The 1,153,433-nt window shown below is 38.1% G+C and overlaps 3 protein-coding genes and 1 pseudogene across 4 annotated transcripts; 1 reads left to right on the forward strand and 3 right to left on the reverse strand.

Annotated features, from left to right (window-relative positions):
• Nucleotides 1-30,956: 30,956 nt before the first annotated feature.
• LOC138081788 (phosphorylated adapter RNA export protein pseudogene) lies at nt 30,957-31,949 on the reverse strand (annotated as a pseudogene).
• A 68,578-nt stretch (nt 31,950-100,527) lies between these two features.
• Nucleotides 100,528-101,703, reverse strand: PDHA2 (pyruvate dehydrogenase E1 subunit alpha 2). 2 transcript variants are annotated; one of them, XM_068975670.1, is made up of 2 exons: nt 101,175-101,703; nt 100,528-101,081 (listed from the first exon to the last, which is right to left on the reverse strand). In XM_068975670.1, exons 1-2 carry the CDS (start codon nt 101,701-101,703, stop codon nt 100,528-100,530), a joined length of 1,083 nt encoding a protein of 360 aa, XP_068831771.1. The 2 variants fall into 2 exon arrangements, with proteins under 2 accessions (XP_068831771.1, XP_068831770.1); XM_068975669.1 differs by having other exon boundaries at nt 100,528-101,703.
• A 297,448-nt stretch (nt 101,704-399,151) lies between these two features.
• On the forward strand, nt 399,152-820,198 carry UNC5C (unc-5 netrin receptor C). The gene is made up of 16 exons (XM_068975344.1): nt 399,152-399,275; nt 632,482-632,703; nt 673,745-673,888; nt 697,955-698,058; nt 747,264-747,444; nt 751,171-751,338; nt 754,365-754,529; nt 773,513-773,704; nt 774,381-774,725; nt 777,536-777,623; nt 787,923-788,091; nt 792,456-792,689; nt 811,279-811,428; nt 813,327-813,491; nt 819,090-819,268; nt 820,036-820,198. The coding sequence occupies exons 1-16, from the start codon at nt 399,152-399,154 to the stop codon at nt 820,196-820,198; spliced, it is 2,793 nt and encodes a 930-aa protein (XP_068831445.1).
• Nucleotides 820,199-834,897: 14,699 nt separating this feature from the next.
• BMPR1B (bone morphogenetic protein receptor type 1B) lies at nt 834,898-939,445 on the reverse strand. The gene is made up of 11 exons (XM_068975715.1): nt 939,373-939,445; nt 884,783-884,942; nt 872,239-872,341; nt 871,626-871,728; nt 861,203-861,299; nt 859,739-859,877; nt 853,186-853,378; nt 851,882-852,179; nt 840,405-840,580; nt 836,538-836,668; nt 834,898-835,023 (listed from the first exon to the last, which is right to left on the reverse strand). Exons 1-11 carry the CDS (start codon nt 939,443-939,445, stop codon nt 834,898-834,900), a joined length of 1,599 nt encoding a protein of 532 aa, XP_068831816.1.
• Nucleotides 939,446-1,153,433: the final 213,988 nt, after the last annotated feature.

The following is a 1,153,433-nucleotide window of genomic DNA, read 5'->3' on the forward strand; positions in this document are numbered from 1 at the left end:
AATATGGGGAGAAAAATGCTGACCAAGATGGTAGAGTTGGTCAATCACCACTAGGTTGTGTTTATGCTCTACAAGGATAAAGAGATAAGGAAAGTTGCCAGCTAGCAGTTAATTGCTAAGTTTGAGAAGCAGAAGGCCCAGTAGTGGTGTTTATCTCTCAGTCCTGTCCGACTCTTTGTGACCCTGTGGACTGTAGCCCACCAGGCTCCTCTGTCCATGGGATTCTCCAGGCAAAAATACTGGAGTGGGTTGCCATACCCTTCTCCAGGGGATTTTCCCAACCCATGGTTCAAACCTGGGTCTCCTGGATGCAGGTGGATTCTTCACCATCTGAGCTACAGGGAAGCCCCTAAAGAGATTCTTATCAGCTTATTTAAAGGGGAGACATAATGGAAGGTAGTCTGAAGATCTAATTTTGAGAGTCGCAGAGCAGCACTGATAACTGACCTCTCAAAGCAGGTCTCTTATGCCAGTTGTCAGTACCCTCCTAGGGAAAACCTAGGATTTTAGAAATAGGAATGGACCCCTCTGGAAGGACGTACCTGAAGATGTTGACTCTACAATCTCTCCAGATCCCCAGGCCACCAGAGGCAGGCCACCATTTTTCAAATAAGAGTTAGCACACCCATTATGATAAATAGTGTGGTGGAAGCTTCTCCACAAAGCAACAAGGGCTCCCATCAGAAACTTCCCACCCCCTTTCCCAGCTTCCATGTTAATAAACAGGATTGTTTCTTTTCTTCAATTTCTAATAGAAATATTTGTTTAATTTTGAGCAAAACCGTGTCTCCTTAGTTTTCCCCTGTTGTATTTTATGTATTTCTTTTAGTCTTTGCTGTAGACATAAAATCAGACATTGCTATAACCAGAAACATTCACTCTCACCAAATCAACATGACTCCCTAAATTCCCATAGGGTACTGGCTCTACTAATGAAAATTATTTTGTTCCAGTACACTATTTGTAATACAGTAGCTGTATAATAAGCTATAATCCCCCTATACATTGTTAACACACAGCACCCACCATTTTAAACTATTCTTAGCTGTTACAGCAAATAAGATGTTCAAATATGAAATAGACCATCAGCAAATGGATTGGATTTATATTAAATCTGTATCAATTTATGAAGGTTTATGAAGATTTTAAGACCTTACCTTTAAGACATTACATATTCTAGAGATATGCCTTATCTCTCTTGTTGAAGTTCTACTTATTTCCTGCTATGGGAATTTATAATTTCTCTGCCCTTTTTTTGGCCATGCAGTATAGGGAATCTAACCACTAAGGCGATCAGGGATTGAACCCATGTACCCTGCAGTGGAAGAACAGAGTCTTAACCACTGGACCACCAGGTAAGTTCTGTATAAATTTATGTTTTTTTTCTTAGCTCACCTAATCCAAATGTTTAAAAAAAAAAACTATTGTGAATGAGTACCTTTTTTGTTTCTATTTCTAAGTTATTAATACTAGTAGAGAAAATAGTTACTGATGTTTGTGTATAGAAATAAATATATTTTTATAGAGGAAATGTAGCTATTCTAATTCCAAAATATTTTAGTAGAATCTCTTTTGGTGGAAGCAAATAATTATATAATTTAGAACTAAAATTATGCTATCTGTTGATCTAATACTTTTACGATTTGTTTTACTTTTATACTTTAAATAAGATCTCCACTAAAATAATGATGAATAATATTAGTCACAAGGGTGTTACTTTCATATTCTTAATTTTAATAGAAGTAGTTTTCAGTTCAGTTAAGTTCAATCACTCAGTCATGTCCTACTCTTTGTGACCCCATAAACCACAGCACGCCAGGCCTCCCTGTCTATCACCAACTCCCAGAGTCCACCCAAATTCATGTCCATTGTGTCGATGATGCCATCCAACCATCTCATCCTCTTATCCCCTTCTCCTCCGGCCCTCAATCTTTCCCAGCATCAGGGTCTTTTCAAATGAGTCAGCTCTTTGTATCAGGTGGCCAAAGTATTGGAGTTTCAGCTTCAGCATAAGTCCTACCAATGAACACGCAGAACTGATCTCCTTTAGGATAGACTGAAGTCGTTTTAGCATTTCACAATTTAATATATTTTGCTGCTGTTGTTGATTGTTAGAAAATCTTTAAGTAATTTTCTTCTATTCTTACTTTATGTATAGTTTCAATTACAAATGGTAATTGACAAACAAAATGAAAAAACAATCTACTGAGTAGGAGAAAATATTTGCAAATGATATGACCAATAAAGGATTAATATCCCACATATACAAACTGTACAACTGACATTAAAAAAAATAGTAAAAAACTAGATGGAAGAAATAAATAGGAATTTTTCCAAAGAGGAAATGCAGATAGCCAACAAGCACATGAAAAGATACTCAACATCATTAATCATCATGGAAATGAAAATCAAAACCACAGTGAGTATTACCTCACACCTATAATCAAAAAGAACACAACTAACAAATGTTGGTGAAGATGTAGAAAAAAGGGAACACTCATACACTGTTGGTGGGAATGTAAATTGGTGTAGCCACTGTGGAAAATGGTATGGAGGTTTCTCAAAACACTAAAAATAGAGCTACCACATGATCGAACAATTCCACTCTTAGGTCTATATCCAAAAAAGTAAAAACATTAATTTGAAAAGATACATACACCGCAATGTTCACGGTAGCATTGTTTACAATTGCCAAGATATGGAAGAAACCTAAGTGTCCATTTATGGATGAATTGATAAAGAGGATATGATGTATACACACACAGTAGAGCAAAACTCAGCCATAAGAAAACAGACTTTTGCCATTTGCAGCAACACGTATGGACTTGGAGGGCATGCTAAGTGAAAAAGTCAGACAGAGAAAGACAAATACTCTATGATATTGCTTATATTTGGGATCTAAAAATACAACCAGCTTGTGAATATAGCAAAACAGAAGCAGTCTCACAGATAGAGAACACAAACTAGTGGTTACCAGTGAGGGTGTGGGGCAGGCAATGAGGGAGCTTCAAACTATTGGATATACAGTACACTCGAGGGTATACTGGACAACATGGGGAATATAGCCAATATTTTTTTAAAAACTATAAATGGAAAGTAACCTTTAAAAATTATATAACAAATTTTAATAAAACATTTTTAACTTTAAAAATTTAATAAGAAATGGCAGTTGAATTTTACCAGCATCTTCTCAGTATCTATTAATATACCCATTTTTTTTTCTTCTTTAATACATTGATATCATGAGTTATTCTGATATTCTACACAATGATGACCCATACTTATAGTTTAATACTTGGTTACTGTGTCTTAATTTCCTTAACATATTTGTGGATTTACTTTGTGCTTGTGTTATAAAGAACATTTGCTCTAACTCTATTAAGATTTTATATATAATCCATTACACTTTGGTATTAAAGTTATCTAGGAATTCTAACATAAGGCATTTTTTCACATTTTTCTATAACCTAGACTAGCTAAATAATATAGAGAGTATTATTTTTAAAGATTTAAATAGAATTTAGCTTTAAAATCCTGTTTCACTTTATTTTCTCTTTTCATAGTTTTTATTCTCTCAGTTTTTTCCTTTTCTCACATAAATTCATGTTTATTTTACCAAAAAATATCCATTTCTCACTCTAAAACAAAAACTAGAAAGTATTAAGCTAGTGACAAAGGCATGTCAAAAATCAAGACAGGCTGAAAGCAAACCCTCTTGCACAAAACAGTTAGCCAAGTATGAATGTGAAGGCAAAGTTCCTGAAGGAAATTAAAAGTACTACCCCAGAGAACACACAGATGATAAGAAAGGGAAAAAGTCTTATCATCAATATGGGAAATTTTTAATGGTCTGAATAGAAGATTAAAACAGCCCCAACATTCCCTTAAGCCAAACCCTAGTCTAGAGAAAAGCCCTAACTCACTTCAGTTCTGTGAAGGCTGAGAGAGGTGAGGAAGCTGAATAAGAAAAGTTTGAAGTTAGCTGTGGTTGATTCATGAGGTTTATCATCATAACATAGGAAGGCAAGGTGAAGCAGCAAGTACTTATATAGAAGCTTCAGGAACTTATCCAGAAAATATAGCTATGATAATTTATGAAGGTGGCTACACTGGACAACAGATTTTCTATGTAGGTGAAACAGCTTTCTATTAGAAGAAGGCATCACTAGAACTTTCATAGCTAGAGAGTAAAAGTTAATACCTGGCTTCAAAACTTCAAAGGATAGTCTGACTCTCTGGTTCAGAGCTCACACAGTTGGTAACTTGAAGTCAATGCTCATTTACCATTCCAAAATCCCTAGGGCCTTTAAGAATTATGCTAAATTTACTCAGCCTTGTGCTCTATAAATGGAACAACAAATTCTAAATGATAGCACATTTGTTTACAAAATGTTCACAGCTAATTTTAAGCCTACTGTTACAAACTATGGCTCAGGAAAAGAGATTCCTTTCAAAATATCATTGCTTATTGACAAAGAAACTGGTCATCCACAAGCTCTGATGGAGATGTCCAATGAGATTAATGTTGTTCAATGAGATTAATGATGTTGTGTTAGCAGGTCATGTCTGCTACCACAACACTGTTCTGCAGTCCATGGATATAGGAGTCATTTTAACTTTCAAGTCTTATTACTTAAGTATATTTTGTAAGGCTATAGTTGTCATAAATAGTAAAAAGATCAGTGGTTGTCAGGGGTTGAGTGGAGGGAGGGATGACTAGGCAAACTATAGAGGATTTTTAGGGCAATGAAACTACTCTCTCAGTTCAGTTCAGTCTCTCAGTCGTGTCCGACTCTCTAGGGTACTTTAAAGGTGTGGGTACATGTCATTATAAATTTTTCCAAACCAATAGAATGTAAAACACTGAGAGCAAATTCTAAGGTAAACTATAGATTCTAGGTGATAATGATGTGTCAACACAGGTCCATCAGCTGTAACAATGTGTATCCCTATGGTGAGGGATAATTATGCGAGAGGATATGCATGTGTAAGAGCAGACAGTATATGGGAAATCTTTATACCTTCTGTTCAGTCTTGCTTTGAATGTGAAACTTGTCTAACAAATAAAGTATGCATATTTCTAAAGGTGGTAAAACACATTGCTCAGCTTTGCTCTCAGACTGCAATGATGCAAGGATCAAAGCAATGAGAGAAGAGAAGACAGTGTTATTAAGCTCAAGGTAAGGAAGGAAATTTCTTTAGAAGAAAAACTAACTTACTAGGATAAAAACTTAGATAGTATGAAAAGGAAATTTGGAAGTTTTTATCTTAGAAGTCAAGATAGATATGTAGAAAGATATAAGGAATACTCAGTTCTGCTGCTGCTGCTGCTGCTGCTGCTGCTGCTGCTGCTGCTGCTGCTGCTGCTGCTGCTAAGTCGCTTCAGTCGTGTCCGACTCTGTGCGACCCCATAGACAGCAGCCCACCAGGCTCCCCCGTCCCTGGGATTCTCCAGGCAAGAACACTGGAGTGGGTTGCCATTTCCTTCTCCAATGCATGAAAGTGAAAAGTGAAACTGAAGTTGCTCAGTCGTGTCCGACTTAGCGACCCCATGGACTGCAGCCTACCAGGCTCCTCCGTTCATGGGGTTTTCCAGGCAAGAGTACTGGAGTGGGTTGCCATTGCCTTCTCCGACTCAGTTCTAGCTTCTCTTAAAACAAGATATCCATAAAGGACAGGGGAGTTTAGTCCCCATTAAATCAGTGAAATTAATAGGAAACTAGAAAAATTCAACACAGAGAAACCAAATCAGAGATAATTTTTCAGAGCATGCCAGAAGGTAAGAAAATATTCATGGGTAGCCTCAGACACAAAAGGAGAATTTAGAGTCAGAACACTTGAGGGATTATATCATATACATTTATCTCTACGAAGTGGTTACAGAAAACCAAGCAAGATTTTAAATAGGAAAGAGTAGTAAGTCAGTGGAGAAGGAAAAGAAAAAATAACAAAGTATTATTATTTGAGTTCCAAAGTAATACAACCATAGTAAAGTGAGGGTACTGATATTTATTCTACCTTAAAATTTTCTGAAATTAAGACCTTGCAGCATGATATAGAAAGAAGAGATCTGGGATAAGAGAACGACAGGGATAATGACAGATTATTCCATTCCTGGGTTGAATGTTTCTCATGGCAGAATATCTCCTATAGGGATTATTCAATTCAAAAGACAGAGCACAAGATGTGATTAAACTATGGATTCTTTTATCAGACCCAGAACTTTTTCATACCACCCTTTCTTAATAAATGAGAGTACAAAAAAAAAAAAAAATTAGAGAACTATATTAGAAAAATCAAGCATCTGGGCCATAAAGCAAAGGAAGGAAAAGACTCACAATGCCGGCAAACTGTACTGCAACTACATGTAACAGAGGAAAGAGAAAGATTGATTTAAAAAGCTGTTTAAGAGATATTAAAAACCCTATGGAATCTTCTTGCAAGTTATATAGAAATAGTAGAGTTAAATGGAACAATGTATCCACTAATGCAGGAAAAGAAATATCAGAAAGAAATCTAACAGGTAGCATGTTCAAAGTCTATGGAAAGCCCTTGTCTTGAGGAACAAACACCAGTGGAATGGGTCTTTGCTAGTTTCCAGGAACATCAACTCAATTGAGGAACCCGAAGAGGGTGATTCTTCAACTGAAATATAATGGTGAGTGAAAATACCTCTATAGAGGCAGGTTTCGTATAAGTCGGTCTCAATCCTGACAGAACTCTGGAGTTCTAAGAGCCTTTTAAAGCCAGTACCATCACAGACATCCTCCCAGAGGTTCTAATTTAATTAATTTGAGGTAGAGCTTAATCACCAGCGTGTTGGAAAAACTCTCCAGATGATTCCAATGTGCAGTGACAGAACTTCTGTTTTACAGGCATAAACAAGCAATTCTCAACCCCAGAGGTACATTAGAACCCACAGAAAGCTTTTAAAACATATCTATGAGTGAACCCAAAGCCAGAGGATGGAATCTGAACATGAGGGTATTTGCACAGCTTCCTCAGTGATTCTAAACCACAGCCAGACTTGAGAAACAAGGGTCAAGCAATCCATAAGAGGTGTTGGTAGCAATCACTGGCCACGGGCTTTAAAAAAAAAAGAAAGAAAGAAAATAATGCCTGCTCACAAAATCTTGTGTCTGTTTATCCATGTTAACTATGAGATGCCAGAAACACAGGGAAAAAATGTGAATTGGAAAGCCAAAAGTTTTAAATAAGCAAGAAAGACAGATGCTTCAATTAAGACCTAGACAATTGAGGATGCCAAGATTGTAAATGTCTAACCTTCAGAAAAATTCTGCAATATTCCAAATGCCATTCTTTGAGGGGGGGGGGGTGGGAAGGATAGTTTAAAGTAGAATTCCCCCTGAATATAATAAATATTTGATGCCTGAAAAGATTTTTCAAATGGTATGTTTTCATCCATTTCCTGATTATTGCTAGTATATAGAAATACAATTAATTTTTGTATTAATACAATATCCTTGAATTCAGTGAGCATGCTAAGTACATCTGTTAATTGTTGAATCTGTATTCAAAATCATTGTCTATGAAAAATGACACTTTTTTATATTTCCATAAATTTATTTAAGATAACCTGCCTCATTAGAATGACTGAGACCTTCAGCAAAAATGTTAATTAAAAGTAGTGATAATGAATGTTTTAGTCTAGGTCCTAATTTCAAACTATTTCACCTTTAATTGTGATGTATACTATAGGGTTTTTTGTTTAGTCACTTGAGGGGAGCACAGTTGATCAGACCAGATGTATTTGTTTTCTACTGATATATAACAAGTTATCACAAACTTAGTGGCTCAAAACACCACCCATTTATTAACTGACAGTCTGTAGGTCAGACGTCCAGGAGGCTTCAATGAGGTTCTCTGTTGAGGGTCTCACAAGCTCAAAAATCAAGGCATTAAAAAGTGGGTTAACTGGAGACTCTAAAAAAGAATCCACTTCTAGGCTCAGTAAGATTGTTGGTATCATTCGATTCACTGTGATTGAAAAGCCAAGGCTGCTATTTGTTTGCTCAGTGCCAACCACAGTTAGTAGCAAAGGTGCCTTTGATTGTCTCTGACTTCTCTTGCTGCTATGAACTGGAGAAAATTTTGTTTTCTAACAGCTGCTTGTGATTAAATGTGTCCCCTTCTTTTTGCTCTATAATCTAATAGAATCACTGGAGTGACCGCTCATTAAATTCACAAATTCCACCCACATTCAAAAAGGAGTGTATTATACAAAAGCCAGTGTCCGTAATGGCCACATTTAAAATTCTGCCTATGGAACTATGGAAGTTTTTTTATCTTTCTACTTTGCCTTCATTTTTATCCTTCTATCAGATGTTTTTTCTGAACTTTTGAGATAAGCATATGCATTTGTTACTTAATGTAATGAATTGCATTTACTGATTCAAATTTTAAACTCACATTCCTGGACCAAATATAATTTGGTCAGATGTTATGGTTATTTCTTTTTCCTCTTTTAATGCAAGAGTCCAGTATAGTCTTGGAAGGAAAGGACAGAAGTGACATCCTTGCCTTCTTCCTAATCTTAGGGGAAAGCAGCCAGTTCTTCACCATTAGGTATTAATTTAGCTGCAGTTTTCTGGTAGATGTTTTTTATGAATTTGAGGAATTCCCTTTTCCTAGTTTGCCAAGTGTTTATCATGAATGGGTGTTTCATTTTTGTCAGTTTTTTTTCTGCATCAATTGATCTGACTATGATTTTCTTCTCTAGCCTACTGATGTGAGGAGTTACATTATTTGATTTTCAAATGTTGAGCCAGCCTTGCATAGCTGGGATAATTCTCACTTGGTTGTGGTATGTTGTTATTTTTATGCATTGTTGAATTCAATTTGCTAGTATTCTGTTAGAATTTTTGTATTTATGATCATGAGTGATATCAGTCTGTAGTTTTCCTTTATATACTATCCTTATCTGGTTTTTGATTATAGGATAATGCTAGTCACATTTAATGAGTAAGGAAGTGTTCCTTCTGCTTCTATTTTTCTGACATAGATGGCAGATAATTGTCATTTCATTCATAAATGTTCAATGGAATTCACAAATGAAGCCTTTGCCTGACACTTTTTCTTTTGGAAAGTTATTAATTATTAATCCAATTCTTAAATAGATATTAGCCAATCCAAAATAACTATTTCTTCTTGTGAGAATTTTATAATTTAGATCTTCATTTGGTCCATGACATCTGAGTTACCAAATTTCTTGCCATAGAGCTGTACAGAGTATGCCTTTAGTATCCTTTTAATTCTGCATTCTTTCATTTCTGATACTAATAATCTGTCTCTTCTCTCTCTGTTTCTTGCTCAGAGTGCCTAGAAGTCTACCAGTTTTGTCACTCTCTTCAAAGAATCAGCTTCTGGTTTTGTTGTTTTCCTCTATTGTCTCCTTGATTTTAATTACATTGATTTGTGTTCTGTATTTAGATTATTTTCAATTAATTGCTTTATGTTTATCTTTCTTTTCTCAAATTTATCTAGAAAATTCTTTGCCCAAAGAGTTATTTATAAGTGCTTTTAATCTCTAAACATTTGGGGGGTTTTTTGGCTATCTTCATGCTCTTGATTTCTAATTTAATTCCACAGTGCTCTGAGAGAACTCATATAGTTTTTAAACTTCCTCCAACTTATCATAGTATTTTTTATGGAGCAGAATATAGTCCATTCCTTTGAATGTCCCTGTGATCTTGAGAAGAATGTACATTCTGCTCTGGTTGGATGGAATAATCTATAAATGTTAATTAGATCAAGTTGATTGATAGCACTGTTCAGGTAAACTATATCCTTACTGATTTTCTGCCTGCTTTACCCGGCAATTACCGATAGATGAGTGTTGAAGTCTCTAACTTTAATATGGTTTGTCTAGTTCTCCTTATAATTCTATCAGTTTTTACTTCACACATTTTGTCCCTGTGTTGTTAGGTACATGTTATAGATTTTTATGTCTTCTTAGGGAATTGACTGCTTTGTCATTATATAATGACCCTCTTTATCCCTGTTTTTATTTGAAGTCTTCTCTGTCTGAAATTAATATAAGTACTTTAGCCTTTTTTAAATTAGTGTTAACATAGATCCCCTGGAGAAGGAAATGGCAATCCACACCAGTACTATTGCCTGGAAGATCCCACGGACAGAGGAGCCTGGTAGGGTACAGTCCATGGGGTCACAAAGAGTTGGACACGACTGAGCGACTTCACTTAACATAGTATATTTTTTTAATTTCTCAAATTTTTTAATTTTTAAAGTAGGTTCTTGTAACCTACTCAGAATATATGGTTGGGTCTTTCTGTTGTTAGCTGGATTAACATTGACTATGTTTGTAAGTGCTTTTTATTTGTTGTTCTTAATCTTTTTACTCCTTTTCCTGCCTTCTTTAATTTTAAATAAGCATTTTATATTATTTATATCTTTCTTCTCTTAGGTATTCAAATACAGCTAAAATTTATTTTGAGTTGTAGCCTTAGAATTTGCAATACACATTTACAACTAACTAATCTATCCTTACGGTCAAATGGCACTGCACCACTTTGCGTGTAATGCAGGTATTCCATAACCAAGTGTTACAGGCTGAATTTTGTCCATCCAAAAATATTTGCTGACAGTCCTAACCCTCTTCTCTTTTTAAAACAATTATATCACTTTTCTCTTTACATTCATTTTGCAAAATTTCTATTGATGTCTCCAAGCTCACTGAGTCTATCTTTGTTGTGACCAGTGTCCCGATGAGCCCATCACAGACATTCTTCATTTTCTTTACAGCATTTTTTAATTTTTAGCATTATAATTCTTCCTTAGAGTTTCCATCTCTCTGCTTACATTATCCATCTCTTCGTACATGTTGCCTGTTTTTTCCTTAAAATATATAATCTGACTATTTATTAAATTTAACTACTCAACCTTGACATAGGGTGTTTAATATGTCAATTATTCTTGTTGTTGCTGCTGTTCAATTGCTAAGTCGTGTCCAACGCTTTGCAAACCCATGGACTGCAACACACCAGGCTTCCCAGTCCTTCACTATCTACCAGAGTTTGTTCAAACTCATGTCCATTGAGTTAGTGATGCCATTCAACCATTTCATCCTCTGTCAGTTCCCTTTTCCTCCTGCCCTCAATCTTTCCCAACAACATGGTCTTTTCCATGAATCAACTCTTTGCATCAGGTGGCCAAAGTATTGGAGCTTCAGTATCAGCTCTTCCAGTGAATATTCAGGGTTGATTTTCTTTAGGATTGACTGGTTTGATTCCTTTGTTGTCCAAGGGACTCTCAAGAGTCTTCCCCGTCCAGCACCACAAATCAAAAGCATCAATTCTTTGGTGCTCAGCCTTCTTTATGGTCCAATTCTCACATCCAAAAATGACTATTGGAAAAACCACAGCTTTGACTACCCAGACCTTTGTTGGCAAGTGATGCCCCTGCTTTTTAATACACTGTCTAGCTTTTCTTCCAAGGGGCAAGAATCTTCTAATTTCATAGCTGCAGTCACCGTCTGCAGCCTCTTTGCTTTCTGCCACTTTAGTTCCTCTTCACTTTCTGCCATTAGAGTGGTATCATTGCATATCTGAAGTTGTTAATATTTCTCCCATATCAATTACAGTTGTTTTAAATTCCTGATCTGATAATTCCAAAATCTGTTTAATAATTGAGTTTAGTTCTGATGCTTGCTTTGCCTCTTCAGACTGTTCTCATTTCTTAGGATGTTTTACAGCTTTCTGTTAAAATCTGGATATATCAGATAATAGGAACTTAGGTTAAAAACTCTTTAGTGTGAAACTTTATGTTCATCTAGCTATGAGTTGGGCATCTTTCTATGAGTTGGGCATCTTTAGACTTTATTTTTTGGGGCTCCAAAAATCACTGCAGATGGTGATTGCAGCCATGAAATTAAAAGATGCTTATTCCTTGGAAGGAAAGTTACGACCAATCTAGATAGCATATTAAAAAGCAGAGACATTACTTTGTCCGTCTAGTCAAGGCTATGGTTTTTCCAGTGGTCATGTATGGATGTGAGAGTCGGACGGTGAAGAAAGCTGAGCACCAAAGAATTGATGCTTTTGAACTGTGGTGTTGGAGAAGACTCTTAAGAGTGCCTTGGACTGCAAGGAGGTCCAACCAGTCCATCATAAAGGAGATCAGTCCTGGGTGTTCATTGGAAAAACTGATGCTGAAGCTGAAACTCCAATACTTTGGCCACCTGATTCAAAGAACTGACTCATTGGAAAAGACTTTGATGCTGGGAGGGATTGGGGGCAGGAGGAGAAGGGGATGACAGAGGATGAAATGGCTGGATGGCATCACTGATTCGATGCACATGAGTTTGGGTAAACTCTGGGAGTTGTTGATGGACAAGGAGGCCTGGCATGCTGCAATTCATGGGGTTGCAAAGAGTCAGACATGACTGAGTGACTGAACTGAACTGAATGTTTGCTCTAACTACAAGTGCCCAAGGCTTTAAATTTGTGTTTTTAATGTCACAGTGTCTTTTTCTCTCTCCTTTTGTCTTTATGTTTTCTTATTCTTCAAATAGAGCCTGTATTTTAGAACTCTTTCAGCTATAATCTGCTGCTATTATACTGACATCCTGTTGATATGATGGTAAGGTGTTGGAAGGGAGAAAGATTTTTTAGTCTTATAATTACATCTCAGTCTTTTTGTGTCCTATAACCCTGGGTCTTGACAAGTGTTTCTTGGGTCTTTTCCACATTTTCATGGTACAAGAAGCATGGAGAGGGCTAGAACTTAATAAATGAACTTCCATCGAGGTGAAGTAATGCCTGGTAGTCTTTGCCTCTGATTAGTAATCCTTTGTTATGAGAAGCACTCTGGGTATATTTTAAAATGTTATGTTCCCCTGTAGGACCTGTTAGAGCCAGGAGGAGATTTTTCTTGGCTCTGAAGCAGGAGAAACTTCTGGGGTTCTTGGAGAAAAATTCTATCAGTTTGCCTCACATATTTTGAAAGTACTGGATATCCCTACCCCTAAGTTCCCCCTCAGTAGTTTCCCACTATCATGCTTGCCTTCAGCTCCAGGAAACTATCAAAATGACCATTTAACTGTCCCTCTCAGTTTGTGGCTCCTGCAGCTTCTCCTCCAGATCTTAAAAGCACATCTTGGCTGTGATTCTTTAGATTCACCTATCTCTCCAGATTAGGTATGGTGGTTTCCCCTGCAACCTGAGTTCTCTGATGGGTCCAAGAAAAGCAGTTGATTTTAGTTTGTTCCACTTTTTTTCTTCCTATAAGGACAAAAGTGACAACTTTTAAGTTCTCTGCAAATCAGATCTGAAATTTGAAGTCTTTGATTCTACCTACCTTTTAAAGAAAGGACTTATTTCTACTTCAAAAACGGGGACATATCACCAAGCCCAATCAGAAATTGACACATCAGTCCTGTAAAGGATGATTTATTCCACTTCGTACTTATTCTTAGGATGTAGCATTCTAAGAGGTCTCAGGCAGAAGTCTGAAATACTTGCAAGCTTCCCTTACTCTCAAAATTGAAATTGGGCAACTTTGAATTTTCGCTTTTGTCAATGTATTCCTGTGAAACTGCTAGAAACCATTTAACCTTTCACCCTGCCACCTCAACTTTTACTTTATTGGAAATCTCAATAGAAAAGTAGCATTAAGTAATAGGCCCACTTCTTTGGCTTTCTCCTTTTCTCTTTCTTTCCTAGCAGATTCTTACTGCCTAATAACAAACACTCTTTTTGACCAAATTCTAGACAAGCTCCTCTGAACCCTCTTTTGAGTAGGCTTTGTTCTTCCTCAGCCTGACTAAGCCAGTCTTAGCAAAGAATCTTTCTAAGTCAGCCCCTTACCCTTGATATCTGATCACTTTTTTTATCTGATTTAAGTTCCTTATCCCCATTCTTTAATGTACAAGTCCTAAGCCTGCCTTTAGCAAGAATCCCTCTATCCTTGGTGTCTCCCTTAGTAATTTTCCTTTCACTGATGCCGTCACTCTTCTCTGTTGATTATAAATTTCTGCTTAGCTTTGTTGTATTTGGAGTTGAGGGCACTCTCTCTCCCCCATTGCAATGATCTTAACCCTTATTGCAATAGTCTTGAATAAAGACTCCCTTACCTTTTTAACAAGTGGCAGGATATTTTTTCTTTAACACTGGTAGTTTTCTAATATCTTCAAATAGATTTTTAAAAATATATTTAGTTCATCTTTTAAAATTCTTGAATGTAGGAGGGTGGATTAAAAACAACCTAAACAGTCATTTCTCAAGAGCAATAATTTTGAGGGCATAAGCAACTATACTAAGCACTGAACTAGGTTACATAAGGTATCTCCTTATATAACAGTGGTTGTTTTTTTTTTTTAATATAAACTGACATGTATTGAACCTTTTTTGAGTTTATTTGAGCAGAAATATATTCTAATCAGGCAGCATCCAATCTAGCATATAGAAAGAGCTCTGAGGAGTTGTACCGAATGGAAGATTTTTTTATAGGCAAAAGGGAGTAAGAACAAGGAAGTTATCTAGACAAAAAAGCAGGCTGGCTGTTGCAAAGTTACTTTCCTTTAAAGTGTAAGTGCTGGCCAAGCAATTCTTGAAGGTTTCATTCTAGGAGACTTGAAACTATAATGAACTTAATCTGATTGGCAACATGAAGCTTAATATAAATAATTCTATTTCAGATCTGATGTCTTATTTGTAACAGCCTTATAAGAATATCATATCTATTCTACAGATGAAGAAATGGAAGATTAAAATGTATATGTAATTTTTCCATTTTTTCACAAGTATTAAAGAATGGAAAGTTAAACTTAATCTCAGACTGGTCTGATTGCAAAGATAATACTTCTCAGTACAACTTCCCATAATCCACCTAAACATCTTGATTTTATGAAATTATGGAATGAGTTACTACCTTTTGGTTCATTTTAGATTTTATGATTTGGTCCTAGTAGATGCCTGTACTTTACTTGTGGACATTTTTACTGTAACCAAATTTTATACAGACCTATGCATCAAGCACAGGTCTTTTTATCATATTATTATTTTATCATATTATAAAATTTTATCATATTATTTTTCAGTCTTCATAATCCTTTAGGTAGAGCCTATCAATATTTCATTCTACCTATGAGAAAATAGAGGTTAAAAGTGATAAGTAATATTCCAATGTGTACACACAGAAAATTAATATCACTAAGACAAACAGTGTTGCTTACTACCCAGTTCAACAAAGGGTTTAGTTATAACCCAGTGCAGTTGACAACCAACAGTGCACCCTGGGAGCAGTGAAAATCAAGATCAGGTACTCTGTGCTTTGGACAAGAAAGCCCCTTAGATAGTTAGAATTATATCGTGAGAAGAATTTCAGTGATGCCAGATTCTTGATCATCCCATACAGAGAAAAGCACTAAAATCATTAACTTGAGATATATGTTCTTTGTAATTCGGTAATCTTTTACCAAGTGGCTCAGTGGTAAAGAATCTGCCTGCAATGCAGGAGACACAGGTTCAATCCCTGGGTCAGGAAGATCCTTTGGAGAAGGAAATAGCGATCCACTCCAGTATTCTTGCCTGGGAAATCTCAAGGACAGAGGAGCCTAGCAGGTTATGGTCCATGGGGTCGTAAAAGAGTTGGATACAGCAATTAAATAGCAACAGTGCTTATAGTCCCTGGCCAAAAGTCATATATAAACTGGCTTCTCTCCCCTTGCTTCAGAGTAATTTCCTCAGAGCAAACTGAATGGCTATCTCCCAGACTAGAGCCCTCAGAAGGACCTTCAATAAAACTTAAAAAATCACAACTCTTGCACTGTATGTGTTTCTTTAAGTGGACACCAAAGCTCAAAATTCTGTGTGAAGGAACCTGTATTTGAATCACAGCCATTTCACCTTGAAATTCATACACTTAACCTCAGCGTTAAGTTATCTTACTTGATAGGTAGCTCCACTGAAGCTTATTTTGACATATTAATGATACAGTAATGTTTTCTCCACTGATAAATTCAACCATTCATTTCAATCTCTTTTTTAATGACGATTAATATATAATAAATTCTAAGTTATTATAATCATAGCTAACCTATTTATTCATATAAATAAAAATTATTAAAATTTATTTTGCTACATTGCACACTTACTGCTCACAATCAGCTGAGAAACTCTACTTCCATATCCATCGACACTGTCCTCCCACCTTCAGCCTTAATCATCATCAGTCCTCTGCTCAGAATGACATCACTGATACGTGTAAGTTCCATGTGACAGCTGTCACCATATCCTGGAAAAATCCCAACATTTCCTTCAGTTACACTACTGAATATAGGCAATATTTCACATTTATATTATATTTCTACTCCAATCTGAGATAGTTGTCTCTTTTAGACTGTATATTGTAATAAATGAAAACTTGTGTCCATGGAATTAATGGAATGACATTTCTGGAAATGCAAATATATGTTGATCAATTAAAATCTATGTCCATTTTCAGGCACATCAAAAAATATCTTTGACTGCTATTCACATATAAAAATTTTCAAATGTGTATTAAAAAGTTTGTATTTGTGCAATATCAACTTTATGGACACAAACTTGTAGCAGGTAGAGATACTAATGGAAGTTAGTTATTTGCTCTCTCCTCATTTTTGACATCTTGTGCAAATTTCCAAAATGCTAACTAAACACTAAGAAGGATCTAACTGGAAATTTTCAGAGAAAAATTCACTCTTGAAAGATATTGATGATAACATCTGAAAATGTTTACTTCTAAATTCACTGTCCTCTGCACAATTTAGATTAGCACAGATTGGACACACAGGCCTATTATAAAGTCACACAGTCCCCATTAATATTTGAGATTTGCCCATGCTAATTACGAAGCACTGGATACCTTACTAAGGAAAAAGTGTCATTGTCCTTATTCTGGAAATCTTTCAGTTCTTGAGAAAATAACAAATGCACACACATCAAATGATTTGGGGAAGAAGTAACAGCACAACGAATACAGAGGGACACTTGAACTGCTACTCATACAATTCTAGTTCCCATATTGTCTAAATAAAATTATTTAAAATATATTCTAAAATATGGTCATTGAGGATGTATCTATATTTTCATTAATAAAAATGAGGGAATCTATTTTTAATATAAATTTATTTCAAATATAAATGTGTTCATATGTTGAAATGGGAAAATGGAGTGAAATAAGGTATAATGTTAATAACACATTGCAGATAAACCTCTATCATATAAAAACTAATAAAGGAATAAAACATTTTTATCACATCTTCAGTATCATAGAGAGATCATATGGGGTATGGTAAGGAAATACAGAGGGAAATTAACATTTATTGAGTTAGGCGCCTACCTCTGAGCTGCACACATACACATATATAATTTTGAGGTATGATCGCAATATCGTGAACTTCTTGGAGGCAAGAGCTGTCCTTTTTAGAGTTATAAATGCTTAGTGTTTCCCTTGTGGCTCTGCTGGTAAAGAATCTGCCTGCAATGTGGGAGACCTGAGTTCAATCCCTGGGTTGGGAAGATCCCCTAGAGAAGCGAAAAGCTACCCACTCCAGTATTCTGGCCTGGAGAATTCCATGGACTGTATAGTCCATGGGGTCGCAAAGAGTTGGACATAACTGAGTGACTTTCACAGTGTCCTTAAGCATTATTGCTCAGTGAATGTTGATTAAATCAATGATTACATAAATGAGTGAACTAATGAATAAATAAATGTGCTTTGAACAGAAAGTTTTTGGAATATGGCAGCCAAGTCATTCTTTAAAATAGGAAAGATTTATTATTCCTAATTTTGTTTTTTTGAACTAGTCTGCCACCATTTTTTCCCATCTGTACCTTTTATTTTAAGATTATTGGATCTCATGTATATTCATGTCATTTATAATTTATTTCTCTTTTATATTTTCCAGTGCATTCTTGAAGAAATTCCCTATTTCTTCATCTAATTTTAAATGCCGTGTGTTCAACTCTAACCATTTTTTTACAGTTCTACCTCTCTCTTGAGATTTGTTCATTTCCAAAAATCATATTTTGAGAGTTTTGTGGGATTTTTTTAATACTTAAGAACTATCTCCTTTACAGTTTTACATTTTTTATTGCAGCATCCTTTTATTAATGCTCAAATCTCATTGGAAATGCTAATGAGAACTTTAAAAATTCTCTTCTGCATGTATTGTGTTTCAATAGGAGCCATTTGCTCCAAGTGCTGATTTCCCTCTAAAAGGAAAAGTGAGTTTCTCTTAATTTTTTATGTTAACAAATGTAGATGCATCATAATGCCTCAGTTGTGCTGAAAACCAAAAAGCTTTGCCTCCCCTGAGTTCCTTTCACTTGCTAAAGGCTATATCCCTCTTCTAGTTCTCTTCACTTTCATAGCCTCTTAAGATAGAAATTCCCTCATTTCTCTGAGTCAGCTGTCTTCATATCAAATATAATTCTCTCAGCAAAACAAGGGCTTCATAATTTACCCAAGCAGTAGCTCCCTGAAACCTGCCCCCCAAAATCCTCCATCCAGCCCCATCACATGCTAGGGGCTTCTGAGTAAGAGCAAAAATATTCTGCTGCTAAAGCAAGTTTGACAAACACTCATCTAAGTTAAGATCCTTCCAGGAAGAACGTCAGGTGGACACAGTAATGGGGCTGGGCCAGCACCATAAAGTGGCAGGGGTTTCCTTGGATTCTGACTTGCCTGCCATGGATCTTGCTGATTTCCAGAAATGTATCTCTTGGGTATTCAGCAGATCAAGTTCAAAGACTGTGGAGCACCTGTACCTGCCTTCTTTCTCAAGAAGAAAGGTTGTTTTTTTTTTTTTGCAGGAGGCAAAAAGCTAGGGATTTTGCAAAGTAATCCCAAACAAACACAACCCAACAAAACTCATGGAAATAAAAATAACAAGGAAGAGAGACACTGAGAGTGAGCCTTGTGGGACTCTCCATCTCTGAGCTGGCATCTCTTGGCATTGCCCTTCCCTCCATGTTGATATTTCTGCCCCTGATCCTGGGGAGCACAAAGGCTCCTCCCTCTGTGCTCTTCTTACCAACAGAGCTGTAGCTGACCGTGGCCTTACCATGGCCTACCCCCAAACACTCTACCTCCCACCCCCAAATCCTACTGCCTACAGCAGAGTGCATGTTTGAACCAAGGTTCTCTTTTAATCATCGTTTACCTTGTTTTCTTCCATGATGTTCAGATGTCTTCCCTAACCAATGAAGACTTTAATATTGTCTTAAGATTAAATGGCTGTAAAGTCAGTGTTTAACTGATAAATTTCCCTCTCTTCCTCTTTCAAAAAATAAAAGTAAAACAGGAATTAAGGAGTCATAGCATAAAGGTTGGTGTGAATTACCCAGTTGGGATAGAAAATACTAACAGTAGTGATTCTCATTTCCACTCTATGAAAGAATGGGCATTATAGTATGAAGACAGAAAAAAAAATGTACTACTGAAATTGTAATTTATGTAATGAAGATTTTTTAACTAAATTAGATCAGAAAAGCTATGGGACATATCCAAAATTTCATTCTGGACCATGGGAAGAAATTAGAGAACAATGGAGAAAAAGCAGTTTACACCCTACTGTGTTCAGATCATTAAAAAATAATCTGTAATTTGATTAACATGAATAGGTTATTTTAAAAGTAGTGACTTTTTTCTTGTTTTTTTTTTTTTTTAATTTTAATTTTCCCTTCCCTTCCTTCTCTTTTTTTCTCCTTTCCACTTTTGTCCTCATTTTTTTCTTTTCTATACTGGATAGACTTAGCTCTTGCTGCTGATGCAAATATCTTCTAAAGTGTGCCCTTGATGAAGCCTTCTCACTTAGCATGTTTTGTGCTCCAACTCAGAGCTAAGAGGTAAAGCATTCAGCCTACTGCACAGTGTGATGGCTTTTTAGCATCCCTTAAGACATGTTACCTCTTTGTCCCTCTCTTCAAGAGTTCTCCCAAGAGGTTCCAGGATAAAAAGAAAGAAGGAAGACCTTGCCCAGGTAAAAGTTTTACCTTCCAGCCTTTCTGTCTAAGATGCCTAGGGCCAAATCACCCTTCAAGTTACCTTGTCTCTACTACAATCAATGGTTCTGAGATAAACCTGGGGCATGGCACACAAAGATTTTTTGACATTCTGTGAACTGATCAAAAAGTGCATAAGATTTGGGGGAGAACAACTTCCACAAAGTTTTAAAAATATTCATTTCTATATCTAAAATTATATTTTCTATAATTATACATGCATCAACATTTGATTTCAGCCTGTTTTGCCCAAAATCTTCTCTTAAGTTTTGAAATCAGCTTAGAAATTTTTGCAGCATGTAATTTTCACTTTTACTTTGTTACCCTATATTTTGCTCATTATGTTTATTTAAAATGTTTATATAGTCTGTTGAAAGTTTTCTTCATGTTGGTCTTGCACATTTCCCTTTTAATTTTTCAAGCTATTTATTTTCCCATGTTACAGCACAGCATCTCCTTGAATTTCATATTATATTATAGCTTCCAGTAGTTTCTCACTTTCCTTTGGGTGTAAAAGTATGAAAAAAATATTTCTAAGTAGTAATGTATTTGTTTCATACTTCATTCCACATGCATAATTTACATAATTCTTGCAACTGAACCCTCTGAGTCTTCTCATTATCACCACCATCTGCCCAGTAATAAACATCAGATATGCACTGGGGAAATAGGCTTGAATTTGGGGAATACTGAGATAAAGAGATCAAGAGGCACATTGAAGAGGGATTCCTCCAATTGCAAAAACTAGATAAAGTGCAAACTGAAGAAGAGGAAAATTAGGGGCAATGGAAAATGGCCTGGAGGAAAAGGTGTGGAAACACAGTGTTCTGAAAACTTCTGCGCAGTGGCTTTGAGATGAAAGGCCTGGAAACCATAATGTCACATGAGGAATGAGGAGAAACCTGTGACTCTGATAGCTCGCGGTAAGTGATGCAGGATTCATGATCTCTGAAGAAGATTTAACTTCAGGACCAAGGACCAGGCTTGATCACTCAAGAGCTTTTCTGCAGCAGAGTTTTCTTAAAGGAAGGGAAGGGGCAGAGAAAGCTTCTGACGTAGACATCAGAAGGGGGACAGTGAGTACTCCCCTCACTAGTGTTTACAAGGTAGTTATATACTTTCTAAAAAATTAGTTATTACAATAAATCAAAAGAATGTCTCAAGCTTATGAAAATTTTACCAGACCCACTCCCACAATTTACATTTTAGGATAACAGGATTAGAATTTAACAATAGAAAGATCCTACCAGACCCAGTCCCGGAATATACATTCTAAGATACCAGGATTAGTCAGAAGGTTTTCAGGAAGGAGATACTATCCTCAAGCAGGATACATTGTTGTTATATAATTCTTAGTACAGAGTTTAAACTGAGTTGTTTGCTGTGTAATTATCAGTTTCAGAGTTAAAAGAAAAAAAACATTTTATGTGACTAAGACTAAGGAATGCAGAGAAGGAAAAAAAAAAAAAAAGATGTTCGTCTTTTCCTCCTAGGAATTCCAGACCCCCATCTCCACCTCGGGAGACCCAGACCCCTTTTTTCTCCTTGGGGACCCTGGACTTCTTATCAATCTGCCTAGGAATTGACTCTCTCGACTCCATACCCTGTCCAAAAAAATGTTCAATGAATCTTCTCTTGAGTGAGTAAATGATGTTCAGTAAGATGATGCAAAGAAGGGCTTGATAAAGGACAGAAATGGTATGGACCTAACAGAAGCAGAAGATATTAAGAAGAGATAGCAAGAATACACAGAAGAACTGTACAAAAACGATCTCCATGACCAAGATAATCACGAAGGTATGATCACTCACCTAGAGCCAGACACCCTGAAATGTGAAGTCAAGTGGGCCTTAGAAAGCATCACTATGAACAAAGCTAGTGGGGGTGATGGAATTCCAATTGAGCTATTTCAAATCCTCAAAGATGATGCTGTGAAAGTACTGCACTCAATATGCCAGCAAATTTGGAAAACTCAGCAGTGGCCACAGGACTGGAAAAGGTCAGTTTTCATTCCAATTCCAAAGAAAGGCAATGCAAAAGAATGCTCAAACTACCACACTCATCTCACAAGCTAGTAAAGTAATGCTCAAAATTCTCCAAGCCAGGCTTCAATAGTACGTGAACCATGAACTTCCAGATGTTCAAGCTGGTTTTAGAAAAGGCAGAGAAACCAGAGATCAACTTGCCAACATCCGCTGGATCATCAAAAAAGCAAGAGAGTTCCAGAAAAATATCTATTTCTGTTTTATTGACTATGCCATAGCCTTTGACTGTGTGGATCACAATAAACTATGGAAAATTTTGAAAGAGAGGGGAATACCATACCTCCTGCCCTGCCTATTGAGAAACCTGTATGCAGGTCAGGAAGCAACAGTTAGAACTGGACATGGAACAACAGACTGGTTCCAGATAGCAAAAGGAGTACGTCAAGGCTATATATCGTCACCCTGCTTATTTAACTTATGCCCAAAGTACATCATGAGAAACCCTGGGCTGGAAGAAGCACAAGATGGAATCAAGATTGCCGAGAGAAATATCAATAACCTCAGATATGCAGATGACACCACCCTTATGGAAGAAAGTGAAGAGGAGCTAAAAAGCCGCTTGATGAAAGTCAAAGAGGAAAGTGAAAAAGTTGGCTTAAAGTTCAACATTCAGAAAACAAAGATCATGGCATCTGGTCCCATCACCTCATGGGAAATAGATGGGGAAACAGTGGAAACAGTGTCAGACTTTATTTTTTATCCACATCCATACATGACTACTGGAAAAACCATAGCCTTGACTAGATGGACCTTAGTTGGCAAAGTAATGTCTCTGCTTTTGAATATACTATCTAGATTGGTCATAACTTTTCTTCCAAGGAGTAAGCATCTTTTACTTTCATGGCTGCAGTCACCATTTATTTTTTGGAGCCCAAAAAATAAAGTCTGACACCGTTTCCACTGTTTCCCCATTTATTTCCCATGAAGTGATGGGACCGGATGCCATGATCTTCGTTTTCTGAATGTTGAGCTTTAAGCCAAGTTTTTCACTCTCCTCTTTCACTTTCATCAAGAGGCTTTTTAGCTCCTCTTCACTTTCTGCCATAAGGGTGGTGTCATCTGCATATCTGAGGTGATTGATATTTCTCCCGGCAATCTTGATTCCAGCTTGTGTTTCTTCCAGTCCAGCGTTTCTCATGATGTACTCTGCATAGAAGTTAAATAAGCAGGGTGAGAATATACAGTCTTGACGTACTCCTTTTCCTATTTGGAACCAGTCTGTTGTTCCATGTCCAGTTCTAACTGTTGCTTCCTGACCTGCATACAGATTTCTCAAGAGGCAGGTTAGGTGGTCTGGTATTCCCATCTCTCTCAGAATTTTCCACAGTTGCATAGTCAATAAAGCAGAAATAGATGTTTTTCTGGGACTCTCTTGCTTTTTCCATGATCCAGTGGATGTTGGCAATTTGATCTCTGGTTCCTCTGCCTTTTCTAAAACCAGCTTGAACATCAGGGAGTTTGTGGTTCACATATTGCTGAAGCCTGGCTTGGAGATTTTTGAGCATTACTTTACTAGCATGTGAGATGAGTGCAATTGTGCAGTAGTTTGAGCATTCTTTCGCATTGCCTTTCTTTGGAATTGGAATGAAAACTGAGCTTTTCCAGTTTTGTGGCCACTGCTGAGTTTTCCAAATTTGCTGGCATATTGAGTTCAGCACTTTCACAGCATCATCTTTCAGTATTTGAAACAGCTCAACCTTGAGAACCCCATGAACAGTATGAAAAGGCAAAATGATAGGATACCAAAAGAGGAACTCCCCTGGTCGGGATTCTCCAGGCAAGAATACTGGAGTGGATTGCCATTTCCTTCTCCAGGGGATCTTCCCGACCCAGGGATCAAACCCGGGTCTCCCACATTGGAGGCAGACGCTTTAATCTCTGAGCCACCAGGGAAGCCCGCCCAGGTCATTAGGTGCCCAATATGCTACTGGAGATCAGTGGAGAAATAACTCCAGAAAGAATGAAGGGATGAAGCCAAAGCAAAAACAATAAACAGCTGTGGATGTGACTGGTGATAGAAGCAAGATCCGATGCTTTAAAGAGCAATATTGCATAGGAACCTGGAATGTCAGGTCCATGAGTCAAGGCAAATTGGAAGTGGTCAAACAAGAAATGGCAAGGGTGAATGTCGACATTCTAAGAATCAGCAAACTAAAATGGACTGGAATGGGTGAATTTAACTCCAATGACCATTATATCTACTACTGCAGGCAGGAATCCCTCAGAAGAAATGGAGTAGCCATCATGGTCAATAAAAGAGTCTGAAATGCAGTACTTGGATGCAATCTCAAAAAGGACAGAATGATCTCTGTTCATCTCCAAGGCAAACCATTCAATATCACAGTTATCCAAGTCTATGCCCCAACCAGTAACACTGAAGAAACTGAAGTTGAACGGTTTTATGAAGACCTACAAGATCTTTTAGAAGTAACACCCCCAAAAAATGTCCTTTTCATTATAGGGGACTGGAATGCAAAAATAGGAAGTCAAGAAACACCTGGAGTAATAGGCAAATTTGGCCTTGGAATACAGAATGAAGCAGGGCAAAGACTAATAGAGTTTTGCCAAGAAAATGCACTGGTCATAGCAAACACCTTCTTCCAACAACACAAGCGAAGACTCTACACATGGACATCACCAGATGGTCAACACCGAAATCAGATTCATTCTATTCTTTGCAGCCAAAGGTGGAGAAGCTCTATACAGTCAACAAAAACAAGACCGGGAACTGACTGTGGCTCAGATCATGAACTCCTTACTGCCAAATTCAGACTTAAATTGAAGAAAGTAGGGAACACTGCTAGACCATTCAGGTATGACCCAAATCAAATCCCTTATGATTATACAGTGGAAGTGAGAAATAGATTTAAGGGTCTAGATCTGATAGATAGAATGCCTGATGAACTATGGAATGAGGTTCATGATATTGTACAGGAGACAGGGATCAAGACCATCCCCATGGGAAAGAAATGCAAAAAAGCAAAATGGCTGTCTGGGGAGGCCTTACAAATAGCTGTGACAAATCTAGACAGCATATTAAAAAGCAGAGACATTACTTTGTCAACAAAGGTCCATCTAATCAAGGCTATGGTCTTTTCAGTAGTCATGTATGGACATGACAGTTGGACCATAAAGAAAGCTGAGCCCCAAAGAATTGATGCTTTTGAAGTGTGTTGTTGGAGAAGACTCTTGAGAGTCCCATGGACTGCAAGGAGATCCAACCAGTCCATCCTAAAGGAGATCAGGCCTGGGTGTTCATTGGAAGGATTGATGCTGAAGTTGAAACTTCAATACTTTGGCCACCTGATGTGAAGAGCTGACTCATTTGAAAAGACTCTGATGCTGGGAAAGATTGAGGGCCAGAGGAGAAGCTGCCAACAGAGGATGAGATGGTTGGATGGCATCACTAACTGAATGGACATGAATTTGGGTGGACTCTGGGAGTTGGTGATGGACAGGGAGGCCTGGCGTGCTGCGGTTCATGAGGTCACAAAGAGTCGGACATGACTAAGCAACTGAACTGAACTGAACTGAAACTTAATTAACTTTATTTTAAACTTAGTCCTAACCATATTCAAAACCCTCTCCTCAGGGTTTACTTTTCACAAACCTTATCACTTTCTGTACCTATTGCTGTGTTCTTCCACCCTAAAAAGCCACTTGTAAGTCAAGCTTACTCCCTTTTCCTTTCACAAAATGCAATTTCATTCCTCATACCCTTGTTACCAAAAATACACTTCCTGCTTCCCTTAAGCAACCAAGAATTGACTTTTATATTAGCATTTTATAGATTGGTGAGCATAAAGACCAGTGACAGTTTATAAAACGATTGTTTTCTTAGAGAGAACATTTTAGGATGACACCGAACATCAGTTAATTTAAGTCCGAAATCTCCTTAGTTTCTCTGTAAGAGGTAATCAGTGTTTAGTAGTAAATGTTTCAAATTCTTGTTTTATTTGGAAATGATTTAGCTATTCAATAGACTTCCAACACTTAATTTAGCAAAACCCTTAGAAGTTCAGATTACCCCAGTCTGGATAAACTATTTTAGATAGACATTCCTAAAGCATGATTATTCTTAGTAGAGTGTATCTTAAGGCTCATATCTCATTTACATTTTTTAGAAGTTTCTTCACTTGAGGTAATTTCCTTGCTGACAAACTGGTAACAGATATAATAATATTTAACTTATGTTAAACCTAGGTACAATGAGAATATTCTGCTTAATGTTAATTACTCTTAGACATGCCTACATTATTTAGATCAACAAACAAACTTAATATCAGGTATTTAATACTGAATATTTCCCAGTTCACATGAACCTGAAATTCATTTAGGTTACTTTCTCTTGTATTTAGAATTATTTGATTTGTAAGTGCTTACTTTTTTATTTTTTAAGGCCAATTAGATTAGAGCTCATTTACAAACTGATCTCAGCAATCAACAATATTATTAAAATTTTAAAAAGGCACACACTGAGACATACATACCTCCAAATAGACACAAGAGATCCTATAGCTTTGTTTTCTAAACTTAGTTATGAATTTTAAAAAATGGTTGGAGTAAGATTTTAAACGGTTTTGTTTCCCTTTTTGTTCCTTTTGGTTTCAAGAATTAGATATGGTCTAGATAAATGATCCAGACAGCTCTGGTTTAAGGGTATAGGAGAAGTTATTTCCTCAGGGCAAGAATTCTTAAAGAGAGTTTTTCTTCACGTTTTTCTCTGGAGTCTAACGATTGTGACCACATTGTTAAAAATTGTATTTTGTGTGTGTGTGTGACCATAGTTTTATAACCAAAGTTTAGACCAGATAGTACTCAACTTGGCCCTGATAACAAAGGCAGATTGGCCCCAGCAGGGAATTTCCCTCTGGGGAAGTAGGGGTCTTAGATTGATCAGCCCCAGGCTATTGATTATAGGAAGAAGTCCTGGATATAAGGGAACTTCAGTTCATTTTCCTATGCTATGTCAATAAAGATATAATATTTTTACACCACTTTTCTTGTCATTGGATCATAGCTATAGATTGACCAGTCATTTGAAAAATTTTCCCAAGGGGTTCCTAGGTGGGGTGTGGAAACTTAGAGTGAGCAATTCACATATTAGCTCAAACAGTTTGTACCAGATATCTGTGCTCTCAAACCAAACCAACAAAACAAACCAAACCAGAATTTCACCAGCCAGGAGTCACACTCCAAATGAAACAAAAGGCAAAGATATGCCCAGAAATCAAGAGCCAAGTGGCAAGAGTGCCCCCAAAAGATGGTAAAGTGATGCCCAAAAGTCAAAAGCCAAATGGCATAAATGCCAAATGTGACTTCTCAGTTCCACTAGACCTGTGACCTGGCAAATTCAGTGCTAGCAGCCTTCTTAGTTCTGATAGTTTTAAGCTTGTTGATTTTCTGTGAAGAAGTTACTCTATCATTTACTGTTTTAGAAGCTTCTAGATATCAGTCAAAGCATGGCCAGCCTTTTCTAATTGTTCACACAAAACATATCAATTTTAGAATATCAAAAGAACCCGACTTTGGCCATTTTAGGTTGAGATCTCTTTTAGTATAATAATTAGGTACTTGCAAGTATGAGCTCCATATGTATCGTACATAAATCTGGCTAGAGTATTATTCTGACACCCCTTTATTTCTGTTGAAATATTCTGTCTCCCATTTTAAGCTGAATTTGTCAGGGATAAAAATCACTAGTGAACTTGTGTAGTGGGCCCATGTGCTGCTTGTGAGGTAAGCTCCTCCAGGTGTCACCCCAGAGTCATTTAAGCTCATCTTACCTGTCTCGAATTCTGCCTCCGACAATCTAAGACCACCGTGGCTGCTCAGGTCACTGAATGGCCAGTTCTTATATGTGACCCCCAGACAAGCAAGTATTTTAATTAATGAGTGGGTTTTCCTATGGGACCACTGCATGGTATGAGGACTAGGCCTCCACCACTCCCATAAATTTCTCCAGCCAAGAGGAGTCTTGTCCCTTTTCTTCAGAGCAAAGCTCTCATGTATTTTCCTCACTTTTATACTGACAAATTCTATAAAGGCAACCAAACTGAGGAAAAGTGTCAGATCAGCCTCTTACTTAACAACTCAGCCAAGACCATTCAGTCCCCTACAATGGAGCAACCACGGCATCTTTCAGTCGGGACCCGGGTATTTCTCAATTTTTTTTCCCAGTCGAGCCCCCCCCTACCCAGTACCTTTCCCCTGGGTGGGCAATTCTTCTGGCATCTTTCAGCCAGCCCCCCACCCAGTATCTCTGGACTGGGTGGGAATTCCTCAGCATCTTTCAACCGAGCCCCACTCAGTGTCTAGACCATAAGTGGGCATGCCCCAGATGTTTCACCCGCCCCCCACACCCACCCAGTATCTTTCCTACTAGGAGGGGGCAGGTAACCTGCCCCACCTCCAAATAAAACTCAGAATCTCAACCAATATGGGAGATTCAAGAGCCAGGAGAGGCTCACCCAAATTCGTCTGCACTCCCTGAGGAGACTGATGAGTGCAAGGGGCCGCTGCTGGTACCAAACCTCCAGTTCCTCGTGGAGTCCAGTCAAAGGAAGGAAGTCCACTCTGGGTCCTTTCATGGTCGCCACAACTGCCAACTAAAAAAAGATGTACAACTTGAGAGTAGTGAGTTAAATTTCATGTGGGGCAAAATGAGGACTGAAGCCCGGGAGGCAGCGCTCAAGCTGTACATCTTTTTTTAGTCCTTTTTTTAGTCGACATTTGTTTTCTTTTGGGAGAAGAATAGCTTTATAAAAACAAGGGTGCCCAGTAATGGAAAACATTCATTCACCAAATATGCCTCTGATAACAAACATGATGGTTAAGGTCTGGGTTATTAATGGTGACCAATATTTATCTTGAATATAGTAAGATGGAGAGAGTTGGGAAGAAGGGCGATAAATGCTGGGTAGCTAATTACACTATAACTGAATTAAATTCTAATTATTATTATGAAGGAGAACTACATAATGCTCTGAAGATTTTTAAGTGTAACACCTTACCTAGTTTGGAGAATTAAGGAGACAGTCCCTAGGGGAATGACATCATGGGAAATTCCAAATAAGGGAAGGGTGGGGACGGAAGGGGATTCCCTGGTGGCTCAGTCAGTAAAGAATCCGCCTGTAATTCGGGAGACCTGTGTTCAGTCCCTGGGTTGGGAAGATCCCCCGGGGGAAAGCATAGAAACCCATTCCAGTATTCTTGTCTGAAGAATCCCCATGGAGAGACGGGCCTGGGAAGCTATAGCCCATGGGGTCACAAAGAGTCGGACAGGAATGAGCCACTTGAGCACAGCACAGGGGAGAGACAATGGAAAGATTGTATAAAAGCTCCAGGCAGCAGAGAGAAGATTCAGTGATGAGCATAGCAAGAGAGGTGACTGAGAGTGCATGGTGCCTGACACAGATTAGAGAAAATTAAGTTTAGTGGTGAACACCAGGGAGCTGGATATACACTGACATGGTGATCTCGAACCTGGAAAGCTTTCTTGCTGACCTCCAGAGAACTCTCTGTCCATTGACCTCACTGAATGTGTGGGGTAAAGTGAACTCCTCCCATCCCAAGACTGTCTTGTCATACTCTGTCATACTCTGTCACTCCACTACTTGACCCTTTATTATGGTTGCAATTTAACCCCCAGGATAGTGTGAGAATTGGACCTCTTGAAGGATGATTCTTTTGTAAAGGAAAATCGTTGCAATTATATAACCTGTATAAAAATAAGATTTTCCTTCTCTTGGTAATTTATACATTATTTCTTTTTCTTTTCTAATTTCAGTATCGTGTCATTTTAGTATTTCCTGTATGATAAATAATTGTTGGTATTAGATATTTTATATTTCTCCTGACTTTTAATGTGTTCAGTGTCTCTTCATTAAATATTATGCTGGTCTTTGTCTTAAAACACGTTTTTTTTCAATTGCATTCACATGTAATTATTGAATTATAGGCCATTAAAAGTTACTGTATTTTAAAACAGAAGTGCATGTTTAATTTTTATTTTTTTATTTTTTTTTGACTTCCAGAATTCCAATTTTATTTCTGCATTCTTTACGAATAAAATGTAACCAATAACCATTTTCCTCTTCCTTCCCTGCTTTGATCCAACTTCAATGATTCTGTGTTTCAAAAATTACTGAAAGACTTCAAGTACATTATTGCAAAGAACAGATAATAACTGCTTCCTACATATTTTTGCTTACTCTGTAAACTGTGGTCAACTCTTGGGACACCTTAAGTAAACTACCTTTATTTTCTTAAATAAAAATGAATAATTTTAAACATCATGCAGAAGAAACATTTTTAATACCTAACTTCCTTAACATAAGGTAAAACTGTCTTAGGCAGGCCCACTGGGAATTTCTTAAATGTCATTGTAATTATGCACATATGGATTACATTCAGTATTTAAATATATGACCAAAGTAACTAATAAGTCAAAAACAAAGTTAAAGTTATGAACCGATACTTCTTTGAAAAGCTTCTGATGTTTATTTACTTCGGAACACACACATAAGTGGGAAGAGCCACTAGTATAAACCTATTTTTAGTTTCTATCATTAAAAGCCTAAGAGTTCTTAAAACACAGAAAAACTAAATTTGAATGCATTTGTAATAGCTTAACAATTTATGTCTTAATAGGATCTTCTAATGGAATGTTTTGAAACCAATCATAGTTCATTGCAAAGATAAATCAGAAAAACTTTTGAACGGCATGTTATAATGACCTGGACAAAATTGATTATCAACTAGTAATAATTAGCACATGCAACAGATTAAGAAATTAAATCTTCCACTATATACTTTTAAATACTTTGTCAGACATGAGAAAGTTGTAAATGTTCTTATCACATTCATCTCCTACATATTCAATTTTATTTAAAACAAGGTAACAGTTCTCTCCAGATTTTTGTGTTTATCAGTGCAAAGTAAAATAATCTCAGTAGAAATGGTTTATTACAATGTTATCTTAGAAAGGTTTATTCCTCAAAATGTACTAAAACATGTCCAAATCGTGAGAATGATCAACCTCAATGGCTTCCTCTGCATCCAACTTCGTTTCTCCATGTCCTTCCTGTGATTCATCAAGAGAGGCCAGGGCCTCATTAGTGTCACTTGCAAAAGTCTCTCGTGATGTATCATCATCTTCTTGAAAATTTAGGTTTTTAATGGCTTGTTTCATCTTTTTCCCCATCACTTGCATTCTTCTCTTTCTAGCAGCTTTTTTATTTTCATATTCCTTTTGATTTTCAAGGTAGAAAATGTCCTTGATTTGTTCCTCACTGATACTAGGTGTGTTTTTCAGGAGATTCAGGAAAACTCCACCTGGTGTTCTTCTTCGACTACCATTCATTATAAAAAGACCACCGTTTTGTTCGACTTCAGCAGTTTCCATCAGAAGTTCAATTGCCTTTTTGTTCCCAATTATTCTCACTACTCGGGCTATTAGATCTTTCTTTGGTTCCTGCAACCTGAAAGAAATTTCATCAGCCACCCTCTCCTGAGAATCGTCCTCTGTGATCTCATACCGGCCTTTATAGTTCATTTCTAGTCTGTCTCCTACTCTCTCTTTGACAGGTCATTTCCTTTTGGGATGACCTTGCCCATTTTCCTCCTCCTTTGGTCCCATATTTTTGCCACCATGCATATATTCTTCTAGCTCTTTGTCTAATTCTTTTGTATGTTCTTGAGATTCTCTTTTAAGTTTCTTAGCAAGTAAATAATTGTAGGTCTCAGACTGTCGGCTTCTGTCAATAGCGCCCTCCATTCCCAAGATACCAAGTTCAGTGGCCACTGCATCTTGGTTCTGTTCTTGCAGCACAGCACTCCATATGTTGTTCACCTTCTTCCTTCCAGCTATAGGTCGCATGTTTAATTTTTAATTTTTTTCCCACTGTGCTATATAACTTCTCTGAATTGTGACACAATTTTCTATTTCAAGAATGAAAAACTGTCTGATAGAGTTGAGGGTGGTATAAACTATAATGTAGTATGGGGGAAGGCAGGCAGACGCTGTGGCACTTTTAACAAGTATCTGCACACTTGTCTTTCTCAGTGTAATACTATTTCATATATCACATCTCAAAATACATGCCAGAACTATTCAGACTCTTATATAAGATATTCCACATCTGATTCCTTAAGATTCCTCATGATGATAAGAACAGTCTAGATCACAGATATAGACTTGTTCCATCAGGCACACTATAAAGCATCCCACAGATATATCTAGTCCTGCAAGTTATACCTCTTAAAGCTAACAGTTCTAATTTCTTCTTCTGACTCATCTCTGGTTCCCCAGCTCCACCAAGATTCAAACTGTCCAGGTGATGATGTGTTTGGCCATGAAGAAAGATACCTTGTCATCCAGTGTGAGTATTAAGTAGAGGAGAAAATAAGAAACATTCTCCACTTAGTTTGTTCTGCCTTATTTGCTAAACCCATAGACTCTCCTGAAGCAGGGCAGGCAATCAAAGGCACAGGCTCGGAGCTGCTGTAGGATACGTGTTTTCTTCTCAGAGCAAAGTTAAAGCCAGAGCCACTTGTCGTAGTGTCACTGTCTATGTCGCAGAGATGCCATCACTTGTCTTAAGCAGACCTTTCTCCCAATATATAATCCCCCCCGCTGGAGGCCCTACCAACGTGACATAATTTGAAAGAAGAGAGGGAGAGTTATAAATTATACAACATTATAATTAAATGTGAAAGTGTCACTCATCAGGTGGCCTTACCATTCATAAAGACCTTCCCAGCTCATTGCACTGGACTTCTTAATTTGGTTCTTAGAGGCAGTTAATTTTCTCCATAATTGAAAGAATATCCATTGTGAAGGATTTCTAGGGGCAAATGAACATGATGATGATCTGCTCAACTGGTCAGTGGGTGTTGAATTATTTTCTTTTATTAACTTACAATGATTTCTTCATGTCCTCTGAATTTCTAACTTGATTTCAGAAAAGGTCATTCCTTCAAAAAGGGGTGTTGTAGCTGGCTGTAATCAGTCATCTTGCTGTCAGTTTTAAGGGGGAAAAAAAGACTAGCAGATCAGGTGCACAAAGAGGAAAATTAACCTAACATAACCTTAGGTTTGTGAGACTGAAAAGCTAGTTAAGTGGGCTGTGGACTGTGCACTGTAGTAAAACACCTCTGTGATTTGTAAAGTAAAATAAAACTCTCCGTGGAAATACTTCAATTGTGCCTAAAGCAAGCTATTTTACATTTTCTCCTGTGGGAAAATGATTGTGATTAGGTTTATAAGACACTTAACCCAGCACAAGAATCATTGTTTGATGATGCTTGCCAAGGCTACTGACAACAGTAATGTTTCTCATTTAGAACTGGACTTCAATTCTTTCAAAATTTCAATAAATACTTCAATCACTATAAGTTAAAGTTAAGTTTCCCAGTCCTTCAAACAATTACCTGACTCAATATAAGGACTCCTTATATTGTTTTCTTAAATGTGCACAGTACCTCTCTAAGGAGCACAGAGTGGTTTCCAGATCATATCTCATTAATTTTTGTAAAAGCACTGCCAGGGGAGAAGGTCAAGAGAAATTAGAAAATAGTTTTTCTACGTAAAAGGAAACATATCTTCCATCCATGTGTATCGTCTCTGTATATGTGACCATACCTCCTATTGTTAAGAAAGCAGAGATTCCTCCAATGATAATATTTAAGCTTACTTTTTATTCATGATTATAATTTAAAATAAAAAAATTTCCTTCTGACACATTCTTTAAAGTAACAAGAAATTGAAAGTAGCCTTGCTTATATTGAGTAAAATAAAGAACATGTGACAGAACATGTCAACTGTTCTGAACATGTGTAGGACTTGTTCAAGCTAGTGTAAGAAAGGAAAAAAAAATGCAGAAAAGAAGTGGATCATTTTTACGGGAATGTGAAGTTTCTGGCGAGTTATCATTGTTGCAAATACCAGTGCAGTTTCAGTTAGCTTAGTAAGGGACATATGGAGCAAGTGGACAGTTTCTAAAGCAGTTAGTGATGCAGCATGACAGTGAGATGCTATCAAAGGCAATCTCTCCCAGCACACTGAAAAGAAATGAGGTGTAAGCAGGAGTTTTCCATTTTTTTTAATGCCAATATTTATTTATGAGAAGAGATGGAGGCTTGAGAACAAACTCTTGATAGCCTGCCATCCACTTCTCATCAATTCTATATGGAAACAAGTTCCAAGAGCCATTGAAGTGCCAGAAATTTTGTGGGACAGCCAGTCCTCAGAAGAAGTACTGGGGATAACTCTGGATTCCAGGAACACACTGAGTTTGGAGGATCAAGGGGTGGAAAGCAACAGAAAAAGATAAACAAGAACAACATCAACAAGAGCCACAGGATAAGAGCCTTTTGAAATTCCTTTGATATTGATTAGACAGGACTCAGGCAATGTTAACAAGGTGCTGAAATAAGCAGAAAACAGGCAGACTGACTGCAGTAGCAAAGTTCTTACACAGTTCCCAGCTCCTCCTCCTGGCAGTAGCAGGAAGGCAAGGATTTAAGGCCTCAGTCAACCTAGAGGAGCAGGATGGTGAACGGGTCCTCAAGGAGGTGAACAGCTCTTGTCTAGGGAAATTAGCCTATGAGAACCACTGGGAGTAGCCTCCATGCTTAGACACTAGCCATGGGTACCACAGTGGCACTGGGAGAGGCCGACGGCAGGCCAGCATCTGGGGAAGTGGTTCAACAGAGAAACTCATTCTGCATTGAAAGACAGCTGGCAAAGCTCCCCTCCTCCCCCCAAAGAGAAGTACAGGTCCTCCTCCACTGAGACCGATGCCCAGCAGTATGCGGCTGGCACCCAGCTCAGCAACTTCACCAAAACCAAGGAGGAACCATGCAGAAAACAGATTTCCTGTCAAGACTGCCCATGGGCCAGTGCCCTCAAGGAAACACAAATTAAAATTGTAACTCAAATGTCACAGATGTGGAAAGAGCATAGAACTGAAAATTAGAAGACCTTTCTAAAAAAAGCTCAACGCTTTTCATATGTAGAACGTCATTTATTTTAAATATCCTATGGAATGGATCAAAGGAAGTCTTAACCACTGTTGTTAGGTGAAGAGAACAACCTGGAAAAATGTTCCAGGCATTCAATTCCCTTTTAGAAATCCAGTCTCTTGTTATTTGTCAAGGAGGGAAATTCATGCTTTTTTATACAGAACTTTAATCTCACTTATTTAAAGATGCAATGATATCATGTATTATAATATTGGCTCCATGCTTACCCTTTTTTTATAAGCATTTAACATCCCTGTAAACAAGTTAGTAGATCCGAATCCTACATCACTACAATGTATAAAGTATATTAAAATGAATATATAAAAATTATATTCACATTTAATTTAGACTTCTAATTAATGTGGTTGTGACTAGACAAATTTTAGCCTTATTCTTCTAAATATTCTTCCTCAAATATTCCTTATCTAATCTCCTTCCACCCACTAGGGGCCATGCTGTACACTGGGCTACAAAGATGAATAGGAGAAAGTTGACTGCTTTAGGAATTCTCTAGAAGGGGAGAAAAAGAGATTAAACAATGTGCTAAAGGACACCTAGACCTAGATGCAATGTGTTATAGGGTGGTAGGGGTTTAGTCACTAAGTCATGTCCAATTCTGTGACTCCATGGATTGTAGCCTGCCAGGCTCCTCTGTCCATGGGATTTCCTTTTAGGATCAGATAAAGGAAAGGAGATATTAGAAGTTCAAATTTACTGGCTTGTTTACTTAGCTGATGACTATTTCTTGGATATAAAACATTCTTTGTCATGAAAAGTATTCTAGCAGGTTCTTCACAGCCCAGAGGATGGGTGGGGGCACCTCACTGTACAGTTGGCTCCCTGTTGTAGGGGACGTGGTCTAGTTACTTCCCTAGACTACACCATAGCTGCTGACTTTCAAGCCCAGCCCCCCTCACCCAGGGCAAGGCTCTTGTGTGCAGTTTTTCAGGTGATTCAAAACTGTTCACCTCTTTAGCCCCTCTCCTCCTCTCAGCCCTCATTCATCCTTGTCCAATAAAATGGTGGATGCATACAAAAAAATTCTGTTTTTCCTGCCCTCTTTGCTCATGCTTTCCTTAGTGCCTCAGTCCACCCCCTTATCATGTGTCAAGTTCTTTCATGTGAGGTGCTAGTCTCCTATTTTCATGTCTTCCTCCTTCTAGAGTCTCTTGCTGACCAAATTGACTTGGAAGAAAATGTACTCTGACAAATCCTATTAAAGAACCCTCCTCCCCAAAACCCCCCTAGCATCTTCTTTGATGAGGTAGCAACAAATGATGGAGAAGCTCTATACAGTCAGCAAAAACAAGATTGGGAGCTGATTGTGGCTCAGATCATGAACTCCTTATTGCCAAATTCAGACTTAAATTGAAGAAAGTAAGGAAAACCATTAGGCCATGCAGGTATGACCTAAATAAAATCCCTTACAATTACACAGCGGAAGTGACAAATAGATTCAAGGGATTAGATCTGATAGAGTGCCTGAAGAACTATGAATGGAGGTTTGTAACTTGTACCAGAGTCAGTGATCAAAACTATCCCCAAGAAAAAGAAATGCAGAAAAGCAAAATGATTGTCTGAGGAGGCCTTACAAATAGATGAGAAAAGAAGAGAAGTGAAAGGCAAAGGAGAAAAGGAAAGATATATCCATCTGAATGCAGAGTTCCAAAGAAGACTTCCTAAGTGAACAGTGCAAAGAAACAGAGGAAAACAATTGAATGGGAAAGACTAGAGATCTCTTCAAGAAAATCAGAGGTATCAAGGGAACATTTCATGCAAAGATGAGCACAATAAAGGACAGAAACAGTGTGAATCTAACATAAGCAGAAGATATTAAGAAGAGGTGGCAAGAATATACAGAAGAACTATACAAAAATGATCTTAATAACCCAGATAACCAGGATGGTGTGATCACTCACCAAGAGCCAGAGATCCTGGAGTGAAAGGTCAAGGGGGCCTTAGGAAGCATCACTATGTACAAAGTTAGTGGAAGTGACAGAATTCCAGCTGAGCTATTTCAAATCCTAAAAGATGATGCTTTGCAAATATTGCACTCAATATACTAGCAAATTTGGAAAACTCAGCAGTGACCATAGGTCAGTTTTCATTCCAATTCCAAAGAAAGGCAATGCCAAAGAATGTTCAAACTACAACACAATTGCACTCATTTCATAAGCTAGCAAAGTAATGCTCAAAACTCTCTAAGCTAGGCTTCAACAGCATGTGAACCAAGAACTTCCAGATGTACAAGCTGGATTTAGAAAAGGCAGGGGAACCAGAGATAAAATTGCCAGCATCCCTTGGATCATAGATAAAGCAAGAGAGTTCCAGAAAGACACCTACTTCTCTTCATTGACTGCATTGAAGCTTCTGACTGTGTGGATCACAACAAACTGTGGAAAATTTTTAAAGAGATGGGAATGCCAGACCACCTTACCTGCCTCCTCAGAAATCTGTATGCAGGTCAAGAAGAAACATTTAGAACCAGATGTGGAACAATGGACTGGTTCCCAACTGGGAAAGGAGTACGTCAAGGCTGTATATTGTCACTGACACCATGCTTATTTAACTTCTATGCAGAGTACATCATGCAAAATGCTGGGCTGGATGAAGCACAAACTGGAATTAAGATTGCTGGGAGAAATATCAATAATCTCAGATACTCAGATGACACCACCCTTGTGGCAGAAAGTGAAGAGGAACTGAAGAGCCTCTTGATAAAAGTGAAAGAGGAGAGTGAAAAAACTGGCTTGAAACTCAGCATTCAGAAAACTAAGATCATGGCATCCACTCCCATCACTTCATGGCAAATAGAAGGGGAAACAATGGAAATGATGACAAACTTTATTTTCTTGGGCTCCAAAATCACTGCAGATGGTGTTTGCAGCCATAAAATTAAGATGCTTGCTCCTTGGAAGAAAAACTATGACCAATATAGACAGCACATTAAAAAGCACAGATATTACTTTGCCAACAAAGGTCTGTATAGTCAAAGCTATGATTTTTCCAGTATTCATGTATGGATGTGAGAGTTGGACCATAAAGAAGGCTGAGTGTTGAAGGATTGATGCTTTTGAACTTTGGTGTTAGAGAAGACTCTTATGAGTTCCTTGGATTGCAAGGAAATCAAAGTAGTCAATCCTAAAGGAAATCGGTCCTGAATATTCATTGGAAGGACTAATGTTGAAGCTGAAGCTCCAATACTTTGACCATGTGATGTGAAGAGCTAACTTATTGGAAAAGACCCTGATGCTTGGAAATACTGAAGGCAGGAGGAGAAGGGGATGACAGAGGATGAGATGGTTGGATGGCATCACCGACTCAATGAACATGAGTTTGAGCCAGCTCCGGGAGATGGTGAAGGACAGGGATGCCTGGAGTGCTGGAGTCCATGTGGCTGCGAAGAGTCGGACACAACTGAGTGACTGAACAACAGCAACTACCCTACTGACGTGGTATGTCTAGAACCCTACTTTAAAATATGCATGCATATATACCCCATTTTCTCAGCTTTGTGGTTTAACTTAGAGACCTGAAGGAAGCAGTAAATGATGGACAAATGTAGTTAAAGCCATAATTTATGGCAGAGCACTGAAGATAAAATGATTACTTGTTTACTGTATATCTTATACTGTTAGTGAACTCACTAGCGCACATCTACAAAGTGAAACGATTCGTATCAGGCGGAGGAGAGATTACAGCCTTTCCTGAAAAAGCATGAAATATCATGGATTATGAGTTTCTGGTTGTGGGCATTCCTGTCTTCTCAGGTTTGGAGCATTGATGGCTGCTGACTTGTAACCAGACATGACCTCAGAAAGGCTGACTTGTATATGAATAGACAGTATCACCAGGAAATGGAACTCCTCCGTAGCCATCCCTCTAATATTTTATAGCACCGTATTGGAAATAACAGTTTTATCTTAATAAAATATTAATATGTACCTAGGTGGACATCTCATTCCCCATGAAATCACCTTTTATTCAACTGGATATAGATGGATGTTTAGAAATACTTATTGTCTATAAAACTGCCAAATTTCAAAGTTTACAAAGTAGAACTCCGTTCAAAAGGATACTGTATATTTTAAGTAAAAAAAAAAAACAAAAAACTCTTGATTCTTTTCTCCATGAATATTTTTATGAAGTAATATTTTTAAACTATAATTTTAATTACTTTCCTCATTCTATTATATGAATCTATTAGAATTTGTTTAAAAAATCTTGACTTTTAGGCATCACATCTACATTCTTTTAATTATACATTATTATAAAAGATGCTTTAGTAAATATTATCATAAAATTTTTACAAACCATAACTATTTTCTCAGCATAAATTTTAGATATGAAATTTATCAGTAAATATGTGTGCATAGTATAAGGATTTTAGTACTTATCCTTAAATATACTTTAGAAATGTATCAATTTATAACTGATAGTTTATGTTAGGGGAATATAATAAGCATATCTCATTATAGTATATGGGAAAGAAAGAGCAACATATGAGTATATAATATTTGAGAATACAGATTCAAAGGATAAGAATTATCCTCTCCCCCTATGAGATTTCAAAATCTTCTTTATTGAAATCTCATTCAGGCAAAGTTAAGACATTACATTTTTTAGCAAATTAAACAATATCCTAACTCTTATAAATGGGGTTATAATTTCTCCTGGAAAAATAAGTGAAAGTGATAGTCGCTCAGTCATGTCCAACTCTTTGCTAGCCTTTGGACCATAGCCCCCCAGGCTCCTTTGTCCATGGAATTCTCCAGGTAAGAATACTGGAGTGGGCATCCATTCCCTTCTCCAGGGGATCTTCCCAACCCAGGGACTGAAACTGGGTCTCCTGCAGTGAAGGCAGATTCTTTACCATCTGAGCTACCAGGGGAGCCCTAATTTCTTCTAGGCTGGTTATATTAAATAATTTAATTATGTTTTATTTTAGTTTAGGAGTAAAAGCAGAGTTATTCCTCTCCTTGGATTGTATTAAAGTATTGATAAAGATCATTCTCAAGGAATAAACTTAAGAGGTATTTTATTTTCTTCTTTATAAATTCATGAATGTTTTAATTTTTATCTTTAAACAGGCATATATGCTTCTCCAGTCATAAAAAATAGCATCTATTACCTTTGAATTAAATAGAAATAGGTTTATACTCTTAAAAACTGAGACATGCCAACAAAATTTCATTATTAAGAAAGAAGAAAAATATTGTATAGACTATTTCTTCTCAGGTTTGATGTGCAAGGCATCACCTGGAAAATTGCTAAAATACAGACTCTCATGAAATATATTTCAGGTGAACCTTGAGATTCTGTGTTTTTAACGTTTCCAAGTGATGCTGCAGATCCGAAGGCCATGATTTGTATAGCAAACGTATAGAAATAATTATTTATTTTGGCAACAGGCAGAGTTAGACCTGCTTCTGTTGGAATTTATTTTGTGTGGGAATTCTGTTTTGCTTTGTTTATTGCTTTTTAATCTGCCAAAGTCTTTGACAATTAAATGAGTGACTATAAAATCCTTAGCTGAATGCCTGGTCGTGGCAAGACTCATTTAGCTTGTGATGTTTAAATTACTTTGTACTATCAAACAATAAGAAAAAGTTTATTCTTCAACTATAATTAGGCAGAAGAGCCAAAGGATTAATTAAATGGAGATGAGATAATTATTCACTAATTTGCCAAACATTTTTTTTTAAGCCAATAAAATCTTCTGCAAGATTGAAGGACAAAATTAGGATATTGATATTTTAATTTTTAATTCCCCTTTCTTGATGATTCCACTGATTGGTTCTGAGAAGCTTTGAAAGAGTAATGTTCTTTATGTAATAAAATTCCATTCTCTTTTAGAAGCCCCAAGGGCAGCAGCAACAGCAAAATATGAAGTAAAAGAAAATTCCAACTACAGTACACAATGTTGATGACTTTTTGTTCTTGAAATGGAGTGAGGAGAAATGCAAGAACAAGCAAGATGCCTTATGGTGAGCCCCACTGATCTTGCAAGGTTGTCAATAGTTTTTAAAAGACAGTGTCTTCCCTCGTGTTTGGCAAAGCTTCAGATGAGCAGTTAAATGTTGAAATGGATATCTGAATTGAACCTCTGAACTTTTAGAGGTTCACCTGTCATCTGTGAATGCATATAATCAGATCCTCTCTTTCTCTCTCTGCTTTCCCTCTGGCAAAATCTCCAGCATTAATTCCTGCCATTCTCTCATCTTTCAGAATTTTCCCTACTGTAGGCAAGGCAGTGACAGGCCAATCAGGAGCTCATTTCCACTGAGAGTTCAGGGACACATGGCATCCTACGTTAATACTTAAAATCAAAATAGACTACTCATCACCGACCTCTTAGAAATAAAACAACTCTGCTATTCTTTCTGTGAAAATTAACATCTCTAAAGGGTTGAGCTTGGCTGGCAAAGCTTCTTGGCCAGCTCTTAACATCTTATTATCTTCTCCCTGTAGAGTTGTTAGGCATCCTGTTTTAATAGAACAGAACTGATTCCAACTCCCTTCTGCTAATAAGTCTGATTTTCCTTCCCTAATGAATGGGAAATAAGATAAGGGACAAAGAGGTTTTCAGGGGTTTTTTTGTTTTTGTTTTGCTATTTTGGTCCGTGTGTGTATGTGTACGTGTGTACGTGTGTGTATGTCTTTTTATCAGGATCTCTAAATGTATGTTAATTTAGCAATTCCATCTTTGGATAAATTGATAAAGTCTTCATAACCTCAAAGCCTGCCAGCTTCTTCTTAGATATTGGTCTTGATAGTTTCATTGAGAAAATGCATGCAAGCCTCTTTCCTCCTGCTAAGAATTCTTCATTCTTCAGCTACATGGAGTTGGACAGCCTGATTTTCATCTGTAGACTTAGGAAATACTGAAAATCCTATTTTATACAGTGTGAATAAGTAGAGGAAAAGCTATGAGTTTAATACTGGCTTTTAAAATAGTTTCACAATTTGATTACTAAATTCATAACTTTTTCTACAGCCAAAAAAACTTATGCAGTAACTCTCTTGAATGCATTGTAAAAGGGGACCCTTGATAGAGTGCCTAATATTTGAAAAATCTGCAATGCAGATATTCAGGGGCCATGCTATTTTAATTGCCCTGCAACATGCTTTGGAAACTTTTTACCAGGGTTCCTCAAGGGCAAATCCTTTACTCACTGTATCTCAGCACTGAGCCTAATACATATGAATCTCATCTCAAAATTTACTTTTTCCATGAAATAATTACTTTGGGGAATTATGAAACCCTGAACAATGTGTTGGTAGTGAAGTAGGGAAGGGAGAGACAGTTACAGAAGCTCTTGATTGAGATAACTAAAGAAGTGCTGTGAAACACCAGCTTCCTCACAGTAGTAGCAGCTCTAACCATACATGCTCTTAAACTCAAAACCAGCATGAGAGAGTGCACTGCTCTTCAATTCATCATCACTTTAGCAAGTCTTGATTCCAATGTGATTGGTTCTTAGTGACATGGCTTGAGTCACATGTTCATACTTGACAGGGGAGAAAGTTACATCCTAATTCCAAGTGCAAGTTACATTCTGATTCCAGCATTTCATCATTGAAGAAATGCTCCATGTTAGAGATGATGGGTGGAGCCCTCCTCAAGCCACCTGGGTTGAGAATGAAGAAAAACAATTTTTGTCCCCATAATATTTTGAGGGTTATTACTGGATGTGGGATTGTTATTATTGTTCAGTCTCTCTAAGTTGTTTCCAACTCTTTGTGACCCCCTGGACTGCAGCATGCCAGGCTCCTCTGTCCTCCAGTATCTCCCAGAGCTTGCTCAAATTCATGCCCATTGAGTTGGTGATGCTATCTAACCATCGAATCCTCTGCAAACGCCTTCTCCTTTTGCCTTCAATCTTTCCCAGCATCAGGGTATTTTCCAATGAGTCAGTTCTTTGCATCAGGTGGCCAAAGTATTGGAGCTTCAGCTTCAGCAACCATCCTTCCAATGAATATTCAGGACTGATTTCTCTTAAAATTGACTGGTTTGATCTTCTTGCTGTCCAAGGGACTCTCAAGAGTCTTCTCCAGCACCACAATTTGAAAGCATCATTCTTTGGCACTAAGCCTTCTTTGTGATACAACTCACACATCTGTACATGACTACTGAAAAAACCATGGCTTTGATGATACGAACCTTTGTTGGCAAAGTGATGTTCCTGCTTTTTAATATGCTGTCTAGGTTTGTCATAGTTTTCCCATGTATGCACACACACTTACTCAAATACATTCATACACAAATGTCCAGTATGATCAGTTACTCCAGTCAGACTAACGTTTATCTTCATGCTCTTTCCATGTAAGAGACTGTGTGATGTCTTAAGAGAAGTTAGATGCTGAGAGAGAGAATTCTAGTGCTTACTAGTTTCTATCTCAATTTGATTGCCTGATTTAAAATTAAGGAGAATTTCTTATGTATCTAAAAATAGTGAGCTATATTTGATTTTAAGATGAATGTGAAAGATCTGAGCTACGAAATTTTGTATGTCTGAGTGTTTGTATTTAGATACTCTTGTGGCAGCATTCTCCCAGTTATATTAAAAATAAATAAGTTGCTATTTACTATTCTCAGCACTGTGTCAAGCATTTGAATCTTATTTAATCCTTACAGAAACCCCATAAGAAAGTGTATTTATTTTAGCTGTAATTTATTCCCCCAAAATACTACCTCAACTGACATAAATAACAAACCCATTTATTATCTGAAGGAGTAAAACATACAAAGGTGTGTTGTCAGATATTCTATCAACAGGGCTCAAGGGATTTTCTTAATTTGTCATGGGATTCTCCAGGCAAGAATACTGGAGTGGGTTGCCATTTCCTTCTCCAGGGGGAATCTTACCGACCCAGGGATCAAACCCAGGTCTCCTGCATTGCAGGCAGACGTTTTAACCTCTGAGCCACCAGGGAAGCCTGGTAATTTGCCTCTGGGTCATCTTTAACTTAAGCTACCTGCCCTCATGCTTGCAAATTCAGTTCAGTTCAGTCGCTCAGTTGTGTCCGACTCTTTGCAACCCCATGAATCGCAGCACGCCAGGCCTCCCTGTCCATCACCAACTCCGGAGTTCACTCAGACTCATGTCCTTCGAGTCAGTGATGCCATCCAGCCATCTCATCCTCTGTCGTCCCCTTCTCCTGCTGCCCCCAATCCTTCCCAGCATCAAAGTCTTTTCCAATGAGTCAACTCTTTGCATAAGGTGGCCAAAGTACTGGAGCTTCAGCTTTAGCATCATTCCTTCCAAAGAACTCCCAAGGTTGATCTCCTTCAGAATGGACTGTTTGGATCTCCATGCAGTCCAAGGGACTCTCAAGAGTCTTCTCCAACACCACAGTTCTAAAGCATCAATTCTTTGGCGCTCAGCCTTCTTCACAGTCCAACTCTCACATCCATACATGACTACTGGAAAAACCATAGCCTTGACTAGACGGACTTTAGTCACAAAATAATGCCTCTGCTTTTGAATATACTATCTAGGTTGCTCATAAATTTTCTTCCAAGGAGTAAGCGTCTTTTAATTTCATGGCTGCAGTCACTATCTGCAGTGATTTTGGAGCCCAAAAAATAAAGTCTGACACTGTTTCCACTGTTTCCCCATCTATTTCCAATGAAGTGATGGGACCGGATGCCATGATCTTCGTTTTCTGAATGTTGAGCTTTAAGCCAACTTTTTCACTCTCCTCTTTCACTTTCATCAAGAGGCTTTTTAGTTCCTCTTCACTTTCTGCCATAAGGGTGGTGTCATGTGCATATCTGAGGTTATTGAGATTTCTTCCGGCAATCTTGATACCAGCTTGTGTTTCTTCCAGTCCAGAGTTTCTCATGATGTACTCTGAATATAAGTTAAATAAGCAGGGTAACAGTATACAGCCTTGACGCACTCCTTTTCCTATTTGGAACCAGTCTGTTGTTCCATGTCCAGTTCTAACTGTTGCTTCCTGGCCTGCATACAGATTTCTCAAGAGGCAGGTCAGGTGGTCTGGTATTCCTATCTCTTTCAGAATTTTTCACAGTTTTTTGGGATCCACACAGTCAAAGGCTTTGGCATAGTCAATAAAGCAGAAATGGATGTTTTTCTGGAACTCTCTTGCTTTTTTGATGATCCAGCGGATGTTGGCAAGTTGATCTCTGGTTCCTCTGTCTTTTCTAAAACCAGCTTGAACATCAGTCAGGAAGTTCATGGTTCACATATTGCTGAAGCCTGGCTTGGAGAATTTTGAGCATTACTTTACTAGCGTGTGAGATGAGTGCGATTGTGTGGTAGTTTGAGCATTCTTTGGCATTGCCTTTCTTTGGGATTGGAATGAAAAAGGACCTTTTCCAGTCCTGTGGCCACTGCTGAGTTTTCCAAATTTGCTGGCATATTGAATGCAGCACTTTCACAGCATCATCGTTCAGGATTTGAAATAGCTCTGCTGGAATTCCATCACCACCTCTAGCTTTGTTTGTAGTGATGCTTTCTAAGGCCCACTTGACCTCACATTCCAGGATGTCTGGCTCTAGATGAGTGATCCCACCATCGTGATTATCTGGGTCATAAAGATATTTTTTGTACAGTTCTTCTGTGTATTCTTGCCATCTCTTAATATCTTCCACTTCTGTTAGGTCCATACCATTTCTGTCCTTTATCAAGCCCATCTTTGCATGAAATGTTCCCTTGGTGTTTCTAATTTTCTTGAAGAGAGCTCTAGTCTTTCCCATTCTGTTCTTTTCCTCTATTTCTTTTCATTGATCGCTGAAGAAGGCTTTCTTATCTCTTCTTGCTATTCTTTGGAACTCTGCATTCAGATGCTTACATCTTTCCTTTTCTCCTTGGCTTTTCACTTCTCTTCTTTTCACAGCTATTTGTAAGACTTCGCCAGACAGCCATTTTGCTTTTTTGCATTTCTTTTCCATGGGGATGGTCTTGATCCCTGTCTCCTGTAAAATGTCACAAACCTCAATCCATAGTTCATCAGGCACTCTATCTATCAGATCTAGGCCCTTAAATCTATTTCTCACTTCCACTGTATAATCATAAGGGATTTGATTTAGGTCATACCTGAATGGTCAAGCAGTTTTCCCTACTTTCTTCAATTTAAGTCTGAATTTGGTAATAAGGAGTTCAGGATCAAGAAAACTGCCATTAACTATTGAAACAATATCCATCTGTATTTACTTTCAAAGGAGAAATCTTCCTCCCTTCCAGAATGGTGAAAGAAATAAATCTTTCCTTTTATTTTGAACCATATAACTCAGATTCCATACCCACAATTGGGTTTAAAGTGTCTCAGGAGAATGTATATGCTGATTAGACAAAGCCTAGCATAAGTCCATAAGTCAATCACAGGGCTAGACAAATCAGGACCCAGTCCTGGAGATGGAGGTGGAATCACCTTTCCCCAAGTCCTCTGAGTTGCTTGGGGACAGGGTAGGACCTGAAAAAAATCAATAGAAGGCTTAAGAACTGTGGCAACATGTTATTTGTCATCAACACTGGGATACTTTTGAGAGTGACAAATGCTAAACTGAACAGAATGCATTATAACAGACATAAACTGAAGCTATCCCATGCAAACAAGGACATATGATTACCCTACTTTTTGTACTGAGTTAACAATAAACATTTTCTACTACAGAGAGTAGTATTATCATAGCCACCTTAGTAATCGAGGCAAAAACTGTAGAATGGTCAAGCATTTGCTTGTAATTACCAAGTATTGACCTGGGATTAAAATTATCACAAGTATTTCATATTCACTTCTAGATGACTCCATTGACCACAGAGCAGTTTTTTAGCTTCTCATCTGAGAAGAGTAGATAAGCAGCACTTTTCAAATGATGTTTCTCAGACTGACTTATTTTCATTTACTGTCTTCTCTGCTAATACTTCTCTGCTATTAAGTATTTTACTTCTAATATTGAATAATTTAATCTGCATTGTGATCCTTTCTTCTCTAGAGAAGAAATATAGCTTAGTGAGAGTCAAACAAAAGCAAACCAAACTGTAGATTGGTGGCCTCATAAATAGCAGCACTGTGATACTGTACCAGCAGTCTTCAGCTTCTAAGTGCATCAGATATAAACTGACAAGTGTATATGTCCTGAAATGACACACACACCCAATGCTAATAAAGTGCTTACCTTAGAAATCCAATTAGAAGTGAAATCATACTCCTTTTAATTATTTGCAGGGAATGGGTCAGCCAAATATTCTCTCCTGTGGAATATAAGAAATTATTATAAGATCCACAGTGTGATTTTTTTACTTTAATAACATGTACTGCTTCCTTGCTTGAGGTTAGCAAGAGAAATTTAAAAGTTTACTTTCAAATAGTTACTCTAAAATCTGTACCTATAGAACAGCTATTTCCTATCAAATACAAATTGCAAAATTTCTATAGTTGAGAGATATTCTAAACATCTCAGGACATTTCCAGTTCTCCTCTGAGCTGGAAAAACTGTTATTTGAAAACACTTTAAAGCATAACATGTATTTCTCCAAATATCGTGGATGTCTCTTAGGTCAGCTGGTTTTTTACAAGCCATTGAACACACAATAGATGCAGTTGCCCTTTCCAGTGTAGTATATATGATGGGTTACAAGTGATACTTGAAACTCCAAATATACTTAAATCAGTACAAATAGGATGAAATAAGTCTCTGAATATTTTCAAATGGACTGTCTGCAACAATTAGAACTGTTGCCAGTCAGTGTTTCTTCTCTGTCTCTGGGACTTCATCTAGAATGATGTGAATTTTTGAGATATTTGTGTATGCCAGTATAGCAAAATTTGCATGTCCATTACAGGAAGAAAGGGGGACGGAAAGAGAGGGAAGGAAAAAAGAAACGCGCACGCGCACACACACACAGAAGAATATATATTGACAAGGGGGGAAATCCTACTGCTCACTACCCTGTTTGGTGACACCTGGTTTATTAACTGATCTCTCGACGTCATTCTTGATTCTCCACTAAATTTTCTTTCTGTGCTACCACTTCTCTGTACAGTATAAATTAGATCACGACTCTTTCTTAAATTCCATTCAGTTCAGTCACTCAGCCGTGTCCGACTCTTTGCGACCCCATGAATCGCATAGTGCTCTGCTATTACGTCCCGATGTTTAGGCCACACGGCTGAGGAAGGCTCCAGTCTACTCATTTCACCTTGTCACCTCCCACTCCTCTTTCCACCTGGGTCTTTTCCCCCTCCTTTGCCATGCTCCACATATTTTGGTCTTCACTTTCTCCTTCAATTATTACCATATCCGTTCCCAACCCATGTCTTTTGCATTTGGTGATTGCTGTTTTTTTTTCCCCCGTTTCTTTTTCCACTGCATAATTTCTAAATCTTCATGATGTTTATGCCAGCCTGCTCCTCATATCCAGGTTTGAACTTATGTATTTCTGTTTCAGAGTCTCTGATCCTGACCAATCAATACAAGACAACCAACATCTTTAAAGCACACAAATTATTTTATCTTCTTTGTAGCACTTCTCAGTTCATGAAATTATCTTAGTTCTGCTTGTGTTATTATCCCTCACCCATGAAAATGTAATTAACTTCATAGTAAGAAATTGTTCACTGTTATACCTCAGTCCTAGAATATGTTGTCATTTAGTCACTAAGTCATGTCTGACTATTTTGTGACCCCATGGACTGTAACCCACCATATTTTCTGTCCATAGCATTTCCCAGGCAAGAATACTGGAGTGGGTTGCCATTTCCTTCTGCAGGGGATCTTTCCAACCCAGGGATTGAACCTGTGTCTCCCGAATTGCAAGCAGATTCTGTATCATCATGCCACCCAATGAAGCTTAAAAGGTTTCCCTGACCTAGAGAGGAACCTGGACCATGTGATGAAAGCATTGAATCCTAGCCACTAGGCCACCAGGGAACTCTAGAATATTACCTGGCACAAACTAAGATTTTGGAGCCCCCCAAAATTAAAGTATGCTACTGTTTCCACTGTTTTGCCATTTATTTCCCATGAAGTGATGGGACCAGATGCCATGATCTTCGTTTTTTGAATGTTGATTTTAAGCCAGCTTTTTCACTCTCCTCTTTCACTTTCATCCGGAGGCTCTTCAGTTCCTCTTCACTTTCTGCCATAAGGGTGGTGTCATCTGCATATCTGAGGTTATTGATATTTCTCCTGGCAATCTTGATTCCAGCTTGTGCTTCATCCAGTCCAGCATTTCACATGATATACTCTGCATAGAAGTTAAATAAGCAGGATGATAATATACAGCCTTGACGTACTCCTTTTCCAATTTGGAACCAGTCCATTTTTCCATGGCCATTTCTGTTTCTTCTTGACCTGCACACAGATTTCTCAGGAGGCAGGGAAGGTGGTCTGGTGTTCCCATCTCTTTAAGAATTTTCCACGGTTTGTTGTGATCCACACAAAGGCTTTGGCATAGTCAATAAAGCAGAAGTAGATGTTTTCCTGCAACTGTCTTGCTTTTTCTGTGATCCAGCGAATGTTGGCAATTTCATCTCTGGCTCCTCTGCCTTTTCTAAATCCAGCTTAAATATCCGGAAGTTCACGGTTCATGTACTGTTGAAGCCTGGCTTGGAGAATTTTGAGCATTACTTTGCTAGTGTGTGAGATGAGTGCAACTGAGCATTTAGGTAGTTTCTAATATTTTAATACTATAAAAATTTATTCTGCAAACAATATTGGTCACCTACTTTGTTTTGGTCATTATTCTAAGTATTGAGGAAACTCAATAAAAAGAAACATCTACCTTTGTGAAGCTTATATTCCCATGAAGACAGGTATATAATAAACATTTTATAGTATGTAAGAAGGTAATAAGTTCTATGAAAAAATAAAATAAGGAAAGGAATAATGAGCATTTGAGTCTTATAAATTTAAAAGTTTTGCTTACTTATTTTTTACCTCTAAATTAATAACTATTCACAGTAAAAATGGGCTTCCCAGGTGGTGTTATTGGTAAAGAATCTGCCTGCTGATGCAGGAGTCTTATGAGCTGCAGTTTGATCCCTGGGTCAGGAAGATCCCCTGAAAGGGGGCATGGCAACCCACTCCAGTATTCTTGCCTTGAGAATTCCTGCTAACAGAGGAGCCTGGAGGGCTACAGTCCATGAGGTTCCAAACAGTTAGATACAACTGAAGTGTTTTAGCACATATGCAGAGTAAAAATAAGGATAAATGTAGGAGGCTAGTTTTTTTCAAAATCTTTTGGGGAGAGCCCCTGTAAAGCTTTGAATTTGCTGCTTGTAAATTAGTTATTTTTTGTTTTTGTTTCATTTTTATTCTGTATTCTTTTAAGACTTTCTTTTTCTTTGAGTTATAACATTTTATAAGGCTATTATAAGTCTATCTTTCAGGGTTCTTGCATGGCTCTCAATCTGAAGACACTTTGTTTTGTTTTGTTTATTCTACTGGCTCAGAGTTTTTTTCTATCATTCTTTATTTTACCACTTCCATTCTCCATATTTTGTCTGATTAGAAAACTTTTGGAAATCTTTAACAAAATTTGGAATTCTTTGCTGTATTCTTCATCTTTTTCATCACTTTGTCCATTTAGTTCATATTCTACAAGAGACTCTCAGTTCAGTTTTTCAGGTCATTGGAGGGACTGATGTGAAGCTGAAACTCCAATATTTTGGCCACCTGATATGAAGAGCTGACTCATTTGAAAAGACCCTGAAGCTGGGAAAGATTGAGGGCAGGAGGAGAAGGGGACAACAGAGGATGAGATGGTTGGATGGCATCACCGACTCAATGGACATGGGTTTGGGTGGACTCCAGGAGTTGGTGATGGACAGGGAGGCCTGGTGTGCTGCAGTTCATGGGGTCGCAAAGAGCTGGACACGACTGAGCGACTGAACTGATCTGATCTGCCATGTACCCTCCTGTTATTTGACCCACGTATTGAGAGATTATTCTTCACACAATTGCTTCTCACTTTTCAAATGAGATTGCAGAGTCACTTTCTGTGTAGCCTTGGGAACAGATTTTTTCATTTATAAATGGGAGTAGGATTTATACCTATACCTATGGCTGTTACTCCTTGGAAGAAAAGTTATGACCAATCTAGAGAGCATATTCAAAAGCAGAGACATAATTTGCTGACTAAGGTCAGTCTAGTCAAGGCTATGGTTTTTCCTGTGGTCATGTATGGATGTGAGAGTTGGACTGTGAAGAAGGCTGAGCACCAAAGAATTGATGCTTTTGAACTGTGGTGTTGGAGAAAACTCTTGAGAGTCCCTTGGACTGCAAGGAGATCCAAGCAGTCCATTCTGAAGGAGATCAGCCCTGGGATTTCTTTGGAAGGAATGATGCTAAAGCTGAAACTCCAGTCCTTTGGCTACCTCATGCAAAGAGTTGACTCATTGGAAAAGACTTTGATGCTGGGAGGGATTGGGGGCAGGAAGAGAAGGGGACGACAGAGGATGAGATGGCTGGATGGCATCACTGACTCGATGGACGTGAGTCTGAGTGAACTCCGGGAGATGGTGATGGACAGGGAGGCCTGGCGTTCTGCGATTCATGGGGTCGCAAAAAGTCAGACACGACTGAGCAACTGAACTGAACTGATGGCTATTAATGTTAACACTCAGCAACCTATAAATGTTAGATTTCTTTTAAAAGGATGAAAATTAGAGCCCATCAACAACTATCAAAAATAATAAATTTTCTTTTGATATTAAACAAAGTACACTAATTTCAGATTTCCCTAATGTAGCAATGAATACCAGAACATGCACTGGGGCAATGCCTTTATAATCCTTAAAGAAAATGTGACTCAATGATTTTTATCCCCAGCCATTCAAGTATAAAGACAAGATAAAAAAATGTTGAGCATTTAACACCTCAGTTCCTATGAGTCTTCATGAATAAGCTATTAAGGAATAAGTGTCAGTCAACTAAGAGATTAACGGTAAAAGTAGCAAAAGACTGTAAATTTCTAAGACTAAAAGAAATGCAAGTACTAGTATGATTAATATTACAATGAAAAACACTGACAGTGTATTATTCCTGTGACTAGCAGTATGAGAATACAAAAGTGACAAGAATTTTTGCAGTAGTGTAGATATGCCAAACTCCTCATTTTATAAACAAAGATATTCATTTAAATATGATAAATCAAATAATAAAAAGGGTCTTACAGATGCTAATAAGAGCAATTAAGAATATCAACAAAAAACGGAGAAAAGCACAAAAGATCTAGCTATTTCAATGAAGTAATTGGTTTTTTTTTTTCCTAAAAAGGAGTTACTGCAAATGACTTAAAAAATTCTTCAGATGTTATCTAGAATGGGATAAATAAAACAGACATTTACGTGATTAAAACAAGATTTGATATAGCTTCACTACTTAAAGTTGGCTTCCCTCGTGGCTCAGACTGTAAAAATTCTGCCTGCCAATGCAGGAGACGCACATTCAATTCCTGGGTCAGAAAGATCCCCTGGAGAAGAGAATGGTAACCCACTCCAGTATTCTTGCTTGGAGAAATCCAAGGACAGAGAAGCCTGGCAGGCTAGAGCCCATGGGGTCACAAAGAGTTGGATATGACTGAGTGAATAACCAAGTAGAAAAAGGAGTACATCAAGGCTGTATATTGTCACCCTGCTTATTTAACTTATATGCAGAGTACATCATGAGAAATGCTGGACTGGAAGAAACACAAGCTGGAAGCAAGATTGCCAGGAGAAATATCAATAACCTCAGATATGCAGATGACACCTCCCTTATGGCAGAAAGTGAAGAGGAACTAAAAAGCCTCTTGATGAAAGTGAAAGAGGAGAGTGAAAAAGTTGGCTTAAAGCTCAATTTTCAGAAAACAAAGATAATGGCATCCGGTCCCATCACTTCATGGGAAATAGATGGGGAAACAGTGTCAGACTTTATTTTGGGGGGCTCCAAAATCACTGCAGATGGTGACTGCATCCATAAAATTAAAAGATGCTTACTCCTTGGAAGAAAAGTTATGACCAACCTAGATAGCATATTCAAAAGCAGAGACGTTACTTTGCCAACAAAGGTCCATCTAGTCAAAGCTATGGTTTTTCCAGTGGCCATGTATGGATGTGAGATTTAGACTATAAAGAAAGCTGAGAGCTGAAAAATTGATGTTTTTAAACTGTGGTGTTGGAGAAGACTCTTGAGAGTCCCTTGGACTCCAAGGAGATCCAAGCAGTCCATTTTAAAGGAGATCAGTCCTGGGTGTTCATTGGAAGGAATGATGCTAAAGCTGAAATTCGAATACTTTGGCCACCTCATTCGAAGAGTTGATTCATTGGAAAAGACTCTGATACTGGGAGGGGTTGGGGGCAGGAGGAGAAGGGGACGACAGAGGATGAGATGGCTGGATGGCATCACCAACTCGATGGACATGAGTTTGAGTAAACTCTGGGAGTTGGTGATGGACAGGGAAGCCTGGCATGCTGTGATTCATGTGATTGCAAAGAGTCGGACATGACTGAGCAACTGAACTGAACTGAACTGAGTGAATAACACATAATAATTATAATTAAGTTATAGAAATGATAAAGTAATATAAATAAAATTAATATAATCTAATAAAACTGAATAGTGAAGGGAAGAAAAGGAGGAACAAGAAGTAGAAGCATACAGAGTCAGAATTTACTCATGGTACAGAAACAATAAATGCTATAAATAAAGAGATTTATACACACGTTTATTCCTCTGCCATAGCAGATGGGCTATAGTTCCTAAGTCAGCTAAAGTCCTCTGTACTCTACTTAGTTACAGAGCATTAGTTAAAGATGTGTGAATTACAAATGTATGGAAATTAATAGTTTTTAAAAAGACATAATCAAGTTTCTGTGGGGCAGGATTTTAAGAGCAGTGCAGTGGGCAGCAGTTTCGGGGTTTCTCATGAGGTTGTATTCAGGCATGACCTGTAGCTGCAGTTGTCTTTAGGCTGACTGGGTCTTAAGAATCTTTTCTCAAGGGAATTCAGCCTCATGGTTGTCAAGCTGATGATGGCAAGTTGGTTTCTTTCAACGGTGAACTCTCCATAAGCCTACCTGAGTGTCCTTATTACGATGACTGGTTTACCCACTTCAGTACTCCCAACTGTTCAAGGCAGGAGCTAGAACACCCTGATGTAGTATAGGTCAGACACATTCACTTCCACTGTGCTGTGCTGAATACACAGGTCAGACCTTTTTTTTTTTTAATAAGGAAAGGGCTGAGGTGAGGGTCACTGAGACCCACTTCAGAGAGTGAAAAACCTCTTGAGATTTGTTCAAACTGAGCACATGGTGAATTCTGTTGAATTCAGATCATAAGGCCAGCCCAGATTCAAACTGTGGGGGAACAGGCTCCACATTCTAATGGAAGGATATCCAAGATCACCTTGTACAGAATGTAGATATCAGGAGTGTAATAGTTATGGCCATTTTTTGCCAAAAAAAATCTATCAAAATTTCCCTCATAACCTAAATGTAAACAAACTTAAGATGATACTTATAACTCAGCTGATAATTATGAGAATTAAGAGAAGAGAGATCCAACTGTTAGTTTGCACAACTGTGAGGTTTCTCTTGTGTGACTTATGTTGTGCTCCTTAATGTACTTTCATTTTTCAAAAGTTTACAATAAATTGGTGCTTTCATTATCTTCCACACAATGCTAGAGAAATTCCCAATTTGCCTCTTTGTGGAGATTAAGTTCCTGATCACAAATTTTAAGGTCTTTCACTAATTGGAAAATTGACAGCTCATCACTTCCCAACGGCCACTTAATTGACATATTGTCATTTTACTGTTTTGAAAGTCACAGAAAATAAAACACATTGAAAGTGAAAGTGTTAGCTGCTCAGTCATGTCTGACTCCCACCAGGCTACCCTGTCCATGGAATTCTCCAGGCAAGAATACTGGAGTAGGGGGCCATTCTATTCTCCAGGGGATCTTCCCTACCCAGGGATTGAACTCAGGTCTCCTACATTGCAGGCAGATTCTTTACTGTCTGAGCCACCAGAGAAGCACATACTACATACTACTGAAACATAATCCAATATAAATATCAATCCTCCCTGACATATAATAAAACTCAAGCCTTTACTGCTAATATCCTGTTCCAATGAATGTATATACATGTGCACACATGCACATGCATCTCTGTATATAGCCATATTTTGTTATCTGCGAGTTTATGAATTCTAGTTATTTTTAGTTTCATTTTGTTTTTCCTCCTATTTGATTTTTAGGTGAAGGGTGTGACTATTTTAAGCTTCCTAAGATGGATCAAATGGACCTTATGAATAAAAGTCTCCTAACAAATATCCAGATATCTTGGATGGTGAAGTCAAGTGGGCCTTAGGAAGCATCAATACAAACAAAACTAGTGATGATGGAATTTCAGCTGAGCTATTTCAAATCCTAAAAGATGATGCTGTGAAAATGCTGCACTCAATATGCCAGCGAATTTGGAAAACTCAGCAGTGGCCACAGGACTGGAAAAAGCCAGTTTTCATTCCAATCCCAGCAAAAGGCATTTGCAAAGAATGTTCAAAGTACCATAGAATTGGCTCATTTTATGTGCTATTAAGGTAATGGTCAAAATCCTCCAAGCTAGCCTTCAACACTAAATGAACCAAGAACTTTCAATGTTCAAGCTGGATTTAGAAAAGGCAGAGGAACCAGCGATCAAATTGTCAACATCTGCTGTATTATAGAAAAAGCAAGGGAATTACAAAAAAAAAAACCATATACTTCTGCTTCATTGACTATGTAAAAGCCTTTGACAATGTGGATCACAATAAACTGTGGAAAATACTTAAAGAGATGGGAATATACCAGACCATCTTATCTGCTTCCTGAGAAACTTGTATGCAATTCAGGAAGCAACAATTAGAAATAGGCATGGAACAACAGACTGCTTCAGAATTGGGAAAGGAGTATGTCAAGGCTGTATAATGTCACCCTGTTTACTTAACTTATAGGTAGGGTACATCATGCAAAGTGCCAGGCTGGATGAATCACAAGCTGAAATCAAGATTGCAGGGAGAAATATCAACAAGCTCAGATATGCAGAAGATACAACACTAATGTCAGAAAGTGAAGAGGAACTAAAGAGCCTCTTGGTCAAGGTGAAAGAAGAGAGTGAAAAAGCTGGCTTAAAACTCAACATTCAAAAAATCAGGGCATCTGGTCCTATCACTTCATGGCAAATAGTTGGGGAAAAAGTGGAAACGGTGATAGATTTTTATTTTCTTGGGCTCCAGAATCACTGTGAATGGTGACTGCAGCCATGAAATTAAAAGACTTGCTCTTTGGAAGGAAAGCTATCACAAACCTAGACAGCAATATTATAAAGCAGAGACATCACTTTGCTGACAAAGGTCCATTTAGTCAAAGCTATAGTTTTTCTGGTAGTCATGTATCGATGTGAGAGCTGGACTCTAAAGAAGGCTGAGTGCCAAAGAATTGATGCTTTTGAATTGTGCTGGAGAAGACTTTTGGGCTGCAAGGAGATGCCCTTGGACTACAAGGAGACCCAGTCTGTCCATCTTAAAGGTAATCATCCCTGAAAATTCATTGGAAGGACTGATGCTGAAGCTGAAGCTCCAATACTTATGGCCACCTGATACAAAGAACTGACTCATTGGAAAAGACCCTGATCCTGGGAAAGACTGAGGGGAGCAGGAGAAGGGAGTGACAGAGGATGGTTGTATGACATCAACATGTTCAGTTCAATTCAGTTGCTCATTTGTGTCTGACTCTTTGAGACCCCATGGAGTGCAGCACACACCAGGCCTCCCTGTCCATCACCAACTCCCAGAGTTTACTCAAACTCATGATCAACGTGTTAGGTAGTTAGAATAGGAAAAAGGAGTCCAGAATGGCGGTGGCTAAAAGACAAAGAAGGGAAGAGCCCAAGAAAATAGAACACAGGAAGGTCCGAGGACTGGAGTGAGAACCTCAGGTAAAACAAACAGCCCTCCCTTCTAGCCCAATTTACATAGGGTAGGCTCGGGGGAGAAGAAAAATCATATTAAAAAGAGGAGCCAAAATTGAGCCAGAGGCTTCTCTTCTCTTCGTGTCTTTTGGGTAGGCCTGACCTCACGCTCCAGGATGTATTGTAGCTCAGCTGGTAAAGAATCCGCTCTTGCAATGGGGGAGACCTGGGTTCGATCCCTGGGTTTGGAAGATCCCCTGGAGAAGCCAAAGGCTAACCACTCCAGTATTCTGGCCTGGAGAATTCCATGGACTGTGTAGTCCATGGGGTCACAAAAAGTCGGACACAACTGAGTGACTTTCACTTCACTTGCCAAATGAAACAGAGCTGTAACACGGAGCTGTAACAGTGGTCCATCCATCACTTCAAACTTTTGCCGAAGCAAGACAGACCTGAGGAAATTACAAACTCCCTCACCCCCACCCCCACCCCCCACCCCAACAAATGGATATGAGTTTGAGCAAACTCCGGAAGACAGAAAAGACAGGGAAGTCTGACATGCTATAGTCCATGGGGTCATAAAAAGTTGGGCACAGCCTGGCAACTGATCAACAACAATAACAAATGTAGACTGATTTTTTTTATTAGGCTCCATCTCTTATAATTAAGATGACAAAGATTGAAACATTGGAAAAACTGAACAAATTAATAAAAATATGACTACTACTGGGTTTAGCACTCTGTCTTTATTCAACAGACTATCGCTTGAGACAATTCCACTATTTAAATGAACCAAGTTAACTTTTGTCATTTTGATTCATGAAGAATTCTAGAAGAAAACAAAGTAATTAAACATTTTTATCATCATCCTTGTTAGACAAACTAAGATTTTTTTCCTATCAAAATCCTCATGAGTGATAAATACATATACCTGGAAAAGACTTAAGAGGTCATTAAGTCCAGGATTGACAAACATTTTTTTTAAAGGTGCAGAGAGTAAATGCATAGGCATACAGGCTATATGAGCTCTGTCATAGCTACTCAAATTAACTGTGAATTAAGTTGTAGACCACATATAAATGAATGAGAATGGATGTGATTCAGTAAAACCTCACTTACCACACCAGGTCCAAGGGCCTTACTCTGTTAACCTATGACCTAGTCCAACAGTTTTTCAAATGTGGAAGCTCTCATACAATAGTGAAATGAGTTGCCTAAGGGCACATAGTACTTATAAAAGAACTAGAAAAAGAACAGGTCTTTTGTACTCCTACCTAGGAAGGTGTCAAAGTTAAATGCCAAAATTTATAGTTTAAAAATGTATGTTGTACATGCCTATATTTGTACATGCCTATATGATTCAGGTGAGTATATATGAGTGCCTGCTCAGTGGCGCCAGCAGCAATGGTAGTCTTAGCAGTAGCAGTAGTAGAAGAAGAAGTAGAAATAGTAGGTTACATCTAGCAAAAGCAAACCATAAGAGTAAAATATAAATAGTGTAACTACACAAGCTGAGAATTCATTTTCCTTGTATGGCAGTTCTTTTGAAGTGATATTAGAACTTGTCCCTGGAGATTAATATAGATACTCACTTCTTTATGTTGGCTTATTTGATATTATTTTGGAAAGTACTAATTTGTTCTGCACACTAGAGTGAAAGAGTGAATGGCTCCTCCACCGCTTCCATAGCTGCCAGCAGACTAATCCTGAGCCTTGGAGAAGTGTATTTTTTTTTTTCTTTAGAATAAATGTTCAGATTAAAACCCTTTTAGCTCTAGATATGGTAAAGAGAAAAAGAGAAAAAGAGAGAGAAAATCTTCTTGACAGAGTTAAATATATCAGAATCAAAGATGAAGAGATTTTAGATTGAATACCTACTACTGATAAATCAAAGGGAAAATGCAAAGGATAGCAATTTAAAATTGGTGGATAATATATTAGGTGATTGATCCAGAGTCATATAATTTGATTAAAGTTTGATCTGAGCAATTCATGTTTCAGTTATTCAGTGAGTCTGTTTACATGAAGAAAAATTTATTAGCAGTAGTAGTTTCCACTTTTCTCCACAATTTGCCAGTGGAAACCAGGCCACATAAATGAAAGTGACTTCTCATAGAAAAGTTATAACTAAATGTTGCCTTCCTAATCAATGTCCTAGCAACAAATAAATTACATAGATGCCCAGAAGTGTCATAAAACTAGAGCTAGTACATTTACAGTCAGTTCAGTCGCTCAGTCGTGTCCAACTCTTTGCGACCTCATGAATCGCAGCACGCCAGGCCTCCTTGTCCATCACCAACTCCCAGAGTTCACTTAGATTCACGTCCATCGAGTCAGTGATGCCATCCAGCAATTTCATCCTCTGTCGTCCCCTTTTCCTCCTGCCCCCAATCCTTCCCAGCATCTTTTCCAGTGAGTCAACTCTTTTCATGAGGTGGCCAAAGTACTGGAGTTTCAGCTTTAGCATCATTCCTTCCAAAGAAATCCCAGGGCTAATCTCCTTCAGAATGGACTGCTTGGATCTCCTTGCAGTCCAAGGGACTCTCAAGAGTCTTCTCCAACACCACAGTTCAAAAGCATCAATTCTTTGGTGCTCAGCCTTCTTCACAGTCCAACTCTCACATCCATACATGACCACAGGAAAAACCATAGCCTTGACTAGATGGACCTTAGTTGGCAAATTATGTCTCTGCTTTTGAATATGCTCTCTAGGTTGGTCATAACTTTTCTTCCAAGGAGTAAGCGTCTTTTAATTTTGTGGCTGCAGTCACCATCTGCAGTGATTTTGGAGCCCAAAAAAATAAAGTCTGACACTGTTTCCCCATCTATTTCCCATGAAGTGATGGGACCGGATGCCATGATCTTCCTTTTCTGAATGTTGAGCTTTAAGCCAACTTTTTCACTCTCCTCTTTCACTTTCATCAAGAGGCTTTTTAGTTCCTCTTCACTTTCTGCCATAAGGGTGGTGTCATCTGCATATCTGAGGTTATTGAGATTTCTCCCAGCAATCTTGATTCCAGCTTGTGTTTCCTCAAGTCCAGCGTTTCTCATGATGTACTTTGCATAGAAGTTAAAGAAGCAGGGTGACAATATACAGCCTTGAAGGACTCCTTTCCATATTTGGAACCATTCTGTTGTTCCATGTCCTGTTCTAACTGTTGCTTCCTGGCCTGCATACAGATTTCTCAAGAGGCAGGTCAGGTGGTCTGGTAGTCCCATCTCTTTCAGAATTTTCCACAGTTTATTGTGATCCACACAGTCAAAGGTTTGGCATCATCATTAAGCAGAAATAGATGTTTTTCTGGAACTCTCTTGCTTTTTCCATGATCCAGCATATGTTGGCAATTTGATCTCTGGTTCCTCTGCCTTTTCTAAAACCAGCTTGAACATCAGGGAGTTCACGGTTCATGTATTGTTGAAGCCTGGCTTGGAGAATTTTGAGCATTACTTTACTAGCGTGTGAGATGAGTGCAATTGTGTGGTAGTTTGAGCATTCTTTGGCATTGCCTTTCTTTGGGATTAGAATGAAAACTGACCTTTTCCAGTCCTGTGGCCACTGCTGAGTTTTCCAAATTTGCTGGCATATTGAGTGCAGCACTTTGACAGCATCATCTTTCAGGATTTGAAATAGCTCTGCTGGAATTCCATCACCTCCACTAGCTTTGTTCATAGTGATGCTTTCTAAGGCCCACTTGACCTCACATTCCAGGATGCCTGGCTCTAGATTAGTGATCACACCATCGTGATTATCCGGGTCATGAAGATCTTTTTTGTACAGTTCTTCTGTGTATTCTTGCCACCTCTTCTTAATATCTTCTGCTTCCGTTAGGTCCATACCATTTCTGTCCTTTATAGAGCCCATCTTTGCATGAAATGTTCCCTTGGTATCTCTGATTTTCTTGAAGAGAGCTCTAGTCTTTCCCATTCTGTTCCTTTCCTCTATTTCTTTGCATTGATCGCTGAAGAAGGCTTTCTTATCTCTTCTTGCTATTCTTTGGAACTCTGCATTCAATGCTTATATCTTTCCTTTTCTCCTTGGCTTTTCACTTCTCTTCTTTTCACAGCTATTTGTAAGGCCTCCCCAGACAGCCATTTTGCTTTTTTGCATTTCTTTTCCATGGGGATGGTCTTGATTCCTGTCTCATTCCATAGTTCATCAGGCACTCTATTGATCAGATCTAGGCCCTTAAATCTATTTCTCACTTCCACTGTATAATCATACGGGATTTAATTTAGGTCATACCTGAATGGTCTACCGGTTTTCCCTACTTTCTTCAATTTAAGTCTGAATTTGGCAATAAGGAGTTCATGATCTGAGCCACAGTCAGCTCCTGGTCTTGTTTTTGTTGACTGTATAGAGCTTCTCCATCTTTGGCTTCAAAGAATATAATCAATCTGATATTGGTGTTGACCATCTGGTGATGTTCATGTGTAGAGTCTTCTCTTGTGTTGTTGGAAGAGGGTGTTTGCTATGACCAGTGCATTTTCTTGGCAAAACTCTATTAGCCTTTGCCCTGCTTCATTCCACATTCCAAGGCCAAATTTGCCTGTTACTCCAGGTGTTTCTTGACTTCCTACTTTTGCATTCCAGTCCCCTATAATGAAAAGGGCATCTTTTTTGGGTGTTAGTTCTAAAAGGTCTTGTAGGTCTTCATAGACCCGTTCTCCTTCAGCTTCTTCAGCATTACTGGTTGGAGCATAGACTTGGATTACCGTGATATTGAATGGTTTGCCTTGGAAACGAACAGAGATAATTCTGTCGTATTTGAGATTGCATCCAAGTCCTGCATTTTGGACTCTTTTGTTGACCATGATGGCTACTCCATTTCTTCTGAGGGATTCCTGCCCACAGTAGTAGATATAATAGTCATCTAAGTTAAATTCACCCATTCCAGTCCATTTTAGTTCACTGATTCCTAGAATGTCAACGTTTACTCTTGCCATCTCTTGTTTGACCACTTCCAATTTGCCTTGATTCATGGACCTGACATTCCAGGTTCCTATGAAATATTGCTGTTTACAGCATTGGACCTTGTTTCTATCACCAGTCACATCCACAGCTGGAAATTGTTTTTGCTTTCATTCCATCCCTTCATTCTTTATGGAGTTATTTCTCCACTGATCTCCAGTAGCATACTGGGCACCTACTGACCTGGGGAGTTCTTCATTCAGTATCCTATCATTTTGCCTTTTCATACTGTTCATGGGGTTCTCAAGGCAAGAATACTGATATAAATCTTAATATTTTACTGAGTAAAATTATGCAACAAATATAAAATGGACATATGTTCAATGCACACATGTTCAGTGGTTTCTAATTTAAAGTTTGGATAACAGCCCATAAATACACGACTTGGCTACATTGGACAGGTAACCCCAAGCTATTATGTTTCTCATAAATAACATTAAACATTTGATTAACAATTCTTTTTGCCCTCATAGAGCTTAGAACTTTGTTGGAAAATTACTTATTAGAGGTATATCTCTCCAAATAAAATCTATACTTTATTCCCAATCTACGTGTAATTAGGAAATGGCAACCCATTCCAGTGTTCTTGCCTGAAGAATCCCATGGACAGAGGAGCCTGGTGTGGCTGCTGTCTATGGGGTTGCAAAGAGTCAGACATGACTAAGCAACTAACACTCATACACACATATGTAATTACTAAAAGATACATCCACAATAATTTCAACATCTTCAGGTTTTCTGTCATTATTTTTAATATATCTCCATAAAAGTATGTTTTAAAATATAAGTAATAATCTAATTTATATTCTCTTTACCTTTTCCTAACTCTTCATTTTATCCAAAACTGACCAATCTCATTTAAATAGAAGGCCCCAGTGAATAATAAGGGGTGTAAATCCTTGGTTTGTTGAGCTATCATAAAACTTCACTCGAGCAACAGAAGCAAAGATCAGATCATCATCAGAGGATTTTCAAACCTGAAATTAATCTTAGAGAGTTGCTAGTAGAGGATTAATATATTGTCATAGAATTGCAACCATGCTTTAAAACTTGGTATTAGAGAAAACGTAAATGAAAATTCAAATATTTAACAGATGGATGCTAGGCATTAAGTGTAGTTGTTGCATAGCTATTAAAATCAAATCATGAAAAGTATATCTAATGGGACTTCTGTCCACAAGAATGCATAGGTCTACTTCTCCTAGCTCTTTCCTGCTAAGCATAGCTGTAAAGCCAGAAATAATTTACCTGACAACAAAAGGAGAATTCTGAAAGGTAATGAAAATGCAAACTGGTTTTGGACCCTAGGATTGGAGGAGAAACACAGCAGCAGCAGCAGCAGGGTGTCTTATGCTACTTCCACCAAACAGAAGAACCCTTACACTCAGCATTTGCCAACCCCAACCTAGCAATGGAAGGCAGTGCAACTAGGCCCATTTTTCTTCTGAGATCAAATAAGAGTCCTCTGAGAATACTAGACAAGACTGACATCACAGAAAAGGGATCAATAAATAACCCTACCAACAGAAAGCATCCAGGGGAAGCACTATCCTCCACCAGGCTACAACTCTCGTCTTCCACTAACCATACTGGGGACAGTGGGCAGAACCAGCAGGAGGGACTCTGTTACAATAAGAAGCCTGGCTTGGGAAGCATCTTTAATCCTGAGATACTGCTTTTATTCCCAGCAGTACTGGGTGGTCAAGAGAAGCCAGTAGAATCAACAAGAGGGACCAAGCCATAGCCAGGAGTTTTCCCAGAATGTCTCTTTTACCAGATTGCCACTGCCTCTCCCCTACAGGAGAAATAAGGTCAGGTGGGCAAGAGGCAGAAAGGACTTCTATGAATTGAATGTTTGTGCCCCTTCAAAATTCTCTGGTGAATCCCTTATCCCCAGTGTGGTGATATTTAGAGGTAGAACATTTGGGAGGTAATTAGGTTAAATAGGGCCATGAAGGTGGAGCCTCCAGGATGGGATTGGTGTCCTGACAAGGAGATAAAAGGACCAGAGCTCGCTTGCTCTCTCTCTCGCCCTCTCTCTCTCTATCCCCCTCCCTCCCTCTCTCTGTCCCTCCCTCTCTCTCCCCTGTGAGGAGACTGAAAGAAAACTGCCATTAATTAACCAGGAAGAAGGCCCTCACCAAAAACCAGACATGCTGGCTCTGACTGTAGAACTTTCAGTTTCCAGAACTGTGAGAAATAAATATTTGTTGTTTAAGTCACTAAGTTTATGGTATTTTGTTATAGCAATCAGAAAAGAATAAGACAAAGGACCCAACCACAGTAATCAGCTGCCCAGGAAACCCCTCCCTGTCCTGAGGCATTAGGTCTACCTGGCAGGGTGAGCAAGATTCACCCAGTTACAACAAGTTGTCAGACCTGTGAAGTCTCTGTTACACTGTAGGCCTATAAATCCCTTTCCTTTCCCAGAAAAACTGGGAAGTAGGAGGCATGAGTAGGGGAACCCCTGCCAACCTTGTCTATTTTGAGGCACCCAACAAGTGGGATGAGAATACCATTCTACACCCTCAAGCAGTGTCAGCAGAGACAGTTGGGAACCCCAGTAGCACCAATAAACCAAGTAGACCAAATTAACACCACAAAGGCTCTGAAATTTAAACTGCCATTAGAAGTATAGCTCAGAAGAGTAGGCCAAAACTTAAATGGGGCAACTACTTATTTAATCACCTGACCTCACCCCACCACCTGTGAGCCAATCAGATCCCAGATCAGGATCTCCTGACTTTACATTCAGGACTTATGACCTGCCCAGGAAATTCGAATTAAGCCTGGGAAATGGGAATCAATCAATACCCGTGGCCAGCCCAGGAAATGAAAACCAATCAGAACCCAACACCTAACCCTTCCACAGAAGGTAACCAATTCGACGTCTCCCAACCCGGAAACTCCCGTTTTTCGAATTTTTAGCGTGAGAATACCCTATATAAGCAATGTAACCCAGAGTTCGGGGCTCCTCTCCTTAGCCGCTGCGTCAGTAACGGTGGGAGCCCCAGCTCGAGCTTGGTAATAAAAACTCTCTTGCTTTTGCATCGGATATCGGCTCCCTGGTGGTCATTGGGAGATTTCTCGACTTGGGCATAACAATATCAATAACCTCAGATATGCAGATGACACCACCCTTATGGCAGAAAGTGAAGAGGAACTAAAAAGCCTCTTGATGAAAGTGAAAGAAGAGAGTGAAAAAGTTGGCTTAAAGCTCAATATTCAGAAAACAAAGATCATGGCATCTGGTCCCATCACTGCATGGGAAATAGAGGGGAAACAGTGGAAACAGTGTCAGACTTTATTTTGGGGGGCTCCAAAATCACTGCAGATGGTGATTGCAGCCATTAAATTAAAAGACGCTTATTCCTTGGAAGGAAAGTTATGACCAACCTAGAGAGCATATTCAAAAGCCGAGATATTACTTTGCCAACAAAGGTCCATCTAGTCCAGGCTATGGTTTTTCCAGTAGTCATGTATGGATGTGAGAGTTGGACTGCGAAAAAAGCTGAGCGCTGAAGAATTGATGCTTTTGAACGGTGGAGTTGGAAAAGACTCTTGAGAGTCCCTTGGACTGCAAGGACTCAGCCATAAAAAGGAATGCATTTGAGTCAGTTCTAAAGAGGTGGATGAATCTAGAGCCTATTATACAGAGTGAAGTAAGTCAAAAAGAAGAAAACAAATATTGTATATGAATGCATATATATGGAAACTGGAAAGATGGTACTGATGAACCTATTTTTAGGGTAGTAGTGGAGATGCAGACTAGAACGGACTTATGGACACAGACAGGGAAGGAGAGGTTGGAACTAATTGAGAGAGTAGCATTGAATCATATACATTACCATATGTCAATTAGATAGCCAGATGGAATTTACTGTATGGCACAGGGAACTCAAATCAGGTGCTCTGTGACAACCTGGAGGGGTGGAATGGGGTGGGAGATGGGAGGGAGGTTAAGGAGAGAGGGGACATATGTATACCTATGGTTGATCATGTTGATATATGGCAGAAGTGAACACATAATTGTAAAGCAATTATCCTCCAATTAAAATAAATAAATTTAAATTAAAAAATTAAATAGAACTCAGAATTTCCTAACATAACAGGTAAATTTTTCAGGATACAATCAAGAAATCCTGTGTTGCACCAAGAAATAAGACAATCACAACTTGAATGAAAAAGAATGATCTGATGTAAACGTTAAGATCAGTAAGATGCTGAGATTATCTGATAAGGATTTTCAGTCAGCCATGGTTAATTATCCTTCAACAGTCAATGACAAACTATTTTAAACCAAATAAAAAATGAAGTATCATAGCAAAAGAGAGAGATAGACCATGCACATGAGAGTTTTTTTTTTTTAATGAAAACTATAGAAATAAAAAACATCGTGTTAAAAAAAAAAAAAAAACCCTCACTGGATGGGTACAGTAGTAGAGCAGAGATTATTGAGGACAGATCATAGAATTCTCCCAATCTGAACAACAAAGAAAAAAATCGACTAAAAAAGTTGAGCAGAGATTCAGGGCCTGTGTGACAATTCAAAAGATGCAATATTCATATCATCAGAGTTCTAGAAGAAAAGAAAGAGAGGGAGTCTAAAAGAGTACTTGAAAAAGCAATGACTAAAAGCCTCCCAGATCTGGCAAAAGATGCAAACCTACAGATCCAAGAAGTTGAGCAAACTCCAACAAAACAAATCCAAAGAAATTCATGCCAAGACATATCTTAAACTTAAAAAAAAAAAAAAAAAAAAGACAAAAACATTGCAAGCAAAGAGAAAGATATGCAACATTAACTATACAGGAATATCAATTTAGATGATGGTAAATTTTTTATCTGAAATTTTGGAGGCCAACGGGAGTACATTTTTTTTAGTACTAAAAGAAAAAGCTGTAAACCACAAATTCTATATATGGCAAAATTACCCTGCAAGAATAAAAAAGAAATAAAGATATTCTCAAATGAAAGAAAACTAAAGAATTTATCACTAGCAAATCTGCCCTTAAAGACTGGCCAAAAGTTCTTCAAGGAAAAATAAAATAACAAAATAAAGAATTTTAGAACATCAAGAAGGAAGAAAGGTCAATGCAAAGAAAAGAAAGATGCACACATAGATAATCCTTTCCTCATAAGTTTTATAATCATATTTTCTAATTTTTAAAAATTATATCTGAAACTCAAGGCATTGATATTTAACACTGGGAAATAAAGGCACTTAATTGGAAAAAATATTTCCACCCTTCACTAGAAGTAGTTACAAGTTTATAACAGTAGATTATAAGTCATGCCTGTGTATATGTGTGCATAGTAATGCTTAGAGCAACTCCAATAAAAGCTGTACAAAGAGATACACTTAAAAAAACTACAGATAAATCAAAATTCAAGTAATCAACAGGAAGGCAGGAAAGGAGATATGAGAAAATGAATGAGAACCAAACAAGATACCTAGAAAACAAATATTAAAGCAGTGACATATCAATAATTATTTTACAAGTAAATAGATTAGGACACTAATCTAAACACAGAGATTGTCACAGTGGATAAATAAACACAATTCAATCTTATGCTGCTTGTAAAAACTCTTCAAATTTAACATATGTAAAAAGACAAAAAATATATGTTTATGGATAAACACCAATCAACAAAAGGCAATAGGGGCTGTATTAATATCAGATACAGTAAACTTAAGAGCAAAGAGAATTACTGGGGACAAATATGGACTTATATATATAAGCATATAAATATAAAAATATAATGAATAATATCAAAATATCAATCTACTAGAATGAATCAAACAAAAGAGTCTGAAAATACAGGAAGCAAAAACTAATATTGCTGAAAGAAGAAACTAACCCACAGTTATAGTTACGGACTTACACAGCTCTCTATCTCAAGAATAGACAAAATTACCAAACAGAAAATCAGTAAGAAAAAAGGATTCAAATCATGTAATCAATCATAGAACAATTCATTTAATAATAGTAAAATACACTTTTTTCAGGCACTCATGAGACAAACACTCACCAGTACAGACCATATCCTGAGCCATAAAACAAACCTCAGCAAATTTAAAAGAAAAGCAAGCATGCAGAATATGATCATAATAGAATAAAATTAGAATTCATAACAGAAAGAAAACAGACACCTGGAAATTAAACAATGCAATCACTTCTAAATAATACATAGATCAAAGAGGAAGTTGCAAAGGAAATTAAAAATATGTAGAATAAAATAAAAACAAAAATACTACTTATTATACAACTTATTATATTATATATAGCTAAAGCAGTACTGAAAGAGAAATTTACAGCAAAACATACATGAAAAATTTTAAAAGATCCTAAATCAGAAACCTATGTTTCTGCCTTAGGAAACTAGAAAAATAAAAAGCAAAATAAACCCAAAACAAGTAGAAACAAGAAAACAAAAAAAGACAGTAGCAGAAATCAAAGAAAATGAAGATAACAATACAGTAGAAAAAGTCATTGCAGAGGAAAAAGTGTTTTGCTTTGTTTTTTAATCTAAGAAATCAAGAAAACCCTTAACAACAAAGACAAAAATAAAAAGAAGACACAAATCTCCCAAATCAGGAATGAAATAGGGGCTATCACTGCAAGGAGATCCAACCAGTCCATTCTGAAGGAGATCAGCCCTGAGTGTTCTCTGGAAGGAATGATGCTAAAGCTGAAACTCCAGTACTTTGGCCACCTCATGCGAAGAGCTGACTCATTGGAAAAGACTCTGATGCTGGGAGGGATTGGGGGCAGGAGGAGAAGGGGACGACAGAGGATGAGATGGCTGGATGGCATCACTGACTCAATGGATGTGAATTTGAGTGAGTCCGGGAGTTGGTGATGGACAGGGAGGCCTGGCGTGCTGCGATTCATGGGGCTGCAAAGAGTTGGACACGACTGAGCGACTGAACTGAACTGAACTGAACTGTACATTCTGCAATCATTAAAGTGATAATAAAGTAATACTTTGAATGGTTTTTGCTCACAATTTTGACAATCTTGAAGAAGAAGAACAATATTGTTATTCTTACTACAGATACCATCCAGATTTTTGTGGAATTTTCATCAGTAAATACCTGACAGGTCCATTTCCTTCTCCCCTTCCCTTCTGCCATTAGCTGGATCTACATGTCCATGCCTTTCTACCTGCATTACTGCAGTAATCTTCTACATAGTTCTCTTGTCTTTAGTCTTGACCTCCTTCCCTTGGTTCCCTCTGCTTCCAAATTACACTTTCTGAACAAGTAATAATCATTCCTTACCTTTCTTGATACTCTTCAGTGGCTTCCTTTCTCCCTTGGGATGAAATAAACAATATTCAAAATGTTATAAAATGCTACTCATGGATCTTCCCTTAATTTACTTTTCTAGCCTCATTTCGTGCTACCTTTGAAAATCTAGTCTGCCTTCTTTTTGTTGTTCAGTCACTCAGTCGTGTCTGACTCTTTGAGACTCCAAGCACTGCAGCACACCAGGCGGCCCTGTCCTTCACCATCTCCTGGAGCTTGCTCAAACTCATGCCCATTGAGTCAGTGATGCCATCCAACCATCTCATCCTCTGTCGTCCTGTCCCCTTCTCCTCCTGCCTTCAATCTTTCCCAGCATCTGCCTTCTTATCCAAAATAAAAATACTCTATTTCAGTTTCTTGAACATATCATGCTTACTCTTCATTAGAGAGTCTTCTGTGTGGAATAATTCTCTCTTCATATATTTCTTGGTTAGCTTCAATTCAATGCTTAAACATTATGAGTGAGTGAAGTCACTCAGTCATGTCCAACTCTTTGCGACCCCATGGACTGCAGCGTATCAGGCTCCTCCATCCATGGGATTTTCCAGGCAAGAGTGCTGGAGTGGATTGCCATTTCCTTCTCCAGGGGATCTTCCTGACCCAGGAATAGAACCCTGGTCTCCTGCATTGCAGGCAGATGCTTTATTTAATGTTAGTATTTAAATATTATTTCTCCAATACGAAACATGGGCTCCCATAGCCACATGTACACATCCCATTAGAATACATATGGCAAGGCAGGTGCCTGTTTGCTGGTCTTTCATTGCCACTAAACTGGAGACCCTGTGAAAGCAGGGTCTCCTAACCTCACACATTTGAAAAAATAATTTTATTTATGTATTTGTTTATTTTGGTTGTGTGGGTCTTCATCGCTGTTCAGGCTTTTCTCAAGTGGTGAACAGGGGCTACACTCTAGATGAGGTGCACGGGCTTCTCATCACAGTGGCTTCTCTTGTGGAACATAGGTGCTAGGCTCTCAGGCTTCAGGAGTTATGGAACATGGGGTCGGTTGTTGCAGCTCCAGGGTTCTAGAACACAGGCTCATTAGTTGTGGCACATGGGCTTAGTTACCCCATGGCATGTGGGATCTTCCCAGATCAGGGATAGAACCTGTGTCCCTGGCATTGGTAGGCAAATTCTTTACCATTGAGCCACCCGGGAAGCCCTCTCACACATGTTTTGATCACAGCTCCTAGTGCAATAACTGGCACCTAGTGCAATAACTGGTGTGTTTGGTATGAACTGACCAATTGAATGAATCCCCCACACACTAGGGAAAAATTTCACCTCAGGCTGCAATGAATCTGAAATACAACAAATCAAAGGAAGCATTAAGTTAATCATCGGAAGTGTGCTTATATAATTTACTCTTCTGGGTAAGAAGTGGATCAGGCTGAAAAATAAAGAAAGGAAAACAGGTGGATAAAATAAGTTCTTGGAAAACCGTAACAATTTATTGAAGGAATGATATAATTTGAGGGGTATATTGGGATTTTCCAGAGAAATAGCACCAATAGGCTATACACAGAAATATATATATGCGCGTGTGTATACATATATATACATATGCATACATAAAATAAAATTAATAATGACAAAAGTAAATAATTATGGTAGTTTCATTTTATAAATGCTGATTTGTTTAGGGCTTGTGCTTAACATTTTTTTTCCTCACAACAACCCAAAAACAGTTTCACTATTATCACATCCCTTTCAGAGACATGAAGACTAAAACACAAGGCTATTGAGTAGGGGGACTTGGACATAAACCCAGCTTTGGTCAGTTGCAATTTCTACACCTTGAACCTCCATGCTGTGAGACACACTAGTGCCTGGTTCATTCCTCACAAAAGCAGCTGAGTACAGCTAGCAAATATTCTGAAGCCAATTAGGTTGGAAAACTGGAGATGCTCCCCATTCAACACATTGACATCTCCCAATCCTAATTCTCTTCTATGCAAAATGTATGCAAAACAGAGAGGATGGATGGAATAACAGGAAACTCTACTTGTCACTTAATTATTAACCATAATAAAAAAAGAAAATTTCCTCAAAAAGTTAGTCATGAAAATTTTCCCACGTTTCAACAAAAAATTCAAGTCTGTCTATTCCAAAAATTGTTTACTTTCTTAAGAGCTTGGTAATCGCACCATAGAGTTCTTAGCCCCACCATCAAAATTTACAATCAGGTATTACATAAATATATATGTATCCAAAACATGGGGGAAAAAATCCATTGCATAATGCAGATTCATTTAACTTTTCTAGTGACTGCTTTATGACAGTGACCTACATGGTCTGAAAATATAATGTGACAAAGAATATATCTGCTTTCCATCCCAAGGACATTTTTGAAAATGAGCTGTAATATTTCAAGAGTTTTATCCTTGTGAGTAAAATGTTAATAAATAGATAAATCTTTAACACTTGCCAAGTCATGAGCTTGTATTCAGTATAGCTAAAAGAACATGTCTTAGGGGACAGGACTAGAATATAACATTTTTTAATATTGTCGCCACTATAGACTTTTCCCCAATCTAGGAAGTTATTCTTGGCCAAGTGTTGAAGGACATCACAATTCGAATAATTTATTGGTACGGATCTATTTAGAAAGAGTCAGACCAAATAAACCACTCATACCAAAGATGCCATGTGATATTCACAATGGAATTCTCTCTAGTTTGACCTGGAGAAATATGGTGACTGGCTATGAGCCATTTTTCTGCTCATACTACATGACAGAGAATATCAATTAGGCTAAAGAGAATATCTCAGAAAAGAAAGAAATGCTCTTCAGTAGGCTTACTGATGAATTATTTAAGACAAATTATTTGATTAATATTGTATAGTTGGTTTTGAAAATACATTGTCTAAAAAATGCGTTAGTATTTATATTCATCTTCATGTGAGATTTTAAAATGTTTTTGAAGTATCTAAAGTGTGTTTACTTGGTAATAATTATAGTAAGATAGCATAATATTTATTTAGATATTGCTATATACACTAAGTGGGTTTCCTGGTGGCTCAGACCATAAAGAATTTTCCTTCAATGTGGGTGAACCAGGTTCAATCCCTGGTTCAGAAAGATCCCCTGGAGAATGTGCACACTAAGTACTTTTTCTATATTTAATCCTCTCAATAACTTTATGAGGTAGGTGCTATTATCATAACCATAAGATCTTTACGCACATGAAATCCTGTAATAATCCCATGACCTGATCTTATTTTCATAGCCAGTGTTTTAAAGCTAATGAAAGTAGATTAAGAATGAATAAGAAAGTTGCAACAAGACTCATAGTAAACGCCGAGGTATGACTCCAAACCAGGATCTCCTGAACTCAGAACTCCTGCTCCTAACTATGCTGCTTTCCATCTCTTTATCCTATATATTGTTTAAATGGCGACATTTTCCAGGAAAATACTGACCATAAGAAAAACTAAGGGGCTGGACTATAGACACAGCATTCTTCAGACAAATGAATATTTACATACTTCTCCTGAATTGCTTATAGGAAACACCATTCACCATACACACTCACAACACATACACACACAATCCACATACTCTCTCAAAGGAACCACCGTATTATTTAATTATTTCTAGGACAATAGTCATTCAGTCATAAAACAAGCCCCTTCAAGTTAAATTCTTATTTCCCATAGTCACAATATTATATATTAAAGTTGCATTACTCCAAACCCACTTTGAAACATAAAATATGTTTAAATTGTCTCTCCAAAATAAATGAGTATGATCACACACAAATACCTGTTTTTAAAAACATTTTAGAGCAAACACCTCATATATTTACTATAGTAGAATATTTTAGCTTAGACTTTAGTGATTCAGATTTCTTAAAATAGTATAGTTCATTGAAGTTTGTTCTGATGACACAACCATTTCTGATAAATCATATAGTAACTGTAAATCTCTGTTGTTCCAAGAAGCAAAAATTTTGTTTAGAATAAGCATCACCAGCTTCAAATTTCCTTTGTTTCTGATTCAGTAAATGTTGATGTATTTCTCTGCATTTCTTTGAATGCTAAGCATAAGAGTATAAGTTATTTCTGCAAAGACGTAGAGAATAATTTCCTCTGAAAGTCAGTTGATTATCCACTGACTTACACCAGTTTCTCCTTATTTCCAGACTCTTAATTCACTTCACTATTCAAGTGTTTGTTTTACTGAGCATCTACTGGATGCCAGGCACTATCCTTATACTGGGAATACAGGAAATATAAGGTGTCTCCTTCTCCTTATAAATGCAATGTTGTTCATGGTTAGAGACCTGTAAATATTTGCTATGAGGAGTTTTTAAGTGTCATCATTTCATGACATTTTCCCCAATGCAAAGATTACAATCACTACAGAAGCATGTGTGTGCGTGTGGGTGTGTGTTAGTCGTTCAGCTGTGTTTAACTCTTTGTAACCCCATGGACTATAGCTCACCAGGCTCCTCTGTCTGTGGAATTCTCCAGGCAAGAATTCTGGTGTGGGGACCATTCCCTTCTCCAGGGGATCTTCCCAACCCAAGGACTGAACCTAGGTCTCCCGCCTTGCAGGCAGATCCTTTACTATTTGAGACACCAGGGAAGCCCTTAACAACTCTTTTATTTAAGGTAGCCACCCAGAATCTAGCACAAGAAAGCAAGCAAGAGTGCGTGCTCAATCGTTTCTGATTCTTTGCAACCTCATGGACTGTAGCCCACTGGGCTCCTCTGTCCATGAAATTCTCTAGGCAAGAACACTGAAGGGAGTTGCCATTTCCTACTCCAGAAGATCACCCAGACTCAGGGACTGAACCCGATCTCTTGCATCTCCTGCATTGGCAAATGGATTCTTTACCACTAGTGCACAGTAAGATGTAAAATACAAAGAAACATATCTGAGTAGAGAATGAGGCACCCTTAATATTTAGAAAAAAATCACTATATTTCTTTTTACACTAACAGTTTAATGAAAATCTGAGTTCAGAGACATATTTATCGTTATCTTTTAACTTCTGTTTTAGACAGTCTGTGCTTTAGTAATCACATATATCATCTTCATGTCATTGCAAAAGGTAAGGGGGGAAACATATATTCATCAGCAATAATTATTAGAGCAAAGATTAATTGCCAACAATAATAATTAGTCAAGTTGATAATTAATGACCATGGTATACCTACCACAGCATTAAAAAGGCAATTATGTTACTCATTGCTACATCTCATCTGTACCATCTAGCAAATTACAATTGTAAATGATAATACATACTGAGGATTTTATTGCTGCATAATTAATTGTAGAAGTGTTCTTAGGCCATGATTCGCCCACTAATTGTTTGCAAAAGATATAAGGTAAATAAAGGATGTAATGTAAACTTACTGCAGTAAATTTACTCTAATAAAATTCAATAATCCTATCTTGTTTAAGGAAATTTATATAAATAGACTTTATAAAATTAATAGATGTAGCTCTTATTCCATCTGTAATTCATAATCACAGAAATGAGCAAGGGTATAATTCCATGGAATTTTTTGTAAAGCTAAATATGGAAGCAAGTAGCATTTGAAAGTTAATAACATTGAGAAAAGTTATATTAATTAAATATAAAAATAATATAAATTTTTTAAATCTCATAAAATATGTCAAAGTCAGCATAAAAATAATAAAATATTTAATATATCTCTTATCACTTCCAAATACATATTTTACCAAGAAGAGGGAAAAAGAGTCATAATAGACTTCAAAATGGAAAGAGCATGATAAATATAAATTTTATTTGAAAATACAGATATGAAGAAAATAAGTAATGACAAATAGAAAATTCTACTATCAAAAAAGTGAGAAAAAAACTCAGAGTGGGAGAAAACATTTGTAAATCATATATTTGACAAGGAACCTGTATCAAGAATATAAAGAGAATTTTTACAGCTTAATTATAAAAGACAACCCAATTAAAAAATGAAAACATATTTGGATAAACATTTCTCGCAAAAAAGATAACCAAAAACCACATGAAAATATCCCCAACATCACTGGTTATAGATTCAAATTAAACCCACAATAATAGATTATTTCATACTCACTACAATTGCTGGAAGAATTTGGAGAAATGGAGCCCTGCTACAATCCTGATAGGAATACAAAATGGCCCAACTGCTTTGGAAAACTCTGGCAGTTTCTCGAAGAGTTATCTAAGGAGTTACAAAGAACTTTGCAATTCTACTCACTCTAGGCATATACCCAAGAGAGCTAAAATCATATACTTACAACACGCTAGTACATGAATGCTCCTGGTAGCAATAGCCAAAATGGATACAACTTAATGTCAATTGGGAATGGACAAATATAATATGGTATAGTCATACAATGGAATATTATTAAGCAATAAAAAGGAATGTGTTCTCAATGCATGTTATACATGGATGAGCCTTGAAAATATCCTAATTGAAAGAATCTAGTCACAAAGATCACATATTTATATGATTACATTTATATGAAAAGCCCCAAACTGGCAAATCTATATCTAGAGATCAAATTAGTTCTTGCCTAGAACTGAGGGTTGAAGGAGAGAATGAGGATGGGAGTGACACTAAAACATGAGGGATTTCTTTTTGGCATGAAGTAAATGTCCTAAAATTAACTTGTATTTATGATTGTGCAACTCTGTGCATATACTGAAAATCAGCGAAATACATACTTTAAATTGGTTCATTTTACAGTATATGAACTATATCTTAATAATGCTGTTTTAAAAAGAACTCCCCAAACAATAAGAAATTATAATGTAAAGACTCAGAGATATAATTTTAAAATACTGAATGTGTTTTTAAAAATGGACTAAATAAGTAATGAATCGTGTGTCATAAACCCTTCCTCAGCATTGAAAACATAGTCATCCACTAGTATAACTGAGCAAACTGTGTCCCTTAAATTACTTAGAATGAGAATATTTAGAAATTCAGAAAGTATGCAACTGAGAGAGAGAAGGATTTTCTATTTTGTGTTTGGTGTCTTTAGAAAAGAATTTCATGTAAGAAAACTCTGATTGTTTCTGTGTCCTGCATGTTGCTAAAACGCTGAATGGTGAGGTTTTTGTACCCATGGCTCTTTCTTTTCAGAAATAAATAGACCCAAATTCCCATTTCCATCGTCCTTGTGATGGGAGGTAGCCCTCTGACAGTTTGATTGAGTTCAGGACCGTAAAGGACAAAGGGAAGAAAATCTGAAAAATGAAAGCCTCCTGCAAATTTTTTTCTATCTAAGTTTAGCACTGAGTGTCAAAAAATAGTGATAAGCCACCAGTGATCCATTTAGAATGGGCAGGCATTGGCCTTAGTATGCACAGATCATTTCCAGTTCAATTTGGTTTCCAGGCTACATTAGAATACTGCATATCTAACCTTATGATAAATCCCTTCAGCTGTTGTAGTGTTTCCAGAATAGTTTTCAAAGAACAAAGAACATCAAGGTCAAGTTGATAGTGGCCTCACAATGAGAAATACAAGCAGGACGAAAGAGAGGGCATGTAAATATAACCTGAATTTGAAATCAACTGATTTGTATCCCTTGTTTGTCATTTACTCTCTCTTCACTCTCACATGAATTTTGGAACTATGTTCTGCAAGTTCTTCCACATACAAAAAGTTACAATAATAAATTCATTCAATTTCCATTATGCTAAATGACTCTAAATCCTTTCAGCAACGTCTTACTGCCAGTATACATCTGGGATTCATTTATCATGCTATTTAATACATTATGAAAATAACTGAGTTACAGACTTTGTATAGAAATCAATTCTATACGCAGATCATTTCTGTGGTGGAAACAGAGCAAGATAAGACATGCTTGTAATCCACAGTGCAACAATACACAAAAGAAAAGACTGTTATTGGTCACCAAAAGTGTTCCCACCTACAAAAGGATGATGAAAATGATAATTTACTGTACGCCATGCCTTATCATAAGCTCTTTATAAGTATGAGCTAATCTAAAAAAACCTTAGAAACTAGGATGATACATAAATCAGGAACTGAGACACAAAGTTTCAGTAAATTGGTCAGATTACTCAGTATGTTACAAAGCCAGAATTCCAGTTGGAGCAGTTGGGCAAGAGAGCCTGAGTTCTTCACCATGATATCTAGTCCTGTGTAATAAGAACAGATGGTGTCTATTTCAAAAGAATAATGTTAATCTATTTTTAAAAGTCTATCAGTTGCACATAGCTAAAGGTCATTCTGTGTCATTTGAATTTTCATGGAGTAGTTACAGAGTGATATATATGTATATATATATGACATATATTTAAATTTATACACAGTTTAAAACAAATCAGATCAGGGTAACTTAGTTACTTAGTAGAAACAAATGAATAAATAACATAATTTTTAAAGCATTTAGTGGAGAGAAAAAAGATTTAATGTTTATTATCTTTCTAGACTGAAATTTCCTCATCTATAAATGAGAGAATTGGAATATTTGACTAACTATTAGCTATAAAGTTGTTTATGATTTACTTCAAGATCCTATATTCATAGCCTCTACTTATTTTTCTAAGAGCCTGTTTATTTCTTCTTACATGTTTATAATTAACTTAATATATTTAAAAGTAGAATTAGTTATTAATAGCATGTGTTAAATATATTTATGCCTCATTTGTTATTTTTCTCATAATTTATTTTGTGCTCTTTTGCCATTTAAAAATTTAAATAATTTTACATAATCATGTATATCATTTATTTCCCTTATTCTGGTTTTCCTGTATTATATTTTCACAGATGTTTCAAACATAAAATAAAAAATAAGTTTTGCCCAGTCTTCTACTTTATAAGTTGAATATGTGAAGCATTTGATTTTTATTCATTCAGAATTTTTGATACAAAATGAAAATCAATTATAAATCAACTTCTCTTTCAAGGAGTCAGTCAGTTATCCCAATATCATTTATTAAAGCTTCTACCACTTTCCCAGCTGATAATCTTCTAAGGAAATCCAAATTTGGTCATAAATTACATTCCCAAAAGAGCTGAGGTCACTTTATAAAGTCTTTATTCTGTCTCATGGAACTGTCAATCTATTCGTGCACCAGTAATACACTGACCAGTAAAAATATGGATATATTTTTACCTTCAGTTATGGTAAAAAGGTAATAAATTAAGATAAATATACTACCGCACAATTGCAGTCATCTCACACGCTAGTAAAGTAATGCTCAAAATTCTCCAAGCCAGGCTTCAGCAATACGTGAACCGTGAACTTCCAGATGTTCAAGCTGGTTTTAGAAAAGGAAAAGGAACCAGAGATCAAATTGCCAACATCTGCTGGATCATCGAAAAAGCAAGAGAGTTCCAGAAAAACATCTATTTCTGCTTTATTGACTATACCAAAGCCTTTGACTCTGTGGATCACAATAAACTGTGGAAAATTCTGAAAGAGAGGGGAATACCAGACCACCTGACCGGCCTACTGACAAACCTGTATGCAGTTCAGAAGCAACAGTTAGAACTGGATATGGAACAACAGACTGGTTCCAAATAGGGAAAGGAGTTCATCAAGGCTGTATATTGTTACCCTGCTTATTTAACTTATATGCAGAATACATCATGAGAAACGCTGGGCTGGAAGAAACACAAGCTGGAATCAAGATTGCTGGGAGAAATTTCAATAACCTCAGATATGCAGATGACACCACCCTTATGGCAGAAAGTGAAGAAGAACTAAAGAGGCTTCTGATGAAAGTGAAGGAGGAGAGTGAAAAAATTGGCTTAAAGCTCAGCATTCAGAAAACTAAGATCATGGCATCCGGTCTAGGTGGGGAAACAGTGGAAACAGTGGCTGACTTTATTTTTCTGGGTTCCAAAATCACTGCAGATGGTGACTGCAGCCATGAAATGAAAAGACGCTTACTCCTTGGAAGGAAAGTTATGACCAACCATGACAGTATATTTAAAAGCAGAGACATTACTTTGCCGACTAAGGTCCATCTAGTCAAGGCTATGGTTTTTCCAGTAGTCATGTATGGATGTGAGAGTTGAACTATAAAGAAAGCTGAGCACTGAAGAATTGATGCTTTTGAACTGTGGTGTTGGAGAAGACTCTTGAGAGTCCCTTGGACTGCAAGGAGATCCAACCAGTCCATCCTAAAGGAGATCAGTCCTGGGTGTTCTTTGGAAGGACTGATGTTGAAGCTGAAACTCCAATACTTTGGCCACCTGATGCGAAGAGCTGACTCATTGGAAAAGACCCTGATTCTGGGAAAGATTGAGGGCAGGAGGAGAAGGGGACGACAGAGGATGAGATGATTGGATGGCATCACTGACTCAGTGGACATGGGTTTGGGTCGACTCCGGGAGTTGGTGATGGACAGGGAGGCCTGGCATTCTGCAGTTCATGGGGTCACAAAGAGTCAGACATGACTGAGAGACTGAACTGAACTGATGAACTTTTATCTCTCAGATAGACAAAAATTTATACTTTTAATACTAATATTGGTCAGAATGTCAAAACCAGACACACCAAAAATTTGGGTAGAAATAAAAATTGTTCAGCCAGTCAGCATCTGTAAATATTTTAAATGTATGTGCTCTTTAACTTCACAGAGTGATTCTCCAATATGTGGTTTGAGGTTCCCTAAGGGACCCCAAGGATATTTTCAAGGGATTTGTTACATCAAACACTTTTTATAATACTAAGATATCATTTGCCCTTTTTCACTGTGTAAACATATGCATTTATAGTTTAAGAGCAATGATGGGCAAAAATGCTGTCACTTTAGCCAGAATAAAGGCAGTAGCAACAAATGTTACTAATAGTCATTTTATTTTTCTCCATCATGCACACAGTTACACACACACACAGAGTTTCACTCATAATGTCCTGATAAAGCACTAAAAATGATTAATTTTATTAAAACTTTACTGAATATGTTTGTTAAGATACTTTATACAATGAAATATGAGGTACACACTAAGCACTTCTGTTGCCTAGTGAAGTATGATGGTTGACTTAAGGGAAAAGTTCTTATATTAGTTGAACCAGCTCCTTATTTCATGGAACATCATTTTTACTAGAAAGAATGACTAACAGATGAACTATAGCTATTCAGACTTGAATATTGGGGAGATTTTTTTTTTTTTCTAAAATGAACAACAGGAATCTCTCACTTCAAGAAAAACAACTGACACTATTTGTTGCCAATGATAGAATTTGAGCTTTCAAGCAAAAATCAGAATTTTGGAAAATTATATCCATCACCAAAACAACAGCTTCTGCATACTTAAAGACTTTTGTGTGGTGATTTTAACAAATGTGGTTTTTTTCATATTATATATATAAATGTAAATTGTGAAACCTTAATAACTCAAGGGATCAATATTTTCAAAACAACTCATGCATGGGTAAAAGTGTCATTCAAAATGCAAAACACAAGACAGATTTTACAGTTACAGTATGAACAATTATTTGGTTTCAGATTCTACACTGCAACTAATCTTTAAGAAACTTCCACTTGTCAAGTTTTGGTATAGCATCAAAAAAGAATATCCAAAATTTTCTGTAAAGGCTACTAAAATATTCTTCTTTTCCAACTTTCTATCTGGGTGGAGCCAAATTTTCTTCATCTACTTCACCAAACTTTCAGTACACTGATGTCATAATTCAGCTGTCTTATGCTGTCAGACCTTAAAAGATTCACAATATTTAAATAATGCCATTCTCACTAATTTTTGTTTTGGAAAATATAGTTATTTTTAATAAAAACATGTTATGTTGACATCAGGTTTGTTATTATTTTAAGTCAACAAATCAATAAGGATTTTGAAAATTTTTCAGTTTTAATTTCTAAAGCAACAAATATTGATAGACATACCCTACATTTTAAAAAGTTCTTTGCTCTCCTCAGTAATTGGAAACCACTGACACTGAAAATCCAGTAATAGAAAGTCACCTTGGATAAGTACATAAAATTACTAATGAATTAGTAACTGCTAGATAGTTCACATTTCTTTTTTCCTTTTCTCACTAGAATTTTTAAATTGAGATTATTGTGACTAGAACAGTAAAATATCTACCTACAATGCAAGAGACCCGGGTTCAGTCCCTGGGTTGAGAAGATACCCTGGAGAAGGGGATGGCAATCCACTCCAATATTCTTGCCTAGAAAATTCCATGGACAGAGGAGCCTAGCCGGCTACAATCTATGGGGTCACAAAGAGTCAGACGTGACTGCGCAACCAACACGCATACTCACATCTTAATCCTACTCCGTACTGGTGCTGGGAGAAGATATTTTGTTTTTAATCCTACTCCGTACTGGTGCTGGGAGAAGACATTTTGTTTTTTGGTCCATGGTTAACTTTAGAAGATAGTTAGAATGGGAGATCAGGGTATTACACGTGCAGGAACGTTTTACTAAAGGGTAGACTAGTGGTAAACGCTACCAGCTATCTTCCTATCTGTTCTCACTTTCTTCTCAGAAATAGGCCCCATGAACTTAAGCTGGGTAATGAGGTTGCCAAAAATACATTCTTTGCTAGCTTTTTTTTTTTTTTTACAGTTAGATATGACCAGTGAAATGCAAGCAAAATGTAAGCAAATTGTTAAATGATTTTTTGCAGTTATATGTAACCAGTGAAATGTAACACAACTTCTATGAAGATATGTATGTGAATACAGTATATAGAATTGTAATAGATCTCTTGCACAGCAAGGTAGAAGTCACATGCAAAAGATGGTAGTATACAAAAGAAGCTTCATTTCCTAAGGAGAACAGGGCCATCTTATTAGTCATGGTCTGCTGGTATTTATTTGAGTGAAACAAATTTCTCTGTTGAGTAGGCAGCTATAATTTGAGATTTTCTGTTACTCATAATTGAACCTAATTTTAACTCAGAATGACTCAGCAGTGCTATTAAAGAAACAGGACTCTATTTTGTCTATTGATTTGTTATCTTTTCCTAGGATAAGTGATTTTCTATTAGCACTACCCATGAAGTTTCTCAAGATAGTTAATTACTACTGAAGTGAGGGTAGTAACTCAAATTTTCTTGGGATATTTGGTAATCTTATTTCTAAATCACATGTCCATGCAAAGCTACTGATATTTTTTAACTGACGGGAATATTTCAGAACTAACTCACACTCTTATTGGCATGCATTCACAATTACTCAATCACTTCAGTTGTGTCTGACTCTTTAAGACCCTGTGGACTGTAGCCCACCAGGCTTCTCTGTCCATGGGGTTTCCAGGCAAGAATACTGGAGTGGATTGCCATGCCCTCCTCCAGGGGATCTTCCAGATGCAGAGACTGAACCCAAGTCTTTTTATGTCTCTCACGTTGCATTGGCAAGTGGGTTCTTTGCCACTCAGCCCATCTGGGAAGCTCTTCATTTGCATATACATGCACAATACCTTATTTTGCCTGGTTCAGTGAGCAAAATACTTTCTATTTTTTAAGTTAATAATGATTCTAGTAGTAACTAAACTAAGATTCCTAGCACAGGAAATGAGCTAGGTATCACCCTCTCTATTATAGACCTATAAAATGTTTGAATTAGAAGATATCTAGGCAAACATCTAGTTCAACTTATTCTTATTTTCAGATGAAGATCCTTAGAGCCACAAGATAAACATTACAAGATCACAAAAGTATTTATAAAGCAGTAATTTAAAAAAAGCATCAATTATTCTCCAGCACACTTATTGTAACTAGTAGGAAGCACTGTATCAGCTTGGAATACTAAATGAATAACATTTCCTTGCTTTTTAATTTAATTACTGAAGATCCTACTAAATCATCAGCCTTTTTTCCAGATTGCTATAAAATTCCATGATTGGGGCTTCCCTGGTGGTTCAGATGGTAAAGAATCTGCCTGCAATGCAGGAGACCCAGATTCCATCCCTGTGTCAGGAAGATCCTGGGCAGAATGAAATGGCAACCCACTTCAGTATGCCTGCCTGGAGAATTCCATGGACAGAGAAGCCTGGCAGGTTACAGTCCGTGGGGTTGCAAAGAATCAGAAACGACTGAGTGACTAACACTTTCGCTTTTCCATGATCATAGTCTGCTGTCAGATTTTACTTAGCTCTCAGTGCAGGGAGATTAGAGAACCTGATTAATTCATCCACCAGTTTCACATTCTCTCTTTAACACATGGGTTCTTGATTTTACATATAGCTTTTATACTGTGATAAGGATTTCAATGATAATCAGTTTATCTAATAACACTGTTAACATTAGTGGCAAATTACATTTGAAAATGTAAAATGCATAAGATGTAAGAAAAAATTCCACTTGTGTTTCTTTAATCCAAGCATAATTCTTGGATTCCTCCTTAAAAGTAAGATAGAAAGTAATTTAGATGATATTTTTAGACTGACTCTAGGAATTTTAGGAAACTTCTGGGATCTATCTTTTCTAACTTCCCTAAAGGACATCTCTCTAAGAGATTGCTTTACCAAAAAAATCTGCTTGTGCACACAATCCTTTAAGTAGATGGAAGTTATACTTTAATTCATTATACCACTACTCACTGCATTGATCTTTTGTCTGTGTCTGTTTCTTATTTTGATATTTTATGTCATGAATCACTATAGGAATTTAATTAAATTGATAAATTAACTGTGCTGTAATTGCCACTAAAATATTGTAAATGTCATTCTGCTCTCATCCCAGATCATGACTGGAAATAAAATGCTGCAACTCGGATTCTGTTCAAGAGAATCTCTTGTACATATCAAGTGAAGTCACTCAGTCATGTCCAACTCTTTTCAACCCCATGGACTGTAGCTTACCAGGCTCCTCCGTCCATAGAATTTTCCAGTCAAGAGTATTGGCGTGGGTTGCCATTTCCTTCTCCAGGGGATCTTCCTGATCCAGGGATCAAACCCAGGTCTCTCACATTGCAGGCAGTCGCTTTACGGTCTGAGCCACCTGGGAAGCCCAATATCAAAAGATGTGTATGAAAAGAAATAACCTAGAGATATCCAGTTTTACCCAAGACCTGGAATTTGAATTCTACCTCTCACAAATAAATGATAAATATCTCCACAGACTATTTGATAATTTATCTATACTTTTTTCATTTTTTTCTAATGTTCCAATGTTTAATCCTCTCCTATGTTCATGATCCAATCATTGGTAAATTGCCTGTCGGAAGGCAAACTACTCACTTTTTAAAATTCTAATTTATTCACCACTTTTTCAAACAGAAGTTAATTTCATTTCTGTTTTCACTGTGGGTATATTCAAAACCTCTCCTGATAATTTACTTTTAAAAGTTTCATCCTACATATTATCAATATAAAATTCATATAAAAATGAAATATATCATTTAGAAAATTCATCATCTGAACACACAGAAGCTCTGATTGTACATCCTGAGACATTTATCAATGTGGCAGCATAGATACTAAATGGTGGAATTAACTAGCCAGAGTGTTTATGATAAATAAACTTGCAGTTAATAAGAGAGAGCACTTCATAAGCTACTGATAAATAGTTAGACTGAAACAGTAACATGTTACTTTTTATAATAAATGTTTAAATACTTCAAATGTTTAATATTTTGCTTATTTAAAACTTATACTATTGTATGCAATTAGAAACAAAAGTCAAATCATATTAGTCTGAATCAACCACCTATACCAAAGGTCCTATTTACTTAAACTATATGCAAAATTAACTTAATTCCTTCCCAAAATAGATGAATTATAGGCAAGCATTATATATAGTTCTATTTAATACTTCAATATCAAAAACTATTTAATATCCTAAATTTCTATTTAGTTGGCATTTTCTTCCTCACTCTTTGTAACAGGCCTTATAAATCTGAAAATGAAATGGCTAGATAGCATCACCAACTCAATGGACAAGAGTTTGAGCAAACTCCAGGAAATAGTGAAGGACAGGGAAGCCTGGTGTGCTGCAGTCCATGGGGTTACAAAGAGTTGGACACGACTGAGCAACTGAACAACAATAAATCTGACAATGTTTCCTCTACTTTAACAACCCTCAAAAGTGTAGTATACAACATCATAAATGAATATTTGGGAGAGAATTAATTCAATACTAGGATAAACACTAAAATACATTTTTGGATTTAAAGTTCAATAAAAAGGTTGATTTCTTAAATGTAGAAATCAATTATTTTATTCATTCTAAAAGATTTTTGGTTATTTTTATACACTTCATTGTTTACAACAGTGTTAGATTTCTAGAAAAGATCTGTAGTATGTAAAGTTCTTATATACCTCACTCAAATTCCCCCATTGGTAATATTTTCCATTAATATGGTATACTATTAATGAATCAATACTGATCTATTAGTATGTATTCTTAACTTGCATTAGTGTGGTCACAATTAATGAACCAGTATTGAAACAGTATTATTAACTTGCTTTTGTGCTTTATTATGATTTCCTTATTTTTTATCTAATGTCATATTTCTTTTCCAGGTTTCCATTCAGGATATCATGTTACAAGTCATTCTGTCTCTGTATTCAACTCTTGGCTATTATCAGATATTCCTTGTTTTGAATGACTTTAATAGGTTTGAGTAATACTGACCAGGCATTTTGCATAATGTCCTTCAAAAGGAATTTGATGTTTTTCTCATGATCAGACTAGTGTTGCAAGTTTTGGGAAGAAGACCACAGGATGAAAGTGCCATTTCCATCACATTGTATGAAGGGTAAACACTATCAACATGATTAATCCTTGTGGATGTTGACCTTGATCACCTTAGTTTCTCTAGTGTAAAGTTATGATGCTTCCCTTTTATAATCCTATACTTTTTGAAGTGAAATCACTATGTATAGCCTACATTTACAAAATTGGGAATTATAGTCTACCCACTTGAGTGTAGAGTAGCTACAGAAATTATTTGGAGTTTTTCTGCTCTGAAACTTACCTATTCTTCTTGTTTGCCTGTTTATTTGTTTGTTCAATTTTGCATTCAAATCAGAATGGAAGAAAGCTTAATTTAAATTGATAGCATCTAGTACCAATGATTGGAGAAAGGCAATGGCACCCCACTCCAGTACTCTTGCCTGGAAAATCCCATGGACGGAGGAGCCTAGTAGGCTGCAGTCCATGGGGTCGTGAAGAGTCGGACATGACTGAGCGACTTCACTTTCACTTTTCACTTTCGTCCATTGGAGAAGGAAGTGGCAACCCACTCCAGTGTTCTTGCCTGGAGAATCCCAGGGACCTAGGAGCCTGGTGGGCTGCCGTCTATGGGGTCGCACAGAGTTGGACACGACTGAAGTGACTTAGCAGCAGCAGCAGCAGTACCGATGACAACCATTGAAATGAAGGGATCATTCAAAAATCTTTGTTTAAAAAGAAAATGTGACTTTCTATATGTTAGGTAGTTAGAATAAGAAAAAGGAGTCCAGAATGGCAGTGGTTAAAAGACAAGGAAGGGAAAAGCCCACGAAAATAAAACAAAGGAAGGTCCAAGGACCAGAGTGAGGACTTCAGGTAAATCAAACAGCACTCCCGCTGGCCCAGTTTACATAGGGCAGGCCCAGGGCGGGGGAGAAAAAAACATACGAAAAATGGAGCCAAAGAGCCAGGGATCTCTCTCCCTCTCTCTCTTCCCTTCGTGTCTTTTGGGTCAGCACGCCCGCACACCTTGAGGATGTATTTTCCTTTACTTTCTAAATAAAACTGAGCTGTAACATGGAGCTATAACACTAGTCCACCGAGGGCTGTAACACTGGTCCATTGCTTCAAATTTTTGTTGTGACAAGACAGAAGCAAGAAAATTACACACTCCCCTGACACATATATGCTTTTCTAGCATATGGTTTGCCAAGTTGCCTCTGGTACTATTACGTACTGCATGAGTGAATGCTCAGTCAGTTCAGTTCAGTTCAGTTCAGTTCAGTTCAGTTCATTTCAGCCGCCCAGTCGTGTCCGACTCTTTGCGACCCCATGAATCGCAGCACACCAGGCCTCTCTGTCCATCACCAACTCCTGGAGTTCACTCAAACTCCCATCCATCGAGTCAGTGATGCTATCCAGCCATCTCATCCTCTGTAACCCCCTTCTCCTCCTGCCCACTTCAGTCATGTCCAGCTCTTTGCCACTACTATGGACTATAGCCTGCCAGGCTCCTCTGTCCATGGGATTCTCCAGGCAAGAATATTGGAGTGGGTTGCCATTTCCTTCTTCAGGGTATCTTCCTGACCCAGGGATCAAACCCACATCTCTTTAATGATGGTTAAAATAAAATAGTCTTAGGAACTTTTTTGATTCTCTCTTCATCTTTAAAAAATATACACCTTTACCAGTATAGGAAGAAAATAAAAATCTATTCTCAATTCTTCTTTAGAACTCTTTAGGAAAAGCCAGATGGAGAAAGCCAGTTTCACTTGAGTCATTTTTTTTTTTAATTTTCTCCTTTTCTAACCTACATATTCAGTTTTCCTCCCTTTTTAGTAAAACTATATATTTTCTTTATTTACTCTTTATTTATGGAGCACATACCATGTGTTCTGTGCTGAGGATAATGAGCAAGTTTGCTATATTTTGTTCTCACATAACATCTATTATAATTAACTTTGGTTCATTTGCAGTTAAATTGAGGAAAGCAATGATTACATATAATCAAACCACTGCATTTTTTAAACTATGTGGCCACTCTGAAAGTATTTCATGTTCCTTGTTACTTTATATAATTAAGTTGGGTACCTTGGTTCAAATATTGTGCACCTTCTAAGAAACCTTAGAAATCTTCAGTTCAGTACCCTAGAAGGCCAAGGAAATCATAATTGGCCAGTCACAAGATAAAAACCAAGAGAATTTTTTCTACAGAGATACAGATATTTCAATTCTCTGCAAGTGTAAGAGAGTTGTATTGACCCCGCTTTCTGTATTATTTGCACATATAAAAGATTAACATGTGTATTAAATGTAAGCTAAGGCAACATTCTGATTAGTTTCTACTGTGTATATATTTGCTATCCTCAAAAAAAAAAAAAAAGAGAGAGAGAGAAAGAAACCATAACCATGATTGCACACATTCACATCAGAGACCCTGTTTTTACATAACAGTTCAATCCAAATTTATTATAGTTTAAGAAAAAAAAAATTCTTTTAAAAAATGAATTGAGGCTACTGAATCCTAGCCAAAGAAACTGGTTTTACATCAAGAACTAATGTTCACTATTATTTAACTGTGTTTACAAAACCATGCTGTGACATATGGTCATTAGTGTCAATTTACACTTCCATGAATCCTCATCCAAAATTGTTATGAAGTTGAAAAAAAAATGCAATGAATTTTGCCTACACATTGAAACCAACTCTTTTGCCCCTTTCCGTTTCTCCCATTTCTGTCCCCCTCTGACCCCGAAAGAACCTAATTATAGAAATGAGATCACTAGGAAGTTTAAACTAACTCCTCACTTACTCACTCCTGAAAGCACACCATGCTTTGCCTAACCTTCTGGTTCTTTTCCTAGATGAAAAGAATGAAAATGAAGAACAATGTAGTTAAAGAGGGGCTTGCTGCCTACCCCCACAACCCCTTTAGCAATCCTGAATGCAGATCACTTGGGCAAGATAACATCTGAAGAGAGAGCCAAGACAGAGCCAGTCAATCCATATGCAATGGAAAACTATGCAGACCCCATTCTACCAGGATGATTCACTGAGATTCTCCACCCCACCTCATTTTCCCCTTTAAAAACTGTCATGGCTGGGCAAAACTTTTGGAGCTGGTCTTAGAACATCATGAGTCCATCTTCTCCCCAGATTCCTGGCTTTTCTGAGTAAAGCACCTATTCTTTTTATTGACATTTTCCTTTTGAATTATTGGCTTTTGGACATTGAGCAGTCATACCTGAGTTCAGTGACAACTTCAATGCAGTGAAGTTTGCCTATGTTTCAGTGTTCAAAAACTAGTCATCAATCATTGGGTTGACCAACCTACAGCAAATTGAAAGAACAGAGAAAATTCCACATATAATGAAACTCCAGAAATAGCCTGCTTGAGCAAAATATTTGTGAATCAAATTTTTTTTGCATATATTGAAGCCAAAAATACTGCTTCCTAAAATACTACTGTAGATAAATATATTGACCAGAATTTTCTCCCAGTTCTACTATATTTGATCATCTTTCAAATCCTGTGTGATTCAAACGTGTTTCTTTTAACTGTAGTACAAGGCCTTTGTATATCACTTTCTTCTGAAAAATATTTTCTTAGGAATTTAGGTAAAGAAAATGAAAAAACAATTACTAAAAACATTTGATATTTGATGAATTAGGCTGAATTGCATAGAATATCAAATGCGCAAAGAAAAACTTTACCTGAATACCCATGTAATCATTGAGAAACTATTATGTGTGGCTACAAAAACCATAGTTTCTCATTTCTATTACCAGATTCTATAAGTAAATAGTGATATACTTCCTTTTACAATAGCGTGTTTTTAAAGGTGAATGAGGTGACAAAAACGAATGCTTACATATCCTCAAGCCATCTATGTATAAATAAAACTATCCTAAATACACATACTGTTTTGCTAGCATGCACATAGGTTAATTTATAAAAGAAAAGGCAGTCTTGAATCAGAATATGATTAAAAATGTAATGTCTGTCTCTTTATCTATCAAAATGCTGAAAGTTATTTCATCTTACAACTTTTATAGTGTTTCCCTAAGTATAGCTGCAGAGAGATAATTTACTCAACAAACAAAGACTATAATTCTATGGGACAGAATAGAGTCAGCAGGTTGACATCTGTGAATTATGTAAATAGAGTAGAAAACAATCAGATCCTAACAGGCAACTCCTATTCAGATGGAAAAGGAGAGTGGGAGAAAGACTCTTCTCAGATAATTATTAAGGTTGGGAGGGCACTTATTCCCAGGGTGCATCTCAGGGAGGACTAGTTTGTTTTGGCTTGCCTCCTCAAGTGGAAATTTAAGTGTGAATTAAAAAAAGGCATGCTGAGTCTGAGGATCAGCTCCTTCTCTTTGCCAAAGAACAGCACTGGATAGAGGGCAACATGTCATTGATTTTGAAGCTCCAATGTGTGTTTTATATCCTTATGGTGAATAGTAAGTAGTTTAAGGATAGAAACTGTGAATAATGTTAATAAATAGAGTGTTTGCACTGCTGCTCCTTTAACTTGACAGAATGTTGCCACTTGCTCTTTAATATTTTTGATGAACATGAAAATAAATCCTTAATAAGGAATAAAAAGAACAAATTTATTCTCTAAGGAAACACTGACATATATGTAAAGCTTATTGTGCATATGACAAATTTATTTCTAAATTAGCTAATATATGTAAGGTTCACAGCATTTTAAAGATTTGAAAGGTCTCATGCTAACAAAATCTTTATGACAAGTGCTATGTTTCATACTGAAATCTGACAAAATAAAATGCAATAAGGTTATAAGAAAACAGAACAGTTCAAAGAGAATAAGTAGTCTAGATAATAAGTATAGGCAAGCCACACTCTTAGCAGCACATGTTTACACACATTATGCAATAAACTCAATTTAGAGACCAGATAACATTTAAATTTTCCACTGATAACCTGTATAATGCAATAAGAGCAATGCTTAGTGAATTTCTGGAATCACTGGATAAAAATCATGACTAAACTTTTGGAATGACACATTCAAAATCTAAATGACATGTGTGAAAGAGAAGAGACAAACAATGTGTGTATGTATATGTGTGTGTTTACAAAGGTGTGTGATAAAAATCAAGCTTTTAACATAAGACAAGAGAAGAAGGAGAAGAAAAAGGAAAAGAGAAGGGAAAATGTAAAAGACCATTTGGAGCACTTAATACATGGCAAGGATTATAAAGACTTTATGATGTTATTTCCAATCTTCACAACAACACTACAGAGCAAGAGTGATACTTCCCTTTCCCACAGAGTAGTAAAGAGTGTCTGAGAGACGAACATAACTCAACCAAGGTGACACAGCCAGAAACATCAAGAGTTAACCTCAGTTGGGTCTGACCTCAGATATATTTGAGAGTTTTTGGTTGAAATCTCAATGATTCAGAAAGATATAGGAAAATACATGAAGGATCAAGAAGAATATCAAAAGATATTGTGAAGACTGACAAAGGATTTTTGAAGATAAATTTAAATTACTATAAAAGTCACCTCTACAGGAACTGAGTTCATAATGTGTTTTCATACTGGTAGTAAACTCTGGTGATTTGGTTCCAAATTATGTGATACTCCACATGATTTCTACAGCCTTCTGTGTAAGGGAAGCTGCAGGTTTTTAGAAAATATCAGTGAAGTAAATCTCTCCAGTTCTTGGAACCCAGGTATAGCCCCAACGAAGTAATGAGGTGCTCACCCAGCAGCACAACAGTCCATGTGGATGGTGAAGGAGAAATTCTCTGAGTATGATTGGAAAGCTACTCAAAGTCTCTAATGGAAGCAAATTATACACTTTCTAGAGTGACAGTATCACTCTAGCAATGTGCAGAACACTTTATGTGTTCCAGTGAAATCTAATCGCTCAAACTCACCAGAAACATTATTCAAATAATTGCTTCCTCCTACTTTTTTTTTTTTTGGCAAAGTGCTGCTTTGTATGGCAGTAAGTTTTTAAAGAGAAGGTAACATAAACTATAACAGGACACAGAAACTACATAAGCAATGTTCTCCCTCTTTAATAATTCTAACATATGACTGCTGAAATAACACTGCAGCCTGGAAAGCTGCCTTCTAATAGAACATTTGTGGATAATTGAACTCCTGCTCATTGTTCAAAAGGTCAGGAGGTTTGAGTGGGCTCTTTTTCTTTTGGTAAATTATTCAGCTTGAGTATTTATTGGCCTGTCAAAAGGAAAGTATTGTATGAACTCTCTTTGTTGCTCTTCACCATTTCCTAATTTGATTGTGTTCTATTCTGTGCATAAAACTTGGCAGAAAATTTCCATCTCTCTTTCTCAAATTCCAGTACAGAGACCTCTCATCTTTGCTCTTTGCTATACAGATCAGCCACATGGATCAAATAGACATGAATTAAGTCAATGAGATAGAATTATAATGCTGATTGAGAATTTTGGTTGGATTTTGTTTCGAGCCTGATGAGATCACTGTTTTCATTAATATCTGGGAGCATTCTTAAAAGGAATCTATGCTAGAAAGAGTGGAGGTAGTTTTAAAGGAATCACTAGTATTAGATAGGTGGTGGTTTAGTTGCTAAGACAATACCCAACTCTTGCGCCCCACAGACTGTAGCCTGCCATACTCCTCTGTCCATGGGATTTTCCAGGAAGGAATACTTGAGTGGGTTGCCCTTTCTTTCTCAAGGGAATCTTCCTGACCCAGGGATCTAACCTAGGTCTCCTGCATTGCAGGTAGATTCTTGACCAACTGAGCCACCAGGGAAGCCCTCGGTAGTCATTTATATAACAGAGTGGCAAAATCTGTATTCCCCATGCCTGATTCTACCAAAGTAGTATCTTCATAAGTAGTTCAGTTGCTTAGTCATGCCCGACTCTTTGTGACCTCATGGACTGCAGCAAACCAGGCTTCCCTGTCCATCACCAACACCAAGAGCTTGCTCAAATTCATGTCCATTGAGTCGGTGATTCCATCCAATCATCTCATCCTCTGTAGGCCCCTTCTCCTTCTGTCTGCAATCTTTCCCAGCATCAAGGTCTTTTCAATGAGTCACTTCTTCACATCAGGTGGCCAAAGTATTGGAGCTTCAGCTTCAACATCAGTCTTGCCAATGAATATTCAGGCTTGACTTCTTTTAGGATGGACTGGTTTGATCTTCTTGCTGTTCAAGGGACTCTTGAAAGTCTTCTCCAACATCATAGTTCAAAAGTATCAGCTCTTCAGTGCTCAGTTGTTTTTTTATGTTTCAACTCTCACATCCAAACATGACTACTGGAAAAGCCATATCTTTGACTATATGGACCTGTTTTACTATAATTAATAGAGTAATAGACTGCAATTCTGAAGACAGTTTGGGTGCAAACTGAGTAGTTCCATTACTCCTACACGATCTTACTGTCCAAACTCTCTGGACCTTCATCACTATTTTCTATATCTACTGCTGGCTGAACCGGTAGCTCAGTGGTAAAAGAATCTGCCTGCAGTGCAGGAGACAGGGAACACGGGTTTGATCCCTGGGTCGTGAAGATCCCCTGAAGTAGGAAATAGCACCCACTCCAGTATTCTTGCCTGGAGAATCTGATGTCAGAGGAGCCTGGCAGGCTACCTCCATGGGTCGCAAAGAGTCAGATTTGGCTGAAACAACTGAGAACACACGCATGTCCTGCTGGCTGAAGGAGAATGTTTGTCAAATGGGGGAGGGTCATGATGTAACAAAGAGTGGCTAAAATTTCAAAAATATACTCCACATGCAGCTCTAGTTTTCTTCTAATCACTGCAATTCTTATAACTAGCTATCTGCATAAAACTGCAGATTTAAAGTTTGTTTCAGATGAGGTCGAGTGACTCAACTTTTTGTCTTTTTTCTCAGGGAACATTTTTCTGTTTCTATGGACCAGAAATTTCCATTTGTTGATCATCTTGGGTATAACTGGAATCATGTTAGATGCTACTTTGCTTCTTTAACTTTTACAACAGTCATATGAGTCAGCCTCATTACAGATGAAGAAGTGGACGTACAGAGTTAAGTCATTTTCTTGAGGCAGCATTTTTCATAGGTGACAGTGCCGTGACTTGAACCCAGATGTAAATGACACTGAAGTCCAGACTTTATTTCCATGTCACTTAAAGACAGGGTTGCCTTAAGACCAGGTGATACTGATCAGACAGCATTAAGTTCTAAATGGCCTGTCATTACATGAAAGGCTACTGACTCAGTTCATCCAATGGATATTGACTTCCATGAAAACACAAGGTCACCAATGTGCAAACCTACTACTTACAGTTCCCTTTCACTTATTTGTTACATATTCTACCTCCTTTTGCTGGCCTCTGGTTTAGTCTAATGTCTCTCTCCTTGTCTGTACCTACCAATCTGATTCAGGTCCTGACTTTATTGCAGCTTTGCCTCTTAGGCTCTGTTCATCTTGAGCCCATAGCTTCCTGGATTCTTCTAATTGGTTAGACTCATCATGAATAGCTGTGAACTCATAACAACTAGCTCACATATTGCTTTGGCATTTCAAGTGCTGGCTTTGACTCATCAAGGCCTAATACTCACAAATCAACAGAAAACTTCCTTCTGAACTCAAGACAACCTCAGTCGAAGAAATTTCAGGTTCAGTGCAGTGTGTTTATTGAACAAAGATTGACAATATTTTACTGTAAAATCTTCAAAACCCAATGTTACACTTTAGTTCATCTGAAAATCATCCTTGACAGTGGAAATATATGTTGAGCAGTTGTATTAATAATTTTGTTCCTAGGCTTTATTTCTATTGAAGACTCATACCATTTCCTTTGCTACTTCCAAATTGTGAAACTTTGCACTAATATATTCTATGGAATTTTATTCTGATTTGGTTTACTAATCCTTACATGTTCTCAGACACACCTGAATTGGACTAAGCAATATAATAATAATAATAAGCAAACTACTGCACAAATGCACTCTTCTTACACGCTAGAAAAGTAATGGTCAAAATTCTCCAAGCCAGGCTTCAACAGTACATGAACCGTGAACTTCTAGATGTTCAAGATAGATTTAGAAAAGGCAGAGGAACCAGAGATCAAATTGCCAACATCCACTGGATCATCAAAAAAGCAAGAGAGTTCCAGAAAAACCTTTATTTCTGCTTTATTGACTGTGCAAAAGCCTTTGACTGTGTGGATCACAACAAACTGTGGAAAATTCTTAAAGAGACGGGAATACCAGACTACCTGACCTGCTTCCTGAGAAATTTGTATGCAGGTCAAAAAGCAACAGTTAGAACTGGACATGGAACAACAGACTGGTTCCAAATCAGGAAAGGAGTACGTCAAGGCTGTATATTGTCACCCTGCTTATTTAACTTATATGCAGAGTACATCATGAGAAACGCTGGGCTGGAGGGAGCACAAGCTGGAATTAAGATTGCTGGGAGAAATATCAATAACCTCAGATATGCAGATGACATCACCCTTATGGCAGAAAGTGAAGAAGAACTAAAGAGCCTCTTGATGAAAGTGAAAGAAGAGAGTGAAAAAGTTGGCTTAAAGCTCAGCATTCAGAAAATGAAGATCATGGCATCTGGTCCCATTACTTCAGGGCAAATAGATGGGGAAACAATGGAAACAGTGAAAGACTTTATTCTTTGGACTCCAAAATCACTGCAGATGGTGACTACAGCCATTAAATTAAAAGATGCTTGCTTCTTGGAAGAAAAGTTATGGCCAACCTAGACAGCATATTAAAAAGCAGATATACTACTTTGCCAACAAAGTCCGTCTGGTCAAAGCTATGGTTTTTTCCAGTCATGTATGGATATGAGAGTTAGACTAGAAAGAAAGCTGAGCCTGAAGAATTTATGCCTTTTAACTGTGGTGTTGGAGGAGACTCTTAAGAGTCCCTTGGACTGCAAGGAGATCCAACCAGTTCATCCTAAAGGAAATAAGTCCTGAATATTCATTGGAAGGGCTGAAACTCCAATACTTTGGCCACCTGATGTGAAGAACTGACTTATTGGAAAAGACTCTGATGCTGGGAAAGACTAAAGGTGGAAGGAGAAGCGGATGGCAGAGGATAAGATGGTTGGATGGCATCACTGACTCATGGGGACATGAATTTGAGTAAACTCAGGGAGTTGGTGATGGACAGGGAGGCCTGGTGTGCTGCAGTCCATGGGGTCACAAAGAGTTGGATACAACTGAGTGACTGAACTGAATGCAATTTTCATTTCTGCTGATTCTATTGCTGTGTAACAGAGTACCTCAACAGTTAAACTATTTAATGGAACCATGTTGTTTTTCTTGTGCTTCTGTACATTAAGAATCTGGGCAGAGTTTGACTAGTGATCCCAGTGTTCCCCAAGACATTGTGATCTTTCAGCTGGCAAATGGGCTATCTGGAGGGACCAAGATGACCTTCACTCTCATATCTGTTGTCTTTGCAGGTTGGGCTGAAGGCTGAGCTCAGCTGGGACTAGCAATCAGTCTCTAGCAGGAAGTTCTCAGTGTATTTGAACTTCTTAAATGGAGAATCATAACTCCTGGATAGAAGTTCCAAGAGACATGAAGCAAAACCTGCTTGATTCTTATGTCTTGGGCCCTGACATGGCACAGCATCATTACTGCTGCTATTAAGCAGAGCATCCATAAGCCTGCCACACTCAAGAGGAAGGAACACAGATCCCACTTCTCAGTGGGAGGAATATATTATAGTACTGATATATGCTATAGCATAATGTAAACATTATGCTAAGTGGAAGAAGAAAAAGAAAATAGAACACATGTGGTATGATTTATAGGAAATGTCCAAAAGAGGCAAATCCAGAGACAGAAAGTAGACTTGGACTTTCCAGAGGATGAATAGAAATTGGAAATGACTGATAATAGGTGTGGGTTATCTCATTGGGGTGATAAAATGTTCTGGAGTTAGACAGCGGTAATGGTTGCACAACTCTGTGAATGTTCTAAAAGCCACTGACTTGTACACTTTTAAAAGGATCAATTTTATGGCATATGACTTATATTTCACATTCTATAAAACTAGCTTTCTCACAAAATATCAGATTAAATTTCAGTAACATCTACTCTGTTCTTTGTATACTAGATTGTCAGACATACCAATTGAAAAAAAAATTCTAAGGTTCTAAGTATTTCTTTTATCCACTTAACCTCCTTCCTTTCTCATCCTATCCCACAGATATGCATACTGTCCCTTAGCTTTACAGAGCATCACTAGGAAATCTTCCTTCTCTCAGATATTCCACATTGTTGTGACTGTTTAAGTTTTATGGCCATCATGGGGTATATCTCCTAATAAATGAATAAAATAGTCTAAGGGGCATAATACTTTAGACAGGAAATAGAATCCAACTGCTGCATTTCTACACCCCTTTGATTAACATCTTGATAAATAAACTGTTATTATGAATTTATTGCTTGACCTAAATCAAAACAACGGGATTTTTTGTTTGTACTTTTTTTTTATCCTTACAGAATTATGTGCAACCAGTGATATGATTAAATTACAATCATGACTATACACACAAATGTCTGTAGATTTTTTAATATAGAAAACATTCAAAACTCTTTGCCTTAATGGACTTTGATAATGTATATTGTGATAAATGTATCTTTTTATTCTGCTATAGTAAGATCGGACTTTTTTTTCTAGCACTATACTTGTTATCATTTCAGTCTGGAGATGCGTAAGACTTCCATGGGGTCATGACTCATAAACTTAGCAAGTCTCACCTTGCAGCTAGATGGGGAGAAATGTGATCATTTCCTGATGTTCATAGTTCATTTACTCCAGGATATTTCTTCAGATTGTGTTACTCTGAGTGCTAGTGCTTAGTCGCAGAGTCGCATCCAATTCTGTGACCCCATGGACTAAGCAATCTGTCCATGGGATTCTCCAGGTAAGAATACTGGAGTGGGTTGCCATTTCCTCCTCCAGAGGATCTTCCTGACCCAAGGATTGAACCCAAGTCTGTCATATCTACTGCATTGAGAGGCAGGTTCTTTACTACTAGCACCACCTGGGAAACCCGTGTTGCTCTGAACCATTTTGTTTATTTACCAAAGTACAGTATTAGGCTATTGGCAGTGTTTCCAAAACCAAATGCTTCTTTTTTTTTTTGTTTTTAATCTTTAATATTCAGTGCAATATTAGTTGCAAAAAATGTGCCATTTTATCTACAAAATGGAGTTTTGTATACCAATAAATTCTAGTTTAAAGACAAAAAGAAAATAGTTTTGAGCATTTTATCTTCCACTTGCAAGTTTATGGAATTATAAGATGTTAAAATAAATAAAAGGTATAAGAATTCTTTTTCATTCAAAGGATGTGATTATTTTGACCATCTAATGAATTACTTTTTTAATGGAAGGGATTCAGACAAGATATATGTGGACTGAAACAAAACACACTACCTAGCAATATCACTGACTTATAAACAAATCAATGCTTATCTCTGATTTCTGAACGTAGAATGTTTAGGCTTACTTTTTAAAACTTGTTTAATTGAAGGTTTGGAGATTAAGCCACCACATGTGTGTTCAGATGCTCATGTACTCTCAGGCTGCTAAAATTTTGGTTTTCTGTTAGAGTTCTTAGAAAGTATCTACACTTTTCTTTGTAGAAGTAGAAGCTGTAAACAAAAGGTTTTAACCTTTCTGAAAAAAATTGAGATTATAATTGGCATATAATAGGATATTATTTTCAGGTATACAACATAATGTTCAACACCTGCATATATTATGAAATGATAAGCACAGTAAATCTAGTTAAACATCCATTATCATACACAGTTACAATTATTTTTTTCTTGTGATGGATTTTGACCTTTCACAACTGATTATTTTGGCATTGTCTACAAACCAGCTTAAATCACAGGCAAATTCTGATTTCAGTGAATCTATCTCAAAGGAGTAACATATGCCAAACATCATGCTCAATAGGATTCTAGGACATTAGTTAAATATAACCAAGTAATGATGTTTTCACTGTCATCACCTGCTAACTGACACAGTAGTGGACTATTGTAGAGAAAACCAAACCTGTATGATCCAAGTTCGATTTTCTCTTGGTAAAATTACCTGTGAATGTTCAGTACTGGCCAAGGCCAATTTTACTTGCAATTTTTTATTAATATCACCTTTTCTGCCTAATTTCTTTGGTGCCACCATATCTTTTCATTATTTTCATTCTGAAATTTACTGAGAGTTCTTTAAAATACAGAATAATAGTATAAGTGAACTGTAACATTAACTTGAAGGGTACAGCAAAATGCAGTTTTCCCTTAGATTTTAACTTTGCTTACATTTTTACTTTAAATTGATACACTAAAAATACTGCAATTAAGTACATGAAAAAATTACTTTGACATATTTCCCCTGCTCTGTTAAACGTCATGTTTTATTTGGAAAAATAGTCATTCTAACTGGTTCTAGCATCAATATTAAATATTTATGCATATGTATTTGCAGATGCATACTATTTAGTAGGATATGTTATTGGTTAATTTAGATAAACTATTTTAAATGGCAATGCAGTAGGGGTCCCGCTATTTGACATGGTTTGAAATTACCTCTCTACTTCAGAATAGCAACTTTACACTCAAACCTCTGGCAGGGTGGAACAGGAATAGAACTATTTTTCCTTTAAATCAGACTATTTACTAAAATTATATAATATAAAGCTAAAAGCAAAACTATTATAGGAAATAACATGGGAAGTTAAATAATCCTTTCTCTGTTTTTCCTATTTTACACTTGTGTAAATTTAAAATAATCCTTAAGATATCTACAACGTCTAAATAATTAAAGAGGCAATCAGACTAAGGTGGTCCTAAGGCCTGCATGGCCTATGTAAGCAAACCAAAAGGTAACCCAGAGTCAATGCCCTCAAATCTAAGTAAATGAAACTTAAGAACCACCAATCACTAACAGGCTTTCCCAAATAAGGCAACTGACTAAGCTGCTGCTGCTGCTGCTAAGTCGCTTTAGTCGTGTCCGACTCTGTGCGACCCCATAGACGGCAGCCCACCGGGCTCCCCCGTCCCTGGGATTCTCTAGGCAAGAATACTGGAGTGAGTTGCCATTTCCTTCTCCAGTGCATGAAAGTGAAAAGTCAAAGTGAAGTCTCTCAGTCGTGTCCGACTCTTCGCGACCCCATGGACTGCAGCCTACCAGGCTCCTCCGTCCATGGGATTTTCCAGGTAAGAGTACTGGAGTGGGGTGCCATTGTCTTCTCCAACTGACTAAGCTATCACCAATCAAATAATTTCCTTGCTCTGCTTCTCTATAAACCTGTCCCCCAGCTCCTATTGGTGGAACACACTACCTTTGGCCTAATTCTGATTGATGTATGCTCAAATAAACTCTCGAAAAATGTAATGTGCCTCAGTTTATCTTTTAACAATACTGAATGATTAAATAGTATCTTTTAGTGCAATACAATTGAATGTAATATCCATTTTAGTCAAATGTATATCCTTCTATGATCTCTTTTAATCTCTTTCCATAACCTCTTAATCATCTCAAGTCCCTTTAATAAAAGTTTAAAAGACTTTTGTTTTATGGGTTTATTCCTCAACAAAATTGGGTACATAGCTTCTTAACTTTGACCAGGAGTATATTCTCCTTTTAACTGATTGACTGAAACTTGATCCACTGACTTGCACCACGAATATCGAAAGGTGGATTACTGCTGTAGATGTGATTGCCTAATTCTTCCAAAGGTGGTTCTGGATCAGTCATAGCAAACTGAGCTGCATCATCAATTTCTTTCCTCACTTCAGCATCAATTTCCTTCAATTCTTCAACACTAGCAAGCTTGTTGTTTACCATTTTATCTTTGAGAAGCATAATAGGATCACTCTTACTTCTTACACTCTGAATTTCTTCTTGTGTACGGTAACTGATTCCAGGATCACTCATACTGTGTCCGTGATAACGGTATGTCAGCAGCTCCATCAGCATGGGCCCCTTTCCAGATCTACAATAGTCAGCTGCAAACTTAGTTGCCTCCCGAACACATAGAATATCCATTCCATCTACTCTTAGTCCAGGGATAAAATTGCCTCTCTTGTAGTAATCAGTGCTGGCTGCAGCTCTCTCCACACATGTTCCCATTCCATAGCGGTTATTCTCACAGATGAAAATGCAAGGTAAATTCCACAAAGCCGCCATATTGTAAGCTTCAGATATCTGACCCTGATTAGCAGCGCCATCACCATACAGAGTCAAACACACCTCGTTGTTCCCCTTGTATTTACAGGCAAGAGCAATACCAGCTCCCAGTGGTCCCTGAGCGCCGACAATGCCATTGCCCCCATAGAAGTTCTTGGCATACATATGCATGGACCCTCCTTTTCCTTTAGCACAACCACCTCTTCGTCCTGTCAGCTCTGAAAGAATTGATCGGACAGTAAGTCCCCGCGTATAACATAAGCCGTGAGCCCGATAGGATGTAATGACGTGATCGGTGGGATTTATCCCAGCCTCAAGACCCACACAACAAGCTTCCTGACCATCACACAAGTGACAGAAACCACGAATAAATTTCTGTTTATACAACTGATCTGCCTTCAGTTCCATTCGACGAATAGTCTGCATCATCTTGTAGTATTTGAGTCCATCCTCCCGGGTGAGCACGGTGGTGACAGGGGGGCCCTCTTCCAACCGATAAAGATCACATTTCTTAATCTCGAAGGTAGCATTGTTTGAATATTTACAGGAGGCAACAAGCACTCTGCTAGCGGGCTTCTGGGTGACACCAGAGAGCACGCGAGAGACAGCAGCAGTCAGCATTTTCTTCATGGAGCGCGGTCAGGGCATTTACGAGTCTCCAGCTACCAGTACCGCCTGTGCCCCCAGTCTCCAGCCGAGCCCCCTGCTCACTGAACGGACGTCGGACGCACGTGGCGCCACAATGACCGCTCGCTGGCCACAGAGGCGAAGTCATGCTGCGCGTGGCCGCAGCCTGCATCAACTGATTTACAGTGCCTTCCAACTGTAAAATTAAGAACACAGGTTGTTTCTTTTCCTGGAAGACGTGGCTGAAGTAAACCATGCTTCTAGTTAACGCCATCGCTGCATCATAATCTGAGTCTCTTTTCCCTGCTAAACGCTTAAGTAACGCCTTCTTGAACATGGTATTAAATGGAAGAGACAAAATATAATCTCTAAAGCACACAAGAGTTCTGATAGGTTAAACCAGCGATCTTCTTACCAATATTTCTTTAAAATCTTTTTAAAAATATCTAAGTATATATGAATATTGTATCCTATTCCACAATACATCATACTTAAAGTAAAAGATGTAAATCATGTGTGGCTTAATAAAAAAAAAAAAAGTACTTTTCTGGAGTAGGAAATGGCAACCCACTCCAGTATGCTTGCCTGGAAGATTCCATGGACAGAGGAGCCTGGTGGGCTATATAGTCCAAGGGGTCACAAAGAGTTGGATGTGACTGAGCACACATATGGGGCCTATTAGGACAAAATGTGTGTGGAAGGAAAGTAGATGATGTTTCTTTAAGAATTCAAATTACAGAGTATTTTGAAAATAAAGTTTCAAATTATTTTTAAAAATTACTTTTAAGAAATAATTGGTGCACCAGAAGAATATGCACACTTATCCTACGGATTTAACCCCTGTATCACTTGATTGGTGGTCGGGAGGATAGGGGATGGAACACAAACACTTACCTGAGATTAGAAGTTTAAACACACTAGCAAGCTCTGTCTGTTGTGAGAAAATTGAAATCAAGGTTGAGATGGCCTAAAGGGGGGTGGAATGGATGGTCTGTGTGTTCCAGAGGCAATCTGGGTTGAAGCAGCAACTAACAAGTTTTGCTGTGGCACTTTTCTTGCCCTTTATTGTAATCCTGAATCCTGTTCAGTTTTATCCCTATTTCCTGACTAAATTTTTTATGGGGGAAGCAGTCTGTTCCTATCATGTCTCCAACAGGTTTTCTCAGGAAAAAAAAAAAAAAAACATCAAGATTCAGATGGCTTTGTTTCTTGCTTTCATATCAATCTAAACTGAACCAGTCTTAGTCTGGGAAATCAAGAAGTGTATTCTTATAACATCTCCTTATATAGTAAACATTAGAAAGTGTAACTTCTCATAAAGTGACCATTGCCTTCTCCCATAAAGTGACCCACTGAACAGTATATAGCTTGGACTGAAGAGCAACAGAGTTTGCTTAAGCAGTTGGTTTAAACATAGGTGAAAAGAAGTCTTAGGCCTAGTGTTAGAAAGATCACATATCATTTTCCTCTTTTGTGCTTTTATTAGGAAGGTAATTTTGTACTCCAATAAGCCAACCATACAGAGGGATCCTGTTCTATTTAGACTATTAAAAAACTCACCTTAATACATGCTCTGTTTCGTATCTACCCAGGGATCAAACCCTGGTCTCTTGCATTGCAGGCAGATTGTTTACCAACTGAGCCACCAGGGAAGCCTTCCCCTTCATATCTACCACCTGCTTGCAAATAAATAAAATACAAAAACCCCCATTTGTAAATAAATTCTCACTCAAATCTCTATGACATGTTCAAAGCAGCTGCCTTCTCCAATCTAGTTATAAGTATTACTGTGGATACTTTTAGTATTCAGGCAGGAAGAAGAAAATAGCTTGTTAAAAAGTTATCTCTTAAAACTCAACCCTTCTCCCACTTTTCCAACCAAGCCTTCATAAATGGGCTTCATCTGTTCACTTAATTTAAAATTCTGCTTTTGGAATTCATGGTCTTGCTGTGCTGTTTGCTCCTTCTTTGATAGTTAGTCTGTCTCTGCTGTTCTCTTTCATTCCTGCAGGTACTGGAGATCTCCAGGGAGCATTATCTCCATGAGAATGAGAAAAATGACACTGCATGATGGAACAGTACTGTTAATGGGTCACTGAATGACAGCTGAGCCTTCTCTCAGAGGTATCAACCAGGCTAGCACTGCCAGAAACACAAGAGTTATACAGTAAAGTGTACCAATTTAATCTTGTCACGTGTAACCTGGGCTGCAAAGATAGAGCTCCCTTTAAAAGCCCAGTGTGACAAGGCTAAACCTGACTCATGCCAGAGGAAAACCTGCAAAGGTTCTAACTGCAAAATACCCATGCTACAGGTTGCCGTGGAAGACAGACCTTTTACTGCAACAGGCTTTGGATAATGAACAATTAAATGTGAAACTTGTAGGGATCTTTTGGACATCAGTTACACTGTGCAACCTAAATTCAGCTTAAAGATAGATGAAATCATATTTGCAGAACATGATGTCAAAGTATTTCCATTAAACTTTTTAAACCTGATGATTTTTCTTTAATTTTTATCTTTAGTGTTCCTAAAACTCATCCACATTTTCAAATTAAAAGTAACATTTCCAGACAGGGTAAAAATTTAAAATCCCTAAGGAAATCCTGAGCTGCTGAGCCTCTCCTCTTACCTGCCCCTGACTAGACAGGACTTAACACATATGGACAATAGAGTCAGAGGCTGTACTTTTCTGTGAATGATGTATTTTTTATCTTGTAATTGTTTGATACCATATTTATTAACAAACAGAAGTAAGTCATCTACATGGTCACCACTGAAATGTTTGCAATTAAAATCCTCATAAATTCAAAGTTTTTAATTAACATGAAATCTCACTTTTAATCTATTTGAAATTAAAGGAAAACAGATGAGCACTTTTATAAGGCCAATGGTAGATTTTACATTAATTAATTAAAATACTAATAAAAGGGGAGTCAATGATTATAGTAGCAGTCATTAATGTCACTGTGACAGAATTTCACATTCCATGTGTAATAGTTGTTTCTCCAGGAGGATTTATGAATTTATATCAAATGTGTCACCTCCATTGCATCAACAGCATATAAAATTTTTTTAATAAGCAACAAGAAATATTAAAAAAGAGCAACATATCTGAAGGATATTTAAATTGCTCCAGTAATAATTATACACTTTCACCAAATGTTAAATAAAGCAAGCTGTTAAAGAATGTTCTACATAAATAATATCAGATCTCATTATATGATTAATGGCAATGTATTTTTTTTCATAGCTCTAAGATTTGGCAATTAAGAGTGATGAATAAGAGAATTTGGTTAAAAAATTAATAGTTATATATAACTCAGAGGAGGATTTTATCCATTGGTCTATTTATTTCCCTTGGAGAAAAGGGAAAATGTCAGTACCATATATTCTGAAAAATAATGATAATCAAGCAAAGTCCCTCATTAATGTTATAATATGTGAGTTTATGTCAGAACAGTTCAGAGCCCTGAGCAGACAACAGTATTTTGTTCTCCTCACTCTCATCATAATTCTAAACTATCATTAAATAAAAATTCGAGGTGAATTATCATGAAGGAAGACTTAATTGAAAATTAGAGGTAAAGTGAAGGTGTTCCTAATTCCCCTCAAATAATGATGGTATAAAGAAAGAAAAGACCTTATGAGCTAATTTTTAGTAGCAACTATTTGGAGCCACCTTCTTCTGCTGGATGAGCAGTTATCTGAGTCATCATGCCCACAACACCCAACACTTATCCCTTGAGTTTATGACCAAGGTCTAAAAGATAATGATAAAAGGTGTCATTACACAAAACTGTAAAAATTTCCAAACATTTTAACAAGCTGAATTTGACCTGGGCTAACTGACATAAGAAATAAAAATTCATGTGTAATTTTTTGTCAAAATTTACTATGGCCTAGTGTCTCAACTAGTAGAGAACTAGTACAGAGGTCAAGAGCTGTAAAGTGATTTCTGTTCAGTACTTGGAGTTGTTTTGTAAAATCATAAACCCCATTCAAAGTAAAAATCATAAGTTCAATATCTGCTTCTGACAAGTCAAAGCTATCAAGAAGCCCAAGTCAGGCTTCCAAAAATTATTATTTACACTTTTTAGAAAAAATTTTTTTGTTCAGAAGATTTTAATTCTCAGATACTTAAAAAGCCATATTTCATATTTTTGTTCTATAAATAAATATATATATTTATCTTTAGTAGCTTTAATAGCAATAAAGTATACATTAAACATAAGTAAAAATAAACTTTACATATATTTAATAGTGAAATAATGGCTTCTTTCCTCTGAAAAGTCTTTTGTAAAATATTAATTTCTTAACTGTACCATTTCATAATGTTTTCTGTATTAATGCCCTCCAACAACACTTTCCTGTAACAACTTTGGTAGGCTATTACCTTTTCCTAATATCACTGTGATAACATAATTAGCACATTCATTTCCTTTGACTTTGCTTCTTTGAAGATCTGAGCCACTGAATTAAGGTTTAAAGAAACAAAGGATGTTGGCAAAACTCCAGGACACTGCTGCCCCCTAGAAGAAAGTTTGAGCAGCACAACTTTCTGACTGTTAAAGACAAATCTTGAGAAAAGGAGTCTGAGATCTCACACCCCATTTTAACAACCTAGTGTTGGCTGGACCGCTGCTTTTCTGTGCCCTCTTCTTATCTAAGCTTATGCACAGGGCTACCCATCACCTGCTCAGCTTAGCTCATAACACATTCCATGGCTCTGTCCAGAGATCCCTGTGACTATATACAGTCATAAAAACAAAAATTTTCTCAGCTCAATAATATTTTTAAAAATAATGAAGATGAAATTTGCAGCTGTAAAATGCATTAATTTGAAATTTAATGAACTACTATAAACATTGCCCAGGTTTATGATAAGCTTGCATATCTTTGCTGGGGATTCAAAGTTTGCTCATTTGATTTTTACAAAGACATCAAGGCAATTTCTTATCATACTCAATTTCTATAAGAGGAAACTAAGCCTGGAGAGTTTAGGTGAAAGGCAAAAATTACAAAGTTAGTAAAAAGTATAGTATTAATTCTTTACTTATTCAGCAAATATAATGAAGTGCTTTCCTTTTATATGTCCCTTTTCTGTACTAAGCAACAGAAATAAAAAGATGAAACACAGTAAGATTTCCCTCTACTTAATCCAGTTTATATGGAGGTGTTCTGCTATGAGCTCTTTCTGGCATTGCACATAGAAAAGGACACATCGTCACTGAATGACAGAGGAAGCGACGCATGGACAGCTGTTATAGAGGCAATAAAACTAATATATTGCATTCTGGGCAATGGTTACAATGACAGTTTGTCTTTATTAGGATCAACGATGAACAAATTAAAAATAGAGTACTGTCAAACAGTAACACAAAACAGAATGCTCTAATTTTGTAAAGTTGTGTTATCTCCTTTAATTTGGTAATACAGCAGAGCTGAAAAGGCACACTGGGAAATATGAAAATCAGGATCTCATAATTATGCAATACATTATGAATATGAATGCAGTTTCTCCAAGCAACCTAAGACAATGCTGTAGATGTTTTATGGAGCTTCTTGTGCGTGAGAATCTCTCTGTTCCCACAGACCCACTGTGCCTCTAGATTCTAAGATATTTCCATAGTACCCGGTACTGTATGTCTAAAAGGCTACCATTAGAGAAGATTCAGATAGTTTTTAAATGAGACGTCTAATAAACACCATCCACATTGCTAAATGAAGATAGTGTGTAAGAAGAGTTTTTAAATGCAGACATATTAAGCACTCATCAAAAGTATCATATTCAGAAAGCAAGACTGTTGGAGGATTGTCAGAGGAATTTAACAAGCTTCTGTCAGGGCTACTAGCTCTTCTGTTCTCTTAGGCTATGAGCACTACATTAAAATTTATGATGAATTTCTTCAAAAACTCTTAATCTCTGTCTGCCTTCATCTAGTCCTCTTCTACCTTATTTCCTGATAAATTCCTCTACTGATTCTGCATTACAACTTTTTAAGGGATTTCCCATATTTTATAGAATTTTTCCCATTCAAATGGAAAATTATATGGAATGCATAATATCCCCATTGGTTTAAGGAGAAGCAGACTCAACAAGGTTAATAAGTCCAGCAAACATTAGGTCTCAAATCATACATCTCATTCATGGAGATCCAGGCTCATTTGATCCAGTGCTCCTTGCCTTCACATACTACACAGCTCCTCCCACCCTAGCTGTTTATCTTCTGATGAAGTTTTACATCTATCAGAACTTCCTTCCCACTAATCTTAGTGGAAGAAGAGTTTTCTTCTTATCTGGAAATCTAACCCCCTGAGCCCCTGCTACAGAATCTACTCCTGGCTCATAATGAGACACTGCTCTTACTTGTCTATTCCCCACCCCGCCGCTCCACCAGATAAGCATCAATTTTTGTCTTCTCCTTTGGAATTCTTTCATGCTCATATTTCCTCAACTCTGAAAGAAGACACCCAAGTCTCCATTGCCTCTTTTAGATCTCATCCTATATGGTTCCTTTTATCTAGTCAAGCTCCACAAACATGTAGCCTATACCCACAGTCTCCATTTACTTTCCTCTAATTGCTTCCATATGCTTCTGCAATCTGCGTCGTCAACAATGAGCTGAAATTTCTCACATCAAGGACTTGGCTAAATTTAATGACAACTTCAGTATCATTCTCTGGAACGCTCTACCACATAACTTAAGTGTTTCTCCATGGATATTCCCTTACCCTAACTTGAAAAAACATGTTCTTATGCTGCTTATACTGCAGACTTCATTTCCTGATATGTCAACCTTGACCCAAAAAGTAAATGTAGGTCTAAAGTTTAATATCATACACTCTTTTTCTTGCCAGTTAAATGATTATCCACAGAGTTGTATGTGATTTATTGGTTTAATTCTCACCAGTCGAGTACTGCCAATTACATTTTCAACATTAACGCTCCTTCATTCTTTCTAATCTACCAGGGGGGAAAAATGTATCTGAAATCCCTGTACTTATTTAAATTCAAAAAAATTCTAAAATGAAAGAGTTCTTACTTTTTACCCATTCGAATAAAAATATCTTCCTTCCCAATTTTATTGTGTTCATTAGAGTCCTGTTGCTGGCTTATAAATTTATCATATACTTTGACAATTTTGTCTTTTTAAAAATTCTGTCCTGTATATGCAGAAAAGTGCAAATAGAAAACATGTAAATCATCTCAAGATAATTGTTGTCAAATTTTGATTTACTTTATTATTTTCTATTTCTGATATAATCAGGATCACACTGTGCATTTTATATCTATAGTTTTTTCTTAGCACCATAGTGTAATGATTTTCAAAATAATCAAAAACTATTTAAAAAGACAATTTCAGTGGCTGCCAAAAAAATCTCCATCATATGGATGAACCATAACTAACTAAAATGTTCCCCTAAGACTGAACACTTGTGTTATTACTGAGCTTATTCTACTTTCTTGGCACTGTGTATTAAGGAAAGTACTGCTTTTAAAACTTAGTTCATAAAATTTTTAACACAAAAATGTAAGATATTCAATGAATTAATCTTTGTTATAGTTTCACTCTTTGCACATCATAATGAGTTTATTATTACTTATTATTTAGTCTTTGAGTAAGTAACTACTTATTTTATTATTTAGAGTTTGAGACATCTGGATGTTACCAGACAATACAGAGAGGTGATATTCCAATTTTATTTTGTCCACTCCATTCTTCCACAGTGATACATTTAATAGCCTATATTTTTATTATTTGGGGATGCTGACTTCATATCTATCTATAGATCTATATGTATAGCTACATCTCTGTTAGCTAAAAATTTTATTTCTAAACTCTTCAGCTTTATTATCACTTGGTTGATTCTCATGTGAACACTTCCCTGTTTTAATTAGAGCATAATATAATTACCTTCTTGATACAACAATCCTTAATCATTACACATTTTTTTCAAAATCCATTAAGATTTTATAGCCTACATACTATTTCATATGAATATTAGGTTAATTATATTAAATTAAAATAATTTGGTATTTGAATAGAATTCCATAAACATTTTAAATGAATAGGAGAGAGCTCTATCTTTACAATATTTAGTTTTGCCATTCAAGTCTATGCATCTCTCAACTTAGAATTTAACAGACTGAATCATGTGGTTTTCCTTATGAATATTCTATCCATTGTGTGTAAAGTTGTTTCTCAGCTTGGGTGACGGTGTTTTTAATAGACAATTACTTATTGACTTCTTAGTATGTCCAGGCACTTTGCTAAGTGTATTGCAAACAATATTTTACTTCACTGTCACAACAATCCTGTGACATAGATAAGATTGCCTTACTTAATTTAACTGATAAGAAAACTTAGACTTTAATAGTAAATATTTTCAGGAACCAAAATGCAATAAGTGATAGAAACTGGACTCAAATCCAGATCGTCTAACTCCAAAGTTTCTAATGTTTTTGTCAAAAAATATGATGATAACTCTGAGATGGAAACAGATATTTAGTTAAGGAAACAATCTAAATTCAACTTTTACTATGTTTTTAACAAATAAGCTACTTAAAATTTTTTTAATATATTTTCATATTATTTGAAATAGTAACGTCATATCTTTTTATTTGACTTATTGGTATATTGTCATTCAAGGCCACCCCTGTGGTGTGTGGGATCCCAGAAAAATATACTTTTGCAGATTTCCAAAATGCACTACAAAATTCATGGGTCCATGCAGGATAGTGATTTATAAATGATCATTTAGAATAATGGGTAGAGAAGAGGTAATTCCATATTTATTGTCTAATCAGAGCTTGTGAAGATTCTTGATAGAGTTAAAAAGGCACCAAGAATCATTTCTTCCTGTTCTTTACTGCCAAGTGTATCATTTCTAGCTAATTCCTTATATGGTTCTTTAAGAAAGAGGTAGCACCTGTTGTTAATCACAAAGCAGTGGTTCTCCAGAATCTGTTTGTATTGAAATAATATAGATCTTCTTGGTCTTATGGTTCCTTAATACCATTTAATTAATTCTGGTTACATCATTACTTGTGATGCTGGAGCATATACCCTGCCAACTACTAACATAAACACTAGCTTCTCAAAAGTTGTTACTGTACTTTATTGGTGATTACCACAAATACAAGTCTTACCCAAAGTATGCAGGTAAAGGTAAATGAGGATTTATTTCTGCTATTGCCACTGCTAAGTCACTATAGTCATGTCTGGCTCTGTGCGACCCTATGGACAGCAGCCCGCCAGGCTCCTCTGTCCACAGGATTCTCTAGGCAAGAATACTGGAGTGGGTTGCCATTTCCTTCTCCAGATTTATTTCTAGTCATGGTATCTTCCAACCACGTCCTCTCTTGAGTAGTTTAGGCTGTTATTACTGCATTTCTAGAATGTGATTTCTTTCCATGTAGATTACATTCCTGTCACCTACTCATTGCCAGGAGCAAGAGGGGCCATGGAAGAAGTGAGATGAGCCATCATATTCATGCAAAGAATGGCTGTGCTGTCTGTGGCACAGCTTAAGACCAACCAAGGAGAACACAATGTTACATCAACTCAAAACAAAAGAGGAAGTGTGTAAGAAGGGTCTGATGGCATTGTAGAGCAACTGCTGCAAAGTCCAAGGAAGAGATAGGAGCATCCACCCCAGGAAGGCTGCCTGACCGGTGGAGTGGAGTTTCCAGAGTGAGTGAGTGACTGGATACAAATGATGACTAGTTCTAGAAGAAAATGCCTATTTCTATCCTCACCACTTTGGGATGCTGTAGACTGGAGGTAGCACCATGGTCATAATACTGATGTACAAGAGCCAATGCCTGCTCAATGCTCATACCCAAGGATTGGTGCTGAACTATGGGCTGTGAATTTGTCCTGTGTCCCATGTGAGTGAAAGTCACACAAAATCAGCATGTCAGTACAATTCTGACAACACAGTCTTGTTTGGTTCACATCATGCCAGTCAGCAGAGTGGTCTACTTGCCAAGTCATTCAGATGGCTCTGATGCCCAGGCACAGGGACCAGGGATGACCTCATAGGCAGATGATCTATAGTTCCTCTGGGAATATGATCAACCACATAGATGGGTCAGAGGGCACTCATGAGACTATATGGATGGATGGATAGATAGATATACCATATATGAGATATATATACACACACATATATATACCATATACACACAAACATATATATAAAATATCTTGTTTCATTATATATATATATATATATATATATATATATATATGAAAGTCACTCACTTGTGTCTGACTCTTTGAAACCTCATGGACTATACAGTCTATGGAATTCTTCCAGGTCAGACTATTGGAGTGGGTAGCTTTTCCCTTTTCCAGGGGGTCTTCCCAACCTAGGGATCAAACCCAGGTCTCCTGCATTGCAGGTGGATTCTTTACCAGCTGAGTCACAATTCTTATGTATATTATATTTATATTTATAGATTTCCTAATAACCAACTCTCCTTGAATAACCTAATTTTCACAAAAATCTCTTTTCTATTAGAGAAATTTCTTTTTTGGAAGATTATGTTTGTCCTTGCACAAATCTGGATTCCAGAGTTCAAGTTTCCTAATGACTAGTCCATTTTTGTTCTTGATAGATTTCATTCATTTAAGGTATATTTATTTTTTACCACCTATATGTCATAATAATAATCGTCAACTTTTATTGAGCACTTAACATGTAATGCTCATTGTCTAAACTTTATCATAGGTTAGCCAGTTTAATTTTGAAGCAGGCTTTTATTACTGTGCATATATTATTATATAATAATAGTATTATTAGATATTATATAATTAACCATATTTCTCATGGTTAAAATGAGATTATTGAAGATGTGTATCACACATAATAGAGTTTGTAAATAGTGTAACCAGATAGTGAAACCAATTTAGTCTGAGTCCAGAATTCTGGAACCACTCTTAACCACTGTACACTGGAGAGAGAATGACACTAAAAGAAATAGGATCTCTGCCCTCAGGGAGCTTAAATTCTTGTCCAAGTCTCAAGAGGCCCAATAAAATTATACTTTTTTCCTGCCTGGATTCTAAATAAATTGGCATATAAACAAAGGATTCCAAAATGGAGGCCGAAAACATCATCATTTTTGTAAAGTTTCCATTGGAAGATATCTCAATTTGAAAATAAATTTGGTCTCCCAACCCAGGAATAAGCAGACTTACCCCCTCAGAAACAGGCAATCCTGGACCCAGATGTTGGGGTCATGGGATGAGAAGAGCAGAGAGGAAGTTCTGCTGCTTGTGGGATATTCATTCCCAGTAGGAAGAGAGAGGAATTGAGTCTAGTCTAATTTGTATTTCCCAATTTTGCCATCTAGATAAGTCACTGATTGAAAGGAGGAAGAAAACCAAGAACTGTTCCATTCAATTACAAGTACCAATTCTCTTCCTCTCCTTGCCCTCTTATCCTAACTGCTCCTTCTTGGCCACCCTCGTGTTGATTTATTTTTTGCAACTGGGAAATTATGCATCCTGCTCCTTTTGTTACATTGTTTCTCTTTTCTTCCATTTCCTCATTGGATGACTGGATTCCTTCAGTGTGGGCAGGTAATGCTGATGATGAACTCTGTGAATTGTGGATGTGGGAATAGAAGAAATACATTGATACTTGAAAATATTATAACCTCAGATATGCAGATGACACTTCCCTTATTGGCAGAAAGTGAAGAGGAACTAAAGAGCCTCTTGATGAAAGTGAAAGAGGAGACTGAAAAAGCTGGCTTAAAGCTTAACATTCAGAAAACTAAGATCATGGCATCTGGTCCCATCATTTCATGGCAAATAGATGGGGAAACAGTAGAAACAATGGCAGACTTTATTATTTTGGGCTCCAAAATCACTGCAGATGGTGACTGCAGCCATGAAATTAAAAGATGCTTACTCCTTGGAAGGAAAGTTATGACCAAGCTAGACAGCATATTAAAAAGCAGAGACATTACTTTGCCAACAAATGTCCATCTAGTCAAGGCTATGGTTTTTCCAGTGGTCATGTATGGATGTGAGAGTTGGACTATAGAGAAAGCTGAGCACAGAAGAATTGATGCTTTTGAACGGTAGTGTTGGAGAAGACTCTTGAGAGTCCCTTGCACTGCAAGATCAAACCAGTTAATCCTAAAGGAAGTCAATTCTGAATATTCACTGGAAGGATTGGTGCGGAAGCTGAAACTCCAATATTTTGGCCACCTGATTCGAAGAACTGACTCATTGGGAAAGACCTTGATGCTGGGAAACATTGAGGGCAGGAGGAGAAGGGAATGACAGAGGATGGGATGGTTGGATGGCATCACCAACTCAATAGACATGAGTTTGAGTAAACTCCAGGAGTTGGTGATGGACAGGGAGGCCTGGCATGCTGCGGTTCATGGGGTTGCAGAGTAAGATTCAACTGAGTGAATGAACTGAACTGAACTGAACTGAATGTTTTGTGCCTGAAAGACACAAAAGAGTGAATCAAATAATTTTTGAGAAAAGTAAAATGAATTCAAATATTAGTCATGAAATGAGCTTATAATGCATAATAGCTTTTACATGGTATTTTATTTAAAAATATAAAGGAAGAAAGGATACCTTTTATAATAGTAACAAAATAAACCAGCTTGGAAAATTTTTAGTGAGAAATATTCTTTTATGTAGACTCCTAAACTTCCAACAAAAGAACCTAAAATGTATGAAAAATGGAAATATATATCTGGTTTTTGGGTAATCACAAATATTATTTTGGCTATATCAGTTCTAAATTTAATAAATGTTATCTAAAACAAAATAACTTGACTTTCTTGGGGGGGTTAAGAAGGTAGATAAGAAAATAGAAGTGAAGCTTAAAAATTAAACTAAAAAATTAAACAAAGGAAAATTTCCAGGTATGTCTTGAGAAAGATTATTAATGAGGGATTACCTCTGATCTACATTTTAAATATTTTAAAATGACAAGTAACCAAAGTGTTTGGTCTTTATTGACTGAAAGATCAATTGTTGATAGGGTAAAAAAATAGATGTTCATATATATGTATTTACATCTATACACATATATATGGAGATTAGTACATGAAAGATATAAAATATTATTTGTAAAGAAATAAGGATACTGGAACATGTTGGGCAAATGACTATACATTAAGTCAAAGAAGAGTTAAATTAAAAAATAAATTTGTCAATTGAACATGCTATTTATATAAAAACAACTTCAGAGTGATACAAATATTTAATTACCAAAAATAATAATATAAAAATTCTAGAAGAAACTGTGATAAGTGGGGAAGAAAGTTGACATGAAACCTAAAAATAACAAAGAAGGTGGAAAAACTAATAAACTTTACCAAATAATTATTTTAAGTTCAGGAAAATTATGGTGAGGTGAAAAATTGCAAAGTATGTACAATTCATGGGATTTAAAGAGCTAATTAGAATACAAAGAACCAGTTAAAAATAAGACAAATAATGAAAGGGAATATAGTAAAGGATTCATACATAAGCAATACATATAAAAAGGAAATGACAAGAAACATTTTAAAAATTGGCTTTCCTCCAGTGAGGAGTCGACCTGCCTGACTTCAGGCTCTACTACAAAGCCACAGTCATCAAGACAGTATGGTACTGGCACAAAGACAGAAATATTGGCTTTCCAAAAAAAATAAAATAAAAATTGGCTTTCCTGGTTATGCAAGTGACAGAGAGCAGATAGTGGGACTTCTCAGTTTCTATAACCCTGGACCCACTCCTGTAATAAATCTCATTGTTTTGATATCCATATCTATCCTAATGGTTCCTTCTCTCTAGAGTACCCTAATATCCTTGTATATAAAAACTTCTGTTCTCTCAAGTAGAAGCTTCATCAGCAACCCTGTGTTGCTTCTTTTAGGTCTCTGCTTCCACCTCTTTAGAATGTAGCCCTTGTTTTTATATTCCAAGTTGGCTGCTAGATCTCCAGCCATCACATCTACTTTTCAAGGAACAGTATGGAGGGAGAGGAAGAAAGAACAAAAAATAGGTAAAGGGGACATGCCAGGCACCACCTAAGGAATTTTCCTTGAAATTACACACTTTTATACTTACATTCATTGGCCCTTAATTAATGACAAGGCTATATTTAATGAATAGCAGGAAACTGGAAAATAGTCTTTTCATTAGGTACACAAAATACAGGATGCAATTACTAAAGAAGAAGAGAAGAATGGATTTTGGAATATGTAACTATTATTTTGTCACTGAATAAATTAAATTAAGACTAAAGACTATTCTGTTACAAAGGCTAAAATTCCATTGTCCCAAATTATGTTCAGGCACTTTTCTAGTATACCATATCAGAGATTTTTGCAAGAGACTGTAAACAGATAATAAGAAATTCTGGTAATAAAAGCTCAAACAAATTTGAGGACAAAGTAAAAAATCTTGCTCTCAATTTTAGCTAAAAAATATGAAAGTACTTTAAGATAATTTAAGAAATGGAGTAAGTATAAAAAATGTATTTAGGTTTAGCCTCATCAGAATGCAGTAACTTTTACAGAATTAAGATCTGTGACCCAGGGACTTCCCTGGTGGTGCAGTGTTTGGGACTTTGCCTCCCAATGCAGGGTAGGGAGGGGGTGTGCTTGTTACATCCCTAGTTGGGAAGCTAGGATCCCACGTGCCTTGCTGCAGCCAAAAAGCCAAGACAAGGAACAGAAATAGTGTTGTAACAAATTCAATACAGACAGGAAAAGAAGAAAAAAAAAAAAAGACCCATGAACCTGAACTAATAGGGAAACCTCTAGGAAGAGTGAGTTTTAGTACTGTACATTTAACATATCAGGGGAGGAGGACGGTAGAAGGTTCCTATGTCTACCATATCCTCTCTCAGAAACTGGCTCTGGAGAGTTTCAAAGCAGTGATAGACACAGTTGCCCAACCTTACATTTGCTTTTCTTTCTAAGTTGACTTATTCCAGACTCTTTTAATGTCTTCCCCACCCACCCCTCCAGCGCTGAGTCCCTAGCATTTGGTTCAGCATTCAGGTGAGATTTGTCTAGTAATACAGCTATAACCATTTCTTCTGAAAAGACAGTTTAAGTTCTGTGCCCAGTTGCTGCTGCCAGTGACTCCCTTTCCAAACTGAAGTTGCTATTGAAGGTTTTGAAGTCTGGGCCCCTGGGATTGGGAAGGAACAATTCCACAAGCTTGTGCTTCTGCTGAGTTGGCCATTTGTCCATTTTTGACATCCGTAAAGTTTGGGGGAATATTCTATTAGAGCAAGGGGAAAATCTGCAGACCGAGTTACAGTGACCAGATCACCTTGACTCACACCCAGTAATGAGTGGTTTCCAATGCTCCTCCAGATTTTCTTTCGTGATTCTGAATTCAGAATAGAATCTGGGCAGTGGACATCATGCTACTTACCTGGATTTCTGTCTAATGACTTGAATCTAGAGATTCCCTGGGGCTTTCTGGCACATAAAAAGCTTATCCACTTTTGAGATTTGAGAAAGCATAGTTCCTTCCTCTGATGTTCAAGAGACCCACAACAGGACAGACTCTCTTTTTCAAAGGCAACCTCTCCTCACTTGTACCTGATCAGGAAAGCTCTGCTTGCCAAATCTTGAAGCTTGAAGCCATCTACATCAGGAAGACACAGTAGTTTTGTGAGGCTCACGCTCTGCCTCATTCTCTAATCTTCTACTTGCCAGCCTACCTGTGTCTGCTCACTAGCCAACATTCAAGCACTGCTTTGCAAGATCACATGACTGGGTGAAAGCATTTTGTACAGGCAACAGAAATTGAAATTCAACCACACAACTGGAAAAACCCAAGTCAAAATATTCTGTTTGTCCATAACCAAAGGCATGGCCATACGAAAAACCTTGTTTCTTTGTTTATACTTGATTCTATTTTGATTTCTAAAATTTTACTCCATATAACTTCTTTCTTAAAAGGAAGTCTGGCCTAAGAAGGAAATGATGGATTTTGTCCAGTTAAGTTCAGTCGCTCAGTCGTTTCTGACTCCTTTCAATCCCATGAATCACAGCACGCCAGGCCTCCCTGTCCATCACCAACTCCCGGAGTTCACTCAGATTCATGTCCATCGAGGCAGTGATGCCATCCAGCCATCTCATCCTCTGTCGCCCCCTTCTCCTCCTGCCCCCATTCCCTCCCAGCATCAGAGTCTTTTCCAATGAGTCACCTCTTCGCATGAGGTAGCCAAAGTACTGGAGTTTCAGCTTTAGCATCATTCCTTCCAAAGAAATCCCAGGGCTGATCTCCTTCAGAATGGACTGCTTGGATCTCCTTGCAGTCCAAGGGACTCTCAAGAGTCTTCTCCAACACCACACTTCAAAAGCATCAATTCTTCAGCCTCAGCCTTCTTCACAGTCCAACTCTCACATCCATACATGACCACAGGAAAAACCATAGCCTTGACTAGACAGACCTTAGTAAGGGGGGTCTAACAAGTCAAAAGTATGGAAAGGTATCAGATGGAAGTTAATATCATTCTTATTGGTAGAAGATGTAGTTTCATGACAAAAGTAAGTGGGTTTACGGACTGTATTTCACAATTAGTCAGACTTACTCACCAACACACGAGCAATGCTGTGAAGTTTCCCTAGGGAGGAGCAGTGTTGTACGCAGCCCATTCCCAAGGGAGGAAATAAACTGAACAAGATACTTGGGTTATATTTTCCAGATTTACAAATCAAAGACTCCTTTCATCTCCCATAAGGGAGAATGAGTCAAGGAGCATTCTGAGTGCTGACTCACAGGTCAGGAAGTCATATTTCTTTAATTCTCTATACTCAGAAGAACACATCAGAAATAAAGACTCCTGCCCTTCACCCAGTAATTTTATTTGGCCAAATATTAAATAACCAATAAAGTTATTTACTTAAAATTCTAGAGAGCTAATATAAATTTTAATAAAGGACTTGATCTATTTCTCCATCAGTGTTTCTCAATGGGGACAATATTTGCATTTTGAGAGGGACAATATTTCAATGTGCAAAACTGATCTCACATTGTGGATCATTTAGCATCCTGGTCCTTGAGCACCAAAAGACAGTAGTGCTCAGTGCAAAACTCACTAGTACAATAAAAAATGCTTCTACATGTTCTTAAATATATTCTAAGTGGGGACTCTCCCCCACCTGCACCCCACCTGCTACAGGTGATGTATAAAAATTCTCAGAGTAGAAGACTCCACTATGAGTCCTAAAATATGAGTAAAAATTGAATTACTGGAGAAAAGTAATTATTTTCCAAGCAGAGGAAACATGTTGGATGCCCCTGAGGCTTAGAGAAGCACGGGCATACCAAAGAACTCAAAGAACACCTCTGTGCTTGGAGTTGAGACAGTGTGGGAAGTGCTGCAAAGAAGGCTGGTGATACATGCAGGGACCCATGTCTTTATTGAGTCTTCATTAGTGTAAAATACATGCAGTGGTTTAATAAGGGAATGGCATGTAGAGATTTTTGTTTTAAAGTCATTTTATTGTATAATTTTCATTCACAATAAGTTCATTTTAAGTTAATACTCACTGTTTGCACTAACTTGAATACCTTTCTAATTCACAGGACTTTTTTCTTCTGTGTATATATATGACTTTTTGTTTATTTGTTGATGGGATTTTCTTTTGCACAAAGAATAAAAGCATTTTATATAAAATGAAGACAAAGCATCTTTTAATTACCCATGCCTTCATTCTTCATTGATTTTCACACCATGTTATTGCACATGAGATGTAAATAAATTCAATTGTTCCATAACACATACCACATAAGAACCTCATTCTCACATTGCTTAGTCTTTAAAACTTCAGGAGAGAAAGCTTCATAGATCTGCTGATGAAGGTGTTCAGTTAATTAACAAACAGAGTGAAGGGAGGTTTCCTTTTGTTAAGGACATCTCTTCTTTACTGGGAGCTTGAAATTGGCATCAGTGGCTTTCCTCCCGTGTCCCTGCTTAGTTCCTGCTTAATGACTTTATTTGATCTAGCCTAAACTCCCCTCCCCCTCCTGGAAAAGGAAATGGCAACCCACTCCAGTATTCTTGCCTGGAGAATCCCCATGGGCAGAGGAGCCTGATAAGCTACAGTCCATGGGGTGGCAAAGAGTTGGACACGACTGAGTGACTTCAATTCTTCACTTCTTCACTTCTTCAAAGTAATACAGACTTGTCTTAATGGTGCATTTCTACAATCCCACCCTATAGACAGGTCCTTTAAAGTGCTGACAAAAAGAGAAAAAAGAAATCATAGAAGACATGCTGCTGCTGTTGCTAAGTCACTTCAGTCGTGTCCAACTCTGTGCGACCCCACAGATGGCAGCCCACCAGGCTCCGCCGTCCCTGAGATTCTCCAGGCAAGAACACTGGAGTGGGTTGCCATTTCCTTCTCCAAAGCATGAAAGTGAAAAGTGAAAGTGAAGTCTCTCAGTCGTGTCTGACTCTTCGAGACCCCATGGACTGCAGTCCACCAGGCTCCTCTGTCCAGGGGATTTTCCAGGCAAGAGTACTGGAGTGGGTTGCCATTGCCTTCTCCATAGAAGACATAATTGCTCCCAAAACTATGATGAAATAGACTGAACATTTTACATTTCTTCATTTAAACATTTAGTGGTAAAAAATCCAGTTCATTTTTAAGACAAGAGAAGGTGATTAACCAAGTAACAATATACAACTTTATACACTATGCATGTGGAGAAGAAAATGGAAACCCACTCCAGTACTCTTGCTTAGAAAATTCCATGGATGGAGGAACCTGGTGGGCTACAGTCCATGGGGTCACAAAGAGTCGGACACGACTGAGAGACTTCTCTCACACTATGCATGGAAAAGTCCTACTTAATGCTGCTTGTAGAAGTAAGTCATTATGTTCAATGGAGGGACTATAATTTCAGTATACCTGGTATATCATAACTAGTTCAAGGTTACTTTTTTTCCCTCTATTTAACTTAACTCATTCTAATTATCCATAATACCTTTATACTTTCAGAGTCCTCCTTTTACTCCTAAGTCATGAATTAGAATAAAGAATTTCCCAAAATGTACAAAGCTGTTTTCAAATAAATACCTGACATAGCCTTCAGTGTTCATTATATCAGTTTCTAAGAAACCAAACACATAATTTTGCAGTAAATTTAGGGTCTAAGCTTAAAGTATTTTAATTCTCAACATATGCTTTCTACATAGTAATTATACAGCATGTAAAAACATAACAAAACATGCACTTTGGATTTCTTATTTTAAGATGGTTTTACATTGTAAAGGAAATATCTAAAACTGCCTCGTGCTAAATAGATGGCTAAAACCATCAGCAAATGAGATTCATGGAAAATATAAGCAATTATTTTGTCTGAGGAATGCTTCAATGCAATTCCATACACTGTTTTCCTGAGAATGCTGAAAATATAACATATTCAACAGCTTGTTCACTCAATAATATTAATTGAGAGGATATATATGGAAGAAGATGTAACCAGAGAGAGATTCTAGACTGCAAAGTCTTTGGATTTTACTTGCAATAAATGGGGGCTACTAGAAAGTTTCAGGAGAGTGACCACAGAGCAAATGCTGTGAAGCAATTATCCTTCATTAAAAAATAAATTTCAAAAGAAGTACATCTTAAGTATATTTAAATTGTTACTTATAGTGAACTGTAAATATAAAAGGTAAATTAATAACAATTGAATGACAATTAATCATAGTACTTATATATTTTCATTTTGTGCTGAAAATATGCTGAGAACTATACTCTGTTCCTATTTAACAGAGGAAATTCGACAAAAATATTTTTTTTAATCTTTTTTTTTCCAATAGAGTAACAAACACCTAACTTTGATTTGTGACAGCTACATTTTAAGGATGGATTTTTAAATAAGTGCTCCGCATATTATTTATTAATTAAAACTACCATCTGAACACTTTCTATGTGCCAAGAACTATTCTATGAACAAGGACTTTTCAGTTTAGAAAAAGAATAAAAAATGACTATTTAGATGTAATGTAAAAAGACTTTAAAAGAGGTACTCATCAGAGCATGTGGGAGCTTAATATTTTGAGTGGTTTTGTCATGGGAAAACCTTCTCCAAGATTCAGGCTGATTTTGACAAAAAAAAAAAAAACCTATTTATCCAAATGCAGTATGTGTGTTTGTGTGAGTGGGTGTTAAGCAGGGTAAGAAGGAGCAGGAGAGAGAAAGTTAGTGGAAGTGAGAAAGGAAAAGTGTCTTAGAGTGAACAATGTACACAAAGACACGGAGGACTATAAGTGTATAATGTAACGTTTACTTGGGCTTCCCTGGGGGCTCAGAGTTTCAAGAACTGAGTGTCAGGAAAACAGGCAAAAGTTGCAAATTATATGTGAGGAAATTTCTATTATATACCAGGGAATTTGGAATATTCTAATCTTAAATGATTTGATGAGTGATATAGTACTAAAAGGTCTTCCCTGGTAGCTCAGCTGGTAAAGAATCCACCTGCAATTCAGGAGACCCAGTTCAATTCCTGGGTTGGGAAGATCCCCTGGAGAAGGGATAGGCTACCCACTCCAGTATTCTTGGGCTTCCCTGGTGGCTCAGATGGTAAAGAATCTGCCTGCAAGTGGAAGACCTGGGTTTGATCGCTGGGTTGGAAAGCTCCTCTGGAGCAGGGCTTGGTGACACACTCCAGTATTCTTGCCTGGAGAATCCCCGTGGACAGAGGAGCCTGGTGGGCTACAGTCTATGGGGTCACAAAGAGTTGGATATAGCTGAGCAACTATGCACAGCAGCTGCATGGTACTAAGTAAAAATGACATGATAATATTTTCACTTTGGGGAGCTCATCTTGGCCTTATTATGTCTTTGATAGGACAGCTAAGAAGGTGAAAGATCAGTTAGAATATTCAATCAGGCACATAAGAAACAGTATGGACTTTAATTAAGACAGCCTGGTAAAAGTGATAGAAAATGATGGACACTGCTGAGAAATGTCAAAGAGACAAAACTGACAAGACAATGTGCCAAAATGGGTGGTGGTGGGGGCAGGAGATGTCAAACTGGACATCTCGATTTCCAACTTATTCAACCAGGTATGTGGTGGTGTCATTAAGTGAGATAGGAAACAAGAAGGGCAGAGAAAGTTTCAAGCTATAAGGTCAGAAAAATTAAGGATTTGATTTTAGATATGTTAAATCTGAAGTGCTGTGAAGCAGTTAGGTTGTTTGGTGTGCTTCATGTCTCAGGATAAAGATCTGAGCCGGAAATACAGATTTGAGTTATAACACTGTGGGCATGTCAATGACTTGAGCAGGAAATATAAACAAGGGTTTAACAGCATAGGCATTGACACTATAAGAAAGATTAGATCACTTACTAAAAGTGTGTTCCATAAGCAAGAGAAGAAGTCTGAAGCTAAAAACCTGAAATAATGGGATAACCAGTATTAAAAGGGCAGGAAAGGGAAGAGGAATCCTGAAGAAAAGACAAAAAAACAAAATGAGGGATGAAAAATGTTGAAGAATATGTTGCTCTACAAACTAAAGAAGATAGTATCAAAAAAGGGAGAAGAATGGACACAGTCCCATGCAATAGGGAGGACAGGCAGGACAGGGTCAATTTTTCTTGAGGGAGAATTTGTATTTACAATTCCATCTTCTCTTACAGTTTTGTTCTGTCTCACAGAATGCCTAGGACATTATGTATCATCACCACTTTGAATGATGATAAGTATAGTATAGTCTGCATCACTTTAAGGCAAGCATTTTTAAACACCTTAATGATATACACTTTACATATGTGGCATAAATGTATTAAAATAATTTCTGACTTTTAAACCTGCATATATATATAATTATATAATATTATAAACTATAATATCATATAAATATAATATATATATTAGTTCTGACCCTTGAGTGAAGTCGCTCAGTCATGTCCAACTCTCTGTGACCCCATGGACTGTAACCTATCAGGCTCCTCTGTCCATGGGGTTTTCCAGGCAAGAGTACTAGAATGAGTTGCCATTTCCTTCTCCAGGAGATCTTCCCTTGAACCTGGAAAAATATACACAGTATATCCATGACAGGGTAGGCTAGTTACATTAAATGTTTCTTATTACACGTGATTCTCCTCATTGCTATACTATGATTTTTCACATTTACTCCTTATATTCATCTATGTGAGTATCCTTTAATTTTATGGTACAAATAAGGTAATTTTAGAAACTGAATATTCCCTATTTACTTATTAAATAAACATTAACTACAAATTGCTAATTGTTTGATCAGACTTCCCTGCAGATAATCAGGAATTTCTGACTCACTTGATAATATAAAATAGAATGTCAGCTAATATGTTTAGTGTAAACTTCATTAGCATTTTAAACTAAGTACTTGCATTTTGCTTTTTATAAGATATTTAAACCTGCAGGGGTTATTCCTAAAAGTATTGTTAGTAGGATTGCAAGTGACTGTTTCCTTTTTGATCTTATTTGGTTCTCAACACTGTTACTCTAGATTTGGGTGAAGGAGCTACAAAAGACATTTTAAGATGGGGTTGCAATCAAAGTTTGTAACTTCTGATGTCAAAATGACTGGTTACAAGAGCAAAACAGGCTGGGTGTAACTTAACAGGCTCTGGATGAAACCAGTGTACCAGAACTATGTCCAGCTGAAGAAGAAGAAGGAGCTACTCTTTAAATGCAGGAAACATTTGCTTTCTGCATGCTATGCTTTAAAAATAATGTACATGAAATACAGTCACTGATGGTTACCCCTGAGAATAGGAATATAATTCATGTTCATACATAATGCCAAGTATTAGACATGGGGTTTTTGTCTTTAACATCAACTTCGATCGTCTGTACTTATGTCATGCTTGGTTTTTCTCATGGATTTTGGCATTTGGTATTTTAATTAAATAATGCCTTTCTTCATTCAACATGAAAAAAAGTTTGACTATGTAATTGTAGGTTTCCATTTTATTTTCATTGTTTAGATTACCACTTCATTCTAATTGTATATCTTGCAGAAAGAATTATAGGAATAGGTCTGAAATGGTTATAATTATAGTGGCATTTAGGTTAAATAGTGGAGAACATATTTTCCAAGTTTAAAAGCACATTCAGTTCTCCAGAGATTGGAGATACAGAGTATTGGACTAAAATGGGTGTCACGCTTTCTGGTTTGCTATTGTTATTACTATATTTTTCCTCAAAAATTTTAAAAGGACCAAATTAGATATATTCCTGAAAGAAAACATTTTATACATAATTTTAAAACATTCTAAATATGCAAAGACAAAATTTGGAATATAGGTAGCCTTTAAGACATGCATGTCTGATTTCAAAATGCCTGATACTTATCCTGGGCTCATTTCTATAAAGGGTCCTTATAAAGGCTGTGGGTGAAGGATAAAGAATGAGAAAGCATTTGTCTACTTCAGTCAATCTACTTCTGAGTCTAATTGTGAAGAAATAGGAAAAGGTCTGTTTTTTAGTTCCCAGGATGGGGTGTGTTATCATCTACTGTTGATATTTAAGTCCCTTTCTGAGACTAGAGTTAAGAATGAGAATTTGTTGATGCATTTAGGGATTTCTTCCCTAGAGCATTTCAAAGTTCAATGTTTAATATTTGGGTTTAGGATTTGTGTGGACTGGGCTTCTTTTCCTTGCCTTCCATCATAAAGTATAGGGAACATGTCCTTGGATTTTTCCCACTTTCTTTTTCATTCCACCCTTCTTTACCCTGTATCATCCAGCTTTTTCTAGACTGTCTCAACTCTAGGTATTGGAGAATTTCACTACTCAAACTTGTCCAACTCAAGCCTCTGTCCATCTCAATTTTCAAAGGCAAACATATTCATGCTTAGGACATCAGCGGGTGGATGGAATTGACACTCTAACAAGCCCAGGCTACTCCAAACCCAGCAAGCTGCAGAGGTCTATTATCTATCCTCCCTTCTCCCAGCCTCCCAGTCATGAGGACTTGCCAGAGGAGTGGATTTCTCTCCCATTCACTGATCTCCTGCCGCAGTAAGACCCATCCTATGAAGCTTAGACTTTTGGCTATGGTTTTTACAGCCTAACTCTTGTCCCAGTTTTTCTATAGGGATTATTTCCTGTATATATAGCCAATGCCTATGGGTCTGCTTTGAACAGTAGAGTTCCTGGAATAAAAAAAGGTTCTGGCTTCCTGCTTCCTCAGAATGAGACACTGTTGTTAGGAGATTCCTGTCAAAAAGTCCCATATTCCAACTTCCAAGATTGAAGGCAATGGTTAATAACATAACCCTGGATGATCCCTAGTCCACTTTGCTTTATTAGCCATTATTTAACTTGGTAGAACCCTCACACCTTTGCCAGTACTCTAGGTGAGGTAGCCCTCCACCACTACCCCATGTGCACTGCTAGTTTATTGCCTACATGTATACCAGAATATATTCCCTGGTGGCTCAGATTGCAAAGAATCTGCCTGCTATGCAGGAGACCCAGGTTTAATCTCTCAATAGGGACGATCCCCAGGAGAAGGGAATGACAATCCACTCTAGTATTCTGGCCTGGAGAGTTCCATGAACAGAAGCACCTGGAAGGCTTATAGTCCATGGGTTTGCAAAGAGTCAGACAGGTCTGAGTGACTAACACTTTCACTGGCTATGCCATTGTCAGCCACTGGAGTTTTTAATAAGAGATTAGGAACTAGCTAAAAGAGCCAACTAACAGGACACATAAACATGGTTACTCCATTGACAGCCTGAAGTCATACCTACTAAAAATACATATCATTTAAGATTATGAGCTCTTAATATAGCAGTAAAAGAATGCCCTTCTTCAAAATTTATCTCCATCTTCCCTCATTTCAGCCCCCAGACAATTCCTCACAATCTTCTCCCATCAAAAATATGAAGACTTTTCATTTCTTCACACTTCAGCACACATCATCATTGTTTTTCTCCTATCACCAAGTTCTACTCCATAAACATTGGGCGTGATAAAGTCTAGAATCTTCTCCAGAGAGTCTACCTTTTAAAAATAGGCTTGGGAGAAGGAGCATAAAGACGGCGGAGGAATAGGACGGGAAGACCACTTTCTCCCTCACAAATTCCTCAAAAGAACATTTCAACGCTGAGCAAACTCCACAAAACAACTTCTGTAGGCTGGCAGAGGACATCAGGCAACCAGAAAAGCAGACCATTGTCTTCAAAAACAGGCAGGAAAAAATATAAAAGACGAAAAAGGAGACAAAGGAGGTGGGGAGGGAGCTCCGTCCTGGGAAGGGAAGCCCGTCCCGGGAAGGGAATTTTAAGAAGAGAGGTTTCCAAACACCAGGAAACACTCTCCCTGCCGAGTCTGTGGCGAGTCTTGGAAACACAGAGGGCAACATAACAGGAAGGAAAAATAAAGAAATAATTAAAACCAAGAGATTACAAGCCCAACAGTAACTCCCCCAGCGGAAAAGCAGCACAGACGCCTGCATCCGCCATTGGGAAGTGGGGGCAGGGCAGGGACGCGCGGGAGGCGCGGGCTGCAGTGCTTTGTAAGAATCGGGCAGGAACGCCCCACGCGCAACCAGAACGATCTAACTTGCGCTAGCAAACCAGACTGTGGGATAGCTACTGCACGAAAAGCTCGGACATAAGACACCGCCAGGACCGAGCACAGAACAAAGGACGGAACGGAAAAAGCCGGCTGCAGACCATCCCCCGCCGGGGACAGGCAGCCAGAGCCGTAAGGACTGGAAAGGGGCAGTTGCAGACCCGGAGAGACTTTACTTACCTAACTGCAAGCGGGCTTCTTTGCCAAGACTTCTGGGGGTGCTGGACAGTCACAATCTGCCTCACGGGGGATGCCAGCGGTCCACCCAGAAAGCTGAGCAGCAGCGACAGAAAAGGTGACAAGCCGCGGCGATCACGCTCACCAAACTCCTGAGCTACTCGGACCTGGGAAGGGCACAAAGCGCAGTCCCAGCCGAATCTGTGCCTCTGAGGGCTGCCTGAGCGCCAAACCTGAGCAGCTTGGACCGGGAAGTGCACGCAGCCTAGGGCCGGCCCCAGACGGTTCCCGGCTGTGCATCGTAGAGCCGGAGCGGTTTGTGCACCACGAGAAGGGACAGGTCAAGCGGGGCAGAGACACTGTGAGCACACGACAGTGCTATTTGTTTGCAGCATCCCCCCTCCCCACAGCGCGACTGAACTAGTGAGCCTGAAAAACCAGCAAACGGAAGAAGTTAAACAGAGGGAACCACCTTGGAAGTGATCCCACACGGCCCAAAACATCAGAGAAGGGCCAGATATATTTTTACTATTTTTAAAATCATTCCTTTTTTTTTCTTTTTCTTTTTTTTTCTAACTTTTTTTTAAATTGTTAAGTCTTCTATTTCTCCTCTAATTTTTATTACTATAACCTATTATTACTATTAAAAAAAAAGACTTTTTTTTTTTTTTTAAGGCAAACATCATATATAGCCTTTGGATGGTTGTTGGTGGGTTTTTTTTGTTTGTTTGTTTTGTTTGTTTGTTTGTTTTTTTAATAATTCTTGTTTTTTTTTTCTTTCTTTCTTTCCTCCTTTTTCCTTCTGCTTCTTTTCTTTAATATTGTATTTTTGAAAATCCAACCTCTACTCTAGATTTTTAACCTTTGCTCTTAGGTTTTTGTTGTCAATTTTGTTCATTTAAAAACCCAAACTTCACTACCCAAGTTTACCTGAGAGCGAGATTACTGGCTTGACCACTCTCTTCTCCTATGGACTCTCCTTTTTCTCCACCAGGTGGCCTCTGTCTCTTTTCTCCCCCATCTCTTCTCTATCCAACTCTGTGAATCTCTGTGTGTTCCAGACGGTGGAGAACACCTAACGAACTGGTTACTGGCAGGATTTGTCTCTCTCCTTCTCATTCCTCTCTCTTATCCCCCTGGTCACCTCTGTCTACTTCCTCCCTCTCCTCTTCCCTGTATAACTCCGTAAATACCTCTGAGCGGGCCAGACTATAGATCGCACATAAGGAAGTGACTACCGCCTAGCTTGCTCTCTCCTCTTTTGATCTCACCGCATCTCATTCCAGTTACCTCTAACTACCCCCTCCATCTTCTCTTCTCCTTGTAACTCAGTGAACCTCTCTGAGTGTCCCTCAATGTGGAGAAACTTTTCATCTTTAACCTAGATGTTTTATCATCGGTGCTGTATAGATGGAGAAGTCTAGAGGCTACTGTAAAAACAAAACTGAAGACCAGAAGCAGGAGGCTTAAATCCAAAGCCTGAAAACATTAGAGAACTCTTGAATTCAGGGAACATTAAGCAATAGGAGCTCATCAAATGCCTTCATACCTACACTGAAACCAAGCTCCACCCAAGGGCCAACAAGTTCCAAAACAAGACATATCACTCAGATTCTCCAGCAACACAGGAACACTCCCCTGAGCTTGAATATACAGGCAGCTCAAAATTATTCCAAAACTTTTGATGTCTCATAACCCATCACTGGTCACTCCACTGCACTCCAGAGAGAAGAAACCCAGCTCCACCCACCAGAACTCCAACATAAGCCTCCCTAACCAGGAAACCTTGACAAGCCACTGATAGAACCCCACCCACAGTGAGGAAGCTCCATAATAAAGAGAACTCCACAAATTACCAGAATATAAAAAGGCCACCCCAAACGCAGCAATATAACCAAGATGAAGAGACAGAGGAATACTCAGCAGGTAAAGGAACAGGAGAGTTGCCCACCAAACCAAACAAAAGAGGAAGAAGTAGGGAATCTACCTGAGAAGGAATTCCGAATATTGATAGTGAAAATGATCCAAAATCTTGAAATCAAAATGGAATCACAGATAAATAGCCTAGAGACAAGGATTGAGAAGATGCAAGAAAGGTTTAACAAGGACCTAGAAGAAATAAAAAAGAGTCAAAATATAATGAATAACGCAATAAATGAGATCAGAAACACTCTGGAGGCAACAAATAGTAGAATAACAGAGGCAGAAGATAGGATTAGTGAAATAGAAGATAGAATGGTAGAAATTAATGAATCAGAGAGGAAACAAGAAAAACGAATTAAAAGAAATGAGGACAACCTCAGAGACCTCCAGGACAATATGAAACGCTCCAACATTTGAATTATAGGAGTCCCAGAAGAAGAAGACAGAAAGAAAGATCATGAGAAAATCCTTGAGGAGATAATAGTTGAAAACTTCCCTAAAATGGGGAAGGAAATAATCACCCAAGTCCAAGAAACACAGAGAGTTCCAAATAGGATAAACCCAAGGCGAAACACCCCAAGACACATATTAATTAAATTAACAAAGATCAAACACAAAGAACAAATATTAAAAGCAGCAAGGGAAAAACAACAAATAACACACAAGGGGATTCCCATAAGGATAACAGCTGATCTTTCAATAGAAACTCTTCAGGCCAGGAGGGAATGGCAAGACATACTTAAAGTGATGAAAGACAATAACCTACAGCCCAGATTACTGTACCCAGCAAGGATCTCATTCAAATACGAAGGAGAAATCAAAAGCTTTACAGACAAGCAAAAGCTGAGAGAATTCAGCACCACCAAACCAGCTCTCCAACAAATTCTAAAGGATATTCTCTAGACAGGAAACACGAAAAGGGTGTATAAACCCAAACCCAAAACATTAAAGTAAATGGTAACTGGATCATACTTATCAATAATTACCTTAAACGTAAATGGGTTGAACGCCCCAACCAAAAGGCAAAGACTGGCCGAATGGATACAAAAACAAGACCCCTCTATATGCTGCTTACAAGAGACCCACCTCAAAACAAGGGACACATACAGACTGAAAGTGAAGGGCTGGAAAAAGATATACCACGCAAATAGAGACCAAAAGAAAGCAGGAGTGGCAATACTCATATCTGATAAAATAGACTTTAAAACAAAGGCTGTGAAAAGAGACAAAGAAGGCCATTACATAATGATCAAAGGATCAATCCAAGAAGAAGATATAACAATTATAAATATATATGCACCCAATATAGGAGCACCGCAATATGTAAGACAAATGCTAACAAGTATGAAAGGGGAAATCAACAATAACACAATAATAGTGGGAGACTTTAATACCCCACTCACACCTATGGACAGATCAACTAAACAGAAAATTAACAAAGAAACGCAAACTTTAAATGATACATTAGATCAATTAGACCTAATTGATATCTATAGGACATTTCACCCCAAAACAATGAATTTCACCTTTTTTTCAAGTGCTCATGGAACCTTCTCCAGGATAGATCACATCCTGGGCCATAAATCTAAACTTGATAAATTCAAAAAAATCGAAATCATTCCAAGCATCTTTTCTCACCATAATGCAGTAAGATTAGATCTCAATTACAGGAGAAAAACTATTAAAAATTCCAACATATGGAGGTTGAACAACACACTTCTGAATAACCAACAAATCACAGAAGAAATCAAAAAAGAAATCAAAATATGCATAGAAACTAATGAAAATGAAAACACAACAACCCAAAACCTGTGGGACACTATAAAAGCAGTGCTAAGAGGAAAGTTCATAGCAATACAGGCATACCTCAAGAAACAAGAAAAAAGTCAAATAAATAACCTAACTCTACAACTAAAGCAACTAGAAAAAGAAGAATTGGAGAACCCCAGAGTTAGTAGAAGGAAAGAAATCTTAAAAATTAGGGCAGAAATAAATGGAAAAGAAACAAAAGAGACCATAGCAAAAATCAACAAGGCCAAAAGCTGGTTCTTTGAAAGGATAAATAAAATTGACAAACCACTAGCCAGACTCATCAAGAAGCAAAGAGAGAAAAATCAAATCAATAAAATTAGAAATGAAAATGGAGAGATCACAACAGACAACACAGAAATACAAAGGATCATAAGAGACTACTATCAGCAGTTGTATGCCAATAAAATGGACAACGTGGAAGAAATGGACAAATTCTTAGAAAAGTACAATTTTCCAAAACTGAACCAGGAAGAAATAGAAAATCTTAACAGACCCATCACAAGCATGGAAATTGAAACTGTAATCAGAAATCTTCCAGCAAACAAAAGCCCAGGTCCAGACGGCTTCACAGCTGAATTCTACCAAAAATTTAGAGAAGAGCTAACACCTATCCTACTCAAACTCTTCCAGAAAATTGCAGAGGAAGGTAAACTTCCAAACTCATTCTATGAGGCCACCATCACCCTAATACCAAAACCTGACAAAGATGTCACAAAAAAAGAAAACTACAGGCCAATATCACTGATGAACATAGATGCAAAAATCCTCAACAAAATTCTAGCAATCAGAATCCAACAACATATTAAAAAGATCATACACCATGACCAAGTGGGCTTTATCCCAGGGATGCAAGGATTCTTCAATATCCACAAATCAATCAATGTAATTCACCACATTAACAAATTGAAAAATAAAAACCATATGATTATCTCAATAGATGCAGAGAAGGCCTTTGACAAAATTCAACATCCATTTATGATAAAAACTCTCCAGAAAGCAGGAATAGAAGGAACATACCTCAACATAATAAAAGCTATATATGACAAACCCACAGCAAACATTATCCTCAATGGTGAAAAATTGAAAGCATTTCCCCTAAAGTCAGGAAAAAGACAAGGGTGTCCACTTTCACCGCTACTATTCAACATAGTTCTGGAAGTTTTGGCCACAGCAATCAGAGCAGAAAAAGAAATAAAAGGAATCCAAATTGGAAAAGAAGAAGTAAAACTCTCACTGTTTGCAGATGACATGATCCTCTACATGGAAAACCCTAAAGACTCCACCAGAAAATTACTAGAGCTCATCAATGAATATAGTAAAGTTGCAGGATATAAAATCAACACTCAGAAATCCCTTGCATTCCTATACACTAATAATGAGAAAGTAGAAAAAGAAATTAAGGAAACAATTCCATTCACCATTCCAACGAAAAGAATAAAATACTTAGGAATATATCTACCCAAAGAAACTAAAGACCTATATATAGAAAACTATAAAACACTGATGAAAGAAATCAAAGAGGACACTAATAGATGGAGAAATATACCATGTTCATGGGTCAGAAGAATCAATATAGTGAAAATGAGTATACTACCCAAAGCAATTTACAAATTCAATGCAATCCCTATCAAGCTACCAGCCATATTTTTCACAGAACTAGAACAAATAATTTCAAGATTTGTACGGAAATACAAAAAACCTCGAATTGCCAAAGCAATCTTGAGAAAGAAGAATGGAACTGGAGGAATCAACTTGCCTGACTTCAGGCTCTACTACAAAGCCACAGTCATCAAAACAGTATGGTACTGGCACAAAGACAGACATATAGATCAATGGAACAAAATAGAAAGCCCAGAGATAAATCCACACACATATGGACACCTTATCTTTGACAAAGGAGGCAAGAATATACAATGGAGTAAAGACAATCTCTTTAACAAATGGTGCTGGGAAAACTGGTCAACCACTTGTAAAAGAATGAAACTAGATCACTTTCTAACACCGCACACAAAAATAAACTCAAAATGGATTAAAGATCTAAATGTAAGACCAGAAACTATAAAACTCCTAGAGGAGAACATAGGCAAAACACTCTCCGACATAAATCACAGCAGGATCCTCTATGATCCACCTCCCAGAATTCTGGAAATAAAAGCAAAAATAAACAAATGGGATCTAATTAAAATTAAAAGCTTCTGCACAACAAAGGAAAATACAAGCAAGGTGAAAAGACAGCCTTCTGAATGGGAGAAAATAATAGCAAATGAAGCAACTGACAAACAACTAATCTCAAAAATATACAAGCAACTTATGCAGCTCAATTCCAGAAAAATAAACGACCCAATCAAAAAATGGGCCAAAGAACTAAATAGACATTTCTCCAAAGAAGACATACGGATGGCTAACAAACACATGAAAAGATGCTCAACATCACTCATTATCAGAGAAATGCAAATCAAAACCACAATGAGGTACCACTTCACACCAGTCAGAATGGCTGCGATCCAAAAATCTGCAAGCAATAAATGCTGGAGAGGGTGTGGAGAAAAGGGAACCCTCCTACACTGTTGGTGGGAATGCAAACTAGTACGGCCACTATGGAGAACAGTGTGGAGATTCCTTAAAAAATTGCAAATAGAACTACCTTATGACCCAGCAATCCCACTGCTGGGCATACACACCCAGGAAACCAGAATTGAAAGAGACACATGTACCCCAATGTTCATCGCAGCACTGTTTATAATAGCCAGGACATGGAAACAACCTAGATGTCCATCAGCAGATGAATGGATAAGAAAGCTGTGGTACATGTACACAATGGAGTATTACTCAGCCGTTAAAAAGAATTCATTTGAATCAGTTCTGATGAGATGGATGAAACTGGAGCCGATTATACAGAGTGAAGTAAGCCAGAAAGAAAAACACCAATACAGTATACTAACACATATATATGGAATTTAGAAAGATGGCAATGACGACCCTGTATGCAAGACAGGAAAAAAGACACAGCAGTGTATAACGGACTTTTGGACTCAGAGGGAGAGGGAGAGGGTGGGATGATTTGGGAGAATGGCATTCTATCATGTATACTATCATGTAAGAATTGAATCGCCAGTCTATGTCTGACGCAGGATACAGCATGCTTGGGGCTGGTGCATGGGGATGACCCACAGAGATGTTATGGGGAGGGAGATGGGAGGGGGTTTCATGTTTGGGAACACATGTAAGAATTAAAGATTTTAAAATTAAATAAAAAAAATTAATTAAAAAAAATTAAAAAAAAGGAAACACAAAAAAATAAAAAATAAATAAAAAAAAAATAAAAATAGGCTTGGGCTCAGAGAAATTGATTGGTCAGCTTAGGTGATTGCTAGCCAAAGCACTAACCACATTTTATTCATCTATGCTGTTTTCTTATGGCAGCACCTTTACAAACTCACTGGTGAACAGAATTGAAATGAATACTGCTTTATACAGTAGAGAAAATATAAATAAAATGAATTCCTTAGAAATATATATCTATGTGTCTATCTGCATTTATATATCACTATATCTCCATTTATATGTATGTATGTATTTATGTATCTACACTCATATAGATAAAGCTATATTTCAAAAAATTGGGAAGAATATGTATTAATAGTTACTGCTTATTAGCAGAAATAACAATCTTATCCATCAGGTGATCACTGCCAAACTCACAATCCAAAGGACCGTGCAAAATAATGTTATTGATCACAGGTTAGAATCTGGACTAAATTCAACTAGAAAGGGTGCCTAGAAGCAATTTCTCCCTTGGTCTCTATTCCACTTTCTTTGGCAACTCCTCTGCTCTGGCCTCTGCCATAATTCCATACTGCTGCAATCCCTTGAAATCAAGGCTAGAGTGATAAACTTATGGATTCAACCTGATGCAATGGTGGATTCCTACATTCTTCAAGCTGGAACAAACACAAGGTTTTCTCAGCTGGCACAGCACTAAATAATCTGCCTGCAATAGAGGAGACAAGGGTTCAATCCCTGGGTGAGGGAGATCCTCTAGAGAAGGAAATGGCAGCCCACACTAGTATTCCTGCCAGGGAAATCCCATGGAAAGCGGAGCGTGGAGGACTACAGCCCTTGGAGTCACAAAAGAATGGGACGTGATTGAGCACAGGGAAACTAATATACCAAAAACAAAACAAAACATCCCAACACACAAAGGAAAAAGCACCACCAAACACAATGGCAAGAGAGCTTCTCCGTCGTTCATGCTGGTCACTTGTCTCTGATAACATCAGATTAACTTGATAACATATTGTTCTAAAAGTCTTCAGTGGATAGAGGGGACAGAATATGGAAAAAAGAGTGAATAAGACAGTAGGGCAGAGGACTCTCCAATCATGTTTCTCTCTCTCATCCTTCTATCTCTTTCTCTATGTTTACAGTGAGAAAGCATGAAATACAAATAACATTAAAGTTGCGTTTTATGTTTGTCTTTCACTGTCCTTTTCTATTCAGTGGGGTAGTCTTGCCCTTCCTTCTGATGACAATTTGTGTGTCAAATTACCTTTTGTCTCACAGACCATTATATAATCACGCTTAGTCAAGAACAGGGTTCTAATTCGGAAATTATAAAGTCCATGATATGAATAAAAATTTTACCTTAGTTTACCATTAATCTACTTTTCAGGCTCTCTGTTAGTCAGTATGGTATCTCTGTGAAATCAGTAAAAAATACCCTTTTCTCTTAGCATACCAGAATCCCCTGCCAGGGCTTGGCCAATGGAACACTGGCTCAGTTTCAGCTTCATCTCACCCACTTAGTGGATTTATAGTACACTATGATCAAAGTTGAGAGTAAGCTCTGAACAGTCATATAATCACATAGCTGAGCCCTGTGTCCTTCCCATAGCAGGAAGATGGAGGCAGAGTGCTTTTGCTATGCACTTTCTTCCTAGTCTTCTCTTCCCTCAACAAACTAGCAGCTGTTTCTCTTAAAGGTCAAAAATATGGAGAAAGGAAAAACAGTAAAGAGTAAAACAGTTCTTATTTATCTGGGCAACTCTTCACTCCAACCACAATAATGGTTAAAAGATGGCTCATCTTCTTGTGAGGTTTCCAGGGGCCTTAATAGGTTCCATCCTGAGCCCCTTTCTCCTGAAGTTCATTTAATCTTGCCAGATGTTTTCTATTCTGTGTGGCCATTTGAATGCCAGGGTCTCCACCCTTTTTCTGCTAAGGTCTTCTTGCCCCTCCATGAAGCCCTCCTAGGCGGGATGCACAATGGTTCCCCCATGCTTCTTCTTCCAGGCGGCTCTCTCTTATGGTCCAGAAAAATATATGCATCTCTTGCCTAGACAAACTGTAGGACTTTCAGACCACCAGATCCCAGGGAAGCAGCACCCTCCTCACTTAGCTATCAAGCACTTACTTTTCTTGCCCTCTAGATTTCCCAGGCAAAAGTCAGATCCCAATCTACAGTCCATTTCAACTTTCAGAGTCAGGATTCATGCTCCAAACCTCTGTGCCTGCCAACTTCAAGGAATACATTTCAAAGTTCTCTAAGCATCCCTTTCTGAATCCTTCTAGCTAGCCTTAGCACTAGAAGATAGCTAAATCTCCCTCCTCTCACCCAAAAATGCACAAGAATAGTGAGGAAGCACAGAAGTGCAACCACTGTCTCCAAATAAATCTCTTCATTGATCACTTCACAAAATAATTATTTTGTGATAATGATCTTTTAGATTTTCCAGATGGATATAGGATTCAAAAGCATGAAGCTCTTGAATGCCTTAATCACCACCAAGAGCATCGAGAGCTTCAGGGGCAGAGGGAACACTGAACATGGCACTGCATATACTAGTCTCATTATCCTGCAGAAAAAAGTGATGTGGATGCACTTGAGTTGAACAGGTAGAGAAGCATAATTCTCCTGCAAGAAGGACACAGGTGAGAATTTCGTTTTATACTGTCTCAGCACTTTAGCCACTCTAGTCTTGAAGGGAAACTAAAGAGGAGTTCAGTCACTGGTTGTGACAGAATATATCTAGTCCCTGGTCATATGACAGAATAGCAAATGGTCAGATATGAATCAGGAAAGAAAACTTCACTCATCAATTCTGTCTTGGGGCTTACATATCTGATGGAGCAGATACTTTAAGGTCCTTTTGCAAAAGTTCCTTGCTTTTATATATTATAAACATACTTATTTCAATGATGGTGCTGCCTGAGTACCTAATAAGGTTAGGGAAAAACATATAGGCTAGAGGGAAAAAATAAGGTTAGGGGGAAATGTATAGGCCAGAGGAAAAAAATAATTATTACACACCTACTATGAGAAAGACATGGTCATAGTCACTTTACAAAGTTAGCATGGCTAATTCTTCCAAAAAATCTTGTGAAATAGCCATTACCATCCTGTTTACATATTAAGAAGCTGAGGTTCATAGAGATTAGATGATTGCTAAAGACTGATCATTAAGACAGAGCTAGAATTCAAGTATTTGGTCCTCCCATTAGACCACCAATGGTTGTTTTCCTGGCCTATACTCTCTTTTTTGATATCCTAATATTGCCCTGAGAAGACTCCTGAGAGTCTCTTCGATGGCAAGGAGATCAAACTAGTCAATCCTAAAGGAAATCAACCCTGAATATTCATTGGAAGGACTGATACTGAAGCTGAAGCTCCAATATTTTGGCCACCTGATGTGAAGAGCCAACTCAGTGGAAAAAACCCTGATGCTGGGAAAGATTGAAGACAGGAGAATGAGGTGACAGACATGAGATGGTTGGATTGCATCACTGACTCAATGGACATGAGTTTGAGCAAGCTCTGGGAGATGGTGAAGGAGAGGGAAGCCTGGCATGCTTCAGTCCATGGGGTTGCTAAGAGTCGGACATGACCGAGTGACTGAACAAGAACAATATTGTTCCTAGAGGATTCCTTAGACTGTGCTTCCTAATCACGATTCAGCAAATCAACTTGTATATGGCAGGGAGATTTTTGCTTTGGTGGGAGTGGTTATTTTGTTTTTAAACATGGCCAAGTCTACTTTATTAACCAGCTGATCAGCATTTTACTATTCGAAAAACTACTTGTTTCAATTTGGAATATGCAGAGCCATCATATACCCTATTTTTTTAAGAGAAGAATTATTGAACAGAACTGGGTAGGAAGCTAGGAAACAAGAATCCAGCTGACTAAACCTGCTCTCCTTCATATGCTTTGAGAGCCATAGGCCTAGGTGAAGAATAAAATCATGAAATTTTAGAATTAGAAGGGAACTTGAGCTCATATGATAAAATCTCCATATTTAACAGGTAAGATAATGAAAAGTTAAGTTCAAAGACCATTAATGATTAGGGTAGTTATCCTACAAGATGGCCATGAATGATCCTTATCTTCTAGCATTTATGCCATTGTTTAATCCCCTCTCATACTGAATCAAAGCTTACCTCTAAAGCCAAGATAATATGGTAGATGTGATGATATATAATATTCAAAGCTGGGTTATAAAGGCATTGAAGGTTTTAGTTTGATCTCTTAGGTCACTTTCTGCACATAAACCCAGTCACCATGTTGTAAGAACACCCAAGAAACTCCGTAGAAAGCATCCATTCTGTCAGAACCAATTAGCCCTCTGTGTGCACGAACCACTTTAGAAAAGATTTCTCCAGCCCACTCCAAACTTCAGATGAGTGCTAGCCCAGTTGACATCTGAGTACCTCTTATAAAAGACCTTGAGCCAGAGCTACCCAAATCAGCTACTGGCAAATTCCTAGCCTACTATCCCAATCTTATGAGATAGCAAATGATTGCTGTTGTTTTAAGTCATAAGTTTTAGGATGATTTGTTATGCAGCAGCAGATAACTAATATAGAGACTTACTCTAGGACAGACAGGTCTTTGCAGGGGGATATATAAATAATTTCCAGTCATCTCATCAACTCCAACACTCTGAGATTTGATGGTAGACTGCTGTGGGGTTTGCCATGACCAATAGCACTATCTTTACATACTTATGTGCTCTATTTCATCCTCTCTCCAGAATATTTCTCAGAGCATAAATTATACTATCACTTTTTCTACTTAAAAAATGCCTATTTTTCCTTTTACCCAACGTTCTTCTCCAGCTATCAATCCTTTTCTAAGATCCACTTTATAGAAAAACTCTTTAATAGTGTTATCTATATTAGCTATATCTGTTTCCTCATTCCCAGTTTTAAAACCCTCCCCATTCATTTTATTATCCACACTTCTATGAAAACATTTACAATAAGAGTACCAGTGACCTCCATATTGCTAAACCTGATGAACAATTCTGCAGACACAATTAACTCAACTTTTCCACAGTGTTAGAAAGAGCTGATGACTGACTTCCTCTTGAAATACTTTCTTAACTCGGATCCCCAGACACCATACATTCCTGACTTTGTTCCTTCTTTATTATCTCATTTTATTTTCCTTACCTTTCTTCCTACCACAGATTTTTAAATGTCAGAGTGCCCAGAACTCAGTTTGGATTTTTCTATCAACATTTACTCCCTTGGTGCTCTCAGTCAGGCCCATGACTGACCACTCTCAAATACAGATTTCTTATGTTCCACTTCCCTCTGAGCTCCAGTGCAATATACCCAACAACCCACTAAATAGCTGCATCAGATACCTAGTATACCTGATATATTTAATACGAACAAACCCAAATTCTTGGTTTCCTACCCTAAACCTGTTTGTTCTTAGTCTTTTTACTTTAGCAAATAGAATGAGTAAATCTGGTCTTTCTCAGTCTTCTTCACTCACTTCTGAATGTTGAGCTTTAAGCCAACTTTTTCACTCTCCTCTTTTACTTTCATTGAGGCTTTTTAGTTCCTCTTCATTTTCTGCCATAAGGGTGGTGTCATCTGCATATCTGAGGTTATTGATATTTCTCAGTTTTCATTCCAATTCCAAAGAAAGGCAATGCCAAAGAATGCTCAAACTACTGCACAATTGCACTCATCTCACATGCTAGTAAAGTAATGCTCAAAAATCTCCAAGCCAGGCTTCAGCAGTATGTGAACCACGAAGTCCCTGATGTTCAAGCTGGTTTTAGAAAAGGCAGAGGAATGAGCGATCAAATTGCCAACATCCGCTGGATCATGGAAAAAGCAACAGAGTTCCAGAAAAACATCTATTTCTTCTCTATTGACTATGCCAAAGCCTTTGACTGTGTGGATCACAATAAACTGTGGAAAATTCTTCAAGAGATGGGAATACCAGACCACCTAACCTGCCTCTTGAGAAATCTGTATGCAGGTCAGGAAGCAACAGTTAGAAATGGACATGGAACAACAGACTGGATCCAAATAGGAAAAGGAGTACGTCAAGGCTGTATATTGTCACCCTGCTTATTTAACTTATATGCAGAGTACATCATCAGGGATGTTTGGCCATTCTAATTTGCCTCATCCTTTTATTATGTATAAAACACAAACCAATAGTGATAAATAAGAATTACTAAAGAAGGATTTTTCAGTCTTTTTAGAAGCTCTCAATGCTAAGCAATACCTTTAACATATAGGAAACATTAGTTTTTGATATGTAGTTTATGTGTCTTTTATGAACTACAATACTTTAGAAACGTTTACTATTTCTTCCAATACCTCCTCAATATTAATAATATCTCCCAAAAGATAACTAAGTTGAAGATAGTTTTCTTATGTTAGTCCTTGATGATATATATTAATCTTATATTATAAAACAACTCAAATCTACTTACATAAATGTTTAGATGAAGATGTTTTTAGATAAAGTGCTTTTTTCCCCCTTATTAAATGTCTAGGTAGATGTCTCAGAGGGTTATTTGCATGCTAGTTGATATTTGATCATTTTGTAGAAATGGAATTGCTTATCCTCAAAATTTCACTATTTCGTATATTCTTTAGTCAAGTAGGAACTACCACCTCATATTACAAATGGAGCAGCTGAGATGAAGTGAGTGGCCCAAAGACACACAGCTGGCAAGAGGCGAAGACAAGAATCCGACCTCAACTTCTGACTATGGATCCAGAATATTTCACACAGCATCCTAATCGTTTCATGATGATCTAACAGTGAGATTCTGCCTCACTGGGAGTAACAGAAAAATATGTAATATTAATGGCTTAAGATAGAAGAAAAGTCTGTTCATGACAGTCCTTGCCTAGAAGGGCCACTGGTTTCAGTTTTAGAAGCAGTAGCAAGTTTTCATTTACTCTTCTGGCTGTGCATAGAGACAAGTCATTTATATTTTGCATAACTGTGTGCCAGGCTAAAGATATATAAAGAAAGGGCACCAGGAAAGAAAATCTGTGGTTTCTGATGCAAAGAAATATGGGGACAAATATAGATAGATAAATATAGATAAAAATACAGTTTTTCTTTTGTGTTATGTATATTATAGATAATATATATAATGTTATAGGTGCATGTGTGTTTATATATCCACACACATATATACATATATGCACACATGTATACATACAAGCATTTGGGGCTACCCTCATGGCTCAGACAGTAGTGTATATATATATAGCTATACAGATAACTTGGAAGCTATATAACTTCAGGATTTAAAATTGGACATTATTTCATAATTTGGGTTATAATGAAATAAGCTGTTATTAAGATTCAACTACTTTTTCTTTGAAACAAATGAAAGTCTCCAACTTGTTTTAAAATACTTTATATTGTTTTCAATTATCTGCCTGTCTCGGCAGAATATATGAACAATAATGTTATCATCTATGCTATGCAGATAAGCTGCCTGCAGTGAGAAGGCTCAGTGAGAGGCTCAAAAAGACCATCCTTCCTCTTCCTACCCTTGCCTTCTTTGAGCTGTCTAGAGAGTCTGTGGGCAGAACCTCTAAAACAGCCAGTTACTCCTAGCAGCTGACATAATATGCGCTGCTGCTCTGCTTGCCCAGTGATTCAAGATGGCCCCAAATTCTTCTAAATACTTTCTCTTTTGGAGATATTTATTGCTTATTGCGATTTGCTTGTTAGACTTAAGAAAGCAGACAAGTCAGTTCCAGATATCAGGGTCCATTTTATTACAGCCCTGTAGGGAACATGTAAGGATGAGAGATTAGCAATCATCATGCTTAAAAGACAACATGGTTTTCCAACTCCATGAGACATTTTTCCTTCCCAGTACCAGTTGCTTTTTCTTCTTTACACTGTGGAACTCACATGCCATTCCTGATATAGTCTGAAAAACTTCTATGAGACAGGATTGTACTGACTTTTTCCAACACAATTTTTTATATTAAAAACTAGCCCTTAAAATATTACTACTGACAACGGGAAATGGATTAAAACAATCTGGAAATAATATAGATTATATTTAATACTAGATCACGGACTTTGCTAGGCATTCTAATAAAGGACTCATTCTATGCAGTCAGAAAATAATATGGTCAAGCAAATTTTGTGCTAACTTCCATGTGCCACATGGAAGCTTTAATTAACCTGTCTTGTGAGTCACTGAGCCTTTATGAATTTCATTTATATTGCATTGTGGGAACATGACATTTACTTCTTCACACCATTTTTACTTTTTTCAATTATTACCATGAAAAACTTTATTGAGCAAATGTCACTGCCAAAGAAGCCATGGCCCAATAGTGGCCATTCCTCCAGGTGACGTATTGGCTGCTAAAACCCAGCAATATAAAGAAAAGGCTTGGAGTTTCTTAATGTGACCTTTAACACCCAGAACTGGTATCCTGATCTTGTTAAGTAACTTGAAAACATACACAGAGAACCCAAAGGAAAAAGCCAGCTTGGTCATTTATGAAAAACAGAATTTTTTGCCTTTGAATTCTCTTAAGGAACACAGAGTTATTTTCATGATTAAAGACCAAATCTATGCTTTCTTTATTTCAATATTCATAGCACAAAAGATGTCACGCTTATGCTTGATCTCTCTTAGTTACAATAATAAATGTCACTGACCAGTAAAGCTACTGTGTCAAAGCCATCTGCACAGTTCCAATTCCCTCAGTACCTGATAAGAGAAGGTTATTCTTTGTATATAGAGAACCTGACAATCTTTTAGTAATTAGGGTAGTTTTTCACTGCTCTGTGGGTGCTGAGAAAAGAAAAAATATTATGAGTGTTTAATGAAATGCACCATAACCTTGCAGTAAGATAATCTTATTTTTCAAACCAGATTAAAAGACAAGGCAAATAGATTTTAAAGAGGTGAAATAAGGGCACATCTTAAAGCAATGTGCAAAGTAAACATCAGGTAAAATACAAAGGCTGGAAGAATTGATTATGCCACTTGGTTGCTCTCCTGTGGAATATAAAAGAAGCAGGGACATGCTCTGTTACTCCCTGCATGTAGAAGTCGAGCTTGGAAGCAATATACTGACATCTCTGCCATACAGATAATGCCAACAAGCTAATATGCTGAATCAACAATTATCATTTAGAAACTTTCTGGGTCCACTGATGGACAGGTACAGAGTGTACCTTAATGGTCTTCTCTTTACATGCCAATTTTAATAAAAAGAAATAAAACTACATGAGAGAGAATGAACATCAAGGGCTGAAAGGAAAATGCAGCAAAACCAAAAAGATAAAATAAAAAATGCTTCATCAAACATAAAAAAATAGCAAGAGGATTACTCCATTAGTCATTAGAAGATTAAAGAAACCTGTAACCACCATCATGCGGTTAGACACTACAACACAAATACTGGCAGATTACATGTGATATTAGATGTTTAGCACATTGTTTCTGACAGTGTCTATTAATACATTTTTATCATTACTCTATCTTAATTATCACAATCATTCTTACTGGCCATGATCTAAACACCATAGACTAGAAAAGCACAAGCTCACAGAAATCTGACTGAATGATTAGTAATTCTCAGTATAAAGATCAAAAGGGGAGGAGTTAGCACTTGTATTTTTATGTATAGGGATTATTGCTACTATTTCAAACTCATAAGCTATTCAGCTCCAAAGAAAAAGAAAATACTCTTTCAAGCACATTCTGTTCTAGACTTCATGGAAGTTTCTTGACTCAGCCCAGAACAAGGACCAATATCTTTTAAAACTCTGTTAAAAGTTAAAATATTGGGACATCCCTGGAAGTCTAGTAGTTAAAACCACACGCTTCCAATGGAGGAAGTGGAGGTTCAAACACTAATTGGGGAATGAAGATCATTCATGCCACAAAGGGGTAGCCAAAAAAAATCAGTCAGTTCAGTTACTCAGTTGTGTACAACTATTTGCAATCCCAAGGACTGCAGCACACCAGGCTTCTCTGTCCATCACCAACTTCTGGAGCTAGCTCAGACTCTTGTCCACTGAGTTGGTGATGCTATCCAGCCATCTCATTGTCTGTTGTCCCCTTTCCCTCCCGCCTTCAATCTTTCCCAGCATTCAGGGTCTTATCCAGTGAGTCAGTTCTTCACATCAGGTGGCCAAAACACTGGAGTTTCAGCTTCAGCATCAGTCCTTCCAATGAATATCTGGGACTGATTTCCTTTAGGACTGACTGGTTTGATCTCCTTGCAGTTCAAGGGACTCTCAAGAATCTTATTCAACACCACTTCAAAAGCATCAATTCTTTGGCACTCAGCTTTCTTTGTAGTCCAGCTCTCACATCCATACATGATTACTGCAAGAACCATAGCTTTGACTAGATTGACCTTTGTTGGCAAAGTAATGTCTCTGGTTTTCAATATGGTGTCTAGGTTGGTCATAGCTTTTTTTCCAAGGAGCAAGCATCTTTTAATTTCATAGATGCAGTCACCATATGCTGTGATTTTGGAGCCCAAGAAAATAAACTCTGTCACTGTTTCCATTGTTTTTCCATCTATTTGCCATGGAGTGATGGGACCAGATGCCATGATCTTAGTTTTCTGAATGTTGAGTTTTAAGCCAAGTTTTTTACTCTCCTCTTTCACTTTCATCAAGAGGCTCTTTAGTTTCTCTTCACTTTCTGCCATAATGGTGGTGTTATTTGCATATCTGAGGTTATTGATAGTTTTCCTGGCAATCTTGATTTCAGCTTGAGCTTCATCCAGTCCAACATTTCATATGATGTACTCTGCATAGAAGTTAAAAAAGCAGGGTGACAGTATACAGTCTCGACATGCTCCTTTCTTGTTTTGGAACCAGTCTGCTGACTTCCTCAGTGATCAATGCAAAGAAATAGAAAAAACAATACAATGGGAAAGACTAGAGATCTTGTCAAGAAAATTAGAGATACCAAGGGAACTTTTCATGCAAAGATGGGCACAATAAAGGATAGAAATGGCATGGGCCTAACAAAAGTGGAAGATATTAAGAAAAAGTGGCAAGAATACACAGAAGAACCATATGAAAAATATCTTCATGTCCTAGATAACCGCAATGGTGTGATCACTCACCTAGAGCCAGACATCCTGGAATGTGAAGCCAAGCAGGCTTTAGGAAGCATCACTATGAACAAAGCTAGTGGAGGTGATGGAATTCCAGTTGAGCTATTTCAAATCCTAAAAGATGATGCTGTGAAAGTGCTACACTCAATATGCCAGCAAATCTGGAAAACTCAGCAGTGGCCACAGGACTGGAAAAGGTCAGTTTTCATTCCAGTCCCAAAGAAAGGAAATGCCAAAGAAGGTTCAAACTACTACACAATTGCACTCATCTCACACGCTATCAAAGTAATGCTCAAAATTCTCCAAGCCAGGCTTCAAACAGTACATGAAACATGAACTTCCACATGTTTAACCTGGCTTTAGAAAAGGCAGAGGAACCAGAGATCAAATTGCCAGCATCCGCTGGATCATGGATAAAGCAAGAGAGTTCCAGAATAACATCTACACCTGCTTTATTGATTATACCAAAGCCTTTGACAGTGTAGATCACAACAAACTGTGAAAAATTCTGAAAGAGATGGGAATACCAGACCACTTGACCTGCCTCTTGAGAAATCTGCATACAGGTCAAGTAGTAACAATTAGAACCAGACATGGAGCCAAAAAATAAAAAATTCAATAAAATAAAGTCATAGATATTCACATATTCTAAGGAAAGAGTCAGGAACATCAGAAAAAGTAAGAGAGTAATCAGATTTTCTGGAAATGCTTTATTTGTTAATACTTCTCCTTTAATAGCTCAAATATTAATTGTAATCACAGCACAATGCATTTGTGGGAGTCTTGAATGAAGGAGGAGTCGATGGATTTACTTTCATGATATTCTATTATCTGTAAAGAAAATCAATATAAAATTGATAAATTATCAATTTATAATTCATGTATCATCCACTTCTACTAATAATTTAAGGTGCTCTCAAGAGATTGAGTCAATGGTAGTATTTACAATAACAAAATTTATGTCAGAAGACAACAGATCCAGACTGAGAAATGAACACTTGGGAAAGGCTAGTAATTTAACCTGTCTTGAAAATGGTTTTCTTTAAATATTTATTAAACATTTATCTAAAGGAAAACATGGGTACTACATGAGAAAAAAGTATTAATTGCAATGCCTACCAGTCTATTAGAAAAGAGCTGTCTCTTTGGAAAAGTCCCTGATACTGGGAAAGATTGAAAACCGAAGGAGAAGAGGGTGACAGAGGATGCGATGGTTGGATGATATCACTGATTCAATGTTCAGGAACTTGGGCAAACTCTGAGAGATGGAGAGGGACAGGGAAGCCTGGCATGCTGCAGTCCATGGGTTTGCAAAGAGTCAGACACGACTTGGTGACTAAACAACAGGAAAAACCATTGTATTGTTGATTTAGGCCCAAACTCATATAGTCACTACAAGCAAAATAAAAACCCAGGATTTAACTGGACTTATTATCTTAGAAGGCAGCTAATCATCTACGACATGATAGAAAACATGTATCAGTTCAGTTCAGTCGCTCAGTCGTGTCCGACTCTTTGCGACCCCATGAATCGCAGCATGCCAGGCCTCCCTGTCTATCACCAGCTGCCAGAGTTCTCTCAAACTCACATCCATCGAGTCAGTGATGCCATCCAGCCATCTCATCCTCTGTCATCCCCTTCTCCTCCTGCCCCCAATCCCTCCCAGCATCGGAGTCTTTTCCAATGAGTCAACTCTTCGCATGAGGTGGTCAAAGTACTGGAGTTTCAGCTTCAACATCAGTCCTTCCAATGAACATCCAGGACTGATCTCCTTTAGGATGGACTGGTTGGATCTCCTTGAAGTCCAAGGGACTCTCAAGAGTCTTCTCCAACATCACAGTTCAAAAGCATCAATTCTTCGGCTCTCAGCTTTCTTCACAGTCCAACTCTCACATCCATCCATGACCACTGGAAAAATCATAGCCTTGACTAGATGGACCTTTGTTGGCAAAGTAATGCCACTGCTTTTGAATATGCTCTCTAGGTTGGTCATAACTTTCCTTCCAAGGAGTAAGCATGTGTATGTGTATATATATATATATATATCCCAAGTTCCTGATCCAGGGCTCTTAAAACCCTTGTAAATTTCTATGTGATAAGAGCAGTAGGATCATCTTTTGCCTATGAGATGACTCTGGGTGGGCTCTGGGATGGATGGAGTCTACCACTGAAAGAGCAAGCTATGATAAGAACATGAAATCTGCAGCCTCATTCCCAGCCCCCCAACTTTTCCAGGGGGGGAGAGGGGATGGAAATGGAGTTTATAATTGATCACACCTATATTAGGAAGCTTTCCTAAAACCTGCATAGTACAGGGTTTGAGCACTTTCAGGTTGCAGAACATATCCATACCTGGAGGATGATGCACCCCAAGTCCTCATGAACAGAAGTCCCTGAATTTGGGCTCTCCCAGACCTCAGCCTATGTATATTTTCACCTAGTTGTTCATCTGTATCATTTATCTTATACTTTAATAAGCTGTCAATCACCTTTATTTCTTGCAAACATATTTTATCAATACTCATTTGGCTCACATTAGGTGAATTATTGCTACCTTATTTTTCCACCCAAGAGATGCTTTGGCATGATAGATTGTTTCCCTGGGAAATTTGCCTTTACTGACTTCTTTAATACAAGTCTAAGCTCCAGAGTATGGGATAGCCACCCATAAAGAGAGAACTGGTCCTCAAAAAGAATGTAGAGCAAAATCTTCACTTGTGACTTTACTCTTTAGTGAATTTTCAACCCAGGCTCCCTATCACTTGCATTTATTTTTAGGTAAACTTTCTGTCTAGCCTAGTACTCCCATAATTTATTTCTCACTTTAAACAATCATTGCTGCTGCTACTGCTGCTAAGTCTCTTCAGTCGTGTCCACCTCTGTGCAACCCCATAGATGGCAGCCCACCAGGCTCCCCCATCCCTGGGATTCTCCAGGCAAGAACACTGGAGTGGGTTTCCATTTCCTTCTCCAGCTGCTAATATTTGCTATGGGTCTCATCCAGAACAGCCTTAAAGAGGGGACAGGTCCTGAGTTGAGAAAGATGGCACAGACTGAATTTATTTGACCACCATGACCCTGAAGACAAATACACATGGTGACTGAGCATGGCCACTGAGGTGTGTGAGGAAAGGAAAAGATAGAAGCATTCATTTCCCACAGAGCATCAGGTTGGGTAGCAGGGAAGGCAGTGAACCTGGAAAAATTATCAGCTTGATCTTTTGTATCACTTTTAAGTTGGGTGTGTTTTTCAGGGCCACTTTAGCCTGAATGAAAACATAAAAAGAGAATTCTAGTAATACATCCTAACAAAGCAAAATACACTCAAAGAAGAAACTCATTAACAAAGAGATTCCAAATGATGAAGAATAAGAAAGTGTTGCACAAGGAGAAACATTTTTGCCAATCCACAGAGGGAGAAATATTAAGAAAACATATATTTTAAAATGTCAATGATGGAAAATAAGGAATACAATGTCTAAAGTTAAGAGAGGACAGAAAGAATGTTAATGTGCTTTTCGACTAACAAAGTAAAAAAGTGATACTAAAGTGATGGTTATTTTTTAAAAATCATGTAGATAAATTAAACTAAGACATTGAAATTAACCAAGTCATAGTAGAATGTCCAATGTCTGTGCTTTCTCCAAGAAGAAGCATACTCTGAGATAAGGATTCAGAACCCGTGGTTTCATTGGAAAGCTGAAGAGAACACCCATAGGAGAACATGGATGTGAAACAAGGAAAGAACAGCACCAGTGAGAGACTTTATTATCCAACCAGTCACCACTGCAGACAACTGAAGCTTAATCTTCATAAAGACACCTGGGAGCCAATGTAAAGCACATAACCTCAGAGTTAAACTCTCAAAGGAATCATGAAGACAGGATAATTGTTTATCAGTTCTCAGTCTTCCCTGGTGGCTCAGAGGTTAAAGTGTCTGCCTCCAATGCGGGAGACCTGGGTTCGATCCCTGGGTCAGGACGATCCCCTGGAGATGGAAATGATAACCCACTCCAGTATTCTTGCCTGGAAAATCCCATGGACAGAGAAGCCTGGTGGGCTACAGTCCACAGGGTGACAAAGAGATGGACATGACTGAGCGACTTCACTTTCACTTTTCTTCTCAGTCACTGATTGAAACTTGGCCCTAGGGCCACTCATTCCTCTGCACTTTTAGCAAGCCAAAAAAGAGATACCACAGGCTATAGTTGCAAGAGAAATTCACAGCAAAGCAGTGTTGCCTGACCAAGTGGCAAGGGCATGGAATATTGGTGAGACACTCAAGACAACTTCCACAGAGGCCTTACAGGGCCTGATGAATGCATCTGCTGCTGCTGAGTCTCTTCAGTCGTGTCCAACTCTGTGCGACCCCAGAAACGGCAGCCCACCAGGCTCCCCCGTCCCTGGGATTCTCCAGGCAAGAATACTGGAGTGGGTTGCCATTTCCTTCTCCAATGCATGAAAGTGAAAAGTGAAAGTAAAGTCACTCAGTCCTGTCCGACTCTTTGCGACCCCATGGACTGCAGCCTTCCAGGCTCCTCCGTCCATGGGATTTTTCAGGCAAGAGTACTGGAGTGGGTTGCCATTATCAAACAGAGTTAAATGCTGGAATTGTATCAAATGCTGGAATGTGAGTCTGTAAAAAGAAAAGATTAATTAGCCACATCCCCACCAGGATATGATACTACTCTAAGCCATCAAAAACATATTATTTATTTTTAAAAAATACCTTTAATATTTAATGACATAAAAATATGACTCATCAGAAAACATATAACACATGCTTTACACCCTAAGTAAAGGAAATGAGGTCTTTAGTAGCTCAAGAAGACAGGAGATTTCTCAACTTAAATTCCTCCATCACAATTAGGTAAAGAAAATGAATGTAGGGAAGTTAGTCACTTGCTCCTAAGTCCTTGAGCATATAAGTGCATATAAAAATGAACTGGGGGCTTAACTTCATTTCTTAGGGGATCAGAAGCCCTTCAATGCTAAAAGTAATGCCTATTCTTGGAAGCCTCAGTGGAAAGCCGACCGTGGGGGAATCCCCCAGAGCAGAGCAGTTGCACAGGATGTTCAACACATGGGGCAGCATGGAGAAGAGTGAGTCACACCTTCAGCGCTGCATCTGCTCTCAGCCTAAAAACAGAACTGCACCTACCCCTTCTGTCCATCTGGTTTCCAAAGTAGGATTTGACTCATTTCAAAATGAGATGTACAGACTTACATTATGAAGCAATTAGGAAACTAATCACAGAAAAACAATGTTTTCAATATGATTACAAATTTCTGAAAGAGACTTTTGGAGGTTAATAAGATAAAGATATCAAGCTAAAAGATCAAGGGAGCCTGGCATGCTGCAGGTCTTGGGGTTGCAAAGAGTCAGACACGCCTGAGCGACTGAAAACAACAACAAAAGATCAGATGATATGTTCAGTGAAATTATTTGACAAAAGAAAATTTTGTGTTGAATCTATGATTATATTGTCTATATTTCCAACAATTTCCATTACACTTCTTTAAAATGATATTCTCAGAACATTCTGGAGGAGGAAATGACAGCCCACTCCAGGATTCTTGCATGGAAAATTCCATGGACAGAGGAACCTGGCAGGCTACAGTCCATGGGGTTACAAAGAGTCAGACATAACTGAGCAAAACATGTATTCCAAGCAATCTAATGATTAGTTTATTTGGCTTCTGTGTTTAGGAAGCTACAACTTTTTGAAAGTTTATTGTTTGGGCACTATCAGAACAGAATTATCCGTGTTACTCTTAAGGCAGAAGATAAACTGAAGGGCTCTGAAAATATATTGGTAGCCAAGGTTAGTAGCCATGGGTACCCAGTTACCTCATACATTACTTAGCAATTACTATCTATCAAACTACCAAATAATTTAGTTATAATAGCAGTAATCAGTTATTATCTGTCATAATTTTTTAATTGTTATCATCTCTTTCCATCCCTTGTATTCTTTGTTTTTTAAAGTCTTTATTGAATTTGTTATAATATTGCTTCTGTTTTATGTTTTGGATTTTTGGTCTCAAGGTACGTGGGATCTCAGCTTCCTGACCAGAAATTGAACCTGCACCCCTTGCATTGGAAGGTGAAGTATTAACCACTGGCTCACCGGGGAAGTCCCAGTCTCTCATAATTTCTTTAGGTCAGATCGGAAGTTGGGGAAAGCAGAATGTCTAGGGCTTTAGCTGAAAGAATCAAAGCCCAGGGACTGGAATCATCTAATTTTTTTTTTTTTTTCACTTACAAGTTTGATAGTTGATGCTGGCTCTCAGCTGAAGACCTAGCTGACACTGCCATCAAGAACCCCCACATGTAGCTTGTCTGGGCCTCTTTACAATATGGTAGCAAGAGTTCTGATAAAAAAGCAAGCCAGGTGGGAGCTCTGTTGCCATTAAGATACAGCTTTGGAAGTCATGCAGCATCATTTCTATCACATTCTGTTGGCTGAAGAAGTTACTAAGGCCTGCATAGGTTCAAGGGGAGGAGACATAGGCATCTTCTCTCAGTAGAGGATCATCCAAGCCATACTTAAAGAAAAGGATGAAACAGTTATATATTGAAGCAACTATTGGGGGGAAATGCAATTTGCAATATGGTCCATTGGTCCTATACCAGAATGATCTTTATCCCAGTAGACAGACTATCTTTTATAATGACTGGTTATTAAACCGAATGAGTTGTGATGCCTTTGAAGGATTTTCACTGAACTTGTTCCACGTGGTCAAAGGCTTTAGCATAATCAACGAAGCAGAAGTTGATGCTTTTCTGGAATTCCCTTGCTTTCTCTATGATCCAACCGATGTTGGCAATTTAATTTCTGGTTCCACTGCCTTTTCTAAATCCAGCTTGTACATATGGAAGTTCCCATTTCACGTCCTGTTGAAGCCTAGCTTGAAGGATTTTGAGCATTATCTTGCTATCTACTTCTGCTTCATTGACTACACTAAAGCCTTTGATTGTGATAGAAAGTGAAAGTGTTACTTGCTCAGTCATGTCTGACTCTTTGGGACTCCATGGACAGTAACCTGCCAGGCTCCTCTGTCCATGGAAATGTCCAGGCAAGAATATTAGAGTAGGTTCCCATGCCCCCTCCAGGGGATCTTCCCAACACAGGGACTGAACCTGGGTCTCCTGCATTGCAGGCAGATACTTTACTGTATGAGTCATGAGGGAAGCCTGATGGATCACAACAAGCTATGGAAAATTCTTAAAGAGATAAGAATAGCAGACCACCTCACCCGTCTCCTGCAAAACCTGTACGAAGGTCAAAAACCAACAGTTAGATCCAGACATGGAACAATGGACTGGTTCAAAACTGGAAAAGGAGTATGGCAAGGCTGTGTATTGGCCCCTTGCTTATTTAACTTATATGCAGAGTACATCATACGAATTGCCAGACTGGATGAATCCCAAGCTGGAATCAAGATTGCTGGGAGAAGTATCAACAACCTCAAATATGCAAATGATACCACCATAATGGCAGAAAGTGAAGAGGAACTAAAGAGTATATTGGTGAGGGTGAAAGAGGAGATTGAAAAAGCTGCCTTAAACTCAACATTCAAAAAACAAAGATCATGGCATCCAGTCAGGATTTAGTTCATGGCAAATAGATGGGGAAACGGTGGACCCAGTGGCAGATTTTATTTTCTTGGACTCGAAAATCACTACAGACAGTGACAGTAGCCATGAAATTAAAAGATGCTTGCTCCTTGGAAGAAAAGCTATGACAACCCCACACAAAACATTGAAAAGCAGAGACATCATTTTGCCAACAATGCTCTGATAGTCAAAGCTATGGTTTTTCCAGTAGTCATGTACAGTTGTGAGAGTTGGACCATGAAGAAGGTTGAGCACTGAAGAATTAATGCTTTCGGACTCTGGTGCTGGAGAAGACTCTTGAGAGTCCCTAGGACAGCAAGGAGATCAAACCGGTCAATCCTAAAGGAAATCAACCCTGAATATTCACTGGAAGCATTGATGCTGAAGCTGAGGCTCTAATACTTTGGCCACCTAATGCAAAGAGCCGACTCATTGGAAAAGACCCTGATGCTGGAAAGATTGAGGGCAGGAGGAGAGGGGGTGAAAGAGGATGAGGTGATCGGATGGCATCACTGACTCAATGGATACGAGTTTGGGCAAACTCTGGGAGATGGTTGAACGAAAAGGAAGCCTGGAGTGCTGCAGTCAATGGGGTTCCAAAAAGTCAGACGTTACTTAGTGACTGAACAACAACAACATTTAAGCTGGTATCTTCCAAACACTGGAGGGCAAAAGAAAGCAAAGAAACAAAACAAATGAGAAGTAGTAATTTTAATTATTCATTTTACCATATTTACCTCCCCAGATTATTATAGCATTTCTGAAAACATTTCATCTCTTTAAAATTATTGTAGCTCTCAAACAATTGAGAGTTACCTATGTTTCATATATGACTTCCCTGGTGGCTCAGACGGTAAAGCGTCTGTCTACAAGGCAGGAGACCTGGGTTTGATCCCTGGGTGGGGAAGATCTCCTGGAGAAGGAAATGGTAACCCACTCCAGTACTCTTGCCTGGAAAATCCCATGTATTATATATGTTTTATTTAAGTTGTAATGGAAACTACACTGCAAATAGTAGCACAAGTCTTTGAAAAACAAACTTTTATTCTCTGAATTTCCATGAGTAAATTCCTTCTCCTGAGGGAATACCTAATCTACCTGTATTGCTCGTCATCCTGTTGGTGATGTCAGTGTCTTGCTGTTCACACTGCACTGTTCACTGAACCCAGGGTAGGCAAGGCATGAGCTAAGAGTCTGGAAGAAGACTCCAGGAGCTGTAGGTACTGCAGACACACTTATTCTCTTCTGGCTGACACAGCGGCCACAGCATGACCTAACACGACACAGCCGCTCTCCTGGCTGATGCAGCAGCCAAAGCAGTAGACATGCTATAATCTCTCCTCTCGTGGCTGACCCAATAGACACAGCTGTGATGCAGCAGTAATGCCCTCGCGTTCTAGGTGGAGCCCATATATCCGGTCAGCACAGGGTAGCTCATGACCAAGCAAGTACCTCATGATGCGCATGCCCAGTGCTACAAATGATCTCAGTGTTACAGTCATCATTTACAAAACATGGGATGAGAGAGCCTGAACACACCACCTTGGTTAATTTCCTGTCTCCCCATACTACCCATACCTGTTCAACATGAATTAGGGTCTATTATGACAAGTCTTTTTTTTTTTTTTCCTTTTGAGTGATTCCTCTTCGTTCCAAAATAAGTTTTAAGGAATTTTATGACTTAGATCCCAACCTTGTTTTTGATTCTTGAGTGAATTTAATGGTACTGGATTATACCTGATATAAGGCCTAGAAAACTAACAAATTGAGCTCAGTTTATGATTCTTATTGTTTGTAATGATGCTAAATATGGTTGTTTGATTTTTAACATTTTCTTACTTGTATTTCAAAATGATACTCAGTCTCCCTAAAATACAATCAATTAAATGAAAGACAACTGCATACTAAAAAAACAATAAAATACTGAATACTGAAGAGTGAGCTTCTTTAAAAATATAATAGAAGTTTTAAGCCATTGAAAACAAGGCAGTTGTTAATATTCATGTAAAAAGAAAATAGTTAACCAAATTATTAATAAGTAAGATAATGAACAATTAGCACGTTCATTAAAATTATTATATCTAAGTGGAATACAAATAAATTATACTTGTGATGGAAGCAGAAACAGTGTAACACACTCAGAGAAAAATGAGTTCTATAGAAAATTTTCTGATTTTTATCACACCTAATCCTTTTTCTGAAACTGCACTCTAACTATTCCCAATTGCTTATAATTTTGCTAAGCAGATGCTCCCCAGAAACTTCAGACTCTACATTTCACCTTCATTCCTTAAGCTAAAATTGTTTTGGATGGTTCAAATTGCTCCTTGAACCATCTTTCACCCATCCATAGTGAAACTACCAATTATTCTTGCTAATCATGAATCTCCCCAAACCCTGGATTCCTTTCCTCCTTGTATAAAATTAGTAAACCTGCTCAAACCATTTCTGTGATCCTTGAAAGGTTATTAAGTGTTTTCTGTTTAATATTGATTTTCCTTACTTTCAGTTGAGTCTTAGAACATAGGCCTCTGTGTTAGTCTGGATAGAGGTTAGGCTGATCTTAGAGACCCAAAAATACAATGTTCATAAGTCTAAGTGGCAACTTGATGGTGATAAAAACCCTGATATCTTCTGACTTATTGCTCTGCATCCTAAACATGTAACATTGATCCTGAGGTTCAAAAGAGCTGTGATGGCTTAGCTCCCTCCTTCGTAGAGTTATTCTGGCTGGGCACAAAAAATAAAACAATATAAGAGAATGCATTCTCTTTATGATCGTAACTCAGAAGTTGTGCTGCCATGTCCCATAAGTAGAACCCAGTCACATGACTTATCCTTGCTTCAAAGAAAGCTGTTATTTTGTTGCCCTACAAACCTTCCATTGATACAGAGAAGGTGGCATGAGTGACAAAGAATCTGCCTGCCAATGCAGAAGATGCAGGAGACATGGGTTTAATTCCTGGGTGGGAAAGGTTCCTTGGAGGAGGGAATGGCAACCCACTCCATGAATTCTTGCCTGTGAAATCCCATGGACAGAGGAGTCTGGTGGGCTACAGTCCATGGGTTTGCAGAGTTGGAGACAGCTGAGTGCACACACACACACACACGAGAAAAGGGGAGGTCTGAAAGTGGGGAGCAACCAGTAGTCTCTGCCAAAACTTTAGAATCAAATGGATTTGGGCTTTAATCCCAGTTGTAATTTATTGACTACTAGTGTTCATGAAACTCTAAAAGGTTTGGTATCCTTAACTGACTTATTTCAAAGAGGTGTTAAGCAGATTGCATCCAAAATTAATATAAAGCTTTTAGCCCTGTGTTTGGAATATAATATGTGCTCAATAAATGAGCACTAGTATTCCCAGAAAATGACTACTAACAAAGAGATACAACATTGAGGATTCTATAGGCAGGAACTATGTTTAAGAGAATAGGTTGGAGAAATAAAAGCAAGAAGGATCTTGGTTATTTAGGATATAGGAGAATATGCCAAAAACATAAAGACAGGGTAAGGCAGATGAATGAAATTTTGGGAGCTAATTCAGGATTGAAGTATATCCTTAATTTTGTCATTGATTTTTATTTTCTCCTTGTTATTGTAACCAGTCATCAGAGGTAAACATTTTTTTTCTTCCTCTTATACATATTGAATACAATGCTCTGCATTAATCATGATTTTCTTACACTGACTGAATGTGGCCATTTGCCAGACACATTCAGCAAGTTCAGTGAAGAGCTAAAACTCAGGCCATTCTCCTTCTCCTGTAGCTACTAACTTGTCTTGAAAACTGATCTCTCAAGGTGTAATATAGAAACACATCACATGTCCAGTGTTGGTGGCAAATAGATGTTTTCCAGAGAGTTCTAAGCAGGTGGCCCCAGGAAATATTATAGGTAAAAGGGGAAGGCCAAGTAATCAAGTCAAGTCAACCCTTTCACACAGAGTCATTTGATTTAACATATTGGAGTCTTCCCTTTATTTTGTTGAGTTAAAGGCTTTATCTTCCTTTTACAAAAAAATATGAAACATTTTCTTTCACAAGACTCAGTTTCTAAGTGCTACACAGACTCTATTAATAATTTCTTAGATTTTTACTCATGAACTATTCATCTGCATTAGTTACAAAGGGTAGTTTCCTCTACAGAAACTTTCAGCCTCCAAGTGAAAGTTGCTTAGTCATGTCTGACTCTTTGTGACCCCATAGATTATACAGTCCATGGAATTCTCCAGGTGAGAATACTGGAGTGGGTAGCTTTCCCTTCTCCAGGGGATCTTTCTGACCCAAGAATTGAACCGGGGTCTCCTGCACTGCAGGCAGATTCTTTACCAACTGAGCTATCAAGGAAGCCCCTTGGCCTCCATGAATTCACTCATTTCTCCAAATTTTGCACCTCCTCCTTTGTTACATCCATGGTTCTTAACATACTACCTTGCCTATAAAAATATCACTATATTTTGCTGAACAATTAAATCCAAAAATGGATGAATATTAACTTTTACTCACTGAACAAGTCATTATAAGAGGAGTCTCATTAAAGATCATGTCATCATTAAAATTATTTAGCATTATAGAGTAGGAAGAACTCTGAGCTTGAAGTTAAAAAAATCTTCATTAAATTTCTTCTAAAACTTCTGAGTTCTGTGATTACAAATTTCTGGCAAAACTTTAAACAACAGAAAGCTTCACTGTCTTTTTCTGTAAAATGGAAATTCAACTAAGATAATATTCATAAGAAGACTTGGTAAATTGTAAATCACACACCAAAATTAAGACATTGTTATTAATCCAAACTGGAATCATTTTCTCATGTAGTTGCACACATCTTATGCTGATGTAGTACAGTAAATAAGTTTTCCTTTATAAAAAGCCCATGTGTAAGCTTGGTGCTAGAACAAGCATGTGATAATATTTCCATCCCAGATAATTTTTTTTAAGTGTCCACACAGATTCTTATTTGTGAGAAACAACTAGATATATGTTTTGAGCCAATAAAACCAACTGAAGAATGGGAGGAATTATCCTACACTTGAGTCATTGTTTCGCATTTCTGAAGCTCCCAGTAAACTCTAAATATGAGCTGTTTGTTCCTCTCTGCATTCCCCATTGTTCTTTCCCATAAGGTGATCCTTTTGATATCAGCATAGAGTATATAAAATGCTTTAGGGGTAAAAGTTGGTCTTTCTTTTATAGTAATTTTTTACTATCCAATTCAATTCTAAGCAAAAACAATAAAACCAATAGGGTCATAAAAAACTGTTTTAACTCTACTGATAAGATCTCAATTATTTTTGTTTATGGAATGTAGAGAAACACGCCTTTCCCAACACATTCCTGCTGTGGCCTGTTTCTTTCCATACATGTAATGGGGATCCCTGCGGCTCTGGAGGTCCAACAGACATCTGGACTCTATCACATACTACTTTTGTGACCTGGAGTATGTTGGCTAATTTCAGAACTTAAGTTTTCTCATTTGGTCAATGATGGTAATCATCTCTATGCCATGATATCTTAGCCACAAGACTGAATAAAAATTTTAGCACATAAAAAAGCTGATCAATATAAAGTAGCAACTACAATTATGCTCTGTAATAGCAGGAACAAGAGCGAAAGTAAAACCTACATGGCAACAAAACTGTGGCATTACAGCAAGAGTCCGTAGGGACCCCAAACATTGCTTAATTTGAACAACTTTATCAGGATGATCATATCACTGGTTAAGAATTCTCAGACCAGAAGACAATAATATTGGATATTTGTGGTTCTATTATAAATGCTATTGTCCAGGATATAGCATTACTTTATGTCTACAGAAACTTTTATACAATGGGTGTCATATATCATTATTCCATTTATTCGTACATTTATCTAGCTTAATTTGGTCAGAGCTCTTATATTGAATCCCTCATTAAATTTTCTTCTCTTATTCAGAGATAATATTAACCAATTTATAAATCTTTTTATGACTGTTGAAAGTCATGAACCATAAATATAATAATTATATATATTTTAAGCACAAATACAAGGGATAAATATGATTGAAGTGCCTCAGATTCATTTGCACTTTTGTAAACTCAGAAGACTTGCACAGCCAAAGTATATTTCATCTTTTCTTTCAACAGATAACTTGATATTTGTTGTAGGCTATTATCTATTAGACCTTATAATAAATCCTAACATTCCTCAAATTTGAATAGCTTATTGCTGTTACTTTAATTTCTACTTCTTGGTTTATTTAGTATTAATTAAGATTAAAGTTATTTTTAAAAATCACTCAATCACACCTAAGAATGTCATATCCAAAATGCTGGAAAAAGTCATTCTGGTTTTGTAGATAAAGGACAGGGAAGAGCGGTGTGCTGCAGTCCATGGGGTCACAAAGAGACGGACACGACTGAGTGACTGAACGGAACTGAACTGATTTGCACGTTAAAAGAGCACTATTTTTCTTCTCCCAAGATTCAGAAAAACTTCTTCAACAGCAAACTTCATCCTTCTATACAGGCACAGGCTAAAATCCCTTTTTAGAATGGAAATATATCTTAACCTTTGAAAGTAGGATATTCTGTGCTGTTAAGAACTTTACTCCTGATTATTAATCTCAAGTTTTAACTAGACACATTATTGTATGTGACTTAGATAGTGGCAGAGTCTCAGCTCTAATCTCAGAACTTAGCTGACATATACACAATGCATGCCCTATTCCAAATACGTGAGTGATTTGATAGATGAAACAATAAATCTGTATGTAAAGTACAAAGTGATGTTCTGTATATTCCCAATAAATATATATACCAAATAGTTTTTCTTGATATCAGGTTCCCTCTATTGTGGAGTGAGTGAGGTGAAATAAAATGGAGGCATAAAATGCATAAAATAAGATTTATTTTCTGACGTAGAGGAAAACAGACTCCATTTGAAGAATTTACTATCATCAGCAAATTTGGTAGCAAATCCTCAAATACTTAATATTAAATCACTGTTCAAAGACAGTATAAGCAGAAGACATCCTGCTTTTAAAGGCAAAACTAAATAGTCTCTACAATGGGAAACAAATTATAGCATCTAATGATTTTATTTATTGAAGAACAGAAGATTTAGTTTGCTGGTAGAGGAATTCTCTTTGCCTACAATGACTCTTAAAACCTCTTTTTATTTGTACCATGTTAAATTTGCTTCTTGAACATAGGCCAAACAAATGTCAGCCCTTCATAAAACACATTAGTTGAAAGATCACTTGTAGGAGCAGGAAAGAAAAGATTTTCAAGTAAGAATGGACCACGGAGCATGTTGAAAACTGCTGAACGTGTCTTCACTTAGCAGAGTCACTTATAGCTGTATTCCACAATAGACATTAACTACCATGTGTTTATTGATTTTTTTTAGCTGTAAGAAGAGAACAGCCATATAACAATTTAGGTCAGTTGAAAAAGGCTGAATTTTACCAATTTTATGATGACTGATCAGTTATCAAAGAAACACTACCAAAGTTCTGTTTTTCATATAATGACATAACTACCAACAATGAAAACAAGTTAATATTGTCTAAACAAGTTCTTTTGATTTAAAATATTGTTCTTGAGAAATTAGATAACTCACCAACCTCTTCCCTCTACTGGGTGGTTTTGAGTACAGAGAAAGAAATGCTTGTAAATTGTTCTGGACTTTGTTTCCAACACAATGAAACAGTTTATTATTAATACTATGTTTTCCACAAAGAGTGCTTTGTAATCTTAGAATACAATAAACATTATATTTTTGTAGTTGTTATTGTTCAGTCACTAAGTCGTGTCTGACTCTACAACCCCACGGACTGAAGCATACCAGGTTTTCCTGTCCTTTGATACCTACCAGAGTTCGCTCAACTCATGCCCACTGAGTAGGTGATGCCATCTGATCATCTCACCCTCTGTTGGCCCTTTCTCCTCTTGCCCTCAATTTTTCCCAGCATCAGGGTCTTTTCTAGTGAGTTGGCTCTTCACATCAGGTGGTTTCAGCATCAGCCCCTCCAATGAATTTTCAAGGTTGATTTCCTTTAGAATTGACTGGTTTGATCTCCTTGCTGTCCAAAAGACTCTCAAGAGTCTTTGCCAGCACCACAATAGCTGAGTAGGTATCTAAAGCCAAACTGCACACATAGCTACACACAATGAGAAAAGTAAAGCCAACTAATGTCTCTCCTTTACTCCTTCCTCTGTGCTCACAAAATAGGCCTATTTTACCTGATTCTCGTGATTTTCCTCTTCCACCTTGTTCCCTAGAGTGATTTTTCCTAGTACAGGTTAGGAACTGGCCAGACTAACAAGTGGGCCTACTATAATTAGAAATTCAGTAACAGAAATCCCTTTTCAAGTCATTGGAAATGTCCTGTTACTCTTGATATCACTGGAGACCCTGGAGTCTTGGCACAGAAGAGTGAACGGAAAGAGAGGAATGTGTGAAATACTTTCTGGGTTTGGTAACTGTCATTTTTGCCTAAACCAAACTTCTCCACAGGTGTTTGCTGCTGCTGCAGCTAAGTTGCTTCAGTCGTGTCTGACTCTGTGCCACCCCATAGACGGCAGCCCATCAGGCTCCCCTGTCCCTGGGATTCTCCAGGCAAGAACACTGGAGTGGGTTGCCATTTTCTTCTCCAATGCACGAAACTGGAAAGTGAAAGTGAAGTCACTCAGCCGTGTCCAACTCCCAGCGACCCCATGGACTGCAGCCTACCAGGCTCCTCCATCATGGGATTTTCCAGGCAAGAGTATTGGAGTGGGGTGCCATTGCCTTCTCTGCCACAGGTGTTTAATATCAATTTATCTATTTAACAGCTATTTATGGACTTCAAATCTTCATAAAATGTAAAACATATAAGTTATAGTCACAAGATTTAAAAAGTAGTATATAAATTGTTTGCTTTCTTTAGTATCATTAAGCTTACATGGGAGAACACACAAACATATGGAATCTTATGTCTAACATTAAACTAAATTACTGATTTCATTTCACTCATGAAATAAGCTCTCATCTTTAGTTCAGTTCAGTTCAGTCACTCAGTCATGTCCAACTCTTTGCAACCCCATGAATGGCAGCAACCAGGCCTTCCTGTCCATCACCAACTCCCGGAGTTCATACAGATTCATGTCCATCGAGTTAGTGATACCATCCAGCCATCTCATCCTCTGTCGTCCCCTTCTCCTCCTGCCCCCAATCCCTCCCAGCATCAGTCTTTTCCAATGAGACAACTCTTCACATGAGGTGGCCAAACTACTGGAGATTCAGCTTTAGCATCATTCCTTCCAAAGAAATCCCAGGGATGATCTCCTTCAGAATAGACAGGCTGGATCTCCTTGCAGTCCAAGGGACTCTCAAGACTCTTCTCCAACACCACAGTTCAAAAGCATCAATTCTTCAGTGCTCAACTTTCTTCACAGTTCAACTCTCACATCCATACATGACCACTGGAAAAACGATAGCCTTGACAGGACGGACCTTTGTTGGCAAAGTAAAGTCTCTGCTTTTCAATATGCTATCTAGATTGCTCGTAACTTTTCTTCCTAGGAGTAAGCGTCTTTTAATTTCATGGCTGCAGTCACCATCTGCAGTGATTTTGGAGCCCTGAAAAATAAAGTCTGAGACTGTTTCTACTGCTTCCCCATCTATTTCCCATGAAGTGATGGGACCAGATGCCATGATCTTTGTTTTCTGAATGTTGAGCTGTAAGCCAACTTTTTCACTCTCCTCTTTCACTTTCATCAAGAGGCTTTTTAGTTCCTCTTCACTTTCTGCCATAAGGCTGGTGTCATCTGCATATCTGAGGTTATTGATATTTCTCCCAGCAATCTTGATTCCAGCTTGTGCTTCTTCCAGCCCAGCGTTCCTCATGATATACTCTGCATAGAAGTTGAATAAGCAGGGTGACAATATATAGCCTTGATGTACTCCTTTTCCTATTAGGAACCAGTCTGTTGTTCCATGTCCAGTTCTAACTGTTGCTTCCTGACCTGCATATAAGTTTCTCAAGAGGCAGGTCAGGTGCTCTGGTATTCCCATCTCTTGAGGAATTTTCCACAGTTTATTGTGATCCACACAGTCAAAGGCTTTGGTATAATCAATAAGGCAGAAATAGATGTTTTTCTGGAACTCTCTTGCTTTTTCCATGATCCAGCAGATGTTGGTAAGTTGATCTCTGGTTCCTCTGCCTTTTCTAAAACCAGTTTGAACATGTGGAATTTCATGGTTCACATATTGCTAAAGCCTGGCTTGGAGAATTTTGAGCATTACTTTACTAGCATGTGAGATGAGTGCAATTGTGCACTAGTTTGAGCATTCTTTGTCATTGCCTTTCTTTGGAATAGGAGTGAAAATGGACCTTTTCCAGTCCTGTGGCCACTGCTGAGTTTTCCACATTTGCGGGCATACTGAGTGCAGCACTTTCACAGCATCATCTTTCAGGATTTAAAATAGCTCAATTGGAATTTCATCACCTCCTCTAGCTTTGTTCGTAGTGATGCTTTCTAAGGCCCACTTGACTTCACCTTCCAGGATGCCTGGCTCCAGGTGAGTGATCACACCATCATGATTATCTGGGTCATGAAGATCTTTTTGTACAGTTATTCTGTGTATTCTTGCCACCTCTTCTTAATATCTTCTGCTTCTGTTAGGTCCAGACCATTTCTGTCCTTTATCAAGCCCATCTTTGCATGAAATGTTCCTTTGGTATCTCTCATTTTCTTGAAGAGATCTCTATTCTTTTCCATTTAATTGTTTTCCTCTATTTCTTTGCACTGATCACTGAGGAAGACTTTCTTATATCTCCTTGCTATTCTTTGGAACTCTGCATTCAGATGCTTATATCTTTCCTTTTCTCCTTTGCTTTTCACTTCTCTTCTTTTCACAACTATTTGTAAGGCCTCCCTAGAAAGCCATTTTGCTTTTTTGCATTTCTTTTCCATGGGGATGGTCTTGATCCCTGTCTCCTGTAAAATGTCACTAACCTCAGTCCATAGTTCATCAGGCACTCGATCTATGAAATCTAGTCCCTTAAATCTAATTCTCACTTCTGCTGTATAATCATAAGGGATTTGATTTAGGTAATACCTGAATGGTCTAGTGGTTTTCCCTACTTCCTTCAATGTAAGTCTGAATTTAGCAATAAGAAGTTCATGATCTGAGCCACAGTCAGCTCCTGGTCTTGTTTTTTTGACTGTATAGAGCTTCTCCATCTTTGGCTGCAAAGAATATAATCAATCTGATTTTGGTGTTGACCATCTGGTGATGTCCATGTGTAGAGTCTTCTCTTGTGTTGTTGGAAGAGGGTGTTTGCTATGACCAGTGCATGTTCTTGGCAAAACTCTATTAGCCTTTGCCCTGCTTCATTCCGCATTCCAAGGCCAAATTTGCCTGTTACTCCAGGTGTTTCTTGACTTCCTACTTTTGCACTCAGTCCCTTATACTGAAAAGGACATCTTTTTTGGGTGTTAGTTCTAAAAGGTCTTGTAGGTCTTCACAGAACCGTTCAGCTTCTTCAGTGTTACTGGTTGGGGCATAGATTTGGAATACTGTGATTTTGAATAGTTTGCCTTGGAGATGAACAGAGATCATTCTGTCGTTTTTGAGATTGCATCCAAATAACTGCATTTCAGACTCTTTTGTTGGCCATGATGGCTATTTCATTTCTTCTGAGGGATTCCTGCCTGCAATAGTAGATATAATGGTTATCTGAGTTAAATTCACCCATTCCAGTCCATTTTAGTTTGCTGATTCCTAGAATGTCAATGTTCACTCTTGCCATCTCTTGTTTGACCACTTCCAATTGGCCTTGATTCATGGACCTGACATTCCAGGTTCCTATGCAGTATTGCTCTTTACAGCATCGGACATTGCTTCTATCACCAGTCACATCCACAACTGGGTATTGTTTTTGCTTTGGCTTCATCCCTTCATTCTTCCTGGAGTTATTTCTCCACTGATCTCCAGTAGCATATTGGGCACCTACTGACCTGGGGAGTTCCTCTTTCAGTATCCTATCATTCTGCCTTTTCATACTGTTCATGGGGTTCTCAAGGCAAGAACAATGAAGTAGTTTGCCATTCCCTTCTCCAGTGGACCACATTCTTTCAGACCTCTCCACCATGACACGCCCAGCTTGGGTGGCCTCACGGGAATGGCTTAGTTTCATTGAGTTAGACAAGGTCCTAGTGGATTAGATAGACCAGTTTTCTGTGAGTATGGTTTCAGTGTGTCTGCCCTCTGATGCCCCATCTTCAAGGCACCATAAACCTCATGATTAGTAATATAATTAAACTTGTGACAAAAAATACTTCATATTTTTATTATTTTAAATGTTAAACTTCATTTATAGCTATTTTAAAATATTGACTATCATCCCCATGTACAATATATCCTTATAGCTTAGTTTATAGCCAATGGTTTATTCCTCTTACTCCCATACCCTTATACTGCTTCTCTCCATTTTTTTCTCTCTGCAGGTAACCATTAGTTTTTAACCACATATTTAAAACAAACAAACCAAAAAAAGTATCATGATTTTTCTTCTCATTTTATTTGCTACATTAAGAGTGAACTTTCCTGAAGGGTTCTTTTAAGAATACTGATATTAAAACAAACAGAAAAAAGACAAATCAATAGTAAGGTAATATACAGGCATAATATTGATTAGAACTAAGATTTTAATAATGGGAAATTATCAGCCTTTCAGATGGCCTCTAGACTCATGTTTCAATCTGTGGACTAATATATAAATATTAAAAGTCCTAAATATTTTATCATGAATTTTAAGAGAAAGCAAACCACATACTACAATAAAATGCATACATAAGACCATTATGCCTACAGTTCAGGTTCATTTACAAAATTGTAACTAGAATTAAGACTCCCCTAGTTTTCAACAAATGCTTCTAAATTCTTGTCTCCTTGGTAAGATTAAATGAAGCCTTTGGTATGAGATACTGAGTCCTGTGCTAATTCTAAGCTCCCACTTTGCCTTACATTGTGCTAAACAAAAGAAATGACATCAGCAGTTATTTGTCAAGCACCTATTATTACTTTTGTTAGGTCATATTTTGTCGGCTAGAAAGTTACAATGTCTCAGGGATGTTAGTTGATTTTTTAATTTTTTCTAAGCTGATCAGTTTACAGAAAGTCAGGGACTGACCTGTCCAAAAAGAGATAAATTGAAGCAAGCTTAGGTTTTATGTTGCCACTATCTAGCCTGGCTTAGGACATCCAAGCTGTACTTCCTGTAATTCATCAATCAGAGAATATTCTTGTTTAACAAAATCACAAAAGTATATAACATATATTATATCATTAATATGACAGCTCTCATTCTCTAGGCCTCTAAGTTGTAGAATTGTGTTCCTGATTTCTAAACCTTCATTGCTTTTTTGATGTCACTCAAAAACAGCAGTGTTTTCCTTTTCCTAATAGCAATGAAAATATTTTTCTTGATCTGTGAAATCCTGCATAATTCACATTTCTGGTCTTCTCCTTACTTCCTAAGATTATAGACATATAGAAGAGTTATAGTATCTTAACCTGGAATCTCTCTTTAAATTTTGACTGATTGAATTCTCCATTGGCATGTGAATTTTTTACCACTAAATCATCAGGGAATTCCCGTATTTCAGTATGGGTTAACAAGCATTTCTTTATTGAAAATAACTTGCATTTTAGTGTATATTTTTACTATTTATCAAATCAAAGGCATTCTTCCTATTTCTGATATACTAAACCTCTTTTCAAACACTGCATATCTTTTAAAAGTAGATTTTCTAGTCTATTAGACTAGACTCTATTAGAGTCTCAACTCTGAGTTAAGTGGGCGGGGGGGGCAGTTGGTAATACAGATTTTTAAAAAGATACTGTGAAAACTGCATCAGCTCAATCTAATTATATTAATATATTTCTTTAGATAACTGTTTTCACTGTGTAATCAGGAGAAGGTTAAAAGATTCTTTCCCTTAAAATTCCTTTATTTTTTTGATAGGGTAGAGTAATAATTCTAATAGCCATAAAGATTTCAAAGGCCTAAAAATTCTTAATCTTCCCCTTCTTGGAAAATGACATTTTGTTATTTTTTTTGTGAAAATAGAAATGTTAATAAGAAATGATAACGTGCACAATAATATAAAATATAGAAAGTTTTTTATTCATTATGTATAAAGTGCGAGACAAGAAATGTGAAGTTAAAGAATAAAAAGTTACACAGGAAAATATACAGTCAGCAGCATTAAGAGATACTTCTCATAGCACAGTACCTTTATTAAGAATTCTAGATTCATTCAACCAGGGGGCAATGGAAATGTTTCTTGAAGTAAATAACATTCTTACTCACTTTACAATTCAAAAGTCACAAAATTACTATGAGTTCTAGCTGTGTCACAAAATGAGACTATATTCTTTTCCTCTTCTCTTTTATAATATTACAGTTCCAGTACTTACAAAGAGTCTGGATGCCCAGTTCTCAGAATGAAGAGTTTTGTATTATGTCTACAAAGCCAAGCCCCAGAAGATGCAGCCTCCTCCCATCTTGTGTTCTACTATTTTCAGAGCTTCTTTCTTTTTCCTTTTAGCTACTATTTTTTGTTTAGCTGATATGTGATGGGCATTTTACAAATATTATTAATGTACTGTTCAACTCATTTTATAGGTATGTAATTGAAGGTGCAGAAATTCCACAGAATGTATTCAAAGTCATACAGGTAATACATAGATTTCTATGGCTCAATGTTCTATTCCTTCTGCATGAACAGAGGGAAATTATTTGCATGATTGTTTCCACTGGCTTATTGTTGGATTGGGGTTAGGGTGAACATTTAATTCCAAATAAGCCAGTCTGGTGTATTTTCCCTAGGGTATGTTTTGTAAATTTTGAAAACAGAAGCACGTATCAGACTTCACAGAAATATCAGGATTGCAAATATTGACACCAACCAAAGCAAATCTCAGAAAATTAATCCAATCCAGAGAGTTATCAGTGAGGTTAAGCTGATAGAGCTTGAGTCTGACATTCATAAAATGTTTATTGAAAGAAAAACCACCTCATACATAGGAGGATTCTGACAAATGACAACAAAAAATTAGACTGAGTACAATTGCTATGCATCTAGAAACTGCTTTCTATGCAAATTGACTAAACTCTCTGAACTAAAGTCTTTTGTAATTAAAACACTGGTTATTTGAAAATGCAGAGTACATTGTTTAGTTTACATGACATATTCTAAAACTATGTTACTGTAAATGTTGATTAGCAGGCACAACACTTGATCATGATATTGTACTTTTTTTTTACCTACTAAGTTAAGTTATAACTTTAAGATTCTGGGAAGGCATGAACATGGAGAACAAAATCTGTCAGCACAGTGGTTAAGAAATGCTCTCTCTTAATATGTAAAGCAAAACCGAGTTCTCAGATAGTAGGGTGTATAAGAATTACCTGTGAAACTTGCAAAAGCTACAAATTCCTGGATTCCCCTTAGGGACATTCTGGTCCAATAGAATGTCTTTGAGGCCAAAGGATGTGTAATTTAACAAATGCCCCACTTGATTCTGATGAAACTAGTCCTGGAACATATCCTCTAGAACGCTGCTTTATACAACTGCTTCATGACATATTAACTTAAGTGGATCTTTCTTCCACATTCTTGGCACCTTTAGCAGTCTTTCAATGTCATACTAATCTTTGCAGTGAAAGTTTCATGTAGTGGCCAAATTTTCAATTAAATACAATTTTACTCAAATTTAAATCACACACACCATTTATCACAGCTGCTCAATCTGATGACTAAATAATTTTTATGTTCCACTCCAGAGCTGCCTCATTTTGGTGATAAATTAAGAGATCCTTATAAAGTAGCCTATCTACCTGTTACTAGCTGCTGTGAGGTGTGCATATGATCCTCAGGGGCTGGTGTTGAGAGTGAGAGAAGAAGCAAGGGAATGGAGGGAAACCAATCCACTGCTTAGGCAGGTCAGCAAGAGAATGAATCGTCCATTATCTAATTCTCAGATTTTCAGGTTAAAGGATTCAATTTTGTCAGAATGGCTCAAATTCAAGATGGAGAAAGACAGTGATTCAACAACAACCAAACAATTATAATACAAACAGCAAGGTATGCATTTTGTCACTTATTTTCATTTCAAAACTAGTACATAAGGTGGGTAATAACATTACATGTATTTGCCAAAAATAAACAAAAACTAGGTTAACCAAATGCCTAAGAAATTGGTGAGTAAACCAGGATGCAAATCTATGAATTTACCATGAGAGCTATAACTAGCAAAGTGACCCTAGAGTATTTTCTTTCTACTGAAAAATCTACAAGGGAAATAAAATTAATTAGAGCAAGGAGAGTTAGCTGAATGAACCTAATAGTTAATGACATCAAGCTATGATAGCCTGAGGCATTGTGAAGAGTATTGGGGAAATGCTGACAAGTTATCCTTCTCAGAGTCCATTTTCTTCACACTTTGAGTAACTATGCTATCCTCAGGAATGTTAATGTCATTGATCCACCTTTTTTTCTTTCATAATAATTCTAGTACAGTTATGCACTCCTGAGCCTACTTCCCAATCACCTTGATTGGGTAGACCTTTCTCACATCTCCTCAAGATAAACTGGGAGACCATTTCACCAGATGAGCTACTTCATTGGATGACTAACCTACTGTATTATTTATTGATTCTTATTAACGTGGTTTGGGGGGATTAATACTTCCCTATTTTTTTAAAAGGCCTCTCACTTATATCCATCTACTTATTAAATAAGAAACCAGAATAAAGTAATAAGTATTCAAGACCTTAGTCCAGGATGAAAATTAATTTGCAATTCTATTCAATCCGTTGATAAATACTTGAGGATTTACCTTATACAAGGCAATGTGTTGAGTGCTGTTTCACCTACTGCATTCTATAAACATTCTTTTCTAATACTAGATGTGCTGAACAGTGTAAACTAGGATTACATTTTAAAAAGTATAATAAAAAATTTGATTAGGACAGCAGAGACCTCTAGTAAACTCTGGTTTTTTACATAAACTTTAAATTTTAGATTGGTTTCATCTTTACAGAAATGTTTCAGAGATAGTACAGAGAGATCCTATATGCTCTTCATTCAGATACCCCTATTACTAATATCTTATACTACTACAAAACATTTTTTTAACTAAGGAGCCAGTATTGGTATGTAATTATCACCTAAACTACACTTTATTTCAAACCCACCAGTTTTTTCCTCATATCCTTTTCTGTTCAGGATCCCATTTAAGATACATTGCATTTAGTCATTCTGTGTCTTACAGTGTGTGACAGTTTGTCATTTTTTTTCTTGCTTTTGAGAAGACAAAAGACAAGTCAAGACAAACTGTCAAGACAAACCTTGACAGTTTTGAGAAGTACTGGTCAGATATTTTGAAGAATGTTCCTCAATGGGTTTATGTGATGCTTTTCTCATTTTTAGATGAGGGTTATAGATATTTTTAGAGGAAGACCATGGAAGTGAAGTGCCATTCTTATCACATAATATCAAGGATACATTACTTTATCATTCATGACATTTACCTTGATCACCTGGTCAAGGTGGTATTTGCCAACTTACTCCACTGTAAAGTCATTCTGTTTCTCAACTATTTTCATACTGTTCTTTTTGGCAGCAAGTCAGTAAGCACAGTACACACTGTAGCAGGAAAGGGAGGTATGAGGTGTCAATTTCCATCTCCTGAAGATGGCGGAGGAATAGGACGGGGAGACCACTGTCTCCCCCACAAATTCTTCAAAAGATCATTTGAATGCTGAGCAACTTCCACAAAACAACTTCTGAATGCTGGCAGAGAACACCAGGAACCCAGAAAGGCAGCCGATTCTCTTCAAAAGGAGGTAGGACAAAATATAAAAGACAAAAAGTGAGACAAAAGAGCTGGGGATGGGGATCCGTCCCAGGAAGGGAGTCATGAAGGAGAAGTTTCCAAACACCAGGAAACCTTCTCACCAGCGGGTCTGTGGAGAGTTTTGGAATCTCAGAGGGGAACATAACTGGGAGGGGGAAAAACACACACACACACACAGAATACGTGCCTAAACACAACTCCCAGTGGAGAAGTAGCCCAGATGCTCACACCTGCCACCAGCGAGCAGGGGCTGAACAGGAAGGCATGAGTTGCATGCTTAGGGTAAGGACCAGGCCTGAATGCCCTGAGAACAATCTGAGAGAACTAACATGACATAGCAACACAAACTGTGGGATAGCCAGAGAGAGAGAAAAAAAGAGAGAGAGAGAACTTTCCTGTGAAAAGGTCTAACCTAAAGCACAGCCAGGCCTGCTCACAGAATAAGGATTGAGCAAATACCAAGGAGAGCTAGCTGGCTGTGGACTGGCCCATCACCAACCAGACACTGAGAGGCAGGCAGGCGAAAGCCAGAGCCTGAAGGCAAGAGGCAATCTCGGCCCCAGAGTCGGCATCCTCCACCAAACTGTGTGCAGGATTCCAGTTGCTAACCAAGTCTTCCTGGGATCGTGGATGGTCAACATCTGCCAGGAGGGTCGCAACCAGAGATCAGCTCCCCAGAGGAGACATGTGGCAAACCTGAGATGCGGCTCTCACAGTGCACCCAGGAAACCGAGCGGCTGGGACCAGGGAAGTGATTAAGATGCACCACCCACCTGGGAGAGTGGGCTTACCAAACACCTTTTTGCCTGAGCTGCTCAGACCTGGGAAGGGCACAAATATCATGCCCAAATTAGTCTGTGTCTTTGAGGAGCACCCAAGAACCCAAACCTGAGCAGTTTAGACCTGGAAAGTGCACAAAACCCAGGGCCGGCTTTGGACAGTTCCCTGTAGAGCAACCTGGAGCCTGAGCAGTGTAGACCAGGAAAGCACACGCTCCATGAGCTGGGGCAAACCCAGTGTGGTCCATACACTGCGAGCACTCCCCACACACACCAGTGATATTTGTTTGCAGTGTTCCTCCGTCCCCACAGCACAACTGAACAAGTGAGCCTAAATAAGTGACCACCTTCGCCCTCTTGTGTCAGGGCAGATATTAGACACTGAAGAGACTTGCAAAGAGAGGAAGCCAAAATAAACAAAGAGGGAACAGCTTTGGAAGAGACAGGGGCAACAGATTAAAACCCTTCACATTGACTAAGCATTGGAAGGGGGCTATAGACCTTGAGAAGAAGTATAAGCTGGAACAAGGAAGTACTGAAATTGAACTGACCCCACACTGCCCTCAACAACTCCAGAGAAATTCCTACATTTTACTATTATCATTTTTTAATTAAATTGTTTTTATTTTTAAGTTATTTTTACTCCTTTAATTTTCACTTTTATAACCTACTATTACCTTGCAAAAAATCCTATTTTTAAAGCAAATTTCATTTATATATATTTTTATAATTTTTGTTATTTTGTTTTATATTTTTAATATTGTATTTTTGAGAGTATAACCTATACTCTAGATTTTTAATCTTTGCTTTTTGGTATTTGTTATCAATTTTTTACCTGTTAGAATCTAATCTTCAGGACCCATTTTTATTTAGGGGTGTGATTGCTGGCCTGATTGCTCTCTCTCATTTTGACTCTTCTTTTTCTCCCCATGGCACCTTAATCTCCTTCCTCCCTCTTCTCTTCTCTATGTAACTCCATGAACCTCTCTGGGTGTTCCAGACTGTGACGTGTACATCAGTTCAGTTCAGCTGCTCAGTCATGTCTGACTCTTTGCGACCCCATGAATCGCAGCACGCCAGGCCTCCTGGTCCATCACCAATTCCCGGAGTTCACTCAGACTCATGTCCATCGAGTTAGTGATGCCATCCAGCCATCTCATCCTCTGTTGTCCCCTTCTCCTCCTGCCCCCAATCCCTCCCAGCATCAGAGTCTTTTCCAGAGTCAACTCTTCGCATGAGGTGGCCAAAGTGCTGGAGTTTCAGCTTTAGCATCATTCCTTCCAAAGAAATCCCAGGGCTGATCTCCTTCAGAATGGACTGCTTGGATCTCCTTGCAGTCCAAGGGACTCTCAGTCTTCTCCAACACCACAGTTCAAAAGCATCAATTCTTTGGCGCTGCCTTCTTCACAGTCCAACTCTCACATCCATACGTGACCATGGGAAAAACCATAGCCTTGACTAGATGGACCTTAGTTGGCAAAGTAATGTCTCTGCTTTTGAATATGCTATCTAGGTTGGTCATAACTTTTCTTCCAAGGAGTAAGCATCTTTTAATTTCATGGCTGCAGTCACCATCTGCAGTGATTTTGGAGCCCCCCAAAATAAAGTCTGACACTGTTTCTATTGTTTCTCCAGCTATTTCCCATGAAGTGATGGGACCAGATGCCATGATCTTCATTTTCTGAATGTTAAGCTAAAGCCAACTTTTTCACTCTCCTCTTTCACTTTCATCAAGAGGCTTTTTAGTTCCTCTGCACTTTCTGCCATAAGGGTGGTGTCATCTGCATATCTGAGGTTATTGATATTTCTCCTGGCAATCTTGATTCCAGCTTGTGTTTCTTCCAGTCCAGCGTTTCTCATGATGTACTCTGCATAGAAGTTAAATAAGCAGGGTGACAATATACAGCCTTGACGTACTCCTTTTTCTATTTGGAACCAGTCTGTTGTTCCATGTCTAGTTCTAACTGTTGCTTCCTGATCTTCATACAGATTTCTCAAGAGGCAGGTCAGGTGGTCTGGTATTCCCATCTCTTTCAGAATTTTCCACAGTTTATTGTGATCCACACAGTCAAAAGCTTTGGCATAGTCAATAGAGCAGAAATAGATGTTTTTCTGGAACTCTCTTGCTTTTTCCATGATCCAGTGGATGTTGGCAATTTGATCTCTGGTTCCTCTGCCTTTTCTAAAGCCAGGTTGAACATGTGGAAGTTCATGTTTCATGTACTGTTGAAGCCTGGCTTGGAGAATTTTGAGCATTACTTTACTAGCGTGTGAGATGAGTGCAATTGTGTAATAGTTTGAACCTTCTTTGGCATTGCCTTTCTTTGGGATTGGAATGAAAACTGACCTTTGCCAGTCCTGTGCCCACTGCTGAGTTTTCCAAACTTGCTGGCATATTGAGTGAAGCATTTTCACAGCATCATCATTCAGGATTTGAAACAGCTCAACTGGAATGCCATCACCTCCACTAGCTTTCTTCGTAGTGATGCTTTCTAAGGCCCACTTGACCTCACATTCCAGGATGTCTGGCTCTAGATTAGTGATCACACCATCATGATTATCTGGGTCGTGAAGATCTTTTTTGTACAGTTCTTCTGTGTATTCTTGCCACCTCTTCTTAATATCTTCTGCTTCTGTTAGGTCCATACCATTTCTGTCCTTTATTGAGCCCATCTTTGCATGAAATGTTCCCTTGGTATCTCTAATTTTGTTGAAGAGATCTCTAGTCTTTCCCATTCTGTTGTTTTCCTCTATTTCTTTGCACTGATCACTGAGGAAGGCTTTCTTATCTCTTCTTGCTATTCTCTGGAACTCTACATTCAGATTCTTATATCTTTCCTTTTCTCCTTTGCTTTTCACCTCTCTTCTTTTCACAATTACTGGCTAGATTGCTCTCGCCCCTTTTGATTCCCCCTCTTCTCCTTCTGGTCACCTCTATCTCCCTCCTCCCTCTTCTCTTCTCCATTTATTCTGTGAACCTCTCTGAGTTTACCTCACTGTGGAGAATCTTTTCACAATTTACTTAGACATTTTATCATCAGTGCTGTATGGATGTAGAAGTCTTGAGGCTACTGTAAGAACAAGACTAAAAGCCAGAGGCAGGAGGCTTAAATCCAAAACTTGAGAATACCAGAAAACTCCTGACTCCAGGGAACATTAATTGACAAGAGTTCATCCAAAAGCCTCCACACCTACACTGAAACCCAGCTCCATCCAAAAGCCAACAAGTTTCAGAACAAGACATATCACACTAATTCTCCAGCAATGCAGGAACATAACCCTGAGCATTAATATACAGGCAGCCAAAAGTCACACCAAACCCATAGACACCTCAAAACTCACTACTGGACACTTCATTGCACTCCAGAGAGAAGAGATCCAGCTCCACCCACCACAACTTCTCTAAGCAGGAAACCTTAACAAGTCACTCATCCAACCCCACCCACAGGGACAACCTCCACAATAAAGAGGAACCACAAACTCCCAGCATACAGAAAGGCAACCCCAAACACAGCAATCTAAACAAAATGAAAAGGCAGAAAAATATTCATCAGGTAAGGAAACATTATAAATGCCCACCAAAACAAACAAAAGAGGAGGAGACAGTGAGTCTACCTGAAAAAGAATTCAGAATAATGATAGTAAAGATGATCCAAAATCTTGAAAACAAAATGGAGTTACAGATAAATATACTAGAGACAAGGATTAAGAAGATGCGAGAAATATTTAACAAGGACCTAGAAGAAATAAAAAGAGTCAATCAATAATGAATAATGAGAGAGTCTATGGAGAGAGGGGTCTGGAATTCTCAAGGAGGAAAAAAGGACAAACTTTTTGTCCTCTACATTCCTTAGGATTATATAACAATAATGTATCCTGCCTGAGGACAACCTCTGGATTAAACCTTCTGGCTAATCCTGTTATCTTAAAATGTAAATTATGGGAGTAGGTCTGGTGAGGTCTTTACAACCTCCAGACATCCTTTGGATTCACTGGAGAGTATATAACTCCATTGCTAACACTAGCAAGGGGGTACTCTTTCTGCTCCCTTCTGATGGCTATGTCAGAAGCTTCCTCTATCTCCTTTATACTTTAATAAAACTTTATTACACAAAAGCTCTGAGTAATCAAGCCTTGTCTCTGGCCCCAGATTGAATTATTCTCCTCTGGAGGCCAAGAATCCTGGTGTCTTTTCATGGTTCAGCAACAACCTTTCAATAATGCAATAACTGAGATCAAAAGCACTCTGGATGGAACCAACAGTAGAATAACTGAAGCAGAAGATAGGATAAGTGAGGTAGAAGAATGGTGGAAATATGAAGCAGAGAGGAAAAAAGAAAAAAGAATTAACAGAAATGAGGACAACCTCAGAGACCTCTGGGAAAACTTCCCTAAAATGGGGAAGGAAATAGCCACCCAATCCACAAAACCCAGAGAGTTCCAAACAGGATAAATCCAAGGTGAAATACTCCAAGACTCATATTAATCAAATGAACAAAGAACAAACACAAGAACAAATATTAAAAGCAGCAAGAGAAAAACAACAAATAACACACAAGGGGATTCCCATTAGGATAACAGCTGATCTTTCAATAGAAAATCTTCAGGCCAGAGGGAATGGCAGGACATACTTAAAGTGATGAAAGAGAAAAATCTACAACCCAGATTACTGTACCCATCAACGATCTCAGTCAAATATGAAGGAGAAAACAAAAGCTTTACAGACAAGCAAAAGCTGAGAGAATTCAGCACCACCAAACCAGCTCTTCAACAAATGCTAAAGGACCTTCTCCAGACAGGAAACACAGAAAAGGTTTATAAACTCGAATGCAAAACAACAAAGTAAATGGCAATGGGATCATACTCATCAATAATTACCTTAAATGTAAATGGGTTGAATGTTCGAACCAAAAGACAAATACTGGCTGAATAGATACAAAAACAAGACCCTTATATATGCTGTCTACAAGAGACCCACCTCAAAACAAGGGACACATACAGACTGAAAGTGAAGGGCTGGAAAAAGATATTTCACACAAATGGAGACCAAAAGAAAGCAGGAGTAGCAATACTCATACCAGATAAAGTGAAAATGAAGTCGCTCAGTCGTGTCCGACTCTTTGTGATACCATGGACTGTAGTCTACCAGGCTCTCCAACCATGGGATTTTCCAGGCAAGAATACTGGAGTGGGTTGCCATTTCCTTCTCCAGGAGATCTTCCAAACCCAGGGATTGAACCCCTGTCTCCCGCATTGTAGGCAGACGCTTTACCACCTGAGCCAGCAGGGAAGTCACCAGATAAAAGAGACTTTGAAATAAAAGCCGTGAAAAGAGACAAAAAAGGACACTATATAATGATCAAAGGATCAATCCAAGAAGAAGATGTAACAATTATAAATATATATTCACCCAACATAGGAGCACCACAATATGTAAGGCAAATGCTAACTATTATCAAAGGGGAAATTAACAGTAACACAATAATAGTGGGAGACTTTAATACCCCACTCACGCCTATGGATAGGTCAACTAAACAGAAAATTAGCAAGGAAGCACAAGTTCTAAATGGTACAATGGACCAGTTAGACATAATTAATATCCATAGAACATTTCACCCTAAAACAATGAACTGAACCTTTTTCTCAAGTGCATGCGGAACCTTCTCCAGGGTAGATCACATTCTGGGCCATAAATCTAACCTTGGTAAATTCAAAAAAATTGATATCCTTTCAAGCATCTTTTCAGATCTTACCACCACGTGGTAAGATTAGATGTCAACTATGGGGGGTAAACTATTAAAAATACAAACATATGGAGGCTAAACAACATGCTTCAAAATAACCAACAAATCACAGAAGAAATCAAAAAGGAAATAAAAATATGCACAGAAACAAATGGAAATGAAAACACAACAACCCAAAACCTGTGGGATTCAGTAAAGGCAGTGCTAAGGGGAAGGTTCATAGAAATACAGGCTTACCTCAAGAAACAAGAGAAAAAACAAATAAATTACCTAACTTTACACCTAAAGCAACTAGAAAATGAAGAAGTCAAGAACCCCAGGGTTAGCAGAAGGAAAGAAATCATAAACAATAGGGCAGTAATAAATGAAAAATAAACAAAGGAGGCTATAGAAGAAATGAAAAAAAACTAAAAGCTGGCTCTTTGAGAAGATAAATAAAATAGACAACCATTAACTGAACACATCAAGAAAAAAAAAGGGAGAAAAATCAAAACAACAAAATTAGAAATGAAAATGGAGAAACCATGACAAAAATGACAGAAATAAAAAGGATCATAAGAGACTACTATCAGCAATTGTATGCCAATAAAATGGACAATGTAGAAGGAATGGACAAATTCTTAGAAAAGTACAACTTTCCAAAACTGAACCAGGAAGAAATATACAATCTTAACAGACCCATCACAAGCACAGTAATCGAAACTGTAATAAAATATCTTCCAACAAACAAAAGCCCAGGTCTAGATGGCTTCACAGCTGAATTCTACCAAAAATTTAGGGAAGAGCTAACACCTATCCTAATCAAACTCTTCCAGAAAATTGCAGAGAAAGGTAAACTTCCAAACTCATTTTATGAAGCCACCATCACCCTAATACCAAAACCTGACAAAGATGCCACAAAAAAAGAAAACTATAGCCCAATATCACTGATGAACATATACGCAAAAATCCTTAACAAAATTCTAGCAAACAGAGTCAAACAACATATTTAAAAGATCATACTTCATGACCAAGTGGGCTTTATCCCAGGGATGCAAGGATTCTTCAATATTTGCCTATCAATCAATGTGATACACCATATTAACAAATTGAAAGATTAAAAGCACATGATTATCTCAATAGATGCAGAGAAAGCCTTTGACAAAATTCAACATCCATTTATATAAAAATCCCTCCAGAAAGCAGGCATAGGAGGAACATACCTCAACAAAATAAAAGCCATATATGATAAACCCACAGCAAACATTACCTCAATGGTGAAAAACTGAAAGCATTTCCCCTAAAGTCAGGAACAAGACAAAGATGCCCACTCTCACCACTACTATTCAACATAGTTTTGGAAGTTTTAGCCACAGCAATCAGAGCAGAAAAAGAAATAACAGGAATCCAGCCTGGAAAAGGAGTAACTCTCATGTTTGCAGATGACATGATCTTCTACATAGAAAACCCTAAAGACACCACCAGAAAATTACTAGAGCTAATCAATGAATATAGTGAAGTTGCAGGATATAAAATTAACACGTGGAAATCCCTTGCATTCCTATACACTAACAATGAGAAACAGAAAGAGAAATTAAGGAAACAATTCCATTCATCATTGCAATGAAAAGAATAAAATACTTAGGAATAAATCTACCTAGAGAAACAAGAGACCTATATATAGACAATGATAAAATAATGATGAAAGAAATCAAAGATGATACTAATAGATGGAGAAATATATTATGTTCATAGATCAGAAGAATCAATATAGTGAAAATGAGTATACTACCCAAAGCAATCTATAGATTCAATGCAATCCCTATCAAGCTATCAATGGTATTTTTTAGAGAACAAAAACAAATAATTTCAAAATTTGTATGGAAACACAAAAAACCTCAAATAGCCAAAGCAATCTTGAGAAAGAAGAATGAAACTGGGGGAATCAACCTGCTTGACTTCAGGCTCTACTACAAAGCCACAGTCATAAAGACAGTATTGTACTGGTACAAAGACAGAAATATAGATCAATGGAACAAAATAGAAAGCCTAGAGATAAATCCTTGCACCTATGAACACCTTATCTTTGACAAAAGAGGCAAGACTATACAAAGGAGAAAAGACAGTCTGGGAAACAGTGGTGCTGGGAAAACCGGTCAACCACTTGTAAAAGAATGAAACTAGAACACTTTCTAACACCATACACAAAAATAAACTCAAAATGTATTAAAGATCAAACGTAAGACCAGAAACTATAAAACTCCTAGAGGAGAACATAGGCAAAACACTCTCTGACATAAATCACAGCAGGATCCTCTATGATCCACCTCCCAGAGTAATGGAAATAAAAGCAAAAATAAACAAATGGGGCCAAATTAAACTTAAAAGCTTTTGCACAATGAAGGAAACTATAAACAAGGTGAAAAAAACAGCCTTCAGAATGGGAGAAAATAATAGCAAATGAAGAAACTGACAAAGAATTAATCTCAAAAATATACAAGCAACTCCTGCAGCTCAATTCCAGAAAAATAAATGACCCATTCAAAAAATGTCCCAAAGAATTAAACAGACATTTTTTCAAAGAAGACATACAGGTGGCTAACAAACACATTAAAAGATGCTCAACATCATTCATTATAAGAGAAATGCAAATCAAAACCACAATGAGGTACCATTTCTCACCAGTCAGCATGGCTGCGATCCAAAAGTCTACAAACAGTAAATGCTGCAGAGCATGTGGACAAAAGGGAGCCCTCTTACACTGTTGGTGGGAATGCAAACTGGTACAGCCACTATGGAGAACAGTCTGGAGATTTCTTTAAAAAATGGAAATAGAACTCCCATACTACCCAGCAATCCCACTGGTGGGCATACACACCGAGGAAACCAGAATTGAAAGAGACCTGTGTACAATCTTCATCACAGCACTGTTTACAATAGCTTGGACATGGAAACAACCTAGATGTCCATCAGCAGACGAATGGATAAGAAAGCTATGGTACATATACACAATGGACTATTACTCAGCTATTAAAAAGAATGCATTTGAATCAGTTCTAATGAGGTGGATAAAACTGGAGCCTATTATACAGAATGAAGTAAGTCAGAAAGAAAAACACCAATACAGTATAATGATGCATATATATGGAATTTAGAAAGATGGTAACGGTGATCCCATATGTGAGGCAGCAAAAGAGACACAGATATAAAGAATAGACTTTTGGACTCTGTGGGAGAAGGCAAGGGTGGGATGATTTGAGAGAATAGCATTGAAACAAGTACATTAACATATGTGAAACAGATCACAAGTCCAGGTTCGACGCATGAGACAGGGTGCTCGGGGCTGGTGAACTGGGATGACCCTGAGAGATGGGATGGGGCGGGAGGTGGGAGGGCTGTTCAGGTTGGGGAACACATGCACACCCATGGTTTAATCATGTCAATGTATGGCAAAAAACCACTACAATATTGTAAAGTAATTAGCCTCCAATTAAAATAAATAAATAAAATTTTTTAAATTCCATCTCCTGGAGAATGTGGGTAATAAATGTACATAAATTATTTGGAATTCTTCTGTATAGGAAATCTGTACGTTCTTCCTCATTTAGTTATTTGTTTAATCCTTTGTTAGAATTATAATAGGTATTAATTTTATGGATATTCATTTTCTATTGTGGGGTATAATATAAAAGTATGTTTTTTATTTAGTTGCTTAAATTATTCCCGCCCTAGAGAGTATTTCACATTGTCTCCCACATTTCTTTAACATGCCTCCATCCTTTTGAGTATTTCCTTACTTTCTGCAGTTTCCTTGATTTTGTTTCTCAGTTGCTTTCTAACTTGGAACAAGTCACTTTACCCCTACATGCATTGACATAAATCTGTAAATTCTTGTTTTTTATATTAATGGAAATCACAATGTAGTAAATCTTAAGGGGGAAAAAATGCTGAATTCAAACTTTTGCTCAAAGAAACTGCACACAGTAATACAACTTCTTTCTTAAAAATAAAGTGGCAAGATTATATATTGATGAAATGGAAGAAGAGAAAGGTAGAATTTAAATTTAAGTAAAGTAATACAAAGCTAATTGTTCATTAATGGGTCCTCTGATTAAAGAGGCTTGCTGACTGTGGGGTACTCAAACCAAATTGACTGTTCTGCAGCTTCTTATGTAAATGTCATTCATATCCTTCAGGATGTAATTTAATCCACCACCCTGGTGGAAACAAGTACCCAGGTCTTCTGGAAAAAATGAACATTTTATTGTCACTTCCCCCATTTGATCCTCTGCTCAGGTCCAAGAAACTAAAGACATGGTCCAGATCTCTACAAGGTCATATTACTCCTTAGGAAATGAGATGGCTTGGTGATTTTATTCTTCTACTCATGATCAGCTATTGTATCATGTGATGAGACAGTAGTTATGGGATAGCTTTTAAGACTCTGTATACCTAACAATTATTACTGTATTACAAATGAACATAATAGTCAACAGGAGGGCCCTGGAAATAGTTTGGAATCATGACACTAGTTTCCCACATTAAACCAGAAAAATAGGTCTTATTCTTCTTCAGAATTTGTAGAGCCAGATGGTGAGATTCCAAAAATATCTTATGTCTTTAAAATCGCATTGGTTTTTTCTCTATTTTTAGTGGTGATATTAAAAAATTCTAAGCGCTCACAAGAAGTAGGTATGATCCATTTCTTCCAATATAGGAAAATTCCTTTTGTGAAGTAGGTATACTAATGAAGTGGCTGTAAATGCTACCTGTTCAATTTCAGTGAATCAGCGGTGATAATTTGGAGACAATATGTCAACTTCTGTGCATCACCTACATTGTGTGACAAATTGAAGGCCAAGATTATGTGTTCAAAAACAATGGAATCAGAATTTCTTGCATACTTGCTGAGTATATCATGCAGAAAAGAGTGGAATTTTTTTTTTTTAACAGTAGCAGTTAGTGTTATTTGCTCGGTCATGTCCAAGTCTTTGAGACCCCCATGGACTGTAGCCCACCAGGCTCCTCTGTCCATGAAATTCTCTAGGCAAGAATACTGGAGTAAGCAGCCATTCCCTTATCCAGGGGATCTTCCTGACTGATGGACTGAACCCGAGTCTCTCAAATTACAGGCAGATTCTTTACTGTCTGAGCCATTAAGGAAGCCCTTATTTACAATACCTAACTCAAAATTAGTAACAAGAAAATGATGGATTCTTATTATGCATGGTGACATATTATTACAAACAGATCTAGGCAAAAATTCCTATGCCACTACTTAGTTTTTTTCACCTTACTCAGTACCCTTCTTGAGTCTCTTCTCTTGTTAACCTTTTTAGGTTTCAGTTTGGTTCGGTTCAGTTCAGTCGCTCAGTCGTGTCCGACTCTTTGCGACCCCACGAATCCCACCACGCCAGGACTCCCTGTCCATCATCAATTCCTGGAGTTCACTCAGACCCACGTCCATCGAGTCAGTGATGCCATCCAGCCATCTCATCCTCTGTTGTCCCCTTCTCCTCCTGCCCCCAATCCCTCCCAGCATCAGAGTCTTTTCCAATGAGTCAACTCTTCGCATGAGGTGGCCAAAGTGCTGGAGTTTCAGCTTTAGCATCATTTCATGGCTGCAATCACTATATAACATAGGACTAAAGTGAAATAAATGTTTAATGCCTGGCATAGTTTCTGCTGGATAATTCAAGCTGAATACATGGTGGTTGTTATGATAATTATCCGTCAACAAATATTCATTGACTGTCTTACAAATATCCATTTCAGTATTAGGTTAAGATGAGACAAAGATAGGTAGATAATCAATAGATGACATGTAGAAAGAAAGAAAGACATACTCTCTGGATCTTAGTCTTGAACAAAACAGATTTCCACTCAGATGGTTCAACCAAAAAGACTTCATTGAAAAAATATTTAAAGGGATCGATTTAATGGAATCAACAAAAAATGACCAGACATCCAGGTGAGCCAGTTCCTTAAAACAAAGCTGTCTCTTCTGGATAGGTATCCTTTTGGCTCTGTTGTTTTGGAGACTCCTGACAAATACAACTTGAATTTTCCTGGAGTTTATTTTTAACCCCTGGCAAACATGTGTCTAAGGCATCTAGGATACTTACTAATTTCTGATACCCAGGTCTCATAAGCATAACTGCATTAACATAAGGATCAGTGTGATGATTTTTGGATTATTAGGATCATCAGGATTACTGCAGACTCTATTATGACCGATTTCAGAATATTGCTGCCACTGCTAGATGAAGGGAAATGACTGCTATTGTTTTTAAAATGAAACTGAGTGTCTGCCAAGTCAATCTTACGTACTAGGTGTCAGGAATTGAGTTGATTTTCTCCAAAAAATAATACCTTAGAATTGAGATTGTTATTACCATCTGTCCATGGCATTTTCTAGGCAATAGTACTGGAGTGGATTGCCATTTCCTTCTCCAGGGGATCTTCCCAACCCAGGGATCAAACCCGGGTCTCCCACATTGTAGACAGACCCTTTACTGTCTGAGCCACAAGGGAAGTCCTGTGATTATCCAGTCTTTCTCAAAATCTCATTTATTTTTTTCTTAGATCAATCAGATACATTCAGAGGTGATAGAATAGGAATCACCAGCTCTGTGTCTTCAAAGTTTTTATAGTGAAACTCACCTCTAAAATTCCCCACTTCCTGGAAGACAGGATTAATACTGGTTCACTAAACTGGTAAATTTGTGAGAGGAGGCAACTCTAAGCACTTGTCTCTTCCTTCCATTATAATCATTACTTCATTGGTCAGAGAACCAATGTGAAGATCCTGTTGCTAAACTGTCTATTCTAATATGTATAAGGAATTAGAAAAGCAATGACAGGATATCTGTGGGTCTGCTAGACCTATTTTATAATACAATAATCCTGGGTCAAGACTCCATTTATCTCCATAAGACCATAATCTACAATGGGCTATGGTGAAGTTTTGAATCCCTAGACATTAGCATCACTTCAGAACCATGTTTCTACCAAATCCTGGAATATCTGGGTATTTACTTAAACCATCACATTAATAAATGACCTTTCTCGTGAGGTACTGGAGGAAGAGTTACAACATACACATGGCTAAGTTGCAGGATCTTTCTGAAAAGGGATTCAACTCTTCCTCAGTTGAGGGCCTCTGCACGTGTAAATACCCTTAGTTCTGGAAACATGAGATACTACCTTGAATTTCCACATTAAGGGACTCATTAGGATGCTATCCACCAGACTCCAGACCTAGATTTTTATCCCCTTCTTGAAATATCAAGAAATACTGTGATGGCCAGTTTTATGAGTTAACTTGTCTAAGCTCTAATACCAAGTTTTTAAATCAAACATTAATTTAGGTGTGGCTGTGGAGGTGTTTTGTAGATATGGATAATATCTGCCATATGGCTAATGATTTATAATCCTTCAGGCAAAAGAGATTACCTTTGATAATGGGGGTGTGCCTCACCCAATTAGCTGAGGGCTATAAAAGCAAAAATAGGTTTCCCTGAGAACAAAACCTGACTCCAGACTGCAGCATCATCTCCTTCCTGAGGGTCCAGCCTGCTAACCTGCCCTACAAATGTCAAATTTACCATCCTGCAATTGCGTGAGCCAGTTCCCTACAACCTCTCTCCCCCTCCTCTCTGCTTTTGTCTTTCTGTACATATCTCTCATTGACCAGATTCCCAACCCTAGGCTAAGTATGGGACCCATCATCCCTAAGGTCTCTGCCAGATAACTGAAAAAAAAATGGAATAGAGATCTGTTAGTATAGGTTAAGGTGGGAATGGCCTTTTCAAGTAGCCTATGTAAAGACACAGTTAATAAACATATTATAAAATAAATTCATTGTTAAAAACTACTAGCCTCTCTAGTCCTGTGAAAAACTAGGTTTTTTTTTAATTTAAAAAAGTTAAATGTAACAAGCTTTGAAAATATCCAGTGGGAAAAAATTTTTGATGTTAGTGCTTTATTTAAAAATATACATAAAGTCTGTAAATAATACCCAAGAGACTTTCCTTTCTCAAGCTTTAGATAATTTAATTTATTTTCAAAAGTTTTATATATATATACATATTATCACAGATCAAAATTTGACCATTTCATAGTAGTTACTAAATTTGCTATACTATTTATTTTTATAAAAACAATGTTTATTTTCTTGTCTCTTAAAAGAGCATATTAAAGTTTTGGAAGTAAAAGTAAAAAGGCAAGTTTTTAAGAGATATTTGTTAGGATTTTAGACTATTTTAAGAATACTGTAAATTCCCTGGGGAAAAAAATCTCTGAAGTCGGAACTTTCATCAAATATGTTTGGGAAAAATGTTTCAGGGAAGTGTTATTCTTACAAATATACAAAATCACATTATTTGTTCCTGGAATAGATTTGATATCCCTCCATAGACTGTTCCATCTCAGTCAAAAATGTAGATAGTCTTACATTATCACATTACTAAGAGCTCCACTCATCTTTTGCTGTATAACCAGGAGCCTTCTTAGACATCTGGTGATATTTGGCAGACCCTCACAAGCAGCCCTATCAACATCATTACCATCTATGCCTTTCAAGATAATTTATCTCCTATATTCAACGCTTTGCTCAAAGAAGTTACTCAATAAATATTTGGGGATAGAGAGGAAAAGGAAGAGATGGAGAAAAGATGTAATATTTAGCAACATTTCCAGGAATGTTAGCCCACAAACTTGATGGGACTAAGTAAGCTGTTATGCTCTTTCTCTTCATTAGTCCTCCTTCACAGGGGTCAGGTTTGGGGCAAAACATATTTACAACACCTACATATGCTTAAGTACATATTTCTTTCCCTCATGATTAACAGGCAGTGGTTGGAACAGTTTGGGTGCATCACTACAGGAAACATTCATTAATTCATCACTGATAGTTTTCACAGAGGAATGATGACATCTTTAAAAGGCAGAATTGCACAAACACTTTATGGAGATGCTCATGTAAGATGTTTTTGTTCAAAGACATGAAAACGTGGCAGCTATTATTGAGCAACTTGGTGAAGGAGGGAGCCACTGCTTAAATGTACCTATCCGTTTTTATAGGCCGTCCTGACCTTGCCTAATAGTTCCCTAATGAGCCTACTGATAAAACTGCAGTACAGTTTTTCAAGTGTGCCAAAGCTCCTAACAGCCTCCTCAGTTCTAAAATGCATGATTCTCCAGTTTGTCTTCTTGGTTTCCTTCACTCTGGCTTCTGTCCTCTTAAATAACCCTGCCTAACTAACCTTGAGAAAAGTAATTATGCCCTCACTATTGATTAAGAAGGATCCATATTTAATTATGTGTAACATGTTCCTCTATCAAACTTTCAGCTTGATTCTCCAATGCCTACTAGTAAGTCCTATCGCCATGTGCTATATCAGCCATTTGGTTAATGAGCTTCCTAGGAAGATGTTGAATTTTCCTCAACCCCTGTATTTTGTGAAAAATCTCTTATCTTAAGGTCATGGTTAGACCCTTTCATGCAGCCTGCCTTGAAGAATGTTTCTTTAATGCAAACAAAATCATTATTAAGCACATTGTCTATGTTTCTACTAAAGTCCTGAGTGATTCATAAGTGACCTTTAGTAAAATTTTGAGATCACAGTGCTTAAAAGGCTTCCCTGGTGGCTCAGATAATAAAGAATCCACCTGCCAATGCAAGCGATGTAAGAGACAGGGGTTTGATCCCTGGGTCAGAAAGATCCCCTGGAGCAGGGCATGGCAACCCATTTCAGTATTGTTGCCTGGAGAATCCCAAGGGGCAGAGGAGCCTGGGGTGCTACAGTCCATAGGGTCAGAAAGAGTTGGTCATGACTGAAGCGACTGAGCACAAATGCAAAGTTCAAATGTTAACTGTAGTCAGAATTTGTTGTAAAGTAACTGATTCTGCTAAATCAGTTATAGTCAATTTATATAGAAGTCTATACATAAATTAGTCAATTTATATAGAAGACAACTGCTTCTTACACACTTTTTGTATGAAAATAATAATATGCCTTCACTTCCAACAACCGAATTGAAATTTCAGTTTTCTTTACCTCTAGAATCTATGTCTAAATGTTATTAGTCTCTTTTAATGAAAGCTTGCAATTAGTTTAGTTACAATTAATACATAAACATGTTCAAAACATAAAATGTCACACTTTTACAGAGTTTGTATATTAAAAGCATCACATCTTTATTCTTGCCAAAAAATAAATTTCCACTGATGCTTATTAAATTGTTTTCAAATAGTAGACATTAAAGATGTCCAAAATCACTGTGGATGGTCAGGTGACTGCAGCCGTGAAATTAAAAGACACCTGCTGCTTGGAAGGAAAGCTATGATGAACCTAGACAATGTATTAAAATGCAGAGACATTACTTTGCCAACAAAGATCTGCATAGTCAAAGTTATGGTTTTTCCAGTAGTCATGTACAGATGTGAGAGTTGGAGCATGAAGAAGGCTGAGAGCCGAAGAATTGATGCTTTTGACTTGTGGTGCTGGATGAGGAAGACTCTTGAGAGTCCCTTGGACTGCAAGGAGATCCAACCAGTCCATCCTAAAGGAAATCAACCCTGAATATTCATTGAAAGTACTGATGCTGAAGCTGAAAATCCAATACTTGGACCACCTGATGCAAAGAGCCAACTCATTGAAAAACACCCTGATGCTGGGAAACATTGAAGGCAAAAGGAGAAGGGAGTGGCAGAGGATGAGATGGTTAGATAGTATCATCAACTCAATGGACTTGACTTTGAACAAACTCCAGGAGTAGTGGACAGAGAAAACTGGCATATTACAGTTCATGATGTCACGAAAAGTTGGGCATGACTTAGCAACTGAATAGCAACAACACTCATCTAATCTGACATACATTTGTCAAATATGAGTGGACCACCATAAACACACAATGAAACTTGCTGCTCAAATTTAGGAAGTTCAACTGTCAAAGCCAGGAGGATACCATTTAATACCATCTCTCACTATCAGCAAGTTTCACAAAACTTTAAAACATAAAACTTATCTTTTGATCTTCAGACATCATAATATTTCCTTCTCTAATTCTCCCCCTTGTGTATCCATCTGTGATTTTGCTGGCTTCTGAGAATTGCAACATTCAGCTTCTTATCAAAAAAGTACAGAAAGATGAAAAGGTCTTTGAACTCTCCAAGGACTAAGAATGCTGTGCTCAGTACTCCATGGTATTGCTGCAATGCACAGGCTTGAGCCACCATAGTCCTGAATTGCTGATTCTTCCATTGCCACTGTGAATACTGTTTGTTTCTCAAGAATTAAAATCCCCAATCAAAGCATCCAATTGGCTAAGTCATATGCCCTTGCCTTGGCTGCCAGGGTGCAAAGAGAGATACAATCTGTCCCATTTCAGCCACCATGGTTGGAGTTAAAATCCAGGCATACTATTTGGGACCTATCCAAATGTGTCAGTTCTGTAGTGACAAAAAACCAAACATCCACTACAGACTCTCCTCTCTGCTTAAAGCTCTTTTAATATCCTTCATCTTTTACTTCAATTAATCCCCAATAATGTAGGTATGGCATTCAAAGCTACAAATACCTGAGATGTGATAATTTTCCACCCTTATTTCCTACTTTCCAATTTTCCCTAATTTCCAATCCTACAGTTTGGTCTAATTAGTTGTCTGCAGTTTTCCCCAATATTTGTGGGTTTGAATGTCAATTTCTATGCCTAGAGTGTTTGTTCAACTCATTCCTGCCCATTTCTTCTTTTACCTCCTATTCTACCACAGCAAACCTACTTGAAAGAACACTTCAGGGACTTCCCTGGTGTCCAGGGGTTAAGACTCTGCTTCCACTGCAGGGAGCATGAATTCAATCCTGATTTGGGGAACTAAGAGCCCACATGCCATGGGCCGTTAATAAAGATGCTGACATTTTCCATATATTTCCTAGTTCTTCATCTTACCAGATTATAGTATAATATGACATAATGTTATTAATAGTTACAACTTAATTTCAAAGCAGGATTGTGCTTTTCTCTTTTCTCATCACCCTTATTCCTAATACCATTGTTAAGCCTTCACCATCTTACATATAAAAGATTCACTCATTAACAAATATTCTTTGTCTGCCTTCTATCTACTACTTGGATTTTTTTGAACCTGGTGCTTAAGAAAAAGTAAATAAGATAAAGTATTTGTTTTTAAGAAGTTTATATTCCCTGTGGAAGAGCAAAATATATAAGCTGCTAACACCTATCTGATACAATTTTAAATGTGATAATGCTGTGATAAAAATAAAGTGTGGTAAGGAAGTATAGAGTAACATAGAGAAGAGAAAACTGTTTAAATAAGGTGCTCATAAAATGACCTTCAAAAGAGCTTATATATGAACAGAGATCTGGATAAAATGAGGAATAAAGACATGCTGGTATGTGGGAGAAAAGCATCCCAAGCAGAGGAAGCCATGATGCTAACCTCTGAAGAAAAACAAGCTTGGTGCAAAACAGCGAGAAAGTCTACCACAGTTGAAGCAGTAGAAACAAAGAATGATTATAGAGTATGTTGGCAAGAGAGAGAGAAGATCCTTGTGAGCCTTGGTAAAGTCTTTGGGTTTTAAGTAAGATAGCCATTGGGGGATTTTGAGCAGGCAGGTGGCATTTTTATGTTCTTAAAGGTTGCTCAGGATCACTATGAAAAATTTATCATACGGGGCAAGAATAGAGGCAGGCAGATCAAGTAAGAGTCTATTACTATTGTCTAGGCAATAGGTGATGCTAGCAGCTTGAACAAGAAAGGATTCATGGAGTTCATGAGATGTAAGATTCAGGATATAGTTTAAGGAAAGTTCCACCGTGGCTGCCGATGGATCAGTCATGAAATGTAAAAGAAGAGACAGAGAGAGATTAAGGAAGGAAGGAGGGAAGATAGGAAGTATGATTACTAGGTATTTGGCCTGATGAAATGAGGTACCATTGCCCAAGATGAATAAAACTAGAGAAGGAGCAAGTTTGGAGCTAGAGGGATCTCCTATAAAATATAAATATTTGAAACTCCATCTAAACATTAAAGCAGATATTTTGAGTAGATAGTTGAACACATAAAGAAAAAGGGTCTGGAGATGCATATTTGGGGTCTAATTATGGAATATTTAAAGCTACTATTTCAAAGAACAATTATTGAAAGAGAAAAAATTAGGTCAAGATTCTGGAGGATCCAGGAAAGTAGAATTAGAAAGAGAGGCCTACAAGAAAAAGAAAATGAATACCAGGAGCTTTCTTCTCACCATGAAAATTCACTGTTTTTGAGTAGATAATCAATTTTTTCAAATGCTGCTGAGATGTAGGTTGAGAATTCGCCCTTTGGAAAGCTAAAGGTTCTTGTTAACTTTGACAAGAGTTTAGGAACTAAAATCTGATTAAAGCATACTGAAAAGGGGAAGGTAGGTAAGATTAGTGCATCAGTCTTTTAACAGATCATTTTCCTTCATTATTAAACTTCTCTCACTATTCAAAAGCCATCATTATATTTTTTGTAAGAGTAAAACAGATTGTGAAATTGTTGCCTGAGTCCAGATGCTTCTACAATTCTCAAATCTTAATGCTTAAAAAAACAACCTGGGCTTGCCTATTAAAATATAAATTCTTGCCTTCTGCTATCACTTAGTATGATTGATGTGGCATGGGACAAGACACTGTAACCTCATTTTTAACAAACACTCAAGTGATTACACTACAGCTGATTTAAGAACCTCATGGATTGGATCCTTCATTATTTCTCTGCCCTTTTCCCCTGTTCTTTCTTCTGCCTAGGATTCTGATACATATTTCTGGAAAACTCCTATTGATTCTTCAAAACTTTAGAGTCACTCCCTCTTTGAAGTCACCCTCATATTGCCAATCATACAACTCAGTAAATACTTGAGAAATAAATGGAATATCTATAGCTAATTTTTTTTGTTAAAACCTTAAATACTTTATAAAATGTTGCCAATCTCAAGCATTTCCATAATTCAATAAACTGAACTCCATTTATATGTACCATGCTAGTAAATTTCCTCAAATGAACATGATTAACATTTTTCGCACAGCCAAGACAGACCCACCATTTTTAAAGAGAGTGTTTCTGAATAATTCTAAATATCTTTCCACATTGAAGGAAATGTCAAATGAGTTTGCTCTGGAGTTCATTGATAATTACAGCATCTGATCAGATAGGTGTCATGAGAAATCTAGGGACACTTTTTTGATACTGACCTATTTTAAAAATGATTTCCCTCTATTCTCATTTAAGAACCTAAAAGAAATCCTCCATCCAAAAGCTGGCTTCCTTTGGGATATTTAAAAAGGAGAAAATTACCTAGCTTATATTTAGCTTTACTCCTGTAAAGCAAGTTTTTTCTCCCTCAGTCTCTCTTTTGTTTTTATTCTTTCAGATCAAAACTTCAAAGAAAAGGACTGATGGATCAGCCATTCATTTATTGGAGTTGAATTTTTGCTTGCCTCTAGATTTTCTACTCTGATGTTTCTTTGATTTCCATTCTATCTGCATCTTTTATGTCTTTAGTTTATGCATGTGAAGAAAATTATAGTGTAGGCTTTGCTCAAAAAATTATATATCATCATATTCCTAAACCTTAGAAAATTTAAAACACTTTTCCAAGTCTGAAAATGACTTTAGACAGAAGCCTCCAGCACAGAACTTAATAAATATGTCCTTATTGTATTCTAAATAATTGAACTTTTCAGAAGCTAGCCTTCAGAACAGACAGGAATCAATTTCACCAGGGATATCTCAAACTAAACATCAAGGTAATGCACAGTTCCATGTATCTCTTGCCTGACTTAGACAAATACTCATTAAAAAATAACAAAGTAAAGACAGGTTGGGCAGGAGGCAATGCAATAGTAACCAAGTTCTTTGGATTTGTTAATAGATAGACCTGACCCTGTTTCTGCCACTTCTAGCTACAAACCTTGTGTCAAGTTAATATCTTTTTTCTTCTGTAAAATGAGAATAACAAGGCCCATTTTCTGTATGTTTATACTGATATTATATATGAGCATTTGAATAGTGTAGCAGTCCTTAACTCATAATAATTAACAAAATATTAAATTTTATTTTTGTTACTAGAAGTTGTTTGCTGAAATTGTGTGTGACCTTGTTGGTCCCACTTCAGGACCACTGTAAAGCCAGTAGCTGCTGCCATGGTCCTCAAAAATGTTCACTAAGCAGGCACTAGATTCCAACACATGAATTTAAAAGGACTGAAAAAAAATGATATTACTCTTATCATATCTTCACTGAGCCAGTAGATCACAAAGTACCCAACACTGTTATTCTCCAAACTATGATTCAAAGGGAAATGTCATATGTTATATATGTCTATGGTATACATGACATACATTACTGAGTTCTTAAGCTCCTGCTGTGAATTCCACTTGATAATCTCGGACTATGTCTCTCTGAACTGGAAATAAGCCCTGCAAGGAAGTTGTCATTCTGTGATTATTCTCATATTTCCCTTATGGCATCTTCCTCCTAAGACATATCTGAGGATATATCTTATCCTCAGAACAGTAAAATTGAATTTATGCAGAACTCCACCTTTCTATATTCATAACTGACAGTTATTACTAAGAATAATACACAATAGTAATTATTTTTAAAACCAAAAGTCTCAGTCTCATTGGAGAGTATGGTTCTAACAGTGGGAATGATCATAAATTAGATATGGGTTTTAGCAGCTATTAACAACTATTTTTTACTCCAGAATACATACAGTTCCACAGCAGGCATACATTCTGCATATTTATCAATACTGATGGAATAAAGACATAATGAGAGGCCACCAAATTCATGAAGGACTAGAAATGTAAATAGCAAAATGACCTTTGAGGTAAATGTATAAGATGAAGTTAATACACCAAATGATTAGAGAATAATTCAGGAAATGTAAAAGAATAGATATAAACAAGTAACTTCTACATCTTATGATCTTCTCTATACTTCAAATAATAGGTCTTCTCAGATGACCAATTATTGAGCCACAACTATGAACCAGGCACTCCATTTGCTTTACAATCTCTAATTCTCAAATATCTAGTGATCCTCATTTTAGAAAATTATATGTTTAGTATACGAATCCTCAGGAATGTAAGGCTCTTCTTGGTCAAGATATTATGGCTTAATGGGCAGAGCCTGAAAATGATCCATTGCTACCTATATCCAGAAATCCATGTTAGAAGCTTCAATAGTATACATGTAATTGTAAGAATTAATGTACTTATGACAGATGGTTTGCATTGCTGGATGGCCTATATTCAGTTCACAAAAAGCAGACTTTTTTTTTGGTCTCTCTTAACTTCAGGTTGTTTTCCTTTCTTCCCTCACTTGTCCAATAAAGGGATTAGACTCAGTTGAAGCTTCTTTTAGTGTGAAATTGATGTCATCATTGATGGCTGACTTCTTCAAATGGAATGGTTGGTATAAGAAGAGCAATAAGGGGATATCTGTTGTTTTATCTCGTATAAGGTATTTAGGTTTGTCATCATTTCACACTTCTTTCAGTTAATCTGCCATTAATTATGTTAACCAATGTACATGAGGAATGAAAATATTTGCATGAAAAATTTATGCTTTATTTTGAATTATTGAAGAGTAGTTCATTCCTTCCTAATTTAAAATTTTGAATAAAATGGCATTATTTAAAATGTTTCCTTCAACCCTCCCTATGTTCATAAATTTCATCCTTAGAAATACTAAGCATAAACTTAGCCTACATCTTTTGACTCCAGCATAAGGCAGGTTTTCTTGTACATTAGTTTAAAAGCTGGAATATGTGAAGGCTATATGTGCATTATATTTCCTTTCAAAGACACTGACTTAAAAACTTTAATTCAAAATTGATAGTGAATTTGGGTATCCCTTTGGCTATTTACATCATAAAGACTAGATTTATTACAAATTTTTATAACAGATTATCACTCATAAAGAAACTTTACAGATTAAAACGATATCAGTAAACAGCTCTACCACAATTGCAAAGACAAAAATATGTACAAAGGACAATAATTCTGGTCTAGGTGTTTTTAGTGTAATTTTAGGTCAAAGTAAAAGAGTAACAGAAAAAAAAGTACAGAAGAAAAATACTATATTCGTACATTTATATGTCAAGATTTAGCTAAGAAAATAAAGTACTATAATGCAAATAAGCCATATATTTACCTACAAGTTTAAAATTAATGTCCAATGATAATATGATACCAGGTATGAAGTTAATTTCAAAATCTCCTAAATATTATTCAATAATCAAAATAACCAAGGTTGCCAAAGTTTAGCTTTTGTAGTCCTATTAAACTATAGCTATAGAATAGAAAACTTTGGGAAAATTTTCAGTAGAAAGCACCAAGTATTTACATATGATAAAAGCATATAATGAGTATTAAAATAAATTTTAAAAACCTAAAATGTTTGGTAATTTATCTGCCCAGCTACTCAAATTAATTATTTTACCCCTACTGAATTTTGTGTTATTTAGAGACACAGTCATGCCTTTAAAACATTGTAAAATAGACAACTGTGATGGTAATTAGTAGAAAATTCTTTTTAATATATGCATTTGCTTGCTTTTTCCCTCACATGACTGCAATTAAACAGAATAATTTAACTTATTCATATAATTTTATATTGTTGAGAATGTTACCAAATATAAATGCTGAGTATAAAAAATGTTATAAAAACAATATGTGCTAACAACATTATATATAAAAGGTTAATATTTGTCTCGGTCAATGATAGTTTCAGGTCACAGTGGGTTTTGTACAGTCATTTCAATGGCAAAAACATTGTTTCTATCAACTGGATGATGGTTACAAATGGTAGTGTTTTCCATTTAAATATACTCTGAGCTGCCAATTTTCAAATTATAAAAAGAATGTCAAGTGTCAGACTCAATGCAGGAAGGATCATTTTCTCCTATAAAGCAGTTTAATGGCACACAGCTTGCATGAGTCATACATATCCAGACCTTGAACTCACTGGTGCATTCAGAAAAAGCCAAAGATCAATGTCTAATAAAAAGTGAGTCAGCTCTGGCCATTGCAGAGCAATGGTTTGTGATTATTTGGTGCCTTGGGTCACTGTGGAATTCTTGCCTATTCTACAAAAGAAATCAATACTGCTTTTCTAAACTTTTCTGATAATCAGTAGTAGAGGACTAGATTTTAGCCAGATTAGAAATTATTGTTTATTCATTACAAATGTCATGCCATACATTTATAAATGTTTCTTTTCAATGAATATTTTTCAAAGTTCACAAATTGTACCATAAGCCCCAGGAGCAATCACTGTATCTTGTTTTGTGTTTTCAAAGTGATTAAAAACAATACTGAATCCATGTGACCAATAATAATAGCTAGTTGTTATTGAGCGAGTACTATATGCCAGTAATTGTTCTAGCAACTTTAATATTTATTAGTTTATTTAATCTTCAGAACACTTTTTGAGGTTGATAGGACCAACATTCTTATCCTATCAATGAGAAAGTTGAGCACAGGTTAGTAACTAATTTGCCTGAGTAAAAACAGGTACACTCAGGATTCAAATCCAGGTCTTCTGACTTTAGCGTCTACATTTCTCATACATGCTATGCATTAGATATGTGACCATAAGCAAATTACTTATTCTTACTCATCCTGCCTTTCTTTTCTATAAAAATGTGGAGAATAAAGTTGAAAGATGGCAGAGGAATAGGACAGAGAGACCACTCTCTCCCCTACAAATTCATCAAAAGAACATTTAAACGCTGAGTAAATTCCACAAAACAACTTCTGAATGTTGGCAGAGGACATCAGGCACCCAGAAAAGCAGCCCATTGTCTTCAAAAGGAGATAGGAAAAAATATAAAAGACAAAAAAAGAGACAAAAGAGGGAGGGATGGAGCTCCATCCCGGGAAGGGAGTCTTAAAAAGAGAGAAGTTTCAAAACACCAGGAAACACTCTCACTGCCAAGTCTGTGGCGAGACTTGGAAGCACAGAGGGCAACATAAGAGGGAGGAAAAATAAATAAATAATTAAAACCCACAGATTATGAGCCCAACGGTAACTCCCTCAGTGGAGAAGCAGCACAGATGCCTGCACCCAACACTAGCAAGCGGGGGCTGGGCAGGGAGGCACGGGCTGCATTGCTTAGAGTAAGGATCTGGCCTGAATGCCCCGAGGGCAATCTGAGCAAACTAACTTGGGCTAGCCAACCAGACGGTGGGATAGCTACCACGCGAAAAGCCCTAACACTGCCAGGCCCACACACAGAACAAAGGACTGAACAGAACTAGCCAGCTGCAGACCATCCCCCTTAGGTGACAGGCAGCCAGAGCCAGAAGGGGGCAACTGCAAACCCAGAGAGACATTATCTACCAAACTGCAAGTAGGCTTCTTTGCTAACTAAGACTTCTTGGGGTTCTGGACAGTCAACAACTGCCTGAGAAGGTGCGCTGGTTGTACATCCAGAAAACCGAGTGGCAGGGACAGGGGAGGTGATAAGTCACAGCGACCATGCTTGCCAAACACCTCATCACCTGAGCTGCTCGGACCTGGGAAGGGCACAAAAAGCAGGCCTAACCACGTCTGCACCTCTGAGGACTACCCGAGTGCCTGAACCTGAGTGGCTTAGATCTGGGAGGTGCATGCAGCCCAGGGCCGGCCTCAGATGGTTCCCAGTGGAGCAACCTAGAGCCTGAGCAGTGTGGGCAGGGAGGGCACATGCGAGGTGAGTGGGGGGCAGGCCCAGTGTGGCCGAGACACTGCAAGCACACGCCAGTGTTATTTGTTTGCAGTGTCCCTCCCTCCCCACAGTGTGACTGAACAAGTGAGCCTAAAAAAAGTGTCCACCACCGCCTCCCTTGTGTCAGGGCGGAAATCAGACACTGAAGAGACCAGCAAACAGAAGAAGCTAAAACAGAGGGAACCGTACTGGAAGTGACAGGTGCAATAGACTAAAACCCTGTCATTAGTACTGACTACATAGGAAGGGGCCTATAGATCTTGAGAAATATAAGCCGGACCAAGGAAATATCTGAAAATGAACTGACCCCACAATACCCACAACAACACCAGAGAAAGTCCTAGATATATTTTTACTATTTTTACTATAATTCTTTTTTTTTAAGTCCTCTATTACTCCTTTAATTTTCACTTTTATAACCTACTATTACTTTGCAAAAAAAACCAAAAACCCTATTTTTTAAAGCAAATTTCATATATATATTTTTTATAATTTTTGTGACTTTGTTTTTTTTTTCTTTTTTTTCCTTCTTTTCTTTAATATTGTATTTTTGAAATTCCAACCTCTACTCTAGATTTTTAATCTTTGCTTTTTGGTATCTGTTATCAATTTTGTACCTTTAAGAACCCAATCTTCAGTACCCATTTTTACTTGGGAGCGAGATTACTGGCTTGACTGCTCTCTCCCCCTTTGGACTCTCCTTTTTCTCCACCAGGTTGCCTCTGTCTCCTCCCTCCCACTTCTCTTCCCTACCGAACTATGTGAATCTCTGGATGTTCCAGACAGTGGAGAACACTTAAGGAACTGATTACTGACTGGATCTCTCTCCTTTTGATTCCCCCCTTTTATCCTGCTGGCCACCTCTGTCTCCTTCCTCCCTCTTCTCTTCTCTGTATAATTCCATGAACATCTCTGAGCAGTCCAGTTGTGGAGTGCACATAAGGAAGTGATTACTGGCTAGTTTGCTCTCTCCTCTTTTGATTCCACCTCATCTTATTCAGGTCACCTCTAACTCCCTCCTCCCTCTTCTCTTCTCCATGTAACTCTGTGAACCTCTCTGGGTGTTCCTCACTGTGGAGAAATTTTCATCTTTAACCTAGATGCTTTATCAATGGTGCTGTATAGAAGGAGAAGTCTTGAGACTATTGTAAAAAAAAGACTGAAAACCAGAAGCAGGAGGCTTAAGTCCAAATCCTGAGAACACCAGAGAACTCCTGACTCCAGGGAACATTAATTGATAAGAGCTCATCAAACGCCTCCATACCTACACTGAAACCAAGACCACCCAAGGGCCAACAAGTTCCAGAGCAAGACATACCACACAAATTCTCCGGCAACACAAGAACACAGCCCTGAGCTTCAATATACTGGCTGCCCCAAGCTACTACAAAACCACTGACATCTCATAACTCATTACTGGACACTTCATTGCACTCCAGAGAGAAGAAATCCAGCTCAACCCACCAAACACTGACACAAGCTTCCCTAACCAAGAAACCTTGACAAGCCACTGATACAACCCCACCCACAGTGAGGAAATTCCACAATAAAGAGAACTCCACAAATTGCCAGAATACAGAAAGGCCACTCCAAACTCAGCAATATAAACAAGATGAAGAGATAGAGGAATACCCAGAAGGTAAAGGAACAGTATAAATGCCACCAAACCAAACAGAAGAGAAAGAGATAGGGAATCTACTTGATAAAGAATTCCAAATAATGATAGTGAAAATGATCCAAAATCTTGAAATTAAAATGGAATCACAGATAAATAGCCTGGAGACAAAGATTCAGATGAGCAGTTCAGTTCAGTTCAGTCACTCAGTCGTGTCTGACTCTGCGACCCAATGAATTGCAGCACGCCAGGCCTCCCTGTCCATCACCATCTCCTGGAGCTCACTCAGACTCACATCCATCGAGTCAGTGATGCCATCCAGCCATTTCATCCTGGGTCATCCCCTTCTCCTCCTGCCCCCAATCTCTCCCAGCATCAGAGTCTTTTCCAATGAGCCAACTCTTCTCACTTCAGTTCAGTTCAGTTCTCATGAGGTGTCCAAAGTACTGGAGCTTCAGCTTTAGCATCATTCCTTCCAAAGAAATCCCAGGGCTGATCTCCTTCAGAATGGACTGGTTGGATCTCCTTGCAGTCCAAGGGACTCTCAGGAGTCTTCTCCAACACCACACTTCAAAAGCATCAATTCTTCAGCGCTCTGCCTTCTTCACAGTCCAAATCTCACATCCATACATGACCACAGGAAAAACCATAGGCTTGACTAGGCGGACCTTAGTTGGCAAAGTAATGTCTTTGCTTTTGAATATACTATCTAGGTTGGTCAATACTTTTCTTCCAAGGAGTAAGCATCTTTTAATTTCATGGCTGCAATCACCATCTGCAGTGATTCTGGAACCCCCAAAAATAAAGTCTGACACTGTTTCCACTGTTTCCCCATCTATTTCCCATGAAGTAATGGGACCAGATGCCATGATCTTAGTTTTCTGAATGTTGAGCTTTAAGCCCACTGTTTCACTCTCCTCTTTCACTCTCATCAAGAGGCATTTTAGCTCCTCTTCACTTTCTGCCATAAGGGTGGTGTCATCTGCATATCTGAGGTTATTGATAATTCTCCCAGCAATCTTGATTCCAGCTTGTGCTTCTTCCAGTCCAGCATTTCTCATGATGTACCCTGCATATAAGTTAAATAAGCAGGGTGACAAAATACAGCCTTGACGTACTCCTTTTCCTATTTGGAACCAGTCTGTTGTTCCATGTTCAGTCCTAACTGTTGCTTCCTGACCTGCATAAGATTTCTTAAGAGGCAGGTTAAGTGGTCTGGTATTCCCATCTCTCTCAGAACTGTCCACAGTTTACTGTGATCCACAGAGTCAAAAGCTTTGACATAGTCAATAAAGCAGAAATAGATGTTTTCTGGAACTCTCTTGCTTTTCCATGATCCAGCAGATGTTGGCAATTTGATCTCTGGTTCCTCTGCCTTTTCTAAAACCAGCTTGAACATCAGGGAGTTCACGGTTCATGTATTGCTGAAGCCTGGCTTGGAGAATTTTGAGCATTACTTTATTAGCATGTGAGATGAGTGCAATTGTGTGGTAGTTTGAGCATTATTTGGCATTGCCTTTCTTTGGGATTGGCATGAAAACTGACCATTTCCAGTCCTGTGGCCACTGCTGAGTTTTCCAAACTTGCTGGCATATTGAGTGCAGCACTTTCACAGCATCATCTTTCAGGATTTGAAACAGCTCAACTGGAATTCCATCACCTCCACTAGCTTTGTTCATAGTGATGCTTTCTAAGGCCCACTTGACTTCACAATCCAAGATGTCTGGCTCTAGATTAGTGATCACATCATTATGATTATCTGGGTCATGAAGATCTTTTTTTGTACAGTTCTTCCGTGTATTCTTGCCACTTCTTCTTTATATCTTCTGCTTCTGTTAGGTCCAGACCATTTCTGTCCTTTATCAAGCCCATCTTTGCATGAAATATTCCCTTGGTATCTCTAAATTTCTTGAAGAGATCTCTAGTCTTTCCCATTCTGTTCTTTTCCTCTATTTTTTGGCATTGATCACTGAAGAAGTCTTTCTTATCTCTTCTTGCTATTCTTTGGAACTCTGCATTCAGATGCTTACAACTTTCCTTTTCTCCTTTGCTTTTCACCTCTCTTCTTTTCATAGCTATTTGTAAGGCCTCCCCAGACAGCCATTTTGCTTTTTTGCATTTCCTTTCCATGGGGATGGTCTTGATCCCTGGCTCCTGTACAATGTCACAAACCTCATTCCATAGTTCATCAGGCACTCTATCTATCAGATCTAGTCCCTTAAATCTATTTCTCACTTTCACTGTATAATCATAAAGGATTTGATTTAGGTCATACCTGAATGGTCTAGTGGTTTTCCCTACTTCCTTCAATTTAAGTCTGAATTTGGCAATAAGGAGTTCACGATCTGAGCCACAGTCAGCTCCCGGTCTTGTTTTTCTTGACTGTATAGAGATTTCCAACTTTGGCTGCAAAGAATATAATTAGTCTGATTTCGGTGTTGACCATCGGGTGATGTCCATATGTAGAGTCTTCCGGCTCCCTGCGAGCTGGCTCACTAAGCACCGGTGGCTGCGGCTGCGAGCCGGCTCACTAAGTGCAGCCGAGACGAGCTACCCCATGTCCGAGGTCAGGGGCGGCGGCCAAGAGGAGCTACCCCACGTCAGAGGTCAGGGGTGGCTGCCAAGAGGAGCTACCCTGCGTCCAAGGCCAGGGGCGGCGGCCGGGAGGAGACACCCCGTGTCCGAGGTCAGGGTGGTGGTCAGAAGGAGCCACACCGCATCCGAGGCCAGTGGCGGCCGGGAGGAGACACCCCGCGTCTGAGATCAGGGGTGGCCAGGAGAAGCCACCTCGCACCTGAGGCCTGGGGCGGTGACCTTGAGGAGCCACCCCGAGCCCGAGGCCAGGGACGGCAGCTGGGATGAGCCACCCACGCCCAAGGCCAGGGCTGGCGACCGGGAGGAGCAACCCGAGGAGTGGTGGCTGCGCAGGCACAGGAGGGCCTAGAGGAGCTATCCCACGTTGAAGGTCAGGAACGGCGACGGTAAGGAGATACCCCTCATTCAAGGTAAGGAACAGTGGCTGTGCTTTGCTGGAGCAGCCGTGAAGAGATAACCCACGCCAAGGTAAGAGAAACCCAAGTAAGATGGTAAGTGTCGCAAGAGGGCATCAGAGGGAAGACACACTGAAACCATACTCAGAGAAAACTAGTCAATCTAATCACACTAGGACCACAGCCTTGTCTAACTCAATAAAACCAAGCCATGCCTGTGGGGCAACCCAAGACGGGTGGGTCATGGTGGAGAGGTCTGACAGAATGTGGTCCACTGGAGAAGGGAATGGCAAGCCACTTCAGTATTCTTGCCTTGAGAACCCCATGAACAGTAGGAAAAGGCAAAATGATAGGATACCAAAAGAGGAACTCTCCAGGTCATTAGGTGCCCAATATGCTACTGGAGATCAGTTGAAAAATAACTCCAGAAAGAATGAGGGGATGGAGCCAAAGCAAAAACAATACCCAGTTCTGGATGTGACTGGTGATAGAAGCAAGATCCGATGCTATAAAGAGCAATATTGCATAGGAACCTGGAATGTCAGGCCCATGAATCAAGGCAAATTGGAAGTGGTCAAACAAGAGATGGCAAGGGTGAATGTCAACATTCTAGGAATCAGCGAACTAAAATGGACTACAATGGGTGAATTTAACTCAGATGACCATTACATCTACTACTGTGGGCAGGAATCCCTCATAAGAAATGGAGTAGCTATCATGGTCAACAAGAATCTGAAATGCAGTACTTGGATGCAATCTCAAAAATGACAGAATGATCTCTATTCATCTCCAAGGCAAACCATTCAATATCACAGTTTTCCAAGTCTATGCCCCAACCAGTAATGCTGAAGAAACTGAAGTTGAATGGTTTTATGAAGACCTACAAGATCTTTTAGGACAAACACCCAAAAAAGATGTCCTTTTCATTACAGGGGACTGAAATGCAAAAGTAGGAAGTCAAGAAACACCTGGAGTAACAGACAAATTTGGTCATGGAATGCAGAATGAACCAGGGCAAAGACTAATAGAGTTTTGCCAAGAAAATGCACTGGGCATAGCAGAAGATGCAAGAAAGGTTTAACAAAGACCTGGAAGAAATAAAAAAATCAATCAATGTAAGACACCACATTAACAAATTGAAAAGTAAAAGCTGTATGATTATCTCAATAGATGCAAAGAAAGCCTTTGACAAAATTCAGCATCAATTTATGATAAAAACTCTCCAGAAAGCAGGAATAGAAGGAACATACCTCAACATAATAAAAGCAATATATGACAAACCCAAAGCAAACATTATCTTCAATAGTAAAAAATTGAAAGCATTTCCCCTAAGGTCAGGAATAAGTCAAGGGTGCTCACTTTCACCACTACTATTCAACATAGTTCTGGAAGTTTTGGCCACAGCAATCAAAGCAGAAAAAGAAATAAAAGGAATCCAAATTGGAAAAGAAGTAACACTCTCACTGTTTGCAGATGACATGATCCTCTACATAGAAAACCCTAAAGACACCACCAGAAAATTACTAGAGCTAATCAATGAATATAGTAAAGCTGTAGAATATAAAATCAACACACAGAAATCCCTTGCATTCCTATATACTAATAATGAGAAAATAGAAAGAGAAATTAAGGAAACAATTCCATTCATCATTGCAATGAAAAGAATAAAATACTTAGGAATATATCTACCTAAAGAAATGAAAGACCTATATATAGAAAACTATAAAACAGTGTTGAAAGAAATCAAAGAGGACACTAATAGATGGAGAAATATACCATGTTCATGGATCGGATGAGTCAATATAGTGAAAATGAGTATACTACCCAAAGCAATCTATAGATTCAATGCAATCCCTATCAAGCTACCAAACTATTTTTCACAGAGCTAAAACAAATAATTTCACAATTTGTATGGAAATACAAAAAACCTCGAATAGCCAAAGCAATCTTGAGAAAGAAGAATGGACCTGGAGGAATCAACCTGCCTGACTTCAGGCTCTACTACAAAGCCACAGTCATCAAGACAGTATGGTACTGGCACAAAGACAGAAATATAGATCAATGGAACAAAATAGAAAGCCTAGAGATAAATCCACGCACCTATGGACACCTTATCTTTGACAAAGGAGGAAAGAATACACAACGGATTAAAGACAATCTTTTTAACAAGTGGTGCTGGGAAAACTGGTCAACCACTTGTAAAAGAATGAAACTAGAACACTTTCTAACACCATACATAAAAATAAACTCAAAATGGATTAAAGATCTAAATGTAAGACCAGAAACCATAAAACTCCTAGAGGAGAACATAGGCAAAACATTTTCGGACATAAATCACAGCAGGATCCTCTGTGACCCACCTCCCAGGATATTGGAAATAAAAGCAAAAATAAACAAATGGGATCTAATTAAAATTAAAAGCTTCTGCACAATAAAGGAAACTATAAGCAAGGTGAAAAGACAGCCTTCAGAATGGGAGAAAATAATAGCAAATAAAGCAACTGACAAACAACTAATCTCAAAAATATACAAGCAACTCCTGCAGCTCAATTCCAGAAAAATAAACGACCCTATCAAAAAATGGGCCAAAGAACTAAATAGACATTTCTCCAAAGAAGACATGCAGATAGCTAACAAACACATGAAAAGATGCTCAACATCACCCATTATCAGAGAAATGCAAATCAAAACCACAATGAGGTACCATTTCATGCCAATCAGAATGGCTGCGATCCAAAAGTCTACAGGCAATAAATGCTGGAGGGGGTGTGGAGAATAGGGAACCCTCTCACACTGTTGGTGGGAATGCAAATTATTACAGATACTATGGAGAACAGTGTGGAGTTTCCTTAAAACCTGGAAATAGAACTGCCTTATGACCCAGCAACACCACTACTGGGCATACACACCGAGGAAACCAGAACTGAAAGAGACACGTGTACCTCAATGTTCATCGCAGCACTGTTTATAATAGCCAGGACATGGAAGCAACCTAAATGTCCATCAGCAGATGAATGGATAAGAAAACTGTGGTACGTATACACAATGGAGTATTACTCAGCCATTAAAAAGAATACATTTGAATCTGTTCCAATGAGGTGGATGAAACTGGAGCCGATTATACAGGGTGAAGTAAGCCAGAAAGAAAAACACTAATATGGTATACTAAGGCATATATATGGAATTTAGAAAGATGGTAATGATAACCCTGTATGCAAGATAGCAAAAGAGACACAGATGTGTAGAACAGTCTTTTGGACTCTGAGGGAGAGGGCGAGGGTGGGATGATTTGGGAGAATGGCACTGAAACATGTATAATATCATATATGAAATGAATTGCCAGTCCAGGTTCAATGCATGATACTGGATGCTTGGGGCTGGTGCACTGGGATGACCCAGAGGGATGGTACAGGGAGGGAGGAGAGAGGGGGCTTCAGGATAGGGAACATGTGTATACCCGTGGCAGATTCATGTTGATGTATGGCAAAACCAATACAATATTGTAAAGTAATTAACCTCCAAATAAAATAAATAAATTTATATTTTTTTAAATGTGGATAATAACATCACATTAGGTTATTTTGGGGACTAATTTTTTTTTCTTAATGGTGTAAAATATTTGTATTTGAGAATTTTTATAATAAACAGGAGTATAGTTTAGGGAGTTCTGATCATTCAAATATAACTATAAACCATCCTATGCATTTAAATCAGATGGAAATACAGTAAAGCCTTTACTGCCTAAGTAATAAAAAAGTGCCAAAAAGCCAAGGGGAGTGGTGGCGCCAACCAAAATTTGACAACATAGAGTAGACTCTTGTTCAGGCTGGCAAGACTCAGGGGGCTGGCTGTGCTGCCTGAGCCTGGTCAAAGCTGGAGGCACAGAGAAGAAGCTCTTGCTGAATACACCACCCAATACAGAGAGGAGGACTCTAGTCATCATAATACAGTGACTGCATCAATATTCACAAAGAACTTATAACTACATATACATGGATGCCACAAATTCTGAATACCCAGAAGCTTTGAAAGGATCCTCCAAAATGGGCAAGAAATTAATAATACAAAAAAAAACCTAACAACTCAAACTAATGCAGCAGGGTAATACCTTCCATTATAAACAGATATTTTCTGAAAATTATATTGTTTCATTCCACCTTACATGAAACTTAAGTACAATAATTAATTCAATTAAATATCAAATCCCAACATAATTCATGTCTTAAATACAGAGAAAGAAAAAAATCTAGAAAACTAACACATATGACTATGGATTCATCTTATTTCTGCTTAGCAAGAAGGTCTTTTAAAAAATTTTTTTGGTATGACCCACAATTTTTTCTTTGGTTCCCCCCTTTAATCACACTGCTGAAAACTCTCAAAATCTTTCAATGAGCACTGATGTAGGAAAAAGGAATGCTAAAATAGTGAACATGAACAGAAATTATAGAGCTATCCAATACAAGAAGCAGTGAAGTAATGTTGGGAGACAATGTTATATTCTACTAATAGAATATAACAGAAGAGCCATTTTTTCAGGAAAGAACAGGTTTGATGTCTAAACTTCAAATAACATACACTGTATTTTCAGTAGGACCTCACCCTGAGAGGACAAGGTTTTGATTTCACTTAATAACTGTCTCACTAAGTACCTCATTCCCACATTTGCTAATGTAAGGGATACAGATCTGTGCAAGATTGAGATCCCACCTCCTAAGCCACAACCACCAAACCTTATAGGGATTTCCAAATGTCAAGAACTGAAAGATTTCCAAAATAAGGCTCAGTTTTAAAGTACAACAAGAGCAAATTATTTGACTAATTATTGTCAGCAGTAATGAGATTGCACACCCAAATAACAAAGCACAACTAAGGGGCAAGCAGAGTGTATTAAAATGAAAAAAACCACAAACAACTTCATAGGTATAACAAGCAAAATGATAATCAACTAGGATGTGCTTATAATTATAGTTTTTCTTGATTGATATAAAGGAAATGATCATCTTACAAATGATTGTAAGGTAGTAAAAATAAAGCAGGACATAAAAATGAGTAACAACATAAAATATGAGTAAAAGAGAGTTGAGGTTGAAACTCTTGGAACATCTCTGTACACTAATATATCAGTCTACGTGATGCTTTTACAAAGGAAATCCTCATAGTTCCTGTAACTGAGTGACTTAAACATGAAGTGCACAAAGGGTTGGAAAATATACCATGAACAGCAGTTGAACTGAACTGATTGCCATTTTAATTGTTTGGAGTTGATTTTATAGATTTTTTTCTTCTCTTCTATTTCTCGACTATATAAGTCCCTTTAACATTTGCTGTAAAGCTGGTTTGGTGGTACTGAATTCTTAACACTTGCCTGTCTCAAAAGCTTTTTATTTCTCCATCAATTTTGAATGAGATCCCTGCTGGGTACAGTAATCTTGGTTGTAGATTGTTCCCTTTCAATACTTTAAATATATCCTTCCACTCCCTTCTGGCCTGCAGAGTTTCTGCTGAAAGATCAGCTGTTAAATGTATGGCATTTCACTTGTATGTTACTTGTTGCTTTTCCCTTGCTGTTTTTAATGTTCTTTCTTTGTGTTTAGTCTCTGTTAGCCTGATTAGTATGTATCTTGGCATGTTTCTCCTTGGGTTCAAGCTGTGTGGGACTCTTTGCACCTCTTGGACTTGATTGACTATTTCTTTTTCCATGTTGGGGAAATTTTCAACTTGAAGAAAACTTCAATTTCAAAAATTATTTCATATCCTTTCTTTTTCTCTTCCACTTATGGGAGCCCTGTAATTATAATGTTGGTGTGTTTGATATTGTCCCAGAAGTCTCTGAGACTATCCCAAGTTCTTTTCATTCTTTTTACTTTATTCTGTTCTTCATAAGTTATTTCCACCATTTTATCTTCCAGCTCACTGGTTCGTTCTGTTTCAGCTATTCTGCTATTGATTCCTTCTGGAGTATTTTTAATTTCAGAAATTGTGTTGTTTGTCTCTGTATGTTTATTCTTTAATTCTTCCAGGTCTTTGTTAATTGATTCCTGCATTTTCTCCATTCTGTTTTCATGCTTTTTGATCACCCTACTATCATTATTCTGAACTCTCTTTCAGGTAGTTTGCCTATTTTCTCTTCATTTATTTGGACTTCAGTGTTTCTATATTGTTCCTTCATTTGTGTAGTATTTCTCTGACTTTACATTATTATTATTTTTAACTTATTGTGTTTGAGGTCTCTTTTTCCCATGCTTCAAGGTTGAATTCTTTCTTCCTTTTGGTTTCTGCCCTCCTAAGGTTGGTCCAGTGGTTTGTGTAAGCTTTGTATAGGGTGCATTTGAATGCAGAGTTCTAAAGAAAAGCAAGGAGAAATATGAGAGCCTTCCTCAGCAAACAAAGCAAAGAAATAGAGGGAAACAATAGAATGGGAAAGACTAGAGATCTCTTCAAGAAAAATAGAGATACCAATGGAACATTTCATGCAAAGATGGGCTCAATAAAGGACAGAAATGGTATGGAACTAACAGAAGCAGAAGATATTAAGAAGAAGTGGCAAGAATACACAGAAGCACTGTACGAAAAAGACCTTCACAACCCAGATAATCATGATGATGTGATCAGTCATACTCACCTAGAGCCAGATACCCTGGAATGTGAAGTCAAGTGAGCCTTAGGAAGAATCACTATGAACAAAGCTAGTGGAAGTGATGAAATTCCAGTTAAGCTATTTCAAATCTTGAAAGATGATGCTGTGAAAGTGCTGCACTCAATATGCCAGCAAATTTGCAAAACTCACCAGTGGCCACAGGACTGGAAAATGTCAGTTTTCATTCCAATCCCAAAGAAAGGCAATGCCAAAGAATGCTCAAACTACCACACAATTGCACTTATCTCACACGCTAGGAAAGTAATGGTTAAAATTCTCCAAGCCAGGCTTCAGCAAACGTGAACCGTGAACTTCAGATGTTCAAGCTGGTTTTAGAAAAGGCAGAGGAACTAGAGATCAAATTGCCAACATCTGCTGATCATGGAAAAAGCAAGAGAGTTCCAGAAGAACATCTATTTCTGCTTTATTGACTATGTCAAAGCCTTTGACTGTGTGGATCACAATAAACTGTGGAAAATTCTGAAAGAGATGGGAATACCAGACCACCTGATCTGCCTCTTGAGAAACATGTATGCAGGTCAGGAAGCAACAGTTAGAACAGGACATGGAACAACAGACTGGGTCCATGGAAACTGGTTCCAATAGGAAAAGGAGTATGTCAAGGCTGTATATTGTCACCCTGTTTATTTAACGTCTATGCAGAGTACATCATGAAAAATACTGGGTTGGAAAAGCACAAGCTGGAATCAAGATTGCTGGGAGAAATATCAATAACCCCAGATATGCAGATGACTCCAACCTTACGACATAAAGTGAAGAAGAACTAAAGAGCCTCTTGATGAAAGTGAAAGAGGAGAGTGAAAAAGTTGACTTAAAGCTCAACATTCAGAAAACTAAGATCATGGCATCTGGTCCCATCACTTCATGGGAAATAGATGGGGAAACAGTAGAAACAGTGTCAGACTTTATTTTGGGGGGCTCCAAAATCGCTGCAGATGGTGACTGCAGCCATGAAATTAAAAGACACTTACTCCTTGGAAGGAAAGTTATGACCAACCGAGACAGCATATTTAAAAGCAGAGACATTACTTTGTCAACAGAGGTCTATCTAGTCAGATCTTTGGTTTTTCCAGTGGTCATGTATGGATGTGAGAGTTGGACTATAAAGAAAGCTGAATGCTGAAGAATTGATGCTTTTGAACTGGGGTTTTGGAGAATACTCTTGAGATTCCCTTGGATTACAAGGAGATCCAACCAGTCCATCCTAAAGGGTGTTCTTTGGAAGGAATGGTGCTATAGCTGAAACTCCAGTACTATGGCCACCTCATGTGAAGAGTTAACTCATTGGAAAAGACTCTGATGCTGGGAGAGATTGAAGGTGGGAGGAGAAGGGGATGTCAGAATATGAGATGGTTGGATGGCATCACCAACTCAATGGACCTGAGTTTGGGTAAACTCCGGGAGTTGGTGATGGATAGGGAGGCCTGCTGTGCTGCATTTCATGGGGTCCGTGCAAAGAGTCGGACATGACTGAGCGACTAAACTGAACTTTATAGGGTGAGATTTGTGCTGATTTATTTTTTCCCCCGCTTATGGGCAAGGGTGAGTGGGGGCGGGGGGGTAATCCTGTCTGCTCCTGATTGGGTTTATATTTATGTTTTGTTTGTTGTTTAGATGAGATGTCCTGTACAGGCTCCTATTGGTGGTTGGGTGATGCCAGGTCTTGTATTGAAGTCATTTCCTTTGTTGAATTCTCACTATTTGATACTCGCTTGGGTTAGTTCTCTGGTAATCTAGGGTCTTGGAGTCAGTGCTCCCACTCCAAAGGCTCAGGGCTTGATCTCTTCATCTTGGAACAAATGAGAAGAAAATGACCACTTTTTTTTTTTTTTCAAATCTCCTGTTATAGTTATTTCCAAAATCTTCAGTTTCTCTGCATCCAGCATTCCTCAGGAGCTCTATCGAAAGATTAGTATTTTAAGGGAAACATTTTATGAGTGTAAGGTGCTTTTTAGTGTTTTTTCCCCTGATGAATTTAAAGGGAAATATATTCTAATTTCCTTGTCTGCCTTCCTAAACATCACTAAGTACTGGCATAGCTAATTTAAGTCACTAACTTAAAGAGTTTTATTTTCCATTTGTTTCATTTTAAATTATAAAAAGAAGTAAATGGTACTTCCTGTAATTTCTCTTTAAAAAGTCTTAAAAACTTTAGTAAGAGTTCATCCTGAAGTGAAGACAAGGATGCCCAGAGGCAGAGAGTCACATAAGATTCAACTGTAGGTCTAAATCTAGACAGGAGCAAATGCAGAAGCTAATAGGGCCTTTCTCAGTGTTAAACACAACCTTAGCTGATCTTTAGGGCTTAGGCTAAACTGTTCCTTTTCTCTTTCCTTCACATACTTCAAGCTGAAAGCTGTGTGGTAGAAACGCAGTGCAAGAGGTGAAATCATTAATAGATATGCAATGTCACTTGCTTCCCAAATGTGTCAGTGGTTAGTGTCAACTGTGGTACCCTTTCTTCCTGGACCTAACAATGAATTTTAACTTTGTAAGTTAAAAGAGATGAGCCAAAGGCCATCCTTGTTTAATCTTATCTCTTTAACAACTATGAATAATTAGAAAACAATTATAGCACATGAGAACAGCTGTCTGCCAGTTCTAAAGAGGAAAAAAAAAAGAGGAAAAGAGTACAGGAGAGATCCTATGCTATTATTTATATCATTGAATCAATATATATACATATGTATTTCATATATATGTGTGTGTGTATAATCTCGTTGGTATAAAAATTCATATAAATGCACTTAACTTATATATGAGAACTGGAAAAATAATATACTATTCTTATGTCAGAACTTAACATGTGATGCCACTAATGTTTAAATTTAAACATTAAATATTGAAATATTACCTTATTTTTTAAATAAATATTACCTTATTTTTCTAAGAATAATGTTCATCAAATCAAAATAATCAGTGAATATCAGAACTTTGTTTTTGTTGGTTTTCTCCAATGTGAATTTTTTTAAACTAACAAATGTAATATGGCAAATTAAGACTATGAGTTATTCTTAGATAGCAAAAATACAGACTTTAATAGCTTTGGAATTTTGTGGACAACTATTTCCAGCTGGAAAGTTTTTAAGTAGCTGGGGTTTTATCTTTTAGTTTTTGATGTCATCATTAAACATATTTAATTATTAATCATATTTAATTCTAAAAATAACTAATCCTTTTAAAATAACCAAGACTAGATCCCATTTAAGATCATCTCAGTCCTAATTTGTTGATACACTCAACAATTATTATTCTTTAAAATTAGTGAGCACATTTGCTTCAGTATAATGAGTCACCTAGGATTCTCTAATAGTCGGGAACTTTTTCTTTCATTGTTCTTTTCTTAATGCTTAGAGAGAAATTCATGGGCTTCCCTGGTGGCTCAGATGGTAAAGAGACTGCCTGTAATGCAGGAAACCAGGGTTCGATTCCTGAGTCAGGAAGACCCCCTGGAGAAGGAAATGGCAACCCATTCCAAAATCCTTGCCTGGAAAATCCTATGGTCTAAGGAGCCTGGCAGTCTACAGTACAGAGAGAAATTCATAAAAGGGTTTCTGTCACATGTTCATAAGTGACAGTCCAGGAAATGAACTGGCTTTCTAGACACTTACAGGACTCTTCTTTCCACTAGAGCTTCGCAGTGGTATTACATCACTTCCAGGATAAGAACCAGGGGTTTGCACTGCTCCACTGTGCCAAAATGGCTAGAGAGGAAGTGCACTGGAAACAGAATCCTACTTTGCTATTTTCTTCCCAAATCACAAAGTAGAAAAACGGTAGTGATATGGAGGAAGAAGAGCCATGCAGCAGAGCAGTAGAATTAGTGAAAGACTCACTGCTTGCTCCCATCTCTCCCATTCCCTATATAACATGTTCTGTATATCCTGGATTCCACTGCAAACAGGGGTAAAGTAAGTTGTTTAGGATGGGTTTGAAAAATAGTAATAATTGATTTCCTTACTGGCCACTCTATTCCTTCATCTAGAGAATAGTGAACATGGCACAGACAGATGTCTTAGTGAAAGAACAAATCGTATCACAAATGAAATATATTCCACATAAAGATAGCTATTTTATCTTCATAGACTCCTAGAGTATATGAGCTCTGAAAATATGGGTAGCTTCTGTCTTCTTTATTGAATACAACATCCAATATAATATCCAAGCACATGCTAGAGAAATGAAAAAAATGGTCAGAGGAAAGAATTGATCCTGACATGATGCAAAAAGTATTTGCATAAGACAGCAAAGAAAAAAATTTTTCCTTAAATTAAGATGTGAGCAGTTTTAAGGTGGAATGATATTAAAATAAATAATATATAAAAGAACAAATGTGTTCTTATTTTAAAATATGTATAACACATTTTGCGGGGAACTTAAAAGGAAAATTCCATGTTATTTTTGCTTTTCCAACTCAAAATTTATCAAAACTTATATCAGTTATAATATAATCTTATTATATACTGTAACCATTAGAGCATGAGTTAAAAAAAAAGGCATGATTTTATTACCATTTATCCTATGAATTCAGTCTCACAGATGAGATGTTACTAAATCTGATATATAGATTTTTAATAACAAAGTATAGAAAGTTACTGCTAGAAAAATTATATTGATAATACAATAATAAAACATTCTAGTAATATGTGTAGTAAAAGATACAAATAATTTATATTTAAATTTGATGCCTTTTACAAAAACGTGAAAGAAGGCCAAGCTACATGGAAAACACTAAAGTAGTAATTCAGAACACTCTAAGGGCAGAAACAGTAACCCAAGAAAGGATTTTAAATCAAAGCGTTGTTCCAAAGTTGGGCCTTAGTCGCTCTAGGGCATTAGCAGCCTTTGCTGAGATGCAAATTTGGTCTGACAGGAAGCAATTTGGTTAAGTACTGGGACTAATGGTAAAATAAGAAGAAGTGCTTGGACTTAGTATGGACTCCAGAAACAGTTTCACAAAAATGTATTTGAAGAGCAGGTGCCATCTGGCTTTCAGATATCAGAGGACCAAACCTAGGAGGCCCCTGTGCAATCTATGCCTTCCCAAAAACTAAAGAGAGGGATCAATATCTTACAGTGTTATTTAGGGGCTTGCATATGGTAATATAGATGAAACACTAGGCAGTCAGTTGAATTTTCAAACATTTCATCCCAAACTGAGAATTGTTTTCTAGACACAACTAACAGTGGAATAAAATGTTTAAAAAAATCATGAAGTGAAGTGAAGTGAAGTTGCTCAGTCATGTCCAACTCTTTGCAACCCTGTGGACTTGTAGTCTACCAGGCTCCTCAATCCATGGGATTCTCCAGGCAAGAATACTGGAGTGGGTTGCCATTTCCTTCTCCAGGGGATCTTCCCGACCTAGGGATCGAACCTGGGTCTCCCACATTGCAGGCAGACACTTTAACCTCTGAGCCATAAAAATCATATATATATGTATGTATGTATGTATGTATGTATGTATCTGAATATATATCATGTATATGTGTGTGTGTGTATGTGTGTGCGTTTGTGTGTGTGTATCTGATTTCCTGAATACTCATTGGAAGGACTGATGTTGAAGCTCCAGTATTTTGGTCATCTGATGTGAACAGCTGACTCATTGGAAAAGTCCCTGATGCTGGGAAAGATTGAGGGCAAAAGAAGAGGACCTCAAAGGATGAGATGGCTGGATGGTATCACCGATGCAATGGGCATGAACTTGGGCAAACTCCTGGAGATGATGAGGGACAAGGAGGCCTGGCATGCTGCAGTCCATGCAGGTGCAAACAGTTGGACACAACTGGGCAACTGTACAACTATGTGTATATATAGTTGTTTAGTCACTAAATCAAGTCCAACTCTTTTACAACCCCATGGACTGTGGCTCTCCAGGCTCCTCTCTTCCTGGATTTCCCAGGCTAGAATACTGGAGTGGGTTGCCATTTCCTTTTCCAAGGGATCTTTCCAACCCAGGGATTGAACCCATGTCTCCTGCACTGGCAGGCAAATTCTTTACCACTGAGCAACCAGGGAAGTCCATATGTATGTATATATATAATTTAAGTGTATATTATATTAATATATAATATACATATAAAATATGCATATAATACTAATCATAATAGAAATAACTGATAATATGATTGAACAGAAACCATGTGTCAGATTCATCATGGCCACTATACATAGATTATCTCATTTAGTCCTTACAACAATTTTATGAGGAGCTATTGCCATTCTCATTTTATATTACATAAAAAATTTTAGGTATAGAGAGTTTGAGGAACTTGCAAACTCCCAAGGTCCATTTATATACTTAGTACAGCTGGCTTTCTAATTTGGATCCACCTGAAAATATGCACCACACTAATATTTGTTAGGCTTTATTGTTTTCAGAGCTACTGGGAAAAAGCAGAGTTGTCTACAGGCAGCAGAATACTCACTGAACACAGTAGACCAAGGTTGGGGTACGGACTGAGGATAAGTAGACATCCACACACTTCTGAACTTTGAGACTTGTTCAGATTTGATTAATACTGCTTTTCTACAAAGATTATATTACTAATAATTAGTCCTCACTTATTCTTAATTGTCTTTTTACTGTTTTGTTACTAAAAATATAATCTGGACTCCTTTAGTCCTCTGTAACTTCGTATTAAAAGCCTATGGATGCATACACACCAAGAATACAGATAGTCCAAAACATGATGAGCCTCAAAATGCACTCTTAAAAATTTGTAAAACAAAACTGAAGAGAAATGTATTTATAAGACTGATTCAGCATGTCAGGTTTATCCACCTCCATACATTTTCACTTGAACCATCTGTAATTCTATTTCTAGGATACTTAATTCCATTTTTATTTGTTAAAATGGGAGAAAATTATTAAATTGTGAAGCATGGAATTGTAATAATCCTTTTAGTGTGTGCTTAATTTATTTATTTATGGATAGTAATGTGTCTCCAAATATTGTAGGTACCTTTAATCTTAACAGCATTAGTCAGTGTCTATTTTCTGTATTTGCCTAATGCCTAACAGTTGGATAAAACCTGAAAATTTCAATCTTTTGGAATCTTTTTTTACTTGGTGTCACAAATAGTGACATTTGATCTTTATGAAGTGTGGTCGAGTTGCTCAGATGCATACCAGTATACTTTTTCTCTTTTCCTGGGCATGTAGTTCATACATATTTAATTGGCTAGTCTACTTTGCAATTGGGTTGGGTCTAGTGACAGTTTTAGCCAATGGGAAGTGAGTGGCAAAGCATGTGCCATTTCAAGGCCTTGATCATCAAAATCGCTTGCATATATTTCCTTATATTTATTCTCTGCTGATTAACTCAGGTGGTGACTACAATTGCCACCCCAGAGTAAACTGGGAAGCCACATATTTAATACAGTAGAGTTACTGTGTGGCTTTTCCAGTGGTCATGTATGGATGTGAGAGTTGGATTGTGAAGAAGGCTGAGAGCTGAAGAATTGATGTTTTTGAACTGTGATATTGGAGAAGACTCTTGAGAATCACTTGGACTGCAAGGAGATCCAACCAGTCCCTCCTAAAGGAAATCAGTCCTGAATATTCATTGGAAGGACTGATGCTGATGCTGAAACTCCAATACTTTGGCCACCTGATGCCAAGAGCTGACTCATTTGAAAAGACCTTGATGCTGGGAAAGATTGAGGGCAGGAGGAGAAGGGGACAACAGAGGATGAGATGGTTGAATGGCATCACCGACTCAATGAACATGGGTTTGGGTGGACTCCGTGAGTTGTTGTTGCACAGGGAAGCCTGGCGTGCTACAGTCCATGGGGTCACAAAGAGTTGGACACGACTGAGCGACTGAACTGAACGGAACTGTTTCTTGTGTCTCTCACTGTTGGTAAGGAGGAGAGAGCAACTTTCTCACTCCCACTGCCAAGTTCCCTATTGTTAAAATGCCTTGTCAGCAACAAAAGTTTCCATCATGTTGATCCTTTATTTTCACAGCCTGGTCTACCCTAACTTATATCTTAGATGACTGATTTTTTTTTTTTCTATTCTTATACAGACATCTACATTTGATTCCTTTTCTTTCAAGGACTTAATTCTGTATCAGTTTCCAGTCACTTAAGAAGCATCTTTGAGGGCCATGAGAATGTTCCTCACAGACCTTCTTCCTCAGGGAGTTAAATTAACCAAGGGCCCCATACTGCATTTGGAAATCCATCATCTCATTTGAGATGACATATCACCTGCCACAGTTACTCAGTTAGTGAATGAGTATGGCGGTACTAAACCAGTATGTTCCTGGGAAACCCAAGATGCCCCTGACAGTTTAATTTGACTAGAAGACAGTACACTAGGTTTACCAACCTAGCTTGCAGGGCTAGCTTGCAGATATACCAAGAATATATCTGTCTATGGTCTTCTGCATCTTCCTTTCATCCAGTGTCAGACTTGAATGGTGATCTGATGACTCTCCTAGCCTTCCCCAGCTGGTCTAGCCTTACCTGACTCCTCACTCTTTTCTTTCACATTGGTATTTTCTTCTGCAAAAAGATCATGCCCATTCAATCTCTTTTTGGTGTCTGTTTCTCAGAAGACCAGAATAAATGTAGATGCTCTCTATGAACAGATGATATGTTGGGTTACTTGGGATACCTTTTTTTATGCTTTCCAAGGGCTGCTATACCAAAATATCACAGGCTGGATGGAATGCATTGTCTCACAGTTATGGAAGCTAGACGTCCATGATGTAAGTATTGGCGAGGTGGGTTCCTTCTGAGCATTGTGGTGATGCGTCAGTTTCTTTGCTTTCCTAGTTCTTGGCAGTTTTCTGGTATCTTTAGTGTTTCTTGGCTTATACCTGCATCACTCCAATCTCTGTCTTCATCTTCAAATGACATTCTCCTGGGTGCACTTCTGTGTCCAAATTTCTGCTTTTTATAAGGATACCAGTCAAATTGGACTAAGCCCCTATCTAACGACCTCATATTGACTTGATTACCACTGGCAAAACCATATTCCAAATAATGTATACTGGTTATTAGACCTCCAATATATCTTTTCTCTGGTGGGTGGAGGGAGTACAAAATTGAACCTATAATACAACTTCAACCAACCACAGGATGTTTTCCATATACTTAGGAATTAGCAGATGATATACTCATGGAATTGACTTTTTTCTACCCGATATCTCAGCTTGATACAATCCTTGGATTATCGTAAAAGTAAATATAACACATTGTGTTTTATCTTTCAAAATACCTTAAAATCCTGTGGGAATATGATGAAACAGTTCATCAAGCCAATAAAATTCTTTTCATGATACATACAATTTTTACTACAACACAATCCAGACCAACTTGCTAAAGATGTACCTAGGAGATAACAATTTTTAACTTGATTTGAATTGCTTATTATAGATTTTTCTTTGATGCAGTATGGTGACAGACCTCTAGTGGAAATTTGATGTTCTAAAAGTTATTTATTGTCTACTTTTCACAATGAAAACATACTATGCACAAGATGCTGACACATCCCTGTCCCTTTCCCTTAGGGTTTAATCATCTGAAACACAAAACAAATGGCCAAGTGTGCATTGTTTCTTTTCATAATGAAACAAAAACATGTAAGCATACCATAAATCATCACATTATTTCAAGCAAGCTGGGAATTCTACTCATTTATTCAAAAATACCTTGGGATATCTTTTAAATCCCAGTTTCTGGGCCAGGATCTAAAGATAAAAAGACTAAAGAAACGTGTTCTCTCAGGGATCTCACAATTCCCATAGAAAATAAAGACATTAACTGTGTTACCCTGGTAAATGCAATACTACAGGATTGTACCAGAATCCCACAGGGACAATTAAACAAAAGGAAGAAAATCACAGTATCAAGTTTCTGCTATTTTAAAATTGCATTTGATTGCTGTCTCTCTATAATCTGTTCAAATTTTCCACTAAAAGACAATGAAATAAACACAAAAAAGCTCACATGAATATTTCATACTAAGACCAGTCACTCATATGCCTCAAGAAATGGTGGAGAATATTGATAAATTTTGATAAATTTCAAAGTAGTTTCAGATGGCCCATCAGAGTTCTACAGCTATGAACACAAGCTCCATGTCTATTTGTTGCTTTTATTTCAATAGAGTTTACCATATTTGTGTGTATTTGTGTGTTTTCTTTATAGGTGCTTTATTTCAAGGGTTATTAATTTTTATGTAGTTATATTGATATTTTATTTTATGCTTCAACAACTATTTAAACTTGTGAGTACCTCTAAAAGAACAGACATTTTTTACCTAATAGTCAAATATATTTAAAAGTACCATGTTTATTAAACATTCATTGTGTTCCAACTGTGCTTCAGCTGTTGAATTAGAATATTTGCAGAACATAATCCTAGCCCTGAGAAAATTCAGAGTCATGTGTTTGAAACAGATAAAGAAACCAACAATAGCAATATAGAGTCATAAAGCCTTCAAAAATGATAGACTCATAGAGAAATAGAGTAATTTAGAAGAGAGTCCCAAAACTTTGAGGAGTGATACTGGTGTTATGGAAATATCACTCTGGCTGTGGGAAATAAAATACTTTACTGAATTCAGATGGCATGATAAGTATCAATTTAGGAATTAAGCTTGTGAGGATTGAGAACAAGGGCTATTAGCAGAAGGGAGATAATTTTCACAAGGAAGGAGAAAAAGAGAGAGAGAAAGAAAGGGATGGGGTTGGGGTAGGGAGAAGAAAGGGAAGGAGGGGAGCAAGTGAGGCAAGGAGGAGAAGAGAAGAAGAGGACATGTGGTACAATCAGAGAACTGTACCTGGACAATGGTGGACAACGTGTGGAGCGTGCAGAAGGGACCTATGATGAACCTAGAGAAAGTCTAAGGCTCAGTCATGAAGGGGTTTGGACACCACGCTAAGGAATATTGTGTTACTCACAAAGATAACAGGTAGCCATGGACTGCTTTAAGGCCATAAAATAATATTGATGTTTTATAAATATCTCCCTGGTAAATGACTCAAGTGCAGAAGTATAGAAGTAGGAAGATCAGGAAGGAACGATTGCCAAAATAAGCTAAGTAGAAACAGAAGCACAGCCTGAACCAAGTCAGTGACAGACAGTAGAGAAGGAAGACCTAGATTATGGAGTATTAAAAATAGAAAACTGGCTTTTATGACTGATTAAATACATGTGGATTTAAGGGTAAAAATGAAAATTATTTTCAGAATTCTAACTTGGGCAAATGAACCAATCGTGGTAGCATTTAGGAAAGAAAAACAGATCTATATAAGGAAATAATTCAAAACCTTGGTTCTTGTTCATCTACAATATTAACCTTTTCTGAAAATAAAAATGTAGCTTCTGTTATTGATGTATTTATCATATTGATTCTTCTTCAATGTCAGTGCCAGTATGACAGAGAAGTATTTAAGTATTTAGTATGTTTTTACTAAACAGCCTAGTGTTCAATGTAATACATGTTTGTACCTAACCAGAAAAAAGTATTTGTGTAAAGCTGTAAAATCTCACTAAAGGATTTCAAAGTCTTTTAACATTCAATAAATTCTCAATGCTAATTTGAGAAAGATGATTCCATAAGCATGCACTCTCCAGAATATCTTCCAATGTACTTCTGACTACTTACTATGCATATCTAGAAGTAAAACTTCAGTAATTTATTAATTTCTCATGAAATACATTTCCTTCCTTGGAAAGAAAACATTTTTTTTGATAAATGTGATGTTTTGATGTGAATGGCTACTTTCTTTTTAGCCATAATTTCACTAGCACATTCAAACTAGCTCATGTAATGCTCAACAAAGAGCAAGAGCACTTTCAATGAAGTTGATATAAGACTAATGACAAGAGCAGTAATAATAAAGAAACAAACAGAAGGTATATGGCAGAGTAAGATAACTATGTATACTGTGATGTATACATTAAAATAAACATGATATGCCATACATTTAGGGACTATTCTCCTATAATCTTTAAGCAGAAGAATTTAAAACATCTAATGTATTTACTTGCTACCTATAACACAGAAAGTTCAGCCAAAAAGCTGATCATTATATACGGGAACAAACCATTCTTGGGGGGAAAAAAAGGCAGACTTCAAACTGTGTCACACAGAGAGAAGGATTGGGAACACTCCTATCATTTCTTTAAATTAAACTTAAATGAATGCACAGTATACCTTTTGAAAGCACTAAGTACTTAGTACAGGTATAATAGGAAATTTTTCTCCAGAGATTACTTCTCTAGCAGACCAAGTGGTGCTTACAGTAATTTAAAGCTAAAGTGGCATTTCCTTAGCTGTTATCAACTGCACTTCTATGACTTAAATGTTTTCCTCAAAAGACCAGGTACAGCTAGTAGAGTTTCTGCTGTGCATACTTTAAAGCCTTCTAAACTGGAAAGAAAAATTGCCTTAGTTTATGTGGAAATTCTCCCATCATTGAAGTCTAAATTTTCAAAAGAGCAGCCAGCAAGCTTTAAAATAAATAAATATGCCATGAAATAAAGGCTCATAATAAAAGCTTCTCTGTTGCTCCTAGCACCAGAGAACAACTGGAAGTCACTACAAGCTCTGGTCTAGGTATAGTGAGCAAAACGGACATTTGGTCAGCAGTTATCACAATCATCATCAGTCAGTCAGTGGAGGCTAACCACTGGTATCATATCCAGAAAGGCAGATAGTTTAAAAGAGAGACCAAGGAAAGACAAAGACAGCAAACAACTTTCAACAAAAAAGAGACTGGACAAATGCTCAATACCATGCTTTTGCAGGATTGAAATAAGAGACCACACACTACCAAGGAAATAGACAACACCAACAGTCCAACCAAGTTGCTAAACAAATAAAAAGAAAACAAACAACAAAAACAATTCTCTGTTAGGAAAGAGTTACCTGTCTCCTGAGAAATCTGTATGCAGGTCAAGAAGCAACAGTTAGAATTGGACATGGAAAAATAGACTGGTTCCAAATTGGAAAAGGAGTATATCAAGGCTGTATATCAAGGAGTATATCAAGGGTGACAAGTATATTGTCACCCTGCTTATTTAACTTACATGCAGAGTACATCATATGAAATTCTGGGCTGGATGAGGCACAAGCTGTAATCAAGATTGCCAGGAGAAATATCAATAAGCACAGATATGCAGATGACATCACCCTTATGGCAGAAGGTGAAGAAGAACTAAAGAGCCTCTTGATGAAAGTGAAAGAGGAGTGAAAAAGCTGGCTTAAAACTCAACATTCAAAAAAAAAGATCATGGCATCCAGTCCCATCACTTCATGAAAAATAGAAGGGTAAACAATGGAAACAGTGATAGACTTTCTTTTCTTGGGCTCCAAAATCACTGCAGATGGTGACTGCAGACATGAAAATAAAAGATATTTGCTCCTTGGAAGAAAAGCTATGACAAACATAGACAGCATATTAAAAAGCAGAGACATTCTTTGCTGACAAAGGTCCATCTAGTAAAAGCTATGTTTTTTTCAGTAGTCATGTATGGATGTGAGAGTCATACCATATAGAAAGCTGAGTGCTGAAGAATAGATGCTTTTGAACTGTGGTGTTGGAGAAGACTCTTGAGAGTCCCTTGGACTGCAAGGAGATCAAACTAGTCAATCCTAAAGGAAATCAACCCTGAATATTCATTGGAAGGACTGATGCAGGAGCTGAAACTCCAATACTCTGGCCACCTGATATGAAGAACTGACTCATTGGAAAAGAACCTGATGCTGGCAAAGATTGAAGGCATGAGGAAAAGGGGAAGACAGAGGAAGAGATGGTTTGATGGCATCATCGACTTGATGGACATGAGTTTGAGCAAGCTCTGGGAGTTGGTGATGGACAGGGAAGCCTGGCACTCTTCAGTCCATGGGGTCATAAAGAGTTGGATATGACTGAGCAACTGAACTGAACTGATTATTATCTGGAGTTGCTAAAATATAGTAACTAAAAACCCCAGATTCGGCAATAACAAAAAATTGCAAGACATGCAAAGAACTAGAAAGTATGATCCATATACAATGAATGGAAAAGCAAGAGATATAAGCTACCTCTACAGGGGCCCTATTGGTGAATCTAAAAGAGTAAGATGTCAGAGAAGCTCTTATAAACATGTTTTCAAGGAAAATACATTTAAAGAAATAATGGAAAGTCTGATGACCATGTAAAGATAGAAATTGCATAAAAATGAAAAAATAGAAATTCTGGAGTTTAAAATAACAGCAATAGAAATGAAAAATTCAGTATCAGTTTTCAAAAGTTGATTTGAGCTGGTAAAATAAAGACTCAATTAACTTCAAGATAAAACAATAGAAATTAGACAATCCAAATAACATGAATAAGAAATTAAAGAAAGATAAACAGAAATTCAGAAAAATGTGGGATACCATTATATACACTCATATATGCATAAAGAGGTGACTACCTAGTGGTAAGGAATCCACCTGCCAATTCAGTAGATGTGAGTTGATCACTGCGTCAGGAAGACCACTTGAAGTAAGAAATGGCAACCCAATGCAGTATTTTTGTCTGGAAAATTCCATAGACAGGGGAGCCTGGTGGGTTACAGTCCATGAGGTCACAGAGTCCAGCATGACTGAGTGACATAGCCTGCATGCCTGCATGCATAAAGAGAATATAAGGAAGAGAGGAGAAGGAAAAAGGAGAAGAAAAATATTTACAGAAATAATTGTGAAAATGTTCCCAAATTTGATTAAAAACAATTCACACAACCAATAGACGCAATGAATTCCAAGTACAATAAACATGAATTGATCTACATGCAGACGTATTGCTGTAAAAATGTTGGGAGCCAAAGGAAAAATAAATGTAGGAGAAACCCTATGTCCAAAAATCAGTAGCAGTGGCCATGAGGAGATACCTCACATCCAAGGTAAGGAGTAGCATCTGTGCTTTGCTAGAGCAGCTGTGAAGAGATATCCCATGTCGAAAGTAAGAGAAACCCCAGTATGATGGTAAGTGCTGAAAGAAGGCATCAGAGGGCAGACAGACTGAAACCACAATCACAGAAAACTAACCAATCTAACCACATGGAACACAGCATTGTCTAATTCAATGAAACTAAGCCATGTCTTGTAGGGCAACCCAAGAAGGACGGGTCATAGTGGAGAGTTCTGACAAAATGTGGTCCACTGGAGAAGGGAATGACAAACCAGTCAGTATTCTTGCCTTGAGAATCCCATGAACAGTATGAAAAGGCAAAAAGATAGGACAGTGAAAGATGAACTGCCCAGGTCGGTAGGTGCTCAATATGCTACTGGAGATCAATGGAGAAATAACTACAAAAGAATGAAGAGACGGAGCCAAAGCAAAACACTCAGTAGTGGATGTGACTGGAGATGGAATCAAGGCAAGAATGCTGTAAAGTGCAATATTGCAAGGGAACCTGGAATATTAGGTCCATGAATCAAGGCAAATTGGAAGTGGTCAAACAGGAGATGGCAAGAGTGAACATTGACCATTCTAGGAATCAGTGAACTAAAATGGACAGGAATAGGTGAATTTAACTCAGATGACCATCATATCTACTACTGTGGGCAAGAATCCCTTAGAAGAAACGGAGTAGCCATTATAGTAAACAAGAGAGTCCAAAATGCAGTACTTGGATGCAATCTCAAAAATGACAGAATGATCTCTGTTCATTTCCAAGGCAAAACATTCAATATCATGGTAATCCAAGTCTATGTCCCGACCAGTAACGCTGAAGAAGCTGAAGTTGAACAGTTCTATGAAGACCTACAAGACCTTCTAGAACTAACACCCCCCAAAAATGCATTTTTCATTATAGGGGACTAGAATGGAAAAGTAGGAAGTCAAGAAACACCTGGAGTAACAGGCAAATTTGCCCTTGGAGTACAAAATGAAGCAGGTCAAAGGCTAATAGAGTCTTGCCAAGAGAACACACTGGTCATAGCCTCTTCCAACAATACAAGAAAAGACTCTACACATGGACATCACCAGAGGGCCAACACTGAAATCAGATTGATTATATTCTCTGCAGCCAAAGATGGAGAAGCTCTGTCTATACAAGTCAGCAAAAGCAAGACCAGGAGCTGACTGTGGCTCAGATCATAAACTCCCTGTTTTCAAATTCAGGCTCAAATTGAAGAAAGTAGGGAAAACCACTAGACCATTCAAGTATGATCTAAATCAAATCCCTTATGATTATACAGTGGAAGTGAGAAATAGATTTAAGGGACTAGATCTGATAGACAGAGTGCCTGATGAACTATGGACAGAAGTTTCTGACGTTGTACAGGAGACAGAGATCAAGGCCATCAACAAGAAAAAGAAATGCAGAAAAGCAAAATGCCTGTCTGAGGAGGCTTTACAAATAGCTATGAAAGGAAGAGAAGTGAAAAGCAAAGGAGAAAAGGAAAAATATACCCATTTGAAAGCAGAGTTCCAAAGAATAGCAAGGAGAGATTAGAAAGACTTCCTCAGCGATCAATGCAAAAAAATAGAGGAAAACAATAGAATGGGAAAGACTAGAGATCTCTTCAAGAAAATTAGAGTTACCAGGGAATATTTCATGCAAAGATGGGCTCAATAAAGGACAAAAATAGTATGGAATAACAGAAGCAGAAGATATTAAAAAAAGGTGGCAAGATACACAGAAGAACTGTACAAAAAAGATCTTCATGACCCAGATAATCACAATGGTGTGATCATTCCCCTAGAGCCAGACATCCTGGACTGGGAAGTCAAGAGGGCCTTAGAAAGCATCACTACAAACAAAGCTAGCGGAGGTGATGGAATTCCAGTTGAGTTATTACAAATCCTGAAAGATGATGCTGTGAAAGTGCTGCACTCAATATGCTAACTAATTTGGAAAACTCAGCAGTGGCCACAGGACTGGAAAATGTCCGTTTTCATTCCAACCCCACAGAAAGGCAATGCCAAAGAATGCTCAAACTATCACACAATTGCGCTCACCTCACATGCGAGCGAGAAGGCTATAGCAACCCACTCCAGTACTCTTGCCTGGCAAATCCCATGGATGGAGGAGCCTGGTAGGCTGCAGTCCACCAGGTCGCTAGGAGTTGGACACGACTAAGCAACTTCACTTTCACTTTTCACTTTCATGCATTGGAGAAGGAAACAGCAACCCACTCCAGTGTTCTTGCCTGGAGAATCCAAGGGACGGCAGAGCCTAGTGGGCTGCCGTCTCTGGGGTCGCACAGAGTCGGACACGACTGAAGCGACTTAGCAGCAGCAGCAGCAGCACACGCGAGCAAAATAATGTTCAAAATTCTCCTAGCCAGGCTTCAACAGTATGTGAACCATGAACTTCCAGATGTTGAAGCTGGTTTTAGAAAAGGCAGATGAACCAGAGAACAAAATGCCAACATGCACTGGATCATCAGAAAAGCAAGAGAGTTCCAGAAAAACATCTATTTCTGCTTTGTTGACTATGCAAAAGCCTTTGACTGTGTGAATCACAATAAACTGTGGAAAATTCTGAAAGAAGTGGGAATATCAGACCACCTGATCTGCCTCCTGAGAAATCTGTGTGCAGGTCTGGAAGCAACAGTTAGAACTGGACATGGAACAACAGACTGGTTCCAAATAGGAAAAGGAGTATGTCAAGGCTGTATATTGTATATTGCTTATTTAACTTATATGCAGAGTACATCATGAGAAATGCTGGGCTGGAAAAAGCACAAGCTGAGATCAAGACTGCCAGGAGAGTTATCAATAACCTCAGATATACAGATGACACCACCCTTATGGCAGAAAGTGAAGAGGAACTAAAGAGCCTCTTGATGAAAGTGAAAGAGGAGAGTGAAAAAGTTTGGCTTAAAGCTCAACATTCAGAAAACGAAGATCATGGCTTCTGGTCCCATCACTTCATTGGAAATAGATGGGGAAACAGTGGAAACAGTGGCTGACTTTATTTTTGGGGGCTCCAAAATCCCTGCAGATGGTGACTGCAGCCTTGAAATTAAAAGACGCTTACTCCTTGGAAGGAAAGTTATGACCAAACTATACAGCATATTAAAAAGCAGAGACATTACCTTGTTAACAAAGGTCTGTCTAGTCAAGCTCTGGTTTTTCCAGTGGTCATGGATGGATGTGGAAGTTGGACTATAAAGAAAGCTGAGCACAGAAGAATTGATGCTTTTGAACTGTGGTGTTGGAGAAGACTCTTGAGAGTTCCTTGGACTGCAAGGAGATCCAACCAGTCCATCCTAAAGGAGATCAGTCCTTAGTGTTCATTGGAAGGACTGATGTTGAAGCTAAAGCTCCAATACTTTGGCTACCTGATGCAGAGAACTGACCCACTGGAAAAGACCCTGATGCTGGGAAAAATCGAAGGCAGGAGGAGAAGGGGATGACAGAGGATGATATGGCTGGACAGCATCACTGACTCAATGGACATGAGTTTGAGTAAACTCCAGGAGTTGGTGATAGACAGGGAGGCCTGGTGTGCTGCAGTCCATAGTGTCGCAAAGAGTTGGACACAACTTAGTGACTGAACTGACCTGAAGTGTCTTTTTTATATAAAGAGCTCTTAAATCAATAACCTACCCTTTCTTCTTAAGACCCTGGGAAAAGAAGAGCAAATTAAAGCTAAAGCAAACAGAAGAAAGACATTAATAAATATTGCAGCAAAATTAATAAAATAGAAATAATTAAAACAATAGAAAACATCAAGTAAAGATTCTTGGGGAAAAAAGTTTTAATGATAAACCTTCCAATAGACTAACCAAGAGCAAACTAGAGAAGGCTCAAATTAGCAAAATCAGGATAAAAGAGGAGAAATCACTACTGACATTACAGAAATATATGAGATGACGAGGTATAATATGAACAACTAGATGCCAACAAATTATGTAGATGAAATAAACAAATTCATAAATTTAACTATAAAAAGAAAGGGAGTGAATTAGTAATTTTGAAATTTCCCACAAAGAAAAACCCCAGTCCCAGAGAATGGCTTCTTTGGTGGATTTTACCAATCATTCTAAGAAGAATTAATACCGATTATTTAAAAGCCCTTCCAAAAGAACAGAAAAGGAGGGAACATTTCTTAATTAATTTCACGAGGTCATTAAAACCTTGATTCAAAACATTCCAATGACACCACACCAGAAAAGAAAAGAAAAATGCAAACCAATATTTCTAGTTGATATAGATATAAAAATTCCCAACAAAATGTTAGGAATCCACATCCAGCAACATATAAGATTATACATCACAACCAAGTGGGATTTATTCCAGAAATGCAAGACTGTATTAACATGTAAAACCCAAGTAAAGTAATATATCATATAAGAAGAATAAAGAACAACTGTCACTTAATTATCGCAATAGACGCAAGAAAGTCATCTTACAAAATCTAACACACTTCCATCTAAAAATCCTCAATAAATGAGAAATAGAAGTTCCCTTCTTCATTTTTACTGTTAAAATCCACAGATAGCATCATGCACTATTCAGTGAAAACTAAACGCTATCCCATAAGGTCTGGAACATGACACTCTCGCCACTTCTATTCAAATTTTACCTGTTTCTAGCCAGCACAAGTAGGCAAGAAAAAGAAATAAAAAGCATCCAGATTGGAAGGAAGAAGTAAAACTATTTTCAATTGGTATGATCTTCCATATGTAGAAAATTCTAATGCATTCATTAAAAAAACCTATTAAAACTAATAAGTTCAACAAGGTTTCAGGGAATAAGATCAATATACAACAGTCATTTGTATTTCCATATACTATCAGTGAACAACCCAAAATGATACCAGGAAAATTATTCCATTTACTCTAGTATAAAAAAAAAAAAGGTTTAGAAGCAAATTTAACAAAATAAGCATACGATTTGGACCTTGAAAACTACAAATCACTGTTGAAAGTATTAATAACCTAAATAAATGGGAAGTCATCCCAGTTTATAAACTGGATGGTTTACAGTGTTAAGAGGGCTTCCCTGGTGGCTCAGACAGTAAATAATCTGTCCAGGTTAATTGTTAAGATGAAAATATTTACTAAGTTCATCTACAGATTCAGCACAGTATCTATCAAACTCTTGCCTAATTTTTTTCAGAAATTAAAATAACAATCCTTAAAACTTGTTTCTGCTGCTGCTACTGCTGCTGCTAAGTCACTTCAGTCATGTCCAACTCTGTGCGACCCCATAGATGGCAGCCCACCAGGCTCCCCTGTCCCTGGGATTCTCCAGGCAAGAACACTGGAGTGGGTTGCCATTTCCTTCTCCAATGCGTGAAACTGAAGTTGCTCAGTCGTGTCCAACTCTTAGCGACTCCATGGACTGCAGCCTACCAGGCTCCTCCGTCCATGGGATTTTCCAGGCAAGAGTACTGGAGTGGGGTGCCATGATGCACACTAGCCAAAATGAACTTGAAAGAAAGAGAAAAATTTGACAGATCATACTTTCTGATTTTCAAACCTTCTACAAAGCCACTGAAATCAAGACAATGTGGACCTGGCACAGAGTAAACATATTAATCAATGGATCAAAACTGCAAATACAGAAATGAACTCTCGGGTTTGTGGTCAGCTGATTTCTGACACAGGATGACAACTCAACGTCGAATGAAGTCATTCCACAATGGTACTAGAACCACTGAATAGCTATATGGAAAAAAATGATGGATTTCTTCCTCATATCATGGACAACAATTAACTCACAATGAATTATAGGACTATTAATAAATGTAAGAGATTAAAAAATTGAGTTTGAAAAAACAGGTGTAAATTTTTAATTTTTTATGAAAAAGGAGTCTTCATAGATATAAAACCAAAATAATAAGCAACAAAAACAGATAAATTAGCCTTCATTAAAGTGAGTATTTGAAGTGTCTAAAGACATTATCAACAAAGTGAAAAGATAATGTCTAGAATGGGAGAAAATATTATGTAAATTATGTAGCTGATAAGGATTCAGACCTGGAAATATAAACAAACATTATAATTGGATAATTAAAAGTCACACACACCAATTAAAAATGGATAAAGGTTTTGAATAGGCATTTCTCCAAAGATGTAAAAATGACCAGTAATAACATAAAAAGATATTCAATACCATCAGTCATTACAGAAATGAAAATTAAAACCACAAAGAGAAATCATTTCTCACCCACAAGGAAGGCTATAATAATTCTGTGAGAATAGACAATAATAAGTGTTGATGGGTATAGAGAAGGTTTGATTCATCATATCTTGCTGGTGGGAATGCAAAGTTGTAGAACTATTTTGGAAAGTTTCCTAGCAGTCCCTAAATGTGTTAAGCATAGAGTTACCATACAGCATAGCAATTCCACTCCCAGATACATTCCCAAGGAAAATGAAAGCATAAGTCCATGTAGAAACTTGCACGTAAGTGTCCAGCATTATTCATCACAAGCAGAAAGCGAAACAACCCAAATACCCATCAACTAAAAAAAATAATAAATTTGGTATTTATTATTTAAATATTATTTAAATATTTATTATTAAAATAATAATATATTTGGTATTTACTGTCTATCAACACAACAGAATATTATTTGGCAATATGGAGAAATGAAGTATAGACAAATGTCAAAGCATGCTTGACAAATGCCACAGCATACACACACACATATGATTCCATTTATATGAAAGGTCTATGATTGGCAAATATGTAGAGAAAAAAATAGGAGTTGAGGAACCAGAAGATTAGGCAGTGACTGCTGAAGAGTACAGGGTTTCCTTTTCAGGTGATAAAAACATTCTAAAATTAGAATTGTGGGGATGGTTGCACAGCTCTCTGAATAAACTAAAAATTTTTGTACACTCCATAATTGTGAATTATGTTTCAATAAAGATGTTAAAATAAAATCCAATATGGAAAAAAATGAATAGTCTGAAATTTTACATTACTTGCAAACTAAAAAATTAGCCTGCCACAGTCTCAAGGATGCTGTCAGAAGATACAGGCTTCCTGGGTCAGAGACAAAGGACTTTATTACTCACAGTGCAGAAAACAGCAGGAGCATCATCACATTTGTCTTAATTCTTCTTGCCCCTGAATTCCATGAGGTGACATAGAAGTACCTAGATGGATATCTGCAAATGTGAATTGCATTACATGAGTGAAATACTGAGCTCAGGAAAGCTGAATTTTCTATAACAGGCATTAAACCTGGCTGCTCTGCTCTTTGCTCTAGAGAGACATTATCTCCATCTCCCAAGTCTGTAAGAAAACGTGCCCTTTGTTGTGGAGGGAGACACTGTGTATAGATTTCAAGGCTTTTTGCTATAAAAACATACATGAAAATATAGTCCAAAACAAAGGGCAATCAGTGCCTTATTTACAAGACATGCAGAAAATGAGAAAATGCAAAATTGTTCCTAAGTGGACAGTAATTCAAGAACTCTCCATGCCAAGAGACAAAGTTAAAAACTGAATCTGGAGAGAGACCCAGAGCAAAATCTAAAAGAGTCTTTAGATTTTCATTAAGCGGATACATAAGATAGATGAACAGCTGAGTTAAAGGCAAGCTGTAGTGAGTAATTGTGAAAGTCAGTAAAGAAGGGAAAAAGTGAGAGTATGGAGTAGACAACATGGAGTAGATCAGGATATCGAGTTGGTTGTTATTCTTCAGAACATCTGCTCTATTATTTGCACAGCTCAGTGTATGCTTTCAAAAATTTTGTGCATGGTCTAACTAGTTACTCAGGCTGAAGCCTCTCCTCTCCTAGTTCTAAAATAAATCTCTAATTCTATCACTCCATCATAAAAATCAAATTTATTATTAACCCTTGAGGGTCTTCCTCATTAAATGGGACATTTTCCTAAAATAAACCCACCTCTTTGTATCTTCAACTCACCACTTACTGATGCATGAAATTTATATATTGAGTGTCAAATTTACTTTTCATAATTGGCAATATTTTCTCATCTTTCACATTCATTGCCTTCCCAGGAGGCCTAATTAACATTCAACTAAAAAATAAAGATTACAAAAACAGAAATCAATTAAAAGGAATTCCAGTGCTCCACTTTATTTGAACATAAACCCTGGACCAGTATGCCAACTAATTATACTGTCAAAACAAAAGAATATTGAGGACCAGTGAGGTAAGGTAGAAGGGGAAGGAGTAGAAAAGTTACCTTCCTTTATCTCTGTTTTCTGCCCTTATTCACAAATTACAAGTGTTTTTCTTTCTGGCTTACTTCACTCTGCATAATAGGCTCCAGTTTCATCCACCTCATTAGAACTGATTCAAATGTATTCTTTTTAATCACTGAGTAATACTCCATTGTGTATATGTACCACAGCTTTCTTACCATTCATATGCTGATGGGCATCTAGGTTGTTTCCATGTCCTAGTTATTATAAACAGTGCTGCGATGAACATTGGGGTACACGTGTCTCTTTCAGTTCTGGTTTCCTCGGTGTGTATGCCCAGCAGTGGGGCTGCTGGGTTATAAGGCAGTTCTAGTTCCAGTTTTTTAAGGAATCTCCACATTGTTCTCCACAGTGGGTGTACTAGTTTGCATTCCCACCAACAGTGTGAGAGGGTTCCCTTTTCTCCACACCCTCTCCAGCATTTATTGCTTGTAGACTTTTGGATCACAGCCATTCTGACTGGTGTGAAATGGTACCTCATTGTGGTTTTGATTTGCATTTCTCTGATAATGAGTGATATTGAGCATCTTTTCATGTGTTTGTTAGCCATCTGTATGTCTTCTTTGGAGAAATGTCTATTTAGTTCTTTGGCCCATTTTTTGATCGGGTCGTTTATTTTTCTGGAATTGAGCTGCAGGAGTTGCTTGTATATTTTTGAGATTAGTTGTTTGTCAGTTGCTTCATTTGCTATTATTTTCTCCCATTCTGAATGCTGGCTTTTCACCTTGCTTATAGTTCCAATATTCTAGGAGGTGGGTCATAGAGGATTCTGCTGTGATTTATGTCGGAGAGTGTTTTGCCTATGTTCTCTTCTAGGAGTTTTATGGTTTCTGGTCTTACATTTAGATCTTTAATATATTTTGGGTTTATTTTTGTGTATGGTGTTAGAAAGTGTTCTAGGTTCATTCTTTTACAAGTGGTTGACCAGTTTTCCCAGCACCACTTGTTAAAGAGATTCTCTTTTCTCCATTGTATATTCTTGCCTCTTTTGTCAAAGATAAGGTGTCCATAAGTGTGTGGATTTATCTTTGGGCTTTCTATTTTGTTCCATTGACCTATATTTCTGTCTTTGTGCCAGTACCATACTGTCTTGATGACTGTGGCTTTGTAGTAGAGCCTGAAGTCAGGCAGGTTGATTCCTCCAGTTCCATTCTTCTTTCTCAAGATTGCTTTGACTATTTCAGGTTTTTTGTATTTCCATACAAATTGTGAAATTATTTGTTCCAGCTCTGTGAAAAATACTGTTGGTAGCTTGATAGGGATTGCATTGAATCTATAGATTGCTTTGGGTAGCATAGTCATTTTCAATATATTGATTCTTCTGATCCATGAACATGGTATATTTCTCCATCTATTTGTGTCCTCTTTGATTTCTTTCACCAGTGTTTTATAGTTTTCTGTATATAGGTCTTTAGTTTCTTTAGGTAGATATATTCCTAAGTACTTTATTCTTTTCGTTGCAATGGTGAGTGGAATTGTTTCCTTAATTTTTCTATTTTCTCATTTTTAGTGTATAGGAATGCAATACAGTGTACTAACACATATATATGGGATTTAGAAAGATGGTAATGATAACCCTGTATGCAAGACAGCAAAAGAGACACAGATGTATAAAACAGTCTTTTGGAGTCTATGGGAGAGGGAGAGGGTGGGATGATTTGGGAGAATGGCATTGAAACATGTATAATATCATATACAAAACAAATTGCCAGTGCAGGTTTGATGCATGATACTGGATGCTTGGGGCTGGTGCACTGGTACGACCCAGAGGGACTGTACGGGGAAAGAGGAGGTAGGGGGATTCAGGATGCCACGTGTATACCTGTGGCAGATTCATGTTGATGTATGGCAAAACCAATACAATATTGTAAAGTAATTAACCTCCAATTAAAATAAATAAATTTATATTTTAAAAAATTACAAGTGTTTTTTTTTTCAGCATTTCTGTAGGTACAGTATTATAAGACTAGTCTGCCTCATTTTTAGCAGTTATTCCTGATTTTCTCCTCCGTCTACACTGAAGACCTAAATCAATTTATCATAGGCCTGATCCCTGTTAATCCAATAGCTTCACTTCCTTCAAATTACAGCCTAAAGGCTCCTTTTCAAAAATCTATCTAATGATTAAGTCCCCATCCAACTAAATGATTTTTTAAGTGAGTGGCTTAATACCATCTTCATGAAAGGAAAAGGAAATTTTGCATACAGCAAATCTGAAGAAATTGGCCATAATCAATGAAAGGAACCAACTCCTATGTATTCTTTGGGAGTAATTTGGATCTCTTTCATAGTATTGACACACTAGGGAAGATATTCTTCACTTACTATGAGCCAAAAAGTTGAAGGTTGTTTTAATTTTTAAGGGTAATTTCTAACCAAGTTTTATTTCCTATTTCACCATTTCCCATATGTTGAATATTTCATTCCCATTGAATATGTGTTAGAAATGAGACTACAATAAACACTCTTCCCATTATGAGAAATTATTTTTTATCTCATGGGCAATCACTATGCATTGCAATTTAGTTCAAATACACAAGGGCAGCAGAGTTTAAAATATCATTTCCCAGACTCCCATGCAGTTAGGAATCTGGATATTATATAGGTACTACTCTTTAGATCACATATGTGAGATTTAATTCAAATTAACAAAAGAATAGAGGCAGGATATAACATGTATGTTTTGATGGATTATGATTAGAAGTTTGAGGTTCTTGAATCAGTTGGGGTTCTCTGATTCAGAAGGAGCTTCTAATATCATCAGCTTCAAGCTAAAGGATTGAAGAAATAAAGGTAGCAAGACTCTGATGCAGAAAAGTTTGGTGGAACCTTCTGTTTCTAAACTTAATGTGGCAGAAGTTGCAAATTTAGTGGCTTAGTTCTGTTATATGGTTTTGGACATGTATCATGGAATTATCACAACACTACTAGGTACTTGCCTGGTATTATGAAAAAGTGTGGGCAGCCATGAGACTAACTGAGAGAAATAAAAGCATTTTTTTAAACCAATTATAATTAAACAGGTTTCATAATGTACAGAAGTTTCAGAATAAAAAAAAATAGACAAAATAATCCTACATAGTTGCAATACTTTGGCCACCTGATATGAAGAACTGACTCATTGGAAACGACCCTACTACTGGGAAAGATTGAAGGCAGGGGGAGAACGGGACAGCAGAGGAGAAGATGATTGGATGGCATCACCGACTCCATGGACATGAGTTTGAGCAAGCTCTGGGAGTTGGTGATGCTGCAGGGAAGCCTGGCGTGCTGCAGTCCATGGGGTCACAAAGAGTTGGACACGACAGAGTGACTGAGCGGCTGAACCAAGTGTCATCAAATAAAACACCACTGTTAGAAATTTAGAATATTTTCTCTAGTATACTCAAAAGTTTCTGTTTTATAGCTATGATTAAATTGTAGAAACTATTTTATAAGCCATATTTTCCATAAAACAGTAAGAAATTCTGTCATTTAAGCTCTTCAAAAATTATATTTAATTGCCATGTAATATTTTATAAAAAGGAATACTTCTTTCCACTTACAGTATTTTATACATTAAGTGGAGCAATTTTCCAAAAGACTTTCATTTGAAGCACCTCTTACTCTTCCCCATGGAGATGGAACAAATTATTTGGTTCATTCCCACATTCATTCATATATTCATGGCTTCAGTCAAGAGAGATATTTTGAGGATCTGTACGATAGCAAGAACAATTTCAAGTATTAGGGAAAGAGTAGCAGAAAAAACAGAAAAAAATGTCTAGTTTCACGTTGCTGGCATTTGGGTAAGATTTGAGGGTAGTTTAGCAAAAAAGTGTACAAAATAAATAAGTAGAATATTGTAGGTTAGATGATGTCAAGTGCTAAAACAAAAAAATAATTCCAGTTAAGGGGACAGGGGATCCCAGGAATTACAGTTTCAGATAGGGCAGCTGTTATTTGTTTCCAAATTGGGAAAGGAGTAAGTCAAGGCTGTATATTGTCACCCCACTTATTTAACTTATATGCAGAGTACATCATGTGAAATCCTGGGCTGGATGAAGCACAAGGTGGGATCAAGATTGCCAGGAGAAATATCAACAAGATATACAGATGATACCACCATTATGGGAGAAAGAAGGAGGAACTGAAGAGCCTCTTGATGAAGGTGAATGAGGAAAGTGAAAAACTTGGCTTAAAACTCAATATTCAGAAAACAAAGATCATGGCATCCAGTCCCATCACTTCATGGAATCCAGTCCCATCACTTCATGGAAAATAGATGGGGAAACAATGGAAATGATGACAGACTTCATTTTCTTGGACTCCAAAATCACTGCAGATGGTGACTGCAGCCATGAAAATAAAAGGCACTTGCTCCTTAAAAGAAAAGCTATTATAAACATAAACAGCATATTTAAAAGCAGAGATGTTACTTTGCCAACAAAGGTCTGCATAGTCAAAGCTATGGTTTTTCCAGCAGTCAAGTATGGATGTGAGAGTTGGACCATTAACAAAGCTGAGCGCCAAAGAATTGATGCTTTTGAACTGTGGTGTTGGAAAAGACTCTTGAGAGTCCATTGGATTGCAAGGAGAAAAAATCAGCCAATACTAAAGGAAATCAACCCTGAATATTCATTGCAAGGACTGATGCTGAAGCTCCAATACTTTGGTCACATGATGTGAAGAACTGACTTATTGGAAAAGACCCTGATGCTGGGAAAGATTGAAGGCAGAAGGAGAAGGAGATGACAGAGGATGAGATGGTTGGATGGCATCACCAACTCAATGGACATGAGTTTGAGCAAGCTCTGGGAGTTGGTGATGGATAGGGAAGCCTGGTATGCTGCAGTCCATGAGTTCTCAAAGAGTTGAACATGACTGAGAGACTGAACTGAACTGAACGGAATGGAACTGAAGGGCTTCCCTACTCCAGTATGACCTATCTTATCTAATTACATTCACAAAGACCCTGTTTCCAAGTGAGGTCACATTCTGAGTTACTGGGTATTAAATTTTTCTTTTTTTTTTTTTCAGGAAGACACAATTAAACCCATTCAGCAGCAGTGAAGAGAGAGCACATGAAGAAAGTCAACATTTGGATAATGTTAGATATTTGCTAGAAAACAAAGTGAGAGGATAATCTATGGGATATTTGGGGGAAGAATGTTCCAGGCAGAGAAAATAGGAAATGCAAAAGTCCTGAAGCAGAAGCATTCCTCGTATATTAAAAAATCAGCATGTGAACAAGAATAACTGAAAAACATGGAGAAAAGAAGGATATTCATAAGAGATTGGATCAGGAGCTAATCAGGGCTCAGATGGGCTGCCTTTCAGGACATGGTAAGAACTTTAGCTTTTACTATGAAATAGATAAAAAGGGAATTGGGTAACTTTATATAGATAAACAATGTGATCTGACTTACTTCTAAAAGAATCACTATGATGAGAATGGTTTGAAAAGTGTAAGAGGGATGAAAGGAACCCAGTTGGAAGAAACAGCAAATGTGACTGGTGACAGAAGACTGTGCATGGACCAGGACAGTAACAGTGAAGGAGGTGAGGGGTGGTCAGATAATGAATATTTGCTGATGGTAAAGATACAGTTTAGAATTGTTGAACTGATAATGCTGGAGAGAGACCTCCTAGAGCCAGGGAGAGGATGGTAATTAGCACAGTTGGAAGAATTAACCTTTGCCATGAGGATGGTTATTGTTGACTACCCTGGGCCCCAAATTCTCAAGGGGATAAGGGTAATGAATCAAAGATCCAGAGAGCAGATTTTGATCCTTTTCTCCTTCTTTCATAGTTCAGTCCACTTGTGCTGTAATAACAAAATACTTCACACTGAATTGGAGAAGGCAATGGCACCCCACTCCAGTACTCTTGCCTGGAAAATCCCATGGACAGAGAAGGCTAGTAGGCTGCAGTCCATGGGGTCGCTAAGAGTTGGACACGACTGAGCGACTTCACTTTCACGTTTCACTTCCATGCATTGGAGAAGGAAATGGCAACCCACTCCAGTGTTCTTGCCTGGAGAATCCCAGGGATGGGGGAGCCTGCTGGGCTGCCGTCTATGGGGTCGCACAGAGTCGAACACGACTGAAGCGACTTAGCGGCAGCAGTACACTGAATGATTTAAATAACAAATTTATTTCTCACACTTCTACAGCCTGGGGAGTCTAAGAATAAAGGTGCTGGCATGGTAAGTTAATTCTTTCCCTGTTACAGGAGATTTTTGCTTTTTTCAAATCATTCATTTATCAAGAGAAGTTTTATAACTTATCTCATATAGACCTTAAAAATTTCCTGCTAAATTTAATTCTTAGTGTTTTGTAATTCATTGTGTTACTGTGAATGAAATTGTTTTTTAAATGTTTTCTAACTGATTGATTTTTTTAATAAGAAAGCTATTATTAACTATACCTGATCCCAATGCTTCATAGAATTCTTACTATGTCTATTTTTTCAATTAACTTACTTGTTTTTATAGGTATATATGAAATATTCTGTAAGTATTGGTGATTTTTTCTCCTTACTTTCAAAATTATAGTTCTCATTTCTATTTCAAACCAAATTTTATCCTAAAAAGCCCATCCCCCCCAAAAAAATAAAAAAATAATGGCATTATTGTCAATCATTAACTATTGCTGACTTTACAGGGAATGCTTTTAAAGTTTCACCATTAGAAATGATGTTCACTATTTATTTGAAGCAAATACTTTTTATGATGTTAGCTTAGAATCCCATTACTGAGTGGGTTTATTCTTTAGTAGAATGAATTGAGTTTATAATAGGAATTATTTAAATGTTATCAAAAGTTTTGGGGGGACTCTCTTGGAAAAACTGAGTTTAATATATTTGATCTACTGGTGAATTATGCAATATTATCTACTTCTTGACATTATACCATCCTTGCATTCCTGTATTTCTCTTAGATCATGTATGGGCATAACTCCTTTCATTGTACTTTGATTTTTTGTGCTTTCCAGATACTCTTTTTTTTTTTTTTAAACAAGTTGACAGTTTGTAGCAATCCTGTGTCAAGCAAATCTATCAGCATCAATTTCCCAACAGCATTTACTCACTTTTTGTCTTGTGTCATATTTAGGTACCTCCCATGATATTTCAAACATTTTAATTATTATTTTATTTTTATTATTATCTACGATCACTGATCTTTGATGTTACTATTGTAAATGTTTTGGAGCTCCAAGGACCATGCCCAACTAAGACTGCTAATTTAATCAATAAGTGTTGTATGTGTTCTGACCACTCCACCAACTGGACATCTGCCATCTCCCTTGTGTTTAAAACTTCTAGTCCCTCAGATATTAATAGAACAATATTGAAACAGGCCAATTAATAGCCTTACAATGGCCTCTAAGTGTTCAAGTCAAAGAAAGATTCGTTTCCCACTTTAAATCATAAGCTAGAAATGATTAAGTTTAGTGAGGAAGGATTGTCAAAAGCCAAGATAGGCTGAAAGCTAGTCCTCTTGCACAGAAAAGTTAGCCAAGCTGTGAATGCAGAGGAAAAGTTCTTAAAGAAAATGAGAATGATAAGAAAGTAAAACAGTCTTATGCCTGTTAGGGAGAAAGTTTATTCTAAAAGTTTAGATAGGTCAAACCAGCCACAACATTCCCTTAGGTCAAAGCCTAATCCAGAACAAAGATCTAATTGTTTTCAATTCTATGAAGGTGGAGAATCTTGAGGAGGCTGCAGAAGAAAAATGAGAATCCAGCAGAAGTTGGTTGATAAAGTTTAAGGGAAGAAGCCATCTTCACAACACAGAAGTGCAAGATGAAGCATAAATGTTTATGTAGCTGCAGCAAGTTATCCAGAAGATCTAGTTAAGATAACCAATGAAGGCGGCTATGCTAAACAACAGATTTTGAATGTAGACCAAACAGCCCTCTACTGGAAGAAGATGGCATCTAGGACTTTCATAGCTAGAGAGATGCCTAGCTCCAATGCCTAGCTCCAAAGCCTCAAAGGATAGGCTGACTCTCTTGTTAGGGACTAAGGTAGCTGGTAACTGAAAGCTGTAACTGAATTTGCTACAATCTCATGATAAACCCCCAACAAGTAAGGAATTACTTCTTTATCAGAGAACGAAGAAAATGGTTTCTTGAGATTGAAATCTACTCCTGGTAAAGATGCTTTTGTCACACTTTATTTTGGGGGGCTCAAAAATCACTGCAGATGGTGACTGCAGCCATGAAATTAAAAGAAGCTTACTCCTTGGAAGAAAAGTTATGACCAACTTAGATAGTATATTCAAAAGCAGAGATACTACTTTACCCACTAAGGTCTGTCTAGTCAAGGCTATGGTTTTTCCTGTGGTCATGTATGGATGTGAGAGTTGGACTGTGAAGAAGGCTGAGCACCGAAGAATTGATGCTTTTGAAGTGTGGTGTTGGAGAAGACTCTTGAGAGTCCCTTGGACTGCAAGGAGATCCAACTAGTCCATTCTGAAGGAGATCAGTGCTGGAATTTCTTTGAAAGGACTGATGCTAAAGCTGAAACTCCAGTACTTTGGCCACCTCATGAGAAGAGGTGACTCATTGGAAAAGACTCTGATGCTGGGAGGGATTGGGGGCAGGAGGAGAAGGGGATGACAGAGGATGAGATGGCTGGATGGCATCACTGACTCGATGGACGTGAGTCTGAGTGAACTCCGGGAGATGGTGATGGACAGGGAGGCCTGGCATTCTGCGATTCATGGGGTCACCAAGATTCGGACACGACTGAGCAACTGAACTGAACTGAACTGAACTGAAGACTATTGAGAACAAAGGATTTAGAATATTGCATAAATTTAATTAATGAAGCAGTGGCAGGGGTTGAAAGGATTGACTCCAGTTTTGAAAGAAGTTCTATTGTGGATAAATGGTATCAAACAGCACTGCATGCTACAGAAAAATCATGTGTGAAAGGAAGAATCAATGGATTCAGCAAACTTTCTCCTGTCTTATTTTGAGCTACTGCCATAGCCACACCAACCACCATCTTGATCAGTTAGCAGCCATCAACATAGAGATAAGAACCTCCATCAGCAAATAAAATTATAACTTGTTAAAGTCTCAGGTGATGGTTAGCATTCTTGAGCAATAAAGTATTTTTTTAATTATTGCTTTTTTTTTAGACATAAGGCTATTGTACTTAACAGACTACAGTATAATGTAAACACAACTTTTATATGTACTGGGAAAGCAAAACATTCCTGTGACTCACTCTACTGCAGTATCTGCCTAATTTATGTGTTCTGGAACCAAATGTGTGATATCTCCATGGTATGCTTGTATGATAATGAGCTAGATTAACAAAGTATATAGTTCATGCAATCAAAGTCACGTTAAACTTCACTTTCACATTTAGGTATTTCATTATTTTAATAAACAGCTGGATGGGATTTTTAATTCTATATTCATGAGTACCAATTTGATTTTTGACAACAAACATCTAAATGTATCTACAGTATTTGCAACAATAAGGGAAATCAAATTATTGATCAGAATGAGTCAAATAATGTTGTGAACAAAATAACTCAATGACTGAATTGTTCATTTGCCAAGCCTGTTTAAATGCTTATATAAGAAAGTGCATGTGAATATGCTTTTTCCAAAAATAAGTTTCTTGTTATGTCATCATTCTTTAAAATTTGCCAAGATCAAAATTTTTCTTGATTTAAATTATAGATGCACTAATTCCTTTGAAATGTTTTTCATTCTTATAATTTAAGAAAGCTAAATATAATTGAAAACTATGATATTGAGCAAAAATAATTGACATCATTGGGTCTTTTATGTCTGGAGAATTTGGCCTATGACATCTCAGAAAATAATTATAACTTTGAATTCGTTTATCTATATATAACTATTCAAAACCCTGAGTTAAGTAACACTGGGTAGGTAAGGAAATCAAAATTCTTCAACTGAAGTGTGTACCTAACTGTTTGGCAAGTCCTAAATACAATTACCTTTATGCAATACAGATACAGAGCAATACAGAGTATTGGAGTGCCAATACTCTCCAATGTTTTATTTTGAAGATGTTGAATCTACAGAAATATTGAAATGCTAGTACAATGAATGCCTATACACTTTTAGGCATATAAATCAAACTATAAACATTTGTCCCATTTTCTTTGTCTCTTCCTCTTCCTGTTTGTGTGTGATTCAGAGCGTAGTAGTTTGGAGATGAATCATATGAAAAAAAGTTGCAGACATCATGATGCTTAAGCACCACGTCAGCATACATATCCTGAGAAGAAGATCTATGTTACCATAGAGGTGGTGGTGGTATAGTCACTAGTCATGTCTGACCCTGGGATCCTCTGTCCATAGGGTCAATATTAATGCCCATTGTACCCAAAATACACTATAAATTTCAATGTTCCCTAGGAAAAATATTTCATAGTATCTTTAAATTAGACTACATGTTTTCATATTTTGGGATTTTTCTTGTTTTGTGTTTTATAACTTTGTCAGATTTGGTGGGAGGTGGGTTTTGTTTCAGCATTCAGACGTTTGTAGAGTGCTCTACTTTCTGGAATTTTCTGCTTACTTCCTTGTGATTAAATTCAGTACAAACATTATCTAAGTGATCTTATATATTTCAAGGCAAATATTACTGAAGTGATGTTACATATTTCTTTACTGTACCATATCAAGAAGCACAATTATTAGTGATGGTGTTAAACTTGATGATCTACTTAAGGGTCTTATTTACATACATGTTCATCACAAAGTTGTAATTTTTTATTTGTATTTAGTAAATTTTCTATTGGATGATACTTTGACATCCAACCAATTTCTATTCCCTAAAAATCTTTCACCCCTACTTTTTCCCCTTCTTTGAATCAATTAATATAGATAATGCCTGGCTTAATATAATAAAATATTTTTTCAACATCCTGGAATAACAAATGAGTTGTGTTTATAGCCACCTTACTCGTAGTGCCTCGCTGTATTTTGTAATAGTTGATCACATGGGAACCCACAAATTTTATCATATCAATACTATAAACATGCTACAGTAGTTTCAAAATATTTTGTTGCTTTATATATCAAAAAATGTAGATTTTCACTTATTTTTCTGAAGAAATTGAGTTTTGTTTAAATGACCGTGATGTGAGAATAATGGGTTTCTCTCAATTCCTAGAAAATAAAAATTTTTAAAAAGGCATTTCCTACTTTGGAGAGACTATTTACTCCTTCCTATTTCCGTGGCTTCATCCAGGACATCACTGCTACATGACTCTTTAATTAAACCAATTATCACAAAGTGATCCCAATTTCTTCATTACAGTCCTTTCCTTTACTTAGTAGTACTCAGAATTTACATCCACTTGACAATTAAGGCTCCAAAACAGTTACTAAAGCCTTTTATATCTGGTTTTCATTAGTTCATATTAAACGATTCGTTGGCTTGATTTTCACTTCAGTGAGCCCTCTCATAAAATCTGGTTAGACATGATGGTGATATAGCACATGAAATGAAATAAATTAATACATCAGCAAAAACACTGCCAAGCAGACAGTTTTAACAAGTTTTATTATCTCATGTATATAATTGTCACTCATATGAAAGATATATCAAATGAGAAGAGTGAGGATTCTCAGCAGTTTTAAGGTTGAAGATACGAGGTGAAGCACGATTTCTGCATTCATTTCCTGAAGCAGGTGTGTAGTCAGCAACTCTCTCTGGAGAGGCATTATTCAGTGGATAGTTTCCTAGCATTATACCATAGAAGTTCCCATTAATGCCTCTGCAATTATGGATTTTATAACATTTTACAATTTGAAGCTCTAATTTCAGATTGGTTCATAAGTGTGTCTGTGCATGTGTGTGTTTATTTTAACTTACAGAAAATACTGTTTGCAAACTCAGCTCTATTGTGGAATAAGAATACAGCTATATGCACAGCACATATATATGTGTGTGACTATATACATGTGGGTGTGTTACACAAATGTATGCATTTTATATTTGAAATCATAAATACTAACAATTTGGAAGCTTAGTAGTTCTAAAAATTATATTTCCTTAAGTCTGATTTATGGAAATTTAGAGAATGTACCACGATTTCTACTCATTCAAAAAAAAAATTAAAGAAGAGGGGAAGACAGAATGTCTGGATGAACTTCCAAATAAATTGTTTCTTATAAATAAGGGTAGTTAATTATGAAGATGATTTAAATAATTTTCCTAATCACTAGCTTTATCCAACAATATGCCTGAGTAAGACAGAAAATAAGAACATAAAAATACAAGTCCAAGAAATATTCCTCTATGAGATATAACTGTCATATCCATTATATTATAATAAAAAAGTCTGCTTTAGAGTGACTGGTTATCAAAGATATGCCTGGAATTTTCACATATTCTAAGAGCTAGATATATTTTTAACCCCCCAAAGCTATGAGCATTTATAAGAATATAGATAACCAGCAGCTGTATTTATACATTAACTTACCAAAAGGAAAATTGCTTTCATGTCTTCCATTCAAGAACACAACAGTGGTTTTATGTCTATAAGTTGACTTTGGTGTAATAGCACAAATAAGAAGAGCAACATCATGTTACACTTATGTGAAGGTATAGATCCCTTCCTGTGACCACATATAAATGTATAATCATAATCACTTGATATTCAAAACAGTCCCTTTAGTAATGAGTGTTAAAAAGTCATTAAGCCTGTTTCTTGAACTTCTCTAGAATGTAATATTCTTGATGGAAGCCATTTTTTCCTATTTTTTACTCTTTATACCATGTTCAATAAACATTTGCTAAGTAAGCATTTTTCTCATTATCAATGCTTCTGTTACAAATCCTTTTGTAGTTGCTTAAGTCCTGAACTAAAGTAATCATCAGACACTTCTTGCTGCTCTTCTTTCTCTAATCTCTCTTCCCATCAACTCACATGGTTTGCCCTAACTTCTCTGCAAGGAAATCAACCTTGAATATTCATTGAAAGGATTGATGCCGAAGCTGAAGCTCCAATACTTTAGCCACCTGATGTGAAGAGCCAACTCAGCAGAAAAGACCCTGATGCTGAAAAAGATGGAAGGCAGGAGGAGAAGGGGATGACAGAGGACAAGATGGTTGGATGGCATCACTGAATCAATAGACATGAGCTTGAGCAAGCTCTGGGAGATGGTGAAGAACAGGGAGCATGGCGTTCTATAGTCGATGGTGTCACAAAGAGTCAGACACGACTGAGCGATTAAACAACAACAACAACTTCTCTTCAGACCAACGTTCCAAAAGATCCATCTCCAACTTTAACTTCTCCTGTAAGTTCTTCTTCTAGTTTCATGTTAAAGGAGTTCAGGACATGCCACCCCAAAATATGCTTCTTGGGTATATTGACTATATTTCAGTTTAAAGCACTTGAGAAACAGTGGTTGCAGGAAAGACACTCTGACCTACCTTGTTCTACCCAAAACAAGTCATAAAATTTCCCATGAGAAAAGTACCCTTCCTGCAGCAGGAAGTTCAGTTCAGTTCAGTCGCTCAGTCGTGTCCAACTCTTTGCAACCCCATAAACCACAGTATGCTAGGCCTCCCTGTCCATCACCAATTCCCAGAGCTCATCCAAACCCATGTCCACTAAGCCGGTGATGCCATCCAACCAATTCATCCTCTGTCATCCCCTTCTCCTCCTGCCTTCAATCGTTCCCAGCATCAGGGCCTTTTCAAATGAGTCAGCTCTTTGCATCAGGTGGCCAAAGTATTGGAGTTTCAGCTTCAACATCAGACCTTCCAATGAATACCCAGGACTGATCTCCTTTAGGATGGACTGGTTGGATCTCCCTGCAGTCCAAGGGACTCTCAAGAGTCTTCTCCAATACCACAGTTCAAAAGCATCAATTCTTCAGCATTCAGCTTTCTTTATAGTCCAACTTCCACATCCATACATCACCACTGTGAAAAAACCATAGCCTTAACTAGACGGACCTTTGTTGACAAAGTAAGAGAACATCCCTATCACCAGAGACTAGGAGTCAACACTGAAATGGATCTATACATACTCACTAAAATAATACTTCTCTCCCACTAATTTTATATCCTCCCCCCCAATATACTGACTAGCCACTTCCCCACAATTTACCTCCCCAGTCTAATCCATTTTTCTTGCCATTTATTCACAAATTTATTTCTTTATCTAAAAAGTATTAAAATTTTCTGTTCTGGTCACTTATTTGTTAGAGAATTTTTCGTGCTTTACAGTGTACACCTCATAGGCCCCTGGGCAAAATTAGAGGTCTAAGAGTCATTCACATAGTTGACAGCCAAGATTGTCATCTAAAGACCACAGTTTTCTTTCATGTGGACTCCTCCACATGGCTATTTGACATTCCTCATATATATGGTATCTGAAATCCATGAAGAATATTCCAAGAGGACATATTAACATCCAATGTTACTGTCATGACTACAACTGGAGTTGATATGGGAGGGGACTCACAGAGATATGACTATCAAGGGGCATTGTCGCAGGGGGCTTCAAAGTTCAGCCTCCCACACCTGCTAAGATAATATATGGAAAACTGGTTCATCAAAATTTATTCCTGAAGTAATTGAAAGGAAGTAGTGCTAGTGGTAAAGAGACTGCCTGCTTGCAGGAGACTTAAGAGACCTAGGTTGGATCTCTGGGTCAGGAAGATTCCCCTGGAGGAGGAAATGACTACCCACTCCAGTATTCTTGCCAGTAGAATCCCGTGGACATAGGAGCCTGGTGGGCTATAGTTCATAGGGACGCAGAGTCAGACACAATTGAAGCAACTTAGCATACATGTTGGAGAAGGCAATGGCAACCCACTCCAGTACTCTTGCCTGGAAAATCCCATGGATGGAGGAGGCTGGTAGGCTGCAGTCCATGGGGTCACGAAGAGTCGGACACAACTGAGCAACTTCACTTTCACTTTTCACTTTCATGCATTGGAGAAGGAAATGGCAACCCACTCCAGTGTTCTCGCCTGGAGAATCCCAGGGACGGGGGAGCCTGGTGGGCTGCCATCTATGGGGTCTCACAGAGTCGGACACGACTGAAGTGACTTAGCAGCAGCAGCAGCAGCAGCAGCAGCATACATGTAATAAAAGCATAGAAGAAATAGGAATAAAGATGTAAGGTTTTGAAAATGTGTTTTGAAAAAAGAGGATTAGGCCATTATGATCTTGAAGGTCACTACTTTATTATATATAACATTTTTAAATTATAGATGGGGAAACCATGGAAACAGGGTCAGATTTATTTTGGGGGGCTCCAAAATCACTGCAGATGGTGCTTGCAGCCATGAAATTTAAAGACACTTACTCCTTGGAAGAAAAGTTATGACCAACCTAGATAGCATATTCAAAAGCAGAGACATTACTTTGCCAACAAAGGTCCTTCTAGTCAAGGCTATGGTTTTTCCTGTGGTCATGTATGGATGTGAGAATTGGACTGTGAAGATGGCTGAGAGCCAAAGAATTGATGCTTTTGAACTATGGTGTTGGAGAAGACTCTTGAGAGTCCCATGGACTGCAAGGAGATCCAACCAGTCGATTCTGAAGGAGATCAACCCTGGGATTTCTTTGGAAGGAATGATGCTAAAGCTGAAACTCCATTACTTTGGCCACCTCATGCGAATAGTTGACTCATTGGAAAAGACCCTGATGCTGGGAGGGATTGGGGGCAGGAGGAGAAGGGGACGACAGAGGATGAGATGGCTAGATGGCATCACTGATTCGATGGATGCGAGTCTGAGTGAACTCCAGGAGTTGGTGATGGACAGGGAGGCCTGGCGTGCTGCAATTCATGGGGTCGCAAAGAGTCGGACACGACTGACCGACTGAACTGAATTGAACTGAAATGAATTTTCCAAGAGACTGACATAAGTCTCAGTCAAGACGGCTTAAACAAAGAACGTATTTTGATGGGAAATGTCCAGAATATAGAGTTTTGTCAAGTACTGCTAACACACACACACACACACACACACACACACACACACACACACACACACACACACACAGTTTCTTCCTTGAAAATCTCATACAAATACAAATCAGGCATACCAAACAAAACAAAACAAAACAAAAGACTCATACAAATCAGGCATACAGTAACTATGTACATTGTATTTTATTTAAAATTGTACAAAATAGTGAGACCAAGCAGGACCCTGTGGAGGCCCACTTAGGTATAAAAGTGCTTCCTTTCTCTGTTTGTAGGAAAAAGGCTTCCACCTCCTAGACCTTCCCTGAGTTCCTCTCCAAAGGGTAGATTGAAACAGTTACTAATTAGGGAAGTAACTAAATGCAGATACAAAGGACAGGCAGTCAAGTAACAATAGTGTTGGGGCAGGGCTCTGGTCCTTCCTTGGGGGACGTGCATAGCAATATGCTACATACCTCCTACAGGAGTCGGTGGCCCCACTCAGGTGGAAGATGGGAACTTCAGGCTGAGTGTAAACATGGGGACCTCAGACCAGTTAGAACCAGCAGGCTGATGATTGAGATTTCTGGACCACCCTTCCCCTTCCCAGGTATTTCACCACCAGCGAACAGAAGAAAGTCATGCACCCTGCAGCCCTACCCCCAGATTTTCCTTTAAAAATGCTTCCCTGAAACCTAACTCAGCAGTGGCCATGAGACTGGGAAATGTCAGTATTCATTCAAATCCCAAAGAAGGGCAATACCAAAGAATGTTCAAGCTACCTCACGACTGCACTCATTTCACATGCTAGCAAAGTAATGCTCAAAATTCTCCAAGCCAGACTTCAACAGTATGTGAACCGAGAACTTCCAGATGTTCAAGCTGGATTTAGAAAAGGCAGAGGAACCAGAGATCAAATTTCCAACATCCCTTGGATCATAGAAAAAGCAAGAGAATTCCAGAAAAACATCTACTTCTGCTTTATTGATCACACCAAAGTCATTGACTGTGTAGATCACAACAAACTTTGGAAAATTCTTCAAGAGACAAGAAAACCAAACCACCTGACCTACCTCCTGAGAAGTCTGTATGCAGGTCAAGAAGCAACAGTTAGAACCAGACATGGAAAAACAGACTGGTTCCAAATTGGGAAAGGGGGATGTCAAGTCTGTATATTGTCACCCTGCTTATTTAACTTATATGCAGAGTACATGAGAAACGCTGGGCTGGATGAAGTACAGATTGAAATCGAGATTGCCAGGAGAAATATCAAGAACCTCAGATAGGCAGATGACACCACCCTTATGGCAGAAAGTGAAGAAGAACTAGAGCCTCTTGATGAAAGTGAAAGGGGAGAGTGAAAAAGCTGGCTTAACACTCAACATTCAAAAATAAATATCATGACATCTGGTTCCATCACTTCATGGCATATAGATGGGGAAATAATGGAAACAGTGACAGACTTTCTTTTCTTGGGCTCCAAAATCACTGCAGATGTTGACTGCAGCCATGAAATTAAAAGATGCTTGCTCCTTGGAAGAAAAGCTATGACAAACCTAAGCAGCATATTAAAAAGCAGAGACATTACTTTGCCAACAAAGGTCCATCTAGTAAAGGCTATGGATTTTCCAGTGGTCATGTATGGATGTGAGAGTTGGACAATAAAGAAACCTGAGTGATAAAGAATTGATGCTTTTGAACTGTGGTGTTGGAGAAGACTCTTGAGAGACCCTTGGACAGCAAGGAGATACAACCAGTCCATCCTTAAGGAAATCAATCCTGAATATTCATTGGAAGGACTGATGTTGAAGCTGAAACTCCAATACTTTGGCCATCTGATGTGAAGAACTGACTCATTGGAAAAGACCCTGATGCTAGGAAAGATTGAAGGCAGGAGAAGGGGCCGACGGAGGATGAGAATGGTGAATGGCATCACTGACTCAATGGACATGAGTTTGAGCAAGCTCTGGGAGTTGGTGATGGACAGGGAGACCTGGCGTGCTGCAGTCCATGGTGTCGCAAACAGTCGGACACGACTGAGCAACTGAACTGAACTAAAACCTATCAGAGAGTTTGAGCTTTTTCTCGTTCCCCTTGCAGTAAACTTTACTCTGTTCTCAACTCCAACACATAGATACATAGATTTGTTTGGCCTCACTGTTTATTAGGCACATAAACCTGGGTTCAACAACAATATAAATAGTATTGAAAAATTCAGAATAGAATGAAAAATAAAAGAAAATAGGGATCTTAACATGAGCAATTTCCTAGTTTTACTGTCTTCATCCAGTTTCATTTGAGTGCTCAGCCAAATACAACAACTATATTATTAACCAAAAAATGGTAAGAAAATAGATCAAGATAAAATTTTTGTCAAAATATTAGCTCTTAAAACCAGCAGAGTTTCAAGCTATAGGGCAATTGTCCCAGAAGTGTTCTCGGTACCCTTAAGTGACAGGAGTTAGTTATGAAAGGCTCTTTAGTGATTGTCTAAATATAGGAACATAAGATATATAAGCTAAAAAATAAAGCAAATCACCATGATAATTTGCTATTGCCTAGTGTTCAGACATGACTGAGTGACTTCACTTTCACTTTTCACTTTCATGCATTGGAGAAGGAAATGGCAACCCACTCCAGTGTTCTTGCCTAGAGAATCCCAGGGACAGGGGAACCTGGTGGGCTGCCATCTATGGGGTCGCACAGAGACGGACACGACTGAATCAACTTAGCAGCAGCAGCAGCAGTGTTCTATCCAGCCAGTGTAATAGCCTTCATTTTTATTTAATAATCATGAGCTGTTAGAAATTTGCTCATGCCTTTGATTACTATTAAATGGGGGGAGGATATTTTTAGCTCCATGAGAAGAATTGTGTCTACAGGACCTAAAATAGTGCTTGATTAATAGCAGATAATCAACAGTATTTGTTTAAGAAAAAAAATGTCTGCAAATTAATATCATAATTTGGTAGACAAAATATCTTCAAACACAAGATGTATAAGGGAAAAATACAAATGAAAGCTGTTGTTGAGAATATAGGGAGTTTCCTACCCTCTAGATACTGAAATATCCCATGAAATATCACTAGTGATGTGGTTAAATATAAACCAATTTGAAATTAACTGGTATTTCTAAACAATTCAAAAGGATGTCATTCCTTATTGTACTCCCCAAACCAAGGATTTAGTGTTCACAGTGACAGATTCTAAATGTCAATCTGGGTATCACTGGACAATGAAGAGTTGTATTTGGTGTTCCAGACATGATTTTATGACTTTTTTTTAAATATATTGATGCTATTATGATAGTTGAGGCAGAAGGCTTCCCATATTGCAACCAATGCATTAATTCAAAATATATGAATTTGAAGTTTTATATCAGATACTAGCAATAAATTATAAAAGCCAATAAGCTAATAAATATTCCCATGTAACAAAAATATGCTTTGCTGAACTCAAAAATCCTAATTCTGAAATGATCTACAACATACATAAGGTATACATTTTTCTCAACTAAATTATGCAGGCAAACAAAATTTAAACAAAACAGTTCTTCTAATACCTAATATGATTATGAAAATTTGCTTCAATACATATTGATATTTATCTTATATTTACATGAGTGCCTGGAAAAGCTCTATCAGCAACATAATAGCACATATGTTAAAAAATACAAAAAAAATTTTAAAACTATAAATATGTACATTATCAGAGCCAACTGTTCATGTACAAAATACATTTCAAAAGTCTGCATTGGAATGTATCTGTTTTAAATGTATGATAATATATTATTACTTTTATAACTTTATGTATAATTTTTAAAGATATAGAAAAATTGTAAAAACATAAGTGCTTCATGGACATATCCTGAAACATCTTTGAAAAAATCAGTGCAAAAATGTTTATGGAATTGAGTATTAACTCCTGCTAATAAACTAGTATATTCATTCAACTAATAATATTAACTCTAGTTGAACATAATTAAACATAATTACAGGCTCTTAAAAACATAAGCCGTGAATAATCCCTGTCATTTCTTTCAAACTACTAGAGCATTTGAAAGATGAAATATTGTAATGAATTAGTTTCAAGTTTCGAATCTTATTTTTAGTGTTGACTTAAATATTAGGTTGGTGCAAAAGTAATTGTGGATTTGCATCACTGAACTTTGCCACTTGTTATTGGAATACATTCTTAAATAAGTGTGGTTATGTCATACATCATTTTAATGTGCATTTCTTGCTTTCCATTTTATGCTAATGAATTATAAGTTGCTATTTATATTTATTTTAGACTATAGAAATGACGTTAGACAAAAAACAAGTTTGAGCCATTTTTTTATCTGAGTTCAAAATGGGTTGTAAAGAAGTGGAAACAACTCTCAACATTAACAACACAGTTGACACAGGAACTGCTAACAAACATCAGTGCAGTGGAGGAGGTTCAACAGAGACTAGAGTCTTGAAGATGAGGAGCATAGTGGCTACCCATTGAAGTTGACTACGACCAATTAAGACAATCACTGAACCTGATCCTCTTACAACTATACAAGAAGTTGTTAAAGAATTCCACATCAACCATTCTATGGTCATTCCGCATTGAAAACTATTCTATGGTCATTTGGCAAATTGGAAAGTTGAAAAAACTTGATGAGTGGGTGCCTCATGAACTGACCAAAAATCAAAAAATCACTGTTTTGAAGCGTCTTCTCTTATTACATGCAACAAGAACAAAACTTTTCTTGATTGGATTGTGATGTATAACGAAAGTGGATTTTATAAGACAACCAGTGATGACCAACTCAGTGTTTTGACAGAGAAGAAGCTCCAAAGCACTTTCCAAAGCCAAACCTGCATGAGAAAAAGGTCATGGTCACTGTTTGGTGGTCTGGTGCCAGTCTGATCCACTGAGGCTTCCTGCATCCCAGGGAGACCATGACATCTGAGAAGTACACTCAGCAAATCAATGAGATGCACTGAAAACTGCAAACCCTGCAACTGGCACTGGTCAACAGAAAGGGCCCAGTTCTTCACAACAAAGCCTGACTGCACATTCCACAACCAGAGCTCCAAAAGTTGAAGGAATGGGCAACTATATTTTGTCTCTTCTGCCATATTCACCTGACCACTCGCCAAGTGATTACCACTTGTTCAAGTATCTCCACAACTTTTTGAAGGGAAAATGGGTCCACAACCAGCAGGAGGCAGAATATGTTTTCCAAGAGTTCCTCAAGTCCTGAAGCACATGTTTTTATGCTATAGGAATAAACATATTTCTCATTGGCAAAAATGTGTTGATTGTAATGGTTCCTATTTTGATCAATAAAGATGTGTCTGAGCCTAGTAATAACGCCTTAAAAATTATGGTCCAAAACCGTAATTACTTTGTACCAAACCAATATAATTGGGAAGGAACACTAAGGGAAAATCATTCCTTCTTCGGGAAGGACAGTTACCAAATTGATAAATCAAAGTTTTACCTTGAAGGATAATTATTTTTATGTCAATTAGGAGTCTTTAACTTGACCAGCTGTTAGAGTACAGTACTTTTAAAATAAATATATACACTGAATGGAAATAACAATGTTTGTAACTGTTAATATCCTTGAAATATTTCAAAATTAATTACAGAGAGACACTGATAACATCAACAAAGATAAAACTGATTTGAACAATAGGAGTTTCAGTTCCAGACAGAAAAGAACAGAATCATTTCACCCTGGTACTTCTGCCAAATACAAGTAAAACTCTGAATATAATATGACAAATAACAGAGGAAGAATGCAAAAGGTAGAAAGAAGAGAGATCTTTGGATTTGGGGAATAATATAGCAGTGTGTTTTCTGGATTATCATTTTGTTTTTCCTATATTCCAGACTGATGACTAAGAAAGACGGCAATGCGTAAATGCCAATAGGCACTGATTTTAAAAAGATTCAAGGAAAGACTGCTCTCTCTAAACAAAGAATCAAGAACAAAACAAACAACAACAAATGATTACCTGGAAGAGGAGAAAACTTCTTCAGTCAACTCCACATGAAAAACATATCCTCATCATCTCACCACGACCACCACTCCCTTTTCTCCTACTTCCTCCCTTTCCCCCTGATGTCATCAGAGGCCAGGTAGAGACCCTGGGCATCTATCACCACCAGGTGATAGTAGGCAATGCTCTGCTTCTTCTGCTAAGATGGTATCAGCGGTAGCTCAGTGGGGAGCTGGACTTGAAAACTTGCCCAGTTCTAGTGGGTGGCATTACACTACCCCAAATATGCTAGCATCCACTGAGCCCAAAAAGAAAACTTAGACCACCTTCCTGTACAGGCAGGAGAAACATCCTTTCACTCCCAACCAGACTATCAGGAGAGAGAGCTAGTGCAAGAATTTATAAAACTATATATGAAGTTCTAGGCAGACTGCTGAGTATCCCATACTTAGCATATTGACCAGATTTAGCATAGCAAAATATTTAAGAGATGGACTATCATTTGGAAAACCACTGGGGTTTTCAGACTAGCCTCTGATAGCACACAAACAGAGCAGACTAGCACTACAAAGACTGAAAACAAAGCAGAACTGTATGAAAAACCCCCACATGGTAACTATCTGCTAAAAAGGAAGATTTAAATAGGATCCAGGATCTAATGGCTTCCCTGGTAGCTTGGACGGTAAAATGTCTGCCTATAATGCGGGACACCTGGGTTCGATCCCTGGGTCGGGAAGATCCTCTGGAGAAGGAAATGGCAACCCACTCCTGGAAAATCATGCCTGAAAAATCCCATGGACCGAGGAGCACCAGGCTACAGTCCACAGGGTCGCAAAGAGTCGGACACAACTGAGCAGCTTCTCTTCTCTCTCTTCTCCTCAGGATCTAATAACATAATACCTGAAATGTCCAGTATATATTTGAAAATTGCTTGTCATGTCAACAAATAGGAAAATCACAACAGGTATGAGACAATTAATACCTGAAAGTATAGGGCTTCCTTGATAGCTCAATTGGTAAAGAATCTGCCAGCAATGCAGGAGACCCCTGTTGGATTCATGGGTCAGGAAGATCTGCTGGAGAAGGAAAAGACTACCCACTCCAGTATTCTTGGGCTTCCCTTGTGTCTCAGCTGGTAAAGAATCTGTCTGCAATGCTGGAGACCTGGGTTCGATCCCTGGGTTGGGAAGATCCTCTAGGGAAGGGAAAGGCTACCCACTCCAGCATTCTGGCCTGGAGAATTCCATGGACCATATAGTCCATGGAGTTGTAAAGAGTCGGACAGGACTGAGTGACTTTCACTTTCACTTTCAACCTGAAAGTGTATCAGCTATCAGTATCATCTGATAAGGACTACAATGCAGCCATGTAGGGACACTTCAATGAGCAATTACAGACAGTCTTGTAGCAAGGGGGAAAAACAGAAAAAGATAAAAAGAAGAAACAAATGGAAATTACAGAATTGAAAAATGCAAGTATCAAAATAAAAATTTCACTGTATATGAAAAATAACACTGTATATGTTCAATAGCAGAATAGAGTGACAGAAGAAAAATTAATAAATTCAATGGCCAACCAATAAAAATTACACAATCTGAACAAATAAAGAAAATAAATTTAAAAGTAAAAAATGAACAGAGCTTCAGGGACATGTAGACAAGAAAGGAGATGTAAAACTTATGCCACTAAAGTCCTGGAAAAAGAATAGAAAAAGTGTCAGTCTCAAAAAATATTTGAAATAATGGGTAAAATTTTCTGAAATTTGGCAAACAGTACAAACCATTATATTTAAAAGATGACTTCCAGAAAGTATAAATTTATGGAAGTCCACACCAAAATACATCATAATCAGATTTCTGAAAACTAAAGATAAAGAAAAAAGTCTTGAAAACAGCTAGCACAATATGATACATTACCTATAAGCGAAAAACAAATCAAAAAACAGAGGACGTCTCATCTGAAACCATGAAGGTCAGAAGGAATTGGTGAAACATTTTTCAAGTGCTGAAATGAAAGAACTTTAACCCAGAACAAATCTCTATATACTTAAGAAATGAAAGGGAAATAAAAGACATTTTCAGATGAAGATAGCTAAGTTAATGTATTGCCAGCAGACCAGACTAAATGAATGGCTAATGGAAGTTCTTTGATCAGGAAGAAAATAACAAATGCAAATGTGAAACATCAGGGAGGGAGGAGAAACAGTAAAATGGGTAAAAAATAGGGGTATAAAAATGAAGCTATTTTCATCTTGAGCTTTTAAAATTAAAGACTTTTAATGACTTAGAACTGCACTGTCCAATACACAAGCCAATAGTCATATGTGGCTAATGAGAACTTGAAATCTATGCCAAGTGAAGATGTGCTGTATGTGTCAATCTACCCTAAATGTCAAAGTACAAAACTATAAACTTTCCATTAACATTTTTGCTACCTATATGTTGACATGGTATTAGCTTGAATATGTTGCTTAAATATGTTATTAAAATTAAAATTGATGTCATTTATGTTTCCTTTCTTTAGTGTGACTACTAGAAAATTTAAAATTGTGTATGCGGCTCCCATTTGTGGTTTGTACTGTATTTCTATTGGGCAGTGCTAACCTAAAGTGCTCAATATTTATACCCTTTCATGACAAACTACAAAAGATGACCTTCAATGAGAATAAATTAGAAACACTGATATATTTAAATAGCTCATTTAAATTTATTAAATGATATATTTAAATACAAAATTTTAGGAGCCTTTGATAGAGGACTATTCACAAAACATGTAAATGTTGGTTATCCTAACTTAGTTGTCCTAAGTTAGGTAAGAAAGTGTTGCTGCTAAATGCAGGCCTCTTTTTAAAAAATTAATTTATTTTAATTGGAATATAATTACTTTACAATGTTATGGTGGTTTTTGCCATATACGGACATGAATCAACTATGGGTACACATGTGTTCCCCCATCCTGAACCCCCCTCCCACTCCCCTCCCCACCCCATCCTTCTGGGTTGCCCCAGAGCACCAGTTTTGTGTGCCCTGCTTCATGCATCAAACTTGCACCAGTCATCTGTTTTACATATGGTAATATATATGTCTCAATGCTCTTCTCTCAAATCATCCCACCCTCACCTTATCCCACAGAGCACCAAAGTCTGTCCTTTACATCTGTATCGCTTTTGCTCTCTTGAATATAGGATCATCCTTACTGTCTTTCTAAATTCCCTATACATGCATTAATATATTGTATTAGTGTTTCTCTTTCTAGCTTACTTCACTCTGTATAATAGGCTCTAGTTTCATCTACCTCTTTAGAATTTACTCAAATGCATTCTTTTTTATAGCTTAGTAATATTCCATTATGTATGTGTACCACACTTCCTAATCCATTTATCTGCCAATGGATGTGGTCTCTTTTTTTTAAGTTTTTGATAAAGGGTTTTTATTAAAAATTTTAGGATAATCTCTAAAAGAATAACTGAAGACTCTACCTTTATGTCATTCAAAGAAAAGAGAAGAAGGAATGCAAAAATCTTTCTCAAACAACAACAAAAAAAGAAAGACAAATAGAAAAGAAAGGAAAAAGATTATAAACAGAAATTGTAAAACATGCTAAAAGAAAATATAAATATAAAAGGACAGAAACCTTCTTACTAAAAGATGGAGCATATCATGTAAGGCAAAGACCAATAGTCACCCAAAAACATTTCATTAAATTTTATGAAATAAGGGAAAATAAACAAATTAATGAAATACCATTTTACCTATTAAATTGAAAAAAGTATGCTTAAACAATTCTGGTGGAATATAAATTGTTATACTCTTACTGGAAAGAAAATTGGAAAGAAAATTGGCTAAAAGATATTCATTACAATGTGGTATATAATTTGTAAGAAAATTGGCTAATACAAAAAAATTACCTAAAAGATACTCATTATAGTGGTATATAATGTAGTTCAGTTCAGTCACTCAGTTGCATGTGACTCTTTGCGACCCCATGAACTGCAGCACACCAGGCCTCCCTGTCCATCACCAACTCCTGGAGCTTGCTCAAGCTCATGTCCATTGAGTCAGTGATGCCATTCAACCATCTTATCCTCTGTCATCCCCTTTTCCTCCTGCCTTCAATTTTTCTCAGCATCAGGGTCTTTTCAAATGAGTCATCTCTTTGCATCAGGTGGCCAAAGTATTGGAGTTTCAGCTTCAACATCAGTCCTTCCAATGAACTCCCAAAACTGATCTTTAGGATGGACTGGTTGGATCTCCTTGCAGTCCAAGGGACTCTCAAGAGTCTTCTCCAACACCACAGTTCAAAAGCGTCAATTCTTTGGCGCTCAGCTTTCTTTATAGTCCAACTTTCACATCCATACGTGACCACTGGAAAAACCATAGCCTTGACTAGACGTACCTTTGTTGACAAAGTAATGTCTCTGCTTTTTAATATTCTGTCTAGATTGGTCATAACTTTCCTTCCAAGGAGTAAGTGTCTTTTAATTTCATGGCTGCAATCACCATCTGCAGTGATTTTGGAGCCCAGAAAATAAAGTCAGCCACTGTTTCCACTGCTTCCCCATCTATTTGCCATGAAGTGATGGGACCAGATGCCACACTCTCCTCTTTCACTTTCATCAAGAGGCTCTTTAGTTCTTGTTCACTTTCTGCCATAAGGGTGGTGTCATCTGTATATCTGAGGTTATTGATATTTCTCCCAGCAATCTTGATTCCAGCTTGTGCTTCTTCCAGCCCAGCGTTTCTCATGATGTACTTTGTATATAAGTTAAATAAGCAGGGTGACAATATACAGCCTTGACGTACTCCTTTTCCTATTTGGAACCAGTCTATTGTTCCATGTCCAGTTCTAATTGTTGCTTCCTGACCTGCATACAGATTTCTCAAGAGGCAGGTCATTACAATGTGGTATATATTAGAATATATAAAATTAATATAATAATAATATTAAAAATAGGATTTCATACAGAAGCCAAACAATGGAAAATGGTTCAACGTCTACATTACTGAATATTGTACTAACATTAAAATCATGTTTTCAAATGATGTGTAGTGAGATGGAAAGTGTTTAGAACTTAATAATTGAATAAAACATGATACACAATTCAATCATAAGACTGTTAAGGAAACTACATATTTAATTAATATATATAAATGTATGTTCATTTTTTAAAACTAGTGCAACACAATGTTAATATAAAAATATTTTACTTTAGTTTCTGCTGAGGACCAAAAACAGAGATTCCCAAATGAAGTATGAGACCATCATGTAGCTTGCAAAGGAAGGCTGTGGAAAACCATTTGTTTCCAACCCTCTTGTTAATGTCAAGAAGAGAAGTAGAAGATTAGAAGAGTTAGCTTGAGTCTTTGGTGTGCTCGTGTGTATGGTACCCATCCATTCCCCTCCCCAAGGAAGGAGAATGAATAGAATTCTCCCTTCTCAACTAAAGAGAGAACAATGAGGACACTACTCAAAGGGCTTAATATTTGTTGCTACAATTGCTGTACATGGTGAACAGATATCAGAATGTGTTTGAGAAATCTGAAGATGAGTAAATTCCTGGTAAGCTTATCTGCTGAGGGAAGTAGGGTTGCTTTCACACTGGTATCTGCCTGTCTCCTCAAGATTGCCCTGACCAGATGTGACCTCAAGTGAGAGACAGCCTGGTGAACTTGCAGTGATCTTGCTCAGGATTGCCATCCAGAGGGATAAGAGGACTCCAACGGTGAGAGAAAATTTACATGGCAGTTGAACCCTGAAAACCAGGGAGAGAAAGAAAGCAAAAGGGAGGTGAGGCCATTCCCTGGGCAAAGGAATTTCAGGAAAAATCTCTCATTAGGTAGAGAGGTCAAGCAGAGCAGTCTCCAAACAACCCAAGAAAATGTTCCGGGAGAGATAGTTTTAAACATCTCCCTGATAAAAAGCACATTCCAGTTCTGAACAGTATCAGTCAGATAAAAGAACGCCTCACTCCCTTCCTTCCTCCCCTCTCCATTTCCCCAATAGTCAGACACTGCAACTAATAAGACTAAGAAGAAGGGGCAAAGACATCAGTTAGGCAGAGGAGGAAAGCACTTAGATTCTCTCCCACTGCAGTTACCTAGCCTACAAGCTGGCACGAGCTGGGAGAAGGGGAGTACCTAGTATTTTGAATGAGGTTAAAATGTGCTGAGTATCACAGTGGACTAAAAAATATTGCTGTTTGGAGAAGATTCCATTATCTGAAAATGACTTGATAAGCCTGGGGACTTGCCCTAAATTTCATCCAGGAAAAGAACTAGGACTAAGAGAAGATTTAGTCAACACAGTAAATGAACAAAGACAGGAAGAGACAAGAAGAAATGTGGTTTGTGATTATATCCCACAAGACATGCTTGATCTACATGGCAGTTACATCTGGAAGAAAGAGGAGAGACTAAAAGGAAATCTACCCTTATTAACAGTAATATTTGGATGAAATCGTAATGGGATTACTGGAGACTTCTTCTCTTCTTCTATTTTGATTTTTATAAAATCAGTAAGATGCCTTTTATCCTGTAACCAAAGGGGATTTGTAGTGCATGGTTTCCTGGGCCCCTAGATCATAATGAATCTTTTCTTTTCAGTTAACTACTAAGTTTCCTTCAGAAGGTGGGATGGCTTCTCACTGAAAAATTACTGCAATCCTTCTGGAAAAATGCTAAGATATATATAAACCACAGTTTATTCTGTAAAATCTCAGCATAATACATTAAACATATTATCTTTTTATTATGTAAAAAATTATAAGTTGCACTAGCAAAACACAAATCATTCACAGTGATAAAGAGGTTAACTTTTACTCTGTAGTTAACTGAGTCAGGAAATAAGCTTAAGCACAGGGGAGGGGAATCTATCATAAATGCACAGAATTAATGCTTCATAGCTCCTTAATCATGTTTTCTAACTTCACTTTAAAAATTTATGCACATATGTGCAATGTTTTACATATTCTGTAACCTCTTGACTCACAAAATTATCCCACAATTAAAAAAATTTACTATAGGAATAAGTATATTTTATTATATCATTTGTTGTTATTTTAGTGAAAAATTTAAACTAATATTACCTATAAGAAGACTTTAATTTGGGGCCATGCATCCCTGGAAAATCAGAATGACTTAAGATCTTAGCTGTAATTTTTCTCTTTATAAAAATACCCAATCTCCCTCATAAGAGTGTTAGGATTTAATTAATCACCTGACACATTGAGAATATCAAAGTGCAGATCTGTGTGAAGATTTTTCAGTTACAGCTTTTTTGGTCACCAGAAATACAGAGCTGTGAATTAATTTTTACATAACTCTCAAAGATAAATAAGTCCTTAATAAATTAATATTAAAATAGATTATCTGAAATGTTAGTCTCAGTAACTGCATGATTTTGGTGATTATGGGTATGCAATTGAATGAGGGAAAGAATGCATAAAGAAACTTTCTTAATCTTCTTTATGGTGTTTTCATGAATCGGACGGAATCTGGTAATTAAAACAGAGGAATATTGACTGAACTAGTAAAAAATTTTAATCAGTGTAAGATGCTGATATATCTATGTTGATTGAAAAACAAATACATGTATACACGTGCATGTAGAGAAAGAGAGATAGGAAGAGAGACCTCGACAGAATTCTGAAGTGACCCCCAAGATTCCTGTCCTCTGGTATAGTCACTCCATATATGTATTCCTCTTGAGTACACACAGGAATTAGGAATATGAAAGGATAATTGCTTTGATGATTAGATTACATTATATAAGACAATGTTGCAGCTGGCTGGAAAGATTCTCCTGCTAACTGAAGAATCAGTTGTCCTGTTACAAAAGCCAAAAGGTTAGGACCTGAGGGCAGCCTCTAGCAACTTGGAGTGACTCCCGGCTAACAGGAGTGTCCAACTGTGTTCCTTTCTTCAATCTCTAGGAAGAATAAATTCCTTTACTTTTTCTAGCCCCAGAGGCTGTTCACATTCCATGGCTAATGGCCCCTTCTTCCACCTTCAAAGCCAGCAAGGATGGTTCAAGTCTTTCTCAGGTCAAGCTAGTCTGACCTTCTCTTCTAGCTCCTCACTCTACATTTAAAGATCTATGTGATAACATTCAGTTCAGTTCAGTTCAGTTCAGTCGCTCAGTAGTGTCCGACTCTTTGCGACCCCATGAATCGCAGCACGCCAGGCCTCCCTGTCCATCACCAACTCCCGGAGTTCACTCAAACTCATGTCCATCGAGTCAGTGATGCCATCCAGCCATCTCATCCTCTGTCGTCCCCTTCTCCTCCTGCCCCCAATCCCTCCCAGCATCAGGGTCTTTTCCAATGAGTCAACTCTTGGCATGAGGTGGCCAAAGTACTGGAGTTTCAGCTTTAGCATCAGTACTTCCAATGAACACCCAGGGCTGATCTCCTTTAAAATGGACTGGTTGGATCTCCTTGCAGTCCAAACGACTTGCAAGAGTCTTCTCCAACACCACATTAGACCCAATCAAAGAATCCTGGAAGAGCTCCCTGACTCAAGGTCAGCTGATTAGAAACTTTAATCCTATTGTTACCTTTATTTTCCTTTGCCATGTAATGTAACATATTCACAAACTCCTGATATTAGGGTGTAGACATCCTCACCCCATCATTCTGGCAATCAAAAACTTCAACAACAAAAGGGTATTAGAATGATAAAAAAAAAACACAAATATTGATTTTAAGGATTTATTCTAAAGTCTTAATCACACCACTAGGATGAATACTTGGAAAATTTTCTAAGTTATTGAAGCACAACAAAACTGAACTTTCTCCTTATCTTTCTATGTAAATTATCATATATTGTATGGTTCTCAATAAGTTAAACAAGAATTATAAATAAAAATAATGTTCATATTTTAACAAAGATGAAATATTCAAAATTCAACTATTATTTAATTTTATTATCTTCAATTGATTTGTGTACCTTAGTCAGTCAGTCAGTCAGTTCAGTGGCTCAGTTGTGTCTGACTCTTTGTGACCCCATGAACCGCAACACACCAGGCCTCCCTGTCCATCACCAACTCCCAGAGTTTACCCAAACTCATGTCCATTGAGTCAGTGATGCCATCTAGCCATCTCATCCTCTGTTGTTCCCTTCTCCTCCTGCCCTCAATCTTTCCCAGCATCAGGGTCTTTTCAAATGAGTCAGCTTTTCGCATCAGGTGGCCAAAATATTGGAGTTTCAGCTTCAACATCAGTCCTTCCAATGAAAATGCAGGACTGATTTCCTTCAAAAGTCTCTCCTAATTCCTTAGAATACTTAGGGATATTGGTCAGTTCATGTTTCAGTAAAAGGCCCCTATTTTCATTGAAAATTAATAAATGTTACTATTATATAACAATATTATCACTTAGCTGTTTAAATGAAAAACGAAATAAACCACTAATTTAGATTCCTTAAGATAAAGTATTTATGGGAAAAAAATTGGAATAAAATGTATCATTTTGTGTTATTACTCCAAGTTTTTCCACCATTAAAAATTAAAAGTACAAGTCAATACTGCTGAAAATTACCACTAATGATATTGTTATTTTATAAAACTGTAAATCCACTGTTTCCAGAGCCAGGTGGAAAACTGTTGTTTAGTCAACATTACTGAATACACAATCTCTTAGAAAACCTGTTTTTTCTGTCTGTCTCTGTTTACCAGTTCAACTATGCTCATGATACATCATGAGCAAAACCAGCTCTATTACAAACCATGTTTTTAATAAACACATTCATGAAATAAACCCTTTGATGAAAGCAAACTGTACAATGGGGTCTTTTTGCTCTAAATAGGTAAAAGTAGTGTTACCTCACAGAGAGAAATATACACAATCAGCTCAACAAATCCCTGTGGTCGTAGCCACTGGAAAGCAAGAAACATGTAGTAACCTTTGAGGATAGCTCAACAGTACATATTCAAAGCTATGGTTTTCCAGTAGTCATGAATGGATGTGAGAGTTGGGCCATAAAGAAAGCTGAGCGCCGAAGAACTGATACTTTTAAACTGTGATGTTGGAGAAGACTCTTGAGAGTCCCTTGGACTGCAAAGAGATCAAACCAGTCAATCCTAAAGGAAATCAGTCTGAATACTCATTGGAAGGACTGATGCTGAAGCTCCAATAATTTGGCCACCTGATGCAAAGAGCTGACTCATGAGAAAAGCCCTTGATGCTGGGAAAGATTGAAGGTGGGAGGAGAAAGAGACAATAGAGGGTGAGATGGTTGGATGGCATCACCAACTCAATGGACACGAGTTTGAGCAAGCTCTGGGGGATGGTGAAGGACAAGGAAGCCTGGTGTGCTGCAGTCCATGCGGTCACAAAGAGTTGGACACCACTGAGCAATTGAACAACAACAGTACATCATACCTAAAATATTATCAAGCATACCAGCAAAGGAAAACTTATTTCAGATTCTACCCTCCAGAGTAGGTGCAGAGAGGGAAGAAATGCTATGAGATTCATTATAATTTAAAATATACAAGTACTATTTTGGAGGAAGACAAATCTGTATGCAAAGACTGACATGATCATTATAATCAATGCTCTAGTTTGCAGTCTCTGATGAATGTGGCATGGTTTTGTGTTTGCATATATTTTTAGTTGTTTTTCTTGTATGTTTAATACTATATTATGCCTTTTTGCTATATTAATACAGATTTGGAATTTGAAAATACTTTGAGAGATGCCATCAAAGGCTTTTGAAGTCTACAGACTGGCTAGATTAAACAATGGAGTAAAGTTATAGTTCTCAGAGCAATTATTGCTCTGCTATAGCCCCTCCCATATTCAACACTATTGGGTTTTGAGTTCCAAACTTATACAATGGCATCCCAACTACAGATAAGTTCTTATAGTTTAGAGTTCTCAAGAAAACCCTTGAACAGTAAGTAAATAAAAGTCATATTTTATTACATCTTACTTATTATGTTCCCATAAGTAGCAGTGGTTTCCCAATGACAATTTTCAGTCTCACTTAAGTTAATATGATTGATAGAGTGCTAAAAGTCTTCTATGTGCATTAAATGAAAAGTGTATACTAAAAAATGCCTTGTTTAGTCTTTTGTACAGAATGGATATTGAGTAAATGCTATGAATTTAAACCAAAATGTGCTATGTATCTGATCATATATATCAAAATATATGTATTGGTCTAGCATATCTCAAAATGATATGTGATTTAATTAAAAATGTCAAAAATTCTTAAAATCATAGAATATTAACAATATGACATAAAATATGCTAATGTTTGCTATGCACTGAATTATATTCTTTCAAAATTCAAATGATTCATATGATAAGGGCCTAATCCCTAATGTGATAGCAGGATGAGAGATAGAAGATGGAAATAGAAGGATGAAATTAAGGTTAGATGAAGTCATAATGGTGGGGGCTCTGATCCAATGAGATTAGTGTCCCTATAAGAAGTGGCACAGATCTCACTACCCCTGTCTCTCCGTGAGTACACTCAAAGGAAAGACCATGTTAAGACCCAGTGATGATGGCCATTCTGACTAAGGGGAACCTCATTGTAGCTTTGATTTGCATTTCTCTAATAATTAGTGATATTGAGTATCTTTTTTTCATGTGTTTATTGGCCATCTGTATGTATTCTTTGAAGAAATATCTGTTTAAGTCCACTGCCCATTTTTCAATTGGGTTGTTTGTTTTTCAGTTATTGAGCTCTATGAGATACCTATATACTTTGGAGATTAATCCTTTGTCAGTTGTTTCATTTACAGTGTTCATAGCAGCCCTATTTACAATAGCTAGGACTTGGAAGCTACCTAGATGTCTACTGACAGAAGAATGGATAAAGAAGAAGTGGTACATGTATATAATAGAACATTACTTGGCTATAAAAAGAACAAATTTGAGTCAATTCTAGTGAAGCGGATGAACCTAGAGCCTGTCATACAGTGGAGTAAGTTAGAAAGAGAAAAACGAATATCTAGGTTCCGCATACATATGGAACCTAGAAAAATGATATTGATGAACCTTGTAGCAGGGAAGGAATGGAGATGCAAATATAGACAATGAACTTGGGGACAGAGTGGAGGAAGGAAAGAGTGGGACAAATGGAGAAAGTAGCGTCGACATATATACACAACCATGTGTGAAACAGAGAGCTAGTGAGAAGTTTCTATATAACACAAGAAGCCCAGCTTGGTGCTCTGTGATAATTTAGAGGGGTGGGACGGGAGGACAGGATGGGAAGGAGGCTCAAAAGGGAGGTGATATATGTATCATTATCATTGGTTTGCATTGTTTTATGGCAGAAACCAACACAACATTGTAAAAGCAACTCTCCTCCAATTAAAAAACGAATAAAAAGGAAAATAATTTTTAAAAGAAGATGAAAAAGAAAAAAAAAGCCCACTGAGATAGTACCTGTCTGCAACCCATGAAGAGAGCTCTTACCGGACAGCAACACTCCTGGATCTTAATCTAGGATATCTAAACTCAAAAAATATGAGAAGTCAATTTCTATTGTTTAAACCACCAGTTTGTGGTATTTTGTTGCAATATGATATAATGTTGCAACTAACTACTTGGCTCTTTAGACTAAATTTACCTATGTAAGCTGATTTCAAATTCTGTCTCCTTACACTTTTTCTTTATTGGTTACATCATTGTTTAATTCCAATGTGGACACCATTTTCATACTACCACTCTACAGACTTTATCCTGCATTTTCTTGGAATTTTCCATTTTATGTTATAGCCTTGTGAGTGATGGTACTGCTTTTTTTATTGATTTTCCCTGAGTTCATTCTCTTAAAGAAGCCCTACAGCTTTTGGCAACAATGTCAAATACTTTCAGATAAATGTCTTACAAAATGCCACTGATTTAGCTACAATTGCTTTGAGGCTTCTAAAAAACTCTGTCAAACCACAGACTATCTCCTTTTGTTTTTTCCTATGATTTCCCTAGTGCCTAATAGCATGGTAGAACTTACATGATATTGGCTAAATCAATGAACAAACAAAAGAGTGCTTCTTCATCTTTCTCTTGATATCAAAGTAGCATCAACTGAATCAAGTTTCCAAAGAAGCAAAAGTCAACTTTTCTACACTAGCATGCAGTGTAGTAATATAAGTTCTGGATGGGCAACAACATACAGTAGTGTGCTTGAAGCATTGTTCTGAATAACATAACCCCCCAGGCCTAATTCTCTGACCCACTCAAGGATTCTGTAAACTATTTATAATCTCTTAGTAAGCCCTTTCTCTGCTTTAGCAAACCAGCATTGGTCCCTGTTATTTTCAGTGAAGACTTTGGTTGACATAGCACTATTACATAAATGGAGAAGTCATCACTTTCAATAAATACCAAAGAGAATCAGTGACCCAATAAAGGGTAAGAACTACAATTTAAAGGAAAACAATTTGCTTGAGAAAATGGGTTATTTCTTTTTTCAATTAAATTGGATTTAAAAAATTTGAATGTGAACTATTTAAGAAAAGAGCCTATAGAGAGTCATTATGGCAAGCTATAGTAAAAAGATAAATACTGGAAAACCTTCACTATTTTTATCAAATGTCTTCGTTCCTTTAATCATGTAACATTAAAAATGTAAATAATTTCACTTTATAATTACATTATTTATTGTGAAACTCCTGCCTATGTTGTGTAATAAATGCTTTGTATCTTAGGTTTGAACCTGAGTAGAATCAGAGTCCTGTGTATAATGGGAATACAAAATATCAATATATTTGAAATTTTGTAGTATATTCAAAAACAGAGACATTACTTTGCCGACTAAGGTCCGTCTAGTCAAGGCTATGGTTTTTCCTGTGGTCATGTATGGATGTGAGAGTTGGACTGTGAAGAAGGCTGAGCACCGAAGAATTGATGGTTTTGAACTGTGGTGTTGGAGAAGACTCTTGAGAGTCCCTTGGACTGCAAGGAGATCCAACCAGTCCATTCTGAAGGAGATCAACCCTGGGATTTCTTTGGAAGGAATGATGCTAAAGCTGAAACTCCAGTACTTTGGCCACCTCATGTGAAGAGTTGACTCATTGGAAAAGACTTCAATGCTGGGAGGGATTGGGGGCAGGAGGAGAAGGGGACGACAGAGGATGAGATGGCTGGATGGAATCACGGACTCGATGGACATGAGTCTGAGTGAACTCCGGGAGATGGTGATGGACAGGGAGGCCTGGCGTGCTGCGGTTCATTGGGTCGTAAAGAGTCGGACACGACTGAGCCACTGAACTGACTGAACTGAACTGAAATTTTGTAATATGAAAGAAATCAAGTAAATTTTTTATCTTTACATCTCTAGTCATTTACAAACGAACTTGAATCAATGACAGTACCTTTCTCTAAGGAGCTACAGGAACTTGACAGGTATTATTTAATTCATGTTCTCACTAATCTTGGTGTGATATTACAACTCTTATTCTAACACTGGTGTAATTAAAGGACAGAAAATTAAACATTAATCCAAAGCTCCATCCACTCACACACACTGTCTACTACTTCTCTTAAATCCAAGCTCGTAAGAAAGGAACAAATAGAAAATGAATCCTTTCTTCAACATCATCTTCAGTGAGTATGAGAGTACACAGTGGTAGGAATGAAAATCATCTGCTCTGAAAATCTGAATTTTATTGCTAAAATTTCATCTTGCTGATTGAATTATGAGACCACTCAGAACATATCTATACTGCAGTTAATTTTAGGCTTCCTGAGGTAACAAACTGTTATGATGTTTAGTCATCATCTTATACCTTAATTTCTCTTTCATCATCCATGAAGAATAGAAATTAGCAGACAGTTCAATAACAACCAGAGCATCTGATCTAGTTTCCTGGCTTCTTACTTATCCTAATGTGACAGCTAGCCCACAAAGCTAAAGTCTTCTTTAAGCATGTGGAAAAGTGCATGACACAGTGACTGGCATACAGTCAGATTTTTCTTTTCCATAAATCTACAATCACATCTAAGCAGTTAGCTTTTCATTTTAATTTGGTCTATGCAGATAAAAAGATGAGGGCATTCTACCTTGTATTATGTAAGAATGAAAATAAGAAAAGAAAATATATGTATGTTTGTTTGTTTAAGGTCCTAATGCTTCAGTTAATAGCTGTAGCAAATTCAGAAAATGCAGCAAGAAATTTTAGGAGAGTTACCCATGTGGTTGAAGGGGTTGGACTGTAAGAAGGCATGTGAAATAGAAGAAAGAAGGAAACAGGTGATAGGAGGAACAGTATAAGGCTAAGATCTTTGTTTTCATCATACTCAGAAGTCAAAAGGGAGTTCTGAATAAAGACAAGTTTATTCAGCAATTTTAGTTTGAATCTCAATGAGGTGAACATAGAGCTGCCTTATTCCTAATTTGTACTAAAGTCCCTCAGTGTGACAGACAAACAAACCTCCGGTAGAGGAATAAACAAGAATCCAGGAACAAACTCCCATCCTCCCAAGTCTGAAGACCATGGGCAGTAGTGTGACAACAGGAAGTTTGGAAAAGGGAGAAGCATGGCGGTAGTTCACATACTCAACAGACTATATAAGCAGAAATCAAAATTAGTCATCATTCCATTTAATGTCATAGCTTTGCAGTAAGTGTAAATAACAGGTTTTTGTTTGTTCTTCTCCCTCCTCTCTCTCTCCCTCTCTCTCTCTGCCTCCCCCTCCCCCTCCCTCTCTCCCTTCCTCCCTTTCTTCAATCTTGGCTAAATTCTACAACCTTTACACTGCAACAAAAAAATAAGGGTGTGATCTAATACTTCACAATTTCACATAGCTAACTTTTGAAACATTAATACTTCTTTTCTTCTTCAAAAATGGTCAATATGCAGTTCTAGGATGGGGGGAATGGATTGGAGAGAGAATGAAACAACAAAACTGTGATAAAAAAATATTTAATGTATTACTCCTAAAAGATAAGGGTTATGTCAATAAAGTATTAATATTTTAAAGACACTTCTTACCATGAAGCTGTCTATCTCCTGAAGCAGTTACATTTCCAAACCATTTCAAATAGCCCCTGGGTTCCACTGAACATCAACAGAAGGATTCATTTATCACTCCTAACCCAAACCATAATTCATGTTTTCAGAGCTATATCCTCTTCTTTCACTAATCTTCTTGCCAAAGGACCTCTCTCCTTGAGGCTATTGCATTTAGTGATCAGTCCTGTATTGTTTATGACTTTCTATAATCAATCATATCGAGAATGGAGAAGTCACCCATCACTAGGTTCTTTATGTTTCTGCCCATGATTGTTTCTCAGAGCTTTATGCCTATTCTAAGGCTTTGCAGGTCAACATCAATGACTTGTTCTTTGAAAGGGCCCATAGCCATTCTGACATGGCATAGTCTGGCAGCCTTTGACCAAAGAACCACATCTTGGTAATTAGAAAGAGGTATGAGTGTACTAGACACCTAAAACTACAGAAATGCATCTTGATACAAGGTCAGTTCTCTATTTTTAACACAGTTTTATTTGCCCTATTTTGACCACATATATGCCTATATTTCAGGATACAGACGGGATTAGTCAAGTTAGCTAACCTCATATGTAACCCAATCTATTTCCATTAAATATGGTAAATATGTTTACTCTTCACATGAGATGATAAATATACTTGAAAGTATTTCATCCCTAATCCTGCATTGAGAATACAGATCTATAATTTTAAAGGGAGCAGAGAAAATCTCTGAAATCCTCTTTGAATCTTTACTCTGTCAGTTATTTCTTGTGAATCTATGAACAAAATCTTCACCTTTCTGTCCCTCAGTTTTCTTAATATAAACACGTTAAAATCAATTTTCAAAATAGTAAGAGCTCCGTGAGACAATGTATATGTAGCATCTACTCTACATATTTTTAGTTTTAGAGCTTATTATTATTATTAATGACATGTTTCAGAGTATATTGTTTCTTCATGTGACATTGCCAAAAGTCAAAGTTCCCAGAGCTCAGTCTTGTTAAAAGGATAACAGTCATAAATTAATGCAAATTATTTATACATGTGTGTATATGTATACAAAGTATAAAATATATAATATAAATGATATACATGCAAATATTTTATATATGAATACATGTGTTTATATGCATACATATGTATGTATATATGTACACCTCTGTATAAATTTATACATGTAGAACCTGATTTAATTATTAATAAACTCAGGTCTATAAGACTTGCAAATCAAATCATTTTGACTGATCAAATTGACTTTCACAATGTGGTCACTGACTTATAAGTAACACCTAAGAAATGGTGTATTTTTAATGATGGATCAATAACACTGCATTTCTTTACTCAAGAAAGTTCATGATAAAGTATCATTACTGAAAGTGCTGTTTAAAGAACATATAAACAAGCCTTTGTCCTTGCAGTTTTCAAGTGTCTTCTATTGGTCACAGACAAAATGGAAGTGGCTCCAAATTCATTTTAACTAGACAAAAATTAACAAACAAAAACTAACACAAGCAAAGGAAATAAAAATTAGCCTGGAAATGGATGAAATAGAGAACCAAAAAACAATGGTGAAAAATCAACAAAACCAAAAACTGGGTCATCAAAAATGACTCACCTACCTATACTGACAGATAGAAAAAACAAGATACAAATTAAGAAAATCAGGAATAAAAGAGGGAATATCACAACTAAGTTTATAAAAATAAAAGATTATAAGGAATACTATGAAAAGTTGTAAGCTAACAAATCAGATAACACCATTAAAACAGACATATTCCTAAAGAGACACAAACTACCAAACAGACTAAAGAAATAGAAAATATGACTAGACCTATAACAAGCTAAGAGAATTAATTAATGATTAAAAATCTTTCCATTTCAGGAAAAATCTAAAGCCAGATAGTGTCACTGGTAAGTTTTTATTGTTCAGTTGCTCAGTCGTGTCTGACTCTTTGTGAACCCATGGACTGTGGCATGCAGGCTTCCCTGTCTTTCACCATCACCCGGAGCTTGCTTAACAGTAAATATTTTCAAAGATTTAAAGGACTACGCCCAACTCTTCACAGGCTCTTTCAAAAATAGATAAGAATGGAATGTTTTCCTGCTCATTCTGTGGGGCTAGTATTTCCAAGAAATCAAAACATTACAGGAAAAGTAAAACAAAGCAAACTTTAAAAAAACTACAGACCAATATTCTTTATGAATATAGACAGAAAAAATATTTCATATAATACTGGAAAATCAAATCCAGAAACACGTAAAAAAGAATTATATACCATTACCAGATAGGATCTATCCCAGAAATGCAAGATTGGTTTAACATATAAAAATCAATCAACAAAATATATCATATTAACAGAAAAAGTGCAAAACTCATGCAATAATTTCAAAAAGACACAGGATATATAATTGACAAAATCTCACACTTATTCAGGATTAAAAAAAAATCATTTAACAAACTAGAAATAGAAAGGAACTCTACTAGTCTGATAAAGGATTATATGAAAACCCCATTAACATCATACTTAATGGACCTGACTATCAATAGATTTCCATTGGGGTTGATGAAAATGTTCTAAAATTAAATGTGATATTAGTTGCAAAATTTTGTGAATATGCTGAAACCACTAAATTGTACACTTTGAATGGATGAATCGAATAGTATGTGAAACAAAGCTATTAAAAAAAAGAAGAAGAAGACATGCAGATGGCCAATAGGCACAGGAAAAGATGGTCAACATTACTAATACTCAAAGAAATGAAAACTGAAACCACAATGAGATACCACCTCACACCTGTCAGAATGGCTATCATGAAAAAGGCTACAAAGAGCAAATGTTGATAAGGATGTAGAGAAAAGAGAATTCTTAAGGAGATCCAAGCAGTCCATCCTAAAGGAGATCAGTCCTGGGTGTTCATTGGAAGGACAGATGTTGAAGCTGAAACTCCAATACTTTGGCCACCTGATGCGAAGAGCTGACTCATTTGAAAAGACCCTGATGCTGGGAAAGATTGAGGGCAGGAGGAGAAGGGGACGACAGAAGATGAGATGGTTAGATGGCATCACTGACTCAATGGACATGGGTTTGGATGGACTCCGGGAGTTGGTGATGGATAGGGAAGCCTGGCGTGCTGTGGTTCATGCAGTCATGAAGAGTCAGACACGGCTGAGCGACTGAACTGAACTGATACACTGTTGATGGAAATATAAAGTAGTACAGCCAATATGGAAAACAGTATGGAGGCTTCTCAAAAAACTGAAAATAGAACTACCATGTGCTATGCTGTGCTCAGTCATGTTCAACTCCTTGTGACCCCATGGACTGTAGTCCACCAGCCTCCTCTGTACTATCCTCTGAGAATTTTCCAAGAAAGAAAACTGGAGTGTGTTGCTATGCCCTCCTCCAGGGGATCTTCCCAACCCAGGGATCGAACCTAGGTCTCCTGCATTGCAGGCAGATTCTTTACCATCTGAGCTACCAGGGAAACTCAAGAATACTGGAGTGAGTAGCCTAACTCTTCTCCAGGAGATCTTCCCAACCCAGGAATAGAACTGGGGTCTCCTGCATTGCAGGTGGTTTATGACCCAGCAATTCCACTCCTGGGTATTTATCCCAAATGAGCAAAAACACTAATTCAAAAAGATACATGCACCCCAATATTGATAGTAGCATTGTTTACAATTACCAAAATATGGAAGCAATCTAAGTGTCTATCAACAGATGAATGGATAAAGAATATGTGTTATATATACACAATGAAATACTACACAAGTGTATGAAAAAATGAACTAATGCTCTTTGCAACAATGTGGATGGAGTTGGGGGATATTACACCAAGTGAAATAAGTCAGTGAAATAGAAATATTGTATGATATCACTTATAGTGGAATCTAAACACTACAACAAACTAGTGACTGTAAGAAAACAGATACAGAGAGCAAACTAGTGGTTACCAATAGAGAGAAAGAAGGGGAGAGGTGTGAGATGGGTATAAGGGATTAAGAAGTACAAATTACTATGTATAAAATAAATAAGACACAAAGATATATAGTACAATACAGGGAATATAGCAATTATTTTCAGTTCAGTTCAGTCACTTAGTCATGTCCAACTCTTTGCAACCCCATGAACCGCAGCATGCCAGGCCTCCCTGTCCATCACCAACCCCTGGAGTCCACCCAAACCCATGTCCGTCGAATCGGTGATGCTATCCAACCATCTCATCCTCTGTCATCCCCTTCTCCTCCTGCCCTCAATCTTTCCCAGCATTAGGGTCTTTTCAAATGAGTCAGCTCTTTGCATCATATGGCCAAAGTATTGGAGTTTCAGCTTCAACATCAGTCCTTCTGATGTTATTTTATAATAACTATAAATAGAATATAACTTTTAAGTATTGAATGTTGTACATGAAACCTATATAATACTGTAAATCAACTATACTTAAATTATAAAGAAAAGAAAGATACATGCAGCCTAGTGTTCATTGCAGCATTATTTACAGTTGCCAAATTATGAAATCAATCTAAGTGTCCCTCAACAAATAAATGGATAAAGAAGATGTCACACACACTCACACTCACAGGCAATGGAATACTACTCAATCACAAAAAAGAGTGAAATTTTGCCATTTGCAACAACATGGATGGATGGCCCTGGAAGGCATTACGCTTAGTGAAATAACAAAGACAAAATTTATGTGTTATCACTTATAGCAGAATCTAAAAAATAAAACAAATGGACGAATACAACAAAACAAAAACAGACTCATGGATATAGAGAACAAATTAGTGTTTACCACCAATAAGGGGATTAAGAGATTCAAACTACTAGTCATAAAATAAATAACCTACAAAACTACATTGTACAGCACAGAGAAATATAGTCAATATTTTATAATATATTTAACAAGGGGTATAACCTATAAAAATGTTGAATCACCATGTTGAACACCTGAAACTAATATAGTATTGTAAATCAACTATACTTAAAATTTTAAAAAATTCAACAGATAACTTTTACAGCAAGATTAATGACTGGTAGCCTCAAAACAACAACATACAAAGGTGGGGCCAAAGCACAACTGCCAACGGACTGTGCGGTAGTAGCAAACATGGAGGAGGACCCAGAAGGAAGGCAAAGAGAGTCCCAATGGCCCAGAGAATCAGAGTCTTCTAAAAGGGAACCGTCAACAATACTTTCTCAAATATCAAGAATCTGATCAGCATGCAGAAATTCACAGGTGATAGAGACACTGGAAAATGTGAATAGTACATGGCAGTCTGGACTCTATAAACTCTAGAAACCAATCAAGTGTAACTGATTTAAAAGACTCAGTCCAGTTTGAAAGAAACTTCTGGAAAGAGAAACTTCATTGAGCAGGAAGGAGACACTGTTGCAAAGGAAAAAGAAGTCCCACATAAAAGTAGGGAGAGAAGCAGATGACACAGATCTCAAGGAACACATGTCTATATTGTTGAATGCCTAGTGATAACAACAGAGGAGGAAGTCCTAGATATGTGCAGCTGGAGAAGAGATCTCTCCCCTACTAAAATAACAGAGAGCCAGTAATTGTGCCAGTCACTGATTTACTAACCTTTAGTTTCAAATCTGTCTTTCTGTTTTCTCCCTTTTGATGCTGTATCTGGGACTCTGTATACTTTCTATCAAATGACAACCCACTAGGTTCTATTAATAGTAGCAAGACTTGAAGGCAGAGGAGAGGAGAATTAGTTCATTCTTTTCCTCTCTTCATACTGTTCCTGATAGTAATGCCCTAATCAGGACATTTCAGCACAACAGCAGGAGTTGGTTCCAGCCTCTAACTGCCTTGAGCATTCCCAGAACTGCTCCAGTGTCCCCACTCAGCATTATTCTTGGCAGTTGGGCAGGCTTTCCATAAGAAAGTCTAAATTATAACCACATGATGCCTTTAATCGTCTATGTACTGATAACCTCAAGTTCTTGCCTGTAAAGGTAGTAGTTTTTACTTTTCTGCAGTTATTATCATCATGTTATCTAAGTGTTACCTGTTTCTCATTCATATTTTCAGCACCTGTGTAATCAGTTCACTTATGGACTTCCTTCTGTTGAAATACCTAGGTTGGTAGCTCTGTGTGCATGCTAAGTCACTTCAGTCCTTCCCTATTCTTTGTGACCCTATGGATTGTAGCCCTCCAGGCTCCTTTGTCAATGGGATTCTCCAGGGAAGAATACTGGAGCGGGTTGCCATGCTCTCTTTTGAAACACCTCGTCTGGTAGCTCTATTCTGATATAAACCTTAACTGAGAAGATCCTTGTGTTGGTTGGCAAGGTTTCTGAACACAGGCTAGTTACCATGTCAATGTGAAATAAGATTCTAAAAATCCACAGTATTCAGAGTCATCATAGCAAGTTAAATTATAAGCTGTTGCTTGTGACAGGGCCTACTGAAGTAAGGACTGACAGATCAAATGACTTTTGTACTTTACAGTTGTAAAGTGGTGGTAATGGTCACTTTAAATCTCTGAGGAAGGATGATGTTTCTTATTGCACAAGAGAGCCTTACAAAAGATGATGAGTATGGGATTTTAAACTCTATTTAAATCAAATTCTATGGCCGACCTAAAAAATCACATATTCCTTATACCTGACATAGCCAAGTCTGCTGAATTTAAGACCGAACACTTAATTATACAAGTCAGAGAAGCACAATAAAAGTTGACTATTCAACAACTGAAAGAGCATTGACTGGCAAATAGTGGAACACTGATTTGCAATGAGAACACGGGTGAACTTGAATTATGGTGAGCATCCTGAACCTCCCGGTTTTCCTAAGCCTTCTTTATCAGCTAAGACTTCCTCTCCTCTCATGTTTGAGGAAACACTCCCCCTTGCTTGAGGAACGCATAATAAACTTACAGAGGCAGTTGTATGGTAAGGAGATGCTGCGCACCTCAAGACCTCCCACCCCAAAACCACACACTATTGCCTCTAGGTCTATATTTCGTGTCAGATATCAGAAGGCTTAAGGGAAATAAAAGTGAGTCTATAAGAGGATTTTTACTCCAAAATAATTGCAATGTTTTAATTTATATCACTGAAACTTTGGTAAATATATCTGGTAATGAACAGTAAGAGTTTTAACCATGCAGCATGGAATAAAATTTTTGATCATGTCAAAATATTGATATGGATTCGCTTATCACAAACTCTGTATTTAAGGTGCTGGCTCCAGTAACAGAAACACCTCTAGCAGTTTCCTTTACACTAAAACATAGATTTGAGAGTAGCCTATATTCAATGAAGTTTATTTTCTTTCACATAGTGTAGTAGGAAGAACCTGAAGGTTTAGGAAGACACAGATGTAGAAGTAGATTTATTGTATACAATTGCACACTCAACACTCAATTCTTTGAGAGCCCCCAAAGGATGAACTTTTTAATAAAGTATCAGGAAATATATTAGACACAGTGGCTGGTTTCCCTTAGTGAGTGATTCAAAAGTCACAGTGCCTTTTATGACCTATCCTTAGACGTCACATGTCATCACTTTCAAAGTGTATGTCATACAGATTAACCTAATTTGGTGTGAAAGGGAATTGTACAAGGAAATGAATACCAGGGGCAAAGAACTTTGTGTGTCATGCGGAAGACTGGTTACCACAACTTGTTCGTGATTTTTGACTCTAACGAAAATATTCTAAATATACGATAAAAAATTTAAATGCTACAGAATATCTCAAAATCTAAAGCTAAATTATAAATATTCACACTTTCTAGTTATTTATCAGGGTACATTGGAGAAGGAAATGGCAACCCACTCCAGCATTCTTGCCTGGAGAATCCCAGGGACGGAGGAGCCTGGTGGGCTGCCGTCTATGGGGTCGCACAGAGTTGGACACGACTGAAGGGACTTAGCAGCAGCAGCAGCAGCAGCAGCAGCAGCAGGGTACTGACATAACCAAAAAGAGGAACTATTTCAAATGACTAAACACAAAATGTGACTACAAGTCTTAGTTAGATATGTCCTAAACAGAAAAAATAACTAAAAAAAAGTTTCAATCTTTTTTGCGTGATTATGTTTTTGGTGTTAGTACTGACATTGTTTTCTGGTAATACAGATAGTGTTATATGTGTATTGTCGAAAAAAGCCAGTGAACAATTATACTGGAGTCCCTGGGAACATGAATTTTCAGCACTGGTTGTCAGGTGATGAAGATACAAGATCTCTAGTTATATATACGATTCTGATCTAATTGGCCCTAAATCTGAATTAAGTCTGAATAAATCTATTAAGTATTATACAGGCCTAGAAACTATGAGGAGCTTAGTTGCATATTACCACTAGTGTTGAAACTGTAGTCTCTAAATACCATTTCTCATACAAAGGAACCAGGGGCTCCTTGAAATACCTGATTCTAGTTTGGGTTGGAAGTGAGGGGAATGTGCAAAATGAGTTTGGAACATTTTGTCAATCAGGAAGCAAAAGAAGCCATCCACAACAACTGAGGATTATTTTTAAAACTCAGTAAGCAACCTGAAGCATTTCTTGCTGGCCAAAAAATTAAATCAAATATGATTAAATCTATGGGTCATTACGTAGTGTTGTGTGTGTGCTCAGTCATGTCCAACTCTTTGCAACCTCATAGACTGTAGCCCTCCAAGCTTCTCTGTCGATGGAATGGGTTGCCATTTCCTCCTCCAGGGGATCTTCCTGATCCAGGGATCAAACCTATATCTCTGTCTTGTGTAAACTCCCTTGACAGGTGGATTCTTTACCAACTGTGCCACCTGGGAGGCCCCCTGAGTCATTAAAGTTCTTTTAAATAAATAAGCAACAAAGAAGAGGAGGAGAAAGAAAAGTAGAAAACTCATTGTTTATCTTCAAAAGATGCAAGTTTATAATTCCATTATTTTGAATACTAGTTAATACAGAAAGCAATTGAGCATTTATCTACTTTGTCCTACACCAACCACATCCCAGGGTAACCAAATATGTCTAGAGAAGTTTCTCTTTAGCATTAAGTTCTAGCTAACAAGTAAAGAGATACAATCGGAGTATCATCAGTTTGCATTCCTTAATGAATTAATGTAGATAATTAATAGATTTTGAAAGAGATAGGCCAGGACTTCCTGATGGAAATATATGAAACTGCCTCTGAAGTATTTTTGCAAGAAAATCTAACCCAAATATGATTAAGCCCATAGATCTAAATTCCATGTTTCAGGAAATACAAGAATCAGGATCCCAAACAAATGACTCTTTTCCTTCAAACTGTAAACTGCAAAGGACAAAAAGGGGAAACAGGTTAACTTTAAAACTGGGAGACTTAAAGTATGTGTCTATCAGTTGCCATGTGTGAAATTTAATTGCCTTTTGACGTGTGTTAGTCACTTAGTAGTGTCCAACTTTTTGTGACTCCATGGATAGTAGTCCACCAGGCTCCTCTGTCCATGGAATTCTCCAAACAAGAATATTGGAGTGGTTTGCCATTTCCTTCTCCAGGGGATCTACCCAACCCAGGGACTGAACTCAGGTCTCTGGCATTGCAGGCAAATTCTCTACCATCTGAGCTACCAGAGACAACAGTCCATATTTGAACATGGACTGTGGACTTTGCTAATATTAAGTAGTAATTATTATACTTTAGTGTGATAACAGTATTGCTGTTTTTTAAAGACTTTATCTTTTAGATACTTACTGAAGTTATAGATAAAATAATATGCTGGCTATGATTTGCTTCAAGTTAAAATGTAGAAATGTGTGTGGCTATAGATCAAACAAAACTGACCTTGAGTTGATATTTGTTGAGTCTGGCTTAAAAGGCATGTGACTGGGGCTTTTCATAATAGAAAATTTTAATTAAAATGTAAATCTATATGTTTCACATATTTTCATAAGGCCACTTAAAATATAACTTAATATTGATAGTTATGTCATCACATCATATACAGTCCCACATTAGTATGTATTTTCTCTCTGGCAATGCCTATGATTAAAGTATACTCCACTTGATATGTTTTTCCCCCTGGCATTTTAGATAGCAACAACCTTACAGATGAGCACAGGGCTTTATGCCCAGACTTTAAGACATAAGGCTAGAGCTAACAATAAAAGTAATGACTAAGCGCTGTCTATTATTTACCTTCACTTAGTTGCTCAAAGAGCTTTGAATTCAACAATTAACTAAATTATACTTGGCTGCATATAGTCACTTAATTTTATAGCCTATTGAGTTTGATAATCATAAGAGAGCATGAACTGCAGAGAGGTAAGGATAAAGTGGTTGGGTTAGTGCCTCATTATCCTTGCATCTCCAGTTTTTTGTATATTGTCCAGCACACAGAAAATGATGGATAAATTTTAATTGATCACTGAAGGAAGGAAAAAAGAAAGCGATTTCAGGGAAAGACATAGAGAAAGAGAGGAAAGGACAGTAGAAAGAAGCTGCACCATTTATCTATTGCACCATAATGCTATATAAAAGAACCACAAAACCTCAGTGGTATATAACAGTAAGTTTTCAAATGCCCAAGGGACTGGGCTACTTTCTAGTTGTACTGTGGAACTTTGCTGCACTCACTCTTATTGGCATTGGGCTTACCAAGGGCAGCCTCAGGTGGACCAACTGGAATAAATTACCTCTACTGCATGTCTGTTACACTTCAGGCCTGGTGCTGGCAACAATGCAAGAGGTTAAGTCCATTCTTTGAAGCACTTTTCCAGCTTCTACTTGGCCATGTCTGCTATTACATGTTACTGACTCAAACAAGGACCATGCCTAATCCCAGAACCCTGGAAAGCTATCAATAGATTAAAAAGATCATGGATGCATGATGTAGGGAAGAACTGAGGCCATTTTTTTGTGATCTACAGCAAATGAAATAAAGATATTAATTACACAACAAGTGCAACTTGGTACTCTGCTTATTCTTTATTTTCTGTTTCCAAATGCTAAACAAAGGCAGTTGGAACTGTGGCACCAATTAACTAAGTTGCCTCTTGACTTGGGATTTTATATTCAGCTGGAGTTTTTGTATCATTCTTTTATTAATTAATCTTTCCTTTATTGAGTTCAACCTCTTTGCCAAAGTCTGTATAAAGCATTGTCCTTTGTACATGGCAGCAACTTGATAAATATAGATTAAAGTAGCAGTTTTGGTCACAGATTTCTTGTCTACCTAGCGCTATTCCTTGTTTGCCTCTATTATCCCATTTCTAAGAGATGTGTTAGCTGAAGAAAGTACTAGCCTTCTTCTCCACTCCCCATGTTTCCTTGCATGTGGAAAGACCATCCACTGGATAGTATTCTTGCCTCTCTAATCATATTTTGACTCCATTTCAGGTGGAATTGATTTTTTCTAACTAGCAAGCATTAAAGAAGAAACTGGGTACTTACAATCTCATCTGTTTCTCTTTCTCATAAAAGAAGAGATTCACACCAAGAATGTTTTCACTCCACTCTGTTCCTCTAGGAAATCTGTCACTATGGTAAGAATCCTACATAACTTGCAACTGAATTTATTAAGAAGTTCTCTTGCCTTCAGATATAAGGCAAGCCCTCCAATATTCACCAAATCAATAAATGACTTATTTTGGTTTTCATCTGCTTGATTTTGGTTCAGAACTTATGTGTGTAAAACACTTTATGATTCTGTTCCTTAAAAACACCTGTAACAAATCATATTTTATTATTCTACAATGGCATATTGTATTTGTGATTAAAGAGTTGGTACTCATGTGTATTTGATGTAATCCAAAGGAAAATAGGTTGCCCAAACTGTGCAATCTGCGACCTGTTAAAGTTTTCCCAGGATGGCAATGAATGCACAATTCTAAACATCTAACAATTAAAAATGTTAAAATGACTGCCTTTCTTGTGTTTCTCACAATGTCAATTTTTTTCACAGTTTAATTCAAAGTCACTTTCACACTGAAGATTTTAATAACCTCCATTTCCAATAACATGTTTCTTTTTATTTCCCAAATGGTCTACTAACTATTGCTTTTATAATGTATTTTTACAAGTATTTTCCCAAACCAGTAGTATAATACTAAAAGAAATCAAAGATGGCTACCTAATCTTGCAAATTATGATATAATATAAAACATAAAAATAATGATGCTGGATATAAAATTTTAAAATTACGTCAGCCCCGCCTCATCTCTGAAAATAAAGGAAAAATAACTTTTGTGATTCAATATAATTTACTTATTAACCCATAAATGGTTAGGACAGAGGATGAGATGGTTGGACAGTATCACCAATTCAATGGACATGAACTTTGGCAAACTCCAGGAGACAGTGAGGAACAGGGAGGCCGGGTATATTGCTGTCCATGGGGTCGCAAAGAGTTGGACACAATTTAGAGACGAAACAACGACAACGTGATTTACACTTGTTTGCTAACAACTTATATTAAAGCTTATTTGTAACTATAAAAAAATATTCCCTGGTATATACTATAATGGTTTGTTAAAGGATAATGAAATTATTGTAATTGGGTTCAAGGATTACTTATTTGGCTCCATGCAGAATGACGAGTACTATCAAAATGAATTAAACATTATGAATTGTGCTGTACTTTTTTGTGATGAACTATACTTTCCAGTGATAAGCAAGGGCATAAGAAAGATAACATCATTCATACGTTATGCTTCACAAACTACCTCCATAGAAATACAGAGTTTATTTTCTTTTCCGGTCAAAAAGTGTTTGGATAGGGTTCACTACTGATTTGAAATTTAAATATAATTTTTCTCATGAATGAGAAGCTTTCATTAGTCATGCATGTATTGTCTTTTTGCTGATATGACCTCTGTTTTCAAGTGAATGACTTATTCCTCTTCAAAAGCTGATAGATTTTGTGAGGGGGAAAAAAGCTACTATAGCTTTGAGAGAGAACTTCTTTGCCTTAAGTGCTTATTTCAGTATTTTTGAAGCAAAGCTAAAATGCATCAAAAACAATTTTCCTGATTTTATTTGTATCGGGTTTACCTTATCAGAAATGTACCAGGTTTAAGAATTTAATGAAAGAGCTGTGGCTTTTCTCAAAATCCTAAACTTGGCTTTTGATTAAAATATTCCAAAAAATGGAAGAGTTCTGAGATAAAAAGTAGTGTCATTTGCCTACATGGTATTTCATAGTGGGTTCTATAGTTGTGTTACACAGCTGAGTAGCATAATAAATATATACAGTTCTTATATTGCATTCTTTTCATATTACCTCTATGTAATAAGAAATGGACTGATGTTTTTGATTAACCCAGTTTCAGCTTTAAAAGGAGTTACAGTTTGTTTCACTCTATCTAAAAATGGTTTTAAATGCCAATTTCAATACAATATGTAAATAGCTGAAGAATCCGCCTACCAATGCAGGAGACATTATTAGTTCGATCCCTGGGTCAGGAAGACTGCCTGCAGGATGGTATGACAACCCACTTCAGTATTCTTGCCTTGAGAATCCCATGGACAGAAGAGCCTGGCAGGCTATAGTCCACAGGATCGCAAAGAGTCAGACTCAACTGAGCGACTGAGGATGCACTCAAGCACAGGTACCAGGGATGCTGTTCACTGTCATCGAAATTAAACCTTCATGTAGCAGAAGGACACTGATTTCTTCATCTTGTAAAGTACACTCTTTCACACTGCCTAGGGAGCCTTGAGGTTAACAAAAACTACTGTGGATTTAAAGTCAATATTTATTTTTGTTCATAGAAAATTATATTTACAGACCCAAGATTTAACATTTTAATCAATGTTGTTCTTATGACTGTTTTTATTTCAAGTCACAGTTGCTATTTTGCTTAGATTATTTTATAGCTCAGATAATTTAAAAGATAAGCATAAATTTTAAAAGCTTACCATTAAGAAATTCTGTAACTGCTTATGTACAGTTGATAAAACAATGAAACAAAAATCACTTCTTAAAAAGCAAATTATTGCTCTTTTATTTAATCATTGAACACATATTAACTGCCAACTTACTGTATGCTGGCTACATTCAGTCTATGAGAATCAAACTAAAATATATGAGTGCATGTAACCTTTGTACTTATTTCAGGGCACAGGTGTGGGTACTGTTATAATCTCAGTTTTATAGATATTTAGTGATGTTAATCATTTTCAGAGACAGCACAACTGGAAAGTGGCAGGAATGAATATGAACTCATATTTTTGAGATTATATCACAAACACCTTTTGTACTCTATGCTGTATTTGTTCATTTCTTTCATTTGACTCTAATCGCCTTAAATTTTGATACTGTGCTTCTAGATTTTTTTCCTCTTGCAAATGCTCCACATGACACATGATCTGATACTCACTGTATTACAATAAATGCTTGAACAATTTCAGTGAAAAAGTCATTTCATCAGGAGGCCTTCCAAGATCATCCTACTTGAAATTATTCCTCCACACTGCCCCACCCTAGTTTTCCCTAAATTTAAACCCTCCTATTTTCCTAATCCCTCTTATGACTCTCCAACATATATATTATACTGGTTTATTATTATTTTTCTTCCCTCACTAGAATCTATGGAATAAAGTAGCTTTGTCTGTTTTGTTCACTGTTGTCTCTGCTGAAGCAGAATAGTTCCTCGAACGTACTAGTCATTTGATAAATGTTTGTTGAATGAAGTAATTAATGAGCAGTCTGCCACTACTTAACCTGTGGAACTAAGTACTTGGGCTTTTGCATTGCCTTCCAAGCTGGTTTTTGGTGACATCTATTCTTTTTTTTTTTTTTTTTTGGAGGGAGGTGGAAGGGGGTTTCATGTTTGGGAACACATGTAAGAATTAAAGATTTTAAAATTTAAAAAAAAATAATAAAAAAATAAAAAGAAGGAAAAAAAAATAAAAAGTACTTAAAAAAAAAAAAAAAAAAAAAAGAATAGATGTCACCAAAAACCAGCTTGGAAGGCAATGCAAAAGCCCAAGTACTTAGTTCCACAGGTTAAGTAGTGGCAATGAAAAGAGGAGAGTAGAGAATGAATCTAAGAAATGTTTAAAAGAAGAGGGAAAGTTGGTATTGCTTAACAATTAGTTAAATATTAGGCAACTCTTTTATAAGTGGGCACAGACCTACATAACTTCAAATGGATTCATGGGATCTTAGAGTGAGGGAAGCTTAGATTCCAAAGCCATCCCCTTTATCCTCTCAAGGTACAGAGGGGAACAGTGCGTCTAGTCAGTTAAGTAACACACACAAGGTGCACCAGTCCCCAAATTCTCCGCACATGACATGGTTCTGTGATAGACAGCAACAAATATATTTATAACACATTGTTATAATTTTTAAAGGTACAATTTAGTGAGAAGCTTCTGTTGATTTTGGTACACATGAAATCAGTTGTGAACTAATTGCTCCTCCTACTTAAGCCTTATATGACATTAGCCATTCAACAACTTCTCTTTAACTCAAAGACCAATATAGTATGTGGAATATAGAACGTTAGAATAGTAAAGTGTAACCTTGAATAACATTCTTACTAGGTAATGAAAAACTAAAAGTATAAGCTATAAAATGCAAGGAAATTTCATCTCAAGGGTTGGATGAGATTATGTCTTCTGTAATTATATCTACTAAATGCTTAAGATTGATTTTTAGAGCCAGTTGAGTAGTATAAAGGCTTTTCTAATACTTAAAAATGTTACAAGAGAAAAAGTCTCATTTATAATGATTGTAAATGAAATAAAAAAGGTCATATGAGTACAAATTTAAAATATAGTATAGTAGAAACTTTAGCATTTAAAAAAGTGTCCTCGTGTTCATAAAATTCAACTTGAAGATATGATTATAACACCATGCTCTTCTGATTAACAAGAGTTGTTATGTTTTAAATAAAAAGTCACAATGATAATAACTAAACCTCCACAAAGTAGAAGGCACTGGCAACCCACTCCAGTACTCTTGCCTGGAGAATCCCACGGGCAGAGGATTCATCGTAGGCTGCAGTCCATGGGGTCGCTAAGAGTCAGACACGACTGAGCGACTTCACTTTCACTTTTCACTTTCATGCATTGGAGGAGGAAATGGCAACCCACTCCAGTGTTCTTGCCTGGAGAATCCCAGGGACAGCAGAGCCTGGTGGGCTGCCATCTATGAAGTCGCACACTCAGACACGATTGAAGCGACTTAGCAGCAGCAGCAGCAGCAGCCACAAGTATTTGTAGTTAAAATTAGGCATACATCCAAAATTTCTATATCTGTGTCTTAAGAAAATAAGCAAACAAACAACAACCAACAGTGAAATGGCATTTGGTGTGTTTTTATTAACTTTGCAAAATCCTGGGCAAATTATTAACATGGGACCCAGAAAGGTGCCTAAATTGGGTCTAGAGAGATTAACTGTAAAACCAATTAAAAGAACAAAGTTCATAGGAGAGTTTAGATCTTACTTTTTCACCCCAGATTCTTTTGATTTACAGGATTTGTGGCTCCATTAAAATAGCAGAGAAAAAATAAGCTTTGACATTCAATTAACTACTCACTTGTTGTTCTTTAGTTATGTATTTTTCCCCATACTCCTCACACCACTGTCATATCCCCAAGTTCTTTCCCAATAAAGAAAAAGAAAAAAAAAAAACTAAATTTGACTGATTCCCCTGCTTTTGAAGGATTAGAGAATTAACAACCATCTCAGAGCCTGGTTGGCAGGGGAGAGGGGATGTCACTCTATTCTAAGGCCTTTCAAAATTGGCATAGGTGCTATTTTCTGCTCCTAAATGAAGTGCTTAAGTTACCCTATAAGTGTTCATGTTTGCCTAGTTCATCCTAGTTCATCTTGTAACATCACCTGATGTTACATCAGCTTAGTAGTGGTCTGACTCAAACCAAACAGGTGTAACACCTTTGTGCTTCTGCTCTAACTACCCTGCTTGCAGTACTTGTAAGTACTACTTATAAGCAGCTACACTAGCCTCTCTTCTGATCTGGCTCCAGCTTCTAACCTAGATTTGGCCTAGCTTGAATTCATTCCACAATCACCTTCAATGAATGTGTTCATTCTGCAATATTTTTTCTCCCATCCTGCTTCTTGGCTGACATCCTTTCTTCCAATTTCACTGAGAAAATAGAAGCAGTCCAAAGAGTTTTCTCTCACTCTTACCACCACATTTCATCATCTATATTTCTCTTTTTATCATAAATGTACTCACCATGCCTCTGTGGAAGTCCAATCCCTCTAATCTCTGGACACCATGCATTCAGAGACACCATTCCAAACACTGTTCCCTTTTTCATCTACTTTTTAAAATATTTTCTTTGCTTCCTATTAGCATCCAAATATACTAAAATATCTCCCTTTACAAATGCTTCTTTGAAGATATATGCTTTCTAGTTGTCAGCCAATTTCTCTTATGTCCTTTTACCATAAATTTCAGAGTAATTTATTCAGGAGAGCAATTGCCTTTACACTTTCTTCTCTCTGCTAAACCCACTCCATCTTCTCTATCTCTTTAACAAGGTTTGGCCTTTAACAATGCTTTGGCCACAGCATTGTTAAATCCATTGTTCGTTTACTCTGCAATATCAGCACTTGACAGAATTGACCAGATATTTCTTGATATATTATCTTCATTCCATTACGAAGACCCACATTCTGCTAGTTCTCCTGCTCCTTTTCAGTCCCCCTTGCCTGTCCCTCTATCTACTGCCCAGAGCTCAGTCCTCAAAGAACTACTCTTCTCTAAAGATGCTGACTCCCTGAAGGGACCTCATTCCATTTAACGCCTTTAAATACAAGCTAAATAAAAGGAGAATATATATATATATACATATAGCGTGGATCTCTCTAATCTCTCTCTGACTTGTTCATTCTTCTGTCTTACACCTCTCCATTTAGATGTCCAGTGGGTATCTCAAGATTGACAAGTCCCAAACTAAGATTCCAACGTAATCCATCACATTCGCTTTTCATGTTTTTCTCCATCTCAGCAAACGTCAACTTCAACATTCTCATTGTTCTGGATGAAATGTTTGGAGTCATCATTGACCTTCTCTTTCTCTCATACCTTGCACCCAATTCATTAAAAAATATGTGGGCTCTAGCTTCAAAATATAATTTGTTCCTTAAAAAACCATTTCTTAACTGCCTCTACTGATACATTGCTGGTCCTGACTTTAATCATGTCTGAGACTATTGAAATGGCCAGCTAGCTAAAATCCCAGTGTTTACTCTGCCCTCCAAGCTCCCAGTCTTCAAGTCTATTCTCCTCAGAGGTAAGTCCCAACTATCCTTTAAAGTCTAAATCGTATTATTTCAGTACTATGCTAAGTCTGCAGTCTCTTCCTGTCTCATTCAGAATAAAAGGCAACAACACCCTTGACATGTGGTTCCCTTATCACCTCTCTGACTCCGCCTTCTCCACCCTCCCCTTCCTCTGCTTAGTTGCACTAACCTCTTTGCTTTTCTTTGGACAGACCATGCTTCCCCCTTGACATTTTGGCTTCTGCAGGTCCTTCATAAAATGCTGTTGTCCTAATATCTTCTCTCACACTTCCTTCCTCTCTCTACTCTAGTTTCATTTCATCAATCAGGCTTTCCTGAAACTCTTCATGTAAAATAGCAACATTCCCTCTTTGACTCTTCCTCTCTCCCTTACTCTATTTTATTTACCTTCATAGCACTCGCCCCCACCTGACATATGCCAGTTTCCTACACTAAAAGGGTGGGTCAGGTAGGAACATTGTTTTCTTCACTGTTTCATCTGAAGTACCCAAAGCAGTGCTTGGTAAACAGTATGAAGGCCACTGTCTTAGCAGCCAAAAGAATACTTCTACACCTTCCAAATGCAGTCAACTCTTTTTTTTTTTTCCCCAGGCATTTTAATCAAAACAATAGAAAGTTTAGTGGACGTCTACACAGTTTTATATTTCTGATGGATGCTCCTTGGCAAATTGGCTCCCTCATTTTTATAATCCCCTTGGCTTCCTTCCTTCCTTGGCCCACTCTTCTTATATTTCCCAGCATGAATTTAAAAAGTATCAGTGTCTACTTTATTCATGATCTTCTATACTCCTTAGTAAATGGCTGCATATTGTCACCAGGACCTAAGGGACAGGGTGACCTAAGTGTCACAAGCACTGTACCAAGTCCAAAGGAGGCACCAACTCTGCTCTAACTAGAACAGACAGAATAGGTAGTAGAGTTTGCTTACTGTTTGAAATGATAAGTGAGACTTTGTCCCCAGATTTATATATCAAAGTCACTTTGAAAAGATGAAATTCCTAGTACAGAGGCCAAAGACAGTTGAGATAATTTTGCTTATAATTAGGACTTCTTTGCAGGTTAGCTAGCCATATCAGAGCAGCCTGTTGGCTGATAGCAAATAGATCTGTGGGTGTTGGCATTCCTGGGGGTGGCTGGAAATCTTTTAGAGCAGAGTTCAGCAATCATTTCCTCCAATGGGCCAGACAGACTGTAAATATATTAGGATTGTATGCCACATACTGTCTGTATCCCATATTCCTTTTGTTTGAACAACACTTTTAAAATGTGAAATCCATCCGTAGCTCCAGAACTACCTAGAAACAGGCCACCTGTTGGATTTGACCCATTTTCAACAATTAACTGACCTCTGTCTTAGAGTTTAGCATTTTTGGTAACAAGTGAAGTGGCTCAAATGTAAGATTCCCAGGACATGGGAGAAGAAACTCCTATAGAAATCAGGTATTTAATAAAAGAAGCAACAATTAATAAATACCTGGGGAATGTTCCAGCCAACTAGCCATCAATAGCAGATGAAGCAATGGAAACTGTAAGCGCAGACCACATATGTTATATAGAATATTGTTTGAAGTGATCTTAGAAGAGATAATAGATGAAACTAGTCAAATGGACTACATACTGTACTGTACACTATTGACCATACATCAGGAAAATGAAGAGACCTGAGAAGTGGTAATAAGGACCTAAATCTTGCTCCTGTCCTTGTGAGAGGCATGGCATGCATAGATTTGCCTCCTAGGAATAGCCCAGATGAAGTAGTTTACTGGGTATATAACTACCATGTATTCATATTTCTACTGAAGGCCTAATCTATACCATACACTCATCTAGGTACTGCAGGTGTAGCAATACATGGAACAAAGTCTCTAGAATCACGGAGCTTGCATTTTAGTCAAGAAATGGAGGCAGTAAACAAGATCATTCTTTACCACTAGTGCCACCTGGGAAGCCCAATAAGTAAACAAGATAATTTCAAACGAGCTCTTAGTATCAATCAATCACATAGGGCAATAAGCCAAACTGAAATGAACAATCAAGCTTACTGCAATATTGCAAAAAAAGAGGCAAAAGGGAAGCACCAGTTTACCAATGTTCCATTTTCTCCGTAGAAAGCATGGGGTGAGGATCAGATGGATGAAGAACAGATGGGGCAATCATCTCACTAAAGAGGAGCCCCTAAAAAAGGCTTCTTTCTCTTTAAAGCTCCATGGGCTGGGAGAAGGGAGAGGGGGAAGGGCTAGGAGGAGAAAGATGCTGTGTCAAAATATATGTGCCTTGGCCAAGGTCCCCAAGAAGTAGTCCTTTGAACGGAGAAGCCTGGGCTAGGAATGCAGACATATGACAGTATGAGCATGGCAGGCCTGGCCGGGGGCGGAAAGAGCTGGGTCCTGACTGCAACTGCCTCCAAACTGTAATGCACTGGTTGTGGTGTGCAGAGGGCAATTCCACTGTCTCCCCAACCTTATCATTGTCTGTGGCTGGGCCTGAAAGATCACACAGAGGATTTGGACCTGCAGTGGATTCCTGAGTTAGAGGAGGGAAGGCTTTGAGACAGATGGCTCTCCCCACCCCCACCTCCACCTGGGGTGAGCAATTTAAGTTCATTCCCTGTGGACAGAAACTTCAAAACATCAGTAGCAGGACAATCAAGAGAGGAGGCTGGACCCTGCCCCGATAAGAGACCACATATTTCTCAGTCTCGAAGTCAAGGTGATCTTCCTGACAAGAAAGCTCCTTGGAGGTCAGAAGGGGAGTACTGTTAATGCTATCAAGCTTACCCATAGGCTTTCGTGGAATACACCTTGGCTAAGAGGTGCGCATGCACACATGGGAGGATCCTGAGATAAACCAAATACAGACTCAGAACCAGGCAAAGCAAGATGATCAGCCAAATGAAAATCTGGAAAAAATGCCCCATAAAGGTGATTCAAACTACCACAAGGGTGTGACTCTTTCTCTGAGCCCCCCCATATGTATATCTGCACGTGTTGTACTCTTTTTCCTCCTAATAAATACTTTACTTGCTTCACTACTTTCCATATCTTTGTGGAAACTGATTTCCTGCAAAGCCATTCCAGCCAGGGTCTTCTCTCAGGCCACTGGTCCCTGATGGTTAAGTAGCTAGGATTCAGCACTCTCACTGCCATGCCCCAACTTCAGTCTCTAGCCAGTAACCAAAACCCTGCTTCAAACTTGTGCAAGCCAAGGCACCGAACCGAGGTCAGCCTCACCAAGGAGGCAGGCAGCTAAGCTGGCACCCAAATGACAAAGAGGCGGCCACCATAGGAAGAGCTGAGGAATGGACATTCCAGGAAAGAAAAGCTGCGAAATGAACAAGATGCAGCAAGGAGCTTGAAAGATTCACGGCAAAGAGTAAAGGCCAGTGTGTGTGTAGCCGGGTGAAACACGAGACCTCTCATGTCCCGAGTTCTTGCCATGCTAGGATATCACCTGGAAGCAATTTTCTGGGAGCTGGAGATTTTGTCTGAAAGGAACCAGTCTCAGTCACCACCACCACACAAGTTCAGACTCAGGTAGAGTTATTACAAATAAAGAACAAATATTTAGTGAGCTTCACTCTCTCCAGGACTCTGCCAGGAGCATCATACTATGAAGTCGCCAAAGCAACCTTGTGACCTGGGCTTTATAGCATGTATTTTTACTTATAAAGCAAATAAATCTCAGAGAAGTTAAGAAAATTGCCAAGTGCAGCCATGCAAGTGAAAGTACAGACCACATTCTTGCTTCTACACCACAAGCTACTGGTAGTTTGGAAACCGTGCTCCCGGCAAAGTTCACAGGGGTCCCCAGAAGAAAAATAAGACGGAATGTAGGTGATAAAATAAAGCTTCCCAGGTGGCTCAGTGGTAAGGAATCTGCCTGCCAGCATAAGAGATGCGGGTTTGATCCATGGGTTGGAAAGATATGCAGGAGAAGGAAATGGCAAACCACTCCAGTATTCTTGCCTGGGAAATTTCATCAACAGAGAAGCCTAGTAGGCTACAGTCCACGGGATCGCAAAAGAGTCGGACACCACTGAGCGACTAAGCAACCACAACAAGGTGATAAAGTAAGGTCTAACCTCTTCTCTTGCGCTTAGTTTCACTTGCCTATAGGAAGCCTTGCACCTGACAAACCTGATTGGCGTTCCGAGTGCAGAACTGCTGGGAGGACTCACCTTGGCGTTCGCACAGGGAAGCACTGCTCATAAGCACTCAGCGACTGAATGTGGCCCGCGGGCCACGTGCGGAGACGCTGCATCAGCTGTGCGCAGGCGCCTGTTTCGGGTTCCGCGAGAAGAGCCAGGAGCCGCTCCACGGCGCGCCTGAGAACTCCGCCCCCTCCACGCTGAGGAGAACCCAGGAAAGCAGACCGCCTGTGAGGAGAACCGTGTGCAGCAGAGCCTGAGCTCGTACTTCTCTGTCCTTTGATCAAAGAACAGAGCTGTTCTTGGCTTCTGAACTATTGGTGCGAGTGACACCCTGCAGGAAGACCGTTGTTGGAGTCCTTGAAAGCGTAAGTCACAACTGGTCATTATAAATTAGGGAGAAAAGCTAGAAGAAGTCCAACAACTCAGATGACTTGCTGTTAAGCTTCTTTCTCTTCTCTTAGGACTCCTTTGCTACCTTTGTCTAAGGAGTGATTTGAGCATGTTGGATAATGCTGAATGTATTGTTGTTTAGTCTCTTAGTCGTGTCCGACTCTTTTGCGACCTCATGGACTGTAGCCTGCCAGTCTCCTGTGTTTATGGGATTTCTCAAGCAAGAATACTGGAGTGGGTTGATGGGCTAAGGGGCTGACACGGCAAACTCCAGAAGCTGCTCAAATTGGTGAACAGATTGTGATTCCACTGAACCTCACAACATCTTGCAAAGTGCCTGGGTCCTTTGCCCCTGAACACCCGGGGAACCTATGCCACACCTTGTGAAACTGAAGTGAAAGTGTTAGTCACTCTGTTGCGTCCAACTCTTTGCAACCCCGTGGACTGTAGCCTGCCAGGCTTCTCTGCCCATGGATTTCTCCAGGCAAGAATGCTGGAGTGGGTTGCCATTCCCTTCTCCAGGGGATCTTCCTCACCCAGGGATTGAACTAGGTCTCCTGCATTGCAGATTCTTTACTGTCTGAGACACCCGGAAAACCCATGCCTCACCTGGTACCATGGCTTAGCTTTATGCCCATGTGGATTCAGAAACTGTTTAAGCAAAAATCTTTAACTGGAACACAGTTCTTTTAGAACTGATGACTGATTAAGAAGGCAAGCAGTAGGACATGACAGCAAAAGCCTAAGACTGAAGAGCTCAAGGTTATTAGCCTGCCTCAGAAATTAGTTTCTCAGTCTTCCTTAATCCGTCTTCTCTTCAACTCTTGTTCTATTTTACTAAGAATATTAATGCATCAAGTTATGGTAAAAAGAAATGTATGTCATAGTGTTTTTGTCTTTGAAATGGGAATCATATATACTTACATTAGAGAATCTGAGTGAGATAGAAGCAATGTGTGTTAAGTACAGAGTCTGATTATACAACAGTTAGAGTCTTTTTCTGGTCTGAATACTTTTCCCCATTGCTTAGAACATTTTCTAAAGCTTAAGGGGAATGGCCCTATTACCACCTGCCTTTGTTATAACATTTCCTTCACTTGCATACACTCTTCTAGGACTGCAAAGAGAATGATTAATATTTTAAAGTGGCAGTACAGAGTGTGGTTATAGACTGTCATTCTACCGAGGGCATTTTAATGCAATTGTGCAATGTGACTGGAGTGGAGACCTATCTACTGTCTTTCACTTTCAATTTGAAAAGTAGATTAAAGATGATTTGCTCTTTTTGAACATGACAGAGACCTTTTGAGATGAAATGTTTTTAAGCTAGTTTGCTTGCTGGAGTTGTTGGGCTTAAATCCCTGAGGGTAAACATTATGGGGACTGCTGAGCAATACCTCTCAAGTTCTAAGAAATGACTGCTTTTCAACTGTAGCAATGACAGACAGGAATACCAAAACAAAGTTCAGCATCAGTTCCTTCCTTATCTAGTCACATCAAGGGAATGTTTTCCTTAGGAAAAGAGGTTATAATGTCTCTCCATTCACTGCCTCTTTTGTTTTTCCTTGTATTGATGGGTGCATTGGCAATTCCTTTTCCTTTCCTGAAAATATGCTATACATCCTTATCCCCCAAGTTTTTAAAGGCTTATCACCCAACTCTTAGTTGGTGTCCTGTTCAATTCAGTGCCACCACAAGCTGTCAAGCATCTCTCTTGCAAGCTTAGGCAATTAACCCCTCTTTTGTATTGTGTTTTCCCCAATTCTTTCAGTGGGGTGAAGGAATATAAACTAAAAAAAAAAGTCAGACACCATGAAGTGGATACATTTTGTGCTAGAAAATCATAGGAAGAAAAAATTATTCTAGCCATTCATATGCAGATTCGTTTTATACTACTGTTGCAGAACTTTGCACAAATGGTGCGTTCAAAAATTATTACCTTTTGCTTAATTTTGTTGGTTTTTAAGAAGCATGAATGAGTGATACATTTTTATCAAAAATTTTCCCTGGATTAATTTGAATAAATCTAAGCATATACATTTGTCAGAAAGATCTGTGAGGCTTTAGTTATTATAAGCATAATCCATTCAGTGACTAAGGCACTTCATTTCATAATCTAAAATCCTGTAGGATTCAAGTTTCATGACATTCTCAGTACAAAATAGCTTCCAAACAAAAATGTTGATGGTGCTTAAAATTGCCAAAAACAGTGTTTAAAAAAGAAAAGAGAATACAACATTAGAGAAAGTGCTCTGAAGAATTATAATTGAGGGGAGCTAAATTCACATAATGTCTAAGACTAACATAATCTCTTCTAATCTTTTCCAACTTGCCCAGTGAGAAATGAGAAAGTTCAGCAGAACTTGATTACAAAAGATTCAGTAAGGAAAAAATAAATGTTAAAACTGTGCCATGCATTTGCATTCTATCTTAATTTTTTTTCTTGCAGTAAGTTTTACATATTGTTAATTGAATTATAACTTAACAGAATAAGTTCTTAAGTTGCTTTTATACCTTTTTAATATTACTTTTTAAAGATAATTTATTTCAAAGAATCAAATGTGGATTAAGAGCTGATATTAGAGAAAACCTAGACTATGAAAAAATGGGTAATGATTTAAGTATTTAATCCATTTGTTTCAATGATGTTACTTCTCTTAATTCAGTTACACAGTCAATCAAATGTATATCCTTGGTTCCTCTTGCTTCTAGTTTCAGAAGTGTTAATTTTATATCACATGCAAGGCATGATGTTTTGTAGTGTAGTTTCCAGCTGGAAAGGGTACATGGGGTGACTTCTTGACCACCTCTTCTGGGCATGTTCCTTCTATGGCTTCCAACTATATTCAGTTCAGTTCAGTTCAGTTGCTCAGTCATGTCCGACTCTTTGCGACCCCATGAATCACAGCACGCCAGGCCTCCCTGTCCATCACCATCTCCCGGAGTTCACTCAGACTCACGTCCATCGAGTCCGTGATGCCATCCAGCCATCTCATCCTCGGTCGTCCCCTTTTCCTCCTGCCCCCAATCCCTCCCAGCATCAGAGTCTTTTCCAATGAGTCAACTCTTCGCATGAGGTGGCCAAAGTACTGGAGCCTCAGCTTTAGCATCATTCCTTCCAAAGAAATCCCAGGGCTGATCTCCTTCAGAATGGACTGGTTGGATCTCCTTGCAGTCCAAGGGACTCTCAAGAGTCTTCTCCAACACCACAGTCCAAAAGCATCAATTCTTCGGTGCTCAGCCTTCTTCACAGTCCAGCTCTCACATCCATACATGACCACTGGAAGAACCACAGCCTTGACTAGACTATATTACACTGAGGTAAATGGCACAGTGACCTTTTTTCACCCCAGTTTCCTGATGATCTGAAAAATAGCTTGGTCACAGCAGCAACCTCTAGAGCTCAAAATTCTACCGCTAACTTCAACTGGATGTCAAAAAGTTTTTTACTTGCAAAGACACTGGCAAAACTGTTACTTTATAATGCACAGTATTGTATAGTACGATAATTAAAGTTAGAAAAAATCTCTAAATGATCTATGCTGTGACAGTCTCGTCCATATTCATTCTCTCCTCCTCCCCCTTTCCTTCTCCCTTCACCCCTCTTGATGGTTGAATTCCTGAAGAATACAGAAGGTACACACAGCTGGGGTTAAGAAAGTTGTATGCAATATTGGTTGTGTGTGTTAAACTATTTACACTGGTGTGTGGGAGGAAGCAAGAGATTCTGTTGCCCGATAAAGAACAAGGATAACACAGAAATAGGAATGGAGTATAATAAACCTTAAGAGCCTCAACAGCTGACATTTAAAATGTTTACAAACCACAAAATTTCCATTAACATAAGCAGTGTTATTATAAAGCAATAAGACACAACATAAAGAGACACACATACACAAATAATCTCTGCATTTCCTGCATCAGAACAAATTGTACAAGATGACCTCTCAGATTCTCATGGGAAGACTCTTAGTCTTAGTCCATGTGTAGTGTGAATATTGGTAGCATTCAAAAAAAACATAAAGCATGAGGACATTTTCTTTTAAATTGCAACTAATTTTTTCCACAGAACATTATGTTCCAGCTTTCCCTAATGGCACAGTCAACCCCTATAAAGTATCTATTTATATTAGAAGATTAAGCTCTAATAATGTGTTTAAATTTTTTTTCTACGTTCTCAACAAAGTACATTAGTTTGATGCAGACTCCTTGATTTTTCTAATCATGTTTGCTAATCTGCAAAATTCGGTAATTTGCCATGGATCTCCCAGTCATTAGTGTCAATTAAGGAGGCTCTCCCTTATACCAGATGGTACTGAGGGAACAGAACAAGAGAGTAGAAATAAAATGTGTTTTCTAAAACCCTCCTACATACCAGTTTAAACAGAAACTGTGTGATTTTTTAGGAAAAAATATAGTAAGAGTTGAGTACATAACGCCTTGTACTTATAGAGCATCTTAAATCCAGGAAATCCACAAAAAAAAAGTCACTAATGACACCCTTATGAGCTGCCTGTAGAAAGTTCATATGGCAATGATTTCCCTTTGCATATGAAACAAAAAATGGTAGTCTACACTGACAGGGACCTGTTTTAGCTCAGCTCTGTGCTTATGTTTAAAAGCTCCAGTATTTGTAAATAAAGAATTAGCAAATTTTCCTTATTCCATCCTGTCAATTTAGAATTTGGTTCCTAGCACAAGGAAAAAGAACTGTAATAGTCTCAGCCTTTAAAGGCCAGATATTTTGTTAATCATGAGCTCTCCATGAATGGGAGTGATGTGTTATTAGTCATTACAAGACTTGCCTTAATTATGGAGACATTGTCAACTCTCACCAAGTAAATGATGAATGAATGAATGAACAAATGAAATTGTCTACCATTATCCATAAATTACTCTTTCTGAAATCCTAGCCACAATGTTGCTGTATCTTTTTATGACTCCATGTCTTGGGTTAGGACCACTCTGGGAAAGGAGCTGAAGATAATGATTTAAGTGAAGTAGTTTCTTTGAGAAGTGATCCCAGGAAGCATAGGTAGTGGGGTTAAAGAGTGAGACAGGAAGGGAAGTTTATACAGCATGTGTCAATGGGTAGATTATCACAGTGCTGCACAGCTAGGGCTCAGTCCTATTGGAGACTTCTGGAAGACTTGATAAAGTAAGCTTCATAGTTATCCCACCCAAGGGGTAAGAATGCTGGAGTATTTATCCACCTTAACCAATGGTTAAGGACCACTCCTGGGATTGTTAACAACCAGGCAATTAAAGCTTGTCTCACAAAAAACTGAAAGAAACAAGTCACAGGTGTTTGTATATACCATAAATGTATACAAAAAGTGAGAGCTGAGAAGAAATGGGAAATGTATTTATAATAACTGGTATACTCCCATATTTTAACAGATGTTGCAGCCTTTTATCACTCCTCTGAGACAAAAATGGAATAGACTTAAAGTTTTGACAATCCAAACCAGTTATAATTTTATTAGCATGTTGAACCAAGTTACCTATATAGGTATAAATACATATGCAGATAAATGCAGCATCCTTTTTTGCCTTAAAGAGCAAAAAACTTAACCTCATAGCTTCTTAAATTATTTTCCATTAGGAACAAGTGAATCAAAGCCCAAGTATAAACATCATGATAGAAAATAGATCAAAAAAAATTTTTTAAGTCAATTCCCCTTTGTCATCAGTCCTGTTAAAATCTGTGGAGTCATGAGAAAATGGGCATCCCATTCCATCTCCTGCAGGAAGATTATATTCACAGACTCATCCAGTACTACTACCATTCTCCTAACCCTTTTTAATTCCACCACCCCACCCACCTCTACCCTCTTAGTCCCAAAAGACTTCAAAATATATGTTCCATTAGTATTCAAAACTGAGAAATTAACTCCATGTTGGCACGCAGTTGACTTTAGGACTTTCTGTCCCCATCAAAGTTGTTCACTAAAATAGCATCTGTAATTACTTGATTTTCTCCCAGAATTATCCCACATATCTTCATACTTCACCTCCCTATTGAGAAAGTGTAGAGCTCTCAGCATGAAATGATTTATGTGCTGTGGTTTAAAGGAAGAATATGCACCAAGTAGGAGTTTTTGGATGGAAGAACTACTCTGAGAAGGTTTCTTAGTATGCCATTGTACTTAAAGTCCACAGGCCCATCTGGCCACAGCAATCTGTGTCTGCCCACATAAGAGCTCCTGATGTGCTTTGGAATGTAGTCAAATGTTCCTGAAGAACATGCCTATTTAGGGCATTTGTTAAAAGTCCAATGTTAAGAACAACCACATAAAGGCTTATTAATGTAATTACTAATGGATAAACAGCTTTTATCGTTTACAAAGGCTGCTGCTGAAACTTAAACCTGACTGAAATCCATGTCACTACTTTAAACTCACTCTTTTTGCTAATTGTCTTCAAGGTTATTCTATGAAAACTCCTTTTAAAGAATTTCTAATCCCTACTCTCTAGCCAAGGTAAGTTTTTGTGATTCTGTTTTTCCTATTTTCTTTCTCTTGCTCCATTCTAAACTGGAAAAAAAAAAATTTTACAGATTAGAAAAGACTAAGGCTTAAAAACATTAATCAAGTTTTCCCAGGACACAGAGCTAGATTAGCAGCTGAGTCAGGAGTTCACACATGACTGACAACTGAGCTTGAGCCATAGTCACCATGCAGTTCTGGCTCCTGCATCCTGATTTTGCAGCAGCGACATGACAATGCCCAACAGAGATGAAAGAGGAGGATTGTGGTGGAAATAATAGGAAATTAAGTGAGCACCCATCAACCCTTGGGAAGAAAGGAAAGCCCGCAGGAGAAAAATAATTAAATAATAGAGAAATAAGGAAAACATCAGGTAGTTGCACTAGAATTTTGCATGAAAATGATATTTTTTGCCTTCATTGTATCAAAGCATTTTGTTCATGTAAGTTTCCAACATCTGTACAGCAATATTTGTTAGTAGCTACCATGTTCCAGGCACTGCTGTAGACACTACTAGATAACAAAAGATAGATATCTAGACACGAGATACCAAAAGAAAGCCCTGATTTCATAGATTTTCCATCATAGCAGGGGACAGAGAAACAAGAGGCAAAGAAATAAATGAATAGCTTATAAAACTTCAGCTGGTATAGAATGGATCAAGGTCAAAGGAAGAGTGATTGAATTATACAAATTTATTGAATGTATTATTTAATTTATTTAACCATTGAATTAAAAGTACTCAATGCATCTAGTACATTACTCCAATTCCAGCTCCAGTTTAAGCATCTATTTCAAAAGCCTCTCGTTTAGGCACCTAATTTATTGTTGAATTAATGAATTTGATGCTATTTCAGATAGGCAGACTTCACTGAAGAAATAACCTTTAAATATCACTTTGTTGTTACTGTTATTCAAACATTGCTCTGGGAGGCAGAGCAGAGGGAATAGTCTTATTTTCCTAATAGGAATTAATGTCTGAGATCAGTAAAATGGCTTTCCTACTTTGTCATTATAAAACCTAGAATGAAGTAAAGAAGTTAAATTCAATTTACTGTCAATAATAGTGTTTGTTTGTTATATATATTATCTCATTTGCTATTGATTAGATGGGTTTATGGGCTTCCTTGTTGGTTCAGACAGTAAAGAATCTGCCTGCAATGCAGGAGACCCAGATTTGATCCTTTGGTCAGCAAGATCCCCTGGAGAAGGGAATGGCAACACGTGGTAGGCTACAGCCCATAGGGTCGCAAAGAGTTAGACACAACTGAATGACTAACATTTTCACTTTCAGATAGGATTTATATTATCATACAATTTTTTTTAACTGAGGAAAGAACTATTAAGAAACTTGTACCAAAGTTGGAGAAGGAAGGGTCTGAGTCAAAGGAGAATCCAGCCCTCACACTTCTGTGTTCTTACCACACAGTTCAGTACTACCCAATGAGGAGCAGACTTTTAGTGAACACTGACTTGACCTTGCTCCCATAGTAATTTAAAGTAGTAGATATTTCAACAAGTCTCGCCCACTCAAGTTTCTTAAAAATAACAGTGCTATATTTCAAATGAATATATGAACATGTTTCTTACTAGTTTGTCATGTTCATCATTCATGAATACTTATTGGTTTTTCTGGAGTTTTAGGTGTTTAGAAATCACAGGTCCTTATAGGAATTTGATGAAGTCTATAAACAGTCCCCCTAAATAAATTCAGGAAGCTCATAGGCACTTTGAGGCATATTCTGGACCACTGGGGTTAGCAGCCCTCCAAGTGAAAAATTTTGTTAAGGCATGAACCCACATCTCTCATAAAAATGAAAAAAAATTAAATGTAGATTTCTTTTGGGTTTTTTAATGAATGTAATGTCTACTACTTTTGAATGAACATGATAGATGTTCATCAACATTAAGGGGAGGGCAGGCAGAGATACACACAATCTAGGTTGTTCAGTCATGTCCAACTCTTGGCAACTCCATGGACTGTAGCCTGCCAGGCTCCTCTGTCCAGGGGATTCTCCAGGCAAGAATACTGGAATGGGTTGCCATTTCCTCCTCCAGGGGATCTTCCCCACCTGATCAAACCTAGGTCTCCTGCATTGCAGGTGGAATTCTTTACCAGTTGCGCTGCCAGGGAAGCCCTGGAGAGGGGTAATATAGGACCTGAGTCATACAGACTTGATTTGATTCTGTGAACTTCATATTTCTGAATATAATGCTTAGTATCTCTGAACTTAGTTCCCTCATCAATGAAATGTGAATGTAATCACTGATCATTTTAAATTAGATAATGCATGCCAAGTACCAATGCATACCACTACCTGCTCTTCCATAAATACTCAATAATTGATCATTATTTGGTTTATTGTCAGTATTGTCATGGTGTTATGCTTCTATGTTATTATGTCACCACATTATTGTACATTGATGTGATAGAATTTTGACAAAAGCTCCTATTTGAGATGAAAAACTATTACTAAACAAAAAATTCCAAATTTGGCCAAAAGGAAAAACAGAAGGCATGAGCAGTAGATATATCTCTACGTATTGCACATATATTTTGTAAGCACAGAATACCATTCAGTTGAAATATGGTGTATAAAAGCAAAATTAGTAGATGATATTTTGGCAGTTCATCTTTAAAAATTCGTCCTGTGAGCAGAACACATTTGTACGGATGAGATTTTTAATTAGACACATTTTCTATTAGCAGGATTATATCTCCAAATTTTGAAACATTATATAATGATAAAAAAGGATTAACAGGAAAAAAAGAACACCCCCAAAATGTTTTCCACTGCATCTGGGGATATGCTAAACAACATCTGAACAAAGATAACTGACTTTTCACTGCTCCCTTGATATGTTTAGATTTATTTATGAGAAAAATGAGGCAATTGGTATTTACCTATTAGATATATTTGTCTTAAATATTTACACTATACAAACTGCTTAAGCATTTTGAGGATGTTTTGTGAATTCCTTGTTAAGTTTTAGTTAAAATGAAATTTGTTGAAATGTCAGCATAAATGAAACCATTTGTTGACCAGAATGAGTCTGAGGTTATCAGGTTGATGGAAAGTAAGGAAATGCACATTTACAGATATTCATTCTGGCTGACCTCATTTCTTTTCACTTATAAAATGAGATATAGTAGAGCTCATCTAATCAGAACAGAGTGCTCTTCTAAAAACTGGCTCATGTATGCTCTACTCCCTCTGTTTTCATTGTAACCACAATATGGCAGAGACTACTAATTGTCTAAACTCAGACTCCCATTCTCTCCTTCCTCCTTGATAGCAGAACCCCAATTGCTGCTGGGGAACCATACTCCTAGACCCTGTAAACCAACTGTGACCAATGAATATTGGTTCAGCCTGATGTAAAGAGAAGTGTTTGTGGAAGTTCTGGAAAACCTCCTTAATAAGAGGTTGCATGTCCTTTGCCTCCCCTTCAGTTTTACTACTGCCTGGGATGTAGACCTCTCGGTAGAATTCGTGTGACCATCTTGATTCAGATAGTGCCATTCTTGGGAAAGTAGGGCAGTGAAATCTGTGGCACTGAAGAATCTGATGAGTTTGGAGCCACTCTAAGAGTTGACTCATTGGAAAAGACTCTGATGCTGGGAGGGATTGGGGGCAGGAGGAGAAGGGGACGACAGAGGATGAGATGGCTGGATGGCATCACGCACTCGATGGACATGAGTCTGAGTGAACTCTGGGAGTTGGTGATGGACAGGGAGGCCTGACGTGCTGTGGTTCATGGGGTCGCAAAGAGTCAGACACGACTGAGTGACTGAACTGAACGGAACTGATATGTCTGGGACTAGCTACCTCATGATATGAAAATCATCAGCTTGTATCTCTTGTTTTCCTATAACATACAACTGTACCAAATTCTATCTTTTACTGTTTTTATTACCAAGTTTTTTAAACAGATTTTGTTTCTTCAAACTTGATATCTGCTTTCACATCATTTACTGTCATTCTTTTATTCACTCATTCATCAAGTTTTTAAGTAGAACCTACTGTGGTGTAGAAATACAAGCTATAGCATAAAAAAGGAAATAAGTGATGACACTTAAAACAAGGTCTGAATTTGAATTGCGATTCAAGGCAGAATTCTCTAGACATGATATTAATTGAAACCACAGGATGTGCAAACTCACCAGAAAGAGAGTTGGAGGAGAGGAACATATGAATATACCATAATCCAGGAAAGAGCTTAATTCATTTGAAGTGAAGTCACTCAGTCGTGTCCAACTCTTTGCGACCCATAGACTGTAGCCCACCAAGCTCCTCCGTCCATGGGATTCTCCAGGCAAGAATACTGGAGTGGGTTGCCATTTCCTTCTCCAGGGGATCTTCCCAACCCAGGGATCAAACCGAGGTTTCCCACATTGCAGGCAGACGCTTTAACCTCTGCTCCACCAAGGAGGCCCACTGGAAAAAAGTCAATATAGCTGGAGATTAAAGGATAAAGAGAGGCAAGAGGTGCCACTGGAATGGTATGCAGGGGGCATATACCACAGTCTGTTGTTTATATTGATTTGAGTGTTTGTTCTAAGGGTGATAAGGAGAGATTGAAGAAATTTAAGTGGAGCATGCATGAGCTTACTTTGGTTTTAGAAGTATTATACTTACTGTAATGGGAAGAATCGATTGGAGGAGACAAGAGTGAAAGATGGAGGAGAGTAGACTAGAATCAATTGCAAGGGTCCAGGTGAGGAAAGTTGGTGACTTGGGTTAGAAGTGAAGGCAAAGGAGATGAAGAGAAGTATTCTTACTTGAAATCTGTTTGACAAAATAGGGGGAAAAAGAAAGATTAAATATAGAGGGACAATTGGAACAAGGGCATTGTGGCTTGAGCACACAGAGGAAAGGAAGTGTCTTTTCCTGGAATAGAGAAGATTGTAAGAGAAGAGATGGAAGAATATCAAAAATTTACCCAGAAATGGTTTAGTTTACCTTTCTGTGAAACATCCAAGTGGAAATGCTGAATGGGAAGTTGGGTAAACTGGCATGGTACTTAGAAGAGTAACATTATAATGCAAGTAATTTATATCTCTTCTCTAATCAAAATCTTTCAACAGCCTCTCACTGTCTGCAGATATGAAGATATCCAAACTCATAAGAATATTGTTTTTTTCCATTTATGATTAAACCAATTTTCTTTTTATATATCCTACTATGCCCTCCAAAAGCCCTCTGCCCTAGGCACACTGGTCCCTGAAGACATCAACAATTTTCACAACTTTGTGTCTTCTTTGCTCATATTGTCTATGGCTGATGTACAGTTCCCACCCCCTTCCTTTCTCTTGTATTTTTTGCCTAATAATGCTACTCACATTTTTAAGGCTCAACTCAGAATGCAAATCCTCTGAGAAACTTTCCCTAATTTCTCAGAATATACTCTTCCTTCTTATTCTATAATGTTAGCCTACTTATCTGAAAATTCCAGAAATAGTTAACTGTTTTATATTTTCCAAACTGAGCTTGGTTTCTATTAATATTTCAAGCCCTTATTTTACATGATGATGGAAAACTTAATTCAATTAACTCCAGTTTTTCCTAGTGAGTTTCTCAAACATAATATATTTAATTCAATCACCAAAAGATTTTCGGTCAATTCAAGATTGTTGCTGTCACTTCAAGATCTGACATCCCTTCCTCTTTTCTCCGAGACACACTTAATTTCCTTAGGTACGTACATGGTAGGGCTTTCTGGGTAGCTCAGTGACAAAGAATCTGCCTGCCAATGCAAGAGACATGGGTTTGATCCCTGGGTCGGGAAGATCCCCTGAAGAAGGAAATGACAACCCACTCCAGTAACCCACAACTTATCAACTTAAAAAGAATAACAACAACTTACATGGTAATTGGAAATTTGGTAACTTGTTATTCTATTACCTCCTCCACATTGACTGATACTTTTCTATTTCTTCTGACATCAGGTTATTACCACCCACCTTTCCTTGCCTCTCTCTTTGATGCCCCTTTACTCTGCATTCTCCTTATCCTTAACTTGAGACCTGCATAGGCAGTCACTCAGTCTTGTCAGTCTCTTTGTGATCCCATGGACTGTAGCCCACCAGGCTCCTCTGTCTATGGGATTTTCAAGACAACAATGCTGGAGTGGGTTGCCATTTCCTCCTCCAGGGGATCTTCCCAACCCTGAGACTGCACCTTTGTCTCCTGAATTGGCAGGTGGATTCTTTACCACTGAGCCAATGGACTACTCCAAAATTAAAGTCCCTTTTACCTAACTTCCACACATTCTGTGACAGCTTAGGGAAAAAATGCACTATTCTTCCATGTTGACCCAGTTCAGAAATTTGCTGAGTTTGCCCTCACCCCCTGGTTCTTCTCTAGAGGCATATTCACTCTAGATATGCATCTCACTGATTCTCCCCACTCCATGAAGATCTTCTGAGAGGCTGACATTTCCAGGGTTCCAGCCAAAAAAATCGACCTACTTCTCCACTACTCTCTAGTTCCTCAGAAGAGTTATCAGCTGCTTCTATCACTGCATCCCTTCTCCAAGATTTTCAGACCCAGGAGAATAGGTCCTTGATCCCTTTTCCTCTGTCTAGCTCTATTCCTTTCTGACTCTTCTACTCTCTGTCTAGGCCACTCTACCTCCTGATTTCTGAGTAAGGTGTAGATTTGTTCTGCTTGTCTTTTTAAGTCCACTGATGAAAACATGAACTTCCTTTCAAAACTCTTAGGAACCTAATTGTTTAAAATTTTAAAATCCTGGCTTTTACATATCACAAAAGTCTGACTCAAAAGCTAATTAACTCATTATAGTTTAAAAAGTAAATTTAGATATTCAAGAGCCAAGAGATGGCTCATTGTTCTCTTTAGTCTGTGTAATCATTGCTGTGAAGCAATGCTTACCTCTTAGGAGTAACAATAAGGAAATTGCCAGGCTTATAAAATCTCAAAATTTAATCCCATCACAAGTATCCACTAAACAGTATTTCATCCCACTTACATTATAGTTCACTCTACAACTCTGCCAACTCTTGGGAGAGGCAATTCTGTGAGATGGTTAAGAGATCTCAGCTTTTGTATCAGATGCCCAGGGTATAAGCCTCAGCTCCACTGCTTACCAATGGAGAGCCTCTGAGTATTTTAGTTAGCTTTTTAATTGTCAGTGTCTTTTGTCTGTGGTATTAATTGTATCAAAATTCAAAGGGTTGTTGTGAGGATTAAATTACATAATCTATATTAAGTACTTTAAATGGTACTCTGAAATGTACCTAGGAAGAGCTCAAAATAAAGGTTAGTTTTAATTATTATTGGCAAAAAATATATATTCCTTCAGTTTCAGAGCAAAAGAGAGCATATGGATCATCTAATCCAACACTGTCAATCTGTAGAAAAGGAAAACAATTTTGCAAAGGACAAAAACAATTAAGCAAAGGACACAAAGCCTGGATGAACTCAGCCTCCTGAGTGTTATACTTTGTTTTCTCTGCTTTATCTATGATACCAGACTAACTGCTGTACTTACTGGAGTGATCATAAAGTCTGATTCCATTTGAGTAATTATGTTATATTTGTTAGTGACAATCACAACTTCAGTTCAGTTCAGTTCAGTCGCTCAGTCGTGTCTGACTCTTTGCGACCCCATGAATGGCTGCACGCCAGGCCTCCCTGTCCATCACCAACTCCCGGAGTTCAAATTCGTGTCCATCGAGTCGGTGATGCCATCCAGCCATCTCATCCTTGGTCGTCCCCTTCTCCTCCTGCCCCCAATCCCTCCCAGCATCAGAGTCTTTTCCAATGAGTCAACTCTTCACATGAGGTGGCCAAAGTACTGGAGTTTCAGCTTTAGCATCTTTCCTTCCAAAGAACACCCAGGACTGATCTCCTTTACAATGGACTGGTTGGATCTCCTTGCAGTCTTAAGAGTCTTCTCCAACACCACCGTTCAAAAGCATCAATTCTTTGGCGCTCACAGTCCAACTCTCACATCCATACGTGACCACTGGAAAAGCCATAGCCTTGACTAGACGGACCTTTGTTGGCAAAGTAATGTCTCTGCTTTTCAATATGCTATCCAGGTTGGTCATAACTTTCCTTCCAAGGAGTAAGCGTCTTTTAATTTCATGGCTGCAATCACCATCTGCAGTGATTTTGGAGCCCCCAAAAATAAAGTCTGACACTGTTTCCACTGTTTCCCCATCTATTTGCCATGAAGTGATGGGACCAGATGCCATGATCTTCATTTTCTGAATGTTGAACTTTAAGCCAATTCTCTCACTCTCCTCTTTCACTTTCATCAAGAGTCTCTTCAGTTCCTCTTCACTTTCTGCCACAAAGGTGATGTCATCTGCCTATCTGAGGTTATTGATATTTCTCCCAGCAATCTTGATTCCAGCTTGTGCTTCTTCCAGCCCAGAATTTCTCATGATGTACTCTGCATAAAGTTAAATAAGCAGAGTAACAATATACAGCCTTGACATACTCCTTTTCCTATTTGGAACCAGTCTGTTAAAGATATACAAAAGAGTCATTTTAATACTGAACTCTGATAGTGAAAATATATAAGAACATTTGGCTAGATTCTGAATATGCAAGGCCATGAACAGTCCTCTTTCTCTATATCCATGCGTTCAAGGGCACTCAGGGCAAATAAATCCAGATTTGTTGATGACCAAGCCCCACGCTGAAACTCCAGTACTTTGGCCACCTCATGCGAAGAGTTGACTCATTGGAAAAGACTTTGATGCTGGGAGGGATTGGGGGCAGGAAGAGAAGGGGACAACAGAGGATGAGATGGCTGGATGGCATCACCGACTCAATGGACGCGAGTCTGCGTGAACTCCGGGAGCTGGTGATAGACAGGGAGGCCTGGCCTGCTGTGATTCATGGGGTCGCAAAGAGTCAGACATGACTGAGCGACTGAACTGGACTGAACTGAAATGAACTGAACTGAACTGAAGCCCCAATCCAGTACTTTATCCTGGCAAATCCCATGGACGGAGGAGCCTGGTAGGCTGCAGTCCATGGGGTTACTAGGAGTCGGACACGACTGAGTGACTTCACTTTCACTTTTTACTTTCATGCATTGGAGAAGGAAGTGGCAACCCACTCCAGTGTTCTTGCCTAGAGAATCCCAGGGATGGGGGAGCCTGGTGGGCTGCTGTCTATGGGGTCGCACAGAATCGAACACGACTGAAGCGACTTAGCAGCAGCAGCAGCAGCAGCAAGCTTTGGAGTTAATTCCCACCCTCTTTTGTAATGTTTCTCAAGCTCTTGTCCTAGATTTAGGAATCTAGAAATTGTCTGAATTTTAAATATATTTTCTTTTGGTGATAACCTAATAATTAATATAAATATGTTCTTTGCCAATCTGATATTTGCCTTTTAACAGAGTAGGATCTATGTTTAGAATTTCTATATACAGCATATAGCAAAAAGTTGGGGCCATGAGATTCCATTAAGTGACATTTTTAATGCATATGTGTTGGTGGCATATTTAATTTTAATGTCTTATTGAAGTAAAATTGGAATAATTGAAAAATGACAGTAACCATCCCTGTATTTTGTGTATGTTGTCTGTTGTAGGTGACAAATATCATGTTTATAAGTCGGTGGGAATAATCCTTTAATAGGAAAATTTTGATGATGCAGAAAAGAGGTAATATACCTGCAGGAGCAAAAGTTCTTGCGTAGAAGAAATTGAAAGAGATCATATACTTAATAATATTGCCCTCAATAAGAATAAGACTATTGGATGCGTTGTTGCATGAGGACACAGGATATTCAGATACACGGGTATGTATGGTAAATTTGCTGGGGCAGAAGGATAAAGCTTTTTTCTCCTTGACTGCATATTCTCAGTGAAATAAAAAGCCAAGTCATCAGCTGAGTCTGCTTTAAGAATGTTAGAGGGAATTGACAGGGAAATATGGTGGATATTAACCTGAAAGTGCTGAGAACCCACTTGAAGTTTGACCTAAACCACAGAAATGTTCCTTAATAAACAGATGCACTCACTGAAGGGGAAAAAAAGAGAGAGAGAGAGTATGAATAGAAATGTAACCAATCAGTTGGCACTAAAATATAAAATGTTGGCAAAAAGATTTATATATTTTTATATAATAATGTGGTAAAGGATGAATGCAGAACAGCAGAAGCACTCAGACTGACAGCTAGTCTTGCAAAGGTTGTCTGTTGCAAGTTGATGATGTACTTGAGAAATATGGGGACAGCAAAGTAATCTACTAAATGGCTCAGACAACTGACAAGTATAGGAAGTGGCAGAAATGCCAAGCCAGGAAATATAGACAAATGCTTTTAGACATATACTAGAGGCATAGAAGCAAAATCAATGTTTGTAATAGTTTGCAGCAAGTGAAGATCTTGATGTAATTGATATCCATGACATGTTTACTCAATTTCAGAAAAGAGAATACTACCAAAATTAAAGTTAAGCATTTAATAGGGAAAAAATGAAAAGGGTGGTTCTAGCTACCTGAAGAAACTTTTATAAGTAAGGATAGCAAGATGAATGTGAACATTTAGGCACCCCTAGCTGCTACTTACCATGTGAAATACAGTCTATGAAAAGATTTCTTTAAATAAATTGAAAGCTGAAACCATTGGGGCCATTTAGTCTTTATGATACCAAATTTACACTGAAAAATGACAAAGAAATAGCAAAGACTCTATACACTGTTTTGGTACTCATTGAAAAAAAATTAAGCATTGAAAAAATGCTCAAAACATTTATTTGAGCATTGCCATCTCATATGATCTTTTAGCAGATAAAGCACAAAAAAATCGCATTTCTAACCAAAATTTTGGAAAAACCATAAGTATATATATATATATATATATATATAACATGATTAATGTACACAGCCTTGATCATACAAATAGCAACTTTCTGACAATTGGAGGCTTACCAAGATGTTCCCCAACTCTCGGAAAGTTTCCAGAAAAAGCAACAGACCACACACTGCTAGGGCTTGCCTGATAGCTCAGTTGGTAAAGAATCTGCCTGCAATGCAGGAGACCCTGGTTTGATCCCTGGGTTGGGAAGATCCTCTGGAGAAGGGAAAGGCTACCCACTCCAGTATTCTGGCCTGGAGAATTCTGTGGACTGCATAGTTCACGGAGTCACAGAGTTGGACACGACTGAGTGACTTTTACCTGCACAGTATTTAATTAACTTTACCTCGATACCAATGAAGTTATAAGTATAGTACTATTTTTTTAAACACAATCTTCTGATTTCAAAGAAACATTAGCTCTTACTAATATACTAGAGCTCTTTGGGAAGAACAAATAAATGTTTGAAGGAGGAGGAACTTGAAGATAATTGTTTTTGACAGAAAAAATTTTCAAAATGTTATTAAACCCGTAATAGAATGTATTATTTAATGAAATCACTTCTGTTGTCAAGGTAAGAGAAAGTAGTTTTTTTTTTAAAAAAAAAAAAAAAAAAAACCTGTAAAATAAACAGGTCACCCCAGACTTCTAATTCAGCTTACCTCCAACCTGTTCCAGATTACAAAGGGAATTTTCAATATAACATAAAGTAGGAATCAGAACTTGAAAATATCACCCATATTTCAAAAAAAATAAATGAAAAAGTAACCAGAATGTTATATTGCAATTGGTATCAAAAGATGTCATAACTCCTTTGTTTGAGGACTGAAAGAAGCAAGAAGAGGTGATTTTGAGCCCTATAATTTTAAAATATAAGAACTGGAATTGAGAGAACACCTTAGTACAAATTGGATCCACTCTTCCTGGTTTTTTCCCCACTGTAACTGCACAGCAGTTTGCTGGACAGACAGGTTCTATAAACCTCACCTACTGGAAAGAAAGCAGGGCATTAATGGAAGAACACTGGGCTTCACCCTGAAATGACAGTGTAAGCAACATCAGTAGGGATGCCAGATATCACCATGCAACACATTTAGGGAAAAAAAAAGGCCAGGCCAGACAAAGACACTAGATATTTGATCTTTCAGACAAAAATCCACTGAACATGAAGTCTCCTGGAATCACACATGTCAGCCATGGTCCCTTTCCACTCTCTGGCTCCTGGCTCTCTCAACTAATAATATAAGCAGGTATCAACCCACCCTTCAGACAAAAACATTAATTTAAAAAAATTTCAATAAACATGCATACCAAAAGGTGCATGCACACACAAATAGTCACTATATAGTTAACAATCTGTGACATATTCCAATTAGAGATCACAGAAGGAGAGACAGTTTTAAGAGCAACAGCGATAGAGTCACGTCTGGACATGCTGAGTCTCAGGTGCCTGTGATACTGGAAGGAAACATTCAGTTGGTCCATATGGAAGGCTGCCTCCACTTCCTCATATTCGTGCCCTTGAATAATCCCCTCACCTGAGAGGGACTGGGCCAAATGATTTAATTCTATTGAAGAGAATATGGCAAAAGTAATGTGTTGACATTTTCAAAATTATATTATAATAAGACTACCTTGCTTGCTCGCTCTTCTCTACAATCTTGCTCTGTGGCAAGTCAGCTGCTGAATGGTGAGCTTCCCAAAGGAGAGGGCTATGGGGCAAGACCTGAAAGAGGCTTCAGGTCAATAGTTTCATGGAAGTGAATCCTGTAGTGCTTTTAGAAGCAAAACCTCCTTCAGTTGAGCCTTTAGATGAGACCACATCAAGGCTTACACCTATTTACAGCCTTGTCTGCATGAGACCCTCAGTCAGAAGACCCAGCTAGGTTAGGCCCAGATTTCCAACTTCCATAAAATGTGAGATTAGTAAGAGTTTCTTGTTTTATGCCATTAACTTTTCAGTAATCCATTACACAGCAATAGATAACTAATACAATACAGGCATACCTCAACAATATTGTGGGTTCAGTTCCAGACAATCCCAATAAAGTGAATATTGCAACAAAGTGAGTCACAAAAATATTTTTTGGTTTTCCAAAAGAGCATATAGAAGTTATGCTTACACTATATTATAGTCTATTGAAGTACAATAACATTATGTCTAAAATAATGTACATATATTAATTAAAAATACTTCACTGCTAAAAAATGCTAACCATCATTTGACAATGCAGGGGCATCACAACCTTCAGTTTGCAAACAAATGCACCATTTGTGTGATGCAATAAAATGAAGTACAATAAAAGGAGGTATGTCTAAAGCTGGATATTGTCTATCTTAGAGTTCAAGATAGAGCATGATTTGAAATCTTTGTTGGAATTATAGGAATATCAGGGTATAAGTGATAGTTGAAGTCATGGTTAAGAATGAAATAACTCAGGGAAAAAATAAGAATGGGAAAGGACCACTGATAGAAGTTTCTTTATCAATCTTTTCAACTTACCTCTAACAGCTTCAGAAAAGAATGTCTTTTCTTTATATGGGGTTTTCTCATTTTAAAACTGATTCAGCACATATATGAAAGCACAATAATAATTAATCTCATTCAAAGACGTATCAGTTCCACATGGTTCATGACTCTCTATTAGACCCTGGTTCAGTTCCTGGGTGGGGAAAATCCCCTGGAGAAGGGATAAGCTACCCACTCCAGTATTCATGGTCTTTCCTGGTGGCTCAGATGGTAAAGAATCTGCCAGCAATGCGAGATACCTAGGTTTGATCCCTGGGTTGGGAATATCCCCTGGTGTAGGGCATGGCAACCCACACCACTATTCTTGCCTGGAGAATCTCCAAAGACAGAGGAGCCTGGCAGGCTACAGCCCATGAGGTTGCAAATAGTTGGACACAACTGAGTGACTAAGCACAGTACTCTTTCATAAGTATATAATAAACACAAATATCACCTTAGATTTTTCTTCTCAGGACCAGCCATAAAATATACAATTGCTAACTTATTGGGATGTCTTTATTCATGAACAAAGTGCTCACCAAAACTGCCTTTGAGTTGTTCTTAATTGAGGCTGCCTTCTGAGAAAAGGCAAAATGTTAGCAATAGTCAGTTAAATAGAGTTGTTTGGTTTTTTTTTTTCTCTTTGTGTTTTTGGCTCATATACTATGCTGTTTCAGGAAAACAATAAAGAATAAAGAAAAAATTTCAGTGAACATTAAATCATTTAACTTTTTTCCTAAATGATGATAGAAACAGTAAACCTTATACTATGATGAGACTTTAATTGTCAGTATTTCTATGCCAGCATCAACAGCCCATGCTTGCTTAAAGCTACCATACCGCTGACATTTAAATTCCAAAAATACCATAGAAACAATCTCTACATGATATATAAAAGTTATTTGTATAATTTATTTTTAATTAATATGTCAACAAGACTGTATTGCAACTATGAAAGTGAAGTCGTTCAGTCGTGTCCGACTCTTTGCGACCCCAGACTCTTTGCGACCCCGTGGGCTATAGCCTACCAGGCTCCTCCCTCCATGGGATTCTCCAGGCAAGAGAACTGGAGTGGGTTGCCATTTCCTTCTCCAGGGGATCTTCCCGACCCAGGGATCAAACCCTGGTCTCCTGCATTCCAGGCAGACACTTTAACCCCTAAGCCACCAGGGAAGTCCCTTTGAGATAAATATTATACGATGGTGAGTTTCTAAATATTTGTTGCAAAAGCTTAATTTTCCTGAACTTGTTCTTTCTAAATTATGAAATAGACTTATATGATCCATCTCTAGAACATTTATATCTGCACAATATACCTCCATTCATAATAATTTACCAAGATATATAGAAATTGCTGTTTGCCAGGGGTGTCTATTTTGATCCCTATACTGTGTAATGATCCAGGGTGATCCTACACATAGATTATTAAAAAAGTAAAGTACAGATCCCCTCTTCCTTTTATTCAAGTGTTGACCCATCTTTTCTCCTGTTAGCCAATGAATAAACATGGAGTTCTATGCTTTTCATCAAATAACATCTACAGTCTTCACAGAAACCCCTAAGGATTGTGTGGAGTTCTCAGAGGTGAATTTGAAGCTTGGTGTTTTCTCTGGGAAAAGTTTCTTTCCTTTGTCTCTAGGAACTCAACTATGCTATAAGCTTCATGTAAAGGTGCTTTCCTACAAAACATAAAACATCAAGTGATGTTTACATAACTGTAAATATCTTCCTCATTGAATTTAGAATTGTTATAAAAGGACAAGAAGTTGCTCCTCAGTAATGCCAGAAAAATTAGAACAAAGTCAAATGTGCAAACTTTCAGTCACAGTTCAATCTCACCACTACAAATGCATTCATTACAAAAAGTCAAATAAGCAAGTGTGTTGTGGCAAGAATTAAGGAATCATTCTTTCAATACATGAAACTTTGGACTTGAGATTAAATTTTATCAGAATTTCATCAAAGCAGAAATCAAAACACCTTTGGTTACTAAGCTTTTCTGGACCTATCTTTCCATAAAATGAAGTTAATGCTGTCATACACAGCTCTTGAGAAGACAGTGTGCTAGTTCCATTGGAATGCTCATTAAATGTTCTCTTCTCCATTACAATTTAATATATGAGATGACATGACCATTCAAAACAAAGCAAGTAAACTCTAAAATATTCCATAAAAGATGTATAAATTCCTCTTAGAAAGCAGGTAATAGTATCAGACATTTATTTGGATAAGGCTAGGTAATGGAGAAAGGGGGAGAGTGAGAGAGCAGAATTAGAAAACCATGTGGCAAAATTTTTTTTAAAAAAGGTATGTTTAAAATTGGAAGCAGTCTAGTTTAACAGCTGAATGGGCTACTTCTAAAAACAGCTTGTGGAAGGCTACCCTAGAAAGATGAGTTTAAATCAAATCATGAATTGTCTTGATGGTTTAAAAGAGTCATCTTAAAATATTGATCTAAAGTTGTTAGGTAAAAGGATCTTGTAATGTTCGTGGATTACTTTCATCCTTTTTCTAAATGCTTAGAGATGGGCTTTAGAATAAATCCATCTGGAAGTTATATATTGATTGGCTCAAAAGAAGAGAAGTTAATAGACAAGGGAGAGAAGTCAAGAGCTACTGAGGATAACCCAGGTAATGATGTGATAATCCAGAATAGATGAAGAAGTAGGAGGTGGAGGAGAAACAGGAGAGACACATCAGTGGTGGCTATAAAGGAGGGCTAACAAATGGCTGAGTGTTAGTCATAAAGAAAGACAAATATAAGAAGTTTCTTAGGTTGGTACTCAAGTAATTAGGAGAATAGCAATATCCTAGCCCAAAGGAGTATTCTTTTGAGGAAAGATGAAATGAGTTCTGACTTTGAAGTGTGTGAAGACATCAAGGTAGTTCTATTTGGCAGGTAGTTGAAGATAAGAATCTGAAACACAGGACAGCCCTCAAGGCTGGAAATATAAATCTAAGAACAATAAAGAAGAATGAATGAAGACATGGATGTAGATAAGATCATATGATAAGGAGAAAGACGAGGATAGGGCTGGAAGTTTAGAAAATGTCTATAGTTGCAGGTAAAAGAGAAGCTATGAGAAGATTTAAAAGTAAAGAGTTCATGGTATCCAGTCTTACATTTAGATCTCTAATCCAATTTGAGTTTATTTTTGTGTGTGATGTTACAATTAGAATGTTCTAGTTCCATTCTTTTACATGTAGCTGTCCAGTTTTCCCAGCACTGTTTATTGAAGAGGCTGTCTTTCCTTCACTGTATAGTCTTATCTCCTTTGTTGTAGATTAATTGACGGTAGGAGCATGGGTTCCTTTGTAGGCTTTCTATTCTTTTCCATTGATCTATATATTTCAATCTTTTTGTACCAGTACAATACTGTTTTGATCACTGTAGCTTTGTAGTGTAGTCTGAAGTCAAGGCACCTGATTCCTCCAGCTCTGTTTTTCTTTTTCAAGGTAGCTTTGACTATTTGGAGTCTCACAAATTTTAAGATTTTTTTGTTGTAGTTCTGTGAAAAATACCATTGGTAATTTGATAGGGATTGCACTGAATCTATAGATTGCCTTGATGAATGGATAAAGAAGAAGTGGTACATATATACAATAGAATATGACTCAGACATAAAAAACAATGAGATAATGCTGATTTCAGCAACATGGATGGAACTGATGATTATCATACTAAGTGAAGTAAGTCAGACAGAGAAAGACAAATATCATATGATCAATCACTTATATGTGGAAACTAAAAAAAAATAATAATAATAATAATACAAATGAACTTATCTGTGAAATAGAAACACACTCACAGATTTAAAGAATAAACTTTGATTACCAGCAAGGAAGGGTGGAGGGGAGGGATAGATAAGGAGTTTGGGATTAACATGTATACACTGCTATATTTGAAACTCATAAGGAATTAATATATAGCACAGGGAAATCTATTGGATTTAATCTCACCCAAAGTCATGGATATGGACCAGTATTGTTCCCATGATTCAGATGAAGCAGGAGATCTAGGACCAAAGCTCTAGTCCAAGTTTTTAAAGCTGCCCAGTGCTCCCTCACAGTCCTATATTGTATCCTGGTTTTCTTCCTACTCCTATTAACTCTTTTTATTAAATTTTATTTTTTTCCATTATTTTCCAAGTCTTTTTCCCTTTAGGTTAGATTAAATCCAATAACTCAAGACAAACATTTAGAATCATATTTGGCACAGAATCAATAATAAATTTTGTAATAAAATAATACTGAAAGACTATTTTTTTAGAAAATAAAAATTTGAAACTGATGAGATAAATATCCTTATTTTCTCCATTTTACAGATTTGGAAAGAAGCCAACAATGTCCAAAGGGTGAAAAACCATGAATCTAGACTCTTAACCCAGATCTATCTGATTCTAGAACTTTCTTCATAGTAGTAATTATTCTTCAGTGATGCAATTTGAACTAAAATTCTTTGGAAAATGATTCTTAATTTTAAGTCTACTCAAGAATGCATATTCCCAGTTGCTTTCTGAAGATTCCATTTTTATTTACATAGAGTTTTGCTCAGAAGTCTGGAAACCTTAACTTAAAATAGCATATATAGTCAAATATGTTTATATTATTAATTTACACACTTGACCTCTGGCACCCACATATTTTGCCTCTAAAAAGTAGCCTAGACAGCTTAAATTTGTTTCCTAGTACTGCTCCAGGGTCTACAGGAAACACTAGAAATTGTGTTACTTCCGGTTTGTGAAACATTTATATTCAGGGTTTCCATCTTGAGATTAAATTGGGAAATGAATTAAACTAATACCATTAGCTCTCCTTTGATTAGACATCTTCTTTGATGAGATATAAAAATATTCAATATTATATTCAATATTCAATAGTATATCAACTACCCAAAAGAATAAAACCTTTTTTAATGTGTTCCCTATTGACCAGCTATGCCAACATAAACCAGACTAGAAAACCTAATATAAATATACATAGATACACACACACCCAAATGTATACACCTATATGATGATTAAACCTGTACTCTTAAACTCTTTCCAAATAAATATGGTTTTCCAAATCTGGTAAGTACAGCCAATATACTCTTTACAAAAGCACATCTAAATTAGAAGTAAAAGTGCTCAAAACATATATGCAAGCATTAATCAGAAAAAAGCTGATATACCTCTATTAATAGCAAATAAATGAAGATTTAAAGCAAAAGGTACTTCAAGAGATATTTATCTCTATGTGAAAACAAAACTTTTAAATCACCAGGAATCTAATCATTCTAAATGTGTATGTCCTTAATAATGTGGCTTCAAAATTGAAAAGTCAATCATAATTGCTGGAGATTTTAATACATCTCTCCAAATAGCTAATAGATTAAGCAGACAAAATCAACAATGAAAATAAATTTATATTACTTGCATCAACATGGATACATTTCATAAACATAATAATGAGTAAAATCAAGTCACACAGAAGATAGGCTAGTGATTGCACAGTGCCAGGAGCTCTGAGGAGGTATAGGGAACAACTGCTAATGAGTACAGGGTTTCTTTGGGGAATGATTAAAATGCTCTAAAATTAGGTTGTGTCCATGGTGGCACTAGTTTGACTATACTAAAAACTATTGAATTACACATTTTAAAAAGGTGAATTTTATACTATTTGAATTATATCACAATAAAGCAGTTTTTTTAAAGTCACAGACACTGCCCAAAGTGTGTTATTATTTTAATAAATTTTTAATGTATTATTCATTGTAATAAATATATGCATAAGATAACAATAAACATAAAATCAAAGCTCTGCTGCATCTTATCTCTGGCAGAAGCCAGGAGAGGGTTATTGAAACAGGGCACATAGGAAGCTGCAACAGTAATGCTGTTTTTCTGGTTGGCTGTTCTTATAATTTTACTTTTATAGTTTAAACTTTATATATATTATACTATGTTCTTTCATGAGTATATACTATTTCATCTATTTAAAATACTGTTAACACTGGTTTCACATCAATTCTAAACATTTTGTGCTTGAGACTGAATATGATGTATATTAATAGACACTTTTCAACATAACTTCCCACATGTTATTTGACTATCCTCAAAACTAAACTGAGCTTAGGACTCAAATATTATCATCTCTATAAATGAGAGAACAAACATTTCTCATTTTTCTGGTATTATGCAATGATACCAGACCACCTGACCTGCCTCTTGAGAAACCTATATGCAGGTCAGGCCGCCCCTGACCTGGGACATGGGGTAGCTCCTCTCAGCCAATTATTTAATTGATTTCTATGGTCATTTAATGAACCTGTAAGTTCTTATTATAGTCAAAACTAGGACCTTATTTTCTGATTTTTGCTTAGTATATTTTGCGATATAACTGACATTCTATTGTTCATTTGTTTTCTTTGATTTTCATCTCTAGAAAAAGTCTGCAGAGATAATAAAATAATTAGAGCAAAAATAAGTACCACTCTGAGTCCTTACTGTGAGCAAGCATCTTACTTAATACTAAACAAACCTATGATGTTGGTGTTGATATACTTAATCTATAAATGAGGAAAAAGGAAAACAGAAAATTTTACTTATCCAGGGGTTTTAAACTAATAATTGGTAAAGATGTGATTCTGAAACCCAGGCTTGCACTGCATTAAAACCAACATTTTCAATTGCTATAATAGATTGTCTGCCTAAAATTTAATTTCAGAATCCACACTGCAAGTTAGGAGGGGGCAAAAAAAAAGTTTTAGGAATTCTAAGAATACATTGCATGCATATAATTGGCAACACATAACAATAATATAGGAAATGATAGTCTAGAATCTGAATGTTTTAGTTTGTCTTCTGTTTGAAGTGAAGTCGCTCAGTCGTGTCCAACTCTTTGCGACCCCATGGACTGTAGCCTACCAGGCTCCTCTGTCCATGGGATTTTCCAGGCAATAGTACTGGAGTGGATTGCCATTTCCTTCTCCAGGGGATCTTCCTGACCCAGGGATCGAACCTGGATCTCCCGCATTGTAGACAGATGCTTTACCATCTGAGCCACAACCGTCTTACCTACCTATAAGTGGATAATTTAGGCCTAAAAGAGAACACTGACCATGTCAACTCCCTGATACAGGTCCGTATATTTTCTAAAGTTCAATTTTACATGTCTTTTTTAACAGATTAAATTTCTAAATTTCATTTATGTCAATATGATCTCCAATGCTTACTAACTAAATGGCTTGATTTAGGGCTTAAATTAATTCATTTTAAGCTGTGGTTTCATTACTGTCCTCACAGAAGTGCCAGGCACTAGAACATGAGCTTGGAGGTGTGAGCAAAAGACAAGTGATGGGCTTTCAAGATGAGATAGAACCAATGGATTCAAACCTCTTATGTGAATCAAAGCTTTGCTTAACCCAAGAAATATGTAAAATGCTTATTTTTTATAATGTGTTTTATTATGAGCCATACAAGCTACATCTTGAAGGATAGGTAACATGGGTAGAATATTGGTTTCTCCCTAGAATTTACTACTATCAGTGAAAGTGTTACCTGTAGCTTCAAAAAGGTCACTATTACCCTTATCACATATCTGAATATCAAGTTCAAATTCAGGCAACTTTACTTGAACAATTAGGATTTTAAGAGAATTTCAATCATTGCTTTTAAAAAAAAAAAAAAAAAAGGTTGCAAAGTGGAACTTCCCTGGTGGTCCAGTGGTAAAGAATCCACCCTCCAGTGCGGGAAACAAGGGTTCAGTCATTGGTTCCATGCACCAGGAACTAAGATACCACACACGGCAGGGCAAATAAGTCCTCCTACCACAACTAGAGAAACCAGCGAGCCACAGTGAAGAGCCTCCACACTGCAACGAAGATCCAGCACAGCCAGAAAATAAAAATGAACAAATAAAACCTGAGAAGCTGTGCAGTACACCAACAGAATTGCAACAACACTCGTGATTTTCAACTGTATTTGGGGGTATTGGTGAAAGGGAAATTACGTTTTCAAATGACACATGCTCCACACTCCTTTAAGTTCTCTCATGTCTCTGTGAGACTGTTCCGTCCACCTTGAGAATAGAGATAGGTTATTGACTATTATACTTGCAAATAATGTTTTGTCAACAAAAAGATTGTGAATTGTATACTTTACAATTATTTTGTGAAGATTTTAAGAGGTCTTCAGAATCATCAGGCTTATTTAATCACTGACATAATCAGATGGCAAAGAAAATATATGACAATTCAAATGTTCAAACATTTTTTAGTTAAAAACTTTAAGAGGAATGTTGATATATTATACTTCAGTGGCCCATGATATTAATTAAGATATTAAAATTTCCTTTCAACTCTATTTCACTAAGTTCTACTTTATACAGAAAAAATAATTACTTTGGTAAAATGCATAGAAATTAAACATTTTTGCTCGAGTCTAATATGTATTTTAATTTTATATTATTGTTTCCTAGTGTATTTAAGCTACTAGAGACTTTATTAATTAATGTATTTTAATTCTATATGACTAGACTATAAAATGTAGATATATTAAATGATTAATGATAAATAGAATTCATTATCTATTCATTTGGAATTCAGTGCAAAGTGAGAGAAAGAACAAAATGCAAACATTTGAAAACAAACTAATTCTTTTAAATATTTTTATATAAAATAAATATATTTATGCAAAATAATTCTAGGCTAGAAGACTGTATGGGCCAAAGACATGACCTCAGGATAAACACTTAAAATCAACAGAGCCAAAAAGATTAAAACTTCATCACCCAGGAATACACCAGGTCAAGTTCAAGGTGCATCATTATTTCACATTTTAATAGGTGTAAGTTAATTATAGTAATGGGTATATTTTATACAAAGTAAGATCTCCTGCAATCAGACTATAAATCAGACAATAAAACCTTTTTTACTTTTTGAGGAAAAAATGACAACAAGATAAATACTTGGGAATGCCTAACAAAAAAAGAATAGTGACTGTAAAATGGCAAGATTTTAGTATTCAAACCACACTTTCTGCCTAGACTTTTTGTCTGAGGGGTAGAGAGAGACTCAATATGAAGAAAAACTCAAGACTATATTTTGACCACTTTCTTCCACTGGATATTTGAGAATTAAGCTAAGCTAAGCTAAGTCACTTCAGTCATGTCCCACTCTGTGCGACCCCATAGATGGCAGCCCACCAGGCTCCCTCGTCCCTGGGATTCTCCAGGCAAAAAAAACTAGAGTGGGTTGCCATTTCCCTCTCCAACGCATGGAAGTGAAAAGTCAAAGTGAAGTCGCTCAGTCATGTCCAACCCTCAGCGACCCCATGGACTGCAGCCTACCAGGCTCCTTTGTCCATGGGATTTTCCAGGCAGGAGTAAAGTTAGGGGATCCTGTTTGCTTCTTATTGGAAAGACCTACATGATGTAGACTTCTGTATTGATTAGCTTTATCTTCAGAGACCACATAGCAGGCTTAAGCTGAGGAGGGCAAATCCATTGAGTGGTGGAGGTGAACAACTGTGATGTGATAACACCTGTAAATGCAGAGTTTTCATAATGGTGTGTGAGTGTGTGTGTGTTTTAGTCACTCAGTCATGTCTGAATGTTTGTGACCCCATGGATTGTAGCTCACCAGGCTCCTCTGTCCATGAAATTCTTCAGGCAAGAATACTGCAGTGGGTAGCCATTTCCTCCTCCAGGATTTCATGCCTTTAGGAGTAGACTTTTAACTCCTTTGCAGAGTGTAAAAGAACTTGGGATTCCCTACTGAACCCTTAAATTTAACTGTTCTCCTTAAGCAGTACCAAAGAGAATATAATTGTACTGAAAGTTTTCAGAAGATGGAGCAAAGTGATCAATTGCATCGGAAGACTTTGAGGAAGTTACAGATCCCAGTAAATACATACAAAGTGTGTTGCAAAGTGAACTTTAGATTTGCATAAACTGCAAATGAATTTTTTTTCCACTGCTTTGAATAATGTATCAGTGAAAAAGGACTGAAAGACCAGAATGAAGGAGACCTCAAAAGACGTCTAGCATTGGCTATGTCATGGAAATAAGAAGAAATAAATTCCCTAGAGAGAGAAAGTAAAACTGAAAGAGAAATTTATGCCTAGGAAAGAAAAGAAAGAAATCACATAAAGACTGAGAAAAGATCAGAAAAGATGATGGGGTCAGAAAGAAAATCTACTAAACACTGCAGTATCTCATTTCACTAAAGGTGACCTGTAAGGTCCTTGGGCCCCAGGCAAAAGAAGCTCCTGCTCTGGTTCCCATGTTTTATAGGTCTGCATGTTATCACATAGGCCATCCAGGTATAACCTAAATCAAATCCCTTATGATTATACAATGGAAGTGACAAATAGATTCAAAGGATCGATCTGATAGACTGCCTGAAGTACTAATAGATGGAGGTTTGTAACATTGTATAGAAGACAGTGATCAAACCCATCCCCAAGAAAAAGAAATGCAAAAAGACAAAATGTTTGTCTGAGGAAGCTTACAAATAGCTGAGAAAAGAAGAGAAGGGAAAGGCAAAGGAGAAAAGGAAAGATATACATATCTGAATGCAGAATAACAAAGAATAGCAAGGAGAGATTAGAAAGCTTTCTTAAAGTGAACAGTGCAAAGAAACAGAAGAAATCTATAGAATGGGAAAAGACTAGAGATCTCTTCAAGAAAACTAGAGATACCAAGGAAACATTTCATACAAAGATGGGCATGATAGAGGACAGAAATGATATGGACCTAACAAAAGCAGAAGATATTAAGAAGAGGCGACAAGAACACACAGAAGAACTATACAAAAAAGGTCTTAGTAACCCAGACGACCACAATGGTGTGGTTACTCAACAAGAGCCAGACATCCTGGAATGTGAAGTCAAGTGGGCCTTAAGAAGCATCACTACAAACAAAGCTAGTGGAGGTGATGGAATTCCAGTTGAACTATTTCAAATACAAAAGATGATATTGTGAAAGTGCTGCATTCAATATGCCAGCAAATTTGGAAAACTCAGCAGCAGCCACGTAACTGGAAAAGTCAGTTTTCACTCCAATTCCAAAGAAGGGCAATGCCAAAGAATATTCAAACTACTAGGCAATTGCACTAATTTCACATGCTAGCAAAGTAATGCTCAAAATCCTTCAAGCTAGTCTTCAACAGTATGTGAACTGAGAACTTCCAGATTTAGAAAAGGCAGAAGAACAAAGAGATAAAATTGCCAGCATCCACTGTATCATAGAGAAAGCAAGGGAATTCCAGAAAAACATATACTGCTTCATTGAGTATGCTAAAGCCTTTGACTGTGTAGATCACAACAAACTCTGGAAAATTCTGAAAGAGATGGGAATACCGGACCATCTTACCTGCCTACTGTGAAACCTGTATGCAAGTCAAGAAGCAACAGTTAGAACTGGACATGGAACAATGGACTGGTTCCAAACTGGGAAAGGGATACATCAAGGCTGTATATTGTCAACCTGTTTATTTAACTTATATGCAGAGTATATCATACAAAATGCCATGCTGGATGAATCACAAGCTGAAATAAAGATTGCCGGGAGAAAAATCAGTAACCTCAGATATGCAGATGACACCACCCTTATTGCAGAAAGTGAAGAGGAACTAAAGAGCCTCTTGAAAGTGAAAAAGGAGAGTGAAAAAGCTGGCTTAAAGCACAGCATTCAAAAAACTAAGATCATGGCATCTGGTCACATCACTTCATGGAGAATAGTTAGGAACAGTGACACATTTTATTTTCTTGGGCTCCAAAATCACTGTGGACAATGACTGCAGCCATGAAATTAAAAGACTCTTGCTCTTTAGAAAAAAAGCTATGACACACCTGGACAGTATATTAAGAAGCAGAGACATCGCTTTGGCTACAAAGGTCCATACAGTCAAAGCTATGGTTTTTCCAGTAGTCATATAGGATGAGAGAGTTGAACCATAATGAAGGCTGAGAGCTGAAGAGCAGATGCTTTCCAACTGTGGTGCTGGAGAAGACTCTTGAGAGGCCCTTTGGACTTCAAGGAGATCAAACCAGTCAATCCTAAAGAAAATCAGCCCTGAATATTCATTGGAAGGACTGATGCTGAAGCTGCAATACTTTGGCCACCTGATGCAAATAACTGACTCATTGGAAAAGACCCTGATGCTGGGAAAGATTGAAAGCAGGAAGAGAAGGGGATGACAGAGGATGAAATGGTTGGTTAGCATCACCGACTCAATGGCCATGAATTTGAGTAAACTCTGGGAGATAGTGAAGGACAGAAGAACCTGGAGTGCTGCAGTCCATGAAGTCCCAAAGAGTCGGACGAGACTCAGTGACTGAACAACAGCAACAACAAATGTTATCACTTGCACACTCACACACACACACTTGTTTTGAATCACATGTAGGTAACTAAGATATTATGCTTACAACTGGCAGAGTATAGCCATTATGATACCGCATAAAATGCTTCTTCATATCTCTTGCCTTGTGACTTCAAAACAGGTCATTGTTTATAAATGCCATTGAAGCTTGCAAGTTGTCCCCCTGCAGATGTACGAAAAGAGCAGTTATTTAGTGGGAGGTTTTGAGCAGTACCAGTGTTTATGTAAGAAAAATGGCAAATTTTCTGTCAAATCTTTCCTCTCAGATGGTACGAAGAAACAAATTCCTATGTAAAAGAATCACCCTCAGTATTGCCAGGGTTTCACTTTATTATTTTTCTTGGTTTTCCAAATAATGTCTCTGGAGGTATCCTTGAATGTGGGTAATATTTACAACAGTTGCCCGTGATGGCTGAGAAACATTTTGCAACATTAGATAATTTATGTCTTCTTAAGTATGCACATGCCTAGGTCTAAACATAACTAGATGGCTTTTAAATACTAGAATTAATAATTTTTATAAAATAGTTTATGAGATTTCATATTGTCTCTTAAAGATAAAATTCTCAGATTTACTTCATTTTGATTTTAAACATTTCTATTTAAATTATAAGTTGTATTTTTCCTTTAATTTTAATATATAATTTGAGTAACTCCACAGAATATATATTCATATTTATAGCATAATAGTCAGGGTGCAGTCAGGAAAACAGAATACACACCAGTTATTTTCACAGCAAGAATTCAATATTGGAAATGTGTTAAATAAATTCTAGAGAAGTAAAAGAGAAAATATATAACACTGAATAACACAGAGTTGCTGCTGCTACTGCTGCTAAGTCGCTTCAGTTGTGTCCGACTCTGTGAGACCCCATAGACGGCAGCCCACCAGGCTCCGCCATCCCTGGGATTCTCCAGGCAAGAACACTGGAGTGGGTTGCCATTTCCTTCTCCAGTGCAGGAAAGTGAAAAGTGAAAGTGAAGTCGCTCAGTCGTGTCCGACTCTTCGCGATCCCATGGACTGCAGCCTACCAGGCTCCTCCATCCATGGGATTTTCCAGGCAAGAGTACTGGAGTCGGTTGCCATTGCCTTCTCCGAACACAGAGTTAGTTACTGCTTAAATAAGCCACTACTCCAAGGACTAGGTGAACAAAGTAAAAGAGATTGGGTGTTTAAAACCTAGAAGTTTATTTATTATTTTTAAAAGAATATTTATTTATTTGGTTGTGCTGGTCTTATTTTCGGTACATCAACTCTTTGATCTTCGTTCCTAAGTTCTTGGTTGCACCATGTGGGATCTAGTTCCCTGACCAGGGATCAAAGCTGGGCCCCTTCATTGGAAGCACAGAATCTTAGCACTGGACCACCAGTAAAATCCTTGGAACATAGGAATTTATATGGAGCCTTACAGAACTGGAACCTTTAAAACCAGTTCTTCAGGAGCTTGGAAGAGTGCCCCCAAGGAGCTGGAACTAAGCTATGAGGAGAGTACACTAGCTTCTTGTAACTGACGTATCTGAAGGGACACAATGAGATTTGTCCAGATTCTTCATACGGAATAAAAGAAAACAGAAAGATGAGTTTATGGCAAGGCTTTTGATCTGCAAGCCAAGAAACTCAAGGCTAAGGGAGCACTGAATTTCAAGTTGCTCACAGATTAAGAGACTTTTAAGGGCTACATATGGAAGTTATTTGTCTTTTTCAACTGACTGGTTGCCCAGTGGTCTTATTTCTTATTTGGATCAGAGTAGTTAAGCAAGGGGAATAAGGAAGTCCAGAGCCAGTATCAATAGGCATTTGGGCATTGGCTGCCTTCTGAAAAGAGTTGTAAATTCCTTTAAGATTAGGTTAAGTTTCCTTTATGTGACTGAGATGACCATCATCATTTTGTTCCTGACATAGGTGATCATTTTAATTTGGTTCTATGAGTTGGTTTTGAATGTGAAACAAACAACAACAATAACAAAGGAAACTGAAGCCAACAGCTATGATCAGGGTGCAGAAACATTGCCAGAGAGATTCTGACAGCAACAGGAATTAAAATCATAACGGACCGATCCTTCTTCTTTTGCTTTCCAGTCTTCTCTAGTGTCCCCACTGGAACAGCCTAACAGGGAACTAGCTGACAAAGAAGAAATTGATATTGCCAAGTGCTAGTCTTAGCATAAGAATGTAGTGTAGAAAAGGGTGGTCTTGAAGCAGAAAACCAAAAACTTAGTAAGTAACCTACAGGGTTCATACTCCTTGACTACTGATATCTTCTACATGTATTTGAACTTCCATGTAACAATAGCAATCATTTGTTTTTTTCCTACCAAAATAAATCTCTTCCTTAAAACACTTACTTTCTCTTCTTAAAGGAAAGCTATATATGTATATGAAAGGCCACTATTGCTCATTATAGGTACTATGGCATATTCTGTGACAATCACAGTATCCATATCAGGAAATTATTAATACCTCCATAAAAATCAGCCAAATTTCCACCTGAATATTCTGTAACCTAAAGATTAAACCACAACATCAAAAAATGCTAACCAGTCTCATGAAAAACAATAAGGTGACATGTACACTTTATGCCTAGAGTTTAAATCCCTCATTCCAGTAATTAACCAAGAGGATATAGTTAATTTCTTTCACTATTCACTTTATGCTGCCTTTGCTCACTTAGAACCTTGATTAATTGGAGTTGTTTACCTAGTGGGGTGACGCCGAACTTCAATCATAAACAATATGAATCCTTGGTGTTTCTACCTCTTTTTTCCCTTGGTATAGTTTTTCATTGACTTTTACTATTTGATATGGAAATAATTAAACGTACCTCAAGGAATCCATGGGGTTCCAGGTATAGTTGACCATACTCCCATTGTAAAGAAGATCCTAATTTTTCTTGATTATTTCCACATCTATTAAAGTGACACCCACCCGTTTTCTTTGCCTGTTGCTTCAAAATCATGAAAACTCCAGAATGGCCGCATAGCAGTCCAGTCCACTGGACTTCTTGTCATGGCCACTGTTAGAGGCAAACCCTCCTTTAGAAACTAAGAGCTCCAAAGCAACATAACTCCAGGTTTCAGGGAATCAGTTCAGTTCACTTCAGTTCAGTGATTCAGTCATGTCCGACTTTTTGCGACCCCATGGACTGCAGCACACCAGGCCTCCCAGTCCATCACCAACTCCCTGAGCTTACTCAAACTCATATCCATTGAGTCGGTGATGCCATCCAACCATATCATCTTCTGTCATCCCCTTCTCCTCCTGCCTTCAATCTTTCCTAGCATCAGGATCTTTTCCAATGAGTCAGCTCTTCGCATCAGGTGGCCAAAGTATAGGAGTTTCAGTTTCAACATTAGTCCTTCCAATGAATATTTAGGACTGATCTCCTTTAGGATGGACTGGTTGGATCTCCTTGCAGTCCAAGGGACTCTCAAGAGTCTTCTCCAACACCACACTTCAAAAGCATCAATTCTTCGGCACTCAGCTTTCTTTATAGTCCAACTCCCACATCAATACATGACTACTGGAAAAACCATAGCCTTGACTAGACAGACCTTTGTTGGCAAAGTAATGTCTCTGCTTTTTAATATGCTGTCTAGGTTGGTCATAACTTTTCTTCCAAGGAGAATGCGTCTTTTTATTTCATGTCTGCCTTCACCATCTGCAGTGATGGAAGAAAAAAAAATCTATAAGTTGTAAGATGTACTAATGAGAAAAACTATTATCATATTTATCCTTGATTCCAAGACCAGTATTCTTGCTATAAGAGTAAATATCATAATGAATCAGTCATTGATTCGAGCATAGAGTGCACCCTCTTGGACAGAACTGTTGTTTCAGGATACTATCTCCCAACTATTGCAATCATGTATTATTGAGAAAGTAACTTAAATCAACACATAAGGAATATGACTTTAAAATGTTGACATTTTCTGTTTAATATACCTTTTTGATGAAAATGTATTCAATTTTGATCTCTTTAAACATAATTACACTTTATTTTTTAACTTTCAGAATGTGATTGGTCTCCAGTTGAGATCATGGTAGGATTAAAAGATAGGGAAATGGAACCCAAAAATAAGATGCTATAAAGAAAAAAATAAGAACTCTTTCCAGAGATGGTCTTCTGAAGTTTTAAAAATTCTAACAATAAAAATGAATAAACTTCTGTCATATATTACATATAAAATCCACAAGTGAGACATTGTTAAATGTTTAATTATTCTATAGTTACTAATCAAAATAATAAAAATAAGAATTATAAAATTATAAAAATTTATTATCTAATTTTCACTCAAATAAGTCAGCTGAAATCAGACATATTATTTACTGGATGATGTAATTAATGAGCAAAACAATAAAAAAGAATTACTCATGTCAAATTTATGATTCAGAAACAACAAATGCAACCCTGGACTATCTGTTAGAATATGAAAAAACATAGTCATGAAATCAGTAAATTAGGCAGGAAAATACAAAAGTTCTTTTGATTTACTATGTTTACTGGGTAGTAATTCTGGAAAGTGATAATGATCATTCTGAGAACATGATAATATTTCTAACAAAACATAATCCTATTCAAATTTACTATCACAATTACTTTTTTATTAATTTTAGCAGAATATTTTTATTTAACTTTGTTAAAATTATTTCAAATGGAGAAATAAACTGTAGAAATAGGCTTTTTAAAAATTGTGGTAAAAATTCATAATATAAAATATGCCATTTAATAAACTTTTAAATGTAGAGCTCAGTGGCATTAAATACATTCATATTATTGTGCAACCACCATCACTATCCATCTCCAAAATTTTTTCATCACCCAAACTGAAGGTCTGTACCCATTAAACAATGTTTCATTCCTTCCCTGTCCCTCACCAGAGAAACAGGTTTTTATATTATAAATTCCAAAACAAAATATTTTGTTTCTACTGTTGCATTTCTCACAATCAGTCTTCAAGATCAACTTTGGATTTAATCTATAATTGGAAACATTTAAACTGACAAATAAAAAAATAGGAAATATCACTTGCACAAGAATACACACATACAAGGAATTACTAGAATGGGTGGAGGGAGTGAATAAACAGTAAGAAATCAATAGCATTCAACATAGACAAGTAATTGCCAGAAAAGAAATGCAATGTTGCTTTTAAATATTAATTATGTTTCTTCAATATTTAGCTAAGCACAATAGTGTTTTGTGGCAAGAGAAGTACAGTATTTTTGGAAAATTTTGGAAATTTTTTCCATTAGAATAAATAGTGAAAAATGAATAATTTTAATAGAAATTATTTTAAAATATGATGGTAAAATGATTAAATATGAAGACAGGCAAAATATTGACAGATTATTACTAAGATAAAAAATTCAAGATGATATTATTAAATGGCATTAAAGTGAGAGAATGAATTATACCCATAATAAAAAAGGAAATAGTAGCTAGTCAACTAGTTTTTATGGGACAAAAATCATGTTAAACAATATTTATTACGCAAACTTTCGAATCACCATATAAAAATATGGAAGTCAGAGTTAAAGAGATTTTCACTGGTTTTCTGCCTGGTGTAAAAAGAATATGTTTTGAATAAAATGAGGCACTGAGAAAACAGCTTTCAATATTAGGCATTGATTTTCAAGATAGTTACATAATGGTTCAAAGGAAATTGTCTACAAGCTGGAATTTTGGCTAAAACTCTACATATATTCTAGGTGCCATGCATGGCTTGTAGTTTTAGATTGCCGTACAGAAGCATGGTCTCAATTACACCAGTAGTAGTAACAAACTTAGGATCAAGATTATATGATATTTTCCAGATCTCTCCTAAGGTGAAGCAGCTTGGTGAAACATGTTATTCTATTTGATCTTATAATGACTCTCAGACACATAATGGAATGCTGACTAAGTTTGGTTAATACCATTAGAATTAATTTAGACAAGACAAACTTCATCAGCAGAATTAATGAAATATATTGCCAGTCCTCAGATCAAAATTGAATCATGTTTTTGGTAGAAATTAAATGAATTTTTAACTTGTGATATATGCAGTTATTTGTTATGAAGTACTAAGTATTAATCATGATAGGAATAGAATATAAAATCTAAATCTAGCTTTATTATTTTACTTTATATTTCCACATTTTAAAACTTTGGGGTTTTTCTAAATTGAAGCAAATTTTATGTGAGCTATGACATTTCTGTAAAATGTAAGGAAATTGGTTCACATACAAATCCTGAAATTAGAGACTTTGTTATTACAGATAAAGATATAATCTTGAGCTAAGATATGTGGCCAAGCTTAGCAATATGTTGTTCTTGAATTCCTCTACCATCATAGCATTGAAATATTTAAAAGAAAAATATGAACAAATGATATGATTTATATACTGCTTTGGCAGGAGAAACTGTGATGTGCATTGAACTGTAAGATAAAAGTAAAATATTTTGTAGTATTTTCAGTGTCATGATAATTAAAATTTTGTAGTATTTTCAGTGACCATGATAATTTAAATTGGATTCCATTACAGTATATGATCATAACATCAATTTACTGTGTGTTTCACATTTTAGATATGGCTTTAGTAATTTTATTTCATCCTCTAACAGCCTCAGTCAAGAGAAAATTCTCTAACATAAAATTAATAAAACTGTAATAACCATAATGCTTCAAAAAATACTTAACATAAATAATATGAACATCTTAATTATAATTATATAATTATAATCAGTGATTTTATTATGATGAAAGCAAGAAAATGAAATTTTATGAAATAAACATATAAAATATATGAATTATGCATGATTTTATTACTTAGAAGATGTCACCAACCTATGAACAGACTACCCAGTAATGAACAGTAATAATTAAACTCTCTTTATTATTTTACTGGCTTTTATTAATAAAATAATATTCCTACATTTGTCATCAATTTTGTCATTATGAAGGCAGACTTGACAAGGTTGAGGAAACTAGAGACATCCCTGGGAATCCTTGAGTAGCATTGAAAATTAATTACAGTGGCCTTATAGACCGACCTCTAGACCTTTTCCATCTCACCCACCTTACTCTTTTGTAACAGAGAGAGAGACAGGCGGGAGCAGGTGGAGGTGACCAAAGTCAGCAGACTCAACACAAAACATATAGGCTGCTGAGTGCAGCTTAGGGGCACAGAGCATTTTCACAGCTTTCAAATTATCACAAGCACTGAAACCAACAAATGAAAAGGAAATAGCTGAAGCTGATTATTTTCTGGAATTCCACCAGAAAGCAACCTCATTGTAGCCCAGGGAAGGCTCGAGTCCAGCAGTTAGGAAACAGTCGGATAAAATTCCAAGAACTCTCCAATAAGTACTTAATGAAGATAATTAAATTTTAAATTATATAAAGTATAAGAAATGAAAATGAAAGAGGCAAAATTATATCATTATAGATGTGATAAATTAGAAGAAATTAAGTCTGTGTGGCTCTACATTAAGACAGTTTTCAAATAATAGTTACTGCAAAGTATAAAAAGCAAAAAAACTATAAAAGTAAAAAAGCAAAAAGCTTATCATCCTATGGGCCCTTAGTTAAAGTCAGGAAGCCTTTGGCCTATGGGACAATAAAATTTGTCTCTTGAGGCCAGAACTTATCTGAGGAATAAGTTCTGGGCTTCCGAGCTGCATTCTTGTACTGTGGATGCCTACATCTGTGGCAAGTTTTAAATTTTATATCAAAATTATGTTTTATAAAACTGCATGTATTTAATCTTTTGTAAAAGCTGCTTCTTCTGTAGAAAATAAACTCTCCCTTAAAGGTTCTATGTGAATAAAAGTAAGGAAAATATTAGTTACTCCGTCATGTCTGACAGTTTGAGACCCCATGGATTGTAGCCTGCCAGGCGTCTCTGTCCATGGCATTCTCCAGGCAAGAATACTGGAGTGGGTAGCCATTTCCTTCTCCAGGGGCTCTTCCTGACCCAGGGATTGAACCCAAATATCCTACATTTCAGGCAAATTCTTTATTATCATATAAGCCACCAGGGAAGCCCTATAGAATTCCTATGGTTAACTTTAAACGGTATTAAGGAAACGATTCTGTATTCAGAAACTGCAGAGTGAAATTTAAAACAAGTTTTCCTGTGGAAACAGAGAGCTCTATTGTTACATTTATGAAAGCCCTTCTGCTATGAGCATGTGGTTTGTAACAATCATGTGGTCTGGCTGGCTCCGAGAGTGCTCACTCATGCTCGTTTGTTCTCCGTTTCCTTCTTTGACAAGGGCTGAGGACATACACTCAATAATTAAATCTTCCTAACGCTAGTGACAATTACACAAGTTGATGTTGTTTGGTATTCAGAAGAGCTGGAGAAATATCTGGTCTTTGAATAATTAAACCTAAGTTAGTTAAGTGACATGTTGCTTGTGATTTTTCATTTCCTACTTTAGATATAAGAAATTTCCCTGTCTGGGGGAAGATTTTTCTTTTCATTTATGCATATGTTTCTTTTTGTGGGGAGTGAAAGTTGATAGACTTTTAACATGTCAGTAACATTTTTCCTCGTATTATTTTGGAAATGGGACATTCTTTTTTGCTTTTTAGGACTAATTTCTGAAACCATTTCTGTTTCATGGAAGAAGACTGTTAGTACAAAATCAGGCTCAAGTGACCCAGTGGGCTGGATGTCAACTATAAAAAGGCAAATATATTAAAAAGGCCATATTCCCTCAGTGAGTTATTAGGTGAAAGATTTGTGTCTTTGGATTTTTTCCCTGAAGACATTGCCTCTTACTATGAAAGAAAAGGAAATGGAACATTAATTTTCCTCTTTTACAAAATGCTAAATATAAAGTATGTTTTAGAATTTATTGGATTCTTAAAGATTGCAAAAGTATAGGGCATAAAGAACTGAGAAATATATCAATCCTTCAGTTCAGTTCAGTCGCTCAGTCGTGTCCGACTCTTTGCGACCCCATGAATTGCAGCACGCCAGGCCTCCCTGTCCATCACCAACTCCCGGAGTTCACTCAAACTTATGTCCATCGAGTCAGTGATGCCATCTAGCCATGTCATCCTCTGTCGTCCCCTTCTCCTCTTACCCCCAATCCTTCCCAGCATCAGAGTCTTTTCCAATGAGTCAACTCTTCACATGAGGTGACCAAAGTACTGGAGTTTCAGCTTTAGCATCATTCCTTCCAAAGAACACCCAGGACCAATCTCCTTTAGAATGGACTGGTTGGATCTCCTTGCAGTCCAAGGGACTCTCAAGAGTCTTCTCCAACACCACAGTTCAAAAGCATTAATTCTTCGGTGCTCAGCTTTCTTCACAGTCAACTCTCACATCCATACATGACCACTGGAAAAACCATAGCCTCGACTAGATGGATCTTTGTTGGCAAAGTAATGTCTCTGCTTTGGAATATGCTCTCTAGGTTGGTCATAACTTCTCTTCCAAGGAGTAAGCGTCTTTTAATTTCATGGCTGCATTCACCATCTGCAGTGATTTTGGAGCCCCCCAAAATAAAGTCTGACTCTCTTTCCACTGTTTCCCCGTCTATTTCCCATGAAGTGATGGGATCAGACGCCATGATCAATCCTTAGTTAAGAGTTTTTTGCCGGATGATCCCACCTGAGGTAAAGTTTTCTGAGGTGAGAATATGTTTCACCTCTGTGGTAGCTTATAACTAATACGGAACACAAAATCCCAGGAAGTAATGTGGTTTTTACAATTTATGAAAACGAAAAAGCTGGATGCTTGCACTAAAATATTCAGTGTTTATGATATGATTCACTATGAACATCTAGAAAGAAAGGAAGAGAAGGAGGGAAGGAAGGATGGGAAGGAGGAAGAATGGAAGGGAAAGAAGGATGAAATAAACCTTCATGGAGTTACATGTAATGGAATTGTGATATTATAAAGTGATGTACAACATAATTAATATTTTGGCAATTTGAATTTTTGCATAGTGAGGTGACATTTAAAAGCTGGTATGGAAATTGTTTCATGTGAATTTTCTAGATGGGAATTTTTACATTCTAGCTCTGTGTTTTTCCATCAGAAATTTTTAATATGACTGTAATTTTGTCTTCTAAGTGCCTCTAAGCAACTGAAGTTAGGTGAAAATTTCATTGGGAAAACCTTAGTAGCTCAGATATCTTGGTCACTCACCCAAAAAATTAGGTACATTTTGTACGAAATAGAGTTTACCTAGGACTTTCTTTGCCTGGTAAGATCTGATACTTTAGATATGGGTAGGAAACACTTTGGTTTTGCTGCTCTTATTGATTTGACTCTATAGTCAAACTACAGACCTTTGTACTACTCAGGGGGAAAGGGCATAGACACAGATATAAGAAAAACTGAAATGATGTTATGGTGAAAGAATGGGAAGGGAGTGGTTTTATAGTGACACTAAAAGATAGGAGATTTTCAAAATAAGGGAAAGCAAGGGAAAAGGGCAACCCTAATATGATCAATAAATAACACAGGTGCAAAAAGTAGGGGCTCTTTTGTCAGCCTGGGGACTTACATCCTTATGGTTGGGATCTGGGTTGGGAATTTCTTTTTCTTTTCAGATAGCTAGAAGTTGACCCCCATAATGCTGACAGAAATAATCAGGAGAAACTGCGATTTTCTGGGCCACTTTCCAAATGCAAAACTGAAGATGAAAAAAAGAAAGAAGGATCGATCAAGAAGCAGACAAACATTCTCACAAAATTATTCCCAAGAATAGTGAAGTACAAACTGAATCTTCCTTTGTGTGATGTGCTTAGTCGCGTAGTCATTGGACTCTGTGACCCCATGGACTGTAGCCTGCCAGGCTCTTCTGTCCATGGGATTCTCCAGGCAAGAATACTGGAGTGGGTTGCCATGCCCTCCTCCAGGGGATCTTCCCAACCCAGGGATATTCCTTTAGGTAACTAAATAAAATACAGCCAAAATCAATTTTGATTTATTGACCAGAAAAAAAGTACTCGAGGTTTCCACTCAGCTGTCTACCTGCCTTGGTTACCACTACAAGCAAATATGGGACTTAATGATGGCCTTGAAAATGAACAGAGATGATTCTGTCATTTTTCAGATTGCATCCAAGTACTGCAGTTCGGACTCTTTTGTTGACCATGATAGCTACTCCATTTCTTCTGAGGGATTCCTGCCCGCAGTAGTAGATGTAATGGTCATCTGAGTTAAATTCACCCATTCCAGTCCATTTTAGTTTGCTGATTCCTAGAATGTCAACGTTCACTCTTGCCAGCTCTTGTTTGACCACTTCCAATTTGCCTTGATTCATGGACCTGATATTCCAAGTTCCTATGCAATATTGCTCTTTACAGCATTGGATCTTGCTTCTATTACCAGTCACATCCACAACTGGGTATTGGTTTTGCTTTGGCTCCATCCCTTCATTCTTTCTGGAGTTATTTCTCCACTGATCTCCAGTAGCATATTGGGCACCTAATGACCTGGGGAGTTCCTCTTTCAGTATCCTATCATTTTCCCTTTTCATACTGTTCATGGGGTTCTCAAGGCAAGAATACTGAAGCGGCTTGCCATTCCCTTCTCCTGTGGACCACATTCTGTCCACCATGACCCGACTGTCTTAGGTGGCCCCACAGGGCATGGCTTAGTTTCATTGAGTTAGACAAGGCTGTGGTCGTAGTGTGATGAGATTGACCAGTTTTCTCTGAGTATGGTTTCAGTGTGTCTGCCCTTTGATGCCCTTTTGCAACACCTACCATCTTACTTGGGTTTCTCTTACCTTGGGCGTGGGGTATCTCTTCACAGCTGCTCCAGCAAAGCACAGCCGCTGCTCTTACCTTGGATGAGGGGTATCTCCTCACTGCCACCCCTCCTGACCTTGAACGTGGAATAGCTCCTCTAGGCCCTCCTGTGCCCATGCAGCCACTGCTCCTTGGACGTGGGGTTGCTCCTCCCGGCCTCCACCCCTGGCCTCAGATGTGGGGTAGCTCCTCTCGGCCATTCCTGCGCTGTCGCAGCCTGGCACTCTCGGCCGCTGCCCCTGACCTCAGACGTGGGGTAACTCCTCTTGGCTGCCACCCCTACCTCGGACGTGGGGTAGCTCCTTTCAGCCATGCTATGTGCGCCAGTCACAGCCACCCATGCTATGTGCACCAGTCGCAGTCGCCTGCACTATTCAATATCACAGTAATCCAAGTCTATGCACCAAGCAGTAATGCTGAAGAAGCTGAAGTTGAATGGTTCTATGAAGACCTACAAGACCGTTTAGAACTAACACCCAAAAAAGATGTCCTTTTCATTATAGGGGAATGGAATGCAAAAGTAGGAAGTCAAGAAATACCTGGAGTAACTGGCAAATTTGGCCTTGGAATACGGAAGAAGCAGGGCAAAGACTAATAGAATTTTGCCAAGAAAATGCACTGATCATAGCAAACACCCTCTTCCAACAATACAAGAGAAGACTCTACACATGGACATCACCAGATGGTCAACATCGAAATCAGATTGATTATATTCTTTGGAGACAAAGATGGAGAAGCTCTATATAGTCAACAAAAACAAGACCAGGAGCTGACTGTGGCTCAGATCATGAACTCCTTATTGCCAAATTCAGACTGAAATTGAAGAAAGTAGGGAAAACGACTAGACCATTCAGGTATGACCTAAATCAAATCCCTTATGATTATACAGTGGAAGTGAGAAATAGATTTAAGGGCCTAGATCTGATAGATAGAGTGCCTGATGAAGTATGGACTGAGGTTAGTGACATTGTACAGGAGACAGGGATCAAGACCATCCCCATGGAAAAGAAATGCAAAAAAGAAAAATGGCTTTCTGGGGAGGCCTTACAAATAGCTGTGAAAAGAAGAGAAGCGAAAAGCAAAGGAGAAAAGAAAAGATATAAGCATCTAAATGCAGAGTTCCAGAGAATAGCAAGAAGAGATAAGAAAGCCTTCCTCAGCGATCAATGCAAAGAAATAGAGGAAAACAACAGAATGGGAAAGGCAAGAGATCTCTTCAAGAAAATTAGAGATATCAAGGGAACATTTCATGCAAAGATGGGCTCAATAAAGGACAGAAATGGTATGGACCTAACAGAAGCAGAAGATATTAAGAAGAGGTGGCAAGAATACACCGAAGAACTGTACAAAAGAGATCTTCAAGACCAAGATAATCACGATGGTTTGATCACTCACCTAGAGCCAGACATGCTGGAATGTGAAGTCAAGAGAGCCTTGGAAAACATCACTATGAACAAAGCTAGTGGAGGTGATGGAATTCCAGTGGAGCTGTTTCAAATTCTGAAAGATGATGCTGTGAAATGCTGCACTCAATATGCCAGCAAATTTGGAAAACTCAGCAGTGGCCACAGGACTGGAAAATGTCAGTTTTCATTCTAATCCCAAAGAAAGGCAATGCCAAAGAATGCTCAAACTACCGCACAATTGCACTCATCTCACATGCTATTAAAGTAATGCTCAAAATTCTCCAAGCCAGGCTTCAGCATAACATGAACCGTGAACTTCCAGATGTTCAAGCTGGTTTTAGAAAAGGCAGAAGAACCAGAGATCAAATTGCCAACATCCACTGGGTCATGGAAAAAGCAAGAGAGTTCCAGAAAAACATCTATTTCTGCTTTATTGCCTATGCCAAAGCCTTTGACTGTGTGGATTACAATAAACTGTGGAAAATTCTGGAAGAGATGGGAATACCAGACCACCTAACCTGCCTCTTGAGAAACCTATATGCAAGTAAGGAAGCAACAGTTAGAACTGGACATGGAACAACAGACTGGTTCCTAATAGGAAAAGGAGTACATCAAGGCTGTATCTTCTCACCCTGCTTATTTAACTTCTATGCAGAGTACATCATGAGAAACGCTGGGCTGCATGAAACACAAGCTGGAATCAAGATTGCCAGGAGAAATATTAATAACCTCAGATATGCAGATGACACCACCCTTATGGCAGAAAGTGAAGAGGAAGTAAAAAGCCTCTTGATGAAAATGAAAGTGGAGAGTGAAAAAGTTGGCTTAAAAGCTCAACATTCAGAAAACAAAGATCATGGCATCTGGTGCCATCACTTCATGGGAAATAGATGGGGAAACAGTGGAAACAGTGTCAGACTTTATTTTTGGGGGCTCCAAAATCACTGCAGATGGTGACTGAAGCCATGAAATTAGAAGACGCTTACTCCTTGGAAGAAAAGTTATGACCAACCTAGATAGCATATTCAAAAGCAGAGACATTACTTTGCCAACAAAGGTCCATCTAGTCGAGGCTATGGTTTTTCCAGTAGTCATGTATGAATGTGAGAGTTGGACTGTGAAGAAAGCTGAGCACCGAAGATTGATGCTTTTGAATTGTGGTATTGGAGAAGACTCTTGAGGTCCCTTGGACTGCAAGGAGATCCAACCAATCCATCCTAAAGGAGATCAGCCCTGGGATTTCTTTGGAAGGAATGATGCTAAAGCTGAAACTCCAGTACTTTGGCCACCTCATGTGAATAGCTGACTCACTGGAAAAGACTGATGCTGGAAGGGATTGGGCGCAGGAGGAGAAGGGGATGACAGAGGATGAGATTCCTGTATGGCATCACTGACTCAATGGACATGAGTCTGAGTGAACTCTGGGAGTTGGTGATGGACAGGGAGGCTTGGCGTGCTGCGATTCATGGGGTCACAAAGAGTCTGACACGACTGAGTGACTGAACTAACTAATGATTGCCAATTAGGAATTGCCTGATATTAAAAGACGAGGCAATAAAACATGGATTTCATGACAATCTTTTGTTTCTCAAGTAGGGGTTGGGCACAAACATTGACCACAAATGTGAATCCCCAAAGGTCTTTCCATGAAGCTTTCTGCCTTAGATTTTCTGACCTTTAGCATCTCCACCCTGAAGTGGAGATGAAGAGCCTGTGACTTCTCAAAGGTCAAAGGCTTAGATAATTTGTATTTACATGAATTTAGGAAACCTCTGCTGTTGCTGCTAGGTCACTTCAGGTGCGTCTGACTCTGTGCGACCCCATAGGCGGCAGCCCACCAGGCTCCCCCATCTCTCGGATTCTCCAGGCAAGAACATTGGAGTGGGTTGCCATTTCCTTCTCCAATGCATGAAAGTGAAAAGTGAAAGTGAAGTCCTCAGTTGTATCCGACTCCTAGCGACTGCATGGTCTGCAGTCTACCAAGGCTCCTCCGTCCATGGGATTTTCCGAGAAACCCCTAGGCTCTCCAAACTCAAAATCTGTGGGCAGTTGTCTTATGTTGTGGATATGAGATAATGACAACAGCAAAGTCAATGAAACTGGAGCCAAACAATTTAAGAGAATATGATTGGTCACTCTGACTCAAATATATTAAAATATCCCAGTCAAATACAGATTCTGTTTTCGTTTTTAATGAAATATATACAGAGAGGCTACTTTTCATAATATCCAGATCCTGTCTTTAATATGTCTCTTAATTTTTCTCACACTATTTTCGTTAGAGATAAGTTGATCTCCATATTTTATATGTATTTCTGTAATTATATATATATATATATATAAAACATATACACACATGCATAACTTGTGTAGGAAAATTGTTGTCAGTCTTATTTTTTAAGACTTATTTTTCCCATGTCAAATAAATTCAGCGTCCTTTGTTATATTCTTCAACCATTTTTGTCAATCAGTAATTCACTAAAATTTGTATTTGAAAATAATTAATTCCAATAAAAAATTCTCTCAGAGAAATTTATTTCATAGATGAGTTAAAATTTGACCCTAGCTCAATGTTATGAAAACTGCATCTGCTTCATCTTCAATATATCTTAATTTTTCTACCTTTTAAATTTTGTTTAATATTGCTAGCACTTCCATTCCATCTGCTACTCAGAATGGATATTTCAGGTTTTCAAAATGGTGCTTTGGTTTTATCTTCCTTTCTTTCTATTTTCCCCTACCTTCTATCTGTATTTCATTGTTGTTTAGTCACTCAGTCATCTCTGACTCTTTGCAACCCCATGCACTTCATTCAACACGCCAGACTTCTCTGTCCTTCACCATCTCCCAGAGCTTGCTCAAATTCAAGTTCATAGAGTTGGTGATGCCAGCGAAACATCTCATCCTCTGTCGTCCCCTTCTCCTCCTGCCTTCAATCTTTCCCAGCATCAGGGTCTTTTCAAATGAGTCAGCACTTGGGATCTGGTGGCCAAAGTATTGGTGCCTTAGCATCAGTCCTTCCAATGAATATTCAGGATTGACTTCATTTAGGATGGACTGGTTTGATCTCCTTGCAGTCCAAGGGACTCTCAATAGTCTTCTCCAACACCACAGTTCAAAAAGCATCAGTTCTTCGATGCTCAGCCTTCTTTATGGTCCAACTCTCACATCCATACATGACTACTGGAAAAACCATAGCTTTGACTAGATGGACATTTGTCAGCAAAGTAATGTCTCTGCTTTTTAATATGCTGTCTAGATAGGTCATAGGTCTTCATCCAAGGAGCAGGCGATTTTTAATTTCATGGCTGCAGTCATCATCTGCAGTGATTTTGGAGCCCAAGAAAAGAAAGTCTCTCACTGTTTCCATTGTTTCCCCATCTATTTGCCATGAAGTGATGGGACCAGATGCCATGATCTTTGTTTCTTCAATGTTGAGTTTTAAGCCAGCTTTTTCACTCTCCTCTTTCACCTTCATCAAGAGGCTTTTTAGTTCCTCTTCACTTTCTGCCATAAGGGTGGTGTCATCTGCATATCTGAGGTTATTGATATTTCTCCTGGCCATCTTGACTCCAGCTTGTGCTTCATCCAGCCTGGCATTTCACATGATGTACTCTGCATATAAGTTAAATAAACAGGGTGACAGTATACAGCCTTAACATACTCCTTTCCCAATTTGGAACCAGTCCATTGTTCCATGTCAGGTTCTAACCGTTGCTTCTGACCTGCATACAGATTTCTCAGGAGGCAGGTCAGGTGGTCTGGTATTCTTGTCTCTAATAATTTTCCACAGTTTATTGTGATCCACACAGTCAAAAGTTTCAGAGTAGTCAATGAAGCAGAAGTAGATGTTTTTTCTGGAATCCTCTTGTATCTCATTATTAAATCTTAAATGAAATCTCTCTCTCTAAATTTCTTCCCAAGCTTCATCCTGAGCCCAGTTTCCTGGACTTCTGTAATGTAATTTACATTCTTGCTCATTCTCTAGTCTCTGGGTTTGCTTATCTCTAAGGTGAGATTGAGTCCTTTAATCCAATCTGCTTATCCCTTTTGTTAGCAAAATTCCTAGTCAATCCTTGTGTGGTTTGCATCTCAAAGACAGCATTCAGATCCTCTGATTCTTAGGAATTAAGCATGAGGCATTTGACTTGACCCTCAGTTGACATAACAAAGTGGCACCAGCCTCAGCTCCTTAATGTTAAACCTGTTCCACAGAGCCCTGCCTTCAATGGTTATATCTGCCCCAAATCCCTGGTGTGAGCTAAGTGCCTCTCTTATAGCTCTTTAAGTTCTGGGACCAAGACACCTGGATTGGAAATCTTGGATTTGGAATCCTGGATCTACTACTCACTAGACACTCACTAGGCGTGGAACCCTAGACAAGATTAGCACCTCCTGATATGAAATTGCTGTGAGGTCTCCTTAAGTTCTTAGAACAGTGTCTGACATTTGAAGACACTAATCAAATATTAGCTATCATTTCGTTTGAAGGATAGATGAATTAGAAACACCTCAGTATTTTATTTCAGTTGCATCCTCCAGTTTTTCTTTAGAGCACCCTCATGCCCCTCCTTCAACTCTGATACCCTTAAACTCATGTCTCTTGTCACCTTAATATATTGTAACACATCTGCTCATAGAAATCTCTCCATGTATCCCACTCTTCCTCTTATCACTTTCTTAGTCCTCATTTAAAAATATATTTGTGTGTGTGTATATATGTGTATGTGTATCACTGCATAATTTTTAACATACTACTCTCCAAAAATCATTTTATCTTTGGTCTTTTGTCTCCTCAGTTAGATTTTAAGCTCTCTATCCACTCATCTGTCCTGTACAGTACAGGACTCTATCCCAAATAATAGCATAATAGTCCATTTTTTAAACTCTTCCTTCCTCTGTGCCAGGAGCACAGAGGAATATAACAATGGAACTAAGAACTAAGCACATGGAATATAACAATCTTTATATTAGCCTGTGAGATGAACATTATTACCCCCACATTGATGAATAAACTGAAGCACAGAGACATTAAGCAATTTTCTCAAGAAGGATTTGTATCTGAGATTCTCATGCCTATAATCATTTCTTCTCCTCTAGAGGGTTCACCCAAGGGACTTAGAAAGCATTCCTAGACTAAATGAGTAATTAATCTGAATGCTGCCAATGAAGTAGCATGATTTTTTTTGGTATGAAGTCTGGAGAATTTAATTTTAAAACTTTATGCACTAGTAGAAATATGAGTTTTAGAGTATGAATGCCTTAAGGTGAATTCCTGGCTGCAGTACTTTCTGATGCATAAGATTAAGATAGTAATCTAATCTCAGCAAGTCACAGTTAGTTAATTTCTACAACAAGGTACTATTAATATCACAGTATTTTTTAATTTATCTTATTGAAGTATAATTATTTATAATGTTATGTTAATTTCTGCTGTAAAATAAAATGTTTCTGCTACTATATATATATATATACACACACACACATGCATATAGTTTTACATATTCTTTCCCATTATGGTTTATAACAGGCAGTTGAATATAGTACCCTGTGCTCTACAATAGAATCTTGCTGTCTTTATAGTGCTTTGTGGGGAATAAATGGACCAATGTTTTAAAACACAAAGCATGGTGCTTAGTTCTTTAAGTCCCAAGTCCTGAGTGAAAAAACAGAAAAAAAAAAAAAAACTCCATGAAGAATTTACAGGATTGATGTTTGAAATTAATACTAAAACATAACTAAGTAGTACTTGGAGGGCCAGGATGGTAGAATGTGGGAAGCAGAGATAGGATAGAGGTCAGGGGATGGGGCAGAGGCTTGGGAAGAATTTAACAAAATTGATTCTACCTCAGAAACCTAGCTTTGCTTCTGTATTAAAAAAAAATTAACATACTTTATCATTTGTTTAAATATTCTCCAGGAAACCTAATGATTCATTTATAATTTTGGTTATAGAAATACTCTATTTGGTTTATATTATTTATTTTACTCAGTAAACATGAATCATTCATTTCAAAGAGGCAACCAGTTTCACTATTCAGACAACTCCTTCCACTTCCTGAAAGTATATATAATTGAGTTTTTATTTCAATAAAATGGGTCATACTGAAGAAAAAGAGATGAAAATAGCAAATTAAAAGTCATGAGGAAGCAAAGAAACAAGACCAGGAGTGACTTAAATTAGGGAAAAGCACTAGACCATTCAGATATGACCTAAATAAAGTCCCTTATGACTATACAGTGGAAGTGACAAGTAGATTCAAGGGGTTAGATCTGATAGAGTGTCTGAAGAACTATGGACAGAGGTTCATGACATTGTACAGGAGGCAGTGATCAAGACCATCCTCAAGAAAAAGAAATGCAAAAAAGGCAAAATGGTTGTCTGAGGATGCCTTAAAAACAGCTGTGAAAAGAAGAGAAGTGAAAGGCAAAGGAAAAAAGGAAGGATATACCCATTTGAATGCAGTTCCAAAGAATAGCAAGGAGAGATAAGAAAGAATTCCTTAATGATCAATGCAAAGAAATCGAATAAACAATAGAATGGGAAAGACCAGAGATCTCTTCAAGAAAATTAGAGATACTAAGAGAACATTTCAAACAAAGATCAGCACAATAAAGGACAGAAATGGTATGGACCTAACAAAAGCAGAAGATATTAAGAACAGGTAGCAAGAATACACAGAAGAACTATACAAAAAAAGATCTTCACGACCCAGATAATGACGATGGTATGATCACTCAGCTAGAGCCAGACATCCTGGAATGTGAAGTCAAGTGAGCATCACTACAAAAAAGCTAGTGGAGGTAATGGAATTCCAATTGAGCTATTTCAAATCCTAAAACCCTAAAAGATGATGCTATGACAGTGCCAGCAAATTTGGAAAACTCAGCAGTAGCCACAGGATTGAGAAAGGTCAGTTTTTATTCCAATCCCAAAGAAAGGCAATGCCAAAGAATGCTCAAACTACTACACAATTTCACTCATCGCACATGCTAGTAAAGTAACACTTAAAATTCTCCAAGCCAGGCTTCATCAGTACATGAACCTTGAACTTCCAGATGTGCAGGCTGGATTTAGAAAAGGCAGAGAAACAAGAGATCATATTGCCAACATCCGATGGATCATCGAAAAAGCAAGAGAGTTCCAGAAAAACATCTACTTCTGCTTCATTGACTACCCCTAAGCATTAGACTGTGTGAATCACCACAAACTGTGGAAACTTCTTAAAGAGATAGAAATACCAGACCACCTAACCTGCCTCCTAAGAAATCTGTATGCAGGTCAGGAAGCAACAGACAGAACTGGACATGGAAAAACAGACTGGTTCCAAATTGGGAAAGGAATACATCAAGGCTGTATACTGTTACCCTGCTTATTTAACTTATATGCAGAGTACATCATGAGAAACGCTGGGCTGGATGAAGCACAAGCTGAGGTCAAGATTGCTGGGAGAAATATCAATAACCTCAGATATGCAGATGACACCACCCTTATGGCAGAAAGTGAAGAAGAACTAAAGAGCCTCTCAATAAAAGTGAAAAAGGAGAGTGAAAAATTTGGTTTAAAACTCAACATTAAGAAAGGTAATCCCATCACTTCATGGCAAATAGATGGGGAAACAGTGGAAACAGTGATAGACTTTATTTTGGGGAGGCTCCAAAATCACTGCAGATGGTGACTGCAGCCATGAAATTAAAAGACACTTACTCCTTGGATGAAGACCAACCTAGATAGCATATTAAAAAGCAGAGACACTACTTTGCAAACAAAGGTCCGTCTGGTCAAGGCTATGGTTTTTCCAATAGTCATGTATAAATGTGAGAGTTGGACTATAAAGAAAACTGAGCAGTGAAGAATTGATGCTTTTGAACCGTGGTTTTGGAGAAGACTATTGAGAGTCCCTTGTACAGCAACAAGATCCAACAAATCCATCCTAAAGGAAATCAGTCCTAAATATTCACTGCAAGGACTGATGCTGAAGCTGAAACTCCAATACTTTGTCCACCTGATGTGAAGAGCTGACTCATTTGAAAAGACCCTGATGCTGGGAAAGATTGAAGGCAGGAGGAGAATGGGACAACAGAGGATGCGATGGTTGGATGGCATCACTGACTCAGTGGACATGAGTTAGAATAAACTCAGGAAGTTGGTGATGGACACAGAGGCCTGGCGTGCTGCAGTCCATGGGGTTGCAAAGGGTAGGACATGACTGAGTGACTGAACTGAACTGACTTGAAGCAAATATAAACGTGCTTCTAGATATTTTTCTATGACGTTTTTCTTACTAAATTCATCCTAATGTTATGAGTCACTAATGTGGTAAAACACTAGAAAACAAATTTCAAAAGCATGTAATCTCATCATTTTTTTTCTCTTATTTAGTTTCTTGCTTTTTTCTAAGAACAACACACATTGGAGAAGGATGACATGATTAGATAATCAAAAACAACAACAACAACAACAGTATCTCTGCAGTGTCTTCCTCTGCAGTGAGTCAAATGAACTTTTGCATGTTTGCAGTGAAAAATACTTTGTATATGAATGAAGAGCATAATAAACTGACTGATACAGAAACGTTTAACGTGTTTTATTTCACTCAACAGCAAGCTTATTACTTACATATCTTTCACAACATAGAACTTTGGCTTCACAGATTGGTGTCATCATTTCCTGCATCCTCACTTTTCTAAGAGTCCTGAGCATTTACAAATAGAAAAAAGAAATTATTTTTGATAAGTGCAATATGCTGCTCAAAAAACCACAATGTTTGACACAAGTTGTGGGTCATATAAAGTTACTAGTAAATCTTGCTCTTATCAAAATATTAATACTGCCTCACCAAACAAACATGAACTTATTACCAATGAAGGGAAATTTCTTTTTTTTTTTTAACCCAAAGCAGCAACACACTATTCTTAAAGATTGCACCAAAGGTTTTAGTATAATATTTTTATTTCCTTTCATCATAGTGCAATTATTTTTTCATGTGGATAAGATTGAGAAGAATGTACTGTCTCTTTGTTGTAATACTCAGGAAAAGGGTATTTTGATAGTTTGCAATATTCTAAAAGTATAGTACAGATGTCAATTTACATTAAAATGTGTACCAATAAAAGTTGTAGAAAATCAATCTGAATGTATACTGATCTAATGTATATTAAAAATGTTCCTTTTAATTTAAAATAGGGATGCTTAAAAATCTAATTTTCTCATATCTACTTGTTTTCCTTTGATTTTCTCCTTAAAAATCAATATGGATAACAATCTGATCAACTGAGTGTGCCTTCATTGAATGCATTCATGTGTATATGTATATGCAGGCTTGCATGGATCTATGAATTTGACAAATGTCATATAAGTGTTAGTACAGTGCCTGACATATAGGAATGGTATAATAGTTTTAAAATAGTTAAACTTTGATCTTTTGGATATGTGGAGCGACATCTAATAATGTTTATATAAAGTAAAAATCATTCAACAGAAAAATTGTCATTTTTAAAGGTCCTAAAATTTCTAATTGGTTGACATTACTTAAAGTAGAAATATTGAGGACAAAAACTCTAGCCTAAACAATGAAATATAGCCTAATAGATATTTCATATGAAACATAATGCAATATATTTGTATTCTATTTTTTTCTTTTATTTTTTGTGTTGCTTGGTAATCTACCTCATACATATACTCAGTTCAGTTCAGTCACTCAGTTGTATCCGAGTGTTTGTGATCCCATTGACCACAGCATGCCAGGCCTCCCTGCCCATCACCAACTCCTGGAGTTTACCCAAATGCATGTCGATTTAGTCGGTAATGCCATCCACCATCTCATCCTCTATCGTCCCCTTCTCCTCTTGCCTTCAATCATGCCCAGCATCAGGGTCTTTTCAAATGAATCAGCTCTTCGCATCAGGTGGCCAAAGTACTGGAGTTTCAGCTTCAACATCAATCCTTCCAAAGAACACCCAAGACTGATCTCCTTCAGGATGGACTGGTTGGATCTCCTTGCAGTCCAAGGGTCTCTCAAGAGTCATCTCCAACACCACAGTTCAAAAGCATCAATTCTTCGGTGCTCAGGTTTCTTCATAGTCCAACTCTCACATCCATAGATGACCACTGGAAAAACCATAGCCTTGACTAGACGGACCTTTGTTGGCAAAGCAATGTCTCTACTTTTAATATGCTGTCTAGGTTGGTCATAACTTTCCATCCAAGTAGTAAGTGTCTTTTAATTTCATGGCTGCACTCACCACCTGCAGTGATTTTGGAGCCCAAAGTAATAAAGTCAGCAACTGTTTCCACTGTATCCCCATCTATTTGCCATGAAGTGATGGGACCAGATGCCATGATCTTAGTTTTCTGAATGTTGAGATTTAAGCCAACTTTTCACTCTCTTTCACTTTCATTGAGAGGCTCTTTAGTTCTTCTTCACTTTCTGCCATAAGGCTGGTGTCATCTGCATATCTGAGGTTATTGATATTTCTCCCAGCAATCTTGGTCCCAGCTTGTGCTTCATCCAGCCCAGCATTTCTCATGATGTACTCTGCTGCTGCTGCTAAGTCGCTTCAGTCATGTCCGACTCTGTGCGACCCCATAGACGGCAGCCCACCAGGCTCCCCCATCCCTGGGATTCTCCAGGCAAGAATACTGGAGTGTGTTGCCATTTCCTTCTCCAATGCATGAAAGTGAAAAGTGAAAGTGAAGTCACTCAGTCATGTCCGACTCTTAGCGACCCCATGGAGTGCAGCCCACCAGGCTCCTCTGTCCATTGGATTTTCCAGGCAAGAGTACTGGGGTGTGGTGCCTGCATATAAGTTAAATAAGCAGGGTGACAATATACAGCCTTGATGTACTCCTTTTCCATTTTGGAACCAGTCTGTTTTTCCATGTCCATTATAACTGTTGCTTCCTGACCTGCATACAGATTTCTCAGAAGGCAGGTCAGGTGGTCTGGTACTACCGTCTCTTTCAGAATTTTCCATAGTTTATTGTGATCCACACAGTCAAAGGCTTTGGCATAGTCAATAAAGCAGAAATAGATGTTTTACTGGAACTCTTTTGCTTTTTAAATGATCCAGTAGATGTTGGCAATTTGATGTCTGGTTCCTCTTTTAAACCCAGCTTAAACATCTGGAAGTTCATAGTTCACATACTACTGAAGCCTGGCTTGGATAATTTTGAGCATTACTTTACTAGTGTGTGAGATGAGTGCAATTGTGCAATAGTTTGAGCATTCTTTGGCATTGCCTTTCTTTGGGATAGGAATGAACACTGACCTTTTCCAGTCCTGTGGCCACTGCTGAGTTTTCCAAATTTGCTGACATATTGAGTGCAGCACTTTCACACCATCATCTTTTTGGATTTGAAATAGCTCAACTGGAATTCCATCACCTCCACTAGCTTTGTTCGTAGTGATGCTTTCTAAGGCCCATTTGCCTTCACATTCTAGGATGTCTGGCTCTACAATAGTGATCACACCATCGTGATTATCTTGGTCTTGAAGATCTTTTTTGTACAGTTCTTCTGAGTATTCTTGCCACCTCTTCTTAATATCTTCTGCTTCTGTTAGGTCCCTATCATTTCTGTCCTTTATCGACCCCATCTTTGCATGAAATGTTCCCTTGGTAGCTCTAATTTTCTTGAAGAGATTTCTAGTCTTTCCCATTCTGTTGTTTTCCTCAATTTCTTTGCACTGATTACCGAAGAAGTCTTTCTTATCTCTCCTTGCTTTCCTTTGGACCTCTGCATTCAAATGGGTATATCTTTCCTTTTCTCCTTTCCATTTCTTTCCATTTCTCTTCTTTTCACAGCTGTTTGTAAGGTCTCCTCAGACAGCCATTTCACTTTTTTGCATTTCTTTTTCTTGGGGATGGTCTTGATCCCTGTTTCCTACATAGTGTCAGGAACCTCCATCCATATTTCATCAGGCACTCTGTTTATCAGATCTAGTCCTTTAAATCTATTTCTCACTTCCACTGTATAATCATAAGGGATTTGATTTAGGTCAAATTTGATTTAGATTTGATTTAGTGCTTTTCCTTATTTTCTTCAATTTAAGCCTGAATTTGTCAATAAGGAGTTCATGATCTGAGCCACAGTCAGGTTCCAGTCTTGTTTTTGCTAACTGTATAGAGCATCACCATCTTTGGCTGCAAAGAACATAATCTGATTTCAGTTTTGGGCATATGGTGATGTCCATGTGTAGAGTCTTCTCTTGTGTTGTTGGAAGATGGTGTTTGCTATGACCAGTGCCTTCTCTTGGCAAAACTCTATTAGCCTTTGCCCTGCTTCATTCTGTACTCCAAGGCCAAATTTGCCTGTTATTCCAGGTGTTTCTTGACTTCCTATTTTTGCATTCCAGTCCCCAGTAATGAAAAGGACATCTTTTGGGGTTATTAGTTTTAGAAGGTCTTGTAGATTTTAATAGAACCAATCAACTTCATCTTCTTCAGCGTTACTGGTTGGGGCATAGACTTGGATTGCCATGATATTAAATGGTTTGCCTTGGAAACGAACAGAGATCATTCTGTCACTTTTGAGATTGCAATCAAATACTGCATTTCAGACTCTTGTGGACTATGATGACTACTCCATTTCTTCTAAGGGATTCCTTTAGTAGATATAATGGTCATCTGAGTTAAATTCACCCATTCCAGTCCATTTTAGTTTGCTGATTTCTAAAATGTCGATGTTTACTCTTGCCATCTCCTGTTTGACCACTTCCCATTTACCTTGTTTCGTGGACATACATTCCATATTCCAATACAATATTGCTCTTTACAGCATCAGACCTTGCTTCTATCACCAGTCACATCCACATCTGGGTGCTGTTTTTGCTTTGGCTCCATCTCTTCATTCTTTCTGGAATTATTTCTCTACTGATCTCCAGTAGCATATTGGGCACCTACCAACCTGGGGAGTTCATCCTTCAGTGTCCTATCTTTTTGCCTTTTCATACTGTTCATGGGGTTCTCAAGGCAAGAATACTGAAGTGGTTTACCATTCCGTTCTCCAGTGGACCACATTTTGTCAGAACTCTCCACCATTACCTGTCTATCTTGCGTGGCCCTACACCACATGGCTTAGTTTCATTGAGTTAGACAAAGCTGTGGTCCATGTGATTGGTTAGTTTTTTGTGATTTTTATATCAATCTGTCTGCTCTCTGCTGCCCTCTGTCAGCACCTACCATCTTATTGAGGTTTCTGTTACCTTGGACGTGGAGTATCTCTTCACAGCTGCTCCAGCAAAGAGCAGCTGCTGCTCCTTACCTTGGACATGTGGTATCTCCTCTCGGTAGCTTGCCGCTCCAGCGCTGCACAGCCACCATTCACCATACATATACTAGATAAACATAAAATTGTCTGTTGTGAATAGAGAGACTTTATAAAGCCTAACATTCAGATGATAGATGTCTTATTCTTTAGGCACTTTGGTATTATTTAAAGACGAATTTAATGGTCAAGGCAAACAAAATATGCATTATCTAGCATATGATTTCCTCTCACGGATTAATGCTATTTAGGCATTCACCTACCTTAACCCCTATATTACTATAAGTCAGATTTATAACTCACAGTACCTTTTAACCCATTACTGCCACTTCATTGTCTTATCCTGAACCACACCCTTGTCCTATGCCCTATTTCACAAAGGGCCAAAAATTGTTAGGAATGAAGTACTTCAAATCAATATGTTTCCAATTTCCTAAAGGCACCTTCTTCAAGTCTTTTACACTTCAAGTCCTTTAGCCATGATATTTTATTTAATTGACACTTTTGTACAGTCAGTGACATTCTTAAAAATACTTTTATTGTTTAATGCATATTTTTTAATTTTTTTTTTTTGGCATTTTAAGTCATAACTCTTGACTTCTTTTCTTCTCATGGAATCATTGGAACAGGAACGAAACTCACACAATTTGATATATTGGTTCACTGGAGATTTAATTTTCTATGGGTCTCTGCTTTTACATTTGGTTAAGGTTTGAGAGCTCAAAGTATTATTCCTGACAACATGTTAAATGTTTGAGGTGTGGATGTATAATGAAATAAAGCAATAAATGTCTTGTGTCCATATTTATTTTGTAGATGAATCTGCTTTGAAAAATCTGGCACCCAGTAGTCCAATATCATTTAACTGGTAACCTTTTATTTTTTTTAAAGAATGTGGCATCTCCATAGCCAGGTATAAGCCCCAGCAGACTCTTGGTGACAGAAGGAGAATTGTTGCTTATCCTCTCACGCTATAAGGTCATTTCAAGGAATCTGGCTCTCAAGAGCCGCACTTCGAAGAAAGCTAGGCAGTACCAATGAGCAGAAACAGGATCTGATATTTTCTACAATATCTGTTTTTATTTTCAAGAAGTATTCCTCAAGAATTAAGAAAATACTGTGGCATGTGGCTTTAAGATGTGATGAATAGGAAGCAAGAGTTCATGCCCTGGCCTTAGACTTATTCATATGCAGTTTTTGATGATATCCTGACATCCCTCCGAGATGTGGGTAAACTTGATGGAACCAATTAAAGGAGTCTCTGTTCAATGAAGGTTAACTTAAGAACCACGGAAATGTGGAGAATCAAGGAAGGTATTCACCTTGTACCATAGATACTTCAGAATTACTGTAAAAGTGTAATAAGAGAGCCATATTGTTAAGGGAATGAGCAAATCAAGGAAGGTAGGGGAATTTCAGAGTTCTCTTTATTTCCAAATCCCTATACTTTCCTGGCCCAAATCTTTAGCATCTGTTAAAGAGGATAGATTTCCAAAAAGTGGTTTAGGCCTGTCCAGCTCTCAAAGCAGGTGTTTGAATATTTTATAAGACTTCTGTTTGCCTGGGGTTCAATAGGGAGGAAGGAAAGAAAGAATAAAGGAAGAAAGAGAGGGAAGGAAGGAGAAAGGAAGAAGAAAATGAAGAAAGGTAAACTAAGGAATAAAAACAGTCTTCACTGAGATCCTTTAGATGAAAGAGTTAAATCCAAACACCATGTTTCGCTATAGTTTTGCTGTGGACCCACCATCTTTTTATCTCTGTCTTCTCTTGATCATTTTTCCTATCAAGGTAAAATTTTCCAAAAAAGAAAAATAACAAAAAACAATGGTGGTTTCCTTTAAGCATTTCCTTTTATCTGCTCCTACAACTGAGGATACATAAGTGATATTAAGTTCATCTTTCGAGCACTTTTAATTTTTTTACTACTTGCTCTTCCCTACAGAACTGATGTTAGAAATTGGGGGAATTATAACACCTTCTAGTCATGTTACTTGTCCAGCTCCTGGGACTACAGCAATGAGCCAGATAACCCTGCTGTGAGATACTGAATAGACTGATCCAGTGGAATAGAGTGATTCAAGATGGAAATATCCAATTTCTATGAAATCTTTTTAATAACTCACCTAAATCATTAGACAGTTAATCACATATGCTGTACTTTCTTTAAAGCACCATAAGGAGGCAATTCAGAGAAATAATCCTAAGCCATTTTCCTGAAATAGGAAAAAAAATGATTTTTATAAACTCCTAAACTTTCCTTCTAATACAAGTGAATTTTAGTTTGTTTGCTTTTCATTTTTCATGAGTAAAATGTCTGTAATATTAATTGGGCCATTTTTTCAGTTGTCAGCATGTTAGTTTTTTCAAATTTGAATTCTGTTCTCAGCATTCATTTTTCATATCATTTAATATTACAGAGTGCACCCTTTTAAACTGTGTGCCCTACGTACAAAAGCATCTAGCATAAATAATACCTGAAACCAGGAGTGATGCTAAATTCTTTAACTAACAGGACTGAACCCTATGAAAGCAATATGTAAGCCAATGAAAACAAGTTTGTTTTGGCTACTCCTGAATTAAAGAAACAACTTTGTAAAGTATAAACATTATCCATATCATCAGCAGTAGAAACAGATAACAATTTTTAAATTAGTGCATCCCCTTGGCCTGAATTTTACTGGATTAAGTGGCATTTAAGAAAAAAAGGATACATTCAGTATCCCTTTAACACTATTTCACAACTGCTAACAGATTTTAAACTATCAAGCGACCCAAAGAAAAAGCATTACAACTATGAAGGACTCAAAAGCAATTTGGTGAAATGTTATTTGAAGTCTCTGAGGCTGCTAAAGGCCAAACATATGGAAGTTTATTTTCCATTTTTACTGACTGTAGTTTTATCCAGACCAATGGTCCTTTCATTTCATGGTATTTTCTCAATCCATTGCTCTAAGTTCTCAGCTCTCACCACAATCAGGTTGAGGTGGGGAAAAGCAGAGCTGCAGTTATCACCATGAGATCCTATCAGCCGTGGCCTCGATTGACACCACTACTTTCCAAGCTGCTATAAATGTGTTAAGCTCCCTTTGACCTTTTTCCTCATTTCAGTGAGCTACAAAGGAGAAACTTTCACTAAACTGTTATTTTTCTCCTAAGATCCATAACTTGTAAAGCCTTGAAACTGAGATGCCCTTATCATAAGAGAATACAATCATAATCTAGTGCCTCCAGAAGTTTCCAGGAGATTCCAAGTTGCTGCTTCTACATGTTTTTGGAGTAACACTGTTCTCCTTAGCAATTATTTCTTACCAGAAATTACATTCTGGCTAGTGAATTTTATCTGGTATAACATCTGTGGCTCCACTGCCTGTATCTCTCTGAATAATGAGTATATTGAAAATAACTGGGGTGAGGAAGTTTCTTTGTTTTCTTCTTTTATGGTCAGTTTTTTAACTATACTTTGTTGTACTTTGTGGATATACTACCTCATATTGTTTCATTTATGTTGTCTCTCTAGGTGAACTATAAATTCCTCAAACCAGTCAAGAGGTTTCCTAATTTGTAAAACCTCCTTCCATGCGCAATACTGAACGAAATGTGGTAAATGTCAGCTATCTAAAATAGGCAGTTAATTAATTAATGACCACTTGCTTCAAAGGAAGTAAAATTTATAATCATTATCTGTAAGTTTAATTTCCCAAATAGTAAGATAATTTTTAATAAATCCATTAATACTTTCAAGGTAAAATTTTAGTTTACATCCTTCTGTGGTATATAATCTATGTATGTTGTCATACATAACATACATATGCACTATACTTATTAATGTATATACATAAAAATATATGTCCAAATATACACTTATATTTTAATGTACTACCACAAAGTTGTGAAATCATAAGGCATGAAATGAACCATGTAGTCTCTAAATTGTAAATGTAGAGTAGTGTGTGTTTTGTCATAGGGCCATTTTTTATATAGCCTTCTATCTAATCGCACATTTCAAAGAATTATTAGAAACCTTAAGCCTGAAAAAGTCTGTGGGAATACAGTTGCATAGCCAATGAAATTAACAATTTGATCTAAGCATCTAGGTCAGGGTTTAACTTTTTAAGCTAGTATAAACTAGCAGGAATCTTTGTTTATTTTCCCTCGAGGTCAAGTCTCTTTGACCTGTTTTGTTTGCTCCTGTAATCCAAACAATTAGAATAATGCTTGGTGCGTATTAGGAGCTCAATAAATATTTGTTGAGTAAATGACTAAGTGACTTACGATTGTGTACAAGAGGGCAATATGTGAGTTTATATTGATGAAATTAACTAGATGAAGGGAGAAGGGATGTAGAGCTTAGCGAAAAGAGAAAACTGTATGTTCAAAGGCCCTAATGCAGAAGATAATGGCCCATTACTGAAAATCTTCAGAGTAGCTGGAATATAGAACATGGGAAAAGTGGTTTGAGATAGCCATGGAGATAGAAATGGACTATATATTTTTTTAACTTTTTATTTTTCATTGGGATATCGCTGATTAATAATGTTGTAATAATTCCAGGTTAACAGCTAAGGGATTCAGTCATACATATACATGTAACCATTCTCCCCCAAACTCCCCTCCCATCCAGGCTGCCTCATAACATTAAGCAGAGTTCCATGTGCTATACAGCAAATCCTTGTTAGTTACATATTCTAAATAAAGTGGTATATAAATAGACTATATTATAAAAATCATTTTAGGCCATGATGAAAATGGTGAGTTTTTTCTTTTTTTAAATTAATTTGTTCATTTTAATTGGAGGCTAATTACTTTACAATATTGTGGTGATTGTTGCCGTATATCAACAGGAATCAGCCATAGGTGTACATGTATCCCACCATCCTAAAACCCCCTCCCAACACCCTCCCCACCCCATCCCTCTGGGTTGTCCCAGAATACCAGCTTTGAGTGCCCTGCTTCATGCTTCAAACTTGCACTGGTCATCTATTTTACATATGGTAATAGACATGTTTCAATGCTGTTCTCTCATATTGTCCCATCCTCTATCAGTCAGAAGCATTGCTGGATTTCAGGTAAGGTGGAGTTATGATTTGCATTTTGAGGAAATTATGCTTGTGGAGTTGAGAAGTTTAAGAGTTCGGCATGAGTGAAAACAGGGAGCCCATTTTTAGTAGGCTGTGTGGTACTCCAGGTAAGAGATGATGAGGACTGCCCTAGATGGTAATGATGTAAAGGAAAGAAACTTCTCTTACTTGCATAAGGTCACAAAGTGCATGCGTGCATGCTCAGTCACTTTAGTCATGTTCAACTCTTTTTGACCCTATGGACTGTAGACTGCCAGGCTCCTCTGTCTGTGGGATTCTCCAGGCAAGAATACTGGAATGGGTTGCCATGCACTCCTCCAGAGGATTTTCCCAACCTAAGGATCAAACCCAAGTCTCTCCTATTGTAGGCGGATTCTTTATCATCTATCTGTGCCACCAGGGAAGTCCAAGAATACTGGAGTGGGTAGATTATCCTTTCTCCAGAGGATCTTCCTGACCCAGGGATCAAACCAAGGTCTCCTGCATTGCAGACGGATTCTTTGCTAACTGAGCTACCAGGGAAACCCAAGTTCACAGAGTACTGTGTACTTTCTCCATACCATTTATCAGTGTTTGTAATTGCCCATGTGTTTGTGTGACTATTGAGTAATATCTGCCCATACAATCTCTGATCTCTATGTTTAGTTTGATTCTCCATCCTACACTAGCTTTTAACTCAACACCTGGCATGTAGTAACTGCTCAAAAAATATTTATTGACTGAATGAATGAAAGCACATTCAAAATTAAAACTGTCTTTTCACCATATATCAAAGTAAAGAGAAACTTGTTAAACAATCCATGTGTGAAACAACTTTAGAATTTTAAAAGATATCTCAAAGTACCATAAAAACCTTAAAATGTATGGGAATTCTAGGGCTTATTGTGTTTTATTTTAATGTTTCTAAAAGATGATTGGCTGAGATAGTTCCACTTTGAGTAGCCCCCTAGCTTATGAGGCAATTTATTCCATTGCCAAAGAACTGCACTTTGAAGTAATTCTTAGAATAAAACAAAAACCTATATTCTTTTCACTCCCATTATTAATCCTAGTTCTGAAATCTGGAACATCACAGGAAAATCTAGTCCTTTTATTATTTTAGGAATTCTTTAAGTATTTAAAGGTAGCTCTGTTGAGTCGGCTCTTTCAAGGTTAAACAATCTCAGTTGCTGGTGGCTCAGCAGTAAAGAATCCACCTGTGATATAGGAGCCATAGGAGACATGGTTTCAGCCCCTGGTTCTGGAAGATCCCCTGGAGGAGGGCATGGCAACCCACCCCAGCATTCTTGCCCAGAGAATCCTATGAGCAGAGGAGCCTGGAGTGCTACCATCCATAGGGTCGCAAAGAGTTGGACGCAACTGAAACAACTGAGCAAGCATGCATGTACAGCATGCTTTCTAGACTTTTTATAATCCTAAATGCCTCCTTTTGGAAGCATTCTAGTTTGCTACTGATCCTAAAATGCATGCCTTCACTTGGAGAGTACTACATCATGTACCTACGTATGTATGTAGTTTTTAAATTTCTGAGGCTAAGAGTCAACACAATACTGCAATTGTGATCTCACCAGCCCAGCATGTGGTGGGTTTGCAGCTTTCTATCACCTGAACATTGTCTTTAAATTATTTTAAAAACTTAATTGACTGAAGAAAAGTCACATGCCTAAGTTGGGTTCTCCTCATTCAGATCTCATGCTTCTACTTACGTGATTATTTCCCATTACATATGAACCTCAAGATTTTCATAGTAAAAACATTATCATCAAAAATATAAATGATCCTTGCCATAATACACTTATATTGATTAAAAAACAATAATTATCAGCATGTTCTAATTTCCAAGCAGGATTCAAAACAATTATTTAAACTCAAATACTTTTTAATAAAAGGCTGGTTTTCACATAGAAGCATAGCTATGTTGCACATGGAAGTCAAGTGCTCTTTGTATAAAATGTGGCTCATCCAAGGAATGCACATGTTTTCTAAAAGATAATTCCAAACTGTGAAACTTTTCAATTTCAATTAGGATAATAATACCTACCACATTAATATGGCTATTTTCTCACATCTAGTAAGTCTGTCAGTAAAAATCTAAAAATATATTTAAGCACATGAAACAAAATCATGTCCAATTATTAAGGGCAGCTATAATTTTAATCTGTTTGTTCAACCTAGATCAAATAATATTTTAGCCTTTATAGCTGATAAACTGAAGTCTAAATACTACAGGATTATTGAGTAAGTTGTTAATTACGGAGTCTAGCTGAATCAGAATCCATTATAAGCTATAGTAGCTTTTATTAAATGTAATCACTGCTATAAATATTAATGCTGTCATTATAATGGAAAATGTCAAGAAATTTCTGATTTTGAAATGTATTGTTTTGCATCTTGTCTTATTGGATCTTCTAATAAGAGATAAAATAGGACCTGTAAGAATTCTTTAAAAGAAATTGATATGGATAGAAACAGAAAAATTGAATGTGCATAAGAAAAATGTATATCATAATATATCAAAAACTAACAGCTATTTTACAATCAATAATTTTTACTATATGTAAGTAATATATTATCTCAACAAGAAATTTGACATATATGGTATACATTATATAATTTAATAATTATTAATGATTAATATTACATCTATATGCTATTTAATAATAGCATGCAATAATCACATACTGTATATAAACACACATACACACACATATGTATATGTTTTCTTAAGTACATAGATATTTTAACTGGATCACATTTGGATACAATAGTCTCCCTTTATTCTTGGGGAATTAATGTCAAGACCCCCAGTGCATGCCTGAAACCACAGATAGTATTAAACCCTAGGTATGCTACTTTTTCCTAGACACATATACCTATGATAAAGTTTAATTTATAAATTAGGCACAGTAGGAGATTAACAGTATTAATGAAACAGAATAATTATAACAATATACTGTAATGAAAGTTATATGACTGTAGTCTCTCTCTCAAAATACCTTATGATACAGATTTTTCTTAAGATTTATTTTTCATGTGAACCATTTTTAAAAATAATTTTTATTTATTTAATTTTGCTTGTGCTGGATCTTTGTTGCTGTGCCAGCTTTTCCCTAATTGCAGAGAGTGGGGGCTACTCTTTGGTGCAGTGCGCAGGCTTCTCATTGTGGTGGCTTCTGTTGTTGTGGAGCCCGGGCTCTAGTGCACACGGGTGTCAGTAGTTGCAGTACGTGGGCTCAGTAGTTGCAGCACAACCCAGTAGATGTGACTTCTGGGTTCTAGAGCACAGCCTCAGTGGCTGTGGTTCATTGGGCTTTGTTGCTCCGCAGCATGTGGGATCTTCCTGGACCAGTGATGGAACCTGTGTCTCCTACATTGGAAGGCTGATTCTTTACCTCTGAGCCACAAGGAAAGCCCCTTATGGTACAAATTTAATGCCTTTTATTATCTTGGCTAAGCACTTACCACACACTGTGGCTATAACTTGTGCAGTTTGAGACGCAACAACAAAACTAGTACAAATTTCTTTTTACTTCTCTGCAATTTCACGGATAGAAGATTCCTTCTTACCATAGATTTTAGCAAACTCAGCAAGCTTCCTTTCCTTACTAAGTTTGCAGCTTTCACCTTTTCACTTAAAGGCTTATGCTTCACTTATGGCTTCTCTTTGACACATCTGAACTGCCAGTATCACTACTCTTGCACTCTGGGACCATTATTAAGTAAACTAACAGTTACTTGAACACAAGCACTGTGATACCAAGACTGTCCATCTGATGACCATGGTGGCTGCTACGTGAGTTATAGACAGAATACACAGGACAAACAGGGTTCATGTCATGAGATTTCATCGTGCTACTCAGAAAAACATGCAATGTAAAACATATGAATTGTTTATTTCTGGAAACCTCCATTTAATATTTTTCTGCAGGGTTGACTGCAGGTGACTGAAACCTCAGAAAGTGACACTGTGAATAAGAAGGAAATATTGTAATTGTACTTATTTATTTTTCTATAGGCTGAGCAGTTATCAGATTTTCAGTAAATAAATGCTAATTGTAACTAAGTTCAGGTTCATATTCACAACAGATTCTTTTCACATAACAAGTTTGTTTGGTAGAGCAATTGTTAGTTTGTACAATAAGTAAGTCTCAGCTCAAAAAATTAAAAGAAATAATACCATCTGGACAATTACCTAAAAGCTGGACCAGATGGTCATTTCAGGTTTTATTCATTTATATTAACCTTTATTTTTTATTGTAATTTCTGTTAGTTGAATAAATTTCCTTTTATTGCAGATAAGAAGCATCCTATAAATAAATCAGAACCAGTCCAATGATCTTTGAACTTTTGCTTCAATACTTGTGAATTCTGAAAGACTGTATTATTCCTTCACACAATTTTACAATTTTTAGTCAATGCCAAATTTCTTCATAAAACTTTAAGTAGTTGTAATTTATATTTTCTAACATGTTGTAATTATTGATGCATTGTTTAAAAGTCTTGTTTCATTTTAAAATGTAACAAGTGGATTTTGCACAGCAAAGGAAACCACAAACAAAACAAAAAAGCAACCCTCAGAATAGGAGAAAATAGTTGCAGATGAAGCAACCAATAAGGAATTAATCTCCAAAATAAACTAACATCTCATGCAGTTCAATATAAAAAATAATAAATAAATAACCCAATCACAAAATGACTCCTCTGCAGTGGAATTCTCCAGCCAAGAATATTGGAGTGGGTAGCCATTTCCTTCTCCAGGGGATCTTCGCAACCCAGGGATCGAACCTACGTCTCCTGCATTGCAAGCAGATTCTTTTTACTCCCTGAGCTACCAGGAAAGCCCATTCAAAAATGGGGGAAGATCTAAATAGATATCTCTTCAAAGATGATGTAGAGATGGCCAACAAGCACATGAAAAGATGCTCAGCATCACTAATTATCAGAGAAATACACATCAAAATTACAATGAGGTATCACCTCACATCAGTCAGAATGGCCATCGTCCAAAAATCTACAAACAATAAATGCTGGAGAGAGTGAGGAGAAGAAGGAACCTTCCTACACTGTGATTGAAAGGTAAATAGGTACAGCCACTATGGGAAACAGTATGGAGGGTCATCAAAAAATTCAGCAGAGAACTACCATATGCCCTAGCAATCCCACTCCTGAGTATATACTCAAAGAAAACCATAATTCAAAAATATACATGCACCCCAGCGTTCACTGCAGCAGTATTTACAAAAGCCAGGACATGAATGCAACCTGAATGTCCATCAACAGAGGAATGGGTAAAGGAGATGCGGTACATGTACACCATGGAATACTACTCAGGCATGAAAAGGAACAAAATAGAACCGTTTGCAGACACGCGGATGGACCTAGAGACTATCACGAAGAGTGAAGTGAGTCAGAAAGACAAAAACAGACACCATATAATATTGTCTTTATGTGGAATCTAGAAAAATAGTACAGATGAACTTATTTGCAAAGGAGAAACAGAGACACAGATGTAAAGAACGCATAGGCGTACGAACACGGGATGGGGGATGGGATGAACTGGGAGATTGGGATTGACATATATACACTACTACACGTAAAATAGATAACTAATGAGAACCTACTGCATAGCACAGGAAATGCTACTAAATGCTCTGTGGTGACCTAGATGGAAAGGAAATTCAAAAAAGAGGATAACCGATTCACCTTGCTGAACAGCAGAAACTAACACAACATTGTAAAGCAACTATATTCCAATGAAAAAATGAATAAAAAATAAAATGTAACAAGTGGAATCTGAATATCATAGCAACCGTATCCTTGCTATCATTCATATTTTAAAAATACATAAACAATTTTCAACAGTCAGAAATTTAACATCATGAACTTTCCCTTGAACTCATATATCCATTCTAATTACCCGAATAAATTTATTAATATGTAATATTATTGTTTTGTCTTTCATAGATCCTCTGTCATAAGTTTCAATAAGGAAATATTTATGTAAATTGAAACATAATTTTAAAAAATTTCTTGTGACTGCAAGGTTCTCAAGTCCTAAAAATTTCTTTTGGATTGAGTTAGAACTATTTGTAATACAAACTTGAGTAATACAAATTGAATATATTACATGTTTTATGATAGTTACTATAAATAGAGAGCAAAATTTTATTAGAATGAATCTCTTAATGAGATGAATGTAGTTTTATTCCCCAATTAATTTGCATATTTAGGGATGGATATTATTTATGGCTATAATAAGATAGAGTTCACTACTAGTTCTATTCTATTTGATCTATCATCAAATAGCAGTCAGTTAGGTACTTTTGAATTTCGTTGAAAGCAGAAGATTAGAAACCATATGATTTGCAGATGAATTTGCTGCAGTTAATAGATTAGTTTACTTCATCAGGACAAATACCAAAATTTGTGATGGCCATTTGATTTAGTCCCTGGAGAAGAAAATGGCAACCCACTTCAGTATTCTTGCCTGGAGGATCCCATGGACAGAGGAGCTTGGTGGGCTACAGTCCACGGGTCGCAAAGAGTCAGACACGACTGAGCGACTTCACTTTCACTTTCACATTGATTTAGTGCTGAAAGTGGGCCTTCTTCACTAAATTCAACAGTGGCTGCAACACAGGATGAAAGAGAAGTGGAATTTTCTTTTCTGAAGTAAGAGAAGGGCAGTTGTGAAGGGGGATGTGAGATAGGAAGCCAAGTTAGATACAGATATGCTTAATCAAGCTAGTCTTTTGTGTGTGTGTGTGTATGTTATTGTTTTCTTTTTTTATGATTAATATAATTTATTTTTATGAATAAGTATCTTTTTTAAATTTAAATGTTATTGTTTTCTAATTGACTATGCAGAAGCCTTTGACTGTGTGGATCACAATAAACTGGAAAATTCTGAAAGAGATGGGAATACCAGACCACCTGACCTGCCTCTTGAGAAATCTGTATGCAGGTCAGGAAGCAACAGTTAGAACTGGACATGGAACAACAGACTGGTTCCAAATAGGAAAAGGAGTACGTCAAGTCTGTATATTGTCACCCTGCTTATTTAACTTATATGCAGAGTACATCATGAGGAATGCTGGGCTGGATGAAGCACAAGCTGTGATTAAGATTGCTGGGAGAAATAACAATAACCTCAGATATGCAGATGACACCACCCTTATGACAGAAAGTGAAGAGGAACTAAAAAGCCTCTTGTTGAAAGTGAAAGAGGAGAGTGAAAAAACTGGCTTAAAGCTCAACATTAAGAAAACTAAAATCAAAGCATCTGGTCCCATCACTTCATGGGAAATAGATGGGGAAACAGTGGAAACAGTGTCAGACTTTATTTTGGGGGCTACAAAATCATTGTAGATGGTGGCTGCAGCCATGAAACAAAAAGATGCTTACTCTTTGGAAGAAAAGTTATGACCAACCTAGACAACTTATTAAAAAGCAGAGACATTACTTTGTCAACAAAGGTCCATCTAGTCAAGGCTATAGTTTTTCCAGTATTCATGTATGGATGTGAGAGTTGGACTACAAAGAAAGCTGAGCACCCAAGAATTGATGCTTTTGAACTGTGGTGTTGGACAAGACTCTTGAGAGTCTTTTGGACTGCAAGGAGATCCAACCAGTCCATCTTAAAGGAGATCAGTCCTGAATATTCATTGGAAGGACTGATGTTAAGGCTGAAACTTCAATACTCTAGCCATCTGATGTGAAGAGCTGACTCATTTGAAAAGACCCTGATGCTGGGAAAGGTTGAAGGCAGGAGGAGAAGGGGATGACAGAGGATGAGATGGTTGGATGGCATCACCAACTCAATGAACATGAGTTTGAGTAAACTCCAGGAGTTGGTGATGGACATGGAGGCCTGGTGTGCTGTAGTCCATGGGGTCACAAAGAGTAGGACATGACTGTGAACTGAACTGAACTGAACTGAACTGAAGGAAGTCTGAAGACCTCTGATCTAGTCTAGTGTTCCACTAGCAAAATAACTCATTTTAAGATGACCTTGAGAGGTATTAATAGCCATTGGTAGCCTTCCATGTCCTCACTACCTCAATTCAACTTTAAATGTCCAAGATACCCTCAGGTTGGGAAAGAGGAAAGAGTATGGAGAAGGTGATTTTATTCCAGTCACTGATACCAAACTTTTAATCCAACTGAGCTGAATTTCTTACTCCTCTTAATTGTTCTGGACCATAGCGGGTCCAAGCACAATAGTAACATGTATCACACCATCTTAAGGATTTCCTGACTCAAATGATTTTAACCAGAATTAGCATCCTGGAGAAGCAGTCTGCACTTTTATGAGGAAACTCTTCAAATACACTCAGCACTCAGTATCAGAAGGATCTATTTCTGCAGTCACTGAAGGTTCAACAATATTTGTTAGACTGACTTTGTTTTACAAATAACACCGATCATAATTTCTCCCTTTAGTTATTGCATAGCTCACATTTTATCATCTTGTCTAAACATATATCAGAAAAAAAACTGACCTTCTATCTGTGTCACTCCCTTGAGACAATGTAAACAATTATCCTAAAGTAAAATGGTGTTACTTTTAAATATAAAGTTTTTTTAAGATTCATGCTGAACATTAATGAACTTTAACTTGGAAACATATAAGCTCACAACTCATTGGACCTACAATTTTTCCATGGATTGATACAAGCTTACCAAATGAAATATGTAGGGTTTACCTATCTTTTTTTTTTTTTTAGAAAATACTATAACCTTTGCCAGTTTTTCAGCCTTATGTCATCTTTGCCACTTATACTGATTTACCAGCTATCATAAGAGTTATATATGAGAGTTTGTATAAATATATATATATGTACATGTATATACATGAATTCTCTGCTCTAGGGTTTGTCTTTACATCAACAATGCTAATGTAAGATATCTACATATTTATCTTCTGTCGATTTTAATTTCTTTTAAAATAAATAATACTTTATTTTATTTGACAGGAAATGAGGAAGCAAAATATTAATTTTATTAAATGAGTTAGAACATGCTGCATCTCTATACTAATGATAATGGTATAATTTTTGTTTTAATCAATTTGAGCAAAATATATATTTCAATATGTCATTTTAAGTATTGGGCATCATCTGCTTAAGCAGACATTCAAGCATGGATTATTAACGTGTGGGCTGTAACACCCCATTCATATGAGCATTTAAGCCGCTGGTGTGTATTTTGTTCAATGTACTCTAGTGAGGTTGTTATTGTCTGAGTACATAATTTCCCTTAGGGTAGTTCTCACATTCTAATATGGTCATTATCATAACAAGTGCACCAGGGTTTTTTTGTCCCTCTCTTAGCTTGTATTTTTGTTATCAAAGCACTACTCTAAAATGTTCTTCTCCAAATGATGTGTTTCATTAATAATGTTTACAAAATGAAGCAAGAATTTAACTTTAGTAATTGTTTGTAATGAATGGAAATATCAAATCATTGTCAGTGTCCCAATATTTAATAATTATAAATATTTAATGATTCAGGAAAGACTGAGTGAATGGAGAATTTCTAATTCCAGGTTCTTTTAAAAGTCCAGCAATCCCACTGCTGGGCATACACACTAAGGAAACCAGAATTGAAAGAGACACATGTACCCCAATGTTCATTGCAGCACTGTTTATAATAGCCAGGACATGAAAGCAACCTAGATGTCCATCAGCAGATGAATGGATAAGAAAGCTGTGGTACATATACACAATGGAGTATTACTCAGCCATTAAAAAGAATACATTTGAATCAGTTCTAATGAGGTGGATAAAACTGAAGCTTATTTTACAGAGTGAAGTAAGCCAGAAAGAAAAACACCAATACAGTATACTAATGCATATATATGGAATTTAGAAAGATGGTAATGATAACCCTGTATGCGAGACAGCAAAAGAGACACAGATGTATAGAACAGTCTTTTGGACTCTGTGGGAGAGCGAGACAGTGGGATGATTGGGGAGAATGGCATTGAAACATGTATAATATCATATAAGAAACGAATTGCCAGTTTAGGTTCAATACAGGATCCTTGGGGCTGGTGCACTGGGATGACCCAGAAGGATGGTATGGGGAAGGAGGTGGGAGGGGGGTTCAGGATGTGCAACACGTGTACACCCATGGCAGATTCATGTTGATGTATGGCAAAACCAATACAATATTGTAAAGTAATTAGCCTCCAATTAAAATAAATAAATTAAAATTTTAAAAAAAGATTCATAGAATCAACTAACATAAGGACAATAAAATTTTCTTCTTGTTTCAAGTTTCAAAAAAAAAAGTAACACTTTTCCATTTAGTCTTTCAGATAATAACTGGGTGCCTAGTGTGTGTCAGGGACTGTAAGAGGCACTATGGAATCTGTAGGGTATAAGAAAGATTCATGACTTTAAGACACTTTCAGTTAGTTAAAGAACAGAGAGAGGTCTGGTGGTGGTGATGAAAGAAATAAACAGGAAATTGTGAAGAGTAGAGATGGAGGTGGGCACCCTCTTTAGGTATTTGATTATTGGTGACCTCAGATACTGGAGGGTAGGAAGTTACAGTAATGAAATGGGTGTTCCCTGACAAGCCTGAAACATCTTTGATCTACAAGATTGTCACCTTGGAACTGACTCAGTCTAATTTTACAATTTGTGCTGCCCTGTACTTTTAAAACTATTGTTGTTGGTCAGTTGCTAAGTCATTCAGCTCTTTGAGACCCAATGAACTGCAGCACACAAATCTTCTCTGTCCTTCACCATCTCCTGGAGTTTGCTCAAATTCATGTGTGTTGAGTCGATGATACCATTCAACAACCTCATCCTCTTTTGTGCCCTTCTCCTAGTGCCTTCAATCTTTCCCAGCATCAGGGTCTTTTCCAAAATGAGTCAGTTTTTCACATCAGGTGACCAATGTACTAAAGTTTCAGCTTCAACATCAGTCTTTCCAATGAATATTCAGGATTGATTTCCATTAGGATTGACTGATTTGATCTCCTTGCAGTCCAAGGGACTCTCAGGAGTCTTCTCCAACACCACACTTCAAAAGCATCAGTTCTTTGTTGCTCAGCCTTCTTTTGGTCCAACTCTCACATCCATACACGACTACTGGAAAAACTATAGCTTTGACTAGATGGATCTTTGTCAGCAAAGTAATGTCTCTGATTTTTAATATGATGTCTCGGTTTGTCATAACTTTTCTTCCAGGGAGCAAGCATCTTTTAATTTCATGGCTGCAGTCACCATCCACAGTGATTTGGGAGCCCAAGAAAATAAAGTCCGTCACTATTTCCATTTTTCCCCCCCCATCTATTTGTCACGAAGTAATAGGGACTGGATGCCATGATCTTAGTTTTTTTTCTTTTTGAATGTTTAGTGGTTTTTTTATTTATTTTTTTATTGAAGGATAATTGCTTTACAGAATTTTGTCGTTTTCTGTCAAACCTCAACCTGAATAAGCCATAAGTATACATATATTCCCTCCCTTTTGAGCTTCCCTCCCATCTCCTTCCCCATTCCACCCCTCTAAGTTAATACAGAGCCCTTGTTTGTGTTTCCTTAGCCATTAGGCAAATTCCCATTGGCTATCTATTTTACATATGGTAATATAAGTTTGCATGTTACTCTTGCCATACATCTCACTCTCTCTTCCCCTATCCCCATGTCCACAACTCTATTTTCTATGTCTGTTTATCCATTGCTGCCCTTTAAGTAAATTCTTCAGTACTGTTTTTCTAGATTCTGTATGTATGCATTAGAATATGATATTTCTCTTTCTCTTTTCGACTTACTTTGTATAATAGATTCTAGGTTCATCCATCTCATTAGAACTGACTCAAAGGCATTTATTTTTATGGCAGAGTAATATTCCATTTTGTACATGTAGCACTACTTCTTTATCCATTCATCTGTTGATGGACACCTAGGTTGCTTCCATGTTCTAGCTATTGTAAATAGTGCTGCAACAAACAATGGGATACATGTCTCTTTTTCAATTTTGGTGTCCTCAGATTATACGCTTAGGAGTGGGATTGCTGGGTTATATGGTGGTTTTATTCCTGGTTTTTTAACGAATCTCCATACCATCTTCCTTAGTGGCTATATCAATTTGCATGCCCACCAACAGTGCAAGAGCATTCCCTTTTCTCCATACCCTCTCCAGCATTTATTGTTTGTAGACATTTTGATGATGGCCATTCTGACCAGTGTGAAGTGATATCTCATTGTAGTTTTGATTTGCATTTCTCTAGTAATGAGTGATGCTGAGCATCTTCTCATGTGTTTTTTAGCCATCTATATATCTTCTTTGGAGAAATGTCTGTTTAGATCTTTTCCCCACGTTTTGATTGGGTTGTTTTTCTGGTATTGAGTTGTGTGAGCTGCTTGTGTATTTTGGAAATTAACCCTTTGTCAATTATTTCATTTGCTATTATTTTCTCCCATTCTGAGGGCTGTCTTTTCACCTTGCCTATAGTTTCCTTTGCTGTGCAAGTTTTTAAGTTTAATCAGGTCCCACTTGTTTACTTTTGTTTTTATTTCCATTACTCGAGGAGGTGGGTCATAGAGGATCTTGCTTTGACTTATTTCATCTAGCCTTTCTTTTCCTCAAAGAGTTGTATAGTTTCTGGTCTTACATTTAGGTCTTTAATCCATTTTGAGTTTATCTTTGTGTATGGTGGAAGTGTTCTAATTTCATTCTTATACATGTAGCTGTCCAGTTTTCCCAGCACCATTTATTGAAGAGGCATCTTTGCCCCATTGTATATTCTTGCCTCCTTTGTCAAATATAACGTATCCATAGGTGGATGGGTTTATTTCTGGGCTTTTTATCTTGTTCCATTGGTCTATGTTTCTGTTTTTGTGCCAGTACCATACTGTCTTGATGACTGTAGCTTGGTAGTATAATCTGAAGTCAAGAAGGTTGATTCCTCCAGCTCCATTCTTCATTCTCAAGACTGCTTGGCTAGTTCAGGTCTTTTGGGTTTCCATATGAATTGTGAAATTTTTTTGTTCTAGTTCTGTGGAAAATGTCATTGGTAATATGATAGGGATCACAATGAATTTGTAGAATGCATTTGGTAGAATAGTCATTTTCACAATATTGATTCTTCCTACCCAGGAACATAAAATATCTCTCCATCTGTTTATGTTGTCTTTGATTTCTTTCATCAGCATCTGACAATTTCCTGTGTACATTCTTTTGTCTCCTTAGGCAAGTTTATTCCTAGATATTTTACTCTTTTTGTTGCTATGGTAAATGGGATTGATTCCTTAATTTCTCTTTCTGATTTTTCATTGTTAGCACATAGAAATCCAAGTTATTTCTATGCATTGATTTTGTATTCTGCAACAACACTAAATTCACCAATTAGCTCTAGTAATTTCCTGATACAGTATCATGTCATCGGCAAACAGTGAGAGATTTACTCTTTCTTTTCCAATTTGGATTCCTTTTATTTCTTTTTCTTCTCTGATTGCTGTAGCTAGGATTTCCAGAACTATGTTGAATAATAGTGGGGAAACTGGACACCCTTGTCTTGTTCCTGATCTTAGGGGGAATGCTTTCAGTTTTTCACCATTGAAAATAATGTTTGCTGTAGGCTTATCATATATGGCTTTTACTATATTGAGATAGGTTCCTTCTATGCCCATTTTTTCAAGAGTTTTCATCATAAATGCATGCTGAATTTTTTCAAAGGCTTTTTCTGCATCTATTGAGATTATCACATGGTTTTCATCTTTCAATTTGTTAATATGGTGTATCACATTGATTTATTTGCATATATTGAAGAATGCTTGCATCCCTGGAATAAATCCAACTTGATCATGGTATATGGGCTTTTTAATGTGCTATGAATTCTCTTTGCTTAAATTTTGTTGAGTATTTTTGCATCTATGTTCATCAGTGATATTAGCCTGTAGCCTTCTTTTTGTGTGTTGTCTTTGTGTGGTTTTGGTATCTCGGCGACAGTGGCCTCACAGAATGAGTTTGGAAATGCTCCTTCCTCTGCAATGTTTTGAAAACATAGGCATTAGCTCTTCTCTAAATGTTTGATAGAATTCTCCTGTGAAGCTCTCTGGTCCTGGGCTTTTGTTTTTGGGGAGATTTTTGATTACAGTCAATTTCAGTGCTTGTAATTGGGTTGCTCATAATTTCTACTTCTTCCTGGTTCAGTCTTGGAAGATTGAACTTTTCTAAGAATCTGTACATTTCGTCCAGGTTATCCATTTATTGTCATATAGTTGTTCATAATAGTCTCTTATAACCTTTGTATTTCTGCATTGTTGTAACCTCTCCTTTTTCATTTCTAATTTTGTTGATTTGATTCTTCTTTTATTCTTGATGAGTTTGGCTAAAGGTTTGTCAATTTTGTTTCTCTTCTCAAAGAACCAGCTTTAACTATTGTTTACTATCTTTACTATTGTTTCTTTCATTTATTTTCCATTTATTTCTGCTTGTATCTTTATGATGTCTTTCCTTCTACTAATTTAGGGATTTTTCTGTTCTTCTTTTTCCAGTTGTTTTAGGTGTAAAGTTAGGTTGTCTATTCGATGTTTTCCTTGTTTCTTGAGTTAGGATTGTATTGCTATAAACTTCCACTTAGAACTGCTTTTGCTGCCTCCCATAGGTTTTGAATTGTTGTGTTTTCATTGTCATTTGTTTCTAGAAATTTTTTGATTTTCCTTTTGACTTCTTCAGTACCCTGTTTGTTATTTAGAAATGTGTTGTTTAATCTACATGTGTTTGTGTTTCTTAAAGTTTTTTTCTTATAATTGATATCTAGTCTTATAGCATTGTGGTTGGAGAAGACGCTTGATATGATTTCAGTTTTCTTAAATTTACTGAGCTTTGATTTGTGACCCAAGATGTGGTCTATCCTGGAGAATGTTCCAATTGCACCTGAGAAGAAGGTGTATTCATCTGCATTTGAATGGAATGTCCTGAAGATATCAATGAGATCCATCTCACTTGATGTATCATTTAAAACTTGTGTTTCCTGATTAATTTTCTGTTTTGGTGATCTGTCCATTGGTGTGAGTGGGGTGTTGAAGTCTCCCACTATTATTGTGTTACTGTCAGTTTCTCCTTTTATGTCTGTTAGAGTTTGTCTTATGTATTGAGGTGCTCCTATGTTGGGTACATAGATATTTATAATTGTTATGTCTTCCTCTTGGATTGATTCCTTCCTCATTATGTAGTATCCTTCCTTATCTCTTATAATATTCTTTATTTTAAGGTAAATTTTGTCTGATATGAGGATTGCTACTCCAGCTTTCTTTTGCTTCCCATTTGCATGGAATATATTTTTCCATCCTCTAACTTTCGGTCTATATGTGTCTTTAGGTCTGAAGTGGGTTTCTTGTAGACAGCATATATATGGGTCTTGTTTTTGTATCCATTCAGCCAGTCTGTAGCTTTTGGTTGGAGCATTTAATTCATTTACATTTAAAGTAATTATTGATGTATATTTGTTCCTATTGCCATTTTCTTAATTGTTTGGGGTTGATTTTATAGATCTTTTTTCCTTCTCTTGTATTTCTTGACTATATAAGTCCTTTTAAATGATGGTAAAGCTGAAACTCCAGTACTTTGGCCACCTCATGCGAAGAGTTGACTCATTGGAAAAGACTCTGATGCTGGGAGGGATTGAGGGCAGGAGGAGAAGGGGACGACAGAGGATGAGATGTCTGGATGGCATCACGGACTCGATGGACGCGAGTCTGAGTGAACTCCAGGAGTTGGTGATGGACAGGGAGGCCTGTGCTGCGATTCATGGGGTCGCAAAGAGTCAGACACGACTGAGTGACTGAACTGAACTGAACATTTGTTGTAAAGTTGGTTTGGTGGTACTGAATTCTCCTAACTTTTGCTTGTCAGAAAAGCTTTTTATTTCTTCATCAATTCTGAATGAGATCCTTGCTGGGTACAGTAATTTTGGTTGTAGATATTTCCCTTTCAATACTTTGAATATATCCTGCCATTCCCTTCTGGCCTGCAGGGTTTCTGCTGAAAGACCACTTGCTAAACATATGGGGTTTCCCTTGTATGTTACTTGTTGCTTTTCCTTTGCTGCTTTTAATATTCTTTCTTTGTGTTTAGTCTCTGTTAGTTTGATTGTTATGTGTCTTGGTGTGTTTCTCCTTGGCTTTATCCTGTATGGGACTGTTTGTGCCTCTTGGACTTGATTGACTATTTCCATTTCCATCTTCAGGAAATTTTCAACTATAATCTCTTCAAAATTTTTCTCATACCAGTTTTTTTGTCTTCTTCTTCTGCTGCTGCTGCTGCTGCTAAGTCGCTTCAGTAGTGTCCGACTCTGTGCGACCCCACAGATGGCAGCCCATTGGGCTCTGCCATCCCTGGGATTCTCCAGGCAAGAACACCAGAGTGGGTTGCCATTTCCCTCTCCAATGCATGAAAGTGAAGAGTGAAAGTGAAGTCGCTCAGTCGAGTCTGACTCTTAGCGACCCTATGGACTGCACCCTACCAGGCTCTTCCCTCCATGGGAGTTTCCAGGCAAGAGTACTGGAGTGGGTTGCCATTGCCTTCTCTGGGGGCCCCTATAATTTGAATGTTGATACATTTGATATTGTTACAGAGGTCCCTAAGACTTTGAGTCCCTAAGACTCAGTTCTTTTCATTCTTTTTACTTTATTCTGCTCTTCAGAAGTTATTCCCACCATTTTATCTTCCAGGTCACCAAGTCGATCTTCTGTTTCAGATATTCTGCTGTTGGTTCCTTCCAGAGTGTTTTTAGTTTCAGTAATTGTGTTGTTTGTCTCTATACATTTATTCTTTAATTCTTCTAGATCTTTGTAAATTGATTATTGCATTTTCTCCATTTTGTTTTCAAAATTTTTGATAATGTTTACTATCTTTATTCTGAATTTTCTTTTTCAGGTAGTTTGCCTATTTCCTCTTCATTTATTTGGATTCTGTGTTTCCAATTTGTTCCTTCATTTGTGTTGTATTTCTCTGCATTTTCATTATATATTTTTTTTAACTTATTTTGTCTGAGGTCTTTTCCCAAGCTTTAAGGTTGACTTCTTTCTTCCTTTTGCTTTCTGCCCTCCTAAGGTTAGTCTAATAGTTTGTATAAGTTTTGTATAGGGTGAGATTTGTGCTGGGTTTTTGTTTGTTTGTTTTTCCTCTGATGGGCAAGGCTGATTGAGGTGGTAATCCTGTCTGCTGATGATTGGGTTTGTAATTTTGTTTTGTTTGCTGTTTAGATGAGGTGTCCAGCGCACAGTGCTACTGGTGGTTGGGTGATGCTGGGTGCTGTATTCAAGTGGTTTCCTTAGGGTGAGTTCTTACTGTTTGATACTCCCTAGGGTTAGTTCTCTGGTAGTCTAGGGTCATGGAGTCAGTGATCCCACCCCAAAGGTCAGGGCTTGATCTCTGTTTAGAAACAGATTCCACAAGTGGTTTGTTATGGCATTAAGTGAGATTAAAACAAATACCCAAAAACAAGAAACCAAAGATGAACTCCAGACAAATGACTGTTACAAAATCAGGCTAATAATAACTAAAATAATGGAATATACATCTATACATGTACACCCATAAGCAAAGTCAAAACAGTCCAGTTAAAATAAAGTACAGTAGATTCACCCAGGAAACAAAGGAAATCAAAAATTACATTTACCAGTTAAGAACAAAACCAACTAAAACACAAACCAGAAAACAAAACTAAAGCAAGGTGCCAAGTGGGGAATAAAGCAATGAAAACAAAACTGACAAATATGTTGAGAGGAAAGAAAAGAAAGAAAGAATAGACAAGCAAAGTTAAATGGAAGTAAATGAAGAAGATTTGTATACATTAAAGGTTAACTGCAAGGGGAAAAGAACAGCAGGAAAGGCAAACAAAGGAATAAATATAGAAAAAAATATAATAAGTTTTAAAAAATCAAAAATTAAAATTTTAAAAAAGAAAAAAAAAGAAATAAAAAATAAAAAAGGAAAACTCCACAAAAATGCAAAAGCCCAATGTAAAGGCAGAGGTTTATAATAACAATAAAAACTGTGACTGAGTATGCATATATACACATAAGCAAAATCAAAACAGTCCAACAAAAATAAAGTACAATAGATTGATCCGGCAAACAAAGGAATCCAAAAATTATATCTATCCGTTAAGAACAAAACTAACTAAAGTACAACCTGAAAAACAAAACTAAAGCAAGGTGCCACTGGGGAAGAAAGCAATGAAAATAAACCTAACAAATATGTTGAGAGGAAAGGAAAGAAAGTTAAGAAAGAATAGATATGCAAAGTTAAATGAGGTAGATAAAGAAGATTTATATATTAAAGTTTAATTGCAAGGAGAAAAGAATGGTCGGGAAAGCAAACAAGAGAATAAATGTAGAAAAAATAATAATAGGATTAAAAATTAAAATTAAAAAAAATTAAAAAAACAGGAAAACTCCACAAAACTGTAAAAGCCCAAAAGCCCAATGTAGAGGCAGAGGTTTATAACAGCAATAAAAATTGTGACTGAGAAAACAAAACAAAAAAAAGCTCAAAAATTTAATTAGATTTAACAGTGACAATTAAACCAACAACTACAACAGAGCAGGGAAATAAAGGAAAAAGAAAAAAAAATATGAAAGAATCAGATCAGTTCAGTTGCTCAGTTGTGTCCGACTCTTTGTGACCGCATGAATTGCAGGACGCCAGGCCTCCCTGTCCATCACCAACTCCCAAATTCACTCAAACTCATGTCCATCAAGTCAGTGATGCCATCCAGCCATCTCATCCTCGGTCGTCCCCTTCTCTTCCTGCCCCCAATCCCTCCCAGCATCAGGGTCTTTTCAATCAGTCAACTCTTCGCATGAGATGGCCAAAGTACTGCAGTTTCAGCTTTAGCATCAGTCCTTCCAATGAACACCCAGGACTGATCTCTTTCAGAATGGACTGGTTGGATCTCCTTTGCAGTCCAAGGGACTCTCAAAAGTCTTCTCCAACACCATAGTTCAAAAGCATCAATTCTTCAGTGCTCAGCTTTCTTTATAGTCCAACTCTCACATCCATACATGACCACTGGAAAAATCATAACCTTGACTTAGACGGATCTTTGTTGGCAAAGTAATGTCTCTGCTTTTGAATATGCTATCTAAGTTGGTCATAACTTTCCTTCCAAGGAGTAAGCGTCTTTTAATTTCATGGCTGCAATCACCATCTACAGGGATTTTGGAGCCCCCAAAAATAAAGTCTGACACTGTTTCCACTGTTTCCCCATCTATTTGCCATGAAGTGATAGGACCAGATGCCATGATCTTCATTTTCTGAGTGTTGAGCTTTAAGCCAACTTTTTCACTCTCCTCTTTCACTTTCATCAAGACGCTTTTTAGTTCCTCTTCACTTTCTGCCATAAGGGTGGTGTCATCTGCATATCTGAGGTTATTGAGATTTCTCCCGGCAATCTTGATTCCAGCTTGTGCTTCTTCCAGCCCAGCGTTTCTCATTATGTACTCTCCATATAAGTTAAGAAAGCAGGGTGACAATATACAGCCTTGATGTACTCCTTTTCCTATTTGGAACCAGTCTGTTGTTCCATGTCCAGTACTAACTGTTGCTTCCTGACCTGCATACAGATTTCTCAAGAGGCAGGTTAGGCGGTCTGGTATTCCCATCTCTTTCAGAATTTTCCACAGTTTACTGTGATCCACACAGTCAAAGGCCTTGCCATAGTCAATAAAGCAGAAATAGATGTTTTTTCTGGAACTCTGTTGCTTTTTCCATGATCCAGCAGATGTTGGCAATTTGATGTCTGGTTCCTCTGCCTTTTCTAACACCATCTTGAACATCTGGAAGTTCACGGTTCACGTATTGCTGAAGCCTGGCTTGAAGAATTTTGAGCATTACTTTACTAGCATGTGAGATGAGTGCAATTGTGTGGTAGTCTGAGCATTCTTTGGAATTGCTTTCTTTGGGATTGGAAGGAAAACTGACCTTTTCCAGTCCTGTGGCCACTGCTGAGTTTTCCAAATTTCCTGGCATATTGAGTGCAGCCCTTTCACAGCATCATCTTTCAGGATTTGAAATAGCTCAACTGGAATTCCATCATCTCCACTAGCTTTGTTCATAGTGATGCTTTCTAAGGCCCACTTGACTTCACATTCCAGGATGTCTGGCTCTAGGTGAGTGATCACACCATCATGATTATCTGTGCTGAAGATCTTTTTTGTACAGTTCTGTGTATTCTTGCCACCTCTTCTTAATATCTTCTGCTTCTGTTAGGTCCATACCATTTCTGTCCTTTATCGAGCCCATCTTTGCATGAAATGTTCCCTTGGTATCTCTAATTTTCTTGAAGAAATCTCTAGTCGTTCCCATTCTGTTGTTTTCCTCTATTTCTTTGCACTGATCACTGAAGAAGGCTTTCTTATCTCTCCTTGCTATTCTATGGAACTCTGCATTCAAATGGGAATAACCATCATGGCCAACAAAAGAGTCCAAAATGCAGTACTTGGATGCAATCTCATAAACGACAGAATGATCTCTGTTCATTTCCAATGCAAACCTTTCAATTTCACGGTAATCCATGCCTATGTCCCAATCAGTAACGCTGAAGAAGCTGAAGTTGAATGGTTCTATGAAGACCTACAAGACCTTTTAGAACTAACACCCAAAATAGATGTCCTTTTCATTATAGGGGACTGGAATGCAAAAGTAGAAAGTCAAGAAACACCTGGAGTAACAGGCAAATTCAGCCTTGGAGTATGGAATGAAGCAGGGCAAAGGCTAATAGCGTTTTTCCAAGAGTACGCACTGGTCATAGAAATCACCCTCTTCCAACAACACAAGAGAAAACTCTACACATGGACATCACCAGATGGTCAGCACCAAAATTAGTATGATTATATTCTTTGCAGCCAAAGATGGAAAAGCTCTATACAGTCAGCAAAAACAAGACCGGGAGTTGACTGTGGTTCAGATCATGAACTCATTGTTGCCAAATTCAGGCTTAAATTAAAGAAAGTAGGGAAAACCACTAGACCATTCAGGTATGACCTAAATGAAATCCCTTATGATTATACAGTGGAAGTGAGAAATAGATTTAAGGGACTAGATCTGATAGAGCACCTGATCAAGTATGGACAGAGGTTCGTGACATTGTACAGGAGAGAGGGATCAAGAAAAGAATCTGTAGAACAAGTCAAAACATAAGACTAATAAATGTTTTTCTTGAGTCACTGCTGTCAGAATACCTTCCCTCTCTGGGAGTCTGAGTCCACCTCGCCTCCCTAGGATGACCTCCAACACTGTGCTGATCTATGGACCTGCTGTTGGGGCAGCTCAGATTCTAATCTTGTCCTACTCCTGTGTGTTCTTGCCTCCAATGTCCACAGCTATCAGAACTAGTGTGTTTTCTTTTGTGAGACCTTTCAATGTCCTTTCATGTATTCCATAGACACAGAGTCTGCCGAGTTAATCATGCGGACTTAATCTGCAGCTTTTACAGCTGGTGGAAAGGTTTTGAGTTTTCTTCCTTAGCCACACTGCCCCTGGGTTTCAACTGTGGTTTTATTTCCACCTCTACATGTGGGTCGTCCACTGAGGATTCCTTCTTAGGCTGCCCTGGGGGACTTGGGTTTGCCTCTGTGAGGGCCAGGTGTGGAGGTGGTGCAGCTGCTTGGGTCGCAGGGGTTCTGGCTGCACCAGGTACTCAGGGGAGTTGTCGGCTAGGGCAGCAGGAAATATAGTGTTCTAGGAGGGAATGGCAACCAGTATTGGCCAATACACTCCAGTATTCTTGCCTGGAGAAACCCCCTGACAGAAAAGCCTGGCAGGCCACAGTCTGCTACTGCTACTTCTGCTAAGTCACTTCTGTCGTGTCTGACTCTGTGCGACCCCACAGACAGCAGCCCACCAGGCTCCCCCATCCCTGGGATTCTCCAGGCAAGAACACTGGAATGGGTTGCCATTTCCTTCTCCAGTACATGAAAGTGAAAGTGAAGTCGCTCAGTCATGTCCGACTCTGTGCAACCCCATGGACTGTAGCCCACCAGGCTCCTCCGTCCATGGGATTTTCCAGGCAAAAGTTTTGGAGTAGGGTGCCACTGCCTTCTCCGAGGCCACAGTCTATAGGGCTACAAAGAGTTGGACACGACTGAAGTGAACCCTGCATGCATAGACGTGAGATTTTTTTTGGCCTGTTGCAGCTCTGCCCCAGTGAGAGTTGAGCATGAAAGTGGCATAGCTGTTTGGCTTGCGGGGACTCTGGTGGTGAAAAGTGTGCAGGGACACATATTGCTTCCACCCCAGGAGTTATGGCCCTATCAGAGTCTTTTTTCCAAGCCTCTTATAACTGGCAATCAGAAGGCCTCTGGTCAGTCTTTCTCTGTAGCTCTGCCCATTCAGGCACTTAGAGGGCTCCCTTGCCTGGGGCCCTCCTCTGTTGTTTTGGTGGGTCAGGCACATAGAGGGGCCTTCTTGCTGGGGTCCTCTCTGTAGATAAGTGCATTAGGCACTTAAAGGGGCACCCTGGGTGGGGTCCTTGTCTGTTACTCAGTGCATCAGGGGTTTGTTGGGCCAGCCACTCTATTGTTCACCTGTCGATGCTGGCGTGTGGGAAGAGAGAGGCTGTGGTGATGGTTCTACCCGTACGTGTTACTCAGCAGTATCACCTTGCTTCCATGGCTGCCCAGCTTTCCCCCACCAGCATTTCCCACCACCCTCCTCCTTCACATCCCCTTGATCTGTCTCTCTGCAGTTAACAGCAGCCCTCACTCTGGGATTGCTCCACAATCCCTAAACTCCAGCTCCCAGCCACTGCACCTTCCAGGGAACCAGGGTTCCTGTCCGGGGTATATATGGCTATGGCAAGGGCTCTCTGATTCTCATTCCATTTAGGCTGCCACAGGTCAGCTGTTTCACTCTCAGCCTTAAATGTTTCTTTGACTCAGACAGTTGCCCTGATGTGGGGATTGGACCCCTGCTTCAGTTCCCCCACCTGCTGAGGGCAGGTCCAGTCCTACTAACACTCCTGTTTTTACCCCTAGTTCCTTCATCTTACTGAGTTTTGCATGGTTCTATGTATTCTTTTCCACTGGTCAGGTACTCCTGTCCACTCTCAGCTGGTGTTCTGCACGCACTTCTGTGTCTGAAGGTGTATTCCTGATGTATCCATGGAGACCTTCTCCTCTGCCATCTTGTTCTCCCCTGAATGTTGAGTTTTAAGCCAGCTTTTTCACTAGCTCCTCTTCACTTTATGCCATTAGGCTGGTGTCATTTGCATACGTGAGGCTGTTGATATCTTGATTCCAGCTTGCAAATCATCCAGCATGGCCTTTCGCATGGTGTACGCTGCATGTAAGTTACCTATATCTTCTCCATTTCCTTCTGTGTTTCCTTCTGTCCATTTTTTTCTGCCAAATCCCCATTTTTATTTTATTCCTCAGTTATATAAGAAACATAGAAGTCCTACAACTCCAGTTTTATTTTGGGAGATTATGAAAATGGGAAGATTGGCAAAAGTCAGAATGTACAATCCAGCTAGCACTGGCTAGTATGATATGGAAAATCTCCATGGGCAAGGAGGAGTCCCACACCAGAACTGTAGTTTTTATAGGGAAGATGCAGCAGAGTAGAAGGGTAGTTCTGTTCAGTTCAGTTCAGTCCCTCAGTCATGTCCGACTCTTTGCGACCCCATGAATTGCAGCACGCCAGGCCTCCCTGTCCATCACCAACTCCTGGAGTTCACTCAGACTCGCGTCCATCGAATCAGTGATGCCATCCAGCCATCTCATCCTCTGTCGTCCCCTTCTCCTCCTGCCCCCAATCCCTCCCAGCATCAGAGTCTTTTCCAATGAGTCAACTCTTCTCATGAGGTGGCCAAAGTAGTGGAGCTTCAGCTTTAGCATCATTCCTTCCAAAGAAATCCCAGGGCTGATCTCCTTCAGAATGGACTGGTTGGCTTTCCTTGCAGTCCAAGGGACTCTCAAGAGTCTTCTCCAACACCACAGTTCAAATGGTAGAGTTAATACCAAATCCAGATCTGACCTGATAAAGCGGATGCACACAAACAAACTGGGTGAACTGGAGCACGTGATCCCACTGTTACTATGTGTGCAGGACTCAAATGGATGAATGTTGAGGTTAGTATATTTCTAAGCTGGCATACAAATCAAGTGCCGTAGTATTCTGGGGAGGGGGGGCACTCTGCTCTGCTGTGCTGGCATCTGGTGATACAAAGTTCAAAACCATGGAAGCCTCAATGTCTTCACACTAAAAACATAGGCATAGATATGAAAACAAAGAATATGCCCAGGGAAGGGAGAAATTCCACACCCCACCCTCCCTCTTTTGGAGGAGTCAGTGATTATTTCAGAAACAACAAATAAGGTGATGCGCCAAATGAGCAGTAATTTGATGGGAAACTGAATAATGGGTGGACAGTAACCAGTTCTGTTCATGTGACTTCCCTGGTGGCACTAGTGGTAAAGACCCTTCCTGCCAATGCAGGAGACTTAAGAGATGTGGGTTTGATCCCTTGGCTGGTAAGATCCCCTGGAGAAGGAAATGGCAACCCACTCCATTGTTCTTGCGTGGAGAATCCCATGGATAGAGGAACCTGGTGGGCTACAGTCCATAGCATTGCAAACAGTCAGGCACAACTGAAGTGACTTAGCCTGCACACATGCATGTGAGTTTAGGAAAGTGCCTTAGGAAGTAAATCAGGAAATTATGCAGCATTGGGCTAAATAGATATTCTGAAGAAGGAGACTGAGATCACACATTTCTTCAAACTCCACAGCCTGGCCAGTGACTGAGGAAAGCATAATTTGGGATGGAGTTTTGTACTGATTTAGCAGGTATAAAGAAATCGAGGTGAAGCTTTGACCTTGCAGTGAAAGAAATATCCAAGTGTCACAGTGCATGTCAGGAGAAAAGATGTCCAATGAAACCACCTACAACCCAGGGAAGCATGAAGTTAAAGGAGATGCTTACAAAGATGAAATCTCACCACCCAGAAGGGATAGAAAACTACAATTTTGAAACATGAGTATTTATCTACTCTTTGTATTATATTTTGAACTGTCTTTTAATATAACAAAAGTACTATTGATAATATCATATTGTCTTAACTTTTTTGAGGGAGATAGGTTGCTATTCAGGCTCAGGTCAAAATGTAAGTGAGAGTTAAGATGGCTGTATGAGCAAACACTGTGTAATGAAACAGACTCTAGCTATATGTGAGAGCTGGGAGTGTGGGTGAAAGATTCAGCAGTGGGTGTTCAGAAATGTCCCCAAAACATCACTCTGACTTCGGTTCTTGAATTTGACAGTGTCTTTATAGTGGACTGATTAAACTTGGGTATCTTTGCTCTTCTGTGAGATTAGAAATATCAGGGGGGGTTGGAGAGGCAGCTGGTTCTAAGATGTTAGGAGAGGCTGTTGTTTCATCAACTCCTACACAGATGGGCCCACAAGTAAATCACCAACTGGAGGATGCTGATTCCAGTACAAAGACATTTCCTCCCGACCCTGCTTAGTGAGACAAGCAAGGACTTCTATATTTATGCAGTCATTTATTCCTTTATGCATTTCATAAATATTTATCGACTACCTGCTAAGCTCTGTGTTTTCTGCCAATGGCCAGAGAAAGGCAGTGCCCCTGTGATGGTGCTATAGGCAAAAGTCAAGTCCTGCAGAGAGTTCAGACTCCAAACAATTGCAGGAGGGGGAGCTGCTGCAGCTTTGGGCTACTTCAGCATGCAAACAAACAGAATGCCCTGCAAGGCCTGTTGCTGTATGCTTCTGCATCTGCTCAACTTCAGACAAGCCTGCAGATAGGAAATGGCTCCATCATTCAAGACGTCACCAAGAGATGTGGAAAAGATTTTGCCAGCCTCTGAAGTCTGAGCAGGGACATTGAAAGAGAAAAAAGACAGTAAAATAAAAAGGAAAGAAAAAGAGTAATTTTGCAGAAGAGAAAAGAGTGAACTAAAAGGGAGATAGCAGAGTGATATGACCTAAAAGAAAAAGCACTGAACTTAGTACAAAAATTTCTCATGTACTTACTATATTCCATGCATCATATTAGGTTGCCAGGAGCCACCACGGGGGATCCCACCCATGACAAGGTCATGTGGAAGAGAACTGTTAAGCAAGGCTTCAGGACTCAACGGGCTCCCTAGGCTTTCTCGAGCATCTACCCCAAAACCAGAATCTGTCTGTTTTACTATTTCATGACTTTCACCAACTCCTCTGACATTAACAGGAGGCTATTCCTGACCACCTTTCTCTGGAGAAAATCAACTTAGGGCTATAGCTAATAAGTCTCCTGGACATGAAAGGAATATTTCCAATCAAAACCCCTCTGTTAGCATTCTAGCTTGCTTGGCAGGTATACCCAGACTCTTGCAGCTACGCATGTGATTATTTACAGCCTCCCAACTGTGAGAGACACGAGAAGCCTAAAACATAGAGCCTTTTAAAGAGTTAAAAGTTATTAGAGTAGTGCTAATATAGGATTTCATTATTTGGCCAATGCTTGTTGCTAAGTTCCCATATGTCTTATCCACTCTGCACCTGGGAGTGCATTAGTTAACATAGTTGGAAAGTAAGAAAAACAAGTGTAGCCTTGAAATTAACCACATCAGACTTTTGAGCTAATTGGTTCTTTCTTGTAACTCACTGCCCCTTTGCTTCATGAGAATGTAACTCTGTTTAATACTTTTTGAGGCTGACATAGATTAGAAATATAAGAAAAAACATTTCAAGGGAAAATAAGTTTTCTGGTTGAGAAGCCTTTATCAAAAGAGGGTCATAAAATGTTCACAGGCCTCCAAGGCCAGAAGATAATGTACACAATATTGTTTATGGGAAAGGTTTTGATAAAGACAAAACAGATGTAATGTTTGGACTGACTCTGTATGACTTTGCATCTTTCATTTCCCTCTATGTATAAGATAAGGTATAAAAGTACCTTAAAAAAATAAAGCTATGGACCTTGCTTACTGAGGTAGCTTGGTCTCCTCGTGTCAATCATTTTCTCTCTCTCTCCCTCCCTCTTTTTTTCAGGCTGATCCCTTGGAGCATAGAGGTTCCCTGCGTTCACTTATCTGCCCAGGTTTCTAAGACCTGAACGGGAAGACATTCTGCGTCTTCACTCCCTCGGGAGACCGGAAAGGAACCTGTGGCCTCCATGAACAGGGCAAACTTCTTGTCTCGAAGTTTTATTGGCTTTCTATGTAAACCAAGGAATATTAGCCTCTTTCTCTCCTCTATTTTCTGATCTACAATGTTCTTTCCTTATCTGTCTCTCTAAATCATCCACCGACGCCGTTTTTCCTTCAGGTTCCCCTGGATCCTGTGGGGGCTGGACCCTGGCATTAGGTCATTTGATATCCATTCACAATGTGATGCTTGATAGGAACTCTATTTATTCATGCCCTATTTAAAGATAAATAAGCCAAAGTTTATCTGGTTGGGTTAAGTAACACATCAAATCATATCAAAAGTGGAACTGATAACAGTAATCTCCTATTCTAGGATCTTTCCAAGATGGCCAGAAAACAGAAGACATGGTTATTGATGCTGATTTTATTATTAAAATATCTTGATTTGGATAAGTAAATTTGACATTTTGAACTCGGTTTCCTTGTCCAGAAAATTATCTATGCTACCTACTCCAGTATTCTTACCTGGAGAATCCCCATGGACAGAGGAGTCTTGCAGGCTAACAGTTCATGGGGTAGCAAAGAATCAGACATGACTCAGCTACTAAGCACAGAGCAGCACAAGGGAACACAAGCAACTCCTTTTGTGTGTAGCAAAGTTTGTTTACCCCCTGGCAGAAACCAGGGTAACCTTCTGGCACTTCTACCTTGCATCTTGCACTTCTCTAGATTCAATAATTACCTGAAAGTCATAATGGTTTAAATGCTCAGACATCTGCATAGACTTTTTTCTTCTTTTCTTTAGTTTAACAAGATCTTAGATTTTAGCATGCATAAGAATTACTGGGTAAATTTTTACGCACAAAACCTTTACCACACTTTGTGATTTGATATGAAGGATTTTTCAGAGGTCAATTTAGTAATTACCAAAAGGGAATTATTTTAATTGGGCTTCCCAGGTGTCTTAGAGGTAAAGAATCTGCCTGCCAATGGAGGAGATGCAAGAGACTTGGGTTTGATCCTTGGATCAGGAAGATGCCCTGGAGTAGGAAGTGGCAACTTGCTCCAGTATTCCTACCAGGAAAATTCCATAGACAGAGGAGCCTGGCCAGCTAGAGTCAATGGGGTCACAAAGAACTAGACATGACTGAGCATACAAGTACAATTATTTTAATTACTCTGAATCTCAAATCTTACTTCATTGGCTCCACGAATAAGACTTGTAGATGTGGTTACTGACATTATAAAGTTATATATGTTTGACCCATTTTATTGTGACCTATATATATGGAAAACTATCCAAAATAATAATAATTATCTTTGAATGACCATGTGGGACCTGCCATTTAATGCCACCACGAGGCACGAAGAGTCTGACAAGCTGCACTCCATGGGGCCACAGAGAGTCAGAGACTGAGCGACTGAACACATACACACACACAGCATTAATGTAATATTTGAACTGATCAGAAGTTTTAAAATGAGTCAATTTAAAGATATTGTTGGGAGGTTCAGGCTTTAAAAATTATGACATAAAATGCAAAGAAATGCAACCAGACAGGTTTCTACCTGGGAAAGTGTTCATTTTTCACTCTGCAGTTCAAATCGGTGTCTACCTGACATTTATGTATCTTTAAGCTTTAAATCAGTGCTGCACAGCGGGGGCAAGGTGGGAGGCTATCAGAATCACCCAGGAAGCCTTTTCAAACTCCACCAGCCCTCCTCCTCCTGCAGTCCTTCCTTCCCCTGAGATTCTGCCTAAGATGTGTCTCTGAACTTGAGAAAAACCATCTGTTCATTTACAAATAGACATTTTTATCTCCAAAAGGGCAGGTTTCTGCACATGAGCCTCTAACATGTATCGGGTGGAGGTGGGGGGTGCTGAAACATACATCAATGACAACATCTTTCAGTTGAATGCTGACATGTTAAAAAATGGACACGTCTGTTTTCTGAGTGATATATTCAGTTGGTGTATAAGTTGGTGAGCCCCTTGTACTAATGAGATGAAAATTGCTACTTTAAATACTCATGTAGGTCAGTAAGCTTCATTCTGGGAGTGTTTCATGAATTCAGGTTTCATTCTGTGAGATTTTGTTTCATAAATGCAAGCATTTGTAGAATGAAGTAAAAGAGTGTGGCAGACTCAGCCCAAATTAACTACTACTATTAGAAAGGCATGATGAGTGAGAAACATCAGCTTTATATCATAAGCAGTGTTAAAAGCCATTTTTATTACACACACATTTCCCATAGCTTAAATTCCTTAAAATGTGACAACCGTGTCACAGTCCCTGGAGTGCATTTTTTTTCCCTTTAAAAAACATTGTGAGGCTTGGGTAGATATTGTTCTATTCTCCACAGAACTGACCTCTGAGCCCTTCTTTGCCGCAAGCGTTATCTTGACTTTGTGAACATAAGGTACCAACATAAACACATACGCTGCTCACATTTTTATGTTGTAATCACATAATTGAATCATTTTATTCTAGCATGCTTTTGCCAAAATTTTGAAATATGGAATGTGTTGAGTTTTTTAAACTAAATATTCATAAATTATGATTATAATTTTCATATTTGGAAGTAAAATTATTCATATGAATGGAGATAACCTTAAAGTACTTATGGAATCAAAACATTCAAAATATTATAATACATTTGATATAACATATTTTATATTGGTGAAATGACTAAAAGATTCTGAAACCTGTTCAACAAATTGATGTCTTTACTAAAATTTCAGTGATAATATTTTAAATATATGTGTATGTGTGGTCAATTGTGTCCAACTCTTTGCAACCCTATGGACTATAGCCCACCAGGATTTTCTGTCCGTGGGATTTTTCAAACAGGAATACTGTAGTGGGTTGCCATTTCCTCCTCCAGGGGATCTTCCCAACCCAGGGATTGAAATTGCAGCTCCTGTGTCTCCTGCATTACAGACAGATTCTTTACTGTTGAGCCATTTCGGAAGTCCATTTTAAATATAGCTAACACTTTATGTTTATTCAAATGTTTATTCAGTCCCATGTATGGTTATTAGTTTTTATGTGAATTAATGCATTCAACCCTTATAATAGTACTATAAAGTAGATACTTTTAGTATCCCAATTTACCAACAAGAATGCTGATGAAAACCAGGTATTTTTCTAATGTCACAAGGTTAGTGAGGGGCAGAACAGGGATTGGAACTCAGACACTTTCACTGCAGAGCCTATTCTCTGAAAAAATTGATGACTATCAGGTCTACTGGTGCTCTGGGACTCATCCTTGGGTTGAGTCCTACTAGCTCTGCAAAATAAAATGATTTGCACCTATGCCCATGGCCTCTCACAGTGGTTATTGTAGAAGTTACCACGGCTTTCAAATAATTGCTACCCTATGTGTCTTTTTTCATTAAGGACATTCTAGATGCCTCTCTGACACAAAATTGTTTTTGAAATACTGAATATTAATAGTTTCTCCTTTTTCCCATTGAGGTACAACATGTTGATATAAGATGATTTTGCCGTCTCCTCTTCATAATCCATAGGGTTTCTATCTTCTTCTCCCTCATATGTAGACACCATGAAAAAAAAAGACACAAGAAAAAAGACCTGACATCCTGGCTCTTCCTTACTCTTTTTGCCACACTATCTGAAAATAGACATGGTAAGATTTGAATTTCTAATCTTTTTTCTTTTTTTTACTTCTCCATATTATATCCTCTAAATAAACCAGCAAATTTGATAGCCTCAATCTTACATAGTAGTAGCATCTTCTCTACACTACAGAAGCTGATTTAAAAATCAATTGTTTGCTTATAGACATAGAAATGTTGTCTCGGTGTCCAGGTGTTCAGAAACTAAATATGAATTGTTTCCCATATGAATTTCTGCTCTATCCGAAGGTATGCCTATTTCCTGTACCTTCCTCCTCTTCCTCAGGTCAATGAGTGCCTTGAGATGACAGGGAGGACTATTCTGTTCATGAAAAGGCAAAACCGAAGAGTTCTTTAACATATAAATAAAACTATTATCCTTTATTATACATAAACCAACAAGTTAGCTGCTGTTAAAGAGTCCAAAGGTGTTTGAGACCCAAACTTGAATCATACAGGCCATGTCAATTAGTGAAAGGAAACTATATGTTTGTTGGGATATCAATAGAAGGTGATACAAACACATGTGGACGTCAGAGAAGTGCTGGGCACTTCCAACTGTAGCACTTGGGGGGAAGCTTGATGCTTGCATTAGCATCTGAGCTAGAATTTGAACAGTTGGTCTCTTTGTGAGGAAGGAAATTTCAGGTAGTGTAAGGTCATCAGAAAATGCAGACTTGAATTTGCCAGCTTATGGGCTGTGACCAGACAAAAGGCTCAATTCCTGGGGTAATGAAAGTTGGCCACAGCAAGGCTATGGAGGCAGAAGTACGGTTACCATACCAGGCTCCAGATGCGAACAATCCTCCTCAAATATTTTTCAATATTTTGAAATTTTTCTTCATTGAAATACTCTTCAAATTCAATTGAAATCTTCTAAATATTCCTGAGAAATTTTAGTGCTCTCAGATATTAAAATGGACTTTCTTCAAGTTGCTTGGCCTATCTTCTATAATCACAAATTTGCTCAATAGATTCCTCTTAATTTATAACTGGGGCTCCCCAGGTGGTGCTAGTGGTAAAGAACCTGCCTGCCAGTGCAGGAGACATAAGAGATGTGGGTTTGATCCCTGGGTCAGGAAGATCCCCTGGAGGAGGACATGGCGACCCATTCCAGTATTCTTGCCTGGAGAATTCCATGGACAGAGGAGCCTAGCAGGCTACAGTCCAGAGGGTCACAAAGAGTCGGACACAACTGAAGTGACTTAGCATGCATGCAGTCTATAACCAGGACACTTTGTAGCCTTCAGTTGGAGTGGTCAATAAAATGAAAAGTAAGTCATTGCCTATAAAATGCCTCCTTTTATTTTGAAAAGACTTGTCCACAGACAAAAGAAAATCTATAAAGAATGAGGTCCCTTTTGATCTCACTACTGTAAAAACTGTAAGGAGTAATTTACCTTCGGGAATAATAAGCATCAAAAGATCTTTCTTGTCCAAACAAGAAATAAAATATCTAATACAAAAAAAAGCATGTATTAAATTAAAATGCACACAAATTATAATTCTAATTTATACATTGTTAGATTTTTCTTTCATTATGTAATCACTCAGGGTCTTCTGATAGGCATTAGGTAGATGATGATGATTCAAATATTATTACATTGGGAAAAATTCTTCTTGAGAAGTTCAGAATCTAGAGAAGTACTGCATGTAAATAAACAAGCAAATAATTTCAGGGCCTTTATTCTTAAGAGTGCTTTATTTATAATATTCTCCTAAATCTTAATGCTAGGTTGCCCACTGAATTCTAGTTTACACCACCAGGCTGTTCTTGGCCAGTGGGGCCATCTGGTGGCCCACGTGGGTAATCACATGGTCTGAATGGTCTGAATCTTGGTTGCTTCCTCCCTATTCATCTCAATCTTTTAAACTTCTGTTTCATATAGTTCTTTTTAAAATGCTTCTGGAAAATTCTCACTTGAATTGTTTTACTACTTATTTCTTTCCCTGAATTTCTTTTTGTCCTCAATTTATCAGAAAAAAGGTATTCCTTCTTTACTCCTTGTAATGTAATCTGTTAACCAAAAGAAAACGATGATCAGCATGAGGCTAGTTAGAACTAGTGCAACTACTTAAAGAGTATGAAATGCTCCTATTTCCAATTGAAACTAAACGTGAAGTTAAAAGAGTAGCTTCATTGTTGACTGTTGTTGGAAATGACATGAAATGCACTTAGAAATTTCAATAATATTTACCTTCTTGTCCTCATTTTCTTTATTTATACCGTAAAAACAAAGATCAAATGTTTTGCCTTTTGTCTGATTTCATCAGAAATGATTTAGAAGAATTTTTGGTAGTGGGATTTCCCTAGTGGCCCAGTGGTTAAGAATCCACCTACCAGTGCTAGGGACAGAGGTTTGATCCCTGGTCCAGGAACTAAGATCCCACATGCCATGGGGCAACTAAGCCTGCACCATGACTAACAAAGCCCACATGCTCTAGAGTCCATGCTCCACAACCAGAGAAGTGAGGGCCATGAGCAACTAGAGTAACCCCTGCTCACCACAACTAGAGAAAGCCCGTGTGCAGCAATGAAGAACTAGTGCAACAAAGACCCAGTGCAGCCAAAAATAAAGTAAAATCTTTTTAAAAGATTAAAAAAATTTTGGTAGAATTGCATATGCTGTAATATCATTGTTTTCCATATATTAAGCATGATGAACATGATTTTGATTTTGTGGGCTGAATTCTAGACAATTTCTAGTATGTTTCCATAAAATAAAGCACAAGAAATTTATATCAATGAAACCATAAATAAATTCAGGAAAAAACTGACAGCAAAAATCTCTAGTATATAATAACTGATTTAGGTTATATATTTTAAAGTTTTTTATAATTGTTATTCATTTATTCTTTAAATGTCTACTGATTACTTTTTCTATGCCAGGCTCAGTATTAGGGACTATGACTAAAATCTTGTTATATAATCAAAATGTTAGTGAATCACTACAATATTTCTTGAACAAACCACCTCAAGCCCCAATGAGCACAAGTAGTCTTAAGAAATTAATGTGTCCCTCTCACCCTTTAAATCTTATTTCTAATTCTTTAATGCCTTTAATTAAATTGAGGATAGTTTACTATTGCAAGTGGCTTTTGGGGATTACATAGTTTATTCTTAATTATATCATGAATATTTAATGATACAAAGTTGTCATCCTGTGTTCTGGAATTAGTAACCCACCATCCCAACTGAACATCCCCTCTTCTGTCTATTACTTGTTATGTTCAGGCTTTCACTGCTTTCCATTTTAATGACTGGAAACTCCATGACTTTTCCCACTTAAATTCATTTTGCACATTAATGCAAGATGTGATCATGTTAGCATCTCATCATTGCCCAAAGCCCTTTAAAAGATCTTTTAAGATAAAACTCAATTCTGATTGGTTTATAGAAAATTTAGGTGTGCACATAAAAATAATATTCCTAGAATTCCCACATATAAAGGAGCAGACTTCTAACACTTTAGTTGTGTGAACTACTAAGAAAAAAAAGATCCTTCCATGGCAACTTTTTCTATTAAAAATGTTCATGTAATCAAGGTATTTTTTTTTGATAAATCAGAATGTTTTGGTAATTTTAGTTTTAAGAATGCTTCTATGAGTTCTCTATTTTATAAATGTGGAATATAATGCATAGATGTAATTTTAAAATAGGATTTAGATGTGCTTTCTCATGAAGAGAGCAGTAGATCTGAACTTCCTGAAGTTTTCACATCAGTTTACTGGTCAAATAAGGTAACATTATTTGCACAGTGTTCAAGATAATGGAAAATATAGAATTGTATTTAACTAATCCTGACTCTTTGTGACCCCATGGACTGTAGCTGCAGACTCCTTGGTCCATGGAATTTTTCCAGACAAGAATACTGGTGTGGGTTGTCATTTCCTACTCCAGGGGATCTTTACGATCCAGGGATCAAACTCATATCTCTTATGTCTCCTGCATTGGCAAGTGGGATCTTTATTACTAGCGCCACCTAGGAAGCCCTAAATAGCATAGGCATAATGTGGAATAGACCACCTAGCAATCTACAAAAATCAGTCCTACCTTCCTGTTCAAATTTTCCTTGCTGTTTGCCTGCCTCCAGACAAGTGGTTCAGCTGGTAAAGAATCCACCTGTGGTTGTGGGAGACCTGGGTTCAATCAATCCCCGGGTTGGAAAGATCCCCTGGAGAAGAGAAAGGCTACACACTCTAGTATTCTGGCCTCGAGAATTCCATGGACTACAGTTCACAGGGCTGCAAAGAGTCAGACACAACTGAATGACTTTCTCTTTCTCTTTCTTTCAGACAAACTACAGTTCAGATCCCAATGTAAGTACACCAGTTACTTGCCTGCTCTAATCCTTGACTTCTTTAACTATGCTTATAGTGAAGATATTAATAATACCTACTTCATATTGTAATTTGTAACAAAGGAATATATATAAGATGTCAGACTAACGTGTTCAAAAATGTTAACTGTAAGAAGTTTTAACATTATAATTAGTAATTATATTAAGCACAATGCTTTCTGGACTCCAAACAAAGCAGGTTCATATTTGACATCCATGCTGTACGCTTCCTTCCTCTTCTTGCCCCAGCTGTTTCTTCTGCCTGAGAGGCTATCCTTTCCAACTTCACAAGCATAAATGCTATTTATCCTTCAAGGCCCAGGCCTAATGTGCTCTCATTTAATGCACTAGTCATTTCAATCTGAAGTCCTCTTTCCTCTCACCTATCATAGCTATGTTTCTGTACCTCTTCCACTGTACTTCGTAGAGACACCCTATTTTGTTCTCTATTCTGTCTAATTTTCTACTAGTTTATTAGCACAACAGAGGGGATTACCATCTGATTTATCTTTAACTTAATGTGAGGACATGATTTATCCCACTATGTTTATCAGGCACCTTTTGCTATGATAATGCTGCATAAAAAATCACTTGAGAAGTTGGGGTAAAATCAACAAGCTTTGGTGTTTTTTTTTTTTTTAAGTCTTCCTCATGGGTGATTGGGTCTGCCACATGTTAGGTACACTAGGTTGGATGCAGGTCCCGAGCTGCAGGCTATAGCTCTCTTCATGGGTCTCTCATTCACTTTGAGCGGTGGCTACCTGGGGGATGTTCTTCCCATGACTCATGGCAGGAGTGCATCAAAATGAATAGAAGTATGCAATAGAAGGAACTGGCACTCTGTACCACCTGCCCACATTCATTGGAAAAAGCCAGTCCCGTGGCCAAGCTGCCACCAGTGAAGCAGAGAAGTCCATCCCACTGTGGTGGGTGGGACTGCCACCAGTGAAATAGAGAAGTCCATCCCACTGTGGTGGGTGGGACTTCAAAGGCAAAAGGCAAGCCTGTTAATAGACAAGGAGCAAAAATCTGGAACAATGCAATCTAGCATACTATGTTTACTCCAGAACTTCTTTTTAAAGAACAGGAGTTCCCTGTAATGGACTTTGGGAAAAGGGGCCTAAGATAATAAGGAATGAACAAGTTTTTAGGACAGTAAAATTATGAATTTGCATTTTACAAGGTCATTCTGGAGTGTCTGGAGAGCTGGGTTGGAATATGAGAACAGACTAGCTACTAAGGAAATAACTAGAAGAGACCACTGGGAACATGCCAATATACTGTATGCCTGTGGGAATGGAGATAATGAGTTGGGTTCAGGGTGTATCAGCAGTAGATTTGGATGGATTTTAGTAATGGGATATGTGATGTGGCAAAAGTGAGGATGCTACTGAGAACAGCTCCAAGGTTTCACTGAGAAGGTACAGCTCATGTATGGAGAGCCACATCACTGATGTCATTCCTTAGATGATTATTCAAATTAAGTAAAGTACTATGGACAATATAGAATATATCATAATAATGTCCTAAGTACAGACACATTGCAAAGCACTCTCATACATGTTTCATCTTCAGGGCACTTTATGTGTTCTATTGTTTCTATTTTTTTTATAACAAAGAAATTCAAGTCCAAATAAATTGCAGGAATATCTGAACAAATAACTTAGATAAATGGAGACTTAAATCTATACTTCCTGGTTCAGAGTCTTCCCACCACTCCATAAAGTATCTTATTTCTCACTTTCTTTTCTCTCTTCTCAATCTTTTGTGTTATGGTTCCTTTTGTTTTTACTTTGTTTCTTCTTTTTTTTTTTAATATTAGCTCTGTATCCCAGTGATAAAGCCCTTGAGGAGAAGATGCTATCTCAGGACTACCTGCTTTCTAAATTTTCAATAAATACTCTCTAGTGGAGACTGAAGAATGCAGTCTATCCCATCCTTTTATTTCCCAGTATGATAGAAAACACTTCCTCCCTTTTACTCAACTAAAGACAGAAGAATGTCTTTCCATCTACTCACAGTTCTCTAGATACACTGTCATCTTCTGTCTGCACGTATTTCTCTGTGCCTTCTCTCATCCCTCCTCTTCAATAGAATTGTGACCAACATAGATGATCCAGCCAACGTTCACAACACCCCTTTCTTTGTCCACTACATATGACTGCTTTAGGAGTGCCATTGAGAAAATGAAAACTTATGGGGCTGAGCACTTCCAGGAATGTGATGTAGAAGGCAACTATGCTGGCTGCATCCACCAAGGCCTGTCGTTCCTTCTTCTTCCTGCCTGGAAAGTGCACCATGATGGCTGGAGGTGGACAACCCATCGAGAAACTGTGAGAATGCACACCACATATGATGAAACATGAAGCTAGGCCGTGAAAAGGACATAACTAAGTAGCTTTTAGTCCAAAGTGACCCTGAATGGCCCACTCCCAGATTTCTTATTGTTCAAGATAAATAACCCATTGGTGTTCAGGTTAGCAGTGCTGGTACACAAGTGCTTAAGTTGTCCCTCTGGTTAATTTTCTTCTCAGATTCCTTCAGTTAAGATTTTCTCATATCTTTATATTTCCACCACATTTTGGTATTTATTGTGAAGTCCTTTTGTTATTCATCTATATTACCTGTTAGACTGTAAACCCTTGGTGCACAAGGATTATTACTCATGAATATTTTTTATCAGAGATCCTGGAATCATGGTGCCTCAATATAGGAGGGGCAGAGTGAAAGTTTTCTGAATTAAATTGAGTTGAACTTTAATTGGATTGCATTGAGCTGAATGGAACTGAATTGAATAGTACTCAATTCTCCCAGTCAATTAATGCAAAAAGCACTCTACTAGGAGCTGTCCTTCAGCCCCCCTCCTTAATTAATGCTCTTCATTTGGTACAGTGATATGTCATGGCACAAAACTCAAGCCTGGAGAAGAACTCATTCTCCCCTTCCACACCACAGAATAGGCAGAGTAATTTTGTCTGTCCTACATCCATTCTCTTGGCACATTCTCTTTCATATTAATATTCCTTCTCAGTACATTGATTTTCCTCTTGAGGAACCCCTTCTCCTCACTGTCATTCCAAGTTCCCAGGTCCCAGAAATTGGCACATTAAGATATTGCCATTAAGTATGTTCTAATCACTTGGCCATAATGATTAGCTCAGGTTTGGCTATATGTCCCCAAATAGGCCAGGGTCATGATTCTGGGAGTTTGTCAGCTAGATGGGAATGAGAGTGCTCTTTGTTTTAAGACTGATAATGTTAAAGACAATATAAACCTGGGACTGCCACCTCCCAGTATGGACACTGTGGGCTTTTGAATGAAGCTAAAACAGAGGAGAGCAGAACCCAGAGATTGGGGGATGCTAGGGAAGGTCTAAGTCCTGTGAGTGGTGGTGTTTACATTATTCGATGCAGAACATGATCCCTGAAATCAGATTTGGAAAAATTAACCCCTCTGTTTCCTCCTGTATAAAATGGAGATAATAACAGTACTTTAACTGAACTCTTCAGGATTAAATGAAATAGATTATGTGAAGAACTTAGAACAGTGACTGGCACACAGTGCATGACAAATGTTAGCCATTGTTAATGTAGATATTTTTCTTCTATGTCTTGTAAGTTAAGTTCAGCAATAAATTATCTTTTTGCTTAAGGTGGTTTCAGCTGGGTTTCTATCACTTGCAACCTAAAAGGTCCTGTCTAATACAATTAGTATAAAGCATAAACCCCCAGAGTGTATGGGCTTACATTAGGTCCAATTCCCTTGGATGGCTGAAGCAGAGAGGGGCATTGAACCAATTGAATCTGGACCACCTGTCTCACCTCAATGGATGTCTATCAGTGATGTTTCCTGAGGCCTATGTACTCCCAACTCACAGTGAGTTTCCTCCTCACTGTCTTATTGATGCTCACTAAAATCCTCCTTCTTCTGTGTTCACGTTAATATCTCTGATATGATTCATTTTTTAAAACATATTAAAATACAAAAAAACAGAGACCCAAACATATAAGGTGAAATGAAAGAGAATTTTTTTTAATTAAAATACATTTTCACTGTTTTTTATGTCATAAGCCTTAAGCTGGAAGCTTTCTCCATACTAGTTTACAGTAAATAATATTATAACTAAGCAGCCTACATGCTAAATAGCATACTTTTCTTGGTGTAGATTTCTGGAGGGATATGCGGGGGATTTGCATGCTTAATTCCCATTAGCACCTGTCACTGGGATTTATTATCCCAGAGTTAATTCTCCACTCACTGCAGCCAAGAAAAAGGAAGCCCTTGTACACGGATTTAAATGATGCTTTTTATTTTTCAAAATGAGATGAATTTCATGTCTGTTCCTTAAACACCTGTGGTATTCCAATCCTGAAAAACTCATATTTAAATTCATTTTTGTGAGAATTTACCCCAGTTTGAATTTATTCAACAGCTGGAAAACCCTATTCATAATTTGAAAATTTGTCTCAGGGTAAAAAAAAAAGTTTTAATCGAGGACATAGTTTTAAGATCCATTAGCTCTTATTCATCCATTCAATATTCAAGAAATGTTTATTGACCACCTATTATGTACTAGGCAGTTTTCTAGGCATGGGGTGTAGATCAGTGAGAGTGTTAAGAAAAAAATTCCTCCCCTTGAGGAGCATATATTCTATTGGAGAGTATCCAACAGACACACATATGTAATACATATACATCTATGTATACTTAAACACAGGCATATATGTTTTATAAAATAAGTATTATATGGAAAATCAAAACAGGTAAATAAATCAAGGGTGATGTGGTAGGTGCTATTTTAGGTAAGTTGGTCAAAGAAGGAATCTCTAAGTGGTGTCATTTGAGCCCAGATCTAAGTAAACGAGTAGTTAGCAGTCTAGCCCAGATGCCTACATGCAACACTTGCATCATCTTTTCCATGAAGAAAAAACTAGGCAGGATGTTGATACGCAAGACAAGTTCCTTTGGCAATTATAGATTATAGGAAACTCACCTGCTTGGAAAAGCTGACAGATTTACTGGTACTTTTCCTGTCCTTGTTCTTGTGCACCAACTCTTCCTTCTCTTTCTCACCTCAACTCTATGTACCATTTCTCAAACAATTCTCCTGCTCTCTGTAGATTTAATTTCAGTTTTGAACTACTTTTCCCCTTCTTACCTCTTACACTTTCTTTCAGAGAATTAATTTTATGCAGTGTCTGTCACTGGGCACTTCAGTGACCTGAATAGAATTATGTGACAATTTAATTGTATTTCACTAACTAGACTTCGGAATTCTCCCTTATTGAGCCTTTTTGGCAATCAATCAACCAAGACTGATTGAGCATCAACTATATTTTGGGTTCTATATTAGGAGCAAGGGATGAAATGGTGAACAAGGCAAAGTATCCACCTTACAAAGAGTTAAATTATAGTTAGAAAAGATAGACAATAAAACCGCAAATGAATAAATATACTTTAGATGTTGTTAATATAATGAGTATATATGGGGGCTTCTTAGTATTTAAGCTGCTGTTCTTCTCGGAAAAAGTATAGACAAATATGAAATATAATCATAACCCTTTCTGTTGATGACATCCTCAAAACACAGATTGTGAGTGGCCTATCTGAACTTTCCAACATGGTAGCCCCTAGTCATGTGGCAATTAAAAAACTCCCACTAGTTACCCTGCAAGTTCTCAGTAGCCACATATGTCTAATGACTACCATTTTGAAAAGCACAGACATAAACACATTTCTCATTGCAGAATGTTCTGTTGGACAGCATTGGTCTAGATAACATGCAGCTGATGCGAATCTTTCCTCAAAGATAAGAACAGCAGCTAACAATTTTATGTGTCAGGCACTTCACAGATGTTTAACTCATTTATCTCTCACAAAATCCTAGTAGATAGTTACTGCTAATAGACCCATTTTGCAGATTAAGAAATTGAGGCATTAGGCTTTATTTTTCAATATCTTCCGGCTAGTAAATAAGAAATGCTAAGAATTAAACTCAGGCAGTCTGACACAGGCACCTCTTATCTTCTGACCAAAATATCTTGGTAAGAGGAAGCTGAAGAGAGTAAAGAAGTGATTTTAGTATAGCAGTCTGTGCCTCCACAGAAAAAAGAAATGACCAATTTCTCAATGTCTTTGCCAAGAATGACCTTTTCAGATCTACCAGACTCATCCAAAACAGGCCTTATGGGCTAGAGGTTTAGATGGGGGTTCACTCTGAAACCATCTAATGAAATATTTCACAGATGAAGAAACTGAGACATGCAATTTACCTGACCTGTCCAGGATAACAGAGTGAGTTAGGACCACAGCCAGATCAGACCACAAGCTTCCTGCTTGTGTGTGTGTGTGTGTTCACATTGCCCCCCTGGCAATAAGAGCTTAAAATTTGCCCGATGTATTATTTAGTATTAGTTTAGAAATGTAATAATCTTGGGAAGTGGGTTTCTTCTTCGTGGAAGGTCAGTTTGCCAATGTGTATTGAACTTTTAATCCATCCACTTTCCTTTTATCCAGACTTTCCTTATTTTATCCACCCCTTCTTATATTTCCCCTTTACCATTACAACAGGGATCCACGACCTAGCTACCCAGGCAGTTCTTTCCTGAGTAAAAACATAACAAAAATTCATTGCAGTTTGAGTCCTTACACACACCATTAGGAATATGGAAGACATGTCACAGGTTCCACCATCACTTTAAGTGAGTATTTACAAATTCTCTTGGGCACTGTTTCTGGGAGTTTTTCCGGTATCATCTCACCACTCTTTACATACTCAACCTTGCCAGCCCCCAAGACGCACGAAAATAAATCTCTGCTGAAGAAGGAGTTTTCCTTGAGCTTTTAGTTACTGTTGACTACAGAGAAGGCCAGAGCATAACGCAGTCTGAGTGGCGTTGAAGTTGACGACCCCAAGCGAACTGGGGCACTGCAAAAGCTTCCTGCCTTCTTCCCCGGCACGCAGGACTTCAGCTCTGGCTCGAACCCGGCTTACTCAGTTTCGAGACCTGAAGTGGTACGGCGAGTCCAGCCCGGGGAGTAGGGCTCCGGCGGCGGCCCCGCGGTGTAGCTGGCAGGCGGCAGGCTGGGCTCCGCGGGACGCGGCCAAGTGGCTAGTGCGCGCCCGCGGCGCTGTCGGAGTCCAGGTCTGGCGCACCGCGGGAGGCAGGCGCGCTCCCACTCTCCCCAGCCGCGGCTTTCCTCAGGTCCCTCTCCTCAGCTTCCGCAGATTAACCCACCGCCGCTCTCCACCTCCGGCTCTGGGCGCGCTGTTCCCTCACTCCCCGCTTACATAACGCGAGCGGGCGCGCTCCCGCCGCCTCTTACCCCTCAACCGACTTGGGTTGGGCCCTCCTCGCCTCCGCGGCCAGCGCCTCCGCGCGCCTGTGCGCCCCGCGCTAGGAGGTGACCCTCTCTGGCCACCCAGCAGCAGCGGCAGCGGCGGCAGCCGGGAAGTCTCTCCGCCCGCAGGAAAACCTTGCGATTGGAGCCGCGAGCGCCTCACTGTGCGCAACTCCCTCCCTCCGCTGCCCCCTCCTCTCGCTGTTTCTTCCTCTCCCTCCGCCCCCCCCCCCCCGCCCCCCGCGTGCCTGTGTGTGTTCGGCACAGGCGAGGGGACCCAGGGAGCAGTCCAGGCTCGGCGCGCGGCGGAGCTACGGCTGCTCCTGCTGCCGAGGGGAGCGACGAGGTGGTTGCCTTGCGCCTCCGCGGACTTCCCAAGTGGGGGCAGAGCAGCCTCTCACGAAGCCGCTGGTTTGGAAGGCGCTGGGAAAGAGGGACCTGCAAACTCCTCCTCGGCGTCTTCTCCCCACCCTCTTTTGGCCCCTGCCCTAGGAGAAAGTGGAGTGTGGAGCTCGGTGATCATTATTTCTTCAGACAGCTTCGCGGTGCACCGACTCGGCGGCAGCCCAGCGGGGCTCTCGGCTGTTGGCGCGCCTGTGTGTGTGTGGTTCCGCGCGGCACACCTCGGTCGACGATGAGGAAAGGTCTGCGGGCGACAGCGGCCCGCTGCGGACTGGGACTGGGATACGTGCTGCAGATGCTCGTGCTACCTGCCCTGGCGCTGCTCAGCGCCAGCGGCACCGGCTCGGCCGCCCAAGGTAAGGGGGTCCGCCGGCTCTGCGGCCGCCTCTCTTCGTTTCTCGGGCTTCCCTCCTTCTTTCTCTCCTCCCCAGTTCTCTTGACTTCCTTACTTCGCCTCGTTTCCCTCAACTGGAAATCACTTTAAATTCTACTTTTCCAACTAGTCAGGAAGCTTTGGCCATGATTATTTTTAATCTGTCATCCGAGATGGGCACAGCGGGGCCAGGGACGCACGGAGTGTGGACACGCGTCTATCCCTGGACATGTGGGAGCCTGGGCTGTCTTGTGCACTTTCTGTCCGACACTCACACGTCGTCGTACATTGCGCACACCGCGGTCTGGAGGGACTCTGGGTGCGGGCGGCGGCGTGGCCTGCCGCGGATGCTCTCTGGTGCGCAGAGGCTCCCCGCGCTGTGCCACGTCTGGGCTTGCGGGTTCTTCAGTGAGTCTCTGAAGACACCAGACGCCCAAGGGCTCCCAGCTAAGATAACGTGTCCCTTGCGGCCGGGGACCCTCCGACGCCGGTGCCCTTCGGCGGCTGCCCTGGGCGCGGTGGAGATTCGCGGGGCACCAGGACGGCGTCCCGAGCCCAGCAGGCCCGGGGTGTGCACGCCTCCCCGCTCTCGTACCCTCTCCGGGTCGCCCTACTCGCCGGCGACGGAGAAACTTAAAACCTCTCAGCTCTGAGGAAACGGACTGGTCGTTCAAACTAAATCCGAAACTCCCCGGGGTAACCCGGCCACTTTATAACTGACATTTTAATGCGTCTGAGCTTTAAAAAATAAGTGGCCGGGGCCCTGGGCACACCAGGATCTAGAGGAGCTCAGCCAGGAGTTAAGGGTGGGTAAGGGCGGAGGGGAGGCACAGAGGCTGACCGCCGTTTTCTTCTTGCGCTCCGAGTTTGAGGTGATGGAGGCAAATCCCTGCCTTCCGAGCCCTTCCAAGCGGAGTGGAAGACATTGAAAGAAGAAAGCCAAGACTCCCCTCTCCGGGGTCTCTCTCGGGTCATCTGACGCCCCGCCACCTCCGGGCCACCCCGAGCGCCCCCCTGGGTCTTGCCGCCCAGTTTTGTGGTGGTCGGTGGCTCCGCGCTGGCAGCTCAGCTTTTCTCTGGGATGAGGGTGGGGGTGGAGGAAGCTTTCGCAGCGTTCGGAGGTAATCCAGGCATCCTATCATCTCGGTTACACTCTTTCCAAATTTGGAAAGCAGAGGAGGTGCGGCGAGAGCCTCAGTTCCCTGGGAGATGCTCAGACACTCCGGCGGTTAGCGGCAGCATTCCCGCAGATCTGCGGAGGAGCTGGGGGCGAGGGCGTGGGAGGTGGAGGCGGGCGCCGGGCGCGGGCTGGTGTGGTCAGGGTGGGGCGGTAAGTGATTAGTTAGGCTTTGTGAATTAGCCATAGCTACTTCGGAGAGTAAATTTTCCTGCTGCCTAGCTAAGTAGCCACGCTCATAAATCCTTCCCTTCTAGCCAGATGCCTCCCATCCCCGAGGTTTTGCCCTGGTTTTCTTATTCATATTTCTAAAGCTCATCTGTCTATTTTACAAAGGAATCCTCACTGAGAATCATAAACTTATTGTAGGTTTCTTGAAATTGGAAGTTCTCAGGACGGCAGCTGAGGGTACTTAGAGGGGGCGTTTGCAAGTTGAAGTGAGCAACCTGATGAATTGTTGTGGAATCAGCCGCGTGACTCCCTGTGGAATTCGCCTGCTGTTATTGGGCGCACAAAGGACTAAGCTATAGGGTGGGGGTGGAGGTGGGGACGGAAGGGGGACCAGGCAGTGAGAGAACTGTTTGGGAAAAGGACAAGTTAAAGTCCCCAAAGATGCCAAATGGGAGATATAGGATCCCTGCCGAGAGCTTACTACAGCCAAATTAAAAAGACTGGATAGGAAAAAAGATCAATAAAGATAATCAAACAGAAGATTGTAAGTGGATTAATATTGAAAGAAGAGGGGAGAAGCTATTAAAAGAAAAGATGCCCAGGATAGACTGAGCGTTTGCCTCTTACACTTTTTTCCATTTCATAGACCAGGCAAGCCAAAGATTGAGGATTTAACCAACTCTTCTGATCTTAAGTGGAACAATTAAATGTATTCTTTTGGGTTTGTGCATTTCACTGCTGTTTTTCTCCGTTTATTATTTTTCTTTCCATTCCTAGTGGACAGACTGAATCTTGTCTTTGAGAGACACACTATTCCACCCTTTTCATCTTTGGCTTCCTCTGTATTTCAGGATACCAGATATTCCTGTTGGTGTCAAAAATGTAGAAAGCACCAAACTCTACTTTCTGTTACCATCACTATCACTCTAATCCATTCTTCCAGCCTGTTTTCTGTTGAACTACTATTAAATACACTCTTCTCAGAATCACACTCCTATAATGGTTTGATAAGGAAGTCAGACCTTCGTTTCCTTCTAATTTTTTTCTATTTTTTCTCCTCTCTCTTTGGACTAGATCACTAGGGAAATAAAAGATGCTGTTGCTCCCTCAAGGTATGATTTCCTTATGCTGAGGGCTTAAAGATGGGGATAAATGATTTTTTATGAATGGAAGTATGTATGCAATTAAGATGAGAAAGTTAATATAAGCACTTTACAATGTGGACAAGATTTTTTATTCTGTTGTTAGAAAGATACTAGAAAATTGGAAGTTTTTGGAAATGCATGTCTTCAGAGAAAGCCAAGAAAATAACAGATGTTTAAGATAAAAAGGCAGAATGGATATTATTTGTGAGTGTACTCATTTTGTAACTGTGGTTTGAAAAAAGATAGCAGTCATTTTAAACAGGTCCTTGGGAGAGTCTTTAGGCTTTAAGCAACAACTTTCTCCTTTCTGGCTATGTTCTAATTGTTTCATTCAAGATTGCTGGGAACTCCTAGCTCCAGGGAATCTGTGGTGTTTCTGACTTTCAAGAATGAAAGATTTCACCAGGAAAAGGCTGTGTGTGTATGTGTGTCCAGTTTGCCTCAAAATTAGTGTCCTCTTGAAATGCATTTTATTCCTGGATTACACAACATTGATATTCTGCTTATCTAGCACCAACTAGTGTTATGAGTGTTAACACCACCAAAGTCAGAACAGAAAATTACTGAAGATTATATTGGGATAATTCTCAATTATTGTAAGATAATTTGTAATGCTTTTAAAACAATATACTTCTTCCAAGAAAAAGAGTAAAAATTATTTTCATGCATTTATGCATATTGATGTGGTACAAATAGGCAACTGGCATGGAAGACTGACTTTCATGACATGTATACTATATAGTTTTTCTGTTTCAGGAGCAGAGTAAATTCTTAAGTTTGCATTTGGAATTTGTAGTAAGGAAAAGTAAGCAAGTTTACCTTTGTTTAGAACAATAATTTCATGTCTTCTAGCTTAGGGGATTCTTAAAAGGCTTCAGAGAGCAAACTTTTCAAGTACTTGCAAAGCCTGAGGAGCCATTAAATTGTTAACATTTACTGACTTCCTGGCCTTCTGTGTTCTGGATCCCGGGGATTCCATGTTCAACAAGACAGGACCCTAGAGCGTCTCCTGTTGTAGTCTGGTTGTCACGATCAGAATTCATACTAGATCCTTGTTAAGCAACCCTCCTAAGGACGTGGAAGAGGCATCCAGCTCTCCTAGGCAAACCCTTTTAATATATTTAGAATTATTGTCGAGAGTTAAAAATAACTGTTCTCTAATGTATGCTAGGTTCTCCAATTAGTGCAAATAGCCACAGTGCCCTAACTGCCTTTAGCACTTTTCTGATTTAGGTCATGGCTTTGCTGGAGCAGCAGAGGGAGTCACTCTCAGAAGAAACATTAAAACTACAGGAGGCCGCCACTTCAAGACGATAATGGGGAAGCATGTGGGGATGGGGCTTGAGCCAGCAGTCTTGCCTTGCTCTTTTAGCCCATGTCTTCTCTTTTAGTTTGACTTTTGCATTTGTGGCAGTTAGGAACAAACCTATTCACGTCGCCTCAAATTAGAAATCCGTGAGCTGTTTGCATAGTGTATGGTATTAGAAGTAAAGTTCTGAACAATTATTATGTCCCATACTGTGTGCTATTTTTTAGGGAGTTGAGAAGACAGTTTCACCCTTCGAGGAAGACAGACTTAGAACCACAGAATTATGATTTGCGTTCTGAAATATAACAGTGGCCGTAGGTATAGTACTTTCTGGACTCAAGCATCCTGTGTTAGTAGTAAACAGGACAAGCTAGGGTTGCAGTGGGAGTGGTAGCGGGGTTCCTTAATCCCTGCACAGAGGAACGTAAGGGCAGGAGGTTGGTTGGAAGTGGTTTGGTCTTAAAGCTATTTGCACTGCAACTGTCTTATTAGATCTTGTTTAGGTTTAATATATCATTGGTCTGGCTTTGGGGAGACACAGGTTATATACAGGCTGTGAGGGGTGTGTGGTGCCCATTCTGCCTGTTAGTTTAGTGGTGACAACTGCCTCATAATACCGCCACCGCCGCCACCTAGCCGTGTGGCCACTGGTGAGTTATTTTGCTTCTCTGTGCCTCAGTTTCCTCAGATGTAAAATGGGAATAAGGTAAACTATAAGTCAGATGAGGGCTGCATGAATTAACACATCAAAAGTATGAGCAACAGTATTCTTTGGTTTCTAACTCTGTAAACCACAGACCAAGAAATCTAGAAGTTAAAGAAATTAAAGGTCAATAATTTTGAACCGAGAGTAGGGTTTGCTGCAGACACTGCTTCTCCCAAAGTCACAAGTGGAGTTGCCTGAGGAAATGCTCCAAAATGTCCCACTGCAGACTCCTGGGCGTGGCATGGTTCTTCCCACAGCCTGTGGGAAGCTGTCTCTTTTCATAGCCACATTTCTTCCTTTCCACACAATCTGGGAAATTAACCTAATACCAGTTCTAAAAATGCCATGTTAAGTCACAGCCTGTTGAGCCCTGGCTTCACTCTTTGACTTTCTATCTTTACAATGAATATTGAAAAATAACCTTGCATAAATCTATAAACACTTTTATTTAATACATACTTTTATTTTTAAAAAGTACATGTAAGTTCCAGATTTTCAGATAACTGTTTTGAGAAAACAGCCTGTTGAGCAAATGTGGATAGTTTTTCTTAAAAAAAGAAAAAAAAGAAAAAATGGACACAAGTATATATCTAAAAATCATAATGGAATACATGATAAAACAACACAAAAATACAGAAAAACAAGGGAAAGCAAATCACCAAGACTTTCATACATTCAAGTTATATTTGCAGTAGAAAGCTTCAGCATCGTAAAGTAGAACAACATGGGTAATCTAGATAATATGTATTTTGAAAGTGTCACACTTAATTAGGTCTATCTGTTTAATGGTTAATGCCATTTTTTTTCATGTTTAGTGCTTTTTCTTCTCTTTTCTTTTTTTTTTTTTTTTTGGGCCATGTCATGTGGATTGAGGGATCAGTTCTCCAACCAGCAATCAAACCTAAGGGCCCAGCAGTGAGAGCCCCCACGTCCTAACCACTGGACAGCCAGGGAATTCCCTCATGCTTGTAGTAAATGTTGCTTTCTACCAAAAGTTTAAGATAAAACTAGACATTTGTGGGAGTTTTGTGTTATTTAGAGTTAAAATACGTCTTTCTCTTACAGTTTTTTCTTTCCACTTTTACTTTTGGAATGCCTGGTCTGCAGTTAGAGAGTCCTAAATTTCTCACTCTTTCTCTTTTAATCTAACTCCTTAAAGCTATGTATGGGTTCTTCTTTGACAGCAGATTGTTTATGGATTTGTAGAAGAGAGCCCCATGAATATGAGACCTTGGGTATTGTTCCAGTATCACTTAGTTCAAGGATGTTTAAACTAACATAGAAGCTATGAGAAACTCAACGCTATTCTTTATGTGACATTTTTTAAGTATAGTAAGTTTGCCTTGAGCAATATTTTAAAAACTGTTTCTTTTTTCTAGTTTTTAAAAAGAAATCCAATGATTGCATAATTTATAGTTTCTCTTATTTTAAGTATTTATGACCTCCATATTTGTAGAGATTTTAATAACAAAAATTGTATAGTATTAATTTAATGAGCTAACAAGCTCAAAAATAGTAAATTTTTTACATTCTCTACCTGATTAGAACTCTTAGCAGAATTTCTGCCTTTTCATGAAAACCTAATATATATACTATGTTGTAAATAGTTGGACTCTTTATAAACAAAATGTTAAAAATATTATCATAATTTTACAATTGAAATGAGTTCAGGGTTAAAGTTGTAATGTGGTTTCTCATTTTGAGAGTTCCTGCCCCCGAAAAGTTGCTCCCTTAGGATTATATAATGAGGTTTTGAAAGCCACAGAAGAATATCTCCAGATCTGATACTTAAAAATTATCTAGTCACTCACACAGTGTTAAAGTTACTGTGACATTAATTAAATTGAAGTTATAATTTGAAAAGTGAGCTGAAGCTTTCAAAGTGCTGGTGTTTGTCCTTATGTCAGTATGCCTTTTTATTAGCAATGTGTAGTGATTCAAAAGTGCTTTAAGTAGTGAAAGTATAAGCTTAACATCTGAAAACTCCAGTGTTTGGGGAATACCCTCTTCTAATTAAATAAGCATGTCTCATCGCAGTGTGGTAGTGGAATGAGAGAGAAAGGAGACAGGTGAGACTTCATTTTATTGATGTGCTTCTTAGAGTTCTTACTTAAAATATGAGGCTCCAAATAATCATCTGTTAACAGATGATATTGATTAATCAAATTTCATTCCAGAGTTACCAGTCTTATTTATTTTAAAATGTTGTGAGGATAAGGGTTTTATCTTCATTAATCATTGTCATTTGGATCCTGTGGCTAGATTCATTTCGTGGCAATTATGAGAGCCATAAAAATGCTTCATGTAGATGAACGTGTATTATCTGTTCTTCTAACTAAGAATGTGAAACAACAGAAACTCCCTCAGCACATTAAACAAGTTTATTGATGAATGCTAACATTTTTCAATTTTAGTCAATGTCTTAATTGATTATTTAATCATGGAGTGACTGAACTCAAATGTTATTGTCTTTTTTCCTCTGTTCAGAATAAAAAATCTTATATATGAACATTTATTTCCAGTAAAAACACATTAATGCTTTCCCACTAAAATACATCTGTAGCCCAGTTATAAGGCTAAACATGTCCTTAAGTGGAAATGCAGGTGTTTTCAAAATTCATGAAAATTAGTGTGTGTAATAATATAAAATATGAAAGAGCAATGTAGAAGTGAAGTAGACCATTTGTACAGAAAAGTAACTATTTTAAGATAATGCATAATGTACATTCTCTTAGGCAATAGTTTAGTGCACTATGATGGGCATGTGGTATAATAATATCCACTTATAATTACAAGCATAGTGAAATACATCCAGGTATCAGGCAAAAGTGAAGGGGAGCAGAATGGGACTATTCTAGTCTCTGTGAATTTGCAACTTTGTTTTTTGCACTCAAATAGAGTATTTTTGATGATTCCATTATCTTTTTGGAATTTCAAAACCCTTAAAAAAAGTCTTTCAAAATCTGAATTAGAGACTACCCTTAAACAAATGGTATTCTCTGACATTTTCTGGAACTAAAAGTGACAGTCAGTGAAGAAAGCATTGTTGTTGTTTTATTATATGTGATTATCACAAACCTGTGTTATCTCTAATCCAAACCAAATAGCCAGATTACTACCACAATAAAAACTTTGATTGGAAAGACAGAGTAAGTGATGGTAATTTCATTTTGAGCGTGATGTCTGTGTGAAATACGTTGACATTTGAATTCAGCTTTTACTAAGGGAAAATGATTCATTTTATCTTCCATTGAATAAAGAGTTTGATAAATATACACATTGTAGCCACCCAATGGAAGTAGGCAAGTTTGGTAAGCACAAATCTTGGAGTCATTCTGGAGAAAACAGTAATTACCTTACCTGTCATTTTCTTTAGCAACTTTCCTTCTTTCTTCTGTACCATGAGAGAGCATAAACTTTTAAATGTGTTAGGGATCAAATTCAAGGATTGAAAGAGCCTAAGACATTTTCCTCCCAGCCTGCTACCACCATCACCCACAGAGCATGCAGCTTGGTGGAAAACAGAAGCCTGTTTCAGAAACTGCTCTCAGAAGCTGAGGAAAAACAGGCATGCTCAAATGATTTATTGTTTGTGCTATCCGGAATAGAGACCTAAGATCAGTATTTCATTATAATATTATTCAATGGCACTCTGACTTGAAATCTTTATATAAATAGAGTCTTGATACACATCTGTTTCAATGAACATAGCAAAAGAGTTTATAAAGTATTTAAAAGATATATTTTTTTATACATCACATTTCGATTTTACTTAGACTTGTTTGAGCAGGATGTACTTGTTTGAGAAATCTAGACTTAAATCAAAATGATATACTGATACATGGAATCCTTCAGAGTTCTCTGTAAAATGCATTTATATTTCCTCAGCTACTCTGTTAAATAGTGTCATTAATAATACCAACATTGTATGTTAAATCTCACCTGTACATCAGAAATTGAATATCATTCTTAGGATATATAGGAGTTATTAGGGACAATTGTCTCAGAAAAGAATTTGCTTAAATGAAGTTTTATCTTTAATATAAATAACAGTACATTTATAGAAAATGTTACCAATATCTTTCTCTTATATATTAATCAAAATATATATTTATTTTTGCTTATTTTTACACATGAACAAAAATTAACTACACATGTTTATACATATGTGTGTATATAGAAATGAATTATATATATATATATTTAAAAGGCATATTGGAGAAAGTTAGAGTTTACTTACTATAACCTGATGAAAAAATGTAGAAGAAGGATGACTAGAAAAAATTTTAACAATAGATTTGTTTTCCAAGTAGGGATGGGGTTAATCAGTTTATTAACTTTATTAGAGACAATGATCATGTGAAAGATACACATGTCATTTTTTATAGAATGAAGTATCTATGGAATTATTTCCCAGGAGGGCATTTCCTGGAAGACTCTTAGTGGAATGAAGAGTTATCTGTGAGCGCACACACACGCGCACACACACACACACTTATGTTTGCACAAATTGTGTGTGTAACTCTTTGTTTTAGGAAAATTCATTGTCAAACAGTCTTGGCAATATCCCCAAAAAGCAAACAAAACCTATCAAATAAATGAAAACAAACTTACTGAAAAGAAATGATAAGGTAGTCATTGAATAGGGAATCAGGTTTCATCCCTGGTTTCTAACGGGAAAATTACATTCTTTTCTGCAAAAAGTGTTGTCGACCAGTAGTTAAATTGTCTACGGCAGTGCACGGTAGAGCTGCCTCTGGTTCATTTGTGCAGTGGCTTATCTGATAGAAGCAGTTTTCACCTGTCCTGCAAGTAACAGAAACTGGGGGATCTCCACGTGCACTGGCTTGTTTAAAACACATGGAAAAGAAATGCCATATTTTCCTACACATGCGTGTGTGCATGCTAAGTCACTTTAAAAGAGTCATGTCCAGCTCTTTGCAATCCTATGGACTGTAGCCTGCAGGCTCCTCTGTCCATGGGATTCTCCAGGCAAGAATACTGGAGTGGGTTGCCATGCCCTCCTCCAGGGGATCTTCCCCACCCAGGAATCAAACTGTGTTCCTTACATCTCCTGCATTGGCAGGTAGGTCTTTGCCACTAGCGCCACCTGGTAAGCCCATTTTCCTACACTGCTACTGCTAAGTCGCTTCAGTCGTGTCCGACTCTGTGCCACCCCATAGACGGCAGCCCACCAGGCTCCGCCGTCCCTGGGATTCTTCAGGCAAGAACACTGGAGTGGGTTGCCATTTCCAGTAGACTATAATTTTTTGACCAAAAGAGAAGGCCAGCTCTCCTCTGTGCATGAGTAAAATGTTTCATTCACATGTGGGACCCCCTCTTCAACAGAGACAATGTTTGCCTGATAAGTACCTTGCCTGAGTGACCTCTTATGATTGGGCAGATTGAAGGCAGTCAGTTATGTTGTTTTTCAACTGGTGATATGTTTCAACTTCTTAATAAAATGGAATTATGTTTCCAGGCAGAATGTATAATTTTCTTGGACTCCGTCAGATGCTATACAGGTGTTTTTATTTCTAGATTTCTCCATTATATCCATTGATACCTTTATTTAAATGAACAAAGATAAAATTATTTGAGGGGGAAAGAGTTGTTACTACTGAAAGAATATAAAAAATTTAATTCTACATAGAGGGATAATATGATTTCCTGCTTGTTTTTAATATTATATTAAATGCAGGTTAATATATATTTACATGACACATCAATATGTAAATATATGTTAATTATTGCCATATGTTTCCACATCACTTGGCATTTCTGAACTAGGATTTTAAAAGATGCAAATAAATTCTAGCACACAGGGAATTGTTTCCTATGTTCTCTATCTTACATATCATATGTTCATGGATGACATAGTCTTTTCGTAAGAAAAATATGTAATATTCTGTTAAGAACAGCAAAGTAATAATAATAATGTCCCACAAAGTTTTGCGATAGCAAGTCTAAATGCTAATGAGAGGTTGCCTGTTTAATGCTGAATTGCAAGGTTAAAAAGAGGGTCTTAAAGATAACAGCAGATTCCACAGTCTTTGAGTTTGTTTTGCATTCAATGACAGTCACTAAATTAGGGAAAGGAATGTTCAAACAACACACTTGAGGAAAAGTGATTTTTATAGAAAGGAGCCATTTCTGCTAATAGCCAGTAACTGCACGTAACCCTGCTGACATTAAAAGTCCATTAGCTAAGCTCAGTTTAAATAGCAGCTGATGCAGTGTCAGCTAAATGTACACTGGAATTTTTTCATATAATGCAGTAATAGCAGTTCTGTAATTTTTTTCTAAAACTACATACATTAAGTAAAACAAATGTCATCTGATAGTAGTGGCAGGGCTGCTAATAAGCAGGCAGAGATTTGTGATGAAACAAAAGTAACAGTCTATATAACATGAAGATAATAAATGGTAGTGATGGTTTTAAAAGGAAGCCTTTGAGAAAAATCATATGGAGAAGCTTAAGCTGACATCCAGAAAGAGTTGTTTCCATAGAAGCACGTATTAATGTGCACTACTTTGAGATATTCATTTAAAGTGGAGTGATTTTTTTACCATTAGCCTCAGTGTTTAGTATTTCAGTGTATTTTGAAACATCTTAGACACTGTTATATGTATAAATAGCAAGGGAGTTGGGGTAAAAAAGGATTGAAAAAAGAATACAAGGGAAAAAAGAGATGTAACTTCATATGTGTTAATATCTTTAAGGAGATTACTATTGTAATATTTTTAAGCAATCTGATTTATTAATGCTGTCTACAATGAAATCAAAGGTTGAAATGTTTATATTATCCCCCCTCTCCTGTTTTTCCATTTTTTGAATATTTTCCAATCTCCATTTTAATCATCTGAAAGACAGGAAGTTTTACTGTAAATTTTTAATAGAATCCAAAGATTTTTAACAACTTATCTTAAAGAATTCTCTAGGACAGTGTTCTGTAACTGTGAGGCCATTGTGGAGACAGTGAGGGTCACTTTGTAATCTAATGGGTGAGCTGGGAACAGGGCAGTAATTAATCAGTGGCTGTCGTGCTCACACCACTATAAAGTATTACGAGAACCTTCATGCTGACCACCCCTCCCCATTATCAGACCATTAGTAAAACCCTGTAGAGGCAACAATGGGGAGGCCTGCCTAAGCTTATGACCCTAATCACTTGGGTATAAGCTTTGTGCATATTTTCAGAATGGTCACTAGAATTCTCATCACATTTTCGAGTACTCAGAATTATTTATCTTTGTAATCTAAGACTTTATTATGTCTAACCTGAGATATCTTACACACACACAACCTGAGATGTTACATCTTTTGTTTATTTTTGTTTTAAAGTTAACTCAGTTTTCTTGATATGATTAAAAAATACCTCACATAACTCTGCATGGCTTGAAAAGGGGGAAAAAGAAAGGAAAAGGGAGAAAAAGAAGAAAGGACTACTATTTAACCATAATGGGGTGACAAAGATCTCCCTTTTATGTTCACAGCTTTTCATACAATTGTTTCATAATAAAATCAAGAGTTCTCTTTGGTGCTGGTAACTTTTAATTCAGTTCAGGCCACTGTAAAGACTTATTTTGAATGAATTGGAAGCTTCCATGGATAGAGTTTATGCAATTAAATTCCTAACCAAAATCCCACTTACTAACATATTGCATGAGGGACTTGATGAATAATCTCGTCTTTAGTATGTAACGCAAACATTAATAACAGATGGAAATATGCCTAAGTTCAACCAGTAGGCTTTGATTTTTAATTCTAAGCTGACTTTAGTTTTTTCAGACTAAAACATCTGTTAAAAGTGACTATTTTCTGTATTTTTTTTCTTTTCTGTTGCATAAATCTATTGCAAGATGAAAAGAGAATGCCAGAGTATTTGGCCACATGATAAATTTGTACACATCTATGAACTAGTATTATGAAATTGAATTATGTTGAAAATTATAAGATGATGCTCAACTGAATGAAATAGGACAATTATTACATTAGAGTTTGGAATAGTTTTTAGAGAAAAAATTACCCTGCAATGTTAATATACTGTTGCTTTCTTGGAAGTTTTACAATGTGTGTGTGCTTTTTTTTTATGAAGAATTACATTTTGAGAAATTTTGAGTGAACATGATGTATAGTATGGCTTGGTGTTAAGTTGAATTTGTTCATTTATACTTGGAAAACTTTTCTTAAAATAATATTTAATAATGTCTATTGTTTAGTGTGATTATCATGACTGTGTTTAAAATAGTGAATGGTTTGGATCACTGCTGTTTTGCTTTTTAATATTTCTTTCTTTTGACACTTAAAGAATTAAAACTTATTAGATATATGCATGTATGTGTGGGTCTGATAATTTCCTGGTATACGAAGTTAATCAAAATTCATTGAAAAAAAATAATGTTTACAATCAAGAGTGTTCTTGGCAACTATGCTAGAGAAATATTAAATACTTATGCAATCTTTATATAAATAAGTCTCTTGGTAAAAGTGAGTAAACTGAGCTTAGCTCTAAGCCTGAATATTGCATGCAAATCTAAAATACTTTAGCTTCAACCCACATTTGTAAGAAGAATGTCAGAGTCAGAATAGTATTTACATCACAGAATTACGAAGATTAACAGGGTTGTAGAAAGGGAAGAATTGAGGACACAGTGCCTGGCGTGTTACATGTTTAACGCACATTAGAGATTGTTGTTGCTGTTGTATCTTCATTATGTACGTCTTGGCACTAGTATGAAAATCATTGAATATATCACAGGAATGAAAAGATTGCACTCAATTGGGGGTACTACCAGGTGGAAAAATATCATTTAAACCAACAAAGGCATGTTGTCGAAGATGAAATTCTTAAAAAGAATTTGGTAGATTTAAAAATCACATTTTAAAATATCCTGTTAACTTGTCAGATTTTAATTGTACATTAAAACTCTTTGGAAACTCAACACGTGTGTTTGGGTTTTATGGACATGTTTCAGATGATTTTTTTTTTCCTATGCTAGATTCTGAATGTAGAATATATTCCACTAAAACTAGTATCTATTAAATGTTAATGAAATAATCAGTTTATATTTTTCTCTACTATACATTAGCTATACTTGTAAAGACAAGTATAACTAAAAAGACTGGAAAAAACAATTGGAAAATTCTTTAGTTTTTGCTAACATTTAAATTCTTTCTGGCTCAGTGATAAAGAATCCACCTGCCATGCAGCAGACCTGGGTTTGAGCCCTGGGTCGGGCAGATCCCTTGGAGAAGGAAATGGTAACCCGCTCCAGTATTCTTGCCTGGAAAATCCCATTGACAGAAGAGCCTGGCAGGCACAAAGGAGTTGGACATGACTTAGCGACTAAACAACAAAATTCTTTCTAGAAGAATAGAAACAGCCTTCTTCACTTATATCAGAAATTTACTGATATAAAGCAAAGCATTTACTGATCCTAGGGTAGAAGCAAAATTTATTAAACTGAAGTTTCCAAGCAGAGCCAAAGTTCCTATATGTGTGAGGGGCATGTTATAATATAGGCAAAAAGGTAAATTAAGATACCCAAACTGTTATGTATTTTATAATTGACACTTGCATTTAATAAAGTATTTTTTTCTAATGGATTGGTTCATGAACAAACTATAGCTGAACTCTTACAGTTTCTCAGACATATATGTTAATTATGTATATATAATGGGAAAGGGAAAAAAGTACAGATCATAATATTACTTCAAAAAAGTTTACTAGTGTACATTTATAAAATGGAAGTATTGTTGCTTAAGTTATAACTTTATTTTGAAAAAATGGACATAAAAATGTTTTTAACTATAAACAACATTCAGTACTATTTTTTTTAGTTCACTGTAACATTAAATAATCTGTTGAGTCTTTAGTTTACTGTGACATTAAATAATCTTGCTTTTTCTTTTTCAAAATGTCCTTCAAAATGTGTTATTGTAAAATTAAAAGAAAGCATGAAAAGCTTTTTCCTCAAAATGTGTCAACTTGACAGGAAGACTGTAACCCAAAGCACTTATGACCAAAAATAATGCAATTATGGATAAAAACAATGTAATAGGTGCGTTGACTAGGTAAACAAGGATAACACCACCACTAAAATGATACTCACACAGGAAACACTTTGTAAAGCCCACTGAACATTGACTGTGTTGCCATTTTCTTTGTCTAAAAAAGCAAAGTTTAACACACTTAGTTTTTACTCCAGCCCTCCGCGACCATAGCCCCCTCACTTCCCAAGTCCAGCATTGTAGGAAACATCCCACTTTTAAAAGAGAAAATTAATAAGAAGCCTAGAATCAACAGTGTGGTTTAGTTCGTACATAACTATGAAAATTTATCTTTATAGCATCTTATTCCATTTAAAAAACCCAACAGAAGCAATCTAGAATGTTTTAATGATTGATTAAACTGCTCATTTGGGTTTTTCTGCTGTATATAACATTTGGTTTGCTGTAGTTTTCTTTGAAGATTTCCAGGGGGAAAACCACACCATTAAAAAGATGAGACTGTATTTATAACCCCTCCTTCTAGGGTATACCTGTATTTTTGTTTGTTTACTTTTTAAATAAAGACAAGCTTCTCAGAACTTTAATTTTCTGAACATTAAATGGTCTTAGGCAGTCCTAGTGTGTTATTACTTAGGTCTTGTTTTTTTAAATTGATATGAAAAATATTTATTTTGTGCCAGAATGCATTTTTATTTATTATTCTTTCAGGAAGGGGGGGTGCAATTTAGAAAGCCAAGTTGTTGAAGCAAACAAAAAATTACTTTATTTCAGAATCTAATATATGTTAGATGTTTGTAAGCACTTATATTCAATTCAGTCCTTTAATGATGTTAAATTATGAAAGATGACATATATTATTGAAACATATTTTGAATATGTCTGTTTCTCCCAAGTGGATCACTAAAGAAGTTTTTTCCTGCTTCCTGTCCTGCCTCACTCTTCTTTATTCTTCACACAGAAGCTAGGCAAATCTACAAATATCATCAGTAAAGCTCTTTTTCCTAAAACCCTTTGATGGCTTTCCATTGCTTCTAGAATCAGACCTAAACTTAACATGGTTGGCAAAGATATTTGTTCTTAAACCTCTAATTCCATTCCTGGTATTCCTCTGAGGTTATGGTTTCCTCTGAGCATGCACCTTTCCCAAGCCCGGCACTAGTGTTCCAGTGCAGCCCTAGAAGGGGACATCCTTCAGATCTGTTTGACAAGCTGGTAGTGAGTTCGTATGGCAGCTTATACTCTTCCCTTTGCTGTGAACCAGGGTTTGCTCCTCAGGTTTCATCCCTTTCTTCTAGCTGATTTCTGTTCCATTTTGATATCTTAGCTTAGATCTTCATTTCTCCATCAGTTCAGTTCAGTTCAGTCGCTCAGTTGTGTCCAGCTCTTTGCGACCCCATGAATCGCAGCACGCCAGGCCTCCCTGTCCATCAACAACTCCCGGAGTTCACTCAAACTCATGTCCATCGAGTCGGTGATGCCATCCAGCCATCTCATCCTCTGTCGTCCCCTTCTCCTCCTGCCCCCAATCCTTCCCAGCATCAGAGTCTTTTCCACTGAGTCAACTCTTTGCATGAGGTGGCCAAAGTACTGGAGTTTCAGCTTTATCATCATTCCTTCCAAAGAACACCCAGGACCAGTCTCCTTGCAGTCCAAGGGACTCTCAAGAGTCTTCTCCAACACGACAGTTCAAAAGCATCAATTCTTCAGCGCTTAGCTTTCTTCACAGTCCAACTCTCACATCCATACATGACCACTGGAAAAACCATAGCCTTGACCAGACAGACCTTTGTTGGCAAAGTAATGTCTCTGCTTTTCAATATGCTATCTAGGTTGGTCATAACTTTCCTTCCAAGGAGTAAGTGTCTTTTAATTTCATGGCTGCAGTCACCATCTACAGTGATTTTGGAGCCCCCGAAAATAAAGTCTGACACTGTTTCCACTGTTTCCCCATCTATTTGCCATGAAGTGATGGGACCAGATGCCATCATCTTAGTTTTCTGAATGTTGAGCTTTAAGCCAATTTTTTTACTCTCCTCTTTCACTTTCATCAAGAGGCTTTTTAGTTCCTCTTCACTTTCTGCCATAGAGCTGCCTTTTACACCCAACTGTAACACTCTTTCCTTTTCCCTGTGTCCCCAGCTAGCATGTCAGCAGGAAGAGGGCAGGAAGCATGTTCACTGAGGTATCTCTAGCACATAAACAGGAGCTTCATATATGCAGTGGGCATACAATATAGATCTTTTAAATGATGTTGGATAAATCCATAACACATCTTAGATGGGCTTTTGGTGAGTACACACTGTGGTGGAGTTATCAGGAACTTTCCTGATTCCCTTTGTCACCGACCTGGGGAGCTCCTGTACACAGTGAGATGAATATGAAGTTGAAGGTAGAAAGGACAGTCTCAGGAGTGAGGATTCACCATCTCTTAGATTCTGCCTAAAAGGCCAATCTCCTTATCCTTACTTCAGAAATCCATTCCTGACTTCAGATAGTCCACCCTTTAATTTGGGGCTATTAAGTAATGAAGAATTTGGATTCTCATATAGTGAAAGGAAATAAACCTCAGACAACTGATGGGTAAGCAGTGTGAGCACAACTAGACTCTTGGCCAGTTTGGTCAATTTGCCTAAACATAGCATGGGGAGTTAAAGAGACCTACAAGTTGAACCAGCACCCTATCAACCCTCAGAGAACCTGATTATTCAGTTATAGAATTCTACCATATGGAACATTATTAAAATAGATTTTCTACTGGGTGATGAAATTGTTTTTTATTAGGATTATTGTTGGGTCAAAAATTGCTCTCTAGAGTACTTCTTATTTCTCTCTGCTGCTGCTGCTGCTGCTAAGTCACTTCAGTCATGTCCGACTCTGTGCAGCCCCATAGACGGCAGCCCACCAGGCTCCCCCGTCCCTGGGATTCTCCAGGCAAGAACTCTGGAGTGGGTTACCATTTCCTTCTCCAATGCAGGAAAGTGAAAAGTGAAAGTGAAGTCGCTCAGTCGTGTCCGACCCTCAGCGACCCCATGGACTGCAGCCTTCCAGGCTCCTCCGTCCATGGGATTTTCCAGGCAAGAGTGGGGTGCCATTGCCGTCTCCATTATTTCTCTCTACTACAAAGTAAATAAGGCTCTTGCAGGGTATGTGTCTTAGTCTGTTAGGGCTACTGTAAAAAAATAACACAAACTGGATGACTTATGAACATCAGAAATTTGTCTCTCACAGTTCTGGAAGCTGGGAGTCCAAGACCAAGACACCAGCACGGTCATGTATGTAAGGATCCACTTTCTGATCCCCAGACAGCAATCTTCTGTCTGTGTCCTCACCTGGCAGTATGGCTAAGGATCTTTGCAGGTCTCCTTTATGAGAACACTAACCCCATTCATTAAGGCTCCACCCTCACAACCCAAGTATCACCCAAAGCCCTCACCTCCTAATACTATCATCTTTGGGGGTTAGGACTCAAAGTATGAATTTGTGTAAGAACAAACATTCAACTTGATGGTATGATCCTGTGAGTATGAGGTGAGAGGGTGAGGAAAGGGGGCAGAGTAGTCCAGAGTCAAGAAAAATAAATCTGTTTGGGAGTGCATATTCAACCAGTTATCTTCCTGTAATTGACTACTGTTTGAAAGTTCTTTTGCTAGGACCACAGTCTATTTTCTTTGGGCAGGATATTTTGTTTTTTAGACTAGGAAATCAAATAGTGAAATGTATCATTATAAAGCATTATTGAACCAGATTTTCTCGTAGGCACTTTTAAGGTGACCAAATATGTTGTGGATTATGCTACACTGCCGGCAAAGAGGAAATTATAACAAGTAACTACTTCTTTTTTGTTAAGACTTCAGTAAACATAGACCCAACTTGCCCTGAGTAATTACCACAGAGAGCTATGCAATGGTCTTTAACTGGTAGTTGTTTGTAATCAAGCAGCCTGAATCTTGCCTTGACATAAAGCAGAGGAAGTGGTTAGGAGACAGACCTGTAATTATCAGCAGCAGGTGCCCATAATGGAATGCCAGAGAGATGTTTAGAGAGGCAAATATTACTTTAGGAAAGCTTTCAGGACTGTCAATTTAGACCAAAAGATGTCTAAATAAAAACTGGCTTGAGAGCAATATTAAAAGAATGTGTCTCTGGAAACAAAAGAAAGTGTAATACATTCCTTTTATGCAAATTAACCTCTTCTTCCACATGCCTAAGTATTATTAAGATATGAAGTCTGAAAGATTGGACTCTGTGTTCAGAAAAGGAGTAATTTAACAACTTTATACACTTGGTTATTAAAACGTTTATGGTTTAAGCAAAAGCTCTGCTCTTTATTTTAATAAGTATCACATGAATAAATCAAATGAAAAATTAGCTTTTCTAAAATGAATTTTCATGGCTTCGAATGACACTGGATCATAGATTCCATAATCATACATGACAAAAATTTTAATTTTAATTTTATGTTAATAATCTTCTCAATTTAAAGAATCTTCTCATTTGAAGAATAAAAACAAAAGAAACTCTGTTGTAAATGAGAACCAAACCTTTAATATAGGAGCTCCTGGTGGCTCAGATGGAACAGAGTCTGCCTGCAGTGCAGGAGACTCAGCTTCGATCCCTGGGTCGGGAAGATCCCCTGGAGAAGGAAGTGGCAACCCATTCCAGTATTCTTGCCTGGAGAATCCCATGGATGGAGGAGCCTGGCAGGCCACAATCCATGGGGTCACAAGAGTCTGATATGACTCAGTGACTTCACTAAACCTTTAATATACATTTTACTTGTTTCCTATATATTAATTTATTAGACATTTGTCAGTTGTACAGAATTTCACCCTTCAGTGATAACATGTTTCAATTTTTACCCTTTTCTAAAAGAAATAATATTTTACCATCCTTTCTAAGTGGTACTTAGAAGGAATAATTATCCATATGATAAACTATGTATAATAAAAACTTGTAATCAAGTTATAAAAGAAATATTAAATGTAGATTTATAATGCCAGTTCCTCTTTAAGCAGTACACTTAGCTAAGTTGTTTTGATAGTGTCCTATTATTTCAATATTTTTCTTTCACCTTAAACTATAAAGACTGTGGTTTATATTAACTTACAGGAAATTCTATTATTACTGTATGAGGCATTGACAGACTAAAGAAAACCAACAAAACATAACTGCCTGGGTAGTTTTTTATGTTTTTAAATGGGGAATTTTCTTTTCCTTTTTTCTTTCTTTTTCAAGTAAACATTCACTTTGGTTGTCTTTATGTTGTGGAAGTGAATAAACCATGTGGACTTGAACACCTTCTAAAGGACAGAGGAGTCGTGATATGTCTGTAAGACCTCATTCATTCTCAGATGTGCTTAGCTTGTATTTTGGGGAATATTTGTTTTCCTGCCTAATGCTAGCCATATATTTATCACTGTGAAAACAAGTGGAGAAATCAGTCATATATTTATCACTATGAAAATAAGTGGAGAAGTCAGTCATCCACTGCTCTTGCCAAAAATGCCTTTAGCTCCCACAGTAGTTGTATGTCAAGATCTTGCCCTACTTAAAAGGAAGACATAAGATTTATTCTGGAAATTTACCAGGACAGACTAGCCCTCCAAACATGAAGGAAAAGATCTCTGTAGCTAAATTAAAATAAACTTAAGTCACACTTGATACATTATGCTTAACATAGCTCCATCTAAAAATATATATGTAAGTTGTAGAGGGCCTTAGTCTTTTGTTCAAAGTGGACCCAAATATGGGAGATTCAATAATTACCTAAAAACGGATAGATAATATCAAGGAGAATAATAGTTTTATGATTTGAAATTTATCTGCATATTTTGACTTATTTGGAGTTCTTTTCCTTCAGATTGTGGAGTAAGTTAAACGAAGCTGGACACAGGGCTCATGTTTAGATAGAGATAACGAAGCATCCAAGTATTATACTTACCTGCATTCTCACTAATGAAATTTAGAATTGACATGGAGGAGAAAGATGTGGTTAGAGCTGGTGAAACATAGAATATATTTCTATTTTAACATGTAGTATATTCTCTTAAGTGATAGTCTCATTTAACCTTTCTTTAAACCTTTTTTCTAGTACAGCTGAGATCAATTTAATTTAGGAAGTATTAATTGCAGTATCCCATAAAGATAAATGAGAGAGACTAGAATAAGATGTGGTACCCATCTTTAAGAACATTAAAAATCTTGTTTGGAAGATAAAATAATTGCAGGTAAAACATACAAAACTACAAGGTGGAAAATTGACAGAATAAATAAAACTATTTTGAAGGAGATAAAAGAAGAGATAAACATGATTTGGTGCCAGGACTTTCTGCTGGGATAAACTCTTAGCCAATTTTGAGAAAGGAACAAGGCAACAAATCTCATTCCCTTTTATAAGTACTGCTTCCACTTAACTTGGCAGCCACTGGAAACGTTCTGTTATAGTTGTGCAAGGTTGTGTTTTCTCTTCATCTCTTCCCATTTTCTTCCCCTTTCAATTCTGAGAGCAATTCTTCCCTCAGGCTTTCTCCTATTAACAGCACTTGTCTCTGCCTGGAAGTGAGAAGTTACAAAGATGTGGTTTCTGATTTCTTGAGTCCTGAGTCGCTCTAGCCTTTGCTGTTGCAGGTTCATTTCTTCAGTGAAAACTGAGTCTCCAATCCAAATTTAGCTATTTTTTTACATACTCTGTAGCTAAGGTAGTTTAAGCCAGACATTACTGTATCTCCCAGCAACAGAGTTTGAGTTTGTCAAGTAGTGCAGGTTTGTTGTCTCTTTTTAAATAGAGTTTTACATGTTTTGAAACTTGTTTGGATATTAAGTAATGGTCTCCTTGGTGCTCCGATGTTTATAAAATGATGTCAGTGCTTGAAGGTAGAGGATTGCTATAGTAGATACTTGCCCTTCTCTATAAACGATATACAAAAGGGAGGAAGACCATTTGCATGAGTCTCAAGGGTGAGCCAGAGAAGGCAATGGCACCCCACTCCAGTACTCTTGCCTGGAAAATCCCATGGACGGAGGAGCCTGGAAGGCTGCAGTCCATGGGGTCGTTGAGTCGGACACGACTGAGCGACTTCACTTTCACTGTTTGCTTTCATGCATTGGAGAAGGCAATGGCAACCCACTCCAGTGTTCTTGCCTGGAGAATCCCAGGGATGGGGGAGCCTGGTGGACTGCTGTCTGTGGGGTCACACAGAGTCAGACACGACTGAAGTGACAGCAGCAGCAGCAGCAAAGAGTGAGCAAATGGATAAAGTTAAGCATAGGCAACCTGTAGAACTACTTCAAAGTCAGTTGTAGCACTTCCTATACTTAACTAAAATTCTCAGGTAAATTTAAATTGAAAGGGCCAGAGGGATCTATGTGAACAGTTATGAAATTAAGACTTAAAATTTTAAATGTAAGAATGGTTTGCCTAGTATCTTCCACAAATGTTTGGAAATATAGGTTGATGGATGGTTAGATAGATAAATTGATAGATATTAATCTTAAATTAGGTAGTATAATAACTTTTAGAACTCTAGTAATGTTCTTACTCTTCAGATCTCCACTTTTACTTTTCTTATGGTTTTTTTTTGTGTGTCATTTGGAGAAACTAGGAATGTCGCTAGGGTAAACAGTATATGGGATGCCAATGAATATTTCTGAAGCTCCGGTATTTTCCAGTTTTAGAATTTTGAAAATGAAAATGTGGGAAGAATGTAGGAGAAGAGTGTAAAGTGATTTTTCAGTTTGGTGTTACAGTCATGCATGAGGTAGAGCTTTATTAAGTTTCTGAAATAACTGCATTAAAAATACATATAAAGAAATTTTGTTTTAGATTAATAAGAAAAGCACCTCCTATTCTTTCAAATGAAGCCCTCATAATTCTTAATGAATGCTATTTTTCTCATCTGACCCACTAATTATAAGACTGTGAAACAGGCAATTCATTTTTTCTAAAACATATGATAATAACAATCATAAAACCAATTACAAATGCTTTACTATGTTAAATGATGTATATATAAATATATACTGATAGCTCTATAGAATACCAATTTCAGGACTATAAAGAAAGATACAGAGGATAAGAGCTACTCCCATACTTCAAAAATCCTAGGGTTGCAGAGCTCACCAAACAAGAAGTTGGAGTTTTTCACTACTTTTACAATATTAACTCAATTTGGTAACACTGATCAGAAGCCCTAATTTGTAGTATATTTCTGTGATTGAAAGTGAATTAATCTATTATTTTTCAATAAACATAACTTACTAAGTAGTGAATATAAAACAATGTCAAAATCGGGAAAATATGAAGAGTCATAAGTAGTGTAAAATTTGCAAAATTTTGTTTTCAATGTGTGTGTTTATCCTTAGTTGTTAAAATACTTGGAATTGAAATTGACCCCATTGCTTGAGTTCAGTCAGTTTTGTCATAAAAATTTATTTGAACTTATTTGTAGAGTTTTTATACTGAATTTTAAATATTGTCATCGTCCATGGGGTCGCTAAGAGTCGGGCACGACTGAGCAACTTCACTTTCACTTTTCACTGTCATGCATTGGAGAAGGAAATGGCAACCCACTCCAGTATTCTTGCCTGGAGAATCCCAGGAACAGAGGAGCCTAGTGGGCTGCTGTCTATGGGGTCGCACAGAGTCGGACACGACTGAAGCAACTTAGCAGCAGCAGCAGCATCTGACTTGAAACTTTATCCTAAAAAGCTATGATACCAGGTGTGCATTAAAGACATGTTTTGATTCCTATTATTGTTTTCTTCAGTGCTACAATTTCTTTTACTAAAACTACAATTGAATTCTCAGCTACTTTAATTCACAAGGGAATTAATGCAAATACTTTTTTCTTCAGGATCTTTATTGTTAGTCTGTAATGTTGGTAGTGTATAACTATATGTAGGATCATTTTCCAATCCAGATGATTAGTTTCAGAGACCCCAACACATGACAAAATTGACTTGTGAGAATATTTTTTTAAACTTTGGAAAATGAGAGGCCCATTTAGGGTCCATATTCAACTTTTTAAAAAACCTGACTTAATTATACAATTTTTGGAATATAGTTATTTTGTGGAGATCACTTAACTTGTTGGCTTTAATTTTGACTTTTAAGATACAAATTTAAGAAACTTCATAGATATTGCAAGAAATGCATTTGTTCTTGTATTACATGCTAGATTAGTTTATTTGAGCTATTTCTGACCATTCTTCATGAAAAACTTTTATTTTCATTATTGAACTAACCTAAATGTAAGTATATCTTAACTAAAACTTGTATAGAAGTATATTCACTTATATTTTATATTAAAAACTCTTTTATTGAGCATTTTCTTAATCAGGTATAATTTTATCATTGAACCTACATGTCTGCTTATCTGCAGCATGTTGAATAGAAGACTAGATTCATTACAATGACGCAGAGGTAGGGAGACCACATAATTATTGACTAAATTAGGTCATTTCTGTGAATGACTGGGAAAGCTATTAAGTGTTATTTCTGGAAGCATAAACTGGAATTGTCCTGGTTAAACAGGATGAATAATCAACTTACCAGGACACTGCAAGATCCTGAAATACCTTCTAAATTGCTAGGTTAGAAAGTTAGTTTATATTCATAGTGGTTTTAGAATTGCATATACTTTGCTTCATATTTTTGAACTGATTTTCCCTTTTTGATGCTGAAGAGAATAATTGATTAATCAGAATAGCTACTTTCTTGTCTGTCTCAAATGATAGAGTGTGCTTTACCTGCGCACCTTCATTCTCTCAGGAAACCTATTTGAATGACTTACTAAATGTATTATCAGGGGTAAAACAACTTGTTTTCAGTAGCAGATTATTTTTTAAAAACTATGAAAATCAAAGATTTGTTTCAAAAGACCTAGAATATTCAGACTTAGAATATTCTTTGCCAGGGTTGGCCTTGCCCCTTTTCTCTCATTCTTATTAGTTGTCATTCTACTGCTTAGAATTGTCATTAAATGGGCATGTGAGTTGAGAGGCTCTGTCAGCACATTAGGCTTCCCAGGTGGTGCAGTGGTAAAGAATCCACCTGCCAATGCAGGAAATGCAAGAGATCTGAGTTCCCCCTGGAGGAGGAAATAGCAACCCTCTCCAGTAGTCTTGCATGGAGAATCCCATGGATAGAGGAGCTTGACAAGCTACATTCCATGGAGGCCAAAGAGTCCTAAATGACTGAACATGCATGCATAGCATGAGCATGTTCAGTTTGGGCAGCTCCATAGATACCCAACAACAGGACATAAGGCAGAGAAAACTCTAACAGTAACCTCCTCTAAGTTGGTTTATTTGCCCTTGTTAATGTCTACTTCAGAGTGTATTGAAATTCAAGTGAAAGAACCAAAATGGATTTTTGAGCTGAAAAGAAGAAATATTTCCAAACAACTATCTTGGACAGAAGCGTGATATATTTGCCATATATTGTGCCTGTTTTAAAAAGAAATAGTCTTAGTTCATTAACATGAGAATTGTATAAGGTGGTCGTTGTTGTTTTTTAACAGTACTTATCTTGAATGAAAATTTTGGTGAAACATATTTGAGCTACGTGGGGTTCACATCTTTTTATCTTGTGGAATTTACCAAAGTCATTTTATTAAAATTTTCTGGAATGAAAAACACATACAAATAATAATTAAATATTCAACCATCAAGTTTCAAAAGGTAGCTCTGCAAAGTTTTAAGAGGATAAAGTTGGAATTTCACCAAAGAAAAATTATAAAACTGATGTAATTAGCACTTGAGCATTCATTGGTATTTGAGGAAGAAGAATAAATGTGGGGAAACAGTTATATTTACTCAGTTAGAACTAATGCATGAGGCCACCAACACAAGGGAGGGCATTCTCAAAATTGCTACTATTACATATATTATACTTCCTTTCGGCATTTGAGCTTCCACATGTATTCCATCAAGTCTGTGTGCAATGCGTCTTCTTTTGACAGGGGCATGTGGAGGGGGAGGGCTTTCCTCTAATTCAGCCAGGCTTCAGTGACCCACTAATTTGACATCATTTAAAAAAAAAAAAGAACACTTGAGAAGCTGAAATGCAGGTGGGGAACTGACTTGCCTTGTGTTCAGAAACTTGACCTACCCAGAATATGTATTTTACAGATGAGGAAACAGAAGCCCATAGAGCCCAGAGTTCACACAGGTGTTAATGCAGACGGAGGATACACCTGTCCACCAGTTCTTGGTTCCAGCTGCTTTCTACTGTGTAGCACTGCACCAGCTGCTGCCCCCACGCAGATTTATATTTCATGCCTCTGAGTCTTTATTCTTCCTTGGCTAATTCAGCAGTCACGAGCTCCAGTGCCTACTGGGACCAGTGAGGTTCTGTGAGTAAGTGCACTGAGTGGAGGATGGCAGATACTGCTGGGGACCCTGGCAAATCAAGAGAGCACGGGTCCTGCCTGACATGGAAGGCTCCAGTCCTTACCGCAGGAGTGTGGGCCTGCTACGGCCTCCAGATTTTCATGAAAAGCCACAAATCTCCATTTTTATTTGAAACTTCTCAGGCAGGACAGGTCAAAGAAAACTTGCAGTCCCTTGGACATCTGCCTGCTGCTTGAAGGTTGCAGCCTCCACTTTAGTGTATGCTTCTCATCTCCCTGAAGCAGCAACCATAATTGGTGCCGTTGTTTAAAACATCCAAGACACCATTTGTGCATTATGTCTTGGAATCCTCTCACCATCCCAGGAAAATACTGAAGATGAGGAAACTGAGGCTCCAGCTAAAGACAAGGCTAGCCTAACCTTGTCTGATTCACAGCTGTAATTTTACTCTCACACTCTACAGCCAAACTTATGGTTCACCACCACGGGTTGAATTAAACCTACTGGTGAATCGATAGAGTTTTCCAAAGTCTATTTCAATTCAGCTTTTCAGACATGTTTTGAATTTTGTTGTTCAGTTACTCAGTCATGTCCGACTGTTTGCCATCCAGTGGACTGCAGCATGCCGGGCTTCCCTGTCCTTCACTATCTCACAGAGTGTGCTCAAACTCATGTCCATTGAGTCGATGATGCCATCCAACCATCTCATCCTCTGTCGCTCCCTGCCCTTCTCTTTGTGCCCTCAATATTTCCCAGCATCAGGGTCTTTGTTTTGAATTATTCCTATCTAAAAAGCATTTTGTACTCTGAAGATGAAGAATAACATTGCATAAAACATGACATTTGGCCTGGTAAACAAGCTACATTTCTATACTAATAATTATTTTAAACATAGAAAGTGATAATTGCTAGAATTTAAATCACATCTCTGGTGTAATGTTTCTAGCTGGCTCTTCTGTTGAGTCCTAGATGGGATGACATATATTTCTTATTTTTCTTTAAAAAAAAATAAATTATTTGTATGTAGAGATGAAATTCAGCCTTTAAAAAATCTTATTAGGCAATTGATACTTTTGACATTTATTCCTAAAGGTAACATTGTTTCAATTTGATTTACTATGTATTTGGAATTGGAACTCTAATTGACTCTAAGTTCAATTTTATTTTTTTATGACATCATTTTAAAAGCAATTACAAAAATTATTTTGACTTTAATTATTTTGATCTTTCAACTTTGAGTACAGTACTGTCACTGTCAATTTAGTGGAACTAGTAGAATCATTTAAAAATTAGTTTCTAATATTTTTATTATTTTCTTTCTCCCTCTCTCTTTCTTTCTCTCTCTCTGTCTCAGTATGGCCATGCATTCTTTCACAATGTATATCCCTAATTAATTGCACAGCCACATTTCATTTCAACTACAGTCAAAACTTTTTATCTGTCCTGACATCTGTTTCTGCTACATGCAGAGATAATCAGTTATATCAGAAGAGAGGTGACAGGAGGTCTCTAAGGAATGGGCACTGCAGTGGATGCTGTTGGTTCCTTGTCCTGATCTTCTTTACTGGCCCAGTGCACGCATCCCTCAGCTGCTGTGATGTTGGCGGCTAAAGGCTCACAGCTGTCCATTTTCTCTGAAGAATTGCCATTGGCTGAACCGGGAGCTGCCTGGCCTTCTAGGTTTTTTCAAGGTGGGAAAAACACTGTGGGGCAGTTTATGCTCCCTGTCCACAAGGCTGAAGCCTGACTCTAGCTGAGAGCAGATTTTTTTGCTTCGTTCTTCCTCTACCCTATACTGCCCCCTCACTCCAAGACTCCTGCGAGTGTCCTTCAGTGAATCAAAGGCACAGGAAACTCTATCAGGCTCTTCTTTCAGGGAACTCAGGTAAAGAAGACATGAGAGTACCCATTAAGTGTTGTTGAAATACACTGTCATTTACTAGAAAATGTGCCTACACGTGAGAGACCCTTTAATTTCTTGTGCTTTGTTCTTGTCCCTTGTGTTGCTCCGAATCAGAAAGTATACAAGACTTTGGGGTATTTGAATAGAACAATGATGAGAACACATGGTTTGAAACACAAGCTCTTCTGTCCTGCCCTGCAGTCTCTAATGTAGATACAGATCCACTATCAGGAGAAAAAGAAAGAAAAGGTTAACATGGAAATAGTGAAGTGATTTTAAGAATTCTGCTGGGGATTTCAAGAGCCCTTTGTTTTGAAGGTTAATGGTGATAACAGAATCCACCGTGATTTGGGAGGTTGACTCTCAACTCTGAACCTTAAGTGATTGACTGAAAATGCAGTCTCCAAGAGCAAAAAAAAAAAAAGATTTACAGTTGCTTTTTTTTGGTATGTGGTCTTTCATTTTACAAACTTGCTAGGAATGATGCAGTTGTAAAAATCTTAATATCTTTCTCTTACTCCTAATTCTCATTTCCCCTCATTTCTACCCCATTCTACCACTCTCACCCGCCCCCATCTCTTATACACCTTTCTGTCTTTCGTGCCTTCTTTCAGAATGCCTTTCATCTAGCTTAGCTTTGCCTTGATATATGTGTGCTCAGATGCTCAGGCATGTCTGATTCTTTTCAACCCCATGGACTGTAGCCCACCAGGCTCTTCTGTTCATGGGGTTTTCCAGCAAGAATGCTGGAGCGTGTTGCCATTTCCTGTCCCAGGGGATCTTCCTGACCTAAGGATCAAACCTGCATCTCTTACGTCTCCTGCATCAGCAGGCGGATTCTTTACCACTAGCGTCACTTGGGAAGACCTAGATTTGCCTATTTGTACTTAAAAAAAAATGTTTCCATGGCACTTTTTAAATGATTATTTAAGTCTCTGGTCATTCATAAGGTACCAACATATGAATAACTGAGGGGTTTTAGTTTTTCTTTCTTTTATAAAAGGGGTATTTTCCAAACATCGTTTTACATGTAATTTAATATCTGAAAATCAAATATATAAATATACCTTAATAAAATGCTTAAATAATTTCTTTGTTCACATGCATTTGTTCAGCCAGAGACTATTTGTAGCTTATCTGGGAAGATTGAATATGATTTAGTATGTAATATTAAATTATTTCAGAAATAAATTACTGGGAGAAATTTGGTCATTTTTTCCCTAGGAAAAAATGCACATTTCTGACATTTATTTTCAGTTTGATATTCATTAAGTTGAATTACATAATTTGTAACTGCCAGTTTTCTCATTCACCATGCCAAGACCAAATTGAATGATAAAATTAAAAAGAAAATTATGTTTACTTCTACATAATTTTACTCATTTTGATTTCCCTTGCATTCTATGATATATAAAGATGGGTAGGAACTTTTAAAAATAAACAATTACTTCTCTCTAGAGTTCGCATTTTTAATCAAGTTTTTTGGGGAAATTTATGGAGATCTATATACCTTTCTCACATTTTTCCCATGGATGTTTCTACTTAGGGTACCAAGACAGAAAGGGGAATCATTGCTAAAAAATTACCCAAAAAGATGATTTACTTTTTAAATTTTTTCTGAAAATAGTTTTTTAAATGTAGCTCCCTCAGTGAGCCAAAAATTCTCAGCTTCATATTGTTCTAATTTTAGTCATTTATCCAGAAATATAGAATATCTCTTTAGATCAAGCTATTCCTATCAGAGTTCAGGTGTAAATTTCTATCATGTTTTCACTATTCTGGATTTTGGAGTTTCATATAGTAACTATTTGGTTGGTGCAAAAGTAATTACTGTTTCAGACTGAATTTTAAATCATCATAACTAGGCTCAAACACATCTTTATTCATCAAAATAGGAATCATTACAATCAACACATTTTTGCCAATGAAAAACAAATTTGTTTATTCCTGTAGCATAAACATCTGTGCTTTGGGAATTTGATGAACTCTGGGAAAGCATTTTCTGCCTCTTGCTGGTTGTGGCAGCATTGTCCTTGCAAAAAGTTGTTGAGATACTTGAAGTGGTAGTCGGTTTGGCAAGAGGCCAGGTGACTATGGCAGATAAACAACCCAATCTGTTCAATTTCTGAAGCATTGGTTGTGCTACATGCAGTTGGGTGTGTCGCAGAGAAGAATTGGGCCACAATGCTGGTTGTGGCAGCATTGTCCTCGCAAAAAGTTGTTGAGATACTTGAAGTGGTAGTCGGTTTGGCAAGAGGGCAGGTGAATATGGCAGATGAACAGCCCAATCTGTTCAATTTCTGAAGCATTGGTTGTGCTACATGCAGTTGGGTGTGTCGCAGAGAAGAATTGACCAGGGCTGGCTGTCGAAGTTTGAGTTTTTATGTGCAGCTCATCGATTTGCTGAGCATATTTCTCAGATATAATGGTCTCGCTGGGATTCAGAAAGCTATAGTGGATCAGTCAGGCAGCAAACCACCAAACAGTGACCAAGACCCTTTTCCCGGTGCAAGTTTGGCTTTGGCAACTGCTTTGGACCTTCTTCTCAGTTGAACCACTGAGCTAGTCATCGCCGATTGTCCTATTCAATCCACTTTTATCTCACATCACAATCCAATTGAAAAATGGTTCATTTTTGTTGCATAGAATAAGAGAAGATGACACTTCAGAATGATAACTTTTTTGATTTGTGGTCAGCTCATGAGGCACCCACTTGTTGAGCTTATTCACCTTTCTAATTTGCTCTAAATACCAAAGGAGCATAGAATGGTTGCCACTGAGTTCTTTGGCAACTTCTTGTGTAGTTGTAAGAGGATCAGCTTCTATAATGGCTCTCAATTGGTTGTTGTCAACTTCCAACGACCAGCCTCCAGGCTGGTGAAGGCTCTGTCTCAAGACTCATCCTCAAGTCTCTGTCTCCTTTGCAAAAACCCTCAAACATAATTAACGACTGCACTGTACATTCATTAGCAGTTCCTTTGGCCAAATGTGTTGTTAATGTTGTGATTATCTCTGCTGTTTTACAACAAATTTTGAACTCGAAAAGAAAATCACTCAAATTTGCTTTTTGTCTAACATCATTTCTACAATCTAAAATACTATCTAAAAAACATAATCTAAAATAAATAGCAAGTAATAATTAACAAAAAACATAAAGCAAGAAATGTGCATTAAAATTATGTATGATACAACCACATTTATTTAAGAATATATTCCAATATCAAGGCTCAATAATGCAAAACTGTAATAACTTTTGCACCAATCTAATACATCCAGAACAAATACAGTGAATCAATTAATTATAAAAAGAAGAAAGAAAAATGTTGAATTAGGTTTAAACCTTACTCGAAATAACGATCTTTTTTTTCTTGAGTTAATTGTAGTAGCTTAGAACAGTGACACAACAAAGTATCAATACACCTACGAATGTATTTCATATCCTATATGTAGAAATGGTGCCATCTATGAAGAGATCTAGATCTCTTTCTAGGTTCAGTGTCTAGAGACCTGGGAAGCTCTGTGACTTTGGGCAAGTCATTTTACCTTTCTAGGGGCATCAGTTTCTTTATCCAGTGTTTGGGGGGATTGATAGAGATAAAGTATATCTTCAGCATGTCTGAAAGGCTAAGAATCCATCTTGGCATTGATCATAGAACAGTTTTTAATGATTCCTAGTGGTTCAGGCACTGGTGATGCCTAGGTTAATGACTCTGCTGGGAGTAGAGCTCCTTCATTATGAAGTCAGCATGTTCCAAAGCTCTTTATAAGTAAGTTATGTTAAAGATGCAGATATTAGGAGCTATTCAAGGCAAAAATACCTTCAGTTACGTTTGCAATTTAGGTTTGAAGGTAAAGTAGGGCAGACAGTGAAAGAAGTGGGAAATTCATAAAAGTCTCCTCTTTCTGTTTCCTTATGCATTCTGAAAAATCAAGACATTTATTGAATGATCCCTCAATTAATTCCATCACTTGTATTGATATAGGAAATGTTTGCTGTGAGACAATTAGGCAGGTGGGTTGATTGTGTCAATACTTTACTCCATGGAGAAGGAAATGGCAACCCACTCCAGTACTCTTGCCTGGAGAATCCCTTGGACTACAGTCCTGGCGGGCTACAGTCCATGCGGTCGCAGAGTCGGACATGACTGAGCAACTGACACACACACAAAATTGAAAAGATACTTGATGGTACACTTTATCCACTCTCCCAGCTCCTGCAGGAAGCAGGATGGGGCAGGCAGCCCCTGGGACGCAGGATGGCTCACCAACGCCCATCCCTTCTGGAAGTCTTGGGGTCTCAGTCACTGCAACACCTGGCCTTGGGCAAATAAAAGACTAAGTTGTTTACTAAAAAAAAAAAAAAACTTCAGTGAATTCTGGTCAAAATATTGCCTCAATCAGCATTTGGTGAAGAAAAGGATTAAAAAAGAAACAAAATGTATGTGTGTGTGCATGGGTGTATATGTTTAAGGAGGTTTGTATTTATGTTTGCTTTTCTTAAGTTTTCTGAACTAGTAAGTGAAGCAGTGCTTTGGGTCATTGTGTGTAAGTGATGGTGCTGGTAGCGGTGATAAAATAATCTTGTCTATTCTATGGTCTATAAAAGAGAGAAATCATTTAATCACTCTAGAATGACAGGGTGGTATGATGGCCTGAAGGGAGATCTCTAGTTTCTCCCTCCAAATGGACTCTTACTTCTCTAGGGGATACAAACCATGCTCGCCTTGCTCTAAAGCCAAGCACCAGTCCCACGTCTCCATGGGTTCTGGTGTCAATTACTGCTCTCCTAGAATGCTTTTTTTTTTTTTTTTTTTGTTAACTAGCTGCTTGCAGCTTAACAGTGTACCCAAGCATCATCATAAAATTCTCTTTAACTCCTACTTCTCTGCATCTTTGAAGCCACATTTCCCAAATGTTGATTTAACCTTGAAGCTACATTTGCCAAAGTATGTAACCCTTAGAAAACAGGAGTTGATTCTCTAGCCGATTTCTCTCTCTTTCTTTCTCTTTCACTCTTGTTCAGCTTCAAAATGAATTTCAAGTGATATACTTTTGGAAATAATACTCTAAACCAGTCTCTCTAATTCTCTATTACTAACACACCCAAGTCAATATATTTTGTTTCTTGCAAATATATATTTAATTATTACATTATACTTCTCACTAGAGCCTCATCTATGCCTCCTTTAAAAATTGCATACATTTGTTTATAAGGTCTTATACCTTAAGAAAACAACTTCATAAAAAGGATAGTCCTATTTTAATCCACTTAATTATTCTTTGAATTCAGTCACTAAGTAAACTCTATACAAAATAGATGTTATTTAATTGCTTTCTTATAAACGAAATGAAAATATTCTTATAGGTTAAGTGGCTGAAAAGCAGTTTTTAAAGTGAGATGGTTCTTCTGCTTACTGAAAAGGACAAGAGTGTTTCCAAGGTGAACTACTGCAGCTCTAGTTATTTTCTAGGCCTTCTTCCATATTTATATACATGACATTGAAACTTCATATGGTTTTCCCTATAAGTGTGCATATTTCAGGTCAATATTTTTAAATATTTTAACTATATTTTGTAGCATAATTACTAACTAGGTTTTTCTGTGTATGTTGTAGTTTAAAGAGCTACAATCTTATTGTATACTGAGTCTACAGTGACTGCTTCTTTAGGTTAGTCAGTTAACAGATGAATGAAGTGTTGCTGGAAGAAAGAGAACAAAGTTCATCTTCTTGTTCAGTGTAAATATGGGATGCTGGGTAGTCGGTGATTTATTTGCAGTGAGAAAATGGGCCTTGCTTTTTCAGACACCATCACCAGTGACACGTAAGCCAAACATAAAGGAGCTTGTGTGGCTGTGGTTCTAGAAATCTAGTGGGGCAAGGCCGTCTTCTAGTGCTTTATCAGTTCTTGGACAAGGACTTCAGGGTTATGTTGAATAACACATTCACTATCTCAGTCTCTTCTCCTCATTAAGGAAAAAAAAAAGAAACAAAACTCTGCCATAATGTGATCCATGATTAGAGTTAATGCAGTCTCTAACATCTCCCAGATGTTTCAACATCACTCACATCACTTGCAGAGTTTATAAATGTGATTTGTCTATGAGGTTTTTCTTTTTTGGACCAAACATTATCTTTCTGCTTGAGAGAGAAAAAGCTAAATTAGGGACTCAATGAGTTACTTAACATAATTTACAGTATGTTTAGAAACAGTGCTAAAATGCTGAGTATGTAATCAATGGCACATTCTCATAAAGAATGTATTTGCACTCCCTAACAGAAATGTGATCATGCCGAAATGACCAGATGTCTCTTCTTAATGGTATCCCTTTTTCTGTACTGTGCCTAAATTCCAACTTTCTATGACTATGAATGATACTATAGGGATAGAAATAGCGGAATCCCAACCTGGGAGAATATATCTTTGTGGTATTGAGTTAGTAATTTAACTTTTAAAATTGTTGTCTTGGTCATGATATTTTTAGGAACACTTTATCACAGTTATCCTTTTTTCATTTTGTTTCAAGTTTCTGTGTTTTTCAGTTTCATTGTGTGTGTGTGTGTGTGTGTGTGTATGTGTGTGTGTGTGGGTGGGCACATGCCCACATGTGTGTTTATAATACAGATGGAACACCTTCTTTTGCCTTTTTATTGTGTGAGCTACGCATCCTATACCAGGTAGTCATATATTTATATGTAGTGAGTATGACTCAAACATAAGATCATTGGAGCTTAGAACCCCCTAATTCATAGATTAAAACGTACATCAACAACAAATGAGGAAGATGCAACTTTCAAAGAAGTAAGAATTATATTTGGAGAAAGCAAAAATTTTCTGAGTTAGAATAAGATACTAGTCTTGATTTGAATAACACCTTAATATTTTTTTATCATTATTAGTTGTTTTATCTAATTTTTCAATTTATAAAACAATGTCTATATGTTATTACATTTAACTTTCATAATTAATCTTTGAGTCAGGAAAAAATAGGTATTACCCCCCAATTTACAGAAGAGGAAACTGATTAGTGAGTGGCTGAGCCATGTGCATATCCTTTCCCTTCTTAACCCTCTTCCATTACTTCGTGGGGCCTATCAACCTCCATGCTGGGAACTTCAGTCCTCTTTTCATATGCTCTCCATGTGGGTGTGCCATAACTTGGCACTCACTCTAGGTCCTCTAGGGCATATAGGAAGTGTCATTTCAAGAAGAGATTTTAAAATGCGTGGTTGAAATGAAGCCTTCTGTTGCTTGGCTCTCCAAGAGATAAACACCAGATGCAGAATGATTATCCAGGCTGATGAGCATGTTATTTTGATTGCAAGGACAGTGGACTTAGAGGCAGTGCTTGGGAAGGCTTTGGGAGCAGTAGGAGATTTTGCAAATCTATCACTCCTTCCACTCCAAACAGTCATGTGCTCACTTCTGACAAGGCAACTGACCACCACTGCATGTTCACACATACTTGTCCCTAAGTTTTCACTGTCTACCAACTTGGCAAAGAAGGCACTTGATCTTCGTAATCAGAAAATTTGGCCCAACTTACAGGAGTTTAGTTTATTGAAAGTATGAGCCATGTGTGTTTTTACTCTTCGTCACATATTCAATGTTGACTGTTTTGGTTGAAAGAATAAATGCTGTTCCAAACCATGGGATATTCTGTCCTTATCAGTACTGTTTTCACTTGGTCAACAGTTAGAACCTCCATTCCAGAATTTACATTCAAGAATATTCCGTGAAGAGCTAGATTTTGGGGTCAATTTGAGATATCACACTTTATTCAAGTATCAAATATTTATTATTTGAATTACATTTTATTCTAATCCAAATAAAGTGATTGACTATAGCAATAATTTTTAAGGACTAGGATTGAATAGATAAACATTATTACTATGGTATTGAGAAAAAAATAATGAAGATTTTTCTGCATAGGTGATCCAGACCAAAATCACAGTTAGAGTTACTTAATTTGTTATTTAAGTCATCCTATGTAGGCACAGTTTATAAGTTATAATAAACATTAATTTGTGCACACAAGTATGCACTTCTAGAATTAATATATGTGTACATGCATAGTGCCATATCATTTAAAAATTGTTTGTTTACATTTTGCATCTATATACACTCAAACTGCCCAGTTTTACTTGGCTGAAGCCACCATACAGCCCTAGAATAGGAAAATGTGACCTCCAAAAGTATAAAATTTGGTGAAATCTACTGTTTGTTGTTAAAAATTGCTGTTTTTGGAGGTGCGTTGTTTTTTGTAAAATCCTTTTAGACATGTAAGGTGTTTTTTCCCTTAGATCTATGTTGAACATCTGTTGACTATTGGTTATGCATAGTAGATGATTAGAGTTACTTAACTGCATTATTCATGGTTAACATTTATTTCTTTCTCTATCATAAAGGAAAATTTTGATGTTTTTAATTATCCATTTTATTCAGCTAACTAAAACTTTGGCTCACGGAGGAAAACCTAGGAGGCTAAGCACAAATACCTTATTCTAAGGGCAAACTATGGAATCCTCTTCAAATTCTGTCATTGGGATTTCAATCAGAATATAGGCTGTGCAGTTTCATTGTGTCATTGTCACATACCAGCTATTTAAATTTGGGCAGATCCTTAATATTCTGATCCTGTTTGTCCATCTGTAAAATAGAAACTGTAATACACTAAGACCTTTGTGATAACTTATTGAGAAGACATTTATGAAAGGAGCATGTTCCATGAATGTACTATAATCAGGAATTGGATTACAATAGTAAAGTAGTTTCATGTATACCAGTAAATATATATTGCATAAGAGAGATATTCTTGATGCTTGAAATATTCTTAATTTCCCATATTACTTCTATAGAGTATAGAAATAGTCCTCTTAGTCTTTCCATACAAATTGAGAAATGCCTCAAGAAATTGTTTGAGCCATATTGTCGATATCTAAGGATTATTTGCTTCAGAAACAAGACATTGGATACATTTAAAAGAGTATGTTATTAGAATTGGAGAAATATAAAAACTAATTGTGTGTTCATATATTTACTCATTTGGAAAGTATTTACTGAATCTGCTGTTTGGCACTTTTCTCTTATCTAAAGTTTCTGTGTAAATAATGCTGATCTGTGGTTCCTGCCTCATGGTAATATAAGGGATAAACAGTAAAGAATGATACAGAAAAATGTTTAATTGCAATTGTAATAAATGCCTTTGAAGGAAAATGTACAGTAATTAATGAAACATGATAACTGTGGAGACTGCCTAGGAAGACTTTTGAGAAGAGGTCTTTTGACCCCTGGAAGAGTCCTAAGAATTAATCCAGCATGAAGGGAATTCCAGTCCACTGCAAAGACCAATAGAACTACTCTAAAGTTCTAGAAATTAGTCAAAACATACTAAGGTCACATATTTTTAAAAGTCTGAATTTATTTTATGTTTGTGCTTAATTCAGGTAATATATTTTTTAGAAAATTTAGGTGCACAAACTGCATATAACTGTTTAAATATGAATGCACATTTTGTTAGTTGAGTTACTCCTTAACTAATCAGGCTAATCTAAAACAGATTTGATCTTGAGTTATTATATGCTATCCGTGATTTTTGAATGATTTTTCCTGTCAACATAACTTCTGGTGAATGAGACTGTGGAAAAATGAGAAAAGTGGTACTGAGACTGGCAAAGCTGGTTAATCTCAAAAAGCTGCTTGGAGAAACAAGAGGTTTGTCATGATGATTGGCAGTACCTGAGCATCCAAGAAAAACATACTGAGGTTTGGATTTTCAAACTTCCAGAATATTCAAAAGGGATTTGCCAAGTTGTTCTAAAGTTATTTATTGCCTTATTCAGCCTCCCACATTGCCTGTTACTCTTTTAAATTTGGTGTGATCTATTTAATATATTCAGCTGTAGAAAAAAGATAATTGAGGTGAACATTTCAATACCATTTGGTTCATCTGTCTTGATAAACACATGATTAACTTTGTGAAGAAATTAATATGAATTAATATTAAAATTTCAGTATGGTGAGTCTGCTTCGAAGGAGAAGGATAAGTAGTACTGAAAAATAGTAAGGCTGTCAGATCTGTATGTTTCTAAAAGATTTCAGTCTATGCTATTATAGAAAGGGAAGTTTGTGAGAGAAAATTGCTCCCTGATGCAGTTGGATCATAATGTATTTGTTTCTCCAACCATTACTTCTTATCACATTATGAATGGAGCCACCACTTAGCACACCAGGTCTGTGTGTGCCTGGCATTCTGAACCTTAATCTGACTAATGCCCCCATTGTAAGATGTAAATAGATTACAAAGAAAAATTCAATATTTTCGCCTTTCTCCCACCAGAGCAGCCCACATTAGTTGTTTCCTGCCACATAATTGCATTACATGCCGGGATGTGATCCATGGTTAATGGCAGTCACAGGCAACTGTCACTTTGCTTTTAGCCCTGGCCATTCAGTGTGATTTACTTATTTAGCACCATGACAAGAACTAGGTTTGTCAAACCAGTTGTGGTGGCATGACACCAACCTCTACCAAGAAAATAGATTTTTTATGTTTTCCAGAGGGATACCTTTGCCGGTGAGTAAAGCACATATACATATGGCCTCTATAAGGTAGATTAATTAATTTGCGAAGACTTTTTATGTCTTTGAAAATACTGACTAGTTTTCTTGGTCAACACTTCTGAGAAATGATTTTTATTACCTGAAAAGTTAATTTTTGTTTTAATCTAATTTATAAGAACAAAAACAAAATTGCTTTTAGGTAGTAGTGATAGATACCTGAGCAGTTTCCTATGCAGCTGGCATGAAGAAGTTAAAAATCTAGTATATGTAGTCTTTAGCAAGTATAATTTCAGGTAGAGAAACTTTAAACACTATTGAGATGTGAAAAATGGTTAATTTTAGGAGATTTTATTTTTATATATAAGCAAATGTCGATTTAAATGTACTTGAACGTCTAGTTCAAGTTTATACTTCATATAAATAACATCTAGTTATTTATATGAAAATTTCCTCCCTGAGGTGACTTGAATATTGGAAGATTTTGAGGATGAAAAATGATGTCCTCTCATTGTTTTATTTTATGTCTGGACTGTTCATGCCCAGTTTCCCTCACCACGTTGTCTACGGGAAGAGGATTAGACAGTTGCTATCTGTGAATGAGAAATTCTCCATGCTTGGTTGAAAATTGTCCATCCAATTTCTCTGTCAAAAGCTTAGGAAGAACTTCCTGATTCCAATACGTTTTTCATACTTTCATCATGATATTTTTTTGTGCATGTGAAAAGCAAAAATAATGATTTTTCATACTTTAGCCTTATTTTCCACATTTTCCTTCATCAAGTTCAAGCTTGACTCTCTACTTTAAATCTTAAAATGGTCCTTTATCACCAATTAAAGGAAGACACAGTTCCTTGTAGTCATGGAACATGCTGCTGCTGCTGCTGCTAAGTCACTTCAGTCGTGTCCGACTCTGTGTGACCCCATAGATGGCAGCCCATCAGGCTCCCCCATCCCTGGGATTCTCCAGGCAAGAACACTGGAGTGGGTTGCCATTTCCTTCTCCAATGCCTGAAAGTGAAAAGGGAAAGTGAAGTCGCTCAGTCGTGTCCGACTCTCAGCGACCCCATGGACTGCAGCCTATCAGGCTCCTCTGACCATGGGATTTTTCAGGCAAGAGTACTGGAGTGGGGTGCCATGGAACATGCTAAGTCCTTCATATTCTGGTCCTGCCTCCTGCCCTCTTTTCCAGCCCCATTTGTATTTCAATATTCTATTGGATCACTATGCTCTTTAACCACTTGGTGCCACTTCCTGGCATCTTGCTTCCTTCTTGTCTAACACATATTCGTCACTTATCTGTCAAGTTTCTTCCCAAACAGGATGAACTTGACAAAGCAATCTCATTCCCTCACATCTTCCAGACAATGCCCAGAATGTTACCTCCAGCCATCCCTGCCCAGCTACTCAGAAGAAAACTCCCATCATTTCCCTTCCACAGTCACGGTACCTATTGGTGTTTTTCTCGATTTTTCCATTGCATGGTTCTGAATCCCTGTCTTTCTCTCACACGTGACAAGAAGCCCTTCAAAGGGAGGGACCAGGTACCATTTGATCAGTTTATATCTTGTGCTTCTAATGAAGACGATGCAGGTTCTCTCTCTAGAGTGGACATGAGAACAGATCTGCTGTGCATGGAGCTTATCTAGGAGTTCTCCACATATCTTCTGAAGGAAGGAGCCAGTGAAAATATTGAGAGGAAACCACTTGCTAAACAAATGTAAATTGTTGTCTACAGGGAAAGTGTTAGTTGCTCAGTTATGTCCCACTCTTTGCAACCCCATGGTCTGTAGCCCGCCAGGCTCCTCTGTCCATGGGATTCTCCAGGTAAGAATACTGGAGTGGGTTTCCATTTCCTTCTCCAGGGGATCTTCCCAAACTAGGGATCGAACCCAGGTCTCCCGCATTACAGGCAGATTGTTGTCTAGTGGTTAAATATTTCTCAATCAGCTTTTACATTTTGGGCTTTTTTCTCCCAGGATGACTCAATTAAGTTGAATGTCTAACACAGCACTAGCTCTGTGTGCCGTGTTTTTGTCATGTGGAGAGAGGCAGATTCCATTTTCCTTAGTTATTTGGCAGAGCTTGTCTGAAATTCTAGCATGCCATGAAAGTGCTGAGGTTTGAAAACAGTCTGAACCTGAGATGAACAAGAATTAATAGCAATCTCTTGTTAGAGAAAACACACATATGTGAACACAATTGGGAAAAAAAGTTGTATTACTAACCTCTCCTTTGTGGTTCTTGGGTTTGGCTTCTTCCCTGGAACTCAGCTCCTGCTAATTGAACAAGGTCATCAGTGACTATCTGCCTTCAATTATCAAGAGTTGTGAGGAGTTTCTTTTGGATGAACCACAAAATTATTAGCTTTTATATCATTCAAAGAGTTTCCCAGATATTCTTTCTGTCTTTCTGAACCAGGTTCCCCAGGGTATCAGTGGTCTTTTATAGTCAACAGAAATTATGAAATCATTCCTCCCATTTCTTGGGCATTGGCCTTGAATTGTCTCTGACAACAGCTCAACCTCTTTTCTCTCTATATATCCATTTTTTTCCTGACTACCTAATAAAATAAGGGACAAACTTAGGAAAATGCTGAGGCAGACTTTGTATAGGGTTGTAGAACATTCTGTGGGCTATAAGTAAGCTTGATACCAAAAGCTGCTGTCTTCAGTTTTGGCGATGTCCACATTACTCTACTAGTAACATTCCTCTACTAATACTAATAATTCGACTAATAAGTTCTTCCCAGGTGGTGCTAGAGGTAAAGAACCTACTAGTCAGTGCAGGAGAAGCAAGAGACCTGGGTTTGATCCCTAAGTCCGGAAGATCCCCTGGAGGAAGGCATGGCAACCTGCTCCAGGCTTCTTGCCTGGAGAGTCCCATGGACAGAGGAGCCTGGTGGGCTGTGGTCCATAGGATTGCAAATAATTGGACGTGACCTAAGTGACTTGTGACATGACAGCACACACGCATGCACACATGTTACTGTACTACAACTTATCTGCTAAATCTGAATTTTCATTTTGCTATAACACACTATGAATATATGATACAATATTGAAAGTAAGATATTGTGAAGTGATAAAAAACACTGAAGGAATGTATTAAAACTATTTTTCAAATATATGTGCATATGTATATATGAAGAGAGAGAGATGCAAAGATAGAGAGAGCCACACTTGATTGCTTCAATTCTGGATTCCCAGGGTCTGGCACACAGTAAGCACTGAAAAAATAGTTGTTGAATGAAAGAACAAAGAAAGAAGGAAAAAAAGAATGAGCATTAGTTATAACTAGTTATTTTAAAGAGCTGTTTCAATTTGCTTATTTATAACTGAGATCAGAGTGTTGCTTGCCCTCTAGTGGTCTGTTTTAATGCATTAAGAAAATAAAACTAACTTGGCCTTTAAAGATAAACATTTACTTGATAATATAAAATATTTATAGATGGATAGTAAGATCATTTTAATTTTTAATAAGTATATGTCTAATAAATTGCCTTTTGATTTTTAAAATGTTTTTCAGTGAAACATGTCAGGGAGAATTTGGGAAACCCCAAAAAAAGACTTTTCCATTTAGAAAGTTGCAGATATTTTATGCGAGAGGTTGACGTCTTAAACCTGATACTATTATATTTTAGCTATTTCCCCAAAATTTGTTGTGCCTCAAAAAATAAAGATGGAATTCAAATTGTGTTTCTTGTCTTGCAAGAATCAAGTATTGCCCAGGTGGAAAACAAAATCTAGCAGAGTATTGTAATTATAGACATGAAATGCAAACACACTCTTCTTGTGGAATATTTTGATACAGACAGTTAGGAAACTACTGGCAATTTAGACACAAGTGTGGCTGATTAATATTTACTTAGTTTTTAAAATGTTATTTCCATTGTTCATGTTTGGTTACTGTTACACAAATAATAACTTGGATAAAAATGGCCTTCTATTCTAACATCAAGTATAATTAATGAGAATAAAATTAAATGAAAATTCATAAGAACTTATAAAGAATATTTTTCTCTTAACAGCTCTCTAATTGTCTAATAATTGTCTTTAGTCTACATGATTGCAGTTATTTTTAATTGAATTAATAACAAGGTATATACATTTTTAGTGAGTAGCAATGTTTGAATCAGTTGTTTAAAAGAGAATGTCAATCTGGATTTTCATTAAACCTCTTTCTTCTCTTTGCTTCAGTTTATAGCTTATATAATGGAAGTAAAGATGGATTTTTTTCTAGCTACAAGGCAGGACCTGGAAATTAGGGTGAAGGCTAATGTCTCTAAAAAGCATAGAATTATTGACTAAGAGTCTGTATGAAATCAATCCATGAATAAGGAAGCTTAAAACAAAACTTTAATAAATATTGGATTATATTTTTTTGACTGCCATCAGATACAGCAAAATAATTACACTGAAAATTGTGGGCAGGTATTTTTATGGTTACTAAAAAAATGTTTAAAAAATTTATTCTGGACTTCGAAAATTTTTAACTGAGATAGTAACACGTCAGAAGTATACTTCATTAAATGTTATTAAACATATTTTAGTGCACTGTATGCTATGTTGAAGCTTTTACTTGATTGAAAATTATGTTTTCACATTCTCAGTTCTCTAGGATTTACCTGAACTCACTTTTGAAGTTTAGAATTATAGTGAGAAATTATGAATTCAACACATTTCAAAACTTTAAAGATTTACAGTTCATTTCTTTACTCTGGAATGTTCATGTCCTGAGATCTTATTGTTTATAGAAGGAAAAACCATTTCATCTTTAAATAAATTTTTTGATACTGTGTTTAATAAAAGCTGTTTACTGTAGGACTTCACAGATTATTATCAGCACAGTAATATTAAGTAATATGCATTATTAAACTCCAAGATGGGTCATACAGCTCTGTTCAGGTATGAGGAACCCCCTTTTAAAGACATTTTGGGCCTCAAGAAATGCTTACCTGATGCACCCTCTTTGGAAACAAACAAAATTTAAGTAGGGCATTAAAGAAAGAGCAGTAAAGATGGACAGAAAAAGAAACAGTAAGTGAAATGAGAAACATCAGTGAGTGACAGCAAGAATAAAAACATAATTTGCAAATATATTTTATTAGTTCACTCTGACTGGACAAGAAGATTCTTATTAGCAAATACTGTTCATTGAATCTGGGCCACTAACAGGGCCTGGACTGCCCAGGTCTTGATGCTAGCTTAAGGGATTTGGGCTTTATCACATTGTGTACAGGAAGATGTTAAAAGTTTTAATGAGGAAATTGATAATAGTAACAGTGTGTGCATGTATGCTCAGCTGCTCAGCCCACTAGGCTCCTCTGTCCATGGGATTCTCCAGGCAAGAATACTGGAGTTGGTGATGGACAGGGAAGCCTGGTGTGCTGCAGTCCATAGGGTTGCAAAGAGTGAGACACGACTGAGCAAATGAACTGAATTGAACTAACTCCAGGGAATCTTCCCAACCCAGGGATAGAACCCAAGTCTCCTGCATTGGCAGGCAGATTCTTTATCCCCGTGCCACCTGGGAAGCCCTGATAATAACAGTAGACATCATCTATTGAACAGTTGTCTTAGGAACTTTTCTAATTGCTTTACTTATATTAACGCATCTATTTCTCCCAACAACCTTAAGTAGTAGGCAGGAAATAAGGCAACAAAGTATCAGGTCACTTTTACAAGATTAGTAGAAGTGTGAAAGCTGGAGCTGGCATGCATGCATTCCCAAGCAGTGTGCTTTCAGAATCTTTGCCTTTAAACTCTTTTCCATGTGTAAATATGGACATTTACACTGTATAAGGAGATAAACAGAAATCATATGTAGGATAGATCCAAGTGGAAGTAGACTGACAGAAAAATTCTTTGGTCAGGAGGTTCTTGCCGTAAACCGAGTGAAAGATCCTAGTATTTTTCACTAATGTGATAAGGAATGCGCGCGTGTATGCTAAGTTGCTTCAGTCATGGTACTGAGAATGAAAAAGGAGTGAACTTTAGAGATTCTAAGAAGAAATCATTAATGCTGAACATTTTGACTTAATTGATGGCTTCACATTGATCCAGGGAAATAGAGGAGTTCCCTATATCAGTTATAGCTGACTGTGGCCTTTTGAGCAAAACTGAGGAATTCATGCAGCAGAAATCGTCATAGGGGAAAACGATGCATCTGAATTTTAAAGCTCTTTAGTTGGAGATGATGTCAGCGAACTAGAATCATGTGACTGTATATCAGGAGGAAGAAATGGCTCTACACAGAGAACTGGAGTCATCAGCACCATTTTGAAGAGTGAGATCAGGAGGAGATATGAGGATTTTTTTAAGGCCAAGTATGAGATAAGAGCTGAGTTTAGAAAAAGGGGTCTTGAGATCTACTCAGTGCGACAAGTCTGTGGAAGAAGAAAAATCAGAGAAAGAAACTAAGAATGTGTAGTAAACAATGGTTAACATCACTAAAAAGATAAAGCGATGACTTCCACCGTTAAGGAGGACAGAGAGAGAGAGAGAAAGAGAGAGAGCTGGAATGAGGGAGGAAGGATTATAGGGTTAAGCTATTTCATTGATTGGTCTGTTGGGCTGTCATTAGAAAGAACTTAGTCACTCCAGAGTTACCAGCTGTCAGTTACCTATCCTAATTATCTAATGGTGTATCATTAGCTCATTTTCTTCAGTCATTTTAAACAGATCATCCTTTCCTTCTATCTGTCAGTTAATTTACTCAGTATGATATTATATTAGAGAAGAAATGAAATGTGTTCTATCTTTTTGGTATATTCATTAGTCTCAAATTCATGAGAGTGAAAACGTTGAAAACTGAAAAATGCAGCGCATTTGTTGGATTCTTACATCTCCATTGAATTCCTAACCTGTACCTCAAAATAAAACTGGTTAGAATGCAATTTCTAGTCATTTGGTGTATATGTATGTGTTGTGTGTTGTTTTTCAGTCACTAAGTTGTGTCCAACTCTTTTGCAATCACATGAACTGTAGCCCTCAAGACTTCTCTGCCCATGGGATTTCCCAGGCAGGCATACTGGAGTGGGTTGCCATTTCCTTCTCCAGGGGATCTTCCTGACTCAGGGATGAAACCTGCATCTCCTGCATTGCAGGCGGATTCTTTACCACTGAGCCATCGTGTGTTGTGTATACACCTATGTAAATAGACCATTTATTGTTTATGTCTCTCATACTTTGCTTGGATTTTATTTAGTAAACACATTGAATATTTGCACTCAAAATTCAAGAATGAAGGCATTAGAGGTGGCTCAGCTGGTAAAGAATCCAGTTGCCAATGCAAGAAACGCAAGAGACCGCAGGTTTGATCTCTGGGTTGGAAAAATCCCCTGGAGAAGGAAATGGCAACCCACTTCAGTATTTTTGCTTGGAAAATTCCATGAACAGAGGAGCCTGGTGGGCTACAGTCCATGAGGTCCCAAATAGTGGGACATGACCAAGCACACATGAACACATTGAATACTTGTACCCAGAATCCAAAAATGAAGATATTAGAATATAATAATAATGGGAGAAGTTGAGATGTATCCTGGATATTATCACTACTATATATGTAAGCAATAATTTTACTTTATTTCATTCTTATTATTGATACAGTGCGAACATTTAAAAAAACAAGTTGATAATGTGGTTTTTGATTAATTTTTCCTAGATTTACCATCTGGGTAAGTCAACTACATAGTCGTTTTGCTAGGTCTTCTTTCCAATTAGCCTTTACTTAACATGCTGGATTTTTCTTTTTTAAAGGAAAGTAACACGTAATATTTTATTACATCAAAGACCACTCAAAATAGCAACTTTAAAATGTGTGAATGACAGGTTAAATTACTACTGAGGATTATGGTTAACATCACTATCACCTAGAGGCAAAAAGCATCATGCAATGTTGGTGGTTTGGTGACATATTTTGAATGGAATGTGCTATACTATTGGGCATTAGAAAATGTAGTAATTTATGATAGTTACCGAATCTGAGGCAGATAAAAGCAACAACTAAGGACAAATACTTTCATGGCAGTATTGTTCTGAACTTACTGCTCCAGAGTTGAATATTCTGCAACTAGCTAATGGTTTTGCTTCTAAATTATTTTTGATTATTTTTAGATAAACAGAATGTTTTCTACTCTGTCTGCATTTCTTGGGAAGACCATAAAACTAATTTAGCCAATTTTTAAGATTAAGATGAATTTATAATGAAAATAAAAATTAGATGAGTGTAGTGAGTAAATGAAGCACAATTTTCATCCTCTTCTTTTCACCAGATATTAAGAGAAGGGATCCAGGTCAGCACATATCCTAGTCTTCTGGTAGTACTCTGAAGAAAAAAGCACTCTAGAGTGACTCTTCAGCCTTGAAATGAGTTCAGTCTTGTGTTCTTTGAATCTGTTTTTAGCCTTCCTCAGAGAGAGAGATAAAATCAAAGTTGTGACCTTAACGCTTCCTCTTTTCAGAAGACTTCTTACACTTCTTACACTTTTCTCACTTCTTACAGAAACTATGGCATTGCTTTTTCAACATCCCCTATATTTCAAATACAGGAGCAGCAGTTTTGCCATTAGATACAAGGTCATATAGACACATATCTTTTTCCTCAGGAGTATAGTAAGTAATAAATTCATTTGGATATCATGAAAGTTTCTAGAACACAAACACAATGTGTTCCCATAACATAAATTTGACATGTGTTGAGGAAGAACTTTTCATAATAATGATCAAACCAATTTGCTTTACTTGCTTAAAATATTATGTCACCCAGTGACAGAACAAAAAAAGTGTTTAGAGGACATACTGCATAATTAGGAAGTAAATTCCTAAGATATACGGCTAATACAGCAGGATTTGAATAGCACCAATTCTAAAGCTGAATCATGGTCTTTGATGAGAGTAGGCTGAAACAATGCAGGCTTTGAGAGCCTTGCAAAATCTCAATTAAGTTGCTGAAATGTTTCCACAGTTTATTTTTCTAGGATCTTTTCCATGACTGCTTGCTCATAAAGACCTGGTTGTGGAAGGAAATTGGGCAGGAACTCTTGAATTGGCCTCTTGTTTGCCTAGTTCTATTGACCTGTACCAGGGTGGTAACACTTTGGGGGCCTTAAGTTGTTCATTTGCTACTGTTCTTAATTGATAAATTACAATAAGTTGTTCTTTGTTAATGAATAATTAAAATCAAGTTCTAATAATGGACCTACTGAAGCAGGGGAGCAAAATTCTGAAATCGAGAAGTGAATATTTGTTGATTTTTCTCTGTGAGTCCCTGCCCTATTTAGCATAGTTATTTTCATTTTTTTTTTAAAGAGACTATCAGGAATATTTGAATAAATAAGCTAAGACTCTGAGCTCTATACTGTTGAGTTTGAACAATTCATAAATAATAAAAAATCTTTTATTGAAAGTAATTGTGAAAAATTGAAAATTAAATAATATCATAAGATCATAAAAGTTATAAAATGGACCCCCAAACTTAAACTGAAATATATGACATCATGAAGCAAAGATATTAGTTAATGACTCACATAAGTGAGGGTATTGCACATATATATGCATATATAATATCTTTGCAAAATACATTTTTTAAAATTTTGGCACAAAAGTTAACTTTTCATTCACTGTTCTATTATGTCAGCATCTCTTTTGAAACCACAGCTTGATTTTGTTACTGTGTGTGTAGACTTGAATTAATGTGTTTTTCTCCCATTAAAAACTTTTTTCTACTCATCTTCAAATAATAGATGAATCAGTAATGAAATACTCCTAATTATTCAATACTCTGGTCATGATTATGATTCATGTTAGTTTTTTTTTTTTTTTCTTTTGAAGGTACTATTAAAGAAGTTAGGTCCACAAAGATGTGATTCATGTAACATGTGTATACATCCTTTATATATATTTGCCACAGACATGGGGTCAGGAGGAAGTGAGAGGTGCCCAAAAGGAACAACTGGGGATTTAAAGACAGAAGGTTAAAGAAATGCTTAAAGTTTTCAGTTTATTTTATGCTATATTTAGAACTGAATATTGGGGGGATTTGCTCAGAGAGGAATTGTGTTTGCAGTAAGAAAGGGGAAGAAGCCCTAGTGTAGAAAGGCACAATATAGACCCTAGTGTAGAAAAAAGAATGGTGAACCTTTTCCAGGATCTGAGAACTGGGGAGTGGCTTCTTATATTATCATACACTGAATGTTTATTATTTTATAGAAAATTTCAGTGGGATTTCAAGAAGTCTTGGCTTTACCATTAATCTTGTGAATGGATTTAAGATAAAATTGTATATTATAAAACCTGTAGGAAATAAAATTTCAGAATTCTTAGTGATATTAGATAGTGGTGATTGATTAATTACATTAATTTGAAGTTCCTGTTAGGTTGCTATGAAGTAGGTTGATATGAAGTGATAATTAGGGGCTGAGGTGAAAGAGAAGAAAATGCCATAGGTTTGAAATTAAAATTTCTTTGTTATGTTAAGGATACTAGTGAAAATTTTCTGCTGAATATAAGCAAAATGAAATTGGATAGGATGGAAGCAGTGTTCAGTGTCAAACTATAATAAAGAATTGAGAGGAGTAGGGGCTGCTGCTGCTGCTGCTTAGTCACTTCAGTCATATCCGACTCTGCGACCCCATAGATGGCAGCCCACCAGGCTCCTCTGTCCCTGGGATTCTCCAGGCAAGAAAACTGGAGTGAGTTGCCTTTCCTTCTCCAGGGGCAGGCATGCTATTTTATGCTTTTTTAAAAGAGCCAGCTAGGTGGTTTTGCATATTCTTCAAGTAAAAAGAGCAGAAATAAAATAAAAACATGTAAATAATATGGTTTCTATTCTTTTAGTACTTCTTAATACATTTTCTGAAGTTTTTATTTCATTTCACTTCTGTTTTTCAGTCACTTTCAGAAGGTTTGTGTCCTGATGGCAGCCAACCAATATTAGAAAAATAAACTGAATTTATTGCATTGGAGAAGAGTTATGTTAAGTGACTCTAACAGACTATACATTATAATGAAAATCTAAGTGAATGCCAACCTATTAATGTTCAGAAAGAGAAAAGTTAGATGTATTATCCAATAATTACAGATTTGAAGATAATGGAAGACATATGACTTAAACTGTTTTCCACAATAGGAAGTTAAGATGTGGAATACATTCGGGGAATATTAATAAAGGTCAAAAGAATTTTTTATGAAGAAAGAATGTAAAACCAGTTGGAATCCAGCAAAACATCACTTGAAAAACCAGGAATAGGAGATGTGTGGAGTCTTGGCAAGCTGGCAGTTTTAATGATTTGGTAATATTTTATAACTCTATAATATATAAAATAATCTGGGCTGAAATTTATGCTTTACCCTAAAAGAAAGTTATGGAGGGATGATTTTATTAAGCATTTAATATAATGAAAATATCTACTTTCATTGTTAATAATGGTAAAAATAGTGGTGCCTATATACTGAGGGTTGTTCACAGGCAGTTAAGACTGTGGTGAACTTTAGGGGCTGTCATGTAATTATGTCACATAACTGTTAGCAATTATGTATAAGTCGAAAACATTTTTATGTGAAAATTATTTTTGTTGCATGTCTAACAAAGTTTCTGATCCCAAGTTTTTACTAGGTGATCAGGGTTGAATCAACTCCGCTGTAATATAACAACAAACCAAACTAGGAAATATTACGTCTGTCAGTAGATCAAGCGTAAATGCTCATTAACTTGTGTCAAAATTAGTGATGAAGTTTGAATACACCACCATGGTAAGAATTTGAAAATATGATTACACTTCAACCTAATGAACCACAGTTTTTGAATTAAAAAAAAAAGACAAGTTCTTAGGAACCCTAATTTGTCAACAGAAGAGTAAGATTCATTTGTAGTTTTTTTTTTTTCCTTGACTTTTTTTTTTTAACTGAAGGAAATAGATTTCCTATTTCCTCTTACTGTAAGATTTATCTATGGCTGAATCACCACAGGCTTCCAATCAAGAAATAAACATTTCAACATTTCCAACATAAGAGGAAAGGAGCTTTGTTAAACATACATATATTTCAAAAACTGCTTTAAGTGGAAGAGGTCATTCATCACTGTGAGAATATTTTCAGAGGTGGTATCAGATGTGAAATTCAAAACTGCCTCAAAGCTGAATCCTGGAAAGGGAATTGTAATAGACAAAAGAGTCCTTGGTTTTAATCATGTTCCTAGGATTCTGATTTTCCTTTTTAATATTTGTACAAGTTATAGGTTGGTGTTTTAGAAGCTATTGCTCCTCAAAATTATTTTATTTCAGATATATATGTATGTATTAACAAGAGTCAAAGAAGTTATTAATTTAACAACAGTGATTGAGATTTCTACAGTCTTTAGTATGTATTGATATTAATATTTGATTAGCTGGAAATAACCATTCAGCTATGAAAGAGTTCATTAAGATAACCAGTAACAAAAAGTATGTTGCAAGTGGAGATAGTTAGACTTCTTAGAAAGCAAACTCCTTTCGACTTGTCTAAAATAGTAAAATTATATGTAAATACTGTATTTATAGAATGGTTGCTGGCAATAAAAGCCCTATATAATGATCTGGTTCTAACTATCCTGAACCAATGAAATTTGCCTCAAGCTAGTTCTTTTAAAGGACACAGGCACATATAGAATAGAAGACTAGCTACATATATATCTTTAAGAAGTAAAAGCTAATTGTACTGTCATCTATTTCAGTATTTCAAACACAAAGCACTTTCCAAGAACTAAACTAAGTAGGTTAATTTGTCCCTCTGTGTCAAGCGGAATTAAAATCACATCTCTTTTAATGTCCGTGAATAAGGTGTTTTATCTCTAACACAAATTACCCAAATTCTACAAGTATTTATTCACACATAGGAAACACCATTCTCCTGGGAATTTATTTGCTAGTAGTCATTCAGTTCTGTTTGTAATAGCTATTAATATTAAAGGACTTCCCTGGTGGCTCAGAGGTTAAAGCGTCTGCCTGGAATGTGGGAGAACCGGGTTCGATCCCTAGGTTGCGAAGATCCCCTGGAGAAAGAAATGGCACCCCACTCCAGTACTCTTGCTTGGAGAATCCCATGGAGGGAGGAGCCTGGTAGGCTACAGTCCATGGGGTTGCAAAGAGTTGGACACGACTAAGCGACTTCACTTTCCCTTTCACTTTCATTAATATTAAAAAGCTGGAAATTTTATGTTTGCATGTTGTAGCACTTAGCTTACCCAAGGAAAAGAATATATCATACTTGTATGTAAACCCATTCAAGGTGATATCAGTGGGACTGAATTTTCTGTCCTTAAATAACCAGTATGTGAAAATTACTCTCTAGTATTTCAAAGAAGAAAGTGCTAAGTACTATTCTGCCTGACTGCATTAATTTCCTATTCATTTCCTTAAAGGGAAAGTTTTGATAGGGCTTATAAATTACATGTTCCTAGCAGACTAATAACTTGAGGAAAAACATGTAATGGCTCTCCTTAATCAAAGAGAACTTATTGTTTATCCAGCTGAGGAACCTAGGATCAAGGGTACTCATTTTATTATTTCTATGGCAAATCAAAAGTAATCCACAGAAACATGAACCAAGGAAACAAGTGTAGAAAATTAGGAAAAAACACTAATGTGGCTCTGAAAGACATAGTTTCTTGGGAACTCAACTATTCATTAACCAACTTATTTATTTAGGACTTGCTGTGAGCTAGTTATTGGCCTATAAGTACTAAGGGCTATCATAGTGAGCAAAACATTTATAGTCCCTGTCTTTATGAAATGTATTGTCTGGGAGGACACTGAATGGATAGGAAGAGGATTGTAGAGGCTCTTGACTCCTTTGAAACTGGAGAGCCTCTCAATAATATTCCATGTGGCATAACAAAGTCCTAAGAATGAAACCATAATGGAAATTAAATTTATTTTCTATTAAGAAGAAAATATTACTGCACTTCTGTGAACTAGGAGTTAAGGGATTAGTTGCTCCGAAAGCAAACTAAACCTCCAAATTTTATATCATTTATATTGTCTCCAGGTCAACTGGCTTCACAGACTAAACTCTAAAGTGCTCCAGTTACTAATGAGTCAGACACTAAAGGTGTATTAAGTATTCGAAAGATGGAGGGATTCATCCTCATGTGCATTCTGTTTTCTGACATCCAGGGCTGCACTTAATGGCCTGGGAGGTAGCCAGTTAACCTTTCTGAAACACAGCCCTGTCTGGTCATGTTAATCACAGTGAACGACTGTCCTTTCAATCCTGGTTTTTCCTCCCCAGCGTCTTCAACTTCCATATGTGCACACAAATCCCAGCTTCTAACCGGACATCACTGTAAACTCACTCTAATGGCTTAGGCAAATTTGTCTATGAGTGGGGACACAGAGTGTGTGGAATTTGTTTAGTCTTTTTACACTTAAAGGAGTTTAGGCTGCCTGTGATTGACTGCTGCTCCCCTCTCTCCATCTCTCCACCTCTCCACTCCTCTGGCTCAGCTCAATGTTGGCGGTTAAATGAATCCATTGTATGAATGCATCTGTTGACTTGGCCTTCCTCACTGATTGCATAAACTAGTGCACAAGAGTGAGGTTTCTAGGGAAGAGAACTGGCCTGCCACCTGCCCTTGCCACCACTCCCTGAGATCATGGGGGTTTCCCACAGAGGTTACTTGTGCAGAAGTAGGACCTGGGAACACTCAGTTAACCACAAGGAAGCTGAAAGCTGCATCCAGCCTTTATCCATAACCTGTGAGATTCATTTATTAATATAAAGGGAAGACAGCAATCGAGGGGTTTGTTGGCCTTCAAAACATTCCTGTAAGGGACACTGACCAGATCTTCAGTTGCCTAACGGTATCAAGCTGACTTTTTAATCTCCATCCATTATATCCAGATAAGACGGTTGAATGGGATTGCTGATTCAATGGACATGACTTTGGGCAAACTCTGAGAGACAATGAGGGACAGGGAGACCTGGCATGCTACAGTCCATGGGATCGCAGAGTTGGACGCGACTTGATGACTGAACAACAGCAAATTACATCCAGAATATGCCTTCCACCTTGAACTCTGAGATTCACTGGAATTTGTGTTTTTTAAAAGTTGAGATATGCAGACGACACCACCCTTACGGCAGAAAATGAAGAAGAACTAAAGAGCCTCTTGATGAAATTGAAAGTGGAGAGTGAAAAAGTTGGCTTAAAGCTCAACATTCAGAAAACTAAGATCATGACATCCAGTCCCATCACTTCACGGCACATAGATGGAGAAACTGGAAACAGTGGCTGACTTTATTTTTCTGGGCTCCAAAATCACTGCGGACGGTGATTGCAGCCATGAAATTAAAAGACACTTACTCCTTGGAAGGAAAGTTATGACCAACCTAGATAGCATATTAAAAAGCAGAGAGATTACTTTGCCAACAAAGGTCCATCTAGTCAAGGCTATGGTTTTTCCAGTGGTCATGTATGGATGTGAGAGTTGGGCTGTGAAGAAAGCTGAGTGCCGAAGAATTGATGGTTTTGAACTATGGTGCTAGAGAAGACTCTTGAGAGTCCCTTGGACTGCAAGGAGATCCAACCAGTCCATCCTAAAGGAGATCAGTCCTGGGTGTTCATTGGAAGAACTGATGTTGAAGCTGAAACTCCAATACTTTGGCCACCTGATGCGAAGAGTTGACTCATTGGAAAAGCCCCTGATGCTGGAAAAGATTGAGGGCAGGAGGAGAAGGGGATGACAGAGGATGAGGTGGTTGTATGGCATCACCGACTCAATGGACATGGGTTTGGGTGGACTCTGGGAGTTGGTGATGGACAGGAAGGCCTGGTGTGCTCTGGTTCATGGGGTCGCAAAGAGTCAGACATGACTGAGTTACTGAACTGAACTGAACTGAAAAGTTGAAAATAACATAATGAATGGGATTTCACCTAGAATAAGAAGTATGTTTTGAAACTGTATGTTTGAAAATATTTTCCTCACTTAAGCTGATTTCACCTCATCTTTGATAAATTTATTTCTTCCTCTGTTTCCATCTGGAGAAAGAGATTTTGTTAGCAAAGCACTCTACCAATAAAGAATGCTGTAAACTTGCATTTTTCCTTCTCTAAGCATAGAGAAGTGCTAAGTTTTATTTGGGAAAAAAAAAAACAAAACAGATTTATGTCAGTAAAAGAAAGGTGTCAGCAATTAAAGTAGCATTTTTCTGTGTCTTGCCTTACCTGAGTTTTCATGAAGTTTTACGTTTCACTTCATATAAATAAACTCCAAAGTAAAGTATTTAAATGTAAAATCTGAACTTAGTAATAATAATACGTGATCCCCCGAAAAGATATATTTCCCAATCAGAAAATATTGTGGAAGAAATAAAGCATTGTAACAGAGGGATTTTCCACAGATTTTTTTATATTGCAAATATGTAAAGACTGGCTCAAAGTTTGAGCTACAACCAACCTTTGGAGAAAAAAAAATCCTACAATAAATGATAGTATTAGCTCACACCTGTATACACATTTAAATTTTTAGAGCATTGTGACAAATAGCGTCTCATTTGATAGCTTTAGAGAAGAGAATGCTTTTCTCCTTATGTAATGCTTGTCAAGAGTCAGCAGAAACAGTGTTTTAAAGGCAGCTACTCTTGTCCTGGTGGGCTATAGTCCATGGGATCACAAAGAGTTGGACACAACTGACTGGACACATGCACCCACTCTTGTCCTTATGACTCCCTGAATGATCTTTCTTTCTGCGAAAATAACTACTGTAATATATTTCTGATTTGAGGTTAGAAAATAAGAAATTCAGAGATTATAATAAATAGTAGGAAAAAATGTACATAGTCCTCAGTAAAACAGTTGAAAGAAATAATTATTTAAAATATTCTGATCTAATTCTACAACATTCAGAGAATAATAGTAAACAATAAATGCCATTTCTTAGTTCTTTACTGAGTTTCAGCATCCATGATAGGTGCTTCTTGAATCAACAGTCTGATGTTTGAAAAGCCTGAAAGGTATATATTATCATTCCCATTTTACAGAGAAGAAAATAGTCTAGCTAAATAGTTTGCTGTTGTCCAGTTCCTAAGTCATGTCCAGCTCTTTGGGACCCCATGGACTGCAGCACACCAGGCTCCTCTGTCCTTCACTATCTCCTGGAGTTTGCTCAAACTCATGTCCATTGAGTCAGTGATGTCACCCAACCATCTCATCCTCTGTTGCCCCCTTCCCCTGCGCTCAATCTTTCCCAGCATAAGGATCTTTTCCAATGAGTTGGCTCTTCACATCAGGTGGCCATAGTATTGGAGCTTCAGCTTCAGCATCAGTCCTTCCAATGAATATTCAGAGTTGATTTTCTTTAGGATTGACTAGTTTGATCTCCTTGCTATCCAAGGAATACCAACAGTCTTCTCCAGTACCACAGTTTGAAAGCATCAGTTCTTCTGTGCTTAGCTTTCTTTATGGTTAAATGGTAGTGGAAAAATTAAATCAAAACCCAGGTCTATGAAATTTGAAAGTTTGTCGGTTTAGCATTATTCTATGATTATGATTTATCTGATCACTGAATAGAATATTACGTAGCTACTTAAAAGTGTATCATAAAATTACATGGGATTATCTGAAAATGCTTATGAGGGAGTATATAAAAGTGTAGGTCACAATTAAATACATATCTTTAGAAGGACTGGGGCAAAACATGTAAGATGAAAGTAGTTTCTGTATTATGATTTTTTTCCTTTGGTATACTTTCTAAAATTTCCTTAATATTGTTATAATTATATTGTTCATAGGTTTTAGTCTTTAAATAATAAGTGAATCAAATGGTTGAGGGATTAATGAGTGTGTGGAGAATATTAACTGTTATTTGTGTCACCTCTGTGCCTTTTGTACCTTGAGTTTACATTTACTGCATTAAGCCTTACAATTTGTTTACACCCGTAGGAAACCATTAGTGATTTCCACATGAGTATAGCCTCCAGGATCCAGCATGGCCCAGAGTGTTCATTAAATACACCCCAGATGAATGACTGTTGAATAAACAAGGGTTTTTCTTAAAGTTCATTAATAATACAAAATTAGTCGAATAAGTATAGAATTAATGAATATAATCTCTCATAAATGCCTTATATTACATATGTCAATATGGGTTTATATTTCAAAATAAGTATAAATATATATTTCTTGTTGTACTTGTTCTCAATACTGTTGTCATTTAGTGCCCAATATTTATACCATTTGCTCAAATTAAGGTTTTCCTATATATGAATAAAGTCTCTATTTTAAACCTGTGCTGTGTTGTGATTAGTTGTTCAGTCATGTCTGACTCTTTGTGACCCCATGGACTGTAGCCCACCAGGCTCCTCTGTCAATGGAGATTCTGCAGACAAGACTACTGGAGTGGGTTGCAATGCCCTCCTCCAGAAGATCTTCCCAACCCAAGGATCAAACCCATGTGTCCCACATTGCAGGTGGATTTTTTTTTTAATTTTAATTGGAGGCTAATTAATTGTAGTGGTTTTTGCCATACATTGACATGAATCAGCCATGGGTGTACATGTGTTCTCCATCCTGAACCCCCCTCCCACCACCCTCCCCATTCCATCAATCAGGGTCATCCCAGTGCACCAGCCCTGAGCGCCCAGTCTCACCCATCAAACCTGGACTGGCGATCTATTTCACATATGGTAATATATATGACCAACCTAGATAGCATATTAAAAAGCAGAGACATTACAAAGGTATGTCTAGTCAAGGCTACGGTTTTTCCAGTGGTCATGTATGGATGTGAGAGTTGGACTATAAAGAAAGCTGAGCGCTGAAGAATTGATGCTTTTGAACTGTTGGAGAAGACTCTTGAGAGTCCGTTGGACTGCAAGGAGATCCAACTAGTCCATCCTAAAGGAGATCAGTCCTGGGTGTTCATTGGAAGGACTGATGCTAAAGCTGAAACTCCAATATTTTGGCCACTTCATGTGAAGAGTTGACTCATTGGAAAAGTCCCTGATGCTGGGAGGGATTGGGTGCAGGAGGAGAAGGGGACGACAGAGAATGAGATGGCTGGATGGCATCACCAACTCGATGCACATGAGTTTGGGTAAACTCCAGGAATTAGTGATGGACAGAGAGGCCTGGTGTGCTGCAATTCATGGGGTCTCAAAGAGTCACATGTGACTGAGTGACTGAACTGAACTGAACTGTACTGAATATATATGTTTCAATGGTATATGTTTCAAATCATATGTTTCATATTCATATATGTTTCAAATCATCCCACTCTCACCTCCTCCCACAGAGTCCAAAAGTCTGTTCTTTACATCTGTGTCTCTTTTGCTTTCTCCCATATATCGTCATCATTACCATCTTTCTAAATTTCATATATATGCATTAATATGCTGTATGAGTGTTTTTCTTTCTGACTTACTTCACTCTGTGTAATAGGCTTCAGTTTCATCCACCTCATTAGAACTGATTTAAATGCATTCTTTTTAATAGCTGAGTAATATTCCATTGTGTATATATACCACAGCTTTCTTATCCATTTGTCTGCTGATGGACATCTAGGTTGCTTCCATGTCCTAACTATTGTAAACAGTGCTGCGATGAAGATTGGGCTACACATGTCTCTTTCAATTCTGGTTTCATCAGTGTGTATGGACAGCAGTGGGATTGCTGGATCATATGGGAGTTCTATTTCTAGTTTTTTAAGGAATCTCCACACTGTTCTCCCTAGTGGCTGTACTAGTTTGCATTCCCACCAACAGTGTAAGAGGGTTCCCTTTTCTCCACACCCTCTCCAGCATTTATTGTTTGTAGATTTTTGATGGCAGCCATTCTGACCAGCATGAGATGGGACCTCATTGTGCTTTTAATTTGCATTTCTCTGATAATGAATGATATTGAGTATCTTTTCATGTGTTTGTTAGCCATCTGTATGTCTTCTTTGTAGAAATGTCTGTTTAGTTCTTTGGCCCATTCTTTTGACTGGGTTGTTTATTTTTCTGTAATTGAGCTGCAAGAGCTGCTTATATATTTTTGAGATTAATTCTTTGTCCATTGCTTTGTTTGCTATTATTTTCTCCCATTCTGAAGGCTGTCTTTTCACCTTGCTCATAGTTTCCTTTGTTGTGCAAAAGCTTTTAAGTTTATTTAGGTCCCATTTGTTTATTTTTGCTTTTATTTCCATTACTCTGGAAGGCGAATCATAGAGGATCCTGCTGTGATTTATGTCAGAGAGTGTTCTCCTCTAGGAGTTTTATAGTTTCTGGTCTTACATTTAGATCTTTAATCCATTTTGAGTTTATTTTTGTGTATGGTATTAGAAAGTGTTCTAGTTTCATTCTTTTACAAGTGGTTGACCAGTTTTCCCAGCACCACTTGTTAAAGAAGATTGTCTTATCTCCATTGTATGTTCTTGCCTTCTTTGTCAAAGATAAGGTGTCCATAGGTGCATGGGTTTATCTCTGGTCTTTCAGCTTTGTTCCATGGATGGATCTATATTTCTGTCTTTGTGCCAGTACCATACTGCCTTAATGACTGTAGCTTTGTATAGTCTGAATTCAGGCAGGTTGATTCCTCCAGTTCCATTCTTCTTTCTCAAGATTGCTTTGGCTATTTGAGGTTTTTATGTTTCCATACAAATTGTGAAATTATTTGTTCTAGTTCTCTGAAAAATACCATTGGTAGCTTGATAGGGATTGCATTGAATCTATAGATTGCTTTGGGGAGTATACTCATTTTCACTATATTGATTCTTCCAGTCCATGAACATGGTATATTTCTCCATCTATTAGTGTCCTCTTTGATTTCTTTCATCAGTGTTGTATAGTTTTCTATATATAGTTCTTTTGTTTCTTTAGGTAGATATATTCCTAAGTATTTTATTCTTTTCATTGCAATGGTGAATGGAATTGTTTCCTTAATTTCTCTTTCTGTTTTCTCATTTTTAGTGTATAGGAATGCAAGGGATTACTTGTGTGTTAATTTTATATTCTGCAACTTTACTATATTCATTGATTAGCTCTAGTAATTTTCTGGTGGTGTCTTTAGGGTTTTCTCTGTAGAGGATCATGTCATCTGCAAACAGTGAGAGTTTTACTTCTTCTTTTCCAATCTGGATTCCTTGTATTTCTTTTTCTTCTCTGATTGCTGTGGCTAAAACTTCCAAAACTATGTTGAATAGTAGTGGTGAGAGTGGGTACCCTTGTCTTGTTCCCAACTTTAGGGGAAATGCTTTCAGTTTTTTACCATTGAGGAGAATGTTTCCTGTGGTTTTATCACATATGGCTTTTATTGTGTTGAGGTATGTTCCATCTATGCCTGTTTTCTGGAGGGATTTTATCATAAATGGATGCTGAATTTTGTCAAAGACTTTATCTGCATCTATTGAGATAATCATATGGTTTTTATCTTCAGATTTGTTAATATGTTGTACCACATTGATTGATAGGCAAATATTGAAGAATCCTTGCATCCCTGGGATAAAGCCCACTTGGTCATGGTGTATGATCTTTTTAATATGTTGTTGGCTTCCGTTTGCTAGAATTTTGTTAAGGATTTTTGTATCTATGTTCATCAGTGATATTGGCCTGTAGTTTTCTTTTTTTGTGGCTTCTTTGTCAGGTTTTGGTATTAGGGTGATGGTGGCCTCATAGAATGAGTTTGGGAGTTTACCTTCCTCTGCAATTTTCTGGAAGAGTTTGATTAGGAAGGTGTTAGCTCTTCGCTAAATTTTTGGTAGAGTTCAGCTGTGAAGCTATCTGGTCCTGGGGTTTTGTTTGTTGGAAGATTTTTGATTACAATTTCGATTTCCATGCTTGTGATGAGTCTGTTTCTGTTTCTTCCTGGTCCAAGTTGTCCATTTTACAGGCATATGGTTGTTGATAGTAGTCTCTTATGATTCTTTGTATTTCTGTGTTTTCTGTTGTGATTTCTCCATTTTCATTTCTAATTTTGTTGATTTGACTCTTCTCCCTTTTTTTCTTGATGAGTCCTGCTAATGGCTTGTCTATTTTATTTATCTTCTCAAATAACCAGCCTTTAGTTTTGTTGATTTTTGCTATGGTCTCTTTTATTTCTTTTTCATTTATTTCTGCCCTAATTTTTATGATTTCTTCCCTTCTGCTAATCCTGGGGTTCTTCATTTCTTTTTCTAGTTGCTTTAGGTGTAAAGTTAGGTTATTTATCTGATTTTTCTCTTGTTTTTTGAGGTAAGTTTGTATTGGTATGAATCTTCCCCATAGCACTGCTTTTACTGACTCCCATAGGTTTTGGAGTGTTGTGTTTTCATTTTCATTCATTTCTATGCATATTTTGATTTATTTTTTGATTTCTTCTGTAATTTGTTGGTTATTCAGAAGCGTGTGGTTTAGCTTCCATATGTTTGCATTTTTAATAGTTTTATTCCTGTAGTTGACATCTAATCTTACTGCATTGTGATGAGAAAAGATGCTTGAGATGATTTCAATTTTTTTGAATTTACCAAGGCTAGATTTATGGCCCAGGATGTGATCTATCCTGGAGAATGCTCCATGTGCACTTGAAAAAAAGGTGAAATTCATTGTTTGGGGGTGAAATGTTGCAGGTGGATTTTTTTTACCAGCTTAGCTACCAGGGAAACCTAGGGTGGGCTAAAAGTGATTCTTTGTTAGGAGCACACTTGAAAATATTTTAGGTTAAAACTTACAAGTGGGCTGAAACTGTGCAGTGTATTGTTTCCTAATTAAAGTAAAAAAACCCTATAATTATTTCTAGTTCTGTATTCTTCAATATTTAACATACCACAGTATCAGATGTGTATAGTTCAAAATGCAGTCAGTACTTTCAACTTCTTATCAGATAATATTATACCTTTTTCTGGGACTTCCCTGGTGGATTAGCCTGTAAAGCATCTGTCTACAATGCGGGAGACCTGGGTTCAATCCCTGGGTCGGGAAGATCCCCTGGAGGAGGAAATGGCAATCCACTCTAGTGCTATTGCTTGGAAAATCCCATGGACAGAGGAGCCTGGTAGGCTACAGTCCATGGTGTCGCAAAGAGTCGGACACGACTGAGCGACTTCACTTTCACTTTCACTTTCATACCTTTTCTTGGCCCATCTGGGTCATTCACTAGTATGAAAGAGAAAAGAGAAAAGCAAATAGAAATATTTGGTTAAATCCTAATTTTTGAGGCTCACTAAATGTCTCCTTTGAAAACCAGGAAATGCTAATGCATGGAAGCAGTGTGCAGACAGAGTCAACAAAGGAAACCACTCTGCTAAGTTGATGAATAAGGATTTATGCAAACTAATTTATATATAGAATGGCCAATGCTTTTTTTCTCCAGAATGGTATAATATCTGAGGCCTTGGATTTTCAGTTTTCTTGTGGTTGTTTTCCATTAAAAAGTTTTATTTGAGTAACTTTTATTAAATTGCTCCTATGTGCAACATAAATGGGATAGTGTATATAAGATAACTTGGAAAGTGCAAAGTCTATACAAATAAAAAGTGTTGCTATTAATATTATGTCCCTGAGTTATTTCTAATTTCTCCATGTGAGAAGAGGGTTGCCTATATTCTTAATTCTTTGTCATGCATTTGAACTTCGATGATCCTTACATTTGGGCTTCCCTGATAGCTCATTTGGTAAAGAATCCACCTGCAATGCAGGAGACCCGGATTTGAGTCCTCTGTCAAGAAGATTCCTTGGAAAAGGGATAGGCTAACCACTCCAGTGTTCCTGGGCTTCCCTTGTGGCTCAGCTAGTAAAGAACCTGCCTGCAATGCTGGAGACCTGGACTCAATCCCTGGGTTGGGAAGATCCCCTGGAGAAGGGAAAGGCTACGCATTCCAGTATTCTGGCCTGGAGAATTCCATGGACTGTATAGTGAAAGGGGTCGTGAAGAGTCAGACACGAGCAAAGAGTCGGACACGATTGAGCATCTTTCACTTTCAGTCCTTACTTTCAAGCTTCTTATTTTTGGCCTGTTATGTTGTTTCTACTGTAACCGACAGATTCCCACTAGACTCATAATTTAAAAATGAAGGTGACTGATTCAGTCACAAAAGAATATGAGCTTTAAGTTCAGAACTCTAGATTTTAAGTCTTGGATGTGCAATTTAATAACCGTTCAGATGTGGGCATCCATTTTACTTGCTGGAGTCTTAGTTCCCTGTCCATAAAATATGGTTTATAACCTACATCTTAATTTGTGTGTGCTTGTGTGTTAAGTCACTTCAGTCATGTCTGACTCTTTGTGACCTTATGGACTGGAATGCACCAGGCTCCTCTGTCCATAGGATTCTCCTGGCAAGAATACTGGAGTGGACTGCCATGCCCTCCTCCAGGGGATATTCCAGATCCAGGGATTGAATACACATCTCTTATGTCCCTAATTTGCTTATGGATATTGTTGTGAAAGTATATATAGAGAGTACAATATCTTATGGAAAAACCCAAATGAACTCTCTGGCCAACCCAATATATGTGAAGCTAATGTGATCTTGATGATAAGTACATTATCAATTATTATCTTTTTTATTATAAATATGTGGCTCTCAACTCCATATAATGTCCACTCTTTTCCTCAGAGGTTCTTTCAATGCAAAAAAAAAAAAAAAAAAAGTCAGTGCTTAATTTGATCTCGAAATGAGACTCTTTCCTTCTGGTGTTAGAGACAACAGTTTTTGTCAATTTCAGGGCAACCTCTATACATCAGCAGAACCTGACATCTCTACTGATAAAATTTCTCTCTCTTGAAACTGACCAAAGCTGCAGGCGATATCCAAAAGGACTATCCTATTGTTAAGAACATTTGCAATAGAGGGGATGGGAAATGTGTTAGAGTCTTCATTTCATTTGGGCTTGGAAAATACACATTATGTTGAAAAAGAAAACTAGAGAGCAATAATTTTTTCTTTTCAGTTTAATGACTAGTTGATTTTCATTAAAAATAATTAGAAATGCCCCTATAAATGATAAGAATAAATTTGTGTAAGTGAGTCACTTTTGTTCCATGTGGAGAAATATCCTGTATAAAGCTAAGTTCCAAATATCTCTGTACATGGTAAACATGTGTGTTAATACAAAATATTCTAATTTATAATGAAATCAACTTTTCCTTTTTCAAATTTAAAGAAAGGTGATAGTTACTTCTGGGTACAAAGATTAATGAAGACACTTATAATAGGTACTGACTTAAAAATTGTGTCAGTTCTGCACTTTAAGAGCTTGTGAACACACTTTATGAACATCTTCATTTTAAAATTGGATTTCAAAATGTTTTAACTTTAGCTAAGATTTAGTTTAATGAGTTTTCATTTTAACCTTGTCTTTTTGAAACAGAAGATGTCACTCTTTCATTCATCAAATTTGCATTTTCTTATCTAAATTTTTACATTTACAACTTTGAGAATTCCACCTAATGTGGGAAAGCATTCTAAACAAGGGGTACATTCCATGCACTTTATTTGATAAAAGCATTGAATTCACTTAGCTACAAAGTTGGAGGTATGGGAAATAGCAACAAGATATGAAAAAGATCTCTAAGGCCCAAAGCAAAGTATGGGGCCCTTTTGGTCTAATTTTTAACGCTGATCAATAGTAACTTTTTTTTACAGTTTCTGAAATCTCTGAATGAATTATGAATTGCTATTATTATTATGCCAGTTGAATATCTGAACATGCAGACCCACCTTGACACTACTATTAAATTATAAATGATTTGCTCTTTTATAAATGTGAATGGATTTAAATAACGTTTGATTAGTGCTTTTACATTCTCCAAATAGCACCACTCTTTAAGCCTGAATGGTGATTTAAGCTCTATTCAGTCAGTCATCTTTTTTTTACTTTTTACTCACTGATCATATAAGTGATTTTCATTTCTTGCCCTTTTCAATCTTGGGAACATTTTTTTAAGAACCTTAGAGTAAGTCAAGATAACTGACTCCTACAGTTTCAATATCTCCTTACTGAATTTTGATATCATAGTTTTGATTTAATCATAAAATACACCTTATATTTGGCATCTTTGGCAGATTCCATTCTTTAAAACTTAAAAAAATAGCATTGTCATTGAAATAAAATATTAACTGGGAATGGTAGTAGAGATTTTCTATCTGTCATTTGCTTTTATATTGTTTATTAATAAGATTAGCCTTTAGGTTGGAATATTGTTGATCAGCCAGACATCTTTGAGTTAAAAAATGAATGGTTTGCAAGATCTCTGAAACAAGCAGGAATATGCAGTGTTTCGTCAAAATTTTAAAAATTCCTAACCCAGCTACTAGATGCCTTAAAAATATGTACAACTTTTGCTCTATAGTACAAGGTTGGAAATGAGTATCTTAGCACAACTGAAAGAGTTCAAAGAAAGATTTATTGAAAGAAAATAGCATGTTTATTATTTTAACCATTTGGTAAAAGTGGTTTTTTTTCACAGATTAAAAAAATTGTTCAAGTTTAATAAAGCTCACCATCTATTGTTTTCTTCCACTGACTAAAAAGTACATTGTTGGGTAAAGACATTTAAAAAACACTTTTTATGTTTTTTAAATTTTTATTGGAGAAGCTGATTTGCAATGTTGTATTAATTTCAGGCGCACAGCACAGTGAATCCCTCTTTTCAAAAAAAGTGTACACACTAGAACCTTAACTTGAAATTTAGTATTTAAGTTTGTCTCTAACTTACATTTCCTGATCTCTTTCCAATCATGAAATTCTGTATAGTTACTGGATTGTGGTACTCAGTTTTCCAAATTGGTTTCGCAAATTCCATCTTCAAAGCTGTATCCTAACTCTTGGTTTGGAATTATTTGCGCCTTCTTTTGCACTCCATTATGGTCTCAGATTCTAGCTCTGGGAACAACTCCTCACTGCAAATCTCAGCCCATGGTCACTTCACATTTATCTGAACTTATATTGCAGTTACTGTTTGTTCTAGTTTGAGATTAAGATTATATTACCATACATTAAGGGCTTCCCAGGTGGCACTAATGGTAAAGGACCCGGCTGTCAGTGCAGGAGACATAACAGACTCAAGTTTGATCTCTGGGTCGGGAAGATCCCCTGGAGGAGGACATGGCAACCCACTCCAGTATTCTTGCCTGGAGAATCCCTATTGACAGAGGAACCTGGAGGGCTCTTTGCAGCCATAGGGTCACAGAGAGTTGGACATGACTGAAGCGACTGAACACACATCATATATTACTGCAGGTTACCTCTGAGCTGATCCCAAGTATATCATCGTATGTACTTGTAAATCCTCTCCAACATATATCCCAACATAGAAAAGCAGTTTAATATTTGTGAGCTATTCTCTAACTGAAAGGAGTACTATGAATCAGTCAAAATCAGAATTATTTATCAATGTAAAAGAAATTAAGCTGTTTACTATTAAATATATGTCTAGCTATTGGAGTATTACCCATAGGAATCCTTGGACAGTTACTTTAATATGGAAATGAGAATGAAGTAAAATAAACCTAAAAATCTTATCCAAGTTAGTTGAAAAGTTTGTTCTAAGTTAAACATTGCATTTGTAGAAACTGACTCCACTAATTTCATTAGGTGATGAATTTTTCTTAGGACAATAGTAAACCTCACTGCAGGCCTTCCACTAGTAAACTCAACTCTATTAAAGATGAAGTTGAGTGTGTGTCTGTGTGTGTGCGTGTGCATGTGTGTGTGTGTGAGATAACATGGATGAAAGATGAAATTTATTTTTCCTACCTTGAATAAAATATACTTTTGAATCTTAAACAGGGTTAAAAATGTTGAATGTGCAGGTTGTCTAAAGACAAAATCTTTAAGCTATTTGATATGCATTTTGAGAGTATCAAAAAGAAAAGAGCAAATAATTCAGGTTTCTAATGTTGGACTAGGAAGGCTCAGTAACTAGGGATTGTTTCTACTAAATTGATTACCTATTATTTTTAACAAGAAGCAGAAACCACTTTTAAAATTTGACAATAGTTTCAGTCTTTTAAAAAAATTAACAATAAATTTGCATGATAGAAGCAAACATACATAAAGGTTTGTTCAGTGGTTTTTCTGTACCACAACTTGACAGTAAACAGAATAAAAGGTCTCAGAAATAGAATTACTTTTTCCTGAGTTGCTCAGTTTTTCACATGTAAGTCTTCAAAAGGGCTACCTTGATAGCTCAGTTGGTAAAGAATCTGCCTGCAATGCAGGAGACCCTGGTTTGATTCCTGGGTCAGGAAGATGTGCTGGAGAAGGGGTAGACTACCCACTCCAGTATTCTTGGGCTTCCCTTGAGCTCAGCTGGTAAAGAATCTGCCTGCAATGCAGGAGACCTGGGTAGATTCATGGGTTGGGAAGATCCCCTGGAGAAGGGAAAGGCTACCACTCCATTATTCTGGCCTGGAGAATTCCATGCACTGTATATTCTATGGGGTCACAAAGAGTCAGACACAACTGAGTGACTTTCACTTTCAAGCCTTCAAAATGTTCATTAAATTCATTAAATCTTTGGGCTTTTTGCTGAAACTCTGAATAATTTTTCCTTACCTGTGTGGGACTATGACCACTTCTGTTAAACACTGACCTTTTCATATTTAAAATGGCAATGCAGTACTAAACTGCATCTGTGCCTGTGATGATTTTGTCAGTCTCCCGATGGCTCAGTAGTAAAGAATCTGCCTACAGTGTGGGAGCTGCAGGAAACGTGGGTTCTATCCCTGGGTCGGGAAGATCCCCTGGAGGGGGGCACGGCAGCCCAGTCCAGTATTCTTGCCTGGAGAATACCATGGACAAAGGACCCTGGCAGGGTACGGTCCATAGGGTAACAAAGAGACAGACACTACTGAAGCTACTTAGCATGGCACCAGTTAGATATTACTAAAGTCATGTTTTTCCTTGTTTCATACAAAAAAAAAAAAAATACACACACACACAGAGATCACTGTTTTCGGCAGTCATTGAAAAATTTTATTTGCCAATATTATAACCTTAGAAAGGTAGCAATGTGTGCACTCACTCTTATTTTATTGTTACTACGTGCCTATTTATTTGTTCATTTGGCAGCTATGTATTAAGTTCCTACACTATCCCATGAACTAGGCATTGGGGATTTAGATAAACCTAGTCACTGCCATAAGGATCCTTTTATTTAGTGGCAAAAACAGGAAATAAATAATAATTACAGAAATAAAGTATATTCTATAATTGATCTAGCATGTGAAATGAGACCTGTCTGGGTATGTAACAATTCAATAGTTGTACAATTTAATGCATTTTATATTTATAGAATATTTTATCTTTTAAAGTGTTTTGTTATTTATCCTTTAGCATAAATTAAAAACATCTGAGACTATCTCTCAGATGTTCTTTTAATCAATATGACTAATGGATACATCTATTCAGAAACAAAATTTTCCCTTTAGCGAAGATTATTGAGAGATAACTACTGAATGGTAATTTTCTTTTCCATTTATATTTGTGGTTATGCTGACATTTCAGTAAGGTTTTATTGAAGCAATAAGATCACTCACTAAAATGCAGATGATAAATCTAATAATAGTGTTAATTATGCTTTATTTCATATATATAGACATGCAGAATCTGAGTCATAGCTAAGATGTTAATTACTTTATAAGGATTAGAATAAATTAAGGTAGGGGCTCCGTCTATGTATTAATTAAAAGTTCACAATGGGATCAGCAATTCAGATAAGCAACAAAATGTGGTTGAATGCTTATTTCACTATGAACTTTAGGATGCTTACTGGCAGAAATATCTTGAAAAGTTCAAAACAGTAGCATTGCCCCATTTTAACAGCTTTTTCCCTCTGAGTTACTTCTGTAAAGACTTTTGGTAACTTGCTGTATTTAAATTTGACCTTTGCAAACCCCTTCCATCTTCTTGAAATACTACTTTTGACTACTGCTACTGCTAAGTTGCTTCAGTCGTGTCTGACTCTGTGCAACCCCATAGACAGTAGCCCACCAGGCTCCTCTGTCCCTGGGATTCTCCAGGCAAGAACACTGGAGTGGGTTGCCATTTCCTTCTCCAATGCATGAAAGTGAAAAGTGAAAGTGAAGTTGCTCAGTCGTGTCCGACCCTCAGCGACCCCATGGACTGCAGCCTTCCAGGCTCCTCCATCCATGGGATTTTCCAGGCAAGAGTACTGGAGTGGGGTGCCATTGCCTTCTCCGCTTTTGACTCTGTAAAATCGTATTTTCCTTCCATGTTTGCCTCCACCTCCCAGATCTATCTTTCTCAGTCTCCTTTTCTGACTTACATCAATGTTGAAGTCTCAGAGCTCCATCCTGAGTCCCTCTCAGGCCTCTATGTATTAGGGCTTCATCACTTATTATTTCAGTTGTGTGCCATGATTTTGATGACCTTTTTTAGGTAGTCTCATTTACTCCCATGGATCAAAATTTCAACTTCATCATGATGTCTCCTAAATTCAAAATTTCAGTCCTGACCTTCCTCCTGAAATCCAGAATCATATAGTCAATACCATATTTGACATCTCCACCTAGAATATCAATGGGCTTCCCTGGTGGCTCAGACAGTAAAGAATCTGTCTGCATTTTGGGAGACCTGGGTTCAGTCCCTGGGTTGGGAAGATCCCCTGGAGAAGAGAGCAGCTACCCACTCCAGTATTCTTGCCTGGAGAATTCCATCGACAGGAGCCTGGCAGGCTACAGTTCATGCAGTCTCAAAGAATTGGACATGACTGAGCGACTTTCACTTTCACCTAGAATACCCTGTCCATGACAGAATTCTTGCTTTCTTTCCCTTCATTCCTTACCCCAGAACTCATTTTCTGCATCCCATCTCTACTCCTCATTTTCTCACCAAATACTTCACCATCTCTCACTGAGCTCCACTTGCCTTCATTCTGTTCCTATAAATGCCACTGTACTTCCCACATGGGGCCTTTGGTTCTTCTGCCTGCAGTGGTCTGTCACCAGAAGTCGACCTCTGCCTTCGTAACAGGAATCACTATCGCATCACTCTACTGTAACTTCTTAGATCTTGAAAAGTGTATTTCTTATTTATTTCCTTTCTCCTTCCCTTCCTTCCTCCTTTTCTCCCTCACTCCATTACCTTATTCCTTTCTTGAATTCTCTCATTTTTATAACATTGTTCTACCCTCATCCCCTTTGTGCATAACACGGTTTAATGTAGCAAAGAATAGATAAATACCTGCCAAATGGCATGGTTTAGTCAAATTCTCATTTTTCTAACTGATCTTTTCTGAGGTTACCTCAGAATGGTGGAGGGCATGCATGTCCATGTGAGAGTGAGCTGCTACTTCACCTAATGTTATCATTATCTAAAGTTATCTAAATATTTGAAATATTCTGTGCTAACAACTCTTGCTTCCTCTTGAGACTGTGAATAGAATTATTTCCAGATGGTCCAGAAGTTTCAGCATATTGCTACAGTTAACAAAAAAGCTTTTGTAAATGTTATATTAACCACTAAGGAGCATGTGCTACCATTAATTTGTGTTATGAGTTCCTGTTAATGGCAGAATTTGCCTGTACATGCATTTTTCTCCTGATTGTATATAATAATTAGAGTACTGGTTGCAGAAAATTATAGATAATGAAAGACTGACACCACAGTACTTAAAAACATGTTAGGTGTGCCTTTTAGTAAAGAACTAAATTTTCAGATGTTATGGCAGTACAAAATTTCTTTTAAAAATCTGCTAAAATAGCTAAGGAGACTTTGATTATTGTTGTTAAGTGAAAAAAGAAAGAGTCGCTCAGTCATATCTGACTCTGTGACCCCATGGACTATAGTCTGCCGGGCTTCTCTGTCCATGGCATTCTCCAGGCGAGAATGCTGAAGTGGGTAGCCATTCTGTTCTTCAGGGTATTTTCCTGACCCTGGGATTGAAACCAGGTCTCCTGCATTGCAGGTATTTTCGCTACCATTGGAGCCACATGCTAAGGTAAGACCTGGGTTATTGTTGTTAAGGAGTTTATAAAATGTATTCATTTATTTTTTTTCTTTTCTTGTATTTATATCAAGTAAATCAATAGAAAATTCTCTTTGGAACATTATATTTCTCTTCATTACTATGAATAAATTAGCAGTACATTGCATTCGATAGTACAGTATTTTTTTGAAGTTCCTTAATGTGAATATAAATAAAGAAATAAGCTTAACATCAATATCCCTGCCCTTTACTTAGTTATTTCCAGAACATTTCCAGGATAGAACATTTAAAAAGTCATTTGGACTTACTGTAGTTTGACTGAAGTAAGCTAAAGATTGCTTTATTGACTGGACCAGTGTATTAATCGAAGAAGGAAGAAAGGTTATCACACAGTATCTGGAAAGTTTTAAAGAAAGTGGAGTGGGATTTCCTAAAATTTTCTTCTACCTACTTATAAATAGTTGATTTAAATGAAAAAGACAAATCTACAATTATTAGGAGGAAAGAGAACCAATAATGAATTCAAGGTCATAAAGTATACTTCCTATTTCTTTACAAGAACCTAGGGCTATAGCTTCTTTTGCTGCTTGCCAGCTTATATATGGTTACCAGGGAAACTTCCTGTTCTAAATTATGCTGTGTGAAACTTACATGTATTCTCTTAATTTAGATCCCATATTTAGATTCCATTTAAAATAACTAGGATGTGGTAGGAGGGAATTCTCTAATATATCATTTAACATTTGTACTTTCTTTTTTAAAATGAAAAACTTTGATGGCACATAAGTATTTATAATAGTATAAATCAATACATAGCACTTTTGAACATCTCGTAAATCAGGCCTGTCTGGTTTTTTTGTCTAAATAGAATAAATTAGGCAAAAAGCAATGTTTTACTTAGAGTGATTTTATATATGAATATTAAAAAGTATACCACAGAGTGTAGTATTCATAAGGCATTTCTGTTTTGTATTTCTTGTGGCAAAATATGTGCTAGAGATTTGTGGGCATACTTTCAAATGGGAATAAATACTTGTAGAGTTTTAGAGAATCTAGTACTTCAGTCTTTCCTGAAAACCTTGTATTCGGGTATTAGATATCTCTGTTCATTGACTTGTTCATTCAGCAAGCACATACGTGTTCCCTATCAGGTACATTGCAATGTGCTAAACACAAAGGATTCCAAATCCAATATTTTACCTACTCTCAACAAGACCAGAGAAAAAGATGGCGATAAGTCAGTCGTCTTGGTATGCTGTGATAAATTCTGTAAAAGGGAAATGCACTGGGGGCCAGAGTCAGGGTGGAGGAACATTCAAATGAGATGGTAAGGCCCAGGATCATCTGGGTTCTTCTGGACCTGGAAGGAGACATAGATGAAAGACTTCTTAAGTCAAGGAGTGACTCAGATGATCTGATTTGCATTTGAGAATAACTCCAATGGCAATGTGAAGGCTGATGGGGATCCATCCAGATTAGAGATAAGAATGCAGAATGCTGGGAGACCACCGTGTTGTTCAAGTTTGGAAAGATAAGAACCTGAATGAAGGCATTTGCAGTAGGAATATCAAGAAGGGATGCCAAAGAGTGTTGACATGGCGATGGTTTGGAGTCAAAGTATGTTAGAGAGGAAAAAAAATACATTATTTATATAGGTATTGTATAAGTTAGGAAAAGATGGCCTAGAAAATGACGCTTACATGTAGTCTAAAACTTACATGAAACAGCTGTTGTCACTGTTGAACATGCTCTATTTTCAGGAACATTTTTTACACTGGGTTAAAATAATAAAAACTTTCTGTAATGGTTATAAATTGTGAAATTATATATTTAATTTTCCTTCATGTATATGTGACATTTTGAACTTGAACAAATAAAAAACTAAAAAGATAAAAACTGATTTTTTTAAAAAAAATCAAAGCTGATTAAATCAGATAAAATATTTCAGCAAAAGGTTGCCCCTTAAGAAACCTGGTATTTTTCAGAGAAATATATTTTAGAGTTCATTTCTGACATAAATTTATAAAATCAGTTAATGTCATCTAACATTTCCTTAACTATAATGATATTGTTAATGGAAAAGATATTAGAAGGTTGTATAATTAAATGCATATTTGAACCTGTGGTTATTCTGTTCCTAGTATTACTCATAAAAGCATAAAAGTGACCATCTGGGTAAAGCAGGGATGTAGTTTTGGAAGCCTACCTGATAGCTTTGACCCTTTAAACCCATAGCTGAGATTTAATGTCAAAATAAGTTATAGAAAAACATGACAACAAAACATCTCCTTTTGTATTCCCCTTTAAAAATGACTAAAACTCAAGATATATTGCATATCTAACTGCTATTAATTTAGGAACATTTCATAATCATCAATATGATAACCAGTTTATATCAGTTCACAAGTACTTAAAAACTGAAGTCTTTTAGTACTTATGAAATACACAGAGAAAACATGAGTATTCCACTGACTTGTGGAGGAAGGAATCTATATTATATAGTGTTATGACTGTTAATTTGCTTTGGGACCAGATGTGAAGTTCATTTTATACTGGTTTCTTACTTACATACTGTGTTTTTCAAAATACTATAAAATGGATATTTAGGGCTATAGGCATTGATATTAGAAAGTTCCATAATTTATTTGATGACGACTTAAGTAACTAACATAGATTTTCACATGTCATTTTTTTTTTTTTTACATTTTTGCTAAATATTTTGTAAAATAGCCTGTGCTATTTTACCTTTAGGCATAATTTTGAACATAATGCACTTAGTATCACTATAATAGACATTGTCATATTCTGTCTCAGCATAAGATTTGTAGTGATTCCCAAGACAGTTTAGTGCAGTGAAGTTTTTTTGAAATTATGTCTTTTCATTGATAATTGTTATCAGAACATGTAATTAATAACATATCATGTTCCATTAAATGGAAATTTATGTAATTTTTTCAAAATATATGCTCATATTAGAGAAAGGATGGTAGAATATAAATGTCAGCTATTCTTCACTGCATATGTTTTTAGACCACTGCAAGGAGATCCACCCAGTCCATCCTAAAGGAAATCAGTCCTGAATATTCATTGGAAGGACTGATATTGAAGCTGAAACTCCAATACTTCAGCCACCTGACTCATTTGAAAAAACTCTGATGCTGGGAAAGATTGATGGCAGGAGAAGGGGACGATAGAGGATGAGATGGTTGGATGGCATCACTAACTCAATGTAGATAAGTTTGAGTAGACTCCAGGAGTTGGTGATGGACAGGGAGGCCTGGCTTGCTGCAGTCCATGGGGTCGCAGAGTCAGACACGACTGAGTGACTGAACTGAACTGAACTGCATAGGAATTATGTTCTATCAACTGAAAGATATTATATATGCTTGGATGAATTATATTTGTCATTCATGAAGTAGTTTATAACTACAGACAGAAGTTTAGGAAGTGTTTTCAGGTTTAAAAATAATTTCTTATTAAGATAACAGGAATTTGTCAAATGGTTTGGGTTTACCTTCAAAGTTTATCTAGAATCTCACCTCCAATCCTTTCACCTTGGTCTAAGCTATTGTCATGAGAATGAGTCATTGTATTGGCCTCCTAACTAATTAGTTGATTGCAGCAGAACAGACTAGGCTTTTGCAGGCAATAATTCTTAACTCTCCAAACCTCAGTGGCTTAACACCAAAAGTAATTCATATATCTTACTGACAAAGGTCTGCTTTATTTTTATTTTGACAAGATGAAAATGCTAGAGGAGACTTCTCACAGTCACTCAAGGATCCAGGCTGAGGGAAGCTGTGCCATTCCATGTCACCAGTTGAAACAGTAGGGAAAAAGACTAGATAATTCTAGAGTCACAGCATAAAAGTGACACAGTCACTACTGCTCACATTTCATCATCTGGACATCAGCCCGGTTGCCCCACTAACTACAGAGAGGCTGAGAAACACACTTTTTATACGCCCAAGCAGTAAAAGGGGACCAGGAACTCTCAAGCACTCTTAATATCTTCCCCACTAGTTTAGATGATCAAACCCTCCTTGCTACAAGATAATTTCAATAGAATAGTAAAGTGATCATTTTAATGTATCAGATCATGTCACTCTTCTGTTTGAAATCATATTGAATGGCTCCTTATTTAACTCAGAAGGAAAACCAATGTCCTTACTATGAACCATGAAGTCTAACATAGACCCTCCTGAGAGGCTCACTCCCTTCCTTCTTTCAAGTCTCCTTGTTGAGGGGACCTTCTTTATTACCCTGCTTTATTTTTCTCTTTGACATACTGTGGTTATTGGTTTTGCCTGTTTATTGTTTGTCTCTTCCTACTAGAATGCAAGCTACAGAAGGGCAAGGACTTTCTTTAATTCACCCTTTTAACACCAATGCCAAGAGTGGTGCCTGACATGTTAGAACATGAATGAAAGGCGGAATGAATGAATAGGATGCCCCTAAGAACTGTGTTAAAAATCTCCTTGCCTCTGTATAGTTAACTTCTTTGTCATATATTATTCTTTAAGAAACATGTTTTATTTTTCCCTTACTTCCTTTTTCCCCCTTGTTTCTGAAGGTATCACTAAAATTTATCATACAAAGACACGTACCATGCTAAATGGGATCCAGGTTGAAAACAGTAAAAATGAGAGATCAAAGGCAAACCTGGGGTACCTGTATAGAAAGATTGTATCAAGGGGAGAGAATCTGCAGGTCAAGGGAGGTCTGATGTGGCGTGATTTTTTTAAAGTAGCTTCTGAACCATGAAGGGCTTCCCTGGTGGCTCAGAGGTTAAAGCGTCTGCCTGGAACGCGGGAGACCTGGGTTCTATCCCTTGGTCGGGAAGATCCCCTGGAGAAGGAAATGGCAACCCACTCCAGTACTCTTGCCTGGAGAATCCCATGGAGGGAGGAGCCTGGTAGGCTACAGTCCATGGGGTCGCAAAGAGTTGGACACGACTGAGAGACTTCACTTTCACTTCACTTTGTGAACCATGAAAGATTAGTAATAGAATATAAAACCATAAATGAATTTTTTCTTAGTTTTATTTAATTTATATTAAAATGAGACTGTATCTGATTGTTGAAGTGAGAAGAGCTTATCACTCTGCGATCTTTATAGTAAAATCATAATCTACCAAATTAAATAAGATTTCACGTAAGCGGATGCTTACTAATGTAACGAGTAGAGAAAAATATACTTTCATATACACATACACATTTACATAGGTAGAACTAAGGAATGGGTATTTATAAGATAAAGAGAAAGAGTTTAGAGGTAATAGGAAAAGTGCTGATTTAACATTGACAGGTACAAAATGAAAAATGTTAATATCCTTTTTAGTTCACTTGACAGGAGATGACCTGTCAAAGAAGGGAAGAAGAAGGGAGTTTGGGTGAATTATTTACTAGTGTGAGACTGATGATTTATTATGCCTGAATGGAATTTGAGTTCTTTGCCAGTGGACAGTCTAATATACCAGAACTAAACCCAGGCGTTGACTGTTAGCAGGAGGTCTTGAAAAAGGTAGTGATGGGCTGGTGCTTATAAACGGCTGGCTTTGGGAACTGCTGGAACCCCCTGCTGCTAGTCCTGTGAATTCCATTGTGGTCATCTTAAAATGCTTTTATTTTTTCCTCCATCTGCGGCATGACAAGCAGGCTGTGTGCAATGGCAGAAAAATGACAAGGGGTGATCTTTGAGAAAATTCTCAGTCATATTCCATCATATATACATGTAAATGATAGCATTTATTGCCTATTTCTGAGGTCATGGCAACTAGTAGTTGTTACTTTGTTTCCTAAAGTAACAAGTATCTCAGAAATAGTAAACTGATATCCATTGTGTGTCAGAGTTCTCCAGAGAAACAGAACCAATATTGGGTGCTTTTAAGATTTTTTAATAAGGAATTGGATCACATGATTGTGGAGGTGGAGAAGTCCCCAGACCTGCAGCCAGCAAGACTCAGGGGAGCTGATAGTATGGTCCCAGTCTGAATGTGAAAGCTTAAGAAGCAGTAGAGTCATCAGTAAATGTTCCAATTCAAGTCTGAGTGTAAAGGCAGAAGACTGATGTCCCCAGCTCCAAGGTAGGCAGAGAGAGCTAATTATTCCTTACTCAGCCTTTCTGTTCTCTTCAGCCTTCAAAGCACTGGCTAAGGCCCACTGACACTGGGAAGGCAATCCACTTTACTCAGTCTGTCTCTGCTATGCATGCTAAGTTGCTTCAGTCTTGTCTGACTACGTGTGAACCTATGGACTGCAGCCTGCCAGGCTCTTCTGTCCATGGGATTCTCCAGGCAAGAATACTGGAGTGGGTTGCCAATTCCTCCTCCAAGGGATCAAGGGATATCCTCCAAGGGATACTGACCCAGGTATCAAACCCACGTCTCTTGTGTCTCCTGAATTGGCAGGTGGGTTCTTTACTACCAGCACCACCTGGGAAGCTACCTCCACTGACTCACCTGTTAATTTCATCCAGAAACACTTTCACAGACACACCCAGAATAATATTTAGCCAAATATCTGGGCTTTCTTTCTGCCAGTCTGTTAACACATAAAATTAACCATCACATCTATGAAAAGTAAATTACTTTTTGGCAGGAAAGGAAGATTTCTGGGTGGAAAATACATTCACATTCTTGGGTCTCTTATAAACTAAGCTATTCCTTAGAATAAGAGAACTCTTACCTCAGTTAAATACAGTTGATCAATAACCATTGGTTACTATAGTTGTTACATTCTGATCATCCATATTCTTTCAAATATACCTTTAGGTGACTAAGTGGGGAAATATTATCAACTCAAATGGTAACATAGGTTTTATCCTCTGCTGTGGTTTAACTGCAAGATCTCAATCCTGGCTGCATATTAGTACTATCTAGAGGAGCTTTGCGATCCCACAGACTGTAGCCCACCAGGCTTTTCTGTCCATGGAATTCTCCAGGCAAGAATACTGGAGTGGACTGCCATTCCCTTCTCCAGAGGAACTTCCCGACCCAGGGACTGAACCCTGGTCTCCTGCCTCACAGGCAGATTCTTTACCATTTGAGCTACAGGGAAGTCTTAACACAAAGGAGCTTTTAGGACTTCCCTGGTGGCTCAGAAGGTAAACAATCTGCCTGCAGTGCAGGAGACCAGGGTTCAGGTCCTGGGTCAGGAAGATCCCCTGGAGAAGGGAATGGCAACCCATTCCAGTATTCTTGCCTGGAGAATTTCATGGACAGAGGAGACTGGTGGGCTCCAGTCCATGGGATCACGAAGAGCTGGACATGACTGAGCAACTAACGCTTTCACAGGAGAGCTTTAGGGCTTCCAGGTGGCACTAGTGTTAAAGAACCTGCCTGCCTGCCAGTGCAAGAGATTCAAGAGATGTGAGTTCTGTCCCTGGGTCGGGAAGATCCTCTGGATGAGGGCATGGCGACCCATTCCAGTATTCTTGCCTGGAGAATACCATAGACAGAGGAGCCTAGCGGGCTAGAGTCCATGGCATCACAAAAGGGTTGCATGTGACTTAGCAACTAAAGAACAACATCCAGGGGAGCTTTTTGAAATACTCAGCCTTGGTCTGCCATCCTGTTTTGCTAAAAGTTTTCATTTTCATCTCAGGTTCAAAGGATTTGTTAACAAAATAAGCCACTTATTATATACAAACAAATAATATAGATATTTATTAGGGAATTAACTAGCTTACTTTCAACATACTAACATTAAAAGAAATGAGAAATAGAGCAGAGAATACATCACCAAATTGGGTTTTGACCAACACCCAGACTTAAACAACGCTGGGAAGTCCTGTGGCACAGCATATCTGGAGTCCCCATTGGGAGAAGGGTCCCAGGAATTTAGTCTGCTCTGTGGGTGAGACTTCAAAGATTGCAGTTCCAGGTTCCTGTTTATAATCCCAGGATGGATGCAAACTGATAACATCCTCAATCTGTGACCAAATTGCAGGCCTGGTTTCATGTTAATGCTGTTTGTTTTGTCTTGTAAAACTTGGAATGTTGCTAAGCCTGGGGCTTGGTTGGCCAGGCCCCCTTCAGGGGCTCAACAGTCACAAGATTTCTCCCCCATCTTATCTGTAGTGCTGAAAGTCTTGCACTCACAGCGGGCAGTCACTCACAGTCAGGGCAGTGTCCAGGCAGGTTAGAAGCAATGTCAGAGGCCTGCCTGCCCTATTCCTTTCATTTCTCTAACGCATCCAGACATCCAGAACAATTGGATTCATTGAGGTAGGGCCTGGCATCCATGTTTCGTAAAAGTCCCGCAGGTGATTTCAGTGGGCAGCTGGACTTGAAATCCTGATTCCATAAACCAAAGATGATGATGTAGCTCTTTCCCATGAGGCCCCTTCTGCTTAAAAAGTGTCCTGTGCTGTGTGCGTTGTCCGGTAGTCTAGAGTTCCTTCTTCACCTCCTTAGATTCTATCTACTCTGTCAAATAAATGCCAGTTCCTGGGCCCTCAGTTAGCTATGTTGGCAAATACTTCAAAGTTTCTCACCTCTATTTTTGTTTCACAAAGTCTGTCAGTGGCTGATTATTTTCTAAACACTCCCCAGGCCATGATGGTTAGACAATCCAGGGAACCTCTAAATTTAGCACCTTCAAGTCCAAACTGGGCTTGTGTTTCGTCCCTGCTGAAAGAAGATTAAAATTCTAGTATTCCAATGTCAGGAAGCAGAGAACAGTTTCCTTGTGGAGTTTGCTCCAACCCGTGGAACTGCATTTGAAAAACAAGCCTGAGGAGTACCTCTGTAAAAACCTGAATTTCTTTGTCCCATGCCTTTCCCATATTACAGAATGTAAAACATATCTCTTGCTTCTGGTACGATCTTTCATCATACACTCAGGAATCTATCCTATGGTCTAAAATTCCGTATCATATAAACTCACAGAGGAACAGTGATAATTTTTTTTAACCAAAAAACAGAGACATATGACATAAAAGAATATACTTATAGAGATAATGGCAGAGACTATTTGAAATCAAGAATGACCTGGAAAACTACATTCATGTAAGTAGGCCTACGAATAGAGCTAAGAATAAAGCTGCTGTTTATTTGCGTTGCTCTGATGAAATACCGCAGACTGGGTGGTGGGAAAACAACAGAAATTTATTTCTCATGGTTCTGGAGCCCAGAAGTGTCAAGGCGCCAGCACAGTCAGGTAAGTGTCATCTTCCCGGCTAGTAGCCAGCACCTCTCACTGTGTCCTCTCATGGTAGAAGCAGCTTGGGGTCTCTCTGGATCCTCTTTTGTAAGGTATTAGTCCCATTCATGAGGGTTCCATTTCCATGACTTCAGCACCTTCCGAATGCTCCACCTACTAATACCGTCACCTGGGGCATTAAGATTTCAAGAAAGAACACACAGTCAGAATGTAGGAAACTTCCTAAAAGTAGATGTTCAAATATAATCCCAGATTCAGGACTTAATAGACCATTGTGTCTGTTATTGATAGAACTAAATGATAAAACAATAAAAAAAAACAGATGAATTAAAGAAAAGGCACTTGTGCCAGTTTAAATGAACTGAGCTGCTTGTGGGGAGCATATACATCAGTTTAATTTACAATAAGGGTGTGGAATAGAAACAACCACCCAGACAGTGGAAGCATCATCAGTGTCAACAATATTGTCAATAAAGATGATGGGAGGGATAGATAGTGAAATGTGAGGCAGTCCTGAACCACTGAAATACACAGATGAGTATCATTCACTGATTGTGGAAAACAAATGTCAGGTTGTTGCTGTGTAGTCATGTCCAGCTCTTTCATGACCCCATAAATTGTAACCTGCTAAGTTCCTCTGTCCATGGAATTTCCCAAGCAAGAATACTGGAGTGGGTAGCCATTGCCTTTCCCAGAGGCCTTCCCAACCCAGGAATTGAACCTATGTCTCCTGCCTTGGGAGATATTAAAAGAGGAGAGGTTGGTGAGTGATCTTGGGGAAAGTGATAGGGACAAACAAAAAGAATGACAATCTCTTACTCTTGTTCTGTGTGTCAGGAAGACTGGTGACAAAGGCACAGGAAGGCCCAGCCTTGGGCAAGAGTTGGCAAAGATTATTATAGAAAAGAAGAAATGTTTAACTGAGAAAAAATGCTTTGGTGGAAGGAGCTTTGGGAGCAAAAACCAAAAGGTAAAGGAGAGTGAAGTATGAAGAGAGAATGGTATGAGGGCTGAAGAAAAGTTGGGAGTTGAGTACTGGGTTTGGAAATTGACGATAGTTACCGGTTTGGGAAACTCAGCAGTGGCCACAGGACTGGAAAAGGTCTGTTTTCACTCCAATCCCAAAGAAAGGCAATGCCAAAGAATGCTCAAACTACCGCACAATTGCACTCATCATGGCAACCCACTGCAGTACTCTTGCCTGGAAAATCCCATGGATGCAGGAGCCTGGTGAGCTGAAGTCCATGGGGTCGCTAAGAGTCGGACACGACTGAGTGACTTCACTTTCACTTTTCACTTTCATGCATTGGAGAAGGAAATGGCAACCCACTCCAGTGTTCTTGCCTGGAGAATCCCAGGGATGGCAGAGCCTGGTGGGCTGCCGTCTATGGGGTCGCACAGAGTCGGACATGACTGAAGCGACTTAGCAGCAGCAGCAGCACATGCTAGTAAAGTAATGCTCAAAATTCTCCAAGTCAGTCTTCAGCAATACGTGAACTGAGAACTTCCAGATGTTCAGGCTGGTTTTAGAAAAGGCAGAGGAACCAGAGATCAAATTGCCAACATCCGCTGGATCATCGAAAAAGCAAGAGAGTTACAGAAAAACAACTATTTCTGCTTTATTGACTATGCCAAAGCCTTTGACTGTGTGGATCACAATAACTGTGGAGAATTCTGAAAGAGATGGGAATACCAGACCACCTCACCTGCCTCTTGAGAAACCTATATGCAGGTGAGGAAGCCACAGTTAGTACTGGACATGGAACAACAGACTGGTTCCAGATAGGAAAAAGAGTATGTCAAGGCTGTATATTGTCACCCTGCTTATTTAACTTATATGCAGAGTACATCATGAGAAACGCTGGACTGGAAGAAGCACAAGCTGGAATCAAGATTGCCGGGAGAATATCAATAACCTCAGATATGCAGATGACACCACCCTTATGGCAGAAAGTGAAGAGGAACTAAAAAGCCTCTTGATGAAAGTGAAAGAGGAGAGTGAAAAAGTTGGCTTAAAGCTCAACATTCAGAAAATGAAGATCATGGCATCTGGTCCCATCACTTTATGGCAAATAGATGGGGAAACAGTGGAAACAGTGGCTGACTTTATTTTTGGGAGCTCCAGAATCACTGCAGATGGTGACTGCAGCCATGAAATTAAAAGACACTTACTCCTTGGAAGGAAAATTATGACCAACCTAGATAGCATATTGAAAAGCAGAGATATTACTTTGCCAACAAATAAGGCTATGGTTTTTCCAGTGGTCATGTATGGATGTGAAAGTTGGACTGTGAAGAAGGCTGAGCACCAAAGAACTGATGCTTTAGATCTGTGGTGTTGGAAAAGACTTGAGAGTCCCTTGAACTGCAAGGAGATCCAACCAGTCCATTCTAAAGGAGATCAGTCCTGGGTGTTCTTTGGAAGGAATGATGCTGAAGCTGAAACTCCAATACTTTGGCCACCTCATGCGAAGAGTTGACTCATTGGAAAAGACCCTGATGCTGGGAGGGATTGGGGGCAGGAGAAGAAGGGGACGACAGAGGATGAGATGGCTGGATGGCATCACCAACTCAATGGACATGGGTTTGGGTGAACTCCGGGAGTTGGTGATGGACAGGGAGGCCTGGCGTGCTGCGATTCTTGGGGTCGCAAAGAGTCGAACACAACTGAGCAACTGAACTGTACTGTGAACTGAACTGTGTTTGGACAGTGGTAGAATTGACAAACCTAGTCTAGTAACAATAACATCAACAGCAACAATAATAACAATTAAAATGTATTGAGCACTATGTGCTGTGCACCATTCTAAGCATTTCACATATATTAACTTATTTAAATGGGGTCTTCCCTTGTAGCTCCTTCAGTAATCAGCCTACAATGCAGGAATCTGCCTGCAATGCAGGAGACCTGGGATGGATTCCTGGGTCGGGATTTTAAATAGCATATCAATATATAAACAAGATGCTGTTATTTGTGCAGGCTGCATGATTTGTGCAAGGTCATGTGACTAGGGAACACGAGGGCTGCAATTCCAGCTCCAGAGCCTCTTCTCTGAAGCTTGAGAATGCGTGCTGAAATACAACAGCTGAAGGCAGTTGTGTCTGGATGGCAGTTTTTTCACAAAAATCACACTTCTTACAAAGACAGCATTATTCTAAATTTAGGAACGTTTTAATGTAACATATGCTTGATGAAAAAAGGGCTGGATTGTGGTCTGCCCTCTGAGGAGGTTGTCTGATGAATGTGGATGGACCAGGGCAGCAACAGCATCCAAAGGAGTTTTGGTTAGAAGGTGGTGAGGCCTGCCAGTGGAGACTGTCTCTCCTGCGGACACACCTCAGACAATGCTCTTAGCTTGGCTCCACCAGCTTCAGTTTCTCAGACATTTTTCCTTTCTTCATTCCACATTAATCCCCCCTTACACTGACATATTCTTTTCTGGGTTATGTTAATATCACCACTTAAGTCTGACCTGGGGATCAGGAGTCTCTTTAATTTTGCAATTTTCTTTCTTGTGATCTATTTTGTATTGATCATGATAGTTTTAACTCTCACAGTGCAATCTTATTTCCAAATTAGTAGTCTGCCTGTGTAGGTAACATAAAAAGGATAACAAACTCACTGGGCTAAAAAGCCTTCTCCAGAGGGTGCCTAATCTATGTCACAGCCAGTTGCAAAATTGTTCTCCAATGTCTTAGAAATATGGCTGTCTGCATCTTTATATACACATCTGTTCTTTCCCGAAATCTATGAGCAGTCTGATTTAATCATCCTAATGGTTAGCTTTAGACATTTTTATGCAAGTTAAAATTCATATTCCTTTTCACTTGCTTTCTCTCTTATACCTTATGTGTGCACAGGCACACTTACACACAGGGTCACAAACTAGTAATCTCACAGACTGTTGTAATTCAGTCTTTGTTGTTGCTGTTCAGTAGCTGTGTCCGACTCTTTGCAACTCCATGGATTGCATCACACCAGACTTCTCTGTCCTTGACTATCTTCCAGAGTTTGCTCAAACTCATGTCCATTGAGTCACTGATATCACCCAATCATCTCATCCACTGTCGCCCCCTTCTCCTACCCGAGATCTTTCCCAGCATCAAGGTTTTTTCTAATGAGCTGACTCTTTGCATCAGGTGGCCAGAGTTTTGGAGCTTCAGTTTCAGCATCAGCCCTTCCAATAAATATTCAGGGTTGATTTCGTTTAGGATTGACTGGTTTGATCTCCTTGCTGTCTAGATAAATCCAAATAAATGAATTTGATGTCAAATTGCTTTTCCTCATACAGGCTACAGAAAAGAGCACAGTCTCTGGAGGCAGGTAGACCAGGATAGAGACTCTGTGTGACTGTAGTTACTTCATTGCTTCCAGACTTGATTTCTTTCCTATAAACTAAGGATAAGAGTAGTATACATATCAGAGGGTTAAGATGATTTCTTTTAAAGTATGGGAAAATTCTTATTGCTATAATAACTTTTTTTTCACTTATCATTTCCACCATTTAATATGTGATCTTAGACATATGACAATATTAAAGATCGTCAGTTCTACAACTTTTTTTTCTTTGGAGTATAATTGATTAGTTAATTTACAGTGTTGTGTTAGTTTCAAATGTACAGCAAAGTGATTCAGTTATACAAACACACATATTCATTCTTTTAAAAATTCTTTTCTCATGCTGGGCTGTGCTGTGCTGTGCTTAATTGCTCAGTTGTGTCCAAGTGTTTGTGACCCCATGGACCATAGCCTGCCAGACTCCTCTATCCATGGGAATTGTCTATCCATGGGAATTCTCCAGGCAAGAATACTGGAGTGGGTTGCCATGTCCTTCTCCAGGGTATCTTCCAAACCCAGGAATTGAACCCAGGTCTTCTGCATTATAGGTAGATTCTTTACCATCTGTGCCATCAGAGAAGCTCCTTTTCTTATATAGGTTATCACAGGATATTGAGTAGAGTTCCCTGTGCTATACAGTAGGTCCTTATTGGTTATCTGTCTTATACATAGTGTAATTTTTATTAATAGAGTCATAGGTCTTTTCTTTTCTTGAAAACAATACTATTAAAAAAAAAAAAAAAAGTGGGCAGGGGGACTCTTCCCAAACAGTATTAACCATGTATGTGATCACATTGGTTTGATCTGATCTGAATAAAATACCACCCCAAACCAATATGTATTGGGATTTTTTTTTTTCACATACACACATATAAATGTTTTAAGCTCCCAAATTAGTAACAAATGATAGTTCGTTTTCACTGGACATTCAATCTTGTCATGAGACACAAGTTAATATAGGTAAAACAATGAATAAGTAAACCATTTATAAATCTTCATGACAAATTGCAATTCAAGTCTTTTATTTTATGAAGGGGGAGAAGAAATACTTGCCCAAATTTCCACATCCAGGAAGGGCCATGAACTTGGCATTCGGTCCTGGTTCTGAATTCTGGGCTCTTCCCATTACATCAGCTGTTTTTCAGCTTGTGCAATTTTTATGTCACGAAGGACATTTTGGTGTATTTTTGTTTTGTTTTGTTTTGATTAATGTGAGATGTGTGGTCTTTTGTAGCATGAATAAATTATGGGATTTTAGAAACTATATCAAAATGTGAATTTTTAAAATTTAGGAAAGGGGGTAGAGGTTAGGGCCATGTTCTCTGACAAAACTAAAGGACACCCAAGCTCTAAAAAGTTATATCATTTTTCATTTGGTTATGTGAGATTTTATGTAATTTGTGCAATGTTTTATCTGTAAGCTACCATCATTTTCTGGGGCAAAGAAAATAACTCACTGTCTGTCATCTCCAAACCACCATTCCTTTTAAAACTGCAAAATACCCTGTGGAGATGGTATATGCCAGGCCTTTTTAAGACTTTACAAAGACTGGAGACCAACTGCTTTCAAACAGAAATATTTACTGAGAAGCTAATCCGTATATCAGAGATCTGAAGAAAGAGAGCATGACTAACAGCTGAAAATAGGGCTCATTACTGGAGCAACTGCAATGAGCCCAGGGGTATGTTCTCTAATTCTAGAAAGGATGTGTTTAAAAGGAAAGGCCAAGAAATGGAGTGAGATTGAATGATATATTTGAAGTAGGAAGTTGGACAAACTGACTTCGGTTAGTGAATATTAATAGAATTGAATAAAATAGCCCTGTTATGTTATTACAATGCATTGTTGCATCATAGAGTCTTTAATCAGAAGTATTTGTTTATCTGACTAGGAATCTTGGCTTACCCTCAATAGTGTGTAATAATGCAGGGAAACATAGTATGGGCTTGGCATAATTACATGAACGTAAAAAACTACTTTAGTCCTCTGCAAAATGTAGTGGGGACTTTCTTGTTATCATTAGTGATCATGGTGTCTATTCAAGGGATGAATAAGCTGGTAATAGTTTTTATTCAGGGTCAAGTATGAGGAGAATTAAAACAATTAATGAAAATTAATCATATGAACAATTCATGCTGATCATAGAGTTTTCCTAGGAGCAAGTTGTGCTTGCTGCTTTTGTTTTTGAATATTCTGAATGTGATAGAAAGAAAGTGAAGAGAAAGGGCCCAGCATGTAAGCTTTCATAGAGCCATAGGATTTTTAATATATGCCATCGTTTTGTTGTCTCAGCAGCTCTTCAAATTGTCATTATTACTTCCTCTTTATAGACTGGGAGATGGAGCAAAGAAGAGGGAATGGCTAAAGCAAGACCCAGAATGGGTCTCTGATTCATATTCCACGTTCTCACATATTCTCTTCAATTATGGATTTTTCACGGGGTCCCTGGAGTTTCTGAAGTCAGTTTTCAGAGCACAGAGTATAAAGACACCTCCTAATTTAAAATTAGATTTTGCCTTTATCTTCAGGAAAGCAGAGACATTTGACCTCAGCTACGAATGAACAGAGCAGGAGGTAGAACCCTAGGGTGACTCCCAGATGGAGCTGCTTATTAGAGTACAGAGCAGGCTGTACCAGGAATGTGCTGTGTGATAGAGATGAACCAACATTTATTAAAGCAAGGCACTATAAGCAAACACAAAACATTCAAAAACAGGGAAAACTAATCTGTGGTGTTAGTTTTTAGAACAGCGATTAGTTGGACACATAGAACTTGAAGACAGCAGGAGGGCAACTTCTGGGATTCTGGTAAAATCCTTTTTCTTGCTCTGGTGCTGGGTGGGCAAGTAGGTTCATCTTATAAAATCGAATGAGCTCTACATTATAATCCATGTATTTTCCTAAGTGTTTAAAATTATTCATTGTTTTTATTTTATGCTTTTGTTTGTATGTAATTATGTATTGTCTGGGCTTGCCTTGTGGCTCAGATGGTAAAGAATCTGCCTGCAATTGGAGAGACCTGGGTTTGATCCCTGGGTTGGGAAGATCCCCTGGAGGAGGGCATGGCAACTCACTCCAGTATTTTTGCTTGGAGAATCCCCAGGGACAGAGGAGTGTGGCAGCCTAGCAGGCTACAGTCCATGGAGTCACAAAGAGTTGGACAAGACGGAGCGAATAAGCACAGCACAGCATGTATTGTCTAGTTCTTAAGGTGTTGGTTTCTATCCAGTTGTTACATGTCTTTTTAAACTATATATATGACCAAAAAAGAAGTGTGAGTATATATAGATGCATACATATGTGAAGCCCAGTTTAACTGCATCTCAACTGTGTGGCAGAGGGCCAGTCACAGAAGACATATCAACTCTGAGAAATGGAAACAAATTTTTTGCACAATATAAACATAAGGGGAAAAAATAACACTAATACTTTCTGAGTGAAAGGTAAACATTAATTATAGAACCATTGAAGGAAGAATTTATCACTGAAGGTTTAGGTGATATAAGTAAGCAATTTGATTATATGAAATATCAGTGTCTTCAATACAGAAAACATTGAAGGCTGAGGAAAAAAACGTGTTCTGTGATTGCAGCCTATCAGGGTTGAAAACCCCTGTGATCTCTGTGAGGGAGTTAGACCTTGAAAAGAACCAGATTCTCAGCTGGGAGCTATTATTCTAACAAATATTTCCCTTCCAGAATTCTGTCCTTCTGAAACACTGTATGGACCTCACTCTCTCACAATTAAATCATTAATGGCTACTGTTTCCCCCATGTAGACGTCTACAGTCCAACTGATTCTAGATTTGGAATATGCCACAGAAGAGGAGGTCTTAATATTTCTGGAGTAACTTCAGCCCAGGTCACTGACTTTGAAAATCTGCCTGTATGTGACCATCTCTAAGACTTCATCTTTTGATAAATTTCTTCAAAATGAATATTTGAGAACAGGTCACCTCAATTTAACATAAATTTGTGCCTGTATTAGAAGAAAATGAAAGAAAATTAAACCATTGTTAAAGACATGAATTCTAAATGAAATGTGCTCTTCTCATGAAATCTAAACATAAATGCAAGGACATTTCCCAGCGAAAAAAGGGAAAGACACAACACATTTAATAAAGCACAAAGAAGCAGCAAGCTCTAAAGAGAGAAAAGGGAATATTTTGCTCAGCTCCACAGTGAGAACTTGAATATTCACTGGTGAATATCACTGGTGAAAAAGGGAATATTTTGCTCAGCTCCACAGTGAGAACTTGAAATTCACTGGTGAATTTTACTGGTGAAAATGAAACAGGACCCCGGCTACCAGGGATGAGGATAGGGCAGAAATCTTAGGCAAGCATGTCGTTCTTACAGTCATGTTTCAGATATAGGCAGTACTAGGTCCCTGATCACAAGTTTCAAGGAGAAATTTTAAGGAGAAAGTCAAAACCAAAAAAAGAAGCTTCATCATTAATTACTGGATGAGTCTATCATCCTCTGTATTTTGAGGAACATAATAGGAGTTAACTTCCAAATGCTCCATACCATTGGCAGCAAAATATAAGATATTTGAGTAACAGTCTGGTTATTAACCAATTTATGATCCTTTTATTTCAGTGAAGCATAAGGGACATGATAAGAACTTGCTATAAATAAACGATGGCTTTGTTGAACAGGAGCTTTTTTTTTTTTTTTTTTTAGATTTTAAAACAATAGAATGGGCCAAATATCCTTGTAAATTACATTAATGAGATAAATTGCTACTTTTAATAGAGGCTCTGTGCTCTATGCTGTGCCTTATGCAGATTTGCCAGTTAATAAGCCTGAATAGTGTTTCTGTTCGTGGAAAATGAATCTGTAACGATTGTCAGATTATCTGTTTGGCATGCCTGGCTGGTGTCTGGAATGGCACTTTGCTAATGTGCTATTACTCAGTGTCATTAACCCACACAAATGATTGAAAGGTGAATTTATATGTGTACCAGGGGGCTCTGCACAGGGAACATGCTGCAGTGAAATGATCCTACAAAGGATATAATGAACCATTCATTGTGGATTTCCGTTCTTTAGTCTTCATATCCTCCCTTCAGAAACATATGATATTGAAATACGTGGAGAGTAATGAGACCAAACTACTACTTAAAAGACACGACTTAACATTGCCTCAATGTCTGAAAAGTTATATAGTTGAAAAATGAGTAGTCATCTTTCTCTCATGATTTCCATTTAGAGGAATCTTGGCAAAAAAGTCAGATAAATACTTTGGAACTTTTGGAATTTATTTCATACAAAAATATTTTGGAAAAAAAAATATTTTTGAAATCTTAGAAAAGTAGAACGTGTGATGAAATTGTGAAACGAGCAACCGCTTACTCCTTTATCACTGGAGTTTAACTTACACTTCTGTGGATTAATTAAAATACTTTAGAATGGAAAATATTCTTCTTTAAATAACATCTGTGATAGACTATTACAGCAAAGCCATAAAGTGGAAGCTACCAAATATTTTCCATTTCCATCTTCTTAATAAGTTTTGTTTGATATTCCTTCAGCAGGTATTTTAATTTACACCAATGCTTTTAATTGCTGTAAATTTTGAATAGATTTGTTAATAGGTTGTGCCCTTCTTCTCAAGGAAATAAATAGGAACTGTACAAAATATGCTCTGACTCTGATTCCCATTATCTGCTGGGTTAGATTTTGTTTAGATTTAATAGTGATGCTTGAGGCTTTTACTTATTTATGTTTTTAACATAATATATTTATATTATTTGTATCAATTCAAGTTCAAACCAAAATCAACACTCTCAAGGAAAATCCCCTTTTTCTGCTTTTAATTCCAACCTCTTCACCTCTGGCTTACTGTGTCCCTCTCTCATTCTTGGCCCTCAGAAATAGAGTTTTAAGTTTCAGCCATTTTTCCTGTATTTAAATTTGAGAAGTTGTATGAAAAATATATCTAAATTTCCCAAGTTGACTTCATTTTGCTTGAATAATTGTTTCCATCTTTATATCTTTCTTTGACAAGGATAAAAAAATTTAAGTGTTTACCTACATTCACCATACATAGCAAGAACTTTTTCAGCACCATTAATCTATCATGTTGAGCGATGAAATATTTCATACTTTTTTTCTTTTTTAAAAAATCAAGGCAGCTTTTACAATTTAAAAAGAATAATTAATAATTTCTGCTTAGCTAAGCAAGTAGGCCAGAAGGGTTATTTGGTCTTACTAGAAATGGGTTTTCTCTATCACCTCCTTAAAATATTTATCAAAGCAGAATGTTGCTTATTTTCCTGCTCTGGTTATAGATGTTTGTTACATATAAAATTTGATAAATATCTGACCCATCTCAAAACCTATAATGAAATAGCCTCACTTCGTTTTGAGAACTCACTTTGTTCATGTTTATAATTTATTGCCATCACATAAGCTGCATTTTTTCCCTGGCCCTTCTCTCTGCCCTTTATCATCCACCATCTTTTTCTCACACTCACACTAGAGCTGCTCAACGAGAGTTCCCCCTTCCAGGGCAGCATCTAACTCAAAGGTGCAGTCCCCATCGTTTGTGATGTTGGGATGTCCTAATGGTGTGTTCCGTTCTCTGCTGACCAGGTAGTCCAAGTTACACTTTAATGGATCCATGTTAAATTGCCCACTCCTCCCCCCCTTTAAAATACTGACCCTTCCTCGGTGGCCTTCTTAGGAAATACTTTATAAATAATACTTTATGGAGGGAATATTTGGACACAGGACTTCACTTAACTGTCACATAATTTTGTGGTTTTTTCAAACTTAGCTTTAGGATCTATGCAGCATTTTTTGTCAACTATGGGATATGCTGTTACAGAATAATGAATGTAGTGAACATCAGGATACATGTGTCTTTTAGAATTGTGATTTTTCTTAAGACATGAAAGCAACCTAGATGTCCATCAACGGATGAATGGATAAAGTTGTTCATATATACAATGGAATATTACTCTGCCATAAAAAGGAACAAATTCAAGTCAGTTCTAGTGAAGTGGATGAACCTAGAGCCTGTTATATGGCCTGACAGGATCTCTCACGAGGCAGCAGTCAAGCTTGTCAGCAGGGGCCAGGGGCCTCTGAAAGCTTGACTAGGACTGGAGGGTCTTCCTCCAAGTTGGCTTACTTACGTGGCTGATGGCAGGAGGCTTCAGTTTCTCATCATGGTTTGAATGTCCTCGTGGCATGCCAGCTGGCTTCCACTGAGCAAGTGATCTAACAGAGAGCAAGAGGACAAGCAGGAAGCATCATGCCTCCCATGACCCACTCTCTAGAATTGTTCTTGTTCACATCCACCTCATTCCCTCCATCACAAAGGAGTCACTAGACCCAATTCCCACCCACCTGGAATGCAGGTAGGCTCTACCCCTTGAAGGGAGTAGCACCAAAGAAATTGTGGACATATCTTAAAATCATCGTGTTTATTAAGAAAGAAAATATCTCTAGTTGCTGAAATTATCACTATAATTAGATTTATGGATGGCTTTTAAAAATACAATAGTATGAATTTTCTTTGAGACTTGGGATTATTTTTACCTTATTCACCCGTGTATCCATAGTTCAACTCAAGCACAGAAGCTGGTAGATAGTACTAGGTGCTGAATATATGTTTCCTAAACATCTAAATGTTTACTGTCTACATTGGGTTCTTCTTGCTCAGCTTTCAATAATGTTACATAAGGGAAAATGGAATTAAATTCTGAAGATGAATTTTAAAAGTTACAAATATCTAAATTTATCTCCTAATTACCGTCTCACATATGTGAAGTTTATATGTTGAATGTCTGTTATTAGATATCTTGTTTATTGCTGATACCTTTATGGAAGTTTAAGCTTCGTAAATACCAAGATGTTTGCTTCTTTTAAGGTAGTATTCCCAGCACCAAAACATTGTTCTGTATATTAGCATGTGTGCATTCTTGTGTGCTCAGTCGCTCAGCCATGTCTGACTCTGCAACCCCATGGACTGTAGCCCACCAGGCTCCTCTGTCTATGGGAATTCTCCAGGCAAGAATACTGGAGTGGGTTGCCATTTCCTACAGGCGATCTTCCTAACCCAGGGATCGAAACTGAGTCTCTTGCATCTCCTGCATTAGCAGGCAGATTCTTTACCTCTGCTCCATCTAGGAAATGTTTATTAAGTGATTTAATTAAAACATTCACTAAGTTAAGGATGTCAGAAAGTTAAATTTTCATTTTCGTGGATTCAGTTTAGATATAGTTATGCTTATTTGAAGATCTTCAAAATATCTCTTCTCTCTAGGTTTAAGTTTTCAGTGTTCAAGAGTAGTTCCTACCTAAAACTTTATGGTTGAAACACACTTATAGCTATTGTCCAGATACGAGCCTTTAGGGATGACTCAGTTTATTTGATTAAGTTGTTGGCACTTTGGAAACTACAGGGTAAGATATGGGGAAGTCGAGTTTTAAGGTCACAGTATGGTAAAGAGAGGGGCCTCCCAGGAGGCACTAGTGGTAAAGAACTCGCCTGCCAATATAGGCAGGAGATATAAGAGACAGGGGTTCGATCCCTGGGTTGGGAAGATCCCATGTAGAAGGGAATGGCAACCCATTCTAATATTCTTTCCTGTAGAAGTCCATGGACAGGGGAGCCTGGTAGGCTACAGTCTATAGGCTTGCAGAGTCTGACATGACTGAAGTGACTTGCCATGTGGCGTAAAGAGAAACCCTGAAAACTGGTGAAGACTAAATACACATTCAGGTCCTGAGCAAGGATGAAGAGAAGAGGAAGCTCATGGGGGAAACTTCATCGGTAGTTATTGGCCCTGAAATTAGAAAGAAAATAAAATGTACTGGGTGTTTTCTACTAATTTTCACCCATCCCATGTGTTACCGAAAATAATGGCTCAAATTTACTTCAAAGAACCACCAAGACTGTTCAGAAAGGATGAGAGTGAGAAAAAGACTATTTGGCTTGCTTTGACATGGATGAAAAGACAAATACCTAGAAAGGAGCTAGAACTTTTTGTGTGCACCTCACAGTATAGCATGGTGTTCCACAGAATTCCATACTTTCAGAGGGACTTTACTGACTGTGTATTCCTCTTCTTATTCTTTTTTTTTTTTTCTGTCTACATATTCTAATCTCATTTTATTATGTTAGAGAATTTGGATAATTATCTATTTTAAAGTGTATTAGTATGAGAGTTTTCACAGTTAAACCTTTTCATTCCTTCATTTTCAGGGAGATGGAAGTTACAGGCTGCAATATGGCTTGAGAATCTATCCCCTGACAAGGATGGATAATATAGGGAGTCTATTTAACATAATTCAGCCTCTGCCCCTCATGGGTATTCCTAAGTCTTTGTGGCCATTTGTTTTACATTTTTCATTCTTTACTTAACATGGCCTGCAACTGACCTGTACAGTTTCATTTGGGACTCTGGGCCCTGTTAGTAGGATGTCAGGCAGTCAAGTGGTTCCCACCATCACTGGGGATGCATGTTCAGCCTGAATCATCTCTCTGTGTAAAGCTCCAAGAGGATTCCTTTTTCACTATTTAACACTTGATTATGCTGTTTCACCAGTACATCAAAACTCTTCATTTATTTTGCCCAAAGTTATAACATAGTGCTTAACCCCATTCAGAACACTAGTAAATGTTCTAAGTTCTGAAAATTATTCTTTAATTTTTAAATTGTTATTATTATTTTTTTTTTAGTTTCACAATTTATAAGGAGAATAGGTGGGAAGGTACTCTTTAGTAGGTTTAGGTTGAAGCAAAAGTCTTATTTGGAATTTTCTTCATGATCATGATAAGCAAATAAAGACTGATTTGTAAGAGAAATTCAAACAAGTAATTCCCATGTCATTTCAATTAAAAAATGATATGAATGTATTTACATTTAAGAAATGCATCTATGACATTTGCAAGTATTATTTATGAAATTATACCCCATATTAATTTATACTTTCTGTGGATTATGGGCTTCCCCAGTGGCTCAGCTGGTAAAGAACCCGCCTGCTAATGCAGGAGACACAAAAGACACAGGTTTGATCCCTGGGTCGGGAAGATCCCCTGGAGGAGGAAATGGCCACCCACTCCAGTGTCTGTGCCAGGAAAACCCCATGGACAGAGGAGCCTGCGGGCTACAGTCCATGGAGTTGCAAAGAGTTGGACATGAAACACATATGATTATGTTCGTAAGTTTAAGAATTTAAAACAGCACTATTTTAGATCCTCTTACTTTTCTAGCTTGAAAAATGCCTTTCATATACCACACAGGGTGCTGTCAAACAGCAATTCCTACGACCTGAAACTTTGCTAATCAGACTCTCCTTAATGATGCTGTGCTCGATACTTGTCTTTTAACTGTCTTTGACTAATTCTCATGTCTTAAAGAAAGATGGAATGGCTCTCGAATGCTAAGATTAAAATGCCAGATACAGTACATGAATCAATTGTAAATGACAAAAACGAACAGTAACAATTTCATTTCCGTAGGAACCAATTCATTACTATGCAGCCTGCCAATAATGTTCTAACTCCTCCCAGCAGGCCAACTTAGACTTCACCAAGTATTTTCCTTAAAAGTAAGCCAAAACAGAGCTTTTTAGATGAGCCTTATGCTACAATTCACTACCAATAGTTTCCACACCCAATAAAATGGGTCACTAAAATGAGATGTTTCTTTTTATCCACATGCTTTTCTGTGATGTGGTAAAAATGAGACTTGGGAATAATAAAGGATGTTGTTCTCTATGTAAGCTCATATTTTCAGCTTATATAAAAGTATTTACGTTGATAAATTTCATCTTGTACTTCCCAAGAGTGCTGGTGTATAGTAATTATCAGCAATCATTTTATTGAATGCTTCTTTATTTAACTGGATATAAATAATTTAATAATGTAGTTGTAGAATTTAAAAATACTTAAGAGAGAAACCTCCAATTTATTTACATATTTCTTTCCCTTCCTAGACTGTCCCAAGAGGGCAGGACCTGCTTCCTATTCATCTTTATACAAGAAGTACCCAACACTGTGGTTTGAAAATAAGGAGTCAGTGTAGGCCTGTTGATTAAATGATTGAATGGTTAAATGGATATAAATGTTGTTATAATGCATATGCTGAAACTTATATTTGTAGTAATAAGTGAATAAAGTGAAGTCGCTCAGTCATGTCTGACCCTTTGCGACCCCATGGACTGTAGCCTACCAGGCTCCTCCATCCATGGAATTTTCCAGGCAAGAGTACTGGAGTGGGTTGCCATTTGTAGTGATAGGAGAATTCTAAAATCTCACATTTTCTTAAGCCCCATCACCTTTTTTCTCTGTCTCACAAGTCGTGTCAGTCACATTCAATATTCACAGTTTTGACTTGGAGGATTTTGCAGTACTAGGATCCTCTAGGCTTCCAGCCCTGTCCTCTGCTCTATTTTCCATTTTCTTGTTTTCCATTCGAATGGGTTTGGGCTTCGCAGGTGGGACTAATGGTAAAGAGCATGCCTGCCAAAGCAGGAGACTTAAGAGATGCAGGTTGAATCGCTTGGTCGGGAAGATCCCCTCGAGGAGGGCATGGCAACCCACTCCAGGATTCTTGCCTGGAGAATCCCACTGACAGAGGAGACTGGTGGGCTATGGTCCACAGGGTTGTAAAGAGTTGGGCTCGACTGAAGCGACTTAGCAGGCATGCCTGCTTGTGCATCCTTCTGTTCATGGTTAATTACCTGAATTTCAGCCTCCACTTGTGCCTCATCCTGTGTCCACCACTCGTTGCACAGTTGGAGTTCTTGCCCTTTGAATTAGGAGAGGCTTGTGTCTTCCTAAGCTGAGACCTCTCCTGCCTCTACTACTTCCTGAGAATCCTTTCTTTTAGCAGCAGAAGCTTCTTGTTCTCTCTAGTAACCAATGCTGTTATGCATTTAGCTGCTTCACCATCCCATTACCACTTGTCCTGGGACAGAGGTTGCAGTTGGATCCTGCAGCCTGGTTGCCACTCCAATCATTGACTATTCATCAGCCCTTTATTTAACCCTCTGTGTTACTGGAAGCCTGGTTTTTCACCAACATAAAAGCCTAGGGTTTAGCAGGTGGGGAGCCACAGCATGTTGGAGGGTGGCGGCTGGAGGGCTACCTGCCCAGACAGAAACAAATCAGATGATCATTGGAGATATTCCCAGGCTTCCTTGTTTAAAAGGCAGACAGATTGAAGACACTGCCACCCTCTAAGATTTGAAGACTAGCAGAGCAGCCTCAAGGCCTTCACGCCTTTATGACTCCTAAATGTTCACTGACTGTGTGTTATTTCACGTTCAAGTACTTGAAGGCATGTGGTGACTTTCTAGTATGTGTTTGACTATCTACCTTAATCAAGTAATCTGGAGAATCAAAGAGCACATTTACATATACATTTAAATTTCTTGAATACACTTGTCAATAAGAGAAAGGTTATTCATTAACTATTTGAATACATTGGGAGAAAATCAGCTACATAGGTCGTATTTTAATTTGTCACCTAAACCCAGGATATTTGCTAGTAATTTTTTTTTTGAAAGATCTAAAACATTACAGACTTACTTACTTACTTACTTAACCTAGAAAGCTTTATTTGACTTTCCCTTAAGATAGGTATTTCCTGTGTGTTTCCATATTACGAGAACTTACCTTTGACTAGGAATTACTCCTGAGGATTTCATTTTAATGTTTAAAGCTAACTTGACTATATTCTCCACTAAAATGCTTTTAGGCTGATAAGGGCCATTATGGGGAAAAAGGGGGTCCTGTTTATGTTTTAATTCCTGATACCTAATCTAGTACCAAGAACATATTTATCACTCAAATATTTCTTGAATTTATAAGTAAATCCATAGTGTACATTATGCCATTATCCTGTGACTGGTTTGAGTTTTAATTTTTTGGTATCTAAATTTATTTATAAGTATTTACTGTGCATCCATTTAGGTATAATCTGTTTACATATGCGTATGTTAAACAGAATGTATTTATATATAGACAGGGAGGAAAATGAGCAAGTATTAAGGAAATATTTTGCTCATTCAATAACAGTTAAAAAGCAGCATTAGCTCTTTTTTAATGTGGTTGTATTTTATGATAATACAGCATATCATTTTCTTTCTACTTCCTCACCTAAAAACCTCCAAGGCTCTATCTTGTTGATTGAGGAAAGGATTGTGGAATCAGTAAACAAGTAAAAAGTCAATAAGTAATTCCAAGTTTCAATCATACAACCACAGGATAAAAATGAGAAAATCAAAAGGGGCAAAGAAATGTTTCCTCTTATTTAGTTAAATATCCACACATGAGAGAATATCTTGGGTGGGGAAGCAGCCTGACTTTGCTGGCGATATTAGGAGCACCATCAGTAATACCACATGCATCAACTCTGTTGGACTTCCTCCTGTGTGGTCAGTGTTGGGCCTGACAGAGGATTAGAGAAACACCTGGTTTGAGCTGTGCAACAGCATGCTCAGGGTGGACTTGCCAATGAAAGTCCCAAAGTTGTTGTTTTCACTAGAAAAATCCTAAATGACTTGACTGACCAGGAAATAATGAGGATATATCATTTTTTATACTACCATTAATCTCATTTTATCACCTTGAGGTATTTCTAAGGTAAAACTGAAATTTTATTTAGATTCATGTGAATACTTTATTCACTCTCTTCTGGATATTATTTTGCATGAGCCAATAATAATTTATAATTTTACTTAGAATATTTTCATACCAACATTTGATTATAATATGTCATAATATAGTATTTTAATCACCAAGACCACAACAATTTATTTCCCTGATTTTCTCTTCTGACATCTATTCGACTCATTCCTGTCCTCTGCTCCATTTTGGAAAAGGATTATGTTACATCTTAACTTCACAGGAAAATCAGTCTAATAATATGTAAGTTATTATAAATTTCATGCCTTACATTGTCTTTGGAGGAAAAGGTATTTTGCTTTAAGAAGTCTTCTCTTCAAGTCTATGTGAAAAACTAAACAGAGGACCAGTTTACATCTTCAGAGTACTTAGCAAAATAGAATAGTTGTCATTGTCAATGATTTAAAATTAATACTCAGGAATATTTTCTATAATAAGAAAATGTGATTTTTCAGAATGTAATATGCTGAAATATCAGAAAGTATCTGAAATATTTTAAACCATCTTGTGTGCCTATGTAGAAATTATTACTCTTTATAATTTTTATAAATAATAAGATTTTTGTATACATATAGTGGGAGAAGGCAATGGCACCCCACTCCAGTACTCTTGCCTGGAAAATCCCATGGACGGAGGAGCCTGGAAGGCTGCAGTCCATGGGGTCGCTAACAGTCGGACACGACTGAGCGACTTCACTTTGACTTTTCACTTTCATGCACTGGAGAAGGAAATGGCAACCCACTCCAGTGTTCTTGCCTGGAGAATCCCAGGGATTGGGGGAGCCTGGTGGGCTGCCGTCTATGGGGTCGCCCAGAGCTGGACACGACTGAAGTGACTCAGCAGCAGCAGCAGCAGCAGCATACATATAGTGGATAGAATTCTAAGATGGCCTACAAGATTTGTTCCCTTTATTCCCTTGTAGAAACCTCTCTCACTGAGTGTGGACAGACCTATGAAAATGATGGGATGTCTCTTCCATTATTATGTCATATTGTTGGGCAAAAGGGATTTTGTAGCTGTAATTAAGATCCATAAACAGTTGGCACTGGCTTAGATAAAAGAGAAACAAGCAGATTACTATCTAGGTTATTCCACAAAGAAAAGTTATTATTATATTTAAATTAATATATAAATTATATTTAGATATGTTTACAAATTATATTTATATACTATATATAAATGTATGATGGTATAATATATAAATAATTAAAATTATTTTAAATTTAATATATGCATGTGTATAAATGAATAGAACTCTTCAAAGAGCAAGTTTATTACAAGGAAATATGAAAAACACACTTTATTCTTCATTTCCCCCCAGAAGAGTTATAGTTTTGATTCCATGAATCCAAACAGTTTCAGAAGCAGGCTTATAAGATGGTAGTTTCCCACAAAGAGTCCTCATGGGGGCCTTTGTGGTTACTTGTTACTCTTAGCCCTTTTAAAAAATGCAGTTTTCTTATATTTGATCCAAAGAAAAATTCATTTTCACAAAGAAAAAGGAATCTTAATCTAGTACCTGTCAGTGTATATTTTTACTCACTGGCTATTTTGAAAAATAACCCGTTACTCTTTAAAATAATTGCCAAGTTGTTTAATGTTATTTGAATTATAGTTCATACAAATAACCTAATCCATGAGTAAGTAATTAGAATGTTACACATGTAGAAAATTATTGAAAAATACTTAGATATTTCTAAGATTGCTGCTGCTGCTGCTAAGTTGCTTCAGTCGTGTCTGACTCTGTGCGACCCCATAGACGGCAGCCCATCAGGCTCCCCCGACCCTGGGATTCTCCAGGCAAGAGTACTGCAGTGGGTTGCCATTTCCTTCTCCAACGCATGAAAGTGAAAAGTGAAAGTGAAGTTGCTCAGTCGTGTCCGACTCTTCGGGACCCCATGGACTGCAGGCTACCAGGCTCCTCCATCCATGGGATTTTCCAGGCAAGAGTACTGGAGTGGGGTGCCACTGTTGCTCGCAAAGTTGAAAGCTATGTTGTTACCAACTCACCCCACTGTATTGCAATCAATGTGTGCTCAGTCATGTTCAACTCTTTGTGTACCCCTGCCAGTCCCCTCTGCCCATGGAATTTTTCAGGCAAGAATATTGGAGTGGAGTGCCATTTCCTTCTCCAGGGATCTTCCCAACCCAGGTGTCTAAACCGCATATCTTACCTCTCCTGCATTGTCAGCAGATTCTTTCCTGGTGCCACCTGGGTATCGCAGTAAATGATTGCTGTTCTACAGAAGCAGTTTTTTTAGGGGAGTTCTTTTAGACCGTCCTGGGATCACATGATCCACCATTGTTGCAATGTGATGTGAGTTAGTGCCACATTAAAGTCCCTTCATTTATTTCTGAAGGAATTGGAGCCCACATTAACTGCTCCGCCTCCAATTCTGTTATCCTTGATGACTCTGTGGGCAGAGTCATTCACAAGGTTGTTAGAATATTTTCAGCTTATAAAGAACTATATCAAATCCATTGTATTGAACTAAGTTGTAATTATAGTCTATTTGTATACATTTATTGTATTCTGTCCATTTACAATGTGACTTATGGGTTTGATATATTCTCAGTCAATAATATGTGCATAATCATTATTGAACCAGAGCAGACAGTGGCAGGTCTGGAGCCAGCATAATCTGATACCTTGATGGGCCTTTAGGGAGTTTTCATACACTGATTACTGGAATGATACAGCATCAGTCTACTGAACGACTTTGTACATTTTGATGTTTTTTTAATATTCAAGGTACACACCAAAGTCAGTTCTTAGAAGAAGGAACATAAAGTAACTATTACAATGCCATATGAAAGGATTAAATTGAATTCCAGGTGTATTTACTAAATATAGGAAGGAACTAGGGATTTGAGAGTTGGAAGGAAAAGGAAAAACACTGCACAATTGTAATATCTTTGTCTCTAGTAGAAGATACTTTTCGAATGGAAATGGGTTCCTTTTAACTGTATGTTTTTTCTTAAAGTAGAGGTAGTGAGTAATAAAATAACCTAGAAAATAACCTAGAAAAAATCCTAGGTGACTAGCCGAGCTTAAATGAAAAGGTACTAGGAATGTCCACATAACTTTTCTGGAATTATGAGATAAGAGAAGTAGGAAATCTTTTTAGAGCAAGCCAAAGGAAATTATAATTTTAGAGTTCATTCATTCATTTATTTATATATTAGTGAATAAAGACATAGTAAAAGTCAAACTGATGGTAATAAAGTCTTGCCATATTATTTAAATTTGGGGGCCACTGTGAACTTCAGTGTTCTATTAAATAATAGTAATAATAGTACTCATTGAGTCATTATGAGAATTAAAGGAGTTAACGTATAAAGCTAGAGTGAAAGTGAAAGTGAAGTCGCTCAGCCGTGTCCGACTCTTTGTGACCCCATGGACCGTACCCTACCAGGCTCCTCTGTCCATGGGATTTTCTAGGCAATAGTACTGGAGTGGATTGCCATTTCCTTCTCCAGGGGATCTTCCCAACCCAGGGATTGAACCCAGGTCTCCTGCATTGCAGACAGACGCTTTACTGTCTGAGCCACCAGGGAAGTCCCCTCATGTCCGACTCTTTTCGACTCCATGGACTGTAGCATACCAAGCTCCTCTGTCCGTAGGCTTTTCCATTCAAAGGTACTGGAGTGGGTTGCCATTTCCTTCTCCAGAGGATCTTCCCGACCCAGGGATCAAACCCGGGTCTCCCGCATTGCAGGCAGACGCTTTACCATCTGAGCCATTTGGTAGGAAGTTATAAAGCTAGAATAGGTACTCAATACAATTTAATCAGTATTATTTATTAAGACCAAATATTTTGTGAGTACTAATTACCTGTGTGACAGTGAAAGTGAAAGTGACATCACTCAGTCGTGTCCACCTCTTTGCGACCCCATGGACTGTAGGCTACCAGGATCCTCCATCCATGGGATTTTCCAGGCAAGAGTACTGGAGTGGGTTGCCATTTCCTTCTCCAGGGGATCTTCCCAACCCAGGAATCGAACCTGGGTCTCCTGCATTGTAGGCAGACACTTTACTGTCTGAGCCACCAGGGAAGTCCAAGATCTATTTTCATAATCAACCTACTCTGAAAAAATAAGGGTAATTTTGAAATGCTTTAGAAGAGATCTCATTGAAGTCTTTTCCTTCAGTTATTTCTGGAAGAGGGCTTGAGAGGGAAAAAAAGGAAAGAAAATTTTTATGATTTTAGTAAAAAAATAAAAAGATGGAAAAAGCAAATTAAAATTATGTGCTAGCTTTTGTGAAAAACAAACAAACAGATGTGTAAGGAAAATGATAAATATTCTATTCTTCGTTTTTCACCTGACTGAAAAAACATTCAGCCAAAAGCTGTTGGTAAAAAGATATGATACAGACATTTTTTAAACAATCTTTTTTAATCTCATTGATCCCTGTTTCATGGCTAACATAGAGGTAAAAATATAGTATTTAATGTAATAATTTCTATTTAAATATTATTGTAATGTTTAGTTTAACACTACAAAGAAAGCTGTTCATATTTCTGGGTTGAACAGGACAGACCTCTGGGAATGGGCTGGCAGCGTTCTTGGTACAGAGTCTCCTCAGGCAGAAATTAAGGTGTCAGCCTGGCCTGTGCTGCAGTCCCTTCTAGGGTATAAATCCTTGACTAGGGTCTGTGGTTGCTGGCAGAATTCAGTTCTGTAAGACTGATGTCCCTGAATTCTTGCTGACGGTTAGTTCTTAAAAAATGAATCTCTCTTTCTTTTTCTCTCTCCCTTTCTCACTCACTGTCAATCTCAATCTCTTTCTCTCCAAAGTCTGTGACTGAGGATTCAGAATTAAATAGATAAAAGTTTCAGTTTGACCCTAGTACCACAGCTGCTGAAATATTAACAGCATTAAATGTGCAAATAGAAAATGTGAATGCAGACGAGGAGTCTTTAGCTGGGTACTCTTGTCATGTTGGTTCCTTGGGGCTCCTTTCCCAGACAAATGAAAAGTGACAAAGATGGGAAGAGTATTTGATATGGTCACTACAATTCTTTGACAGCACAATTTGGCAAAGGGATAAAGAGGGCAAGGCAAGTCACTTTCTTTTCACGTTTGTTTATTTCAGGAAACAAATTTTTAAAAGAGTATGGCACAAAGCAGTGTTCTATATGGAATATGACTCCCTTCTGTACTTTTTAAAACATATTTGTTTACAATCAGTGAAATGAATAGGTGTGAAAATAGGAAATAGCAAAAAGGACTGCATTCCTAATGTTTCTGAATTCAAGTTTAATGAACTCTAAAAACAGTACTGAACAGTGTGACATAGAGTATTTTTTAAATATGTGCATACACATATAGGTGAAGACGTTTACTTGAGCAGATTTTCTCTTCTTGATTTTGTGATTTTAACCTCTCTTTGATAGTTGATGCTCTGTTCCATTTGTCAATATTATACTCTAAATTAATGTTTCATTGCCCTGTTATAATTGTGATCATCGTATGCACAGCAATTAAAATTGAGAAAAAAGGACATCTCTATATAAGGGAGGCTATGTGTTGTGAAGTGAAGTGAAAGTCGCTCAGTCGTGTCCCACTCTTTGTGACCCCATGGACTATGCAGTCCATGGAATTCTCCAGGCCAGAATAATGGAGTGGGTAGCCTCTCCCTTCTCCAGGGGATCTTCTCAACCCAGGGATTGAATCCACGTTTCCCGCAATGCAGGTGGATTCTTTACCAGCTGAGCCACAAGGGAAGCCCAAGAATGCTGGAGTGGGTAGCCTATCCCTTCTCCAGCGGATCTTCCTGACCCAGGAATCAAACCGGAGTCTCCCGCATTGCAGGCGGATTCTTTACCAACTCAGCCTTGAGGGAAGCCCCCGTGTATGTTATTAACCTGGGACAAATCCTCCAACTGTCACCTAAAAGCCTCATGGGACAGTCATTATTTTAGCAAATAAATTAGCATCTAGGGCCTGGTTTTAACACTTATGGTTTCAGACACAAGTGGATTTAGCCCTCTCCCCAGGGTACACTGAGGTTGCAAACCAAAATTCAAATTTAAAATGGAAAACATAACCATTATATAGAATGGAATACTCCTATGAACCATGGTGGTGCATTCTCTCCTTGTAGTCTAGACCCAAGGATATTCAAATGAATGTCCAGGTATTCCAATCTAGTAAGAACGAATATCTCAAGGACAAGATTATCAACGTCTGTATGACAAAAGCATTTTCTCTCTGTAGGCAAAAGAACATGGAGAAATAAATAATAACGGTTGTTTGTAATCAGGTCAAAGAGAATTAGACGAATCATACAATTCCGGGCCATTGCAAATGGCTACCAAGTGCAGTGGAGAAGGTCCTGCTAGTGGGAAGGGAACAATACAAGCCCCTCGTCTATCTTCAGCTTAGACATGACTTTGCCAATGGGAAGAAATTCTTGAAGTTTATTGCCTAAAGGTCATACTCTCCTGAACAAAGTTTGAAAGATACTTTGAATACTAACCTTGGTGACTCCCCTTTTATTATGATCCCATGGATGATTAATGATCCTCTGCCTCCTCCAGGGATTAAAACACTATTTTTAATACATATGTACATTTTGCATAGCCCTTTCTTGTTCCATTATGTTTCCACTTTATAGTTTAACTTTAAGGGCAATATAATTTCTTATTATTTTCAAGTTTGGGGAGATATCTCATTCTGGTCTGCAAACATTAACAAATATAATATTTCTTAATGTCCTTTCCATAGTCTTAATTGTGAAATTAGGAATGTTCAGCAGATATATGGATACTAATATATTCAAACCATTAGAAAAATGAGTTTTACAGATATGGAAAATACATGTGTATAGTATATGTGTGTGTGTGTATATATATAAACCACAACTGCAATCAGAAAATGATTAATTTTAAGTCCCCTTCTATGTTCAAGAACACCTAGATAATATTCCACTAGGTTAGAAAGTGAATAAGCTATGTCTGCAGCTAATTATATATTACTTCTAATTCACCTCTTCCTCAGTACACCATTTTCCCTCCTCCACAAATCCCACTTGCTTGTTTTCTTGCAAAGCTGCCAAGAAACTGTGAACAAATTTAACGTCTGAATAACTGCTTGCTCTCTCAGTGACCTTGAAAAATTACTTGCATCATTAAAAATTCATAGAAGAGAAAGTTTTTGAGAAGACTGACATATGTAATCATAGTACCTCCTGTTATGCTACTGTACTATTATAGTCTTATGAACTTTAAAATTATGTCAAAGAAATTAACTTTGCTCTAGTTATCCAATTATATCAAAGCTTTCTGATTTTTTTTTTTTTTTCAAAGAGCATAGCACTATTTCCTGCTAGAGGGTAAGAAATGCAAAACAGAAGATTGATGGATCATGTAAATTTTTGTGATATTTCACAATAAGTGTTTCAAACAGTGCCACACAATTGCAAAGGAAGTATTTTGATTGTCTTTTTCATTGAGGTGAGGCTCACATAGAAGATATTTAACCATTTTAAACTGTATAATTCAGTGGCGCTTAGTATATTCATAGTGTGTTTTCCTTAGTTTCAGAACTTTTTCATATCTCTAGAAGAAGCCCTTGTAACCACTCTCTAGGACTCTCACCTCCCTTCCCCAAGCGTGCTGTCTCTGTGGATTTGCCTATTCTGGATTTCAATGGTTCTAATTGTAAATAAGTATAAATTTTAGATTCTGTTAATGCATTGATTTTATTCCCATTTTCCTTGAGGAAAGAGATATGGAGGGTAAGGATATAAAATCCTAAGAATAAGTTATGAAAACTCTGACAGGATGGTAAAATGTCATCAGAAGCAGCTTTCTGATACTCCTTCCATAGCAAGTACCACACTGTATTGTAATAATCTCTTTACTTGTCTATTTATCTTCAAGACTAAAGTCATCGGACTTTTTTCTCTTTAAGCCCTAGTGCTTGATACAGTGCTTTCACACATTGAAGTGCTTGCTGTTTACTGAAGGGAATGGGAGGCAAGAAGATGTGGAGCTATTGACAATATTTTGGCCTAAATAAATATCTTGAATCCTTCTTTTTTCTTTTCTTTGCTCTTCTTTTCTTCTCTTTCCTTTCTTTTTTTTTCTTTTCTTTATTCTCTTTCCTCTGTGTGTGTGTATTGTTTTATTTTTGAGATCTGACTTTCCTGATGTTACTTTGAAGAATATTGACTTGGTCCCAAAATGTATTTATAGAATTAAAATTGGCCTTACCTTCACTTATCCAACATTTAGCTTTATTAGCATATTGGTCATAATTATGATCATGTGTATTATGTAAAAGAGCTACATTTAATTATCTGAGCAACACAATCTGATTTTGTTCTCTTTCCTTTCTCTTAGAGTTCTTTTCTTTTGGCACAATCTTTGTCTTCCAACTCCAGTCCCACGCCCTTGCCCAAGGCATCAGTACTCAGTCCAGTGGGATCGATCAATCAACACTCAACTCAGTACTAGAGTGAGAGGTATAGTCAGGATAGTGCCTATGGAAAAGGGAGAAAAACTAGACCTAAATCACTTCTTCCTATATACTTTCCCTAACATATGGTTTTTATTTTGCATGGGACAATGGAAACATAATCATTTAAAAACCTAATGTCAATCCCATTCGTTTCCTTAGTCTTAAGTAGAGAAATTGCCACCACAGAGAGTGGTGGGTATCATTTCAACAGTGGCTAAGATAAACGTGTTCTTTTACCTTACCTTTTTTCTCACTTTGTGTTTGAGGATAATTCCACTAATGCTGGCAGATCTGTTCATTGTGTCTGAAAAACGTCAGTAGGGAATAATAGCCTTTGCCATAATTCTTTCAACATCAGTGTCCATGAGCCCTTATTCTGTGTTGGCTTAGACAAACTGCTCTTTCACAGGCAGGGTATCAGGAATATATTTTAATCTTCTGCTTCCAAGGTTCTATGAAGACAGTGGTATACATCTGATTTATGAGCAAGCATAGGTTGTTGTTGATTTCACTGAATTCCTAAGGAAATTGTTTTCTGCTCATTTTGTCTTTCCTCTGGGTAACACATCACATTATCTTGTTTGGGGGTGTCTGCTTCTCACTGCTCAGCACCATTAGCATACATCTGGGCCACCTTTGTGTGGAACTGTCCCCTGGTGAAACCCTCAGTGTTCTGGGATGGAGAAAGACTGCAATTTACGGAGTCCATTATCACCTCTGGACGTGTAGAATGATAATGGAAGTGACAGAGGTGCAGCTGAAAATTGGCTCTTAATATTTTATGTGCTCAAGCAAAGGATTGGAAATCTCATGCTGCTCCTGAGGGAAAATGAAGTATGTGGGATTTTTTTTTTTTTTCTATTAGAAAGTTATATGCAAAGGGTTGGCTACAGGGTTTCGAGAAAAGTATTACAACACATTTGTTTTGTGTTAACCAACACTTCTCACCGGAGGTTTAGAGAGAAAAAAATACTTCTGCATGAAAAATTAAAATATGGAAACAAAGTATATGCAGCAAAGTTTTAGAACTGATAATTCTAAAATAATGCACCATATATAATATCACATGTTTTAACTGATGGGATATGTCTAAGAATTCACAAATGTTTGCCTAAAAAGATTATTTTTAAATTTTTGGATTCTTATTTCACATTTCTCCCTGAACATATTTTTCTTCTGACTTACAATTTAGAATAATGTTTCAAGTGCTATCTTTGGCACAATGAGTTTGAAAACAGAAATTCTATCAGAATTTTTAAGTGTTTTAAGACAAATAAGATAGAAAATAAATACAGCTTTTGAAATAGTCATATTAATAATTTGACATTTATCTTAGTATATTACAGTGCTTATAATAACACCAAAGAGATGCTTGTTGAAATCATTTTTATTGAAAAATATAGTTTCTGGCTTGACTAAGATGAGATACAATAGAGTGCCCTTTTCATAAGTATTTTATTACGTATCATCCATCTTATTTCAGACAAAACAAAAGTAGTATGGTAATATATTTTCTTAATAATAAAAGACTAAATGTTATTGAAATATAGCAGATGTTAAGTCCTGTCTGTATTTCCTGGATGTATATTTATGATACCGAGAATTTCTAATTTTTCTACTTTACCACCAGAGTATACATTAGTGGCATTACTATATTGCTGTTGCCTGATGATTACGATGTCCAGATTTTAGTTTTTAAGGCATTTGGAGATGATGGAATAAGCCTGGTGGAGTTTTTCTTCAGCTGCTTTTCAGAAACGACAATTTACTTTCTCCTTTATGTTTCTGTCATTGTTTCTTTTCTTGGTATGAATATCACTTTCCTTAACTGAGAGTAGGGGAAGTTTCAAGTTGCTGTGGTAGATTTCAAGTATCATTTAAATCAGCAGTGTCTGCCTTTTGAATAAGATCTCTTAGATCTAATTATTTAGCTGTGTCTTTTGATTTAGTGGCCACTGACAAGATCAAAGTAGCAAGACTCAAGATTGAGACTTGAGGAGAATTCTAAATACTGCAAACACCCTGTCAGTGATGCTCAACAAACTACTTGAATTATAAATTTCTCATATTTTTGACACAAAACCTTCATAATATTATAAAGTAATTATTCAATTAAAATAATTTTTTAAAAGTCTTTATATTTTATAGAATCATTACTAGTTGATATCAATAAGTTTTATCACTGTAAATTTATTGAGTGTATGTGCCAAGCAAAATTTTAGGCACTTTTATATATATTCTGTATATGACATCTGTCTTTTGGGGCTTCCGAGTTTATGAGGGAAAAGATGATTGCCTTGTTCACTGTTAGCCTTGGAGATAATTTAGTTCCTGGAAATTAATAGAAACTCAACAAATATTTGTTGAATGAGAAAAAGCATTACTTTTTAAAACTCTAGCCATGATAAAAAGATAGCTATGTAAATATTTTAAGGGGTGTGCTGTGCTATGCTGAGTTGTTCATTCATGCCTGACTCTCTGCGACCCCATGGACTGTAGTCAGACAGGTTCCTCTGTCCTTAGGGATTCTCCAGGCAAGAATACTGGAATGATTTCTATGTCTTCCTCCAGGGCATCTTCCCGACCCGGGGATATAACCCAGGTCTCCCACATTGCAGGCGGATTTTTTGCCATCTGAGTCACCAGGAAAGCCATTTTAAGGGATGGCTTCATTAAAGATCTGGAGTTCTGATATTGATGACTGAGCATTGGTCCTCTCTTTGCTTTTGGGCACCTAGAATGTAAACAAGTAGAATTCCAGAGATTAAAACTTCTTCATAGTGTTGGGGCTCAGTTGGTTTGTTATTCAGCAATGAGCCAGATAGCTGAGAAAAGAAGAGAAGCAAAGGGCAAAGGAAATAAGGAAAGATATACCCATCTGAATGCAGAGTTCCAAAGAATAGCAAGGAAAGATAAGAAAGCCTTTCTAAGTGATCAATGCAAAAAAACGAGGAAAACAATAGAATGGGAAAGATTAGAGTTCTCTTCAAGAAAATTAGAGATACCAAGGGTACATTTCATGCAAAGATAGGCACAATAAAGGACAGAAACAGTATGGACCTAACAGAAGAAAAGATATTAAGAAGAGGTGGCAAGAATACACAGAAAGAAAGAAAGTGAAGTTGCTCAGTCCTGTCCGACTCTTTGCGACCCCAAGGACTGTAGCTCACCAGGCTCCTCTGTCCATGGGATTCTCCAGGCAAGAATACTGGAGTGGGTTGCCATTTCCTTCTCCAGGGGATCTTCCTGACCCAGGGATCGAACCCAGGTCTCCTGCATTGCAGGCAGATGCTTTACCCTCTGAGCCACCAGGGAAGCCCAAGAATACACAGAAGAACTATACAAAGCAGATCTTAATGACCCAGAGAACCATGATGGTGTGATCACTCACCTAGAGCCAGACATCCTGGCCTGTGAAGTCAAGTGGGCCTTAAGAAGCATTGCTCCGAACAAAGCTAGTAGAGGTGATGGAATTACAGTTGAGCTATTTCAAATCCTAAAAGATGATGCTGTGAAAGTGCTGCACTCAATATGCCAGCAAATTTGGAAAATACAGCTGTGGCCACAGGACTGGAAAAGGTCAGTTTTCATTCCAGTCCCTAAGAAAAGCAATGCCAAAGAATGCTCAAATTACTGCACAATTACACACATCTCACATGCTAGCAAAGTAAATCTCAAAGTTCTCCAATCCAGGCTTCAATAGTACATGAACCGTGAGCTTCCAGATGTTCAAGCTGGATTTAGAAAAGGAAGAAGAACCAGAGATCAAATTGCTAACATCCATTGGATCATTGAAAAAGCAAGAGAGTTCCAGAAGAACATATACTTCTGCTTTATTCACTATGCCAAAGTCTTTGACTGTGTGGATCACAACAAACTATGGAAACTTCTTAAAGAGATGGGAATACCAGATCACCTGACCTGCCTCTTGAGAAATCTGTATGTAGGTCAAGAAGCAACAGTTAGAACTGGACACGGAATAACAGACATGGAACAATTGGTAAAGGAGTATGTCACGGCTGTATAGTTACCCTGCTTATTTAACTTATATGCAGAGTACCTTATGTGAAATGCCAGGCTGGATGAAGCACAAGCTGGAATCAAGATTACCTGGAGAAATATCAATAACCTCAAACAGCAGATGACACCACACTTATGGCACAAAGCGAAGAGGAACTGAAGAGCCTCTTGATGAAAGTGCAAGAAGAGAGTGAAAAAGCAGTCTTAAAACTCGACATTCAGAAAAACTAAGATCATGGCGTCCAGTCCCATCAGTTCATGGCAGATAGATGGGTAAACAATGGAAACAGTGAGCGACTTTATTTTCTTGGGCTCCCAAATCACTGCAGATGGTGACTGCAGCCATGAAATTAAAAGATGCTTGCTCCCTGGGAGAAAAGCTATGACAAAACTAGACAGCATATTAAAAGGCAGAGATGTTACTTTGCCAACAACGGTCCATCTAGTCAAAGCCACGGTTTTTCCAGTAGTCATGTATGGATGTGAGAGTTGGACTATAAAGAAAGCTGAGCGCTGAAGAATTGATGCTTTTGAACTGTGATGTTGGAGAAGACTCTTGAGAGTCCCTTGCACTGCAAGGAGATCAAACCAGTTAATCCTAAAGGAAATCAGTCCTAAATATTCACTGGAAGGACTGATGTTGAAGCTGAAACTCCAATACTTTGGCCACCTGATGCGAAGAACTGACTCATTGGAAAAGACCCTGATGCTGGGAAAGATTGAAAGTGGGAGGAGAAGGGGACAACAGAGGATGAGATGGTTGGATGGTATCACTAACTTGCTGGACATGAGTTTGAGCAAGCTGCGGGAGTTGGTGATAGACAGGGTAGCCAAGTCCATGAGGTTGCAAAGAGTTGACCAGGACTGAGCAAGTGAACTGAACTGAATGAGCCAGGTCGGGCTTCCTTGGTGGCTCAGTGGTAAAGAATCTGCTGCCAATTCAGAAGATGCTAGTTCGATCCCTGGGTTGGGAAGATCTCCTGAGGAAGGAAATGACAAACCACTCCAGTATTCTTGCCTGGGAAATCCCATGGACAGAAAAGCCTGGCAGTTCATGGGGTTACAAAAGAATTGGACACAACTTAGTGACTAAACAAGAACAAATGAGCCAAGTAGCAGTGGTCTTTAAAAAAAAAAAGAAACAAAATCCAATTTACTTATGTATCTGTGACTATGCTGGGTCTTTGTTGTACTCATGGTTTCTCTAGTTGCATTGAGCAGGGCCTGCTCTCCAGCTGTGGTGCACAGGCTTCTCAATGCGGTGGCTTCTCTTGTGGAGCACAGATTCCAGCCACATGAGCTTCAGTAGTTGTGGCTGGTGGGCTCTAGAGTGCAAGATCAATAGTTGTGGCACACGGGCTTAGTTGCCCCAAGGCATGTGAAATCTTCCTGAACCAGGGATCAAACCTTTGTCTCCTGCATTGGCAGGTGGATTCCTAACCACTGGACCACCAGGGAAGTCCACAGTGGTCTTTCTTAAACCAGATATAGTTGTTCCCTCTGGGTCTTGCAAGGTGTCAAACAAAATGTCCATATTTAAAGTGTCTTTTTTTAATTTTTAAATAATTGAATCATATGATGATAAAATATTAATCTCAAAAGAGTGTTATCTGTTGCTGACAGCTTTTCTATGTAAAAATGTATTCCCCAGGTGTTGTTATATTACCATACCTCTGTGTTAAAAGTCTGCAGGCATTATTGTAGTAGTTGTGATTTAATTTATCAAATGAATATATATATAAAATTCCATTACTTCACACTTTCTCACACTACTGAATATTATGAACAGTTGTAACAAGAACACAATCATTGCCACAATTTTCTCTTAGCTTCACTCTGAGTCAGAGCTGCTTTGTGTACTGTACATCTCATAAAACCCAGCCAGGAAAGCAGGAAAAGAAGACTTTTTTATATTTAAAAAATATCTATCTTTAAATTGCTCCATTGTGTGCTATCATTAGCATTTATTTTACTTATATGTGTATATAATATATATGTAAATTACATATGTATTCCACAGATGAGGAAAGTAAGGCCCAGCTAGACTATGGTTTTTGCCCCTCATGATGAGATTTTTCAAGGGTCTCATGTGGGGCTAAAACCCTCACTCAGAATTCTTTTGCAGCAGTTATAGTACAGTGTCTGGAAATCAGGCTTAGGTGTCCTTTTGTGTGTGAGAGAAGGTCCTGAAAATAGGAGAAATCACACTCTAAATGAGATATTAGCTAGAAATTTGAGAATGGAAGTGATTGTTTCTTCTACTGGCAACATAACTCCTCATTTTCATTTTGATCAAAGTTGTATCCATCCTATGGGCCAGCTCCCAAGCCCCCTCTTCAAGGAGTCGAAGACTCCCTTTCCACAAATTCCTTTTCCTCTATTATAATATTCTTCATAGGCTGCTGGGTGGTGACCTTTTGTTTTCTATCACTGTGTCTTAATGAATCTACAGTTAAGCAGGTCTGAATTTTAATCTCAGAACTGCCACTTTAAATAAATTGCATGTCACTAGGCAAGTTGCTGAATTTTCTACTGTAACTTTCCTGGTTTGTAAATTAGGTCACTTGCCTCATGGTCAAATTTTCAAGCTTAAAATATGTAAATAGCTTTGCAAAATGTGTGACATAAAATAAATGCTCAATAAATGGCAGCTATTATTTTTGGCCTTGGTGTCTCATTAGAGTTTCGTACAGATATTCTTCTGTCTATAAATCTAACACAGTAGTTGGGTATTGACTTTTTAAAGAATGTACAATCTCCAACTATTCAGCTATTACTGGACTATCTAGATTCAGGCCTAAGCAAGTGTTTCTAGATAAAACATAACATTTTCACAGTGCTATGTAGGAACTCTTTTATCTTGATCTCATGGTTCAACATACTATGAATACATTTTAAAATAATTTTATATAGAGTTAATTCTTGATTGGGGTCAAAGAAAGATATGAACACAGATAATGGCAAGCCTCTCCCAATCTACTGAACTGTGCATAGGGAATGAGAGAGCAGTGCAGTGAGGACCACCTGGTGACTGGATCGTCAAGTACAGCAGTGGTGCCTGACGCGCCTGCCTAAATACATCAATAGACATATTTAATGCTCCTCTATTTACAAGCCACTAAATGAACTGATTTTTAAATCAAGGTATCATTTACATAGACTGAAAGTCACATGTTTTAGTTTACAGGTCTATGAGGTTTGACAAACACATTCAGTTATGCAGCCACCACAGTTGTGTGTGCTCAGTCGTATCTGGCTCCTAGAGACCTCGTGGACTATAGCCTGCCAAGCTCCTCTGCTGTCCATGGTATTTTCCAGGCAAGAATACTGGAGTGGATTGCCATTTCCTACTCCACAGTTGTGTAGTCAACACAATCAAGATATAGAACATTTATCACTGACAGTGAACTTGGAATTAGGCAGACTTAGTTTAATTCCTTGGAGAAGGCAATGGCACCCCACTCCGGTACTCTTGCCTGGAAAATCCCATGGATGGAGGAGCCTGGTAGGCTGCAGTCCATGGGGTTGCTAAGAGTCGGATACGACTGAGCGACTTCACTTTCACTTTTCACTTTCATTCATTGGAGAAGGAAATGGCAACCCACTCCAGTGTTCTTGCCTGGAGAATCCCAGGGATGGGGGAGCCTGGTGGGCTGCTGTCTGTGGGGTCACACAGAGTCAGACACGACTGAAGCGACTTAGCAGCAGCAGCAGCAGTTTAATTCCTGGATCTGCCACTTTCAGGCTGTTGGTCATTGAACATTTCTCTCACATCCAAAATATGACTTCACGTCCACTTCCTAGGACTTCCCAGGTGACACAGTGGTAAAGAATCCTCTTGCCAGTGCAGGAGAATCCAAGAGATGCATGTTCGATACCTGGGTCAGGAAGATCCACTGAAGAAGGGAATGGCTACCCACTCCAGTATTCTTGCCTGGAGAATCCCATGGACAGACGAGCCTGGTGGGCTACAGTCCATGAGGTCGCACAGAGTCAGATGTGACTGAGCACCCACGTCCACTTTGCACCAGTTCCTTTCCTTACTCCCAGCTTTTGGAAACACTTAGCTGTTTCCTGTTCCTATAATTTTGCCTTTTACGCAATGTCATACAAATATAATCATGTAATAGCTTCTTCCTCTGATTCATTTCATTCAGCATCATTATTTGAGACTCACCCAAATTTTTGTATATGTCAATATTTAATTCCTTTGATTCCTAAGTAGTATTTAATTGGACAGATGTACCATGGTTTGTTTATTTATTCACCAGTTGAAGGTTGTCTATAGTTTTTAGTATTATAAGTGAAAAAACTATAAGCATTTGTGGACAGGTTTTTGTATGAACCTAAGTTTTCATTTCTCTCAGGTAAATACCTAGAAGTGGATTTCTGGATCACATGGTACCTGTTTTGAACTACTATTTAGAGTGATTTAAAAAAATATATATATATATAATGAAAGACATGACATTCTTATTTTTAATTGAACAATTATAGATTTGTAATAATATTAAGCATCTTATGAGATTTTCTTAGTCATCTAGACCATCACTTACTGAGTACTGAGTGATTATTATATATAAGAATTTGAGTTATATGATCTTTCAGAGCATTACCATATGGAGTGCTAATTTTTCTTAAATGGGTCCAGACCACTATGGATTCTCATCTTCTATTTTGTAGATTTTTTTTCCTTCTGTCTTTACAAATTGCTTTCACTTTGCCCCCTGGCTACTTCTTCCTGCACTCTGCCCTTCGTATTTACTGTGTTTTCTCCACTGCTTAATAGTAAATTAGACTAAGTAACTTGTTAAATTGTTGGTTGCTTAAGAACAGATCAGAGGAGGCAATGGCACCCCACTCCAGCACTGTTGCCTGGAAAATCCCATGGACAGAGGAGCCTGGTGGGCTGCAGTCCATGGGGTCGCTAAGAGTTAGACACGACTGAGCAACTTCACTTTGACTTTTCACTTTCATGCATTGGAGAAGGAAATGGCAACCCACTCCAGTGTTCTTGCCTGGAGAATCCCAGGGACGGGGGAGCCTGGTGGGCTGCCGTCTGTGGGGTCGCACAGAGTCGGACATGACTGAAGCGACTTAGCAGCAGCAGCAGCTAAGAACAGATAGACGGTTAATGAGAGCCTCTTTGAGTCACTCTTGAGAAGACATGTGTCCTTTTTTTCATCTCAGATAGTTTTCATAAAATCTTATTTTGTAAAAACCAGCCTCTTCTTTGCAAGTTGTCATTTTCCAGAAACTTTGTATTCTTGATAAGTAACTCTTGATGGTACCATCCTAGTGATAACATAAATTCACATTCCAATTGTGCCCTCTCTCCCACTCTAGTAGTGAATACCCATCCTGCTAAAGGTAACTTAAGACTTCCTTAGCATTATCAAAAGCATTATCTTACTGAATTTGCATACTTGATGTTCTAAGTCTATGATAGCATGATATCAAAAAACAAACCCTTTCTGTTTGCAACATTTGGTGGAGTTGTATGTGTGCATACAATACACACATTCAGCCAAAACATTTTGGCTGTTGCTGTCCCAGGGTGATAGAAAAAAGCCCTATCTGATTCCAGAAACCTAAATTACAATCAGCTACAGCCCCCTCCTTTTTCATAATTATTCACCTGAAAGAGAAAAAGAAGATTCATCTCTTTAATTAATGTATATAAGAAAAGAAAGAAGGGAGGACAGATGGAATTAAGGAGTGAAATGTAAGAATGAAAATGATATGGACTGCCCTGGTGGTCTAGTGATTAAGTGGTTACATGCCAATGTAGGGGACAGGGGTTCAATCCCTGGTCTGGGGAGATCCCACGTGCCCACATGCTACAGTGCAACTAAGCCCATGCACAATTAGCGTACTGAGCCCACACCCCCTACAACCCGTGCTCGGCAACAGAGAGGCCGCCGTAATGACAAGCCCGCACAACACAACTAAGAGTAGCCCCTGCTGGTCCCAACTAGAGGGATTCTGGGTGCAGCAACAAAGACCCAGGGCAGCCAAAGATTTTAAAAATTTACAAAATGAATGGAAATAATATATACTTCTAAGTAAGGAAGGAACAAATAGACCTTGGTATGGATTTTCCTGTGGTCATGTATGGATGTGAGAGCTGGACTGTGAAGAACAAGGCTGAGCGCCAAAGAATTGATGCTTTTGAACTGTGGTGTTGGAGAAGACTCTTGAGAGTCCCTTGGACTGCAAGGAGATCCAACCAATCCATTCTGAAGGAGATCAGCCCTGGGATTTCTTTGGAAGGAATGATGCTAAAGCTGAAACTCCAGTACTTTGGCCACCTCATGCAAAGGGTTGACTCAATGGTAAAGACTCTGATGCTGGGAGGGATCGGAGGCAGGAGGAGAAGGGGACGACAGAGGATGAGATGGTTGGATGTCATCACTGACTCCATGGACGTGAGTCTGAGTGAACTCTGGGAGTTGGTGGTGGGCAGGGAGGCCTGGCGTGCTGCGATTCATGGGGTCGAAAAGAGTCGGACACGACTGAGCGACTGAACTGAACTGAACTGAATTTAGTTTGCAGAGCATCCCCTACAATTTGATATGAATTGTCTCTAAACTCTCTCCTTTGCAAAAATAGAGAAGCAAAAGGCAACTAATAAGTAAAATAAGTTGAGTGAGGTGACAGCTTTGTCATTTTTTAAATTGGATTTGCTCTCTACTTCCCTTCCGGAATGACGCCCCCAAGGCTCCGCCTCCACCGCTGTCAGTTTAGTTCTCTCCAACATTATTAAACCCTGCCAATCCTGCCTTGAGAGTTCCATTAGAATACTTCCACCAAGACTGGCTATTTATATACTTCTTGGTACATTTCTAAATATAATGGAAGATGTTTGAATATAATATTTCAGTTAATTTTTTAATGGAAGCAAAATTTTAGATTTCACAATGGTAATGATCCCCCTATGACACATAAATCTCAGAGCTAGACCAGAGGCACTGAGTACCAGTAGGCACTGGAGGAAAGAATTATTAATCCATTGCTCCAGTCCTAGGACTCTTCTCCTTAAACCTGCCTGCCTTCCTGCTCAGTCACTTTAGTTGTGTCTGACTTTACGACCCAATGGACTATAGCCACCAGCCTCCTCTGTCCATGGGATTCTCTAGGCAAGAATACTGGAGTGGGTTGCAATGTCCTCCTCCAGGGGAACTTCCTGACCCAGGGATTGAGCCCCCATATCCTGCATTGTAGGTTGATTTTTACCACTGAGCCACTGGGGAGGCCCTCTCCTTAAACCTATGATACTTTCAATGTCCCTTGGCTAGTCATACAAGTTCCTAAATGACTTCACAAGGCAATCCACTCCTGTACATATTTTCAGGCAAGCAGGTTCCCCCATTTCATAAATGGAATTGCTGAGGCCCAAAGTTAATTTCTCAAGATCTCATAGTGAATAAAGGAGGATGAAGCTAATGAGAAGCAGGTCTCCATTTGACCAGTGCTGTTTTCACTGTAAAACTTCATATTAATAAGGGTAACCCCAGTTCTGTTTCTTGTCTGTCCATTTTCAATATAGTGTATAGAGATATTTTTGTGCTTTCAAACTTTCAGTAGACTATCAGTATATACAGATATGTACTATTTTAATAACCATCTCCATGAAAATAAACTAAGGAATTTATTCTGCAATATTTTAAAAGGGTGATGGAGTATTAATAAATTAATATGAGTATATATATATATAATACATTCATGATTTAACTAAAATTTTTTTCTAAACTTGGTTTGAGTTTGTGTTTAATGAAAGGTAGAGTGTTTGTATCATAAATGAAGAAACAGTTCAAATCCTGTTTGATTTTAAACTAAATAATCCCCCAGAAACCCCAATAAAGAACAATATTTTAAAACAAGAGCAAATATGTAGCCTAAATAAACTTTGCTATATTCCCTTAAAATTGGTAAAATTCTATTCAAAACATCAATTTTCACATTGTAGCTCTGAAAAGTATAAACTTAGAGTAAAATAGAAAAAGGGAATATTGATAAAAAACAAATTTTCAGTAAGTCCCCAAAGGAGGAATTACTTATTAAATTCCCAAAGCTTATAGATTCCACCTATACTGGGTAGAGGAAAGATGACCAGCCAATTGCTTTGACTGTTCATATAATGAAGTGAAGTGAAGTGAAGTGAAGTGAAAGTTGCTCAGTCGTGTCTGACTCTTTGCAACCCCATGGACTATACAGTCCATGGAATTCTCCAGGCCAGAATACTGGAGTGGGTAGCTGTTCCCTTCTCCAGGGGATCTTCCCAACCCAGGGATCACACCCAGGTCTCCCACATTGCAGGCAAATTCTTTACCAGCTGAGCCACCAGAGAAGCCCCCAATATAATACGTAAGTAGGTGGCTCAGACGGTAAAGCATCTGTCTACAATGTGGGAGACCTGGGTTTGAGCCCTGGCTTGGGAAGATCCCCTGAAGAAGGAAATGGCTGGACAGAGGAGCCTGGAAGGCTACAGTCTATGGGGTCGCAAAGAGTCGGACACGACTGAGCAACTTCACTTTCACTTTCACTGTACTGAGCTATCAGGGAAGCCTTTCATATAATACCTAAGTATATTTAGGTTAGCAGACAACATTGGATCATTTAAAGGAATCTTATGGCTCAGCTGGTAAAGAATCTGCCTGCAATGTGGGAGACCTAGGTTCAATCTCTGGGTTGGGAAGATCCCTTGGAAAAGGGAAAGGCTACCCACTCCAGTATTCTGGCCTAGAGAATTCCATGGACTGTATAGTCCATGGGGTTGCAAAGAGTCGGACACGACTGAGCAACTTTCACTCACTTTCACTCAAGGCAGGAGAAGGCAATGGCACCCCACTCCAGTACTCTTGCCTGGAGAATCCCATGGCCAGAGGAGCCTGGTAGGCTGCAGTCCGTGGGGTTGCTAAGAGTTGGACACGACTGAGCGACTTCTCTTTCACTTTTCACTTTCATACATTGGAGAAGGAAATGGCAACCCACTCCAGTGTTCTTGCCTGAAGAATCCCGGGAACGGGGGAGCCTGATGGGCTGCCATCTATGTGGTCGCACAGAGTCGGAAATGACTGAAGCGACTTAGCAGCAGCAGCAGCATCAATAAGCCTTAAGGAAAGAGTAATTCAAACACTAATTCATACTGTGAGTAGAAAAAATAAGTAGCTTATTGCCCTAGTGCAACCTTTAATTACATATTGAAAAATAACAACAGAAATAAGCAAAGGCTCCTGAGGTCCTCTCTGATCTTTCAGTGGCTCCTGCCTGACTATGTCCCATCTAATCTGGTGGGTACCATTCTCCTCTTGCTCTGTCACACTGGTGTCCTGATGTCTCTTGGCCTATCCAAGCTGATTCTCAGTTCAAGCTTCTTGCATTAATTGTTCCCTATCCTGGGGATATTCTTAGAGCAAAATGCTTCCTTAATTCTTATCATCTGGTCCTTTCCTGACCAGTCCTATTGAAATATCACCAGCTTCCCACTTGCTTTCTCTCCAGTTACCTTATTTCTTTAGATGTTTCCTCCAACTAGACTGTAAGCTCTTTGAGGGCAAGGGCTGCCTTGTTCATCGTTATGTCCCCTAAACCTATGAAACACCTGCCTGAGCTATTAGTATCATAAGTAGTACAAGGAAAAGCTATCTGTAGTATATATTTACATGAATTTGTGCTTGGGACTTCTAAAATAAAAGGACATATCTGCATATATTACTAATTAGTTAGAATATATTTGCTAATTATTCTTTGTAGGAAAACTATTATTTTACCTCACCAGATTTTTCCGAGTACAAATGTTAGAGGCAGAAGAGAACATCCGTTGGTTCAAAAACAAAAACAAATAGTAGGGACCTTCAAGACTTTGTATTGTAATTTGGTCTCTCTCTCTCCACCTCCATTGTATGGTCAAGGTAAATGGGATGCAAAAAGGTGACATAGTGCATTGGGTCACATGTTCAATAGACTATACAAGCCATTCTCCAAACTGGGCTTCTAAATGGAAGTCATTTCAATGTCTTTTCCATTTATCTAAGCTGTCTTTCTTTCCTCTGTGCTGGATTAGCCATTGATTTACCTGCCTGGCATCTCTGGGTCTTGGTAGTTTCCTATACTGTTTGGCTTCATGTAAGTGACTTATTCTGAACCAATGCTTAAGAGCCCAGCCTCCCAAAACAAACTGTCTGGTTTGAGTCCTGACTGTACCATTCACTAGATATAATATCCTAGTTAAGTAAGTTATACAACTGTTTCAGTTAATTCCCCCATAAGCACTTTTTTCCCCTTCTGAGAATTAAAGAGGACAATTTATGTACATAAAACAGAGTCATTGTATGTATTTTTTAGAAGGGCTCTAAAACATTTGTTTGTAGAATTATTTGGATAAATAAAAATTGAGTACTAACATGTTAAATAATATCTAGCTAAAGTAATTTAGAACTTTCTTTATTAGTTAAATATTGATTTAAGAAAAAAGCACCCTGGACAGACTTCTTACCACTAACCAAGGAGTTCTCTTTCACTGTTAATTAAATGTAAAACAATTTCAGTATTATCTTTTGAAACATTCAGTTTTAAATTTACTGCAAGGAGAGTAATAAATTAATTTGAAGTCCATTATGAATGATTTTTCATGTATATCTCCCATTAGCGATGCCATTGCTTCCTTTCATTAAGCTAGGTAATGAGGAGATAGACATATTTTGACTTCAGGAAATGGATAGAAACAAGATGTAAAAATGAAAGTCTCCTGGCTTTAAACTGCAGTTAGCCCTTTGTATTCATTTTGAACCAGTGTTTCCAACATCCTTGAATTTAAGCAATCTCATAAAGGAATGGGACTTCCGTTGTGGCTCAGAGGGTGAAGCATCCACCTACAATGCGGGAGACCGGGGTTCAATCCCTGGGTCAGGAAGATCCCCTGGAGAAGGCAATGACAACCCACTCCAGTACTCTTACCTGGAAAACCCCATGAACGGAGGAGCCTGGTAGGCTACAGTCCATGGGGTCACAAAGAGTCAGACACAACTGAGCCACTTTACTTCACTTCACACTAAATGAAGGAATACTTTTGTGTCAAAAACTAAATTTGGATATTAGGAATTCTAAACTATAATGTTATACTAAGTCTATAATGTGGCTGACTAAGTCTATAATTTGGAGTATTTTTAATGTTTTTGTTCCCATCCTTTTTAAAATCAATTGAATGTGGCTTAAGTTTAATATTTGTGAAGTCCTTTTATATTCTTCAGTTGTGTGACTTTATATAAAGGCAAAATATCATTGTTAATTCTCAGGAGTGTTATTAAAAATCACTTAATGTTTATAAAATATGTTGAATAAAAATTGTGATATAACTACTATATGTATGTTTTGTTAATTAAAGAAAACCATGTTAGAGCTGTTTGCTGATGACACTTTTTGAATTTCATTTCCCTAAATTCCTTTCAAAAGTTCAGTGAGGCATGCATGCCAGGCTATTCAAGCACTCCAGGAATCTTTCTCTCTCTCTCTCTCTCTTTTTTTTTTTTTTTCTTTTCTTTAGTGTCAGGTCTCAGGAGTTTTCATTTTCTCTTCTTAACCATTACCATTAAAAACATCTGGAAACTAATATGTAACTTCTTAACATTGTATGCAAATGAGATTAGCTATGTATGCACTGTTGCCTTTTTACTATAAAGAAATACAAAGGGTTTTCTACTCAGACTTTATTTTTTGGTTAAAATCATACCAATCTTTGAAATAATTATGAGAGTAGTGAGACTCTAACATCCTCCCTTGATGGTGGATGATGTGAATGATTACTATAGCCTGCCAGGCTCCTCTGTCCATGGGATTCTCCAGGCAAGAATTTTGGAATGGGTTTTCATTTCCTTCTCTGAATGATTATTATTGAAAGTTATGAAAAAATGGTCTGTTTTGTTTGAATTTCTCACATGTAGAGAGAAACACTTTTTTAAGATGTGATTAAGTTCATTTGGGCTCTTTTTTTTAATTTTCACTCCTTTCTCTAGTATTAGTGACTAGGAGAGGAAAAGCCAGAAAGCACAGATAAGTGATCTCCCACTGAAAATAATCTGTTATCTGATTGTCTCCATTTATCCCATCACATATATTTCTGGCATCTTTATCCATGTCAAACAACAGTGAGCCTGTGATGTTTAAATGTCAAACAGACACACAGACAAAAGTAGCTGAAGGTAGCTGCCTTGCCAGACAAAGAATGGAAGTGGCAGAAATGCCAGTAAAAAGCAGAAGCAGCAACAGATGGCCAAATCTGTGGCCCCGAAGAGCTGGGAAGACAGGGAAAAAATGTGAATGAGAGAAAACAGACGATCAGTACTATGGTTGTGGACGTTTTTGGTTTATCCTTTCTTCCTGAACCCTTCTCTCTCCCTTTCTAATATTTCAACCTCTGATAAGGAGTTGGTGAAGGAGCAGTGCTATGAGATTACAAGTGAAAGACTGACATTCCATTTCCTAGTGCTTGTGGGGTCACTACACACTCTGACATACGGGTTTATGTTTCCTACCCAATTAGCCAGTCAAAATGGGAATGTTCATTGTTTTAAGAAAATCCAAGTTGACATCAACATCTCCTAAATTTATTTGACCTCAGAATACTTTTTTTTTCCCCCTGAAACACCATTAACATCCCACTTCTAGAGCTAGTGTTCCGTAGAATGCACTTGAGGGGGATAATGCTTTAAATACTCAGAAAAGGTTTGATTACATTTTCAGCATACCACACTAACAAGGAAGTATGTGATATAGTTTTGGAAAGTTTCCTTCAAAAAAATTCAGATAAAAATGCTTTGTTTCTAAAAGCATTCTCTTGCATCTATCAGAAGCTTCTCTATGACTCTAACCATATCAGATAACTAAGGGGATGCTTGTGTTAAATAAACTTTGTCTTAAAACATAAAAAGGAAAAGAGGAAAGAAAGAAAACAAAAATTCACATAACACTCTTCTTTTTGTAAATGATTCAGACTTTTCTTCTTGAGTTTATGGTTTGAATGGTCTATGAACACTTCCTCGTGTCATCCATGCCAGCCGCGCCTATAAATCTTTTACGTTCTAGAAGCTTAAGATGTTTCATTATTTATCTGTATTTGTTGAGGTCAGCCTTGATGAAGAAGACTGTTTGTAATGAACTGCTTATTGCAAGGTCCTATAAAAGAAAAATAAGTTGAGCTTGGCCCGTAAACTTGGATATACACAAGAGGTGTAGTTTTTCTTACTACATGACAGGGCAGAAGGAGACTGAAATTACTGATGGGAGTTTTTAAGAATTTAGGAATTAAAAGCAAAGCTATCTTGTGTCATCTTCACTTGGGGAGGAAGAAAGAAATTTACCATATAGGGAAGAACTGGTACTACATAATGGCCCTCAGTTTATTACTGAGTTTCCTCACTATTATGGGTTATGTGAAAAGCAGAGGATAACTGTAGGTCACTTCTGAAAAACAGTATTTTCAGAAGCTAAAACTATCATTTGCAAATTTTTGAAATAAATAAATCAATAAAAGCAGCTGTTTAGGAAGCTCCACATGTGACATTTTCCATTCCAGCTTATCTCAGATAATATGTGTCTAAATTCCTCAGTGCAAAATGCAGGTAATAAACACCTATCTCAAGGATGTTTTCATATAATTGTATTTTTGTTCTCATTAGTTATGAGAAAAGTTAAAAATATTTTTCACAAATTGTCTTTTTGTTTTGAGGAATACATTTTGCTTCATACTATGCTTTTTAATATGTTTTGTGATCATTTCATTTACAGATCTTTTAAAAAACAGACTTACATTGTTGGATTATTAACTAAGAGGGTACTTTTCTCCAACAATCATCTTGATTCCAAAGCCACCAGAATTCATTCAGCTAATCTGCACTGATATGTGGCTTGGAGGAGCTTTGTTTTAATCAAGGGAAGGAGAGGTATGGCTTTGATTTTTCACTTATATTAGTTTAAAGTAGTCATGGAATCTCCCAAGTTTAGGTCTAGGGCCATCTGTGTACAAAATGACTTGATAAAAATAAAGCAAACTTTGGCGCAACACTTTTTTTTTTCTTTTAGTTATGTTAGTAGACTTCAAACCTCTGATCAATTAAACAGTGCCAATGTCTGTAAATGCAGTTTGTTTGTGGCGATTTATTTTACCATGGGTTTTGTTGTAGTGATAAAAAAGAAAATCCAGACAATTATTAATGAATTTAGAAGCATAAATGTGCACAACTTACCTATAGCTCTGCCTTATTTCCACATCTAAATAAATTCCAGCTAAATTGTTCAGTTAATCATACTGAAGTCCAAGGCTCTGATAAGGATCCTGCCACTCAATTTTATTTCTTTTGATGCTTCAAACAATTTAGCAAACTTTTCTTTGTTGGGATTTTGCTTTTTTGACAGAATCAGATGACATTACATGAGACCTTATCTTGATGCAGTATCATTCCAGTGATTGGTTCCAGCTAATTCAACTTTTTTGCTAAACTGCATATTTCAGGAGAGCTAACTATAGTTCTATGTCAGACTGACCCTTATTATTTCTTCTGCTCACTACAAATATGGTGATTTCTGTGATAAGCAAAAATGTTCAATATTTTATATTCTTGCTTTATCATCTCTATTTATGAGAGGACTACATTCTTTATTTTATTAAAGATTATTTGGCATGTTTTCAAACTTATAGAGCTTTTCCTTTGTGTTACAGGTTCTCAATACACAAAATAAAGAGAAGCTTTTATTTCTCACTTATATAATATTTTTATGAATCTTCAATAAATAAAAACTTTGAACTTAATAATTAAAATTTTTTCATTTCTTGAATCCTTAAGAATTTTAGATTATACGAAAAGAACTATGGTCTTAAAATACCACCAGTTCAAGTATTCAGGGCCATCTAAATATGAATCTTTAATAATATTTTTAATAAAATATAATGACTGTATTAGAACTGACATGATATACTCATGTAAATTTCACAATTAGAGCTGCATAATTTATTCACATCAACATTAGACCTATATTTGATGTTCAGCCATGCTTTTATTCACTTTAAAATGGTTTCTGTTCTGCTTAATTGGTTTGGATTTGCTCTGTCAGGTTTTTTTTTCCCTTTATTTCCTTAGTGAGAAAGTTGCAGACCTGCTGTTTTATAAGGTCTTTTTTTTTTTTTTCAGAAGAGAAAGAGGCAAGCAAAAATCCAAGTCCTATTAAAAGAAGTTTATTCAAAGTTTATGAGCACTTCAAAAAATGCTTCTGTCTTCATTGAAGCATTATGAAAATCCCATGATATATCCTTCTAGATAGTAGACAACAGAAAATACATAAGCCTTGAAATTCTGTTAAAGATCATTATTTCTAAGACCATAATATTGACTATTTTTAGAAAAAGTGTATGGAAAACAAAGATACCTCCCCCCGTACTCATCATTATTGGTTTGCTACTTCTGTATTTCTGCTGGCTATAAACCAATTAGCATTTTCTAGTATGGTATATATTGGTAAAATATTCTGCTATCCTAGTAGCTTAAAAGTGTTCATTTAATTCTGAGTTCATTAATTTTTAGAGTTAACTAGCATAAACAACCTAGAGCCTTTCACCATGAGTGACCAGTCTTCACACTTTTAGCAAGATGACTGCTTCAAAAAATGCCCAAACAAAACTATTTATCCATAGCTGTTTCTATTGTTACTTATTTTTGCAATATTCAGTGTAATATTTGCACATTAACTGCTGTTACAATTTTCCTTTAATTTCATATTTATGGATTTTTGTTTTTCCCACTTTCTTATACTGAGGAATATGTTGTAGCCTCAAAAGAGTTTTGGAGTTCACTTCCAAGAAAATAATTCCTGGACTTTTTGAAGATATTATTATGTAATAGAGGAGTATTTTCTCAATTTCAGAGAAATAGACTATGGGGTTATTATTTTTAATCCACTAGGTAATGATTGCTACAACTAATTTTCTTCTTGGATTTTTTCCATTAAATAAATTATAATATCTTAAATCCCTAGTTATTACCAAACCTACAAGTGGATAATCATGGAAAACTATTAGAATAAAATTATTTTAAGTTAAATTTGCATTTAATATCTTAAGATACTTTTAAACTATGGGGAGGGTCTTCATAAAAATCACACACAAGTAGCAATGAGAAAGTGTACAATTGGTTCTGGCTAAAATGCAACATGTATGTTCCTAAAACTCACTCCTGTTTGTAAAATCATGAAATTAAAAATCACAAGCACTTAACAGGAAAAGTGGGGTTGGGTGTTAAAACTCAAAATCTGAATTAGACACACACACATACAAAGACAGAAACCTAATAAAAATGGTAGCCTAGTTTTACACATGTAAATGGTTTAAAAACACATAAATGCTACAAGAAATATGGACTTTATTTTGAGAGAGATCTGAAGTTTGCTTATAGAAGAGTAGGAGCTAGAGAGTTATTGTGAAGAGGCAAAAGAAAGGTTAGTTTCCCAGGTGACGCTAGAGTTAAAGAATCTGCCTGCCAAAGCAGAATGCAGGAGTGTAAGAGACATGGGTCTACTCTCTGGGTCAGGAAGATCCCCTAGCACTCCAGCCCAGTATTCTTGTCTAGAGAATCCCATGGACAGAGGAGCCTGGTGGGGCCACAAAGAGTTGGACACGCTTGAGTGACTGAGCACACACACACAGAAGGAAAGTTATCTGAAACCTGGTTGGAAGCTTTAACACCAGATGTGGTTGGGTGTGGGTCTTAACACTTATGGTGAACTGAAGTAGCTGGTACATGTTTGTGGGGGTGCTTTGTGTGTGGGCAGCAGGGCACAGGCCCCCATTTTGTGGATTCCTATGTAATCAGGTCAGTTGGCTGTAGTTTTTTTGTGACTCTCTGTTGTTCGTCACAAGCAAAATAATGTATAATAAAATGACATATTTGCATCATCCCCAAATTATTTCCTGTTGGGAGTTTACATTTTCAGAACAAGAGTTACAGAGGAACTGACTATACATTTGAAAGCTAGGCCCACTAACTTTCTAATTGAAGATGATGAACTTTATGGTAAAAACAGGTGACTGTTCAATATTGTCAAAAATACAAGTACAATCAATATGCTGCACTTTGACTTTTTCCCTCTACTGTTATGCAAAAGTGAACTTCAACTTTTCTGTCCAGCTTGACTTAGTCATTCAAATTTGTTTTGCACTGAGAAATAACATCTTGCCTGGAAGAGATATCAGAATTGGGAAGACCTCTGAATCTTCAAGTAATATTTAAAATATTTTTCTTTGTCTGCCCTCTTGTACTCTGTCTCTGGAGTTTGTGCTACCACACCAGTCAGTACAAGTAAACATGGAATTCACTGTTCATTTCATTTCATTTCATGAATTTAAAAGACTAAGTGAAAGTATGGGAAATGCAGATTTTATTCAACCTATCTTATTTCTGCAAGAGCAAGAATGTCCTGTGTTGTGTTTCTGTAGTCTGAGAGAAGTTAACAAATATTGGAAGGAACGGGCTTTGAAAACTTCAGTGCTTCTGTGGACCTTGCAGTGTGCTTTCATATTGTGGAGCTAGACTCCAGTGCACAGAGTAGAAAAATAATAAGTTCTTTGAGCTGAAACTTCATAGTCACTGTGGGATATTCAAGAAGGAGACCAATGGAGAGAAAGATAATATAGTCATGGCTTTGAACTTGTCCTGGATTTTACTTGCCAGAAGTCAAGTGAAAGTCACACTGACACCTTATTATTACTAGCTCTTTCTCGTGTCGGGAAAAGTACTCCACAGTCCATGTTGATAAAAGTGAAAGGGAGTTTGTACTTAAGAGAGAAGGTGGTCTTAAATTTAGTGTGTAAAGAGGGGTAGTAAGTCTAAAATCTACTCCAAGCCTCAGCGTGGAGAATAGTTTTAATGGCAAGTCTTTCCTCCACATCTGACCCAAGTTAGGTACCCCTTCATGCATGCCCACTTTTCAGGCTGTAGTGTACTTCTCTGTTTCCTGTGTCCTGTTGTGGAACCAGGATAGAAACTTTTCTGTCCATTCCCTATTAATTGTCCCTGTTATTAATTGTTTAGTTAATTGCCTGGGGCAGAGTAGGTGTTTAGTAAACATATATGAGTAAATGAAAGCATATTGGAACGCAGAACCTTAGTGCTTAGAGAAAGAAAAGATAAACATACAAACTGGCTGAGAAATAGTATGGCTTATTATTATAGAGTGAATAAATAGTACCCAAGAAAGAAATGATCAAAGAGGCTATAATCCATTCAATTAATAGTTATCTGCTTTAGGCCTACTATGTTTCACCTTGTTAGTTGACATAGTAATTAGAAATATCTAGTCCCTGCAGTCAAGAAGCTTCTAGTCTAGTGAAGTGCAGATATTAAATAAAGAAAACCTAAACAAATGTGCAATTCAAATTATGATAAAAGCAAGTACAGAGCATAACTGGGAAGACATAATCTACATGAGCATGCAGGAAGGGCATTTTAAAGGAAATGATATTTAAGAGTGACAATTGAAGAAGGAGGACAGGCAAAACAAAGACGGATTAACCTGTGTGTGGGCTGTGGAGATGATAGGAGCTCAGCGTGTGTGAGAAAAAGAAAGAAGGTTGGTGCAAATGGAGATGAGTGAGCTAGAAATGGTGGTCTAGGGATGTGGTTAAGAGAAACGGCCTGGAGCCAGATCATACTTGGTGTAGAAGGTTTGAATTTTAATCAGGATGAGTTGCATGTGTTTGTCAAAATGTATTGGGTTTTAGTTTAAGATTAACAGATACATGTGACTATATATAAGATTAACAACAAGGACCGACTGTATGGCACAGGGAACTATATTCAATATCAATATTGGTAATATATTACTAATATATTATTATAATAATTATTATAATAGGTAATATAATTACCTATAATTATTAGGAAGGACTATATTAGGAAAATATTAGGAAGGAATCTGAAAAAATATATATACATGCACATATTATATAACTATATACATATATAACTGAATCATTTTTCTGCACCCCTGAAACTAACACAACATTGTAAACCAACTATACTTCAATTAAAAAAAAGAACTTTCACTCAGAAAGGAAACAGTGAATTTTGTCTTAGTATTTATGTACATATTACACAAAAAGCTGAAGAAATGTTGAACTCTGGTTAATGATTCACATTCTAAAATATTTAGGGGAAAATATACTAGAGTCAGGGCTTCCCCTGTGGCTCAATAGTAAAGAATCCACCTGCAATGCAGGAGACAGAGGTTCAATCCCTGGGTGGGGAAGAGCCCCTGGAGGAGGGCATGGCAACCCACTCCAGTATTCTCGCCTGGAGAATCTCATGGACAGAGGAGCCTGGAGGGCTATGGGCCATTGGGTCACAAAGAGTCAGACATGACTGTAGCAACTGAGCAGGCATGCATGCATGCATGCATACTAGAATCTGAGCTTCCCAGGTGGTGCTAGTGGTAAAGAACCCACCTGCCATAAGAAGAGGTGCGGGTTCAGTGCTGGGTCAGGAAGATCTCCCGGAGGAAGGCATGGCAGCTCACTCCAGTGTTTTTGTATGGAGAATCCCATGGACAGAGGAGCCTGGTGGGCTACAGTCCATAGGGTCGCACAGAGTCAGACATGACTGAGGTGATTTAGCATGTATGCAGGTGTACTAGAATCTGTAATTTACTTTGAAATGCATCCAAAATATAAGATAGATTGATAGAGGAATGGATAGATGTATAGAAAGGTGTAAAGTTATTAGTAAAATCTATGTGGTGGATACACAGATATTTACTATAAAATTTCTTCAACTTTGCTGAATGTTTGTGTCAATATTCACAGTAAAATGTTGGGGAAAGTAAGTGAATACTCAAATATGATAATAAGAAAAGACATAAAAATCACAAAATCTCACAACCAAAAAGAAGGGATCATTTTAGCATATGACCACTTGATTCTTCTCCTATGAGTTTTTATGGAATTGGTACCTTTTTCAGAGTAATAAGCATATCCTAAACTGAACTGAAAGCTTTAAAAAACATTTCAAATTATCTGCATACTTTATGTCACTTAAACTATCAAATCTTTGATGTGAAATTTCTTTGAGTAAGAATTAATATAAAGCTAAATGTGTTAGACTAAGAACTCGTGAATCCAAATCTGTCCACCAGCACCCATCAGTATAGTAGAAACGAAATGAACACCCTTGAGTCTGTTAGTGTGACCAACTATCTGCAAAAGATTCCACTAGTTTTTTTTTTCTTTTTTCCAGTGTTGTGGTTGACTTAAATGATATAAAAGAAAGAATAATGTTTCTTTGAAAGTGTGCCCAGGTTTCTTGGTGTAATTAAGAGTTTGCTTCTAATCTTTCTGTAAGAATTTAAGTAGCGTAATTCCAAGCCTGTGGATCAGAGATCGCTCCTCTCCTTGATTCCTTTCTCATTGTGAGCATTTCACTGATGAATTAGTGCATCACAGAATCACATCAGGAACCTGGTGCTTCATCTCCCTGTGTTTTCAATAAAAACATTTCCCTTTTACTGGTGTTTCTCTTTATTGACCCTTTAAGGTCAGAAGACAGTGTTTCTTTATTAAATCGGTAAATCAGGGTATTTAATTGGCTCTAGAAACTTCAGAGTGATTTTGGCCTATTCCAGCCCCAAACAGGATTCTGACCAACCACTGTGAATTCTGCTTTTCCAAGAAGGTAGGGGGTAAGAGATTATAACAGGCTCTGTGTAAGTAGTCAGTTACTTATTGCCTTCAAAGTGCTGATTTTTTGGTGTAGGCAAAATGCCAAAATCAATGTTTTTGCCACATATAAAGAAGTAGTTTAGCATATAGAAAACTATGTGGTTATTTCCCTTTTTCTTCTGAAAAACCATCAGACTTTTAAAAGTAAAATCTGTGGTAAGTGTTACAGAAGAACTTATTTTTATTCTCACGTCACAGAAAAATAATTAGATGATTGTTGGCATTAGCAACTGCACTAAGATCAGTTATTCTGCAGGAATGATGAGAGCAGACCTTCATAATGAGAGCAAATGGCCTAGAGTCTACGAGAAATTGCTGAGAATCTTCTTAGGGTGGTAACATTGCTAATTAAAACCTGAGGAAAACACCAAAATTGTCCAGGAAACACGAATACTCATTGCAGCACCGACCTTGAGGGTCATTCCAATTTCTAAATGATCTTCATTGGAATTTGGGTTTTAAGAAATGTCTCCAGAGCTGCCTAATCTCATTTGTACTCATTTCCTTTTATATCTTTTTCATTTGACTCCCCTGGTTTTCTGTTCTTGTGCTTGACATCATTATTACTTGATATGGGGCACTGAGAAGTGAGAGAAGCAAGTTGTTCAGAAATCATGCCTGTGGCAAATATTTTAGACTGGAGAATATAGCCTCATTTATCATCATCATTATCACTAAAAAGCTATAGGTCAGAAGTGTCTTAAGTCCCCTGTGTTTCAGCATTGTCTGCTAAATTGGGGTTAATTAAAATGTTCCTTTTAAGTGTACCTCTCTTGAATACACACGCACACACACACACACACACACACATTTTTGTTCTAATTTACTTTAAAGTCATTTTCTGTATATTGCTGGAAAGAATGAAATTGACATGTATAGGGTATTATTTCATTTTCCTCCACTGAAAAAGGAAGAAAATCATCTAGAGAATTGTTAGTTTCATAAGTGTAAATGGTTCTAACTGCCTGTAAAGACTAGATTCCATGTTTAAAATAATACACTTTTGACCCATTACCCTTATTCTCTTCTATTTTAAAACAGCAGCAGTCTCTTCAATCCGTGACTTTACTTCTCCAAAGCATGTAGCCACTGAAGTGAGGATGGATAAGTATTATCTGGGAAGTTTCTTTATAAAGTACAGCTTTCTTAGCTCCATTCCCAGAGGTTTTGATTCAATAGCACAATAGGGGAACCCAGAATGCTTTGTTTTAACAAGCCTCTGAGGAGATTCTGATGCACCTGATTTTTGGACACATTTTGAAAACCTCTGCTTCATACCATAACTCTAGTGTTATGGGGGTGAATGAGGGGTGCCATAAACTGCACAGGAGGGGAACATAAATTGACATGATAATAGCACTGGATTCAAGCTGAGTACTGAAGGCTGAGTGAGAGTTACCTGCAGATGGGATTCATGGGAGTGAGAAGGTGAGGACATTTTAGGGAGAAATAATTCAAGTGCAAAGACATAGGGGCTAGAGAGAAATCAGTGTTTTCTGGAGTCCACAAATAGATCTGTCTGGATGAAGTGTATTGTGTGAGTGGTTGAGGAGGCATCATATAAAGATGAGGTTGAAGAAGTGAACTGAAATCAGACCATAAGATCAGAGTTCTTGTAGCCAGCCCCCAAATTTAGGGCAGCATCCTGCCAGCCATCACAACTCCTGGAGGCTGGGTGCCCTTGCCACCATTCCTGTGCTTGGTCATGTTCTGAGGCTCCACATAATCTTGGGTCAGGGCTTCCCGGGTGGCTTAGTGGTAAAGAGTCCACCTGCAATGCAGGAGACACAGATTCAATCCCTGGATTGGAAAGATCCCCTGGAGAAGGAAATGGCAACCCACTCTGGTATTCTTGCCTTGAGAATTCCATGGACAGTGGAGCCTGGCAGGCTGCGGTCCATGATGTCACAAAGAGTTGGACACAACTGAACAACTAATATACATACACACACAATTTTGAGTCTATCACCATGTTAGGAAGACAGTCGTTTTTAATACAGTTACTGTACTGCAACTTCTAAGGGTGGAAACCCTACAGAAATAAGTCATGATGTATGCAACATGCAAAAAGAATGGCTTTTTAAATATGTTTTACTTGGAGATAACTTGTATCTAATAATTCAAAATCTCTCTTTATTAATTTAGCCTTGTAAATATTAAGAAATGAACAAAAGCACTGTGATAAAACAATTTCTTGTGACAAAAACAAAAGGAAAAAATTGGTCTAAAATTCTTCCATTTAAGTCTGATGGCCTGATTTTTAAGCGCATTTCTTTCCTACTCAGTAATGGAAAGTAAATCAGATGTTTTAAAATATTTTATTTTGAATACATTTTATCATGAAATTTAAATAAGTGAATATCATTGTCCTGCTCAACAAGTTAAGATACAGGCTAACCTTCAGACTGCAGAAATTTCCTGTTTTGTTCAGTTCTTTTGGCCATTAGTTTTTCAATCAGTTACCTATACCTGTTTTCTCTTCCTGGTTATGGATATGTGTGTATTTAAATGTGTATTTATGTGTCACGACTTGCCAGTCAAGAAATGGCAAGTAAATATGCACTAAATGTAAGAAATGTAAGACACCTACCTGAACTCACACTTGATGTGTTAACCCCACCGCTGTAATGTGACTTCTTGGTCCTGCTCTGATCATATCAGTGTACAAACACCTTTAAATGGAAAGCTAAGAGTCTGCCAAGAAGTCACTTTGTCCCCCCTCTCCTATTTCTCCATTTAACTTTGAAATTAAGAGGATTTGATTTTCTTGATCTGCCAAGTAGCTGTCAACTCCAAACAACTAGATCTATTTCCTAGTGTTTGATTTCTTGATCTGGACTAAGACTAAGAAAATGTCTACCAGTCTTACCAGGTATTAGGGGAAGAAAAACTAAAGCTATGAGTTTTTGATAGAATGCGTATAGAACCTGTAGTCTGTATGATTAGACCTAAAAAATCCAGTTTTTTTTTTTTCCCTGAGATCACTGTTATGTAAAGGAAGATGCAAAGTGTTTCTTCAAACAGAAATCAAGTTCTTAAGACAGTCTTTAAAGACAGTTTTCAGACCTGTCATTTAGATGCTCCTTTTAAAGTGCCACCTAATGAACTGGAAAAGGCTTTTATTAGCAAATTTACTTACATTGGCCTACCATAGTGAAAGGCTTGTTTAGGGTGGATTCTGCTTTCTCAAATTGCCCTCTTTAAATAAACAGAGCAAGGGAAGAAAGCTTTTAGATGTATAACATGAAGCCATTACAAAAAGCCGAAAGTCAACCTATGAAAAGAAAGGAGCCGGTTAGTGCATTTCCAGTTAAGGATCTGGGTGGTGCTGGAGAGAGAATGGAGGATAATAGACTCCTAGTGACGGGGCTGTCAAGAGACAGAAAACTGTAGCAGCTTTGTGGGAAAACAGAATTGCTGGCTTTGCCCACTTGACCTTTAGTCTGAATAGATGGGCTTAAGAAGATCACAAAGGGCTTTGCAAAAAAAAGTGGTCTGCTCAGTTCTCCTGGTTTCTGAAACTCTTCTTTTATTCAGGGGAGCTCTAAGTTTGTTTCTTGGCATTCTTGAAAAGAGTCCCTGAAATCTCTATTATCATAGCATAGGTATGTGTTTTAAATGAAGGCATTGCCAGCATATGGCCATCATGTTTCCTATGCATCAGTGAGATGGAGTGTGTCTATGAGGAAGGGTTACTGAACAGGGCTCTGTACACTCCACATTATCACTCCTATCAAAGGCATTCATTGGTTCTCCTTCTGTTTCTGGGTAAATGCATTATCTTCTTTAAATCAGAAACACAAACACCATTTGAAGGCACAATGTATATCCAATATATATATACAGCTATAGAGATCAGCTTATAGATTATTAATAATTGCCAGTATGTTTGGAAAACGAGGCTTGACAGAAATGGTTCATGTGAAAAAAATCTGGGAGATTTTAGTTAAGTACCAGTTGAATTTATGCAAAGGTTATGATGTGATAGCCAGCAAATCTATTTAATCTTAGTTGCATTTATGGAATTATAATTTCCTGTCCTAGGAAACATGGACAGTGATAGTGCACTTAAAAGAATTGTGTCCAGAGTATTGAGTAGAGTTCCCTGTGCTATACAATAGGTCCTTGTTAGTTTTCTGTTTTATATATAGTAGTGAGTGTGTGCCACTCCCAGACACCCTATTTATCCCTTCCCTCCCATACCCTCCCTGGTAATCATAAGTTTGTTTTCTAAATCTATTAACTCTACTTATGTTTTGTACATAAGTTCATTTGTACCCTATTTTTAGATTCCACATAAAAGAGATATATGATATTTGTCTTTCTCTGTCTGACTTACTTCACTCTGTATGACAATATCTGGGTCCATCCATGTTGCTTTTTTATGGCTGAGAAATATTCCATTATATATATTTGTATTCACTTTTCTGTATACCTGAAACTAACAGAACATTATTAATCAACTATGCTCCAATAAAAGTTTTTAAAAATTGTGTCCAGTTTTGAACTTTCAAATAAAAGTGGCAAATTTGTGAACATACAGAGGATATTACTTTCCAGACACCTTTGAAAAAGTAAGAAATTGACCATATTTAACAGAGATGATTTGTGATTTGGATAGAAGAGAAGTGATAGGCAAGATCATAGATTTCAAATATCTGAAGGCTTACTATATAGAAAAATACCATTTGTATGGTTTCAGAAATTCATAGCTTCTCTAACAGTATAAATGTATGCCAGAATAAAAGACAGATGGGTTAAAGAGATAACAGAAAATATTGAGAAACCAAAAAACTTACACAAGAAAATAGAAGCAAATGTCTAACCTCTTTTGAAGTTGAGTTAGGTAAACTAATGAAGAAACTATAAAGAAAGTACTGATAGTTATGAGTAGGAGTATCTGAATTATAAATTCTTAAAAGTTATAGGTAAAATGTTTTAAATATAAAGAAGTTGAAACAATTATAAAAATCATATTCACCAAGAATAGTTAATGGCATGGATAAATGTTCACATTATACTATTGAGTAAAATGAAAGTTTAATTCTTAGAAAGCTGAAACATATATATTAAAATACCTGCTAAGATATTATCTTTAATGGATTTCTCTGAGTGATTAAATTGTAAGGTTTTAAAATTTATTTTTAGTATTCCTGTATTTTCCAAAACTTTACATAGCAATCCTTTTTTCTTTGTATTAATAGAAAGATATCTACAAAGCAAAAGACACAAAAAGAAAAGAAATAAATTAATAATTAAGCCTTATTAAGCCTTAGGGTATATATAGGAATTAATAAGAAATAAATTAATAATTAAGCCTTAGGGTATATATAGGAAAGTAAAGTTGCTCAGTCGTGTCCGACTCTTTGTGACCCCATGGACTGTAGCCTACCAGGCTCCTCCGTCCATGGGATTTTCCAGGTAATAGTCCTGGAGTGGCTTGCCATTTCCTTCTCCAGGGGATCTTCCCAACCCAGGGATCAAACCTGGGTCTCCCGCATTGTAGACAGACGCTTTACCATCTGAGCCACCAGGGAAGTCCAAGGGTATATATAGTTAAGCTTAATAAAAAGATAGGAAATAAATACTTAACTGTGTCTCTTGTCCTATGGGCTATGCCCATCATTAGTTGAATCCATGTATAAACATCATTTTGTTTATTTTTAAACATTTTTTAATTGGTGGAAAATTGCTTTACAAGGTTGTATTGGTTTCTGCCATACAACAATGCAAATCAGCTATAATAATATACATACCCCTTCCTTCTTGAACCTCCCTCCCTGCTCCCATCCCAACCCTCCAGGTGATCACAGGACACTGGGTTGAGTTCTCTATGCTGTACATCTGCTTCCCACTAGCTAGCTGTTTTACATATGGTAGTGTATACATGTCTATCCTACTTTCTCAGTTTGCCCTACCCTCTCCTTCCCTCTCTGTGTCCAGTGAGAAAGATGAACCTAGAGCCTGTTCAACATAGTGAACTAAGAAAAAAAAAAGCAAATATTGTATATTAATGCATATATATGAAATCTAGAAAAATAGTACTGATAAACCTATTTGCAGGGCAGGAAGGGAGATGTATACATGGAGAACTACAGACTTGTGGAGGCACTTCTAGTTTCTATACGTCTCTACCTCAGTTTCCTCATCTGTAAACTAAAAGTATTATTACACTTGTAAGGTTGCTGAGAGGATTGGATAATATCTATAAAGCACTCAGCAGAGTCCCTATTACATATGAGCAGTTATATTACCTATTCTTCTTACATTAAAGATATATATATATATATGATAAGTTTTATATTTTAATTAGGTGAAGGAATGTAAAGAGTTATTCCTATTTATTTATTTTAATGTCTTGGTACCTTAAGACTTTCACCAGGTTTTTCATCCATTAATAAGATTTACTAAGAATTTTATGAATCAGAGAGAGAAAAATTAGAGTCTAGTATATAGCCCTTATGCAATAGGGGCTTCCCAGGTGGCTCTAGAGGTAATGAGCGTGCCTGCCTGCCAACACAGGATACATAAGAGACAGAGGTTCAATCCCCGGGTCGGGAAGATCCCTGGGAGGGCACAGCAACCTACTGCAGTACTCTTGCCTGGAGAATGCCATGGACAGAGGAGCCCAACAGGCTACACAGTCCATGGGGTTGCAAAGAGTTGGACATGACTGAAGCAACTTTACACACTTGCTCTCACATATTGCCTGCATGGGGAAAAACAAAAGGTGGCAGCTTTTCAATGTGTGAATCAATACTGTCCTTTTTATTTCGTGTTTAACGCTTATGGAGATTGACTAATTTTGTTGTATAATTATCCATGTTGAGAGCTTCTAGCTTAGAACAAGAGCATAGTTCTATTCATTCTAGAAACGATAATAACTCTATTGAAATGCTTGTTTCACTGCCATTTGTGGCTTCCTTCAACTTTAGAAGACTATGGAGGTGTCAGGGAATGTCTACTTTAGAGTTAACTAGAGCCTGGAGAAGAAGGGGACGACCAAGGATGAGATGGCTGGATGGCATCATGGACTCGATGGGCATGAGTCTGAGTGAACTCCGGGAGATGGTGATGAACAGGGAGGCCTGGTGTGCTGCGATTCATGGGGTCACAAAGAGTCGGACACGACTGAGCGACTGAACTGAACTGAACTGAGAGCCTGGGTCTTAATCACACCAATGCAGATGCTTACTTGCCCCAGAACTTCTCTCTCAGGCACAGAGGAATGGGCACAGGGTGTGTACATTTAAAAGAAAAGACTGTCTAGTCAAGGCTATGGTTTTTCCTGTGGTCATGTATGGAGTGAGAGTTGGACTGTGAAGAAGGCTGAGCGCCGAAGAATTGGCGCGTTTGAACTGTGGTGTTGGAGAAGACTCTTGAGAGTCCCTTGGACTGCAAGGGGATTCAACCAGTCCATTCTGAAGGAGATCAGCCCTGGGATTTCTTTGGAAGAAATGCTAAAGCTGAAACTCCAGTACTTTGGCCACCTCATGCGAAGGACTGACTCACTGGAAAAGACTCTGATGCTGGTAAGGATTGGGGGCAGGAGGAGAAGGGGACGACAGAGGATGAGATGGCTGGATGGCATCACCGACTCGATGGATGTGAGTCAGTGTTGGTGATGGATTCAGACGTGAGTCCGGGAGTTGGTGATCGACAGGGAGGCCTGGCGTGCTGCGATTCATGGGGTCACAAAAAGTCAGACATGACTGAGCGACTGAACTGAACTGAACTGAGATTACTTTTGGCTTTGGAAGTCTACTCTCTATTTTAAAGAACATTTCTCCCTAAGTGTTTTTTAAAATATGTTTTATGTGTGATTTATCTTCCACAAATTCCAAACATATTTTAAATATTGAAAGCTAAGACAGAAAATGTGTAGAAAATAACAATATAAAAAATGTTCTTTTCTGTCTTAAGAATGTATTTTCTTAGGAAAGCTTCTTCAGATCTTATAATGGCCCATGGATGCAATCCCTGACCTGCAATTTCATGACTTCTTAATTCCATGGTGTTACTTATAGCTGTTTAAAAACATTTTTTTTTTCCCCCAAATTTGGCTCATCCAGTCTTAGTTGAGGATCTTCCATCTATGTTGTGGCATGCGGATCTTTAGTTATAGCACATGTATGTGCTAAGTCACTTCAGTCGTGTCCAACTCTTTGCAACCCTGTAGCCCACTAGGCTCCTCTGTCCATATCATTCTCCAGGCAAGAATACTGGAGTGTGTTGCCATGCCCTCCTCCAGGGGATCTCCCTGACCCAGAGATTGAAACCTTATCTCAGACGTCTCCTACATTGGCAGGCAGATTCTTTACCACTAGCTCCACCTTTATACAAGCTCTTAATTGCAGCATTTGGGATCTAGTTCCCTGACCAAGGATTGAACCAGGGCCCCCTGCATTAAGAGTGAAGAATCTTAGCCACTGGACCACCAGGGAAGTCCCTGACGCATGACAAAGTCACTCAGTCGTGTCTGACTTTTTGGAACCCCATGGACTGGAGCTCTCCAAGTTCCTCTGTCCATGGATTTCTCCAGGCAAGAATCCTGGAGTGGGTAGCCATTGCCTTCTCCAGGGAATCTTCCCGACCCACGGATCAAACCCAGGTCTCCCGTATTGCAGGCAGTTTCTTTACCACCTGAACCACCAGGGAAGCACAGGGAAGTTCCTAGCTATTTTAAAATTTGAAGTACAGCTGCATTGGGAAAGATGATCAGAGAGCACCTTGCTTCCTCCTGCCATATAAAAGCACCCACTGGGATAACATGTCAGTGAATACAGGTGGAGGTGGTGCCATGTATTCGGGGTAGCATGGCCAAATCATGATTGTCTTTAGTGTCACAAAGGTCCAAAATGCAGTTTTGTTTCCTCAAACTCCCAGAGCGCTACTCCTGTTGGGATGCTCATGTGATATTCGGCTCAGGAAGTTCTCTTCCAGCAGAAGATGTAATCTTTTCATATAGAAGGTATCATTATTACAATTGGGTTTGTCGAAGGATTTCTCTGCATTAGTAAAGGTATTCCCTGGAGGCAGCAGGAGAAGTCTCACTGTTGAGCCCAGACCACCACTTTATCTATATCTAAATATGATGTTCCTGAGATTTAAAAATCAACATTTATAGTTCTGAGATTTAAAAATCAACATTTATAGTTCTGAAATAGAGGATTGATATTTTTATCTTACATGCATGATGCCTATAGTCATCCTTGGGATTCCATTTTCAAGAATCCTATTCTCAGCAACTTCCCCCATAGTTATGTTGCTGTTTAGTTTTATATCTTGAAGAGGAAATACACCTAAGCATGCATGTGAGTACAAACACATATATAAGGATAGCAGAGTCATCCGCTGGCAGCCATTATCTGTAAAACTAATTAAAGAAAATACCATATTAACATGCACATCATGAAGCAAACTCCATTCTCTCTAGAGTATTCTCTCGTTGAGATACAAGGACTTTATCTTTCGCACAGTGGGTCTGAACTAATTGAGATGTCATTAAAAAGGAAATCAGTTAAAAAGGTTAGAGGAGAGCGATGTTGTTGCAAAATTGTCAATTTGCAAGAATACATTTTTTAGTAAAAATACAGCCCTCAGTTGCAGATCTAATCAGTGGCAGAAACAGGGGAGGGATGAGAGAGAGATAACAGAGAAAAATAATGTCTTAAAGAGAAAAGAAAAAAGAGTAAGACCCTAATTCAAATGGGAAGCACTCTCATTTTAGAAAATGTTTCCTTAACAGATTGTTCTAGTCCTCTGCCTGAAGGTTTTTGATTAAATTAATGATGGTACTGATAAGCTCCGTTAGCGTTGCTGTTTCCAGAAGGATATTTTCCACAGCCTTCTCTACTTCCTATTCCAAATCTCAGGTATGACAATAGAATTGCTAATTGAAGCCAGAACAAGCCAAGAAGATGAACTTATTATTACTATGCAAATACAGAGAATCCAGGAAATTAATATTTAATGTGAGCCTACCTAAACGAGTAATGTTTCCATTATGGGCTTCATGTCACTCAGCTGGGAAGCTGTTGCTGCAGCTTGTTGTCGTCAGTGAGGTCTTGAACTTCGCTTTTTTGTCGCGTGTTGCCTGCTGTCTTGGGACCAGTCAGCACGTCTGACATGTTGTGTTCGGTTGGCCCTTGCTGTTACCACAGATCTTCCACCAGTGCAAACAGATGAACTTGTTATTATCCATAGGACACTATCAACTTGATTTACTGTCTTGGTAGTAAAGTATTAGAGGAAAAAGGCATGCAAGTTATAGATAATAAAGAAGGGGAAAAGTATTTCAGAAAAAATGAATCATAAAATTCATAACAGGGGGTATGTTAGGGGCTCTTCTGTGTAGCATAATTATCTGACTGAGAACTTTGGAAAACACAATGAAAAGGGTGTTACTTTGGGGGCATGAAATAGTTACATTGAATTATTCATAACCATTCATTTTGCTAAACACCATTATATTACCTATTCTGACAAAAACTATTAGCAATTAACATTGTGTGTTGCATGAAAGAGTGTAGTAGAAATGGGTGAGAAGTAAGTTTGCTTTGAACTTTCTGATTCTTGTTTTAGATGAAATATCAAATAATAGATAGGCTTCTTAAGAGCAGAAATACAAAGAAAAATAGTTTTTGTCTACTAAGTGCCTAAAATAATATGAAATATTTAGATAGATGTCCAATACATATGTTGAATTTATTTTTATTTCCCGAATCTTGCTGAAAAATAAATTCCAGAAATGGAGGAAGGAGATGAATGACAGAGAAAAGTGGTCTTGCTGAGGTGTCCACTTTTCTGTCACTCTGTCTGCAAAGCTGTTGATTTAGATATTATCCTTCACAGTTGGTAGGTGTTTCTTTACCTTTATTGAGAATACACTTACAAATGGTATTTGACAGAAAAGAGACTTTTGGGGAAACTAGAGTATGTTTTGAAAAGTCTGTTCCAAAAAGGTCACGTGGAAGTTTTGAGGATGTGGATTAATTGGTTTAGACAGAAATGAGTGGAAAGTCCATATCTGATAACTGAGAAAGGGAAAAGCATTACTTATATTTGCCCAGATGGAGTAGAAAGGCTGAAATAGAACATAATAGAGATGGAAGATAATTAGATCTTTCAGAGAACTGACCCCAAATCTCAGCATCTAATACATGGTAGACCTGGAATTCTGGAATGGCCTTGGTTTGCTAATCTCAAGTATTAATCATATGATTTATAGAATTTGATCAAAGTAGCTCTTATTCTTTATTGGAGAACGAACTTTGTTTAGACTCTTTTGAAAATGTAATCCAGATTGTGTATGTTTCTCTGTTTTGGCCTTTCTCTGAGTCTCATATATCTTTTCCATGTTACTCATGGAATCAGTGTATAGATGCTACCATGAAAGAGTATGTTTTCTACTATATTTGTAGAACCTCTGTGTTGAAACCAATTTTTGTTGCATTTTTTTATTATTGCAGCTTATTGTAATAAAAATCTGAAAAAAGATTCCCATTTTAAAGAAAGGAAAATACAATGAACAAATAAATGAATTTAAACCAATTCATAGATCTAAAAAATCAATTATATTTTAATATATGCATCAATAAAAATATTTGCATTAAGTTTTACTGAGAAATAGCTATCAATCTCCTTTTGAAAAATGAGTGTGCAGGTGCTGGGTAGATAAAACAAATTAAATTTGTTGACTCTCTAGACTTATGAAAGTATTGATTTTTTTGTTTATGTGTCCTCTTTGACACAAATATATCTGACATTTTCAATGAAATTGCTTACAAAATAGACAAAATCTGCCTGAATTTTATGTCAGACATTCCCAATGAATGTAACAAAGAATAGCTGGAGTTGAAACCTAAAGATACTGTCTTGGTGCATTTTCATCATATTTTAGAGTGTAGAGAGTAATAATACTTTTCAGATAAGACTAATTTAACCTGAACCATCTTTTTTCAGACACACAGTAAATGCAGAATAAATTAACAAATTGTGAATGCTTCCTAATGCATTGTTTTCATATTTGATTCTTTGTATTTATTCTCAGTCCCTCTCAAATAGAAATGTTGAAAATGCCATTTCTTCATAAAAAGACCATCAAAATTATGGAAATATTGTGTTGCGTCTCAAGTTCTTTTTATTATTTATCTTGTAACCAAGGTCATGCTACCCATTTCTAAAAGAACTTATGGAACTATCCTGAACTTGTAATTTATTACATTCTAGAGGGCAAGAATCGTTTAGGTATTTTATATTATCTGATATATCCATAATAGCATCATGAGTAATTAGTATTATATAAATTTTCAACATGTACCAGAAAACTAACACTCCAGGAATGAATTCCTTGGTGCCGAGCTCTGAAAGAAGAAACGCCGAGGGTCTTTATGGTGGTGAGGTGGTGACTACATTACCACATTACTGCAACATTCTGTCTACTGTACAGCTCAATAAATATCCGTTTACTTTAATTGAGTGGGCATAAATAGCATTTACCAGAAATCTTTTGCTGGCAGCCAGCTGCATTAGGCTGTGGAAAACCATAGAATATTCTCCCTGGAGTTGAAGGGAACACAACCTCTTTTTAGTGTCCACCCCGGCTCACAGAGGAGACTCAAGTTGTAAGATCGATTATGATTTCATTCTGATCACTAGTAATTGGTTCACTAGAAAACAGATTTTGTATTATCATAAAGAATCTATGAGTAAAAAGGCAAATAGAGTAAAATACTAGGTTTTCAGAAAATTGAGTTTTTAGTGGTTTTCACTGTCTTAACAATTACTTTCTCTAGATATGTTTACATAGTAGCAAGTTTACTTTGTCGTCTGAATTTCCCTGATATAAAACTGGGTGGGCTAGAGGGAATATTTAGAAACCAACAACAACAAAAAAGCATTCGTGTGTGCCCAGTCACTCAGTTGTGTCTGACTCTCTGCGACCCCATGGACTGTAGCCTGCCAGGCTCCTCTTGTCCATGGGATTTTCCAGGCAAGAATACTGTAGTGGGTTGCCATTTCCTTCTCCATGGATGTAATTTACTATGTTGTCATCAATCATTTATCACAAACTTGATATCTTAATTTTTCAGGCTGTCAGAATATTGACTTTAATCTAAGGAAGTCTATGTTTTTGTTTACATTATCTCGATTCCAAGTATCTGTGAGAAAAAGATTAAGGGATGTCAAAAATATCAAAGATTATTATGGCTCATCTAATGAGATGGGTCCTCTTGAAACAAACTAAAATCAGTGATGCAGAAAGTGAGCAGAGAAAAAGCATTCTGAAGTCCAGGAAGGTGGGCATGAGGGAAGGTGGCAGTTCATGGAGAAGTAAGTCCAAGATAGTTGCCTGGTGTTAGCTTCTCTTTGTCATGAAAAAAGAGACTGTATTGCAATCATTTTTTCATCTTTCTGAAGGAAGTCATACTGGCTCTTGCTAGCACTGGAAGTTTTACTTTTTCTCCAAAGTTTTACCTCTTCTCTTTATAGATGCTCAGGAGTCAGAACCATGGGCATCTGGTGCTTGTTCAATAAACAATATTCACGTTGTTACAGTGGAAGACAGGCCTCAGGTTACCACTCATTCCCATCCCCATCTGGTGTCTCTGTGCAGATAGACATTTTAGATTATAGCATGATTACTTGCAATACATTTTTCTTTCATTCATTCTTTCTTTATTTTGTCTTTCTTAAAATTCCTAAGTAAGTTTATTCTAAAAATTGCTTAAAAATTACATAAATTTCCTCTCATTTCCAAAAACTATCAGTAAATCAAAACAAAAACTTCTTGTTGCGGCATTTCTTATCATATCATATAGTTTTAGAATTGCATTCTGAAAGAGAACAATAACTCAGACCAATGTTTCAAAGGAGGACACAGTTTGCTACTGATACATGTAATCATTCACTCTGGCTAGACTAAGACACCGAAGCTATCAGAGTCCACGCTCATGGGTGAGTGGGTGGGGTCCTCACTGCTCCTTCACCTGAGTAGAGCGATTGTCTACCAGGTGAGTTTGGAGGATGCAGCCCATTGAGAAAATGGTTCCCCAGGGACTCTTTGCCCACTCCCAAGCTCCCACTTCTCCACATTAAAGAAGGGGTAAGAGTAATCTAATCACTTCACATGATCACTAAATATCTTAATTTATCAGTAAGTCATTTTCTTTGGGAGAAGCAGCAGTCAGAGGCCGCCTGGTGCTTTCGAGGGAGAGGTGGCCTGTAAGGAATATAACAGGAAAGGAAGCAGAGGAAGACAAACTGCAGTTGCTTTAACTCCATTGAAGAACTGGCAAGAAAGCAAGCAGGTAAGTCCATTTCATGAAATTCCATAATTTGAAAGCATTCTGAGAAGTTTGGAGGAGATGGATTTAAGTCAAATGAAGTGAAATACTAAAGAAGACTATATAAACAGAAGCTTACTTAACAGAAGACTGCAACTGTCTTGAGGAGCAAAGCTAAAAATATAAATATGTCCATAAAGCATTTAGCTAAATTCATGGATAAACCCTACTCATTTATTCAGGGAGTGTTTAGGTGTGTGTCCCTAATCTCTTGCAAGTGACATTATGGGAAAGAAAACAGGTATCACTTATCTCAAAATGCCATTATATCAGAGGTGTTTGCATAAAATTGATAGAGCATTCTTGGATTTTAAAGAACTGTCTCTTGTGCTTTGCATTTCCTATATAGTTGTCTTAATTGTGCTTAATAACAGATTGAGGAAGAGGAAATAACTGACAAAACAACAGATAACAGGTACATTTTAATTTGGATTTGGCATAATGCCAGAGACATACACCCCATGCGCTGCATGCTCCTTCACCTACTCATTCCCTTTGTGCCTACCCCCATTGCCTTCCTGCTTTGGCATTACTTCATGAATAATCACCATTTGAATGATGAAATACAACTATGAAATGTTATGTCAATTACACAGACTTTGTATGATGCTAATTAGCTTAGGAACTGAAGATGCTTACCTCATTTTTCCTCTAAATTAGTTTTAATCAATCTGAACAACATCCCAAGGAAACATTTTCAAGGAGAATTACAAAATGGTCATCATGAGGATGATTTTTCCTGCTCACTAAATGTGAAAATCATGATGCAACAAGTGCATGATGTCAAACACTGGAGTTAATAATGAAAATATAGGTCAAAGAGCTCTGTAGTAGAGGGAGGCACATTTAAAACAAATGATTGAACTTAATGCACATTCAGTACTTACAGTGCTAATTTATGTAAAAAGATGTATTAGATCTCCACCTGGCAAAATCATTTTCATATAAAGTTCATTTTTCTGTGTGCCATTAGAGCTGTAGTTTCTTAAACTACAAAGGTCCTAAGGGGGCCCATTCTGAAATATATAAAAATAAAATATTCTGGAGCAAGTGGAGCCTGGAGATTCCTCAGCCCAGACTTAAGAGTGGGTAAGCATGTGGTTGCGGTCATCAAAGTTGAGTTCAATTCTTGCGTCTAGCACTTAACTCGGAGAAGGCAATGGCACCCCACTCCAGTACTCTTGCCTGGAAAATCCCATGGATGGAGGAGCCTGGTGGGTGGCAGTCCATGGGGTCGCTAAGAGTCAGACACGACTGAGCGACTTCACTTTCACTTTTCACTTTCATGCCTGGAGAATCCCAGGGATGGAGAAGCCTGGTGTATGCGGTCGCACAGAGTCGGACACGACTGAAGCGACTTAGCAGCAGCAGCAGCAGCAGAAGCACTTAACTTACCTTGGACAGTTCCTTGACTTCAGTTTCTCACCAGTGAGAAAATTTCATAGACTCTTCCTCATAGGGCTATTTAAAGAAATAAATGAGACAATAGACTTAACACCTCTTGAATTCCTGGAACAAAAGTTTGAGCTATCACAACCACTCATCTAGTTCTAATCTATGCACAGCTTTATGGAGTATTTACTTTGTGCAGGACAGGCATTCTGCTGGATCTTTTCAAACAGCTTTAAAAGCTGTTTATTAAACACGCTATAAATGCTTATTTTTCCAAGAAGCACAAGCCATTTAATTATGTCATATGTTTTGTCCTGCTGCCCTGAGACTTGGAGATGATGTGTAGACATTTTGATAATGATCTCATAGAAGTTTTAGAAATGAAAGCTTATTTCTGTAATGCTGATAAAAATAGTTAAGTGAACTGGACCTAACTGTTCTAATTTCCAGATAAATCCAATTTTATCTTGAATCAAATTATATCTCTTCTTAATTTTCACACATTAATTTTCTTTTTATCCCCTAAAGCCAGGGAATCAAGGTAGCACTTACACATGACATCAGAGATTTTGTTTCGTATCCACATCCTTATTCCCTCTTTTTGTTTGTTTAAATCACTGTCTCCAGGACAGGGTCTGGCTATGTTCTACTTGGTGTTTCACTTAGTTCTTAAAGATAAATACAGTTCAAAGATGTACTGAAGAATGAACTTTACTTAAATTAAACTGATTCTCTAGGGAAGCTGCAGGGCATAGCACCATTTCAGGTGCTTCCTCACTCTAAAAACTCATATTTAGCCAGTAATCTTTCAAAACCCTTAGTCCCAGTGCCCATAGAAACACTGACAGTTGGTTCCCTTGCCTCTGCTGATAAGGTTCACCCATGAAATAAGTGCTTAAAATTTCTTCCGTACATTGACTTAAATCTCTCTAACTTCCATTAACAATTCTTTTTCTAACTTTCATTCTATTTCTTACCTCTGGACATTCATAAATAAATTTATTACAAAGTCCCCTTTCTCTCACTTATTTGCTCCCATATTCATCTTATGCCTTGGAGAAGGAAATGGCAACCCACTTGCCTGGAGAATCCCATGGACAGAGGAGCCTGGTGGGCTACAGTCCACGGGGTCGCAAAGAGTAGGACAGGACTGAGCGACTTCACTTTCACTTCACTTCATCTTATGCCCAGTTCCATCAATGTTTTTACATCCCCTGATGAAGTTTAAAGTTGGGGTTGGAAGACATAGGAACATTATTATCTTTCAGTTATTGCCAGAGTAACAAGCAACAACTTTGAGTGATTTTCAAAGCACTTGAAAAGTGATCTCAAAGGAAGTGCCATTTTTCAGAATGATGAGTTCACACTTCAGTTGCCTTTTAGGATCTGCATGTCCTGAAGTCAGGGCTTCCCAGGTGGTCTTAGTGGTAAAGAACCCACCTGCCAGTGCAGGAGACTTAAGAGACTCGGGTTCAATCTCTAGGTTGGGAAGATCCCCTGGAGGAAGTCATGGCAACCCATTCCAGTATTCTTGCCTGGAAAATCTTATTGACAGAGGAGCCTGGCAGGCTACAGTTCAGAGGGTCGCAAAGAGTCGGACACAACTGAAGTGATTTAGCACTCACACACACACATCCTGAACTGAAACAGTAAGTTCTGTTTATCGCATACTTTCTAATGACTCATCATGCATACTTTTCAAGGCTTTTAATCATTAAGGTTGTTTAGGAAATGAATTCTCATACGTGTAATAAGCCTTATTTTGAAAATCATCATTGCTGTCTTGAAGATGAGGCACTGAACTTATTAAAACCACACAATTAACCTAATGAGTAACATGTAAGTAGTGCCCAGGGACTAGAAAAGTGACTGACACATAAAAGAGCCTCAACAAACATCAACTCAATCAGTGAATAATCATTTTAGTATATTCATTCTATTTTTCATTGGCTTGCTTTTTTGTTTATTTTTCTTAGAAATCTGTGTTTTGGGGCAGACTCCAGGTGTTTGCTATGAAGCATATGTATTCCCAGCCCAATCTGAGATTTGGTTTTAGAAAGTCAGTCAGATTAGGGCTAGGAAGCTATAATTACTGAAACAATTCTGGTGATTTCTTTTGCCAAGTAATTCGAGGATCATTGTCATAATGTGTTTGGAAAATTGAACTAAAAATTTGTGAAAAGAAGCAAAAAATAAAGTGAAAGTGTTAGTCGCTCAGTCGTGTCCAACTCTTTCGCGACCCCATGGACTGTAGCCGGCCAGACTCCTCTTGTCTGTGGAATTCTCCAGGTAAAAATACTGGTAGGTGGCCATTCTCTTCTCCAGGGGATTTTCCCAGCCCAAGGGTTGAATTTAGGTCTCCTTCATTGCAGGTGAATTATTTACCATCTGAGCCACCAGGGAAGCCCTCTAAGAAGTAGGGTATATGTAAAAATAGGCTAGATTGAGACAAATATTTGTGGCTAATGAAACTTTCACATGCCTAGTATTTTAAAAAATTACTTACTTGGTACTTTCACATTTATGCTTCTGACACTCCCTTCAAGAGTTTAAAGGGTCTGTGACAGCTCAGGCTAAAGTATCAAAAAGAGAAGAAAAATCTTTAGTTGTGGGTGGCCAGGGCTCCATTGGATTTATAATATAATCAAGGGAGAGGCTTAAGTTTATATGAATTTAATATGATGAGTAAATATTATTGTACTGAAGATTTAGACTTTTTTATTTTATTTTATTTCCCACTTGTAAAAGAAAGGTCACAGTGATCTCCAAAATTATTTTCTTTATATTTTCAGCATAATTATCCAGATCATTTTTTCTCCTTCACTGCATTATATAACCTTCTTGAAGGAAACATATTTAAGTTCAGAGGCATTGTTTACTGAGCCTAAAAATATTACCTAGAAATACTAGGTTATGTGTTCCTGCCTGCCTAATTACAAAAGGCAAAACAGGTCGAAGCACCTTAGTTGCTAAGTATTGTCTTTATTCTCTACTTTTTGCCATCATATGCCAGTAAGTTTGGGTAACACCACTCCTTGCCTGAAAGAATTCAAATCATTGCTGATGGTCTTCGTAGCAAGGCCAGCTGAGTTCCATACTTGGCTTGTGTCTTCAGAAACTCATAAGTGATCATGGAGGTGCTAGAGCACAGTGAGCTTTCCAGGAAGGGTAGAGTTGGTACAACCTTCAACCTTTTATTTCATTTTATAGTTTTATCTTTCATTTTATCTCTCCTTTTTTTTTTTGTGGAAGCATGGGCAGTAACTTTCCCTTTCAAAAAAAAAGCCTATGTTCTGGAGGAAAAAAATGGAAACTGAAACATGGGAAATTTGAAGCATTAAAAATGAATGAGAATGAATAAAAGAATCCCTCCTTAGTATCATAATTTTTACCAACTATATGAGTGACTCAAATTGACTTCATGTTCTATTTAAAGTGATACATTGATCTGATCATAAAAAAAAAATCATATTTGTCTGTGTGTACTGAAGTGAAGTCACTCAGTCGTGTCCGACTCTTTGTGACCCCATGAACTGTAGCCTCCCAGGCTCCTTCATCCATGGGATTTTCCAGGCAAGAGGACTGGAGTGGATTGCCATTTCCTTCTCCTGGGAATCTTCCCAACCCTGAGATCAAACCCAGGTCTCCCTCATTGCAGGCAGACTCTTTACCATCTAAATCATAAGGGAAGCTATTTTGTCTATGTGTCTCCACTATGTAATAAGGTCCAGAAAAGTTTGACAGGGTTTTTGGGTCTGAGTGCAAATTGAGAAACAGCTTTGCTCTGAAGGTGAGGACTCATCCTTCCCATTTGCAGGCTGTGTCTCTTGTTTTAAAAAAAACAGGAAGCCGTTCTGCACCTCACTGAGGACATATCCATCTGCAGAGTTTGCTGTGAAGAGCTGTGTGGTCTGCTGACCCAGAAATGGGACATGTATGATCCTTGGCTTCCTTGCCTCTCACACAGTCTCACAAACAGACTTTGAGGGAAAGTTTTCAACACTTTGGAAGCAATATGTTTTAATGCAGAAATTATTATTGTGATAAGAACAAAAATGAAGCATATGACAGTGCTGCCAAATGCTTTTTCCAATCTGTGTAGCTCTAAAACCTTCATTTCCACTACTGGGAGAATGAATTCAGCTAATTATTCTGAATTGTGTCATCTTCAATAAAGTACAAAGGTAATAAGGCTCTCCACACCAATGTGGAATAGTCAAAATATTTCAATGTTAGATCCCATTTGAATGGTGAGGTTGATGAATGGTAATTCTGGAAAGGAGTGTAGTCCTCTATGGGAAAGTGTTGGAGACCAGGCTCTACCATCGGTGGCCTTGAGAAGACAGGGCAGAGGAGATAGGCAGAGAAATAGAGGTCATTGCTCTTTTCTAGTTGGCATCTCCGGAGAGTACTTGGGTTGCAACAGTGGTGTTATGGGAGACACTGGAAGCAGAGAGGCCATACCAAAAACTGAGCATTTCATATCTCAGGTACATTAAAGTAACAGCTCCAAAAAAATCAAGCAAGTGTAAGACCAGGAGGCTGGAATATGGAAAGAGCATTGGATGTGTTTGGAGAACCAAGTTTCATGAAAAGGGAAGATGGGTTTATTAAGTTCACCTAAGATTCTTCATTCTTTGTTTTCCAAGATTTGTTATACCTTCAGAGGAAAAAACAACAAAAAAAAGGAAAACAACATCCTCTTAACTTTTGTTCAATTCCGTCAGTGAAAGAAGTGAGGGAGAATCCTGGCTTTGTAGATGGAAAGCAAGGGTTGATGCTGAGGAACGTACTGAAGCTGATAAACTACTTTTCCTCTTCTCTGCTCCCTGTGTGGTTTGGCCTTACCCTTTTGCTATTTGCCCTTTCTCTTACCACCTGTCTTACAGTCTCAGTCCTCGCGGTGACAGTGGGAACCTAAAACCTTCTCAAGGTCAGGAGTTGGCGACTTTTCTGTGCTAATTCTCACAAGTATTTATACTGTAATTGTCTTCCAGGAATAAGACAATAAATCATTTATGGAGTAAATCATGAATGGTAGATTTTCAGGCATCAGTATAATTTGGGGGGAGATATTTGACTTTTTGCTGCTTCCTATTTTATACCAAATACAGTGACTTTCAACTCAATGTACTCTTTTAAAAAATATTGATTGATTGATTGATTTACTTGACTGTGCTAAGTTTTAGTAGTAGCATGTGAGCTCTTAGTTGTGGCATGTGGGATCTAGTTCCCTGACCAGGGATCAAATCCGGGGCCCCTGTATTGGGAGCATGGAATCCTAGCCACTGGACCCCCAGGGAAGTCCAGTGTACTCTTAATATATTGATTCATCTAATAAACATTACCAAATGTCTGCTAACATACAGCAGGAAAAACTCTTCATACTTGAAAAGCAACCAAAAGATAAACATTGGTTCTTTCAAGGAGCTTCTAGTCTAGAAAAGGAGGAAAGGGCTGCCATAAAACTACAATGAAGTGTGAAAAGAGAAAAGAAAAGCAGATCCAGCAGGAAGCCCTTATGGGACAATTGTAGCCACAGAATGTGTTCAGAGAAGGCTTCATGGAGAAGAAAATATCAGAGTTGCATTTTGTGTAGTGAACCCAGTGAACAGAATTGAAGAAGGGAGTTTTGAGAATGGGGAGAAGTATGTATGAACTTAAAAAAGGCTTAGGGACTTCCCTAGTGGTCTAGTAGTTAAGACTCTGTGCTCTTAAAGCAGTAGGCATGGTTTTGAACCCTGGTCAGAGAACTAAGATCCTGCATGACAAAAAAAAAAAAAAAAAAAAAAGGTTTTAATGAGCACACTGCTTTGCAGGTCATTAGGCCTGGGTCAAATGTAAGCTACTGGGGGAGATAAGGGTAACAACATAGGCAGGAGGGGACCTGTTGGGGGAGAGTAATGACTAGTTTGGGATCCATGATTGTCCCTACTGAAAGCCATCAGAAAAGTTCCAACTTAATCAACCAGCTCTATTCTCCTATACATCACTTAGCCAACTATGAGGATTTAAAACTTTTAAATACAGGGAAGAGATACAGATTTGATTTAATTGCAGCTTTTTCATTTGCCTAATTTTCTTCAATGTAAAACAAGCTTATAAAGTGTTTTGTGAATTATTTAAAATATACGTACTTTTCCTGTTGTGTGCAGATTTATGAGTGGATGCGAGGGAGCCTGATGTTAAACATATGTGTACATTCATTTTTGAAAATCAGGAAACTGGAGAGTTACTATTTCCTGTAGGAACTTCTAACAGAAACCCAAAAAAGTAACACAATGTGCCAGAAAGCTCAAGGGAATATATAAAAGTAAATTGCAAGGCAGAGAGCCCTGGCTACCCAAAGGAAGATAACTTTCTCTTTAAAATTCTATCCTCTGTGTCCCTAATCAGATAGGCTCAGTGACTGACTCAGGACCATTTATGGACACCCAAGTTTCTTTTGCCCCCTATACTAGAAACATAAATCTTGTTTCTCTAATAAAGACATGTAAGGCAGAAAGTTATGATAGCATCCTCAATATCTTAAAGTTAGATGTGTCAAGACATTGGAAGACATCCATCTTCCCTGTCCTGGCTACTCTCTGGTTTGTCCTGAGGGGCTGTGGCATGTATTTTCCTTGAAATTTTCAATAAAAAATCAGAAAATAATTTCTTTTGGATCATCAGCTTTCCCAGCTGAACTCCTTCGAGGTTGACGTGTAGCGACAATTAAACGGAGCATTTGCTCAGTTTACGTGGACATTGTTATTGCAGCATTTGTCCCTTTCCTGACAAATTGCATTATGCCTCTGCCCTCTAAACCATTAGAAGGTCCAGAGGGAATCAGGTGGTGATGAGGAGGGGCCACTCTCACACTTGTCAACCCCAAGGCAGAGCCAGGCTGAATCACAAACTCCCTTTGATTCTTCACACTGGTGACTGGGGTGGGGGCAGTTTGTGTGGGACACTACTTGAATGCTGTCATTTGCCTCTGAGCAGAAGGCTATCATCTCTTTAGTGTTCAGAGTGAATGCAATACCCCCAGATTTGTTCAATAATTGCTCTGATTTCTGCCTGGGGCTTGACTTTCTTCTGTCTAAATGTTGCGTCTCCTAACACGCTCCCCCATTACTAACAAAGTGTCTCTTTCATTTGCTCTGGGCAGTAGATGCATCAGCTGCCTGGGCTTCAGTCCTGAGGCTGATTCAGCATCACAGACTTCCCTTTGTGAGCATCTTGCCTCTTTTCCCTCTTCTCTCCCCTCCTCTAGGAATTGAAAAAAATAATAGGGGATTTCAGTTAATGCTGAAACATCTGTTGAATTCTAAAGGAATGGAGTTTGTAATGAATGCACAAAAGTAAGAGAGGACAGGTAGCCCCTTGAATGAAATCTGTTCCTCTTCTCTTTTTTATTTTAAGCTGTGACCTACTGTGGGAGGCCATGTATTTGGAGTGGTACCCAGGACAGTATAACCCAGTGGATTACGATGGTTTTTAGGAACTTGCAGATGTTGTTGAGAGGTGTGTTAGTACCTCTTCCAGTGTGGTCTAGGGTATGATGTCCCAACTTCTCTAGAATCAGTTTGTCATCTGCAAAGTAGAGGCAATAATACCCATCTTACAAACCAGGAACAAATACAACATGAATGTAACGTACTAATATGATGTCCTAAGCACCCCAAAATTATCAACAGTCACCATTTCCATTGCCATGGTTGTTTTTCTACTTATGCTATGACCATGCGCTCTCTATGAGGATAGAGTTAGGAGTCAGCTGGGAGTACTGGGGGCAGGGGGAAATTCTCTATGAAGTCCACAGAGCTTGGTGTAGCCCATCCTTTGCCCAGGTCAGTTCTGGTTGCACACAACATTGCCTCTGCCCTTGTGGACCACACCCTCTTGTGGCAGGTGAGGGGTAGATCATAGTGGACTCTAGAACAAGTCAGTAGGTAAAGGGAATGCTTGTTAGTGTGGTGAGTGCTATGCAGAGTAAAGGGGGCTGAACTAGTGCATGGAGTGGGTGCTTAAGTTAGTTTGGCTGGTCAAGGAGAGCCTCTCTGAGAGCATGGTGTAAAGCTCCCCAACTTGATACATATAGAATCCCTTTCAACATCTAAGAACTTGAATTTGAGAGTACACAGAAATAAAAGGCTATTGGGAATTCAGTTTAAAAAAATGAAAACCCTTATACACAAATGTGTATTTTATTTATCAGTGCAAGATCCATGTAAATTTGAAAATTACATATGTGTATAGGAAATGTTATTGGTTCTTCTGAAGATAATTCCAGGTTTGCATTTGGACCTTAGGATTTGAATGCTAAAATTATTCTGAGTCACTTAGGTTAATTGAGGCCAGTATGTTAGAATCACTGACAGAATGAAAAAAAGATTTGGGAGGAGAAGATAAGAGACTTGTGTGATGCTATTTTCTGCTTGTGTGATGCTATTTTCTGCTATGATGCATGTGTGCTAAGTCACTCCAGTTGTGTCTGACTCTTTGCAACCCTATGGACTGTAGCCCTCCAGGCTCCTCGTCCATGAGATTCTCCAGGCAAGAATACTGGACTAGGTTGTCATGCTCTCTTCCAGGGGATCTTCACAACCCAGTGATTGAACCCATGTCTCATGTCTCCTGCATCGGCAGGCAGATTCTTTACCACTAGCACCACCTTGGAAGCCCCTTTCAAAAACTAAACAAAGAGGAAAAAGCCAGTTAACTTTTTTGAGTGTGTTTCCTCATTATTAGAATGAGGATAGTAGCATTTGCTGTTTAACCTCCTAATGATTGTGTGAAGATAAACTGATCTGACAGATAGGAAAGTTCTTGCAAAGCATTTGAAATTATGTGAAGATACAGTATTAGCAATGGCTTCCAATAAGAAATTCTAATAATCTAGAATGCAGTTCAGTTGTTTAAAAAACTGATTTGTCAAACTACCTACTTCATCTGCCTTTGTGTGGATTAAGGTCCCAAGAAACTATACTGGCATCAGCTGCTTTAGCCTGTGTCCGTTTCTCTAAACAATGTGGATGGATGTGGGTCAAGTCATGGGCTCCAAAGGGTAAATAGATTATTATCCTCAACCGTATAATCTTTGGGGAGGTTGTACTATGTAGGCTACCTAAATGCTGCAGAAGTGACATATTTGAAGTAGCTAGAAATGTCTCTTTCTTTTTCTCTCTCTATATGTGTGTGTGCTAAGTCACCTCAGTCATGTCCAACTCTTCGCAACCCTATGGACTGTAGCCCATCAGGCTCCTCTGTCCATGGGATTCTCCAGGCAAGAATACTGGAGTGGGTTGCCATGCCCTCCTCCAGGAGATTTTCCTGACCCTCAGATTGAAACTGCATCTCCTATAGCTGTTGCATTGCAGGCAGATTCTTTACTGCTGAGCCTCCAGGAAAGCAACTCTCTATGATAGATAGATATTTCTAGATATTAAATATTTATTTAGCAATACATGTATTTAACAATAATTTAACAAGGTAGAAGTATTTATTTTAATTTACATATTAATAAATGTGTAATATATTTTTATTAATATTATGATTGTCAATATAAAATTTTCAGACATCAAATAATTCCTTACCTATCCCTTTCAAAGGGTTTCCCTTGTGGCTCAGTGGTAAAGAATTCACCTGCCAAGCAGAAGACGCCAGTTTGATCTCTGGGTCAGAAAGATCCCCTGGAGAAAGAAATGGCAACCCACTCCAATATTCTTGCCTGGGAGATCCCAGGGACAGGGGAGCCTGGTGGGCTACAGTCTATGGGATCGCTAAAAGTCAGGCACAACTAAAGCAACTAAACAATAACAACATCCCTTTCAAATTTCAGAGCCAACCACTTTTGTTTCTTCTGTTTTTTTGCATATCTGTTCCTACATAAACAGTTGATTCTGTTGTTTCTTAACCTTTTTAGACATCCATGATTGACTTTCAACTATTGCAAACTGCAATTTATCTCTAGTATAACTCCCTTTTCCATCCCACATGCTCCCCTCTCCTATCTCCCCCATCTGGTAGTATAATACATTTTTGCTGCATGACTGTATAGATCATCATATTTATTTATTTTCTTTTACACTGTCTTGTTTTTGTTGAAATAGTAATTGCTTTTTTGCACCTCTCTGTGTTTTTTCTTTCTCTGTTTGTGTCCCTGTCTTTGTTCCCCCTGCACCTTAGATTTCAAAGTACTAATATTAATGTATTGCCAATGTTTCCACCAAATTCTAAAATTCCTCCCAGCAAGGCCACAGCATCATGAAATCTATGCACTGTTCTTTGGAAACAATAGTTTAGGAACCCTCTTGCCTCTGTCCCAGATGCATGGCTTTGGTGCCCCTCCAGGCTTGCTGCACAGCTGTCCACCTAAGATTCTCTTTCCTGTTGCCCCAGAAGTATCCTTTGCTTTTATTGGACATTCTGTCTCTTGAGATACCTCATTTCTTCTTGTCTCATTTGCTCTTTAGTGTTGGTAAAACACATCTGTTGCTGCTGCTGCTGCTGCTGCTAAGTCACTTCGGTCGTGTCCGACTCTGTGTGACCCCCATAGATGGCAGCTTATTAGCCTTTTCTTAAGAGTAAACATGTGAAAGAGAAAAATTAAATTTTAGTGTCCTTTGTATGTGTGAAAATGATAGTCAATTGGTACAATGCTGTATATAGATTTCTAGATAAAAACTTTATTATCTAAAACCTTAGCTTTTAATGGGCTTCCCTGGTGGCTTAGCTGGTAAAGAATCTGCCTGCAGTGTGGGAGACCTGGGTTCAAACACTAGGTTGGGAAAATCCCCTGGAGAAGGGAATGGCTGCCCACTCCAGTATTCTGGCCTAGAGAATTCCATGGACTGTATAGTTCATGGAGTCACCAAGAATTGGACACGACTGAATGACTTTCACTTCACTTTAGCTTTTAATAATTCATCATCTTATATCCTTTTTTGTTTTACAATCTTCATCTGCTATATGTCTACTTTTCCATTCTCTTTTTGTGTGTGTGTTTGTAGCTTTTATGTTTTATCTTTGGAAATAGGCATTTTAGGAGTGAGGTCCAACCATTCACTTATAACCAGCAAGTTGTATCTCTTTCATGAAACACCTAAAACATGCCTATTTAATGTCATATTTGTTGAATTTGCCATCAATAACCATTGAATCATTTTGATTTTAAAAACAAATATTTGCATTTTTAAATGTTTTTTAATTGCTGAAAATATAATTTGGAGTGGACTAGCTTTAAAAAATGTTTTAAAAATTACTTTTAGTTAACAATTTTAACCACTAAAATTTAGATGTTACTTTCATTCTCCAGGAGCATATCACTTTATTCCTCTTTGCTTGAGTTGCTTTATAAATTATACTGAGAAATTTAAACATGAAAATAAGGAATGAATATACTTTGTTCATGAAGTGGGGGAGCTTAAAGGACTAAAACAAGTCAAGCTTATGATCTATTTTTTGTTATATAACCTATTTTTTGGCCACATTCTGATAAATTTGGACTGTGAATCAAGTCTGCCCTAGTTGCATCACATATCAGCCATGCCTAAACCACAGTTGTCAGGTTTCATTTTAGAGAAATGAGATCACACCTGGCCCTAATGGAATCAAACAATAACTTTTCAGATGATTTCAAGGTCTTTGAAAAGCCTGCCACAGTACCTGCAGATCATGCCATTGTCTCCAAGAACCTCATGCTATTTAATGCAGCCTATTAACTGGAAGACAGGCAACTTCTCACCCAACTAACACTGATATAGATGATGTATTCCTGCAGATAGTTTGCAGAGCGTTGGGAAGCAGTGAAATAGAACTAGTAAATTATTAATTTGGGAGTGGTGTTAGAGGTCAAGATACTGGGAAGTGAAGTAATCTTGGAATCATATCTTGATCTAGCATGTAAATAGAGTTGTTTCTGTTTTTCAGAACTCATTAAGACAAGAGTTTCTATTTGTTTTCTACTTGGCTGACATCTTACATTTGCTGATGTCTTTTTTTTTTTTTGGCTAAATTCTGTTTTTTAAAAAAGAGTCTGTCCTAGACCCCAGGCTTATGGCAAGCAAAGTATTTTACTAAATGATGAAGCATTGGTTTGTGTTCCTTGTACATATATGATAGCCTTCTATTGATGGCAATTGGTAGTTTCCATTTAATGTGATTATATATGACGTTTTATAACATAATATGAAATTTTTACTTAATGAAGTGATTTTAACTTAAAAAAATCACAAATAATGCTTCAAGGCAAGTGAATATATCAGAAATTGTGACATTCAAGCAAGATTTAGTTCACAGGATGAGGGTAGGAGGCTTGGACTTTTGTTCTGTCTATAGCAAATGTATGACATGGGCTTCCCTGGTGGCTCAGACAGTAAAGAATCTGCCTGCAATGTGGGAGACCCAGGTTCAATCCCGAGGTTGGGAAGATCCCCTGGAAAAGGCAATGGCAACCCACTCTAGTGTTTTTGCCTGGAGAATTCCATGGACAGAGGAGCCTGGTTACATGAGTCAGACATGACTAAGGGACTGACACTTTCACTTTTATAGCAAATGTATGACATGAGTAGGTCATCTAACTTCTCCGTCTAAAATGAGGCATCAGACCAGATTTCTTATTTTTAAGCCCCTCATATTTCTTAAATTTTCGTAATTAAAAGATTTTCTTTTTTCTGACCCTTAATGTGTTGATTGGTTGTTTTTAGTTTGATGCAACTGGGGAGGAGTGAAAAATTATGAAGAAGCTGATGATAACCAGCAACAGCATTCCACTATGGAACAGAGAAATGATAAAAGAACAAACTAGCTTGATTTGTTCATAGAATTTTAGAGCTGGTAGCACCCTTAGCAAACATAAAGACTAACTTCCCCTGCCAACATTTGTTTAATAAATGAGAAAACTGAAGTATCTCAGAAAATTGATGAAACTCATTATCATACAGCTTAGTAGTTAGAGGCGAAAAACAACCTGGAACCTTGGACTTTGGCCTAGAACCCTGGGTTCATTTTCTACCTCTTTATATGACATCATTATGTTATTCTGATATGATTTTCTCAAACTTGTCAACCTTAAGAACTGTGGGTCATGCCAGGATGCTGAATTTTTTACATCCAGTACAATCAGAAATGAAGCAAAGCTCAGCCAAGTGGGCATTTAAAGAATCGTGTGCTCTGCTTCATCCATACCTGCACTTGATAAAAATACCTCAAGACTGCTGCTTTTTTTCTAACATATTTTTGAGTGCATGCATGTGTGCTAAGCTTCTTCAGTCGTGTCTGACTCTTTGCAACGCTATGGACAGTAGCCCATTAGGCTTCTCTGTCCATGGGAATTCTCCAGGCAAGAATATTGGGGTGGGTTGCCATGCCCTGCTCTAGGTGTTCTTCCCAACCCAGGAATCAAACTCAAGTCTCTTATGTCTTCCACATTGTCAGGTGGGTTTTTTAACCACTAGTACCACCTGGGAAGCCCTATATTTTGGGGTAGTTTTGTTCAAAAATATTCTGTTTCCCTTCAGTGGTTAGATCTAAATGAAATATGAGGGGGTATAATCCCTTCCAGGAGAACATATGAAAATGAGCAGATGTTGTAAATTACTTCAAAATTGTAAACAGTTGCATTATTAATTTGTTTTCATAGTTGGTAAAATGAAATAAGTTATTCCCAAGGAAAAACAGAGGAGGAGAATGTGTATGCACTTTTTTATATTTTCCTCCCAGCCCATTAGTATCTATTGACTCTTCATCAATTTAATTACTGTGTCATTTACGTCTAATGCACTTGCCACAGAGTAGGCTGAGTAGTTTCCTTCCCCAAGGTAGCTTTCTGTTGCTAGAAAGCTATGCCTTCTATGGCCACACTGGCTGCTTTAGAAATACGCTCCTATTGATCACAAGAAAGAACTTTAAAAATTGACTCGAGAAACACTACTGAGGAAACGTACCAGCATTCCCTTCTTTAGTCATGACCTAAAGCAAATCCATAGAACAGTGCAATGACATAGAAACGGAGGGAAATGGAAAGAGATGGACTTGGGCTAGAGGAAAGAAACTTGTGAAATAGCAATTGATCAGCAGCTGACAATGAGTATGGAAAATATGTTTTTGTTTTTATTTTTACAATAAAAGTATTATATTTTAAATATTTAATTGACTCCCAAAGGGGAGCTCTACTACATTTGAAATGTAGTAGAAATAAAACAAAAATATCTATTAGGAAATATTTATTGAAGACTATTTACGTCCCTGTGTAGAAGCTTTCCACAGCTTCCCACTGTCTGTCAAATTAAAGGCCTTCTCTTCAGCTTCTTTTCTTCATGAGCTTCTTCCCAAGTGCAAACCCAGCCAAGCTGACATGTTTCAGAACATACTCCCAGTTGCTCTACCAACACATTTGTGCTCAGGTTGTTTCCTTAAATGTTGTCTTCCCTGCCAACTCCCTAGCTCTTACTTTTGAAATGTCATGAATACTGACAGGCTTCTTTAAAGACCTTACTCTAGGAAGCCTTACCTGATTCTCCCAACTAGATGCAATCTTTTGCTCCTTTTTAAAATTTTAATACCTACTGCATTTACTCCTGCATTCCGCTTATTAATTTTTGGTGCCCTTGTCTAATTCTTTCTCTCTGCCTCTAAGACTGTGAAGTTCTTAACCTCCTGAGCATAGAAGTAATTTATACTCATAAGGTTGAAAAGTTATCTTAAATACCTTACACTGTATTTTTTTTAATTGCTATTTAATACATGAAAAGGTAAGTAACCCCAAATTTAGATCACTCAGGTTCACAGAAGAAATGTCCCAAGGACATTTAGCTTAGTTTATAAGATGAGGGGAGGAAAAAAAGAAGCAATGTATTTAGACTAAAGGACTTTAGAGAAATTGCGGCCAAAAAAATCAGGGTTTCTAGAAGGATTTAGCTAAGTGTAGGTAATAATCTAGAGATGTAGCCTGAACTAAAGTGGAGAAGGGGAAAGTATAGGGTACAACCATGAAATAGATAGTAAATATGTGTTATAATATATTTATATACTGATAGAGGGTTTTATAGTTTATAGGTTATTTTTGTGTGTATATTATCTTTGTCCTCAATAACACCCTGTAACACTTAAGTACTATAACCCTTTAAGGCCATCTGGGATTATCTGTTTATTCCTCTGCCCTTTGGTCATCAAAAACAGGGAGAGGCAATTGTGTGCATTTTTATTCCCCTCAAGGCTAAGCAGTTCTTCAAGAAATAAACAAATGGAGATTGATTATGCCTATTATACAAAATACGTCCCTGAGAGAAGTGTGCTTGATCACAGAGCCCAGATTTAAACACAGGTCTTCTTTGTCCATGTCCAGAGCTCTTTCTTGCATGTCAAGGCCTCTGTGTGCCAAGAAAGCAAGGCCAGGTTAGAAGAGAGAAATATGGAAATGCAGAGCTGATGAATGCTACACAGAGGGTAGGAGTCCTTTGAAAATTATATCCAACAGAGTGAAACATAAGTGATATCTTTAAGTTGAATAATAGCATTAAGCATTCTGAAAAAATGCTAGGAGGTAGAGGTGGAATTAAGTGAGCATGTTGCATTAGCAGTATTACATTTCACAAAATGAATAAAACTACAAATGATACATTTTTTAGAAACAGTTTTTAGGGAAAAACTAGATAATTAGTACCTGAAATTGCATAAAGATGGGAGAAAAACCATTTCTCAAATCTCTCTACTAATGACTGCTGTCCACATCTTCCAAAACCAACAAAAGACACCACTTTCAAGATGCTATCCTTGACATGCTTCATCATTCTCTGATATCCCTGACTTTCAGTTAAAAATCAGTATTTCTTGAATGTCAACTATGCATATAGAGAATATACAAGTGAAAGCAAAATTGTTCCTGGCCTCTTATGAGAAGTCCTCATATCAGAGAGTTTTGCATGCTCAGATCTAATTAGCCTCATCTCATTAGCCCTTGGCCACTTGTTCTGCCCCAGATACCAGCAGGCGCTCCACCCCAGCCTGTCATGGATGAGAACTAGAATAAAAATATCTGAAGAGACACTGAATGTGCATGCTGAGTTCTTTGTATTGCTATCCAGTCTGGTTTTTTTCCAATAGATTTTCTTTCTTTTTATTTTTTATTCTTGGTTGCACTGGGTCTTCATTGCTGCACAGGCTTTCTCTAGATGTGACGAGCAAGGCTTACTCTTCATTTTGGTGCTCAGGCTTCCTATTGCCATGGTTTCTCTTGTGGATTATAGGCTGTAGGTGTGAGGGCTTCAGTAGTTGCAGCTTGCAGAGTCTAGGGCAGGTCTCAGTAAGTCATGGCAGACAGGTTTAGTTGCTCTGTAACATGTGGAATCTTCCCAGACCAGGAATTTAGCCCATGTCTCCTGCATTAGCAGGCGGATTCTTATCCGCTGTGCCACTAGGAAAGTCCTATCCAGTTTGTTCTATACTATTGAATAATGTGTTTTCTGCAACAGCTTTAAAACTCCTCCCAAAGAGTACACTCTAGCTTATGCACACTGTAGTACCCTCAATTTTTTTTATCAAGTTAAAGCCTCCCAATCAGAATATATATTGAAAAGAAAAATACATCTAAGATTATATCTCAAAGGAAAAAAATATTTCTTTTAATGAGAAATAGAAAAGGAAAACACTCTGTCATCCAAAACTCAGTTGATAAAGTCAGAAAGAAAAAAGAAGAAAGAAGATATTTGATGTTAATTTGGATGTAATGCAGTTGTATTAGTTTCCTGCTACAGTAAAAAATACCATAAAGCTAGCAGTTTAAAATAACACACATCTACTGTCTCAGTTTCTGCAGGTAAGATGTCTAGGTATGCTCAGTGTCTGCCAGGCTACAGCACAGTTGTCAGCCAAGAGTGAGCTCTCATCGAGGCTCAGTGGGCTTGGGAGAAAGATCCACTTCGTGGTTCCCACAGGATGTTGGAATAAATCCTTTCCTTATGGCTGTTGGACCAAGAGCCATATTTCTTTCCTGGCTGTTGGTGAGGTCTGCTCTCAGTTACCACCATCTGCCCACCACTCTTTGCCACATGCCCCTCTCAGACCATGACAGCCTACTTCTTCAAAGCCAACACAGGGAGCCCCTATCTTCTCAGACAGAACCTTTCATAATGTAATCTAGTCATAAGAAAGGCATCTCATCAGCTTTGCTTTTTCTGCTGGTCAGAAGCAAGTCACAGGTTTCTCCTGCACTGAAGGAAAGGGAATTATACAAGGATTTAAATCATTGGTATTAGTTTAGGATATGTTCACTGCAATAGTTTTGTCCACTTCAATGTGCATGTGTCAAAGATTGGTACCTTTTTCTATAGAAATTTTAGGAACAAAATTGAATGATAGAGAAGTTAACCATTATTTTAAGAAATATATAAGTGAATATATGCAGGCATTGTGCTAGGTTAAGGGTAAACAATGAAGACAGTCCGTTTGGTTGGGGAACATATACTGTAATGGGGATGACTTATTATTACAAGCAAATAAACAAAAGTCCTATTAATCTCTATAATTATAGTTTCTTGTAAGTGCTGAGAAGGAAAAGAACAGGGTTCTCAAAAAGAGATTAATGAAGGAAACCCACTTGGATAGGCTTCCCTGGTGGCTCAGACTGCAGAGAAACGGCTTGCAATGCAAGAGACCTGGGTTCGATCCCTGGGTCGGGAAGATCCTCTGGAGAAAAAAATGGCAACCCATTTCAGTATTGTTGCCTGGAAAATCCCATGGACAGAGGACCCTGGCAGTCTACTGTCCACAGGGTCTCAAAGAGTCGGACACGACTGAGAGAGAGTATTATGGGAGAGAATAAAAAGCAATAAGCACCCTAGGTTTGGCGATGATGTCATACTTCCTTAAAGAAATGTCATCTGACCACCTAAAGAATGCCTAGAAGTTATTCAAGAAGAAGGAAAGGGAACTTTAGGTAGGAAGAACCATCATGCAGAAGCTTTGAGGAGGAAAGACAAAGCCCATCTGAGAGACTGAAAAAGATCAGGGTAACTGGAGGAGATGCAGTGTGGATAGATGAAGGGCTATAGCCCTTGATAAGGATTTTACATTTATCCTGAATACACTGGGAGTCTATTGAAGGGTTTTCAGCGGGGAAGTAACATGATCCAATTTGAAAACATTAATGGAGAACAAATATTTTTGCACTTTTTTCATCCTTAATAACTAGCTATTCTTGCCTGTTGTATGCGATACAATGTCTTTTTGTAGTTGTTGACAAGGTTTCCTGGTAGTCTGTAGGGAAGGCCCTACTTTAAGTAATTTCTATTTAATCATGTCTGATTTAACATTTTTAGAATACTTTTTTTTGGCATGATCATTTCTGTGTCTGGGGATTTTTTTTCTTATTTTGTACTGATTGCATTTGTGTTTTAGGGGCATAATATTGCAGGTGACATACTTCTATTCATGTTTGTTATCCTGATTATGTTGAAGATGTTAGAAAGACATGTGATATAAACAGCATGTTTAAAGTAAATTGACCTTATTTTGGAAGATTTCCATGGAGAAACATAGAAGCTAAGTTCTATATTTTTTCCAGTATTATTCAGGGAATTCATGGAGTAAAATAATGCTTTCCATTTCCTCTTACTTACTTACTTTGTTACTTGATAAACTGTATTTTTCCTGTGATTTTTATGTAATTAGTTCTAAAGCTGCATTTATATCTGAAAGCCTTCTGTAGCAACCTCATTCCCACATAGAATTCACTGTTGGCAGAAAAAGGACATGCTGCTGAAGGGTTTTTTTTTTTTTTTTTGCTACCAATTAAATAGTGAAAACCATCCCACTGAGAAAGCACAGACTAAACTTTATCTCATTAAGACAAAATCCAGATGCCTTGTTTACTTGTGGTTGAAAATCAATGCCCTATTGTCTTCTAGACATACATAATTTGCAATAGAAACCAGAAATAGGAGGTATGCATTCATTGCTCTAAAATAGTAATTAAAATGCAAGTTTTTTATTTTCAGATGGATAGTTTTAGCAAATCAGCAATGGTTTAGAATGATATAAACACTCAGTAGGGAGAATCCTTTACTATGATAGAACTGTACTGACTCTTGTACCTAGGCTGACACTCAAATAATTGTCGAATGAGTGATTGGATGAAGTTAGACTTCTGACTTGCAGCTGTTATTCTCAATAATTTGGTAGACGGTTTACAGAATCTGGCAGCCAGAACTGGCCAGGATTGGTATCACAATCAAGGTAATCTTGGTTGCAACTCTGGTAAAATGCAGGACAGATTCAATTACTCAGCAGTACAGAATACCTTTCATTAAAATTCTAAAGAGATAATTTCTTCTGATTACCCAAGTCATCTTGATGACCTAAGTAAATAGTTTCGATTATAACCATGGAATCCTTTATTTCAATTTGCTTATTGTTAGAGATATAAATTTTCTTCCTCCCTTTTGGGAGCAAGAATGTATGTTATCTACCATAACATTTTACATAGGAAGCAAAAAAAGCTACATTTGGCTAGTTCATTTTGGGAAATTGTGTCCCAAGGGTGCAATAAAGATGCCAATTTTATGAACAGATTGTAGAACTAGACATATTGAATTATGAAGATGGAGCAGAATGCAGACAATTAATAATACTACTACTCTAAAATATAGATGAGAGTTTCAAAGAAGTGTTTTTGATAGTTTTCTCAATGTTGTGTGATGAGAAGAGCTCTACACTCTACCTTGCACAGCTAATTTAAAAGTGCTTAATTCCCTGAAGTCCATGTCTAAAAATTTGAAGGGGAGTAGAGACTCATACGTTATTTCTTCAGTAGATGGACGTTTGTCCAAAGAACTGAATTTTATAGGTATTAACATCATGTACACATCATGTACATTCATGTTCTGGGCATCCGATGACATAAATAGACTGTAGACTAACGCTATCAAAAGAACTTCTTAAGTTTCTACTTGTAGTATATGCTGTTGTGAACTGTACTTTTTTCTATTTTGGCAGAATATAATTTGTGTTTATTTGAAAACTAATTGTTAGTGAAATGTCTGATGAAAACTCAGGAGGAATATAAAGAAAATAAGTTCTTTGTCTAGACCAGAATTAGCTGCATCTTTTAGGTACCTGTTTCCTTACTACCTTTATCTAATATTGTTATTTAAAAATCATTAATGGAATGAGATTAACAGAAAAACAAATGTAAGTTCTCATGTCCATACTTATTTAGTTGAAAATAATACTGATTGGCAAAGATTTAACTACAGCAGTTTATTTTTAAAATTAATTAATTTATTTTAATTGGAAGCTAATCACTTTACAATATTGTGGTGGTTTTTGCTATACATGACATGAATCAGCCATGGGTGTACATGTGTCCCACCATCTTGAACCCCCCTCCCACCACCCTCCCCACCCCATCTCTCTGGATTGTCCCAGAACACCAGCTTTGGGTGCCCTGCTTCACACATTGAATTTGCACTGGTCATCTATTTTACGTATGGTAATATACATATTTCAATTCTATTCTCTCATATCATCCCATCCTCGCCTTCTCCCACATAGTCCATAAGTCTGTTCTTTACATCTGTGTCTCTTTTGCTGTCTTACATATAGGGGCATCATTGCCATCTTTTTAAATTCCATATATATGTGTTAATATACTGTGTTGGTGTTTGTCTTTCTGGGTTACTTCACTCTGTATAATAGGCTCCAGTTTCATCCACTTCATTAGCACTGACTCAAATGTGTTCTTTTTGTAGCTGAGTAATATTCCATTGTGTATATGTACCACAACTTCCTTATCCAGTTCATCTGCTGATAGACATCTGGGTTGCTTCTGTGTCCTAGCTATTGTAAACAGTTAAATGCAGCAGTTTATTAATCTTGAAATTTGGTGGACATTCTCCCTTTGTGTAAAGCACTTGGCTTTCTCAGAATCATAAGTGAAAACTATTTTATATTCATTGGAAAAATTCTTGCTTCCCACTTATCAAACCCCTACTTTTCCCTTCTGTGCTCTGCTCCTTGCCAGGGCACCCAGACAGCACAGGTAGAATCCACACCTTTTCTCTTCCTCCCGCTGCTTCTCTGGCACCCAGCCTCCTGGCTTCCCTGTCTGAATGCACTGAACCCATGGACTCTGCCGTAGGTCCTAGTGCACAGTACACAGGAATTTGTTGAATGTCAGTGTCTTGAAGTTCTTTGCACCTCCGCTCCTTTATCTATAAAACAGGCATAATTACAATACTTACCTCACAAAGTATTCATGAAGATTAAATGAGCTAAATATAAACTAAATTAGTTCAATATTTCATGTGAAACACTTAAGTTTGGCACACAGTATCATCGTCATTACCCTTCTACAAATTTAAATGCCCATTAAAAGTGGAGGGTAGAGGTGTTTTCATTCTTTGAGAAAAGAAAACACAGGTCATCACTCTTTCTCATCTCGTAAATTTAGAAAATATTCCAAGTACCCTTGGAATCATATATCCAACACTTTTACTTTATAAGTGAGCAAATGGAGCTCCTGAGAGCTGGACTGTCTTTACGAGATCACACAGCTAGTTAATGAGCACCAGATCCTGAATCCAAGTGCTCTGATACATGTAAGGTCAGCACTCGTTTTCTACTCAGCAGAATCTCCTCCTTTCTTTGTATTCCCGGGGTCCTAAAGGCACAGACCCTCAGAGTCATATCCTGTGGTTTATCTCAAGGTGAAATGCCTTGGCCTTTTTATCAGTTACCTGTTTATAATAGTCTGATTCGGAAACTCACAAAGTCTGATTCAGAAAAATAAAGAAACTGCTTTGGGATGAAGTCAGAATAACTGTGCTGCTCTGAAAGCTGCCCTTATGCTCATTCCAGGTCAGTGAGATGTAGAGACAGGGCCAGTTTGACCAGTGTGCCAACAGAAGGGTTGTTGGTCCCTAGAAGGGCCCCAGGCTTAGTTTAATGTTCTGCAGTTGCTATCTTGAAATTCTTAGTATTTTTCAAATAAAGAATCCCACGTTTTCATGACCACTTGGCCTTACAAATTACTTGCCCAGTCCTCTGACAAAGTGGTGGATCTTTGTGGTAAGTACCTTCGTACTCTGGAAACGTTAGATCTGCTTTGAATGGAAGGAACTAAGATGCAAAACTCAGGACTGTTAAATCCCTCAATTAGTACTTTCATTGAAGTGGCATGCTGTACAGTGTTCAAAAAGAGGGTTCTTTAGCTTTGATATGGCATTTAAGAAGAGAAAAACTGCTCTGTGACAGCTGTATCCTTTGACAGGTCAGGAAGGAAACTAAGACCTAGAACTCTACAGATTTAACCTGGACTAATTCCTCTTGATCTCTATTTAAAGGGGATTTGTTCTGATTTTTAAAAAATAAAGAACATAGTTTAACATATAAGAATAAAATGAATAGTGTCTTATTAGAAGCTGTGCAGAAGAAAAATTTCTTTACTGTGATGATAACCAGCATTTTAACCATTAACTGAATTAATGACTGTATTGGAAAAGTAAGACAATAACTTAAAAAATCACATAAGTATATTGCTAAAAGGCAAGTAACTTTGTATCTAATTAGCAGTTGGTTAGTTTTTCAACGTAGAGGACTCAGAGCTCAAACTACTAGTCTACAGTACAAGGGGCTACATTTATACTGATGTGAAGAGAGGTTTGGCCAAATGACCTGCCCACCATGGAGGGCTCCTCCAAACCATTTAGCTTCTGGGCAGTGGAGGAGGGCTGAGGAAACAAACTGGTGGGAAATGGGGGGCTCACCGTGAATCTTTGCCCTTTGAATTAATTCTAGTTGACCTACTTGAGCAATGATTGAGGAATTTTTGATTCATTTTGCCCCCATCTATCCCCTGGTGAGCATGGGCTTTTTATTTTTTAATGAAACCATTTTCACAGCCTGTTGTTTTAGGTGTCAGCAACAGCAGAGACTGAGGTAATTTTTGTTGTTGTTCTTTTTCCCTTTTTTTCTTTTTTAATCAGTTTTTCTAGTGCTATTTATGCTGCTGAATTTCTTTGAACCAGCATCTTTCTGCAGAGCATTTTTTTCTGGCAAACAGCTGGATAACACTAATAAAGGATAAAAATAATCCCAGGTAATAACAGTTGAGAAAAAAATACATAGCAAATACTTTTTTCAAATTATAATGGTATATTTTTGTCATCCCTTTGATTTATGTAGAGAACCTGTTGGGAAATACTTGTCCAAGTATTGAACTTTTCTAGTCCAGCTCATAGCCTATCTCTGGAGATCAATGGAAAAATATAACTTTATATTTTTTACTATTAAGGTGAACACAGTTTATTTACTCCAGTTTTCATCCTTTGGCAGTCAGAGTAAGTAAAGAGCAATCCTTGTTCTACCAAGAGGAGTTTTCCAATTAGAAGCATTTTATTCACAGTACAAGGAGGGACTGGCTGTGCAGTTAGGTACTCCTAGGTTGTGAGATTTCATTACTGCCTTTCAAAAGTTGCCTTAGTAGGACTGAAGGCACCTGCAAGAATTATTCATAATGCTTCCAGAGTGGACAGAATTCTCAGTTAGATGGTTAGAAAGCACCTGGGTACAAAAGTCAAGCTCAGCTAACTCTTAAAATAAAACAAATGTAGTAGCAATACTGCAGAGGATAGCAGATTTATTTCACTGTGTCAGTATGAGCTTCAGGCCATCGAAGCACCACTAAGGGCAATGCATTAACAATACTCAGTACAGGTTTGCAGATAAGATGTCCTTAGCCACCCAGCCATACATATTCACTTATTTTTCTATTTCTTAATAAAGCTATGAGATAATAGGTTTTCAAAAGTGAGTACCATTATCATTACTTTATATTTACATTCAAAACTGTCCTCCAGGGTTGATACTTACAGGAGAGACATTATAGTAAGCTATCTTTAGAAATTGCTTTTGAATTCTGTTTTTTGAAGCATCTATAATTTGTAGAATAGTTGGTTATAAAAAATTAGAAAATGACCATTTTAGGTTTTTAATTTCAAGTGAATAAATCATCATGGGAAGACAGTATCAGCATGCTAAATATTCTCTATATAAACTTAGCAAAATGACACTCATGTCCATATATCAGGTTGGGGCAGGCAGTTAGAAACAGCAATAATATTTCATTAGACCACAGAAATAATATTTAGAATCCACAAAAATTTCAAATATTTGAAAATGTTAATGGGGCCTAGTGGAACTTCCTAGTCAAGTCTAGACTGTCAATTGGAGTAACTGAAATTTAGAAAATACTCCCAAAGAACTTTAAGATATAAGACGTTTCCTGTGGAGTTATCACTTCAGCCCACATAGTTGCCATAAGCATTTTAAAAGAAGAGTTTTTTGCTTCCTGTCTTGACATCCCTCCTTGATCCCTCCAACAGTGTTCCACAGTCAGGGAGGATGTTCAGGTCACAAAAGTTCCATCTTGGAAAATTCAAATTACTTATATTCACTCAACATTTTGTTTTATCCTTTGGCCTTCTGAAAATAATAACTCCTAATATATTGGTGTGGGGAGGTAACAGGGCAGTCAACAGGCATGACTGTCAGATTCCTTCTGATCCATCTAATTCCTCCATCTGTTCTCCTCCCACCTTGCATTTTATCACGAAGTGACACATAATAGAAGAGTAGTATAATAAATCTAAGCCTGTGACTTAACTGTGTTTCCCCAAGGGCAGAGATCCCTTCTGTTTCTTTTCTCTTTTGTTTCCAGGTTAAAGGGTGCATTTGTGGACATCTAATACCATGCATGCTGATCTGAAGGAATTTCCCCAGGGGAATGTGAGATGTATATATCTTATTTATAGTCTCCCGGGAGATTTTTACTTTTAGATAGTCATAGTTAAATCAATATGGCCTTAGTCCTTCCTGCAATACAGGCAGATTCTTTACCCCTGAGCCACGGGGAAAGCCCAGGCTCAGTCCTTCCAAACCAGTAATATATGTTTAGCTAAACTGATTTATAAAAATCTGATGAACTGAAATTCTCTAATTTTCTCTCTTGTGACATTTTTAATCACTTTGCATCAGTAAGATTTTTATGGTAAAATAATGCATTAGAAAGTTGTTTAGATAATTCAAATTCTTTTAAAAATAGCTCTGTCAATTGTTTAAATTTTGCCAAAATCTGTACCATTTTTAAACTAATTAATGACATCATTTTATTGGAATGTTTTCTTCTCACATAAAAATTGTATCAATTATATACTTACTTTCTACTCACAGAAAATTTTAGAAATAACTGTCTGCGTACATGAGTGGTCCACTGCTTCAGTCCTGTCCAACTCTTTGTGACCCTATGGCCTGTAGCCCGCCAGGCTCCTCTATCCAAGGGACTCTCCAGGCAAGAATACTGGAGTGTGTTGCCAAGAAATAACTGTATAATTACTCAGTAATGAACCAGGTTTCTGGTGGGGGTGAGGAGGTCCTTGGTTGAAAATTGAGTAAAATTTTAGGCAGTTTAGTTCCCCTTGTCTCAAAGATATAACTCTATTAAAAAATTCATTAATTTTTCAAACTACATTAAAAAATATTATGAGTACCTATTGAAAGTACTGTTTTTTTTCTCATGGAAAGAACATAACTTACATTATAGTTTACAAAACATGGTAGGTGAAAAAGTTAAGAGGTTTCTCATCATTAGGACACTACCTACCAAATAGTTTTAAATCTGTATTTAATAGATATTCTTACTGAGTTCTAGAAATTTACATAGAAGACAAGTGGTGTTGACAGTGAAAGAAAAGGAAAGAGTGAGAGATATATTGGAGAGAAAGAAATGACAGTTCTCTGACTGTCTCACTCATCTCTTAGAAAAATGATTTAATATATGAAAATTGCTTAACATAATTTATGCAATTGTCAGAAAATGACAATCAGTATAATATACTGGAAAATGATTTAGACTAGTTGTATTCCTGGCCTCCCCATTTTCTAAAATGTGTCAATTGGACAACATTTATCCATTTCGTGACTCAGATTTCTCCTCTGTCATTTCAGTCAGTTCATGTCCCAACTTTTTGTGACCCCATGGACTGCAGCACGCCAGGCTTCCCTATCCATCACCAACTCCCGGAGCTTGCTCAAACTAATGTTACTGATGCCATCCAACCATCAAATCCTCCATCATCCCCTTCTCCTCCTGCTTTCAACCTTTCCTAACATCAGGGTCTTTTCCAAGGAGTCGGTTCTTCGCATCAGGTGGCCAATGTATTGGAGTGTCAGCTTCAGCATCCGTCCTTCCAATGAATATTCAGGACTGATTTCCTTTAGGATTGACTGGTTTGATCTCCTTGCAGTCCAAGGGACTCTCAAGAGTCTTCTCTAACACCGCAGTTCAAAAGCATCAATTCTTCAACGCTCAACTTTCTTTATAGTCCAACTCTCACATCCATACATGACTACTGGAAAAACCATTGCTTTGACTAGATGGATCTTTGTTGGCAAGATAATGTCTCTGCCTTTTAATATGCTGTCTAAGTTTGGTCTCCTCTGTGAAAGGGATTAAAAAGCCTGTCATAGGTTATTGTGGATTAAATATGGAAGTTCAGTTCAGTTCAGTTGCTCAGTCATGTCCAACTCTTTGTGACCCTATGAATCGCAGCACGCTAGGCCTCCCTGTCCATTGCCAACTCCCGGAGTTCACTCAGACTCACGTCCATCAAGTCAGTGATGCCATCCAGCCATCTCATCCTCTGTCGTCCCATTCTCCTCCTGCCCCCAATCCCTCCCATCATCAAAGTCTTTTCCAGTGAGTCAGCTCTTCACATGAGGTGGCCAAAGTACTGGAGTTTCAGCTTTAGCATCATTCCTTCCAAAGAAATCCCAGGGTTGATCTCCTTCAGAATGGACTGGTTGGATCTCCTTGCAGTCCAAGGGACTCTCAAGAGTCTTCTCCAACACCACAGTTCAAAAGCATCAATTCTTCAGCGCTCAGCCTTCTTCACAGTCCAACTCTCACATCCATACATGACCACAGGAAAAACCATAGCCTCGACTAGACGGACCTTAGTTGGCAAAGTAATGTCTCTGCTTTTAAATATACTATCTAGGTTGGTCATAACTTTTCTTCCAAGGAGTAAGTGTCTTTTCATTTCATGGCTGCAATCACCATCTGCAGTGATTTTGAAGCCCCGCCCCCACAAAAAAAAAAAAAATCTGACACTGTTTCCACTGTTTCCCCATCTATTTCCCATGAAGTGGTGGGACCAGATACCATGATCTTCGTTCTCTGAATGTTGAGCTTTAAGCCAACTTTTTCACTCTCACTTTCATCAAGAGGCTTTTCAGTTCCTCTTCACTTTCTGCCATAAGGGTGGTGTCATCTACATATCTGAGGTTATTGATATTTCTCCCGGCAATCTTGCTTCCAGCTTGTGTTTCTTCCAGTCCAGCATTTCCATGAAAAATGGAAAGCATTCTGTAAGAGTCAGCTTTTTAGAATCCATTTAGAATCACCTACTTTTAGAGCTAGAAAGTACCTTTGAGGATGATGAGACTCCTCATTCCCATTTGGGAAATGAGAGAAGCTGCCAGGGAAATAGTGATCTTTGCTCCACGTCACACAAAACTTGGACCTCAGTTCACACCTCTTGACTCCCTGTGTCATCTCATTTTTTTAATTGTATATCTGTTGTTTGTTTTGTTTTATTATATCTGCTTTTAGAATGTGACTCAAAGGATAGAATGCCATCAGGGTTATTAAAAAGTGTAGGGTTATATCTTATCTCTTTTGAAAATGTAGAAGCCAAGAGTGAGAATTTATAGATTTTTTACAGTGTCATGCTTCCTGGTTTAGAAGCTCTAGGGAGTGTGCCTGTTTTATATTATCTTGGAAATGTATCTTACCTGGCTAGTTTCCAGCTAAGATTTTTACCAAATCCTGGCTTTAACCCATCAGTAGTGTTGGAGCTTCCCAGGGAGCTCAAACAGTAAAGAATCTGCCTGCAATGCTGGAGACTGGGGTTCAATCCCTGGGTTGGGAAGATGCCCTGGAGAAGATCCCCTGGAGAAGGGCATGGCAACCCACTCCAGTATTTTTGCCTGGAGAATCCCATGGATAGAGGAGCCTGGTGAGCTACAGTCCATGGAGTCACAAAGAGTCAGACACAACTGAGTGACTAACACACACAGTGTTGGAGCAGGGCTTCCTAGGTGGCAGTAGAGGAAAGAACCTGCCTGCAAATGCAGGAAACATAAGAGACATGGGTTCGATCCCTGGGTGGGGAAGATCCCCTGGAGAAGGGCATGGCAACCCACTCCCGTATTCTTGCCTGGAGAATCCCATGGACAGAGGAGCCTGGTGAGCTACAGTCCACAGGATTGCAAAGAGTCAGACATGACTGAAGCTACTTACCACAGAGCACAGCACAGTGTTGGAGCAATGGAATGAACCAGATACCTCCAAGTCTCCCAATTTCCCTTTTGTTTGCGGTGATTTATCTCTTGCTGAGTCTACTTAATAAAGAATGTGAGTGATGCCTCTTACTGTCCAATAACAAGAATAGAAAATATGATTGAGAAGAAAATGTTGCATTTTCATAACTGTTGGGGCACACTTTTAAACTATTTTTGAGATAAGCAGTGTACTTTCAACTTAACCTTCTAGAACATCTCTATCTAGTAGAATGATAATGCACACTGAACATGTAATTTAACATTTTCTTGTTGTCATTGTAAAAAAGTAAATGGAAGTAGTGTTAAAATTAAGCTTCACATTATTTTAACTCCATATATCTAAAATATCATCTCAACATATAATCATTATTTTAAAAATATTAATGAGATATTTTACATTCTCTTTTAAACTACGTTTTTGAAATCCACTGTTTATTTCATACTCACAACACATCTTAATTCAGATGCTAAATTTTCATAAGAAGTACCTGATTTGTATTGAATTTCATAAAATTTGCATTTGAAAAATAACTTTGCACACCCTAACTATTCCGAAGATACTCTAAAAAAACTCCTTTTACTGGATTAAATATCAATTTAGCTTGTCAGTTATATTAGCCAGATTTTTAATGCTCAATAGACACCATATAGGATAACACAGAAGCCTGTGCAATGCTCTTATTTTAGCTTATCCCTATTTCGGTGAGAGAAAAAGAGAGTCAAAAATCTACCTATCCATCTACTTTATTTTATTTCATTAACTAATGCTTTATTTTGTTACGGGCAAACACCTTCTCCATACTTTTTATAGTAAATACTTAGATTTTCCTTTTCATAGTGACTAGTAAAACATACATTATGAGAACTGATGGGAAGATAAATGTTGTGAAATTGCCTTAACTGTGATTATTAGTGCTTGAATTGACCAGATTTCCTCCCCAACAGCTATGAATGCTTTGTGGGTTTATATAACTGTGTGCCCTGCTTCATAAGTACTTTCAAAGTAACCTGCTTTGTTTCACTTGATTGCTCTAGTATGGTTAAGGACAAATGTTCTGGAATAATAACAGGCCTAACCAAATTGCCAACTGGGAGATCCATGGAATATGCTTAGGGCAGCTTTTTGCAGCATTTCTTGTACCTGGCAAATCATTTTAGAAAAAATGTTTAGCTTCACAATAGACTCTTAACTAGCAGATTCTAAAAAATACTTTTTATGTAATATATAGGCTTATCAGTTACCATTACTTTCTGAAAAATGCAGGTTCTGAGGCCATGTAGAGAGATGGCATAACAAAGTAAACAAAAGCATGGCTCGTGGGTCAGGCTGGCTGTGTTTGTATCATGATTCCACTATGTATAAAATATATAAATTTGTGCAAAGTTACTTCACCTTTCCAGGCCTTAGTTTTCTCATTCTAGAATGGAAATCAGAATTGGATTTACTTAATAGGGTTGTTAGAGAACCAAATGAGAATACATCCTCCACCCTGTGCTTGGCACAAAGTAAGTGCTCAGAATATGAATTTTTACTATACAAAACTGGTGCAGCTATAGGTATTGTCAAACTTTAAACCCATTTCCAAAGATTAAAAAGAGGAACAGTATATGCTGTATGTAGCTATGGTGAAGAAAAGTCAAAGTGTATAAACCCTGAAGAGTGGAATATCAAAGTGAGGAGTTTCCAGTTTCTTTTTTTTTTCTTTTGAATTAGTGTGTAAGTTCTTTCTCCCAAGACATAAAAGGAACTGTTCATCCCTTTCATGGTGAAAATTTTGTTTTTCTTACCTGTTCCTAGATGACTAGTTTGCATATGTTTTGAAATAAGACTTTATAAACAAATTCTCAAAAATGATTCTATGAATAATAGATCAGGCTTTTAATCAAGGTAAGGTTTTATGTTCTGAAAATTATAGCAAAGATAAACATCACGAAGTACATTTACTAGTTTTATGTATTGCCAGATTTGTAAATTACTGTACTTTTTTGGCTGTCCTATTATTGTTGTTGTTGGTTGTATTTTAATTTACATCATTCTTCATGTTCCTCAACTCCTATTTCTCATAACTCTTTTCTGGATTATTATTATTAATGTGACATTTGTTATGTTTATAGTGTTTGCATAAAAATAGATCATCTCTGTTAGGTAGTTTTCAATGTTAAAAGCAAATGTGCTTACTCATTGACTATGAAAAATATCCTTCTGGAACAAATATAGAACCATCCATCTCTTGAGCGGAATTCTTATGGGCTTTGCTTATCTACCTAACTACCTTGAAAACATAGCTTGGAAATCATTCCCATACTTTTTGCGGAGCAGTCAGTCATTTAAGTAGTTCTACTAAACAGCCAAATCCTTGAGATAATCAGGTTGTTACAAGTAAAAATATTTTAGGAAGGGGGTCTTTGTTACCTTAAGTGAAAACTGACACTGAACCAATGTTTAAGATGCATTATCATGGGCAGAAAAAATCTAACTTTGCTCTTTGACAGGGTTAGTTACAAAAGTTCATAGTCAGGTCAGCAAAGGAGAAACAAGGTTTTAGAATATATTTGGCATTTAAAAAAATATTGAGTTGTAAATTTTGTATGTGCATGGAGTTTCAGGTCACTTTCTTTTTCTTCACATTTTAAAAGTGGAACTAAGTCAGAAAGTGACACAAAATTAGAAATGTCAGGATATTTAATTAGATGAAGGTGAAAGAGAAGAGTAGAAAAAGTTTGCTTAAAGTTCAATATGGCAAATAGATGGGGGAAAAATGGAAACAGTGGCAGATTTTATTTTGCTGGGCTCGAAAATCACTGCGGACAGTGACTACCACCATGAAATTAAAAGACACTTGCTCCTTGGAAGAAAAGGTATGATAAACCCAGACAGCATGTTCAAAATCGAAGACATCACTTTGCCAGCAAAGGTCCGTATTGTCAAAGTTGTGGTTTTTCCAGTAGTCATGTATGAATGTGAGAGGTGGACCATAAAGAAGGCTGAGCACCAAAGAATTGATGCTTTCAAACTGTGGTGCTGGAGAAGACTCTTGAGAGTCCCTTGTACAGCAAGGTGATCAAACCAGTGAATCCTAAAGGAAATCAATCCTGGATACTTTTTGTAAGGACTGATGCTGAATCTGAAGCTCCAATACTTTGGCCACCTGATGCAAGCAGCTGACTCATTGGAAAACACCCTGCTTCTAGGAAAGACTGAAGACAAAAGGAGAAGGGGCAGAAGAGAATGAGATGGTTGGATGGCATCACCAACTCAATGGGCATGAGTTTGAGCAAACTCTGGGAGACAGTGAAGGATAGGGAGGCCTGGCATGCTGCAGTTCATGAGGTCCCACAATGCTGGACATGTCTTAACAACTGAACAACAACAACAAATGGCTATTTCTCTTTAAAGATACTGAATTTGAACAAATAGAGCATGGTGTCACATAAACCATGAATGCATTTTAAAAAAATATTATTTCTTTATGAGTTAGAATACATATTTTTTTTCCATATATTGATTGATATCCTTTAGGTTTAACATTTTATTTATGTAAGGGAGGAATGAAAGAGAGGTAAGTGTATCTAGAAGACCAGAGTTTAGATCAAACATTATTGTAATTGTCCAAGCCTTAGTAATATAATTTGCATTTCATTGACATCTTGTGTAGGTTTTTAATCTTGGATTACAATCCTTATGAATGTCCATTAAAATCTACAAGAAGATCTTCTTGGAGAGAAAACAAATACTTTACTACATTAAATTAAATATAAGAGGAGCACAAGTTAAGCAAATTTTTGGTGGGAAGTGAGAACATCTTTAGCATCTTCCCTTCCCAACCTGGTCCTGGTGTCTCCTGCTGTCAACATCCTTGTCCCCAAGAGAGACTAGCACATCACAGCTCTGCAGAGTTTGTCCATTTTTATTTGAGAGAACATCACCACCAGAGAGGCGGAGAGATTGTGTGCATCTCAAGGTATAAACAGGCATTAGAAAGAGAAGGACAGAGAGTTTCACATAGAAACAGTAGAATGATCAAAGGTATTCATGTCCAACTTATGCAACTGTGCTAAGTGTGCTCAGAAGAAATATTTGAGTGCATCAAATGATGAGTGCTTTAGTGAGGAAGGAGATAAGACTGAAAAAATATGAAGACATGAATGCTCTGCCAGCAGTACATGCAGAAACTGTATTTGGGCATAACAGTAGTGTCAAAGAGAACAGTTAGAAATTGGATTTAATAATACAAGAATCAGCTAGGGGGAATGAAGAAACAGATGAAAGAAAAGTTAGAAAAATTACAGGGACAGACACTGCAAGTTATGATGGATGGTTAGAAATAAGTCAAGTTTCACAATGGGTATCAGTAATAATAGTGGCACCATTAACAGACTCTTTACATAGACAGAATGTTAGATGTCTTTTAAAGAGGACTGAGACTTTTGCTGTTTTAGCTTTGTGTAAACCTGATTCAGCCCTTGACCAACTCTTTGGCTTGGTGTTTTGCAGCAATTGTCATCCTAATAGAGCCTGATTTTTCTCAGATCATGTCTAAAATATGGGCAAAAAAAAAGAATTCTGACAGAGTTCAAGTGGATACTAAATAAAAAAAAAAAAAAGAAGACTGTCATGATGTTTTTCTTAAATATGTTTAATTTGAGATTCCAGGAAGACCTCCAGGTAGCTGTCTACTGGAGTTGTTTGTTATCATGGAACCAGACCTTCAGCCCCTGACCAGCACTGGAGATAAAGTTTGGATAGCCATTAGAAAAAATAATAATTTTGTTGTAAGAATATAAGAATTTACAAGTTTATAAGCACTGTTTTGTCTCTTCCTTCTCATGTAAAAACATATACTTGAGAGCAATAGAAACTTCTGAAATTTTTAATTGCAGAACCCTGGAATAATACACTATGCTATTAAAATTCTTCTATGTTTTATGAAGTATCACTGAAAATCATTTGGCTTTGGTTCTTACTTGTGTAATGATGATAAAAATGAATTTTAATGAGAATATAAATTTTTTACAAGAACAAAATGAAATTGAGCAGTACAATATTATATATTCCTCTAGCTTCCTGCAAATTGTAACCTACCACTTTTTATAGGTATGAGCAACTCAATATATCTACACAATACAGAAAAAACCATGAGCAGCACAGTTTGTTTTCTTAGTATGCTTGACATAAAATGAACTCTTTGTGTGCATGAAAAATTTTTCTTTCTTTGAGAGTTTACAAAGCCCTGAGTGAATGAAAAATGTAAACAGGGACCCATAATTGTTCTAGTGACTGAAAACATTTCATTTCACTCTGAGGGATCTCCCATCACCACTTCCAATGGGCTCCAGACCTCCCTCTGGGCATAAATGCAATGTGAGGGAACTCATTGCCCTTCTCCCCTCTTTAAACTCTGTTCTTTTCTTACATTCTTTGTCTAAATTACTGGTTACTCAACTGACATAAATACTACTTGGCTTAAAAAGTTCAATTCGATACACTTACCAAGAAATTATGTATAAAATATATGTGAAAATAAAAAATTGAGACAGGCATAGTCCATCCTATCAATAAACCTTAAAAATCTTTTATATTTTCTTCCTCATCTTCTCCAAGGCCACTGGTTTGGTATGAGCCTCTGTAATCTCTCACCAGATTTGCAATATCTTTCTGCCTACTCATCCCTTTTGCTGTCTTTTACCCCTTCCAGTCTTTCCTCCACACAACAACCAAAGTAATCTATTTTTAAATGGGAATCTGGACCCGTCAGTATCCCTTGGAAAATTCTTTATTGGCCTTTTACAAGGATGCCATTCAAATTTCTTTTCCACTGCCAAGCCCTTATCTACTCTCCAGGCTTTATCCCTACTCCTGCACACAAGCCTGTGTTCCAACTCTGCCAGACTTTCTGTGCCACTTCACAGCGGATCTGTTTCCTTACTTCTGTAACATGGAGACTATGTAGAGTGTTCTCTACCCACTTGCTGATGTAACAAGATACTGCTAAAACATGATCTCCTCTCACCTCCTCCCTTGTAGACACAACTTGTTCCTTTTAGTTTGTACTTCTGTTATTCCTGTAATTCTAATTATTTTTCAATCTCTCCCTCCTTTTAACTGTGAATTCTTTCAAGACTTTCCATAAGCACATTGTATATATGAGCCCAAGCACAGGACTTGGCACATAATAATTAATAAATCTTTCCCTCATGAGTTGATTTAAGAAAGTAGGCAGAAATGGGCTTAATGTTGGAAAAATATTCAGTTCTCTTATTAACCTTACCATTGACAAGCTTTCACATAAAACTTGTTGCAAAATATGTGTATATATCCACATAACATCTATGTTATTTAGTTGCCAAATTGTGTGCAACTCTTTTGCAATCCCCTGGACTGTAGCCTGCCAGACTCCTCTGTCCATGGGATTTCCCAGGCAAGAATACTGGAGTGGCTTGCCATTTCTTCTCCAGGGGATCTTCCCAACCCAGAGACTGAACCCATGTCTCCTACATTGGCAGGCAACTTCTTTACCACTGAGCCCCCAAAGATGCCCATATTGAATCTATAACTAATCATAGTTATATATAATAAAAGGGCTTCCCTGGTGGCTCAGTGGTAAAGAATCCATCTGCAATGCATGAGCCACAGGATAGGCTGGATCTACTCCTGGGTTGGGAAGATCCCCTGGAAGAGGGTATGGCAACCAACTTCAGTATTCTTGTCTGGAGAGTCCCATGGACAGAGAAGACTGGCAGGGTACAGCCCATAAGGCTGCAAAAAGTCAGACACAAATGAACCAACTTAACATACACACACATATACAATAAAATATTTGAGTCTGAAATATACTGTTTTAGTTATTACTTTCTTTTAGAGTAAATCATTTTTTCAACACACTAGTGCTAATTTAATAAATGGAACTTTACAAAATAAATTAGTTAATGCTATTTATAAAAGTGTATAGTGTCCTATACTTGGATAAAATCTAGTGCTCTTTTTAAAATGAAAGATGAAAAAGACAAATTTGAGTATCCTGATGTGAAGAGGAAACCTGTGGTCTTATTGAAAATTAAGATGAAAAGGTTACATGTACAGTTATTTGCCAGTGTAATGAGAATGTCCACATCTCAGCTTATTAAAAATTGGGGAGTTTATATTGAAGTTAGTTGTCATGCTTCAATTAAGTTAGCAAATATGAATGTCAATATTGTCACAGATGCAATATTAGAACTGATGTTTAGTCCTAACTGGAATGCAGTGAATGATTAAATTAAGTCTAGTTCTCAACTCCCTCATATTGAATAAGAAGTAAATAGCTTGTTTTTCTTATCACAGAAATCTCTTTGGTGTGCTGTTGTTTAGTGTTTATATAAATAAGTAGTTAAAAAAAGGTAAACAGACTCAGCATTAAGTAGTGTTGAATCAGTAAAGTGATAATTGAGTCTTAATATCCAAAACAGAAATCTTGAGGGTGACTATTATGGGAATAGTTATTTTTTTTATAATTGAAGAATAATTGCCTTACAATATTGCTTTAGCTGTTGCCATATAGCAACATGAATATTGGTGGGAATGTAAATTGATACAGCCACTATGGAAGACAGTATGTAGACTCATTAAAAAGCTAGGAATAAAACTACCATACAATCCAGCAATACCACTTCTATGTATATATCCCGAGGAAACCAAAATTGAAAAAAAAGAAAATGGGAATAATTTTTAAGAGGCGAAAACATTAAATTACCCAAAGAGATTTTAACATCCCACTATTTTTAAGCATTTAACAGCAACAGTAAAGAGAATCCATACATATAGTTTACAGTACTTATTGTAACTTTATCATTTTGAAAAAGATATCTAACTATAAGTAAATATGTATATATATATACAGCATGCATTTTGAGGGGAAAGAAGAGAAAATAAGAATGCGTTGAAAATATAGCTTCTTTTTCTTCATCTTCTTTTTATTTGTTATTTTCACACTTGCCTTCTGCTTTTATATTGTATTAAGCTTCACCAGCCTTGTTTACTGTTTATTCCAGGATGCTTCCTGTATAGAGCCTCTGTTATCATATCCTGCTAACAACACAGTAAATGGAAATTTGGGAAAAGCCACAGCAGGAACTGCTGAGTATCAGCAGTAAGTTAATCAGATTTAGATACCCCAAAACTAACACAGCCCACAAGACTGATAGCCAAATGCTACAGCAAATTGTTTCTTAGCAGGAAATCTACAGTACTAGTGTAATTTGAACAATGGAGCATTTGACAGCTAACTCATCAAAAGCAGTGCACCCTAAGGAAGTTGCTCACTTCCAGTTTTACATTTAGCCAACCATTGATAAAACAGTGGCTAATAGGACAATCAATTTAGAATCAAATGATGGCAAGGCTACTCATCCTATTGCCAAAAGGAGATACAAGCTGTAGTATATCATTCCGCCTAGGGACTCTATACTATATACTCACCCAGATTGGAAGATGGGTCACCTATGCCTTATGAATTCCTTTTGAGTGCCAGTTTGATCATATATTAATGAGCATGATTAAAAGCTAGGCTATTATCTGTTCCCAAAAGGTTGACTTACGCAAAACGACACAGGATAATTCCAAGTTGTCTTATGCAGTGTACTAGAAGTAATCAAGTAAGTCAGATGATATTTGTGACTTCAGAAAAAAGAAATCTTTGAAGACTATGTCCATTATGTTTCTATATGGAAGTTTGTCTTATATAGTTGACCAGAAAGTGTTAAAATATTTAAAGTGAATAAAGACGCTTACGATTCCCAAATGTAGGGGAGCACTTTTTTGACTGTGAGCTTTCCATGTTTTATATTAAGCAAAATACACAGAATTATTATACATGCCCCATAGTTATCACTGCAGACAGTGACTGCAGCCATGAAATTAAAAGACTTCTGCTCCTTGAAAGAAAAGCTATGACAAACCTAGACAGCATATTAAAAAGTGAAGACTTCACTTTGCCAGCAAAGGTCCTCATTGTCAAAGCTGTGATTTTTCCAGTAGTCATGGACTGATGTGAGAGATGGACCATCAGGGAAGGCTGAACACCAAAGAATTGATGCTTTTGAACTGTGGTGCTGGAGAAGACCTTGAGAGTCCCTTATACAGCAAGGAGATAGTGAATCGTAAAGGAAACCAGCCCTGAATAATCATTGGAAGGATGGATGCTGAAGCTGAAGCTCCAATACTTTGGCCACCTGATGTGAAAAGCCAACTCATTGGAAAAGACCCTGATACTGGGACAGATTGAGGACAGGAGAAGGGGGAGACAGAGAATAAGATGGTTGGATGGCAAAACTGACTCAATGGACATGAGTTTGAGCAAACTCTGGAAGATAATGAAGGACAGGGAAGTCTGGCATGCTGCAGTTCATGGGGTCACCAAGACTCAGATATGGCTCTCGACAAAACAACAGCAGTTATCATCTATGCTGTTCTGCTTTAAAAAGAATTTCAGATTTAAGATCCCCACTCTATATTCCAACTTGCTATAAGGAAAATTCAGAGTAGAGTCAGGAGAGAGAGCAAAGCTATGACAAGGAGAAAACCAGTGATGGCTGTGAAATCAAACCCATTGTCATATGTGCCAGGCAGTATAACTGAGAGGTGTACTACTCACTATAATAGGTGTACTAACCATGACAATGACCACCTGCCCTCAAAAGTAGAACAGCAACCAAAAGATGTTTGGAGAAATTTTTTAAAAAATCTTCTCTTATAACTGCAGCTCTTATGAAAAACCTATACAGATCAAGAATAACCAATAAAATTTAGTTTTTGAATTGAGATGTTCTGTAACTGTATTTCACAATAAACTGTGGAAAATTCTGAAAGAGATGGGAATACCAGACCACTTGACCTGCCTCTTGAGAAACCTATATGCAAGTGAGGAAGCAACAGTTAGAACTGGACATGGAACAACAGACTGGTTCCAAATAGGAAAAGGAGTACGTCAAGGCTGTATATTGTCACCCTGCTTATTTAACTTATACGCAGAGTACATCATGAGAAACGCTGGGCTGGAAGAAACATAAGCTGGAATCAAGATTGTCGGGAGAAATATCAATAACCTCAGATATGCAGATGACACCACCCTTATGGCAGAAAGTGAAGAGGAACTAAAAAGCCTCTTGATGAAAGTGAAAGAGGAGAGTGAAAAAGTTGGCTTAAAGCTCAACATTCAGAGAATGAAGATCATGGCATCCGGTCCCATCACTTCATGGGAAATAGATGGAGAAACAGTGGAAATAGTGTCAGACTTTGTTTTTTTGGCTCCAAAACCACTGCAGATGGTGACCACAGCCATGAAATTAAAAGATGCTTAGTCCTTGGAGGGAAAGTTATGACCAACCTAGATAGCATATTCAAAAGCAGAGACATTACTTTGCCAACAAAGGTCCGTCTAGTCAAGGCTATGGTTTTTCCAGTAGTCATGTATGGATGCGAGAGTTGGACTGTGAAGAAAACTGAGCGCCTAAGAACTGATGCTTTGAACTGTGGTGTTGGAGAAGACTCTTGAGAGTCCCTTGGACTGCAAGGAGATCCAACCAGTCCATTCTAAAGGAGACCAGTTCTGGGTGTTCATTGGAAGGACTGATGCTAAAGGTGAAACTCCAATACTTTGGCCACCTCATGCGAAGAGTTGACTCATTGGAAAAGGCTCTGATGCTGGAAGGGATTGGGGACAGGAGAAGAAGGGGATAACAGAAGATGAGAGGGCTGGATGGCATCACTGACTCGATGGACGTGAGTTTGGGTGAACTCCGGGAGTTGGTGATGGACAGGGAGGCCTGGCGTGTTGCAATTCATAGGGTCGCAAGGAGTCAGACATGACAGAGTGACTGAACTGAACTGAACTGATAACTGTATTTTAAAAGCTTGAAAGAAGAAAAAGATATAATGTATCTTGTTCCTCATTCTAATGGGTACTACATGTTTAATAATAATATTTAGATTTCTTTGGTTAAATTAAAATATTTTTTAAAAGATAGTAGAACCCAGCCCCTGTGTTTAAGGCTGCAATTTTGAATTGACTAGGAAACCTAGAGACCAGATCCTCACCCAGCTTTGCCTGGGTCCCCTGAGCTTGTGGGTGGATCCTTTACCAACCCTGGGGTGTAGGCTTTGCTCGTTTCTTCTAGTAACACCTTTACAGACCAGATGCCCCTACACACCCCACACATATACACTCATATTCCATGGTTATATCAACAGCCAATCACTATTAAACTGATAGCATACTAGCAAGACTCGATCATCTTAATATCTTAACAGTTTTGTAAATTTGTAGCTTTCATTTAATGCTTTAGCAGGATTTTGGTTTATGCTTTGTTTGTTTGTTTTTAATATCTAGGCACATATGTTGCCATTCAGGTAGTTGGTTAAGTGTATATGTGGGTTTTCCTGGTGGCTCAGTTGTAAAGAACTGCCTGCCAATACAGGAGATGTAGGTTTGATCCCTGGGTCAGGAAGATCCCCTGGAGTAGGAAATGGCAACCCATTCCAGGATTCTTGCCTGGGAAATCTCATGGGCAGGGGAGCTTGGCGGAGCTACAGTCCATAAGGTCACAAGAGAGTTGGACATTACTTAGCAACTAAACAGCTACAAATGTATATGTAGTATTTTTCACAATTTTTCCAAGTCTACCTTATTGATAGTAGCATACTTAAACCTTAGAAGTAAAGTATCAAATAATTAAATTGTACAATCTAATTTGATATTTGAGCTTTAGACAGATTCTTCAAAATGGAATTTTTTTTGCTAAAGTTAATGCTGTCCACATTTACTAATCTCACAGGCAGGGATATATGGTGGTGGTGATGGTGTGATTTTTTTTTTTTTTTCGGTCAGGGAGGAGTGTTAAGAATGGCATGTTTATTTGAAATAAGATAAAATAAGAAGACATAAGAAGAGAAATAGTTGTTCCTTCCTTTTCCGTTTTCTTCTAGCAACATGGCACCCATGCAGGCATATTTTTCTTTTACAAGAGATCTGCTATAAACTTCAAGCCACTCAGCACCTTCATGAATAATTTCACAGAAATATATAATCAACACATTCCGCTCCATGATGTAGCTCTTCAAAGTGGCTCTCTTAGCAGCACTATTTTGTTCAATAATGATGAGTATTCGTATTCAGAGCATATATCTCATTCTGTTCTTATAAGAAATTCAAGTTGTGCCTTGTTAGAGAATAGTGCAGAAAAAAATGTTGAAAACATAAGATTCCGAAATTAAAAGCTCATTAAGAATCTGTTTATAGGCAGTGATGATATTAGGTATTAGGATTTAAACATGCTGAAATCCTAATAGTCTTCTTTTTGTTTTTTTCTTGTGTACTGTGTTAAATCTTCTCTCGTATAAATTACATACACAACAAATATTCATTACAATGAAGACTTAAAATTGGCAGAGGAAAACTGCACAAAATATGAACTTTTACATTTCACTTGTCACATGGTCCTTGGGAGATAGATCTTTTCTTTAATGAGATTAAGTTAATTAAAGTGGGCTTAGTGCTGTTAGTTATATGCAAACTCTGAAGCTAGATGCTTAATCATAGAAATCAGAAATGATCATTTAATGAATTCTGAAATAAGTAGTATGATTTTACTCTAGGATATACACAAAATGGAGTTGTTTGTCACATAGAAAGAAAGATGAGAAAAAACAGCATCACAAGTCTGGAGATTTAGTCTGCAGGTTCTTTATTAATGGCTACTTTTTAAAAGTTATCTCAAAGATAGTTACATAAGGAACATGAAGGTCTTAGATATCAAGAAAAACAGTAATTTGTAATTAAAATTATTTTTCGTGGTTTTCAGTGTTCCTTATAATGTATTTTATATATATATATATATATTCCACCAATTTAACCACGTCAATGAGTCATAAAATACAAATTGATAGCCTTGATTTTGTTTTAAATAAATGTAAATATTTTCTATTATTTCATTTATTAAAATCAGATTAATTCTAAGAACACATTTAAAAGACTTGGAATAAAACTAGATAGGCAGCCATAGCTCAAGTGAACATTGGTCCATGAGAAAATGGGACAGAATATGCTTCCTTTTTATTGAAGAGAATTAAGCCAATATGGAGGGCATGAAAATCAGAAACTTTAAGGAGGATCTTTCAGGAAGCTTCCTAATGGAGGAGGAGCAGAGTGATAAATGCAACAAATGCTGTGATAATACATTTTTTTTGTCATCGAACCACAAGTCTTTCAGGGACTACTCATGGCTCCTTTACTGCCAGTGGTCCATCTAACGACCCTTCCCTAGGAGTAACTGACAGGACTAACGAAGACATGAGGCAGGCTGCCATCTTGACACCTCCTTGTCTTCCGACTGTGCTCTCTGAGATTTCTATCATACCTCAGAAGTGCCAAGTCCTTGTCCCTCTGTTGGCTGCTGAGCACTGGTCTACCACCGTGTGACACTAAATCATCTGAAACTAAATCCAAAATTCCACAAGGAATGGGGTCAGCCTATCAGTGAAAATAATAGCCCATTTGAGCGCTGCTTCTTTTCTCTGACTGGAAGGCAAGCTCTCCTGAGTCCACTGGGGATATTTCCTAAAAACACTTTGAAAGCTCACACATGTGTGCTATGATTTTTTTTTTTTTTTTGAAAGCAGGATACTCTGCTTAGGGAATAGGAAAGCCTCTGCAACAGTGAAAACTGGTAGAAATAGGAGAGATCCATGAACATGTTCAGAGAGCTGTTTCCATAAATTTAATGTTGTTTATACTTAGATAATTGCTCATTAAAGACTTCATCGAGTGTATAAAAATAGGGCTTGCTATATGGTAGTCACTGTATGCCCTAAACCTATTTTAGCAAATTTTCTGATAGTGCCCAGCATGCATCTGTGACTGAGACAAAAATCAATGCTTATGGATTTAGCAGTGTAATCCTATCACTTGTTCTGTGAGATATGATTTGAAATGTAAAGTACGTTAAGTCTTAAGTGAACTTGGAGGCATGGAGTCTCTGGGGTGTTTCTTAGTATCCTATTTATTATTGATCAGGCTATTTCTTTATTGTCTCTCTTCTCCTGGCCCCAGTTATCCTTCTTCCCCTTTTCACCAGTAGCTTTTAAATTATGTGTACCAGAACCAATAAACTACCCTCAGTATGAGTATTTACTTCCTGCTTTCAAAACAAGTAATAATTTCTAAAGGTTTCAAACCAAGAACATCATCATGTGACCAACTGGGTTAAGTCTTAAAACAAAAATAATATTTAAAATGTTAGGTGAAGTTTCTAAGTTTTACCAAGAAATTTTAGTGCTTTCTCTAGAAACATAACACAAAGTAAATCGACTGCTTTTAAGTAACCTTGAATAATCCTAAATTACTGCTTTTTGTATTTGCAGGAAGTACTTAACATAACATTTGAAAAATTGTTGGTTATAATCTAATTAAAATTTTAAAAATTAAATGCTTACGGTCAAATTTCCTATGAAAGAATAAATACAGTTTAAAATAGTCATAGCTAGCTGGAGTCATTCATTCATTCAAGAAATACCTACAGGAGACCTATGGTATTCTGGCCACTGACAAAAAGTTTTTCAAAGTCTCCAGTTGTTATAATGATATTCTAGTGATTCCTCATAAGCTGTATACTGGAAACTATAAAAAACTGGAATTTATAAAAGTCATGTTTGTAACATGTAAAAAGTTTGGCTTTCTTTTCACTTCCTGAAATGATCATCTGCAGTAGCCTTCAGGTATCATAAAAATTGTTACAGTTACATAGGCTTTTATCACCCTGATTTGAGATAAAATTCTGCCCAGTTTAATAAAGTGTTCCTCCCATTAATAGATTGTATCTCTATCTGAGTATCTGATTTTTAGTCCCTGTTCTGAAAGTGGGTTATATTTTCCACTTACTGTATTCTTTTGATATGAATGATTCATTTGTAAACTAATCTTGGTTCTAAAGACTATAATTTTTATTTTTGTTGGCATATTCTTAATTTGGGGAGCTGCATGAACTGCCAATGAAAATTAGACCACTGGCTACATAAACTACTAAATCTTGAGTTTACTAGGTGGCTTTTAGATGTAGACAAAAGAAAGGAAAGAATAAAAGTATATAGGTTTCCGTGTAAGGTAAGACATGAGTGAAAATCATTCAGAACACTTCTGTCTAGACTGTATGTGTAAAAATAATTATGGAGAAAACACCTGTCCCATAGGTGTGAGTTTTTGTTGCTTGGATGCATGTGTATATATTTAAAGCTTGACACTTACTTAGAAGGAATCCTGAATTCGATTGGACAGTATCTGCTTATACATGCAGTCTGAGTCTTTTAAAAGTTATTTTGTCTCTAAAAGAGCAAATCCACAGAATGACCTTCAGCTACTATTAATCCATCTAAATGTAGGGCATGAATACAGAACACATCTGCCATCTGTCAGCTGAGAATTCCCCTGCCACTACCCCACCCCTACTCCCCACAAAGTCCTCTTGGGGCTACGGTAACTTAGGGAGAGGTCTTTCTTGGCTGGCAAGGAAAGAGTGCATTTAGACTAATCATTAAAACCCATTACCTAACAAAGTGCATGTTCTTAAGGAATACAGTGATACTTGCCAATGAATTAATCAGCAAAATAGACTATGAGAAGGTGAGATTAACAGTCTCAGAAAAGATCAGAATCCATGAGATGCCAAAGCAGTTTCTAGTGGCCATAAATCTTAGCCCAATTAGAGAGATTTTCTCTTAGCATTTAGAATTCTATCTGGATTTGGTCTCTTTGTTTCTCCACACTGTGTCTTATATCTGAGGCTGGAACAACAACCAGGAGCTTCCTGGTGCTTGATAGGGAGAATCATTTATTTGAATAATTGATCATTCAATTAGTAGAGCAAATGTTGAACAGTTGGACAGCTCTTTTTATCAGTGTTGATGGGAAGTAATTGGTGGTAGTTTGTTATAAAGCGGAAAATTGAAGTGTGATTTTAAAATAAGAATATTAAGTACATCCACCCCTCACAACAAGGCCTTCTTATCTGCTCTTTTTGTCACAGCTGTTTGATTTTCTTTTCCCTCAGTGTTATTACATTCCAAAATATAATCAAACAAGTGATTGCATTCCCTGAATATTACTGAATAGTGATTTGCTTATGCAAAGTGGGTCTAATGTTAAATAATTCTGTAGAGTTGAGACCTATGAGTAGAGAATGATTTTAGCACTTCATTGGGTTTAAAATACCAGAGAAAAGGCAGACAACCAAAAATGTTGTCTAGGGGCCCTGGGGATACCCTTGGGCTGTGCTGACTCTCAGCTGAATTTGGAGGAAGAAACTGTATTTTCAAGAAAAATGCATATATCTTAAATGGTCATATTTGAATTTTTAACAGTAAAACAATAGGTGGATGTATAATGTGTTGTGAATAATAATGTTACTTTGTCTTGAAAGTAGTTTGAAAATACTTAATCAAGGAAAAGCCTGTATAATTTCATCCTACACTTTTTTGGTGTTAAGTTTAATCTAATGTCAAAGACTACAATTTGATTTAGGATGATAAGTCATAACTCAGTTATCATAATAAAAAATGTTATTGTTAAAAAGAGGAAGCTTCTAAAAGTATAAATTAATGCTAATTCTTAAGCTAACCCTATTTTAAACCAATATAAATATTGCTAGACCAGCATATCTACTTGTTCATACAGAACATGTAATATTTAAAAGCAATCTATTTCCTTCTAGTTTCTAATATATAAACTGCTTCTTAGAGAAGAAACTGAATTACCTTATAGTTCAACAATGCAAGATATAGAGTTAGTATCTTTCACTGAAAAAAGTATGTGCGTATATTTGTCTGTCTGTGTGTGTGTATATATATATGTACATATATATATGAGATATATCTATGTCAAGGGCAAAATTTTTAGAAGATATCTATGTATATTCATATATATATTAATATGTATATATTCCCATTATTTTAAAAGCATTTTGTATAAGAAATATTAAGCAATATAATAATTATACATTATAGTATAAATTAATACAATATTAAATAATGTTCAATAGTGAGCACTCATTTTATTCCTGTATCTAAAGGGACTTCATTAAGAATTTTGCCGTTGAAAACATTGCTTTTCATTTAATTAATTTTTTTCTTTTTGGGCCATGCCATGTGGAATGTGGAATCTCGTTTTCCCAACCAGGGATCAAACCTATTCCTCTTGCATTGGAAGTATAGTCTTAACCACTGGACTGCCAGGGAAGTTCCTGCTTCTAGTTTTTAAAAATAAGTACTTTAATATTAGAACATTGTCCTTCTAATCTTATTTTCAATGGTTTTATTAAGGGTAAGTGTTGAAAGTTGTCAAACACTTCATCAGCTTTAATCATATATTTTCATTGCTGTTTGATTAGCATGTTGCATTAACATATTTTCTTTATAATAATCACCTTTGCATTTCTACTGTTGTTTCTTCCTCACTGCAGAAAGAATATCTATACATTTTTTGATTTTTTTTTTAATAATCCCTTTTTTTCACCTTTTTGGGAATGTGGAAAATTTATTTTTCTATGAAGTTAAAGAATCTTAAGAGAAGGTATCTTGATAATGTTTTTTATTGTTATTTTTAACTATTTTTAAAATGTTTTCTTCAATTATGTCCTTCATAACCAATTTTAATCATGTTTATATTTATTCTGAATCCTTTTTATTTGCTCTATCAGTCTTCTCTCACCTTTTTCTTAGCTTAACTTTTTATTTATTCATCTACTTCTTATCCAAGTATTAACTGAGAGTCAGCTGTGACAAGCCACTATGCAAAGTGGATGAAGGAAAGACGAATAGGATAAAGTGTTCAATTCCCAGTTACTGTTAAGTATTTTTAGTGTATATTACTCTAATCTATGTTGTTCTCCATGTCAGTTCTACTACTTAATACTTGAGGTGCTTCGATTTAAGTGGGCTTCACTGTTGCCTCAACTGGTAAAGAATCTGCCCGCAATGCGGGAGACCTGAGTTCAATCCCTGGGTTGGGAAGATCCCCTGGAGAAGGGAATGGCTACCCACTCCAGTATTCTGGCCTGGAGAATTGGGTTGCAGAGTCCAACCTATTATATCATTTTACTTTAGCTCCTATGACATTTTAAAATTCCTTATACTGTGTAATTAGCAATGTGATTTCTTTCTAAATTCTGTATTCACCTTCAATGACCTATGCATTATGTTTGATTTCCATACTTTTCTGCTTCCTTCTTTTCCTATTGTACAAGAAGTTTCTGACTGGCACAGGACCATACATCTTCATACCTGGCTGAGAGACCCTGATGACCTGGAGCTCCCTTTTTAGAGTCTCCATTCTGGCCCTCCTCCAGCTATGCCTCTCCTTACCCACCTCCCCTTCTAGATTCAGTACCTTGGACTCCAGAATGCTCTGCTCAAATGGCTCTGGATTGATTTCAGGGATGGATGTATAGGTGCCTGCAAAGCCACTCCTGGTAACAAGGGGATCTGTTGGTGGAAAGAGAATAATCCACTCTTCCCATGCCCCATGGAATTCACCATGGAACTCAGAGCACTTAGAAAATGACAATTTAAGGCTTAGCCATATGATAAACCCCTGAAAGGGATATATTTGCCAGGATCAGAAACATCAAGTATTTCATTTATTAGTTTGTTAGCTTGATATATAACCTTTAACTATTTAGACATGTGATACTCAGGCTTCCATTTGTACACTTGCCCTGAGTCTTGCAAAGGTTGGGAGCACGTCTGTGTTGAAATATCACTTTCCTTTTTCTTCTTGGATTATTTTCCCAATTCATTGACATCTGTACTTGAGGGACATTGCTTTGACATCACTTTCCTCTTTTCTCAACATCAGCTAGCTTCTAAAACCAAGGTGAAACAATGTATTTACTCTTACCTTTTATCTTGTTCCGTTCAGTTCAATTCAGTCGCTCAGTCGAGTCTGACTCTTTGTGACCCCATGAACCGCAGCACACCAGGCCTCCCTGTCCATCACCGACTCCCAGAGTTCATCCAAACTCATGTGCATTGAGTCAGTGATGCCATCTAACCATCTCATCCTCTGCCATCCCCTTTTCCTCCTGCCTTCAATCTTTCCCAACATCAGGGTCTTTTCAAATGAGTCAGCTCTTGGCATCAGGTGGCCAAGATATTTTATCTTGAAGCTTAACATATTTCAAGGAACAAAGAGAAGGCAGTAGAAGTGAGGATTCCCCTCTCTTCCCATATTTGTAGGAAGAGACAGTGTCTTTCATTCTCTATTCCACAGTCCAACAGCTAAGCCATTTATTTCCTGTGAACTGGAGATTCATTCACTTACTCATAGTCTTCTGATGGTACCTAGTATGTCCCAGCCACTGTGCTGGTGCTGAGGATACAGCAGTGACTCAAACACTCTCAGGATATTTGAGAGGAGGAACTAGATGAAAATCATAATAACAGATCAATATGTGTCATGATGTTGAGTGAAGATAAAGGCCATGAAGAAGAATGAAGTAGTAAATAAGGACATACAAAAGAGTCAGGGAATGGTTCTCTGGGTTAGTGATAGTGGGGACGAATCCTGAATGAGTTGAGAGAGCAGAGTGGAAGGAGAAATATCCCAACTGGCAGAACCAAAAGCATTCCTGAGTTAGGAGACTGGCAGGTGTCAGAGGGACACCAGAAAAGCCCAGGGGCTGGAATTGAGTTGAGGAAGAAGAGAGTGGTTGGAAGAATGAGAAGCTAGTGTCAAATTGTGTAGGTGAAGGGCACTCTAAGGCCTGGAGAAATAAAGTCATCAGGAGTTTTTACTGGCATGTATTCCTTTAGGTTTTAAAAACATCACTTTAATGTTGGGGGTTAGTGGTGTTTAGAAGTCTCAAGTTAAAGTAGAGCTGCAAGGAGGCTCCTGTAGTAGTTGCAAGACAAAGATCATGGTGGCTTGTACTCTGCTGGTAGCATACGATGCTGCAAGAAATGAATTTCCGGATATCTGGTTTGCAGAAGTCAGCTCTTAATCCTAGCTGCAAGGAAAGTTGACAGAATCTTGATACCTATTTTTTTTCCCCACTCTTCCCTCTCATGTGGTAATATATTAATAGCTTCCTGAAGGCCTCAAGTCTGGTACCATCTCTTACACTCAACTGTACAGAAGTCTAGACTGTACTCTTGTTATAGTTGCATTCTCTGAACATGATAGAAGAATTTTGGGATACTTAGAAGCAGAGCAAAAGTTTCCTTTGTGTTCACAAACCATCAACTAGTTGCACATTAGTTCTAGCTTTAAGTCCTTTGTTGTATATCTATTTTTAATTAATTTTTACTGTGTATAGCCATCTTTGAATGTGTAATGAATACTGACTTTTAATAAAAATGTAGTCTTACCCAAATGAAGTTGAAGATATTGAAAATCAAGATGTTTAATCTTAAATATTTTTGTCTATTTATTAATTTTTTAGACTAAGAAGCTAAGAGGAAAGAGTAAGAAATCTCTTTGGAATCAGTGGTACCTGATAGAGCAAATATTTCCTATTTAAAAGTCAGTTTTGTGTATGTGGTTGGAGAGGAGGACTAAATAGAGTGTCTGAAATATCCTAGAGACCATTATATCTGCACTTGTGTATGTGGGTTCACCTACTTTGGGCCTCAGATAAAAATACATAGATATCAAACATTTAGAAAGCGGCTGTTCTTCTAAATGTATTAAGCAATTTACCTTAGGTAATGTAGCCTATAAAATTTTAATTTTGGATTAAGTAAACCATATCCTTCACCATGTCTTTTGCACCTTGATATCAAAAGATGAAATATGGGCATATTTAGTGGATTTCTTCTCAGAATGCTCCACTGGAGAAGGGTCAATCGTTTCCTAATGAACGTCATCAATAGCAGTTCCTCTTCAGAAGCTCAGGGAAATTAGCATTAAACAACAGGCATGGGTGTCTTGGGTGTTACACAATTATGTGGTAGGAGTGTTACATATGGTTTCAGGAGGCATTGCATGGAAGAGATAATTGATAGGAAACTCATTTTCTGGGGAGTGGTGCTAGCTGCATTATAATTTAGAAATCAGAGAGATGGACACCTTGAAAACCTTTACTAAGAAATGCAGAACATGGCCTTTATAAATAAATTGCAAAGTTAAATAAGGTTTATTGCATTTTAATGTTTATTTGGACAGGACATATGTTATACTGGGTAAAATCTGAATTAAATACCCTTTTGACTTATTGCTTCTCAAGTGTCTGGATGCTCTATGCTCTAATGTTTTGAGCTTGCTTCCTTCTATAAACAGCTGTTTGCTTAACAAACATTGACGCAGCTGTGGTGTTCCCAGTGCTTATACATATTAACTTATTTAATCTACATAACAATGCTTTGAAGCTTGTAATAAAATTATCCTGATTACTCAAATGAAAATATATGGAACAGAGAGGTTAATTTATTTGCCCAAATTCACACAGGTATTAACTGGTGAGCTCACGCACTGTAAATGCAGACATGACTCTTAGGGGACAGATTATGCTGCATCTTCCTTATTCGTTAATTGAAGGGTTGGCCCTTCTACAATTCTAATCTTGGGCTTCGCAGGGGGGTCAGTGGTAAAGAAATTGCCTGCCAATGCAGAAAACTCGGATTTGATCCCTGGGTCGGGAAGATCCCTGGAGAAGGAAATGGCAACCCACTCCAGTATTCTTGCCTGGGAAAATCCATGGACAGAGGAGCCTGGTGGGCTACAGCCCATGGGGTACAAAAGAGTCGGACACCACTTACCGACTAAACGATGACAAATTCTAATCTCAATTCCATCTGCTTTCACCAAAAATAACAACAAAACCCTAAAATGTTTTTATTTTCTTTCTTATAAGCTCTGCAAATGTTAAAACACAATAGCAAGTCTGCTTTATGCAAAGTGTGCTTGCATCAGTTTAAAAAGCAGTCTGAATTTCTCATTTTTACATTTCTTACTTGTTCTTTGACACTATTTCTGCAAGATAAAACCAATGGGGAAAAAAAAAAAAGTCTACTAAGTGGCACTGTGGTGAGAAGCCTGTTGTAGCAGGAAAAACCTGCTTACCCAAAGCGTTCCTGAAAACAGACAGACTTTCAATTCACTTATGAAGCTGCTTGCTTTTCCCAGTTAAAAGAGGGAAATAGGTCATAAATATTGAGCCAAGAAAGTTTATCTGTTTCCTCTAACATTTTAATAAATAAAAAGTGAAAAGAAAATCAGTGCTTGACTATTTTCTAATGCCAACTCTGGTTTATTTCATTGTCTAATTAACATTTGACATACCATGTAGAGACTTAGAGCACAAAGAACTCACAGTGGCTTGAAGCAAATTCCATTGCTGTGATTTTGCTAGATCACTTAAGCTAACCTGTGATGGACAAAGATGGTTGCAGAAACACTGGGGGATATTTTAATTTTCTAGGAATCTTGTTTTCATAGATGGCGTTTGTCCTGTTAAGTATATCCAAAATTAATGTCATCTATTCTAAACGTATCAAATGATAATTAGCCTCCAAAGTTCCTGTTATTGGCTGAATTTACAGGTCATTCAATCTTTCCTAGTCATTTCTCCCTAAAGAGTGAATACAGGTTTAGGAAATTACAGCTTGTCTCACTTTGTCTTTGTGCTTTCTCAACTAAAATAGCCTTTAAAAAAATCATTTAAGAAGAGATTGTACTTTATTTCAATTTTTGAGATTATATAATGCATACCAATACCATACAATACCATTGTATTGTTAGGAGACTTTTTTCTTACATTCATTAACAAAATATCCCAGAGAGGAAGCTACTATTAATGCACATGAAGGAAAAGATTAAACAAAACACCCAAAATACCCAAAAGGTAGACTTTCTAAAAATATATAAACTAGAATGTATTGAAGTTGGAAAACACAAATAGATTTTTTTAATGTGTTTTAATACAATTAAATATTGGTTCCACTTGATAAACCCATGTTTTATTTTCCTCAGTTTATGTCCCATCTACAGCTCTGTTTAAACAATCAATTTTCTAAATGTATACTAAACTTCCACTGTATGTAGGGCTGGACAGATGGGAAGATACATTGTTCAGTTCGATAATGGAGACAACAAAGCATGATCCAAGTTAGACTGGATTATGTGCTATGGAAGCAAGGGATGTGTTGATTAATTCACCTAAGAAATAAATAAAACCCTAAAAAAATAAGATAATATTAGATCTATGGATTTAAGGAGAAGCAAGATTTTGCCAGCTAATGGATGGATAGCTAGAAAAGCAATAAGGGCATCTTGAAAACAGAAGACATAAGGAACAATGTCATTCAGGGAGTTTTTTCATTCAACAGGTAGGTATGGAATACTCACTATGTTTTTAAAGCTGTTCTAGTCATTTGCAATGATAAGTATATAGATGAACAAAAATCCTTGTTCTGTGGAACCTGAATTCTAGTGAGATAAAAATTAACAGTAAATAACAGAGAAATAAGTAAAATATTGATAGATTGGAAGGTGATATGCTGTACGAGGGAAAAAAGTGGAGCAGAGTAAGAAAAATTGAGAGTGCTAGATGAGGGACAAGGGTTGTAATTATAATAAATGAAGATTAAAGATAAGAATCAGGGGTAAGGAATTAAGGATTAAGGCCAAGAATAGAAGTCCTATAAGATCAGAGTAGGGTGGAGTGAAGTCAAATGAGGCTTGAAAAGTGGATGAGGGCCATTTTATAAAAGACTTTGAATGTAAATACAAGATTGACTTGTATCAATTTGACTTGTATCAAATACAAGATTGACTTGATTGACTTTAATGCCAAAGATAAATGGGGAACAAGAAAGGATATTGGAGAAAGTTAGTAATATGATTGAAAGTAAAAAAGGCACTCAGTTGTGTCCAACTCTTTGTGACCCTATGGACTATGCAATCCGTGGAATTCTCCAGGCCAGAATACTGGAGTGGGTAGCCTTTCCCTTCTCCAGGGGATCTTACCAACCCAGGGATCAAACCCAGGTCTCCCACATTACAGGTGGATTCTTTACCAGATAAACCACAAGGGAAGCATTAAATTGCATTATTAAAGCAAACAAAAAACCACAGGCGTGGTGGTATTTTGATTCCAGCCAGAAGAACAGATAGGCACTTCTGACAGTAATTCAGGAGAAGCTGGGGAGGATTCAGCTAAAAGCTGGTGGAAAAGGAAAACAGAGTGAAATTTGGAAACATGTCAGGGGTTGCTGTTGTTGTTGTTGTTCAGCCGCTAAGTCCTGTGCAGCTCTTTGTGACGTCATGGACTACATCATACCAGACTTCCTGTCCTTCACTGTCTTCTGGAGTCTGCTCATGTCAGGGGTACAATGGATAGAACTTGAAAATGGAATGATTGTGAGGAGTAAGGGAGAGGGAAGAATTAAACTTGATTCCTATGTTTCTAACTTTGTTGACTTAAAAGAAAGGTATATTTAATTAATTATATTTGAGCTAAGGAACACAGGAAGAGGGTCAGACTTGTGGTCATTATATAAAACTTAAAGTGAAGTGAAGTCGCTCAGTCCGACTCTTTGCAACCCGTGGACTATAGCCCACCAAGCTCCTCTGTCCATGGGATTCTCCAGGCAAGAATACTAGAGTGGGTTGCCATTTCCTTCTCCTTAGGTAAATATAAATTACCTTGTTCATGGTGTTTTACATCCTCCCTTCTCTCCACCTTGAACAGGTTGAATTTGGAGATGTGAGTTGCATATTTATGTGAAAGTGTCCAAAGAGAAGGCAACTTGTACTTGACAAAGAGAAGTTTAGAAACCTAGATTGATGAGTTATGGACTAAAGTCAGGGAAGGGAATACGAGTATGCAGGGAAAGAAGTCAACTTTAAGGAAGAAAGCCATCTTTAGCCAATCACAAGAATTGAAATGCTAACTCAAATTTCAAGTCTTTGATTTGATTAAAAAATTTTCCTAACAACTTTTTCAACAGTTTTCCTTGGTAACTCTATAATATACAGTCTGTACTATGCTACTGAGGGGAAGTCACTCAGTCGTGTCCGACTCTTTGGAACCCCACGGACTGTAGCCTACCAGGCTTTTCCATCCATGAGGTTTTCCAGGCAAGAGTACTGGAGTGGGTTGCCATTTCCTTCTCCAGAGGATCTTCCTGACCCAGGAATCAAACCCAGGTCTCCCACATTGTAGGCAGATGCTTTACCGTCTGAGCCACCAGGGAAGTCATACTATGCTATTAAATATACGTATAATCATTAATTATCCACCAAATATCCCTTCCACAGGAGAAGGCAATGGCAACCCACTCCAGTACTCTTGCCTAGAAAATCCCATGGACAGAGGAGCCTGGTAGGCTGTAGTCCATGGGGTCGCTAAGAGTCAGACAGGACTGAGGGACTTCACCTTCACTTTTCACTTTCATGCACTGGAGAAGGAAATGGCAACCCACTCCAGTGTTCTTGCCTGGAGAATCCCAGGGACGGGGGAATCTGGTGGGCTGCCGTTTAGGGGGTCACAGAGCAGACAACACTAAAGCAACTTAGCAGCAGCAGCATCCCTTCCACAATTCAGAACATTTAACATTCTCCCATCATAAACCCTCTTTTTTTCCATATCATCCATGTTGGTTCAAATCAGCAATTGAGGTAAAGAAAAAAAAAAGTTTACAGTTTGTCTTAATTTAATAATCTTAAACAAAGCTGGCTTATTTATTTTCCTTTAATGCCCTCTCCTTGTTGGGGGAAACATCAATAACCTCAGATATGCAGATGATACCACCCTTATGGCAGAAAGTGAAGAACTAAAAAGCCTCTTGATGAAAGTGAAAGAGGAGAGTGAAAAAGTTGTCTTAAAGCTTAACATTCAGAAAACTAAGATCATGGCATCTGGTCCCATCACTTCATGGGAAATAGATGGGGAAACAGTAGAAACAGTGTCAGACTTTCTTTTTTGGGGGCTCCCAAATCAGTGCAGATGGTGATTGCAGCCATGGAATTAAAAGACGCTTACTCCTTGGAAGGAAAGTTATGACCAACCTAGATAGCATATTCAAAAGCAAAGACATTACTTTGTCAACAAAGGTCCATCTAGTCAAGGCTATGGTTTTTCCAGTGGTCATGTATGGATGTGAGGGTTGGACTGTGAAGAAAGCTGAGTGCCGAAGAATTGATGCTTTTAAACTGTGGTGTTGGAGAAGACTCTTGAGAGTCTCTTGGACTACAAGGGGATCCAACCAGTCCATTCTGAAGGAGATCAGTCCTGGGTGTTCATTGGAAGGACTGATGCTAAAGCTGAAACTCCAATACTTAGGCCACCTCATTCGAAGAGTTGATTCATTGGAAAAGACTCTGATGCTGGAAGGGATTGGGGGCAAGAGGAGAAGGGGACAACAGAGAATGAGATGGCTGGATGGCATCACCAACTCAATGGACACGAGTTTGAGTAAACGCTGGGAGTTGGTGATGGGCAGGGAGGCCTGGCGTGCTGCAGTTCATGGGGTCACAAAGTGTCGGACACGACTGAAGGACTGAACTGAACTGAACTGAACTAATGCCCTCTCAGGCTACCTAAAAGGGTATAACAGAAAAATGTATATACACTTAGAGACATACATACAGAATTATGAACTACTAAGAGAGTTATACGGAGAAGGCAATGGCGGCCCACTCCAGTACTCTTGCCTGGAAAATCCCGTGGACGGAGGAGCCTGGTAGGCTGCAGTCCATGGGGTCACTAAGAGTCGGACACGACTGAGCGACTTCTTTCACTTTTCACTTTCATGCATTGGAGAAGGAAATGGCAACCCACTCCAGTGTTTTTGCCTGGAGAATCCCAGGGACGGGGGAGCGTGGTGGGCTGCCGTCTATGGGGTCGCACAGAGTCAGACACGACTGAAGTGACTTATCAAGAGTTATAACGTTTCCTTTAAAAGCCATAAACTTGAATAATTCAGCATTTAGACAGAAAGTTATTAACTGAACAGTCTTTCAACTTGTTATCAACCAAAAGACTGAAGAGATCTCATGGTTAATGTCAGCCATGTGCTATCTCTTGCCTGACTGATTTAAAGATTGTTCTGTTGCATAATTAGAGTAACTGAAATGTGAATTGCTCAAAATTAGTGTTAAGGGTTGGAGAGTTATGAGCAAAAATTTTGTAGTTTTGTTAAGTGTCACTAAAATATAGACATATTATACTCTGTATATTACTAAAAGCATGGATAATTTCATGATAGGTTCATTTCTTATTTATGTATACAGTATTTAGATCATTAGGTAACCAAAGGGTAATCCCAAGGACTTAGAGATCAGCGACTTCTGTTTATTGATAAACAGTTACTGTGAACATTATTCCATCCAAAAATTTTAGGTCGCTTAAATCAACCCTAAGCTTAATCGACATGCTATTTCAAGCAATTAAAAAAAATCATATTATCACCAGGCTTGAAAAAGAAACCTCAGTACTCATTTTCTCATAGTTACTGTAGTAATGCTAGTACATAATAGTCACCCAACCTTATCTCAGGTGCTTTTTTCAACATAAAGATTCAGTCTGTTAGCTTATTAGAAATGGGTGATAGAAATTATAACATTTAGTTATAGAAATAAGGATATTATAAGCCTCAGTCAGCCTTGGAATCATATTTTTGATTCTTCATCATACTGATTCTGGAGAGGAAGACTAAGAAACATACTTCTGTCTATCCTAAGAGAGGTTTGACATTATTTTCTATTACCAAGAAACAACTGCTTGAGGGCTTCTGCAACCTAGATTAATACTCTGTCCAGTGGTAACTACTAGTAACATATCTTTAAAATTTCATATTTATCATCTCATAACTCTTCATGGTAGCAGTGTAGCTTAATTGAAAACCCCAGGCTCTACAGTCAGGCAGACCAGCATCCAGTTTTCTGTACATACAAGTTACATGACCTTAGGGAACTTGATCTCACTCTTGGTTTCCTCACTATTCGTGAAGCTCATACTTGAGCTGATTGTTGTAAGTATTAAGAAGCCTGGGTACTTAAGTACCAAGTACTGTGTCTGCATACAGTAGGTTCTCAACAAATGTAATATTAATTCAAAATCTTAGAAATTCTTTCTGAGACAGTAGCATCAATTAAATGTGACCATAATGACAGAGGAAGAATATCAAACTGTTTAATGATATCAGCCATATATTATTCAAGCCATAAATTAATTGACAATGTTAGGAATAGTCCCCTGAGTATATTCCTTCTTTTCCTGTCCATCTCTACTAGCCTTTGTTAAATTTTTATTAGAAAAATAAATGTGGTAAAATCCATGCCTTTCACATTCTATTCCCAAGGATATGCCTCTTCTATTTATAAGTGAGATTTTGAGTAAATAATTCTGAGAGAAAAAGGCAGATATTATGCAATCAATATCCCAGCTTGCCTCTTCTAGAAATTCGCTGGAATTAGTAATTAGAAAAATAATTATTTCTTAAAACTAGAGAGTGTGTTGTTATATGCATTTGAAGTACACACAGGTACTCACATGGGTTGCTAACGTCAGTGTTTACATAAACTGCCATTCAACTTCTTGTCTTCCAGCAAGATTAACCTTTAAAAAGGTGAATTCCATTAGCTATTTTCTGTTTCAGTCTTACAGGCAACCTTATCAGCCCTTTAAAAGGAAGTCCTGAAGTTGATGGCCCTCCAGCGGGCCTTCTGTGTAACTCTGGCCTTTTATGTTTCCTGCTGAAAGTCTGTGCTTGTAAATGGTGTTATTAAATGGTATATTTTTAATGAGGTTTGACTATTTCGTTTTCTAAGGGTTCCCTTCATGGGATTCTTGGAGGCAAATTACCAGTGTTACAAGGCAGGGTAGAAATCTGCTCCTCTTTATCTGGGCCATGCAAGAGTGTGTTGTGCTAAAGCCCCCAAGCTACAGTCAAATTCATTCCAAGGACTAAATGCTGAGAGTCTGTGGTGTGGAAGGAAACTTTCTATTTTCATGATAGGTTCCAGGAAACTTCACAAAAGGCAGTGAGCATCAGATGTGGTATTGGCAACTCGGCACAATCAGCAAGCACCCTGGGTCGCTTTGCATTGAGGGCTTGGGACAGTGCTCTGTGCTCAGATGGCGTGCTCAGCCTACATGGGTGACTCGCTTATCAAAGAAGGCCCCCAAACCGGATGTGTATGATGAGACCACTTTCAGAGCTTTTCCGAGCTGAAGTTCCCAGATGCCAGTTCTTCAGTATGTGTATAAACACAAGACTGGAACAATCGCTAAACATCTTGGTTATTTGTGTTATGTTAGTCACTCAGTTCTGTCCAATTCTTTGTGACCTCATAGACTGTTGCCCTCCAGGCTCCTCTGTCCAGGGGATTCTCCAGGGAGGAATACTGGAGTGGGTTGCCATTCCCTTCTCCAGGGGATCTTCCCAACTCAAAGATTGAAACTGGGTCTCCTGCATTGCAGGCAGACTCTTTACTGAGCCACTAGGGAACCCAAGCATCTTGGTACAACATCATTAAAGCTATTTCCCCCTCTTTCCCAACCAATGAGAGTGTAGTAGAGTGGGCAGCAGTCGTCCTTTCCTGACAACCTCAGGACCTTGCTACACAGATCTCCTGATAACCAGATAGGCAATGTAAAGACTGAGGCTTAAATAAAACTACAGCTTTCCTTCTAGACTGCCTGCCTGTTAAGGAATGCATGACCACTTTGAACTGAATATTATTTTTAATTTCGTGGAGTTTTGAAAAACCCAGTAATTATTTCATTCACATAATCATTCGCAGAGTGATTTTCTCATGATGCCTTTGTCGTACTGTGATAGAAATGTAAAGCTGAGTGCAATAATTGCATGGAGTCATCCACAATGGGTGGAACAGCTTGCTACAAAACTCCTAAAGAATGAAAAGTACACATCAAACCACCAAACATAAGTGAGCAGAAAAAGGTTAACAGAACAAAAGAGCAATTAGCTGAAAATGAGTACAGATAAGCCTTCCTTTCATGTAGACCCTGGAGTCCACCCTAACTTTGCTTGAGAAAGCCCACAACAGGAAACCAGGACATAAAGCCCCAGGTGGCCTAGAATATGCATCCTTTACTTGACGTCATATCGGTGAAGAAGAGTTCTGGGAGTATCAGGAATAACATGCCCAGAATAAACCGAAAACCAAGCAGTGCAACCTCAGGAGTAACTCTGTGATGCAATCAAATGCGAGCTCTCTCTGTAGACAGTTCTGTGCAGTAAAAATATAATGCAACCATATGAGTGAGTGAAGTCGCTCAGTCGTGTCCAACTCTTTGTGATCCCATGGACTGTAGCCTATCAGGCTCCTCCGTCCATGAGATTTTCCAGGCAAGAGTGCTGGAGTGGATTGCCATTTCCTTCTCCAGGGGATCTTCCTGCCCCAGGAATTGAACCCATCTGAGCCACCAGGGAAGCCATGCAACCTAGGACATATTACATTTCTAGTAGCTGTAGTAAAAAATAAACCAATAAAATTAACTTTCATAATATAGTCTACTGGATCAAAAATATTGATTTTTTTTAACATGTATTCTTCTTAAAACATTATTAATGAGGCATTTTTTAAATCTTTTTTGTGTGTGTTTGTGTGTATGTGTGTGTGTGCTGAATCTTTGAAATCCATTGCTTATTTTATACTTTTGCCACTTCTCAGTTTGGCCTAGCCATATTTCAGTGCCCACCAGCCACAGTGACTAGTTCAACTCAAGACTAAATTTTTCTTATTGATAAAACAGATTTGAAATGGATGCTCACTAGCTCTATTCTAACTTTAATACTGTGTTCTGTATTTTCTTGTAGATAGCAGATAGACCAATGGCAAAATTGTTCTGGAAACTACAAAATGATTAAATAATCTTGGAAACTTTTTTTTTTTTTTAATTTGGCATACAGCTGACATCTCAGTCATGTCCAACTCTTTGTGACCGCATGGACTGTAACCCGCCAGGCTCCTCTGTCTATGGAATTTTCCAGGCAAGAAATACTGAACTGGGTTGCCATTTCCTTCTCCAGGGTATCTTCCTGACCCAAGGATCAAACCTGTGTCTCTTGGTCTCTTGAGTCTCCTGCATTGGCAGGCAGACTCTTTACCACTTGTACCACCTGGGAAGCCTCGGCTTACACAAGAGCTTTATTCACATTTGCCATTTCTACTCATCTTCCTCTAAACTGCCATCCTTCTTGTTTTGTCCTACTTTGCCTACTGATCCTTTCAAAGCTTGTTTAATTTGTTTTGTTGCTGCTATCTAATACTTAACCCTAGCTACACTGAATGATTGAGGACTTAAAACATTGCTAGTAGGACAGCAACTGAATTCTGCATTTTATTTCATTTTCATTAATTTAAATTTAAAACTGGTACTGGGCTTCCCAGGTGGCACTAGTGCTAAAGAACTAACCTGCCAATCCAGGAGATATAAGAAATGAAGGTTTGATCCCTGGGTTGGGAAGATACACTGGTGAAGGAAACGGCAACCCACTCTAGTATTCCTGCCTGGAAAATCCCACGGACAGAGAAGTCTGGTGGGCCACAGTCCTTAGGGTCACAAAGAGTCAGACATGACTGAAGCGACTTGGCATGCAAACTGATATTGAAGTCAGTTATTAGAAAATATTTAAAGTATGTTTGGAATATTCTGGGGTGTGTGAATCTATTATAGTTATTGAACTATAAACTTTATGAAAACCGAATTTCTAGTGAAAATTTAACTCTCAAATTGAGATCACTAGAATTATAAATGTAATACACACTAAATTGTATAGTCAAGGAAAATGTAAAATGTCAATAAATTTTTGAGTATATGTTAACAGTTACAATATTTTTGATATATTGAGTTAAATAAAATATTAATAAAACTAAGTTCATTTGTTTTTCTTTCTTGTAATGACTACTGAAAAATTTTAAATTGCCTACATGGTTTGGATTATGTTTGTATTTGTATAAATTCTGACTTAGGTTCTTATACTTACTGAGTTTTAGAAAAGTCTCAAACACATGGTTTGAAGAGTTAGGAGTGAGAGTAGAACACATTTCTAAAATCTATAAATCATAACTGCTTTACAGGTGGCCTCTTGAAAAAGTCAAAGGGCTTAATAAAGTGCATCATAAATAAACATTAGCAGTCATCAGAGCTGGCCTAGCTTTCAACATACTGCCCTGTGAGATGTTATTGCCTCTTTTGTTCCTGGGTCTTTTTTTTTTAATGTCATATTTTTAAGGTCGATTAATAATTTTTACCAATTCCATAAAGTGACCTGAACCATAGTAGTAAGTCTGTATTTTATTAAAGTGTTTTGAAATTAACAGTCAGAAAAAAGATACTGTAATAACACAAGTTTTTACTCAGATTCTATGAGTAGAGGGAAAAACGTAGACATATTATGTTATTGAATTTGCTTTTCCAAATACCTCAGTGTTCAATTGAACTACTCAGTTATGATGTATTATAATTTCATACATCACAGATAACTAGATTTAATGTTATTTTAGACGTCAAAATGTTTTTAAATCATGAAAGAGGTATTCATACACAAGGCTGAATGGGCTGTCAGCACACCAGGGTCTAATTTAAACTGTGTCTGGGTTATTTTCTTGGGCTCTAATGCTTCTGTGAAAGCATCTATTCAGTGTACCATATCTGTCTTTCATCAGAATGAATTTGTCAGCCATTTCTAGGGAAGATAATATAAAATAATTTTCTGAATGTACTATTTGTATTCCATTGCTAACACAAGTCTACAAACATCTCCTTAGACAGAAGATGGTCAATTCAAAAAGAATTCTTAAACACCTACTGTGAGCTAAGTATGATAGGCCATGTAAATACCAAGTATGGTATTTCCTTGAAACAACTAAAAGCTACATGAATTATTCAAATCAATCTATGTGACAAGTTTAAACATCAGAACAAACATAATATTAGTATAATACTTAAAATGTTTAAAAATTTGAATATAATCAGGAAAGCATAATTAATCTTACTATATTCCAATTTTCTTGGAGTAACCATAAGATTTATGAGGAGTGAAAATCCATATTTTAGAGGATAAGTATAAATATTTAATATGCAAAATGTTTAGACTATCTAAATTCAAAGAAAGTGGCTTAAATTGTTCTTCAGTTGCTAAGTCGTGTCTGACTCTTTGCTACCCTGTAGACTGCAGCACACCAGGATTCCCTGTCCTTGACCATCTTTCAGAATTTGCTCAAACTCATGCTCATAGAATAGGTGATGCTATCCAACCATCTCATTCCCTGTTGCCCCCTTATCCTGCCCTCAATCTTTCCCAGCATCAGGATCTTTTCCAGTGAGTTGTCTCTCCACATCAGATGGCGTAAAGCATAGTGTTAAAAAGGACTGGAGAAGTCCAAACTTGAGGTCCGAGCTACCATTGATCAGAAGTATGACTTGGGGATCTGTTAGTAAGAATATCATTACATTAAAATGGGGATTAATTAAAACCCCTCCCTGCTTGATCTCACAAGTCTCAATGAAGATACTCTTTTTGAACATTAAGAGACTAATCAAATGCACCCTAACTTCTTAAATTCCTTTGAAGGAATTTAATAAGCCTCTGCTTCCTTTAGCTGCTTGTAGACCTGATATCATTGCAAACTGTGTGTGTGTGTGTGTGTGTGTGTGTGTGTGTGTGTGTGTGTGTGTGTGCAAGCATGTGATGTCCAACTCTTTGCAAGTTATACTTGGGCACAGATAGAAATGTTTTGGAATAAACTGCCTCACAAAGTAAAGTTATTATCTTAAAATGACAAGCTCATTGTTCAGTTCTGCTGTTAAATGTGACTAAAATAAACTTAACAAAAAATACAAAGTTAAGTTTGACTGGCATAATCAGAAGATCATGGAGGGGTTTTAGTATGGAACTGTAGTTGACCCTTGAACAACATAGGAGTAACGTGCATAAGCCCTCCACACAGTTGAAAAATCAGAGTAGAATTTATAGCTGGCCCTCTGTATCTGAGGTTTCTCTGATCCATGGATTCAAACAACGATAGATCATGCAGTGCTGTAGTATTTGCCTTTGAAAATAGCCTACATATAAGCGGCTAGTGTGTCTTCACACTAAGTTGCTTCAGTTGTGTCTGACTCTTTGTGACCCTGTGGACTGTGGCACACCAGGCTCCTCTGTCCATGGGATTCTCCCGGCAAGAATCCTGGAGTGCGTTGCCGTGCCCTCCTCCAGGGGTTCTTCCGGATGCAGGGATCGAACCCACATCTTATGTTTCCTGCATTGGCAGGCAGTTTCTTTGCCACTAGTGCCACCTGCCCATAAGTGGGCTAGCACAGTCCAAGCCGTTGCTGTTCAGGGGTCAGTTACACTTTACAGATTATTTTCCAATTAGGTTTCCAGCTAGCATTTTAACAACTGTCCTACCAGTAATTGCTTCTTGTTATATTTTATAATGACCTGTATGTCTAACTTAAATTTTTATTTAAATGAGAGATTTTAGACTCTAAAACAATTTCTCAAGATTTAGAAGAATCCAGGAAGATGACTAGAATTTTGACTTTGTTGTCTCTATTATTGTTGAACACTCCAGGCAGTTTAGATTTCTTAAGAAGTTTAAGATAAAAGGATATGGTGATTCATCCATCTCTTAATTTGGGTAGAATATAATTTGTAAGTTGATTAGTATTTTCAATATCACATGTATTTTATTAATATAAAATTAATGCTTACCTTGACTTCATTTGTTAGAAAACTCAAACTTGTACCTTTCTCTTTTGAAAAGTAGGTAATTTCATGACTTTTTATTGACAAGAACAGACAGTGAGCTTACATTATATTAGTCCCATGATATTCTAAAGAACCAAATTAAATTTTTCTTCAAATGAAAGTAAGACATAGATTATTGCTGACAATTTGGATATTAAATAACTACTTCTCAGTAAATTTCTTAGAGTGAGGAAATCCTGGGGGCTTGGTACACAACAGTTAAATCCTGGATTAGAATGCAGATCAGTTCAGTTCAGTTGCTCAGTCGTGTCCGACTCTTTGCGACCCCATGAATCGCAGCACGCCAGGCCTCTCTGTCCATCACCATCTCCCGGAGTTCACTCAGATTCATGTCCATCGAGTCCGTGATGCCATCCAGCCATCTCATCCTCTGTCGTCCCCTTCTCCTCCTGCCCCCCAGTCCCTCACAGCATCAGAGTCTTTTCCAGTGAGTCAACTCTTCTCATGAGGTAGCCAAAGTACTGGAGTTTCAGCTTTAGCATCATTCCTTCCAAAGAAATCCCAGGGTTGATCTCCTTCAGAATGGACTGGTTGGATCTCCTTGCAGTCCAAGGGACTCTCAAGAGTCTTCTCCAACACCACAGTTCAAAAGCATCAATTCTTCGGCGCTCAGCCTTCTTCACAGTCCAACTCTCACATCCATACATGACTACTGAAAAAACCATAGCCTTGACTAGATGGACCTTAGTTGACAAAGTAATCTCTCTGCTTTTGAATATGCTATCTAGGTTGGTCATAACTTTTCTTCCAAGGAGTAAGCGTCTTTTAATTTCATGGCTGCAGTCACCATCTGCAGTGATTTTGGAGCCCCAGAAAATAAATTCTAACACTGTTTCCCCATCTATTTCCCATGAAGTGATGGGACCAGATGCCATGATCTTCATTTTCTGAATGTTGAGCTTTAAGCCAACTTTTTCGCTCTTCTCTTTCACTTTCATCAAGAGGCTTTTTAGCTCCTCTTCACTTTCTGCCATAAGGGTGGTGTCATCTGCATATCTGAGGTTATTGATATTTCTCCCAGCAATCTTGATTCCAGCTTGTGTTTCTTCCAGTCCAGAGTTTCTCATGATGTAGTCTGCATAGAAGTTAAATAAGCAGGGTGACAATATACAGCCTTGACGTACTCTTTACCTATTTGGAACCAGTCTGTTGTTCCATGTCCAGTTCTAATTGTTGCTTCCTCACCTGCATATAGGTTTCTCAAGAGGCAGGTCAGGTGGTCTGGGATTCCCATCTCTTTCAGAATTTTCCACAGTTGATTGTGATCCACACAGTCAAAGGCTTTGGCATAGTCAATAAAGCAGAAATAGATGTTTTTCTGGAACTCTCTTGCTTTTTCCATGATCCAGCGGATGTTGGCAATTTGATCTCTGGTTCCTGTGCCTTTTCTAAAACCGGCTTGACCATCAGGAAGTTCACAGTTCACATATTGCTGAAGCCTGGCTTGGAGAATTTTGAGCATTACTTTACTAGCATGTGAGATCAGTGCAATTGTGCGGTAGTTTGAGCATTCTTTGGCACTGTCCTACAAATGAGTGCCACTGCCAGAGTTCAGATCTCTAGAGATCACTAGTATCCCAGAAAACTCAGGTCTTGTTATTTCACTTACATTTTATGTTGTTTATTCTCAATAATTTCTCATATGCATTGGTATTTAAACATATGTGGTTTTAACTTGTTAGAAATTGATCTGTGTTTGAAAAGACCACCTGACATTTCAGCACATATTTGGTGTTGATAAAACCAGTTTTAAATATGGCATGAGCTATTAGAAGTAGCATTTTTGTAGCATATTCTGTTTGAAATAGAATCTTCAAACAGCATTATGAAATAAAATTTTCAATAAGGATGTGCTTGTAAAAGCAAAGTGGAGTACTATTTCTGTTAGAAAATTAAAAGAATAAATTATGATGTTTTATTTTGTTTATACTGAACTGTGCTCGATAAAGAATTTGGCACTGCTTAGAAAAATACATAAACTGCAATGAATGAGATAAATCATAGAGGAAGTTGCTAAGGCAGGAAAATCATCAAGGCTATGATGATAATGAATTTATGATGATGATGACATGTTTATTCAATGTGTACTCAAGGCCAGGCACTTTCCATGTAGAAACTCATTTAATGCTCACAGTAACTTTTGCTAGTCAGAACTTCTTACAGATTAAAAAAAGACATCAAGATGCATGTTTTAAGTCACAGATTTAAAGAGGCAGAACCCATGTAGGAAACTTGCCACCTGGCCTTCAAGCCTGGACTCCAAGTCACTGAGTTCCACTGACTTCTCTGTAAACCCAGTATATGGTTTGCCCACAGAGCTTTCCTGGTGTCTCAGCTGGTAAAGAATCGCCTGTAATGCAGGGGACCTGGGTTCGATCCCTGGGTTGGGAAGATCCCTTGGAGAAGGGAAAGGCTAACAATTCCAGTATTCTGGCCTGGAGAATTACATGGACTGTATAGTCCATGGGGTCACAAAGAGTTGGACACGACTAAGCAACTTTCACTTCACCACAAATTTGGCTCTAGGACTTTTAGCAGCTATACCAAAGCTGCAAATATAATTAGTGTCAATAGGAATGATATATCAATCATCCTGGGGAATTAAAAGTCAAAACACTTTATAGATGTATTTGAAACTACCTCACTGCACCATGTATGGAATCATACCAAGAGTCAAATTATGTACACCCCCATGTCAGTAATGGATTATAGCTCTTGAAAGCAACCGCACCTCTAAACAGCAGACTATTAGTACAAGCCAAGTGTGCACAATTTTATTTTGCTACCTCAGCTGAGAGTCAGACCTTTCAGCCGCCAAACCAATGGTATTGTGCAGCATGCCGACCAGAGGACACGTTAGAAAATTTCACATCCTGGGTAAGATGGCAGCAAGCTGGACTAGGAATGGATGATGGAAACAGGTAATTCCGAATATACAGCCGAGCTAGTGGCCAATCTTACCATGCTGATAAACACATATGTGAATGTATATGGATTTGTCATCTCGATATTTTATCCAAAGATAAATTTTGGCCAGCATGGTTTAAATGCTGGGTTGCAATTTCTTCCTCCAAAAGAGTAAGATGTCCCATCTAAGAAAAGTAGTCCACCCAAGCCCAGGGGCTGGAGCTGTTTTGCCATGTAAATAGAGGTGCTTTGGTCTTGGTTTGACTCCAGGAGTGAGGCATCAGGCAAGCTCACCTAGGGTTTCAAGGGAAACTGTGGCCGTTATTCCACCAGAAAAGAAAAGCAGCAGCATTGCCCTGAAGCTCAGTGTATTTTTTTTTTTTTTTTTTTTTGGTAACTAAACAATGAACTACCTTGGCATTGCTTCAGAAGAGGCATTATATCAAAGAACTTTTCTCTCTCTCTTTTGTGACTGAGAACAAGAGAGAAGCAAAGCCTCTTTTATGCAGTGCATATTAATCACTATCAAAACACACAGCTGTTGGATTAATTTGGGTACTAATTTACTTATAGTTTGATTTTGCCACTTAAAATGAAGTATTATCGCTGAGGCAACAGTGTGAAAGTATGTTGTTGTAAATGACCTTTGAGTCATAAAAGCTCCACTTGCTTTGCCAAATAATTAATCTGATGTTCAATGAATCTCCCACTGCCCAAAGACCTCTGTACTCCTGAAATGCGACATTTAATGTTTGCAGATGCTTGATTTAGTGGTGCTTCTGCCGACTGATCACTAACAAATGATAGCACAGCCAAGGAAGACCAGTGAGATTTGTGTCTGGTTTGTGTAATGGTAAACCTGTGGTGCCAGCTGTCTGCCAGAAACTCTCCTTAAAAACTCTTAAAAACTCAAATATAGTGGGCAATAATCAGTTCATTCAAACAATGCAGCAACCAAGAACCATTATAGAGATTGAAAATACTTGATAGTGCAAGTGTTTAGCTGGCTCAGCTTACCAGCTGAGAGAGGTATAGTTGAGTTTGGTTTCCGTGTATGACTCCAGTAACACACAACAAAACACAAGCCACTGAGTCATGTGCGACTCTTTGCAGCACCATGGACTTTAGCCTCCAGGCTCCTCTGTCCAGGGATTTCCCAGGCAAGAATACTGGAGTGGGTTGCCATTTCCTACTCCAGGGGATCTTCCCCACCCAGGGATCAAACCTGCTTCTCTTTCGTCTCCTGCATTGGTGGGCAAATTCTTTGCCACTAGCGCCACCTGGGAAGCCCATGATTCCAGGGGATGACACTTACATAAGCTATGGTGTGAATGGCGTCCCCTAGAGTTGTATAATACGGTAGTTCTACATATTATATGGGCTTCCCTGGTGGCTCAGTGGGTAAAGCATCTGCCTCCAATGCGGGAGACTCGGGTTCGATCCCTGGGTTGGGAAGATCCCCTGGAAAAAGAAATGGCAACCCACTCCAGTACTCTTGCCTGGAAAATACCATGGACTGAAAAGCCTGGTAGGCTACAGTCCATGGGGTCACAAAGAGTCGGACACGACTGAGCGACTTCACTTCACTTCACTTCACATATTATATTGTCTGTGGTTTTTACCGTTTTAACAGTATCCTATAATTGTTTAACACTTGTTTGTGTCCTTACTTGCCTATAAACCCCTAGGTTAGTTTTATTTCTTATTCTTAATATTGTCAAGCCCTGGTAGAGTCCCATGGCATAAGAAACTTTTTAAAAAGTTTACAAAATGCAAATGTATTTTATAAAGCCAAGGATTTTAGCTTTTAAACAAATAAAAACCTTCCAAAAACATTATTTGTATCAGTATATCATTATATAGCTCAGCCTTCACACTGTAACAGTGAGGAATTTTTAGGATGCAAGTGAAAGAAGATCAAATCAAACAAGTCTAAGTCAAAAGAAAAAAAATGAATTTAGTGATTCACATTAAAAAAAAATTCCAGAATAGACCCATCTAACTTCAGTGGCAATCAAGTTCACTGACCTGAGTGATAATCTCAACATATTCTCCCTACAGCTCTCTGCTCTGCCTTTCTCTATGTTGGCTCCATTCAAGCTGGCTCTTTCTGTCCCACATCAAGATGTTCACTAACACCCAGTCCTTTCAGGAACCATTTTGTTTCCAGGACAACAAAATCCCATATTTCATTCTGATGGCACTATCTTGGGTCACATGCTCACCTCACAGCAGTAATTGTGGTCATAGGACCAGAATGCTCTGATGGACTGGAGGAGTCCTATATAGCCTGAGAGTGTAGGAGATATTTCTGTCACAAAACAAGAGGAAATGGATGATGAGCAAAGAAAAACTACATGTTTTCACTATAATATCTTCCATTGACAGGTGATGAAACTAAGGTTCAGAAAGGATCAATGTCTTGGCAATGTAAGTCTTCTGACACTGAGTCCAGTGTGTCTTGCACGTTTTCTGTCATTCATTCAGTCATTCCTGTGAAGATTCAGGTTTGTAGGTAATTAACAGTAAAGGTGTTTTTAGACCTACAACATGGTATTCTGAAATACTGAAGAGTCACAAGTTGTAAATGGGTAAATTGATAATGGGAATCATGAGAATATTTTCTGAGTCTTTGGTTTAGTAGGATTCAATCTGATTTCCCAATGTATGAAAAAAGATAGCTTGATTTTCCTGACAGATCATACAAGTACAAACAGTCCCTGTAGTATTTTCAGTGATTTCAACAGAAACAAGTTCAGAGAGGTTCCTTGTTTCCCTCCTCTCCTAACCATTGAAAGGACTTGATTTGCTTTGCTTTGGATGTGGTTCTGATTTTGGTGGAAGTGAAGTGGCACATTGGCCTGAGGGATCTGTTGTGTGTTTGAAAGAGGCACAGACATTCGAACCACCCACAGCTGCCCTGCATAGGAGACATCCTCATAAATACTGCATGATTCTGCCTCCACATTTGTACAGAGCGGCACAACCTTGATAACCACATTTTATTCTAGTTCAGTTTTTGTTGTCTTTCTGCTTCACTTTTTGCAGCAGTCAGTCTGGAAGGGATGAGAAGGATAATGATTTCATAAGAACTTGAGTTGAACCCGTACAGAGGAGGAGGGAGTTAGGGGGAGGGTCTGCCCTGAAATCAACCGGCTTATTTAAGTAGATTTGAAGAAAAACAGAGCATGAAAACAACAAATCAGCCTGACTTATCTAGGAGGAGTGGATAAAATAGTCCCTGCTGGAGGAAACGTGTAACCCAATCCAGTAGTTTATCACATCTTCCTGAAACCTTGAAATAGGTCTATGAATTTATATTGTTTCCGAAAGCCCTGTGAGCCGTGCTATCTTACCCTGCCCCACTGTGAACCCTGAAATCAATCCATTGCTCTCTCAAACTTTGGGAAAATGATATGCCTCTAATGTCAATGAACTAGCTGCGTTCACAGAATGGCTTTTCACTCCCTGAGTTTACTGAAGTGGAAGACAGAAAGGGTATGCCTTTCTGAAAATAACCGCATGTGCTCAAAGACCTAGATTTTCTAGGCATGAGTGCATTTCTGATAAAAATGCCTCATTAGTGTGAGGAAACCTGGCTGTTCCTCCTCTCCACAAATCGTTGGCATCCTTTATGTTTGTAAAGATTGTCAACTCCTATTTCTCTTTTGGAGATTTGATAAAACAGAGGCCTTGGTAAAAGGAAAATGGATACCATTAAAGGAAAGCTACCTCCTGTACTAAAATAAGTCAGAGCTCTGTTTTCGATGCCTCTGCCTTTTTACAAACCTCCCTCTTCTGCCTCAGTTTACATTAGTTCATAGTCATTATTTATATTATATATATTCTGGAGGGGCGCTTCATGAATCAGGAGAATGCAAGTTAAGATTTCTGGCTCAAGAATAATAGTTACAGGCTGTGGAATTTTGCATTTGAGTTGCACTACGTGTCTTAGAATATTTTCTTTATAATCTTTTTACAAATTGTCTTAGCTTACTATTATGTATTTCACAATCATTTTAACAGTGCTCATATCTTATTCTATAGGGTAAACAACTTTCAAATTTCTTACACATGTTAGATACTGCCCTGTTTCTCTGTTCCTGTCAGTGTTGTGGATAATGATTTGCTATCTTTTTCCTTTATAGTTCATAACAGCTTTTACAGGTTATTTAAAGCAGTTAAATATAGACGTATAAAAAATAAGTAGATTTGAATAAGTTAGAAAGTAAACCAAATAATAGAACAATAAGAACATATCATTGTGATCTCTGAAGACTAGCAGATAAGTATTATGAAATTATGTATTGAAAAAATGAGCATCTGTATATCTCATTTTGACCTGTAACTAATAAATAGATGTTGGTATTTCCTGGAGAAACTCCATAGAGCTGATTATTCATCAGGTGATTCCCTAAGACTGTATACTGAGTGTCAGTTAAAGAAAATTTCTGCCGCTTATTAGTTGTGAGAATCTTGGGCGAGTTAATTAGCTTCTCTGTGCCTTTGTTTTTCCATCTTTACAGGAGAGATAACTACATTATGCATGGTGCTGTTGTGCGAATTAAGTGAGGCAATAAATCTAAAGTACTTAGGGGGTACCCAGAATTTGTAAGTTCTTTATAAGTGTTTATTATTTTTTTTATTGTATCTATATTGTTTCTAAGAGTAGTACTATAAGAGAATTATGGACATTGGTTTGCTAAGTTGTGAGTTTTCACACTGCGGGAGGTGTAACACCACTTACACAGCACTCAGACTTATTAAGCTGGAAGTACCTGCATTCCTTTCCTAGCTCTTCCATTAAACGCTTGGATAGTCTTAGGAAACATGCTCAAACTTTCAAACCTAGGTTTTTGTCTATGGAAAATATAACAAATTCACTATAAAAAGTCACATGATACAGGGTAGCTAAAAATGGAGACAGCAATGAAATGTTGTTAAATAATGTAGGAAATGGTTTCACAAAGAAAACTTTCTTCACCTCTTCTTGGAAAGTCTCTAGCTTTAAGCAAGTGATAGTAGAGCCCATCATTAAATTTCATTCAGTCTTTTGCCCTAGAACTGAGTACCCTGTATCAACAATGAATGGTACATGCTTGATCTCTATATTGTAAAGCAAAATTAAAGTAATATTTTCTGCTTATTTATAAAACATAGGAATTGGTTGAAAGTGATTCACAACTTGGCAAGTTTTAATTTTATTTCAGCAGAAAAAATAATCGAGCAGTGCCATGTTCCCAGTCTTAATCTCTTTTTTTATTTGATCTTCACTTTTGTCTTCTAAATAGATAACAACTTAAAAATGCTGCTTAATTCTTCAGGCCAGGATGATTTTCAAAACAAACTTATGGAAATTGAAAATAAGTTCAGCTATACCTGTTGGTTAATTTTTTTCTGTTTTTATTGATGAATTTAATTATTGAGCCTCAGTAAACTAATTCTAAGTGTAATAATACAGTTTTTAAAGTTTAACTATCTTAAAGTAAGACCAGAGTCTTTAGAACTTTTTGTTTACTTGTAAACATCTAGAAATGAGGCATTTGTCATATATCAAAATATAGTCTTTACCTGAAACATCAAGGTATATTTAGGTTTTGAAAGATTTCTTATCTTATAAAAGTAGCTCACCTCTTTCAACTTTGTGTAAAGATATCAGGCTGGGCTAAAGTGACAAAGAATGCCTTAAGGGGAACTTTGAATGAATAACTTTGAAGGAAAACTATTTTCACCAGAGACTTGTCCAAATGTAATTAGTTACGGGAGTTAAAGGCAGGGAGAAAAGGCCAGGAGCCTAAAGGGATTTCAGGAGTAAAGTGTCAAGGAGAAGTGAGGTCTCACATGGAGAAGGAAGTGTTGCTCCTTTAAGGTTTAATAATTTTGTGACCTAGTGTCAAGTGTTGTGATTTCCAGTGGCAGGAGAGGTGAAACGTGAAAAATTAACCAACCCTTTATCTTGCTGGAGGTGATTCCTACCCTTACCATCTTCTTTGGTATAATGGATATATTATATCTTAAACAGTAAATTTTGAAAGAATGTCACTTGCTCCATCAAAAAAGATGAAAAATGGATATATCAGTACATGATCAGTACCCTCAGTTAGTAAGCAGAATTTATGAAATATGACTTTGAATCACATGCCACGTGTAAACTATGATTTTGAAAAAGACAGATACGGATCCAGAATTCAAATATCAAAGTTGAAGATAATAGAGACATTAACAAAGATTGTGATGCTTGTTTGTTTTTGTTGTAAAACATCTGCAGAAAGTTTAGTGTCATGCAAATACTACCAAAGCCTTAAATTGCATTTTTTTTTCTTTATGTTTTACATTGGCTGTCAGCTTATACTAAACTTAGGAGGCATGTCATGGCACTCACCTGGCAAGTAGATCAAGTGGAACAGAGAATTCACTATAGAAAGCAGTAGTCAACACAGAGCAACATGTACTGTGTGATCCCACTTGTATTTTTAATGCCATATATGTATCCATATGAGTCTTCCCAGATGGCTCAGTGGGTAAAGAATCTGCCTGTAATACAGGAGTCACAGATTCAGTCCCTGAGTCAGGAAGATCCCCTGATGGAGGGCATGGCAACCTACTCCAGTATTCTTGTCCCATGGACAGAGGGGCCTGGAGGGCTACAGTGCATATGTTCACAAAGAGTTGGACGTGACAGAAGCAACTGAGCATGCAGGCATGTATCCACACACATTTACACACACACACACACACACACACCTGCCAAAGTGACTGCATAGAGAAATATTCTGAATAAAACACACTAGTGTCGATAGTAAGTAGGTCTAGGGAGTGGGATGGAGCTTAGGAATGACTTTCCCTTTTTGTTGTTTGTTTATTATAGAATTTTGTCAACTAAAATCTGTAAGTATTGTAACTTTGTAATTAAGAAAAAATAAAATAACAGCATTAATAAGCAATAAGCATGAAGTAACTCAAAAATAAGAAGACAGCAAATAAACTTAATTAGAAGGGGGGATTGAAGCAGTGCCGTGGAGTTTACATAATCAAAAAATATGTATCAGAGCCATGAAATTTCAATATTAGCCTGAGAGGTCATTTCTTCCATTTAATAGCTGTACAGTTCACTCAAAGTAGTTGGGCCTCCATTTCCTTTTCTGGAAAATAGGTCAGCTCTCAAGTTTTATGTGGATATTGAATTATGCAACAAATTACTTCTCTACAACCACAAGTATCACACACCATATTTTCCCTACCTAAGCTGAAAGGTGGTAATATGAGGTAAATTCAGCTTATTTGGGGTCATGTTTTATTGAATAATGAAAGTTTCCAGCAAAATCTGTTATGATTTCATATTCTGTTTAGAAATGCTAATATAATGATGTGGTATAGAAGGTATTGAGAAAGAAAAGTTCATGAGCAAGCCAAATCAGTAACAAATAGTAATTTCAGTAATTTCAGGAAAATGGTAGGACCTCAACTTGAGTTCTGGTGATACAAAGGGGAATAAGCGTTGATGGTGAGTGAGAAAATTTAGAGCTGATTTTATGCACTATGCATGTAGATGGGGCTTCCCTGGTAAAGAATGGTAAAGAATGTCCACAATGCCGGAGACCCCAGTTCGATTCCTGAGTCGAGAAGATCCACTGGAGAAGGGATAGGCTACCCACTTCAATATTCTTGGGCTTCTCTTGTGGCTCAGTTGGTAAAGAATCTGCCTGCAATACAGGAGACCTGGGTTTAATCCCTGGTTTGGGAAGATCCCCTGGAGAAGGGAACAGCTACCCACTCCAGTATTCTGGCCTGGAAAATGCCATGGGCTATGTAGTCCATGAAGTCACAAAGAGTTGAACATTGCTGAGTGACTTTCACTTATTTATCCATATAGATGAGTTCAACGCAATGGGGAGATGGGACTCCAGGCTCTTCACTTGAGGCTATTACAGTCGCAAATAAGGAGTTGAATCAAAAGAAGACATTAGTTTTAGAGGGAAGAAAAGTTTAATGTTAATGCTGACGTTAGAGAGTGAAACTTCTGATCTCATAAAGTTTGGAGTTCTGTGGGAAGGGCAAAGAAAATAAGCAACTAACTTGGTAAACAAATTTGAGATAGTGATAGGAGATAATGAATCAAGGAAAAATATTTGTATTATATTTAAAGTTCATCACTAAAGGGATGTTGCCTATAAGCATAATTATACATAATGGCCCACTTTCAGGAACCCTTCATCCTCCCAGGTAAGGAGCATTAAGCTAAAATACCTTTGTTTAGCTCACAGGAAACATCCTGACCAGGCCCAACTGCAGAAGACTTGCAGAAAGGAAGTAATTAATACTTACCTTCCAGAGGCTATGTGTTAGCCTCCCGTACCTGAATTCTAACTTGGGCAAGATGGTTGTTTGGAACACAAGTCCACCATCTTCTTGGTTGGCTTCTTTCCAAATAAAGTCACTATTTCTTTCACTAACAACTGATCTCTCAATTCGTTGGTCTGTTGTACGGCGCAGTTCAAGCTTGGACTTCAGTTCAGTTCCGTTCAGTCAACTCAGTCGTGTCCGACTCTTTGCGACCTCATGAATCGCAGCACGCCAGGCCTCCCTGTTCATCACCATCTCCCGGAGTTCACTCAGACTCAAGTCCATCGAGTCAGTGATGCCACCCAGCCATCTCATCCTCTGTCGTCCCCTTCTCCTCCTGCCCCCAATCCCTCCCAGGATCAGAGTCTTTTCCAATGAGTCAACTCTTTGCATGAGGTGGCCAAAGTACTGGAGTTTCAGCTTTAGCATCATTCCTTCCAAAGAAGTCCCAGGGTTGATTTCCTTCAGAATGGACTGGTTGGATCTCCTTGCAGTCCAAGGGACTCTCAAGAGTCTTCTCCAACACCACAGTTCAAAAGCATCAATTCTTCAGCACTCAGCCTTCTTCACAGTCCAACTCTCACATCCATACATGACCACAGGAAAAACCATAGCCTTGACTAGACGGACCTTTGTTGGCAAAGTAATGTCTCTGCTTTTGAATATGCTGTCTAGGTTGGTCATAACTTTTCTTCCAAGGAGTAAGCGTCTTTTAATTTCATGGCTGCAGTCACCATCTGCAGTGATTTTGGAGCCCAAAAAAATAAAGTCTGACACTGTTTCTACTGTTTCCCCATCTATTTCCCATGAAGTGATGGGACCAGATGCCATGATCTTCATTTTCTGAATGTTGAGCTTTAAGCCAACTTTTTCGCTCTCCTCTTTCACTTTCGTCAAGAGGCTTTTTACTTCCTCTTCACTTTCTGCCATAAGGGTGGTGTCATCTGCATATCTGAGGTTATTGATATTTCTCCTGGCAATCTTGATTCCAGCTTGTGTTTCTTCCAGTCCAGCATTTCTCATGATGTAGTCTGCATAGAAGTTAAATAAGCAGGGTGACAATATACAGCCTTGACGTACTCCTTTTCCTGTTTGGAACCAGTCTGTTGTTCCATGTCCATTTCTAACTGTTGCTTCCTGACCTGCATACAGATTTCTCAAGAGGCAGGTTAGGTGGTCTGGTATTCCCATCTCTTTCAGAATTTTCCACAGTTGATTGTGATCCACACAGTCAAAGGCTTTGGCATAGTCAATAAAGCAGAAATAGTTTTTCTGGAACTCTCTTGCTTTTTCCATGGTCCAGCGGATGTTGGCAATTTGATCTCTGGCTCCTCTGCCTTTTCTAAAACCAGCTTGAACATCAGGAAGTTCACGGTTCATGTATTGCTGAAGTCTGGCTTGGAGAATTGTGAGCATTACTTTACTAGCATGTGAGATGAGTGCAATTGTGCGGTACTTTGAGCATTCTTTTGCATTGCCTTTCTTTGTGATTGGAATGAAAACTGACCTTTTCCAGTCCTGTGGCCACTGCTGAGTTTTCCAAATTTGCTGGCATATTGAGTGCAGTACTTTCACAGCATCATCTTTCAGGATTTGAAACAGCTCCACTGGAATTCCATCACCTCCACTAGCTTTGTTCGTAGTGATGCTTCCTAAGGCCCACTTGACTTCACATTCCAAGATGTCTGGCTCTAGATTCGTGATCACATCATCATGATTATCTGGGTCGTGAAGATCTTTTTTGTACAGCTTGGACTTGGTAACAACAACAAAAAAAATCAAATAGAGATTGGGTAGTCAAGAATCCATCTTTGCCCAGAAGGCATTTTGAGCTGAATCCTAAGTGGCAAGAAGGAGGTGAAAGATCTTTCCTAGAGAAACGAAGAGCAAGTGCAAATGACCTCAAGTGGGACTGAGTTTGGTGTGTTCAGAGATATAAATACCAGTCTGCTTGTCTCGAGCATGACAAGGAAAGGACAGGAGGCTTGGAAAGGAGACATAGAGACTGGCAGCAGTCAGATCAGGCGGGTCCTTGTCAGCCTTGCTAAAGAATCTGATTTCATTCTCAGTCAATGCAAAGGCATTGAAGGGTTTTAAGAAGCAGAGCAGGTGGAGCAGAAGGTTGTATGTGTGACATGATCTGATAATTGTAGCCAGAGTTGTGGATGAGATGCCCAAGGGAGAGACTAAAGGAGGGAACCTTGGAAAGTATCTCTCTGTATTCAAGCAGGAAAGAATGAAGAGAAAGGTCACAGAGGTAGGATGGGAAGCAATCCAGTGCTAATGCACAGTCCCCCAGAGAGGACGAAGTTTCAGAGAGGAGGGACCGGTGCAATGAAGTCCAGTGTCAAATGAGGCCAAGGAGTTGCAGAGAGACTGTAATCAGATGTAGCATGTTATTTCCCACTCACAAAATGTTGTAAATTCAACTTTGATTAGTGAGGGGATGTATTTAATGCAAAGCTATGCACACCTCATGATATATGATATTTACAGTTGCTTAGAGGATAGATATAATTTTTTTATACAGGAACTGGATGTGTACTTATAAACACTAAAGAACCACCTTTCAAATATGTATACTTCTGTTATATTTTGTGCAAGGATTTCTTCTCATGTCATTCCTATATATTTCTATCTTATATAACTTCTTTAGGAACAGTTCAAATGGGAAGGGAAAAAAAAAGCTGAAGTTCTTGCCAGGCACTGGACTACATGTCAGTAATGCGGAAATGAGTAAGATAAAAACTCTTTCTAACCCTTGAACTTACCTTCTAGTGAGGAAGAACTATACACAAGAAGAAGAGTAGAGAGCAATGGGTGGTGATAGGTGATACCAGGGGTTTATGTCCAATATTTGAAGCAGAGTGGCCTTCCAAAGAAGGGGTATTTGATACCTGAAGAATGAGTAGGAGTTATGAAATGAGGTGATAAAGTTGTGGGAAGTGTAATGGCCAGCTTTGTGTGTCAGCCTGGCTAGGCTTAGTCCCCTTATTCAATCAAGTAGTAACCTAGGTGTTGCTAGGGAAGTCTTAGGGCTGCTTATTAGGCTCTCAATGGATGGAATCAAGCACACACTTTTTATCTAGGATAATTTCTCTTACTCAAGGAAGCTAATTTTGGGCTTAATCACATCCAGAAAATATCTTCACAGCAACACCTAGATTAGCGTTTGATTTAATAATTGGAAAGTGTATTCTTGGCATCTTGACTTGTAAAACTGACCGCCACAAAAGAGTTTAACAGGAATGAAATAAATATATGCTATATGAATATAATGTTAAATTTTCAAATCTTTATTGGATTCTTTTAAACTATAAGTCATTCTTTTAGTTAAATTAAAATTTAAGGATTAACTTAAGATTTATGTTGTCTTATTTATCTATTGATAATTGGTTTCTATAATATTTTTCTGAGTGATCTTGCTTTATTCATTAGATTGCTGAAGTTCAAAATAATAGTATAGGATTTATAATTCTAACCATTAATGGAGAGTAAGAACACAGTAGAACTTATCATGGGGGGGAGGGGTAGAACTTTTTCTTAATTCACTATATAAATCTCTACGTGTTGTTGTGTGTTAGTCGCACTGTCGTGTCCAGCTCTTTGTAACCCAGGGACTGTAGCCCGCCAGGCTTCTCTGTCCATGGAATTCTCCAGGCCAGAATACTGGAGTGGGTAGCCATTCCTCTCTCCAGGGGATCTTCCCAACCCAGGGATCAAACTTGGGCCTCCTGCATTGCAGGAGGATTCTTTGCCATCTGAACCACCAGGGAAGCCCATTAAGTTTCTAATTGTGTTAGCAAACCTTTCTGACATCCTAAAATTAATAAGCACATTAAAGTGAAAGTCAAGTATTAATGAATTATAAACATGTTATTTACATAACCAGACTAATTGGCCAATTTTTATTACAAACTGATTATCATAAACTTAGTATCTTTTATTTCACTATCTCACTTTATAAGAAAAAGGATTTCATTGAGAGATAAAGTGCAGCTTGACTATAACAGCTAGGACAGCCCTAGCATATAGAAGATAATCCACAAATATTTTTTAAGCAAATTTTGAGAAATATAGTGTACTATCTTAAAGTCAGAGGTCACACAGATGAAGAAATTAGGACAATGGACTATAAGAGAAAAATGAGATATAACTAGTCAGAATGAAATAAATGGTGTATAGCTACAAGTAATGTGATCTTTGAACACAGGTGTTAGTGGAGACATCACATAAGGCTTTATGGAGTCAGTACCATTGATTTGGGAAGGTTTAATTTAGTGAAGAAACTGATACTGATTATTCTAGGCAGAAGCTGTAGGTTGCATGTGGGATTATCTAATTTCCCTTTTTCTTAATTTAAATACAAACTCAAAAACACATTAAAAAATAGAAATCCTCCATAATCTAGGATGTGAAAAATCCACTCCAAATAGAGGGAAAAAATTCCCCCTAAAGCTCTCTGATTCTTCTCCCCAAGAAGTATTTACTGTTAATATTTTTAGGCTTCGGCTTCTAGGCTTTGCCTTACACTTTTTCTCGTGATTTATTGATGCAGCCACCTACACACACACACACACACACACACACACACACATACGCACACCGCTCTTTCTGCCCTCTCTCCTTTCATTCCTTCTTTTCTGTCTTTAACAAAAGTTGCATCGCTCTATACAGATTGGCTGAAACCTTGTTTTATTTGCCTAGTGAATAATGGATACTCTTCTAATTTAATACATACAAATTTGCCTCCTTATTTTTATTGATAAAATAGTGTTCTCCTGGATGGATATATCATTAATAATTATCTGATCATTCCTTAGTTTGTTGTTAAGTTGTTCTCAAACTCATTTAAATAGTTAATTTCAGCTGCATTTTGTTGCAGTGTATCATTTATTTGTTTAAATAGACAATGCTGCAGTGAACATATTTGTATACATTTATATTTTGATGCCATTATGTCTGAAACAGGGATTCCAAGAAGTGGGCTAACCTATTTGGGTATATACATAGATTTAATTTTTATTTGTATTTTCAAATACTTTCTACTGTGATACCAATTTACACTATAGCCAGTATGTGCAAATACACATTTCCTCAAAACCTCATCAATCATTCAGTATATTTTAGTTAATGTGATAAGCAAAAAGAAACTTACCATCATGCTTTACATTGTATTGATTAAATTATTTGAAGAAGGAAGCAAACTTTTCTAAGAGCATGGTGTATGGAACACATGGCAAAGTAGAGACTGTAGGCAGGAAAACACTTAGATTTTATGTTGGCAAAAGTCAGAAATAATAAAGGCTTATACTGGAGCAGAAGGAGGTGCCTCTCTTTCACAGCTAAGTGCATGTCAAATAGCATGCTGACTTCATGTCACTATTAATAATGTATGGGGATTATTTGGAAATTATTTCCTTAAACGTAGAAAAAAAGTTTTTTTCTTTTAGAGTTAGAAATCATGCAGTACTTTCAAATTGTCCAATACATTTAAGGTATTATATATTCCACTACTTAAGTTTAAATGATGAACCCATTAATATGTTACTTGTAATATAAGCCATAGTCTTTGTCTTTCAAAGGATATTTTAATCAAAATACTAAAAATAAGCCAAAGTCTCATTCAAATAGTTAATTCCAGTTGCCTTTTGTTGTAATATATCATGAATTATTTCTCTGATGGATGGGCAGCCAAATGCAGATAAAATTAGCTTTGTAGTCATTCATTTTAAATTGCTCTTGAATCATTTGGAAGTAAATTCCATTTCAAAAGACTATGGTCCAGGTCTCAGACAAAGAGATAATAGTCCTATATTTTATGGTATAAGCATAATAGCTTAAGTCTTATGATTTAGAAATATAGAAACTTATATACTAAGTTCATGAAAATTAAAGCTTGATATATAGCAATAAAACCAGAAACCTAAAGCTTCCTAGATTGATGTTCATAGCATAATATTTTCCTGTCAAAAATTAGGTGGAATGAAAGTCTATAAAAATACTACATGGTGCAAAGCTTTCTCTTCTTATATATAAATGAAAAAACAAAAGGCTATATGAGATAACAGAAAAGGAATACTGAGATTTACCTGATATTGAAATGAAAGTGTTAATATCATTGTTGAATAATGGTAGAAAGTGGAAAATTATGTCATGTGTTAGGGAGGGTAAAATGAAAAATCATGTTAAATCTGAATCAAAAAGGCAGTATATCTTTAAGTTAATACTGAACTCAACAAACAGAATAAAACCAAATTTGGAAATTTTTCTTTGTTAATTTGAATGAACTACATGCAGAAAAACTGTTTAGCTATTTAATTAAGTCAGTTTGACCAAATAGTGTAATGCGGACAGTTTCAGCATCTGGAATGTGCCTTTATATATAATGACTTAAGATAACTGTAGTGCATTGTCAGAAATAGCTTCACAGTCTGAAGTTGCTATTCACAAATCGAGTTCCCATTATCTCCCTGAAGACTTCAGGAGGCTCTTTGGATATTTATATTAAGAAATAAAGTGGTAAGAGGATACACTCACTGCTCTAGCTGGCAGAAAAATCAAATTGTTCTTTTATAGCTTCAACTTTTGCAGCATGACCTTAATACTACTATCAAAAAGCTGGCTTATTTGTGCAGTAAAATGAATTGCATGCTAGGAAATGATCTCAGTAAACAGCCTACCAGTTCAAGGTAGAATCTCAAACCTTGTTTATTATTCTCATGTACCTCTAGTGCCCTAAAAATGTTAACCTTGGTGTGGCAGGAACTATATTTGTTTTGGATCAGGCCTTTGGATGGGCACTGGAGTACATCAAAGGGAAAGCCAGTAACAGATACAATCACACACTTTCCCTTGAACACCACTGCAGACACACTTGCTTAGAGAATTGATTGGCACCTGAGTTTCTCAGTCTGAAAAGCCATGTTTTCTTCTAGAAAAAAATCTGATCACTATAAGAAGCTGGGAAATACCAGATAAGTTCTAAAGTGGATATCCACTAAGTAGTATCTAATTTCAGTTCTCAGACTTCACATGATGTGAAACCCTCAACTAAACGATGTTTATAGACAGGGCTACCTTCACAGTATGTGACCTGTGCTGTCACACAGCACCTATGCTTTGTTTAATACCCTGCTCTAAGCGTCTCAGAATTCTTAATACATTTTTATACAAAGGATCCCCAAATTGTCATTTTGCACTGGGCCACACAAATTTGATAGCCAGTCCAGTCTGTAGATTTTACTATTTTTATGACACCTTATATTTGTAAATGAATTTGAGGCACTGTAAACTCTAAAATACTTTGTGGATCTGTTATGAATGCTCAAAGTCACATTAGTGTGAGCATTTTGTTGACCTTCTATAAGTGCCTGATGCTATACTAGACATGGAAAACAAAAACAAAAACAACAGTAGACCCTGTTTTCAAAAAACTTTCATACTAGTGTTAAGAATTTGTTATATATTTCTGGCTTTGAAAATTGGGAATAGTTGGATCACTCTGGGTGCCAAAATTGGAAAGTAGATTTCTGCATATGTGAGAGGCAAATTTATAGTGCGAAGAGCTAAATGTTCATGAAGAGGTATTTGTAGGTGAACACTTGCAGATGATATTTTTTTCCTTATTGCACATGGTATTTGGAGATGATCACTTTTTCCTTGTTAAATACATATAGATGTAACCATACTGGATATTTAAATACTCAACCATTTTTCTTTATGCATCTTGATTGAAGGGAATTGACTTGCTTGTTTGATTTTTTTAATTACTCTAGCAAAAATAGAAGATAAAATTTCATTAAAAGGCAATTTATGTAATACTACTATATCTAGAAATCAATGCTGACACTTACCATTTTTTGTCTAGAGCAAAGACAGTTTTCTCTTAGCATGCTTAACCTAATGGTGGGAGAGCTGTTTTCTGGGCCATTTTCCACAGTTGGGCATGGTACCCAGGCCATCTGTTGTAAATGATCAAAGAAGGGGTTTCTCAACAGCAAGCCCACTGATTATCAGTACAGTTGCACTTTGTATTATCTATTTCACTATGTATATCTTACTGACTCAAGGTCTTAAAAATTACCTTTATAAATGTCATTCTTCTACACCCAAATTAAGTACTAGAAGTGATGTACATATTGCTTGATGTGAATTAATCTAGGGCATGGACTTAAATATACTGTATCTGTAGCACAAGAAATATTAATAAACTAATATGCTCTGATTGGTTAAGGCATCTCTCTAGATCAAATTTAAGAATGGGGTTCATACACAGACTAGAATGATGTATTAAAAAACACTGGAGTTATGATGAAAACATTTTAAATGATAGAAATAATTTCTTAATAAGTTAGATATTGCTATTTAACAGACACCTTGAAAAATTAATAATTTATGAAGCCTCAAACTCATAGAATTATTTCTCTTTCATTATAGTGACCATCTATGTTTTAAAATTCAAAATTAAGGAAATTCAAGAATAGTTTGTTCATACATTTTCTAAATGCATCAAATCATTACTGTTTTTCCCCACACTTAACAGAGCCTGTTTGCCTTGAGAGCATATGTGTGACTTTTTCTTGGACTAGTCCATTAAGGTTCCCAGTGGTTTGCAACAAAATAATCAGATGAATTTTTTTTTAAATGACTAAAGCATCTCATATCATTTTATCCACATTTGAACTTGGCTGAAGTCAGAGATGAAGTGAAGAATGAAGAGGTATATGTATTGGCTAGGCAGGGTAATTAATTTTTAGTCCTTTTCTATCTTTCTGTAGGATGTAAACATGTAACTACTTTCGCTACATTACTGAATAAGGTAAGGTGGTATATAATCACCTGATATCTTACAATCATCATTCCTTCTAAAGGAGCAAGTCTCATCTTCTAAAACAACGACTGAAAAGAAGGCTTTTTTACATTTTGCTTACTTGAATAAATATATTGTTATGGAATACATACTCATGTTGTATGTATAAATATACACAAATAGTTAAAAAATTGAGTTACCCTCGGCCTTTGTGAGTAATAATTGAAAACAACAGTAACATTTTACAGAATTTGAGTCTTATATTTTGTGGCACTTTATTGATTATCAGCACGGTCCGTCATTACATGTATCAGTAAGTGCTTCAGAAGAGAAAAACAACAAAAAATGGAATAAGGCCTTCAAGACATCAGCTTCACACTGATGGATCTGTCAATACCTCAGTGCCCTGTTCCTTTGCCTTTCTGAACTGTTTATTTAGGTACTCTTGAGTGTTCTTGCACATTGACTACAGAAGCTGAAGTTGATGGAAATGAGGTTATTCTGTAGTAAGCTGACAGTTTGGGTCCTTGATGTCCAACAATTGAAAGTCCAGAAATGATGCCCTGTCAGAAGAAAGTATATTAAGGAAGTAGATGAGAAATCAGGTTAGAGACGGGAAACATCGTTTCCATTGCAGGGTCAGTCGTTTATAATTGTGGAGTGGTTTTGAAAGCTAGTTTTGTCTGTGATGCAGGTAGAGCCAGTTTTGACTGCAGAACAAATTAGTAGAGACTAGATGTCATTACTAATTGACTGCGATCACATGACCTAGATGGAAAAGTCCCAGGCCAAGTTTCTTAGTGGACAAATGTCCCCTTTCCCAATGGCTGTCTCCCCAAACAGGGAAACAACTGAATAAGCCATGAAATGACTTCCAAGATAATGTCTTAGTAATCAGTGTTTAACTACCAACACCATAATCAATATTTGCTGCTGAATATATGTGCTTTTTTTTTTCAAGCAAACCTAGGAAGATAGTGAAGGACAGGGAAGCCTGGCACACTGCAGTTCATGGGGTTGTAAAGAGTGGAACATGACCTAGCGACTGAACAACGGCAATACATGCTTTTAAAGAACTTGTAAAAACTTTTAATTTTGGCCTCAGAGTTTAAACTTACATATTAGCGCAGGGTGCTTAGTCAACGTAAGAAGTTAATAATAGTTTTGTTCTCCACTATCCTTCATCAGAAGAAAATTATCAGGCCTAACTGAAATGTAGTGCATTAGATTCCTTTGTCTTTTGTGAAGTATAATAATAGGGTTTCTAAGGGCACTTTTATTAGTTTCTGTTTTTTATTTGGAAATCAAGTTAAAGGAAAATATACCTCAAATTGTGTAAGTATCTGTAATGGTCTTGGGGTTTTGTTTATTCAGCGGTATTGGAGCAGCAAGGTAGGAGCAATATGTTTGACAAATTTCAGTGTATAAAAAAATGAGGCTTTTGTTCTTCATGTTAATACTCTAATATTATTAATATTCTAATGAGAATTGGTGTTGGAGAAGACTCTTGAGAGTCCCTTGGACTGCAAGGAGATCCAACCAGTCCATTCTGAAGGAGATCAGCCCTGGGATTTCTTTGGAAGGAATGATGCTGAAGCTGAAACTCCAGTACTTTGGCCACCTGATGCAAAGAGTTGACTCATTGGAAAAGACTCTGATGCTGGGAGGGATTGGGGGCAGGAGGAGAGGATGAGATGGCTGGATGGCATCACTGACTCGATGGACGCGAGTCTGAGTGAACTCCGGGAGTTGGTGATGGACAGGGAGGCCTGGCATGCTGCGATTCATGGTGTCGCAAAGAGTCGGACATGACTGAGTGACTGAACTGAACTGAACTGAACTGAACTGAATGAGAATAAGCATGACTAATCATATACTCTGGTATTTGAGATGCAGTTTCCAAATAAGACTAAACAGCATTTCTAAACTCTAGGTTTTACTGCAAAACTATTAATATTAATACTATTGGTTGACTTGATGTTATCATGTATATTTCCAGTATTGAGAATAATTCTGAGTCAATAATAATTAATAATTATAAATTAATAATTAATCCAATAAATATTTTTGGTTAAGTGAATGAATATATCATGAAGTGGCATCTTTTGAAAATAATGACAGACTTGAATCTGAACTTAAAGATCTTTAACTCATATTTCTAGTATTTCTTCTAAGCTCCTTGCGTAGGATTCAAGGCTTACCTAGTAGCCAGGTGGCTCAAGTGGAAAAGAATCTACCTGCCAACACAGGAGACATGGGTTTGATCCCTGGATCGGGAGGATCCCCTGAAGGAGGAAATGGCAACCCACTCCAGTATTCTTGCCTGGATAATCCCATGGACAGAGGAGCGTGGCTACAGTCTATGGGCTCATAAGGAGTGGTGTACAACTTAGCGACTGAATACACACACACACACACACACACACACACACACAAGAGCCTTATACTTTTCAAATAAGTTTTTCTTATGAAGTTGCTCTTTGTTTTGTCAGCTCTCAAGGGTAACACTCTGTAGTGGGAGGGATAGTGCTATGTTGGGAAGATCACAGTTTGTGAGGGAAACAAAGCTGGGTTGATCCCAGTTCTGCAATTTATTACCTATGTTCTCAGGGAAAGATAATTATCACCCTAGATATTGTGTTTTGTCATGTGTAAAAATAAAAATAATCATCTAAATCCTTAGTTAAACAACTAGTCAGTCACTAGACCTAACATATTGCCTGTTTAATAGCAGGCACTCAAATTACTTAACTAGATGATTTATGAATCATTATTGTTATCAAGCCAGGTTTGTTTTGCCCAATATACAGCAAGCCAAAACTCAGAGCTGCCTAGGGTTTCAGGAAAAAGGGCAGCTAAGTAAAGATATCAAGGAGCAAGTCTCAAAACCACCTGTCCAAAGGCAAGGGTTCAGAGTATTTATGTGTGCATGCTAAGTTGCTTCAGTTGTGTCATAGGTCTTTGCGACCCTATGGACTGTAGCCCACCAGGCTCTTCTGTCCTTGGGATTTCCCAGGCAAGAATACTGGAGCGGGTTGTCATGCCCTTCTCCAGGGGATCTTTCTGACCCAAGGATCAAATCTTTGTCTCCAGCATCTGCATTGGCAGGCGGGTTCTTTACCACTAGCGCCATCTAGAGGTAGCTATGAAGTAAAGAATAAAGAAGCAGGGTTGTCTAAGGCATGGGGAGCCTGGGGAGCTCGGGGAAAGGGGACTGGAAAAAGGTGCAGTTAATTGTTCTACACAGGTGGAACTCGGCTCAGGCCTTTGTTTATTCAAAAATGAAGGCGCTTAGCAGGATCTGAGGGTGGAGTTTTCAGCCCTTAGATGTCAAAATGTCATCCAGTGGACACTCGCACATGCCCAGTTGAAGGGTTGACGTTCCTATACTGTTCAACTCAAGCTAGACACAGCTGATTGCAAGTTCCTAGAAAATGATTCCTAAACATCAGGTGTGATGCCTCTTGGAGTACATGCAAGCCTTCTGTATACCTTGATTAAAGAAGGCAGGTGAAATGGATATGACTAATTGCCTACAGTTTTATTATTTTTGAACAAAGAGCAAGTGAAAGGCAAATGGCTACAAAGTTCTAAACATTTTTCATTTTCTTGTTTTGCCAGATGAGGACTTTTTTCATGAACTCCCAGAAACCTTTCCATCTGACCCACCTGAACCTCTGCCACATTTCCTTATTGAGCCTGAAGAAGCTTATATTGTGAAGAATAAGCCTGTGAACCTGTACTGTAAAGCCAGCCCTGCCACCCAGATCTACTTCAAGTGCAATAGTGAATGGGTCCATCAGAAGGACCACATCGTAGATGAGAGAGTAGATGAAACTTCCGGTGAGTTTTCCATTGCATTTGCGCTGCTGTTTAGGATTCACTTACTACTTTGATGTGTTGTCATATCATTCCTTCAGTTATTGAAATTGAAAGTGCAATGATTATCCTTTGGTAAAAAATTTTAAGGCCATTTGGTTAAGATTTGGTAATATCATTCCCTGTATTGCAAAGGAGCATGTGATGAATAAATCTTGACTTGGTTCCTGTTGAACCCCATAGAATTAAGGTATGGTTTATACTTAAGAGGGCCTCCTTGATGGTCCAGATGATAAAGAATCTGCCTGCAATGCGGGAGCCCTGTGTTCGATCCTTGGTTTGGGAAGATATCCTGGAGATTGGAATGGCTACCCGCTTCAGTATTCTGGCCTGGAGAATTCCATAGACAGAGAAATCTGTGGCCTACAGTCCATGGGGTCACAAACAGTCAGACACAACTGAGTGACTTTCACTTTTACTTTATACTTAAGAAGATAAATAAGGAGAGTGAATAGACTGAATTATGGTAAGTAAATAACTTTGTGAAAAATGCCTTTGAATTTCACTTGTGTTTTCAAGTCTGGTGTCAGGCCTAAATATCCTGGAATTGAGGAACGTTTTCAATTAAGGATAAATTGTACTTGTTTACCAACCCACTCCAGTATTCTTGCCTGGAGAATCCCGTGGACAGAGGAGCCTGGTGGGCTGCTGCCCATAGGGTCGCACAGAGTTGGACACAACTGGAGCGCCTTAGCAGCAGCAGCAGCAGCACTTGTTTACATGATTGTCAAGTGTCAATTCCCATGCATAGTTTCCCTTATATATTTTTAAACAATTTGTAAACACTGTAGATTCAAAATATTTGTATCTTTAACTTACATCTGAAGATGAATCCTAATTACCTAAGTCTTCACTGAAGTTAAATTCAGAGTGACTGAGAAAAGTGATATTGTGGGTTCCATAGAGAAAAGTGGTGAGTGTAGCCCCCATCTGGGTAGATCTTGATTAGAGTATATTTGCTTCTCACATCGTTAAAAATCCTGACTTTATTGCTTTGTAAATATCATTCTTAATAGCAAAATACTAAAAGCCAAAGAGAGGATGGAATAGATCTTAATAAACTGTAGGATTTATATTGGCTATAAAGGTAACTTTCTTGATAGAAATTTCTTATTCCACCATAGGTAACTTAAGAGAGTTGTGGGAACCCCTAGAGTTATTTCAAACTAAGAAAATACATATATTTCTACAGTGGTTCAAGATTTTTTGCCCTCCAGTAGGGAGAATAACAATCTGAATTTTCACATCCCTTCCAGATTTGTGATTTTTTAAATAATATTAAGACATGCATTTTAATAATTAAGACTTTGTCGATCAATATTTCCAAACTAAATTGTGACAAATATGATAAAAGTGGAAGTATTTAAATATCTTCATTTCCCTTCACAAATATCTCTATGTAACAAAATGAATACATGTTTTCAAAATTCAGTTGTAATTAATTCGTGTTTGTATCCAAAGGTTGGTTAATGAGGGGCAAGCAGTGACCAGCATTTGAAGGAAATCTTCGTTCAGTGTTTCTAACAATTAAGAGATACTAGATGATTTAACGTAGACCGTGAGAAGCCTGAGAAGAGGCATCTCTAAAAACAAGAAAAAGCTTGTGAGACGTATACTTATATAACACAAATGGTCTTAGAAAATTAGGTGGCAGCTCCACATAATTGTCAGTTTGTGAGTCGGTATGCTCACTGCATGCAAGCTGATGACTGTAGAAATAACTGGGTATCCAGCTATCTAGTCTCTTCCTTCAGGGAATTGGTCTATTACACCTCTTGGTCTAATTACTCAGTAAATAGCTCCACCAGATGTCTTCAAAATCTCAAGTGAATTGAGTTTTATTTGTTTCAGCCCATTTATTTGTAAAGATTTCAAACACACACATTTTAATAGTAAGAGGAAAAAAATAAAATCACAAAACTAAAATGAGAGTCATAAACATACTTAGGCTTGTCTTTACTAGATTAATGAATATGCTTTTATAGGAAGATTATAAATAAAAACAAAATTGCTCTGATACTGAACACGTCTAGCAGCCTCATGCGCTCTTGTTGTATATGTGTTTATGTGTATTTTTTTAAAAGACAGTTCCATTTCATAAAGCATTATATTTTTATCTCCACAGAAAATTAATTAATATTGCCTATACCAATGATTAAAAATACATCTTAAAGCAACTATAAATGAAAATATATGATATGTTTTCATTCAAATTCAGGATGGGATAGATTAGAGCCGAGGAAAGATTTGGCAGCCTTAATACTTGCATAGTACTCATATTTGGAATGGAATGCTTTTTTGTTGGTTTTCCTTTTCATCCAAAACTATACAGGATAGCTAGCATCCAGGAGAATGTGTCACCTTTAAATACAGGAAAAAGAGAGAGAGACCCACAGAGACTAGTATCTTCTGATGTTGTTCTTAACATAGTTTATGTGTGCGTGCTCAGTTGTGTCCTGCTCTCTGTGACCGCGTGGACTGTAGCTTGCCAAGTTCATCTGTCCGTGGGATTTCCAAGGCAAGAATACTGGAGTGGGTTGCCATTTCCTCTTCCAGAGGATCTTCCCCGTTCAAGGATCAAGGCCAAGTCTCGCTTCCCCTGCTTGGTAGGTGAATTCTTTACCATTGAGCCCCCTGGGCGGTCATTTGGTGTTGTTCTTAACATACTAGCCAATGCAATTAGATAAGATAAATAACTAAATAGTTGAAAATGATCATTTGGACAAATATGATTTTGTAGATCTGGAAAACTTATGCAGTTTCAAAGGAAAAAATTGAAAACTATTAAAAAAATATAGAAAAGTGGCTGATAAAAGATATACATAACCCATCAACTTTTCTAAGCACAGTCAGTTCAAATTATATTGAACTAAAATAATATCATTTACAATAACAATGCAAAAATGTAGATACAAAACTATCAAAAATTTGGAGAATTTTAGAAAGAGTTTAAAATCCACTCAGAGACAAAAATAATAATAATACAATGCCTTGAATCAAGTGGAAAGACATGTCTTGTTCCTAGATAAAAAGACAATAGTTTTAAATGTTTGCTATTTATAAATGAATCCATAAAGTCATAGCATTGTGTGAAAAATAATTTGTAAAAATAGCTGGAAAAATTCTGAAATAGTAGCACAATAAAGAGATATCAGCTCTTTTTAACTGTGTCATAAGGCTAAAGAAGTTTGATCTTAGCAGAGAATAAGACACACAGATTAATGGACACAAAATAGAAATCAGGAAATAAACTTCTAAGGCATTTTATACTGTGATGGTGGTAATTTCTAAATGCACAAGGTAAGAAGTTGGAAAAGTAAAATATAAATAAGTAAGTAAATAAATAAATAAAGCTTGAGTTCTAGCTCATTCTTTAGAATAAAATAAATTCTAGATGTTAGAGTTAACATCATCATCCTTATTGTCATTGCAGTCATCACCATCATCACTAGGAGAAAATTCTAGCAATTTATTTATTGGTTGTTTGGTTTCAGTGGTGATCAAAGCTTTTCTAATGAAGACAAAATCCAGAAGCCTTATAAGAAACCATTATTTTAGAAAAAATAAAGCATTATTAAATTTATATAAAGCAAGAAAACCAAAAAAACCAAGGAAGCGATATATACTAATCAAAGGGTTAATTTAATTAATATACTACTAGCTCTTAAAATTGGAGAAGGCAATGGCACCCCACTCCAGTACTCTTGCCTGGAAAATCCCATGGACGGAGGACCCTGGTGGTCTGCAGTCCATGGGGTTGCTAAAAGTAGGACATGACTGAGCGACTTCAATTTCACTTTTCACTTTCATGCATTGGAGAAGGAAATAGCAACCCACTCCAGTGTTCTTGCCTGGAGAATCCCAGGGACAGGGGAGCCTGGTGGGCTGCCGTCTATGGGGTCGCACAGAGTTAGACACAACTGAAGCGACTTAGCAGCAGCAGCTCTTAAACTATTTTTAAGGGAATGATATGTATACCAATAAAATTGAGCTGAGTTTAAAGATGGAGATATAGGAAAAGAAATGTAAGTGGTAAAGGCACATCTAAGAAAATGTTGTCAAGATCAGAACAGTTATTAGAGTACAGTGTTGATAACGGAGTGGGATCGGGATATTTCATACTTTGTTGATGAGGTTGCAAATTGACATAATCTTTTAGAAGACCAATTTAAAAATATCTGTCAACATCTAAATGTATATACCCTTTCACTCAGTAACTACAAATTTAGAAACTATCTAAAAATAAAATTCCTGATGAGCACAAAGGCTTGTATGCAAAGTTATCCTTTGTACCCTTGTTGAGGTTAGTATATCAAGGGCAGTTCATCTCTAGGATGGAATACTGCATTGCTTTGTAAAACAATGAGAATTGTACACATGTGAAGTGGTAGAAAATTCTATCAGATAAAATTTGAAGTGAAAATCAAAATATACAATATTGCATGCAGTATATGTCTTTATTATGTAAAAAGAGGATGCATATGTATTTGTCTATGCTAGGGATTTTCTGGAGAAACATACAAGTAGTTGACAGCTCAGAATTTGGGGCAGTAAGAGATTTTTTTTATTGTTTGATTTTCATTCAATCCTCTGAATGTATTATCTTCATGATAGATAATGAAATCTGAATTTAAAAGGCCAAACTGCTTTATTGCAGCTCTTTGCCTGTTATCATAAATCTGCAACCTATACACTACTGGGAGTAGAGAGATTTGTAGTGCTCCTTATATTAGAGCTCTTTATTTTTCATCTCTTTGCTCTTTCAGAACATTGTGAATGAAATTGAATTACATGGTTCAAACTTGGGTTTTCCTCTGAAGTTAGTTTCATCTGCAACTTTGGTGCCCAGCTTTTTATTTAATACAGTTCGAGTATTGTTTTGTTATGGGCCTTAGTGATTATTAATGTTAGAATACATTGAATTAATGAATATTAGAATACATAGAATTAATGTTAACAATACATTGTCTTGAAATATATTAGATATCAGAGAAATTTTCTAGGCATTTTAAAAATCAAACTGATTCTCAGATGGCAGGACAGAGAGAAATCATTGCAAACAAGTTTGTTTTTTGTAGGTATCTCCTCCTTACAATGGCTTCCCTGGTAGCTCAGTGGTAAAGAAACTGCCTGCCTGCCAAGGAAGGAGACGTGGGTTTGGTCTCTGGGTCAGGAAGATACCCTGGAGAAGGAAATAGAAACCCACTCCACTATTCCTGCCTGGAGAATCCCATGGACAGAGAAGCCTGACGGGCTACAGTCCATGGAGTTGCAAAAGAATTGGGCACTACTTAGTGACTCCACAACAGCAACAGCTATCTTAGAATAATTGATACCCGAAACCAGATACCTTGGAAATCAGATATATTGCCTTGTAACCAAGAAAAGCCAACTATATTCAGTAAGATCTCCACCAGAGGTACATTTTAATTGAAAAACTACAAAAAAAAAAAAAAGCAAAAGTTTCTCTCCAACTAAAATTCTTTCTTTTAAATTATGAAGATGTTAAATATGCAGAATTGCTCTAAAATATTAAGTAAATGGTTATATATATTCACTGAGCAAAGCTATTCCATAGACAATAAAATGCACTGATTAAAGATCATTCATTACTGTTACTGTTTGCTTTTCCATCATTTAAATCGCATTTCATTTCTTGCAAATACGTAATATAAAAAACAGAAAAGTGGAAAGCAGCATGTATTAGGTGATTTAGAAATTTTGAGTGTTGAGAAGCTCTTGACAATATAGTATAAGCATCCATGTTCTTTCAGAATTCCAAAGAAATTTTCATCTGCTCAGAATTTTATGGTTACATTTTTGTGAAAAGATCAGGCTTGTCTGCTTGGTTTTTATTTACTTGAAACCTTTTCAACCCTTGTTTCCATGGTACCTAAGATTCACCATTGGAAAGCAAACATTTCACCTCTGTGAAGAAACAAGGGAGTTTAGAAAACCTCCATTAGTTTGAAATTTTAGTAAGCCCTAGGTTTTCCCACTTCATCTGTAATTATTCTCTCATTAGCAGAATATTATAAATAGGACCAACATGACAGCATTGCAAAGAATTTCAGCCTTTATACTGAATCCCGTGAATTATGTCTTTATTCAACACAGTAATCTTATGATATAACTTTGTGATTCTCCTTTTCACATGAGAAAACTGAGGCTCAGCAGGATAAAGAAACCAATTTGCCCAGTTGCATAGCTAAGAGGTGACAGTCAAGACATGAACTCAGTTCAGTTCAGTCGCTCAGTTGTGTCCAACTCTTTGCAACCCCATTATCGCAGCATGCCAGGCCTCCCTGTCCATCACCAACTCCCGGAGTACACCCAAACTCATGTGCATCGAGTCGGTGATGCCATCCAGCCATCTCATCCTCGGTCGTCGCCTTCTCCTCCTGCCCCCAATCCCTCCTGGCATCAGAGTCTTTTCCAATGAGTCAGCTCTTTGCATCAGGTGGCCAAAGTATTGGAGTTTCAGCCTCAGCATCAGTCCTTCCAATGAAGACCCAGGACTGGTCTCCTTTAGGATGGAATGGTTGGATCTCCTTGCAGTCCAAGGGACTCTCAAGAGTCTTCTCCAACACCACAGTTCAAAAGCATCAGTTCTTCGGCACTCAGCTTTCTTCACAGTCCAACTCTCACATCCATACATGACCACTGGAAAAACCACAGCCTTGACTAGACAGACCTTTGTTGGCAAAGTAATATCTCTGCTTTTTAATATGCTATCTAGGTTGGTCATAACTTTCCTTCCAAGGAGTAAGCATCTCCTTAAAAGCATCTTTTAATTTCATGGCTGCAATCACCATCTGCACTGATTTTGGAGCCCCAGAAAATAAAGTCTGACACTGTTTCCACAGTTTCCCTATCTATTTCCTATGGGATGATGGGACCAGATGCCATGATCTTCGTTTTCTGGATGTTGCGATTTAAGCAAACTTTTTCACTCTCCTCTTTCACTTTCAAGAGGCTTTTCATTTCCTTTTCACTTTCTGCCTGAAGGGTGGTGTCATCTGCATATCTGGGGTTATTGATATTTCTCCTGGCAATCTTGATTCCAGCTTGTGCTTCTTCCAGCCCAGCGTTTCTCATGATGTACTCTGCATAGAAGTTAAATAAGCAGGGTGACAAAATACAGCCTTGACGTACTCCTTTTCCTATTGGAACCAGTCTGTTGTTCCATGTCTAGTTCTAACTTTGCTTTCTAACCTGCGTACAGATTTCTCAGGTCAGGTGGTCTGGTATTCCCATCTCTTTCAGAATTTTCCACAGTCAAAAGCTTTGGCATAGTCAATAAAGCAGAAATAGATGTTTTTCTGGAACTCTCTTGCTTTTTCCATGATCCAGCAGATGTTGGCAATTTGATCTCTGGTTCCTCTGCCTTTTCTAAAACCAGCTTGAACATCTGGAAGTTCACGGTTCATGTACTGCTGAAGCCTGGCTTAGAGAATTTTGAGCATTACTCTACTAGCATGTGAGATGAGTGGAATTGTGTGGTAGTTTGAGCGTTCTTTGCCATTACCTTTCTTTGGGATTGAAATGAAAACTGACCTTTTCCAGTCCTGTGGCCAATGCTGAGCTTTCCAAATTTGCTGGCATATTGAGTGCAGCACTTTCACAGCATCATCTTTCAGGATTTGAAATAGCTCAACTGGAATTCCATCACCTCCACTAACTTTGTTCGTAGTGATGCTTCCTAAGGCCCACTTGACTTCACATTCCAGGATGTCTGGCTCTAGGTGAGTGATCACACCATCATAATTATCTGGGTCATGAAGATCTTTTTTGTATAGTTCTGTGTATTCTTGCCACCTCTTCTTAATATCTTCTGCTTCTGTTAGGTCCATACCATTTCTGTCCTTTATCGGGCCCATCTTTGCATGAAATGTTCCCTTAGTATCTCTAATTTTCTTGAAGAGACCTCTAGTCTTTCCGATTCTCTTGTTTTCCTCTATTTCTTTGCATTGATCGCTGAGGAAGGCATTCTTATCTCTCCTTGCTATTCTTTGGAACTCTACATTCAAATGGGATATCTTTCCTTTTCTCTTTTGCTTTTTGCTTCTCTTCTTTTCAGAGCTATTTGTAAGGCCTCTTCAGACAGCCATTTTGCTTTTTGCATTTCTTTCCCATGGGGATGGTCTTGATTCCTGTCTCCTGTACAGTGTCACAAACCTTCGTCCATAGTTCATCAGGCACTCTATCAGATCTAGTCCCTTAAATCTATTTCTCACTTCCACTGTATAATCATAAGGGATTTGATTTAGGTCATACCTGAATGATCTAGTGGTTTTCCCTACTTTTTTCAATTTAAGTCTGAATTTGGCAATAAGGAGTTCATGATCTGAGCCACAGTCAGCTCCCAGGGTTCTTTTGGCTGACTATATAAAGCTTTTCCATCTTTGGCTGAAAGAATATAATAAATCTGATTTCGGTGTTGACCATCTGGTGATGTCCATGTGTAGAGTCTTCTCTTGTGTTGTTGGAAGAAGGTGTTTGCTATGACTAGTGCATTCTCTTGGCAAAGCTCTATTAATCTTTGCCCTGCTTCATTCCATACTCCAAGGCCAAATTTTCCTGTTACTCCAGGTGTTTCTTGACTTCCTACTTTTGCATTCCAGTCCCCTATAATGAAAAGGACATCTTTTTTGGGTGTTAGTTCTAAAAGCTCTTGTAGGTCTTCATAGAACCGTTCAACTTCAGCTTCTTCAGTGTTACTGGTTGGGGCATAGGCTTGGATCACCATGATACTGAATGGTTTGCCTTGGAAATGAACAGAGATGATTCTGTCATTTTTGAGATTGCCTCCAAGTACTGCGTTTTGGACTCTTTTGTTGACCATGATGGCTACTCCATTTCTTCTGAGAGATTCCTGCCCACAGTAGTAGATATAATGGTCATCTGAGTTAAATCCACCTATTCCAGTCCATTTTAGTTCCCTGATTCCTAGAATGTCGATATTCACTCTTGCCACCTCCTGTTTGACCACCTCCAATTTGCCTTGATTCATGGACCTAACATTCCCGGTTCCTATGCAATATTACTCTTTACAGCATCAGACCTTGATTCTATCACCAGTCACGTCCATAACTGGTTATTGTTTTTGCTTGGCTCCATCCCTTCATTATTTATGGAGTTTTTTCTCTACTGATCTCCAGTAGCATATTGGTCACCTACTGACCTGGGGAGTTCCTCTTTGAGTATCCTATCATTTTGCCTTTTCATGGGGTTCTCAAGGCAAGAATACTAAAGTGGTTTGCCATTCCCTTCTCCAGTGGACCACATTCTGTCAGACCTCTCCACCATGACCCGTCCATCTTGGGTGGCCCCACACAGCATGGCTTAGTTTCATTGAGTTGGACAAGGCTGTGGTCCATGTGATCAGATTGGCTAGTTTTCTGGGATTGTGGTTTCAGTGTGTCTGCCCTCTGATGCTCTCTCGCAACACCTACCGTCCTACTTGGGTTTCTCTTACCTTGGACGTGGAATATCTCTTCATGGCTGCTCCAGCAGAGCGATGCTGCTGCTCCTTACCTTGGACGAGGTTGCCCGTCCTGACCTTGTCATGGAGTAGCTCCTCTTGGCCCTCCTGTGCCTGGGCAGCCACCACTCCTTGGACATGGGGTTGCTCCTCTCGGCCTGATATGAACTCAGTTCAGTTCAGTTCAGTCACTCAGTCATGTCCAACTCTTTGCAACCCCATGAATTGCAGCATACCAGGCCTCCTTGTCCATCACCAACTCCCGGAGTTCACTCAAACTCACATCCATCAAGTCGGTGATGCCATCCAGCCATCTCATCCTGTTGTTCCCTTCTCCTCCTGCCCCCAATCCCTTCCAGCATCAGAGTCTTTTCCAATGAGTCAACATCAGGTCTCTCTGATTCCAAAGTTTTTGCTCTTGGCCCTGTACTCAGTGTTTCCCTGAATACTTCTGCAAATTTGTACACAGAACTAAGTTAAACAAAAAAAGATCTATGTAAAACAACTATCTATTTTCTCAGGAAAGAAAATCTGGTTCTCAGTGTCAGCTAAACATTTATCTTTCATGCTTTTCATCTCCCTTCTTGTTTGTGTCAAGTTTTTTATATGTGGCCCTTTGTGGTTCTTTAGTAATCAAGATGGTGCTTAGGATTTGATTATTTTTATTTGTGAAGGTATTCAACATTTAGCCAAATAGCAAAAAATAAAAAGAATTTCAGTTGGTGAGCAAAAGATGAGCCCCTTTTTTTAACAGGAAGAAAAAGACGTTGATAAAGAGTAACTACACATGGACACAAATTTAAGTGAATTACCTTTACTCAAAATAGAGCTTTCAAAAAATATACTGTGCTCACTCAGATCCCGCAAGAGTGGCACAACTGCAGAATTCTTTCTCCTTTTTCATTCTTATTTTAGTTACCTCTTTTTTGCATTCCATCAGCAAAAACAGAAATCTCAACTTCACCCCTTACTCCAGCAGCCAGAGTGATCATTAAAAAACAGTTCAATCCTCCTCAGAATTCTCCCCAAAACATCCTTCTGGTTTTAATTCTTGCTGCTACTCCCCTAGTAGAGTCTTTAATTATATACATCTTAGATTATTTAAATAGCCTCCTACCTTCTTAGTGTTAGCCTTTTTCCTCAGCAATCCATTCTCTAGCTAGTTATAGGCCTAAAGAATAGGCCCAAGTGTTTATCTCATTTCATTTTTATACATATATGTCTTTCCTTTGTCCATGGATAAAGCATTTCCTCCTTGCTCATGTATTCAAAAGCTTTAGTACAGTCTGTTCCTAATCAAACTTCATAGCCTTATTTTAATAGTTTCTCCTCCACCACATGCCCTGTATACTAGGTCAGTTTGGTTTTTCCTCTTAAACTGTGTTCAGTAAACCACTAGTGTCTTGTAAGTGCTATTTGAGAAAAAATTAAATAAACAAAAAGCTTTGCAGTGAAATAATTTAGGAAATGCTGCGATGATCATATTCCCCTTTTGGAGAAAATATAAAGAATTTTTGCATGTAGAAGTCTCAGTAAAGCTCTGAAGTGGAAAAACATTTTTTAACCTCATATTATTTGGTAGCTTAACTCTTTTTCTCAGAATCTCTGTTAAAATATCATGAACAGGGACTTCCCTGGTGGTCCAGTGGTTAAGAATCTGCCATGCAATGCAGAGGATGTGGGTTCAGTCCTTGGTGGGAGAACTAAGATCCCACATGCCACAGAGAACTAAGCCCACGCTCCAACTGAGCCCACGCCTCACAACTAGAGAGTCCGTGTGCCACAAGGAAAGCTCCTGCATGACGCAGCTAAGACCTGACACAGCAAACTAACATAAGTACGTAAATATTTTTTAAAATATCAAAGAACTTAATGTCAGACTAGGAAGTGACATTATGTAGAATTTGTTTATAATTTTGTTAAATCAGTCCAAACATTCTACATTTTTGTGCCTTAGGATCATAGAAGCTTTATTTCAGTGAGAGTAAATTCAATGAATTACTGGCATGCTTCACAATAAGTCATATTAAAGTGAATGTAGTCAGATTTCTGTTATCATGATTTAATGGTCCTACTTATATTATATGGAACTTTAGGAAATAAGTCTGGTCACGTCCTGGCCTACTCCTAATTTTGGATATTTGAAATAGACAGTTACCACTTTTCCTTCCCCAAATTCTCTGTCCTCTTCAGTCTAAACATTATGAGCTGAAGAGTAAGCTCCATGAATTCAGAGGTTATGTCTATCTTTTTTGCTATTCTAGTTCCATGCTTAACTTGTTGTTAGGTACGTAGTAGGTGCTCAATAAATATGTGTTGTGTGAAATCGTGTTTCTTTATACTGTACTTTGGGCTTCCCAGGTGGCACTGCTGCTGCTGCTAAGTCACATCAGTTGTGACTGACTCTGTGCGACCCCATAGACGGCAGCCCACCAGGCTCTTCCATCCCTGGGACTCTCCAGGCAAGAACACTGGAGTGGGTTCCAGGTAGCACTAGTGGTTAAGAACTCACCTGCCAATGCTGGAGTCCTAAGGGATGTGGGCTTGGTCCCTAAGTCAGGAAGATACCCTGGATGAGAAATGGCAACCCACTCCAGTATTCTTGCCTGGAGAATCCCATGGACAGAGACCCTGGTGGGCTACAGCCCATGGGGTTGCAAAACATCAGAAACAACTGAAGCGCCTTACGTATACGGTACTTTCCCCCATTCCACTTCTGTTAAAATCCTACTTATTCTTAAAGAAGTATCTAAAGCATATATATCTAAAGATGAGTATTTCTATAAAATATCTATAAAAAGTCTATATAGATATAAATATATATAAATATATATAAATTTATATAAATATATATAATATTTATATATAGATATAAATATATATCTATATATATAAATCTATATATAAATATCTATATATTATCTATATAAATCTATCTACTATAAATATCTATATATAAATATGTATAGATATATATAAAGTATCTATATATATCATAGATGAGTATTTCTATAAAACCCCAAGTCATAGCATACACATTTCCACACTTCACTTATTTGTGCTTCCATTTTCATTATACTCATAAATGTAAATGTATATTAGGGTAAACCATATAAAGTTATCAATATTCATTTGGAGGTACAAAATAGCAGTTTCTTATAATTCAATATCATATATTATTTATGATATATTTATATACTCACATAAATATGAATATGTATATATATATAAAATCTCTGTTTTTTTCAGCTGGATTAGAATGGTATGGTAGGGCTTATTTTGTAAAGCTTTGTCTTTTATGAAGTTTTTAATATATGGCATTAACATAGAAGATGACAAATAAAAGCTTGTTCTGTGGGATTGTAGCCATTCGTCTTACTAAATTTGCGTAACTAAAATGTAGTGAGACATACTGATGATGTTTTTATTTGGAGTACTTCATGAATAGACAATCTGAGACATGCATAAAGCATAATCTTTGGTAAGGGTAGTGAGATTACTCATATATGTAATATGACTTTATACATGTAGTGTGATTACCCGTATATGTAGTGTGAATTCTCTTATATATGATGTGACTTTACACATTAAATACACACATCAAATTGATTGTTATTCTCTGTATAAGATAATTATTCTAAACTTAGTTCTCATATGCTGGGAAGGATCGAAGGCAGGAGGAGAAGAGGATGATAGAGGAGGAGATGGTTGGTTTGATGGCATCACTGACTCAGTGGACATGAGTTTGAGCAAGCTCCGGGAGTCGGTGATGGACAGGGAAGCCTGAGGTGCTGCAGTCTGTGGGGTCACAGAGTAAGACACAACTGAGTGATTGAACTGACTGAACTGAGTTCTCATTAACAGAGTGAATATTTTCTAAAGGAAGTTAGGTGACTTTGTTTAAATTTTGGTAAATGATGCATGAAATTTGGAAACCCTATTTGAATTTTATTCCATATTTTTTAATTTTATTCAGTGGAAATATTGCCTTTATAAGAATAGAGCTTTTAAATTTTTAATATGTTTGTCAATGAAGATAAATGATTCTGAAATATGAATCAATTATTTTTTATTTGATTTCCTTCTCAGAGGTCCTTCTCTCAACACTGGAAACTAACACTTTTTCTTTTGGTATGAGACTGGCCCCAAAATAAAAATAGAAAATTGGCAAGAATCCAAGTAGTACATTGAGGCTTTTCCACTGAGTCAATCTGATAACTTGGTGAGAAAGTAGTTACCAGTTAGTGATAACGGAATAGAAATTATCCCTAAATATACACTTTCTCTTATTCTTCTTTTGTTAGTGCTTACAACTTATTTATCTTAATTTCACATTGACATTGTCTTTAAACACCTGGATTCATGTGACCAACATAATCCCAGCTGCACTTACAAAAGTTGGTTGATCAGAGTTCCAGAACTTGGATTTTGTTGCTTTCATTTTGTTCTAGCAGGAAAATAGTCTTGGCTGAGTGGATCATGGAAAAAGCAAGAGAGTTCTAGAAAAACATCTATCTCTGCTTTACTGACTATGCCAAAGCCTTTGATTGTGTGGATCACAATAAACTGTGGAAAATTCTGAAAGAGATGGGAATACCAGACCACCTGTCCTGCCTCTTGAGAAATCTATATGCAGATCAGGAAGCAACAGTTAGAGCTGGACATGGAACAACAGACTGGTTCCAAATAGGAAAAGGAGTACATCAAGGCTGTATCTTGTCACCCTGCTTATTTAACTTATATGCAGAGTACATCATGAGAAACGCTGGGGTAGAAGAAGCACAGGCTGGAATCAAGATTGTCGGGAGAAATATCAATAACCTCAGATATGCAGATGACACCACCCTTATGGCAGAAAGTGAAGAGGAACTGAAAAGCCTCTTGATGAAAGTGAAAGAGGAGAGTGAAAAAGTTGGCTTAAAGCTCAACATTCAGAAAACAAAGATCATGGCATCCGGTCCCATCACTTCATGGGAAATAGATGGGGAAACAGTGGAAACAGTATCAGACTTTATTTTTTAGGGCTCCAAAATCAGTGCAGATGGTGATTGCAGCATGAAATTAAAAGACACTTACTCCTTGGAAGGAAAGTTATGACCAACATAAATAGCATATTGAAAAGCAGAGACATTACTTTGCCAACAAAGGTCCGTCTAGTCAAGGCTATGGTTTTTCCAGTGGTCATGTATGGATATGAGAGTTGGACTGTGCAGAAGGCTGAGTGCGAAAGAATTGATGTTTTAGAACTGTGGTGTTGGAGAAGACTCTTGAGAGTCCCTTGCACTGCAAGGAGATTCAACCAGTCCATCTTATAGGAGATCAGTCCTGGGTGTACATTGGAAGGACTGATGCTGAAGCTGAAACTCCAATACTTTGACCACCTGATGCAAAGAGTTGACTCATTGGAAAAGACTCTGATGCTGGGGGGGGATAGGGAGCAGGAGGAGAAGGGGACGACAGAGGATGAGCTGACTGGATGGCATCACAGACTCGATGGATGTGAGTTTGAGTGAACTCCAGGAGTTGGATGGACAGGGAGGCCTGGTGTGCTGTGATTCATGGGGTTGCAAAGAGTCGGACATGACTGAGCGACTGAACTGAACTGAACTGAGTGATTTGGGCTCTTGCTGTATATGAACCTGGATTTTGTTTCCATTATCTTCCTAACTTACAAACAGAAGTGAGTACTTGAAAAATTTTGGGCTACATGTTTAGATTCCTTTGTTTCTAATGCCATTGTCCTGAAGTTTTTATTATTGTGTGTTTTATAATTCCAGTATTTACAAATATCAGTATTATAGATTCTGCACATACTGCAAAATGTCCTGACTACACCATATTTATAGAACTGTATAATTTTAATTTAGTGTTATCCCATGGGGAAGATTTTTCACATTTGAGTTACATACTCTATAGAAAAAAGTAACACCAGTATTTTTTTAAACAGATACAGCCCAGAACATGATTACAAAGGAAAAGCAAAAACACATCACACCTTTCAATACAGTTTTAGCTAGCTATGTTTCACTAGAGGAAAACAGAAATTTTTTAAAATTATATGCTGCTGCTGCTGCTAAGTCGCTTCAGTCGTGTCTGACTCTGTGTGACCCCATAGACGGCAGCCCACCAGGCTCCCCCATCCCTGGGATTCTCCAGGCGAGAACACTGGAGTGGGTTGCTATTTCCTTCTCCAGTGCATGAAAGTGAAAAGTGAAAGTGAAGTCACTCAGTCGTGTCCAACTCTGTGCGACCCATAGACGGCAGCCCACCAGGCTCCTCCGTCCATGGGGTTTTCCAGGCAAGAACATTGGAGTGGGGTGCCATTACCTTCTCCGAAAATTATATGCAGTTAGAGTTTTAATCTAATGAATACAAAGGAATTCTCCCCTGCCAATTAATACTTAGGGCAGGTTACTTATAATGCATTACTCCTTTTTCTTGCTACAACTAAAATGAAAGCATTGATTAATATAGTGTAATCAAGAATATGCATATAAGTATATATGTAAGTACAGACATATGCATATGTGTCTGAGTGTGTTTGTGTATATGCCTTTGTAAATTTTGAGAAGATCGAACGCTACCCACCCCTAGGCTCACATAGAAACTGCAATAAGAAACAAGAGTCCAAGGACCATTCTTCACTAGATTACTTGCAACTCAAACAGGGCATTTCAGGAGCAAAACTAGTGATTGTGTTGCTATAGCAATTCTGCCATGTGCCAGCAACCATGTGTATGTCATAGCTTAGAGTTTTAATATGCCCACTTCAAAGTCAGAATAGCACAAGTGTTAAAAGCCATAATGTATTTTTAATCTAACCTTTGGCTAATATATGTGAAGGTTTTAAAAAGTTTCTTGTTCCTTACTTTAATGGGAAGGAACATAATTAACAAGAATTCTGGGTTGTAATATGAAACGGATTTATCATCTTAAGAAAGTTTAAGAAACAATTTCAGCTTAAAAAGAGGGTTAATTTCCTAAATAGCGTGGCTTTCTCTTAAAATTTAGCTGTCTTTTTTTGGTGTCTGTACCTATTGTGCTAAATATAAATAAACCTGGTTCATGATTATGCAATAACAACCCAACTTGTTGTCCTTATTCTGTGATGTCACAAATTGTTATGCTCTATTTAAGGCTCTGAATCTATCACTAAATCTTCCTATCTGATATTCTCCCAATAATTGGCTCAAAATTTTATTTCTCCTCACCCCAAATCTTTGGGGCATTTAAAAAAACAGAATAGAGATTTTTTTAGTTTAAAATGCTACAATGAATAGTGTGTGCATGCTCACTCACTCAGTTATATTCTATGGACTGTACCCCACCAGGCTCCTCTGTGCATGGGATTCTCCAAGCAAGAATACTAGAGTGGGTTGCCATTTCCTTCCCTGGGGATCTTCCAGACCCGGGGATAGAAGCCAAGTGTTTTAGGACTTTTGCATTGCAAGCGGATTCTTTACCACTGAGCCACCAATTACCTAATGCTAAAACTTGAGGAGAGAGGCCTTTACTTCCTCTGGAGTCTTTATAGACTTCTCACTCAAATACCATCAATCCAGAGTCATCCCTTAGCTAGAGATTTTCAAAGTCCCCTTGGGGATACCTGTTGAAATAACTACTCTTGCCAATTCCTCTGAAAAGTACTGTTTGGTTATACAAAACCAGCATGTATAACATGAGAACTACAATTAGCAAAATATTAGAATCTGGCAAAAAATGCAAGCATAGCACACAGAAGTATAATATTTAACAGTGAAAACCAGTTCAGATTAGAGAAACCTTGGACTCATTCCTAATTTCATTGAGAGTTCAATCTGATTTTAAAAATCTGTTTCGAAAGAAATCTCCAAGAATGTGAAAGCAAGAGCAACAAGGACCTATTAGGGCATTTGGCTGTCAACTCGGGCTGCATTTGACAATCACCAGTGGGGAATTTTGGAAAATACCTATGTCCTGGCCTCACCCTCAGAGAGAATGGTTTAATTGGAAACAGGGCATAGCTTTTTCTTTGTTTACTTGTTCTAAGCTCACTAGTAATGCTAATGTACAATCAGGCTTGAAAACTGAACATGATAAAAACTCTTGTGAAAATGCAGCATAGGGGAGGTACATAGACTTTCTAATTTGAAAACCATGACCCAGATACTTGGTGCTGTAACTAGACATAAAACTAAGACCTGATACACTGAAGGAATCACAGTCTAGAGAGGACAAAATAGAAGAGGGAAAAGAGAGAGTGAAAAAGATTACGCTTTACCGTTTGCTTGGGTTCTCCTTTCATTATGAGAATAAATTCATGAAACCCCTTGATATTTCCCTGGTATAGAGTTACATGGTAGAGAGCCCCTGCTTTCTTCAATATCCTTTTGCCTGTCTCTGCCTATTAAACTTCTCAGGCTGAGAGATAGCAGCCTCCTGAGGGAAGAGGGGGAACTCTAGGGCTTGAGTGAATTAAAATTAGCTGGAAAAACCCAGGGGAATGGTCTGTACAAGGCAATTCCAGGAATGGCAGGGAATGAATGACATGCCTCTTTTTATAGCTACCGCCTTGATGATCCCAGACAATGATGCCCTCTGTATGAAATGATGTTAGTGACTAAAAGCCTACCTCCCCACCCTCATTCCATGGGGCATTTGTGAAACCAGAAAAACACCGCATGGCAGCTTTTCCTCACCTTTTTGCTCCATCAGATTCTTGAGTCTAGTCTTCAAATGTAGAGACAGAGAGTGAATGCCGTTAGTCATTGTATTAGTTTCCTAGGGCTGCCACAATAAATTATTATGAAATTCATAGCTTAAGACAATGTGAAAGTGTTAGTCTCTCAGACCTGTCATGTCTGACCCTTTTGACCCCATGGACTGTAACCCACCAGGCTCATCTGTCCATGGGATTCTCCAGGCAAGAATACTGGAGTGGGTAGCCGTTCCCTTCTCCAGGGGATCTTCCAGACCCAAGGATTGAACCCGGGTCTCCTGCATTGCAGGCAGATTCTTTACCATCTGAGCCACCAGGGAAGCTCAGAAATGTATTCTTTTACACTTTTGGAAACAAGGAGTCTGAAATCAAGCAAAGCCATACTCCCTTTGGGGACTCTAGAGGAAAGTCTGTTCCTTGTCTCTTCCAGCTCCTGCTGGGGGCCTTGGCAATCCTGGGGTTGTGGCCCCATTGTTTAATCTCTGCCTCTGTCTTCACATCACTTTCTCTTTGTCTTCTCTGTATGTTTCTTATAAAGGCATTTATCACTAGATTTAGGGCCCACCTGGATAATTTATGGTATCAAAATCCTTAATTTAGTTAGATCTGGAAAGACCCTCTTACCAAATAAAGTAACATTCACTTGTTCTGGGGATTCATATGTGGACATAACTTCGTTAGGGGCCACCATTTACTATAGTCACCAAACATCTGTCAAGAAAAAATCACTTTATGTGACAGTTCCAAAGAGCAGCAGACCTTAACAGACAGCACACCAAGGAAATATATAGATGGCAAGTAAGCATATGAAAAGATGCTCCATGTCGTATGTCATCAGCAAAATGCAAATTGAAACAATGAGATGCCACTGTGAATCTATTCAAATGGCCAAAATTCAGAACACTGCAACACCAATGAACATACACACTTATTTATTTATGGTTGGAAAGGAAAATGGTACAGCCACTTGGAAGACAATTTAGCAGTTGTTTTAGAAAACAAAACATACTCTTAGCATATGACATAGCCATCACACTCCTTGGTATTTACCTAAAGGAGTTGAAAATGTATGTCCACACAAAAATATGGATATTCATAGTAACTTTATTCATAATTGCCAAGACTTGGAAGCAACCCAGATGTCCTTCAGTAGGTGAATGGATAAATAAACTTTAGTCCATCCAGGCAATAGAATATTATTCAGTGTTAATTAAAAAAAGAAAAGAAAGCTTTCATGTCATGAGAAGATATAGAGGAATTTTAAATACATATTACTAGGTGAAAGAAATCCATCTGGGGACTTCTCTGGTGGTCCAATGGCTAAGACTAAATGCTCCCAGTGCAGGGGAAAGTGAAAGTGAAGTCTCTCAGTTGTGGCCAACTCTTTGCAACCCCATGGACTGTAGCCTGCCCTGCTCCTCTGTCCATGGGATTTTCCAGGCAAGAATACTGTAGTGGGTTACCATTTCCTTCCCCAGGGGATCTTCCCAACCCAGGGATCGAACCCAGGTCTCCTGCATTGCAGGCAGACTCCTTGCCATCTGAGCCACCAGGGAAGGGGGCCCAGGTTCAATCCCTGGTCAGGGAGCTAGATCTCACATGCCACCACTAAGAGTTTGCATGCTGCAACTAAAGGTCTCTCATGCTGCGAAGATGGAAAATTCCAAGTGCCACAACTAAGACCTGGAGCAGACAAATAAATAATTTTTTTTGTATTTTTGTATTTTATTAGAAAATACTATTTTCTAATAAAATTAGAAAAAGAAGTTAATCTGAAAATGCTTCATGTAAGATGTCAACTATTTAACATTGGGAAAAAGGAAAACGATGGAGACACTGGGGCTTCCTAGGTGGCGGCTAGTGTTAAAGAACCCACCTGCCAGTGCAGGTTAGATGTAAGAGATGGGGATTCAATCCTTGGATCAGGAAGATCCCCTGGAGGAGGGCATGGCAACCCACTCCAGCATTCTTGTCTGGAGAATCCTATGGACTGAGAAGCCTGGCGGGCTGCAGTCCATAGCGTTGCACAGAGTTGGACACAACTGAAGCAACTTAGCACACACATGGAGACAGTAAAAAAAAAAAAATTAGTGGTTGTCAGGGGAGGGAAGGATGAATAGGTAGAGCACAGGATTTTTAGGTCAGTGGAACTAGTCTGTATCACACTGTAACAATGGATACATATTAATAATACATTTGTCCAAATCCATGGAATATACAACACCAAGAGTCAACCTTAATATGAACTACGGACTTTGGATGATGGTATGTCAGTGTAGGCTCATCGGTTGTAAAAAAAACAAGAATGTACTACTCTGGTGAGGAGTGTCGATAATAGGGAAGGCTATGCATGTTTGGGAGCAGGATGTATATGAGAAATTTCTGTACCTTTCTTTCAATTTTGCAGGGGACCTAAAACTGCTTGATAAAACTGTATTAATCTATTAAATCCTGTGACCAAAAAAGGCCATGATAGTGGAGACATGAGTAGGGGTGGTGGGGGCTAAAAGAGAAGGCACTTACCCGGCTGTCTTCCCTCATTTAGTCACTGTTTCTGAGTCAAGTGTACATGTAACTGGCAATGAAAGCATTTCCTCATGTTCTTTACCAGCTTTCTGACGCTTCCCCCAATCTGCTCCGTTGTGTTGTGGGCCAGATGCGGGGAAAGAGATGCACAACCAGGCTCCTGCATCCTCACTTTCCTTGTGCCTCAACATCCTTGCCAGCCTCTGTGCTCTAACAGTTGGCCTGTCTCACAGAGACCTAAAAATTCTCCCAGCCATGTTTCTCATGAAAATTCTTTCCGCGTAGAGTTGCCAAAACTAAATCGAAATAGCCAACACAACCAAAAGAGCTGCACTTGATAATCTTCTACACACACACACACACACACACACACACACACACACACACACGCTATTGCTTGGCCCAGCAACACAATGGGAATGTAAACACGTTGTTAATGCAGTCGCTCTCAGTTGGCTTCCCAGATGGCTTAAGTTCAATAGATTTTTCCCCCGATTTCCTCAGCTTCTCCTAGCAAGTGCTAAACAGCCATTATGCCTTTTCCTGCACATTGAGATTCATCTGCAGCTACTAAACTGCTTCCAAAGTGCTTCAATTTTGCATGAGTGCTTAGTTGGGGACTGGGAGACATTACCCAGTGCTGAAGGCCCAGATCATTAGAAAGAGCATGTAAATCCTCTGAACCAGAAATAAAAAGTGCAGAGATTTCCTTTGTGAAGTCCCAACTGCAGCTTTATGTAAAACATGAACCTTTGGCAAGATTTTTTGTGTTTCCTTTTACTTTCTCAATTTTAATATTGCCCCCCACCTTTTTTTTTTACTTTGGCATATGTGTTCTCATTTTTTTAACACACATTTACTTCATAGTCAGGAATATGTGCTGTCATTATTTTTCTTCTTAGGATACCAGAGACCTCTTCACTTTTAATAATGATGGAACTTCAAAGTATTGCTAAGGGCTCACCCACATGATAGATTTTTAAAACAAATCTGAAACCAGCTTTGAGGGGATGAGTTGAGATTTATGAGATATGTGCTAGGGACATCAATCTATATTATTTAAGTTTAGATGTAGGAAGTGTACAGATACTGGGCTATGGAGATAGGTTGGGGTAAGACTCAAAAGGGAATTATGAAAAGATTAATGAGAAAGAGGTGATTGCGTTTCTCTCATTTTTCAATAGGTGCATCCCCTATATATTATTACCTAAAGGTCCTATTTGTGTTTTTCAAAGTGAATATATTTTTGTCTGTACTTGATCTATGTTTCCATCTCTGCTGTCCTCCCAGCCTGCTTGTCAGACCATCTCACCACAAATTAGAAGCGACCATGTGGTCAGCTGGAGCAGTGCCTATGAGAGGGCGGCAGAGTAGGATTGGGACTCTGAGAGTCCTGCAGTTCTGCCTGCTAGGGGGCTGGGCCCCTGACCTAAGCCTGTGGAGTTGTGACAGAAGCATTTATTATGGGAAGGTTCACTCTCCACCCTCATTCGGCATTTCTTTTGCAGTAGAATTTGGTGAACAGTTATAAGAACATTTTACTTTTTTGTCAATAGTATATCCATTCAAGAGTAATAAACCAGGCTCCTTTTACATGACTGCTCTGTAACTATTTCTCCTTTTCCATAATAGCTCAGTCTATCTTTCTTTCAAGATTCTGATGAGATACATTTATGATGAGATTCAGCAGTTCACTATTTATCTCTAAACATATTTCCAAGGACATTTATTAACCACTGATTTATTCAACGCTGCATTTGCCAGTGGAATCTGACAAAAAATGTGACTAAATGGGCTTATAATAGTGTATGAAGTAAGTACATTCCAACTTGGAAGCAAAAAGAAAGTACTAGATGAATGATATGCGTGTAAATAAACATAGTGTTGTAAGGCGCACATGTATACTGTCTATATAACATACACACTGTATGCTGAAGCCCAGTTTTGTTTGTCAGCATGTTGTATGTATCCTTTAGACTGAATGGTCCTGTCCATTAAGTTAATTTTTACTGAAAACATGGCTAATCATGAAAATGCTATCATCTTTATTAGTGCTATCATCACAGAATATTGTTTATTATGATTCCACACTTTATGTCACTGAGCTGCACGTGTTAAATAGCCAGCATTCCTGTTCTCCCACAGAGATTGTTTATCCACTAGCTTATGTAGCCTTTGAAGGGAATACATTTATAAGAGAAAGGAAAAAGAACAAAACTTTGCCTGGAGATATGAACAGACACATGATTGAAGCTGTTTGTTCAGTTGGCAGTATTATACAGTTACATAAATATCTCAGGGAATCGGAGCTTGCGGTGGGAAGCAGTCATGCTTCCTTCTTTCTTTCTCTTTGTGGTGCTAGTTCAGAATGGACATGAAGACATTACAAATTATACACAGCATTCAGAATCAGGCATTATTCTTACATTATTTCAAGTTTTAGTTTCCCTATCTCTTGTGAAAACATCAAAATAAGATGTTGGACTGTAAAAAAAATTGTAACAGTCACTAAACATTATAACCTAGATTTTCACATCAATTTCAACAGTTTTTTAGAAATAGTACTTTGAAAAACTATAAGCATACCATTTGAAAACATTTTTGTTACATAATAAGCAAATTATACTCTTTTATAGCATTTGGGGCATAATATTAAAATCACATTCAGATATGTGAGAAAAAATTAATAGAAATTCTTCTCTATGTATATAACAAGATGTTACCAAATATTTTTTCATTATTTGGAGCTAAGCATTGAATCATGGTTTAAAAAAACAACAAAGTATTGTGAAATTTATCGGTATTTTGTTCACTCATTTATCCAATAATCATATATGAAAACCTACTGTGTGCCAGGCATATTATGATCTGTATCATTTAAGTCTGTATTATGCTAGGCTACAGAGGGTATGGCAACCCATTGCAGTATTCTTGCCTAGAGAGTCCCATGGACAGGAGCCTGGTGGGCTACGGTCCATAGGGTCAGAAAGAGTCAGACACAACTGAAGCAAACTTAGCATGCGCACACAGTAACAATTATACCTTTCCAAGGATACAGACACTCAAACACGATAGAACAGTCTGCATAACAGTTCCAGGAAAATGCCCTTGGTTGTAGGGCAGCACTGTACTCTCTGGTCAGGCCTGGACCCAAACTCCTTCCCTCTTGTGGCTCTGCTCTTCTCTGAGGCTTCATCTTCTGCATCCTCCCAGCAGAAAGGGAAAGACATCAAGGAGGACATTCGCCAGCTTCTTCAACATTTTGGCCAGGAAGATGTACACGTTGCTTCCACTCACATTATATTGACCATAATTTTTAAAAGGAAGCTAGAATATGTGGTCTCATTGTGTTCTTTGGGAGATATGAGGAGACATCAGTCTTTGCCAAAGTCTTCCTACAAAATACTTTGTTTTAAATTTTTCTTTTGATCTAGTAAGAGTCTGGTGAAATACACTGAGAAAGGATAATCTAAGGAAATGAGAAATTTAATGCCCTTTGCAAAGTTACTCATGATGATAGACAGTTCAGTTCAGTTCAGTTGCTCAGTCATGACTAACTCTTTAGATCTCATGGACTACAACACACCATGCCTCCCTGTCCATCACCAACTCCTGAGTTTACTCAAACTCATGTCCATTGAGTCGGTGATGCCATCAACCATCTCATTCTCTGTTGTACCCTACTCCTTCCACCTTCAATCTTTCCCAGAATCAGGGTCTTTCCCAGTGAGTCAGTTCTTCGCCTCAGGTGGCCAAAGTACTGGAGTTTCAGTTTCTGCATCAGTCCTTTCAATGAATATTCAGGACTTATTTCCTTTAGGACTGAGTGGTTAGATCTTCTTGCAGTAGAAGGGACTCTCAAGAGTCTTCTCCAACACCACAGTTCAAAAGCATCAATTCTTCGGTGCTCAGCTTTCTTTATACTCCAACTCTCACATCCATACATGACTACTGGAAAAACCATAGCTTTGAATAGATGGACATTTGTTGGCAAAGCAATGTCTCTGCTTTTTAATATGCTATCTAGGTTGGTCATAACTTTTCTTCCAAGGAGCAAGTGTATTTTAATTTCATGGCTGCAGTCAACATCTGCAGTGATTTTGGAGCCCCCTAAAAATAAAGTCTCTCACTGTTTCCATTGTTTCCATCTATTTGCCATGTAGTGATGGGACCAGATGCCATGATCTTAGTTTTCTAAATGTTGAGCTTTAAGTCAGTTTTTTCACTCTCCTCTTTCACTTTAATCAAGAGACTCTTTAGTTCTTCTTCGCTTTCTGCCATAAGTGTGGTATCATCTGCATATCTGAGACTATTGATATATCTCCTGGCAATCTAATTCCAGCTTCTGCTTCTTCCAGCCCAGCATTTAGCATGATTCTCTCTGTATAGAAGTTAAATAAACAGGGTGACAAGATACAGCCTTGATGTACTCCTTTTCCTATTTGGAACCAGTCTGTTGTTCCATGTCTATTTCCAACTTTGCTTTCTGACCTGCGTACAGATTTCTCAGGTCAGGTGGTCTGGTATTCCCATCTCTTTCAGAATTTTCCACAGTTTATTGTGATCCACACAGTCAAAGGCTTTGGCATAGTCAATAAAGCAAAAACCGATGTTTTTCTGGAACTCTCTTGCTTTTTCAATGACCCAGCAGATGTTGGCAGTTTGATCTCTGGTTCCTCTACCTTTTCTAAAACCTTTTCTAAAATCTGGAAGTTCACAGTTCACGTACTGTTGAAGGCTGACTTGGAGAATTTTGAGCTTTACTTTGCTAGCATGTGAGATGAGTGCAATTGTGTGGTAGTTGGAGCATTCTTTGACATTACCTTTCTTTGGGATTGGAGTGAAAACTGACCTTTTCCAGTCCTGTGGCCACTGCTGAGTTTTCCAAATTTGCTGGCATATTGAGTGCAGCACTTTCACAGCATCATCTTTTAGGATTTGAAATAGCTCAACTGGAATTCCGTCACCTCCACTAGCTTTGCTTGTAGTGATGCTTCCTAAGGCCCACTTGACTTTGCATTCCAGGATGTCTGGCTCTAAGTGAGTGATCACACCATCATAATTATCTGGGTTATGAAGGTCTTTTTTGTACAGTGCTTCTGTGTATTCTTGCCATGTCTTCTTAATATCTTCCGCTTCTGTTAGGTCCATACCATTTTTGTCCTTTATTGAGCCCATCTTTGCATGAAATGTTCCCTTGGTATCTCTAACTTTTTTGAAGAAAATGGTTTCTAAGGCAAACCATTCAATATCACAGTAATCCAAGTCTATGCCCTGACCAGTAATGCTGAATAAGCTGAAGTTGAACAGTTCTATGAAGACCTTCTAGAACTAACACCCCCAAAAGATATCCTTTTCATCATAGGGGACTGGAATGCAAACAGGATGTCAAGAAATACCTGGCAATTTGGCAATGCAAGGCAAATTTGTCCTTGGAGTATAGAATGAAGCAGGGCAGAGGCTAATAGAGTTTTGCCAAGAGAACACACTGGTCATAGCAAACACCCTCTTCCAACAGCACAAGATATGGCTCTACACATGGACAACGCCAGATGGTCAGTACTGAAATCAGATTGATTATATTCTTTGCAGCCAAAGAGGGAGAAACTCTATACATTCAGCAAAAACAAGACCAGGAGCTGACTGTGGCTCAGATCATGAACTCCTTATTGCCAAATATAGACTTAAATTGAAGAAAGTAGGGAAAACCACTAGATCATTCAGGTATGACCTAAATCAAATCCCTTATGACTATACAGTGGAATTGAGAAATAGATTCAAGGGATTAGATCTGATAGACAGAGTGCCTGAAGAACTGTGGACAGATGCTCTTGACATTATACAGGAGGCAGGGATCAACACCATCCCCAAGAAAAAGAAATGCAACATGGTTATCTGAGGAGACCTTACAAATAGCTGTGAAAAGAAGAGAAGCCAAAGGCAGAGGAGAAAAGGAAAGATATACCCATTTGAATGCAGAGTTCCAAAGAATAGCAAGGAGAGATAAGAAACCCTTCCTTAGTGATTATAGCCAAGAAAAGTGAAAGTGAGGTCACTCAGTCCTGTCTGACTCTTTGTGACCCCATAGAGTGTCACTCTGCTTATTTAGCTTATAACAGAATACATCATGAGAAATGCTTGGCTAGATGAAACACAACCTGGAATCAAGATTGCCAGGAGAAATATCAATAAACCTTAGATGTACAGATGACATCACCATTACGGCAGAAAGTGAAGAAGAACTAAAGAGCCTCTTGATTAAAGTGAAAGAGGAGAGTGAAAAAATTGGCTTAAAGCTCAACATTCAGGAAACTAAGATCATGGCATCTGGTCCCATCACCTCATTGCAAATAGACAGGGAAACAGTGGAAACAGTGAGAGACTTTATTTTGAGGGGCTTCAAAATCACTGCAGATGATGACTGCAGCCATGAAATTAAAATACACTTGCTCCTTGGAAGAAAAGTTATGACCAAGCTAGATAGCATATTAAAAAGCAGAGACATTACTATGCTAACAAAGGCCCATCTAGTCAAGGCTATGGTTTTTCCAGTAGTCATGTATGGATGTGAGAGTTGGACTATAAAGAAAGCTTAGTGCCAAAGAATTGATGTTTTAGAACTGTGGTGTTGGAGAAGACTCTTGCACTGCAAGGAGAGTCCCTTGCACTGCAAGGAGATCCAACCAGTCCATCCCAAAGGAGGTTAGTCCTGGGTGTTCATTGGAAGGACTAATGCAGAAGCTGAAACTCTAATATTCTGGCCACCTGATGCAAAGGGCTGACTCATTTGAAAAGACCCTAATGCTGGGAAAGATTGAAGTCAGGAGGAGAAGAGGTTGACAGGATGAGATGGCTGGATGGCATCGTCAACTCAATGCACATGAGTTTGAGTAAACTCCGAGAGTTGGTGATGGACAGGGAGGCCTAGCGTGTTGCAGTCCATGGGATCACAGAGTCAGACACGACTGAGTGACTGAACTGGACTGTAGCCTACCAGGCTCCTCCGCCCATGGGATTTTCAAGGCAAGAGTGCTGGAGTGAGTTGTCATTTCCTTCTCCAGGGGATCTTCCCAACCCAGGGATCAAACGCAGGATGATAGCCAAGCAAGGACTAAAAATCAGGTCTTTTGCCTTTTGGTCTAGTATTCTATATTTTCTATACTTAGCTCTTTCTGTCAATAAAGACTTTCATACCATAGAAAACAATGATCCAAATTTCATTTGACTTGATAACTATTTCAATGTCACTGTGATTTCTTAAAAATTTCTTAAAAAGTTAAAGAAAAATTTCTTTTAAATTCAATTTCTTGTTTTCCTGTTGAAGGAGGTTTATCAGTTATATTGTAGGACATCTAATACTCATTTCCTGTTCTTTCCTTCCTGGGCACAGATGAGTACTACAGGTCCTGCATTCTTGCCATGCAACTTGGCCAAGTGAATCTTCTTTTCCTTGGGCTATGAGTGAGTTATGTAAACTTCCAAGCCAAGCATTTTAAGAGCAGGTGTGAGCTCTCTGTGCTATCTTCTCCTTACTTGTGGACCCTGGTAGCCATGGCTGAAAAGATGTAGGTTGCAGATAGATGCAGCCTGGATTACTAAGAAAGCTGAGATAAAATAGCTGCCCTGAAGACTTCTGTGATAGAAAATAATTTTAATTTTGTAAAACCTCTAAAATGAGAGGCATTGTTTAGTACACAGCATGACATAAACTATTTAGCTTCTAAAATTACGTTAGGCTAGTCTTGTATTAAGGGCTTACTCTGCTAAGAGTTTTACATGTATCACCTTATATAATCATTAAAGTAACCCACTGAGTTAGGAATTTTAATTCACACTTTCTCATTGAGGTAAGTGTTATTTAGGGAGTTAGAGGAATTTTCTGAAAATCATACATCTGGTCACTGGAGGAACTAGAATTTGAACCAAATACTTCACCAAAGATCATACCCTCAATTAAGTTAATTGCCAAGGATTAATTAAACTTAAGGTTTTACTGGCCTACCTGTAGCGGTATTGTCCTCTTGAATTCTAGGTTTTATAAACCTTTGGATTATAAAAGATTTGATAAACCTTTGGTTTATCAGAAACTAAGTCTATGCAACTTAGAATCAGCAGAAGATCAAAGAGACAGTCTCTATAGAAACAAAAAAGGAAAAATGTTAAAGTGCTTATTTTCATTATTGTGTTATATCATCTCTTCCTTTGGACTAGCAAAAGAAATATTTGAGACAAGAATCTCAGAATATATAGAAATATTTTGGAAATATCAGAATAAATAGTTATTTCTCAGAATTAAAAAGTTAAAATTGAAAATTGGTGTTTCAGCCAAAGTTGAATATACACTACTAGCTTGGAAATATGAAATGCTAGTATTTTTCACCTCTACTTAGAATTTCACAAGTTAAATTTTTTTCCTTCTTTTTGTAAATTGATTCCTTCTCACATACTTGATTTTTTTTTTTTTAAGGATAAGAAAAAAGGGTCTCATTGGTACATGCACATGTTCTCAGTCATTTCCGTCATGTTAGACTCTTTGTGACCTCATGGACTGTAACCCGCCAGGCTTCTCTGTTCATGGGATTCTCCAGGCAAGAATACTGGAGTGGATTGCCATGCCCTCCTCCAGGGGATCTCCCCCACCCAGGGATCGAACCCACGTCTCCTACAGTGGCAGGTGGATTCTTTACCCACTGAGCCACCTGGGAAACCCATCTCATTGATACTTGATCTGTATTTACTCAGCTCTTACTGGAGGCTCAACAACTTTGGAGGCTCTACAAAGCATTACAGTAACTCCACTTTTGTTCCCCATTGTTAGTGCAATTACCAAAGGACATTCAAAATTTAAATCAAAGTTGTGTCTGAGTATGTCTTTCTGGCTAAGATAGGAGGTACAGCTGCCACCATGACTGAAAGTTCCTTTCCTCTAAGATATAAGGGGACACAATCACATATCTTTTAAATAAGTATATCATAGTGCCCTGGGGGAAATATTCTTTCATTAATTCAACAAATAATTATTGCATACATACAATGTGTGCCAAGGATTATTCTAGATCATAGCAACATCAGATAGCAAACAAAAATTTGTACCCTGATGGAACTCACATCCCAGTTGGAAAGTGAAGAAAGACTCTAGAAGATGTAATTAAGTTCATCAATTTTAAGTCTTCTCTAAACAGTGAATGTTTGCTTATTCTACCCCAAATTAGTCAGAACTAGCCTAGTTAGTTGTAGTCCATGGGGTCGCTAGGAGTCAGACATGACTGATTGACTTCACTTTCACTTTTCACTTTCATGCATTGGAGAAGGAAATGGCAACCACTCCAGTGTTCTTGCCTGGAGAATCCCAGGGACAGGGGAGCCTGGTGGGCTGCCGTCTATGGGGACGCACAGAGTCGGACACGACTGAAGTGACTTAGCAGCAGCAGCAGCAGCAGCAGCAGCCTAGTTAGTTATTTCCATTTGGTTGCTTAGTGTCCTTGTTTTACCTGGTGGTTGGATAGGGACGTAAGTAATGCCTAATAGGTGAGCTATCCAAGTTCCTTGGTTACAGAAACCAGTAGACTCTTCACTTACTCATCAGGGTAGCTCCTCTCTATCTGTGCTCTGATATAATAGGGACCTTGGGGGTGAGTAAAGTCTTAGGTGACTGGGCTGAAGGACAGGAAACTTATAGGCCAATCACTAGAACTTGTTCCTGCTGTTCAGATTCCATTTCTAAATAATCATAGCCACATCTACATTGTCCTGGAGAGTTGACATCCCCACCCAGACTGAGCTCCCCCAGCTCTGTTGAAAATTTCACAAAGCAGCCATGTCTTTCTCATCTGGGTTTGTAACTAACATAATTTCCAGTTAGGGTGGTGTTCTCCCCCTCTCTTAAGACTATGTTAGTACTTCCAATGATAATTTTGGTAATAAAACATAGTTTTATTCTCAGTTGTTATTCTTTTATACTTTAAAAGAATTTTATCGATTTCAAGAACTTTTGTAGCCATTAGTCCATTTCTTTTCTCACAACCCAATAAAACAAATAAATTCTTGACTTCATTTTCCAAGTTCAACCAAGGGTTGATGAAGTTAAGATTTTCCAAAAATCAAATAGTAAATACTGAGCAGGAATTTATTCTCTTAACTAAATAAATCACTAAGTGGCTGTGTATTAGACAAGTATTTTTAAAAAATGTCTTAAAAGGCTTCTCAGATAGCACTAGTTGTAAAGAGTGAGTGAGTGAAGTCGCTCAGTCGTGTCCGACTCTTTGCAACCCCATGGACTGTCGGGTCACCTACCAGGCTCCTCTATCCATGGGATTCTCCAGGCAAGAATACTGGAGTGGGTTGCCATTCCCTTCTCCAGGGCATCTTCCTGATCCAGGGATTGAACCCAGGTCTCCCATCTTGCAGGCAGACGCTTTAACCTCTGAGCCACCAGGAGCCTGCCTGCCAATTCAGGAGACTTGAGATACAAGTTCAGTCCCTGGGTTGGGAAGATCTCCTGGAGGAGGAAAATGGCAACACACTCCAGGATTCTTGCCTGGAAAATTGCATGGACAGGGGAGCTATAGTTCATGTAGTCACGAAGAGTCAAGACACAACTGACGCGACTCAGCACAGACAAGTATTTGTCTAACCCTTCAGTTGTAATAATACTTGTCCTGCATGAGTTGAATTTTTCCCAAAAAGTGAGCGTTTTTAATTTGTTTTTAAAGTTTTTTTTTTTGAAAATAAATGCACTGCTTTTAAAATAAATAGGTAGCTGTCCCCAGTAACTTACATGTGAACTATGTAAGTGGCGATCACTCCAGAGGTGATAGCACTTAATGCTTGTTTATAAATCATTTGGGATAAGAAAATAAACAAAAGCCTGATGGTAGGGCTGATTATTATTCTGAATATATGTACCTGATTTTTACTGTCAGGCTGTTTTCAGAGGGTTACCAAGAATATTGCTTTCAACACATGATTAATGACTTCATGTAAGATCATAGTTCTGAAAACAAATTTTGTAATGATAATTAAAATTATGAAAATTCAATTTAAGTAAATCAGATTAGTTTTCTTTATTAGTAAAGCCATATTAATCTCTCTAAAGCTAAAGCAGATGTCATTTTTAAAATGTCATTCACCACTGCACAATTTTCACAAGCTCATTCTCCATAAAACAGTCTTCTCTAGCTGCTATACATGGCTCTCCAGGATCTCTCTTCTGGTCTTATTTCTTACTTAATTCATGTAAACTATTCTGCACTGTGATCCCCATGTTTTTTATTCTGTGCCCTTTGGCTTCTTGCTGTTCTCTCCTCTTCAAGTATCTTTGATTCATCTCTAAATTTTTAAACCCAAACCATGCTTCAACATCAAATTCAAATATTCTATTCCCCAGGTTTCCCCTGATCTCACCTTCTAAAACTATTTCACTGTAGCTTTTTTTATGGGTTTTTTTTGGAATTTTCCAAACAGTGGATTAATTTTATTCTATATATCAACATCTGGAGAATGCTAAGCAAATTGAAAGCCATGCTGAAATGGGTTCTTTGTTTACATTGACTATAGGGTTCTATGGTTTAATAAATTAGGGGGAATGTTAAGTAAGTAAGTGCTAGTTGCTCAGTTGTGTCCAACTCTTTGTGTTCCCATGGATTGTAGCCAGCCAGGCTCCTCTGTCCATGGAATTCTCCAGGCAAGAATACTGGATTGGGTTGCCATTCCCTTCTCCACAGAATCTTCCTGACCCAGGGATCAAACCTGGGTCTCTTCTCTTCTTGCAGGCAGATTTTTACTATCTGAGCCACCATCTGAGCCACCTGAGGAGAATGTTGGCAGTCCAAATTAAACCCACTTCTTTATGGCAGAACTCCTGACCAACACCTTTGGTATACTAATGGCATTCCAAGTTTCTAAGAGAATGTTGTAGTAAGCAGAAATTCCCACTTATTTGAGGAGAAACCACTTTTTCTAGGCACAGTTGGGGAATATTGTAGTGAAAGAAATTGGGACTTTGGATTCAGACAACTGTGGTTCTGAATCCTGATTTCAGTAGTTATTGGCTGTGTGAGCAGTTGTTTAAATTCTCACCTCCATACCTTACCCATATTATAGGTTTAACAATATTAATCCCAAGAATTATTATGCAGATTAACTGAGACCCATGGTAGATGCTCATTAAATACTAGTTACCTTTACTGTTCTGAGTTACAATTAAATTTACTTATTCCTAGGATTTAACACTACTTGAATTATAGCTATAGCACACAAATCATTCATTCATTTAACATACATTAGACAAATATTTGTACCAATTACTATACTGATGGATATACAATGCATTTGAGAGAGTCCCTTTACTCAGTAAACTACTGTTTTTACCTCTCGTATTAGACAGTAAGCTTCTGAAAGCAGAATCCATGAGCATGTCATCTCCATGCCCATCTTGGAAATACTGTGCATAAAACAGGTGCTCAAGAACAGTCTCCACAGTAGAAAGTAACCCACAGGAGGACAGAGTCTTTCTTGATCTTCTTTACCACTGTGTCCTTAGCATATAATAGAGTCTCAACAAATACATACTGCATGAAGGATGGATGAAAGTATAATAAGGTCTATAATTCATAACTCCACAGTTAACTCATCTCCAATAACTTGTTATTATTCCCCACCATATTGACAGAAATCTTTTTCTAAAAAAATTGTTAAAATTACCTCTATTGAAATTACTAATGAACTGCCTGAAACTGGGACAGAAAGGAATTCATGTAGTTAGAGTTGGATAATTATTAACAATTATGCTTTTAAAGAGAAATGTTGAATATATATTCAAATATATATAAAGTTTGATGTTTTAAGGAACATATTTAGATGAGTAATGTATTTGCTATCTCAGTGGAATGTGCTTTGTGTCTTTCCAGGTTAAACAGACTGCCATATCGTGTTGCATAGAATTGCTTCTTTATATCCTAAAGAACATTGACATACAAGAAGAGGTTAATTAGAGAAAGCATTTTAGTTCCCATTTTGGCCTCAGAAAGGCTTACTGAAACAGAGTTTCAATAGGTCTTTCATCACCAAAGTTAGGAGTAAGAATTAAATGATGGGCCAAAACTGGTAGGATTAACTTCTGTCAACTCATTTATACAACTCTATAAGTAAGATAAAATATTTTATATACCCACCACTCCAATTATCCTTCATACTTTCAGCCCTAAGTTTGATGGTGGTGAGAAAGTCAAACCACATTAGGAGCACTGAACTTCCCTGGTGGTCCAGAGGTTAAGAATCTGTCTGCCAATGTAGGGGAAATGGGTTCAATCCATGGTCCGGGAAGATTCCGCATGTGGCAAGACAGCTAAGCCCGAGCACCACAGATATTGAGCCCTTGAGCTCTATCCTCCATGCTCTGCAAAAAGAGAAGCCTTCAAAGCCTGAGAAGCAACAAAGACTCAACACAACCAAAAATAAAATAAATTAATTAACTACATTGTTTTAAAAGGTAGGAACACTGGTTCTCCTTATGAGGATGTTATGACATCTAAACCTGACACTCCTGCAAAGGAAAGGGAAAAACAGTGTTAGCATTGTTGGTGTAAGTCATTTGTCACTCTCTTTTAATAGCATCTTGTAATTAAAATTTGAAGTTTCAGAAAGGAAGATAGCATTTATCTGTGGTTGACATATATTAGGTTGATGCAAACGTAATTACAGTTTTGGACCGTAATTTTAAATCATTACAACCTAGGCTTAAGCACATCTTTATTAATCAAAATAGGAACCATTAGAGTCAACACATTTTTGCCAATGAGAAATGTTTATTCCTGTCATGTAAAAATCCATGCCCCAGGTTTAGATGAACTTTTGGAAAGCATTTTTGGCCTCCTGCTGGTTATGGAAGCATTTTCCCTGTAAAAAGTTGTTGAGATGACTGAAAATATGGTAGTCAGTTTGGGAAAGGTCAGGTGAATATGACAGACAAGGCAAAACCTTGTAGCCCAGTAACTTTTGAAGTGTTGGTTGTGCAACGTGTGGGTGGGTGTTGTTGGAGAGAATTGGGCCCTTTCTGTTGACCAGTGCCATCGGCAGGAATTGCAGTTTTCAGTGCATATCAATTTTCTGAGTGTACTTCTCAAATACACTGGTTTCTCTGGGATTCAGAAAGCTATAATGGATCAGATGGATAGCAGACCACCAAAGAGTGACCATGCCCTTTTCTTGGTGCAGGTTTGGTTTGGGAAGTGCTTTGGAATTTCATCTTGCTCCAACCACTGAGCTGATCATTGCCGGTGTCATATAAAATCTACCTTTTGTCACATGTCATAATCTGATGGAGAAATGGTTCATTATTGTTGCATAGAATAAGAGAAGACAACGATTCAAAATGAAAATCTTTTTGATTTGTGGTCAACTCATGAGGCACCCACTTATCAAGATTTTTCACTTTTCCAATTTGCTTCAAATGCTAAATGACCACAACATGGTCAACGTTGCGTTCTTTGGCAACTTCTTGTGTAGTTGTAAGGGGATCAGCTTTGATGATGCTCTTGGTTGGTCATTGTTAACTCCTAATGGCCAGTCACTCCACTTCTCATCTTCAAGGCTCTCATCTCCTTTGAGAAACTTCTGGAACCACCACTGCACTGTATGTTCGTTAGCAGTTCTGGACCAAATGCATTGTTGATTTTACGAGTTGTCTCTGCTGCTTCATGAACCATTTTGAACAATAAGAAGATCACTTGAATTTGTTTTTTGTCTAACATCATTTCCATAGTTTAAAATAAATATAAAATACACAAGTTTAATGTCATTAGCAAAAAAACATAAAGTGAGAAATGCACATTAAAGTGATGTATAACATAACTACTTTATTTCAGAATGTATTCCAATATCAAATGGGAAATTTCAACAATGCAAAACCGCAATTACTTTTGCACCAACCTAATAGCTTTCTAGAACTACTAGACATCTCCCCACTTCCAGATACATAATCCAATGCATATTTTTTTCTCAGCTCTAGATAAAACAAAAATATAATGAACTAAAACACAGACCCTTATTGGACACAGAATGCCACACAGAACCAAATGGCTAGAAATTATCACATACAAGGGAATCAAGTCAAACTATTACATAAAAGAACAAAATTCTTCCAAGGAAATCTCTTGAACCTCTCAGTCTCAGCCATGTTATTCCTTAACTTTCAGGAAAATTCATCCATATCACAAAGACAGTAAATGTAAGTTTAACAAAAACACTCATAATAAATCTAATACACTAGTAAGTTGCAATTCCCAATTATACAAAGTAATTTTAGTTACTTAGGTGGCCTGTTTATATATTATATATTGAAAATTCAAGGGAAACATTTCAGAGAGAAATTGGTAAATTATGCATTTACAGTGTCTGCTTTTCCTGATGTACTTTAAAGACTGTCAAATGACTTCATGTAACAAAGAGCAATGTTGTAATTATAAAGTTCTGCCTTACAAGTTATCATATTTATTATTTTGTGAGAGTTATAAGTTACTAAAATAATTTTCAGTTTTTATGGTATGACATCTTTTAAATAAAAGGATCTTGTGTGATTAAATTTATATTAAGACATCTCAAACTGATACGTTTCATATTTTAGATATTGGTGAAAATTAATAGGATTGAGCTCTAGTAGAAAGCATGAAAAAGAGAAACATGCTAATTCAATAAAATGTTGTAGTATATTCCAGAACATCCTTACCTGTAGCTTTGTACATTTACAAGTACTATGTGAATATATTCTGATGAGATTTGGTACAGTGACCTCTGTAGCTCTTCTCCCCATAGGGAGAGTACTGGAAGAAATAGAATTGCCAGGTCTATACAACAAAGTGTCTCAAAACTTCCCTTTGCATATGAAAGATTAAGCAATTGGGAGGAATGAAAAATACAACTGGGGCACACAAAACACCTCAGACTAACATGAGGTGAAGATGCTTTTTAGTGAAACATACATGGGGTATTAAAAGATGCAGGTTTGATGAACACATTTAAAAAAAAATTTTAAGATGATGCATAACTTGAGTATCACCTAATAAACATGATAAATGAATAGCACAAGCTTGGATGTGAAACTTGATCCATCTTTACATTTCTGGAACTTAACAGTTAATTTTTGACATTAGTGAATTTTTACTATTTGTTGATAGCACTGCAGATTATGTTTCTGGGGAAATGTGGATATTGCTTTAAATAATTTTACAGCAGCATTAATCACAAATTTGGATCACTTTATAACAATCTCTAGGAAAACACTGTTAGTGATGTCAACACTATTCGAAGTTAAAATTATCCTAAAGATAAGAAATAAATGTCAAGTACTAGATTTTATTGCTATATTCAGGTATAGCCTCATAAAGATCCAATCAGAGGGTTGCATTTATATCGGAATTTCTAGTCATTTGAAACTCCCTATTAACAAGTACATATTCATGCTCATTATAAGACTTCTTGGTATAATATGCTAATTACTTTTCTACACTCTGGCTCCCAAACCACAATGATTCCTGTTATAAAAGCAAATCACTGCAAACTTCAAACAGCATGCATCCTTGAGATGCCACTATTAAAGGATGAACAGTGATGGGAAATCTTTGATGTTATCAGACGGGATGGAAAATACACATTTGTATTTGAGTAAATCCTGTAGACTGAAGTATTTCTCCCCACCCTTAAATAACCTGAAACCAATTTCAAGTTCCCAAACGCTCTTCAAAGCAACCTGCCTTGGAAGTAATGCTGATGGCATTTCAAATTTCAAGGCAGCTTGCTTTTTCCATCTCAAGACTTCAGGCAGATTTGAAATTTCACTTTCAAAGAGAAAGGACATTACCTACTTTTACCCAAACCACTAGTCTCTGGTTTGATGAACAAAATGTCATAGGTAATGAACTTACCTATGATAATAAAAAGATGATATGTAACCCAGTAACTCAGAGTCTGAATAATGCAGCTAATTCTAGACAATTCTAAAATCTAAGTGTTTAGATACTTAATGCTTCAGGTTTTTTTCTTTTTCTGGTGGTGCTGACCAAAAGTTGGAATATAAGCTTTGGGCCTGTGGCAGGGCCAGTGTACCCAACTGTAATTAATCCATCTCCTGCTGAATGGAGCATCTGTGAAGCTGAAGACAAAAATCAGTGTGTGCTTGACTCCTGAGCCCATGGGGAGCCTGGGCCACACAATTCAGAACATTCACACTGTGAATAATCCCTGTAGTAGGAGGGTTAGGTCTGTGGCTTCATAAAAGGATTTAGATTTGTGGTTAATAGAAACATCCATGAGCCTCTTTGGGCAAAAGGATACAGTAGTCCTCATGAAGTTTCCCTAGCTTTTAATTAGGTTTCCTTTGATTGCTCTAAGTAAAAGGGAGGAGTGAAACCTGAAGTTATCATCTTGGGACACAAAGTATTTGTATGCGGTTTTAATATCCTGAGCCTGTTTTGCTGCTGCTCTCTACATTTTGGAAAGAGCCATTATAGTCCTAAGGAACTACACACTGCAGGTTTATCAGCCCTTTGGTGACTGTAAATTTACTGCAGCAACCTTTAGAGGAAGTGTTTCTTTTCCAGTAACTGACTTTCTGCATGAACAGAAAAGGTCCAAACAAATAGAACAGGCAAGAGTATTAAATACCAGAGTGGAGTTAAAAGGTGGCAGGAAAGGAGAGAAGACTGCTCCATCTTTGTACAGGTTTCTAGACATCAGAAAAATGAGAATAATTACAATGAGACAAGAAAATAAAAGGCATAAGCAAGGACCAGGAAAGAGGAAGGAAAGTAGTGCTATTTGTTAAAGTTGGTTTTTCATTGTGGAGGCTGGACATTGGCTAAAATAATATAGTAATCTTTTCAAGGATTGGGATATGCCAGTTACTTGAAAATTCATTTTAAGCTGATCACTATTTAAACATAAAAGCGTTACTTGAAAATTCATTTTAAGCTGATCACTATTTAAACATAAAAGCGTTACTAATTTCCAAAATTTTAAGGTAACATTAAATATATTTAATAAATATTTTAAAATAGAGTCACCCCGTTTAGGACCTTGCCCTGCCTTGGGCTTATAAAACCCACTTTTCTGGGCTTCATTCCAGTTCAGGGACTCATGAGTTGGACTTAAAGACTTAGTTTTTTCTGTGATTCAACTCTCATCCGCTTGTGATGGGAAGAATTATCTATCCTCTAATGAGTCAGCTTCTGCTGCTGTTGGGGGATTGTTAATTTCCCTGAGTGTTTTTATCCATATGAGAATGTCCTAGATTTTAGGGCAAGTACTGAAACACTCTTTTTTAGAATCTCCAGATGACACCTCTTTCATGTTACTTACACCAAGAAGTCATGATCAAACATTTTAAGAAATCATGACTTTTATGAGCTACTTAAACTCTATATCCTATACCTGTCACTGTATCATGTGTCATTTCTTTTATACATTTATATATGCATGCATTTTTTATTCTCATCTGATTATGTCATCTTCTTAAAACCCTTGCCTCTCAGAAAGAAATTCCAAATCCTAAACATGGTGTACAACAGTGATTCTCAAACTATAGCATGCATCAGAATTCTTGGAGGACTTGTTAAAATATTGCTGGACTGGACTCTCAATTTTTCTTTTTCACTGAGTCTGGAGTAGAGCCCAGGAATTTGCATTTTCAACAAGTTCCCAAGTGATGTTGATAAAGCTGTTCTGAGGGCCATACTTTGAGAACTGCAGGTTCACAAGAATGTATATAAATAGGCTGCTTTCTTGTCTCTGGGTTCATTTCATGCTGGTATTCTCTGTGTCCTGTGCTCAGGTATCTTCTCCTGGGTTCCCAGTCTCCTCCTTCCCTTTCTTCTTCTTTCCATGTGTCCTGTCCCTCTCCCCATATGATTTAATCAGTCTAACTCATGCAGGATCCTTCATACTAAGTTGAGTCTCCTTGTTATTCACTCTCATTACTTCAATACTTCTTTGCAGCATTGAACACAATTGTAATTAAATAATAAATTTATACATTCATTATAACTCTAGTTAATATGTGCCCTTCTCACAAAAATAAAGGTTCATTAAGGGCAATGACTATCTTACGCATCAGAATTTCATAAGCACCCAGTGCAATATTTTCTGCATAATTGATGCTTGATAGATATTTCATCCATGAATGAATGAATGAACAAACAATACAAACTAACATAATTAATTTTTCTTACTGTGCTCATACATGATGCTCATACATCATTTATGCTCCGGCTTCCTAAAGAGTGTCCCTTCCAGTTCTCTCAAAGACATTCCATGCTAGCAGTGTGTGCAAGAGAAGTGGCAGTTGCCCACATACATTGCCCATATATATATAATTTAATTTTTCTTGCTCAATGCAAGGAGGCATATTTCAGGATGAATCTCTGAACTAGACTTTAGTATCACAAGATAAATACCCCTAAAATGATAATCCTGGACTCAAGTTCAAGTTTAATTATTTTAGGATTATATAATGCTATGAAATAAATTCCAATTATTTGAGCATTTTAACTGGAATTCACTTTATTTTTAATAGGATTTTGGTTACATTGTTATTAAAGAGAGACATTTGGGCTTTCAAAAATTCATGAAAACTTTAAAATCATTCATTTTCTGGCTAGAACAGAAGAGGTTTGTTAACTAAGGCTAATATTTCTTTCAATAAAAAACAGTGTGCCTTAATAATAAGCAAAGCCATTTAAAATGACTTAGTTTTTTTAAAAAATCACCATATATTTATAAAGTGCTAGATCATATAATAATAAAACCTAAATATATATACTTGTGTATATAAATATGCTAATGATTTATATACTTATGATTATTGTTTTATGTCATTCTCTCTCATTTTATGTAAAGAATTAGGTAAACCTATACTGTAGAGCACACGGGTATCTTACACACAACCTGTATAATTAAGATAGAATCCTTAGAAGATGTTAAATTCAAGTTCATGTTTGAATACACAGAGAAAGTTAACTTGGTGGTGGGTGAATATTAGGTAATAAAGGGAAAGGATTTTTGTGGATAGATCTAATTCACTTTCGTCTTCTGATGAATCCAGAAGACTTCAAATAGCAAATAAGAGAATGAGACAGCTGTGAATCAAGTAACTGGAGCTAGAAGAAAGTCAGAGGAGATGAGAGGCAATATGTGCTTTGTTGGTCCATGGCATTAAGAAGGATCACTAGGGGAAAAATTAGGTATGATGTTTTGTATTTTGTTAGTACAAGTCTTCTCCTGACTTAAATCTTCCTTTGCCTTGGCAGGTCTCATTGTCCGGGAAGTGAGCATTGAGATTTCACGCCAGCAAGTGGAAGAACTCTTTGGGCCTGAAGATTACTGGTGCCAGTGTGTAGCCTGGAGCTCGGCAGGCACCACCAAGAGCCGGAAAGCCTACGTGCGCATTGCATGTAAGTCTCTGTGCAGGGGCACTGTGGGTTCCAGAAGCTAATGGAATATGGGAAAATTTGACCACACCTGCTCTGGTGTCGAAGAACTCTGTTTGAAAACTGCTCCCAGACTTCTGCATTTGAGCTACACTTTCCCCTTAAGTCATCAGAATATCATGTCATTTTTTGTTTCAAGGCATTGAGTAATTTTCCTTTAGGAATGTGAAAGAATTAGTGCTACTTTCAAAAGACCGAATGTTCTTTTTTAATCTAATAGTAATTAGGCTATAGGAAAACAACTATATTCCTTTAATGAGTTTATTCTGCCAATTTGTTAGGACAATGTTGACTAGTTTTGCTATTAGAAATAGAAATTACCCGGCAAAGCTTCTTTATTTGTTTTAGAACTGTTCTAATGCATCAAAACACATCACTATTTTCCAAACTGTATTAATTTCTAGAGTATTTCAGGGAGATATTTCTAATATATGTTCAGGGAGAGGTTAAAAGGGTTCCATAATCAGTAAATGTGGGAAATACTTTTTTGGACAAAGTTAAAGAAGTTCCTTCATTGCAAAACTTTCCAGATTCTTTAATATGCTAATGTACATATTATCCCCAAGGAGGAGATGTTGCCTGCAGCTCTTTCTGCAGACCTTTTTCTCAGTGAGTACTATTCACACGTTGAACAGCATGAATGCTGCTTTAATGTCTGAAGCTTCCATACTGAGAAATTTTCTCAAGTGTGAGACCACTGAAAACCATGTAAATTATACTATCTGAATTCCTTGGCATGTCTGTTCCAGCATGTATGTTAAGTTGCTTCAGTTGTGTCTGATTCTGTGAGACCCCATGGACTGTAGCCCACCAGACTCCTCATCCATGGGATTCTCCAGGCAAGAATACTGGAGTGAGTCACCATGCCCTCCTCCAGGGGATCTTCCCAACCTAGGGATCGAACTCTCGTCTCTTGCATCTCCTGTATTGGCATGCAGGTTCTTTACCACTAGAACCAACTGGGAAGCCCTTGCATGCCTGTAGTTTACTAAATTTCAATTTGCATTGACGTCAGTGTCACTTCCCTCTAATATGTCACTGTGTGCACGCCTGCTCAGTCATGGCATATGCTCAGTCAAGCATGCTCAGACTGTAGCCCACCAGGATCCTCTGTCCACGGGATCTCCCAGGCAAGACTATTGGATTGGGTTCCCATTTTCTACTCCAGGGGATCTTCCTGACCTAGGAATCAAACTCCCATCGCTTGCATCTGCTGCACTGGCAGGCAGATCCAGATTCTCGACCACTGAGCCACCTGGGAAGTCACTGAGTTCAAACAGTTTTGGCTCTGATGCTTCCCACAGTTTCTGTTCTTGCCTGTTCTTTCCCTTCTGTTTGATCTAGATCCCAACCATTACAATCACTTACCAGTTAGTCTCCAGTTAGTCTTTTACCTTTTCCAGCCCTTTCCCCATATTACCACAAATGCAAGATTCTGGAAGATTCCTAAAACTCAGGTCTTAACTCGGCTCACCTCCATCCCTGCTTAAAATTTCATAGTGGCTTCTGAGATAGAGTCAAAATTTCCTACAATGGTATATATCACTATATTTGCTTACTAGAGCTGCTGTAACAAAATTCTACCAACTGGTGGCTTAAACAAGAGAAACTTATTTTCTCACAATTCTGGAAGCTGGAGTCCAAGATCAAGGTGCTGGCAATATTGGTTTCTGCTGAAGCTCCTCTCCTTGGCTTATCGATGGTCATCTTCTCCATGTCTTCACGTGATCTTCCTTCTGTAACTGTCTGCATCCAAATTTCTCTTCTTATAAGGATGCCAGTCATATTAGGTTAAGGCTACCCAAATGACCTCATTTTAACTTAATCACCTCTTTAAAGGTCATATCTCCAAATACCTTCTGAGGTATACTGGGCGCTAGGATGTCAACTTGTGAATTTTGGAGGGGGGATACATTTCAGCCCATAAAAACCACATGTCATTGTTTCCATAATGTAACCTAAGTTTCTAGCTCTGACCACAAAGAATGTCTCCGATCTAGTCACACTAGATTAGAAATACTTCCATTTCTTTGTTTCCAGCTGTTATTCATCCTGAAGTACTGTACCTTTCGCTTACTTCCTTTCATTATTTGTAAAAATTCATTTATTCAACAAATATTTACTAAGCTTTTACTCTCTTATTGAGATAATTTTAGGTATTTGATATGGAGCCAGAATCAAAACACATAATGATCCCTGTCCTCAAGAGGCTTGTTTCTGCTAAACAAGTTGTTGTTTAGTCGGTAAGTTGTGTCTGACTCTTTGGAACCCCATGGACTGTAGCCCACCAGGCTCCTCTGTCCATGGGGTTCTCCAGGCAAAAATATTGGAATGGGTTAGCATTCCCTTCCCCAGGGATCTTCCTGACCCAGGGATCGAACCCTCATCTCCTGCATTGCAGGCATATACTTATTCTTTACCGCTGAACCACCAGGGAAGTTAGGGCACACTTAATGAAGTAAATGATCAGTAACAGAGCAGATGGTAAGTGTTATGAAGAAAGACAGTGGGGGAAGGGAGTATGCTGTGCTGGGGACTGTGGTCAGAGAAGGCCTGCAGAAGAAGTTGGCAGTTGAAGCAACCTGAAGAAGGGGGTGGGGGGCAGTCAGGCAGAGGGGACAGCGAGTGGCATAAGTACAAATGCCCTGAAGCAGGAATGTTTGCTGGTGCCATGAAGACTGAATTGGCCACAGTGGCTGGAAGAGGGTGAGGGAGAAGAGTCTCCTGGATGAGTTGAGAAAGGTAAGGACAGGAAGGGCAGTGTGGAGATGGGCTAGGGCCTGTGGGTGTAGCATCTTTGGTTCTCAGTATGAAATGGGAACTTTGGAATGTTTTCTGCAGAGGAGTTCATGCCCTGACTTCCATTTTAGCAGAACACCTGACTGCTCTTTTGAGAAAAGATCGTGAGAAGCAAAAGTAGATGCAAGGGAGACCAGTTATAAGGCGGCAGCTGTGAGAGATGTTAGGACAGCCTAAATTAGAAGGTGAGACCTAGATTCTAGATTTATTTAAAGGCAGAGGTAGTGGGTTTTTTGTTTTTTGGGTTTTTTTTTTTTGAGAGAGAGGTTGGATGTAGAATGTGAGAGAAAGAAAGAATGATTCAGAAGGCCTGAGCTTGTTGAAGGATTTTTCAGTTGTCTTTAGTGAAGTCCTTCTTGCCTCATCAGTCTCCAGAATGATAGGGGTTCCTTTCTCAAACCTTTCAGACCACTGCATCCATCCTCTTAATGCAGAGCTTGTCTCCTTTGAATTATATTCACTCGTTGTAATGGCTGTGTTTCAGGCCAATGAGTTCCTTGAGATCCATTTTGCTTAATTCATCTTTGCTTAACTGTATATCTTCAGTGTTCAGCACGATGCCTAGAACATCAAAGATGTTTAATAAATTTTGTTCAATTAAGACCATTATAACCATCACTGCTCTCTATTAATCATTCCTCCCTGAGCATGTCTAAAGGGGTTTTTCTCTTTGTCTTAGTGGGTTCTCTGTGAAGTACACTCTGAGATGGAGACATGCATGCAGGTAATATATTAACGAGTATTCTCTGGAACAGTATCTATGGAGAAATAGACTTGGGCAGAGGGAGAAATTGAACTGCAATTCAGGTACAACAAAAGATGATGCCACAGGGGACACTGGAGTTAGGATGGCCCTCCAGAGTTGTCCCACCATGAGGCACAGGAGTGAGCGGCCCTTTATCCCCAACATCGACTAGTCAGTGGATGTGGTCCCTTTCTTTTCTGTTCACCCTCACCAACTTGTATGACCTGGGTCAAGTCAGCTCATCTCAACTGAGGGCAACTTCTGGAGGGAGAGTCTGGGAGCCTTCACCATCAACATTCCCAGCCATCAGGGAAGCCCCAGAAGCTGAAGTTTAAAGGCTTCATTATTACAAATCATGACTCTCGTGTGGTGCCAACTTCATATATATGTATTTATAGTTTATAATGTATCTAATATTATGTAACCCTGTTTGCCACATTAAAGATTACAAATGTATAAGAACCTTATCTTTCTTTGCAGAATAAACTTTGCTATTTATTTCACAGCTTTTAAATGTAGTTTGACATTTTCAAATAATAAAACAAACCCTTCTTGTAGTAAGACATTAATTTGCCCATAGCACCTTTTCATCTTCATGTATTAAGACTGAAGAGCAGTTTGCTTGTACTTCCATAATTAACTGAACTCATATGTTAGTAGACGAGGAACAACATCCAATGTATAAAGATTTACTCATACAGATTTATCTCATAGTAAAAAGAAAAGGTAAATTTCAAATTCTCCTTGTCAGAGCTGATCCCTACCAAGCATGCCCTCACTAATGTTACAGGAAGGCTGCAGATTCTCAGGTTTGCTCTGTTTCAAGTCAGCCGGGGTGCTTTGCCCAGTAACATGTGACAGATGGCTGTCACATCAACTGCAATTAAATTTTAAATTTTTTTCAGGTAAAGATGGCCATGATGCTAGAGATAATTAAGTTCACTTACCTCTCATCTAATTTGATCTATATTCACTATGTGTGAATAGTGTACACTCTGTGTACTATACTATAAATAGTGTATATATGGAGAAGGCATTGGCACCCCACTCCAGTACTCTTGCCTGGAAAATCCCATGGATGGAGGAGCCTGGTGGGCTACAGTCCATGGGGTTGCTAAGAATTGGACACGACTGAGCGACTTCACTTTCACTTTTCATTCTCATGCATTGGAGAAGGAAATGGCAACCCACTCCAGTGTTCTTGCCTGGAGAATCCCAGGGACGGGGGAGCCTGGTGGGCTGCCGTCTATGGGGTCGCACAGAGTTGGACACGACTGAAGTGACTTAGCAATAGCAATGTGTGTATATACCCATATATATGTGTGTACTAAAAAGGGGGCCATAGTTCTTTCATGAAAAAGCTCTATTTTAAGAAGTTTATAAAGTAGAAATGAATATTAGCCATTCTTTTATTTATTTGTTTGCTTATGTATATTTTGTATATACAAACTATATAAAATACAAAAATAATTTTGTGAGACAATCAGAGCAGAGGGAAAATAGGAAATAGGGAAAAGTGAGGATTTGGCCAGAAATGAGCTGAGGACACAATGTGCCTGCTCTGGAATCATACATGTTTACCAGATGGCAGTGTCAGGTGGCCTTAGTGGGTGCCACAGCTTCCCTTGGAGAGCGAGGGGTTTCTTCTGAGGGAACTCAAATGGGTGCTGTAATGACTGTCTAAGTAGAACCCTATGGTGATGCAGCTGCCAGTTTCATTGGGTTGTTTCTTCTTGCTATATTCAATGACAAAATTCTGAATGTTCAAGGGAGGAAAATGTAATTCAGGCAGAATGTCAGCAAACCCTGTGTCTCTTCAGGAAATGTCTTGGCTGCTATTGCTGATGTTTTGATCGTTGATGATGCCATGGTTGCTGTTGTCAGGGGATTGTGGGCATTATGTGAAAAGAAGGGCAAAGTGGAGTAGCTGGAACAAATGTTTGGGGCCAGGTTGACCTATATATTCAAATCCTAGTTCCATCACTTACTAGTGTGACCTTAGTCAAGCAATTTAACCCCTCTGAGACTTAGTTCCATCAACCATGAAATGAAAATGATAGGGTTATTTTAAGATTAAACTAGGATAAAGTTGTAAAACATATGGCATAGTGCCAGACACAAAGCAAATGCTCAGTGAATGATAATAGTGTTCATAAGAACAGATAATGATTCAAACAACTTTATTTGTGCATTCTGAAATTTAGTAGTACTAAGTTAACTTTTAAAACTAAACAGTTTTTCCTTCTTTCACCACTCCCTGTACATCCTGAGCTGTCAGTCCTAGAAGCTGAAGTTGTCTGCCAATTCAAGTATTATTAGACTGTAATTTTGTCCCTGTGCCTGAGGATGGAGGAGCCCTCTGCATGTCCACCCTTCTCCTCGATTCAGGAGTTCCAGTGGATCTATATGCATAGACAATCCATCTTCCTGGGGATATCATGATAGTTCCTAAGGAGTTTCTCTTTCTTCTGTGTGCAAACCTATAAATCACAGCCACCATCACAAAGGCCACTGACTACAAATTGGAATAAGACAGTTCCTGGGAAGAATTAAAGAGGAACAGGGTAGACTTCTCTGCCCTACTCTCACAGCTCACTCCTCCTTTTCCCTGAGATCTGAGCTACCTTGTGAGCCACCTGTGGGTGTCAAACAGGCTGTGTTTACATCTGTTAGTCTGTACTGCCTAACACACTGTCCAGAACAACACTGTCTGAGGAAATATGATGCCAGCCACATGTCATTTCAGTTTTTCTAGTAGCCATCCTTAAAAAAGTAAAAGGCAAACATAAAAGAGGCCAAATTAATTTTAATAATATGTTAGTTAGTCCACTCTATTTAAACTATCATTTCAATAAAATACCCAATATAAACAAGTATTCATGATAAGTATTGCATTCTTTTTTCATACTAATTTTTACAGTACTTCTTAGTTAGGACTAGCCACAGGTCAACTGCTCCATAGCCACATGTGTCTCACACTGGATAGATGGGCTTTGGAATTCTAATAATAGAGGAACTGTTTCTATCACTTTTTCACCTCACGTAGTTACTCTGTGTGTGTGTGTGTGTGGTGAAACACTAGAATCTATTCTGTTAGCAAATTTTAATTATGCAATGTATTATTAACAATAGTAACCATGGTGTACAAAAATATCCCCAGAACTTAATCATCTTGTAAATGAAAGCTTGTACCCTTTGACCAACTTTGGATGGTTCATTCAATTCTTGCACCAATGCTGGTGTGACAGGTGTTATTATCTTCATTTTACAGATGAGGAAATGAAGGACAAAGAGAAATTTGAAAACCTGCCCAACAGATTTCCCTGGTGGTCAGTGCCTAATACTTGGCGCTGATGATGCAGGGGACCCAGGTTAGATCCGTGGTCAGGGAACTAGAGGACCCTACATGCTACAGCTAAACATTCCAAAAAAAAAAAAAAATTCCACATTCTGCAACTAAAAGATTATGCTACAGTGAAGATCTTTGCATGCTGCAAGTAAGACCTGGTGCAGTCAAATTAAATAAATATTAAAAAATAATAATAATAAAAGACCTGCCTGAGTTCAAAGCTCATATATGGAGAAGCAGGTCAGATTGGCAAAGAAGTCCATGCCTTGAAGCAACACACTGGATACAAATAAGAGAGGAGATGACAATTGATTTTTGTGTCAGTTGGCAATTTACAAAAATATCTTATTTTCCACATGGATAATGTTATAGGCTCATTATTATTTACAATGCAGAAATGTAAGAAGGCTTTGGGTTCCCACTTCTCTCCTGCTACTTGGTTTGTTCCAACCACACCAGTTTCTTTGCTTAGAGAATGTAATACATTGATGCCAATAGCTCTTCCTTTGCACCTGGAACATTCTCCCCTACTCTACCTGGGGAAGAAAGGAAGAGTGGCTCACTTCCTTCTTTCATTCAGATTTCTGACAAGACAGCAGCTCTTTAAAAACCAGGTGTTTTGAAAGATTTAAGTTATACCATGACAGAATCTGACAGCCTAATGCCAAGTGTCTTGGTAGAGCTCAGCAAGCACAAGTTTGCCAGCACGCCAGAGTAAATGGCCTGATTACTAGCATGCATTTCCGAGTGGTTCGTTTCCAAGGCAAACCATGCAATATCACAGTAATCCAAGTCTATGCCCCAACCAGTAATGCTGAAGAAGCTGAAATTGAATGGTTCTATGAAGACCTACAAGACCTTTAGAACTAACACCCCCAAAAGATGTCCTTTTCATTATAGGGGACTGGAATGCAAAAGTAGGAAGTCAAGAAACACCTGGAGTAACAGGCAAATTTGGCTTTGGAATGTGGAATGAAGCAGGGCAAAGACTAATAGAGTTTGGCCAAGAAAATGCACTGGTCATAGCAAACACCCTCTTCCAACAACACAAGAGAAGACTCTACATATGGATATCACCAGATGGTCAACACCAAAATCAGATTGATTATATTCTCTTCAGCAAAAGATGGAGAAGCTCTATACAGTCAACAAAAAGAAGACCAGGAGCTGACTGTGGCTCAGATCATGAACTCCTTATTACCAAATTCAGATTGAAATTGAAGAAAGCAGGGAAAACCACTAGACCATTCAGGTATGACCTAAATTAAATCCCTTATGATTATACAGTGGAAGTGAGAAATAGATTTAAGGGTTTAGATCTGATAGATAGAGTACCTGATGAACTATGTGGAATGAGGTTTGTGACACTGTACAGGAGACAGGGATCAAGACCATCCCCATGGAAAAGAAATGAAAAAAAGCAAAATGGCTGTCTGGGGAGGCCTTACACATAGCTATGAAAAGAAGAGAGGCAAAAAGCAAAGGAGAAAAGGAAAGATATAAGCATCTGAATGCAGAGTTCTAAAGAATAGCAAGAAGAGATAAGAAAGCCTTCTTCAGCGATCAAAGAAATAGAGGAAAAGAACAGAATGGGAAAGACTAGAGATCTCTTCAAGAAAATTAGAGACACCAAGGGAACATTTCATGCAAAGATGGGCTTGATAAAGGACAGAAATGGTCTGGACCTAACAGAAGCAGAAGATATTAAGAGGTGGCAAGAATACACAGAAGAACTGTACAAAAAAGATCTTTACGACCTGGATAATCCCGATGGTGTGATCACTCATCTAGAGCCAGACATCCTGGAATGTGAAGTCAAGTGGGCCTTAGAAGGCATCACTACGAACAAAGCTAGTGGAGGTAATGGAATTCCAGTAGAGCTATTTCAAATCCTGAAAGATAATGCTGTGAAAGTGCTGCACACAATATGCCAACAAATTTGGAAAACTCAGCAGTGGCCACAGGACTGGAAAAGGTCAGTTTTCATTCCAATCCCAAAGAAAGGAAATGCCAAAGAAGACTCTAACTACCACACAATTGCACTCATCTCACATGCTAGTAAAGTAATGCTCAAAATTCTCCAAGCCAGGCTTCAGCAGTATGTGAACCGTGAACTTCCTGATATTCAAGCTGGTTTTAGAAAAGGCAGAGAGAGAGAGGGAGAGGGTGGGATGATTTGGGAGAATGGCATTCTATCATGTATACTATCATGTAAGAATTGAATCGCCAGTCCATGTCTGACGCAGGATACAGCATGCTTGGGGCTGGTGCATGGGGATGACCCACAGAGATGTTATGGGGAGGGAGGTGGGAGGGGGTTTCATGTTTGGGAACACATGTAAGAATTAAAGATTTTAAAATTAAAACAAAAAAAAAAAGAAAAGAAAAGGCAGAGGAACCAGAGATCAAATTGCCAACATCCGCTGGATCATGGAAAAAGCAAGAGAGTTCCAGAAAAACATTTATTTCTGCTTTATTGACTATGCCAAAGCCTTTGACTGTGTGGAACACAACAAACTGTGGACAATTATGAAAGAGATGGGAATACCAGACCACCTGACCAGCCTCTAGAGAAATCTGTATGCAGGCCAGGAAGCAACAGTTAGAACTGGACATGGAACAACAGACTGGTTCCAAATAGGAAAAGGAGTACGTCAAGGCTGTATATTGTCACCCTGCTTATTTAACTTCTATGCAGAGTACATCATGAGAAACGCTGGACTGGAAGAAACACAAGCTGGAATCAGGATTGCCAGGAGAAATATCAATAACCTCAGATATGCAGATGACACCACTCTTATGGCAGAAAGTGAAGAGGAACTAAAAAGCCTCTTGATGAAAGTGAAAGAGGAGAGTGGAAAAGTTGGCTTAAAGCTCAACATTCAGAAAACAAAGATCATGGCATCTGGTCCCATCACTTTATGGGAAATAGATGGGGAAACAGTATCAGACTTTATTTTTGGGGGCTCCAAAATCAGTGCAGATGGTGATTGCAGCCATGAAATTAAAAGATGCTTACTCCTTGGAAGAAAAATTATGACCAACCTAGATAGTATATTCAAAAGCAGAGACCTCTAGATTGTTTCCATGTCCTGACTATTATAAACAGTGCTGCGATGAACACTGGGGTACATGTGTCTCTTTCAATTCTGGTTTCCTCGGTGTGTATGCCCAGCAGTGGGATTGCTGGGTCATATGGCAGTTCTATTTGCAATTTTTTAAGGAATCTCCACACTGTTTTCCATAGTGGCTGTACTAGTTTGCATTTCCACCAACAGTGTAGGAGGGTTTCCTTTTCTCCACACCCTCTCCAGCATTTATTGCTTGCAGATTTTTGGATCGCAGCCATTCTGACTGGTGTGAAGTGGTACCTCATTGTGGTTTTGATTTGCATTTCTCTAATAATGGGTGATGTTGAGCATCTTTTCATGTGTTTGTTAGCCATCCGTATGTCTTCTTTGGAGAAATGTCTATTTAGTTCTTTGGCCCATTTTTTGATTGGGTCATTTATTTTTCTGGAATTGAGTTGCATAAGTTGCTTGTATATTTTTGAGATTAGTTGTTTGTCAGTTGCTTCATTTGCTATTATTTTCTCCCATTCAGAAGGCTGTCTTTTCACCTTGCTTATAGTTTCCTTTGTTGTGCAGAAGCTTTTAATTTTAATTAGATCCCATTTGTTTATTTTTGCTTTTATTTCCAGAGTTCTGGGAGGTGGATCATAGAGGATCCTGCTGTGATGTATGTTGGAGAGTGTTTTGCCTATGTTCTACTCTAGGAGTTTTATAGTTTCTGGTCTTACATTTAGATCTTTAATCCATTTTGAGTTTATTTTCGTGTGCAGTGTTAGAAAGTGATCTAGTTTCATTCTTTTACAAGTGGTTGACCAGTTTTCCCAGCACCACTTGTTAAAGAGATTGTCTTTACTCCATTGTATATTCTTGCCTCCTTTGTCAAAAATAAGGTGTCCATATGTGTGTGGATTTATCTCTGGGCTTTCTATTTTGTTCCATTGATCTATATTTCTGTCTTTGTGCCAGTACCATACTGTCTTGATGACTGTGGCTTTGTAGTAGAGCCTGAAGTCAGGCAAGTTGATTCCTCCAGTTCCATTCTTCTTTCTCAAGATTGCTTTCGCTATTAGCCAGGACATGGAAACAACCTAGATGTCCATCAGCAGATGAATGGATAAGAAAGCTGTGGTACATATACACAGTGGAGTATTACTCAGCCGTTAAAAAGAATACATTTGAATCAGTTCTGATGAGATGGATGAAACTGGAGCCGATTATACAGTGTGAAGTAAGCCAGAAAGAAAAACACCAATACAGTATACTAACACATATATATGGAATTTAGAAAGATGGCAATGATGACCCTGTATGCAAGACAGCAAAAAAGACACAGATGTGTATAGCAGACTTTTGGACTCAGAGGGAGAGGGAGAGGGTGGAATGATTTGGGAGAATGGCATTGAAACATGTATACTATCATGTAACAAACGGATCGCCATTCTATGTCCGATGCAGGATGCAGCATGCTTGGGACTGGTGCATGGGGATGACCCAGAGGGATGTTGTGGGGAGGGAGGTGGGAGGGGGGTTCATGTTTAGGATCGCATGTACACCCATGGTGGATTCATGTCAATGTATGGCAGAACCAATACAGTATTGTAAAGTAAAATAAAGTAAAAATAAAAATTTTTTAAAAAGCAGAGATATTACTTTACCGACTAAGGTCCATCTAGTCAAGGCTGTAGTTTTTCCAGTAGTCATGTATGGATGTGAGAGTTGGACTGTGAAGAAGTCTGAGCGCTGAAGAATTGATGCTTTTGAACTGTGGTGTTGGAGAAGACTCTTGAGAGTCCTTTGGACTGCAAGGAGATCCAACCAGTCCATTCTGAAGGAGATCAGCCCTGGGATTTCTTTGGAAGGAATGATGCTAAAGCCAAAATTCCAGTACTTTGGCCACCTCATGCGAAGAGTTGACTCATTGGAAAAGCCTTTGATGCTGGGAGGGATTGGGGGCAGGAGGAGAAGGGGAGGACAGAGGATGAGATGGCTGAATGGCATAACTGACTCGATGGACGCGAGTCTGAGTGAGCTCCGGAAGTTGGTGATGGACAGGGAGGCCTGGCATGCTGCGATTCATGGGGTCGCAAAGAGTCGGACACGACTGAGCGACTGAACTGAACTGACTGATGGCTGTTTAAGTCCTGGTGGCTCAGTAGTAAAGAAGCTGCCTGCCAGTGCAGGAAACATAGGTTCAATCTCTGGTTTGGGAAGATCTCCTGGAGAAGGAAATGGCCATACATGCCAGTGTTCTTGCCTGGGAAATCCCATGAACAGAAGGGCCTGGCAGGCTATAGCCCACGGGGTCACAAAAGAGCGAGACACAACTAAGTAACTAAACAACAAGCCCATTTTAAGTTACAGAGGCCAGATTTTGAATTAGATGAGATTCTTTGGAAGGAATGATGCTAAAGTTGAAGCTCCAGTACTTTGGCCACCTCATGCGAAGAGTTGACTCATTGGAAAAGACTCTGATGCTGGGAGGGATTGGGGGCTGGAGAAAAAGGGGAAGACAGAGATGAGATGGCTGGATGCATCACCGACCCGATGAACGTGAGTTTGAGTGAACTCCAGGAGTTGGTGATGGACAGGGAGGCCTGGCGTGCTGCAATTCATGGGGTCACAAAGAGTCGGACACGACTGAGCGACTGAACTGAACTGAATTACACAATTTAGACATTTTTAGATCAGATAAATTTTTAACAATAAATATCTCATTTCATATAAATGTCAACTGTTGTATTAATTAGTTCATCATGTTCCTGTTTCAAGATTAAAAGCCACAACACATTCCTGATTGCATTAGTCTATTTTTTTCTAAACGTATTTGCTTTTGTATATAGACAGAAGTTTTCAAGATCCGTGGAGGCCCCACAAATCCATATGCATTTATAGCTCCTATTTGTTCTGAGAAGTAGACATCTAATTGATAGAACACTGTCTCGTAAGTTATATTTTGGGAGAAGTCATCCATCTATGGGCTATGTGCTAGAGGAAAGGCTGCTAACCCACTGGACCAAAATATGCCACTAAAGTGATGTTTTATGCTGTATGAAATGGGAAGTTTATGGCTAAACTGCTTATTTGCAAAAAAGCTTGTCTGTAATCATTGTGTTCTTTTTTGTACTCTGAGAAAAGTGCCTTAACTTTTTGATATATTGGGTTCCTCATCCATAAAGTTGGCATGTTTCTGATTATTTATCCCTAAGACTTCCCTTAAAAAATATTGTGATAACATATAATCTTTTTTTCTTTTTGAAACTAAAGATGCAGTGTGAATAGAAGAGTGGCTTATATGGGATTTTTTTTTTCTTCCTCTTCTCTATAATGGATGTCATTGGAGTTCCAGTTCTAAAATATTTATTTTTTAAAAAAACCCTTTAGCAAAACTACCTGAATACAAATATGTTTGTTCTATAAATGCCCCCAAAGCCAAGAAATAAAGAAGAATGGCTGAAAGTGCACTTCCTTTTGCAGGGACTTCGTTCATTTAGGATTCTGTTTAAATGACCATGTGCGGTAAAGGATAGGCATGCCTTGGCAAAACTAAAACATTGCCAAGACAATACTTCTGCTGATTTGCTCAAAGATCATTCTAACCTCTGTCTCTGCCTATAATTATTATTTTCTGAAAGTGTTAGTGATAAATTCATAAGACTGGTCAAAAACATTAGTTTTTTTAAAGTAAAAGGAAATTGCAAAACAATAATAGGAACAAAGTCAAAATCTTGCCTCTTTTGTCTCTTAAAATATCCTGTGACCTAGTAACCAACATTTAGGGCATGCTTACTGTATGCCCAGTTCTGTTATAAGCCCCTTATGCACGTTAACTCTTGTGATGCTTCCAACAATCCTATGAGGTAGATTCTGTTATCCTTACTTTGCAAATAGTGAAACAGAAGCATGGAAATGAAATATTAGATAACTTACCCAAGCCACTTGTTTAGGAAATGGTAAATCTGAATTATAAACTTTTCTTTTTACAGTACAGTTTACTGTACAGGTTTACAGAAATGTGATAGTTCAGTTTGCAATCTAACCATAGAGGAAACCTCATGTTTTTGTTAGTTTGTGGTTTCTTGTTTTATCTTTATAATATTTAAGAAGAAAAAGCAAGTAAAAAAAGAAAACTTACAACATTTTTATATACTGTGTCCCTTCCATTTAAAAACCACAAGAATTACTGAACATAACATTTTTTCATGATTTTTTTTTTAAAAATTCCAGCAAAGATACTCTATTTCTGGAAAAGAAAACCATGGCAAACTTTTTAGGGTTCTATAGCATTGTCAGGAATTTTTACTTTTAAGAAATGCTCAACGCGCAAAAGACTAATCTAGTTTTCCCAAAATATGCTATACTGGTTGGTTCATGATAGTTGTTTTCTGTTAACACCAGACTTGGTGATTTAAGTATAAGTTATACTCTACTATGACAACATGAAAGTGAAAAGTGAAGTCGCTCAGTTGTGTCTGACTCTTTGCAGCTCCATGGACTGTAGCCTTCCAGGCTCCTCTGTCCATGGGATTTTCCAGGCAAGAGAACTAGAGTGGGTTGCCATTCCCTTCTCCAGGGGATCTTCCCAACCCAGGGATCAAACCCAAGTTGCCCACATTGCAGGCAGATGCTTTACCATCTGAGCCACCAGGGAATTATCCCCTTTTATATTATTGGAAGAAAGACACATTTTTCCCTCTAAGAACACAAGTATTATTAGTATATGTGACCATGGAATTATTTTGTTTGCTAGAGGAACAATTTGAAAGTACACTAAAATGAAAATTTTAAAACAAAATATAGGGTTTGTGTCCCACAGAACCTGCATTCCTATATGGCAGCATAGAGTTGAGTAGCAAACAAAAAGTGAATTGGTTTTGTACCTATGTCTCTATTACAGTTTGTTTGGGAAACCAAAGACAGCCCAGGTTGGTGATAATGTTTTAAGACAAAAAATAATTCTTTTGCCTAACTTTTTTAAGTTACCTGCATGCCCCCTAGATGCATGTGAAATTTCAGTGTCTGCTAGACAGTGTCAGCCATCAGCCTGAACAAAAGTAAGTGCTGCTGACACTGGGAGACATCAACAGGAACTCATTGTCTTAAGAGCCACAGTGTAGAAGCAGATGTGCTTGGTTCCCACGGCCTCCCAGGCTCTTCTCTCCCTCTGCCTACAAGTTCTAGCACAGGGCTATGCCCATCATGATCATTCCACAGATGATCTCGATCAGTCTGTGGTTCTCAGATTTTAGTGCTGTGTGTCAGATATACTTGGGGGCCAGTGAAAACTGTCGATTCCTAGATCCCAACCTAGGAATGAAATCTGCATTTGTTTTTTCAAGCACAGCATGTAATCCCTGAGTTTCCCTTTGTGACACATAACTTTCAGTCATTAGTCTCCCACATTCATAATTATTTTGTCTCACTCGTTTACATTTATTTTGACTAACAATGATAATGCCTAAAGTTGATACAGCATCCTAAAATTTACTAATACTACAGGGAGTACTTTTTATATTCATGGCATGATTCTAGAGTTTTATATAGGCTTCTTCATATATCAACCTGTAAAAGAGTTACTATTATCATGCTCATTTGTTTAGCTGAAGAAATTAAAGTAAGAGAAGGTTAAGCAGTATGGCTCAAGGCTACACAGCTAGTCAGGTGGTAGAGTCAGGATCTGAAACCAAGTTTGTCCAAGCTGAAGACCTTGCTCTTGACAAAGCAGTGATATCTTGCTTTGCAGGATCTTTCAGATCTTTCTCACAGTGACCTACAATAAAAAATATATTTATATCATGATCTACTAAATAAAAATATACCCATCTCCTCACACATACAAATACACAGAGGTGTGTGTGTATGTATATGTGTGTGTACATATGTGCATACTTAATAAAACATCAAGGTTATTGTCTTTCCAGTAGTCCTGTATGGATGTGAGGGTTGGACCATAAAGAAGGCAGAGTGATAAAGAATTGATGTTTTCAAACTGTGGTGCTATAGAAGACTCTTGAGGGTTCCTTGGATAGCAAGAACATCAAACCAGTCTATCTTAAAAGAAATCAATCCTGAATACTCTTTGGAAGGATTGATGCTGAAGCTCCGATACTTTGGCCACCTGATGCAAAAAGCTGACTCATTGGAAAAGATCTTGATTCTGGAAAAGATTGAGGGTAGGAGTAGAAGGGGGTGGGGGGCACAGAGGATGAGACAGTTGGATGGCATCACCGATTTAATGGATATGAACCTGAACAAACTCTGGGAGATAGTGTGGGACAGGGAGGCCTGGCCTGCGGCAGTCCATGGTGTCACAGAGTTGGATAGAACTTGGTGACTGAATGACAACAATACTATGTGTGATATACTTGACATTTTCTGTTTTCAATTTCATATTTTAATGCTGGTATTCAATCCTCCAAGTTGAATTCATAGTACTCTAAAGGACAAATTCCATAAGAAAAATATGGAATGTTAGATACTATGGTTTCTAGACTAAATGAATCAATTGTGTAAGAGAATGACATGCTGAAATTTACTCAGATGAGAAATCATGTTTCATGCCAGACTCTCTAATAGTAATAAAAATAGTTGTGATAATTTAGTACATGTGCTTTATACTTCCTAAACCTTTTCAGATTCAGGATTTCTTTTAACATTCTCAAAACCCTATGAGATCTAATATTCGCAAACCCTATGAGATCTGAATTAGAAAACAACCAACATTAATAAGGTAATAATGTGTTGTTTCTGTCTTATTATTCAATGGAATTTAAAGATTTTAATTTCCATTAGAATAATGTGTTGTAGTATGCTCATCAGAGAATTCTTGACTTCACAATATCAATCTGTCACAGTCAAGAAATTGTCTTTTTAAAAATATTTTATTCTAATAAATCTTTCTGCATAATGAAGTAGCATTGCTAAGAGAATAAGCATTTCTAACAAATACAAATTATTTTTTTCAAAGTTGTAGTGAGAACATGATTATTTTCATTTTCAAAGACAAGAGTATTAGCCTACCAACTTAGACACCATAGGGAGATATTTTGCTGGTATTTTCTCCAGGTCTCCTTTCAGATCAGCAGGGCTCACAGGTACTTGGATAGTAATATAACCTCTTACAGTAAGAGCTCCCACCTGTCCAGCCTTGACTTTCCCATTTAGACCATGCTCACCCTTTCCAGGAAAAGATGCTCAAGGATTGTCATTGCAGAAGAGACCTGGTTGGGGGCCCCTTTCATAAATATGTGCTTTGGCATGATAGACTTTATTGCATGCCATTTTGGGTAGGCATTTCCCTCCCACCTCTCCACACAGCAAGAAAATTAGTTTTGTCAGTAATTCTCAATGCATTCATAATTTTCAATGTGTTTATAATTTCAATACTTTTATAATTATCAAAGCTGCAATATTCATCTGCTCTTGTGATGTATATTATATTCCTTTCTTGTATTTGTACAAAGAATTTTCCGGTGTTTTTAATTTGGAATCTTCTGAAACCCATCCATTGTCCCATTTTCTCTTATACCTGTATATTGAAATGTACAGAAGTTCCAGGAAGATTGTCCTAAGAGGAAGATTTATAAACTGTTCTTTTCAAAGATACATCATCTTCTAGATTGCTGAAAGACAATTTCTTCTATTATTTCTCTTGGACACTGATAATTGATATAAATCCTTAAAGATCTTATCTTATTTGACAAAGGCCAGGCTGTTTCCCCTAAAATGCATATTTAAAATGTTAGTCTGGCTTAAAGCTCAACATTCAGAAAATGAAGATCATGGCATCCGGTCCCATCACTTCATGGGAAATAGATGGGGAAACAGTAGAAACAGTGTCAGACTTTATTTTGGGGGGGCTCCAAAATCACTGCAGATGGTGATTGCAGCCATGAAATTAAAAGACGCTTACTCCTTGGAAGAAAAATTATGACCAACCTAGATAGTATATTCAAAAGCAGAGACATTACTTTGCCGACTAAGGTCCGTCTAGTCAAGGCTATGGTTTTTTCTGTGGTCATGTATGGATGTGAGTGTTGGACTGTGAAGAAGGCTGAGCGCCGAAGAATTGATGCTTTTGAACTGTGGTGTTGGAGAAGACTCTTGAGAGTCCCTTGGACTGCAAGGAGATCCAACCAGTCCATTCTGAAGGAGATCAACCCTGGGATTTCTTTGGAAGGAATGATGCTAAAGCTGAAGCTCCAGTACTTTGGCCACCTCATGTGAAGAGTTGACTCATTGGAAAAGACTCTGATGCTGGGAGGGATTGGGGACAGGAGGAGAAGGGGACGACCCAGGATGAGATGGCTGGATGGCATCACGGACTCGATGGACATGAATCTGAGTGAACTCCGGGAGATGGTGATGGACAGGGAGGCCTGGCGTGCTGCGATTCATGGGGTCGCAGAGTCGGACGTGACTGAGCGACTGAACTGAACTGAACTCAGTTATAGGCTCTCGAGACAAAAGAGACCTTCCAAAGCATCCAGTTATTTACTTCCATTTTGCAAATAAGGAAGTCTTCACACTCCCAGGTAGCCTTCTTTTCTACCTGTGTAGGCGCACATGTATTCAGTGACTTAGCCGTGTCTTACTCTTTGTGACCCTATAGACTGTAACCCACAAGGCTTTCCTGTCCATGAAATTTTCCAGGCAGAAATACCAGAGCAAGTTGCCGTTTCCTACTCCAGGGGATCTTTCTGAGCCAGGGATTGAACTTATGTCTCCTGCATTGGCAGACAGATTCTTGTCAAAAAGCAGAGTTCATGTTATAGAATGCCTTGAAATTAGTGGGCTTCACATCATAAATAATTTATAATCACTGTATTATATTGTAAAAAAAGCTCACTTGACAACATCAGAATTCTGCCATAAAAAATGAGACGCTGTGTACAGCCACACATGTACTTTCTTTGATTACTGTGTAAATGGTAAATAGAAATCCATATAGTTTCAGGTCTGATTCTGCATCTGCTAATTGGATTTCACTGTATGGATTTAGTAAGCCAATATTCATGTTAAGTAAACATCTCTCTGAATGCATACTTATAACAAAGGTGATTTTTCTTTTATTTGATGGAATCAGTGACTAAATCAGAGGTAAGCTGAGCTGACTTTGCAAAAGTAATCTAGGTTTTAATGAAAGGATTTTATACCTATTTCAGTAGTAGCCTTAGAACTAATGGAAAGAAAACAGAAGTGTAGAATCCTAAAGGTCTTCCAAGGGCATAAATTCATCTTTTTCCTGACAGAAATGCCCACATTATTCGAAAACATTCTGTTTTACATCTAATTCCTAGCTGACAAGTGTCCGTTTTTCCTGCTCACTCATTCGTCACCCTCGTGTTCTCTCTGCCTGCAGGCATCCGGCCTGCCTTCTATCACATCTCTCCAGATGATGAAGGATATGTTTAAAATGTTACTCACACTGCTTGCAGAGTACTTTGGAGACATATGAAAGGAGCAGCTGCCATGCTGGACAGCACAATATATTCTATTCTTTATACAACCCGAAAGCTAGAAAAGAGATTTTGGGCCGGAATTAAAAGGATTTTTCAGGAAGAAGTATTACATTGTGAGGGGTTACCTATGAATCATTTTAGAAATTAGATAAAATTTACATACAGTTTAAAATCAAATAATATCAAAACAATATAATTATATGGTATTCAATGATGGTTCAGTTAAACCTGTCTTTTGAAGTACAGGCCTCTGATGTGTGGTCACCATTCTCACTTAGGAAACAGCAATTTTCATAAGATGTGCCTTCCATTGGCGGGAATTTGGAAACAGTTGCAAAAACTATATACCAAATCCTAAGAAGAATTATAGCCTGCTACCTTCGAACCCATCATCCCTTAACAGTGCTGCTGACTTTTGTCAAAATAAAATTTGTAAAAGAGCAGTAGTTATTATTATATCATTCTCCCAATTTCTGTGCACCCCCAACACAGCTGGGCTTCTACTCCCCCTTCACTCCTAAATTTCTCAGACTTCCCCTTTTACTGTCTTTGGGGCATTTGTCCTGTTGGCCTCCAAACTTCTTAAACTTGGCTCCTCTGACAGTTGTCTCTTGGTTTTTCTCTTGTGTCTTTGTTCACACCATAACATTTTTGCAGACAGCTTTTCCTCTGAAATGTTGGTGTCCTCTTTTTTTTTTTTTTCCTGCTCTGGTAGTGTCGTCTGTTTCTAGTGCTTCAGCTATCTCCTAGACAGTGAAGCACGGATCTTCTACCTGGCCTTCTTTTTCCAAACTTCAGACCTGTGGTCCTTAACTCGAGGTGATTTTCCTGTCAGGGGACATTTGGCATTATCTGGAGGCATTTATGTTGTCCTGGCTTGGAGAGCTCTGCTGTTATTTGCTGGATGGAGTCCAGGGATGCTTCTAAGACACTTACTATGCAGAATGCAGCCTCACAACAGGATTATCCAGTCCTGAATGTCAATCATGCTGAGATTAGAAATCATGATCTGGATCTACCGGATTTTTCCATTTCCAAATAGAGGGGGAAAATGTGGAAATGGTGACAGATTTTATTTTCTTGGGCTCCAAAATCACTGCAGATGGTGACTGCAACCAAAAAATTAAAAGGCATTTGCTCCTTGGAAGAAAAGCTATGATAAATCTTGACAGCATATTAAAAAGCAGAGACATCACTTTACAGGCAAAGGTCTACATAGTCGAAACTATGGGTTTTCCAGTAATCATGTATGGATGTGAGAGCTGGACCATAAAGAAGGCTGAGATCTGAAGAATTGATACTTTTGAACTGTGGTGTTGGATAAGACTCTTGAGAGTCCCTTGGACAGCAAGGAGATCAAACCAGTCAATCCTGGTTTGGAAATCAACCCTGAAAATTCATTGGGAGGACTGATGTGAAGCTGAAGCTCCAATACTTAGGCCACCTGATGCAAAGAGCTGACTCACTGGAAAAGACTCTGAAATCTTTCCTGCTGGGAAAGATTGAGGGCAACAGGAGAAGCAGGAAACAAAGGATGAGATGGTTGGATGGCATCACTGACTCAACGGACATGAGTTTGAGTGAATTCTGAGAGACAGTGAAGGACTGGAAAACCTGGTGTGCTGAAGTTCCTGGGGTCACAAAGAGTCGGACACGACTTAGTGACTGAACAACAATAACAACAAGCTGAACATGTACCAAAATAAGCTTGCTATCTTTCTCACCACTTTCCTGCCCATGGTGGTATGGTTTCATTTAATGATGGTATAAACTTAATAATTGCAGTAGCTGAGAATGTAGTATTATCCTTTCCTCTTTGCACTCTCCAGATACTTAGGTATTCTGGAACAAATGATCTGTTCATTACCAGAATCTGCTTTCTCTTCTTCCTGTCTACTGTCAATAGCTGAGTTCAGTTCCCCATCATCCCTCCTGATCTATTCAAATGGGTCTCTAACTACCTCTGCTTCTTCAGCATCACCTCAGTCACACTGAGAGGAATATGACATCTGATTTCCTTCCTCTGCTTAAAAGCCTTTCAGAGTTTGCTATTCCTTAGCATAGCAGGAGGAGAAGGCAATGGCACCTCACTCTAGTACTCTTGCCTGGGAAACCCCATGGACAGAGGAGCCTGGTAGGCTACAGTCCGTGGGGTCGCGAACAGTCGGACACGACTAAGCAACCTCACTTTCACTTTTCACTTCATGCACTGGAGAAAGAAATGGCAACCCACTCCAGTATTCCCGCCTGGAGAATCCCAGGGATGGGAACCTGGTGGGCCGCCATCTATGGGGTCGCACAGAGTCAGACACGACTGAAGCGACTTAGCAGCAACAGCAGCAGCATAGCAGAAAGGCTTTTCATGAATAGATCTCGGCTTACCTTTCTAGTCTTGATCACGAATCTTACATATCTTCATCCTAAGTACCTAATAAAATACCTATCATAAGGAGATAATTAATAAATATTAAAGGAATTTGTTTTGACTCTTTGGAGATATATGTGACTCACTCTTTCTAATTCTCCATCCTTATTTTGTGATATGCTATTTAATTTAACTGTGAGTGAGTCTATGTATTATTTGATTTGAGAATTAATTCTAGTCTTTACGTCTTTACCCTACCATGCATCAGATGGGAGGTGTTCAGAATCATTTTTCACAAATAAGATATACCTTGTAAGAATATTTTATCCTTGTAAGAATATTTTATCCTAGGACTTCCCTGGTGGCCCAGTGATTAAGAATCTGGCTGCCATTGCAGCGGACACGGGTTCAATCCCTGATCTGGGAGTATCACACATGCTGTGGGAAGCCCATATGGCTTAACTACTGACCCCATGCTCTAGAGCCTTCAAGCCACAACTGCTGAGCCAGCGCACCATAGAGCCTGTGTTCCACAAGAGAAACCACCTCGGGAGAAGTCTGCACAGCACCCCAACTCAAGGCAACTAGAGAAAGCCCCTGGGGCAGCAGTGAAGACCCAGCCCAGGCAAAAAAGGAAGAAAGAACATTTTGATCCCATGAAACTTACTCAGTGCTGCTTTTGCTTTTATTAATATTTTGACAAAATTTTTATGTTAATACAGATTTAAAACAAAGAGAAGCGACCGTATGAGAAAAGAAAGAGTAGAAATTTTCTGATGTTGCTGTTGAAAGGATACAAATCAACCTTAAGAGATATGAAGGGATGTGTGGGATAAAAAAATATGTATCAGATCAACAGCTAGCAGGTTCTAATGCAGCATCAATTATTTTGCTGTGAGGCTTTGAGTAATTTGAGAAATGTGTTTCTTATATGTAAAATAAGGACATGGCTTAGATAACTTTCATGTTCTAATAAATCTGGATTTTAAGTATTTGTTTCTACAGTCTACTCAATTTCTTGAAAATAAAATTAGAAATGCCTTTCTGACAGAAATTTTGCATGATTTATAGAGTCTCTTATCTTACCTCAGGCCCACATAGATCCAATAATCTTTTCAGAACCCCTAAATTCTTGAAGGTTTTCTTCTGCCAAGAAATTCACCCAAATAGCAAATAATATGACATGAATTTTTTTCTCACTGCATTTTTCCGGATGGTGCTTTCTTATAGCTCTTTGAAAGGCTTAGAGATATACTTCTACAGTCTTTGGATTTCTACCTATTAGTTCAGTAGGCTGAAATGGTGCTTTTATATTTTTAAGTCATTCCTGGGGACGTGGGATGAAAAGACAGAGGCGTTAGCTTTTTAATAAAATCTACTGGGTAAAACTTCTATAAATTTTTATTAAGTAGTACATGGATGAAATTTTTTTAACTTTGCCTTAAAAAATGCTGCTTTAAAGCTATATAACTGACTCATTTATTTTTTAGCTTTGGTGTTTAAAATGATAAAACTGATTTCTAACATTTCTGTGTCTATCAATAGCAGTTTTTAAGATTGTACTGCATATTGCTATAGCAACTATAACTATATAAATAAGTAATTAGATTCTTGTTACATTTGAGCAGAAATAACTATTTAATCTTCTAATTGGAGAATGGTGACATAATTACATATTGAGATTTCTGGACCCATCCCAATAGTTACTCTTTTTTCTCTCTTATGTTTGAGATACTTCAAGAAGCTCTATTTATTTCTCCAGGACTCCAGCATTCTGTTTTCATTCTGAAATAGAAACTTGCTTTTGAGTTATTTATCGAAAGATCTCAGAGTTGTTGCAACTTCAGTAGTATTTATTGTAAAGAAAGAGAAAATATTAATATATATAAGGGACTCTGTATGAATAAGAATCATAACAATGGGATTCCTTTGACTAAAAATGTGATTGTTATAGTTGATTATTAAGAAATACTAGCAAACTATAATGAATGAGTGTCATTAATTGTTAGGATGAGAATCTCCAAAGCATTCCAGTGAAGATTAAAGTAGGAACAGCTAGTAATCTCTAAATTTCATAATTTCCACTACATAGAATATAATCAGTCACATTATGGCACAGTGCTAACATGATTAAAAACTACCAAGAAACAGAAAATAATAAATGCAAATTTATTATTGTACTTTCTAGAAATGAATAAATGTTAATTAGTTTTGTCTTATATTTTATTACTTGTGCTTTCCAGATCTACGAAAAACATTTGAGCAGGAACCTCTGGGAAAGGAAGTATCCTTGGAGCAGGAAGTCTTGCTCCAGTGCCGACCACCTGAAGGGATCCCAGTGGCTGAGGTGAGAAGCAAAAATTCTTTGCATTTAGCAACTGGCACTTAGTTATTCTAACAGAGGCCTAATCCATGGCTAATGGTGCAGTGAATTAGGGTATGGCATGATGAATGGTTGGTAATGGAGTCCTAACTGCTTGCTACTGGCAAAACAGATTGATTGGGAACTGATTAATGACTTGGAGTCAATTAGAATGCCCCACTGGACAAAGCCACAGGCAGCTTGGTTTAATTTTGTTATTCTCTTTCAAGAAATCAGAAACACTGTTTTATTTTATCTGGCACTAATCATAAAGAAAGATGGCCTGACTTAATAATGTACCATCAATTTTATTATTGTTCTTGATACTAGGCAAAAAATGTAAGATGTGTATATGTGTGTGTATGTGTGACAGCTTGTGTGCTCCACATATATGTTTCCTGCTCTGTAACCAAGGACGGACCTAAAAGCCGTAGCCACACACCATGAATAAAAACATGTTTGAAGAATGTCAACTAGTTTCATCCTATAAGTTTTCCATTAGCTCTTAATTTTCATTTTCTGGTTTTGGGGAAACAAAGCCTATTGAAAGTTCATGAAATATTATAAGTCAGATTTATACCATGATTTTTTATTAGCACCAGACAATACAATGCCCTTTGAAAATGCCTGTCCATGGGGGGATAAGCCTCCATGACCACAGGAGTGTTCTATGCTCTCCTTGAGACACCATTTAGAGCACACAGCTGAGGAAAATCATCTAATACCATGTCTTTTATTTCATTTCAACTAATTCCAAACTCTGAAAAATGTTACCCTGTTAGGAGTATCAGAAGATATTCTAATTTACATCAAACACTATTGTCCTGGCAGATCCAGTATCCTACAAACACAAGAAAGTTTAATTTGATAAGTAACATAACTGCCAACTCGCTGGTGGTCCTTGTTAGCCTCTAAACTACACTGAGTTCTTTGGAATTTTTACTCTTTATTGCATATATGGAAAGAAGCATTTTTTAAATTGCTATAATTTGGGGCTGTATATGAGTCAGCTGATTTTTTGTAAAAATAAGCCTGCAATCTTTCCTGTCTATGAAACTGTAAAATAATATTACTAAGACTTACTACATTGTCCAAATTTTTTAAATAATCAGTGTACTTACCAGATTTCCATAGTTTTTCTGTCCTTTGAAAATTCAGGCAAAAGTGAGAGTCATCACAGTTAGTGTGTCCCATAACAACAAAATTAAACATCTGATAGCTCTTTCCAAAATAATAATAAATTAATTAGAGATTTAGCCAGGGCCCTTACAAATGACTCTATTTTCTGTCACTGCCATTCACATCTCCAGTCTGTCAATGCAGGACTCTGAGTGGCACTTTTAATGAAATTTCCTTTTTTTTTACTTTGAAAGAAGAGAGTTGGTTTTTGTCTTGTACCTGACATCCCATGGCACTGTCTAGCACTGTATCAGAGACTATGCATGATTACTCCTGTTTTATCCAACCACACCAAAACCTTATCTTCACCACTGACTCACAGGATGATTTATTTTGATTAGAAAGGAAACAGCTCTTCTCTATGCAACATTTCATTTCACTTATGACAATAAGTACATCTTTCTCCTGAATCATATTTCTAAAATATTAATGCAAACCTCCTCCATTAAATTGCCTTAAAGACCAAAACATATCCTGAGTAACATGAGTGTCTATAGACTTTTTGACTCAGTGTTTCTTAAAGTGAGCAGATCCCTGCAGAGATTTTCAGTTAGGAGATTCTAGTAACTTCTTAGGAGAAGGCAATGGCAACCCATTCCAGTACTCTTGCGTGGAAAATCCCATGGACGGAGGAATCTGGTAGGCTGTAGTTCATGGGGTCGCTAAGAGTCGGGCACTACTGAGCGATTTCACTTTCACTTTTCACTTTCATGCACTGGAGAAGGAAATGGCAACCCACTATTCTTGCCTGGAGAATCCCAGGGACAGAGAAGCCTAGTGGGCTGCCGTTTATGGGGTCGCACAGAGTCAGACATGACTGAAGCGACTTAGCAGCAGCAGCAGCAGCAGCAGCAGCAACTTCTTAATTTTTTTTAGTTTTCTCAGCAAAGTAGTTCACTTTGTCAAGGAGTAAAGATTCATGACTGCAAACTAATTGGCTGTGAATTTTATCTGTATCATCACTGGGGAAGAGACCAATTAACACTTGGCAAGCTCAAAAATCATATACCCATTTGACATTCAAAGAACTATATTTAATGTGATTTTTTTTTCAAGTCAGGAGAGAGATCAAAAACACTTGCTTGAGAGCAGGCTAATAAACTCCTGTGTAGATTATTTCCAACACCCTTAGAATAACCAAGATCAGAAATCTAATGTATACCTTAACGTGACACATTGCAACTGTCATTTGCTCAAGAGGAGCAGAAAAAAGAGAAAGGGATGAAATATAATGTGATGAATTAAGGGATTATAAAATTATTTTAATTTAATGATATACATATTCATTATCTTATACTTTATTTGTTTGAGGAATTTAAAAGCATAAAAATAGAATGAAATGAAATACTGATCTTAAAGGGAAATCAGAAGGTAAAACTCTCATGTGTTACCATAAACAAAATCAGTTTTTAAGGTATCAGGCCATACTGGCAAGGATTTTTGCTTCTTTTGTGTTCTAGGCAAATGATTTTGAAAAACTCAGCTACTACATGCTCAACAAATAATGGTTGATTGATTCAATTTATCTTTTTTTAGTAAGTATATGTCTAGCACCATTGAACAGGTAGTCAAGTTCATTATTTGTAAAATATCAAGAGGCAATAATTTCCTTCCCACATAAGTCAGTAGGTTTCCAAAGAGCTCTACTAATCTTAAGTTACAGCAGCATCACCTTTGGTGCAAATAATGGCACAGGGATTTCTGTGGTAATAAATAACATTTAATTTTCTCCTCTATTTTGGCTTTACTTTTTGCTACAGAGTGTTAAACTATTTTCCATTCGGAACTCTAGGCTTAACCCCATTTCACCATTTCTGACTGTTGGACTTCTAGCAAGGTATTTCAATTCCTATACCTAAGTTTCCTTAATTAAATTACAAACCGGAGATAATAATAGTGTCTCTCCAAAACGTAGTTGAAGATTAAATGAGATGATATATGCAAATAAATCAGTTAGAACATGTAGAAGAACTCAAGAAACATTACTATTGTTATTATTATTACTATATTATCACCTCTTGATTCAGAGAAGACTGAAATCAACCTCTGGAATTCACAGTAGTCACTGGCACATTGTACCTCTGATGGGCACTGTAGGTTATGCAGCGATGAAGCTTCTGTCCGATGAAGAATCACAGAGATTCCCTCCTGTGTCTTCTAACCAGTTATTTTGATTAAAATCCACAAATGCTACAAATGAAGATAAAGTTTGAGCTTTAAAATGAGGAAACTCCCTTATTTATGTAACATATTTACTCTAAAAATGACTTGTTACTGTGGAAATCTGCACCAGGTCCTGATGCACTGCTGTGCTTACTCTGATTTTTAAAGTTACCTGTTTAGTCATCATGGGCCTAGAACACTAGACCAGACTTTGTGTTTCCTCCAAAAGAGGGAATCTGGAGTGGGATTACTGTTGGAAGTTCTCCTTTTCCAAGCAAAAGGAAAGAGAGTGACAAAGAAAGTCTCAGAGGAGGAAGAGAAGTGAAGTTGCTCAGTCGTGTCCGACTCTTTGCGACCCCATGGACTGCAGCCCACCAGGGTCCTCTGTCCATGCGATTTTCCAGGCAAGAGTACTGGAGTGGGGTGCCATTTTGAGGAGGAAGAGACCAACTCAGGATGCCCTGTACTCCACCTCTCCGGTGGTGACAGTTTTGACAAAGAACTCCTCTCAGTACTCACTGGTTAAGGAAAAAAATCTATGTTGCAGGTACCTCAGGGATGAAGCACAAGAGTTTCAGAGCTCTAGTCTTGGCTGTTCCTTCCTCTGGCCTCCTTCTTGCCAGGACCTTTCCTCATTTTCTTTATTTAAATATTTATGAGCCACACAGCTTCCTTAGCACAGGGCTACTAGCATCTGGCAGAGAAGGCAATGGCAACCCACTCCAGTACTCTTGCCTGGGAAATCCCATGGACGGAGAAGCCTGGTAGGCTGCAGTCCATGGGGTCGCGAAGAGTCGGGCATGACTGAGCGACTTTACTTTCACTTTTCACTTTCATGCACTGGAGAAGGAAATGGCAACCCACTCCAGCATTCTTGCCTGGAAAATCCCAGGGACGGGAGCCTGGTGGGCCACCGTCTATGGGGTCGCACAGAGTCAGACACGACTGATGTGACTTAGCACCAGCAACTAGCATCTGGGGGCCTTCTGTGGTATTAAAGGTGCAAACCCTTTGGTTGCTGCATCATAGTATGGTCCAAGGATCCCCAGAAGCAAGCACCTTGGGGTGAGGGGTGCTTAGCTATTAATCAGCAGATACAGAACTATATCAGTATTTCATACCTGGTATGAATGAAGCAGTAAAGCTGCCTGAATGTCAGCCCCTACATTCTCTGACTTTTTATAGCTCCAACTATTTATTATCTCTGTCAAAATATGTCTGTTTACTCCTTTGCCTGCTTGACTAGATTGGATAAAATAAAAAGAAAAGGGTTTTTGTTCATGTTTATCTCTAACACAAGCAGACTGTAGGTTACATAGTAGATTCTCTGAGTGTATTGAATTAAATGAAATAGAGTCCCTGTTGGATGTGACAGAGAGGCTGCACCTCAGGAAATGGAACTTTCCAGAAACAGGATGTTTGTCACCACGGAAGATGTATGCTGAGAGAACTCAGTGCAGATGGAGTAAGGGAGTCAGTCAGTCAGAAGGCTTCTAACCCACTGGACCATTTGATCACTCCAAAAGGCCACTGGGAGTTACTTTAGTTTGTGGACTACAGGACAGGTTACTAGTAATTATATTAAAATTAAAAGTAGACTCGGTGAAAGAAAATAAATCCCAGAAATAATCTGAAATGGTATTGCTCAGTATTTTTAATAACTCTTTTGCAAGGATCAAGCCAAAAATATAAAACTTTTCTTCCATTTCTGGGGAAGCATTTACCTTCCTTTAGCAGAAATCTCTCATCTCCCCAAAGAAACCAGAAAATTAATATGCCTGTGAACGGGTGCTGGGTTGCTCCGGTGGCATAATAGCAGAACTCTGTGAAATGAATCCCTCTTTGCTCATTTTGGTTTATGCCTAGAAAATGTTGCTGTCATATGGTGAGCCAGAAATATACTCAGAGATGCTTTATTTCATCAGATTATCTCTTTTGGAGAGTACCGGGATCAAAAACATCAATGGATATGACATTTGTTGGCATGACACAAGGAGCAAAACTGAATTTTTCCCTAAAATAAACCTGTGATTTGTTTCACCTTAAACAAGGAGATAATTGCTCCTCTAATTATAATTGAACTATTTCTCACAGGAGTCAAATTGGAGGAACAGGGCACCATGTTCAACTTATTGACCCAATTGTGCTTAAATGTCATCTTATTTATCAACATTTGCATCTCTAATTAGCAAGTGGGAAAATATGGGGTGAAGTGTATAAGAATAGATTATTTGGCAGTCTTGCTCAACAGGAAAAAAATTTAAGCAGATAACGCTGGGGGGAAAGTGGCTGGCAGCCAGAGGCTTTGCCAAATGTATAGCATCAGGTGGCTCTCCATCTAACTGATTATTAATATCACCACTGAACACTTAGTTTCATGAGAGACCTGCATGTTTCGCTGCCATTCCCTCATAATCAGAACTTCGTGTTGATGCATTTCCATGCAGGTACATTGTCTTCCAAGCTATGCTTTATATTCTTTGTAGTCAAAAGAGGTTTAGAGAGGAGAGTTCAAATACTAATTTGGAGGGAGACATGGCTTTCAGTGCCCAGTGATATCTATTGGAATTTTTTCCTAGCATGTGTATAACAAGAAGGGGTTTTGCTTATGAGATGATTATCAGCCCTACAAATAGGTTTGCCACAAGGATCAGGTTCCTTGACTGGTAGCCAGCTTGCAAGCTTTACATTGGTCCAGTCAACAGTTGCCGACATTGTCTGTTTATTTTGGTTACTTCATATGATTTTCTGTCAATATATGCATCTAATAGTTATGCATAGAGATCACCATAAATAGATAACTGGTTTGCAGTTAACTCTGTAAACCAATTTTAAAATATAATAAAGTGAACCAATATCAACATCAATTTTTAAAACACAGGAATAAATATAAACTTTCTTTGATTTATAATAGATTTGTGGCATGACTTCTACACATATACAGTGGTTCCTTTGAGCCTATAGTACAAAATCCAGTTTTTATTTTTACTCACTAAATCATTTATTCAAGAAACATTTATTGTTCTCTCACCATGTACTAGACACTCTTCTATTTGAAGGCGATACATGGCAAAGTCCGTAAATGGTAATAAAACACTAAAAACAAGAAAAAAAATAGCACAAGATATAATCAGATAATTGTAAGTTAAAGGAAATATGACAAGGTCATATCTGAGAAGGCTGATGCTTGTTGGGGATCAGGAGTCACTTAGAGTTCAAGGAGAATCTAGCTGATGAAATAACATTTGAGCTGAGATCTGAATGACAAGAAAGAGCCAGACTTAAAAAGATCTGGGTCAGGAAGCTCCAGGCAGGGGAGCAGAATACCTCAGAATGTGGTTACAGATTAAAAAGGAGGCCAGTGTCTCTGAGACAGTGAGCCAGGAGGAGGGCAGGAAGCCCTTCAGTCAGAGAGTTAGGATGAGCTTGGGGACTGAAACACAGTAATGGGAAGGGATTTTGTTTCTGAATATATGCAGTCATTGGAGATTTTAAGTGAGGAATTGACATGACCTGATACATTTTATTTCTAAGTTCATTCTTGCTGCTGTAGGGAGTGTAGATTTTAGAAATGTAAGAATGGAAGCAGAGACACCATTCAGGAGATCTTGCCGTACTTCACACAACAGAAGGTAGTTGTTGGTCTTAGGGCAGAAGAAACAAAGGATATATTTTAATTCCTTTGGGAATAGAAATTCTGAACATGGATTTTAAATTTTATTTTATTAAATGAATACAATCTAGAGTATTTGGTTCTTCAGAAGAAAGTGAAATCTTCCGTGCTAAAAAGAGCAAACAGTAGAGCTTTTCTTAGATAACCTAAAATCAGTGGTCAGACTTCAGCTATTTTCAAACACAATCTGTCTCTCTCAGTGCTACTTCAGCAATAGGCATAACCTACCTTGAGTCCATGATCCCTGGTCAGGAGGGTCTTTTATTTCTACAGTCCTTATTTCATGAAAAAAAAAAAAAAAAATTTTTTTTTTTTCCGTAGATAAATTCTTTGGCTTTGAAATTTCTTTCAATGATTCTTCATATGCCTAGAGGCACTATTTATTGTAAACTCACTGTGACAGAAAAGTGGTAGTCGCAGAGAGCGAAAAAGCAGTGTTTTTTAAAAGTGATCAGTTTTAGCAAGAGGCCAAACACTTTTAGTTAGTAAATGCTGAGAGTTACTTAATCTGAAAGTTTATAGTAAAGACTGGTTAGAAGCTATCTCGCGACTAATCAATTATAGGTCTTTTGCCCTGAAAAAGTTAGCATTTTAAGAACATTTCAGTGTCATTTTGCTCCCTTGTAAGATATTATCAGAGTCATTCTACTTTGGGCTCTTTTGGTGATCGTCACTATTGATTCATTTATCAGCATGCTTTTTATCTCCTAATAGTAGGATTTAAAGTTTAGAAAAAATTTTCAGATTTCAAGACAAGTTCACATCTAAAATGTGGTTCACACACATTCAGCTCTCAAAAGCAATGAGTCAGGTGCCGCTGTGCCTACGTGCTCAATTTCATCCCACTCTGTGCAACCCCATGGACTGTGACTTGCCAGACTCTGTTCATGGAATTTTCCAGGCAGAAATACTGGAGTGGATTGCCATTTCCTGCTCCAAGGGAGCTCCCCCACCCAGGGATTGAAACCACGTCTCCTGCATCAGTAGGCAGATACTTTACTATTGAGCCACCTGGGAAGCCAATGAGCTAGACCTGTGTCCAATTAAAGGAGTGTTTCTGCAGCAGGAAAATAGGACCCCTTTCTTAGCAAATTCCTTCTGTTTGCAGAAGTTGCAAAATGTCAGTCGTTTCTGTTACTAAACAAGTCCCTACGCCAGACCTGCAGTGAACCAATCCCTGAGATACCGGGATTTGCAGCTAAGAGTTTACTCACTCGGAGAAAAAAACAGCCAAGTAAGAAGATAAACAACAAACTTTAGCTCCGCCTCCTCGAGGTCAAGCGGGTGGGATACTTAAGGGATAAGCAAGGTGGGCTTAGGTTGGGGAAAGGTGATTGGTGGAAGCGGCACAAGGGGCGGGAATGGGTATTCTGCGCAGGCTCATCTCTGTTAAATGCTAATACATATTCAAAATGAAGATGCCTAGTCTTACCTGAGGATGCAGTGCCCAGTCTTCCCTAGTCAACAGGCCACTCACCGCCTAAAACTGGTCACAGGTCGTTTTAGTGTCAGGGGTCCCAACCAGCCTTAGCCGCTCGCACTGGGCAGGAGCTGGCTTCAAGTTCCTTTGAAACAACTTGACTGCGTGGAAGCCGGGAAGGTATGTGATTAAAAGAGGTGGGTAGGGGAAAGATATACTAAAACACGCTTTATCAGTGAAGGCAGTTTGTAAGCAAAGAGGTTTTGACAAGTTGGTCCCCTTTCTGTTCTGTAAGACAAGCTCAAGAATTTCTGTTAGTTATCAGCTTCTGTTAAATCTGTGGGGCGTGGTTTTATTTGTACTTGGTTTTTTAAAATCCTCTGGCCTTTTTTTCTTTGTACAGTTACCTAAAGACCATGCTTGAAGACCAATACTTTTACAGCATAAAAGTACAAATACTTTCACAAAGCTACTGAAAGGTACAAAGTATATTGGACAGTGGTTAACACAGAAGTGAATGAATGTTTTATTGCTATTGCCAATCTGAGAAGCAAATAACTGCATAAAAAAGTAGCCTTCCATTCTTGACCAGAGATAGTATCAGAACAATGTCTTCACAGTAGACTTGGGAGGCAAGGAGAGTTTCTTTGTATACTTTTTTTTTTTAATGGCCTTTTGCTTCTTGTCTTTTAAAATACTTTTTGCCCATAACTTTAGTGGATAAATAAGGTATATTTGCAGTCTATAATGAAGACTTTCTTGATTGGACATATGAAACACCTGTTGTCAGGGTGAGACACCAGCAGATCATTCTGTGATTTCAAACTCTGGGGCAATGGAGCTAAATCCTACCTGATGAAAGGCTGCTGCTGCTGCTAAGTCGCTTTAGTTGTGTCCAACTCTGTGCGACCCCGTAGCGGCAGCCCACCAGGCTCCGCCATCCCTGGGATTCTCCAGGCAAGAACACTGGAGTGGGTTGCTATTTCCTTCTCCAATGCATGAAAGTGAAAAGTGAAAGTGAAGTCACTCAGTCATGTCCGACTCTTAGCGACCCCATGGACTGCAGCCTACCAGGCTCCTCTGCCCGTGGGATTTTCCAGGCAAGAGTACTGGAGTGGGTTGTCATTGCCTTCTCCAGGTGAACGTCTACAGAAGGCTTATTAGCTATAAGTATCTTTTTAGCATTGTCAAGACTTTACTACTCAAGGCTTGATGCATAGATTATCTGTACTGACTTGACCTGGGAGCTTAACAAGGCAGAATCTCAAGCCCCATACAGGGCACTTAATTAGAATCTGCATTTTAGCAAAATGATCAGAACCAGTCTTCAGTACTGGTTCTCAAAGACTAGGATGCACATTGGGATTGTCTGGGAGTCATTAGAAAATATTGATATTTATAGCCCATGCTAAAGATACTCATTTAATAGGTGTTTTGTGCAGGCTCAGTATCACTATTTTTAATAATTTTTAATAGCTCCCCAGGTGATTCTAAAATGCAACAAAATTTGAGAACCCCTGGTCTAAAGGGGAAGGTTAAAACAAACAAATAAGGAAAAGTTCAAACTTGTCAATTCTAAACCAGTCAGTAAAACTTGGCCAACTTCCAGCTTCTAGCTAATGCTTTTTCTAGAAGCGTGGTTTGGCTGAGTGTGCATTTGATAATTGCCCCATAATTGCTTTTCCCATTTGTATGATTAATATACCTGTGTGCAACAATTCTAGGCTGAATCTTCATTCTCTCAGGTGTACACATGCTTCTCTATTCTGTTGAGTCATTTTCAACCTCAGTGCTCTAACTTGAGGGTCCCTTTAGCAGAGTAACCTTTTTGATTGATATGGATTTTTCTAGCTAATGTTTGCTGGACTCACTTTTCATATTGGATGGCATGTGGCAGTTTCCCTTTGTTAATTAGAACAAACGTGCCAATTATGTTAATGTTTCTCCAGATACCAGTCAAAGAATAATTAGACACAACACATCTGTCTTGCACAGGGGAATAGAATAGAAAACTGCAAGATGCGTTGCTCTTTATTATTTACATATATGGGTAAATGGTTCTTTAGCCAGTCACATGGTTAGCAGTTCATATATCAGGAGGGCATAGGGTGCCAATAGCTATTTGGGAGTCTGAGCACCTCTCCCTGTTAGCAATTTCCTGACCAAAGTCTATTTCTAAAGGATCTCTGCAAAGAATTTAAGTGGTCTGTCTTTTCTTTCAAAATAAATAAATTTACATTTCTTTATCAGTAAAATGTAGGTATGTCATTTACCCTGAACTGTAGAAAGAAACAAATTCTTAAGTGTTTACAACTCTCAAAAAGAATTCAATTTTATTGATATAAAAGAGCACACTGAAAGATATCACAAAATTCAGCCTATAAGATTATATTGAAGGTGTTGTAAATATATGTAAATCACTATTGGATTTATAATCTGTTACAGTTTCTGCTTATGTTTCCATGTGTCTTAATTTGGGAGCTTTCTGATTAATGGAGAAATTGAATTTACTTCTGTTGTTTTATTGGCATTTGCAGTCCATACTGGGCAGGGGTTTAGAGAGAGGTGGTTGTAGCCTAATTATTTCATAATGAGTAATGCCTCTGCCCTTGTGTTGTTTCTGGCAGAATGGAGACGAGACCTATGAAACAGACACGTTAGCCTTCTTGAAGGTAGTCAAAATGTATCCTAACCACTTCTCAGATAAAGCTTTTGTTTAGAATTTAAAGTACATGCACTCTAGCAAAGTATGGCTTACATTCCTAACATTTGATAATATTAAAGTATGTACTTTTGTCATCTAAGGTTAAAACATCATCCTTGTTTTTATAATGTCTATATTATTGTGGTTCCAAATATTATATTGTCACTATCATTCTTTTATAAACAGTTGGCCAGAAAAGAAAAATGAGTTTCAGATTATAGATTCTTCTTACTGTGATACTTAAAGGAACAACTGAGAGAAGACTTTTAATATATTTGGAAATAGTTGAGCTTGCTAATGCTGCTGCTGCTGCTAAGTCGCTTCAGTCATGTCCGACTCTGTGCGACCCCATAGACGGCAGCCCACCAGGCTCCCCCGTCCCTGGGATTCTCCAGGCAAGAACACTGGAGTGGGTTGCCATTTCTGTCTCCAGTGCATGAAAGTGAAAAGTGAAAGGGAAGTCGCTCAGTCGTGTCCGACTCTTCGAGACCCCGTGGACTGCAGCCTACCAGGCTCCTCCATCCATGGGATTTTCCAGGCAAGAGTACTGGAGTGGCGTTCCATTGCCTTCTCCGTTGCTAATGCTAGTGCAAGGCATTTCTGTAAAGCCCCTAATACATGAATAATCTGGGATATGTTCCTTTTGCCCAGGGGGTTGGACGGGATAAGGCAGTGAGGAAGTGGATGTAGTTGTTGTTTTACTTTTTATTATATCATTCTGCCCCAAATGTTTATCTTTTATTTTTAATAGTAAAACATGAACATAGTTAAGTTTTAAACAATTTTAGTAGTAAGCCATAAAAAAGTAACTTAAGTAATTTTTAGAAAATAATTGTTGTGTAAATGGGTCCCCCACTTTATATACTCTTAACATTGGGAGTTTTGAAGTCTCTTAGGTAACCTAGCTTTTGATATTTCACTAGAAAGAGAAATGAATAAAGATGAGAAAATGAATGTAGGAAGCCATGATTAAACATGGGGATTATTTACCCCATCTGGAATGTTAATCCACTTTCCTGTCTTTGCTGGTGATGTAAATAAAAAATTAAAGTGAGAAAATAAAGTATTTAGGGAAAAGATAATAGAATTTTGAAAGATGAGGGTGCTTGAATGCTCCAGCAACTGCTCAGAAGAGGTTATGCAAGGCTGAGCCCTTGAAAAATGATCTCCATGTCTTTCTGCACAACTTCTCTTCCCCTGACAGCACTTACAGAGCCAATAGTTCTGAATTTTATAAAATATCAGTAACAATAAAACTATAAAACCATGCATGTAAGAGCTATAAAAAAAAGTTGATCCTTAAATCACACCACACACAGGAAGGGATGGCAGTTTTACACACCTTTTCTGGGAAAACACAATATGGGGTCAATATGCTCTAGTCCTAAAACTTATAATCAAATTGGGACTCACTCATCATTAATAAAATCACATTACAGTTTTCAGAACTATGTGCCAGGCTGAAGGCATTAACAGGACTGAAAGACCTGTTGGAGGAATTTCTAAACGGTTTCTCATTTTACTATAACAGCTGGGAAGCAGTCCTCTTAAAGGATGGCTTGAAACATGACATACACTAGCAGGGACTGAGGTTTTAAGTAAGGAGAAACTTCCTAATCAGGAGAGTTTTATGAATGAAGTCTCACAAACCAACATCCTTAGTCCGATAGAGTGGAAAACTGAAAGATTTCTGTTTGCTTTTTTTTTTTTTTTCCATTTTGTATTATGAGTATAGACATATGTTGTTCAGTCACTCCATCATATGTACTTCTTAATAAAGACACTGAGGAACACGGAAACATCAGCATTTAAAATACATTAGTGCAGATGGATGTAGTTCTGTTTGGGGTAAAGTTAGAGAAGAGGCAATTAAATTTATTGACTCTCCTAATTCTAAGTGCTTTACCTTCCATAGTTCATTAAATCTTGCCACAAGTCTGGTAGAAATGGTCTTTCCCATTGTACAGATGACGGTTGTGATTCTAGGAACTTACAACCTACCCATGATTGCTGACTCAGCAAGTGGGAGGCCCAGAATACAGAGCCAAGTCTGGCCAGGTCCAAAGCCCATGTTTTCTATAGCAAAATGCTTTATTGACTGCATGATTTTGAAATTTAGTTCATTAAAATGACACGTCATGTGTAGCCTTATTTGACCAGTTTTCATGAGCTAATCATATAATATCCAGACAAAAATTATTTTATGGGAAAAGTTCTTTGTTTTAATATAATTATCTCCTTGAGGGCTTCCTGGGTGGCTCAGTGGCAAAGAATCTGCCTGCTAATGTAGGAGACATGGGTTTGATTCCTGGGTCAGGAAGATCCCTTAGAGAAGGAAATAGCAACTCATTCCAGTATTCTTGTCTGGGAATCCAAGAGCAGAGGAACCTGACAGGCTGTATAGTCCATGGGGTTGCAAATGAGTTGGGCATGATTTAGTGACTAAACAACAGTCATCTCACTGATTTTCCAAAAGTAGGATACTCATATTTACCTGAGTTATATGTTACTATTTATACACAATTCTTAAAATGGTTAGAATTTTAAAATGTAAAAAAGTTAAATTCCACTTGCTGCTGCTGCTGCTAAGTCTTAAGATCCATTAATAAAGAATATTTCAATGATTTTTAAATATGTAATGTTCAAGAACTTTTCCAAAATGTATTTCTAAAATTAATTGGTGTATACTATAGATCATTTTTATCTATCATAGTACTGCTTTACTTTTGTGATAGTTTGTGATAAATAGAACTTGCTTCCCTGTTGGCTCAAACAGTTAAGAATCTGCCTGCAATGCAGGAAACCTGGATTCAATCCCTGGGTCAGGAAGATCTCCTGGAGAAGGGAATGGCTGCCCACTCTAGTACTCTTGCCTGGAGAATTCCATGGACAGAGGAACTGGTGGGCTACAGTCCATGAGGTCACAGAGTCCAACCCAACAGAGCAACTAACACCTTCACACTTTCAGTACTTAGAAGTCATATGAATCTTTCAGCTTCTAGAGTCAAAAAATGTATGTATTACTAAGAATCAATGGAATCCAGCATTGTAATTGTCTGAAACTTCAGGAGTCATAATTATTCAATATGTTGCCTTATTTCTAGCACCTTACTAAGAATCAGTGGAATCCAGCATTGTAATTGTCTGAAACTTCAGGAGTCATAATTATTCAATATTTTGCCTTATTTATAGCACCTGCAGTAGTGCTTGGTGCATAAATATTCATAGAGTGAACTAGTTTTGGGTAGATGTTACTGACTTTTATTTTCCTGTGCAACCATGTCTATTTCTTATCTTTAAATGTAGCAGCATATCTCAACTGAGGGAATGCTTATTTTCAAAACCTTACTGCTTATGGTAATAGTTTTTTCGTATGGATAAAGCTCACTCATTCATGTCTCTGTTCATACATTCATCCATGCTTTCTTTCACCACACTTCATCATGATGGTTTTACTTCCATGTTTCAAACAACAGTTTTTGCAAGTGCTCTTCTCTGTACCTGGAACAATCTGGCTCAGGGTTGGCTCTTTCTAGGTATTCATGTCCCAGTGTGTAGTCACCTCTTAAGAGAAGCCGTGTCTGTTATCTAAAGCAAGGGTCAGCAAACTATACTGTACAGGCCAAATATGACCCACCTCCTGCTTGTGTAAATGAAGTTTTATTGGAACACAACCCTGCTCATTCATTTATGTATTGTCTGTGGTTTTTGTTGAGGGACCATATGGCCCCTAAAGCCTAAAATATTAAATATGTAGTCCTGTACAGAAAAAGCTTTCTGACTCCTGATCTAAAGCACTGTATAATGCTGATTTATTTTTTCGAGACTTTAGCACCACCGAAATTATCCAATCTGTTTATATGTTATTTTCTTTTCTCTTGAAAAATCACTTTTAACAGACTTTATATGGTTTATTGATGAATCCCAGGTATGAGGAATAGTGAGGCTGCATAGTAGATGTTCAACAAATATTAATTGGATAAATGATCAATATATTTTTTAACATCTCTGCTAGGGCATTATGCTTGATAAGTGAAGTGAAAGTGTCTCAGTCGTGTCCGACTGTTTGTGACCTCCATGGATGGAATTCTCCAGGCCAGGATACTGGAGTGGGTAGCCTTTCCCTTCTCCAGGGTATCTTCCCAATGCAGGGATTGAACCCAGGTCTCTTGCATTGCAGACAGATTCTTTACCAGCTGTGCCATAAGGGAAGCCCATTATGCTTGATAGGGTGCATACGAAATGTATTCAAAATGAATTGTATTGTATGTATCATATATATTGATACATATACAAGGTATATATTATAAATATACATTTTAAATATATATATGTAAAGTAAGATTCTCAAGAACTTTTGTGGTAGGTGTCCACAAATTCTACATACATTATTACAGTACAGTGATAAATGGTTTGAAGAGTGCCAGAGCTGCACATAAAAGGAAAATGCTGATTTTGCTTAGGAGAGACTAGGAAGGTTTTAAAAAGGAAGCATCTTCTGAGGTGAACATTCAGGAAGGAATGGAATTGTCTCAGCAGAAAAGGAGAAAGACATTCTGGGTAGAGTGCACAGACAGTACAAAGATATGAAGTGGCCGTGTTCTAATGATCACATCAGAGGAAAAAGCTGAGGAAATGTTAGGAAGTTCAGTGTGCCTAGAGAGTGGGATTAAGTTTCCAAGGTAAAGCTATTACCATCCAGGGTCCTTGGACTCCTTAATCAATAGAAATTGTTGGAAGCAGATGAGGAATTCAGACAAGGCTTTATGGGGCTCAGGCTGTAGCGAGAGGAAGGGAACACAAGAAATAGGTGGTCTGCTTCTCTCCGAGGAGGGTGGGCTGCTTCCTTAAATGGCATGAGGGTGAAGGCAGATCAGTAGGTCCTGCCAGAGGGGTGGCTTCGAGGGTCTGCCCACTCCGTTGGTGGTGCTGTGTGCAGAGATCATGAACAGTACCCTGCTTTTGCTCCTAGTACCTCAGAAATGGCCCTTGGTTATTAGCCTTTTTGTATCTTATTGTTCATAATTTGCTGCAACTCAGGCATATATACAGTTATTTTTAGTCCCTGTTTCTTTGTATTTCTGTTGCTTAAAGAGACATTTGTTCAGGTGCAGGTACTCCAGTAAAGGATCCCAGATCCCAGTGTATCTCAGAGTCAGAGCAGGAATCAGGGGCAGCTTGCAAAAGCTTTCATATGGCACACCATGCGGTTTGGATTCTTAAACTGGATACAGTGACACAGGAAGAACATTTTTGCTGATTTTCTTTTAAGATTTACTTTTTAGAGAGAATTCTGTTGAAATGAAAATGGTATCACACTACTTAAGAAGAGTGGGGCTAGGGAAGAGGGCCAGGTTTGAGAAATATTTGAATAGTGTTGCCAAACCTAGGTTTAGCTGCTCACTGATTGTAAGCCAGTAATTCAGGAGGCTAGTGTCAGTAGAAAGGAAAGATACTGAAATTAGAAAAGCTGGCATACTGGGAAGAACCTGTGGTCAGAAACAAACTGAAGATTCTGCTCAGCCATGACAGTTTTTATATGGAAAAGAAGAATCTCAGTGAATCATTGAGGTGGAAGTTTGGTTTCTGCATCATTCTCCATTGCATGCAGACTGGCTGGCTCTCTTCAGATGTTCTCTTGCCCCAAGGATCTGCCTGCAGGATTACTAAGGGAGCTGTTAGGGGTACAGAACTAGTCATTTCTTAACTGCTTAATCCCTCATTCTTCTTTTTGTCTAGGAGAAGAATCAAGGGGCTAGATAGAGCATGGTATGTATTCAGGAGAGCATAAGTCAAGAGTTAGTTTCAATTTCTTAGTGAACTCATTCCTATAATTAAGTTCTTTTAAGGTTAGAAGGGAACAGAAATGGGCAAACAGGAAAGAGGCAAAAGACCTGCTTTCAATTCCCCACTGTCGAACATCATCAAACATCATTTGAATTCTATGGAATTAGGGATGAAGATCCATCTCCTGTAACTTTCTCATGCTGACATAGGGAGCTGTATTCAACATGGGTCTGTAGCATTTCTTTGCTGACAATTTTAATTGTCCTCTTACGTGTATGGGCAGAGTAGGCTACAGGTACTTTGATGCCCATTAAGATATAGATTATTATGAGCAATAATGTTAATCCCTTCCCTTAAGGTCAGTTCTAGGGATTGTGCTAGCCACAGATTCAGTACTGCTCAAGATGGAGCAGCTTATGTCTACAGTCTGGTCATCGTGAAGTTGGCTTTCCTTCCCCTCTGGTGGCAGTTACAGTATCTGTAAAAATAGCTCAGGAATGTGCATCAGACACTGAGTCTGTGACTCTGTTGTCCTAACCATAAACTGCTTGGCTTTGTACTGGGGAGGGGATTGTAGGGTTCTGCTTAGTTCTAGTAGAATCTGTAACTTAATGGAATGTTTTGAAGAGAGCTGTAAGAATTATTATAAGCTTTGGGTTTAGAAATGGGAGGATAATGACTCAAGAAGACCAAGTTTAGAGAAGACCTTTGTTAGGTGATGTTGAGGTCAATTCAGCACCTTACACTTTTCATAATTGTTGAGCATGTACACATAATCATCTGGAAAGTAACTGGAAATGTGAATTATCTAAAAAGTAATTGGAAATGTGATTGGAGCATAACAGAACTTAAGACTGAAATTAATGATTTTTGAGTTAGAAGCCATGAGAAGGAATCACTCAGTCAGTGCATTGAGGCTGGTTGTTTGAAAACCTGGCTTCATTTTAGCATCGCCTGAGGAGCTTTAAAAACTCTGATGCCTCGATCCTTTATCAGCCCAGTTAAATCAGACCTTCTGCAGGTAGGGCCCAGGCATGGAAAGTCTTCACAGCTCTGCCACGTGATTGTGGGGAATCTCAACAAAGCTGAGAACCGCTGCTGTAAAATTAAAAGAGGAGAAAATGAAAGAGATCCCCAGGGAGGGCTGTGAAAATGCTAGATGAAATGAAGGGACCAGTGAAAGAGGTTTGAGAAACAGCAGTCAAGTGGCAAAAATACATGAAAGAGTGAGGGAAAATGCCCTGGGACTGGGCACTTGGGGCACTCTTTGGTCTCCTCTGAAAGTGAAGTGTGGGCTGTGGGTGTGAATGCAGACATTGAAGACTGAATGGATAGGCAGGGGAGTAGCTGGGGACTGAAGACTCTGCTCTTTCAAGCAGTTTAGCCAAGAAGGGAAGGAGGGTGCAGAAGCATAGATGAGAAGGGATGGGCTTGTCACCAGTAGTTTCGTTGGTGGCCCATTTTGGGGATGGAGGAGATGTTCGTGTTTGTGGGTGACTTCATGGAAGAAAGGAAGAGCTTTGAGAGGAGTTTTTGGCCCGTTCATTCTGTTAAACACATACTTCATCTGCTGAGGCCAAAGAAGATCACAGGAATATTGAGTAATTTGTTGATTACCTAGGGAGGTAAGCCTAAGAGGTGGAGAAAGTGGCCAATGAGTGCAAGTCTAGTGACAGATTCAGGAAGGTGAAACTGAGTCCTGTTTGCTAATAACACTTTTTGGCTAGCATAAGGTGATTTTGTTTTCATTTGTCTTTCCTTGATTGAATGTTGAACAATGTGAAGATCTCACATTGTGAAGCTTGCTCTTTACAGAACTCTATCACTTTGCTCAGCATCTTTTCCATAGATCATGATGCCTAAGAAAATAGCAAAGCACAGTATTGTTAGATCTAATACAGCTGAACCTGGATATGTGCAAATAGAAGGTGTCCTTAAGACAGAATTTGATGGAAAGTTGTTAGGTTAAAAAAAAAAAGTGACCATTAAAAAATATTTTAAAATATTTTATATTAGGTGGTGTTCTTTCCTGTTTACTAAACTTAGATCTTAATTTATGAAAGTCATTTAAACTAGTAAAGACACTAAAAGTTAAGTTATATCCATTTTTAACTGGAGAAAAGTATTTACACTGTAGAAGAATAATATTAACACCAGCTTTAAGTCATATGAAAAAAAGTGAAAGTGAAGTCGCTCAGTCATGTCCAACTCTTTGCAACCCCATGGACTCTTTAGAGCCTACCACGCTCCTCTGTCCATGGAATTTTCCAGGCAAGAGTACTGGAGTGAGTCACCATAGGAGTAATCAAAAGTGCTTTCATATAACATTTTTAATATCTCATGGGACCTTTATGAAGAAGGCAGGGCATATATGAATATGTAGAGATTAAAATAAAAGGTTTAATGATATTAAATGACTTGCCTAAAGCCAGACAATTAGTGGATGGGACAGGTGGGTCTTAACGCCAGCCCTTAGAACTTGAAACTAAAGTGTCTTTTGGTAAGCTCTCATTGGCTTTATGTAAATGTGAAGCGATATGTGTAACTGTGGAAGTACCCAGGAGAAATATGCAGAGTTCTGCTCATTAGTCCCCAACTCCCACTTCTATTATCCCGTGCCTTGGTCTTCCTGATTACCAGCCTCTCTCATTCTCCCCTGATAGAGTTCCTTTCTTGATGACGGAATCACCACCCTCCCATACCCTAGTATAATGAACTTCACATTTTTCTTAGTGTATTTCTAAAAGATTTAAATAAAGATAAATTGATAGTTTATATAAAGCTCACCAATAATTTTAAGTTAATATCTGAAATGTTCTTCATAAAATTAAATAGTAGGAAAAGATATTATGTCTGGGTATATTATGAATATTTGACATCTTTAAGTAAAGCGATTAGGTGTCTTAAGATGACCCAATGGAATGCAAACACCAAACACCATAATGATTTCTTAACCCAAATCATCCATTGACAAAATGAGAACAAGTTTTCTTTAATGGAAGGTAATATTTGGAGTGTTTTTTCTTCTATCTTATATTTCTACACCACTTCCTCCTTGGATTTTTTTTTAATCCTGAAATAATACACCTGATGCACAAAAGTTTTAGTTACCATTCCATAACTCTCTCTAATAAAAAATATATGTGTAAGTTTTATATCTTTTTACAAAAGAAATATGTGTTAAATTTCTTTTGGATTAAATTGTCAGTACATTCATCCTAATTAAATGATTTGTCTAAAGAATCCAAGTATACTGCAGTTGTTGGTAAATAATTATTTAATATAGAGACTGAGTTTTTATTAGAGTTACATCTTTAAACAGGAGAAATGATGTTGTCATCCTCCCCAGTTAGCTCATTTAGCAATGTTTGAATGTTACTTTCACTGAAATGAGACTGGATAACATCAAGTTTATTTCTGTCATCAATAATAGATTCCAATACTGAGCTGCTTCTCTTTTATTATTATTTACTTTACAATACTGTATTGGTTTTGCCATACATCAACATGAATCTGCCACAGGTGTACACGTGTTCCCAATCCTGAACCCCCTCCCACTTTCCTCCCCATACCATCTCTGAATCATCCCAGTGCACCAGCCCCAAGCATCCTGTATCCTGCATCGAACCTAGACTGGTGATTCATTTCTTATATGATATTATACATGTTTCAATGCCATTCTCCTAAATCATCACACCCTCTCCCTCTCCCACAGAGTCCAAAAGACTGTCCTATACATCTGTGTCTCTTTTGCTATCTCACATACAGGGTTATTGTTACCATCTTTCTAAATTCCATATATATGCGTTAGTATACTATATTGGTGTTTTTCTTTCTGGCTTACTTCACTCTGTATAATCGGCTCCAGTTTCATCTACCTCATTAGAACTGATTCAAAGGTATTCTTTTTAATGGCTGAGTAATACTCCATTGTGTATATGTACCACAGCTTTCTTATCCATTCATGTGCTGATGGACATCTAGGTTGTTTCCATGTCCTGGCTATTATAAACAGTGCTGCGATGAACACTGGGGTACACGTGTCTCTTTCAATTCTGGCTTCCTCGGTGTGTATGCCCAGCAGTGGGATTGCTGGGTCGTAAGGCAGTTCTATTTCCAGTTTTTTAAGGAATCTCCACACTGTTCTCCATAGTGGCTGTACTAGTTTGCATTCCCACCAACAGTGTAAGAGTGTTCCCTTTTCTCCGCACCCTCTCCAGCATTTATTGCTTGTAGACTTTTGGATCTCAGCCATTCTGACTGGTGTGAAATGGTACCTCATTGTGGTTTTGATTTGCATTTCTCTGATAATGAGTGATGTTGAGCATCTTTTCATGTGTTTGTTAGCCATCCGTATGTCTTCTTTGGAGAAATGTCTATTTAGTTCTTTGGCCCATTCTTTGATTGGGTCGTTTATTTTTCTGGAATTGAGCTGCAGGAGTTGCTTGTATATTTTTGAGATTAGTTGTTTGTCAGTTGCTTCATTTGCTATTATTTTCTCCCATTCAGAAGGCTGTCTTTTCACCTTGCTTATATTTCCTTTGTTGTGCAGATGCTTGTCATCCATAAATAAGTAAATAGGAACACATGGAGTTATATTGAACAACATCCCCCAACTCTATACATTTTCTGAATTATACACCAAAAATCATAGTGTTCTATCATCAACTTGAAACTTAAGTGTCTTTTGGTAAGGTCTCCTTGTCTGGCATATTAGCTCGTCCATCAATTTTGATGAAAACAAATAATTGTAAACTGGCGATTTTAAGTGGAAAATCATTTTAGTATCTTACTCTGTCAACTTCCACACTTAGATTTCTAATAACTTACTTGTTTGGTACCCTTGGGTTTCTTACCCACTCACAGTATACCATGATAAGATTGGGATACAAGAGAGGCCTTTATTTTGAAAAGTAGAGGACACGTTCTCAAGGCAAGTTCTTTTTAAGATGCATATGGGTGTTCAAGATATAAATATTTAATTCCGTAAATACTTCTTGTTCATGTATGTACCCTTTAGAAAAGTTTGTATGCTGCTGGGTACTTGAATCACAGTTTGAAATCCTTACACCTTCAAACTCTTTATCTAAATTGAAAGACTTTTCCCTTAAACATTTATATGCCTTGCTTTATAATACTTCGTATGATTTAGTTTAAGATGTTATTTCTTCAGGTCATTTGCACGTGAAGAGGACCTTCTAATGGTGAAATTAAAAACTATCCCCACTTAAATACATTTTAAGTCACTGCCAAAAATTTGGGGGACAGTTTTGGGGAGCAAGGAGGTTTTCCTGATGCCCCTGAAATCAAAGTACACCTAGTCCTAGTGTTAGCTTTGAAAGTAAATCCAAGTTGGTCCTTTCAGACAGGACAGAGTATGGGTGGTAACAGAGGGTGGATCCTCTGTCTCTTTCTGATGGATCTCACTGCCTTCTGGAGGACATCAGCCAGAGCTAGCCCAAGTCCATGTCCTGGAGTAGCCACGGTGGTCTTCAGTGTGTCAGCTTCTTCCAGGCTACCAACACATGATCTGGAGCTCACAAGTCTGTGGCACTATAGTTGCCTCCTCCCAGTTCTTTGCTTAGTAGATGAAAAAAGGCCCAGAACTCAAGGCAGTTGTTACTCAGATCTGTGCTTCCTCCACCAGCTTTGTAAGCCTGTGGCAGTTCTTATGTATGAACATCAATTCTCTCATCTGAAAAATATGTGTGTGTGTGTATATACACACCCCTCCCTCACAGTGCTTCTGTGAAGAATAGAGGTTATGTCCATAATATACCCAGCTAGGTGTCTGAAATGCCTCCAACATGGCCACTTGTCATGACCTTTTCACTCATGGCTCACATGCTGCCTCCCGTTCACCACCTCTGTCCTCAAAATTTCATCGGAGGGAAAACACTCTGCTTTTGAACTCCCCTTTTGAAACCAGGTCACTGTTAGTTTGCAATGTCCTGGGGAGCTTCCTGGATGAAATCAGAAACTGGCCCTCATAGAGGGAGGTCAGAGACCTGAGGAGGAGACAGACCACTCCAGACTGGTAGGTGGCAAGTTTAATAAGCAGGGAAACTTACACACAAAACTTGTCTTGGATTGCCACAGAAGGAGTAGATCTCTGCATCTGCTTGCCAGCATCTTTAAGAATTAATTTAGAGGCCTAAAGTTATGCTCATTTTTTATCTGCTTTTTAGTACTTCTTAGTATTCACCTTGATTGTCATTTATCTTTCCTCTGCAGTTTGTTGGATTAGAATTTATGTTCCCAATTTTATAAAAAACTGATGAAGATTTCACATAACCCAATTAAATATTATGGTAGTCCTTTTCATCTTTAGTAAATATTTTAGAAAACAAAACAAATATGGAGGCCCAAATATGGGTTCTGTCATGTATACCTTCAAGATGGTCTCAACATCACATTATTATCTCAAAACTGGATCCTTGGGCAGCTTCTAGTGCAAGAAAGGCAAGCAGAGTGTACATTCTGAGGTCAGGGGAGGCTGTGAAGGACCTGTAATTACCCAGGTCCCACTCACAGGTCAAGCTGCAGCCCTGTCCTCTTGATAACGTCCCCCAACAGCTATGATTTGCATTGTAGTCTACAGGGTGCCCTCTCCGCCTCCAGGTTGAGCCTCTACTTGCCCCATTTGTTAATTTTGGGGTTTTTGGTGTTTTTTTGCCTTTGCCTTGGGAGACAGATCCAAAAATATAGTGCTATGATTTATGTCAGAGTGTTCTGGCTGTTTTCTTCTTGTGTTTTATGGTTTCCAGTCTTACATTTTGGTCTTTAATCCATTTTGAGTTTATTTTTCTATATAGCTTAAAAAAATTTTCCAATTTCAGTGTTTTACATGTAGCTGTCCATTTTTCCTAGCTGCTGCTGCTACTGCTGCTAAGTCACTTCAGTCGTGTCCAACTCTGTGTGACCCCGTAGATGGCAGCCCACCAGGCTCCCCTGTCCCTGGGATCCTCCAGGCAGGAATACAGGAGTGGGCTGCCATTACCTTCTCCAGTGCATGCATGCATGCTAAACCGCTTCAGTCGTGTCCGACTCTGTGCAACTCCATGGACAGCAGCCCACCAGGCTCCTCTGTCCACGGGATTCTCCAGGCAAGAATACAGGAGTGGGCTGTCATTACCTTCTCCCTTTTTCCGAGCAGCACTTATTGAAGATATTATCTTTACTCTATTGTATATTCTTGCCATAGATTAATTGACCATAGGTTTGTCAGTTTATTTTCTTTATTCTGTTCCATTTTATCCATTTGTCTGTTTTTGTGCCATTCCCATACTGGGTTTTTTAATATTAACTTTTTAATATTGGAATATAGTTGATTAGGGTTTCCCAACTGGCGCTAATGGTGAAGAACCTGCCTGCCAATGCAGGAGATATAAGAGATGTGGGTTCTGGATGGGGGGACCCTTTGGAGAGGGCGTGACAACCCACTCCAGTATTCTTGCCTGGAGAATCCCACGGACGGAGGAGCCTGGTAGGCTATGGTCCAAAGGGTCGCAAAGAGTCGGACATGACTAAAGTGACTTAGCATGCAGGCATGCACAGTTGATTAACAATGTTGTGTTAGCTTCAGAAGTACAGCAAAGTGATTCAGTTATATATATATATTAAATGTACTTATTCTATTTCAAATTTATTTTCCCATTTAGGTTACTACAACATATTGAGCAGAGTTCCCTGGGCTATACAGTAGGTCCTTGTTGGTTGTCTGTTTTCAATATACCAGTGTGTACAAGTCAGTTCCAAACTCCCAATCTATCCCTCCCCCACCACCTCCCCTTCCCTCCGGTAACCATAAGTTCATTCTCTAAGTCTGTGAGTCTTTTTCTGTTTTGTAAATAAGTTCATTTGTATCATTTTTTATATTCCACATATGAGCCATACCATGATATTTATCTTTCTCTGACTTTTCACTTACTCTGATAATCTCCAGGTCCATCCATGTGGCTTTAGATGGCATTATTTCATTCTTTTTAATCAATAAGAATGGAATTATTCCATTCTTAGATGGCATTTAATCAGTCGCTCAGTCATATCTGACTCTTTGCAACCCCAGGGACCATGCAGTCCATGAAATTCTTCAGGCCAGAATACTAGGGTGGGTAGCCTTTCTCTTCAAGGAATCTTCCCAAGCCATGGATTGAACCCAGGTCTCCCGTCCTGTGGGTGGAGTCTTTACCAGCTGAGCCATCAGGGAAACCCAGGAACACTGGACTGGGTAGCCTATCCCTTCTCCAGGGGATCTCCCTGACCCAGGAATCAAAGCAGGGTCTCCTGTATCGCAGGGGGATTCTTTACCAACTGAGCTACCAGTCTCTTGTAGTATCAGGGACTAATGTAGCACTGTAGCACCAGGGTCTCTTGTAGATGGTATATATATTATGGATCTTGTTTTTTTATCCATTCAACTGGTTTGTATCTTTTGGCTGAAGCATTTAATCTATTTACATTTAAGGTAATTATCAATATGGATCTTCCGGTGGTCATTGTCTTCATTGTTTGGGCTTGTTTAATGTAGTTCTTTTTCTTTTCTGTTTTCTGCCTGGAGAAGTTCCTTCAGCATTTGTTGTAAAGCTGGTTCAGTAGTGCTTAATTTTCTAAACTTGTGTTTGTCTGTAAAGCTTCCCCACCCCACCCCACCCCACCCGCACATCAAATATGAATGAGATCCTTGCTGGGTGGAGTAATCTTGGTTGTACGCATTTTCCTTTTATCACTTTAAATATGTCCTGCCACTCCATTCTCACCTGCTGAGTTTCTGCAGAAAAATCAGCTGCTAACCTTAGGGGGGTTCCTTGTAGGTTTGTGTGTGTGTGTGTGTGTGTGTGTGTGGATTTTCTCTTGCTACTTTTTTGTTTCTTTAGTTTGATTAATATGTTTCTCCTTGGGTATATCCTGTATGGGATATATCCTCTCAGCACTTCCTGAACTTGTTTGTCTATTTCCTTTCCCATGTTAGTGAAGTTCTCGACTAGGATTGCTTCAGATATTTTCTCTGGCCCTTTCTCTTCCTCTTCTGGGACCCCTACAATTCAAATGTTGGTGCATTTAATGTCACCCCAGAGGTCTCTGAGACTGTCATTTAGTTTCATTTGTTTTCTTTATTCTGCTTTGCTTCGGTTATTTCCACCATTCCGTCTTCCAGCTCACTATGTGTTCTTCTGCCTCGGTATTCTGCTATTGATTCTTTCTAGTGTATGCTTCATTTCCGTTATTGTTTTGTTCATCCCTGATCGCTTGTTCTTTAGTTTTTCTAGGTCTTTGTTAAACATTTCTTGTATCTTCCCAATCTGTGCCTCCACTTTTCTAATACCTTGCATCATCTTTCCTATCATTTCTGTGTATTCTTTATCAGGTAGATTGCCACTTCACTTCATTGTTCTTCTGGAATTTCATCTTATTCCTCCATCTGGGATATATTCCTGTGCTGTCTCACTCTGTCTGACTTTCTGTGACTATAGTTTCTGTTCTGTAGGCTGCAGGTTGTCATTCTTGTTGCTTCTGCTCTCTGCCCCATTGGTGTATGAAGCTAAGAGGCTTGTGCAGGCTTCCTGCTGGCTGTGAGTGGTTCCTCTCCACTTGTGGGTTAAGATTAGGGTCTTATCCCTCTGGTGAGCTGGGCTGTGTCGAGGGATGTGTTTAGGGGACAAGCTGTGTGCTCAGAAAGACTCTGCAGCCTGTCTGCTAATGGGTGGGACTGTTCCCACCATGTCAGCAGTTTCCATTTGGCTGAGGTGTCCCAGCACTGGAGGCTTCAAGCTGTTGGGTGGGGCAGGGTCCTGGTGAGAAAACGGTGACCTCCAGAAGAGCTCACAGCAGTGAGTACTTCCCATTAGTACCACTGCCTGTATCTTTGACCGTGCAGTGAGCCAGAGCTGACCCTGCTTCTTCAGGAGAGCCTCCAATAGTAGCAGCTAGGACTGGTCCAATCTCTTATAAAGACAGTTTTCTGTTTGTTTGTTTCTTTTCCTACGGGTCCAACTACACTTGAGACCTTGTGTGAGCCCTCCAGTAGTGGAGTTTGTTTCCCCCAATTCTGTGAAATTCCTTTGATCAAACCCCACTGGCCTTCAAAGTCAGATTCTCTGGGATCTCCTCCTCGCATTGCCAGACCCCAGCCTGGGGAACTTGACATGGGTCTCAGAACTTTCAGCCACTGAGGGAGAACTTCTGTGATGTAATTATTTTCCAGTTTGTCAGTCACCTACCCAGTGGGTATGATGTTTTTGATTTTTATCATGATTGCTCCCCTCCTAGTGGCTCATAGCATCTTTGTCTTTGGATGTAGAGTATCTTTTTTGGTAGGTTTGAGGTTTGTTTATTTTCAGTGGTGGTTTAGCAATTGGTTGTGATTTTGGTGGTTTTCTTAGAAGGGAGTGACTTCAAGTCCTTCTACCATCCTATTTGTCTCTGTCTCTCTTACTACTTTCTGATGGTTTTTGTAGTTCTCTGTTCTTCTCTTTTCTCTCAGTTTCTTCTCTTTTGATTTGAAGGGCTTCCCTGGTGGCTCAGATGGTAAAGAATCTGCCTGCAGTGCAGGAGACCCAGGGTTCTATCCCTGGGTTGGGAAGATCCCCTGGAGAAAGAAATGGCAACCCACTCCAGTATTCTTGCCTGGGAAATCCCATGGACAAAGGAGCCTGGTGGGCTACATACAATCCATGGGACTGCAGAGTCAGACACGACTGAGCAACTAACACGTTTGTAATTTGATGATTTTCTTTACTGGTATATTGGTGTTCCTTTCTCTCTAGTATTTTTTTAATATAAATTTATTTATTTTAATTGGAGGTTAATTCCTTTACAATATTGTATTGGTTTTGCCATACATCAACATGAATCCGCCACAGGTATACACATGTTTCCCATCCTGAACCCCCCTCTCTCTAGTTTTTGTGTATATTATAGGTTGGTTTGTGATAACCATGGGATCCATATATATTGACCTATAACTATATCTAACTTGTTTTAAACCAGTGATCATTTAAGTTCAAAACCATTGTAAAATACCCTTTTTTTTAACTCTTCTTCACGTGTTGTGTATTTCATATCATATTATACATCTTAGTCTCTCTTCAGTGTTGTAGTTATGTTTGATTTAAAATGTTTTTCTTTTAATCTTTGTACTAGCTTATTTAAGTGGTTGATCCACAACCATTTGCCTTTACTAGTTTGATTTTTCTTTTCCTTTAGATTCTTACTTATTGTTGTAGTCTTTTCCACTGACCATTTTACATTTCTTTTAGGTAAGGTTTAGTGCTGATGAACCCCTTGGTTCTTGCTTTCTGAGAAGTTTTTACCACTTCTTCAATTCTAAATTATAATCCTGTTTGATAGTGTATCCTCTGTTGGAAGTCTTCCCTTTCAGCACTTTAAATATATCACACCACACCCTTATGGCCTGCAAGTTTCTGCAGGAAAATAAACTGATAACCTTCTGTGGGTTCCTTTTTATATACGATTTTCTGTTTTTCCTCTTGCTTTAACTTTTGCCTTTTTAATTATGACATGTCTGGTGTGGGTCTGTTTGGGTTCATCTGTACTTAAATATCTGTTTCCTTCAGGTTCAAGAAATGTTCAGCCATAGTTTCCTCAGCTGCATTTTTAATCCTTTTCTCTCGCTCCTCTCCTTTTGGGCCTCCTGGAATGTGAGTGATGGTACACTTAATGTCGTCTCAAAGGTCTGTTAGACTGTCATTTTGGAAATTTGTTTTCTTCTTGCTGTTCTGATTGGATGACTTCATTATATCATCTTCTAGATCACTAATGTGTTCTCCTGTAGCACTTGTGTGCATGCTAAGTCACTCCAGACGTGTCTGACTCTTTGCAACTCCGTGGACTGGAGCCTGCCAGGTTCCTCTGTCTATGAGATTCTCCAGGCAAGAATGCTGGAGTGGGTTGCCATTTTCTTCTCTTGAGTATCTTCCCAATCCAGAGATCGAACCCGGGTCTCTTACATCTCCTGTATTGGTGGTTGGGTTCTTTACCACTAGAGCCACCTGGGAAATCCAATCACTTAGTCTGCTGTTAATTCCCTGTAGTGTGTTTTTCATTTTGGGTATTGTATTCCTCAGTTCTGACTGGTTCTTTTTTAATAGTTTCCAGTTCCTTCTTAAAATTCTCACTGCATTCATCTGGTATGCCCTGTAATTCCGTTAGCATTCTTATTATTAATGCTTTGAACTCTTTATCTGGCAAATTATTTATTTGTCTCATTGTTTGCTTTTTCAGGATTTTCCTCCTCATTTGAAACAAATTTTTCTGTCTTATTTTGCTTAACCTTCTTTGTTTCTATGATATTAGGTAAAGCAATTACCTGTTCTGGCCTTAAAGCGGTGTGTAGGAGCATCCTATACAATATGTTTGTGCCAGGTGGCTTTGGTCAAAGAGTTGGCCCTGACGTGAGCGTGAGTCACCTCTTCCCTCAGGGAGTGCTGGCAGCTTTCACTTTTGTGGGAAGTGGTGCTGAGATAGAGGTGCTAGAGCCAGCACCAAGTGTGAGCTGGGCTTTATCCTCTGTCCAGTGTGGCCAGCACCAGCCTCTCAGGGGCAGAGGCAGAGGCAGGTCCCAAGTTGCTGGAACAGAAGCCCAGAGGGTCAGATCCAAGCTGGCTCCATCCCTTCTGTGTGTTTGCCGTTTCCCCTCCCAGCATCTGCACCCCCACCTCAGTAGGGAGCAGTGCTGGAGCAAGAGAAGTGGGTGCTTGGTGCGGGGTGGGAGCTATGGCTGTTCCAGTCCAAGCAGAACCCTGGACCACTCCCCGTGTGCTGCCTTTGCAAGTACCAGCAATGGCTGTCCTTGCCCCATTCAGATGCATTCTCGCTCTGCGTCAGCTCTGTCCTGCACAGCTGTGCCCTCTCCTTGGCTGCTGCAGCACTTCTCCTAGTGTGAAGCTGTGCTGTTGAGCAAGAGGGGCCAGAGCAGGCCCTGGGCTCAGACTGTGACTTTCACTGGGACAGACTTGGGAATCTGGCCAAGGCCCACACAGTTTAAACCTGCGGCTTTTGCCTTGTTCCTAGGAGTAAGCAAGCATGTGCACACTCTTCACAAGGAGAGTTTAGGTTCCTTATGGCCCTCCCATTAGTCACGCTTGTTTCCCAACCTGGATCACAGGGCCAGGGCACCCAATAGGTGGCTTGAACCACCCACTCCCTAGGTATTTGTCCTTGTAATCTCCCTTTTCCTCTGTGTCCCCTCCTGATCGCTTCTCTTCCCTCCCTACTTGATCCTGTGAGGATCTTTCTTACATCCTAGGCAGTACACGAGTCTTTCTGCCAGTCTCCAGTTTGTTTTCAGTAGGAATTGTTCCACAGGTAGATATGTTTTTGATGTGTTCCTGGGGGGAGACGAGCTCCACACTCTTTCCTGCACCACCATTTTGATCTTTCCTCCTTTTTTTTTGTTCTAAGATGAGCATCACTTCTGTGTTTTCTGTAGAGTTGTTTGGATTTTGTTCAATCTCCCTTAGAATATGCTTAACATTAATAATAATTTAAGCATATTGACTATATGCCAAGCACTAAGTAATTTGTGTGTTAACACATTAGATCCTCAGAAACCTTATGGAATTACTTCTAGAGTTATACTCATGTAGCAAATGAGAGCCAAAGGGCACGTAGAAGAGAAGAACCTCGCCAGAGAGAGGCACAGACATGTGTTTGGAACCCAGGCAGTCTGGCCTGAGAATAACCCTCTTATCTGGAACTGTAGGAACTGCTTCTTACATAACAGTAAGATTTTTCAATCACACACAATGGGGTAATCAACACCAAACAGCAAAAACCTGAATATGCAAATAGGACATCCTAACATTTCCTCATAATTATTTTTATGACCTGTTAATAAAACCCCACATCTTTGTAAACACTTGAGTAAATTACTTCAAATATGCCCCCCAATTTTTGAAAAGACTGTAGTTACTGAGCCACAAGGACAGAAACAGTGCTTTGCTTCACTGCAACCCTGACAAGTTATGGTTTATGGGCAAAGCCTTTTATTGTTTTCTGAACTTCAACCTATTTTTCTCTCTTCTTGAATGTTTTATACATAGCTAAAAATAACTTCTAACTCGTAAAGACTTCTCCCTTATATAAATCAAATGATTTGCTATACGGAAGGGGTGGGAGGAAGCCAAGTCGCAGGGTGAAGTCAACAAGAAGCTTGAAATGAACAAAATATGAACAGAATTCAGAGGTGAGACCCAAGTACTGACTCCTGATTAACCATAATTAATTTACAAATAAATTGCATTGCAAAATATAATTAAATACTTACTACTCAGTGCAATTAATTTCTAGTACCTTTTCATTACAGAAGATACTGTATTGTTTCTTTGAATTTTATATACAGTTCCTATAAGGGGACTCATGTGAAATTACTTCAAATGGAAGAGTGTCACTTTATTTGATGGTATTGAGCTCTGGAGATAGTGCATGAAAAGGATATATTTTTAAATAAAAGGATATAATGTAAGGCTTTTATATTGATTTATCTTACTGATTCAGACAACCCTTTACATGATAAACAGAATTATTCTCACACATTATTTTCCCTTCCATACATGCTCTCCTCGAGCTTTTAGTTAACCAAAATGGGAATAGGTGTTGTTTTATCCTTTTTATCAGTATCCATGTTCTATTCTTAGTACTGTGATCTAAAAGAAATGAAATTAATGAGGGTTTTATTATTGTTACTTTGTATTTCAAAACTTTAGAGAAAAATAATCACTCTTCATGGAAATAACAGAGAACTTTGAGCATTTTAGCTGTTGCAGAGAATCATACAGTACTACCTGGATTCTTTGTAAGGTCAGGCAGATCAGCTCATCATTATCCTTTCAACCCTTTAATCTTGTCTGCCTCCTTTATCCCTGCTCCATACACAGGTCCCCAGGCCAGAGGCAAGATGGTTTTTGTCTTGCACCCTCCTTTCCAGGTACAGTCAACTCTTCTACCCTGGCCCTTGTCCCTTCAAATTACTTTCTGAATCCATTCTTTCCTCCCCAGTCCCCAGTCTTCCCTTTGCTCCTTCTTAATTCATTCTTTGTGTTCTTTCACCAGGACTCTGACAGTCTTTTTATTTACTCAGTTTGTTTTGTTTGTTTGAAGCTTTTTGCCAATTTAATTAATCCTCCATCAACCCTATGATGTGGGTCCTATTATTTGCCCATTTTACAGGTAAGAAGGAAAGGCCCAGAAAGGGCAAGCAAATTGCTGGAGGTTACCCCGCTAATAGTAGTGGAGTTTTGACTTCATTTAATTTTTATTGGTATATAGTTGGTTTACAATGTTGTGTGAATTTCAGGTGTACAGAAAAATGAATCGGTTATACATATAGCCACTGCTTTTTAGATTCTCCTCCCATATGGGCCATCACAGAGTATTGAGTATAGTTTCCAGTGCTACACAGTAATTCAAAGTGGATTAGAGACCTGAATATAAGACTGGACACTATAAAACTCTTAGAGGAAAACATAGGCAGGTCATTCTTTGACATAAATTACAATAAAATTTCTTAGATCCACTTCCTAGAGTAATGAAAATAACATAAATAAATGGGATCTAATTAAATTAAAAGCTTTTGCACAGCAAAGGAAGCCATAAACAAAACAGACAATCCTCAGAATGGGAGAAAATATACAACAGTCAGAAAATGGGTAGAAGACAAAATAGACATTCCTCCAAGAAGACATACAGATGGCTAAGAAGCACTTGAAATGATGCTCGACATCACTAATTGTTGAAACACAAGTCAAAACTACATTGAGGTATCACCTCACACCTGTCAGAATGACCATCATCAAAAAATCTACAAAAACTAAATGCTGGAGAGGTTGTGGAATAAAGGGAACCTCCATACACTATTGGTGGAAATGCAAGTTGGTACAGCCACTATGGAGGTTCCTTACTGTTCCATAACAGGATGGAGGTTCCTTAAAAAGGCTAAAAATAGAAGTATCATATGACCCAGCAATCCCAATCCTAAACATATACTCAAAGAAAACCATGATTCCAAAAGACACACGCAACCAACGCTCACTGCAGCAGTATTTACAGTAGTCAGAACATGAAAGCAACCTAAATGTTCATCAGCAGAGGAAGGGAGAAACAAGATGTGGTACATGCATAGCCATAAAAAAGAACAAAGTAATGCCATTTGTAGCAACATGGATGACCTAGAGACTGTCATACCAAGTGAAGTAAGTCAGACACAGACAAATGTGATATCATTTATATGTGGAATCGAAAAAAAAGGGGGTGCAAATGTACTTACATATGAAACAGAAGTAGAGTAACAGATATAGAAAACAAATGTATGGTAACCAGGGGATAAGGTGGGGAGGGATAAATAAGGGAGGCTGGCACTGACACATGTACACTGCTATATATGAAAGAGACAATAGCTTTTTAACTGGTTTCCATCTTCCGTTGTGCCTCCCTAGTAATCCACATGCTCCCTAAAATAGTCATTCTTAAAGTGTCATTATGTTTCTTTTCTTTATTTTTTTAATTTTTTTAATTTTATTTTTGCTTTATTTTACTTTACAATACTGTATTGGTTTTGCCATACATTGACATGAATCCGCCACAGGTGTATACAAGCTCCCAATCCTGAATCCCCCTCCCACCTCCCACCCCATATCATCTCTCTGGATCATCCCCGTGCACCAGCCCCAAGCATCCTGTATCTTGTATCGAACATAGACTGGCGCTTCGTTTCTTACATGATAGTATACGTGTTTCAATGCCATTCTCCCAAATCATCCCACCCTCTCCCTCTGAGTCCAAAAGTCCATTCTATACATCTGTGTCCCTTTTGCTGTCTCGCATACAGGGTCATCATTACCATCTTTCTAAATTCCATATATATGTGTCAGTATACAGTATTGGTGTTTTTCTTTCTGGCTTGCTTCACTCTGTATAATCAGCTCCAGTTTCATCCATCTCATTAGAACTGATTCAAATGTATTCTTTTTAATGGCTGAGTAATACTCCATAGTGTATATGTACCACAGCTTTCTTATCCATTCATCCGCTGATGGACATCTAGGTTGTTTCCATGTCCTGACTATTACAAACAGTGCTGCGATGAACATTGGGGTACATGTGTCTCTTTCAATTCTGGTTTCCTCAGTGTGTATGCCCAGCAGTGGGATAAACCCTTCAGTAGATCACAGCATTAGAGTCCCTCAGTGATTTCCTGAAAGCAGTCTCTCCATCCTTACTCCACTCCCCTTGACCGTGCAACTAAGTCCCCTGTCCACTGCTCAGGCTCCCTGAGGCTTCAGGCTTGGGTGAAGCACCTGAAGCTTCCTCTTTCTGAAATGTTGTCTTCATTCTTCATCCCACACTTCCCTTCTTCCCAACAAGCTTAATTCCATCTTTGAGAAACTAGTTTGGATGTCTCCTCCTTAAATGTCCTCTTCTCACATAATTTGAACCTCAATTTACTCCCATCCTTGCACATGACTTGGGGCTGTCATATTGTAGTTATTTGTTTACAGGTTTGTCCTCTGTACAGAGTGCCGCTCTCTCGATTTGTCCCTTTATTGTCCAACACTTGACACGACGCCTAGCACATAGTAGGTGCTCAATGTTCATGGAATGGAATTGAAATAACAAGATGCCTAGCTCTTTGTTTACTGAAATAGAAAGTTCTTAAGAAGCTGTATTATAGGCTTAGGTATACTGGGATAACCTAGATTTTGTGACTAGTAGATGAAATTCTGTAGCGCCTTAAAATTCACCAGCAGACATATAGGTATAATGTGGGCTACAGGGAGTTTTATTTTAAAATCTGACTTAGTCAAAATGTATTGATCATTGGACACTCTAGACCCATAAATGGCAGTGAAATATTTGCATGTCTCCTAGCATCATTTCAGAGGCCCTCTTCTATCTCATGGTTTCTCCAAAGAGTCCACTTGGAGGCCAGGTTAGCCCTGAAGATTTGACCTTACACAGTGAAAATTTCTCCTTCATGGATCACAGCCTCATCGTGTCAAAGGGGCTTACATAACTCAATGAAGCTATGAGCCATGCCATGCAGGGCCACCCAAGGCAGATGGGGACAGATGTGTCCTAGTGAAGAGTTCTGACAAAACGTGGTCCACTGGAGGAAGAACTTGCAACCCGCTCCAGTACTGGTGCCTGAAAAACCTCATGGACAGTAGGAAAGTGCAAAACGTCATGACACTGGTAGATCAGCCCCCCAGGTTGGAAGTTGTCCAGTATGCTGCTGGGGAAGTGTGGAGGGCAATTACTAATAGCTCCAGAAAGAATGAAGTGGCTGGGCCAAAGTGGAAATAGCGCTCAGCTCTCTATGTGTCTGGTGGTGATAGTAAAGCCCAGTGCTGTGAAGGACAGTATTGCATAGTGGCCTGGAATGTTAGGTCCAGGCATCAAGGTTAAATTGAATGTGGTCAAGCAGAAGATGTCAAGAGTGAACATCAACACGTTAGGAATCAGTGAACTAAAATGGACAGGAATGGACGAGTTTAATTCAGATGACTATTATATCTACTACTGTGGACAAGAATCCCTTAGAAGAAATGGAGTAGCCCTCATAGTCAACAAGAGAGTCCAAAATGCAGTACTTGGGTGCAATCTCAAAAATGACAGAATGATCTCAGTTCATTTCCAAGGCAAACTATTCAATATCACAGTAATCCAAGTCTATGCCCCAACCATTGATGCTGAAGAAGCTGAAGTTGATCAGTTCTATGAAGACATGCAAGACCATCTAGAATTAACAACAAAAAATGATGTCATTTTCATCACAAGGGATTGGAATGAAAAAGTATGAAGTAAAAAGATACCTGGAATAACAGACAAGTTTGGCCTTAGAGTACAAAATTAAGCAGGGCAGAGGCTCACAGAATTATGTCAGGAGAATTCACTAGTCTTAGCAAACACTCTTTTCCAAGAGCCACTCTGCACATGGACATCACCAGATGGTCAATACTGAAATCAGATTGATTATGTTCTTTGCAACTGAAGATGGAAAAGCTCTATAGAGTCAGTGAAAATAAGACCTGGAGCTGACTGTGGCTTAGATGATGAGTTCCTTATTGCAAAATCAAGGCTTAAATTGAAGAAAGCAGGGAAAACCACTGCCTATTATTAACAAAAGTAGGCAATTCAGGTATGACCTAAATCAAATCGCTTATGATTATACAGTAGAGCTGATAGATTCAAGGGATTAGAGCTGGAATACAGAGTGCCTGAAGAACTATGGACAGATGTTCATAACATTGTGTCATAGGCAGTGACCAAAACCATCCCAAAGAAGAAAAAATGCAAGAAGGCAAAGTGGTTGTTTGAAGAGGCTTTACAAATAGCTCAGGAAAGAAGTAAAAAACAAGGGAGAAAGGGAAAGATATACCTAACTGAAAGCAGAGTTCCAGAGACTAGCAAGGAGAAATAAGAAGGCCTTCTTAAGGGAACAATGCAAAGAAGTGGAGGAAAAGAATAGAATAGGCAAGACTAGAGATCTCTTCAAGAAAATCAGAGTTATCAAGGGAACATTGATATCCAAAATCACTGGATGGTGACTGCAGCCATGAAATTAAAAGATACTTGCTCCTTGGAAGGAAAGCTATGACAAACCTAGGAAGCGTATTAAAAAGAGACATCAGTTTGCCAACAAAGGTCCCTATCGTCTATGTACTAATGTGAGAGTTGGTTCGTTAAGAAGGCTGAGTACCGAAGAACTGATGCTTTTGAATTGTGCTGGAGAAGACTCTTGAGTCCCTTGGACAGCAAGAAGATCAAAGCAGTCAATCCTAAAGGAAATCAACCCTGAATATGCACTGGAAGGACCGATGCTGAAGCTCTGATACTATGGCTACTAGATGCGAAGAACAGACTCACTGGAAAAGACCCTGGTGTTAGGAAATATTGAAGGCAAAAGGAGAAGGAGTGGCAAAGGAATAGATGGTTCTATAACATCACCAACTCAATGGACATGGATTTGAGCAAACTCTGGGTGATAGCAGAGGATAGAGGAGCTGGATGTGCTGTACGTGGGGTCACAAAGAGTCAGACATGACTTAGCCGCTGAAGAAGTAAAACAACAACAGTGGAGATTTGGTTTCTTAATCTCTACCAGAACCTAGCTTGAAGGAATGTTTAAAATTACTCTGTATGTATATATACAATATGTATATTCATTGGTAATTTTGACAGTTAAAGTACCAACCCTTATCAGTTCAGTTCAGTCGTTCAGTTGTGTCTGACTCTGTGCGACCCCATGGACTGCAGCATGCCAGATCTCCCTATCAATCATCAACTCCCAGAGTTGACCCAAAATCATGTCCATTGAGTGGGTGATGCTATCCAACCATCTCATCCTCTGTTGTCTCCTTTTACTCAGACCTTCAATCTTTCACAGCATCAGGGTCTTTTGCAATGAGTCGCTCGCATCAGGTGGCCAAAGTATTGGAGTTTCAGCTTCAACATCAGTCCCTCCAATGAACACCCAGGACTGATCTCCTTTAGGATGGACTGGTTGGATCTCCTTGCAGTCCAAGGGACTCTTAAGAGTCTTCTCCAACACCACAGATCAAAAGCATCAATTCTTTGTCACTTAGCTTTCTTTATAGTCCAACTCTCACATCCATACCTGACCACTAGAAAAACCATAGCCTTGACTAGATGGACTTTGTTGCCAAAGTAATGTTTCTGGTTTTTAATATACTGTCTAGGTTGGTTATAACTTTCCCTCCAAGGAGTGAGCATCTTTTAATTTCATGGCTGCAGTCACCATCTGCAGTGGTTTTGGAGCCCAAAAAACTAAAGTCAGTGACTGTTTCCACTGTTTCCCCATCTATTTGCCTTAAAGTGGTGAGACTGGATGCCATGATCTTAGTTTTCTGAAAGTTGAGCTTTAAGCCAACTTTTCCACTCTCCTCTTTCACTTTCATCATGAGGCTATTTAGTTCTTCTTCACTTTCTGCCATAAGGGTGATATCATCTGCATATCTGAAGTTATTGATATTTCACCTGGCAGTCTTGATTCCAGCTTGTGCTTCATCCAGCCCAGTATTTCTCATGATGTACTCTGCATATAATTTAAATAAGCAGGGTGACAAAATACGGCCTTGACGTACTCCTTTTCCTATTTGGAACCAGTCTGTTGTTCCATGTCCAGTTCTAACTGTTGCTTCCTGACCTGCATACAGATTTTTTTTTTTTTAGTGATTCACAATTTTTATTTATTTTTATTTTTATTTTTTTATGGTTTTTATTTTTTTATTTTAAAATCTTTAATTCTTACATGTGTTCCCAAACATGAACTCCCCTCCCACCTCCCTCCCCATAACATCTCTGTGGGTCATCCCTATGCACCAGCCCCAAGCATGCTGTATCCTGCGTCAGACATAGACTGGCAATTCAATTCTTACATGATAGTATACATGATAGAATGCCATTCTCCCAAATCATCCTACCCTCTCCCTCTCCCTCTGAGTCCAAAAGTCCATTATACACAGCTGTGTCTCTTTTCCTGTCTTGCATACAGGGTCGTCATTGCCATTTTTCTAAATTCCATATATATGTGTTAGTATACAGTATTGGTGTTTTTCTTTCTGGCTTACTTCACTCTGTATAATCGGCTCCAGTTTCATCCATCTCATCAGAACTGATTCAAATGAATTCTTTTTAATGGCTGAGTAATACTCCATTGTGTATATGTACCAGAGGAGAACATAGGCAAAACACTCTCAGACATAAATCACAGCAGGATCCTCTATAATCCACCTCCCAGAATTCTGGAAATAAAAGCAAAAATAAACAAATGGGATCTAATTAAAATTAAAAGCTTCTGCACAACAAAGGAAACTATAAGCAAGGTGAAAAGACAGCCTTCTGAATGGGAGAAAATAATAGCAAATGAAGCAACTGACAAACAACTAATCTCAAAAATATACAAGCAACTTATGCAGCTCAATTCCAGAAAAATAAACGACCCAATCAAAGAATGGGCCAAAGAACTAAATAGACATTTCTCCAAAGAAGACATACGGATGGCTAACAAACACATGAAAAGATGCTCAACATCACTCATTATTAGAAAAATGCAAATCAAAACCACAATGAGGTACCACTTCACACCAGTCAGAATGTCTGCGATCCAAAAATCTGCAAGCAATAAATGCTGGAGAGGGTGTGGAGAAAAGGGAACCCTCCTACACTGTTGGTGGGAATGCAAACTAGTACCGCCACTATGGAGAACAGTGTGGAGATTCCTTAAAAAATTGCAAATAGAACTACCTTATGACCCAGCAATCCCACTGCTGGGCATACACACCGAGGAAACCAGAATTGGAAGAGACACGTGTACCCCAATGTTCATCACAGCACTGTTTATAATAGCCAGGACATGGAAACAACCTAGATGTCCATCAGCAGATGAATGCATAAGAAAGCTGTGGTACATATACACAATGCATACAGATTTTTTAAGAAGCAGGTCAGGTGGTCTGGTATTCCCATCTCTTTCAGAATTTTTCACAGTTTGTTGTGATCCACACAGTCGAAAGATTTGACATAGTCAATAAAGCTGAAATAGATGTTTCTTCTGGAACTCTCTTGCTTTTTCCATGATCCAGTGGATGTTGCCAATTTGATCCCTGGTTCCTCTGCCTTTTCTAAAACCAGTTTGAACATCTGGAACTTCACAGTTCATGTACTGTTGAGGTCTGGCTTGGAGAACTTTGAGCATTACTTTACTAGCATGTGAGAGGAATGCAATTGTGCAGTAGTTTGAACATTCTTTGGCATTGCCTTTTTTTGGGATTGGAATGAAAACTGACCTTTTCCAGTCCTCTGGCCACTGCTGAGTTTTCCAAATTTGCTGGCATATTGAGTGCAGCACTTTCACAGCATCATCTTTTAGGATTTGAAATAGCTTAACTGGAATTCCATCACCTCCACTAGCTTTGTTCGTAGTGATGCTTCCTAAGGCCCACTTGATTTCACATTCCAGGATGTCTGGCTCTAGGTGAGTGATCACACCATCGTGATCATCTGGGTCATGGAAATTTTTCTTTTACAGCTCTCTGTATTCTTGCCACCTCATCTTAATATCTTCTTCTGTTAGGTCCATATCGTTTCTGTCCTTTATTGAGCCCATCTTTGCATGAAATGTTCCCTTGGTATCTGATTTTCTTGAAGAGATCTCTAGTCTTTCTCACTCTGTTGTTTTCCTCTATTTCTTTGCATTGATCGCTGAGGAAGCCTTTCTTATCTCCCCTTGCTATTCTTTGGAACTCTGCATTCAAATGGTTATATCTCTCCTTTTCTCCTTTGTTTTTTGCTTCTCTTCTTTTCACAACTATTTTTAAGGCCTCCTCAGAGAGCCATTTTCCTCTTTTGCGTTTCTTTTTCTTGGGGATGGACTTAATCCCTGTCTCCTGTACAATCTCACAAACTTCCGTCCATAGTTCATCAGGCACTCTGTCTATTAGATCTAATCCCTTAAATCTATTTCTCACTTTACTGTAAAATCAAAAGGGATTTGATTTAGGTCATACCTGATTGGTCTAGTGATTTTCTCCAGTTTCTTCAATTTCAGTCTGAATTTGGCAATAAGGAGCTCATGATCTGAGCCACAGTCAGCTCCTGCTCTTGTTTTTGCTGACTGTATAGAACTTCTCCATCTTTGGCTGTAAAGAATATAATCAATCTGATTTCGGTGTTGACCATCTGGTGATGTCCATGTGTAGAGTCTTCTCTTTGTTGTTGGAAGAGAGTATTTACTATGACCAGTGTGTTCTTTTGGCAAAATTCTGCGAGCCTTTGCCCTGCTTTATTCCGTACTCCAAGGACAAATTTGCCTGTTACAGGTGTTTCTTGACTTCCTATTTTGCATTCCAGTCCCCTATAATGAAGAGGATATCTTTTTTGGGTGTTAGTTCTAAAAGGTCTTTTTAGTCTTCAGAGAACCATTCACTTCAACTTCTTCAGCATTACTGGTCGGGGCATAGATTTGAATTACAGTGATATTGAATGGTTTGTCTTGGAAACAGAGATCATTCTGTCTTTTTGAGATTGCATCCAAGTACTGCATTTTGGACCCTTTTGTTGACTATGATGGCTAATCCATTTCTTCTAAGGGATTTTTACCCGCAGTAGTAGGTATGATGGTCATCTGAGTTAAATTCACCCATTCCAGTCCATCTTAGTTTGCTGATTCCTAGAATGTCGATGTTCACTCTTGCCATCTCCTGTTTGACCACTTCCAGTTTGCCTTGATTCATGGACCTAACATTCCAGGTTCCTATGCAACATTGCTCTTCACAGCATCAGACCTTGCTTCCATCACCAGTCACATCCACACCTGGGTGTTGTTTTTGCTTTGGTCCATCTCTTCATTGTTTCTGGAGTTATTTCTCCACTGATCTCCAGTAGCATATTGGGCACCTACTGACCTGGGGAGTTCATCTTTCAGTGTTGTATCTTTTTGCCTTTTCATACTGTTTATGTGTTTCTCAAGGCAAGAATACTAAAGTGGTTTGCCATTCCCTTCTCCAGTGGACCACGTTTTGTCAGACCTCTCCACCATGACCCGCCCATCTTGGGTGGCCCTACAGGGCATGGCTCATAGTTTCATTGAGTTAGACAAGGCTGTGGTCCATGTGATAGAGACCTAAAAATGTGCATAACAGACCTGACACTACTACATGTCTCTTTGCTCATATATTTAAGAAATACTAATTAAGCACCTTCTGTATGCTAGTTCTGGGCCATGGGGATATAGCAGTGATGAAAAAACTAAACCCAAGTCTGTTAAGCTTACGTTCTGGTAGAGGAGACAACTAATAAGTAAAATACAGATTTTATGAGATGAAGAAAATAAGAGTGTGAGATTGGGGGCTTAGGCAGAGGGAGATGTTGCAATTTAAAGGTTGATTATGAAGTGGCTCATTGAGAAGGTGACCTCTGAGGAAAGCCCGGAAGGAGAAAAAAGAGCAAACTTACTGGGGAAATATTTTTCCGAGCAGGAATAATCACATTCAACATCCCCGAGACCGGAGCGCCTGATGTGCAGAAGAACCAGCACCTAAAGAGATGACAGAATGGAGAGAGGAAACTCGGTGATCTCAGAGGTCCTAGTATTGCAGGAGATCCTGTGGGTTCTTATAAGGGCTTTGGCGTTGACATCGAGCAATATGGGGAGCCATTGGAAGGCTGGACATGAGGTATAGCATAATCTGACTTAGGGTTTAAGGACCTCTCTAACTGTGTTGCAGATAGATGTTAGGGCCAAGGGGAAAAGCAAAGATAAGACAGGAATTTGTTGCACTCAATCCAGGAGAGAAATGACGGTGACCTGCATGGAGAAGTGAGTGGTGCTGAAGGAACAAGAAGTGGTCAAATTCCAAATGCTTCTTTGATGCCACATAGGCCAAGGGAGAGGAAGAGAAGAGTCAAGTTCAAGTCTGAGATTTCTAAGTTACTGGAAGGATGAGGTTGGCCTTAACTGTGACAGATAAGGTGGTGGGAGGAGCAGGTTTGGAGGGCAGTTGCAGAGGTTATTATTAGACAACTGAGTGGGCTTGTAAGAAGACAGTTGGATGTATGAGTATGGAGTTCAGGAACGAGGTCAAACTGGAGATAAATTTAGGAGTCATCTGCATGAGTATGGATGAGCTCACCGAGAAAGTGAATGTGGATGGAAAATAGAAAAAAGATGATAAAAGAATGACAGAAGGCTACCTCAGGGAACTTTCTGTTTGGGGATGGCCTGTTTTTCCACCAGGAGAGAGAGCAGGGGGCCAGAGGAAAAATAAATAAATAAATAAAATAAAAACTAAATGTATACTTCTCCTATGACACAGCATCTTTATTCACATGTATTTATCAAAGACAAGTGAAAACATGTGTCCTGGCTATTCAAAGATCTGTAAACAAATGCTCATTTAGATTTATTCATAATAGCCAAAAGCTTCCAAACAAATTATGGCATGGTCACACAATGGAATACCACTTAGAAATAAAATGGAACAATTTGCTAATACAACAAAAGCAATATAAAAACATTATGCATTATGCTATAAAAAAGAAGCCAGATATAGTGGAATGCATACTTTATAAGTCCATTTATATAAAGCATTAGAAAAGAAATCAGATCAGTGGCTGTCTTGAGCCAGAATATAAGGGAAATGCCAACAAAGAGGGAATTTTTTGAGATGAGAGAAGTTTCCATAGTATGATTCTGGTGTTGATTATATGTGGATACATATTTTCCAAACCTCATGCTGTAGACTTAAAATGGGTGTATTTTATATGTAAAATATACCTTAATAAAATAGACTTTAAATTGTTTAATTATTTTTAATGATCAGTGATATTATGCATCTTTTCATGTGCTCTTTGGCCATCTGTATGATTTCTTTGGATAAATGTCTATTTAAGTCTTCTGCTCATTAAAAAAAATTTAAAAAAAAAAAAAAGAAGAGGTCCATGGACAGAGCTACCCAGGGAGAACAGACCTAAGCTCAGAGACGCTGTGGAGGGTGGGAAAGTGAAAGAAAGTGAAGTCGCAAAGTCGTGTCCGACTCTTTGCGACCCCATGGGCTGTAGCCTACCAGGCTCCTCTGTCCATGGGATTTTCCAGGCAATAGTACTGAAGTGGATTGCCATTTACAAAAAGTAAGAAAGTGCCCTGTCTGGAGAAAGCAAGCACGGAGGAGGGAGAAACCCATGGGGTCAAATGCTGCTGCTGAGTTGAGTTAGTCAAGTACTAAAACCTCAGCAGTCCATCTAACAAAGTGAAAGGAGTTGGTGCCTTTGAAAAGAGCAGTTCTAACAGTGGAGGTGAGTGTGAATTAGGGTAGATCCTGTTAGGGATGAGGAGGACACGGACTGGAGAAATGTGCAAACAGGGATTCCAAGGCATTTTTTAAGATGATCAGAGAAATGTGGGGGTAACTGAAGGCAGAAACGAGTAGGGATGGATTTTCTTGTTCAGTTGTGAAAAATAATCACATGTCTGAATGCTGGTGGAAATGACTCTGTGTAGAGGGAAAATTAATGATGTAAGAGAAGAATTTCTGGGGCATCGTCTTGAATAGGAGAATGGGAGTAGGATGCAAAGTACAAGTGAGAGCTGAGGAGGAGTAACGAGGGAGGAGGGTGGCTGCAGAGCAGAGGTGATAGGTGGGTAATGGAGCTTTGGGAGATCTTGGTCATTCTTCAGCTGAAAATGAGGGTAGAAGGGGAGGGAGTGTCTAAGCAGAGAGGAGAAGGTGTGACACCTTCTCCTAGGTGTCTAGGAGTGTGGGACAGTGATCAGAGGATGAAAATAGAGTACAATATTTGGGGCAGAATTTAGGGCCCACTTGAGTTCCGTCATCACGAACGTATGATTAGGCCACTCAGCATGGCTTTGCACAGCCACATTCCGCGGTGAGGAGAAGAAGGTGGAGCAGACAGTGAGGATCCAGGAGGCTGCTCACTGGACCCCCCCAGGCCTGGTGGTGCGTTGGGTTCGGGAAATCAAACATTCCCTATTTGAGAGGACTCTAGAAGAAACAGCGGCATCATAAGAAGCTAGGATTTAGAGAAGGTTTAAGAAAGCAATCTGAAAAGAGGTTGGAATTTTGGAGGACAATGATGCTATGTTCCAAGGAAGTGTGGAAGGATTGGGAGAGTTGTGGAGGATGGGTGATGGGGACATGCTGAGCAAGACGGAGGTTCTGTTGCAGGAGGTGCGTGATGGCCTGAAGTCCAGACCCGAGCTTCTTGTGGAGATGAGGTCTCAGAACAAGGCGTTACGACAAGGCTGGGAGTCCTGGGGCATAGGGGACTGGGGGGGACATTCTATCAGAAGCCAGAGTCCTTGGCTCTCTTCATTCCTCTCACTGTTTTCTAGCTGTGGATCTCATTGTTTCTTCAGACACAGGCATCCAGACTGTCCCAGTGTGGAGAACAGACTGAGGCAGGGCTTCCCTGGTCAAAGCTGAGGGGAAGAAGGCAGTACCCCTCAGAGGGTCCAGGAGTGCTGCCACATTTTAGAGCTCCTCAGAGAACCTCATATCTCATGTAGTCATTTCTCCTCTGTTGAAGAGAGACACTGAGGAAAATGCAAAGCCATGTATACGAGGGTAGAGATTACATACCCAATAATCACAAGTCTTTTTAAATCCTTTGTCAACAGTGCTGAGGGCTTTTTTTATTCCATGTAATAAACTTTTCAAATAAACACGTGGTTTGCAACATCCCTTGGGATCTCTTCATGTCATTTATGATCTGGGTAGCATTGCTGTCGTTACCTATTATGTACATAGAAAAAACCCATAGTTTTGCACAATCTTGACTTAATAGATTTGGGTTCTTCAGAAGCAGAGCATGAAGCAGAGGTCTGAATGGAAAGGTTGGTTATGGGAGTGCTCCCAGGAGAGCCTAGTCAAGAGAGAAAAGGAGAGACCCAGGAAATGTAAATTTAGGAGATGTGTTAAGGAGGTAGCTTCAGCCTGCAACCCTGCAAGGGAGCTCTCGAGAGTGACAACTCAGATTCCAATCTGATTAGACAGAAGTCTTATTTCCATACCTGTGAGGCCATAGCAAAGAAGGAGGTCGTAGAGGAAGCTGTGAGCCCCTAGGTACTTCAAGGCAAAACATCCAGGAGCCCGAGGGCTATTCTTCAGAGAAAAGTAGCAAGCAAGGTTCAAGAAAATTGGAGATACCAAGGGAACATTTCATGCAAAGATGGGCTCAATAAAGGACAGAAATGATATGGACCTAACAGAAGCAGACGATATTAAGAAGAGGTAGCAAGTATACAAAAAAGAACTATACAAAAAAGATCTTCATGACCCAGATGATCACGATGGTGTGATCACTCACCTAAGCCAGACATCCTGGAATGTGAAGTCAAGTGGGCCTTGGGAAGCATCACTACGAACAAAGCTAGTGAAGGTGATGGAATTCCAGGTGAGCTATTTCAAATCCTAAAAGATGATGGTGTGAAAGTGCTGCACACAATATGCCAGCAAATTTGGAAAAGTCAGCAGTGGCCAGAGGACTGGAAAAGGTCAGTTTTCATTCCAATCTCAAAGAAAGGCAATGCCAAAGAATGTTCAAACTACTGCACAATTGCACTCCTCTCACATGCTAGGAAAGTAATGCTCAAAATTCTCCAAGCCAGGCTTCAACAATATGTGGACTGTGAACTTCCAGATGTTCAAGCTGGTTTTAGAAAAGGCAGAGGAACCAGGGATCAAATTGCCAACATTCGCTGGATCATGGAAAAAGCAAGAGAGTTCCAGAAGAAACATCTATTTCTGCTTTATTGATTATGCCAAAGCCTTTGACTGTGTGGATCACAACAAACTGGAAAATTCTGAAAGAGATGGGAATACCAGACCACCTGACCTGCCTCTTGAGAAATCTGTATGCAGGTCAGGAAGCACCAGTTAGAACTGGACATGGAACAGACTGGTTCCAAATAGGAAAAGGAGTATGTCAAGGCTGTATATTGTTCCCCTGCTTATTTAACTTACATGCAGAGTGCATCATGAAAACCGCTGGGCTGGATGAAGCACAAGCTGGGATCAAGATTACCGGGAGAAATATCAATAACCTCAGATATGCAGATGATATCACCCTTATGGCAGAAAGTGAAGAACTAAATAGCCTCTTGATGAAAGTGAAAGAGGAGAGTGAAAAAGTTTGCTTAAAGCTCAACATTCAGAAAACTAAGATCATGGCATCCAGTCCCATCACTTCATGGCAGATAGATGGAGAAACAGTGGAAACAGTGTCAGACTTTATTTTGGGGGGCTCCAAAATCATTGCAGATGGTGACTGCAGCCATGAAATTAAAAGATGCTGACTCCTTGAAAGGAAAGTTATTACCAACCTAGATAGCATATTTAAAAGCAGAGACATTACTTTGACAACAAAGGTCTGTCTAGTCGAGGCTATGGTTTTTCCAGTGGTCATGTATGGATGTAAGAGTTGGACTGTAAAGAAAGCTGAGCACTGAAGAATTGATGCTTTTGAACTGTGGTGTTGGAGAAGACTTTTGTGAGTCCTTTGGACTGCAAGGAGATCCAACCAGTCCATCCTAAAGGAGATCAGTCCTGGGTGTTCATTGGAGGGACTGATATTGAAACTGAAACTCCAATACTTTGGCTACCTGATGTGAAGAGCTGACTCATTGGAAAAGACCCTGATACTGGGAAAGATTGAAGGCAGGACGAGAAGGAGATGACGGAGGATGAGATGGTTGGATGGCATCACCAACTCAAGGGACATGAGTTTGGGTGAACTCCGGGAGTTGGTGATGGACAGAGAGGCCTGGTGTGCTGTGGTCCATGGGGTCGCAGAGTCGGACACGACTGAGAGACTGAACTGAAGTAAACTGATGTGTCTTTGAAAGACACACACACAGAGACACACCCCACCACCCCCAGGAAGCCCAACAGTACCTTTCTAATTGGAAAACTTTCTTTTGAGTGGCAAAGATAATCTGCATAGAGATTCAGAAGATATTAATGTCAGCTTTCAATTATCAGTATGCAGGTTTCTTTTTTAATATTTTGCATCTTGCTATCTTTCCCTTTCACTTCCAGCAAGATTGTATTACCACACATGATTGTGTGTGTGCGGTAAGTCACTTCAGTCATGTCTGACTCTGCAATCCTATGGACTCTAGCCCTCCAGGTTCCTCCATGGTATTCTCCAGGCAAGAATGCTGGAGTGGGTTGCCATTTCTTCCTCCAGGGGATCTTCCCAACCCAGGGATTGAACCTGCATCTCTTAAGTCTCCTGCATTGGCATGCAGTCTGTCTTTACCACTAGCACCACCTGAAAAGTCCATATTACAAAACATATGGGGCCATATTTTGAGAAAATCCAGATTAAGCCAGTGTGTCTCTTACCAGCTGTATCTAAGCACAGGATTGAATGTGCTGTCTTAAATAAGAACAAAATGCATGTTTTAAAACTCCACTATTTTAGATGGACTTCAGTCTTCTTCACTTCCATTGATTTAAATATCCTTAAATGTAGCTGTTGTTTCAAAACTTATTACAAATAGTCATTCTTATCTACATCCTCATATATTTACTTCAAGGTGATTTCTGTTTTTCCCTTTAAATTGTGGCCTCTCTACTAAGGATTAGAGAAGCATTATTTTAGAGTCCCAGCGTTAGACGTAATTTGTGTAACATCCAGCCCACTGACAGATTTAGAGATTAATTTCCAGACCTCTTGTGGTGCTAGGGGAAGCTCTTTAAGATTTTGAAAATGGCAACACTGTTGACTCCCTACAAGTAAAGGTTACTTGTATCTATATCCACACTAATGCACAAGGAAAGTTTAAGTGTGGTAAATATCAGTATGTTTTGCTTTATGGATAAACCTGTGAGGAAGAAAAGAAATTTATGGGACAAAAACAGTTTATCCTTCATAAGGATGTATTTTACAGAATGTGCTTCCCTCCTTTCATTCTGTAAGGGTAACATTGCTGTTGCTAAACTGAGATTTACATAGGAAAAATAGTTGAGTAGTTTTGAATAATCACGTTTTAGGTTCTCCAGAAGCAAACCATGAGAGCCAAGGATTTGATGCTAGTGAAAGACAAAAGGAGAAATTTGGCTATGACATATATACTCTTTAGATCATATTGAGAGTTGGTAGAAAACCTTTTTTTTTTTTTTCCCCTCCTAAGTATTTTGGCTTAGATACATCTCTAAATATGTGTTTACTACATTTTAAAGTAAGTGCATTTTCAGGGAAATTTAATCCATATGTTTCAACAAGACTACGCATAAATCATCCAAATGTTTTATTTGAGCTGCATGATGTCTAGGATGCCTTTTGAGCTTTTTTAATAGTCCTTATATTCTTTTCTGAAAAGCAGCAGGTAAGTTGCCAAGAGTAAACAAATCAACTAGCAAAAGATTTGAGTTCAGTTTGAAATGCTTAGCCCATTATTTTTGATTGGGTTCTGAACTTGGCAGTGCACATCACCTATTCCTGCCTGCCGGGCAAAGTGAAAACAATGTGAACGCTGTATTTCCCAATTGGGTCATTGACATTTGAGGATAATGTAGTACAGACAGAATCGGCATGTTTGGCAGGTGAGTGATACTTAACATGACTTCAGAAAGTTACTTCCTCAAGTTTGCAGATTTCATAGCATGGAACAGTGTTGTTCACATTGCAAAACAGAAGTCAGGACTGGCAGCCATCGAAGGATTCGTACCAGGGATTTATCTGTTTCTCTTGTGCTTCTTTAGGTGGAATGGTTGAAAAATGAAGACATCATCGATCCTGTTGAAGATCGAAATTTTTACATTACTATTGATCACAACCTCATCATCAAGCAGGCCCGCCTCTCAGATACTGCCAACTATACTTGTGTTGCCAAAAACATTGTCGCCAAGAGGAAAAGCACAACGGCAACTGTCATAGTCTATGGTGAGTGAACTTTGTGTGCCTCAATCTGGTTCAGGTCAAACTGCAGTTTCTCATTTTAATGTTAGAATATCAAGTGAAGAGGGCCCTTCTCAGTCCCCATTGCAGCTCTCTTCCTGCTTCTCATGTGGGCAGTGAGGTTTCACTGCTTTCTGATACTCATAGAAACCTGGACTTGGAACTTCTAGCCCTTTTTCAGTTTATAGGACAGTAAAGGAAATCCACTGAGGGGTCTAACACTGTAAGAAGCATAAATGTCCTGCATTTCAAGCTGAACTCAAGAATCCAGGAGGGTTCCCTGCTTCCCAAACCCCCGCTCCCCCTTCTCAGCCTGGACTACCGAGACCCAGAGGGAGTGCTGACATGAAGATACTTACAGCAGTCTGCTGCTCTTTCTGTGGGCCTCAGGAGAGCGATTGCAAGACCTCAGGCAAACTGGAGCTGACACACTCTCCAAACACATCAGAGCAGTTTTAACTGCCTGGAACTTGCTTCACACTCCATCAAGGACATCCAACGTGAAGACAAGGCCTACCATTGTCATACAGCCCTAGTCCTAACCCTGTAGCAAGCTGCAACATGATGACTTCTTCAGAGAGCTTCTCTTCCATTCTCTGGCCCTTTCTAATCCATCTCATCTCTAAGCCTATCATTTCTCCAGAAGGACTAAATAATTCTGCACCCACTTTTGCCACTGCATGTGATGTTTTTATCTCCCTGTTTTAGCACTCAGTAGGTTTCTCATTTCACGAGTAGTTCATCTGCCCAGTGAGGCTTTTAAGCTCCTTTGTAGACAGAGAGACAACTCTATACATTTATGTTTCTTACAGGGTTAGAAACACAGTAGATCTTTATATTCTTAGTGAATTATTGTCTGAGAGGAACTGAACAACCCTGAGAAATATTTTGAGGTTCTACCACCACCAGAATGATAATGGCCACCATTTAGAAGGTAGGGGGCTGTTCATGGCTCCTTTGGTGTTAAATGACACTTCGGGAGATTTGCCACTGGCAAGTACGTGGCTCGTGGCACTTACTGCAGGTAGTACTACTTGGCTGGATGCATCCTCAGGCTCTAGGATGTTACGAAAACAGAAACCACCGTGACATTTGAAAGGCTGAGTGTAGTGATGCTTTAATGCTATCATTTTCATTACAGGGCAGATGCATACTTCATTAAAAAAAAAAATCCTCTGAATATTCTGAAGTTCCATTTCCTTAAGTCACAGTGAAATGTTTCCCACTTTTTGTCTTTTTCTAGACTTTCTGAATGACTTAATAAACAGCACTGGAAATGCAAAATAAAACAAAAAAATAGGGTACATCACAGTTTGCACCAATTAAGTGATTAATGAGGGCAGACTCTTAAATAGATGTATTGCATAGATGTAACTCTTTTCCTATGTATAGCATGTTCTCAATATCCACAAGCACAAGCCAAACATTGTCTTTAATAAGGATCAAACACAAGGAACTGAAGCATTTTGAGTTTAGCAAACAGTGTGGCTCTAGGGCTCGGGAGTCTTCTGTTCTAGGCCTAGTTCTGGCTAACTAACCTTCAGTAGGACACTTAAGCATTACAATACTCAGAGCACATACCTCCTTCCCCACGAAATAATGGAATAAGCCTAGAATCTTCAAGACTGGTCTTTTCTAAACGTTTATGATTATTAATTTCTCACTAAAATCCTAGCAGAGCAGCACATGTATACTGTAACCCCAAATATCAGCTTGCCAGTATGTCAGTAAGAAATTTATATTGACAGTTCCACAGTATTTGGAGTTTCGTGAAGTTGTGTGGGTTAAATTACTTTCGGAACACAAAACTCAACTGTCAAACTTCTGCATGTTCTTTCATGGCCTCACAGAATAAGTTGTCCAAGGCTCATAGATTGGGCTCACTAGAAGACCACAGAAAAACATATACATTTAACCAATATTTCATTTTTGAGTCTGTTGTTAGTATCATTTTTAGATTGCAAGTATATATTCATTACAGAAAATCTGGGAAGCAGAAAAACGTCAAAGAAAAAAGAAAACCTATAATTTTGTCATCCAGAGATAGCTTTTTAAAAAAAAGGATATGTATACTACCAATATTTTCTTAACATACATAAGATTTTAAAATAAGGGATATAACTTTTTTTTACTTAAAACATAATGTTGAACTATCCACGTCTTACAAAATAGACTTCTACAGCATTATGTTTTAAAATGTGTTCTTTCCTTTTAGCATAGTTGCATTACAGTGCTTTCCCTTTGGCAACCAGCAGTGTGTTCTCTGTCCCTTATTCTGTTTCCGACTCAGATAGGTTTGTTCGTGTCATATTTATTCTGGATTCAACCTGTAAGTGACTTCATATGGTGCTTGTCTTTCTCCTTCTAACTGACTTCACTTAGTGTGACAATCTTTAGCTGCACCCATGTTGCTGCAGATGGCATGGGTTTGTCCTGTTTTACGACTCAGTCGTATTCTGCTGTGTGTGTGTGCCTCGCCTTTTTCACCCGTTACCTATTGACAGACGTTTGGGTTGTTTCTATGTCTTGGCTATTGTGAATAGTGCTGCTATGAACATAGGGGTGCATGCAGGCAGCATCATTTTTAATAGCTGCCTGGCAGCCAATGTCTTGAACATAGTATATTTACCATTTTCCTATTGTTGAATGTCCAAATTGTTCTCATTTTATACAAAAAAATGAAGATAAATCTTCATACAAAAGTTCTTATCTTGATACAGGAAAAAATAATTCTCCACTGAAAAATAGCCTATGTCTCTATGTATAACACATTCATGATTATTACCTATTGCGTAAGATCCTAGAGAAGGAGATGATGGGCATGTGATGAGCCTATATAGGTTTCTGTTATCTGAGTAACACACTTCTTTACCGTCAAGAAGTAGATGCATATACTGTTTGTAGCATGTTTTAACCGGCAGAAAATAATTTTTGTTAGAAATTGCTTAATTATAATAATTTCATGGACTTGTATATTGAGATATGCGAGTATATCAGTATTTTCTAGAGTGAAATCTCTAGAGGTTAATAATAAACATAGTGCTAGATGGTAGGTTTTATAATCGCACCTATACTGACAGCTCCATGGAACACTGTAAATAGTCTTTATACACAAAGTATGTATCCATTGCAGTTACATCAGCTAATTGCTGATCCATTCAAATAGATACTTAGTTAAAAATCCAGCTATCAAGACTTTTTATAAAAAATAGATCCATTTATTAATGAAACTAAAAATTCTTGAGAGGTTATAAAGTTTATATATGCTAAAGATAAATAATCACGTATTATTAAGGAAAGGCTAAATGATTTGATCAGTTACCATGCTTCATAGCCACCTGCAGCCTTCATACAAGGATATAAGCGTATTATTTGAGGTACGTTGTCAAAAGTATCAATAATTTTTGGAGCTTTACTAGGTAAGGGGATTTTTTTAAAACAACAGTGGCTAAGGAGAGGAGAACAGTTCTATTTTCTGAGTAGGTAAATAGATATTGATAATTCATTTTATTTATCCTTGTGCTTAGATTTCAGTTTTATAGTAATAAAATTTTAAATGAAATTATGGCCAAGGTCTCTTCCAGCTTTGAGGTTTTTTATTTTTTTATGGTCATTTGGGATACAACATTCTTGTTTATGTTTGATATGTGGTTTGTGTGTCTCTCTCTGTATGCATGTACGCTTAATTCATGTTTTATCATTTACTTCCAGTAAATGGTGGCTGGTCCACTTGGACAGAATGGTCTGTGTGTAATAGCCGTTGTGGACGAGGGTATCAGAAACGTACAAGGACCTGTACCAACCCAGCTCCGCTCAATGGTGGTGCCTTCTGTGAAGGGCAGAGTGTACAAAAAATAGCCTGTACCACGTTATGCCCAGGTAAATAAACCAGCGCCCTCATTCCAAATGTATCCTCTCATTCTCATAATGTTTTAGGGTATATATACAAAGGCTTATTCTAGACCTGAATGTGTGATAGATAGTATGTAAATCCATCATACCATCCAATGCTCACATTACTGGGAAGTCACATCTTTTTCCCCAAAAGAGTACTTAACTTTATTAATTACATTAACATGCAAAAGAGTATGAAACACACACAAGAACATAATCCCTCTTTATTACTCAACAAAACTGTTGGAGCCAAGTTTGCAGAATCTTATAATGCAAGGCATTTAAATAGCATTGAAAGCCATACATTTAGGATAACAACTATTGATATTCAGAAAGTCAAGGAAATTAATTGGAACTGAAATTTAGAAAGTGTTTGAGGTAAAGTACTTGATATTTGGTGTCAGTTTATGGGTAAGGGCAAATAAAACATTTGGAATGAATTAAAAGGAAGTCTAAGCTTTTGACACACGAGCTAATGGATTTTGAAAATATGATGCAGTCAGCTATTATCTATACATGTTCAGTTCAGTTGCTCAGTCCTGTCCAACTCTTTGTGACCGCATGGACTGCAGCATGCCAGGCTTCCCCGCGCATCACCCAATAGTCTATACATGAATACAGTAACATGTCTATATATGTCAGTCACGTCTTTCTGAGTTATTTGTAATGGTACCTATAACAGGATTGCATCCCTTTGCCTCTGAGCATCTTTCTGTGCTCTCTTATGTTGTCCCAAGCTCTTATCCTTTGGTAAATAGAAGTTAATATCTGCTGAAACCAAAACCTACTAAAATGTCTAATTATATAATAATTGAAAAATTAAGCTAAAATTATTAGTAGTGCATTCCATTGGGGGTAGCTATTGTCACTTTCATTACTTAGATACAAAGACTCCTCACTTACCTTTATTTTACCTAACTTTTGTCGGATTCATTCTTAAGTGGAACCTTTCTCAGAGACAGGTTAGAGAAATGAACTGGAGAGAAAACCATAATCTAAATTTTATCATTCCTATGTTAATTTTCCAAGTATCAAAACAGTATCCCACACTGAACCCTTTTAAGAGCTTTTATTTATGGAACAAATTTTGACACTTAACTAGGCTAAGAATTTCAGTATTTTTTATCTTGTACTCTTCTACATTCTAACTACATACTGACTCCCACATTTAGAAATACACTAAGCATTTAGTTGAGCTTCCATGGTGGCTCAGTAGTAAAGAGTCCACCTGTCAAGACAGGAGACAGCAGTTCAATCCCTGGGTCAGGAAGATCCCTGGGAGTAGGAAACCCACTCCAGTATTCTTCCCTGGAAAATTGCATGGACAGAGGAGCTTTGCAGGCCACAGTCCATGGAGCCACAAAGAGTCTAATATGACTGAGCACGCATGCATACATACAAGCATTTAGTTAAAATAGAAATGTGTGTTTGTGTGTGTACTTTGGGATGGTCTAGGAGAAGGCAATGGCACCCCACTCCAGTACTCTTGCCTGGAAAATCCCATGGATGGAGGAGCCTAGTAGGCTGCAGTCCATGTGGTCGCTAAGAGTCAGACACGACTGAGCGACTTCACTTTCCCTTTTCACTTTCATGCACTGGAGAAGGAAATGGCAACCCACTCCAGTGTTCTTGCCTGGAGAAACCCAGGGATGGGGGAGCCTGGTGGGCTGCCATCTATGGGGTTGCACAGAGTCGGACACGACTGAAGCGACTTAGCAGGTCAAAGCAAACGTCTTTTCTCCAGATAGTTGGGCGTTATTTGTGTAGCTAACTCTGTACAGTTGAAATATTAATACTTTCATCATTTTTTCATGTGGGCATATTTATATCTCTGTACATTGTGCATAATGCATATATTTACACAGTAATTTAAATGACATCACAGAGAGTCTCCAAACTATGCAGACTATTAAAATTGGTCTAATTTCTAGCAAGATGTAGGTATAACATATAATGTACAGTGCATGTTCAATAAGTGATGTTTGCCATTGTCTTGCATTTATTCCTGGATAATTATTTATGGATTTCAGGGAAATTTTCTTAAAATATAACTCTTATTTTGGTATTTTCTTCTTATTTATGTAAGAACCTTTAAAGAATGCATTTTAAAGTATCACCTTAGTGAAATTTACTATCTATTTTCTCAGGTTAGGGTTTAAGTTGTGTGTGTGTGTGTGTTTTTAATAGAGTTATCTTAGCCCATTATCATTGAAATTTACTAACAAGTCAAGCACCAAAATTAAGAAAGTGAGTCTATTCCAAATGACTGAATCACAGGAAAAAAATTAAGGATGTGCTTAAATATTATTTTTAAAATAAAAATAGAAATGTGTACATCATCAAATAAAATCATGGAATGAAATCATCAAATAATAAATGGAAAACAGTATTTTCAAGACAGCATTGCAGAAGATCTTAGCAGAATTAAGCAGCATGGATGAAAACTTTAAAAAAGTATAAGATGTAGATGATAGAGCGGTAAGGAGAGAGAGAAATGGGAATGTAGAGGAATATATGGATAGGATTGAGGTGGGTGGGTGGATAGACAATGGAAGGATTTTTTCCCCACTCTCCTGCCCTCTTCTCCTTAACCCCCCAGGGGTTTACTGGCACTATTCACATGCACAGGCACTATTCATGGGAATATTGGATCCGTAAGGAGGTCCCCTAATTTTCAATCCAAAACCTAAAAGAGAAAAAGGGACACTACTAGGATTTACCTTTATATAACTCCTGGTGACAACTTTGATTTCTGTGTGTCCCATTAAACTTCCCTTGCATGGTCAGTGAAGAAATCATCACACACCTCTTGTAAGGAAAGTTTGCAGAACCCACAGAATGTATGGAGAGCAAGCGCTACTTCCAGCAGTTAAGATGAATGCAGCCCTCCTTGGTGGGGCATTTTCTTCAGTGTTTGGTGTTTTGTTTCTACTTGAGCCCTGCCCACTCTCTGCCTTCAAGAAGCTCCTTCTCTCTTTGACCTGTTGCTGGTTTTTGTTTTTCTGTGGCAGTGGATGGCAGGTGGACCTCGTGGAGCAAGTGGTCTACCTGCGGGACCGAGTGCACTCACTGGCGCAGGAGGGAGTGCACGGCACCCGCCCCCAAGAATGGAGGCAAGGACTGCGATGGCCTTGTCTTGCAGTCCAAGAACTGCACGGATGGGCTGTGCATGCAGAGTAAGTCTGTCTGAGCAAACCGCAGACACGGGGGAGGTGTGTCTTAACCATTGGATTTCTTTGAAGGAAAATCCCATGAATAACAACAAAAATGCACTACTAGAGCTCTCAAAATTGGAAGAAAAAAAAAGAATCTCCCAGAAACCAGAATGAATAATAACTGTGTCCAGTTAACAAATGACACACACACTATTGCTTTCCCATAAGCAAAAAGTGATTTAGTCGTTTCCCTAGAGGGCCTGTCATTGTTTTCAGGGCAGGGAACTGCTGCTCGGTTTTATTAGAGTGCACAAAAGGGCACCCTAAACTCCTCAGAGAATCACGCAACTTCCAAAAAGTAAGCTATTTACTTCTAATTCATGGCTGTTACTGAACCAGTGTCCATGAAGTTTAGAATAAATGTATAAGGACAAGAAACATTTCTGCTGGTAGATTTACCAGTTTTCAAATGTTTAGTGGGAATACTTCACAAGCCCTTGAAATTTCTGGGTTTGTGTTAAAATTATTATGTTTATCTAAAGGGAATCATGTTTATGAAACATAAATTTTTAAATGGATGTAGAAGATTGGCTCAGGAATATAATAGATGCTATAAGCTTAGTATTCCACATTTTTTATGGCTTTGTTACTTAGATTTTCTTAATGAGATGGTGGTTTGATTTCCATACTTAAAATACTTTCCATACTTACTTACTAAGGAGCCCTTAAATATACAAAATTAACCATCTTTTTTATGGGCATGAATTAAGGTACTAAAAATTGTTCTGAAATCACACCTGTACAGCTGAATGAATGAAACAATGTGCTGTCTTTGGATCTTGGGTAACGGTGGCCAAAATGTTGACATTTCTTATAACACAGTACAAATTGCTTGTGGAATACAAGCAATCAAATGTATTTGTGTGGAAGTATTTGTATTTTTCATTTAAGAATAAGATATTTTCAGCACATTTATGAAATTCTATTTATCTCCCAGAGTCTATGCTTACAGGGACCTTTAAAAAGAAACTTTACTTAAAATACAGATAGATAGGTAATAGCATTGCTGACACAGAATATAAATCTAATGGGCCTCTTATTTTTCTGTACATGGTATTCTTTGAGAATAGGCTGAAGCTGAGTGTGAAGCATATTTTCTGGTTGTGATTTGAGGATGGCTACTGTGCCTCTCACTATTTGTACCAGAAACACAGAATGAGAAAAATACAGCTATTTTACTGTTTATCTAGAAATACAGAATTTGTTCCTCTAGGTGTTAGTTTGAGTTGAAGATTAAAATGAAAACATACCACACAAGTTGTTTTTAACATTTTTATAATTTAGTAGTATTCTTTTAGTGTAGAATGAATTAATTCATGTGATTGAAAAGTAACAATATTTGAAGTTTCTCTCTTGCTCACTCCCTTTCTCCCTTTCTCAGTATTATCCTTCAGCTTTGGGTGATTTAATGCCTTCTGCTTCCATTGTGCATATTTTAAAATTCCCAAAGTGACTGATTTAACAAGGAGTACAATGCTACAAGATGGAACATTGGTCCTTTTATTAGTTACGCACAATGACACATTCTAAATTATGACACATATCAAAAACAAGCATGAAATACTCTTTTTGAAAAGATGTTCATTTATTTTTAGCTGTGCTGATGCTGGGTCTTCATCGCTGTGTGGGCTACTCTCTAGCTGTGGTGCACAAGCTTCTCCTGGTGGTGACTTCTCCTGTTAGGGAGCACAGCCTATAGGGCTTCATGGTTGTGGCGCATGGGATCAGTAGTTGCGGCTCCCCGGCTCTAGAGCACAGGCTCAGTGGTCGTGGCGCACGGGCGTGGCTGCCCTGTGCGATCTTCCAGGATCAGGGATTGAACCCACGTCTCCTGCGTTGGCAGGCAGACTCTTTACCACTGAGCCACAGAGAAGCCACAGGTATGAAATGTTCAAGCTAAGAATTTCATCCCTGTGAAAGTGTTGGTCATTCAGTTGTGTTGTCTCTTTGCGACCCCATGGACTATCACCTGCCAGTTTCCTCTGTCCCTCGAATTCTCCAGGCAAGAATACTGGAGTGGTGAGCCATTCCCTTCTTCAGGGGATCTTCCTGACTCAGGCATCGAACCCAGGTCTCCTGCATTGCAGGCAGATTCTTTACCGTCTGAGCCACCAGGGAAGCCCAGCATCCCCTTAGCATCTAGCTTATTTCTTACAGAATTAATACAGTTTTTTCTGATGATTGGGTATGATGGCATGAGGTGTGTGTATGTATAAATAAGGAAGGGGAATAAGGCTACAAAAGTGGTTATTTGTTGTTTATTTCTTTATCAAGTCTCCTATCAGAGAGATTTGGGTGTTTGAATTAAAATCAGATGGTTAAAAAGCTATTTCCTTTTATAAATCTGATTTGCTATAGTAACAGTCCCTACTAAGTCAACAAGCTCTTTCCTCCTCCCTCTTGTATCTACTGTAGTACAAAAGATAATTGTAGTTTGTGCTGTTATCAATTTCCTCAGGGATAAAAACCTCAGATACAGTTGTGCTGTATAATTATAGTATTTTACAGTGAAAGTTATAGTTTCTATTTACAGTAAGCTGGGTGTTTCTGGCATAGCAATGCTGACAGTCTTTCAAAAAAAATAACATCCTCATTTTGGAAAACAAGGCTTCTAATAGTGAACATACCAAGCTTGTAAGAGGGACAAGTTCTGAATTAAGAAAAAGAATGAGGGAAAAAAAGATAGTTATAAAGCTGCAGTTAATAATTAGAAAATATCATTTAGTGTTTGTTTACATTGAGACTTAGTGTTTTCAATGCATTGATAAATAGCTCTTTATAAGTATTGCAATATTATCTCAAAGCTAGCCTGCTTACCATTGAATTAGGGAGGCAGTGCAACCTCTGAACGTACTAAAAATTGTCTACAAGTGATTTGGATATAAATGTAGATACACTGCTAGAAAGGAAGAATTCACAGTTCCCGATGGATGTCAGTAGAATTCAGAGTTATGTAGATAATGTAGTGTAGTATATTTTAAAAGCCAGATTGGTACTTAAGAGCAATACAGTGTCAAATATATAGAAAATATTACTGTCAATGTTTATTCATTAATTTGTTCAAAATAATCATATTTGAACACATTTCTTCCTTAGCCATTCCCCTCATTATAAGCACCTTTGACTGAAAATATCTTGAAATATTGGATAAAATGTTTAAATTTAAAAGACATATAAACACATTTGGAGTGTGTGTAAGAGAGAGAGGATATCAAGTTCAAAAGAAAGAGAAATCCTCAAGTAACAGAAATGAACTCAGATCTAAAGAGGTATCTGTATAAGTGGACACCAGAATAACCAAGAGGAGCATTAGGCATGGATGTAGGTCCTAGGGATTGAGAGTTAGGTTTTTGATTCTGAGGCTGAGTGGAAAGCAAGAAACCTGGATAAAGCTGGGTCTCATAACGGGCTTCCCCTACCATGAAAAATAACTAAAAATTTTTACCCATCACCCCAGGAAAGCTACAGGAAAACTGATGGTACAGAAAAGACGAAGTCTTCACTTAAATAAAACCGCAGTCCTTTACTTAGTTCTGGATATGAAGTATAAGACACCATACAGGGAGGAAAATGCAAAGTATGTGTAATTTATATAAGTAGTAAAACTTCTGGAGTACCAGCAGAAGTGAACAGCAAGCCATTTTCAGGAGTTTTTTCCATAACCTAAGTGCATTGGTCTATGATAAAGATAACTCACTCCTGAAAATTAATTTGTGATACAAGTTTTATATCACCCAAGGGAATAAATAGTTTGCTGCAAGGGAAAGTGGGCAACAATAAATAGGTGTGTCAGTACTTTAATAACATGGACTCCTAGAGCAATCTGAATGAGGCTGTAAAATAAATAACATTAAAAAGGTAAACTTTTAAAAAGGAATATAAGCACAAGTGAAAGAATAGAATATTGTAAAAATGACAGGGATTTAGAGGAAAATCGAATGGAATGTGACCCATTGAGAGGTTAAAACTCAGTGGAAGACTCAAAATCAGATCGGGTCAGAGACAGCTTTTGATAAAATTAAAGAGAAAATTAGTAAACTGGAAGGTAGATCTCATGAAACTTTTCAGAAGACATGGAGAAAGGATAAAGTGAGTGATTATATAAAAGATAGGTTAAAATACAGACTTCCCAGATGAAAAGAATTCAGCTGCCAATGCAGGAGACACAAGAGCCTTAGGTTCAGTCACTGGGTCAGGAAGATACCCTGGAGGAGGAAATGGCAACCCGCACCAGTACTCTTGCCTGGAAAAATCCATGGACAGAGGAGCCTGTTCATAGGATTGCAGAGTCAGACACAACTAGGCACATATGTGTGCACACATTCACACACACACACCTTAAAACACATGGAATATAGAATGAGAAAGTCCCACAGTTATTACTCAAAGGCCATCCAAACATAGTAGTTGATACTGAAGCATAACATATGAAAGAAAGTGAAAGTCTCTCAGTCGTGTCCAGCTCTTTGCGATCCCATAGACTTTACAGTGCATGGAATTCTCCAGGCGAGAATACTGGAGTGGGTAGCCTCTCCCTTCTCCAGGGGATCTTCCCAACCCAGGAATCAAACCCAGGACTCCCACATTGCAGGCAGATTCTTTACCAGCTGAGCCAAGTATGTATTATACATGAGGTATATCCTCATTAGGGCTTCCCAAGTGGCACTAACGATAAAGAACCTCCCACCAAAGAGACAAAGTTTCCGTCCCTGGGTCGGGGAGATCCCCTGGATGAGGGCATGGCAACCCGTTCCAGTTTTCTTGCCTGGAGAATCCCATGGACAGAGGAGCCTGGTGGGCTACAGTTCAATAGGGTTGCAAAGAGTTGGACATGTCTGATGCAACTTAGCGCACACACACATATCCTCATTGGTCTGAAAAAAGTAGGTCTGAAAAAGTAGTTCTTACACTGGAGACAATACTTGCAAATTAAGAACTTATAGGAACTGGTGTTATTTTACTAGAACATTATTATGTTGTAATTCAAAATCATCAGAGTCACTTATCCCAGAAAGAAGCTAGGCATTATTGGTTTATAAGCACATTGTTAATTAGAAAACAAATATTGGAGTTCTTAGGTATGTTAAAAAGTATAGATTGCATTGAGTAAGAAAAGGTAGATGACTTGGAGAAATTTTACTATAGAAAATAACACATGCCTGAACTCTTTGATATAGAAACTTAACATTAATAACAGATTAGACCATTTTTGCTTCATAAAACGACAGAATGCTATATCTTATCCAGAAGGTAATCAAAGTTCTGTAGTGCTGTATGTCTACGTGTGTTTGCTCAGTCGCTCAATTGTGTCTGACTCTCTGTGATGCTTAGGACTGTGAAAAAGCCTGTCAGGCTCCATTGTCCATGGAATTTTTCAGGCAAGAATACTGAAGAGAGTTTCCTCTTCCAGGAGGTCTTCCCAACCCAGTAGTTGAACTCACATCTCCTGCATTGCACGTGGATTCTTTAAAAATTTGGCATTGGAGTACAGAATGAAGCAGGGCAAAAGCTAATAGAGTTCTGCCAAGAGAATGCACTGGCCGTGCATTCTCTTCCAACAGCACAAGAGAAGACTCTACACATGGACATCACCAGATGGTCAGCACCAAAATCAGATTGATTATATTCTTTGCAGCCAAAGATGGAGAAGCTCTATACAGTCAGCAAAAACAAGACCGGGAGCTGACTGTGGTTCAGATCATGAACTCCTTATTGCCAAATTCAGACTTAAATTGAAGAAAGTGGAAAAAAACACTAGACCATTCAGGTATGACCTAAATCAAATCCCTTATGACTATACAGTGGAAGTGAGAAATAGATTTAAGGGCCTAGATCTGATAGACAGAGTGCCTGATGAACTATGGACGGAGGTTCATGACATTGTACGAGTGACAGGGATCAAGACCATCTCCAAGAAAAAGAAATGCAAGAAAGCAAAATGGCTGTCTGAGGAGGCCTTACAATTAGCTGTGAAAAAAAGAGAAGCAAAAAGCAAAGGAGAAAGGAAAGATATACCCATTTGAATGCAGAGTTCCAAAGAAGAGCAAGGAGAGATAAGAAAGGCTTCCTCAGTGATCAATGCAAAGAAATAGAGGGAAACAATAGAATAGGAAAGACTAGAGATCTCTTCAAGAAGATTAGAGATACCAAGGGAACATTTCATGCAAAGATGGGCTCAATAAAGGACAGAAATGGCATGAAACTAACAGAAGCAGAAGATATTAAGAAGCAGTGGCAAGAATACACAGAACTGTACAAAAAAGATTTTCATGACCAAGTTAATCACGATGGTGTGATCACTCAACTAAAGCCATCCTGGAATGTGAAATCAAGTGGGCCTTAGGAAGCATCACTACGAACAAAGCTAGTGGAGGTGATGGAATTCCAGGTGAGCTATTTCAAATCCTGAAAGATGATGCTGTGAAAGTGCTGCACTCAATATGCCAGCAAATTTGGAAAAGTCAGTAGTGGCCATAGGACTGGAAAAGGTCAGTTTTCATTCCAATCCCAAAGAAAGGCAATGCCAAAGAATGCTCAAAGTACCGCACAATTGCACTCATCTCACATGCTAGTAAAGTAATGCTCAAAATTCTCCAAGCCAGGCTTCAGCAGTATGTGAACTGCGAACTTCCAGATGTTCAAGCTGGTTTTAGAAAAGGCAGAGGGACCAGAGATCAAATTGCCAACATTCGCTGGATCATGGAAAAAGCAAGAGACTTCCAGAAAAACATCTATTTCTGCTTTATTGACTATGCCAAAGCCTTTGAGTGTGTGGATCACAAAAAATTGTGGAAAATTCTAAAAGAGATGGGAATACCAGACCACCTGACCTGCCTCTTGAGAAACCTGTATGCAGATCAGGAAGCAACAGTTAGAACTGGACATGGAACAACAGACTGGTTCCAAATAGGAAAAGGAGTACATCAAGGCTGTATATTGTCACCCTAGTTATTTAACTTATGTCAGGAAATTGCCAGGAGAAATATCAATAACTTCAGATATGCAGATGACACCATCCTTATGGCAGAAAGTGAAGAGGAACTAAAGAGCCTCTTGATGAAATTGAAAGAGGAGAGCGAAAAAGTTGGCTTAATGCTCAACATTCAGAAAACAGATCATGGCATCTGGTCCCATCACTTCATGGCAAATAGATGGGAAAACAGTGGAAACAGTGTCAGACTTTATTCTTCTGGGTTCCAAAATCACTGCAGATGGTGACTGCAGCCTGAGATTAAAAGACACTTACTCCTTGGAAAGAAAGTTATGACCAACCTAGCATATTAAAAAGCAGAGACATTACTTTGTCAATAAAAGCCCATCTAGTCAAAGCTATGGTTTTTCCAGTAGTAGTGCATGGATGTGAGAGTTGGACTGTGAAGAAAGCTGAGCACCAAAGAACTGATGCTTTTGAACTGTGGTGTTGGAGAAGACTCTTGAGAGTCCCTTGGACTGCATGGAGATCCAACCAGTCCATCCTAAAGGAGATCAGTCCTGGGTGTTCATTGGAAGGACTGATGTTGAAGCTGAAACTTCAATATTTTGGCCACCTGATGCGAAGAGCCGACTCATTTGAAAAGACCCTGATGCTGGGAAAGATTGAGGGCAAAAGGAGAAGGGGACAACAGAGGATGAGTCGGTTAGATGGCATCACCAACTCAATGCACGCAGGTTTAGGTAGATTCCGGGAGTTGGTAATGGACAGGGAGGCCTGGCGTGCTGTAGTTCATGGGGTTGCAAAGAGTCGGACTCGACTGAGGGACTGAACTGAACTGAAGTTAACTCTTTATCTACTGAGGCATCAGGGAAGCCCTTAGTTGTCTTTCTGTTATCTCTAAGATTGTATGAAGGGCTTCCCTCGTAGCTCAGTTGGTAAAGGATCCACCTGCAATGCAGGAAACCCCAGTTTGATTCCTGGGTCGGGAAGATCTGCTGGAGAAGGGATAGGCTACCCACTCCATTATTCTTGGGCTTCCCTTTTGACTCAGCTGGTAAAGAGTCCACCTGCAATGAGAGAGACCTGGGTTCGATCCCTAGGTTGGGAAGATCCCCTGGAGAAGGGAACAGCTACCCACTCCAGTGTTCTGACCTGGAGAATGCCATGAACTCTATAGTCCGTCGGGTCACAAAGAGTCAGACACGAATGAGCAACTTTCACTAAGACTATATGAAAGTAGCTTCTGGTTTTGCCACATAGTTTTGAGACAGGATTTATATAAAATGGTTCTGGAGAGAGAGAACGCTATAGACCCAGAAGGAAAGAGGTACAAAAGAAAAAAAAAAGGCACTTAAGACAGTCTCCAAAAATGTTGAGCCAGTAAGCATATTTACCATTTATATTGAAATACGCTTGTATCCTGGAGAAGGAAATGTCTACCCACTCCAATATTCTTGCTTAGAGAATTCCATGGACAGAGGCGCCTGGAAGACTACAGTCCGTGGGGTCGCAAAGAGTCAGACACGATTGAGCGACTAACACTATACACAGTTGTATAACCTAGACCTGATAACTTAACTTTTATAACCTTTATAATGATTTGTAGTAAGACCTACTTTGTCCACTTGGCATAAAATGGTTTAATCCATGCTTACCTTTTCCTTTTGAAAATGGCAGTCAAGGGAATATATATGTGACTTGATACAGAAATGGTGCTTTATATATATTTATGAATACACTCAATTAGATTATTACATTGCTGCCCCTATTCCTATAGACTTTGGGTTTTAATCCTATTTGAAGATTGGAGTCCCACATTGGGATGTGAGAGTTCACATCCGAATTTAGAATTCCTCCTCCTTGCTGCAGAAGGTTTATGCCACAGCAGATAAATTAGAAATTGCAATTTACAAACAAGAACTGCCCGGAATTGTCTGCATCAGTGAACTTCCTGACTTTGGAAAATTAAAATGTTTTCCAGTCTGCAAATTTAGCACTTTCTACTCATTAAAAAATTTACATGTCACCCTGCTCTTCCATTAATTCTCACATACAGAGGAAGTGGCAGAACTCTGTGTGTAAATTGTAGTGTGGACCCACTGCATACCAGGGCCCCCAGAATCCCAAGGGGATTTAATGTATTTAATGTGAGGAAATCATTTACTTTGCAAATACTCTGTTCTTGACTTTAGCACAATATGTTTATAATCACCATGGTAGGCATTTGAGAAGGTGCAAGTCAGTATCCAGTGAAATTCTTGTCAGCACAGCAGTTTGATAGGGAAGTATAATTGTGTCAGACAGCGAGTGCTTTATCTGTAGTTTGGAAGATGTTGATGTCATAGCTGTGTTTGTATAGTCTTTGATATGCATAGTGTCCCAGCTGGCAAATAAATATTCTGTCCATGGACTGGCTGCCAAACACACTGCTCTGCTTTCGCTGGTATTATGAATGTGGTTTACTTTTGCTTTTTTCCTTTCTGGTAAAACATTTTCCTGCTTCTGAAAGTAGGGATGTGGTTAGGAACTTTAGCCCACAGAAACCTGATGGAAACCTATGGCGGCCTGAGCAGATTGGTGTGAGAGGACAAGTGCAAGGTCTTCAGCTTCAAGGATGCAAGGGAAACTCCAAGGGGATGGAGAAAGTTACCACCTTTCACAACTGCAGCAAAGCACGGACTTCTTCAGGTCTACAGAGGGGCAGGGCCTATGCTTTTGAGTGTTTCTTTTTGCCTAAAAATCCAGCAGGTAGGGTGATGAATGCTAGAAATTGGCCTCTTTACTTCAGGACTTTTCATTACTTTTTCTCAGATGTCTTTAACTACTATGGATTGCATTATCACTGCCTTTGGATTTAATAATATCCTTTTTCTGAGGGTGCATATTGAATAGAAAATACCAATTGACAACTCGGGCAGCTGATTTAGGAGTCTGATTTTTCTCAACTGTTTAGTTGAATATCGGATATTTATTCATCACCTTCTGTGGGTCATGAGATAAGGCTTCTATATCTGAGATTTTCATTCCCTGCTATTCGTTTCAGAGGGGCGTGGTTGTCAGCTTTAGGAACAGGCTGTGGATCAGTTAGTGAAGCGTGGCAGACGGTCCTGGGAAGACTGGAGCACAAATTACCGTGGCAATTTAGATAACTGACATCAGCGATAAGCAAATGTTCTTTTCAATTTTTGTTGTCATGTCCTAGGATTTATATATTCATTTATTTGGAGTTCCTTAAGCTCCTGTCAATAAATAAACCCTCAGAAGAGTGGTAAATTATAATAAATGGCCATGAGTGTCTTTGACAGACCTGACCTTTGACATCATTAGTGCAGTCTTGATGGGGTGGCTAGATAAGAGCCAAACTAAAAGGGAAAAAAAAAAAATCTGGACATGTTTATTTAGAATGGTCCTGGAGGTTTTTAATAAGAATATTTGCATCAGAAGAAATGAAATTGGAATGAGAGAAATCAGATATGTTGGCTTAGTGTAAGGTCACTGGCAGAAAGAAAGACCCAGGCAACCAGATTGAGAAGAGCATAAAATCCATGGAGGACAGAGATTCTTCTAATGCTTGGATCGTAAAAATGAGGACAAATCTGAAGTGATCTGTTGTACTTCAGATAGATAAATTTGCTAAAACTGATCAAAAGCTTAATGATTTAAAAAACTTGGACTTTTACACAACACAATGCTTTTATAAACTAGAATTGCTATGTCATATTCATAACTTATATACTATTCCCCATGTGAGCTGTGAACTATATCTCAATAATTATTTAATCCTAACCATATTATAAAATCTGTTTATTAAGGTTGTAAGTGCAGGTTCATACTGAAATGAAATATTTATTAATGTCCATACTGAAATATAATGAGTAACCTTGAAGGCAAGCAGGAACACCTTTAAAGGTGTTCCTTTAAAACTCTACCTGTCTCCCTTTGGCTACAAACTTGATAACTAAAACAGTTAATTCCAAGACATCTATTGATATATACTTTCCTTTTATACCTTCCTTAAATCTGGCTCAATGGTTCACAAACTTTGGAGAATGTAAAAATTATTGTATCATATATGTGTATATTTCTATATGTTTAGTTTAAAGGAGTTACAGATATAATTTTATTCACTTTCTACCTAAGGCCCTGACATTAGTTGCTTCTAAATCCAATCTACTATGTTAGATGTGGCGAAACTGAAGCAAAATTGACCTGTGTTCAATTTAACAAAGCTCAAAAAGTACAGAAAATAATCTTACAAACAGAAATTCTGATATTCCCCTAATAATAGCTCTAACTGGGAAAGGAGGAAACTGAGGCATAAAATTGAAACAGCCCACCCAGTGCCCACAGGTTAGTGTGAGAGACAATATATAAACCCACATCTGTCTAATTTTGAAATAAACCTTTTTCCATATGGTCTCTTGGAGACAGAAAGCAAGTTGTCAGCTTTTGTTGTTTTAAAATGTGATTTTCTTCTTATGTGTAGTGTTCCTCAAGTTTTTTATGTTTATTCCTTTTTTTCTGTTATCAAAAATGTTGGCATCATTTTTTGAGAGAAACAATGTTGTTTCTCTTTTAAATATTTACATTTATGGTAGGTTCTATGCCAAATACAATGTGATTATCATACATTAACACCTGCATTATGCTAGCATAGCTCTCCAGTTACCTTAGAGTAGAGATGTCCAAATTTGGAGAATGTCTTTGCTTATCCTACACTTTAAACAAAAGACACTATTTGGATGTTGTTTTCTTTAAGGGTGAAAATCTCTGTTGTTTTAACTTTCTTATGACTGTCAGTGATAACATTTCAAATGGAGAGGTATTTTCTAGTCTAAATAATTAGCATTACTTCATTGAATAACTGAATTGCAAATTAAGCCATGAACATATCAAGCCCTTTTCTATGATTTCCTTGTCTATCCTCATTTAAATCTATTCATCAGACAGTACATGTAAAAATGACAGGTATGTAGCCTAAGAGCTGGAATCTGCCTCTGGCTTTAATGTTTCACCAACTTTGTGATGTTAGACAAGTCCCTTCATCAGTCTATGCTCGGACTCCTGGGTCTGTGAGTACAAAGGGGTTAGAAGAAGAAATTCAAATCAATGATCTATTTTCACTCTAACATCCTGGGGGTTTGCAAGTTAGTAAGGGCATAGACTTGGTTCTCAGCAATATATACCTGGCTACTGATGCTCAGAACTTTTAACATTTCTCACAGCAGCTTATTTGCTTGATAACTTTTCTATTAGAATACTTTTTGCTTTAAAGTTTGTATTATCTTTTAAAAATTTAATCATAAAATCATGATCATTTTGACTGTTGTCTGTTATTCATATCTCTTGAAAATTTAAAAAGACTAGGAATATCAGTGCAGTTGGTGTTGATTGGGGAAATGAAGATTTATGTATTATAGTTCCTGGTGTTGTTCACAGCAAGATTTCCTAACTATAAACCCACTAAATAGGCTATGTTTGGGCTTATTATTGCACAGTTACAAGCCATGTACTTAAGGATAACTTGATATTACTCACTGCTGTATAAAACTGAGGAAAAGTTCATTTGCCTTTTTAGGACATTTGTGCATGGGCTCTCATTATATAACAGTTGGACATCAGCTGAAAAATATGGGTAAATCCCATCTGTAGTCTGAAGGATGAGTTAAGTGAAAATTAGAAAAAGTCATTCCTTCCTCAAGTCATTTAGCCACCATCCACCAGAACATTGTTATATGAGCAATCCAGATCCTCAGTCAACCGGACTGTGAATGGGGCCTACCAAAACTGAACAGTGCAAAACTTGCATGCTGTCAGCTTTTCTCACAGAAGGACAGAAACCCAATTTGCCTGTCAGAAACTTTCCTTTACTTTGAAATACGATTTCCCATGTTGGGAACTGGTTTTCCTCCTCTGAAAAAAAGTTGAGCTAGATATTCTCTTAAATGAATGTTTTGAGTAGTTATGACCTAGCTTCCTAGCGTAAGAAGCATTTCACTAAACTTTTAAGAGGAGCCCACTGCTGCTCTGTATTCCTTCTATCGGTCCATGGGAGGTGGTTTTGAAAGGTGTTGTCAGTGGAGGTTGATTTTGTTCCAGTTAGTTCTTCTATGACTTGACCGTGTCTCCCATTGCAGGGCATTCAGTGCCCTTGGCCCTCACCCACTAAATACCAACAAACAACCACCTAATCATTAGGACAAGCAAAAAACACCTCCTTGACCCTGCTTCCAGTAGAAAATCATTTTAGCATCAAGTTGCTCTCTGGTCTTGGGAATTTGTTTCTGAAACTTGCTACTAAAGCCTGGATTGGAAAGATCCCCTGGAGAAGGGCATGGCAACCCATTCCAGTATTCATGTCTGGAGACTCCCATGGATAGAGGAGCCTGGCAGGATACAGTCCATAGGGTCGCAAAGAGTCAGACATGACTGAAGCAACTTCATGCACTCACACAACGCATGAACACTTTATAAATCTCATTTATCCTTTCCACAACTACACGGAAATGCATATTCATAGTCCCTTACACAGATTAAGAAGCTGATGCTTAGAGGAATGAGGGAGTTTGACCAAGCTCTCATAGTTAAGAAATTGACAGGGCCAGGATTCCAGCTGAAGTACATGAGACTATAAAACTCAGTTTCACTGCTTTGGCCAACAGCCGAGGTGATTTTTCAACGACTTGCCTTTCAAGTAGTAAGAAAGTGAACTGAAATCCCTACCTTATAAACCAGGCTGTTGATAGTGACACTGAAAACAATTATTCTGTACTGTGTTCTGCCAGAGATGCGATTTTTCATTATTGCTAGGACTGCTCTCAGCAGGATCACCTCATTAGCTGAAGAAAATGTTCCCTGTTGTTCCATGAGAGACGGATCAGATGGAGAAGTATAAAAACAAACTCTAGAAAGTGACTCGGTGTTCCTTTCGTTTAGGGGATAAAACAGTAATCCCCTTCTTTTCTGATACCCAGCTTCCTAAGTGATGTTTTAGTTGTGTAGATGCCGAAGTGTTTTGAAAAGGATGGAAAAAGTTTTACAGAGTTGCCTTTCAAAGTTCTTTATCAGTGTTTCCATAACAGTAAGTTAGGCTGTTGAACCATTAATGAGTGCACTTACTACTTGGCTGTTTTAAAATTTCCTATGTAGGAAAATAGCAGTTTGGCTAGATTGGTCTCTGTCGACTATGAGGAAGAGCAAATAGTGAGACTTTAGTATTTTTTATCTTAGAACAACCTCAAGTGCAAGTGCATCATTAAACATATCAATATACCTATGGATAGACATCTTCCAGGCCATATTTTATAGCAACCATCCCTAAAGTCCTGTCACTTCTCTTCCTTTGCTCTCCACTATCTATAGAGAAACCAAAGTGATCTTTTCAGGATTAGGTTTGATGACAGGATTTGCATTTCATTTCGAATAAAATCAAAGCACCTCATCGTGGACCATCAGGCCTATGAGATCTGGCTGCTGCTCTTCCCTCTGAGGCTCCCTCCTCCCTTTTTCCACTCACTGACGTCTAACCACTTCCTTTTTATATCAGGATTTTTGCATGTGCTGTCCTTCTTCATGGACCATGTTCTCCACAGATCTTTACCTGGCCAATTCTTTCTCCTTGTTCAAGCTTCAGTGTAAATTTTATTACAGCAGAAAATTTTTCCCTGATTCCCTCAATTAGTCTTTTATCTCCAGTCACATTGCATTTTACTTTATTTTCCGAGAGGACTTTTCAGCATTTGAAATGATCTTGATTATTTTGTTTACTTGTTTATTTTCTGTTAAGAATGAAAGCAGTGACTTTTCTCATCTTGTTTGTCACTGTACCTCAATGCCTAGAATAGAACCCAGCATATACTGGGGTCAAGAGTATTTGTTAGGTGACTGAATGAATTAATGGATTCCGGTTCTGTGCCTGGAAATGTAAGTCTGAGGTAAATTGTCATAAGGCATATATATTGAGTGGCCCAGATCTAATTAAACATGGGAAAGTAGAAACTAAAATGAAATTATCAATTTTCTTTTTATTATTCCTTGATCTACCTGTCAACTGGGATTCTGTTGGGAAATAGGTAAAAGCTGAGGAAAACCTAGGGCTGCTTCACAGGGTGAACTTTCAGACCACGTTATAGCTCACAAAGAGATAGGCTTTTTATAAGATACAGCTCTTCTGCTTATTCCAGTAGGCTCACACTATTCTTATCAAAAATTTCAGGGTAAACATCAAACTATCCCCAAATATCCTATTTTATACTTCTTTCCTGGCCCTCACATCTGCCAAAAAAAGAAAAATCTTTTGACATCACCCAGCTTAAAATCATTTTCTACAACAGTGACATCACTTATCTGGTCTCCTGTACTAGCTGTAAAATTATATTGTCTTAAATCTTTGGGTTTCAAAAATAACCTTTTTTCCTGTGCTCGTATATGTCCCAGATGTCCTTTTATTGAGTTCACGGAATACAAATGGAAAAAGGTTATTACCAGACAGAGTGTTTAAAGATGAAAATCAAACCTAATACATGGACTCCAACAACTGGAATAAGGAATATAATATTTATAAAACTGAGTAGGAGGTTGCAATCATTGCTCTAAAATAAAGCATTAAAAATTAATTCAGAGCAAACCTGTCTGTGCTACAGCAAAGCTCTCTTTCATTAAGGTAGCACTGCATGTTTCTCCTGAATTAGTTACCCAAATAAGTAAATAGGTTATAAGAACTGTGTGTTCTGCAAACTACAGAAGGTCTGCATGAGGCACAATTTAGAGTTACCTTCAGTGTTAAAGCATTACAGACAGACCTTTAATTTTGAACCAATTAATTGTGATTCTTGCAGTTTCTCTACATTTTTTTGCCCTTGAGTATTACTAGGAACATTTAATTCACATGTTTCTTATTCATCCTCATTTGATTAATTTAAATGATGCTGTATTATTTGATTAATTCATGTTGCAGAATATTAAATATTAGGAATCTGTGGGTGTTAGTTATGTGACACTTTAAACTTTTCCATAGATTTTCATTTCAAAAAGTTTCATGTTCCCCATTTAAGAAATATTTTCCCACAATCTTCTACTTCACATTATTGCTATTGTTTATCATCATCAATATCATCATTATCATCAGTTTCCTACCTTGGATTGCACTAAAAAGAAAAAAAAAGGAAAACTGCTATTGTTTATCTCTGCATTCACTATTGGGATGAGGTTTTTATTTTGCCCAATTTATACTATTCCTCTGAAGCCCTAAAATAAATAACCGTATAATCTCTAGGCTCTATTGATTTTTTAATGATTTCAAATAAAAAGCATCCAGTTTCCATTGCATTGACAAACTGCTCAGCCCCTGGGCGAAACCTACTGGATTCCTGTTAGATGGAGGCCCAACAACTGGAAGTCCAAAAAGTACACTTGAGATGGAAGGAAGAGAGCTGGTCTGCTCAGCTCAGTAAATGGGTATTTAACCTTTGACCAATGACGACAGGCCTTCTCTAGTTCTATTAGACTGAGAGCAAGCTGTTATGATTAAATAAAAGAGAAAAAAAAAAAACTGTTTAGAGCCTTACTGAATATGTCCTGGGAATTAAGGCATATGGCAGGGATAAGGAAAAAAGATTTTCCTTATGCTAATGACCCTTGATGTCTGAAATAAATTAGATCCATTAGAGTTTATGCTCAATAAAAGAAAGACTTTAAGCACTCCAAAGTTAGTGACTCGAGACCAGTTTTTGCTCTGAAATTCAATCTGCCTCCTTATTAATTCTTAGTGAGGCTCCAGAGCAGACAGGAGATGCAAAATCATAATTCTGTACTGAACCAGAATTTTAAAGGACCCAGGTTTCTTCTCCTTTTATTTTAATTAAACCATTTTTCATGCTTCTCATTTTGTTTCCCTCATTAATTTGATTTTGTTCCCATTTTTGTTTCATTTTTTGTTTCTTTTTCAAGGTTTCATTTATCCTATTTCAACTGAGCAGAGAACCCAGAATGAATATGGATTTTCTTGTAAGTTTGATGTTTGGTTTTTATGTTGCTGAATAATCATTTAATGTTATTGCCCCCAGTTCAAGTTTACCTTTCCTTGGATCACAGATGTGCACACAGGAAATCGGCGCCTAATATATTCCAACATGAAAAACAAATTAGATTTTCACTGCTGAAAAGAAGAAAGGGTCATTTCAAGTCTCTGCCAGCTTTAAAATCTATCAGTCTAACATTCAAAGCTTAAGTCCCACTAGCTGACAAAACATATCATGAAATATGTGGATCTAAATAAAGGGCAAGTTTCGAATGCTAAAAAGTAGAGAGTTGAGAAAATGCAGATCCATTGAGTTAGAGATCATGAATGTTGAATAAGTAATTACAGCCTGGTAAAGCAAAGCATTAAGGTTTTAGATACAGAATTCTGACCAGAATTCAGACCACTGCTGTAGGGCCTCACATGGAACCCCAATAGCAAAATGAAATCAGTACTCTGAAAGCACTGCTCACAGTGCCATGAGGGTTTGGTACATCACTCGTTTCCTAAAAATATATCGGCCAGTATCAACTTGATTGATGCTTGAGCAGAGAGTCTGGAAACTTTGATAAAGACAATTATTTAAAAAGAATATAGATTCTTTCACATATAGTACATTTAAACAAAATCCTGAAAGAAATGGACCGATTTCCCATAGGGAATGCTATTTTACTATCAGTGTGTTACAGATACATGGCGTGAGACAAGTCGTTTCACCATATAATAAACCATGTGACTGTGAGTCTTAGGAAAGAGGAGTAGTTCCTTGACTTTAGGAGGCCAGGAGACCTGCAAACCTTAAAATTCTCTTCCTGCAAAATAAAAATGCCCTTGTATAAAGTTGACCATAAAAACATTTTTCTTGACCATCTGAAGCACCAGTTTAATCACCTTTCACAGTGAGCAGACAGTTTTGGTTAATCTTGCTGGTCATTTTTGTGAGTCACAGAAAACTAAAAATAATCGAGACTTAAAGATGTCTGAAGGATTCAGGAAAGCTTTACTTTTTGTTGGTTGAATTATCAACTTTTATCACCATTTGCCATTGGATCAGAGCATGTTCTCTGCCACTAAGGCAACATACAACATTTATAGGAATTTTCTTCTTGCTCTACCCAGAGACAGACCTCCCAGCTGACCTCACACCATGTTAATCAAATGCCTAATTGCCTTTTGGGCATAGTCTGACCTTTCTGATCACTGAACCAGGCCTTTATCTTACTCAGTACAGCATAGAGCTATATTTTATTCCAGTAATGAGTGGCTCACATGTAAATCTCTGAGAAGAACCCATAAGAATCTCAGTGTGCTCAGAGGTAATACTGAATCTGTAGCAAAAGCCTGGAGTTATCAGTAGTAACCTCTGCTCCCCAGACCTGGGTCTTCTGAAAGTATACCTTTCAAACCCAGCATGTTTGCTCCCAATGTTTGCCTTGCCTTGCCTTCCATTGTTCCCACCCACCCCTTCACTGATTTAGCGCAAAGTGAGAAGAGTGCTGTGGTAAGTAATTTTGTGACTGGGAATGATACTTAGAAAAATATTCTGGTGCAATAAATATACAGATTCAGTAAATGCCAGGTGTTTCTAACAGTGTTTATGTTTGTTTTTAAAGAACTATCAGTGAATTTAAAGCTGCCTTCCAAACTTCTCCACCTGAAATTAGTAATAAGGTTTTGGGTTTTTTTCTTTTTCCTATGGGTTGGGATGGTTTTAGCTCCAGTTTCCTTTTATGCCTTATAGTAAATGGTCTGTTATGTTGCCCAATTTAAGATAGATTAGTGAGTGAATAGATGCAGAGTGAGAAAGGAAAAAAAAAAAGCAAGATAATTTTCCATTGAAAGGCCACAGTTGTTTTAAATAGCTTTTGAAATAGATTTGAAATTAACCTATAAAAAAGGCAATAACTGTCTGAAAAAAATTATAGCAATACGTATATGTACTGTGAGAATTTTCTCTAACCACCAAATTCCATGTCTCCTTTTCCCCTTTAGCTGCTCCTGATTCAGATGATGTTGCTCTGTATGTCGGCATTGTGATAGCTGTGATAGTTTGCCTGGCCATTTCTGTAGTTGTGGCCCTCTTTGTGTATAGGAAGAATCATCGTGACTTTGAGTCTGATATTATTGACTCTTCTGCACTCAATGGAGGCTTTCAGCCTGTGAACATCAAGGCAGCAAGACAAGGTCAGTTGACATTGCATTTCATATGTGGCCTTAAGCATGCCTGCAGCCTCCCTATATGTCTTCAAAATCAATGAAACTATGTTAGCTGAAATATAAGCTCCGTGGAGACAAAGATTTTCATCTATTTTGTTGATTACTATGTTAATTTCCTTCATATAACTCATTAGAGTTGACAAGGTGCATAGATCTCTTTTTTTCCCTTTTGTAACAGGTTTCTCTGTCATACTTTTAAAGTTTTATTTGAGAAGAGTACAAAGATTGGTTGATAGACTTCTTATGTTCCCTTTTTTCTCCTGTTAACAAGTTATCTTGTATTGCTCTGAATACAGTGGTCTACAGGTGAACCCAAATCCCGTATAGATGACTACTACCTAGTCACCTAGTGAGGATCACAAGTGTCTGCAGATTCAGTCTGTTGAGTTAGCTAAGTACCATAGAAACAATGAGTAATCTTCAAGGCAAAATATAGAATGAACTTGTCTATTTATTTGTAGCCAATAATTAAACAGATCCCAGCTATCTAATTGCCATTTTCAATAGAACCCTAGTGTCTGTCCATCTCTAATATTTGTTGAATTGCTTTGCTGTTGGCTCAGAAAGTGTCAGGGAGAGTCTGACTAATGTAAGTTGTCTGAATGAAGAATGCAAATGGGCGTCCTTTCTCTTTCTGACTCAGATCTCCTGGCAGTACCCCCAGATCTCACATCAGCCGCGGCCATGTACAGGGGACCTGTTTATGCCTTGCATGATGTCTCAGACAAAATCCCAATGACCAACTCTCCAATTCTGGATCCACTGCCTAACCTGAAGATCAAAGTGTACAATACCTCAGGTGCTGTCACGCCCCAAGATGACCTCTCTGAGTTTGCATCAAAACTGTCCCCTCAGATGACCCAATCCTTGTTGGAGAATGAGGCCCTCAACCTGAAGAATCAGAGTCTAGCACGGCAGACGGACCCCTCCTGCACTGCGTTTGGCACCTTCAACTCCCTTGGGGGTCACCTTGTTATCCCCAACGCAGGTAATTCCTCAAGGTGTTGATGTTGCAGAGGTGGATCTGGGAAACCTACTCTTGTCCCAAGATCTTTATTGTTTGTTTTCATTAGGCCTGAAAAGTTAAATGCATCCTATCTCATCCAAATCTATTGTTACTTTCAATGTAAAGCAAACACTACTTCAGTCAAGATCAGCAGAACTGTTTATCTTCCTCTTGTCAACTCTGAAAACACTTCCTCTAGAAATATTGCACTCACAACTTTCTGCCAAGGCATAACTTACGACTGCCATTGCCCTTCTTTTTAATAGCCCTTCAGAGGCAGCATTAAGCCAAAAGCCTTCACTGTTGTCATCACACTTTAAAAGGACAAATTAATTAGGAAACATATCAGTTGGTTCAGTTCCAATTTCCTACAGGAAGCAGTACTTCAGAATACAAAGTTAGATGATGAGAGGACACGATATTAGACATCAAACCTTCATTTTTTAATTCTTTTTTACACAGTCTTCAGGGTCAAGGTGTTTATAAGGTGTTCACTCCACATAGCTTCATCATGTGTCTTTTTAAGGTAGGATTAAAGTAGTGCCTTTTAGTAGTAGTCAGTTTTCCGTTCATTTAGTTATCTGCTTATAGAGAATAAGCTCCATAAAGCTCTTAAATAGAGAACTAAAGTTAGTGGCTCACAATGTTTGCTTAAAGTTTGGTATTTATTAATCAGTATGGAACCATCAGTTATGAGAGGGTTCATGGACTACCCTGTGCATGTCCAGGCACTCTTTTGGACCAGATAGAGTAGTCTGTGAACACAGGAAAAAAACAGTTTGATTAAACTAAGATCTATACATGCATAAGAAGAGAATGTAATATGTAAACAGCCATAGAGCCAAGTAATATAGAGAACCAGTTGAACTTGTCTTTGATTCTTCCTCTCATTCAGTCCCCCATTTCAACACCTTAGCAATTTTTCATCCCATGCCTTTTAAATATGTATTTTAATAAATTGAAATATTTAATGGAATATCGTTTTTACTTTTCTAAAATACATTTTACAGAGCTGAGATCACACATTACATAAAGTGCTTTTATTCCAGTCTTTCTCATTCTCATGCAATTGCATGCTTTTTAAAATCATGATTTTAAATATATTTTAATAGTCTGTAAATGAATAGATCAGAATATACTCTACTGTTCTTTCCTTGTTTAAACACTGTATTATTTCCAAGACGGTTTTTTTTTTCATGACAGCCAGTGGATTATACCTCTCCTTTCCATTTCTACACTTGTCACTTTTTCACGTATGAATTATTTTAAGGGCTTCTTAAGTAGAAAGGAGAGAGCCAGCATGTTTAAATATGTACTGGGCAATGGTGATCTACATGCATTATTTTATTTAACAGTAATCTAATATGTCTCAGGCCTTATTCTTGTTACACTGCATCCATAATTCTGTCTTATCCCCTTAACAAAATAAAGGTACATTTGATTGTTCCCATTGGAAAAAATAAAAATACCGAGGCTTGCGTGCCTCGTGTGTGGTCTTCCTCCTTTCATTGTGTGGCTCACCAGACCATCCTGATACCTGACGTGAGCATGACATTCTGCTTCTGCAGTACTACAAGGCGCACATCGCTTCTCAAGAAGGTCATGCCTCGGCAGTTGCAACCAGCTATACAAAGGGCTTTGAATAACTATTCCTCTTTAACTCTGTCCTTTACTCTTGAGACTTGCCAATACGGTCAAGCAATTTCCTTATGGTCCTGTGTTCATATGGCATATTCCATTTCCTTGCTAATGAAATAAGCTACTCAAAGACAAGAACACTGTCTTTTACTTCTTGGCGTTCACAACCCGTCAAGAACTCTACTCACAGTCAGGTTCCATAAAAATTTTTATAGAGTTGAAATTAGTTGCATTTATTAGAATAGAATTCTGGAACCAAGTATCTTCAAGTTGCTGCCCACTTTGAACTACTGTCTGTGATAATGCTGCAGTGGTCAAGCCCATGGCTCCCACAGTGTGGTCCATGGACCACCAGCTTTGGCATCACCTTGAGACTTGTTAGAACTACAGTTTCCACAGACCTTTTGAATCAGAAACTCTGAGGGCAGGATCCCATAATGTGCTTTAGCAAAACCTCCAGGTAATTTTGCTGCAAACAAAAGTTACACACCATTACTGTCAGCACAATTGACTAAGAACAGAGCTCAACCCACCAGTCCTACAAAATGCACCAATTAACAACTAAGTAAAAACCTCCTTGACCTGCTGTGACTAAAGCTAGCAATTGTTCAGTTGCTGTTCACTTTCTAGAGTTACCTATGATGAAAGAAGTTCTTCACCAGTTATTTGTTGCAGAAAAACAGTGATGCTAACCAGATACTTCAGAAATAAATGTTTTTTGATATTGTTGAGGTTAGCATTTCCCTGACTTTGAGTCTTGTGGGGACTTTTTTTTAAAATTAGAAACGATACATCATTACAGCTGTTTGAAATTTTAAGAGCAGTTGTTGGTTTTCCCCTCATTTTACAAGGAAAACACCAGTGGAACCATCTGTCTATTCCTTAAATAAAGCAAGAGTTTTTTTAAAAAATGACATCATTCCTTTAAGTGATTCCATAACAGTTCAGAGGGAGCTGTGGTAACAAATAAGGCCAATAAGGGAGGAAAGCCGGGTGGCTATGAATATTTACATGTCTTTAGAGAAAAAGCAGCAGGCTTATGGCGATGTGGCCACAAAATCTCCTCATTCCTTTCCACTTCCTTCAAAGGCATTCTGTGACGTTTCCTTTTGATTCATAGGTCTTATGTGACTGCTTTTTCTTTTGTTATTCAGGAGTAAGTTTGCTGATTCCTGCTGGGGCCATTCCCCAAGGGAGAGTCTACGAAATGTATGTGACTGTACACAGGAAAGAAAATATGAGGTAAATATGCTTTTTCTGGTGCACTTGACTTTATCAATCTCTGACTTGGAGGAGAACTGTATATTAGACAGAGTAAACCCAACATACATTTGTCTTGATTGCCCTGCTTCTGGCATTTCCTTTTCAACTAGACCCATAAAAGGTCAGTTTTTACTTCTCTTTATCTTTGGAGCTCCAGACACTTTTGCACATCTTGAATATGGGCAGAAGGCCATAGATCTTTCCCCCAAGTGAACAAGTGGCCATGTTAGCTGAAAAGATGGCTGAAAGTGTGATCTCTAAATTGTGCAAGAGATACAAAGAGAAATTAGCTTCATGTGGCCTGGCTCAGGAATATAGTCTGTAGCCATTTTAGGTTTAAAGGTCACTTACAATTGGACAACCCCTTAATCCTTGACCTGCCATCCCAACTTCAGCCTAGCATTTTATTCTTCTTCTTTGGGGGACTCTTCTAGTGTTTAAGTGTTATTGACCTGCTTCTTATATTTAGCACCTATAAAATCTATGCTTGGGCTTTGCTAAATGGATCTAGAGTTGATTAAAACTAGGTTGAATCTAAGAGTGTTTTGAATATGTCATCATCATAAAGATGAAGTTATTTTGAGTAAAAATAAGGAGTTTCAAAGTCCTAAATTCAATTTTCAGTTTGGCCTCTAACAAATTGTATCTGGTCATTCTTGATTCATTCTCACATAAAATGCATGTGTTAAATAGCACTCTAGAGGCCTGACTGATGAATGCTTCTGAAGTGCACCGAGATCTTAAAATAAGAGATGTTGTTGAAATGACAATCCTTACATGTAATTATCACTGTTTTTCCGAGGGGGAAAGGCATTGGCTCAACTGCCCTGAGCTCTAGATGCAAAGTGCGAATGCCAAATGTAGAGCTAGCTTATCATTCGTTGTTGTTCAGTCGCTAAGTCATGTCATCATAAGATATTCTATCTTTTCTCTTCCCCTCTGTCATCCTCAGAAAAGCCTCTCTCTCTAGTCATTGTCTTCAGTAGCCAAAAAGCTCTGTTATTATGCTCTTGGGTAAAGATTTGGTATTTATAACCTGTAGGGCCCAGAACAGTGTTTTCCTCAGGTGATATACTTTCACCTACACAAACATGAGCCTGTCCAAGAAAATAATAAAAATCCATGGTCATTATTCATGTGCCTTCAATTTGAGCAACAGAAAATCACTAAAAGTCTTGTATTTGTGCACATCAAATATTCATTTTTCCATTCCCAATGTAAAGTAATATTCACAGTCCCTCAGAGTGCCCTGCTTTCGCAGCAGGAGAAATGAAGATTAGCCAACTGAGATCCCTTTATATTTTAGTTTTCTTCTTTCTTTTGTCCAGAATCAAGGTTAACACTAAGTATATCCATCCCTGAAGGCCTTTCGCCAACATGGATGTTTGGTTTAAACAGAGATGAGTATTGGCTTGTGCTTTATTCTGAGAAAGTGTTTGTGGTCTGTTATTTTCCATGTGATCACCATAATCTATGGCTGAAGATCAAACCTTAAGAGGCTGCCGCAGGGTGTGCTGAAGCTAGAAGACATGGGCACTCAGGTGCCTTGTATGATTTTTCTTCCTGCAATTTAGTTAGCACCCTGACCAGGATAATTGTACACTCTGGATGAAGGAGGGAGAAAGCAGGAAATTGACAAAGCTAGACAATTCTGCTTTAGGTTCTTCTGCCTTTGACTTTAAAGAAAAGGAAACTATAAATCACCTCTTACTATGCCTACCACTTGAAGTTGGGTGCAGAGGGAATTGCTCTGTTAAATTTGGTGTGCCTCAATGAAGTTCTGTTTATAAAAGTGAAGCTAGAGGATCCTCAGGATCTCAAATGAAAATGTACACCAGAGACCATGCAGCAGGGAACAAACACAAGAAGACAGCTCTCTCAAATAAAGGAGATAGTCTTCTCCACTCATTTTTGTTGTGAACTAGATGTGATTTTCTTGTGAAGTCACAATGACCAGAATGTTGTTTTAGTGTATAGTAATAATATAAAACATAGCTACTATAGAGTCAGCATACTTTTAATTTCATGTATTCCTCACTTCATTTATTCCTCACTATTCTTCTGCGAGTTATGGTGAGCTCCACATTTAGAGATGAAACTAGGTTTCATAGCCAGGGTTTCACAGTTAACAACTGAGGGACAGCAGAATTCATACCCAGGTTATCTCCTCATGAGGCTCTTCTGCTGACATGCCATCCCCACTCCTTAGCATCCAGTGCACAAACAGAGCCTCTGCTCTCTTGCTACAGTGACTTTTGGGACACAGTGTCTGTTTATTGCTCACATGATCTTAGAACTTCTTTCAGAATCACATGATCTTAGAACTTCTTTCAGAGGAAACGCTGTGGGACAAGAGAAGACATGAATGTGACTTCAAGGCATGTGTAGGAAATTTCTGATTACTTTGCTCCATCTTTCCTCTCTTTGATTGCCTTTATTGAATCCAAAACTGGGTGTTTTTCCAGCTGGATACCTTCCAGTGGGTCATCTGGTGATGTGAACTGTGTACAGGGAGGTGTGAACTTAATTGCATGTGGCAAGTGAATGTGACAAGAGGGGGCCTTATCATTACGGAATATGCACTAAGAAAAAGCAGGGGATGGCAGATGAGCAGAATGAGCTGCAGACACAGGACAGGCTCTCTGCAACCAAAAGGGATCTGAGCTGCAAGGCTGCGCTCATGATTTCTCTTCTCCTACGGGACACACCCCGGCAGAGAGTGCAAAGCTTCTTCCTGCCCTGCCCCATGGATACACTTGCCACAATTAACGGCATCAACATGGACCTTTTTACTTTGCTTCCAGTAGCAGTTTAAAAAATGAGTCCGACTCAGACTGAAATTTTGCCTTTTGTCATTTCTTATTGAAACACAATCTGAAGATATGAACATTAATTTTCACTTTCTTCATATTGTGTACTTGCCTAGGAGTTTTCTCAAAAGGCCAAAAAAATATCAATTTAGATATTCCAAGAATAAAGGTAAATAGAAATTTTTTTTGGTAAATGGTGGGGAACCATGGACGATCTTTAAGCAGCCAAGTGCTACATGAATATCAGTGTTTTTAAAGATTGACAGTGACCGTGTGCAGGCTGAACTAGTAGGGGGAACAGAAAGACTACTCCAAAGGCTGGGGCCCTGGTTGACCCATGGCAGTGATCAAAGTATGTGGGAGAGGGGGCTAGGGAAGCAGTCAGGCCTGAGTCTGGAGGATGGAAAGAAAAGTGTATTTCAGGACAAGTTTCACAGCTAGTTAAAAGTGTGGCAAAAGTTGCAGAACACAAAGAATATATTTAGGGTTCAAGCCCTGGGCACTGAGAAAATTGTGAGAGCAACAAGAGGTGGTCGAAAGCAGCAACTGGTTCAAGGAGAGAAAAGATGAATTCTGATTTCTCTGCATGTGGTTTGTATAAGAGGGAACTTGCAGCTCTTGCTGGAGATGCACGGGGGCAGTCGCCAGTGAATGGATTGTTCAGGGGAAAAGTGCAGAGGCAGAAAAAAGAGGACTGCAGAAAGAACTTTGGGAAGTATTCATTTTAATATTTATTTATTTGGCTATGTCAGGTCTTAGTTGGTGGCATGCAGGATCTTTCACTGTGGTCCACAGACAGACTCTTGGTTGTGGTGCAGGCTTCAGACTGCTAGGGCTCGGTAGTTGTGGCTCTGAGGCATGTGGGATTTTAGTTCCCCAACCAGAGTCCCTTTCATTGCAATGTGCATTCTTAACCCTGGACTACCAGTGAAATCCTGGAAATATTCTTATTTAAGGTTTGGGTAGAAGGAGCAAAACTAAACGGATAAGGCAGGATAAGGATAAGGCACGTAAGCAAGAGCTGGCATCGAGCAAGAAGCTTACTATATAGTTGTTCATCAGTGAATATTTTTAATGAAAGAATGAAGGATTGTAATTATAACAGGAAAAAATCAAAGGTAAAAAGAGTTTCAAAAGGAGGTATTACTAAAATTGAAGTGTAAAGAGAGAGAATGGCAATTCAAGAAGGTATTGGATTTGTCAGATCTGCCCACTGTAGGACATTGTGGCGTTTAGGATTTTTTTTTTTTTTTTTTTTATGGACGAAATCCCAGTCAGAAGTTTAGCATGTTAGTGATGGGGCACGTAAAACTATCATTATATTTACTGAATATAAATAATAAAGTAATACTTTAGGATAGTGGGCCAAAATGTATTATGTTTGTAATCCTATTGCAGACCATTTTCATTTATTTTAATGTGGTGGTTAGAACTTTGTAAAATAGTACTTGACGTTATTATTTCTCAGTGAAACTCAGTGATAGTCTCTTTTAGGTAGAGTCCTAAATTTCTTGTTTGAAGGAACAGCTCTAAAGAGACTGAAGGTAGAGTGGGCAGGGGGTAGAATCCAGGTATATTTAAATCTTATTCGCTGACTGTTCTTCACAGTGTTTATTTATTGAAGTCCTACTTCTAAAGAAATGATTCAAGGTGATTTATGCAAACAATCTTTCAATGGGAGGAAATTTTTTTTTAATAAGTGGATAAAAAAAAAGGAAAAAATAAGAATAGAAAAGATTAAAGTCAGGTGGGCAGTTAGAATATAAAATATTTGATGTAATTCCCAGCATATTTCTTGTTAATAGGTCATGAACTTATTGTTTCAAAGCTTTCAAGAGGGAAACATGGTAAGTTATAAGATCCATGTGTCCAGAAGGGAAAAAGATGCCTGGAAGAAGCTCAGTTACTTCTCCTTTGGTTCCTCATAAAGAAAACATTTTTTTTTTTTCATACAGCAAGCAACATTTTTAAAATATAAAAATAGCGATAAGCTTCACAGGGCTACTTCTGTTGGTATCCCTCAATGCGAGTAGATAGTATAAAACCCAATTATAAATTCAATAAAATAATTCCTCAAGGATTCAGCAGTTCAATCTAGGGCACAATACTTAGCTGTTCAGGCTTAATCCAGTACAGATTTTGGCCTATCTAGGGAAATGGGGGCACGCCCTTCAGAGTGGCTTCCATAAATATTTTCTTTTGCTCAGTTGATCTTTTGATAGCAAGTGAGTTAGATATTCCTTGTCAGATACCTAAAGTGCAAATATTTCAAGTTGTTAGCTGTACATGAAACCGTGTGCTTTAAAAGGCAGCTGAGCCTAAGGTGGAACTGTCATCCAGAGGGACCTGACAAAAGATGTGTGTTCATAGAAGGCGTCTCGTCTCCACACAGAGGTAGGTGGGAGGAAGATTTTTTTTTTTTAAGAAGCAATTTTCAGCTTGCTCTAGCAAACAGTTCATAGAAATTTCTCAAGGTCCTAAATCTGGATAAGCAACTCAGAACACACCACTGATGGGAAAGAAAACCAATGATTTGTGTTCAGATCCCAGTTTTGCCTATGACTAGCTTTGTGGCTTTAGGCAAATGTGTTAATTTCTTTAGATTTCAGTTTCCTCTTTGGGCGAAAGAAAAAGTACTATGAATACTTATCCTGCCTACCTTACAGGTGTGCCTTGGGCAGCCAATGCAATAGCTTTTATAAGAGTTTTGTAAATTGTACTCTTCTGTGTAGAAATAAGTTCTCCTCACTGATAACAGCAAGCAAAGGGTAAGAAAATCTGACAGGAAACTAAAATTCCCATCTGAGGGCTTTGTCCTAGGGTGCTCAGAACCCATCCAATATTTATCATGATAAATGATCCTTCTTGGACTCTGAAAAGTTTTTAAAATTTAATCATTATTAATAACTGGGTTTCTACTTAATTGCTATTTCTGTAGCTAATTTTTGCTTTACATTCATTTCCATATCATCTGCAATTAATACTTATAGAAAGTGTGCTTAAACATCTTAGATAACACATGAGACATAACAGAGTAAAGCCCTTCTCTGGAAAAACATAAAACAGATTTTTAAAAATTTATTTTCTACTATTTTATGTATTTTAATATCCTCCCTTTATGTAAATAAAGGAAATGTGGATTTAAATGCTGTGACCTTTGGTTTCACACAGTTAAATCTTAACCTTTCCTAAGTGGCTTCCTCCATGTATGCTTGGAAGTGTTTCCAATTTCAGTGCTATTTCTTTCATCTTGAAAACCCCCAAAGATTCTTATCATTATTTCTTCTTTGTTTTTCATTCCCGGTTATGAATTCCACATCACCACTTCCCTATTCATTACATTCTTGCATCTCACTGGGTTAATAAATTCTTTTGACACCTACTGCCCCTTCCTTCCCTTGCTATCCCTCCTCCAAGAATGGTGCCCATCAATATTGCATGCCAGGGGAGTGCAGGTCTGACAGCGCCCCAGCCCAGCAGGCAGTGGTCTCCCTTCTGTTCCAACTCGGCGATGAGAAGAACCCCTCCTCCTCCTCCGCCTCCACCTCCTCCTCAAGCACCGGCTGCTAACAGCAGACTGAGAGACAGCTGTTTCCAATCCCCAAGTCTACTGCAGGGACCACTTGAAATGGATTTCACTTTAGTCTCCTTCCTTAAAAGTTTAATGTGCATTCTCAACGTATACTTGTAACTAAAGGTAAGCATAGTGCTCAGGAAAATGCAGCCATGACTTTTTTTTTCCCCCCCAGTAAGAAAAGTAGAATCAAATAACAATATGATTACTGCTTAGGGAAGATAAGCGTAATATCAACTATGGCACAGTGAAAGCAAGACGCCACTCACATCCCAAGAGAATGAATTTCAGACTGGAACCAAGGAGGACAGAGTGGGTTCAGAGGAAATGAAAACTAAATGGGACAGTAATGAGTTCTCAAGCTGCCACCTATCTTGTAATTCCAAATATAAGTATATTTCCAAGTACTCTGATAACTTTAGATTTAATCAAACTTTATTGTTATTCAGTGAGAATGGAGATGATATTAAAAGGCTAAAAAGAGATAACTTTTAACTATTTTTTTTTCTAAATAGGAGGAAAGGAAAGCCATAGGTTGAGAGATTTTAGTGAAATTTTAAAATCGGAAGCACAAATAGCCAAGTTTTGTTAAGGGGAAATATGTTAAGTTTTAACTGAGTTCTTAGACCTGATGATAATAATCACTAAGAACTTAGGAATGTCTAAAATTTGACCTTACTTGTGACCCATCAAGGTGGCTGCCACAGTTTTGTAGATGCTGGTAAATGACACAAGACTCCTGAGTCAGACAAAGTGCTCACAGCAATAGCACTATCCAAAGTGTTACCATTTTTGCGCCAGTTTCCCAAGCCTCAGTTCTGAAAGGGTGATGTAAAGACAGACGACATCTATACATTCAGTGGCTCCATTCCAGGAATAAACTATTGTGTTTAGGGAGCCTGAGTGTTTTATAATGGGAAGTGGACATGTCTACCGTTTGCTTCAAAGGTAAGCACTGTATTGTCAAAGGTGATTGCTACACAGTTGTCTTGAAAAGACAACTGGGACCATGCAGAAACATGAGAGATTCAGGGAGAGTAGTCTTCCAACAGCATTAAAAAGAAATAATAGTGGCTACTATCATTCACTGAGTGTTAAGTGAGGGTAAGCCACAGATAAAAGCTAACTTCTAGGTTACATAGTATTGAATATATTAACCATAGATGAAGACTAGAGGAAATTTCAGTTCAAGTGGCTGATGCAATTTGTAAAGAAATTTGATATGACCCTTGTAATATCCATGTGAATGAAATAGATATGAACTGGACAGTGTACATTTTTAATGGGTTTATATTTGACTGAACTAAGTAACTCAAAGTATTGATGTCAGACTAGAGAGAGGTTTCAAGTAGTGTCCTTGAAAAGGTCTCTGTCTTTGCCCTGTTTTTATATTACAATGTTATCAATGACTGGAATGAGAACATAAATGGCAGTTATATCAAATTTATGGAAGATAAAAGACGAGAAGAGGTAGCCAATATATGGAGGAAAAACATAGCATTAAGAAATAGATGACCTGAAAAATTTCCTAAAACAATTAAAGTAAAATTAGATGGCTAAATATAAATTTCTCTGTATAGGTTTAGAAGCCATTGCTATAACCACAGACAGCCTAAGAGCCTTTCATGTTAAGAGTACACAGAGTGGTCAGCTTTAACAAATTACTTAACCTTCTTAGGGTGTCATTGCCTCCTTTTATAAAGGACATGCTTAACCATATTATCTCTCTCTTCCCATCTAACTCAAGTCTGCTAAATAATATTTATAAATAATTGATTGAGAATAATCTAAAGCAACAATTTTGTGAGGCAGTAATATAGCTACATGGTGATGGTAGTTTGTCTCCAAGTCATGTCTGACTCTTGCGACCCCATAGACTGTAGCCCAGCAGGCTCCACTGTCATTCCAAAACAAAGAAAGCAGTAGTCTGCTATACTGTACATTTAAGTACAGTCAGCCCTCTATCCATGAGTTCTGTATCTACAGATTCAGCCAACTTTGGATCAATAATATTTGGGGGGGGGGGAACATTTTTTCCAGGAAGTTCCAAAAAGCAAAACTTGAATTTTCAGTACACTGGTAACTATTTACATAATATTTATATTGTATTAGGTATGATAAACAATCTAGAGATGATTTAAAGTATGTGAGAGGGTGTGCATAGGTTATATATCATTTTATGTAATTGTTATATAATTTTGGTTATAAATGGTTAAAGAAATTTGTAGTAGTTATATAATTTCTATATAATGGTTATATGCCATGTAATATAATACTGTGCCCTTTTATGTAAGGAACTTGAACATCCAGGGATTTTGGTATCTGCAGGGGAGTCCTTGGAACCACTCTTGCATGGACACCAAGGAGAGATGGTCTTCCATTCATTTCACGATGCCTCACTCTAGTGAGGACAGTGCAGCTGACAGACATCTCTTTGAAAAGAAAGATGGAATTATGGAGAGAGATATGGAAAACGTGCTTTTCTAGCTGAAGTTGCAAAAATCGAGGAAGTTTGGTCTGGAAGAAGGTTTTTAGAGATATAAAAATCTCTAAATGCTTGAGAGGCTCTTTAATGTCAAAGTGGAGAGAAAGCAGGTCAAGAATATGTGGAGAGATGTGTCAGGAAGGCACACTGTATTCACTCCAAGTAAGAATTTTTTGTAAATTTGAGTTGAGAATAGGTGAGGTGACCCCTCACTACCAACCAAATGTCACCATGCTGTTAGAGAAGCTCTGTGCTTGTTGACCCTGAGGGTCCTTACTCCTCTAAAATTCTATGAGCCCAGGATTTCTTAAGTCAGGCTATTCTGACAGCATAGTTTTGAGTGTCGTTTTAGCAAAGGCATTGGTTTTAGCATGAGCCCTTGTTAGTTGTGAGGCTTGGGCAGTCCACTCAACACCTTGGAGCTCTGTCCTCACATACCAACCAACTGACAGCTTGAGTTAATTTATTCACTACCTGTTAATTACAGTCTTATTAGGGAAAGAATAAGGCAATTTAAAAAGAAAAAAAGAAACATAGAATTAAAATAAAGAATTTGGATCTTTGAAGTTCATTTCCACCCAAATTCTCAGAGTATGAATTATTATTGTTGTTCAGTGTCTCAGTTGTGTCCTTCTCTTTGCAATCCCATGGACTGTAGTCTGCCAGGCTTCTTTGTCTATGGGATTATCCAGGAAAGAATTCTGGAATGGGTTGCCATTTCCTTCTCCAGGGGATCTTCTTGACCCAGGGATCGAACCCGGGTCTTCTGCATCACAGGCGGATTCTATACCACTGAGCCACCATGTATGAAGTATGCATGTAGAGAAAATCCATTTAAATTGCTATAGAAATACAGTTCTTTGTTATTCCTTGGTCATATTTTAAAAAATGAATCTGGTATACTAGCCTGAATTATTTCTGAAAGTCATTTGGGGGAAGTTTAGCTCTAGGGTATCCTTATTCTAAAGTGATTTTTTTGAAGTGTTTTTCAAGTTAGGTCATAAAAACACAAAAGTATCTAAAACTCTATGAAACCACTGGCAGGTATTATCAGAAAAAAATGCTTATGTAACTTCATAAGGACTCTGTTCCATCTCATTCCATCCTGAAAGTATCTGTACATGAATTTAGAGGAAATTACCAAAGGCAGACCTGTGTCTGAAGGAAAGGATCAAAGAGATGCAGGCAGAGTCACTATTATCAGAAAGATCTCAAGTCTTACAAGATCAAAGTCTTGGTATGAAATTCGTGTCTTCCTACTTAATTCTGCCTCAACCCACCATCCACCCTCCAATAGTAAAACCTCCAAGAAGAAACTATTTGTGCAACTGGAGATCTGAAATACCAGTGAGTACATAGTACCTAAATACTAGAGAACTGTCACCATGCGATCTCTGCTCCCCTCCCAGGCCGCCCATGGAGGACTCTCAGACTCTCTTGACCCCTGTGGTGAGCTGTGGGCCTCCAGGAGCCCTGCTGACCCGCCCCGTCATCCTCACTATGCATCACTGTGCAGATCCCAGCACCGAGGACTGGAAGATACAGCTCAAGAACCAGGCAGCGCAGGGACAGTGGGAGGTGAGCCTCTGTGGGGGTAAAGGTGCAGTTCATGCGGATAAGCACAGGCGATCATGGGAAGGCTTTTATTTTTAAAGCAAAACATGGGTGGAATTTTAGCTTATACTCAAAATGAGAGAGAGAGAGAGGAAGGGAAAGAGAGAGGGAAGGGGAGATGGGGAGACAGACAGTCAGACACTGGCTCCTGAGTGCTTTATCTACTGACTGGTAAGCACAAAGAAAATGATGGCCAGTCATTAGCTAACTCATAGGGAAAGTGCACTTAAGAGTCTTACATAAGTCCCTTTTGAATATACATACTATCTTGGGAAGGGAAATATATATATATGTAGTACATATATATAGATATGAAAGTGAAAGTGTTAGTCACTCAGTTGTGTCTGACTGTTTGTGATCCCAGAGACTGTAGCTGACCAGACCCCTCTGTCCATGGAATTGTCCAGGCAAGTATACTGGAGTGGGTAGCCATTCACTTCTCCAGGAGATCTTCCCAAGCGGATTAAACCTGGGTCTGCCACATTGCAGGCAGATTTGTTACCATCTGAGTCACCAGGGAAGAGTGTGTGTGTCAGTGTGAGTGTGTGTCAGTGTGAGTGTGTGTTAGTGTGTGTGTGTTTTAATTGTCAGGTAGAGAAACATTGCACCTGGGTCAGAAAATGTTAGGACTTACTTGCCAGCAAGTCCTGGAAATAGGTCTGAATTTAACCTGGGAAAGCAGGAAGTGTGTATCCTAAGCTCCCATACAATGAAGACTATGTGTAGCACCTTGGCTGTCTGTAGCTGCAGCCATTGGAACTTCTTAAGGGCAGCGCCTTAAACAGATCCTGCTCTTTCCATCAGAACCCTGCAGCTAAACCTGAAATTAAGTGCAAAAGGATTTGTTACATTTACCATGAAGATTTTATACCTGCTGCTGCTGCTACTGCTGCTAAGTTGCTTCAGTCATGTCCAACTAAGTCACTTCAGTCATGTCCGACTCTGTGCGACCCCATAGACAGCAGCCCACCAGGCTCCCCCGTCCCTGGGATTCTCTAGGCAAGAACACTGGAGTGGATTGCCATTTCCTTCTCCAATGCATGAAAGTGAAAAGTCAAAGTGAAGTTGCTCAGTCGTGTCTGACTCTTAGCGACCCCATGGACTGCAGCCTACCAGGCTCCTCCATCCATGGGATTTTCCAGGCAAGAGTACTGGAGTGGGGTGCCATTGTCTTCTCCAATTTTATACCTAGTATCTTTAAAATAAGTGATTTGTGTAGTCTTTACAAGAGAATTATCCAATATGTATGTTGTTTGTGGGCTTCCCTGGTGGCTCAGATGGTAAAGAATCCACCTGCAATGCGGAGCGTCTTGGCTCAACCCCTAGGTTGGGAAGATCCTCTAGAGGAGGCCATGGCAACCCACTCCAGTATTCTTGCCGTGGGAGAATCCCCATGGACAGAGGAGCCTGGCAGGCTACAGTCCATAAGGTTGCAAAGAGCTGGACATGACTGAGCAGCTAAGCACAGTACACGACACATGTTGTATGTATTTGTGACTACTTACAATATTTTTCTTTGGGGAAGAAAATTATAGGAAAAAAATAACATTAAGACTCAACTCCTACTATTTTAGGAAAAAATAATAGTAGAGATAGAAGCATAGCAGGGCGTCCCTGGGATTATCTGGAATGTCCTCTCTATGGACGTACTCTCACCTTGGTCACTTGAGCATCGCTCCTTGCAAGAGGACCTGGATTAAAGTCTGGGGCTATACTTACTGTTAAGACTGGACTTGACCAGGTCTAACTTCAGTTCCATTTGAGTTTAAAAGATTAATCTCAGAAACATAAAAGTCTTAATCTCAAGGGATCCTACTTTGTTGGCATGATTCTCCACCTATTACCATAATACCATATTTCTGGATTTGAGTAATAATAGCAATAACAGTAATAACAAGAGGAGAAAAGAAAGAGTTAGGAAGAGTAGAAGAGGGAAATCCTTATGAAAACACTGTAATGATATTTGTGACGGGAACAGGGAGCATCTTCATCCTCTGCCATTTCTTCTAGGAGGCTTTCTGTAACATGCCATCAGGAAATGACACTCAAGGCTTGTCCTTGCCCTGCTGGAGAAAGCAGCTTCTTTCCAGGTGTCCTTTTGGAGCTGAAATAAGCCTAGAGATGCTGAGTACCTCTCTCTCCTTTTTAGTTCAGTTAGATCTTCATTTTAGGTATGGGTTCAGCTGAAGAAATGATTTCATGAATGTTATTAAAACACAGGCCATGGTGTAGCTCAGATGATGCTGCAAGGGCTAACTAATAAATAGCCATCTGAGGTGGCAACTTTCAAAGCTGTGACAAGCCCTGGGGACTCAATTTATGATGAAACGTTTGTTCGTGTTTTTGATAAATTACCATTTGCTCACCATGAGCCAGGCATTAGATACGGTAAGAAGCAAAGTAACCTGGTTGCTGCCTCTGCAGAGATTAAGTAGCCTAATGTAGAGCCTGAGTTGTGCCCTCACATGATTTCATTTCTCCCCCATGAAATTCTCTTTTAAATTTGAATGAATTAAAAGTTGGACGATTCCAAAAAAAAAACAAAATCTGAACTTCCAACTTCTCTTGAAAAATTAAAGGCTGAGTCCTCCCTAACCCTGAACTCCTGCTGTACCTGGTACTTTTACTGTAAGCATCTTTGGCATCGACATCTTTATTTCCACAAGCATTTTTGCCACATAACTAGTTGGTCATAAGACAATTTTGGTGTAAAAGATAAAATAACTGGTGGACAGTTTGGTGTGACAGTTTGATCACCTCTTTGGTCAACCTCAAACCAAAGTTGACAGCCTGGTTTCATCTCTCCACTGACACGTACTCACATTTTTAATTTCCATAAATCTGAAAGAGGCCACAGGCTAAAAAGGCACAGAGTTGAGCCCACTTTTCTCATAGAATTTTGGAACATCTGTCATGGGACATGTGAGAATGTAAACCAAGAACAAGCAACGGTGTAGAGACGTTTACAACATAATATAAAGCTCAATTATAAGTATGCATCCTAGTATTTGGAAACATACTTCTCTTAATTAGGAAGAAATTTTTGCAAAAGAAAAGCGAGATGCCAAATAAGGAGATGCATGAACAAGCAAAAATATGTATAATACTAGGAATGGATATTGAAGATAAGAGCATATATATAACCCTCAAAGTAAAAACAGGTTGTTTGTACAGTATTGTCATGAATCCCTACACATTTCAAATGTTTTAAAATATTTTTTATTTCAAAATAAAGTCTTTTTGTTATTCATGTTTTCATGTTTTATTATTTTTGTTAATGTCTCTCTTATTTTTTACTATTCCACCTTTTATGGCAAAATGGCTTTACCAGCCATTAATTATGAGGCAAAACTGCCTACAGCAAAAATGCTTACAGTCAAAGTACTGCAAGCCCATTCCTGCATGGCTGTGGTGGCTAAAGCCTCTTTAGCCACTGAGCTCTTTAGACTGGCTTGCGCTCTGCTTCACCGCAGTCTGCCGTTCCCTATGGTCTTCTGCCCTGTCTGCTTCACACAGTCCTGTTACCTCTCTGCCATGGAATTGTGACCCTTGTTTTATGGATTCTGTGCTTGGTCTTTCAGATGATTTCTGTGGCCAGAGTCATTTGGTTAAATCAAAACCCGGTTAATATAGTTATCAGCTCCGCTTGTTTTTATTTCTTGCTAAATATTAAAAATCTAAAAGAGTAGACTGCTTAAAGGCTTACATGAAAAGTAACATGTGCCAAATGCATAGAGCTTGCATACTGTGCTTTTAGCAAATTCCACAAGCCCAGATTATGAGGTAAAGCAGTGTATCACTTTGGAAAAGTAATTGATAGGTGAGTTTGGTAGAACTCAGTAGAATGGTATTGCATAATTCTTTAATTTTCCTAATTATTTTTCAGAAATTCTTTTCAAACCCCTAGATTTTTAGGGGAAAAGCTACCATGCTGAAATCACATCAAACTAAAAGAGTACTTTTGGATTAAATTAGCAATTCAGAGATTAAAGCAAATGGTCAGAAACAGATAATCAACTCAAATATACTGAAGTTCAAAGGATAACATAAACTTCTTTTGGAATTTTAGGTAGACCCCAGAATGTAGATTCTTGAAAGATCAAACAAGGCTAAATGAACATCTTCTAAATAAAGCGTGTTATCAGGCAAACTAAGGGAGAGAATGATGAAGAATGGAAGTAAAAGTATAATAAGGTCAGGGAAAGGAAAAAGAGCAGGAAAAGGAATAATCAAAACTCAGCAGTAAAGGTCCTGCTCTCTGCACCTCCGTTGGCTACCATCATGGCCATCAGAGGCTCAGCCACTGCCCCTTCCTTCTTGGCCCGCAGGACGTGGTGGTGGTTGGCGAGGAGAACTTCACCACCCCGTGCTACATTCAGCTGGATGCGGAGGCCTGCCACCTCCTCTCCGAGAACCTCGGCACCTACGCCCTGGTCGGGCAGTCCACCACCAAAGCAGCTGCAAAGCGCCTGAAGCTGGCCATCTTCGGGCCACTCTGCTGCTCCTCGCTGGAGTACAGCCTCCGAGTGTACTGCCTGGATGACACTCAGGATGCCCTGAAGGTAGGTGGCTCCAGCCTGGTCCGCGCACTTCACACCTAGAGACAGGGTGTGTGTGTACATGCACCAAGTGCCTGAACACGAGTGTTTGGCGCCCAGAGATGCAGTTACAAGAACAAATTAGACGTTTCATCTGAGGCCCTGCTGGTAAATACACCGTTTCCATTCTGCTGACGCCTCCCAAGGGCTACTTTTGTTTACCTTCCTTGATTTCTTTTAATGAAAAATTTAGAAGTGGAAGAATTTGGCAATGAGACGCGTGGATGGTAAATAACCTGCTTCCATGTTTATCTCAGCTGTGTTCTTCCTGCAAGAGGAGCTGGCGTAATTGCACACACTCTATGTTCCTCTTGTGTGCTACTTCGTTATATGCTCTCCCATTCTTTTTATGAGGACTGTGTGGAAGAGGGTTAGCATTTGACAACAGGCTTCTGCTTTATAGAATAAATGGGCTTAATTCCTGGTGCTATTACTGCCATTCATTTTCTCCCATTTGAAGCTTTAAAGCATTTAGTGAGTGCCTCCGAAGACACTGTGATCTAGAAGGAGACAGAAAAAAAGTATGCCAAGGCCTTGGAGGGAAGTCAGAGAGTGCTACATGTCATAGGTGAATGCAAAGTTTTATGGGAGTTCAGGAGAAGGAGGCAGCATATTGTTTTGAGGAAAGCTCAAAAGGAGCTAACATTTGAGATTGGCCCTAAAGGAAGCTAGGATTTGACCATCAATAATGGGGAGGAAACTTGAGATTCTGGGTGAAGGGAACAGCGTGAAGAAACAGTTCAGTTCAGTCGCTCAGTTGTGTCCGACTCTTTGGGACCCATGAATCTCAGCACGCCAGGCCTCCCTGTCCATCACCAACTCCCGGAGTTCACCCAAACTCATGTCCATCGAGTTGGTGATGCCATCCAGCCATCTCATCCTCTGTCGTCTGCTTCTCCTCCTGCCCCCAATCCCTCCCAGCATCAGAGTCTTTTCCACTGAGACAGACTCTTTGCATGAGGTGGCCAAAGTACTGGAGTTTCAGCTTTAGCATCATTCCTTCCAAAGAACTCCCAGGGCTGATCTCCTTTAGAATGGACTGGTTGGATCTCCTTGCAGTCCAAGGGACTCACAAGAATCTTCTCCAACACCACAGTTCAAAAGCATCAATTCTTCGGTGCTCAGCTTTCTTCACTGTCCAACTCTCACATCCATACATGACCACTGGAAAAACCATAGCCTTGACTAGATGGACCTTTGTTGGCAAACTACTGTCTCTGCTTTTTAATATGCTATCTAGGTTGGTCATAATGTTCCTTCCAAGGAGTAAGCGTCTTTTAATTTCATGGCTGCAGTCACCATCTGCAGTGATTTTGGAGCCCCCAAAAATAAAGTCATCCACTGTTTCCACTGTTTCCCCATCTATTTCCCATGAAGTGATGGGACCAGATGCCATGATCTTCGTTTTCTGAATGGTGAGCTTTAAGCCAACTTTTTCACTCTCCTCTTTCACTTTCAGCAAGAGGCTTTTTGGTTCCTCTTCACTTTCTGCCATAAGGGTGGTGTCATCTGCATATCTGAGGTTATTGATATTTTTCCCAGCAATCTTGATTCCAGCTTGTGCTTCTTCCAGCCCAGCGTTTCTCATGATGTACTCTGCATAAAAGTTAAATAAGCAGGGTGACAGTGTACAGCCTTGACATACTCCTTTCCCGATTTGGAACCAGTCTGTTGTTCCATGTCCAGTTCTAACTGTTGCTTCCTGAGCTGTATATAGGTTTCTCAAGAGGCAGGTCAGGTGGTCTGGTATTCCCATCTCTTCCAGGATTTTCCACAGTTTATTGTGATCCACACAGTCAAAGGCTTTGGCACAGTCAATAAAGCAGAATATTCTTATGAAGAAGCAGAGGGAACAGTAAATACAGACTTTACACAGCGCCTCATTTCCAGAAAGCCTAAACTGATAGTTAGGCGTCTTGTTCAAAGGGACCTTGAGGATCAGAGAGAGGCGTGGAGATTCCATTTCTTTAGTTAATGAAGAATCACTGGAGAGATGTAAATAGAAGATAGACATGACAGTAAATATATATTAGAAATACTAGTCTGACATCAGTGGAAAGACAGAGTCAAGTTAAGAAAAGTGTGATAGAGCTGGGGTGAAGACAGAGGAGTGAGAAGAAGGGAAACAGGTAGGAAAGGTCCTAATAAGTAACTCTTGCAGTCCCTGGAGACTAGGAACCCTGAATGGGTGGAGCAGAAGGTCAGGTCTCCCTCTAAGTAATAGTAGCAGAGTCAGGGGTGGGTAGCTCTGGAGTCATGATATGGCGACTTTGCCTTGGGTGTATTGAATTAGAGCATGGATTAGACACCAGGACCAAGATGCCCAATGAACAGTTAGAAATATAGATGTGACTCTCCCAGCCAAGAGCAGATCCTGAGAATTTGAGGAACCAACCATACAGCACTGATATTTGTCATCCATAATGATTGGGAAGAATATCAAGGGAGAGTAGAGAGAGAAAATAAAGATAAGAAACATTACTGAGAATTTCCCATGTGCTGCGCAAGATTCTAAGTATCTTTTCTTATAGCTTTTTATTTATTTGGCTCTGCCAGATCCTAGTTGCAGCATGCAGAGTCTTTAGTTGCAGCATGGAAGCCTTAGTTGTGGCATGTGGGATCTAGTTCCCTGACCAGGGATGGAACCAGGGCCCCTGCACTGGGAGCGCAGAGCCTTAGGCAGTGGACCACCAGGGAAGTCCCTACATATTTTTTATTAACCCACTGAATCTTCACAACAACCTGTGGGACCCCAATGTCCCTATTTTACAGCTATGCACTCCAAGGCATAGAAAGGTTCAGGAAGTTGCTCTAGGTCACACAGCTATAGCTGGAAATAGCAGGCTTCATGCCTGGGCAGCTGGTGGCCGTCTGGACTCTACTTCTCAAGTGGGCTGCTTGGAGAGCCACAGCCTAGAGCACGGGCTGGGGGAGCCCTGCCATTGCAAGGGAGATGTGGGGCAGCCAACAGAGGAGCTACCTGAGGAGGAACACCCAGAGGAGGAAGTGGAGAAGTGGGACCAAGATGCATCTGGGAAGCCCAGAGAAGAGATGTTTTTTCTGAAATGCAGGGTATTTCCTTCTGGAATTTCCATCCAGAGAGTACTTCTGGGTCACGAAAACTGAGTGTTGCAGGTTATGTCCATGAGGAGACTGAACCACAGTTGGTCCCTGGATAAGTTTTTGATGGTTTAGCCTGTAGGAGTACCTGATGTTAAATGATATGAACGCACAGCTCTTGTGTAAAAGCTTGAGGTTATTTCTTTTATATTCTTTGTAAATGTGATACTTCCAAGGCGCAGTCAGGATAGAAATCATCCTAGACATAAATCCTTCTTAGGAAAAACTGTGTTTGTAGGCAATCCACGGGGTCTGATTAAGGCAACTTTTTTTTAGTAATTTAAAGAAAAAGCATTGCACAAAGCATCCATAGAAGATCTACATCATATCTGAAATATCTGATACACACATTTTATATTCATACAAGTAATTTTCATACATGGGCACTCTTGACCTTTTTTCTCGACAGACATACACAAATCCTTGCCAAAAAAAAGTTAGATCTCATAAAATAATTTCTATTATGATAATTAGTGAGAAGAGATGCAAATGGTCAACACCAACAGAGACTGACAAACAGGTTTAAGATGTAAAAACAACCCAAGAGCAGTTTATATTATGGTCAGTGCTTTCCAAATAGATGTTTATAAGGGAATCCAGCACTTAGCCTGAAAGAAACATAAATAATGAATAAGGCTTTCTTGCACCTCATGGACTTTAAACAATGCAGAAATACCAAAATCCTAGTTATAGGTAACCCAGCACACCAAAGAGAGTGTTAGCTCCATCCTGCCAAAACTGCCTTATGCCCACACTCGAAGTGGAACTTTGGGGCCCATTAACTTACACATGCCCTTCATTACCAAAATTCTGCCTTCTTGGCACGTTGCCTGTCCATGTTCCCCTCCAGCCTCCCTCCCGTCTCCCTGATCCGCTCATTGCTGTTATCTGCAAATACCGTCTTTCGTGTCACCCCTCCAAATACCTCCTCCTTGAGATCCACCCTACTCCTCACCTATGTTCATCCCGAATCCTAATAGCAGTTCTCTATCCAGCACACGTAGGAGTCAGTTGGGAGGCTTTTAAAAAAAGGACTTGTTTCAGGGTTCCAGCCCAAAGGCTCTGATCTGGTCCGTGTAGATACTGGGTTTGGTTTTTGTTTGTTTGAGCACTGCCTGTGTTATTATACTGTGCAACTGAGGTTATAAACTACTGTTCTAAACAATTTCCGAGGTCTTTCAGGCACTTTAATTCTACTGAAGGCAGACTTTCCTATATCCTCAAATTAATTTCTCACCCATACCTTCACCTGCTCACATTACCTGGAACTGGATCTCCCAACTAATATGTGTCTCCCACAGTCTCTACAGTAAGGACCACACCCCTAGCTAACCAAGAGGAAAAGTTTCAGTACTTCTCATAGCACTGACTAATTCTGGGACACTGATCTACTCCTGGGCTGGCTTTTCTGTTTATTCTTTATTCTGTTACTCCGTGACTCATTACCCAAGTCAGTTCCTCAGTACAGATTTCCATCCTAGCAGTACCTGCCTCGTGCTCTTTCTTTCCACTCCTTTTATTCCCTCATCCTCTTAAATTCAAAGGCATCTCATATTCATAGTTCCTTTGCCCAACTGTACTCGACTAACGTTCCCATCGTTCTGCACTGCTCCAGTGTAGATGCTCTTCATCCACAGTAGGAACTGCAGCCTCCACCAGCCAAGATCGCCACCAGCGAAAGCATCCGACCTTGCATCTCTCTTCCACAAGGTGCATGTAAGCTCCTCTCTGTCTTGAAGAAAGACCTGCCTCAACCTTCCCTGGTCTCCTGCTCCGCAAACATTCATCTGCTCTTACCTATATCTCCAGGGAGCTCACTTCCACTCAGAAATTATTTACCATCTAAAGCTGCTGCAGGTTTTTCTAATTTCCATGGCTACAGATGACCTCCACGAAACAAGCCCTCCAGTTCTGCTTCCAGCCTATTGAGTTTCTCTAAAAAAAATTATAAATTTCTGATTGAGTATATTATACCCTCAAGACATCTGCCCTAAGCCATAGCTCTCCTGCTTCTGTGCAGTCCTTTTCTGTATCTCTCCTTGACTCTTGAGATTTCACACATTTCTTCCAAGCCTCTACACTCTTCCCAAATTCCTGATAGAACCACAGCTCCTTCATGGTTGCCGTGACCTAACGCCTGTGGTATCAGCCAAGGGACACTACCTCAGCTGCTGTTCTTTACTTTTCAGGCCTTTTCTTTCAACCTCTTCTCACCTAGCTTGAGCTCTGATGGAAAGGAACTCTACTTTCTTATTGAGGCTTTAATCCAACTTCTCCACCACCTATGTCTCCAGCTTAGCAAGCAATGCCTGGAAGTGGGTCTCCCCAGACTTGATATTTTCTTAGAGTTACTGCTGTGGACTGGGAAGTCTTTCTGAGTTGCAGAAATCCCCACAGAGGGTTGGACAAGGAGCTGAGAGGGGAGCCCAACACAGCACTCATTCTTGGGGGTCGGAACTACACAGTTTGGAGAGCTGTTAGAGAAAGACCAGCCCAGTGTTTGGATCTGAACATGCTGGGAATATTAATTCTCACTGTTTGTCACATTGTTCATGTGGATAGGGAAGAAGTAAAAGGACACACCACATCAGTCTGTCTCCGCAGCCCTGATGCATTCTTTCATCTTCCCACCCACCTCTTTGAATTTGGCAGCTTTTGTGACAATTTCCCTGAGTTGTGTTAAAACCTGGAAGCAAAACCGGTCACCTCAAACTTAAAAGCTGTGCTTTGCAACATGGAAACATTAATATTGAATTAGAATGCTGGCAGTGACTGTTGGAGTAAAAGTCAAGGCTGCTGGGAGATAGTGGAATTCTTTTATGTTCCCTTCAGATGGTGGTTTTTTTTTTTTTTTTGCCCCATTCGTGTGCTGGAAGGACAAGTGGGAGCAGTGTGGGAGCAGAGTTCATGTAAAGATATGAAGGTGCTAAGAATTGTGAGAATAGTTTAGAACCAGTTCTGTTCTCAAATAGGTCACATCTATTGAAAGGATTGAGTTGGGTATGTCACAGCTTTTCTCTTTGACTTCTCTTCAGGTGATTAAAGCAATATTGGTATTTGCCTTTCATTTTTGCAAAGGCTTAAATCCTAATATAAATAGATCAGAAGTTAATAGAGAGCAAGGTTATATTGGGGTAAGTTTAAAAACACTACAGGGAGAAACATACATCAGTGTCAACGTAAGTAATTTCTGTCCCACAATCCTAGGAGTGCAATTCTGACTGTCCTTTCCTAATAAAGAGGTTTATAAAAAACTCTGAACCTAAAAGGGGAGTTATTTGCATATAATGTGGGCAGTCTCATGTATCATACATTCAATCATGTAAATTGAATTTCTGACAAATGTATATGTGATACGATCCAAATGATGTGTACCGTGCTTTACATAGTCATTTGTCATGGAGAGTTGTCTTTGTATTACTTCAGTAATCACATACCCTAATCCAGGCTGCAACACAGTAACTCTGTGAAAGATCACATTATGTGAAAAGATAAGGGAAAGATGAAAGAAGCACTGGAAATGAAAGCCGGAGATCTAGCTGATGATTGTGTGACCCTGAGTTTCTCAGATGCAGTCGTAACATAGTCAGAGGTAGCCATTAAAAGCTTTTATTTCAACCTGCTGCATGGTGCTTCCTCACTGATGCTCTGGTGTCCCCTTCATGGCCAGATGTGACCCTGCTGAACCCAGAACACCTCCCCCCTGCCTCTTCTGGGACAACAAAGGCTGGCCCTCCACTGGGTTGGCCCCATCAGCCATATCTTTTCATTCACTTCCCTTAAACCACCTCAAAACTAGTGTGACCTACATTTCATGTTTTTAGGACCATGGTCTCTGAAATTAAATTAATATATTTGGACTTGTTGTTCAGTTGCTAAAGTGTGCCTGACTCTTTCCAGCCCAAGGACTGCCACATGCCAGACTTCCCTGTCCTTCACTCTCTCCTGGAGTGTGCTCTAACTCATGTCCATTGAGTCAGTGATACCATCCTACCATCTCTTCCTCTGTTTTCCTTCTCCTCTTGCCCTCAGTCGTTCCCACTGTCTGGATCTTTTCCAGTGAGTTAGCTCTTCACATCAGGTGGCTAAAGTATTGAAGCTTCAGCATCAGTCCTTCCGGTGAATATGCAGGACTAATTTTCTTTAGAATTGACTGGTTTGATCTCCTTGCTGTCCAAGGGACTCTTAAGAGTCTTCTCCAGCACCACAACTCGAAAGCATCGGTTCTTCAATGCTCAGTCTTCATTATGGTCCAACTCTTAACATCCTACATGATTACTGGAAAATCCATAGCTTTAACTATATGGACCTTAGTCGGCAAAGTGATGTCCCTTCCTTTTAATACACAGTCTAGGTTTGTCATGGCTATTCTTCCAAGGAGCAATCATCTTTTAATTTCGTGGCTACAGTCACCATTCACATTGATTTTGGAGCCTAAGAAATTAAAATTTGCCACCGTATCCCCTTTTCCCCATCTATTTGCCATGAAGTGATGGGACTCGATGCCATGATCTTAGTTTTCTGAATGTTGAGTTTAAAGCCAGCCTTTTCACTCTTCTCTTTCACCCTCATCAAGAGGCTCTTTAGTTTCACTTTGCTTTCTGCCATTAGCGTGGTATCATCTGCATATCTGAGGTTGTTGATATTCTTCCTGGGAATCTTGATTTCAGCTGGTAATTAATCCAGCCCAGCATTTCTCATGATGTACTCTGCATAGAAGTTAAATAAGCATGGTGACAATATACAGCCTTGATGTACTCCTTTCCTGATTTTGAATCAGTCTGTTGTTCCATGTCCTTTTCTAACTGTTGCTTCTTGGCCTGCATATAACTTTATCAGGAGACAGGCAAGGTGATCTGATATTCTTATCTCTTTAAGAATTTTCCACAGTTTATTGTAATCCACACAAAGGCTTTAACATAGTAAATGAAGCAGAAGTAGATGTTTTTCTGGGATTCTCTTGCTTTTCTATGATGCTACAGATGTTGGCAATTTGATCTCTGGTTCCTCTGCCTTTTCTAAATCCTGCTTACACATCTGGAAGTTCTTGGTTCATGTACCATTGAAGCCCAGCTTGAGGGATATTGAGTATTTCCTTGCTAGTAAGAGAAATGAGTGCAATTGTATGGCAGTTTGAACATTCTTTGGCATTGCCTTTCTTTGGGATTGGAATGAAAACTGATCTTATCCAGCTCTGTGACCACTGCTGAGTTTTCCAAATTTGCTGGAATATTGAGTACAGCACTTAAACAGCATCATCTTTTAGAATTAGAAAAAGCTCAGCTGGAAATTCCATCACCTCCACTAGCTTTGTTCATAGTAATGCTTCCTAAGTTCCACTTGACTTCACACTTAAGCATGTCTGGCTCTAGGTGAATGACCACACCATTGTGGTTATCTGGATCATTTTTATAGTTCTTCTGTGTATTCTTGTCACCTCTTCTAAATTTCTTTTGCTTCTGTTGGGTCCTTGCCACTTCTGTCCTTTATTGTGCCCATCTTTGCATGAAATGGCTTCCCTGTGGCTCAGATGGTAAAGCGTCTGCCTGCAATGTGGGAGAGCCAGGTTTGATCCCTGGGTTGGAAAGATCCTCTGGAGAAGGAAATGGCAACCCACTCCAGTACTCTTGCCTGGAAAATTCCATGGACGGAGGAGCCTGGGTAGGCTACAGTCCATGGGGTTTCAAAGAGTAGGACATGATTGAGTGGCTTCACTGTCTCTCTTTTGCATGAAATGTTTCCTTGGTATCTCCCATTCTCTTGAAACCTCTAGTGTTGCCCATTTTGTTGTTTTCCTCTATTTCTTTGCACTGTTCCCTTAAGAAGGCTTTCTTATCTCTCCTTGGTATTCTCTTAGGTATATCATTCATTTAGTTAAGTATATCTTTCCCTTTTTCCTATGCCTTTTGCTTCTTTTCTTGTCTCAGCTATTAGTAAGGCCTCCTCATACAACTACTTTGCCTTCTTGCATTTCTTTTTCTTGGAGATGGTTTTGGTCACCACCTCCTGTACAGTGTTACAAACCTCCATCCATAGTTCTTCAGGCATTCTATCCACCAGATCTCATCCCTTGAATCTATTAGTCACCTCCACTGTATAATAATGGAGTTAATTTTAGTCATACCTCAATGGTCTAGTGGTGTTCCCTACTTTCTTCAATATAAGCCTGTATTTTGCAATAAGACGTTGATAATTTGAACCATAGTCAACTCCAGGTTTTATTTTTATTGACTGTATAGAGTTTCTCCATCTTTGGCAGCAAAAACATAATCAGTCTGCTTTCAGTATTGACCATCTGGTGATGTCCACATGTAGAGTCATCTCTTGTGTTGCTAGAAGAGGGTTTTGCTATGACCAGAACATTCTCTTGGCAAAACTCTGAGCCTTTGCCCTGCCTCATTTTGTACTCCAAGGCCAAACTTGCCTGTTACTCCAGGTATCTCTTGACTGCCTACTTTTGCATTCTAATCCTCTATTATGAAAAGGTCATCTTTTTAGGGTGTTAATTCTAGAAGGTGATATATGTCTTCATAAAACCATTCAGATTTAGCTTCTTCGGTATTAGTGGTTGGGGCACAGACTTGGATTACTATGATGTTGAATGGTTTGCTGGGAAACGAACCAAGATCATTCTGTCATTTTTGAGATTGCACCCAAGGACTACATTTTGGACTCTTGTCTTGTTGATTATGAGGGCTACTCCATTTCTTCTAAGGGATTCTTGCCCACAGTAGTAGATATAATGGTCATATGAATTAAATTTGCCCATTCTCATCCATTTTAGTTCACTGATTCCTAACATGTTGATGTTCACTCTTGCCAACTCCTGCTTGACCATGTCCAATTTGCCTTGATTCAGGGCCCTAACATTCCAGGTTTCTATGCAATATTGTTTTTATATACATATATATAGCATTGGACTTTACTTTCACCACCAGGCACATCATTTTTTTTCTGGAGCTATTTCTCTGCTCTTGCCTAGTTGCATGTTGGACACCTACCGACCTGGGGGGCTTATCTTCCAATGTCATATCTTTTGCCTTTTCATACTGTTCATAGGCTTCTTGAGGCAAGAATACTGAAGTGGTTTGCCATTCCCTTCTCCAGTGGACCACGTTCTGTCAGAACTCTCTGCCATAACCCATCTGTCTTGGGTGGCCCTGCATGGCATGGCTTATAGCCTCATTGAGTTACACAAGGCTGTGATCCATGTGATCCTTTTGGTTAGCTTTCTGTGATTGTGGTTTTCATTCTGGAGGCTGTGGGATTGTAATTCTTGCTTCTTTTGTCTGCTCTCTGATGCATGAGGACAAGAGGCTTGCACAAGCTTCCTGATGGGAGGGACTGGCTGTGGGGAAAACTGGGTCTTGCTCTGATGGGTAGCGCCATGCTCAGTAAATCTCTAATTTTCCAATTCATACATGTAATACATGCATTAGATAATGACAACAAATGTGTTTTCTCTGCTTGGTGTGTGGAAGGAAGTGTAGGGTCAAAGGAAAGCTTCAGTCAGGCTGACTGACTTGATTGGGCCCATCCCGCATCACCTGGTCACTGAATTTGACCTCTTTGGTATGTCACAGTCTTGGTCTGTATCAGGGACCCTTAAGGGATTCAAGGAGACCAAAGTTATTAAATTTGCTGGCACAAAATAGTCACTCAATAATGTTAATTGTCCCTAGGTGGGCATTTAGATTATAATGGCATTTTGAAGATAGTGGCTCAGAGAAGATATTAACTGTAATTGTGATCTAATTGTGTGTGAGTGTCAGGTTTCATAGCAGGGCGGCTGATCACCTACTTAAGGACCAGTTTCTTTTTGGTGTCTCCAAGTTACCCCATCTTTATTATCTTCTCATGACACTTGACCTTGGCCCTATGATAGATTTCTGAAATGACCTGCAAAGTTGAATTTGTGGTTGAGAGAGGGGCAGGAAAGAGAGAAGAGGAAGTATAAGTTGTGGAAGATGGAATAATGGCTCCTCCAAGACATCAGCACACAAGGTTCAGAACCTGTGAAGATGTTACCTTACGTGGCAAAGGAGACTTCACAAGTATTATTGTAAGTACAGACCTAGAGATGGAGAGCTTAGCCTAAATTATCAGGACAGGTCTGATCTAATTACTGAGTGGCTAAAAGTGAGGAGCCTTTCCCAGCTACGGTCAAAGGGAGAAGGACCGTGGAAGAAGGAGCAGAGATATGCCATTGCTGGCTTTGAAGGAGGGGGAAGGCGACCATAAGCCAGAGGATGTGGGCCGTTCTAGAAGATGGAAAAGGCAAACCAGCAAATTCTTCCATAGAGCTTGTAGAAATGCAAGCAGCCTTACCACCACACTGATTTTAATGCAGCGGGACCTGCCTCAGACTTCCAGCCCACAGAAATGTAAGGAGACAAATTTGTGTTATTTAAGTCACTAGTGAAAGTGTTAGTTGCTCAGTCATGTCCAACTCTTTGTGACCCCATGGACTATAGCCCACCAGGCTCCTCTGTCCGTGAAATTCTCCAGGCAAGAATACTGGAGTGGGTAGCCATGCCCTCCTCCAGGGGATCTTCCCAACCTCAGGGATCAGACCCGGGCCTCCTACATTGCAGGCGGACTCTTTACTGTCTGAGCCACCAGGGAAGCCCTTAAACACTAAGCTTATAGTAACTTCTTATTGCAGAAAACAGGAAACTACCTAGAAGTTAACAAATAAATGTTCAAGGGTGCAAAGAAATACAAGATGGCTCCATAAGTTCTAGAACAACCTAAAAAGTCCTATCCCTAATACATAGATATGTGAGACCAACTTTTCCTTAGAAATAAGCCCAGAGGTAGATAAGCAACATGGCCACTTCCGAGTGCTGCCCTGCGGCATTTTCTTTAAGGGTGTCACAAACCGGCCTGACTGGGCAGCTGGAAGCGGCAGCTCAGACCAGGCATCCGTGGCAACAGCAGCTGCGGGAGCAGCAGGCAGAGCCCAGAAATGAGGTGACTTGACGGGAAGTGTGTGCATGTGGTCACCCGAGTCCAACCTTGTTATTATTAGAGACGAGGCATGGCAGACAGACTCGGGGGGAGCACAGAGCTCCCCAGAGTGCACACAGAGCAGCCGTGCCGTCGGGCTGGGCGCCCGTGACAGTGACCCGAGGCAGGCGGGGGGTGCGGGCTGACAGTCAGATGTTCCCTCCGCCGGCTCTGCAGCCAGAGGAGAAGGCAGCCCGCGGGGAGCTGAGCCTGGTGTCGCTAGAAAGCTGGCAGGGCACGGGGGAGGCGGACAGCCTTCTGCTTTGGAAGACCCCAGGCCCGAGGCTGGAAGGCAGAGGAGATAGCCTCAAGCAAAGAGAGAGAGTCCTCCTCCCTGGATGACAGGGGTCAGTTCCAGCACAGGATGAAAGTGAATAGGACCAAGGTGAGCTGCATAAAAGCTGGTGAGAGATGGGATTTTTTAAAACACCAGGCAGCACAGTCCTTGAGGGCTTGTCTTTTGAGCATCAATGTATGTGGGGCTCTGAACACCTGCTGGTTTGTTCGTGGTGCCTGGGGAGCCCTGAGTCCATGTGGCAGAAGCCTGGGGAAGGTGGGGCGCGGGTCTCCAGCCGCACAGCTCAGTCTTCCGTGCTCAGTCCAGCACCCTCCCTGCGCAGAGTATGGAGTGAGAGTCCCTCTCCATGGAGCCATAGAGCCAAACCAAACCAAGCTGAAGCCTCCTGGCATGCAAGGCTGGCTGCTGCTCCATTTGCCACCCTTTGTGATCTTGCCCTGCATGGAAATCTTAGTAGTATCCCCACGAGAGCTATGTCCACCTGTCCAAGTGCCAGGCAATGTCCCCAGGCCCCTTGGCAGCAGTGCCTACAGCCAGTTCAGGCCTCTGCACTTCCATCTAGAGGAAAGAATGTGTGGACCACTCACATCCAGATACTACCAAGAAAGAAGCAAGACAAAATGAAGCAGAGCCTTGATCTAACCTCCTCCTCCTCCTTTTCCAGAAGAGATTTTAATGTGTTATATGGGGTGTAGGTTGCATCTGTGTTTCCTCCTTCCTGTGCTGTGTGCTCAGTCACTTAGTCATGTCCGACTCTTTGCGATCCCATAGACTGTAGCCCACTAGGCTTCTCTGTCCATGGGACTTTTCAGGCAAGAATATTGGAGTGGGTTGCCATTTCCTCTTCCAGGGATTCTTCATGACCCAGGGGTTGAACCTGCATCTCTTGCATCTCCTGCATTGGCAGGCAGATTCTTTACAACTGAGCCACTTGGGAAGCCCATAAAGATTTCTAAGAAAAGGAGAGGAGAGATAGGATCACTGGAGAGAAAACAGGGAAAGAGAGAAGCTAAAGACTGGATAACCTACAAACTGGATTGGATTCCTGAGAAGCTAGGAGGTTAAAACAGGCGCCTTCAAGGAAGGAGACTCAGCTTGGAGCAGTGGTGTGAGAGAGGAGGCTACACCTTGAGCAGGACAGGGATCTGAGCACAGGTGTCGGGAAGAAGAGAGTGAGCGCTGGGTGTGGAGGGCAAAGCCAGGGTCCCAGCTCCTCACACAGTTCCTGGTCCAAAGTCACCACTTTGCCCTAAGATGGAGACTTACCACATTCCTGAGTGTGTACTTCCAGGTGAGGGTAGGCAGCTGTATCCCGGAGGCTCTCGTGTGCACTAGCTGTGAGGCTGATGCTTGCCCCACTGTGAAGGACCCAAAGAAGGAAGGGGAAGTGCAGAAGCAGGGAGGCAGGCGTGGTCCAGCCCAGGAGTGATGCAGAGTGAAGAGCTCTGACCTTAGGGACATCGAGGTTAGGAGTTGTAGGGCTCCTCCCCCTTCATGGGGGATCTGCTTTCATGGGGATAGATCCTATCTGCAAAGAGCCAGGGAGAGCTGGTTACAGGCCAGAGGGGCTCCTTTCATACACACAGACCTTTAAAACAGCTTGGATTTATTGTGGCTCTTAAGTGGCCAAGAATAATGGCTTAGCATGGATCATGTCTTGGTTTAATTGGTTATTGTGAAAGCCAGTTGTTTCTACCATGGAATCCCTTGTCTCTGCCTTTCGAACAATCCCTCCCAGGCTCTGTGAATCAATACAGCCCTCACTTGGGGCTGGCGAGGAGCCTGCTTTGGGATAGCCACCACACTGAGAAGCAGCTGTCCCACGGGACTGCCCAAATCCCTGGGGTTCCAGCTCCCTGCAGCACGGGGTTCATGTGATTTTCCTGTGGAAGGTCGGGCTAGAGACTTTTTGTTGCTAACTGACCCCTGCGAGAGTCTCTCCCGGTTAAGTTGGAGGGGTAGAGATGGAACTGACAAAGGCGAGCAGAAAGTGACCCCTTCTACAGAAGCAGAGCCCCAACAAGGCACTGAGGCGGGGGTGCTGCCAGAATGTAGGATGACCTTTGCAAAGGAAGGTGACATTTATATTTCTAAGAAAAATGAGCCTAGATGATCCTAATTCCCGTTACGGCATTTCTTTCCAAGGTCACGATATTTCTCTTAGGTCTTCCTAAATCTTTTGACCTTAAACACATTTTGTTCCTGTCCTCTTTTAAGTTGTGTGAAATATCCTAACCTTTGTGACCCCAAAACACCCTGGGACCCGGAAGAAGCTGTCTTAGAATTTAGCACACTATGTTGGGGTGACATGTCTGTATGTCAGTCTTCCTCCAACCAAGGTTGGTGAGTGTGGTTTGAGGCCAGGACAGAGGCTCACTTGTCTGTGTGTCCCAGAACCTGGCGTGATTCCTGGCAGGCATACTGAATGAGTGCTCCCAGGAAGGACTGAGTGCTCCTCATTCATAAGAGGAGGAAAGTATGCACCTCTAAAACTGTATCTTATTGATTCACATGTCTTGTTACTTTTATGGTCTCTTACTTCTCTGTTATCATACATATAATAACCAAAATGATTTCATGCAGAAGGAATTCAGAGAATCAAGCTTTTTAAAATATAAGTTGTATTCATATTAAATGGGATCAGATAAAAAATATCTGAAACTCTCCTAACAGTTAAACCATAACAGTATGGAACAAAACCCTGATTAGCCTATCCACTGGGCTTGCCTCTTCTGTTTTCTGACATAACGTTTATATATGAGAATTGCTGTAGGTGGCAAATCATTTCTGTCTCGTGTGTGGCTTTAGATGATTTTAGTTTTCAAGGAGCTGTTTTGTTTTGTTTTTTAATTTTTATTTTTACTTTATTTTACTTTACAATACTATATTGGTTTTGCCATACATTGACATGAATCCACCATGGGTTGTTTTATTGATTGATTGTAATATCTTTAATTCACAGTGTAATATTTTTCATTTGCACTTTGGTTATTTTCTTCTCCTTTATTTTGTTGTGTTTTTTTGAAGTTGCGCAACCTGGGTATGATGATACCAGTTGCTACTTTTCAGAAAGTGAAAGTGAAGGTCACTCAGTCGTGTCCAGCTCTTTGTGACACCATGGACTAAATGGTCCATGGAATTCTCCAGGCCAGAATACTGGAGTGGGTAGCTGTTTCTTCTCCAGACAAAAAAAAATGTTAAATTTAAGTTTGGTAAGGATTCATCTTACCGAATCATTTACTCCTGGGCTGATTTCTCCCAGAGTACTGGTGGAGGGACAGCTGCCGCCACCAGCAGTCTCCAAAATGGGCTTCTCAGCCCCAGGCCAGTGAGACTCTGGGCACAAAAATAGACAATATGGGGACTTCTGTGTCTATTCATCTTAGCTCATCCTTTTAACTTTAGATATATAACATATTAACATACTGATGTATTAACGTAAGTATTATATATAATTTCTAAAGAAACATAAAATGCATGCTCAATGTTTTGACTGATGGTGTATGTGGTCAAAGATGTTCAGAAACCTTGCTCCAAGCATGGATGTGTCCTGGTGGGCAGTTCATGTCTCACCAGGGTTCCTGTTCAACTGAACAGGACAGAATAGGCAGGTTCCTCTCAGCTCTGGGTAGCAGCTTTGTGTCACTCCTGGTTAGTGGAGAGGTGGAGAAATTAACGGGGTGGACAGAGAGTGTTCTCTGATACCATATTCTTTAAAATGGCACTTTACCTAGTGCTTCCTCTCAAAAGAGGGCTTGAGCCAACCCAGTCTCTTTCCTCACTGGGAGAGCTCTTTACCTTGAGATTCAAGGTCAATGCCGAACAAGCCAAAGACTGAGCTTTGTCCTCGGGCTGCCTCCTGTTCAGACCCTGCAGTCAAAATGTGCTACTGTATTAGATTTTTTGACCTCAAGGTCATGACCAATAGGCAGTCTAGGTTTTTTACCAGTGGTCCTCCCTGCCAAGAAAGCTGATCATGTTCTCCATCTCCTCTGACAGTCCCTGTTGATTGTAGGAATGGGGTGTGGATTATACATTGTTGGGTACAATTACCTCCTGGAATATAATGCATCTTCTTCTAGACATCCCAGGGAGATAATTTGGACATAATGAAGATCTATAGTAATCAGATAATTACTATCGATTGCTCTTTAGATGTCTTGATGAGGTAATTAGGGTGTACTGGAAAGAAGCTAAAACTGATTGATTGGCATGACCGTAATCTCAAAGATTTCTAATTATGTTGCTTTTCTTCTAATGGCTTATAAACAAACATCATTTTAGCTTTAGAATTTGTCAGGTGCCAGGTTCACTGGGAACGTCAACCTTCTCTATTATGCTAACTAGACACCGAACATGATCAACGTAAGCTCATTATGCCTTCCTGCTGAAGCAGAAGGAACTGCAGTTAACTCGCACTTTTCTTATGCGTCTTCATTTCCACATGGCCAGATTCTTCTTGAGGAATGGCGTGTGAAGTGTGGTGGGAGGGTGCTCCGTGGGGAGTGTGTGTGACTCTGGACTGAGCCGATCTGGAGCCCTACAGAGGACCCTTCGAGCCTGCCGCACAGCAGAGCCAGGGCACAGTGACACAGGATGTCTGTCGGGGGGCTGCCTGCTCAGGCCCCTGTCACAAGTAATAGCTGCTCATCAGCCACCAAGGTCGAATATGTTCAACACTGATGCTCTCAAGCCGCTAGCCCCCGCCCATCTGTGTCAACGTGCTATTACTTCATCTCTTCCATTACTCACTAATTAGAGGAGTCCCTGCCTGAGACCACATTCCACATTACCCTAACGTTCCCTGCTATAACATACCTCATAGCACCTTTCAGCAGCTTGCGTTGTGCAGAGTAGTGACCTGACTCAGAGATGATGGATGTTAAGGACCACTACCGGAGCAGTTTCAGATGAGCTGTTTGCATCTAATCAATGATGTGGGTAGGCTCTGCATTCACTGGACTATAGTTTTCCATTGTGACCATCTCTCTGTGCAGGAATAGGTTCCCTATATGTGTGTGTGGCATCGGGCCTGCCTGATTACCTGAATTATCAAACTCCAGCTTTCAGATGAAATCTCACCAATGAAGAAAATCAGATTTTGTTTTTATATTGCTATAAAATTCATTATTACCTGAACCCAGAAAAAAGGCCATAAGTGCCTATGTATTTGCGCTACTAAAACAGTTAAAGCTTGGGGGGAACGAAATGCACAAGGATGGTTCTGACGCAGAAGAGACTCAGGATATTTTATTCATTGATAACTTATGGTTTGCTGATGTTTGGATAATTGCAGCTGTAGTTGGAAATGTTTCATTTACTCCCATTAATGAGCTTGAGGAGTGGAAGCAGATATAGAATTTATCTTGATGTTACATATTTATGGCATAAGAAAAGTTACATAGCAAATTTTTTAATCAGCCATGGGTCTTGAAAAGTGAGGTGACTTTTTAAAAAAATTTAATCTGAGTGACTATTTAGATCAATATTTGGTGCTGGAAAATCCTCCTGATCTGTATACTTTTCTCTAATAGGATATTTAATGAGCCTGTTTTAATTTTTTGATACTTAGGAATTGTGTAATGGATAATTTTAAACAGAATTTGTCTTTCTGTAGGTAAGGAAAGTAAAAAAGATAGGAAAGTGTGCCCAAAACACATTCCAGATTTTTACTTGTTGGCTGGTGTTAACCAATCCAAGATGTGGTTTGTTTTCTAGTTATTTGCCCTTTTCCCTGAAAGTTCATTGAAAATCTACTTTCGTATCTGTTTATATTTCTGCCTGTTTTTTCTTTTTTGGGGAGTTCTCCCCATTTGGGGTCCTGATTGTTATTTCCCTGTATTTGATGAAATACCCCATTTGCCCGTTGGGAAGTGCAGACTGTACTGAGTGTGCTGCACAAGTGTGCTGCACGAGTGTGCTGCATGAGTGTGCTGCGGCTTGCTGACAGTCCATAGGGACCAGTTACATGCAAACTGGCCAGAGCCTCTGTTGGAGGGCCTCCAGGCTGGAGGATGAGGTCCTGTGTTGCACAGTTAGGTGTGGGGGTGGGGGGCAGAATGAGGAAGATGCCACAGAGTGATGCCAGTCAGTCACTTGCTTTTGGTTTGGGGCATGTCGTTGCAGGAAGTTTTGCAGCTTGAGAGACAGATGGGAGGACAGCTCCTAGAAGAACCTAAGGCTCTTCACTTTAAAGGCAGCACCCACAACCTGCGCCTATCCATTCACGATATTGCCCATTCCCTCTGGAAGAGCAAGTTACTGGCCAAATATCAGGTAAGGTTCCCAAGATGAACTGAAGGCTTGGAGACATCTCCAAGAAAGAGAACTGCAATGATTTAGACAGAAGATATTCCATTCCTTGAAAGTAATCTTACTTCGGTACCCCTCCAAAATAGTTTGGGGTTATTTAGGATTTCTGAAAAATACTCTAGACGTACTAAAGGAAATGCTCTTTTATTAATTCTTTCAGGTAAGTGTGCCATCATTGTTTTACTTTCAATAAATAAGACTTCAAGTCCATCATTTCTATTCATTTTCAGAGTAATGTTAACACTGAGTTGATAAACTAGCCTCAAAAGCATCCATATGAGAAAGAGAACGTTGGTATCCCACATGACACAGATTAGGCTTCAGCCTGGCTAGGAGAGTGCCTTTGCATTGAAAACTTAGAGGAAACATCATCTTGGAAACTTGGAATAGCAAGTAAAAATAAAACCTGGCCAGGATTTTATTAAATACAAGCATCAGAATACTGGTTCCCTCGTATATAGCCGTATGAGGGGAAAGTAAGACTCCAGAGGTTTCTCACCTCCGCCTCCATCAGCCAGCCCGGGCTCTCAGGAGACTGCAAAGGAATCCCTAGTCTCAGACCCAGTCCTGGGAGTCACAGGCACACTTAGATAAGCAGCACACCCTGTCCCCCATCCAGGGCTGCATCTGCACTGGTTGTCATTTCCTGATGGAAGTCCATGAATGCACTAGAAAGGATCAAGGGAAGATTTTCAGCTCCATCCTTACTCTCAGATGTCTGGTACATACATATAAATTGTGGGGGGAAAACCCTACTAGTTCACTAACAGTCTTAAGCTTTGATGGGGGCACATGCCAGACTCTTCTGTATAAGTCAGCACTTGATTGAGAGACTGGCTTTGACTTGCTCATTAAATCTCTTCCTTCCTTTTCCTCTCTTCTCTGATTTTGCAACTGCCATAAATCTTCCCCTTTTATGAACGTTTTTTTTTTTTTTTTTGCAACTGTAATGGAAAATACTGTTTTAATAAGAATAATGATAATATGATATTACTTCAACCTAAGCCTGGCTGAGTTCTCACCATCTGCCAGACTTTCATGTACTTTGATGAATGTCATTTAACCCCCTTCATTCAGGTTTTTCTTTTGCTTCTGCACAGGAAACAGAAAAGGTTAAGCAACTTGCCCCGAATCACCAAGTAAACAAGGGGAAGGCATCTCATTTGTACTTAATTTGGCTCCAAGCCTCTGCTCTTAACCAACATGGTCTCCCATTGTGTGTCAACCTTTTTTTCCTGTATTGAAAAAAAGAATCTAGGATGGGCTCTGTGAGGTGATCTAGATTCATAGGAAATTATGCCTGTTGGAGGCTTGGTGCTTTTGGGGCCAAGCGCTTTCATGTGGCAGCTGACCAAGCCTCCAGTTTCCAGCTTGTAGTGGGTCCTGGCTTTCCTCGCCCCGTGGAGGGCATGAAAGGGAACTGGGTCAGCGCATCGCCCTTTAGACTTCTTGCTTTCCTCCATGATACCCTGGGAGGGAGTTCTTTCCATGGGCAATGACTGGAGGGGAGTGGGTTTTATTGGGGGAATTTTCTAAACCTTAAAAAAAAAAAAAAAAAAACACTTACAATGGCTTTTTTATAAATGACAGAAGTGGCAGGCTGGTTAGGTGTATGGGTTCTGGGGCCAAGTCCCTGGGTTTGGACCTCAACTCTAACACTTACTAGCTATGGGACTTTGGGTGAGTTATGCAAACATCTCTGGTCCTCAGTCTTTCCATCTGAAAAGGGGGTTGGGATATATTCGTGCACAGACCCACAGTGAGGAGTAAAGAAGGCACCGTAATTCACATGCGCAGTACTGAGACAAGTGCCTGGCAGCACCGTGTCCCTCATTTGTGGTTCCCCCTTTTGTATGCTTCAGGAAATTCCTTTCTACCATATCTGGAGTGGGTCTCAGAGAAACCTCCACTGCACGTTCACTCTGGAGAGATTCAGCCTGAACACAGTGGAGCTGGTCTGCAAGCTGTGTGTGCGGCAAGTGGAGGGAGAAGGGCAGATCTTCCAGCTGAACTGCACCGTGTCAGAGGTAAGAGGCACCCGTGGCTCTCAGAAGCAAGACGGATAAAGCATCTCAGTGTGCGCCTATGGGAAGTCCTGGAGGGCCGGCTTGTTCACTAATGAACACAGGGAGATACCAATACATAGAAGTGCAATAGAGGGTCCTTTTCAAAAAACAAGACTTTTATAGTTTGTGACATGAATTTAAGGACTTCTTACACACCTCTGAGCTTCAGCCATAAGGATTAACTTGTGTGCACATACAATAACTTTCCCAAAGCGTCCCCACTGTCCCCTGGATCCACTGATGCTCTTCCTGTCGACTCTGCTGCTTTCCTCGGGATGCACCTGCCTTTGCCCAGCTGTGCACTGCCCACCGCCTCCTTTCCTTTCTTCTCCACGTTGAAAGGAGAAAGCTCTGGGTGTGCTTGCTGTCTTAAACCTCACCCTCCAAACAGAAGAGATGCCCCTCTCCTCAGTGTGACAGAGAGTCCAGACATAGAAGGTAAACCTAGGCATTCCCCCCAGCGGCCCTCTCACTATCTTTCCTCACTGTGATCCTCACGCGCTTCAGGTGGGACTTTTTAGAATGTCTGTATCTCAGAAATAACAAGCATAGCTGCTATTTAAAACTTCCCTGGGTGGAAAGAAGGGGTGCTCATGACCTTACGGGTTACCTGGGACCTCAGGGTTTGGCATTAAGACAGTGGAAACACTTCAGGCTGAAGGGACGAGAGAGGACCAGACGAAAGGAAGGGGCAGCACCTTCTGGGGCCTGCAGAACGGGGCTTGGTGCTGCTTCGTGAGCCACAGCACGGAACTGTTACCTTTTAGAACTACAGTATCCGATTTAACAGACCCCTCTCCCTTGCTGGCTCATGTGCGGTGACGAATGACATGTCCCATGTTCAGTGTCTCTCTCTCTGCGTGTCGTATTTAAGGACGGTCTTCCTTAGCAAACCAAGGGGGGAAGCGCATCGGCCCCGCGGCATCCTCCTTTCCCACAGCCCTCCGAGCTGCGGTCATCATTTCCTCCCGCAGTTTCATGAGACTTTTGACTCATAAACAACTTCAGTCACAGACCTCGGTGACATTCATAAGGCATGATCTCGGTGTCAGGGCGCCATGGCAACCGCCCAGCCTCCCGACAGGCCGGCCTATCGCCTGGGCCCAGAGCACCACCCCTGCTGGCTTGGGAGGGTGTTTTCACTTTCCAGGCCCAGCAGGTCTGCAAAGTTCAATAACCACCCAGCTCCGGGGACAACAAAGGCTGGGGAATTTTGGAGCGGGGCGAGGAGGTCTGCGCCTTTGATGCTTGCTTTCTGTTCAGCCTGAGCGTCGGCTGTGTGATGAAAAGGTGGATCAGCTGCGGCCACAAATGAAAGGGCGCCGTGCAGGGCTCTCCCCCCGCTGAGGAGACAGTGTCGCCTAGTGTGATCACAGTTTAAGGACTTTCTTTCTTGTGCCAACAGAAAGGAAAGATGGTTTCTTTTGCAACCCGGTGGCTGTCAGCTCTGAGAGGCCCACCCTTCAAGTCCTCTCAGAGGCCTGTGACAGACAAGCACAGTGAACAGGGGTGGGGGAATGTGTGTGCAGAAAGGCCCCAAGTCAGGTGACTTTGGGGATTAGGGGGCGCAAGGCTGCTTTTCCTTCTGGGTCACTGAGTCCCACCGCTGCTGTTAGCATCTGAATGCTGTGCAAGCGGGCTGGTACTGACATTGGGAGCCAGGCTATACACTGGGAACAATTGGCTCTGGAGTGCCCTGAGCCCTGGATCCTCAGCAAAAGCTGGAGGTGGGGTCCCCTGTGACTGACAAGCCATAACCAACCAGAGAGAGGGCTCCATGGGTGGTGTCTGTCTGCTGGATGGGGCTCCTCCCTAGGGTCACATGGCAAGTTGGCGGGTGGGCTGGGGTTGCAGTTCCAGTGTCCCATCTCCCGAGAAGGAGCTGACTTTCTAGGACTGTGCCGCTTCCCAAAGCCACTCAGCCCTCGGGCCTCTCCAGCCAAGTGGAGGACCTGCTGCCCCCCAGGAGACCCAGCTGTGCTGGACGTAGACCAAGGTGATGGCAGGAGCTGGATGGTTGCTCCTCTCTGGGTGCCTCAGCCAGTGATTCCTTCCTTACCTAGAAATAAAGTTTAAGAATGAAAATGCCTGGCAGGGTATGGGGAAGAATGAGTGTCAAAATGTAAATGATGGTAAGAGGGTTCTTCTTAGAGGAACCAGGGAAGTAATAAAGGGGAAGGTGCCCACCAAGAGAGGAAAAAAAAGTAAAAGAGGAATTTCAGTCTCTCCAGGACTTTTAACTATAAAAACAAAGACATTATAACTCTTAACTGTTGACCCACAGCACTTCTGTGCACACCAAGAACAGTCCAAAGCTTCACTCTGCTAAAGCCATCCTATTTACCTCTTCTGTTTTCTATAATCTGTTCAAAAGGACGCTTGGGGAAATCTAGTTTTTCTAAGTGCCTTTAGGAAGAGTCAGAATACAGGAGTGGAAAGTTACTTCTCCCGTGAAGTGTTGAAATGTAGGCAGCTGTTTGGTTAATGGTGAAAAATCGTATGTTTAAGAGAATCGTAACATCAAAGACAGATCGTACCAATATCATAAACAATTATTGTAATAAGCATTATGTGAGAGTATACTTTTACCTGGAATTAAAGGAAGAAATAACAGCAACAGAAATTAGTAGGTGAAATTTAAACGTAAATGTATGTATGTATTTTTCTTTTACCTCCAAGGCTGTTGTCAGCCATCTGATAAGAGACAAGATGATGCCCTTTGGGGTCTTATTTCGTCCACACAGAAATGAACAGGCTGGAGATGCAGGGTTTGAAGGCCCATGTAAAGTGCTGACGGTTCCTTATTCACCAGGAAAAGGGGAATCAGGTGGCTGTGAGCACACAGTCTTCCTGAGAGCTATGCCTGCCTCTCCAAGGCCTTCACCTTTAGTACTGAACAGTGAGAAAGACCTTACCTGTAGCCACAGTTAGTTAGAAGCTCTCTCTGTATCAAGAAACATTTTCTCTCACTTCAACAAATCTGAATTGAAGAGCTTCCGTATATGCAAGGCACCGTCCTGAGCATCATAGGAGTTCTGGGGATGACAAAAACATTCTCATCTCCAGGCAGTTGGGGAAGTCAGAGAAGTCCTCTGTAAGTACAGCCAGGATTCACAGGGCAGACTGGGTGGAAATCCCAAGCTGTGGAATGCGCTATAGGAGGGCTCCTGAGGGATAGCTAGGGGTGTTTGCTCAGGAAACAGGCTTTGAAGGGGTTGGCCTGACAGAGGTTCAGGGAAAGAGCAGAAGAACTAGCAAAAGTGAGGTGACAGTGTTAGTTGTTGCCGTTGTATCCGACTCTTTGCAACCCCACGGACTGTAACCTGCCAGGCTCCTCTGTTCATGGAATTCTCCAGGCAAGAATACTGGAGTGAGGTACCGTGACCCTGGGAAAAATTGAAGGCAGGAGGAGAAGGGGAGGACAGAGATGTTTGGATAGCATCATGTCTCAATGGACATGAGTTTGAGCAAGCTCCAGGAGATAGTGAAGGACAGGGAAGCCTGGATTGCTGCAGTCCATGAGGTCGCAAAGGGTCAGACAAGACTGAGCAACTGAACAACAAGCACCCTTAAGAAAGGCACTTGGACGAGTGAATGGACCAGTCTGAGGAGAGAAAGTCATGAGAAAGACGGGGGCCAGGTTGCTGGGTGGAGGGAGCACCTGGGACCTCCAGACCAGCACACCCCCTCACTGCAGGGTTAGGACTTGGGGATGGGTGTGATAGGAAAGCCATTTGATACTAACCAAGAAGGCAGGAGAACGTCAGTGCTGGGCTTTAGGAAGATGAGTGTGGCAGAAGGGAGATCACAGGTAAGAAAGAAGCTGGGAGCTGGTGTGGCCACCAGTGAGAACATCTGAGGCTGTGAGTCAGCGCTCCACGGCCAGCCAGGGACAGTTCGGCTGGGTTTCCACCTAGACCCCGTTGTCATGGTCCAGACAAGACACACGGAGGACCTCAAAGTGGGCCGTAGCCCTAAGGTGTGAGTTCTCTACACCTGTGCCCCCACCTCCATTTATACCTAATAGAAGTGTTGGCCACTTGTGTTCGAACATTCCTACCAGAAATCCACTGAAAAGCACCAACATGTGCCTCCACCCTGTCTTCTGGTCCCCTTGGTTTAAGTACTATGCCTTCAAGGTCCCCTGAAAAGAGCTCCATGCCCAGTGCAGGGAATGATCTTCAGGATTCACGGACTCCAGCTCCCATCTGTTGCTTCTGTTTCACACCAGTTCTCTGAGTCCTGGTATGTGTTGGAGGTTAGCATAAAGCAGCCAGTACAATCCTTGGAGACTGAGATTGCCAAGCTCTGGGTTTTGAGGCCAAAGACTGTGATCACAGTCAACACTGCTGTGTGTTCTATGTTACAAATATTTTTTTTTTTTTTTGCTCTAACATGCCCTCCAAAGGCCCTGACAGACCCCGTGTGGTGCGATTGCACAAGCCTCGCAGTGAGTCTTGGCTGCTGATCCAGGGTCACGGAACAGGCCACCCCAGGATGCACCCTGTGGCCCCACAGTGCAGGAGCAGCAGGGTTTGGGAGGTTCTGCATGGCAGGGGCACTGACCTCTGGGTGGAGGACCTCACCAGACCCCGAGACTTCCTGATGGCTGGAGCTGCATGTGGCTACTTTATCCTCCAGCAGCTAATTATCTTCACCTCAGTTACCTGCTTGGAAAAAAGAGAGAGATGACATTTAAAGTAGATTAAGTGGATTTTCTTTTATTACTTTAATAGTTCCCAGGCAACATTTGCTTTTGCTTTTCCAACCAGCAGAAGTGATCAGAAAATGATTAGAGTTTCTCCTGCAGATGAAATTCCGATTTTGCATTTATGCTGTTTTATGAGCTGAAACTATCTTAAAAGCCAATCTATGGTTTTCTCTACTAAAATTAGATTTTTTTTTTTTTTAAGTTAAGGGTGTATAGCAATTGGAGGATTCTGTTAGCAGTTTGCCCTAAGGCAGTATACTGCGTTCACCATTTTCTTTTAAAAAATTAGTCTTAGTTTTATATCATTTAGAGGAGAGCTATGTTCCATTTCATTCAACAAAAGCAGAATCAAGCCATCTTCTACAGAGGTCAGAGGAAGAAGTTACTTGAGCATTTGCCCAGGGCATTCCCCTTAGGATCAGACAGTCTCTAGAATCTCAGGTCGAGATCAGTTCATTCTCAAAGAACTGCCCTTTCAAACATTTCTCCCCCTCCCCAACCCCCCAAAATTTAAACCTTTAGGAGTATTGACATTCCCTGGCTCATCCTGGAGAATTCTAGTAGAAAAGCTGTTACTGAGTTACACACGAGGTCTCCGGCTAGCCCAGTCCTGGAGGAAGACCCATAAATCCCAGGCTGTGCAAAGTCAGCTCACAACATACTTCTCCCTCTCAGCCAGGTTATAGAGAATCACAACTTGTAGCCAGAAAGAAGTCATTCTCAGTAAGGAGAATAATAGCACCCACTCTCCTCTTATCTTTTCAAACGAGGCATTATGTTGACTGGGTCAATGGGATTGCTTTTGTCTTTGGAAATAATGCTGTGTTGTTGCCCTGCCTGAACCACAGGAACCTACCGGCATGGATCTGCCTCTTCTGGACCCAGCGAGCACCATCACCACCATGACGGGCCCCAGTGCTTTCAGCATCCCGCCCCCGATCCGGCAGAAGCTCTGTAGCAGCCTGGATGCCCCGCAGACCAGGGGGCACGACTGGAGGATGCTGGCCCATAAGCTCAACCTGGACAGGTGGGTATGACCAGGCTTCAAGTCTGGTTCCTGTTAGACACAGGGCTTCAGGACTGATAACTGTTTCAGAGCAACATTCTTTTTTTGTCTTTCCATCTGTACATTTACTTGCTTTCCATTCTGCCAACATGTATTAAGTTCCTACCTTGTATCTTGCACCATGGTGTTGCAGATACATAGTTGAGAGACATCCTGGGCTTCTCTGACTTTTCTAAGCATCAGGTTTTATGATCTATTTCGCAAGGCCGATGGGCTAAATCCCCCTAAATGATATAGCCGTTCACTAATTATCATTCCTCACCTCCTGTTGAAGCAGGACCTAATGCCGGATGGGTGATTAACAGTGCTAAACACAGCACAGCTGTTAAGTTATGAAGAGACCTCAGGAGCCTCTTCTCTTTAGAACTTTGCCATCACTACCAAGCAAAACACTAGGCATGACCTGTCAAAGATGATCAGAGGCTGGGCTGGAAAGAAAACATAAGCCTCTTGATTTCCTGTTCAGGATGTGACCCATAGACATCTTGTCTCTTAAATTATCTTACTCAGAGTTGAGGTTAACAAAGTTAAGCATCACGTCTCCTGTCTGGGGCTGACCTAATTAAACATGAGCTAGTTATTCAGGACAGCTCACTGCAAGCCCCAGTTTCTCAAGGGGGACCAGGATACTTCCAGAAATGCAGAAACAAAAAGGTTTAGTCAAGACTGAAAAGAAAACAGACCCATAAATCACACCGTTCAGCCCTTTTTCCCATTACCAATTACAGGTACTTGAATTACTTTGCCACCAAATCAAGTCCAACTGGTGTCATCCTGGATCTCTGGGAAGCACAGAACTTCCCAGATGGAAACCTGAGCGTGCTGGCAGCTGTCTTAGAGGAAATGGGAAGACATGAAACAGTGGTGTCATTAGCAGAAGGGCAGTATTGACCCAGGCCGGGGCTGAAGTGGAGGAGGAGAGCCCGTCTGGACCAGTGAGCTCCACAGGCAAGCCTGCAGCGGGAGAGAGAAGGCAGACAGACACATTTACCAATGTACACGCCCACTCTACTCGGACACCGCCACAGGAGTTAAGAACAATTGTACAAATGTGTATCTTGAATTTAGAAATCAACCTAATTTTCCTCTTAGTTGGGCTGTATGCTGTGTGGTACAGGATCTTACAGTTTCCTAGGAAACGCTTTTTATTGCTATCCAGATATATGGATAAACTTTCTTAACAAACCCAATTTCTACAAACGTTGTTTACATCAAATTGGACAGGGATGCAGACACTGTCCATGGCTCGTTCTATTTTTGTTTAAATCATTTGAAGTTGAAGCTGTGGACGGTTTGCTGTGTCTCTTTCAGATTAGTAATTTACAGAGAAATCACAAGAGTTTTCCTACAAATTGTGTGCATCAAGTGTCTCAGATAATCCTCCCATCAGTGTTCTCTTTCTAGAACTTGTAGAACCAGTGTTACTGTTTGTATCAGGGAAGTGGAGAATCTAAGCATAAAGGAGAAATAGAGAAGTCTTCTTATTCCTTGAGGGCACTGTCTCATGCCCTCAGGGAATAAAGCTGTATCATCACAGGAAGACCTTGATTCATGTTCAACAACACAAGAATTTCTTCACAACTTGTGTGTTGGTAATATGCAACTTGAAGTGTTTTGGTTTTGTTTTAAAGGTATTATCATCATCATCATTATTATTATTGATGAGTATTTACAAGTATTCTAGTAAAAGGATTTACTTTTACCTTGTTTTTGTTAGCAGTACTGTTAGTATTTAGGTATCGACCTGACCTGGGCACCTTCTCATAACAAGGTGGATGTGGTCACCAGTTTAATTAAGCAGGCATCCCTTGCTTCCTTGACATTTTTATCTTTCTTCAGTCATTCTGCCTGAGAAGGTGGTAAATGCCTACCGACTTTGTCGGTCTATTCTTTGAGCTTGCTCAGGCAGGGGCTTTGTCCCCCGAGTATTGTCATGGGACATGCTCTCGATTCAAGCTCACGCAGTATTGTGGTCATGCAGCCCCACACACCTTCGGTGGGTCCTCTGTCTACCGCGGAGGCAGTGTGATTGAAGGAACAGCCTCTGAGCTGGAGATCAGGAAACCAGTTCTCATTCTGGGTTTGTCATTGTCACTCTATGCTCCCTTGGGAGAGTCATTTACCCTCATTGGACCTCAAGTTTCCTCACCTGTAAAATGAAGGGGTGGATTAGATCAGCTCAAGGTTCTAAAACGTTTGACTTCCCACTGTGATGCCTCCAGTCTCCTTCATCAGTCTGAAGACCACAATGGACGCTGACCTGGATCATTTAACGATTCAACCTGTCTTTCGCCCAGGCTACATTATGCCTTCCAAATAGTTCTGACTTGGAAGATAATTATTCTGGCCTGTAACATATTTGTTATGCTTTCAAGTCTCGTCTTCGTGTCCCTGCATCACGCTGCTCACCCAGAGGTGGCATCCCCTTCTCACTTTCTTTCCTCTCTTGGGACCAGTTGCCTTCCTGACTAGTTGCAAATTATGTTCTATTATTGTCTTGGTCAAAAATTTTTTAATTAAAAAGATTTTTTTAACTGAAAAACAGTCAGTCAACAGACTACTTTTGTGTAAACGATGATATTTCTTTAGGACCATACAGGCTCTTGGCTTTAACACAGGGGCTCAATTCTTCCAGCAGGTGGGGGGGTAAAGAGTCAACAGTCCAGGAGCCAAACCGAGACTGAACAAGCAGCCCTGCCTGTGAATTGGCACTTTCAAAGCATGGCCGTGGCTTACCTTGGGGCTAGAGGTATCCAAGTTACGGAATGGATTTGAATTAGAAATAATCTTACCCTTTCCCCTTCTTCCCACATGCATTTCCTCACCTGTTTTGGTAATTTGTTGATATTCCCAGGTTCTTCTATCCTCATCACTGAGAAACTGTTGATACCTTGGTAGGGAGCCTTTTCTTATCTTCTGTTTTAGATACATGAAGATTATCCCATCATCTGTCTCTCTCAGACCACACCCTGTACCGTACATCAAAATACATTACACTTGCTGTGAAAGGTAAGATTGCACTAATAAACAAGTTCAGTGTATCATGCTTATACCAGTATATCTTTGACCAAGAGATAGTAAAATTGTACTCTACATAAAAAACTTAATTTTTAAAAGGGGGGGAAGCAGAAAAAGAGCTATGGTGCATTGCTGCATCTTAAAATGACTTTTCAAGATTACTCACCATTGCTGGTTTGAAGGGCTGTTATGTCTGGAAGTCAAGAATTAGAAATCTGATGCCTAATAAAAAATAGAAAGGAGCAAATATGTAGTATCCAGATAAATTAATTGCAAAACTGACTTTTAAAAAGTCATCAACCCAGAACTACAAAAGATAGCAGGAACTGTATTTTCAAAGCCACCGGTTCACTTGAAGTGCATCCTGGTATTTGGTTCTACATCTTAGCACCAGAAAGGGGAAAGGCGGTTAATTCCTTAAAAGTGAGGTACTTGTCTGTCATAGACCTCCATCATGTTCCCTGTCAGGGGAGCACACTTCCATATGTATAGCACGCCATTTATATCAAATAATTTACACAGCAAATTCTGATTTCCTTCTTTTGGGGAGTGAAGTAATAGCTGTTAGATTGCTCTCAAACTCAGGTCTAGGCTCAACAATTCAGTATATACGGAGCAACCTCATCAGCCATCCTGTAACATGCCCTCCCTTTCATTCCTAGGGCTTTGCTGTAGGTTGAGAGCAAAAACCAGTTTACTTCAACAGGAAGAAAAAAAAACTCTCACTTGTGCATGGTGCCATCTAGTGGTAGATAACACTATCTGCCCCAAGGAGTGGATACCTGCAGCGTGTACAGCATCTTTATGACAGACATGCAGAAGTTGTTTTCACATCAGATAGACATTTCTTATTCTTATCTTTTTTTCCACTTAAATTACCCATATCAAAAATTACATGTCATTATGAGCCTAGTTGCTTCCCTGGTGGCTCAGATGGTAAAAAAGTCTGCCTGCCATGCATGAGACCTGGGTTCAGTCCCTGGGTTGGGAAGATTCCCCTGGAGAGGGAAATGGCACCCCACTCCAGTACTCTTGCCTGGAAAATCCCATGGACAGAGGAGCCTCGTAGGCCACAGTCCATGTGGTCGCAAACATTCGGACAGGACTGAACAACTTCACTTTTTATGAGCCTAGTACGTTTGTTTCTAACTCCACACACACCTCAAATTGGGTTTTGACATCTCAGACTGGTGTTACAGAAATAATAGAAATACATAAAAATCTACAAAACAGCTTTTGAAGATTTGTTATTTATATTTTTCACTAGGCTTCATGTGTTTTAAAACTTACCTTTAGTTCTCTCTCTGATATTTATTTTTGAAGACATAAGCAGCATCCAGTAAGTTTTATATATGCAAATACTACATCTAATGAAGTGAAAACTGTTGTGGTTGTTAATCAAGGAGAAGAAACTAGCTTCCTTCTGAATTTGGGGATCTAAAAGCAGATGTTTCATCCTGTTTTGATTTTCCTCTCACTAAATCAAATTTCCTTAATGTGATCTGGAAGGAATAGAAGTTAGATTCAGATTATTGATAACTGGGCACAAGGTGTTAGCAAACTGTAACACCAAGATGCTCACAGCCAAGAGCCTTTTCATAAACAGCAAGAACACCAATGTGGACACTCACCTCAGTTACCCAGAAGAATTCCCATCTTCATGGAAGCAATGTAAGCTCTTCCAAGGCAGGTCAGTATTTGGGGTGAGATGTCCTTTGGTATACTGAATAACCATTAGCCATCTTGGGCTTCCCAGGTGGCACAGTGGTAAAGAATCTACCTGCCAAGCAGGAGATGCAGGTTCGATCCCTGGGTTGGAAATATCCCCTGGAGAAGGAAATGGCAACCCACTGTAGGATTCTTGCTGGGAAATCCCATGGACAGAGGAGCCTGGCGGGCTGCAGTCCACGCTGTTACAAAGAGTTAGACACAACTTAGCAACTAAACTACAACAACGGGTATTAGTAATTTAATGCTATCATAGGCCCAATCAGAAAGAACTGAATGAAATGGCAAATAAAAGACACCTATGACAAAGGACAATAGTTGAACAAATGAATTACCCTGATAATATTTAGACAACATGCAGCTCCAACCCTTTATACTGATACATACTACTATTTTGTGGGGCTACCCTGGTGGCTCAGATGGTAAAGAATCTGCCTGCAATGTGGAAGACCTGGGTTCAATCCCTAGGTTGGGAAGCTCCCTTGGAGAAGGCAATGGCTACCCCACTCCAGTATTCTTGCCTGGAGAATTCCATGGACAGAGGAGCCAGGCGGGCTACAGTCCATGTGGTCACAAAGAGTCAGACATGACAAAGCAACTAATAGTTTCACTCTTATTTTGTAGATTTTAATCTCCCAACTTTCAGATAGTAGAACCATTCGTTAGGAATAAGTCATGGAGACTGAGTTCAGGACACTCTGGAAACTATACGGTCGGTAACACTTTTTAGGGGCGTAAGAAAGATATTTTGAACACTGCAATAGTAGAGGTGAGATTTTATTTACCTTCTTCTGGAGAGGAGCAGACAAGGCTGCGGTCTATGTATCTTGAAGGGTGTGTCTGCTGGGAACACAGCAGCTGCGCTCCTGGTGCACGTCTGCCTCTGTCTCTCTCATGGATGTTGGAGGAAGGAAGCAGTAGCTGATCACCATCTCCTCAGGGTTCACTGCCTTTGCCACTTTAAGGTCTGCCCACGTGAGGTCAAGCACATAAAAATACTGACCTTCCAGAGAGTATAAGTAGGTAGAAAAAGTTTCCTTATCTAGTCTTCAGACTTCAGGTTGAACGGGAGCTATGGCTCTTGCTGAGCGAGGCTTCTGGACAAGTTCTCAGTCTTGCACAGAGACCCCAGTCCAAGTCTGAGGCCAATGACAGGAAGGATGCCTGTGGACACAGCCAAATGAAACTGAGTTTGATCCATCTGCTTTGAGAGCAGAGGCACTTTTGTGAGTCAGAATGCCATCATGCCATCCCTCAAAATCAATTATTTGTAAAGATGATAATGGTCAATGAGCATTAGATTTTATGGAACCAATAAGGAAAATATTTTTATGACTGATTATCTCAAGGTAATAAAATGTTGTTTTACCTTTTGAGTGCCTCACAGGACCAACTATTACACTTTGCCTTTTTGGTTTTTTGTATTTTTTTAAACTTTACTGAGCTAATGTTGACTGAAATCCTTAGAACTTTGCCTCTGTGCAATCAAGTGCTATTTCTTTACCCTAAGAAATCTATTTGTATAATCTCTGGCTGTAATGATTATTTTGAAAAAGTTTCTTTGCATCTCAAATGATTTTTTTATGGAATAAGGCATAAGGGGAATAAATACATTGTAAGCATTAATAATTTAAGCCTGTGTCTATACAGGTTAAGTAAGCCAATGGAGTCATAAATATTTCCATAATTCATGCCTGAAACCAATTTGTGAAAATGGGGAGATGGCCTTATATGTCACTGGGTGTGTTTGCTCTACATACTAACAATTAACTTCCTGATACTTTCATCTTATCAGCCCTGTGATTGCCCCATTTTTGGAAATCCTGCTCTAAAAATCTGTCTTCAGAAGAGTTCATGGCTCTCAGCTTTTTTGGTGGCCCTGTCACCTGCCTGAATTGATCTACAGGTGGAATATGAATGGGCTCATGCACCCAGACATAACATACATGCCTGGCTGTATTTCAGCATGGTCAAGGAAAGTGCTGCCAGGACAAACAGACAGGAACTCCATAAATGCACTGGCAAACAAAACCAACCAATACAGAAGCTATTTCCCACCCAGCCGTATACTTTAGACTTTTACTTGCTACAGAGAACTGTCCGGAGACGATCTAGGATTCTGCAGAGTGTCAGGAGTCTTGACCCACCAGCTGTGGAGAAGGGAAAAAGGAAGGTGGCCTGAGGTAAGGTCAGCTGCCCACAAGACAAAGCATCTGCTATGGTATACACCAGCCTCCACACCTGCCATTCCAGACTGTGCCTCAGCAAAAGTCTAAGCTGCTGAAGCTGTAACACTTCAGGGTCTTTTAGCCAATATGCTTAAGTCCTGCGTGCCAATCTTAAATTTCAAAGTCTCCTGGACTTGGCAGTATCAAAGCAGCAACTGAAGATGATGGCACCAGCCAGGGTGGAATAACCCTCGGTACTGAGTTCAGAAGGTGAATCATGGGCAATTATTGCTGATCAGCAGCCTAAGCTTGATAAACCCTGACCTCTGAAGGTCAGCACTATGGGAGGCAACATCCAAGAACTGTGACCTGAAACACGTCCCAGATGCCAAACCTGATTGATCGAGCAAAAGAGCAAGAAATTCACAGCCAGCACAAAATGCCTCACCCTTTTATATTGTTATGTGACACCTGTAAATGTGGGCAAATAAATTCTAACACACACACTCCTCCAGGCAACAGCGGTCAGAACAAGCTGAGGGTGCGACCTGCCTCCTCCCCTTCGCTCTTCCCCAGGCCTCCCCTTTGGTAGTGAGATCCTCACCCTTCCAACAGGATGCATTCAGCCCAGTTGCAGGGAAGAGCATCCCTGTGTGTGTGTGTGTGTGTGTGTGTGTGTGTGTGTGTGTGTGTGTGTGGTGTGTCATGGTGTTGTACATGTTCACTGAGTTTATGTTAACCTGTCACACACTGGCGACCTTCTCTTCATTCTTTCTAAAGAAGACAACCAATGTTTGTCAGAGAAAACTCCCCAGCAGTCTGTGCTATAGAGACATGTCACCCATCTGCTAGTCCCGGGGGACAGTTCAACTACAGAAACGGCACAGTAAGGTTTCGTGCTGTGTTGTCCTTCTTTTCTCAAATACAATGACACGACCTTAACTTTTCAGATATGGAACACTTCTTTTACTGTTTCGGAGTTCCCTCTTGCTGTATCTTCTATGCAATTCCTTTTCTAGAAACCCCCTGCAGAGGCGTGCTCTCTGGGGTCCCATCTGAGTCACCGTGCACTGGAAGTGAGGGATGCTAGCCCTGGCTGCCTCTCCCCATTTTCCTGCAGTTCTTTGGTTTATAAATTTGCCTGTATCCATCCTGTCAGCCAACATGTACAAAATGTAAGAAAGAATTTTTAAACAGGTAATAAATTATATTTATAAGCAACAGAGTGTGCTGCCTCACTTATTCCTTCACAGAGCCCTCCTCTGTGTGAAGAGTCAGTCACCCAGTGTTTCTTCAATAGCATGGAAAAGCACTTGGACTCTGCACCGATGGTAACCACAACCTCCCTCAGGCCAGGATGAGGCTCTAGAACAATGCTTCTCAAGCCTCTATGCACAATGGTGTCACTTGAGCAGCTTTACAAAATGACTGCCTGGATCTCACTCTCAGAGAACCTGAGTTCATAGTTCTGGGGTGTAGCCTAGGCCTTGGGAGTATTATTATAAGTTCCCAAGTGATATCAGTGAGCAGTTACGGCAGGGACCGGGTCTGGGTACAGTGGGCCAGAGGCCCTGGAGAGTTGGGAAGAAAGTGAACGAAGGCCAGCCCCTCATATAGTCCACTTTAGATGAATTCTGCACAGACTTGTGGTTGCCAAGGGGGAGCGGGGATGCGAGAGGGATGGATTGGAAGTTTGGGATTAGCAGACGCGAATTAATGTGTGTAGGATGGATAAACAGCAAGATCCTAGCATATACCACAGGGAACTACATTCAACATGAAACTACCAGCAGAAAGTAACACAGCATTAAAAGTCAACTATACTTCAATAAAATTTTAAAAATAAAAGTCTGCAAAGAGCCACACGGTATATGTGTGCTAAATCACGCAGTTGTGTCTGACTCTTTGAGACCCCATGGACTGTAGCCCGCCAGGGTCCTCTGTGGAATTCTCCAGGCAAGAATACTGGAGTGGGTTGCCATTTCCTCCTCCAGGGGATCTTCCTGACCCAGGGATCGAGCCCCAGTCTCCTGCGTCTCCTGCATTGCAGGCAGTTTCTTTACCACTGAGGCATCTGGGAAGCAACAGATACATTAGTAGGTACAAAATGAAAAGGGAGGATGCCCAGAGCTAGAGCAAACCCCAGGCCGACCTGCTCAACTTGTTGGAGGATGGCAGGCCACTCCCTCCGAGTGTGCAGGGGACTCTGAGGCAGCCTCTTCCGGGTGAGGGAGCTTCTCTGAGAGGGGAAGCTCCTGCCCATTCCTGCCCCTCAGCCTTGGCCGCCAGAACCTGTGAGTAAATGGACCTGTCCTGACAGTACTGTCCCTTGACTTAAGGCCATCCAAGACAGGAGTCACAAAACCAGCTGTGGGTCAGAGCTGAGAAAGTGGTGGCACTGGAGTCCGGGTAAACCAGAGTCCTGGTAAAACAGAAGGGAGAAGTGGGCACTGTGGCTGAGAAGTTAGCGCCATTTAAAGAATAGAAACTCCATAAAGACTGAAACGGCCCTTCACAAAGACAGTACACAGTGGCACAGGCTCAGCCCACGACCATCCCTTGAGCCCTGCTTTGGAGCTTTGGTGGCTGGGGCTGCTGTTGGGAAAACTGCACCCAACAAAACGCACATACATTATCTGAGTTGGGGAGGAGGGCTACCCCAGCCCCTCTCTGGGTTGGTGTCACTGGAAAGTTCTGGCATGTGGCCCAGGAAAAGAACCCTTATCAGCCCCAGAGTTCCCGACAGCCAGTTAATAGCAGAACCTGGGAAGGCATTGCTTCACAGAAACAAAAGTCCCGAGAGCAGGAACACCTGTGCTCTGCTGCAGTGATGGGAAGGAACCACCAAGCATGCGACTTAAAAGTGGCCCGGGCAAGCGAAGATGCTGTTCACCTCAGCTGGGGTTTACCATCTCTGCCTTTGAGTCCAGGAAAGCCCACAGCATCCAGGAGTGGGGTGCAGACAGGGTGGGAGAGGGTGTCCCCACTGCAGACTCTGGCTAGTTTCACACGTTGCCAGCTTTACATCCTGCAAAATTAATGTCCGTGAGGAAAAGCAGTATTTACGAGCACCTGCTCTGTGCCTGGAGTGGAGCCACACAGACTTCCCACATTCACCTCATCTGTTTCTCCTCAGAGCCCCATGAGGCGGGTTTTGGTCTCAGTTTATAGGAAAGAGGTCTGGGGCTCAGACTATGTACTTCTACGAAACAGATGCTGAAAACCATGCACGTGACTTAGATCCATCTGAATCCCCATGTTGGCGTGAACCCTCCTGGCATTACTGCAGCTGGCTCAGCACGGCCAGTCACACACCCTGGAGCCCCTGGGAACTGAGGTGAAGCCCGCCTGTGCCCCCGGTGCTCCGACGACTCTGGGTCTCCCCTCTCTGGATCCAGTCTCCACTGTGAAAGTAGAACGTGAAAGCTGCTCAGTCACGTTTGACTCTTTGCAACCCCATGGACTGTAGCCTATCGGGCTCCTCTGTCCATGGAATTCTCCAGGCAAGGATACTATGGAGTGAGTTGCCATTCCCTTCCCCAGGGGATGTTCCTAACCCAGGGATAGAACCTGGGTCTCCCGCACTGCAGGCAGATTCATTACTGCCTAAGCCACCCCTGGATGGCCTCGAAACCCACGTTCACTCTGGCCTCCAGGATTCCCAGGCCATGAACAGACAACTGAACGAGTTCCCTCTCCCTCTGCAGACGGCTGTCTCCTCTCTGGGGGACACTGATTCAGAAACAGCAGCAACAACCTGTTAGCTCCACACACGGACTTCACAGTCGGGAGGAAGGATGGAGTCTCTCTCCTGCCATTGGGGCGCTGCTTCCAGGTCGCTGCCCTTGCATGAATGCCCACTCTGTAGTACATCAGGCCCCACCAGCCTCTGTCTCCACCCTCTGCCCCCATCCCACGATGGCTCTGGTGAATCCTGTCTCACAATCTTCATGTCATTAGACCACCACCATCCTGGGGGGCTTGGAAATCCACAAAGACAGATCCAACGACCTGGCTTTGGCACGCACGTGTCATCACCAATCATTTTGTCCATGAATAAATCCATCCACCCCTGAGAGTACACCCTCAGCCTGTCCCTGGTCTTGTGACTCACTCTGAAATCTTGATTCTGAACACAGCCTCTTTCTCAGTAACTGCAAACGCACCACCTCGACCCCAGCCTAGTTAGCTGCCCTCTGACCTAGTTTCCCTGGACCCGTCGCCTGCCTCTTCTTTAGTCCCCTCCTTCCTCTGGACCACGTCGGCTGTCCCCTTGATGATAAATCTTATTTTCCAGGGCCCCTTGCTGCATATGCCTGGTAACTCCCACCTGAAATGAAACCGGCTGTCGCAGTCTCCAGGCCTGCATCTGAGTTCCTGATAGAAAAAAATAAAACCATAAAACTATTAATACATAGAAGAGTAGCACAGGGAATTTGTAATAATAGCTAATATTTAGTAATAGTCGAGTGCTTCACCTAATGCTTAGGGGCATGGCATGGATTATTTAATCTTCAGAACCGCTCCATGCGGCAGAGATTAATATTATTCTTCTCTTCAAGGGGAAGAAGCCAAGTCTTCAAGAGGTCAAAACAGGGCTACCCTGACAGAGCGGGGAGAACGAGGGGGCCCAGGTTCACATGCCGGTTGTCTGGTGGCCCAGCAGCCACGCCCTGGTCACCAGCCACAGTCAGCCTTCTCCATCTCAATGGGGCCCTCGGCATTGCCTGTAAGCATCTGCTGTGACCTTGTCACCAAGGTTCCCACCTTCCCTCTCACTCTCAGCAGATGACTGTTCCTCCTAATTACACACAGAATCGGAGCCATCAGACCTCTCGTCCCGCTCTCCTGCCGCCACGGTGCACACTTACTGCGGCGCTGTCCACGGCTGCCTCTCCCGCCTGTTACAACGTGACATTTTTAGAGACAGAGAACAGGCACAGCTATAAGACAACAGACATGTTCTTTCCAAGGGGAGAATGAAACCATTTTATTAGGGGGAATGTTAAAACAAAGCCATATACAATTCATAACAAATACAATTGTTCCCTAGTTCTGAATAGTTACAGTATATACAAATTCAGTAAGGCACTGGTTCCCCAAAAGAACACAAATGAGTCTTCTTTTGAAACAGACAACAAAATCCCTTATATAGTCTAACTTTTCTCCAAAAAGTATGGCATTGTTTTTTTTTGTTTTGTTTTGTTTTACAAAAGGAATCATAAGTGCTAAATTAAGTAACTTCTGATGCCTTCTTTCCTTTCCACGGCTATGTGACTAAGCTTTCTAAGGAGCTATAACTATAGAATTATTCAAGTTTAAAAACCGGTGCTTCTTTCAGTGCCCTTCCACCTACCAACAAAGAACAGACCAACAACACAGAACACTGCCACTGCTAATGAATCTGCGTGGCTCTGGAAACATGGAAGCCGATCATTATTCAGCACTCGCTCTGCCTGACTATGCAGCAATTGAAACGTGTTGAAGAATTCCCTGTAAATAAAATCTTAGCATAGTTTATAAGAAGTTTTGTTTTGAGAAGAAAAAGAATGGTCACTAGTGTCTTTCAAGCAGCACATTTCAGGAGGTCAGAGACCTGTCTCCTCACACACAATGTTCATAGCACTGCTGCCTGGGATGTAACAATCTACACCCTTTTATAAATAAATATTATGTTTCACGTAGTACTTTATCATCCATAATATTTTACTCTCTAATCCACATAATGGAGTTGTGCCGGACTCCAAACCGAACATAATATTTATATATACATATATTTATATAATATACACACACATACATAAACTATAAACCCAAATATCTTAGCATACAAAACTTATATTAGCTAACAAGTAATATTTTAGGATTCCTTTGCAGGGAAAAGGTTAGAAGAAAATTTTAGTCTTTGAAATCGTCCTGAAAGTAAGCAATCGTCTACATTATTTCCAGGTCTCCACTCTTCTATTGGGAGACAAAACAAAAAAATAAATTCACTTCTGAGCTACCAGAAATTTAAAAATCAAAATTAATTATTTGGAAGCGAGTAGGTAGTCTATTTAAGAACAATTTAATATTTCCTAAGTGAGGTGGATTTTGGTAAGACAGGAAAAAAAATCTATTCATAAATAAATTCTTATATCATTAAAACACAACAGTAACTAATGTGTCTTTTAAAGTATACCAGGAAAAAATTTTTAATGTCCATAGTGAGTATACCAGGTTGGGAATTAGAAAGTAAGCTATCCATTTTTCCAAAGCAACCAAACAAATTATATGAAAAAAATTTGGACACTATTTTAATTTCTTCCCATCTTTCACAGGAACCAACACCTCCCTGGAAATCTAGTTTACCCTTCAAATCATCACCTCTCCACAGTATATTCTGATTTGAAGTTATCCATGTATAAGAACTTATTAAAAACAAAACCACATTGTTACCTAAGCGCTAAGCCCAATCATCACCTAAATTTAGGGAAAATCAAGAAACACAAACATGCCCCCACTTAACTGATGTAAATGTTTACTTATTTGTTTTGCAGATGATCTGATTAGAGGCACTGAAGTTTCTCTCCTAGGCTCAGATGATTATCCCACTTAGCTTTAGCCAGATACTCCTTCTAAGCAATCGCAAAGAATATTTTGACCTAAGAAAAGGGAACACTTACACTGTTATTCAGGTTATGTTAATATCAGTAAAAGCAGCATTCTAATTATATTTGGAACCAACTGTTTTTAATCTTTGAAAAAGCAGAAACTTTTTTTCATATTCAAGGATTAAGCAAATATTTTTACAAAGGAGCTGTGATTATGAAGCACTGGGGAGTGAATGCTGAATACAGAACACTGCTTCTCCCAGACGGTAAGCACAGCTCACAGTCGGTCTCTGCCTTCGGATGCTTTCTGGAGGAACCAGTCACCAGCTGCAAGCTCACTTCAGAAGTCAGGAAAATATTTTCTCATTTTTCGTGCAGCTGTCACATTTCCAAAAACTCTCCATCCTTCAGCCACCAAGTGGGGAAATGAAAATGTGTTACAAAACACTGCCCCCTGGAGTATTCTGGAAAGAACAGAATTGCTGTTTGGGGTTTTTTTTTTTGTTTTTTTTTTTTAAGGGCAAAGAAGAGGAGCTTCCCAATTCTTTGCTAAACACTACAGAATTCTAAGAAGCATAAGAAAACCACAGTCAGGAAGTAAACGAATAAGGTTGAGAGGGATGTGTACAATTGTACCCTTTATTATGCTCCTGTTGCTAAGGAATACTGGCCCTGTCAATGATTTGACTCCTGCTGCTCAAAAGTTTGTGTGTCTACATAACTGAACAGGTGGAGAGATGTTCTGCGCAAGCGCTGCAGAGAAGAAAACAATAATAAATTAAAAAGTGAGCTGAACGTCATGAAAATAAAAATAAACTGAGTCAGCACTCCTAAGACACGATGCTATCACCTAAGACTTACATCCTCCATCTGTACCGACTGCAGAATCAGTCCCAACAGCCATAAAATCTTGTGGTCTCCACTAGCATTCCTCTGCTGTTCCATTTGGAGGTTATAGTTACCTAATTTAAAATTAAAATTAGTTCAATTAACCTGATATGTTTCCTCTCCTCTAAACTCAGACAGAGTAAAGGCAGATAATAACTAAAAGAAACCCTCTTTGTACACAGTAAGTTGTGCACTCTTTCCCCCTCATGCGGCCGAGGAGGTCTCTTCCGCATACCTAAGACACAAGCCGTGTGTACCTCCATCCTCACCGCCTACCTTTTGACACTATCTTCTTACAGCTCAAGAGCAAATTATCTCTATTTTAAAGCGCCTTGTCTTCGACCCAGCTGACAGCCACTTTACTTAATATTGATCCTTTCATTTGAGAGATCAAAAGCACGCAGGGGTTCAACTTCCTACACACACAAAAGCTTTGTTTGTGTTTAATGAAAGAAAAAACCTAACAGAATCAGAAATACAAAGTGGTTCTGAAGAACAGTGTTAACATTTACTTCTAGTAGAGTCTCGTAAAACCTTCATTTGTCCCACATCCTCTGAAGCTGCAGAAGGTCATGGGTGGGAATCCCCAGAGGCGGTCCCACACAGGCGGTGCCGGTACCCAGATGCGTTCACATTGCTGCGGCTGCCCCAGTGCAGGGCTGGCCAGAGTGGTCTGAGGAGGCAGGGGCACGTCGGGGGCTTTTAAGATGGGTTCCATTCGGTTCTCCAGCTTCAACGATTGTCTTTTGGTTGGTAGAGTGCAACATTTTACCAATGGAAACACATATTTTAATTTTCCTTCCAGCAGAGTTTCTGGGAAGAACTTTAGTTGTTATTCTTTAAACTAAAATAGTATATACCTTGAAACATCTACATTTTTGTTTTATTTTGGCAAAATTATCTTTTGAGGAAAAAAAAGGCAATCCCCAAATACCGGGCTTTCTTAGAAAGCAACATGCATCATATCTTGAACAAATTACCCAGGCAGTTTCTCCCGCCTACAGACAGACATGAGGAATCCGTGCTTCTGGAAACTTCTATTTGTCCAGGCTGCTCCCTGAGCGGTAAGAATACACCCTCTGGGGAGCAGGAGGATGTTCGAGGCTGGGATGGTGGATGCTGCTGGAACATCTTTTGCTCTGCCCACAAACAGAAGAATAGCTACTGGCTTTGTCCAGAGACACTTACTCTTGCCTCAGAGCTTAATGTCCTGGGACTCTGACATTTTGGCAAGTGTTTTCTTAACCCGTAGGGCTGTCAGTCTTGAGGCAGGATTGTGAGCCCAGCATTCCGTCATGAGTTTCCCCATCTGCCTGAGACACTGCAGGAAGGAAAAGGAGAACCGGACTTACACGAGAGAAACGTATGATCTGCAAGGCTGGCACTCGATACTGGCTTCTAGTTCTGGGTTTCTGAAATTTGAATGTACTTTTAAAAGACAGTCTTAAAAGCATGTAGGCATAAAATTCCATAAAAATTCCTTTCTCATGCAAATCTTAAAGGACTAAAACAAATTTTCATGTCTTCCTTGTGACAGGAGCAAGCAGGTGGCTTTGCTGATTGTAGAAGAGTGTTTTGAAGTCAGATTAAACAAATACAAAAATACCCAGGGAGGCTGTATTCCGCTGCACACTCCCAGACTGTCTCTAACACTCGATGAGCTTAAATCTTTTATCTAATTCCACACTAGTCAAACAAACATGGTTATTCCTCAATCATAGCTGTCCACTACAATAATAGCACCACACTATACCATTTAACAAGATTAATGACCTGTGCACAGCCTCACTACAAGTTTCTCCTGCATTCTCCTGTGGCACGTCAATTATTGGCCTTCCTGTTGAAAAGCACCATTTCGCTTCATTAGAAATCCTCAGTGAAGGGACTCTGAGCAATATCAATGCCCATAACCACCTTCAAAATAATATAGACTCCAGCATCTTATAAGGCTTTCTGCACAGCTCACTGGGAAACATGTATTATTTAGCATTTCAGTAACTGGCCACAAAACCAAGAACCAAAAGTTATTTTAAAATGCAATTAACACTGAAGAATTAGTTTATAAACAGTGTTCTGTCCATTTGTCTGCACTGGCTTGGATTTTTTTTTTTTTTTTTGAGGGATGCTTCAAACTCCTCTCTGAATGTGGCACTCTGAGTGCCGCCAGACACTCCAGGTCCGAGGGGTCCAGAGTTTCACAGGGTGGATGGAAAAGGGGTGAGCAAGGCGCAGAGGGGGCAGGAGAGGCAAGGCGGGCCGGCTCACTTCCGGCTTCTGGGCAGCTCCTCTCAGACCTGTGGAGGTTTCACCAGGACGCACTCAGAGCCCGACCGAGTGTGGGTTTGTTCCCACAGCATCACGTCATGTATTAAGGAAGACCCACGCAGTCAGGCATCTCACCTAGGTGACCTTGTACCACTTCTGTGTACAGAAAAGTCAATTCTTCAGATGCCTACCTCTTCTCTCATTAAATGAGAGAATGCTGTATGTGAGTCTGTCATGGAGAAAATTCATGATGTTTTACACACCCACATTCGGAGAAATAACAGCCTCTATGCAAGTGTCAGGAATCACCAATAAATGAAATAATGTTAGCAGTTATGTCGGCTAAACACTGACCCATTCAATGTATTTTGGAAGCGGCAAAATCAAACAGGAGAAAGGAACAGATAATGTAATATACTGCACTCATCTCCATATAAACTGCTGCCATGACATATCGTTACCGTCCCAACAGAGAAGACAAATTCCTGCAATAAATATTTGGAATTTTGGCAAAAGGAGAAAAGCCTGTTTCGACACTGGTCACGGCCACGCGGTGACCTCCAACCTCACCTCGTCACTGCTCCACCGGTTGGGGAAGGAGGGCCGCAGCTTCTTGATACACACGATCTCTCTCATGTCCTCGTAAGAGGGGTCACTGGGCACCAGGTCATGATAGGGGAGCTGATATTCTTCCACTATACCTGAAAATATATTAAGAAGGTTATTATTTTCTGTGAAGAGGAAATAAAAGTCTAACAAACAAACTGTTCTCAGAGGAAACTTTTATCGGCACCAAAGACAAGTTTAGGTTGAAAAACAGCAAAAAAAAAAAAAAAAAAAAAGCCACAAACACAAAAACCCACCAACCTTGAAAAAAATGGGCCCAAATGACACAATTTTCAAAAAATGAATAAAAAGCACACGGAAACATTATTATACACTTTCAAGCCTTTTTTCCTAACATCTAGAAGCTAAGTAAACAAACATCTCAAATTTACTTCTGATTTTATAAAGGCTCTTGTACTCTGTGCCAAAATTTTAAAAATCTATATAAATCTTGTGCAAATTTGGCAGACACACCCCAAACTCATTCTGCATAATATGTAACTATTTCTATTACTGCAATATGGGATTATGAATCTCATAATAAATTTGGCAGTGAATCCTACTTGAACAAAATGTCAGATGTACATTTTTTTTCTGCTTAATCATCAGAATGTATTCTTGCACACTGAAAATTTAAAATACTATATTCCAGGTGGTGCTAGTGGTAAAGAATCTGCCTGCCAATGCAGGAGACATAAGAGACCTGGGTTTGATCCCTGGGTTGGGAAGATCCCCTGGAGAAGGGCATGGCAACCCACTCCAGTATTCTGGCCTGGAAAACCCCATGAACAGAGGAGCCTGGTGGGCTATAATCCATGGGGGTCATAGAGCCAGACACAGCTGAGTGACTAACGCTTTATTATGTCCTTTCTTGTAAACTCAAACCCATTTATAATCATGAAGGACCAGAAGGTTCAAAAGTTTTCTCAGATCACTCCAACTCACCATTTATTCTGTCCCCTGCTAAGATTACAGATCAAAAACATATGTATTATCTACGTTACTATTTCCTTCTGCTGTGTGTGTCATCTCCACATAAGATAATGGAAGCAAAGGTCTCCTGGACAGGAGATGCTCTTTTCATTCCCATTCTTCCTCCCTTCCTAATTCTCAAGATGATGGTTCTGGAAATCTTAAGCAAGGATGATGTTGATCTCATTCAGCTCAGATTTTCCTTAGTGCCTAATGCCAGCACCTTACCTGGCTGGACTGATGCATGGTGCTGGGGTGGGTATATAGGCCACCACAGACACAGAGCCAACCACACAAGATTATCAATTCATAGGAGTCTGTCTTTGTACTCTAGGCCTGACTCCTCTCTCCTTATCATGCAATAACATTATCAAAATTTTCAACAACTGCTACCTTTGTGTCTGAAACTTCAAAACTTTCTCTTTTCTCCCAAAGCCTGAAAGGCCTATAACTGGATGTGTCTTCTTTACCCAAAAGAATCCGGACTAGAAAGATAAGCCCCCAGATTTCCAATATCCTCATAAAGGAGAGTGTTAGAGAATAGAATCTCTGTGCTTGTGTCCTCTGGAAGAGCAAAGAAACTCATCTGCTGAGAGTCTATGATCTGCAAGGCATGAATAGTATATGTTATCATTTATCTTATTAGATTCTCAAAACTGTTTATAAGATAGCACTATGCAGATGAGTAAAGCTGATTTTGAAAGATTAAGTAACTTGCCCAATGCCATACAGTTGGTCTTAGGCAGAGATGAGTCTTTCTGACAAATATACATCAATCTCATACAGAGACAAGGGAACATGTTAGTACCTCTCTAACCCCCACAGGCAAAGATAGCCCTAGAAAAGCAACTAACACTCTGCTGTCTACATAAGGTTGGCTTGTTTCCTAAGTAGAGAATCACGGCTCCTGTATTCCTGCCCACAAGCTTTCAAATAAAGGCTTCTTGTAGCCCTATTCACTTTGAGATATTCAGGACAACTTAATTAGAGAGTTGGACTGTGAAGAAGGCTGAGTGCCGAAGAATTGATGCTTTTGAACTGTGGTGTTGGAGAAGACTCTCGAGAGTCCCTTGGACTGCAAGGAGATCCAACCAGTCCATTCTGAAGGAGATCAGCCCTGGGATTTCTTTGGAAGGAATGATGCTAAAGCTGAAACTCCAGTACTTTGGCCACCTCATGCGAAGAGTTGACTCATTGGAAAAGACTCTGATGCTGGGAGGGATTGGGGGAAGGAGGAGAAGGGGACGACCGAGGATGAGATGGCTGGATGGCACCACCGACTCAATGGACGTGAGTCTGAGTGAACTCCGGGAGATGGTGATGGACAGGGAGGCCTGGCATGCTGCGATTCATGGGGTCACAAAGAGTCGAACACGACTGAGCGACTGAACTGAACTGAACTGAACTCCACTCTACTATTCCTTTAACTTCTGTAAACCTATCTTAATAAAAAAAAAATAAGTGTAAGCATATTATTCAAAAATAGACTCGTTTACTCCTAATAAAGCATGAAATCATAATAACAACAGGAGATTTATATGATATTTGTTTAGGAAACTTGCCCTACATTCACTTTTCTTTTGGCCTAAAGACTTCTCTTATTTCAGAGGGAAAGTTTTCTATTTTAAACTGCTTACAAGAGGCACAGAGTTCCCAGAGTGATTAGTAGGCATCGTTGAAGATGGTCTTTCTATGAAAGTAAGAATGCCTGTTGAGCTACTGTTTCTCCTTCATATTTAACCATGACTCTAAATGTAAGTTAAGTCTCTACCAACCAAAACGAAAATTAAAGATAATAGCTAATGTGTACTGAGTGTTCTTTACACGCCAGGTAGTTTTAATTCTTTTTTACAATCATTGAAACCTCACAACAACCATCTGAGGTAGATACAATCATTCACATCCTTCTGACAATAAGAAAACAGAAACAAAGAAAAATCTAGTAACGCATCAAACGTTCACAAATAAATGGCAGGTCCAAGAAAAAAAATCCCTGTACTAGTTAAGTGCCTGCTACACTATCAGATCCCTGGATAAGCTCACATTTTTGAGAAAGTGAGGAACCAGCCATCATGAGGAAAGGCAGCAATGTTACTTTCTGAACCAGCACAACCAAAAGTAGAGATGTAAACAGGGCGCTTGATACTGAAGAGCCTGCAACTCAGCTCGTCACCTAAAAGATGTTCAAATCTGCCTAAGAGCAAATTATGCAGCAGTGGACAAAACACTACAGAAATATTACCTCTGAATATTTAAAAAAATCTTTTCTTAGTTTTACTAAGGACTCCTTGTGTTTATAGAAAAGTTATCATGAACAATAATGACATTCTTATGCTTTAGTTTCCTTTTGATACAAATTTATGTTTTCAAGCTCGTTTATGAGGACGTATCATAGAAATTCAAGAATTAGGGGCTTAAACAATGGGTGTCTCCCCACATTGATGTGTCTCCCATCATCTGTACAGAGGAAGCCACAGGCAACAGGGCACTGATGTTCGGGGTGAGGCCAGAAGCTGGAAGGGGTAGGAAAGGGGGTTTGACTTGATGGAGTAACTGCTGGAGGAAAAGCTCAAGAGAGAAGGGAGACAATATACATGGTAGAAGGGGGTGAGCTCTGAAAAGGCCAGAGGAAGTTGACAGTGTGCCTGAAAGAGACTCAGTAGCAGTAGCAGGTGGAGGGAAGGTGGCAAAGACCGTTCTAAGATGTTAAATACCATGGTTTGGGAGGACTGTGATCGCAGCCACAGAAATAAAGGGGAAAAGCAAATCAAGTCTGATTTAGTAAACAACACAATAACTCTGATTTCTGACCAGAGAGAAAGGATTTGCAGCAGCTCCAGCAGCATCACTGTCACTTACCTCCTGACACACATCTCCTAGCGACCTCCCAAAGGATGAGTCCAAAACTGTACATGTCGGCCATGATGTAAGACTGAAAGTGATTTCTGTTCAAGCTCTCGTCCAACACTTCTGGAGGCATGTAGCGCTTGGTGCCAACGCGAGTGTTGGGTGGTATGTCAACTTCATTCGTGTCACTAAGGAGAAAGTCAGGCAAAGCGCTATCAGCTCTGAGGAGGAGCAATGAATGGCAGGTCAGGCGATTCCTAATTCGGCACTTTAGTGAAAGGCGAGAAAGGGTATCCTTTCAAGGCATAACGTTTTCCTGAAAAATATTTCTTGCCAAAAGTTCGATATTCACAGGTCAAAACCCACAAAGATGACAATCAGAATGAAGCTACAACATAGAAGATGGCACGGCCACAAGATCAATGTAAACTCTACATTATTGCTATTAATAAATACCAATTCAATGTCACACTTACCGTCCTTCCCTTCATATATTTGTAGCTTTGCCCTTAAAACTGGCAGGTGCACATGTGAATTTGATTTGAGACAATATTTCTTAAGCCAAGTGTTGAGAGGCTTTTGCAGCTACAAACAAGTAAGAAGGGAAAGGAGGAGAAGATCAACGAAGATTTGCAAAGGTTTTTTTTTACTTTGATAAGCAGAGACCTATAAAAAGGATTTCTACTAGCACTATTATTTCATAAACCAAATAACATGTATTTTTTGATAAAAAGGAAAATAACTGAATATACTATCTTTAGCTTCCAGACAATTTCACAACATGATCTATTAATTATTATTCTGCATAGACAGGGAGAAAATTCCTGATGGAAGGACAGTCATCTGCAGGCTGGCATGTGGGAACCATGGTCTCAGTGCAGTGACCTGGAGCTGGAGCTGTGAACCCAGTTTGCAAAGTTGCCAAACTATGATTGCTTGAGAAGCTGACACTTAACGAGAGGAGACATGTAACATCACTGCCAGCACAATGCTAAGCATGCATCACAAGTTCAACAAGCCCCACAGCTCAAAAGAAACTAGTGGAAATAAGGAGCAATGAGCGCCTATTTTGATGGGTGAATCAACTGCAAAACAGAAAAGATTAACAACAAAAAAACCCCCTCATGATTAAACTGAAGTCTCTAATCTGTGATAAACCTTCCTTTCTCTTGATTCCCAAGAGTTTTTCTTTTTCTTTTCCTTTTCATCAGACTCCACTCACTCTCAAGCACTGATATGTTTGTTCTTTTTCTTCAATGCAGAAAACAGCTGCATATATCAAATACCATGTTCATCACACTGCATCACAGACAACAGCAAATTTAGCAAAGCACAAGCTGGAATCAAGATTGCTGGGAGAAATATCAGCAACCTGAGATATGCAGATGATACCATTCTAATGGGAGAAAGTGGAGAGGAAATACAGAGCCTCTTGATGAGGGTGAGAGAAGAGAGTGAAAAAGCTGGCTTGAAACTCAACATTCAAAAAACAGATCATAGCATCCAGTCCCATCATTTCATGGCAAATAGAAGAGGAACAATGGAAGCAGTGACAGATTTTATTTTCCTGGGCTCCAAAATCACTGCATAGGGTGACTGCAGCCATGAAATTAAAAGATGCTTGCTCCTTGAAAGAAAAGCTATGATAAACCTAGACAGCATGTTAAAAAGCAGAGACTTCATTTTGCCAACAAACGTCTGTAAAGTCAAAGCTATGGTTTTTCCAGTAGTCATGGATAGATGTGAGAGGTGGGCCATAAAGAAGGCTAAGTGCCAAAAAAACTGATGCTTTGAAATTGTGGTATGGAAGAAGACTCTTCAGAGTCCCTTGGACTGCAAGAAGATCAAACCAGTCAAGCCTAAAGGAAATCAACCCTGAATATTCATTGGAAGGACTGATGCTGAAGCTCCAATACTCTGGCCACCTGATGCAAAGGGCAGACTTAATGGAAAAGACCCTGAAGCTGGGAAAGATTGAAGGCAAAAGGAGAAGGTGGTGGCAGAGGATGAGATGGTTGGATGGCATCACCGACTCAACAGACATGAGTCTGAGCAAACTCTGGGAGACAGTGAAGGGGATCCTCGTGTGCTTCAGTCCATGAGGCCACAAAGAGTTGGACAGGACTGAGCAACTGAACAACAACACAGTGGCTTTTGGGGAAGAAAAAAAAAAACAACTTGGCGCTGGATCTTACTGCCTCAATCTCTGTCTTCAAAAACATAAAACATAGTGTCATTGGGAAAACCTAAAGGGTGGGAGTTATCCCTCTGTAGATCGCAAAACTGTTAACATTTACTAAAACTTATAAATATAAAGCTTCATCCTTACTACCATTTAAAATTTGCTTCCATCTAAAATTCTTCAGCTAAAGCTATTTCACCAGACGGTCACTAGGATACTCATTAGGCCCCTCGAGATCTTTTAAAAGCAACAACTCTGAAGGAGCCCATTTTCCTAAAATAATAGTTAAAGGAAATTTTTTTAATGAAAAAAAAAAAAGAGTTCATACTCCTTTCCATCAGTAAATGTAGGTCTCAGTGCTCTAGGCTTTTTTCTAAGACTAGAAAGAGTATAAAATGTGAATCACGGTATTTATCAGCAGGACGCAATAGACAAATGTCACCTGTGAACCTAAATAGTACATAGTAAGGGAGAAACACAAAAGGGAAGAGGCTGGATGATAATGTGGGGAAACAGCAGACGTAAAAGGTGCCACAGAGGCTCCCCCTTCAATTATACGGCAATTTCTCTCCTCTTCTGCCCACTGACACCTCTCATGTGAACACACAGTGGGTTTTCCATTAATGTGTGTGTTACAGCTTTTAACTTTGAATCATTAGAGGAAAACAGTGCAGGGGTTGGATAGAGGATTCTGGGTTCTGTGTAGAGAAATGAGCATGGGGGTTTGCAGATGGAAAGAAGATGGTGAACGGCTTAAATCATCTTCCAGAACATGTTCTGGGAAAGAAAACCAAGAACATTCCCAAGAACATGGGCCCCACAGGAGTACATTTCAGCCAAAGGCATACTCTAACCTCAGTTGGTAACGATTTTAGACAATTCTTTTCCATTCTTATACTTAGTCCTTAATGTTTTAGTTGGATTTGGGAGGTCAAGAAGGGCTAACAGAATGCGTGACATGGAGACATCTATGGGAAAACTAAAAGCTAATTGGTACTGGAGGATAACAGATTCAGGATTTGTGATGGCCAGACTATTTATAGTTCTCTAGACTCTCATTCCCTCAAACATGGAAAAAACACGCAGTCGAGGACTTTGCTTGCCCATCAAATGCTCCAAAACCAGCTCCTTACTTACATAGTACCCCAGCCACTACTGGCCCTCCCCACCTTGCACTCTCCATCCCAAGTGCTCCCCGACCAGTGCTGGAATAACTATCTCCCCTGGGAGAGCTGAATAAATACCTTCCCCTAGAAGAACCTGAACAAATATTCTCCTCTGTGGCATCTCAATGAATATTCATCTTCCAACCAAAGACGGTAAACTCCTTGAGCCTGAATGACATCGTAATCATTGGATTTGTCCCTAAAGAGCAGGTCCCCACCCATCTCCATTCACCATGTGTCTTGCACACGGCAGTAGGGAATACACTTTAAATGAAAGAAGGAAAAGGTTTTTTAATAGTAAACTTTGCTATGTATGATTTAAAGAAAAACTTAAAAATCTCTGTTATACATAGGCCATAAAATCAAACATGGCAGCCATGTAGAAAGATAAATTGCATTTTGTTCAGCAAATTAATTTTGTACAGGACTATCAACCCAATGGCAAGAGCCTTCAGTGCTATATGTTAAAGAACAAACATACTTATTATAAGTAATTTCCATCCAACATTATAAAGTATTAGTTTCTCCAAGACACCCAGTCCTGTCCCTTTTCCCTCAGGAGGGTTTTCCTACTTGAAAGTAATTAAACTGCATTTCTCTCCCAGGTATTCAGTCACATCATTTTAGCTGTTTCCAAATAAGGGGAGAGAAAAATGGAATTTGTTTTCATCTTCAAGGTCACAAAGAGAAATTGAAGCGATTTAGCACTGGGGCAGCAAGAGCAAAGACAGCAGAAGGGACAGGAAGTACAATCAGAGGGGCTCTTCCCCAGGCCCAGCGTTAGGACAAGATGCAGATCTTTAAGGACAGGTATGAGTACCTGAAGGAAAGGGCCCAGGAGAGAGAAGGAAGCAGACGAGGGCAGGTGGCTTCACCATCCCCTACTCTCCTTTTCCATGAAGAATGGGAGGGCCAAGAGATGAGGTTGGCAAGAAAAGATGAACGCTGTGGAGAAAGGAACTTCAAATCCACAAAATAATTCTGTGTGCTGAGATGGCCACAGATACACATGTGTGTGAAAATTATAAAATCACACACAGTAAATATAAATACCAATATACCCCAATATAAATATAAATACCATATATCCCAATATCCGGGATACTGGCTACTTCTGGAAGGAAAAAGGGGGATAAAATCGGGAGGAAAATGCAAAAGAACTCTCTTTAACAGTGCATTTCTTTTATAAAAAAAAAACTAAGGCAAATTGTTAATATTTGTTATTGCTAATTAATTTTGTTAAATAATTACAAGTGCCTCATTATTTTTAACATTTCCTGTAGGCTTAAAATATTAATATAAATAAGTACTCAGAAGAATCAGGAACAAGAAAAACATACATGACAAGGATTAAGGTTAGAGACATAAGGCTGTGAAGATCAAAAGCCCTCTAAATACACTGGTCAGGGACCTCCCTGGTGGTCCAGGGGCTAAGACTCCCCACTCCTAACGCAGGGGGCCTGGGTTCAATCCCTAGTCAGGGAACTAGATGGTGCAACTAAAAGTCTGTATGCCACAACTAAAGATCCTGTGTGCCACAACTGAGACTCAGAGCAGCCTAAATAAAAACTGGACAAAATTACAGAAAAGACACATTTCTAGCAAGCAGAACTAAAAATGCTCCATCAAACCGTGGTGCTGCACTCACTCCAGATGAACCGTGATCTCATCTCCCTGCTCATGGAGAAGGGCTACAAAACTCGCACAAAGGGTCATGATTAAAGAACTGGGTTTAGAAAATTACGAGGACACTTTTACTTAATTATGTTTTCCCAACTAATACTTCTACTAGATCCAACAAGGCTTTTGTCCCTGTCAATGTGAGTACCACTGAGATATAAGTAGAACTGGATGAAATTCAAAGTAAAACCTGAATAAAATAAGTTAAGGGAAGTCTAGTAAATTCCTCTCTAAGAAAAAACCTTGTGTCAGAATCATACTTTAACCAGTAATTTTCTTTATGAACTTTAGAGACACTGGCACTGACACAGAATAAAATAAAAAATACCTAAAATTTTCTGAGTAAGAAATGAACAAAACTTGGGAGGCTGAGGGTAGGGGGCAAGCCAGCTGGGGAGAAGAGGGTTTCTCCCCCAGGCCCAGGGTTCGGGCAGGATGCTAAGGCCCTGTAGAAAAAAAAAAATAAGGGCAAATGTTCTGGTAGTATGAATTTTATAACTAAATTTCATGAAATACCTACGACATAACCTAGTAAACACATCTTCAGCCTTGAGCTGACAGTGTTTGGGGAAGAATGAGTAGGAAAGTCCTGAAAAACAGGTGCGACATGTGTCAGCAGCATAAGCCTGATGCGGCAAAGAGGGAACAAGCTCCTTAGGATCCACAGATGTGCTTGCGCAGGACACTGAGCCCCCTACTGCACTAGGGAGGGACAGAGACAGGGGTGATAGAGCCTAACTGTATCTGGATCTCAAATGCAGGGAGCCCTCAGATGGGGTTCCATAAACAGGGATGAAAACCAAGTTCCTATTTCTGACCAGTGTCGCCTGGATGATGGTGCTATAAAGAAAATTCCAGCATGGAGGCGGAGAAGATTCACACTGATGACAAAGGTCCCCTGCATGGACACACACTGAGTGGCTCCTCTTTTGGGGGGCCACAAAGCTGGTGAGAGATTTCAAGGAAACTACTCCAGGTTGGGGAGGAAAGCAAAGATGATTTAGGGGTGGGTGGGTGGGTGGGTGGGTGGGTGGGTGGGTGTGTGTGTCTATCTGTCTGTCAGACAGAGAGAGGGTCGGGGGGGACAGAAACAGACAGACAGAGATAGAAGCAGAAAAAAATACAAGACCAAGACTTTTCTCTCTGAAGGTGCGGGAAGGCTGTATGTACTAAGGAGAGGATGGTAGAAGTGATGCCCTCTCCTGGGCATCTTATCACTGACACTGTTTAGAACTTCCGCACATGGAGATCATTTTAATGGGTTTTATTGTCTACAAACCAGGCAGCCTCTTACTGCCTGTACCCAGGCGGGTGCCTTCAGTGGCCCAATACTGGTGTCTACAGCAGTGTGTAGACTGCAGGTGTTGGTAGAACTGAGGAAAAGAATCAAAGAGCCCCTGTGGATGCATAAAGGCTGGAAGTGGGGCCTCCTTCCATCATCCTGAGAGGCCAGAGAATGAACCTGAGCACCCTTCCAACTCAGTGGAGCAGGGTGTGCCTTAACTCTTGGCTTTCATGCACTGGAAGAAGGGCAGAAAGAAGAATTTCATTTTGATGGCAGAGAATAAAGCTGGTATTTAAAGGTATAATATCTATCTTAACCTTATATTAACTTTTTTCACATTAATTAAGCTTCTAATTATGAATCCATAGCAGGGATTCGTTCAAGGAATGTTGCCACACATTTCTTGCAAGAAATTAACCACACATGAACCACACCAGAGAATATTGAATCACTTGTTAGGAAGACAAAAATGACCTTTCAAAGCATGAAATATTCTCACAGAAGAAGGGACTATGCACATCCTTCCTCTTTCCTGTTGTATCTTGCAAACAGCTATGGAACTGACTTCCTGAACTGAGCTCTGCCCAGGCAAACATTAACCAATGAGGAGGGGTTTCTGCAGCACCAACAGAATTCACTGCTCCTATGAGTAAACCCTGAGACATCCCAGGGTTTCTTAGAAAGAGAAGCTTGACATGGAAACTCTTCAAGAAGGTGGATGAGGCTGCAGAAACCCTGATTGGGCATGCTTCCACGCATGCTTGGTCTGTGACTCTGGCTGGTCATGTAACCATGTCCCTTTTTTTCAAAAACCACTAAGTATACACACCAGAAGTAGTGGTGTGTATACGTCATTGAGAGACAGAGAACACAGAACTTTCTGGGCCAGACTCTCCATCTCCTCTGCACTTGGACAACTGGACAGGCATCCGTCTGGAGATGTGTGTTACAGCCCAGTCTTCACTAGGCTTTCTATATAAAATTTAATACCTGAAAGGCCGTAAGCCAGGCAGGACTTCCTCCCTCACTAAGAAAACATAGCATTCTGTCCCTGAAGTACCAGAGGGGCTGTGTGATCCTCCAGAGGGCAGGGTGGAAAGCTCTGTAAGTTCCTGCATGAGATTCCACGTGTCATTGTTTTCTTATCCCGAGAGACTCAGGTTAATGGGAGTGTCTCTCGTGGCATCACCCGGATTCCATCTCCCTTCGGCTAATGAGATGCATCAGCACTTACATCATTTTCAAGAGTGTGCACGAAGAAAACAATACAGCATAAAGATGTTAAATGAGCAGAAAACCTCTAACACATTGTCCACCCTCTGTGAATGTCACTGGCTGCTGCTGCTGCTAAGTCGCGTCCAACTCTGCGACCCCGTAGACGGCAGCCCACCAGGCTCTCTGTCCCTGGGATTCTCCAGGCAAGAACACTGGAGTGGGTTGCCATTTCCTTCTCCAATGCATGCCTGCATGCTGAGTCGCTTCAGTCGTGCCCGACTCTGTGCAACCCCATGGACAGCAGCCCACCAGGTTCCCCTGTCCACGGGATTCTCCAGGCAAGAACACTGGAGTGGGTTGCCATTTCCATCTCCGAACGTCACTGGAAACCTCCCCAAAATAATTTAGAAGCCTGAGAGAACACTTAGCACACAGAGACGACAGTAAAGATTAACTTCTCACAGGAAGTTCACATATGAAGTTTGAGAACTCAGCCCTGGGTTAGCTTTGACCCCACTTGCAGTACAATGCTGTAAGTGTCTGCGCTTCACACTCCCCCGCGACAGCAAAGTCAGGAAGAGTGAAAACCAAAGAACTGTGTACCGCAAGGCTCAAAAGCGAGGCTCAAAAATCGAGCAGACCAAAGTTCCTCTGAAACATAGGAAATGAAAACATGAAAAGGACTTCCAATTATCAAATTCAGCATCCATTTAATATAAAGGAAACAGAGGCACAGGATGGAAAATGATCCCACAGATGCTAGTTAGCCATATGAGGTCTTTGCGATAGCTATGGAAGTTGTTCATCTGAGCCAGTATCCTCATATCCTTCCTCTCTCCATTAAACAGTCAATAGATGCCAAATAAATCTCTGAATTATCCCTTAATGTATTTCCTTCCACTCCTTATATCTGGGTTTGTATGAAATTTGAGAGTTCATTTAGTTCATTCCCATTAAGCAGAACTAAGTTTCAGAAATATAATAGATACTCATTTTCCTGTTTTTTTTTTTTAAGGTCTATTAAGACGATGAGTTCTTAATTACTTTGATACTGCCAACACGTACTGATTCAAAATAGTATCTCTAATGGGTAACTCACTATGTCATTTCAAATGAGAAACACATCACATAACGACATGGACTCTCAAGATGCCCAGTGAAGAGGAGGGTAAGATGAGGCATGCACTAAAATAATTACAGGGTCAGGCAGACAAGCGTCAGAAAATTATCACAGGAGTAGAATAGATGATGTCATCCTTCCCTCCTGGGGGATGAGTAAAGTGACTTAGAGGTAACTCTGAGACTGGATTAAGTAACATGGAGACGCAAGGGCATTCCAAGTTATATGTTGTCTGCTGCTACTGCTGCTAAGTTGCTTCAGTCGTGTCCTGCTCTGTGCAACCCCATAGACAGCAGCCCACCAGGCTCCCCAGTCCCTGGGATTAAGCAAAGCAGTAGCAAACATGGAGTATACATGGAAAAAACACAAATAAGTTCCGTCTTGCAAAATAAAGCATATAAATTGGAGAGTTTTATGTCCATATAAATTGGACATAAAAGTAGAAAGTTAGATTTAATTCAGCATGTGCAAAATCTCTGGCGATAAGAGGAAAAAAAATGCTTTTTCCCTTCATCCCATAGTCCATATGGAATCATTCATTTAAGCTTTATACAAAATTTTGAAGCAACCCCTATTTAATGAGCACCAAAGAAAGATTAGAGATGCAAATTTAAGAAAAACATGGTATCTACCTTCATGGAACTTCGTCTGCAGTGACAATGACAGAAAAGCAGTCATTGATGACCGTACAACAGAAACTCGCTGAAAGCCAGGCTTGTAAGGGAATGATAACAGGGGCTCTAAAGGATAAAATCAGAGAAGGCAATGGCACCCCACTCCAGCAGTCTTGCCTGGAAGATCCCATGGATGGAGGAGTCTGGTTGACTGCAATCCATGGGGTCGCTAAGAGTCGGACACAACTGAGCAACTTCACTTTCACTTTTCACTTTCATGCATTGGAAAAGGAAATGGCAACCCACTCCAGTGTTCTTGTCTGGAGAATCCCAGGGACGGGAGAGCCTGTTGAGCTGCCATCTATGGGGTCGCACAGAGTCGGACATGACTGACGGGACTTAGCAGTAGCAGCAAAGGATAAAATTATGAAGCAGTAGCTGCTGAAATAAAGGAGAGGATATTAAGTATCCAGATAAAGATAAAAGCGTATTAAAAATACTCAGAGGCATGAGAGAAATTACATTTTAACCCAAAGCCAGAGCAAATGATGAAATTACAACGATGCCCAAAATTATGCTTCAAGAAAGTATATCTGGCAGCAGTATGTAAAAGACAAATTGGGAAGAGGAAATAACCACAAAATGCTTTACTCCAGTATCTAGAATAATGGTAGGAGGCCCCCAACTGACCCAGTTCCACTGGGAATATCATGGAGACAGAATTCATTCACTGAGCAATCACAAACTTAGGGAACAGAGGAAACACGCCTCACTCTTTGGAATGGATCCACCAAAACTGGGAACTGGGGAGAGAAAGCACATGCAGCATGAAATTGAGAAGTGGAAAAATACTTAAGAAAAAGAGAGCAGAACCCACAGAGAGAAAGGAGGAGAACCTGGAATAAACACAAAGGAACACAGGAGGAAGAACGGTGTGGGCACAGGGGAGGTGGGCCGACAGGAAAACAGGCTTCTGGTGACAAAATCCATGTTGTCCTTCAGGAAAGGAGCTTCAGAAGAGATGGAGCACAAGCCAAACTGCAAAATATCATGCCTTACTGGATTGTGAAAGCAAATTACTCTTTAGAACTCTTGAGAAATTTCACAGGGGAGGGAAGGAAAAACGCTGGTAATTTAAGAAGCATCACGGAAAGTTCCCTGTGGTAGATGAGACTTAGGAAAGGGTGTAGGTCAGAAAAAAGAACTCAGAAGAGAAAGAAGATTCAAATCATCTTTATTAGCAGGCAGTTCATATTTCTAACTTGAAGCTACAGTCCAAAGCACTTCCTCCGGCTTTGGTTTTCAAGACCAAGGACTTCAATTTGCTACCCTCTACCTTCACCAGTTGGTGAAGACCTTTATATATTTAGGATTTATCATTTTATCACCTCTCCATCTTTACTTCTGGGTGAAAATACCAACCCCTTAGTCCTTTCTCGTCAGTTTTATTCTTTGCCTTGGCTTTTTCCTTTGTGACCTTCTCATTTTCTACAGAGTCTCTTTGAGGGAAAAAAAAAAAATTCAGAAGAGGGTCCAATAATTTAATAAAAGCTGAGCCTACACTGAATTTTTTAAAAGTAAGTATAAGATGATCCCTCTTTTCTTATAGTTTGCAAAGTCATTTCATTTTGTTTTCAAAGCAGAAGAATCATTTGTCTAATTAAGTCCTACAAGATAAAGGAGCTGCTATGAATACAACAGAGGTAAGCAAACCAGGACCCCAGCTACGGGGCATTCCTCTTGCCCATCCTGCAGAAGCTCCAGTGCTGAGTACTAGCACTGTGTTGCTTATTCACTATTGACATTTCTTACAGAACACCTCTGCAAGATATCTTTCTTATAACACATAAAAAATGCCTTTATCACTACATAATTGTAGCTCTTTCCCGAAACCTCTTCCTACCTACAAATGTTACGTAGAATTCTGAGCACACAATCCCAGGCATTAGCAACTTCTTTTCCTAACAGCTTCATGACAGCTCAAACCTATGTGAACAGTATCTTGAAGTCAGGTCACTGATAAGCTTAGAAACAATAGAACTGACCCAAACATTGTTTATTTGTTGCAAAGAAGAGGTTTCTTCTTTTTTGCCCCCAGGAAAAGTCAAAGTTAGCAAAATTCCTCCTCCACTAAATATCCTAGAAGCCCTGAGCAACAAAATGCATCATCTATAAAAAGTGATAGAAAGGAACCATAAAAAGTATATTTGTTCACCTTGATACTAACCTAATAAACTTAACAGCCAAGCCCAGGTCAGCTATACAGCAAGTTCCATTTTTCTTCACCAGGATGTTCTTACTTTTCAGATCTCGATGGGCAATTGCTGGTTTGCCTTGAGTGCTAAAGATTTCAGTGTGTAAGTGACAGAGGCCACTGACTGCGGAATAGGCTAGCTTCAACATCGACTTAGTGTCTAGGGTGGTGGACTTCAGGTAGTCATAGAGGGAACCATTTTCATGATAATCTGTGATTAGGTACAGTTGTGTCCAGGACCCCGTTCCTTTGATATCTGCAGCGATGAAGCCTAAAAGGAAAGAAGACAAAAAGGGTTGAAGCTATGTGTTTTCTAAATACTACCAGGATAATTCATTCTTTCAACTATCGTCCTTTGTCATAGGTGTCTTTTATTCAGCATTTCATTCAGTTTTCTGCTTGTGCTTATGAAAGCATTAAATGACTAATACCCATCCTCGTTGTAGTTTAGTTGCTAAGTTGTGTCTGACTCTTTGTGACCCCATGGACTGTAGCCCACCAGGCTCCTCTGTCCATGGGATTTACAAGGCAAGAATTCTGGAGTGGGTTACCATTTCCTTCTCCAGGGAATCTTCCCAACCCAGGGATCCAACCTGCATCTCCTGCTTGGCAGGTAGATTACCACTGAGCCACCTGGGAAGCCCATCACAGATAACCAAAACAGCAGGGGTAGAGAAACACTATGCATTTGTATCTGAAGACAGGATACCTTTCCAATCAGTAGCTGGTATTTAAATTATTTCTAAGTAAACAGTAAATAGTTCATGGTATTATAATTACACATAAGACACTGTTTACAAAACAGGCACACACTCCACGATTAGCTGACACTCTTTCTACTTGAATAATCCAGTTAGATCATTTCTAACTTAAAAAGGAAATCAATTCTCAATATAAACTGTATATAAATAAATCCTGCAGATAAAATTCCCATAACTTCACAGTACTTAGACAAAAATGTGCTCCTTCAAATCCCTAAGAAATCTGAGAAATTTTGGTATTGCATTTGCATTTCCTGTCCCTGAAGAAAAAAAAAATTTATTTGAACATGTTTCATTTCAAGGCCACCATCCATTCATAGAAGTACCTTAGTCATTCTTCCTGTGAGGTCTCCAATTAGAAGCATATAACATTCTTGGGCTCATGGCAAAAAAAAAAAAAAAATGTCTATATATTTCATAGCGGATCTAGACAGATGAGTTAATATGCAGATGTTAACAAAAAGAGAGAGGAAAGCTAGGAAACCCTGAACATCGCTAATACAGGCTTATACTCACCCAAGATGTTTTCATGCCTCATCAACACCGTCTGATATATTTCTGTCTCTCGGAACCAGCTGGCCTCCTCTGTAGTGAAGAACACTTTCACAGCTACCTTTTCGCCACGCCACTTTCCCATCCAAACTTCCCCATAGCGACCTTTTCCAATCTGTTTCACCATCTGAATTTGCTTTGCTATCGTCCTCTGGACCTGTTAAATCCCCCAACACACTGTTAGTGCAATCACGGCACTACAGATCGTTTAATGTTTTCTTTTCTCCTTCAGAGAAGAAAACAATTGCATGTAAAATATATTTAGCCAGTAGTTTTACTTTATATGGGTTTCCGAGGTGGCGCTAGTGGTAAAGAATGTGTGTGCCAATGCAGCAGACACAAGAGCCTCGGGTTCAATCCCTGGGTTGGGAAGATCCCCTGGAGGAGGAAATGGCAACCCACTCCAGTATTCTTGCCTGGAGAATCCCATGGACAGAGGAGACTGGTGAGACAAGTTATTTTTATTTACTTATTTATTTATATTGTCCTCTTTTAAATATACATTTGAGACTGTTGGTTTTGAGAGCTGAAGTGTTGTTTCCAAATTATTATTTCATTTTGCCAATTATTATTTTCACAGAGAAAAACACTTGAAGGGTTCACAGTAACTGGCAGGAAAGAATACTTTTCACTTCTACCACTAGTGTGGGACACTTGATACTCTGAAGCGAATCATGCCACTATATGCTTCAATAACATACAACAAAACAAAAAGGTAATGCACTATTGGGCATGCACAGAAATACTTGCAGAGGAAATCTCTAAGCAGGGAGGTGTGGGCAGAGGAAGGGAAGAGTTAGTTAAGAACAGAGCAGGGCTAGATAAGCACCCAGCATAGACAAATGCCAGACTTGAGATCTAGATGATGAACTCTGACCCTTTTAAAATGAGAGACATTGAACCCTGGGCTTTAGCATTAAACCTGAACCACTGAATGGGACAAATCCTGTCTTGGGGAAATTATTGCAGAATATGCTTCACTCCACTACTATGGAAGGATACTAGATCCTCTGAAGGAGCTCCTGCCACCCTACAACTTGGTCATGGATAAAATATAAGAAGCAAAAAACTGTAATGCATTGTTGGGCTCACAAGGGAATAAAGGAAATCCCTAAGGTGGGAAGGGGAGGGAGAGGAGGAAGAGAAGAAAGAAAACAGAGGGAGGGAAAAGAGAGAGAGAGGATCGCACAGGGTAAATGCCCTAAAACAAAAGGAAACACCCACTGCAAATGAGGCAAGAGAAAGAATCCCAATAGATTTAACACCTTCAGATTACAGATACTGGAATCTTCAGGTACAGAATGCCCCACTACATGAGATGTGTGACGAATGTGAAGAATAGGAGACAGAATGAAACATAAGGAAGGAGTAAGAAATCACTGAAAACTATGCTTTGAGGTGGAAGGGCTGTCACAACCAAAAATGTAAAATGGAAAGGGAGAACAGCCCATTAGAGCTGGGGAAAAACCAAGCTATGAGAGCGCTCTATGAGTGCGGCAGAGACAGGCAGGAGGAAAACAAGAGGCTTCAAGTGGCATAGGGGCTAAATGTCTCTTTACACATGATCATCATTCAATCCGTGCTTAAATTTTTAAAAACGCCATGACTAAAGGGGCTAAGTGTTGGTGACTACTTACATAATTTGGGACATATAAAGAATCAAACATAGAACTCTCATAAGATCTGCTTAGAAAGTTGGGATGTACTCTTCCCAGAGACAGGCTTTGCATCAAGTAAATTCAAATGTTTCTTTCTGTATTTATACTTTTAAGGGTCATGTAACTATACTGAGCTAACTATATATATGAGCTACTGTAATTAACCTGAGCAAACTCCAGGAGACAGGGGAGGACAGGGAAGCCTGGTGTGCTGTAGTCCATGGGGTTGCAAAGAGTTGGATGCAACTTAGTGACTCAACAGCAACAACTATAGTGAGCTCACCTAGATAACGAGAATAATCTCATCTCAAGGTCAGCTGATGAGCAACTTTAGCATCTGAGCCACCAGGGAAGCCCAGCTGATGAGCAACTTTAATTCCCCTTTGCCTTGTAAAATAACAGATTCTAGGGCAAAGGACATGGACATTGTGGGGGCTAGCATTCTGACTACCACGGACGTCTACCAACTGGGATGGGTTCTGTTTTTGTCTAAAGAATGATTTCATCAATTCAAGACGTAATGCTATCCATTGCCAGAATCATTAACAGCACTAATATCAGACTGAAAGCTTTTGGGGACAAGATAAAGTCTTTTTCTTTTCCTCTAAAAGAATTAAAGAATAAAGGCATTGCTGACATGATGTTAAGCCACTCAGCCTGAAGGAAATGAGGCATCAAGTGTACGTGTAGACCAGCCTCCCTCCCTTTAGGAGTCGAAAAGGCCGTGTAGGAGACAGTCAGTCCATTTCCCTCCCCAAACAAGGGAGCAGAAGCATCAAGAGCACTGAGCAGCTGAGGGCCGGACCCGTAAGTGGTTAAGCTACTGGCCTGAGAGGAGGCTTCCTACATTGATTAAAGAAGTATTATTAATTTACAGTTGTTACAAAGCATCGCTTATGTAGATCCACAGAACATTTCCTAAAATAAACAGTTTTAAGTCCACTTTTTTCCTAATGATGACATATATCATGAATTTGATATGAGTACAGATGAAATTGGCAACGTTCACAAGAACAGGAGCAACTTATCTCAAAATAACAAGTCTCACTAAACTATAGTCAGAAATTTAAAATATACTTCTATTTTGAGATTTATTATAATATCTACGGACCCAAAAATAAATTTTGAAAAATGTTTTAACTATGTCATTTATTTGCATTTTTATTTGATTTAGTTAATGTTTCAGGTCTTTCTGTACTCAAACTTTCCTTCTATATGACGTCTTTAGAAATCAATTTTGAAAGGTAGATTATACAAACTCAATACAATCATTATAACTGTGATTCAAAACAGAGAATCATGTCATGTAAAGTGAGGACAACTCACTGTGTAAGGATTATAAGGGTTATCGCTATTTTAGAAATGTCTTTCTATTTAGTGATCAGTTATCTGATAGTGTCCAATGGTAAATTAAGCCCCTGTGGACCCTAGAAACCTCTGTGCTCTATGTCCCTGAATTAACAAAGTACATACCTCTACACACAAAAACACTGTTTAACATATCTGCTTAATAAGACCATGTTAATGTTGCATACTGGACAGATTTTTCACAACAGATTCCTCAACTGAGAGGTTTAGTGTTCAGTTAGACAATTTACTTCACCTTTTGTTCCTTTACACGGTCAGATAAATAGGGTATAAATAAATAATGTTACTATTGATTAAATACATAATGCACAGGTATTCAAAATGCCAGGCATATTTATATGTATATGTCTGTATATGTATCTGTGTGTGTGTATATATATATATGGCAGGGAAAATTCTTACAACCACTCTATGATATTCCTCCCTTAGAGGATTTATATACAAAGTCACTTAGTAAATATTAGTTCCAAGTACGTGTTTATACACAAGACATGAACTTTCCCTTTATGTTAATGAAATAAATGACAAAGCGGAATTAAGGTGAGATATTCATTCATATAATACAAAGAGAGACTACTGAACATTTCTGTACTGTTTATCTTAAAAAACAAATCTTAAAGCAATACTGAGGCTTTCCCTTCGCTCAAGTGGGTGATGGGAGCCTTCTTCCCATCCTGTTGTTATCGAATGCAGGTCTTAATTTTACTTAGCATTTGGCTCACAAGCACTGGGAGCACAGATTCTCGAGGCAGATCACCCGGTTTGACTCCTGGCTTCTCCATGGACCAGCTGGTTGACCCCAGTGGGCTTGGGCCCCTGATGTGTGGTGTGACACAGGATACATTTCTACACCACCTCACAGTGGCTATGAGCGTTAAATGAGATCATCCTTTAAAGGCCAGAATCTGGCCAGGGCTGGACCTCTGGCCACCTGGCTGCTCTTAATCATATATGGTTAATAGCCAAACACTGCTGTTTGGTACCCAGATTACACAGATTAATATTTTCACAGATACCAAAAGTTGGGAGTTGAATGTTTTCTTTTTTTAACAAATAAATAATTGAGCAGCCTCTTTAATCACCCCAGGATGCCAAGTGACAAAATGTAGTTTCCACCTCAAAAGAGATGCGAGTCCACCTAAAGACACAGGTGCATTAATACCAATTTTGATGTTATTTTAAACAGCTATATTGATCGCTGCACTGGTTATGCAAACTTCTGTTATGACATAAGTTAAACAGACTAGCTCAGTCTAATCTGTCACAGAGATAAAACATGGGGCATAATCTGAGGAACTCTCCAGAAAGACATTATATTTGCAAAGACATGGATTTTAAAAACATGTTGTATTTTCAAAACAGTTATTCAAGGCTGATGCAAGAGCTCAAGAATCCAGTGCAGAAGAGGTGGGAGGAGAGGGATGCTATGCTTATCAAGCTAAGAAAGAAGACCCACAATCATGACTGGATATTTGAGTGTGTTATGCAGGAAAGTGAGAGAACAGCAAGGTCAAAGATTTGAGAGAGAACTCCACAGGAATGAGAACGATGGGCTAAAAGGAGGAAGACAGTAGTTTCCAATTCTAAGAGTGTATCTGATTGATTAACATCAAAGGGAATTTTAATATCTGTACTTGAAAAAGAAGTGTAACAAAATGTTTTTAAATGTAAGAATGGTATTTGTTATATATCAGTTAAATTCTAAGAATGAAAAGTCAAGCAATTTGATAAGAACTTTACATTAAAAAAAGATTTATATCCTAAGTAGCATCAGTTTGGTCATAACAACAACTTCACAAGTGGTTTTCTGTCTGGTGTATTACCTCCAGGGGAGGTATTAGTGGAAGAGAACAGAGTTTGGCCACCTGATGCGAAGAACTGACTCATTTGAAAAGACCCTGATGCTGGGAAAGCTTGAGGGCGGGAAGAGAAGAGGACGACAGAGGATGAGATGGCTGGATGGCATCACTGACTCAATGGACATGAGTTTGAGTAAGCTCTGGGAGTTGGCGATGGACAGGGAGGCCTGGTGTGCTGCAGTCCATGGGGTTGCAAAGAATCAGACACGACTGAGCGACTGAACTGAACAGAGTTTCAGTTATGCAAGATGAGTAAGTCCCAGAGATGCGCCACACAACACAGTGCCTATAGTTAATAATGGAATATTGCATTCTTTTTTCCCTAGTTTGAAGCAAAAAGTTGATACTCACTTTATTTTTATTCAGATATACTTAGCATATAACATTTTGTAAGTTTAAGGTATACAGCGTGTTGATTTGATATATTTAAATAATGAGATATTATTATCACAGTAGCATTAGCTAACCTCTATTTAACCTCTATTAACCTCTATTTAAAAAATTTGCAAAGAGGTTAGCTCTTGCACTGGGCTCTTATCATAAAATAATAATAATGAATGGGGCAGGAGGCAACTTTTGGAGGTGATGGATATGTTAATGGCCTAGACTGTGGTGATGGCTTCAGGGGTGTATGGTGGTTTAGTCACTAAGTGGTGTCCAACTCTTTGTGACCCCATGAACTGTAGCCCGCCAGGCTCCTCTGTCCATGAGATTTCCCAGGCAAGAATACTCGAGTGAGTTGTCATTTTCTTCTCCAGGGTAGCTTCCCAACCCAGGGATCAAAACCAGGTCCCCTGAATTGCAGACAGATTCTTCACTGACTGAGCCACCTACTTATTTCCAAGCTCTTCAAGTTATATACGTTAAATGTATACAGCTTTTTGTATGCTAAGGAAAAGAGTTATAAAATAAATTCTTGGCTTGAGATTTTTAAGTTACTTTTAGTACTAAATAAAAGGTCACCAAAAGAATCAAGTAAACAAGACATCCAAAGTCAGAACCAGACAATAAAGATTAGGAAAATCAATCTCAGAATTTATAAAGTTTAAAAAGGAAAATACTTCTCATTGTTATTTCCATTTCAAGTCCCAATAATCTTTTTGTATAGTCCATAAAGTAACCAAATGCTTTTCTCATTAAAGCAAGTGCCTTGGATTCACTATATATTTTCTTCCAAGTTGGCAGCGCTGACCATCAGAAAATTAAAACTCTCCTGAATGGAAAAGCCAGGGCTTCACCCTGAAACATAAACCCTCCAGCTGAGAGGCAGCCTTCTTCCCTTTTAGAAGTACTCAGATCCCAGTTGGTTGTAATACTTTTGCCTTCAAAAGCCAGGCCAAAGTGCTGTAACGTTATCCTTCCTGAAAACAGAGGGAAGATGGTCCCATGTCGAATGTTTTCTAATCTGCTCTTCATCAGAACGCAGAGGTCTGGATTGTAACCATACACTTACATTAAAGAACAATGACCTCACCCCCAATATGTCAAAATGTTATCAGGAAACCCTGCATCTGAGATCTGATGTCTGACTGCAGAGCGCGTTCCTTTGTCCACTGCCCTATCTGTTTCAGTAAAATGACACCCAGCAGTTACTGACATTTCCTTTACATTCAAGGTGTGTTTCTCTCATACCAGCAGAGGGAGGCCTGATCCACTCCCTGAGCTCTGCGACTGCTCAATTAAGTCTCTCAGGGATTCTCCAGGAGGAATGTAAGTTTCGTCCTGTTCTAACCCAATGCTGTACCGAGGTCTGGCTTCTTGTCTTTTATACCTGAAGGTGCACAAAGGAAGAAGACGTTAGACACTGGATTGCAATGACAGGGACAGAACACGCAGAACCACGCACGGCAGGTTTCATCTTGGCACGCAAATACGAGATTAGATGCTCAATATATATTACCCTTAGTTACGATTTCCAAAGCACAAAGTCATCATTAGTGTTCTAACCTATTTTTTAAACTAAACTTCAAATTTTCACACAGTCACAACCATCTCTAATTTTCTTCCTCTGTTTCTTTCGATTGCAAATATCCAAGCAGCCTACATTCCATTAATATTTTTATATAGCTCCAATAGTAGTAGTAGTAGTCGCTCAGTCGGGTCTGACTCTTTGCCACTCCATGGACTATAGCTCACCAGGCTCTTCTGCTCAAGGGATTCCCCAGGCAAACATACTGGAGTGGGTTGCCATTTCCTTCTCCAGGATAGTTCCAATATCCTTTCCCTAAAATCTTTTCTTACAAGGTCCTTAATTAGCTAAAGATGCAGATTTTTGGTTTACAGAAGACATCGTAACTTTCTCATAAAAGACAATGTATAAAGCAATAGTACAGATAAACTGAAAAGCTTTTGTCAATAATCATGTCTTCAGTTAGAAATGATGATATCTGAGTCAACTCTTACTTGTAGAACAGTAACCTAAATAAGTATTACAAAAGGGCAACGATAAGAACTTAAAGGTCCCTGATATTTCATAAACTAGAAAATGAGTTCTTAGGTGATTGAAAATAATTTGCAATGTTGTTGTTTACTTGCTAAGTCATGTCCGACTCTTTGAGACTCATGGACTGTAGCCTGCCTGTCTCCTCTGTCCATGGGATTCTCCAGGCAAGAATATTGATTATGGGTTGCCATTTCCTTCTCCAGGGGATCTTCCTGAGCCATGGATCAAATCTACATCTTAACTGAACATAGTCTATCTTAATAATTAATATATGTTATCTTTTATAATCATTCAATACTAAGGGAATACTGTTAGCTTACAAAATAAGGAATTACTAAAGTGATTCAAAGTCAACACAGTCATTTCTTGCTTTGAATCAAAGGTTAGTAGCAACTAGTTGCTGAATTTCCTAGCTACCATAACTTTCCTAGAGATGAAATTTTTCTGGGTAGTCTTGATATTTGAAGCAGAAACAAGATAGCTAACTATTAATAACTTCATTAGGACAAATGATTATCAATAACTGATATTGTCAGTGAAATCTAATATCTAATTAGGTCAAGGAAAGCTGTGATGAAAAATATCAGCTGGTAGAACAGTATGAGGATGATTTTATAAACTCAAAATTCTACATCCACTTGTTGGAAACTTACCTGAAGTAACAGAATAAAATGATGAGGACCAAGAGCAAACTACACACAGTCACAGATATAAGTAAAGCTTTGTGGTGTATAGGTCCGTCAACAAAATCTGAAATTAAATAGAAGTAAAGAGAGGCATAGTACAAGATTATTTTTACTTAAAAATTAGGAAGCAAATCTTTCCTCAAAGTGCTTGCTAACCTCCATGTGTAAGATGTGAGGTTCTTTTAATCTGCTTGTTGATAAGAAATAAATATATACTCTCAAAATTTGAGTAAATAAGCTTGAGTAACATGAAGCACTGTTCATCTAGGCACTCACTTCAAGAGTACGCATTTCTTCCTCTTTGGAAGGAACAAGTTGACACAGGATAAAAACACAGAATATAAATAAATGTAAATGGACTGATACCCTTAATTCCTCAAATATTGGCAAATAAATAGAATACATGGATGTGCAATACTTTAAACAAAGATGCTTTTCAAAAATACATAACTAATTTTTTCATAAATGGCATCAGTTTTTAAAAGGATGGATGTGTCTACTCAAAGAATTATGGTGTGATCTTTTTAAAGAACAAATTATTAAATAGTATTCACACTGTTTTAACTCCACTTCTTCACAAATAAGATTTACTTATAGCATGGTTTTTCAAAATTCCTAAAAATAAGAATGACTAGGAGGGCTTTATATAAATGCTGATTTACTGACTTCAACACCAGAGATTTTTATTCAAAGTATTTTATTTTTATTTTACAACCATCCCAGGTGATTTTATATGCAGTAGTCTCTGGAACATATGTTTTTTCTGAGAAAACTGACTGAAAGCCAGGTGCACTTACATAGTAACAGAATTAGCACTATTCTGATTAAGGGCACCATACATCCTTGGGAGAATCATTGCTGCTTCTTAACTTTAAAAGGTATCAAAGGTATCATGTATCATAATTTATTACTTTGGTTACCTACAAACAAGATGTTTTCTAACTGTGCTATGCACTTTTCATTGTACGGCTACCTGAACATTCTGGCTGGGGACCTCATCCCACTCAATGTTACTTTCTTTTTTCATTCAAAAGCATTATACATTCCCTGAAGAAAAACTGAATAGTACAAATTAACTGAAATAAATAAAATTGCCATCACCTCACTACTTAGGAAACTTAGTACTAACATTTTATTATATGTCTTTCCAGTCTCATTTCAACAAACAAAAAAATTTCGTGAGCAAAATAGTTCACAAAAACGCTTTATAAACCCACAGCTCTATTCTTCTCAACAGCTAAAACATGGAAGTAAACCGTGTCCGCTGACACACGAATGGATAAGCAAAATGTGGCGTATTACATAAGATGTAGTTCAGCCTTAAAAAGGAAGGCGTTCCTGACAGATGCTGCAACATGAATGAACCTCGAGGACATTAGGCTAAGTGAAATAAGCCAGTCATAAAAAGATGAACACTCCACTTATATGAGACACTTAGAGAAGTCAAAATCATAAAGGCAAAAAGAAGAATGGTGGCTGTCAAGGGTTAGGAGGGAAGAGAGTTGGGGAAAACTAAAGCTTAATGGGTAAGAGTTTCGGTTCTACAAGGTAAACAGCTATAGAAATGGGTGGTGGTGAAGGCTGCACACCATTATAAACATATTTAATATCAATGAACTGTATACCTAAGTGATTAAGATGGAAAACTTTCTGTTCTGTGTATTTCACCACATAAAAAACTGTGGGAAAATCATAATTACCTTGTAACTAGATTGTTTTCATTTATAACACTGTAGACATTTTCTAAAACAATAAATTTTTTTCTGCAACATGAGTTTCAAAGACTACATGGTATACATACAGACATATCCTAATTAGAAAGTCAGTCTTCTGATGATGTATATTTAGGAGATTGGGAAGATTTTGTTATAATACGTCTTTGCTGTGATACATAAAATTCTGTGATGAACATTCTTACACATACATCATTGCACATGTCAATGATTATTTTCCTAATCTAGATTCTAAAAAGTACAAGTGTTAGGTTGAAGGATATATATTTTAAGTTTTGTCATACACATTGTTAAAATATCCTTTTAAAAAGATTATAACAGTTTCTTTTTTTTTTACCAATGTGAACATACATCTTAATTATTTTGAAATAATTTCAGTCTTATAGAAAACCTGTAAGGGTAAAGGATTCCAACACTCCCTTTAGAGAGTTCCCATTCCAGTGAGAGAGTAACTAACAATGCAGGTGTATGAACGCCATGGAGTAAATAATGGCACTGGAAACAACTTAAAATCTATTTCCAGTTTTAAGGACAAGAAAGCAAAAGGCCTGATTTTGCAGAAAATCATAGAGATCCCTGGATACTTTATCAGAACTAGAAGAACTAATTACATAAGCACAACATATTATCAGTATACAAATATAGAAAGCCTCAGCGACTTTCGCTTTTCCACATAAATGCAGAATACTCTGCGCCATAAGAACAGTATATTTATTACTCATCTTAACAGATTTCTGATGAGAGCCATGAGACCACAAAGAATCTAAGGGATTTTTCCTTATCATCAAGTGCTGTATGTACACCCGTGGTGGATTCATGTCAAAATTTTTTTTAAATAAAAAAAGAAAAATAAATAAATAAATAAAAAAGGCTAGCATTATCTTCCCACTTTCCTTTTCTTGGCCCAATAACCCCAGCCCCTAGAGCCTTAGGAACTGCCTCCTGGTCTTCTGTCATGAATTTATTGCCTTATCAATAAACCTTTCGTTTCTGTTGGTCACGCCAGTCGTGTTTTAATCTGCCATTACCTGTGCTCAGAGCATTAACAATGTAAACATTCAAGTCACTGTTGAGTCTCAGAAGGCGAACATGACCAGATACCTATCGGGAAAAGAACAGAGCCCCTGGTTCTCTCCAGGGCCCAGGCTTCTACTTGGCTGTCACTTCAACTGCTCAGGGAAGTAGATCAGAGGACTCTCCAGGGAAGTCTGGTTCACTCTGAGAGGCAAAGAAGAATCACCAGTGGTTTCCTAACAAAATAGTATTGTCGTTACTTGTCTCCTCTCTGATAATTAACTGGTTTGCAGCTACTTAAAATGCCAGGACTGTTTTCATAAGGCTAGAATATGGCTCATAACTGCAAGAAGGAATAAAAAACTAAATCGCTAGAAAGAATCTTGGAAACACGTGCTGGAAGACATCCTTATGTGTGTTCTCAATGTTATAATCACAGATAAATTGGAGACATCTTTCTATTACTAGAGCAAAAAGTGCCTGATCTTGTCAGAGGGTTTTAGTGAACAGATAATACTGTAATCTATTTTCCTCATATATTGTATGCCATCTTATGGTAACATTTAGAAATGCATTCACTATAAGCACAAAGAAATAATATTCTAATTACTTCCCTGCAGAAAAAGTTTAGAATTTTATTTCCTGGTAACAAAGGAAGTTAAGACAGAATTTTTATATTCAGATTTAAAAAGACTAATGATTTCTAAATTCCTTCCATATGCCTCCAATATAAAGTTAACCAGAATTTCCAGAAAAGTTAAAAGCTGCGCATTTCAAGAAATGTTGAGGCTACTCCTTGTCAAGGAATTCAGCTCAGGCTCACATACTGGTTTATACTACCGCAAGTATAATACATGTGTCAGAAGGAGAATTCTGCAACTCAACTTTGCATTCTATCATATATTCAACCTATCTATGTTGTAGAGAATAAGGGAGTTGTTTCACTGGTTAAATACCAGTTACTCTATTGAGTTTAATTTGTAATTGATAATACCAAGCTAAGTAACAGCATTTTAAAACAAATCTATACAGTGCTCAAAATATTTTTTTAGTTGAATAAGAAATCAGAAGGTAAAGTTGAGCTTAGGAAATCCTGTATTATAATGTTACTTAACCTACGTTGGAAGTTACCCTATTTCAAAACAAACAAAAAGGTGTTTCTGACACATTTTCTATGAAGTATATATGCAGTATACATAATTCCCATATTTAAACACACAAAAACCCACACCTATTCCAAAAAATTTTATGAACTTTGGTTTTGTAAAACCTAAATTAGAGGATCCCATTTAATAAAAGAAAGCGTCTATTCACTTTAACACCAGTCTTCCACTCCTTTAAGCGCTCATTTGAAAAAATATTTAAACGAAAATAAGTAACTTGAGAGGAGAAAAGAAACCTCACCAAATTCTCCTGCCTATACATCATTTCAAGAGAACATTTTACTCACAATATCTTGGTCAGACCATGTAATGCTGAGAGTGTAGGTATACATCATTTTTCCAGGGCCCCTTCATCACTAATTCTGCAGGCAGGAAGCCAGAAACCAGGGCACTACGACTTCTCCCGACAAGCCTGTCCATCAAAAAAGACATCTCTCCCTTCTCTTAGCACCAACTGCAGTGTTACTGGGCTTCTCAAATCAAACTTCATCATTTATGATGAAGGTGCTGCATTTGATCTAATTACTTGTTATAATTCTTCCTTCAGGAGAAAGAATATCATCCGAGGGTATTATGTGTTGCTGGTGCTGAAATAAAATAAGCAAAGGAAAAGGAAAACTAATATTCATAAAAGAATTTCTGCGGCTTTCTGGTCACCCTTCATCATCTTTTTCGTGAAATAGAAGATGACAAATAAAATTTCAAGGTTCTAAATATACATTGATAAATATTTATTGGACGCGATTTTGTATCTCTAATATCCTGCTAAGCAAACGCATCCAAGTTGGGGTGGGGGGGGGGAGGTGAAAAAACTGGATAGATAGAAAAGGTTTTCTTGCTTATTTTTTAATCAGCAAACTTACTTGTAGGTATGTATAATTAAAGAGACTTAGGTGAAGTTTTATTATAGATCTGAGAAGTACTAAGTGTAGGAGTGCCTGCATGCCTACATGCTAAATTGTTTCAGTCATATCTGACTCTTTGTGACCCCATGGACTGTAACCTGCCAGGCTCCTCTATTCATGGAATCTCCAGGCAAGAATACTAGAGTGGGTTGCCATTTCCTTCCCAGGGGATCTTCCCCACCCAGGGATCAAACCCACATCTCCAGCACGCATCTTCTGCATTGCAAGCAGATTTTTTACTGCTGAGGCACTGGGAAAGCCCAGTACTTACATGGAATTCAATAAATGATAAATTATAGGGAAGAGGAGAAAGGAGGAAGGAAGAGAGAGTGGTGTGTTCAAGAGACAGAGGGAGCAACCCTCTAGCACTATATTCTAGAACAAGGAAGTGAGTGAAAGTCGGTCAGTCATGTCCAACTCTTTGAGGCCCCATAGACTTACAGTCCATGGCATTCTCCTTGCCAGAATACTGGAGTGGGTAGCCTTTCCCTTCTCCAGGGGATCTTCCCAACCCAAGGATGGAACCCGGTCTCCCACAGTGCAGGCAGATTCTTTACCAGCTGAGCCACCAGGGAAGCCCATTCTAGAATAAGTTGCTAACTGCGCAAAGCAAACATAATAAACAGAAGGCATTGAAGTAATCATATTGTTTACTGATTATTTTGTGATATGGCTAACCAACCACTACTTACTTAGAGCTTTCCAAGTCTTAGATACATAAAAGCTTTTTTTCCGACAATGTCATTCAGGGTTTTGTTTTCCTTTTCTTTTTTATAGAAGATTCAGGGTGATGTGGTCCAAGGCCCACTTCCCATCTCCAGTACTCACTCAAGCTGTGTAACCTTCACATGGTACTTGACCTCACTGCTCCTCAGCTGCATGTCTGTGAAATGGGGACAATGACAACAGTGCCTTCCCCACTGAGCTGTTATGAGGATTAAATTAGTATATGTAAAGTAATTAGAAAACTACTTGGACAGCAAGAAGATTAAACCAGTCAATCTTAAGGGAAATCAACCCTGAATGCTCTTTGGAAGGACTGATGCTAAAGCTGAAACTCCAGTGTTTTGGTCATCTGATGTGAACAGTCTAGTCATTGGAAAAGTCCCTGATGCTGGGGAAAATTGAGTGCAGAAGGAAAAGAGGGCATCAGAGGATAAGATGGCTAGAAGGCATCACCGATGAAAGGGACATGAACTTGGGTGAACTTTAGAAAATGGTAAGGGACAGGGAGGCCTGGCTTTCCACAGTCTGTTGGACTGCAAAGAGTCAGACATGACTGGATGACTCAACAACAACAACTTAGAAAAGGGCCACGGTAAGTAAGCACTCCATTCATCTTAGCAAATGTGATTATCATGGTTATGATGATAATTTCCACTGCCCTCACCTACAAAACTGGCCTGGGCCCTGAGCTCTGGCTCCCTTCAACTGTACCTCTTCCCAATGACCAGTGGGTTTGCAAAACTCCAGTGAAGTGTCCATCCAGAATTTGTCCTATCCCACTCTCCACTTAAAACACTGGCCATTACCCCAAAGTCTGAAGTTCTACCTAAAGGGCCTGTGTCTGGGGACTGTACAGCTCCCTGTCTTCTTGAAGGTGGACTGAAAAACTGGTGTACTTACCCTAACCTTTGACAAAGAGGTGGCAGAGGTTGGCTGGGACAAGACATGTGGGCAGAGCATAAACCAGAGGGCCAGGTGTTTGCCCAGCATTAAGCTTCTGATTGCTGAGGCATCCATTTCAAAGCATCTATCTCGGATAAACATATTACCAGCTGTATGACACAACTACTAGCAAAACAACCAGTAAGAAAGCAGGTGCCCCTGCCCACGAAGCTCCTGGATAACTGACCACCTTAATAACTCCACTTTTCCTTCCCCGTACCCGCATCCCCACTCTTACGTTTTAAATTTGCCAATATTTTTGTAACCGTGTAGGGTGACAAATGTTAGCTAGACTTATTGTGGTAATGATTTTGCAATACATACAAGTATCAAGTCATTATGTTGTACACCTGAAACTAATATAATGTTATATGTCAAGTATAACTCAGTCATTTAAGCTAATTAATCAATTTGCCAATAAAGGGTGAACCTATGAAATCCTAGGCACCCTACTTTTGACCCCAATAAAAGTAGAAGCCCAGGTCCCCACCCCAAATGCCTGTGACCCTGCTGTGTGGCCCTCAGGTGTGCTGTGTAACCTCTAGTTTCTGCAAATAATACATCTTTTCTCCCAGATTTCTCTGACAGTGGTTGCTGAGGTGAATTTTATATAATGAGAACCACATGGGCCAGTCTAGTCACAACATTGGGTCCAGTTGAAGAAATGTCTATGGGGGCTGCCAGAGTGGTATGGACCCAGGTAAGTGCTTCAAGCATTCCGAACCAACAGTATCACTACCACAGACACAAACAGGTGTCCAGCTACATGTGTGAGAGGCTCCTCCCAGTGCAGGAATCCCCATCACTCCCCCTCCCACACTGCAGTGAATAAATCAAGCATTCTAAATGCAAAGTTGGTGTTCTTCACCATTATAAAAATATACTTGTTAAATTCAGTTAATAGAAAGTATTTTATTTACCAGTCTGCTATATTGGATTATGAGTTTTAAATAATTAGGTAAATGGTATGCGATCTTCCATTATACTATTGCCCCAGCTCCACAAAAGTTAGGGTTGGTCCTAAGTATTACAACAGCAGCTAAAGTTAAAAATATCAAAATAAGATGGTCCCATGTCTCTTTAACACCCCTGTTCTTTATTTTAGGTTTTATACCAAAACATACATACACATGTCTCCAATACAACTATAGTGTAGACATATATACATGAGGCTGCAATGCAAATGTTTCTGACCAAGGCATTACTGATATTCAGTAAACATATATAGCACACTTCCTGTAAAAATGCTGCCCGTGTATATATGGTAGAGGCAAAAAAAAACAAAAAACAACAAAAAACAGCAGTTCTATGGTATATTCATGTAGACATGACCAGTGCTCTCAGACCACAGTCTTCAGTGACTTTTACTGAACCCCAAAATGACTGCACCAAAAATGGTGAGGTGGATTCTACGCAGACCTCACCCAAGCACTACCTAGGATCTTCGGAGTTCAAAACAGTAACTTTTAAAGTCACTAAACTCCACACCTTCAAACCTATCACCTTGTATAATTCTCACATAATCCACCAGCCACATCAGCATCCACTTTCCTGAACAAAGGACTTGCCTTCCCAGTACTACTGCTCTTCTTTCCAAAACCTTTTCACTCAGTTCTCTAGAACACTCAACCTCCTCAGAGAATCCTCGTCTGTCTGCCAGGTCCTAACTGGAATCTGGTTCCACCTACAGGACAGTATGTGAACTGCAGCCCTTTCAGCATTTAAGTCAGCTTTCCTAATCTCTACTGTTGGGATTTTCTCCTTGAGGGAAGTGATTCTAGAACATCTATCTTCATTTCTTGCACTCTTTACCCACCTCCCAGCCCTAAGCCCAACACATCAGCTCCTGTATCAGTGTGATTCAAACTGCTGTCTATAGATCGCCTACTTTTTGCAACTGATTCATAAGGAAATAACCACAAAACAAAATAAACATTTAGAATTTTATAGCAGTTTGAAATCAGTGGACTTCTCTTTGAACAAGGTGTTGTCAAATACACACATTGAGACACAGTGGTGCCAGCCATATCCACACATAGGTCTTTTTCTACCAAACGTGTTGCCCAAACTTTAATGTGCACATAAATCACTTGGGAAATCTCATTAAAAATGCAGGTTTAGTAGTCTGGAGTGAGGCCTGAGCCTCTGCATTTCTAATGAGTTTCAAGTGATGCTGGTGCTGCTGATCCAAAGGCCCACTTTGAACAGCGAGGCACCAAACAACTGAATTAGACTTTTCGCAACCAGCTATGCTGTTTCACATAACTGCATTTTTCAAATCTTTCTCAAATATTACACACATTAGATTGCCTGTTTAGAGTCACTGCTATTCACAGGCTGTGCAACCTTGGGAAAGTTAATTAACCTCTCAGTGCTGCCAAAGCCTTATATTTAAATGGGGATTAACAATCCTAAATACCCTATAGGATTGTTGTGAAGCTCAAATGGTTTAATTAATGTCACAGTTACTAGCATAATTCTTGGCTTATGTTAGCCATTTTCATTTTTAAATTGTTTATTTCTGCCTTACCCACGTAGCAAACTTCTGTTCATCCTTAAAATTTGCTCAAGTATCACATCTATGCAGCTATTTTGACATCCTCCTACTCCAAAATGAGCCACTCTTTCATGTCTACTGAGATTTTTCTGAGTATATTTCCATGTTTCTCTCTCACAATCTAGTGTGCTAGTCTTGAAAGCAAGAATTTTCCTCATCCATTTCTGAATCCCTAACACCTAGCATGCTGAATGGCAAAATTAAAAAAAAAAAAAAAACTGCCTGTGACTTTTTGATGTGAATTATTATGAATGAATCTTACAGAGCTAGGCTATAGGAACAAATGTTATAAAATACCATCAGAACCCAATAAGGTCATTGTATTTTGTAGGGAAGATATTCTCTTAAGAAATAAAAATCAATGATGATAAATTATCTTAAGCTACTTTTTTAAGACTTAGGACTCTATGACAATTACAAATCATTTATTTTGTGGTGAGACCAAGAGAAAAAGGAAACATGGGAGCTGTTTTTAACCAAGAGTCACTGGGGATGCAGTGTGTGTCTTTTTTTAATGAGCAACACTAAATGTATAAGTCTTAGAACTAAACTTTTTAGGTATTTTCTCCATTTTATCAATATATATGAATTGACTAAAAGGTTACTCTAGCATAAATAAATGAGCAACACTAAATGTATAAGTTTTAGAACTAAACTTTCTAGGTATTTTCTCCATTTTATCAATATATATGAATTGACTAAAAGGTTACTCTAGCATAAATAAAAGGAAATGCCATGAAGCAAATAATCTGAATTAACCCTTCATAAAAAGGTCTCCAGCCTCTGGGATCTAATGTCTGATGATCTAAGGTGGAGAGAATGTAATAATAATAGAAATAAAGTGCACAATAAATGCAATGCACTTGAATTATCCTGAAACCACCTCCCCTGCGCAGCATGCAAAAAAAAATTATCTTCCAAAAAACCAGTCCCTGGTATCAAAAAGGCTGGGGATGCAGCTTTATAAGGTCCTTATTTTTAAAACAAATGTAGACAAATCGCAGTCTTTGAATGAAGCACAACTTCTGAATAACATTTAGGGGTAAACAAAAAACACTTTCTCCCTCCTCTATCCTCTTAAAACCCACTCCAAGCTCTAGTACTAGTTTTCTGAGGGAAGTAAGAACAGGGTAAGGAAGTAAATCTTAAGAGTGAAGTCACATGTGACTGTTTTCCCAGTAACTCCCTGTTTTCACCTCTGAATGTCAGTTTCACTGTCATCTTGTCTCGGCCCTCTGGGCCAGGAGCGAGAAAACGGTACAGGCAGATACATTTGGAAAAGAGAATGATTCAAGTGCTTATCCTCTTCATGCCTAAAGCTCTTCCGCCTGTGAGCCTTCCTCTCCTTACCTCTGTTTTTCAGTGGAGGAAGTGTGGGATGTAGATCTTTATTACATTCATTCCGTTCTGTGCAGCATTCAATGGATCTTCTCTGATGAGGAATGGGAGTGTCCTGAAATTGAAACCTGACAGCTATTAATAGGTTTACCCCAAATTTCAAAGCCATATCACCTAAAACTAGCAAATTAACACTCTTTACAGAACTGATTTAAAATTCTAATAATTCTATTCAGACATGGTAAAATGCTATATTAGGTAATGTCTTTCAAATCATCATGTATATTCTTACTGCAGCTTTGCACTTCCACAAAATTACTATTTGCAATAACCAGTATGCAGAGTGTAAACTCAGGAAGAAGGCTTGGCTTAATGCAATTAACCAAATCGGAATTTGAGCAAGATGATCTAATGAGCCCCTAAGCCAAAAGTTAACAACAAAAATAAAATGACTACTTGATTTCAAAATGAAAGAACTGACTCAATGCAAATTTTCTAATTAATGTCCAAAATACTGAAAACAAGCTAGTAAAAAAAAAAATTCTGTTTTATCTTGCTTGAAACTTGGCTGTTTGCAATCTTGCCAATAAAAGGTTACAAAGTGAAACCAAGGTATCTTCCTTACCCGACACTGAAAATCTGAGCCTTCTAGTCCTAGACATCCAGAAGTGACCACAGGCATCCCAGAGTCATCTTCTTCTATCATCGTGAAACAATATCCATCTGTGCTAAAGATCAAACAGGCAAAGTAAGTGTGTGTGTGTGTGTGTGTGTGTGTGTGTGTGTGCGCGCGCGCGCACGCGCGCGCACATGAGAGAGAGAGAGAGCATGTCCAGGGTAAAAGGAAATGAAGATGTTTATCACTTGTTTGGGGGTTCCCTGGTGGATCAGTGGTAAAGAATTCACCTGCCAATGTAGGAGACTCGGGTTCCAATCCCTGAGTCAGAAAGACCTCCTGGAGAAGGAAATGGCAACCCATTCCAGTATTCTTGCCTGGGAAATCCCAAGGACAGAGGAGCCTCATGAGCTACAGTCCACGGGGTCACAAAGAGTCAGACACAATTGAACAACTGAATAACAACAATCATTTGTTAAATTACAAACAAAAAAGTAAAAGATCATATAATAAGTTATTATCGGATTAAAGAATCCCCAAACTGCCTTTAAGTTGATTTATCATTAACTATTTACTCATATATCCTCTGTCTAGAAACTCATGAGAAAGGATCCAACATTTCCATCAGTTCAGTTCAGTTCAGTAGCTCAGTCGTGTCCGACTCTTTGTGACCCTATGATTCGCAGCACGCCAGGCCTCCCTGTCCATCACCATCTCCCGGAGTTCACTCAGACTCACATCCATCGAGTCCGTGATGCCATCCAGCCATCTCACCCTCTGTCGTCCCCTTCTCCTCCTGCCCCCAATCCCTCCCAGCATCAGAGTCTTTTCCAATGAGTCAACTCTTCGCATGAGGTGGCCAAAGTACTGGAGTTTCAGCTTTAGCATCATTCCTTCCAAAGAAATCCTAGGGTTGATCTCCTTCAGAATGGACTGGTTGGATCTCCTTGCAGTCCAAGGGACTCTCAAGAGTCTTCTCAACACCACAGTTCAAAAGCATCAATTCTTTCGCACTCAGCCTTCTTCACAGTCCAACTCTCACATCCATACATAACCACAGGAAAAACCATAGCCTTTAATAGCATGTATACTACATACTAAACACTCATTCTGGTCCTTCACAGCTATCACCTTCAGAAATCCACTCCAAGAGGAAGGTAGTTATATGCTTACTTTCTATATGAAGAAACTGAGGTTCAAAGATCTTGAGTAATTTCTCAAAGGCCATACAGCTAGTGAGAGGTGCAACAGGGGTTTGAACCCATGCAGGTGAGTGTTTATTCTGGTTCTACTTGCTCTGAGCTAGTGAAGTGAATTTATCTCTTCCTAGATCAGTCCTGGGTGTTCTTTGAAAGGAATGATGCTAAAGCTGAAATTCCAGTACTTTGACCACCTCATGCAAAGAGCTGACTCACTGGAAAAGACTCTGATGCTGGGAGGGATTGCAGGCAGGAGGAGAAGGGGACGACAGAGGGTGAGATGGCTGGATGGCATCACTGACTCGATGGATGTGAGTTTGAGTGAACTCCGGGAATTGGTATGGACAGGGAGGCCTGGCGTGCTGCAGTTCATGGGGTCACAAAGAGTCAGACACGACTGAACTGAACTGAACTGAAGGCATACAGGGGGCTTACAGACAAAGGAGAAGTAGGGATTGGGGTCAGCATAGCCTCAGTGAGGCGACTAAGACTGTGCCACGCAGTGCTAAGCTCTGCTTTCAGGATGGCATATGAAAACATCGGGCTTTGTGGCAACAAGTCCAGTTTTAATTTGGGTGTGGGGTAAGGATGGACAACAGAAAGAAGGGCTTTAATAGATTATGAAAGCCAAAGAAACAATACTTTTAATTTCTCTCTGGTTTTCTACACTGAAAAGAACTTTCACTTAGAATCTCATTTAATCCTCTCATCAATAATGACAAGTAATATTTCTATTTCACAAATAGGTAAACTAAGGTTATGAGAGTCTAACAAACTTGTACAAGGTCACAAAACAAACAGATATAGAATCATGTGTAGCATCAAGGACTTCTTGCTTCATTTTCATAGCTTTTCCAAAGTCCCTCCAGGGATTAAAAATGAAAAACAAGGACTATTATATATAGAACAATTTTTAAACAGACATTACTTCACAAGTTTGGGTGATGAATGCAAACAGACTCCCAATATAAGTCATAAACCACTACTGCATGTGCTAAGAAATAAGCTACTGAACTACATCTCCATCTTTCTCATGATAGAAAGATGTATATCCATGGTCAGCGCCCAACACAGATGTGATTACATGACCTAAAAGGTCAGAGGAAGAAAGCTCTGAGCATGATTTGTGTGTTAGTGGCGACAGCATTCTGCCATACACCGGCACTTCAGTTATCATCAAAACCCTTAGAATTGTTTACCTGGTTTATAAGCCTCAAGCGATCCAAAATGCCTGTTTACAAGAACAAGCAAGGCAAAATTCAGACATAATGAATGGCAAGGAATGGCTAATGATAAATCATTTTGTTAGACCAAGGTCAAATGCATGAATACTGCTGTAGAAGAAAGATTGCCTTTAAACAGCCCATGCTCTAAATTCTTTGGGGCTTTTTAACTAATGTACTGAAATTACTATGAAAATCCAAAGCATGTAAACACTGAAGGCAATAAATGAAAGAACTATCCCTTAGAAATTTACCTTAAACAATATAAGCAAATAATAACCATGTGATTTTTCTTTTATCCCTTTTCTATATACTTACACTCAGCGTGTAACTTGCATTTCTTATCAAAAGTAAAACTCAGGAATTAAGAATAAAGTTATTTTAAGCTTCTGACATTATCATAGCATGACTAAAAAAGTTTGATACAATATGTTAAATCTAAAAAGACTAACTTCTCCTTATCCAGGAGGTCCCCTTAAGTCAAAATCTGAGTATACAGAAATGTAATTTAAGGCAACTTACAAGAATCAAAAAAGAAAAGGCTGGTAAAGCTGCTGGCTTGTTACTTTTACAATGTCCTGGTAAATGTAAAGAAACATCAGGAAGAGTAAATTCAGGCTTTAAAAATGCACTGGGGGGAGCACGCCCTTATCTGTGAAGAGGAGGAAGCTAAAATAGAGGATGGACACAAGATTTTTGACGGAGAGATGCCGTAGTGTATACAGAAGTAGAAATAAAATGTACAATGAGACATGAAATGTTATGAACCAACATTATTTCAATAAAAAATAAATGTTACAAAGGGGATGGGGAGGGAGAGAGGCCCTCGAGAAAGAAGTTGGCGTCCTCTAAGTTATAAATTCGGATACAAACTGAAATACTTAGTTGGAGGACAAGCAAGGGGGTAAAAGAAACATCTCAGGTGCATATTACTGACAACAAGATAAAATTAATTTATAAACTTCTTACTGAAATTCCTAGCTAGGAAGGGCCATTGACTGGAAACCAGTGGTGCAATTACAGACACTTAAAAATTACTTGAGAACTTTCAACTCTCAAGCAAGCACAAATATAAACACAACTGCACTCTGGAATCAAAGCCGATCAACCACCCACCACTAAGAGACGGCTGCTGAATGTCACCAAAGGCATCTGACTCTACTATGGGCTTATCTCAACATTCTGCTGCTTGCTTCCATATTTAAGTACAGGTTTCAAATGTTTTATATAGATTATTACCTGTCATCCCTAGAGTGTTGAAAGTGATAACAAGAGATGAAGAATCATGAGAAAAATAAAAGGTGAAATAATTTTATACAAAATTGAAAGCAGTGAGATGTATATATGAATGCAGGATGAATCATTTGATTATAATAATGATAATGAATTTTAAAAGACAATTCAAAAGGAAGGAGAGGCAAAATAGAGGCAAGGGATTAAGGGGTACAAACTACCATGTATAAAATAAATAAGCTACCAGGATATATTTGTACAGCATGAGGAAATATGGGCATTATTTTATAATAATTTTAAATGCAGTACAATCTATAAAATACTAAATACTTATGCTGTATATATAAAACTAATGTAATACTGTAAATCAACCAAACATCAATAAAAAAGACAACTGATGTGACATTTCAAAAATTCTGCCACTGTGTTATAAGTCAGGAAAAGTAATTGACAAAATAGTTGCCTATAAACATTAGCAGTCATCAGTACTGAATGCCTCTCAATGTAAGGCTAATTCATGAAAAAGCGAAGCATTTGAAAAAGTAAACGTCATATGAGGTCAAAGTAGTGATAATAAAACCTCTGTTACCACCTTGGATAGTTCTACAGGTTCACGCCTCCTTGAATATGCCCAGTATTTCAAAAGCAAAGAAGTCTGGAAAATCTTGAGAGAACATCGAAGATAAATTGCCTTGGGAGATTTTCAGTGTGCCCGTGAACATTTACTAGTAAGTAAGAAAGGGATCAGAGAAGGCGATGGCACCCCACTCCAGTACTCTTGCCTGGAAAATCACATGGACGGAGGAGCCTGGTAGGCTGCAGTCCATGGGGTCGCAAAGAGTCTACATGACTGAGCCACTTTCACTTTCACTTCTGGACCCCAATTCATTCATTGCAGATTGAGGGCAAGGTTTATAAGGTTTACCCAAGTCTTGGTCCCTTTAACTAACTCTATTCTTCCACTAAGATCTTATGCTTCTTTATTATAAACCCCAAGTTGTCCAGAAATATAACCACCTCAGTTGAGAAGGGACTATTGTAGAAATTTTCTAACTGGTTTAGTTCCTTATAAAGATTAATTTAACTATAAAATATAATTTTAAAGTAGTAGTTAAAAAGGAGTTTATCTGATCTGCTCAATCAGGGTGATAGGAAATTTTAAAAGCAGTAATAAAGTAATCTAAAAATCACCAAGTAACTCAAATATTACTTAATTATTAAATAGTTTAAAACTGTGCTCTTGACAAAAATTGATTAAATAAATGAAAACTTGCTCAAGTGCATCTGCTCACAAGGATTCAAGTTCTCTACACCAATCAATCTGTTTTTCCTGATCAAACTGAATCAAATTATTTATTCCACTTTTTTCCAGGGTGGGAGGGGGTTTCATGTTTGGGAACGCATGTACACCCGTGGTGGATTCATGTCAATGTATGGCAAAACCAATACAGTATTGTAAAGTAAAATAAAGTAAAAATAAAAATTAAAAAATAAAAATAAATAAATAAATAAATGGGGGAAAAAAAAGAAATACTAGCATTCTTAAATTTCTTTCAAAATTCTTTTACGTTTCAGTCAGATGCTACTTGAAAGGCTGCTTGTTTTAGGTGAATTGTAAATTCTTGAGGACACTGTCTTCTAAAATATCTATTTCACAATGAAGGGAATAAATAAAGTTTTCTGTTATAGGTAAATAAAGATACAGCTTTTCAAGTTGTGTTTAAGTCATGTAGATTTTAGTCAGTTAACTAAACCAGCTGAAAGTTGCTTAACCACAGTTACTTTTACAAACTATTAAGCATACTGGCTTCCCTAGTGGCTCAGATGGTAAAGAATCTGTCTGCAGTTCAGGAGACCTGGGCTCAATCCCTGGGAAGGGAAGATCCCCTGGAGAAGGGGAATGGCCACTCGCTCCAGTATTCTTGCCAGGAGACTTTCACGGACATAGGAGCCTGGTGGGCTACAGTCCATGGGGTCACAGAGTCAGGCACGACTGAGCGACTAACACTCACACATTAAGCATACTATGCCTCAGACAGATGCTGAGAATCAAGGGTGAGGAATATGCAGCCTTTGTTTTCAAGGAGTTCACCATCTATGCACCAATCCTAGGAAAGATAGTCATTCCACTTCAGGAGGGACAGAAATCACCAGCTAATTAAGTGCTTTCTACTGACTAGCAGGAAGGCAAAGAAGAACGCTGAGCAAAGGTCATCACCAGAGTCAAGGAGTCCTAAGATTCTTTTGTTTTCTGTTTTGTTTGTTTCCCTTTATCATCTTAGGTGGGTGTGTTCCCATGGTGGTGGAGGGAAAGACAGTAAGATGGGTAAGACTGTCACTGCTCCCATCTTCTGGCTTTTCCTCTGAGATGTCGCAGTATTGGGAGAAGCTGAAGTTACTGAAGTTACAACATTAGTGATGAAGTTCCAATGTGAGAGGGACCTTTTTACTTTATCTTGAAGAGAGTGTAACTACCATACATCCTCCTCTGGCAGCCATGCCAAGTGATTTAATGTTTTGTTCATTTTCTTCCCAGGAGGTACAAGATTGTTTTGAACTTGTCTCAATTGTTACATTATATACGCACTTGCATGTTCTCACTCCTGCAGTCCTGTGTAGAGACCTCTGACATACTTTACTCTGAGAGCCTCCTACCCGGACATCACCTCTCCTCTCTCTAGTCTCTAACCCATTCCACACAGTACTGCCTGAAAAATCTTACATCTTCCTTCCTGCTCAAGTATCTTCAATGATTCTCTATGTATAACTGTACCAAGCCCAACACTATTCACTTTCTTTTAAGTCCAACACTAAATGGATCCATTTAAGTATCATTCATGATTAACGAGAGACACAAAGGCAGAGTTACTCCTTATAAAAGATTTCACAAGTGAATTTGAAACCATACCCTCATTCAACTAAGTGATATGTTCCACAGAAAGAGCCGTTTCTCATATGTGAAATGGTTTTAACTCAACATCTTCTACTGGGGAAAAAAAGATCATAAAGCTGAATGTTCAGGTGGTCTGGGCAACAGTGGAATAAACCGGATGAACAGAAGATGTACACACAAATGAGAACAAATGCTCACTTCAAACACTCTGAGACCTGGGTCAGGAGCATCTCTCTGAAAGTACACACCATCACACTTGGCAGAAGGTTGAGAAGCTCCAAGTTAACACAAACTATACAAAAGGGCTCTGGACAGCATCGCCTGATCTTACATGTTCCTTCTTATTCAGAAATCTTCGATGGTTCTCAATGTATAGCTGTAAAAAGCCTTATACTAAACCCCTAAGCTTTCCCTTCTGCCCTCTTTGACTTTTCAGGAAACAGCTAGAAACTCATGTAATTTGTCATTTAGGCACCTGGAATCATTTGTACATCTATGCAAATATACAATGTGATTTATAATACCTACAAACCCTGAAAACTGCCAAGGTAGGAGTATTTTGGGTCAAATAAATGAGCAAATATTTAAAATTACCTTGAAAAAGAGTTTAAAAAAAAAAAGAACTGGATAGACTTGTATGAGAGAGTAGAGTAACTTAAGAGAGGTGGTGAGAAAGAGACAAAAATGACTATCACAGATCATGTCAAGTAAAACAAGGAAGAATACATAAAGTGGGACCAGATGATATGGAGAAAAAATAAATCAGACTGAGATTCTGCCTGCTAGGACAGGAAAACTAAGCAGAACATTGACATGGTGGAAGTCATACACAAAGAGTTAATTAAGATGACTATGCAGTTTTCAAAGCATACGGTGACAGTATGAGGTCCTAGGAACAGAATCTAGAAATGGACTAAGAAAGATAAACAATGCGAAGGAACAACTGAAAGGTATTTAGATGACCAATATTTTATTGAGGGAGGTCAGACAATGCGTTCATCCTTTGAGTTATGGATATTAAAAAAGTATCCTACTACTTTATTCAGCATGATATACATGCACTACATCATCTAACATACATGCCATTAGGCCATGCAAACGGAATGGATTTTGGAAGCAGACACAACTGCACCTGACAGGAATCAAGGCCAAAAAGAACTCAGAAAGAGTTTAAAAAATAATAACAAAATAAAGGACAAAACCCTCTACACTTTGTGCATGTTCTCTGAATTATCCCATCAAGCGCTTCCCAGATGGCTCGGCAGTAGAGAATCCACCTATAATGCAGGATACGTGGGTTCGATCCCTGGGTCAGAAGATTCCCTGGATCTTCAAGGGATTTCAGAATCTCTGAAAAAGTGCGATGCACTTCTGATTTGGGCTACTTTCTGGGTTATTCTCCACAGGAATGTGGGAGTGGTAATGAGCACGCACTCTACCCAGGCTATCCAGCTTGGCTACGATCTGCCTGGTACCAGCCTTCATCCAAGCCATAAGCAAGGACTTATCTTTAAAACTGTTTTGCCTAGAAGGGCAAGATTTAGTGCAGTGTTACTCAAAGTGTGCTCCCTCAAAAACTTATTACTGGTCTGTGAGTACATTAATATAGGAATTGAAATTTGTATCGCAGTAACTCCAGCTCTGTTGAATTTAATCAATGCATGCATGCTCGGTTGTTCAATTGTGTCCAACTCTTTGCAGCCCTATAGACAGTAGCCCACAAGGCTCCTCTGTCCACGGGATTCTCCAAGTAAGAATACTGGAGTGGGTTGCCATGACCTTCTCCAGGGGATCTTCCAACCCAGGGATCGAACCCACGTGTCCTGCATTTCCTGCATTGTAGGTGGACTATTTACTGCTTGAAGCCCTTGAGTTTAATTAACAGACAATAGAAAAATGAAGAATGTAATCTGTAAGTCTTTTTAATTAATTTTTCTAGTAATTCATCTTTACTGAACTTTAGAAAGTATCAGTGCTCAATTTATTGGGGAAATTTTTTGACCAGAGGTATAGCCTGAAAAGGGACTTTCCTGGTGGCTCAGATGGTAAAGAATCTGCCTGCAATGTTCTCTCCCCTGGAGAAGGAAATGGCAACCCACTCTGTATTCTTGCCTGGGAAATCCCACGGACAGAAGAGCCTGAGAAGGGTTTCCCTGGTGGCTCAGCAGTAAAGCATTTGTCTGCAATGGAGGAGACGTGGGTTCAATCCCTGGGTTGAGAAGATCCCCTGGAGAAGGAAGTGGCAACCTACTCCAATATTCTTGTCTGGGAAATTCCATGGACAGAGGAGCCTGGCAACTTACAGTACATGGGGTTGCAAAGGAATTGTACATAGTGACTAAACCACCACCACCATAGCCTGAGAACTATCTGATTCAAAGGGCTTACAGGGATGGAGGCAGAAAGGCCTGGATCTTTTCCTAAGTCTTAGAGCACAGAACAGAAAAAGGCCTTGTGATTCAGACATGATTGACCTCAGCTCACAGGAGACGCAATTGGAATCAATATCTTGTTAGCAAAATTGATGTACCTTTTACCCAAGAGTGAATATTTCTGCTCCTTTGAGTGTCAGAGGTTAGCTGTTAGTTAGAAATTTAGAATCTTGGTAACTTAGCCACAATTTTTTTTTTCAATCATTTGGGTGTGCACAATGAATGACCTAATAAACATTTTATAACCTCTCAGAGCCTCAGATTTCTGACCTCGAAATACAGATAATGCTACATTCTTTACAGGAATGGTGTGAAAATTAAAGATAGATGAAAGTAAACATTCTAGTAGCATAAAAGTTCAATAAACATCAGTTTTGTGTCTTTCCTGAATCCACTTTTCAATTTCTCTCACCTGGCTGCTGTTGTTCTCAAATTCACTTTTGTCAGCCTCTAATACACTGAGTTATGAGCAACCTAGATAGTATATTCAAAAGCAGAGACATTACTTTGCCGACTAAGGTCTGTCTAGTCAAGGCTATGGGTTTTCCTGTGGTCGTGTATGGATGTGAGAGTTGGACTGTGAAGAAGGCTGAGCGCCAAAGAATTGATGCTTTTAAACTGTGGTGTTGGAGAAGACTCTTGAGAGTCCCTTGGACTGCAAGGAGATCCAACCAGTCCATTCTGAAGGGGATCAGCCCTGGGGTTTCTTTGGAAGGAATGATGTTAAAGCTGAAACTCCAGTACTTTGGCCACCTCATACGAAGAGTTGACTCATTGGAAAAGACTCTGATGCTGGGAGGGATTGGGGCAGGAGGAGAAGGGGAAGACTGAGGATGAGATGGCTGGATGGCATCACTGATTCGATGGATGCGAGTCTGAGTGAACTCCAGGAATTGGTGATGGACAGGGAGACCTGGCGTGCTGCGAATCATGGGGTCGCAAAGAGTCAGACACGACTGAGCAACTGAACTGAACTGAATACACTGAGTACTCTACAGGAGAGATAATTTTTCAAAAAAGCAAATCACATCACATCAATCTCCATTGCTACTCCTGTTTAAACATCTCCTTCAGGCCACAGTCAAAGCTCTCCCATCTCCAGGCTCAAACCCACCACATCTCCTACATGCTGAGCCCCCCTTTCCCACCACAGAGAACTTGCATCACAGTTAACAGTGCCTCAACACTTCCTCTTAAAGCATCTTAGGACACTTCAGTGGCCTATGAGGAAAACAAGACAAAATATTTGAACTGGGGTAATTTTGGATAATTCTGGAAAACCTGAACATATGATCCCCAGAACTATGGCTCAAAGGGCACGTACAGACTCACTCGCAATTACTATAGACATAGACAAAATAGTCCAACACTTCATGGGAAATAGATGGGGAAACAGTGGAAACAGTGTCAGACTTTACTTTTTTGGGCTCCAAAATCACTGCAGGTGGTGACTGCAGCCATGAAATTAAAAGACGCTTACTGCTTGGAAGGAAAGTTATGACCAACCTAGATAGTATATTCAAAAGCAGAGACATTACTTTGCCAACAAAGGTCCTTCTAGTCAAGGCTATGGTTTTTCCTGTGGTCATGTATGGATGTGAGTGTTGGACTGTGAAGAAAGCTGAGCGCCAAAGAATTGATGCTTTTGAACTGTGGTGTTGAAGACTCTTGTGAGTCCCTTGGACTGCAAGGAGATCCAACCAGTCCATTCTAAAGGAGATCAGTCTGGGATGTTCTTTGATAGGAATGATGCTAAAGCTGAAACTGCAGTATTTTGGCCACCTCATGTGAAGAGCTGACTCACTGGAAAAGACTCTGATGCTGAGAGGGATTGGGGGCAGGAAGAGAAGGGGACAATAGAGGATGAGACGGCTGGATGGTATCACTGACTCGATGGACGTGAGTTTGGGTGAACTCCGGGAGTTGGTGATGGACAGAGAGGCCTGGCGTGCTGCAATTCATGGGGTCGCAAAGAGTCAGACACAACTGAGCGACTGAACTGAACTGAGACAAAACAGTAGAATATCTCCCTAACATGCTAATTCCTGCTGCTCTTCTTCAGAAAACTCTGTGTGATTTTTCTGATACTTTTTTCTGCTTACTGCAACCATTTCCTAGGAAATACTGTCTGAGCTTTGGAATCATTTTATCTTGGTTTAAGACTTAAAGTAAGTCTTGCAACCTGGTGCTATTATACAAGGGCCAAGTTACTAGGCTTCTCTGGGCCCTGAACTCCTTAGGTCTAAGGGTAAGAAATGAACATTCTCTACCACATCGCATTGTTGTGCTGATTAAATGAGACATATATTTGTTAATACACCTGAATCTCCTCATTGCGTCATTCTGTCAATTCATATTACTTGAACTATATATTTTAGGATACACTGGTAAGCCTCTATTAGATAGTTCCCACTTCATAAGAAGCTTTTTTTTAAAAGTCTCAGTATGAAAGAAAAAACACTCAGCTCAGCTTTATGCTCCTTCCTGGGGAACTAGAGGTCCTAAACAGCTGCCCAGATATTCTGTCTAGAGTTCCAGCCCAGCAGCAGCCTAGCTCCCTATCTGGGTCCATTACCCTCCTCGAGGGAGACTCTGCTTCTCTGACACTTCAGCTCCTGAGACCCACACTTGTCTTGTGATCTCACCCACTTCTCCCTGGGCATACTCTAGCCTCTGTATCTACTGTCGACCTCACCAAGGGGAATAAATGCAGGGACAGTCACCAACGAGATGGGTGTAGCTGCATCATGATGTGTAAGGAAGAAAGAAGCAAAAAGCCTACTTTCAAATATTTGAAAGTATTTATACAAACTTGATTACCTACTAAGGAGCCCATTCTTGAGTACTTTGAAAACGTCTTTCTAACTTCTGGTGGACTCACATAAGCTCTGCTACTACACTGCTTCCCAGAATCAGTTTATGAATATTCGAAACAGCTCGGCAGTGACAGTGTCAGTCACTCAGTCTAAGTCACTTCAGCCATGCCCAACTTTTTGTAACCCCATGGAATGCAGCCCAACAGGCTCCTCAGCCCGTGGGATTCTCCAGGCAAGAATACAGAAGTGGGTTGCCATTTCCTACTCCAGGGGATCTTCCCAACTCAGGGATCAAATCTGTCTTACATCTCCTGCATTGGCAGGAGGGTTCTTTATGACTAGCGCCACCTGGGAAGTCAACAACTTAGGTTGTTCTTTCCAAAATCCTAACACCATCAACATAAATGATTAAAACAAACAAAAAACCCCACACATTCGACAGCTCCTGCTGTTGCATTTATTTGTTTAGGGGCTAGGGTCTTTGAAAGAAAATAATTAGTTTCTGCTCCTTGACAAGGATCCTGGGATCTGCACTCTCTGTTTATGTGCACAAGTGATGTTTGGTGGAAGAATGATTTCAGAACAACATTTCAAGGCAAAATGGGATTCAATAGTTCAGACAGGCACAGCTCTGAGAGGTAATGGAGGTAGGCCCTACTCCCCAAAATGTGTTCTTGGGAGCACTAGCCTAAAATTCTATAGTCAAAAAAGGATGCCTTTCTGTGAAAACTGGAGTTGAACAATTGATATGACCAACCTGCAAATATTGTTGACCGAGTCTTCTGGACAATGGTGGTGGCATTTACATCGCAAGATCTTTGGACGAGGGGTGGGGGCTGTACTCTCACCATCCTCTTTCTTGGTGCCCACACTTAATTTTCCTGAACTTCGCAAAAGCATGTTATCAAGGAAGTTTGCTGAAAAGAAGAAAGAGTAAGAATTTAATTTAAGCATCTTTGGGATAGCCCAGCCACAGTCTGCTGTCCAAAGAATTATGATGTTAAACAAAATAGTAAGGACTTGTGACACTTAAAGACATAAAGAGAAAACACATTCTGATGTTCTGATATGGAAAACTATACTTTCTCTACAATATAGATAGGTCTCACTAGAAATTCTCATAAACCTTTTGGAGTAGTAGCTTCTACATTAAGCTATAATAGTTGTATTTGACTGAGGGCAAGCAGTTCGATGAGACACTATTATACAGATTATCTCTGTATGTAATACTGTGAGTAAATATTATCATTTCCATTTTCAGATGAGAAAATTAAGATATGAAATTTAAGTGATCTGCACTCAGCTAATAAGTCATGAATACAGGATTTAAATCCAGATTGTTTGGGCCCTAAAACTTCTACTAGTCTTTTTACTTTAGGTATATTAGGTATTTTTTAAACAAATCATAGGAAATATTTAATCTGTGAAATTCATAGGAAGATAGAAACTTAATTATCAAGATATATTTCAAAAAATATATCTCCCTCATCAGTATTTACAAGCAAAAGGGACTACTTATTAGCAGTGATTGTACATCTTCAGTTTAAGTGGAAGAAACGATGGTAGACATAATGTCTAGAGATATATTTTTCTGGGTTCAAAAACACACTTTATTGTTTATCAGCTAGTTGACACTGAATAACTTTACAAATAATCTCATTGTGCTTTTTGCTTATCATTAAAATGAAGATAATTATAAACACCTATGTCATGTCAAGAATTTAGAGTGTGTATGTTATGTACTATTACTTGATAAATATTAGGTAATGTTATTGGAAAAATCTAATTTTTTACCTTTTAAGTAGCAAGACAATGTTTCACAACATAGGGTGACATATCACTGAGACTGTTTTCCTATTTTCTTCTTTACCACCACCTTTGGAATATAATGATGCTCGAGGAAGCATGGATTGACACCTATTAAGTCTCAGGCATAGTGGTAAAAGTTCTCATACATGCTATGTCACTGTAGAAATCATCACCCTGAGCAATGTTTGATTTAAAATCTCACAACAGATCCAGTTTGCCTATAGTTAAATAAAATTTCAACAAAAATATTATCTGAAAGGCATTGGGTTAAAAAATTGAAATTCTTGAAGTACAGTATACACAATAGATACGTACAGTGTGCACTTGCAATTTTTTAAACTACAAATTAGTGCCTCCAACCATTATTATATCAGAGAATGAGGAGTTTAAAAACAGATCTGTGATGCTGTTTTCTGACTTTCTCTGGGCTATAACAATTAGTTGAATTCTTAGAGTAATAATTGAAAAGGAAAACAATAAAGTTGTTGTTAGATCAATTTATCAGAATTTCCCCAATCATTAATTCTAATATTTCATTAGATTTTTGAAATTTATGTAAGATGTGCACCTAACTTTCTTGAACAGTTTCTTGAATTTTAGTCTGCAGAAGATATACAAACTGTAATATATTAAGAGTGTGTTCTATTCAGAATCCTGGGCCATCATAGTGATTCTGATTCTACAGGTCTCAGGTAAGCCAAGAGAAGGCATACTCAACAAGACCCCATGTGATTTTGAGACAGATGACGGGAACTCCACTCTGAGAAAACTAGGACTAGATGAATAATATTTAATCCCGATAGGTGTTTCTTATTTCTGTAAAATACGGTGCTCGTCCATAAGTGAAAACTCCAAAAGAAAGTGAAGCAAAACACAGCTCACATTCACACGCTGTATTTAAAACCTGCATAAACGCCCTAGCATTGCTTGATATCCAGGTGCAGTGGGTGTTGGTATGTCTATATATCTCCCTACCACACTGACTTCCTTTTTATAATGTGGTTCTCAGTCTTACTAACTTTATGACCTGAGGAACCTCAAAGTAACTCACAGTGATGAAAGCAAGATATTTAAAACTTACTACATCCCGCTTCCCTCCATACCAGGCCCCTGCTCTTTGAAGTTTTTAAAACAAAATAATAAAAATTCATTTATTAATATTACACATATGTCTACTTCTTAAATATATACTGAGTGCCTACCTTGTTTCGGACATAGCCCAGGTATGTAGGATGAACTAAACATACAAAGAATTTACCGTCTGATGGGAAAAGTTGTTAAATGGAATATTCACATAGAATGGTCTATGGTAGAAAAGGAAACGTCCTCAAACTACTGAAAATAAGGTGTCATTTTGTAAGAAGTGTTTTAAGAAAGGATTTATGATATTCCCTCGCTTTAACTTAATGATATAAAATTTAGCTAGAAAGAGTCTTTTCACAATATTGCTTATTAACAATCTGTGAAAAAAGTGAAAGTCACTCAGTTGTGTCCAACTCTTTGTGACCCTCATGGACTATACAGTCCATGGAATTCTTCAGGCCAGAATACTGGAGAGGATAGCTATTCCCTTCTCCAGAGGATCTTCTTGACCTAGAGATCGAACCCAGGTCTCCTGCGTTGCAGGCAGATTCTTTACCAGCTGAGCCACCAGGGAAGCCCAAGAATACTGAAGTGGGTAGACTATCCCTTCTCCAGGGAATCTCCCCAACCCAGGAATTGAACCGGCTTCTCCTGCACTGCAGGCAGATTCTTTACCAGCTGAGCCAGCAGGGGTATAATCAGATTTTTTAAAAGAGATTCCTATGTAGTTATTGAAATGTTGATGTAGAAGTATATTTACTGACAAGAAAGACTGTTAAACCATAATTTTTGTTCAAAGGAATAGTTTACAGAGCATTTTAATTACAAAATTCCACTACAAGGACAAAAAGGGTTAAATAACTAGTAATATAAAAGGAATCTTGAGGAGACACTAGAAAGGAAAACATGCTAACCAGAAGGTTTAAGAATCATCCTTTCTATACAGATTGCAGAGATAAAATATTGCTGCATAATCTTTCTAAAATGCTTAACACTTTAACATATAGTCAAAATACATGCTATTTTAACAAAACCACATTCACAAGAACAAAAAGATAAGTACAGTTAGCTCATATTAAACATTTCATCTCTGCAAACTGAATTAACAGACAACACTGAAAGAACATATAAAGGCTACCTTCATATAATGTGACCCAAAAACTAAAAGCAGTGAGATGATAAATGATTGCTCTTAAGAAGCATTAAATAAATGGATAGTTAAATGCAAATCTGAGACAGGTAAAGAGTGCTTTATATTTGCTTTTGCTAAAATAATCAAAGGAGTAATCTATATAAATTGTACAATTACTACCTAGGAGTCAGTTACTCGTATAGTTGTGTTAATTTCTTATGAAATGAGAATCGTTATCAAACAATTCACAATGTTTCCAATCACAAGATAAAATTAAAGTCATTGAGTGCTAATTTGGAGGCTAAATAGAGAATGGGGTAAGAGAAGCAGTAGCAGGAGAATGAATACATTGGATTAGACTCATATTAAAAGCTTAAGAATACAGTTTAAAAAGATTATAAAATCTAAAGTGTGGTATAACTGCCATACAATACTAGTGTCAGGGGTACAACAATGTACCACACCTTCTTTATCCATCCCGTGCTGGGCACTTAGGTTGTTCTGTATCTTGGTCATTGTAAATAACGCTGCACAGAGGTGGATATTCTTTTTTTCAAGTTCGTTTCTGTTTCCTTGGATAAACACCCAGAAGTAGAATTGCTTGATCTTATGGTGGTTCTATTTTTCAGTTTTTTGAGGGATGTGTATACTGTTTTCCACAGTGGCCGCACCAATTTACAATGCACAAGGGTTTTCTCTTCTCTACATCCTCACCAGGATTTGTTATCTTTTGTCTTTCTGAGAATACCCATTCTATCAGGTGTGAAGTGATCTCTAATTGAGGTTTTGATAACTATTTCCCTATTGATTAATGGTGATAAATGTTTTCTTCATGTACCTGTTGGTCATCTATATGTCTTTCTTTGGAAAAAATGACTATTCAGATCATCTGCTCATTTTTTAAAATAGGACTTTGGTGTTTTATTCATTTTTTAGCTAATGAGTTGCATGTTGTTGTTCAGTTGCTAAGTCGTGTCTGACTCTTTTGCGACCCTACTGACTGTAGCCCACCAGGCTCCTCCGTCTAGGGGATACTGGAATGGGTTGCCATTTTCTTCTCCAGTGGATCTTCCAGACCTAGGGATCAAACTTACGTCTCCCATGTCTCCTGGATTAGCAGGAGGATTCTTTACCACTGAGCTGTATTTACCACCAGGGAAGAGCTGTATTAGCTCTTTATATATTTTGGATCATCAACTCCTTATACATCTTATAAATATTTTCTTTTATTCAGTAGGTTCCCTTCTCATTTGTTGATGGTTTCCCTTTGCTGTGCAGAAGTCTTTTTTTTTTTTTTTTTGATGCAGTCCCTCTCATTTATTTTTCCTTGTCTTTTTTGCTGTCAAATCCAAAAAAATCATCAAGACCTAAGTTAAGGGGCTTATCATCTATGTCTTCTTTGAGGAGTTACATGGTTTCAGGTCTTACATTCATATCTTTAATACATTTTGAGTTAATTTTTTGTGTATAGTACACAAAAGATTATGTAGCTATTAGAAAGATCTGGCAATGGCACCCCACTCCAGTACTCTTGCCTGGAAAATCCCATGGATGGAGGAGCCTGGTGGGCTACAGTCCATGGGGTCACTAGAGTCAGATACGACTGAGCAACTTGACTTTCACTTTTCACTTTCATGCATTGGAGAAGGAAATGGCAACCCACTCCAGTGTTCTTGCCTAGAGAATCCCAGGGACGGGGGAGCCTGTTGGGCTGCCGTCTATGGGGTCACACAGAGTCGGACACAACTGAAGTGACTTAGCAGCAGCAGAAAGATCTGGAAACTGAATCAAGAATTTAAGCCTCCCAACAACAGGAAGTCTAGTTTCAGATGGCTTCACTGGTCACTTCTATCAAAAATCCAAAGAAGAATTAATATCATTCCTTCTCAAACTCTTCTAAAAACAGGAGAAGAGGAAACACTTCCAAAATCATGTTATGAAGCCAAAAAAGGACACCATAAGAAAAGGAAATTACAGGTCAATATTCTTGATGAACATATCTAAAAATCCTCAACAAAATATTAGCAAGCCAAATCCAACAATATTAAAAAGATCATACACCATGATCCAATGAGATTTACTCCAGGGATGGAAGGATGTTACAATATCCACAAGTCAACCAGTGCAACTCACCATATTAACAAAATGAAGAATGAAAATCATATCAATAAATGAAGAAAAAGCATTTGACAAAATTTAACATCCATTTATGTTTTTAAAAAACTCTCAACAAGGACAGAAAGAACATATTTCAACACATATTTTCATATGAGATAGATTTACAGATTTTTCAGGCAAATTGCTCAAACTTCATGAAATAAAAATGATCGTCATGCAATAGTGTGACTTCCATTCAGCTACAAAGGCTTAACAGGTCATATCCTACAGTGAAGCGAAGCGGAGTCACTCAGTCATATCCGACTCCATGCGACCCCATGGACTGTAGCCCACCAGGCTCCTCGGTCCATGGGATTTTCCAGGCATGAATACTGGAGTGGGTTGCTATTTCCTTCTCCAGGGGATCTTCCCGACCCAGGGATCGAACCCAGGTCTTCCACATTGTAGGCAGACACTCTACCGTCTGAACTACCAGGGAAGCCCTATCCTACAGTACATTTATTATATATTAAAGTACATTTTAGCTAAACTTGGTTTTAATTTTTTTTCTTGGTAACATTCTTGTCATTTCAAAAATGCAATAAATCATTTTAAGTTTGTGATATACATATTGTTTTATATGTCACAGTGAAGAGAATATTAGAATCCACTACCACATTAAAACACATAGAGAACAATCTTTATGAACAGGGATAATTCAAGAAAATTAAATCTCAAATATGCAATGGACTAAAAAAGAGCTGTGACTCTTCAAAATTCATTTAAAGATGACATATAATTATCTGGTGCCACAGAATCTACTAGTAATCTATTTTGCTCTCATTTTCTTTTCTTTTTTTTTTTACTCCAAATATCTCAAAAATTAACAAAATTTTGAGTGTCTTCTCTGTTCTACCTCATCTTCACCAGAGGGCAGGCCGGAGCAAGAAGAGGAACTGAAATTCATATCATACAAGTTTGTACTTCAAGTATCTTGGGTAAAAAGATTAGTGGAAGAAAATATGAAAGCACCAAACTGTCCAGTAGTGCTTTGAGAATGGTCCATTCTACCACTATCCACACTGCTATATTAATAAATAACGTGAATCAATGCCCATTTCCTTTCTCAACCAAAACTGGTTTAAAGAGTATACCGGTTAAAAATAAAAACCTATAATACACAGGAATAAAACATGAATCAGAGTTTGAAAATAATATTAATTTTCAAGCTTTAGTGATCCTGAATAGTAGGTTTAAATAGACAACTTATTTTTATCACCTAAACCTTGAATCATTTAACTCAAGTTAATAATTTAATTTACTATCTTAGAAATACAATCAATTCAAAAGCCCTGACTTCAATTTTCATTGCCTAACCCTCTTTTATACTAAGACATTTTCAAACAAGCTTTCTATGCTGTTTGCAACAGAACTTAAAATATATATATATAAACAACATGAAACTCAATCATTGATAAAAAGCTGGAATATGTGCCTAAACTCTTGAAAACAAAATATAAATACAACTTAAAAACAAAAATATCAAAGCAAAATCTCATGCAATATAAAGAAAGAGTAGAATTTCAATTATTAATAGTGATGTAAACTGCTCAGGAGTGTCCTTCTTCAAGAGTCTCAGAAGTCATAGGAGAGAGGGACAAGGGAGGCTTGTTGGTGGTGAGTCCAGGGGCTAGCATGCTATAGAAGGGCATGGAATGCCAAGTGAGAAACCGTATCATGTGTAGTCACTAAGCAGTGGACTCAGACTTGACCAGGATATAGAGTAAAACAGTTCAAACCTGGCTTAGCTATTGCCTTGCTCTGTGGCCTTAGTAAGTCACTTAACAGAGGCTGTGGAGAGTGTCAGCACACACTGGCTTGCTATGAGAACTGGACGAGCTATTTCAAAGAAAGCACCTATCACAGCTCCCTGAACATACTGAGTGAATAACAGTAAATTGTCATTGTTATCTGTGCTGCTAAAGCTTCTGTTTTTGCCTTTTTTTTTTTTTTTTGCTTTTGTTCTTCATATTTTTCTCTTTCCCTCACTGTTTTTGTTCCTTTTCTCTAAGGCTTCATCTCTTAAATGTTTCTACTTCTCTTCCTTTTCTTCTTTCCCCATCCTTTTTCTCATCCTGATTTCTCTCTTTTTCTTCAATTCGCCTTTCTTTTATGTTATTTCCATTAACTGCCTTTTTAGGTTCGTCACTGCGCACAAAAAGTCTATAAAAATATTGAGCTTTTGGGTTTCAGAAACACGGATAGTTTGTTCGTGGCTAATACATTGTTACTCATTTTCTTTTTTCCTTGTGGTAAAAATGAATCATTAAATTCATTCCATCTACATAACGCAATGGCCAAGAGCACTGGAAGTCCCTTCAGCAACAGAGCAATCTTGCTGGTGAGACAAATCGACTGCATGTGGAACATAGTGAGACAAATCAACTACATATGGAAAACTAAAAACAGTGTATGCAAACAATAAAATGGATGTCATAATGCCACACAGAATTGTCAAATATAACTAAGTCTCAGGTAGGAGACACACGAGGGAAGATGACCAGGAGTGGCAGTAATCAACCAATAACTTTTACGGAAAACATAAGCACCAAAACCAGGGATTCTGACAGTTTCATTTCAGTGGTTCATTGTTGACACTGCTGAATAGGGTAAGAAAAACACATTAGTTTTACCATGTTAGAGACATGCTGGACCACTATAGAAACCAGGGCCTTTATAATAAAATATTTTGTTATAAATGTTTCCATTTGCTGGCAATTGTTTCTCTCTTCACTATACTTAACACATCCATATCACTACATCACTCAGCTTCTGTAAGACAATCATGTTTTCAACATTTTATATTGAGCAAGCTCTGCCCAGAGACCCTACAACATCTGTGTAAAAAAGTGAAAACTTCAATAATTCAAGTGTTTTATATTCCGAAATGCTATGAGTCGAGCAAATCATTTAAAAAATGAAATATTACATAAATGGGACCATACAACATGTACATTTGTTTTCCAGGTAACTAATACAGAGTTATGAGCCCAAGTAAGCATCATAATTGATTATAATAGGAGTTATAGTTCTTTGGACATCACATTTTTATTCTTTAAGGGTAAAACAGTAGATACCTTTCCCTCAGGTTTTAAAGCTTTTGAGTTTTGAGAAGCTCAAGCAAAATGTTCACAGATATTAAAAACCTATGAAAACACTAAAACACAACATGGTTACAAGTATCTTAGTAAAAATGTCAAAATAAGAAATAATAAACTTTACAAGCAAGTAACCACCATGTTCAAAGATAGTTTAACATCAAACTGAATCTATATTCATAAAAAAGCATAATCACAGCTAAAAGGATCATTTTAAAGGTCAAAAATATCTCTGTATTTTAAAATACTTAGTATGTCTGTTTAAATCCACATTTTTGGAAAAGAAACTGAACCGCAGCCTCTTTGACAATAATGTCCACCAGGACATGGCAGACTGCCAAACCAGGAGCTCTGGTTTTATTTGGTGATGTTTCTATCAATGCTCTGTTTCACAGAGTTCTGAAGCTAATCAAAGTGGGTGTTTTACTTGCCATCACACCAAAACTTACTCCACAGCTTTGCAAAGCACTCCCAAGACAGCTTGATATGTAAAACTACTTTGAACAGACATCTGTGTAAAGAAGAGAAGTGACAATGAAGCCAGATGGATCAGAAAGCAAATCACCAGGTTCATGCTATTCTTTTTCCCCAAAGAAAAAACCTGGAAAGCATTTAGGATCTCTCTCTGTTTCTAATCCTTTCTGTATCCTCTAATTGGATAATAGTTAAAGGATACTTTAGTGAGGAGTTTACTGACCTTAAAAATGCAAATATATTGCTATTTCAAATGTTTAAATGTTTGAGGAATAAAATAGAATATGTATATTTTAAAACTTAACTTACAGTACACCAATATTAACTACTATCATCACCAGCGAATTTAAAGGTCTATGATGAAACAACATGGAATAATGATAACCTGCAGCAAAATCTGAATATTAGAAAGCTATTATACGGAATTTAAACAGAAAAACTAAAGAAACAACCATACAAAACCTGCAGCGCTGTTTACATGGCTGTTTACAATTACTACAAAAACTACAAATTATACCACAAAGACTTTACACAGCCATAACACTTTATTTTAATCATGACCGTACTAGAAAATGTGTAAGGGCAAACACAGGCCCCCACTCCAACACACAGACAACACAGAAGTTCAAACAATGTATGCACGATATTTAGCAATTTAAAAGTAACCTCAATCGTACACTGCAGGGACAGCCAAGCTAAACTATCTGCTTGTCATGTACAGTAATTTTCATGCACAAAATTTTTGAACCCCCTGAACTGTCCTGTTCTCCACCCTCTATGCCAGGAAGGACTAAGTTCCATCATCTCTTTTGTGTGTGCCAGAAGCATCTTAACTGGTCTGGCTTACATTTCCGGAAGGGGATAAACAGCCTCTGTAAGATAAAAAGCATCTCCCACTACTCACTCGCGATTTCTGTACGCTTGCTAAGATCGTTGCCAGGTTCCCTGGGATGAGACATGAGGAGGATGCACAGAACTGCCAGGGGTGTCCACTAAAGAGCCCAGCACCGTAGGCAGCTCTAATCCTGCACCTGTGATGTGTTATTCACCAGTTAAGAAATGCAGTCCAGACGGTGGTTGCCTAATACAGCTCAGCTGTTTTTCTCAGTACTCCCTTTGATTATGAGCTGGCAAGAGAGATTATTCTGGTCAGGCACTGAGCTATGTTCAAGATACATGGCATATGACAGTGGAAAGGTGAAAGAGAAAAGAAACCTTAGAATCAAAAAAATAAATAAAAAGAAAAGAAAAAAATCATTGACCACAGTGTATTATGTAACATTTCCAGATGGTTGAAAGCTGCCTCTGATTATACACAAGGCAGAAAAACATACAACATTCAAGTTATCTAGAAATCTATTTCTGACATTATCCTTTTGACATTTAGAATGGTACATCAACATGCAACTCTTGGGTTTATTTTAAAATAAGCATAACTTCACAAATCGATCAGCTACACAAACATTTGAAAATCTTTCTTTAAAGAGGTTTACCTATTCTAGACGTCTAACTCCTTTTGCTGGCAAAACTGAAACCAAATGATTACCATTAATTTTATCTTTTTATTAAGACCACCATATCACTGGACTTGACTCAGAATTTTTTATATAAAATTTATATTTGAAACACAACTATCTTATTCATCATGGGTGGCTTAAGACACCATAAAATATTTATTTTAGCCAGCATTAAATTGCTGGCAAGTCCAAATTGATTTAAGAAATATTTATCATACACTAAAGCTATCTACAAGCATTCTGATTTCATAGAGGTGAAGAAGAAATGGCCACTAACTCATAAACCTTAAAATCTAATCCAGGAGAGTGATTAAAAGTTATTTTTTCTGTTATTGTTGTTCTTTTGTCATAAAAGGGCTGCTGACCATTCACTCATACCAAAATTTTCACTATTTTTCCATTTACACTCTGTTATATAAACACAAAACCATCTGTCCCCTAGGCCAGTGTCCATGCCGTTTTAAATAATTTAAAAACTTACCCAAAAACCAGACACCCTTTCCTAGTAGCAGATGGTTAAACATTCATTTATATATACAAAAAGAGTTGAAATGAAGAAAATATATCAATTTAAAATTTTACATATAAAGTATATACTAAAATGTTTAACAATATTTTTTGTTTTCATTAATTAGACATTAATTACCTACTAACAAAAGCAGTATATAAAAATACTCATTAGAATCTGACAAGTCTTAGAGCTTTTCTTTATATTTGGACAGCAGTGTTAAAGATAATACTGCATTTAAAGTTCCAGATAACACTGTGAGGCTAACTGGAGAAGGACCAAGGTTTGTGGTAGTATGCCACAAAACATTGTATTAATATTTTCCTAACTATTCCCATATTTTGGTCTGTGCATCTGAACTAAACAAGAAAACTGCATTGGGCTCTGGGTACTTATATGGCTAGCAAAAAGTAAATATAGACTACTGATGTTTAAGTACAAAAAAATTTTTTTCTGAAATTATACTTAATTGACCATTAAAATAGTATTGAGATTCTGAACCACCATCAGCTTTGTTTGATTTTTGGAATAAGGTTGTCAAAGGCAAAAGTCTTATTGATGTTTGAGCAGAAACACCAAGGAAAGATATGAACTGAGACTATGTTATTATAATGATTTTGTTATCTTAAATCTGGGTATGACATCCATTGGAACGTTCTGGCCTGATGTTTCTCAAGCTTTCCCTCTTTCAATAAACAAATGGCTTCAGTTTTCAAAACATTCTTCAAAAGCAATCTTACTTTTTAAATTTTGTAACTGTATAAAGCCTAGCAGACTAAGTGGCTCAGGCTTTGAAAATGTCTGATCTTACCTTCAAATTTTCCTTCTTTGTAGTTCTTCATCCAATCTGTCACTCCTCAATGATGCCAAAAATTACTTGCCCATACATCATATTCTAAAGTAAAAATGTTTTCTTTCTCCTTTTTAAAATAATTATCAATATGGTACTCAAGATAACCAAACCCTCCAAAAAACCCCTGAATCTAAGATGTTATAAGTAACTCTCACAAATATGGTTATTCTCAGCCACATCAACAAAAGGCAGACATATCTCTGTGTATAATGTTTTACTTTTCACCCTGAAATATTTTGATAAATTGGTATATGATTTTAAAATTCAGTATCAGAGTAATAAAAAATATATACTTAATCATGTTCTATTTAAATTACCAAAGTACTCCCAACAATAAGTAATAACATTAATATAGGAGAAAAGGACAGTAGCTATTTTAAATGACCACTTCAGTTAGAAGGTTTCCCACTTTGACAAAGAATACTTAAGATCAAGCAAAATATTTTACCAAAATTAAAGAATTTGCTCTTCAGTTATTAAGAAGTCTTTTTCTAAGTTCACCTACAGAAGGTCCTGTTCTCTACCTAAAAACTCAGATATTCAGTATGGGAGGCAAGAACTCTCATTTTTTAATGAATCAGCGATTGGCAAAACTTTGTCAGCTTTAACTGTAACAACCATCAAGCCTGCTGATTCTCAGTAGGAGTGAAGTCTCATTGACTTTTGTTTTGTTTTTTCCTTAAAGAAAGAGCATGAGGTTCTTTCAGAATGAATAGACTTCACTGTGATAAATGATGGTTATTTATTTTCAACAATGAAGGTTACTTATTTTCTTCTCATCTTTCTTTGCAGACCAAAAACTATTTGTTTTCATCACTGAAACCACAGTAACTATTTGGTGGTAACATGAAAATTTCCTAGTGGCTCTCCTTCTCTACCATCATATCAAACAGCCTGGCCAGGAAAGGATCAAAATTGTGCTAATTATTAATTAGAGAGATAATCTGGAATAAAACAAATCCCTCTAGTAGTTACATCCCCCCAATTTTTCATCCCAGTCCTTAGAATACAGGACTTTGTGATTGCTTTTGTGCAGTTGAAATCATGGTAAAGGAAATATTTCTCTTTCCATTTCATACCAATAAGCGGGGGGGTGGGGTGGGGGGTGGTGGAAGCTGTTCAACAGGCCCCATCCCAAATAAGTCCTCCACCCCCAAGTATTCAGGGCTTTCTCCTCTGTAGAGTTCAGTGTCTCCTCACCAGCAAGAAAGCATAAGCAGAGAGATCATTAGTTATGACATGTAGACGCTAGGAGATAATGTTGACTCACTTCAGGAACTACTAAACTATAAACAGTGTGCTGAAAGCCATTTATCTGCATTTTAGGATAAACAGCAGAAGCTATTCAATTAAATAGATTGCAAAGCATAAGCTGCTGATGCCAAACCAAGTGAAGCTTAATTGTGAAAAGAAAAATCTGCAGATTTAATAAAAATCAATCTATGATACCAGAGCATTCAAAATCATTAAGCACTTTATTTTATAATATAATATAAAAGACCATATATTTTAAAAGACCAACTGATTCAGTTACCAAAATTATTGCAGAGTAATTCGAGTTCAAAGAAAATTTATTGATACTTGATATTTTCTTTTAAGTGACAGCATTTATGATAATACTGAGGTTGAGCAAATATATGTTATCAAGGAAAGCTTTACCTGTCACTATGTAAAAGTTAAAGTTGAACTGGGTCAGTTTTCTTATCAGCACTATTCCTATTCACAAACAATTCATTTTGATAGAAAATTCCTAAATGACTCCTTCCAAGAAAAAGAAATACAACTGAGTGCAGCTGTTCATTCGTCTACATTTATAATATTATGTAAATGTGTACGTATATACATATTTCCACCTCTAGCATGTTAAAATGCTGCAAGAAAAATATTAATCCATCATGTAACCCAGAGGTTTTATTCCATACTTGATTAGAAGTCTATGAGATAAACATGGCGCTTTCTGCAAGTACCATACACAAGTAAAACATACTACATTTAGAACTTATTCTTCCCACTTGTCAGAAAACAAGTCAAAATCTGTTCTTTTTCACACTTCCAGATGTCAGAAGTTTTTCAAAACAATTTTGAGGTCAGAAAAGAGAACACACAGGTGTGTGTTATGTCAACTACTGAAAGCAACTGAAGGTTCGCCTGGAATCTGATCACTCCACTGACACATTCTTGTGGGCATTACAAATGCTCCCTGAAAGAACATTACACTAATGCTGACTAATTTTAAACAACATCCCAAATCTCATTAGACCTATTCCTTAGCAGTATTGTTCAAAAGCATCTCTGCTAGTAATACCACATTTATTGCCACCTCTTAGCAAACCTTTAATGTTTTCTTCAATATCACCTCTTTTGTTCTACTTCACTGACAATTCAGCAGGCTGAACAACAATAAAATATTTGATATCAATAAACATTAAGTTTTTGTCACATCATGAAAACTACGACAACCCACAAAAAACCAAACGTTAGGACATCAGTAACAAATGCTTAAGAAAAACTGGTTCACATTAATAGCCACCTGGTCTTGAGGAGACCAAGCCTAAGACAGAAAGATGGAAACAGTATTTCAATTCTGAAACTACCAGTGTCTGTGTTAAAAAAAAAAACAAACAACTGTAGTTAGCCATTCAAAACCTATATTAAACTCAAACAGTAACGTAAGTGTGACATGTTCTTAATCTTTTTTAGTGACTAGAAGGAAATTCTTACCATTAAATGAATCAAGATCAGAAAAATTCTGCCTACCATTAAAGACTTAATAGTCATAGATTTCTGAGTTTATTAATGATTGAGAGGTAAACATACCAATCTAGACTTTAAAAACATATCAATCATATAAACGTTCATTCCAAAGATGTACTATTTTATATAACCTTTCCTTTTCTCTCACACACATATACACTCAGTCCATCACCCAGGGTCTGAGTCAGACCAAGAGCTGATGCTCAGAGCAGATGCACGGGGCACTCTCCACTTCTGCAGTATAATCAGTAGTGGCTGATCAGTGTGCTTTTAAATTGCATATCTACACAAGCCAAGTTTCTCAGCTTTACTTTTCTGCTTGGTAGCAGCAAACCCTGAGGTCTTCACCACTAATATTCTACAATGCACGGGAAAACAAAGGCAGGGGCCCTCCACTCGAGTATATGTGCAGAATAGTCCTGTCTAAAAAAAATGTGAGACTCTTTCCTACCTTCCATCCTCATTTATCTCCCAACCCGCAGTGGCTTCTCAAAAACTCCACTGTTCTTGAAGATCCAGATGTCTCCTTTCTTCCCTCCCATTCCCACTGAGGAGACAGGAAACACCAGGTGTGAAATGTCTCTGTTTGCCCGCTCCACTCAACACACACATCCTAACTGGAAGCTTTCATCCTTACTTGTCCTCTCAGGGGAGCCACCCTGCCATTTGTCTGCTGGGTCTCACACACCCAGATGCACAGCCGAGGCCAGTTTCTCACAGAGGATGGTTTGCCTTCATCCATTCCTTCCTGGGTTATGAACAAAGAACAGTTTTCCCAGGCTAGATCAGCCCAGCTGGAAAAGGATTTTAGGACAAAGAGAAAATGAGTATATTGGGAAGAAAGTGCAAAGGAGCCCTGAAAGGAAAACCTGAGATGCTGATGCTTGTGCCATAATATCAAAATGTAGTAACTTATATACAAAACATGTAACCAAGCACCAACTCATCTTACAATAGGCCAAGTCACACGTATAACAGGATAACTAGATTCCAAAAAGGTGAAGGAATTGTGATTTCTAGCCTGAGGTTTGCTATCAACTTGGAAATCTCCAGAATGTCCAGAAAGTTTTGTTTGGAAAACCAGCACAGTGATGATTGACCAAATAAGGCATAGACAGTAAACACAGGTTCTCAGGATATGTTTGTGGAACGAATACCAATGAATGAATTAGATCACAAGAAAAGACTCAGCCAAACATACCTGTCTAGATTAGAAACTCAGTGTGAAGGAAATGACCCTGAGTCAACAGCATAACACAACAGTGCCACAGGGCGACTGCTTTTCCCATGACCGCATTCCCTGGATGGGTAACAAAGAGAGTGACCGTGGGTGTTTCTAAAGAAAAGAATCTGCGCAGAAAGAAGCAGTTGCTCTGGTTGCTCTGGTGACCCAAATATTCCAAAATACTACATGTTCTATCACTAACTACTTCCAGCTCTCCCCTGACTCAATAAACATTTTGGAAAAAGGGCATCCCACCTCCCACTGCCTAACCTCATAACTAGTCATGGACAGGAGGAATAAAAATCAACCCAAGCCCATCTGGCAACAAGTACAGAAAATCATTCATAACAAGTACGCGTACTTTATGTAATAAATATGGCGGTACATATGGATGCCCCCGACTTCACCTATCTACTTTCAGGCAGATTTTTAAAGGCTGACGTCTATCTTTACATATTTAGGGAATATTACATGCATACAAAATTCTGTATGCTTGTGGGCTTGCATTAATGAGTTTACTGAAAAAGGAGTTTGAATAAATGTGAAAGGAGATTGCGTTACATTAGAGAAAGGGGAAAGGTGACAGGACAAACAGCCCAAACTGAACGGCAGTAGGGAATTTCTGAAATTAAACTAACACATAGAATAACCTGGAAGTAACTTTCACTTCCCTTGAGCTGATTATTTATACAAGCTATGTTTAAATACAGGCTGGATTTTACTCTGATAAAGTATATTAAGCTCATGCTTTCAATTCTATGAAGTAATAGTAAAAAGGGAGCAAACTATGAAGAAACAAAGAAAGAATAAGCCTAATCAAGTGGCAGCACCGAGCCTTAATGCCAGTGTCCATAAGGTATCAGTGGGTTGTGGGTAAGGAGGAGGAGAAGCATTAGCATGTGTAGCAGAGAACTACGCCTTCCTCTCTAGAAATTACCGAACGAGTGTCAGCCAGGAGTCTTATCAGCCTGTTCTGCGGAGATGGGTTGTCTGGCGCTGACTGGCATATACATTCTCCTGTTCCAAACACGGCCGGTTTCTTCTGTCCTTTTTACTAGTGTCAAGTCTCCCCAAACATCCCCTTCTTAAATTACTTCAGCTAAATTTCCAACAAATACTGAGTTCTCAAGGTTTAAAAAAAATCAAAATAATGAACAAAATAAAAGCAGATCAGCCAGCAGACACAGAAGGTTATGGTTATTTACCATATCCTTTCTGTCTTCTTTCTTCCTTTATGTGCTTCTGTTTTCATCGGCATCTGTGTGGGATGGTAAGAATAGCTGTTGCCAAAGATAATTGAGTTATTTTAGTCCAGCCAAGCAAAGAATGGGAGGTAAGAAAGGATGATAAAAATTATGTTAAAAACACTTTCAGGTTCAAAGCAATTCAGGGGTCACAATGATATATTTGTGTGCCCTGAATGTCCTTATCAGTAAAAGGAGATGGTAGGAAAGTGTGTTCTCTAACCTCCCTCCTACTTCAGATGTAGTATGGTTCCACATAACTTTCACATTGCTGATATACATTCTTTTTTGCATCTATAGCCTAAAAAGAGGGTATTGAATACTATCTTAAGAAAATATAAGAATCCCAGTACTGCCTTGTATTAGCTGTTCTTAGGTCAGTTCTTAATTTTTTAAAAATCTCAAACATTTCATAGTTACAGGACTTCCACTTCAAGGAGTCTCAAGGGGATTAAGTATTTAATTTAAAAAAGCCTTTATCTATCCCCAATTATGTGTTGATAAATCTCATATAATATAATCCTCAAAATGCTCATTTTATAAATGAAGGGACTAGGGCTTGGAGAGGTTATTTTTCTGAAAACAAACTAGTGAGCAGCAGACAAAGGTGGGAGGTAAACTCTTGGCCGTGACTCTGAAAAGCAATGACTCCTCTAGACAGCGGTTCACAAATGTTTTGCTCTCAAGATTCTTTCCCCTAATTAAAAATTATTAAGAACGTTATATTTTTATTTATGGACCATTTACTAAATTAGGAATTAAAACGGAACAGTTTTTAAATATGTATGTGTGCATGCTAAGTTGCTCCAGTCATGTCCAACTCTGTGCAACCCTATGGACTGCAGCCTGCCAGGCTCCTCTGTCCATGGGATTCTCCAGGCAAGAATGCCAGAGTGGGTTGCCATCCCCTTCTCCAGGGAATCTTCCCAACCCAGGGATTGAACCTGTGTCTTTTATGTCTCCTGCATCACCAGGTGAGTTCTTTATCACTAGTGCCACCCGGGAACCAATTTATTTTAACATGCTTTCAGAAAAATGAAAAATGTAGTACTGTTTTACATTTTTGCAAGTCTCTTTAATGTCGAACTTAAGAAACTGGGTATCTGCTTCTGAATTATATCCTTTGGAATATATTGTGTGTGACATATACGAAGAATGTATGGCCACAGATATGTAGTTGGAAAAAGACCTATATTTTAGTAGACTTTTTTCATAATAGTGGTTACTTTGGAGTACTACACAAACACTGGACTAGTAGACATCTCTTCAAAGTTAGATTCAAGTCGAGTGTGAAATCCTATCATTGAAATTTTAATAATCTCATAAATTAAAATCTACTGTCTGTCATACACTTTGAATAGATTTTTATACACGCATGAAGATGAAACAATGCACACTAGTTGTCCAGAGGAAAAAAATCTTGGTTCGCTCAGTTATGCAGATTAATCCTGCAAGCTTCCAGATCCTGAATTTTCTTTGAAAACTTGAATTTGATCATTAGTAATAAATACTGTCAGTTGTTTCCCCTGAAGTGAGAGGCTCACTCTGTTCATTTTTGAGAATACATCTGCAAATACCCATGCCTGAACAACAACAGTTTGTCTGTGAGTCATTCTTTATAGTAAAAATTGCCTTTCATGAAAAAAGTCGTTGAGTAACCATCATCTTCAGTATGCTGAAGAATTTATGTATTCTCCGCATTTTGTCACACAGAATATTAAAAAGAAGTACACCCAGAGGCTGGAATTTAATAAACATCATAATTTTAACAGCTTCATTCAGGATATTATCTAATCAAGGTATTATTAAATGACAATAAAGCTTTCTGCCTGGCGTTAGGTGGTGGGTGTTTGGTTAGCTGGTTTGGTGTTTGGTCAGTTGGCGTGCCTGATGGTTTGATTTTATTCTGAATACATGGCAGTAAGGAACAGTTTGATGCCCTGTCTGCATTTGCACTAAGGTTCTATCAACAGTTCTAACCACTATTTCTCTTTTGAATCATCAGTGAAAATGTTAATAATAAATCTTATTACTATCTTTATGAATCATTTTTTGAGAACTGCCATACAGTGACAAACTACTGGTCACTAGATATATAAAATTTATGTATATATTAAGATAAGCCAAGAAATTTTAACAATAGTGGAAGAGAAGGGAATGAGCATAAGAGATAATTTTAAGAAAGAAAAATGAGTAAAAAAAATGTATATATATATATTATTGAACCCTTTTGAGATCTAAGGAGAGATTTTCAGTTGGAAACACTAGGTAGCTCACAAAAATATTATGTGGGCCAGATATGAAAGCAATTATTGGTATAAATTTAGAGATCAATGAAAACATAAATGACACAGAGCACTGAAAATTAAGCTGTCACCACTTAGATGCTGCCAGTTATGAAATACTGATAAACACTAGAGAAAAGCGAAAGGTGATTCATTAATATGAAAGTAAAATAAATAGGTACACAAAGTTCACATTCTCAGAAAAACAATTAAGAAGAGAAGAATTTGTTAAACGTGGCACTAATTAGTTCTGGTTGATATTTGCTTGCTTTGCTTTTTGGTTGTAAACTATCATAGTCAGGATTTTCCGTTTCTTCTGCATGGTTCTGTTTTTTTTCATATTGAATACTCAGAGGTTGACCACGATGAGACAAGCTTTTCTCTAACTTTAACCATGTGCATGTCTTGATCTGAACATAGTTTAAATCTCTTGATATCCAAAGAGCCATTTTTACTTCATGCTGCAGGAAACAGCCAATTCTGAATTAAGAAAAGTTAGATTTTTTTTAATTAATTTTTTTATTGAAGGATAATTGCTTTACAGAATTTTGTTGTTTTCTGTCAAACCACAGCATGAATCTGCCATAGGTATATGTATATCCCCTTCTTTTTGAACTTCCCTCCCATCTCCCTCCCCATCCCACCCCTCCACATTGATACAGAGCCCTGTTTTGAGTTTCCTGAGCCATACAGCAAATTCCCCTTGGCTATCTATTTTACATATGGTAATATAAGTTTCCATGTTACTCTTTCTATACATCTCACCCTCTCCTCCCTTGTCCCCATGTCATGTCTCTATGTCTGTTTCTCCACTGCTGCCCTGCAAATAAATTCTTTAGTACCATTTTCTAGATTCCATATATAAGCATTAGAATATGATATTTATCTTTCTCTTTCTGACTCACTTCACTCTGTATAATAGGTTCTAGGTTCATCCATCTCATTAGAACTGACTCAAATGAGTTCCTTTTTGTGATTGAGTATATTTGTATATTTGTACCACAACTTCTTTATCCATTCATCTGTGGATGGAAATCTAGATTGTTTCCATGTTCTAGCTATTGTAAGAAAGAAAGAAAAGAAGTGAAGTCGCTCAGTCATGTCCAACTCTTTGTGACCCCATGGACTATAGCCCACCAGGCTCCTCCATCCATGGAATTTTCTAGGCAAGACTACTGGAGTGGGTTGCCATTTCCTTCTCCAGGGGATCTTCCTGACCCAGGGATCGAATCCAGGTCTCCCATATTGCGGGGACACGCTTTACCATCTGAGCCACCAAGGAATGACAAGCTATTGTTAATAGTGTTGCAGTGAACAATGGTATACATGTGTCTTTTTCATTTTTGGTTTCCTCAGGGTATATGCCTAAGGGTGGGATTTCTGGGTCATATGGTGGTTTTATTCCTAGTTTTTTTAAGGAAACTCCATACTGTTTTCCACAGTGGCTGTATCAATTTAAAGGACAGAAATGGTATGGACCTAACAGAAGCAGAAGATATTAAGAAGAGGTGGCAAGAATACATGGAAGAACTGTACAAAAAAGATCTTCATGACCCAGATAATCATGATGGTGTGATCACTCATCTAGAGCCAGACATCCTGGAATGTGAAGTCAAGTGGGCCTTAGAAATCATCACTACGAACAAAGCTAGTGGAGGTGATGGAATTCCAGTTGAGCTATTTCAAATCCTGAAAGATGATGCTGTGAAAGTGCTGCACTCAATATGCCAGCAAAATTGGAAAACTCAGCAGTGGCCACAGGACTGGAAAAGGTCAGTTTTCATTCCAATCCCAAAGAAAGGCAACGCCAAAGAATGCTCAAACTACCGCACAGTTGCACTCATCTCACATGCTAGTAAAGTAATGCTTAAAATTCTCCAAGCCAGGCTTCAGTAATACGTGAACCGTGAACTCCCTGATGTTCAAGCTGGTTTTAGAAAAGGCAGAGGAACCAGAGATCAAATTGTCAACATCCGCTGGATCATGGAAAAAGCAAGAGAGTTCCAGAAAAACATCTATTTCTGCTTTATTGCCTATGCTAAAGCGTTTGACTGTGTGAATCACAATAAAATGTGGAAAATTCTGAAAAAGATTGGAATACCAGACCACCCGACCTGCCTCTTGAGAAATCTGTATGCAGATCAGGAAGCAACAGTTAGAACTGGACATGGAACAACAGACTGGTTCCAAATAGGAAAAGGTGTACATCAAGGCTGTATCTTGTCACCCTGCTTATTTAACTTATATGCAGAGTACATCATGAGAAACGCTGGGCTGGAAGAAACACAAGCTGGAATCAAGATTGCTGGGAGAAATATCAATAACCTCAGATATGCAGATGAGACCACCCTTATGGCAGAAAGTGAAGAGGAGCTAAAAAGCCTCTTGATGAAAGTGAAAGAGGAGAGTGAAAAAGTTGCCTTAAAGCTCAACATTCAGAAACGAAGATCATGGCATCCGGTCCCATCACTTCATGGGAAATAGATGGGGAAACAGTGGAAACAGTGTCAGACCTTATTTTTTGGGGGCTCCAAAATCACCGCAGATGGTGACTGCACCCATGAAATTAAAAGACGCTTACTCCTTGGAAGAAAAGTTATGACCAACCTAGATAGCATATTCAAAAGCGGAGACATTACTTTACCGACTAAGGTCCGTCTAGTCAAGGCTATGGTTTTTCCAGTAGTCATGTATGGATGTGAGAGTTGCACTGTGAAGAAGGCTGAGCGCCGAAGAACTGATGCTTTTGAACTGTGGTGTTGGAGAAGACTCTTGAGAATCCCTTGGACTGCAAGGAGATCCAACCAGTCCATTCTGAAGGAGATCAGCCCTGGGATTTCTTTGGAAGGAACGATGCTAAGGCTGAAACTCCAGTACTTTGGCCACCTCATGTGAAGAGTTGACTCACTGGAAAAGACTCTGATGCTGGGAAGGATTGGGGGCAGTAGGAGAAAGGGACGACCGAGGATGAGATGGCTGGACCACATCACGGACTCGATGGACTTGAGTCTGAGTGAACTCCGGGAGATGGTGATGAACAGGGAGGCCTGGCGTGCTGCGATTTATGGGGTTGCAAAGAGTTGGACACGACTGAGCGACTGAACTGACTGACCAACAGTGCAAGAGTGTTCCCTTTTCTCCACACCCTCTCCAGCATTTATTGTTTGTAGGAAAAGTTAGATTTTATATCACTGAAGGGTTTCCCACCTAAACATATTGTATGGAGAAATTCAGTATTTCTATTATGAGGTCTTAAATGTGCTATTACTAACACTCAAATGAAATATGTATTTTGTGTATAAACTTTAACAGAGAAAGAGTTATATCTCTTTGGTTTAACCACAACAACCTCACCATCTAGAATAGTGCCTGGCACTGGCAGGCATGTATAACTTATTCCTCTCTTGTGGAACAACTTCCCTATTATGAAGGTTTCAAGGATTATCTAATGTGAGGGAAGCTACAATGTTAACTCATCTTATACCTATGATTATGTTATTTTAGAGAGGGGAGTGTGTGTATGTTCTATTGTGATTGCTGCTTGGTAAAATTTCCACTTTTAAAAATTGAAAACATAAATAGCATATTTAAAAGCCGAGACATTACTTTGTCAACAAAGGTCCATCTAGTCAAGGCTATGGTTTTTCCTGTGGTCATGTATGGATGTGAGAGTTGGACTGTGAAGAAAGCTGAGCACTGAAGAATTGATGCTTTTGAACTGTGGTGTTGGAGAAGACTCTTGAGAGTCCCTTGGACTGCAAGGAGATCCAACCAGTCCATTCTGAAGGAGATCAGCCCTGGGATTTCTTTGGAAGGAATGATGCTAAGGCTGAAACTCCAGTACTTTGGCCACCTCATGCGAAGAGTTGACTCATTGGAAAAGACTCTGATCCTGGGAGGGATTAGGGGCAGGAGGAGAAGGGGATGACAGAGGATGAGATGGCTGGATGGCATCACGGACTCGATGGATGTGAGTCTGAGTGAACTCGGGAGTTGGTGATGGACAGGGAGGCCTGGTGTGCTGCGATTCATGGGGTCGCAAAGAGTCGGACACGACTGAGCAACTGAACTGAACTGAATGTGAAAATGCAGCTAAATTTTTCTGATACTTCCTCTGTCCCCTCTACATATACTTTTCAAGCTCAAGAAAGACTTTGACCCCACTTTGATGGAGCAAATTCAAGTAAATTACTTTTTAGGTTACTAAGGACTGAAACATGGGAACAGGAGTGTGAAAGGAAGGTTCTGAACATTGTCTGTGATGCCAGTGTAACCTGGACAGCACTCAGAGAAGAGGACACATGGGCTTAGAGATCATGCCCAGCTTGGCTAATTAGCTGTATACCTTGTGAAAAACTCAGTTATTTCTCTAGACCTCCATTTCTCCATCTTGAAAATAGGAGTAATCATGTCTACTTCTCTTGTAGTTATTGCTAAGATTGAATGAAGTTCTATATAAAGCACTTAGTGTAGGCCATGTGACTGAGACAGAGTAAATTCCCAATAAATGTAGGTTGCCTTGATTTTCCAGAAATCTATGGTTCTTTGGAAGGAATGATGCTAAAGCTGAAACTCCAGTACTTTGGCCACCTCATGCGAAGAGTTGACTCATTGGAAAAGACTCTGATGCTAGGAGGGATTGGGGGCAGGAGGAAAGGGGATGAGATGGCTGGATGGCATCACTGCCTCGATGGATGTGAGTCTAAGTAAACTCCGGGAGTTGGTGATGGACAGGGAGGCCTGGTGTGCTGCGATTCATGGGGTCGCAAAGAGTCAGACACGACTGAGAGACTGAACTGAATTGAACTGATGGATTAAAACTTGATGGTAATGACTGCGAAGTTTGTAACACAGAAAAGGATACATCTTCCACCCCAGCTACTTAAGTTATAAAGTGACTACCAGAATCCAGAACCAATTTAAAGAATTGTGATTGCTGCTTGGTAAAATCTGCACTTTTAAAAATTGAAAACATAAATAGCATATTTAAAAGCCAAGACATTACCTTGTCAACAAAAGTCCATCTAGTCAATGCTATGGTTTTTCTGTGGTCATGTATGGATGTGAGAGTTGGACTGTGAAGAAAGCTGAGTGCACAATGGAACATACACAATAGAACAGAGCAATTACATGGATAAAAGACACAAATGTAAGATCATATAATATAAAACTCCTGGAGAAAAACTTAGGCAAAACACTTTTTGACATAAATCACAGCAATAACTTTTTGACCCTTTTCCTAAAGGAAATTAAATAAAAAACATACAAATGGGACCTAATTAAATTTAAAAGCTTCTGCACAGCAAAGGAAACCACTGACAAAACAAAAAGGCAACTTACTAAATGGGAGAAGATTTGCACAAATGATATGACTGATAAAGGATTAATATTCAACATATATAAACAACTCACAGAAGTGAACATCAAAAAAACAAACAACCCAATTAAAAAATGGGCAGAAGAATTGAATCGGCATTTTTCCAAAGAGGAAATAAATGCCGATGGCCAGCAGGTACATGAAAAGATGCTCAGCAGAGAAAGGCAAATCAAAACCACAGTGAGGAATCCCCTCACACCCGTCAGAATGTCTAGCATCAAAAAACATAAATAACAAATGCTGGCTAAAATATGAGGAAAAGAAAACCCTTGTACACTGTTGGTAGCGAAGTCAATTGATGCAGTCACCATGGAAAACAGTTTGGAGGTGTCTCAAAAAAACTAAAAATAGAATTACCACATGACCCAGCAATTCCACTCTTGGGTATATATCCAAGAAAACAAAAACACTAATTTGAAAAGATACACTCATTCCAGTGTTCACAGTAGCATTATTTACAACAGCCAAGATATGGAAGCAAGCTAAGTGTCCATCAATAAACAAATGGACAAAGAAGATGTGGTATATATACAATGAACACTACTCAGCCATAAAAAAAGACCAAATTTTAACATTTGGAACAACATGGATGGACTTGGATGCCATTATGCTAAGTGAAATAAGTCAGACAGAGAAAGACAAATACTATATGATACCACTTATATGTGGAATCTAAAAAATACAACAAACTAGTGAATATAACAAAAAAAGAAGCAGACACAGATTTAGAGAAAAACCTAATGGTTACTACTCGTGCGGAGGGGCAGGAGGGGCCACACAGATGTAGGGGAGCAGGAGGTACAAATTGCTGGGTGTAAGATAGGCTGAAGGATGTACAGCACAATGAATACAGCCAATATTCTGTAATAACTGTAAGTTAAAAGAGCTTTTAAAAGGTGTATAAAAAAGAAAGTGACTGGAGGAATAAAATAGGTACACATATCTATTTCTAGAGTTTATCATTGGTACTATCTACAGGTACTAACTCATATTTCTAATTTTCAAGCAAGTTTAACCACTTTACAATTTGTTTTTAAAATTAGTTTCACTACTTGGAAGAAATCACATGGAAGTTCCATTAGCATGGCTCCTGCTAGCAGTGATAAATAAATGTAGCACTGTTCAAAGAAAAAACTATAGAACATTATGCAACTCATGAAGTATACCAACACTACTTACTCATATTAAGGTTTGTTTACTATGTCATATCAACTTTGCCTTCACAGCACTGTACGTGATCGTGCATTGGTAAAGAAACTGCCTGCCAATGCAGAAGACACAGGTTAGATCCCTGGGTCAGGAAGACCCTCTGGAGAAGGATATGGCAACCTGCTCCAATATTCTTGCCTGGAAAATCCAACAGACAGAAGAGCCTGGCAGGCTACATTCAATGGGGTCGCCAAGAGTCAGTCACGACTGAGCACACATCTTAAAAATAGCATACTTTGTATGTCATATTCAATTCAAGTTGCTATCAACTGTTAGCATTAGCTACTACTTTTTAACAATATTCTGTATCTTCAGAACTTACACTTTGCAAGATACTTACATGAACAAACGTATGTGTGTTAAACAGATCCAGAAATTATACACATAGGCATTCTATAACATCCAGTGTTATGAAATTTTAAAATTGGCCTACATTTAATCATGTATCTCAGAACTTCTGTTAATATATAATCATATACAGCCAGTTATATTAACTTCACCAGACTCTAATGTCCTATGTTTTTAAAAGGAAGAAAATTAAAACAACATAGAGGTAATACGGTCACTCACTTTAAAATGCATGAGAAGACAATCTAAAAATGGCATGGAGACAGTGGCTCGTCCATTAACCCTATACTGTATACAAAGGCTATCACAATGTGGTTTGTATGCTTCAGGGAAGTAAATAAAAATTGCTGAAATGAGCCAGAAATGAAAGAAAACAAGCTATGGAGTACTTACCACAAGCAAAACACTCTTCTCAAGAGTTTTAACTTTGCCATGTTACACATTTTACTCTACATTGAAGAACACTTAGTTGCACACATATGCTGGCCTATCAACTATCACCTTCTTATGGCAAGTAGTACAATTTATTTACATGTGAGCCACCCAACTGATTATTAACTTGAATAATTAGCTGTGTGACCTCAAACAATTTACTTAACCTCCATGAACTTCAATTTCCTCATTTGTAAAATGAGGGCAATGGCATTTATTCATTTGTATGTATAAAATACTCAGAACAGTACCTTAAGGAGTTTGTTCGGTATAAGTGTAATTCGTATACCATTAATCACTGAAATTTTTGATCAAAGAAATTCATTGTTTGGTGTTAACTAGCTCACATTCTCATTCAACTCTGAGTCTAGCATTTGAAAATTTTTGAAGGAAAGATATTTAAGTTTTTAAGTATAAAAACATTTTAAAACATAAGACTTTATAAGTCTCCTAAGTAGTTTTATAAGGACAAATACATATATTACATGTATATAATATTTACATATATATATATATTATACATACACACAGACATTATCATAACAGATTCCTGCAGAGCACAAAATAAGCTCATCCCTGCAGCAAAGTACCAGTTCATCCTATAACTTGATGACACAGATGTGAAAGGAGGGTTATACATCAACATAGGACTCTTGGATAGAGACAAGATTATTCACTGGACTTTCTTACTTCTTGGTACAATTTGGGAACTTTCTGCATGCTTTCTGAATATTCTGCCAACCAAACAGAAAAACTAAACCTGTTTTACATCAACAGGACATTCACAGTTCAACATCTGGGTCTCCTTCTCTTTCTTTGCACTAAACAACTTTACAACTTTGATCTTTTACCTCCCAGCATCCACCTCATGGCTGTTAACAGTGACTTTAGGGGAGAAGGAAGCTACAGACCTCACTGAACTGGGAGATGACAGCCTTTTTATAGCAAAAGCAGCCTGAGCAGTATTAATGTACAGAGCATCTATACAGAAAATACAGAAATATTTAGTGTCTTCTTTAGAAAGTTTCCACTCCAAAATAAGGACTCAATGGCTAAAACCCATAAAGACAGATTTAACAACAATCAAATCAGGCAGTTTCACTTCTCAAAAATAGTAAATAGACTCATCGCATTTTCAATAGAAAATAATTATTGGAAGTGAAAGTTTACTCAGTTACCGTAAAACAGATCCAACATCTTGCATAGGTCTTCTCATAGACTGTAAAGAGCAGATGGTGAAAATTCCAGCAAAAATTCCAGTGGAAACTATGACTATTATTCAATTTATGAGGCTTGTCTTAAAGATATAGTTTGCATTAAATAACAGAAATTAGCACTTTACAAAGACAAATTTAAACATATGACCTATAGTGTTTAAAGTAAGATGGTAGATTACTTAAGAATAAGTGAGATGTTCTTGAGAGGAATACATTTATCAACAGCATACAAGTTTTTGGTTTCCAAGTCAGTGCTTACTTCTGCAATGTTAAGTATCTTAGAAAGAGAAATATGTGAATGGATTCCTTAGTACTCTTCTACTCATCCCAACACAAGCTTCCATTTCAAATTTAAAATGATGATGAGCCAGCATGTAATTTTCCGTGCCATTATCTGATTTCATGTCCAGGTATTCTTTACTTCCATTACCAAACAACAATGATATACATGGAGTAATAGCAAAGATGTTACAAGTGCTCTCACTTCAAAATACCTTAACTCCAGCAATTTCTCATTCAAAAAAGATTGTGCTTTTGTAAATGACTGAATCTATATTTATGCATCCTCATATTGTGTGTGACATATTTGAACTAACAGAAGACTGCAGTCTAAGGTAAGCTGTAAGTGGCAAGACACAGAGGCTTGGGATCCTGGGAAGAAAGAATGGAGAAAAACAGAGATGAAAAAGGAAGCTAAAATGCTACCCATAAGAAGTGAGGATTCACTGACTATTCCTTTGCACAACCTTAGCCAGGAGAAACAAAGATCTTTTCAAATTGAAAGGAAAGATTTCTCAAAACAGAGAAAACTAATGTGCCAGGAACTATCCACACTGTTTTTCTACAAGAACTCTTGTTGCTTCTTCCAACAAGCTTATGAGTCCTACAGTGTTATTTCCCCCATATTAAAATGCAGAAACTGAGGCCCTGAAAACTTGCACAAGGTCACAGAACAGGAGAGAGTTGAAACAGATTTTAAATAAGAAGTCTGACTCCATACAAAGACTGATCTCCTTCCCATTAACAGGTATGCAATATAAAAACAGGATCTCCTAGTATTCACAGAAAAAAGACTCACCATGGCAACAGTCAATACAAAATCACAGTCACCATGTGATAATCAAATACATCCACCATATTTAAACCTATAATCAGTTTTTTAAAATTTATTTATTTTAATTGGAGGCTAATTACTTTAAAATATTGTAGTGGTTTTTGCCATACATTACATTGACATGAATCAGCCATGGGTGTACATGTGTTCCCCATCCTGAACCCCCCTCCCACGTGCCTCCCCATCCCATCCCTCTGGGTCATCCCAGTGCACCAGCCCCGAGCACTCTGTCTCATGCATGGAACCTGGACTAAGACTGTCAGTTCATTTGCAGAGTGTTTCTGACTTAAAGGAGAGAGAGATGTGAGTTAGTATTTGCCACCACATTCTACTCTGGTCTTAAAAGTGTTTTATCTCTTTTCTTTTGAAGTGAATTTTAATGAGCCCTTAATTGTCAAAGGACTTCATAAATATTCATTAAACAGTAAAAGAAGTGGTGTTTCCTTTCCCTAAAAGCTGAAAGAGAAAACAGTTAAGATTCCAGAGTAGAGTAGACATGATGAAAGTCTTAAATGGAATTGTAAACATTCAGTGTTGTATTAGATGTTTACCCAAATGGTTCATATCACTTGAACACTTAAGAAAATTATTAGTGTAGTGATAACTTCTATTTTTGCCTTTGTAAGAAGCCCACCACAGCACAATCTGTTGGAGATATTTTCATTTTTATCGGTCATCCAATTCCAAATGATCCAAAACATTTCACTAACTATTGATGATGCCTTCTGCACCACTGAACAGTAAAATGGTTATGATGTTGGAGGAAGTGATTTTGATCTAAATCAACAGGGCAGGCCCAGCTATTATGAAAGTGCCACAAATCTTTTGCATTAAAAAATGTTTTCACACTGGATCTGAGTCTTCAAAGAAAGCATTCACCAAAGTGTTGCATTTTACATCAATCCTACACAGCTGTCAGGGAGTGTATTATCATAATGATTGACTTCTGATGAAGCCATAGCCTCAAATATTTCCTCCCATTGCCAAAAGGTGGGAGATCTCACAAGATATCATGGCCAAGCCAGAGTTCCCAAGGTCAGCCAAATGCAAATGAGCTGGCAAGTCAAATATTAACTCCATGAGAACACGTCTCTCCAAAACCCACCCCATCTGAATCACTGTAAGAAAGGGGAAAACATGTTCATTATTTTCAGACATATAGTAATAACTTTTCCCCCTTTTAAAACTGTTGTTTCCTCAATGAGAGATAAATATGTTTCTATAAAAAGACCTCCCCAAAGTCCCTGAATTGTGAAAATAACTACCTTGTCATTATCACAAAACCAGAAATAGAAGATACCTCAGTTAAATTTGGGGAAATTAAGACATAAGAAAGTAAATAAGTTTATTTAGTGAAGCCCCTCTATAATATCCAAAAATGAGCTAAATTCAGAGACCTAATTCATTTAAATGTCTTTAAGAAATTTTATTAAACAATAATCAGATAATTTTTATTTTGTACTTGATTCTAAAATATTTAAGTCATTCAAACACAGCTGTTAAATTCTTACAATCATTTTCCCAGCTGCTTTGTATTTTTCACTTCCTAAAGTTTAGCTGGAACTGGGGACGGTGAGATGGGAAGAGGAAACACATCTGTAATGGCTATTTAATAAGCTATGCTCTGTGGCTAAATAATTATACATATGTTTATAAAGACTCTCATTCTTTTAAAATTAAACAATATCAAAACTTGGTTTACCTACAGTATCCAGTAAGCACAGAAACATTTTATATTACCTGAATTCAGAAACACATGGCATCGGACAGGGGACCACAAATATTACTCAGGAACAGAATAATGCAACACAGGGGCAAAAAATGCTGAAGAAATTTTTTTCTTGTGGTATCCACTAGCACTTTTTTTTTTTAACAGACTAAGCTTTTATTGGTTCTTTATGATTATGCTACCACCTTCCAGACGAATACACATTGTGATATAAACAAATTTAAAAAGGAATTAAAAAATGGAAAAGTAAGTATATGGTTTTCTTAATATCTGTTTAATCATTTAAAGTTCAGAATAAGAAACTCAATTTTCAGTCCCATGTAGTAAGCTTCAGGGTTTCCCTAGTGGCTCAGATGGTAAAGATCTGCTTGGATTAGATCCCTGGGTTGGGAAGATCCCCTAGAGAAAGGAACAGCTACCCACTCCAGTATTCTGGCTTGAAGAATTCCAAGGACAGAGGAGCCTGGTGGGCTACAGTCCATGGGGTTGCAAAGAGTCAGACACAACTGAGTAAGCTTCAATATACATGAAAAATATCCTGGTGAAGAATGTAAATACTAAAAACTTCTATCTTTTATTGACTTTATTGACTTTATTTTGGTCTTATTAAGCATTATCTGACACTTGTTCTTTACTTCTTTAGATACTCAAAATGTCTTACTCTCTGCTGAATCTACAAAGCTATGCCTAAATGCTTATTAACTGAATGTAGTTGAATAGATTTTAAAATAGTGTTATTGTGATGATTAACTTTATATGCCAACTTGACTGGATTGTGGGTACCAGATATCTGATCAAACATTATCTGGTATTTCTGGGAGGGTGTTTGGGATGAATCTAACATCTGAGAGACTGCAGAAAGCAGATTTCCCTCCCTAATCAGCTGAAGGTCTGAACAGGACAAAAAGGTTGACTCTCCAAAGAAGAGGGAATGCCTCATATCTAATGTCTTCAAGCTGGGCCATCACATTGTTTCTGCCTTCAGATTCCAACTGAAATATCAGCTCTCTTCCTGGGTCTTAAACTCCTGATCTCTGTATCTCTGTCTGGACTGTAACTACACTACTGGGTCTCCTGAGTCTGCAGCTTGTCAACTGCCCATCTAGGGACTTGCCAGCCCCCATCATGATGTGGACCAGTTCCTGACGAAAACATATATACACACATGCTTCCTATTCGTGGTATTTCTATGGAGAACCCTGATTCAGTTATTCTTGGTTTTCAAAGTTTCCTAAAATACCTAAGTTTCTTAAATAAATATAAAAAGTTCTTTTAATTAAATCTGAATTACCTTGGGCCCTTGAATTGTGGTTCTTAGAGTTTCTTTAACCTAATAAAAAGTTAAATTTTACTATCAGCCATATAGTTGAGATCTAACATATGTCCTCAGACTCAGTGAGTGACTCATTGTATGTCAGACTCACTGTATGTCTGACTCAGTGGACCTGAATCTGGGCAAACTCTAGGAGATAGTGAAGGACACGGAAGCCTGGCATGCTGCTGCAGTCCACGGGGTCACAAAGAGTAGGACACGGCAACGCAACAACATGTCCTCAGAATCCATGCTCTATTGATGGCAATTCAGGCAGTGCAGCCACTAATGCCCCTGTGCCCAATGCAAGCTAAGACTATAAGACCATTCACATCTTAGTGAAATGTAAATTGTCCACATGAGATCAAACAGCAAGGATTAGATTCAAATAACAAGTCCAAGATTTCAACCAAAGCTAAGGTGCACTCACCAACTACAAGATGATCACAGCGCAGAGTGATTTGGGTTTTGTTTCTATAAATTTCCTTGGCAGTATCTTTCTCATCTCTATCCACTCTCGGCCCAGAGATTTGTGTATAGTAATCTCTTCCAACAGTGTTGCCCCTTGGGAAATCAAATTGTTAAATAAATGTCTAGGCTGAAGACCAGTTCAAGATGCTTTACTCTCCTCTACTAAATAAGGTAATAAAAATCACCAGAGGTATGAAAGCTATTGGCAAAAATCTGAGCTTCAAAATAGGTGAAAAGCATGTAAGTGGAGAACACAATCACTTAAAACTTATATTACTCAATAGATACATATATACCAGAAATCTTGCTCGAAACATTAAACATTTTTCATTACATGCATTCTGGATGTTTTAGTAAAGAACGTACTCATTTCCGGTGACTACAGGAAAAAAAAATGTACTTCAACGTGTTTTCAATAAAAGAAGATGGCTGTGAAAGCAAAATGGAGTGTTTGAGGCTAGCCAGGGCAAGCTAAAGGTTAAGTTTTTTTGTATTCTAGAGGTACTTAGACATTTCACTGAAGATAAATGCTGTTTTCATTACTTCAAAATGTACCAACAAAAATGAATCAGACATTTCCTTTTTTTCTTTTCTCTTTTTCAATGATTTCTCTTTCAAATTTTTTTTTTTTAAAAAGAGCCCCTTTCCCCCCTGGCAACAATTAGCAATTCCTATACTCCTATAGGAACATGCAGTAGTCTGCGGTTTTCCCTTGCTTGATTTGTGTAAGGCCCATCTCAAGACACAATCCACTTACTAGGCACAAGTACCCTTTTCTGAGCTCTAGTCCTTTTATCTCAACTGACTATGAGATCGCTAACACTTCACGCTAAGAGGTCTTGCTGATACACCAAACTCAACATATTTAAATCTGACGTTCTTCTTCCTCCTTCCTGAACCTCTCCAGCCTATCCTTGTTCTTTCTAAACCTAAACTGTCTTCAGTTTCTTTCCGATAAACATGCTCATCATCCACACAGCTGCCAAATAAAAACCCAGGAATCTTCCTAGATGTCTCCCTCTCTGTATCCATTATACCCAATCCATTAGCAATACAGTCATTTCAATCTTCTAAATTTTTTTGGAATCCTTCCTTAACTCTCTACTGAAATTGTTAAAAGATTCCAAATGTAGCCCTCATCATTTCTTACCTGGTGGTGTGCAATAGGCTCCTAATCTCTAGCCCTACCTTCCTCTAACCATCCTATACTACAGTCAGAACTACACTTTCTAAAATAAGCATTCGTTTATTTGCTTAACTGAACAATTATTTGGAAACACCTACCAGGTAACAGGTTCTGCCCAGGTATGTAATAATGAAAAGAAAAAGACACAATTCCCTGCCCTGACAAAGCTGACAGTTACTGGAGAAAAGAGACGAGAAGTCAAGTCAAGATGAAAGCACATTAATTATGTTATGTGCAATGTGGAAAAATAAAGCAGGGAAAGGAGATAGAAGGTGTAGGGAGTGGTTGTTATTTTAAAGAGGACAGTCAGAATCTCCTCGCTGCGGCAGTCATTTCTGGGAAGGGAAAGACGGTGAGAGTGAGCTATGAAGTGGAAGTGTTCCAGGCAGAAGAGAGCAAGAGCCCTGAGGTGGACGTGCACCTGGGGTCCTTGAAGAGCAACAGGCACAAGTTTGTCCAGAAAGAGGCACAGAGGTAGGAGGGGAGGCCAGAGAAGAAAAAGGGACAGATCTGAGAGGGCCTCGGGGGAACTTCTTCCTCTGGGGGCTGTGCCAAAGATGGACTATAGGGACAACAATCAAAGCAGAGAGCACTTAGGAGATGACTGCAGGCACTGACAATGAAGCACTTAGTGGATGATTAAGGCGGGCGCTGACTGTGGTTTGAACATGGATGGCAGCGGCAGGGGTGATGAGAAGCAGTCAAATTCAAGATGTGTTTTGAAGGTATTATTGTTACTTTAATTTCCAAGAAAGTAGAGCCTAAGACAACTGCTTGCAAACAGGTAGTTTACTGGCAATGTCATCCAGGAATCAACCAGGACTGTGAAACAGGAGAAAACATAGGCAATCTGAGGATGAGTTAGCTAGCTCACCTCGCCAGAGGTACCATGACATGACCCTCAAGATCTCCATTCTGGCTCGGCTCCTATCCCCCACTGGTCGTGTATGGCCTTTCCTTTCAAGTTGCACGTCAGCACACATTGGTTCCTCGTGTTGCATTAAAGAAGCCCCAAGGCAGGGGACCAAGAGGTAAGACAGTATCCAACTTCATCTTCATAAAACAGGGCAATGCCTTCACAAGAGGTGGCTCAGTAGGTAAAGAATCCTCCTGCAATGCAGGAGACAGGGGTTCAATCCCTGGGTCAGGAAGATCCCCTGGAGGAGAGCATGACAATCCACTCCAGTGTTCTTACCTGGAGAATCCCATGGAGAGAGGACCCTGGCAGGCTACAGTCCATACGGTTGCGAAGAGTAGGACACGACTGAAGCGACTTAGCACACACACACCCGTGACAGCAGGAAAGGGTGGTCTAAAGAGGATTTAGAAGTGGAGTACATGAGCCCTAAAACAATAGTCTTGGAATAATTCTCTAATGGACTATATGCACTACGTGAGAGATAAAGAAGAGATAAGGGTAATGCCAAGGTTTGGTCCTAATGAACTACAAGCACGAAACTGCCATTAACCAAAAGACAGTGGGAAATATGATTATGTCTGTTACTTCCTTCTAAAAGGTAGTCATGGATCTCTGCATCTCCGGTTCACACACACCTTCATCTCCTCAGCCCTGCTTACAATCTCAAATTAGCCACTCACTACTCCTCACCTCCAACTCTGCAGTTATATTAAATAAACTCAATCCTCTGGCCACACTGTGCTCTCTCAGGGCTCTCTGGAATCTTGCTCGGGTTGGTCCCTCTGCCTATCTGTTTTGCTCAAATAACTCCTTATCAGCCTTTAATTGGAAACTCAGTAGATATCTCCTTTTAAGTTAGATACACACCTACCCATTCCCAAAACAGTCTTTGTATGTGCCTGCCTCCCCTCCAGGATGTAATCATGGAATATTTTTCTTGAACCCATAGGGCATATTACAACACTGGAAGATACTAGGTGTGCAATTAAAGTATGTTAAATTAAGGAAAAAGTGGTTTCTCCAAGTCATTCTATGTTTATTTTTAAAACAGTATCTGTGCCCCAAACCAACTTCTCATATGAACTATTTAAATATTTTAACATGTCACCTCATCCTGAGATACTGAAGCTTATGTCCAAAGTCACATAAGTATCCAGTAGCTGGGAAACAATTACATTTCAATTATTTTGATTCCCATCAGAAAAGACTCCTGCCTTTTCCCAAATAGTTAACTCTGAGCCAAGATCTGAGTCTAATATGTTTTAGGATATTTATAGAATTAGATCGTTAAAGATTAAAAATGCTTACTGCATTCTTTCATTGAAGTATAGTAGATTTACAATGTTTCAGACATACAACAAAGTGTGTATGTGTGTGTGTATATATACACACACTTTTTTCAGACTCATTTCCACTTTCAGTTATTATAACATATTGAATACAGTTCTCTATATTCAATAGAGATACTGTGCTATACAGTAGGTCACATTGTTTATATATTAGTAGTGTGTATCTGTTAATCCCAAACTCCCAATTTATCCCTATACCAGCATTCCAGTTAACATAAAAATAAGACCATCTGGAAGTAAAATAAATCATTGTACTGTATCTCAAATCTTAAAGACTCTTAAAGAGAGGGTTGATAAAATCAGATCTTTGCAGTCAGTCCCATGCCCGACTTCTGGGAAAGGGATCTTTTTTGCCACGTTGTCTGCAAGTTATAGGTCTAAATGACATATTTGGTCATGCTGTTCAGGTAGGGCGTGTGTGCTCAGCTGTTTCAGTCATGTCCAATTCTTGGCAACCCCATGGACTGAAGTCCACCAGGCTCCTCTGTCCATGGAATTTTACCAGGCAAGAATACTGGAGATGGTTGCCATTTCTTTTTCCAGGGGATCATCCCAACCCAGGGATCGAACCTGCGTCTCCTGCACTGGCAGGCGGATTGTTTACCACTGAGTCACATGAGAAGCCATGTTCATGGAGGGCAGAGCCCAGTCAGCTTCTCATAGAGGCTTCCTGACTTCAATCCATTTCAGTTCTGATGGAAAATGTGAGCACATTATTTTTAGATTCAATATAGGTTTCTGTTGGGTAAACTTTCTGGCTGACTAGATTTTCTGAACCTAGTCCTTTTCACTTGGAACAAATGTGCAATTCCCGAAGATGCCAACACATCATGTGTTACTGATGCATAACAAGATTAAGAGGAAAAATGAAAACATTTAAAAAGAAAAACATACTTGGGAAAAAATTACACAGTAAAGTGACCTGGGTAACGCCCTCAGACATTTTCTAAAATTATTTGGAGGATATCTTTATAATTTAAGAGTACACCTAGGTCCTATAAAAACTGCAAAGTGTTTTCAGTGCAGGGAACAAAACAGCATACAAAAGAAAGCATCATTTTATAATTTATAGAGAATAAAAATCATTCAAGTTTGAAACTTCCAAAGTTCTATTAAGTCCTTAAACAACTCATATTTAATTATAAAATATTACAAAATAATAGACACTTCTGAAACATATGCATTCAATCACATAGCTAGAAGTGGTAGCATTTTAAAATTTTTCTAAACTGAAATTCCTTTATTAGAAAAATAAGGCAGAAGACTCCATTATCTAACTAAAACATCAATCATACCATAACTCAGCTCACAAATCCTCCACGAATTTCCATTGCCTGTGGGATAAAGTTCAAGTTTACTCACAAAGCAACATAATTTTAGTTCAAAGTTCTCAAACTTTAACCACACATCTGTATCAACTGGATGGCTTATTAAAAACAAAGTTTTCTGGATGCATTCCCTGGAGTTTTTGATTCAGTAGATCTGGGTTGGGACATGAGAATTTATATTTCCAACAGGTCCCCATGTCACACTGATGCAGGGACCACAATTTGAAAACCACTGTCTAGTCACAATCTAGCTTTCATGTGTCATCTATTTCCCTACACAGACTTCTGGCTCTGCACACTTCTTGGATCCTTTGATTCTAAATAAACCATTCCAAACACGCTTATGTTTATAGGTTTTAGAATTCAACAAAAGAACTCTTGCTTAAGCTGTACTCTATAGAGCAACTGTATTTCAACAGTATTTGAATGCTGTCACAACCACCCTCCAGCTTATCCTGAGACAGCTTTAGCATCACTCGTTGTTAATACTCTGATGTACAAACCTCAAGGCCCTGGAGTCATTTTCCCATCCTAATGACGGCCATGGCCCTGAGTGGGAGAAGTATGAAACAATATTCTGGGGGAAAAATGTTATTGTTATGACTATGAGTTTCTGCTATCTGAGAAGGGCTTGTCAGTATGGGCAGTTTTCCAACTACTCTACAGGAAAGGTGTTTCTGCTACAGTAACAAGGAGAAAAGCTTGGAAAGAGGCTTCCTAGCCTATAGGCATGCTCTCTGTCCCCAGGACGATCTATTAATCTGTGTAGGAAGAGTTAATGATAAAGATTCATAGGCAAATTAACAGATCCCCATAAGGCCCAGATACAGAATTATGAAGACCAATTGTCCCCAAAAGCAATAACTGAACAAGCAGGGTTGCAGGTGGGCTACTCTGCTAAGTTTTTAACAAAGGAAAAATGATATGATTTTAACCAGAACTAATGGTAACTCTTATTCACAAGTAATTTTTCTCATAAACCAACTAAATAAAATAACAAAGCCTCTTCACTAAAATTCTGATTTCACAAGTAAAATACTATTATCATTGATATCAGAAAAAGAAAATAACAGTCAACACAGGAACCTGAATTCAGTGTTTTCCTTGTAGAGGACATTTTCTGGAACTGAAGTCTTGAACACTAGAGTAACTGGCCATGACCTCCTCCAGGGAATCTTCCCAACCCTGGAATGAAACCCACATCTCTATGTCTTCCACACTGGCAGCCAGATTATTTACCACCAGCCCCAGTGCAAAGCTCCTTCAATTTTCAGAGGAAAGAAAAACCCATAATGCTTTCTAGCTGAAGGGAAGGTAAGAGTGTGGCTATGTACTCCATTTTGTTATGGGTTACCTCTTTTATTACATAAAATTCTACAAATACACTAAAAAAAGAGAATATCGGGTTCAGTCTTAAGGGATGCTTTTTATCATAAAGGAATAAATTATAGAATAAAGTCGATTGAGGACCAACCCCTTCTCCTGCCATATTCACCACTATCATAAACTGGCTTTTTATCTAACTACTATGAAAATTACTATGAATATTATTACTGGAAGGACTGATGCTGAAGCGCTAGTATTCTGGTCATCTGATGCAAAGAGACGACTCATTGGAAAAGTCCCTGATGCTGGGAAAGATTGAGAGCAGAAGGAGAAGAGGGCGTCAGAGAATAAGAGGGTATCACTGATACAATGGACATGAACTTGGGCAAACTCCGGGAGATGGTGAGGGACAGGGAGGCCTGGCATGCTGCAGTCCATGGGGTTGCAAAGAGCTGGACACAACTGGGTGAATGAACAACAACAACATGAATATTTTAGGAGCTTTACAGAAACATAATTCACATGCCATAAGACCGACCTTTTTAACATGTTCAATTCAATCCTTTTTAGCACAGAGTTTTGCAATTGTATCAGCATGCAATTTTAGAACATGTTCATAACACCCTCAAACAAGTCCCATAGCCATTAACAGTCACTCCCTATTCTTGCCCCTGGGCCCCCATCCCAGGCAACTTAAGGCTACTAATCTGTCTTACATCGGTGTATAGTTTTAAATTATAGACTTTTCATATAAATGTAATATGACAATATGTGGTCTTAGAATCTGGCTTCTTTCACATAGCATGATGTTTTCAAACTTTATTCAAGTTATAGCATAATTTTTATTGCCAAAGAATATTTTATTATATAGATACACAACATTTTGTTTATCCATTCATCAGCTGCTGGACATATGGGTTTTCCACTTACTGGCTATTATGAATAACACTGCTGTGAACATGTACAAATTCTGTGGGGACATTAGGTTCTCACTTCTCTTGGACAGATACTCAGGAGTGAAACATCTGGGGCATATGGTAACTGAATGTTTAACACTGTGAGGAACTGACAGACTGTTTTTTCAAAATCGGTTACACCATTTTCTATTCCCAGAAGTAGAGTACGAGGATTCCAATTTCCCCACATCTCTACCAACACTGGCTATTATCTTTTTGATTATAGCCACTCTAGTGGGTGGACAAATATCTTGTGGTTTTGATTTGAATGTCACGGACAGTTAAAGATGTGTACAATAAAGGACAGAAACAGTATGGAAGTAACAGAAGCAGAAGATATTAAGAAGAATACACAGAACTATTTAAAAAAAATATTAACAATCCAGATAACTACAATGGTGTGATCACTCTCCTAGAGCCAGACGTCCTGGAATGCGAAGTCAAGTGGGCCTTACTATGAACAAAGCTAGAGGAGGTGAGGGAATTCCAATTGAACTATTTCAAATCCTAAAAGATGATGCTGTGAAAGTGCTGCACTCAATATGCCAGCAAATTTGGAAAACTCAGCAGTGGCCACAGGACTGGAAAAGGTCAGTTTTCATTCCCATCCCAAAGAAACTATCACACAATTGCACTCCCCTCACACGCTAGCAAAGTAATGCTCAAAATTCTCCAGGCCAGGCTTCAACAGTACATGAGCCATGAACTTCCAGATGTTCAACCTGGATTTAGAAAAGGCAGAAAAACCAGGGATCAAATTGCCAACATCTGCTGGATCATAGAAAATGCAAGAGTTCCAGAAAAACATCTGCTTTACTGACTATGCCAGAGCCTTTGACTGTGTGGATCACAACAAACTGAAAATTCTTCAAAAGATGGGAATACCAGACCACCTGACCTGCCTCCTGAGAAACCTGTATGCAGGTCAAGAAACAACAGTTAGAATGGGATATGGAACAATGAACTGGTTCAACTGGGAAAGGAGTACATCAAGGCTGTATATTGCCACAGCGCGTATTTAACTTACATGCAGAGTACATCATGAGACGTGCCAGACTGGATGAAGCACAAGCTGAAATCAAGACTGCCAAAAGAAATATCAATAATCTCAGATATGCAGATGATACCATCCTTCTGGCAGAAAGTGAAGAACTAAAGAGCCCCTTGATGAAGGTGAAAGAGGAGAGTGATAAAGCTGGCTTAAAACTCAACATTCAAAAAACAAAGATCATGGCATCCAGTCCCATCACTTCATGGCAAATAGATGGGGAAACAGTGGAAACAGTGGCTGAGTTTATTTTGGGGGCTCCAAAATCACTGCAGATGGTGACTGCAGCCATGAAATAAAAAGACACTTGGTCCTTGTAAGAAAAGCGATGACAAACCTAGACAGCATATTAAAAAGCAGAGACATTACTTTGCCAACACAGGTTCATCTAGTCAAAGCCATGGTTTTTCCAGTAGTCAGGTATGGATATGAGAGTTGAACTACAAAGAAAGCTAAGAGCTAAAGAATTGATGCTTTTGAACTGTGGTGTTGGAGAAGACTCTTGAGAGTCCATTGGACTGCAGGGAGATCAAGCCAGTCAATCCTAAAGGAAATCAGTCCTGAATATTCATTGGAAGGACTGATGCTGAAGCTCCAATATTTTGGCCACCTGATGCAAAGAGCTAACTCACTGGAAAAGACCCTGATGCTGGTAAATACTGAAGGCAGGAGGAGAAGGGCCCACAGAGGTGGATGGCATCACCAACTCAATGGACATGAGTTTGATCAAGCTCCAAGAGTGGTGGTAGACAGAGAAGCCTGGCGTGCTGCAGTGCATGGGTTCGCAAAGAGTCAGACACGACTGAGTGACTGAACTGAACTGAACTGATAGCTAATGACACTGAGCAGATATCTTTTCATATGATCACTGGTCATCTCTACATATTCTTTACAGAAATTTCTGTCAAAATCCTTTCCCATTTTAAAAAAGAATTACCTTTTATTATTGGTTTTAAGAGTTCTTTATATAATCTGGAATTGAGTCCAACACTGGATATATGATTTGCAGATGTTTTCTCCATTCTGTGGGCTCTTCTCTCACTTTCTTGATGATGTATTTTTCTTTGATGATCCTTTGTATTATTTATTATTTTATTGCTGCTTGTGCTTTTGACATCCTATCTAAATTGCTTTATCTTATGAATATTTCTATGTAATTATGATCCAGACCTAAAAATCTTATATTACTTTTGAAAATGGTTGAAAACAACTTAGGTTCCATTTAGCAGTCCTTGAAAGCTCCCATTTCTCCACATCCCTGCCAAGGCTTGATAACCTCAGATTTATTTTGCCTATTTCTTAATTTTAACTTGGTAGCTCATTTTATTTTAACTTTACTTATTTAGTTTCTTTTCCTGCACTGCCATCTACTCTGTCAATGGCCTGTTCATGTCTTCTGACCCTTTTTCGGTATTTTTCTCATTTAGGAAGACATTCTTTATATATATATAATTGATATTAAATTTTTCTCAGTTACATGTCTTGTAACATGTTTTCCAAGTATGTAAGCCATCCTTTTGCTTGTTATTTGCTTTGTTGAACTACCAATAATTAAACTGCTTAGAAATTCTAAAATAATATCTTTATGTTCTGTGATCTTCACATTTTTTTAACTTTAAGCTATACAAATGTCCTACTCTAAGAGACATTGTATTGTATAGCTGCTAATGGAATGGACACAAGAACCAATCTGTCTTGATTTGAATCTATATTCTACCATGTATTGCTGTGTAATCTGAAACAAATTTACTTCTCTGAACCTGATTCTTCCTTTATAGGATAGGGGGGATAAGAGCACCGATCTCATGTTGTGCAGCATTTAAATGATGAAGTGTTTATGACAATACATGGGACATCAGCTATTATTTTCTTCTAAACATTTTCACTTTTTGAATTTTACCTTTAGCTTTATGACATACTTGGAGATGATTATTTTTCTCCTGTTTCATGAATTTTAAACATGGTATGAAGTGAGGTTTTCAAATAAGTCTGCCTTTCCCCACTGACCTCCAATGTCCCATCTGACACATTATTTCCTTATGCATATGATTCTCTATCATGACCCATAAAGCTATGGCTACCCTAGGCCATAACCACACTATTTTAATTACTATAGCTATTAAACTATAAAATCGTAGTAAGTGTTTATATCTAGAAGAGCCAATATACCTAACTTGCTCAGTGCTTATTATCTATAAACACAGGCATTTACAAGTGAATGGATTACAATGCAGATATTTGTATCCTTGGATTTATGAATTATAAAATCACAAGTAAAATATTGTCTGTTAGCTTAGTACTTAATAGAACTATAAGTATACACTTTTCTTTTTAAGCCCTAGAACATTTTGATTATTTTGTAAATAAAGTAATGACTTATTGAAAGCCAAGAGGATAATAAACAAAGAATCTAGACAAAGAAGTAAAACATTACAGAACTTTTTCATGGGATGGATAATTTTGCTGACACTCCAAGTATAAATAGGTGATAAGAAATTTTCAGCACAAATTCAAAAATTCCTTAAAAAGAAATTAAAAAATGAAAACAAAGCCCCAGAAGAAAAGACCAAGTATTCAGTTTGCAGAATCACAGTGTGGATTCCCAGTGACTGAGGAAGAGGTAGAAGAGATTAGTATAAACACCACAGCAATTTTATCTGGTAAAGACAGTTCATCGATTATACTAAAACATTCTACAGCTACTGCTCCTAACCATAAAACTCAATGTGTAAATCTAAAAGGAGCCATGTATAAGTGATACCCTACAATAGGAAGGAACAATGACTTTGTAATTTTAGCATTAAGAAATAAATCTGGAGAGGTGAGAGCATTCGCTTTTGTGTAAAGCCGCAGATCACATTTCTTATTTGCAGTCAGAGCTACTCAAGATACTTCACAAGTAATCTCTTTAGATTAACATTTGCAGAAAATCTTAGGATGAGGAAAAAGGGAAGGATGCTCCATTCTTCACAGCAAGAGAGATTTTTTTTCCTTAGAAAATAACTCAATTGTATTGCTAATTTTGCCTTCCCACTTCAGATGGCGAGGTACTGTGGCTGAGAACAAACTGAATATAAGTTGCATTTCTGTAAGCACTAAATTGTTGTGTTGTTTAGTTGCTAAGTCATATCCAACTGTTTTGCAACCCCACAAACTGTAGCCCTCTAGGCTCCTCTGCCATGGGATTTCTCAGGCAAGAATACTGGAGTTAGTTGTCATTTCCTCCTCCAGGGGATCTTCCTGACCCAGGGATCAAACCCGTGACTCCTGCATTGCAGGAGGATTCTTTACCGCTGAGCCACCAGGGAAATCCAAGCACTAAATTATGACAGTCTAAATGTGGCTGAACATATGGTACTTTTTACAAAATATTATGTATTATAGTAAGTGGGAAAATCTAAGCAGAAGTTATCATCTCTGAGCTTTATTCATACCCTGGAATATTCATTTGTGGTAGTTGTGGTGTGTGTTTCTATAATGTGTCTCTTAAATAAAAATGTTCATGTGGCAAAGACTTTGACTTCCAAAGATTCAGCCTAAATAGCAATCATAAAGTCCAATTTAAATGTAATTCCTCAAAGAACAAGAACAAAACCTCTGCAACTCCAAATTCTGGTTCAGCCACTAGAAGTAACAGTGAGATTTGGGTAAGTCGCCTAACAACTGTGTGCCCATGCTTCCTCCCTTGTGAAAATCAGAGAACACAAGTAGATCATTAAAATTAACTAGGTCTTTTCAAATAGCAATGTAGGTGCCTGTAACATTTGTTTTTACGGGGCTTACTTTAGATTGTGTAGATGTTTGTTTATATAATGGCACTTTATTCTCTGTTGAAGAAAACCTTCAGCTCCATCATCCCACACACAAACTACTTCCGCTCTTACTTGAAAGGAAATTCCTTTTCAAGGTTCACAGTACATTAGAGACAGCTGCATTGCTGAGCTTCCTCCAAAAACTTTAAAAAGCTGCAGATGTAGCCCATGCATGACATGGATCATGAAACGAGACAATCCCAAACACTCAGACTGCCCCTTCTCTTACCCTCTTTTCATGCTGTATTTTCTGGGGTGCTGGCTGCTTATATCAAGCACTATGTGTATGCTTATTGCAAATCAGGTCCCTGAGGGAATGCAGGAACTCTCTAAAGTGACTATCCTGAGTGCTAACTTCCAAAGGAAGATAAGGTGAAAAGTATATTTCCATTTAATGACATTTCAACAACAGTCACTACCCTATTCACTTCCAAAGAGGCAATCCTCACTTCAAACCACACATTCCCTGGGTGTGTTTCCATACTGCCCTGGAACTCATAAGTGTTTGTCTGGAAAACTCAATTCTGGACTCAGAACCAATAAAACAAAAATACAACACTAGGTAAGAATTCTGGCATAGAACTTTTCCAGCAGAAGCAAAGAAGAGAGTTATGACTTGGTTTATTTCAGAACAGTCACCAAAACTGCCTATATTGCTACAAAGATAAACTATTTGCATTAGGAATAACATGTGGAATATAATTAGAGGTGGGTACAGGGCTCTGGGGACAATGACATATTTTATTTTCTTGGGCTCCAAAATCACTGTGGATGGTGATGGCAACCATGAAATCAAAAGATGCTTAGTTGTTGGAAGGAAAGGTATGATCAACCTAGACAGTGTATTAAAAAGCAGAGACATCACTTTGCTGACACAGGTCCATCTAGTCAAAGCTATGGTTTTTCCAGTACTCATGTATCGATGTCAGGGTTGGACCATAAAGATGGCTGAGTGCCGAAGAATTGATGCTTTCAAACTATGGTGTTGGAAAAGGCTCTTGAGAGTTCCTTGGACTGGAAGGAGATCAAACCAGTCAATCCTAAAGGAAATCAACCCTGAATATTCATTGCAAGGACTGATGCTGGAGCACCAATACTTTGGTCACCTGATGCGAAAAGCCAACTCTTTGGAAAAGACCCTGACACTGGGAAAGACTGAGGGCAGGAGAAGGAAGAAACAGTGGATGACATGGTTAGATAGCCTCACCAACTCAATGGATATGAGTTTGAGCAAACTCCAGGAGATAGGGAAGGACAGGGAAGCCTGGAGTGCTGCAGTCCATGGGATTGCAAAGAGTTGGACAGGACTTAGCAACTCAACAACAACAGGGCCCAGAAGCATCTCAACAACAATAAGGAGCTTTCTGAAGGTGGTTCACAGAGCCAAACTCTGAAAAGATTTCCAAGAGCCAACCAGGTGTGCTATGACAATCTGGAGAGAGAAATGACTTAATTAATGTACCTGAATGTACCTGGGATTCACATTTTTGTTTCACCCTCCAACAAATTCTTCATTCCAGATTTGGATTCTTCCAAATAAATTAAGACTTAGGATCCCTTCTTCATCATTAGGGACAATATTTTAATAATGCCAGGACAACTGTTTTGTTAAACAACAGGTCATACTAATGCAGTAACTTATGAAAGGACACCAAAACCAGATATGTAGGTAAGTTATTTCTGAAACAAATTCTGACAATTCTTTTTAAGTACCATTAATATAAATAAGTTCTTGGTCAGAAAAAGGGTGTTAGAGGTTTTGTCTGCAGGTAAAGAATGAACTGAAATTTATTAACTCTAATGCAGTATGTGCCAAATCCCTTGAGGTAGCTTAATCAACTGCAGCTTTCTGGGCTCAGCTCCCAAATACTTGGTTCAGTAGATTTGGGATGGGGTATAGGGGGCTGCATCTTTAAAGTGACCTACAGTGACTCTGATGTCGGAAACACACTGAACCACGCTGTGAGGAAAACTGCAGACTCCTTGTTTCTCAAATGGATCATTACTGATTGCACACTGCTCATCAACTAATTCTCATTCACTAGCCACTGCAGCAGGCCCCTCACCCAGCCAGTGGTCACAGCAGCACCTGCATAAAATCCTCAAGTCCTTCCAGTCAAGCCAGGAAGAGGCCAGAAAATCACCTGATCCTGAATTCAGGTCTCTCCTGCCACACGGCACCAAGCTGCCACAAAGAAAACACATTGGCCAACTGCTATATTATTGTTGGCAAGCACCGAAATTTGCTCAAAACCTTTACAAATGAAACCCAGCTGCCTAAGCTCAATACCAGATGTCTTCTACAATGTGTGGCTTTGATAGATTAAATTGAGCATAAGAAAGAGATGAAATATATGAAAATCTAATTTGCAAGATGTTTGTCATTAAGTCTAACAAAAAAAGACAGAAAATTATATTTTCACTAGAAGAGGTTAAGTAGGGTAGATTAACAATATTCATATTAACTACCAAAATGCATTTTACGAATAAACTGTTTAGTGTCTTTTTAAAAATACGGCCAAAAACGATCTTCAAAAATACCCACTGAAAGAATGTCTTATTGTCAGTAAAATCATTCAATTTATCATGAGGGTCCTTTTCCTCTAAACCCATTCCCCAATTTGAACACGTTTTCATTCAGGGCATAGGAAATTAAGTAGGAAATATTTAGTGATAGTCTCTGATTTCAATAAACTGTAATAACCTTATGAAAACATACATATAAGAAACATATGTATGTAGATATATATAATATGTATAAGAAAGTATGGAAGTAAAAAGGCAATTTGTTTAGTAACCTCAATTAAGTGGCATCTACCCTTCTTCTGTTACGTCCTGATGAAACTCTTTTTTTGTTGTTTTCCAGGTCACTGCACAGCTCTCGATAACTCAGATGATTTAAGCGCCTGAGTTAAACTCAGAACCAGTCGAATATTCCTCCAATGAGCTGCACATCCCCTCACTTAAATGAGTTAATAGTTAATGGGCAAATACAGCATATTACTCTTACAACATTAACCTTTTCTTTTTTTAAGAAAGAAACATATAAATCATAATGGAATTTATAAACAATAAGCAATTGAGCATATTGACTCTAACCAAGATAAACATTCCATCGAGATTTAGCCCCATAAAAAGTGCACCATCATTAAAAGTACACACAATTACAATTGGCAGGTTATTATTTTTCAGATTTGAAAAATATTGTCATAGTTTTCTTTTAGAGAAACCAAAATAAAGCTGAAAGATTTAGCAAAGACATAGTTTCAACATGAATATTTCTACAAACATAATAGCAGAAAGATAATTTTATGCAAAGTTTACAAAACAAACCTGGCCTCAGATTTTCTGAAGCCATATACTATTGGCCTTGGCATAGTTTAAAGGAAAACAGAAATAATCACAAAGAATTTTAAGATGCCATATTATATTAAATTCTCTCACACTTGGCTGATATATTATCAATGCAGTTCCCACAATGCTGACGTTCCACAATTGATACAAAAGTGATATAAGTCGCTATTTCCTTACCTTTAAAACTCCCGTTAAAATTGTGAAGATAGTAAGGTAAATATGGAGACATGATGTCCTCACATTATGACCACAGGATCAAGCAGTAAAAACCTACGCACAAAAACCAGTCTTCTGCATGTACTTAAGAGGTTTTTAAAAGGTGAATTTGTTATGTATATTCATTCTCCCCTGGACTCCAAAAGGGATCAAAAGCATAGTTTCAGACACTCAAGTTCCCAGAATCTAATCTAATGAAATGTATACTGCTAGCCACAAACTTGTGGACTTTTGGGGGATCAAAATGTAAAATTTGTGAGATATTCTTTGTGAGACATATGATGTGCAACTACCGTTTCAATAAAGGAGTGAAAGTTATATGTAACAATCTGACAAAACTAAATCTGCCAAGAGGTTTACAGTACTTGTTTCATGTATTATTTTTGCCACCACCTTTAGTATCCTGAGTTTCTATAGCACCTTTTCTTAAAGAGTAAAGAAAACCATATCAGTTCAGTTACTATTAAAATCAACAACATTTGTTAGTGACATCTCCTGAAAATAAAGTACATTTTTTATAATTTTTCTACTCATATAGCTAATAAGTCACTTGGTAGCCAATAGGAGTTCATTACAAGCAAAGGAATACTGCTGCTGCTGCGTCGCGTCAGTCGTGTCCAACTCTGTGCAACCCCATAGACGGCAGCCCACCAGGCTCCCCCGTCCCTGGGATTCTCCAGGCAAGAGTACTGGAGTGGGTCGCCAGTGTACTAGAGGTATTCATATTGCTATTTTAAATTCCAGTAGCAGCTATATTGGATGTTTTTGATTGTCAACCTAATCCAAAACTTCTTCTAGAACAAACTTCCACTGTCCACAGTGTCAATTATTGTCTGGTGCCCATCTTGGCATTGGGTGACTACATATCCTATTTGACTCACATCTGATTACTGTTTAGGGTCAGCAGTCAATCAAATTCTCTCTCCAAAGAATTAAAAACAAGAAACAGTGAAATGTTTATCAGTTAAGTTTGGAGAGCTAAGGAAAGAAGCTCTTCAAATATCATAAAATGCAGACACTATTTTGGGTCATGTGCAAAATAATGAGTATGTCTAAGGAAGTAGACTCCTCTGCAGGCCAAGCACTGTACTGTGCACTGGAATTCAGCAATAAATGAGATGGACATGGTTCTTCCTCTGAGAAGCTGAGCTTTCAACAGGAGAGTGACACATATAATGATACATCACATGTACTATAAAACTGAAATAAAACTTACAGTGAGGGATTATATCAAGTGGATCTCATTTAATTTGGATTGTTCAGGAAAACTTTGTGATACTTAAGCAAATGAATAAGTAGAGTAGAAAAGAACTTTACGGGCTATGGAAACAACATATGTGGAAAGAAAGAGGAGTCTGGATCATTCCGGACAGGAAAGGCCTCTGTGGCTTGCTGACCACTGAGTAGTGAGATGAGCTGCAAAGGAGTCAGAGCCTCGCTAATGCAAGTCTGGAAGGACGTAGAAAGGTCTGGATCTTATAATGCACGGAATGTCTGGTAACAACTTGTAAACAAAAAGAAGGGAAAAGACACACAGAGAAAAGAAGGCAATGTCCATGAGGTCCCTCACAGACATGGAGGAGTAGAAACTCAGGTCCAGTGGCCTCTCTGGGTCCCATGAGGCTGTGTTTCCTTTAGCTTTTCTTTAGGTCTTCATTCAGCTTCTTCCTCTACTTCAGTTTCTGTTCTTTTGCCCAAAATATCAATACTACTAATGTGATCATAGACACATTATTAACCAATATGGAAGGGAGTGTGATGGAGCTGATATCAGGCAAGAAATCAGTTACTCCAAAAGCTGCAGCTTCTCTAGCATAAAGTGAAAAGCAGCAGGGCCTAGAAATAAGAATGAGGTTATCCTGAGCTCACAGTCAAAAAATCATCCTTAGGTATTTTAATATGAATATTTACCCACACACATCTATTATGATGCGCAGAGTAATTATTTTACAGATGGAAAAACGTATAATAATCAAGACCAAAAGGGCCCATCTGAACCTAAAATTTTGCATAAGAAAGCTTGATAGACAATGTAGCTGATTTTAATTGTCAGTACACTCTTACTTAAAGATTTGCCTAATGTCCTGTCCAAATTCTAAAAATGAGATACATACATTTGAAAAGTTAGCAGAAAAAACATATTCATAAATTTGTTCCTAGCAGTTAAGTCAATAAAAGATTTGTAAAATGTTATTTCAAATTCAACTGGCTCACAAAGACACACAAAAAAACTAATCTGAACTCTGATCTATTATAACATTAATATGTTTTCAGAAGCTTTCATGTATTTGTAATTTAATGGTTAAAATTATATATGCACAGATATTGAGAGATACATATGCCTTAAATACATGGTAGCCATCACTACATATTGAAAGAAGGTAACTTCTCATAACAAATGATAAAACTAAATAATTTGTATTTGCACTCAATAGTAATGTCAATGTGTTTAATCCAATCTACTCTGCAGAATTTAAATTGATAAGTATAATTTAGCCACTTTCCTCCCAGGTAAATTGCCACAGAGATCAAATTTCTTACATCTGTGATGCTCACCACAAGGTGCACTTACTCCCGATTAACAGCCCAAGATTAATTGTTGGAAATGCCACATAATAGCTGCAGTAGAAAACATTTTAAACACAGACCCATGTTTATGCATTTAACAGATGTGTCGGTCTAACAGTTCAGATTTTCACTATAGTGTGCCATATGGCAACAAGGATCATTTTTCACTTAAAAATATTACCCAAAGTTGATGCCCTACAGCAACACTACCATTTTAATTTTGAAACTACACATTCACAGCAATGTTTGTTATCCTGTTACTGCATTTCCTATTTGTCTTAATTCTACTGAAAATATTTAATAGCATAGATTTTTTAAATAGTTTTAAATCAGTGTCAACCAGATCAAACACAAATATTACAGTAGGAAATGTACGAAATGTGACCTGGCAATGAAGTAGCAGGATGTAAAATACTGGCTATGTAAAACTGCAAGGGCCATGGAGACTGGGACCTGCTTTTGTTCATTGGGTTTGGGGGTTTCCCTCTATTCCAAAAGAGCTAATACTTACTTGCTGCTGCTGCTGCTAAGTCCTATCTTGCCTTTTTTCCCAGTAACTCTTCATTGATATAGAATTACTCCTAAAGACCGAAAGTTGGCTACCAATTTTTATTTTAATCTGATTGTTGTAATAATTTATTACTGGGGGGGGGGGGCACTGGCACTGCAAAAATTTTCACATATACATTTAACAAGAAGCCAAATAAACATCTCACCTTTTAAAATGCCAGAGCACGAGGAACATCCTTGTCAGGAAGGGTGCATTGTTGCCACCAATGTGTTAGAACAAACAGAAAGCATCCTTTACTTTTTAGTTCCCTCAATCTATCACCTTTATAACCTCACTAAATTCCTTTGGCAGAACTTCACAAGAATGGTAGTGACCAAAATGATGGTAAACACTGTTTACACGTTGTACTATGTTCATTAGGATTGCCTGTAATTCCCTACTGTGATTTGAGAAACAAGGGGCAGGGTGGCATCAATAAATCAATCTCTAAAATACTATATTTCAAGCAGAAATGAACATTACAGCTCTTCACCATTACAGGTCATCTTTTCACTTTTAGAAGGAGACAATTCCATATCTCGAGTTTTAAAAAATATATTCCTGAAGCAATCACAATGTGCCAATATAAAAAACACAATGTTCAAAACCTACCAACATGTACCCTTTCTCCCTTTTTTTCTTAGACTATGTCTCCTCAAGTAAAACGTTTAAGATAAGATTTAAGCGGTGATAAGATTTAGGCTGATGAATCACCACACACAATCCAACCTAGCTACTCTGTTCCACTTGTGTGACTTTGCAGAGCTTTGTACCATTTAAGGTGGAATTGGAATAACGGTCATATTCCTTCCACGTAGAATGTTTAGGTTTCCATATATTTAAATAACTAAATATTTGTATTAGCCTGAAGCACACACTCTCCAAACGTCTCAAGCTGTCATTTTGAAACACAGTTACTTTAAATAAGTATTTAAGGTCTCAGAACATTAATCTTGGCTTTGTCATTCACTTAATAAGTCATGACCACTACAAAGATCCATGCTTCATATATACCTATCTTAGTGATAATCATTCTTTCTGAACTACATGCTAATTAATGATCATAACGCATTACAAGTTGTCAATGAATATTTAACTTCAGTAGTCAAAGCTGCTTGGTCTTGGTTGAGCTCATAGTCTCTCTCTATAGTACACTCTGTTTTCTTACAGGAAAATACATTTTTTCCAGAAAAAAAAAAAAAACTTATTTTATATAAGGTTACAGGTAGATTCTTCAAAAACAGTGAAAATTTCATTAGTGACAAAGCTAGGAATAAAAACTGAGATTCAGTATGTTAATCACAGTCTGCATTGCAGTAAAGAACCTGCCTGCAATGTAGGAGACCTGGGTTTGATCCCTGGGCTGGGAAGATTCCCTGGAGGGCATGGCAATCCACTCCAGTATTCTTGCATGGAGAATCCCTATGGACAGAGGAGCCTGGTTGCCTCCAGTCCATGGAGTCACAAAAAGAGGCAAATACAACTGAGTGACTAAGCACAGCACACTAAGATGAGCTATGGAATTCTTTTAAAGTCTTGTCTCAATTTCCATTTCCAGATTGGTTGTCTCCTATTCCTATACAGATTAACATTATTACTAATGATACTAATAATAGCAAACTCTTAGACAATAGTATGCACTATCACTCCTCTAAGTGCTCTGTATGTATTTACTAATTATTTAGTAATCAAGTCAATCCTATGATTAGTTGTTATTATTATTATGCCCATTTCACAGTTGAGAAAATCAAGGCACCAATAAGACTCCTCATTTAGTTTACAATCTAGTAAGTGGTAAAGCTAAAATTCAAACCCAGGCATTCTGGCTCCAGAGTTCATACTCTTAACCACTATGCTATGAAATAAATTAGTAGACACACACAGACCCACATGGGCACTCATGTGAAAGGGCTCCGAACAGGGAGTTAAAAAGGTTATGCTTCATAGGAAAAAGCAGGGAATGTCTCTGGGCTTCAACCTTCTCACTGAAGTAAAAAACACAATACTATCTTAAGGTGTATTCTAATCCTAATATTTATGATTCAAAGATTCAGTCTGTAACACATAGCCTCTTCACTTTTGACTGACATAACGATAAATAGTTTATGTATTCATAGGTTTCAAGGAAAATGATAAAAAGGGAATGAAAAATTGCCCTTAGGCAATCAAGAAATAGTGGTAGCATGAGTAGAGGAGTAAGATCTTTCACCTCATATATATCATGCTTTGAGTTTCTTGGGACATTCTTAAGAAAGTTTCCCTGAGGTCCTTCTGTCTCTTCTAGAAGGTACCAGATTATAACAATTTTTGAAAAATAAATTAGTAAACGAAGTGAATGAATTACATGTTGCCTCCCTATCAACATACAAAACTCTTTTGAATTACACATATCTATAACCAGAAATTAAAAGCATTTTTTCATGGAGCCAAGCAATAAAATATAATACTTATATAGTGTTTTGGAACACTGGGAGATGATGAAAAATTAATCTTATAAGTGTCAATCCAAATATATGCCAATTGGTAATACATGCTTCTCAAGTAAACAGTACTGCCAAATAAGTTCTAGTAAATACATTCACAGGTATATGAGGCTGACCTGTAAATGCATTTCGACCTCACACATATTCCCTTTGTCACCTGGCTTAATTTTATAAAAGGGCTATTTCCTTATTTACAACTTTGTGACTTCCTCACTACCAATCACTATCACAGATAATTATTTCATTTTAAGTTATCCTTCTTCTAACTTGAAAATAGTTCACCTACTTTCATAATTACTTTTTAGCTCTTTAAAATAATTTAATTTCTTTTCTCCTTTAGGCAACTTTATACAAGAATAATTCTTCTGAACAAAATGATCACTAAGAAAGCCCCTGTTCTTAAATATGGGTAAACATCTGACATATTCACAAATTACAATTATTGCCATTATAAAACTACAGATTTACTCAATGCATCCATGTAAAAATTACAATGAACTTCAAAGTTAATTAGCTAACTATAAAAAACCTAACAATACTCAAATAAATTTAAATGATCAAAACAAAGTTTATTAGACTGTTTTCTTAAATTCATCATATAAACTGTCACAGTATGTTGACAATCAACCTCATACTCAAAGTTCCAAACTCGACTGCACATAATTAACTGCTAGAGAAAACAGAAACTTTGCATCCCTTTTAAAATTATTCTGACACACTCTCTACAAAGCGTTGCCCTGACAGAGAAAGTAGTAAGGTTACAGAGCAGTTGGAGGATGGGAGCTAGAAATGCTTAGCCGTTGAACTTCTTCCCTGAACTTTCCCTGCTGTGATAAAAACCACGAAACCAGACATTCACGGAGCCCCCTGTCAGCACTGTACTGCGGGGCACTGATCTTCTTACCCCTCGTGTGCATAGACAGAAGAATGAGCAAGGAAATGTGAAGCTGCCAGTTTAGTTCGTCCAGCCAACCCATTGCAGCAGGAGAGCAGTCAATGTGACCTGCCTGTTTAAGCCTCCTGTTTCTTGCCTTTGCTTCTTCCACGGAGACTCCTCTGCTGCCACTCTTGTCAGAGCTTCCGGCAAGCCTGCCAGCAAGCCCTACACAGGACCGTGAAAGACAAGCCTGTTACAAACTGGTTCTGTCACCACGGAGACTTCAACTGATCACCTCGTGGGGAGGACAACAAAGGGCGGTGAGGACCCCGGGCTGGGTTGTTTTCTTAAGAAAGGAGCCTGACCCAGCTGTCCACACAGAGGCCAGGGCAGGCGGGACTTCGCTCTGGACTGACCACGCCAAAGTCCCCACACCTCCTGGGCAGCTATGGAGACATTCCAGAGAGACACACACCTATACTGTGCTGACATGTAACTGTTTATTTCTTCTGTTAAGGGTTTTTGCTTTTTTTTTTTCCCCTCTGCCATGAATGGTAATTCTTTGGGAATCGTCGAAAGACAAGAAGAAATAAAAAGTTTTTCTTTGATAACATGATAGAAATGTTGCAACACATCAAAGTGTCATGTTATGGCATTTTCTCACACTACATCAACATTTATATAATGAGGCAAATGCTTCTGAATCAAGTGCATGGATACAAAAAAGGGTCATATACGAAAGGCATCTTTAATGAATATTCCAAGTTGAAAGATTTCAGTTAAGCTATTCATTAATTAATTTGATATGACTATACTTTAAAGTTTTCTATAGAGCCAAAAAAAAAAAACTGCTATGACCTAACCTATTTTATTATGTGAATAAAACCAAGGTAAGTTATTCAATGTTTTACATGTTAATTATAATTGTGCCTCAATATAACTATGAATATTTTGTAATATTTCAACTTTCCAATGATATTCTGAGTGACCTGTCTGATACTAAGGGACATTTTAAAAGACTCTGATTCATTCTGGGAACTGTTGATAATTAAAGAACAGCAAAAAATATAAACAAATTTTCAGTGTTATAGAAAGAACAATATCACCATAGACAGATACAAACAAAAGTAGTTATTAAATCTAATCCATTTGCATGATAAAGGATATATGAGTATGAGAGCAGAGACATAATTCAATGGTTATATCTAAGCAGTAGAATGTGTTTACTTGAAATTTTACGAATCACTTTCTTGGAAAAAAAAATCTCTGCTATCTTCTTCTTAAGAGACACCCCCACTTCTCTTCACACACACCAGCAACTCCCAGCACTATCCTAATGTGGCATTCAAATCTATTCTCAGTCTTAGAGTAGCTGAACAATTGCTTGTTAGGATTTAATAAATTCTATTAATACTATCAATCCAACATCCTCAGTTCCATTTCATGAAATGGAATTTCACACCAATATAATATTTTTAACCACATAGAAAATTTTGGAATATTCTAAGCTTAAACTACATGTTAAAGCATTTCACAGAATCCACATACCTTACTTCTCAGGAAAATAGAAGTTTGGGGAGGTAAATGAAATAATCTTTCAGTATCATTTATCCATATTCCTTTTAGGGAGACTGAGGCATACTAAAATGAATAAGAGTGATCAGGATCAAAGGGGTCATGTGAGTGAAGAGCAGACCAAAATCAAGCAAATAGAACCTCTTGTCCAAACTTTCTACATTCGGCTCAGTGCCACATCACAACATGGTTCCACTGCCAATTTGGAACCTAGCCTTGAGCCCTGGGATGAAGAGTGAATGGCTAAAATGTGGGACAGTTCCCACTGCTCACATTTCCCCAATATGGGCATCCCCAAATGGTACAAAGCATAAAGAGAGAATAGTTGCTCTCACCCCAAAATCCTAATTCAGTTCAAAACAAGACATACCAGCAACCATTTCTGATGAACTATGTGCTAGCTGAAGTAAATGCACTCAAGAAGTTCACAGCACCATAGAAAAAGTGGCATTTATATAATAGAGAACTAAGTAAAAAACAGTAGTCACTTTAAAATGAAGTGTCTTCAAATGGAATAAAGATGGAAAATCAGAGTAAGGGATGGATTAGACTGGGACCAACATTGAAGGCAGAGTTGGATGCTGAAATATGAATTGAACTTATACAGAGACAGAGGAGATGAAAAGAGAGGAAATTATATGAGCAAGGATTAGAGGCAGGATTAAATATTTCATTTGTGCAATAGCATGAGACAAAAAAAACCTTACTGGAACAGATGGCTCCTATAGTAAATGGTTGGAAAGAAAGCTAGACAGAGTGGAAGCAGACTGTGCAGGACTCTGAATTAAGGTTACAGAGTTTAGGCTATCTATCATATAAATAACTGACAGGCTTTTGAGCATGAACTGGCTTAATGAAGTTTTATAAAGGTTTAAGATTTCAGAATATAAGATGAGTCTCTGAACCTGAATCTCCAATTATGTGAGTAGAGGGCTTCCCTTGTGGCTCAGCTGGTAAAGAATCCTCCTGCAATGCAAGAGACATGGGTTCGATCCCTGGGTTGGGAAGATCCCCTAGAGAAGGGAAAGGCTACCCACTTCGGTATTCTGGCCTGGAGAATTCCATGGACTATATAGTCCATGGGGTTGCAAAGAGTCGGGCACAACTGAGTGACTTTCACTTTCACTGGTGGCTCAGATGGTAAAGAATCTGCCTGTAATGCAGGAGACCCAGGTTCGATCCCTGCGTCAGGAAGATCCCCTGGAGAAGGAAATGGCAACCCACTCCAGTATTCTTGCCTGGAGAATTCCACAGACAGAGGAGCCTGGCGGGCTACAGTCTATGTGGTTGCACAGAGTTGGACATCATTGAGCAACTCTCACACACTCACTCATGTGAATAGAAGTGAAAATTAAAAGTGTGAGGAGAGTTTTTCATTTAGTCAAAGTTTTTGGCAATACAGATTTCTTTCTTTCTTCCTTTTTTTTTTAAACTTATATGAAGAAATTCAAGAGGTAGCCCTATTAATCCCCTCCATTTTGCCTTTACCATTTAACATATGCCAGGTTTCCCTGATGGCTCAAATGGTAAAGAATCTGCCTGCAATACAGGAGACCCGGGTTCAATCCCTGGGTCAGGAATATCCCTTAGAGGAGGAAATGACAACCCACTCCAGTATTCTTGCCTGGAGAATTCCATGGACAGAGGAGCCCAGTGGGCTACAGTCTATGAGGTCGCAAAGAGTCGGACATGACTGAGCAACTAACCCTTTCACCTTTCTTTCAGATACCAACAGTGCAGGAGATGTTGTATAAAGCACATACTTCAATTCCAGACAAACAGGCTCAAAAGATCTTTAAAAATTCTTGTAATGCAGATCAGAAATCTGACTTGGCAAAGAAAAAAAGAATCCATATTTGCATATGATTTAGCCCACTCACTGTAAAGTACACACCAAATGAGGCTTCAAAGAAAGCTCTAAGAGAATATTGAAAGAAAGGTATCAAATTGAATTTGTACACCTGAGAGGGGCAAGGAAAGAAAAAAGACTGCAGCTAGTATTACCAATATGAATACAAGTCATCACTCTGGATCATCTGCAGAATTCATACACAGATGCACTTATTCTAGGTTCGTGGATCCATCTTGTAGAGAAAGCCCATTTGTGTCATCTGTATAATCTTAGGTAAATTATTTAAGCTCTCTGTTCTATAATCTACTCAGTACCTGTTAAGATTGTTATACCAATTAGACAAGTAAATGAACAGAAATTAGTGAATACAGTGCCCAGTACATAGGAGGACATCAGAAAATAGTCAACTTCCTGACAACTTTCACTAATCACTCTCCTGCCTCTTGACCAAAAAAAAAAAAAAAATCCTTTTTAACAATAGTGTTCTTTAATATGACATTTGCCAAATTCTTCCCATCACAAATGATATCACTAAAACAAGGAAATAATATATATATATATATATCTTAGGATAATTGAGTTTTAAAAATTCATATTATACTCACAAAGGCAAATATTTAATTATTTTATGTACCTCATTTATTAAATCATTATGTAATTGAAGAAATACAAGAAAGAGTTTGAAATATGAGACTACTTTATAACAGTTTCAACTTGCTACTTATTTTCACATAAAACTCCTCCAGATCTCCTGATTTTATACACAGACAGAGTTTTTTAAACTCAGTGTGGGGGACTGTGTCAAGTGAAGGGGGTATGGGAACATCACACCATACCTGCCTGTAGGACAAAACCTACCTTGTAGTGGGCGAAGACAAACACACCCAAATCACGACAAGGCTCTACAGACATGGCCAGCTCTGCCCAGGGAACACGGGAAAGGCAGTGCATAAGCAAAGATGAATTCTGGCCGGGGGTGGGATTGGACTTGTGGGGAAGAGGCATTTGAACTAGGTCTTCAAAGATAAGTAGGAATTCACTGGGTGAAGGGAGGGCAGAGGGATTCCAAGCAAAGAGAACAGACAGTACAGACATTTATGAGCAAGAAAAAGAGCAATGTTTGCTGAGAACATGAAATCCTGGATATGCCTTGAGAGCAGAGAAACTGGGCTGGAAAAGCAGACTGGGAGAGAGACATTGGGAAGGAAGGGCCCGATGGCTCCTAATTTGATTTTTTATTTTGTCTTACATGCATAGGAAGCAATGCCTTGGCCTCTGAATGGGGTGTCTGCACAGTTTCCATTGTATGACCTGACCACAACTACTTCTTGCAGCTGACTGTGTTTCAAAAGAAACTAGCAAAATTTTTGAGATTAGATGAAAAATATTTTCCTTTTTATATAAGAAAATGCAACAATTTCCTTAATAGTCTCCATGAAAACAATAAGGTGAGTGTTATTTTCTTTAACACTTGAACATCTCTGCTAATATTGTTTGGAATGTTTACTTTTAAACTTCTGCTCAAACACACAGACACAAAAACAGTTCTTTCCTTGCTCCTGTTAGAAGTGATAGCATTTTAAGTACCTACCATGCCACAGAGTTTTGCAGTAAAATAGTTTTCATACTTTCACACTAGTTGTGCAAAAAATAGAAGTGTGTTCAGAATTGTACTGGCTAATACGTCTTGTCATTCCGATTTTCAGCTTTACACTTACAAAATAATATAAAAAGTTACTCCCTTATCGGAGAAAAAATAAACAATAGAACTCAAGTGTGCAAAAAACCTTTTTTCCTGACTCTGGGGTTTACAAAGGCCACAAATTCAGTGGCTTTCAGGCTGCCTCTTGCCTCCCCACCCCATTCTAATTTGCAGCATTCCACATCACTAGTCATTAACAACCCAAAGCTCCCTTCAGCTGCACAGTGAAAGACCATCACATCATGACAAATAAACAATCCCTTCCTCCCTCCGAGGAGTGACACATTATTCTGAGCACGTCTTCTCTCTGCTTTCATGGCTCTGCCAAGGTCCCCCCATGAGTGGGAAGGGGTAAAAAGAGAGAAAAAATATCCCACAACTTGTCTAAAGCATGTAGAGGATGATTTGTGTTCTTACTTACGGGATATGACTGTCACTGCTGATCTGCCTTCAGGCCTAGATTACATGTGATAAGGGCTGACCTTCTTTAAGTATTCACACATTATGCACTCATGGAGAGCAGGCAGGACACAAAAGTCCTTCAGATGTTCTGGACATCAATCAAGTGCACAGCATGGAGCCTGCCAAACTTTTCTTCCATTTACTCAGAGAGAGGAAGGGGGAGTCCAAGACAGACTTAATAAAGTTTAAAGCTATGCCACAGTATATTTGGGGAGACCATTGTTATTAAAAGGGTGCTATTTGAAAAAAATTCTCTACAGTTACCACTAGCAACAAAAAAATTTCACACACAAGTAAAAAGAGACAACCAGATTGCACTTCAGCTTTAAAATTTCCAAACCTTTACTTATAAACAAGGTCAATGATTTTAGCAGATTGATATTTTTTCCTGAAATAATTGTTCACTAAAGATATATATCAAAAACTAAAACTATGAATTTTATAACAACCATCATAGAAGGTATCTTTTTGAGGCATTTATAAAAGTAATAAGAGTATTTGTTATAAAACACTCTGAACATATCTTAATGAAATTAAATACCAATCAATAGCATAAGCCATTTTTACCTAATACAAATATGATCATTATTAACAGGGTACAGTCCCAATAATATGAAATAGACATAATATCTTCTGATACAGGCTTTCAGTGTTGGTCTTTTATCATTGCTACTCCTCACAACTCAATAAAGGGATCTGAGAGCTTATAAAACAGAACAAATAAGCCCAAACTTTATTCTCCTAAAATAATGTAACATGATGGACTTAGAGGGTATAATCTGATCATCAGCACAAACCCATTGCAAAAAGATGTTTCATGGAATTTTCTAACGGAATAATATCTTAAATATAGGACACTATCATTTACCTAGAGATTGTGAGGTTTTTTTAAAAAGCCTATGTCAGACCATGAATATAATAAGGATCTGTACAGCCTGCATCCAAGATAAGACTAGACACAAAAAACCAACGTTAAAGAATAGCAGAGAATTAAAGGCAACTTACACAATTAAACTACTAATGAATATGAACTCAGTTTGTTAAGATAGGCTAGAGAGTTAAAGCAAAAACAAAACAATAATAAACCTCCAGACTGCCCCCAGGACCTCTGAACCCGGTACAGGCATAATTCTATTAATACCTGGTTTCAGTGTGATACAAATAAAGGCTAAGTGGGGAAAACCACTAGACCATTCAGGTATGACCTAAATCAAATCCCTTATATTATACAGTGGAAGTGAGAAACAGATTTAAGGGACTAGATCTGACAGACAGAGTGCCTGATGAACTATGGAATGAGGTTCATGACCCTGTACAGGAGACTGGGATGAAGACCATCCCCAAGAAAAAGAAATGCAAAAAAGCAAAATGGCTGTCTGAGGAGGCCTTACAAATACCTGTGAAAAGAAGAGAAGAGAAAAGCAAAGGAGAAAAAGAAAGATATACCCATTTGAATGCAGAGTTCCAAAGAATAGCAAGGAGAGATAAGAAAGCCTTCCTCAGAGATCAATTCAAAGAAACAGAGGAAAACAACAGAATGGGAAAGACTAGAGATCTCTTCAAGAAGATTAGAGATACCAAGGGAACATTTCATGCAAAGATCGGCTCGATAAAGGACAGAAATGGTATGGACCTAACAGAAGCAGAAGATATTAAGAAGAGGTGGCAAGAATACACAGAAGAATTATACAAAAAAGATTTTCATGACCCAGATAATCATGATGGTGTGATCACTCACTTAAAGCCAAACATCCTGGAACGTGAAGTCCAGTGGGCCTTAGAAAGCATCACTACAAACAAAGCTAGTGGATGGGGATGGAATTCCAGCTGAGCTATTTCAAATCCTGAAAGATGATGCTGTGAAAGTGCTGCACTCAATATGCCAGCCAATTTGGAAAACTCAGCAGTGGCCACAGGTCTGGAAAAGGTCAGTTTTCACTTCAATCCCAAAGAAAGGCAATGTCAAAGAATGCTCAAACTACCGCACAATTGCACTCAACTCACATGCTAGCAAAGTAACGCTCAAAATTCTCCAAGCCAGGCTTCAGCAATACGTGAACCATGAAATTCCAGATGTTCAAGCTGGTTTTAGAAAAAGCAGAGGAACCAGAGATCAAATTGCAAACATTTGCTGGATCATGGAAAAAGCAAGAGAGTTCCAGAAAAATATCTATTTCTGCTTTATTGACTATGTCAAAGCCTTTGATTGTGTGGGTCACAATAAACTGTGGAAAATTCTAAAAGAGATGGGAATACCAGACCACCTGGCCTACGTCTTGAGAAATCTGTATGCAGGTCAGGAAGCAACAGTTAGAACTGGACATGGAACAACAGACTGGTTCCAAATAGGAAAAGGAGTATGTCAAGGCTGTATCTTGTCACCCTGCTTATTTAACTTATATGCATAGTACATCATGAGAAACACTGGGCTGGAAGAAGCACAAGCTGGAGTCAAGATTGCCGGGAGAAATATCAATAACCTCAGATATGCAGATGACACCACCCTTATGGCAGAGAGTGAAGAAGAATTAAAGAGCCTCTTGATGAAAGTGAAAGAAGAGAGTGAAAAGTTGGCTTAAAGCTCAACATTCAGAGAACTAAGATTACGGCATCCGGTCCCATCACTTCACAGCAAATAGATGAGAAACAGTGGAAACAGTGACAGACTTTATTTTGGGGGCTCCAAAATCATTGCAGATGGTGACTGCAGCCATGAAACTTAAAGACACTTACTCCTTGGAAGAAAAGTTATGACCAGCTGGTGGTAACTTTTAACAGCATATTAAAAAGCAGAGACATTATTTTGTCAACAAAGGGTCCACCTAGTCAAGGCTATGGTTTTTTCAGTGGTCATGAATGGATGTGACAGTTGGACTATAAAGAAAGCTGAGCACTGCAGAACTGATGCTTTTGAACTGTGGTGTTGGAGAAGACTCTTGAGAGTCCCTTGGACTGCAAGGAGATCCAACCAGTCCATCCTAAAAGAGTTCAGTCCTGGGTGCTCACTGGAAGGACTGATGTAGCTGAAGCTCCAACACTTTGGCCACCTGATGCGAAGAGCTGACTCATCTGAAAAGACCCTGATGATGGGAAAGATTGGGGCAGGAGGAGAGGGGGATGACAGAGGATGAGATGGTTGGATGGCATTACCGACTCAATGGACATGAGTTTGGGTGAACTCCAGGAGTTGGCGATGGACAGGGAGGCCTGGTGTGCTGCAGTTCATGGGGTTGCAAAGAGTTGGACCTGACTGAGCAACTGAACTGAACTGATCGACGTGAGAGTTGGACTATAACGAAAGCTGAGTGCCGAAGAATATGACTGAACTGAACTGAAGGTCACACTTGTGCTCCAGGAATAGGGAACCAGGTGATACATAAAATGTGAGATTATTCTGTATGTTATTCATTGCATGTTATTCAATCCATTACCTGGTCAGTATGACTGCCTCAGATAAGAAGCTAAATTTGAATGAGAGGGAGATGTCTTGAAAGGAGCTGGAAAGTAAGTAGCCCAGGGAGGATAAATAGGCTATTTCTAAAAGATTATAGGATGATGATGCTAATGATGTTACATACCATTTGGTGAACTTTTATTCTTTAGGCTCTACGCTATGTAACTAACATACATTGCCTCATTGGTCCTCACTGCCTCCTTGTATGAGGGAGTGAGCATTAGTTACTCAGTTGTGTCTGATTCTTTGCGACCCCGTGGACTGTATAAACCACCAGGCTCCTCTGTTCATGGGGTTGCCTAGGCAAGAATTCTGGAGTGGATTGCCATTTCCTCCTCAAGGGGATCTTCCTGACTCAGGGATCAAACCAGGGTCTCCCACCTTCCAGGCAGGCTCTTTACTGTCTGAGCCACCAGGGGTATCATTCCCACTTACAGATGAGAATACTGAGTAAGCCTGAGCCAAAGAGGCCTGGAGCTGGTCACCGGTAGATAGGATCAGTCACCAGTATTTCATCGGCTAGAGACTCACATGCTTCTGTTCTGCAAGAAATAACTGGGGCAGAAACCGTCCACTCAGTTGATGGAAGACTCAGAGACATGGGCTGATAAGATTCACTCAGAGAACATGACTGCCAGAAATTCTGAAGGCTAGAGCAAATGAGTGATCAGATACCCTCAATCCTAAACCTGTGGATTCAGAGGAGTGGGACAAGAGACATTCCGGTAATCAAAGCAGTGAATTCAGAGGTCAGCAGTTTCAGATAAAAGTGAGAGATGTAACTTGCCTCTAGACCATGTGTATTAGTTGTTTATAAAAAGTGTGTTAATAATAATTAAAACATAAGCTTAAATTCATTGATTTAAAGCAGTGTCTTGTATACATCTTTTTTTTTAACTTTTTCAGCAGGCCTTCAGTGTACGTTTATTAACCAGTGAAGCAGCTAAGGTGAGGGAACAAAGAGTGTTTTCCCTTCAGTCAACCTGTGCTTCAGCAGGTATAGTATGGCAACTCTGTCAACTTAGGAGAAAGAAAAAGTGGGTGAAGGAAGTCACCAGAACAATATAATGCACTCCTCCCTCCACCAGATGAGTCCAAGTTTGTTTTAATAAAAGATGCTATTTTCTTCACACATGAGAACACTGTTGAGAAGATCTACTTTGCCCCACTTAGAAGGAACTGTGTGAGAGAAGGATTTTTGTTGTTTAATACTTTGGCCCCAGTCTCTTCAGTATTAAAGTTACTCACTAGGAAAATAATGAACCACAGAAGCTGCTAACTTGCCCTACCTGAAGCTCTCTTCCAAAGGATATTATCTTCTTTATCAAATTAGTACTAATGCACCCCTAAGCATAAAAGCAAAACCTCCAAGTATCTCTCTGCATCTCTTGCTAGCCATTATAAAAATCATCATTTAAAAATCAATTCTTAAAGACAATTACTATCACTCTACTCTTATTTCATCCTAGAGTCAATTATGCATTAATTTCATGGAAATCCAACTTGAACTGGTATTAAACTGAAAATAAGAATTTATATTTAAATTATTATACAAAAAAATTTTACCTTGTATGTTTCCTTGTAAATTCCTCTGAATATAAATTAGAAGGAAGGTGCATCTTAGTTTACACAAATAAAGAAATATAAAAGGAGTTAAAGTATAACCCTATTTAAACATTTGAAGAATATAGGCTTAAGTTCACATATCATATGAAGCCAGCTCCTAGAAAATCTGTTTTCCACTCTTTGGAAAATACCTAAGCATGTATATAAGGAATCACATGAGTAAAAGTTTCTTAAAGTAAAAGAGAAGACATTTGTAACAAAGAAATGTTTGGTTTTATTTAGCATCCATCAGCTTTCTCAGGGTATTTTTTCAACAGTCGTGCTGCCATTATATGATTTCCGCATTTCTTAGCAGACTTAGCTGTTAGTAGTCTTTTACAAATTGATGCTAGAAGAACTACAAGGGTTACCGAAAGCTAATTTTGATTTAATGTGACACTGAAAATCTATGTACATGCAAAAATATTTTCAAATATGAGAAGCAAGACTGTCACAATTTTCAGTTCAGAATCATAACATGCTAGATTTTTCCATCTCTTCTACCAGCCAGAAGTCAACTGTGTATATTGAAAATACTTTCCTAATGACAGATGGTTGATACCAAAAGGATGCCTGAAATATATTGTATCTTGTATAAATACACACGCATGCATATAATTCCCTATCTTCCCTCACCTGTCCCCAGATATAAAGCACAGCTGTTTAGTGTTTTGAGTTTTTTATAAGAAACATTTTCTATAATAACTTCATTAAAGCCTTTCTAATATACCCCATATCTGGAGAATTTCCACAAGTTTCAGGGTCGGTTTGAATTTTTAAATAGTTTGTAATAAATAAATTTTTTAAAAACCCCACACATAGACCTTATTCAATCAGAGTACATCACCGTACAGCGAAACCAGACTTCAGTCTTAGTGGAACCCTTTTCTTCCGTGCTCCATCCCAAGCATTACAGCCAAATCAGAGGATACTAAATGCACATGAAGTGACAAAAGTAAGATGCTCAAATTATGGAGATAAAAAAGATGAGCTTTACAGACCACGACAGCAAATAAAATCAGTGGCATATCAGAAACAAAATCCCCACTAGTCTAATGAAAATATATGAAATTCTAATACCGCTCTTGTCTAATACAAAAATCTTAGTTACACAGGCATTCCTTTATCTGTTCACTTTGCTCTATATTTCTTATTATATTATAGTTAGTCAACAACCTGAGTGGTCATGTCTGTTACTATAAAATACCCAGATGAAAACTTAAAAAATTTAGTCAACCAGAGAGTTATCTTGAGGATTATGCCAAATGAAACATTCAAATTCAACCTTAATTGACATGAGTAAAACCTGAATTTATTCAGATGACTTAAGGCCAATCCAGATGATCAATTTGATTTAAATAGTCACCATAATTTCTACTCTGAGTCCTCAATATATCTCATTAGTATCTTCACTAAAAAATTTGTTAAAAAAAAAAAAAAGGAAAAGAGGAAGTTCAAAAGCAACAGCTGCTCTTTTAGGAACACTTGTTTAAAAGGGGTGTTCAATTTTTCATTAAATTATATGTATATAGTCAGAAATTGACAACTGAACAACAAGATGTTCACTTCACTCTGAGGCAAAAAAAACCCACTATATTGCAGTTTACCTTCTGTCTCTTCAGTAAAGAATCTTGCCTCACTTTGCATCTCTTATATAACATTATCTTTCTGTATTGGTTTTTCACTATCTCTTTCTGGAAGTTGTTAAAAATAAAAATAGCCTATGAAAAGCAAGTTTGAAGTCTTTCTGAATTGTATATGAAGATTTAGATTAACCCCATAGTAAGAGTAGATGCTTAGGATGTCCCTCTGAAGTCTTTGTGGTGGTTTACAAGGTCATATAAAAGGTGGCTTCTCCAAAGAAGACATACAGATGGCTAACAAACACATGAAAAGATGCTCAATATCACTCATTATCAGTTCAGTTCAGTCACTCAGTCGTGTCCAACTCTTTGCAACCCCATGAATCACAGCACGCCAGGCCTCCCTGTCCATCACCAACTCCCGGAGTTCACTCAGACTCTCGTCCATCGAGTCAGTGATGCCATCCAGCCATCTCATCCTCTGTCGTCCCCTTCTCCTCCTGCCTCCAATCCCTCCCAGTATCACAGTCTTTTCCAATGAGTCAACTATTTGCATGAGGTGGCCAAAGTACTGGAGTTTCAGCTTTAGCATCATTCCTTCCAAAGGCAGAGAAATGCAAATCAAAACCACAATGAGGTACCATTTCACACCAGTCAGAATGGCTGCAATCCAAAAGTCTACAAGCAATAAATGCTGGAGAGGCTGTGGAGAAAAGGGAACCCTCTTACACTGTTGATGGGAATGCAAACTAGTACAGCCACGATAGAGAACATTGTGGAGATTCCTTAAAAAAATGGAAATAGAACTGCCTTATGACCCAGCAATCCCACTGCTGGGCATACACACCAAGGAAACCAGAATTGAAAGAGACATGTGTACCCCAATGTTCATCGCAGCACTGTTTATGATAGCCAGGACATGGAAGCAACCTAGATGTCCATCAGCAGATGAATGGATAAGAAAGCTGTGGTACATATACACAATGGAGTATTACTCAGCCATTAAAAAGAATACATTTGAATCGGTTCTAATGAGGTGGATGAAACTGGAGCCGATTATACAGAGTGAAGTAAGCCAGAAAGAAAAACATCAATATAGTATACTAACATATATATATATGGAATTTAGAAAGATGGTAACGATAACCCTGTGTGCGAGACAGCAAAAGAGACACAGATGTATAGAACAGTCTTTTGGACTCTGGGAGAGGGAGAGGATGGGATGATTTGGGAGAATGGCATTGAAACATGAAAAAGAAAAAAAAAAAGTGGCTTCCAAATATCTCATTGGGTTCTTCCACTATTCTTCCCCTTCCTCATCCTGTCCCTCAAACACATCAAGCATGCTCCATCTCAGAACTTTGGGTCTCCCACTCCTCTGCCTACAACACTCCTTCCTTTGATATCTACTTAGCTCCCTCCATCACCTTCTTCAAGTCCTGGTTCCATTCTCATTTCAGTGAAGCCTCTCCTACACTCCATGAACCACTGCAACACCCCTATCCCCAAACCCCAACTAGTCCCTATGAGACCTGTATTCCCACCATTCTAATGAAATTCTTCTTTCAAAGATGAACAAATCCAACTAATTTTTCTTACTCTGCTTTGCTTGTTTTTTCTACTTACCACCTTTAACCAGTATAAAATTAAACTAGCTATTTTTATTGTTAACTACTTGGCTCCCCTCACCCCTGCAGAGTGTAAGGACCCCCTGGGCACAGATCTTTGTCCACTGTTCACTTAGATTCCACAATCACTTACAATGGTTACTATGCAGTAGGTGCTCAATAAATCTTTTCTCCCCCAAGTATTTCCGTTGACAAGTCTTAGCTCTCACTTCCTCAAGCACCTGACCCTTACTACCACTTTACTCCCATCTCAATTCCTTTTTCCCTGTAAATCTCTACTTGCTCTTAGATTCTATCACCACCATTCTACTGAAATTCTTCTTTCAAAACTCAACAAGTCCAGTGAATTCTTCTTAGTCTTTATCCTTTCTGTCCCCCGGCAATGTAACACTGTCTGTACTTTCCCTCTTAAAATTCTCATTCATTTAAAAGTAAACTGAAAAAAAAAAAAAAAAGAAAAAAAAAAGTAAACTGAACACATACAATTTACTAAGGTCTCACTAGAAGCTCTTCGTTCGGTTTTCATAATGAGGGCCTATTCATCCAAGTTTCTTTCTCTCATGTTCATATAATATAGATAACCATGATTCTTTCCCAATGATTTCTTCTCTCAAATGTTTTCCTTTGTAAAGCCCAGGTTTCAGCTAGTATCATTTTGACTACGAGGCTAAACCTATTTTTTTGAACCACCACTCCCCTATTTCCAACTACAAATGCAAGTCTAAATACTATTATTACTTCTACAGCACTCCAAATTCTACCTCTCTCAACTCTGGATGTTACCATGCTTTGCAATCACCTAGCTTTAAGCCTTTCTCATTTCCTAAGTGTTGGGCATTTTCCATTTGTTTGAGACAGAACTCTACCAAAATAAAAGGTAAAAAAATTCAGATTCACTTTCTTTGCCTTTCTAGCAGCTAGGACATGACTATAGGACCCAAATCTTCCAAATCAGATGTGCCTCTCCCAGACTTTACACAAAGCTACCAGAGAGCTCAGGGCATACATTCTGACCAGCGCTTCCAAAGGCAGCAGCACCAGGTACAGGTGTAACATCTGGACCTAGTATTGAAGACGTGAGCAGGTAAGTGAGAATGCCCATGCTGAACTGGTGACACTGCTGTCCTTCTTACAAGATGAATAGTGGCCTGCAATTTTAAATACAGTTCTAGGTAGTGTCTCTTCCAAACTTGGTTCTCATTTCTTCCTGGTTGTTGTTCAATTGCTCAGTCCTGTCCAGCTCTCAGAGACCCCATGGACTGCAGCACACCATCTCCCAGAGTTTGCTCCAATTCATGTCTATTGAATCGGTTATGCCATCCAGCCATCTAATTCTCTGTCTTCCCCTTCTCCTCCTGCCCACAACTTTTTCAAGCATCAGGTTCTTTTGCAATGAGTTGGGTCTTTGCATCAGGTGCCAAAGTAATGGAGTTTCAGCTTCAGCATCAGTCCTTCCAATGAATATGCGGGGTTGATTTCCTTTAGGACTGACTGGTTTGATCTTGCAGTCCAAGGGATTCTCAAGAGTCTTCTCCAGCACCACAATTCAAATGCAATTCAAATGCATCAATTCTTCAGCACTCAGTCTTCTTTATGGTCCAACTCTCACATCCATACAAGACTACTAGAAAAATCATATATTTGACTAGACAGACCTTTGTCAGCAAAGTGATGTCTCTGCTTTTTAATGCAATGTCTAGTTTTGTTTTAGCTTTTCTTGCAAGGAGCAAGCGTCTTTTAATTTCATGGCTGAAGTCACCCTCTGCAGTGATTTTGGAGCCCAAGAAAACAGTCTGTCACTGCTTCCAATTTTTCCCCATCTATTTGCCATGAAGTGATTGGATCGGATGCCATGATCTTAATTTTTTGAATGTTGAGTTTTAAGTCAGCTTTTTCACTCTTCTCTTTCAACCTTATCAAGAGGATCTTTAGTTCCCTTCACTTTCTGCCATTAGGGTGGTGTCATTTTCATATCTGAAGTTACTGACATTTCTCCTGGCAATCTTGATTCCAGCTTGAGCTTCATCCAGCCCAGCATTTCACATGATGTACTCTACATAGAAGTTAAATAAGCAGGGTGACAATATACAGCCTTGATATACTCCTTTCCCAATTTTGAACCAGCCTGTTGTTCCATGTCCAGTTCTAAAGGCTACTTCTTGATCTGTGTCCAGATTTCCCAGGAGGCAGGTAAGGTGGTCTGGTATTCCCATCTCCTGAAGAATTTTCCAGTCTGTCATGATCCAGTCAAAGGCTTAAGCATAGTCAACGAAGCAAAACTAGATGTTTTTCTGGAATTTCCTTGCTTTTTTCCACCATCAAACGAATGTTGACAATTTGATCTCTGGTTCTTCTGCCTTTTCTAAATCCAGCTTGTTCATATGTGAAGTTCTCAGTTCACATACTATTAGTATGAACTCTAGCTTGAAGGATTTTGAGCATTACCTTGGTTAGCATGTGAAATGATTGCAATTGTGTGGTAGTTTGAACATTCTATGGCACTGCCCTTCCTTGATACTGGAATGAAAATTGGCCTTTTCAAATCTTGTGGCCACTGTTGAGTTTTCCAAATTTGCTGGCATACTGAGTGCAACACTTTCACAGCATCACCTTTTAGGATTTGAAATAGCTCAGTTGGAGTTATATCACCTCCTAGATGAATCCAGATTTCTTCCTGGATAATCTATGAACTAGCAAATATCCTCTTATTTGCTTTGTTTTCCATGTAAAGTAATCATAGTTGGTTTCTGTTGCTTTCAACCTGAAATTTTGAGCAATATATCCAGGAAGACCCAACTGATTCCCTTGGTAGAAATAATTGTTTCCTTTTCCAAACTTCCATAGTACTTGACAGGTATCATGTCTATGACACATATCTTATTACCTCATCCTTCATTATAACTATTTATGCCTACTGTCTTCCACAGGACACTTTATATTTCCTTCAGGTGGACTGCCTATCATTCATCTTTTCCCACACTTTTCCCACTTCCCTCCTTGTTTACTTCACATATTTTTCAAAAACAAAACATTATTTTCTCACTCTTTCTGGCTCTGGAAGTTGCTCTAAATCTTCCCTTTGGTGCTTTTGATCTGACAAGGTTCCACCATCATTTTCCTGAAACTGCCTCCAAGATTCTTATTGAGGAAGTTTCTGGTGTCTCTCCAAGATTCTGTCTCTTAAGTCCTTCTCTCATTTCCATGCACCGAAGGCCCTTTTCTTCCTTTGCTCCAGCAGGGAGCGTCAACAAGACTGCCAAGACCATTCAGTAAGGAAAGGACAGTCTTTTAAACAAGCGGTTTTGGGAAAATATGAATATCCACATGTAAAAAGTAAAGATGAATCCCTACCTTATACAGTATACAAAAATGAACTCTAAATGGATCAGAGAACTAATCATAGGAACTAAAATTATAAGACTCTTAAAGGAAAACATATGGGAAACGTTTCACGTTACTTCATTGGGCAATGATTCTTTGGATATGATTTCAAAAGCATAGGCAATTTTAAAAAATAGATAAAGTAAACATAAAACTTAAAACCTCTGTGCATCAAAGAATACAATCAATAGCATGAAAAAGCAACCGAATATAGCATGAAAAAGCAACCTATGGAATGGAAGAAATCATGTAAATCATATATCTGGTAAAGGGCTACTATCTAGAATATGTAAGAATGCCTAGAACTCAACAACAACAAAGAAGGAAATGGCAAGCCACTCCAGTACTCTTGCCTAGAAAATCCCATGGACAGAGGAGCCTGGTGGGCTGCAGTCCATGGGGCTGCTATGAGTTGGACATATCTGAGCAACTTCACTGTCACTTTTTATTTTCATGCATTGGAGAAGGAAATGGCAACCCACTCCAGTGTTCTTGCCTAGAGAATCCCAGGGACGGCGGAGCTTGGTGGGCTGCCGTCTATGGGGTCGCAGAGAGTCAGACACGACTGAAGCAACTTAGCAGCAGCAACAACAACAAAAACAAAATACAACCCAATTTTTAAAATGGGAAAAGAATTTACATAGACATTTCTTCAAAGAAGATATATAAATGACCAACGAGCACATAAAAAGGTGCTCAACATCACTAATCACTAGGGAAATGTAAATTAAAATCACAGTGAGATATCATCTCATACCCAACAGGATAGCTATTATCAACAAAAACAAAATAATTATCAGAGAGGATGTGAAGAAACTGAAACCCTTGTTGTTGGGAATGTAAAATGGTACAGCTGGTATGGAAAAGAGTAACTCTTAAAAAAATCATACACAGAATTACTTTATAATCTAACAATTCTACTTCTGGATATATATCCAAATGAATTGAAAGCAGAATTTTGAGAGGATAGTTACACACCCATGTGCATAGTAACATTATACACAAGGGCTAAAAGGTAATAGCAACTCAAGAGTTCTACAATAGATGAACGGATAGACAAAATATGGAATGTTCACATGATGATGCATTATTCAGCCTTTTAAGGGAAGGAAATGCTGGCATATGCTACAGAATGCATGAACCTTAAAGACATTATACTGAGTGAAATAAACCAGTCACAAAAATATAAATGCTGTTATAATATTCATATGATGAAGCCATAACCCCTCAACGTGACAGTATTTGAAGGTGGGGCCTTTTGAAGATAATCAAGCTTAGATGAGGTCATGAAGGTAAGGCCCCCATAATGGGATTAGTATCTTTATAAGAGGAGGAAGGGGATCTGAGCTAACTCTGTTGTGTTCTCTGTCTCTCTCTGCTCTATAAGGAGACAGCAGTCTAACTCCAGGAAGGGGGTCGTCACCAGGAACCGAATGTTCTGGCACCACAATCTTGGACTTTCAGGACTCCAGAACTGTGAAAAATATATGTCCGTGGTCGCTTAAGTCACTCAGTATAATGTATTATGCTACGACTGCCTGAGCAGACTGAGTTTCAACTTTGCCCAATAATGTGGACATATTTAATACTACTGAATTGTAACATGTAAAAATCATTAAGGTAGCAAATTTTATTGCATGTGTATTTTACCAAAATTAATTTTTTACAGAGGTTTGTTTTTTTTTTTAAGGGGGGTTGTGGGCAAACAACCTTTGTCCAACCCAGGCTTCCAAAATACCATATCCCAGCCAGGGTGAATCAGAGAGTTGATCTACTCCTGCCCCATTCCCATCCTCCATAACACTGTGAAGAGTGATTAACTGCTTAAAATCCTGCAGTGGCGCCATAACATTGTCTCTATCTGATCCAAGCACCTGCAACAGAAGGACCTGCCCTGCCTCATTCTCCATTTCCGTCTCTTGCCACCAGTCTCCATGTGTTCCACGTTCTACTTGTATCTGTTTCTCTTATATTCCTGCTTTTCTCTCAGCTCTCTTCAATTAAGTTCCACAAGATTTCATTGAACATGCACTATGCATTGAGCATGCACTATGCATTGAGCACTTGGAGACAGGATACATAGATTAATAGAATGCTTCTATTTTCAAGAATTTAAAAGTCTAGTGGAGGGACACTCATAAAGAAATCCCTTCTACCATAATAATGTCATCTGTACTCTCAAAGAAACTCATAAATCTAAGCTTTTTAAAGTATTTTAAAGGCATACTGTTTTCATGGCAAATGTGCACCCAAAGTATATTTCAATTTAAAAAAATTAGAAATCCATTATTTATACTGTATAAATTCTATTTACAGGCCAAATATTAATAAAAATTTGAAAATATCAATATGAAATTTAAAAATATGATCCAAGCATTGCACATTGATTCAAAAACTTTTGAAATATCAAAGAAACTTAAAAAGCAAAACTCAAGAGGTATATGTGGGTAAACATATATATATTTATTAACATGCAATTATGTGTCAACACTAACATTTTAATAGTAGAAAGGAAAAATTGCAGGTACATTTTTAAATACATTTATCACTTTTTATCACTTTAAACTTTAACTTAGGTAATTTTTCCTCTTTACTAGTTTCATAATTAAAGTTTCTCCTGCCATTTAGAGTAAACACAATTTCAGACATGGGAGAGAAGAATGACCAGTTCAAGTTCAAGGGTTCACTGCACATGAATATCCATAAATGCCCCTTGACAGTCTTGGTAGTATAATGAACCTTGCAATTACTCAGCAGGCCATCACCACAATACATGAACATAATGCTTGCAACGTCAAACAACAAAACATTATACAAATAATACCAACCAACTGTTTTGGTTCACATAGGGCTTTTGGAAACCAATTAAATTGCAACAGTTCCTCTTAAATCTTTATAAACCTGCAACGAGTTTTGCTTTACTGAGTTATGCTTATGGGAAATAATTAAAACAAAAAGGTGTTGGCATTATATACAATTGGGAGATGCCAATTAGCAAAACCCTCCTTCAAAATGACACCAGTTAATTCCAGCATGAGCCCTCTAAGTGAAATAGCCTCTCTCTTAAATAAATGCCAGTGCCTCATTGTCTCTAGGAATGTCTCCAATCATCCTATATATAACCTCCTGGGGTAAATGCTTCTGGTCCTGCCTTGCTGTTGCCTCTGTGCTGAAGACACCATCTTCATTAAGTTAATTCATCTGAATCTTAGGGTGCTTTCCTTTACTCTAGGGGTTCTTCCACTGTGGTCAGGTTATTTCTGCAAGACAATCTTTGACATAGCAAAAAGTATCATCAAGTAGAAAGTAACACACAGATAAAAGATGATTAATTATTACCACCCCTAATAAAAAGTATAGAGCACATCAGGCAATATATGTGCATAAAAGCAGGCATCTCATCTACCAACTTAATTATTTGAGTGGTTTGGTGGTTAAAGTACAAGACTGAAAATGAAAAACTTTATATTCTATTTAAGATAATCCATTTTAACTTATATATTCCTAGTCAATAAGCAGAAGACTGATGATGTGCAAAGTACATTGTAATACAGATAATAAGTAAGTTCAGGATTTTTAACTTTGTAAATAGCTATCCTGTGCTATTTTCATTACAAAGCGTTTATTGTTACTCAGGACATCTTCAGAATAGGCTTGATGTGATGGCTCAGCATTTATCATCCAGTTCAAAAGGAAAGATGAATAATAAAGCAAGCTGGGTTTCCCTCTCAGATCCACATACTGAGAGAAAAGCATGTAGGATTTGGTCATGAGAAATGGAGAAATTCTGGTTTTTCCCCCTTCAAGTTTTTAATCAGATAACTTCAGATAACTAGTTGAACATTTCAGACTCTAAGAGATTAACTGACAAATAAATTAGCATTTATAATTTAATTTTTATTTTTTTAATCAAGTGAAACACATGAGAAAAAAATAAGTTAAATGAGAAATAGGTTCTTCTCAGTTTGGAATCAAATAATTCTTTTCATTTTGTTTTACAAACAAAGCTAACTGGTCTTCTGACCCTAGAGAGTACTCAGTTCAGTTCAGTCACTCAGTCGTGTCCAACTTTTTAAATTGGCCACAGAGAAAGAAGTAATAACCTGGACTATGGATAATTTTAAGAATTTAGTTAAGAAAAATTTGCCTTTCATTTTTAAAAGCACAGACTATATCCATATATAACTACAGTATACTTCACTCATTTTTTAAATGAAATCCAGAGTAATCTGGCAATTATTATTTCTATCTAAAATAATATAGACATTATAGGGACAACTTTGAACGTTATCTAAGAATTATATGAACATTAAAGGAAAAGTATTTCAAAAAATGAGTAATGATACTCATTTTAATGAGTAACAAAAGTGAGAATATAATATATAAAGTACCTGGACTAAGAAATAGTGAGAAATCATGCTTAAAGTGGATGGAGTCAGTATGGACACAAAGTTATTTGGTAACTTTACAAAAATACAGCTTTACAAGGATATTCTGAAGTCTATACCTTTGTGTAATAACTGAATTTTTTTTTCTATTATCATTTGGGGTTTGATTCCTCATTAAGATTACAAAATCAAATAGACAATATGTATGAAGAAAATGTTATAAATTAGAAGACACAAATATCAACCTGCATATAATGAAGTTATGCTCTATAAAATGAGCAAAGATACACTGTTACACACTGATTATACAAGGGGCCCTCACATACTGTCAAGCGTGCTTGTGACCCAAAAAATACAATCACAAATCTATGCTAGTCGTGATAAAACCTAAACAAATGTTTCATGATTATATGTGCTATCCTAAAATAGGTTATTATTACCATATCGGGTCTTTCAAACTCATAGCAGAAATATGAGCAATGTTCTTTACCTTCTCTCTTGGTAAATAAAACTACGGTCATCAGAAAACCATTCTAGTGAACTGACACTTTGATCACAGTTCTACAACAGATATTCAAAATATGATTCCCAATAATGTTTCTGAAAATCATTTCGAAATTGACAAGTGCATTCCAAAATGTATCCCATTTTCTCTTCTTCTGGCTAACAGGTGTATTTGAACCAACTGAAGCAGCAACTTCTAGGAAACAAGTTGAGTGCAAAGTGCTGATTCTATCAAGATACTTCACATTTCCACAACAATGAAAGAGTGAATGAAGGCAAACCAGCCAGGTAAGCTATTATCATTTTAACCTTTTACAAGAGATATTTTCTGTTCACAAATCATTTTTGTGGTTCAGTCGCTCAGTCTCTTCCGACTCTTTGCAACCCCATGGACTGCAGCACGCCAGACTTCCCTGTCCTTCACTAGGGAATTGTTAGATCTTTCTTAATAAATTAGAGCTAATAAATCATTAGATCTTCCTTAATTCCTCTCTTTCTCTCAGGTCTTAGATCCAATACATTATATCATGACTTGGTAGTACTATATCCAAAATATATCCCAAATTGAACCACTTTTCAGCACTTCCACTGCAAAAATTCTAGACTAAGTTATAGTCCTGCAGAAACTCATAGAATAGCCTCCTCTGTAGGATACTGATTCCATACGTCCTGCCTCAGATGGAGTACTCCACTCAGCAACCAAAGAAACATCTGCAAAGTATAAATCACATGCTACTTTCCTACTTAAAACCTCCAATTACAAACAAAACCACACTTGCTGCTGTGGCCCACATGTTTCAGCCCCTGCCTACTTCTTTGACCTCATCTCCTATCACTTTTCCCTTTGCCCAATATGTCCTCTGAATGCTGGTGTTCTCTTTAGCCCCCGAGCACAACACAGTCCTTTAATCTCACGGTCTCTTCACTTGTCCCCTCATTATTTAGATTTCAGTTCTGTGGCCATCCTAAGAAAAGTAACCGCCAGCTTTTCTAACATCTTCTTCAGGCCATGTCTGATTTGATGATCTCTGTTTTGTATTTATTAGCCGTTTCCTTCTAAATATCAGCACTTGGAAGCAGGTACTTTGTCATGGTCACTATAAAATCCAAAGCGTCTGTAACTGTGCCTGGCATACAAGAGACAATTGACATTCATGGGATGAATGAAGTAAGTTGCATTCTCTGTGCTGATACTGCATTTACAGATACCATGAACGCTTGTTGACTGAGTTCTAGAATAGCTTAGACCACGGACTGAGTACACAGGAGGGCAGTCCTTACAGAGGTAGACGCAGTGGATTACGCAGGAAAGTACCAGGGCCGGACACGCCTCTCCCAAGACCGCGAGGCTTCTTAAGTTTGCAACAGCATTGATCTTGGAAGGAGAAGACAGTCAGTAGAATCCTAGAGTGGGGAACCCCTAAAAGGCTGAGGCACTCGCCTAGCAGATAAAATTTTAATCTGAAATGCAATAAATACCCTCCATTGTCAAAATCAATCACCTCTCATCAAAGAGAAAATGGAGTTTTCTAAAAGCAAAATCAGATAAATCAATTAATGTTACATTTTCCTTTAATGGACAAAGACTATGCAGTGTGCAAATATAGACTCTAATATATTAGCTGCTAGAATCATTATTCAAGTAGCTAGAAGTGTTGGCCTCATAGGCTAAATTACAGACAGATTCAGCAATTCTTAATTCAACAGTTATATTAATAAGCAGTGTCATCTTGCTGGGTTTTAAAATAGAATTTTTAGTGTGGTCTAATAAAAAGGGCATTAGACTAAGGGTCACAGATTCCATCTCTACCACAATTAATCCCTCTTAGCATCAGTTCTTGCTAGAAAACAGAAATCCCCTTATTCCTCACAATACTGTCATACTGAACAAATGACAGAACATATGTGAAAGCTTGTAACCTATAAGATATTGTTCAGTATTTAAGTCTTCACATTAGGACTTCTTGTATTATATACTTTCTCATTCATGTGTATAAGCATGCATATATTAAAATGCATTTTGTGTGAGAGGTCTGTTTCATTTGTGGCATAGGCTTCAAAGCCAGAGAACCAGAAAATGTATTACACAAATGCATATAAACTTATTTTAAAAGAAGTGAGTGTTGAAGGCTTGCCATCATTGCTTTGAGATCTGAAGTAACTTCAAGGGTCTCTGACATAAGAGTTGGAAAGAACATATAAATTGAAAACATTTTACCATACTAGAAGTTTTGTTGGCAGGCATGCTAAGTAGAAGGCAGAAGTCTCTAAGCAGAGGAAAGAAAGGTATGGAGCAAAGTTTGGGGGTTATGTGTGTTTAAATGTGTTAGGTTTCATTTATTTTGAGCCCTATGGACTTTTCATTTGAAATGGTAAATAATTTCACAAAAGAGAATAAAGTTAGTGGCAATTTTATGGTAAAGAAAATATACTTGTTCTTGGGCTTCCCCGGTAGCTCAGCTGGTAAAGAATCCCTGCAATGCAGGAGACCCTGGTTCGATTTCTGGGTTGGGAAGATCCCCTGGAGAAGGGATAGGGTAGTATTTTGGCCTGGAGAATTCACGGGGTTGCAAAGAGTCGGACATGACTAGCGACTTTGACTTGCACTATGGAGGTCAAGAAAGCATTCAAAGTTTTCCTCATTTTTAACTACAGAGTATGATACTCCTAACAGAGTAGCTTCCATTCACTGTATCTAACCTGAGCTCCAAGACATTATTGATAATCCATAACACAGACCTTCCTGCAGTAAATAGGGTTGTTCTCGTTAGTCCTGTCACAAGGAAAACAAACTTTAAAAATGGCAACCTACTCCAGTATTCTTGCCTGGAGAATCCCATGGACAGAGGAGCCTGGCACGCTACAGTCCATGGGGTTGCAAAGATTCGGACACAACTGAGCAACTTCACTTCACTTCAACTGATTTAAACTAGCAGTAGTAGTTTTATGTATATACTACTTGAATATTGTAATAGTCATATATTAACTTAATTCCATATTCTTTTTATAAACTCAAATTTCAGAAACTCCACTGATGTTACAAAGAGAGTTGTAAATATAGCATTTATAAACACCACAGAAATAAAAACATTTTCTTGTCATAGACAATAACATTAAAACTCTGGACTGGGTGTATCGTGATTTTTTTAAAGGGTAAATAGCAAAGATTACCTAGAACTTCAATACAATTTCCTTCAATTTCATCTTTTGTTTCAAATATTGAATTATCTGCCAAAATTCACAGAAAAACTGTACCAAATCATTATATATGATTTCTAGTATTCTAAAAAAGTATACCCTACCAGAGTTTGAGAAATGCTGATTAAGATAGTTACTTAATCAGTGTGGTTATAAAACACACCTGTTTTGGATGCTTACTAGCAACAGTGCACAAAAAGATACTTTTTGAAAGCCACTTCCCTAAGACTTGCTTCCAAATGGAGAGTGTTCTCATTTTCTTTCCATTAAAACAAAGTGGCTCTGTAACAACCATAGGACCCTGTGCCCTAAAAGAAGTTTCATTCACATCTATTTTTACACACAGGTTTCCTTATAAAATATACTGCAGTGACCCAGCTGAGTGAGCTTTCGTGTTTCTGTAGACAAAACCTCCTGCCATTGAACAAGTTCTCCACCACATTGCTGACCACAGTGCCTGTCCTATTTCTTCTCTCCCAGGGAATAAGATACATATATATACATAAATTACTGAATTGTCCTGCAACCAAGTTACTTCTCATTTACTTAGAAAACTATCTTTTATGAATACATAATGTTGAGAAATCTTTCCACTCCTCACACACTCAGTACACATTCATTTTCTGCTGAGATCTATAAATATGTGTTTTACCAATAATATTTGAAGATAGGCCAGTTCCAAAAGCAAACAAGTATCCCTATTTCCACCAATGTTCATACAGCGTTAACATAATGTTAGTTCTAAATTTCTTATGTACAATGGTGGGTTCAGAAATATTTTTATGCTCCACTGCTTACAGACACACTATATATAGTGTACGTAAAATATTACATACTTTAAAACATTTTACATAGCATGTCTGCTCTATTACATACGAAAGTCAGTAGGAACTGATTTAGTGACTTTTAAAAGACCAATGATGAATACTAGCAGGCCAAAAAAAGCCTCTGAAATATAGTGCTGAGGATATATTTAGTTGCATTAATATCATGAAAGAAAAATAATGAGCAAATGAAACTTAAATGGTTTAATCTGGAATCAGGGTATTGTTCTTATAGTAAATATATACCTGATATAAATTCTATCCACTAATCATAATTAATGAAAAATTACATATGAATAAAAGATAAGGATCAGTTTTTCAAATCAGATGAACTGAAGCCTGACTAGTTGTTGGGTTAAAATCCACTTAAAGATCTCTAACATGTAGCTACTTTACACCAAAGAAACCACACAAGCTTTACAAAAAGAACAGCATACAACATGGCACACACCACACTGATCACACTGTATTCTTTCTAGGCCACGTTAACACTACACTGTCTTCAATTTTGAATATATAATAAAAACTGAAACGAAACCTAGAGAATTTGTAACTGCTCTTTCCTATACTTTAGACCTTCCCACAAGAGTTACTTTCTTCCCTAGTTTTATTTAGACACACTTGACATATAACATTGTATTCGTATAAGGTGTACAACATAAGGATTAGATATATGCATATATTGCTAAATGATCACCACATTTCAGTCAACTATTTAGTTTGCATTACTGTAGTTAATGCTTATTCTCTCACATAGTAAATTGCTTTTTATTCTTTCAGTACAAAATTATAATTTGAAAGGGAGCGAAAGTGATAAAAATTAGGAATATGTTATTTATCGATCAAGCCCATACAACCCAATACGTGGATTTGCTGTTGTTTTTTAGTGGCTAAGTCATGTCCTACTCTTTGGCAACCCCAATGGACAGTAGCCCACCAGGCTCCTTCAACTCGTGGGATTTTCCAGGCCAAGAATACTAGGGTGGGTTGCCATTTCCTTCTCCAGCAGATCTTCCCAACCCAGGGATCGAACCTGCATCTCCCGCATTGGCAGGCGGATTCTTTGCCACTGAGCCACCAGGGAAGCCCAATATAACTGTTGCCTTAAACACAGCATCTCTTTATAAACTTTCCGGAATCTTCACAATCCATTGATTATAAATGTGTAGTGTTTCATGAGTAAAAGGGCAGATTTCTAATCCCAGTAATATAAACATTCAGGGGACACATAATTCTTTTTCATGGGGAAACTGTCCTGTGTCTTTTAGAGAGTTTTTAGCAGCATCCATCATTTCTACTCATTAGACACCAGTAGTACGCTTTCCCAGTGGTAAAAATAAGAAATGTCTTGAGACTGCCAAAACTGCTCCTGGGTTGAGAACCACAGATTTGGATTTCTATTTTAATTGTAAATCTAAATTAAGTCAGGTAAATATTATCTGATAAGGCACAACAATAGTATTATGAAATGTCATTATTGTAAACTATAAGTATATAATTAACATCCAAGTTCATATAAATCTATACTTTTATCTCAAATAAAACTTAAATTTTTTATCAATACTCAAATAACACAAGTTTTTATCAACACTCAAAACTTAAGTGTTACAAATATCTCAAATAACACTTAAATTTTTATCAATAACAGAAACTTTTATCAAAGAACCAACAGCAGAAGTAACTATTTTTGATTTTCCAAAAATATCACCCAATTAAATGCTTCCTTTCACCATTTGAGGAAGGTTTATTTTGGTTTTGGTCTGGACTAAAATGGCTGGAAGTACAGGAAGTTTTATCTAAAAAATGAACATAGACTAAGTCTTATAAACTGGCCCTAGTGCTATTTCCTATCATAGCTCCTGTTTGTTTACATTAGAGTTCTTATAAATTGGGTGTTATTTCCTTTCCACTAAGTTTCAAGGTATTAACAGCCAAGGAGGTGTTTTTTGACTTTTTCCTCCTTCATTTTCTCCCACTTCCCCCAAATAAATAATGCACTGCTTGTAACACAATTTTAAGACTGGTCCCCAGACTTCAAAATTATTATGAATTTATTTTTACCTAAATCTTTACCTTACTTGAAAGCCTAACATTCTCTTTAAAATGGAAATTAGTAAAACAGGCATCTGCTAGTAGGTACCTACTTTCCAACAGAATCATTTATCTAGTCATTTCACAGCTAAAACTTGCAAATTCTTAAGTAAATCAGTTCCATTTATTTTGACTTCCTGCCTAGGCTCTTCATTCCAGAAAAAACATTACTCTAATATTTTCATCTATTAAGTACTCTTAAAATTCATGTCCCTATTTAAGCATATTTCTTACCCTCACTCCAAAAAAGAGGGGCACAATTAAAGGAAGCATAGATTTAGTTCATTTCTCTGGATAGTTATCCTTGTCTGGCTTTAAAGAAGCACAAGGTATGTCCATCAGTGACTTCCATTTGTGTGAGTTCAGAACTAGCATGGTGAAACAATTGGCTTTGTACGCAATCTGCAGCAGTGTCTGACAAGTGCAAAACTGTCCTTGTCCAGTGAACTTTCAGTGAAAAGCTGTTGAAAGTTCATGCACCCCAAATGCACATTCATTATAATTAAACAAGAAGATTACACAGACATTGCTGACAAGGATTATCAAAATAAAACAGCGCCACCTGCCCCTTGCTCTCCCATTAATTAGTATGGAGTCTGAGGTGCCAATTAACAAGAAGCAGAAAAGGATCAGTAAACACAGCTCAAGCTGAACTTGAAGATTAACCCTTCCAGTTCAGGTCCCATTTCTTAACCATACTATGTTGATTTAACTATGCAAGTCAAAATAAAATCTTGGACTATTTTTTTAAGAAAAACATTATCATTAAGAAGACAATTCTGTTGTATAAAATAATTCCCAAAATAGCCAATCCCAAAGTTCATATAATTCCATGAATAAGGGGCCATTCAATATTTCACAGAGATGCAGAATACCAAATAATCCAGGTAATACCAGCGACTAAAATACTTCCACATTATAAATTACAAATCTATGGTAGTTAATATTAACTCTGAGAAACAACTAGGATAGTGTATGCTTAGTAGCAACTAGCAACCCCTCCCACCTGCCCCCTGCTACTAAAGAGCACTTCAGGGGCCTAAGATTGGAATTTTTTTAAGTAAATAAATGGCTTCATTACTGGTTTTATGGGAACTATTATTAGTTACTTTAAAATGTAACTATTCACTCTTTTTAAAAATACTTTCCAAAAACAATATATTTATTTCCATACAATTCCCAACTTGATTCATAACTTCTCTATAGACAGTATTATTATTCTGGAAACCTAAAATTATTACTTAATAAAAATGTACTCTAAATGCAAATTATCAACAAAATTAAAATGCAAATTTTCTTACACTGATACATGCACATAAGTGACTCATACTAGGACCCTGGAATTCTCATCCCAAAGAACCAGAGTGTACATCCTTTGGATCAGTTCAGTTCAGTCGGATCTGACTCTTTGCCACCCCCTGGACTGCAGCACGCCAGATCTCCCAGTCCAACACCAACTCCCGGAGTTTACTCAAGCTCATGTCCATCGAGTCAGTGATGCCATCCAACCATCTCATCCTCTGTCATCCCCTTTTCCTCCACCTTCAATCTTTCCCAGCATCAGAGTCTTTTCAAAGGAGTCAGTTCTTCACATCAGGTGGCCAAAGTATTAGTTTCAGCTTCAGCATCAGTTCTTCCAATGGATATTCAGGACTGATTTCCTTTAGGATAGATTGGTTGGATCTCCTTGCAGGCTAAAGGACTCTCAAGAGTCTTCTCCAACACCACAGTTCAAAAGCATCAATTCTTCGGCACTCAGTTTTCTTTATAGTCCAACTCTCACATTCATACATGACTACTGGAAAAAGCATAGCTTTGACTAGATGGACCTTTGCTAGTAATGTCTCTGCTTTTTAACATGCTGTCTAGGTTGGTCAAAACTTTTCTTCCAAGGAGCAAGTATCTTTTAATTTTATGGCTGCAATCACCATCTGCAGTGATTTTGGAGCCCAAAAAATAAAGTATGTCACTGTTTCTCCATCTATGTGCCATGAACTGATGGGACTGGATGCCATGATCTTACTTTTCTGACTGTTGAGATTTAAGCCAACTTTTTCACTCTCCTCTCTCACTTTCATCAAGAGGCTCTTTAGTTCTTCGCTTTCTGCCATAAGTGTGGTGTCTTCTGCCTATCTAAGGTTATTGATATTTTTCCCGGCAATCTTGATTCCAGCTTGTGCTTCATCCAGTCCAGCATTTCTCATGATGCATTCTGCATGTAAATTAAATAAGCAGGGTGACAATATATGGCCTTTGGATGGCCAAGAGTAATCAGTTACTGCCCAAGGGCTTCCCAGGTGACCCAGGAGTAAAGAATCTGCATACCAATGCAGAAGACTCAAGAGACACTGCTTGAACCCTGGGCTGGCAAGATCCCCTGGAGAAGGAAATTGCAACCAACTCCATTATTCTTGCCTGTAGAATCCCATGGTCAGAGGAGCCTGGTGAGCTACAATCCACGGGGTCAGCAAGGGTCAGGCACGACTCAGCACGAACACACCCACACCTGCGAGACAGGGTTCAGACAAGAAGGCTGAGACGTCCACGTATATGCAAGATAAGTGCCTTATGTTGTGGTAAGAAGGTGGGAGGAAGAACAAGGATTGTGTGTTTTGGCCAGGGTCAGATCATCTCTCCCAAGGCAGCAGTAGTCCAACACAAAATTCAAGTAAATCTGGGAACTCTACAGTGAAACTTGGACTTTCTATTTGTCTCATTGGAAAAATCTTAAAAAAGCAGTATTGCCAGAGAGGGGCACTGCTTGAATGGTTTGCTGATGATTGAAGAGTAACTTTGCAGACTCATTTGGGCATTTTAGTTGATGTCTTGTACAGTGGTTATACTGTGCTAAGTAGCGTCAGTCGTGTCCGACTCTTTGCAACGTTATAGGCTGTAGCCCACCAGGCTCCTCTGTCCATGGGATTCTCCACGCAAGAATACTGGAGTAGATTGCCATGACCTCCTCCAGGGCATGTTCCCAACCTAGGGATCAAACTCGCATCTCTTAGGTCTCCTGCACTGGCAGGTGGCTTTCCAGGTGGTGCTAGTAATAAAGAACCCTCTTGCCAAAGAAGACGACCTAAGAGATGTAGGTTTGATCCCTGGGTGGGCAAGATCCCTTGGAGTAAGAAAAGGCAACACACTCTAGTATTCTTGTCTGGAGAATCCCCAAGGACAGAGGAGCCTTGTGGGCTACACTCCATAGGGTTGTAAAGACCTGGACACAACTGAAGCAACTTACCATGCCCAGTGAGGTTAAGGAAAGAGCACAAGATGGATGAGCAGCTGAATCCTGGGTGGAGAGTAGAGCCTCCTCTCACACAAAGCAAGAGAAAGTGGGCATTTTCCCTGGAATTGTCAGTTGATTGGAAGAAGATGCTGGAAAAGCAAAAAAGGAGAATACTCTTCCCTGTCCTCTTGTCTGACCATTGCTATGAGGTCTCCCAAAGATAAACCATAGTCCTTTGTGGAAAGGCAATTATTTTGAATTTGTGCTATACTCAGTTATTTGGCATAACCTATTTCTTTATGTATATTTTCCTAATAGTTGGTTAAACAGTATATTTTTCAGGGCATGAGGATAAACATATTTTACTTAACAGAATGTTAGTTTAATTTATAAATTTTAAATATCATGACATAAGGTATGTAGTTTTCCATTTGTACCCTTGCCGTAGCCTCTGCAAAAATTAAGAATAGATCTGGAAAATACTTTGCAAGTACTTTGATAAAGCCCTTCGTCTCTCTCTTTCCATGCTCCTTTTGTCTCTTGTTCCTACAATCTGTATATAACTGCATATGTTCAAAAATAGTGCAAGACTACAGTCTAGATTAGATTAGATTAAATTAGCATCATCTCATCTAGAGTTTCGGAAAAGGCAATGGCATCCCACTCCAGTACTCCTGCCTGGAAAATCCCATGGATGGAGGAGCCTGGAAGGCTGCAGTCCATGGGGTCGCTGAGGGTCAGACATGACTGAGTGACTTCACTTTCATTTTTCACTTTCATGCATTGGAGAAGGAAATGGCAACCCACTCCAGTGTTCTTGCCTGGAGAATCCCAGGGACGGGGGAGCCTGGTGGGCTGTTGTCTATGGGGTCACACAGAGTCGGACACGACTGAAGTGACTTAGCAGCAGCAGCAATCTAGAGTCTAGAAAAGCATCAGCAAAGTTTTTGGTCTCAGGATTCTTTCACATTCTCAAAAAACTAATAAGGACCAAAAAAAAATTTGTTTATTTTTGTTTATGCTTGTTTTGGTTTTCATTTACTGTATTAGAAATGAAAACTGAGGCATTTATAAAATATTTAATTCATTTTAAAGTAAAAATATCTACTATATATTATCATTAATATTTTCATAAAAATAACCATGTTTCCTCAAATAAAAATAATTTGGTGAGAAGTATCCAGTTTAACAGAAGTTATATTCTCAACTTGGCTTCTGCTTTCAATATGTTATGTGATAAGTTGTTGTGGCTGGAGTATATGAAGACAAGTCTGTCTCCCAGAGATCAAAAAACTTTAAAAGGGGGAAATGTTTTAAAAGCTTTTTCCTATATTGTAGATTTTCTTCCAAAATACTACACCAAAACTCAGCATAGAGTAGTTTCTTAAAGTTAAGTTGTAATGTAGAATCTGAAAAATAACAATGAAATATTGTAGTCTTTTACATTAAAGTCTACTCCCTTGCACTTTGAGTAGATCGTTTATTCATTTATAGTTGCATAATATCACACACTGATCCACACAGAGCTTGGAAACATTAACACATTTCCTTATACAATAACGAAAGGTCACATTTGTTAATATCATTAACAAATGATATTATTTGTCACCAATATCATTAAAAGAGATTTTAAAAATTTATATACTCTCAAGTTCGTGGTGACGAAAAAGTTTTCCAAAATCTGAGTTTTTATTTGGATTTTCACCCGAAAGCTCAGATTTTATCAGTAGAACAAATACAGTCCATTATTTTTCTTGATAAGCTTAGTTCATTATTTTCAAGAAAATGTCCACCAAATATCCAAGTCTAAACTGTCACAGTTTGTCGGTCATTCTTTCATGTTACAATGATGATCCATTAAAAAGGAACTAGTTCTGCAACAATTCCTTAAATAAAAGCACCGTCCTTCACTATGCGGGAGAAGGTCAAGCATACTTTCATTTTATCACAGAGAATATTAACATAAGGCATGCACTCAAAGGTTGGGATTTAATGACGTGATAATTTCTACTACTATTATTAAGAACATTTTAAGTTAAATGTTTTTCTTTTTTTTCTTCAAGGGTTTGGCAGTGAGGAACCCAGTGGTGATTATACATCTGCAGCCACCGCCTTGGTTGGTGCCGAGACATCCACATTTTCCCCACCATTGCTTTTAAACCATGTGAGCAAATATCAGCACAGTGAAAAAGGCAAATAACATCTAAGTATTATTATTAAAGTAGTTTTGAATTCAGAAATGCCCTAAAAGGTTCCTCAGAGCTCTCAGGGATTCACAGACCATATTTTGAGAGCCACAGTTCTGGCTGCCCCTTCTCTTCACGCGTCAGGGCTCCCACTGGGACAATGAGCATCACCTCACAGCCCCTGCTCCCCCAAAGTCCTTCTGGACGATGCTCAGTGTAATGCTGAACCATTTTGTTATTGGTGGAGTGTATCTTTTTTAACCTATATTTAAGGGAAAAAGTCACTGGGAAACACTGACATTTCAAAAAGGCATTAGTATTGAAATCAGGAGATCTGAGTTCTAATTAAGCCTGGTAATAAAACCCTACAATTCTAATCATCTAATCTCCAGGAATCCATTTTATGTCTAAAATACTTAGAGATGTATAAGTGTGATGTTATAAAATCAGATAAATGAGCCAGTTTAATCTCACTCTATATAAAACAGAGTATTCAATCACCCCCCAAAATGTTCCACAGCCAGATTAATGAGCTTTTACTTTGTAAACTGCAATATAAACTGAAGAGGAATGTAATTCAATTAACCAACTGAATATTAGTTGGGGTTCAGAATAATATTAAAATTTGAATAGCTTCATCAAGTTCATGTAGCTGAGTTTTTTCACTGTTTTTTAAATCACAGTAGGCAAACCCCAGAAAAGATGATTTCTATCAATCTAATTATTCTTAATAGCTTTGAATCTACAAAAATCTGCCAACTATAAGATAGTCTGGCTTCTGAATCTGGATGCTGATATAACATTTGCTGAATTAACAAATGTTTATGCCAGTCATAGAATTTAGAATTAGAAGAGACTTTAGAGTTAACTTAGTAACAGAAAGTCAAATATTTTTCCTTTCTTTCTTGCTCTCTCAACTATTGCAGAAACACTTATTCATTCATCTAACAAATGTTTATTTAGCACCTACAGCCTGTCAGGCACCATTATAAGCTCCAGGCACTGCGATATATAAAACAGCCCCTGGTCTAATTTAACACCATATTTTTTTCCTACTGACACAGACACAGCCTCAGAATCCTCAAAGCACTGGATGAAGGAACCGTGCCATCCCATGCTTAGCTGTGTCCAACTTTCTGCGACCCTACGGATTGTCCCACCAGGCTCCTCTGTCCATGGGACTTTCCGAGGCAAGGATAATGGAATGGGTTGCCATTTCCTCCTCCAGGGGATCTTCCCAGCTCAGGGATTGAATCTGAATCTCCTGAGTCTCCTGCATTCCAGGCAGATTCTTTACCGCTGAGCCACTGGGGAAACTTGCATGAAGGAATCACTGTTCATCAAATTTGCACTCAGATTTTTTTTAGGCTTATAAAGTATCTGACATGATGCCAGATGCTACAGGAGATCCCAGAGAAATAAAAGGTAACAGTTTCCACAGAAAAACTATCATCTATATGATTTTATAATATAAAAATGCCAACTTCACAAAATAAAATAACAAGTACAGTTCAGTTCAGTTGCTCAGTTGGGTCCGACTCTTTGTGACCCCATGAATCGCAGCACACCAGGCCTCTCTGTCCATCACCAACTCCCGGAGTTCACCCAGACTCACATCCATTGAGTCAGCGATGCCATCCAGCCATCTCATCCTCGGTCGTCCCCTTCTCCTCCTGCTCCCAATCTCTCCTAGCCTCAGAGTCTTTTCCAAAGAGTCAACTCTTCGCATGAGGTACAACATACATCTAGATTTCAATGTAGGTTAATGACATCACACAGTATCTATTTTCTAATTTATCACCTCCTTACCCTTACTCTTTTCTTCTATAGCACGTATAAGTAGTACTGTTCCAAAAATTTACATGTTCTAGTTTTCTCTAATCATTGTTAAGAACATCGTTCACTACCCTGTGTGTGTGTATATATATGTGTGTGTGTGTGTGCATGTGTGTATATATGTATATATGTGTGTGTGTGTGTGTATATATATATATAAACAAAACAAAAAAGCAGGGTAGTCTTACTACCTATTTTCTCAGGCAAGTCAGCTTTCTCCAGAGCACAAATAGTTGGCCTCGGGCAGCATCTCTGCATGGGGTGGGCTCTCTCTTATGTGAAGCCCATTCATGTGGGTCCTTTAGTACTCACCCGTACCTGTAAGTCAGCCAAGGAAGCAAATGTTCATGTTTTCTCAAAGGAAAATCAGATAAAAATCATCGTATCCAAAATAAAATCAGTTGGAGGAAATACATGAGGAACTAGCCATGCAGAGTTCAAGCTAGAAAATTAACTATAAAAATAAAATACTATGACTTTTACATAATCAAATTGGATAGACATAGAGTTATTGTTGGAGGGGAAAAATAACTTTTGAAAGTCAGATTTATTAAATCTCTTTCTCTATTTTGTATATCCTAATTCACCTTAAAGACCACACAATATTTCTTCAATTCAATAACCAGTTATTCAATGAAAAAGTTGCAACACACAAGACAAACACTTTTAAAAATAACAATATAAATATCCTATTTAGAAAACTGATTTCAGATTGTCAGTATTGTAGAGTTTAGCCTTCTGAGAGCTCTTTTAAAAATGCTTTCTTTCTTATTTCTGATAGGTTCCTATATATTTTTATGAGAGACAGCATCACTTACCCAAACTTTGCTAATTATTAAGATACTCTTTTCTCAGAAATTTTGTTCTTTCCTCCAAGTACTATTGTATTATTGTCTTTGTACAAATACTTTTAGTATTTGTATTGTAGTAATGTCTTTGTACTAAGTAGTATTGTCTTTGTACAAATACTTTTACTTTGACCAGCATTATAAAAGTCTATGTTTAAGATATAGTTAATGAAGGACAGATGTTTAAAACACAGTTCACAATGAAGTTGTAAATACTGCTAGTACAGTGAATTCTGTGATTAATTTTAGTCTGTTTATGCAATAAGGATATTTACACAGCTGGTAAAGCACTAAAAATAACTGTCCTATGTAATGTTAATTCAAATCAATATTAATTAGAAGCAGCATAGGTACAATCATACCAGAGAATCTACAGCCTGGGTTAGTGTTTATGCTTAAGATTAAAAATAAGTGAAATATATAAAGATTCAATTTCTCTTGTATTAATAGCACTGTAAATGACTGAAATAATCAACAATGTATTCACTTGTGATCTTGAACAAATAAATGTCTAACTTTCTCCTTCTGCCTAAAAACATATACAGTTCCTAGAACAGACCTAAAGGTTCTGGATGTATGTGTACGTCCATAGACTTCCCTGGTGGCTCAGACAGGAAAGAATCTACTGCAATGCAGGACACTCGGGTTTGATCCCTGGGAAGATTCCCTGGAGAAGGGAATGGCTACCCATTCCAGTATTCTTGCCTGGAGAATTCCATGCAAGCCTGGAGGAGGCTACAGCCTGCCAGGCCACAGCCCGTGGGATTGCAAAGAGTTGGACAGGACTGAGTGACTAACACACACACACAGAACTTTTTCAGTTGATTCCTTAGTTCCTCAATTAGACTAAACCTCAGTCTAAAATATTCATGGAAATATTCAGATTTCTTCATGAAGCCATGCATTTTGACTTAATGTGTTAAGAATAAGATAGGATTATCTTTTTCCTTTTTCAATGGGGTTAACGAATTTGAAAGGTATCTATCAGGGACATTTCAAGATGAGGCAATTGTATGTAAAATTTATAACCAAAGACCAATGTTCATTTTTCTACTTTCGTTGATATCTTCAGTTGAACATGAGACAAAAATAGGCTAGTCATCACCCATTAACCATTCTTTTCTTCATCCCTGGCAACAGAATCCTGGCTTTCGAGGGTAGCAATATACTCAGCTAGAAGACTGTGATGTAATCCTTTGATTCAAAGTTTGTCATGAAATTTAACCAGAGTTGAGAATCTTAAACTACTGCTCACAAAAAGGTACTTGACCAAATTATTTGTTCATAAGATCTGTCGCTTACTGCTGCCTCTTTCCAGCGACCTAGAAATTAGACATGACAGCAGGAATGACAATAGCCACTAAGGACCAAAAAATATTTTTTTGGAGATGGAAGCCATGTGCTAGGTTGGTAGAATAGGAAACTAGAAAGAGATGGATCCCTGATGTCTATGGAACTGCCACAACCTATCTGGGCTGCCTGCCTCTGGACTTCTTTAGGTGAAAGAGAAATAACCTTTTATTTTTCTACTATCATTTCCAGTTCCCGCTAATTATATCCAATACAATTCCTAAATGATAGAAAGCATAGATCCACAATGAGAAACTAAATATATGCCTCTACCATGTGTTATAGTCATATCTTTATATAAATCTATACATAACTGTTATAAAACTGACATATCTTTAACCTATGTGGACACCAACACTCAGCCTGAAACAAATCTTCCTTAGCTATTACTAAACAATTTGAATGGTTTCCTTATTACAAGACATAAAATGAAGATACACCATTGTTCTGGATTAAAGGGTTATGGAACTCTTGGTTGCAAAGATTATTCCAATTCCCTGGAGTTTGAACGACTGTTCTAAGGGAGTAGCTAAATAAATCTTCGAATGGATCAAGTAATTGCTAAGAAAGAGAATCCTAACTCCATTCTCTTTGAAGTTAGGTAGTTTTGGAATTTTTTTAATGAACTGGAATGATTCTGAGAGCAAAGGACACCAAGACACTAAAAAGAAACAGAAAAAGCATCAAGATCATCCCAATGATGGAGTTGTTAGAGAATGTTTACGATATAGCAGGTAACTGAGGATGTAAGCTTCTCCAAAACGGACAGAGCATCACTTCGGGGCAAGCAAGCAACCGTGCCAGAAGAAATAGAAAACACAGCAATGAATGACATCCACTGGAAAGCATTTAAACAGTTTTCAACAGGGACACAGAGTGGCAGGTACAGAGTAGAAAAGATGATAAGTGTAATTTTTAAGACTGAGATGAATATACTTACATATGGAAATGTTATGGACCCATTAAAATGGGTCTCTAAAGTGGACCCTTCCAATATTTTCTATCTTGATAAACCATACCCAGAGTCCATTCAATTGGCCAGGTCAGACAACATGAAAATATGTTACTATTCTCTCTGTGTCCCTCAAATCTGTTTGATTTAAGCTTTGTCTAGGTCTTTAAAGTTTCCCGTATCTTCCAGTTCTCTGCCTTTGTCCCAGTTAAGCAAATGTCTTCATTAGGTCTCCATCTGTTGCACGGTGCCTGCCCTTTGACTTGACTCTTTAACTTGAGTGCACTCATTCTCCACACCAAGACTCTACTCAAGCGAAAAAAAAACCCCACTTTACAAATGAGGATATTGAAGCCCCAGAAAGTTAACTAATTTGTTAAAGTTCATACAGTGACTTGTCAGTGGATACCCTAGGCTCTCTAATTTCATAACATACCCTCTAATCTCTCATCAAACTATTAAGCCTTTTTCAGATAAATTATCAGAGCAGACAGTAAGATTATATTGAAAACTGATGCCTGGACCTGCCACATACTCTACAACTTTTTCTTAAACATCACTTTTTTTTTCTTTCAATTACATGAAGTCAACTCTAATCTACTTTGAGCTCTCTTTTGGGAAGAAGAAACTACTTCATTAAATACATATGTGTGCCTTATAAATGGCTTCCCTGGTGGTTCAGCACTGGAAAATCTGCCCGCAATGCAGGAGATGTGGCTTCGATTCCTGAGTTGGGGAGATCCCCTAGTGGAGGGCACGGCAACCCACTCTAGTATTCTTGCCTGGAGAATCCCATGGACAGAGGAGCCTGGAGGGCTACAGTCCATAGGGTTGCAAAGAGTTGGACATGACTGTGACTGAGCACGCATGTTTTATAAGATAAATGGTAGTATGTGAAAGAATATTCACTTTAGGATGAAAGAAAATGCAGCTGTCCATAGCGATGTCTGTAACACTGCAGGTGCAATGTGCTCTTACACAAAAACTGGACTGTTTGGGAATTTAAGTACACATTAGTCACACAGGGAAAACTTTACATGTAACTAAACACATGGCAGCCTAGACTGCATTCATTCAAATAGATTAGCTGACCAACAGGAATAATTTTTTGTAAACCCATCCTAACTTAAGGAAGACTAGCAAAATGAGCCTGGTTCCATTGGGGCTTGAAGGTTCATTGCAAACTCAAGCTTAATTGGGTAGGTAGTGACTGTTTCAGCAAAATTTGGCAAAACATCCTCATTTGTTCTTTAATTTATATTCATATACATATGTAATATTAATATATTTCATTAATGAAATCATAAAGTACATATATATGTATAATGCATAAATGTATATTTAGCACAGTAGAATTTCTCCTTTCAAAAAAAAGCTAATAATAAATTGAAGTTGGCCTCATGGAACTGGAAAAATATGGTATTTATGAAACCATTTGTGAGGTATGTAGTAATATAATGAAGCAAAATAGAAAGGGAAAAGGAAGCATGTGGTCCACAGCTTTCTCTTCCTCTGCCTTTTGGCTTCTCTTTATTTTTGGAAAAAATAAAATAAAGTTATTTTTAAAAATCAAGTGCTCTATCAATACCTTTGGGAAAGCATATTGATTTTGCCAAGCCATTCAAAATTGAAAATTTGTTTGCTCAGGTTTATTAATATGAAATATTTCAATTATGCCAAAAGGATAGAGAGCATAAATTGAATACCCATGTATTTTACTAAGATTAAGAAAGCAAACATTACAGATGCAATCCTGTACAGCCAGTTCTAATATCAAATACCTTCTTACCCCTTTTATACGTAACCACTACCCTGATTTTGATGTTTACCATTTGCAGGCATATTTTAATGTATATGTGTGAGTTTGTGAGTCTTATGTATATATGTTTATATGTATACATGCATGTATATGCCTATGAATATATGTATCTATAAACCATATATACTCTTAACAGAATGTTTAAAATATTTTCTATAAATGATGTAATGCATGTCTCCTTCAGTAGCTTATTTTGTTCAATTGCTTATATTTTAGTGACTAATCAATGTTGATAATCATAGCTCAGGTCATTCATTTAACTGCATAACTATACAGTTCTTTATGTAGAGAGTTATTTATCTATTCTACTGTGAATGAGTATTTACATGACTTCAATCTTTTCCATTACAATGTGACATATTCAGATTTTTTATCACAAAGTTTTGATCACTTTGATTCCTCCCTGAATGTTTCTATAAAATAACCCAATCTGAAAAAAAATGAACCCCTCCCTTATTGTCCAGAAGTTTATACTGCTTATAATTCAGTGGGAAATGTTACTAAAAGGTTACTGAAAGATTAAACTTACTTGCAGTATTTCATGGAAGCTCAATAGTCCTTAATGATAAAATAATCAAATGTTGACTAAAGAGATTTTATTGGCTGGGTAAATACTGTAGCTTGTGAGTTTACAGTTTAGTAGGCAGGATATCCAATTTTTATAGAATGGATTCTCAAGTACAGAGTAACATTTAATACAACAGATTATTATGAAACTGAACATACACCACTGAGCTACTATTTTCAAACAAATTATTATATTCTTATAGAAAAAAATTTGAGTGATTATTCAAAATAAGAAGCTAAACAGTACTTGAAATCACATTTTAAAGAATGTACTGAACTGAATCTGTGTTAACATTTTTTAAAACTAATTTTTGGTTAAAATCATAGGCTTTCAAATCAGGTAGCCTATTTTGTAGCATAACTCCATTTTTTTTTAACCATTTATCCAATTTTGGTTATTTATGTTATCTGAGTGTCAGCTTCATTGCCCATAAAATGGGGATGATAAAATCTATCTCGCAGTCTTTAATATAATTTAAATTAAATAATATATGAAATGTAATTATCCTGCTGCTACTCTCTGCTGCTATAATGGTTACTGTTATTTGTTGGGATCCAGGCTGAGTTCAGGGTTTAGATGCTGATACATGCAGTGACACATATGTTAGGGCCTAATTCTCTCCAGGCATGTAGTACATACCCACAGATTTATCTGGAGCCTAAGGAACTACCTGAGAAATAATTCAAACCTGATCCACAATAAGAGTTTGACATATGCAGGCCTGTCTGGATGCCAAAGAATCTCGAGTTCTATATGTGTGTATAAGAAAATGAAAAAAGGAAGTGGGAGAAAGGGAGAAGAAGAGATTGCGATTCATTGATTGATCAGTTGCTATCACGTCTGAAGTTACAACAGAACTGCAAAATTTCTAAAAGCAAATTTTTAAGTTAGAACCAGTACTTCTGAGAGACAATTTATCTACAGGGAAGAATGAAATGGCAAGTCAGACTTGGCAATAAGACCTGAGATTCAGAGGAGGGTAATGCTTTGGTAATAACTTGATAAATGTGACTATAACCCTTATTGATCCATCTACCTTGCGGCATGTGTGGTCCGTAAGAACAGAGGTTAAACCAGAACACACAATTCCACAAAACCCACAACAGTTTGAGGCCTATGCAAACATTCTTTAGGTCCTCAAATCAAGAGCTATTAACAATTAACAGCAGGAAGGCAGCTGTTCCTCTTCTCAATTTGCAACAGAGTGTACAAAGTCAGGGTTCAAGCATTAAAGAAGATTGATGGGTATTGGACAAGACCTCACCTCCCAGGATCCAGAACAAGTAATCAGTCTAGAGATGCAGAAATAGTCCGGTAGCCAGGAACAGATCACCACCATCAACAGGAGCAGCAAAACTATCTCGAGCATAGTGAAGAACAGCAATGATTTAAAGCAGCAACATCTGCCAACAGAAGGGGCCTGGTGCAGCTGTGAGGAACAGTGCTGGAAACACGGTGGTAGTGCTCAAGAATGGCAGCCTGGGGTTAGGAAGGACGGCTTTGAGGAGGGTCAGAGTGTTAGTCCACATAGGCACCCTGGTATGTGTGTGAACAAATAGGGAAATTCCTGAGGTGCCCAGAAATACTGTAGAAGGAAAAAAATTGAAAAAAAGTAATGAAAGACCTGTTATTGAACACATGGGAGTCAATGAGCTAAAGAAGTATGAACGGGACATCCCTGGTGGTACAGTGCTTGAGAATCTGCCAATGAATGCAGGGCACATGGGTTTGAGCCCTGTTCTGGGAAGATCCCGCATGCTGAAGGGCAACTAAGCTCATCCACTGCAACTACTGAAGCCTGCAAGCCTAGAGCTTGTGCTCTGCGACAAGAAAAGCCACCACAATAAGAAACTAGCTTGCTGCAACTAGAGAAAGCACATGCACAGCAAAGAAGATCTGGGACAGACAAAAATAAACAAACAAATGATCAGGCTTAAATAAAAAAGCAATATATATCTGGGAAGGACCAGAAGCTAGTGAGGTACAGGCACCATTGGAAAACAAGATTACCAGTAGAAAATCATGATGGTGAGAAATCAATGCAAATGATATAACTTTCTGGACATTAGAGCCAACAGGCAAGAGAGTCATACTAAGTATAAAATATGAAAAATTCAAACTTGTAAGCACCCATATAAAAGCTATATAGAATACTCTCATAAAAATTAACTTGAAATTTAAAAGATTTTTTGAAGAAAAAGAGGAAGAAATACTTTCTTCCAATTGTTTTTACTGTATTATGAAATATTTTATATGTGTGCACTTTATATAATTTCAGTTTAATAATAAATACAATGTTACTTATAAATCCATTGTTTATAATAATCAATTATAATATACATAATTTAATAATTATAATTTTAAACAAAAATTTTAAGGATCACCCATTTATATATTACCCAAGCTCTCTGGGCAGTGTCTGCCCTGAACCCAACTCCTTCCCTCCAACTAGAACACTCAGTACCATCAATTTGTTTTAATTTTTTCTTGATTTTTAAAATAATAATGTACATGCATATACATAATGAGTTTACAAAAATATATTACTCAGTCTGTCTCTGTCCAAAGTTTCCAGTATTCTTCCCTGGAGAATCCCATGAACAGAGAAGCCTGGCAAACTACAGCTCATTGTGTCGCAAAGAGTCAGACACGACTGAAGATTTAATACAGCACAACACACAAAGCTTGTATAACTAGAGTCACGTTGTGTGTATTTTTTGTGACTTGTTTTTATTCAACATTATGTTTTTGGCAGTCATTCAGGTTCATTCATTTTCGCTATTGTGTTAATTCCACTGTGGACAAATATTCTCCAATTTATCCATTCTATTTTCTGTTGTTTCCAAATTTGTCTTGTGTTTTGCTATTATATACAGGACTACAATAAAAAACCTTGTTCCTATTTCCTAAGGCATAAGAGCAAGAATCTCTATAGGATATACTCCTAGGGGTGGAACTGCTGGGCAAAAGAGTGTACTAGCTCAGTTTCAATGAGCCATTTCAGTTGTACCAAGTTACATTCCCATTCACATTGTATGAGAGTTCCTGTTGCTTCACAGCCACAGTAACATTTGGTATATTTCACACTTTTATATTTTTAACACATGACAGATATATAATAGCATATTACTCTAACTGTAATTTACATTTCTCTAATTATTAATGATGCTCAGCAAGCTTTCACATATTTACTATCTGAATTTTCTCTTTTTGAAATTCCTGTTCATTTTTATATTAGCTGATCGCACATTTTTTTATTAATTCATAGAATCTTTAATATATTCTACACACCAAACCAGGCTTTTTTACTTTTCTTAGCCATTTTTTCTCTTTGATGAACATACTTTAAAAATTTTAATGTCATTGAATTTATGAATATTTTTATGATTTCTCTGTTTATGTTTAAAGTTCTTATCTTACCCTAAAAAGATAAATATATCCTTTTCTAAATATTTTAAAATAGTACTGTTTTTCATAGTTAATTCTTCCATACAGATTTTGTTTCCGTTTATGAAATGAAGTGTTTAGGGATTGATTTTAGTTTTCCATATGAATAGCTAATCACTGATTGTAGTGGCAACATTGATTCAAGGCTCACCAGGACTCAAAAGAAGAAAGGACAGATGTGCTAGGATTGCTGTATGGATGGATGTGCTAAAGTTGAAGCCCCCATCATAAAGGATGATGAAAAGACAAATAGATTTTGGGAAATTCTGAAAATTCTGAAAATCAATTTGATAAATTCACTCCCTTCACATTTATATGATTTTTATACAGTTTATGTAATTGTTCATGCTGTTACCACTTTACCCCATACAGTATGAGGCAACATTTAGAAGTTTATTTAAACTCATCTGTATTCCTTATAAATTCTTTATTGGTACACCAACACAGCTTATGAAAATCTTGAGAAAAATATTACTATTGCACTATATACTGATTAAGAATTTTATGTGATAACTCAGTGGTTCTCAAACTAGATTCCCACGTAATTCCACAAACTCAGTGCAGGGGTTCTGCCGCTATACTCTAAATCCCTCTCTCAGTTTCAGAAATAACTAAATTTATAAAATTTTCTCAATATTAACAGACATAATTTTTTTTAATGACTTAAACCTGCTACTCATTATTGCTTCTAAAGTCTGGTGTGGGTTAACATATATTGAATACACACTTATTTCTTTACATTTCATATACTAAAATTAAACTAACCAACTTTAATACCTATTCTGGTAAGGTCAAAACACTGGTTTCCCCAGTCTGGGGGTCGTCACCCTATGCTCAGTTCTTGTTAATTTTTCCATCCATAAACTGCATATAATTTGCTTCAAAGCATTTTGGGGAGCAAAAGGTCAAAAGAACACTGGGTGTTAAAATGCTTTTAAAATGTAAAACATTTTGCAAACAGAAGTTATATTATATAATAACCTTAAATTATATCTTCCAAATAGGTTTTTTCATAAGTCATGAAAAAAAAATCAATAGGTAATTCCTAAAAGTCAGCTTTATCTATAATTTTAGTTTTTTCAATATCAAGTCTTTAAAAAAGTTTCCTCAATTAAAGTTAAAATTTATTGATTAAATGTTATTTCCTACCCCACATAATTTCTAATAAAGTTCCTGAAAAGTAGGGCAATGCAAAGTTAATCTATACAAGCAATGTAACTCATCTCCAAATAATCTGAAAATATCTATTTTCATAATGGTGTGATTTAAAAATCCATGCCATATCAGTGTGATTTAAAACCAAGAAAGTCTACTAGAATTCAATTGAAATCGAGGATGTATAGTTTACAGATGAAACTTTGACCTGCCTCGACAACATGCTAAAGCATGGCATTGATTTACTTGGAAGAATAGAGTCTCCTAAGAACTTGTTTTGCTATACCGTTACATAAAGAAACCTTGGTAGAGTTACAAAAGTGAGAAAAACATAGAATTAAACAAGAATAATATATTAGAAAATGAGATTTTCTTTTCCTATTGGTAAATATTAAGAGAGCCAGTCTTCTTTATGATCTGGCTGCCCTCTGACTTGGACCTCTGTTACCCTGAGAAGGCATCTGCACGGTTGCACTACTTTTAAAAACTTTAGACATGTGTAGGAGTAGGAAAGTGAAACTGTCTATTTTAAAAGAAAGTGAGACATTATACTATAAAGCTTCTAGAGTCAGAAAGAACTGGGTTCTAATCCTATCTGTCCTACTTTCCAAACTGTGTGATCATAGGCATGATTGTACATGCTAAGTCGCTATTTCAGATTTCCATTTCCTCATCTTAAGTATAGGATAAAAATAACCACCTCCCAGAATTATTGTAAGGGTTGAATGAAATTATCATAAACACAAATATTCATGGCAAAACACTGACCAAGTTATTATTCATTATAAAACCAGAGAGTAAATGACTTTATGGAAATTGTGAAATATCATTTTAAAAATAAAAATATATTATGATACAAGTTTCTCTTACTTCTAGGCATTAATATTTATCTTAAAACTGGAAATGTTTTCTTAAAATTACACAAAATATATTTTCTGAAATAATTGGAAATAGATGAAAGATGGAAGGTAAGGAAAATGCTGAAGTTAAAATCAATCATTTAATATGGTCATTAACCAGAAACAGGGAAAAGAAGATAGTAACAAGTAGGGAGGCAGGGTGGGGATGAAGAGACAAAGTGGGAAATAAGGAGGGGACTGACAGCCTGCATGACTTGGACAGGTGATCTTATGCTGGCCACCAGGTCACTCAGGTCAACCTATTTGCTGAACTGCTCAACATGTAGTAATAAGTACTTTACAGTATGTTTGGGCTTCCCTGAAACCTCAGTTGGTAAAAAAAAAAACTGCCTGCAATGCAGGAGACCCCACTTCAATTCCTGGGTTGCAAAGATTGCTTGGAGAAGGGAAATGTTACCTACTCCAGTATTCTGGCCTGGAGAATTCCAAGGACTGTACAGTTCATGGGGTCGCGAAGAGTCAGACATGACTGAGCGACTTTCACTTTCACAATATGTATGGGATAGAAGTGCAAAGGACAAGAGCTATGCCATAAGTTCCACATGCCTATGGTATCTGTGAACCAGTGTTTGATATCACTATGCATTATGGCTCTAAAAGCATCAATTTATACCACCGACAATATATAGTTAATTAACAGAAAAGTAGGTATATCACAGAAAATACCTCATCAAAATTTACCAAAATTAAGAAAAAAAAAAAAAAAGCTGATTCTCAACCTCTGGGCAAATCATATTAGGCAATTTAGATTATTAAGAAATTAAAATCATGTTGGCATACTCATCTCATTTCTCTTCTACAAGAGAGAATGTGCAGTATAAGAACAGCTTCAAATTGCTCACTGCAGCACTGTTTACAATAGCCAAGACATGAAAGCAACCTAAACGTCCACCAACGGATGAATGGATGAAGAACATGCAGTATATATACACGACGGAATATTACCCAGCCAGAAAAAGAATGAAAGAATGCCATTTGCAGCAACATGGATGAAACTAGAAATTATCATTCTAAGTGAAGGCAGACAGAGAAAGACAAATATCATATACTATCACTTATATGTGGCACCTTAGAAAAAATGATACAAATGAACTTACATACAAAGCAAAAAACAGATTTACAGACATCAAAAACAAATTTACAGTTACCAAAGGGGAAAGTTTGTGGCGGTGGAAATAAATTAGGAGTTTGGGATTAACAAATACAAACCATTATATATAAAATAGATAAACAACAAGGTTCCACTGTATAGAACATGGAACTATTAATATATTCAATATCTTCTAATAAACTATAATGGGAAAGAATCTGACACAATGATTTAATCACTAAATCAATTAAATTAACTACATATCAGTGAAAAAAAAAGCTTATAATTGACCAAAAAACTGGCTCTTCTAGTTAAGAAACATGACTTCAGCAGTCTTATTTTAAGCTCACACTGTGCTCTGAAAGCTGTACCCATCTACTTTATACTGATGCAGTAAAAGAAAAAAAGTCATACTAAGTAATTCTCTATTTCTACCAATAATAATTTTAAAAGATTACATGTGGAGTATTAATGAGTAACTCAAAGACCATACACATTGTATGCTAGCTAATTTTAAACAAATGAACAAATATTTTTGCACATTCAAAGAAGCATGAATTACTTTTGTAGAATAGTGTGTCCTAGGTCACCATTCTTTCCTTCTCTATTATTCCTTGTCTGTTTCATTTGCCAACAAGCTTCTGATAACAAAGAGAGAAATAAATTTCAAGATTAGTAAGCTAAGATACTACTGTGAATAATGATATATTAATTTACTGTTGAAGTTAAAAGTGGTATAGAGAGGAATGAAAAAGAGAGAAACTCAATGAAGTGAATTTCACACACAGAAAAACTTAATATTTACCTGCAGAATTAATGTATGAAAGCATATATGGAATTATAACTATACACCATGCTGTACTCAATATGCCAGTAAATTTGGAAAATTTAGAAGTGACCACAAGACTGGAAAAGGTCAGTTTTCATGCCAATCCCAAAGAAAGGCAATGCCAAAGAATGTTCAAACTACCACACAATTGCACTCATCTCACACGCTAGCAAAGTAATTGCTCAAAATTCTCCAAGCCAGGCTTCAACAGTACGTGAACAATGAACTTCCAAAAGTTCAAGCTGGATTGCCAACATCTGCTGAACCATCGAAAAAACAAGAGAGTTCCAGAAAAACATCTATTTCTGCTTTATTGACTATGCCAAAGCCTTTGACTGTGTGGATCACAACAAACTGTGGAAATTCTGAAAGAGATGGGAACACCAGACCACCTGACCTGCCTCCTGAGAAATCTGTATGCAGGTCAAGAGGCAACAGTTAGAACTGGACATGGAACAACAGACTGGTTCCAAATCGGGAAAGGAGTATGTCAAGGCTGCATATTGTCACCCTGCTTATTTAACTTATATGCAGAGTACATCATAAGAAATGCCAGGCTGAACAAAGCACAAGCTAGAATCAACATTGCCAGGAAAAGTATCAATAACCTCAGATATGCAGATGACACCACCCTTATGGCAGAAAGTGAAGAGGAACTAAAAAGCCTCTTGATGAAACAGAGTGAAAAAGCTGGCTTTAAACTCAGCATTCAGAAAACTGAATACCATGGCATCTGGTCCCATCACTTCATGGAAAACAGATGGGGAAACAATGGAAACAGTGAGAGACTTTATTTTGGGGGGCTCCAAAATCACTGCAAATGGTGACTGCAGCCATGAAATTAAAAGACACTTGCTCCTTGGAAGGAAAGCTATGATCAATGTAAACAGCATATTAAAAAATCAGAGACATTACTTTACCAACAAAGGTCCATCCAGTCAAAGCTATGGTTTTTCCAGTAGTCATGTATGGATGTGAGAGTTGGACTATAAAGAAAGCTGAGGGCCAAAGAATTGATGCTTCTGAACTGTGGTATTGGAGAAGACTCTTGAGAATCCCTTGGACTGCAAGGAGATCCAACCAGTCTATCCTAAAGGAAATCAGTCCTGAATATTCATTGGAAGGACTGATGCTGAAGCTGAAACTCCAATACTTTGGCCACCTGATGTGAAAAACTGACTCACTAGAAAAGACCCTGATACTGGGAAAGATTGAAGGCGGGAGGAGAAGGGGATGACAGAGGATGAGATGGTTGGATGGCATCACTGATTCAATGGACATGAGTTTGAGTAAGCTACAGCAGTCGGTGATGAACAGGTAAGCGTGGCATGCTGCAGTCCATGGGGTCACAAAGAGTCTGACACGAATGAGCTACTGAACTGAACTGAAAAATAGGAAACTATAAAAGATGAATGAAAAAAGAATATGAATAACCTATTTAGAATTTTTTAAACTGTTAATGAGTACATATATAGACTAATGCATACTTTCCAAGTAATAATACAAAAATAACCTGTTTATTAACTAAAAGGTTGTTATCTTCAAGTGTTCAAGGCAGAGCTGCAAACAAAATCCCAATAAACTGTACTGTAAATCTTAGCATAAATAACACCAATGTATCAACAAAGTGCAGAGTGACCCAGGGTGAAAGAAAATCCTGTATTATCTTGAAGCAAAATGGTTTGCCTTGAGTTAAAGAGGAAAACAAATTGCTTCCTGATTGGGCAAATGTATAATAAACAAATAAGAAAGCAAATGTCTTTGTATAAACTTTTATATAGGAATTCCTGCCTCCAACATATACAAACTGTATTTATAGGTTAAGTTCATTCACAGCAGATAAAACTATCCTTTCACACTACTCCAGGTAAACCAGTTAGCACAAAAGTACTGAGTTCTAATGATACTAAAATATCTAGAATTTCCTTTCCTGCTGTAAATACCACAGCAACAACTAGGAGGCTTTTAACTTAGTAGGTTAAAATAGAGATGATAGCCAAGGCTGCCAGTTAGGGAGACTCATGTCTTTCCTGAATGAAGCTTGTAGTTATAAAAACAGAGGCCCAGATGGAATAGTCTGTCCCTGCTGGCCTGGCGGCACAGTGCCAATTTCCTTGCTGAGGTCACAAGTAGGTATGTGAGGGAGGGAATGGTGCTATGTATTTTCTACAGTGGGGAGAAGTGAGCAAGCTGGTGTTGGATGAAAGAAAATTGTAAAAATCAATAGAGGTACTAAAATCTGAAGTTGTCTAAAAATGTAGCTTATTTTACCTGATTTCAAGTCCAGGGTTATTTCTGTCCACCTTGAGATTCTTGTGTCTTCATTACTAATTCCAAACAATAAAAGGCTCCTCATATCACCCGTTTCCTGACGTGCCTTTGAAAGTCATTGTTCTTGAGTTCATTTCTTCATAGACAGACTCAAGTCAGGAAGGTTCTTGATACCTAACCCCATAGACCTGCATCTCTTAACATTCATGGCAAAAGCATAAGTTCTCTATTTGGTAATAATTCCTTAAAAGATGGACTTTGGTCAGATCTGGGTTTAAATCATGGCCCTATCATTTATTAGCTATGTGAGACCCATCAGGCTACTTTATATCTTGGGGTCTCAGTTTATCCTGAAAAAAAATCAGAGTAAGTCACTCAACTTATAAGGAAATCATAATAGTTAAGGAAATCATAGCTACAATGCTTGGTGGAATGCCAGATATATTATTCAGAAAACCTTGATAAATGGTGACTATTATTAATGTATAATTTCTCACTCACAGATTCATATTCTTATTAAGTCTACTTTAACATAATAAATGCAGCCTCCTGTCTACAGTAATTTCAAGGCACACACCAAGTTAAGTCCCACAACACCCTAACATGTTCCAATGCTTAAATCTTACTTAATAATAAACATGAAATTTTATTTCTTAGACACAAAATTTTAAATGCAATACAAGTTGAGAGGTAACATAAAGATTTAAATTTGCATCACAGGAGCACAAGTTAAGAGATAACTTCATTAAAAAGTGGGAAAGGGGACTGGAATTATTCAAGTAGTTAGTTAATAAGTCCCTTGCAAATCATAGAATTAACCAAGAATGTTCAGCTGTCCAAGCTGGGTTTAGACAAGGAAGAGAAACCAGAGATCAAATTGCCAGGATTCCCTGGATCATAGAGAAAGCAAGGGAATTCCAGAAAAACATCTACCTCTGTTTCATTGGCGACGCAGAAGCCTTTGACTGTGTGCAGCATAAGAAACTGTGGAAAGCTCTTAAAGAGATGGGAATAGCAGACCATCTTACCTGTCTCCTGAGAAAGCTGTATGCGGGTCAAGAAGCAACATTTAGAACTCTGTATGGAACAACTGATTGGTTCAAGATTGAGAAAGCAGTACGACAGGACTGTCTGCTGTCACCCTGTTTGTTTAATCTATACACTGAGCACATTGTGAGAAATGCTGGGCTTGTTAAGTTACAAGGTGGAATCAAGATAGGCAGGAGAAACATCAACAACCTCAGATATGCAGATGATACCACTCTAATGGCAGAAAGTGAAGAGGAACTAAAGAGCTTCTCTATGAGAGTGTAGGAAGAGAGTGAAAGTCAGCTTCAAACTAAATATTAAACAAAAACTAAAATCATGGCATCTGGCCCCATTGCAAACAGAAGGGGAAAAATTGGAAGTAGGACAGATTCCCTCTTCTTGGTATCTAAAATCACTGCAGATGGTGACTGCAACCATGAAATCAGAAGGTGTTTTCTTCTGGGCAGGAAAATGATGACAAACCTAGACAGTGTGTTGAAAAGTAGAGACATTCCTCTGCCAAAAAAGGTCCATATCGTCAAGGCTATGGTCTTCCTAGTGGTCATATACAGGTGTGAAAGCTGGACCATAAAGAAGGCCGAGTGCTGAAGAACTGATATCTTCAAACTGTGGTACTGGAGAAGACTCCTGAGAGTCCCTAGGATAGCAAGGAGATCAAACCAGCCAATCTTAAGGGAAATCAACCCTGAATACTCATTGGAAGAACTAATGCTGAAGTTGAAACTCCAGAATTTTGGTCATCTAATGCAAACAGGTGACTCACTGGAAAAGTCCCTGATGCTGGGAAAGATTGAGGGCAGAGGAGAAGAGGGTATCATAGGATGAGACGGATGGATGGCATCACCAATGCAATGGACATGAACTTGGGCAAACTTCAGGAAATGGTGAGGTACAGAAAGGCCTGGCATGCTGCAGTCCATGGGGTTGCAAAGAGTCAGACATGGGAGACTGAACAACAACAAACCATAAAAATATTAAAAAATAGTTTTCATATATTTGGACTGTAAACAACATTATAAGCTTCAAAGGAGATGAAGAAAATACTGATTAGGATTAATAAAGGCATTTCCAATACACCTATCTCAAATCACAGAAAACAAAATTTTAAAGTGATCAGAAGCTTATGAAAACAGTTACAACTAACAGGGCTTTAAAGAACCAAGATTCTTCGACTTAAAAAAAAAAACCCAAACTTTTTAAACCAATAAGAGAAATACAGCCTCTGAAAAAAAAAAAAACTATGTAAATAGATAAATGATAAAAATATAATGCTAATAACTAATAACCCCCTCAGACTCAAGTTTACTAGTAATTAAAAACATAAGTATCACCTTCCTCTATCATATTAGCAAAGATTTTAAAATTATAAATCTCGGAGCACCAAGAGTTTGAGAAGATAGGTAATACATCTTTAAAACGAAAAGTACCAATCCAATGAAAATATATACTAAGGGATGGAGAATAGTCAGACTATTTTCATTTACTGGAAAGGTTGGGTAGAGCAGGTCACTTAACTGAGGGAGGAGGAGAGAAGAAGGTATAGACATCATAGGCTGAGGCTGAGACAAGCCTCCAGTGACTTGCTCAAAAACATTTTCATCTTTCAGTACAAGCAATTGTTTCCAGAAATGAGAATGGAAAGAATTGAAGAGCTCCAGTTCCTTTGGGGACGGTGGGGACAGGAATAGAGAAGCAAAGTCTTAAAAGAAGATGAGATGTACAAAACAAGCTTGGTTTACTCCTCTCTGACCCTTTAATTATTGACATTTTTTAAGACTCTAAGATGAAAGTCTATATAATATAGAAAAGAACATTTGGTTCTTCCATTTTCATTTTCAATAATTTTCCAGCTGTATATACAATGGTCATCTTAAAGCTATAAAACAATATATAATTATATATTCCCTATTAGAAGCTTAGATATAATGAAAGTATTAAATTTGTTTCTGCAGTTTCTGTCTTTTGCTTCAGGACTATCTGCCATATCCTACTGCAAAAGAGAATGTTTGTGAGAGCATAAATCTAACTGTACTAACAAGTGGGAGAAATCAGGGAAGCCAAAAAAGAGTTTCTGTTATTTAAAAATAAATATGTTTAACTATGATTGTGAGTGGAAAAGACCTCCATCTCAGTTGGGAGCAATAATTACTGGCTTTAACTTTCAGGATTTGTGAAATAATACAAAGGAGTCTGAATATATGAAACTCAGAGATACAACAAATTAGGCTTTACATGCAATACACAGAATAAAAAGGGCAATTATAAACAGATAGGGAAAGTCACAGTGATAAAATACTGGCCCTACATTTTTTTTAATCAAAATCCTAAGCAATACACAGAATAAAAAGGGCAATTAAAACAGATAGGGAAAATCACAATGATAAAATACTGGCCCTACATTTTTTTAAATCAAAATCCTAACTAGCTACTTTAAAAGCTGATGTCTGGCAAGTTATACTGCCACTTTGTACAACATTTGCCGTATCTATAAAATAAAACAGTTAAAGAAGAAGCTTTTGAAGTTTCTACTTCCATGATTAATTCATTTTTCTCCTCTCACGTTCTGTGAATTCTATGCCGTGCATAGCTATAGAAAGAAAAGGACTAGCAAGCTAACCTGCTAACAAGGATAAAAGTTTAATTGTTTTTGCAAAATTTTGTATGCTTTTTTGCCTTCTTGCTGGTGGTACTAATGGTATTTTCTTTGCCTTCATTTGTTTTTGCTGTAATTTTTTAATATTGAGGCAAACTCAGGTTTTTCTCATCACGGGCTGATGGAAACAAGGTATATTCCTAAATCCATGACCACAATAACTTCTGCTCTTTCCATTTTACAATGTTTATATCACTTGATAAGTCAGTGCAATACATAAATTTGCACCTATAACTCTGATAAGACACCTATCATACCTGTTTAATTAACTACAAGATAGTTGTGTGGGCAAAATAAATATGAAGAAAAATTACAGATTGAATTATGGTCCGTACCAAGCAAATTAAAAAGCTACCAATATTTCCTGTGAAAATACCCAATCTTGTTTTCATTCCTAAGACAGATACAATTCAAGGTTAAACAAATGGAAGAGTCATATTCACCACCTGGGAGAGGTTTATAAGACTTCAATTGCAGTGGAAACCACTAGTAGAGTACACAGAGAAGTAAAAATAACCAAAATAAGGAAAGTGTTGACTTATTCTAAATAGTGCATAAAGGTATACCTTGATTCTGGCACACAAATTATTTCACATACAAAGTAAATATTTTATGTATGGTGGGGAAATAAAACACAATTAAAGAGAAAGTAAAATTTTATTCACTATCTGAGCTCAAAGAAACAGATGCTATTTTTCAACTACTTTTTTAAACATTGCCATCGTTTTCTTTGAACATTTCTATTTTGAGGGGCAAATTCTTCTGACTGAAATGAAGTATCACCTTTCAGTCTAGAGAAATTTTAAGTCATGATTTTTTATTACTTCCTTAAATCCTTAACTTTCTCTACAAGAGGAAATAAAATTAGAAGGTATAACTTTATTGGTAACATTGAAGAGTCATTCCACTCTGTGATTTTTTAATATACATGAGGATGGACCCATTCTCTCCTGAAACTCTCTTTGGACCTTTGGAAGGTAAAACTCTGTCTTCAGTTTGCCACAGCATCAGTTAATTTATCACAGCAATTCATAGAAGTGCAGGAACTAGCTGATTTTGTTCATATATTTCATGAAATTAATTAAATATCTGCAGGCTATTATCCTCAATTTGTATGTGCTAACCAAGATAATTTTGAATGTCACTCAAATAGGTTATTAGTTCAAAAAATATCTACTTGCATGGATGAATATGCCCTACTATAATTGCTGGTAGAGAAACAAATTTAAGTATTGCTACTGTTTCAAAAGCATTTACCAACTTCATAAGAGGCTTTTCCTTCAATCCAGTTAACCAAGGTTTTAAATTACATTAAAGTTAACTCTATAAAGAAAAGTGGGTTTAAAATAAATTTGATAAAGTTTTTCCTTAGTTCAAGTTCTTGAGTATCTGTTTTATGTTAGGTCTTGGAAGAACACAAAAGAATTCATTTTAAAATCATACAAAATTATATATTCAATTGTGTAGAGAAGAAGCTGGTGAGAATGCCCTCCTACGTAAACAACTGCAGTGTTCTGTATGCAAAATTTTTAATAATTTAAACTGTCCTGATTCTTCTTTGTAAACTGAGAAACAATCATATCTTTCTAAGTAGCAATGGAGGAAGACTAATGCTTTGTGCATTTTTATATATTTGAGGTCATTTTTTCCACAATGTAATACATTTGACAGCTAGGCTTCTCATATTTTCTTAGTTCATGTACATTAAATGCTAAATAATACTGTTTTTAAGTTTCGTGCTGTAAGAAAAAGTAGAATAAACTTTAATTCTGCTACAAAAATTAAATAAATAAAAATTTAAAACCTGGCTACGTACATAGCTCACAAACTCATATGGGAAGACAAAAACATTGTATCGTTGACTTTGCAGAAGTGCTGAGGCCATGGTCTGCACAGGAGACCAGACCATAGAGGCTGACAGTGGACCAGCAGGGCATCTGGGAAGGGATAACTTCATTAAGGCTGAAAGGCAAAGACCCGAGAGGGTGTTTCATGACAGAAGAAGCAACATAAACAATTCCAGAAAGGAGTAAAAGAGCATGGATTGCTTTAGAAATACAAGATATTCCAATAGTGTTGGCGCATAAAGCAGAGGGAGAAGGAATACTCTCACGGAGAAAAGAGAGATGTGGAAAACAGCCCAGACCAAACAGCAAAAGAGGAATATAGAACAAAAGTAGCAGCCAGATCAGAAGGGACTCTTCAAGAAGGGACTCATTAAGAAGGGACTCATTATGCCAAGAAGCCTGACCGCTATCTATGAGCAAGAGGGCCAGGGATCAGAGGGCTTTAGTGAGAAAGCAGAGAGTTCATCCCGGTGGGAGACGGCTCCCTCTAAAAGTACTATAGCATATGGACTAGGAGTACAGCAGATGACGTAGGGGCCGTGACAGGAGGCTAATATTAACATTTTAAGCTAAATTCACTAACTTTACTTCAACAGATAGTTAAAACATGATACAAAAGATCCTATCCGTTTTTATAATATGTCTATGTATGAAATGCTTCCCCATTTCACCGTGGCTGGTGGCTCAGATGGTAAAGAATCTACCTGCAAGGTGGGAGACCTGGGTTCAATCCATGGGTCAGGAAGATCCACTGGAGAAGGGAATGGCTAACCACTCCAGTATTCTCGCCTGGAGAATTCCACGGACAGAGGAGCCTGGTGGGCTATAGTCCATGGAGTCACAAAGAGTTGGACACAACTGAGTGACTAATGCTTCTACTTAAGTACGAAATGTTATTTACAAATATGATAAATAAGCAATATTAGGGTTGACATTAAAGTCAAAAATAATATTGAGATAGTGTTTCAAGTTTTAAAATGCTCAACCAGTCTTCAACCAATACACATTCTATTTTAGACACTGTCAATCTATACCACACTTTTCTATTTCCTCTTTTGATTAAAGGGAAAACTTTATTTTATTGTAGTAATTTTGTTAGCTTGCTTTCTGACCAAAGTTTCCATAGGGTACTTCAGAAACAAGATACCAGAACAAATAAAAATAAAACAAATTTTAAAAGGCTTAAGAAGTCAATTATCACTGATTGAATATGTTATTTATGTAACATATAAAATGAATCAGTAAAAGATATTAAAGACCTGAAATTACAATCTTGATCAAGAGTTATTACCCAAAGGTATTAGCAAGGAAAATTTTGAGAAACACCATTCTAAATCAACCATGGTTGCATTTTCAAAATAAACAAAAGTCTACATAAACCCATTAATAAAAGGGTAGCCAATACCTTAAAAAGTAAAAAAAAAAAAAAAAAAGATGCTTGATGCAGAGGCTAAAACAAGCACTAAATGAAAGTCAAATACAGTTTAACTTTAGATAGATTAGCCTTAAAGCACATCTGAATTAGTAAAACTGATTTTGAAGCATTTTGCATTATTTTTAATTTTTATGTGATTCAACAGCAATGATATTCTACAACTACTGGCTTCATTTAAAGATATTTACTTAAGATATTCCACCTACTGTTTTGGACATAAGTTTGTCTAGTTTTAGAATGAGCTGGTTCCTGAATATTAACTCTAATACAAAGCCTATCCAGAGTACTAGCTTTTTCTTGTATCTCTATTGGTCTGCAGTTTAAGCTCTACTGCAGCATTCATGTTACCTTTGTTTTTAACTTATCTATGTAATACAAAAAAAATCTTTGGAACTGTAATCACCATCTATCATCCAACCTAAAATTTTTAAATACCACACTAGTGTTATTCCACAACTAAAAAACCTACAGGGAAATTTTCAATCTGTCGGTTGACAAATTTCATCTAATTAATGCCAAACCTACCATAAAGCAACATATCACTTTCCAAATCATGTGCAGCAGACATAAAACACAAGTGTATCAATTCATGGGTGTCCTAAATCAGAAAACACATAGAAACCAAGTACTTTCTGTCCCCTTTAGCAACACTGCTTTTAATGTCAATCTGGGTTATGCAAAACAATGATGATAAGTGAATATACAAAAGCACTATAGTCACACAGAGAATCATGGGTCAAAGTGCTACCTGTGATGAAAGGGGGGAAAAAAGAAAAAACTATGATGTGGAGCAGGGGATGTTAACTTAATGTCTTTAGTAAAGAACCACATTTTGTGAGGACCCAATCTAGCAGGGCACTTAGACAAGCAGAGAAATTCTCCTAAACACTGAGTCCTTTGCATCTTGGATTAAGAAGCCTGTTCTGACTTTTCATCACTCCCGCTTTTCTCTGTTCCCAGAAGTAGTCATTATTTCATTTTAATGCACTGCTGAATGGACACTGGATTTCTTTCAAAAAGACCTTATGTTTCTCACATCTCACATTCACAGTCTACACATTTTCACAGAGTCAACAACATCTTCACCCACTCATCTGAATTTCTCCCTTATTCCATTTCTAAACCAGCATCCACTATAAACTTACTAATAATCATGTTTTAATACCAATATAAAAAGTAAACACAAATTTACAAATCAGAAGACTTCAAGTCTGAGAGAATGAAGACACAGAAATTTACTAACAGGACACATCACGGAATAAGTGTTCAAGAGACATTCCCACCGCCCACGACTCTGTATTTTGAACCTACACAACATTCTTTAAGAGCAGAACACAAAAATACACTGCCACCAAGAACACTCTCAACCAGCAGGCAGCCTTTCCTCATTAGCTTTAACATGTCACACAGCCCTTTGCTTACTGATGTTGAGCAGCCAAAAGGGAGATGGAGTTTACGAGCAAAAGCAAGACTGAGCTGGCTAATTACTTACCTTCTATGTATGACAGGCTTGCTTGTTTAACTTTTTGTATCCTCTCTTGTCATAGCTCAACGGGAAATGCTTGTGATTCAGCAGAAGTTTGAACCTGACAATCAAAAAGAATGTTTTAAGAAAAAAACCTGGGAAATTAAAGTTCCCTCCAGTACAGTCTTTCTTTCCCTGCCCTCTGTGTGCGTGTTTCTCTCTCGTTTTCTCTCTCTGCAAGGCAGCTACGTAGTGGTCTATAAATATTGACCCTGACACTTGCTCAGTGCTTTACTTGCTCATGGCACAGGTCCGTGTTACTGAACACCGTGGTAATACTCCGGCAAAGTTCTCAGCTGCTCAGACAAAGCTGTGGATTGGCTCACTACCCAGCAACCCTGTGCCTGCCTGGAAATACCATTTTTCTGCCAGCTTTACAGATGCTATGGGCCTTTCCTGAGGCCCAAATCAGGCACAGAAGGGCAATTATGAGATTTGTCTGAAGAAATACAGTTTTCCTCAAGCAGGTGGAGGAAAGGGGGGCTGGATGGAATGGAAGCCAAGAAAGGAAACACTGCCTTTGTTTTGGCCAAACAATATAATTTCAAACCCTTTATAAAAGTCATACCTTAATGTCATTTAATCAAGCTTTATAAAACTGAATTACTACATACTATGAATAACCAAAAGACGTAGGAGAGCACTTTTGCAATTGTTTTTAATATTGCACCTCACTGAATAAGGCTGCACTGACTGACTAACTGACCACAAAGAAATGTTTCAACATGAATAAATCCATTTCTAGACTGATTAAAGTGCACAGGAAAGTATAATATTAATCAGATCAAATTAAGCACTTTCTGAAAGAGGCTAAAATATAATCTGGAAATTATATGAATCAACATATGACATGAAATACTTCTAGATTTGCAATGATGACAATTTAAATTTTATTTTTTTTAAATTAAGGGTAAAATCTAAGCCATGACTATGTAATTTGTAGGTGATATAAACAAGGTCACCATCATCTACTGTACCACATATAATGTCTACAGTATAATTAGAAAATAAATTAAGCATATATTTTTATTCTTCTTGTCGAAACTAATCATATGTTTACCTAATTGAAATGTTATCTCGATTAAATGAAGAGAAAAGGAAATTTAAGAAATATCTGGTCACTTACTCATTTAATAGATGAGAAAAGTCACCTCCGGGCTAGTTAATTTACACATCACATGGCAAGTTTGTGGCAGGGCTGAAACCAGAAGCCCTTGTTCTATTGCTCACAAAGTTGTGCTCCTTCTACTACAAAAAAGGTTCCTAAATTCATTTTTAGGTTCAAACCTGATTTTCATATGAAATCTTACCAAAAGCCTTATCAGTAAATGTAAACATTACAGCTAGAGAAATAACCAGCATAAAACAAAAATAGTCTTTAAGAGTGTAATTGACTACGCCTACCAAAAAGTTATATACAAGAATTAGCTTTCTGATGGTTGAAATCTACTTTTTCTTGCTTCATTTAATAATCAATATTTGCCCAATAAATTGACTTAATACCAGAAGAGGTGTATGTTAGGTGCTGAGGAGTTAGGTGCCCCTTGGTTAGGTACTGAGGAGCCCAAGATGAAACACGGTTCCTACTCTGAGACTTTTCAGTCCAATCTCATGGCGGGGGGGGGGGGGGGGGGTTAGTTGGGGGGAGTGGATAATGACAAGACAGCATGTTAATACAGTGGTACAAACTAGGAGGGCAGCAAGGGTGACTGGCACATGAGAATCTGAGCCAGTATGAAGTGAGGGGACACAGGAAATTCCTCAATCAAGACTTTAAAGGTGACACAAACTGATGGAGAGATATGCCACATTTTTTGATTAGGAGAATCAATACTATCAAAATGACTCTACTATTCAAAACAATGTACAGATTCAATTCAATCCCTGTCAAATTACCAATGGCATTTTTCATAAAATTAGAACAAAAAACTTTTAATTTGTTTGGAAACACAAAATACCCCAAATAGCCAAAGCAAACTGAAGAAAGAAAAATGAAGCCAGAGGAATCACTTCTCTGAATTCAGACTATAGTACAAAACTACAGTTATCAAAATTGTATGGTACTGGCAGAAAAACAGAAATATAGATTCATGGAACAAAATAGAAAGTCCAGAGATAAACCCACACACCTACAGTCACCTAATGTATGACAAAGGAGACAAGAATGTACAATGGAGAAAAGACTGTCTCTCCAATAAACAGTGCTGGGAAAACTGGACAGCTACATGATGTAAAAGAATGAAATGAGAAGAGTCACTAATGCCATATACAAAAATAAACTCAAAATGGATTAAAGACCTAAATAAGTCTTTAAAGAAAGGCCAGATACTATAAAACTATCAAAGGAGAACACAGGCAGAACACTACTTGACAAACAGTACCAAGATCTTTTTCAATCCACCTCCTAGACTAATGGAAATAAAAACAAAAATAAAACAAACGAGGTCTAATTAAACTTAAAAGATCTGCACAACAAAGGATACCACAAACAAAAAGAAAAGACAACACTCAAAATGGAAGAAAATATTTACAAATGAAGCAATTGACAAGGGATTAATCTCCAAAATATACAAACAGCTTATGCAGCTTAACATAAAAATAAATAAATAAATAAATCCAATCAAAAAATGGGTGGAAGACTGAAACAGGTATTTTTCCAAAGAAGACATATAGATAGCCAAAAAGTACATTAAAAGATGCTCAACATCACTAACTTTTAGAGAAATGCAAATCAAAACTACAATGAAGTATCACTTCACACAAGTCAGACCGGCCATCGTGAAAAAATTCTACAAACAATAAATGCTGGAGAGGATATGGAGAAAAGGGAACCCTTGCACTCGGGATAGGACTGTATATTCCCAACGTATATATACCAATGCTATTGGTATCGGCACTAAGGAGAACAATAAAGAGGTTCCTTAAAAAACTGAAAAGAGAGCTACTATATAATTCAGCAATCTTACTCCTGGGCAAAAACCTGGAGAAAACCATAATTCAAAAAGGGACAAGCACCCTAATGTTCACTGCAACATATTTATGATAGCCAGGACATGGAAGAAACCTAAATGTCCACCAACAGGTGACTGGACAAAGAAGATGTGGTACATATATAAATGGAATATTATTCAGCCACAAAAAGAATGAAATGACGCCATCTGCAGCAACACAGATGGACCAAGAGATAGTCACACTGAGTAAAGTCAGAGAGACAAAAATAAATGTTATTATCACTTACATGTGGTATCTAAACAAAAAAAATGTACAAATAAACTGAATTACAAAAGAGAAATAGAGTCACAGATGCAGCAAAAAAATTTATGGTTATCTGGAGGGACAAATGATGAGATTAGGACTGACACATACTCACTACTATATATAAAATAGATAAACTAATAAGAACATAGTGTATAGCATAGGAAAGAGTGGATATATGTACACGTATAACTGATTTCCTTTGTTGTACACCTGAAACTAACCACATACTAAATCAGATACACTCCAATAAAAAATTAAAAAAAAAAGAATGAGTAGACAGCAATGAGACAAAGATGAGAAAGAATAACACAATGAAAACAAGGAGGCAAGGAAAAAATGATACGGAATTTCTAAGTTTTCTTTTACTGGAACACAGAATGTAAAGCAGAAAATGGTTAAAGGACAAAAAAAAAAAGGACTAGAAGGAGAAAGGTGATGAAGGGTTATATATACCAGGTTAAAAAACTGGGTTTTATATAGTAGGTGAGTAGTCTTCAACTATTTTTATTCACAGACCCTTAAAAGAATTTTTAAAAATATGTAACCATTAACACATTATCAAGTTAATGCCTACAATTTTTCACCTGTGGTAAAATATGTACTTGAAAAGAATTTAATTTCCACTCTATTGGAAATACTGACATTTTAAACATGTTAAAATAAAACTTCTATCAACTATTTTAAGAATATGCAATAGAACCTAAATTCAGGGTCATAAAATTGTTATGCATTTAAAAATACACGAATAGACTCTTCTTTCAAGCTGAAAATTTTACATTACTATTTTATCAACCTTTATTTCCATCTCACATCCTTGGAGAACTTATAAAATGTATTTTGTAACTAAAATTCTTTCATTTTTCACCCTAAACCTCTCTGCAACAAAAAAATATTCATACTTTTCCACAAGAAAAATCTAAGACATTAATTTAAATTGTTTACTTGCTAAGTTTTCTATGATCCCAGCTACAATGCACCATAGTATGATTTGGGATGGATAGGTATACGCCGGAGAAGGCAATGGCAACCCACTCCAGTACTCTTGCCTGAAAAATCCCATGGATGGAGGAGCCTGGTAGGCTGCAGTCCATGGGGTCACTAAGAGTCAGGCACAACTGAGCGACTTTACTTTCACTTTTCACTTTCATGCGCTGGAGAAGGAAATGGCAACCCACTCCAGTGTTCTTGCCTGGAGAATCCCAGGGACGGGGGAGCCTAGTGGGCTGCCGTCTATGGGGTTGCACAGAGTCGGACACGACTGAAGCGACATAGCAGCAGCAGGTATACGCCTTTCTTTTGTAAAGTTAGAGAGAGACTGCTGTGAATAAAGCATTGCTGCTGCTGCTGCTGCTGCTGCTGTGTCGCTTCAGTCGTGTCCGACTCTGTGCGCCAAATCAATATTAAGAGAAATCAATGTGTAAAAGTTAAGAATCTGGATACTCACTCCATTAAAACCATTTATTCAATGGCTAAGTGAAAGAAGCTAGTCTGAAAAGGCTATATACTGTGTGATTCCAATTATATGGCATTCTGGACAAGACAAAACTATAGAGACAATAACAAGATCTGTGGCTGCCAAGGGTTTGGGTAGGGAGGGTGGATGAGCAGATGGAGCCCAGGGAATTTTAGGGCAGAGAAGCTCCATGTTTTGGCTTTATTTTGACACTGTAATGGTAGATACATGACATTACACATTTGGCAAAACAGAACCATCACAAAGAGAGAGCCCTAATGAAAATTAGGGACTTTAGTTAAGTCTCTTGACTTCCTAAAGCATGGGGTCTAAAAGAGAATATTATTGAGTGATTATTGCCTAATAGAAACTGTAGAACTATCTCTAACTCTAAACTCTGACAGATGAGCATGCTTTTGCCTTTTTCAAGAAAAAGACAATGAGTCTTGGGGTTATAAAGTGACTTGTCTGAAGCCATACAACTAATAATCAGTAGATCTGGGATTCAGGTCACATCTGTCTGACTGGACTATAGTACCACATACTGTCTTTCTATCAGTTATTTAAACAGAGGCAGCCAAGGATAAGCAAGGAAGATGACTAAGCCGTACCCTCATGAAGTCAGAAAGGAATTAAAGCCTTATCATACAGTTCTCTCAGGAAACTCCTAGAATTTTGAGTTTTAAAGGGTAGCAAGAAGATGAGATGAAGAAATTAATCAGTGGAAATCAGTGGACAAAATTAAAATAATTGATATACCTTATAAAAAATAGCATGAAGGGTTTTGTCTTTGACTGAAGGGTAAGGACTACAAAGGTACTTAACACTACCAAAATATCAGTTCTTTCCAACTTTATTTATAGATTCAATGTAATCTCCACCAAAATCCATCTTTTTGGATATTAACAAACTCATACTAAAGTTCATACAGAGAGGCAAAAGACCTAGAATAGCCAACACAACAGTAAATAAGAACAAAGTTGAAAGACGGACAGTAACATCAAGGCTTACTATAAAGCTATAGTAATCACGACAGTATAATATTAGAGAAAGAAAAGAAATCAATGGAACAACAGAAAGCACAGAAATAGACTCACTTAAGTAAAGCCAACTAATCTTTGACAAGGAGCAGAGGCAAAACAATAAAGCAAAGACAAATCTTTTCAACAAATGGTGCTGGAACAACTGGACACCCATAGGCAAAAAATTGAATCTGGACACAGATCTTACACCCTTCACAAAAATTAACTACAAATAGATCACAGATCTTCCATGTAAAATGCAAAGCTGTAAAACTCTTAGAATATAATACAGGATAACACCTAGACGGCCTTGGGTATGATTATGACTTTTTCGATAAAACAACAAAGGCATGACCCTTAAAAAAATAACTGGTATGTTGAACTTAAAAATTAATAACCTCTGAGAAAGACAATATCAAGGCAATGAGAACACAAGTCACAAATAGAGAGATAATATTTGCAAAAGACATCTAATGAAGGACTGTTATCTAAAAGATAAGAAGTCTTAAAACTCAAAAAAAATTTTTTAATGAGCCAAAGATCTTAATAGATATCTCACAAAAAAAGATGTACAGATGGCAAATAAGCATATGGAAAATGCTCTAATTCATCTGTCATCAAGGAAATGCAAATTCAGACAACAATGATATGCCATACCACTATACAACCTTTAGAATGACTAAAATCCAGAACACACACAACACTAAATGCTGATTGAGGTGTGTAACTGGTGGTGTGAAGATGTGAAAGAGGAACTTTCATTTCCTGCTGGTGGGAAATCAAAATGATCCAGCCACTGTGGAAGACTGTTTGGAGGTTTCTTACAAAATTAAACATACTCTTATCATATGATTTACCAATCACACTCATTATTTACCCAAAGGATTTGAAAACTTATGCCCATACAAAAATGCAGACGTTTATAGAAACTTTAATTATAACTGGCAAAAACCTGGAAGCAACCAGAAATTCCTCCAGTGAGTGACTAGATAGATAAACTGTGGTACATCTAGGCAGTGGACTATTATCAGTACTAAAAGATTAGCTATCAAGTCATGAAAGACATGAATGAAATTTAAATGCATGTTACTAAGTTAAAGAAGCCAGTCTGAATAGAACTATGTATGTATGTATGATTTCAAATATATGACATTCTGGAAAAGACAAAACTCTTTCCAATAGAATGCAAGTTCAATGATAGCATAGATTTCAGGGGCCTAAATTGAGCCTTGCACACAATAAATGCACAATAAATATGTACGGTATAAATGACTGAAATAGGCACTTGTGAGCCATACACCAATCCAAGTGGTTCCTGAAGTCACAAGGCCTCTTAGGGATTATCAGTTCAGATCAGTCGCTCAGTCATGTCCGACTCTTTGCGACCCCATGAATCGCAACATGCCAGGCCTCCCTGTCCATCACCAACTCCCAGAGTTCAAGGTACCCAAAATCAACACTGAAGAAATGGGTCAAGGAAGAAAAGTCCACAAAGACCATAAAACAATTACGAATCTAAGTAGGGGAAGAATGAGAGAATGGGACCCAGAGTGAATGAGGAAGGAATATTCTGAAGGGAGAGGTCAGCAAATGCAAATACCACAGAAAGATCCAACATTAAAGTAATTAAAAACAACCCATAATACTCAGCCCTCAGACAGAACTGTGATACTAAACATCTCTGAACTGTACATTTTACCAGGATACATTTAATGGTATATGAATTATGCTTCAATAAAGCAGGGATTTAAAAAGAAAGAAAGAGACCAATGGTGGCTAAACTGTTTCCAAAGGAGAAGAATGTAAGCAAGTAAAATGAGACATCGAGTAGGATCACTCTTACAAAAAATTTGGCTACAAAAAAAAAAGAGAAAGATAGATGGGGATAATGATTTAGAACAACAAACCACTCATCACAGCTGACTTGAGTTTTCATCTTTTTCAAGTTACATTACAAGTTATATAGCCTTAGTTTTCTCATCAAAAAGATGAGTTTCATGTAGTACCTCTGATCTGAGTATCAGCACTTCACTTCTTTTTACTGTGTCATACTACGCTGTCACTGTCTAAAATACGCTTTTTATTTATCCACTCATTAGCTGATGGACATTTGGATTGTCCCCACTTTTGAGCTATTATGAAAAATGCTGCTATGAAATTTCATGTACAAGTTTTTGGGTGAGCATACATTTTCTTTCCTCATGGGTAAACAGCAAGAGTGAAACTGCTAAGTAATATGGTAATTTTACGTTTAACAACATAAAGAACTGTCAAATTGTTTTCTAAAGTGACTGCTTCCCTGGTGGCTCAGAGAGTAAAGTGTCTGCCTGCAATGCAGGAGATCCAGGTTTGATCCCTGGGTCGGGAAGATCTCCTGGAGAAGGAAATGGCAACCCACTCTGGTACCCTTGCCTGGAATATCTCATGGACAGAGAAGCCTGGTAGGCTGCAGTCCATGGGATTGCAAAGAGTCGGACACGACTGACCAACTTCACTTTTACTTTTAGCTTTTCAAAGTGACTGCACCATTTACATCCCTACCAGCAAAGTATGAGGGTTCCAATCTCTCCACATTTCTATAAACACCTGTAATCAACTATCTTTATTACAGCAACACTGTAAGTATAAAGTACAATCTCTCTGTGATTATAATTTCTCTTTCCCTAATGACAAAATGTTCAGTATCTTTTCATGTGCTTCTTGGCCTTTTGAACATTTACTCTTTTCAGTAAATACAATTTCAAAAAAGCTTAGCACCAAATAAAGCTTAAGGCATATTTTCAAGTTGTATGTGACACAGACATGACCACTTTACTTCTTAGCTGAATAAATGAACAAACTAATCAACAAATGAAAGATTAGGGATTAGACATATGTGATTTATTGGTATATTGCTCCCATTTTTAAACAAATAATTTGAATTCCTCTGCATTTTCAACAGAATTTTTAGTAAGGTAAAGAAACTTTTAAAATTTGTAATGACAAAGAATATGTATTAACCCTCTGTTCAGTGTTATGATAAATACCTATATTAGTATTTTTAGTTTGGTAATAATTAAGTACTCTATTAGATAAGTGCTAGGAAACTGGAACTATAATTCTGTTATATGAATACTTTAATGCTTCCTTGAGGTTAGAGGTGAAGAAAAAGCAAAAAATTGATTAAGAAATGAATGACCTTAAAATACACGGCTGACAAACTTAATCAGATATGAATGCTACAAATTTACCCAACATCATAAAAAATGACACACTCCTCAGGGGCAATGGGTTCTAGGAAAATATTAGTAATCCAAATTGGCCATGATTTTCAAAAATACCTTAGGAAATATGTGACTTTCAGTGTAAAAGACTGAAGAGAAAGAAAACTGATTCTATAATATGCCTGGTTAGAAACAAACTATGGATGGCTTTCTCCTTGTTTTTCCTTTCAGTTCAGTCACTCAGTCATGTCCGACCCTTTGCGACCCCATGAATCACAGCACACCAGGCCTCCCTGTCCACCACCAACTTCCGGAGTTCACCAAACTCACATCCATCGAGTCGGTGAGCCCATCCAGCCATCTCATCCTCTGTTGTCCCCTTCTCCTCCTGCCCCCAATCCCTCCCAGCATCAGAGTCTCTTCCAATGAGTCAACTCTTCACATGAGGTGGCCAAAGTATTGGCGTTTCAGCTTTAGCATCAGTCCTTCCAATGAACACAGGTCTCCTATTAGTCACATCATAAAGAAAGTCACTTGCATTTAACTCTAAGGTTCTTTGTTCTCATGTAATAAATACTTTGGGCTCCCAGGACCCCACAGGAAAATCATACATAAGTCTACTAACCTTTACTGCTGCCAGTTTATTCTAAGTACCTATCCATTATTAGTTGAAGATATTGACTACATAATTAATTTAAAAAAGGCTCTTTCAATCAGAACAATGCTATATATAAACTTAAAAGGAGAAAAATATGAAGCAGAAAAATGATATAGCAAAGAATGAAATTTGTATTTGACATCACACAAACTAATGACAAATTAAACACTGTATCACTTATAAATAGAAATCGTTTTGAAATTCATAGTGCATGGAATACATACAACCATAATCTATAAAAAAAACCTCAATAACATTTAACAAAAAAAGGTAACAATAAAGAGTGAGAAGCATCAAGATTATCAAGTTATTCTTGTAGTTGTTGCTAATCGGTCTCATATAAAACTATACTAACGTCTCTTCATGCTCATACCAGTATTCCATTTGTTTTCCTCTTAAAGGCATATATATTTATATAACACTAAGGACCATTTCAAAAATATTGGAAAAATAATATTTATTTACAATATAATTTCAGGAATTTTCTACTCTTACAAAAGTGTACAGGTCTTATAATCATTACATAGCTTTAATATTTATTTCTTAAATTTAAGGAATTAACTTCACTAATTCAAATTTCTCTAAAATCACTTCAAAATGAAAATTAGATTGTCTATCCTACAGTAAGAATCTTTGAGAATTTTTAATTCCATTAATCACTGAGTAGTTCTAATACTTCAGATGATCACCCAACACTGGAAACAAAGGTTTTCTTTCACCAAAAAGAGCTCAACTCTCAGTTTTTGTTGCCTTTTCAAGGACATTCATTTGAGGATCTTTTTATTCATACAGATATCCATAATTAGCAATGTGATATTAATTTAATGGAACATTTCTAGAAACAACTAGAGTATATTTTGTTGAATAGAGGAACAGATATCCTGAGAAAGAACTAAGCGCCCTCTCCAAGACAGGAGGGGCAAGGTGATCCTAAAATCGCCCTACCAGAAGGATTTCTGTCAGCTAAAAGGAGAGCAGGAGAGATTGGGGAACTCAATAAGACAAGCTACCACCATGCATTCCTTAGGTTGGAAAAGGAGAAATCCCAGCCAGGAAGAATTCAGCAAAAATCAGTTCAGTGGAGGAGGGAAATACTCATCCACCACACTGAAGCTGACCTTTGATACTATTAATCATACAACAGTAACTCATAAAAGTACCACTGAATAATTAAACGGGCATGGAAAATAGGAATGTATGTTAAGTCTCACAAAAGAATTACTAAAATTCATAAAAGAATATAAAAACACCACTGGTTTATTTTATTGCTATATGATCAATCTGTTCTCATATGCAAGATTTAAACTTGTAAAGCTAAGGAATATCATTATTCACTTTAATACCACATTTTTTTCTAATCAAAATATGTCTCAAAAAAAGGAGAAGAAATAGGAAGAAAACAATAAAGCCAACCAATTTTAACAAGAAATGAATGATATATCTATTACTCTTGTTCGATTTACACATAAAATAGGGGTTGTTTCTATCGGCTGTCCTGCTTGACAGGGCTTGAAATTTTCTTGAGATGTATCATCAAAAGTAAAGAGTAATGCAGAAAGAAAGACGAAAATATTTTAAATCTTACTTTTACTTCTGTATTTTAGTGGATCTGAATATTGTCATATATAATATATTTCCAACAGTAAGTTAAATAAACTTTGAGGCCAACTAAAGCAATCTTTCTAGTTTCTGTAAACTCTGATTTCATTAGAGTACTTTGGAATAGGTGAAACCTGCACAGGAGTGCTCTTTGAGGTGTTTTTTCCCTTCCTCTAATTTGCTTCATCCTGGTATTCAACCTACATTGACCAAGATCAGAGCTGGAACTAGGTTGAGGATAGGCGGGAGGTAAAATTATAAACAAGCTCCCCTGCTGGTTCAGATGATAAAGAATCTGCCTGCAACGCAGGAAACCTGGGTTCAATCTGAGGGTCAGGAAGATCTCCTGGAGGAGGGCATGGCAACCCACTCCAGTATTCTTCCCTGGAGAATCCCATGGAAATAAGAGCCTGGCGGGCTACAGTCCATGGGGTCACAAAGAGTTGGACATGACTTTCCTACACGCACATAGAAAAGGTAAAGAAAGAATATCCTTATATTCTTTCATAATCCATTGAAGAGATGAAATAATGTTAACAAACAGCACATCAATTTAGGAATCAACCTGATTATATTTCGGTTTTATTATGAAGAGAATATGTATTGAACTGTTAAAATAACTGCTTTGTATAACTACCCATCTTTGAAAAAGCATATACAAACCGCCACTCATTCCAGAAACTTAAATCACATCTGTGAAGAACATAAAGGAACACTTCAGAAGGACAGGAACTCAAACCAAGCTCAGGGTATGGGACCCATGTTGATGGGGTATTCCCTCTCTCGGTGACCAAATCTGTACAAATCTATTGACTCACATTTATACAGCATGTTTTTAAGGAGTCTTTCTTCATATGCTTTCTCATTTGATCATTAGGATAAGCCAATGAAAAATAATTCCTTCTTTCAGTTCAGTCACTCAGTCATGTCCGACTCGTTGAAACCCCATGAATTGCAGCATGCCAGGCCTCCCTGTCCATCACCAACTCCTGGAGTTCACTCAAACTCATGTTCGTCAAGTCGGTGATGCCATCCAGCCATCTCATCCTCTGTCGTCCCCTTCTCCTCCTGCCCCAATCCCTCCTAGCATCAGAGTCTTTTCCAATGAGTCAACTCTTCTCATGAGGTGGCCAAAGTACTGGAGTTTCAGCTTTAGCATCATTCCTTCCAAAGAACTCCCAGGGCTGATCTCCTTTAGGATGGACTGGTTGGATCTCCTTGCAGTCCAAGGGACTCTCAAGAGTCTTTTCCAACACCACAGTTCAAAAGCATCAATTTTTCAGCGCTCAGCTTTCTTCACAGTCCAACTCTCACATCCATACATGACCACTGGAAAAACCATAGCCTTGACTAGACGGACCTTTGATGGCAAAGTAATGTCTCTGCTTTTGAATATGCTATTTAGGTTGGTCATAACTTTCCTTCCAAGGAGTAAGCGTCTTTTAATTTCATGGCTGCAGTCACCATCTGCAGTGATTTTGTCTGACACTGTTTCCACTGTTTCCCCATCTATTTCCCATGAAGTGAGGGGACTGGATGCCATGATCTTCGTTTTCTGAATGTTGAGCTTTAAGCCAACTTTTCACTCTGTTCTTTCACTTTCATCAAGAGGCTTTTTAGTTCCTCTTCACTTTCTGCCATAGGGTGGTGTCATCTACATATCTGAGGTTATTGATATTTCTCCCGGCAATCTTGATTCCAGCTTGTGCTTCTTCCAGCCCAGTGTTTCTCATGATGCAGTCTGCATAGAAGTTAAATAAGCAGGGTGACAATATACAGCCTTGACGTACTCCTTTTCCTATTTGGAACCAGTCTGTTGTTCCATGTCCAGTTCTAACTGTTGCTTCCTGACCTGCATATAGGTAGAACAAAGAAGTAGAGGAAGGGTGAATTTGCTCTCTGCCTGAGCTCAGACATCCATTTTCTCCTGCCCTTGGACTCCTGGTTCTCGGGCCTTTGGACTTGGACTGGAACCATAGGCTTCTCCATTCCCAGCCTTCCAGACTCGGATTGAATTTCACCATTGGCTTTACTGATCTCCAGCCGGCAGATGGCAGATGTTGGGATGTTTCAGCCTCCATAATCCAGTAAACAAGGAAGATTGGCCCCTGAATGGACACTGAAAGGATACCCCCAACCCTGGCAGAATCTCACTCATGCATTCCAGGATTCATTCATACCACACAAATTTACCAATTTCCTAAGATGAGCTACCCCACACCCGAGGTCAGAGGCAGCCACCAAGAGGAGCAACCCCACGTCCAAGGAGCGGTGGCTGCATGTATGCAGGAGGGTCGAGAGGAGCTACTCCACGTTCAAGGTCAGGAGGGGCAGCGGTGAGGACATACCCCTCATCCAAGGTAAGGAGCAGTGGCTGCACTTTGCTGGAGAAGCAGTGAAGAGATACCCCACGTCCAAGGTAAGAGAAACCGAAGTAAGACGGTAGGTGTTGCGAAAGGGCATCAGAGGGCAGACACGCTGAAACCATAATCACAGAAAACTAGTCAATCTGATAACACAGACCACAGCCTTGTCTAACTCAATGAAACTAAACCATGCTGTGTGGGACCACCCAAGACGGGCGGGTCATGGTGGAGAGGTCTGACAGAATGTGGTCCGCTGGAGAAGGGAATGGCAAACCACTTCAGTATTCTTGCCTTGAGAACCCCATGAACCGTATGGAAAGGCAAAATGATAGGATACTGAAAGAGGAACTCCCCAGGTCGGTAGGTGCCCAATATGCTGCTGGAATAAGTGGAGAAATAACTCCAGAAATAATGAAGGGATGAAGCCAAAGCAAAAACAATACCCAGTTGTGGATGTGACTGCTGATAGGAGCAAGGTCCAATGCTGTAAAGAGCAATGTTGCATAGGAACCTGGAATGTTAGGTCCATGAATCAAGGCAAATTGGAAGTGGTCAAACAGGAGATGTCAAGAGTGAATGTCGACATTCTAGGAATCAGCTAACTAAAATGGACTGGAATGGGTGAATTTAACTCAGATGACCATTTTATCTACTTTTGTGGGCAGGAATTCCTTAGAAGAAATGGAGTAGCCATCATGGTCAACAAAAGAGTCCAAAATGCAGTACTGTGATGCAATCTCAAAAATGACAGAATGATCTCTGTTCGTTTCCAAGCAAACATTCAATATCACAGTAATCCAAGTCTATGCCCCAACCAGTAACACCAAAGAAGTTGAAGTTGAATGGTTCTATGAAGACCTACAAGACCTTTTAGAACTAACACCCAAAAAAGATATCCTTTCATTATAGGGGACTGGAATGCAAAAGTAGGAAGTCAAGAAACACTTGGAGTAACAGGCAAATTTAGCCTTGGAATATGGAATGAGGCAGGGCGAAGACTAATAGAGTTTTACAGCCAAAGATGGAGAAGCTTTATAGAGTCAGCAAAAACAAGACTGGGAGCTGACTGTGGCTCAGATCATGAACTCCTTATTGTCAAATTCAGACTCAAATTGAATAAAGTAGGGAAAACCACTAGACCATTCAGGTATGACCTAAATCAAATCCCTTATACAGTGGAATACAGATATTATACAGTGGAAGTGAGAAATAGATTTAAGGGACTAGATCTGATAGAGTGCCTGACACACTATGGACGGAGGTTCGTGACATTGTATAGGAGATAGGGATCAAGACCATCCCCATGAAAAGAAATGAGAAAAAGCAAAATGGCTGTCTGGGGAGGCCTTACAAATAGCTGTGAAAAGAAGAGAAGCGAAAAGCAAAGGAGGAAAGGAAAGATATAAGTATCTGAATGCAGAGTTCCAAAGAATAGCAAGAAGAGATAAGTAAGCCTTCTTCAGCGATCAATGCAAAGAAATAGAGGAAAAGAACAGAATGGGAAAGACTAGACATATCTTCAAGAAAATTAGAGACACCAAGGGAACATTTCATGCAAAGATGGGCTCGATAAAGGACAGAAATGGTCTGGACCCAACAGAAGCAGAAGATATTAAGAAGAGGTGGCAAGAATACACAGAAGAATTGTACAAAAAAGATCTTCATGACCCAGATAATCATGATGGTGTGATCACTCACCTAGAGCCAGACATCCTGGAAAGTGAAGTCAAGTGGGCCTTAGAAAGCATCACTATGAACAAAGCTAGTGGAGGTGATGGAATTCCAGTTGAGCTGTTTCAAATCCTGAAAGATGATGCTGTGAAAGTGCTGCACTCAATATGCCAGCAAAATTGGAAAACTCAGCAATGGCCACAGGACAGGAAAAGGTCAGTTTTCATTCCAATTCCTAAGAAAGGCAATGCCAAAGGATGCTCAAACTACCGCACAGTTGCACTCATCTCACATGCTAGTAAAGTAAGGCTCAAAATTCTCCAACCTAGACTTCAGCAATACGTGAACCATGATTCCTACTTTACATAAGCAAAAATGGAAATCCAAAGTAGACAACGAACAGCCCAATTTGCCAACATTTTAAAGAAATATAGACAGAAACTGAATTTGGGATTTTTCATATTAAACCCTTGGCCTGTATTACTACACATTTTAACAACACCTGAGGGACCCTCCCTCAGTATGGATTTTCCTATTGAGAAAAATAGTAACACCTAGAGGACAAACTGAAGTATTCCAGTTTGAGGCATATATATATTTTTTAATAATGGCAACATACACACACGCAAATGACACACTCATGACTTGGGTAATGACAGTACCATTACTCAGTAAAAATTTCAGTGTTCTACTTCTGTTCTCCCCCAATTCTAATTAGTTACTACTCTGTCTAGCTTTGGAATACCTCTCAAGTTTGTGCCTCCTACCCTTCCCTCTGTTCCTACCAAAATTCAGGTCTAGGTTTTATATAGCCTTAAACACCAGCTTCCCTGGTGGCTCAGAGGTTGAAGCGTCTGCCTGCAATGCAGGAGATCTGGGTTTGATCCCTGGGTTGGGAAGATCCCCTGGAGAAGGAAATGGCAACCCACTCCAGTATTCTTGCCTGGAGAATCCCATGGACCGAGGAGCCTAGTGGGCTACAGTCCATGGGGTCGCAAAGAGTCGGACACGACTGAGCAACTTCACTTCACTAAACACCGAAAGACTCACCATCGAGTCCTCTGTCACTACTCTGCCTTCTCCATCCGTCTTCTACTCTGCTACCAACGGTTACAAAATGTCAACACCTCATCTTGCCGACAGAGGATTCAAGCCTTCAGCACAGAACAGAGGCCACTCAGCCATCTCGACCTGGCCTTATCCTTTAGGTTTCATTTCCCTTTTGCCCACAACACAAATCCCACGTTACACTCTCCTAACACACCAAACCATATGTTCACTAGAAATGCCTGTGAAGCAGCATTTACAAGTTTCTGTATCTTTTCAAGAATGAACAAAATTCTCTGAACCCTAAATTTCATCAGAGTAATATTTGAGCTAGTATAGAACTAGGTCCAACTATGTGGGAATGCAAACTCAAAAATTAAAAAAAAAAAAACTTCTTTGGGTGCTGTGATGCTGGTATTAAAACTCCTTACTCCTTCTTGCTTGTCTCATTTTTAGAAGTGTGACAAATTTAGTGTTTCCTCCTAAAAGCAGAAAGGAAAAGCAAGTACCAATCTGGAGTCTGCCTGCAACAAAGTAGTGATAACACTGTGCACTTAAGGATGGTCTGGGGGGACCTGATGGCATTTTTGTCCTGAGTATTCACTCCTTCTCTGTTTTATCATCTTTGTGACACAAAATGAGGCAATAAACAATTCCGCAATGCTGTTGAAAATGTTCACTCCAATTACATGATTTTCCTTTTTAAAAATCTCGCTTTCTGGTAAACTTATGCATAGTGATAGCAATTTTGAAGTGGGATACAGTCTGAAACAGTGACCCTAAGAAGTACTCAAAAACTAAAATGATAACAATGGTACCATGGAACTAACAGGGGTCTACCTAGAGAATTTTAAATATTTATATGCCCAAAGATTGCTCCATTTTCTATTGGGCAGAACAGTGAAGTTCAAAATACACTGAAGAAAGTTATCATTGGAAATACTGGCAATCAATACCAATTAAAAGCTACATTTTAAAATGCATATCAGGTGTTACTGGAAAATGCATCCATCTGAATAGCAGCTATTGAAATGAAGTTTATCAAAAAGGGTAAATAATGTATAAAAGTCCCAAGTGAGTGATGAAAACCTTGTATAGATGACAAGCCCCATATCAGTTGGAAGCCAGTGCTCAGACTTATTGGCACCAAGAATGTTTTCTTAGTTTCCTAAGTGTGCATAACATCACACCCCCACGTTGGCCTAGAATACCCTTATTTATTGCTTTATTCTATTAAAAACCACTTCAACTTACTTATATTCCTGACAAATCCACTTTATAATTTTAATTGGCAGTTCTAATGCTTCTTGTGGAGTATTTTGTATTTATTTATGCTTTCATTCAACATAACACTTGCTGAGAGCCAGTGATGGGCTTGGTACTAGAGCGCAATCACTGCTCTCAGGGAAGCTGGTGAGGGACACAGGGACTGGTGAACAGATCCTTATAATGCAGCATGGTGACAGCCTGAGGCAAGCAAGCAGAACACAGGAAACCAACTCTTCGTGGAGACTGAGCTCAGGGCAGGCTTCATGGAGGAGGAGGTGCCATCTGAGAGCTCCTAAAATAGAAGTAAACTATACGAAGTAATAGAAGAAAGTACGTGAAGATTTCAAATGTGTGGCACTTTGGGATGATGGTTAAGACCCAAAGTCCAGCCACGCAGTGAGAGCCTCCAGTAGTAATAGATAGCCCAGTCTTACTATCACTGACCCAGAGGTTTCAGTACTGCGGGGGTGAGGGGGCAAATGTCAAGGTTTATTTCTTCTCTGCCTGTTGACATTTTCACTAATTTCATCTTCAAACTTTCTAATTTTTAAAATGTGATCCCATATTAGGTTTTGTTTTTGGAGAGGAAAAGATAATTACGTACAGTACTAGTGTAGCAGTGTTAGTCGCTCAGTCCTGTCCCGCTTTTTTGCAACTCCATGGACTGTAGCCCACCAGGCTCCTCTGTCCATGGAATTTTCCTGGCAAGAATACTGGAGTGGGTTGCATCTCCACTTCCAGAAGATCTGCCTGACCCAGGTCTCCTGCATGCAGGAGGATTCTTTACCACTTGAGCCATCAGTTCAGTTCAGTCGCTCAGGCGTGTCTGACTCTTTGCGACCCCATGGACTGCAGCACACCAGGCTTCCTCGTTCATCACCAACTCCTGGAGTTTCTCAAACTCATGTCCATTGAGTCGGTGATGGCATCCAACCATCTCATCCTCTGTTGTCCCCTTCTCCCACCTTCAATCTTTCCCAGAATCAGGGTCTTTTCAAATGAGTCAGGAGGCATATTCCAGGGACCCATATTCCCACAGTAATTTTCCTATCAACACTTTAATTCACTTATTCAAAAAATATTTATCAAGGAACTGCTGGATGACAGGCTTGGCTTTTAATGCTGGGAATATGATGGTGAACCAGACCTACCTTCATGAGTTTTACCTTATAGCTGGGGTAGAGAAGACCAACAAAATAATAAAACATCTCATGGTCCCTTCAGAATGGCAACAATACAAGAGAATAATATGAAAATGCTGGGGAAAATAAAGCTTTGGAGACGGGCAATTAAGAAAAGCTTTGCCTGAAGAGCCCATGGAGCTGAGACCTCAAAGATGAGAAGGAGATAAACCATATAAGGATCTGTAGGAAGAGCATTCCAGGCGGACCCAACTGCTAATGGAAAGACCCTAGGGTAAGAACAATCTTTGGCATTCAAACGACAAAAAACAACAACAAAAATGACAATGAAAACCATTGGGGGAAAAGGGGCAGAGATACACAATGAAGTTAAATAATTAGTACTGAATGATGTGGGTGTTTTAGGCCAGTGGTTCTTAAACTGTACTGCGCATGAGAATCACCTGTAATGCTTTTAAAAATCCAAATGGCTAGGCCACATCTGAGGCCTATCACTGAAGCAGGAACCAGTGATCAAGTGTTCTCTGAAACCCTCCATGGGATTCTGATATGCCACCCAGCTAAAAGCACCAATTTAAGCCATGGAAAGAGTCAAATTTTACTCTAACTACACAAACAGTCATTGGAAGATTAAATTTGAGCTGAAATTTCTGTCATGCACTGAATTGTTTAGTTTCTATCTGGATACCTGGGGAAAAGAAACAATAGGATTTAAGAATACATTAGTTTCCTAAGCAAATCCTTCTAAAGAACAATAAAAATGAAAGCAATTATTCAAACATGTCCCTCTAGAAATTCAAATAATTTAGGTGAATAATGGTTCTTTGGGTAATGCCCCACTCAATTATACCCATTTCCTGATTCATTGCTTTAATGTAGTCTCCCTGTAAATCCTAGAATATGTTTGCTTATAATTTGTGAATAACTTTGTATCTCTGAAGAAAAAAATGATACACAAAACATTTGAGATGGTGTCTGAATTTTCCATATATTATTCTTTTTGATTATTTGTAGCATTAACCGTGGGAATTCTCTAGTGCAGGCCACATGGTCCCATCCACTGTAAATGGCACATCATTTTGTAGCACATAATTCTGATAAGAGTTTGCTCACTAGCACTGCATTGGGAAATAACCTTTGAGGAGAAATGGGATTTATTTAGAACTGCCCTAACCTGAGAAACTCATCATGGGTTAAAATATTTAGACACCTTTATCAGGTGCAGATGGCATCTCTATTTTCAAATAAACACTAGAACACCTTTTTTTGGACTGCATTTAACAGAAAATAAAGTTTCCTAATGGTAGTCAAATGTCTCATTTTCCAGCTCTTAGTGTCAACTTAAGTTCTTATTTTGCAACAGCTAATAACTATGCATAAACTAAAGGTACCAAAATTAAAGAAAAGCAAAAGCAATCAAGTCCTGGTCCCATTTCAGTCAGGTAAACCAATCAGCTAAAAACTTATTCAACTATCATGTGGCTCTACAGTCCTACAAGCTCTGCTGAGATACCATCTCCTCCAGTTTCATGAGGATATTAAAATACATGAACTACATGAAGGAATTTTATTTAAAAAGTCAACTCCTCCATAGAAAATAAACATAAGATATCCCTTAATTTGCCTACCCAAGACAATATTTCATCAAAATTGCATATGTAAATACTGTACTACCACCAATTTTTCTTTAAAGGAATTTCAAGACAGTAGATAAAATTTCTGCACAGTCCATTTGTATGGAATTCACAGTATGCGAAGTCAAAAGAAATGACAACTTCTATTCAACCCTATCTTCTTTAAATTCTATCTGATAAAGCTAGCTGAGTTAACCTATCTCAAAATAGCCTGTGCATTCTTTCTATACCTTTATGAAAACCCACAGCATCCCCATCTTGTATTACATATCTGTCTCCTTTTTTCTAGTAGACAATACATTAATTGAAATCAAGAGCTATGTTTATGCACTTTTGAACATTCACAGTACCATCCTTTGTGGTGTTATACAAACACCTAATTAATGAATAATGCAGACTTATCAGCCTCCCACTACTGAAGGTAAGACACATAAAACAGCTAAGAGCTGGAAGCTGCTGCAAATATACACTACCAATGACAAGCCCTGGTGCCTACCTCTCTCTCCTCCTTGGTAAAAGGACAAAAAAGTGAGGAATATGAAAAAAACATGAAAAAGCTGAAATGTGAAATGAGAGGTACTGCTATGCTCCCAGCAAGAAAAGAGACCCACTGAAAAAGAGGATTTGATGATTTAAGACTGCAGATGTAAATGAAAAATAAAATGGGCCATAAATTCATTCAATCATTCACTCCTTCAGTAAACAAGTTTGAATATCTAATATATGCCCGCCATCGATAACATAAAACTAACTAAGACACAACTGCAGACTCCAAGTAGCACACCGGCAAAAGCTATAATGTATAGTATAGTAACAAAACCAATGGAGGAGCTATATGTAAGTGAACAAACACAAGCGCTTAATTCATTGGGAAGGAAAGGTAGTCATGGAACTAAGCCTAAATGGGGTGAGTAGAATTAGTCTAGGAAAAGAGGCAGAGAGGGATCCATCCCAAAAGAGGCAGAGCTGTGAGAGAGCACAGTCTGTGCAAAGAACGACAAGCAGTCTCTGTGGATGGAGCAGAGGCTGCAGTGGAGGGAGAACCAGGAGACAAGGCAAGAAAGGGAGGAAGGCGCTAATCACGGCAGCTTTTATAACTGTCATCCTCCTGGCAATGAGAAACCAGCGAGCGGCTTTAAGAAGCCATGTGGCATAAGATTTGTGACGCAGTGCGCAGATGGGTAGGAGGGAAAGTAAGCAAAATATATAAAGGCCCAAAAAGATAGTTCTAAAATTATTATAAATTTCGGTCCATCTGATCTTGCATAATGGCGAACACATGAACCTAACACGGTCACTACTCTGACAATCGATGAGTTACCAACTTGCTCAGAAAATAATAATAATAACAACTTGTAAAATCTGAGTAGGAAACTATTAAATAGAACATATGCATTTCAACTTTAAATGAATAAGTTCAATTTTCATGAATAAGTAATAATATTAAACTGTTGATACCCTTCATAATACAATTAAAATGCTAAGTGCATTAATTGAAATAAGCTGAAAATATCATAATCTGGCATTCCAATTACCTTATCTCATGTTACTTATGTTACTTTATGACCCAGTTTTCAGTGCTGTCATATTATTTTGTCATTTGTTGCTTTTATAGGATTACTACTTACCTAATGATCTAAGTTCTTTTGTTTGAAATACAATTCAATCGTCTTAAAAATCTGGTTGAAATTAAATGAACAAAATCTACTCAATTTTACTAGGTTGCTTGCTGGAATTTATATCACAGAGAAATTTACTTGAAGGTGAATTGCTGAGGCAAAATTATAACTATGACATGTAATAAGCAATCCTATGTTAGAACTTATACCACATTTTGAATATATTTTAAAAGATCATTCAAATTACAGGTAATATTTCACTAAACAATGCTACCTTGGAGAAGGAAATGGCAACCCACTCCAGTATTTTTGCCTGGAGAATCCCACACACAGAGCCTGGTGGGCTACAGTCCACGGGGCTGCAAAAAGTGGGCCACAACTGAAGCGACCTGGCACGCACATAATGCTACCTTTGTTTTTATGATACTGAATTTTCACTGTCGATAAGCCACATTGATTGCTAAAAGTGCTATGCTTTCCTAGGTATAACAATTGCAATCAACTCTGATACTTTATTCTGGTATTTTTTATTCATTTTATATCACCTTAGATCCATTGAAGAGGGCTAAGGAGAACTGGTCCTTAAGAGCTCTGTGAAGACACGGTCGAGTTTCACAGAGCTAGCAGTTTTCTGGTCCTTGGCTTTCACAAGCTACTGCAGGCCTGGCACTCCTACAGAAGCTGGCTGGACAGCACTGCTGCTGAAAGCAGAGGGAAAGCTGAAGTAATAAGATGCAGGGGACAGGGTTCAGCCTATGCAGACTAAACATCCGAAACAGTCAAGAATTTTCCAAAGCACATGTGGCTCAGTTATGGAGTGATAGAAGACAAACTAAGCTGATGCGATCAAGAAGAAAGGAGATGCTGGCAGCTGCATGCTCACCGCCTTAATGGAAGAGCTCACTGCTCATACTCATGAAGTTCAACCATATGTTCTGAGTATTTCAAAAGATTAATTTTAAGAATTACTGTGACAATGTGTTGGTTCTTCTGCAGAGCTAGGTTATAAGAAGAAATGTAATTTTTCTTAATTTTTAGGAAACATTTTTCTTCTTTTACAAAACCACAAGGTTTCAATAGCTGGCCAGTTAAAACTATTACTATTCATAAACTCTGCATGCCTAAGAACTTGATACAACTTAAAACATGTACCACCCACAATCCTAATTTTGGCTTAGTCAAGAGAAAAACATCAAATTTAGATCCCCATTAAATGCTATAACTAGAAATTCAATGAATGTTTAAACAGCAAAATTTGAGGATGAAAGTAAGGATGTTAAGTGTTTGTTTTTTAAAATACGTAAAAGGTTCTATCTATATTTCTATCAACATCTATATTCCATAAACTTTGAAGCTGACCTGTAAAGACTGGACACAAAGCACAGTAGATTTCATTTTCAAATAATGGCCACAACAATATCTCCTATCCCAAATGCTCTTCTTACGTCCCATTGAGAGGCGAGGTCTAAATTCTCTCTCCTTGAATCTGGATGAGCTGATGACTATAGTGAAGTGACACTACGTACTTCAAGTCCAGGTGATTAAAATATGGTCTGACCCTCACCTGACTCATCAGAACCCACGTTCTTGAAGCCTCTGGCTACCACTTTAGCAGTCTGACTACACAGGGGACATGATGCTAAAAGACCAAACTGCCAACGGGGGAACTCACAGAGCCCTTAAAACTACATGAATAGAGACATGCCTGGACCACACCTTCAGCTGCTTCAGCTTCCCGCTATTTTGGCTCCAGATACCAAAGACTTCAAATGCATGAGAGATGGAGTCGGAACCACCTAACTGGGCTCTGCCCACAATTCTGGCCCACAGAAAGCAGGAGATAACATTGTTTTTTACTGTCTCAAGCCGCTGTGTTTTTTAGTTCTTTGTTAGAAAGCAATATATAACAAGAACATACTCTGATATCAGAAGTGAAAGTAGCACAGTAAAAGTAAGTGAACTCAAAACTGATAGCACTGACTTTTAGACCAGACAGCAGATGGAAGCCTGCATGAGACTGTCAATGAGACCTTGATGTGCCTCAGAATTTTGACTGCGAGGGCCCCAAAGAAACAAGAGTTATGTTTTCTGAAGTCAGAGAAAAGAAGATTCTTGCTAAGTGGTTGAAGGACATTTAGCAAAATATGATTGCCCACATTGAGGTAAAAAATAGAAAATGTACCCAATGAACGCCAAGGAATTAATTTAAAGAGACTTCTGAACAGCATACTGAAAGGAGCACGTGCCTCCCCTTTGCTACTTACGACGTGATGCTGACAGAGACAGATGAGTTCAAAAAGGAACTATTTGGTTTTCAGCAAAATTTGGAGGAACTATTAAAAATAAGACTGAACTTTCTAGGTTTGAAAATAGAACTATTTTTCATTTCCTATCGCTTCAGAGAGCAAAATAAAAAGGAGCCTCAGGGGAAAGATAAAATGCCAGGTGATGTCAGAAAAATCTGGTCTACAAGTAAAGATAAGCATGTGACTATAAACACTGTATCAAAATTTCAGGAATATCAAGATGGTTGCCTCATAGATTCTTTAAAATAGATAAAAGAACTTCTAAGGATGTTAAGGGAACAAGAAGACAACTTTCTTCTCTAAGCAACGGGACTACTAAGAATTTTAAGGTTGGGAAGAGGGTGGGGGGCAAAGTTGGGGGAAGGGGTTAAGAGGCACAGGTTTTTAGTGTCAGTTTCTCAGTCATGTCCCACTCTTTGCAACCCCATGGATGGTAGCCCGCCAGGTTCCTCTTTCCATGGGATTTCTCAGGCAAGAATACTGGAGTGGGTAGCCATTCCCTTCTCCAGAGGATCTTCCCAAGCCAGGGACTGAACCCAGGTCTCCTGCATTGCAGGCAGAGTCTTTACCATCTGAGCCACCAGGGAAATCCCATGAGTTACTGGGTATAAAATAAGATACAAAGATGCAATGTTCAGTGCAGGGAATAAAACAACAGTCAGTAATAATTTATATGGAGTATAATCTATTAAAATATCAAATTACTATGCTGGATACCTGAGACTAACATAATATTGAAAGTCAATTATACTTCAATTAAAAAAAAGTAAGGATGTTATCACACCAAATAGAGAACCTCTGGTAAAAGAGCACTTATCTCAGAAATTTGGGGAGTGTAGCTTTTGCTAACAGAGTGAATTATAAATTAACATATAAGAAACTCTAAAAATTTCTTAGCTAATTATTCCAGTTGGAGCTAAAAGCAAACAAAAACATCACAAAATAAAAAGTGGATTTTGGACCCCAAACTTTCATGCACAGGTAGAAGCTTGAGAAAACTAGTCAGGAACAAATACAGGCCATGTTTTTTTGGAAAAAGAATGAAAATTCAGAGGATGGAAAAACGGACATAGTGAGAAGAATCAAGAGTCAAGGAGGACAGTTCCCAGAAAAAGACTGCGCCCCAACTTAAGCAAATGACAGCAAGACCATCTGGGTTTGACAGCTGCTGTGGAATACAGCAGCCTCTTAGTTTTCCGTCTTTGAACGGGTGGGACCACAGAATTTTCCTGTGCCTGTCATACCATAAAAGGTTGGCTACGTAAAGGGCAGATAACTTACATATTTAGCTCAAAGTTTTTCAGAAAATTCTCTAGTTCAAGAATTTTCAATACTTGAAGCCTTACTCAAGGAGCCTCATCTGCACCTGGATTTGATTTAGAAGACAAGATCCTAGACTCCAAGGTAATGCAGTGTGGAATGAAATTTAGTGGGGGAGGGGGGGCTTTGATGGCAAACATAGCATTTTTTAAATGTAAGAGGGCTGTAAAGGTGTGGCCAAAGAATGGCCAGAGGCAGATAACTGCAATAATATCTCCCATCCCACCATGGAGAGGGTAGTATGCCTGTCTACAAGATACTTATGAAAATGCATGGATGTATGTACACACCTAGAAGAAGAAATGGAAAGAAATGAACCAATATGACATCTATGGATACCCAAGATGATGAAACTAATGAACAAATCTATTTTCTTGTTATTGTCTGCATTTCCCAAGTATACTACAGAGAGCAGATTATTTTCATATTCAAAAATATCATATAAAGTTATTCATTTAGGGCATATATCCACAAACAATGAAAACTCTAATTCAAAAAGATACATCCACTACAATGTTGACAGCAGCAGTATTTATAACCAGGACATGGAAGCAACCTAAATGTCTATGAATGGATAAAGATGGATGAGTAAACAAAATGTGGTATAAACATACAGTGGAGTATTATTCAGCCACGAAAAAGAATGAAATAATGCCTTCTTCAGCAACATGGATGGAGCTAGAGATTATCATAGCAACTGAAGCAAATCAGAAAAAGACAAATATCATATGATATTAATTATATGTGTAATGTAAAAAATGACACAAATGAATCTATTTACAAAACAGAAATAGACTCACAGATACAGAAAATAAACCTCCAGTTACCAAAGGAGAAGAGGCTGGGGAGAAATCTTAGGAGTTTGTGATTAACAGAAACACACTGCTATATATAAAGTAACCAATAAGGACCTACTGTATGGCACAGAGAACTGTATTCAGCATCTTGTAAAAAGCAATGAGAAAAGGTCTGAAAAAATATACATATGTAACTGAATCACGTTGCTATACACCTGAGACTGACACGACATTGTAAATCAACTATACATCAATGAAAAGTTGTTTGGAAAAAAAAATTGAATTAAATTTCAATTGAAAATAAAAACAGATCTGAAAAATCAGTATGAGTAGAGTAAAAAACAAGTTAGCTAAAATTACAGCTAGCAAGACACTGAATGCAAATTATATGTTTTAAGTGGAACTAATTCTCCCCCAAATACTTTGTAAAGATGGCTCACAAAATTTCTTCAAAGAAGAGTTTGTTATCCATAGCCTGAATGATTTTTTTCACCTTATTATTTATTGTAGGGGAAAAAAGAATAATAAAGAATATTATATAAACTACATCTTGCATTAAACCATTTAAATATTCCTCTATTTTCTTAAAGATTCTGAACACAATAATTTACAATATTTATAATAAATGATCACCCAAAGCTTTAATACAAATGCAATACAATGTCAAAGAAAATCAAATGGTCTTAAAATCATTTAGGAACCTTATTTAAAATTCTCTCTCTTAAATAAGATTATATTACTTCTATAACTTTTATTTTTAGCACCTTTGTCATATATTGTAAGTACAAAAACTACTTTAAGATTATAGTGTTATGTAAGAGAGAAATTGTGTCACAAATTCCTATTTTGTGGCAACAAATACATTAAATTAGGTTAAATTTTATTGCTAACAACATTTATATTAGTCTCATGATTACAATTTACATATGAAGTGTTTGATGCTTTAAAAACTTAAACTTTGTTGGAATAATCAATCCAAAATATTCTGTAACATTAAATATTGAAGGTAATAAATCTGTCAATGAATAAGCAATAAGAGAAAAATTGTAATTAAATCTGATCTCTGTGGTGTCATATTTGATAAGATCAAGAAGGTAAATAGATATGGAGCTGCTGCTTGCAGCTGAGGCATCTCTGAATTAAATTAGGGTATCGCATGCTTATCCATCATGTTTTAATTGTCATGTGAAACTAAACATAAGTTAAATGACTATGTGATAGAGGCTGAGGTCTAAATTGTTTTTCTTTAAAGTGACAGACTGAATAATAAACTATCTTAGTAACATTTAGTTCGTAACAATGACTAATTTAATTAAAAAACATGTTAAGTTAAAAGACTATTGGGATCACTCTCTTCCCACCAACAAATGATCAGTCTCTTCCAATCAATCAATGAACGTTCAAACAAATTTTTTGCTGAAATCAAACTGACTCTTTCTAAAACACATCCATTCCTACAGAACAACTTTTTTATTTATCATTCTACCAGCCAGTTCTCCCATTTCATAAGTATTGAAACAGGCTCAGAGATGAGTGACTTTCTAAAGTGTCAGTCAGTGAATCACAGGTGTCAAATAGTTTCTTTAAAACTTGACAACTCTACATAGTTTCTCTGACAACTCTTAAAGTCCCTTGCCTCCTGCCTGGAAGATACATTCTAGATTCTCACAAACTTGTTAACACAGGATTCTAATATTCTATCAAACACTGAATAGCCTCTGGAGGACACCTTTGCTTTATTTAGGAGACAGAAACTGTACCTGATAGAGGAGGTCACACAACAGGCTGAGATCACGTGTGAAGCTGCAAATGGACAGGTTTCCATTACACACACTGTCAGAAGGGCTACCTTGAAATCACTGTCAGGTGATTAATCACTTCCTGTAGTTCAATTTTAGTAACAGCAAACCCCCTTCAAATTATTATTCTGTTAGTGTAACTGAGGTATATGAACTGGAGGGAAGAAGACTTATCAAGTGTTTTCGTGATTTTTTCACAGTAGCTTTGTGATTCAAATAGAAAATTACTCTACAAATTAATGATTTTCAAACAGTATCGAAAACTTCAAAGTGTAACTAGATTATTTTCTCAAACATAATACATCGTTACTCACATGACGCAGCACACCACCGTTTTATGTAACATTAAGGGAAAAAAAAACAACGCTGTGATTGTCATATGATGACATTAACCATATTCCAAATTCAGTGGTCATAAAATACATTAATACTGTATGTCTTAGAATCAATAAATATTCTTGGCTTACTTTAACAGGTTTATAAGAGACAAAAAAAGAATTTAAAAAGCTATAAGATATAAAACAAGTATATAACAAAAACATAATCCTAGGCTTCCAAGTAACTAAAAAGTTAATCTCTAATTATAGTTCTTAAGCATAAAAAATGTCAAAACATTGAGAAATATAGCAAACATTTTAAAACTCATGAAAGTATCGCTTTTATTTCTTAAAAAACCGCAAGGCAATCAAAGCATAGTAAACATTAACTCTTTAGCAAACTTCTAAACTTAAATATCTAATTATTTGACAAAGTTAGAATTTCAGTCTACAAATATTTACTGGGCATGTACTGTACACCAGGCTCTACTACAAGAACTGAAGACACAGAGGGGAAAAAAGCAGACAGAATTCCCTAAGTGGATCTCACATTGTAGTGGGTAGATAATAAGAATAAACAACAAGATTCAATGTGAAATATCATGTTGGTGAGGAGGAAACTAAATCAGAGAAGAAGATTTCTATTCTTTGATTCTATTATTGCAGTAAGAACACAGGCTCTTAATCCTAAAATCCAAATGTTTTTAAAGTAATCAAAATTTTGTTAGGATAAAACATGGGGCAGGGGAGTGCTTTATGATGGGCCACAAGTTTTCTGAGGGTGTTACCCAATGTCGAAATAAAGTCCTTCAGGTTCAGAATAGAATGAACAGCCTAGTCTGTGTGTGTTACTTGCTCAGTTCAGTTCAGTCGCTCAGTCGTGTCCGACTCTTTGTGACCCCATGAATCACAACACGCCTCAGTCGTGTCCAGCTCTTTGTGACTCCATGGACTATAGCCCGCCAGGTTCTTCTGTCCATGGGATTCTCCAGGCAAGAATACTAGAGTGGGTAGCCATTCCCTTTTCCAGGAGATCTTCCTGACCCAGGGATTAAATCTGGGTCTTCCACACTGCAGGCAGATTCTTTACTATCTTACTAGCCTGGCAACTGTAGGCTTCTATACAAGCATTTGTCCCAGTGTTAGAATGTAGTCACAGGGATGGGTGGAATGCAGCTGATCAAGACAATCTGAGATATAGGGATGAACTATGGTTGCCCAGAAAAACTGCTAGAAAATCCACAAAACAAGTATGAGTGAAGCTGGATACAACCTGTAGAACATGAGGGACATTTGACAGTAGGTAATGGAGTAGTGAGGGAAGGTGCATCTCCAGGAATAAGACCTAATTACTTTAGAACATGGATCAAGGGTACAAGAATATAATGGTGCCAGTGGTAAAACTCACTAATCAAGAAGATCTTCAGTTCTCACTGACTTAGCACAGGATGGATTCTCGAGTTGTCTCAAACACCAGAGGTCCATGGCTCTGTGCCTGCCACCTGCCCAACTCCAAGAGCTGCCTTCAAGTGTCAGAGTAAGGATCAAAGTGAGAAGTAACTCAAGGAGTATAAAATTACTTTGAGGTTGCCGCTTCTCAAATGATCCTCCTAACATCGCAGTGTCTAAACTGGCAGTGTAAAATTTCTGACATTTCTCAGTCCAAAAATATAAAATACCTAATTTTTAAATAAATGCTAAAATTTGGCCCAGAACTCGACACAGCATTTTCATTTTCTCATGTAATGTGCAGTCCATGAAAAACAGCATTCTTAAACTTGCTTTTATTTTTTTTTAATTAAGTGCTCACCACGTCCCAGAGCTGAGCATTGTAACGTTCCTCTGTGGAGGCTCAGTGAGCCCTTGCCTTAAGGAATGAGGGAGACATGGCGCCTGTGGAGCCACCACTAACTAGCAAGGTGTGACCACTTTGGTCTTTAGCTACATCTTTCTGAACAGAAAATAAGCCACACAAATATTATTAAGTAATAGCATCTGGACAGATGCCAGGAAAGTCCAAAGAGGACAAAAAGGAAAAGAAACAAAATCTCTCTGAATGTGAAGTTACATTTTATACAGTTTATATTTGGACAGCAAATAGGGAAATTAATCAAACCACTAAAATGTCATTTTCACTGCCTTTATGGAGATACCCTCCAAGTGAGATAATGAATATGGTCATGTGTGGTATCTCATGTTCTCTAATAAAATTTCAGATCTTTTCTGAGTTGTTAGAGTACCACAATCAGACTTTTTAATGTTATTATTTTATTAAATGGCCAAAGGAAAATTAATCTGTTTCACAGGGACAAAACACATGTAAATTAAATTTATCTGTTCTACACGTTAATAAAAATGGAATCTTTTTCTATTTTCAATTACAGGAAGACACTACAATAAATGTGACTGCTGTACATACTCTGTAATGAGAATGTTGCATTTATAACACTTCCTACTTTCTGAACGGCTGATTCTAGGCAGTCTTCTCGATTCAAATTACATTAATCATTAAACCTAAGAAAGATGTTAAAGGTATGTGTATATCTACTTAACTGGGTTGAAGACTGCACAACAAGTCTAAAAAGGCTTATTCCAGGTCAAAAGAGGAAATTATCCCTTAATTCAATGGTTTTATTTCTCTGTAAACTAACAGGGTTTGAATATAACCCAGCTTTGGGGGTTTTATCATGAATTCCTATCTCCTCCCTACACATCATAGAAAAATATCTTACATGCTTAGTTTCTGCCTCTTTTTGTCACCTCCCAAGATAAAACAATTTCTTTATTACAGACTGACTAATATGTCTCCAAGGGCCCTCATTCCCTTCATGGAACTTCTAGAAACTCTCCTTAAACTATCTCTTAGGATACAGCTGGTTGTGCTCATGAAAATTTTTTAGTATAGACATAGCAAGTAAAGTATTTTTCAATGACTGTACATAATCTGAATGGAGTCATTGAACTTAAGGTTTTCAATTCTTAATTGTACTTTAAGTTAAATCTAACAAAATGCAAATATTTCTTAGGCATGACAGTTGAGTCATAAACTCTCTTGAGAATATTTATACGAAATATACACAGCCAAGAGAAGGTTCTGGAATTACCCAATTACAGTGAGATTTTCCATATAGCTCACTATATAGAGTTCATGACTTAAAAGGATTATTCATTGTAAAAAAAAAAAAACACTGTGGCCAATTAAGAAATTTGCATTTTTTCATTACAGTATATTTTTTACCTTTGAGTAAGAAGACATACGCCTGTTTTTCTTATGGCAAATTTTTACATTGTTTTTTCCAATGGTATTTAAGTATTCTATTTTCTTCTAAAACTGATATATCATTCATTTTAATACTCTAAGTTCTATTTTTGTTTCTATGATTATATTTTTTATTCTTTTGATAATTTTCTCTGAGAAAGAGAATCAAATCTATATATTGAAACACTATTTTTAAATTTAAATATTTTTAAGTTGGTTATATGAGAATTCTCACTTTTACTTAAGTAGGTTTAAAGCTAATTTTAACTTCAACATGTGTTCTCATGCAATCTATTCCCAGAACAAGAAAAATTACCAGGGCTGTAAATCAGAAACAACACAGAACTAGTTATTCATCAAGGCTATGTTACTGCCACTTAATACAGTGTGCTGAGAAAGATATTGCAAGGTGTCATATATCAACTTTCAACTCATTTTAAAAGTCAGTATTTAAACTAAGGGAGTCTAAAGCCAAGACACTGTGTTGAGAAATTCAAAATCTGTTTTCTACAACTGTGTGGTCGTATGTCCATTCTAAGTGCTTTGCTGGTTCATGCTTGCCCTATCTGCCAGGGAACCTGCTTCCCAATGTTTGTCCACGAATGCTTCTTCGATGAGCACAGGGTCACTGCTCTAAATACTGTTCAGGGATCTTGAGTGCCTAAAGACGTGTCATCGTGTCAGTGCTCCTCTGCATAGACGTAGACATGAGAACACAGGCACGACTTACTCTTTTAGTCTAAAACAGACTACATTCAGTGTACCACGAAGTAAATTCAGAAAATAAAAATCAGTCCCACAAAATATGAACATGAAAGTTACTTTCATGAAAGTTACCAATTCTCCTTATTTTCTCCAATTTCTTTCAGCAGTTTTAAACCAAGAGAAAATCTGCCTGAAGGGGAAAATGAAAAAAAAAAAGCTCTTAGCTTCAATCTAAAATCTCTTACATAACCCAGGCCAGAAAATAAATGGATGTGCATGGACCCTATCAAAAACCTGGATCTTTTTCTTTGACTACAGGGAGTTTATCTCAGATTTCTCCAGTGATAAGAAATACCATGAACAGTTAACTTTGGTGGGATGTCTACTATGTGATAGGGTTTAGACATGGCTTTAGCTCTAATCCTAACAACAACCCTGAGAAGGCATTACCCCATTTAAATAAAGGATTCTAAAATCAGAGAGGTTTTATTTTGCCTAAATGCACACAGAGCTCTGATTCAAATTCAGATCTGAGAGCAAAACTTGTCTCTCTTCTGTTCTGCTCTTTTACTAATGAATAATAGAGATGATTTTAATGGATTGTCTCTCTTGTATCAGTTCAGTCGCTCAGTCCTGTCTCTTTTTTTTCTGTCATGTCCAACTTTTTTTTTTTTTGCATAGTCCTCTTGTGACCCCATGGACTGTAGCACACCAGGCTTCCCTGTCCACCACCAACTCCTAGAGCTAGCTCAAACTCATGTCCATTGAATCGGTGATGCCATCCAACCATCTCATCCTCTGTCATCCCCTTCACCATTTGCCTTCAATCTTTCCCAGCATCAGGGTGTTTTCCAAAGAGTCAATTCTTTGCATCAGGTAGCCAAGTATTGGAGCTTCAGCTTCAGCATCAGTCCTTCCAATGAATATTCAGGACTGATTTACTTTAGGATTGACTGGTTTGATCTCTTTGTTGTTCAGGGGACTCTCAAGAGTCTTCTCCAATACCACAGTTCAAAAGCATCAATTCTTCGGTGCTCAGCTGTCTTTATGGCCCAACTCTTGTGTAAGTAAATACAACCTCATTTGAATTACAGTCACACTAAATAATATTCAAAGTACATCTCCCTCTATTTCTTCTAACTTGAACCACTAAATAGGGGCTGAATTTTCAAAAGATCAATCAACAATAGTAAATGATAAGATACACATAAAAATGTGAGGTCTGTGCAATCAAGCAGATAAAGCTAACAGAGATAATTGATCAATAGAAGAAACTTTACAGAGTGTTCCAATAAAATGTATATATTAATATATTTATCAGAAAGTAAATAACATATATATGGAAAGAACATGCCTTAATATCTTGAAACAGTGGTGGCTCAGTGGGTAAAGCATCTGCCTCCAATGCGGGAGACCCGGGTTCGATCCCTGGGTTGGGAAGATCCCCTGGAGAAAGAAATGGCAATCCACTCCAGTACTCTTGCCTGGAAAATCCCATGGACTGAGAAGCCTGGTAGGCTACAGTCCATGGGGTCGCAAAGAGTCGGACATGACTGAGCGACTTCACTTCAAGGTAAGCAAAATGGGTGTCTGGCCAATCTACCTGCTAAAACACATTGTGGCATGGAAACTCTGTACTGGGAAAACTCTGTATGTTAGGTTCTAGCTTATGTGCTCTGTGAACAATGAATGTGACAAGTGTATTAAGCGAAGGAGTAGCTTGGGAGTACTTCTTAGATGAGCTGAAAGTTGGCATGGTCTTGAGAGAAATTCAGCACTAGGGCAAGGCAAAGGAAAGCATGCTCCAAAGTTATTATTGCAGAAAAGGGCTGGGAGGAAAGAGGGAGAAAGGATTCTTCAGACAGCTATACTATATGAGCAAAAGGAACAGAAATTGGGCAGAAATTTTAAAAAGGGCAAATAAGAGAATATGCATATCTAAATGAAGACCAAAGGCCAGAAACAAACATGCACTTTTAAATACACTTACACAGCTAGAAAGATACACCAAGAACTTTAGTTCAAATTTCTCATTTCAAAGACAAGAAAACCAAGTCCCAGAGTAGTTAAAACATTTTGCCCAGACCACACGGGGACAGCCAGAACTTGATGAAAAACACTGCTCACCTGCTATTTTAGACAATGTTATTTCCCAACCATCATTCCTGAGGTGAGGCCAAGGGATTCTGGGAAGTTCCCTCAGGAGCCCAGTGAGGAGCAGGGAGGGGAGGGGTATTCAAACATGGTACTGCTGATTTTCCCTGTTTTACATGTCGAGATTCTGTTAAGATTTATTTGAAGCAAAGAACCTCTCTTTTTTCTGTGAGTACTCTTCAAGGCTTCACCAGCGATTAATATTGTTGAGCTCTGTGCTATGTGACGCAGCCACAAACACAAAAGGAAAAACGTCCTTTGCCCTCAGCAAATTAAACTATAATACTACTCAACAACCAGGCACTGAGAGCACGTTGTATGCCAGCTACGTAGCTCTACTCTGGGTAATGAAACGATGAGCAGAGAGCTGCCGACCTGGCTGGGAGTGGGGTAAGTGCTGAATGAGAAGGACATTGATCCAGTAACAATACAAAGAAATAAAACACACAGCTAGGATAACAGGCATGACGGAAAGCTGCAAGAACCAAGGGGAGCATGCGATCAGGAAACTTTAAGGAGCCACTGTGTAGTAGAGGTGAAATGACTGTTTGAACCAGCAACTCTGATAATTATAAGTGATAATAAGTATGTACAAGGCTCTATTAACATAGAGGAGGCAGTGATGAGCTCAGCTGGAGGGGGCAGGAACACCTCTGATGAAGGTGTCATTTGTGCTTCATCTAGGAAGACTTAATAAGGACATGTTATTATTGCAGAAAAGGACTGGCAGGAAAGAGGGAGAAAGAAGGATTCTTCAGACAGCTATATGTGTCAGCAAAAGGAACAGAAATTGGGCAGAACTTTTTAAAAGGGCAAGCTCACAAGGAAAGAGTATAGGTCGTTGCAAAGGAAAACTAGAATTACAAAAAATATGCAAGGGCCAAACCAGGTAGAGCCTCATATTCTACACTACAAACTGAGATTTAATCTGCACATGCTGCCATGCAGGGGATGTGGGGTCACTGAAGGCTATAATCAGGAGGGTGACATATTCAAAACTGCATTCCAGAAAACTCCCCAGAAACCACCAAGAAAGATAAAAGACCAGAACAGGGGAAGACTAGTGGCTATGAGGCCAATTAGAAGCTGCTACTATTTTACAAAGGATCACTAGAACTGTGGATTCATTTTATGTTTCCTAGCACAGGTTGGTATTTCAAAAGTTTGTTAAATGATTGATAAATGAATAAAAGAGTAATGCTGTCATGCCAGGATAGGGAAAGAATATAAGGAATCATAAAAGAGAAGCAAAAATTTTATGACCTGATGCTGTAGAAAAGAGGAAGTCACTGAAAGTTTTGCATCAGAGGAGTGACATAATGGAAATATGTCTAGGAAAGCTTACCATGTTATGGCATATCAAAATGAATAAATGATAGAATTACAAATGATTTAAGAACACTTGCAACAAGACAGCTAAAGTAGTTCAAACATGAGCTAAAAATGTTCAGCCTGGTAATGGACCTGTATAAATACAGGAAAAAAATGAATGAAAGAGACATTTGCAAAGGAAAAAAAATGGGGTCAATCAAGAGATAAGATTGGTTAATTTTTTTTCTATAAAGGGGCACATCATAAGAGTTTTAGGCTTTCAGGGCCACATGGTCTCTAACACAGCTACTTAAATCTGCCACATTAACAGGAGAGCAGCCACGGCCAGCCACAGACAATGTGTAAGCAAGTGGGCGTGGCCGTGTTCCAATAAAACTTTATTTACAAAACAGGCAGTGGACTAGATTTAAGGAGCTGAACATAGCGCACTTGGCTCTGGGGTAAAAGAGCACTGAAAAATTGATGCTTTTGAACAGTGGTTCTGAAGACTCTTGAGACTCCCTTGGACAGCAAGATCAAACCAGTCCATCCTAAAGGAAATCAAATCTGAATACTCACTGGAAGGACTGATGCTGAAGCTGAAGCTCCAATACTTTGGCCACCTGATAAGAAGAGCCAACTCAATGGAAAACATTGTGATCCTGGGAAAAACTGAGAGCAGCAGGAGAAGGGGGTAACAGAGTATGAGATGGTTAGATAGCATCACTGACTCAATGGACATGAGTTTGAATAAACTCCAGGAGATAGTGAAGGACAGGGAAGCCTGGCATGCTGCAGTCCATGTAGTCACAAAAAGTCAGACACAACTTAGAGACTGAACAACAACAACAAGTAAACACAGCTGAGGAGGCTATCTGAGTCACAATTACATTCACTGTGAGTGATAGGAATAGCAGTGGCTAACACAGCAGTGGCTTAAACAAGACAAAAGTTTATTTCTCTATCATAAGCAAATCCCCAGGTAACAGAGAGGTTTGGTATGGCAATTCCACAATCCTAAAAAGCCCAGGGTCTTCCAATACCAATTTCACACCATCCTCCACATACAACTCTTAGCTCTTGGTTCAAGACATCTGCTTGAAGTTCAACCACCAAATTAGCAATCTAAGGGAAGAAGAAGAGTAGAAAAGGGCACAACCTACACTTTGAGAGCCATCCTTTAAGTCACAAAGCCTTTCTACTTGCTAGCTGTCTACTGTTAAAAAAAAAAAAAAAAAAAAAAAAACAGAAAGACTGCACTTGTTTCAAAGCAAACAGCTAAGGTCTTAAGCCTTTATTACTCATTCTCCCTAAACCAGAAAATATTTTTTGTTCACCTCTTGATTGTTGGCCTGTATAAAATTTCTTATTGGCTGAAGGTTACTCAATAAACTCTTTTCCTTCTGTCTGAAGCAATAAAACTATACAACACTATAAACATTTTCCATGTTTAACTCCAAGATATTTGGTTTTCTGGATAGAAACAGTAGTGCTTTTGTTTTTTAAATTAAAGCAGCCCCTTAGACCTAATTTGCCTCAGAATGCCCAAAAGTTTTCTCTTCTTATGCTCTAATATTACTATCACTTATTCCTAAACTATGTGGATATATAAGAGACTTGACCTTACTGAGTCAAGCTGCTTCTGAAAATGGTACACTGACATGAGTTACAGGAAAAATAACAATGTCCCTAATGATCTCTTAAAGGGTCTAGTATACAGGAGATTTATACTATGAAATTATGTTTAGATAAGCAAGAGTCTCAATGTGCTTGTTTCTCAGTCATGTCTGACTCTTTGAGACCCCATGGGCTATAGCCCGCCAGGCTCCTCCGTCCAAGGGGATTCTCCAGGCAAGAACACTGGAATGGGTTGCCATGCCCTCCTTCAAGGGATCTTTCCAACCCAGGGATTGAACCCAGGTCTCCTGCACTGCAGGCATATTCTTTACTGACTGTGCTACCAGGGAAGCCCAAGAATACTGGAGTGGGTAGCTTACCCCTTCTCCAGGGGATCTTGCTGACCCAGGAATCGAACCAGAGTCTCCTGCATTGCAGGCGGATTCTTTACCAGCTGAGTTCCCAGGGAAGCCCAAAAGTCTTAATACTACAGTTCTAATGAGGAGATAATTCCCTCAGAACTGGTAACGTGGACATATTATTTCCTATTATTGGATATAATTTCATTTTCCTTAAAAGATGACTTACAACTAAAACTGTCCTCATTAAACAAAAAGATTTGCAAAGCTCCTGGTCCTTCATATTAGCAAAAAAAGATAAAAATTTAGCATCCCAGACAATTTCTGTAAGCTAAGAGGTCCTGAGGACCATGCAATGATTCAAGATGTGTCGCTACTCGCTCTCAATTTAAACAGTAAGTCAAGAGCTGTTAAATGTCTACCCTGACACTGAAAACATGCAGATAATTCAATTAACATCTGAATCTCTGAAAGCTAAATTTTATATTACCACACTGACCTCTTTATTTTTCACTTCTAAGGGGATTTCAAAAATAATAACTAATGCACAAAACTTTCCATGCTGTAACTAAAGTTATATTCTCTACCCTAGATTTGATTTCAGATATATCTCAATTCACATAATATTTTTATTACCTGACATTTTAATCAAAGATCAAAAACTCCACGAGACAAAGCATTTCCAAAGCTCTGTGAAGTAAATTAACTTTATGAAATGGAACCCAAGTGAGCATTTTGTAATGAAATTTTATATTACATTTCAAGAAAGAATGCTGTCCTTATAAAGACAGCACATGTGGCTGAAACAATAATATTGGTAAAAAAATATTTAAAAGAAAGGTGAGAAGAGACATTTTAATAATCCAAAGGAATATTCAATTTTCAAAAGTCTCCATAAAATGCTTACAAACTCTCTCAGGGATTATCCACAAGTCCGATATGACTTGTCTAGAAAGGATCCTTAAACCTTACATTTTCTCACAGAGATAGAGGAGAGCAGAGGAACTGAACACATTATTTCAGGATGCTCCACGTGTCTTAGTGAATGAAATGGCAACCCACTCCAGTATTCTCACCTGGGAAATGTCATGGACAGAGGAGCCTGGTGGGCTACAGTCCATGGGGTCACAAAGAGGCGGACATGACTGAGCGACTGAGCATTCACACGCACACCACGTGTCTTATGAGACTGCTGACTACCTACCATTACCATGCATTGCTAACCAGACCACTGCAAACACTTTCGAATGTATTTAAATACATGAGCAATATGTAAAATATATGCTCATCTCATGTATTAAAAATATACAGAAATTTGTATAGTAAAAAAAAGAAACTTTCTGACCCTCTGAAAATTCTTTCTACATCATACTACAGTTCAATAGTCTTTAACATGATTTTACAAATCCAGCCTGGTTTTCGAGCAACTGTAAAAGCTACTCTCTCCTTTTCTTATAGACACTTAACCTCTCACGACTTCCCAATGTGATGCTCTTTCTCTGCCAAATTGACTTTCTCACATTCTTCCAACCGTACCATATTCATTCCAAATTTAGCATTTTAAACCTCATTTATAACTACTGATCTTTTGCTTAAACTTGCACTACAATCCTCACCACCAGGGAAAACTCCAAGGTTCTCAGGAGACCTATGCTGACCGTGCTAACCTGGGACAAGGACTTTCATTTCACTACACTCCCACTCTCATTCTGACACCAGACACCACCTGAGACTCCTCACAGAAGCAGTAATCATTTCTGAATAATAACTAATCCTGTGGGGTTGCTGTTATGGTCTGAATTGCAGTCCTCCCAGGTTCACAACAGAGAAGGCAATGGCACCCCACTCCAGCACTCTTGCCTGGAAAATCCCATGGGCAGAGGAGCCTGGTGGGCTGCAGTCCATGGGGTCACGAAGAGTCAGACACAACTGAGCGACTTCACTTTCACTTTTCACTTTCATGCATTGGAGAAGGAAATGGCAACCCACTCCAGTGTTCTTGCCTGGAGAATCCCAGGGATGGGGGAGCCTGGGGGGCTGCCATCTATGGGGTCGCACAGAGTCGGACACAACTGAAGCAACTTAGCACCAGGAGCAAGTTCACAGGCTGTAGCCCCAAATACCTGAGAATATGACTATATTTGGAGATAGGGCCGCTAAAGAGGTAATTAGATTACAAATAGGTTCTTAGGATTGCTGACAGCTGCTAGGCTGTTGTCCTTTAAAGGAGGCGAGATTAGGACACAGGGAGGACACCACGAGTGTGTGCCCACAAGGGGATGACTATGGGAAGAGGTAGCAAGAAGGCAGCCATCCACAAGCCCAGGAGAAAGGCCTCTGACACCTGCACCCTGACCTTGAACTTGAAGCCTCAGTTTGAGAAAATCAGCTTCTGTTGTTAAGTCACCCAGTCTGTGGTACATGGTTACAGCCACCCTAGCTAACTAACATCCCAGTCATATGTCCGGACAAGGTGTAAAGTGTCCTTATATTAATAATTTAATCCTCAACACAGCTCGATGTGTTAAGTATGATTCTTATTTGAGAAAAATGAAAGAAAAAAGCAATTTGCTCAAGGTTTCAAAGTAGACCCCAGGACAAAGCAGAGTATGGATCAACTTTCCTCTGAAGCTCATGGTATTAAACACCATGTTTTACTGACCATGTGTGAATGATTCAAAGATAATGTTATTACCACTAGTACTGCTTTTTCAGTAGAATGCTAATGATGATGAATTGATAGACTGAGAAGCAGAAAGTTTCTTTTATTCCTTTTTTTCTTTCATAAGCATTTTAAGAACATATGTGATAATCAGGTTCCATAATTAATAATGGTATATTTAAAAGAGTTGTTTTTAAAAGTGGTCAAAAACTGGAATTTGGCACACATATGTTTATCTTGGTTCCATTCATATTATGCATAATTCATATCAAATATGAATGATAACCTACAGCAGCCAAGGTCCAATAAAAGTTACCACATTTCACTGATAAAACTGCCTGCATTTTTTTTTTCATTGTGACATCCTGGAAAAAGGTACAACTTAAATCAGTAACACTTTACCACCACTATAAGCATGTTTTCTTTGGAAGGACTGATGCTAAAGCTGAAACTCCAGTACTCTGGCCACCTCATGCGAAGAGCTGACTCATTGAAAAAGACTGATGCTGGGAGGCATTGGGGGCAGGAGGAGAAGGGGACGAGAGAGGATGAGATGGCTGGATGGCATCACTGACTCGATGGACGTGAGTCTGAGTGAACTCTGGGAGTTGGTGATGGACAGAGAGGCCTGGCGTGCTGCGATTCATGGGCTCGCAGAGTCGGACACGACTAAGCGACTGAACTGAAGCATGTTTTCACACTATTATATCTCTGAAATCAGACTGTATCTTATATCTTAGAGTTTATTAAATACTTTAATTCACTAACTGAAGTTATGTGTAACTGCCTAGACTTGAGTGAAAAAATGAATGATCACAATATCATCTATGAAGCATCCTTGTGATGAACTAAAGTAATATAGAAAAGGTAGGTGAAAGGAAAATGTTTCCCATCTACATTTGCAGTGAAGACAACAGGGCAGTGGGGCAGGGGCGTGACAAGAAAAATAGGACAAATGTTTATTCAAACATCCTGAAGTCTCATTTTGGGCCGGGGGTTGGGGGGGGCGGGTTAGGTGGGGGTGGAGAGAGAATTCCTACATGCATTCCCACCCACATACTGCAAAAAGAAAAAAACCACACAACAGAGGCAGACTGCATGGTTACAGTCTGTCCATAAAGTGGAAACCAGTCTCACACTTTATAATCACACCTTCTATGCTGCCATAGACGCCGGCCTCCTGTGTGAGGCATCGAGTTTCACAGCTATGCTCAAACACAGGGCTGTTAACACTAATCCACAGCAAGATCTGTGAATGAGAACAAAGTAAGATAGGTAAACACCCACATGAAATATGGCCCCAATTAGTTGGGGACTCAACAACAAACACTTGTCCTACAGATTATTTCTCTGTTATTTTGGCAAATGAATAAACCAATAATGATTGGATGCTGTGCGCGTCAACACAGCCGCCCACACTTGGAGACTTTTTTTTGATATCACATTCAAGTCTGTTCATCTTCAGCAACCTCCTAAATGATTTCTATTTCTATTATAAACTAAACAATTTTCTTTGACATCACAAGGAATATAGCCTATGTCTCATTAGAAAAAGATACAGTTACAAACTGAAACCAAGACAGATAAATAAAAAAATGACAGATTAATTTCAATTTTTTCCTTTAAATAACACAACAAAAATCAAAGCCTATTTCCACCAAAAGCCTGCCCAGAAAACTACTGATGGGATTTGCCAATAATCCACAATTGATGTTATAAAGTCAGACAGGAGTACACTAAGTCCAACAAAGTTGTTATAAAGCAAATTCTAGCCTGTTACTGGCACCCAAGTATCTCGAAATTAAATCCAGAACTCCACCACCATAAATATTTTGCAAACTCAACACTGTTTCATCTTGCTAGAGATGAGCTTTACCAGTTGTTTTCAATCAGACAAATAAGAAACCATTAAAATCTGATGTGCTGACCTAAACTATAAAAGAAGCTATAAAATTATAAAATAAGCTACCCCACATTCCAAACCAGGAAAGCCTTTTATCTTTTTGTGTTGTTGTTGATAATTATATTATGTCTTTATCAGGAGGGAGCTAACATAAAAACAACTTTCATTTAAAAAGAAATAAATAAAAAGAAAGATTACATGGAGTGATGAAAGAAAACATGATGGAACACAATTTCAAAATGTCGGCATTCAAGAAACTATAAAGGCTTTCATTTATTGTGAAATAAAGTAAAATTCATAATCATGATCACAACTTAATAAATGTATTGGTCATATTAAGTTCCTTATTTTTACCATGGGACTAACAGTAGTCCCTGCTTCACAGATTTATTGTAAGAATTAAATGTGTAAATATGTGTAAAACACTAAGAACAATGTCTATCATAGCAAGCTGTGTTAATGTTTACTCTTTGGGATTAATATTAGCACAAATTAGCTATTAGTGGCTGAGTTGGTAAAGAAACTGCCTGCAATGCAGGAGATGAGGGTTCAATCCCTGGGTCAGGAAAATCCCCTGGAGAAGGAAATAGAAATCCACTTCAGTATTCCTGCCTGGGAAATCTATGGACAGAGGAGCATGGCAGGCTGTAGTCTATGGGCTTCCAAGAGTTAGACACGACTTAGTGACTAAACCACCACGATCAGTATCAGTATAAATATTAACATTATCAGCACCATCGGAAGGTCTAGTTCGGCTCAATCAATTCACACAACTCCATTTCAGCTGCACTGCACAACGAAACCTCTTCTCACTAACCCAGCTCTTACAGACACAGCTTTCTTCTCAACTCCTACTGCTTTCTGTTAGTCTGAACATATACCATAGAATTTAATTACATTGCAATTGTTCCCTGTCAAGCATGCAAAATTAAATCATCAAATGGATTATAAAAGCCTTTATAATGAGGAGACCATGAGTATATCACTTCTGCTGTCTTTTCTGGTTCTCAAGCCTCAGACTCTTAGGAGAGCAGAGAGCTGCCTACAGAGCAGAGAGCAACACTGGATCCTTTTCCACCAACACCATTTCAGGTGAGGCAGAAGCTGATAAAACCTGCTGCTGCTGCTGCTGCTGCTGCTAAGTTGCTTCAGTCGTGTTCAACTCTGTGCGACCCCATAGACGGCAGCCCACCAGGCTCCCCCATCCCTGGGATTCTCCAGGCAAGAACACTGGAGTGGGTTGCCATTTCCTTCTCCAATGCATGAAAATGAAAAGTGAAAGTGAAGTCGCTCAGTCTTAGCGACCCCATGGACTGTAGCCCACCAGGCTCTTCCATCCATGGGATTTTCCAGGAGAATCCCAGGAACGGGGGAGCCTGGTGGGCTTCTGTCTATGGGGTTGCACAGAGTCGGACACGACTGAAGCGACTTAGCAGCAGCAGCAGCAACAGCAGTACTGGAGTGGGGTGCCATTGCCTTTTCCAGATAAAACCTGAGAACACTTTAAAGATACGATGAGGGTCCTGGCCTTATAGAAAGAGAAACACACATACTATAATACAGCATACCTTCAAAGCTAAATCACACACCTACTGTAATTGCTACTGTGTATAATCCTAAAGAAGAAAAGATAATCAGAGAATAAGGGTTAGAAAAGACCTAATGGAGAAGGACCATAAGTGTGAAAAGTAAGCCTTATAAGGAGCTAACAGATAAAGAGCATCAACATGACAGTAAATAATTTTCACATAGTTAGAAAAACAGTTAAAACATACTAGGAGTTTAGTACATGCCAGGAAATATCTGTATATGCCAGGAACTATTCTAAGTGGTTTTTTTTTTAATATTAATACATTACATTTTCAAAATATCCCTGTGAGAGAGTCACTGCTGTTTCCATCTTAAATGAGAAGTGAGGCACAGAAAAGGTTAAATGATTTTCCCAAGATCATATGGCTAATAAGTGGAATGGCTTAGTTATGATCCCAGGAATTGGGGCTCTGAAATCCAGACTCTTTATCATCATGTAATACTACTCTCTTTACGAGCTCATATAACTCTCATAACAATCCTTCAAAGGATGTGGGGCATTCCAAATATTGTAATCTGTATGAACAGAGTCCCTCGAGCTGTGTCATCTGAGTGCACCATCTGAGCAGCCACGTGTGGCAGCCATAATGATCTGCATTGTATAGGTATAAAGTTTAATAATTTAGCCCAAGTTGCACAGTTAAACAATCAAATTCTGAAATATAGTCAGTCTCACTCTTTTCACTCAGACATGGAATCAGCAATGAAAAGACAAGGCAATAAGCAAGATTTATTCTGGGACCCAAGGAGTAAACCACTTTGGTTTGGTAAAGAGTAAAGACAAAGGATAAAGATACTTAGTTCATTTCCCATCTGATCTCTATGCTCTGAATGGGAGAGAAAAGCCACTGAATGTTCCTGAAAAGCACAGTGTAGGCATCACTGTTCCAAAGAGCTGAGCCTCCCAATATTATATTACAAGGATGAACTGTGTAACTGTATCAGCAGTATATTAAAAGAGAATCTCTTCTCCAGAGGAACAAAAAAAAAAAAAAAAAAATCAAGAAGCAACAAAGAACTGAAGGCTCAATCAACATCAAGAAGATGGCAGCAATGGATAGGATCTAAACCAAAGGCAGAAAGAAGAGCTTAAAATAGAGCTGTCATGGGATTGAATTCATTAATGGACATAAAAGTATCCTGGAAATAGAAAAATTCTTACAAATATAAGATGTTAGAGCCCTTTATAATGGAGAAACAAGGAATATTGAATAAAGGGTGGGATAAGAACTCAGTATAGTTTTCAAAATCAGCTGGAGTCTATGTTATACAATGTTGTTTCATTTTGCATTTGTAATATTCTAAATTCTCAGAATAACTTTAAGGAAAATGTAAGAACAATGAATTACAAAGTAAAATACAATTAACTGTATTTATTATACTTAAATTCGTACTATTTAAAACCCTCTCAAATGACTAAGAAAAAAAGGAATCAAGTAAGAATATAAAACATTAGGGCTTCCCTGGTGGCTCAATGGTAAAGAATCCACACAAGTTCGATTCCTGATCCAGAAGGGTCCCATGTGCTGTGGAGCCACTGAGCCTGAAAGCTGCAACTACTGAGCCCACACATAACAATGGCTGAAGCCTGTGTACCCTTGAGCCCGTGCTGCGCAACAAGAGAGACCGTGGCAATGAGAAGCCTGCGCACCACAACGAGAGAGCAGCCCCCGTCCTCTATAATTAGAGAGAAGCCCATGCAGCAGTAAAGACCCAGCACAGCCAAAAATTAAGAAAATTCCTTCAAAAAAATGTAAAACATTACATAAGCAATCAAGATGTCTTTCAGTAGTAGGTAGATGGATACACTGTAGTATATGCAAACAGGGTATTATTCAGTGCTAAAAATAAATGAGTTCTCAAGTCTTGAAAAAGTATGGAGGAAATTTACATGCATATTCTTAAAGGAAAGAAGCCAATCTGAAAAGGTTACATACTGTATGATTCCAATTATACGATATCCTATAAGAAGCAAAACTACAGAGTCGGTAAAAAGATTAGTGGTTGCCAGGGAGAGGGATGAACAGGCAGAGTACACAGCATTTTTATAGCAGTGAAAATACCGCAGTGATGGTACATTTGTCCATACCCATAGAATGGGATACATCTGTCCATACTCATAGAATACCCGTAGAATGTCCATACCCATACCCACCACCAAGACTAAATTGCTACATAAGGTATAGACTTTGAGTGATTATACTATGTCAATGTAGGTTAACCAATTGTAACAATGTACCATTCTGGAGGGGGATGTTGATAATGAGGAAATGTTATGCTTGTAGGGGCAGGCAGTATATGGGAAATCTCTATACCTTCCTCTCAATTTTCCCATGACTCTAAAACTGCTCTGGAAAATAGGCTTAAAATAGGCTTTAACTAAACATACAAGAGCTTTTTGGCTTTATGATCTGCACATATGATGTGTTTATTCATGCTTCTATTTGGATGCTGGAAAACTATCTGAGAAAAATAACATTTATTAAGACAATATTAAGTCTGACACTTGTTTTCATAAGTCATTATCTCCTCAGCAACTCTATCACATAGGAATTAACGCATCCATTTTGCAGCTGAGAAAATTGAGTCCTGGTTAAGAAATTCATGTAAGGAACTTGTGAAGGTGAAGATCTAGCAATCTCTAAGCCTCTTAGAGACATGATTGCAAATTCAAAACTCCTTTTTTCCCCACTAAACCATCAAGTCAAACCTCTAAGCATCACTTAGTTCAATAACAATTTCATAAATCTGAGTAGGACCTTTGTGACCTCTGGCTCTTATAATAGAAAATGAGTGGAAAGCCTACATCAGGTACTCACTTCTATCAACTACTAGTGAAAGCTGAACTAGCTTCAAAAGCCTCTGCATTACTGTAAAAATACATTCCATAAAGGGAACCCCAACTAATATTTCAGTGGCAACAAGGAAAGAAACATAATGGCAAATACTAAAATCAAAACCTAAATGAGACTAGTTTTCCCCTCAACAATAAGGTTTCTGGAAAAGAAATGCAACCATTTCCAAATGCTCAACAGGAACTGGAGACTGGACAAAAATAAATAACCTGTAAAAGTGACATTAAGCAGTCTGTGGTACGTTCTTCTGTACTTGATAATGAAACCAGATATTTTTCTTTTAAAATGCTAATATAATTGTGATTTTTTTTAATTACAGTTGCCTTTAAGTACCAATATGTGAGGAAAACATAAATGAGAGGCAGAGATAATTAACATAGCTCTTGTCTAGCAATTAAAAGGTCTTTCTTCACCAGATTCAAAATTACCCCTTTCCATTATTCCACATATAGGCAGCAGCTCAGTAAGACCAAATTATTTTCTGAGGGAGTAACATAATTTGTATCTGGCACACAATTAACATTCCTGAGTGAGAGAATGAATGAATTTCCATTTGGAGACAAATTAGAAATATAAATCCGTCCTTGAAAAGAAAGGCGGGTCTCTTCACCAACTTCACCTTTTATTCTTTTCAAAATACAATTTACTAACGAATACATTTACCTTAAGTTACACATTTCACAAAATAAAGATATATTTACCTGTTTGATGGCACACCTTTTGCCTACCTTCATTCACTGTTGTCAGAGACACTAATAAACTGCTTTACAACTTGCACAGCCTCCCAACCAGCTGCACAGCAACGCCCACACTCCTTAGCAAGGCACACTTCACCGCCTCCCATCCAGTCACATCTCCCTATCTCTGCACAAGCCCAGGCAAAGACTGATTAGCAAATCTAGGCTGAATCCGAGACACCTGGGGAGAGAAAGGGCGAGAAGGAAAGAGAAAGGAGGAAAAAATAAAACAACCCAGGAAATTCTGTTGTGCACCCTGGATTGGGGAATTATAATCTCCAATTTACCAAGGATGTAATTTAAGCTCAGAGAGTAAGAGAAATCGCTAACGTTACAGTCAGCTAAGAAGGACTCCAGATTATATGGACTTTAGAACTCTGCAAGGACCTGGGCTCAAGCATGGGAAATGCAAAGCTTCCTCTCTTCTTCGTGCTCCGTGTTGCTGTTCTTTTTTTTCCCCCTTTTCCTTTGTTTTTAACTTCTGTCTGAATGAGAAGGATTAGATACCTTAAAAAGTGCTAATTTCAGGCAGAAATACTGGTTTTGAGCTTAAATACACTGTCTTGGAAACTTGAGCAGTTTGGCAAGACACAGGGATCCTGAGTGTCCTTTCATTCTTTCTTCCATGTTCCTCATTTCAGGTTTCCTTATGTTTCTCAACACGCCTGTTCTAGAATCTTTCAGAGTGATTCTGGTGGTGGTGTTATGGGAACTACCACTGGGTAATGGACCAAGTCACTTTAGAAGGGTCGGAACTGTAAGCACCCAACTACAATTAAGAGAAGTGCAAATACCTGGTCTGACGGAAGAAAAAAAAGCTTTGACCAGGAAGAGATTTAAGGAAAGAGGTTTAGAGTCAGAAAGTCCTAGATGAACATCTGGTCTCTCCCCAGTCTGGTGTGAGTCACTATACAGGGTACTTGTTCTGGCATGTAAAATGCCTGTCTCACAGGAGTGTGAGAATTAAATAAATTTGCATATGTAAAGGACTTAACACCACCTAAGAAAAGTCAGTAAGTTGCAGCAAGGGGTTCAGTAGTAGGATCTGACTTTGTAAGAACTCAGAGAAGCCTTACAGCACGCATGTGGTTCAGGACTAAATCCACCAACAGCCAGAGGGGCTGCAGGCTGCAGGAGGCTTCATTCCCAGGAACAGAAAGAAACTGCAAGAAGAAATGGTGCTAAGGAGCCATGACAGGCCAGAAAATTCAATCAACTACACCACCCTTGGCTATTTGTCTGGCTGGTCCTATCACACAAAGGCATGTGATCTGACTTCAAAATCCTGCTTGGAACAAGACCATTACTTCAGCTAACACATGTGTACTAAATACCTGTTCTACCCCAACCACAGGGAGGTACAAGGAAAGCAAGAATCCAGCCCTCAAGGACTTTACAATCTAATAGAACAAAGATTAATTCACCTGAAAGACAGCCAGCCACCAATTAGCTTAAAACAGCAAGTATCTGTGAAGAATTGTGACTGTTCTTTAAAAATGGACTTATTCCATACCAATACTCCTAAGGAAATTATACCAGCAAATATTTCACTTTATTCGGGCTGTTAAAGCTACCTTCACTTCCAGATAAGCGCGTAAGTAGTGTTAAGCCCATCAAGTAAAATTTGCCTAAATAAAAAATATCTGTTATAGGGGTTCAAGAAAGGCTATATTTAAAATTTCTTCCCAGACTTATTCAACATATCTATCATTAAATCTCTCATTTTTGAGTGATAATAATCAACCTAATCACAATAATACACAGATTATGATGCCATACTTTTTCTACTAAAGTCAGGATCTTTCTCTGAATTTGCACTTTTGCATATTATGATATAAACTATGAGTTATAATCTCAAATGACAGCATTTGAAAAGAAACAGCACTATTTATTTAATGTTGGCTTTTTTGCTTGACTAGAAACTTTAGTAGTTGAAGTTAAAAACTAAATTCATAATTCATAATTTTAGGCTATTGTTAAATATATGTAGTATAAATTCAATTCTTGTCACTGAAAATTCAATTATATGAAGTTTATTTCAAATTTGCCCCCGTCCCTTCTGTAAGAAGCCATATTATAAAGCTTTCTGCAGATCAATTTGTCCTCTAAGTATTAGATGCCTCACTCATAAAAATGAACCCTCACATCAAACTAAGTGATATCTGAACTAAATGGCAAAATTGATAAAATTTAGAATTATAATTCCCTGACAAATTCAAGATTTGACATTTTTACAAGCCAAAATTTTTCTTTTTCACTAGGAATCTGAAAAATATTTTATATTCTTTCACTGATAACAAAGAAGCAGTCAACTCCCTCTCCAAAAATAGTGATGACAAAGACAGTCTAAAAAATTGGAGTTTGTTGCTGAAAGGGTCATAAGAGATAACTCTAATATACTCATCAATATTCCATGGCAGCACTCACTTCTTTTAGCAAGGATTGTACATAATTAGTTGTGAAATCACTGTTCTTTTAAGAGAATAAATTTATAATGAGATAGGGAATTATAAAGGATATTCTAAAAATTTCCCATCTCAAGAATTTTGATCTCTCTTGCTTAAAATATTCTGCATAATTTTACAAATCCCAGGAAAAGACATTATTCCAAGTTATTTATTTCTTTTTATGATAAAAATAGACACATGGAAGTTATATAATTTGTCACTGCAAACCACATTCATAAATTATTATTCAAAAAGTTTGATAAGGCAGAATATGTAAGGAACTTTTCAAGTAAGCCTATAACAGTTAAATTTCTCTGTTAAAATGATTTATTTTTGCTTTATTATTATTTGGATTAGAAACAGATATTATTTTGCTACACATATATAACCCATAGATGTTTAATCAAAATATTTTTTCACATCATCACACTAGATTCTTACCTTTATAGTAAAAGCAAGCACTATTTGTTTATATTCAAGGAAAATATTACTTGATTTTCTGCTTAAAGGCTGGAAATAGAATGCTCAAATGCTGGAAAATCCAGTATTTTGGAAATAAAATTCAGCTGAAGAGATTCTAGGTCTACTGACACAAACTGCAAATCAATTTCTCACTAATTCCATGGACTTACACAGAACAAGAGGTAAAGAAAAACCTTTCTGCCAGTGTGCTACATGGTGGTCACCCCTGTTTTCCCCAGTTGTATTATGAAATGTTCCAAACAGGGGCCCATGTCATTACTAGATCTGTGAACAGTTTCACAGCTCAGAGTCTGGCTTCATTTGTTAGGCATCAAGCTACCCTATCACTTGTATAGAACTGAAAAGGTTGTTATGGTTCATAATGTAAAACTCACAGAAGTGCACAGCTGCTGTTCATATTCTCAAGGAAGTCTGTTATAATAATGATGTCACGGAAAAAGGCTGGAATCTATTTCATGTACCACACAGCCATTCAATTTCTCCAGTCAATACAGGTATACAGGTTGCACCATAAACACTGTGGTAGCATTACAATAAGTCAAAAAGTTCAATACACACACACACACACACAAAATCACTGAGGGCAGGTACTTAGGACCTATTTATAGCTCTGCCTTCAGAAGCTTCACTTACCACTGGGACTACCCAAAAAATACAAATGTCACCATTTAACTGCCTGACACCCTATTGTGAATCACAGTACTTTGTAAAAATTACAATATAAATCATTAGGCTGTTGATGGACAGTATACAAGGTCATCTAAACAAACAATTTCTCTTCAGCTATGACCTGTATCTACATAGGGAGTGTGATGAATTAAATCCTGGCCTTCAGAGAAATGCAAAGCAACAATTCATTACTAATGTTAAGAGGTAACCTATGAATTTAAAACCTGCTATCACTTGTTATGGCACAGAATGTCAAGCTTCAGACCATGGCCGAGAGAAGACACCATGTCGAAGTGCACTCTGGTTCCCGTATTTCAGTGTTCCTATACAACAAGACATACAAACCATCTTCCAAAAGGGAATTTTTAAAGTAATTTTAGAGATACATGAATATAAAATAGTTTCTACTTTATACATTTGCAGCATTTTAACGATTTTCATGAAATTACAAATTAAAGAAAAATGCTAAACATCAAAAGAACAAAAGATAACTACTAAAATTATTTAAATGCTCTTGAGATAAAAACAGAGCAGATGCCAAACATTGAAAAAGGCCTAAATTCTAGTTTAGGCCAAATGTGCCACTAAGTGCTTGTTTAATCTTAAACAATTCATTTAACAGCACTCAATTTCAATTTCCTTTACTTTAAAAATTAAAACCACAAGAAATGACAGTATATAAAGTTCCATTTTCCCACATTAGTATTTTTCAACCAACAGGCATCAGGTATGGGAGGACCAAGCCTCTAAATGATGACCGCTCAACGGTACTTGTTCACGCAGGGCACTGTCCTACACACGGAATACATTAATTCATTTAACATTTAAGCAAACCTATGTGTTACATACTATTATTATTGCCCTCATTTAGAGAGATAAAGACAATAAATGAATTCATTTAATACTTAAACATATGTGTTAAGTACTATTAGTATTATCCTCATTTAAAGGTAAAGACAAGTAGGAAAGAAGAGTAAAAGTTCACATCCATGCCAGATGATTCTAGGACCAGCTCTTTTCATGACCATACTTGGTTGTTCAGTCACTAAGCCGTGTCCTGACTGCATTATACTGAGATATTCTTTGGAATGAAGAGGTTTGGCTGTTTTAATTTTCTAATAATAAGGAAAAATAAAAATTTAAGAGTGGAAGGTTTGCTGACTGAAGATACTGCACTGCTTTAGATCACAGCAGCTCTACAATAGAGTACATATGCAAAGAAAGCATTAGATAATCCCTAGAGTTCCTAATTAGTTTTATTTCATCCACAAAATGCAAACATATTCTCAATATTACAAATAAGACCATATCATCTGCATGGACACACTATCCTATGCCTGTAGCTCTTAGGCGAAAATTCTTAACACCTGCTTATATTTGGAGTTGTATTCTGAAGCTAGAATTCAGTCCAATAATGGTATGCCATAAAGTGACAGCAACAATTAAATTTGATATTAGCTATAAGATGACATTTAAACATGGTATTTGTTGCATATAACTACAGCTTGAAAATGGAATGTTTCAAACATGATTATTTATAGCTGAAGGCAAACCCTACTTATCAGCATGAAAATGGTTTTGTTTAATTTACTACCTATTGAGACTTGTTTATTTGGTTGGTTAACAATAAGCAAGCAAAGAATAGTTTAATCTCAGTAGCACGAAACATAAATATTCAAAAACTCTAAAGCTTAATGTCTTGACAAGAGTGTGAGATAGTCACAAAATTTCCTACACGTTCCCAGTCATTTATGATCATTAATCAGTTAACTTCACAGATAGAAAAGACCTTACATATTTTTTTTACTAAAGTGGTAAAATACAGAGTCTATGCCTCTATTTTAATAGGCCTCAATAGCTCTAAAATCTCTGAGAATTCAAACTGTTTCCTTGCATCTTCATGCAGCTACGAAAATAAAATTATTTGATGCCATTTCAATTCTTTCCTGCCACAACATAAATACACATGCCTAAGTATGCAAGATTAAAAGAAAAATCCATTTATCAGCACCATTGCTGCACAAAAACCAACCCTAGTCCTCCCACTTTTTCTCCTTCTGAAGCAACAATGACAGGCAGTTAGACCTCAAATTAGACTTGCTTGTCTGGCTTCTAGTCCCTCGCCTGTACCTAAGCACTCTGCAATCAGAGAACTCCTTTCACAGTAAATAGCCCCTATACAAGGTAAGTGTGGAAACAGCTTCTAAATCATTTGAAACATTTTGGGCACAGCTGGCAGAACACCTGTTGGAAGTAGATGAGTGATGTTTGAAACGCAAAACAATAGAAAGTAAAGGACTGTTCACACAACTTTCACTGCACACTTCAGACAACTTTAAATTTACTCAAGGACTTTGGTGAAAAAGCAACAAACTACAGTTAGGTTACCATTTTAATATTCTTCCTGAAAACAGAGATCAACCCACTGAAACTAAGCTCCCCAAAATGAATTGTTACTAGGTCAACAATCTCACACATGTGAGAAAGTCCTATAAAATGCTACTTTTTCTCTCTTTTTCAATTTCTTTACATTGCCCATACCATCTGCTAACTCTCACTATATTTTTTAACCTTTTTAAATGTCTAAATATATTTTACAGCTAAAAATGGAAAATATCTAGAAAGGAAATATTACCTTTAACTTTACTATTTTGAACTACTAAATGATTACTCAAAGTTTGTAACCAGCACTTTTTAGTTTTTTTTTTAGCACCTGTAGGAGAACCAGGGTGCACATTTCACAACTAAAATGTAGAAGGTACATAAATAAAGAACCTAGTTGAATTTTGAAAGACTTTTCACCAAGACAAACAAAAAATGGCTTCAATCATTAAGATTTAAATATTCAAATGAGTATCTGACTTTTTACCAATGAGAACTCATTTCTAACCAATCAACAAGCATTTATTGCATCCTTATAATGTACCTACTACCATGTACCTCAAAATTCAGATCAACTTTTCTGTATGGAGTTGGAAAAAACAGAAGCAGAGAAATCAGTTTTAAAAATCTGTGCTAAAATTCAGTCATTTGAGATAAAAGCCTTGGAGAGGATTGTGAAAGTGAGAATAAATGTTAGGGCTTACCTCTGGAGACCAACAGAGGATACAGTAACAGAGCTTGGTAATACTTCCAATTCAAGGTAAAGGAGAGGAACAAGTTTGGTGTGATTATGGTGGTCTTAGTGCATTGCTAACAATATGGCAAAGAAATGCAGAAATGAATGATAATCTAAGCTGACGAGCGATCCAGCGGCCTCACAGTAAATCAGCCTATAGATATTGTACAACTGAGTAAATACTACTTCTTCACAAGTTCAACAACTGTGACAAAGACAAAAAATCTTTAAGAACTTAAAACTCTGGCAAAACCACAGAAATTTTTATCACCAGGAATTATGACACGTTGAAAATATCATAAGCAATGTTGCAGAAGCCTGAATTTATAAGAAGTCAGGTGGAAAAATTAACCAGACCCAGTGTCCAATTGTATCTTGAACAATTCCTGCTTTGTTAGTTCATAAATGTTTGATTTTTACATCACCATAATGATAACACCCACATGCATTAGTATTGCTGGCTTAGTTCCTAGACACACAAAAAAAAGGGTGGGTAGTATTAATTTGTAATAGTATATAATTCAAAACAAACAACTCATGTTAAAGCAGTGACCACACCAACTAACTAGAATACTGTTGAAATTCGCCAGGTCCTTTCACGAATGCTGGATTCTTTCAACTGTGGCAAATGTATCCTTAAATGGTTTTGGCTTTAAAATGTGTTAAACCAAAACAAGATACTTTCCTAATTAATATCTGGAAAGTTATATCAAACTATGAAAATCAGGAAATATAACCACTAAATCTAAAAACTGGAAAATAACAAATGAGGTTTTTCACCTCATATATACCAAAGTGTGTTAGCAACATGCCACCTCTACTGATGGTTTCCATCAAGAAATTAAGAGAAAATAAGAAAGCTGTGACTAGATAGCAAATGTTAGTTATCAGTTTGCTTTGGATCTGACTCTAAGTAAGAAAGCTTATGAAATGTACAAACTTGACAAAGTCAGGAAACTCATCCTACACTAGTCCAGGAAAACTTTCCAAATGTGCAAGTACAGTGGACCCTCAGGCTGACTTTCAAACTGATATTTAAATTTTCATGACAACCTAATAACATCACAGGCCACCAGCCTATCCAGAACTATCACTTCTATGTTGAAGAGTTCAGTTATTACCCTGATTTTAACTCATAGCGTTGGTTATTCCCCAATTATGAGAACCATAAAAATTATTCTAGAGGAAAGGAGAAATGAGGGAAAATCTCAAGTTTGCAGTTATAGTTCCTTGTGAATCACATACACAATTCTCAGTCTATCACTTTAAGTATCTGGTTCCATCACCAATTTCCATAATCCTTTGCTGAAAGTCGGTGATACCCAATTTAGGATGTCAGAGTCCTAAGAAATTTTATTCATCAAATGGTAAAGGGAACACAGTGACTAAAAGTTGAGTTTATGGAATCAGGTCTGGAGTCCTGGATAAAGCTTAAAAACTTCTCTTTGCCCTGCTTCCCTTCCACAGAGGGCTGAGGTAGAAAAGAAAGTTGAAGTGATAGTCGCTTGGTGGGGACTAACTCTTTGCAACCCCATGGACCATAGCCCACCAGGCTCCTCTGTCCATGGAAATCTCCATGCAAGAATACTGGAGTGGGTTGCATTCCCTTCTCCAAGGGACCTTCCCAACCCAGGGACTGAACCTGGGTCTCCTGCATTGCAGGTGGATTAATTACCATCTGAGCCACCAGGGAAGCCCCATGCTTTACAGAGGGTTTGGCATATGGCAAATGTAGCTATTATTGTAGTTTGTATTTTGGTGCCTAAGAATCCACAGCATATTATCTCCTTATGTTTGAAAAGCTATCAATTCAACATACTCCAGTCCTAAATTCCAAAAACCAAATAGAAACTTTTAAAAACCTAAGTGATTCTGGACTGGAATAGATATAAGTATTTCTTCATGTTTATCCCACTGAGCTGTGCTGTGCTTAGTCACTCAGTTGTGTCCAACTCTTTGCAACCCTGTGGACTGTAGCCTGCCAGGCTCCTCTGTCCACAGATTCTCCAGGCAAGAATCCTGAAGTGGGTTGCCACGCCCTCCTCCAGGCAATCTTCCCAATCCAGGGATGGAAACCAGGTCTCCTGCATTGCAGGCATGTTCTTTACCATCTGAGCTACAAGGAGGCCCTTATCCCACTAGATGACTACAACTAAAAATTTTGAACATCATCTACAAATGGCACATAAGAAGACTATGAAAAGTACAGCGGAGATGACTAACCTTTGGACCCAAAGGGAAGAATATGGCTTTGAGTTTCCTAAATTTCTTACTGACTCACATATCCTAGACCAAGGCAGCATTATCTTCAATGCACTCAGGGAACCAATATTCGAGTGAGAAATGTACAGTCACAGATTGTGGCTATAGATTTCCGCCTTTACGGGCCTACTTAACCTACTTAATTATAATTAGTTGCTCAGTCTGTGAACCTTCTGCACATTCCCACTGCACATTTTCTCTTTTCTGACTGCCCCAAAAGATGGTGAGATGGTTTCTCTTCCATCAAACAGTCATGCCTGCCTCAATTTAAACACCTGAAAACTAATGAACTTGGCTTATTTTTGTTCTCTGGTTTTCATTTTCCCCATACAGGTGGAGTGTGTTCTAGCCCTAACCTCTTTGATCCCAGGAAATACTGTTCACAAATATTGTTTAGAACCCAACCAAAGGGAGGTTTTTACATTATTGTCATTATGAGATAATTCTGTCAGTTATTCCATTTCCTACCTGGGCATCTGGATTTAGGACTTCATTCAGCCCAGATTTTGCTTCATATGGATTAATCTCTTTCTAATGCATACACAGCATCCATCTCAACTTTCATTTCTTGTTCTAATTTCTACTTTATTTTTGGTCCTTTACAAAATAAAAATACTAAACATTTGCCTTTATAGTAAATGTACACAAACTATCTAAGACTTACTAAAAATAAGCTAGACAAAACATGCATAGGACTCAATCAAATAACTTTGCTCATGCCTCAGACCATGTTCCAATCTCAACTCCCTTACTATCCCATGATTTACTCGTAACTTAAATTTGATCTTTGCCCTTCCTCCAAAGTACCATGTGTATCATCCATGTATTTATATGCTATACTTTTAAAGTAAAAATAATTCATTTGTATTCTATGCTTTAGCTTGCTTTTCCTAATTATTTCATGTGTTTAAGTCTTGTCCACCAAACGAAATCACAAGCTTACTGAAAACATAAACAATCATACTATTAAAATTTTTCCTTCATTATAAATAGCATGGTGCTACAACACAAAGCAGTTACCAATTTATTCATTCAGTGCATGACAACTGAATCACTGCTAGTTAATGTGTTCAGGGCTGGGGATAAAGAGGAAAACAGAAGGCAGTATCTGTCCATAAAAGGTTTACTAAATACTGTGAGAGAGCCATGAAAACTTTTATATTGAGATTCAAATCAGAGATAGTCACAGCATTATGGGACAACAGATGGGAAGTTCCTAACTTCGCCAGGGAAAGAATCATAGACAAATCTTTCCTTTAAATAGGATCATGAAGATAAGTAAAAATTTGCCAAGCAAATAAGGAGTGTGAATGACGTTCAACTAAGAGGAAACGGCACATGCAAAAGGACAGAATCGTGAATGAATGAACAAGCAGATAAACTGATGAACCATAAAAGATTCATAGGCTTTAAGTATAGAATTGGAAAAAGTAGTGCCAAGTGATGAGGACATATAAGGATCTGAGGAAGTTAAAGGGCCCTATATGTTACAGGACGTAATCCTGGAAGCATTAGAGGTCATGAAGAGAGAATGGTCAGTATTCCTTCTGCTGATGAAACGGCAGAGTTTGGAAAGGGATAAAGTAGATGTATCTGAGAAACTATTTTAAAATATAACTGAGAAACAATGAGTATTTGAAATAAGGGATGCAGCAAATGGAATGACAATAAATGAAAGTAATATAATGTAATATGAATTATCATGAAACGATAACTGTATGAGAAGAGGGGAAGCCAAGAAAAGGTTCTGTGCAGCATTGACATTTAACATGAATCTTTACTCAAAGTCAAATCCATTCTCAGTTTGTGAATAAATATTTCTTCTATCTTGAAAACTTCAGTTTTCAGTGTATCAACAAGAAGAAACAGGTCAAGATTAGCATTGTAAAGCTTAAACTGGAAACCATGTTTATCTATCTACTGATCTTGGAATGTCTTTCAAACACTAAGTCTTCAGAGATAACAGAATTCCATCTCCCCCACCGACCCCCCCAACCTGTCAAAGTGAAGGCATAGCAAACATACCTGTTCATCAGGTTCTCTTTTGAAATGGGTACAAATAAAAGCAAGGCAGTAAATAGAGTCTATGTCGCTTTTTCTGTCCGGCCTCTACACAACTTGACTTCTTGCCTTCACTAGCCCCTCCCGTTGCCCCCTACCCCAAATTTCAGATTACTGCTTTAACACCTTAACTAACATTTATGTGACCTGGTTAGACATATGGCGAACTGCCTGTGCATAATTTGCTACACAAAGTCATCTTGAGGCTTTTTCCTTAAGTTCAATGATTTAGTTACTACGAGATGAACTATTGTGGCAAATCTGACTTGCTTTAGATACCAACCAGATAAACAGGCTGCTGATAATCAAAGTGTAGAACGTCCTTGATGATTTATGCACAATACATCCACTTCAGGTACATTCACGCTCTTGACCACGCTGAAACCTAGTAAATAAATAAATAATTCAATGTGATGTTCACACTACATTTCAACAACACCACCACCACCAACATGCATGTGAAATGTAAAACTTTCACTCTACTACTGGAGACAATATAACTTTAGAAAGGTAAAGCATTTTCCTCTCAAATCATAGGCCAGTATCTATATTGTTCATCCTCATACCCTGTGAGTATCTACTCTATCCATGCACTATGCCTACACTGAAAAGTATATGAAATCTTGCATCTTCCTGGTAAAGTGACTGCCAGTAACTGAAAGAGAACAGCATCTACCCAGAAGCTACCACCTCATGGTTAAGTTCTCAGCTTTAGCATCGCCTCCCTGAGAGCTATTTTCTTTAATACTCTGGCTAAAATAGCACCTCACACATATTCCTGTCAAGGGCTCTATCGTTTCAGCTTGTTTTGCTGTGTACATAACAAATAGCCTTGTTGTGAGTTACACTGTTGCTGCTGCTGCTGCTGCTGCTAAATCACTTCAGTCGTGTCCAACTCTGTGTGACCCCATAGACGACAGCCCACAAGGCTGCCCCGTCCCTGGGATTCTCTAGGGAAGAATACTGGAGTGGGTTGCCATTTCCTTCTCCAATGCATGAAAGTGAAAACTCAAAGCGAAGTCGCTCAGTCGTGTCCAACTCTGAGCAACCCCATGGACAGCAGCCTACCAGGCTCCTCCATCAGTGGGATTTTCCAGGCAAGAGTACTGGAGTGGGGTGAGTTACATTGTTACTCTTAGTATTTACTTTGTGTGTGACTACTGCTACTGTACTGTGAGCCTCAGCAGAGCCAGAAGCATCAGTCTTGTTCACTGCTTTAGAAGCAGTGTTTAGAATAGTGTCTGCCCTGTGTTCAACAAACATTTGGTGGCCTGATGAGTCCTTCCAAATCCACAAACCAACTAAATAGTAAAACCCTGCTCTAAATAAAATCTTAACAGAAAAGGGCTTACTTGGTACCTCTGTGAGTTCACAAGACCCAGAGAGATGCATAACCAGACATTTTTGCTGTTTAGTCACTAAGCCATATCTAACTTTATGTGACCCCATGGACTGGGGTCACATGAGCCCATGCCAGGCTCCTCTGTCCATGCAATCTCCCAGGCAAGAATACTAGAGTAGGTTGCCATTTCCTACTCCAGGGGATCTTCCCAACCCAGGGATCGAACCCATATCTCCATCATTGCAGGCAGATTCTTTTACCATGAGCCACCTGAGGAGCCTCCAACCAGACACTGACACTAATATAAACAGATTATTTTTCATTTCAGCTTCTATCCAGTGTGGACAATAAGAATTCAGTGGCAGTTAAATGTTACCTGTCCTTTGAATAATAAATAGTCAAATTATCTCTAAAATGAAGTAGGGAGAAAAGGAATATAAGGGAAAATAAAAGTAATCTTCTCACTGATAGAAGCATAAATAGCACAGTCAGGAATTAAAACACAAACACTTTTTTAAAATGTTATTCAAGCTTCAAGTTCCTTTTTTTTTTCTAAGAATGACTGTGGTTCTTATCTGAGCACACTACATTGCAATAGATAAAACAGAAAACGTGGTCTGTATAATTTGCTCCTCTGGAGGTCAGCAGCATGTTTGGATCAAGTAATGTGAGGGCTCTGCTTAATACCATTATAAAATATAAAAGAAGAAAACTGAGATAAGGTACACAGAATCTTGCAATATCTTACTTCCAAAATGTAATGGAAGAAAGCTCCATTTTCAAAATCTGTTTTCTAAAAGAACCCAGTATTAATTGCATGTTGATGTATAAAGCACACAAAAGTTGCATTTTTCTCTACTTTGGATCCCAAACTCTTAGTTTTGGAAGTGTAGCCCATTGTACATAATTCCCAGGTCAGAGGTGCAGTAGACAAATTAATTAGTCTATTAAGTCTCAGTCGTATCCTGGCACTGATGTTTAGGTTAGCACCTTTAGCAACAAGTTTCTAATGCTTAACTATGCTGCCATTTGTTCCTGAGAGAAATTAGGAATGAAGGGGGCAAAAAAAAAAAAAAAAAAAAAACCATAGCTGGGAAAAGTTCCCACTGACCTAAAGGCAGAAACATGTATGTGAGTCAGGGGTAGACTGATGTATTCATAAAAAGGAGAAAAACACCAGTTGATTAGCTCTTGCTATTTTAAGTGATTAGGAGAAAAATAAATAGCTCCATGCAGAAGTAAATTTAAATAGCACTTAACACTCTACGAAATCAACCTAAAAAAGATGATAATTTGCTACGACTTAGCACTAAAGAGAAACCAATGATTTCATATGACAAATCTCTGAAGCATTTCATGGGAAGATTAAATACTTGACTAAATATTTGTGGATGCTACGAATGACAGAAATGAACCAAATCGTATATTTGAAAAAAAACAGACCTGAGTCACAAAACACACACATGGGAAGAGGGAGAGGACAGGAGGAAGAGAAAATTATCAGTTATCTTTCATCTTACAGTCATTAGCTACTGCAAGGTGTATCTAAAAGAAAAATAAAAGTCAAACACAGTTCAAACTTCAGCAATAAAAGCAAAATTTGTTGATTATCATAGAGCACAACAGAATACCTTTACACTGTGTAGGAATTTTATTTTCTCTTAAAATTTTCCTCTTTTATTCAATGGGGTTATGGTACAGTGGAACGTTTTCACAGCATCAATGATCCAGATGTGTGTAAGATATGAGGCTCTAAAAGTTGTTTTATAATAAGGACTGGGTGTCAAGACTGTCTCAGGTATTTGCGAACAGTAATGAGAAATGACACAGTTTACATAGACACTGTCATAACAAATATCTGTTACTTATTGGGTAATAGCACTATCTTAGAACCGGGATACATCTACACTAAAATGATGGTGATAACTAGACCATTGAAAATCCATCCAGAATGCTGATTACTGAAAAGTCAATCAGAGTAACTATGTCTCACATTTTCTAAATGTCCTATTATTTGGGCTCTATGAAAGCTTAGGTTCATCTAATGCTCCCCAATTACAGTGCTATTAAATCAAGGATTATTAAAATCTGTAGTTACATCTCTTGTAGTTTTTCTTCAGGAAATAATCAGATATATTCAAATAGAAAAGAATTCTAGAGGTTAAAAAAATGTTTATAATAGCAAAAAGCTAAAACAATGTAATGTCCAAAGGTAAGATACTGAAATAAACTGTGATATGATGGAATATTAAGAAGTCATTGACTACCATGCTTTCAAAGTAAATTTAATGGCACAAAAAAATTCCTAGATTACAGCAGGCACATACTGAAAAACTGTTAAAGGACATAAAAATGCAGTGTACAAAACTTATACAAAAACTATATGCATAATTTGACTCCAAATTTAATTCATATGCACAGTCATACAAAAAAGAGAAAATAAGACATACCAACATGTTCCCAGAGGTTATCTTTGAGTAGTAGAACTAAACACAATTCTAATTACAAACATATATTGCTTTTATAATTAGAAATGACAATACAGTAGCTACTACGATTGTTTGAGCCAAGTGGGTTGACCACAGTTGAAGATCATGTTCCTTGTGTAAGTCATCAGCACAACAAGGGGTGAGGCAGATCATTAAGTGATATCCTCTCAACCACTTCCTAGGACCCCACCTCCAAGCCCACAAACAAACTCCAGTAATATCTTTGTCCCAGGTATGGTTAATCCCTGTTCTTAAACTGTTTCATCTTAATATGTATATTAATCAAAAGTCTACTTATCTGTGAGATGTATTGTAGAAATGCACAGTATTTATCTACAGCCTTGGAATTTCTTCTCTGAGGCCAAAAAGGAGAATGTGTTTGCGTGTGTGAGTGTGTGTGTATGCATTTGACAAACTCATCTCTTTATGATAAACTACACTAAACCTGCCTCACATATGTAAATGAATATTTTTACAAGTACTGCTGAAAAGAATCCTATCCTTCAAACTGACAGTTACAGTTTCCCCAAAAAAATGTCATTTTAAAAGTAAGTTTTAAATAGCACTTTGAATCAACTCTTCCAACTTTTTAAAGTGTTTAAAAAGATGTAGTTACTCCCTAGATTCTGCTTAAGATATAAAATTATTTTATGGGCAAAGTCCATTCCAACATATCTCTTATTGACACATTTTTATACCATCATCTATGTCACCTCTAAGCATCTCCTTGTAAGTTTTATTTTCATCCTTATGAAATTAAAGCAAACTGCACTCCTTTGTGCTCTGTGTCTGTGGTTACTATGGTAGTGACCTGAATTGTGCACCTAGGATAACCCTATTTGGGGCAAAGGAGAGAAGCAAGAGACCAAAAGAATAGAGACTATGTTCGGGTAGTGGTCAGCACCTTTAAACAATTACTTTTCCCTTGGAACTGCCTTTGGCCAAAACCTATAAAACTATGACCTGACCCTTCAGCTTCCTGGCATAAAGTACTCAGCCTTATGATGTGAACACCACAGGAACTGGCAAGTTCAGCAACCCTTTCCCTTGTTCTTTAGAAGCATTAAATTTTAAATCTCCCATCCTCAATATTTCCACCTCCAGCTCCCCCTAAATCTAGTCAGGGCCTGGTTCACAGGTTCTAAAGACCAGACGATGGAAATGCCACGTGGTGGCTGAAAGCTTTTGATGGAAAACAGATGAGATAGGACACGTTGCCCAGCACTTTAAAGTCTACAGCTCTCCTTCACTGTCTTTCAGGATCTCACAGAAGGTGACACATGGAAAAAACAGTTCGTGCAAAAATTTTGTACTTTTTCCACCTTTGTAGGTTATCTCAATTGTCAACAAGGGGATTTCCTTGAATATCTGCATCAAGTGAATCAGTGGTTTGAGGTATTTTTGAAGTTTTCCTCTCCTTAAACAGTATCCTTTACAAAGAAAGGCCAGCTGATAATAGAAAAGCAGCAGATATGACTGGAGGATGGAAGATGCATGAGAGGGACAGAACCTCACCAGCCAGTCCACCTACTCCTCAGTTTCCCCACAGGGCTCCTCAGACGCCCCTCAGAAAGCTCGAGTCCTGAGGGACACAATTTGAAAACCAGTCAAGCAGATCCTGCCCTTGAAATCACCAGGTTAATTAATAATCACAGTGTTGACTATTCTAAAAGTCCATGACACATATTACTTAAAACTTTAAAAATCAGAAGAGGTAACTAATTTTTTCAACAATATTTTACTCCATTGTTATGAAGAAAACTATGTTACGAGATCATAAAAGTAACAGGCCCAAGTTCTTAAAAATGCATGATGTCCTTTTAAATTGCTTTAGAGGGAAAAAACGCTGTTTCTTATAATTAGCTAATTAACTATAAAGCATAAAGTCATGTAAAATCTTGTTAGATAATAGAAATTATTGTAGTAGACTCAGAAAGGAAAAGAAAATTAAGCTATGATCTTCATAATTTCCTAACCAGGCAAATAAGATGTCTAGAAACTTAACTCAACCTGCCTCGCTTTTGTTGAGCCCTCATAAAACTGACAAAACAAAAGAGAAACCGAAGTTTTACAGAGTCAATAAAAATGTTTTGTAAAGTACTCTGAATACCTTAAGTGTTACAGTAAGACCTCATTTCAAATAAACATGGTTGAATGCCATGGAAAATTAGTTTAATTCTATTATATATCCTCAAGAGACAGTCCCTTGAGAGATTAGCATTTAATGACTTCCTACTTAAAAACATTATATTTAATAGCTCATACCACACTACATTGTAATTGTTTGTTGATGGTTTTTTAAAATTATTTGTACTTGTGAAACTCCTCGCCACACAATGAGGTACTTGAGAACAGAATGAAGGTTTTATTGATCTTAGTGTGGTTACTCATTAATTCATTCAACACTCATTGTATACCTATTAGTCATATGCTAAATATTTACAGTAAGTATATATGGAAAAAAAGCCAAAGGCCCCTATCTATCAATATTAAAAGGAAAGTGTAAGAAAGAAAGAGAAAACAAATGATTGCAATATATTGTCTTAAACGCTGTCCCACAAGAACACAAAGAAGTGACAGAGGCCTCAGCTGGGGCATCAGGGACCAGGCCAGGCCACAGAGGGACAGGTTCTGAAGACTACTGGGAGTTAACCCCAGAACATGTGATGAAACACGAGGCTTGAAGTTTTAAGCACACCATATATCAAGACCCTCCTATGTCATACTGAGGATTTTGTACTTTATGCTAGGAAACCATTTAAGAACATGTTTTAGAAAAGTCACTTTGACTACAAAACGGATACCAGAATGGAAGAAGCAAAACTGATTGCAGGGAGACCAATGAAGAGATGGTTATGATGATTTAGGTGAGAAATGATAAGAGTCCTCAACTAAGGCTGTAGTAATCAAAACAGAGAATGGTTCAGTTCAGTAGCTCAGTCGTGTCTGACTCTTTGCCACCCCATGAACTGCAGCACGCCGGGCTTCCCTGTCCATCACCAACTCCCAGAGCTTACTTAAACTCATGTCCATTGAGTCGGTGATGCCATCCAGCCATCTCATCCTGTCTCCCCTTCACCTCCTGCTCTCAATCAATCCCAGCATCAGGGTCTTTTCCAATGAGTCAGTTCTTCACATCAGGTGGCCAAAGTATTAGAATTTCAGATTCTTAATAGTCCTTCCCATGAATAGGACTGATTTCCTTTAGGATGGATGGTTGGGTCTCCTTGCTGTCCAACGGACTCTCAAGAGTCTTCTGAAATACCACTGTTCAAAATTATCAATTCTTTGGTGCTCAGTTTTCTTTACAGTTCACATCTGTACATGACTACTGGCAAAACCATAGCTTTGACTAGACGGACCTTTGCTGGCAAAGTAATGACTCTGCTTTTTAATATGCTGTCTAGGTTGGTCATAGCTTTTCTTCCAAGGAACAAGTGTCTCTTAATTTCATGATTATCATGATTTAGGTGAGAAATGATAGAGTCCTCAACTAAGGTTGTACTAATCAAAACAGAGAATGGTAGACACACATAAGAAGTATTAAAGAAACAGAACAAGCAGAGAGCAAATCTGGTGAGGGCAAAAAAACGGAAAATACCTTGGAAACCATTGGTTCACTGGAGGCAAATATTCAAGGAAATCACCTTGTTGACAACTGAGAAAATCCATTCCAAGCAGGATTTTTAGAAGCTGTACAAGATGACTTGCTGTGTGTGGAAGAGATCTGTTCTGGGAACAGGAATATGAGTGCCATCAGCATTAATGGCAAATAAAGTCATGAAAGTGTATACGGAGTTAAGGAGAGGGCCGGCAAAAAAAGCCTCAGATTAAACTCCTGGGAACAACAAAAGGGAGGCAGAGGAAGTGAAGAAACATGTAAAGGAAACAAAAGCAGCAGCACAGGTGGTGAGAAGTGAGTTCGAGTAAAGAGCACAGAGTTTTGAGAAGGGAACACCTAAGTGTCAAATGATCCTACATCACTTTTAGCCAAAGGACTAAAAGAGGCCAATAGATTTTGCAACAAAAGAGGTAACTTATGACCTTTGAAAAGATGGTTTCAGCAGTAAGAAAACAGTGGTGCAAAAGTTATTGAAGAACAAATACAATGTGGGAATAGAAAAAATTGCATAGCTCCTGGAACATATTAAGTGTTCCAACTGTTCCTAATTTACACTCCACTGTGTGTCACCCTATCCAAGTTTTTAAAATATGCCACAATCCCCCAAAGCGATACCCAACAAATGTTTAATGATGGCTTTGACTACAATTGAAATCTCAGTGGGAAGTGAGAGAAGTTCTCTAGGACACTCCCTGTTATTTGAGAATCTCTTAAACCATTACCCAAGCCAAGTTTAATGTTTTTCAGTCTAAGGAAGCTGAATTGTGAGGAGACATTGGCTTCTGCTGATTTTAAGTGCATGTGTTACGAAAACCATTCAGTGAGTTGTGTCATAAGTCGTTGAATTTTAATGAATCTGAAGGGAATAAATAAGATCACTTTATCCCTATCTAAAACACCTGGGAAATACAGGCATATGCCATTTTATTGCACTGTATTGTGCTTCACAGTTCTTTTTTAACAAATTGAATGTGGCAACCCGGCATTGAGTAAGTCTGGCGGCACCATTTCTCCAGCAACATTTGCTCACTTCATGTCTCTGTGTCATATTTTTGTAATTGTTGAAATAATTTGTTTGGCCAAAACGTGTGTTTGGGTTTTTCCATAACATCTTACAGAAAAACCTGAACGAACATTTTGGACAACCCAATATTTCAAACTTTTTCATCATTATATTCTTGTCGTGATCTATGATCAGTGATCTTTGATGTTACTATTCTAATTCTTTTGGGGCACCATGAACCACGCCCATATAAGATGGTAAACTTAATCAATGCCATCTGTGTTATGAACACTCCAGTGACTGGCCGTTCCCCCATCACTCTCTGTCTTTGCACGCATCTCCCTATTCTCTCAGACACAATGGTATTGAAATTAGGCCACTTAGTAACCTTACCATGGCCTCTAGGTATTTAAGTGAGAGAAAGAGTTTCAAGTCTCTCAGTTTAAATCAAAAGCTAAAAATGACTGAGTTTATTGAAGAAGGCATGTTGAAAGCCAACACAGGTGGAAAGCTAGACCTTCTGTGTCAAACAGCTAAGCTGTGAATGCAAGGAGTTCTTGTAGGAAACTGAAAGTGCTACTCCAGTGAACACATGAATAATAAGGAAACAAAATAGTCACTACTGATAGATCAAACCAGATGCAACATTTCCTTAAGCCAAAACAATCCAGAGCAAGGCCTGAAATCTCTTCAAGTCTACGAATCCCAAGGTAAAAAAGCTGCAGAAGAAAAGTTTGAAGCTAGCAGAGGTTAGTTCATGAGGTTTAAGGAAAATACCCATCTTCATAACATAAAAATTCAAGGTGAAGCAGCAGGTGCCGATACAGACGTTGTAGCAAGTTATCCAGATCTAGCTAAGATAATTCACGAAGGTGGCTACACAGAGCAACAGATTTTCAATATTAAGGAAAGAGCCTTCTACTGAAAGAAGATGCCATCAGTGACTTTGATAGCTAGAGGGAAGTCAATGTCTGGCTTCAAAGGACATGCTGATTGTCTTGGTCGGAGCTAGTGCTTTAAGCTGAAGCCAATGCTCAATTATTCTGAAAGTCCCACCATCTGAAGAAGTGTGTGTGTGCTTAGTCGCTCAGTTGTGCCCAATTCTTTATGACCCCATGGACTATAGCCCCGCTAGGCTCCTCTGTCCATGGGGATTCTCCATCCTCATGGATGAGGAGTTGCTTCTTAAGGATGAAAAAGAAAGTAGTTTCTTAAGATGCAATCTATTCCAGTATAGATGCTATGAAGACTGTTGAAACAACAACAAAGGATTTAGAATACTTCATAAACTTAGTTGATAAAGCAGTGGCAGGGTTTGAGAGGACTGACTTCAATTCTTAAATAAGTTCTACTGAAGGTAAACTGCTATCAAATAGCACTGCATTCTACAAAGAAACTATTCATGAAAGGAAGGGTCAATAAATGGGTAAATTTCATTGTAAAGACTCAGATGATAATCAACATATTTTAACAATAGTATATTTTTAATTAAAGTATGTAACTTTTTTAGACATAATGCTATTGCATGCTTAATAAACTGCATGTATAGTGTAAACATAACTTTTATATGCACTGGGAAACCAAAAAATCAGGTGAGTCAATTAATTGCAATATTCACTTTACCACAGTAATCTGGAACTGAACCCACAATATCTTTAAAATATGCAAGTATATTAAGTGTAAAATATAAAATACAAACATAATATCAAACTAAATAATGCTATATGTTCTACACGACATAAAGTTACCCAAATCCATTGTTCAATTGATGATTAGTAAATATTAATGGCTTGTGTTTCTTCCAGTCCAGAGTTTCTTATGATGTACTCTGCATAGAAGTTAAATAAGCAGGGGGACAATATACAGCCTTGACGTACTCCTTTTCCTATTTGGAACCAGTCAGTTGTTCCATGTCCAGTTCTAACTGTTGCTTCCTGACCTGCATACAGCTTTCTCAAGAGGCAGTTCAGGTGGTCTGCTATTCCCATCTCTTTCAGAATTTTCCACAGTTGATTGTGATCCACACAGTCAAAGGCTTTGGTATAGTCAATAGAGCAGAAATAGATGTTTTTCTGGAACTCTCTTGCTTTTTCCATGATCCAGCAGATGTTGACAATTTGATCTCTGGTTCCTCTGCCTTTTCTAAAACCAGCTTGAACATCTGGAAGTTCACGGTTCACGTATTGCTGAAGCCTGGCTTGGAGAATTGTGAGCATTACTTTACTAGCATGTGAGATGAGTGCAATTGTGCGATAGTTGGAGCATTCTTTGGCATTGCCTTTCTTTGGAATTAGAATGAAAACTGACCTTTTCCAGTCCTGTGGCCACTGCTGAGTTTTCCAAATTGGCTGGCATATTGAGTGCAGCACTTTCACAGCATCATCTTTCAGGATTTGAAACAGCTCAACTGGAATTCCATCACCTCCACTAGCTTTGTTCATAGTGATGCTTTCTAAGGCCCACTTGACTTCACTTTCCAGGATGTCTGGCTCTAGATTAGTGATCACACCATCATGATTATCTGGGTCGTGAAGATCTTTTTCGTACAGTTCTTCTGTGTATCCTTGCCACCTCTTCTTAATATCTTCTGCTTCTGTTAGGTCCAAACCATTTCTGTCCTTTATCGAGCCCATCTTTGCATGAAATGTTCCCTTGGTGTCTCTAATTTTCTTGAAGAGATCTCTAGTCTTTCCCATTCTGTTGTTTTCCTCTATTTCTTTGCATTGATCACTGAAGAAGGCTTTCTTATCTCTTCTTGCTGTTCTCTGGAACTCTGCATTCAGATACTTATATCTTTCCTTTTCTCCTTTGCTTTTTCACAGATGACACCACCCTTATGGCAGAAAGTGAAAAGGAACTAAAAAGCCTCTTGATGAAAGTGAAAGAGGAGAGTGAAAAAGTTGGCTTAACTCAACATTCAGAAAACGAAGATCATGGCATCCAGTCCCATCATTTCATGGGAAATAGATGGGGAAACAGTAGAAACAGTGTCAGACTTTATTTTGGGGGGCTCCAAAATCACTGCAGATGGTGACTGCAGCCATGAAATTAAAAGACACTTACTCCTTGGGAGAAACGTTATGACCAACCTAGATAGTATATTCAAAAGCAGAGACATTGCTTTGCCGACTAATGTCCATCTAGTCCAGGCTACGGTTTTTCCTGTAGTCATGTATGGAGGTGAGAGTTGGACTGTGAAGAAGGCTGGGCGCCGAAGAATTGATGCTTTTGAAGTGTGGTGTTGGAGAAGACTCTTGAGAGTCCCTTGGACTGCAAGGAGATCCAACCAGTCCATTCTGAAGGAGATCAACCCTGGGATTTCTTTGGAAGGAATGATGCTAAAGCTGAAACTCTGGTACTTTGGCCACCTCATGTGAAGAGTTGACTCATTGGAAAAGACTCTGATGCTGGGAGGGATTGGGGGCAGGAGGAGAAGGGGACAACAGAGGATGAGATGGCTGGATGGCATCACTGACTTGATGGACATGAGTCTGAGTGAACTCCAGACTGAACTGAAATATTAATGGCAGGACAGGAAGTACTCATTATGAGTTCACCTGTCTTCTTATATCACCCATGACGCGTTTCAAATAAGGTAAAGGAGCTTTTAAGAATTAAAGAATTGCATGTTATCATTTATAAATAAAACTGATACATTCAAGTGCTTATAAAGATGTAAGTACGTAAAATACCTGGTATGAACCAAAGCTCAAAAAGCAAAACCAAGGACTCTACATTACAAATCTTCCTAAACATGTTTAATATCTATGGCAAGACTAGAGTAGTGCCTGGCATAGACAAAATGGGTAAAGGAAGTCAGGTATATGGTGACTGATGGTACTTAAACTTGTGGTGGTGATCACTTTGTAATATACACAGATGTTGAATTATAATTCTGTACACCTGAAACTTATACAACAATGAAAGAAAACAGTAGTCCTAGCCAGCTGTTTATTTCCATGGTGTCTGGCCAATCAATATTCTCCTTTTATTTTACCGTAGAACATCTAGAAAAAAATTTAGCCCTTCATTTCATTTGTATGACAATACAGCAAAAAGCGTACCCACCTAGTATTGCCTCAGAAGACTCAATCAGATATTAGAGAGAGGTCTCAAATCTTTGAAATGTTTTTAGTTTACCAAGCTTAAAGTGTAATTGGTCTGTTTATAGCAGCACTTCTAACAACAGCCAAGACATGGAAGCAACCTACACGTCCACTGACAGGTGAGTAGATAAAGGAGATATGATATATAACACATACAAGAGAATATTACTCAGCCATAAAAAAAAGAATGAAATAATGCCATTTGCAGCAACAGGGATAGACCTAGAGATTATCATACTAAAGGAGGTGAATCAGACAGAGAAAGGCAAATATCATATATCACTTACATATGGAATCTAAAATAATACAAATGAACGTATTCACAAAACAGAAATAGACTAAAGACACAGAGACAAACATGGCTAGCAAAGGGGAAGGGGAAGAGATAAATTAGGAATCTGTACACAACTACATATAAAAGAGGTAACCAACAAGGGCCTACTGTATAGCACAAGGCATATATGTACCCTCAGATACATACTCAGTATCTTGTAATAACCTATAATGGGAAAGAACCTGAAAAATAATATGAATCACGTGGGTGTACAACAGAAACTCACACATTATAAACCAACTATACTTCAGTAAAAAATAACAAATTAAAACAGACATTTCAAAAGTGTAACTGGTCTGCCATCATGTACAAGTTTTGGCATATAACTCCAAATCTAAGAAATATATTAAAGAATTTCACACACAAATTAGAATGACTTGCAGAAGTAATGTTAAAATAGTACACATGTATTTAGTCATCAAATGAAGCTTTTTTTCTGTTATAGCTATGAAATAAAGCACATGTGAAGTCTCTTTTATCTAATTTCTATGTTTTCTCTTCACAAACAGCTCTTTTTTTGACATCTCAATCTCCATTAATAAAATAACCAACATTTCAGAGACAGCCTCAAAACTTTGGGGTTATCCTTCACACCAGTCTCCCTCATCCTCTACATCCAAATATTTGCCAACTACAATGGATTCCACATACTCAATATGTCAGGAATTTGTCCCTTTCTTTCCATTGCTTCGGCCACCATGAAGTTCACCATTTTACCATCTGTGTAACTTCCAAAAGTGTTCCAGTTCTTCCTAAGCAGAACCCCAACTGCTCTGCACAAAGCTCTGTTCCAAGTGATTTTATTTTCAACCCTGAGTGGTTCCCCTCCACCAAAAAAATTAAGTGAATACCCCCTTGGCATTTAAGATCCATTGATTACATGGCGTTTTCTTCATACAGAACCTACTTAAGGCTTACTATCCTGAAACTTCATTTCTCCACCATTTCCTAGTCGTAGTTCCCTACCTTTACTCATGGCACTTCTGCTCATTGGATGTCCCTTTCTCCCATATCCTCTTCCCAGAAAGGCTGCTTGATATTTCAATGATGATCTCAAACACTGGCTAGTTCATAATTTTATTTTTCCCCATCCACCTCTGACCATGCCCTCACAGAACACCTGTGTCTTGTATAGTTTCTATATATGTCCTGAACATTGTTTATTTTTGCTTTTACATTATGCCATTAGTAATCCACTGGCTCCATGAGGGACAGGAAATGTGCCACAGCTATTTCTCATCTAGAGGCACCTAATGGTCTGATCATAGTAACACTGTCAGTATTTGCAGAACTCAGTTGAAAATGTAAATGCATTAATGCCGGGTTGGAAGCAAACCAACTCATCAAAGAGTGAATGAACTGGTCTGTCCACTAGCACTTTTACTGCCCCTTTCCTGGACACTAAGACTGGGACTTGCACTGAATGCATGCGGTTTCATCCAAGTTTACCAATTATTGTCAGTGAAACTGAAGTTCTTTGGATGAATGGATTATATACAAAAAAAGTCGAAGCAAAGAAAGTAAACATCAGGTTAATTTTAAGAGAGGAACTATCTTTTTCAAAGAAACTCCTATCATTCCACCACAAGGAAAATTATCCTTTCATTAAGTGTCAAAATAAACACGCTTTAAATTAAACGTATTTTTTTAAAGCCAACACATAAGTTAATTTGAGGTGATCTGTTTTCTAAACTTTATCTACTAGATTTCCACATTATGAACACTATGCAAAGGTACTCTTAACTATTTTTTTTAAAACTACAAGAAGCAAATGTGCCATTGCTCACATACACACACAAAACTATAAATCAATATAACACTATAAGATTCAATGAAAATAGTGACAGCTCTAAAAAAAAAAAAAAAGGCAACCCAATGTATAGCCAAATAACTCATGAAACTCAGCATGTATTGCTGACTTTGGACATGATTGCCAAATTTAACAAGGTGTTCTTGAGAGAAACAAAATAAGACAGGTCCCTGGAGCATCCATTCAAAATGGCAGATGCATCTGAACTCCAGAGCAAACTCCTCTAGGCTAATGTTTTGGTTGGCCTGAAAGAAAAATAGTAAAATTTAAATATCTTTAATTTAAGTAATACTTTAGAATATAAGAAAACTCACTGGTAAGGTCAAATTAGCAAGCATAACAGAAAAATGAGAGCAATATTAGGCCAACTATGTTCACGTAATTTTTCCTTACATATAAGACCAAGACAAATTTGGTACAAATTCTGTAAAACCTGAAAAACACCTATTCAGAAGAAAAAGCATTAAAAGTCCTACAGTGCAATCTGGAGGAGGAATACACCTATTTCTCATGAATAGCATCTCACACAATCATTTATCGTTGAATCACACATATCAAAATTGTCGCTTTCAGAAAAAGAAAAAAACAGACACAAATTAGTGCCTTGCAAGTAATCCTTGCTGCATGAAACTGGATTGCTACAAAGTACCATTCACTAAATTCATATAAAGTGCTGATTGCTGCCTGTCATTGTTCAGTACAATTCATTAGAAGCCAATTCTCATCAATACTCCACCCACTACCAGTGAACTCTAAAAATCGCCTCAGTTTTTCACCTTATTGGAACAGATGGTTAAAGTCCTTATGAATATCCAAACTCCATTAAAATTCCCCTGGTACCATGTGCAAGTTTCAATGCACTTTTGTGCTTTTCCTTACATGTGAATTTCACCTGGACTTACAATATCTTTAAGACATCTGCTGTAAGTTATTTTTCTAATAGTGGGTTAAAGGTTTGGGCTGATCTGTGACTACTCTCTAATAACTTTAACTACCTACAACAGTTAAGATATAGCTGACTAAGGTTAGGCAGCCAGTCTCTTATTAGAAAAAAAAAAATAGCAAAATTAAATGATTTATATCAGGACATACTGCTTATTTTTGGCATTATTACTTCCTTGCTTCCCTATAGTCACCTGTTGTTTCTTACAGATTAATGGAAATATCAATGGGAAAATAATTCTTCATCATTTTCATGCTCATCTATTTCTCTAAACTTGCATCTCTAAAAAATATTTATTTCTCGGGTAAAAACAGAGAGGGCTAATCATACATTGTGAAACTGACTAAAAGTATATAATATTCATGCTGTTCTATGTGTGGTATTGAAGGAATCCACATTCCTAGAGTCTAGATTTCAGCAAGATAGATCTTTCTTAAACAGGAAAAGAGAAGTTGGCACATTTCTGATCTAACAGATTCAAGCTCCACTACTTGGAAAAAAGAGAGAAAAGGTGATCCAACAGATACTTTATACAGTCCAATTCAAACTCTGCATTTAATAGATGAGGAAACTAAGTTCTAAATAGACAGGACATTTTTATGTCTAGGAAAGTAAACTAAATTAGGAAGGCCTAGGCAAAAGTACAAAAAGTTTACATGTATCAGTCAAAATTCATTCAGTGCCGGTGATTTATTCAAGCTCACTTACATGTAAAGGAGATTTACTGGTTCTCATAACTGAAAAGTTAAGTAGGATGAGCTTCAGATAAGGCTTGATACAATGCTTCATGAAATAACCAAGAAACCATTTCTCCACTATACCATTTTAGCTCATTATTCCAACACTGGGACGAGCAATTCCCAAGGCAAAATACTCCCCTTCCCCAAGTTTGCCAAGAAAGAAATCACTGTTGTTCTAACATGCTTGAACAAAGCTCTATGATTCAGTTTGACTGAATTGGCTTAGGTCGCATACACACCCTGTATCCATCACTAGAGCCAGAAGAATGAAATACACTGATTGTCTTGATCTAAAATGTATGCAGAAAGTAAAGTCGGCTTCTCTAGAAATTCATGGATACTCAGAAGGAAACCATGGATTATTAATGGGAAAAAAGTTGTCAAATGAATGCTGGGAGGCAGGAAAAGAATCCATCCTACCAATCAAGCCTGGGACACATTCTGATCCTATCTGAGACTTTGGCTCTGCTCTTTCGAAAGTCTCTGTTTTGGCAGATTATGGAGGGGGTAAAAGAAGAATAAATTTACACTGAAATGAAGCAAAATGCCCCCAAATGTCCCTATTCCAAATTAAGTTTATAGTAGACTAGGTCTCCCAATGGACTCTGATACCTTCCCAACCTCTATAGTCTCAAGAAACATAAAGCAAAAAAATTATCATTTTTCTCTAATTTACGAGTACAGTAAGTTTCTCCTAGAAATATAAGAGCAAGAAGTCACTATACAAGTTAACAGTTCAGGTGATAGGATGATTTCAGTAATCCTACAGCTCCAACTATACAGTGCTTTCCCAGAAAAAGTGAAGACAAGTAACTACAGTTGCCAAGTAGGAGTAGCAAACATATATCAAGTAAATGTTTTAAACACCTAAAGGCAGGGTCGCAAAGAGTTGGACATGACTGAGTGGCTGAACTGAACTGAACTGAAAGGCAGGGAGGAAAAGGAAAATTATCTGCAAAAGGAAAACGAATGTATTCCCAAAGTAAAAGAGAATACCACCATCCCCAGAACAGCATACGCCAGTCAAGACAGCACACCCTTACACTGGATCCCATAATAATTAAAGGACTGAGTACTGAAGGCAATCCCATCCCTACCCCCAAGAGTGGTTTACGCATCATGTTATTTAACGTCATACTGTAGATTCTCCTAAGACCCTGTCCAAGCCAGACCTTTCAAGAGACTGTGGCCAAAGAGATTTGGAGCCCAAATTATCTTTGAGTTGAAAGATCACCTTATCTAGTATATTTCAGCTGCCTAAGGCCAGGGACAAATAGAGCAAAGGAAGTTTTATGACCACTCTCTCATCCCACTGTTATCAATATATCTCTAAGAAGAGCAAGTCTGTTCTTATCTATGATATAAAATAGCTCAGATAAACTTCTCTTTTTTCATCTTTAAAAGAAAGCTTTTAATGTTAGTTTACTGTGGGTAAAAACACGTAACACAAGATCTACTCTGTTAACAAATTTTAAGTGTAAAACACAGTGGGGTTGACTCTGGGCACGATGTTGCACAGCAGACCCCTAGAGCTCATTCACCTTGCTTAACTGAACCATTACGGCTGCTGCTGAGTAACTCCTCATTTCCCCTCTCCTCAGCCCCTGGCAACCACCATTACAGTATGATTCTATGAATTTGTCTGTGTTAGGTACTCGTTTAAGTGGAGTCATGCATCTGTCTGTCTCTGATTTGATTTTTTCAGTTAATGCAATATCCTCAGGTTCTTCCATGCTGCCACATACAGCAGAACTTCCTTCTTTAAGGCTAAATAGTGTTCCTATATATATATATATATATCCCATATCTTATTTATTCATTCATCTGTCCATGGCTGTTTAAGTTTTTTCCCACATCTTGGCTATTACAAATACTTCTGCAATAAACATGGGAGAGTTCATATCTTTTAGAGATCTTGACATCAATTCCTTGGATAAATATTCAGAAGTAGGATGCCTGGATCATATAGTAGTTCTATTTTTAATTTTTGAGTAGCCTCCTTATTGCTTTCCTTAGTGGCTGCACCATTTTACATTCCCACGAACAGTATGCAAGCATTCTAATTTCTCCACATCTTTGCCAATACTCGTGTCTTTCTAAATAACAGCCGTCCTGATAGGTATGAAGTGATCTCTCATCACGGTTTGGATTTCCTTTCCCTCCATGACTAGTGATACTATTTTTTATATACCTGTTGGACATTTTTAGGTCTTCTTTGGGTAAATGACTATCCAAGTTCATAATCCATTTTAAATCAGGTTATTAGTTTTTCTGGTGTTGAGTTGTGGAAATTTATTATATATATTTGGAGACTAACTCTATCTGATAAATGGTTTGCAAATATTTTCTCTCAGTCTGCACGCTGCCTTTTTAGTCTGTTGTCTGCCTGGCCGAGTAGTACTCGTAGGCTTACTTGTTTATTTTGCTTTTGCTACCCGTGTTTTCTATGTGGGTCACATCCATAAAATTATTGCCAAGATTAATGTTATGAAACATTTCCCCTATGTTTTCTTCTAGGAGGTATACAGCCTCAAGGTTATGTTTTAAGTCTTTAATCCATTCTGAGCTGATTTTTGTGTATGACATAAGAATCCAATTTCATTCTTTCATACATGGATGTGCAGTTTTTCCAATGCCTAAATACATTATTTTTTAAAGTGAGAAGCCTAAGTTCAAGAATGTTCAATCAATATTTATCAATATTCAGTCTAAATGTCAGAACCTGAACTCAGTGCTCTGGCATTCATTCAACGGTTACTGCGCATATACTATTAGTAGTTACCTGAGAACAGTCTCTGTAAACCAGATACCAGTCACCAGAAATAAAAAAATAAATCAAAATATCCAAACAATCTCTTTACTTTCAATACTTCCTTTCACAAACATAAAACTCTGTAGTACAGTTGACCCTTGAACAATATGAATCTGAACTGCGTGAATCCACTCACACACAGATTTTTTTCAGTACATATACAGTTGGCCCTCCCTATCCACAGTTCCTCAGCCATAGACACAGAGGGCCAACTATGACACTCGCACCTATGGAGTCTGGCATCTGCAGCGGGTCGCTGGACCAACTACCTCCCTTCCCCAGACACTGAGTGATGACTATACATAATATGCCTGTTGCATTCATATCCTGACTCTGCTTACATGCTATGTGACTGGGATATTTTCTTAACTCTCTTAAGACTCAATTTTCTCCTCTGGAAATAGGAATGATATAAGGCTACAGATACAGGAGAAGATATATCTACTATACAAAGTGTAGAAAGCATTAAATATATGTTCATTTATAATATTAACTGAAAACAAATCAGAACATTATTATGGATTCTTTAACTGATGCAGTGGCACAGCTTTGTTTTCTTTTCCTTTTCAAACTTTATCATCAGGGACACAAAAAATGCACACAAAGATATCAACAGAACAACTGCAGAAAGAGCAAAGTATCTTATGAAGAAAAGCAAGCTGGTTAAAGATAGGTTAATTACAAGCAAGGATATTTTGCAGGACTGTAATGGAAAAATGAGTCAGTGAAACAACACTTTAGATGTGAGCTCCACTGGGATGAAAGAATCTTAGGGCAGCACAGAAGCAGTGTCAATCACTCTATGTAATTTGGCCCCTCAGAATTCAAAACGTAGGGAAAATTGTAGCAAAACTGACAGCAGAAATGTTGCGAATGGTTAAAAGATTTCATATTTTGCAGTTTGAATTTAAAATGACAAATTTAAGCTCATAAAAGAAGCTGTAAAAGATAACATCTTTAATGTACAGGGTATGGCTGATTTTATGGGTCATGCTACTAACCTATTATTCAAAATAAACATACAAGGGGTCATCCAGAAAGAATATCTGGCTTTAAAGAGTGATTTTTCACACAGTTGGTAACAGTATGTTGTTGTAACAGTATCTTAAAGTTATTTTACATAGATAATTATAACATATATTAAAATTGAAATTAAAAATTTTGAAAATCACAGTGATAAGGAAATTACCATCAAGGGTTTATTTCTATTTCAGGTTTTGCAATCTTATGTCCAATTTTGAAAGGAAAAATGTAACAGCTATTTGAATCAGTTCAGTTTAGTTGCTTAGTCATGTCCGACTCTTTGCATCCCCATGGATTGCAGCATGCCAGGCCTCCCTGTCCATCACCAACTCCCAGAGTTTACTCAGACTAATGTCCATTGAGTCAGTGATGCCATCCAATAATATCATCCTCTGTCATCCCCTTCTTCTCCTGCCTTCAATCTTTCCCAGCATCAGGCTCTTTTCAAATCAGTCAGCTTTTCACAGCAGGTGGCCAAAGTATTGGAGTTTCAGCTTCAGCATCAGTCCTTCCGATGAATATTCAGGATTGATTTCCTTTAGGATGGACTGGTTGGATCTCCTTGCTGTCCAAGGGACTCTCAAGAGTCTTCTCCAACACCGCAATTCAAAAGCATCAATATATTAATAGACAACTGAAATTACCTTCTGTAGTTAGCAAACTCTAACTCACTGTGTACTTAACACAATGTTTATTTGTGATTTGCTCTATAGATTACATACTGATGGTGGTTGTTTAGTTTTAGTCGCTAAGTTGTGTCTAACTCTTAGTAATGCCACAGAGTGTCTGTCCATGAGATTTCCCAGGCAAGAATACTGGAATGGATTGCCATTCCCTTCTCCAGGGGATCTTCCCCACCCAAGGATCAAACCCAAGTCTTCTACACTGGTGGGCGGATTCTTTACCACTGAGTCACCAGGGAAGCCCTATACACATTAATACTGTATTATCAGTGGTGAAAGAGAATAGCATAAGTATCACACACACACACCACACACAAGAAATATCCACATATTACACATACGTATAAGAAACACTTTTGCCTTTTCATACTGTTCACGGGCTTCTCAAGGCAAGAATGCTGAAGTAACTGCTGCAATCCATGGAGCTGCAAAGAGTCAGCCATGACTGAGAGACTGAACAACAACATAAGAAACACTAAGAAAAAGAGAATTTTTTCATAAATAATTGCTAATTCGAGATTTTTTAAAATATGAGAATCTTTTTTTAATCAATACATTTCAATTACTGAGAAGAACTCTAGTCACTTTCCTCCCTCACCACTTTCAAAAAGATATTTCAAAATTCACAAAAATCCCAATAAGTCATTTAGTTTTAATGCTATCAACCTGTAAGGAGACACTCTGTACTTACCCTCCTACAGAATACAGTATTTCTACTCTAGGCCTTAATGAAGTTTGGCTCAAATGACTGTTCACATGTCAACATTAACCAAGCTAAAAACACTTAAGTTCAAACTGTACATCACAAATATCCTGTTTCTGTGTATAGAGGAAAGACAGGCTCAGAATGCCAAGGAGATACTTGAGATAGAAAAAACACAAGGTGAAGGAGGAAGAGTTTTAATTCTGCTACTACAAATTTTTCTTTAAAGTTCAGAAAGTACTTCTTTTTAGGGTAGAATACATGTACTTTAATGGTTAATAAAACCATTAAAGGGGCAAAACCATTAAGGGAGGGGTAAAAACATACTTCCTTAACCTTTTCCGAGGGAAAAAAGATAATGAAGCAAAGAACTTTGAACACATTATTCCAAGACTAAATCTTCACAGATAATCATGATGTTATCTCCCCTTGAAAGAACACAGAAAAATATTTAAGTCTGTTGTGTTTTTTTAACCATTTTAAGAAAAAACAGCAATTTACCAGTGCCAAACTTTCCAAAGAGCTTTAAAATCAATTATGGAGCTATTTGTAATTTGATTTTCTGTCAAAAATGTAATGAAGTGAGTATTCTCTGCATAGGAGATGCTGTTTAAAATCAGTCCCCATTTGGCATGTTTTGCGTTCTGCTTATGCACCTTAGCAACAACAGTACAGCTAACCAGGATTTTTTTTTTTTTTAACTGCTCTTTCTGGGTATGTTTGACAACTCCTCACTCCCACAGTCTTTTAACATGGGGCTTCCTCAGTCAGGGATGCAGATCCCACACCGAGCCTATAAAACAATTAGTGGGAGGCCTTGGCATTGCATTCAAAGACCTTTATAAAACGCCAGTGTAGCTGGCTGTGTGAAATCTGACGTGTGGGGAGCCCCCATAAAACTCTTTAATGGAAACTAGGGGCTTCTTCTGAAAAAGGTTGAGAAGCTGGGCCACTGCTGTATAATTAAAGTAGCTATTTAACAAAAAACAATAAGCATTTCAATAAAAAATAATCAGAAAGCAATAAAAACGTTAAAACTCTGGGCAATCTTTTATGTTTATAAAAAGCGGAAATAACTGCTCTTCAGAAAGAGGGCTTTCCTTGTGTATGGGCAAAGCGGTTTTGTTTGCTCTCACATTTAGAAGAATCTGTCAGAACACCTTTTAGCTAATAGAAAAAACACAATTAGAACTCTCCTTTTTTTCAATGTACCCACCACATCTGGTTTTGTTTTATGATTACTTTTTTCTCATTGAAATACAAGTGACATAAAACATTGTATTAGTTTTAGATGTGCAACGTAATGATTTGATAGACGTACAGATTATGAAATGAGTACCTGGGTTTAGTTAACATCCATCACCACACAGAGTTACACACATTGTTTTTTCTTGTCATGAGAACTCTTAAGATCTACTCTCTCATCAACTTCGAAATATACAATATGGTACTGTTAACTCTAATCACCATACTGCTCATCATATCGCCAGGACTTACAAAACACTGAACTCTCAGATATAGAGAACAGACTGGTTGGTTGCCAGAGGCAGGGGGTGGAAGAAATGGGTGGAAGTAGTCAGGGCAGTAACCTCCAGTTTCTAAGATAAATAAGACTGCCACATCTGATTTTAAACTTCTTACAAAACTGAGTCTGAAGTCTCCTGGAAATTCTGAACCCCAAAACAGTGAAAACTTGCAAGAACACATTTTTTCTACTAGTGGCACAGCAACTCAATACAGAGTTTAAAGAAGTATTAATATTCATATACAACTGAAAGACAATTACTTTTAAAGACTAAAGAATATGACAACCAAGTCCCTGTCCCCGCTTTAATTCACCAGCTTTTTCAAATGGAAAAAAAAGTGATTCAAAGTATAGCCTAATCTAATAGCATGATCCTAACCATGGTATTAGGGGTGACAGTTTTTGTTAAAGTAACCTAGTCTTATTGGTAATCCCCAGTCCCACACCAAACGCGGGATGACTGGATCACAGAATTTACCCATTTAACACAGGAAGGGCTCAGTTTATGATGAAAAGAAAACCCCAACACACAGAAGAAGGTCTGCCCCTTTTGACCATGGGAGAATATGGAAAGTAAAGACAGATGGAGAGAAAGGAGATCTTTACAAAACCAGACTGTATGGCCTGAACCCTCTATTTGGGAAAAATGGCAGGGGTTGGGGGAGGTAGGTAAAGAAGTGTCTCTGTTAATACATCCAGTCTGATATAAGACACCCAAAGAACATCTCCCTTAGAGACCTGCATCTCAGGCATAACCTGGGGAAGGCTGCAGGCCTCTAAAAACAATGTTCATTAAACTTCGGGTAAAGACCTATTAATTGGTTAAAAGTAGCATTTTTAAAAATTTATTACAATAATATAGAAGATATCATTTCTCTTAAGTAGGAAAGGTAAATATTGACTTATGAAACTTTTGTTTCCATGCCACAGTTTTAAATGTATTTATTATAGTTCATAGCCTAATAGTGTGAAAGCAAATGTCCTAGGAGAAGAAAAAATATCAGTTCAACTGCATATAGTAAATGACATGGGAATACAGATTGGAAGAGGGCAGTGACAGATATACCTAAAGCAATGCTCTGGGTACTCATGATTTCAGTGTGGCTTGCAAGGGATTCAGAACTTCTCACAGGTCCTCCTGAGAGGTAAAGCCCACTGAGAGGGCTGGTGGGCTGGCAGAGGCCTAGGCTCAGCATAAAGGGTTGCATTATCTGAGGTCTTCAAAACTAAATGGAAATAGCTGGGATCATGGACTTTAGTAGTACACACCTACATGTTGATCAAAAAGGCCAGTGAGAACCAGGCACCCCGCAACAGACACATGTATAGATCACAACAAAATAGGCTCCCAGCAGTGAACACACCACAACAATGAAGAAAACACTGACCAGACTCTCATAGGAGACAAGTACAGATGCATCTTACAGAGTAATATGATCTACGAGAAAACAAAAGACTGAGCATTTACACCAAACAGAATCAAGAGGAAATGACTTAATTCAGAAGAGGCTAAAAAATTATTAACTGGCAAGATTATATTTTTAATAACCAGTTATCAGGCAGACCAAGTTCATGAAGAAATTGAAATCCATTATAGGTAGAAGCTGCACTTTTTGTAAATAGTAAAGAGTAAAACTACCCTCTTGCTGTATCTACCACTTAAAGTGAGGCCACAAGTAAAAATAAAGAACTTAATTTCTAATTAGCATGATATAATATGCATATTTATACAATTTTAATAGCATTGCCTCAATACTTCAGTCTCAGAAGATCACAGAATAGTAGAATAGTACCTTTCATTCTAGAATAATTTCATTGGGGAAAAAAAAACCTTTTTTGCTGTTACCTGCAGAGTTTGGGAAGATGATCAAGTGTGTTTGCACATATATACAAACAAGTGGCAACTATGAAGCAATATATATAATCATGACATGATCTTATACATAGAAAACCTAGACTCCACCAAAGAATATTAGAATATATTTAGTAAAGTTGCAGGATACAAAATCAATATACAGAAATCTGTTGTTTCTATACACTAACAATAAACCTATCAGAAAAATTAAGGAAATATTCCTATTCATAATTTCATTCAAAAGAATAAAATACCATGGAAGAAAATTTAACCAAGGAAGTGAAACACCTGTACACTGAAAACTATAAGATATTGAAAAAAAACTGAAGATGACAAGAAGAAATTGAAAAACGTGCTGTGCTAATGAACTGAAAAAATTAATACTGTTAAAATGTCCATAACACCTAAGGCAATATACACATTTAAAGAAAACACAACCACAATGCCAATGGCATTTTTTCACAGGAAAGAACAAACAACCCTAAATTTGGAGGGAACCACAAAAGACCCCAAAGCCAAAAGCAATACTGAGAAAGAAGAAACAAAACTGGAGGCATCATGCTCCCTGGTTTCAAACTATATTACAAAGATATATTAATCAAAATAGTACGATACTGGCAGAAAAACAGATCAATGGAACAGAATAGAGAGCCCAGAAATAAGCTGAAACACACATGGTCAATTAATTTATGACAAACAAATCAAGAACACACAATGGAGAAAAGTCTCTCCAATAAGTGATGTTGGGAAAACTGGACAGACAAATGCAAAAGTGTGGAATCATATACCATACACAAAAGCTAGTTCAAAATGGATTAAGGACTTGAATTTAAGTCCTAAAACTATAAAACTCCCAGAGAAAATATAGGTGGTAATCTCCTTGATAACAGTCTTGGCGACAATTTTTTGCACTTTTCACAGAAATCAAAGGCAATAAAAGCAAAAATAAACAAATGAGACTACATGAAACTAAAGTTTTTGCAGAGCAAAGAAAACCATCCACAAAGTGAAATGCCAACCTACTAAATGGGAGAAAATATTTGCAAGTCATATATCTGATCAGGGGTTAATACTCAAAATAAAGGGCTTCCCTGGTGGCTCACACCATAAAGAACCCGCCTGCAATGCACAAGATCTGGGTTCTGTCCCTGGGTCAGGAAGTTCCCCTGGGGGAGGGCATGGCAACCCATTCCAGTATTCAGGCCTGGAGAATTCCATGGACAGAGGAGCCTGGCGGGCTCTAGTCCATGGGGTCACAAAGAGTTGGACACAACTAAGCAACTAACTAACACTTCGGGGCTTCCCTGGTGGCTCAAAAGGAGGAGACTCGGGTTCGACCCCTGCCTGAGTCAGGAAGATCCAACTCAAGCAAAAAAAAAAAAATCTGATTTAAAATTGGGCAGAAGACCTGAATGGTCATTTTCTCAAAAATGATATACAGGTGGCCAAGCTACATAAAAAGATGCTCAACACTAATCAGTAAGGAAATGCAAATCAAAACCACGAGACCTGTTAGAATGGCTGTATCAAAAAGTCAAGAAATAAGTGTTGGAAAAGATGTGAAGGAAAGGGAACACTTGTGTGCACTACTGGTGGGATATAAACTGGTACAGTCACAATCAAAAACAGCATGAAGTTCCCTCAAAAAATTAAAAATAGAACTACCGTATGATCTAGCATTTCCACTCCTGGAATTTATCCAAAGAAAACGAAAACACTGGCTCGAAAATATATGTGCACCTCTGTTCACATATACACAGCATTATTTAAAATAGCCAAGATATGGAAACCACACCTAACTGCCCATTGGCAGATGAATGTATAAAGAAAGTGTGGTACACAGACACACTTCAGCCATATAAAGAAGGAAATCTTGCCATTTGTAACCATATGAATGGACTTTGAGGGCATTAGGCTAATGAAAGAGAAACAAATGCAGTATGATCTCACCTATATAAGGAATTCTTAAAATACAGATGAAACAAGCTCATAGATACAGAGATCAGATTGGTGGTTGCCAGAGGGGAAAGGGGTGGGTGGGACAGTTAAGGGTATCAAAAGGTACAAGTTTCCACTTATAAGATAGGTAAGTAACGGGGATGGAATGTACAATATGACAACTAGAATTAACAACACTACATTGCATATTTGAAAATTGCTAAAAGTGTAAATCTTACAAGGTCTCGAAAAAAAATTCTGGTGATAGATGACAGCTAGAATTATTGTGATGATTATTTGCAATCAATACAAGTATCGAATCATTGTTTTATACTTGAAGCTAATATAATGTGGAATGTCAATTATACATAAATTATTAAAAATGCTAAAATCACATACTTATTCTGCATATTTGGAGTGGTAGTGATGGTAATATGTTAAGTACCAAAAAAGTAATCATATAAATCTCAGCTGAAATTGGTATTTACATTGATACATCCATATCATTCGTTTTTTAATCTCATTAGTTAATTAGATATGTCTTCATTTCAAAACTATTTAAAGAGAGGCAAGAAAAAAATGGAACATTTGTCATAATGAGCAATTATATTCAAAAACTATTTTTAAATAATTTTAGAATTATATTCTACAATTTAGCCTGAACTAGAAAGGTTAACTCATGTGTGCTTTTGCAAGCATGGGGGGAGGTGTAAGAACTGGTTCACAGATAGTAAATCAAAATCATTTTGATAACTATCTACTTCCCTGAAGTTATTTAAACTTCATTGGGGGTTTCTCATAATAAGGTTCAAATAACTCATGTTCTTTCCAGGTTGTGGTTTCAGTTAATTATAAAAGTAAGAAAAAATGTAAGAGCTGCTAAAAGGTCAATGTCAATGAAAAATGAATGGTCAAATACTCAGTTTTACATATTTCAAATGATGGACAGGTGATTGAATTTGCAATAACATTCATACATTCAAAGCCACAAATGCAAAAAAAAAGGCATTTTTGCTATCTACCAAGACTGAGGAGTCATAAATAACAGGGTAAATCTTTAATTATTTTCAAAGACTTTTCACAACAAATCTTTAAATTTTGAATGATCAAAAGCTCCCTAAGAGATATTATATTATCATTAGCTTGATTATGTACCATAACAAATGAGTATATCATGCATATATTCAGTTCAGTTCAGTCGCTCAGTCATGTCTGACTCTTTGCGACCCCATGAATCGCAGCACACCAGGCCTCCCTGTCCATCACCAACTCCCGGAGTTCACTCAGACTCACGTCCATCGAGGCCGTGATGCCATCCAGCCATCTCATCCTCGGTCGTCCCCTTCTCCTCCTGCTCCTAATCCCTCCCAACATCAGAGTCTTTTCCAATGAGTCAACTCTTCGCATGAGGTGGCCAAAGTACTGGAGTGTCAGCTTTAGCATCAATCCTTCCAAAGAAATCCCAGGGTTGATCTCCTTCAGAATGGACTGGTTGGATCTCCTTGCAGTCCAAGGGACTCTCAAGAGTCTTCTCCAACACCACAGTTCAAAACCATGAATTTTTCGGCGCTCAGCCTTCTTCACAGTCCAACTCTCACATCCATATATGACTACAGGAAAAACCACAGCCTTGACTAGACAGACCTTAGTAGGCAAAGTAATGTCTCTGCTTTTGAATATGCGATCTAGGTTGGTCATAACTTTTCTTCCAAGGAATAAGCATCTTTTAATTTCATGGCTGCAATCACCATCTGCAGTGATTTTAGAGGCCAAGAAAATAAAGTCTGACACTTTCCACTGTTTTCCCATCTATTTCCCATTAAGTGATGGGACCGGATGCCATGATCTTTGTTTTCTGAATGTTGAGCTTTAAGCCAACTTTTTCACTCTCCTCTTTCACTTTCATCAAGAGGCTTTTTAGTTCCTCTTCACTTTCTGCCATAAGGGTGGTGTCATCTGCATATCTCAGGTTATTGAGATTTCTCCCAGCAATCTTGATTCCAGCTTGTGTTTCTTCCAGTCCAGCGTTACTCATGATGTAGTCTGCATATAAGTTATATAAGCAGGGTGACAATATGCAGCCTTGACGTACTCCTTTTCCTATTTGGAACCAGTCTGTTGTTCCATGTCCAGTTCTAACTGTTGCTTCCTGACCTGCATATAGGTTTCTCAAGAGGCAGGTCAGGTGGTCTGGTATTCCCATCTCTTTCAGAATTTTCCACAGTTGATTGTGATCCACACAGTCAAAGGCTTTGGCATAGTCAATAAAGCAGAAATAGATGTTTTTCTGGAACTCTCTTACTTTTTCCATGATCCATATATTACTACTTAAATATATACACATTATAAAACACATTTTAATATCTTTTAATTCTAACAAGAGAAAGTTTTAGACTGCTTTTGTCAAAATGGGATTAAATACTTTCATTATAATTAATCTTTATGGTTTTCTCTGCTTTATTTTGGTCATCCATGCCCACAGACAGTGCCTGAAGTTATGAGCAACCTAGATAGCATATTCAAAAGCGGAGACATTACTATGCCAACTAAGGTCCGTCTAGTCAAGGCTATGGTTTTTCCAGTAGTCATATATGGATGTGAGAGTTGGACTGTGAAGAAGGCTGAGCCCCAAAGAATTGATGCTTTTGAACTGTGGTGTTGGAGAAGACTCTTGAGAGTCCCTTGGACTGCAAGGAGATCCAACCAGTCTATTCTGAAGGAGATCAGCCCTGGGATTTCTTTGGAAGGAGTGATGCTAAAGCTGAAGCTCCAATACTTTGGCCACCTCATGCAAAGAGTTGACTCATTGGAGAAGACTTTGATGCTGGGAGGGATTGGGGGCAGGAGGAGAAGGGGACGACAGAGGATGAGATGGCTGGATGGCATCACTGACTCGATGGAGTGAGTCTGAGTGAACTCCGGGAGTTGGTGATGGACAGGGAGGCCTGGCGTGCTGCGATTCATGCGGTTGCAAAGAGTCGGACACAACTGAGCGACTAAACTGAACTGAACTGGTCTAAATATTCCTGGTAGCTTGGATCTTCCTCGTAGCTCAAACGGTAAAGAATCTGCCTGCAATGCAGGAGACCCTGGTTTGATCCCTGAGTCAGAAAGATCCTCTGGAGAAGGGAATGGCAGTCCACTGCAGTATTCTTGCCTCTAGAATTCCATGGTTATAGGAGCCCAGCAGGCCACAGTCCATGGGGTCGCAAAGAGTCAGACACGACTGAGTGACTAACAACACTACTACAACTACTAAACAGTCCATCTCAAAATTCACTTATGCATACATCTTAAGCCATAACCTTCTCTCCTCAAGCCTACTCATCCAACTGTATCAACTAAGGCTATTCTCTGACTTCATTGGAACAAGTTCCTTGAACCCTAGTTTTCTCTGAATCCACTATCCTTCTCCTTCCTTTACATGCTAATCCACAATCAAGCACAAGAGTTCAGTCCACAGCACTCTTATTGTCTCAACTTATGCTTTCTAAGAGAACACATTCTTGCTCATAGCTTCAATTACCATATGTCTACTTCCAGCCTAAATCTCTATTCTGTTTCTCAGCCCAGTGTATTCCAACCCAGTATTACGAAATCAAGCTCATTTGCTTCACCCATAAACCTAGTTCTTTTTCAGTGTTCTCTTAGTGAATAAGTTTCGTTTCTTCAGTTGTACAAGCAAGAAATCTAGACAGCACTTGGAAACTATCAACAGATCCTGTTCATGTGGTATTTATCTTTCAAATTTACCCATTTCTCTCCATCTATAGCCTTGCCCAAACCTAAGCTTTCAGTGACCTACCTGCATAAGTCAAAACTCAATAGGTGCTCAAAGCACTGTGTGTACATTTCACACCATTTATCAATCTTTCAATTTTACATTTCATAGTGTGATTATTTGAACAATGTGTAATTTTCCCCTAGACTTGCACAGTTCAACCAGAAAGCCAATATCTCGCACATGTAGCTGTTTAAACTTAAATTAATTAAAATCAAATCAAATTAAGAATTCAACCCCAAGAAGACATACCGATGGCCAACAGCATATGAAGAGATGCTCAATATCATTATGCAATAGGGAAAAGCAAATCAAAACCACAATGAAATATCATATCACACATATTAGAATAACTATTATCAAACAGACAACAGATAACAAGTGTTGACAGGGTGATGGGGAAAAAGGGAAGCCTTCTCCTGTTGGTGGAAATTTAAATTGGTGAAACTATAATGGAAAACAATATGTAGGTTCCTCAAAAAAATAAAAATATAACTACCATATGATCCAGCAATTCTACTCCTAGGTATTTATCCAAAGAAAGTGAAAGGACTATTTCAGAAAGATATATGCACCCCTATATTCAATGCAGTAATGTTTATAATGCTCAAGGTATGGAAGCAACCTAAGTGCCCATCTATTATTAGTGGATAAAGAAGATGGGACACACACATATGCATGTGTACATGTATGTATAATGGAATATATTGCATTCTACTGTTTCTATTAGCATCTATGTATTCTATTTTGTTTTTGTTTTTTTTTAAAGATGCCCCACTTGCAAGCTCTGTATCTATACTGAAAATCAAGATCAAGCAAGCTTTTGCCTTTCTGTTCCACGGGAGTTTTCTGTCCTCCCTGAGCTTGCCTTAGTCTATTTTGTATAACAGAATGTTTTCTGTTATATATACACACACACAATATATACATATTCATAGTAGAATATTACTTAGCCATAAAAAGGAAACCTTTCCCTTTACAACAACATGGATGGACCTAGAAAGTATTACACTAAGTGAAATAAGCCAGAAAGGCAAATACTATATGATTTCATTTATATAAAATCTAAAAAGCTAATCAAGTGAACAAATATAACCAAACAGAAACAGTCATCAATAAAAAAGAACAAACAGGCCATTGCCAGAGAGTAGGGGTTGGGGAGGAGAAAATGGGAGCTTAAGAGGCATAAAATTTCAGTTTTACAACAAATTAGTCACAAATATAAAATGTACAGATTGCGGAAAATCGTCAATAATTATGTAATGTCTTTGGCAACAAAGGACAACTAGACTTATCATGGTGATCTTTTTGTGATGTATAGACACATCAAATCACTATGCTGTACACCAGGAACTGATACAGTGCTGTAGGTCAATTATACTTCTAAAGCAAACTCATAGAAAAAGGGACCACACCTGTATCTGGAGCTGGCTGGTTAACAGAGGAAGACAGGAGGAGCGGGGGATGAAGGCAGTTCAGTTCAGTTGCTCAGTCATGTCTGACTCTTTGTGATCCCGTGGACTGCAGCATGCCAGGCCTCCCTGTCCATCACCAACTCCTGGAGTTTGCCCAAACTCACGTCCGTTGACTCAGTGATGCAGTCAAACATCTCATCCCTCTGTTGTCCCCTTCTTCTCCCGCCTTCAATGTTTCCCAGCATCAGGGTCTTTTCCAATGAGTCAGTTCTTAGTAGCAAGTGGCCAAAGTATTAGAGTTTCAGCTGCAGCATCAGTCATTCCAGTGAATATTCAGGACTGATTTCCTGTAGGATTGACTGGTTGGATCTCCTTGCAGTCCAAGGGACTCTCAAGAGCCTCCTCCAACACCACAGATCAAAAGCACCGATTCTTCGGCACTGAGCTTTCTTTATAGGCCAATTCTCACATCCATACATATAGGATTGCTGGAAAAACCAAAGCTTTGACTAGACGTACCTTTGTTGGCAAAGTAATGTTTTTTAATATGCTGTCCAGTTTGGTCATAGCTTTCCTTCCAAGGAGCAGGTGTCTTTTAATTTGGCTGCAGCCACCATCTGCAGTGATTTTGGAGCCCAAGATATATATGAAAGTTAAGAGTAAATCTTGAGAGTTCTCATCACAAACCACCACAACAACAACAAAACACTTTTTCCTCATTTCTTTAATGTTTTATGAGATGATTGATATTCACTAAACTTATTGAGATAATCATTTCATGATACATGTAAGTCAATTATATGTGTGTCAATTATATTTCAATAACACTGAAGTGATTAAAAAAAAATTCAATGCCTCAGTTTCACTAGCTACATTTTAAGTGCCTAATGGGCCAATGAAGATAACAGCTACCATACGGAATACTACAGATATACATTTCCATCTCAATTAATAGCACTACACTAAAAGGTGAGATTGGGAAAGACTAGATATCTCTTCAAGAAAAGTAGAGATACCAAGGGAACATTTCATGCAAAGATGGGCACAATAAAGGACAAAAGTGGTAGGGACCTAACAGAAGCAGAAGATATTGAGAAGAGGTAGAAAGAATACACAGAAGAACTGTACAAAAAAGACCTTCACAACCCAGATAATCACGATGGTGTGATCACCAACCTAGAGCCAGATATCTTGGAATGTGAAGTCAAGTGGGCCTTAGAAAGCATCACTACGAACAAAGCTAGTGGAGGTGATGGAATTCCAGTTGAGCTGTTTCAAATCCTGAAAGATGATGCTGTGAAAGTGCTGCACTCAATACGCCAGCAAACGTGGAAAACTCAGCAGTTGGCCACAGGACTGGAAAAGGTTAGTTTTCCTTCCAATCCCAAAGGCAATGCCAAAGAATGCCCATGCCAAAGAAAGCCCAAACTATCACACAATTGCACTCATCTCACATGCTAGTAAAGTAATGCTCAAAATTCTCCAAGCCAGGCTTCAGCAATACGTGAACCATGAACATCCAGATGTTCAAGCTGGTTTTAGAAAAGGCAGAGGAACCAGAGGTCAAATTGCCAACATCCACTGGATTTTCAGAAAAGCAAGAGTTCTAGAAAAACATCTATTTCTGCTCTATTGACTATGCCAAAGCCTTTGACTGTGTGGGTTACCATAAACTGGAAAATTCTGAAAGAGATGGGATTACCAGACCATCTAACCTGCCTCTTGAGAAACCTGTATGCAAGTCAGGAAGCAATAGTTAGAACTGGACATGGAACAACAGACTGGTTCCAAATAGGAAAAGGAGTATGTCAAGGCTGTATATTGTCACTCTGCTTGTTTAACTTATATGCAGAGTACATCATGAAAAACACTGGGCTGAAAGAAGCACAAGCTGGAATCAAGACTGCCGGGAGAAATATCAATAACCTCATGTATGCAGATGACACCACCCTTATGCAGAAAGCAAAGAAGAACTAAAGAGCCTCTTGATGAAAGTGTAAGAGTAGAGTGGAAAAGTTGGCTTAAAGCTCAACATTCAGAAAACGAAGATCACGGCATCTGGTCCCATCACTTCATGGGAAATAGATGGGGAAACAGTGGAAACGGTGTCACACTTTATTTTCTTGGGCTCCAAAATCACTGCAGATGGTGATTGCAGCCATGAAATTAAAAAATGCTTACTCCTTGGAAGGAAAGTTATAACCAACCTAGACAGCATATTAAAAAGTAGAGACATTACTTTGCTGACAAAGGTCCATCTAGTCAAGGCTATGGTTTTTCCAGTGGTCCTATATGGATGTGAGAGTTCGACTGTGAAGAAAGCTGAGTGCCGAAGAATTGATGTTTGTAACTGTGGTGTTGGAGAAGACTCTTGAGAGTCCCCTGGACTGCAAGTAGATCCAACCAACCCATCCTAAAGGAGTACAGTCCTGGGTGTTCATTGAAGGGACTGATGCTAAAGCTGAAACTCCAATACTTTGGCCACCTGATGCAAAGAGCTGACTCATTTTAAAAGACTCTGATGCTGGGAAGGATTGAGGGCAGGAGGAGAAGGGGACGACAGAGGATGAGATGGCTGGATGGCATCACCAACTCGATGGACATGGGTGTGGGTGAACTCTGGGAGTTGGTGATGGACAGGGAGGCCTGGCGTGCTGCGGTTCATGGGGTCGCAAAGAGTTGGACATGACTGACCGACTGAACTGAACTGAAGCTGCATGAGAGCACTTTATACCCACCATCCACAACTTGACACTTATAGACAGCCTGAAAAAGAGTAGGCTACACACACACACACACATAAACTATTGAGGAATAATGAACATGATAGTGGGACAACAACCAGAAATCATTTGTGGTTCAAATTCATCACGCTATGAATCTCATTTACTGCAGTAGTTCCAATCCTTTTAAGAACTAGTAAAAAGAAATGACTTCTTACAAGTCAAAATTGGGTTTCCCTGGAGGCTCAATGTTAAAGAACCCACCTGGCAAAGCAGGAGACACCTGTTTAATCCCTAGTCTTGGAAGATCCCACATGGAGCAACGAAGCCCATGTGACACCACTATTGAGCCTGTGCTCCACAACCTGAGAACCACAATTGCTGAGCCCATGTGCTGCAGCTACTGAAGCCCATGTGCCCTGGAGCCTGCGCTCTGCACCAAAACCGCTGCAATGAGAAACCAGTGTACCACAACTAGAGAGTAGCCCCCACTCGCTACAACTAGAGAAAAGCCTGTGCAGCAACAGAAACCCAGAACAGCCAAAAACAGATTTAAAAAGTTATAAAAGTCAAAATCATCAGTACTGGCAGAAATTCTCAATCTCATTCCAAGGGAGGTATGGTTGTTGTTATTAACCTTAGGACTCATTATCACCTCCTGGATAAGTTTATGTTAATAATGTATTAATAAATCTTACAGCATCTGTCACTGAAATGGAAATGGAAAGCAGAATGCATACTCAATCTCACTTATAAACTAAATAATGCACATATATCATCTACCTGGCAATTATGTCCTACTTACTATAATGATAGTATACACTACTACACAACTATAACTAAAATTATAGTCAAATAAAGCATTAAATCAAACCTTCCCTAGATCCAAGGATTATTACCTCTTCCAAAAGCAGTGTATATGTATTTAAAATTATTTTATTCTGGGAGTTGTAGGAATTTTAAAGTTTAAGAAAACTGGACTTTGAAAATTGGCTGGAAAAGCAAAAAAACTCAGCATACTAAGCACACTATGGTAGAAAAATCAAATAAAGTCAGGATGATGTACATGAAATACTAAGTCAAAATTTAACATTTAACTTTAGACTTAAATGCCCTGAATTTCAGAATCATCACCTACACAGGAAGACATCTGGCTAGTATTAATACTCAAGATAAAAAAATTAAAATGCCTGAAGACATATGCAAATCACCTGGAAGGCTTTTTCAAGCTACTTAAACTTCCAAAACCCTCTTGCTGCTGCTGCTGCTAAGTCGCTTCAGTCGTGTCAGACTCTGTGCGACCCCATAGACAGCAGCCCACCAGACTCCCCGTCCCTGGGACTCTCCAGGCAAGAACACTGGAGTGGGTTGCCATTTCCTTCTCCAATGCATGAAAGTGAAAAGTGAAAGTGAAGTCGCTCAGTCGTATGACCCCATGGACTGCAGCCTACCAGGCTCCTCCATCCATGGGATTTTCCAGGCAAGAGTACTGGAGTGGGGTGCCATTGTCTTCTCCGAAAACTCTCTTACTCCCTCATTAATGATTCTAACATACCCTGGTTGTAGAAGTAGCTGAAATGAAAGTGAAACGGTAGTCACTCAGTCCTGTCTGACTCTTTAAGACCCCATGGACTGGAGCCTGCCAGGCTCCTCCATCCATGGAATTCTCTAGGCAAGAATATTGGAGTGGGTTGCCATTTCCTTCTCCAGGAGTTCTTCCTGACTCAGGGATCGAACCTCAGTTTCCTACATTGCAGGCAGATTCTTTATGATCTGAGCTACCAAGGAAGTTCAAAGGTAGCTGACTTCCCAGCAAACATTTATGCTCATCTGCCATAGCACTGATTTGCTGAGAAGCAGTGGTCGAGCAGGGGACAATATTTTCTACCTTCTTTTACATTTAGGTGAGGCCTTCTGGCTGCTTTTTACCAATGGACCAGGAAGAGAGGTTATGTATGTCACTTCAGGGCTTAGGTAGCACATTCTCTCTTCTCCCAAACAGAACTCGGATGGGAACGTCACGGCAAGTTTAGAAGTTGTATGCTAAAGACAGAGGAATGTCTACTGGCCTAGATGCCTGAGCAACGATAAGGCACCAAACCCTCTCACCTCCTACCTAGTCTCCAGCCAGCCCACATCCAGTTTCCAGTCAAAAATTCTCATCCTGTAGGTGAGAAATACATACCTAGCATATTAATCCACTTGTACTTAGAAATTTATATGTTACAAGGACTGGATTATCCTTAGTATATGCTTCTATGTGGGCCTACCCCACTGCCCAAGATTAAGAGCTATCACCATGGTGAGCCACCACTAAGCCACAAAGAGAGTGCATTACACAGATGTACTGGAGCAGAAGGGGCTGAAAATGCTAAGATTGTAGTATTTAAAAAGTATTATATAATACTTTTCAAACCTCTGAAATTGTGATATCAATTATCAGGGTTTAATTTACATTCACTAATGAAGAAGGATATGGCAACCTGCTCCAGTATTCTTGCCTGGGAAATCCCATGGACAGAGGATCCTGGCAGGCTACAGTCCATGGGGCTGCAAAAGAGTCAGTCACAACTTAGCGACTATGCAATGCAAATATTAATTTGATATTATACTGTCTCATCAAATTATTTGGCAGGTATAAGGTAAATGAAACTTCCTAAATTTCCACAAACTACAACAAAACACAGCTACCACCAGGAGTTCCAGAAATAGAGCAACCATAAATTATAAACATCAAAACCAAGTTGGTTGTACACACCGTAATTTATGATGCACACTTTCTTCTCTGTTCAGATCAGCCAACAAGCTTCCTTTATGTTTCAAAATACAGCTCAGTGTTACCTTCTCTTAGCAAACTTCTCCCCACCCTCAATCCTAGATAATCGCTGCAACCCTCTTTCCTTTTCATACCATATTGTAATTCAGTGCTTTACACATGGATTCTCTCTTCTAGATTCACTAAGCAAAAGTTTGAGTCTCACTCATATCAGAGGCTGGGACCAAGTCAGTAAAATGTACACTCCAAATGAATATTGATGAATGAATAATTTTCTCAGCACATCTCACTGTACAGAAACAAGAAACTAGTCTGTTTTGAATACAAGTATGAAAGACCCAAAGCAAGTCAATGAGGTAGAAAGGAGGATACAGTATATGTGGTTAGAAAAGGAAAGATACAAGCATCTGAATGCAGAGTTTCCAAGAATAACAAGAGATAAGAAAGCCTTCTTCAGCGATCAATGCAAAGAAATAGAGGAAAACAACAGAATGGGAAAGACTAGAGATCTCTTCAAGAAAATTAGAGATACCAAGGGAACATTTCATGCAAGGATGGGCTCGATAAAGGACAAAAGTGGTAGGGACCTAACAGAAGCAGAAGATATTAAGAAGAGGTGGCAAGAATACACGGAAGAACTGTATAAAAAAGATCTTCACGACCCAGATAATCATGATGATGTGATCACTAATCTAGAGCCAGACATCTTGGACTGTGAAGTCAAGTGGGCCTTAGAAAGCATCACTATGAACAAAGCTACTGGAGGTGATGGAATTCCAGTGGAGCTGTTTCAAATCCTGAAAGATGATGCTGTGAAAGTGCTGCACTTAATATGCCAGCAAACTTGGAAAACTCAGCAGTGGCCACAGGACTGGAAAAGGTCAGTTTTCATTCCAATCACAAAGAAAGGTAATGCCAAAGAATGCTCCAACTACCGCACAATTGCACTCATCTCACATGCTAGTAAAGTAATGCTCAAAATTCTCCAAGCCAGGCTTCACCAATATGTGAACCGTGAACTTCCTGACGTTCAAGCTGGCTTTAGAAAAGGCAGAGGAACCAGAGATCAAATGGCCAACATCCGCTGGATCATGGAAAAAGTAAGAGAGTTCCAGAAAAACATCTATTTCTGCTTTGTTGACTATGCCAAAGCCTTTGACTGTGTGGATCACAATCAACTGTGGAATATTCTGAAAGAGATGGGAATACCAGACCACCTAACCTGCCTCTTGAGAAATCTGTATGCAGGTCAGGAAGCAACAGTTAGAACTGGACATAAAACAACAGACTGGTTCCAAATAGGAAAAGGAGTACGTCAAGGCTGTATATTGTCACCCTGCTTCTTTAACGTACATGCAGAGTACATCATGAGAAACAATGGGCTGGAAGAAACACAAGCTGGAATCAAGATTGTCGGTAGAAATCTCAATAACCTCAGATATGCAGATGACACCAGCCTTATGGCAGAAAGTGAAGAGGAGCTAAAAAGCCTCTTGTTGAAAATGAAAAAGGAGAGTGAAAAAGTTGGCTGAAAGCTCAACATTCAGAAAACAAAGATCATGGCATCCAGTCCCATCACTTTATGGGAAATAGATGGGGAAACAGTAGAAACAGTCTCAGACTTTATTTTTCAGGGCTCCAAAATCACTGCAGATGGTGACTGCAGCCATGAAATTAAAAGACACTTACTCCTTGGAAGAAAAAGTTATGACCAACCTAGACAGTATATTCGAAAGCAGAAACATTACTTTGCCTAAGGTCCGTCTAGTCACGGCTATGGTTTTTCCTGTGGTCATGTATGGATGTGAGAGTTGGACTGTGAAGAAGACTGAGTGCCAAAGAGTTGATGCTTTTGAACTGTGGTACTGGAGAAGACTCTTGAGAGTCCCTTAGACTGCAAAGAGATCCAACCAGTCCATTCTGAAGGAGATCAACCCTGGGATTTCTTTGGAAGGAATGATGCTAAAGCTGAAGCTCCAGTACTTTGGCCACCTCATGCGAAGAGTTGACTCTTTGGAAAAGACTCTGATGCTGGGAGGGATTGGGGGCAGGAGGAGAAGGGGACGACAGAGGATGAGATGGCTGGATGGCATCACGGCCTCGATGGACATGTGTCTGAGTGAACTCCGGGAGATGGTGATGGACAGGGAGGCCTGGCGTGCTGCGATTCATGGGGTCGCAAAGAGTCGGACATGACTGAGCGACTGAACTGAACTGATAAGTATTGGATGAGTCAATTTCATAACCTCTTTTATCAATAAAAATTTCTGTGCTTCCCAGGTGGCAGCAGTGGAATATAAGTACTGTATGAGTCAATTTAACCTAATAGATTCTCTTTTGTCAATTATTTTTACCCTGAATTATCTGAAATTTTCAGTACTGTTGTTAACTTAAAAATATAATAGAAGTAAGCAATTATCTTTATAAAACACACATTTATAAATTACATTCATCAACTTAACTTATGTGTATAGTCTACAAGGCCTGACTGCATCTCATTTCTTGCCACTGGTCTATAATGACAGACAAGAATTCAACAGATTTGAATTTACTTCAATAACTACCTCAGGGGTTCTTTAATTTTAAGAGAAAAATAATACTGCAGAGAATAATATAAAATGAGACATGCTTTGAAATAAAATCACTTCTAACAAGGCCAGAAGGTTCTCAGAGGAAATCTGAGAGTATCATTCTTTATGTCACTGTCCCTCAGTTGCCATAAATGTACCTCAGCCTCGCAGAGGACACTATCTTAAGTAATCCCAGAACCTTTAGTATGAATATATGACCAAAAGCTCCACTGCTAGATCTGGGAACGTATTTTAAACCAGCTTTGCAAACCTAGAAGGCCTTTTACAGACTCTTTCAAATGACAGGAAAACTTCAAGTACAATCTTCTTTGAGGGTGTTTGTGAATGAGAATGCCACTTTGGGACCCAGCTCAGAAACTCTTTGTTCCAGCTACAGAGGTAGTTTAAAGGGAAATATGAAAATTAATTAACATTCCAGGGATCCCATGCAACCACATGCATTTAAAAGCACAATAGGCCCCACAATCTCTAACCATTCAGCCGTGTAGAGGCTTCTGAGTGGGATGGTCAGAGCTGACCCTGAATGTGTACAAAGGCCATCTACACTACTGTAGTATACCTCTTGCATTACCTCATAAATTATCACAGCTGAATAGTATTGAAGATCAAGAAAAGGAAGGAGAAGTTAAGTTGGGAGAAAGTTATCAGGAAAACACCTTCACAGGCCTATTAAGTCAGAAGGCTGACTGTGACGGCACTTACACACTGCAATGTGCTCACTGTATGCTAGGTATTTCAGGCACCAAACACATATTAAATATTTCAATCTTTACAACAATTTCATGAGCTGGCACTATGATTAACACCCTGATTTCAGACTTTTGGCCTCCAGAAGTATAACCAAATTCATTTTTGTTGTTCAAGCCACCAAGGTTGTGGTAACTGCTTACAGCAACCTTAGGGAGCCAATAAAGGGAATAAGATTACGACAATTACGTCAGCATCATGGTGGAATGAGATGCTCCCTTTGTCTAACCCCTTCAATCTACAACTAGCTAAACACTCATAACTCAAAACAGTATCCTCTGCCCAATGCATTATGCGAGAGAGATCCACACATCTAGACATCTGAATATGAGCGGACTGGCCACACAGAGAAGGCAGAACTAAGGGCTCAGCAAAGGCAGCGCCCCATCCCAGACCCTAGCCATGACAGCCTCGGTAGCAGCAGCAGAGGAAGCACACGAAACTGCAGCCTCTCAGCCTCAGCAGCACCCAAGAGACAGGGAACCAAGCAGCAGAGGTGGCACAGGGCCTGGGACCCCAACCCTCCAACCGCTGCAGTGCCTGCAAGGCTGCCTCCCCCGAAGCAGTAATGCCCATGAACCTGACAACCTCAGCTCCCCCATACAATCCCCTTTCCACACCATGGCAGCCCATGATCCAGGCAACCCTGGACACAGCAGAGCAGCCTACCAACATGGTGTCCTTAGTAGCCACATCAGCTATAGCAACAAAGCACCCAAGACCCTGGAGGTACCAGCAGTGAGGACAAGAGAGCTGGTAACACCTCTAGCAGAAGTCGTAGAGGGTCGATAGTGCCAATTCTCAGAGATATCTCAGAGGAAAAATAGAAGCACCTCAGATAAGAGAATTAAAAAAACTATTGCTATAGCTCCATCTACTGAAAAACAAAAGAAAGTGAAAGTGACTCAGTCGTGTCCGACTCTTTGTGACCCCATGGACTATACAGTCCACGGACTTCTCCAGGCCAGAATACTGGAGTGAGTAGCCTATCCCTTCTCCAGGGGATCTTCCCAACCCAGGGAACAAAACCAGGTCTCCCACATTGCAGGCAGATTCTTTACCAGTCAACCCACCAGGAGAAACAAAAGAAGGACCTCAATCTGTTGAACTATTAGAATCAAAGTAAAAAAAGCTTTACTTAAATAATAAAAGTATTCACTATTGCAAATGTGCCATCAGAACAGCAGCTCATCAAGCAACATGAAAAATCACAGTAATGGTATCACAAAAAGAAATCCTCCAGAAACCAAACTCGATGTCACAGAAGATTGTGATCTGACAGAGAATTCAGAATAGCTGTTATGAAGAAACTCAATGAGCTAAAAAAAAAAAACCTCACAAATATAGTTCAATGAACTCAGGAATAAATTTCATGAACAGAAGGAATATTTTAAGGAAAAGACTGAAACTCTGATAAAGAAGAACCAAACAGAATATCATGAGCTGAAGAACTCAACAAGTGAGATGAAGAATGCATTAGGAAGCACTGGAAATAGAGCAGACCATTTACAAGAGGAAATTAGTGTGCTAAAAGACAGAAATCTAAAAATAATTCATGTGAAAGATGGGAGAGAACTAAGATATTTTTTTAAAATGAAGATGCTCCACAAGAACTATCTAACTCCCCTTAGAAAAGGCAGCATAGGGATATTAAGTATCCCAGAAAGAGAAGAGAGAAGAAAGCAGAGAGCTTCTTTAAAGAAACAATAGCCAAGAGTTCCCAAACCTGGCAAAGGAATCAGGTATACAAGTCTATGAAGCTAATAGAACACCTAATTATCTTGGTGCAAAAAGACATTCTGCAAGGCATATTACATTAAAATAACCACAGTCAATAACAAAGAAATAATTTTTAAAACAACCAGGGGGAAAAAAGACAATAACCTACAAAGGTACCCCCATCAGGCTATCAGTAGATTTCTCAGCAGAAACTCTACCAAACAGAAGAGAGTACAATAACATATTCAAAATATTGAAAGACAAAAATTATCAGTCAAGAATAACAGCAAATTTATCTTCAGATAGAAAAGTGAAGAAAATGCTTTCCCAGACAAACAAAAGCTGAGTAAGTTGTTACCACTAGACCTACATTATAAGAAATGTTGAAAGGAGCTCTTTTATCAAAAACAAAAGGCAAAAGTATGTAAGACCTTAAGTAAGGTGTAAACAGAATCAGAAAATTGCAACTCTATATTAGGACAAGTTGTTAAACAATTATAGCATAAAAGTAAAAACCATTAAAATAACTATAGCTACTTTCATTTGGTAACAAATGCACAACAAAAAAGAAATAATCTGCAATAAACTCACAAAGGAAAATGACAAAACCTGTAGACACAAATGAAGAGATGCGATCAGCAGAAAAAGGACTATGTTATTTATGGGATGTTTTATACAAATATCATGATAAACACAATACAAAAACCTAGACCAGAGACATGAAACAAACAAAAAAGACACTGAGAAAACCATCACAAGAAAACCACCATAGTAAAACTTCAGACAGAAACACAAAGAAAAAGAAACAATAAAAATATAGGAAAACCAAAAACCAAAGATAGACAATACCACCTCCTCATTAGCAATAATCACTCTTAATGTAAATGAATTGAATTCAGCAATCTAAAGACACAGAGTGGCTGGATGGATTAAAAAATAAGACCCAAGTACATGTGTGCCTACAGGAGACTCATTTCAGCTCTAAAGACAAACATAGGCTCAAAGTGAAGGAATGGAAGATGATGCTCCAAGCAAATGGCAGTCAAAAGAAAGTGGGTGGAGCTTCACTCATAACAGACAAAATATACTTCAAGACAAAAACAGAAAAAAAGTGACAAAAATTGACTTTATATCATGATAAGGGGCAATGCAGCAAGAAAACATACTGTTTATTATTAACATATATGCACCTAACATAGAAGCACTAAAATATAAAAAGTAAATTTTAAGATATCTAAAGAGAGAAACTGACAGCAGCAGAGTAATAAGAGGGGACTTTAACACCATATTCAGATCAGCGGATGGAATATCCAGACAGAAAGTCAATAAGGAAACATAGGTGTTCAATGAAACATTAGATCACATAGAATTGATAGATATACATGGAACATTTCATCCACACGCAGCAGAATTCACATTCTTTTCAAATGCATATACACATTTGAGAATAAACCATATTTGGGGATATAAAAGAAGTCTTAATAGCTTTTAGGAAGACTAAAATCATAACAAAGAATGGTATGCAACTAGAAATCTACTACAAGACGAAAGCTGGAAATATCACAAACGTGTAGAGACTAAACAAAATGTTACTGAAGAACTATTGAGTCAATGGAGAAAAACAAAGATAAATAAAACATACAGGATGACAAATGGGAACTGAAAAAGAACATAACAAAATCTGTAGGATGCAGTCAAAGAGGAAAGTTACAGCAACACAGGCCTAACTCAGGAGACAAAAGGCTCAGACAATAGAGTTCACTGCAGTTCAGTCATTCAGTCGTGTCCGACTGTTTGCACCCCATGAACTGCAGCAGGCCAGGCCTCCCTGTCCATCACCAACTCCCAGAGTTCACTCAAACTCATGTCCATTGAGTCAGTGATGCCATCCAACCATCTCATTCTCTGTCATCCCCTTCTCCCACCTTCAATCTTTCCCACAATCAGGGTCTTTTCAAATGAGTCAGCTCTACGCATCAGGTGGCCAAATTATTGAAGTTTCAGCTTCAATATCAGTCCTTCCAATGAATATTCAGGATTGATTTTCTTTAGGATGGACTGCTTGGATCTCCTTGCAGTCCAAGGAAGAGTCTTCTCCAACATCACAGTTCAAAAGCATCAATTCTTCGGCACTCAGCTTTCTTTATAGTCCACCTCTCACATCCATACATGACCACTGGAAAAACCATAACCTTGACTAGACAGACCTTTGTTGGCAAAGTAATGTCTCTGCTTTTTAATATGCTGTCTCGGTTGGTCATAAGTTTCCTTCCAAGGAGTGTCTTTAATTTCATGGCTGCAGTCACCATCTGCAGTGATTTTGGAGCCCCAAAAAATAAAGTCTGACACTGTTTCCCCATCTATTTCCCATGTTTTCTGAATGTTGAGCTTTAACCCAACTTTTTCACTCTCCTCTTTCACTTTCATCAAGAGGCTCTTTAGTTCTTCGCTTTCTGCATAAGGGTGGTATCATCTGCATATCTGAGGTTATTGATATTTCTCCCAGCAATCTTGATTCCAGCTTGGGCTTGACCCAGTCCAGCGTTTCTCATGATGTACTCTGCATAGAAGTTAAAAAAGCAGGGTGACAATATACAGCCTTGACATACTCCTTTTCCTATTTGGAACCAGTCTATTGTTCCATGTCCAGTTCTAACTGTTGCTTCCTGACCTGCATACAGATTTCTCAAGGGGCAGATCAGGTGGTCTGATAGTCCCATTTCTTTCAGAATTTTTCACAGTTTGTGGTAACCCACACAGTCAAAGGCTTTGGCATAGTCAATAAAGCAGAAATAGATGTTTTTCTGGAACTCTCTTGCTTTTTCAAAAATCCAGCGGATGTTGGCAATTTGATCTCTGGTTCCTCTGCCTTTTCTAAAACCAGCTTGAACATCCGGAAGTTCATGGTTCATGTACTGTTGAAGACTGGCTTGTAGAATTTTGAACATTACTTTACTAGTGTGTGAGATGAGTGAAACTGTGCAGTTGTTTGAGCATTCTTTGGCATTGCCTTTCTTTGGGATTGGAATGAAAACTGACCTGCCCTGTGGCCACTGCTAAGTTTTCCAAGTTTGCTGGCATATTGAGTATAGCACTTTCACAGCAGCATCTTTCAAGATTTGAAATAGCTGAACTGGAATTCCATCACCTCCACTAGCTTTGTTTTTGTGATGCTTCATAAGGCCCACTTGACTTCACATTCTAGGATGTCTGGCTCTAGGTGAGTGATCATACCATCGTCATTATCTGCATCATGAAGATCTTTTTTGTATAGTTCTTCTGTGTATTCTTGCCACCTCTTCTTAATATCTTCTGCTTCTTTTAGGTCCATACCATTTCTGTCCTCTATTATGCCCATCTTTGCATGAAATGTTCCCTTGGTATTTTCTTGAAGAGATCTCTACTCTTTTCCATTCTGTTGTTTTCCTCCATTTCTATGCACTGATCATTGAGGAAGGCTTTCTTTTCTCTCCTTGCTATTCTTTGGAACTCTGCACTAAAATGGTTTATCTTTCCTTTTCTCCTTTGCTTTTCGCTTCTCTTCTTTTCACAGCTATTTGTAAGGCCTCTTCAGCAAGCCAGTATGCTTTTTTTGCATTTCTTTTTCTTGGGGATGGTCTTAATCCCTGGCTGCTGTAAAACGTCCTGTAAAATGTCACCTTTGTCCATAGTTCATCAGACACTTTGTCTATCAGATCTAATCATTTGAATCTATTTCTCACTTACACTGTATAATCATAAGGGATTTGATTTAGGTCATACCTGAAGAGTCTAGTGGTTTTCCCTACTTTCTTCAATTTAAGTCTGAATTTGGCAATAAGGAGCTCATGATCTGAGCCACAGTCAGCTCCCGGTTTTGTTTTTGCTGACTGTATACAGCTTGTCCATCTTTGGCTACAAAGAATACAATCAATCTGATTTCAGTGTTGACTATCTGGTGTTGTCCATGTGTAGAGTCTTCTCTTGTGTTGTTGGAGGAGGGTGTTTGCTGTGACCAGTGTGTTCTGTTGGCAAAACTCTATTAGCCTTTTGCCCTCTTCATTCTGTACTCCAAAGCCAAATTTGCCTGTTACTCCAGGTGTTTCTTGACTTCCTAATTTTGTATTCCAAACAATCTAACCTAGCATCTAAAGGATCTAGAAAAAGAACAAAATCAATAAAAGGAAGGAAATAATAAAAATCGAGGAAAATAAATAAAATAGAGACTAAAAAGATCATAGGAAAGATCAATGAAACAAAATGCTGATTTTCTGAAAAGATAAACAAAAATAAAAAGTCTTTAGCTAGATTCCCTAAGGAAAAAAAAGTTCAAACAAATAATATGTGAAACAAGAAAAGAAATACAAAAGACTGTAACAGATTACAATGAATAGCCATAAGCCAACAAAACAGACATGGATTAATACTTAGAATCATACAACCTTCCAAGACTGAATCAGGAAGATGCAGAAAATCTGAATAGACCAATTACTAGTAAGAAGTTTGAAACAGTAGTCAAAACTCCACCCCAAAAGCAAAACTCCAGGACCAGATGGCTTCATTGCCAAATTCTACCAAACATTCAAATATTAACTACCTATTCTTCTCAAAACCTTCCCAAAAAACTCAAGAAAAGTCAATTCTTTCTAACCCAGCTTTCAAGACCAACGTTACGGTGATACCAAATCAGACAAGGATAACCAAAAAAAAGAGAAAATTGTTAGCCAGTATCACCAATTAAACATAGATGCAAAAATCCTCAACAATGTACTAGTTAACCAAATTCTATAATACTTAAAAAGGATCATACACCATGATCAAGTGGGATTTATTCCAGGAATGCAAAGATGATTCCAGATCTGCAAATCATTCAATGATACATCACATTAACAAAAGATAAAAATCATACAATTATCTCAGTAAATGCAGAAAAAGCATCTGACAAGATTCAACATTCAATAAAATGAAAGATGAAATATAGATGAAATATTCAACATAATAAAGGCCACAGATTACAAACCCACAGCTAAATCATACTCAGAAATGAAAAACTAAAAGCTATCCTGCTATGTTCAGGAATAAGACAAGGATGCTCAATCTCACCACGCTTATTCAATACAGCACTGGAACTACTTCCCTATTTAGGCAAGAGAAAGAAATAAAAGGCATCCCAAGTGGAAAGGAGAAAAATTGTCACTGTTTTGTGATGGCATTTTATACACAGAAACCCCTACAGACATCAAAGAAATTTAGAAACAATAAATGAACACCATTAAGTTTCAGGGCACAGAGTTAATACACAAAACTCTATTATATTCCTGTGCACTAACAACAAGCTTGGAGAGAAAAACAATTAAGCAAACAATTCCATTTACAATGGCTACAATACCTAGGAATTAACTAAGGAGGTGAAAGACCTGTATGTTGAAAACTGTAAGACACTGTTGAAAGAAATTGAAAGAGACACAAATAAATGGAGAACTATTCTATGCTCATTGTAAGAGGTAACATTGTTAAAATGTCCATATTACCTAAAGTGAGCCACAGATTCAATGCAATTGCTATTAAAATTCCAAGGATATTTTTCACAAAAATAAAAATCCTAAAAATGCATGAAAACACAAACGATTCCAAACAGCCAAAGCAATCCTGAGAAAAAAACCAAAGCTGGAGTCATCAAAATCCTGATTTCAAACTACACTACAAAACTATAATAATAATCTTAAAAACCATGGTATTGGGAAAAAAAAAAAAAAAAACAGATACACAGATTGATAAAACCAAATTTAAAGCCCAGAAAGAAACATACACATAGATGGACAACTAATTTACAACAAAAGAGACATAAAAAATACAACTGAGAAAGGAAACTCTGTTCTATAGAGTGTTGGGAAATCTGGACAGAAACATGCCAAAGAATTTAACTAGACCACTATCTTATATCAAAAAAATTAACAAAAAATGGACTGAGGACTTGAAGGTAGGAGTTGAAACCATAAAAATTCTAGAAGAAAACATAAGTATCAGGATGGTCTTTGACATCAGTCTTAACAATATGTTTTTTGGATATGTCTGCTCAGGCATGGAAAACAAAAGACAAAACAAACAAGTGGGACTACATCAAACTGAAAAGCTTCTGCCCATCAAAGAAAGCCATCAATAAAGCAAGACACAACCTACCAAATGAAAGAGGATATTTGCAAATCATGTATCTGAAAGGAGGTTAATATCCAAACTATATAAAAAATTCATACAACTCGATAACAATAACAAAAATAACCTAATTAAAAAATGGTCAGAGGATCACAGATAGCCAATAGGTACATGAAAAGATGTTCATCATTAATTATTATGGAAATACAAATCAAAACCACAATGAAATATGACATTATGACTGTTAGAAAGGGTATTATCAAAAGACAAAAAATAGTAAGTAGTAGAGAAGACGTGGACAAGGGCAAACCCTTATACACTATTGACAGAAATGCAGGTGCAACCACTATAGAAAACAGAACACAGATTTCTCAAAGTATTAAGAAAAGAACTATCATGTAATCCAGACATGCCACTTCCAGGTATTTGTCTGAAGAATACAAAAACACTAATAATACAGAAAGAAATATGCACCCTATATTCACTGCAGTATTATTTTTAATAGCTGAGATATAGAAACACCCTAAATGTGCCCTTGGGCAGATAACTGGATAAAGTAGATGTGATATAAACACACACACACACAAACAATGGAATATGACTCAGCCAAAAATAGATGAAATCTTGCTATCCATGATAACATGAATGGACCTTGAGTATGTCATAAGTAAAATAATTGAGAAATATCATATGAATGTACCTATATGTGGAATTAAAATATCAGTTCAGTCGCTCAGCCATGTCTGACTCTTTGTGACCCCATTGACTGCAACACACCAGGCCTCCCTGTCCATCACCAACTATTGGAATTTGCTCAAACTCATGTCCATTGAGTCAGTGATGCCATCCAACCATCTCATCCTCTGTCATCCCATTCTCCTCCTGCCCTCAATCTTTCCCAGCATCAAGGTCTAATGAGTCAGTTCTTTGCATCAGGTGGCCAAAGTATTGGAGTTTCAGCTTCAGTATCAGTCCTTCCAAAGAATATTCAGGACTGATCTCCTTTAGGATGGACTGGTTGGATCTCCTTGCAGTCCAAGGGACTCTAAAGAGTCTTCTCCAACACCACAGTTCATCAGCACCCAGCCTTCTTTATGGTCCAACTCTCACATCCACACATGACTCCTGGAAAATCATAGCTTTGACTATATAGACCTTCGCTGACAAAGTAATGTCTCTGCTTTTTAATATGCCATAGGTTTGCCGTAACTTTTATTCCAAGGAGCAAGTCTTTTAATTTCACGGCTGCAGTCACCATCTGCAGTGATTTTGGAACCTGAGAAAATAAAGTCTGTCACTGTTTTCATTGTTTCCCTATCTATTTGCCCATGAAGTGATGGGACTGGAAGCTATGATCTTCATTTTTTGAATGTTGAGTTTTAAGCCAGCTTTTTCACTCTCCTCTTTCATCTTCATCAAGAGGCTTATTAGTTCTTTGCTTTCTGCCATAAATGTGGTGTCATCTGCATTTCTGAGGTTATTGATATTTCTCCCAGCAATCTTGATTTCAGCTTGTGCTTCATCCAGCCCAGCATTTCACATGATATAAGTTAAATAAGCAGGGTGACAATATACAGCCTTTATGTACTCCTTCCCAAATTTTCCCTGGTAGCTCAGAGGTTAAAGCGTCTGCCTGCAATGCAGAAGACCTGGGTTCGATCCCTGGGTCGGGAAGATCCCCTGGAGAAGGAAATGACAACCCACTCCAGTATTCTTGCCTGGAGAATCCCATGGACGGAGGAGCCTGGCAGGCTACACTCCACGTAGTCTCAAAGAGTCGGACACGACTGAGCGACTTCACTTTCACTTTCCTTTCCCAAATTTTGAACCAGTCCATTGTTCCATGTCCAGTTCTAACTTGTTGCTTTTTTATTTTTTCCTAATTTGTTGCTTCTTGACCTGCATACAGATTTCTTAGGAGGCAGGTAAGGTGGTATTCCCATTTCTTTAAGAACCAGAATATTATTAAAAATAATAATTAACAAAATAAAAATAAATTCATAGATACAGAGAACAGATTGGTGCTTACAAGAGCGGAAAAGAAAGAAGGGTGAAATGTATAAAGGGGGTTAACAGAATAGTGACAGAAACTAGACTTTTGCTGATGAGCCCACTGTAGAATATACAGGTGTCAAATTATACTATTGTACACATAAAACATACAATGTAACAAGTCATCATCATCTCAATAAAAATAAGTCCATGAGGAACACCTAAGAGCTGTAAAAGGAGAATTAATCAAGATTATGGGTTTTTCATAATTCACTTAAATAGATGATATCTAACATGAACGCATTAATGAGACACCATTAGATCTGATGAAAAGTCCTGTCTTCATCTACAGATATCCATCAGCCTACCCTTTACTATGACTAAGCTTTTGAAATAAATTACTACCTATAATAAGAGAATTGAAACCGAAGATAAAATCTGGGGGTCATTAACATATAGATGGCATGGAGAGCCTTGAGAAAAAGTGATATCATTACAGATAATAGTACAAAAAAAGAAAAGAAGGTGATATAAAGAAAACCTTGAGGAGCTCTACCATTTAGAGGTTTAGGATGAGAAACAAGAAAGACAAATTCAAGGAGCAGTAAGATAACAGAGAAAACATGATATAACAGAAAACATGGTAATAGTGTTTTACGGACATTGAAATGCTTGTTGAATAAATCAATACTAACTGAAAAATCCAATTCAAATGTAGTATATAAAATATCAGCCCCACGCACTAGTATGTCAAATTTACTCTTACAAAATTCTGGAATTCTAATACAGTATCAAAACTTCTGATTCAGTCTAGAAAGACCAATTCTCATGAAAAATATCTTGTCTCTTATTCAAGGTGAGCCAGTGAAACTTTCCATATTTATTTAGCATGGACCCTTCCTGAAGGATTTTTAACTTGTAAAGATCCCAGACATGTGCATTCTCATTAGTCCTACTATTATATAGAAAAAGTAATGTCACTCAGCAAGCACTTAAGACCACCTGTAACACTTCAGCATTGGAGAAACAAAGATTTCCCCAGCTATTATGTAAGGCACTGTCCCTTCCCTGGATGAATTCACAGGCTAATGAGGGGACACACACAAGTAAGTCATAAGAAATAACATTTCTGTACAGTATGACACACAGATGATAGTAATGTGCTAAAGACTGTAGAGAGCTATAGTGATGGCCTCTCATTCTACCTAGAGGTTCTGGTAAGGGTATCAGTGAAACAAGATGGCACTGCCTGAAGCATGTCTTAGTAGAGGGTTAGGTAAAGAGAGAATGGAGAAGAGGGGAGTTTGAGATAGAGGCTGAGCATACGGATAGGCAATTACTTTATTGCTTAAGCATTGAATCCTAAATGCTCCAACCACATCATTTTATTTCCTGCATAGGTGAATTCATGCCGAATGAATTTTGTTTCCTGTTAATATAGCTTAGTTTCCTTTCACCAGTCATAGGCAATGCCATTCTGGGTCAGAAACAACAAAAGACACCTTCCTCTCAGTTAAATGAAGAATTTTACCAATGACACATTTTCAGGGTTTATAGCGTAGTCAATGTCGCTTTACCACGCGAGTGCGTCACAATATACTGAGAGGTTTTGCAAATTGCACATGCCCAGTTACCACCTTCAAAACTCTAAAGCAGTATGTCCAGAATAGGGCACAGGCATGCACATTCTAAAAACCTCCCTGCATGTCAGATTCTATTACACTTCTCAGAGTTACTGATCCGAAGCTGAAGGCTGTGGCATAAACATTATACCAGTTGGAACTCAAAGGTGACAGCTGGTAAAATGTTCTACCTACCTGGATATGGAGAGGAATAATCCTGGCAGAGATTGTAATCCAAAAAAGCTGCTCTATAAAATCCAGAAATTAACCAAATTACAATACAGAAGACCTCGTTCTTATTAAACAGACAAAATGTGAACTATCCCCTAAAAAGTAAAAATAAAAGATACATAATTGTCATCAAGAGTTTAATTCAGCATTAAGAAATCAGGGCAGAGAGATGTAAGAGGAAAGGATATGTCTTTCTTGGATGAACAGTCAGGAAGACTAATAGTGAGTCATGAAACATTTTTGCCTTTGGCTATTGCCCCTCAAGTATGAATATTTTATGTGATTTTCTTTTTTTACTCATATAAAACTCAAATGTCTAGTCTGAAATGCACTGGTATTTGAACTAGGTTTTCGACATAACAAAAATAACAAATACAAAAGGGGAAAAAAGGTTGTGATTTTATTTGGCTTTGGAGACATTTTCAAAGGTTTTACTCATTTGAGTTCCCAAATCAACCAGACAACTCAAACTGATTGATTTATCAAAATACCTACAGAAAGAAAATAATCCGAAGAGTTACTCAGCTTTAGCAGCCAGGAAAATGTAGTCACTGGAGATAATGTGAATTACATCCAAACACTATTCAGAAGAGAAAAATTTTGGCTGAATAGAAACTAAGAGTTTCCTTCACAAGAACCAACCTTAGCTGTGAAATACATTTTTTTTAAATCACCAATATTACTTTGTTAATTTTATTATCCACTCAGTCTTCCTGTGTAGCTTAATACCTTCCCAAAGGAAAATAAATCTCTATTAAAAACAGAATGAATAGTTTTTTAAAAGATGAACTCCATTTAAATTGCTTCCTTAGTAAAAGTTAAAATTCCAAATTTTACATTAAGATAGAAAAGGAAATGCAAAGAAAATCAGAGAGATATACCACCCTGCCCTCCACGTGACTAGCTGTGATATATTTAACCATTAGGTACACTGGTGCAGCCAGAGGTAAGTAGGCATTCTGTGCAGGGAGCCCTTAGCATCACAGCTGTGAGGAATATACAGGAAGGCAGAACATGGCAACATGGTCACACCAACTATCTTTTGGGTACAAATGGAATGTGGGTTAATCAAAGGAGGAAAACTGAAGGAAGGCTATGTGAACGGATGATCTGACTAGTCAAAAGCAGTCTGACATGAATAAAATCCAAGTTGACAGACAATATAGATTAATTTTCACTGATTAACCTGCATAAACAATATTTAAAGTTGTTTTTAGACTATAAACTGATCTTAAGAGGTCTATACTTTAAACTGTCAGCTGTTCTGCATTAGAAATTAGTTACCTTCACTGCAGAAGCAATACTAAGATAGTAAAATCTACATATCTAAGTATGATGAAAATCAGAAAATTTCAAGCAGTCCAATAAAAACTGAGACATAATTTGCTATTCAATTAACAAAAGTGAGAAAATTCATGCCAATAGTTAAGAAATTAACAACACTAACAATCATGACCATCTTAAAGGAAAAATGTACCATCTTTGGAAGATTTTATAAACGAATTCACCAACAGTTTCACGAGTAATATGAGGTAGTTTAAAATAATTTACAAAACAATTTTTATGGCACCTGCTGAAAATAGAGATTATTTAAGGATTCCAAGACCTTTACAAGTCAGAGTCACTCAAAAGAGAGGACTCAAAATTTAGGGTAGACTATTTCATATATTTTTATTTTCTTGTAGTGTTTGGGGTAGACTATTCCATATTTTTTAATTTTCTGGTAGTGTTTGAAGTTTACACATGAAATTGTGACAGACGATGAAGAAAAACAAATAGTGAAATGAGAGATATGCCAAGCCTGCTTTTCTTGATATTTGCCAAGTTGCAGAATAAAAGCAAACCAATGTTAAAAAGCAAGTAGGTTCAAATACAACCTTTTTCATATTTTAGGGTTCATCATCTTAAAACCTCAGAAAACTTACTTCCCTGCTTGCTACCAGAGAAAATAATGTTCTACAATATTAATGACTATTTTTTCATTTTAGAAGCAAAAGAATGTTTTACCACTGATTAAAGTTTTATAATCATTGATTTTTCTTATTAGTAATTCACAAATCACTTGGTGTAGATGAATTGAAACCAGGAGAGGTAGTTACTGTAAAACCACTGTAGAAAAATATTTACCAAATAACTGAAGCTATGAATGAGCAATTTGAGCTAATCTGATGTTCTGTATTCTCATTTGCTACCATACTAATAATATACATTGTTTACCACTTTTTCAAATATTAGATGTAAATTAACATTAAGTCTAATTGAGGTGGCAAAGTGCCTGAAAAGTACTTCAAAGTCCCTATCATAGGCACTAATTATTAAAGAACTGCACATGAGCAGGATATATGGCCAAATGTATACTGAAATGCTGCCATGTACTGGAATGTCAGAATGCTACCTAAGGAGATGATGTATGACACTGAATTTATGTTTCTTCTTTTCCACTACGGCTAACTATAGGCTGCTGCTGCTGCTAAGTCACTTCAGTCATGTCCGACTCTGTGCAACCCCATAGATGGCAGCCCACCAGGCTCCCCCATCCCTGGGATTCTCCAGGCAAGAACACTGGAGTGGGTTGCCATTTCCTTCTCCAATGCGTAGAAAGTGAAAAGTGAAATTGAAGTCGCTCGGTCGTGTCCGACTCTTAGCAACCCCATGGACTGCAGCCCACCAGGCTCCTCCATCCATGGGATTTCCCAGGCAAGAGTACTGGAGTGGGGTGCCATTGCCTTCTCCAACTATAGGCTACTGAATACAATTCCCCGTGTTATATAGTAGGGCCTTGTTGTTTATCTGCTTTATATATAGTAGTTTGTATCTGCTAATCCTAAACTCCTTATTTATCCCTGTCCCCCTCCCTTTCCCCTCTGGTAACAATAAATTTGTTTTCTATGTCTGTGAGTCTGCCTCTGTTTTGCAAATAAGTTCATTTTTGTCATATTTTAGATTCCACATATAATTGATATCATATAGCATTTGTCTTTCTCTGAGGTACTTCACTTAGTATGATAATCTCTAGGTCCATCCAAATGACACTGTATTTAAAGATTGCTGCTGCTGCTAAGTCACTTCAGTCGTGTCCGACTCTGTGCCACCCCATAGACGGCAACCCACCAGGCTGCCCCATCCCTGGGATTCTCCAGGCAAGAACCCTGGACTAGGTTGCCATTTTCTTCTCCAATGCATGAAAGTGAAAAGTGAAAGTGAAGTCGCTCAGTCGTGTCCGACTCTTTGCAACTCCATGGACTGCAGCCTACCAGGCTCCTCTGTCCATGGGATTTTCCAGGCAAGAGTACTAGAGTGGGTGGCCATTGCCTTCTCCAGTATTTAAAGACTAAAAAACTATATAAACAAAGTAAGACTATACAGATCACATATTTGACATCTTTCTATTTCTACTTTCTATTTCCTTATTCTTATTTCCTTATTCAGGCTTCCCTGATAGCTCAGTTGGTAAAGAACCAGCCTGTAATGCAGGAGACTCCAGTTCAGTTCCTAGGTTGGGAAGATCCACAGAAGAAGGGCTAAGCTACCCACTCCAGTATTCTCAGGCTTCCCTTCTGGCTCAGCTGGTAAAGAATCCGCCTGCAATCTAGAAGACCTGGGTTAGATTCCTGGGTAAGGAAGATCCCCTAGAGAAGAGAAAGGCTACCCACTCCAGTATTCTGGCCTGGAGAATTCCATGGACTGTATGGTCCATGGGGTCACAAAGAGTCAGACAGGACTCAGCGACTTTCACTTTTACAGATTCTGTATTTTCATAAGATGTAAATGGTAGGTTATTGGCTATTAAATTTGGTAAACAAAATAAAAGATAAATGTGTATATATCCATTCACTTTACCAAGTATATTAGTTTTCTAGTTTTCTGCATAGCAAATACCACATACTAGGTAGCTTAAACAACAGAAAGTTATTTTCTCACAATTCTAGAGGCTGGAATCCAAGATGAAATTGTTGAACAGTTGCTTTCTTCTAATCAACTTCTGCAGCTTCCATGTAGCTGTCTTCTCTCTGTATCTTTACAGTCTTCCTTCTGTGTTGTTTGTGTCCTAATCTCTTCTTATAAGGAAATCAGTCGCATTGGATTAAGGCTCGCCTCAATGACCTCATTTAAACTTAATTACTCCCCTTTAAAAACTCTATCTCCAAATACAGTCACATTCTGAGGTATGTGAACATATGAATTTGGGGGGGATACAACTCAGCCAATTACATTAAGGAAGCATTTGGTTCATAACCAAATTCCGGTAAAAATATCAGACCTCAGGTACATTTTAAACGATGCATTTTCAAAAAAAGTAGGTAATATACAACTTTAAAGTAATGTGATTTTTATGGAAATAACATTTTTTCCAAAAAAATTTTGAGACAGTTTACAGTGTTAAGACAATATGAAATATGATAGAACAGCAAAAAGAAAAAATCAAACAAAAACTGGAAACCATTAGATACTGTAGAAGAGACAGGCATGCATAAATTCATTCTACAGTACCCAAAAGACAATAGGTTTAACTCTGAATTAATCAGAAAATGAGGCATAAAAAGGTAAGGGTGGGAGTGAACTGGGTTATCTTTTAAAGAAAGGTAGATTGCAAGCTTGTCCAAAAAAGAAATTTTGTCCTGACAGTAAGCCCTCAGAGGAAAGTAAGGAATGGATTAATATAAAAGTATCTCCTAATGTCTTTCACAGTAACTTCATTTGGAATGTAATATGCACTGGCTGTGCTATATGCATACTAACAGACTAGGAGAAAGCATTCACAGCTGGAGATTCATTATTATTCTTTAGTCCTTTCATTGAACAAAAAGTACTAAGCCCTACTAGCTCCAGGCATCAACTCCTCTAGATGCTGGTAAGCCAGAAACCAAAATCCCATCCTTCACGAGCTTCCGTTCTAGTGAATGTACACCAGGAACGCAGAGAATGAATAAGCAAGAACAAACAACCAAAACATTTCACATTACTTTCTGTACATTCCTGCACTGAAATGAAGCCAAATATAGCAGAGATCAGCAAATGAGACCGTTGAGATATAAAGTTTGCCTTTTCTTTAAAATATTATTATTAAGCGAATGTATTTAAAGAGTTATGGAAACTCAAATTTTTTAATCTACAACTTGGAGATTTAAAAAATTCTAGTTTTAAAGATAGGATAGACTATATTTTAAGTAGTTTAGCAATTTGGACAAAGAGAAATGATCAGAGAACAATATATCCATGTACTTACAAGCCACAGTAGCAAATATAATATTTCAGAGTTTTTTATTAATTTTTATTGGAGTCTATTTGATTTACAATATTGTGTTAGCTTCAATCATACAACAAAGCGTATCAGCTGTGTATATACATATACCCCCTCTGTTTGGATTTTCTTCCCGTTTAGCTCACCATGGAGTAACGAGTTCCCTGTGCTATACAGTTGGTTCTCGTTAGTTATTTTATTGTGTGTGCGCACACACACACATGCACACACGCGCTTAGTCGTGTTGACTCTGCAACCTCTTAGTCTGTAGCCGGCCAGGCTCCTCTGTCCAAGGGAATTCCCAAGCAAGCATACTGGAGTGGGTTGCCATTTGCTTCTCCAGGGGATCTTCCCGGCCAGGGATCAAATCTGTCTCTCCTGTGTCTCCAGCATTGGCAGGCAGATTCTTTAACACTAGGGCCACCTGGGAAGTATTTTATACATGTGCTGTGCTTAGCTGCTCAGTACTGTCTGACTCTTTGTGACCTTATTGACTACAGTCCACCAGGTTCCTCGGTTCATGGGGATTTTCCAGGTAAGAATACTGGAGTGGGTAGCCTATCCCCTCTCCAGGGGAAATTTTTGATCCAGGAATTGAACCAGGGTCTCCTGCATTGGAGGCAGACTCTTTACCAGCTGAGCTACCCAGGAAGCCCTATTTTACACACAGTAGTGTGTATGTATGTCAGATCCCATCTCCCAATCCACATGCCATCCTCGCTTTCCCCTCGGTGTCCATACATTTGTTCTCTATGTCTGTGTCTCTATTTCTGCTTTGCAAACAAGCTCATCTATATCATTTCTCTAGATTCCACATATAAATGATATACACTGGGTTTCCAAAAAGTTCATTCAGATGAACATCCATAACACCTTATGGAAAACCCAGAACAAAACTTTTCTGCCAACCCAACACTATTTCTGCTTTTCTCTTTCTGACTTACTCTGCATGACAGTCTCATTTCACACTCTTGTTCTTCAGAACCTTTATCTTTTTGGCCACAAGTGGTACAGATAATAGCTAAAATATCACCAAGCACGACTAAGTATTATCATCATCCCTTCTCACTCTCTCCCTCTACCAAGTTGATCAAACCTCAGAATACTATTTTCCACTCAGGTTTTTAATAAATATGAATGTATATACATTATATACATAATAGATACTATATTTTATTTTATATATCAAAGTTTTACAGAAGTAGCATTAAACTATGTGAATTCTCCGCATTTTCTTTTCTGTCTTCCCTGTTATTTTTGATGTGTTCCATTGGTCCAGGTAGGTCTAACCCATTCATTCCAACTCTGCTATAGCATATTTATAGCATAGATAACCTCAGTTTGTTATTCCTTCCTTAGTAAAGGGATAGTCAGGTTGTTTCCTTTGCATACATACACACACAGTTTGCAGAAAGAGAACTGAGAATAAGAAAAACAAAATCAAAGTATCTTGCTTTACCCTCTTAATCATTCCACTGTTGAAATGAAACAGTATAGACGTGATCAGATCTCTGTATCTACAGTCATATATTTAGATATGTACGGATATGTAGACATATATATGAATGGTGTAATAAATGCCCTGGTACAAGGGTTCCCTGCATATGTGAGAGAGTTCCTTCCTCTGCAGCAGACACACAGCCATAGAAGTACTGGGTCAGAGGGCACACAGACCTTCAAATTCACCAGGATGAGTCAAATTGCCTTCCAAAGTGAAGGAAAATAATTACTCTATTGCCATATTCAAGGCAAAGTTGGGGATATCAGATTTATTTTGCCAATCTGATGGGTATAAAGTGGTATTTCATTGCTGTTTTACTTTCTGATTCGTAGATTAGGAACAACGTTTTGAGCTGACTAAATCCACAATTTCAGGAGAGTGAATAGCTGGTCAAGAACACAGAAAAATCTCTCACCCAACGTAAGTATAGTTTATCACTTAAGGTCACTCTGCATCTGTTCCTATCTCATCAATCTACCAACAATAATTGACTGTCATACTGGTGTCTCCACCCTTCCCACAGTCTGAACACACAGACCTAGTCATATATTAGAGTACTTCCAAACTGATGAGAGATCTCAGAAGAGTTGATTAGAATATTTGTATGTTACATTGTAGAATATAAGTAAATATGCAAAGCAATGCTTACTCTTACATTATCAGTGAGGCACTCTGATATTTTCTATTGTATTGCATCTCAGTGTATTTAATTGCTAATTGAGACATTAAATTGATGTCATAACTCGATTTATGCATCACAATACTCAGTCTGAAAAACACTGGATCTTTCCTATGCCCAAAGTGCCTAGACAGAAGAGAATACATTTAAAGTTTCAACCTATAATGAACTGAAGCCCCCTACCCACAACACAAAGACACTGATAGCAAAAAATGCCTAAACGGGCATGTGCCCAAAGAGGTCCAGGCCTCTCAGCCCTTTACTGTGACAAGATCTCATTCTACCTTTCACATGGATGCACACAGGACAGGCTCGCAGCAGGTCTGACACGCCTGAGGAGCTATTTTTACTATTCTAGGATTGTGCTGTTTTGTTTTATGGTAAATTGTCTTTTACATTCCAGAGAGATATGGACCAGGCATGTATTTTGAATACTCCTAAAAGCATACTTTATTTTCTATCTTATTTCAGTTTCAAGATTTGCCATAATGAAAAGCAAAATTGTTTCTATGCCCCCAGGAAGCAGGCAAACAACTTACTGATACTCTTTGTTAAGCAAATAATTCAGACAGTTTCTTTGTTGCTCAAAATACTGCCTCACAGAATATGAACATTTGCATTCTTGAACAAAACAATCAGACATAGAATGTTCCGTTAATTTTAAATCACATTTTTTGGCTAATTTTTCTTTTTCTCAGAACTCTGCCCCCTTGTTTTTAATAAACTTTCACTGTATTCGACAGTAGAACGCTAATCCTAAGTGGTGAAAATTTCTAAATGTTTCTATATATACAGGAAAACTTAAATTGTATCTTTATGATTTTGCATTAAAAATATAGGACCCAACATTCTGATCAACACATAAAATGTTCTTAAAACTTACTAGTGCTATGCTGACTATATTCTGCTAGCTATTTTATCTTTTCATTTCACTGGATGCGATATAAAAATACAGTGTCCAGCCGATTGACGTCTGAAGTTTAAGTTATACACAAAGGCATTACTGAAGCAGATGTGGGGACCTAGTGCATTACAGTGTGGTGTCTTTTAAAAGTGTGCATGCACTCAGCATGGAATGTTATGATTGGATAAGTTACAGGTTTCCAAATTTAAGAAAAACAACAATACTGTTTTTATTTCAATCTTGTTTATGCAAAGGTTCTGAAGATTAGAACTGCAGGTTATTTCTAACCCTTGCTATTCCTCCCACTTTCCCCGAGTTCCTCTCTCAGACTGGGAGTCTAAGTAACAACCTGCTGTTTTCTGGAACGGTACAGTAGCAATTGGAATAGCCAGCTCTGAACCTGGCATGGACTGTCACAAATATATACTTTATCAATGACATCTCAATTTTTAAAAAAAATTTTTAAAGAAATAGATACCTGAAATGATAACCACGTGTGGGTGAACAGGGAAACTCAGTTAATGTCACAGATATCTAGAGGGAGAAAAATGCCCAATTTAATTCTAGTAGAAACATTCCAGGTCAAAAGGAAAAGTTTTAGTACCTGGCCTAAGTTTGACAGTGACTATAATAAATTTTTTCAGGAATTTTTCAGGAATTTGAATTAGGAAATTTCCCATTTCTGTTGAAAAGTTTTTAAACACCAATTATAAATATCATCTTCTTTTGCTGCTGCTGCTTAGTCGCTTCAGTCGAGTTCGACTCTGTGTGACCCTCTATACTGCTGCCCGCCAGGCTCCCCTGGCCAGAGGATTCTCTAGGCAAGCGTCCTGGAGTGGGTTGCCATACCCTCCCTCCAGGGGAATCTTACCAGCCCAGGGATCAAACCCAGGTCTCCTGCATTGCAGGCAGATTCTTTACCACTGAGCCACCAGGGAAGCCCCTTCTTTTGCTCTATCTCCATAAATACATATAAACTACGTTTAATAGTAGGTCATATAATACTAGTAAGAGATGATACTACTCAGAGCTCTTTACAACTTTATATTCATATTCATACTTCATATTCAACTATATCATTTCCCAACAGTATCAGTTATTTTGTTTTAAATATATAAAAAATTTTAAAACTCCAAATCATCATTCAAATCACCCTACTCATTTAGCAATGAATCATTGTAGGGGCCTTCATGTTGGCTACCAAAACATCAGGTCCTACCACCCAGAACCTGTGAGTGTTACCTTGTACAGCAGGATCTTTGCAGCTGTGATGAAGGACACTGAGACAGGGAGAGTATCTTGGATTACCCGGGTGGGCTCCAAGTGCCATCACAAGTGTCCTTATAAGACGAAGAGTGAAACCAATGCCACACACAAAGAAAAAAAGGTAATGCGGCCATGGAGACAGACTGAGGAGTGGCCACAAATCAAGGAATGCTAGGAGCCACCAGAAGCTTGAAGAAACGAGAAATGGGTTCTCCCCTGCAGCCTCCAGCGTGGGTTTGGACTCACTGAGTCATAGTGAAACTGGTTTCTGCGTCTACCATCAAGAACTGTAAGAGAACAAATTTATGCTGTTTTAAACCACTAAAATTGTGGAGTATTGTTGCAGGACGCCCGGAAACTAATACAACTATAATTGCTATTATCTCAAAATAACAGAATGAATTTTCAAAATAATAAAATTGGGTCTGAGGAGTCTCCAGACACTTCGGAAAATAGATCTTCTTCTCTTGAAGAAGAGTCTAGGAAGGGTTCTAGGAAAAAATAAGCCTTGAAAAATGAAGAGTGTTTAAAGTAGGAAAAGAAAAAAAAATACCTAATCCAGGGGAAGAATTGAAACTACATTTAAAGTCTTTCAGAAAATAATTTATCAGTAATTATCAGAACATGAAAATGATTATACCCCCTGCTTCAATAATTCCACTGCTAAGAATAAATATTTAGAAAGCAGCCAAAATCAGATCAAATTTTATGGAGTAAGATGTTCCTACAGTACATGTCTTTTATATCAAAACTAGAAACAATCTGACCAATACGTATATGAAAAAATGTTCAACATCACTATTACAGAAATGCACATCCGAATTACAATGGGTTGGCTTCCCTGGTAGTCTAGTGGTTAAGAATCTACCTGCCAATGCAGAGGGATTTGATCCCTGGTCCAGGAAGATCCCACATGCTGTGGGAAAACTAGAGAAAGCCCAAGTACAGCAATGAAGATCTGGTGCAGCCAAAAGTAAATAAATCTTAAAAAAAAAAAAAAATTACAGTGAGGTATTACCGGTCAGAATGGCCATCATTAAAAAGTCTAAAAATAACAAATGCTGGAGTGGGGGCAGAGAAAAGGGAATACTCCTACACAGTCGGTGGGAATGTTAAGTTGGTACAATCACTATGGAAAACAGTATGACAGTTACTCAGAAAACTAAAATTAGATTTTCCATAAGATCTAGCAATCCCACTCCTAGGCATATATTCAGACAAACCTATAATTGAAAAAGAAACATGCATCTCTATGTTCATAGCAGCACTATTCGCAAAAGCCAAGACATGGAAACCACCTAGATGCCCATCAACAGGTAAACGGATAAAGAAGTGGTGCATATACACAGTGGAATATTACTCAGCCACAAAAAGAATGAAATGGCGCCATCTGCAAGCAACACAGATGCAACTATCATATTAAGTGAAACCAGTCATAAAGAGAAAGACACATACTACATGACATCACTTATACGTGGAATCTAAAATGGGACGCAAATGAACTTTTATGAAAAAGAGACATTCACAGGCATAGTGAACAGACTTGTGGTTATTAAGAGGGAGAAGCTTGAGGGAGGGATGGACTGGCAGGTTATGGCTAGCAGATGTAATCTATTATATACAGAATGGATAAGCAACAAGGTCCTACTATATAGCACAGAGAACTATATTCAGAATCCTATGATAAACCATAATAGAAAGAAATATTTTAAAAAGATCTTAATAAGTTACAAAATTTTACAAAAATTTTGCATAAGGAATTTTCTGTGCATTAAAAAAAAAAAAAACTAGAAACAATCTAACCTTTCAAGTACAGAACAAGAATTAAGTAGACCACAGTATGTCTTCTTGGATAAGTATCTTATATATCCATCAAAAATAATGTTTAAAAAGAATTCAAGAAAAAAACTTAAGTTATACATAAATAGGAACTTACAAAAGAATATATACATTATTGCTTTTAATTTTATTTTAAGTGCACAGAAAAAAGATCAGAAAGACATATACAGGATTATGGTCCACTTTTTCCTTTTAAGTTTTACCAAAAATACAGCAGACACTTTGAGGGCAGGATGTGCTGAAAAAAGGGTAGCTGGAGATACAGATGTTCCAGTTTTTTGGGTGACTGGAAGACATAAGAACAATGCCTTACCAGATAAGTCTCCCAAATGCCTTCAAATGCACTGTGTCGTCTACGATGACTTTAATCTGTGAATTATGCAGGAATACATATTACTATCTCTTATTTACAATGGAGAACAAGAAGTTTCGGAGGCCACTCAAGGTCATCCTATAAAAGCAGAAGAGCTGGGACCAAAGCCACAGCATATGTCATTTTAGTCTGGGGGCTGAGTTCCCTTCCATGTGATGGCGGCGTAGCAGCAGAGCCAGGATCAGCCATGGCAAGAGGACAACTTCATCAGAAAGCTTTAGAAAAACAAGGTTGAGGCCTCAAACCTATTCTCACTGGCTGATATTTAAGTATGGAAATCCTATCGGTAAATATCTCAAGTTTCCTTATAACCTTTCAGACTCATGAGTAAGCCAAGGCATAACTAAACCAGAATTGTATAAATATTGCTTACTATATATAACCTACTATACATTGCCTACTATACATAAATATAAGAGATAATCTTTCAAATCAATACTATCTTTTCATTTCACTAATTTTTGAATTAGGATATAGTTTATATTAATTTTTTTGGCCAACCCTCTCCATACAATAGGGCCTTAGTTTGACAGTTAGTCATTTTATGACATATTCTAATATTCTGAAAGCCAACAATTCTTGACAAACTTTCATTTCACTTATAGGCACAAATGAAAAAATAACTCGTACAAAACTCTAGAGACTTAATGTAACCCAAAATATGTTTAAAAAAAAAAGTATTATAACTAGGTATGATTTTTTCAAATGGTTTACATTCTCATTTACACTGTAGAGTCAATTCACAGACATTTTATATCTGTTAAGTAATTTATTTTTAAATATTTTTATATTTGTAAATATATACTACAGAACCTTACTATTTTAGTTTTAACTTTGATAAGTTCTTTCACACTAAAATATAACCAAATAAATGATATTCATAACTATTGGTATAAAAATAATGTTCGAATTAGAGCTAATTTTCAACTTTCAGATTTACATACAGCAAATTCAGAGCATCAGAAGATCAATCACATAATACTAAACACAAATGTCAATTTAAAATACTCCATTCTCAAAATTTTATCTTTCTGTATGGAACAGATATTTTGATCATCTATCTAAATCTAAATTTGTCAAAAATACTCTACTCATGGGCTATGTAGCCATACAAATATATGTCACTAATTTGAGAAGTTATATCAACTTCAACAATAAGATAAACAATTTTTTTCAAACATCTAAAGATACTATTCACTTTTATCCTTTGAGTAAGTAGTAAACTTTTTTTCCTTTTTTAATAAATCCCCAAAGAGCTTTCAACCAGGACTACATCATTTAATGAAAAAATTAATTTCTAAAAGTAGAAAGTCTTTATTGCTATCCTTGCTAAAAGAATACTAGTAATAGCCAAAGCCCTACTAGTGAGATTAGTCATAAAACATTGAAATATGTATGTTACTGTCAACCGTAGACTTCAAACTCAAATACCAATCAGAAACTCTTTTAAGAAATCCTACAGATAAACATAGATAGGTTCCTTTGTTTTCTCTAACGAGTGGTACATTTGGGTAACATTTTAGCATTATAAAGTATACAGTAAAATCACTTTGCCTATTTTAGAATGCTCATATGATAATTTCCAGTAACTGGACACAAAAGAAACATACCAGTTTAGGAAATTTGATTGTTTTACTTAAAAATCAAACACTATATAAAACGTATTTTTGATACCTTTCATGTTCTGTTTTCTTGAACACCAGTGTATTTCTTAATGATTACTTGCAAGTGCCATATGTTCAAATTTAACCAGTGGATTATAGGTACATACTATAAGCTGCCTCTAGGATACGAAAATCAAGGTAATTTTCCTTGATTCAGCTGTCTCAGAGCAACTCTTGAAAAGGACCTGAATGTACAACTTAACATCAGACCTGATGTATAATAGCAGGCTAAGATTCTTTATGAACCAAATTTTAGAATTAACAGATTTTTGCGTAAAATGTCCTTATTTTTGCTTTTTTTCTTTAAAAAAATTTCAATTTTCTCATAGATTATAAATCAAGGAAAAATTGAAGGCAGCTACATAAACAGTCCATTGGCTCCATCTGTTGTATATGACACAGTGATCACTAATGTAGAACATTTAGCCTGTTCAACTCTTTGCTGCCATCTTTGAGTAAACATGTCTTGAAGCACCATTAATCTAGGCAAAGGGATATTTCTCTTTCAAGAACAACACATTTTCAACATTGGATGAGCTATACAACTCTAAAACCAAGAGAAAAGAGAATTCTCTGATGCTTGTTTATATTAATAGCTAGACATCATACTACCAAGTCTTTCCAATGTAAAATCACTTTATAAAACTTAAGACATTGATATTAACTACTTTGTTTTCTAATATTATTTTTCTTTATCATGGTATTTGCAGAATAACTATTCTGCCTAATCCTCAGAAAACCAAGAAGAAATCAGTAGTTTCATGATGGATTTAACATAATATTAAAAATCCAATAATGATCAAAAGACTCACTCTATTTATATAATCATAAGAAAAAGTACTTTAAAATGTGAAAGTACAGAACATTAAACAGCAATCTCTTCCAATATTCAGCGCCTAAGATGAGCAAGTTGAAAGAAATAAGAAGTCTCCTTTCTTCAAGTAATTCTGAAATACCCCAAAATCAAATCTATAACTCCTCCCTATTAGAAAATCAATCAAATGATATGTCAGTAAAAATACACACCCTGTTTCATAAATATCCCTCTTAAATCGTTCTACTGGGAGCAATAAGCAATACATTATCAAAAGGAAATCCTGAAAGAGCCACTCTTTTAAAATTATAAAAGGTAGTGGTGGGGGAGAGGGGGTTGGTCCAGTGGTTAAGAATCCACCTGCCAATGCAGGAGACATGGGTTCAATCTCTGCTCTGGGAAGATCCTAGTTGCCGCAGGGCAACTAAGCCCATGAGACACCACCTCTGATCCGGGGAGCAGCAACAGAGAAGCCATCACAATGAGCAGCCTGCACCCTGCAACTAGAGAGTAGCCCTGCTCACCACCACTAGAGAAGGACCCTGGGCAACAGTGAAGACCCAGCATGGCTGAAAATAAATAAACATTTCTTAAAGGGACAAATGTGAACTAAGATCAAGTATGACACCACTGTCCTGACACTGTTGAAATTTCTAGCACAAATAGGTAATTAGGGCTCCTTTCTTCCCTTCTCTTTTTCTTCCTTCTCTTTCTCTCCACCCCTCTTCCTTGCTTTCCTCTCTTCCTTTTTTCTTCTTTCTCTCTCTCTCTCTCTCATAAAGACTACAATAGCTATGTTCAGTGAGGAAAAATAGGTGCAGAAAAGGTATAAATGCTTACCGTTTAAGAACAGCTGGTCTGTGCCAATATACTGGAGAAACTGTTCAAGAAAAGTTGATTTGTGTGAAAATGTAACCCCTGAAATGCTGCCAAGGTCACAGAGACTGAGGGTGATCTCTGACACACAATGGGTACCATTTGTGCATTTGTGAAGTGAAGCTGGTAGTGGGTTATTTTTACATTACGCTTCTTACTGCAAGCAAGTTGGGAAAAGAAAACACAAGCCGGTTGTGTTTTCACAGTATTTCATTTCACCATCCTTCTTGTGGGGTTACTAAAATATTAGCAGTGCCCTGCTTATGAGATACATGTGATCTCTCAAGGTGGGAGTTAGCAGCACTGTTTTTAAGTGAAATATGAGAATAACAGTACAATCTTGAAATTCAATTTCAATAACTACATTAACATGACAAGGTTCTCAAGAATTGCCAAAGACAACAACAATGGATTGTTTACCTTGAGTAGCACATTTCACTGCGGGGACTCAAATTCTGTCCCTCAGCCCCCTTTGTGCTGTTACCCATTTCTGACGATGCCACACAGCAGTAGGTTCTCTGCACTATTCGCACCTTTATTCAGATTAATACAGCCCACTGACATTTGACTTCTACTGTTGGTTCTTAGAAGGCCATTTTAAATGAATGGAAAAGCACCAAGAAATGTTGCCTGAAGTCGTATGAGACTCCAACTATAGAAAAGCAAGTAACCCAGTTCCTGAGAACTGAATAAAGAACTTTTAGAGAAAGCCAATTTCAATTTTTGTTTATGAGAGAAAGACTCAGCTGCTCTGCATTAGCTTGGAACTTAAACACGTTTTTTCAAATTCAGGAAATAAAAAAAAGTAATATTTTCTCTAAGAACACATGGATGTATTTCTTCTTGGGAAGCCCACACACAACATGCTGAAGAGTCCACTTCAGACAAATTTGCTATTCAAATATTTAAAAGGCATTAAGGTGAAGCCTCATTAAGAAGGACTGAAATGGCCCGTCACTATAGACAGTGAGGGCCTGTCCTGGGATTGACTATAAACACTGAAGTGCAGAGTCTAGAGCCAAAGGAGAATGTTGAGTTCACAAGTTTCCTCTTTAAGAAGGTGAAAATATTTTTTTCAGTTTTTAGACATTATGACTCATTATTTCTGTTTTTAATTTTTTCATCTCAGATTATAGAGGATTTATTGATATTATTATTGTAGGGGAATATTTTTACTTTAAATGTGTCACGTATTTTCCTTTTGCTAAAATAAATTAGCAACATTATGTCAAAAATTGTCCTTATAATCATTAAAAACAGTTAAAATTTACTGGACTCCATAGTGTTAAATTCCTTGCACCAATAATCTTCATTAAAATCTTACAAAACTGACTTTCCTATTTTACAGATAAAAAAAAACAACTCTCAGGCTTACAGTGTGAAATTACTCACATTGAACTTCAATGCTCATTACATGACATTTCCTGAAGAAATAATACACTCATCACCAAAATACACAAACCTTAATTTCAGTTCAGTTCAGTCGCTCAGTCGTGTCCGACTCTTCGCGACCCCATAAATTGCAGCAGGCCAGGCATCCCTGTCCATTGCTACCTAATAATTTTTAAGACTCAATAACCTATCTCTAGTAACTCACCTGTTAAAAAGCTGACAGATAAATGGATTCTGAGAAAAGAACCTGGGATATTTCTCCCTCTCCTAAAGAAATCCTTGCCCACCTTTTCAGATCTGGTTCAGGTATTATGTCTTCTCTAGAACGTTTTCTTCCTCTCCATACTGATGTAATTACTTCTTTACAAAGTTATAGAATTTATTTAGCAATTGTGGCTAAAAGTTGTTTGATTTATCTTCAGTTCCCAATACAGTACCTGGTACATGTTCAATAAATTTTGTGTTCACTAAATGCTTGTGAAAAGAACACATGTGCAAATAAAACAACTCAGCTATGAGATCAGATAAAATGTGATCCAAGTATGAGTACAAGTCAAATCTTATATTAAAGTTCCCTAAATTTCAATGTGTGTATGAATCATGTGGCGATCTTATGCCTGGGGTTGACATGATTGGATGGCATCATCGACTCAATGGACATGAGTTTGAGTAAACTCCAGAAGATAGTGAAGGACAGGGAAGTCTGGCATGCTGCAGACCATGGGGTCAAACAATCAGACACCACCGAGCAACTAAACAACAAAAGAGTCAGATTCAGTAGGTATGGAGTGAAACCCGAGATTCTTATACATTTCCAGTATTGTCTCCCAAGTGATGACATTGCTGCTGGTTCTCAGACCACCCATTGGGTAGAAGACATATACTACTGCAACAACACTTACCAGATTTGGTGAATGGTTTGGAAAGCCATACATTCCACTTGCATGTTAACCTCTATTTAGTCCTGGCACCAAATCTCAAGTTATTAAACTTAATAACTAACAGCAATTATGTGTTTATGTGTGTTTCCCTAGATGAGACACAAGCTTTTTTGAAAAGGACCATTTTTAATGATGTTTACATTTTCAATCCCAAGAGACAGGACAGTACTGTATATGTAGGAGAGACTCAATGTTAGTTAAGTAACTACAAAATTAAGTACTCGAGGGTAAAAGCTATCACTGATTTGTCTCTCTCATATGGTGTTTGGCATGGTGCCTCAAAACACAGGAGAACTTCAATAAATTAATTTTGAATGAATGAATGAACAAGCAAACCATTCCTTCTCTGTAAATCATCAGGTTTTTATCACTCTGATCAGTGCCAAGTTCTGGCACTTGATAAAAATTCAAACTGATCTGGTAAGCCCTGGATATTAATGAATTTGCAATGTTACACGGATCGTACAAATTATTTCTTTGCTCTTCTATTTTCGAATGCTACTCCCTTTTTTTTCAAAGGCTACAAACACTTTCATTTCAACATTTCCTTTTTGCTGTGCCAAGATTAAAATGGGCGACCGCTACTGTTTTGTTTTACAGTCAGGACTACTGCCACTTAAAAACCACTAGCACCAAGATTAGTGTTAACTGTATGATGGGGACCACTACAATCATCCCATTTATCACTTCCCACTGACTTTTTAAGTATCAGTCTCAGCTTTACATGTACAAAAATTACTAATCTAGGAAAATATGAAACTTTATTTCCAAAACATGCCTTGTTAATCAGAACTTGGTATCAGAAGGAAAGAGAATTGCCTGCAAAAAATGTTTCTACTAATAGTCAAAAAAAAGATGTGACTCTTTCATTAAACTAAGTTTTACTGGTTTCCTCTCTGTATATTTCAGTAAACTAATATATAATGTGGTATGTACTGTGGGAAAGTGCTAAACCTCTTTAGAGGAAGAAGGAATTCATAGGGCCTAGACTCCATCTTAGTCCTGTTCATGCTGATCATGCTCAGGCACCTTTTCAATGGACTCTGGATTCTGTGTTTAGTGACTATGAAAGCAACAACAGAAGTATAAGATCCCCTCCAGACAGGGGAACCTTGAAGATCGTATCTAGGTTACTCATCGCCTAAGAGAAAACATACACTAATCACCCCTTCCTCCAGACAGGCCATAAATTTTTCTGTATCTATCGGAGTGTAACCTCGGGTTTATTGATTATTGGCTAACTGTTTGACTGTTTGAGCACATGAGCACATAGCACGTGAATCAAGGGGTTATTGGGATTGTATTTTCCTTAGTTTATGTAAGTCTCAAGGAATTTGGAGTGGTGGGTTCAGACACGTACACATGGGGTATAAAAGATTTTCACAAATGCTGGTCAGGGTCCTTGGCTAAGAGGAGACTCTGCCTTGGGCCCGCCGGTGTAATAAACTGCACTCCACTATCTGCATTGTCCTTCTGAGTTGAGTTTGTTTCCCGGAACACGTGGCTACACCAAGGTTTTTAATATACCAAACAAGTATTAAGCACCTACTATATATATTGCATACATTAGAGTGTTGTGAGGACTATAAATATCTCAACAGAGCTTTGAAACATTTCATTAAAAAAACATTTCACAAAAACAATAGAAAAAGATAAAATATTATTCAATTTTTTACTTTTCAGTTATTTGATTACCTTTAAAGGAAATTTTAAAATAAAAATTTAAGGCTATACAGTGGGCTTAAAAAGATGTGCTGTGTGTTTTATCCTTTGAGATCTTCTATGGACTGGACTGTGTCCCTGCCAAATTTGAATGCTGAAGCCCCACCTCTCAATATGATGATATTTGGAGATAGGGTCTTTGGGGGATAACTAGATTTAGACTCTTCTGGCAGGGTCATTGGCAGGGAGCAGGGGGTAGCTTATGATAGGATTAGTGCTTTTATAAGGAGAGACACCAGAGAACATGAGCTCAAGCTCTCTGAATCTCCCATTCTTCCCCTCTTCCACCTCCAAGTGAGGCTACAAAGAATCATTCACCTGTAAGTCAAGAAGAGAGCCCTCATGAGACCCACCCATACTGGTACCCTTACCTCAGACCTCCAGCCTCCAGAGCTATGTGAAAAGTTCTGTTGTGTAAGCCCCCGGCTCCATGTTATTTTGTTATGGTAGCTTGAGTTAAGACAATATCTCTCTGGTTGTCTTTTATACCTTTATATAAGAATTATTCTAAGTTGTAATTATGTAATTTAAACTGCCATGAGTGGATTTTTATGGTATAGTAAGAGTTTTGGAAGTAAAGTTGGAGCTGGTAAATATTCTTCAATTGCCAATTGTTGGTAAATTTCAGAGTAAGAGGTAGACCTCTGCATTTATTTTAACAAGTAACTCAGAAATATGCTTTGGGTGACGGGTTACCTCATTAGCAATAAGCGCAGACATGCAGACATTTCCCTACACAAAACCTCTTTCAGCAGCATCAGAAAGAGAATGCTTTTTGCATGTGTCACTTCTCAGGTCCAAGCCCCTAGCACGCTTCTTGTTATATGCAATTAGCTCCATGCCAAGATTTAGTACATTTCATAATAAATCCCTTGACTGCATTAACTGCAGGCTTGGCAAAGATGGAAAGGCTCTATTCACGAAGGCAGAAAACAAGCCACAGGACTTACCCCACAGCAAAACTCACTTGCTAGATGCCAACACACTACAAATTTCAACAGCCTGCCATGCCCTCCCATCATCCCTCCTCCTCTATTGGGGTAAGGAAGGGGCAGAAAAATACAACCTACCACATGACTGTGACTGAAGAGTATGTATCATGAAAAGAGCTACAGGCAAATTTGGTTTGTTATTTCTTCCTCCTCAATTTTGTTACTAGGTTGATTTTCTTGAGTAACCCTCCAAACCCACCCACCCTGCAAAAACCTAAAATCCCTTCAGAGATGAGATTCAGAGTTTACCCTCATTTAAACAGTAACCATCTGTTGCTTACAGGAGGACTGTGGATCCTTCTCAGGTTTCCCATTTTGGAAGCCCAGGGCTGTGTTACATTATAGTGACTGTATGGGAAAGCTCTCAGCAGGACAGCAGCATCAGTGAAAATCACTGGGGGTGACTTAGAACTAATAAGCACTTCCTCTGTTCACATCAGCAGAAAGGGTAAAACCTTTTCCTTTTATTCAATGACCAATTTTGTATTGAAAGAACCAGAGCTTTAACACCACGTGCATGAACTCTGGAGCTCCACAATCCTAAATTTTAATCTTCACTTGTTTTCACTGTGCCAGTTTGAGCCTCAGTTACTTCAACTGGGAAATAGATTATACAGAGTTGCCATAGGGCTTAGCCATGTTTGACTCAGAAAATGCCTATCATGCATAAGATACTTGAAAAAGTCTAAATATATTATAATGTTATTATTGAAGAAATATTTTAACCATAGGCAAGTTAAGATAAAAATATAGGAAGGCAAGAGATAAAATATCTTTATTAAAATTCCACTAAACTGGCTTGTGGATTACACATGTGGAACATCACCACTATACTAGGGACAATAAAAATTCATTAGAAGGAAGATCTCCCTTGGATTCCACAAAAGAGACTTTTGGTACTGAATTACTGAATGGACTACATTATAAATTTCTCATTCTTTGAGGCTCCAGCATACACATAAAATTAAAAAAATAAGGCTCCTGAAGTGTATTTTTTTTTTAACTACTAAATAGGAGTATTATAAAATTTAGAATGTTTTAATACTGGTGGAAAGTCAGGTTTACAGTATAAGAAACAATGGACTATATAGTTGCCTTAGTAATCTATCAATATATTTTCTGAAATTTTAAAATGAAAAAAAAAAAATCCCATGTAAATAACCTTAGAAAAACATATGAAATGGGAACAAGACCAGAAATTTCTGGTTTACTGGTCACTTTATTTATGGTGGTTTGGTCGCTGTCGTGTCCGACTCTTTGAGACTACACAGTTTGTTACCCACCAGGTTTCTATGTCCATGGGATTTCCCAGGCAAGAATACTGGAGTGGGTTGCCATTTCCTTCTCCAGGGGATCGAACCCAGGTCTCCTGTATTGTAGACAGGTTCTTTACCAGCTGAGCCATCAGGGAAGTACCTTGCTTATGGGAACAAGAACAAATCTACAGCCAGCCTTCCTCTGTCTGATCCCAGCTTTATTACTTACCAATTTGGAGCCAAGTTACTAGTTAATCCCGCTATGTTTTTGTTTCCTTATCCGTAACATACTTAATAATAGAATCTGCCTCATATAACTGTGATAAAATTAAATAGGAGAAGGTGATGGCACCCCACTCCAGCACTCTTGCCTGGAAAATCCCATGGACGGAGGAGCCTGGTAGACTGCAGTCCATGGGGTCGTGAAGAGTCAGACATGACTGAGCAACTTCACTTTCACTTTTCACTTTCATACATTGCAGAAGGAAACCCACTCCAGTGTTCTTGCCTGGAGAATCCCAGGGACGGGGGAGCCTGGTGGGCTGCCATCTATGGGGTCACACAGAGTCGGACACAACTGAAATGACTTAGCAGCAGCAGTAGCAGTGGTAAATTAAAATTTTTATTCAATTCTATTACAATAGGTTTTTTAAAAAAAACCAACAGCACTATCACTTTGACATCAGTGAAGATCCATGCCCCCACCATTCTACAAATTTGGTACCTATATGCTCCTGGTCTCTCTATGTGCTATGCTTAGTCGCTCAGTCATGTCCGACTCTTTGCAACCCCATAGACAGTAGTCCACCAGGCTCCTCCATCCATGGAGATTCTCCAGGCAAGAATAGTGGAGTGGGTTGCCATGGCCTCCTCCAGGGGATCTTCCTAACCCAGGGAGTGAACCCAGGTCTCCCACACTGTAGGCAGATTCTTTACTGTCTGAGCTACCAGGGAAGCCTCTTCTCTTTATAGACTAATCATTTCTATTTCCTTCAAAGCTACTAATATGTTCTGTTTTTGTTAAGAAATTCTACTTTTAATGCATAGTGATCAGAGAATGCTATTTGCCATATTTCTACTTCACAAAATTAATGTTTTTTTGTGAATGTTATCAATTATTGTGAATGCAATAAGCACTTAAGAAGTATGTATAGCCTCTACTGTTAGGGTGTAGGGTTTATATTAAAATTATCTCTATAAGACCTACCCTACTGTTTGTATCTTCTATTTATTGATCTTTTGTTCACCTGATCTGTCCTGTAACTTTTACTAAGCTTTCTTTTATGGGGTAGTTTTGGTCCAAGTACATCCTTTCACTGAGAATGCTAAATTTCCAGGGTTGAAACATCAAGGCTGTCAATAGAGCTCTCCTTATTTTTCTGGATTCTTGTTTTATTATTTTTGGCTTCCAAAGATTTCTCTTAGTATCCTGCCAGCTTAGCAATGCACTTAAAATTATATTTAATAGTAGATTGTGCTTTTAATATTATATATTTATAAAATCTTGAAAAATTTAAAAAAATATTCTGCCATAACGTCAAAAATGGAAGTCAAGTGTTCTTTTTCTACATAAACATTTCCTTCAAGTACAGGACAATGAGACATTTCAGCAAAATGTCTCTTGTATTAGTTTCTTCTCTGGTAATAAACGTGCTAGCTCTAATGGCTCCAGTTTAAAAACAAAGATACTTTTGCATGTCCTTTTTATGGTTTTTAAAACAAACCTGAATAGAAAAAATGTTCAAACACCATCATTCTATATAAACTCTTAGGAATAGGCAGACTCATTTCTCAGATCCTCTAAACATCAATAATGATGATTTTCTAATAAAGATATAACATTGTCTATTTTTTTAAAATTAAGTCTTCTTTTCACTAACTGGATGAAAAAGGTACCAGTATCTGTATCTATTAGCAACTGATAACAAAAATTAACTTCCCTAAAACTCAGTGGGTTCACATACTAATTATTGCTCAGGAGTCTATGTACCATTTGGAAGGTTTTCCAGGTCAGTTGGGCTCATTAAAGATTGCGCGGTAAGGTACAAGTTGGGGAGGTGACTCGGCTCATCTCTGCTGAGCTCTCATATGTTTCAGGGTCAGCTGGATGGTGGCTAGCCTAGAATGACTGGCTCGAGTATAACAACATAACTGTCCACTTGGCTGATGTTCTTCCATCAGGCTCATCTGTCCTTGTTCTCCTGGCAGTGGCAAGGTTCCAAAAGGGAACAGACATAACAAGGAATCTTAAGACTAAGCCTGAAAATTGTCCTATCCTTACCCCTGCCACATTCTATTGGCTCAACCAAATCACAAGGCCAGGAGATTCCAGAGGTAGGAAATAGACTCTATTTCTTAATAGGAAGAATTGTAAAGTCACATTGCAGAGAATATAGATAGAAGAAGAAGGGAACCGGGGTCATTTTTGCACTGGTTAAGTCATCATCTGTAAACATGAAATTTAAGTTTGCAGTCAATATTTCATAAGATGTTATCTTTTTTTAGCATCTAGAAATTCCATAACACTTAAATAAGATTATGCAACACTTCTGATACAATCCTGCAGTGGTCATAAATCTTATCTATATTAGAGGGATCCTTTTAGCTGACTTGAGGTCAGATTTTTATAGGAAAAGGCTAGAAGACCAAGCAGCTAGTTAAGATTAGATTTAATCTTAACTACTAAAATCTATCAAAAGCTTTTAATTGAAGCAGGTATATTATTAGTTCTGAATCCTTCAAGGATCACTCCAGCTTCAGTGTGCAAAGATTCACATGAACCAAACTAGAGTCAGAAAAATTATTTTGGTAACTTATAAGTTACAGCAGTGCTGTAGATAAGAGTACTGACGGTAGCGATACAAAGGAATAAGCCGATTTGGTGGGAAATTAGGAGGCAGAACTCACTATACTACTAAATGTGTTTTCAACACACTGCTATGGGCCAAATACTCTAGTTGGTCTGAGGAGTCAATAGTTCATCTACTCACAGAATTTTCAACAGATCTAAATAGGAAAAAAAAAAAACCATACACCTCTAATTATGACTGATCATTTGCTTTATCCTATAATAGTTTAACTGCAAATATATCCAACTTATTGACACATCTCTAGTCCTAAAAAGGAAGCAGATCAACAGTCACAGACATCTGCCCTTGCCCTTAGTTATGAGGCTAGCAGTATTTCTCCTACAATATGAATGTAAATGCTTTAGCAGTGTAATTATTTTCTATTTTGTCATAGTTCCCACTACTCCATATTGTTGTGCCCGCAACCCACTCTACTCCCAATCAACTCTCAAGCCATTCAAGTTTTCAACCTAGCATCAGGAAAAGAGTGAAACTAAAACCTGGAAAAATCATTACAATGAAGCAATAATAATTAATACAAAGAAAAACAAGCTAAATAAATCCTATATTCTGCACCTTATATTTCATATTTTTTTAATATATATTTCATATGTATTGAGCATACCACAATAAAAAATTCTCCATCTAGAAACCATTTTTTAAGTATGTTAGATAAAAAGCTTATGAAATGTATTACATTATGAAAAGTATTCCTCTTGGATAAAATCAAGTTATTAATAAGTTGTTTAATGTTTTAATATGAACAGTCTCAAATACTTTATGAAAATACAGCAGAGGTGCTGTGCTGTGGTTAGTTGCTCAGTCACGTCCAACTCCTTAGGACATCATGGAATGTAGCTCGCCAGGCTCCTCTGTTGGTGAGGATTCTCCAGGCAAGAATACTGGAGTGGGTTGCCATGCCTTTCTCCAGGGAATCTTTCCACCCTACGGATGAAACCCAGGTTTCTCGCACTGCAGGCAGATTCTTTATATCATCCAAGCCACCAGGGAAGCCCAAGAGTACTAGAGTGGGTAGCCTATTCCCCTTCTCCAGCAGATCTTCCCAACCCAGGAATTGAACCAGGGTCTCCTGCATTGCAGGTGGATTCTTTACCAGCTGAGCTACCAGGGAAGCCCACAGCAGAAGTATAAACATGAAATACATGAGCATGTATATCAGTAATGAATAAGAAAACCTTGGGGAATGAGCTATCACATTAATATTTGATTAGTAACAGAGATGGAGAAGATAAGACTGACTAGCATGTCAACGTGATGAAATGCAAAAACTCTTTGTTCCATCTTGTTTTTTGACCATTGGCTCCTTGGAGACTCTGATCAAGTTATGGACCAGAAAATGTACAGACAGACAAATTTAGAATATAGATAGCATCAGAGTCTGCAAACACTCGGTCCCAAGAACCTCCCTCATATTCACAACTACCTTATAAAAGAGCAAGCTCTGGACTAGAATCCAGCTAACACAGTAGTCCTGTCAGTGGAAGAGGGGAGGCAAGCTATCAACAGAATTGTGTCCCTTTTCCAGGGTTAGTTTTCAATGTTCCTACAGGACACTGTCAGGAAGGGCAGATCAGTAGAAAGAACCCTGCAGTAACAACTGAGTACTGCCTAAAAATGTCAAGATCACTGAAGAAGAAAAAGGAGGAGAAGAGCAAGGAGGTGTCCGCACTGTGTCTCACTGCATTGCCTGGTGCCAATTCTGATTCTGCTGCTACTGCTGCTGCTAAGTCGCTTCAGTCGTGTCTGATTCTACATACTAGCAACTCTGAAGAAAAGGAGCTATTCATTCAATGTGCAATGCCAACCAAATCTGAGCAGTGATAACTGAAGAATCTAAGCTACTTCATTTTGTAAGGTTCCAGGAAAAGAGCCTTTGGAAATTCAAGAGCCTTTGGAAATCCCCTGACCTCACCCCACCACCTGCGAACCAATCAGAACCCTTGGCCAGCCTGGGAAATTCGAATCAAACCTGGGAAATGGGAACCAATCAGCACCCGTGGCCAGCCCCGGAAATGAGAACCAGTCAGAACTCAACACCTAACCCTTCACCAGAAGATGACCAGTCAGACCCGGAGACTCCCGTTTTTTGAATTTTTCATGCGTGAATACCCTATATAAGCAGAGCTCAGGGCTCCTCCCTATAGCCGCTGCGTCGGTATCTGTGGGAGCCCCAGCTCCAGCTTGGTAATAAAAACTCTCTTGCTTTTGCACCGGATATCAGCTCCCTGGTGGTCATTGGGAGATTTCGCAACTTGGGCATAACAATGACATTTATAATTTACTAATTTCTATATTGATAATTGCTAAGTCACTTCAGTCGTGTCCGACTCTGTGCGACCCCATAGACGGCAGCCCACTAGGCTCCTCTGTCCCTGGGATTCTCCAGGCAAGAAGACTGAAGTGGGTTGCCGTTTCCTTCTCCAACGCATGAAAGCAAAAAGTCAAAGTGAAGTTGCTCAGTCGTGCCCGACTCTTAGCGACCCCATGGACTGCAGCCTACCAGGCTCCTCCGTCCATGGGATTCTCCAGTCAAGAGTACTGGAGTAGGTTGCCATTCCCTTCTCCGATATTTATAATTATGATATCATAAATGCCTTTTATAGAAGACCCTTGTTTTACCTGTATTTCGTGATCCTTGAGGAATTCTGAAGAACCCTATTTGAAACCCCAACACTGTAACCTTTAAAGGTACAGCCAGATTGACCTAAATTCAAATCTCCACTCTACCAATTCTAGCCAGATTATCTGGACCAGGCAAATAAAGTCTCTGCTTCTGATTTTCCTCATCTCTAAAAAGAATAGATTATAGTATTTTCTCTCAGAGTCACTGACAAGATGAAATGAAACAAGTATGCTGGGTATTTAGCATAGCATGACAAGTACAAGAAAATTTTAATAGGCAACAACAACAAAGGAGAGGACAGGCAAAAGGGTAAACCTTCAGCTAAATCTTCATGTACTTCCACTGCTACTCCTCATTCCCCAAGCTGAACTGAGGAGAATATGAGGGGAATAACAACTCTTGTTTGCAAGACAAGACAGAGCTATACGTGTTCCCATATGAAACTTATCTGGTAATAGAACAGTTCTTGCTTCCTGGAATAGAAAAGACACAAAACACTTTCCTCTGCAAGCTGTTAAACATGTCTTCCTCTATGGAAATGATGACAAATATTTTAAACTGAAAGAATCCACAGAAAGATGTCCTCCTCCCCAGCCTTTCAATAGAGAAAGAATAGAAAAGGTAGGCAACAGAGGAGCCCTTCTTTAGAGTAGTTTCAAACTTGGTTACCCAATGGGTTCACATGACAGCTTTGGTTTTTGTTTTTAAACACACAGTCCTTGGTCTGGAAACCAGAATTTGGAATCAAAATCACCCAGCAAATGGAATCAGCATTTTTCAAAGCTTCACAAATTTTGTCATGGGAACATTCAGGGTTCACTGTCTTACCACAAGTTTTTCATTTCACTTATAAATTACTCCAGGATATCTCAGATTATTTTAGAAAGATATATTTAGAGTTGGAAGGGACCACAGCCACCCACTGAGGTGAAATCAATGGCCATATTTTACAACTGAAGAAAAGGAAGCCTAAAGAATTTGAAATATTTGCCTAAGCCTAGAACTTGAACCCAGCTCCTTTCACTGCCAAATTCTTGCATCGCCTGTTTTTCACGGTCAAGTCTTTGAAAAAAAAAAAAGAACGAAAAAAAAGAAAAAGAATGATTCCCTATCTTTGAAAGTTGATTAAAATACCACTTTATTTCCTTGTATGGAGGGTAAATTAGCTGTTCTGCCTTGAATTTACAGAGAAAATCAGGATTTAAAAAGTACTCTGAAATTCTGCCAGTTCTTGAATAAGAACTACTCAAATAGGCAGCCAAGTGTTTAGCTACTTTAAAGAAGGGCTTTCCTGCTATGAAAATTCTATCTTTTCAGAAAATAACAACAATAAATACAACAGTGTCTTATACTTTTTAAAAAGTAAAATTAGAAGAGTTTTTGTTGTTTTGACATTTTATATAACAGGATGTTCCATAAAAAATTTGTTCATATCATAATCAATTCTCTTAGACACTAGATAAAAGCCACAGATTAAAAAAAAAAAACAACTAAGTGCTTTAATTCAAATTTAATCTAGGAAATTTGAATACTCCATATGGTTCATGTAACTGAAACATAGGAAGTTTTTTTTAAAACATATCTTACTTTGTATTAAAAACTAATTTTTCATTGGCTAGTCAATTCTTGTCATACAGTAATTTGATGACACTGAAATATATATGAACTACATATTTTTGTAAGATACTGCTCCAATTCTATGATGATGAAATTTTTAAAAGAGTTTATGGAAAGAAGAAAGAAATCACTGAATATTAGAAAAATGAGGATCACAAATTCAAATATTAGATAAATCAAGTATCTTTCATGGCAGTTTCCATTAATACATTTTAAGAGTATCCTTGTCTGTTCTGTTCTAGGGAAGTGTGGGGCCAGTTCTATCATTTACTTACTAGGTTAACTCAGATAACTCACTTTCTCTAATTTAGTTTTGCCATCCATTTACCAAACAAGCTCACAAAACAAAGTACTAGCAGCCAATTACTTCCTAAGGTTGTTACAGTGAATGATAGACTAAGTCTGGAAATACAATACATGCCAAATCTATTCTTACCACCATCAAAATGGTCATTTGAAAGCTTTCTAAATCCAGAAACTAGAAGAAATTGTTAAAAAAAAAAAATTAGCCATGAATGTGAAAACTTTATACTTCATTAAATTAAATGTGAGGGACTTCCCTGGTGGTCCAGCGGCTAAGACTCTGAGCTCCCAATGCAGGAGACCTGGGTTTGAGCCCTGGTCAGGGAAATAGATTCCACATGCTGCAACTAAGACCTGGTGCAGCTAAAATAAATAAATGCATTAAAAAAAATCAATGTGAAACCTGTAAACTGCAATATATTCATTTAAATTGAAGGTAAGCAACAAGCTTTAAGACTATTTGACAAGACAGCAAAAAAAGCAATCATTTTCATTACATAAGAATCTCATCCAAGTTAGTAATAAGCTAAAAACTGCAATAGATAAATTAGCAAATACATGAACAGGAAAATCACACAAAATGAAATACAAATGTCTATCCAAATAAATACATCCAAAGTTAAAGAAAAAAAGAAAAAAATAGAACCTCAGAAGGGATCAAAGGATAGAATATTAGAACAATAGAACACAAATCTCCCACCTAATTAACAAAGATTTTCATAATACTAGCCAGTAGAGCCAGTCCCCTCAAACTCCTGAAACAAATACAAATCATACAGCATTATGAAAAAATTTTACAGTATATTTTAAGAGCCTTAAAAAAAATTCCTATTTTTTTGATTTAGTTATTCTGTTAGTAACATATTCTAGAGATATAATCTGACTCAGTATATTTCAAAGACCATAGAGTCTTTAATTAAAATTCTGTTTCAGAAAACCATGTGGCAACAAAGGCAATATGATTCCAATTACAAGGTGGGGAGGGAGGATAAGGAAATAGATGGAGGGAGAACATAGAAATTCAAACATTGAGGTTACAGAACTCCTTTTACCTGTACTATTTCTACAAGAAGCATGGGTTATTTTCACTAATAAAATGTTTCAACTGTCTTAATCTTCATTTCTAGACAATATATTAAATGAAAGTCATTCGGTCATGTCCAACTGTTTGTGACCCCATGGACTACACTGTCCAAGGAATTCTCCAGGCCAGAATACTGGAGTGGGTAGCCTATCCCTTCTTCAGGGGAATCTTCCTAACCCAGAAATCAACCCAAAGTCGCTTGCATATTAAATGAAAGCCAACACATTTGATAGTTGATGCCCTTGGGAAAACACACATGCGTATCAGTTTCTACCTTTCTCAAGCTCACTGTTTAACGAGTTAAAATTTTAATTTACAGGCTAATTGTAGTGAGCAAGTACCATGATCTGGCATATGTTCATGAAGCCTCGTGTTAGAAGTCTTCACACCCTGGAGGGTCAGACTGAGATTACTTCTGTAGTCGAGATTAATTTTAAACCTAATTCCTAGGGAGCAGAGCCTATAAGAACCACCCCCCACCACCACCCACACACACACACACACACTTTCCCAGCAGAATGAGGAGGGTCTGGTCCACAGGTTGAGGTTCTCCCTCTTTTCTGATTTACTCCAGTTCATCTACTAGCAGAAATCCCAACTCTGAAGCCACATCAAACTAGTTCTCTGACCGATCCCAAATCCGATGAAAGACACCTCCTGTTCTTTCCTTGGAGTTAACTCTGATCCCATCAACAACTGGGAGCATGATGAAAAAGTGGATGGAAACCTTTTCCAAAGTCCACACCCTGGCCTTGTAGGAGTCCCCTGATGCCCTGTCCCATTCCCCTGATGTCATTCTGCAAAAAAAAAGCAGCAGCCACATCAAGACCTACTGTTTCTGGCTTTCTCTCTCATCATCTCCCCATGAGGGAAATTCCACGATTCTGGTACCCACGTCAACATGTGTTTTTCAGTACGATGGCATAAGGTGGTGGCTCTGGATGTTACCATGTTGAAAATTTAGCTTCGTTTTTTTCCATAGGCTAAGGGTTTTACTGATAGCCCAAAAATCAGTAATAATCATACTTATAAATTACATTATTTATTCATTCTTACTATTATCCTGTCATCTTTTAAAATGGTTATTTTTAAGCAAGTAATGGAATCTTTTATATTAAGTAACTTTTCGAAAGCTGTACTGACTATATTAGTAATGACTTAAAATGTAAAAAATTTTGATAGAGCTCACTGTAGTAAATTAAAGTCAAGCACATTTTAAAAATGTAACTTTATTCTCGCCATTGCTCATTTATCAGAAAAGACATAAAAAAACAAAGCCCATCTCTCCATTATTATGGAACCAGTTCACCCTGCAATGTTCACACAGAAAAAGTGTCAACAAACCCTTTTATAATCGCATCTATTTTCTTCTTCTTATGGAAAATGAACTGGAACAATTTCACTGAAGCACCTGGTGAAGAATTTTCATTCTCTTTTCATGTTACACTAAAATGTCACCTATTCTCTAACTGCTGTTGTTGTTTAGTTGCTAAGTCGTGTCCAACTCTTTGCAACCCCATGGACTTTAGCCCACCAGGCTCCTCTGTTCATGGGATTTCCCAGACAAGAATACTGGAGTGGGTTGCCATTTCCTTCTCCAGGGGATCTTCCTGGCCCAGGGATCAAACCTGAGTCTCCTGCACTGGCAGGCGGATTCTGTACTGATAAGCCATCAGGGAAGCCCTGATAATCTCTAATTACCAAGAAGAAATTAAGAAGCTTTAAACTGACTAATAAATTATCAGATCCTTAAGAGTTATTAATTCACAATCATTGTTCTCTTCATCTAACACCTTCTGTCCCATGCTGAAGAGGTACTTGTTCACCTCAGAAGTAGCTGGTTGTCAAAAACAGATTTAGGTTAGAGCCTTATTTCCTCCCTGTCCAAGGTCTATACTTTAAATTGCTGGCACTAGGTGGATGGTGCTACCTTTCGTTAAAGAAAGAGGAGAAAGAAGGACACATGGTTTCTGGAGATTTTATTTTTTAGAAATATATAAAAACACAGCAATTAAACAGTTACTGACATCCACGAGCCTTTTAAAGAGCCCAACTCTTGTGTGCAAACCTCTTTGGTCTCCTACACTCTCTTCTCAGCTTTTCTGACCAACACGCCCTGCCTTTAAAACCAGTTTGTCAAAGTGAACTTTATCACTCCAAGAGTATTTAACTCATGTTCCTAAGTATTTCATTTTCAAAGAAACATGCAGTGATTTTCTCTCACAGAATCTCCCATTAGTCTTTTGCAACCTTTTGTGCCAATTTCAAGAAATATGAAATACTGGAGCAAATATTTTCCTGAAGAATTTTTAAAAGAAAATGAGAAAATGATAAATCACTAATCAAAAGATGAAAATATACATTCTCCTACTGAATATTATCCCACCTCTCATTATAACAATTTAAATCTTCCAAAACAAAGACAGAACTGTAGATATTACAGAGTCATTAAGTTGATATTTTCACTTAGAAAAATTTTTAGGCATTTGTTTTTGGCTGAAAACAAATTAGGTAGTAAAAAATTAAAAGACATTTGTGAAGTACAGAATTTTACTAAAAAGTAGAAGCTGACCAAAATTTGAGTTTGCAGCTGAGCTGTCAGTTGATGTGTAATAAGCAAGGGTTATTGACATGTAAAAAGATGAGCGCCAAAGAATTGATGCTTTTGACCTGTGGTGTTGGAGAAGACTCTTGAGAATCCCTTGGACTGCAAGGAGATCAAACCAGTCCATCCTAAAGGAGATCAGTCCTGGGTGTTCATTGGAGAGACTGATGCTGAAGCTGAAACTCCAATACTTTGGCCACCTGATGTTAAGAACTGACTCACTGGAAAAGACCCTGATGCTAGGAAAGAAAAAAGGTGGGAGGAGAAGGGACGACAGAGGATGAGATGGTTGGATGGCATCACCAACTAGATGGACACGAGTTTGAGCAAGCTCTGGGAGTTGGTGATGGACAGGGAAGCCTGGCATGCTACAGTCCGTGGGGTCTCATAGTCAGACACAACTGAGTGAACTGAACTGAAGCAAGGGTCTGGGCTTCCCAAGCGGCACTAGTAGTTAACAGCCTGCCTGCCGATACAGGAGATATAAGAGACTCCAGTTCAATTCCTAGATTAGGAAGATCCCCTGGAGAAGGGCGTGGCAACAGACTTAAGCATTCTTGCCTGGAGAATCCCATGGACAGAGGAGCCTGGTGGACTACAGTCCATACAGTCGCACAGAGTCAGACACAACTGAATACTTAGCGTAAGCGCGCACACACACAAGTCTGCCCTAGGATAATTGTTTAACTAGTGTTATAGGTTTTAAGTATAACATTGGCAATAAGGAACATGAGGTCATGACTTCATCTCAGATCTACCATTTGTTAGCCATGTAATCTTAGCTTTTTCAACCTTCCAATGTTCAGTTTTATCATCTTTAAAGTTGGAATGAGATGTTGCAAAGAATACTGAATTTCTATCTCTCTATAAATACATGTACTTAAATATATGTTTATCTACATATACGTGTGAGTGTGTGTGTGTGTGTGTGTGTGTATATATATATATATATACAGGGCCTCCCAGGGCTTCCCTGGTTGCTCAGATGGTAAAGAATCTGCCTGCAATGCAGGGGACCCCAGTTCAATTCCTGCATTGATCCCCTGGAGAAGGGAATGGCCACCCACTCCAGTATTTTGTCTGGAGAATCCCATGGACAGAGGTGCCTGATGGGCTACTACAGTCCATGGGGTCACAGAGTCAGACACAACTGAGCGACTAAGCAAGCACAAATATATATATATATATATCTGTGTGTGTGTGTGTATATATATATATGTGAAGGATTTGTAGCATTGCCTGAACAATGAAGCACATTATAAAAAATATCTATACACAGGGACAAACTGGTTAGAAGAGAGTCTCCACTTGAACAGTCACTAAGGTCCCTCGCAATCTCTTCAGGCTTGGGGCCTCTGAAGTGCTCATGCCTGTTTCACATTTGCCCTCTCAAATGAGTGAAGCCAACCAGAACTATCAGTCCAAAAATATAATGGATTGGACTTGCTTGAAAACAGCATAATTCTGTAATCTAGCTTGTTTATTAACCTGAAAAATGTTATCATGTTGATATCAGTAACATTTGGAAAAAGGTTATTACCAAGTGTGTAAATGTTTGATGAACAAACTAAGTGTGTAAGCCAACATTTCAAATGAAAGGTACAAGTTACTTTCTCATTATATAACAAATCACATCTCTGTCGTGTTGATTTATATTGGTTTCCTTATCTTATGTGTTTTTACTGATAACTAAAGGACCAAACATACATTCCATTCTTTGTATAAAATATATTAACTTTCTGTTAACTTCAGCATACCCCGAAGTCAAAATGTTAAAAACTAATAATGATGCCCAAACATCCTAAACCCTTTAATAATTACTATGACCTTACTTTTATCAGCAAAGGATACAATAACCTCCCCTTCCTTTCACATCTAAGACTAGGATGAAATCCACTCTGTCAACAGAGGGAGAAAAAAAATGGAGATATTATTTGTTTTAACTATTAGTTGAAGAAAAAGGTGGGTGATGTTTCATCAATACAAATGCAGAGCCAATGGCAATATATAATTAAACTGGGGAAAAAGATATTTGTATCAAAGCACCTCAAAGCTCTAACTTTTGAGGTCCTAGCTTGTAAACATAAGAAAACACAGTACTCCATATGATAAAATTACAGATATCATATAGAGTTTGTTTCATATATTTCCAAAATGAAGCTAATATTAAGTAACACTAAAGAGTTTATATAAAAGAATACCCACAGAGTCATTATGTATACTGGATTTTCCCTATAACAGTTTTTGAACTAAGTTTGTTTACTAAAAAATGGAAGCAAGAAAAACAGTGGGATTTTGATAGTCCTTTCATAGGATTCATATCACCCAATTCTAGTAAAATTTCTGTAAACCACAATTTGATCTTAATTAGGTAGGAAATATGTTTTTCCAATTAAAACACATAAGAGAGACAAAGAATAAAGATGAAGACTAAAAGCAAAATGTGTGCCAAGAAAGGTAAAAAATTAGACATTTTTCACTGTAATGGTATCAGATTAAGCAGGCAAACAAATTTATATCTGAATTAAACTGACAAACTGAATTGACTGCCAGATTAGTATAATAAAATTCCCACAATCTCAAAGCAAAATAAAATCCATTTCTCAGAGTTCAAATTTACAAACAGAACTCTGTTAGAACACAGTTTTATTTAACTCTCCCATATCAGGAGAAATTGGATTCACAAAATAGGACATTTTAATAGTCTGAAAAACAAAATTGTATGAGATTATAATGCCAAGTATGAATTAATGATTTACTTTTTAATCAACACCGTTTGCCAATTATTGCAATTTAAGAACATTCAGATCATATGCAAAAGTATTAATAAATGGTAGAATCAGAATAAATCAGATCACTTTACACACAGCATCAAACTGAAATGCTTAAATACCAGGCATCTTGCCTTAAGGCCGACTTAAGACCAATTCACTTGAGAACACAGAGCCAGTGCACCACAACAAAAGATCCCTCCTGTTGAAACTATGACCTGATGCCGTCAAAAACAGTTTCAAAAAACCACAGTCTTGGTACTTAATAGACCTCGATTAAGTAACTGGGAATTAATGAATTTGTAAACATATTTCATTTCATCTGGGCCTTAGATGAATTACTGAAATTCCTCTGTTCTTCAATCTCATCTATAAAAAGTCATGGCATTTCAAAAATGCTTAACACTCAATGACCAGCTTCAGTATGATTAATGAGTAGACAATTTTCAAAGTCTAGCTTACCTATAGTCTTTTGAGCAAATGGTGCTAGGAAAACTAGATATCCACATTTGAGAGAAGTTGGATGATGCCAAACCCTTGCCTTACATAAAACTAACTCAAAAGGGATTAAAGACTCAAACTAATATACCTAAAAGAGAATATAAAAGAAAAGTATCATAACATTGGATTTGACAATGAACTCTTAGCCATGTCATTGAAAGCTCAGACAACAAAAGCAAACAGGACTAGGCTAAACTTACAAAGCTTCTGCACAGTAAGGGACACAGTCAACAGATGCAAAATGTAGAATGGGAGCAAATATTAGCATATTATGCATCTGAGTTTAATATCCAGAATATATAGAGAACTCCTACATATCTACAACAGAAAAGGAACTCAATTAAAAGATGGGCAAAGGACTTTTCAATAAAAGTTCTCCAAACTTTTGATATGCAAATGGCCAACAAGCAAAGGAAGAGATGTTCAGCGTCAATTAATAGCAAAATGAAAACTAAAAACTACAATGAGATATTACCTCACATCTGATATACTATTGGTGGGAATATAGAATGGTACAACCACAACAGAAAACATTATGGCAGTTCTTCAAAAAATTTAAAAAATGTCTTATGATCCAGCAGCAATCCCACTTCTGAGTCTAGAGCCAAAAGAACTGTAAGCACATCTCAGAGAAATATGTCTCCACCCATGTTCACAGTAGCATTACTGACAGTAGCCCAGAGGTAAAAGCATCCGAAATGCCCACAGACAGATGAACGGAAAAACAAAATGCGGTATGTACACACACTGGAATATTATTCAGTTTTAAAAAAGAAGAACATTCTGTCACATGTCACAACATGGATAAATATTATGCAATGTGATATGTCAATCACAGAAAAACAAATCTTGTATAATTTCACTGACATGAGATATTTCAAGTTATCAAACTCACAGAAACAGAAAGTAGTATAGTGGTGACCAGAGGCTGAAGGGAAGGAGAAATAGGAAGCTTTTTAATGAGCAGAGAGTTTCAATTTTGCAGGATAACAAAGTAGTCATAATCTGTTGCACAATATGAATATACTTAACATTATTGAACTTTACAGGTAAAAATTGTTAACATGATAAATTTTGTGTTTTCTATACAAATTTTAAAGGTAATAAAACATAGGTAATAATAATTAACATACATGAATTTACAAAGTCATAATTCATTGCTTCATAATTCATAGCCTTAAAGTATAGATAAGATTTAGAAAAGCAAGAGGAGGAATGGAAAGACCAGGCAAAAGACTCAACCTACAAAAAGGAAGGGGAATGCAAAATTCCAGGGAAACAGGCAAATAAGAGAAGAGTGGCCCAGATGCAAGGTGACAAGTGGATTGAGGATCATTTGATAATGTGGTCAGTACTCAAGGAAGACTCTCTGAAGTGACTGAACAAATAAGGCACTGGCCAGACAGACCAGAGAGGCAAAAGAATGCCATCAGGAATACCTGTTGCAACCTACCTAGCTAGCTGTCCTATAAATGAAGACATATCCTACAAAATCGTTCAAAGCTAGCACAGACTTACATTACTTTTCAGTTCAGTTCAGTTGCTCAGTCACATCCGACTCTTTGCGACCCCATGAAGGGAGGCACGCCAGGTCTCCCTGTCCATCACCAACTCCTGGAGTTCACTCAAACTCATGTCCATCGAGTCGGTGATGCCATCCAGTCATCTCATTCTCTGTCGTCCCCTTCTCCTCCAGCCCCCAATCCCTCCCAGGAACAGAGTCTTTTCCAATGAGTTAACTCCTCGCATGAGGTGGCTAAACTACTGGAGTTTCAGCTTCAGCATCAGTCCTTCCGATGAACACACAGGACTGATCTCCTTTAGGATGGACTGGTTGGATCTCCTTGCAGTCCAAGGGACTCTCAAGAGTCTTCTCCAACACCACAGTTCAAAGGCATCAATTCTTCAATGCTCAGCTTTCTTCACAGTCCAACTCTCACATCCATACATGACCACTGGAAAAACCACAGCCTTGACTAGATGGACCTTTGTTGGCAATGTAATGTCTCTGCTTTTCAATATGCTATCTAGGTTGGTCATAACTTTCCTTCCAAGCAGTAAGCGTCTTTTAATTTCATGGCTGCAGTCACCATCTGCACTGATTTTGGAGCCCAAAATAATAAAGTGTGACACTGTTTCCACTTTTTCCCCATCTACTTCCCATTAAGTGATGGGACCAGATGCCATGATCTTTGAGCTTTAAGCCAACTTTTTCACTCTCCTCTTTCACTTTCATCAGAGGCTTTTTAGTTCCTCTTCACTTTCTGCCATAAGGGTGGTGTCATCTGCATATCTGAGGTTATTGATATTTCTCCCAACATTACTTTTAAATTGATTCAAATTAAAATTTCTTTGCTCCAGGCTTGGGGGGGTTCCTTGTGGCAGAATCCACCTGCAATGCAGGAGACCCAGGTTCGATCCCTAGGTTGGCAAGATCCCTGGAGAAGGGAATGACTAATCACTCCAAGATTCTTGCCTGCAGAAATCCATGGACAGAGGAGCCTAATGGGAGTAGAGACTGTGTCTTATATCCTTTATTCTAAGTTCAGTTTTATGCTTACAGAAAGCATTTACATGTAACTAGGCAATCAGTGATCACTTATTGTGAATGCTTACACAGAGCTTTGCTAAATACTTGAAATTGTTAAGAAGAATCTTAAAACAAAAAGCTGTAGATTCATCCATCATCCTATTCATGAAAGGTGAAGAATTATTTTTTATTTTCCATCTGAAAATTAAGGTTAATGATTTCATATACATCTACTTTAATCAAAAACAGAATTTCAAAATTTATATTTCAAACAAATACTGGCAACCATCACTAAATATGTGATACTGATAGGGACTTTTCACACTATCTTGCTCCTGGGTTTAAAAAAACAATCTTGGAAAAAAAAGAAGTACACGCTTTTAGAGTGTGTTTAAACTATAATTTAGACTCTAGGGTTTTGTCTACAAATATGTAGTTACATTAGTTTTACTTAAATTATCAATTTTGAATTCCCAAACCATATTCTAGAACTTTGCCCTCAAAGCTACTAGAGGTTAAAACATTTTTTTTTAATGCCCTTGTGAGGTCACAGAGGCTACAAGAGATCAGTAAGAGAAAGCAGACCTCACTGCCTGGATGTCAATTATCCAGCCCTTGGGCGCTAGCTCACTGAGCACCACAGCTTAAAGTCATTACAAAGATAGCATTAAGACAATTAAACAAATTACTTGGAATCAAGAGTACTTAAAATCCATTCCTAACCTGAATAAAAGGTAACAAAGGACAACCTCAGAAATTGAGGGAAATTACAGAAAAGTGTTACAACATGAGTAAGCATTCATTTGTTTTTCTCTTGCAATTTAAATTTTTTCAAGCATTCTAGAATCAAACCTTAGGGTATGTTAGCAATGCATACCAAGAAAAGGCCTTCAAGTATTTCAGTAATGCACAACACTCAAAATAGCTTCTGTATACCGGTAGTATACTAAGTTGTTTAAAATCTTTTGACCATTCACTATTCTCACCAAAGCAATCAATTTTTTTAAAAATGTATTTACTCTGTCTTTCTTTTTTTTAAGGAATAGTGGAGTGTTTAAAAAAAGAAGAAGAATACTGGAGTGTTAAAAGATTCTATCCTCCTCCAGGAAATTACAAGTGAATCATTTTAAAAATTATTAAGCTCTAAAGTCCAAAAAATCCTAAATAAGATTCTGAGGTAAAACTATTGATTTTTCTTTTTTCCAGAACAAAATTCCATGAATAATAAGGGCAGGGGGAGGGAATCATAGATTTCCTTCCTTCTTAGTAACTTAAAAAAAAAGATAACATGAATACTTCATAAATCAAAAAGCATGACACTGATAAAATATAAACAATCCTAAGGGTATACAGTATTCATATATAAAAAATTACGAAGTAAACATAAAACCTTAAAATAGCATAAGGGATTAACAACAGTTCCAATTCCAAATATGCCATGTTTTACTATACCAAGACTAACAGCTAACTTTACAAAGGATGTACAATACATAAAGGAACCAGAGCCAAATTACCAACATCAGTTGGATCATAGAACTTGATCAGTTGGATCAAGAGAATTCAAAAAAACACCTATTTCTGCTTCATTGACTACATAAAGACTTTGACTGTGTGGATCACAATAAACTGTGGAAAATTGTTGAGAGAGATGGAAATACCAAACTATCTCACCTGCTTCCTGAGCAACCTGTACGCAGGTCAAGAAGCAATAGCTAGAACCAGACATGGAACAACGGACTGGTTTCAAATTGGGAAAGAAGTACGTCAAGGCTGTATATTGTCACCCTGCTTATGTAACTTATATGCAGAATACATCATGTGAAACGCTGAGCCGGATGAGGCACAGGAATCAAGACTGCTGGGAAAAATAACAATAAATATCAATAACACTACCCTTATGGCAGAAAGCAAAAAGGAACTAAAGAGCCTCTTGATGAAGGTGAAAGAGGAGAATGAAAAAGCTGACTTGAAACTCAATATTCAAAAAACGAAGATCATGGCATCCAGTCCCATCACTTCATGTGGAAAATGGAAAATAGGCAGGAAAAAACAATGGAAACAGTGAAAGACTTTATTTTCTTGGGCTCCAAAATCACTGCAGATGGTGAGTGAAGCCATGAAATTAAAAGACGCTTGCTCCTTGGAAGAAAAGCTATGACAAGCCTAGGCAGCATATTAAAAAGCAAAGACATTACTTTGCCAATAAAGATCCGTATAGTCAAAGCTATGATTTTTCCGATAGTTATGTATGGATGTGAGAGTTGGACCATAAAGAAGGCTGAGCACCAAAGAATTGATGCTTATGTACTGTGGTGCTGAAGAAGACTCTTGAGAGTCCCTTAGACTGCAAAGAGATCAAACTGGTCAATCCTAAAGGAAATCAACCCTGAATATTCATTGGAAGGACTAACACTGAAGCTCCAATACTTTGGTCACCTGATGGAAAGAACCAACTCATTAGAAGAGACTCTGATGTGGAAAGATTGAAGGCAGGAGGAGAAGGGGACAACAGAGGATGAGACAGTTGGATGGCATCACTGACTTAATGAACATGAGTTTGAGCAAGCTCCAGGAGATAGGAGAAGGACAGAGAAGCCTGGCGTACTGCCACCCATGGGGTCCCAAAGAGCCAGGCACGATTGAGTGACTAAATAACAACAACAACAATCTTCACCACAAGTACATGGTACTTTACAGAGAATACAGGGAAGAATTTGCCTTGAAGCCAAATATTCCCTGGGTATGAATTGCAGCTCTGTATTTCCTGGCTGTGTAATCTTGGGTAAACTGCTTAACTTTACTAAGCCTTGGTTTCTTAATCTGTAAACTGGAGATAATGCCTAATTTATACTATAAGAATTAAGATAATGTACATGCAGCATTTAACATAATACCTCTCATTTAAAAAAAAATTGTTTACACTAGAGTTCTGAAACTTGAAAACAACAGAGTCTACTTGAAAATTCAGGTTACCCAGCTCCTCATCTAAGGTTACTTCCACTACTTCACAACTGCCATTCAAGATTGTATAAGAAGACAGTTTCCAGTGCTGATACGGGAAATCCCAAATTCTGAGTGATGTTAACCTTCTTTGTATCATCTCAGTTTTAGAGAAAAAACTTGCAGAGTCAGGTAAGAATCCAGTGGAAGATTTTCAATAATGTTGGAGCATTATAAATCTGCTCTGCTAACAGGATAATCTGTGCAATTTAAATTTTGCACAAATTTTTATTTCAAAGAATATGAAATCCATCTATAATGTAAAAACCTCACTGTAACAAAGTCATTCATATTTATTTTCACATACTCACGAAAAGTTGCATTATTAAACATTAAATCATTTATTTTTTTTTCCCAATTCTTCACTATCTAGAAGAAAAAGGACTGAGAAGAAATAAAAGCTATGGATCCTTTCATTCAAAATGTACACTGATAACTAACCTGACAATTTCTATTTATAGCAGTAATTCCTTAATCATCATACAGCAAATAGTATAACCAAGTAAAGATGCTGTCCATCACAAGTGGAAAATGTGTACTTTTTTTTTTTTTTTGGTTAAGACATTTCCAAAATCTTGGCTGGAATAAGAAGAAGGGCAAGTCAATATGCTGAGGGCTACAACAGGGATATACTCCACAGACACAGTGATTAAGAATTAGTGTATGACTATGATGGCCCTTGGGAGCCGAAAACCTATTCTTCAAGACTCTATTCCAACTTCAGTGGAAGAAAATCACAAAAACAAGCCCAAATATAACACAAACTCCACCCTGAAGGAACTCATGCATCATACATTTTCATTCAAAATTTTAAAAGCAAAATTTAGTGAAGACTGATCAGGATTTATAAAACTAGTATTTTAAAAGGCTGTTTGGGACAATGTGATACATTTCTTTAAAATCTAAATGTCTCTGCAATTTTTTCCCTATAGTAATATAATTTTATAACATATAGACTAAATGTATTTTCAATTACCCATAAAGCTTGCTAAATATCACCTTAAAAGTACTACTAATAATTTATTCAATCTGTAAGACATTTGCTATTTCTTATGCAAAAGTTGACCAGGTCTCAAAGGGGAAAGTAGAACTGCTGTTTTTTAAATTCATTCAGCTTTACATCTTCAGAAAAAAAGTTTAGAAAGCCAAGCATATATAAAACATGAAGCATTTTATAAAAACTAAACTTTTAAAAGAAATGCTTACATAATCCAAGGAAAATAATTTAAGTATTACTAATTAGGAAACGTACAGTGAAAAACACAGTTACATTCTATTATATAATGAATAAAAGACTATTTCAAAATCAAGCAAGTCTTTTGACCCATATAATACAGATGGAACACACCTCTAATTTCAGTCAAATCTAAAAGAAAAAAAATACTACCTGGTTAAAGTGTAGACCATATGCAAAGCCTAACACTGAAGATACATACTATCTGAACAGTTTAAATTTAGACAGAGTAGCTCAGATTAAAGACCTGGCCACATATACTTAAAAGTCTATAACTGATCACTTAGAAGGACCTCAAAGGGAAAAGGAAAGGGTGTTTCTGCATGTGATCTGGAAGAAATTTTAGCATCACAGGAAAAATTTGCCTTTCTTCTGGTGCTTAGTAATATAAAGGAAAACGGACTGAAGAAAAAAGTGTAAAATTGTTTTCATACATTATATGAATAATGATTCTAGACTTTAAAAGAAAACCTATGGAGGCTTTATCTTTTACGTTATAGAAAGAGTAAGTGAAATTCACAAGTTATCTAGCAAGTAGAAATACAAATTAACATTCCTCTCTACGTGTGTGTATACGTGTGAAAGATAAATTATTTTAAACGAAATACAGACTTACTGCTATTTTTTTTTAAGACGCTTTAGACAAAGTTAAGATTCAATTTTTTATTTTTGGCCTTCTCATCAGAGTGCTCTAACATTTGACTTCTAAATAATGACTCCATGGAGACTCATATTACTATGTAAATAAATAGTACTAACAAGATATTAGAAGTTACAGAAGAAATTAAAGGGCAGAATTCAATCCATCATATCTAGTCTACCAAACTGGGAATCCCAGAGATGAAATATTTGTCTAAATAAATTAATGAGACTAGACAAATATAAATATTAATCTTCTTATGC

Source organism: Capricornis sumatraensis, chromosome 7 (assembly GCF_032405125.1).
Source record: "Capricornis sumatraensis isolate serow.1 chromosome 7, serow.2, whole genome shotgun sequence".
In the NCBI taxonomy this organism is placed as follows: domain Eukaryota; kingdom Metazoa; phylum Chordata; class Mammalia; order Artiodactyla; family Bovidae; genus Capricornis; species Capricornis sumatraensis.

Coding starts and splice junctions, on each gene's coding strand:
- UNC5C (XM_068975344.1), top strand. CDS start 399,152: ATGAGGAAAGGTCTGCGGGCGACAGCGGCCCGCTGCGGACTGGGACTG. Junction 673,889..697,954: donor AGCCTACGTGCGCATTGCAT/GTAAGTCTCTGT, acceptor TGTGCTTTCCAG/ATCTACGAAAAACATTTGAG. Junction 751,339..754,364: donor CTGTACCACGTTATGCCCAG/GTAAATAAACCA, acceptor TTTCTGTGGCAG/TGGATGGCAGGTGGACCTCG.
- BMPR1B (XM_068975715.1), bottom strand. CDS start 939,445: ATGGGTTGGCTGGACGAACTAAACTGGCAGCTTCACATTTCCTTGCTC. Junction 872,342..884,782: donor TCGGTCAACAATATTTGCAG/GTTGGTCATATC, acceptor TTTGATCTTTAG/CACAGATGGATATTGTTTCA. Junction 853,379..859,738: donor GATCAGGCCTCCCTCTGCTG/GTATGAGAGAAA, acceptor GGGATTTAACAG/GTCCAGAGGACGATAGCAAA.
- PDHA2 (XM_068975669.1), bottom strand. CDS start 101,703: ATGAAGAAAATGCTGACTGCTGCTGTCTCTCGCGTGCTCTCTGGTGTC.